This window comes from Lacerta agilis, chromosome 2 (genome assembly GCF_009819535.1).
Source record: "Lacerta agilis isolate rLacAgi1 chromosome 2, rLacAgi1.pri, whole genome shotgun sequence".
NCBI classification, from domain to species: Eukaryota; Metazoa; Chordata; class Lepidosauria; order Squamata; family Lacertidae; genus Lacerta; species Lacerta agilis.
This window is the reverse complement of record NC_046313.1, coordinates 98,798,930-99,952,362: the sequence shown is the minus strand read 5'-3', so window position 1 is coordinate 99,952,362 and position 1,153,433 is coordinate 98,798,930. Positions and strand designations below refer to the sequence as shown.

The following is a 1,153,433-nucleotide window of genomic DNA, read 5'->3' as shown; positions in this document are numbered from 1 at the left end:
CCTGCGGCAGTGGAGGAGAAACAGCAGCAGCAGTAGCCTTCTTTTGGCTGTGGCACAGACACTCATCCCCATCTCCACTAGCCTGGCTGTCCTGCCCTGGGTGAGGTAGAGGGTCAGGAGCTGGAGGACCACCAAACATGGCCTTGGAGGCCGCATGTATCCTGTGGGCTGTGTGTTGGACCACCCTGTATTATCTGGACTCGGGAACCCCCCTCCCCCACAGCTCCGCCATCTTGCCATGATTCTGCATCAATTTATTGGCTCCAGCTCACCACCAAGCCCAGGCAGCAGTCCAGGGATTTGCCTTACCTCTTCCATTTTGGAGGTCACAGAGAAATAGCACTGGGTATTCTCAGCGTACTGATGATACCTTGCCCCAAAATTCCTAATGACTGCTCCCAACGTATGTATGTTTCATAATTGTACCACCCTAGTTTTTTGTTTTTTTTTGGAAAGGTGTGGATTTCAAAGGATAGCTGTGCTTTGGTTCACATATTGTTTCAGAGATTCGCCCCCCGATTCTTTCAGAAAATGCAGAGTAGGTTGGTCCGCTTTGAAATTTCTAACCAAACCAAATGTCTGCCACATCCCTACAGCATTTCTAATTTTGTTCCTTTCAGTTGTGCTTTCTTTGCTCTGCTTCATGCATTCTGTAGTATTTCTGTGGGGAGGGGGGAAAAGCAGTACTTTCCCACTTGAAGTATTAAGCAATTGTTTGCCCTTTATTCACATGAATGATTCAGTACAAACTCCTGCCCTCCCATTAATATCCACTAACCTCATCCAGCAGTAAGAAAACTTGATTTAGTTCCTGAATTACCACATCTCAGAGCTTCTTGGAGCCAAAACGGTCTAATAGTTCAGGGCCGTGTGAGCAGTTATGATACCAGAATAGCAACAATGGCAGTATTATTTTCCTCTCCTTCTAGCCTCTTGTGGAACAGAACCAATCTAGAAGAAAGTGACAGACACATATAAATGGCCAAACTGAATAATCCAATGATGCCATAGATCTCCAGAATGAACATCTCAGGGATCAATAAGAATTTAGATTGGAAAAAATAAATGTGTGTGTGTGTGTGTTTGTTTTTGTTTTTTTGTTTATTAAATTGGGAGTCTCATGAGAAAACAGAGGAGAATGCCCAAGTTGACCTTACAGGGGAAGAGAATGGACCCACAGACTGACAAGATATAACAAGTGCAAGGGAATGAGACAAATAATGCTTTGAAAAACCATCATGCCAATCCTTGAGGAAGTCAATTGGGGCCCTAATCCTGAGGGCATTCCATAAGAGCCGTGAGCAGAAGGACACTGGGGGAAGCTGGCAGAAAGCAGGGACAGAATTTGGTGACCTTTAAAGCCCTAAACAGCCTCGGCCCGGTATACCTGAAGGAGCGTCTTCACCCCCATCGTTCAGCCTGGACACTGAGGTCCAGCACTGAGGGCCTTCTGGAGGTTCCCTCACTGTGAGAAGTCAAGTTACAGGGAACCAGGCAGAGGGCCTTCTTGGTAGTGGTGTCCACCCTGTGGAACACCCTCCCATCAGATGTCAAGGAAATAAACAACTATATGAGTTTTAGAAGACATCTGAAGACAGCCCTGTTTAGGGAAGTTTTTAATGTTTGATGTTTTATTGTGTTTTTAAAATTCTGTTGGGAGATGCCCAGAGTGGGCAGGGTGGGCAGGCTATAAATAAGTTGTTGTTGTTGTTGTTGTTGTCATCTTTGGTAATATGGCTTCCTTATATATGGTGCGTGCTAATGGAAGTGCAATCTCTGACTCATTTGGGGTCTCTGTCTGGTAATGCATTACTGAATAAAGTCTGACTAATAGGGCATTTGGTGTGAACCTCTGTATCGAACCCCTAAAGGAGAACCCCCCCCCCCCGAGTCTAAATTTCACACTCTTTCTCCACAGCCAGCTCATGGAGGGAGAAGAATGAGAGAAAGAAGGGAGGATGTTGTCAGCATGGGTGCATGAGAAACATGGGCCAGGCATGTGTGGGCAGATGTGGTATGCATGGATGGATGTGTGGGTGTCAATTGTGGGTGCATGCCACACCCATGCTGGGGTAGGTTCCACAAAGCACCAGTAACCTTCACATAACCTTCACAATCAACTGGGTTCATTTCCTACATAAATGTAGGAAAGTCTAAGACTGCAATTTGGCATACATTTAAGTTGCTTGTTGTTGTTGTTCAGTCGTTCAGTCGTGTCCGACTCTTCGTGACCCTATGGACCAGAGCATGCCAGGCACTCCTGTCTTCCACTGCCTCCCGCAGTTTGGTCAGACTCATGTTGGTAGCTTCGAGAACACTGTCCAACCATCTCATCTTCAGTCGTCCCCTTCTTCTTGTGCCCTCAATCTTTCCCAACATCAGGGTCTTTTCCTGAGAGTATTCTCTTCTCATGAGGTGGCTGAAGTATTGGAGCCTCAGCTTCAGGATCTGTCCTTCCAGTGAGTACTCTGGGCTGATTTCATTCAGAATGGACAGGTTTGATCTTCTTGCAGTCCATGGGACTCTCAAGAGTCTCCTCCAGCACCAGAATTCAAAAGCATCAATTCTTCGGTGATCAGCCTTCTTTATGGTCCAGCTCTCACTTCCATACATCACTACTAGGAAAACCATAGCTTTAACTATATGGACCTTTGTCGGCAAGGCGATGTCTCTGCTTTTTAAGATGCTGTCTAGGTTTGTCATCACTTTTCTCCCAAGAAGCAGGCATCTTTTAATTTTGTGACTGCTGTCACCATCTGCAGTGATCATGGAGTCCAAGAAAGTAAAATCTCTCACTGCCTCCATTTCTTCCCCTTCTATTTACCAGGAGGTGATGGGACCAGTGGCCATGATCTTAGGTTTTTTTGATGTTGAGCTTCAGACCATATTTTGTGCTCTCCTCTTTCACCTTCATTAAAAGTTTCTTTAATTCCTCCTCACTTTCTGCCATCAAGGTTGTGTCATCTGCATATCTGAGGTTGTTGAAATTTCTTCCAGCAATCTTTATTCCGGCTTGGGATTCATCCAGTCCAGCCTTTCGCATGATGAATTTTGCACATAAGTTAAATAAGCAGGGAGACAATATTCAGCCTTGTCCTACTCCTTTCCCAATTTTGAACCAATCAGTTGTTCCATATCCAGTTGTTCCATATCCAGTTGCTTAAGATATATCAATTTTTAACCAATGGCATGCAAGCAGCCCAATTCTATGTGTAGGGTTGCAACCTAAGTTAATCACAATAGGGTTATGGAGAGTGCAGGCTGGTTTTGAGATCTTTCTCACATGTTGTCTAAACAGCCGAGTCCTGCTTTTTGCTTTTGAATTGGTGAGGGGAGGCCAGTGTAAGCAATGTGCCCCTTTTTTGGAACTCCCAGCCATGTAGTTGTGACCTTCTTCAACGAGAAGGAATTGTGCACAATTATTCTGTAGCTGAGGCTCACCTGATCAATACAGACTATCAGCCATTTCTGTGAACCCAGCCACTTGATATTAGGTAAAAGGAAGTAATACCATCAAAGGAATGAATGTCGAGTGTAGGAAGCAGTTACACTTCTGAAAGGTGAACTGGTGAGCTCTAAAAGGGATTAACAAAGCAGTGATTTGTGTGTTTAGACCTTTTACCTTTCCCCGAAATAAATTCACGCAGGAGTCAAATATTTGGTTTGGCTTTTGGCAGAAATTGAGGCCACAACTTTATTGATTACAATCAAGTGAGTGGTTGCATGGGTTCTGGTTCGCCTATCTCCCTGCACCCATGCAGGCAGCGCTGTCCCAGAGCCACGTTCGTAGGACAGCCATGGATGAACACCAGGGACAGCTGATGGAGGGAACACCAAACAGCCTCCCTGATGTCCCCTGGACTCGGGTGTGGGCTGAACCCCTTCCGGGGAACACCAAACAAGCGAGTCCCTGGATTCCTTTACCGGAATATCCTGTCATTGCATAGGTGTGGCCACAATCACGTGCCACGCCTATCACCTGAACCAGAGCCTATCCGCAACCTTACAAGTTGTGACGATTCACTACGCGGCAGGCGAAACCCAAATGGCACCAGCCAATCAGCCGAGTGGGGAAAATTCCTACCGTGCCCCTGCCCCCAAAGCAGGCAACACACGACGGCATATGAAGGTCAAGCACAAGCCCTAAATATAGGGAGAGGTGGGCGGGTGTTCCAATGCGATAGCCCCAAAAGAGGAAGCTCGTAAGCCTCGCATGGGTTTATATAGGTCCCGCATTGCTGCTTCTTCAAGGCACCCCATTGGCCAGATTGCACCCAAACAACGCGGGACCCACCTATCAGGGGTTGTGGCTGTTTCAGGATTACCCACCCACAACATCGGGTCAGGTGGCCAGGTCGCACCGCAACACGTGCCCTCTTTAATGGAGGACACGATTTGTTAGGGACAGAATGATACAGCTGATAATAGCTGTGTTAGCTCTGGAAGAAATCTTCTTTTGGGTTAGAAAAGGACAAAATAAAATGTGTTCTCATTAGCCTTTTGGGCTTTCTAAAACTAGTTTAACCTAAGAATTAATATATAGTTCTTCCCATGCCTTCTGTTTTTCTGCTCCCTTGCTCCCCCTCTCTCTGGTTAAAGACAGAGTGAAGGCAGGAACAAACCACAGTCGAACGGAGGAGGAAGAAGAGAGGGGAATAAATTAAACTTTCTCACACAAACTTCAAATCTGAGGAAATAATGAAATAATGAAACGTTAAAACCCTGATCCTCCCGCTGACTTTACCAAAATATGTTTGGAATAAACTAGGGTTTGAGGAAATGCTGTTTAAAAAGTCACATTTAGGTGGTGGCAGAGGAAATTGGAACCCTGCATTCAATGGTCTGAGTTTTCCATTTCCAAAGGAGCTCTCTGAGTATGGCACTGGGCGCAGTCTACTTGCGCTGGCAAGTACCTCTATGTGAGACAAGGGGGGTGGTCATCAGACAGAATCGAGCTAAGAAGGAAAACATCACACAATCAATATACGCCACTCTGTTTCCCATTTACTCCTTGCTTTTTTTTTTTGAAGGGCTATATTTTGTGGCTGTACAATCTAGACCTCAGTTCAATACCTATTCACCTTCTGGTTGTGGAGAAGGGACACATGTATTGACTTGCAATGCAAAACAAAGTTTGCAGCATTACTTAAGGTTACGAGTGTTTGGACAAAGTGCTGCTGCGTGCTGGATATCCTTGCTGTCAGGGAGCAGGCAGAGTAAGTACCTTTACAAACTTGTGTTTCCTTGTTAAAAGGTAAAAATGAAAAGGCTTCAAGCAGGGGGAGGGAGGGAGGGCAAAAGAAACCCGACCCCACAATAACATAGTTTCAAGTCAACTGTTTGGATTTATAAGGAGATACTTCTGGGTTCATGTTAGGGTGTCTTTTTAGTGGTGGCTCCTTGTTTGTGGAACTCCCTCCCCAAGGAGGCCTGCTTGATGTCAACATGGGATCTTTTTTATTCTCTCAGGTTTTTAAATGCATTGCACTGAGAGCCAGTGTGGTGTAGTGGTTAAGAGTGGTAGACTCGTAATCTGGGGAACCGGGTTCGCGTCTCCGCTCCTCTACATGCAGCTGCTGGGTGACCTTGGGCTAGTCACACTTCTCTGAAGTCTCTCAGCCCCACTCACCTTACAGAGTGTTTGTTGTGGGGGAGGAAGGGAAAGGAGAATGTTAGCCGCTTTGAGACTCCTTCGGGTAGTGAAAAGCGGGGTATCAAATCCAAACTCTTCTTCTTCCTTTCTGTCTCAACATGCTGCTGATCTATTTTATCTGTTAGGGTTGCATCCAGCTGAATCTTGGATTCCAAACCGAATCAGGCTGAATTTGGGCAGACTTGGGATTCAGTCGGATAGGGCTGAGGCGATTCCCAGGTTGCACGGAGTCCATCTGGAATGGTCTGTGGTTGTGACGGAGATGACAGCAAGGGACTATGGTGTAGTGGCAAAGAGACTGACCATATGTTTCATTAAACACTGTGCTGGATCCCAAAGCAATTCTGGGCCAGACCAAGGTCAGGTCAGCCCTGGATCCTGGGTTGGACTGAGGCCACTCTAAAGCTCTGGATTAGGTCCCTAATCAGACCAGGGTTGGTTGTGCACTGCCGTTCTGCGGTTTATCTTGCTTTTACACGTCGCTTTTAAAGCAGAAATGCAGTGAATACCATTTTTAAGATAAGTGAATGAATGCTTCATACTGAGCGACATCAGCGACTCTCTTAATCCGGTTGCTTCTTAGAAGGAGAGCGGGATTGCTGTGTGGTAGAGCAAGTTTGGATGCCGAAGGATTAGATTTCCAATTAAAAGTACCTCTGATAGTAGGGACTAAAAAAGACTAATGTCAGACTAGTCTTAGAGCGCCTACAAACCTTAGGGGAGCCCATTGTGATGGTGCAAGGTAGCAGCATATATTCATAGGGCTGCAGGATGAGCATGTGTGTACATGGGGATTTAAAGAGCAATCTCTGAGACGCTCGCCACAATCCTTCAGGGTGTGTCACACACAGCAATTCTTTCCAGCCAGACAACAATTGAGACGGGATAATCTTGCTTTGAATTGTATTCTCTACCCTGAACATCACCCCATAACTGAAAATGGCAATGCGTTTATCCCTTAGGCATAGAAAAGGAATGACACAAAAGCTGCTAGATTGTGTCATAAGACAGCGGTGAGGAACAAAAGAAACAACAGCAGCAGCAACAACAACAACAGCAACAACAACAACGACAACAACTTGTGGCCCTCCAGATGAGGCTGCCACCATCCCTGACCATTGACCATGCTGGTTGGGGCTGATGGGAGCTGGAGTCCCACAACTTGTGTTTGCCCACATGTCCCCACCAGTGACATGATATGGAAAGCAATTATCTCAATGCAGTTGAAGGAAGGTTCGGGGAGCAAGCCATTCCTCCACTCCACCATGCTGTGGGGTTTGAATGGGACGGAGGTCTCCCTCTCTGCATACCAGACCAATTCAGCTCCTCTCTGCTTGGAGAGTGATGATGGTGTCACTGCATAGCTCCCTGTTCTGCCCATCAAAAGTACTGCTGGTGAACTTCTCACTAGTAGGAAGCCCTGAAATGGGGCATTCTGGGGGAGCTGTGGAGTCTGCCCAAGATCTGCTGAATCCTGACCAGGCCCAGCTTCCGTCAGTTTATGTGTTTTGTTTCTTGTATTGATATCCTACTTTTTCCTCCAAGGAGCTCAAGGAGGTGTACATGATTCTCCCCCTCCTCAACAACAACAACCCTGTGAGGTAGATTAGGCTGGGAAGCAGTGACTGGCCCAAGGTTACCCAGGGAACTTCATAGATGAGCAGGGTTTTGAATCCTGGTCTCCCAGGTCCTAGTCCAACACTCTTAACTACTACAACTCACTGGTATCGTGCCCATTCCCCATGCCAACACCAAGCTGGCACAATCCAAATCAGGCTTTGGCTTGCTCCCCCCTCCCCCCCCTGGCCAGCATGAACATCAGGGTTGTGGGTGTGGCAGTAGCTCCCCTGCCAGGGCCGGCCCACCCATGATGCTCCGTGAGGTGGTTGCTTCAGGTAGCAGAGATGAGACAGCTGGGAGGGGTGGCATAAGGAACACACCACCTACCTCCTCCTGTGCCCGTTACTCAGTGTCACCTCCTCATCCACTACTGCCCTCCCTGTCGGCTTCCATTACAGTCTTGTTGTTTTTCAGGCAGTGGCTGTAAAGGAACTGGTGGCGGGTGGGGGTGGGCAAAGGAGAAGGAGGAGACATTGCCAGTAGGGTTGGGGGTGGGAATGGCAGCAGTGGAGGAGGGGGTGGAGTCACCAATGGGGGTGAAATAGGTCCCCCTCCTGGAATATACTGTTTTGCCTCAGGTGGCAAAATGTCCTGGGCCAGCCCTGCCCACCGCTCCATCACATACTGTTGCTGCCTGACCAGGGTTTGGATTACTCTGTCAAGGATGGCATTCATGTCACGACGCTCTTCTGGGACCTTACTAAACTGGCTGGATGTGTCTCTGGCTGTACAGTCACCCTCTCTCTACAGGGAAACTCGCTGTCCACAGCTGGAGCAGAATCTTGCGCCTTCTTTGCTGATGCCGAACATTAAACGCCCACAAAACCTTTGCACGCCTGGAAAATAATCGCAGAAGGTTCACAATCAAAATTTGCAGGGGGGGATTTGGAGACGAAGGATAGGGGCAAATTAATTTCGGCAGTGAGATCACCAACCCCATGCCACTTTTGTGGAAACCTGACCGTGTTCCAGTCAATTCTGCTAATTAGCTGTTTCCCTACAGTTCATTGGATATTTCCATTGTGATATTTAGGGCTGCAAATGTCCCCCATGTTTCAGTTCAGATTTTCTGCTGCTGTCGGATCAAGCACTGCCTGGTTTGACTTCTTACTGATGACCTAGTATTTCACTTGGGTTCTGAAATACATTGTGTTAAGAGATGTTCCTGCCCAGGAGATAAGCTGAGCTGAACCTATTATCTGGGCCATGCTATTGTCAAAAGCAAGCCAGGGGCTGGTCTGCTTCTGCTGGGCTCTCATTTATGGATCTCCTTGCCTTGGGGGTTTTAGAGGCAGCGCTCTTGGTTAACCTTTCAGGTTTTATCTAATATGTTCCTTTTCTCAAGGCCCCCCCCCGTGCTATTTAGCCTCCCTTTTGGTGGAAATTTCTCTGCAGTAGCATGCATACCTCTGTCCATGGATATGCTCTTCAAGAGAAGAAATATCAAGGAGTTTGGTACACTGTGAAAAGAGGAGGGTTGGCCTGCTGATGATGTGTTGAGCTGGATAGAGGAGGAAGAACAGTAAAAGGCATGTGAAGGATGCAGTTTCATGGCCCCCGGGTGGGCTTCCTAAGGGCCATCATCAGGCCTACCCTCCCAGGCTCAAAGACACAGCTCCAGTGTTCCAGAATCAGAGCTTCCCTCTCTGATGACATTGGATCCTCAGAAGAAGAAGAAGAAGAAGAGTTTGGATTTGACATCCCGCTTTATCACTACCCGAAGGAGTCTCAAAGCGGCTAACCTTCTCCTTTTCCCTTCCTCCCCCACAACAAACACTCTGTGAGGTGAGCGAGGCTGAGAGACTTCAGAGAAGTGTGACTAGCCCAACCAAGGTCACCCAGCAGCTGCACGTGGAGGAACGGAGACGCGAACCCGGTTCACCAGATTATGAGTCTACCACTCTTAACCACTGCACCACACTGGATGATGAAATAATATGCAGTTGAAAACGATGACAATAGGGCCCATGGAGGGGATGGTGGGAAGTCTGGAGATTCATAGAAATCTCTAAACCCAGCAGCTGCACATGGAGGAGCGGAGATGCGAACCCGGTTCACCAGATTACGAGTCTACCGCTCTTAACCACTACACCACACTTGGCCTGACCAACACCAGAGCCTCCCATAGCTGGAGGCAGTAATGCTTCTGAATGCCAGTTGCTGGAAACCACAGGAGGGGAGGGGGCTCTTGTACTCAATTCCTGCTTGCTTGTTTCTCACAGGCTTCTATCTGGGCTTTGTAGATTTTTACGGTGCCATTACAGTTCCTTTTAGGGGTGGTGGTTTGTGGGGGCATGTTATTGACACCTGGATCCGTGGTGAAGTAATACAATTGTCCTATTGCTTCCCCACTCATTAGATATTAGTGGATGTTACTTATTTTTTATTTATCTAAACCATTTACAGAGACTACTTCATAGCAATGGGGTTTGGTTTGTATGGAAAGGAGAAAAAAAATGCCACAGGTACAAAAGTATACGACAAACACAATATCAACAACTGGTCACACAGCTGGTTAGAGCAGGGTGCTGATAATGCCAAGGCTGCAAGTGCAGGGGGTTTGAACTACAGGTACATGGTTTTCAGGGTCCCGTCCAACGCTACAATTACATGATTCTATGAAAGAAAGAAAATAAAATGCATGTATGCAAATATACAATGCAGCACAGTATCTGTGCATGCAAAACAATAATCACATCAACGTGAAATTGCAAACTATATGACACTATCCAGAAGGTTCTAGCCACACAACCATTCTTACACGCTCTCGCTTTTATCATCCCCATATACAGCACCATTACACATTTACCAGTTTTCTTTTCTTTTCCTACACATCCTTTCATCAATCCCTTTACACACAGCAGCCAGTAATCATCAAACCCACCAATCAATAATAGCAGCTGACAACCAATAATAACCCAACTATCCCACATCACAGCAGCATCGATAAATCCAGTCTACACCCGCTGAGCTAACAGATACACCGTTCCATCTCTCACTGAGGAGCAGGGAAGGCATTTCTATACCAATACAGGCTTTTTTATGTTTTTTGCTGGGGTGGGGGTGGGGCAGATAACACAGCTTTCCCTCTGAAAACCTCCAACAACCAAATCCTAATGCACACGGTACTCCACCTAATCCCACAAGACAATCCGAGCAATAAATGTTACACAACATTGGGGTGATTGTGCTAGCGTTGCCATATTTCAAGAAGTAAAAAGTTTTTTAAACCCAGACATTTTGCAGATGTCCCTCACCCCCAAGCTAATTCTGTCACTGGAATCCTGGACATAAGGCAACCCTAGATTGTGCTTGTGCCCACATACCAATCCAGAAGTCCAGGAGGCCCTCCTTTTATTTCTATGAGCCCAGTCATTTCAGTGAGTTGGAAGCTCCATTCTCCTCTTCTGCCTCACTGCCACAGGGGAAGTTGGTCACAATTATCCGCCTCCCGAGCAGACTGTTTTTAATTCTGAATTTTGCATAGTTTAAAGCCATCCTGGGAATCTGCTGGTGAAGGGTGGGTAATAATTCGATATAACAACAACAACAACAACAACAACAACAACAACAACAACCTGTTATACAAGTTGGGGGGGGCAGTGATAGCTGGCCAGTCCTCTCACCCTCCATCCCATCCTCCTCACTGTTGGAATCAAGTAAATGAGGTCAATTGTCTGTTGCAAAGTTTGCTTTCAAGTGAAAATGCAGTCTCCTAAAGAAATACGCTGAAAACTGAAATGGACAGATTTCCCCATCCCTTCTGGGGGCTGGGAGTAAGCCCCTCCTCTTGCCTTCTCCCCCTTGAACTTTCTCAGAAAAAAGATGAACTTGCCATTATAACGTTGGCACAGCAGATAGAACCTCTGAGGTCAGGCTGAGCAAAATGTAACAATAATTTTCATGGGCAGTGTGCGTGTGAGTATGGTGAGGGAGTATTCCTGGAGTAAATGTTCACCTTTAGCAAATGCATTTAACGAGGCTGGTGTATTTATAATGTGCACAGAGGGGTGTGAGTGGGATTCCCCCCCCCCCCGGGCTGCAAGCCAAGAGCTGAGCATCCCTGGAGAATAGTTTTCCCAAGCTGCATACTGAGTGAGATGCTCAGCTGGTTCCTCCTATTACACCTCTGTCATAATAGCTCCCTGTTCCTCCCAGTGATATGAGGCATAGCCTGTTGTTTTGACCTTGCCTTGTTGGAAACTGATTGCCAGTTTAGCTGTCCTTTTCTGCCCATTTGAGATGGTAATGGAAGAAAAATCAGAACTGACAGTGCATTTTAAATCCAAACGCTGACAGAAATGGGCCTCTCTCTCTCTCTTTCTCTCTCTCTCTCCCCCCTCTGGAACAATTCCAGCTCTTGGTTGGAAAAACACAGGGCAGCTGGTTGGTGAAGACAGTGTGGTTTTCTTCATAAAAAGGTAAAGGGACCCCTGACCATTGGTTCCAGTCGTGTCTGACTCTGGGGTTGCGGCACTCATCTTGCGTTACTGGCCGAGGGAGCCGGTGTACAGCTTCTGGGTCATGTGGCCAGCATGACAAAGCTGCTTCTGGTGAACCAGAGCAGTGCATGGAAACAGTGTTTACCTTCCCGCTGGAGCGGTACCTATTTATCTACTTTTACTTTGACGTGCTTTCGAACTGCTAGGTGGGCAGGAGCTGAGACCTTGCAATGGAAGCTCACCCCGTCGCAGGGATTCGAACTGCCAACCTTCTGACCAGCAAGCCCTAGGCTCTGTGGTTTAACCCACAGTGCCACCCGCTGGTTGGTGAAGGCAGTGTGGCTTTCTGCATACCTGAATATAAAGGTGCATCCTTTTTCTTCTCCAGGATTTGCTAGAGAAAGTTGGGCATTCAAGAAGAACACTAGGATTTTACAATTGCTTTGCTATGAGAATGAAAGACGAGTCCCTCTCCCATCAGGCATTTGTCTTCCATTATCCATTCCAATGCACAATAACCAAGTGGAAGATAGCTCTCTCTGTCCTCCTTTTCAGCTATATGATCCAGGGTGAACCCAGTATGCTATTCAGACTGTTTTAGGAATGAGCAAGCCCAGTAGCTAGGGATACGAAGCTGTTATAAATTGAGGGATGCTAGCTGTCTGGAAGTTGTGGCCAACCCATCAACAGTTTGCCTTGCTGTAAATATGAAAGAGTACAGCCACCTTCACAGCATATGTACATTTAAAGCACGGTGATAACCAAACAGCCATGGCTTCCCCCAAAGCCTCCTGGGAGCTGCATCTTCCTGAGGGTGCCAAGAATTGTTAGGAGAACCCTATTCTCTTCACAGAACTAAAATTCCCTGTGAAAGAGGGATTCATCGTCGAAACCAATCTGGGAACTGTAGCTTTGTCTCCTAACTACTCTCCCTTAACAAACCACAGCTCTCAGAATCCTTTGTGGTATCACAGTGCTTTAAATGTATGCCATGAATGTGGCCTACAGCTACATTTCCAGCTGGGCTTCCCCTTTACAGTGGGTGGTAAAGGTAAAGGGACCCCTGACTATTAGGTCCAGTTGCGGCCGACTCTGGGGTTGTGGTGCTCATCTCACGTTACTGGCGAGGGAGCCGGCGTACAGCTTCCGGGTCATGTAGCCAGCAAGACTAAGCCGCTTCTGGCGAACCAGAGCAGCACACGGAAATGCCGTTTACCTTCCCGCCAGAGTGGTACCTACTTATCTACTTGCACTTTGACGTGCTTTCGAACTGCTAGGTTGGCAGGAGCAAGGACCGAACAACGGGAGCTCACCCCATTGTGGGGATTCGAACCTCCTAGGCTCTGTGGTTAGATAACAACAACAAAGAGGAAGGAGAAGAAAGGACGGAAACTGGTCCTTGTGCATCTTTCCACATAGGATTTATTCCACTGTGTGCACGTGTGCAGCAGTACAAATATCCGGCTGCTGATAAATTTTCCCCTCCCTCAATGGAAAATAAATCAGAAAGGATGGCATATAAAGAGGGTGTAGGATGCTTGTCCACACCAACAGGACTATTAACATGCACATTGAAAATCCAGCCTGGTTAGGCAGATTACGGCGGCATCCTTGGTTCTACAGCCTGATACATTGTAATTTGTTACTTATGAGAACAGCGCCTGATTGACAGTTTTGAGAACATAATCTGCTAAGAACTTCCACTTTGAAGTTTTATCGCATTACACCTGCACTTGGCAGCAAATTGATCTGACAACATTATTACACTTTTTTGACAGGCTTGTTTGAAAATCCTTAACTCCCAGTGGCGCCTTTTGTTTTATTACTGCTTTATTATTGGCTCCATCTTCTAATCACTTACCAAGACCGTATCTTTGGGTTTTGCCTCTGCGTCCCTTGATGGAAAGATTCAGGGCAAAGTCCCCCCCCAAAAAAAAACACACACACACACACACACAAAATAGTCTTTATATTATGTTCTGAGGTTAATCATCTAAAGTTTGGTACAGAGTAGTTCTTGTTTAAAACCAAAGCAGGTGGGTGGGTATAATGGGGCACAGCCCCTCACCTGACCTCTGGTCAGTCGCGTTGCTGCTTAACAGGAGGTAGCAAAGGAGGGGTGAGGTGGTGATGAGGTTGATGTGGTGCAAACACAACGGTGGAGCTAATCCAGCGTTCCTGCTGGTGTGTTTGCACCACAGCAAACCTGCAGCTGCCTCTCTCCTCCTCTACATCTGGGTAAGCAGCAATGGCATGACGAGCTAGAGCGTTGGTGAGTGGCATTGCACTAGCATGCTGGCCACTGAAAATTATTGCCCAAGAGGAGAGATAATTCTAACATGTGTGTTGTTGTTCATACAGTGTCAAGGCTTCGGGAAAGCTATTCCTTCCCTGGTTGCAGCAAGAGCAGAGAAAACAAGGAGAGTCCTTTTCAATGAGTTTATTCAATCATAATAGCGAGAGACAAAAGAATGCCGCAAGCCTTAACAATGGTGTTGCTCCAAACTGGGCTCCTCCTCCCTCCTTCCTAGCAACAGCATCTCCCTTTACGGTGGCTGCTTGTGGCTAAATGTCTCTGATTTCGTTGTTCCTGAACCTTTAATGAATGCCGAGTTCTGGGAGAAGGGGGATCAGAAATGCTCTGCAGTGACATCGTGTCAGCTGGCTGCTCTGTCGCAATCCCTCCCCTTTCTTCTAACACTTCCCAACTCTTTTGTACATCTGTCTCTGAGCTGTGACCTTTGTCAACCCACTGCTGTAAATCAATGCTGCATTCCTCTTCTCCTGAAGCGTCAGTAGAAGGGAGGGGTGATTCTACCATTCCTTCATCCGTCTTGCCCTCTTGACTCCAATCTCTGACATACAATAGTTTCCATGAGTGGTTCTGAAACTTTTTCAAGCCACTGGCTTCTTGGTTCCCAGTGCCCCCCCCCCGCCTCCCCGGAATAGTGGTTTGCACAACACTCTAAGGAATAACACAATAAAATCCAAAGCAAGAAAAATCAACTTTTCATTTATTCAAACCAAATTGAAACTATATAGTTTAATTAATTCAACAAAATGGTTGAACTTCATGTGGTGTTACCAACTTTCCAAAGTCAGATAGTCATTTAGCAAGTGTCTTAAATTCCACCTTTATTTACAACTTCATTGTTCCATAAATTCCTAATGTGATGGATGGGCTGGATGAAGTGATGCCCATTTCCCAGTGTCTGGTTTAAAGTCACTGAGCAGGAGTCTTGAATCACCACCACCAGTGCCTCCCCCACTGCCCCCTTGTCTCTTACTCCCCCTCCCCCTGGTAATCTACTGGTTTACATTATTATTCCTATGGATATGCTCCGCTTTATAACCCCAAGGGCCTCTCAACAGCTCAGCTTTCATAAGATTATTCAAATAAAGTCACATTCCAATCCACTTCAGAAATTTCATGGTCAATATGATATCAATATGGAACCAGGATGATTTTGGCAGCACTTCCGGCCTTCATCGTTGGTCTTCCCTGGTGTCCAACCAGACGGCAACTCCCAACAAAATCGTCTGAGGCCAAGGAGTGGGCCTGAGCAGCTGGATCATGTTTGTTTGCAATGTAAGAAGCACTATACACTTGGGATGGACACATCTGTCTGTTTCAGTTTCTTTCTGTTTTTCATATTTCCACTCTAACGTTCAGTTCTCCACATTTCCACATCAGTCTGCAGTTTTTTAAAGGAAGAAGTCCCCATGAAAATTCATCATCATTTTAATGCTACTTTCTCCTAATATGCACATATTTGCATACAATTTTGCCCAACACGCACAATTTTGCTGTGCAATTTTCCTTTATGTAGAGTGCATTTTTGTATGTTATTTCCACTGATAAAGGCATTTTAGGGTCAGTACCCTAGCAAATGTAATTTTTGGTGATGTTGCAGAGCGCGTTGAGAAATCACAGTCCAACAATGCCTTTTTTCAAAAGTCTGTCCAAGAGAATCTCAGAGCAAGTTAATTACCTGCAGTGTGAAACAATCTTGCTATGAAGAATAAGGAATGATGAGTTAATTTGTGCCGTTGCCTAAACATTCAGGAGCAGCCTAGGGGAAATCCCCACTTGAATTAATGGACGCACTCTACTAGACTCCCCCCCCCCCAATTTTTACATCCTTGCCATTTGTCTTCTTTAAACTCTGGCTCACAGAAGATCAGGGGTTAAAAAAAATGTCTTCTGTATTATATTATACAGCACTGATAAAACTGTTATCAGACTTATTAATCATGCTCTTTGCCATACCCCAGAAGTCTAAGTAATGTTTTTAATAATGCAGATAATTTAAAAAAGTGGTTAGCCTTAATTTATCACATCTGCAGCCAAAATAATTTTGGGAAGAAATATTCATCTTGCAGACTCTGGTGTCTAACCCTTCGGCTCTGGAATTTAAGTTGGGATAATGCATTCATATATATATATATATATATATATATATATATATATATATATATATATATATATATCTCACTGGCTACATAGCAAGTTTGTTCTCCAGTGGCGAGGAACTTCAGTAAAACAACCAGTGCAAAAACCATGTATGCACTTTTCCTTGGTCTTTCAGGTCCAAATCCAGATTGGAGATAAGGTCAGGGTCAAGGTCAAGGACCCGTGGATGATTAAGTCCAGTCAAAGGCGACTATGGGGTTGCGGCACTCATCTTGCTTTCAGGCCAAGGGAGCCGGTGTTTGTCCACAGACAGCTTTCTGGGTCATGTGGCCAGCATGACTAAACCGCTTCTGGCAGAACGGGACACTATGACAGAAACCAGAGTGCATGGAAACACAGTTTACTTTCCTGCCACAGCAGTATCTATTTATCTACTTACACTGGCGTGCTTTTGAACTGCTAGGTTGGCAGGAGCTGGGACAGAGCAACAGGAGCTCACCCCATTGAGTGGATTCGAACCGCCAACCTTCTGATCGGCAAGCCTAAGAGGCTCAGTGGTTTAGACCACAGCGCCACCCCCGTCCCCTGGATGGGAGATATGGAGTGCCTGGGACCATTGTTCATGCCCCACATTCTCCAGGTCTTGTATTGCTTTGTGAAGCATCTAAGCCTTACTGTATTGCTGAAGAAATCATCCTGTGATTTGGCCAATGCCCATTGGCTGCTTACATCAATAACCAGCAGGACGGGTTAGATAGTCGGAGGAGGGGTTCTTCTTGGATACAGCAGGGGTGAGAGTGCTGCCCCCGCTAATGACTTGCTGCGTGGCGGGTGTAGCTATGTTTCTGAGCACTGTTGTGGTCGACGATGTTGCCAGTAATGAAAAATACCAAAGCAAGTTTGGGAAATAACTCACCCGTTCCATTGATTTTTAAGAGGAAAGAAAAAAAGGTGCGTCTTGGCAGTGCGGTGGTGGCAAAGGTACGGATTTTCAGCAGGAATGTGTTACCTGATTGTTTATATTTCGGCGGATTCAAAGGCCAGTGCCTTTTCCCCTCTAAAAGATGTGGGATGTAAAACGCAGGAGCAGTCAAACACAACATTGCTAGAGTGGGCACAAAAGGCATCTTAGTCCACCAGCCGGAACTTCCTGTTTATTCTGGGCTGGGATGGACTTCCTCTGTGTAACTGGAGATGGGTCTCACCTGGGCAGGTTAACACAAAACCACAGGGACCAGACTCCATCTTCCTCTTTTGGACCACGCTGTCAAAGAAGTGAAACCGCTAGGATGCTCTCTTGGCTTCAGCCAAGAGAACACAAAGGAGCTGTTTTCCCTCATGGAACAGTCTCCCAAGTAAATGTAACTTTTACTAAGTTTAAGTCTGCCGTCTGGGATCCAATTGTGAACATATGGTTTCTTGTGAGTAAACATTTTTATGCTTTTATAGAAGACTGTGTAATGTCTTATTTTGAGAGGGATTAATGGGGAAAATACCAGGACATTTATTACAGAGGTTTTTTTAACAAACCTGAGCAAGCTATCTGCTGTGTGTGTGTTTAAAAAGGGGAATGAGAACTCTGCTAATTTCTGGGACTCGTAAACACAAGTCGGAATAGGATATCTTAAACAATATATCCTCTTCTGCATTCCAAAATATTCTCACAAAAGACGCCCGTGGACTTTTACAGAATATCAAGTTAGGCAACTGAGCTCACAGACCTTAGCCCACACATATTTCCTGTTGCGATGTGATGTTGGGAGGGTGCAATGGGAAGTCAGAAATATTGTGCTGGAAAAGGGTGCTTAACCTTTCCAATTATCTCTTCTTTTCGACTGCAGCACCATACCATCCAACCTGTCTTATCCCCATCAAGCATCTCAGGTTCCATAGCAACCCCGGATGTCTTCAGGTATGTCTGCTGGTGGAAATCTGAAACAGGTAGCGCTGGATTCTTTTTTCTCTCATTCATCGCATTGCTGTTCTAAACTCAGAATAAGAAACGTGAACTTTTGTGTCATTCAGTGGTACTGCGGTCATTCATTGGCATTCCGGTCATTCATTGGCATTCCGGTGCAGATTCCACCTCATACGCACAGGTTTTTTTTATATGCCATTTCGACTAATATACGCATTTTTTGCAAGCAGTTTTCCCTAGCAAAATAAAGCTGTGTGTGTTGTTTTTGTGAACAGATACATTTCGATGCACACTTTCCCATTTTCGTACGTTTTGAGAACTGCACATCAAAATTCAGAGAAGTGTGGGTTTCGAACAATAATTGAGTGATTTTACCGGTACATATCGGGTCAAAATATGTGAATAAGAGACTTTCTCATTACAATGTGAAAGGGGGAAGCCCCCATTTTCCTTGGTGGTGTACATTCCCCGTTCCCACCCATTTTTCTTTTTTGGTAACAACTGAGCTTACAGTGCCATCCAACTGGGTCATGGCTGAGTGAGTCCTTCAACTTGGCTCTTATTTATCCTAATAAGACCTTTGAAGCACTGGTCTACCCTGGCTATCTCTTTATTTAAATAAAAACTTGAGATGCTGAAGAATATGCACACTTCTTTTTTCCTCGACTTCCTTTGAAAGAAAGGATACCTTCTCATTCTTTTGTTAGGCTAACTAATGTAAAAACATGATAATTTTCTTCTGTGGTGGTTTCATTTGTGCTATCAGGTGTTCTCTTTTCAAGGTAAGGGATGAAGGAGAACAAAGGGCTTTCTGGAAAAGGAATACTTTTAACACTCATTTCCAGAGAAGCTTATTCACTTTCTGGTATTGCAAGCCTGCAGAGGATGATAATAATGGCAAGCTGGCAATATTAGCACTTACATAGCTTTTAGTATTTTGATTAACAATAGGAAAAACAAGGTTTCTGCAAAGTGCAATTCAGTGTCTAGGGGTGCTTGATTTTTTTTTTTGATTTTTTTTTAAAAAATAGGACATTAGTGGTTTCCCTCTAAGCTGGTATTGAGCCAGACGTTCTGGGCTCCCATTAGCATTCTGAACTTGCAGGGAAGTGAAACGTCATATTATTGCTTTTTCATCTCGTTTAGTTCAAAGTATAATGGCGAAAGCATCACAATCGTTAAGCTAAATGGGAGAACGTAGCTTAACACCTTCATCCTAAATGCATTATGGGGAGCTAATCCTTTGAAATCAATGGGAACGTAACTTGCATGAATGAAAGGTATTTAAGAATGAAGTGAAAGGAACCTCAGCAGGATGTGTGGATGTACACACGCTCATGTGCGCACGCATGCACATACACACATAAAACAAAAACAGCCAGGTTTTGCCAGCCAGCCACAAAATAAGGCATCAAAAACTGTGGGATCCTCCCCAAACAACTATAGGCCAATAAGCCTTTTGAACATCCTAAGCAAACTCTATGCCAGCTACTTAAGTGAGAAGTTGTGCATGTGGATAGAATCTAATAATATACTCAATGATGCCCAAGCAGGCTTTAGACAAGGAAGGTCAACACTAGACCATTGCCTAATACTCCAGCATCTGGCTGAGAAATATACCTCACAATTCAACACCCATCTTTTTGCAGCATTTATCGATTTTAAAGCTGCGTTTGATTCAATCCCTCGTACTCGCCTTTGGGATAAACTCGCCAAATTATCTATAGACCACAGATTATTGCTTTTAATATCTAAACTATACAGCAATACATTTTTGAAAGTAAGATGCAACCGGGAAGGTTTACTCTCGAACCCAATCAAAACAGCAAAAGGGGTTAAACAGGGATGTATTCTGGCCCCCCATCTGTTCAACATCTACATTAATTCTCTTATCACCCAGATGGAAGAGGCAGACTCGCATCCCCCCAAACTATCGAATCAAAGGATCCCTATCTTACTTTATGCAGACGACGCGGTCATATTGTCACAGACCCGTATTGGCCTCCAGAGAGCACTAAATAAACTGGAGCAATACTGCAAGGTGGAACAGCTATTAGTGAATTTCCAAAAAACTAAAATAATGATATTCTCCAATAAAAGGAAAACACTAAGGTGGCAAATAGATAACCAACCTATTGAGCAGGTGACTTGCTTCAAGTATCTTGGCGTAGTCTTTCAATCTTCCAGAAAAAACACGGCGCATATTAAATATGCATCCTTGATAGCTCAAAGGAGTGCGGCCGCGATTGTAAGATATCATCGAACAACCGGGGGAAATTATATCCCGGCAGCCCTTAAGCTTTTTGCGGCCAAACCACTAGCCCAATTACTATATGGCGCACCCTTCTTGATAAATTCCAGATTGGATGCATACGAGAAAGTTCAGTCGGGTTTTCTAAGATCTATAACTCTAACCCCTAAATGTATTCCTAACGCAGCTTTGCGACTGGAAGCTGGAGTGCAGGAAGTAGAAACTAAAGTATGGCAATCAGCTCTACAGTATTGGATAAGAGTGAAAACGTCCCCAAATGGTCTTCTCCCCTTAATCAATACTGATAGTTTTCAATCCACTTGGGAGCAGACTATTCAAAAGAAATTAGCCTTGTATGGACTGCCGGTGGCGACTACTCTATCTATGGGAAGCGAAAGGGCGAAAAAGATTATTAGGCAAAGAATCGCTGATATCGACCGCCAAAACACCTTAACTCGTCTTCCCTCAACGTACAGACAACTGTATGAGCACCGCCCAAACCACCCAGCTATCTACCTAAAGACGTTAGAAAACCCGAGACACCGATGGGCCTTTACTAGGGCTCGTTTTAATGCATTACCCTCGGCGTTGCTAACTGGTAGATATCTTCGGATCCCAGTAGAACAGAGGCTATGTCCTTGTGATCTCAAGGAAATCGAATCTATTAGCCACGTTCTCCTACACTGCACTCTGTATCGAGATTTGAGGAAGGAGTTAATCGAACCCCTATTAAAAAATCTACCAGGCCGTTCAATTGAAATGCTGACTAGATACTTAATTGAGGACATCAACCCAGAGCGAACTATGACTGTAGCTAAATTTTGCTATCATGCAGCAAGACTGAGACGCGTCATGATATCAACCGACAACAGCGATAAAGCCGTCCACCAAGCCATAGTAGATAATACTTAAATGGAATTATCGCCCATTAAATTTTAGCTTAATTTTAATCTAACATGGGATCTGAAATAGTATTGTTAAAAGACGATATTTAAGAAATATTTATTTTATGTACTATCGTTTTATTTTCTCTTCTGCTGGTCTATGACCGTAATAAAGTTTATTATTATTATTATTTATTGTGGGATCCTCAGGCCTAGAGCTGATGTATGGGCAATGGACCAACATCGCCTTCCAGTTAATCTGGCGGGGAGGGGATACCTCTTCTAGGTAACATGTGGTTGAAGGGGGGGAACAGTGTAATAGGACATTATTGCACCCCAAGACCCCTTCAGATGACCTCATTATTGAGCATTCATCCTGATGTCCTTGCACAAAGTTTACACACACGTTAGAACAAAATAAAAAATAAATAATTACTTCTAGTAGCACCTTAGAGACCAACTATGTTTGTTCTTGGTGTGAGCTTTCGTGTGCATGCAGGGGCGGAGGGAGCCAATCTGCCGCCCAGGCCAGCAAACTTGAAAGGCACCCCTCCCCGCGCGCGCATCATCACGACGCGTGTGCAGCCTCCTGGGAGCACTGCACATGTGTGGACATGCGCAGTCCACCCAAGATGGCGGGCGCGATCAGCCGGCACCCCTTCCGTGCGGTGCGGCAACCTTTAAGGCTGCAGCGCGTGAACAGCAGCACAGACGCTGTGCTGCTGTTCGCGCGTTGCAGCCTTTAAAAAGTTGCCACGCTCGATCGCGGGGGTGGGGCCTGCCCCCCAGAGTGTCACCCTCCCCAGGGCGGTACCTGGGGCGGCCCGCCCCCGCCCCTTGCTCCGCCCCTGTGTGCATGCACACTTCTTCAGATATGTTAGATTAGATTAGTGTTCCCATATTTCGAAAGGTGAAAACCCGGACACAAATAAGTTGTTGTTTTATGGTAATCTGCTACCAAAATCTACACTTCCAAAATGAGTTGTGATAAGTCTGTATTTTTCCGGACATTTCAGTGAATTCTGCCTGGACACTGTTTACACTGGACACTGTCAAATCCCAGCTATGTCTGGGAAATTCCAGGCGTATGGCAACCCTAGATTAGATTTTTCTACCAAAGCTAACCACACTACTTTCTTATCCCATGTGGCAATTGATGGTCATTCTGTGTGCCAAACCTGGCCTAAACCCCAATTGAAATGGATCCAGAAAGCCTTAAGTGCAATTGGTTTAATTCACACAGAAAATGCCTATGTGTATTAATGAAGTTTTAAAATGGAAATGGCCAAATGTGTTTTGCTAACACTGGGCTATTTCCACAGCAGTTTTCTATGTGGTCTCTGAGATCCACAGTGGGTTAAGGATTACCTGTTAATTGTTCTCTAGCTCTAGCTGTAACCTTAGATCATTTGAGGGATACTGAATTGCAAATTCTCCATTTTGAAGAGAGTTGCCTTTCGTTTTTTCGTCTCAAGACTCCATGGAAGGAGGATGTACTGGTAAATGAAGCTCACCAGGTAAACAGCTTAAGACAGGATACAGGCTGTGGGGAGAGAAGACCTCTGCTTCTGGGTCTGCTTGGATTATTTTATACTTTCTAAAATAGCTGAGCCAGTGTGGTGTAGTGGTTAAGAGCGGTGGACTCGTAATCTGGTGAACCGTGTTCACGTCCCCACTCCTCCACATGCAGTTGCTGGGTGACCTTGGGCTAGTCACACTTCTCTGAAGTCTCTCAGCCTCACTCATCTCACAGAGTGTTTGTCGTGGGGGAGGAAGGGAAAAGAGAATGTTAGCTGCTTTGAGACTCCTTCAGGTAGTGATAAAGCGGGATATCAAATCCAAACTAGATATTTTATTGATATTTTTGATGCGCATTTGATGTTTCAATTCTGTTATGAGGAAGGTTCTGCAAGTCCAAGTCTGAACAATATTTTTATGGGTCTGGACAAGGCTTCCTGCCCAAAGGAGTCAGTTCTTATGCTTCCAGTCGCTTCAAACTGCACAATATTAATATCTGCAATAAGGTATTCTACTCTGAATAAGATCTGGAGTGCCACAGGTCCTAACCCCTGCACTACAGCCTTTGTTACATATAATAAAATATAGATTGCTCCACTTATGATATGCGGTCTTAAATGTTACTGTAGTATTCAGAAGAATATGAATGACACGATATGCGTGTTCACATTTTAAGAAGTTCCTGCAGTGAAGCGTTCACCCCCAGTTAGGAAATGACTTTGGAAGGCTTTCAAAAGTTTCCATCTCATTTCACCCTCCTACAGACTTTGACTTTAAAGCATGGTGATGTGCAATGCTATGAACACAATAAGTGCAGCGACTTCCTATAATCACACGTGTGACTTCAGCTTCTGGGTGTCTTTAGATGATAACTAATGATCCTCAGTCTTGCAGAAGGCATTAAAATACAATTACATTATGTTAGCTGAGCTCTCCTGACTGCTAAATTGCAGAGCAGCAGACCTCATGCCTCTCAGGAAGGCCTGCTTCCTCTCCATCCCACAGATGATTCCTTTCAGCGCCCCCTCCCCAAAAGCTTCCATCTCAAACCAGGCAAATTTGATACTTCAACGTTTAGCATGTAAGACAGACATTTATTCGCTTCCACATCCCCCAACGAAGGCAACCAACCCAGAAAGGAAGAAACTGCTGCTTTTTCTGAAACGTCGTTAAATCCTTGCAAATGCTCCAAATGAAATTCTAATCCTGGACTTCACCCATTAAACCCTTCCGTCATCCATCACTATAAAAACCTGATTAACAAGGTGTTGTCTTTTAATATTACCAGCCTAGAGTGATCTTGCATCTTGTCCCTATGACTGAATTAAATGACTTCCGCTATTAATCTTGATCTCACTTTATTTACCACCTACAGCTTGAAAGGCCCCATGTCTGCTTTGTCTCAAACGGTTGCTCTAATGTTTTAATTGTTCCAAAATGTGCTTGATTTGACTTGGTGGCGGGTTTTGGCATTGTGGGCTACTGAATGTAATCTATACCATATGTGAGCTATATAGAAGAGTGTAAGAGAAATCTCTTTTTGGGGTTCCAGTATGGAGGCTCACACCAAATTGCCAATAATAAAATAATGCTCTCTCTCTGTGTGTGTGTGTGTGTGTGTGTGTGTGTGGAGGGGGTTAATGTTTTTGTTTGTTATTATGGTATGTATTTTAGTGTGAACTTTGAATGAAGGGCAATATAGAAATTTAATAAATAAATGAATAATCAGCCAGAGTTTACTTAGTAACACATTACAGGACAGAGTTCAAAGGTAGCATGCTATAGAGGCAAAACATACATCATTTAATCCAAATACAGCCCTTGTAATGCAACGTCTCCAAACCATTTTTTGCTGTACCTATCCTTGCACCTTATACGGAGTTCTTTTTCACTGCAACTTCCAGTTGTTGTTTTTTAAAATAATTTTTATTTTTTCAAATATATCAAATTACAGCCAATTAAACATCTACACACAAATTACATAAATCAATGCTCTGCCAAGCTACGACTCCCCTCCCTCTTGTCAGCAGGTTTTCTAGTCTATTCTCGTCGCACAGTTTTTACCACATCCTCTATTGAACTATGTCAAAGGTTTATTCCAGTCCTACTAGTGTTTTTAAACTTCCTCGATTCAATCTTAAATACTCCACAAATTTACTCCAATCTCTTTGAAACCTTGAGTTGTCCTGGTTTCTGACCCTGCCGGTCAGTTTTGCAAGTTCAGCATATTCCACCATCTTCGTCTGCCACTCATCAATCGTTGGTAATTCCTGTAATTTCCACTTTTGGGCAAGCAGTATTCTTGCAGCAGTTGTCGCATACATGAACAATCTTTTATCCTTCTTAGCTATTTCTTCTCCCATCAAACCCAGCAAAAAGGCCTCAGGTATACAAAAGATGAGTTAACGAAAGAAGTGATGATAAAATGGGCAATGGACTTTGGGCATAATATTGAGTATGATGCATGGACAAAATTGTGGAATGAAAATTTGAAATTTACTGCATGTGTAACTTTGAAAGAAAATGTTTATAAGATGATGTATAGATGGTATTTGACTCCAGTTAAATTGTCAAAAATGTATAGAATGCATGATAAATTGTGTTGGTAGTGCAGACAAGAGGAAGGCGATTTTTATCACATGTGGTGGACTTGCGATAAGGTCAAGGCGTTTTGGGAGTCAATTTATAACGAACTAAAGAAGATGTTTAAATATACTTTTGCAACTTCCAGTTGTTAGGTTCCCCATTAACTGGTTCTTACCATGTAGTCAGGTCTCACATGTGTGACACTGACCTCACCGATAATGAGTTTTACAAAAATCCCGTGTCACTGAGTGGGACCTTTCCTATCTTGCTTTTCTAAACATCCATCAGGACATCGTAGAAGAATGACTGTCCACTATCCGTTTTCCAGGGAGTGGATTTATCAAGTCACCTTGCATCCCCACAGCTGTAGCTTTATCATTCCCTCCCTCCCTCCGCCCCACCCTGACCCACTCCACACCAACATTACTGAAGGCGTCGATTTTGGGAACCTTTTCCCCAGAAGTCAGCAGCAAAACAGAAAGCCAAACAATTGAGGGCAGAGTATATTCATATAAATGAACTCACAAGATCAGATCCCCTGGTGAGAAAAGAAAATGCTTTTAATCATGTGCGTTGGCAGATTTGCCGGGTTCCCCACTGCTCCAAATTATTCATGCTGCTATTTTCTATGAGGTGGCTGAGGCCTGTTGCACTTCAGACTTTAATGGGTACTCCTAGGACTGTGTTAAGCTCTGGATTTTGCTTGTTTTCCATATCTCCCATTTCCAGCAGCCTTTGCAGAAGACAGCTAAGCTTTAATTTCCCAGCTGCTATCAATTATAGCAGTGAAGTAGAAGAGCGATGCCGGCTTGATGTTTGAAAACTACTGTCCTCTCTGCTGGCGCAACAGTGCCCCACAATGCACCTGTCTGGCTAGCAGTGATGGGAATGTAATCCACCTCCTCCTGAACTCTGGTCATTTTAACATCATCATCATCATCATCATCATCATTTTATTTGTATGCTGCCTTTCCATAGTTGAAACTATGCTCAAGGCAGCTTACAACATGACAAGATTTACATAATTGCAAACATAACGGAAGTCATAAACAATAAATAAAACACATCAAAAAGTACACAACCAAATGGAAACAATTCATAAGATCTAAATCATAATATCTAAAACTAAAGATACAGCAATATTACCAATAACAGCAACAGCTCTCTCTGTTAGGTTTCTATTCCTTTCACTGTGCAGATATTGTTACATGTCTGTGTTATGCATTCCAGCACCGACTGTTGGAATCACGGGAGCGGATGTTTACTGTACTCTGTTTCCATTTGTTGTTTTACTTTGTCTTCTTCGGACTTCTTTCCAGAGAGAGGAGACATGTTTTCTTTTGTTCTGCCTTATACTTGATAAAGTAGCTCAGGCACGTCCAATAGGTAGATCATAATCTAACGGTAGATCACTGGACGTCTGTGGTAGATCATTGGTAGATCACTGGCTCCCCCCAAAGAAGCTCAACAACTTTGGCTTCCCTAAAAAATGCTCAACAGTTTAGCCCTTCACATGCACACACACCCTAAACAGGGCTTTCCTCCCACCTCAGAAAAGCTCAACAACTCTGACCTGAAACCCCCCCCCCAAAAAAGGGGGTAGATCACTGCCAGTTTTTAACTCTGTGAGTAGATCTCAGTCTCTTCGGAGTTGGCCACCCCTGAAGTAGCTTTTAGTGCATACAACTTCAGCCTAGCTCAGTCTGCGTTTATCTCTGCTAGACTCTGAATATGTGCTCAGTGTCTCCAAGATATGGGTCATTATACGTAGGGGAGGGCTGTTGGAACTCCCTAGAGCTGCACGCTGAACGCTGATGGGAGAGATGGGCTGGAAACGTTCCTGTCATATGCCTGGGGGTCGTCTTAGCCCCCGGCCGACCTGACACTCTCAACCCCCTGTAGGCAGGGGGCAGGTCTTCCAGGGCTTACAGCCAAGATGGTCTCATTTAAAACAAGTCCTTGTGAAGCCTGTCAAGGCAGGTGGAAAGAGGCACGGGCAGGGTCCTTCCCACAGATGCTAGGACCAAGAAGATGATGCGCGTTTGCATGGAGATTCCTTGTCCAAAGTAGGACCTTTCTGTATAGAATTGCATCTATTTGCCAATTTTCTTCTGATCGTGAAATTTCCCGGGCAGAGAGTATTCTTGGCTGAAATGCATAAGCTACCACAGGAATGGGAAATGCTGCAGATTACAAAAGATCACCAGGTCAGTTGGGTTGCATACCTGTAGGGATGTCAAATCTGCCAATGTTGGTTTATATCAGTTTCTAGCTTTTCTACCTCGTGAGAAGAGAAGACTCACTGGAAAAGACCCTGGTGCTAGGAAAGATGAGGGCACAAGGAGAAGGGAACGACAGAGGACGAGATGGTTGGACAGTGTTCTCAAAGCTACCAGCGTGAGTTTGACCAAACTCCGGGAGGCAGTGGAAGACAGGAGTGCCTGGCGTGCTCTGGTCCATGGGGTCATGAAGAGCTGGACATGACTAAACGAATAAACAACAACAACAACAACAACAACAACAGCTTTTCAAAAGTTCGGTTCGGTTCTTCACATTTCTGGGATGGTCTGCTTGGGAGAGTAGCAGCATACTGCCACGTGGATGCGAAGCAATGTGTTGAGGAAAGCAAGTAGCGGGTTGTGCTCGGGTGCAGTTGAGGCTTCAGGCAGCGCCCTGCTCAGAGGAGAATGTGCCCTTCCAACTGCACAGTCTGTATTTGTTTGATGTTATTACATACAGTATAGAAAAGCTCAAGTGGTGCCTCTCATGTTCATGTTAATGCACATCCATGTATTTTTTATTTGTTAAGCAACCAGACATATGATTAAAAAAAATAAAAATAAAACAGGGAAGGAACCAACAAAACATACCCAAACTGCTCATGTACAGTATTTTTTTTTAAAGATGGAAAGTGAGGAAAGGGATGTGCCAAAACTTTCTTCAAAGAGGGCCAGATTTGATGAAGTGAACATGCCTGAGGGCCGACCAAAGTTCTTGAGATTTTTTTTACAATTTTACCCCAAAGTTGTTGAAACTTGTTGAGCTTTTTTTTAGGAATGAAGTTGTGGAGCTTCTTTTTTAAAATTTTAACCCCAGGACATATACTGCCATGGGGGCTGGATTAAATCGACCGGCGGGCCAAATTGGGCCGCCGAAATGGACTTTGGACATGCCTGATCTAATGGGTGCCAATGAGTTCACAATGCCATTCCCCATCACAATTTCTCAAGAGGTTTTTTCTTTTAAATTTTATTTTCTGAGTTTTCAGTTTTACAATCAATGTGAAATATAAGACATCTTTACAAACTAAAAACATAATTTGACTTCCCTCCTCCCCTTGTGTTTACTTCTTGTTTCACTTTTATTAATACATCTCCCCTATAATTCTTCCTCTCTAGGGACATGGGTGGCGCTGTTGCCTAAACCACTGAACCGATCAGAAGGTTGGCGGTTCGAATCCCTGCAATGGGGTGAGCTCCCATTGTTCGGTCCCAACTCCTGCCCACCTAGCAGTTCGAAAACACGTCAAAGTGCAAGTAGATAAATAGGTACCGCTCCGGCGGGAAGGTAAACGGCGTTTCCATGTGCTGCTCTGGTTTGCCAGAAGTGGCTAAGCCATGCTGGCCCCATGACCCGGAAGCTGTCTGTGGACAAACGCCAGCTCCCTTGGCCTATAGAGCAAGATGAGTGCCGCAACCCCAGAGTCGTCCACGGCTGGACCTAATGGTCAGGGGTCCCTTTACCTTTACCTTTAATTTTGAATTAGGTTAATAGATTCCTCAAGAGTTCTACCTGGGTTTATGTCACCTCACGTTTCTGCTAAGAAAGGAGTGAACTAAACAACAAAAAGCGCCAGAATTCACCAGCCTGCAAACACCTGGACCTTCTGGCTGTTCTGCTCCTCCCCAAATACCAATTAAATATTTTCCTAGAGTCATTAAACTTTGGGGGCATTCTGTGGGGAATATTGTGTTAATTTTCCTGCTTATACTGCTAGTACTTCTGACCCATTTTCTGATGTCATTTTCACACTGCAGTACCAATTTATGTTATAGAACCATGTTGGGCAAAATTCCATTCACACCAATAGTTGTGGAGTGACACAACAATGAACAATATTGGAGAATGTCGCTACTCCCCCCGCCCCACCGCCATGTGTGCTTCTGTTTCCCCAGTATAAACAACAGGACAGAGCTATATGCTGGTATACTGCCCCAGATTTCATTACTGTATTCCTGGCGTTTTGGGGGCTAAGGGGGCTATGAGCAGTTTATTTTTTTCTGGAATCAAATAACATGGAAATGAGTGCTAAACATACATATATTCAATTAGTTTCTAAGAGTTGCTGAGAACTGTAATTCTGTGAGAGGTGAACTACAGTGCCCAGAATTCTTTGAGAGAAATAATGTGTTTTTGAATGTCCTTTGAAGGCATAGCGCTTACACAGCCCAGCAAGATTTTTGCTGCAGGCCCCATTTGCAAATTAAACAAATGTGGGGAATGCTAGCAACTTCTTCCTTGATCTGTTCAGCACGCCTGAGCAATTGAGGCCATGGTCCAGTGCACTGGCCCCATTGATCTCGATGGGGTTTCTTGCTGCGTAAACATGCATAGGATTGTAGAGTAAAAGGGAACATCTGAAATCTCTCCTCCTCCCTCTCCAAAACTCATAGCTGCTGTGTATGTGTGTGTGTGTTTGATGCTGTCACATGAAAGCTGACTTCAAGGGCGCAAACTTTCTCCAAAGACTGAGTGATTTCAAGATAATTTAAAATCTCCAGCCGCAACTTCGCTGTACAAGTTCTGTTTGATCTTGGTAGAGAGGAATGAATGCTTATTCTTACAGGTTCACTTCATCTAATGAATGGTTCATTGATCCATCCTGCAAAACATCAACCTTGTTGACTAAAGGCAGTGGCGTTCCGTCAGCAAGCTGTGTTTCCACCATAAGCTGGACGGCATCGATTGCCACAAATCCGATACATTTTCATTAGAACAATTGCTGGTCTGTTTTATGATGTTTTATTTTTCTGTTAAGATTTCTATCACTGCTGCATGTATGAAAGGAACGGACTAATTGTCTTAGTTGGATCTGGCACGGGCGTGGCCCATGTAGGTTCTGGTCTACTCAACATTAGCAGTGGCGTGCAGTGAAATTTTTCATAGGGGAAGTTCGGGCCAGAGGTGCCAGCTTGCGAGGGCAAATGGTGTGTGTGGGGGGGTGTCATGTGTTGACGTCCTGACATCATGTGTGTGAGCATCATGCTTCCCTCCCTAATCCGGGCAGAAGCTTCCTGGGCTTTGGGAAGCAGGCGCCAGGCTTTCATACTTTAATACTCCAATTTACCAGGAACATTTAGGGGACTAGCCTAGTCCCCCTGGTCCACTGACCACATACCACAGGACATTAGGGAGTGGTCCATCACATGGGGCCATCACATTCAATTGGAATGAAAACTTTTACTAGCCAATGGAGGTGGGGAACCCCCAATTGCCCCCATAGATAGAAGCCAGTTTCTAGGGGGCCAAGGTTCCAGTGTGTTTCCGAGCACATTTCAAAAGTGTTGGTGCTGACCTTTAAAGCCCTAAATGGCCCCCGCCCAGTATACTCGAAGGAGCGTCTCCACCCCCATCATGCAGCCTGGACACTAAGGTCCAACTCCAAGGGCCTTCTGGCGGTTCCCTCACTGGAAGAAGTGAGGTTACAGGGAACCAGGCAGAGGGCCTTCTCGGTAGTGGCACCTGCCCTGTGGAACGCCCTCCCATCAGATGTCAAAAGAAAAAACAACTACCAGACTTTTAGGAGTCATCTGAAGGCAGCCCTGTTTAGGGAAGCTTTTACTATCTGAAGGACTATTGTATTTTAATATTTTGTTGGAAGCCACCCAGAGTGGCTGGGGAAACCCAGCTAGATGGGTGGGGTATAAATAATAAATTATCATCATCATCATCATCATCATCATCATCATCATCATCATTTGTCCCCCCTCTATAAAATATTTGAATGGGCAACCACCCAGAAGTTGATGGGACCATAAAGAAGGCTGATCGTCGAAGAATTGATGCTTTTGAATTATGGTGCTGGAGGAGACTCTTGAGGGTCCCATGGACTGCAAGATCAGCCCTATCCATTTTGAAGGAAATCAGCCCTGAGTGCTTGTGGGAATGTTTAGGGATGCAGGAGAGGATATATTGTTTATTATATCCTATTCCAAGTTGTGTTAACAAGTCCCAGAATTTAGCAGAGTTTTCATTCCCCTTTTAAACACACACAGCAGATAGCTTGCTCAGACTCACTAGAGTCTCTATAATAATATTGTCCTGGTATTTCCCCCTTCTAATTCCCTCCTAAAATAAGACACAACACTGTCTTCTATAAAAGTATAAAGAGTTTACTTACAAGTATTATCTGTTCACAATTGGATCCCAGAAGGCAGACTTAAACTTAGAAAATATAATATATATTAGGAGACTATTCCTTAAGGGCAATAGCTCCTTGTCGTCTCTTGGCTGGAGGCCAAGAGAGCATCTTGCCTAAGCACATGTTGCTCCGTTGAAAGAGAGTCGAAAAAAGAGCCTGTGGTTTTGTATTACCTGCACAGGTGAAGCCACACCCATCCCTAGTTACGCAGAGGAAGTATGTTTCAGCTCAGGAGAAACAGACATCCCCGTCTAGGGATGTTGTACTTGAGTGCTCCTGTGTTTCACATCCCACAGTGCTCACTGGAAGGACAGATCCTGAAGCTGAGGCTCCAGTACTTTGGCCACCTCATGAAAAGAGTAGACTCCCTGGAAAAGACCTTGATGTTGGGAAAGACTGAGGGCACAAGGAGAAGGGGCCGACAGAGGATGAGATGGTTGGACAGTGTTCTCGAAGCTAGCAACATGAGTCTGACCAAAATGCGGGAGGCAGTGGAAGACAGGAATGTCTGGTCCATGGGGTCACAAAGAGTCGGACACGACTGAACGACTAAACACCAAAAATTCAAATGGTGTGCTTGCACCGCATCATGTGGTTGATTAAGCAGAGAGAGAGAGAGAGAGAGAGAGAGAGAGAGAGAGAGAGAGAGATGAACTGCAGGCTACATGCTTGCCCCCAGAAACCATTAAAAGTTGATGGCATTAACTGGCGTATGTGACTGCGAGAGACTCCCTGCCTGAAACCCCAGAGAGTTTCTGCCAATCAGAGCAGACAATGCTGAGCCAGATGGACCAGTGGTGCCACCTGGTATAGGGGTTCTTATTGCCAAATACACTAAAAAGAATCCAAATGAGAACTCTGGCAAAAAAAATTTTTTAACCAAACAACATAAGTTTTTGAAGAAGTTTTCCTATGTTTTCATAGGAAAACTTCTTCTAAGACGCTATATCCTCTTTAGGAATCAAAGAAACAGACACCATATACAATTTGTACACTTCTATCATATAAAACAAGCTGAAGAAGGCATCCATGCCGAAACGGGGCCCTGTCCTGGTATCCCTGGTTTACATCTGACACGCATCGGAGAAGCTCTGACATCAATTTCTAAAAGACTCTCAAGAAAATTCCAATATGAAACTACCTTTGATTTAAGACTGTAACTCTTTACAGAATTGATATTTTATTTGGATTTACTCACGAGTAAACGTATGTTGTTTGGTTAAAAAAATTTTTTGGCCAGAGTTCTCATTTGGATTCTTTTTAGTGTACCTGGTATAGGGGAGCTTCTTATGTTATTGTGTGATATTCCTTATTCTCCATTCCCATTAGCGGAGGTGACCACTGGATCAAAAATCTGCCTGAGAGTACAAAGACTCAGCAGGATCCCAACTGGTTGTCAGAGTTTATGCACTGTCTCTGTTCAATTTGGAATAGCTCTCCCCCCCCCCATGTATATAGATAGATCCACACTGCCTACTAGCTACGCAATATATATTTACTATGTCACCCCCCCTTTTTTCTTTTTCTTTTACTAATTATGGCTAGTGTGGCACTGACTGAAGCTGTTAATAAAGTGTGAAGGTGCCTTGTAGATTTGTGTGGAGCGTTAAAAGGATGATCCACATCTAAATTGCAAAGAATGAAGTTTTCTTATCCGCCAATATTGCAGCGATAGCATCGTAAAAATTAATCAAACTTTCTCCCAGTGTCAGAAACATTAATTTAAAAATTTTGTCACTATTAGAGAGAGTTATTGCAGCTCCTGACTTGTAATTAATTTCTCCCCCTTTTCATCACTGTGCTGGAGACTTTTGTAATAGTGATAAATGGAATATCTACCTGCCTGACCTTTTATTAAGTGAGGGAAAAAAAGATCTAACAACCCCCCCCCCCCAAAAAAAAACACTACTACTCATCACAACCAATACCTTTAAATAAATATTGGGATGGAAGATAACAGCTACCTTGTTCAAATCTTCAGTATTGTTCTTGACAGTGACCATTTGATGACCTCTATTCCAAAAGAAACCAAAAAACTAAAATTTTCCTTTGGGAGAATAGACAAGAACAGCGTCATGCAGGTCTTCAAGCATGGATTGCTATGGTTTAATTATTAGTATTTTCTCCAAAGTCTTACAAATGTAGGAAAAGAAAGAGGGAGCCATGCACAATGCGTACATATCCCAAAACCTGATAATGTACTATAATAATGGATATTACATCTCACTAGTTCTAATGGAGACACCACCCTCCATTTTTAAATGCATTCATTTGACTGTTTCCTGTTGCAGCAAAAAACAATGAACGAATCCAGGGATACCATTTTTTAAAAAAATAAAAAAAACCTAAGCCATTTCTTACAATGGAAGCTGATAACAATTCTGAAATGTTTCTATTTGCGGCCTGCCATTTCCACCCTGCAACTCTTCGCACAGCCAAACACCTTGTAAGATTTGCAGAGCGCATCAGTTTGACTGACAACGGTGCCCTTGCCTCTATTAAACTCTTTCTCCCCTCCCCCCCACCCCCAGATTTCTGATTGACATTTAAAAACTAATAACCCACCAAAATTGCTGAGCTGGGATCTATGGGAAACTCTCTCCATTCCCACTCATGGTGCTGTTCTGCTCTCCATCAGCATCAATTACAGGCATGTGAGACAACAACAAGGATGATTTTTCAGGCCTATCGGTTTCAGCCAATAGACATTTTTTAAAGAAGAAGAAGAAGAAGAAGAAGAAGAAGAAGAAGAAGAAGAAGAAGAAGAAGAAGAAGAAGAAGAAGATTGCAAGGGGTGGGAGCAGGAGGTCTGAGAGCTGAGTACTTTTGTTTTGACAGTTCCTGTCGGAAATTAATTGTGAATTGTATAATTACCAGGGATGCATCCTGTTGTCTCCATTGACTTGTTTCTAAACATAGGCTCATTATTTCAGCACTCATGACAGCAACAAGAACAAAAAAAAGAAAGAAAATCCTAAACAAACCTAACGATCTTTTTAAAGAGGAAAACAATACCCCATAGAAAGGGCCTACAACAATGTTTGGCTGCTTAATGAGTTGACCATTATGCGTCCGGGGTGGTAGTGATGAAGATGAAGATGAAGATGATGAAGAAGTCTTTGAGAGAGAGATTTCTCCTCCCTCCGCCCTTCCTCCTGATGCAGCACATCAAAAGATGCGCCCACTCAGTTTAATGGAACTTTAATGAGTGCTGCAATTGTCACTTCCAGGCTTCCATGAAGGAACCACACTGGGATCAGAGGAGGAAAGACAAAATTGGGTGTCATTAGCTTCCTGATGATACTAGGGTTGGGGGAGAAAGTCAATTCCATCTGCATTTAAAGGCGAACCAGCCTAATTCGCATGTTCCAAAACACAATGAGAATCCAAAACAGCTGTTACTAGAAACTCACACTTCTCTGAATTTTGCAGTGCCATTCTCCAGCCAGGCTGTACATACAAAAAATGCATATACTCACTGTTTTTTTTTCTAAAAAAACAAAATTGTTTAGGGGCACTCTCATTTTGGCTCAAGAAAATCACCATTTTATACTTCAAATCAGGAAAAATAAATACAGTAAATGGACAAAAGTACAAAATGTTTAGGGGTATGCATACCTCTGCGTCCCCCCCAGAAAAAAACACTGCATATACTAAAGTTAAATGTACAGATACACACACACACACAAAAAGCCCATTATATTCAGGACAATGGTTCTGCAAAAATGTGTCTATTGGGCCAAATTGCACAAAATAGTCATGCTAAAAGGCTAATTAATTCTCTCATAAGGACCTCTTTTCAAATAATCGCAAACACATCTGCCAACCACCTCCAAACATTTGTCCATTCTCTTGGGTAGGTAGGCCCTCCCTTAGGTTTCATGAAGGGTCATTACTTTAATGGGTTATATCCAGTTAATCTGTTTCTTTCAAGATCAGCTGTGACTGAAGAATGCCCAGATCTATCAAAAGTATGCCAGGCCTTGTCTAGATACCTACAGAATTGGCAACCCTAGGAATAGTCTCTGTTCCACAACACAGGTGCAGAAGAAGAAGAAGGAGAAGAAGAAGAAGAAGAAGAAGAAGAAGAAGAAGAAGAAGAAGAAGAAGAAGAAGCAGCTGTCTGGAGCCTTAGTGACCAAGTGAGGCCAAAAACTGAAGTAACTAATTAAATAAAAAAGATGTGTGACTCCTGCTGCAGTATACAGATCTTCTGGCTGGGCCTCAGCTATACTGACAAAGACATAAAACTGTAGTAAATTATGTGCTATGGAACATCCCAGCCCATAAAGCTCTCTTGGTCTTCACATGACATAATTTATGTAGCAACAAAAAGGTCACAAAAATGAGTTCTAGCTTGCTATTGGAAAGTAAATCAGCTGATATTCTGAGAGCAAAACACTAAATCTAGAGAGGCCTAGAGGGTAGGTGCCCAAGTGAAGAAAAAAACACCCAACCTTGCTCTCAATTCTAGATGTAGAATTTACTATAACAGAGATTGTACTGAGATTTGCATTGGTGCACTGCTCATATCTGCAATGAAACTGGCACTACGTTCATCATGTGCACCACGAATATGTGCAAGTTTAAGGAAGTCTTATGTAGGGATGTTCTGTTATTTAATTAGCTACGCTGATAGCTCATTCAAGCCCAGAGTCTTTGCAGGCAAGTAAGGGATGAGGAAGTAAGGGAAGGACCAAATCTCAGTGGGAGAGCATATGCTTGGTGTGCAGAAGGAGCCAGGTCCAGTTTCTGGGTATGCTTACATCTGCAATAAGATTAAGTGCGCTTCAGAATGGGAGCCAGTGTGGTGTAGTGGTTAAGAGCAGTAGACTTGTAATCTGGTGAACCGGGTTCGTGTCTCCGCTCCTCCACATGCAGCTGCTGGGTGACCTTGGGCTAGTCACACTTCTCTGAAGTCTCTCGGCCCCACTCACCTCACAGAGTGTTTGTTGTGGGGGAGGAAGGGAAAGGAGAATGTTAGCCGCTTTGAGACTCCTTCGGGTAGTGATGAAGCAGGATATCAAATCCAAACTCTTCCTCCTCCTCCTCCTCCTCCTCCTCCTCCTCCTCCTCCTCCTCCTCTTCTTCTTCTTCTTCTTCTTCTTCTTCTTCTTCTTCTTCTTCTTCTTCTTCTCTCCTCATTTCCGCATCAGCTAGCTAAGAGCAAATAAAAGTCCTCATGAAAATCCAGCCGCTTTTTATTGCAAATCTTTCCCGGGATGCAACATTTTGCAAAGCAATTTCCCTTACTATAATGCAATTGCATATGTTTTTTTTAGGTAATTTGGATTTTTATGTACACCACCCTAGTATATGGTGTGGGACCCAATGTACCCATTCCATTCATGCAAGAACTACCAGTTGCCCAACAAAACTTCCCCCTCTCACCCTGATAGAAGCCTGTGAGAAACAAGCAAGCAGGAATTGAGTACAAGAGCCCCCTCCCCTCCTGTGGTTTCCAGCAACTGGCATTCAGAAACATTACTTTTTTAAAGAATTTATTGGTTTTTACAAAACAAAGAACAATATAACAACTACACACCACAAACCCAAACACAAACCCCACAATCAAACCACAACAAAAACAAAACACACCACAAATTCTTATTCTTGTTTACACAAAAAAAACTTTTCTTGTTCAATCACTACTTTATGACTTCCCCCGTTTCCCCCCCTTTGGTTCCAAATCTAATTTACTTTAGTAACTTCTCATCTCTAAAATTAAATCATTCAAGAATCTAAACTGAATATACTTCTTAAAATCTTATTTTTACTCCAAAATAATCTATCACTTCTTATTTTACATCAAATCTATTCCAAATATTACTTCGTAATACTTAATAATACAACTTCATAACATCCCATATTATTTCTTATATCAAATCATATCAAACATCTTCTTTCACTTAGACTGCTGCTAATAAAACAAAAATTCAAATATCTCTTCTCTAGTTCGAAAGCTTAAAATCTTAACACACCGGCTTCAGGGTACCATAATAAACCATCCTAATTTTATCCTTAATGTATTTCAGCCTATCCCTTTTCTAACCATTTTCTTACACCAGCTCGGGGCTTCCCCCCAGATATTCCTCCATCTTACACCCAAACCACTTTCCAGAATGTCCTCTTTTCTTGTAAGTCCACAGATCCAGACGTAGTCTATTATAGTCCTTGCAGGGAGCATCAGGGTACACAGATCATCATTTTCCAGCATCTCCGCTTCAAAATTCCGTTTATCTTTTGGTTGTAGGCGAATGAATCTTTTCCTTTCCCCATCATTCCTGGGCCCTCACCCCAGAAATTGGATATAAATTGTCTCCTGATCCTGGGACTCTCACTCCAACAGGACTTTTCATCTCTTCGGGGTTGCGAAAACATTGTACTTTGTTCTTCAATAATCCCCTTTAGCTCCCTGCCAAGGGTCTCTTCCATTTTAGCCATATTCACAATGGTCTGTTTTGTGGGATATAACTGTCTTACAACATCCTGGTTCAGCAAAGTTAGTTTCTGGTTCAGCAGTTCTAATTTCAAAAAAATAATCCTTTGTTCGTGAGTAAGACCAGAGTCTAAAACCAGCTTGAAAACAAAGCCCAACATGGTAGAAATGGGCACAGGGTATCAAATTTCAGTATTTGCCATCTTAGTCACAGTACTTTTCCATCTCTATCACACATCTCCGCAGCCATTTTCCCTGGAGTCAGGGCGAAAAGATTGCATTCCATCCATTTTAAAAAGAAATATTCCCACCAGCTTAGATCCCCCAAAGGGGTCTAACCAATCTTGCTTGTAACAATCGAAACATTTGTATCTACCACTGTAACAGCAGTCACCATCAATACAGTTACTTTCTCTTTCACCAAAGGGAGTCAGAACGGGCTTCCTTTCCGTCGTTATCTCCCGGGGCGCCAAATGTCAAGATAGATCCAATAACCACGTACTCACGGCCAACGGGCTTCTTTTTTCTTGCTTCTGCCAGGTAGAACGATATCGCTCATCACGAGCGGCGGCCGCCGCTTCGCCGGTCCGGTTGGGGCATGTCTCCTCAGCCCAGCTCCGTGGTCCCTTCACCCCCACTCCCCCTTTACAGGGGGAGCGAGGGAAGGGTTCGGAGCTATAGCGGGCTCGCCGGAGAGCCCAGCCGCGGGACGCTCGACCCGCGGTTTACCGGAGCCCCGCTTTGCGGTAGCGGGGCTCCAACCCCCGGGCCGGCCTGGGTCGCCTCGCTGCTGAAGCGACCCACGACCGCCCGCGATGGCGTTCTCGCCGGAAGTCCGGCATTCAGAAGCATTACTGCCTCCAACTATGGGAGGCTCTGATGTTGGTCAGGCCAAGTGTGATGTAGTGGTTAAGAGCGGTAGACTACCTTTGGGTAGTGATAAAGCGGGATATCAAATCCAAAACTCTCTTCTCTTCAGAATGAGTCCACCTGTTCCTCTCCATTTTTGGAACATTGGAAGCTGCTTCCTACAGAGTCAGATCTACTGGATCATCTAGCTCAGTTTTGTCCACACTGACCACTGGCAGCTGCCCAAGGTTTCAGGCAGGGAGTCTCTCACAACATTACCAGGAGATTAAACTGGGACCTTCTGAATGCAAGCAGGTGCTCTCCCACGGAGCTATGGCATGCTAGGGAAGGAGAGGCAGGCAGTCTGTCTTTCAGAATATTGCGAAGTGTGTGTGTGTGTGTGTGTGTGTGTGTGTGTGTACCTCGGTTTATGAACTTATTCCATTCCAGAAGTCTGTTCTTAAACCAAAACCGTTCTTAAACCGAGGCACGCTTTCCCTAATGAGGCCTCCCATCACCAGTGCCCTTCCACCGTTCGGATTCCGTTCTTAGACCGAGGTAAAGTTTGCAAACCTAGCCACTATTTCTGGTTTTGCGGAGTTTGTAAACCAAATCGTTCTGAAACCGGACTGTTCTTAAACCGAGGTACCACTGTATATATAACACATCCTAGTATTGCTAAGTTAATTCACACCTGTACTGGGACAGGAGACCATGGTTCTTTTTCAGGCCCAAATGGACAGAGCCAGATCCCTTGAAAAGCTTTAGTTTATTGGTTTTATGCTCTTGTCACCCTTTGAAGCTCCTCTGCTGTAGAGTAGGAATTTTCAGTTTAGTAGCGGTGTATGCTGGGAGATGGAAACATTATTCTGTTGGCTTCTGAATGTTGCCATTCTGGATGTCAAATGTGTCTCCATTTTGTTCTTTTGTGCAGAGGCAGACCTGTTGGTCCAACACAGAACACAGAAGAGTGCCGCTGGAAGTGAAAGCATATGTTGCCTTGAAGGATAAGCAAGTAGACATATTACTGTACTTTTCCATGTATAAGACGCCCCCATGCATACCGTGTTTCCCTGAAAATAAGACACTGTCTTATATTTATTTTCCTCAAGAAGACACACTATGGCTTATTTTCAGGGGATGTCTTAATTTTATTACATCAGTATGGTACAGCAATCTACATTTATTCAAATATAGTTAAGTCGTCTTCTTCTGGAACATCGTCATAACGCCTCACTTCACTGAGGAGACTTTTGCTTTCACTTTCTACCGGTATGTCTCCCTCTATGCCTCAGCTTGCAGCATACACAGAACGACCTGGACCTGACAGGGGGAGCCGACCTTGTTGATGGGGCTGCCCGCACCTCTCCGGTCACCTCCAAGCCCCATTCCTGCTGGAGGAGCCGCCCTCCAGCTGCTGCCCATCTTCTTAACCACTCCGTGTCAGTACGCTGCATAGCCACGCATATCCAGGGCTGTCTTAAGGGCGCTGCCGGCAGGGCTGGAGCTGTTGCTGGGAAGCGCCGCGTCCAGCCTCACCTCTTCCTTGGCCCCCTCCAGAACTGCACCTATCACTATGTCTTATTTTCAAGGTATGGCTTATATTGGGCAAATGCTTAGAAATCCTGCTACGGCTTATTTTATGGGTATGTCTTATTTTCGGGGAAACACGGTAAGACTCAAATTTAAGAAAATGGGGGGAGATGGCACAGAGTTGTTGAGCTTTTTTGGGGGGGATTATCCAGGGTTGTTGAGCTTTTTTAGGGGGGCGATTGCCGAAGATCGCTCACCCACACGCATCGAAAAACCTGCCTCTCATCTGTCCCCTCACCGGCAAAAGCTGCCAATCGCCCGCCCAATTTCCGCATCGTCAGCCAATCAACACCACCCATTGACGCAGCAACCAATAACAGGCGCTTCCAGAAATAGAGTGGAATGTAACGTAAGTTTAACGCTCGCTTTCATGCTATTTGCTTCTAGAAAAGATCCGCTTTCAAATAATGTGGAAATGAGTGATAAACTTGCACTACGTATATTCTGCTATGTTTCCGGAAGTGTTTCATGAAAGCTCAAATTTAATGTGGAAATTAACAGTGAGGGAAACACGGGGAAAATAGAATATACTGCACTGCGCAGCCATAGTAAAATGTCTCACCTTCTTATCCTGGGGTCTGTGTGCAGCTAGTCACACATGCTGCTTGCATCAGCTACAGCATTGGGACCATGCAGATGATACCCTGCACTTATCCATTTGAATTTGGGGAATCCAGGGCTGCTCGAGCAGGCAAGAGATGTGCAGTTAGTAAGCCATCAGGTTGGTATTTTCTCCCTACAGTAAAAAAAAAAAACTGGGGGGGGGGAATCCCTCTGACTCTCTCTTCATTGAATATCAAATGGAGTGCAACAGCAGGTTTTTAATTTAATTAAATATAGCAGTCTCAGGTAGCTACGAGTGGGACCACTCAGTCATGCTTGAAATTAGAGGCTGGAAGCAGCAGTATTTGGATTGCACTGAAGAGCAGAGCTATGATTAAATAGTCTTTGGGTCTCTGATATTAAAGCTTGAAAATTGTGCCGGATGGGCAATGCCATCGGGGGTTAACAACTCAAACTAATTCACTACGCGGTGTGCCTGGGCAACTGGCATTCATTTGACTGGCTCCATAGTGCTCTGCTAGTTCACCAAAAGACCACAGGGTTGTGTGTGCACAAGTGTGCGTGCACCCATGCACAGGTGTGCGTATTTACTTTTACTTTTCTGTTAGGACTGAGGGCAAACTGACGAATAAAAGCTGGTGTCCAGCAGTTATTACAGTACTGAGTAGCTGCTCTACTCTAAGTCATCACCTCATTGGCCAGAGGGGGACCCCATTGCAACACATGGTACCATATTGCTACGGTATCATCAAACAGAAATGAGCTGTATTTGTAGGAGTTGTTCTTGCTTCCTTTCCATTTGTGTGTGCCTGTGCCTGCTGTCCGTGGTGCTGAAAACTAATCTGAGCACCTTGAATAATGCTATAGGGAGCAACCTCCGGTCAAGGAGTGCTCACAACATCCCCCTTCCATGTCCATGGTATTTTTCAATTAACTCTACAGAGAAGGGAACAGGAATTGGATGAGATTATTCTGTATGGCAGCTAGCTAGGTCACTCAACCCTTTTCTTCATGCTAGTAAAAGAGGACTTGGGAGAAGGAATCTGAAAGTTTCCAAACTTTTTTTAAAAAGGGGGGGGGCAGAAGACAAGTATAGCAACAGTATTTTTAGGGTTTAGGAAGAAGAGGGTGGCTCTTGACCTAACCTTGTCACTTGTCTCCGACCACTTCTCGGTGTTTCCAATATGGCTGCTTCTCAATTAGGGATGGCTGAATTTGTCAGTTTTAGTTCCCTACAGTTTCTCATTTCCCCCCAATCTTAAATTCAACTCTTCACATTTCCACATGAGTTTGAAGATTTTCTGAAAAGGTCCCCATGAAAATCCAGCAGTATTCTAATGCTAATTTCTCCTAATATACACATTTGAATGCAGTTTGCCTAATAAACATGTTTTTGTAGAATAATATAATATATATTTATTTGCAGAATAATATAATATAATATAATATTTAAAAAATGATTTCTTTGATATGTTGTTTACATTAATATATGCAGTTTCCCACACATTGTGTGGCTAGAGAAGTGCATTTCGTAATTCAGATAAGCGCAAATTTGAAAGGCTGCTTTTGTTTTGGTTCTTGTACTGTTTCAGAAAGTGCAAATTAGGAAATTTGAAGTGGATCAATATGAAATATGAAGTGGATCAAACTTTTCCCCATCCTTAACAGTATGTTTTTATTTGCACAGGGAACAGTCATTATATTGTTATAGGATTTGATAGTTAATCTGCATATATTCTCAGGTACCTCTAGTCCTATGTTACAGATTGGATTCTGCAAAAAAAAAGAAGGATGCTAAAAGAGGTGAGAACAGTTTCTTTGTTAAATGAATTGCCCATGCCATATTTCTTTGAATAACTAAAGGGTACAAGTGGTTGGTTGCCATAAAAACTATTAGTTGAAGATGGACATAAGGTAAGGTTACCAGACATCCCTGTTTCCAGGGGACATTCCCCAGATTTACAAATCAGTCCCCTGACAAAATCCAGTGAAGTTGAAAAGTGTCCCCGAATTTGTTGAAAAAAATCTTAACATAAGGAGGACGTGCCTCTCTGCCTTCCTTGGCTGGAGGTGGTGTCATCAAGGTCTGTGTATCTGGGAAGGAGACCAAAGAACATGCTGTAGTGGTTAAGAGAGGTAGGCTCGTAATCTGGTGAACCGGGTTCGCATCCCCGCTCCTCCACATGCAGCTGCTGGGTGACCTTGGACTAGTCACACTTCTCTGAAGTCTCTCAGCCCCACTCACCTCACAGAGTGTTTGTTGTGGGGGAGGAAGGGAAAGGAGAATGTTAGCCGCTTGGAGACTTCTTAGGGTAGTGATAAAGCAGGATATCAAATCTAAACTCTTCTTATAAATGCCATCTGCAACTCCTCAAAAGATTCCCTCAACGGTGTCTCCGAAAATTCTTACACGTCACTTGAGAAGGCAGGCGAACTAATACCAGTGTAGTGGAAGAAGCAAAGATCACCAGTGTCAAAGCAATTATTCTTCAACGTCAGCTTCGTTGGACTGGTCATGTTGTGCGGATGCCTGATTATCGTCTTCCAAAGCAACTACTCTATTCCGAACTGCAAAATGGAAAGTGTCATGCTGGTGGTCAACAAAAGAGGTTTAAAGACTCTCTCAAGGCAAATCTAAAAAAAATGTAGTATAAACACTGACAACTGGGAAACACCGGCCTGTGAGCGCTCCAATTGGAGAACAGCCTTTACCAAAGGCTTTGAAGACACTTGAACTCAGGACACAAGGGAGAAATGTGCTAAGAGGAAGGCACGCCTGGCAAACCCTCACCATGATCAGAAACCATGATCAGAAACTCCTGCTCAGAAACCTATGTCCCCACTGTGGAAGGACGTTTGGATCCAGAATTGGCACCCACAGTCACTTACGGACTCACTGTTAAGACCGTGTTCATGGAAGACAATATTACTTGGCTACGAGTGATTGCCAAAGAAGAAGAAGGTGTCATCAAGGTCTGTGTGTCTGAGAAGGAGACCAAAGAATTAAGCTGAGAAGTTAAACAAAAGTTTGTCTAGCTCTCTATGCTGGATCCAGTGTTGTGGCTTTAGGAAACTCCCTAGACTCTGAATAGAGGGCAAATGTCTGTTGTAGAATTAATGCTATGAGCCCTTCCATGTTATGCTCTTCCTGAATGTATGTGTAAAGAGAGCCATTGTGCTGTCACAGTTAGAGTGTTGAATTAAGGCTTGGGGGACCAGGGTTGAAATCCCCACTCCACTATGAAGCTCACTGGGTCCCCTTGGGCCAAGCACTGTTTCTTAGCCTAACCTACCTCACTGTTAGGAGTCCAGGTTCCCGACATGATAACACAGTAAGCGTACATAATTAAAAAGGAGGATTTATTGTAAAAAACAAGCAATTATCTCTGCACGGTTCTAGCAAACCTCCGCCCCCCATCACTCAGTTGATCTGTCTGAGGAGTTCTTCCCATGTCAATAGTAGAGATTGAACCTTCGACCTTTACATTTCTTATTTTGCTTCCTGTCTAGCAGCCTTCCTATATGCCTATGCCTCAGACTTATTTGGTCAGCTGCTGCCCTTTCCTGTTCAAAAGCTGTCTCTGTGGATTTCCACACCTGTTTGGGCTTCTGGGGAGCTTTGGCTGTGTTCCAGCCTGCTCTCCATTCCTCCCTTATCAGGCGGCCATCCAAGGTCAGGGGGAGTCGACGCTGGCAGCTGCGGGCTCTCCTGTGCCAGCGGGAAAGCCCAGCCTCCCTGTTCCTGGCTGCATTCTGCAGCCGGCTTCAAGATTACACTTGGAGCTGGTGTGTTCATGACACTCACAGGGTTGTTGTGAGGATAAAATAGAAGAATCATGCTGTCACTTTGAGCTCCTTAGAAGAAAGGTAGGATATAAATATATTATTATTAATAATAACAATTTTTACAAATACATCACTAGCCTTTGGTGAGCTTTTTTTCAACGGAAACCAAACCCGGGGTATGCACTTGGACCCATCAGATCTCTCAGCATTTGGGAATTGGGTGGGTTTGCTTATATTATCATCATTTTCTAGTCCTTTTGTGAACCCTAATTACCCATACATTATTCTCAAGGCACAGATGCACCATTAACTTACATAGTAGCACCATCATATGTTTCCATGCTCTAATTAAAGATTCCTTTCCTAATCGTACATATTTCCATTCCAATTCTGATGGCTATGAAATATTGCAATAATGTTCTCAGGGAGCAAGCAACACTTCTAAGATATGGGTTTCCCCACCCACTTATTTTATGCATGTATTTGCACCTGCCTGCTATCAAATTATGACTCTGAATCTCAGCATCTGAAGGCACCGATAGAAGTTGTATGTCAACAGGCAAAAGTGAAATGATTTGCACCTGCTAGTCATTTCTAGTTATGACTGCAAAAAAAAAAAATACACATGAGCTCTTACGTTGATTTACATCTTCTCATTTCCCACTTCCCCTTTCCAATTGATATATTTCACTTATCAAATAGGGGTCAAATCTATATTGTGCACATTAAAACATATATGTGTGTGTGTTTAAAAATAATGATTTTGAATATTCAAGATGAACCAAAGAGGAAAGGGATTACACATACAGACACAGGCCCGGAGGAAGCCTCCTCGCTACCTGGGGAGGCGAATGGAGGCACCCCCTGGGGGCAGGGTGTCGTGACGTTGCATCGTGATGTCATGACACAATATCAGGACTGAGTGCGCATGCGCGAAATCCGGTGCACACTCGCTCTCCCGCCGGGCCGCTGCTGCTACTCCCGCAGCAACCTTGCGAGCCTCTGAGCGATCGGTGGCTCTTGGGGCTTACGCGTGCAAAAAACAGCACGGCCTTATGCCCGCTGCTCATGCTCAGCAGCCCCATGAGCCGCTGATCGCTCAGCGGCTCGCAAGGTCACCGCGGGAGCAGTGGAGGCGGCCCATGAGCCGCCGATTGCGCACGGCAGCCCCATAGAGGCACTGGTGGGCGGGCCATGGGGCGGAGAAGCCTCGCTCCATGGCTTGCTCAGAGCCCGCCGGTGGGGCAGGGTGGAGCCGGCTCAAGTGTCACCCCCCTCCCCTGGAACCCGGGGCGCCCCGCCCTCACTACGCCACTGTACACACACACACTCATTTTCTGTTGCTTTCTTGCTTGAATGTGTTTATGTCCCCCGCTTTCCTCCAAGGAGTTCAAGGTAGCCTACATGTTTTCTCCCCTCCTCATTTAAGCTCCACAACAACCCTGTGAGGTGCATTAGGCTGAGAGTCAGTGACTGGCCCAAGGTCACTCAGTGAGCTTCCTGAATTAGAGGGGATTTGAACCCTGGTCTCCCAGGTCCTAGTCTGACGCTCAAACCACTACACCACACTGGATGTATTTTTATTCATGGTTCACAACCAATAGCTTGTCACATGAATTTTGTCTGACTCTCAAAACAAAATGTATAATATCTGGACCAAATTTTCACCTGCTCTGGATTGCTATTAGACTGTGACAAGATACGTTCCATCAAAATACGGCTTTCAGTTCAGTTTGCTGGTGTAAGGTGTCCGCCAGCAAACTGCAGAGATGTGAAAGCTGTAACTCTCCTGAAGTTGTTGCATTGAAATTCCCCTCATTCTCATCACTATTTATGCTTGCTGATACTGATGGGAGTTTGAGCACAACATCTCATGGCCCATAGCTTCCACATCCCAGCTAGGGGAATGGAGTGGACTTTTTTTTGGGGGGGTGTCAATTTTCTCCTTCCCAAATCCTGCCAGAAGGAAGAGGTTGGGAGACCCACTTGAGCAGATCTTGGTGTAGAATGGGGGGCTCAGAGGGTAAATCATTGAACATTGCTTCCTACCCTGTTGTGCTGATTAGCACCACTTGTTGGTTGAAGCGCACAAATTGGGTACCACCCTGAAACTTCAATAAAACTGGTTCATCTTCGCGTGTGAGCATCCTCACTGGTTTCACTCCTCACTGTGAGCCGCAAGACCTACCTTGTCCTATCCTTGTCCCATCTCTCTCTAACCAAGGGGTGCTATGGTTTCTTTTGGTGCTCACCACATAGCTGCAATCCCCACCATCCAACTGGTTTTAAAATGGGGAACTTTCAGAGGTTTTCAAAGACTTCTGGAAGCTCTGAGGATTTAAGGTCTGTCTGCACATTAAGATGTTTTGCTTTGCATTCATTTTCATTACAGCTGCTGCCTTTTGTTGTTCTGTTGCATTGGGCTTGGCCAGTTCCACACTATACATTTAGAGCATGGGTCGGCAACCTAAGGCCTGGGTCGTAAATCCGGCTCACGGAACCTGCCACCCGCTTGGTCAGTTGCCACACTGCACCGGTTTAGCTCTGCAGAGTGGTGCTTTCCCAGGACTACATCTCCCAGCATGCTCTGAGGCTGCTCAGACTTCCGCGATGCTGGCCAATCCGAAGCCTTAGCAACCTCAGGCCTCCCCTCCATTGGCCGGTTTGACACTGCTCCAATCAGGGCAAGGTGCAGGGCAGGGCACCTTGTTGACATCTAGCTCTGAGAAGGGAGGAGGAGAAGCGAAGGGGCGGGAAGAAGCGGAAGCAGAGAGCCGGAGAGGAGGGAGGAGGAAGAGGAGGACTCCTCCTCTGTGCTGCTTGGCGGTGGCACATTAGCAGCACGGTCATGGACACCACAGGGGTAGGGGCCCTTCCCGGTGGGGTAACTGTGGCCCCTCCATGCAAGCCGAGACCCAGCGCCAGTGAGGTGCCCCCTCCCCAGCTCAGCCCAGCCTGCTCCGTCTGAACCTGGTGAGTGGAGTTATCTCAGCCTCTCTGTCTTCGAGAGAAGGAAGGAGGGAGGGAGGGAGGGAGGGAAGGCGTGTGTGTGTGCGTGCGCTTCAGCCCACCACAAGTTCTGAGGGACAGTGAACCGGCCCCCCACAGAAAAAGTTTGCTGACCCCTGATTTAAAGCATTCTCAACAAACGTTTAAAGCAACAACTTCCTCCTCCTCCTCCACAGAGCTCCCATTACCAGCAACCTTAACAAATGAGAGCTTCCATGACATCTTCATCAAACTATCCACTACTACCCCAAGGTCTTGTTCCTAATCAGTCACTGCCAGTTTAGAATCCATAAGTGTATATGTGAAATTACCGTATTTTCCCGTGTATAACACTAGGTTTTTTTTTTTAAACCAAAAAATTAGGTTTACAATCAGGGCTCGTCTTATGCATGGGTAGTGCTGAGGGGTGTTCTCTTAACTTGGAGTCCCCCCAAATAGGGGGTCACTTTCTTGGGTTCCATGATCACTGCAGATGGTGACAGCAGTCACAAAATTAGAAGACGCCTGCTTCTTGGGAGAAAAGCAATGACAAACCTAGACAGCATCTTAAAAAACAAAGACATCACCTTGCCGACAAAGGTCCGTATAGTTAAAGCTATGGTTTTCCCAGTAGTAATGTACGGAAGTGAGAGCTGGACCATAAAGAAGGCTGATCGCTGAAGAATTGATGCTTTTGAATTATGGTGCTGGAGGAGACTCTTGAGAGTCCCATGGACTGCAAGAAGATCAAACCTATCCATTCTCAAAGAAATCAGCCCTGAGTGCTCACTGGAAGGACAGATCCTGAAGTTGAGGCTCCTGTACTTTGGCCACCTCATGAGAAGAGAAGAATCCCTAGAAAAGACCCTGATGTTGGGAAAGATGGAGGGCACAAGGAGAAGGGGACGACAGAGGATGAGATGGTTGGACAGTGTTCTCGAAGCTACTGGCATGAGTTTGGCCAAACTGTGAGAGGCAGTGAAGGATAGGCATGCCTGGCGTGCTCTGGTCCATGGGGTCATGAAGAGTCGGACACGACTGGACGACTGAACAACAACAACAACAAAATAGGGGGTGTCTTATACATAGGGGCATCTTATATATGGAAAAATATGTTGAGGTGTTTTTTTTTGCACTGACATGCATCACTTTACACTTGTTCACATTGAATTGAATTTGCCATTTTACTGCCCATTCACTCAGTTTGGAGAGGTCCTTTTGGAGCTGTTCAGAATCAGTTTTTGCTTTAATGATCCTGAACAATTTACTATAATCATCAAACTTGGCCATCTCAAACCTCACCCCTGACTCCAAGTCATTTATGAGCAAGTTAAAAGGAAGGGTTCTTAATACTGCTCCGGGGGTGGGGGTGGGGGGGTGGATCACACTACTGACATGGTGAGAAGTATCCATTCATTCCTTCTTTCTGCTTCCCATTCTTTAACCAATTGCTGATCCCTAAGAGGACCTGCCTGTTCACTGCATGACTGCTAAGCCTACCTGGGAGTAAGTCCTGCTGCCAAAAGTAGGACCCAAACCAATGGATTAAAATCACAAGAAAGGAGATGCTGACTAAACATTAGGAGGAATGATCTGACAGTAAGAGCTATCCAACAGACTCCCTCAGAAAGTGGTGGACTCTCTTTCCTTGGAGGGTTTTATGCAGAGGTTGGACAACCATCTGTCAGGCATCTGTGATTCCTGCATTGCAAGGGGTTGGACCAGATGACCCTTGTGGGTCCCTCCAACTCTACAGTTCTACGATTGTATGGGTTTTTGTGGGTTTTTTGGTGACATGACTTCCATCAAAAGCTCTTTGAAAGTCTAAGTATACAATGTTGACTGCCTTGTAAGAGAAGAGTTCATATCCATCTTCCCTTTATCATCATCTCATGAAAGCAGAGTCTCCTGCAAAGTTATTAGGAGAGACACTTAGCAGAATACAAATTTATAATGTGATGAAATTTCCCCATGGCAAACGCATAACAACTGTCCTTCCTTTAACGTCGGAAGACATAATTGTATTCCGTTCCCAGATAATAAAGTTGCTCGCATATTTTAAACACCGAAACGAGAAAGCAGAAGGGCACAGATCCCATCTGGGGATTCGTTTTTTTCTTCTTTCCCTCTCCCAATGAGCAATAAGGTAAGAAGACTAAAGGCAATATGAAGTGGGGCGGAATTAAGAAGAAATATTATGACACATAAATTAATCATAATTCATTATTAATTTTCAGTTCTACGATGGCCTTTGATGGGGACTTTTGTCTAGTTTGTGGATAAGAATAATTGTCTCTGCATAATTGCTTGTGTTTTTCCTAACTCTTGGCTTCGGGGAAATTCCTTTGCAGCAGGCGAGATAGCAATCAGCGGAGGAGTAGAGTTTAGGTTTAATTACTAGGCTGGCAAAAAATTGCTGACCACATTTAGAAGTTGCTAAAAGGCAAGGATGTTGAAAATTAGCTGGTGCTGCTTGTCCATGCTGACAACCACCCACATGTTAAATGTGTGGGTAAATGGAAAAAGAAGGGAGCTTAATGCCTCAGAGGGTTAGGGATGGAAACAAAAAACAAAAAAAGGTTGTTTTTCAGTTGGGCATCACTTAGGGACACACACTACTGACTAGGGGGTGGGGGAGAGAAATTTGATTCAGTATGCATTAAAATTCAGTGAGCTAGTATGGTTTACTGGTTAGGGTGGTTAGAGTAGGACCAGGGTTCAAATCTCCCCACTCATCCCTACAGCTCACTGAGCGACTTTAGGCCATTCACTGCCTCTCAGCCTAACCAACCTCACAGGGTTGTTGTGGGGATTAGGCAAAGAGGATGGCACACATGCCTTATTGAATTCCTTGGAGGAAAACGTGGAATATAAATGCAAAAACCTGAACAAACAAACAAACAAATATGCAACTTATTGGAACAATATACAAACTTGAAAGCAATTATTGGATATCTGAAGAAGTGTGCATGCACACGAAAGCTCATACCAGGAACAAACTCAGTTGGTCTCTAAGGTGCTCCTGGAAAGAATTTTTGATTTTGTTTTGACTATGGCAGACCAACACGGCTACCCACCTGTAACAGCTTCTTCCAAGCTACCTTATGGTGTAAGACAGGCCACGTGGCACACGTACAGCTCTGTCCTCCCACTGATGCTCCCCACCACCTGATGGCAGCTGCCTAATAGTAGGGCCGGCCATTGTGCATTGCAGCTACCTGGCGAGAAGCCCCAAAGATAGGTGCTGCTGACATCTGTTTCCACTTTGCCTCGTGCTCAACCATGAAGTGTCTTCACCATTGGGCAGAGGCTCAGTTTTTTGTCATGCAGCAAGGGCGACAAAGGCGTTGGGTTAATCAGTGCATATGAGGTAGAGATGTAAGAACTAATGGGTTGCCATAGAAATGAGGCCAATCGATACCTCTCAATTGGTCGGGCCATTGATGGATATATATTTTTTTGCTGGATCGTAGATTCTGGGAGATGAAGTGCCACCCACCAGAGCAACAAGCAGTCTCTGCAGGCCTTTTGCCAATGAAACATCCTGCAGTGCTTATAAAGCAGAAAAATAATAATCCTTCCAAGGCTAGTTATTTATCTCTTGGGAGATTATCTGATACTGTTAAAATCAAATTCAATTACATTTATTATGCTGTGGGAGTTTTTGATCAGTAAAGTTTTTTTTTTTTAAGGCACACAGCAGCTACTGGATTACAGTAAGAGATGCATAGAGCGTGAGACAGCGCTGGAAATGAGCAGATTCCGAAGCGACTGGAAGCAAATGAGAAGGGAATGGCTGAAGAGAGCCAGCAGGAAACCTCTGCTCAATCAGGGTCCAGCAGGTCTGCAGTGCCTTTTTGAGGATTTTCCTGGGCTCCAGAAACATCTAGAGCTGATGCAAACCCGCTGAAAGAGCATGCAGGGATTGTCCATTCTGCCTGGGTTGTGACATCTCAGAGCGACCCAAATGATAGGAAGCCAGCACAGTTTACATTGGGGTAAATTATGCCTGTGTCACTTCCCTTGTTCCAAACTCAGCAAGCCTTAAAAAACAGACTTATACCACCCTTTCCGCCTGTGTGACTTCTGCTGGGTTGCTAGGTCATGTGACCAATGGGAATGGAGTTTAGATTAGGGGTAAATCTCCACCAGCCCTGTTCTGCCTCCACCATGTCTCCAGAATGTCCCCTTTTGGGGGGCGGGGCTTAGCCCTTAAGCCCCAGCTGAGCCCAGATGGAGTACTTATACTCAGTGCTTTTTTTTCCCTTAAAAAATGTTTAGGGGTACTCTCATTTTGACTCAAGAAAATCACCATTTTATAGTTCAAATCGGGGAAAATAAATACAGTAAATGGACAAAAGTGCAAAGATTCACAAAATGTTTTGGGGTATGTGTACGCCTGCGTCTCCCCAGAAAAAAGGACTGCTTACACTATACACCTCCCAGAATCACTGCTCCCAGAGTTCTCCGTGAAGAGGGATTGATTGTTAAACTGCTGAGAATTGTAGCACTGGAAGTGAAATTGGGGTCTCCGAAACAAATCTCAGCACCCTTAACAAACAACAGCTCCCAGAATTCTTCGAGGGAAGACACATGGCTGTATTGTGGTGCTTTAAATGTTTGATGTGAATATGGTCATTATTATCTATTAATCTTATAATCTTTGTGTACTGATTTCCTTTTGCTGTCAGCTGCCTTCAGGCGTGTTGCCAGGCTGAAAGGCAGTATACACTGTACGTTTTTCAAATTCAAGGAAATTTTAATTAAATTGTCTTCATCATCCACAAAGAGGTCTAAACATTCTTTACGTTGTCTCTTTCACCCCCAGGGTGAAGGACTTTCAACCTGAACTGGCCACATTCAAAAAGAGCTTTTGTATATGTATATGTTTTATTGTTGTTTTGTATTTTAATTATGGATTGATGCAATGGTTGTTAACAACAACAACAACAACAACAACAACAACAACAACAACAACAAATTGTAACAATGACCCTCCATCAGTCTCTGATATCAGGATGTTCCCACCATATGGTGAACAAAATCATTTTTGCATCTTTTTACCCTAGAGGTCGTCTTTGGACTAAAGTGGTACCTCAGGTTACAGATGCTTCAGGTTACAGGCTCTGCTCACCCAGAAATAGAACTTTGCTTCAGGATGAGAACAGAAATTGCATGGCGGCAGCGCAGTGGCAGCGGGAGGCCCCATTAGCTAAAGTGGTACCTCAGGTTAAGAACAGTTTCAGGTTAAGAACGGACCTCCAGAACAAATTAAGTTCTTAACCTGAGGTACCACTGTAATTTCACTTTTTCACACACCAAAGTCAAATGCAACCTTACTTCCTTTGTTCCTATTTCTCATCCCATGCAACTTGGCCAAGTGCAAGACAGATTGTTCTGTTTGTGAGTTTTGTGGACCCCATTTTAAATTCTGGCTCCCATTTCCACCCTGTGTAATGACTTAGAACTCAGCCACACTGATGTTGTTTGTTGTTGTTATTTTGTTCAGTCGTGTCCAACTTTTCGTAACCCCATAGACCAGAGCATGCCAGGCACTCCTGTCTTCCACTGCCTCCCGCAGTTTGGTCAAACTCATGTTGGTAGCTTCGAGAACACTATCCAACCATCTCATCCTCTGTTGCCTCCTTCTCCTTGTGCCCTCCATCTTTCCCAACATCAGGGTCTTTTCCAGGGAGTCTTCTCTTCGAATGAGGTGGCCAAAGTACTGGAGCCTCAACTTCAGGATATGTCCTTCCAGTGAGCACTCAGGGCTGATTTCCTTCAGAATGGATAGGTTTGATCTTCTTGCAGTCCATGGGACTCTCAAGAGTCTCCTCCAGCACCATAATTCAAAAGCATCAATTCTTCAGTGATGAGCCTTCTTTATGGTCTAGCTCTCACTTCCATACATCACTACTAGAAAAACCATAGCTTTAACTATACGGACCTTTGTCGGCAAGGTGATGTCTCTGCTTTTTAAGATGCTGTCTAGGTTTGTCATCACTATTCTCCCAAGAAGCGGGCGTCTTTTAATTTCATGACTGCTGTCGCCATCTGCAGTGATCCTGGAGCCCAAGAAAGTAAAATCTCTCACTTGCCAGGAGGTGATGGGACCAGTGGCCATGATCTTTTTTTTTTTATGTTGAGCTTCAGACCATATTTTGTGCTCTCCTCTTTCACCCTGTAAAACTAAAACATTATAAATACATTATAACACAAGGACACCAGATGGTGCTATGGAGCTGAAATCAGAACTCTATGAAATGTTACATTGTGAGCTTTAAAATGAGCATTTTTATAGCGTTTTTTAAATAGCTGTTTAGATACAGCCCTAGATCCTGGAGAAGGAAACCTTTGTATCGGAAGCAGAGTCCTGGGACGCAAAGGGTCTGTGTCTAGGGAATACCCTCTCCATAGAACATCTCAAGATGTTCTATGATTGCACCAATACCACTAATGGTTGCAGAAATCAATGTATCATACTCTAGAGATGTTCTCATCTCCTGGAATCCCACCTCCTCTACTGCACCAATTCCAGAGGAAGCAAAAGGTACCGGTACATCAGGAAACTTAAAGGTGTTGCTGGACTGCACACATAAGAACCTCTTCGTGGATTCAGCATCTATATACATCGTATAGAATAGTAGCAGGTGGTTCAGAATGCCAGAAAATTTATCTGTTGAGGACCAAACAAGAGACCTCAGCCCCACATCTACTCAGACAAGGGGGAATGTGTGGGGGCACTTCTAAAGAAGAGGGTTGTTTGCAATATTTATTTTGGCCTTGAATTCATGTGTATCTTCAAGAGGCCCAGAAACCCTGCCAAAAATAAAGTGCCAATGTGAAGTTTAAAAATTTTGTGTAGTACTGGAGAAATATTTATAGTGCACTGCAAAACTCTACAAAGCATTTTAAAAAAAAAGACCTGGGTTAGATGTTTTCTAGAGGCCTGATACATAATACTTGCTCGTGAATAGTAATATTGGACCTAGTAGGAGAAGAGATCCTTTATCAAACCCATTTAAAGAAAAATGACAGGCTCTGTAGAATATAATGGAACAGATGAAAAATCGTGACGTGGAGGGGGAAAAAACAATGGTGTTACTTTTGTCTGGTTATGAATTTCTGCTTGAAAGGTCTATACGTTATGTTTTCGATGGCATGAATTTAATGAAACTATTTGGAAAGGCTGAGCAAAAGTCAATATACAACACAAGCCAACCAAGTTTCTTGATCTCCTCCCTCCCCTGCCTCCTGTTTCTCGTAATAGATCTGCTGATGTCTTTCTTATTAAGTGCTGTGATATGATATTATGGTGGAAATTACAATATGGAAAACTATTTCTAATAAAGAAGGGGCCGTAGAGCAAATGTCAACCTTAACAAATTAGCAGTTGCAGAAATGTTCCCCTCGGCCACAGAAACTGGCTCCTTTTGTCTTTCCTGGTGACTTCTACAAATAAAACCCAGGATGTAAATGCCTGTAGGACATGTTTTCGAGTTGGTAACCATGCAGTGTGTGTTTGGAGGGATGTGTGGAGGGAAAGATACTCCTCCTCCTCCTCCTCCTTGCACTTTTTCTCCTTCTGTTTTTCTTTTCTAAAAAATTAAGGCAAAGTTTTATGGCCTTGGGCACATCAGCTGCTGTCAACACATAGAGGAGGGGGATATTTTCTCTTTGGCTTAAGCCCAGAGAAAAGAGAGAGAAGCCAGGGCTTCAATATGTGATTCCTAACAGTGCTTCACATCAGATTGCTTAACCTGTGAAACACATTGCCATGGGAAGCTGTCAAGGCCGACAGAATATCTAGGCATCATACAGGGTTATTTAAGGAAGACATGGCTATTGGCCAGGTGCATCCAGTGATAATCTCTCAAGTTCAGAGGAGTGCCATGCACATTACTTGCTTTCTGCTCTGCACAGTGACCATCAGGTTAAATAGAATCACAGAAATCCAGAGTTGGAAGGGACCATGAGGGTCATCTAGTCCAACCCTCTGTAATGCAGGACTCTTTTGTCCAACGTGGGGCTCAAACCCACCTGAGATTAAGAGTCTCAATGCTCTACCAACTGACCATTACCCTGTATGCTAACAGCAAACCCTTCCTCCAAGTGTCAGTTCTTATATAGCAGAGACATCATCCCCTCGGGCGCAAGAAGGGGAACAACAGCATGCTTGGGGCCTCCCAAAGGGTTGCAAATAAACAACAACAACAACAACAACAACAACAAAATTTATTATTTATACCCCACCTATCTGGCTGGGTTTCCCCCAGCCACTCTGGGCGGCTTCCAACAAAAGATTAAAAATACATTAAGGCTTCAGTCATTAAAAACTTCCCTAAATAGGGCTGCCTTAAGATGTCTTCTAAACTTCAGATAGTTGTTTATTTCTTTGACACCTGATGGGAGGGTGTTCCATAGGGAGGGTGCCACTACCGAGAAGGCCCTCTGCCTGGTTCCCTGTAACTTTGCTTCTCGCAGTGAGGGAACCGCCAGAAGGCCCTCGGCGCTGGACCTCAGTGCCCGGGCTGAATGATGGGGGTGGAGGTGCTCCTTCAGGTATACTGGGCCGAGGCCGTATCCCCCCACCAAAGAAAACCCTAAGGAGGAAAAACACACAGAAACACCCCAATGAAGACGGAGCATGTTCCATGGCCACAGAACTTTGAAGGTCTGTTTGGGCTGTACATTAAAACAGGGGTTAACTCCCCCTTTAAAAAATAGCCCCACCCCTTCAATTGTTTTGTGGATGGATCTTGGACAGGGTAGGTGGCCTCTGGAGTGAATAGACCTGATTCAGGGCCACATGGTGGGTTCAGGTGGGTGGGTGGGTGGGGTCTGTGGACAACCCTATTGACTTCATTGATCTCCAGGATCTCAGACAAGGAAATTTCTTACCCCTACCTGAAATTACTGGGAATAGAGCCTGGGAGCTTTTGCATGCAAAGGATGTGCTCTGAGACATAGCCCTTCCCTAGCTTTGGTTTATTTATTAATTTAGTGCCTATTTGAATGGTGCTGAACTTGCCTCATGCGTCACCTGACAGGGCGAATTGATCCCAGCTCATAGGAGCTGGACAACAATAGAAGCCTTGTCGTGCAATGATTCCTACTCCCCCCCCCCAGCCCACCGCCTATTCACTTGCCTTCTATTAAGAGTCTTCCCCAAAGCACCACCTTTCACTGTTTTGATCGGTGATGAATGAAACGTATAATTGGTAGTGTAATGCCCATATTTAACCTTGACTTTTCCCTGAGTTTTGCTTGCTTGTTTAATCCCAGCAGAGATCGCGTGAATTGGTTTGGTTGACCTTCACATATGAAATAAAGAAAAAAAAATCAAGGAAGGGCGATAAAACAAACGAACAAAACATTACAGTTTCTGTGAAATGAAAAGCATTTCGGGGCACAAACAAACAAACAAATTGTGAAATAATGACGCTAACGAGGAAGGACCATACCAAGAGGCTTTGAGGATGTTAAAAATACACGTCACCCCCCAAAAACAACACACAAGGTGCCAGCAGTATTGTGATTGTTTACAAATATACTCATAAAGAAAAAGAGTTATTAAAGGATCCTAAATCACTCGGTAATTCAGCGGCTGACATTGATGGATGGAACCTGGCTGTTCCTCTTGCCTAAAGCTGCTGACTGGATAAATGTTTTATGCATGAGGTCTGAGGTAGGAATGGATGCCAAAGGTTCAGGAATATTTTAAGAAACTCTTCGAGGTGTCAAGCAAGTTATCAGGTGCTTTGAAGGAAAGCAGTCAAAGTGCAGCACTGAAACACAGATGGCCGATGAATGCCTGTACAATAGAGGAATGCCCAGGAGTGGGATGCACTTCTTGTTCACAGCACAGGTAGGGATTGACTAGTTTCCATTCTGTGTCATTGTCATACATGATCGGTACATAGCTGTCAAGTTTTCCCTTTTCTTGCGAGGAATCCTATTTAGCATAATGGAATTTCCCTTTAAAAAAGGGAGAACTTGACAGCTATGGATCAGTAACAGGTACATCTCCTTTGTTGCTGGGATTTTATTTTTTTTTGAAACCCTGAAATTGTGCATGCAGATTATACACATTTCCCTTCAGCAAAAGCATTTTGTACACGTTTCTCCCTGAAACTCACGTTATTTGGCATGCTTTTCTATGCATTCCCCCCCAAACACATTTTTTAAATAAAAAAAAATGCATTTTATCACAGATTATGGAACTGTGCATGGTTTTTTTCCCTCCCAGTGGAAACATCCCTGTGAAATTGTGGAGCAGTTGATAGCTGCATTCCAATCTGTGCTCAAGTTGGCCGCACATGAATTTCTTACGTAGCTAGCTCACACGTGGTGTTTAACTTTAGATCATGTGAGTAAGGCATTTAGTTGCAAATCACCATTTTAAAGGGAGTTGCCTTTGTTCTTTTCTTCCCAACCACAGAAAGATGAGCAAATGAGCTTTTCCAGGAGAGAAAACAGCTCCAGGCTGTAGAGAGAGAGAAATACACTTGATTTTAGTTCTTTTAGGAGCTAGACCCTGATGTTGGGAAAGATTGAGGGCACAAGGAGAAGGGGACGACAGAGGATGAGATGGTTGGACAGTGTTCTTGAAGCTACCAACATGAGTCTGACCAGACTGTGGGAGGCAGACAGGAGTGCCTGGCGTGTTCTGGTCCATGGGGTCATGAAGAGTCAGGCAGGACTAAATGAATAAACAACAACAACAACAACAATTACTTAGAAGATGAACCTATCCTTTGACAAGTATATGTCTTATGGAATTATTTGGATGTATCATTATTTGTTTTTGTATCTGTTATGAAGAAGATTCTGTTAGTAAAGTTTTGAATTATATTTATGGGTCTGGACATCTTTTATTCCAAGATGAGTCCGTTTTTATGCATCCTATTGCTTCAAGCTGCACAATATTAATATCTGCAATATGAATGCGGCCAATAATGATGATGATGTATGATAGGGGTGGTCATATAACTTCAGTGGCTCACCACAGGGGCTCCCAAGATGGTATTGGGAGCGAGTATGAGAGATAGCGCATTGTACCAAGGTGAAAATGGATTGCTCTTACCTAGCCTTTGCTATGAGTGTTTAAAACATAGTGGTTAGAGTGCTGGATTATGACCTGGGAGACCAGTGTTCAAATCACCACTCAGCCACGAAGCTCATGGGTGACCTTGGCCCAGTTACTGCCTCTCAGCTTATCCTACCTTGCAGGGTTGGTGTAGGGAGGAGAACCATGTATGCTGTCTTGAGTTCTTTGGAGAAAAAGGTGGGATATAAATGAAATGTAAATAAATAAATAAATATTGCATCATAGTGTTCTAAACGTACAGTGTGAACCAGACTCCAGTTGACTCTGCCTGTCATTGGCTCTGGCGCCACCTACTGTTTGGCTCCCTGCTTTCTTTCTCACCAGCTCCAGTGAGCACCAGGCAGAATCGGACCCACATATTCTCCATCCCGTGAATCTCTTGCCCTCAGTACAAAAATGTGAAGGTCTTGGGTGTTAGGATGCAAAGGAATCTATTAAAACTTAATTCTGTAAGAAGTATTTTCAATGAAATTACTCTTGACTCATCCTTGTCTTGTATGGGTAAGTGCTTGAATATTTCATAATCAATATATTAATAACCTCTTTTCACTCTCTGCTTGTCTCTCAAGAGTGCGCAGATGAGCTTTTGATGAAACCCAACTGTCAATCCTAAAATGGTGCTAGCAGAAGCTCGCTGAGGTGACAACTTTAGACTCCAATATGGGGCCTCCCTAATCAAGGTCGAAAGGAGCTGAGGGGAAAAGGTGTTCTCTGAGGAAACCTTGAGAAGATTTTTTAGAAATAAAAATCTGACAAAGGTATTAAAATGAGCAATTAAATATATATTTTTTTAAAAAAAAGATAGTTAACCTTGAATAGAAATTAGGAAAGTACTTCAGTCTACCACGCCATCTTTTGAAAGTTCTGTACTGTATAGCCAGTCATATTTCTCCTGGGCACCAGTTAAAAGTCAAACCCTATAGACTGACAGAAAAAAGTACTGTTAAAAGGCCGCCAGGATGTATTTAAATATGTCACTGTCCTACCTCTTTTTATCCGTCAAAGACATTGATTATTTTCAATAGAGGAACCCCTTTGACATTTACTTGAAACGGAAGAATTCTACACAGCTGTGATGTGTCTGACACATGTCAAGTACTCCTCTAAAGAGACAAGCAAAAGATTATTCTTGCCCCTATCCACAAACACACACATATACATCGGCTATACTGTAAGTTCAGGGAAACAATTATATCATATTCTGCAAAATGGGGCAACATAAAGGGGCAAAGAGCACCCATTAAATCATTGAAAACACTGCAATATCTTAACAGTGGCTTTCATGTAAATCTAATGTTCATATAAATGAGGACTGCATCAAATATTATATAATTTTCATTCATATTTGAGCCACTCAAGCAAATTATGAGTGATGGTGTTACTCTCCTTGCCAAGCAGTGTTGAAACAATACAGATGTTTGGCTTAAGAATACCTCTGTATTCTCCCCATGGTGTTTGGCATCTTTTGGTCCCCCTGGTTCCTGCTTCTCAGCACCACTTCCCTCATCCTGGGCCATTATTGCCTTTGCCCTCAATTGCCTTCACTTACTATGGCAACCTATGTGGTTTTTGCTTGCTTTCATCGTATCCAGGTACGCTCAGTTGTATGGAATCTTCTTGTGACGGACCAATACAGGGAATGCATTGTCAAAAGAGAGGACAAAAGAACACAGACCTGCACCTGCATGTACAGAAACAAATTTGGAAAGAATTGGACTAAGCAACCCTTCAAATAAAGGACTTCCCTAGGATGCATGGTCACCCTAGGTGGTTGAGGTCCAACCTCTGGGTGTAGATCGTGGTCGTGCAAATCCTTGCGGCAGGTGGTCTATTTGGCCTGTTTCTCTTGGCTTCTTTCTGCCCAGTTAAGACGTTTTTTATTTTGGCAGGCATTTAACCTGCTGGGTTGGATGGTTTTTATGACCTGATTAGATTCCTTGATTTGTGAAGTGCTTTTACCTGCCGTTTACCCTTTCTCCTATTTTCGCCATTTTAATTGTGAGCTTTGTTTTGGTTTGCGGTACATTATAGGATTGTTTTAAGCAAAATACTCATTATGATTAGTATTGCCGTGGCAATAGATGAGTGGGATATATATCCTCTTCATAAATAAATGAAATATAGCATCAAGGCTTGGACAACATCCAGCTTTAGCTGTACGCAGTGTAGACCAGGAGTAGGGAACCAGACTGGGTGGTGGGCCAGACCCTCTTCTCCCCACCCAGGCAAATTTGAACAATCATCTGACATCGCAGTGGCATCAGGGGGCCCATTTCTTCCCACATAGTTTGAAAGTAAAGACCCAGAGCTTTGTAAAGTGTATGGCTTTTCAGGCCATATTGATGGTGCATGCAAAGCCTAGTGCACAGCTCTTGGAAAGACCTGGCGATGAGCTGATCGTCAGTGCCTGCAAACCTCCTTTTGGCCCAGCCCAATCTTTACCTGCCCCACACATATATGATGTCAGGTGTAGAAAAGGTGGGCATGGCTTGGCCAACATGGCCTCATGGATCTAATTAAGCCTGTAGACTGGAGGTTCTCTGCTACTGGCACAGACCCATTTAAATCAATGGGTTCTAATTGAATGGTTGTAGTAGGTCTCCTTAGTTGGAGATCACGCTTCATCAGCAAAATCACATGGATTGCCCAGCTTGTAGAATTAAATGGCAGGGTGGGCAGGTGAGACTGAGGACAACGAAAGCAAAGAAGTGGAAGGCCAATAGTACCAAGGAGATCAGCACTGAAACAGCTTGAATGTGTTTGGACCAAAAGCCACTTGTGGAAATGAGGCACCTATAGTGAACCAACAGCCAACATGTCAGGTGAACAGTACAATCAACAAGCTATTTAAGATAACTGGTATATCAGTCTATGTTTAAGGCAACAGGGCGCATGCTACCTCCTGAGCTGAACCCTTGCCCTATGTCTGCCAGGGCTGCTGAGACAAACAATTATGAAAACCTAGGGGTGGAAGAATCTTTCAACTTCCATATTGCTCATTTCCCATCTTTCAATTTTAAGTTCAGTTCACCACATTCCTGCATCAGTTAGCAAAAAATCTTTTTGAAAAAAAATTGTGAACATTCATCTCCATGCACATTTCTCCTAATTTTTGCAAACATTTTTGCATAAATACATTTATTTTTACAAGCTGATTTCCCTAAGAGGTTTCACTTTGCACATTACATGCATTACATTACATTTTTTGTGCACAATTTTCCTTAATATACACATTTTTATTTTTATTTTTGCATGGTGGGCGGACTGCATTACAAAATTCAGAGAGGCGTGAATTTGGAATTAGTGTTTCATTTCACTTTTTGGTACAGAAAATGCAGTTTAGGTGGGTTCACTTTCTAATGCAAATTGGAATGTATTTCTCCCCTTCCCTATCAAAGCTCAATTATAGATTTGAGTGTATTACAGGAGGACATTTGCGCAAAGATTTCTTGTTCCCTAAATAGTCCCGTTTTATATGGTAGGTAGTTTAAATTCATGTCCTGTGCTGCATGCTGCTATTGGACTTCAAGTTCTTATGAATTACTGGCATATTAATAAAAGTGATAATTGGCTCAAAAAGGAGCTGTCGCAAGCCGGCTAATGCTTTTGCACGTAGCCTTTATTATTCATTAGCACATATTTTGTTTCCTGCTAAAAATAATTCAGGCTACACTTGTTATCGCATTAAGATAACACTAAATCGTACCACAATGCTAAGGAAATAGGACTCCCAGCTGTTGTCACAAAAGCACAGCTTCCTGGCCGCCTCATGCAAGAAAATGCAGGGGGGCAACAGTGCAACTCACAACTTCATACAGCACGGTTTTTCTTCTGTGTATCGCATGCTGAAGTGCCTAAAATAAACAATCTGGCCACAGGGAGAGAAAATCAAAATATAATGAGATTCTCCTTTCACTTGTACCAATGGAAATTGGGAGAGGCGCCATGAAACTCTAATTTAAACTGTTGGCACAGGTGGCTTTCACTGGCACCGTTGCAAGATATTGCCATGATGGAGTGAGTAGCTTAGTCCCAACCTGATTCCTTGCTTGTGCTGAAGTTTCTTTCTTTTTTTTATAAATGATTTTTATTATTTTTTCAACTATAACAGCTACAAAGAATAAAAAAATAAATTCACATACATTCATCTGTTTTGGCAATCTTTGCCGTGACTTCCCTCAGCGCATGGAAATGCTGTTTACCTTCCTGCCACAGCGGTACCTATTTATCTACTTGCACTGGTGTGCTTTCGAAGTGCTAGGTTGGCAGGGATTCGAACCGCCAACCTTCTGAGCGGCAAGCCCAAGAGGTGCCAGCGTCCCTATTATAAGAGAATTCATGGTGAATTCTGGCACCTCTTTTTATAGAAAAGCAGCACTGTATATAAATAGAATTATCCCCATCCCCGAAAAAATAAGTCTGGCCCAATTTCATTACACAGTCACTCATATTATAGCAGCTGAATTGTCCGAGCTGTGTGCATTTTAAAAAGTGTGCTTTGTAGAAGTTAAGAAAACAGACATAAAGGGCTACTGGGCATAAAGGGTTCCATGCATTTGTATGCAATTGTGTCAGTAAGCTCTGAGAGTTCAGCGACTGAGGACTGCGACTTTTTAGCCAGAGCTTTCTCTGAATCTCTTCCTTCCTTCTCTTTAGCAATGCTCGAGAGACCACTCCAATCAATCCCTCCAGCGTTTTGTGGCTGAAAAGCATCCATACCAGTTGTGAGGTCCTTGAAGAATGTCAGCAGGTATGAGTTCATCAGTGTAAACGGGCCTCTGATATATTCAGAAACCGCATGGTGCCAAAGCTATGTTTGTAATGCGAGTGCTCTCTGCCTGCCTTCCCAAGATATGAACCCCTGCAGCACAGACAAGTGATAAGGCCATTCTTATGGCTTAATTGCAATCTTCGGCAAGACCTTTGCTGGAAACCTGTGCTGTGATGGGAAAATGCAAGTTCTTTGAAACATCATTTCTGTATATGCTTCACTTTACCCTTGAGAGTTGACAAAGTCTCTGCAAACTGGGATCTAGAAGCAAAAAGATACCATGTTTCTTCCATCACTACATGAGCTTCCCACATTCACATTAAAATACAATATACATGGCCATGCATTCTGAATGCAGAATTGTGATTTTCTCGGGACAAGCGAGATGAGCACTGCACCCCATAGTTGCCTTTGACTGGACTTAGCCATTCAGGGGTCCTTTGCCTTTTACCTTTACCTAAAAATATTTTTTTTCTGGGTGTGAGGAATTCAGATCTGCTGTTATTTTTTTGTGATTTGACAACATTTAGCTTGGTGAATATTTGATATATTGATATTTGATATTTGATGAAGAAGCACATACAACTGCTTTTGGAATAGCAAAGGATTTTTATTTTATCTTCTGCAAATGTCAGGTAATGCTAAATAATAATAATAATAATAATAATAATAATAATAATATAACTACAAGTACCTAGCAATCATTTTTAATTATTCCTATGCAATTTTACACACATTTTACTTACCAAGCAAAACTAAATTGTATTAATTTAGCCAAAATATCTTTTGAATTCCAATGTCATGTTACAGGTTTTTAGCACTCCTCGTTTTTGGAATTTGGACGTTGAAAAATTCAACATATCCTAGACTGGTTCAAAGAATAAGCAATCAATGCTTGGATTCCAACAACGACAACATTTTTTTACTTGTACCCTGCCCATCTGACTGGGTTGCCCCAGCCGCTCTGGGTGGCTTCCAGCAGAATATAAAAGATATTCCTCCTGCTGCTCGTGATCACTGAGATGGTGTGTCAACATTGCGCCCACTCTAGTGGTACCTGCCCCAGACATTATATTGGCCAGGGCCCACTCCCAATTCAGCCCTGAACTTCTCCCCTTAAAAAAAAACCACCTGACATACAAAACTAATAAAAAGTTAACACGCAACAATTTAATAACGATTTGAAACACCCCCAACCTCATTAAAACATTAAACCCAGGAGGACATTGTAAAGAAAGGGACAAAGGAGTACAAGAGAGGAGGTAGAAGCACGAGAATCTCTGCTCATTGTCCATCTCCTAGCACCAGCATCTTGCTGAAATCGATCAATCAATCAATCAACACTTAGGCACATATTAGTCCAATTGATTTCAGCAGGCTTTATCATTATGTAAAGTTCTCTTGGCTTGTTTATTTAGTTTTAAAATTTATGCCATCTCTTTCCACTTCAGATGATGAGCTCAAGCTGGGTAAGTTAATAATTGGGGTGGTTCCAATCTGCTTTTGACCTACCATCAAGCCACACCAATTTCAGGTTTTGTGCTCTCAGATATAGTATTAACCAAGCAATGTAACTGCTACCTTTCTTTTTTTTACGTTTCACTTTTTTATTATATTGAGCAAAAACATCTAGGTGGGGAACTAGTGGTCCTCCAGATGTTATTGAGCCACAATTCCTACCATCCCTGATCATCAGAGAGTCCATCAACATCTGCAGGGCACCAGGATCCCCATGCCTTGACTTGACTGTTCCCTTGTCCCATTATTGTTCAGAAGCCTTAGAGATTCATGTTGTTGACTTTGGAAGGTCTGGCGTAGCACAGTATTGCAATCCCTTCATCTAAAATGCCAGGTGAATGTAGCAACCTGCCCTGTACTGTCCACCTAAACCCAACATTGTCTTCTCTGCAATATGTTCTCCAGCATCTCATGTAGAGGTCCATGCTGACACCTGTGGTCCTTTAACAGGAGATATTCTCAAGGATGAACATGCAAAGCATACAATGAAGCCTGAATGTTGGAAGATTCAGGACAGAATAAAAGAAAGCACTTCTTCACACAGCACATAGTTAAACCATGGAACTTGGTGCCACAGGAAACACTAATGGGCACCAACCTGAATGGCTTTAAAAGAGGTTTGGAGAGAACCAAGCACTAAAAATCTTTCCAGAATGTACAATTTGTTGCTAGAGTGGCATACGAAAGATGAAATGGTTAAATCGGTAATGATTGATTGGGCAAAAGATGTTGGACATAATATAATGTTGGAAGATTGGGAGAAATTGTGGAGGGAAGGTACTAAGTTCACTGCATGTAATATGTTAAGGGGAAATATCATGAAAATGATTTACAGGTGGTATCTAACCCCAGTTAAGTTAGTTAAAATGTACCATGGTTTAAGTAATAAATGCTGGAAATGTAAACAAGTGGAAGGTACCTTCTTTCATATGTGGTGGACGTGCCCAAAGGTAAAGGACTTCTGGGAGAAGATATATAATGAACTTAAAAAGGTGTTGAAAAACACATTTAGTAAGAAACCAGAGGCCTTTCTGCTGGGCATGACCAACTATGAAATCCCTAACAAGGATAGAACATTTTCTATGTACGCCACAACAGCTGCTAGGATCTTATTAGCTAAAAACTGGAAAACTGAAGAATTACCAACAGTGGAAGATTGGCAGATGAAGATGATTGAATATATGGAACTCGCGGAACTGACCGGGAAACTCCGAGACCAGAGGGAAGAAGCGGTGCAGGAGGATTGGAAGAAATTTAAAGACTATTTGAAACAGTGTGAAAAGATTGATATTTGAGAATGAAATCAGAGGACATATAAGGTTACAGTTATGAAATTAGTTAGTTTAAGATAGGAAATAAGAATTAGATATTAGTATCTTAGGTTTATAAGGATTAAGATTAGATGAGAATGATGATTATATAATGATATGAAATTACTAAAGAGGATATGCAATGAACGCAGAAAGAGAGGATGCGAGGAGGTCCCCTAATAATGTTAAGTAATAGTATGAATATAATTAAATAAGTGTTTTTGTTTTTGTTGAGATTTTTGTTTTTGTATTTGTTTTTGTATTTTTTGTATTTTTGTATTTGTATTTTTGTTTTTCTTGTAATTTTTGTAGTGTTTTGTTTTTGGTGTATTATTAAAAATTTAATAGATTCTTATAAAAAAATAAAAAAAAATAAAAGAGGTTTGGAGAAATTCGTGGAAGTCAAGATTATCAATGGCTGCTAGACATGATGGCTATGCTGTGGCTCCACAGTCGGAGGCAGCTCTGAATACCAGTTCCTGGAAACCACAGAAGGGGAAAGCGCTCTTGTGCTCGGGTTCTGCTTGGGGGTTTCTCACAGGCATCTGGTTGGCTACTTTGAGAACCAGATGCTGGACTAGATTGCCTACTGGCCTGATCCAGCAGGCTATTCTTATGCTCTCTGCCACTTACTTCTCTTGAAGTCATTACCCTTGAAACTCATGGGAAAGGTTGATATTGCCTATAGAGCAAGATGTAGCTCTATAATTCTTTGGAATTTTACCTTGACGGAATTGTTCCCGCCACACCACCCACAGCCTATCTTCTTGCTCTACTATTTCTTACATGAAATTAATTCAGGTTGTTTGATCAACCTATTCTATGCCATCTGACACTGGTTATTTTGAAACCTATCTCGCCAGTAACAGGTGGGATGCAGAATGGCCATTTGACTGCTGGTAAATAGCATGTAAAACAGATGCTTTGGTTTACAACTCATCATAAAGGCTTCCCAGCCCCCAGCCCCTGGACTTGGTATGTTTAATAAATATACAACACAAGTTTATTTAAAAAAAACAACAACCAAGCAATTCCTTCCTGGATACCTCTATTGATCCTTTAGTAGAATGGCGAAATGCTCGTTAAAGGAAAATGATACATAGATGTCCAATTACTGAATGATGAACATAAGAATGTGAAATTACAGGGAATAGTATTCTCCAAAAAGTGAGACAGAGAGCAGACTGGTTGCTCATATAGTTTGGGGAAGGGCTGTAGCTCAGGGGCAGAACTCTTGCTCTGCATGCAGAGAAATTTCAACCCCTGGCATCGACAAATAGGGCTGGGAAAAACCCTTCTCCGAAACCCTGGCGAGGCACTCCCAGTATGTGTAGACCAGGGAAAGCCAATGTGGTGCCATCCAGATGTTGCTGGACTAAAACTTGCATCGTCCCTGACCATTGGCCATGCTGAGTTGGGCTGATGGGAAATGTAGTTCATCAACATCTGGGATGGTAACATGTTGTATATCCCTAGTTTAGACAATAAATACTGTTCTGGGTGGGGCAGTGGTCTGAGTCAGTACAAGTCAGCTTATGATGTTCCTAGCAGGAAAGACTGTAACCCATGTTAAAGAACTTCCAGGTATTTGCATCGGTTGTTCTTTGTGGATGAATGGATGTGGTTACCCCAAATGCCTGATCTTCAAAACAACTACAGTGGTATCTATGGTTACCAACTTAATTCGTTCCGGAGGTCCATTCATAACCAGAAACCGTTCTTAACCTGAGGCGCGCTTTCGCTAATGGGGCTTCCAGCGCGTGACTTTCGCTTGCATCCCGGGGCAAAGTTTGCTACTGGGAGCAGCTACTTCCGGGTTAGCGGAGCTCGTAACCCAAAGCGTTCACAAGGAGGACGGTTCGCAACTGGAGGTATTACTGTACGGCTCATTATTTATTCAGCACCTTGGAAATACAGAGTACTTTACAATCTTCATGTCCTCACAATGGTCTTGTGATGCAGATCCTTTGTGTTCCCATTTTAAAGATGTGTTCCCATTTTAAACTGAACTGGAGAGACCCATGAATTCTACTTTACACCTGCGTCTTCAGCTTCTTTTGATGCATAGAGAGAAGCCAGCTCTCCCGGGCATGTGCTGAAACAGCTCCCACTGACTTTTCAAACTCCTGTTAAGAAATAAAAATGTAAACATATATAAATTACTTCATTGCAAAGTTTGCTCTAGCTGCAAACTAAGAGCTGATATTTACAGTTTGCATAATATAACTTAATTCTATCAGAATTCTGTCTCTGTTATCTATCTATCTATCTATCTATCTATCTATCTATCTATCATCTATCATCTCTATCTTTCTATCATCTATCATCTATCTATCATCTATCTATATCATCTATCTCTATCTCTATCTATCTATCTATCATCTATCTATCTATCTATCTATCTATCTATCTATCTATCTATCTATCATCTATCTATCATCTCTCTCTCTCTCTCTCTATCATCTATCTATCTATCTATCTATCTATCTATCTATCTATCTATCTATCTCTATCATCTATCTAATCTATCATCTTTCTTTCTTTCTTTCTTTCTTTCTTTCTTTCTTTCTTTCTTTCTATCATCTATCTACCTCTAAGATACGCTTGTGTTGTACCTTTTAAAACTCAAAAAGTAATAAAGTATCATGAGTCTAAAGTATAGGAATCATGATGCACTATGGTTGTTAATAGGCTTTTTAAAGAAATTGTGCTCTCCAGTTGATTGGCCTTTTGCCTCCCTCTCATTTCCTGGAAAAATGAGTCAACTTGGTAGACATCCAGCCAGAAGGCAGTATTTGCAGAAATATTTGCTCTACTCTCTCTCTCTTTTATATACAGGGCACTCATTAATGGAGTTGTTTATTACTATCATCTTCAGCAGTTGGACAGCGATTTTAAACTGTGATAAGGACAGATTAAAAAAAACGACCCGCCAATTGACCTTGATCCAGTCTCATTTCTTACATGCTTCTAAGCGTGCATGCTACAGGTGGGACCAGATGGTTTTCAGATACTTTCTGGGAGCAGGTCCCATAAAACATTCAGATGCTGTGAAAAAGAGCTCGTCAGCACTTCTTTCAACGAACCGATTTGGAGGTGTGGTGCTCAAGGTTAGCAGGCCAGAGGTTTGCAACCGCCCTCTAAATCAGGGGTGAGGAACCTGTGGCCTTCCAATGTTGTTGCTGAACTTCACCTCTCTTCTTTGAACCATTGGCCGTGCTGGAGAAGAGGGCTATCAATGGCTACTAGAAGAAGAAAGAGAAGGAGAAGGAGAAGGAGAAGGAGAAGGAGAAGGAGAAGGAGAAGGAGAAGGAGAAGGAGTTTGGACTTGATAGCCCACCTTTCACCCCCCTTAAGGAGTCTCAAAGCAGCTAACTATCTCCTTTCCCGTCTTCCCCCACAACAAACACTCTGTGAGGTAAGTGAGGCTGAGAGACTTCAGAGAAGTGTGACTAGCCCAAGGTCACCCAGCAGCTGCATGTAGAGGAGCGGGGACGCGAAACCAGTTCGCCAGATTACGAGTCCACCACTCTTAACCACTACACCACACTGGCTCTCATGCTGGCTATGCTCTGCCTCCAGAGTTAGAGGCCCCATTGTTTCTGAATACCAGTTGGTGGAAACCACAGGAGAGGAGACAGCTCTTGTGCTCGAATCCTGCTTGCTGGTTTCCCACAGGCATCTGGTTGGCTGCTATGAGGACAGGATGCCGGACTAGATGGGCCATGGGCCAGTTTCTTCTTATGGTTTTATGGCTGAGAGCCTCTGAAGTCCAACTGGAGGGCTACAGCTTTCCCTGTCCCAGCTCTAAATATTAACTACTTGGTAAAAATAGCATCCTTCAGGCAAACCCTCCTATCTGATTTGGAAACAGGGGGATGCAACTCGAAGTGACATTGTGACACGTCGGCAGATCTTTGGCCTACCGACAAGGTTTTGTAAGTGGACAAAAAAAAAAAAGTGATGCCACATCACTTTCTCCTGCAGTAATTATTGCCCAGGACGGCAGCCTCATTTTACAATGCCACTAAGTCTCTCTAAGCCGTCAGCCTTGCCCCTCTCAATTGGCACCTGAGGTGCGCAGTCATCTCTCAGAAATGCACGGCCTGTCATGTCCCATTGCTTAAATAATCAATAGTTCAGCCGAATGCTGTAGCATAGCTGGGCACTTTAATGCTGTCAAAATTACTGTGTGTGCAAATAAAGGACGCTTGCCTTTCTGCAACTGCAGCTCTGAATATTAGTCGCTGTGGCGTGGCACTAAATCTTGTTTAAGCCACCGTCATTCCATCCGGTGATGAATGTCACTACCTGAATCTAATTTGGGTAATTTCCTGCAACTTGAGTCTACTAGTGGTGGAATGGAACGCTAATTTTTTTGGTAATTTAGTATACTAACCCATAATTAGGACCTTGGAAACGCTGGGTTCTGAAAGCTCAGCAACCATATGAAGTTCAAAAATGGAGAGTGTCGGAATACGTTGCACGGATCCGCCATAGGATCCACATTTATTTAATTGTTTAATGAAGTTTTCGGGATCTACTTTTGGTATCACTACGTGCAAAAGCGAAAGCGAAAGCAAGAATGAATAGTTTGGTTCACCAATGAGATTAATCCGCCTTTATTTTGTAGTCCCGGTCATGTTCAAAGTTATTAATGAGCGTTAAACCTGCTTCCCGCCTTTTTGGAGGGCAGCAACAGTAATTTTATTGGTTGAGGCATTGATCATGATGTCACGTTTGTTCCTAAATAAAAGGCTGAGGCTCCCCCGCTTAGGCACGTTTTTCCTATGTTCTTTTGGTTCAGTTAGACGACGTTCTGCCTTAGTTTAGTTTAAGGGTATTGGGAGCGGGCTGGATGGGTTGGATGGGTTTTTCCTTTAGTTAGAGTTAGATCGCGGAAGATCATTCGGTTTAGCTTTAGTTAGGTTTCTTTTAGGTTTAGCCTAGGGCTAGGCTTGCGGAAGATATTTCGGTTTTAGTATTATTTAGTTAGCCTCGCGGAAGATTGGGCGCGCAGGGACTTTGAGCTTAGGAGAACTTAGCTTAGGGGACGAGCCTACGCGGGTTCTGCCAAAGCCACAAAAGATATAACCGGTGTCTGTCTTTCTTTGGGGTAAATGGGGAGTAAAAGGTTTAAGGTAATTTTTTTAATTTCCTTGAGTTGATCTATCTACTCAGATTCAGGGTATCCTCTATTTCTCGAGGCAATATTTTAGTTAGAAGGCAATTAAGAACTCATGCACCTTCGGAGTCATCACCCGGCTTACTCAGCTTCCTTCGGATTGTGAGACTTGGCCGGCGCCCGTGCTCATAAGCACACGGAACGCTGGCCGCTTTCCCCGCTACTGGTACCTCGTGCATGAGCAGTCCAAGTTTGTGCACGAGGAGCTCCAGCACCCAAACCCCGACAGGAGAGAGAGAAAGAGAGAGAGAGAGAGAGAGAGAGAGAGAGAGAGATCCTCCTTCCCGCTATACTCTTCCCTTTATAGCAGAGGTTAAGAGTGACAATGTGTTGCGGGGGGGGGGGGGTATGTTCATTACCTCTTGGTAGGATGTATGCCAACAGAAACTCTCTCATTAACATTGTTCCTCTGGAAGTACATTAGAAATCGTTCTTCTTCTGTGAAGCCACATCCCTGCCCTACATTTCTAGCACTATGATACTATAGTTTTGTATGTCATAGTTTCCCTCAAGGAATTATGGTAGGTGTAGTTTGCTAAACATGCTGAGAGTTGCTTGGAGATTCCTATTCCCCTCACAAAGCTACAGTTTTCCAGATTCCTTGTGAAAATCCGGACAAGCCCATTCCTTGAAGGTTAAACCTTTCTGAGAACTCTAGCTCTGTGAGGAGATTAGGGGGTCTCCAAAAAATTCTTAACACCCTGAGATGCCCACTATTTCTCTAATGTAACACCGGTCCTGAAAGACCTACATTGGCTCCCAGTACATTTCCGGGCACAATTCAAAGTATTGGCGCTGACCTTTAAAGCCGTAAATGGCTTAGGCCCATTATATCTGAAGGAGTGTCTCCACCCCCCCATCGTTCAGCCTGGACACTGAGGTCCAGCGCCAAGGGCCTTCTGGCGGTTTCCTCACTGTGAGAAGTGAGGTTACAGGGAACCAGGCAGAGGGCCGTCTCGGTAGTGGCGCCCGCCTTGTGGAACGCCCTCCCATCAGATGTCAAAGAAATAAACAACTATCTGACTTTTAGAAGACATCTGAAGGCAGCCCTGTTTAGGGAAGTTTTTAATGTTTGATGTTTTATTGTGTTTTTAATATTCTGTTGGGAGTTGCCCAGAGTGGCTGGGAAACCCAGCCAGATGGGTGTGGTATTAACAACAACAACAACAACAACAACAACACAAGCCATGATGACTGTGTTCCACCTCCACTGTCAAAGGCTGTATCTCTCTGAATACCAGCTTTCGGGAATAATGAGAGGCCTGTCACACTCAGGCCCAGCTTATGGGCTTCCCATGGGCATGTGGCTGGCCACTGTGAGAACCAGATACTGGGCTTAATAGGCCTTTGGTCTGGACCAGCAGGGTTCCTCTTATGTTCTTGTTTGTTAGAAAACTGTTACAGGCTCACTTAGCGTGCCTTAACCATCCTCTACAAACCTCCTTCCTGTTTAAAAAGAGGCCTGTATTGATAGCTGCCCAGTAGGTAGAGAGGTGGTGGTGGGGGGGGGAGAGAGAGAAATAGAATGAATGAATGAATGAGCAAATACATTAGGCCAAAAGTTGCATAAGAATTGCATATTAGAATTCTGGCATGTTTCACCATCCTTTGCAAACTCTTAACCTACACCTGCCTTGGCTTGCTGCGCTGTACTCACACTGCTCACACTGCCGAACAAATTTACATACCATCTCGCCTCGTGCCTGCTTTCTTTAATTAGTATCTCCTGCTTAAGCCAGACTGTGAGTCTATCCATTGGGCCAGCAGCCTTACCCAAACATTTAGACAACAGAATCATATTTACATTTACTAATTTGAAAATAAGCGTTGGTTGATCTCTCCACCACCCCCCTCCACCCAGACCCCTGCTTTTCCTTTCCAGATGCATTTTCAACCCAGCTCCAAGAAATCCAGTACAATGCCAGTTAATTAATTAAGCGGATTGACAAATAATACGGATGCAGTAATCTCTGGCGTGCAAGCACCATTTGTATTTAAACAGATGTGGACTTCTGACAGCCATGAGATGCTTGAGGGCGATCTGCAGCAGGGTCTATTTTCTTGCCCACTCAATGCCCTGCCTTTCTGAGCTTCAAAGTTTATACATCTTGCAAACTCCACGGCTGCCTATTAAACTGGCATAGTACGTGAAGTGTGCAGGGAAGACTCCGGGCCAGTGGTTCCCAAACTTTTTTTTTTATTGGCCATGTCCCACCTAAACATCTCTAAAATCCTGATTGCAACCCCCCCCCCCCCGTGACATACAATTCTTATTATTCAAAAAGCGAACTCCTATTCACGTGGAGGAAGGAAGCCTAAAAGTGGTTGGGGGGGGGGGAACCTTTCATGCTGATTGGGTGATTCTAGGATGCTGGAGACAAGGACCCTGCTGCAGAAATAGTAATGGGTCTTTGACCTCCCACAATTCTGAACAACCAGGTTTTTTTTTTCCCTTTCCAGCCAGAGTTCACAGGTGAGCACCATTGCCATTCTAAGCAAACAAGGGAGAAGTTCGGGGTGAGTTCCAGCACTTCTTTTTTCTAGAAAAACAGCACTGTAGGGAACCATTCCACTCATTGTTAGGCCATTGTTAGTCACAGCTAATATATGACCAAGAAAAGAAAGTTCACCAGCTCTCCTTTACTTTTGGCCTCAGCTATTTTCACTTTGCTGATAAGAGGGTTTCCTACTGGTGAGATGAGCAGCTGTGATTTGTGCAGGGAAACTTCATCAACTGTGCTTGGGAAAGGGGGTCTCCCTGAGCTAAGTGATACAAACTGTGTTGATGAATAGTCAAATCCACTTATTGCCCTTATCTCATATATTACTCCATGTGTTTAAGTTTTAATTTTCTGCTTACAGCTGAATAGTGTCTTCCAAGCTGGCCAAAACAATAATATTGATTGCCTGCTTATAGTTTTGAGACAGGGAGGGGAGTTACTTTAATTTTTTTTTAATCCATATCAGAGCAAGAATTTAGTATGGCTCATGTGTTTCATCAGGTTCATCTGTTTAAAAATATGTCCAGTAATTCCAATGCGTCCCCCCTTATTTTGTAATTTTTATTTTGGTAACAAATCTAGGTTTCTTTAAAAAAATAAAGATGCATTTTATGATCTCACTGGGACTTAATTTTAATCATGGCTATCACTGCTGCGCTGATGATGTACTCTGCCTTTTAAATGTAATGGCCTTATTTTCTTCTGATTATATTTCAGAGAGAATCTGAAGCCCCAGGCACTTGGCTAGGGCAATGCATCATCATCTGCAGAGGGAACAGCAGGAAATGGGAGCGAAGGCAGGAGTGGGAGGGTTGTAAATGGAAGCCTCTAAATCAGCACTAAACGATGGCAGCAGGATGCAGGGAACCCGGGCATTCTGGGAGGCTGGTGGACCGACACTTAGCCAGAGCATCATTATGTGCAGAGACTGGTACGCAGGCAGCAAGCCATGGGAAGAACTCTGCAGGGGCCGAGCCAGAGACCAGCCAACCAAGACATGTTTACTTACATGATGCACCTCCAGAGGAGACAGAAGAACAATTAGCTATGCCCAGGGCGGTGATGTAGCTAGCAGGAGAGCAAGGCCCATGGGCCCACCCTTATAGGAACGCAGGAAGCTGCCTTATACTGAGTCAGAGCATTAGTCCACCTTGCCTGGTGTTGTCTTCACTGACTGGCAGGGGCTCTCTGGGGCTTCAGACAAAAGTCTTTCCCAGATGTGCTGTGTCAGGAGGATTTTGGGTATCACATGGCAGGACAGAATTGCAAGCAAAGATGTGCTCTCCCAAGCCCACAAGCCCAGTATGTTCACACTCAGCGACCTCTGCACTGGCTTGGTCATGTTCACACAGAATGGAAGGATGGCAGGATCCCTGAGGATGCGCTCCTGGGTGGAAGCTGGCTTCCGGCACCAGGCCAGTTGGCAGACCAACTCTGCATTACAAGGACGTCTGGAAACATGATGTGAAGGCTGGTAACATCATCACTGCTGTGTGGGAATCTCTTGCAGACAGCCACAGTGCCCGAAGACAGATTGTCAAGTCCATAGCAGTGACCAGAGGAGAAATGACTGCTGGGATGAGAGAAGAAACGCCATGGTGCATCTGCAGCAGCACAACCGGATGCTTTCATCTGCTCCAACTGCAACAAAACATGTCTCTATGGCCGCAGCAGGAACTGCAACCGTCCAACAGCTTGACCTCACGTATAAAGGCACACTCCATTATCTACTGAGACCAGGCCCTTGCAGAGCCAGGCAGAGGCCCGGGCCAGGTAGATAATGTGCCCCCCCTTTTTTACCCTGGGGATTTCAAGGCTTGAACTGTATCTGCATATAAAGACAAAATGGAAAATATAGTTATACAACAGTGCTTTTAAAAATACACAGGGAAAAGGATTATTTTAAGTATTTACATTTAAATAATGGTGAGCGATTGTGAATATACTGACCGAGGCCCCCTTTGGAATCGGAGGCCCGGGCCAAGTGGCCCATATGACCCCCCCCCCCCTCTGTTTGGGCCTGCCTGAGACCGATGGATGCCAACAACAGATGCCAATTTAGAAATAATGACTCTCATTTAGACAGAAATGCAATGCATCTCACCGTAGCAGGGAAGAAGACTGTGGCCAGGAGACCTGTATTCCTGCTCAGTTTACTTCCCATGCTAACTGGTGGTGTGGTGCCTGCACTCTTTCCACCCACCTCTCCCTCTCCCTCTTCCTTCTTAGGAATCTTCATCTTGGACCAGATAGCTCTTCAAACAGAAGACTGTCCTCTGCAGTGTAGGAAACTTCCCCATCCTCCTGCCCTTGGAGGAAGGCTGGGATGCAAATGTGGTGAATCAGAAAAAATCACACAAAGCTGCTCTTTGATCCACCTTAATCCCAAACAGATTTTCTCAGAAGTGATCCCTATCAAGTTCAGTATCCTTGACAGTGTCCTTATGAAATCATGGCTCAGATTGTAACTGAGGCAAGACCTCCAAGTGTATGCTGGCTAACATTCACAGTTGCAAATTCCACTGGGGACAAGGAGATGCTCAGAGCACAGAGAGAAAAACCACTGTGATATCTGCTGCACCATTCATACAGGAGAACCAACATCCTGAGCATCACCATTTTTTTTTTTTTAGGATTCAGTCACAGGTGCTGGAAAATGCCTCTACTTGAAACCCTCAAAAACCAGTGGCAGTCCCAGCAGTAGACAATATAGTCTGGGCTGTTGTTGTTGTTGTTCAGTCATTCAGTCGTGTCCAACTCTTCATGACCCCATGGAACAGAGCACGCCAGGCACCCCTATCCTCCACTGCCTCCCGCAGTTTGGCCAAACTCATGCTAGTCGCTTCGAGAACACTGTCCAACTATCTCATCCTCTGTCGTCCCCCTCTCCTTGTGCCCTCCATCTTTCCCAACATCAGGGTCTTTTCCAGGGAGTCTTCTCTTCTCATGAGGTGGCCAAAGTACTGGAGCCTCAACTTCAGGCTGATTTCAGCAGAAGACAGTTTCCAGTATCCTTGCTGGAGGTCTTCTACTGGAGAGCCACCTGCTGTGGTTGCTGCATTGGGTTGGGGTTTTACAAGATGCCACTACCCTAGATCAGTCTTGCCCATCCAGTTCCAGGAAACAAATTAGCAAGAGAGTTTAAGGGCCCAGAACTCACATAAACGGGGTCCTGCCCCACTAGATCAGTGCCAGGTTTGGGGCAGTGCAGGCAGTTCCCCCTCACAGGGAGTCTAGGCAAGGGGATGCATGATGATGATAGAAACCTACACATGGAGGATGGTGCCAGGTTTTGCTCTCACTCAGGGCACCATATTACCAAAGTCCACCCTTGCACTAGATGCCCTGTCCATAAGGACATAAGGAAAGCCCTCCTGTATCAGACCAATGTACCAGCTAGTTCAACATCTGGTTGTCACGGCAGCCAGCCAGATGCCTATGGGAAGCAAGCAGGACCCAAAAGCAGCAGCCATTCTCTCCACTTGTGATTCTCAGCAACTGGGATTCAGAGGAAAACAGCCTCCGACAGTGGAAATGGAACATAGATACCATCGCTGGCTAGTAGCCATTGATAACCACCTCCACCAATTTGCTTAGGCCTCTTTTAAAGGCATGCAGCTCTCCAATTTTATAATCCCTATGTTCCTAATGTTCCTGGATCACAGAGGAAAGATCTTTGTTCATCTCATGCCTGCCCGCCTGCCTTTGCCCCGTTCATGTGACATCACTTGATAAAAGCCCACTCTACATCTCTAGGCTGTGGGGGGGGGGGGAAATTGCACAATCCCACACCTGCACGTTTTTATTAAGCCAGGAAGTTTTGAACTATATGTTCTTTTTTTTAAAAAAAGAAAGAAAAGAAAATTAAAGTGTTTTAAAGCCCACAAAGAAAGCATAAATCAAATCTCACAAAAGGAAAAGATTACGGCTTTTTTTGTCTTTAACACAAAGGGGATTGTTAAGGAACAAGAAAGTCCTTCATTTTCTCTTTGTGATAGTATCACCTTTAATATAATTTTACATAATGCTATATATTAAGATAGAAAAGCGTCATAATGAGCATGCCAAATGGGGAGGCAGCACACAAAGAGGATGGATTGGGAGAGAGCAGTTTGGCTGTGTGTCTCTCTCTCTCCACCAAGAGCTCAGAGGGACGGGTTAGTTAGGCGATGGCTCACGGCAGGGCCCAAGGGGTCATCAAACTTGCTCCTGGGGTATGAGAACAAACCTTCAGCTTAGGGATGAAATCAGGACTGGCTCTCTCAGATACAGTGGTACCTCAGGTTACAGACGCTTCAGGTTACAGACTCCGCTAACCCAGAAATAACGCTTCAGGTTAAGAACTTTGCTTCAGGATAAGAACAGAAATTGTGCTCTGGCGGCGCAGCGGCAGTGGGAGGCCCCATTAGCTAAGGTAGTGCTTCAGGTTAAGAACAGTTTCAGGTTAAGAACGGACCTCCGGAACGTATTAAGTACATAACCAGAGTTACCACTGTATTTCCATGAAAAACACAACTGGGGAATGTGCCAGGGTTGAAAGCAACATTGTTTTACTTAGTGTAGAGACCCATTGCAATTAATGAACCTAAGGTAGTCGTGCCCATTAACTTCAATGAGACTGCCCTAGCATTTGATACAAGCCCTAGTGTTGAGGTAGCAATGGAGGATCCTTCCAGATGTTGCTCGTCTACAACATCCATCATCCATGACCATTGGCCATTCCAGCTGGGACTGATGAGAGCTGGAGTCCAACAACAACTGGATGTCCACAGGTTCCCCATCCCTGCTATACTTAGTCACCTTTGACTGGGCTTAACCATCCAGGGGTCCTTTACCTTTTTTTTTTTTAACCTTACCCTGCTATGCATACATGTCTACTCTAAAGATAATCCCTCTGAGTTTAATGCAGCTTGTTGTTGTTCAGTCGTTCAGTCGTGTCCGACTCTTCGTGACCCCATGGACCAGAGCACGCCAGGCACGCCTATCCTTCACTGCCTCTCGCAGTTTGGCCAAACTCTTGTTAGTAGCTTCGAGAACACTGTCCAACCATCTCATCCTCTGTCGTCCCCTTCTCCTTGTGCCCTCCATCTTTCCCAACACCAGGGTCTTTTCTAGGGAGTCTTCTCTTGAGGTGGCCAAAGTACTGGAGCCTCAACTTCAGGATCTGTCCTTCTAGTGAGCACTCAGGGCTGATTTCTTTAAGAATGGATAGGTTTGATCTTCTTGCAGTCCATGGGACTCTCAAGAGTCTCCTCCAGCACCATAATTCAAAAGCATCAATTCTTCGGCGATCAGCCTTCTTGATGGTCCAGCTCTCACTTCCGTACATTACTACTGGGAAAAAGATAGCTTTAACTATACGGGCCTTTGTCGGCAAGGTGATGTCTTTGCTTTTTAAGATGCTGTCTAGGTTTGTCATTGCTTTTATCCCAAGAAGCAGGCGTCTTCTAATTTCGTGACTGCTGTCACCATCTGCAGTGATCATGGAACCCAAGAAAGTGAAATCTCTCACTGCCTCCATTTCTTCCCCTTCTATTTACCAGGAGGTGATGGGACCAGTGGCCATGATCTTAGTTAGCTTAATCCCAGGTAAATTGGTATAGAACTGCAGTTTTAAGGGACTATCATTCAGTGAAATCACATAGTGAAGTCCACTTTGGATTGTACTGCTTCAGACTAAAGGTTGGGTCCAACAACATTTGGAGAACATCATGTTGTCTACCGCTGGGCTAGGGAATTGTAGAGATACCCTAACTGGTGGTGGCTATCCACAACAGCAGAACTCCCTTTTTCCAGAGACTGAGTGGGTTTTAAAAAAACAAACTAAAAAACAACAACATTGGCCATTCCATCTAGGTTAGTGTCTCTTCCTCTGATATGTAGGGACTCTCCAAGCTCTTAAGTGAGTTCGAAAGCATGTCAAACTGCAAGTAGATAAATAGGTACCGCTCTGGCAGGAAGGTAAATGGCGTTTCCGTGCGCTGCTCTGGTTCGCCAGAAGCGGCTTAGTCATGCTGGCCACATGACCTGGAAGCTGTACGCCAGCTCCCTCAGCCAGTAACGCGAGATGAGCGCCGCAACCCCAGAGTCGGACACGACTGGACCTAATGTTCAGGGGTCCCTTTACCTTTACCTTACTTGTCATTGGCTCTGGCACCACCTGCTGTTGGCCTTCTTGCCTTCTGCCCTACCAGCCCCAATGGACACCAGCCGCCATTGCAAATAGGTGGGAAGGGAGAGAAGAGACGGAACTAGTTTCAAAGGAGGCTTCCTCTTTCCCTGAATCTATTAGCTGCAACTGATTGGAATAAACTTCTAAATTGCTTCAGGAACAAATTGGGGCTGGATATCAAAAACGCATACTGTTCCTTTCATCTTGGTTTTTTTTTAATGTCATTCACTGATACAATCAGTGAAAAAAAATTATAAACAAAAGCTTGCTTCTTTTGTTCATTTTTTTTAAAGGGCCTCATTATTAGGATAATAGACCTCAGGTACAAACAAATCAAAGAATGTGTGAGCTTGAAAAAGGCTCCTCCCTTGACAGCCTGGAAATAAATGGAAAACAAATTCAATTAAAACAACATTCAACCTTTTTGTTCTTTCCAAGGTATGATTTCTCTGAGGCAGGCACACAGTGCTAACAGATATGTGTTTGAAGTGCAGGGCACAGAGACACGCCCCCCCCAACAAGAACAACTTGTGGCACGTGTGGGGAAAACATTTCCAGGCAGGGGCATAGCAAGGGGGATGTAGGGGGTGGGTCGCCCCAGTTTCCATAATGGAGGGGGTGACAAATTATCAAGGAACAATTACTGCCCTACTAGGGCGGTTCATAAAAAACTTTTTTTTAAAAAAAGCCTGCTCCAAAGGTCTTATCTTACTATACTAGGGGTTATATAGCTATATATGAAATTTCATGCATATCGGTTAATATCTTGACCCTCCTCCACCAAAATAGCTGTTCACTTGGCTGTTTTCCTATGTCGTGAAGGCTGAAATTTCAGTTCAGTGGAGCACTTATTGTTCCCAACCCTAACGCTGTGGAAAGCCATCTAATTAGACTTTAATTTGATTTTGAGATGTTTTCAGGAGATAATTTAATTATTGTTTGATTTTATACCAATGTTATGTATCTGATGTTAGCCACCCTGAGCCTGACTTCGGCCGGGGAGGGCGGGATATAAATAAAAGTTTATTATTATTATTATTATTATTATTATTATTATTATTATTATTATTATTATTTGTTATTATTCCTTTATAAGAAAATATGAAATAACGTAAAACCATTTTTGCGGGGGGGGGGTCAATTGGGGGTGACAAGAAATTTTCCGCACCGGGTGTCACCTGACCTTCCTATGCCTCTGTTTCCAGGGCTTCACACATTACCTTTTAAGGACGCAAGAGTGTTCCTTCAAATTATATATATATGGTGCGAATTCTTAATTCACTTGCTAAAGGGTTGCCTATCTTGATAGATGGGGCAAGGATTCAGAGTTCCAGCAGAAGGTAGTGAGGTGTGGAACTTTCCTGACCTCCCACCAGTGGAGTTTTATTGCTCACCATGAGGGAAAGTGGGAAGGAGAAGGCAGTGGGGAGGTTGGCACTGTGCAAACACACCAGAAGGAGTGCTATATTGACTCCACACTTGCGTCTGCTTAGTGACCAGTGGTAGAGGAAGGGGTGTGTGGTAGGTGTTGGCCACTGATGGGGGTGACAAAACACCGGGCGGCATTCACCCCGGGGCCTGCAGTTTGCCTGAGCCACGCGTCTCTCCTGGGAGAGACATGGTGGCTTGGGTGGGCGCAGGCTCCGCGCTGCTCAAATGGTCCGCCTGCTGCCTCCCCCCCAGCTGTAGGGAGGCTGAGTGGGAGGAGGCAGGTAGACTCTGAAGGCCCTGCGGTGCACCCTGCCCCTATGGGCAGGGTGCCCCGCCCCTGGGCGTGCTGCCCCAGGTGCCTGAGCAGCTTCATTTGCTGCTGTCAGTGACTCCCAAACTCCCTCCTGGTAAGCAGCACTGACTTCACTGCTGGGAGGTCAGGGAAGCTGCCTTGGGCCAACGTACATGCATTGGTGGGAGAAGGTGTATCATTGAAACTCAGTTCTGTGCAGCTTCAACAATTGCAGCTCCTCCTCTCTTGCACTCAGGAGGAGCCTGACTTTGATGCCACACTGTGCTTGGCTCAGTGGTTCAGCCTCCTGAACCCCCTCAATATTCGGGGGGCTGAGCAACCTGCTAAGGAATATTGAGGGGTCTGGTGACACCTCAGCCCCCTAGAGTTGGTGAGCTTGACCATCCCACCATCCCACCATGAACTACTGGTTCCAGGACTCTAACCAAGTAGAGTCTCTACGCAGGGCTGGTCTTACCATTTGGCAGAGGAAGGCAGCTGCCTCTGGCAGCTGATTTTAGGTGTCAGGAAACAGCAGCAAACCTGTTATCATCATCACCATCACCTGGAGGGGAAGAGATATTTGTTGGATTTATTTATTTGCAGTATTTATAGCCAGCCCGTCATTGATACTGATATCAAGGTGGTACTGATACTGGGGGATGTGGGAGAAATTTGAATCAGTTGACATTTTAGTGCAAATCTACATAATCCACCCTTCCCATGAATCAAAACACAACTATTCTTTGTCATTTGCACTATTGAGCAGTGCAGCTCTCCAACGAAGAATATGTATACGAAAACGCACACTTTGGGGGAAATATGGGTGTATTTATGGGAAATGACATGCAAAAAAACGCATATCAGGCAGTACGCTTGCAAAAATATGCATATCAGGAAGAAATGAGCACAAAGTTTGTGAGGACTTTGAAAGACAAATTTGCAGCAAACAATGTGGAAATGTGGCAAATTTAAGATTGGAAAGGCGCCAAGAGAAAGTTTTTCTCCCTCTCTCATCCAAACTCATGGACTTTCAATGAAGCTGATTGTGGGAAGATTCAGAACACACAGCATAGAGTTTAGCTCTAGAATTTGCTCCTTCAACAGGCTGTAATGGCCACAAACCTGGATGTCTTTTAAAAGGATTGGACAAAAGGATGGAGGAGAAGACTCTCAGCAGCTGCGAACCATGATGGCTATGTTCTGCCTCCACAGTTGAGGGCAGTCTCTGCATACCACCAGTTGCTGCAAGCCAAATGAGGGGAGAGTGCTCTTGTGCTCAGGTCCTACTTTTGGATTTCCCACCGTTATCTGGTTGGCTGTTGTGCTACTGTGAGACCTGGATGCTAGGCAAGGTGGGTCACTGGGCTGAGCCAGCAAGTTTCTTATCATGGTCTTGATGGTCTAATTCAGGGGTTGGCAACGTGCAGCCCATGGGCCAAATGAGGCCCATGAAGACTGTTTTACCGGCCCATGAGCCGCCCCTGAACTGAGCCGCCCGCTTGGTGAGTCCCCTGCACGCTGTGCTAAACTGGTAAAGCGTGGTGCAGGGACTCACCAAGCATGCCGGAAATTGTGTATGTGCATGCACAGATACTGGAAATTGTGTCTGCGCATGTCCAGATGCCAAAAATTGCTTCTGCGCAGGCGCAATCTTCGGCATCTGGGCATGCGTAGAAGCAATTTCCAGCACCACGGACATGTGCAGATGCGATTTCCGGCGTTGCGCTGCGCCAACCCAGCCCACAAATGATCTCCGTGGGAGTGATCCAGCCCATGGCCGGTAAACCTTGCTGACCCCTGGTCTAATTCAGTATAAGGCAGCTTCCTCTGTTGCTAATCCATCACTGCACCAGCTGAGTTTCTGCCTCTTATGAAACTATTAAAGAGGCACTCTTGACTATTTGTTTGTGCTAAACTACCGGTATTTATTTGTGCTTTCATCTTGTATTTTATCCCCTTCAGGGATCTTTTGATGAAGGGTGATATATTGTTGTTGTTCAGTCGTTCAGTCGTGTCCGACTCTTCGTGACCCCATGGACCAGAGCACGCCAGGCACGCCTATCATTCACTGCCTCCCGCAGTTTGGCCAAACTCATGTTAGTAGCTTCGAGAATACTGTCCAACCATCTCATCCTTTGTCGTCCCCTTCTCCTTGTGCCCTCCATCTTTCCCAACATCAGGGTCTTTTCCAGGGAGTCTTCTCTTCTCATGAGGTGGCCAAAGTACTGGAGCCTCAACTTCAGGATCTGTCCTTCTAGTGAGCACTCAGGGCCGATTTCCTTGAGAATGGATAGGTTTGATCTTCTTGCAATCCATGGGACTCTCAAGAGTCTCCTCCAGCACCATAATTCAAAAGCATCAATTCTTTGGCGATCAGCCTTCTTGATGGTCCAGCTCTCACTTCCGTACATTACTACTGGGAAAACCATAGCTTTAACTATACGGACCTTTGTTGGCAAGGTGATGTCTTTGCTTTTTAAGATGCTGTCTAGGTTTGTCATTGCTTTTCTCCCAAGAAGCAGGCGTCTTCTAATTTCGTGACTGCTGTCACCATCTGCAGTGATCATGGAACCCAAGAAAGTGAAATCTCTCACTGCCTCCATTTCTTCCCCTTCTATTTGCCAGGAGGTGATGGGACCAGTGGCCATGATCTTAGTTTTTTTGATGTTGAGCTTCAGACCATATTTTGCGCTCTCCTCTTTCACCCTCATTAAAAGGTTCTTTAATTCCTCCTCACTTTCTGCCATCAAGGTTGTATCATCAGCATATCTGAGGTTGTTGATATTTTTTCCGGCAATCTTAATTCCGATTTGGGATTCATCCAGCCCAGCCTTTCGCATGATGAATTCTGCATATAAGTTAAATAAGCAGGGAGACAATATACAGCCTTGTCGTACTCCTTTCCCAATTTTGAACCAATCAGTTATTCCATATCCAGTTCTAACTGTAGCTTCTTGTCCCAAATAGAGATTTCTCAGGAGACAGATGAGGTGATCCGGCACTCCCATTTCTTGAAGAACTTGCCATAGTTTGCTGTGGTCGACACAGTCAAATGCTTTTGCGTAGTCAATGAAGCAGAAGTAGATGTTTTTCTGGAACTCTCTAGCTTTCTCCATAATCCAGCGCATGTTTGCAATTTGGTCTCTGGTTCCTCTGCCCCTTCGAAATCCAGCTTGCACTTCTGGGAGTTCTCGGTCCACGTACTGCTTAAGCCTGCCTTGTAGAATTTTAAGCATAACCTTGCTAGAGTGTGAAATGAGTGCAATTGTGCGGTAGTTAGAGCATTCTTTGGCACTGCCCTTCTTTGGGATTGGGATGTAAACTGATCTTCTCCAATCCTCTGGCCACTGCTGAGTTTTCCAAACTTGTTGGCATATTGAGTGTAGCACCTTAACAGCATCATCTTTTAGGATTTTAAATAGTTCAGCTGGAATATCATCACTTCCACTGGCCTTGTTGTTAGCAAGGCTTTCTAAGGCCCATTTGACTTCACTCTCCAGGATGTCTGGCTCAAGGTCAGCAACCACACTACCTGGGGTGCATGAGACCTCTATATCTTTCTGGTATAGTTCCTCTGTGTATTCTTGCCACCTCTTCTTGATGTCTTCTGCTTCTGTTAGGTCCTTTCCACTTTTGTCCTTAATTGTGGTAATCTTTGTACGAAATGTTCCTTTCATATCTCCAATTTTCTTGAACAGATCTCTGGTTTTTCCCATTCTGTTATTTTCCTCTATTTCTTTGCATTGCTCGTTTAGAAAGGCCCTCTTGTCTCTCCTTGCTATTCTTTGGAAATCTGCATTCAATTTCCTGTATCTTTCACTATCTCCCTCGCATTTTGCTTGCCTTCTCTCCCCCGCTATTTTTAAGGCCTCATTGGACAGCCACTTTGCTTTCTTGCATTTCTTTTTCATTGGGATGGTTTTCGTTGCTGCCTCCTGTATAATGTTACGAGCCTCCATCCACAGTTCTTCAGGCACTCTATCCACCAAATCTAAGTCCTTAAACCTGTTTTTCACTTCAACTGTGTATTCATAAGGAATTTGATTTAGATTGTATCTTACTGGCCCAGTGGTTTTTCCTACTTTCTTCAGTTTAAGCTGGAATTTTGCTATAAGAAGCTGATGATCAGAGCCGCAGTCAGCTCCAGGTCTTGTTTTTGCTGAGTGTATAGAGCTTCTCCATCTTTGGCTGCAGAGAATATAATCAATCTGATTTCGATGTCGCCCATCTGGTGATGTCCATGTGTAGAGTCGTCTCTTGTGTTGTTGGAAAAGAGTGTTTGTGATGACCAGCTTGTTCTCCTGACAGAACTCTATTAGCCTTTGCCCTGCTTCATTTTGAACTCCAAGGCCAAACTTGCCAGTTGTTCCTTTTATCTCTTGACTCCCTACTTTAGCATTCCAATCCCCTATAATGAGAAGAACATCCTTCTTTGGTGTCATTTCTATAAGGTGTTGTAAGTCTTCATAGAATTGGTCAATTTCAGTTTCTTCAGCACTGGAAGTTGGTGCATAAACTTGGATTACTGTGATGTTAAAAGGACTGCCTTGGATTCGTATCGAGATCAATCTATCATTTTTGAAATTGCATCCCAGTACAGCTTTCACCACTCTTTTGTTGACTATGAGGGCCACTCCATTTCTTTTACGGGATTCCTGCCCGCAGTAGTAGATATGATAGTCATCTGAACTGAATTCGCCCATTCCCGTCCATTTTAGTTCACTGATGCCTAGGATGTCAATGTTTATTCTTGCCATCTCATTTTTGACCACATCCAGCTTACCAAGGTTCATGGTTCTTACATTCCAGGTTCCTATGCAATACTTTTCTTTACAGCATTGGACTTTCCTTTCGCTTCCAGGCATATCCGCAACTGAGTGTCCTTTCGGCTTTGGCCCAGCCGCTTCATCAGCTTTGGATCTACTTGTACTTGTCCTCCGCTCTTCCCCAGTAGCATGTTGGACGCCTTCCGACCTGAGGGGCTCATCTTCCAGCGTCATATCTTTTATATGCCTGTTGTCTTTGTCCATGGAGTTTTCTTGGCAGGGATACTGGAGTGGGTTGCCAGTTCCTCCTCCAGGTGGATCACGTTTGGTGATATATAAATCCCATAAAAACAAACAAATAAAAATATTGGTGGATATTCAGGTGGACACACAGAATCTTTAAGATATTTTAAACTTTCCATTATTGGGAATTAGGACGGGTCTTGGATTTTATACATCCAGCCTCGAAGGAGAGGTCCCTCTGTTTAACTTCTGGTATGATTCCCTGCTGGCAGCCATCACACATGAATAAAATGTAAATCATTAATTAAATCAAGGCAGCCACAGATGGGCTGCGTGCCAAGTAAGCTTTCAGTCGTAAGCACCCAGTCATCATCCTTCTCTTCCCTCAAGCGCCTACAGAAACTAATGGGCCATTTCAGGATGCTTTGAAGGTCACTGCCTTGCTAGAGCCAAAGCAGCTCTCAAAACAAACTGTTGGGCAGCTGTCCTGGGTGAAATCTCCAAGAGAAAGGAAACCCGTCCATGTAGTGGTTAGAGCACTGGACATGGGAGACCAGGGTTCAAATCCCCACTCAGCCATGAAGCTCCTTGGGTGACCTTGACCCCAGTCACCAGATCTCAGTTCAACCTACCTTCCAGGAGAGGGAGAGGACCTTCTATGCCATGTTGAACTCCTTGGATACAATGAATAAACATGAATGGATGACTGGAAGGGTATATTCAGCCTAGATGCACATTGTATGTGGAAGGGACTGAGGAGTAGCTGTTTTGCATTAGCCGTGAGCTTTCATTCAACGAATGACAGATTTAGCACAGGGTTGGGAAACCTATGGCCCTTCATAGGAACATAAAAAGGTGAGTTAAACCTAGTCAGGTCACTGGTCCATCTACCACAGCATTGCCTACACTGGCTGGCAGGATCTCTCCAGGCTTTCAGACAGGGAACATTCCCAGCCCAACCTGAAAATATCAGGGGCATCTTTTATTGTCTTGAGTCTGCTGTACCCCACTTAGAGAAGACTGTAATTAAGCAGGATACAAATTGTCAAAACAAATGAAAATGAAAATCCCTGATCATTGGCCATGCTGGCTGGGGTCGATGGGAGATGGACTCCAACAACACCAGAAGATGACTGACCTATGGTGTCCAAGACAATGAACTATTGTACTGTTAAGATTTGTAGGACAAAGAGAACCCCCACCGAATGTATTTTTGGTCTCTGCAGCATTGTAGGGGCAGGGTATGTGTGTGTGAGAGAGAAGCCATGCCTAGTTACAGAAGCCTTCTCAGGAGCTGGATCCATTAACTCTTGCCAACCAATCCATGGGATTAGTTACAGGTGGGTAGCCATGCTGGTCTGCCATAGTTGAAACAAAATAGAAAATTCTTTCCAGTAGCACCTTAGAGACCAACTGAGTTTGTTCTTGGTATGAGCTTTCGTGTGCATGCACACTTCTTCAGATACACTGAAACAGAAGTCACCAGATCCTTAAATATAGTGAGGGAGTGGGGAGGGGTATTACTCAGAGGGTGGTGGGAATGGGTGATCAGCTGATAGGTGTGGAAAACCTGTTGATCCCAATCCATGGGATTGTTACTTCTCAACTAGCTCATGCTTCTGTGTCTTTAACCGCAACCTGACATGTATGAGGATCTCCAGATGTTCCTGGACTACAACTCCCACCATCCTAAATCAACAATCTGGCCAGTGCTCAGGGATGATGGGAGTTGTAGTCCAGGAACAACAGGAGGATTACAGGTGATATAACTCAAGATGGTTCACAATGTCTGGCAGCATAGGGTGGCCATGTGCCCTACTTTATAAAGGGCCGGCCTCAATTTGAAGGAGCTTTCTATTTGCAGGGCTGCCCGGTCCAGGTTTGGTTTAAAGATAAAGAACCATAAAGAGAGAGAGTAGAGGTCTTGCAATTCCCCATCAACAGAGTAGGCTGAGCAGGTACACGGATCACCCTGTTGCTGTCTTCCCCACTGTAGTGATATGCATTGTATTTCTATTTAAATGGCAGGGAGGAATTCAGTGCAGCGCTAAGGAGATTGCTACATCAGTGCAAGCTTGTTCCTGCCGGTGTGTTTGCATCGTGCTGACCTCATTGCCACCTCCCTCTCTGTTCCACTTTGGGACATCAGGAGAGAAATCAGGTGCGCGTTGCAGCCTGACCACACCATCAGCTCCTGCTGAAAAGTGTTACCACTGCATTCCACTGTAGAAACTGGCCCTCCATGTACACTCACTTTTACAGTATGTGAAATGTGCACATATCTATTGTTAAAAGTGCTTATCCCAGCCTCCCAGGCCTTGCATCAGCTCTTGCTGGTACACTCAATGGTCAAGGATAATGGGACCCTTCAGTCCAACAACATCCGGAGAGGCACCAGTTTGGGAAAGATTGCCTTCCCCTCTTTCAATGATACAAAAAGGGGCACCCAATCATTTCCCACTTTCACTTGCTTTAAAGGGATGAGCACATAGAAACGACACTTCTCTGCCCTTCACATCTGAGACATTACACTTGCCTTTTGTACTTGTGCTTGCTTTCCCAAGCAGAAATAGTCAACTCAGACATGAGCTGCAGTTCCATAGGTCTAGAGCAGGATTTCCCATGGTTAGGTCGCCAGCTGCTTTTGGACTACAATCCCCATCACTCCTGACCACTGGTTCTGCTAGCTCGGGATAATGGGAGTTGTAGTCCAGAAACAGCTGGAGACCAAAGTTTGGGAACAGACTGGTCTAGAGTGCCCTGTTCCTTCCTGCCCTACTCAGTGTGGTGTAGTGGTTAAGAGCGGTAGACTCGTAATCTGGGGAACCGGGTTCGCGTCTCCGCTCCTCCACATGCAGCTGCTGGGTGACCTTGGGCTAGTCACACTTCTTTGAAGTCTCTCAGCCCCACTCACCTCACAGGGAGGAAGGGAAAGGAGAATGTTAGCCAGTTTGAGCCTCCTTCGGGTAGTGAAAAGCGGGATATCAAATCCAAACTCTTCTTCTTCTTCTTCAAGCATTCAGTGAGGGTTTGGAGGTCACTCACACCTGAGACAAACCCCAGACATTCAAATCAGTTTAAGACATCACATGCTCCAGATTTTTGTTCACTATCGTTGGACATTACGGCTCTTTCTTCAGAGCCATCAAGGATTTCCTCAGAGCTGCCAAGGATCTGCAGTCGCTGGTGTTTTGGTGTGTTTGAAATGTAAGGCCTCAATTATCTAAAGCCCAGCGATGCTCTAGTTTTGCAAAACAACTTCTGAGAGCAAGTAGAATCGTCATCATCTCACATACCTTTCTAAGCAAGAAGGCGAGCAAATCCAGGACTTTGTGGGAAGGTCTTTATGCAGTCACTAACAACATTTGAGGCTGAATCCCGTTTGTAAAGTGCCCTGCAAGCTAAGCAGCCTATTTTCCAGCTGCACTTTCTGAGATCACAAGAGCTTTCGCTAGCAGCCAATTATGCACGGGAAGGGCACACAGCTTCATTTACAGATGGATTGTAAGGAAGATTTCCTTTTGCACCCTCATGTCTTAACTCGGCTTGCCTGCTTGGGAATGTCTTCAATGTACAGTAGCACTAAATCTCTTGTCAGCGCTTGTATTTCAGGTATTTCTGGGCCACAAATGACATCTAATGTATTGCTGCATCCCACCCCAATCTCTGAGAGGAGAGAGGTTCCAGGGGTTCCTTGGAATGAAGGTCAGAAGAGACTATGGTGTCTTTAAGATATGTGGTTTTATTTACACGTATTTGCAACCTGAGCATAGGATGGAAGGACCCACAGCATTGACACCCCAACATATCTTGCTTCTCCATTAGTCAGAACTTTGGATCCAGCACAGAGCAAGCATGTCTCTGGGTCTCCAGCTTCCAGTCCCCTTCCAATTCAGCTCAGACACAACACTCTGGCGTTTGTTCTCCTACCTAGTGGTTAGGTGAGGGGTGAGGAAAAGCTCTGCCCATTTGTTCTATGGCACAGGGCAACTTGTTTGGCTTTGCTAAGTGCAGTGCTTAACTAGTCAGCCAAAACCGTTACCTAGACACAGGAAGCTTGCTCTCACGAATTCAACCCCACAGATACAGGATTCAAAGAACCAGAAGGGACTCAGGGCATCGTCCCACAAATTCCTAACAATACATAAACCAGGGATGGGGAGCCTGTGACTCTCTAGATGTAGTTGGACTCTGATTCCCATCAGCCTCAGCCAGCATGGCCAGAGTTCAAGGATGATGGGAACTGGAGTCCAACAACACTTGGCCAGTCACAGGCTCCCCATTGCCAGCCCCGAGCTAGAGAGGTCAATCATCTGACTCTGCAGAGGGCAGCTGCCTGTGTTCCAATTCCGGATTTTGGGTTGGCTGAATGTTCTGCTGCTTCTCACCTTTGTGCTGGCGAGCACGATTACCCTTTTCAGGCCCTCAGGGAGCAGATGGGCTAGGAAACTGACAGCACGCCAATCACATGCCTTTCCCACCTTAGCAGAAACAACTTCATATTGATTTAGGGCTGTATGTGCCGCGCCGGCGCCGATTCTCTTCCCTCCCTCGCAAGACAGAACAAGTTAAAATCGAGCCATAATGCCACACATATGGGAAGTAATGGCCTCATTAAAAGCAACATAGCAGATGTTTGACGGCTGAAGTGTATTGGTGGGTTTGTGCCACCAAACTGACAGGCAGGAGCCGGCAGGAGCTGTTGCCTGCCAAGCTCCCTTTCTCCCTTCCCCCTCTTGACCCCCTGGAAGATTTGAAAGGCTGTCCGTCTCCCTTGTATTGAATGCCGGCTTTCACCCTCTGCTGTCAGTTCAAGGGACAGGTAATGCAGGAACAAGGAGAGCGGCCCACAGTCTGTCTCTCTGTCTCTCATCTCAAAATGTTTTCTGTTCCTCAATCCCTTTCTGCATTGAATGCGTTTATGGTAATGCAGGAGAAAACAAAAGTGTGTGTGTGTGTGTAACAATTCACCACCCCCAAATAAGCACTGTGGAGGGTGGGGGAATTGTCTTAGCTCTTTGCTTTCTAAAATACAAGATTGTTTCCAATCTTGTTGTTGTTGTTGTTGATGATGATGATGGTGATGATGATGTCATCGCTGTTGCTATTGCTGCTGCTGCTGCTGCTGCTGTTTTGGCTGTGTTCAAAATGCATTAAATGGATAAATGCATTATATGGATAGATCTAAAATATGAAGAAGAAGAATTTGAATTTGATATCCCGCTTTATCACTACCCGAAGGAGTCTCAAAGCGGCTTACATTCTCCTTTCCCTATCTCCCCTATAACAAACACTCTGTGAGGTGAGTGGGGCTGAGAGACTTCAAAGAAGTGTGACTAGCCCAAGGTCACCCAGCAGCTGCATGTGGAGGAGCGGAGACGTGAACCCGGTTCACCAGATTACGAGTCCACCGCTCTTAACCACTACACCACACTGGGTGATGAAATAATATGCAGTTGAAAACGATGACAATAGGACCCATGGAGGGGATGGTGGGAAGTCTGGAGATTCATAGAAATCTCTAAACCTGAGTATTTATTTGATATTGTTATAATTTTACAATTGTAAAACCAAATAAAAATTATTTACAAAAAATAAGAAGATCTACTCTGAGTAGGACTAGTACTGAATACCCCACTCAGTTGCTAACCATTCATTTTCCTGGAATAGACCACATTATGATAACAGCCTTCAAAATTCATTTATTCAAAGCAGCAAACATGCCGAGAGCATATCCCTCACGATCCATTCTAGGAAACAGACTTTGCAACCTGATCATTATTGCAATGACTCAGAGAGGAGATTTCTGTCCTTTTCTTTCTTGAAGTGATGATAGAGTCTGCCTGTCACTGACTCTGGCTCCACCCACTTTTCACCACCCTTCCTTTTGCCCTACCAGTCACCGGGGCTCCATTTGCCACTGATAACATACTGAAACAAAAGTGCCCCAAAATGGAAAGAAGAAAAAGTCCCAGCGAAAGAAGAATGGATACAAAAACTTATGGAATATGCAGAAATTGCAAAACTTACCTGAGAAATAAGAAATCAAGATAACCAACTTTTTAATATATAAAATAATGGGAATGGTGTATTGAATATTTATAAATAAATTGTAAACAGATAAGAACATTGGCAGGATTATTGTAATGACCTGCAGTTTTATAAGAGAATATGTTTAAAGTTGATGAATAAATGAGTAAATTAAGATAATTTGGAATACGCAGAAAATGTAAATAAATAAATAAATTTAAGGAACCGCAGAGAGAGGGGGAAGGAAATCGAGTTTTGAAATGTGAAAATGATTGTAAAATTATTGAAATGTATAAAACTGAAAATCAAAAGAGGAGGAGGAGGAGGAGGAGGAGGAGGAGGAGGAGGAGGAGGAGGAGGAAAGAGCTTCTGAGCTTGAGAACTTAGAGGTAAAATGAACATCACAAGTGAAATGTTTGCTTTGGCCAAACTTCAGCAAAGGAGACCAGCAACACTCTTAGAGTGAAGGAAAAAAAAAGCGTGAATAGCTAAAAGTCTTCATAATTATGGGAAAGGTAAGTTACTTATTTGATAAACACTCATTACAGCCTGTGCCTGCTTACTCCAGAGTAAACAGAAGTCTTGCTCTTGAGTAAGAGCACATAGGATGGCAGGCTTAATATATGGTTGTTATTTTTAACCTTCCTGTTTTGCTTTTCAATAAGGTGCTGTTTTCTGTTTGCCTGATTGCATGGCAGCGCTCTGTTAACGCATGGCATGTGCGCAGATTTCAAGACGTGAGATGAATGACCGGCCTTCCAGTGGGAAGATCAAAAATGTGGAGATGTGTATCTGCTGGGGTCATCCCCTCCGTCTCTTCTGCTCAGAGAGCGCAGCTGAATTTACCATGCAGGCAGAAAAGGAAACCAGGCAGCAGAAAGGGGATCATTAGTAACAGCCGGAGACAGCATTCGCCGTTCACGCCTGAAAGTAAGAAACAAGATTTATCTGTAAATAAACAACCATGCTTTCACACAAAAGGGGACAGGCAAAAGATGGATCGGCTATGAGAAGCCAAGAATTTCTCATTGCTGGGAAATCGGTCCTGCTGTGATGTGCTTTTCGCATGCATTAGGATAAGTGTTATATTCTCGGGATCGCTTTTGCCTGGGACCGCCTGTGAAATGGGGAGTGATGCAATGTCCCTGTGTAAATCCACGGGGGCACTCGCTTTTTAATAATGTGCACAGTTCTGGCAGGCCTGACTCCAAAAGGAGATCAACCCCTTTCTCCCAACACATGTATGGGCAATCAACACGTCACATTGCCGAGCCCTGCCTCTGACACCTCCATGCAGTAACCATGTCTTATGGTTTGCAAATACAGTACTAGGTTCATGTAGGAGGTTTGGTCTGTGTGGGCTTTTGTCCCAGGGATAGAAAACTTGTGGCCTTATCTGGTTGTTGCTGGACTACAATTGCTATCGTTCCTGCCCATTGCCCTATTTAATGGGAACATAAGAATACAGTAATACCTCTGTGAACGTCTGCCTTGTCTAGCGTCCATTCCAGCGAATGTCTGCGGCAAACCCGGAAGTACAGGAATGGATTACTTCCAGGTTTGCCGCTCGTGCATGCGCAGAAGCGCTAAATCACACTCCGCGCATGCGCAGAAGCGCAAACTGCTCTGCATGCGTGCGCAGACATGGCGCTTTGCCCTGTGAAATGGATCCCGGCCACAAAACGAGGTACAACTGTAACAACATTTGGAGGGCCACAGGTTGCCTAACCCTGGTATAGAGCATAATGTGTGTGTATTTGTAGTCTCTATTCACAAGACATGTTCAATGCGCAGAGGTCAGGGTGGAAACAATCTTACGTTTCCAATCTTAAATTCAGCTCTACAGATATCCACAACAATTGGGGGGTTGTTCTTTTTTAAGGCCTCATGAAAATTCACAAGCATTTTAGTGAATATTTCTCCCAATAAACTCATTTTATATGCAATTTTACCCGATAAACACCCCCCCCCCAATTCCCCAATACAATGCATTAATTTATGCTATTTTCACTAAGCTATGCATTTATCTGCATGCTTTAGTGTAGCGCATGCATTTTTGTACACCTTACTTGGCAGGAGAACTGTGCTGCGAAAATCTGGGGGAAGTGTGAATTTCGAAGGATGGCTGGCTTTTAGTCCGCACCTTGTTTCAGAAAGTGTGAACTGGGTAAGTTTGCCTTTAAACAGAGCCGGACCACCCATGGCACATGGTCATGCACCTGCCTCAGGTGGTGGAAGTGCAGGAGGCGGTGCTTCCGCCACCGAGAGGGAGATGTTCCAGCCCGTGGCATTGCCACTCAGCCTTCCCATCCCTGGGAGAAGCTGAGTGAGCAACAGCACTCTGAGGAGCACCCTGTCTCTCACTGAGTTCGACAAGAAGCAGGGCGCAGCAGAGGTGTCAGAAGTGCGGCATGTCAGGCCAGGAGGTGGCAATTCCCACTTTGCTCAGGTGATGAGACAGGCTGGGCTGCCTCTGCCTTGAAACAAGAACTAAACTGAACTTCTCCCCCAGCTCTAGGTTCAAGGCATGTGAGGTGAGAGCAAGACATGAGCAAAAAGTATGAAATGGTGCTACATCCCATTCCATAACCGGATGCTGACCATCTAACACGTGAATGTTTCGACACTGGCGAAAGGGCCCAGTTCTCTGCTGCACCCAAGGGCAGCAAGGCAGCTTAGGGAGTGCAGAGCAGGCAGTGTCCTGCAATGTCTTTCTGCTGCTCCCTAGCAATTGCTGCCTGAGGTCACTGCCTCATCCCACCTAACGGTAGGGCTGCGTCTATTTGGGATGTGGGTGGCACTGTGGTCTAAAGCACTGAGCCTCTTGGGCTTGCCAATCAGAAGGTCGACAGTTCAAATCCCTGCGATGAGGTGAGCTCCCGTTGCTCTGTCCCAGCTCCTGCCAACCTAGCAGTTTGAAAGTACCCCGGTCCAAGTAGATAAATAGGTACTGCTGTGGCGGGAAGGTAAACAGCGTTTCCGTGTGCTCTGGTTTCTGTCACGGTGTTTCGTTGCACCAGAAGTGGTTTAGTCATGCTGGCCACATGATGATGATGAAGAAGAAGAGTTTGGATTTGATATCCCGCTTTTCACTACCCGAAGGAGTCTCAAAGCGGCTAACATTCTCCTTTCCCTTCCTCCCCCACAACAAACACTCTGTGAGGTGAGTGGGGCTGAGAGACTTCAGAGAAGTGTGACTAGCCCAAGGTCACCCAGCAGCTGCATGTGGAGGAGTGGAGACACGAACCCGGTTCCCCAGATTACGAGTCTACTGCTCTTAACCACTACACCACACTGGGTCTCAGGAATGCTGTCTGCGGATAAATGCCAGAAAGTGAGATGAGAGCCATAACCCCATAGTTGCCTTTGACTGGACTTAACCGTCCAGGGGTCCTTTACCTTACCTTTACTTTGACCTATTTGAGGACAAAGCGCGGAACATGGACACTACTATCACGCCATGTTTGCAAGCTTCCTAGGGCCGCCTTCCCGCTTTCCATTAGAAGCAGAATGTTTTCTTGCGGCCTCCGTTCTTAACATTTGCCAGAGTCCAGTGGAAGTTGAAATATATTTATGTTTGCTGTACTTAAGTTATTTCAGCACAGAAGGCCTTGGCTCTGAGTATGCACAATTTATTATGGATATGGTGGTCATTCCGCAATGACACATTTGGCTGACCTGCAAGGCATAATCTAACAACAACAAGTGTTAAGAGCAGTCTCCTCACATTCCCGTTATGGAGCCGCCTTACCACTGCCCATCTGCTTCACCACAGAGGATGCAGTTCTGTCGCGTGGCCAGCAGATGGAACACTTTCTCCTGCTGAAGGACGGCGAGATTAACTTGTGAAAATGTTCATTAGCGGGCCAGTATTTCAGCAAGTATATCTCAGTTGAAGTCACGAAAGCAATACTGGCGTACTTCAGGTGAGAATCCTACCGCGTTGTAAAAGGCTTTTTTGTTTAAAAGTTATCTGTGGGTGCCTCTAGAATGTCACTATTTTGCAGGTAGTATTCAAGCAAATATTGGAACCTTAGTTTTCTTTGTTTGCAATTAGAGTGGATTAAAGCACCCTGTTGACTTGGGGCAACAAATCCATATTTTTTTTAAAAGAAGAAGAAGAAGAAGAAGAGATCTTTTTGCAGTAACTAAAGTGAACAGAGAAATGCGCTAGGGGAAAAAAAAGTGGGATGAACAAATGATGAATGGGAAGAGGTGTAAACACCCCGCAAGTAAATCAGGATGAATGCTTGCTGTTATATCACCGCCCCATAAACAAATCAGAATGAATGCTCAATAAACGCTTGACATTGTCTAACCGCTGTGTAAGGAAACCAGGACAAATACTGAATAAGCAGGGCATCTGCTGGGGGGGGGGTGGGCATGCACACACACGAATGCCAGGGGGAGAAGTACTTGGAAAGCTGCACTAGTTTGTACTTGGGCTTTTATAGAAAGGATTTCAAGAGCAAGGCTTATAGAAACCTATCAGCTTTCCTGCGCTTTATGTGCTGTGCAGTAGACAGAGTTCCACTGAACTCCAATATGCAGTTAAACCCCTGACAAGGGCATAGCAGAATGATCTTTTGGGCTATATTGCTATTTTATGATTACAATATACTTGATTATCTTTAATATAAAACAGTAGAGGCTGCTGTTAAAAAGAAGTCTCCGCACAGCAGAAGTCAATGGCGATTGCAAACAAGGCGATAACCCACCGCCATTCCCCACCCCCACCCCTCTGGCTTACTAAGTAACTGAAATATAAAATTAGGAGGGGGGGGGAGAGATAGTTATTTATTTATTTAAAATGTTGTTGCAAATTGCAGAAAAGCAAATATGCTTCCATTTGGTTTTTAATCTAACTGCCTGTATCTATCCACCACCAGTGTCTGCAGAGAGAGAGAGAGAGAAAGTCATTGTAGTGTGGGGCTTTTGACAAGAGGACTGGGTTCAAAATCCCTGCTTAGCTGCAGAGTCTGGAATAATAATAATAATAATAATCATCTGCCCAGTTGACTGGGTTCCCCCAACCACTCTGGGAGGCTCCCAACAGAATATTAAAAACGCAATAAAACACCAAACATTAAAAACTTCCTTGAACAGGCTTCTGCGGCTCATACTTTTTCAGTTTAACCCAATTGCAGTGAAAACAAAAAAATAATTAAAAAAATCCTTCCAGTAGCACCTTAGAGACCAACTAAGTTTGTTCTTGGTATGAGCTTTCGTGTGCATGCACACTTCTTCAGATACACCGTCTCAGTGTCTCTGAAGAAGTGTGCATGCACACGAAAGCTCATGCCAAGAACAAACCTAGTTGGTCTCTAAGGTGCTACTGGAAGGAATTTTTTATTCTATTTTGTTTTGACTATGGCAGACCAACACGGCTACCTACCTGTAACCAATTGCAGTGGTTCAGGGAAAGGGGAGCTAGGATGTTGGCAGGCAAGGGACACATGACACAGGGAATTAGTGACTGTACTGCGTCCCAGACCCTCCTCCAGCCTGGGGAAATGCAATGTCCTCAGTTCTGCGGCTGCTGTTGTTGAATGTTGTTGATCTTCCCCATCCGTGAAATGATTGTAGAAAAGGAGGCCAATCTGGTCTGCATCGCTGAGACCTGGGTGGGTGAGCAGGGCAGACTTGAGGGTTAGGGAGGCAAAGCTGTGGTCTATAGAAATGCCATCTTTCTCTCCAGGCAATCTGTCCGTTTGGGGGGTGGATTTGGAGGGTGTGTTCTTGGCATTGGGCAATTGGCCCAGGTTAGGGATTCTGCTGGTTTACCTCCCACCTCATTACCCAGCAGTCTCCCTGCCTGATTTGACAGTTGGTCTTGGAGCTGGTGTTGGGGGCTATCACACTGCTGGTTTGGGGGGACTTCAACATCCATGCCAAGGTGACATGGTTCCCATGTAAAAAAGGTAAAGGTAAAGGACCCCTGGACAGTTAAGTTCACTCAATGGCGACTATGGGGTGCGGCGCTCATCTTGCTTCAGGCCAAGGGAACTGGCGATTGTCCACAGACAGCTTCTCAGGTCATGTGGCCAGCAGGACTGCCACTTCTGGCATGACGGGACACTGTGACAAGTGCCAGGGCACACGGAAGTGCCATTTACCTTCCCGCCACAGCAGTACCTATTTATCTACTTGCACTGGTGTGCTTTTGATCTGCTAGGTTGGCAGGAGCTGGGATAGAGCAATGGGAGCTCACCCAGTCGCAGGGATTTGAACCACTGACCTCCCGAGGCTTAGTGGTTTAGACCACAGTGCCACCCGCGTCCTATGGCTCCCATGACAACCATGGGGCTACCCCAACATTGCATCAGCCCCGTTTTCTTAGCTGGGCAGGAAGAGGGTGATCTGAAATTGTGGGATATTGACATCAGTCCTTTTTCATGGTCAGATCACTTGCTGTGACTTTTTTTGCAAAGCGTTTTGAGGATAAAAACACTTGCATCCACCGGGACCTTGACTCCACTGTTACAGGATATGAGTCTTGAGAGCTATCCAGAACACTCTAGTCCTGCCATCTTGGTTGAGTTTCAGTTAGTACAGCTCAATGATGTGGACAAGGTGCTTTGATCAGTCAGGAGGACCACTTGCTCTCTGTTTTTTTTTTATGAAGAATTTATTAACATTTTCATAATACAACACATACCCAGACCCACACCTACAAATACAAAACAAATACAAATACACATAATGCCAGGATTCTTCTTCTTGTTTGTATACCTTACAAAAAAAAATTTCTATTTCTGAATCTTGACGTTTGACTTCCCCCGCCTTTTCACCTTCGGTTTTAAATCCATATTTTACTTTCTTAACAACTTTTCTCTATAAAAATTTTTTTAACTTCAATTAAAGATAACACAATTCTCTTAATCATCCTATTATAACATAAATCTTAGCAGAATATTCTTATAAAAACTAAACTTATTTCTTCTGTCCTTTATCATGCTGCTTTTCACTTAAAATCCAATATCTCCTTGCTTATTCAAAATAGACTTATAATTAACAAACTTCACTCTCCGATTTCAGATACCATAACAGACCATTTGGGTTTTACATTTAATACTTCATCCCACACCCCCTCTGTCCATTGTCTTTCGCTGTCTTTCGCCAGAACCAATCCTCCAGTTGTCTTCTTTTACCAAATGTCCACAGATCCAGGCAGCATTCACAACAGACCTTGCATCGAGCTTCAGGGTACACATCACATCCTTCCTGGGCTCCTCCGCTTCTTTGTACCATACTTCTACTTCTTGTAGATATCTTAATTCCATGTCCCTTGCCCCCGAGCTCCCACCTCGGGGTCTGGATATTATAAATTTTCCCGTTCCAGGGCTGCCACCCCCAGAAAACGGTTCCTTTTCCCGGAGTCGCCCAGCCATTTCAGACCATCCTTCAAGCACCCCTTCCAGCTCTTTGCCAAGGTTTGCTTCCATTGTGTAAAACTTTTGAAAAGCCTCCTCTGTGGGAAATGAATTCTTTTTATTTATAATCCCACTCAAGACTTGCAGTTTCCGATTAAGCAGTTCCAGCCTCAAGACAGTGAGCATTTCTTCATCCTTTAGACCAGAGTTCAAAACAAGTTCGAACACAAAGTCCAGCATTTTGGAAGGGAGGGTGAGTGTCAAATTTCAATTCCTGTCTCTTCCTTCCTTTGTTTCAATTGTTTCCCACATCAATCCAAATTTTCCATCGCCATTTTTTCTGAAGCCAGAGTGTAAAGACCAAAACTTTAAATGCAGATATTTTCTCCCCACTTAATCCCCAAAGGGAAAGCTCAGCAGTCTCAGTTTTCAAATTCCGAGCACTTTGTATCCATTATTGTAGCAGCAGTCACTTAAACTGGTTACTTTCTTTCTCTCCCGAAGGGAGGGAGGCAGGCTCCCTTTCCTCTTCCCCCCGGATCGTTCCAAAAATAGAAAAGTCAGTCAAATACTCACAACCACCGGGTTCTTTCAGATCGTTAAAGACAGGTAGAACTTAGACGCTCATCACAGGATTTGTCGCCGCATTTACATCCCGGTTGGGGCATGTCCCCTATAGCCCGGCTCCGTCGTCCCTTCACCCCCACTCCCCCTTTACAGGGGGAGCGAGGGAAGGGTTCAGAGCCACAATGGGCACAGCCGGGGAGCCCAGGGTGCGGGACGCTCTTCCCGCACCCCACCGGAGCCCCGCTTTGCGGTAGCGGGGCTCCAAACCCCCGGGATGGACTGGGCGCTTCGCAGCCGAAGCAGCCCACGACCACCCGCAATGGCGTCGCCGCCGGAAGTCCAGGAGGACCACTTGCTCTCTGGACCCTTGTCCCTCTTGGCTGATAAAAACTAGGAGGTTAGAGGAACTGGCTGCGCCAAGGAAGAGATTCATGCCTTTTGTCTTTCGGTTTGCATATTCAGAAAGTGCAAATTTGACAGATTCGATTGTGAGCGTGTACTGAATTGAAATTCTCCCCCACCCTATCTGGAGATGCTGGGGATTGAACCTGAGATGTTCAGGATGCAAAGCATGTGCTCCACCACTGAATTATGGCCTTTCCCCAAGCTGGTTGTTGCTGCGTTTGTTTGTTTTTAAATTTAAGGTTGGTAGAGAAATGCTGTAAACAAACAAACGAATGAATGAATGAATGAATATGCTCATGTATAAAGATGGCTTCTGGTGAAATAAAAAAATGTAGCTGGATCTGTGAAAAGATAGGTAAGGTAAGACTATCATAACAAAAAAGAAGAAGTCTGTCACCACTGTCAAGAGCAATACTGCAAGACTTTTAGGCCCAGAAGTCTGTACAATTTATCAGGATTCACAGATCTTCCAAGTGTCCCTATTCTCCAGGGATGTCTCTGATCTTGAGAAGCCACCCCAGATTCCGATTTGATCCCAAAATGTCCCACTTTTCCTTAGGATGTCCCTATTTTCATTGGAGAAATGTTGGAGGGTATGGAGTTATCCAACCCCCGAGTAGTCAGAAGGCAACCCTGTATAGGGAGGTGCTTTTTTGGAAAATGTTTAATGTTTTATTATGTTTTTATATATGTTGGAAGCTGCCCAGAGTGGCTGGGGCAACCCAGTAAGATTTGTGGGGTATAAATAGTAAAGTTATCATTATGGAATGGAGCATCCCTATTTTCATCAGAGAAGTGTTGGACGGTATGGATTCAGGTGAGAAGAAGCTTCCATCTGGTGGTGGTTTGGAGCTGGCATTTCTTAAAAGACAGCCTGTGAGTCAGGCCATCTGTCAGGACTGGGAGAGGCGGTGGCAGCTCTTGCAAACTTGAAAAAGAAGAGGCGCAGATTGTAGCACTGAAAACAGAGTGGTTTAACAATCAATCCCTTTTCATGGGGAACTCTGGGAATGGTAGCTCTGTGAGGAGAATAGAGGCCTCCTCACAACTCTCAGCACCCTTAACAAACTGCACTTCCCAGGATGCTTTTGGGCAAGCCATCAGTGTTTAAATTTGCAATGTAGTGCATTAAATGCATGGTGTGAATGCTGAGAAGCTGGCAAGTGGGATCTGGTCTCATGTCCAAAGAGTTAAATGTGCTCAGGAGATACACAATAGTGAAAGCACAAGCCACTTGTGCATACAGGTGCCTTATACACTGGTGGACCATTGATCTAGCTCCTATCAATGATGTGAGGCCCTCCAGCATGGTCAATTGTCACTCTGTATTTGTTGCATGCAGCTCTGTTTCTGTTCCACTGCACTTCAACTGCTGCTAACGTTATTTGCCTTAGTGTCCACTGTGGCAAAATTACTCGATGTCAGGGACTGGGCAGAGGAGGAATGATGGAGACTGCCTCCCCATCCTGACAGTATAGATTCACAACAGTGCTTTGAGGGAGGTCACAGCTCAGAGGCAGATGAGGGGGGAAATGGGGAAATAATGAGAGAGGAGAAAGCAGAACCAGAGTGGCAGCTGGCTGACACAGTGTCATTAGAAAACATTCCAGACCTCCCATCTCCCAGAACCTGGTGAGCCTTAAAAGTAGGAGAGCAAAGAACTCAATGACAGAGGGCACTTAGCAGCACCCGTAGAAGTGACAAATGAGGAAGTGGGAGAGATGGTGTGTGTGTGTGTGTTGAGATTCACTCAGGACAATGCCATTATCCAAGAGGCTGGGTTCTATAGCCTCTCTCTGTAATACTGAAATATAAAAGGATGGTAAGAAACTTTTCCTTGTCTTTATACTTTCCTGGGCAACCAGCCGGGAGCCGCTGACAGCATCCTGACACTCAGTTTATGTAGTTTAGACAATTAATTATATAAATGACATAAATTATGCTGTCATTAAGTTATTCCACCCCATTCATTTCAATGAATCACAATGCAAATGGAGGGAAACGTAATCAACTATGTATCATTTGTGGACTGAAATCAACAACTGTGAACACCTGTTGCATCCACTGGATTCATTTCCATTATGGACATGGGGCGAATAAATAATTTGCACTCCTTTTTCCGCTTGCATCAGAAGTATCTGATATTCCGAGATATCCATGACTGCCGGAACTACAAGCTGTTCAAAGAAGTTATTGGGGAAACAGAGGCTATTCTGCAAAATAGTGCAGCAATGAAAGAACCCCGAAAATGCAGCAAGCAACTCATACACACTGACACTTTCCCAAGCCGGAATGAGTCCTGGTTGCCTGGCCAAACGTGGAAGTCATTTTTAAATTATGGAAACGCTTCCCGTTTGAACATTGGCAAGAAAAAAAGATACCCCAAACTCTGCATGTGTAGCAACTTCCGCCGAGATACAGACAAGTAAAATCTCTTGGCATTAGGCAAGTGGAAATATATAATCTATTGCTTGATTTTGGAGCTGCTGCTTTTCACAACAGTAATGCCAGAGTCACATAGGACCATTTTTAGCATCTCGTCTACATAATAGCTCAAATGAGAATTGGCTCTGTGTCGAATGAGCACCCAGGAGTCTACTGTATCGGCTGTGGGGTTTTTTTCCTGATAATAGCATGTGGGCACCAGAGTAGCTTGCATACCCTCTCAACATATTAAATATCCTGCCACTCAGCCGCTGCCACCTATGAATTCAGTAGCATTGTGTATCTAGATCTGGAGCTTCTACTGCTGAAACATTCATTGAGCACTGTGGATTTAACCGTCCTAGGAAACAGATGAATATATTTTGGAGATACGCACATCCCTCTGTGGGTGCATTTTGTTTTTCCCCATAATAAGTTATCTTCAAGATTTCAAACATAGGGAAATAATTAATTTGCACACAGCCTGCTGCTGGATGAGTTTGAGAGCTTAGAGAACTCAGCTAGAGGTTTTGAAGTGTTGGTGTTTTGTGTGTGTGTGTGTGTGTGTGTGTGTGGTTTTTTTTTGGTAACATCTCTTTCAGGGAGTAAGGAACAATGCAAGCCACATCTACACATCCACTGGTGCTGGAGCATGTTCAACTTTCTCCTTCCATGTCCCACAGTTCTGTATCGTGCACTCCGTCACCTGAAACCATATGCCAATTGTGGCGATCACACAGGGTCCCTGGTCGTTTAACGGACTATTGATCCCTGTGCCACCACGGCGCTTCGCTGCCATCAACCAGGATCCCCTCCCTGGTAATCACTGTCACAGTCAGGGTGTGATTTTAAACAAAATAATAAGTGTTTATTTAAAACATCAACAAACTTAAGATATTGGTTACATGGTATATATTTGTTCTTATCTCAACCCTGTCCTAATCCTACCCTCACCACTCTACCTCACCACCAACCCTCACAATCACCAACCACCCACCAACCAACTGCTTCAGTCAACTGCCCTTAACCAACTGTCTAACACCAACTGACTCACTCCAACTGCCTTTGTTCAGCTGCCCCTAGCTCCTCCTCCCTCTGTTTATTGGTCCGCCTAGGGTCAGCCACTTAACCCTTTACTTACTCCTGCACATTCATACATTCTCTAGGAAGGGCAAACGCCACACCAATCAATCAATAAAGTTTATTCGACCTCCAGTCAGCAAACAAATATTATCCATACAAAGAAACCATATGCTAATAAATACAGGCTCAGACCTCCACCCCCCCAATCTTTTGTGTTTTATTTGCAAGGTGGGGTTTCCTCCTACACCTCCCCCCTCCTTTTTAAATAAATAAATAAATAAGGGCTATTCCCTTCTTTGCGCTGGAAATTTCCTCTGCATTCTGGGTGCATGTCAGGGGAAAAGAAGCACTTTGGGACAGATATGACTTTCTTCTTCTTTGTCATCAGAGCTCTGGTTTGCTGGGAAATGGCATGCATATCTCTTTCCACTCTGGCCAGGCAGAGTCCTCCAAGAGTGCCTCTCTCTAGAAGGGCATCCCGCCTTCCCTGCCTGTGGAGAAGAAGATTTGCAATGTCCTGTGGTGTGTTGGATAACTTCCCAGGGACCACGGGATTGTGCCCTTAATTAGTTTATTTATTTGAAGATTTCGTTTCAGTTACAAAAGAGAAATAAATGAGCCAACGTTTCATTAACCAACATCACATTAAGCGCTCGTTTCCAGCAGAGCCTCCAATTTTTAATTACATATTCTCTTTTCAGAGTCACCCGAGTTCAAATTTACTGATAGTCTAATGCACAGATATATCTATCTATGTTTGGCAGGCCTTTTACACATCCCCTTTTTTTAGAATCAAAGCATAACAGAAACAGGAATCATTCCCCTAGAAATTTTGCTTGAAATTTGAGTGCAAAGCTGATACCTGGAGGACCCATGTACATTGGGAACTCCAGGTATCGTTGGACTCCGGCTCCCATCATCCTGGGCCATTGGCTGGGGCTGATGAGAGTATGAGTCCAATGACATCTGGAGGGCCGTAGGTTCACTAACCCTGCTGTATGGTTCATCCTGACTCCTAGCTGAAAGAACATATGCAGAGGCTCTCACTTGTAAGTAAGAAAGAGTTATTTATTCATGCCAGGCTTCGTAAATGACATGATACTGGTGGCCGTAAATGAGCAGATCAAATGAAAGGAATTCTTACCAGTTAATTTCTTTAATAAACACAGTGAAGGACAACAGAAAGTATCAACCCAGAATGCTGCTGCTCCCAATGAAGCTTACCCCCCGTCCCTATTAATCTACGTCATTCCTATGGCTTGTAATCTGAATTTGTATTCTCTGTGCTTTCTGTTCCGAGGCTTTCTGAGCTCTTCTTGATCTTGGGCTGAGCGGAGGAATGCTGTCCGGAGACTGTGAATCTGTTAACCCTCTCTCTTCCAGTGTTTCTTCTTCTCCTAGCTGTTCCCTATTCAGTATTTCCCAGCTTCTGCCTTCTGAACTATGCCCCTCTGCAAACCACTGTTCCAAATCTATACTGTCCCACTGCTTCTGGGAAGATTCAGGATCCTGATCAGGAGCAGGGGGAGGGGGAGGGGGTGGCTCCCACCATTCCTTCTCAGTGCAGCCCTGCTCAGCATGGTCCCTGACAATTCAGAAGAATAATAACTTATCTGCTCAACTGGACACCACAGAATCTTATCTAGGAGAGGTCACCGTGAGGAATTTTGAGGAGCTGCATGCATGGCACAACTGACCAGAGAATTGGGAACATCCTCCATAACCCATGATCCACGAGAACACAACATTTTCTCATAGGTATTCCAGTCACACACCCCTCCCCAGTGTTATTCAATAAAAGTGTCTGAAGACTAAGGACTGGCCAATGAAAGGTCATCAATTTCACTGCAGTACGAGAACAGGAAGGAACTTTTACTCCAGTTTACATTCCCTACATGATCGAACCACAGCTTGGTTTCACTCAGGAAAAAAGCCCCCTTTGATTTATAATAAGTTTTCTACCTGATAACATATTATGACTAATTAAAACATAAACCCAGAGTGTACGAGGTATGGGACAAATATTTACTTCTCTGATTAGACCTCCATATGTCTTCCTGGTGACTGAAAATCCAGGTGCTCCCTGCTGCTGTCTGCCTCATATGGTCCCCCCCCCTTCCTCACCAGCAAAGACTACACTTGTCTTAATTTCCCCTCAATTACACCCAGGCATTAACTAATACTGACTAACTACAGCCCAAAATAATTATTGCTATCTGTTCCCTTTGTAAATATAACTCCAGCACTGAGTGAGAAGAATAATGGCATATTTACAGAAGGCAGCTAATTAAACTCAGCTTCAATTGCCTTTGGTTTGCCAGAAGGAGCCACTTTCAGAGGGAGGGGAGAAGGGAGTGCAGAAGCCTGAACGTACACTGGGAATGAGTCGGTGTAACATTATTCAGGGTTCCCAAGACTAAGATTAAGTTCGAGACAAATTTACATTGGCCATAAAAAAAATCTCATTAAGGAAGATATGAAGATATCACAACTACAACATGACACTTTCGTTCCTGCCTCACCTCACCCCACCCTACCCCCGCCCCGCCAACTAGCACCAGTTTATTTAAGGGAGAGTATATATTTCATTGTTCCATATTAGCTGACACTGAAAGCCTCTTTCTTGAGATCCTTGCCTGTAATACACTTTCCTTATTGTCATAGCACCTTGAGGACGTGCCCTGTTGAAGCACCGTCATCAGAGAGATGAAAATGTTAAAAGACTTGTGAAACTCCCTTTGCTTAACTCAGGCTTCCTCAAACTCGGCCCTCCAGATGCTTTGAGACTACAGTTCCCATCATCCCTGACCACTGGTCCCGTTGGCCAGGGATCATGGGAGTTGTAGGCCAAAAACACATGGAGGGCCGAGTTTGAGGAAGCCTGGCTTAACTGCACCACAGCAAAAGTGGGTTTTGCAAGCCCTTGTGGTCATTAGGAGACTTAAAACTTCCAAGCCTGGGAGGACATGACTTAATATACAGCAACCAAAATGGTCAAAGGCCTGGAAACAATGCCTTATGAGGAACGGCTTAGGGAGCTGGGTATGTTTAGCCTGGAGAAGAGAAGGTTAAGGGGTGATATGATAGCCATGTTCAAATATATCAAAGGATGTCCTATAGAGGAGGGAGAAAGGTTGTTTTCTGCTGCTCCAGAGAAGCGGTCACGGGGCAATGGATTCAAACTACAAGAAAGAAGATTCCACCTAAACATTAGGAAGAACTTCCTGACAGTGAGAGCTGTTCGGCAGTGGAATTTGCTGCCAAGGAGTGTGGCGGAGTCTCCTTCTTTGGAGGTCTTTAGGCAGAGGCTTGGCAGCCATCTGTCAGGAATGCTTTGATGGTGTTTCCTGCTTGGCAGGGGGTTGGACTGGATGGCCCTTGTGCTCTCTTCCAACTCTATGATTCTATGAAAAAAACACCTTCCATCCATTAAGTGATGGCCACAAGACCTCACTGCCCTTGACCCATTTGAACACATTCCTATCTGGACTTTTGCCTGCCTTCTATGGATTTATATGTTTACATTAAGATGAAGGTATTGCCAGCTATTGTATTGTTAATATGAGCCAATGCTGTCTCCTTCTCCTTCTCCTTCTCCTTCTCCTTCTCCTTCTCCTTCTCCTTCTCCTTCTCCTTCTCCTTCTCCTTCTCCTTCTCCTTCTCCTTCCCCTTCCCCTTCTCCTTCCCCTTCCCCTTCCCCTTCCCCTTCTCCTCTTTTCTTTTCTGAAATTTGTTATTAAAAATCAAGACTTAAGAAACTTTTCAACATTCGGCTTCGGCTTCTGCCTATGTGGGCAAGGCATCATTTGGGGGTGGGGGTCTCATTCTCTAGACAATTTATAATTTCTTTAGAGTTTTTGACAACGTGGGGATTTGAGTTTAAGATGACAAAGAGTTTCTTTCCAGTAAACATTTCTTTAGCTTCTCTTTCTCCTTTGATAATTGTCAATGCAGTTTCTTTTCTCATTGATTGATTGATAATGGTTAAGGATTTGTTTTATTTTTGCTCAGCACTAATGAAAAGCCTGGGATCTCCTGTATGGCCGGAGTATGACTTCAAAAGCTAGCATGAGATTTTCAGAAAGGTTTACAAGATGCCGGAAGGCAGTGTTGCTTCAAGCAGACAAGACCTGATTGTGTATATCTAATCAAAGCTCACATTTGGTGAGGATGCTGTTTACTAAATAGAGAGATAATTCTAGACATTCCTGCAAATGATGTTGCTGGAAAACTGTATCGTACAGATTTTTTTTTTGACATATACCTATTTCACCCACACAATTCATTAAGGGGGCTCCTGTAGTTCAGTGGCTGAGCATTTGTTTCGAATGCAAATGTCCAAGGTCCAATTCCTGCCATCACTAGGTAGCGTTGGGAAAGACAGCAGTCTGAAATCCTAGAGAGCAGCTGCCAATCAATGAAGACATAACTCAGTTGGATAGACCAAGAGTGTAAGGATCCACGTCGCTAGCCAACATGAATATAATTGGTAGGACAGGCTTACATTTTGCCCAGTGATGTATCTAAAATTGTGCAGACCCATTGCTCCTGATATCAGCTGCACACCGTTTGTTCCAGTTTGTAAACTTCACACAGTAGCATTTCAGTGTTCTTCATCAGCACTTTGAGCAGTGCCCAAGAGGTTTGAAGAAGAAGAAGAAGAAGAAGAGTTTGGATTTGATATCCCGCTTCATCACTACCCGAAGGAGTCTCCAAGCGGCTAACATTCTCCTTTCCCTTCCTCCCCCACAACAAACACTCTGTGAGGTGAGTGGGGCTGAGAGACTTCAGAGAAGTGTGACTAGCCCAAGGTCACCCAGCAGCTGCATGTGGAGGAGCGGAGACACGAACCCAGTTCCCCAGATTACGAGTCTACCGCTCTTAACCACTACACCACACTGGCTCTCAACATCCTATGGTTGGGATGCAATACTTCAAATGACTTAATATACAGCGTGGAAATCTCTAGAGTATTTTGGAATGCTTCTGATGATTGCACAAAATTCCTTAGCTTTTGGGGAATCTGCAACTAGATTTCACAGGGCTTTGCTGTGAGCAATATCTTGTTGCAAAGTAGCCCTGTGTGTTTGCATTCCTATGGAAACCAAACAGCAGAAAGCCTACCCAAAGAGGCATAATTATTGGGAAACGCCATAGCCCAGTAGCAGAGCACTTGCTTTGCATGCAGAGGGTCCCAGGTTCAATCCCCGGCATCTCCAGCCCTAGACTCCCTTGTCTAAAACCCTGGAGAACTGCTGCCAGCCAGTGTAGACAATACTGAGATAGATGGGCCAAGGATCTAACTCCGTAGAAGGCAGGTGGCCATGAGTCCTGCTGTTTTCACAGTGGTGGCTCAGAATTCAAAATAATTTTGTGAGTTTCTTGAACAAAACATTGCCTGCACTGGACTTTCTAGGTACAATATTGAACGATCCTCTCCATCTTTCTTTGCTTCTGATTTCTAAATTTGGCTACCCACCCCCTTCTCTCGGCAGCAACAGTTTGGAAGGCATCTGGCCTCTCCTCTCCTACCTCCTCCCATGTTTAATTAATTCCTTTAATTTTGACACAAATGAGCATAATAGGGCTAAATTTTGCCATTTATGTGAAATTGATTGGTAATTACGGCGTGCACAAGAGGCTTGGCTCCGCACACCATCGCAGAGTGACCTCTTTGTCAGCGTGGCTCAGCATGTCTGAAATGTTCCTTGTGTGAAAGTAAAGGCAGCATGGGGAACATGTGGACCAGGAGGTGCAGCCTTCCTTTTAAAGAAATGAAAATAGTAATGCTCTGCAGCAAAAAGCATTTGCTGCTTTGCAGCCTTAGATTTCATTGAATTTCTCAAAAACAAAAAACAAAAAACCAACTGTCTTTGAGCCTCAATGTGGCAAGCTATGCTCATTCCCAATGTGGCAATGCTCAGCAGCCCTTGAAATTATTTACAGTGTGAAATTTCAGTTTGCAAAGAACAAAACATGGTGCGGAAGAGAAGGGTCCGTTCTGATTACCGGTATTTGTTGAGTTACAATGCATCTCAATAGACAGGCAACATGTATAATGCTTAAGCTCAACACTTTTTTAGAACAGTGAAGCTATTTTTGTAACATTTGATGAGCATATTAGCCAGGATTAAAAGATGGACAGACAACAGAAGATGGGCAGAAATGGGGCAAATAGGGACAGTAATAATGTTTTGATACACAAAGCATCACATTAAGTGAGTGCTATTCAGAAACATTTCTGCTTTCATCTACGGAGGCACAACATAGCCATCATAGCTAGTAGCCGTTGATAACTAGCCACTTATAAACGCCATCTCCAACTCCTCGAAACTTTCCATCAACAGTGTCTCCAATTTTTTTTACAGACGAACTAGTGTCAGTGTACTGGAAGAAGCAAAGATCACCAGTGTCAAAGCAATGATTCTTCGACACCAACTTCGTTGGTCATGTTGTTCGGATGCCTGATTATCGTTCTTCCAAAGCAACTACTCTATTCCACACTTAAAAATGGAAAGCGTAATGCTGGTAGTCAACAAAAGAGGTTCAAAGACTCTGTCAAGGCAAATCTTTAAAAATGTAGTTTAAACACCAACAACTGGGAAACACTGGCCTGCGAGCGCTCCGGTTGGAGAACAGCCTTTAACAAAGGTTTTGAAGACACGTGAACACAGGACGCAAGGGAGAAATGTGCTAAGAGGAAGGCATGCTTGGCAAACCCTCACCATGATCAACTCCCATCTGGAAACCTATGTCCCCACTGTGGAAGGACGTGTAGATCCAGAATTGGCCTCCACAATCACTTACGGACTCACTGTTAAAACCGTGTTTATGGAGGACAATCTTACTCGGCTACGAGTGATCGCCAAAGAGAAGAAGAAGCCGTTGATAGCCTATTACTACTACTACTACTAGTAGTAGTAGTAGTATACCACCCTTCATTTTTATGATCCCACAAACACATCGATTGTTCAAACAGCCAAAGACTTGGATACAGAGAACCATTTTTGCCAGGCACCTAAAGATATGCAATGAAAGTGCCAGGCAAGCCTCTCTGGGGAGCCACCACAGAAAAGGTCCGTTCTCATGTTGCCACCCTCCACAAATTTGTCTAATCCTCCTTTAAGGCCATGAAGTTGGTGACCATCACTCTTTCCAAGCCCACCTGCTCATACTTACAGGTGTGATGATACTCAGTGGCATCACAGACACGAAGGACCCTGGGATATGTAGTTTGCAGAGTGGCTCATGTCCCTACAGAAACCTTCTGTTCGCTGCAACTACAGTCCCAGCCATCTCCAAGCAAACTTTGTGTGGCTCAAAGGGTAGCAGTATAGATTATTATTTAGGAAAAATACTCGGTTCAAATTCATTTGTGCTCTGGCTCCCATACCGAATGCATGCAGAGCAGCTGAAAGTGCTGTTTCTCGCTTGATTCATGAACCCTCACAGTGAGACCCTGAGAAGTTTCATGGAATTGAGGGAGAAAGGTGTTGTGTGAGATGCTGTTCATTGAAAGCGATGGGAGGTGCAGCGGGGGAGAAGCACAAAGTACAATTGAAAAAAGAAGAAGACTCATTAATAATTTGGCGGCAGTTTGGTTTAATAAGAAAGTTATTGATTGGCTATAACAGTGCTCACCACTAGGGAAAATTACATACAGTTTGCAAATGTCAGCTATCAGTGATTTCAGGGGATTAACATTGGAATGATGGGGAGCGCCACTGAAACCCTCGCCTGTTTTGCCTGACGATTTATCGCTTCTTTTCTTTCTTTCATCATTCCCCGAAGCAGCACTGCTGCATTGATTCAAGAACCTCTGCAGACAACAAAGTTCCAGACCTGCAGAGGAAAGTCCTCATTACTTCAAGTAAGATATCCGCTACTTCTAGCTCCATGAGATTTAGACGCTTATCAGCTGTAATTTAGCAATTACAAGCATGGGCAAGAAGAGCTGACAGCGTCTGCATTTTCTACTGCTTTCACACTTAATTTTTCTTGATAAACTTGCTTCCTTCTCTCTCTCTCTCTCTCTCTCTCTCTGTCCTTCTTTCCAAAAAGTTTTTTTTTTTTTTACAAAAAACATAAAACAATAACATTATGAATAAGAAATTAACAATGTTTTAAGAAACTCAAAAAGTTAAAATAACAATACCCTTATTAAAACTTTTGAAACATCTGGGTAGGCTTGTCTAAGCAAAAATGTTTTTAGCATGAGTACAGGGAAGGTCCCTGCTTATGCCAATATTTTCAATGGGAATGGGGAACCTTGGGTCCAGGATTCAGATGTGGCCCTCTGGGCCTTTCCCTATGACCAATAGTCATCCTAGGTAGAATCATAGAGTTGGAAGAGACCACAAGGGCCATCCAGTCCAACCCCCTGCCAAGCAGGAAACACCATCAAAGCATTCCTGACAGATGTCTGTCAAGCCTCTGCTTAAAGACCTCCAAAGAAGGAGACTCCACCACACTCCTTGGTAGCAAAGGTCATATCTCTTTCCCCCAGAATCCAAACTCTCCCTAGTCTCTCACCAGGTCATCAGCATCCCAGACTCTGAGATTTTGGGGACCAAAACCTGAGACCTTGGGGCAGCCCCTGGTGATGCCACAAGGGGCTGGGGTTGCCACTTTTGTTCTGGCAAAATACAAGGCAGGGCAGGGCAGTTGAGGGACATTTCCCCCCATCCATCAGGTGTTGAAGTGACTTCAAAGCAATCCATTACAATCTATTGCAGCCTAACAGGGTGGCCCTTCTGGAATTTGTCACATATGAACACACACATGCACATGAATTTGTAAATCTGTCTGTGCTTGGCTACCCAGATTTTAAATATGTGACCTTTCAAACACATTCATTTGGAGAGGATCCCTCACTTGGCAGAGATAGATAGATAGATAGATAGATAGATAGATGATAGATAGATAGATAGAAGACACAAAATACAGGACAAAATGGTATCAATTCAGAACATAGCATTTTACACTGAATTACAGGAAAATACTGTATTGTACAGGACAGGTGGCAACACTACAGGGGCGGGCCCCAGTGATGCCATTAAGCATGACACATTAAGCATTAAGCCCTGTTGCTGAGAGCATGTCGTTCAAGTGAATAAACACAAAGTCTAACAAATGAGCACGCAGGTCCCTGGTTCGAAATTAAAATGGAAACCTTATTGAGATGGGGTTTTCCTCAGGCCTAGCTGAAGTAAGCCCCTTCATGGATCACTGCCTTGTCGTGGCAAAGGGGCTTGAATCACTCCAAGAAGCTATGAGCTATGCCGTGCAGGGCCACCCAAGACGGACAGGTCATAGCCGAGAGTTTAGACTAAACGTGATCCACCTGGAGAAGGAACTGGCAAACCACTCCAGTATTTTGCCAAGAAAGCTCCATGGACGTAAAAAAAGGAGAAGCTTTGAGAAGAAAGTGAGAGTTTCCACAGCATGCTCTGGTTCACGGAGAGTCAAACTAAGACGACTAAACAACAACAAAGCTGAAGTAAGGGGGTCATTCCCTTTTACCTGCTTAGGGAGCCTGCATAGCGAAGGTGCTGTGTCCCACTTAGAAATTATAGCCCCCTGACTCTCTGGGGGAGGGGGAAGGACAGGGAAACCCAGAGACTTCAGATTTGCTTCACACTCTCCTTGAGTGTTTTTGCCTGCTGGAATGTGTCCTTGAACTCAAGAGAATGCTTTTCTGCTTGCCTGGATATGGAGAGTGTATGGGTGAGAAGAAATGTGCATACTAGATCAAGGTAAAATTCTCATTCAATGCTCTGCATGCTTTTGTCTCTGGCCCCACTCCACCAGTGGCATGTAGCCTCCCTGGTGAGTTGCCCAGAAGAGAATGTGGACTTCCTTCTAGAAAAAAAGATTCCCTGGTCCATTCTTATCATTAGTGTTACATGCAGAGCGGGGGAGAAATCCAACAAGACTTTTGTGAGTTTCTCTCTCTCTCTCTCTCTCTCTCTCTCTCTCTCTCTCTCTCTCTCTCTCCAGCAAGGAGACAATACTGTGAAGGCTCCTCTCGCCTCCCTGCTGCCCTGCCTAACTTTATGTTCCAACCACTTGGTTGTACTTCATTTGGAATTAGATTACAGCTGCTCCATCCCTGCATTGTAACTGCTTCACACTGCACTGCACCCGCTGATGCATCAAGCAGAGCGGAGGTGACCCCCGAAGCCTATGGGATCAATTCTAAGTATTGCTGTATAATGAAAAACACATTTCCTTAATTCCCCCCCCCCATCGATTCTGCACACACGCTCCTTTAATGCGCTTTTGGCTTTGATAATGCGAAGAAGAAAGAAAGAAAGAAGGAAAGAAGGAAAGAAAGAAAGAAAGAAAGAAAGAAAGAAAGAAAGAAAGAAAGAAAGAAAGAAAGAAAGAAAGAAGTGCCCAGTGACTGACATTGGCCTCTGGTATAATTGGTTTAGAGAGCGGCACCCACCCGGGGAAGGCACGCTATTGCTACATTTGTCCCTGAGAAGAATAAAGTGATGCCAGCAAAATTATTTGGGGAGAAAGGAGACCATACACCCTTAGCCTGGCACTGCATTCTATTGTGAAGCAACAGTGGTGGATATTTAAGAAAGTTTTCCCTGGACATGGAGGGAGAATGCATTTTTTTTTTCCTGCCTGAGGGCCACATTCCCTTCTGGGCAAATTTTAGAGGGCCACAAGTTGGGCACAGCCAGAGGCAAATGTAGGTGGGGCAGTGGGTATAGATCTCGCCTTGTTTCTACACATGCCCTCCCCATCCTTCCATCAGCAAAGGCATTTTCAAGGACCAGAGAGCCATTGAACCAAGAGGCATTATCAGAGTTCAATGACATGTTCCAGCGAAAGCACTCAAGGAGCACATGAAGCAGTGAGGATCGCAGCCTGGGGGAAAGGGTGTGACTGAGGGAAGGGGGTATAGCTTGGAGAGTGTCCTGAGGGCCAGGTAGAGAGACTAGATAGAGCAGGCATCCCCAAACTCGGCCCTCCAGCTGTTTTGGGACTACAACTCCCACCATCCCTAGCTAACAGGACCAGTGATCAGGGATGATGGGGTGCCTGAGGTAGAGAGAGGGGTGTCTGGGGTTATATAAAGGAAAGGTTGTACAGCTTATCACCCTAGAGATATTGGACCCGATTCTCCTGGGATAAACAGAACTCTCCCCAGTACTAGAAGTGACACTGACTCATAGACGTTGTTTCCCTTTCCAGCAGCGCTTGGTGGCTTTAGCATGGCTCATTCCTGTGCTCCCCTCTGTTCTCCATGTTTTCTACATTCCTCTTCTTTCGCTGCTGCTCCTTTCATCAGTAGCTCCATCTGTCAATGGTTTTCTTCATGCTCCGTTCTCATCCCTTCTCTGAGGGTTAGAAAAAAGCCCCAGCCCTCCATCCTTCAATGTGTTACGAACGTATACTGTACTCTCCAGATAAAGATATTATTTAGACACTCATTAAATGGATATGCAAGACGATTCACTTTGCCTAATATCCTCCTCCATCACTGTGGCAAGAAAAAGGAACCGTTTGAGAAAGAACTGAAAGTTATTAGCACAATTTCCAATTACTATTTTTTATTCCAATTGACCCTAATGAGGCCGCAGGAGCCGCAGATTGATAAGGAGTTTCAGCCATTAGTTGTCAACTTTTGGGAACATTTGTCTCTTTATCCCACTTATTCCTGAATGGTTAAAAATGTAACATAAAGAACCTAAGAACCAAAGGACCATCTAGTCCAGTGTTCCTCAACCTTGGGTCCCCAGATGTTTTTGGCCTACAACTCCCATCATCCATAGCTAGCAGGACCAGTGGTCATGGATGATGGGAGTTGTAGGCCAAAAACATCTGGGGACCCAAGGTTGAGGAACACTGATCTAGTCCATGTTCTGTTCTCATAATGGCCAACCAGATGCCCAAGTGCACCAACATTTTCCCAAATTGTGATTCCCAGCAGCTGGTATTCATACTACCTCCAACTGTGGAAGAAGAACATAGCCATCACTGCTCATAGCCACTGAGAGCCTTGCTGTCTAAGAATTTGTCTAATAGACTAAGTTGGTGGCCATCACTACTTCTTGTGGCAATGACTTCCATCATTTATGTGCTGCATGGAGATGCACCTTCCTTTGTCTGTCTTGAATCTTCCAACATTCAGCTTCATTGGATGTCCTCAAGTTCTAGTACTATGAAAGAGGGAGCGAAACTTTCCTCTACCCACTTGCTTCTGTACCCACTTTTTTCATAGGCATCCTTCCTCCTGTTGGAACCACATCTATGTTGATTATTTTGTTTTAATAAAATAAAATAAAAATCCTTCCAGTAGAGACCAACTGAGTTTGTTATTGGTATCCAGAGGCGTAGGAAGGTCAGGTGGTACCCGGTGCAGAAAATTTCTTGTCACCCCCCCCCCATTGACCACCCCCCCCGCAAAGATGGTTTTACATTATTCCATATTTTCTTATAAAGGAATAATAACAAGTAGTAATAATAATAATAATTTTTATTTATATCCCGCCCTCCCAGGCTGAAGTCGGGCTCAGGGTGGCTAACATCAGATACATAACATTGGTATAAAATCAAACAATTATTAAACTACCTCCTAAAAACATCTCAAAATCAAATTAAAGTCTAATTAGATGGCTTTCCACAGGGTTAGGGAACAGTAAGTGCTCCACTGAACTAAAATTTCAGCCTTCACGACATAGGAAAACAGCCAAGTAAACAGCTATTTTGGTGGAGGAGGGTCAAGATTTTAACCGATATGCATGAAATTTCATATATAGCTATATAATCTCTAGTATAGTAAGATAAGACCTTTGGAGCAGGCTTTTAAATTTTTTTAAAAAGTTTTTTATGAACCGCCCTAGTAGGGCAGTAATTGTTCCTTGATAATTTGTCATCCCCTCCATTATGGAAACTGGGGCGGACCGTCCCCTACACCCCCCTTGCTATGCCCCTGGTATGAGCTTTCATGTGCATGCACACTTCTTCAGATTTTGTTTTAATGACACAGTGAATTTGATTCAATTACTAAGAAGAGGACTGGGGTTGTCATCAACTAAGTTTGACTCAGAGTAGAACGAGTGACCTAAGTGAGTCATATGTTAACCTCAATAGCTGTACTCGTAGGAAGGAAAGAAGGAAGGAAGGAAGGAAGGAAGGAAGGAAGGAAGGAAGGAAGGATGTGTACTCTGAGTAGGACTAGCACTGTGTCCTTAACTCTGGTCGTTTTACTAACCTTAACAAAAATCAAATGACTTTGGTCTCACTGGATGTGACCATAGTCCAGCTTCATAAAAGTAGCTGGTGGAACACAATCCCCATCTTCTATTCATCTAAAATGATTCATCTTGCTCTCTTCATGGGCCTGATAGAGCAATCAAAGAGAGGTAGAAAAGTGAGCGAGCACTTTGTCCAAAAGCTGGTTCAGCTGGCAAGTGGGGAAGCAAGATCACAGCATCATAATTCTGTTAGCCAATGGAAGGCATTTTCAATCTCCACTGTTGCCAAGCAATCTTTAAAGTGTATTTCTTTCTATTAAAAGAACAACCTTATAATAGCTGAAGAAATTATGTTCGTTCGTCTGTCTGTTTAGAACGAATGTCATTATGGGGGGCAGAAAATGAAATTGGAGAGCTAGGGAGAAATTCCCACAAAAGCCACACTCCCAGCATTCTGTGACTGAAACCACTCCCTCTCCCCCTTGATGATGTTTGTGAACAGGTAAATGGTCTCACAGCTGCTCTCCTAATGGCTGGGGCAATAGTGGCTCACAGGTAACCGCAAGACAGCCACCTTTTATCCTGTGATACATATGAGATAGGATAATAGTTATTTGGTCCTGTTACCTCTCTCTCTCAATCTCCCTCTCTCTCCCCCTCCCTCCCTCCCTCCCCCCCTCTCTCTCTGAAACAAATCACACTTACTTTATCTGACCTGAAGTGCCCAGTACTTCATTGTTATCCTATTAAAAGAAGGCTGTGCTGGCAATGAGTATTGTATATTTCTCTTTCAAATGCTCCACAGCAACCTTATTAATTATTAGTCTCATAAAACACAGGTTAATTTTACCCCTTTAATAAATCTGGCCCTTAATTAAGTTAGGGGATTTTGATAGCAACCCTCCAACGTCCAGTACCCCTTCCATTTTTTCTTACATCCTGGTTGTACAGTGGGAAGTGGTGTTCAATTATAATTGATGGGGGCCATAACTCAGACCAAATTATAACATATAAAGCCATATGATCATTCAGGAATATAATAGATTTGCACACTCTGGTGTCATTTGGATTGATTGGTTCTATTTTCAGAGCCTTATGAAGGAGAGAGGCTTGGTGCAGCAAGAAGGTTTCCCCCTTCCTTTTCTTATTTTCTTTTCAACTGCACAGAAGCTTTCCCCAGCCTGGTGTCCTTCAGATGTTTTGGTCTAAAATATCTGCCAACCCCTTCTGACACTGCCAGTCATCAGAGATCAGGAAGCAATGGGTTGTATGTAAAGTTAATGCTACTCAGAGTAGACCTATTGAAATTAATGAGCAAGACTAACCTAGAACTATTAATTCCACACATGTGAGTACAGCTTAGTTGGATACAACCCAATGTCAAGTTCTTCAGTGATACCTTCTACAGACCAACATCTTTACATCTTAAGGGCATAGTTGAAGATGTTAGTATTTGTATGGTATCCGTTAGGAAATGTATTTTACAAAGAATACATTGTACTGGGGGAAAGAAAGCCAATGTAATGTAATGTAACAGCTGCAAAACCTTGTGACTCCAATTAAGGTCACAGAAATGCTGAATCATTGCCTTGTTAATTTTTAAACTCCCTTTAAAAGTGTGTGTGTGTGTGTGTGTGTGATTTGCAGGTGGTATTTAACTCCGAATAGGCTTGCTAAGATGTATAGGACTGAATCAAATAATTGCTGAAGATGCAAGGAAGTTGAGGGAATGTTCTTTCATATGTGGTGGACCAGTAAACGGGTAAAAGAGTATTGGGAAATAATCCATAATGAATTGAAAAAAATGTTTAAAAGTACTTTTCCAAAACAAAAACAAAAAAACAAACCAGAGTCCTTTTCATTGGGGATAATTCAGAAGGAAATTCCCAGGTGTCAAAAAAGGTTATTTGTGTATGCCACTACTGCGGCCCATGTTTTGTTAGCCCCAAAATGGAAAATGAGCGAGGTCACAACTATAGAAGAATTGTTACTTAATCTGATGGAATACGCACAGCTTGCAGACTTAACATATAGAATAAGAGAAGAAGAAGAAGAACATACTTTTGGAAAAGTTTGGAAAATGTTTATTGAATATATGGGTACACCTGAAAACGTTGGCAGCATTGAGATAATTTCAACAGTGTAAATAAGTTTTGATGGATGTAATAATGGAATACTCAGTGGTTTAGTTTATGCAAAATATGCAGGGATTTATGATATGCAAAATGAACCATGGAAAGAGAAGAAGGGAAGTCATTGAAGTTTTATGGATGTTTAAATGAGTATTCAAAATTGTAAAACAGAAAATTTAATAAAAATTCTCTCTCTTTCTCTCTGTGTGTGTCTTATATAGGAAGTGTTCTTAGATAAGAAGAACTGAAGGTTGTCTGGTTGTCTTGCCATTGTTGGAGCGTGAAAACTTCAAGTGGACATTTGTGTACGGAAGAGTTTGTGAGGACAGACAAGCTATGGACTGGTAACTTATGCATTGGTGTGAAGGAGTTTTGGAAGCAAGAAGCAAAAAGACGTTGTATTGGACTTGAGGTGCATAAATAATACTGCTTGTTAATAATTGCCATCTTGCAAGTCAAGAGACATCTTCAAACTCTTGTGTGTAGAGTCTGCTTCATCACTAAGGCTTCAAGGGTGAAACCACTGCATTACTCTGCATGACTAAAAAAAAAAAGCTATTAGAAGAGTACTCAGATCATTTACTAATTGGAAGTATAATTTTAGGGGGTAGTCTAATTTGAAATGCCCCTTTCCCAAATGCATATTAGTCCAACCCATGGACTAAAGAAAGCTTGTTTTGTTTTGTTTTCACAGTAAAGAAAACAAGGCCCGTAGCTGAGTCGAAAAGCATCTGCTTTGCATACAGAAGATCTTGAGTTTAAGTGGGACTGGGAGAAATCACTGCCTGAAACCCTGGAAAGCCACTTCTTTCCAGTCAGTGCAGACAATACCAATGGGCTGATGCAGTATGAGGCAGATGATTCCTACCCTCCTCTGCAAGAAGGATGGGGAACCTGTAGCCCTCCAGATGTCATTGAACTCCCACCTGCCCCAGCCAGCATGGGATGATGGACATTGTAGCCCAGCAACATCCAACCACGTTTCCTCATCCCCGTTTTAAAAGAACAGCTAGAATAATCCTTTTTCTTTTCTTTTAACCAGACAGGAGATCTCCAGCTAAAGTGAATTTGGATTACACGCTCAATAGACCTTGTGCGCTTGACAGAAAGGCCAGATTCCGCATTCTGTAAGTCTTTTAGCAAGCGGCAAGAAAAAACCTTTGGGCTCTAGGTCAGACTGCAGTCAGGAGGTCACAGGTTTTTTAATATCAAGCAGAATATATACTATGCTGGAATGCCATTCCAGGAAACTCCGCCACAGCACCCTGTTCTGCATTGACCTGGAAAGAATGTCAAAGATATGCACTATGCACTAATTAGTAAGAATGTCATTCCCTGACTCCTGGCAGAAAGGAGTTTGACAGTGCAATCTACTCAGAAAGAAGTCAAATTGAATTAAATGTGGCTTCCTTCTAGGTAAGTGAGTATAGGATTGCAGCCCAGGGGGATTCAAATGATATGAATTTGGAGGTCAAGCAAAGTCTTTCGTGCACGTGAATCTAAGGGATGTTCTGTAGTGTCATATGCTTAGCAAGTTAGCATGCATAGTTTAAGATGATGTACCAAATTGCACCCTACCTGGGAAGCCTGTAGTTGGTCACTCAGTCCAGACATGGAGATCCAGAAGTGGAAGAGGGATGCTATGTCCCAGAGATGTGGGTAGAAAGGCACCTCTCCATGTCCATCTCTATTGGTCATAGAATCAGAGAGCTAAAGTAGGTCTTTGAGACTATCAAGTCCAACAGCCTGGTTGATGTAGGATCCGACTGGTGTAGGCACCAGCTCCTAGGGGGCCAAGGAACTTTTAGAGCCCCCAATGTTTTGTGACTTTTTCTGAGGGGGCCAGGTCCCCTCAATGTTCAGGGGGTGTCCAGCTCCTCCTCCTGGCTCCACACAATGTTGCATGTGCAACGTCAGGATGTTGCATGAAAGTGCAGCCGTGACGTCAGAACATCACATGACACTCATACAATGTAAGGACATTGTGTCAGGCTCTCTTAATCATCTTGAGAAGTTGGTGCCTCTGATGTAGACTTAGAACACCCTCAAGAATTTGATGTCCAGCCTCTGCTTGAAGGCATCTAGCAAAGTTCTGTTGTCAAATTGCTCTTGCAATCAATAAGTTTTCCCCCTTGTTCAACTAAACTCTTTCCACCTGTAACTTAAGCCCTTTAAATCTAGTCCTGTCCTCTGTATGTCAGTCCTTCAGCTCATGGTTGCGTAATCACATCCAGGATGACTCCTCCAGGACATGAGAGCGTAAGAACAGCCTACTGGATCAGGCCAACTGCCCATCTAGTTTAACATTCTGTTCTCAGGATGCCCATGGACAACTGCATGAATAGTTGTGTGTGGCTAGAGTGGGATTGTTGGGGCCTGACAGCTCCCCAAACTGATAATTTATCTTTGTGCGAGCAGAGCCTCTGCTAATATTTACTTGTCTCTTCTGGTTAAGTGCTGAGATACAAACGGAACAACATTATTTAAGTCAAATAATCTACGTCTCTTGAAAATGCTGCACGTGGTTTGTTTGTTTTTTTGTTTTTAATGTCCCGTCATTTCTTGTTAGCATTTTGCAAAACATTCCTAGTCCTTGTCAGCTCCCCCAAACAGGCCGTCATCTGAATTATCTCTGGTTGAAAGCACTGATAGTAGATAGAAATTGTTTCCTTTATTGTTACCTGCGCAATAAAAATGCACTCAAGCATTCTGGGTATAATGGGCAGGAAATGGGACCTATTGGTCCACCTCTGTTCTCAATCCACTCAGAAAACTAGAGTGCAAGGAGGCTGGTGGAGATGTACTCAGTGGTGACTGGCGCCCATTGGAACTGATAAAGCAGAAGGCAGGAAGGCCAACAGTGGAGCCAGAGCCAATGGCAGGCAGAGCCAACTCATTCAAGTTCTGTCCCCATTCACTTCCCTGCTGAGTTGTGCAAGGGCAACACTGAGACTAAAAAGGAGGGAGCCTCTGCACCGGATGTTCATGAGAAGGGAAACAGGTGGGGGCTTGTTGAGGCCATGCTGAGGTTGGTGGGGCAGTTCAGCCTAATGTAGGGATGCCATATGTCTGGAATTTCCCAGACATAGCCAGGATTCGGCCCTTGTAAATAGTGTCCGGGTGGAAATAGCAGAAGAAGAAGAAGAAGAAGAAGAAGAAGAAGAAGAAGAAGAAGAAGAAGAAGAAGAAGAAGAAGAAGAAGAGTTTGGATTTGATATCCCGCTTTATCACTACCCGAAGGAGTCTCCAAGCGGCTAACATTCTCCTTTCCCTTCCTCCCCCACAACAAACACTCTGTGAGGTGAGTGGGGCTGAGAGACTTCAGAGAAGTGTGACTAGCCCAAGGTCACCCAGCAGCTGCATGTGGAGGAGCAGAGACGCGAACCCGGTTCCCCAGATTATGAGTCTACCGCTCTTAACCACTATACCACACTGGCAATCCATGTCTGATGTGTAGATTTTGGTGAATTTCCTTAAAAACAGCTCAAAACTACTACTTTTTCATTTTTTTAGATTTTTGCAAAAAAAAAACACACCTCAAAAACTTTTTTGTCTCCGGATTTTCTAGGCAACACTAGAATGGACCAGCCTCTACTGGATGAGCCTCAAATGGTATATATGCTTTTGGTTATTTGAGGATGGAAACAGACATTTCACTCGCCACAGAGATGTCACGGAAAATATTGCCTCACATGGCAAGTTCTCCATTTCGCCAGTGTGAGAGCGCTAATAAAAACTTACTACAACTCCCTCCCCCCCTTTTGAAAAAAGAATCAGTCTTGGTGTGATCATGCACATGACTGCATAAATACCATTTGTTCATCATTTTATTGATGCTCCTGCACATTGTCAAACCATTGGGCAAAACAAATATTGATAAGAACATAGCGTGCAATCATCATATTACGTTTGCTTTTGCTGGGGGTTTTTTTTTGTCAGTGTCTTATTAATGCATATGCTCATGAGGAAATCACTGCAGAAAAATAATTCCGATGCTGACAATCACACGGGGGAGGGGTTTTGCTCAGTGACAGAGGATATGCTTTACCTGCAGGTTTCATTCCTCAGCATCTCCAGGTAATGCAGGGAAATGCCTCTGTCGTAACTCTTTGAGAGGCCCTGCCAGACTGCATAAATTAAACTGAGTTAGAGGGGGAACAATGGTCTTGCATGATACAAGATAGCTTCCAATACTCCAAATCAAGACAGCATTTTTTTGGTAGCATTATTGTAGTGTGACCCTGGCTTGTTTTTAGGAGGTAATTTAATTATTGTTTGATTTTATACCAATGTTATATATATATATATATATATATATATATATATATATATATATATATATTGATATTATATACCAATGTTAGCCGCCCTGAGTCCAATCTTGGCTAGGGAGGGCGGGCTACAAATAAAAGTTTATTGCGCGGCCAGGCGGAGTCCCCCGAACCCCGGGGAAACCCCTGAGGTTAAATAACGACGCGTGACAACGTTCTATGGGATTAAATTGGCCACAACTTTATTAATATTCAGATGTAAGAAGACCTTGGCTCAGGCATTGGGCGTTTATTGTTCCCAGCCCCCCAGCCGGGGTTCTGGGTAACTTCAGGGTTATCTAGCATGAGTGGGGAGTGGGCTAGTCTGGAGAACATATGTTCAAGCAGATAGCCCACCCCCCTGTTTGCTGCCGCTGGAGGGGGGGCAGTGACGACCTCTGGGCATATGGTCAATGCCTCCCCCTGAGACACCTTTAACGAGAACCCTGTTATCGCCACCGCAATGGGGGTATGGGTCACCGCCCCACGCCCCCCCCCAATCTTGTAGATGACTAAAGGATTCCACCCAAGGCCTGCAACCGCCAAAGTTGTGACGAATTGCTACGGGAAAGGCGAAACCTGTGAATGCAGGGAAAGTCCTTTCCGGCCCTTCAACAGCGACCTTGTCATAGCATCTGAAGTGTATCTGAAGAAGTGTGCATGCACACGAAAGCTCATACCAGGAACAAACTCAGTTGGTCTCTAAGGTGCTACTAGAAAGAATTTTTGATTTTGTTTTGACTATGGCAGACCAACACGGCTACCCACCTGTAACTTGTCATAGCAGCGCCTGCGTGCCTGTGTGGTTGTGGGGAAAAGGTGGTTAAACCTGCAAAGTAAGCGTCAATTGAGGAAGTGGAGGGTGGGGAAGCTCTGAATCCAATGGCCGATTCCCAGGTATGACTCAAGTTCTATTGTGTCTACTGTATAATCCCCCCTTCTACCTGGCCCATCCCCCTGGCAACACCTCCCCAGCCGGGATTGGGCGGCTGCTAGAGTAGGTGGAGTCCACAGGTATCCAACCTGGGGAAGGCGATGCCAGGACCAACTGCAGGAGCTGCACCGTGATCCAATGGGGCTACTCACGACCACGCAAAAGGCGCACCCCCATTTGATGTGGGGGAACACATTATTATTATTATTATTATTATTATTATTATTATTATTAAGATTATTATTCCTCACTGCCTGAGGAAACGGTGGATGCAACAGTATTTCCTAAGGGAACCTATAGAACAGGGTTGGGGAAACGGTGGCTCTCCAGACATTATTGTACTCTAGTTCCCATTCAACCCCCAGCCAGCATGACCAATGGTCAGGGATGATGGGAGGTGTTGTCCAACGACATCTTGAGGGCTACAGCATTCCCCATCCCTGGTCTCGTCAGAACCTGATGGGAGCACACGGGACCTTTGTTGTGCCTTCTTACAGGAATTGTGCCTCAACTTAGGATGAGAAGGCACTTCTTGAAGCTCTATAGTGTTTTTGTGTTGCTAGGAGACACTTTTCTCCCCCCACAAGCAAGCAACATTAACTTCTCAAGAGAGGATAAAGAAACCATTAATTAAAGCAATTTAAAATCACTTTTCACTTTCAGAAATTAATTACAAACATAGGTGAAATTATCCTGAAATTTGAGATATTTTGGTTCCTGTTGAAACATGGTTCTTTAATTGAGTGTTTGGATGTTTCGCCTTTGGCGCAGCTGGCATGTAATTACTGTTGTCCTCCTACTCCCTTCTCCCTCTCTCTTTCTTAACATTTCCAAGTTAAGTTGAGCACAATGAGCCACCATCCCCTGCCACTGAGAACGCGATTCAGCCCCACCAAGCCTGACTCACAGGGCTAACATTTCTAAGGAACCCATTGCCAGTGGGAAAGGGCTGGATTTGCAGATGACCTACTGCTCCTCTACACAGGACTGAGATGGTATGCCTCATGACTAGTCTCTTAGAGCTTGACTGACCGATACACCACCAGAAAAAGTGGCAGGTGGGGCTCACAGCTCAGTGACGGGGCTCATGTTCTGCCTTAAGTTGGTCCCAGATTCACACTCCGTCATCTCCAATTGGGGGATACTCAAAAATGAGGTAGGACTGGAAAAGATGAGACATTGGATCGATGTTGGCAGGTGAAGAAGCAGTGGTGGCTGGTGGCCACTGTGACTGGTAGGGCATAAGGCAGGGAGACCAACAGTAGGTGGCTCCAGAGATGACTGGCTGTAAGAGATGGCTGGATGGGGTCAGGTTGAGGCTGGTGGGGCAGAGCTCCATTTGCTCCATTAGGCCATCCTCCACTGGGCAAGATGAATCAATCACTTGAGTCACTGACACGATGTTGCCTAACCTCCTGCAAACAAATGAAAATGAATGCGCAGTAAATAACTGAAGTCATCTAACCTCACTGCTCCTGCCAACCGAGCAGTTCGAAAGCACATCAAAGTGCAAGTAGATAAATAGGTACTGCTCCGGTGGGAAGGTAAACAGCTTTTCTGTGCGCTGCTCTGGTTTGCCAGAAGCGGCTTAGTCATGCTGGCCACATGACCCGGAAGCTGTCTGTGAACAAACGCTGGCTCCCTCGGCCTATAGAGCAAGATGAGTGCGCAACCCCACAGTCATCCGTGACTGGACCTAACGGTCAGGGGTACCTTTATCTTTACCTTTTAACCTCACTGCAAACTAATTGGGATGGATACACAGTGAAGAGGCTATCTGGAAGAAACAAGTGAGGAGTAGTGGGAATGTGTTGGGGGGAATTGAGTTGTGCGTGCTCTTTGGCCTGCTTTGCATCGCCTAAACACACCCGCTGCCTTCAGTTGCAGTGTGTGTGTGGGGTGGTGGTGGTGATCACCAGTTTCTGAATAAAGTTCAGCTTCTGGTCTGGTAGGCTTCAAGACATGGAACAAGACCTTATCATTGGCCTTAGACAGATAAGTTACCTTATCATTGGCCTTAGACAGAAACAGGTCTCTGGGCTTCATTAGGTCATCAACAAGGGCACAGGAGTAGCATCTTGGTGTTCTTGTGATCTCACAATCCACCAAGCTATTTTCATGACAACCACTCAGTTCAAGCCCCTCCCCAATGGTGAGTATGTAGAACCCAAGCCAGGCCTAAGAAATGAGTACCCTAGGCAAAACTCAGGTAAATAATGAGGAATTTTCTGATGAAGGGGATTCTGAAGAAACATCTTCTGACTTACAACAGGAAAACCAGGGCTTTAGGGAGCCTCAGCCATCCTGTTCTGGTGAACATCTAAAGCCTGCATCTAGGTCCAGGTCAAAACGTAAAGAGGCCCACAAACTTTCATTCCCCGGGAAATCCCATTTTCCAAAGCATGGCATCTCCAAGCTCATTCTTGAGGTGTTGGCCTCAGATGATCAATGTTCCACGGTCTCCCTGCAAACTCTTGAGGAGAGAGTGGCAGCCACCAGATGTGACCTTGAGAAACAGAAGAGGCGCTTCAAGAGGGCTGAGAGGTTCTTAGTTGCCAAGGGTCTGTTGAGGAAGTTGACCGGATGTGGGCTTACAAGCTCCTGTGCAATCAACCAGATGCTGGTGAAGTTGCTGAAAAGGAGGAGGAGGAAGAGGAGGGAAAGGGAAAGGAAGAAAAAGGCCAAGAAGAACAGGAGGAACTGGAGGAAGAGGAGAAGAGAGAAGACACCTGAGCCACCTGACTTGCAGAATCCTGTGCTGATGACAGGAGCTTTCCATAGCTGAAGCTGTGTGTAAGGATTTGCAGTGTCTTTATTTTTGTGACTCTTATTCGGACATGAGATGGTAACATCAAATCAAAAGACATGAGGAACGTCTAAAGGCAGCTTCTTCTCGTTCTTTTAATATCAAGGTCTGATGCAACGGGGGGATGTGTGGGGGTAGAATACTGTAATACTGTCCAAGAAAGCCAGTGTGGTGTAGTGGTTAAGGGCGGTGGACTCGTAATCTGGTGAACGGGGTTCGCGTCTCCGCTCCTCCACATGCAGCTGCTGGGTGACCTTGGGCTAGTCACACTTCTCTGAAGTCTCTCAGCCCCACTCACCTCACAGAGTGTTTGTTGTGGGGGAGGAAGGGAAAGGAGAATGTTAGCTGCTTTGAGACTCCTTCGGGTAGTGATAAAGCGGGATATCAAATCCAAACTCCTCCCCCTCCTCCTTCTTATGGTAAGGACTTCCTACCTAGCAGAAAACGGTGTTCTGACCTGTCCTCAGTGCCCCACCACCACTCCCTGGGCTCTACGTTTCCTCCTCTGGGCTTCCTTAGGCTCGAGACTCCCACCACTCTTCATCATCCAGCCAGTCCTTGACACATAGTGAACTCCATGGCTAACTGGGGATTTGAACCCTGGGTCTATCCTAGGTCCTAGTCATAGAATCAGAGAATTTTAGAGTTGGAAGGGACCATGAGGGTCATCTAGTTCAACCCCCTGCAGTGCAGGAATCTTTTGCCCATTGTTTGGCTTGGGCCCATGCCTCTGAGTCTCATGCTCTACTGACTGAGCTATCCACAGGCAGATAAGTGCCTTGGGGTGGCTCTAGAGCAGGCTTCCTCAACCTCGGCCCTTCAGATGTTTTGAGACTACAATTCCCATCGTCCCTGACTACTGGTTCTGCTAGCTAGGGGTCATGGGAGTTGTAGGCAAAAAAACATCCAGAGGGCCGAGGTTGAGGAAGCCTGGTCTAGAGATACCACTACTTTAGGTTCAGTATGGTCTTGCGGTTTGGTATGTCTAGGCTTTTCAACACTTAAAAAAGTAGTCTAGGCATGGAAATCTAATGTACCCTGACGTTTTGAGGATGGAACACCTAGGAACGTTGGAGTGGTTGGATTGGGGTGTGGAGAGGGGCTCACAGCTTAGTGACTGAGCTCATACTCTTCATAAAGGAGGTCCTGGATTCACTGCACTTGGAGGATACATAGGAATGAGGTAGGATAGGAAGAGAGGATACCTTGGATAGATGCTGGCAGGTGGAGAAGCAGCAGTGGCTGATACTCACTGTGATGGGTAAGCCAGTAGGTGGAGCCAGAATGAATGACAGGAAGAGCTTGAGATTGAGGCTGGTGGGGAGGGGGTAAGATGGACCTATCACCTGTGTCACTCCAAGGCAACTTCGTAAGATATGTGGGATTCTAGTTTCCCACAGCCTCAGAAAAAGCCAAATGCCTTGTTATCAGCGCTGATCATCTCCCCCAGTGATAACACAGTGGATTATGTGGCAATTGGATGCTGTGGGCAAGGCAAGTTTAATCTCCCTTCACTTCAGTTTCCTTCACAGATCAGCTGATAATGGCAGAAGCGCAACAGGCACTTGGAGAGATCATAGGCACCCGGTGCACTTTACAGTGTTTCGATACTGAAATCAATGACAATACTACCAGAATAATCAATGGGACAAATAAACCCGAACTCATAAGCGCTGAAGGGAAGAAGAAGGCAGAACCTGGATTGTGAACTTGACAGTCATGATCAGAGATGCCAACTTAAGTGAAATATTTTTGGGGGTGGGAGGGGGAGTAAGCCCTGCCCAGCACAATCAATCCCATGACTTGGTGCACCACACCATTTGAATGGCAACATCCATCAATAGTATAGTAGTAATAGTAATTTTATTACGGCCATTGGCCCATATCAAACAAAACAGACAAAGCAAACAGAAAATACAATTTGGAGCAACTCAACATAAAACAATAAAAAACGAGGCAGCAACTGCTGCAATTTGAACAATATCAATTCTAAACAGTCCTTCAAGAATAACATTTTAACTCAGTTTGGTTAATACATATGCAGGATAGGATTCAGCTAAAACTTTATTAAGAGTTAATTAATGACTTAATTCCTCTTAATAATACTGGGTATTAGTTAAACTATCAAACTATGCAGTGACCCATTTCTCTTTTCTGGGATAGGACATTTATCAAAAATCTAGCGACTGTAAGAGATCTACTCGGTTCCTCGTCATTCAATAATGGATTAATTTAGCCTCCTGGGTTCCATCTGCTGTCCTATCAGAAGGGGGGATAGAAATCTAGACCGGGCTGCCGAATAAGCTGGGCAGCAAAAAAGTATATGTTGTAATGTTTCTACGGAACCACTATTACAGTCGCATAGTTATGAAATCTGGCCATTAGAGAGTCTGTTGCCCATGACATTTGATGGGAAGGCATTGAATCTGGCCTTGATAAAGGCATACCTATGCGCCGCAACAGAAATAGAAGATAAATAAGATGGTAATTTCGTTATTGGTGCTAACCCCAGGTTTGTTGCAACATCCATCAAATATTTTAGGGGGGAGGCTGAAGGGACCTGGGGCCTTAGGAGTTGGTTCCTACAGTCATGATTTTGCCATCTAACCGAAAGCCTGGCTGAATTCACTCACTAAAAGCATGCTCAGTCACTGCTTGGACACAGGGGTCATTTGGGAGGCTGAAGCAAAGTCTGTCTTAGGTGGTCTTGGGACATCACAGTGACAGCCAAAACTCTGCAGGCTTCAGAAGCCACTTACATACTGTAGGGTTGCCATGCGCCTGGGATTTCCCAGACATACCCAGGAATCGGGCTGTCGGAAGCAGTATCCGGGCGTGCACCACTTTATGTCTGGGAAAATCTGGACATATGGATTGTCACTTTTTAACAAGGAGAACATCTTCTTATCCTTCTCTGTGACAGTGCAAGGCTGGAAATACGAGTCTGCCACACAAAAAAGGAGTTCTACTTCTGTATTTCCTACCAAAGGGAAGAAATTCCTGGCTAGAAATAAGGTGTGTGTGTGTGTGTGTGTGTGTGTGTGTGTGTGTGTGAACAAATCACCCAGGTTACAGCAGCAGCTAAAGAGAGAAGTTCAATATGAATTCAATCTGTTAAATTTCTACTTCGACGTTTGTTTCTGAACCTCTTTTCACAGAGCAGTCATCTGGAGATGATCTTGGCACTGCCAAGGAGTGTGTGTGGACTTGTAGACAAATGGAATATGGAGAAGGTTGATGTGAATGACCTTCAACATGGACACCTGGCTGCTCCTGTCATCTGTGATGGCCACCGAAGAAGGAAAGATCAGAGTGCAGATTTTAGCATTCCATCTCTCTTTCTCTCCCCTCTTATGCACACACATTGCAAAGGGTCATAGCTCAGAGATAGAGCAATCTGCCTTGCATGCAGGGGCTCTCCGGTTCAATTCTTGGCACCTCCAGGTAGGGCTGGGACAGAACCCTGCCTGAAACGCTGGAAAGCTGCTGCCAGTCAGTGTGGCCAGTACTGAGTTGGGTGGACCCAATGGACCTATGTCCCTGTGTTCCACTATTTGCAAGGAATAATAAATGGCCAGATAAGAGGCCTTACTTGCATTATATACAGTACTGGTTCCGGGGAATGAATGCACATTCCTCCTCTACAGCAGACACTCCTGGAGATCCTTGGAAGGAACCACTGGAGCTTCTTCTGAATAAAAAGATACAGGGCTTCAGCTTGACTTATTCCCAGCTTGACCTTCCTCTCTTTAATTGCACTGTTGCCTTGCTTTTTGCTCAGAGTGAAGCCAAATACGTAAGCATGTAGTCACAGGCATGTGAGAGTTCTAGCTGAACTGAACTACTTTGTAAGAAGGGAATGCAGAGGGAAAAGGGAGAATCACCCAGAAATCTCTGCCCTCATTTTCTGCTCATAGAAACCGCCACTGAATCAGTGAGCAATTCAGTCAGCTGAGGGGCAACCTTATGGTTTGATGTTGGCAAAAGATGGATTATTGTCTAGGCATGCTATGTTTCATGGCCCAGTTCTATGCTGGTATTTGTACTACTGAGCCCTGGTCAAAATGGGTTCTGTGGAACCCGTTTGAGCCTCTTGAACCCACTGACTTTTGAGAATGGCCACTTGGTAGCACTGATACATTTATTTATTTAAAAAATATTTTGTCACAACTTTGTGCCCATCGTTGAGAGCGTCCCTTGCAGAGATAATATTCCTAATAAATGCATGAACAACAAATCACAAATTCAGTATTGTTAATAGAAAAATATTAGTGAGCAAATTGACAAGGGCACAGGAGTTGTAGTATACAACGCGGTTTGACCAGATTGCATTTCCTTCTATTTATGGAACATGATATTTTAATTACTACAGCAGAAAAGAAAAGAAAAGACTGAGAGTAATTAAAGGTGCAATCCTGTGCTCATTTATTTTACTGGGGAGTATTCTCACTGAACTCTTGCCTAGAATCAAGCTGTACATATTATAATTGCAATAACACATTGCTTCTTACCAGCTCTCTCCCCATTTGTGGTGACAATTCCTAATTAAATTAGTGAACTTCGCACTTAGAACTAAGCATTAAAATTTACTAGCATTTCCTAATTTTGTTCACCTCTTCGAACATTTGCCTCACTAACTTTCCCATCAAGTACAATGCTATGAAAATATCTCTTAAGAATTACTCACCTCTCTCAGCACAGAATATGTCAATTTAGAGAAATGGCATAAACTCCCCTTGCCCCTCCTCATTTGCTTTCAAGTGGTCAGCCTGCAATTCAGTTACTATGTGTGCCATGATTGGATCATTTGACCAGTTGTGGTCTGTCCCAGTCACAGTGCCACACCTCCCTGTGCAGAAGCTGTAACTAAGGAGCAAAGGAACAAACTCAACAAGACAATAATCTGAGTTAGGAAATGGCCACAACTTTATTGATTCCAGATTTCTTCTTCCTTCTTTGCCGATTCACTCCGTAGCCAAGTAAGATTGCTTCTCCATAAACACGGTTTTAAGAGCAAGTCGTAGGTGCCCACCCACTAGTCACATGCAAGGAAGGATGCTCCAGGCCAGGAGGAAGAGGAAGTTTTTGACTGGCTAGACCCAAAAATTCCCTTGCATGTCCACTCTAGCAAACAGGAATGTTGTATTGACTCCTCCAGTGGAGTACATCCCACACATCTGAAGGCAAATCCTTCCCAGCTGCAAATATGGCAACCGTCGGTAAGCATAGCAAGGTCAGGTAGAGTTCAAGCGAGGTTTAAAAACATGGTTAGCAACAAGCAACGGAGAATGCAAAATATGGTTAAACAAGATAAGAAGAAGAGTTTGGAAGAAGAGTTTGGAATGGATATCCCGCTTTATCACTACCACGAAGGAGTCTCAAAGCAGCCACATTCTCCTTTCCTTCCTCCCCCACAACAAACACTCTGTGGGTGAGTGGGCTGAGAGACTTCAGAGAAGTGTGACTAGCCAAGGTCACCCCGGAGCTGCATGTGGAGGCGCGGGGACGCGAACCCGTTCACCAGATTATGAGTCTACCACCTTAACCACTACCCACACTGGCTTTTCCAGACCTGGTAAAGGACAAGGCTGTTCGTGTGAACTGAGGGCTTCATTAAGCTTATCATCAGAGTAAAGTGTTAGCAACACTCTTGTTATGAATCATAGAATTGTAGAGTTCGAAGAGACACCAGGGTCATCTAGTAGTCAATGCAGGAGTCTCAGCTCAAGCATCCATGACAGATGGCCATCCAATCTCTGCTTAAAAACCTCCAGGACGAAAGTCCACCACCTTCCACTGTCAAATAGCTCTTGACCGTCAGAAAGTTTTCATGGTGGTTTAGTCAGAATTGTCCTTTCTTTTTCACTTGAAGCCATTGGTTCGAGGCCTACCCTCTAGGGCAGGAGAAAACAAGCTTGTTCCCTCTTCCACATGACAGCCCTTGAATAGCTGAAGATTGGCAATCGTATCTCTTCTTTACACTTACAAACATACCCAGCTCTTTCAACTAACTGTTCTTCATAAGGCTTGGTTCCCAGGCCCTTGATCATCTTGATTGCCCTCTTCTGCACATGTCCAGCTTGTCAACATCCTTCTTAAACCACCCTTCGTGGATTATAATAGTGCCCTCTTGAGTACACAGGCAGCCATGACCTGCTACAAAAGGGTGTGGAGAACAGGCCCAGAGTCCAAATGTCACCCCCCCCCCTGCCCCTGCCCTCGGCCCTTAGGACTATTCCCACACCACACACCCCTCCCTAGTCACAACCCTTCTCCTCAGGCCATTCCCTCACCAGTCCTGCATGGCACCCTTTCTTGAGTGTTTGTCCTGCTGAAATGGTGTCCTCAACTCTGGAAAGGCCTTCTGTTTGTGTGGATGGAGGATAGAGAGATGTGTGGGTGTGCCTAGAAACCAGTGGCAATAAAAAGGTGAAATTTGCATTTGTTTCTTACCATCCGCCTCTCCCTCCCTTCCCAACTGCCACGGACACGTGACTCCTAGACATTGCTCAGAAGGGAAATCCAACCCTTGAACTGAAAAGGGGTGCTGGGGTTGCATTAATAGATGTAGAGCCGAGCCAAAGCTACCTACTTTTGCATGTTCAGTCAAAAAGCACCTCTTAACAATCTTTTCTTTTCTGCTTTCCCACTCTGCGATTATGCAGTGTTTGACCTCATCACTGGAAAACCCGCTTCCACAGAAGAGTGCTTTCGGCCACCTTGCTGACTGCTTTCAAGTGGGTTTCAAAGATCTGGCTGTTCAGATCTGCTTTTAACTGAATGATTCCACTTGTCTTTAATTTAAAGCTGTGCATTTAACCACTGCTGCGGTTTATTTTCAGTTTGGAGTGAAATGCTTTGTTGCTGCTGCTGCTGTTGCTGCTGCTGTTATGGTGGCCTGTATGTGATCTATTAAATTGCTCTGTGGTACTTGTTGAAACGTCCTTATGCACAAAAAGGTGGCAGGATAATATCTAAAGAAACGGACGTAAGTAAATATTTACGTTGCTTTGCTCTCCTGCACGCCTTCTTTGCCCTCACTGCCGTAGGCTTCCTTTGCCCCCCCCCCCCCGCAACACATTTTAAAAGGGCATTGGATGTCAATCAGCCAAAGGCCTGGTTAAAGAGGAACACTCAAAGGTGTATAATGAAGGCGCCAACTGAATCTCTCTGGGGAGAACATTCCACAACTGGGGAGCCACTGCAGAAAAGGCCCTTTCTCGGTGCTTTCTTGATGAAATTATCTGGTATCACCCCCTCCTTCTTGAACCACATCTTGTCGGGGTCTTGTTTTTTGTGATTCGAGGACCCTACTCCCGCATGTCAGGAATAAAACACAACGACACATAGATTTTAGGTTAAATGGAGGTAAAAAGGCCACAATTTAATTGGTTACAGCATGTGAGTGGTATTGGCTTAGGCATTGGGTTGAACAGACTATAGTTGACTCCCCCCGCAGAGCGTGGAGTCACTCAAGGGTTAACCGCCCAGGAGGCGGAGCCTGTTGATGCAAGATACAACTGGAAGCTCCACCCCCTGAAGTCACCGGAGGTCGTGCCATGGCCCCTAGCCTCCAACAGGGCATTGGACAGAATCCACGACCTCCGGATTCCTTTACGGAATACCCAAAACGATGCAGAATGGCGGAGAGGGGCCGCCGCGGCTGCTAAGGTACAGCAAAAAACCCGCCCCCAAGTCAGCCCTATTGGCTGACTGCTAGGGGCGCGGCGGGACAGGTAAGGCTGGGGCGAAACGCCCCCCCGCCCAGGTGCTGGAGCCGGCTCCCGCTCACAACCCCTCCCCTCGCTGAGGAGGAGAGGCTTTCTCAATATATTTTCCCCAAGACTTTCCAAAACTTTTACTAGAGACACACACCACCTCCTAATGACACTAAACTTTGCCTTGGGCCTATTAAGCTCTCCTGTTTTTGTTTTTAATTTCCTGCCCAGGAAACACAATGTTTACAACTGGGCATTGTAATCATATAACAAAATTATAATGTATTAAAAAGTGTTCTTGAAATATTACTATTATCTGTTCTTTTCTCTCCCTCACAACGTGACTTGAGGTGTACGGTTTATATAAAACAATGTATATTATTTTCAGGGGGGTGGGAGGGCGGGATTATGCAGTATAAGCTCTGTGTATTGCAGTCATTAATCTTTCTATTTAAATGCAAATTTTTTCCCTTTCAACACCAAACTAAAGACACTTTTTATACAACTAATAAAGCACAACTTTGATCTCCCAATGTATCCATCAGGGAAGATGCCTTTCTTTGGAGTTAGATTTAGCATCTCTCTGTGCTGGCATAGATCGTTATAGATCTCTCTGTATATTTATGCATAAATGTGGGGTGATTTTAATTGGAAAGCAAGCCCCGACATCCCCATTTATGCATTTAGCACACCATACCACCCAACTTTTTCGGATCTGAAACTGGGACACGTGTCTCCTGGGATGCACTCTCGGGTACATCACATGACCCACACCACGCTCCAGCCCCGAAAAGTGCTTTTCTGGGGCTACAGTGCAGCCCAAGAGAGCATGAGAGTTGGAAGGGACCCTGATGATCATCGATTCCAACCCCCCTGCAATGCAGGAATATGCAGCTGTCCCATGCAAGGATCGAACTTCTCCTTTAAGAGAATGAGGAAGGCCATTGCATATAGAGTCAAACCTCTTCTTTCGCCCAATGTCCGCGGCAAACCCGGAAGTAACCGGCGGGTTTGCCACCATTCCTGCATGCACAGGAGCAGCAATCGCCATTTGCACATGTGCAGAAGTGGGCAATCGCCACCTACGCACAACGGCACCTCTCCCAGCGACCCATTTCGACCTCCAGACAGATCTCCAGAATGGATTATGGTCGCAGGTAGAGGTTCCACTGTACTGACGTACATGTATAACTGCAAATTTAGAAATATTTGCCATAATTTAACAGGGAAATGCAATACATCTCACCGCAGCAGAGAAGACAGAGACCAGGTGACCTGCCCAATGCCCGGGGGCTCACTTCAAGCCCCCTGCTCCTCTGATTTCTCGTGGTTCTGTATCTTTAAAGTCACCTTGGACCAGACAGCCCTTCAAGCAGAGGGCCTTCTTGGTAGTGGCACCCACCCTGTGGAATGCCCTCCCATCAGATGTTAAGGAGATGAGCAATTATATAACATTTAGGAGACATCTGAAGGCAGCCCCATATGGGGAAGCTTTTAAGGTTTAATGTTTTACTATGTTTTTATATAAGACAGGCGTGCCTGGCGTACTCTGGTCCATGGGGTCATGAAGAGCCAGACACGACTGAACAACTGAACAACAACAAGTTTTTATATATGCTGGAAACCGCCCAGAGAGGCTAGGGCAACCCAGCCGGATGGGCGGGGTACAAATAATAAATTATAAGCAACACTTATAATTTGAAATATTAAGCAACTTATCAAAACTTTAACGTAAATTACAGAGCATGCCTTCAGATAGAGGACTGCCCTCTGTAAAGCATAGCATATGGCCACCCTAAATGCTCATGAAACTATCTTGAATGCAATCAGACACTATCTCTCCCCCCTCCCTCCAGTATCAGATTCTCCAGTCAGGCACACTCCAGCTATCTAACAAAAAGCTGTCAAAAAAAAGGAGATGCGGGGGGGGGGGGGTTGCGGACAGCAAGGCTAGTCAGATGAAACTGATGTTAAGATATCTAGTGAAAGCCTGTGTATAGCGTTGGACTGCTGAGTGGGAGCTGCACTATGTGCCCCAGTGTTTCAAGAGAGAAAGGAAGCACTCATGCAGTGCTACAGTTCGCTTCCACTTTGTCTGCCTGCTTATATGAAGATATATCCCAATCACATAATTACACAGTATTCAAATCACATAAAGATTCAACAAAGCGATCTGTATACAGCAGGCCAGTCTCAAATTTTTGATCTGCAAGATTCTGGAATATGGCATCACCAAGTCTGCCACCTATGCTATGTTGGAATGCTTTGGGATGCAGGATAGGATATATTGTTTAAGATATCATATTCCAACTTGTGTTTACAAATCCCAGAAATTAGCAGAGTTCTCATTCCCCTTTTAAACACACACGCAGCAGAAAGCTTGCTCAGGTTCGTTAAAACCTCTGTAATAAATGTCCTGGTATTTCCCCCATGAATCCCTCTCAAAATAAGACATTACACAGTCTTCTATAAAAGCATAAAAACATTTACTCACGAGAAATCATCTGTCTACAATTGGATCCCAGACAGCAGACTTAAACTTAGTAAAAGTTACATTTACTCAGGAGACTGTTCCATAAGGGAAAACAGCTCCTTTGTGTTCTTTTGGCTGGAAAATTCCTAGGGTTCCTTCCTTGGAGCAGGCAGCCAAAAGCTTCAAAGGAAAGAGGAGTCAGTCACACAAGGTAGGCTCTACAGAGATTTATTAATCGTTAAGACAGCGCTGAATGGTCAGCCACGAAGCTATTGCCACAAGCACGGTCTGACAACGGTACATGCCCTTAGGCATTTCTTATATACTCCTCTTCTATCAGGTAAATACATGCAATCCTCGTGTCTGTATCATTTATGCAATATTATTGCCTAAAGCAATGTGTGAACAGATCGTGGACACCTGGCCTCAGAATTGGACACACCACATTTGGGGGTTGTTTTCCACTTAGAAATTCCCGCTATCTTATTAAGGTGTCATCCTCAATCATTGCTTTTCAGCAGGTTTTGGCTTGCATATTCTGTTACCTATCCCTCCCAAACTTGTCCTTGGAAATTCTCCTTGTTTGTGCTAACTCCTTGTCATTACATTCCAATATGTTTTCCTCCTCCTCCTTATCTGGCCAGCTATTAATCTCCTATTAAAGAACATAATTGCTGAGGGCAAGGTTCTTGCTGTTTACGGACACTGCTTTCGACAAGCAGTTCTGACTCTAAGCATAGACAGCAATTTTAAGTCCTTCTATATATGTATCCATAGCATTATGCATGTCCTGTCCTCATCTATCTATCTATCTATCTATCTATCTATCTATCTATCTATCTATCTATCTATCTACCAGTAATCTATCACACATATTTCTAACACATTAAATACAGAGTTTATTTCCAAGCCCTTTAACTGGCATCCAGTAATACAAAAAGGGGCTGGGGGGGCCTGGAAGAGTGAAACACGCTGTGCATGAACGAAGCCTACTGAGGGGAAGAGGCGCATAATGTGCCGCATTGTAAGTGAAGCACACCGATAAACATTGGGTACAGCCTGCATAGTTGCGAGTAGGCAGGTGGTAATCAATTCCAAAATGGCATCAAGCAAATTTCTGCAAATCACGTACATCAGGAAGAACTATTGGCCATGTTCTAATACAATTCGTTCCCTGCTCCAACAACGAGGTGTTGGGAAATTACCATAAAGGGACCCACTTGCTTATCTTTGTCTGGGAACCCTAATAGCATCTTATTAACTGATTATATGGAGGTAGAAGCCTTGCATGCAACACACAAATTGTACAATTTGCTTGTGCACACACAAAATCCTTAAGCAAAGCAGGAGTTAAGATGCCATCACTTCCCACTATAGCTTCCCTCCATAGGTAGTTATGCAAGTGGGCAAGCCTAGTTTGTTTAGCCAAAATTTAGCACATCACGAGGCACCGAAACTCCACCAGTGTTGGTGCTGCAGACATGAAGCTTTTTTGATGACCTGGGGCCGCAGCCACACGATACATTCAAAGCAGTATCAAACCACTTCAGTCATGCCTTCGCCCTAAGAATCTGGGAAGTGTAGTCTGTAAAGCGTGCTGATGATGGTTGAGGAGACCCCCTACTGTTACGTATAGTTGTTTAATTCTACACTGAAATGGAAAATATCTCTGTATGTGTATTGCTAAAGGTCTAACATTGGAAAATTCCAATGGGCTATACAAAAGCTCTCTGGGTGCCTAACAATCTCTGCTGCTCTGTCACATGTTTAACTTAGATCACATGAGAAAGGCATTCAGCTGCAAATCTCCATTTTGTGGGAGTTGGCCTTTGTTCTCAAGCACTGCAGAAGAAAGGTGTGCAAATGACTCTCTCCAGGAGGAACACAGCCTCGGATTGTAATGGAGGCTGGGGCAGAGACAGAGCTATTGCTTTTAGCTCTGTTTGAAGCAATTTCATATTTCTAAGATGTTTTGCCTGTGCTTGGGCAAGCACAAGATTTTATGCAACTATTTTGATGTAACGTTATTGTTTTGAGTGTCTGCTTTGGAACAAGTTCTGTTAGGAAAAATTTGGAACCATATTTTTGGACTGGACAATTTTTATTTCAAGAAGAGTCAGTTTCTATTCTTCTTATTGCTTCCATATGTACAACATTAATAACTTCACTAACAACCCCCTTCCAGAGCTACAGTTCCCAGAGTTTCCGGGGAAGATGAATTGATTGTTTAAACCACTCTGGTGATTATAGCTCTGGGAGGAGAATAGGGGTCTCGTGACAACTCCCAGCATCCTTAGCAAACCACAGTTCCCAGGATTCCTTGGAGGAAAGCCATGATTGTTTAAAGGGGCATGATACTGCTTTAAGTGTATAAGGGTTGGCCTCTCTTTCAACTAACCCATCTGAGAGGACCATTGTAAGGATCAAATGGGATGACAGCCATCAACACTATTCTGAGGTCCTTGCATAAAACGTCATCATGTTAAGTTGGGAACTTTGAGGAAACAGAGCCAAAACTGTGAGGGGTGGGGGTGGGGTGGGAAGTCTCCTGAAAAAAAGTTATGCTAGCAACAATTTCATGTGCCCACTCATGTTATTGTTGGAAAATATGCCGAGCAATAGTAATAATTCCAATGACAGAGATATTGTAAGGAAGAAAAGAAACACCTGCCATGTTTTACCCCTGTTACAAAGCTATTGTACAAGAGAATATGGGGAAATGGAATAAATTTTTATCAGATCTGGGGAAACAATTTGATCATTTTTGCAAAGCAATTTGCCAGTTTGTTTACTTTTTTTTAAGACTCTGAAAAGAATAAATGTGTTTCTGTTCTCTCCCCCCCCCCCCCAGCTTTTCTTTTCTGCTTTTCTCTTTGGAACAGTGAATACATTTGGTCCTTATACGCAGTGAGCAGTAAAAAGCCCGTCTTGCAACTTTTCTTTCAAAACAACATTTGTTACTATCTAAAGAAGCAGCTAGAAATAAAAGGAATATAAACTGCAGTGCTGCCTGTAATTCTCTGAAACCAGACATTGTACTATGGCTATGGGTTATATTATTTAAGAGAGAAGAATCTTTTCTCTCTTTTTTTTAAAAAAAGAAAAGCAATATACACTTTACAAACATGGTTCTCATATGTTTCTGATGCTATCATTCCTCCCAATTCAGGCTTACCTGGTAGTAAGTCCTGTTGAATTCAGTCGAGCTTACTTCTGAGTAGATATGTGTGGCATTGCGCTTCTTCTGATGTTAGCAATTTCATTTTAATGCAATGTAATATAGATTTATATTTCCTGGGGTGTGGAAAAATAAGTTCTTTGTAATCTGTATTCCTGATAAAAAAAGGACCCCTGACCATTAGGTCCAGTCGTGTCCGACTCTGGAGTTGCGGTGCTCATCTCGCATTAATGGCTGAGGGAGCCAGCTTACAGCTTCCGGGTCATGTGGCCAGCATGACAAAGCCGCTTCTGGCAAACCAGAGCAGCGCACAGAAACACCGTTTACCTTCCCGCTGGAGCGGTACCTATTTATCTACTTGCACTTTTGACGTGCTTTCGAACTGCGAGGTTGGCAGGAGCTGGGACTGAGCAACGGGAGCTCACCCCATTGCGGGGATTCGAACCGCCGACCTTCTGATCAGCAAGCCCTAGGCTCTGTGGTTTAACCCACAGTGCCACCCGCATCCCTGAGGGTAAATTAAATCCATTTTACATTTTAAATAGAAAGCTACCTCAGTCTCTTCCAAGAGGAAGTGAACCCGTTGGCAGTGGACATGCTACCATTAGATGAGCATTAAAACAGCTGTATAAATACATTTTTATCCTTTGACAGAAGGCAGTATCCCTCGTGCATAGTTAGCATCATAATCTTGCCGGTCACCAATTGATTTTGCCTTGTTTCCAGTGACTCTCTCTCAAGGGTTCCAGATATGCTGAAGGTAAAACAGAAGAATGATATTGGATCGAACTTCAGGAATGAACTTGTCATTCCCTGTTGGTTTAAGAAGGGAAACGGCATTCTCTATCATTGCCGTATTCTCCCCTTTTAGAGACACAGAAGCAAAAGGAAGGGCCACATACTAGCCATCACCTCCTTCCTTCTGAACAGGCCACCAAGGTGGGAGAAACGATAAAAGAAAGTGCTTCTTCACACAGTGTATAGTTAAACTATGGGACTCGCTTCCACAAGAGGCAGTGATGGCCACCAACCTAGACGGATATAAAAGAGGATTAGGCAAATTCATGGAGGCTCTTGAGGACTACAATAACTAAACTCTGCCTCCACCACCTTAGGCTGCAATGCTTCTGAACGCCGGTTTCTGGAAAACACTGGAGGACAGAGTGCTCTTGTGCTCTGATGATGATGATAATAATAATAATAATAATAATAATAATAATAATAATAATAATAATAATAATAATATACCCTGCCCAATTGGCTGGGTTTCCGCAGCCACTCTGGGCGGCTTCCAACAAAATATTAAACTACAATAGTCTGTCAAACATTAACAGCGTCCCCTAAACAGGGGCTGCCTTCGGATGTCTTCAGAGAGCCAGTGTGGTGTAGTGGTTAAGAGCGGTAGACTCGTAATCTGGTGAACCAGGTTCGTGTCTCCGCTCCTCCACATGCAGCTGCTGGGTGACCTTGGGCTAGTCACACTTCTCTGAAGTCTCTCAGCCCCACTCACCTCACAGAGTGTTTGTTGTGGGGGAGGAAGGGAAAGGAGAATGTTAGCTGCTTTGAGACTCCTTCAGGTAGAGATAAAGCAGGATATCAAATCCAAACTCTTCTCTTCTTCTTCTAAAAGTCTGGTAGTTGTTTTTCTCTTTGACATCTGGTAGGAGGGCATTCCACAGGGCGGGTGCCACTACCGAGAAGGCCCTCTGTCTGGTTCCCTGAAACTTGCCTTCTCGCAGTGAGGGAATCGCCAGAAGGCCCTCGGCGCTGGACCTCAATGTCCGGGCAGAACGCTGGGGGTGGAGACGCTTTAAAGGTCGGCACCAATACTTTGAATTGTGCTCGGAAACGTACTGGGAGCCAATGTAGGTCTTTCAAGACTGGTGTTATGGGTGGCCATTGTGAGAACAGGATGCTGGACAACATGGGCCATTGGCCTGATCCAGTAAGTTCCTCTTATGGCCGGAAAGTGCTCTTCTCCCAGGCCTTAGGCTAATTAAGTGATCTATGGCTTTTTAAGCTGGGGTGGGGGGGGTGTTGTTTTCGTTTGTTACTATGTTATGCATCTTTGTGTTTCTATATTGCAAACCGGCCTGCGATCCTTGTACGAAGGGCAGTAAAGAGATTTAATTAATAATAAAATTATCATGGGAGTCTCCCAGAAACAAGCATCCCATGGATTTTCCAGCTTAAAATTGGGAAATGGGAGAGGCTGAGCCCCAGCCTGCGAAAAGCAATTGGCATGCTATGAAAGAGCATCCCAGATGCCTGCCCCCCCCCCCCGCCGCCTGCAACAACCTCCCCTCCCCGTAGTAAGCAGCACAAACCTGACATACTTTGCTACCAGCACGGAGCCGTCAAGAGGAAGACACGTTAAAAGACAACTTCTCTCCTGTTGCAAGTAGGATTCTATCATGCCAGATTGTTCAAAGGCTTCCCCCCCCCCTAAGGCTGTTCTGTGATATGCAATATGTCTGCCTGGATGCTGCAGAAGGGGAGAACCTGGGTACCTTTCAGCATTCTAAGAGCTTCCTCGTCCCAGATTCCCCTCAGAGTCCCCCGCAGTGCGTGAGGTGGATGTGTCATCCTTTGAGCCTTCTCTTGTTTGTTAAGGAGTTTCCCTTTCATGAAGGCTGTTTTGTTTCTCCCATCCCACATTCATGAAACGCCAGTAACGTGCTGCCGTGAAGTAAGTAAGTTATTTATTTATTTATTTATTTATTTATTTATTTTTACTTTTATTTTCCCTCTGGTAGCACAGAAAAGAAGGCAGAAGCAGTCTTTGGAGCCTTGCTTCGTAAATCTTATTTGCCTCCCCCTTTTCATCGCGTATTCTCTTTGACCCAACTCATTTCCATCTGGCTCTTTTCCTTGTTTGGGGGAAGAGACTTTGCTGCCGGAATGTTAGATGCGGAACGGCCTTGACAGCTGAATCCCGAACTTTGCGTAAAAGCAGTAAACAGGCCCGTGGCACCAGGGGGAACTCCTGCTGCCCAAGCTGCTCGGGGAGCCTCCTGAGGATACCTGTCTTGTCAGGAAGTCCATTCTGCACAATACAGGAATCGGGCCTCTAGTGTCATGGCACCCGGCACCAACCTCAGTTGTCTTTTCAGCACCCACGGAAGGCCTTCCCTCTATCAATGAACTTTTTAGTCGCCTGAGGCCCTCGTCTGAGGCCCTTCTTCATGTGCCTCCTCCACGTGAGGTCCAGAGGGTGGCAACACGAGAACAGGCCTTCTCTGTAATAGCTCCCCATTTGTGGAATGCTCTCCCCAGAGAGGTGCGCCAAGTGAAAACGTCCCCCATGGAGGGCTGTAAAAACAGTGTACCGCACCAGCTGCAGGTTCCAGACCAATCTCAAGGCAAGCTTTGCATATAGCACATTACATGACTCCAACCATGAAGTTACCAACCAATCAGTCATGGTGGGCATGCTGTTCCTGTCTAAGAGAAAGATTGTTTTTTAAAAAAATAGAAAACCCAAAAGATTATTTTAAAAAATTAGAAAACTCACATTTTCTAATAATGTGGAGACCCCCAAGATAAAAATTTCCAAGATGGGCTGGCCCACCCACCCACCCCCTGAATTCCATTCCTGGTGCGATGCCTCCTCTGGGAAGACCTCATGCAAGGGGTTGAAGGAAACAGCCATGTTTCTTTCCAGTGCTTGTCACTCAGAATAGCATTGTTTCCATGAATGGAGTTTCTCTTTAGCCAGGCATAGGCAAACTCGACTCTTCTGATGTTTTGGGACTACAGTTCCCAACATCCCTGACCACTGGTCCTGTTAGCTAGGGATGATGGGAGTTGTAGTCCCAAAACATCTGGAGGGCTGAGTTTGCCTATGCCTGTCTTTAGCTATCCTGGCTAATAAACCTTTCTCCTATAACGTCCAGTGGTGGAGAGGAAGAAGATACATAAGAGATTCGTTGCCCATCAATGGCTAGGGAGGTTATTACAACGAGGAATGATGAAACGAACTGAGAGATCGTGTTTTGTTCAAGGATATGCAGAGAGATGAGATGGGAAATGGACCTGATAGTATAATGGTGCAGCACAGACATGGGCCCCGAGGGTGGCAGCCCAGTCGTTTCGCTGAGGGGATCGCAGCTGCGAACAGTGAGGAATAGTAATATTCAAGCACCTGTGATCACGAGGACAGGAGCCAGAAAGCAATCCTGGCTTTCGGAAATGGCACACTTTTATAAAGCTGCCTAGTTCATAATGGGTCCCGAGGTAGAACCACGAGCACTTACCCTTCTAGTTTTCTGGAAAAGATTCAAAATAAACTTGAGGCAAAAATCCGCAATTGCCACAATTCACAGTCCAAAAGCCTCTGGATCTAAACCAATTGTTTTCATGGTTTGTGGCAGAGGAACTCAATCTACACCATGGGGAGACGTAAACACTTAGGACTGAGTTAAAACCATGCATGATTATACCTTGGAGAGCATGGATGAGGATGGATGGCTGGGTGGTAGCATTTCCATGTATTTGGCTACCACTTTTGCTTATTCAGAGCCTAGCATTTAAGGTTTCAGAAAGCATGGGAGCAACCAGGACTGAGAATTACATTTGTAGGATATAAGAGAGCCTGCGTGTAATTGCTACCCAATCCAGCTGCTGTTAGTGCAAATTGCATAAATAATATCCATTTTGTAGTCCAAATACACTGCCAGCTGAGCCATCGCCATGCATATTAGGAGGCATTTGCACAGAAATGTCAGTGGGCTTTCATAGGGATTGCTTTTTGAAAACTTGATCTACGGTGAACATTTCGATCCCTCCATTTGGTGGTGTGTCAGGGGTTACCAAATGGCAGCGACCGTTAGGGACGGAGGGAGAAAACTGACCAAGTTCGCATTTAAAAGCCAACTCACCTCATTTGCACACTAGTCCCATCACCTCCTGGCAAATAGAAGGGGAAGAAACGGAGGCTGTGACTTTCCATGATCACTGCAGATGGTGACAGCAGTCACGAAATTAAAAGACGTCTGCTTCGTGGGAGAAAAGTGATGACAAACCTAGACAGCATCTTAAAAAGCAGAGACAACACCTTGCCAACAAAGGTCCGTATAGCTAAAGCTATGGTTTTTCCAGTAGTGATGTATGGAAGTGAGAGTTGGACCATAAAGAAGGCTAATCGCCAAAGAATGGATGCTTTTGAATTATGGTGCTGGAGGAGACTCTTGAGAGTCCCATGGACTGCAAGAAAATCAAACCTATCCATTCTGAAGGAAATCAACCCTGAGTGCTCACTGGAAGGACAGATCCTGAAGCTGAGGCTCCAATACTTTGGCCACCTCATGAGAAGAGAAAACTCCCTGGAAAAGACCCTGATGCTGGGAAAGATGGAGGGCACAAGGAGAAGGGGACGACAGAGGATGAGCAGGGCCGGAGCGTCTATTTAGGCAAACTAGGCAATTGCCTAGGGTGCCAAAATGGAGGGGGCACTGGCCAGGCTTGGGCAGGACGGGCTAGCAGCAGCTTCTCCGCTTTAGCCCCCTACACCACCACCCCGGCTTCCGCTAAAGCAGGCTTTGGCAGGGGGCGGGGGGTGCCAGAAGGTGGTTCGCCTAGGGCACAAGAAGCCCTAGCACCGGTCCTGAGGACGAGATGGTTGGGCAGTGTTCTAGAAGCTATCAAAATGAGTTTAACCAAATTGCGGGAGGCAGTGGCAGACAGGCATGCCTAGCTTGCTCCGGTCCATGGGGTCACAAAGAGTCGGACACGACTAAACAACAACAACAAAAAACACATGAGAACCAAAACCTAGTGATTCTTTAAATTCACGCTTCTCTGAATTTTGCAATGCACTTCTCCAGCCAAGCAATGTGAAGAAAAATGCATATGCAAGGGTAAAGAGGGCAAGACAATGCATAGATGGGTGAAAATATGCCTGATATAGCAGGACATTGCTTTGGAGCAATGTGTACACATGGCAAAGTTACATTTTAAAAATGTGCAAATTAGGAGCAATCCCCACTAAAATGCTGGTGATTTTTCATGAGAACGTAAAAGAAGAAGAAGAGAAGCCCACCACACACTGATGCAGAAATGTGGAGAGCGGAACTGAAAACTGGGAAATTGAGAAACTGAGAGAAACCAGAATTGGCAGAGTCACCCGTCACTAGTAGAGATTTGGGTTCCACCACTCCTGCTATTGACTGTCCTCCTGCCCAATCCACATTGTTCACATGCCAGCCTCTGAGTATTTAAAACTTCAGGAAACTATAGCTATTCACATAGCTTCAAATCCCTCCATGGCTTACCTTGGATTAGCCTGGAAATAAGCTGAGCCATTAACAAATGTAATAATAATTGTAATTAGGAAATGACTGGACTTATTTCCAGGTTAATCCGAATTCAAAACAGCACTCAGCCTTTGCCGCCTAAGACCGTAGCCGAAGGTCACGGTGTAGCTTTTAGTAAATATAAAACTCAACAGCTTGGGACCAGTTTTATTTGAGCGATGCTTTTACCTCGTTCATACCCACTTGATGGCTTTGATCTCTGGAACTTGCACTTTTACAAGTGCCATATAATGTTCCTTCTGCATCTGCGAAGGATTTCTCTTTTCACACAGCATCCCCCATGCTCTTGAATTTCCTTCCCACTAATGTCAGGGAGGCACCTTTGCCACACTGTTTTCGACATCTGATAAAAACTTGCTTGTTCGGACGTGCCTATCCAGACATGAAGTTTTATCACACATTCTTGTTCTTAACATCTGTTGATTTTATCTGGGTATTTATTTTTTAAAAAATATATATATTATTTTTTAAAAAAATACTATTTCATGCAGAGTGCTCAGGGAATGCTTTTAATCAAGCCATCTATAATTTTTGTTAAATAAATAAAACCAAAAATGTCAGCCTGGATAATCTTTCATTGCAAAGACTGAACAGCTGCAAAAATGAGGAGCGGGGGAACCCATCCCCTGCAGAGGACCCCCTTAGAATCACAGAACCGGACCACATGGGTAATCTAATCCAACCCCCTGTGATGCAGGAATCTTTTGCCGAATGTAGGGCTTGAACCCACAACGATGAACAACGAGCTTCCACGAACCCTACAACTCAATTGCATCTGTTCCTCAGGGTTGGGAGGGGCAAGTGGGTGACTGTAAGGCAGAGGTGGAGCAAGGCGGGTGCGGTGGGTGAGGGCCGCCGTGGGAGTCACCTCCGAGGGGGTTGACAAAATGCTGTGCGACACTCAAGGTCTGAGAGAGACTCCTCATTGCAAGGCACGCGATCTCTGCAAAAAAGCTCAACAACTCTAGCTACCCCCAAATAGCTCAACAACTCTGACTCCCCCCCCCCAAAATATGAAATAAAGTCAAACCATTTTTGCAGGCAAATAAAAAATAAAATTTTTTCCCAATGTGTGTGTGTGTGGGGGGGGGGGGGGTTGGCAAGAAATTTTCCGCACCGGGTACCACCTGACCTTGCTACACCACTGCTGTAGGGTGGAATAGTGGCAGTTCTTCTCTGGGTTGGAATTTACCTTCTCCTGGAGGAGAGATCAGGGTCTTAAAAAGCTCAAAGAAATTCAGTTCTGTCCTTAATTCTGGGAGTGAAATGTTCATTTGTCACACAGCAAACTCATACTGCCTGAAGATATTGACGGCACAGCTAGGGTGGCCAAGTTTGCTGCCCCCTTTAATGCACCAGGGGGTGCTTGTGGCCCTACACCCATGCTCTTGACCTTCACAAGGTGTTGAAGGAAGGTGGCTATAGCGTACCCAGGATCACTCGAAATGATTAAGCAATATGAGAGCAGGAGATACCACATGCTTCAAAAGAAGGTCTAAGATTATCCTGAAAGGTAGGCTCAATTTAAATAAGGTCCTTTAGGGATCGTGCATCGAATGCATATGTTATTAAGCATCACTTTGGCAACTAGGCCGATAGCAGTACAGCACCAACACAATAAACTGCAGAAATTTGGGGTGCATAGGGCTCACTAACAGAGCATCTGCTTTGCATGCAGAATGTCCTGGTTCAATACTTGACTTCTGTTGGTAAACTGGTTTCAGGGTGTGTGTTTTTTTCCTCCCTTACAATTGAGCAGCATATACATTTTGTGAAATAAATAAAATCTCCAGGTAGGGCGGGGAGAGATGCCTTGTCTGAAACACTGGAGAAATGCTGCCAGGCACTGCAGACAATGCCTAGCTAGATGGACCAATAGCCTGACTCAGTATAAGAAAGCTTCCTGCGTTCCTATGACTCCCGTGCCCAAAACACCATTTCAAATAAAGACAAACATATAAACAGTATGCCTCCTTAATCAATGGTCAGGGGACACCATGTCTATAGGATCTGTTTGGCCCTGATCTTCCAAATACAAATATAAATATATTCATGAAAGTATATGAACTTCAGCGCAAAGATTTTGAAAACGAAATTGCACTGCAAGGTCTATAACTTGAAGTCCCAGTTTGACTAAGTTTTTTTAAGCTTGGAAAAATTGCTGTGTGGCTTTTTTTTTTTGCTTTGCTTTTGCTTATTAAGATATGCACTGTCTTCTTTTGCATATACCAAATCTCCACCTCCCAACCTGTTCGCAGATCGACACAGACTTCTTCCCTTTCTTATGTGCTAAATTCTCCGGTATCTTATCCGGGGTGGTACATTCCTTACCTTAATTACATCCTCTGTGCCCATCTGCCACTGCTCAACTTTTTGGGCTTGTTATCTTGGCTACATCTGCCATCCTGGCTGTTGTACAACCCTAGAGGGGGGGATTTGCAATTGCTCCAAAGTAGACATCCCTTCCAAAACAGATCAAAATATTGACCACAGCAGAAAAGTTGCGACCAAAACAGAGTACCTAGGAATGAAAACCCAGCTACTCTTGACAGTAAACATGCACACAATAAGCAAGGAAATTTAATTATTGGAGGAAGTCCGCTGAGGAGGGAAGTGAGCATACATTTTAATGAAGGGAAATCAGACCATCAGAGCAAGCGTCCTAGCGGAGTTGATCTTTCTCCAAGATGCAATTACTAGCTGGCCGTAAGACTGGGAATTTAAATGAAATTGTCAGCGTGAGCACTTCTCGTGGATCATCTGAACAAGAAGAGGCTGAGTTTAGCGCAGCCTAATTCCAAAACCGCCACATTGAAAACGAAGCGGGTCTACTTCAGAGAACGCAAACTGTAGCCACAGAAACAATTCCTGCCCCTGTCCCCATTTGTGCCAACAAATAGTTGGCATGTCTGGATGCAAATCAAGGTGTGGATCCCGCCCTCCTAAGAATCTGAGGTATCATGTTGAGATACGTCAGGTGTGGGGAACGTTTGGCCTTCCGGGTGTTACTGAACAACTCCTGTCATTCCTGGCCATTGGCTAGGCTTTCAGGTGCTTGTGGGCATTGCTGTTCAGTAATATCTAGAAGACCAAAGGTTCCTCACACCTGAACTATGTCAATAAAGTGGCAGATTTCCTCATGAAATCCTCATCTAAGGAATTCTTATCAGTCAGTGCTTACCTTGATAGTTTGGCCTCCTTCTGTATTACTCAATGTACTTCTCCTGGTCTTACTTGACATTCAAACCAGTTTAGGACCTGAAATTGTGAAGAGAATTATTTTCCTTTCTTGTGACTACATGTGAGGACATGACTACAGCTTAGGATCAATCAGTTTGTTGACTGGCAAGTAACTCACTGGGCACAATGAATGTGCAGCCATAGGATGTATCAAATAATATATTATATGGGGGGGGCAGTTAGCTTGCATGATGTTGGGCAAAATATTCCTGCATTGGAGGGGGTTGAACGAGATGACCCTCGTGGTCCCTTCCAACTCTACAATTCTATAATGCCTGAATTCCTTGTAAATCTGGGGGGTCTAGCAAGGGTTAAAATCTAATGGAGAATTCCATTGTTGAGTTAGCCAAGCAAAAGCCGGGCATATGGCACCCCGTGTGGAAAATGTTGACTGGAAAGCTCAACAACTTTTGAAATATGGCAACCCTACCATAATTACCACCTAGCAGTGGCGGAGCTAGGCTCCGCGGCACCCGGGGCGGCAAAGGAAACGCCCCGGGGGCGGGGCGTTGTGACATCACATTGTGACATCACGATGCCCCGCCCGGGGGCGTTTCCGGGAGTGCCGCTGCCGCTTCTGCAGCCTCCTTTTAAGCCGAAGAGCCCCCTCTTAAGCTCTGCGGCTCAAAAGGAGGCTGTGGAAGCGGCGGTCCGACGCTGCTGCTCCCGGGGCGACTGAGCGAGTGGCGGCGCGTGGGGGTGACAAGTGCCGGCCCCTCCTGCCACTCCCCACGCTGCCGGTCACCCCGGGAGCAGCAGCGCTGCACGGACGGGGTGCTCCCTCGGCCGTGCGCTGTTGCTCCTGGGGTGACGGAGGGAGCGGCAGCGCTTGGGAATGGCGGGAGGGGCTGCCGCTTGTCACCCCCATGCGCCGCTGCTTGCTCCGTCGCCCTGGGAGCAACAGCGCACGGCCGAGGGAGCACCCCGTCCGTGCAGCGCTGCTGCTCTCAGGGTGACCAGCGTTGCGTGGGGAGGGGCGGGAGGGGCCGACGCTTGTCACCCCCACCCGTCGCTTATCACCCCCACCCGCCGCTTGTCACACCTGCCACTCGGGGCATACCGCCCCCACCGCACCCCCCTAGCGACGCCCCTGCCACCTAGGTTATGCTTATTAGTCTGATAAAGGATGGTGCTCTGTGCTAGAGGGCAAATGGGTGGACTCCTGCCTTACCTGGTAGTGAGAAAGACAAAAGCCAGTGGGCTAGAAGCAGGCAGAAACCAGAGCGTGAGAGCCATGCTTGATTTCTTCCTGATGCCAAGGCTGTGGCTATGAGAGAAGGAAGACTTTCTGGGGTGTTGATGCTGTAAGCTCCTCCAGCATAGGCTCAGTTTGTATATACTGTATGTGTATATACAGTCTCTGCTGTCCCTCAACCCTGAATAAGCACCTGGAACTCCTGGAACCTAATCTCACACCGCTTGTAGGTTGGGGTGTCATGAAACAATACATATACACCATCCCAGTTTGCACATCATGGTAAACTATGGTTAATATGATTGTGTCTATGGGCACTCTTCCACACCTCCCCACTGGGATCATAGCAGCCAACTCCTAGGGGCTGAGGTTCCTTCGGCCTCCCCAATAAAATATTTGAGGGGGCCGCTCCACCCCCCCACCCCCAGTTGATGGTGCACGTGTGCCATATCATGTGATGGATTATGAGAGACGGGGCTTACCTGGTCACCCCCAAATATTTTATTCAAGATGGCAGCCTTGGCTGGGATGAAACAAACCATGACTCCAGGCTTTGTGTTACAACACAGCCAGAGACCATGGCTTGTTTCAGATCTAACTATACATGATTCGTGGCTGGAGCTGTTCTTGGCTTACTGATCACAGTGTGTTGGAGCAAAACAGACCATCACCCCTGGGTTGGACATAATGAATGCTCAGGGATTGTGGTTTGTTTCCACTCAATGTGAGCAGGAAGGAGCAAAAACGTCTCTTAGGATCAATTAGGACTATTAACTGTGACATGTGACCAGTTCCACTGGGTTTGTTCCTCCGCACTTGAGGTAGAGAAATGAAGAGGCTTTAAAGTTCTAGCTTGGTTGCAGTCTGAGATGCAATCCTCTGATCGTATATTTTTTCCCCAGATCTAGTTAATTTTCTGGCACCTGCTTACAAGGTGGATTTAGATAGGAAGTTTTGTGCCTAAATAATATGGCAGCGATATGTTTCTGTGGCTGTGTAGACCTTGTGTTTTCAGAGAGTTTGAAACAGTACATCTTTGTTTTTCTACCTCACCAGACACAATGACCCAAAGTGCATCTGCTCAGGCTAATGAGTCCCTGGAGACAATGCTGAGCCATTGAGTAACAGCAGGCCAGCCGACCTTCTGCAAGAGCTGGGCAGGTCAGCTCAGGACAAGCAAGGCCTCTAATGAACTGCACTTTCCCAGACGGTTCACAGGGACATCATCATCAACCAGGACCTTGGCACAAAGCTCCCTTCCTCCCCTCCGCCACCACACACAGATCAATTTCCTCAAATAAAGGGCATTTAGCATATTGGGGACACTAGCAACAGCAGGAGAGTGGAAAGGCTCAGTATGACACTTTTTCTCTGAAATGCTGGAATGGGCAATGGCTGGTCTTCCTTGTGTACCTGAGAAACAGTCTGTGCTAATGTGCACTAATGTCATCAGTGCCGGATTTATGTATAAGCCAAACAAGCTATAGCTTAGGGCCCCACTCTCTTGGGGGCCCCAAAAAAGTTTGCCTTGGCTGCAAGTAAGTTGAGAGCTAGGCGCCAAGACAAGTATCATAAGGGGGAGTGTGGGGCATGGGGTGCTTAACTTATGCAAGAGTGATTTTTGCATTTTTGTATGTTTGCTTTGCTGCTGCTGTTGTTCAGCTTTAAATCAGTTATTTGTATCCTATGCATTGTGACCAATTGTGAAAGCTTATAGCTTTTAGCAATAAAGATTCATTCATTCATTCATTCATTCATTCAACCAACCCATATATACACCTGGAAGTCTGCAATGGAGGGGGTGAAGAACACTATACTCCAAGAGCGTCTCTCATTGCTCCTCCCATAGCTTCTGCAAGCTTGGGTCCAAAAGCAAAATAGCAGTCAGTGATGGAGTTTTGGCGTTGTTCTCCTTCTCCTTCCCAGCACACCTTTTGCCCCAAACCCAAGTCTCCTACAAAACACTCCCCCCCGTCACCTCACACCCCTCTCCATCACCTTGGCAGCCTGTGTTTTGCAGAGACCTGAGCACCTTCTTTGATTGTAGATACCTAGCCATTGGTGTGTAGTTTGCCTAGGCTAAACACAGGAATTTCCTTTGGCACAGTTCAGGAGAACTGCTGAAGGCTGCATTTCCCCCTTCAATATCCCAAATATTATCTAGAGTCTGATATTCATTAATTTATTGGTTTTGGTTCGTAACTCTGCACAGCCTTCCGTATCTGGTATCAGCAATTATCAAAGGCTCAAATCTCTCTCTCTCTCTCTCTCTCTCATATATATATATATATATATATATATATATATATATATATATATATAATAATAATAATAATAATAATAATAATTATTATTATTTAGCATAAAGGGGGTTGTTATTGTCAAGAATGGGATCTGTTAATACGGTTAAAATTGTTAATTAAAATATACTTCAAAAGTAATATTTAAAGAAGTATCTGTTCTTTCTTTTTTCCTTAGGAGATTGAAGAGCTAGGTTTTGGGGTGTGCTCCCTTCCTGGTTTCAGTAGACATGGGCCTTTTTAAAATAAAGCAAACCCCTGCTGAGTTGCCCCCCCCAAAAAAAGTCAGGCCTTGTGTCATCATCATCATCATCAACCTTTTATTGGCATCAAACAAACATACATACATACATACATACATACATACATACAAAACAGTAGCGAAATAATACTTTCACAGTGGGGCAAACTATATTAGAAGAGAAAAGAGACAAGACTCCGTTGACCACGATCACATCTCTGGAACTCCTGATAACTCAGACGACTGCAGAATATTACGACGAGAAAAGAGCAAATGTAGGTATTGAGCTACCAATTTGGTGAGCTCCTGGTCAGTCCCCTTTAGTAGGAAATGCAAGACTTCCCGCTCTGGTCTCCTTCTAGGGATACAGAGCTGGTCCAGGAATTGCTGGCGGAGATCGACGTAAAGTTTGCAGTGAAAAACCATATGAACAAGGCTTTCCACTTGATGGTCATCGCATGGACAAATCCTCTCGCCCTCCACCCTGCCTGAGAACCTTCCCCATAGGAGGTTCGATGGATTTGCGTTGCACCTGGCCAACGAAAAAGCCCTTCTTTCTGGGGGGTTCAGTAGAAAATCAAGATAATTACAATTTGTTTCGTGTACCCACGGAAGCTGTTGCCGTTGTCTATGGACTTCCTGTGATGTGACCAAAGGACACGTCGGCTGAGAGGAAAGATGCAGTTATTAGGGAAGTGGTGATATAAACTGACGCTACCAATCAGGCCTCTGACTTATCACCCACCAAGCAGATCTTCTCTATGTTGCTGTCTCCCCCCCCCTCCGTCCCCCATGCCAAGCGGCTTCTTCTGCTGTGGATCCTGGCCTAATGATGCTTCCACACCAGGTGTGCTGCATTCAGCTGTTGTTTGCGAGCGGTTCAGCAACAAGCCCCCCCCGGAGAGGTTAATAACTTCTCTCAATTTACAAATGTTTTGACAAGACTGGTTGCTGCCCTTTATGATGATGGGAGTGATAATGATGCAGGCGCGACCTCGGCCTTGTCACCATTTGGCCAGTGCATCCTCGTGAAATAGAAACTCCAGTGCCCTGGGAGATAATCTGCACGAAGCCTAGTGCCAGAGCAATCCTGATGCCTTTCCCAGGCCCTCACTGCATTGTTTTGAAGCCTGCAAGCATCTGGGCGGGGGGGGGGGAGAGAATCAGCATCGAGACCAAGCACCGAGCCAAAGTTGACTGCTGTCATTATACAATAAAACAGCACGTTGAATTTCCCATTTCTAATTGAACAGCTGAAAGCCCCCACAGACACTAGGCACTTGTTTATGGATCACTCATCAGATCAGGAACTGGAAGGCACTGCAGGCAGCTAGTAAGGAGGAAAAAACCGTTTAAAATACATTGTAAACGTCCCTTTGCTGAATTAATGAACAAAACCTTGCGAGCTGTGGTTGCGCTTAGAAACTAAATGTGGGTCACCTGCTTCACCCCTTATTTCACTTAAATTGTGGAGGGGAGCAGCAATTTTATTTCCAGGATAATTTTCCAATGCAAGTTAGCGTTAAGCAATCTGTCAACGCAGATTGCGCACCTTTGCGTTCTCATACGAAGTCCACACTGGTGGATGCTAGTTAAGGCCATTTCAAGTGAGATTGCTTTGCTACATGGAAATTTCATGTGCTTGGGTGCGTCCCCTGTCACATTTATATCCACGCACGGGCTCACTCTATGCCCAAAGATGCCATTGGATTATGGCACCCGTCATCCCTGAAGACTGGCCAAGTTGGCTTGGGTCGATGTTTGTTGTATTCCAGAACATCTGGAGAACGTCACGTTGCCCACCACTGCTCTCGTCAAATCATCTTTTGCAACAAATTAATTTTTGTGATATGTATCATCCAGAACTGGAGAAGATGCAATTAGCTTGGCAGCTGGCAGACATTTTTCATAGGCTTGTTACCCTAAGACTTACCATTGACACTTTCCCAAGCTAAACATACCCAGCTGCTTCAACCGTTCCTCATAAGGGTTGGTTTCCAAACACTTGATCATATTGGTCGCCCACCTCTGCAAACGTTCCAGCTTGTCAACATCCTTCTTAAATTGTGCCACCCATAACTGGATACAGTACTCCAGGTGGCATCACACCAAGGCAAAATAGAGTTGGGACTATTACTTCCCTTGATCAGCACAGCAATAGTTGATGTAGCCTAGAATAGATTTAGCTATTTTTGGCTGCTGCAGTTTTTGCATTGTTTCAGAGAGTGTAAATTAGGTGGGTTTGCCTTTTAACTATGAACTGAATTGAATTTCACCCTCATCCTGAGCTGGGTGTGTCTGAACCACAGATTGGCAGGGGGGTGGGTGGGTGGGGGAGCTGAGTCCAGAGAACAAAGAAGTAGGAGAAGCCGCAGCTGGATTTTCTCCCACAGTTTTGGAGAATTTAAACCTCCGCATGCCTCTGGACAAGCTGCAACCAGGCAAACCCACTTATAAAGCAATGTATAAATGGACCCACATTTGTATGAAGCCAAACAAACAAACAAACAAACACACCATGAAAGACTGGAGGGCCTTCGTTTCTTTCCCCCCTTTCTCTTTTTTTTTTTTGGTGAAGTGAATGAAGTAAAACCAACAAACAGTCCATTACGATATTGATTGTTCCCCATGCATCATTATAACAGGTTCTCACACCATTTTCTCAACCACTGGTGATCAATAGCATCACAATCACAAAGAGCACGCACGCGAGAGGCTATTTTTTCCATCACTTTTTAAAAGGTTTACACAGCGGCTCCTCAAATTAATAGTGCCCTCCCTGCGGCTAACTGCTGGTCGCGATTTTATCGTTTGACAAGGCCATTCGGAGAAATGCTGCTTCTCTGTGGGAATTATAAAGGTTCTGGAAGCAAAAACGTTGGCACAGCTAAAGAAAGAGGTGGATATTTAAACTCCCCAACTTGGTCAGATAAATACAGGTGACCCGATTGCAAAATTCAGTGACCCTTGCATTCCGGTGGCTATACTTTGGTACAGCACTACATACGCTGGCTCCATTCACTCACCGAAAAAGAATAGACTGGGCACTGATCTTTTAATATTTCTCAATCAGATGCCCCAGTTACTCTGGAAATGCTTTAACAACCTAATTATCGACCGAATGTTCTGGCTTGCAATGAGACCCTTTCCTCTTTTTTCATCAGGACCTGCCCCCCCCCCCCGGTTTGCTAGAGAGGGAAAAAAAAACCCGGTTTGCTAGAGAGGGAAAGGGGGGGGGAGTGAATGGGCATAACCAGGAGGGAAGAGAAGGGCTGAGAAGAAATTTTAAGGATGGTTTGGGCATAGCTGGGAAAGAGAAAAACTGTAACCATTTCAGTTACAGGTAGGTAGCTGTGTTGGTCTGCCATAGTCAAAACAAAATAAAATAAAAAATTCCTTCCATTTGTTGTTCAGTCATGTCCAGCTCTTCGTGACCCCATGGACCAGAGCACGCCAGGCATGCCTATCCTTCACTGCCTCTCGCAGTTTGGCCAAACTCATGTTAGTAGCTTCGAGAACACTGTCCAACCATCTCATCCTCTGTCGTCCCCTTCTCCTTGTGCCCTCCATCTTTCCCAACATCAGGGTGTTTTCTAGGGAGTCTTCTCTTCTCATGAGGTGGCCAAAGTACTGGAGCCTCAACTTCAGGATCTGTGGTCTGCCATAGTCAAAACAAAATAAAAAATCCTTCCAGTAGCACCTTAGAAATCAACTAAGTTTGTTCTTGGTATGAGCTTTCGTGTGCATGCATGTGTATCTGAAGAAGTGTGCATGCACACGAAAGCTCATACCAAGAACAAACTTAGTTGGTCTCTAAGGTGCTACTTGAAGGAATTTTTTATTTTGTTGTAACCATTTCATTTCCAACAAAGAAAAGTCACAATTCACACCCTACAAATAAAGCAATTTGGTACCACTTCCTCCATAGGATTATTGGAGCTGCAGTTTGTTAAGGCTGTTGGACGCTGTTTGGAGATCCCTGTCCCCCTCACAGAACTGCAATTCCTAGCGTTGCCTGCGAGGAGTGAGTGATTGTTAAACCACTCTGTGAGGGGACTAGGGGTCTCTGAATGCCCTAAACCAGTGGTGGCCAAACTTGGCCCTCCAGCTGTTTTGGGACTACAACTCCCATCATCCCTAGCTAACAGGACCAGTGGTCAGGGATGATGGGAATTGTAGTCCCAAACCAGCTGGAGGGCCATGTTTGGCCACCACTGCCCTAAACCAACCACACTCCCCAGAAATATGTGGGAGAAGCCACAACTGTTTAAAGTGATATCACGGTGCTTTAAATGTTTGGTGTGAATCTGGCCAGAGACAGGTAAGCTTACAAACAGGTCACAAAGGTGGCAAGCATCTCTCGATAGCCGTCTTCTGTGCTTGCTACTCAAGCATGAATAATTCTTTACCTTTCCATGGCTTATGGGAAGCTGTCACATTCCAAAGACCATCCATCTATTTACTCCAACCTTCCCTAATATGGCTACCCAGATGTTTGGATTACATCTCACATCGGCCCCAGCCAACATGGCCGATGATCAGAAATGATGGGAATTGTTTGAGACAACTGGAAGGCTGGGTTGTGCAAGGAATTCTGCAGTTGCAGAGAATCGGGACAGCCAGATGGCAAAAGAAGGCAAGGCTCCTGCACTCTGAATAGCAGAGCAGAAAAGGGAATTTCAACTCATCGTGTAAATGACACCTGCTGAGACTCCCTCTTTAGCTATTAAAAGCCGCAGGAGCCCAGTCCTCTTCTGGCCTCCTGTCATCTGGCCACTGGAGGAACCAGGAATGAAAGAGCAGTATATGGATTTAGCAGCACCCCAAACCGCAGGCCTGACCTTTTAGACACTGTATCATCAATACTGCATTGAATTGCTATTATGTGAGCTGCCTTGGATGAGATGCACTGAGAAAGGTGGCATATAAATATTTCATCATAAATAAAACGAAGCATTTAGGGTGAATGCCATCCTGCCCATGCATCCCCAGGCAGTAATTTATTCTTTCTATTCTTTCTATTTTTATCCTACCTGTCCTCCAGGGAGCTCATGATGACGGCATACCTGACTCACCTTCATTTCACCTTATTTCTTCCTCCTTTGGAAGGTGGTGGACTCTCCTTCATTGGGATTTTTTAAGCAGAGGTTGGATGGCCATCTGCCATGGATGCTTTAGTTTAGATTCCCCTATTGCAGGGGGTTGGACCAGATGACCCCCCCCCCCAGGGTCCTTTCCAGCTCTACAATTCTATGATTCTATGACAACAACCCTGCAGGTTAGTTTAAGCTTAGGGAGTGTATATAGCCCAAGGCCACACACTTAGCTTCGTGGCTGTGTGGGGATTTGAACCCAGGTCTTCGGAAATCCCCCATGTCCACTGCCAGCATGCACCCCGTGGCAGCCCCCCCCCCCAGGGAGTGTGGCCCATTCAGAGATACAAAACGTTCTCCACCATAACCCCAGGGCTCAGTAAACTATCACAGCCCCAGTAATTTTGAAAGCACAGGCAGAGCTGAAGAGATTTCAAGAAATTGTAACAATCTATCTGAGTAAGTATGGTGTGTTCAGTTTCAGACCCAGCCACAGGCCGAATTGCTCATAATTAGAGAACAAAAGAAAGAAATGGGTTTTCTGAGGGCCTGCCCAGCTTCGGGACAATGAAAAGGGGTGCAGGGGGGGTCAAACCAATTTCCTTACATGCTTCGTCCATGGCGCCATATATGTGGGAGCACTCAGCTGTTCTGCCAGAAGTTGAAAATGAGAAATTTCAAGGGCTATTGAGTGCTCTGTGAATTTTCACAGGAGCTCAGTGCAAAGTTATTTAGCACAGGTGTTTGGGTAATTGTGATGCATTGGGAGAATTTGTAGAGCTCAATGGTCCTCAAACCTCCACCTGCTTTGGGGTGGTGGTTTAAGTACTACAGCAGTGGGTTGCCAGAGACGTGAAAATCAAAAAATACGCAGCCATGCAGGCTCGCTCCACAACTTCCCCGACGTTGGCCATCTTTCTTTGTTTCTCGCATGTTGCTATGATCGGACTCAGATCCTCTCAGCTCTGAGCAGGAGTGAGAGGTTGAGTACATTTAGACAAATGAACAAATTGGACTTTTAGCCAAGCTCGCTTACAGGGCAAGAGCTCCATTCAAGTCTGCTAACAAAGTCGGATTGCTCTGTTTTACATTGGAAGTGCCTGAGGGGAGGGGGGCGGCGGCGGGGTGTCACTCCGGTGTGAGCAAGACTTAGCTGATTTATTTTATTCATAACCCATGCACTTTATGTGAGGGAGCAATGGTTCTAAAAGAAAGAAGGTTGGAAATGAATAGTTTATGAAGCCAGACAATACAGGAGAAAGAGAGAGACAGGGGGAAAGAGAGAAAGGCATGTGACTGGCTTCTGTGGGAAACATGATGCAGGTCTAAATGGACCTTTTAGACCACCATATCAAGGCACTATTGAACCTACTTTAACGGTCATGGTTCCCCACTATGAATCCTGGGAGCTGTAGTTTGTAAAAGGTACCAAGAGTTCTTAAAGGTAAAGAGACCCCTGACCATTAGGTCCAGTCACGGATGACTCTGGGGTTGCAGCGCTCATCTCGCTTTACTGGCCGAGGGAGCTGGCGTACAGCTTCTGGGTCATGTGGCCAGAATGACTAAGCCGCTTCTGGCAAACCAGAGCAATGCACAGAAACGCCATTTACCTTCCTGCCAGAGCGGTACCTATTTATCTACTTGCACTTTGATGTGCTTTTGAACTGCTAGGTTGGCAGGAGCAGGGACCAAGCAACAGGAGCTCACCCCGTCACAGGGATTCAAACCGCCAACCTTCTGATCAACCAGCCCTAGGCTCTGTGGTTTAACCCACAGCGCCACCCGTGTCCCCAACTAGGAGACCCTGTTGTTGTTGTTGTTCAGTCGTTCAGTCGTGTCCGACTCTTCGTGACCCCATGGACCAGAGCACGCCAGGCATGCCTATCCTTCATTGCCTCTCGCAGTTTGGCCAAACTCATGTTAGTAGCTTCGAGAACACTGTACAACCATCTCATCCTCTGTCATCCCCTTCTCCTTGTGCCCTCCATCTTTCCCAACATCAGGGTCTTTTCTAGGGAGTCTTCTCTTCTCATGAGGTGGCCAAAGTACTGGAGCCTCAACTTCAGGATCTGTCCTTCTAGTGAGCACTCAGGGCTGATTTCTTTGAGAATGGATAGGTTTGATCTTCTTGCAGTCCATGGGACTCTCAAGAGTCTCCTCCAGCACCATAATTCAAAAGCATCAATTCTTCGGCGATCAGCCTTCTTTATGGTCCAGCTCTCACTTCCGTACATTACTACTGGGAAAACCATGGAGAAGTCCTTTTCAATGGAGCCCAGTGATGTAAGTGCACAGTTATATTTAGAAAGCACCAGGTGCTGAAATTCTGTGCCCTCTAACAATTTTGCACTGGGGCAACTGCCCCCACACTGTTCCCTCGTACTCTTGGAATTGTAGCTTGTTAGGAGACCCTCATTAAGAGGTTCTTTAATTCCTCCTCACTTTCTGCCATCAAGGTTGTGTCATCAGCAGGTTGTTGATATTTCTTCCGGCCACACCTACCTGCTTTCAACTTTGTGGTCTAGGACCTTAGAATTAGCAGCCACTGAGTTTTGGGGACTCCCAGTTCATATGGTATTTTGTTCTCAGAAAAGGCAGGCTCCTGAATAGCACCTGTGAGTGCAAAAAAATTTTAAGAACCCTAGTGCCTCTCTCAGGTGGAAAATTCTGCTGGCATTAGCTCTCACTGTATCATGTACATACTCTATTTCATATCACCATGATCCATTACCTGCTTTTCTTACATCTAGAAAAAAATCTGATGCCTGTCTGCATAGGGCAAAACAAGTACTCCATGGAGCTTCCATGCCGATTGCTCATATTCTGAGAGCAGATTGTGCTGAAAATATTTTTCCAGCTTGAAATGTCCAGGCTGCCTTTACAGCTCTGGCTGCAAGAGCATTGGAGGGTGAGAGGTGGGGAGAAATCAAGGGAGCGGCAGCTGTTTTAAAAAATACATGGAAGCCTAGAGGGCTGCTGAGACTTGGGGGTCGGGCTTGCTTTGAATTACCAACTCTTTCCAAGGCCTCCAGCTCTTGTGCTCGGCTGAAAGGGCCCCTTGAGGGAAGGACAATCTCTCCTGTCCTCTCATGCACAAATCAATTGATTAAAAGATGCTTCCCGGGTTCACAACAAGACTACGGACGAGGGATTTGCAAGGAAACAGCTTTTCTTTGACTTTGCCCCTGACGATGAAATAATAACACAGCCAGCGGCTCTCACCGAGCTAATGACACGGGCCATAATTAAAAGATAATTAAAATACAGAAAAATAATTGTTTCACCTCTGGCTCTCCAGGTTGCAGGGCTGAAACTCGGAATTCCTTTGCTCTCCGTGGTTTCGGGGAAATAGATCAGGGGAAAGGAGCCAAGCCATAGCTCAGGAAATGGCAACCTGTTGCCGAGCGGTGAAGCTCCATTGACTTCTCTTGGATGCATCAGCATCTTGGAAATTACTGTGTTAGTTAGAAGCAGGAGTTATTCTTGGCCTGCTGCTAATGCACAAATCCATTTGACTGCATCCCTCCTCTCCCCTGAGGAGCAGGCGTGGAGAAGCATAAAATGGGTAGAAGATAAGGCGGTGTGTCATTGGGCTCCAGGGGCATCAATCAACATGACAACAAATATTCTTACCAGGCATAAATCACCAAGCCCAATCATCATGCAAAGATGCAGGCAAGAGGGAGGAGTCATAACCTGCCCAAGCAAAAGGCATTTGGAATTCCTGTCTTTTTCAAGCTCTGCAGTTTCATTGGTGATTTTCATGTGACGCAGAAAAGAGGTGTTTCAGCATTTATGACAAACACCACAATATGTGAAGAGGAGGTATGTATCTTCAGACAAAAACACACACATATAGGAACACAGGACGATGTCTTCTACTGCGTCAAGTGGGGACTAAACCAGGGGCTTTTGGAATGTGACCTTCCTCTGAACTTTGGTCCTGTTCCTAATAAGAGGTTGCCTTATCCTGAGTCAGATCACTGGACCCTCTAGGAACTCTAGTTTGTAAAGGGTGCTGGGAACGGTAGCTCTGGTGTGCAAACTACAGTTCCCAGGATTATTTTGGGGTGGTGGTGCATGTGCTTTAAATGTAAGCATGTGTGACAGAATGAGTGTATAGCTTATAAACGAATTGCTTTCCCCTTCCTTTTTAAAACAGTAGCTTTACCTATATGTTGTACGGAAGAAAGAAAATGCTTTGTACAATTATTTGGGAATAACCCCATCAAACCAAGTGATCTGAATAGATCTGCATAGGATTGAAAACATACTGGATCAGGCCAATGGCCCATTTAGTCCAGCATCCTGTTCTCGCAGTGGCAACCATATGCTTGTGGGAAATCTGTAAGCAGGACCCCAGTACAAGAGCACTCTCCCTCTCAAAGAGCTACAGTGCCCACAGTTCCCTGGGAAATATGGATTGATGGTTAAAGCACTCTGAAAATTGTAGCTCTGTGAGGTGAATAGGGTTCTCTCAACGATTCTCAGCACCCTTAGCAAACTACAGGTTCCATCATTGTCTGGGGGAAGCCATGACTATTTAAAGTGGTGTGAGAGTGCTTAACTGTATGGTGTCAATGTAGCCCGAGTCTGTACCATTCGAGCTGTGGATGGGAGGCTACCAACGATTGAAGAATGGCAGATGAAAATGATGGACTATATGGAACTTGCTGAGATGACCGGGAAACTCCGTGACCAGAGGGACGACGCAGTGGGAGAAGAATGGAAGAAATTTAAAATGTATTTGAAAAAATATAGTAAGGTTGAAATTCAGAAAGAACTTGGAAGAAATGTTAGACTGCAGATTTAGAATTATGTTAAGTGTTAATGAAATGTGAAATAATGAATTAAGAAAATAATTTAAGAAATAATTTAAGAAATGGATAAGGTTTTTTGGAAAATATGGTTGGTACAATGTAAAGAAATTGCTAAAGATGAAGGACAATGAACGCAGGAAGGACAGACGTGAGGAAGTCAAGTAACAATGTTAAGGAAAGAAGCAGTCTTTAACAAATAATTTTTTGTTTTTCATTTTTGTATTTTGTATAGTTTTTGTTTTTGTAGTGTGTTTGTAGTTGTTGTATTGGTTATTTTATGTGTTTTGTTGATGTTTTGAAAAAAAGTTAATAAATACATTTTAAAAAAGAGCTGTGGATGGGAGATAACATCACTTAAGACATCCCATTTTTAATGCAACCACTTCACACTTCGAAGTGGTTGCTTTCATATCTGTTCATGTTCACTCTCTCTGTGTGTGTGGAGAATGTTTTATGTTGGAGAGAAGTCACTCATGCAGTTTCCCCCACCTGCATTCTGAAATAGTACAACCCAATAACGGTTTCGCTCATGTGACGAACTGTTGGACTAGAGCAGCCGTTCTCAACCTTGGGGCCCCAGATATTGTTGGACTACAACTCCCATCATCCTTAACTAGCGGGACCAGAAATTTCAGAAATAGACTGGAAAGAGAAGTGGCTAAATTACAACTAATCACCAAACTTAGAACCATGGAGAAACCTGGTCTGAACAAAGACATTGGATTCTTATCTCATTATACTTAACAAAGCTATCTTTAGCCATCTCGCCCCTTGCCTTTCCCTGCAAGACTAATTGCAGCCGTTAAGAGTCGTCAACAGGTTTTCCACACCTATCAGCTGATCACCCATTCCCACCACCCTCTGAGTAATACCCCTCCCCACTCCCTCACTATATTTAAGGATCTGGTGACTTCTGTTTCAGTGTATCTGAAGAAGTGTGCATGCACACGAAAGCTCATACCAAGAACAAACTCAGTTGGTCTCTAAGGTGCTACTGGAAAGAATTTTCTATTTTGTTTCGACTATGGCAGACCAGCACGGCTACCCACCTGTAGCGGGACCAGTGTTAAGTGTGGTAAGCCAACAACAAAGGAGGACCCAAGGTCAAGAAAAGGCTGGCTTAGAGTGATTCTACACCCCTGACTGAGATGGTATTTCTTTTGAAAATACCCACGCCAGTTGTTAGTGCCCAGGATTCCAATAATCAGCTGAATTAGATATTTCTTTTCGCTAAAGATGTCGGGCAAGCTGGAATAGCTATTCCAGCACCGACTTGTAATGGCGCCAGCTTCCTGTTCTGCTGAAGCTGAATCACCGCTGTTTCATTTACGGCTTTCCTAGAAAGAAACCCACAGTTGCTCCAGACAGAGCACATGTACACAAACTCTGAGGTATTTTGCCAACCGAATGTCAGCTTCCCTCCTTTGTTCTTCGGGAAGCAATCATCTCCCGCTGGGACTTTATGTGCAGATTGCTAACCCGCCCGCACCTCCCTCCCCCACTACACTAAATAAGCATTAGTAATTTGAATAACAAATGCTGGAATTGACGACTCAACGCTGAATCAAGAGGCATTCGTGGAATTTACGGCAGGGTGAACAAGCAGAACAATTTTCTTCTAAAAAGCCTTTGTTCGAATGCGCGGTGCGCTGTGCGATTGCCAAACCTTATCCCGAGAGTTTCAACTGATCATGAACTTAAGAATGAGCATCTTTGAATTGTGGGCCACAAGATGCAGGAATGCATCCTTATCTTCTCAAGGGAGCAGTCCTTTTCAGGGTTCCAGCCAGCTACTCTACCCAAGCAGGGCATCCCACTCCCCCTTTCTTTCCAGGGTTCTCCCACCCCAACAGACACTCAACATCGTTGAGGAGGGGATGTATTAACAGCCTGGTAAATGCATTCCTAGGTGAACATACCTACAGTGGGTGCCTGTGGAGGTATTGTTTTCATGTTTGGCCGGCAATATCCAGAGGGATAAAGGAAGTCACCGATTAAGGGCGCATCCAGAGGGTCTATTTATCCACCCTGATTTGTTTGCAGGGAGAATGATGAACTTGGCCGCCTAAAAAGCATCCACTCTGATTTGTTTGTGGGAAAGGTAGATCATGTTGCATCAAAGGCAAGTATTATCTCACACTTTTCAGTGCGGTTTCCCATCACTATCCCTTTTGGGGGGAAATCGACCTTTTGAGGAAGTGAGTTTCTTGCGCAAGAGCTCCAAATCTGTTGTCATTGTGTCATCGGAATTTAGCAACAGTCTGGAAGTACCCTAAATTTGAAGACCACAGGCTCATCAAGAGATCTAGGGTACTGTTTACCAGGATATGTGTCTTTTAGGGGTGATGGTGGTGTTGCTGTTATTGATAATAATTTTTCGTATCTTTATTTTAGTTCTTATTATGATTTATGTAGAAATTGTTCGATTTTGTTATGTACTTTTGATGTTTTATTTATTGTTTACGACCTCAACACCTTCTACATGCTCTGTGTCAGGAAGGTTTGGGGCATCACAAGGCAGGACAGAATCTCAAACAAAGATGTGCTCTCCCAAGCCCACATTCCCAGCATGTTCGTACTTCTGTTTCAGTGACATTTATGCTGGCTTGGTCTTGTCCACAGAATGGAAGATGGCAGGTTCCCCAAGGATGTGTTCTACAGGCAGCTAGCTTCTGGCACCAGGCCCATTGTGTTATGTCACATAAACAATATCTTCAGCCTCCCACTTCAGTTACAGGTTGTTGTTGTTGTTGTTCAGTCATTCAGTCATGTCCTACTCTTCATGACCCCATGGACCAAAGCACGCCAGGCATGCCTGTCTTCCACTGCCTCCCGCAGTTTGGTCAGACTCATGTTAGTAGCTTCAAGAACACTGTCCAACCATCTCATCCTCTGTCGCCCCCTTCTCCTTGTGCCCTCCATCTTTCCCAACATCAGGGTCTTTTCCAGGGAGTCTTCTCTTCTCATGAGGTGGCCAAAGTATTGGAGCCTCAGCTTCAGGATCTGTCCTTCCAGTGAGCACTCAGGGCTGATTTCCTTAAGAATGTATAGGTTAGATCTTCTTGCAGTCCATGGGACTCTCAAGAGTCTCCTCCAGCACCATAATTCAAAAGCATCCATTCTTCGGCGATCAGCCTTCTTTATGGTCCAGCTCTCACTTCCATACATCAGTACTGGGAAAACCATAGCTTTAACTATACGGACCTTTGTCGTCAAGGACCTTTGTCAGTTACAGACTACCATTCTTAAAGTAACACCCTGATTTTTAGAAAACTATTGACTGCTTCCCATTCAGGTGACGCAGAAATGCCTTCTCCTGACAAATGCCAATGGATGGTTTAAAAGAAGCCCTGAAGACATGGTCCTTCTGTTTTTCTTAAAAATGTGTCCTATCAGTATTCTGGGAATTGGCTCCAAATTCCTTGAACTGCATGACTTGAATCATAAACTTCTGCTGGTCTCTTAATCACACATCCTAAGAGCCTTGGTAATCTCTTGTTCTGACACTTTTGGCATTCTAATCCCTCTATGTAAATTTCGGAAGGCTCGTGCTGAATTTCCATCACTGACACAAAAGGCATGTGTATATGCAAAGACTTTTTAAGCTCCAGTGCTCCTGTTCCCCAGACTGAAGTGTTGATCCATCCTTGATATTAAATTAAGACCTGACATTAAAGGGGGGGTTAACCCCACTCTGAACCAAAGTTTAGACGTTTCTGCGAAATTTTAGGAATGCAGATCAGAACCAAAAAGTATTAGGAAAACATATTTCCATGGGAATCTGATATAGCAATATCCTAAGAAGACCAGAGTTAGATCTAATTATATTTACATTAACACTGGGTGCATTGGGTAGTAATGTAATTTTTGAAAAAACTGATGCCAATATTGTATTTTTAAATTGCTGCAGTATGCCCTGAGACCTTATGGTGAAGGGCAGGTATGGCAATGAAGAAATAATTATTAGAATTGTGTGGCTATAACAAAAAAAAATCATCTATATTATTTTCTATATTAACTGTACTTGTATGGCTGCTCAATATATATAACGACGTCCGTGTAGCCGACACTGTCTAAAGGACTGTCACATGGAAAATAGAGCAAGATTGGTTTCTTCTGCTCTGGAGGGTAGGACCCGAACCAATGGATTCAAGTTACAAGGAAGGAAATTGCAACTTTCTGGCAGTAAGAGTTGTTCAACGGTGGAACAGACTCCCGTGAGAGGTGGTGGGTTCTCCTTCCTTTCAAAGCAGAGGTTGGATGGCCACTTGTCATGTTGACATTCCTGCATCGCAGGGAGTTGGACTGGATGACCCTTGGGGTCCCATCCGACTCTACAACTCTATGATTCTATAACACTTCACCAAGTAGAAGAGGACAGATTCATGCCCCCCAAAGAGCATGTAAGGCTGCAGTCCTTAAACACACTAACCAGTAGGGTACAAGCAGAGGCTCAACAGCCATCTGTTGGGCAATGCTTTAGCTCAGGATACACTGCCTTCAGTAAGGAGTTGGACTGCATGGACTTCTCAGTGGCTGCTCCCTGACTCTGGAACTCCCTCCCTGGAGAAGCTAGACTGCCTTCCTCCTTGCTGTCCTTCCACCTGCAGGTGATGTCCTTCTTGTTCCAACCAGCTTTGGGGAATTGACTGCTTTTAATGAAAGGGCTGGTGCTGTGCTGCTTTTATTGTATCTGTATGTTTTAAACACACACACACACACACACTTACCTTGGAACTCGAATGGAATCTGTTCCAGAAGTCCGTTCGACTTCCAAAACATTCAGAAACCAAGGTGCGCCTTCTGACTGGCTGCAGGAAGCTCCTGCAGCCAATCAGAAGCCGCGAAAGCAGCATCAGAACTTCAGGTTCCAAAAGAACATTCACAAACTGGAACACTCACTTCCGGGTTTGCAACGTTCAGGAGCCAAAACGTTCAACTCACAAGGCCTTCGAGATCCACAGTATGACTGTAAGTATGTATAGTTTAAATTCTATTAATGTTTAATGGGTTTTTTTAATGATTTTTTTTTAAAAAAAATCTTTTTAGCAATTCTTCTTTTTAAACCGTAAGCTGTATTGAGTCCAATCAGGAGAAAAGGCAGAGTATAAGTAAATATATAATAATGATTGCAATAATAGATGTTTAACTTTTAAGGATATTTGTGATCAGCAGTGGATGGTATGGTGGGGCCTTGGTGCTCTCCTCACCTCTTGATTTCTGAGTCACTGCTGTGAGTGAGAAGGGAGAGGCAGAAGGGAGGTTGCCATGGTGCAAATGCACTGGCCTGAGGACCATATTTACTCCTCTGTTGCATTTCTACAGTGCAGGTGTCCCTGACAGCTCACATTCTCCCTCTCAATAGGTAGCAGCAACTCAGAAGTTGGAAGAGCACCAACTTTTCACCATTACCACATCTCCTCCAACATGTTTCAGTGGGAAACTGAGACACATGTTTTCTGGGGCCATGCTGTGTCACATCACATGCGCAAGAGCACGGTGCCCCAAAATGCGTGTTTTGGGGTACCATGCGATCTCACATGTTTTCAGGCACCTTGCTCTTCTCTGGGTCACATGACTTATTCAGGAGCGCGGCCACAGAAAACACACCTCTTTGGGCACCATGCTCTCTCGCAAGATCGCAATGTTGCACAATCTTGGGTTCTGTGGTCTCACACATTTTTGAGAGCCATGCTGTAACAACAACAACAACAACAACAACAACAACAACTTATTATTTATACCCCGCCCATCTGGCTGGGCTTCCCCAGCCACTCTGGGCGGCTTCCAACAAAATATTAAAATACAATAATCCACCAAACATTAAAAGCTTCCCTAAAGATGTCTTCTAAAAGTCTGGTAGTTGTTGTTCTCTTTGACATCTGGTGGGAGGGCGTTCCATAGGGTGGGTGCCACTACCGAGAAGGCCCTCTGCCTGGTTCCCTGTAACTTGGCTTCTCGAAGCAAGGGAACTGCCCAAAGGCCCTCGGTCCTGGACCTCAGTGTCCGGGTAGATCGATGGGGGGTGGAGACGCTCCTTCAGATATACTGGACCAAGGCCGTCATGTGGAGGCATGCTCCCCTCCTCAAAAACAGGATGTCCTGATTTAATCGGAACCATTGAGGGGTATTTTTTGCCACCCACTCCTGCTTTTAATGTTCAGTCGCAATTTGATCTCAGTATGACTCTGTCACATGCTGTGTTTTTATGGTTAGACTCTCTGAAAATCCCTGCATGCAAAAGTGAATTAAAACTTGTCAAAAGAAAGAATGAAATACAACCACCACCATGATCCGGCAACCCCAAGCTCTCCGACCACTAGCAGTGCTATACCTAAATTTGAAGATTCTTTGGCACACATGGAGTAGTGCCCCTTGTCAGAATGAGTGAGGTGGATCGTGCACAGAATTGATTTGTACATATCGTTCTAAAAAGACATGGATCTTTCGACTGGGAGAAATATTGGTAAGATCCAGCCTGTGCCAGTGAGAATTCTGAAACTAGTGGTGCAGTTAGGTCATTTTTAGACTCCTGGGCTAGTGGCCTTGTGTATGGTAAGTCTTCCCTACTTAGGGTTGTCATATGTGTGGATTTTCCTGGACATTACCAGCATTTCAAAGGCAGAATTGACGTCTGGGAGAAATTTCCGAAATGTGGCATTGGATCTTAGGTATGTCAATCAAAAAATTGTGGGGTTTGTTTGTTTTTTTGTAAACAAAAGCCCAACAACTTTCGGGTTTTCCCGAATTCCACTGCCGAACTGCTGTTCGGCAGTGGAATTTGCTACCAAGGTGTGTGGTGGAGTCTCCTTCTTTGGAGGTCTTTAAGCAGAGGCTTGACAGCCATCTGTCAGGAATGCTCTGATGGTGTTTCCTGCTTGGCAGGGGGTTGGACTGGATGGCCCTTGTGGTCTCTTCCAACTCTATGATTCTATGATTCCCTTAAAAGCTGAACAATTTTCCTCAAAAAAAAGCTGAACAAATGGCAACCCTATTTGGACTACATCAGCGAGGTTGGGGGGGGGGGTGTTGAAATATGGCAGCCCTGTCCCTACTGCCATTGTGGGCCTTTCTCCTCACCCTGTTGAGTGAGGCCTGAACATTGGCCCCCAAGTTCTGCCCTGGTCACTGCGTCACTGCCTGAAACAAACCTTACGTTGCAGACCTTTCAATACCATCTAGGAAGAATGACCTTGAGCTAAGCTGGGAGGCCAGTACAGCTATTCAAACTAAGGCTGGGCAAAAAGAAAAAAGAAAGGTATATTCGCTTCCTTAAATATGAGACAGTGGGGCTGTGCTTTGTACTGATTAGAGCCTAATAAGTATTTATGGCATAACAGGCTTTCCTAGCCTCCCCCTGGGTTTCCATCCTTCAGTAGTCCATTCATCTTTATGGAAATGGTTCTTTTCACTTTATGACTTGTGCACACAAAGAATAATTCGAAACTTACAGCATATTGACATTGAAATGTGGGGTGTTCCCCCCCCCTTTCCCTTCAGGAATAAACATGCATTGTGACTTTCTTCTTTCTTTCGTTTTGAGAAATACCGAACATGCCAGTGACAACAACCCATTAATCACTAGAACTAGTTGGGAAGCCTCAATACACTTGGCTGGTCTTTTTTCCTCCCTAAAAAAAATTACCAGGAGCAAGCAATTTGGATAAGAATCAGCCAAATATAACAGCTGAGGAACAAACAGATCTGAACACGAAAGAAGAGTGCAAGCTAAATTTCAGGGGCCAGGAGATTCTCGCCGATTGATAGGACTCTTGTCAGGAAAGCTTCTGAGGGTGGGTGAATAATGACATCTCTCTTCGAATTTACAACATGTTTATAGAATCAAAGATTCTGTGACCAGAAACCCCAGCTTCACTGACAGGAATGAAGTGCACATGCTGAATAATGTAACTTTATTTCGCTGTTGTAACGACTGCCATCCTAAACATACCGTATTTTTCCGTCTATAAGATGCCCCTGTGTATAAGACGCTCCCTATTTTGGGGGGACTCAGCTTTAAGAAAATGGGGGGGGTTGACACTATCCGTGTATAAAGGTAAAGATAAAGGGACCCCTGACCATTAGGGCCAGTCGCGGACGACTCTGGGGTTGCGGCGCTCATCTCGCTTTACTGGCTGAGGGAGCCGGCGTACAGCTTCTGGGTCATGTGGCCAGCATGACTAAGCTGCTTCTGGAGAACCAGAACAGTGCACAGAAACGGCGTTTACCTTCCCGCCGGAGTGGTACCTATTTATCTACTTGCACTTTGATGTGCTTTCGAACTGCTAGGTTGGCAGGAGCTGGGACCGAGCAACGGTAGCTCACCCCATCGCGGGGATTCGAACCACCAACCTTCTGATTGGCAAGCCCTAGGCTCTGTGGTTTAGACCACAGCACCACCCGCGTCCCACATCCGTGTATAAGACACCCCCTAATTTTTGCCTTTTTTAAAGTAAAAAAAACCCTAGTCTTATACACAGAAAAAATACAGTACTTACCAGGGAGCATGCTGGGATTTCCATCAAAGTTAACATGCGCAGGCTAAAGCCTGGTGTCAACACATGACATTCATGGGCATCAACCAGGATAGTCTCCTACCTCCCCAGCCAATCAGCTTAGAGAAGCCATTTTAAATTTCCCACAATGCCATGGAGGGGTGTGGCATTAGGGAAATTCAAAATGGCTGCCTGATACAAACCACACTACTGCCATTGGTTGCCACTGCTAGAAAAACCCACTGGGGTCACTAATATGGGGCGGGGGTGTGTGAGAGATGAAACTCAGCCAAGCACCCTGCTCAAATCAAGAGCCAGCCCTGCTTTAGGATTGCACTGCACAATTTCCTTCTTGCACCAGAAATGAAAAGAAAATCCTTGTTTCCCACGGGCTAGAACTTCACCCCCAAAGGTACACTCCTCCATTGCCATCCAGGACAGACAGATGCCCAACAAGAGACCTGTATATCTTATAAAGTGATGTTTGCTGCATGGTCATAAGGAAAAAAGTGCCCAGGGTGAAAGGATCCCATTCAGAGACAGTTACAACAGATACACAGGACTGTCTCCCACCATGAGTTCAATCTCTGGGTCTGCTGTAACATTCAAAGGCTCGCCACCACATATGGATTCTCTTATTTATCGTCGTCGTCATCATCATTATTTTCATTTATCAGTCACTTTATATAATAAAAAGTCTCAGAGCAACCTGACAAAATGAAACGCAACACATAAAATCAATTTAAAAACAGAAAAACTGAAAATGACAAAAAAAATACATGAAATGTTCATCCAGCAACATCTTAATAAGGTCAAGTCCTACCACCCCACTAAAATACGAACACCACCATAGGAGGTAACATTAATTAACTCAAGGCCTTAACAGAAAGGTCTTAGCCTGGTGCCTAAGAACCTGACAAAAGTGGTGCCAGGCAAGTCTCCATGGGAAGAGCATTCCACAGACTGGGGCCACCACTGAAAAGGTCCAATCTCATGCGGCCACCCTCCACACCTCTCTTTGGTGGAGCACACAGAGAATGGGATTGTGCGACCTGGCTAAGATAGGAGGAAATGATCAGGTAACAATGACTCATGTAATTGGCCATGAGCTTTACTGTGAGCAGGGGCGCGGGGGGGGGGGGGAGAAGCTGCCTCCACAATGGGAAAAGCTATCACTGCTGAAATTAGGATTGAGCTGAAAATCAAGACATCAACACACCCCAGCAACTTTGCGGTCTGATTTTTCATTACTGGGAAATGTGGGTAGGTGGGCTTAAGGGTGTGAAACTCAACATGCTCTCCTGCCTTCCCCATCACTAGAGTGCTCCTGGAATAATACCCAGATGCACAATGTCCCCCCCCCCCAAAAAAAAACACAGGCAGCTTAACTCTCCTACCGAAATCAATGGGACTCGGGAATGCTTCACTTTAGTTGGATTGCGCCCATTAATTGTACTGCGGTGGGACCTTTTTACAACAGGAATTTAAAAACTTCATTGGCTTGCTCTCTCTTTTAAGTTAGAAATTCCCTCTTCTATCACAGATATATATCGCCCAACTTAACAGGACTCCTGCCGGAGAACCGCAGGGCTTAGAAGCTGTTTTATAACCTTGGGGGAAACCAGCTCTGCATGCCGGCACAGCGAGCATAAACAACGTTTACCGCAAGGCTCTCTGTAGTGAAAACCGAGTGTTCAGGGATGGTTGGACAGAAAAGGATGAACTGGGGAATGGCTAACCCAGCTTCAGCTAGATGAGGAGATTGAGCACAGCTAAGGATGCTCACCTGCCCAGTCTTGTGGGACAGAAAACGCACCAGTGTCCCAAGAAGCAACCCAGTAGATGGGGAAGATCAGCCTTGGGAAGAAGGCTATGTAGGGTGAAGCAATATATGGAAGAGAGGAATGGGATTCTGCACAGAGCTACTTGTACATACTGTTTGTACATGGGAACACAGGAAGCTGGCTTCATAGCAGGTCAAACTATTGAACCTAGCACTTTCTGCTTTCAGTGCATGTGCTAAAGCCCTTAAATCTGTCTGTGCAACCTACACCCTGCAAAAATGCAGGGGACAGACCTTTTGCATATCAGTTCTGTGCAGAAGAGGCTATTAGTGTGTGAAGATTAAGATTAATTCTGCTCTCCTCTCTATGCATTGGTTTACACCAGGCATAGGCAAACTCTGGCCCTCCGGATGTTTGGGACTACAATTCCCATCATCCCTAACTAACAGCACCAGTGGTCAGGGATGATGGGAATTGTAGTCCCAAAACATCTGGAGGGCCGAGTTTGCCTATGCCTGTTTTACACCATGGGTAGGCAAACCAAGGCCCGGGGGATGGATCTGGTCCAGTTAGCTAGGGATGGTGGGAGTTGTAGTCCCAAAACATCTGGAGGGCCGAGTTTGCCTATGCCTGGTGGAGACAATACTGAGCTAAATGGACCAACAATCTTATGCAGTTAAGCATCCAGAGCTGTAGCAGAGTTACATCAACATTATTTGACTAGAGTAGGCTACCCGTTCAATAGTTAGAAAGCACTTCCTGAAAATATTACATGAGAACAGGCACCATGGCTCTATGGCTCTGCTTTATGGGCGTTTCAACATGTAAGGAAGTTTCCCTGTGAAAAGTGCTGCTAACAACACAGAAAACCGATGGCGGTTACGCTCCGCGAACCAACCTGCTTTTTGTTTCTCCATCATAAGCATCTCCTTTCATATTCTCTATAAGTGTGCCCACTTGGAGCTCTTCTTCTGAATCCTTCTTGGGGAATATTTCAGCCTTTGAACCACAGTAGTTTCTGATTTTTACAGGGCAAAACTTTTCTCCTTCTAAAGATTGCTTTCTTTGACATGGTTGTTCTGCAGAAGCATGTATTGGGCATGAAGTGCCTTGTCCATTTTCTGCCTTGAATGGAAATGTTGCCTTTTAAACCCCCCTAGGCTCCCCACCCTCAGTTCACGCAATCCAGCCCTCTCTTCTTAGATGGGTGCTCCCCCCCCCCGGTGCTTCTCGGAGCTCTTGATCTTTTTGTATCCGGAGTTATCTCTCGTCTAATTTTAAAGCCAAACACATCTCTTCCTTCAGCAACAGCTGGCCGGGCTTTCTTCTTGTTGCTCAGTCGTGAGTGACAGTTGCTGCCACGATGTCGCAAAGCTGCGCTGATCAAAAGGCTCGGCCAAGGAAGAGAGATGACAATAAACTGTACGCCGGCTGCAAGATGTCCTATCTAGGTGGCACCACCACAGTGTTGGACCAATTAAGAAGAGAAGGAATGCCTCAAAGCTCCTCAGCTTCGTAAGGGTGGCTTCTGGTATGTTGTAATGGGCTAAACAGATGGAAATAGATCTACTTTTCTCTCTTTTCTTTAATGTACAGCTGGGGAAACAGCTAATTGTCTTCAAATGCTCCGATTCCTTTGTTTTTCTTTCATAGGATTTGCCAGTGGCTCCTTTGTTCCAGGGCTATGACCCAAAGACTGAGTCTCCCATGCTTCTTATTTTTATCTGTAAGCCGCCTAGAGTCCCTTTCAGGGAGAAAGGTGGGGTATAAATGAATATAACAACAACAACACCTTGTGCTTCACCTCAGGCAGCCAACGGCCCAGGCTAGCCCTGTAGAACTGGGAAATGGAATTAACTGCCGTTGTCTCAGAAGAGGCACATAATCCCCTTTGTGGGCAGTGAATCTGCCTGTTGCAACTGGACTGCTTTTGCGAAGATGAGGAAACAAGGCAACTCCACTGGTTATCTAACTCAGTGTTTTTCAACCTTTTTTGGGCAAAGGCACACTTGTTTCATGAAAAAAATCACGAGGCACACCACCATTAGAAAATGTTAAAAAATTTAACTCTGTGCCTATATTGACTATATATAAAGTAATTTTTCAATTTTCCCCACGGCACACCAGGCAACATCTCGCGGCACACTAGTGTGCCACGGAACAGTGGTTGAAAAACACTGATCTAACTCCGCCAATCTGAAGGAGGCAGTTCTTTTAATAAAAACTGCCGCCACGCTAAACGAAGTTATAGGAAAACTCTTAATGGTTAGCCATTCATTTTTTTGCACCTGCTTCATAAGCCATATGAAGCTGAAACAAAAAAAAGGGGGGGGGAGGAAAGGAAGAAATTGAGGCAGTGGGCGATTTTCTGCAATTCTAACAATTAATATCCTGCTTGGACCTTTCTTCAACCGGGGGGGGGGGAATAATGTATAATTTATGAGCTGGCGGAGTATCTTTAATTAAACCCGTATTTTTCCCGAGTTTTTTTTTACTTCATTTAATTTTGAGCTAACTGGGGGGTGCAATCTTGAGCCCAGCCCAAGCTTCTTCCTTAAATGCCATGCAAGGGGCTTCCGAAGAAATAAGACGGATGATTTTAATTTCCATGTTCTCCAGTGTAACACTTGGGGTCAATGTTTGCATACTTATCAAAGGCACTTTACAATTGACAACCCCTGTACTTGTTCAACCCTCCCTGAGAAGGAACCTGATTGACTATTCCACATTTTATTTATTATACCTCCTCCTAAAATATAGGTGATTGATTATTCCATTACTCTATTGACCGAGGCTGTAACAAGCTATGACAAATATGTGCCATTATAGCCCATAACCAACTGAAAGCGGTAAGTAAATTAAGAGGCGGAATTTTCAACACTCTGATACTCTGGAAAGTGAAACAAAAGAGTTTCTTTGTAACCCTGCCTCCGTAAAACGAGTCAGGCTGTTTTGTTGTCCGAGAAGGTAGAAAGTGGAAGAACGATCAATGAGGGCTCCACAAAGCAGGTAATTCCTCGCAGGCAGTGGCTTTCAGATTGTGTTTTGGTTCCCTGGAAGCTTTGCAAGAATTCCTCCGTGATCAAAATCAGGAGTGACGAGAATGCTTGTTGCGACCAATTTATTTCCCGCAAGGTGTGAATGCAGAGGAGGTTCAGATGCATTGCAGAGCTTGCTTGTAGTTCACACTGGTTGGGGCAACGATCCTCTGTAGGCCTGCCTGCGGCTCTGCATGAACTGAATGGGCACCCTAAAATATAATGCTGGAAAACTCTGCCTTGCACAAGGGGTTCCAGGGCTTACTGGTCAGTGTTCCTTGGGAGATGAGGTAGAAAGGATAACACACCTGGTGCTCGGAAGATGTAACACCCCAACAACAGGAGCACAACATGAAGAGGAAATAGCAAAAAAAAAAAAAAATCGGTGTAATAAACGATTGGCTCCCGTGCATTAAATGCGCTGAAATAGACCGTTTACAATATTCAGCAGGAGGGAAGCAGGGAAGCAGTAGACACTTCTGGAAGCGAGTCATCCCAGAAATCGTGAAGTATCAGCAGGTGATCATTTTCCTAGAAAGACAGGATCTAATTGGTAGCCCTTCCTGGGATTGTTCCAGCATCAGCAGTGGGTATTAAGAAGACTAGCACTTAACTGGGATAACATGAGCCAGAAATAGTACAAATCTTTAATCTGGTGTGTGGACGGTATGTTAATGAGAGACTTTAACATGGAGCTACAGTGGAATAGAGAAGCCAAAGGAAATGCACTTAATTAGAGTGACTTGATGGACTCCCATTGGTGTTAATGAGCTTCATGCCAGGCCCTCGTGTCTGCACTGCGGTGCCCTTGCAAACACACAATTGAATTACCTTTAAGCTGCTTTACTCATTTCCTCCCTTTCCCCTGTAACCTATCATGCAAGGGTGGGCCCATCGCAGAGGAGGTGTCAACAAAATGGTGCTGAACTCTCCATTGGAAATTAAATCCTCATCAACAATGCATTTCCTCCTCGCCTGTCATATTAGTCTTTAGGATGCGCCGGAACTCTTCATTTGCATTTTAATGTGAGCTTAGCTTGCTACCAATTGAGCGGAATGTTGTTATCCAATCAGCTCACACGTGATTACATCAGACTAATGCCTTTATATTCCTTGATCCATTATAATTAAAATCACATTACTGATTTTAAGCAAATGTAAAATTTAATCAGTTTGCATATGCAGCTGTCTTTAAAAAAAACGTTTTAATAAGATCTGTGACTAAGTAATGACATTAGAAGGAGTTTGGAGTTTGGTTTTTGTTCAGCAAATCAGAGCAGAAAGCGCTGCTCTGCTAAAAAAAAAAAATTCCCCCTAAAAAAAATGCACTAGCCAACTAGCGTAAGAATGTTGATTGCGTTCTGCTCCACTGATTAAATCTAAAAGCTTCAAATCTGAATAAGTGAAATGTCCCAAACCGTATGAAAATCCACACTTTATTTATCTGGCTTTTTAAAAGCTAGCATCAGTGTTTATGCGAGAAGAACTTTCCCCAAACCGATTCAGGTTTTGAGATCTTCTGGATAGTCTCTGGACCACCAACATCTGGTCTCTGTTTGGCAGGAACTTAGGAAAAGGCCTTCATGGTGGCAATGCCCAGGTTCCGAAAAACTCCCTTCCAATGAAGGCCCATCTAGCACTGCTCTGAAACCCTTCTGCCTTTTCATTTAGGCAGCATTTGGGCCTATTGAGCTGGTTCGTTTTATTGCTGCTCTATGTTTTCCCAGTAGTAATGTATGGAAGTGAGAGCTGGACCATAAAGAAGACTGATCGCCGAAGAATTGATGCTTTTGAATTATGGTGTTGGAGGAGACTCTTGAGAGTCCCATGGACTGCAAGAAGATCAAACCTATCCATTCTGAAGGAAATCAGCCCTGAGTGCTCACTAGAAGGACAGATCCTGAAGTTGAGGCTCCAGTACCTTGGCCACCTCATGAGAAGAGAAGACTCCCTGGAAAAGACCCTGGTGTTGGGAAAGATTGAGGGTACAAGGAGAAGGGGACAACAGAGGATGAGGTGGTTGGACTGTGTTCTCGAAGCGACTAGCATGAGTTTGGCCAAACTGTGGGAGGCAGTGGAGGATAGGGGTGCCTGGCATGCTCTGGTCCATGGGGTCACGAAGAGTTGGACACGACTGAACGACTGCACAACAACAACATGTTTCAAAGCAATTTTAATAGGTTGTGCCTTACTGATTGTTCAATCTGCTTTTGCTTTATTTTTACGTTGCTAACTTTATTGCATTGCATTGCATTTTTACGTTAGCCGTCTTAAGTATTAAACATATGACAGCATTATGATTATGATTAGCAGTAATACTAATGATACAAACTAAGGAAAATCTTGGCTACAACTGATCTGATATGCCTGTCCGGCATAGCTGTCAACTTTCCCCCTTTTTTTAAGGGAAATTCCCTTATTCCAAATAGGATTCCTCACAAGAAAAGGGAAAAGTTGACAGTTATGCTGTCCGGCAATGGTACCAGATTTCTGGCAAAAATACTCAGCAAAGAATCTACTTCTTTAATATTTTTCTATTCAGGTTTTCAGAAGTGTCTGTTCTGTGTGGTTAGTTTGCCAATTCCTTCCTACAGAGGATGTGACTATGGCATACAATGGTGTGAATCGCTCCGGATGATACCAAATTGATCGGGGTGGTTAAAAGAAAAAGCTGGAGTGAAGAGCTATGAAATGATCTGTCCAAAAAGAATGAATGGGTAGTAAAAATGACAATTGTGATTTAGTGTAAGCAAGGGTAAAGTGGTGTACACTGGAGCAGAAGAATCTACAAAAAAGATGAATCTCACATATGCACATATGGGAAGAAGAAGTAGAAGAAGAGTTTGGATTTGATATCCCGCTTTATCACTACCCAAAGGAGTCTCAAAGCGGCTAACATTCTCCTTCCCCTTCCTCCCCCACAACAAACACTCTGTGAGGTGAGTGAGGCTGAGAGACTTCAGGGAAGTGTGACTAGCCCAAGGTCACCCAGAAGCTGCATGTTGAGGAGTGGAGACGCGAACCCCGTTCACCAGATTACGAGTCTACCACTCTTAACCACTACACCACAAAAAGCCCTTGTGGGCCATAGTCAATGAAGATCTTGACCCAGGGCTTCCAAAAAGGCAAATTCCATGCTAGGGATCATTAGGCAAGGGGTTGAAAATAAAGCTAGCAAGATTTATATAAACGGCATTATACAAACCTACAGTGCGACCACACTCAAAGCACTGTGTACAGTTCTAGTCAAAAAGGATACTGTAGAGTTGGAGAAGGTTCAAAAAGAGCAACCGAAACGATCAAGGGAATGGTGCAAATCCCTTACGAGGAAAAGTTACACTTGTGGCTTTTTGGTTTAGAGAAAATGTGTGCAAGAAGAGAAATGGGGTGTTTGCAATTATTCAGGATGTGGAGAAAGTGGATGGAGAACGTTTTCATCCTCCTCTGGTAACGCTAGAACCTGGGGGCATCTAATGAAGCTGGATATTGGAAGATTGGAGTCATACTTTCTTAACGAAGATTTTCTCAACGAAGCCCTGGAAGTTGCTCAAAGCTGGAAAACCCCAGAGCACCCTGGTAAGGAACACTGGTGGTCAAGGTGTGGGACTCTGCCCTTTCTGATGTGCCAACGCAGAGCCATAAGAGACACAGCAAAACACGCTGAATGTGACGACATTTTGTTTCCCTTTGTGAGCTTTATTAACAGGTTGAATGCAAATCCTGGGTCCCCCAGCAACTCCCACCTCCCAATGGAGTGGCTATTTCATGCCTCCCTGAAAAAGTCTATTTTTTTATTATTCTGTTACGACTGGTATTGTTTCTCTTTACAGTCATCGCTTTAATTTCAGTCACAGATTCTGTGTTTCACTGCTTTTCTTAGAACCATATACAGTGGTACCTCGGGTTACACACATACTCCACTAACCCAGAAATAACGCTTCAGGTTAAGAACTTTGCTTCAGGATAAGAACAGAGATCGTGCTCTGGCGGTGCAGCGGCAGCGGGAGGCCCCATTAGCTAAAGTGGTACCTCAGGTTAAGAACAGTTTCAGGTTAAGAACGGACCTCCAGAAAGAATTCAGTTCTTAACCCGAGGTACCACTGTATGTGTGTGTACACACACACACACACACACACACACACAAAAATGGAAGTCTCCCCCACAAGAGGCAGTGTTGGCCACCAATTCTGCTGACTTTAAAAGAGGATTAGACAAATTTATGGAGGATAGCGCTATCAATGGCTACTAGCCACGTTGACTATGTCCTTCTGCCACTATAGGGTTGGGAGCCTAGTAGGCAGGGGTGGGGAAGATGTTCTGACTCCATTGTGAACTCATTGGATGTGCCATAGGGTTCAAACTGGTCTAGGAATCTGAGCAGGAGACCTTTAAGCATCATTTGTAGTACTCCCCCATAGTATGTATGTGACATACCTCTGCTTAAGTACATCACTTGCATTGTGTGGCTTTTTCCTTTCTTTCAATCTCCTCACTTTTTTACCCTCAGGGAACGTATGAACCAAGTGTGTGCTTATGCCATAGGTACAACACACTGTTTAGGCTTTAGGATGCCGTGAGACTCTTTACACTGGTGTTGTCTTGTCGCAACAGGTTAGCACGGCTCGACCTCTGAAAATCATATAAAACTGCCATTCCTTTTGCTAAGGGGGCTTTTAGGAGAGAGAGAGAGAGAGAGAGAGAGAGAGAGAGAGAGAGAGAGAGAGAGAGAGATGAGGAGATTGCCTCTCAGTATCTGTAAGGGTGATGTTTTTCTGACAGGGGTCATTGGAGAGCAGACAAATTGCTGTGGTGCCATAAATCCGGGTAATCCTTCCACATCCAACAGTTTTTTTTTTTTCTTATTTAAGTGCTGGTCTAGAGATACTCTTTGCTGTGTGCACTTAAAACAAAAACGCACCTGCTGTAAAAGAACCCATGGAAACATCATAGTGTTTCTCTGTCCCAGGCTACCGTGAAAGGAGCGTGGTGGAAGCTCAGCATGGATGCCAAAGCTTTGGTGCTGCAGGGAAACGTTTTTCCTACGGTTGGTCTTCCTGAGAGTGGATAATCTTCCTCAAAGGCAAAATCTGAGGTCTGGGAAGATATAAAGGAAGTTGCATACCTTGCCGTCCAAACTCCAACTGGCTCCCTGCTGCATGCAAAATTAAAACCAGAGACGGTGAGGGCCTGAAGTTAATCCTATATACATAATGCAGCTGTCCCAAGGCATGCTTACACATCTGCTCATCAAAAAGCTCTACAAAACCGACTAAATGCAAGAGGTTCTATAGCGTGTGCTGGCAAGGAGTGGGGCGACGAAAAAGCGAAACGATGTCATTAGTGGCTGGCTGCTTTTGGTAGTGATGGCTTCAGTCTGGGGAAGGTGATTTGTTTGGGGGCATTAGGTCACTGTGAAAACACTTCTCCTCCTCCTCCTCCTCCTCCTCCTCCTCCTCCTTCTTCTTCTTCTTCTTCTTCTTCTTCTTCTTCTTCTTCTTCTTCTATCACTCATAGCCGAGTAAGATTGTCTTCCATAAACAGGGTTTTAACAACGAGTCCATAAGTGACTATGGAGGCCAATTCTGGATCCATACATCCCACCACAGTGGGGACATTGGTTTCTGGCGGGAGTTGATCATGGTGTAGATTTGCCAAGCGTGCCTTCCTCTGAGCACATTTCTCCCTTGCGTCCTGAGTTTGCGTGTCTTCAAAACCCACGACACCTTCGGTAAAGGCTGTTCTCCGTCTGGAGTGTTCGCAGGCCAGTGTTCCCCAGTTGTCAGTGTTTATACTACATTTTTAAAGATTTGCCTTGAGACAGTCTTTAAACCTCTTTTGTTGACTACCAGCATTATGCTTTCCATTTTTAAGTTTAGAATAGAGTAGTTGCTTTGGAAGACGATCATCAGGCATCCGCACAACATGACTAGTCCAACGAAGTTGATGTTGAAGAATCATTGCTTCAACACTGGTGATCTTTGCTTCTTCCAGTACACTGGTATTAAATCGCCTGTCTACCCAAGTGATGTGTAAAAATTTTCTGAGAATGGAATCTTTCGAGGAGTTGGAGATGGCGTTTGTAAGTGGTCCATGTTTCACAAGCATAGAGTAAGGTTGGTAGTACAATAGCTTTGTAAACAAGCATTTTGGTTTCCCTGAGAATGTCCCAGTCCTCAACACTCTGCACTTCCTATTTATGTGGTGGAGAAGCAACATGTTCCTCCAACCACCACCCTCCATTGTACACATATATTAAAACAGGAAGCAGGCCCTCCCCAGGAGAGGGCAAAGGGTGATATTCAATTCAGGTTCACTAAGAGAAGACCAGCAGAAATGAATGGACCCAACTTAGTTATGATCATTCATTTAATTGGGTTTGCTCAGAGTCAAACCTACTTATTTATTGCTGTTTTCATACAAAAAGAACAGCAACAGGAAGAATGACCCATCTATGATCATTGTAGAAACTCGAGAAAAGATGGACCAAAAAGTCAAACACTTGTGTCATCCAATGAGAGGGCATAGTACATAAATCAATAATGTAACTGGTAAGAAACTTAGAAGAAATGCTTCTTAGATGATGATCTCGACCAAAGGATACTCTGCAGTTTTAACAGTTTTAGCATGGTTATTACACAATCACAGACCAGCAGAGCTTCAGCTAAAACATCTAGAACTGCATTGCCAAATGTGGTCCAGAAATCTATGCTGGACTATCGTAACTCTGCAAGGGAAGCAGAGGTAACTGTGAAGCAATTGCAGCAAGATGTAACTAATAAGCCTTACGTTGACAGTCCTGGCTTACATGGCAAGTATGCAAGTAATGGGTGTGGACATGCCTTATCCCAAGTACAGTAAGAGGTTTTGCTACATATTTCTCGAACTAGGGTTGCCATATTTTGAAGAGCAAAAAAGAGGATGCTATGACGACTCTCATTTTAAATATCCCTACTATTCGTAGGTTGGGACCCAGGTGGTGCTGTGGGTTAAACCACAGAGTCTAGGGCTTGCTGATCAGAAGGTCGGCGGTTCGAATCCCTGCCATGGGGTGAGCTCCCATTGCTCAGTCCCAGCTCCTGCCAACCTAGCAGTTCGAAAGCACGTCAAAGTGCAAGTAGATAAATAGGGACCGCTCCAGCGGGAAGGTAAACGGCGTTTCCGTGCGCTGCTCTGGTTCGCCAGAAGCGGCTTAGTCATGCTGGCCACACGACCCGGAAGCTGTCTGCAGACAAACGCTGGCTCCCTCGGCCTATAGAGCGAGATGAGCGCCGCAACCCCAGAATCGGACACGACTGGACCTGATGGTCAGGGGTCCCTTTACCTTTACTATATGTAGGTTAGAGAAGCTGTGATATATTGCTGAAGGGGGCAAGAGAAGAGAAGAGGAAAGCAAGTCTTCAACCACCATTTATGTGTTTGTCTCATCCAGAAAGTATAGCCAGAGACATTTTGGCAAATTTAAAAAATCTACCCGGAAAGAAATTTTACCCCTGAAAAAGAGGACGTGCCCTAGAAAAAGAGGACACATGGCAACTCTAGCTGGTCAATTGAGCTGGACTTCTTAGGAGCTGACATATACTCTCCTAGGCAACCTCAGCTTCCTCCATATAATAGAAGCTCAGCTAGGCATAATAACCATCTTGGCATGCTTTAAAGGCACAAGGATTGCTATTGATCCAATTACCCAATCTAGCTACTGGCCACCAGCTTTGACCACAATACAAACTGAAACTCTTTCACTGTAGGAACTTTTATGCGACCAATGTCTCCTGTCTAAACAAAAATAATGTAAAATACAGAGCAGACAGCCCCAAATCTTACATTTATTATTGATTTATTAGATTTATACTGCGCTTCATCCAAAGACCACAGGGCAGCCTACAAGTGAAAAACAGATGTCAATGCACAATGCATAATTTCTATGAAATATAAAAATCCAAAGGGTTATATTAATTCAATTATACAATTATAATTCAATTATAAAAATTGGAAATACACACTAAAACCCAGATCCTCATAATGGCTTTTAAAAGGGGGGGAGGAGAAAATCAGCAGCAGGATATTTAAGATACAAAAACGATGCACAAATACAGAATTTTCTAACTATTCAAAGGTAGCTCTTAATCCAGGCCCCCATGGAAAATGACAGACTCTCCCACTTCTCACCTGGGCACTTTTCCTTTCCTCTCGAAGTCTCTCACCTTTGGAGATATTCAGTACCCTGCCTCTCACTCAGGGCTCCCTCTCTCACATGCCCTGTGTGCTCCTTGCACCCCCAAAATTGGCTGAGGGGAGGGTGTCCAGAGACCCCTCAGAAGAGTGCACAGGTGAAAGAGAGGGGAGATGGTTCCATCAGAAATGCTTGTGCTAATGGGACAATCACTTTAGCACGGTGTAGAATTCCACCTAGTAAAATTAAACCTTGGGCTACAAATCAGTGCATTCAGAATCCACCCTCTGGCTAAGCCCGAAGAAAAACTAAATGAGATTTCTGAAGTATCCTGGCAGGGTTGTAATGAAAACTATTTTCAAATCATGGGGTTCCTCTGAGCAGACATCTTTTAATAATGCATGCTCATTGCAAGGCAGATGTGAAAGCAAGGAAGCTGCAGGAGGCATGCTGTAAATACGGAGGGCTGTGTTTAAGGTAATGGAGAGCTACAGGTGCATAATAACTTGCACAGCTCACCTACCACTAGGGATGCTCGAGGAAGTCAATTCAGTTTGAATTTATAGGTGAACCTACCCAATTCACACCTTCCAAAACAATACCTGAATCGAAACACAGCCGTCCTTTGAAATTCGCACTTCTCCACATTTTTCAGTGCAGTTCTTCAGCCAAACAATATGTGCAGAGATGCATATACTGGGATAAAATAGTGCTTTGAAACAAATGAGTTAGTGAAAATAATATATATTTTTTAATGTGCTAAATGAGGGGAAATCCCCTTGCAAAAATTTAAATAGGAGGCAAAATTGCGTCCAATGTGCATATTAGGAGAAATTTTCACTATCATGTTAGCAAATTTTAATGAGGAATACACAGACACACACACACACACACACTTTCAAACAGATGTGATAATGTGGAGAACTGAATTTCAGATGGGGAAAGTTAATTTTTTAAAATTCCTTCTCCCTGAAATTCCAAATTTCCACACATAAAGGGATGGCTGTTTTCTCCATAGGATCTGTCCATTTTTATCAAATCAAATTTTATCAGATCTGCCCAATCCTATGTAGAAAACAGCCTTCCCTTTATGTGTGGAAATTTGGGATGTCAGGGAGAAGGGCTCCAGCCTAACTTTCTCCCCAATACACTGTTACCCACAGTGAATTGCATCACTTAATTAATCGGAAACTGTAGTTCACCCTTTGTATATCAGAGATCAGTTATTGTGCAGATGTAAGTAAAGCCTCTGTAGGCATATGAAAAATCAAAGTAGAGGTAATGAGAGATCAACATGCACATTTGACCTCAGTCACATGCTACAGCACAATCTTTTGTAAATTTATTCAGAAATAAGGCTCACTGTGTCCCACGGGCTGCTAGTTTCTGTTGGAAGCCGCCCAGAGTGGCTGGGGAAATCCAGCCAGATGGGCGGGGTACAAATAATAAATATTATTATTATTATTATTATTATCTTGCCCTTTTAATGGACGAATGTTTATATCATGTAGATAAGGTGGACCATTTGGGTATATTCCTGATACAGTGGTACATTGGTTTACAAACTTAATCCGTTCCAGAAGTCTGTTCTTTGAGGTTTGGAGCTTTCAGGGTTAAATAAGCTCAACAGTTCACCCCTCCCACAGGGAGGATGATGTCACAACATCCGGGTAGCTCTGCTGTATGCGAAGCTTATGTGATTTATGTGACACACTGTTTATTTTCTGTTCGGGTTTCACTTTTGACTGGAGTGCAGACATATCTCCGGGGCGTTGATTTATGCTTGTAAATAAAGCTTGCTTGCTTAAAACAAGCTGCACTCTGTGGAGTTTATTTGCTGGCATGAAAGGCACACACACCGTTGTGCAAGAAGAAGTTTGAAGTTTGAACAACTCTGCAAAAGCACTGGAGAAGCAGGGAAACGCAGCAGGAAGTGTAGCTGGACACCATTTCCAAGTGCTAAACTGATTTTGAGGCTTTCCAGTTTAAAACAAAAGCCCCAACGCTTAAACCAAAGCGTTCTTAAACCAAGGCGTGCTTTCCCATAGCAGTGGGGAACTCAATTTACAAATGGAATACACTCAACAGGAAGTGGAACATGTTCTGCTTCCAAGGCAAAGTTCACAAACCAAAACACCTATTTCTGGGTTTGCAGCATTCTTAATCCAAATTGTTCATAAACTAAGCTGTTCTTAAACCAAGGTACCACTGTATTGTATTTTTAGATTGATGTAACTCACCCTAGAACCTTATGGTGAAAGACAGGTAAGGAATCCAATAAACAAAGTCCACAGTTGTTGTTGTTGTTGCTGCTGCTGCTGCTGTTCTTCTTCTTCTCTCCATTTTATCCACACAACAACCCTTTGCGGTAGGTTAGACTGTGAGTGAGTGAGTGCCCCTAGGTCACCCAGTTTGCTGCATGACTGAGTGGGAACTTGAATTCAAACATCCTGATCTGGCTCTCTGGCTAAACAGAAGATAAGTGTACAGGCAAATTTATGGCTTTCAAACTGCCATATATGCACAACAACTAGTAGTCTGAATTTGCTCCATTTCAGTTACATGGCACTAACAGTTACCAACAAACGGGTTCCATTATGCCATGCACATCCCAACTGAAAAGAACGGTGCTATCAAAATCCCATAGTGCCATTTTTATAAAGACCCACTCAGCAAGGTATACACTCAAGCCATAATAGTCGCCTTTATTTCCTGGCTGTTTTTCCCTCACCCATCTTTCTGCCTGCCCTTCTCACTCAAGCTGATTTCTGAAGAGCATAAACATCCACCATAAAAAAGATAGACGGTGATTGTTTAATGGATTTCTTTTCTTTATGCTCTCCATTCTGCCCCCTCCCCCTGCCCTGGTTCATAAGAGAGTCAATGCTTACCACCAACAATTGTCTGCACTCATCTGTAATTAGAGCTGTTGCTTTGCCTCAGGCAATTATTTCCACCCCTTCACATAATTTCAGCTACTTCTTGTTGTGAGGGGCATCTCTTCATTGTTTGGAAGATGTTTCCACAGTGGAGTGGGTAAACGCAAATTGCTTAAGCCCCTCAGAAATTAGATCATGGGTTACTGAGCCCATCGCACAACTGTGATCTGTTTAGCTTATGTCTTTACTGTTGATCAGATGTTAGGAAAGATGCCTGTAGTCATCTGTGCCCTTGCCTTTAGTGGCTAGTGACCTACAGGCATCAGTTGGTGGAGAAGATTATGATTGAACCTGGTCGTTATCCGGTCACTCCTGAATGGTCCATGGAACTGTCCACAGAACTGCAGAATTGTACACAGTATTCTAAGTTGCACCATAGATTTGGATAATGACATTACAACCTTGGTAGTCTGATTTTCAGTCCCATTCCTAGTGCTCCCTAGAGTGGAATTCACAATTTTCACAGCCTACTCAGATATTTAGAAAGTCGGTGCAATCTGCCTTTAGCTGGTTGCTGTTTTAACTTTTCGAAAGCCTTGCATTATTGTTAATTCTGCTTGTTGAAAACTCTCTTTTCTTGTAAACTGCTTTGAGGTTTGCCTTGAGGCAGTCTTTAAATCTCTTTTGTTGACCACCAGCATTGTTCAGTCATTCAGTCGTGTCCGACTCTTCGTGACCCCATGGACCAGAGCATGCCAGGCACCCCTATCCTCCACTGCCTCCCGCAGTTTGGCCAAACTCATGCTAGTCGCTTCGAGAACACTGTCCAACCATCCCATCCTCTGCCGTCCCCTTCTCCTTGTGCCCTCCATCTTTCCCAACATCAGGGTCTTTTGCAGGGAGTCTTCTCTTCCATTTTTAAGTTTGGAATAGAGTAGTTGCTTTGGAAGACGATCATCAGGCATCCACACAACATGACCACGTTGATGTTGAAGAATCATTGCTGGTGATCTTTGCTTCTTCCAGTACACTGGTATTAGTTCACCAAGTGACATTAGTACATGCAACGCAGCCCCGGCAGTATTCTCCCCTTTCTCTCTGGAAAAGCAAAGCAGGCTTTGGAAGGATCGGTTCTGATTGGGCAAGTGAAGGGGAGAGGTGTGTGACCTTTTCTCTGCCAGCCTTTTTTTTAAGGAAAAAAAAATCTCCCCTCTTCATCCAAGCTCCTCACTGCACAGCTCAATGGTACTAACTTCTCCCTTGCATGCAGGAGGTCCCAGCTTCAACCCACGGCACCTGCAAGTAGAGCTAGGAGAGATCCCTGCCTGAAACCCCAGTCAGTGCAGACAACATTAAAGAACAATGGTCTGACTCTGTCCAAACTCTGCTTCCTTTGTTTCCTCTGACACAGGTGTCTATTTCTGGTTCGTGTCACTTTCACATCACATTATCTTATATATGTGCTCCCTTGGCCATTTTGATCTATGGATCTGACACGGAATATTTGTTCTGCAATTTTATGAAAGCAATATTTTAGTGTGGCAGCAGCTACACTTCGGAACTCCCTGCTTAGTGACATCAGGCAGGCAGCTTCACTGTAATCCTTTTGGTGCCAGCTTAAAATATTTTTGTTTAGGCAAGCCTACTTTAGCGATACACACACACATCTCTATCATCTATATCTATCTATCTATCTATCTATCTATCTATCTAATCTAATCTATCATCTATCTATCTATCTATCTATCTATCTATCTATCTATCTAATCTAATCTATCATCTATCTATCTATCTATCTATCATCTATCTATCATCTATCTATCATCTATCTATCTATATCTATATCTATCATCTACCTATCTGTCTGTCTGTCTATCTATCTATCTATCTATCTATCTATCTATCATCTATCTATCTAATCTATCTATCATCTATCTATCTATCGTCTGCCTGCCTGCCTGCCTGCCTGCCTGCCTGCCTATCATCTATCTGATGCTTATACATACATACATACATACATACATACATACTCAATTGCATGGTCCATTCATGAAGGAACTAGCTAGGCCACTTGATTCTTACCATGTACAGTAAATTCACTGGAGGACATCACCAACATTGTTTTATTTCCAAAATTTGTGCACCTCTTGAATGCTTGTTTGTTTGTTTAAAAAAAAAACCTCAAAATGGTTTACAAAAAAAAGATAAAACAATACAAGAATCGATTAGAAAAATTAAGAGCAATTACTAAAAACTTTCAAAAAGTTAAAGTAACGATAGATTAAAAACTAATCGAAACTTGCGTTGAGTTTCAAAGCATTTGGGTAGGCTAAAGAAGAATTCCTTTTGGAAGGTGCCGAAAAGACTACAGTGAAGACGCCTGGTGGATATCAATAGGCAGGGAGTTCCAAACTGTAGGTGCTGCCCGACTAAAAGATTAACCTCTTACAAATGCAGAACGGGTATTATGTGGCATCTGTGGCAGTGGCAGGTCTGCTGAGTGAAGTAGCGGATTGGGCATATATGGGGCTAAGGTAAATATCCTCTTGGGTAAACATCCTCACCTGAAGGAGGAACGGGAAGATCAGCAGTGGCAGGCAAACTGACTTCCAGAGAAGCTTGTTTGCTGCTGCTGCTCAGCTTCTGATTGAGGAACCCCTGGCGAACCTTTGCAGACCCCCGAGCTCCCCAGAACACAGCATGACAACTGCTGCTCTTAAAAAGAAACACGCATCGGTCTGGGGAGCTCCCAGGGAGGGGGGACAATGTGTCCTTGAAAGAGCGCAGAGTGCTCTGGCTCCCAGTCATGAGCTAGAATGCCACAGCACCACTTAAAATATCTCTGCTAGAGCATCCATTTAATTACGGTGATTGCGAAGATCATTAATGGTGATGAAAATGCCACTTATTTTTAATTGAATACATGGAACATGTTCGGAAGAATAAGAAAGGGAAAGGTGGGAGCGGTTTGGGGGGGTGGGCAGGGAATCCCCTCCGGCATTCTGACCTTTGCTGTAAGTGAAGTGTTAGAGTAATGTAATCTCTGCGGAGAGTCTGGGAAAGGCAATGCGAAGGAGGGGGAACGTCCGTTACCGCTAATGGGAGTCACCCATGTAGAGCCCTGGCATGCCACAGAGATAATAGCCTGCTTGGCGTCCAATTAGTTTGCTTCTGCACAACCATTGTTCACGCTGGGAAAGGTGGGTGCAGGGGGGAAGCAACGAGCTGCATACCATCAAATGCCAGGTAACACACACACACACACACACATGGCTCTCACCCGCTCTGCCAATGTAGGGAGAGAACACCCACAGCAATTGTCCCTCCCCCCCCCCATGTTATAGGCGTTGCGCCGATAAGTCTTGTCAGAATTGTCTGCACTGGTGTGTGTCTTCAGAAGGCTTTGCATCTTCTACTAGGATACTGCACGGTGCAGAATCCACTTTAGTTCTCTGGCACAGGTATCATATTCAGTATATACAGGGTGTGGATTGTGTGTGCGTGTGCGCAGGCACTGTGGTCTAAACCACTGAGTCTTTGGGGCTTGCCGATCGGAAGGTTGGTGGTTCGAATCCCCGTGATGGGGTGAGCTCCTGTTTCTCTATCCCAGCTCCTGTCAACCCAGCAGTTCCCTAACAGTTTGAAAGCATGCCAGTGTGAGTAGATAAATAGGTACCGCTGTGGTGGGAAGGTAAACGGCGTTTCCATGTGCTCTGGCTTCCATCACAGTGTTCTGGCCACACGACCCGGAAAGCTGTCTGTGGACAAATGCCAGCTCCCTCGGCCTGAAAACGAGATGAGCGCCACACCCCATGGTCGCCATGGTGTGTGTGTGTGTATTTGTGTTAGAAATATTTCCTACCCAGCTCCTAATGTTGACCCTGACTCCTCCTCTCACACAGACTGAAATGCACCTCAGCCGCTTTCAATAGGAGACACAGGAAATGGACCCTTAGGCCACATTCACAACATAAATTTAGTTACAGGTAGTTAGCCGTGTTGGTCTGCCATAGTTGAAACAAAATAAATAAATAAACAAATCCTTCCAGTAGCACCTTGGAGACCAACTAAGTTTGTTATTGGTATGAGCTTTCGTGTGCATCCAGGACTGTTCCCAGGAAAATAGGGACACTTGGAGGGTCTGGGGGAGAGGTGAGAATGGGTTAGATAGGCCAGGAGTCTTACCTCCACTTAAGTTCAGTTCTGCTCTGGAAGCTGCTGGCGCAGCAGCGTCAGATATTGATGGATAAAAGTGGAACGGCTCATTTTGAGGTTTGTTAGAGATGTCAAAGAGGAGAGAGAGTGGAAGTCAAAATAAGGAGCGCCGCTTTATTCTCGTAAAGAGGCCCTCAGAAGGTTCAGGGCTCAGTTTCCCATCCCAGCCCTCAGCAACATCAATTACTCCTTTGACTACGACAAGGTTTTCCATTCCAGCCCACAAGCGCACCCGCAGTAGCCTCTGGCATTACAGCAATGTGTGGAAAGACACTTTAGAGCAGTTCATTTTCCGTCAGTCAACTCGCAGGCTAAGGAATATCAAGGCAGCAACATGACAAGAGTTCCATTTCAATATCTTTGCTCTTGATAAGATAATCCCAGGGGAGCGCGGGTGATCAAATATTTACATGCTGCGCACAGCGGCACGGCCTCTTGTAAGTCTGACGACCCCAAATTATATTGCGCCAACAGTAATGGGGGTTACGCAAAAGGGGTGGAGGTGGGGGTGCGCAAGGCACAAGATCCAAAATTAAAGCCAACTCTTTCTTCCCTGGTGAGAGAGGAAGACGGGAAGAGAGCTGTCTGGTTTACAAACATTAAGAGCCACTCAGATAAGCTCAATGTTCTCAGTGTATTCAGTCTTCTGAGGCAAGGGTGGAGAACCTCAGGTCAGGAGGGGGAAGGCAAATGTGGTCATCCAAGCCTTTTTGTCTGGCCCACAGGAGTCTTCTCAGGTCACCCACCCACCCTGACTACACACACACACACACACACAAGTGTTTTCGCTTGGCTGCAATGTGTCCTTGAACGCTGCTGCTCTTGCCAGAGATGGAAAGAAGATGAAGTCCATAGCGGAGAAGAATGGCAGATCAAGTTGATGGATTATGCCAAAATGTCTAAAATGACGGGAAGAATCAGAAATCAGGAAGACCAAAATTGTAATAAGGAATGGAGGAAATTTATAACTTATCTTAAAGACCATTGTAAACAGTCAAAATCGTTAGTGGGATTGGAGTATCACTTGTAGTTTAATGGTGAATTTTTGGATACAATGGAGAGATAAAAGATTTGGATTATTATAAAAGGTGCAGGAGGAAATGATTAACAGTAGGACCCATAAAGGGGAGGAGGGAAGTCCAAGAGATCCCTTGGAATCTTGTTTTTATGTTGTATGTTGGATATGTATGTGACTATAAAATTTTAATCTGAAGAACAAAATAAATATTTTTTTCGGCTCTTGCCTCTTGGACTGTGCGGATGTGTGTAGAAACTGGACTACTGTACAAAAGTACAATTTTGCATTGCTACTTGACCCATTTGTACCTCTGGCCCCACCCTCTACCACTGGCATGGGGCCCCTGGAAGGAAAAAGGTTCCCTGCCACTGCCACAATGTATTAGCGTCCTGAACCACAGAAGGCTTTATAGGTTTAAACCAGCACTTAAAACCGGGGTGAGAACCATATTGGGAGTTCAGTGCAACTGGGTCATAGTTGGTGCAATATATTCATAGTCGCCGAATTCCGCACCAGCTGTTGTTTCCAAATCATCTTCAAAAGGAAGCCCCGTTCACAAGGCATTGTAGTAATCTAGCCATGAGGTCATCAAAGCTTAGACTACTGTTGCTAGGTTCTTCATGTACAGATAGGGTGACAACTGGGCCACTTGCACTTCAAGTGACAGTAATGGATCCCTGAGTATACCCAAGCAAGGAACTGGATCATTCAATGGGGGAGTGAGGCCCCTTCCAGAACTGGTTGGGCAGTGAAACTACCTACTCACAGCATCTCTGGACTGAGCTTCAGTTTGTTAGCCTTTATCTAGTCTATTATAGCAGCCAGACACTGTACTGTACTTACAGTATTGTTGGATCAGCAGCATTCTGGACACCTGAAACTGACCTGCTACAGGAAGTTGGGTGGTGTAAAATTTAAATAATGATGATGATGATGATGATGATGATGGAATTCAAGTCCTGGTGGATGCAGGTGATTTTATCCTTAAGGTGCTTTGCAGCAACCCACCACTACATTGAGCTGTAAAGCTTTACGTGGCTCAGGACCCCAATATTTCAAGAACTGCCTCTCCCCATAGGAACTGCCCCAGACTCTGCAATCATCACCCAAGGCCCTTCTTCTTGTGCCCCTTCCACGAGAGGTCCGGAGGGTGGGAACACAAGAACGAGCCTTTTCCGTGGTGGCTCCCATTTGTGGAATAGGGAGGCTCACCTGGGGCCATGGTTGCATATCTTCAGGCACCAGGCAACATTCCTTTTTCACCTGGCCTTTGGCTTTTAATTATCTATGGCCTTTTAGAGTGGGTATGGTGTTTTAATGTATACTTTAAAAGTATATTTTAATCCATGTTTCTGGTTTTAATGCATGCGGTTTTTTTTGTAAGTCAGTTTGAGTTGCCACAGCAAAAAAGTGGCTTCTTCTTCTTCTTCTTCTTCTTCTTCTTCTTCTTCTTCTTCTTCTTCTTTTTCTTTTTCTTCTTCTTATTGTTATTATTATTATTATTATTATTATTATTATTATTATTATTATTATATAATTAGGATCAGCATGTAATAAAATCCAGATTACCTGAAAGAGCTCTGCTGGACGACACAAAGAGGATGCAGTGGAGATGTTGCATTTCAGACTAACCCAAATTCCATTAAACCCTACTCATGCTCACTGGCCAGTTTTTCTAGCTAGTTGAAACAGAAATCCTCACATTTTTTAATGCAGGACTAGAGGGAGGAAACAAATCATTCATCTGTGGTAATCAAGAGCATCATTCTGCTGTCTTGGATACCTAAGGGATAGGCTGGCTGAACACTCACCAGCCATCAAAATTGCTCAGAGAACCCAATAAAGCCTTGCTACAGAATAAAATAATGAGTTTGAAATCTATAAAGAGATAAAAAGGTACAAAATGAGAGTAATTGCAGTGATACACCAAGTTCCGGTTCACAATGTAAAGCTATCTCAGAAGGCTGCACTGCATGCTCTTTGAGAATGTCAATACGAACTGATCTGACCCACACCTTCCAGATTAATGTTCAGATCCATCAGATTTCACAACTTCTTTGAATATTGCAGTGCAGCTCTGGTTTGTTGCAAGGAAAAAAATAACTACAAAAGGAGAATTATCTGGATGCCAAGATCGATGTTTAGAGCAAGTACTCTTCGGTGAGTGAGCCCTAGCAGAGATTTAAAATAACAAAATATGCAGAAAAGCACCACTTGGAAATATAGTCTGTTAGACTTTTAAAATATGCCCTTGCGAGTTGCTTCCAAAGTTTCCCTCTTCCCCTGGCATAGAAAAAGACCAAAAATTTGGTAAGTTTAAAAAAATGGTTTACTTACAAACTCTCCAAAGGTCAGATTCATGTGCTTTAGAATAGGTTGCACAGGCAGTAAAACTTGGCTTAGTTAGAGTGGTGAAATTTCTTAAATTATTGTCATGGGAACTCAAGAGAGGCTTGTTACAGCCATGCGGTCTGAGCTGCAGCAAGCAGCTCAGTCCTCCTCACATGCTTAGCTTCTCAGGTAGATTGGGGGGGGGGGGGCAAAGGCTTGTATTACCTAGTCCCTCCCAAGGTGAATGGCTAAGCAGGACAGCTTACTCTATGGTCTTAACCCTTTCATGCATCAATTGGACTTAAGCGTGCTAGTTATATGAGGCTGGTCATCCCACAGTTCTCACCTCAAAAAAAAAATGTATCAACGTGCATTTAAAATTCCTAATATGTTTGGAAATGCATAAGAACATAATAAGAGCTCACTGGATTAGGCCAATGGTCCATTTAGTCCAGCATCTTTTCCTCACAGTGGCTAGCCAGAAGCCTGTGGGAAGCCCGCAAGCAGGACACAAGTCCAACTGTGCCGTGGGGGTAGAACATACAGTAGCAATTGTGGTTAGTATCCATTGCCTGCTTTATCTTTCATGAATCTGTCCAATCCTCTTTTAAAGCCAAGGGAGTTGGTGGCCATCATTACCTCCTGTGGCAGTGAGTCCCAGAGTTTAACTGTGATGTGTGAGATGCACTTTATTTTACCTGTCCTGAATCTTCCAACATTCAGCTTCACTGGATGTCCATGAGACCTAGTGTTATGGCGGGGACGGGGGGTCGGGGGGGGGACTTTTCGCTATCCACCTTCTCCATGCCATGCACAACTTTATCATGTCGCTTCTTACCTGCCTTGTCTCTAAACTAATAAGCCCCAAATGCTGAAGTTTTTCAGGCACCAATTCCTAAGCAGTTGTTTTTGCAATGACCACATCCGACAATATGTATTTAATGTAACTTTTCCTTCTTAGAAAATGATAATAATCTCAGATTCTAGGCTGCATCAAAAGAAGTATAGTGTCCAGATCAAGGGAAGTAATAGACCCACTGTATTCTGCCTTGGTCAGACCACACCTGAAATACTGTGTCCAGTTCTGGGCACCACAATTTAAGAAGGATGTTGACAAGCTGGAACGCGTGCAGAGGAGGGCAACCAAGACGATCAAGGGTCTGGAAACCAAGCCTTACAAGGAACGGTTGAAGGAGCTAAGTATGTTTAGCCTGGAAAAGAGGAGACTGAGAGGAGATATGATAGCCACCTTCAAATATCTTAAGGGCTGTCACTTGGAGGAGGGAACATGCTTGTTTTCTCCTGCTCTGGAGAGTAGGACTCGAGGCAATGGCTTCAAGTTTCAAGGAGATTCCAGCTAAATATCAGGAAGTACTTTCTGACAGTCTAAGAGTTGTTAGACAGTGGTACAGATTCCCACTAGATGTGGTGGACACTCTTTCCTTGGAGTTTTTAAAGCAGTGTTTGGATGGTCATCTGTCATGCATGATCTAGTTGAGATTCCTGCATTGGAAGGGGTTGGGCTAGAAGGCCCATGGGGTCCCTTCCAACTCTACAATTCTATGATCCTCCAACCACTCACTACTGTACACATAAATTAAAATATGGTTCTAAGAGGTGGAAACAGAATGGACTTGGGAAAGCAAACACCAGGCTAGGATGACACGGGCTGCAAACAGAGCGATCCCTCCATCCTTACTGGCCCCTTTGTGGCAATGAAAAGAATCCTGCAGTTCACCTCTAAATTCCTCTGCTGCTTCATTGGTTGACCTTAAAAATGCTGCTGCTCCAGCTCCCTACTTGCATTTCTTGTCCAGGCAGCCCATCTCTGGAAACGCAGAAGAGAACTTCAGTGTGTGCAGTGACAGCCCTGTATTTATAGCAGCAGGGTGCTCTCAATGGAGAGCGGAGAAATTGCAAAGAGGGGGTGATTTTTGAATTCACTTGAAATGACTCTGTGTTGCCCTTGATTAAGAGACGTGGTCTTTCCCTCCCCTGCGCCTCCTTCTGCTTCTCCGCAGGAAGCCCGTTAACTACCCCAAGCAGCTCAAAGGCATGCCCGGCTTGATGGATGGGGGATCTGGAGCATTGCCATGTTGGAGGCTTCTTGTCTTTGTGCGAGATTCTGCAAATCTGCCAAGTGATGTCTGCTGCACGTCCCCTCAGCATGAGCCTCCTCTTTCCAACGAGCACAATCGGGTAATGCGGAGCTTTTGTTCCCAAATTAATGTTCAAAGCGGAAAAGTGACAACAGAGTTCGCAAAAGCTCTTGCTTTGAGGAAGAGCTGATCACGGCTGGGCACTCGGAAGCTACGGCTTCTGTTCTTTGCTCGTCTCTGGCCCTTGTGTGCGACTTCAAAGGAGGCGCCTTCTCGGTTTCGTTCTGACCAACTTTGCTTTGGGGAGCTGCAAACAGCACGCTAATTGTTCCCAAAGGGAATGTCGTTTCGCAATCTCCTCCCCAGCTCTTTGAGATGCTTGCTTCTATCTCCCTAGCTCTATATTAGCATTTCCATTATTGGTAGCGTGGCAACCCAAAAGGGGTCCTCCTGGATCCATCTCTGTCACTAGGAGCCCTGGTGGTCTTCGTGACTAGGAGCTCCTTCTACAGACTATGTCTGCTAAAAGAACTGCAACCATCCCTGGATGGGGATAGTATGGCCACTGTGATTCAGGCCTTGGTTTTCCAGGCAGGAGCAACCTGTGGCCCTGTGACTGCTGTGAAATAACTCAGACAACAAAAGGTTGGGTGACATCTTGTTGCATTGGGCAAAAGGCCCTTCTTCTGAGCTACGCCAATAAAACTCAGAGACTAGAGGAGCTAGGAGTCCATTTTGTTTTCTTTATTGCAAAGCAATAAGGGTTACAGTCGAATCATTTCCGCAAGCCTGCAACCCCGCCCAAAGGTCTGGGCAGGGGTATTTATAACATTTCAGACAAAGCATTTCAATTTAACCAATCATATTTCATTACCTCATTTCAGTTTAGTACGCATGTACATTACCTAATCTAATACGCATGCACAATAAGCATTGTTAACTAAACCTTGATTCTCAGAGATTGTTACATTTTCGTTAGTTTGCGTGCATGGGAATCTGTGTTAGGCCTTTGGGCCACTGCTACAATCTGGCCAATTCTTTATCGACCACATCGGTAGATGGAGCAAGGTTTCAGGTTCAATCCCCTTATGAGACAGCTGCATTTCCCTGCATTACAGGGCGGTTGGACCACAAGATCCTACAATTCCATGATTCTACGATATCCTAATTTACCTGGGTTTCTGTTCTCTGTCACCCATCTCCTTTTATTTCCCTTATGCTTTCCCTGCCAGCTTTTGGGTGGGAGAGGGAAAGCCTCTCACAAAGACATCCTCCTGCCTTGCTTGCTAGTTATGTTCGGAGACAGCGAGAGAGAGAGACACGGCCAGTTATTTGCTCTTAAGACGCGAGTTTCACTGTGACAAAAGTTCAAGAACTTGCGCTCGAGAGTTTTCCATATTTCGCCGTGCAGTTATTGAATGCAGGGTAGGCTCCCAGCTCCCAGAGCCTATTTGAAGTAGGTCATCAACTTTCAACAATCCCGACGGCACGGCTGTGGATTTCTTTCGATAGATATTCTGCACTTAATATAAATATTCAGAAACAAAGAGCCACACTCTCATGTGTTTGTTTTGCTGTGGGCTCTTAAGGCTTTCAGTCTCCCAAAGCATCCCTGCTCTGCCTCTGCCTCTGCTGTTTCTTCTTCTTCTTCTTCTTCTTCTTCTTCTTCTTCTTCTTCTTCTTCTTCTTCTTCTTCTTCTTCTTCTTCTTCTTCTTCTTCTTCTTCTTCTTCTTCTTCTTCTTCTTCTTCTTCTTCTCCTCATTTGCAGACACCCTCAGAGTGTTCTTTTTTTATTTGTTTACTTCACTGGGAAGAGGGGGGGGGAGTAGGGGGAAGGGTGAGGAAATTTACAGTTGGAAAAAGCTGTTCGGATACGCCCATTGTCGTGCGATCTCTGTCTCATCTTCGATACCAAATCTTATTTGTCATTTTGTGGAGAAATAAATAAGTCTAAAGCTGCATTATCTCCAAATGTCCAGAGGGCCCCTTCCACAAATGGAAGGGCTCCCTTTGCTGGTGGATCAGAACTCAGCAGAGCCTCCTGCTGGGCAGGCATGGCTCGCTTGTGGACTTCCAGGTACTGTTGGATTTCAACTCCTATCAATCCAAGCCAGCATGCCCAATGCTTATAGGTGATCGGAGCTGGAGACTTAAGAGTATCTGGAGGGCTGCAACTTCACAATGCCTAATAAAAAGATATCTTTTAAAAAAAAACAACCCAGAGAAACTATTTATTTTATTAATGCTTTATTTGTTTTCGGCCAAGGAACAGATTATTATTATTTTTTATTTTCATAGAAAATTAAAGCAACAACTTCAATGCATTCTCTGCGATATGCAAACTATCAAGCATCTTTGCCGAAACAACCCTTAGGTGAGGTTAATAAAGCGTCCTGTGAAAGAATCCAGCATCTCTGCAGAATATATTGACATCTCCTGAGCTTTAGGTCCCGGAAAGATTGGGGTTTGCAGGGAGGGAGGGCATCTGGTTTCCTCCATTGTCTTCTGCCTCAGCCAGACTTCGCCAAAGGTGCTTTGTTGCCTGATTAGACATAAAAAATAAGATGTTTTGTCAAATGCAGTAACATTTTGTGCCTTACGTGAGCAAGGCAAAAGCTATGAGATTAAGCAATCAGCCAGCTCTCATTAGCATTTATCCAAGACAGAATCGTGATTGTGAAGGAGAAAAAGAAATCGGCAGGGCGAAGATATGAGAGCCGCATTCTGACATTATCTATGCATAGCAGGTTAATGTGGAGTGCAGACCCGCCTCTAGTCCACCCCCAAAGTTGTAGTTCACTGGCACCCCAACCTACATGTGAGTAGCTGAATGTGTGTAGGTGTCCCATGCACTCAAGGGTCCCATTGTGCACAAGTGCCCCTTTGAAGGTGCTCAAGGGTGGGTGGCCAGATGTGAGGGCTAACATCATGCATAACAGGAAGTCAGGATTTGCTACACATAGATTATGCCCGAACTGTGTTGGTGTTGGTTCTTGATTCTCAGGCAGTTTTCAAGGAACCTGTGACCCTCCAGATATTGTTGAACTGAGCATTGGCCATGCTGGCTGGGACTGATGGGTGCTCAACAACATTTGGAGAGTCACAGGTTCCCTTTCTTTCCCAGGATAACTACATGGCAGAGTGGCCAGTGCTGGCAGTGTCAGCAGCCACTGGGAATTTGCCAGGGATTGTTATGCAGCTCAGCTTTCCACCATGCAATAGTTATGATAACCACTTGTGGTTTCATCCTTGCAGAAAACAGGTACTGCAACCCCATCAGCTCTTTCGGATATAAAAGTGGGTCCTACTGCCTGCCCGCTCGCTATCTGAAAACTCACTTATCTGCATGTAAAGAATTATGCCCAGACCTTGCTAGAAGCTTTGCAGATTCAGATATCCCAACAGCTGGCTTCCTTACTTCCTTGTTTGTTTGTTTGTTTGTTTGTTTGTTTGTTTGTTTTGCTGATCGGCAACAGCCATTTTCAGGAGAAAACCATAGAGAGAGTGGCAAGATTGGATGAAACAGAGAGCAGGATAGAGAAGTCAAATCTGTTTGTGTCCCCCCTCTCTTTTGCTGATTGGTTTCTTCTTTCCATGGAGAGAGATCGAGCCAATCCAGCACCAGAAATATTTCCATAGGAAAGAGTGGAAATCATAGACTCGTGAAGCGAATGTTTGCCTAACAAATGGTTCCCACAGAAAGCATTGTGGGACCTGCATGTATGCTAAAGGGGTGTGGAATGTCAGGCCTGTAGGCTAAATGCGGCCCTCCAAGCCTCTCTAAGTGGACCTCAGGACTCCAACACACTCTCCAGCCACGCAACACCCCAGCCTTGCTTTTCACCCTCCTTGATTGTTATCTATATATCTATATAATAGGGAGTGGGTGGCACTGTGGTCTAAACCACTGAGTCTCTTGGGCTTGCCGATCAGAAGGTTCGTGGTTTGAATCCGCACGATGAGGTGAGTTCCTGTTGCCCTGTCCCAGCTTCTGCCAACCTAGCAGTTCTAAAGCACACAAGTGTGAGTAGATAAATAGGTACTGCTGCGGCAGGAAGGTAAACGGCATTTCTGTGCACTCTGGCACTCGCCATGGTGTCCCATTGTGCCAGAAGCGGTTTAGTCATGCTGACCACATGACCTGGAAAGCTGTCGGTGGCCTGAAAAGTGAGATGAGTGCCACACCCCATAGTCGCCTTTGACTGGACTTAACTGTCCAGGGGTCCTTTACCTTTCTTTCTTTCTTTTTTACATTTTATGCCAATGGGTCTGTCTGCAATGTGGTTGTGGAAGGATTGGATTTGATGTGTTGGGCTTCCTGGAGCATGCATTCTTTCCCTTATACCGTACTGGCCTGAATATAAGCTGCACTTTCCCCCCAAATTCCAACCGTGAAAAGTTAAGGTGCGGCTTACAAAAACTGGCTTTTACGATATCGCTGCTGAAACAGACATACGGTAATACGGAACCAAAAAATGTTTTGCTGCCGATCTGCGATCTTGAGTGCCTGCGGAATTGTAGCAATTGAATAGTGATTTGCGATTTTAGCGATTGTACGGTAACTTTGGTGGGCTTGCAAGTTCAAAGGCTTAAACTGGCTCGGAGTTACAATTCTACCAACCGCAGCGATTTTCAGCCTGTAACCCAATTTTAAGGGAGCAGCTTATATTCGGGTATTGTCTCTCTCTCTCCCCCCTTGAATTTTAAAGGTGCGGTTTATTTGCGGGTGCGGCTTACATCTGGGCCAATACAGTATATCGATCTATCTATCTATCTATCTATCTATCTATCTATCTATCTATCTATCTATCTATCTATCTATCATCTATCGATAAATAGATAGATGCAAGGCCAGAGATATAAGAAGAAAGTTATAGTTTGATTGCCATGTTTGGAAGCTCTCCATTGAACAACTGTGTGCTCCTGTGTAGCTAATGTTATTGCATGTTCATTGAGCTGGATTTGGGAGGGGAAAGTGGGAAGGTGGGATTTTACTCAGAGACACCACGGCACAGCACTAAGCGTGACAGTCCTATGGGGAACAGAGTGCCCATACACATAACAGAATTTATTATTATTATTATTATCTGGGTGAAGTAATTGCATTTCCCTCTTACATGCTTATATTTCTGCTTGAGGTATGGATTTTCCCACCCACTCATCCCAGCCTTCCTTTCCACCCACCACCTCACTTTCAGCACGTTACTTGTAGAGTTTTTTTTTAGATTTCACCACCGCCAGGTTCTGTTTGTCTACAAACCTTCTGCCAATATTATATTTCCCTGGAATTCACTTGAAAAGGAGGGGGCGGGAAAATATTACTCCTTATTTACTTGTTTCTTACTACTGTGAGAAAACTCATTTTAGAGAAGAAACCCATTCCTGAAATGTGATGCTGGGCTGCTTTCCATTCTCCGCTTTCCATACTGTTTTATTTTATTTTATTTTTAAAAAGCCAATCATTAAAACTGCTTACGGGAAGAAAACACTTTGTCTCTGTTTTGTGCTACTGACAGATGTGGTTCTTGTTCTGTTTTGCTTATTAAGGTGACCTTCAGAAAACATATTTCTTCTGGAGCGAGCAGATTTGCTTTCTCATCTCTCGCAACGGAGGAGATCCACGCAGGAGTCAGCTGCCGCTGTAGCTGCTTCATAATTAATGGTTCTTACGGCTGGCTGAGTGGGTGATATAATGAATAGCACTTAAGGCTTGGAGTGTGTCAAAATCCACAGCTGATTACCAAAATGCGTATTTGTGCAAGGATTATATGCAAACAGTTCCTGAGTGCAGTCGCAGCCGGTTCACGCAGATCGATTGCATCTAGCAAGAGAGAGGCCCCTTTGCGGCTCTGGCACGGGATGACGGTGCTCCCAAGGTCCTCCGTGGCATTATCCTTCAAATCAGGGACATTTGGTGCCAACTATCCCAGGTGCACGTGCATGTGTGAAAGGTAACAGTCAAGCATCTTTCCCAAGGTAGACACACCTGGCAAAACTCCCAAAGCTGAATTTCAGAAGTTGAGGGAACACCACCTATTCACATGGGCTTTTGTTGTTTAGTCGTTTAGTCGTGTCCGACTCTTCGTGACCCCATGGACCAGAGCACGCCAGGCACGCCTATCTTTCACTGCCTTCCGCAGTTTGGCCAAACTCATGCCAGTCGCTTCGAGAACACTGTCCAACCATCTCATCCTCTGTCGTCCCCTTCTCCTTGTGCCCTCCATCTTTCCCAACATCAGGGTCTTTTCTATGGAGTCTTCTCTTCTCATGAGGTGGCCAAAGTATTGGAGCCTCAGCTTCAGGACCTGTCCTTCCAGTGAGCACTCAGGGCTGATTTCCTTCAGAATGGATAGGTTTGATCCATTTAACCAAATCATTGAACCAATCCGTTCAAAGGCTTGAGTCTAATGTGGCAAGATTGGAGTTCTGGGCATGTGCATCTCCTCTCCCCGCATCCCTGCCCCTGCAAATATACTTTGGATGACTCCCCCAACCGTCTGGAGCAGATTGGATACCTGCAGGGAACAGGAGGTTCCACTGTGTCAGCGGGTGTCTGCTGCTTGAGTTGGACAAAGCTTTTGGCTCTATAAAGTGCCCTGATAGATCAGAGTGAAATTTCTGTGTGTGTGTTTTTAATATATATATATTTTAAAAAACTGCAGGAACATGAGAACATCAAAACGTTTATCTCGCTAATGAGACGCCCGATTCCCACAATGCTAGGAATCTGCACACATCTGAAAAGCAGTCTGCAGCTGTAAATGTGGCCTGTTAACTGCTGCCTTCTAAATGACCCTCTCATGCGAGCTTACTTTACACATCAGTTTGCACAACAGAAGTGCCAGCGCTGGCAATTACATGCCGCCTTATGGCTTAATGCATCATAAATATAATAGCTGCACATTTTGGCCGGATGGGAACTAGGTGGCAGCATCTGGCTTGCAACCAAGTTTTAAATGCCTTAAGTCCTACATATCGTACAGCCTGATCCCCTAAACCCTAGTTGCTAAAGCAGCAGCTAATGGGATCTGGGTAGCAGCGTGAGCAAAAGATGATGGGCAGCCGAAGCAGAGTTCTCTTTTCTCAAGGTAACATTTCTGCTGCAAGGAAATTTGAAGATCCATTGCCAAGCATTGAGGAAATGAAAACACAGTCCTCCTCCCCAGGCACGTGTGAATGTTGCATACGCTGCCAGTGTCGCAGCTACCTACTGGATAGTATCTGTGACATTGCTAGGGACCCATACATAAACTCCCTTGGTATACCCTTTTAACGTCTCAACTATTGTTTAATCTTTCCTGCAAGCATAGACAAGCTCATCTAGCCCTGTGTGTGTGCACAAATGTACAATAGCAAAGCTTCCAAGCTCGATGCAACATTTTTCTTCTAAAGAAAAAGCTGAGTGTCAGGCATTGCCTGCTGGATCATGCCAATGGCCCATCTAGTCCAGCATCCTGTTCTCACAGTAGCCAACCAGCTGAGTAATGTCAGAAAGCAGGGAAAAGACTTATTTGTTGCTCCCAAAGCAAAAGGCTCCCCCCCCTCTCTCCAACTCAATCCGCTAGGTACCCATCTTCCATTGATGATTTGCAACATTCCTGTCATGCAGTTCTGACGCTGGCTCAGAACAAGTTATCTTCCCATACAATTATTGGCCTTACAGGGTCAGCTCAACAGGGCCAGATTAGCCGGCCAATTGTGCCACTTATTTAACAAGCTTTCGCTGTGAACAATGGGATCACAAAATGAGAAATCACATTGTAATGAAAATATATATATATATATATATATATATATATATATATATATATATCCCCCAAACCTTCTCTCAATTGCAATTTCTCTTTCCTCCCATTAACACATTCAAGCGCCAGCACTTACAAAGCCTTCCAGGTCAAGAAGGTCTTGAGGAACTGCAGATTGCTTTCTTTCCCATTAATATGAGCAACGGGGAAGTGGGGGGGGAGTCATTTGAGTATAATAAAGAAGCACTTAATTCTCCCATTTCCCCCCCCCTCTCTGTGAAGCCCTGAATGTGCAATTTGTCCCAACGTTGATTCTGAATTTTATATTGCTCTACTTTCACTCTAGCCCATTGCTAGTGGTGTTCACTGCAAGGGATGGACTGAAACCGGTTTTAGTTTATAGGATTGGAGGTGGCATCTTAGGCTAGGCAGACATGGGGAAAGAAACCAGAAACCGCAGGGCCTTGGGCTTATCCACACTTACCTTTGTGTAGAAGGGATCACTCGGATGTGGAGCTTTAAAGGGCAAACTTGTGCCTTGGAAAAAGTGGGGCAAAAGTTAAGGATGGATAAGCCCTGTGTTTCGTTCTCTCCAATACCTTCGCCGTCCAAAGCAGCTGCCCTCCAGAAGCTTAGGCAACAACCAGTGACAGAGAGCAGAGATGGGGGGAAATCACAGGGTGAGGACACCTGGCAACAAAGGAGGAAGGAACCCTGGCCGAAACATTTAGTTGCAAAGTTGGCTATGACCCTTTCCAAGCAGGCGATCAGCTTCATGTTGCACAGTTTAGAATCAAAACAAAATAAAATAAAAAAATCCTTCCAGTAGCACCTTAGAGACCAACTAAGTTTGTTCTTGGTATGAGCTTTCGTGTGCATGCACACTTCTTCAGATACACTGAGATGGAAGTCACCAAACCCTTAAATACAGTGAGGGAGTGGGGAGGGGTATTACTCAAACGGGTGGTGGGAATGGGTGATCGGCTGATAGGTGTGGAAAACCTGTTGACGACTCTTAACGGCTGCAATTAGTCTTGCAGGGAAGGCAAGGAGTGAGATGGCTAAAGATAGCTTTGTCGTGTATAATGAGATAAGAATCCAATGTCTTTGTTCAGACCAGGTTTCTCCATGGTTTTAAGTTTGGTGATTAGTTGCAATTCAGCCACTTCTCTTTCCAGTGTATTTCTGAAATTCCTTTGTATTAAGACAGCTACTTTGAGATCTTTTATAGAATGTCCTGGGAGACTGAAGTGTTCTCCTACTGGTTTCTCTGTCTTGTGATTCCTGATATCAGATTTATGTCCATTTATCATGTGCATTAGTTTAGAATCATGTGCATTATTCTCTCAACATAGGATGTCCCCTTGCCTGGCTTAGGCCACATTAACGCCATACATTTAAAGCATGATGATACCACGGCTTCCTCCAAAGAATTCTGGGATCTGTAGTTTGTTAAGGGGGCTGAGAGTTGCTAGGAGACACCTCCACCCCCTCGCAGAGCTACAATTCTACAAAGTGGTTTTAATGATTAATCCCTCTTCTCAGCAAACTCTTGAGAATCATACCTCTGTGAGGGCCATTTGGGCTTCCAATGGCAGAGATGGATCTAGAATAGGCATAGGCAAACTCGGCCCTCCAGATGTTTTGGGACTACAACTCCCATCATCCCTGACCACTGGTCCTGTTGGCTAGGGATAATAGGAGTTGTAGGCCAAAAACTTCTTTGCCTATGTCTGACCTAGAAACACCCAAAGCTGTGTACCTGCTTCCTCAGAAGTAGGGCGACTTCTTCCAGAACAGGAAAATGACCCATTTCCTGAACTTTTTTCTCTCTCACAACCAGGATTCTCATCCAGCCCACCACTGTCACCCAGTCCCTGCACAGCCATAACTATTCGTTTTGGAAAGTCACTTTGAGCTTCCTATTTATTTATTTATTTATTAAGCAACTGACTAATGCATACAGTAACAACAACTGATTTCAGATGTTACGGAGTTGGGTGTCATCAGCGTGGTGATGCCACCACGTTCCAAATCCCTTAATGACTGCTCCCAGTGACTTCATGTAGCTGTGAAATGGCACTGAGGGTAATACTGAGCAAGCATGGTGTAGTGGTTAACGTGCTGGACTAGGACCTGAGAGACCAGGGTTCGAATCTCCGCTTGGCCATGACGCTCACTGTCTCTCAGCCCAACCTACCTCACAGTGCTGTGGTGGGGATTAAATGAGGAGGAGAATCATGTATACCACCTTGAGCTCATTGGAGGAAAAAGGCGGGGTATAATTTGATAATGATGATTATGATGGTGTCAGGGACTGGACTGAGGGGGGTGAGACTGAAGAGGAATGGTGGAGACCGACCCCCTCCCTCCTGAACTTTCCAGGGAAGAGGAAGGCAGTATTGAATTACAGCAGTGGTTTGAGGAAGGTCACAGCTCAGAGACAGGTGAACAGAAGCATTCGGAGGTGTTGGGAGAGGAGAAGGGGGAGACAGAGACAGAGCAGCCAGCTGACACATTATCACTGGAGAGCATTTCTGACCCCACCTTCTCCCAGAACCCAACATGCATTGAAAGGACTCAAAGACAATTAGCCCTTGGTGGCTGCCGCAAGGGGAAGTGCTTTTGCTAGGAAAGGAGTGGGAGGAGCTCAGTTGGAGCAACCCCATTAACCCAGTAGGCAGCATACAGAGACCTCTGACTGTGATTATTGAATAAAGACTCAGTAAGAGCTTCCTTGTCTACTTCCTTGGCTGTCTGCCATGAGAGGGGGGGGGAGGATCGGAATTCATTGAAACCTGAAAAATAATGATGATGATAATAATGATAATGATGTGAACTGAGGAAGCCAATAGCAAAATTGCTAGGGGGCCAAAGAACACTCCCCCTGTGCTACTCTTTGGCACCAACCCTGGAGGCAAGAAAGGAACAACTGCCTTCAGTACCCATCCCACAGAGTTGATGACTTTAAAAACCGCCAAGAGACGGAGGAGAAGGTGCAAGGTTGCACTCCCCTTGACTCTCGTCTCTCTTGATAAAGGGTACCCCAGTAGCTATATTTAATTAGCCACGAGGGATGGGAACTGCCGGACCCAGAGCACTGAGATCATGCTGGAGGCATGCATGTTGCAACAGGGGTTTGAGGGGTCCAGCAGTCTGCCCTCAATGGACAATAACCTTTGGACAACCCTGGCATATTCCACTGGATAGTGCATACATTATGATAGGGGGAGCAACAGTGCGCAAAGAAGAGCCTAATGAAGAGGGTTCAACAAACTGAAAAGTACCAAACGGCTCAGGACATGCTGCAATGTTCTGGTCTCTGCAGCAACACAGGTAAATGGTTCGTGAAATTTAGCCAGAGGATCCTCCTAAATTGTGGACTGTCAAAAACGAAACCACCCTGATGATACATTTATCACCCCCTCTTTTGGGGCTCCCTTGAAGAAGAAATATGAAATGGTTTGAAAAGTGCCGGAGAAATGAAAGAACAGCCGGGCTGTCATCATGTCTCTGTCCATCTCGCTGCATCACAAACTGGTCTCAGGGGGCCAATCCGTTTCTATAGGATAGTCTGCCCTTTGGGTCCAAAGGAAGGACATGAAAGCGATGCACTTTTCAGAGGCCTTGCTGGGAAACGGCCTTGCCTTTTAAAATGTCATTCTTTTCCAGAGCAGAGCACCGAGCTCTGCAGTGGGTCTGTTCTGAAAGTGGGAATCAGAATGAAGATTTCAGAGATGGGAAACCCATTAAACGAAAGCTGGCACGGTGGCGGTAATGCCGGAGCAACAGCCCTACGACAAAAACTCGAAGTCACGGGGTGTGATATTATCACAGTGCAGGGGTTGGCGTGTTCTGTCATAAAGCAGGAAGCCTGGGGATGGAGAGGTGCAGTATCTCACACAGGGCCAGACCCAAGACATTTTTGCTGCCTGAGGCAAAGGACAGTTTCATGTACAGAACCAGCCAGGCTAGCACTCAGCACTGCTGATCAGTAGGCCTCCTCCATAACCCCTGAGGGCAGCAAGCTAGTTGAAGGGGAACAGGCAGGCTGCATAACCCATCTATTTCCATCTTCCATACCTTACTGTGTATGAGGGGGGTTGGAGGAAACGCCAAGGCAAGAGGGTGAAAATCATGTTAGATCTTGTGAGCTGCTGTCTCATTACAGCATCATCTCACGTGATCCGCCTGCAGAATTCTAGGGACCGTAACCTTATAATTCTAGGATATGTAAGGTGCTGTATAAACAAAAGGATTACACCAGTCCTTGGCCGGATAATTACCTCATGTTTTCACTTAAAATACTTCTCGAGGCTTGCTGCTTCCACGGCCATTTCGTCGTCAGATCTCCACTTGCTGGGGGAATCCTCCGCCTCTTTATCGTGATGCTGGAGCTGGGGAGGGGAAGGAAGGGATGGAAAGATGAAGAATGAGGTTAATTGGTGCTACCTGGAGACTCCTTTTCAAGGACATTGCAGGTAGGGATGGTAACAGAACTGGAGGAGAGGCACGAGGGTCAGCAAATGTTATGAAGAGGGACGAGCAGATTGCCCACTCGGTTCCATAACAGTTCTATTCCTTCTTTCCTCCAGTTTTCTATTCCTCTCAAGCACTCCTTCCCTGGCAACACCCAGCAATTATTCTTTGGCTACTGACCAACTCACACACCTCATTGGGCAGTTTGGGAGGTTCCTCTGTCAGACATCTCGCTCACGGGTACGGGTCGTGCCATTTTGGCTAAATAAGCAATGGGGCTCATGAACAAGAGAAAATGAATATCGTTCCTTAAATTGATCTCATTCCTTATTCCTCCTGAGTTCCAGCCTAACTTGGAAAATTTCCAGAACTGGTGGTGTGTACCAGCTTGCCTTCAGTTCCCTTGCATCATAGCAATGCACACACATTTCAATAATAATTTATTATTTCTAACCCCCCCCCCCCAAATCGGGCTGGGTTTCCCCAGCCATTTCAAGAACATATGACACACACACACAGTCAAAATTGCATTAACATTGCTTTGTTGCAGAGCTTATCAAAGCACACACATACCTTGTTAGTGCAAAACATGGGTGGGGAACTTCAGGCACAAGAACTGAACGTGGCCCTCAAAGTCTTTCCACCTGGCCCTCACCAGGCCTGTTCCACACCCTTCCCAAGTTTTCTCTTCTAGTTTTCCACATCGGTTTGTTTTTTAAAAGCCTCCATGAAGATTTATCAGCACATTTGTGTCAATTTCATCAAATTTAAACAGCTTTGTGTGCCGTTTTGCCTCATATACAGTTTTGCAAAGCATGTTTTCCTAATATTTTTATTTTCCCTTGCCCAAGATCCCCATCAGGGATCAATGCTGCTGAAAATGGCCTGGTCTGCAGTCCACAGACTGGCAGCTGAGTCTGGGAGCTGCCTGCTTTATTAAATGTCCCATGATTCCCAGAGGTACCTGACATAGCATCACTGCAGCACTGTGGAAAATTTGAAATGTTGACCTGTGGCACACCAGTGTAAGGAGGGGGCCACCTTTGCAGAGGAACCTTTGAACCCAGTGCTGGCCTTCTAGTCCTTTCCTTCCCCTGTGATATCCAGGTATGTTGAAGAGTCTCAGAACACACAGGCCTATCAAAGCCACATCTAGCCCTAGATTTGGGAGGTGGCAGCAATAGTGTACATTTCTGAAATGTGCAGTTCTTGCTGTAAAGAATGAGAAGCAGATATACACACACACACACACACACACAGAGAGAGAGAGAGAGAGAGAGAGAGAGACCCTCTTCATGTGAATCAGTTATTCAACCGCATTGTGCTTTCCTCAAGGGCTTGCAGCCTGAAAGAAGACGAGAAAAGTATGCCATTCTGTAGCACTCTTGATTTTAATAAAATAACACGAGACCCAATTGTGAGCTTGGGTGGAATGTCACACTAGGAGACACGTGTGAGGAAATGAATCCCCTTTCTTCTTCTTTTTTTGCACAAAGAAATATTCAAGGAGCCTCACTGTTTACAAGAGATCAAAAGTGACAGTCGGTGCTTATTCTGCTCAAGCTAAAAGAGGAGGGTAATTAATCAGGAAACTCAAGAAGTCAGACCTTGGTAAGCATCTGCTTGAAGAAGGGCCCATCTTGGAAAGAGTGTGTTTATATATTTATGCTGTGTGGCAAGGAAATACAGTAGGTTGGTTAATGAAAAATAATAATAAAATCTTGGTACTTTCAGATTGCTCAGCACTTTGTATGAAGATTTGATTTCCAGACTTGATCGGTTGGAGGAGACCTTGTATTATTTCTTTATCGGTCTACCCATCCATCCAATTTATATACTGCTTTTCAGATCATATTGCTACCAAAGCGGCTGACAGTCACAATTAAAACCTGGAACCGCCTCATGCTATCAGGAGATGAAAAACACAAAGGGCAAGTTCAACCAATAACAACCAGCTGAAGCCCTGAATGAAAATATACATTTAACTGATGGTAAAAGCACCTAAGAGTTGCCACAGGTCTTACCTGGGGCGAGGCGAGTCTCCTTATCGGGGCTCACTAGCTGCACCCCAAGACCATGTCAGTCTTGATCAACCCAGTCCCCAACCCAGAAATGCCACAATAGGGAGCTTCTGATTCTGTTCTTATTTAATATGGGAGCATCTATATGCATCATTGATGGCTGCAGGATCACACGTTCTACCAAGTGGCTACTTTCACTCCATCCAGATGCAAATTTATAACGAATGTGCTGTTTCTAACCTGAAACTGTTCTTAACCTGAAGTACCACTTTAGCTAATGGGGCCTCCTGCTGCTGCTGTGCCACCGCTGTGCGATTTCTGTTCTCATCCTGAAGCAAAGTTCTTAACCTGAGGTACTGTTTCTGGGTTAGCGGAGTATGTAACCTGAAGCGTCTGCAACCCGAGGTACCACTGTACTTTTAACCCTGTGGCCCTACAAACTGAACATATCCTGCAAATCGGTTAACCATCTTTCCAGATAGATCTGCTTTATATGAACCTTGACAGCACAAGTTCCTCCAAAACTATGATGAGGTGCCCACAGAAGAAATGGGAAACACCCCAGTCATAATTACAGCAGGCGGCTGCGTAGTGAAACTCAGAATAGTAGAGTCTTTCTGTAGGCCGCAAGACCAAGTTTGAGAATCAATTACCATCCCTACAGAGCAGCCTTAGCATCATCAAAGATTGATTGCATTTAAAGGTTAACAGCAGTGTGCCTAAAATAAGAAGAGAAATTATATTGGGCTTAGATTTTCATTTTGAAAACACAGTACTTTTTTTTTTTTTTGGTAAAGAAAAAGGCCGTTTTCATCTTTCCAGATTCCCAGATATTAGCTGAGGTGTAGAACTGGGATGAGGGAATTGAAAAATACCATTAGCATGCACCACTACTTATTTTGTTCTGCCAAGTTAAAACAAACCAACGTATGTCAAATTGCCATTCCATAGAACTCAGCCTCCCTTTTCCCCAAGTTGTAAATCCAGCTATAATCTCTTTGAAATCTCCCTTTAGAAGGAGCATGTTGCATTGAATGAGACAGGCAGAGAAAGCTCGCATCAAGTTATTTAAAAAGAAAAGGAACCTGCCTCCCTATATCAAGTTATTTGTATTGTCTATAAACCAAAAGATCTAAAGGCAGGCAATAACTATTTAATACAGGGATGTTGAACCTCCAAGCCATGAGGGCAAATGCAGCCCTTTCTCATTTCCTTCTGACACCATGCTGCACCTTCATGATCTTCACTGGTTCTCTTTGGCCCAACCTCCTATCTACAGATGGATGAGCCAAGGGGGCGGATTTTTCTATAGCCATATCAACAGTGGCACCAGCAACCAGAAACTATTCTTGTCCTGTGAAAGATATATGATCTATTAATCATACCCATGACTTCCTGGACCAAGAAAACTCAAACCCCAAAACGAAACGGAACAAAATCAGGGAAACAGCCTTAAACAGCAAGGGGGAAATATATGATTTGAATCAACAACACACAACAAAGAAACAGGGTGTGCCTTAAAAAATCCAACGCAAGGCGGGATTAGCCCCAGTTTAGGCTGCTGCACCATCTGTGATCTCTCCTGAAAAGAGACAGCCTAACCACAGTTATCCGTGAACTCACAAAATTGCACTTAGATCACTGCAAAGAGGGACACCCCTTGAAGATGGGACAAAAATTGTAGCTATAGCTTGAAGCCAGCAATATTTGTTGGAACATAGGGAGCTGCCTTATACCCTGTCAAACCATTAATCCATTTGGCATGTCAGGTAGGGAATTTCCCCCTGCCCTACCTGGGGATGCTGGGGGATTGAACCACTGAGCCTTTCCCAATGTACGCGAAAGAATGCTTAGCATTAGCAAGGTGATGGCCTTGTGTGCCTTCAGCCCACACACCTCGCAAGTGTTGGGAAAGGAAAAGAAAAAAAAACTCCACTAGCTGCTGGTCTGTTCTTGAACACAAGCACAACCCAGTGAGCAGGTGCTTACCTGAATGAATGAATGAATGAATGAATCTTTATTTGAGTCAGCCATCGGCCATAGCAATAAATCAACAATACGATATACAAAGAATAAAAATAAAAAGGCAATTATATAAAATACATTTTAGGGTTTTGACTCAATAGTCAAATAGTGGATCTTATTCTGATTGCCCCAGCTAAAAACTTTGCAAACTTTGCTGTCACCTGTTCACCTTGATCTGCCAAGAGAAAGGACACTGTGGCAGTGGTTGGGCGACCTGGAATGGACAATAAAAGAGGGGTGATAATCTCATTCCTCAAGTCTTTATAAAGAGTGCAAGCCAGAAGGGCATGCGCCACCGATTCGGTACTGCCATCTCCACAGGGACATAGGCATTTTTCGTGTGGAATCTGTTGGAATCGCCCCTCAAGTACAGCTGAGGGCAATACATTCAATCTTGCGAGAGTAAAAGCGCGTCTATATTTTAGAATTGCTAGGTTATGCAAATAGGGTGCCAAAGAGTTGAAATGGGAAGGTGGAAAATAGTCATAACATGGGCAAAATTTCTTTATTGTGGCCATGTTGTTCTGATGCTCAATATCATTTAGGCGCTGCAAATTAGACTGTTTGCTTTACTAAAACCCAAAGTGAGTAGCTGTTGTGGTGATAAACCACAAGAGTGAAGTTTCTGAGAGACAATTTTTTGATAGACAATTTTGATAGACAAGATGCCCTATGCATCTTGTGACCGAAGAATCCCTGCCCCCACACCAACATGTCATCATATATCGTACACAGAGTATCCCTAGATGTTGCCGGGGTGGAGGGAAGGGCTGCCATTTTCACCTGCATCTGTTGTAGTGTCAAGCTTTCCACACCCTGATACACAAAATTGGTAGGATTTAGCTTGGTGTCCCTTGCAGCCCAACACGTATATCTACTCTTTTCTGGACTTTCTCCTTTAACTCCCGCACTAAGACAGAACCTCAGTTTTAAAAGCATGAGGCCTGTTGTCTTCCATAACTTGCTTGCCGATTCATTCCACACACCGTTGTAACCCTGTTACATAAAACAGCAGCTCAAGCGACAGTCGCTCCTCTCGCTCAACCATTTTGCAGTTGCATAGAATTTATATGACAAAATTTGCATTCATTTTAAGCCCCTCCCTAAGTGCTGGAGGCAGAAGTTGCCAATGTTACACGCTGAGCCTTTTTACCCTTACTTCCCCCGCCCCGCAAAAAAATAAAATAAAAATCCCCTTTTAATAATGTTACAAGATGGATTTATAACATACCTGGAGCTAATATCAAAATGAAAATGAGTTTTCTGCCAGTGGAACAACAATAATGTGGTTAATTTGCCTACAGCTATTGGATCATATACTCCTTGCTACGGTAGGAAATGGCTTTCTAATGTAACATCGCCACCTAAGCAGGATGAAATCTGCGTAGGAAAATGTAAAAAGGGCACAGCACTATAGCTAGCAGCAAAATTGGGATTTGGAAAAACACAGCACAAATTAAAAGGGTGGGTGGGTGGGTGGGCAGAATATGGAGATATGCTAATAATCCCAGTTTATTGGTCAACAAACAATATATGAGAAGACAGATGGCTTGGTTTCAGCCGTTGCATTTTCACTCCTGAAGTTTGCCTGTCAATAAGAGCTATGTTAACAACAGGGCTGCTTGCGGAAATGCAAAGTAGAACTGAGACAAGTTTTCATTGTTTAGAGGGGAAATGTATCCCACTTTTTAAAATTAAAACACAAGGTAATCCAGAAACAATGCAAAGACACTGCTTAGGAACTCTGGTATCAAGTGGTCTATAAATTACTGAAATCAGTAAATGCAAAACAATTGACAAATAACCCAATGCAAAAATAATAACCAGGTGAATAAAAAAAATGCCGAAGAGCAGTGGGCAACTGTGGGTTGTATCAAGTTCTGATGTTCTGCTTGTGCAGCATACATCCTCTGGCACTATGGAACTTCTCCCTCCTCTCCTCATTAACCATAGTTTATTAAGCCAGAGTTCCTCAATACATTCTTACTGGTGAGCCTGGCTTCTTTTCCAAGTTTGGCATGAGCCAACATTAACAAGAATTCTCTAGTTTGGAAGTAACAGGGAACTCATACAAGATGAAGTGTGCATGCACACGAAAGCTCATACCAAGAACAAACTCAGTTGGTCTCTAAGGTGCTACTGGAAAGAATTTTCTGTTTTGTTTCGAAGATGGGATTTGTGCTGCACAAAGTGAGGAAGAGAGCCCTAAAGGAGGATGCTAGTTTTGGTCCTGATGCTAGTTCATGGTTTCTCAAACCATGGTTTATGAACCTTGGGATGATCATATGATCCAGGCCAATGTGAGGTGTTGTGATTCAAACGGTTCTTCACCACCAAGGAGAGGTGAATATCTGAAAAAGAAGGGGAAGCCAGAAGTTCCTGATTCTTTAGACAGGCAGGGGGGTGCGGCATGGGAAGGCAAAAATCAGCACCTTGTAGAGTGATCAAGGTATGGTTTCAGGACCACGGATAGTGCTGCTGCAGCTGCAGTCAAACATCTGACTCGTCCCAGCAAGTTCCACAATTTTGTAGCAGAGCTAGGTAGTCATGAACTAGAGACCTCACCTACCCCCTGCCAAGTTGTCCCAGCAGGTTGCCTCCCCCTTCCCCAAGAGCCCCCATTTCCTCACCTTTGTATTCATTTAAATGTCTCAAACAAAGAAGGCCACAGAAGTGAAAAGAAGGGAATTTTGCACATCCCTAGTTATGTGCAGTGAGAGATTTTACTTTCTTGGGCTCCATGATCACTGCAGATGGTGACAGCAGTCACGAAATTAAAAGACGCCTGCTTCTTGGGAGGAAAGCAATGACAAACCTAGACAGCATCTTAAAAAGCAGAGACATCACCTTGCCGACAAAGGTCCGTATAGATAAAGCTATGGTTTTCCCAGTAGTAATGTATGGAAGTGAGAGCTGGACCATAAAGAAGACTGATCGCCGAAGAATTGATGCTTTTGAATTATGGTGCTGGAGGAGACTCTTGAGAGTCCCATGGACTGCAAAAAGATCAAACTTATCCATCCATAAAGAAATCAGCCCTGAGTGCTTACTGGAAGAACAGATCCTGAAGTTGAGGCTCCAGTACTTTGGCCACCTCATGAGAAGAGAAGACTCCCTAGAAAAGACCCTGATGTTGGGAAAGATGGAGGGCACAAGGAGAAGGGGACGACAGAGGATGAGATAGTTGGACAGCGTTCTCGAAGCGACTAGCATGAGTTTGGCCAAACTGCAGGAGGCAGTGAAAGATAGGCGTGCCTGGTGTGCTCTGGTCCATGGGGTCACGAAGAGTCAGACATGACTGAACGACTGAACAACAACAAGTTATGTGAAGCCTGGGACACAAGTTATGCGAAGCCTGGGGTATTGTTATAAAACACAAGAGCAGGTTCTCCATGTCTAAGTGGATCACTCTAAAGCCCACTCCAGTTTGTAAAACCTCTTAGTGTTGCCTGCTCCATGGTAGGGAAGTCTCCAGGTAAGAAGTGGAGCCAGATGTTTCCCACAGCTGCCTGGCTGGAGCCTGGACCTAAAATGCCTTATATGAGCATTCATCTACTCACTGGGCCACCTGGAGAATTCTGCATCTTCCAAAATTATGCAGCCAATCATGTTTCTGATCTATATGAAATAAAGTCTCCAAATGTATTATAATCTACTGAATATGCAGACTCCATTCTGTGAATGGTATATATCTCAGATCTTGACCAAATTCCATTTTGGCTCCAGTTGAGATGGTATTCTTGAAAGGAAAGATTAGCTTGGCAAAGGGCTTGCAAACATTTGTAGCAGTGTTATCTGCACCAGAGGATATATCCAGAGGAGAACATGTATAATACCTGGATGCCCTCCAAGCATGCTTTAACTGAGTTGGGCTCATAACAGACTTGGACGGTACAGTCTAATCCCAATGTCATCTTACAGAAGTGTAGGGAAGACATTAAGCAGAAAGCGTACGTTTCTGGTAAGTGCAAATGCACAGCACCACATAATATCTGAGCAAATGATGGCATCCCCACAGCATACAATGGGCAGGACGTTATACTTCCCGTGCACAGTTCATTAACACGCTTCTTTGGCACATTCTGAAGGCATGTGATGCAGCCACCTTCCTGAAGCTAAGCAGGTCTGGGTCTGATCAATGCCTGGATGGGGGGGGGGACTGTCTGGGAACCACATGCGTGTTGCTGTAAGTTCCATGGTGGGGGGAAAGTGTGATGCAAATATACTGTGTCTCGGCCCAGTATTCCTGAAGGAGTGTCTCCACCCCCATCGTTCAGCCCGGACACTGAAGTTCAGCGCCGAAGGCCTTCTGGCGGTTCCCTCACTGTGAGATGTGAGGCTACAGGGAACAAGGCAGAGGGCCTTCTTGGTAGTGGCGCCCGCCCTGTGGAATGCCCTCCCATCTGATGTCAAGGAAATAAACAACTATCTTTTAGAACAAAATAAAAAATAAAAAATGACACCCGAAAGCAGCTCTGTTTAGGGAAGTTTTTAATGTCTGATGTTTTATTGATCATCATCATCATCATTATCATCATCATCATCATCAGTAATTATGTTGGGAGCTGCCCAGAGTGGCTGGGGAAACCTGGCCCGATGAGCGGGGTATAAATAAGAAATATTATTATTATTATTATTATTATTACACTAATAAGGCTTCACAAAGGGTTTGCCCAGCAAAAAAGGGTGCAGATAGTTCCCCGATGACAGAAAGTTGAAAATCAGTGCTCTGGAACTGACTGTGCTGACCTGTAATTCTATCTGGCTGAGCATTTCTGGGACTGTAGAGAACATGACATGAACTGCTGCTATAGGGTTTGTTGTTGTTCAGTCGTTCAGTCGTGTCCGACTCTTCCGCTATAGGGTTAGGAGCATATTATTTTGGGAAAGGTTGACAGATGGATTGTTTCTGCCTATTGTCAGATAGGTGGATCTGGATGAGAATTTCCTCCCCATTCCGATTGGCTAGAGGCCCTTTAACGACATGAGGAAGATTTCTAAACTGTGCCCATAAAGAGATACAATATTAAAGCTTCATTTCCCACTGCCATTTTGCAGTTGCATCACATTAGTAGCATATATACCTTCCGGATTCTCTCCTTCTCCATCCCTCCCCCAAGGTTACAAATCTTTGAACGCTAACAGAAAGGGTGAAGGGCATGTTTTTTTTTACACTTTGTCCTCTTCAGGCTGTCTTTGTTTCTGTCATTATTCTGTTCACCTATTTTGAACTTTATATGTCATAAAATGTATACTAGATGGAACAGGGCATTAGAAGATACACACTATGCTATTCTGTAAAAATGTGTGTCTGCTTTCTCAACACATTTATACAAATAAATTCATCCCGCCCACCTTAAAATTCACCAATTCTGTATCTCCCTTGCCTACAGCTAACTTTTTTTTATATCTGAGTTACAGCCACACATCCCAAACAATCTTCTGCACTTGGGAATTCTGCCTCCGTGGATGAAATAAGCTAATTCCAAACAATTTTTCCATTATGTTTTTTTTTGTAACACAGAACTTAACATACATATGTAACCTGCACAATCATTTGTTAATGTTTGTTTATCCTTCAGTTTCTGTCCATTAAATTATTCTTAGTCATACTAACACAAGGATGCACACAGTTGTTGTATACTGTATACTATATACTGTAGTAATAATAATAATAACAACAGCAGCAGCAGCAGCAGCTGCAGCAGTCTGCTTTACCAAAATTTCAATTGTGCATTTCTGCAACATGGATGATATCCAGTGCTCTTGGCCTTATAATTTATAGTCATTTTTAAAAGCGACACAGAAACAAACCTTTAATCCTGGAAAAAAAGACTAATGTAACATCTTAAGCAGAACCATTCTCTTATGCCAGCTAGCAAATTTCATTTGTTGAATTAAGAAGAGTCTTTTCTTGAAATGATGAATAATAGGCAGGAGGAAGGAGTGTTACGACTTACAGAGTAGCTTGCAAAAATAATAATAATAATGTATGCAACAGTGTGCCTGCTTCACCTTAATCCAGTCCTTATCGTTACATATATACACAATTTTAAGGTGCATTAACAATGCTCTTGTTAGGCACAATTTAAATTTCTACTCATCTCAAATTTCCAACGTAGGCCTGGCAAATAGATTTTAAGAGATCTCTTGTGGCATGTATTTCTTTCCCCACACAGAACAGAACGGATATTTAAACATGGTAATTTGATTACTTCTCGTTCTAATGTTAGCCATGAAACCTTTTCTCTGCACTGTATAAGTAAGACAATGTATGGAACTGGTCTAATATATTTGTTGTTGTTGTTGTTGTTCAGTCGTTCAGTCGTGTCCGACTCTTCGTGACCCCATGGACCAGAGCACGCCAGGCACGCCTATCCTTCACTGCCTCCCGCAGTTTGGCCAAACTCATGTTAGTAGCTTCGAGAATACTGTCCAACCATCTCATCCTTTGTCGTCCCCTTCTCCTTGTGCCCTCCATCTTTCCCAACATCAGGGTCTTTTCCAGGGAGTCTTCTCTTCTCATGAGGTGGCCAAAGTACTGGAGCCTCAACTTCAGGATCTGTCCTTCTAGTGAGCACTCAGGGCCGATTTCCTTGAGAATGGATAGGTTTGATCTTCTTGCAGTCCATGGGACTCTCAAGAGTCTCCTCCAGCACCATAATTCAAAAGCATCAATTCTTCGGCGATCATACTAGAGTTAATAATATAACAGAGTTCAATGCAGCCATCCTGTTTTGGTCCTCTGAATGGTTGGTAGTATTTAGGGCAGGCTGGGGAACACTTGGCCCTCCAGATGTTGCTGGATTTCAACTGGTAATTGTTGGTTGGCATCCACCTGTCTCGAGAGAAAGAGAGAGACTTGTGTGTACATATATACGAGAGAGTATACACAAGTCTCTCTCTCTCCTCCTTGTATACACACATATACAATGAAGAAAGAGATAAGTCCTCCAACTGTATATGAATACCTCTCCTCTCTTCTCAGAAAGCCCTGCTATCCAAAAATAATCCATGCCACATCCTGCTCCAATATTCTGGGATGCTAGCCAGCAATCCATGTGTGAGCATTGGAAGCAGCACCCGATTGATGGAAACCATCCCTGCCCCAGTGCTGCCAGAGCAAAATGAAGAAAAACCCAAACATTTACCAGGGCTGAGTGGACGACTGCATTAGAACAGTCTGATGACCTTCTCATTGCATTGGCATGGGTCAATTGCAATGGAGGAAATAACCCAAAGAGGTAAAACATCTCTCTCTCTCTCTCTCTCTCTCTCTCTCTCTCTCTCTCTCTCTCTCTCTCCCTCCCTCCCTCCCTCCCTCCCTCTCATTCTCTCTCCCTACTCTTCCATATTAGCTCAGGGCCTCCACCCAACCTCCTCTCACTCCCCAAGCCCCGCCCCCATGACAAATATTGTCCTGCTAATTAAATGCTTTCTCACTACAAGGTAAGTCGTGATCAGGAGTGCCTACAACTGGATGCCTCGGCATCACAAAAACTTTGACTGAGCCATTTGATATTAATTACCAGTGCTGTGCTGAGCTTTTGAAAGGGCAGTTGAAGGGGGCTGTCAATGAAAGACAAGGCAAAACCTTTTCCGTAGACAATTTGTGGGTCTTAATTCAATTTTCAGGGGACACCGTGCAGGCCTTTTCTCTACAAAATGTCCCTAGGAACAGTGCGTTCTTAGATATCTGAACTGGCAGCTGCTAGCCAGAAGCAGCTTTGAAGAGCTCTGATGAGCTGCATCTGCTCTCGGAAAATCTCCCACCCTGGAAATTTACCAGCTCCACCCCCCCCCTGCTTTTCAGCAAGTGGGGCTACAAAAAGAGAGGCAGCATTTCAATCAGCTATAAAATCAACATTGAGGAAGTGCCAATCCAACAGCTCCAATTGTTAGGGCGGGGTGGGGTGAATGGTGCTTTTTAAAAAATGCAATATTATTATCCAGCAAAGCACACAGATCCTAATATTTGATCATGAGTGTTTATTTGTTATGACATTCCAGCTGGCCAGCCAGTTCCTTTGGCCAGGCTGATCGTTGGTTAAATGTCAAGAAACCGCCACCTGAAAAGCAGCTGAAAAGCACCTGAAAAGAGACATTAACAGACCATTATGTAGGGACCAGGGAAAAATCCATTTGGTCCATAGTAAGTCAGCGTCCTCCACGACACAGCGGGTGGCGCTGTGGGTTAAACCACAGAGCCTAGGGCTTGCTGATCAGAAGGTCGGCAGTTCGAATCCCCGCTATGGGGTGAGCTCCCGTTGCTCGGTCCCAGCTCCTGCCAACTTAGCAGTTCAAAAGCACGTCAAAGTGCAAGTAGATAAATAGGTACCACTGTGGCGGGAAGGTAAACGGTGTTTCTGTGCGCTGCTCTGATTCACCAGAAATGGCTTAGTCATGCTGGCCACATGACCCGGAAGCTGTACGCTGGCTCCCTTGGCCAGTAACGCGAGATGAACGCCGCAACCCGAGTCGGACACGACTGGACCTAATGGTCAGGGGTCCCTTTACCTTTTTAAGTCAGCGTTCTCCACGACACCTGAAGCAGTAGGATCATTTAGGGATCCCAGGAGTTTCCATGTAGCTCTGTCCTCCAGCAGAATGGGAATGGCCAGGGGACCTAGCCAGCTGCTACTGCCTGCCCCCTGAACACCAGCCACCTGAGGCAGTTGCTTCATTTTGCCTAACGGTAGGGCTGGCCCTTGTACCTTAAACAGACAAAAGTCTTATCCTTAATTCCCAATGGGCATCAGTGTTCTGATACGGGGATTCCCAACTTCACACAAAGATGTCGCAATTGCCAATTGATGTTGTTGGACTTCTGGCTCCGACTCAGTAGATGGTTTTCTTCCAATTACTCAAGAAAATCCACTCAATATCACCATGCACACATTGACAGCAAAAATCAACAAGGCACTCACAGAGCCAGCGATGATGCAAACTGACAAACGTGAGGCAGAGAGAGGAGTAAAATAAATATCCCAGGCATTTAACATTCACTTTGAAAAACAAGGATCTACTTGTTAGGTGGCATTATTGCTTCTTTTTATACTCCGTTTTGTTATAATGATTCAGAGTTAAATGCCATGACATTTAAATCAGAAAATATAAGAGGTAAACACTGAAGGATATGTCAGTCCAAAAATAATTTGAAAGGTGGAGTGGAAAGCACGGCAAGAATATTGTAACCCAAAACCCTCAGGGACTGTGTAAGACCACAGCTCTTTAATAATTGTTCAGTAGTTACATAGCGACATTAACCCCAGTGGGTGGGAATCCCTTGCAGTGCCTGGAGACAGAGAGTCAGGTTGTGCATCCATACCAGTGACCACAAGAGGAATGACCACTGGGAGGAGCGCAGAGAGAAGAAAGGCCATGGCGCACCTGCAGCAGCGTAATCGGATGCCTTCACCTGCCACCACGCCTGCAACAAAACATGTCTCTGCTGTACTCATCTCTACAGCCACAGCAGGCGCTGCAAGGCTCCAACGGTTTGACTTCACCCCCCAAAGCTGCACTCTCGCATTGTCTCCCAAGACAGGCGGATGCCGAGAACAATTTGCACAACAGGTTTTGAAGCAGTGCCTTGACCCCTGAAAGGTAGTTTTTAATCTCAGGGACACTGCTTTGGAGTCCGTGTAGTAGTGGCTGATAACTATGGTGGCCATCTCCAGGGTTGGAGGTGGTATACCTCTGAATGTGCCAGTTGCAGGACACTTCCGCACTCATGCCCTCCTTGTTGGCCATCAGGAGAACAGGATGCTGGACTAGATGGGCCTTTGGTTCGTTCTGGCATGGATCTTCCTATGCCCTTACAATTGCACTTTGCAGCAATTAGAGCCAACCTTGTATTCTTTACTTGGTATCATTGACACAGATGGTCTTTACCACTGTCTTCAATGAGCTGCACCCTTCCCATAACATAGCGCCACAGCCTAACAGTAGTCATACTATTTAGCATGTGCCTCTTAACACAGACAGACAGACAGAGGGATTCTCATCTCCCTGCCCTCCCGACTTATTGAAACCAATGGGAATTGATATCGGAGATTATACCTGAGGGAAAAACTTTCTCCTACACAGCCGTATCTCTTAGATATTCGTGCCTCTGGAACCTGAGGCGTCCTTCATGGACTGGTATGGTGCCTGCATATGCAGTGTGCAGATGTCAGATTTCACTTATCAGTAATAGCAGGTAATGCTAGTCTCAAAGTAGTATTCCTCTTGTTCCCCCTGATGCGAGGTGGGGTGGGGGGACATGGGGAGGAGCTCAGACTGCATCTGGAACCTGCTGGTTACCTGCTGAGCCTGAAGGGTCTTGCCTGCTTCTTTCCACCTGGCTTGGGGCAGGGCCTGGGGGGCTCCATAAAGGACTGCTGCTGCTGCTTGACAATTTAAAAAATTGTTTTTATTTTTTTTAATCTATGTCATTTTAAATTGTTATTGATATTAATGTTGTTGTTTTTAGTTTTAGTTTTTATGATTTATGTGGAAATTGTTTTCCATTTGGTTGTATACCTTTCGATGTGCTTTATTTATTGTTTATGACTTTTGTTGTGTTGGTAATTATGTAAAGCTTGTCATGCTGTAAGCCACCTTGAGCATAGTTTCAACAATGGAAAGGCAGCAAATAAATAAAATGATGATGATGATGATACACATATAGCCCCAAGTGGTCCCCCATACTCACCTGCATCTACAATCCTTGCACAATACCTTGTGAACGAAGTGCGGCATATTTTGCCTTGTTGTATGCGGGTGGCGCTGTGGTCTAAACCACAGAGCCTAGGGCTTGCCGATCAGAAGGTTGTTGGTTCAAATCCCCGCGACGGGGTGAGCTCCCGTTGCTCGGTCCCAGCTCCTGCCAACTTAGCAGTTCAAAAGCACGTCAAAGTGCAAGTAGATAAATAGGTACCACTGTGGCGGGAAGGTAAACGGCGTTTCCATGCACTGCTCTGGTTTGCCAGAAGTGGCATAGTCATGCTGGCCACATGACCAGGAAGTTGTCTGCGGATAAACACCGACTCCCTCGGCCTATAGAGCGAGATGAGTGCCACAACCCTAGAGTCGTCTGTGACTGGACCTAACGGTCAGGGGTACCTTTACCTTTACATTGCTTAGCAGACAGTGTTGTTGTTGTTGTTTACAGATATGAAAGACAACAATGCTATATATCTCTGCACGCAGCAAAATTTATGTGCCGGGGGCTCCTGCCACCTAGAGCAGGGATGGTGAAGGCAAACATGTTTGCAAAGAGGATAATTTTATAAAAGGAAGCCAAGGCTTTGATTATTCAACGCTGCTTGAAACAGGAGACAAGAGGCTTCTCTTTTGTTGGTTGATCATTCGACATCTTGCTCCTGTGATATGGATTTGTTTCCATCACTTTTCGCTCTCCCCACCATAAAAAAATTAAGAACAGACACACGCGCAGATAGCAATGCAACGAAACATTAAATCCAATCCCAACACCTGAGTAACACCATGAAGATTTCACATAAGCACAAAATGAAGTTCTGTGGCCTTCCCTAGGACTCTAACCTTGTAATAGCTTCTGGCATCTCAAAGATGTTTTGTGCAGGGGGTGAGGCAAGAAGGCCTCCACTATATTGTGTGTGTGTGTGTGTGTGTGTGTGTGTGTGTACAGCAGTGTTCCCATTATAATCTGCCAATATGAATGGCATTTACTCCACCTCTGAGAAATGAAAGAAATTCTAAAGGACAAGCAGCATTCAAACTCGATTGAAATTCTGCTGCCCTTGTGTCATTATAGGCAGCCATGCTCAGCCAAGGACAAATTCCCCACTATGCTCTTCTCTTAAAAAAAAAAATCACAGCTCAGAAAGAAGTGAGACTAAAAGGAGCAGGTGCCTTCTAAGAAGCAGTGCGGATAGCTGCTCATATTGACAAACGTGACATAACTGACTCACAAAGGAGGTCAAAGAGCTGGGTGAAACTACCAAGGTACATTCCCTCCATAGTGAGGTAGAAATTCTGTAAAAAACCGTTACCAGGGAGGCCAGCGACACTACAGAAGAATACGGCCTGAGCAGAAGAACTAGTTTAGGAGGAACCTAACGGCTGTTAGAGTGAAAAACAGCATATAAGGTACAAGGTGGGCTCTGCACATACAGCGAAAATGGGTTGGGTCAAGTTTCATTGATCCAGCTTCTGGATCAAGCTTAAGGGTGCATGAACTACTGCAGACAAGTTTTCCCAGTCCAGGAAATGGTTAAAACAAAATAAAAAATTCTTTCCAGTAGCACCTTAGAGACCAACTTATGTTTGTTCTTGGTGTGAGCTTTCGTGTGCATGCACACTTCTTCAGATACACTGAAACAGAAGTCACCAGACCCTTAAATATAGTGAGGGAGTGGGGAGGGGTATTACTCAGAAGGGTGGTGGGAATGGGTGATCAGCTGATAGGTGTGGAAAACCTGTTGACGACTCTTAACGGCTGTAATTAGTCTTGCAGGGAAAGGCACCTGTAACAGGAAATGGTTGTAGCTGACATATCAGTTGCAGCCGGTAAAAGGTGCATCTAGCCACTGAGGCTACCCCAGAAGAATAAAAGAATGGTCAACTATTATTTTGTGTTTAAACAACCCTATCCTGGCACATGGATGTTGGCACGGCTTTTAATCTAGCTTTTAGCTTATCGTTGGTTTTAATTGTTTTCTTGATGTATTAAGTACTTGTTTTTAGCTTTTTCTTTTACTGATGGTGCCATTATTTTATACTTTTTTGTACACTGTGTATAACAAGCAGTATATAAATCTTGTGAAATAAATGCAATTCAACAAATTTCAAATATTTATATTTTCAGACTCCCCCCCCCCCCCGCACAACTGAACATTTTCCACAACTATTTTCCCCTCCTAGTACGTTACTAAAACATAAGGTGCATTGAGTAAAACACCAGACAAAGGAATCCTGGCGCAAGCTGCAATTAAGGGCAATTAAACATACACACTTTCTGGGGAGTAAATCTCGTTGAATTGAAGGGGGCTCGCTTATGAGTTAACACACTTAGGATTAGCAATTGTGCAACTGCAAACAGGCATCACCTCGGAGATACTGCAGGTTCGGTTCCCTACCAATGCAGTAAGGTGAATATTTCAATAAGGCAAGTCAAACACATGCTTTTGGTTCCCTGGTGCATGTAAAAGTTATGCTTACACTATACCATAGTCTATTAAGCCAGCCCCCATGGCTGCAGGGAAGGGAGAGGGGGGAAACGGGCTCAGGCCCTAGCCAGATCCACTCCCGTGGCCAAAAGAAGGGCATCAGGAGCTTCTTTCTCCTGGAAGTGGCTGGGCTGCTTGCCTAAGGAGCAATATCTGCAAAGCTCAAAGGAAACGAAGTGCAATAACGTCAGGTATGCCTGTATTTGTCCTTGTGCAATTTGACACCCGCGAAGGAAGCAAATATTAAAAAGGCATGAACTGAAAACTGTGGCAAGTCATGCATGACTCGGTTACTTTAATTCTAGAAATTATCCATGTTAAACGTGAAGGAAGGTGGAAGGGAACATTGGGCAGAGCCAACAGTAATGAAATGGAAGAGGGGACATCCAGTCATCCTTAATCCCGCTGTCCTTGCCGGTAAATATAGATTTATTTCTTTTAAGCGCATTGCAAATGATTTCAAAGGCTTACTAAACCTTTTTGATCAGAAGTGATGGTGACACTAATAAATTAGCGTCTACAGCATGAGCAAGGATGCCTCTGTTATCAACTTTCTAAAGACCTGGCTCTTCTCCGGCCTCTTCTTTACTTTTTTGTGGATCTTTCTCCCTTTGTCATTGTGGCGATCTTGGATCAAGTGATCAATGTGGTGCATTGAAAGCCTTCCTGCCTCACAGTCAAAGATAGAAAAGCACACCAGCTTAAGAGTATATGAACCTTTATGCAGAAGCACCAGGTGGGGCAGTGCCATAAAGCTGACCTCTCAGCAGTGGTATCACTGCTGGGCACCAGGATGGTCTGCAGGCAGGGCAAATGGATGACAAGGTTGGACCGATGTGGACTCACCTACAGAGTCGACCCAGCGCTCCTCTCAGTACATCCACCCCACCTCAACCTTGCTGCTGTCTTGGCCCACCCAACACTACCTGGTGGTAGCGATGCTGCAGCCACGATGTCGATTCTGTGGTCCTGCTCCACTGGCTGCTTCTGCCTTTCTGTGGAATCTGTAAGATTGTGGCCACGTAAGGAAACCTCAGGGGCAGAGTTTGGCAGAGGGCTCTTTGTGCCTGTTTCCGAGCACCTGTCTGAGAGCATCACTTACGGGTCACAGTAGTGCAAAGCTCCAGAAGCTGTGGGTGCAAAGCATCCAGCACTGGGAATATATATATATACTACGTGGGGTGGGGTGCCCTGAAAATGAATACTTCCAAATGGTGCTTAATGCACACATTTGACCTAGAAAATGTGTTGTTTGTAATTGCAGCAACCAGCCATGACAAACGACCACATTATCCTCTATATATGTGAGCTAAGAATTTGCTGCGGCGAAGATGGCGAACAGCACCTAGTCAGCGTGAGCTCTCTGTTTTTATCTTTTAAAGACTGTTTTAATGAGCATAGAAGCTGGATAAAATTTAGGCACTCCATAGCACTTTTTAGCATTTTTAGTTTACTAATTAGGGGGATTCCTTTCGTTATTGTGGGAGATATCTACTGACCTTGAAGCTTTGAGGCGATTGTGTGAAGAGAGAGATGACTCAGCAACCGCGCAGCCCTGCTGATAAGAGGAGAGGAACTGGGAAACGTACTAGAGAATCAGAGGATATAGAGGATATAGAGGAATTGTTGTGCCTGCCTCTTGCCAAGCAAACGAAAATTAGTGAATTTTTCCCTGGGAAAACAAAGGATATTTTTAATATCCCAGTCTCAAACACCTTCTCCCCGCTAGCAGAGATGACTGACGAGGATGTTATGCTGAAAGAATCCCCTGATAAATTGCTCACTAACCCCTCAAGCAACAACACCACTAAATCAAAAAGGTCTAAAAAGGATACAATCTCTGGTATCCAACCGAAAGACTGCATTAGAGAAGGAGAAAGCTGCCTCTCTGATATATTATTTGAACATTCGACTACTTTAGACCTAGTTGCCAAAACAGTGGACTATATCTTTAAATTCATAAGAGACATTCGAGGATCCCTAGAGAAGATTATTACACTTGTATCCTTAAAAGGTAAAGACAGTCCTCCAGATGCCTTACCCGAGGATAGGACTATACAAATGCCCAGAGCACCTGATTTACCTCACATAATTTCTCAGGCCGCCTGCAAACATGAGAATGAACAAATCAAGGAAGAACAACTGTCTATATCTTCTCATAACCTTTTTCTGCAAGCTACTAAAGTCTGCCTAACTGTTTGCCCCTTCAGAGGCCAGGTGATTAACTGGTACTCCAAGAACGATGCAAGGAGGCATCTAGCCGGACTTTTGGGGGTAAATCCTCGCTCCATTGATCTGAAATATATTGATCACATAAGCAGCAGGTCTCATACGCAGAGAGTCCTGCTCTCCTTTGAATCCAAAAAGTTCCCTGCATTTATTATGTCTTTAAGAAGCACTTTAATTAACTTTGGAATCTTTGCTACAAGAGTTTTTACTAATACTAAGATTTGCCCTCTTTTACCTAATTGCTTGCTCAAAAAGAAAGTAGTTAAGCCTGAGGGCCCTCCAACTACCACAATTTCAACTTCTTTGGCCACAGATCTAATCAGCTGGACTGATGCCCCCCTTCCCCCACTGACAAAGGCCACCCATCTGGAGAACTCCATAGAACATGAACTACTTTTATCTTTCTCCCACCTGCCAAAACCTGAACGAGCAGAGATAACAGACAGATTGGATGAGTTACTACTCTGTCTCCGTAACTCAGAGGATCATGCTCATATAATTAAGACGAACTCCTCCCCTAATCTTGACCAGCCTACACAAGCCCAAGTGAATCCTGCTGTAATGATCTCTAATCCTCAAAATGGCTGCACACTTCGTATGGATGCCAAGTCAGTTCAGGATACAGTGGGAGATTCGACAGCCCTTTGGTCAAACTCTGAGGCAGTGGCAAGGTTGAACACCCTTTTGGAGGCAAACCGAAAAGGATGCCCCCTACCTGCCATGCATTGTATGTTCCCCTCAACAACCGTAGACCCAAAAGGTCCATCTTCCTCAATTATAGAGCATACCCTAAATGCAGACGCTATGGACCTGTCATTATCTGATACCCCCATGCACCAAGACCTATCCCCACAGTTACCAACAAATAAGCCCCAGTCATTGACTGTTGCTGCGGCAAGTGGCGCCCAGAATCTGACTGGCAAGCAATCTACAATTACTTCTTTCTTTCAGCCTATTGCTCCTCCTCGTAGCATGCATCCCCGGGTGGATTCCTCTGCGCTGATTCCGCAAGGGTCAGCATGACCCGAAGGGGAGACCATGAGGACACTTACATTTTTATCCTGGAATGTAGCTGGTATTAAATCTAAGTTGATGGATCCATCCTTTGTCGCTTATATAAAAGGCAGCGGCATCCTTTTACTGCAAGAGACATGGGCTTGTGAGGATTTCTTCTTATCAGGGTACAAGGGCTTCTACCTGAGTGCGAAGCAGGATCCTTTATCACCTGGTAGACCGCAGGGTGGGTTGGCTATTTTTGTCTCTTTGGCCATAAATCTCCAGGCAGAACAAATCAATATTAAGTCGCCATTCATGCTAGGAGTAAAGCTACAAATAGCAGAGGAAGTGTTTGTGGTGATCAATGTTTACCTGTACCCAGTTTACAAGAAAAACCTGGTCGACCAGAGATGGAAGGAAATTCAACTGACACTCGAAACTCTCCTTGAGAAATATCCTGAAGCCACCTTCCTGGTCGCAGGAGATTTTAATGGCCGATTGTCCTATAATGATAAATCCTTATTCACTAAATATGAGAAGTACCCATCATTACCCATTATAACTACAGATCTTTTACCCAGGAATTTTAAAGACAGTGTTGCCACATATGCAGGCTTTAAATGCAGGCAAACCTTGTTGGCTCTTAATTTTTACCTGCTAAATGGAGCTCTCAGCTCTGATTACCCACCTGAATTTACTTTCTGGTCAGGTTCCCGTGCCTCTACCATTGATTTTATTTGGACATCATTAGATTTGATCCCTAAAATTTCCAACTTTAGGGTGGTAACGAGACTGGAAAGTGATCATTTCCCCTTAGAACTCTCCCTGAACCTGGCTGGAGAACTGGTCACGTATTCCCGTGTGCACTTAACAAACGATCAGTTGCAGATGAGGCCTACTGCCTTAAAATGGACCGATAAAATGGCTCGACGGATAAATGAACTCCTTTGGTCTGACCAACTTCAAGTGACAAGGGACTCCCTTATCCAGGCAGAAGAGCCACTGCCAATATATGAGAACTTAGTAGAACTGCTAAAACCAACCATGGCACGGGCCCCGGTAACGAATAGTAACCGTTTTTCTCATAAAAAATGGTTTGATGAGGAATGCAGGTACTTCAAGAACTGTCTATATAATGAATTTTTGGCATATAGGGCATCAAATGATCCCCTGCCCAGTAGTCATCTTATGAACCTCAAGAGAAGATATAAAGCATTATTAAAGGAAAAGAAGCTTGCGGCAGAAAGAAATAATTGGAATAACCTTTTAAAAGCTGCGGAGAATAGAAATCCCTCCTCCTTTTGGCACCTAATTTCCCAATATTTGGGTAGACCATTGACAAGAATAGAACCCCAAATTTCAGCCGACACCTGGGAAAGTTTCTTTTCCGACCTATATGCAGCCCACGCTGTTGGCGGAGGAAGGATAGAATTGGGCCCCTTGCCTGAGTGGGACCCAGTTACCTGCTCTGAAGTGGAAACACTTATAGACCAATTTAAGGCGGGCAAGGCACCTGGAGATGACCTTATATCCATTGATGCCATCAAAGCCAACAAGGATTGGTGGTGCCCACTCTTAGCAGTACTCTATACTTATATTAACAAAACAGCAAATTTCCCCCCAAGTTGGAATTCCGCGCTAATTGTATTAATACACAAGAAAGGTCCGCGCACTGATCCGGCCAACTTTAGGCCAATCAGCCTGCTGAACGTTATTGGGAAGATTTACTCAAGATACTTGCTCAACAAACTAACGACCTGGATGGAGAACAACAATATCATCGCAGAGGAACAGGCGGGTTTTCGCCCTGGAAGATCGACAACAGACCAAATTCTAATCCTGAACCATTTGGCAGACAAGTATGCTGGCAAAGGCCCAAAAGCTCTCCATGTCGCCTTTATTGACTTTAAGCAAGCCTTTGACCAAATTCCCAGGAACCAGCTATGGACAAAACTGGCAGCGACATCTATCGACCGCCGTCTTCTTCTCCTGATTATCAACCTGCATACAAATACCTTCTTGAGAATTAGGTTAGATAATAAGGGGTTAGTTTCTAATCCGGTTGCCACCACTAGGGGGGTAAGACAGGGCTGTTTGCTTGCCCCTGCCCTGTTCAATTTTTATATTAACTCGCTAGTGGCTCATATGGCCAATGCTGCTTTCCATCCTCCAAAATTAGCAGGCCGAGCTTTGAATGTCCTCCTGTATGCGGACGATGCTGCCCTTTTAGCTATTTCCCCCATTGGGCTGAGGAGGATGCTTCGAGCACTTCATGAATACGAGATCCAACATGAGCTCCAACTTAATTATGCCAAGACCAAAATAATGGTCTTTGCTGCTCGACCGAAACTCCATTCGTGGTCGATTAATGGTATTCCCCTAGAGCAGGTTAGCTGCTTCAAATACCTGGGCCAGGTAGTACGATCAAATGGGTCTTTCTTGGCACACAGAGAATATATAGCCACAAATGCATCTAAAGCAGCCTTGCTGATTAGATCCCTGTATGCCAAGAAACAGGCACAAACAGTGGAAGTTGCCCTGAGACTCTTCCAAATGAAAGTCCTTCCACTATTACTGGTGGGCATTGCTTTGGGCTCACGTAGAGACTTTGAAAGATTGGAATCTATCCAGTCACAATTCCTTAGGGCCATTCTCAGGATCCCCCCTTCCGTTGCGGGTGCGGTCATGAGACTAGAGACCGGCTGCCAAGCCTTTAGGTATGTGGCCCTGAAGGCAAAATTATGGCTATGGCTCAAGTTGTGCTTTAGACCGGTGGGTTTGGCCCCCCTGATACTGAAGGATAATTTTAAATCACCATGGGAAGGGGAGGTGGTGGAGGAAGTGCAGAAGTGCGGACTGTCCTCCCTCTATATAGAGTCCATGACTTATAAACACGCTAAAGCGGTGATTGCTCAGAGATTGGGGGATATCGCCAGACACGAGGACATAGCCCGCGTGAAACCTGGGATGTTTCTGGGGGAGCAGGTGTATCGGGCTGCACCAGCCTGTTACCTGGCGGATATCCACTATGTGGAATACCGCAGACTTCTCACTGCGGCCAGACTGAACGTTCTTGATTCGGCGGTTTTGAGGGGAAGATTTAGAGGAGTTCCATATGATCAGAGAACGTGCCATTGTGCTTTAGGAGAGGTAGAATCCACAGAACACATTCTACTGAGTTGTCCGTTTTATAACGATTTAAGGCAGTATCTCATAGCCCCATATTTATCCCAGTTTAGCTCTCGTTTAAGAGAAAGGCAGGTAGCATATCTGCTGAATAAGCCCACTGGGAAAATAGCCTTATCTGTGGCTAAATTCCTCTTCCTGGCACTCAAGTGTCGGAAGCGCAAAATCGAATGTCTCGATGTGGGTTATCTGTATGAGGTTTACTAGTGCTGTCCTATTTTTAATTTTTAATTGTGTATCCCTCTGATGTTTTTAGTTCTATAATTTTGTATTGAGAAATGTTTTTCTTCTTTCTGACTATCGGTCGAATAAAGGATTTGTATGTATTGTATGAATTTGCTGCTTTGCTTTCCATAGAACAGAAGAGCAATGTTTTCCCAGAGGGGCCATAAAGTCAGTTCTGTTGGGGAGCTGGTGTAATGCCTGTTGTCTTCCACAAAGCTCAGCACCTTTGCTGGGTCTTTGTATATGACAGACCTCTTGAGCCAGTGTGGTGTAGTGGTTAAGAGCGGTGGAATCTTAATCTGGTGAACCGGGTTCGCTTCCCCACTCCTCCACATGCAGCTGCTGGGTGACCTTGGGCTAGTCACACTTCTTTGAAGTCTCTCAGCCCCACTCACCTCACAGAGTGTTTGTTGTGGGGGAGGAAGGGAAAGGAGAATGTTAGCTGCTTTGAGACTCCTTCGGGTAGTGATAAAGTGGGATATCAAATCCAAACTACTCTTCTTCTTCTTCTTCTTTATCTTATGTACAGGCGTAGGTTATGACCAGTGGAGCCTGCTTTTGCCTTTTCTAATTGGTACATATAATTTACTTCCCGCAATCTGTTATGCCAGATTTTCTATGCATTAGTCTAATTAAGTTAAGCTCGATAATTACGTTTCCAATATCATAACGGCATGCACGGAATTCTGCAGACTGTGTCACGAGCTCAGCCGATCCCCAAAATGCGGTCTCTCTATTCAACTTTTCCTTTTTCAGGGCCTTGGTTGTTGGCAAGTTTGCATTTATCTGGAAAAAAAGTTGTCCTGCGATTCGACGCGCAGATTTATTTATTTGTACATCAGTCCCAGAATGCCACGTTACGGGGCCTATTATGCAAATTTAAGCACGGCGATCTAGGCTACAGAGCACGACATTTTTATCTACCCTATTTAAATTATGTATATCCCAACCTTCTGCATTTCCATTGTTAGGGAGGTTTGTCATGGAATAGGCAAATAAATAACAGCAGTAACGGAATGAAAAGAATAAAAGAACAGAAGAACAACACCAGACAACTGCCAGTAGTGAGCAAAACCAAATTCAAACAACTGAAGCTACCAGGTAAACATAAAGCTCTTTGCCGGATGCTGAAAACACCAGGATAGGTGTCAGGTGACTATCTCCGGAGAGAGCATCCCATAAACAGTTCACCACAAATGAAACCATCTGCTGAACCTCCAAATTCTGAAGGAAGGCTATTGAACATCCCCAAATATTGCACATCAAAGGTTCCCATTCCACAGCGCCTGATGAATTATTAAATTATTTAAATTATTAAATCCGCAAATGAATTATTAAATTAAAAGGCCTTCTGTACATCACCAATTCCACTGCCTGACATTTTCTAGCAGGCAGGCAGGGTACCCGGGTGCAGCGAGGGAGGTAATAACTGAGCGACAAGTTCTCGAGTTCACAAATATGCCCTTAAAGCACAGAATGAGTCACCTTTGTAAAGTGATACCAGGCATCTGGGCACATTAAAAATGCAGTACGAGAAACCGGAGCCAAGGCAAATATATGTTCAGAGGACTTATGTCACCATTAATAAGTAAAGAAAAGCAGATGAAATCGTTCAAACTTGGCACTGGTTTTCGTTGACTTCCCGATCTACAGAAAATGCTTTTAAGCACATAAGAAAGTCCTGCTGGAACAGGCTAAAGAACTAGTTTTCTAGTCCTGATCCCTGTTTCCAGTCAGTATCCAAAGGCCAATGAGAAGCCCACAAGGCTCCTTTGGGAGGTAGGGCTGAAGTTGAGGCTCCAGTACTTTGGCCACCTCATGAGAAGAGAAGACTCCCTAGAAAAGACCCTGATGTTGGGAAAGATTGAGGGCACAAGGAGAAGGGGACGACAGAGGAGGAGATGGTTGGTCAGTGTTCTCGAAGCTACTAACATGAGTTTGGCCAAACTGCGAGAGGCAGTGAAGGATAGGCGTGCCTGGCGTGCTCTGGTCCATGGGGTCACGAAGAGTCGGACACGACTGAACGACTGAACAACAACAACAAAATAAAAGCTGGACGTGAGACCAACAGTCTTTTGCCCGCCCGCCCTCTTCTTCATAGACATGGTCCCTCTGATCATGGAGACAGTATATAGACGTCATGTCAAGGATAAAGCTACTCTCCAATCCATCCTCCATTTAACTGGTTCTGCTTGGGGTTCTTTATCTGCTGTCCCCTCTCCAAACCCATTTGAAAGCTATTCAAATGGGTTGCCATCTCTAGACCTAGGACAGCAAATTCCATTTTTTAAACTTACGTGCCGTGTGGAGAACTTCCTCTTGGCTGCCTTGATCCTTCAGCTGCATTGGGTGATCTAAGGTTCTTGCATTACCAGAGAGGAGAAGTCCTACAAAGTTTCTCTACACCAGAAATAATTTTTTACACCTCAGTCACATTCTCCTTTGACTCTCCTCCGCCAAGAAGACGTGGTGTTCAGAAACAGAGCAAAAGCTCACATTTTCCATTACCGTACCAGATGTGACTTTTGCCTAAAGTGATCTCGGTCTCTACTTGGAAGCCAAACCTCTGCGGGATTTCAATGGAAGTTACAATTCCCAAAACGGTTCCACAACCCCAGGGCTGGAATTAGGTTTGATGAGGCCATAAGCTACTGAGGGTAATGGGGGCCTTTATATGTCCAACTGTCCTTTGTCAACAACAAATTGTTGCTCTTTTTTGTGTTGAATATATGCTATATGGTAATTTATGGACCTAATAAGGTATCTAAATCCATTTGCACATAATAAAATATGTATTTTGTCAAAGTAATTGTTGAACTGAAATACAATTAAGAAGCAGTATATTTTTGGGGGGGTCCCCAAGAGAGTGGGGCCCTACGCTATAGCTTGTTTAGTTTATACGTAAATCCGGCACTGCACAACCCTGATAACCCCCCAAATATTAATATATATTTTTTTAAAAAAATATTTTTTATTTTCCACATAAGGAACAAAAACACTACACATACACAAATACACAATAAAAAAAACATAATAAACACCTCAAACAAAAATCACAATAAACAAAAGAATACATATACCTACCTAAATAAACAAAAACATAAATTTATCCTTATATCTTTCTAGTTTCTATCTTCTTTAACCAACGACTTCCCCCGCTCACTCCACTGCGTTCAATATCAATATACTTTGGTAACTTTGTATCTTTTTCCATAAACATTAACCACACTTCTTAATAATCTTTAGGGCATTAATTAATCAAATATAGTTCATCGCTTAAACTGCATATCCTAAATTTCTTAAATAGTTAAATCGTTCATAACAATACTTCTTTTAAACAATTTTATCTCACATCAACTAGCTAAAGCCGATTCATCTGGCTAATTCTGCTCAAATATTCAACTTTACACAATTATTTAAATAATCCTTAAAATTCTTCCACTCCTGGTACACCTTCTCCTCCCTCTGGTCTCGGATTCTCGCGGTCAGTTCAGCGAGTTCCTTCCCCCCAAATATTAATAAAGGGCATAAGCCAAGCAGTGCTATGGGTGGCAGCTGCTTCTCACTGACAGTTGATATTGTTATGGGAGTTTTGAGGCTGGCACGGGCCTTCAGATAGATATTTTGTAGTGAGGGTATCCTGCTCCGTGGTGAGGTGAGGCCAGGCAGGACTCAGGCTGGTTGCAAGGCGAGGTGCTATGAGAGGAGATGGGATTCAGGCTAGATATGAGCTTTGGCTTAGACCACATCCACACATATAAAGTGCTATGATGGCTTCCCCCAAAGAATTCTGGGAGATGTAGCTTGTCAAAGGTGCTGAGGGTTGTTAGGAGGCCCCTACTCACCTCACAGAGCTGCAGTTCTCAAGAGTAGTTTAACAGCCAATTCCGCTTCACAGGGAACTCTGGGAATTGCAGCTCTGCGAGGGAAACAGGGGTCTCCTAATAACTCTCAGCACCCACAGCAAACTACAGGATTCTTTGGCTTTCCATGACTGTTTAAAGCACCAGTATCGTGGTGCTTTAAATGTATGGCGTAAATGTAGCCTCAGTCTGGATATGGGGCTCTAGGAACACAGAACTCTGATGTTGCTCTGATGTTTAAGTGCAGGGGCCCAGCCTGCTCCTGTAGCATTCTGCTGCGATGGAACAGGGATGTCTCTGGTCTCATTGGGTCTTCTGAGATGGAGTCATCTAAGCCTGAGTGCAGTACTGAACAAGACAGAGGCACAGGCCCCAAGGGTCATCTGGTGGCTTGGCCCTGTGTACCCTACCTCTTTTGGTTCAGAGGCCTCGACTTCATCACCAGAAAAGGAATCTGACTTCTGATCCCCAACAGTGGGGCCTAAGGTCAGAGAGAGTCACTGCAAAACATGCCCCACTCCACTGGCATGAAATAAATACAGGTATCCTAATATTTCTCAATTTGTAGTGTGATATGGACCAGGACACTGCCTGCTCCTTTTCTTCTTGTACCTCCACAATTAAAAGGAGGCACAGCTTTAATGGGAGCTGAACATTTACCGGTATTTATTTTTTTGAGAGGATCCCTCCTATTCTATCCAACCTCCGCCAGCCCTGTATGCCTATAGTCCCTGACTAAGTAAAGAAATTATTCTTGTTGCAGATAAAGTTGCTATGAAGTAAAGGCACAATTTATACCCAAAGCAAATTTTTGAGGGAATGTGATAAGTCTAGTTAAATTTGTCAGGGGAGTTCCGCATATCCCTAAAGTCCTCGCAAGTTTTCATTAGCTACATTCAATAAGCAGCTACCCATGCCTATAACCAATATTAATACACCAAATGAAATATTCATTAATTTCATTTATATTTGTCAGATATCTTGTGTGTGTCCCCCCCTCCCCCACCCGCTCCAGAGAGTATTAGGCAAAATCAAATCCCCAATTTCTCTCACGGCAGCTAAGGTGAAGAATTTTGGAAGGCCATTTTTGCTCCGCTATGAATGCCTCTGAAATTATAAAGGTCTCTAAAGACAAACGGAGGGCAGAATCCAAACCCACTGCGAAGCCATTCTGTGTGAAACCCCTTCAAATGAATGGAAGGCGTGCAAGAGCACTGGTGTAGACCATATCTGAAAGGAAACGCACCTGTAACTTACTATATTCTTACTGTATTGTTTTCTCTTAAGTCTTGCGCCCTTCCCTTGTATTGTCTGTAGCCATCTAGAGCAGATATTTGGAAATAAATGTAGGGAAAGAAAGGAAAAGCTGGGGTGGGGGGAGGTTGCTATACTGTGCATGTTATTAAGGTGTCTCCCCCTTGCTTTCTCACTTTCTTGGTTATAGTTTAGTATATGTCGCAGGGAGATCCACTGGAAGAACCGGCAATAGAAACCAAAGCCTACAAGAGCATTGCGTCATCTTCTATGTGGCGTTGGAGTCACAGCTGTCAGTAGACATTAGGGTGGCCACTAATTTGCATATGCTAGTTCATATGTATGGATGCAAATTTAGAAATCAGAGCACAAGAAGAGTCTGCTGGATCTAGTTCAGCATCTTACTCTCATAGGGGCTGACCAGATGCCTGTGAGAAACCTTCAAGGAGCACCAGAGCACTCTCCCCTCCTGTGGTTTTCAGCAACTGGTATTCAGAAGCATTACTGCCTCCAACTGCACTTTAAATCTAAATGCAATGCATCTCCTGATAGTGGAGAAGACTGCAACCAGGAGAGCTGTGTGCCTGCTCAGCCTGCTCTCCAGGTGCTAACTGCTGGTGGGTGTCAATGCCCGTCCCACAAGAAGGGAGAGGAGGGTCTTGATCATAGAATCACAGAATTGTAGAGTTGGGAGGGACATCCAAGGCTCACCTGATCCAACCCCCTGCAATGCAGGAATCTCAGCCAAAGCATCCACGACAGATGACCATCCAACCTCTGCTTAAAAACCTCCAAGGAAGGAGAATCCACCAACTCCAGAGGGAGCCCGTTCCACTGCCATACAGCTCTGACTGCCAGAAAGTTCTTGCTGGTGTTTAGTTGCAATCTCTTGTAACATCAAGTTCAAGTCCTACCCTATGGAGCAGGAGAAAACAAGTTTGCTCCCTCTTCCATGTCACAGCCCTTGAGATATATGGAGATGATGTCTGTCATATCTCTTCTCAGTCTCCTCTTTTGCAGGCTAAACATACCCAGCTCCTTCAACCATCTCTCATAAGACTTGATTTCCAGACCCTTGATCATGTTGGTTGCCCTCCTCTGCCCATCAGTAATTAACACCTGGACAGCAGTCTGAGTAGGCACACAGGTCACCTGGTCATTTTTATATATACAGTGGTACCTCGATTTAAGAACAGCCCTGTTTACGAACTATTCGGTATACGAACTCTGCAAAACCAGAAGTAGTGTTCTAGTTAGCGAACTTTACCTCGGTCTACGAACGGAAGACGAATGGTGGAAGGGCACCAGCGGCGGGAGGCCTCATTAGGGAAAGTGTGCCTCGGTTTAAGAATGGCTTTGGTTTAAGAACGGACTTCCGGAACGGATTAAGTTAGTAAACTGAGGTACCACTGTATTTTGGATGGGACATTGGGACAGCCCTTCACTCAGAGGACTCCTTCAAAGAGGGGACTGTCCTCGTAACACCTCATGAAATAAAGAGCTGAAATAAACTTGGAACCTACAGCTCAACATTGTACTCCATGTTTACCATCAACACATTCTTTGATGTGATTTGTAATTGTCCTGGAATGGTATCCAGGAAACCTAGTGCACAGCAATAGAAAAGAGATTTGGATAGCTGCACTGATTTTAAGAGTCTGAAATGAATCGTTCAACCTTGATCTCAAGGTGACATTGGTTTCGTAACTTGTTCTTCTCAAGCAGAAGCTTCCCAGCGTTATAAGCCGTAATCAGAGTGGTCAAGTATATCAAAGAGGTATAGCATGCCTATAAATATTAGTAATTAGCACGCGATTCAATTGAAATAAAAATATTACAACATCGTGGCAGCTTCTCTTTATGGGCCACTGTTTAACATTCCAATTATCTTTAACGAATTAACCTCCGAGTCTGGCTGAGGTACAACAGTCTTGAAATCCTTTTGCTCGCCCACAGCCCACTTGTAACTAATTTCATTTTGCAAGTCTGCCTCAATTAACATTTTTCTGTTTTTCACACATGAGTAGCTGCGCCGCTGAAATATACAATCCTTTCCCAAAATTAATAGCCCAGCCACCTTTTCTCTCTCTCGCTTTTATTTTACAAATGAAGGTGGGGGAGCCGTTTCTCAATAATTTCCCAAACCAATTAAAACTATTTCCTTTACACTGACTCTGTAGTCTCTGAGATGTATATATGAGGAGAAAGGGGGGGGGGAGGTGGTCTGGCAACTTTCCTCATATTAATTGCTTGGAAATGATCCGGTGTGCAAAAAGACTGCAGGGACTGAAAAGGAGCAACTTTTACACAACTCTTCACAGCAAGTAGATTTAAACTGTGGATGTCACACGACTGCTTTACATTTGAAGATTGATTAGTGTTTGTCCTTTAAACACACACACACTATGGGATTCAACATCTCCAAGAATCTGTAAGCAAACTGATGTTGCCCAAAGGTCAAAGAAATGAATTGTACCTGTCGGCTTTGCAGCAATCTGTCTACCTCTATCATACATGGCAGGAGGGAGACAGAATGTAGCAGAAGGATAAAAATTGCAGCTGCAAACCATTGCACAATCTGGGGTTACTCTGGAGCTGGTGCTGGAGGGCATCTTTTGAGGCCCAAATAGGGATGGGGGAATTTTGGGTTCTCTCACTTTCTCATACAGCCGTACCCTGGAAGTTGAATGGAATCCATTCCGGAAGTCCGTCCGACTTCCAAAACGTTACAGCCAATTGGAAGCCGCGGAAGCCCCGTCGGGCATTCGGCTTCCAAAAATAGTTCAGGGATTGCGACGTTCGGGAGCCAAAACATTTGGCAACTAAGCTGTTCGAAAACCAAGGTATGACTGTATTTCCAATCTTAAGTTCGGTTTTCCACATTCCCACATCACTTTAAAAAAAGCAAAAAAAAAAAAAAAGTCCCCGTGAAGATTAATCAGCATTTTAGTGCAAATTTCTCTTCATGTATGCAATTTTTGCTTAATATAATGCATCTTTTATGCACGCCAGATGTATTTTCATTTTTGCACATGGTGCTTGGTTGCAGAACTGCACTGCAAAATTTGGGGCAGTGCACGTTTTGAAGGATGGCTGCATTTTAGTTGGCATATCGTTTCAGGAAGTGTGGGTTGCCCTGAAAGGTGAACCCAATCAAATTTCTCCCCACCTCTGGGCCCACATCCCACTGGGGGGCCCATTGCACTGTGCAGAGCTTCCTGCACCTCTTCTCCTTGGCGTCACTGCCCATCCACCTGCCCTGTCCAAGCATGCAAGCAATAAGAGAGGAAAACATGGAGCAGCAGCTTCACCATCCATTATGCTCTCCCTCTGAGTGGTAGCGTGGATTGTGCTCAGAGGGAACGAGAAAGTCGGTGGGGAGCTGTGACTTGGAGAGGATGAGGAGGACCCATAAAAGTGGACTCCACTTTAGGCACATTGCCCAAGGACCTCCCCCCCCCCCAAAAAAAAACCTGGAGCCGGCACTGCTCTGGATCACTCCAAAGTGATCCATACATGCATCCTGTCAAGCTTCGGGGAATCAGCTTCCTCCCCTGTGGCTGTAAACAAAGGATCAAATGAAAGGAACGTCTTACCAGTTAGAATCTTTAATAATCACAGTGAGAGAACAAAGAACATGTCTCCTAGAATGGCGGTATTCCCAATTAAGGATCACCCCCCCCCGCATCCCTATTAATCTATGTCACTCCTGCGCCTTGTAATCTGAGTTTGTACCCTCCGTGCTTTCTGTTCTGCGACTTTCTGAGCTCTTCTCGACCTTAGCGAGAGTGGAGGAATGCTGACCAATGACTGGATCTGTTAACCCTCTCTCTTCCAGTGTTCCTTCTTATAGCTGTTCCACATCTAGTATTTTCCCAGCTTCTGCCTTCTGAACTATGCCCCTCTGCAAACCACTGCTCCAAATCTATACTGCCCTTTTGCTCCTGGGAAGATTCAGGGTCAGGAGCAGGGGGAGGGGGAGGCTCCCACCATTCCTCCTCAGTGCAGCCCTCCTCAGCACGGTCCCTGACATATACATACCCAAGTGGGAGGAGGGGGTGGGTTCAAGTTGGCCCATCATCGCACCACAAGGTAGACAGTATCTATGGGTTGCTACACTGGAACTTGTACAAAAATCAAGATTTCTATCACCACCATGCATGCGATGTATTGCTGAATGAATCAAAAGCTATGGGTGTGTCTGAGAGACATAGAGGGAGGGAATGGGAAAGACCACAGCTCAACAGAGTGCATGCAGAGAGTCCCAGGTTTAATCCCCGGCAATTCCTGTAAGCTTGGAAAGGGTTCCTGCCTCAAGTCCTGGAGCTCCACTGCCAGCCAGGGAAGACCATTCTGAGCTGGATAGAGCCACGTCTGATTTGATGTGGCAACTTCCTCTGTCTCTCGAAGACAGAAAGCAACACACAGTCACCTCCCTACTTCTTTCCCTGAGCTGGCAGTGATTGTCATTATAATAAGGTTTTGCACAGAGGGGCAGAAGCATAATGTTATCTCTGTATGGTTACATAAACAGATTTTATTCAGTATATTCATTTTTGAAACAAATGTGGCTTACTTGGTTACCCAAGTGAAAATGTGCTTTGAACAGTGATGTTTTCATTAAGAGAAGCCGCAGCTCCAATTCTTACACAAAGTGCCGTTAACTTTGTTGGCAGCGGAGTCAGTCTACTGCAGAGACTACATTTTTCACGATTGCCTCTCAAATTGAGGGCACCCTACAGTGGGTTCTCAAACCTAAATCAAGTTTAAATAAAGTCAATCCTAGAAAATGGGAGAAAGTCTATTATAATCAACAGAGGAAATATCTATTTAGGCTAGCAGGCCCAGGAGCTGAGCGTTGTTAGAAACGGTGGGTTTCATTATTACCTTTATCGTGCGGTGCCTCCGAGTCTTTATTGGAAGAAACTTGACATTTTAACATTTTATTCCCTTTGTCCCAGCAGACTCCCGCGGTGAATCTAACCTTTGCAGCCAAGAAGAGGCTTCATTTCCAATACAAAGATGTCATACAGAAAGACTACATGAGTGCAGCTGTAGTGGCGGGTGTGCAAAGCGAAGAAGAAAGCTAGGCAGGCGTCTGAGGTTGAGGCAAGCTGCCTGCCAAACAAAGCCCTCGCCTCGAACGTCTGGCTCCATTGCATTTTGCAGATGAGCTTGGCATTTGTATTCCCCATACCCTGTTTTGTGAGCACCGCTAGGAAAGACTCCCACAGATATTTGCCAAATTAAATGACCACCACCCTCTGCTCATCAAAACAACAAAAAAACAAAAAGTAAAAACACACAAGCAACATGAATGGCATAGTCACATTTATATGAAAATGTATATTCCTCCTCCTTTTTTTAGTAACAAATGAATACAGAGCAGCATGCTGCTATATTAAGATTTTCACATTAGGACCTTCTCTGAAAGGTCCTAATATTATGGATGTAGAAAGGAAGGGGGCCTCTCTGTGGTGGCACCCTCATTCTGTAAGATAGGCTCCAATACCCTTTCCCATTGAACCGGGCACTTGGTGAAAACATTTCCTTTTTTTTTCTTTAGCAAGGAATTTCGAGTTGGATTGGTTTTTAATATTTTGGTATTTGGTTTAAAATACTGGGTAAAAATAGAATATAAGAGAATTCCCTGGATGCCTGGATCCAGGTTTAGGGCAAGTACACTTTGGTGAAAGAGTCCCAGCAGAGATTTTAAAAATCATAAAACATGCAGCAAAGTAAAGTCTGGAACTCTAGGCTGTTAGACCTTTAAAATAGCCCCTTTTAAGTTGCTTCCAAAGTTCCCCACTTCCCTTAGCATAGAAAGAGGCCACGTGTTTGGTAAGTTACAGTAAAAATGAGTTACTTACAGACTCTTCAAAGGTCAGATTCATGTGCTTTTCCACACAGCAGCAAGAAAAGTCAGGCAGTACAACTTTGTTTCAAAAAGTGGCAAATGTTTCTAAACTATTTTTTATAGAAACACAAAGATGGCTTGCTAAACCCACATGGTCTAAGCTTGGAGCATTCAGCTTAAACATCCTTGCTGTGGTAAGCATGTTTAGAAACTACAGTGCCCACCACTTCAAAACCAATCCTACTGCCATGCTTAGGCCACATTCACACCAGGCATTTAAAGCATTATGTTTACAGCCAGTTTAAACAGTCATGGCTTCCCCCAAAAAATTCTAGGAGCTGCTAAAGGTGCTGAGAGTTGTTAGGAGACTTTTTGTTCCCCCCCCCCCCGCGGAGTGACAATTTCCAAAGTAGTTTAACAATCCCTCTTCATGTGGTCGTGACACAGTGAAGCTGCTACCTCAGAGGAGAAGGCAAAATGGGAGGGGGGGACCCTTATGTTTGATAGGAAGCCACAACTCCTGCATCTTGTGCTGCTCTGGGGAGTGGCCACAGAGAACGTGGTTTGTGTTTGGAAGACGCAAGTTCAATCCCTGGCATCTCCAGTCGGAAGCATCAGTGATAGGACAAATCTCTGCCTAACAGATGATGGAACAAACCTCTGAAACAAAGCCTGAAACCCAGGAGAGCAGCTGCCCATATGGGGCTGGATGGACAAATGGCATGTACCATGCAGGACTGGTGATGCCATGCACCTGGAGCACCACCTACAGAGCCAATGACAAATAAACAAAGAGGCTGATTGCAGGGACATCACAAACAGATTGTGCGGTTATATTAGTCTGCTGTGTCTCTGCTAAGCCTCTGTATCATAGAATAAAAATGGAACGAGAGCCATTCCTTAGGGAATCTCCCAACTATGCAACAAGGATGTCTGTATGCTCAAAGGGACCCAAGGACCCAGGGGACTGGGCATCCAGGAAGCCCTGGGGAAAGCGATTCTAGGACTCCATGGAAACAAAAACAGACAGGAGTGAAATGAACACAAACAGGAATACAAATGAGTGAAATCTGAACAGGAGTGGCAAGCTTAACCATGCTCTCAATTAGGAAGTAAATCCCATTGAACTGCATGGGACATGAAGCCACGTTTCAGATTTCAGGAAAATCAACAAATGGACCAAATTGCTGCAGTCGAATTATTGGGGTGGGGAAAGGTAGGAGGACATTAATGAAATCTACATTCCCCACCCCATCACCTCCCTCTCAGCAGCTGACGATACCATCAGAAAACGTAAGGTGGGCAGATCACCTCTGGCTCCCTACCTCTCACAAAACACTGTAGCCAATGGCTTATTTTTGCTTTTCCTGGGAAGACTGGGCAAATCTATCCGCAGAGAATACACAACTTCACTTCCTTACTCTGCAGTTGGTTGAGGGAAGCCCTACTGTGTACTGAAAAGATCTAGCTCCCTTAAGTCTGGGTCACTGTCAGGGACAATAGCTAGGTTTTTGTTTCAAGGGATACCTTGGCTTAACACTCTGGACTTCAAGAGGAATGACAGGGAAGGCACTTCAGCTGCAGGAGAAGAACTGAAAAGGAGACAGAGGCAACAATTGCCAGTAATAAATTACACAGGGCTGAATTGCCACAGAAACTCAGCTATCCAAACTGTTTTCTAGCTCAGAATGGTTTTTTTTTTTAAATCATTTTACAATCCAGCGCAGCAGTGCTATAATCATTGAGTTACTCTAGCAAAACATACAAAGAGCACCACAAAACAATACCAACCTTTTCAAATTGCAGCAGACATTTGTTCAGTGGGGCTTTCTGCTTCCCCTCCCCACCACCACTCAGCAAAGTGATGCAACACGTTTTCTTAATATATAATTTCCCTCAGCAGCACTGAAATGGAACAGTGGATGTCGCAAAATTATTCCACCGTAAAATGCACCATCACAAATCACACACCCATAGCCTATAATTCATTTGCTTACTTAGAATACTTACTAGATTTTTAAAATCTAAAAGCTTGTAAGCTATGCTTTCAGAGAAAAGCAACTTGGCAACATAAAGCATGAAAACTCACTACTACAATAACTTTGCTACAAACACCAATAGCATATCAATAAAACAGGTTGGTGTGTTGTTGTTGTTTTTAGAAAAGAAATTCCCTGTTGTTCTTACTGGTTTTAGGTTGTATGCTGCCTTGCAATATCTTATATGTATATGTGAATTAAGAATGTTTAAAGAAATAACTAAAACGAACAGTACAATTTTCAAAAGAAGACATCAAGAATTTTTCAAGGATCCACATGACACTTTCTTCTAAGTAAGTGTGCTTAGGAATTGCATGTGGGTTACCATTTATGTTCCTTTTAAAAAGGTTTATCATACTTACTATTCTTTGCTCTTAGGCAGAATGACTGGTAGTCCCTAAATTCAAGCTACTAAAGGAGTGCTTCCCAAACTTGCGTCTCCAGCTGTTTTGGGACTACAATTCCCATCATCCCTGACCATTGGCCCTGCCGGTTAGGGATGATGGGAGTTGTAGTCCAAAACACAAGTTTGGGAAACACTGTACTAAAGGAATAAGCACCTAATTCACGTATGCTTCCAAATACCAGCTGTTTGGAACTGCAGGAGGAGAGAGTGCTATTACAGTCAGATCTTGCTTGTCGGCTTCCCATGGGCATCTGGCTGGCCATTGTGAGAACAGGATGCTGGACTAGATGGGCCACTGGCCTATCCAGGAGGCTGTTCTTATGCTCTTACGTTCACTTAGCTTCAGCACTGAGTGTTTCCTGGACAATCCATTGGGCTCACATTTTAACTCAGAGAGGGTCAATGCTCCATGTAGCTCAGAATTGCCTAATCTGTCTGGCAGCAGCTCTTCAGGGTTTCAGACATGGCCTCTCCTGGTTTTACTGGGAGACGCCAGTGTTTGAACCAGGGAGCTTTCGTAAGGAAAGAAGAAGAAGAAGAAGAAGAAGAAGAAGAAGAAGAAGAAGAAGAAGAAGAGTTTGGATTTGATGTCCCACTTTATCACTACCCGAAGGAGTCTCAAAGCGGCTAACATTCTCCTTTCCCTTCCTCCCCCACAACAAACACTCTGTGAGGTGAGTGGGGCTGAGAGACTTCAGAGAAGTGTGACTAGCCCAAGGTCACCCAGCAGCTGCATGTGGAGGAGCGGAGACGTGAACCCGGTTCACCAGATTACGAGTCCACCGCTCTTAACCACTACACCACAAACTACCCCACTCGGCTCCCCAGTGTCCCTCACCTCTGATTCCTTACTGATGTGCCTTGGCTCTCAAAAGAGGACAACATCTTTGTACACACGCTCCTAGCTAAACAACAGCGTTGTGGTACAATCAATTCTGAAGCAAATCTTGTACTTTACTACAGACAGTTCGATATTCCTTGCTTACCATCATTCTGGGTTTTTTTATTATTGATCAGATCACCTCAAGGCTCTTAAGCTTATTAATTAAATGTTGATTTTTATTTTTTCCTGGTGAGTATACAAGGAGATAAATGTCTCACAAATAAACTCTTGGCTCACAGACTAGAGCAAATCCCATGATTTACAAATCATTTATCGTCCTCATTTTCCTCCCCACCCGGGTGAGGGAGGGGGCAGCAATCACAACCACCTTAATACGGCAATTATTAAATATGAAATAGCAGGAACTCTCTCACATACCTGGCATTTACTGCCCTGTGATAGGATTTAGCATGACTGAAAATATTATCGTGTCTCATCAGCACTGTCCATTTAAAGCACTGTCACATCTGAACAGTCATGGCTTTCTCCAAAGAATACTGGGAACTGCTGTTTGTTAGGGTGCTGAGAGTTGTTAGGGGACCCTTATTCCTCTCACAGAGCTACAATTCCCAGAATTCTTTGTGAAGAGTGATGTACTGCTAAACCACTCTGAGAACTGTATGGGGTTCCCTAACAACTCTTGAGAAACCTACAGTTCCCGGGATTCATTGGGAGAAGCCACGGCTGTTCACAGTGGTATCACAGAGCAGTGCAGATGTAAGTTCAAAGCAGCAATGTGGCATGCCTCATTCAAACATTTGCTGTAGCACCCCTGATTTGGCTGCTGGTAGAATAGCTTTATTGTTTAAGCGGTGTTGTGTTTACTGTCTTGCATATGAACAATTTTATTCATGGTCTTTATTAACTGCTTGGAACGAAGGGTAGCACCTTAAATAACTAAGAGCTGCTCCAAATGGAGTGTTCAATCTGGTTTGCTTGCACATGGCCAGGGGGGCTAGTGCCCATTAGGATTGGCGGGGCAGAAGACAGAGTGGCCAACAGCAGGTGGCACCGGAGCCAATGATAGGAAGTGCCTACTCTTCCTAATTTTGTCCCATCCTCTTCCCTGCTGAGTTCTACGAGGGATAGGCAGTGAACCCACTGTAGTGGCTGTAAGTAAAAAGAGAGGCGGGTGGGTGCTGGGTGAGGGCAGACTGTCAGGAGTCCAGGTTCTAAGCTTGAAACACAGTACGTGCAGGTAATTAAAAAGGAGGCTTTATTACCAAAACAAACAGATAACACCAGACGGCTGTAACAAGCTTCCGACATCATCAATCATGATGACCCTTCTGAAGTCTGCTTCCGGCGAGACCAGAAGCAACTGAACTTTCACTTCATACATCTTTTGTTTTGCTTCCTATCTTGCAGCCCTCCTGTTCGGTGAGACCTCGGACTGAGTGGGTCAGCTCCTGCCTCTTTCCCATTCTCTAAGAGGCTGTCTTTCCCACCTGTTTGTTCTTCCGGCGAGCTTTGAATGCATTCTAGCCTGCTCTCAGCCCTTTCCTTATCAACCGGCATTCCAAGGGGGCAGGGGAGTTGGCACTAGCTGATGCTCATCCTGCATGGCAGTTAACCCTCTCTGTTCCTGACTGCTTTCTTCAGCTGGCTGCAAACCTTCCCTGGGAGCTGGCTCATTCATGACACAGACTTAGATTAGTGTGGCAGTGCCCCACTTGACCTAAGTACCAGCCACTGTTGCAGATAGTTTTTGCGGAGGTTATACAAAGTCTCCTATTTATTGAGCATTTGTCCTGACTTGTCTTTGGGGGGATAATATGACAATGGGCATTCCACCTGGCTTGCATGCACAGAGGTTACATATCTTCCTATCAACTGTTTATTCCACACTTTTTTGCTCATCCATCTCTTTTCTAACTGCAAAAAGGTCTTTTTAAAAGAAAGAAAGAATGTTGTGACAGAGCATTTTATTCCGTTTAAATGTGCAAATCTCAATTTCTGGTATGTGATTGAATCCCTCCTGCAAAATACTGACAATCTGTCAATTTTTATTTCTCCCAGTTTCTCGTTTTCCAATTGTACGTTCGGTTCTCAGCGTTTCCCCATCAGTTTGTATTTTTTTAAGTCCTCATGAAAATTCATCAGCATTTAAGTGCACATATTGCTGAATATACAAGTTTGTGTGTAATTTTCCCCTAATATGTGCACTTTTTGCAAAGCAATTTCCCATAAACAACACATTTTTGTATGTTTCCCCCCCTTTTTCATAAGTTACTTATCTTAATGCACACTTTACCCATGTATATGCATTTTAATAGACTGGAGAACTGTACAGCAAAATGGAGAAGTGTGAATTTCCAAGGATGGCTGTGTTTCTGTTCACATATTGTTTCAGAAAGTGAAAATTAGGTAGGTTCAACCTTAAATATGAACTGAATCAAATTTCTCTTATATCCCTAGTCCGGAGGTAACCTATCTAAGGGAGCAATCTGCTCCTATACACAAGAAGCTGGCATAATGCAAGCCTGTGCAAGTTAAACCAGAGGAGAGTTAAACCAGATGCAAGCTTCATTCAGCAGTGAGGCTACTCCTAGCTCAGCGATCATAAGCATGGCAGAGGGAAAACAAGCACCCTTTCCTCCAGTTTAATTTATGCCATGTTGCAAAGTGATGTGACCAAGCTGAATGGGCTCAGGCTCTAGCCTATGTCCTCCGCCTGCCCCACAGTCCTGCCACGCCCCTGGGGAAACCCCTTTTCATTCATTCATTCACTGGAGAGCCAGTGTGGTGTAGTGGTTAAGAGCGGTAGTCTCGTAATCTGGGGAACCAGGTTCGCGTCTCCGCTCCTCCACATGCAGCTGCTGGGTGACCTTGAGCTAGTCACACTTCTTTGAAGTCTCTCAGCCCCACTCACTTCACAGAGTGTTTGTTGTGGGGGAGGAAGGGAAAGGAGAATGTTAGCCGCTTTGAGACTCCTTCGGGTAGTGATAAAGCGGGATATCAAATCCAAACTCTTCTTCTTCTTCTTCATTCATTTTATTTGTATGCCACTTTTCCACACTGACAAAAATCATGCTCCAAGCGGCTTACAACATAGAAAACAGGAATACATTTCAAACTAACAAAAATTATTTCATAATAACATAGCAGAACAAGAACAAATATAATAACATACCAAAAAAAATCCCCCCAAATTTCAACCTTGGATCTCAAACGTCTTGGCTCCCAATCAAATCGGATCCCAAACGATCAAAACCCACAAGTGAGTGTTCTGGTTTTTCAAACAATTTCCGGAAGCCAAATGTCTGGCGCCAATCGGAAGCCGCGCCTTGGTTTTCTAATGGTTCTGGGAGTCAAACAGACTCCTGGAACGCATTATGTTCGAGAAGCAAGATACAACTGTGTAATAAATATAACAAGAGCCCTTAAACCACATGCAGCACCCACTCGCAAAAATCACAAGGGACCAGTTACAGTTCCACCTTAGTCCCAGAAACACTTCTCCCATGATGTTGCTCAGAATCCCTCTCCTGTGGCCTCTTGCAAAGCCTCCAAGGGCAAGGGGTGAGGTAGCTGAAAGCACCCCACCCATGATGTGCAAGCCCCTTCCCAGCGCTTATGCTGGTTTAGGCTTGGGTCCCAGCTGAGCCAGGATGGGGGGGGGGATCCACTGGGTCCCAGGTCAGCTGGAGACCTGCTGCATCCTAACCCAGTCACCCTAGCAGATCTTGCTGCAGGATTTCTCCCTTAATAACTTCTAGCGTTTTACAGATGAAAAGAGGGCTTATATTTCTCGCATCCCTATTCCCACACCAAGGATTACTGCCTGAGGCTCTGCCTTTCACCTGGAATGCTCTCTTCTCTCTGCTACATTCCTTTGGCCTTCACTGAATAAATGGGTTAGTTCCTTAAACATATACTAGAAAAGTCAGATGCCCAAATCATGGCTGTCATGGCGGTGGTTGCAAATAACCTGGGAGCATTCGAAGGATCAGTTAAAAAAAAGAAGAAGAAGAAGCATCTGTGTGAGAAAGAAAGCAACATCACAGACCTGTTTACACACACCCCCGGACAAATCAGCCATGCTTGCTGCTTCTCACTGCTCACATGCAATTAAACTCAAGTGGCCCCTAAAGAGTTCTAGAAAATAAGGCAGAAAGCAAAGCAGTGAGCTCTCGTTACACCCTCGGGAAATCTGTTTGAACAACAATGAAAATATAAAACTATAAGACTAAAGAAAGAAAGAAAGAAAGCAAAACCATTTCATGGAAGGAATAAATATTTCTCAGGTCGATATGGCTTAATGATTTCTTTGATTATTATTATTATTATTATTATTATTATTGGTCACAGTTTAGACACCTACAAACAAAACACAGGCCCGTGAATCATGCTCTGTAGAAACTGAACAGAAGGGACATGGTAACCAACCTGCACAACCTGGTCGCCAGTTTGTTTCTGGGCCCAAATCAAGGTGCTAATGTTTGTGTTTAAAGCCCTAAATGACCCAGGCCCCAAATGCCTGGAAGACCATCTCCTTCTCTCGGGAGAGGGCATTCTCTGTGGCAACTCCCAAGCCTTGTAACTCCCTCCCGGTAGGGGTACTTCTGGTATCTCAATTAAACATTGTTTGATGAATGCTGAAGACACACCTCTGTACACCCGCCTTCGACAACTGAGATGTACATTTTTAGCAGGAAGACCTACAGGCCTGGCTAGGGAGCAGAGCTGCTCTGGATGGGGGTGTGCCATCTTTCCAGGGGCTCTCCTAGATCCAGGGCTCTCAATGGAGGGGCAGGTGACATCAGTGCCTAGGAGTGCCCTTTACCTGCTTCAGGTTGCTCATCACCTGCAGGAGAAGCAGCTGATTGCTGAGAAGACATGTAACTTCAACGCAAGCAGATTGGGACCATGTGTTTATCATCACATAAGCTCCCTGGCAGACCAAACACAAAGAATTCTCTGGAAAGTCCAGGGATTGTATAGCCTTTTTCAAGGAAACCAGGACAAATGCTCAATATACAGGTCGTCTGGAGGAGCCCTCAATGGGTTATTTAAAACGCTTCCAAACTGTCCTTCATCTGAGGATTCCGGGGTGGTTTACAATGAGCAAATATATAAATTCTCAAGCGCAATATGAAATACAATAAGGGAAAAATGCTCTATAACTAGCTTCAAAGGCAGGGGCAAAAACCACAGAGTAGAACTAACGCAACACAACTGTTTTAAATGCCTGTGCACATCAATCTGTCAGTGGTCACTAGCCATGATGGCTATGCTCTACCTCCTCTGTCAGAGACATTTTTGTTGTAGTAGCTGTTCAGTCGTTCATTCGTGTCTGACTCTTCATGACCCCATGGACCAGAGCACGCCAGGCACGCCTATCGTTCACTGCCTCTCGCAGTTTGCCCAAACTCATGTTAGTAGCTTCGAGAACACTGTCCAACCATCTCGTCCTCTGTTGTCTTTTCTAGGGAGTCTTCTCTTCTCATGAGGTGGCCAAAGTACTGGAGACTCAGCTTCAGGATCAGTCCTTCTAGTGAGCACTCAGGGCTGATTTCTTTAAGAATGGATAGGTTTGATCTTCTTGCAGTCCATGGGACTCTCAAGAGTCTCCTCCAGCACCATAATTCAAAAGCATCAATTCTTCAGTGATCAGCCTTCTTTATGGTCCAGCTTTCACTTCCGTACATTACTACTGTGGAAACCATAGCTTTTACTATACGGACCTTTGTCTGCAAGGTGATGTCTTTGCTTTTTAAGATGCTGTCTAGGTTTGTCATTTCTTTTCTCCCAAGAAGCAGGCATCTTCTAATTTCGTGACTGCTGTCACCATCTGCAGTGATCATGGAACCCAAGAAAGTGAAATCTCTCACTGCCTCCATTTCTTCCCTTTCTATTTGCCATGAGGTGGTGGGACCAGTGGCCATGATCTTAATTCTTTTGATGTTGAGCTTCAGACCATATTTTGCACTCTCCTCTTTCACCCTCATTAAAAGGTTCTTTAATTCCTCCTCACTTTCTGCCATCAAGGTTGTATTATGCGCCTCACCAGTTGCTGTGAATCACAAGTGGAGAGAGTGGCTGTGGCACTCATGTCCAGCTTTCTGGCTTCCCACAGGCATCTGATCAGCCACTGGCCAGGGACCCTGGGCAGGCCATTGATCTAATGCAGCAGGTTTGCCGTATATTCTTATGACTTAACCTGGTCTTATCATAGAATTTTAGAATTGGAAGGGTTGATGAGGAACCATTAATGAGTATTCTTTGGGTTCGGCAAGTCAACCAGCTGCAAATCCACCGAACAGTTACCTTGTGCAACCCACATTTTACCAGCAAGAATATAATGGGGGACTTTGTCAAAAGCCTTACTGAAACTAAGATATACTGTCAAAACAAAATAAAAAATTCTTTCCAGTAGCACCTTAGAGACCAACTAAGTTTGTTCTTGGTATGAGCTTTTGTGTGCATGCACACTTCTTCAGATACACTCTGAAAAGAATTTTTTTATTTTGTTTTGACTATGGCAGACCAACACGGCCACCCACCTGTAACTAAGATATACTGTGTCGACAGCATTCCCCTGGTCCACCAAGTTTGTAATTCCATCAAGAAAAGAGAGGAAACAAAAGAAATGAGATTGGTCTGGCATTATTGGTGTGTGTGTGTGTGTGTGTGTGTGTGTGTGTGTGTGTGTGAGAGAGAGAGAGAGAGAGAGAGAGAGAGAGAGAGCACACGTGCGCACATGCACACAGTCTCTCTGTCTTTGGTGGTGGAAGAGTAGCCTAGGGGAAGATGGAGAGCAGTAACATTTGGGCTCTCAACACCCTGGGCTGGTTCACCAGTTTTTCAACCTTTACCATTCCCCGGTTTGCTAGCTTCTTTCATTATATATTACAACAGGCCTGAAAAGGACTCCAATGGTTCTGGCAACTGTCAATCATTTTTGCTAAGCTTACTGAAGTGCATCATGAGAACTGAATTTTGAGCAGACTCATAGAATCATAGAATGGTAGAATTGGAAGGGACCATGAGGGTCATCTAGTCCAACACCCTGCAATGCAGGAATCTTTGGCCCCACGTGGTGCTTGAACCCATGATACCAAGATTAAGAGTCTCATGCTCTACTGACTGAGCTATCGCTTCGAGGGTGTTTTTGAAAAAGAAAAAGAAAGAAATCCAGGATAACAGGGGAATTTCGTTTTCAACAATTAAAATCAGTGTGCGGGGGAAAATATGGACTCCCTGCAAAGGGCTAAATATGTTAAGCAAGCTTTATATCATGCAAGCTTTATGAGGAAATGTGTGAAAACAAGGCACATAGATTTTTGCTTCCAGGAGCAGCACATTTTGCATTCGGAAAATTACGGTTAAAACCATAACCCCTCCTGAGTGACTTGCTCATTTCCTTGATTTAATGCAAAATGCCACCTCTCCCCCTTCGTCCCCCCCCCCATGATTGTTGCTAAGATTAATACTGCGTATTCATTAGCAATCAAACAAAGTAGCAAGGGTTACAACTGTCTCATAACTACACACTTTAAAAACCTCATATTAAAATGGATTTCTTTTAAATAGCAGCATTATATTCATTCCCCCCCCCGCCCCGCCCCGTCCAACTTGGAAAGGAATTCGTGAAAGTTACAGCTGGGTGCAGTGGAAATGGAAGTAAATAAAAGTTTTCACTACTATTTCACTTTGTCTATGGCACTTATATGACCCTTCATTACCATAATTATATGTGAGCTTCTCATGTGTACATTTGCATTCTGAATCAGGGAATAAAATTATCACTGCTTTACTGATCGACAGATGAGACTAAGGAAGTCTTACAAAGGATCTGAGAGAGTTGCAGGGCCGTCTTTACCCGGGGGGGGGGTGCAAGGGGTGCGGGGCACTCCGGCGACAAATTCTGGAGGGCGACAAATGTATACCTACTGTATACCGGTCCCTCTCTATCGGTGGCAGTGAAAAGTGATGGAGCAAAAGTCTCTCCCCCCCCCATCGTTCTGTTACTCCGTAGCGGCAAATATTCCCGGAAAGTCAGGAAACAAAAGCAGTTATTTCTGCTGCGTCGTTGTTACAGGTGAGCGATTTTCCTCCCCCAAAAAGGTCAACAACTTTGGCTTCCCCCCTCCCAAAAAAGCTCAAGAACTTTGAGTTCCCCCCCCCCAAAAAAATGGGGGCGGCTAAACTAAATTTGGGGGCGCTGGGCAGATCTTTGGACCCCGGTGGCGCATATGCTAAAGACGGTCCTGGCGAGTTGGATACCATCCTGCAAATTATAGCACGGTCAGATGGGCCATATGGCAGAAACCACTATAACTTTAGTTCATACATTTGGGTCTGCAATCAAATCCTTCACATAAGCCCTGTTCCTTCATTCTCTGTCCCACGCCCACAAACAGATGAGATTCCTCAAATACTGTAGGTTCGTCATGCAATGCGGAACCCTGGGAGGTCAGGATTCTACATTGCATTGAGTCCCAACTGTTGTAGTCACAGCAGACATTCAGGCTGCAGCGCACAAGAAATTGCAAGAGATGTGGATGTGCAGGACAATGGGGTTGTCCCCACTTTGTCCTATGATGGTGATCACATGAGGCCGGTAATAAGTGAAGAATGCTTCAGTGAGGACCAATCAACCATGGCTAGTCCACCCATGAGGCAGAAGGAGACATATGCCTCATTTGACTCCTGAATTTTCCTTTGCTGGAGCAAGGCATGCTCTCACCACCTACCAGCTGATGGATGGTGGGAGCATTCCTAGCACCAGGAGAGGCAAGTGGCTTCATCTGAATCCACTGTTAAACTGGAGTAAAAAAACAACAACCTATTTTAGCAGCAGTTTCAGTGCTTCTCCTTCCCAGTAGTGCTCTTTGAACCTCTGAAACAAAGAGATTTAAAGAGCAACATGGGGTTGTTTGCAAAATGGCTTTCAAATAGCCCCAAACTGAGATGATGATGATGATGATTATTATTATTATTATTTATATCCCACCTTCCCTGGCCAGAACCGGGCTCAGGGCAGCTAACATCAAAATATATAATGCATTAAGACATAAAATTCGGCAATCGACTGAAATACAACTTTGAGGTCTTGACAACCAGGACTTGAAAACTCAGCATCACCTGATATCACAGTGATGTCAGATGACTGGCAAATGGGTGGCCAACAAATTTGCCTCAGCGGGGTGATAAGGATCTGACCCACTGGCTAGAAAACGGTTCCACACCCCTGGTTTAGAGGTTGCAGGGTGCCGGCTGTGTGTGTCCCCGTTTCCAGATCTTAGCAGCCATGCAGAAGAAGTTATAAGCTCCTGAATGCCTGAACCAGGCTCCTTTATGTCAGCTCCAGTTCCTAAACAATAGAACAAGAATTATAATAAATTTCCTACTGCAAAAAAAGAGGAGGCAACCAAAATGACTTGAATGTTGGAAGGCCTTCCCCACGGGGAAAGCCTGATGTGTTGGGGCCTTTTTAGTTAAGAGAGGGGGAAAAGGATTACAGGGGGATATGACAGAAGTTTATACAATTATGCATGGGTTGGTGAAAGCGAAGGGAGAAGATTCTTTTTCTCCTCTCATAATAGTTGTTCTCAGGGTCACTCAATTAAATTGATTGGCAGTAGAGTCAGGACAGACAAAAGGGGGGGGAATCTTCACAGTACACATAATTAATTTATGGAATTCATTGCAACATGATGGCTGCTGGTTTAGACGGCTTTAAATGGTGCTGGAGGAGACTCCTGAGAGTCCCATGGACTGCAAGAAGATCAAACCTATCCATCCTTAAAGAAATCAGCCCTGAGTGCTCACTGGAAGGACAGATCCTGAAGTTGAAGCTCCAATACTTTGGGCACCTCATGAGAAGAGAAGACTCCCTGGAAAAGACCCTGATGTTGGGAAAGATGGAGGGCACAAGGAGAAGGGGACGACAGAGGATGAGGTAGTTGGACAGTGTTCTCGAAGCGACTGGCATGAGTTTGGCCAAACTGCGGGAGGCAGTGGAGGATAGGGGTGCCTGGCGTGTTCTGGTCCATGGGGTCACGAAGAGTCGGACATGACTGAACGACTGAACAACAACAACAAAATGGAGATGAGGCAGCAACATGGAGCCATGGTGGTAAAATGAAACCTTCATTTCAGAAACATTATGCTTCTGAATTATGCGTTGCTGGTAAAGACTAGTGGTAGAGGCCTATTGCCCTCATGTCCTGCTTTTGGGCTTCCCAGAGGCATCTGGGTCACTACTGTGGGGAAAAGGCTGCTTGGATACTAGATAGGCCTTTGGTCTCATTCAGCAAGGCTCTTGAGTTTTTCTGCATTTTTTCCCCTGCTTTTCTGATAATTATTGTGACCCGGTGCAGCTCACATCAATTGACAGAGCACTCGGTTCTAGGCCAGACGGCTCTCAAGTTTTCAGGAAGGGGAAATAACTTGGTAGGAGTAGCTCTGGCCCAAGGTAAGCAAGTGGTCTGCTCGGAGCTATCCAAGGTCCTGAAACTTCATCTTTCTCTGACTTGCTATGTGCCTAACTAAGCTATTCTTAAAACAAAATCGAAAATTCTTTCTAGTAGCACCTTAGAGACCAACTGAGTTAGTTGCTGGTATGAGCTTTCGTGTGCATGCACACTTCTTCAGATACACTGACAGAAGTGTGCATGCACACGAAAGCTCATACCAGCAACTAACTCAGTTGGTCTCTAAGGTGCTACTAGAAAGAATTTTCGATTTTGTTTTGACTATGGCAGACCAACACGGCTACCCACCTGTAACTTAAGCTATTCTTAGGCATCCATTGTGCTTCATGGATTCATGCTCATGGCGAAGACCAAGGGTCGGCAATTTTTTTTATCCATGGGCCAGCCCACTATGCCCCAGACCTTTTGCCGGGCCGGAGAAGTGGCACTGGGGGGGGGGAGCTGGAATAAGAGCAAAGGGGGGAAGTAGTCCTCCTCCCCACCCCCACCCCCAGTCACTGCGCTTACTTTCCCAGGGGCTGCCGCTCCCACCACCACCACTGCTGCTGCGTCTCGTGGTAGGCAGAGTGAGTTTCTTCCACTCTGCTCTCTGGCCCACAGGAGCGGAGGAAAGATAAGCAGCGTGAAAGGGCTAGCTCAGCCCAGCCCCCTTCCTCCTCTAGCAGGGTGTGGAGAAGCCAGGAGGAGGGAGGGAGGAGGTACTGCCACAGTGTGTGGGGGGGGGATGGAATGGTGCAGAGAGAAAAATGGTGTAGCCCAAACAAACAGAATCCCCATGCCAATCCACGGACAGTCCGCAGGCCAGATCCTGAAGGCAACTGGGCCTGATCCAGCCCATGGGCCTTAGTTTGCCGACTCCTGGTCAAGACGGTATGGTGACCACAGCCCTGAAAATCATGAAACGGAATCCACATTCTAAGAGAGATGCAGCAGTACAGGACACGCCCCCCCCCCCGAGATCCAGAAGACAACCAGATAATAACCCAAAGGAAATGGCTCCAGCATCAAGGTTCCAAAGCTAAACAAGCAGAAGTGATAGTATCCCACTTTATCTTGCAACTTTCCAACTGAAACTTACCCAATTTAGGGAGAGAGATTCTGAAACTTTCAATACCAATATACTTGGTTAATTGCTATCACTTGGTGAAAGTCGGGAGTAGTGACTCTCCTACTTTGGACATGTATGTATGTGTTTGTTTTTCTTTGTTTATAGATCACTTCCCATAAAGTGATTTAACAATAAATACATCAACTATAAAAATGTTTATTAAAAAAACAATTTCCAAGTAAAAAAAGCAGAGATAGACTGGCATACAAATCTCCTCTTAAAAGACTTGTTGAAAAATGAAGGTGTTCGAAAGGCACTGGAAAGATAGTACAGATGGTGCCTGTGTGATATGTAATGGGAGGTGTCATCACAGTAAAGATCCATATCCTACATCATATGGAATAGACCTACTGAAGATGAGGTATCTGCAGGAGACCCCCATCAGTAGAGCACAGTGATTGGTTGGAAAACAGCAAGGAGGATTTGAGCACAAGAGCACTTTCCATTCCTGTGCAGCTGGTATTCAGCAATTTGCTGCTTCCAACTCAGTTGGTGGCCATCATGGCCTCCTGTGTGATAGAGTTCCATAGCTCAACTACTCACTGTGTCAAGAAGTACATTCTTTTGTCTGTTCTAATCTTCCAACAGTCAGTTTCATTCAATGTCCACAAGTTCTGGTGTTATGAGAGAGGGAGAAAACCCATTTTCTACCCACCATCTCCATGCCATGCATAATCGTATGAATGTCTATCATGACACCTTTTCTCTACATTCAATTTTTCTCTACACTCAAAAGCTCCAAATGCTGCAACCTTTCCTAGTACGGCAGTTGCTCCACTTCCACAGTCATTTTGGTTGCCCTTTCCTGAAGCTTTTGCAACTCTGCAGTATTCTTTTTGAGATAAGGTAAGCAGGACTATACACAACATTTTGAACGAAAAGCTGATAAAAGGCCTAACTGTAGGTTTTAGACCATGAGTGGCTGGGGAAACCCAGCCAGATGGGCGGGGAATAATTTTGTTGTTCTTGTTGTTGTTGTTGTCGTCATCGTCATCATCACCACCACCACACTTTTGTCTTCATGTCCATATTACCCTTCTGGTGTATTTGGGAGTCGTGAATACCTCCAGGCTGTCCTCTTCCTTCCTGTGTTGGGTCAACAGTAAAGGACCCCTGGATGGTTAAGTCCAGTCAAAGGCGACTATGGGGTTGCGGCGCTCATCTCACTTTTCAGGCCAAGGGAGCCGGCATTTGTCTACAGACAGCTTTCTGGGTAATGTGGCCAGCATGACTACCGTATTTTCCGGCGTATAAGACAACTGGGCGTATAAGACGACCCCCCAACTTTTCCAGTTAAAATATAGAGTTTGCGATATACTCGACCTCAGATTCTCCACCCAGCGTATAAGACGACCCCCAACTTTTGAGAAGATTTTCCTGGATTAAAAAGTAGTCTTATACGCTAGAATATACAGTAAATCTCTTCTGGCCCAATGGAACACTGTGAAGGAAGCCAGAGCGCATGGAAATGGCATTTACCTTCCCACTACAGCAGTACCTATTTATCTACAGACTTGTGTGCTTTTGAAGTGCTAGGTTGGCAGGAGCTGGGACAGAGCAACGGGAGCTCACTCCATTGCGGGGATTTGAACCACCGACCTTCTGATCGGCAAGGTCAAGAGGCTCAGTGGTTTAGACTACAGTGCCACCTGCGTCCCAGCAGTAGAAGGTGCCTGGAAGACTCCATCAGCTGCATGGGTGTTTTATGTCTTTGCAAAAACATTCTCCATAAATTAGGTCCATTAGCCAAGCCATCTATAACTGTGTTTGTGTTGCTTTTTAATCAGCCACTCTCCTTTGGCTTCTCATTGAGAACAGTTTCTTGGTAAACATCTTCAAGGGAACACTGATGGAACACTAGTTTGGGGTCTGTGCGAATACATTTGTTGATGGGAAAATGTTTGATAAATGGGCATATAATATATGTACATAATGATAACTCACATGTTTCTCACTTTCCAACGCAGCCACAAAAATGGAGATTCAAGTCTTTAGTCAAGGTCACACAGAAGTTTGTGGCAAAGCAGAGGATTTTAATCTATATCTATAGCGACTCATGCATATTCTGTGGGCTCCAGAGAGTTACATATGCAGGGTCATTTATCTAAGTGGGCAACTTTGCTTACTCTGCATAATACACAAGCACCTACCACAGCAAAAGCAGAAGGCAGGAAGAAGTCCAAGCCACAGCGGAGTTTGGCAGATTAGGCCCTTTGCACACGGCAGCCAACGCTGCAGTAAGACTGTACAGCATCGCTCCACTTTGCGCCGTATTTAAAGAATGCATCAAAGCAGGCATCATATGCCATAAATGATGGAAATCAACAATGCAAAGACAGCGCTCGATGAGTAAATTAACTTACTGAAGACATAAGGCCAGTAATATGGAGAGAGGGAAACTGTGTGATGTGAAAGAGGCTAAATGCTGCTTTATTAATCTATAGAAGAAAGTGCTGACGGGAGGGAAGATTGATGAGATCTTTAAGGACGTAGGAGAGCTCCTGCAGATGGAAAGATAATGACACAAAGGCTGTATACACACCATGCATTTAAAGCACATTTAAAGCACATGACCTCCCCCAAAGAATCCTGGGAACAGTCGTTTGTCAAGCATGCTGGGAACTGTAGTTCTGTGCGGGGCAATCTACAGTCCCCAGGATTCTTGGGTTCCATGATCACTGCAGATGGTGACAGCAGTCATGAAATTAGAAGACGCCTGCTTCTTGGGAGTTACAGGTGGGTAGCCGTGTTGGTCTGCCATAGTCAAAACAAAATCGAAAATTCTTTCCAGTAGCACCTTAGAGACCAACAGAGTTTGTTCCTGGTATGAGCTTTCGTGTGCATGCACACTTCTTCAGATACCTCATGCGGCTCAATGTGGTGCCTTCCATAGTTCCAGTTACAGGTGGGTAGCCGTGTTGGTCTGCCATAGTCAAAACAAAATCGAAAATTCTTTCCAGTAGCACTGCTTCTTGGGAGGAAAGCAATGACAAACCTAGACAGCATCTTAAAAAGCAAAGACATCACCTTGCCAACAAAGGTCCGTATAGTTAAAGCTATGGTTTTCCCAGTAGTAATGTACGGAAGTGAGAGCTGGACCATCAAGAAGGCTGATCGCCGAAGAATTGATGCTTTTGAATTATGGTGCTGGAGGAGACTCTTGAGAGTCCCATGGACTGCAAGAAGATCAAACCTATCCATTCTGAAGGAAATCGGCCCTGAGTGCTCACTAGAAGGTCAGATCCTGAAGTTGAGGCTCCAGTACTTTGGCCACCTCATGAGAAGAGAAGACTCCCTGGAAAAGACCCTGATGTTGGGAAAGATGGAGGGCACAAGGAGAAGGGGACGACAGAGGATGAGATGGTTGGACAGTGTTCTCAAAGCAACTAACATTAGTTTGGCCAAACTGCGGGAGGCAGTGAAGGATAGGCGTGCCTGGCGTGCTCTGGTCCATGGGGTCACGAAGAGTCGGACATGACTGAACGACTGAACAACAACAACAACAACAACAACAACAACAACAACAACAACATGCTTTACATATGTGGTGTGTTCTCATCCAGGAGGATTAAGACAATGGTCCAGCGATAAACCATGGGTAACTCAGCAGTGGTGGAAATGGGAGCCAGGTGATTGCAACAGATTGCCTTTTTAAAAACAGGAATTATCAGAGCCAGGGAGCAAGGCAGTGTTCACTTAGTGAAAACAAAATCGAAAATTCTTTCTAGTAGCACCTTAGAGACCAACTGAGTTTGTTCCTGGTATGAGCTTTCGTGTGCATGCACACTTCTTGATTTAAACTTACCAGTCCTGCTCGCCCTAAGCTACTCGTAAAAATGCAGAAAGCCACGAGTTCCAGAGAGCTTAAAGCTGACTGCTGTTGCTATCTTAACATTTAATTTTTACATCGCGCCAAACAGTCCTAGGCACCAAAGGCCCAAATTAATAATGTACTGGAAATATGAGATCAGAAACAGTTATTGAGACTGGTCAGTCAATCAGCATTCATAAGGGAGGAAAAAAACTGATCAGCATGCAGGCAAATGAGGCCCCGTACCTTTAAATCCCATGTGTATTCAAGTTTGAACATTAAGTGGTGTTCAAGGAATTCAATTTCTACAAGGCAGCTGCTCCCCTGATAACCCCACAGCTAGCTGGCAGTAAGTGGAAACTTCAGAAGATATAGTTGCCAAACACCTGCTTTTAATTCAGCGTCAGGTGTTTAATTTTAAGCCCCAATAAATCACAGATACGTGCGATTCCCTTACGGAGGATGCTCCTTCCTAAGCAATAAGACAGCTCTCCCTCGAGATTTAATGCCAAGTGGTTATTATTTGATGACATGCATTTCAAAGACGGAGCCTTGTTGTGTCATTTGTGAGAGCTGTTTAATAAATGCGTGCCACAGAAGCCACTGGGTAGCTCTGTCAAGTGTGACAGGCCTGGTTGCAAAATGGAGAAAATATTATTATTAAAATTATACAATATCTTTTTAAAAAATAAAATAAAATACTCAAACAACACAGCTTCTTTGAATGAACAAATAAGGTAACCTGATTGATCTATATGCAAAATGGCTTCGGAAAAAAGAACAGTTTATTTGCATATGTAAACAAATCCTGAATTTAAAAATAACCCCGCAAGCAAACATTGGGAGGCTGCAATGCATCAGTGATGTACTTTGCTTTCCAAATGAAATAATTCATCACCTGACCTTTTCAGCTGATTGTTAAAGGGCATAAAAACATAATGAGCTGGATATGAGTCACAGTCTGCAATGCTATAAAACTCTCCAGGAGAAAGGGCCAGGTTCAAAAGTCTCCCCAGCCCTGCTAACTTGCCTCTACTCCCCACCCCCGGGAAAACCTGGGACACTGGTTTGTATGCCTGTGCAAATGTGTCCCCACTTGCACACCTGACGTGTATATAATACTATGCCTATAACATTGTGTTTGTGTGTAATACACAAGCAGGAGTCTTCTGAGGGGCTGATTATCAGCAATGAGAAAAAGCAACGTATTCATTCACACAAAAAAGAACCTGTCATATAGTTTGCCAGCAGCAACCAAGAATGAGGGGGGAAATAAAGAATATTATTTGAAATTAATAAGATCCAGAGTGGTTATCATTATCATCACCATGTGTTGGATATTTCCATTCCACCTTTAGTTGCAGACATGGGATTCATGTGTGTCACATGTCTGTTTACATTCCAGCACTGTTTGCTGGAACAAGCGGAACTTCCGCTGTATTGCTTTTGCTTTTCTCTCTCTCTCGGAAGAGACAGAAGGAGAGAGATGACATGTTTCTTTGTTCCTGATTTATGTTTAATAAATCCGTAGTTCCTAGTATGTCTTCACAAGCCTCAAGCTTCTTTGTGTTGTGCAGTCTGCTCTGCTAAATAGAGTGTGCCCATGTCTGTAGACGTGGGTCACTGATTTATGTTGCACCAGAGGTTGAGGGATCTTCCAGTGTGCCGGCTGGAAGGAGACAATCCAGCTGGGGGTTAGCCAGCTGGCCGTTCGACCCCTGGATGTCGACACCATCATGGCGAAGCCAGAAGCCTGGCTAATATTCTTACAAGGTTGGGCTGGGTAGCCTATTAGTAAGAAGAAGAAATTTCGGTAATACCACTAGAGGACACCAGACATGCTGGCTGCTGCTTCTTATTTCTGGTTAGCAGTTGAAAACAACAACAACAACAACAACAACAACAACAACAACAACAACAACAAATGTCAGAAGCCTGGGTATTATACTGAATTAGTTACTGGACCACAGCTGCCAGAATACCTAACCACCAGCCATTCAGACTAGGGCTGATTGGAGTTGGAATCCAACAAGACCTGGAAGGCCATGGGTTAGTAGTTACCCCTGACTTCATGGCACATCCAACTTTTGTGTATGTTTGTATAGTATATACACTTGACGTAAACCTCCCTTTTGAGGAAAACCTGCTACTTCTCTCTCTTTTTCTTAAGATGCTAAGAATGATTTTCCCACGTTCATTCATAATGGGGTCAACACAAATCATTACGATGATAGGCTTCATTAAAAGTCCATAATGCTACCTTAATGGAAGAAAACTAATAGAGTTCTTCTGGAAGTAATCCACAGAATTAATATTGTGGATTTCTTATTTTTTAAAAAAACAAAACGTGGATGGCACAAAGAGCATTTTTATTAACTGAACCAATAATGGAATTAAAGCCAATTAAAATCATTACAAGTTTTGTGAATGGCTGATAGTTGACCAATTTCTACGGAGCTTCTTCTTCTTCTTTTTAACTTTAAAGGAAATGTTGGGAGAATAAGGGTCACCTCTTAGTTAGCGACATCAACTGGGTTTAGGGAGTTGGCTTCCCTTCGTTTTTTTTTTTCTTTTTTATGTTTTATTTTATTTTATTTCAAAATATTTTAAAAGAATACATTCACACACAAATATACAACAAAGAAAATGCAAATCATACAATACAAACACAATCACAAAAAAGGATAACCAATAACCCCCCAAAAAACAACAAAATAAAAATGAAAAAAATAAAGAGAAATAAAAATGAAATGAAATAAAAATAAAAATGAAATGAAATAAAAATAAAGAGTTGGCTTCCCTTCGTAAAGCATCTGCCAGCAGGCACCAATGGCAATACTCACACGGGGCCTCTATCTCACTAAACCACTCTGCATGGCGTGCTTCCAGAATTTCCGTATCAGGCAAATTCCTGTCACAAACACTCACTAGTGGAAAGTATTAAATTCTCAAGGCACCTATGCAATAAATAAATAAATAAATAAATAGGCGGAAAGGATAATCTGCAAGGGGGAAAAAACCATTGAAAGAAAATAGTAATCTCTGATATGAATTTACAATACATATCCAGGCTACTTACACACACCACAACTCTCTTCCCTAATGTCTATATGCAGGAAACCAATTTCATTATTCTTGTCTTTGGTGAAAAAAATCTTTTCTAGGGAATAAGGAGGTTCGGGGTGTCCTCAGGGCTAGCCCGATACACTTTATGTAGCAAATGATACCCACCCCGAGCAAAGGTGCAGAGTTCCCAAGGCCTGCCAAGTTATTTTGGCATCTGAGGCAGAAAAAAAATCCAGTGACTCTTGCCATCCCTGGCAGAAAAAAATGCAACAGTTCCACACTGGGGGGGGGGGGAATCTTTGTCAGCCTGAAGCAGGAGGTTCGTTTTGCCTAAAGTTGGGCCGGCCCTGAAAAAAGGGCTGTGGCTCAGTGGGTTGCATGTAAAAGGTCCCGGGTTCAACCCCTGACATCCCCATGTTTAAAACGGCCCTGTCTGAAACCCCAGAGAGCCAATGCTGGTCAATGGTGACAGTATGCTTCTGAATGCTGGTTGCTGGAAAATGCAGGCTTGGGAGTATTCTCTTGTGCTCAGGTCCTGCTTGTAAGCTTCCCATGGGTATTTGATTGGCCACTGTGAGAACAGGATGCTGGACTAGACAGGCCACTGTTATATGTTCTGGAAGGATGCGGGTGGCGCTGTGGTCTAAACCACTGAGCCTCTTGGGCTTGCTGATTGGAAAGTCAGCGGATCAAATCCTTGCAACAGAGTGAGCTCCCAATGCTCTGTCCCAGCTCCTGCCAACCTAGCACTTCGAAAGCACGCCAGTGCAAGTAGATAAATAGGTACCACTGTGGAGGGAAGGAAAACAGCATTTCCATGTGCTCTGGCTTCCATCACGGTATCCCATTGCGGCAGAAGTGGTTTAGTCATGCCGGCCACATGACCCAGAAAGTTGTCTGTGGACAAATGCCGGCTCCCTCAGCCTGAAAGCGAGATGAACGCTCCAATCCCATAGTTGCCTTTGGCTGGACGTAACAATCCAGGGGTCCTTGACCTTGACCTTATGTGTGCATGTTGTTGTTGTTGTTGTTGTTATCTGCTTTGAGCTCAACACTTGTTGGAAAACTGGAAAGCACAAATATAAGCAAATCAAAGCAAGTGAATGAACATGGCTTCCAGCTGTACAAAACTATTGTTCAGCTAGAGAAAACACTGCTTACTCAAGGACCCAGAATCTGGATTCATTTTCACTCAGAAGGCCACATGCAGATTTCTCCTGTGTGCTTGGTAGCTCTGTTAATCCAGGGGTGGTACTATATTTGTGACTAACAGCTGCAGCAAAAGCAACATTCACATATGTGTTCTTTATTGTAATGAATGGGGATGCTGCTATGCATGTTGGGGGGTGGGGAAGATGCATAAATATATTAAGAGATCCCATACTCAGAGGAGATCACCGGATCGGGACCTGGCACTTGCCAAACTTTGCAAATGCAAGTATGTGTGAGTTGCATTTGCCGAAGGAAACGGCCAGAGAAACAGATGCTTATTCCTTGGCTCTATCAGCCTTCTGAAAGTAATGGAAATCTTTAAATTCGTTTAAAAGGCCTATAAATCATGCCTCGAGTCCTGAATATCTATCCCTATTTCTAGCATTTCTGTTTGCTAAAATTACAAGATATCCTCTCAGAGTAGGGAATCCTATCAGAAAATTGATCTCCAATATATAAATGCTTCCTCTGAGGAAAAGTGCTTTTTCTGGGTGCTTTTTTTTTTCCTTTTTCTTGGTCCTCTAACATTTTCTTTTGGGGAAAAAAACAAAACATAACAAGAAGAATAAAGAAGAAATAATAGGAAAATATTAGATCATATTTGAAGTAGGGGGAAAAACCTTTCTTAGATGTAAGATACATGCACGACTTGAAAATTTGTTGGCACGAAATATGTTCTTTCTGACTGAATCATACTTCAACTGACTTAAGTTAGTGATGGACTAATTTCAATACCTAAACATTTGTGGGTCTACTCTGTGTATGCCTTACTTATATACAACCTGGTGAGAATTAATAGAACAGAGAAGTTTATTTTCTTTTTTTAAAAAAAAGGATTTCACCCACATTGCCAAATTATTTGCAAAACCGTATCTGCGGCTCTCCCCCCCCCCCCCCGGCTGCGAGATTTGCTATAATGATAAGAGCCGCAACCGGATGCCTCTCTGTGCATTTAAATTAAATTATCTTAATGCAGATGCTAAATATGAACATCGCAGCAAGATTTTGTAATGTAACACAATGCACCTTTTTCTGTGTAAAAATTGGATTGTTAGTTCGGGGACTGTAAATGTGTCAGACAATAATTACTTTGCAGGTAGCAGGACTACCCAATGTTCTCGTCTCATTCTGTGACTCGGTGATAGCTTTTAATGCTGCTTAATGATCACAAACATGCCGAGCCTTCTGTTGACACCTGGCTTATGCTAAAAGGGTTGGCGGGGGGGGGGGGGGAGCAAACCCAGAATAAAAGCGAAAATTACTGAAACAAGCAGCATACTTTTAAAAAAAAAACCAATATATATTATTATGTCGAAGAAAGGCAGATAGCTATAAGCTATAAATATTTCTGTGCATTTTATGTACTGGACTCTCTCTCTCTCTCTCTCTCTCTCTCTCTCTCTCCGCAATTATACAAAGTGAGGAGTTTTAGAAAGCCAAGAAATGCTTTCTTCAGTTCATCTGCATCCCGAAGATTCGTGCTTTATTTGGAGCAGGGTTAGGGAATGGGTGTCCCTCTAGACTTTGTTATGCTCAAACTCTCATCAGCCTCGGGCTGCATAGTCAATGGTCTGGGATGATGGGAGCTGTAGTCCAGCAGTATCTGGAGGGCCACAGATTCCCTGCCACTGATGTAGAAAGTGACAAGTGATGCTGAACATTTTGTACACAATTCTCTCTCTCTTTTTTTTTAAGAAAAATATTTATTAAAATTTTTACTAAAGACATACAAAACAAAAATAAAAACAAAAATAAAATAAAATAATTCTCAGTTGATTAAATTTTTTTTTGCTTTCCACTAGGATTTTTCCTTAATTGTGTCTCCCCTTTGAGAATTTGTGAACGCAATCAGTTTTCTTATTAACCAAGGGCACAAGGAAAAGGGGACGACAGAAGATGAGATGGTTGGACAGTGTTCTCGAAGCTACTAACATGAGTTTGGCCAAACTGCGAGAGGCAGTGAAGGATAGGCGTGCCTGGCGTGCTCTGGTCCATGGGGTCACGAAGAGTCGGACACGACTGAACGACTGAACAACAAAAAATTAACCAAGGGAGTACAGGAGTATTGTTGCATGTGCCTTGAAAATGAGGTTGTCGTGGGACGCCGCTGAGTGTCCTTTATTTGGTTCTACAAATAAGGCTGTTAGTCAACTGAGAATGTACCCTGCCCAAAATCCTGCAGAGCTAGGTGAACCAATGATGTGTCAGGGACTTGCTGGACACTGAGGAGGGCTGGATGGAAACTGAGGAGTGGGTACCAGGAGAAAGGGGGTTGGAGACTGACTTGGAGGAAGGGATCAGTGATCTGGGGGAACCTGCATCAGCCAGGAGATGAGAATCACTGGAGAAGCTGCAGGAGGACGGAGAGATAGGTCAGCCTTGTCGCGGGCCCTTCGCCCTGTACAGCCCACCCCCGGACGTTTTACGGTCTATGAGTGCTGCACCAACGACAAACAGTTCCCAGCTGCAGCCCTTCAGACTACTAGCTGGATCCTGCTTACTTCATTCACCACAGACGAGGATATTGTGAACTAAAAAGTTGTTTATTGAGTACAAAGCTTGTGGTTGCTGATAAATAAAAGGTTGTTCAAGAAGCTTATAACAGTTGTCCTATACCGGCCTAATACCTCTAAATATTACCGGCCTATTACCTCTAATAATTAACTAAATATCAATAACAACACGTTTCCCAATCTCTTTATCCTCTCTGCTAACTTCCACCTCAGACTCTAAACTCCCAGCTCATTCTCTTGACTCACACTTCAACTTCAACTTCAACTCCAACTAACTTACTGACCACTGGGAGGGGTGTTTTATACCCAGGCTAAGCCCGCCCCTGAGGGTTCTAACTGTCAGAAAAAATTAACCCCTACCTGGCATTGGGCTAGTTCTCCACAAGCCTGGTATAGAGTCACGGGCTTCCACACCTCCTCTTCCTGCCCTCACCTCTCCTGCTCCACAGTCTCCCAGGACTAGGTGAGGATTGAAGAGAGAGGAGCAGAAGCAGTTTACATGCAGGCGTAGTCTTCATCTGCTTGTGTGAAGCTTGGGTGGGGGAGATACATAAGCTGAGGCCTCTCCATTGCTGCCACTGCCTCATTGAATGCATGCCTAGGAGCAGCTTAGAGATGTGAGGCTGATGGGCACGCCTTTTCCTAACTTGTATGTGTACTTTTGAATTCTGGACATTCCTTGCCCAACAGCTCTATGACACAATCATCGGTCTATGTAAAGGCAGCTACCTAGCCTCCTTTGAAATCATCATCATCATCATTTTATTTGTATGCCGCCTTTCCATAGTTAAAACAATGCACAAGGCGGCTTACAACATGACATGATTTACATAATTACCAACACAACACAAGTCATAAGCAATAAATAAAACACATCAAAAAGTACACAGCCAAATGGAAAACAATCTCCGCATAAATAATAAAATCTAAAACTAAGAATACGGCATTAATATCAATCATAATTTAAAATGACATAGATAAAAATAAATAAAAACAATTTTAAAAACAAAACAAAAGCAAAAACAGAGCCCTCTCTGCCCAGCAGCAGCAGCAGCAGCAGCAGCCCTTTATGGAGCCTGTCAGGCCCCGCCCCAAGCCAGGTGGAGAGAAGCAGGTCAGTCCTGCTTTAAAGGTGCACTTTCATTCCCCACCTCCAATCTTGAGGAATATAACCTTTTCCAGGTACCTTCTGATGTTGTCATGATGTACCAATTAATAATAATAATAATAATAATAATAATAATAATAATAATAATATATTAGTTAGACCCTGCCCATCTGGCTGGGTTTCCCCAGCCACTCTGGGCGGTTCCCAACAGAATATTAAAAGCATGATAAAACATCAGACAATAAACTTCCCTAAACAGGGTTGCCTTCAGATGTCTTCGAAAAGTCAGATAGTTGTTTATTTCCTTGACATCTGATGGGAGGGCGTTCCACAGGATGGGCGCCACTACCAAGAAGGCCCTGTGCCTGGCTCCCTGTTACCTTGCAGTTGAACTAACCACTAATTCTGGGGTGTACATTACTTGGGGGGGCAGGGAAGGGAAGGGGCTCTGGGTTAAACCACTGAGCCTAGGGCTTGCCGATCAGAAGGTCAGAGGTTCAAATCCCAGCGATGGGGTGAGCGCCTGTTGCTCGGTCCCAGCTCCTGCCAACCTAGCAGTTCAAAAGCATGTCAAAGTGCAAGTAGATAAATAGGTACCACTCCAGCGGGAAGGTAAACGGCGTTTCTGTGCGCTGCTCTAGTTTGCCAGAAGTGGCTTAGTCATGCTGGCCACATGACCCAGAAGCCGTACGCCAGCTCCCTCGGCCAGTAAAGCGAGATGAGCACCACAACCCCAGAGTCGTCCGCGACTGGACCTAACGGTCAGGGGTCCCTTTACCTTTACCTTACTACATAATGGCTATGTTCTACCTCCACTGTCAGAGGCAGTATGACTCTGAATACCAGGAATCACAAGCAGGGAGAGTGATGTCCCGATCAGGTCCTTCTTCCAGGCTTTCCACATGCACCTGGTTCGCCATTTTTGGAACAGGATGCTGGGCTAGATGGGGCTTTGCCCTGATCCAGCCAGTTCTTTTCTTATACATACTAAGTATACTCACGCATCTGAAATGTAGGCTTGGTCTTGAAAGTTGTGAAATGTGTAAAATGATTTAAAAAAATTAAATATGAATGCTCATGTTACAGCGCACTAGCCTTTCTCAACCTTGGGTCCCCAGATGTTGTTGGACTACAACTCCCATCATCCCTAGCTAGCAGGACCAGTGGTCAGAGATGATAGGAGTTGTAGTACAACAACATCTGGGGACCCAAGGTTGAGAAAGGCTGCAATAGACAGATTTAGTTCAGAGAGGGAGGAGGAAGGGCCCATTGTCCTGCTAATCAAAGGGGACATGAGTTTCGAGAAATTGTCTGCTGGAACTGAAGCACGTCTGTAAAAGTTCCAGAATGCAAAACGTACTCATTTGCATACACTGTAATGAGATCAATTTCTCTCCACAAGCTGAGATGTATAGAGAACTAATGAGCTACTTATAACATGCATAGAGCAAAGTCTGCCATCTATTTCAATGCAATAATGTAGAGCTTGATAAGGAATTTTGCTCCGTATCTCTTTGAGAGGCAATGCTCCCCTTGATGGGAAAAAAGAGGGACTGTGTTAGATATAGCTCCCAACCACAGCAAAGGAGCCTTTTTAAAATCTTGCTTGGCACATGTCTCATTATCGCGTGCAAAATATATGGGGACCACACAGTAGGAAAACACTTTTTCTCATAAAGCACTGTAAGAACAAAGCAGTTCTTTTTAAAAGACCGCATCCACCTCTCTCATAATTTAGATAAGTAATCTTCAGACTATAATAATCACAGTTTATCATCTGGAAAGCCATTAAAGACACCCACAAAGGTAATGTGCCAAATGCCAGAAATGTAGCCTTTGTGGGTCATCTTTAATAACAAAACAACTTTTCCCTCGACAGGCAGTAACTTCCCATTTATTTCATCAAAGAAGCTTCTCGAAAGAGAAAAATAATAAAGAGGCGAGCTTTTAAGAAAACCAGCAAAGGTCCTTATAATCATGTGCCTCCCAGGTGGAGCAAAGAGCTAATGGCCTGGCCCCCATTTCTGCACTGGCTCACTGTGACTCTCAATGATCTCTTTAAATTTGCTTCTATTTTTATTTCATTACTAATGCAGGCTTACTGGGAGTAAGTTAACACTTGTGACTGAAAGTGCTTGGGATTGGATCATCAGTAGCTGTAACAGCTGGAGCAGCCAAGGTCCACGAAGAAAAGACATATATTAAGCTGTTCCAGGTCATTTTAGGTAACAGAAATATTCCCCTGTCGGGCACATAAGAAGGAGATGTCTGTCAGTGAACAGGTAATGGAAAGTAGCTATGAGACAGTGGTGAAAGTGGGTGGGGATGGACAACAGCAAACAAAATGTTCATCAGATCATCCAGCAAAACATGTCACCTACATTCATCACTGCCGAAGCCCCATCTTCTGACCATTAAATTCTCTTTACGCAGGCAAACTGGAGTCCTTCTGCAATATATCTAAACTGATGTCAGTATAGCTTGAAGGGATGTGGTCAGATTCAGTTGATACTTCCCACCTTTGGTGGAAATGTCCAACAGTGCAGGAGTTTCAGAACATGGTCGCTGATTACTGCCAGGAATCGCTCCCAGCATCAGACTGCGGGTAAATCTCAAAGCGATGCTACTTTATGACCCCAGATTCCTGCATCTTTCTTCTTTGGCGATCACTTGTAGCCGAGTAAGATTGTCTTCCATAAACACGGTTTTAACAATGAGTCTGTAAGTGACTGTGGAGGCCAATTCTGGACCCACACGTCCTTCCCCAGTGAGGACATTGGTTCCCGGGTGGGAGTTGATCACAGTGTGGATTTGCCAAGTGTGCCTTCCTCTTAGCACGTTTCTCCCTTGCATCCTGAGTTCGAGTGTCTTCAAAGTCCATGACACCTTTGGTAAAGGCTGTTCTCCAATTGGAGCGCTTGCAGGCCAGTGTTTCCCAGTTGTCGGTGTGGATATGACATTTTTTTAGGTTTGCCTTGAGACAGTCTTTAAACCTCTTTTGTTGACCACCAGCATTACGCTTTCCATTTTTAAGTTCGGAATAGAGTATAAAGAAGAAGAAGAAGAAGAAGAGTTTGGATTTGATATCCCGCTTTATCACTACCCAAAGGAGTCTCAAAGCGGCTAACATTCTCCTTTCCCTTCCTCCCCCACAACAAACACTCTGTGAGGTGAGTGGGGCTGAGAGACTTCAAAGAAGTGTGACTAGCCCAAGGTCACCCAGCAGCTGCATGTGGAGGAGTGGAGACCCAAACCCAGTTCCCCAGATTACGAGTCTACCGCTCTTAACCACTACACCACACTGGCTCTCACACAAAGGCCTTCTTAAGCACTTGCATACATCAGGAAAGATGTATAGCTCATAACTGGAAATCTCTAAAGCAATCATCATTGCCAGGGAAGTCAAGGCATTTGGAAAGCGATGTGGATTCTGTGCAGATTAGAAAGTGCACCATTTGTGGAAAGAGCCAGATGAAGTTTTCTTGAGAGTCGCCTGAACGTGCAGCACCGGTCTTTAACAGCTGGACTTTGAAGTTTACATCAACAGAAATTTTTATCCCTGCACTTCCTGCTCTTGACAACAAGTAATTGCCTTGTTTTGAACTGAGCTGAAAAACTACTTCATAACTCCAAGGTTTGTGATTCTAGAGTCACAGAATATAATCATGGAGTTGCAGAGTTGGAAGGAACCCTCAGAGTCATCTAGTTCAACCCCCCGCAATGCAGGAATCTCAACATGGTGGATGGTCATCCAACCTCTGCTTAAAAACTTTCAATGAAGGAGAGCCCACCACCTCTCGTGGGAGTCTGTTCCACAGTTGAACAGCTCTTACAACCAGAAAGCTGTTCCTGAGGTTTGGTCAGAATCTCCTTTCTTGTAACAAATCAATTGGTTCGAGTCCTATCCTCTGGAGCAGGAGAAAACAAGTGTGCTTCACCCTCCAAGTGACGGCCCTTTTGATATTTGAAGGTAGCTGTCATATCCCCTGTCAGTTTCCTCTGATCCAGGCTAAACATACCCAGCTCCTTCAACCGTTCCTCATAAGGATTGGTTTCCAGACCCTTGATCATCTTGGTTTATAAACAATAACATTATTATTATTAGATTTATTCCCAACGTAAATAGCAGATTCAAAGAAGGGATTTTGTTTAAGACTGCAATAGGGGAAGAAAGGGCCAAATTCCCCTTTTCATGCCTGCTCTGCTCCCAACAACGATTGGCCCCTCCCCCAATTCACACAATTTGCATTTTTTAAACCCCCAAACCCGAAACCTTACACGTTAAATGCAAATATGCATTTAATATCATCTCTGGTTCAGCCCTCTGTCTCCTTTGAACTCTGGGCTGCCGAATCTCTAAAAAAAATAAAAAAAAAATTGTTTCCCACTGTGCTGATCGTATGTCTGGTTGTCACTGAAAATGCTCCTAAGTAAATACTGGAAAATAAATAAGGATACTTAACACTTTGGCAGCATTAAACCATTGGCAAAACTTCACACGAGATGGTCTTTAAAGCTTGATGTATGGTAATAAAATTAGTTCAGCAGCAGACAGCTGCATAAAAACAATGTATGCCTTCCCATAAAACTGTGAAAAATGTTTTGACTGGTACGGACTTTAAGGTAGGATTTATTTATTGGTGCTATGCTCTAGTAATTTACAAAATGTAGAATCTGATAAACAGCAGTGGCAACCATCCTCAGAGGGGAAGCCTAATGAGCACCCGCATACATCTGGAGCCAAATGGGAGAGGGGCAAGGGGGCGGGCAGGCGGGGGAACGCGAACAGAATCGTTTTCAGGAGCACCAAAATTTATTTCAGCTGATGAGTTTGAAATCACATTAGAATCACATCACTGCTTCAGATCTACTGTAAGGTTGACTAAGATCCTGTAGAAAGTGACAGACTGAGATTTTTTAAAATAAAAAAAAGTGGGGTGGGGGAGCTGAGAGGCCTAGGTTTGAAAAGCAATGGTACATTTATAAATGAAAAACACGTTGTTTGGTGATTAACTCTCTATATATAACAACAACAACAACAACAACAACCCACGCTTCAGTCTAAGGTCCTAGGGCAGGCTGCATCATCAATACACAGTATAAAAAAACAACTTAAAACAACTTATGATCATGGGAATAAGGTGGATCTTAGAAGTATATACTTGAAGTATCCAAGGCCAGGCCAAAGAGGTATGTCTTCAGTATTCACCGGAAGCTCTATAATGAAGGTGCCAGATGCACCTCCATGGGGAGTGAGCTCCCTAACTTAGGGGCTGCCATATAGAATTTTCGACAATTTTTTATGCCGCTTCATCACAAATCGTCTCTAAGCAGTGTACAGAACCTCGACCCAATAAGAGTAAGAATGAGCTAAATTGAAACAATCAGAATTCAGTTACTATGACTCCTGGAACAACAGCAGCAGCAGTAACAACGTTCATCGTAATCTTCAGGGAGTTCCAAAAAATTGACACACAGACACCCCAACTCCTGGTGAATATGAACCATGCATCCAAGTGGGGGACCACTAACAGTGACTCCCCCCCTCCAAAACAAAATAAAAAATAAAAAAATCCTTCCAGTAGCACCATTGTAGAGTTGGAAGGGACCCAAAGGTCAATTTAGTTCAACTCCCTGCAATGCAGGAATCTCAGCTCTTACTGTCATAAAGCTTTTCCGTATGCTGAGTCAGAATCTCCTTTCTTGTAACTTGGAGACATTGGTTCAAGTCCTACTCTCCAGAGCAGGAGAAAACAAGCTCTTTCCCTCTTCCATGTGATATAAGAGATCCGGCGGTCACTGAGTTATGCTACACCCAATTTGTTAAGGGCCATATAAATTAATACTGTATCATAGCCATGAACTTGTCCTGGTGGCCAGCCAGTACAAGCTTCTGAGCACAGGAGTTATTATTAATTACTGTTATTATTAGTTCCTGCTTAGGCTCATCATAGCAGTGGGTTGAGTGCAGATTTTTGCACTCCCCTTAATTGGACTGACCAGTGATTGGGTTTGTCATTCTCAATAGAGTGAGCCTCAGCTCAGGGACAGAGCATCCACTTTGCGTGCTGAAAGCCCCACGTACAATCCCTAGCATCTCCAGGTAGGGCTTGGAAGGATCCATGCCTGGAACCCTGAATTGCTGCTGTCGGTCAGTATACACAATACTGTGCTAAGTAGACCAATAGCCCGACTCAGTATAAGGCTGCTTGCTATGTTTCTAGTGAGGGTCTTCAGCTGGTACTCTTGGCCCTAGTGGTTGGTTGCTTTCTAGACCCACGTTTTGGAAATGGCGGTCCTTTGCCTGCCAAGGTCTCCATTCTCCTTTACATTCCTATCTTAGTGATCTCATCTATGCCTGCACATCGGGCACGGACATAGGTGCTCAGCGTCCAAGGGAAACAAGCTTCTAGGCCAGACAACTGGTTACTTAACCAGCTAGCTAAGTAACTAGTTAACACACAGCAGTAGCTTTCTATAGTGGGGTACTGTTAGATTGCCCTCTGCCACTGGATTTCAGCACCACCACTGCAGGTGGCCATAGAGAGTATTGCAGCAGGGGTTGGGGTCATAAAGGACCAATAAGGTTCTAACTGGTCCTATAAAGCTGTTGACTCTGACATAGGTCTGGAGACTAAGCGTCTTGTTGTGCCAGAATAATTTTGTGTGTGTTGGAAGCTGCCCAGAGTAGCAGCTCAGCCAGATGGGCGGGGAAGAAGAAGAAGAAGAAGAGGAGGAGTAGGAGGAGGAGGAGGAAGACTGAGTTGCCTGTTAGCAAACGTCCCGCCCGGGGCAAGTTGTGAGACTGACCCCCCCAGGCATGGACGAAGCCTGAGTGCATTCCTGGCTACTCGAGTCCAGTGGCACGTTGATATGCGATTGTTCCCCAGCGTGAAGAACAACACACACAAGCCATTAAGGCTAAACTATTTTATTGTAGATAAGATGCAGAGTATGTCCCTGCTTGCCAGCTCAGTAAGTCAGAGCTGTGCACAACGCATCTAGCATCTCTTGAGCCAGAACTGAAAGTGAAAGTAAAGATATACAGTAACATCACATGGTTGTGAAGGCAGACAAAACAGCTGTCTTTCTCATGGGAAAAACACAAGTCATACCAGCCTCGCTGCTGCTTTTGCAGCTCGGTTTGTACGAATATCCTAACACTGCCCATCTCTCAAGCATCATCTCTCAAACATGATGGTGCTGTATGTCTTACTTATGAACTGAACAAAAAGTATTTTAGGTATGCCTAGAAGCAGTGTGGGTTTTTTTCGGGGGGGGGGGGACACAGGGGTACGCATACCGGTAACATTTTGTGAATCTTTGTACTTTTGTCCATTTGCTGTATCTATTCCCACCCCCATCTGAACTATAAAATGGTGATTTTCTTGAATCAAAATGAGAGTACCCTTAAACATTATTATTATTATTTTTTTAGAAAAAAAGCACTGCTTAGAAGAAGTACGTATTTGAGTGTGAAGGGAAATATTGTATTAAACTACCATGTTTTCTTGGCTGACTATACATTGATGCCATTCTGATACGCACAGATGCATTTATATCACATCCCCCCACTTGCCAAAAATTAAGCACCCTCTGATGAATTTAAAAGCACCTCAATTTCTGAGGATGCATTACTGGGTTGTATGTGTGATTACACTAACATGCTGGGCGAGGAAGGCAGCAGGGTCCCTATCTTCTCTTAACAGAGGGCAGCTAAGATTAAGACAGCATCGAAGCTGACAAAACACCACCTAATGAGAGGAACAATGAAACCAAGAAAATGTAAATGGGGTATCTTATTTAAGCCAACGTGTTGCATTATTTATGAAAAGGTGAATAATAGCAAATACTTTAAGGGATCTGTCTATGGCTAATGAATTCTAAAGAGGCTTAACGATGTAGGTCAAATTGGAAGTTCCTGTGGGAATTTGACATTTACTAATATGCCTATGTATTAATTACTCAAAGGAAAATGTCTTCAGTGTGATTGTGGAGCACGTGCCTCGCCAAGGCTGCCCTGCAGTTGTACAACAAAAAATCTACATTGGCAATTTAATTTCTAACCCCTTTAATTGTTAATCCGGAAAAATACTCTGTGCAATATAATGTTAATTCCAAATCCAAATAGAAAGCAAAAGATGGCAAAATGTCTTTTTTTAAACAGCAGCAGCAGCAGCAGCAGCAGCAGCAACAACAACAACAACAACAACAACAACAACAACAACAACAACAACAACAACAACACTGAGTAGCTTATAATGCAATGTTGTCACCAGCTGCACAGCAGCTATGTTGTCTTTGGTTATCACACATACACACACACAAAATCATTATCATTTCCCACGATGAAGAAAGACTACGATTAGTTATTAAATCAGCACACATTAAACTTACTTAAGTTCACCAGCAGGGAAAATGTTGGTGCCTCTGGGCTTAACAATAACTTCTAATCTTACAAGCAGACTGTATCTCCCCCCCCCTTTTAAAAGAGTTGTGCTATAATTTCCCCCTATTGGAGTTCATTTAAAATGGTAATGCCATTACTCCCGCTAATGCACAAAACCAACATCGTAATCCTGAATTTTAATTAGTAATTATAATTAATCATAATTTCATTAATGAAATGTTTAGTTGGTAATTGTCTTTGAGCACCTTAGTCCCTGGGCTTATAAGCATTTCATAACTTTTAATTTATGGCGGGGGTCTGATTAAGTGGAACTGTCAACGTTAGTCTCCTTTAACGCTATTATGCAGCAAGCTGAGTTTCATACCCTTCACACGGTATTTATGCACACATCCGAATGGGTGGCTTTCCATGCTGGAAAGTGTTTTGTTAACAGAGATGCAATTAGCTACTTCCTAATGTGCAACTGCAAGAGGATGAGGAATTCACTAAACAGATGGATTATGGAAGGAAAAACAACTACTCTTGGTTGCAACAGGGCATGGAAAAGAGCGGGGTGTATGCTGAGGAGAAATGTAGAGATAGAGGAAAATTTTGTTTGGTCTGCATTTTTAGGTAAACCAACCTAAGCTGCACTTCCAAACTGTGGCTCCGAACATGAATTTTGAACCTCTCCAAATTTTGCAAAACTGTTGTCGACTAAAAAAATGTACCAAAATGCATTAAGAATGTTGTTGTTGTTGTTTGTTTGTTTGTTTGTTGTTGTTGTATTAAAATAGGTTTAGAAATGCACACAACGATAAAACTAGATTTGAATATGTGTTTCATAATAAAATAATATATATTTATTTTTCTGTACAGATTCCTACATTTCGCCAGTTGTTTTTTTAAAAAATAATAATAATCACGGATTAATGCAGAAAGGGAATGCAACAGGCTTATGAAGGAACACTTCCAGAATTGACTAGCAGGTCTATCAGTAGTCTAGACCTCCTTAGCATTTTTGGTCAGCCTGTGCCAGGAAAGGGAAACCTATGGCCCTCCAGATGTAGTTGAAACTGAACTCCCATCACCCCCCAAAAACGTAGCCAATTGCCATGGGATGATGGGAGTTGTGGTCCCTAGGCTGTGTTTCCCCTTCATACATTCCAAAACATGATGTACTTTATCTCATATTTAATACAGCTTCCCGAAGCATTTTCCTTAGTATCACAATGTTTCCCCGCCTACCTTGGACTGCAACAACTGGAGAGAATGGTAGAAAATTTCCTGATACACATCCCTGCTCAGGTACAAGCCCACCATTTCCAAGAGAGATCTGACTGTCTAAGCTCTGCATAATGTCAAATTACTAAAGTAACAGTTATTACTTACTGTGTGAGAGGGAGAAAGTTAAAGGATCGTGTTGAAACAGATGGCGGATCAATAGTTTCATGTACAGCCTGTATTCTCCACAGGCCACAGTATTCATAGATCTGAAGTTTAGCAGATGGTGTTTTTGCATTCATTTTCTAACTCACCAACCATAAGATACTCTGTTTTCAAGAAACGAGTTGCCTTAAGGCTTGCATTATTATTATTTTTATGAGAAAGGGGGTAAGTCCTTATTTTAAATATTTCCATATGTTTGCCAGCACACCTATTTCACAAGTTCTCTTTTCCCAAAGATTGTCTTGCATCAGTGAAATTGTCACTCCAAAGGAGATGTCCTCATGATAAACACAGGGTTTCTTTCCTTTGGATATACAAAAAGTGAGGGAAAACAACAACAACAACAACAACACGTGCATTTTCCTAATATTAATATTAATTTCTTAATATTGCCCCTCCAGCACCACTGCCCAGAGAGCCTCGCAATAAGAACAAACGTATGAATTAGCAAAAGCCGTCTGGCGAATTTCTAGAATTGCTTCTGCCAATGCATGTCTACCGTAGAGGCAGCCCACCCCACCATTCAGAGTCTACTGAAGATACACAACTCTGCTTCTTCACACCAGACTTGTGGAACTCATCACCACAAGGTGTGGTAGTCGACATCATGTCTATGCCTGCTGATTGCTTTCTTTTTTCCCACAGGGTTGCTTTGTTTTCACAAACCTCCCCACCACAACACATAACTGCTTTTTTGCAATTTTCAACATTGACGTTGCATTGTATAGTATTGCTGCATTTGATCTTTCCTACGATTTAAACACATATTGTAAGCAACCGTGCAGAGGTCAATGTGTACTGCATTCGTAAGTAAACAGTTGAGGGTGGATCCCAAGAAAGTGAGACATGTTTTGCACAGCAATCCTAACTCTCCCAATCTATCACACTGGACGAGGGTTAAGTTGTGGGGGAACCTTCCATGCTCCTGGCTCTGCTCAGCTTCCCTATCAGTCTCTTATTATTATTTCCCCCTCTTCTTGATAACTGTCTGTGAGGAAAAGGAGAGAACAGTGACCATCCATTTATTTATTTTTAGCCTTTTCAAACCGAACTATGCCATTCGCATTGTGTCCCCAGCTCTGCCTGAATTCATTTATTTCTTCTTTCAGCAAACTGGGGAAAGAAAAATAGCCCGACGCCCATGAATTAAAATGTTGGAATCATTTCAGTGGCTGTTTTTCTAAGAAAACCTGACTGGAAATTTTCTCTAGGCTGGGTTATCTGTCCCCACCAAGGCTAGTTAGAAGATTACGTGTGTGTGTGTGTGTGTGTGTGTGGTGAGGTGGGGAGGCAGACTATATTAAGAGCACTGTATGAATTCTTAAAAATGTAGATATATCTTTGAAACAGGCCTGGAGTGGAGAGAAAGGCAACTTCAAAGGAGAATACAAATCCCCGCTATTTCACACCTGCTTTTAGTACAGCCAGCATTCAATATTTATTGCCTTCACCACCACCACCCCTTCAGCTCTGTTCCCATCAAGCGCTGGAAGTCATTCAAGTCTGAGGTCCAGTTTGGTTAACCTTGCCAGGGAAACGTGATCTCCACACACACACCCCACCTTCCCCTGACCCTCTTCGGGACGAAAATATATTGTGGCTGATGATTTGATGATTCATACGCACTTTAATCCGCCGGGGCCATTAAATATTAAAGGGGATCTTTATCTAGCAAATTTACAACTAAATAAAATCCCCACTAGCAGCGAGGATGAGGGGAACCGGTGTGACATTTTATTTGCTCGGGGAAAGGGGTTTTTCTCCAGTGGAAGTTGGGTAGCTTGACCCCAACGGGGCTTGTTTACTTGAAGCAGATCTATGAGCAATAGGCTGAGGGGGCATTTTCCTCAGATGGTAAGCTAATAGTTCACTCTCTCACTCTCTCTTTCTTTCTTCCTGCCTGTCAGACAGCAGATTTCAGGCTGGCTCTCTCAGCTCTGTCATTTTTATTAACATAGCCTTTCAACAAGCTGGAACGGAGCCTTAAAAAAAAAAAGTTTTGTTATTTGAGGTAGGGATATTCAACTAAGGAAATGTCCAAGTAGAATCCACAATGGGGTTTTGTCCCCACTTAGCCTCCCCCCCCCCATGTCCACTCTCAAATTTGCTCTGGGCGGTTGGGGGAGGGGACCCCGAAATTTAGGAGAAACATGGAGGGAGGAAAGTCCTGTAGCACAAACGGATATTGTTCCTCTCATGCAAAGCACTTCTAACTCACACAGCCCTAACTCTGCAGTCCTAAACTCATTTATTAGGGAGTGAGGCCCATCACACATAGTGGCCGCACCATACTTTTAAAGACCCATGATACTGCTTTAAACATGGCTTTCCCCCAAAGAATTCTGGGAGCTGTGTTTTGTTAGTTGTTGGGAGGCCTCTATTCCCCTCACACAGGTACAATTCCCAGCATTCCCTGGGAAGAGGGATTGCTTGTTAAGCTGCCCTGACAATTGTAGCTCTGTGAGGGGAATAAGGGCCTTCTAACAACTCCAATTATTTCTGAAACAAGCAATGACCATTGGTACCATCCCATTCAGGAGATGTGGGAAGGAAGATGTGCATATGCAGATGCAGGAAGGAAGAGCCCTGCATCAAATCTCATGTTGCCCTGAGTTTGAAATGCAGCTTGTTAAAGATATTTGAAGGAATTGGGGTTAGACACAAGAAAACCCCCTTTCCCCTGCTGCATGTATGGGCAGATCCACACCATGCATTTAAAGCACATGTCTTTCCTCAAAGAATCGTGGGAATTATAGTTCATTAATGGTGCTCTGTGAGGGGGAAACTACAATTCCCAGATTTTTTTGGGGGGGGTCATGTGCTTTAAATGTGTGTCAAATGTACTTTAAATGTATGGTGTGGATCTGCCGCATGTGTGTCTAATTAAATCACAGCATTATTCAAAGGTTGTTCCCTAAAGACAGGGATGAGGGGGCTTGCGACTCTCAAGATGTCATTGGACTACAATTCCCATCATCCCTGACTATTGGCCATGCTGGCTGGGGCTGATGGGAGTTCAACACCTAAAGAACTCTGAGGAAAACTGCACAGAACATCTTCTCAGAGTGACCTCCACTATGAATCTCTAAGTGTCTGAATTAGGACCAAAAGCATTAATCAACTATTTAGTGTAATTAATTGATTGAGTGTAAATTGCCATAATTAAATATTCACAAAATATTCCATGTAGTGAGATAATCCAATATTCTTTTTAATTGCCTAATGAATCGATTAATCTTCTAAAATCAAGACAATTAATTCCCATGTGGGGGAGGGATTAATTGTTTTATAGCCATAGCCTGAATTCAGGGAATGCCGCTCATTCCGAGAACCTTAAATCTCTTTACTGTGCATTTATTTTACTTGAACAAGGATTGAGGTAAAGTAGCTGCACCGTTTCTGACCACAGAGTAGCTTTATGGAACATATGAAATACCATTAGAGCTGATAACACTCTCAACCTAGTTCTATATAACGGATTCTTTTAAAAGAATAAAATAAAATTAAAATAAAATAATGATACCGGTACATATTCTGATTGCCCATACAATGTGTTACTGCGGTTTCTGTGTGAGTCAGATTTCAATGAAATCCATTTGAAAGTATTTGAGCAAGGATGAGATTTGGGGAAAACAAACAAGAGTGTAAATCATGTGACAGATTGTCACCATACATAAAGCACAATTGCCAAACATTTAAAGCACTTTGAAGAAAAACATATGAGGAACCTTAGTTTCACCCTCATAGAGCTAGGGAGGAAAGGAGTGGTTTCTTGTGCCTAATTGCAATTCCCCTGAAGATCTTTAAAAAGCTACATTGTAAACTCAGGAATGCATGAAGATTAAGATGCACGGTACTGCTGGTTGCGTCTTAATCTTCCTTCCCACTTCTCTAAAATGGAATGGGGCCATTGTTTTAGAACAATGTAGCTCTGTCGATTTATCTATTCATGGCAGTTATCCACCACATGTGGAGGTGAAACAGCCCACCCCACCTCACAGAGCAGTTGTGGGGCATCCAGTTTGGCCAAAATGCCTTGGAGATGCTGTGGCACTCCCTTCAGTTCTCAGAGTGGTTAAACAATCAATACACCTGGACAGGGAACTATTGGTTCGCATCCTCCAAATTGATACAGAGGCTCCCTGTAAACACCAAGAACCTGATCGTTGGTTACAGTGACTTCCTTTGAACTCTGACAGGTGTCGGGTGATGGTGTCAGATGATTGATAGGTGGGCTGTCCTATCCATCTGTCAAAGCTGGCCTAGGGGAGAGGGAAGGAATGAGGTATCCATCCCTAATGTGTCCAGACCCAGTTCCCTGCCCCTGATTTGATGGAATAAACCAGATTTGGGCTGACTCAATTCTTATTCTAGTACACTGGCATACATAGCCCTGCCTTTATGAAGCCCAATTTCCTGTGATGCCAGCATGAAAAATAAGAAGCCTGGCCTGTTAGAGAAGCTACCGTTTTGTAAAGCTGGGGGTGCTTTAGCAGGAATGTGGTTTTTGGGAATCCAAATGCAAAACAAATGAATGATCTGTGCCTCTCAGACTGATGTGCAGATCAAAATTTAACTACCCACCACATTTTGCACTTTTCTGAAAATTGCAATGTAGTTCTCAACATATTAAATGCATCAAAACGTGCATTTAAATACATATTTTAAGAGAAAATATGTGCATTTAAATAGATATTTTGAGATGATTTTTTCCCCTCTTCAAAATCGCAGATTAATGCAGAAATGGAACAGAACATAATTATGGATTTGAATAGTGTTGATATTGGGTCATAAAACCTTTGACCCAAGTAGTGCTGCTGGCCGGCACTGCAATCAATCACCTTTACGATCGTCTCCGACATCAATGGCGCCCAGGCACACTTCTGCTTCGCCCTTAGCGTTCTCCAGTTGCAGAGTTAAGCACAGCGTCGCGATGGCTTTTTAGGTCTGCTTCTCCGTGGCGTCGTGAAATAACTTGACAGACGCCAGTGCTACTAAACTAAACTAGACTTTATTTAGTAGCACACACACACAAGTCCTCCAGACTTGAGCTGCATGCTTGCAGCAAACTAACATTCAGCAGTAACACAAAGCAATAAGGCAGAAGAATGCAGAGAAGGAGAAAGTGAAACCAAACCTCCCCTTTTCTAGACAAAGGAAAAGTGCCCGTATTACAGTGGGCAAGGCTAAACTCCCAGGATCAGAACGCCTCTTGCATTATTAACTCTAAGATGTCCAGAAAACCTGACACCCCCTCTCGTTCGCAATCCTGGGTAGACATATATACATTTCATTCAACATTTAACCCATCACAGAAAACTTCGTGTTTCTGGAAACTCAAGGGCTTTGTGAATCCATCGGCAAGATTCATTTCGCTAGGACAATATTTCAGCTTGACCACATTTGTCCTAACGCTCTCATGCACATTTTTGAACCGAATATCCAGATGTTTGGTTCGTGCGTTGAATTGACCGGATTCAGCCAACTTCAGGCATGGCTGGTTATCCTCCCATATGGTGATGGGTAGGTAACACTTCTCACACACTTCCTGCACTAGGCACTTGTAGAATTCAAGCTCTCGACACATTTCTGAAAGAGCACTGAACTCTGCCTCAGTGGATGACAGAGCAATTAAACTCTGCTTTTTTGACCTCCAGCCAATTACCGAACCTCCAAATTTTACCACCATTCCAGAAATTGACTTCCTGTCTGAGCCGCAAGCCCAATCAGCATCCACCCAACATTGGAGCTGTTCATCACACTGGGCTTTGCTGCCTCTCGGCTCAGCAGATTTACCAGACCTGACCTGTCGCCCTCAAAACCCGGAGGAGGTAGCATATAGATTTCCTCCTGCAGCGGTGCATTTAAGTAGGCGACATCAATGTCAAAATGAGCAGCTTCTGCGCCTCTCTGCGCTGCTACAGCAAGAAGCAATCTCATTGTTTCACTACGGGACGTGGGTGCATAGACTTGTGAGTAATGCACTCCTGGCCTCTGACTGAAACCTCTTGCCACCAATCTAGCCTTATATTGTGGCTCTCCACTTGCAGTGGGTTTCAATCTATAGACCCAGCGACAGCTCACAGCTTGCTGTCCAGCTGGCAGAGTTGTCAGCGTGAAAACTCCAAGAGATTTCATGGCACTAAGTTCTTTCTCCATTGCTTGTTGCCACTTGCTGGATTCTGCCTGAGGTAATCTCTGCACCTCAGCGAAACTTTCCGGTTCGCAGTGAGCAAAACCAGCCCAAACATTAGTGGCTTGGAACCTGTCAGGAGGTTTCCCCTTTGTAGTGCGCTTGGAACGCCGTGGCACCACCGGTGACTCGCCCCCTGACCCAGACGTGCTAGACTCAGCCTGGGAGTCCCTGGCGCCTGGTGAACCACCAAGCGACCTACTGCGCTTGCTATGTCCCCCTGGACTGGGTTTCCCTGTTGGAGACCTTGGAGACCTACCTCGCTTGCCTCTCCTAGCTACTTCTGGAGATGTGGGTGCACTCCTTGTTTCTGTCTTCACCTGTCTCTTTGGGATTGCCCCCTCTGACACTGCACCCTGGTCGTGTTCGGGAATGCGGCCCGAAACACCAGCAGGTTGACCACCTTCTGCACGACTAGCAGGTGTAACTGGCGGATCTTCATAATCAAGATCGCTGAACGGATCTGTGAGCACCTCAGGATTTCCGTGAATCCTTTTCCAGCCTTGCTGCTCACAAAACTCAGCGCTCCTGCTGATTATGACTCGTGAACGATCGCCATCTGGGAAAGCAAATCTCCAGGCTTTCGAACCTGTCTCGTAGCCACAGAAAATCAACTTTTGCGATCTTGGACTGCCCTTTCTACGTAAATGTCTGGGGATAAGAACCCAAGCTTCTGCCCCGAAAGTCCGAAAATAGTGGACCTTGGGCTTCTTTCCATAAAGTAGAAAGTAGGGCGTGGTCCCTATCACGGAACTGTATGTCCTGTTAAGAGTGTGGCAGACAGTTCTCCAGGCTTCAGCCCAATAGCATCTTGGCAAGCCTGAATCAAACAAGAGAGCATCTACTGCCTCCTGCATTGTTCTATTCCTCCTCTCAGAAACACCATTCTCTTGAGGAGAATAAGGAGCAGTTTTTCTATGCTTGATACCTTTGGCACGAAAGAAATCCTGCAGCTTAGATGCAGTAAATTCTGTGCCTCGGTCTGTCTGAAACGCTTTCACGCGGGTTCCAAATTCCACCTCTACTGCTTTCACCCATTCTATAATCTCCTTCGCTGTTTGCCCCTTGTCTTTGAGCGTGAAAATCCATCCTGCTCGACTAAAATCATCAGTGAGACAAAGAACATAACAAGAATTACCCATGCTTGGCACCCCCATCGGACCACAGAGATCCGCATGCACAAGCTCGAAAGCTTGCTTGGTCACCCTATCAGATGATGGGTAGCTGCAAGAATGCACTTTGGCTCTTTTACAAGCTCTACAGTCTAGAAACTTGGAGCACTCCTTCATTTTACAACCATCAGTGCACTCTACCTGCTTGCGCACGTATTTCCAATTCACGTGCGAGAATCTGCGATGCCATAAATGCAAACACTGATCATGCGTGGGTAAGTTGGCATACTGAGCTTGAGTCTCCTCAGAGATGCCATTACTTGTTTCAGCACCCTGCGCCCTCTCTGTGGCGCTGTTGTCAGTTTCCAGCATATACACCCCATCATGGCCTTTCACCTGGACCAACTGTTTCCCATCTTTGGAGATGGTGCATACCTGGTTCCCAAAACTGACCAGATAACCTGCATTATCTAAAGCTGAAACAGAAAGTAAACCAAATTTCATACCATCTAAAACATACACATCAATATCATCATTAAGACAAGGCATGAACATAACACCAGTTTTGGTAACAGGTCTTGTGGTTGAATCAGCCAGAGTGACTGCAGTTGCATCTTGGATCGGCCTGCAGTTCCGCAACTGGCTGCTAGGTGGCGCTAGATGTCTCCCCGCACCACTGTCTATTAACCAACGCAGCTTGGGGGTAGCAACTGTCTTTCCAACCAAAGCATATGCAGCTGCTTTGCAGTGGGCTCCAGCCCCTCCTCTGCTTGCTCTGGAAGGTCCTCTTCTCCCACGACGTGGTCTTCCTTTCATCTCCCGGTTGCCATGGAAACCATCTTTGAAGTCAGCCTGATCGCAGTCTGCCTGAAGATGTTTATCAGAATGGCACAGATAACAGCGCTTAGCTGCAAAAGCTTTAACAGAGCTCTCAGCGTTTTCTCCACTCCTGGGCTTAGGCAAAAAGCAACCCCCCTTAACAGCTTTCCCTTTCTCTCTCTGCCTCCGGTCCTGTTCGTCCTGCAGCCTCCCAGTAACATAGTCCAGATTCAACTGGCTTGCAGGCATGGACTCCAGCGTTAGGGAAAGAGTCTCATAACTGGGGTCTAGTGAGCTCAAAAGGATATAGACCTTTTGTTCCTCTGAAAAAGGAACATTCAGCTGTCTCAACTTGTTGAAGAGTGCCAGCATTTTGGCCACATGTTGACGCACACAGCCTCCTTCTTGCAAACGTAACTCAAACAGCTGTCTAGTTGTATGAAGTTTGGCACCAGCTGACGTTCTTTGAAACACACGCTTAAGACACTCCCAAATTTGGTGGGCATTAGTGGCAGCGTCTATGTGCACCATCAGCTCTTCCTCTATGCCCATGACTATGTGAGCAGTAGCCCTCTGGTCTTTCTTAAGTGCTGCAGCAGCTTCAGCAGCAGGGGCTTGAACTGGTGGGCTCTGAGTACAAGTCCAAAGATCTTTAGCAATCAGAAAAATCTCCATTTTCTTGGCCCAATCTTGCCAATTCCTCCCATCCAACCTTGGAAAAGGTGGCACGAAACTCTCATGGGACTGCGCCATCTCCCCCCTGGGGCTTGAGGTAACTCACGTGGCTGCAAACTCAGCACTTGCCTCTCAGCTCCCAGCTCCGGAAAACGGCTTCTCTTCACCAGCGAGGTTTCCCTGCTTTGTGCCTCAAAAGCATGGCACAAAACAGTCCTCCAGCTGGACTATCGGCTGCCGGCCCAGCAGACATGCAGACCTCCCGTCCTGGCAATCAATCTCCTCAGGACGCCTCGCCATCAAAGCGTAGCTTCTTGGCAATAAAGCAATTAAGCCATTAAGCCATAACCTGTTTTGAATAGTGTTGATATTGGGTCATAAAACCTTTGACCCAAGTAGTGCTGCTGGCCGGCACTGCAATCAATCACCTTTACGATCGTCTCCGACATCAATGGCGCCCAGGCACACTTCTGCTTCGCCCTTAGCGTTCTCCAGTTGCAGAGTTAAGCACAGCGTCGCGATGGCTTTTTAGGTCTGCTTCTCCGTGGCGTCGTGAAATAACTTGACAGACGCCAGTGCTACTAAACTAAACTAGACTTTATTTAGTAGCACACACACACAAGTCCTCCAGACTTGAGCTGCATGCTTGCAGCAAACTAACATTCAGCAGTAACACAAAGCAATAAGGCAGAAGAATGCAGAGAAGGAGAAAGTGAAACCAAACCTCCCCTTTTCTAGACAAAGGAAAAGTGCCCGTATTACAGTGGGCAAGGCTAAACTCCCAGGATCAGAACGCCTCTTGCATTATTAACTCTAAGATGTCCAGAAAACCTGACATAATTACACACCAAAGCCACATTCATTCCTCCTGGGTTGAAGATTCTCCCAATGGACATCAACAGCCAGAACCTGTTGTGTCTCAGAGGCCTGTAAATGCAGAACAATGACCCAACCTTCTTAAAACAAACAAACCCTGTTAACACTTCAGCAAAGCAAATACAGCAACAAACTACCTGAACCCGCTAGCTGCCCCCAAGTAGCCCCATACCATCATAAACCCATGTAAACAGCACTCTTACTTATCAGCACTCACAAGCCAGCACAGAGTTAGGTGGCCCCACCTGCAGTGTCTAAAAAGCAAAGACATCACCTTGCCGACAAAGGTCCGTATAGTTAAAGCTATGGTTTTCCCAGTAGTAATGTACGGAAGTGAGAGCTGGACCATCAAGAAGGCTGATCGCCGAAGAATTGATGCTTTTGAATTATGGTGCTGGAGGAGACTCTTGAGAGTCCCATGGACTGCAAGAAGATCAAACCTATCCATTCTCAAAGAAATCAGCCCCGAGTGCTCACTGGAAGGACAGATCCTGAAGTCAAGGCTCCAGTACTTTGGCCACCTCATGAGAAGAGAAGACTCCCTAGAAAAGACCCTGATGTTGGGAAAGATGGAGGGCACAAGGAGAAGGGGACGACAGAGGATGAGATGGTTGGACAGTGTTCTCGAAGCTACTAACATGAGTTTGGCCAAACTGCGAGAGGCAGTGAAGGATAGGCGTGCCTGGCGTGCTCTGGTCCATGGGGTCACGAAGAGTCGGACACGACTGAACGACTGAACAACAACAACAACAACAACAACACCTGCAGTGTCTTAGAAGGACCTATATAGATCCTTTGCATGTGTGAAAAGAGACAGCTGGTACGAAACATTGAAATACCCCCAGCCATTTAGCCCAATGGAATGAGCAAGCCTTTGATATCTCCCTTTGTACCTCTATATATGCAACTGCAAATGTATGTTTTAAAATGTCACATTTCATTTCTTCTAAGTTGAAGCAATGTTGCCACATTCTGGCTTGGAAGCTCATGAAAGCAACCAATTCCTACACACACATACAGAGAGAGAGAGAGAGAGAGAGAGAGAGAGAGAGAGAGAGAGAGAGAGAGAGAGAGCTTCAAAATATTTTCAGAGCGTCCTTTCAGGCTCCATGTACCTGCATCGCCAGATAATCTCCTTTGATGTTTTTGCAAAACAACAACAACAAAGGAGGAAGATGCCCTCTGTGTGGTATATGTGTGGGTGGGTGTTTTCAAAAAAGACAGGATTACAGAGAACAAAAAGGCAGTTCCGTGAATAACAATACCAAAACAGGAGATATAATCTTCCTCGCCTTCCCCAAAACATGGGTTGGGGGAGGAAACTCACGAGTGCTATGTCTGCTAACCCGGGTGGGGTGTGCAGGCAGGGTGCAATCCATGATACTTTGCCACATATAGGCTCTGCACACTGAGTTCTTATCTGAACTGTCCTACTTTTTGCAACAGCATTTAAAATTTACCACAATCCCTTTTAGCCTCACAACCCCCCACCCCCCGCAAAGTAGGTCAGAGGTGCAGTTTTCGCAAAACAACGAAAAGAACAATTCTAGCCCCTTAAAGGCTAAGAAATTTATTATGGCGTAAGGACAGATCCTGAAGTTGAGGCTCCAGTACTTTGGCCACCTCATGAGAAGAGAAGACTCCCTGGAAAAGACCCTGATGTTGGGAAAGATGGAGGGCACAAGGAGAAGGGGACGACAGAGGATGAGATGGTTGGACAGTGTTCTCGAAGCTACTAACATGAGTTTGGCCAAACTGCGAGAGGCAGTGAAGGATAGGCGTGCCTGGCGTGCTCTGGTCCATGGGGTCACGAAGAGTTGGACACGACTAAACGACTGAACAACAAAGGTGTCTTGGGCTAAAGTTTGCTTCATCAGATTCATCATTCTTGGAAATCCATGAAAGGTTATGCAACAAGCCATTTCCTAGCCTTTAAAGTACTCCTAGACTGTTGTTTTATTTCTGCCACAGGCCAAAAAGTCTGGCATTCTGCTCCCTATTAGAAGTCCGCAATCAGGGCATGAGAGCAATAGCATTCTTCTGCTCGCCAATGTCTACAAAAATGCATTTATTTAGGGAAAGTGTGCATAAACATGCATATATTTTTGAGACTTCTTTTAGCGGGTTGGGATCTGCAAGACCTGTCTTTGGTCTGCACAGTTGTGTATTTAGGCTTTTTTGAATGTGTTTGCTCTAATAATTATATTTATCTATATGAATAAACATATATATATATATATATATATATATATATATATATATATATATATATATATATATAGGGAAGTCACTTTAGGTCACCTTTGTGAGGAAAGCAACTTAATTAATATAGTGACATAATAACAGTTAATATATTTGTGAAAATAACACGCATTATATTAAGGAAATTTGCTTGCTAAAATGTGTAAGGAAAAATTGCATGCAAAAATGTGTATACAGTCATACCTCGGGTTACGTACGCTTCGGGTTGCGTACTTTTCGGGTTACGGACTCCCATAACCCGGAAGTGTAACCCGCCGTGCGCGCGATCCACGCATGCGCAGAAGTGTTCTGTGTGCTTCGAGTTTGCGCAAAGTGCGTTTTTTCAGGTTACGTACAGCGAACCGGAACCAATTAAGTACGTAACCCGAGGTACGACAGTATTAGGCGACCGATACACTAAAACACTGACAAATTTCCATGGGAACTTCTTTCTTTCTTTATAAAATGCAAACTGATGCAGCAAAGTGAAAAACGTAAGACTGGGGGGTTCTGGAGAAACTGATAAAACTGAAAATGACAAATTCATCCATCCCTAAGTAGATGATGGATTTGGGTAACTTATGTCCATTGCCTTCTACTGGATATCACCCTATGGATTAAACCTTATGTGTTGGCTCTTATGCTACCACTTATGGCCTCCGGGCCAGCTTGCCAGCAATCGAAAACACTGGCCCCACCGACGGCAATTGAGTTAAATCAGTTCAGCGAGCCTGGTGCTCATCTGTTAGGAATACATCTGCAAATCTCAGCAGAAGATGGGTATTGTGTCTTTAAACATCCAAGTGCACGGAAGCATTAAAGCAAACTTTTTCCAGCTGACCTCCCAGTGTATTCTGGGTTGAATTGCTGAGAGCAATTGGCTGTCCTCTGGGAGCCACACACAATAACACACACACTCTCTCTTTTCTGTTTGGCAAAAGCTACAAATAAAGAAAGGAAGGGGAGGAAAGGAAAGGAAAGTTGCCAAGTTGAAACTCTCGGACATTTTGAGTACCTGCAGGGGTCTCTGTAATCCCTGACAGTGACATTAATAATGAAGCTGTTGTTTTACACCAGCCCGTGGGTATCCATGTCATGTTGAACAGCACATACGCAGCCCACTGGATCCATTTGATACTTACCAAAATGAATGTTGTTGTTGATTTGTCCTACAAAGCTGCGCTTCGACTGAGAACAAGCTTCTTGCACTCAGGGGCGTAGCAAGGGGGCGTAGGGGGCGGTCCACCCCAGTTTACACAATGGAGGGGGTGACAAATTATCAAGGAACAATTACTGCCCTACTAGGGCGGTTCATAAAAAAAAACTTTTTTTTTTAAAAAAATGCCTGCTCCAAAGGTCTTATCTTACTATACTAGGGATTATATAGCTATATATGAAATTTCATGCATATCGGTTAATATCTTGACCCTCTTCCAACAAAATAGCTGTTTACTTGGCTGTTTTCCTATGTCATGAAGGCTGAAATTTCAGTTCAGCGGAGCATTTACTGTCCCCAACCCTAACCCTGTGGGAAGCCATCTAATTAGACTTTAATTTGATTTTGAGATTTTTTTAGGAGGTAGTTTAATTATTGTTTGATTTTATACCAATGTTGTGTATCTGATGTTAGCCACCCTGAGCCCGACTTCAGTCGGAGAGGGCGGGATATAAATAAAAGTTTTTTATTATTATTACTTGTTATTATTCCTTTGTAAGAAAATATGAAATAACGTAAAACCATTTTTTGCAGGTGGGGAAAATCAATGGGGGGGGGGGGTTGACAAAAAAAATTCTGCACCGGGTACCACCTGACCTTCCTACACCTCTGGGGGGGTTGACAAAAATTTTTTTGCCCCCGGATACCAATTTATCTTGCTATGCCCCTGCTTGCACTTTGCCCAGTTCTTCTTCAACTTCATGAGCGTGTGTGCGTGAGGGAGAGCCTGAATAGCTCAGCTGGTTAGTGCACGGTGCTGATAATGCCAAAGTTGCTGGTTCGATTCCCATATGGGACAGCTGTGTATTCCTGCATTGCAGGGGTTTGGACTAGATGATGCTCAGGGTCCCTCCCAACTCTATGATCTATGTGCACATGTGTGTGTTGAGACTGGTTTAAAAATAATTATTTGACTTGACTGAAATGATTTTGTTTACAAGCCTCCCTGACGCCCTTATTTCAGATATGGACTTGTGACACCATCCACACATACAAATCACAGCTGAGCTGATGGAATGAAAGAATGGCCACATGGGCAACTGAGGCAGAGGACAAAGGAAGCCAAGAAGAAGAAGTACAATAAAGGTGCAGGAAAGAAGAGCATGAAAAATACGTGTACTAAAAAGGATAGGGAGAGCATGGCTCTCAACACTCGCAAACAGGGAACTCCAGCAGAAACTTGCATGTTTGTTAAGGTCATCATTGGGGGGGTCTGTTCTTGAGGTACCCCCCCCCCACACAAAAGGTTAGTGGAAATTGCTCCCTAGAATGTGTCTATTAGAAGAAATTCACAGTGAAATGCTGGTGAATTTTTATTACTATCAGTGCTTTTTTGTAAAATAAATAAATAAATGTTTAGGGGTACTCTCATTTTGACTCAAGTCAATTTTCCTACTCATATTGAAATACTGCCCCTCAATGAGGCCAAACTTTCATCAGTAAAACACCACACAACCACATTCCACACTGCTTCACACATTAAACGCTCGCTTCCGTCTGAGACTCAGGAAACACCGTGACAGGAAATGAGGCCGCCATTGGGGGTAGCAACGGAACTGGCGATTCACCATGCTAGAGAAGAAACTATTTTTTTAAAAAAAATTAGTTTCTTCTCCAGTTAGATTCAGAAAATGTTTAGAGGTATGCGTCCCCCTACGTCCCCCTGCGCCCCCTCCAGAAAAAGCACTGATGATGATGATGATGATGATGATGATGATTGCAAACTGATGTGGAAATGTGGAGAACAAAGTTTAAGATTTTTTTATTTAAAAAATTGAGATAAACTGAAACTGGCAGATTCACCCATTGCTACCAAAGGTCTCCCAAAACTGGCACTAGCCCTAACTATTTGGTTTTGAAGCCTCCTCCTATCAAATTATATTGCCTCAGGCAGCTCAAGACATGGCTTTCTCTCCTTCCTGAACACCCCAACAGCCAGGTGGGTTAAGGGGAAGCATCATCCCCACTCAGCAGCTTCCGAGTCGCTCCTGACAAAGCCTTTCACACACCATCAGGCTACCGTGTGTCTCCTGTCTCTTCTCCTCCCTAGCTCTCTTAGCTAATGTGCACACATGCTCCAGGAAGCCCAACACATCCTTCCACAACCACATTGCAGGAAGACACATTGGCATAAAAGGTTAAAAAAAGGTAAAGGACCCCTGGACGGTTAAGTCCAGTCAAAGGCGATGATGGGGTGCGGCGCTCATCTCGCTTCAGGCCAAGGGAGCCAGCGTTTGTCCACAGACAGCTTTCCGGGTCATGTGGCCAGCAGGACTAAACCGCTTCTGGCGCAATGGGACACGGTGATGGAAGCCAGAGTGCATGGAAACACTGTTTACCTTCCCACTGCAGCGGTACCTATTTAATATATTTGCACTGGTGTGCTTTCGAACTGCTAGGTTGGCAGGAGCTAGGACAGAGCAACGGGAGCTCACTCCGTGGCGGGGATTCGAACCGCCGACCTTCCGATCGGCAAGCCCAAGAGGCTCAGTGGTTTAGACCACAGCGCCACCCGCATCTCCATTGACATATTATTGGCACATTATGTCTATGACCAGGGTGTCGGAGAAGTATAAATGACTGGTTTCGATAATAATTGCTGCTGCTTTGAAGTCAACAGCAACACATATGCACGGTGCAGATTAAATTGAGACAGATAACTTTTCGCCTTGTTTATGTACATAAATTATTAATATTACAAAAAAGCGTGAATTATTTAAGTTATTAAGTTGCTCAGCTAATTTCATGCCTTAATTAGCTTTTAGTGTTTACTTCAAAAGATCAAAAAGTTTTAAAAACCTATATCGTAGCCATGCAAACTGCGCAAAATAATAATAAAAAAACCAGGATCACATTTAATTTGTTTTCACTTTTTTTGTTGCATTGAAGTGTCTCACCTATAAGCAACTATATTTAGCTATTTGTGAAATTCTACTGAGGTTGCCCTTTATTTGAGACCATTGAAATCTATTATTTCAGACATGGCAGCTCCCAATTGCCTCTTTCGAACGCTGATCTGGAAATCTTACTGGAAAACAGTACTTGCCGCCTTCCTAAACCTGATGCTGCCAGATGTTCTAGACTCTAACTCCTATCAGACCCAGCCAGCATGGTCAATGCTCAGGCATGGTGGGAGCTGTAGTGCAAAACATCTGGATGGTCCTGCTTGCAAATAGGATGCTGGACTCGATGGGCCATTGGCCTGATCCAGCAGGGCTCTTCTTGTGTTCTTCAGAGAAGGAGTCATTAATGCTGCAAGTTGTGAGACACTGGTAAAAGTGTGATGAAAGCAGAGTGTCTCATATTTCTACCTACCTTCTCACACCCTTCTGGGTTATTGAATCTGCAATGTAGAACTCGGACCGAAATATGGCCCAAAGTGAACTTCAAAATGAATTCCCCCTCCTTTTGTGAATGGATCACTGCGAGGGGAATCCATTCAATGGCTGCAACTTTTGCAGTTCATATCCCTGAGGATCTTGACTCCCTTCCTATAAAAGTATTGTCTGCATCATGCTCAGCCTGTACTTATTATTACTGTTGTTCTTTTCTGAAAGTAAGAGCTGTTCAGTAGTGGGACCCCAGAAGCTGGTCTTCTTCTTTGGCGATCACCTGCAGCCAAATAAGATTGTCTTCCATGAACACGGTTTCAACACTGAGTCCGTAAGTGACTGTGGAGGCCAGTTCTGGATCCACACGTCCTTCCACAGTGGAGACAGAGGTTTCCAGGCAGGCGTTGATCACAGTGAGGGTTTGCCAAGCGTGCCTTCCTCTTAGCATGTTTCTCCCTTTTGTCCTGAGTTTGAGCGTCTTCGAAGCCCATTACACTTTTGGTAAAGGCTGTTTTCCAATTGGAGCGCTCGCAGGCCAGTGTTTCCCAGTTGTCGGTGTTTATACTACATTTTTTTAAAGATTTGCCTTGAGAGTCTCTTTAGTTGACCACCAGCATTACGCTTTCCATTTTTAAGTAGAGTAGCTGCTTTGGAAGACGATCATCAGGCATCCGCACAACATGACCAGTCCAACGAATCTGATGTTAAAGAATCATTGCTTCGACACTGGTGATCTTTGCTTCTTCCAGTAAACTGGCATTAGCTGGTGGACTCTCCTCCGTTAGAGGTTTTTAAGCAGATGCTGGATGGCCATTTGTCAGGGATTCTTCAGCTGTGATTCCTGCACTGCAGGGGGTCAGACTACATGACGTTTGGGATCCCTTCCAATTTGAATATTCTGTGTTCCATTCCCTCCACTTTATTTGAATGACTGGAAGCCCCAGTCTTTCCCAGTATCAGTTTCCTCACGAACATCTATTGGCTTTTTTTTGTGGGAGGGAGGGTAATACCCATCTAGCCTAATATTTATTTAATACTTTTTCCATTCTCTCAGGCTTTTAAAATATATTTTTAGTATTTGTTAGTACACTCATATAGACGGTACTGAGCGAGAGGGACCAAAAGTGTGACTCAGCATGAAGCTTCTTCCTGTGCTTCCTGTGACAATTTTACAGGAATTGTTTGGAGGGGGGGAGGTCACACATGCTTTGTTTGGAGGGGGGAGGTCACACATGCAGATGAGGAATGCCAAGACTTAGGATAGTAGCATTGGATGGAGCTGTCACCATCTCTTCTATCTGGACACGTATTTTAATTGGAAATGTGGCACGCATTTCTAAACCAAAGTGAAGCATCTTTAGCAATGTATCACTTTCATCTGTAATTTGCAAGTGTATAAATAAATGCCGAAGGCCATTAATTGCATAGCATTTGACAAGTGGAATCCTGGTTAGACTCATTATACTACTGGAAGACCTAAGCCCTCCATAAAAATGGAGTCGATGTCACTTCAGAAATTACAGGAGAGATGTAAAGTTAAAGCTCATCAGACAATACAGAGGCTAAGCTATTATAGTTAATGAGCCATTCATGGCCCAACTACTCTAACCTCAGAGGTTATTGACTAAAAATATGCCTATAACTTATGGACTTGCTCCCCCCCTTTTTTTAAATTAAGACTCCAATTAAAACACCCAGCCTCACGTATCTCTTGTAAATCAAGTCACTTTGATCCGATCAAGGAATTTACGCGTAAAGTCTCTGTGGCGCACGAGACAGCCACTTGTGCTGGGTTGCTTAATGAAAAAGGCAGGGAAGGCCTAAGTGATCCATAATCATTCTGTTCAGACACGCTGCAGTTCAAAGACAAGATGTGCCATAGATTTCAGATGGAATGAAAACAGACTCGGTAGCATTTTCCAAAGGAAAACGTGAACACTTCTCTCCCTAACATCGACAAGTGGCAGAACTGAAGAGTAAACGACGAGACGGGTTTTGTGCTCGTGGACCTTTCACCCCTGCTTTTCTGACAGCGAAAGGAGACGTGCTTAAAAAGAGAAAAATAATGCTGTGTAACCTGCCCATTTCTATAAAGCCTTGAATATTCAGGCAGGTTGGCCTTTTCGGTAACCAGCAGCAGCTGAAATGGCCATGGGTGTGAAACCTACATATTTAAAGTTATGCACAATCCACGCGTAGCATCAGCTAATCCAGGCCACTGGGATATTTGAGCAGATTTTCAGAACAATCTCCTGCTCCTAAGATGTTGGCTCAGGGCACCCTGAAGCCAGCAAATGTGCTAGTTTGACAGCAAACCGATCCCTAGGATACTGTAATAAATAGGAATGCTTATTATAGAGCTGGATTTAGGGCATTTTGAGAGCTTTCCTCTGATGGGAGTCTCAAGTGTGCTCATTGTCACAGCTATATGCTGCACAGCTATTGCTCATGAGGCACCCGCCCGTATCTTCACAGCAGATATAGGGTAGCCAGAGGGTGGGGAGTGAGCAAGCCATGATGCACTCAACAGGAGTGATGGAGTCATGTTGTTCCTCTTTGGGATGTTGTTGTGAGCATTCAAAGAGGGGGCACTCCATAAAGCAAGGACCACTGTTCCAATACCCCCAAACAGAATTTACCTCCTGCAAAAAATCACGCCCAAGAAAAGTGTCTTTCCCAGAGGCATTCTGTTCTAGGGAAGTAGCAGACTAGCCACTGCTTGAAGTATGATTATTATTATTTAGTAAATTTATTGACCGCCCTTCATCCCAGGATCACAGGCCAGTTTGCAACATCAAAAACAAACAAACAAACAAACCATAACATCATAACAAACAAAGCAATACCCCGCCCCACGCAGTTTAAAAGGCAATAGATTGTTTAATCAGCCAAAGGCCTGGTAGAAGAGGGATTTTTTTTTGCCCTTTGTAAAGAAGGCACCAGGTGAGCCTCTGTAGGGAGAGCATTCCACAAATGAGGAGTAAAACAACCCCCTCCAAATATTTAAGCTATACCGCCTCCTCCATTTAGGGACGCAGGTGGCGCTGTGGGTTAAACCACAGAGCCTAGGGCTTGCAGATCAGAAGGTCGGCGGTTCGAATCCCTGCGATGGGGTGAGCTCCCGTTGTTCGGTCCCTGCTCCTGCCAACCTAGCAGTTCAAAAGCATGTCAAAGTGCAAGTAGATAAATAGGTACCGCTCCGGCGGGAAGGTAAACGCCGTTTCCGTGCACTCCTCTGGTTCACCAGAGGCGGCTTAGTCATGCTGTCCACATGACCCGGAAGCTGTACGCCGGCTCCCTCGGCCAGTAAGGCGAGATGAGCGTCGCAACCACAATGTCGTCCACAACTGGACCTAATGGTCAGGGGTCCCTTTACCTTTACCTTTTTACCTCCTCCATTTAATTCAATCTTTGGGGAAAATGTACTTCCACCCCCCAAAAACCTACAACAAATCACGGTGTCAAATAGTTGGTGGTCACAGAGGACACCCTTGGCTCAAGGCTAGAACAAGATATCCTCTGCAAACAGTGTAAAATAAGGTTCCTGTTCTAGGCTGGCTGGATCCCTGAATCGGAGCACTCGTGCTAGAGGCATCTAAGTGCTCTTGGCTGATGATGCACTGCCAGATGTTATACTGTATCAGTAGAACCTGATAGGAGAGTCCTGGTTTAGGTTCCTACTTATTGAAGGTTGCAGGTCCCCACTTTCTACCATTTCATGTGAGCAAGGAAGAAAACGCAGGATGAGACTCTGCAGAGAGGAGCAGGCTTGGTTCTCAACAGGAACAGGAAACAGGCACCATCCCAATGATGTCGAAGTTAAGCTTTGTCACCTTCTCCCATATAACTGAATAGTCACCACTCACACCTATGGGGACAATAAAAGCCCAGTGCTTGGGGACGCCACCATGATGAAGGAAAAATCTGTGTTCCACCACTGACAGTGGCCTTATTGGTAGGCACCACCCCCCAATGGTTGTAGCCCCATGGTCCTTGGACAGTACAAGCCCTCCCTCTCCACATACCCCGGCCATCCTAAGGACAGAGACTTTGCTAGTAACAGCTGAAACTTCATCAAACTACAGGGAAAGTGACAGGTGCAGAAGCACGCGAAAACAGCAACCTTCCAAACAGAAAGACTTTCTAGTTGCCTAATGATATGATCCTCATTTACAAGCTTGTTTTGGGAACGAGGTGTTATTTTTTACTAACTGCTGCAAGATTAAGCCTCCCACTAGCTTGCGATGGTGTGAAAACCATAAATTACTTTAAAGAATTTGGGGAGGGGGCGAGGGAAACAGTGGGAACATTCCAATTAGGAGCCACACGGTACTCACATACCTGTATTCCTGCTTCTCATTTACACCTTAATGGTGTTTTAATAAATATTACATGAGTCAAAAACAGATCCACAGAAACCATCAGCCCAGTAGGACGATATTGCCTCTTTTAAAGCTTTTCTAATTAAAAAATTATATCGAGCGAGTTCTGCAAACCATGTATGAATTATTTAACTTGTAGCAGCCAGGAAGTAATTTCTTCCTGTATTCAAAGCTTTAAAAAGTCATTCCTTCTTAAAGAAAACTCAAAGGTTATGTTTTCTGCAAAACTTTTTTTTGTAGAGCGAATGCCCATTCTCAAACTTCACAAGTTGGCGCTAACTGTGGCTGTGTGTTCAAACTGGCCACGCCAAATCCCACTCCCCAAATCCTTTCTAGGTAGCTCTGCATGGCAATCAAACAGATGCATGAAGCCCATGTGCTGGGTCACTCAAGCAAGTCTATCACATGGTCATTCAACAGCAATCCTATGCGCTGCTGCAAGATAGAAATGTCATCCAAATGGATTGACCAGGCTTGCCTTAATACGAGATGCCTGGCCTTCGGTCTCTGCCAACCGAACAGTACTTTCTGCTTCTTGAACATCAAGCCACCAATTTGAGGAACCCTGAGTTGGAAGGTTTCATTTTGGGTCCAGATATCCATGACACCAACCTGGCCCTGATACCACGGCTGAAATGAAAACTGGATACAAGATCTGCTTTGGAACCAAGAGTAGCCCATTACATTTTGCTGCCTGAAGCGAAGAAAAAGATGGCACCCCACATTCCATGTACAGAAGCCAAATGGACTAGCACAAATCTTACTTCAATGCTGTTGATGGGATAACACGCTAAACTACACCAGAAGGCAACAGGGTAGTTTAGGAGGTGCAGGGCAGATTGCATGCCACACATGCCACTTTCCACTTAATATCTGCTTCCTGAAGCAGCTGCCTCACTCTGCCTAATGGTAGGACCAGCCCTGGTTCACTACAACACCTCGTTCACTGCTGCACAGCAGCACTCTAGAATCCAGCCAATAAGGAGCATCATGACGGAGTGGAGATTTCAACTCCAGCCTCCCCAGTCCTAGGCTGACACCCTAACCACTACATTGCAGTAGCTGTCAGTTCACTCTAGCTGTGGGGGATAGGCAAAATAAAACATAAGGGCTTGTATCCATTGTAGTGCTAAGAAACTCATCCCATTAGCACAAGGATTGATGCTTGCACAACAGAACTCCCCCAGCTCTCCTCCTCCTGTTGTTGCTTAGTCGTTTAGTCGTGTCTGACTCTTTGTTGCCCCAGGCACTCCTGTCTTCCACTGCCTCCCGCAGTTTGGTCAGACTCATGTTAGTACCGGTAGCTTCGAGAACACTGTCCAACCATCTCATCCTCTGTCGTCCCCTTCTCCTTGTGCCCTCCATCTTTCCCAACACCAGGGTCTTTTCCAGGGAGTCTTCTCTTCTCATGAGGTGGCCAAAGTATTGGAGCCTCAACTTCAGGATCTGTCCTTCCAGTGAGCTCTCAGGGCTGATTTCCTTCAGAATGGATAGGTTTGATCTTCTTGCAGTCCATGGGACTCTCAAGAGTCTCCTCCAGCACCATAATTCAAAGCATCAATTCTTCGGCAATCCTCCTCCTACACTTCCCCTAAATCTGTCCTAGGGGTTTCCCCAACCCTCCAGAGCAGATTTGTGTAGGGTGTGGAGCATGTACAGGTGGAGGAGAGGGGAGGAGAGGGGAGGAAATCCAGCTGGGAATGTGTATATCCTTGCATTAAAGGAATAAGCACATTGGATTATGCCCATGGTTATTTTAAGGGGCTATTATTATTATTATTATTATTAGGCATATCCATTGCAAACATGTACACATTTCATAATATTTAAACATGCAGCTTTTCTTGCAAAAGCCATTTAAGTGTGATCTCTGGCTGTCCTCAATTCAATGAGCCATTCCCTCAGGATGATGGGTGAGGGTTAAGCATTTAGATGCTCTACAAAGGAATTTATTGATATTCTTTTTTCTGTCTTCTCTAGACAACTGCTTTTATTAATTATTTGAACAAGATTTCACTGAGATGAAAGAGCCTACTCTCCTTTGATGTGACTATCATTAACATTTTATTATTTTTGGGAGCATGGGGCGCACTGAGGAAAGAATACAAAGTTCTTATTTTAAACCTCAGAGTTGGCAAAATTCTCATCTTGCTAAGAAGTCACCAAAAATTAAACCCTTCCAACTTATATTTCCACTATATCACAAGCGCACCTTCATAGCGGATAGCTGGCACCATCCATCCATATCTTGGCAAAAGAGCTCCTATTATGACACACACACACACACACACACACACACAAACACACACAAATATCTTCCGCAAGTCTAGCTCTAATTTACCTTTAGGACACAATGGTTTCCATGACTATTCTTTACAGGTCAAAAGCTGTATGCAGAATCTTCACGATCACATTAATGGTGCAAAGTGTGGAAATTAATTTTATCTTAAGGGCAAAATTCCATTTCCCCCATTGCTTCTACATAGGTAGGCAAAAACAGCATAAGTTCAAGTAGTGAAAGGGCTGTTTGGCATCCTAGATTCATTCAGGGTAGGGACCAGCAAGTTTTATATTCTTTATTGTGTTCAACTATCTATCCATCCATCCATCCATCCTTTGTTCCATCTTGGACTCCCATGATTCCACATTTCCAGGAGCTGCATCCCGGTAGAATCTAGGATTCTGCTTTGCTGTTATTCTAGGACAGGGATGTTGGGAATCAGGTGGTGTTGGACCACAGCTCCCATGCTGGCTGTGACTGATGGAAGCTAAGAGTCCAGCAACACCTGGAGGTCCATGGACTCCACATCATTATTGAACTAGAACACGTGGATGGATGCCACGGCCCAATGGATATATATGCACAAGAAACAGAACGAGGAATTGCACCTATAAATGGTTCCTCTTGGTTTACTTTAACTGCAAAAAAATATTGTTCCCGTTATGGAATATGGATTTTTCTATTAAAAGAATATGGGCCTTTTTATTTGGGAGTTTTAATACAGTGTGCAAGACTAAGCATATGGACTGATCATTTTAACCCTGGGCATGTCATGCTCTCACAGCCACAGCGCACCATCTATAAAATCAGAATATTAAAAAAAAAACCACCCTGTCACATGGTGTTACTGCTCCAAGGATTGCCAATAAAGGATATAATTACAACGCACTTTGCAAACCAGAAGTGCTCTGAGAGCTATTAAAATTAACAACGGTGCCCGCTGCCTCTCTCTGATGAACGTAGCTTCAGCAAAGCTTGGGGCAATGGGTGAATGCCAGGCTGTTGGATCAGGTCCCTATTTCTAATCTGGATTTTGTACATCTTTAAAACTTTCAGCTGCTTGCCCATGTTCTCGATTCCGCCACAAGATTAAACATCCCTTTAGACGCTTCTTCCTTTCTCCCCACGAAGGCACTTATCCACCACAATCAAGTCACCTTCAAGGCTCCCTCCCCTCCCCGCAGCATCTGAAATCAAACCAGCATTCCCCCCATAAAGTTTCAATCTTCTTTTCCTCAAACAAACAATAAAACACAAAAGAAAAGAAAATACTCAGATGAGAAGCAACACTTCCCTTTGTAAATGCCCAGCAGGGTCATCAACGCTGAAGGGAGGGGGGGGGGGAAGAACCTTAAAATCAATTAATAATGCCAGATTAGTACTACAAGAGAAAGGGAATTCAATCTTTTATTTAACTTAAATTCCTTTTATGCCACAGATGTCCCTGCAATATTAATAGTGTTTAAACATAAATCCTCCTCTCCGTGCAGCCAACATAATTGCGCGCTGCATGCTAGCAGTTCTAGCCGTTTTGACTCGCAGCCTTGAAACAGCCTTAAGCTGTGGCATTGCTAATCCTAATGCCTGATGCCATGATGCGAGTTTTATTACTGTGCATAAATGAAAAGGGGAGGAGGGTAACAGGGAGGGGAAAAAATCCCTCCCTACAGGATTACAGAGTGTAGTAACAACCTTGGTGGAATCGAGACATCGAGATGCTTTCAGGGGCCAAATGGGATTCTGGCATGAAAGGAGGAGGGAGGAGATGCTGTTGGGGAGAAATTTGACACATGACTGTCCTCATCTTGGCATCTTCTCCCAGTACACATGTACCCATCAAGCTGTGGGATTCTAAGCATATGTTCTTCTGAACGGATTCAATTTTTCATTTATTTGGGAGGGTGAAAAGAAACAGAGAGATTTGTCAGAAGCAGCAAATGGGTTTTTCGGATGCTGAGGCTCATAAGGCTGACGTTGCCTTTTTTTGCTGCTGCTGCTGCTGGGAGCTGACATCACATTAACCAGCCCTTGCCCCCCACTCCCAACCACTTGCCTTTCCCAAGTGAGAACATGTGCACAGGCACACTGAGTATATCCCTTCTCTGAGCTGGGGGTGCCCACCGCTGCCCACAGGAGCACTGGCAGGCTATCCAAAACGTGACGGAGGAAAATAAGGAGATTTCATCTACATTCTAAGGCATGAAAGACCATCGCTCAGCATTAGAGCATTTGCTCGAAAGGTCCCTGATTCAGGAAACATAAGACTCCCTGGTCACAACAGCTCCACTGGCTGCCAGTCTGTTTCCAGGCACAATTCAAAGTGCTGGTTATGATCTATGCGGCTTAGCTCCTTGCTACCTGAAAGACCATATTCCCTCATATGAACCTGCCTGGTTTTTTGAGGACTTCAGGGGAGGCCCTTCTCTCAATCCCACCATCCTCACAGGCACATTTGGTGGGGACACTGGAAAGGGCCTTCTCAGTGGTGGCTCCCGGACTTTGGAACTCCTTCCCTGGAGAGGCTAGACTTGCTCCCTCCTTGTTGTCCTTCCAACAAGCTTTGGGCAACCGACTGCTTTTAACAAGTAGGAAGGATTCCTCCTGGCAGCCAATCCCACCCTCTGAACTAGTTGTAAGCAAGATGGCTGGCAGATGGAGGCTTTCTGGGGACAGGTTGAGGTTGCTGGGACAGTGCCCCACTTGCTCCAACGGACCAGATTCAATCCCTGGCCTCCCATGTTGAAGCTGTGAGAGGTTCCCTGTCTGAAACCCTGGAGAGCTGCTGACAGTCAGGGAAGACAATATTGAATTATATGAACCAACTGGCAACTTCCTATGTTCCAGTATGTAAGAGTGTGTCGTGTAGTCTTGAAAAAGCAGAGGCCTGCATACCTATAAACCAAGTTTCTCATGACACTGTTTCAAAAGCGGGGGTCCCTTTTTAAATGTACTCTGGTGGGTCAGAACTGATTTATCATTTCCTAGGTGGCTCCTCGCTGACTGCATCTCTTTCACTGTAAAACAACCGCAGAGTGTTGTGATTATTTCAGAAACATGGTACAAATAAATAGAGTCTCTATTGTCTGGGGCCAGCCCTCCTCTTTCCGGCAGTCCTCTTGCTGCTTTACCTCTACAGCCATTAAGATAAAAGTGAGCTGTTTTGGAGCATCTTTTCATCTGCCCCCGCTTTATAATCTATTGTGGGCTCAGCCACGTCGCTTTTCAATCTTTCCAAAAGTTGTCCCGCTGACCCTGAAATGTCAAACGGTTATAAGGGTCTGAATCCAAAATTGATTACTTCATAGGTTCTCACAATAGCGAGCTGTATGCTTGCGCTTTTTTGTTGTTGTTACATTAGAAGAAGAAGAAGAAGTCTGCCATAAACTAGAAGAATGAAGAGAGGGCAGACAGTGAGCACGACACTTTCAGAGATAGCAAGGAGCAGCTCTTTGACATGAAATGAAATCAAAACCTAAAGTTTCAGCCTCTTCGAAGCGCTGCGGAAATACAAATGTCTGGTAGGTGCCCATGGAATACAAGTTTCGCTCTCTGGATTTCTCAGCTGCACAGGCTCATGTTCCTCTCTGATGTTTCAGTCTTGGTTCACAAGTTGTCCCACCCACTGCCTGCTGCTCAGATTCAAATGTAGGAGTCCTGTTGGATCAGGTCAATGGTCCAGCATCCTGTTCTCACAGTGGCCACCCAGATGCCTATCATAAGCCCACAGGCAGGACCTGAGCACAAGAGCTCTCCCCATATGTGGTTCCCATCACCTGGAAGAAAGAGGCATAAATGCCTCTGACATAGTCAACCATGGCTAGCAGCCACCCATAATCCTCCCAAAATAATACCATCAACTCAATAGCATATACATAGGAGCATAAGAATAGCCTGCTGGATTAGGCAAATTAGAAATCAGCCCTGAGTGCTCACTATGTGAATGTACTTTATTCGGTCACAGACCAGCATAAAACAAGATATTTACATTTATAAAAACAATGTAAAAACAATGTAAAAAATATATGTTTAAATGGGTACTCATTACATGATGAGGGCATATTCAACATATCCAGCCCAACTTAAACCATGTCCTTAAAATCATTGATTAAACATAGATATAACTAATAAAATTTAGACTCGGGTATCGGTTCTATGAGATAGGCTACTAAAATATAGATCCAACAATATTTTAGGCCCTGAGTGCTCACTAGAAGGACAGATCCTGAAGTTGAGGCTCCAGTACTTTGGCCACCTCGTGAGAAGGGAAGAGTCCCTGGAAAAGACCCTGATGTTGGGAAAGATGGAGGGCACAAGGAGAAGGGGACGACAGAGGATGAGATGGTTGGACAGTGTTCTCGAAGCTACCCACATGAGTCTGACCAAACTGCGAGAGGCAGTGAAGGATAGGCGTGCCTGGCGTGCTCTGGTCCACGGGGTCACGAAGAGTCGGACACGACTGAACGACTGAACAACAACAACAACAAGTGGTAGGACACAGTCAACATGACTACTAGTCACTGTCAGCCTCATCATCCATGAATTTGTCTAATCCTCTGTTAAAGCCATCTGAGCTGGTGGCGATCATTGCATCTTGTGGAGAGTGGATTTAACTGTGTGCAGTTTGAAGAACTGCTTTCTTTGGTCAGTCCCGAATCTTCCCGAATTCAGCTTCATTAGATGAGCCCACTTACTGCAGGATGAGAGAAGGGGGGAGAACTTCCTCCACACCAGGCACAAATCCATATCCGTCTACTCATTTCCCCCCTGAACTAAAAAGGCACATGATACGAATAATAATAATAATAATAATAATTATATCCTTGTTCTAGGGCGGTTCCCAATGGCTGACAATTCACGTTAATGAAAGGATAGAACAAAACATTTAAATTTTAGATAACTTTTCTCCATGGCAAACTGATATTTATTGTGTCCCAAAGGTCCAGTGAACAGTAAGCTTCTCTCTGTGGTGGAAAATACCTGGTTTCGTGATCACACAGATGAGGGATGGGGTGGAATTTTGTTCGGTTTGCATTTTAATGGGGACCTTCCTAATTAGAACTCCCTAAAAACGACACGAGCCAAAAAGCAGCTGTCCTTCAAAATTTGCACTTCCCCGAATTTTGTGATACAGTCGTCCAAGCAAAAGTTGTGTGCAAGAAAACAAACATGCCTATATTGCAGAAAGTGTGACTAAAAATGCAGACACGGTATTGCTTAAAATGCCATAGAAAAATGCACTGTGCTAGGGGAGGTTGCTTTCAAAAGGTGAAAGTGACAGATTTTGTCCATCCCCACTGCACAGGAAGTATGACCTGTTCTGCTACACTGGCATCAGGCCTAGGTGACACCACAGGGCATCACAACTATGGCATACTGAATCAAGCAAAAAGGAAGGTGAGAGGTGTGGGGTCCCAAATTTTGGCCGTGCACAGGGTCCCACTGAAATTTGAAAGCCCAAAGTCTGAACCCTGCCATTTCCAGAATAGTTCGCCATGCAACAAGCATGAAGACTGGTGAACTTATGGCAATTTTAACACTAGTCATATTACACTGTAGTAATTGTGGCTGGTATAACACCAGTTATAAGAGAGCCTCTGTACCACTGACATTTTAGCATTTGTATACTCGATGAACCCATCTCCCCTCATCTCCAAAACAGCATGGCGGTCGTAAATGCTGCAGCTGGACTACACAACTGCAATGAGGGCAGCTTGTTTCCTTAATGAACCATGCTATGAAATCCTACCTTGTTGAGCCCCACAGGATGCTTCAGGAAGCCCCACATAGAGCTGGGTTTACATAGCACCCAGAGCCATTTCAGAATCATTGCATTCAGGACTGTCCCTACCATTGGGCAGAATGAGGCAGGTGCCTCAGGCAGCATATCCTGAGAGGCACTCAGTGTGGCAGTGATAGAGCGGAGCAAAGCTTTGGTGTCATGTAGCCCGCCCTGCAGTCCCTAAGGTAGCCTGTTGCCCTCAGGTGTGGCGCAGGATGCAACACCTTGCAAACTTCAGCTCTATCAGCCTAGTTGATACCTAGTTCTATCAGCTTTTGTACATGGAATTGGGATGTGTGTGGTGGGGAGAATGCAACTCCTTCTAAAACACATTGAATGCCACTCACCTGGGCAGATGAAGCACCCACTAATGGAGCCTGCATCTTGTCTGGACTGATATGTCAATATGCTGTGTTTAGATTGCTGTTTCCAGCTATTAGCCCATCACAAATGCTATAATCTACATGTTTATTCTCTGTAGTAAGTACGTGATCTCGCCGAATTCCAGTAATTACAAGTGCTTCATCCTTTTCTTTAGCCAACCAGTAATATAAATACGTTTAATTAGCTAACACCCCTTGCCAATTACAGCATCTGAGGAAAGCAGGGCTGAGATTGTTGGTCCTAATTATTTTAATATTCTGGAGAACCACTTTAACATAACAAGATAATTACCCATGGATAAGAGTTTACGAGAGCTACAGCCCTTCTCTTTGTTTTTCAACAGGACCCGCCTGACCCTTGTTAAATTTCCAAACACATTCTCATTTTAAGATTAAAAATGGTAATTTGGGCAAAATCATCAAAGCACCACATACTAGCCTGGAAGTAATAACAATATGCAATCTCTACCCTACAGGAAAATAAATCTGCTCCATATAACATGTAATTAAGTTCTAAAGCAGAATCCACAGAAATTTTTTTTTCCTTCTTTCTAGAATATTTCCTCTCCTCTAATCAACACACACTTCCTTCTAATCTCAGAGATGATGTGCTTTTGCTTTCAGCTTGTGACATATATTGTAGCATATATTTAATAGTAGTTTTTTATTGTTTAAAACCATTATGGGGTCTTCGGCAAAATAAAATAAATTTATCAGCTGAAAAGCAATCTGTTATGTATGTACTTGCCCCAGATTTATTCCACTTTTTTTTACATTCACCCTCCATCAATCAAGTGATTCCACTATGGGGTACATCAAATAAAACATCGAGCTAACAATAAAATTCCAGTAAAAGCATCAAAACAATATGAAAACAATCAGTATAACAACCCACTAGCTAACACAAGTCAATCATTTAATACATCACTTCTGAATTATTGACAATCATCCTGTGTAGTTATTTTATACTGCTCGTGGTTTTGTGGTTGTAATTCTTTTGGTGCTATTGTTCAATTATTGTTTTTTGTATTTTGTAGGCTACCTTGGGACCATTTGGTGGAGGGCAGTTAATAAACATGTTAAGCAAACTAATAAGTCAAATTACTAAAGGAGCCCTGGGAGGGAGGGCAGGATATAGAATCATAGAATTGTAGAGTTGGACGGAACCACAAGCGTCGTCCAGTCCAACCGCTGCAATGCAGGAATATTTCACCCAGCGTTGGGCTCAAACCCTCAACCCTGAGATTAAGAGTCTCATGATCTACTGACTGAGCTATCCCAGCTTGATATATAAGAAGCATAGCTAAAGGGGTGGCTTTTTAGCTGGTGCTGAAAGAAAGATAGAAAAAGCAATGCTGGTGTGAGCCGGATTTCAAGAGTGAGGCAATCCAAAACCAGGAGCCACCACTGAGAAGACCCTTTCATGATGTGTAGAGGTACAAAGCTCGGTGACAAACCAAAGAGAAATCTGGTGCAACAAAGGGTCAGCCAGCCAGTTCTGCTGACCTCTGATGAGATGAGGTGGTTACAGCAGGATATTGAGGGTGCCTGGGAGTAATTGCCTCAACGGCAGGCTGTGTGGCCTTAGCAGGGGGTGTCCTATGATGGGAAGTGTGTCAACCTGAAGGTTCACCAGGTTTCTTTGCTCAAAAAAGTTAACATGGCATTCTGGGACCCCAATGGGAGGAACCCCTGACATTAGGTTACTTTCAGTGCTATTTTTCTAGAAAAAGAGGTGCCGGAACTCACCATGAATGCCTCCCTTGTTCTCTTGTAATGGTAATGGCGCCCACCTGAGTTCCAGTGAGTTCTGGCTGAAAAAAAAGCCCTGCTTACATCTTCTATGTTCACATTGTGCGGAAATGCAACACATAGTGGGAATGTGAAACACACCAGTTATAAACTTGCTCTTCCTCCAAAGCATTCAGAGCATCCAATACAGTTCTCCTCCTTTTATTTCACAACAGTTCTATGCAGTAGGTTAAGCTCAGAGGCTCAGAGGAAGAGGGATATGGTCAGAGAGAGTGGCTGGCCCAAGATCACCCAGCGAACTTTGTGGCTGCATGAAGATTCAAACCTGGGTTTCCCTGGCCCTAGTACAGGTCGGAGCACTCAATGGAAAAGTAGCTATGTAACGGTGAATAACCATGCTAGCAAAAAATAAAATTAAAAAAAAGTTGAATCCTTGCTGATTGTGCCAAGGGGAACGAAAAGTAGGAAAGCAAGGAAAGGAGAACATTTAATTGTAAAATCCCGGGGAGGCAAAGTTAGCGACAGAATTGAATTTTAAAAACAAAAAAGCGAGGGAGAAGCATGCATAATTGCTGGCAAGCCAAGCCAGTTTAGCGGCATGATGCCTGACAATCGCTCTCAGAAGTGGCCAATGTTTCACTTCGTATTATACAGAGTTGTTAGCCCACAGAGAAAGCAAAAGAAGCGAGCAAGCTGTGCTAGCCCCGGAAGGCCACTCAATTTTTTCCCTGTGATCCTATTACGGGGATCCAGTTAACATCCAGAATGGAACCGCAGGGCCACGCCAACGGGCGTGGGGTGTTCCACTGCTCGGAAAGCAATTAACATCTTTGTTTGCTTTGCGACTTGGTGCCAGGAGCAACAGAGGAGAGGCCAATTTCCATGATACGGAAATCCCATTTAAGGGGGAGCTCCTGCCAATGTTCATTACGTTCACATTTCAAGTCCAAATGTGGGGCTTTATCCCTGTGTTAAAGCATGAGGGGGGCAGAGAAGAGATAATTTAGCTCGGCAACTGCAGTTCCGCCTACCTTTTAAAGTACTTTACAAGTAAGCTTTCCAGTTGTGATGAAATCAAACCCTCTAAAGGATAAAGCAAAAGAGAATGGGGGGGGGGAAGGCATAGGATGTAGCTAAGTGGACATTATCAAAGGTCACTGAACCTATCTTATATGTCAGCTGTGGATCTTTGCAATGGCTTTAGAAAAGTCAATATTTGTTTGGAATCCTCTTTGGGCTTCCTACCTTGTTTCTATCAAGGTCGAACTCTGAAAACGCTGCAGGGCTTGGAAGGGGATTTGGTGGGGAAATGGTTCTTTACTGGCAACAGTTTTAAGCCCCTTTGCTTGAGGCATAGAGGATATACGCACATACAGTATAATGCCACTGTGCTACATTTCACTCATTGCCTCCAATGCTTTTGACCCGGTCTCCTTGGACTAGCACAAAAATCTTTATTCATGTGCCATTGCTAAAATACAGCCAGGGAAGAAGATGATCCAAGTGCCAAGGCTGAGATTTTTTGATTTTTTTTTGTTTTGTCACAGCCATTTAACAAATGCAACAGGGTAACTAAGAGGGCAGAAGGGAATACAATGTAGCTTTCTTTAATTTTTTTTTAAAAATGCCAAGCACCGTATATCTAAAATAACCTTTGTCGGGTTTTGTTTTGTTTTTACTCCTAGGCTGACAATAAGCACAGTGCGTGTGTGGAAATCACAGACTGGCATATGGAAGCTGGGACTGGCCTTTCTTTTCTAAACAGCAGAAAGGTCAGAGTGAATGTAGAACAACAACAAGAAGAACAAACCATTGTTTGGATGTAGCCTAGGGGAAGAAGAGAATGCTATACTCCTCTCCAGTATCTGATGTGGGGGGGGGGGGCGTGGAGATGTCCATTCATTATTCACAAAGTGCACAAGACGCTCTGGGTTTGCAATAGTGATCAAGCCATCCACTGGGTGCCATGTTTTGCTGCAATGCAATCTTCTGAAAGCATCTTCAGTCACACGGATTTCTCTGCAAGTCTTTAAAAAGAAATTTTGGATGTGCATGACTGCACATTTCTGACGCCATACTCTCAAACGACTGAAGGCACACTCATAATTCTTTAAAAGAAATAGTCCTGAAAACATCATCTTTCTCTGAATTTAATGGATTGTTTCGTTCTCCTTCGATTCATAGAATTGTAGAGTTGGAAAGTACCCTGAGGGTCTTCTAGTCCTACCCCCTGCAATGCAGGAATATGTTGCCCAACGTGGGGCTCGAACCCACGACCCTGAGAATAAAAGTCTTATGCTCTACCAACCAAATTATGATGCTTATTAGTTGTCCTTATTTTATGTATTTTCCATGGTCAAAACAAAATCGAAAATTCTTTCTAGTAGCACCTTAGAGACCAACTGAGTTTGTTCCTGGTATGAGCTTTCGTGTGCATGCACACTTCTTCAGATACATCTGTGTATCTGAAGAAGTGTGCATGCACACGAAAGCTCATACCAGGAACAAACTCAGTTGGTCTCTAAGGTGCTACTAGAAAGAATTTTCGATTTTGTTTTGACTATGGCAGACCAACACGGCTACCCACCTGTAACTGGTATTTTCCATGGTCCCTGATAGATATTTTCTATCATTTCCCCAAACAGTGTGAACTGAGGCCCATGTGATGGATAACTGAAGGTGCTACTTGAATTGTGTGGGGAGTGGATTAGACCAGAGGTGGTTAACATTTGGATACAATTTAGTTCTATAAAGGTGTGCTGTAGATCTCTTAGGTTTAGATTTTGCTGTAAGCTCATACCAAGAACAAACTTAGTTGGTCTCTAAGGTGCTACTGGAAGGAATTTTTTATTTTCTTTTGACTATGGCAGACCAACACAGCTACCTTAAAATAAACATGCAGGGCTTCCAGCACTACAAGCGTCATAGTCTGAGGCTGTGGCCTAGCCTGATACACTACCATAGATGGCATTTGCTCAGCTCCAGAACCCTTTCTAGGTGCATATAGGGATTTGCAACATCAGCCTCTGTAGTGGCCAGGCAATATGTGGCATCTACGCTGGCCAGAGACTAGATGGGTCCTTGGCCTGATCCAGCAGGGCTGTTATGTTCTTGCACTAGGATTTCTGCTTATGTTTGGTCAAGCGAATAATCCTTTCAGACTCCATCTTTTTCTTTCCTGAATCTTCCCACATTCTGCTTCATTGAATGTTTTCCAGCATTGCTACACTCTCCCTGGCAAATCATCACATAGGATAGATTTGGTTGGGTGGAGGGGTTCCTTGTTTGAGCCCCATCCCCCCCCCTCTCTCTGAAGGGAGTGCCCAGGGACTCTGAAATCCCCTACTTCATCCTTTTGGTTTCTCATGCTACCTAACCTCCACTCCTGTAGGAAACCCAACCCACCCACCCCGTATGTTCATCTTACATTAGGCTTTTTTTTCTACATTCTGTGATTTATTGCCGATATTGCTCTGCCTATTGAGGATTCAAAGTCTCAAAATTACATCTAACAAAGAAAGCACTAGGAACACAGTCTACAGCCCTGGGGTAGAACCCAGCTGTTCTGATGAAGGATAATAATAATAATAATAATAATAATAATAATAATAATAATAATAATAATAATATGCATCATAGTATGAGGCTGTTCTATGATCTCCCATTTATTCCTCCTTTCATAAGAATGATGCAGACTTGGCCCCTCTTGCCTGAAACTTTAATTACTAGAGCACTATCTTTCATTATTTTCTTTTCTCTGTGGAATCTGCTCAAGACGTTACATTGTGAAAATCACCCCCTCCCCCCCATCTCCATTCCAGGAGAGAAGATATCCTCTCTCCATCACAGATAATAGCAAATATTCCAGCACAGTATTGGAAGGTGAAACTATCTGGCACTGTTTTGTCAGGAACTATTGTCCAGAGTTTCAGAGTAAAAGTTGGGAAACTTTTATCTTAGAAATACCACTAAGGCTTGAAATTATCCACTTTCTGGTTTGATCTCGGAGGTCGTCCACCAAGGGTATCTATTAGTTCTCTATTCAGTGACTTTCCCGGGGATTGTTCCCTTGTCGACATGCCTCCTTGGAGAGCAATTTCTTCTCTCTTTTAAAGAATATATGGTCTCATCTGGCACAGAACAAATTTTACACAGCTTTGGAAATCAACCCCACCCCCCATTCCACCTGAAGCCAACAGAGTGAGAAGCACTCTTGAATTCTGGGGTGCAATTTTCTTATGCGATTGTGACACAGAGGAAGGGAAGACCCCTTAATGAACTGAGGGAACAGAAACCTGTAGCATACTGCATGTGCATGGTACTTTTCTACAAACTTTGGAAATAAAAAAAATAGAACGATGGAGGGTTCCTAATGCATCAGTTCCACCTCAAAAACAAAACCAGGCAAAATGCATGCAAAGAATTTTTTTTTTAAGCATCCCTAAAACAATTGATGTTTGGCTGTGCTTTGCTATCCTGAGGCTGCAGCTAATGATTATATGACCGCCAGGATTTGGCGTTTCACCAGCTCTGCAAAGAGAGCTTCCATTTTACTCCCAAAGCACCGGGACGCTTAAAACAACGAATATACAGAGAAATATTGGCCATGAGAGAGTTTGGTGGCACATTATCATTTCATGTAGGTTTTGTCTGTTAATCAAACTGTCAGTAATGTCAAAAGCAGGAGGTCGTTGCTTCTTCAAATGAAGAGAAATTGGAGCTCTCTCAAAACAGTACATTTTCCAGTGGATACGCTTTCCAAAAAGTAATTATTTCACTTTCCTGAAAGATTACTGATTACATCATGCAATGGAGGGGGGGGTTCTAAGAGAAGGTCTTTTAAAAAAAAAGGAAAAAAGAATAGAAATCTTCCTCATCTATCTGCAATTTTTGTGCAAACTTGTTACCATGAAAAATGACAAATTTGCCATCTGATCAAAATGTTAACAAGGTAAGTGTCAGGGAGATGGATCACTGACTGTCACCACCAGCTAGAACATGAGGATACATTGATATTTCTCAATATATTCACTGCTTCCCCAATGTTCACTAACAGCATTTCCACTGTGAGTATAATAAATCACACACAAACAACAGGCAGGATAGGCTCTCTGTGATATGATAGATTTCTTGTAATGGTGCTATCTGCAAGGTGGAAAACAATTGCTAATGATCTATGGAAAATCCTAATCAACTCCCATTTGCCGTAATGTGGTAGATGAAACCAAAATGTGAAATCTATATAGTTCTTTAGCAGAACCCTACATTCGTAGAGGAGTAAATGATCCGTGGGTCACGGAAAGAGAAAAGACCGTTAATGGTGTGGCGTGGGTGCAATTATTAAATTATACACCGCTGAAGAAGGGAGAGGGTGATCACTGATACAGGATAATGCTAATAAAAGATCTCATTGAGTTCATTGATTCTCATTTCCCTTCTCCTTCATTTTTCATTGATTGCAATCTTTTAACAAGCCCTGATGTATCAAACACTACACAGAGGTGGAAAAATCAAAGACTAAGCAGCCATGTTGAGCTACCAAGCAGGTTGGGATGATGGTGGCCTTCTGGAGGCTCAGGTTTGGGACTCTCCCTCAACCCTTATAACCAGACACTTCTGGGAACCTGAGTGGAATTGAACCATGACAGAACATACCAGATCCAAGGCTGACATTTCCAGGATCTAAAGGATCACGTGGCAACTGTCGCCTCCTCAGTCTAAGATGTTTTGAGAATCTTCCTCACATCAGGAGGACATCACCAGAGCCTCTGCGACTCACGATACATAGATCTACAGTACAACAACAACAACAACAACAACAACAACAACAACAACAACAACGTGACAAACTCGATGCATGGGCGTATCACACAGTGAGGCCATCCCATAAGTCAGGTGAGTCAGTGTGGTGTAGTGGTTAAGAGTGGTAGTCTCATAATCTGGTGAACCGGGTTCGCGTCCCCGCTCCTCCACATGCAGCTGCTGGGTGACCTTGGGCTAGTCACACTTCTCTGAAGTCTCTCAGCCCCACTCACCTCACAGAGTGTTTGTTGTGGGGGAGGAAGGGAAAGGAGAATGTTAGCCACTTTGAGACTCCTTCAGGTAGTGAAAAGCGGGATATCAAATCCAAACTCTTCTTCTTCTTCTTCTTCTTCTTCTTCTTCTTCTTCTTCTTCTTCTTCTTCTTCTTCTTGACAAAATCAACAGAAATAAATGGTGTTCCAAAATCTACAGTTCCTGGAATTAAGGCACTGCGAAGGTTGAATGTAAATATGCAGTGACTTTTTAAAATAAACCCTCACTCCTACAGCTTATTATAAAGTAGGGTTTCTTGCCTGTGTAAATCACAGCATATGAGGTACATGACTTTCACCTACAGCACACACCTTGGAACGGCCTAATTTGGGATTACTTCCATATGGACAGCATCATGTGTCATGAGCCCCCCGTGAGTCTGGAAATGCCACACAAGTATAAAAATGTAGCCATCAAGGTCGCTTGGAGCTAGGGTCTGTACAACACATTGTTCTCCCTAACAAGCAGGGTGATGAGTAATTGAGTTTGAGCAACCTCCAGGGTGGCGCTCGGTAGAGAAAACTCAACTTGGCATGGTGTTTCCTTTAATTGCATCCCTTTAATGAGTAACTTCACCTTTCCCTTCCACCACTGCAGAAAGCAAATCGACTTCTTAGGACCGAGTGACAGTAATGGACATGCATTACTGTGGCGCTGGAGAGATGTGCCAAGGAATCATACAGGGAGGAGCTAACAAAAGTGTCAGAAGCTGCAGGAAGTTGCAAGTCTATTTTTTTTTTTATGTTCATGTAAGGAGTTCTTAAAGGAGATCCTTACTGGGAAGCTTGTGGGGGGGCAGGGGCGATGGTAGGAAGAAGTTAGATTAGAAGCCCATTGATGCTCTTCATACACAGCAGCAGAGCAACATCCAGACATCTTAGGCAAGCAGTGAGGGTAAGAAAAATTGCATCTATACAACATATAATGTACAATCCACCCAAAGCATCTATTCCTGGGAGCCAGTGTAGAGTAGTGGTTAGAGTGCTGGACTAGGAACTCAAAGATGAGGGTTTGAATCCCCACTCAGCCTTGAGACCCACAGAGTGACTTTGAGCCAGTCCCTGTCTCTCACTTGAACGTCCCTTACAGAGTTGTTGCGATGATAAAATGGAGAGAGGGAGAAGGATGTGCGCCACCTTGAGTTCTTTGGGCAAATGGTGGGATATAAATTTAATAATAAAATCAGAATGTTAAGCGCCCACTTAAAGCTAACACAGCAGTTTGACCAGAGATGCATTCCATCGTCTCTCAAGACAAACAGATGCCAACCAAAGCTTTGCAGTTAAAATCGATGGGGCCTGTGAGGGTTTTACAACAGGTGTGTCATACAAGAGATGGGCCAGGAGCCTTAAGCTCACCTGAAAATGAATTTGGCCACCTCGCAGCACACAATTTTGATGCTGAAATGCCTCAAAGGATAGAAAAGAATGCCTGAAGGGCCTAACAAATCCTAATACTTCTTGCTGCCCTATCTCTACCCCAAGAGACAGAGAGAAATCACACTGGGGACCAGGATGTGGTAGTAGATAATCTCCTTCAAAGAGGAGGCCCATGTGCCCCTCTCTTTTTCTCCTGAGTATGGGGTTTAAACCACATGAAAGAACTCAATACATAGCAAGTGCCTTCCTCATGCACATAGATGAAGGGTAGCCAACATGGCTGCCCTCCAGATGTTTTTGGACTCCAGTTCCCATCAGCCCCAACCAGCATGGCCCAACCGCCAGGGGTGATGAGAACTGTAGTCCAACAACAGCTAGAGGGCAGCCATGTTGGCTACCCTTCTTCTACCTTAGCCCTAACTAAAAAGTTTGAGGAGATTGGAAAGGTTTTCAAAGCTGGCTTTTTGTGGGAAGCTTTGGTTCCAGAGACAGCAAAGAACTCTGAAATCGCACAAAGCATTGGCTTCTGACATACACAAAAGCAGCTGGACTGCCACAAAGCACCGTGTGTCCCACTTTCAGGTTCAGATATCAGATAAGAAAGCAAAAAGTGATATTTAGACTATGTGAACTTAAATGAATCAAATCCAAACAAACGACTGCCACTGCCACCTGGACAGGCTGAGCTTCAAACAACTACTGGCAGTGATTTTTTTATTTTTAGTTTTGTGTTTGATCTTTATATTGAGAGAATGAGAGAGTGAGAGAGCTGGACATAACCAGCAATTAATTAAAGTGATGCCAGCATTCAAAGAAAGCAAGAGCCGCTTGTTCACTTTTGAAATCATTCAGATCTGTATAAACTGGATATTAATAAGTCTCTGGAGGACAAGTTCTGTTTTCTAAATAATATGCAAAATGCACAAGCAGTTGAGCTGGTCTGTTAAACCACCCTTTCCCTAACTTGGTGTCCTGTAGATCAGTGGTTCCCCATTAGCTAAGTCCTGTTGATCCCTTGTTTTTCAAAAGCCAAGCCACAAAGCCCCTACTTTTAAAAGTTTGATATCTCTAAGGTAGTTTCTGTTTTGTGAATGTTGTCACAGACCGCCTGGGTGAGTTATTGGGAACCACTGCTCCTGATGGCTTGGACTAAAACTTCCATAATGCTTCACTGTTGGCCAAGCTGGTGGGGACAGAGAGACAATTTCCAGAGTCCCTTGGGAAGAAAGGCTGATTCCTGGGAACTGTCACTCTGTGATGGGAATTGGGGTCTCTAGACAACTCTCAGCTTCCCAGGATGCTTTGGGGGAGCCATGGCTGTTAAAGTGGTATAACAGTGATTTAAACATGGCCTAGGTACTTATTTGGGACGCGAGTAGTGCTGTGGTCTAAACCACTGAGCCTCTTGGGCTTACCAATCAGAAGGTTGGCAGTTCGAATCCCTGCAATGGGGTGAGCTCCTGTTGCTCATAGGGTTGCCAGGTGTCCGCTATTTGAGTGGACAGTCCACTTTTTTCACATTATGTTCACTATTTTTTTCACAAAATAGTGGACTTTTTTTATTCAGAACCTTTATGATGAAATGGTATTTTTAATACATGTTAAAATGTTTGTAAGAAAATATATAATTTAATTTAATTTTTTGGAAGCAGACCTGGCAACCCTAGTTGCTCGGTCCCTGCTCCTGCCAACCTAGCAGTTCAAAAGCATGTCAAAGTGCAAGTAGATAAATAGGTACCGCTCTGGTAGGAAGGTAAACGGCATTTCTGTGCGCTGCTCTGGTTCACCAGAAGCGGCTTAGTCATGCTGGCCACACGACCCGGAAGCTGTACACCGGCTCCCTCGGCCAGTAAAGCGAGATGAGTGCTGCAACCCCAGAGCCGTTCACAACTGGACCTGACGGTCAGGGGTCTCTTTACCTTTACCTTTAGGTACTTATTTCTGTGTCAAGCAAAGGCCTTTGACTCCCATAGGACTTTTAATCTGATCCATTGCATCTATTTTACTCCGTGGATATTTTAGGCTCTGAATATAAGTGATACCGTTTTTGTTTTCACTCTGTTTTATACTGATTTTTTTAAAGCTGCTTTTAAGAATTGTATTTTGCATTCTCTAGTTTTTATTATTTTTATCGAACGCTGCGCATCACTCAGAGAACATTAGGTGTTGAGTGACTAATACATACAGTACAGTAAATAAGTAAACAATAAATGGAATACCTCGTCAGCAGTTTATAACAATCTTAAGGTGGGGCGTGTTTTGCAGACTTAAATAGGTTAGAATGTGCCAGGTGCAATAAATAACAGATTGCAGCAATGCATGCTGGGACAAAGGTTGCCTCCAGACTATCAGTGTTATGTGAGAGAGATTCAAGTGCATACCAGAAATTTTGGTTTGCAGAGTTAAAGTGGATTAAACTGCTGTTGTGCAATAAATTCATGCGCACACACAAAGATTTTCTGCAGTTAGGAAGGTGATGGAGAAATTGCACTATAAAGTGTGGGATACACAATTAATTAGTGGGAGGATGTAGAACCACTGTACAAGCAAATCAGGATCAATGCAGGATGAGGTCTGTTCATTACTTAGCTGTATGACTATGACACAAACAATTCAGAGCAAATACAGTGGAACCTCGATTGTCGAACGTAATCCATTCCAGAAGACTGTTCAACTTCTGAAACGTTCAGCAACCAAGGCACAATGGGCAGTCAGCAAGTTCAATTGAGGAAAATGGAGAAACGCACCTCGGAAGCCATTCGACTTCCATGGCGTGTTCGAAAATGGAAGCATTCACTTCCGGGTTGTTGGCATTCGAAAGCCAAAAACTTCAACTTCTGAAGCATTCAACAACCGAGGTTCCACTGTACTGTATAAAGACTGGACATTAATAATCATAATCATAATCATAATCATAATCATAATTTATTTGGACCCCGCCCATCTGGCTCGGTCTCCCCAGCCACTCTGGGCGGCTTCCATCAAGTATTAAAATACATTTAAAATATCACAGATTAAAAACTTCCCTAAACAGGGCTGCCTTCAGGTACTGGTATTTTCTGAATGTCAGGTAGTTGTTGTTTATTCCCTTGACCTCTGATGGGAGGGCGTTCCACAGGGCGGGCGCCACTACCGAGAAGGCCCCCTGCTTAAGACTTCGACTTAAGATCTGTGCAAGCAAATTGGGATAAATACAGTGTTACCTCTGGTTACAAACTTAATTCGTTCCGGAGTTCTGTTCTTAACCTGAAACCGTTCTTAACCTGAGGTACCACTTTAGCTAATGGGGCCTCCTGCTGCCGCCGTGCCACCGGCACCAATTTCTGTTCTCATCCTGAGGTAAAGTTCCTAACCCGAGGTACTACTTCTGGGTTAATGGAGTTTGTAACCCGAGGTGTTCGTAACTCGAGGTACCACTGTACTCAATAAACAGGTCATCCAGAGGAGTCAAAACAAGCAATGGCCACTTTCTCTTGGACAAGTATTAGAGTGGGCACTGCTTCTTCATCCCAGCATGCTTCGCTGCAGCCATATATCTATATCGTTTCTTCCTCAAATGCAGCCAGAAAGACTCAGGAGCCCTGCACACTTCCTTCCCTCCATTTCCTGTTTTTAGCTGCCAAGGCTTTGGAATTCACAGGTTCCAAGGAGCTTGGAAATCCAGTATATTAAAGAGAGAGAGAGAGAGAGAGAGAGAGAGAGAGAGAGAGAGAGAGAGAGATTTCCAGAAGACTTCTCCTATCGCATCCTCAAGATTATTACCCCAGTTTAGGAGTGTGTGTGTGTGTGTGTGTGTGTGTGTGTGTGCCTGTGCGAGTCCTCTTCACATACAAGAGAAATGCCGCCTGGTAAATGAGAAGGGTTCAGAACAGTGGGCGAGCGACTGCCTAGCAGATTTCCACATCATCAGGAGGGAAATAGACTCTTTAAAAGCCAGTTGTGTCTGTGCACAACAATGAAGCTTTATGTCTATATAAACTGACAAGTCAAATTGTACTCCCGAGCCCAATTCCCAGCATCATCACCATTTTGCTGTGATAGCTTGCCTCCTGCCTCTGCTGTCTAATGGCTGCGGCTGCCAAGAAGGGGTAGTCAGTATGATTAAAATAAGCATTAAGAGACTCGCTTGGTAATTAGCTACTCTCTTGTTCTCCTTTTTCTGTTTCTCTCACGCACACCCCTTAAGTACAGCTGCGGTCTGGAAGAGGGCAACAGATCATTTAGCACATTGATGATGTACAAAAGCGACATGGTATTTAGGGCCACATCCACCATAATTCTTCGTGGGTTCACCTTTGAACTTGAAGGGGTTGTTGGACTCCAACTCCCATCAGCCCCCAGTCAGCATGGCCAGTGGTCAGAGGGTGATGGGAGTTAGAGTCCAACAGCATCTTGGTGGCTACGGAAACCCTGACCCTGCCTTCAGTAATATATTGTTGCACACACACCCAAATCTCTGAGCAGTGTGAGATTCCAGGGGTCCCAGGCACTAACCCAGGATTCCTTTTGGGAATGAGGTCCAGTGGAGATTATGGTGTCTTTCGGATATATGGTTTATTTACACATGATATACAACCTGAGCATACAGTGGAGGGGTTCCAAGCACTGACACTCCCAAAGGATCTTGTTTCTCCCATAGCCACAGCCATGGATTACCAAATAGATACTGTATCAGACATTGTGCTCTGTCTCTCCGGGTTTCCAATTTGCTGCTTTACTTCTAGGTCACATCATTCCCAATCTCGAACCTCTCTAAACTATTCTCTGGCTTTTAATCCTTTGCTCTTTTAATGTTCCATCACATAGTGGCTCACTTCAACACAAGAGGCTAGCCTGGTTTAATTAGCTTTTAACACTTGCTGGATCCTGGGATTAGAGAGATCTGCTAGTCAGTTTAACAACCCAAGCCTTGATTAAACTCTAACACTTGCTGGATCCAGGGATTGTGGAAGTCTGGCACCCACAAAGTCATAGACCAGCATCCTGTTTCTAATGCTGCCCAGTTGAATGCTTCTGGGAGGCCAAAAACAAAACAAAAAGAAGGTATGCAGGCAGTGGGGGATAGCACCCTTTGGGACTGGGGTGGGTGGGTATGGGAGACAGGGAGATCAATGATAAGCAGAGCTCAGATTCCTCCCTGCTGAACTCTACAAGGGCAACTCTGTCAACAGCGGGTGCCAGAAGCAGGTCAGCAATAACTCACACAGCTTCAATGAAGTTAGCTCTTTATTTTAAAAAACAACAAGACAGCTCAGGAGGCCAGGCCTAGAGAGCACAGCAACTCTTCCCAGTAGAACTTGTCCCTAAAAGGTCCCTACCTTCCCACAGCTCTCTAAGGCTCCTCCTCCCCCTGTTCCTTCCTAAGCAATCTGAGGCTCCTTTGTCTTGCCTGCCTTTGCTCCACCCTTTTCATACCTCTTTGGGTTCTGGGATATTGATGGGGGGGGGAGAGAGCTGCTGGTCACAGCAGGACAGGGAGACAGCCTGGCTTCTTCATCAGCCTGAATCATCTCTGCTTCTTGGCTTCCCTCCTCACCAGCCTTCACTTCTGACTGATTCTGGTCTGCACTATGCCCCAGCTCACTAAACCCTGTTACCTCTTCAGCTTCTGACACCTCCTCTTCCCAGTCTGCTCCCTCTTCTCCCTCATTGTCATCCCACCACCAATCCCCGGGCTCTGGGCCTTCTTCCCTTGCCCCCCCCCCAGTGGGTGCCTCCCACTCTTCCTCTGGACCCAGCCAGTCCATGACGAACTCTGTGACTAAGGAGCAGTTCCCCTCCCTGGACTGGCTGTAAATATGAAGGCAGGCAGGTAGGAGGCCGGCTGGGGGCAGAACAGGGTTTTGTGGGGTAGTTCCACATTTACCCTTCCACTTATATGAAGGCAACTGCCTTTCCGTGTGATTTTTATCCTGAGCATTTTGCATTCTATAGTAGTATCCTGTCTCTGAGCGTGGCTATCTCATCTTTGGCACGAGTAATGTACGCTGTCCTCCACAAGGACATTCTTCTAGGGCTGCTGGCCAAGTGGTTGTTAGGACATCCCATTCACATCAACCGTGAGTTGATTTTACTGCCCCTGGGAGGCTGTGATCAGGTGAAATCAATGAAACAATCCTATATAATGTGACGGGGAGGGGGGGGAATATTGTAACAAAAACAGTGTATGGCTTATGCATCTCTAGTCAGTGCCCACTTCACCGTGTTATAGATATATTGGGACCGGAAACATTAACTGATACAGTCAATCCAAACACATTTTGACCAAAAGCAGACCCTCCAAGTGTCCCTATTTTTCAGGGACGTCCCTGATTTAGAGGAGCCGCCCTGGTTTCTGATTTGATCCCAGAATGTCCCACTTTCCCTTAGGGTGTCCCTATTTTCAGTGGAGAAATGTTGGAGGGTATGGAGTTATCTGACCCCCAAGCCTTCTGAAGGCAATCCTGTATAGGGAAGGTTTTTTTTAAAAAAAAATGTTTTATTATATTTTTACATATGTTGGAATCTGCCCAGAATGTCTGCGGCAACTCAGTAAGATGTGTGGGGTATAAATACAGTGGCACCTCGCTAGACGAAAAACTCGCTAGACAAAAGGCATTCGCTAATGAAAGGGTGACTCGCAAGATGAATTTCCCTATGGCCGTGACTCGCAAAACGAAAATGTTTTGCGGTTTTTGGTTTGTTTTTTTTCCTGTAAAACCACGCTTCCTCCGACTGTGCTTCGCAAGGTGAAATTTCCGCTATACGACAGCACTTGCGGAACGAATTAATTTCATCTTGCGAGGCACCACTGTAGTAAAATTGTCATTATGGAATGGGATGTCCCTATTTTCACCGGAGAAATGTTGAAGGGTCATCTTCAGTGGCCACTGATGTACGAATCCGTACACACAGATGCTGTCTGTCATATACACAAATTGCGAATTCAAAAATATTTCAAACCATTAGTTTTCACTATTGAAAATAACTGCATAAATCAGAAGTGTCACGGCAACCTTGCCTTTGGTGTTGCGGTGAGATAACAGCCGGCTCGTTTCTCGCTTTTGAAAGCATTTTATTGTCCTTACTAACTACAGAGCTATAATTCACGTCTGCACTCCATTAAAACAAACATCCTAACTACTATCTTCCGTTACGCGCCTTTTCCAGCACAATAACCCCTTGGTGCTCCGGAAGTGACGCGTGAATCTCTTCTTCCCGCTTTTACTCCCCTCCCCCTGTTTATTACTGACATCAGCACTCCCCCTTTCTTCTGGCGATACCTCTAAGAGATTGCTGTCATCATCGTCGGACGTATCTGTTGAGATTAATGGGCCCGGTTCTCGATACCTCGCCCCCTCCCCCTGCCTGTCTGTTTTGCTGCTTTCCCTCACTGATCCTCCTCCCACGCTCCTCTCCCTATCCAGGCTTGTCTCCGTGACATCCACTCCCTCCTCCAAGCCCCCTTCCTCCCCGGAGTCGCTGGACTCAAGCGGATGGTGTATGATCGTGCTAACATTCTCCACTTCCCCTTTCCCATGCTGCCACTGTTCCGTGCGCGGTGGAGTGACAAACCCCAGGAAGTCTGTGTCCTCATTTTCATCCGACTCAAACACCGTCTTCCACTGTTCCGTCGTAAAGGGTGCGAATGACACTACCACGTCCACCTCCTCCTCTGACCAGTCTGGATGGGGTTCCTCTGCCTCCTCCCCTCCTCTGGACCCTTGGTCCCCCATGCCCTCCTCCTGATGTCCCTGCCAACATTCATACCCCGGTGGGGCTGGCTTTTGTGGGTATAACGCATGGAATTCGGCCTTGAGGTATTCCTCCTGAATATTATCATGGCGCATCCATGTGTTGTTCTCGGGATCCTCCCCTTCCCAGGCTATCAAGTATTCCACCTGCCCCTCCCTCCACCGGGAATCGAGGATCTCAGTGGCCTCATTGCCTGCCCCCACTTCCTCCACTGAAGGCCCTGTTGTCACCCCCCCTTCCCCTTGATAAGGGTGCCCTTCCCTGTATGGTGTTAACAGCGCTCTGTGAAACACGGGGTGAATTCTCATGTCCTCAGGCAACCTCAGCTTGAAGGCTACGGGATTGACCTGGCCCACTACCTCGAAGGGTCCCAAACGTCTGTGCTCTAACTTCCTGCACCTGCTTCTGGTGGGCAGCCCCCTGGAGGACAACCACACCCTGTCCCCCACCCTGATGGCCTCCCCCTCCCTCCGATGCTGATCCGAAGCCCTCTTATAGGCTTCTTTGGCCCTGTCCAGCGTGCTCTTGAGTTGCTCGTGCAGTTGGAGCATCTCCTCCGCAAAATTTTCTGCCGCTGGCACACTCGGGCCCCGGTCCTCTCCCCTCGGGAACGACTTCGGATGTCCTCCATAGTTCGCAAGAAAGGGTGTCATCCCTGTAGAAACATTAACTGAGTTATTATAGGCAAATTCCGCTAAAGCTAGGAACTTTGGCCAGTCCGTCTGTCGTCGGCTAACGTAGCAACGTAGGTACTGCTGCAGTATAGCATTGGCCCTCTCTGCCTGTCCATTCGTTTGTGGGTGCCTGGCCGTCGACAAGTTGAGTTCCACACCCAAGAGCTCCATGAGCTTGCGCCAGAACCGCGACGTAAATTGGCGGCCTCTGTCGCTCACGACCCTCGATGGTACTCCATGCAGCTTGAAAACGTTGTCTACAAACAACCTGGCTGTCTTCTCTGCCGACACTGCCCTGGGACAAGCCACAAAATGGCACATCTTGGTGAGCATGTCCACTACGATTAGCACTGCCGTCTTGCCCTTCGACGCCGGCAGATCTGTCAGGAAGTCAATGGACACCATCTCCCATGGCCTCCCCGGGGTGGGCATGGGATGCAACAGTCCGGCAGGGGGTCTATTGTCACTTTTGACCCGTTGACACAAATCACAAGCTTGCACATAGCCTTTAACGTCCTCCTGCACCCCTGGCCACCAGAAATCCCTGGTGACCAACTGCAAGGTCTTTTGCTGTCCCGGGTGCCCTGCCGAAGGGCTATCGTGCAGTTGCTTGAGAACCTTAGCCCTCAAGTGATCCCCCGGAACATATAATGCTCCCTTGTAGAACAACAGTGCATCCTTGGCTACAAAGCCGTCTTCCACCCCTGTACCTTGTTGCAGGTCTTTGAATTTCTGCTGCGCAAACGCATCTTCCCTAGTTAGACGTCGTACGAGAGACTCTTGATCCCTGGCTCCAGCGCACTGCCATCGGCTGGGCGGCATCACATGTCTCTCCTCCAGCACTCCCTCGTCCTCTAGGTACTGCGGCTTGCGAGACAAGGCGTCCGCCCTCGCATTCTTGTCCCCCGGGACATAATGGATCCTGAAATCAAAGTCGGCAAAAAATTCCGCCCATCTGAGCTGTCTCTGGTTGAGCACTCTGGCTGTTCTCCAGTACTCCAGATTCTTGTGATCCGTGTAGATCTGGATCTGATGGCGGGCTCCGATAAGGAAATGCCTCCATTTTTTGAGCGCCGCTACAATGGCCAACAGCTCCTTATCCCAGATGGTGTAGTTGCGTTCCGATTTGCTGAGTTTTCTTGAGAAAAACGCACAAGGTCTCCAGTCGCCTGCTGCATCCTGTTGCAGCAGTACCGCTCCTACCGCCCTGTCCGACGCATCAGTTTCCATGCGTATGGGCCGCTCCGCGTCGAGGTGCAGCAGCTGTTCCTCTGAGGCGAATACCTTGCGTAACTGCTCAAACGCCTCCTGCGCCTCTGGAGTCCACTGAAACTTCTTCTTAGTACTCAACGTGTCGGTTATTGGGCTAGTGAGCTGCGCAAAATTCCTGATGAACTTGCGGTAGAAATTGCTGAACCCAATGAAGCGTTGTACATCTTTTCTGGTCTTGGGTGTTTTCCAATCCAACACCGCCTTTACCTTCTCCCCGTCCATTGCCAGACCTTTGTCCGACACCCTGTACCCCAGAAAGTCCACTTGCCGCACATGAAATTGGCATTTCTCCAGCTTCGCATACAGTTGATGCTGTTTCAACTTCTGCAACACCTGTCTCACATGCTGCTCATGCTGCTTCTCATTTTCCGAATAAATCAAGATATCGTCCAAAAAACATACACAACTCCGGTACAACAAGGGACCCAGTACATGGTGCATAAAAGCTTGAAAGGTGTGTGAGCCCGCCTGGAGGCCAAAAGGCATCACTGTGTATTCGTAGGTGCCAAACGGGGTAAACATAGCTGTTTTCCACTCATCTCCTTCTCTGATCCTTATGAGGTTGTAAGCTCCTCGTAAGTCCAACTTCGTGAAAATCTTCCCTTTTCGCACTGCCGCCAACAAGTCGTCGATCCTGGGCATCGGAAAGGCTGTCGGTTTCGTTCGCGAGTTTAAGATCCTGTAGTCGCAAATAAGGCGTTTTTGTGCCGTATTTTTCTTGTCCACGAAAAAAATCGGACTTCCTCCCACCGCTTTGGATTCTCGAATGAATCCCCTTTCCAAGTTCAGTGTGAGAAATTCCTTCAGCTCCTGCAACTCCTGCTCCGACATAGAATACAACTTTCCTGCAGGCAACTTTGCCCCCGGCAGCAACTCAATTTGACAATCATACGGCCTATGTGGGGGCAGTCTGTTGGCTTCCTTTTCACTGAACACTTCCTTGAAATCTTCATACTGTGGTGGAATTCCCCTGGAGTCTTCCAACCGTACCGTGGCGATCCTCCCCTCCGTCTCCGACGTTTCCACCTCCATCAGGCAATTCTCCGTGCAATGTGAAGATCCGAAGGTGAGCGACCTCTGGTGCCAGGCAACGACCGGATCGTGAAGATCTAACCAACTCATGCCCAATATGATTGGCGCTCCGGACAGGTGTGTGACATTGAAAGCAATCACTTCCTGATGCCTCGAGACGCTCATCCTCATGGGCGGTGTCTGATGTCTCACTTGGCCCCCCAGCAGCTCTCTCCCATCAATTGTGGTCACCACCAGGGGAAAATCCAAAGGCAGTAAATGGATCTGGTGGGCCTTGGCGAAGCTTTCGGACATGAAAGAGGCTGAGCTGCCCGAATCTAGTAGAGCTTCTACCTCTAGGGGGTACCCGTTTGGCAATTCCAGCCGTACCATCAGCACAATTCCTGGCCTGGGCTCCCTTGGAGTCACTGCACTCTGCCGTTGTGGGGGGTTTACTTGCGTGCCGCCTGGTTGGTCTGCTCCTCTCTTTTTTCCAACCAGGCGTTTGGCGTCTCCCTGCTCCTGTGCTTCCCCACTCGCCTCCTGCCCCGCAGCCGCTGCCATCCCTTGCCACACTCGCTTCTGCGAACAACTACGGGCTAGGTGTCCCGTCCTGTCACACACAAAGCATTTGCGTGTCTCCTTCTCCCCCTTGCTTAGCAGCTCCCTGCGAGGTTTCTCTTTGAGTCTTTCTCTTGTGTCCAAACGACCGATTTCCATTGGCTCTTCGGGGGTCAGACGCTGCCTGTTTCCCTGAACCGGCTGAACACCCTGGGAAGGCCTCCTGTAAGCATGGAATGTCTTACTGCCCGGTACATTTCGCCCTTCCCATTCCCTTAGTTCCTGCCGAACCCCCACTTGCAGAGCCAGTTTGATATAAGCCTCCGTATCCTTGGGTTTCGGTCCCCTGCTTATTTCATCCAAAATTTCCGGGTTCAGCCCCTTCTGAAAGAGCGCTTCAGTTTGTGGGGCTAAAATCTCCCATTCCAGAGTATGGCAGAGAAGGGTAAATTTAGCCACATAATCTCTCACTGTCCCTTTCCCTTGTCTGAGACTCATGAGTTCCTGCTTTGTTATCTCTTGATCAATGTCACTTGTGTAATGAGCCGCCATGGCATCCAAGAAATCCTGGAGATTCCCAAGCGCTGGGTTGTTACTTGCCAAAAGTGGGCATACCCATTCTCTCGCTGACCCCGTCATGTGTGAAATAATAAAGGCTACCTTCTCAGCATCAGTCTCAAAGTCTCTCCCTCTCACCCTCAGGGCATAATCAACCTCAGTCCTGAACCCCAAATATCCCCTGGGGTCCCCATCAAACTTACTCACTGATGCCAGCTGTTGCCTCTGAGTCACCACTGCTGTGGCTCCTCCTCCGCCGGTCTTGCGAGCCTCATCAAGCCTAATTTGAAGACCTCGTAAATCTTCCTCCAGTCTGGCAGCTCGAAGCTCAGAACGCTTATTTATCTCTTCCAAATCATCAGCTCTGGCTTCTCCTTCCTGCCGAACTTTCAAAATTGCTTCCTTGGCTTGAATCTCCCAGCTGGCCCTCGCAGCTTTCAGCTTCTCTTCGACCCCTTCCATGTCTCCTTTCCAACAGTCCCACAGCAACGCAGTAGAGTTAGGATGTGTTGTCACGGCAACCTTGCCTTTGGTGTTGCGGTGAGATAACAGCCGGCTCGTTTCTCGCTTTTGAAAGCATTTTATTGTCCTTACTAACTACAGAGCTATAATTCACGTCTGCACTCCATTAAAACAAACATCCTAACTACTATCTTCCGTTACGCGCCTTTTCCAGCACAATAACCCCTTGGTGCTCCGGAAGTGACGCGTGAATCTCTTCTTCCCGCTTTTACTCCCCTCCCCCTGTTTATTACTGACATCAGCACTCCCCCTTTCTTCTGGCGATACCTCTAAGAGATTGCTGTCATCATCGTCGGACGTATCTGTTGAGATTAATGGGCCCGGTTCTCGATACCTCGCCCCCTCCCCCTGCCTGTCTGTTTTGCTGCTTTCCCTCACTGATCCTCCTCCCACGCTCCTCTCCCGATCCAGGCTTGTCTCCGTGACAAGAAGTAACAACACCCAATAGAGAAAATTGTAATAATAATAATAATAATAATAATAATAATCAGATGCTACACACTTGTTTTTCAATAGCCTTTTAAAGGGTGTTGGAAAATCACCTTCGCTTCCCAGGGTTATTTTCCCACCCCACCCCAGCACAACTGCTGAAATCATTCTCTTACTCTTAATGCCATTGCTCTCAGTGGCCCTTGGTGATGCCCAAATGTGGTTGGCTGTGACTTCATCTACTGCTGGCTGCACTGTCAACCAAAACACTGCTTTTCATTTTCCGCCTAGAGTTGCAAAGCAAAGCAAATCAGCTCGAGAAGTGTAGAGGAAAGCTTTCTGTTATTAAATGCTATGTGCTTTGCAGTCGCGTGCCTGCCCTTTACACCTCTGATTTGCCTGCAAAGGTAGAGCTTGCTTGGCATTTTACATACTGCCCTGCCATCTAATCGCCCTCCAGCCCATCTGTCCCTTTGCATCTCCATCAGCGCTTTTGCCGCTGCACTGCTCTCCTCGAATCCTTGGCTGGCTTTGGCTTTGACGGTCTGGCCCAGAGAGTGCTTCTAACAAACCTTTCCCTCTGAAACATGCAAAAACATTGGCCCTTAAGTGATTGCTTACGCTTAGTCTTTCCTCTTTGCGGAGACAAAATGCCTTCGCCCTTTGCTGCAAAGGATCTGGCTGGCACCCACGGACGGGCTTGTTTACTTAGTTTGGCTGGTAGGGCAGTTTTGTGTCCTTGACAGCGGTTCATTGGCAAAGAAGTTAGCAACAAGTCACCACTGACCAAAGACAAATTGCTGATAAAGGGATTAATGCCGGCAGCGTCTCAGGGGGCCTCCTTCACTTTGCCTGCGCTTGAGGTTGTTCTGGGGCTCAAGGGTTTCTCCAAGTAAAATGCTTCTCGAGATAGATGTTGGCTGGGGTTTCCTGAAGCCCGGTCAACTGTTTTAAGCAAAGTAGTTCGTTGAAATACATGCAGAACAAATTGCCCCACTTCAGCCGTTTGAACAGCCTTCTGCATCAGGCCACCTAGTTCACTATCCTGCTCTCACAGTGGCCAACCAGATGCCAGGGGGAAACTGCAAGCAGGATCCGAGCACAAGACCACTTTTGGCAGCCACCAGGTCAGCTATTCTGAAAGCCTTGAGCCACTGCTGCCGCCACTCCTGTCCAGAGTTTTTCCACCTGTCCTCACCTTGCTCTGCTTTGCTGCCAGCCTCCCTCCTCCTTTCTCTGCCTCTCTCTTTCTTTCCCCCTCCCTCCCTCACTCCCTCCCCTCTTCTCTCCCCTGTTGCTTTCTGTCTCTTTCTGTCTCCCTCCTCCACCTCCTCATTTATTTAGTATGGTTTGGTTTTGGTTTCCTACCTGAGAGGTGCTTCTGAGATTTTCTGCTCTAGGTTCAACCACCCCCTTGTCATCCCCTCCTGCCCCTTTTATTCCCCCGCTTCCCCCGCTTTCTCTGCTCTCCCCCTCGCTCCTGATTCCCCTTCTCTTTCCTCCTCCCCCCATCAGGGTCTGGCTGACTCCAACCCGACAGCCCCTGCCCACCCTCTTTTTAAATATTTGCTGATTTCATCTGTGTATTACTGACAATAGAAACCTGCCTCGAATCTGGGAGAGATGCTGCCAGTCAGTGTAGATAATACTGAGCTTAGATGGGCTGAGGATCTGGTTCATTATAAGGCAGCTTCCTCATGCAGCAAGTGTCACATGAACCTCAGAAGTCCTTGCCATTTCCCATTTCCCCACTCTCAGCTTCCCCTGTTCCCAGCCCACAGCGGCAGCTTCATATTTGCAAAGTTACAGGACTCCGAAGCGTAGCATACTGTACTCTGGGTCATGTTTGGCAATTTTTCCCCTCAGAAGAAAATCAATACAAAATAATTAGTTTAACAGAAAAATAATAGGCAGGGAGTCTTTTTTGTGGGTGGGGGGAATCACTGGCAATTTAGAAACAGCTGTGACTTATATAGCTGATTCATTTTAATTTCCTGTGATCGGGTTCTTTATAGCTGCTCTCTTACAATTATCTCGCCCTCTCAGCTCCAGCAGCTATTAGTAATGGCGGCAAGGTCTGAGTTCCCCAATTATTTAATCCATTGGCCTTTTGTACAGTCACTAGTCCAAGCTTTACTAAAAGAAAGGGATTCGTGGATTATCTGTTCTCTGAAGTCTCCTTTATCTCCTTTGCTCTGGAAATGGCGGAGGAAGAGAGAGCGCTATCTGAAGGGAATGGCTCTTCTCCCTCAAAGACCACCTTCAAATAGGCCTCTCTCTCTTTTTCACACAGTATCTTCAAGCAATCAGCACTGTCTGCTGAACACTCAGCATTAGCCATAGCCTGCCCCACTTAATAGAGAAGGTGCGTCATGGCCCAGGAACCAGATCTGGTGACGGCATTGATGTCATCCTGGGAAATCCTGAGACTCATGGAGACCCTCATTTGTTTCTGTCTCTGGAAGAGGCCTGTAAGGAAGCCTGGCCTACAGAGACCTCCATAGAAGATGGAGTGGGGAACCCAAAACTTCCTCCTCCCATGAGTGACTCCGTAACCAATATCATTTGATATCACTGACTCCTCAGATACATCCTCAGTCCATCTCCTGAAATATATGAAAGCTTCCTACTTGAGAATTAGGATACGATAGCTACTGCTGGTGGGATTTCTCCTCTGTGTCCAGGGTGGTGTGTATTATGTGGAGACGTGGGAGAGAGCCTATCCTGGTTAGGAAACTGCCTAATACCGAGTCATACAATTGATCCATTTAGTTCAGTATTGTCTACACGGACTGGAAGAGGTTCTCCAGGTTTCCAGAGTGGGTTCTCTCCCAGCGGTGCTATTTTTCGAGAAAAATAACTGCTGGAGCTCACCATGAATGCCTCCTTCGTTCTCTTATCACGACAATGCCCCCCCCGAGAGGTGCCGGAACTGAGTTCTGGAGAGTTCGGGCTGATAAAAAATCCCTGTCTCCCAGCCACACCTGAAGATGCAAGGGTTTGAATCTGGAACCTTCTGCATTTAAAGCAGATACTCTACCCCTGAAATGCAGCCTGTCCAAACAATGGTTATGGAATACCTTCTGCTCTGGGGCACTGAGATTGGCTGTTTTTCAGCATCAACTTAAAACTTGGCTTTTTGCTCTGGCATCTGGGCCATGTTGACAGCAGTTCACAAGAATGCGATATCTTTGTGCTGTTTGCTAGTGCTGAACATTTAAGCTGAATGGCACCCAGTTGAACCCTGGTTGTTTACATAGGAATCTGGGACATGTTCAGCTTTGCTCACAAGTAAGACGTTTTTTTCTGTTTGCTGGTGCTGGGTATTTAAGATTGGATGCTGAACATGTCTGTTATGGATTGTTACGTTTTGCAACTTTAGGTGTTCCGGGCTTCTTTTGTTATTGTAGCCTTTGCTGAGATGATCTCGCACAGGTTAGAAAGATTTCAACAGATGAATATAAATAATGTAGCACATGCCTGTGCAGAATGGTGGCAGCTGGATGCAAATAAGGTGCGTGGCAGAAGGCACATAACTGCTATGCTTCCAGTAAGGCCTCGCACGGATCCTGCTGCCACAGCACAGCAAGACGATGCTCATGGCCCACTGAGAAGCTGATGGGCGCTCTCTCCGGAAAGCAGAATCCATCTCCAAAGTGCATTAAAATACCGGATACTGTTATGACACCAATATATTCCAAAGTACCAGGATATGAAGTTCCCAATACATTACCAATTCAGGCAGTGGCAAAATACTGTGCGAAAGGATCATCTCGCCGTATTTACAGCTTAGGCCTGCGAGAGCTCACAAAGCATCTCATCAAAAAGGCACATTTCCAGCTGATTCCATTTTCAGATTCAGGCAGCACACATAATTTGGATACAGCTCAGAGAAGCAGATGAGCTTTTGAACCCTTTCCTGCACCGAACACCTCCGTCTGAAAATATAAGGTTTCTGCTTCCTTTCATGTGCACACAGGCTGTGGAAGGGGCTGCCGGATGAATATGTATATCTATGCCCTGGTTTTTAAAATATATATATATATATATAATATGAGGCATGGAGAAGAATGGAAGAAGAGAGAGATTTACAGAGGGCTTCGAGGCAGCAATAGCCTCAGAAAGGAAGCGTGGCTGCACAATCAGGTGAAAAATTCTTCAGATTCGCTGGGAGAATCCATAGGCATTGGAGAGGAACAACTTCCACTTATAGCACTTATACAGTAACCCTAAGATGACCTGAGTCAACTGCGGTAACGGGAAATATGTGTTTCGGGAACGCTGTATAATTTGCATCCCCAGAGCACAGGATCCAAAACTACAAAAATCAGCTGTTGGGTTGGTGTTTTTTTAAGCATATATGAAATGAAGTGCTGAGTATTAATGAATAGAAATTATAATAACATGGAAATGAATCACACTCAAGCAGAAACAGGATTCTCATGGAAATGGTTTGACACAATTGAGATGATAAAGCTAAAGCAAGCAGGTGAGTTCCAAAAGTGAAAGATGTAGAGCTGAGCCATAATTCCTCTGGAGACATGGGTTGCTGTGGTTTGCTGAGAAAATGTCTAAGATTTTTCTTTTCTTTCTCCACTTGGTAAAAAAAAAAAAAAAGAGGCCAGAATTTTCTCCAGATATTCTCCACCATTTTTCTGCAGCAAACGCCTCCTCTCCACCCCACATAACCCATCTCCTCTGCCCCCCCCCCCGCCCGTCCTAGAATGATACTCAGCCCAGGACGTTGTGAAGAATGCAAAATGGCAGCCAGGCTGCCAGCACAGTCTCCAATTCTCACATATGTAGCAACAACAACAGCATCAACTTAATAAATAAACTGCTGCTGCCCCTACCAACAAGGAATCCTATTGCTGAGAAACTGTTGGCAGGAATTCAGTGAAATAGTCCTCCCCTCCGCCTATTTCTTTGCTCGCAAATATGGTGGAGACTTCCGAGAGGCCCATTTGCACATGGCCCTGGATGTAACTACCACACAGAATTCTGGATTGAGGTGGGAACACCTTACATCATTGTGGAACAGATTTATTTGGATCCCACAAACATCTAGCTTTCTTTTAAATTTATGTATGTATGCCTTCCCATAGAAATTGGTTTCTAAACTTTCTTTCTCTCTCTCTCTCTCTCTCTCTCTCTCTCTCTCTCTAACGCAAACTTTATATAAGATCTCTGGGCTGTATCCAACTGGTTTCCCTCTGCCCAAGGAAGGCTCTTTAATCCAGCGGAAGTTTCCAGAAGGAGGAAGGGAGCCGATTTTTATCTGATTCCCCCTTTGCTCTGCACCCCTTGATCAAAGTCTGCCCCAGGCTGTTGGGAGACCCTTTGGAATGCTGTGGTTGTGTACAAACTATACTTATAAAGCACATTTGAAGCGCCTTGTTTCCCTGAAAGAATTCTGGTTACTGCAGTTTGTTAAGAGTTACTGGGATTTGTAACTCTGTGAGGGGTAAAGTGCCCGGAATTCTTTGAGGGAAAGAATTCGTTTCAAATGTGCTTGAAAAGTGTACTGTGTTCACAGCCTGTTGAAAAATCGCAAAGTCCGGGCTGTTGGAGAAAGGGAGAAAACACAAAAACACATACTTCTCCCTTTTCTTCACAGAAGCCTTGACTAAGGTAAAGAGCCTTTCGTGAGGAAAGGCACACAAATGGACATATCCTTCTGTTCAGAATGATATGAAATGTGGAGTCGACTTTCTTTCTTAAAAATAAAATAAAAAGATGCAATATCCTTTTCAGAGAGAAACTAACAAGAGGGCCCAGATGCAAGGTCCGCTGTAGATGTTCAACAAAGATCTCACTCGAATGAGTTTATGGAACACCATATGAAAACAATGCATGGTGACTTAAAGTGGGCTAGTTAAGCATTCACCTTATATCCCCCTATGTTTAACATCATCAGCAATAACAAAAGTATTGGCTATGTCTTAAAGAAGTTTTCCCAAAGTGATACCATCCTTTCTTCACTCCAAACGATTTGAGAAACTGCTTGTGGGCATATTTGCATGTCTTCAGTGAAGGTTCAGTAGCCTCAGTATTGATAGTTTACAAATCTCTGTAATTTTTTTTAAAAGCCGTAACATTATGAAAGCCAAGATTCAGTAGTAACTAGAAACTGTTCAGGTATTCAGAACCCATTGGGGAAGGCTGAAAAGAAAGAATCTGCATTCCTGTTTCCCTCCCCCCGTCTTTGCTGCTTCCAAGGCAGGTTGGCTTAAGAGCTAGCGATGTGTGACAGTCAAAGCTCAAGCAAGCTATGTTACTGGCAGCTGAAATTTTCGGAGTGTTTGGAAATCAGCTTATGAATGCGCTTCTGTTCACCAGTTCAGCTTGACTGAAATCGAAGCCGGAAAGCTGCTAAGTCTTATGCCCAGCCACTTCCTCCATCCCCCCAAAATTGAAAATGATTCCTAATAGGTATTCCTGTGCTGCCAAAATGATTTAGCATAATGCACTGAATGAGATCGCTAAGTCAAAATATCTTTCCCTAAGTGATTTTCTTGCTGTGTCTCTGAATGTCAGAAGGGAAGAGGAGGACGTCGCATGCTGAATACCATTGCCGGTTTAAAAGTTTTACACTGAATAATTCATACTTGGAAAGAGATGAGCTTTTCTTCCATGTATAATGCGTGAAAGCTCAGCAATAGTAATGACATTAGGCCTTGGGTTTGTACTTGGCCTTCTTTGATGCCGAGATCCATTCTGACCGCAAAATCATTATTGTGTTTGCGTTACTCCCGATAGTTTGTGTAGACCAGGGTTGATTCGTTTCAACATCCTTGGAAGAAACATTTATTTGTTCAGATACTCAGCCAGGCATTCTGATATGCAATGTGAATCCTTCGTGGGTAGCTGGCTTTATAATAAAGGAGTAATTGCCAAACAGGAGAAACTTCATAGGTAGGAAACATTTGAGATATGAGGTCAGCCATTGCACATGTGTGGGTGTATGGGTGTATGGAAGATCCTCTCTTAAGGCAAGAGGCAGGTCGGCAGCCATCTTTTGCCTTTCCAGAATGTGCATGAATTAGCAATGGGGCACAGTCCATAGGAAATCTTGTGAGCGAAAAGTTGCACCTTAGACCATGACTAAAGTTCAGTTATCTACAGATGGTCATCCCTAATTTTAGAACTATAGTCACCAAAGTGTGAAATGATTATGCAGGGACAATTGTCTCTAGGACTTAAGGTGCAAAGCCCATCTGACCCTCTCAGATCGCATAAAACCCCATCTGACCCTCTCAGATCGTGAAAAAATGAAGACTGATTCCACCACAGTCTCACGCCGCACAACAAAACACGGGGGCTAGAGCAAATTACGATTTAAAATGTACAGATTGGAGAGTTTTCAGGAAACAGCTTTATGAAAATCGCCTCTTTTTCAACACCCCCCCCCCAATTCAACACAACGGATCAACACTGCATTCCCCTTTGTGCTTCATACTTAGCAACAAGCATCCATTTCAACATGTAGACCACTGGGTTGCAACCAGACACCTCTGGAAATCAATAGCCCACCCACCCCTCCATGTTTTGTAATGAAAATATGGTACATTCAAAAATTGCACTGGTAGGGAACAAGTTCACATTCAGTTAAGGCCACAACAACCACTTTAATATTCAAATGGTAACCCCCCCCCTTTTAAGATCAGACGTACCTCATGATAGATTTCATCATTTCTGCTGAAGTCTCCAGCCTTCCTTGGAAGTACGTGGACATGGACATGCTGCAAAAAAATTAAAACAAAATCAAACACACAAATGAATGCTGATCTGGCCGAAACAGACGGATATATGTTTTCACTGTGATTCCTTCATTAAACAGTGACTCCCATGGCATTCAGTTTGTGTGTTTTTTTCCTGTAGAAAGCAGTGAACCTGTTCTTTAGCTCCATGCAAGAAGTCCTCAGGGGGGAGAAAAGAGAAGGATCAGAAAGGAGAGAGAAACTCCACAGTGCATGTGAGAAAGTTGAGAAGCTCTGTGGAATTATTAGGATATGTCAATCTAACTTTCACATCTCTTTGAAATGACAGGATATCACACAACTGGCTGTCAAGTCTTTGAGAGTGACAAGTATAACCCATTTCTCAGCCTGGATGTCTACAAACATATTTAAGGAAGGAGGTTGGCATATATAATACAGGGTGGACTAGAGCTTAAGGAGGCTCTAAGAACGTAAGAATAGATGGGCCCTTCCAAACCTACAGCTGGTGTAGACTACAATTCCCATCAGCACTCAGCCGGCATACAGTCCAAAATTGCTGGAGGACACCAGGGTAAATGCTGAAATAAGCAACTATCTACCTCATTCAGCACAGTTTCCAATAGCAGCCAGCCAAAATCTCTGGGAATTCATAAGTAGGGAGGGGAAGACTTCCTCTATTTGCCCTCACCATCTGAAATTCAGTAGGGGTGACCGTTCTGGTCTTCCTGCACATTTGGAAAAGGTGCATCTGTGCATTTGAGTGTGTGAAACTCTTGAAAATTTTGCTGCAAGACAGATGTTTGAGGCAGTGGGGAGAATATTTAGTTGAGTGAGTTAGCAGAACTTTCATTCAACTGCTTGTATATACAAAATTGTTTTATGAAACTGCAGAGTTGGGTTATCCATAGGTTTGGAGTATGTTGTCCGCAATATGTTGGTGACACATAGCTCTGCTTCTCCTTTACATCTGCAAGTGAGGCAGTGGATGTGATGGACCGTTGTCTTGCCTTGGTAATGGACTGGATAAGAGCCAAGAAACTGAGGCTCAATGAAGATAAGACTGAGGCACTGTTTGTGGATGGCTCCCTAGATAGGATGGATGGGAGGTTGTCTGCTCTTGATGGGGTTACAGAGCAGGTATGTAGCTTGGGGGTACTTCTGGTTCCTTTGCTGTTGCTTGAGGCTCAGCTGGCCTCAGTGGTGCCGAGTGCCTCCTATCAGCTTTGGCTGATGGCCCAGCTGTGCCCCTATCTGGAGACAGACAACCTAACTTTTGCCATCTGTGCTCTGGTAACCTCTAGGTTAGATCACTGCTATGTGTAATACGTGAGGCAACCTCTGAAGATGGTTCGGAGACTTCAGCAGCAGAATTCAGCAGCATTCAGCAGCCAGGTTACTCACTGGGGCAGGGCGGTGAACATATTACTCCAGTCCTGGCCCAACTGCACTAGCTGCTAATTAGTTTCCTGGCCCAATTCAAAGCGCTGGTTTTGACCTATAAAGCCTTAAATGGTTCAGGACCGCAATACCTCAAGCACCACCTCTATTCATATGAATTTACTTGGACTCTGAGATCATTCTCTGAGGCCCTCCTCCATGAGAGGTCTGGAGGGTGGCAACACAAGAACGGGCCTTTACTGGAGCGGCTCATTGAATGGTCTCCCCATACATGTCTCTTCAAAAACCGGTCTCTGTAAGCGGGCCTTGGGCTGATTTACATTTTATGGTCTTTAAAATCTGTGGGTTTTTTGGGGGGGGGGAGGGTTGTTGATTTCTTTTTGTGTTATTATATATTTTGTCTTTTCATTTTGTATTTTGTATTTTGTTTTTTAAACAGAATTTATTAGCATTTTCATAATATAACACAAACCCAACCCCACACCTACAGATACAAAAACAAATACAAATACACATAATGTCAGGATTCTTCTTCTTATTTATATACCTTACAAAAAAAAAATTTCTAGTTCTAAATCTTGACGTTTGACTTCCCCCGCCTATTCACCTTCGGTTTTAAATCAATATACTATTTCCTTAACAACTTTTCTCTATAAAAAAAATTTAACTTTACTTAAAAAAAGAAAAGAAAACATACTTATCTTAATCTTTGCATTATAACCTAAATCATAACCAAATATTCTTATAGCTAAACTTATTTCTTCTATCCTTTATCATGCTGCTTTTAACTTAAGATTCAATATCTCCTTACTTATTTAAAATAAACTTGTAATTAACAGACTTCACACTCCAATTTCAGATACCATGGCAGACCATTTGGATTATACATTTAGTACTTCAACCCACTCCCCCTCTGTCCATTGTCTTTTCCTGTCTTTCACCGGAACCAAATCTCCAATTGTCTTCCTCTGAGTGTCCACAGGTCCAGGCAACATCCACAACAAACCCCGCATCAAGCCTCAGGGTCTTCATCACCTCCATGGGCTCCTCCGTTTCTTTTTCTTCTTCTTCTTGTAGAAATCTTAATTCGATGTCCCTTGCCCCCGAGCTGCCACCTCGGAGTCTGGATATTGTAAATTTTCCCGTTCCAGGGCTGCCACCCCCAGAAATCGGCTCCTCCTCCTTTCGGAGTTGCCCAGCCATTTCAAACCATCCTTCCAGCGCCCCTCCCAGCTCTTTGCCGAGGTTTGATTCCATTGTGTAAAACTTTTGAAAAGCCTCCTCTGTGGAAAGTAAGTCCTTTTTATTTATAATTCCACTCAAAACTTGTAGTTTTCGATTAAGCAGTTCCAGCTGCAAGACAGTGAGCATTTCCTCATCCTTTAAACCAGAGTTCAATACCAGTGCGAGCACAAAATCCATCATTCTAGGAGAGAGGGTGAGTATCAGATTTCAGTTCCTGTCTCTTCCTTCCTTTGTTTCAGTTTTTTCCCACGACAAACCAAGTCGTCGCCATTTCTCCGAAGCCGGAGTATAAAGACCAAAACCTCAAGTGGAGATATTTTTCCCCCAGTTAACCCCCGAAGGGAGATCTCAACAGTCTCAGTTTTCAAATTCCAAATACTTTCTATTGATTGTTGTAGCAGCAGTCACTTAAAGAGTTAATTTCTTTCACCACCCGAAGGGAGGGAGGCGGGCTGCCTTTCTTCTTTCCCCCAGATCGTTCCAGGAATACAAAGAGTCAAACAATTACTCACAGCCTCTGGGTTCTTATCAGCTCCTTAAAGACAGGTAGAACTTAGACGCTCATCACAGGCTTTGTCGCCGCATTTACATCCCGGTTGGGGCATGTCCCCTATAGCCCGGCTCCGTCGTCCCTTCACCCCCACTCCCCCTTTACAGGGGGAGCGAGGGAAGGGTTCGGAGCCACAACGGGCACAGCCGGGGAGCCCAGGGTGCGGGACGCTCTTCCCGCACCCCAACCGGAGCCCCGCTATGCGGCTGCAGGGCTCCTAACCCCCGGGATGAGCTGGGTGCTTCGCAGCCGAAGCATCCCACGACCACCCATAATGGCGTCAGCCGCCGGAAGCCTTCATTTTGTATTTTGATGTTGCAAACCTCCCCTTGATATTCAGATGTAAGGTGGCATACAAAATAAATAAGCTGCTCCACGGAATTGATTCATAAACAGGACGAAATAAAGGACATGTAATTAAATAAAGAGTCTCGTGCCACCTCCAAGACTAACAAATTCATTATGGCATAAGTTTTGGGCGACTATAGTCCACTTCATCAGAAGGAATTTAAAGCTAGAATAGCACTGAGTGCTCTAAACAGCTCTCCTGGCTCCTTCGAGATACCTTACAAGCAGGGGACCCAACAATTTATTATTTGTTCCCTTTATTGTTGCTGTCCATGGTTTCTGGTCAAAGCTAAGATGCTCTCCTCTCCTTCCTTTTCGGTTAAAAATGGTTCTTTTGAGTAATACATCAGAGATAGTGTTCTGATAGTGTATTATACTAATATATCACGAGAGCGATAGTGCTCTTATGAGGTATTAGTGCAATACATCATCCCAGCATCATTGCCCTGATGATATATTGCTCAAAACCACAACGCAAGCTTAAAAACACTCTTTGGTACCACTGGGCCCGCATCTGCACACTTACTAGGAAATTAAGGGTTTCTTGAAGAAAAACAGACGATACAAAGCTGGTGTGAAAGTGCCAGCAGAACTAGAAATTTCCAAGGGAAACTTGTGGTGTTCTTCGGATGTTGCTGAACTATAACTCCCATAAGCCTCTGTTAGCATGGCAAATGGCCAAGGATAATGGAAGCTGTAGTTCAGGGACACATGGAGAGCCACAAGGCTCAGTCTGCAATTTGCCCTGTTCATAGCAAAATGGTGCATTTTCTTCGGGTAGTTAGGCTGCAACACTGCACAGTGTTTAAGTGGCAGCCATGCTGTTGAAGTCAAAGGGATTCAAGTAGCTTAACGGTATGCAGGAACGCAACGTTAGTGGCATGTGAAACTCCCAAGGGAATATTCGAACTCCATTTCACACTCCTTGGCCCGAGGGAACTTTCAAAGATCAACATGTCGGCCATTTTAAGTTTGATGCCACGTTCAATACTCTGCCGACTGTTTAACTCGAGATCCTGGGAAATTTCTGAGGATGTGTTTCCACTCATATAGCGACATGGCAATATGGATTTACTCACACCCATGCCTCATTATCATAGACCGCATATTTCTCTCTCAGAGGTTTGGCCTCGTGGGTTGACTAGCCTTAAAACTGAAAGTTGTACTCAGTGAAGTTGCCATGTTAGCACAAGGACCTCTGCCTGCACAATGGGACTTTACCTTTCCCTGTGACCTGGGGGGGGGGGCGGTTGAGAGAATCCCCAGGACCAATTTGAGAGGGCACAGGTGGCTCACAAGGAGAGGAGAGGAAGCCCTGTTGTACAGGCAGAAGTCTGTGTACTAACAAAATGACTTTTCTGGATACGTCTCCTATGTACTCATATTCTCCATAGTTTGCACCTGATCCCCTTCCCTGCCCCATTTTTAGACAAACCGGAGATAAGCCTTTCCCCCTTCCTGTATTGTGGCAGGGAGGCTGAGTGATCCAATGGACCTTCCTCTCTAGCACATGAAGCTGTAGTGAATCATGCTACCAAATCCATATTCCTCACAAGGAAATATGCAACATTGCTTGGAATGTCTGACACATCTACAGCGCCAACTATTCTGGTGGTATAAACTCTGAAAAATGAGAAAGTTCACTGTAAAAAGTTCAACTTGTCTAAAAAAAAGAAAGAGAGGAGCTAATTCCAGTTCATGTTCCTCTCTTCACATTCAGCTGACAATTTTTATTTATTTAATTACAGAAAATTTATATATCATAGGTTTCAATTCGAGTTCATCTAAACGATCTTCGAATTTTTTTTTCTTCAGCATTCAGAATGTTACAAGCTGCTGTGCTAAACCATAAAATGCTCTTTCTAAAATCTTCCTGTCGTCTTTTAATGTAAGTATAAACCTGTATTTGTATTGAAATTTGAATTAAGCTTCCCCCCGCCAAAAAACCCCCCCACCAAATAGTGCCCTGTATAGTGTTTTGGCCTTCCACCTAAAGAACAGAATAAATTAGACAAAATAGTATCTCCAGAATAAATTTAGCAGATATTTATTTAACTTGCCTAATTTATGCAAGAAGAAGAATATTTTCTCTTTGCAGTATTTGTATTGCAACTCCACATCTGGGGAATGTTTTGTACGTGTGTATTTTTAAAAAGTGTGCATGCGCGTGTACACACACACACACACACACACACACACAATGCCTGATCCAGCATATACAGCCATCAACAAAAACACTGCAAAAAGCCTTAGGCTTAACCTTATGGAGATAAGAGGCATGGAATACACTAATTTATGCAGCAGGTAATAATAACATTTTGTTGGCTCAAGATGTCTCCCCGTGGGTGGCACTAAAATGAGAAACGAAAACATTCTGCCAATTTTTACTGCTTATATGGCAAAACATTTACCTTGGCATATGGACCACTAAGAACCTGCGAGGACATTTCCATGGTTTGCTCACCTTTACTATTCATATTAGGCTTTTATAGAATGCAATGCAGTGCAACAAAATCCATCTATTCTTTTCAAACCACTAATGGGGTTTGGTGCAATATTCCCCTGTTTTTGAATCAGTGTACCCTCCATCAGTATAAACAGCAGGTATTTGATTGCAGGGATCCTGGGGTTCTCTTTTGTTTGTTCCTTTCTTTTTAAGGTTATGAACAGAACGTATATTATAAGCCAAATTCTCCCTACTGTTCGTGTAATAGAACCAAGCAGACACAGCGAGAGGCAATTACATCTCAAGTGGTTCCCTTTTTTTCTTTTGCTTTCAGGAGGAAACTTGGGGTGAAGGCAGCAGAGTGGAGCTATGGGTGCCATGCAGAGACAAACATCTGGGAAAGGCAAACTTTCTACTGCCACTTTATAATTTGCCTCCCCATTTGGCAACCTATTAAGGAGGGGACTTTATCCATGTTCCAATTGTTTCCCATCCAGCAAGGCCCCATTTGTGGAAAGACACATAATCACACACACCCAATTCAATGCATGACAGCCTTGCCCAAAGAGGAAGGAATCGCTGCAAAAGTCTCTCTAGCCAACACAAAATTTTGCTCTGCTTTTATAGGTTTTCATTCAAGGGTCTTTCTCCAGGATCTCAGGGGGTGGGGTGGAGGGGGCTCCCAGCCAATGACTGACACAGAAGCAAATAGCACGTAATGCTCATGCATCTCACAACATCCCACTTTGATTATATATGCATGCTATATAGTGCCATGATAAAACAATCAAACGTTAGATTGTTGTCCTCTTAAAGATCTCGCCGTTCCAGACTGTTGTCACAGGATCATTTGGGAAGCAGGAAGGAGGTGTCTGGTCTGAGGGATAACTCATTCAAGGAAGAAAAGGTCTTTCTGACTGGCCTCCCAGGTCTTAGTCCAACACTCTAACCACTACACCACTACCGCCTTGGGTACGGGTGTAAGAAGGCATCATTTTCCCACTCTATCCTGCATTTGTCACATGCAGCACTGTTGCCATTCCACAGCAGTTCGTCTTCTGACAAAAGCTACATTACAACACAACTTATAGGGAAAGCTAAAGAAATGCAGCCCATATCTGTTATTCAAGACAAGCTGCACAGAGTTCGCCCAGGCTTGCAACCTGAGATCATTTATCTAGAGTTGCCACATATTGAAACTAGGATGGAACTTGGTACAAGAGAAACATGGGCTCTACCAGTGACCTGCATCAAAGAGGTAGCTCGTATAAAAGATGCCTCATTTCTATGGGTCTGTCTGTGGTGAGAGTTAATACAGTGGTACCTTGGGTTACAAACGCTTCGGGTTACAAACACTTCAGGTTACACACTCCGCTAACCCAGAAATAGTACCTCGGGTTAAGAACTTTACCTCAGGATGAGAAGAGAAATCCTGTGCCGGTGGCCCCATTAGCTAAAGTGGTACCTCAGGTTAAGAATGGTTTTGGGTTAAGAATGGACCTCCGGAACGAATTAAGTTCTTAACCAGAGATACCACTGTACAGCTCAGGTACCCGCATTTATATATTTAAAGCATTTGTCCCTCACTCCTCAGCCCTAAGGGCTTACACAGCACCCTATGGAAGTTCAGTAGTAAATGTTGACTGGCATCGCCCATCACCACCATCTGACTTTGTCAAAACAAGATAAAAAATTAAAAAATTCCTTCCCGTAGCACCTTAGAGACCAACTAAGTTTGTTCTTGGTATGAGGTGCTACTGGAGGGAATTTATTATTATTATTATTATTATTATTATTATTATTATTATTATTGACTATGGCAGACCAACACGGCTACCTACCTGTAACTTGCTTTGTCAAATTATCTGGGACAGTGGATTTTATAGGAGCAAGACCAAAAGGAGAAATCCACAGAGTAAGAAGCTTATTCAGAGAGGATGACAAATGCTTTGAGGTGGAGAACGTGAATATTAACATGACAAATAGGGTAATTTGGTACTCCCTGTATCTCATAGCACATCCATTTGTTATTCCTGATTATATGACTCCACTTGTTCTGTTAGGGGATCCCTGATCCCTATGAGGGATGTGGCTTAATGCAGTTCTACAGGGATCCCAATCGTTAATAGGAATTAATCTGCACCCACTTCAGAATACATAGAAATATCATCAACAGTATGTTCAGCTTAAGTCAAGGAGCTGCAAAGTGTTCTCCACACACAGAGCACAGAGCAGGGAAGGAGAGAGGGTTAACCATGGTCCACTGGTGGATTTATGTTGGGTCTAGTCCTGTCCTGGCATCAGCAGTTGGCACAGCCAGACACCTTCCTGAGCCCCAGGAGGGTCCAAGGCTAATGGGAAACACTAGGAAATTGTGCCTTACAAAATTCAGACCCTATTGGGAGCATTGCAAAAGGAAGGACACCAAGCCTTGTAAAAAATTTAATTTCCACACTTCTCTCGATTGTGCAATGCACTTTCAGTCCGCAAAAACAGAGCACACGAAAACACTCTTTTAGGGTTAAAAGGCACATCAAATGCATATTTTTTTATGGGGAAAGCACACTGAAAAGCACTGGAAAACACAGCCATTGTGGAAATGCAGACAGAAATGTGCCCAGTAATGCATATAATAAGGGGTACGGTTGAAATGCGAGCTTTTAAGGCATTCTTTCTGAACAAAATGGACCTATGATTGAGTGCCGGTAGAACGCAACGCAAATTTTATTATACAGTCGCGGACCCGGCAAAGATTGAGTGCTGGTGGAAATGAAAGGGGACGGGTTTAGATTGATCTGTCTGTCCTTAGATGAGGCTGTGCTCAGCTACAGGCCATCATTACGACCACATTTTGCTGGTCTTTGTGAAATGCATAAAGAGATCTAGAGACGGGGGTGCTCATCACTTTGCAAACGCTTCCTCCCTTCATCCCTACACCTGCCAAATCACAGATACCAATAGCCCAACCCTCTTCTTTTCCAAGCCTGCTCCCATCCTCACCTTCTGCCTTGGTAAACAAACACTGCTCTAACATTCTCTCTGCCCGTAATCACGCTTCTTTAATTTATGTCCCAATAAAGCGCATTACAATAAACATTTGTCGTTTGATGAATAAACATTTGAACGACGCTCCTAATGGGGGTACGCTCCTAATGGGGGTGACGCTGTTCTGAAGCCGTCTGTGGCTTTTTGCCGGGTCCTTGCATCGTGCTCAAATGAGAGTCATTTCCATAATCTTTGCCTTATTGCTTAAGCCTCCCTTTAGGCGCATTTCACAAAGTTAAAATTTCTGTGAAATACTGTCCCTCCCACCCCCCCAAAACACCACCCCTCCCCCCCAAAAGTGAGAATTGTTAAGAGGATTATCAAATCGTCCTGTTAAAGGGACAGTGCTCTCTTTCATGTCCCTCCAGAGATGCTAACACAGTAATTACAGCAAAAATGCTGGCTAATTATCGCTTTGGCCCTCTGCTTTTTTCTTCTTCCTTTTTTCACTTCAGAGACCTGGAGGATATGAGAAAGATGAGAGACCAGCGAAAGGTCAGGGATAAAGGGTAAGAAAATTCTATTCTCCTGCCTCGTGTGGTGGAAGATATATTTCAGAAGCTTCCATCCCCTCAACACAATCAATTGAATAACGGCCAGGGATTTGAAAACTAATTGGAAAGGTTGTGGGGGCGGGAAAGCGTTGGAGAGAATGAAGGGACAAAGAAACAAGACCTTTGTGAAGAAGTTGCGAAGGAGCAGGACATGCCTAGAGGGAAACCGTAAAGACCGTTTCTATAAGAAGGGTTGGTAAAGAGGGCAGGGATGTTTCTTTGTGATCTAGCAGAGGGGTGGGGAACCTCGGGACTGGGGGCCAAATATAGCCCTTCAGGGCTCTCAACCTGGCCCCCAAAATTTTCCCCAAGCCACACCCCTCCCTGGCCCTGCCTTGCCCCCTGGCTGCATTTACCTGCTTGGAAGGTGTCACTGAGCTCTGACAATGCTTTTAGCTTGTTTGGATGGAGGACAGAGAAAGGTGTGTGAGTGTGTGTAGAAAGAAGCCTACTGTATGAATATAAAAATTAAATTTGTCACTTGGTCAATTTTTGCCTCTGGCTTTGCCCACCACCGATGTGTGACCCTCAGAAGGTGTCCCAAGAGGGGAAACGTGTGCATTAGGCGAAATCACATACAAAAAAAGTGTACACCAGGGAAAATATGTTGATGAATTTTCATGAACATGTTAAAAAAAAAGGCAGCTGGTGTAGAAATGTGGAGACTGGGAAAATGAGAATCTGAGCGAAACTGAAAATGATGGATTGACCCATCCCTTGTGTTGCTGTTTTGATGGCATTTGTGCTAACATGGGAATATTTGACTCAGAAATAGAGGAAATTATGATTTAAATATTGTTTACACCATCCCTCTACACAGTGCTATTTCTGTAGAAAAAGAGGTGACAGAGCTCACCATGAGCTTCTCTCTTGTTCTCTTAGAATGGCAGTGGTGCCCACCTGAGGGGTGAGGGAGCTGAGCTCCAATGAGTTCTGGATGGAAAAAGAAGAAGCCCTGCCTCTACATACAAAAAACATGAATTTATAAGACTTGTCAAAGGCACTAATGAGTCCAATTGTCAGGAATCTTGTGAACCAACCACAAAACTTCTTATCACACAATCTTCCAATTGTTAGCTGGTAGGGCTAATCCAATACATTTTGCTGCCTGAGGCAAAGGACAAGATCAGGGCCGTCTCGTCATAGGGTCTGGGTGGCGCACCGCGCCAGGGCGCCGGGACCCCCAGGGGCACCCCCGCGAGCCCGCCGGCATACCGGGCGCCCCCTCCCCAACCCGCCCCCACGGGTGGGCGGGCAGGTGCTCGCGCGCCGGCAGGCAGGCTGCAAGCCGGCCGCCCTCCGGAGCCCCAGCTGGAGCGCTGGGATGAGCGCGCAAAGCCCCGCGCCGCTCCAGCGCCACGCCCCTCACCCCCCGCTCGCCCACCCCCCTCCCGAGGGGCAGCTAGTGCAGGTGGGAGGCGGGCGGAGAGGCAGCATGCCGGGGGCGCCGAGGGATCGTTGCCCCACGGCGGCCGATCCCTTTAAGAAGGCCCTGGACAAGATGGCAGTCCCATTCCACAGACCAATCCTAGTTAAAGGGGAAAGGACTGGCTGTGTAGTATACAAAGCTCTGTCCTATAACCCACCATAACTCACTACTCCCAATCAACTGAAGTCTAAAGTGGTTGCCATGCTCTGCCCCGTGACAGGGACAACGCTGTTACAAAGGCATTTTTCAGGTTCAAAACAGCATTTATTCATTTCGTTCCATTTACGAATTGCTTCCCATAAAATAACCCCAAAGCAGATTTCACAATAAACCCATCGACAATAAAAACAAAGCTAAATGTAGAAACAACAATTCCCTGTATACAAAGGAACAACAATTCCCTATATACAAAACCAATTAAAAACAACTTCCGATGTAAAAATAGCATAAAAACAATTTCAAATCCAATACAGACGCAAGATTGGAACGAACGTCTCCACTTAAAAGGCTAGTTGAAAAAAGATCTTCAACAGATGCCAAATGGACAATAGAGATGGCACCTGTTTGATATGAAATGGGAGGGAGTCCCAAAGGGTAAGTGCTACCACACCAAAGGACTGAGGAGGTACTAGAGTACAGCACTGATTGGCTTATAGCTGACAAGTGAAGATACACAAACCAATGAATCAAAAGTTCTGCATATAAAACATCATCTACCCTGCTTCCAGCTGTGCTCAAAACAACATGGCAGCATTGCTAGCAAAATTGGTTCAAGGGTTAGGGATACTTTCAGGACACAGCAATTGCATATGAACTGTTGCATCTCCCCAAGAACTGGGACCCCTCCCTCTTATACAGGAAGACGGAAAGCTGCCTTCTACTAAGCTTGACCCATTGGCCCACCTGGTTTTGTATTGTCTCCACTGATTGGCAGCAGCTCTCCAGGGTTTCAGATAGGGGACAATTCCCAGTCCTACCTGGAGCTGCTCGAGATTGAACCCGGGACATTCTGCATGGAAGGCAGATGCTCAAGCACTGGGCTGGGGACCGTCCTTACATGTGCATATAGCTTAGCCCTGAGCTCTTGGTTGGACTATCCAATGTCAAACCTTTTGTTTTCTTGCGATGGCTCTTGATCGGTTACTAAGCTCCGCGATGGCTTATAGAACTCAAGCACATTTGCAAGCTTTCCCCAAGCCAGCAGTGTACTTAGCCCTTTATTTTCACAATCTCCAACAAATCACGCGAATAAGCCTTTATTAACAAAGGAGTTATTTAAACCGCACTGGGTCGGAAAAGCTGGAATTGTGCTAGAATAGATGTGACCATGTGCCAGCTGAAACTACCAGATTCATATTACTGGAGACCTTTCAAGTAGCTCTTACATCCAAATGCCCTTTGATTGCTGTGCTAAGAGCCATCTGGGCAGGAGGTGAGGAAAGGTAAGCAGTTCATGATTATTTCCCAATGTCATTTAACCTTCAGAATTAACGTTTTGTATGCCCTGCCACCCGGCAGGAAGTCGCAACAATCAGGTGAAAAGATAAATGTCTTATTCTTAATGGCTGTTTAGGAGGCTGCTGAGCTTTTTTTGGTCCGCGTCCTATGTCGGGTGAGTTCATTAATGTAATTAACCAACAATCAATCTTTCCAAATGAGTTACACACACACACACACACACACAAACAGCTGCTGCCAGATCAAGCGACACGAGAGTGAGGTCACGCTCTGTTTCTGCACGATTTAACATCCACCCTAGAATGGAACATGGGGGCAGGAAAGCGTGAGGTGGCAGGAGCCAAATCCCTTTGAATCTCTACAACTTAATTAAAGGGCACAAAATGTGTGCAGCTGGCTGGGCAAGTCGAGCTCGGATGGCCTTGGATGCCTGCAGCCAAACACCTGAGTAGAAGAGATGGGAGTAGGAAGGCCTACTGGAGAAACACAAACATAGACTCCTTCATATCAGCAGGTATGAACCAATGCATCTTGAACAACAAGCTGATTAGAGCACCGGCACAATTGCCATGCATTTGGCATAATAAAGGCCGCAATTCTAACCTTACTTCCTTGGGAGTAAGCCCCACAGAATTCACTTACAGAAGGTAAAATCTCATAAAAATAAAGTAATAAAAATAAGTCAGAGTCTGAATTGTGCAGCAATGGCTTCCTAAGGGCAGATCAAGTTGATGGGCTATGCCGAAATGGCTAAAATGACCGGAAGAATCAGAAATAAGGAAGATCAAAGGTTTCATAAGGAATGGAGAAAGTTTATAACTTATATTAAGGACCATTGTAAACAAATAATAATAATAATAATAATTTATTTATACCCCGCCTATCTGGCTGGGTTTCCCCAGTCACTCTGGGCGGCTTCCAACAAAATATTAAAAATGCATCAGTCATTAAAAACTTCCCTAAACAGGGCTGCCTTCATATGTCTTCTAAATGTCAGATAGTTGTTTATTTCTTTAACGTCTGGTGGGAGGGCGTTCCACAGGGCAGGAGCCACTATTGAAAAGGCCCTCTGCCTGGTTCCCTGTAACTTTGCTTCTCACAGTGAGGGAACCGCCAGAAGGCCCTCAGCGCTGGACCTCAGTGTCCAGGCTGAACGATGGGGGTGGAGATGCTCCTTCAGGTATACTGGACCGAGGCCATTTAGGGCTTTAAAGGTCAGCACCAACACTTTGAATTGTGCTCAGAAACGTACTGGGAGCCAATGTAGGTCTTTCAAGACTGGTGTTATGTGGTCTCGGCAGCCGCTCCCAGTCACCGGTCTAGCTGCCGCATTCTGGATTAGTTGTAGTTTCTGGGTCACCTTCAAAGGTAGCCCCACGTAGAGCGCATTGCAGTAGTCCAAGCGGGAAATAACCAGAGCATGCACTACTCTTGCGAGACAGTCAGGTCTTGGTACACAGCTGCCCTGGACACAGAATTGACCTGCGCCTCCATGGACAGCTGTGAGTCCAAAATGACTCCCAGGCTGCGCACCTGCTCCTTCAGGGGCACAATTACCCAATTCAGTACCAGGGAATCCTCCATACCCACCCGCCCCCTGTCCAACCAAAACAGTAGTTCTGTCTTGTCAGGATTCAACCTCAATCTGTTAGCTGCCATCCATCCTCCAACCACCTCCAGGCACTCACACAGGACCTTCCCTGTCTTCACTGGTTCCGATTTGAAAGAGGTAGAGCTGGGTATCATCTCTATACTGATGAACACCCAGCCCAAACAGTTAAAATCGTTAGTAGGATTGGAATATCACTTGTAGTTTAATGGTAAATTTTGGATACAATGGAGAGATAAAGGATCTGGTTATTATAAAAGATGCAGGAGGAAATGATTGACTGTAGGACCCACAAAGGGGAGGAGGGAAGCCCAAGAGAATCTAGTTTTTAAGTTGTATGTGGGATAGGTGACGGTAAAATTTCAATCTGAAAAACCAAAGAAATAAATTTCAGGGAACAACAACAACAACAGCTTCCTAATGGACTTGCTGCTGCACCTATTGGAATCTGTACTGAATAATGAAGAGGATGAGAAGCCGGCAGAGAGATCTGGCAGAGAGCAGAGAGCATCACATGGTTACACCAGGAAAGGACAGATGGATCAGTTTGGCAGTTGTGGTTTGGATGGAGGTAAAGTATGAGATAAGACACTGAAATGGGAATGAAGCCCAACAGGGAGATTGCAGTAGTTAAGGTGATAGTTGGCCTGAGAATGAACCAGATTAAAAAATAAATAAATCAGACATTTGACTGTATTTAGTTTGTTTGATCACAGTGAGCTAAATCTGGCACATGTGTGTATGGATGGTTTTCCTTTGAGCTCTTGGGGTCTTCTGAATTGTGTTTGATTGGCGCATGCTTGAGAGATGCTTTCTGTTTTAAGCCCATGCCATGCTCTTAGAATTAGCATATGTCGTTAAGTCCTCCCAGTAGACTAGACTGGCGGATTAGCGTTATGCTCCCCCATCAGGAGAGCAGCTGGCACGTCTTATCCCTTTCGCACTAACTGCACTGACTCAACTGCATCTGCTCAGCATAATGCAAAGGACTGCTGACATCTGCATTGAGTGATGGGGTCTGATCTCCTGTCACATCAGGCACATCAGAAGGAACGGACAGAAATCCATCAGGCAGCCCTGAAGGAGCACCGAGAGAGTGTCTGCTTTGGATCAATCAGCAAGGTGCTAAGCCCTTCCAGCAAGTGCTTCAAAGAGGGGAGCTTCTTGGAAGTTTCAGTTCTCATGGAATTATTTCCAGTGACAGAACCAACCCTTGGGAACGTTCCATGGAAATCTGAATTCCTGCTGGAGAAACAGAGGGTCAGACAGGTTCCTTGATTCATAGGGGAGACTCCCACTCATACCAAGTGTATTCCTCAAGTGGGAATGGACCGCCTGCTTATCAAGAGCAGAGGTGTCCAAACTATGGCCCGTGGGCCGGATACAGCCCACGGGACTTACTTATCCGGCCCCCAGCAACCCCCGCCACCTGCTGCCACCGCCTGCTCTTATCTGCGCAGCGCGGTATGGCTGCCCACTTCTGAGAGGGAGGAGCACCGGAAATAGCTTGTGCGCATGTGTTATTTCCAGTGCACATCCGGGTCAGAAGAGGCCTGTGCACATGTGCACAAGCTATTTCCGGTTCTCCTCTGATCTGGAAGTGCGCCGGAAATAGCGTGTGTGCACGCGTATGGGTGCGCGCTCCCCCGCCCTCCGGCCCGTCGCGCGATCGGCGCTGGAGACACTGACCCGAGGCAGGGTAAGTTTGCTGACCCCTGATCAAGAGAGACATGAGTGAGTACCTCATCAATGGCAGGCTACTTGGAGTCAACATCAATATCAACATCATCATCATCACTTATTTATAACCCGCACAGTGGGATTTTGAAGAGCCAAAGGGAAGCTGCCAATTCAGCTGAAGAACCGCAGCCCATTTCTTCCCTGGGATGAGCAAAGAAGGGCCTTGGTAGAGGAGAAATGTACACTGCATTGTCTCCCAGGAAGCACGTCTCACATTTGGATCCCAGCCCACATGCACAAATGTAGGAAGAGGTACGATATAAAATAACATAAGAAGTAACGGTACCGCTGCAACAGCAAAATACTTTTTTCTTCTTCTTAGCAGAGAGAACTATAAAAGCATGTTTTCATTATTTTAAAAGGGTTCTTACACAGCTTGCAGTCAAATGCAATAACCTAAACTGACCACTCAGCTTCCAGCTGCTTCGCAGTATGTGTGTTTCAGCAGATCTCACTGCTTCAAATTTGAACTTAACATGGAGGTACATTGAGAGAAAGCAGGCAATGGTTTTTTTTTTAAAAAAAAATACATTACAGAAGTCATTTCTAGTCGCCCTTCTTCTGTGGTATGTAAGCATGCAAGGAGAGACAGGTATGGGAATGAGTGGGCTAGCTCACCCGTCACCCTTCTGGTCCCTTCCTCCTTGAGTTGGAGGGTGAAGCTTCTGAATTGAAGCACCTCCTGTACATAAACTTGAAAGTCGCCACCAGTGGTATCACCCCCTCCTCCAACAAAAACCAAGCTTGGAGAAAGCCAGTGGCTGGAGTGCCAGACTAGGATCTGGGATACCAGGGTTCAAATCCCCACTCAGCTATGTGAAGCCCACTGGGCCAGTCTCTGTCTTTCAGTCAAACCAAGTTCACAGGGTTTCTGTGAGGATAAAATGGGAGGAGGGAGAAGGTGTGTTTTCCCCTTAAGCTCTTTGGAGAAAAGGTAAGGTATAAATGTAACATCTTAAATAAAGGCCTGGCCTCTTATATGTTTCATTTTTCTTAATCCTGGTTTATTCTTCGGCTGTTGGTGTCAATCATAGTTATGCAATGTATTCTAATATTTGTGCGTCTGTGATGTATGCTTGCAATTTTTTTTTAATTCTGGCTTTAACAACTTTGTGTTTCTAGTTGCATTTTACTATTTCAGGGGTAAGCTCCCTTGAAACGGCTTCTTAAAGTTTTCCCCCCTTAAATGCAGCCTAGAAAATTATTTAGCATGTAATAAAGAAATTAATAAATGTTGACAATAGCGGCATTGCGAAATTAGTCCTGTCTGAATTTATTCTTGGATTTTTGTACTCTTTTGCATCTGATCACCCTAACCAGCTATAGTTACACCTCTGAAAGTTTACCCTTTCTGGATTCATATGATTACACCAAATATTTACGTGCTGGTTTAAAAGCTTCTGCCAACATCAGATGGTCATCAGCTGGTTCACTTCTCATTTTCTCGGGTTTTCCATATCTGACAAAGACCAGGGGAAACAACATCGGTCTGCAGCTGACCAGACAGAGAATAATAATAATAATAATAATAATATACTATGTATACCCCGCCCATCTGGCTGGGTTTCCCCAGCCCAGAAGGGATGGCCTGTGGAAGCCACATAATTCTAAGTCTTCCTTGCACTTGTTTCTTAAAATGTCTGGCGCTGCACAAACACAGGACTACAAAACATAATTTAGAAGTGTCTGCCTACCCCAGTTTAGGAAAGCTCGCCAAGAGGGTAGATGGAGGAAGGAACACAGGGTGACAGATACTTATCCTTACAGTAAAAGTCCTCAAAGAGATGGAATAGGTTTGCAGTAGCTAACATGGTGACAATTGCCTGTGCTGGCAGGGGCTGATGAGAGTTGGAGCAAGAATATGCCTGCCTGATGCCAGCCTGTAAAAAGAGGCTTGCTCCTTCTGAGATGCTGCATTAGCCCCAGACGATACTTTGCTCAACATTTATCCTCCTAAATGACACGGCTATAAAATCAAGTTAAGGAAATGGTCTCATTACACAGGTAAAATTACGCTGAAAAATGGATGTTGTAATACAGGACTTTCTTACGATCCCGCTGGAAGGATCCAAAGGCAACTGAGGGAGAGAGGTACACATTTGCACAAAGACTTCTAAGCGGGTTGAGATTTTTAAACAACAAAAACAAGAAGAAGTAAACTTGGGGCTATGGCAGGGGAGGGAACCCTGGGAGAATGTAATTTGGGTGTACTATCCTGTGCATTGAAAGCAGCTCTCTCGCTCTCATTAATTCCGCATAAACTGTCAGGCTATTTTCTGCAAGAAACGCTTAGAAAGGGAGCAAGCATGCAGGAGAAGAACGGTAATAATGATTTTGTAATGAGTCACGACTGGGAGCAGAGAACGTGGTTGGGACTGCCCGCTAGTAGCTCATTAATGAGTCAGTGGCTTCAGCTCTTTGATCTGCCGAAATTGCCTCTGATGACATTTCTGTAATACTCACTCACCATTCCTTTCAGCTTTACAAAGGGGTTTCAACTGTGCTGTGCTGGATCCACAGTCTGCGAGGCTCCAACAGGAGGATTCGGTAAGAGTGTATAGAGCTGTGAACCTCCAGATGTTGCTGGTCTCCAACTCCCATCATCCCTGGCCATTGGCCATGTTGGCTGGGTCTGCTGGGAGCTGCAGTCTCATAACATCTGAAGGGCCACAGGCTCCCTATTGCAGTGTCAAGCTAGAGCCTGAGATCCATAAACTAGACAAGCAAAAATCCTCCGTGTTGTTTCAGCCATATATGTGTTCATCATTTACAAAAAGAAGAAGAAGAAGAAGAAGAAGAAGAAGAAGAAGAAGAAGAAGAAGAAGAAGAAGAAAGCAATGACTTTCATGGGTGAATTGGACACAACACAACAAATATCCATGCAGTTCACCTCACATCAACTCCTACCCAGTGCTCTCTTTCCCAGCTGCTAGTTATTATCAAGTGTAGAAAAACTGAGCAGTGCGCATACATGTAGCAACCAGGCCAGAGGGTTTATTTGATTTGATTCTATTGGCTTCAGAATGCTAAACACCAATGGTTGCTGCTTGAAGGTTACAGAAGGGTGCCCATTTGCGTAGCATAGAGATGGCGAACCAGTATCCTCCTCCTTAGCAGACAACCTGGGGGATGATGGAGGTCCCGAAGCAAGAACTGTGAAATTTGGAATGTGGTTTGAGAAAAACTGACCCATTCTCTGCCTGTCTCCCTTCTCTTGGTGATGTCAGTCACTATGAATTTTCCGTTCTTTGAAAGCTGCTCAGTGCTAAGACAGCCAGCCACAGCATGTTAAGGGGCCATGTGTCCAACTTTACAGAGCGCTAGGAATGGGTGGGTCTGTAAATGTAAATGTATTCAGTTTCTCTTTTTTCCAGTCTTAAATTCAGTTCCACATTCCTGCAGCAATTTGCCAATGAAGAAATAAATCCTCATAAAAATCCATCAATAACATAGCGTTAACTTCTCCTGAGTTTTGACCAATGTACACATTTTTGCAAGCAGTTTTCCATAATATAATATATTCACTGATAAGTTTATTTCTATGCACAATTTCTCCTAATGCATGCATTTTTCTAAACATGTTTTGGCTAGAGAACTGCGTTGCAAAATTCGGAGAAGGACGAAATTCAAAGCCTTCCCCCGTTTCCATATTGTTCCAAAAACTGTGAATTTGACAGGTTCACCTTTGAGTGCAAACTCAATTGAACTTTGTGCCCTTCCCTCCAGAGGACAACCCTCTAGTTGAAGAAGCCTTCTATGTAAAGGGCTATCCAGACCAAGTCTGGTTTAAAGATAAACAGTTGGCACCTAGACAACAGAAATAGCACACAGGTCACAATATTTCCCCCTACAGTGATATGCTTTGCATTTATATGTATATTATAATTTTTCTAAACTGGCATTACATGGAAATCAATAGCATATGTCGATTTTATGCAACTCTAAATCCGCTATTTTCGGTGATGGGTTTCTTCTTCTTTTCGTCATGCCTAAGTGGCCAACCTAGCACCATGGCAGAGGCCAGAGAATTATTTGGCTATGTGAGGTCTGCAAACAGTATCTGGTCCACTGATATGCCTGAGCATCACTTCACTTGGACCATGTGTCAGGCAGCTCAACTGTGCACCAGTCCTTTTTTCGGGGGGGGGAGGGGAGTAGGGAATGGAAAGGGAAGGATGCTTTTCTGCAGAATTGCTTGTCTGTCCTGACACTGCCTGTGGGCTGTATGTTGTCTCACCTACCCTAAAAGGAGTCCGACTGAACTCACATTTCCAAGAGTGTGACGTTTCATCACTACAGTGCGCCAGTCTGTAATCGAAGATCTGGCTTGCAGCCTGAGACAGTTTAACCCTGCCACCTTCCATTTGCCTCTGGTATGCAAGTATGGAAAGTTTGGCATTTCGTCTTCACACCCTAAGCTCACTTAGAAATCTCAACATTGCAAAGCACAGGGGCTGTATTAGTTGAAAACTGTGCACAGCATCTGCACCACCAACACTTAAAAGAAAGACTCATGAAGCCTTCACTAACCTGGTGCACTCCAGATTTTTATTATTATTATTTACTCCAAACAGCCAGCATGGCCAAAGTTCAGGAGTGATGGGGGCTGTAGTTAAGAACATCTAGAGGGTGCTGAGTTGAAAAAGGCTGGGCTAATAAATTCTTAAACTAACTCAAGGCAATCCCAGGATTTCAATCCAAACACAATGCTGAAGTTTCTTTGCTTTAATTTACATCACTATTATACAGGCTGCAGGTATCCTTTAAAAAAAAAATCTATCCGCTCCCCAACCTTCTGAAATAAAGGCAGAAAGTAGGTTAAAAGAACTGTCCTATTCCAGAGAGGGAGGGAGAGAGAGAGAGAGAGTTCTACCTTATTTGAAGATATAAAGCTGTCTTTTCATTCATAAACCAGCTTGCAGACTATTGCTTGTTTTAATAAAAGTAGGTTAAAATTTATAGATAGATAGGTGATAGATAGAAAAATGGGTGGTCTAAACCTCCAAGCCTCTTGGGCTTGCTGATCAGAAGGTTGGTAGTTCAAATCCCTGCAACAGGGTGAGCTCCCGCTGCTCTGTCCCAGCTCCTGCCAACCTAGCAGTTCAAAAGCACGCCAGTGCGAGTAGATAGATAGGTGGGAAGGTAAATGGCGTTTCCATGCTCTCCGGTTTCCGTCGCGGTGTGCCGTTGCGCCAGAAGCGGTTTAGTCCTGCTAGCCACATGACCTGGAAAGCTTCAGTGGACAAACACCGGCTCCCTTGGCCTGAAAGCGAGATGAGTGCCACAACCCCATAGTTGCCTTAGATAGATAGATAGATAGATAGATGATAGAGATACATAGAGATAGATAGATAGATAGATAGATAGATAGATAGATAGATAGATACAGTGGACACCCGGGTTACGCACGCGATCCGTTTTGGGTCGCCGTGTGTAACGTGGACGGGCGTATCCCGAATGCACAAAGAACCCCGAAAAACTGGAAGTAGCGCGATTTGAGTGCTTCTGCACATGCACGAAGTGCGCAGAAGCGTTCTGCGCATCCGGGGGGTCACACGCGCTTCCGGGTTTTGGGCGTTCTTAACTCGAACGTCCACAACCCGGGGTGTGCGTAACCTGGGGTTCCACTGTAGATAGATAGATAGATAGATAGATAGATAGATAGATGATATAGCACTGCCTTATAGTGAGTCGGATCATCTTCCCCTTCTAGTCTAATATGGTCTGTTTGTCTAGTAGCAGCTTTCTGAATCCACAAGAAGGACTGTTTCCCAGCTCTGTTGGGATAGTGATCTTATTAACTGGATATGCCAGATCGAATCTATGATGTTTTACATGCAGACCATGTTCTACCACGGTGCTACGTGTCCTATCTGTTGAGTCTATCTCCATGATGGATGATAGAACATAAGAGGAGTCCTGCTGTATTAGGCCAAATTCCTATCCACTCCAGCCTCTTGTTATAACAGTGCCCAACAGGATGCCTTCGGAAGCTGGTAAGCTGGTAAGTGTGTGTAACACTGCACTTCTCCCCACTTGTGTTCACCTGGTATTCAAAGGCATGATGCTGCTGATCATACTTAAAAACAATATCAGAACAGGTTGTGCTTTAATAAACCTTATCCTCTCACAGTTAGCATGAGGAGGAGAGGAAAAGAGGCTCATTCCAAGCACCATAATCAGTTTTCAGCAAAGCAGGGGTAAATGAATGATTGTTTATCTAATAAATGATTTGCCAAAAAACCAGAATTTACTTATTTATAAGAAGATTGGTCTATGGTTGTGACATCCGTTGCTTATAGCTAATAAGTTGCTCATTTCTAATTAGGAATATTCAGCGATCCAGAGCTTTCCAGGAGTACGGTGGATTTAATTACCACGTGCTTTTCCTCCTTGCAATGAAACAATTCCACAAATTATGGCTTTCTTTCCCTTTTGATTAGACTGTTTACTACTTGCTTGCTTAATTGGTAATGTCACACCTTTCTTTCTCTTCCTCTCCTATTGGCAGACGTTTGGCTGGTATTTAATATGATTAAGCTAAGTAAGGTGATAAAAAATTTAACTGAAATATCACTTGATTAAATAAGACTTCACGCTGCAATGGATTCTACCTCGATGCTAATTTATTTATGACATCAACATCAAGAGCCCTTTGCAGGGAGATATACACTCTGACAGATTTCATGCTGGCTTTAAAATGCTGAGCTTAGAAACAGACACATTGGTGGCATATTGATTTGTTTTTGTTTATTGTTGGTGAAGGCCTCCAACTAATGCTGAATAATTGCACAGAATGGGGGTGGCTTTATCTGCGATCGCTGGGAAAGGGTGTGCATGTAAATACCCGATTTATAGAAATACTGAGAGATATGTGGGCCAACGGGATTCACAGAGGTACAGTCGTCAACTGCATAATGGATGCTGTTTGTCCCCATGGTCTTTGGCTTCCAGAGGGAGGTCATCTGGAGGGTTTTTTGGGGGAGGCAGCAACATCCGCTTTAAGGATGCACTGCAAAGAGGGTTGAGCCTGTGATATGAGCCTTTGAAGGCGCACCATGTTTTCTGTGTGATCGAGACTAGATGCTATTCACCGCATAACAAACAATGGAGGGAAACCTATAGGGTCTAAAAGGGCTTGGGTAAACTTTCCATTTTCTCTGAGATGCTGGTAGTCAGCCGGCACCTGGTTTAATGGGCAGGCAATGTACCTGAATAAATAACGGAGGGAATGTGTGAATAACATGGGCAATAAAGAATGGGACCTATTCAAGAAAGAAATAGAAGGCAAGAGGTCCCTGGAGAAAGCTTATTGCAGCAGTCAACCACTGAAATATTCAAGGAATGAATCTGAGTTTTAGCTGAAAGAAGAATTAAGAAGCCAAGGCCTTAAGAAGGATTAAAGTGTGTGTGTGTGTGTGTGTGTGTGTGTGTGTGTGTGTGTGTGTGTGTGTATTCATTCGTTCTTTCTTTGGTGTGTTTCCACCCTGTTGTTTTGTTTTATTGCAAGATCTAGAAGCATCCATTCAGCCCGTGAAATCCCTACAAGCCGCTCTGGTTGCAGGCTGAGCCCACAATGGTGCCCTTCTCAACACATATTGACAGCAGAGTGGCATTTGAATTGCCACACAAAGTCCCGTTTCCAGTTGTCAAGTGCAGGGTCTCTCATATCTCCACCATAAACGGAAAGAGGTCTTCATTAGTCACAGAGAAACGATATGAATTCTTCTCTTTTTCTCAACATCTCTCTTCCAGTATAGATCTCCATCCCCAGCCCTATGCTCCTACTGACTGCCAGTCTCCATATTTCTGCCCACCCCTTGAGATCCACTGGGGAGGCTCCTTTACAAATCCCACCTCTTTTGTGGTGTGTTGGGCAGGATGTGTGAAGCAGACTTTTTTGTGGTGGCATCTAGATTCTGGACTTCCCTTTCACGTAATAATGCTACATTTTAATTATAATTTCAGTGCATGTTTATAACAGCAGATCACTCATCTGATTAGCTGGTTATTTTGTATGGTTAGCTTTGGGCTTTGTTTTAAAGTTGGTTTCATTTTTTATTTTTTTAAATGCAATGGTTTTTTTTAATGCACATTTTTATTTAAAAACAAATAAGTATTTATTATTATTACCATCAGTGTTTTTATTAGCAGCCATCTTGGGCATTTCCAAGAAGCTGAAAGGCAGGGTAGGAATCCCTTCATAATATAAAGATAATGCAATCAAAATCAAAATTAATGTGCACCCCGAAAACATTGTGGAGTTGGACACCTCCAGAGTATTCAGCACTCGATATTTCAAATCCGTCTTTCATTATCAGTCATCTAACATAAGAAGACACCTTACTTGATATTCAGAACTGGACCATCTCGTTGTGATAATCAGTAATAACTGGTACTAGAAAAATGGCATAGTCTTACAGCAACCCCCACGGCAGATTGCCAGGAAAAGTCCTTACCACCTGGTTTTTCTTCAATATTTACAGAGAGAGAGGCTTGGGAATGCAGCCTCTTGGAATAATGGCATTGCCCCGAGTGAGTCTCCACCCCCTCCATCTTTCCCACTTCCTCATGCGTCATCGCTATGGATGCTGAAAAGTGCCCTCTGCCTTGGAGCTCCATGCTCTCCTACTTTCAATGCTCACCGGGTTCTGGGAGAGGGGGGGTCTAGAATGCTTTCTAAAGGCGCTGTGTCCGTCAGCTGTCACCCCCTGGTGGTGCTTCTTCTTCTTCTTCCTCCTCCTCTCCTATTATTTCCTAACTTTCCCCCTCATCTGCCTCTGAGCTGTGATCTCCCTCAAACCCCTGTTGTAATTCTAAACTGTCTTCTTCTACTCTGGAAGGGATCAGGTTGGGGAGGTGGTCTCCACCATTCCTCCTCTGCCCAGGCCCTGGCAATAGCTTATTAACAACTAACATATTCATTATGCCATGAACTACTCTCTATTCTCACCACCACCACCACCCTGTGTGTATATGCCTGCCCAGCATCAGCTTTAGGCCGGTACAGGTGGTTCCCCTAGACAGGGCACCAAACTGAGGGAGTGCAAAACTATGGCATAGCACACTTGAGAACATGTGCAGAGCGGAAGGTGAGATGGGGCAGAGTGCCAAATTTCGTCCTCGCTCAGGGCACTGTACTACCAAAGTCCATCCCTGTGCCTGCCAATTTAGGATTCCACTTCCCACACCAGGAAAGTAGACTAAGTTCTTCAAACGATTGTTCCATAACAAATTTGTTAGCCTTTAAGTTGTCACAGTAAATTAAACACCCAGTGGTTGTTGTTGTTTTCTAAAAAAGGACATAGCCACTGCAACTGGGCACCTTTTGTGAGGAATGGTTTTCCTGTTCTGCATTCCTTTTCCAATAATTTAGGTATCTGTCCTTTTCAGATTTTGGGGAAATATGTACACCCTAGTTTCTTCCACAGAAGGTTTAAGTGACCTGGTTTTCTGTACCTAGCACATGGTTAAGCGACGTATAAAAAGTTAAATCATAGTACCGGTTCCTAGCTCCTGTAGTAATTCACTCAGTCCGTCTGAACTGAGGCTGTAATTCCTGACAACACTGTTTATTGATTCATAGCTCATCTGCCCACATGCCGTTCTTCAGGAGAAGAGTATATGGAGATTGGAGAACTGAAACAATAAACATTGCTTGGCAAGCTCTCTGATATACAGGAACATCTCTGCATAGGCAAGACGCGTATGGTTCAGATGAGAACCGTCCTGTAGGTCACATTGATGTTCAAGGCTTGATAACTTCCACAGTTCAGAGCTGTCACTTAAACCTTCTATGGAAGAAAATGATTTGTTTATTCCTGAAATGCTCTAATTTGCTTTGGCAGTCCTGTTCCATCCAGTCAGCAGGCGACATGAGATGTGTGTTTGTGGTGAGGGGGGTCGGCACCGGTTTACTTATGGAGAAAGAATTTTACTAGCTAATGAAGACTTCACATTTTAATATTTCTTTCATAAAAGCAGGAGAACAACAACAAATGCTTTCTCTGGTTGCATCTTATGTGGCTGTTTATAGACACAAGGATTAATCTCCTCTTTTTGCTTAGGTTTCTTATTTTTAATATTGTTTCTATTTTGACATGGCAATTCATTTATCCACTCTACAAAATACATAATACTAATATATAATAACCCGATAATCTTAAATACTACAATTACATTTAATACCTAATTTCATTATTTACTCCTATCCTTAACAGTCTTCTCCACTTTCCACCTGCTAAAGTATTACAACCTTCTCTACATCATTTCATTTCAGCAGCAAGAAAGTGGCAATCAGTTCAGTGTTAATTTTTTTTTTTTTTTTGCTTCATAAATGTTGTAAAAGAGGACAGGTTCCTCCCCCTCCCCCCACAATTATTCCTTTTTCTGTCTCCTTTCCCTCAAATCATACCAGGGAGAGAGAGAGAGAGAGAGAGAGAGAGAGAGAGAGAGAGAGAGAGAGGTGTCATAATAAGAAATGCTTCTGATGAAGCATTTCTTATTATGACACCTCTCTCTCTCTCTCTCTCTCTCTCTCTCTCTCTCTCTATATATATATATATATATATATAAATATAAAAATATAAAAATATAAAAATATCTACCAACCACATCAGAATCCAGCATACTGGCATCATATCTTGTTTGCTCTCATTTGCCAGAGTTGTGTTTCTGTAGGTCAGGGAAGCTGCATATTTGCATAATCGATGTGAGGATCTGAAAGGGTTACACACAGATCTAGCTACGCCGTCACACAGGAACTGATGTCATGTTATGCTTTGTAATATGAGACTGCTGTAATTCTCAGAGAGCGAGTCTGAAGTCTGTGTGAGAAGGTTGCTTTCGTTTTTGCCTGTACCGGAGAGGAGCCATGAACGCCTCATCTCCGGGCTTTTGAGTTATGCTACGCTGCAATAAATCTGCTTTGCTGACAGTGGAGGAGTCAGTGTACGTTTGTTAAAGACTGCTGATTAACAAAGACGATATTGCAGGGGGTTTCGCTTCAAGAACGCTGTGCATTTGAACTCTGCTATGAAGGTGAATGTGTTTTGGAACTGCGCGATCGGGAAGCCTGCCGGACCCATTTTGGTGATTTGTGGCTTCTGAACGCAGGGGTTTTATTGCTCCTGACCCCTCGCAACACAAAAGGTTATGGGCAAAAGGTTATGGCTTTGCTAATTGCCTGCCTGCTATCGTCTTCAAAGGGAGGAATGGACTGCGTGCCACGGCAGTGAAACCCAGCTGGAGTGCAGCCAGGGCTGGCAAGCATTCGCTGGTGGGACGACGCCATTAATCCGGAGCCGGGAGTTTGAGTTCTACAGCAGTAAGTAGAAAAGCCCCGGGGGGAGAGAATGGCTGCCGCTGCTGAAGGAAATGAATCCTTTTCCTGCCCCTTTCCTCCACTGAATGGAGAAAATTATTTGGAATGGAGAGTGAAAGCCCAAGCTTGGATTCTTGCCAGAGGGCTTAGTGAGACCCTGAGAAACCCCCCTGTCCAAGCTGCTGCTGGCGCTGGAGCTGCAGCGGTCGCAGCTGCACAAGCTGAGCAACGCAGGGATGAGAGAGCCAGGGGAATGCTCATAATGGCCCTGGAAGGTTCCCAATTGCCCCTGATAGCTGGACTTGAGAGTGCCCACGCTATCTGGGCCGGGCTGGAAGGAATTTATATGAGACCTACAGCTGGTGCAAAAATCCATTTGACCAGGCAGCTGTATGGCTTAAAACTGGCTCATGGACAGAGCGTCCAAGAACATGTGCAAAAAGTGATAGCCACGTTGGAAAAGCTGAGGCTTTTGGGCATCACGTATACGGAGGAGCAGAAGTCGTATATCTTGCTCACTTCTGTTTTTGATGAGTATGAGAGCCTTTGTCTCACTCTGGAAGCCATGCCTGCTGCAGATCTTAATCTCCGGTTGATTGCGGGACGCTTACAGGAGGAGGAGAGTAGGAGGCACAGTGACTCCGGCAATGGATATGCTGGAGGCTGCCCTGTTCCCAGCAGGAGAGGGGGGGCAGCTAGAAACAAAAGCCATGATTTTACTGTGCAGGCCTATGCTGCTACACGTCGCTGTTATCTCTGTAATTCGAGTAGCCACCTGCAACGAGACTGCAAGGCCAGAGGCGCTGCTAATGTAAACACACAGATAAGAGGTTTCGGCAAGCCTGAAAACGCACGTAGGAGAGGCACAGGTGGGGGCTCATCGTCTGGAGGAAACCCACGTCATCTTGCTGCTGCTATGGCTACCGTCAAGGACGTTCCTGTTGCTAAGTTACAGTTCATGATTGACACAGCAGCATCTCACCATTTTGTGCCATCTGGTGACCATGCTCGGGACTGCAAGGACATTGTTGGAGGCAAACAAGTTTCCCTTGCTGATGGTTCAAAGAAAAAGCTACAGACTGAAGCTACTGTCTTTGTTGATTTTTTACAGGCTGATCTTCAATGCTTTGTTCTTCCAGGCATGAAGCGCTGTTTATTGTCTGTGTCTTCTCTTTTAAGGGATGGGTATGTGGTTCATTTGGAGAATGATGTCTGTACCATCTCTAAAGGGGGTAAACTGTTGGTCAGTGTGCCTTGTAATGATGATGGAGTTTTTGTTTTGGAAACAGGTAACAGTACCTCTGACACAGCACAGGCGCTGTGCGCGAATACGCCGATGCATCGTGATTGTTTACACTTATGGCATCGACGCTTTTCTCATAGGAATTGGCAGTACGTAAAGAAGGCCCCAGGTAACATGCAAGGGTGCGAGTTTTCACCATGCTCACGGTTTCTTGACTGTGCTGCATGCAAACAGGCCAAGGTAAAAACGTGCCATTTTCCTAGATCAGATAGAGTCACCACGGAGTGTTTTGCCCTAGTTCATGCAGATCTCTGTGGTCCGTTCCCGGCGCCCAGCATGGGCGGAGCCAAATTCATTCTAACTCTCACGGACGACCACTCGAGAGCAGGATGGTCGATTCCGCTCAAACACAAGGGGGAGGCGGCCAGCATGATCAAGGAGTGGGTCGTTGCGGTTGAACTTGAGTTTTCCTGCAAAGTTCGCAGTTTTCAGTCGGACCGAGGAATGGAATTCTTAGGGTCCACACTGCAAGGGTTTTTCCGCCAGAAAGGTATCAAGCACAGGTTGTCAGCTCCATATGCTCCTCCCCAGAACGGAGTTGCCGAGAGGAGGAACAGGACGCTGCAAGAGGCGGTGTCAGCCATGCTTTTCGATGCTAAGTTGCCTCAGAAGTTCTGGGCTGAAGCATGGAAGTGTGCTTCTTTCTGTTTGAACCGCACCTACAATTCGGTGGTAGGTGACACGCCCTATGCTCTGTTGTATGGCAAGAAGCCAAAGGTTCACTTCATGAGAGTGTTCGGCTGCCAGGCTTATGTGCTGCTGCCTAAAGCCAAGCGCCGCAAAGGTGGACCTAGATCCCAAAAGATGATCTTCGTCGGGTACGAGCCAGCCTCCAAGGCCTGGAGGTTCGTCTACCCTGAGGGGAAGGATCAGTCTCGGGTAGTGCTCAGCTGTAGTGCTGAGTTCTGTGAGCAGGAGGGGTGGAAACGTGTTCACGGCAATCCAGAAGTTCTCACTGACATTCTGGAAGGTCCTGAAGATGTGGGACAAGCAGGTGCACCACTGGCTGGTGGTGGTGGTCCGGGTGGTGGTCCGGCTGGTGGACCAGGTCCAGCTGGCGGACCAGCCCCGGCCGTTGGTCCAGCTCCGAGAGGTAGTGGTGCTGCCACTCCTGGCACTTCTGGTGGTTCGGGCCGAGCACCCAACCAAGGCCAGGTTGCACCATGTCCAGTAGCTACTCCGAAGCAAGAGCCGCGGAGTGCACCAGTTTCTCCAAAGGCCAGATCTGGAAGACAGTTCAAGCGCAGTAGAACGTCTCCAGAGGCTGGTTCAGGGGAACAGTCCAAGAGGAGCAGGTCAGTAGGAGAGTCACCAGACGCCAGGGACTCACAGGCAGAGTCCAGCTCGTCTGGGTCAGAGGGGGACTCCAATGACACACTGAGGAGGTCCCAGAGGACCACGAAAGGAATTCCTCCTGAAAGATACACAGCCACTAGCGTGTGGGCTTGTATGGCTCTGTGTGAGCCAGAGAGCTTTGAGGAAGTGCAGAAATTGCCTGAGCCGGAAGCCAAGAAGTGGCACCAGGCAATGCAAAAGGAGATGGACTCCATGAAGGCACTGAAGGTGTTCTCCACAGTGACGCTGCCCAAGGGCGAGCGTGCTGTGAGCAGTCGCTGGGTGTTTAGGCTTAAACCCACAGCAACTGGAGAACCTCAGTATAAAGCTAGGCTAGTAGCCAGAGGCTTCACGCAGAAGAAGGGCTTGCATTACACGGAGGTGTATGCGCCGACTTCTAGGAGTGAAACTCTTCGCTTTTTGTTAGCTGTAGCTGCTCAGAGAGGCTTTGTAGTGCACCACTTTGATGTGGACGTCGCTTATCTGAACTCGTCTTTGGAGGAGGTTCTGTACATGCTACCTCCACCAGGGTTCGAGGGCAATAATCCAAATGTCGTGTGGAAGCTACACAAATCCATTTATGGCTTACGGCAGTCCGCCAGGAACTGGAATTTGTGTCTCCATCAAGCGCTGGAAAGCATGGGTTTCCAGCGGAGTCTTGCTGACAGTTGTCTTTACCTGGCAGGTTCCGGCCAGGAGCAAACTCTGGTGCTCTGTTATGTCGATGACATCATTTGCCTTGCCAAGTCAGAGAGTCAGGTGCAGGAGTTTGCACAGGAGCTTAGTAAGCACTTCAAGCTCAAAGAACTAGGTCCAGTGAGTGTTTACCTAGGAGTCAAAATTGAAAGGACTGAGGATGGCAGTTTCTTGCTAAGTCAGGAGAGCAAGATCGAACAGCTATTGGAGAAGTTCAGGATGTCTGACTGTGCCAGTGTCAGAACACCAATGGAGACTTGTTACGTAAAGGACAGTCAGTCCGGGGAACACTCTGCGTTCCAGAGCCCCGAGGTGTTCCAGTCAGCACTTGGAAGTCTGTTGTATCTCTCCCAGTGGAGCAGACCGGATATAGCCTTTGCTGTAAATCTGCTCAGCCGGGAGGCAGCACAACCCAGTGTGCATGCCTGGAATGGCATCAAGAGGGTACTGAGGTACCTACAAGGTTCCAGAGATTGGCGCCTCAAGCTGTCAGCAGAAGGTGGAGCACAGCTCTCTTGCTGGTCTGACAGCAGCTGGGCCAATCTGGACGACAGGAAATCAGTGTCTGGACTCGTTGTCAAGTACGGGGAGGCTCTGGTCGGGTGGAGATCCAGAAAGCAGAGTCTTCTAGCTCTCTCCTCTACAGAGGCTGAATTCAGTGCGTTATCTGAAGCCTGTAGGGAGATGGAGTTCTACAAGTGCTTGGTCCAGGAAGTCAACGGGGAGTGTTGTTTACCCATCACAGTTTGGGAGGACAACCAGCCCTGTATGAAGCTGGCAGAGACTGGACAGTTCAAGTCCAGAACCAAACATTTGGACATCCGGTTTAGAAATGTTTGTCAGAGTATTCAGACAGGCTTGGTAAAGCTGAAGTATTGTCCAAGCCAAGAGAACCTAGCGGATGGGTTCACCAAACCTTTGGGGTTCCAACTGCATTGGGAATTCTGTAATGGTTTGTATCTGGTGTAGGCCACAACCTGCACCGTGCCCTGTGTGTCCGGCGAGAGGGGGTGTGAGGATCTGAAAGGGTTACACACAGATCTAGCTACGCCGTCACACAGGAACTGATGTCATGTTATGCTTTGTAATATGAGACTGCTGTAATTCTCAGAGAGCGAGTCTGAAGTCTGTGTGAGAAGGTTGCTTTCGTTTTTGCCTGTACCGGAGAGGAGCCATGAACGCCTCATCTCCGGGCTTTTGAGTTATGCTACGCTGCAATAAATCTGCTTTGCTGACAGTGGAGGAGTCAGTGTACGTTTGTTAAAGACTGCTGATTAACAAAGACGATATTGCAGGGGGTTTCGCTTCAAGAACGCTGTGCATTTGAACTCTGCTATGAAGGTGAATGTGTTTTGGAACTGCGCGATCGGGAAGCCTGCCGGACCCATTTTGGTGATTTGTGGCTTCTGAACGCAGGGGTTTTATTGCTCCTGACCCCTCGCAACACAAAAATCGACATGACAGTAAAGCTGTTTTGTGTAACGCTGGACCATTGTTCATTCCATCTAAAACGTTTCTACACATCATTTTCCCGCTGTTGATCTCTCTGTGCTGACAGAAAAGGGGAGGGCCGAGCACAGTTTTAAGTACTTTTGCATCCTCAGCTTCCTCTTGCCAGTAAAGGAAATATTATTTACTTGGACCAGGAAGGAAATTTTAGAGGTGGTCATCATGAGGAGAAAACTCATACACTGCGACTGAGGTTCTAGGGTAACCAGGTAACCTTCTTAACTAGGGTTGCCATTTTAGGGTTCAGTGGATGGGAAGCCATTTTGGTGGTTGGTGGAGGGGGGAGGAAAGAGGAGATACCACAAGTATCAAAGCCCTAATCTTGGTGGTAAACCAAGATTAAGAAACTATTAAGTCAGTGTGATTTAATTGAAATCACGTTTCATACCAGATTTCATCTGGTCACTGCTCCCGAAGAAGCTGTTTCAGAAGAAAAGCCACCTGTGGTCTGAAAAACATGGAATGGGCGTGTACCCTCCCTAAATGGTACGTGAGTTGCAATCCACATGGCACCATCTTCACATGGTGGTGTACAAACAGAAGGAGGGGAGAAGAACAGAAAAATGCAGTGGCAATATGAGGCAATTATGGTCACTGCCTGTATGGAATGGTTGGGCAGAAGCCAGAGAGACCAACGTTAGGTGGAGCTAGAGACAATGACAAACTGAGACACCTAATTCTAGTGTTGCTCCATCTTCCTCCCTGCTGGGTTCTCTCTCTCGCTCTCTGAATTGCAAATTGTAAAAGGAAACAGAAAAAAATTATGTGAAAAAGGATAAAAAAACCTCTAAAATAATATGTAAGATAAAATCCAGCAGGAGAGGACAAAACAGTTACAATCATTTCCATACAAGTAGACATTTTCCGGAGCTAAGGAAGGGAAGAAAGAAGGGAGAAAGGAAAGAAGGAAGGAATCAATATTACCCTTGCTTCTCAATTACTAGTGGCCCAACAGAAATGTTAAGAGCATATGTCTGCCTAAACGTGCTTTCACAAAATCTACACCTTGGAATAAACAGGAGCCACCATAAGGCCATGGGCTTCTTTATTTCTAAGTAAATTAAAGTCACACCATAATTCAAATAAATTGGTTGCTTTCAGTATGTCCTCTAGCTACTTTCAACTTATGGGAGATCTTTTCCAGAAGAGCAGTTTGCCAGACTTCTGCTGGGCTCTACAAGGGACAACAATGAGACAGAGGAGGAGACACAGGAACAGTCATAAGAAGACAAAGAGGCAAAGGCTGGCTAAGGGCAGACTGAGGTTAGTGGAGCAGTGCACACTTGAAGCCAAGGCTGTCCAAATTGCACTTTCTGAAACAACACACAATCCAGAGCACAGATATCCTTCAAAATTTGCACTAATTCGAATTTTAAAACATAGTTCTCCAACTTGCTAATGTTCACAGTACAGTGGGAGCTCGGGTTAAGAACTTAATTCGTTCTGGAGGTCTATTCTTAACCTAAAACTGTTCTTAACCTGAGGTACCACTTTAGCTAATGGGGCCTCCCGCTGCCGCTGCGCCACCACCGCATGATTTCTATTCTCATCCTGAAGCAAAGTTCTTAACCTGAGGTACTATTTCTGGGTTAGTGGAGTCTGTAACCTGAAGCGTCTGTAAACTGAAGCGCCTGTAACCCAAGGTACCACTGTAATATATGAAAGGCCGTTGCTTTCAAAAAATGTGTTCATTAGTCAAAATGTCATATTAAAATGTTTGCGAGGAGAAATTCGCACTGAAACGGTGATGAAATTTCACGAAGCTTTTTTTTTTTTAATGGCAAATTTCTGCAAAATGTGGGAAACTGAATTTAAATTGAAAAAGCAAGAAATGGAGAGAACAGACCCTTTCGTCCCTAGCTGGTGCTTTGCATGTATATACATTTCTTTCAGAGTATGTGGATCCAGGTGAAATATTAGCCTACAGTTTGTCAACAGCCTCCATTCACTGTTCAGATGGGGGAGTTGTGCCTTGCTATGATTATTTAGCTGCAGACGCTTTGTGGGTGAAAAAAGGTATTAAATTATCTAGATTAAGATGGCAGAAAAATCAGGATATGCCATGAAGAAAGAAAACCTCTAAAAGGAAACTCAGGAAGATAATTATAATCTATGCAGCACAAGGCTGTTTCACTGCGTAAGGAACCGCTCTACCTATTCTCCATCCACATACATTTTCATTTGAATACACTCCTCTGCTAATTCTGCGGCTCTCCAAAGTTTACTGCTGGGAGTATGAAAAGGATGGCCTTTATGAACAGATGGTCTTTTCAAGGAAATGTAGTTACATTTTAAATTCAGACAAATGTACTGTAGGCTAATGGTCCTCGAAGCAGAGCCCTGAAAGGGAGACTGGGTAAGCGACGGTGCAATATGTTACCCTTTAATTTCGCCGTATTAAAGGCAAACTAATTTTAATGAATCTTAATTGCCAGAGAACAGGTAGCCCTCTACTCTTGCTCATGTACAAGCAGATGTTTATTGACTATATGTGGCAGGCAAATGCGCGTGGCCATTGCTGAGTTATTATTAGCAGGGGCCAGGCGCTGCCCCCGCCCCTACTTTGTACGATGGGTTGACAAATGGGTTTTGTCATGAACAGCTGTGTTCTTGTTTTTAAAAGCTGCCTTACAATGGAAGAATGTGAGCGGTGGCAACCTTTCCCTGTGCATAACGTGTTATCTCTCAAGTCCAGAGTCATTCAAGCAAATGGATTTTTTTATATATATAAAAAAAATCATGCTGTGATCCTAATGAGCGGCATATGTTTGACTTTCCTTTCTGCTTGTCATTCTGACATTTGGTTAATTTTTCGCGTGCGCATAGGTATCCTAAATTTCTCCACAAGCTGCCTGGCCCGGGAAGAAGCCACGTAGCAAGGAATTGCCACTGGGGATGCAAAAACCTGTTCATTTCAAAACAAAGACTCTCTCCCTCCGTTTCACTTTCAAGGAAGGTTTTCCTATCAAATACCCAGAGCTTAATGCATAGGAGAAGAAGTGAAGGCTGGTGTTGATGGTTATCCCTGCCCACTTTCCAAAGGGCAGGATATTAGTGATGGGCATACTGTATTTTTCCATGTATATGCTTTTTGCTACAAAAAAATTGGCAAAAAGTGGGTGTCATCTTAGTGAATGCAGAGGGGGGACGTGCGATTAATGGCAGCAGCAAGCAGGAGATTGGCAGCGGTGATTGGGTGGGTGATTGATGGCTGTGGCAAGGCCTGCTGGCGATTGGCTGTGGCTGCAGCAATTGGGCAGGCGATTGGCGGCTGTGGTGAGGCAGGCAGGTGATTTGGCGGCTGCGGCAAGTGGGTGGGTGGGCTGTTGGTGGCGGCAAGCGGGCAGACAATTGGCGGCTGCAGTGAGGTGTGCAATTGGCAGTGGCTGTGGCAAGCGATCGGCGGTGGGCAGGCGGGTGAGCAACTGGCGGAAGTGACCTCCCCCACCCCTGCCCCCCAAAAGCTAAACAACTTAATTTCTTAATTTTGAGTTTAAAAAAAATAGGGGTCGTCTTATACACAGAGAAATGTGGTACGTTCTGTGAATGCATAAGGGAATTGAGGGGAATGTTTTCGATTCTATTTCATAAAATTTATATAACACTCGACTGTAATAAAACCTCAAAACGGTTTACAAAAAGAATAAAGCAATAACTTATCAGTAGAAAACCGTTAAAGACAACTATTTAAAACTTTCACTTCAGAATAAACATGACAATGCCCTTCACATAATAAGGGCTTATATGATGGAATGATATGTTTGTGGTTAATATTCCTCTTTGGGCGACTTCTCTCAATTGTGTCTTGTTGTGCATATCCAGGGACTCAACTAGACGGGTAAAGAAAAAAACGACTTATATGCGTTGTATGTGAGCTGTAACATTGTGCCACCAGATGGCGACGTGGAGCCCTGTTTTTCTCTACCTGTTTTCCCTGTTTAATTTTACAATGCTTTAAACTGAAACGCTTCTTTGATGTGTCTAGATCCAGACCAGGACTAAAGACATCTCTTGTTCCCAGATCTGCTGTTTTGGGAAGGAAGAGTACTGATACCTGGGGATACATACCACTGCCAAGTGTGCACTGGGAGCTAGAAGAGGAAGATGGTTTTTTAAAAGAGCTGTCTGAGAAAGTTTGTGAATACCAATATACTTGCAGACCTTGCAGACAAGGTGAAGTTTACCCGTCACTTTGCCATTTTAATTTTTTTTAAAATTTTGCATCAAGGATATGGAATTCTTTCTGTTTGTTCAGAGAAGAGTTCAGCAAAATAACAGATAGCATTGAATGTCTTCTGAATGAGGTTTTCTCTTCCAGATCCCCACACTACAAACTGACTTTCTCATTTCCAGAAAAACAGGAAGAATGTGTAAAATAAAATAACACTTCCACCTCAAGAATATTAAGTTTAACTAAACATCTACTGAGACCGAGAGATCCTTCACCTTTTACCCCTCAGAAAGAATGGACTTTTGATTGCGCTAGCCAGCAAAAAAAGGAAAACAAATTCAGCACAAAAATGGGAAATATTAACTATGGCTGGGAATACTGCATCTCCAGTGTTAAGAGGTTGAGGTCAGAAAGCCAGGAAGGAGAGGGTGAAGACAATGAGTTGCCATTGTGGGGTAACATGATCTCCGTGGCACCCTCCATGCGCTCACTAAGCCATGGGAAAACAGCTTCTCAGTAGCGGCATCACAAATGGCTCTCTTTGTGGGTGTAAAAAGCCAGTTGTGAGGGTCTTTTCTACCTGATTGCCATCCCACTGGGAGAGGCAGTGCTAATTGGGTAAGAAAGTCCCATGTGATTGGCCCAGTCAATGTAGTTGTGGTATTCTCTCTCTCTCTCTCTCTCTCTCTCTCTCTCTCTCTCTCTCTCTCTCACACACACACACACACACACACACACACACAAACACACCACAGTCATATTAATATCACCATGGAGAAGTGGTGCCTGAGCAGCTTGTTGTTTCTGTGTGACGCCACACCTTCAGACCCTTCAGGCAGGTGTGCTGAACAGTGAGTTCCACCATTGAGGATGAGTTTGAACCAAAGTCCCATGCCTAGGGCTGATACTGAAAGCAGCACCCCCACATCAGTCACTATTCTCTCTCCCATCTAGCAACATCTAGGGCCAATCCCCAACAACTCCAGTTAAAAAAGACAACGGGTAACAGGACTAGATTAGCTTTCTATTTGTGACCTTCGTAAGGCACTGCCAATTGGAGTGGACAACACGGAACTAGATTCGATGCTGTAAGGTAGCGTTGTATGTATGTCTAGTAAAACAAAAACACCCAGCAACATATCACCGCACCTTGTGAATTTCCCAGACCCAAGGGAAGACAAGGAAACACACGGCAGAGTGATTTCATTTTAGATGTTTCATGTTGCTAGATTTTGGAAGACAGGAGGAAGGGGGGGAGATGTCTGGTTCCCATTTGCTGCAGCAGTCATACATTTCTGTGCAATGACAAGACTAGCAACTTTTTTGTGCCATGTGTGTTCAGGAGACAAAGGAGAAGGATACACTCAAATGGCAGACAGTGGGGAGGAGGCCCATAGCTCAGTACTAGAGAACATACTCTACAGGCAGCAGAAGGTCCCAAACTCAATCCTTGGTAAAGTGTAGGTGGGTTCCCATGAGGCAAGACACAGAGATAACAGCAAGAACCTTTATTGAACTAACAGAACTAGACAACAGGAGCAAAGCAACTGCTTATATACATTTCTGAAGGCCTGGGCCACTCCCATTGCCAACGTGATTGGCTGTCTAAACTTCCAAACTGCGAATCATAACTCACGAGTTTAAGGGCCAATGGCAGAGGGCCAAATCCTGAATTGTTCTGCGATTGGATATCATGTATCGAATCAGAACACAGGGGCTCAGAATCCTTAGTCTAGACTGAAGCTCAGACAAACACAGACCACTGAATACATAACACTTGGCATCAACAGTTAAAAAGGATTAGGTGAAAGATCCCAGTCTGAGACCCTGGCGAGATACTAAATGCAGAGCTAGATGGACAAGTAAAACATAAGGAAGCTTCCTCTGTCATAATGTTTCACCTGGTTTTTATTATTTTACCTCACAGAATTGTACACCGCTGGACCACTCCCAACTATCTTTGATTTTGCTTTACATTTGACTGGTCTTGGAAGCCCATGGGCAGCCTCAGTTCATCTTGGGGCGGCCATCTGCACTATGCATCTAAAACAGTGTCACACCACTTTAAACAGTCAGGATTCCCAACGCATCCTGGCAACTATGGTTTGTTAAGGGTGCTGACAGTTCTTAGGAGACGCAGAGCTACAATTCCCAGAGTTTGCTGGGAAAAGAACCACACTGAGAACTGCAGTTCTGTGAAGGAAAATAGGGAGTCTCGTGGCAACTCCCAGCACCCTTAACAAACTGCACCTCCTGGGACTGATTGCTTTAAGAGACATTATATTGCTTTAAATTTATAGTGGGGCTACAGGAATCATAACGGGGGTGGGGATGGGGGAAGGTGGAAAGGGAAGAGAGAGGGAGGGAGGGGGGAAATGCTTTTAAAATATTCTAGCATGGCTACAGTAGGCCCTCAGAATGCCCCTCAAACTTTAATCGGATTCATGAATACCATCATTTATACTGCCTCAGAAAAAAAAAGTGACATCCTGTATTCTTGTGCAATTTTAACTTTACAGATTCTAGACACATTTGTAAGTGATCCTGTAGCAGAGCCAGAGATCAAAGTGATGATTAAAATCTAAGTTCAGGGGGGAATTCAATCTCTTCAAAGTCTGCATATAGCAGCCGAACCATCCATCCATACCCGAATATATATTTTTGAAGATGAATGCAACCAGAATTGGAACTCTTCAGAGAAATGAGTCAGCACTTACGTGCTGATATGCCAATATCAATTGCGCTCACAATTGAAGACAAAGTTCTGAGCCACAGCTATTGCTGAGGCCTCTGTCACAGTGAAGAGGTATTTTATTGTGCTATAATCACCCCCTTTGAAGAAGAAAAACCCACTATGCCTTGTACTATTCTTTTGTATGCCTGTCACAGAACTGCTTCCACAGAAAGAATCTGGCCCCGCTTGGCTACAGATCTTGTGAGAAGACTGCAGAGGATTCCTGAGTTGTATCTGGCCAAGGAGGCTGTGTTTTCTTCACCATTTGATGGGATGTAACTGCTCTCTAATGCTCATACATTACTCTTGGCCTCATGAGGGGAACCTTGACAAGAGAAGGCTACAGGCAGAATCATACACCTTGTATACAATCTGGGCCTGGGATGGGGGAACCGATGGCCTTCCCGATGTTCTTGGCCTCCAGCTCTCATCAGCGTCAGTCAACATGGCCAGTGGTCATGGATGATGGGAGCTGTAGTCCAACATCTAGGGAACCACAAATTCCCATTCACTGATATAGTCCGTACACTTGCTCAATGAAGGAAATTAAGAGACTAAGCATCCACAACAGAAGGATGCCCAGTCATTAGACATCACCCCAGAATTGGCCCTACTAAACATATTCCAATTATGGAGAAAGCTAGAGAGTTCCAGAAAAAACATTTACTTCTGCTTCATTGACCACGCAAAAGCTTTTGACTGTGTAGACCAGAGCAAACTATGGCAAGTTCTTAAAGAAATGGGAGTGCCTGATCACCTCATCCGTCTCCTGAGAAATCTCTACGTGGGACAAGAAGCTACAGTTAGAACTGGATATGGAATAACTGATTGGTTCAAAATTGGGAAAGGAGTACGACAAAGCTGAGTGTATATTGTCCCCCTGCTTATTTAACTTATATGCAGAATTCATCATGCGAAAGGCTGGACTGGATGAATCCCAAGCCGGAATTTAGATTGCCAGAAGAAATATCAACAACCTCAGATATGCTGATGACACAACCTTGACGGCAGAAAGCGAGGAGGAATTAAAAAACCTTTTAATGAGGGTGAAAGAGGAGAGCGCAAAATATGGTCTGAAGCTCAACATCAAAAAAACTAAGGTCATGGCCACTGGTCCCATCACCTCCTGGCAAATAGAAGGGTTCCATGATCACTGCAGATGGTGACAGCAGTCATGAAATTAGAAGATGCCTGCTTCTTGGGAGAAAAGCAATGACAAACATAGACAGCATCTTAAAAAGCAGAGACATCACCTTGCCGACAAAGGTCCGCATAGTTAAAGCTATGGTTTTCCCAGTAGTAATGTACGGAAGTGAGAGCTGGAACATAAAGAAGACCGATCGCCAAAGAATTTATGCTTTGAATTATGGTGCTGGAGGAGACCCTTGAGAGTCCCATGGACTGCAAGAAGATCAAACCTATCCATTCTGAAGGAAATCAGACCTGAGTGCTCAATGGAAGGGCAGATCCTGAAGCTGAGACTTGAATACTTTCGCCACCTCATGAGAAAAGAAGACTCGCTGGAAAGATGGGAAAGATGGAAGGCACAAGGAGAAGGGGACCGCAGAGGACAAGATGGTTGGACAGTGTTCTCGAAGCTACCAACATGAGTCTGAGCAAACTGCGGGAGGCAGTGGAAGACAGGAGTGCCTGGCATGCTCTGGTCCATGGGGTCACGAAGAGTCGGACACAACTAAATGACTAAACAACAACAAACATCTTCCAAGACAACAATACCCACTTACACCACATTTCAGCAGCCAGAAACATCATAACCAAACACTGGAGAGACCTGTCAGGAGTAAGCATGGACCAATGGTAACAAATAGTATGGGAAACAGCCTTACTAGAAAAATTAACCAATAGAAGAAGACCCCTTCACCCCGGTATGGCTCTCCTTTAGCACATACAGAGCCCAACAAGACAATGACAAAAATCCACCAACAGCATACAAATCAGTATGGCTAACCTGATCCAAAGCACCCACCCACCCCACTCACACATGAAAACAAAGACCACCACAGCCAACCACAAATGAACAACCACACCCTAGGCCAACCCCAACCTCTCTCACCACCAAAGGAACACAAGCAAACAACAGAGAACCTGCACAAGCAACGCTGACATCAAACCCTACATATATTAAGCAAAATAGAAACATCTCCACCTGACCCCACCCTCACCCATTCGCCCCCCTGTCCACCTCTTTCCCCCTTTTCTTCCTAATGTCTCAACCAATGAAACTGATTTGTAAAAATGATACATGGAAAAAAATACAAGAGACATTCCACATACCTCTGTAAATCAAGAAATCTTTAATAAAAATACATTTAAAAAAAGGATGCCCAGTCTCTGCTTGAAGACCTCCAGCAAGTACAATGTGCAGTGAGGTGTGAGAGGGTTCCTGCTGCAAGTCACTAGCTTGGGAGCAGACCTGATAGGATCAATGAGTCCCATCTTTTTTGCTGCCCATCACAGCTGTTATGTGCTGACACCCATAACACTTTTATCAAGACTTGTGTACCAGCACCTCATTTTTTTTAAATGAAAAAGCACTGTGTTATTAGAGATGGGAGAGAAATGTGGTTTGGTTTGGTTTGGTTTGGTTTGGTTTGCTATTACTATTAAATATTATTAATACATACAAAAAGGCCATTGTTTGTTTTTAAAATAAAACAATTCATACAACATAAAAATACAAATAGTAATTCCAACAAATATCAATAATGATATTTCAAAGCAACAATATCAATAATTCTAAGAAAACAGGACATAGAAATAGAAATAGAAATACTTTATTGTCACTGTACCACGTGTTCATAGCGAGATTAAACGAGCCCCCCTCTCCCCCACAATCCCTCAGTCCTTGTTACACTCTATGTGCTGTCGTAGATTTGAATAACAACAACGACAATCAGCAGTAAGACCCTGGTCTTTTCATGTGAACCTACCTAATTCACATTTCCGAGAACAGTGCATGACTATCCTTTGAAATTAGCACTGTATAGCAAATTTGCTATGCAGTTCTTCTTTTTCTGAAAAAAAGTACTACAATGTGTGTTTTAAGGGAAAGTGCATTTATCAATGAAAATAACATACAAAAATGCATGCTTTCAGGGGAAATTGCTTGCAAAAATGTGAATAACTGGCAAAACTGCATATGAAATGTGTTTCTTCAGAGGAACATGCACTAAAATGGTGGTGGATTTTCGTGAGCCTTTTTTTAAAAAAAAGCAAACTTATGTAGAAGTGGTAATCTAAATTTAAAGATTGGGGGGGGGCAAGAAACTGAGAGAAACTGAAAGATTTGTCCATTCCTTTAAATGCCATTGAGCACCATGGGATTTGCCTCCTCTTTGGTGCTCCCCACCCCATCCCGGGCCCATGAGAAACCCTCCACACCCTGCTCTCCATATGCTAAGAGTGCAGTATTTCAGCCACAGGTTTCCTGTTGAAGTATTTTGGCCTCCTCATAAGCCCTTCGAGCCTCCCGGGAAGCACACATTGCTTGCAAGATCAGCATATCAAAGAATCAGGCTGCCATTGAATTATCATCAAAAACTAGTTGACATCAATCCTTGGCATAAAGTTCCTCCACACTGCTGGGAGATACCCTGGCTATTGATTCCTCCCCGGCGAAGAGACACGTAGATAAATTGCTTGTTCATCCAAAGCTCTGTCACATCATATCAGCATTATAAATAATGATGTAACTCTCCCCGCCCTCCTGAAAAAAAATCCAGCCTCTGATTATTAAGAACAAATAGGAGAGGGGGGATATTGATTAGGTCTAAAATTGTTCTTACAAAGCTTAATTTCCCTGCCAATAATTTGAAAGGGGAGGGGAGGGGGTATCTCTCCCTAATTATTGCTGCTGGGTGAAAATTTGTAAAGTGGGGGGAGGGGGAGGAAGGCATCTCTGAAAACTAATTACAGTGGTACCTCAGGTTACAGACGCTTCAGGTTACAGACTCCGCCAACCCAGAAATAGTACCTCAGGTTAAGAACTTTGCTTCAGGATGAGAACAGAAATTGCAGCGCGGCAGCAGGAGGCCCCATTAGCTAAAGTGCTACCTCAGTTTAAGAACAGTTTCATGTTAAGAACGGACCTCCAGAACGAATTAAGTTCTTAACCCGAGGTACCAATGTATCTTGAATTTGTTGGATAACACTTAGACGAAGCCAAGAAAGAGCAAACAAATCCAGCTCAGCAGAAAATGGTTGTTGTCCCCCCCCCCCAATTTTCGTTTTAAGCTTCTACTGACTTTTAAATATATGGGATTCCCCTCCCTCCTCTCTGTTTTACTGTAACTGTTAAGCCAGTATCAGGCTGTTGCTAGGATTTCTTTCAAATTGTCTGGTTTTCTTTCTGTCTTCCTTTAGCATCAGGTCCTCCATTTTTCCTGGGCAAACACCACAGCAGTACTGAGTAAGGAATATTTATTATTAGTAGAACTGTTTATTTATATGCAATATTCCTGTTCTACAGTTCCACTGGAGCTCTGAGGTATGTGCACTTTCGTTCTTTCTTTCTTTCTTTCTTAGAAATATTCCTAACCCCTCACACACATTAATATTATTATTAGTTATTAATTTTCTATACCACCCTATACCCATAGATTGATCTCTTTCCCCCTCTCTCTCTCCACCACACACACACTCTCAAAACACCATACTCCATCACAGAAAAGCCACATTCACACCTTACTTTTAAAGCAAAATCATAGTACTTTAAACAGACATGGCTTCCTCCGATGAATTCTGGGAACTGTAGTTTGTTAAGGATGCTGAGAGTTGTTAGAAGAACCCACTTCCCCTCACAGAGCTACAGTTACCAGTGTGGTTTAACAAGCAAGCCCTCTTCCTGGGGACCTCTGGAAACTGGTACCTTTGTGCCGAGAATAAGGATCTCCTAATAACTCTCAGTCCCCCTGAACAAGCTACAGTTCCCAGGATGCTTTGAGGGGGAGCCATGACTGTATCAAGAGATATTATACTGCTTTAAATGGATTTTATGTGGCCAAAGTCAACACAAGCTATATAAACGGAGGCGACGTAACACTTTAAATTATCCCGGCAAACAAAAATACCTCAACCAGGCACCAAAAATGGCAACACCAACCATACCCCTTAAGAACATAAGAATAGTCTGCCAAAGGCCCATCTAGTCCAGCATCCTGTTCTCAAAGTGGCCAACCAGATGCCTGTGGGAAACCAGCGAGCAGGAGAGCACTCTCTCTTCCTGTGGCTTCCAGAAAACTGGTATTCAGAAGTATTGTGGTGTAGTGGTTAAGAGCGGTAGACTCGTAATCTGGGGAACCAGGTTCGCGTCTCCGCTCCTCCACATGCAGCTGCTGGGTGACCTTGGGCTAGTCACACTTCTCTGAAGTCTCTCAGCCCCACTCACCTCACAGAGTGTTTGTTGTGGGGGAGGAAGGGAAAGGAGAATCTTATCCGCTTTGAGACTCCTTCAGGTAGTGAAAAGCGGGATATCAAATCCAAATTCTTATTCTTCTTCTCTATTTCTTCATTGCTGCCTCCAACTGTGGAGCCAGAGTAGAGCCATCGTGGCAAGTAGACATCCTCTCCTTCTATGCATTTGTCTAATTACTCCCGCCAAAACAAATATAAATAAATTTCTGCCCACCCCCAAATACCCATATTGTTCAGGAACAAATAAAATCACTTGTAAGCACGCTAGTGTGAAATACAATTGTGGTTTACTAGAAGCAGAGAGGAAAATAAAAGGTAAAGGGACCCCTGACTGTTAGGTCCAGTCACGGATGACTCTGGGGTTGCGGCGCTCATCTCGCTTTATTGGCTGAGGGAGCCGGCGTACAGCTTCCGGGTCATGTGACCAGCATGACTAAGCCGCTTCTGGCGAACCAGAGCAGCGCACAGAAATGCCATTTACCTTCCTGCCAGAGCAGTACCTATTTATCTACTTGCACTTTGATGTGCTTTCGAACTGCTAGGTTGGCAGGAGCAGGGACTGAGCAACGAGAGCTCACCCTGTCGCGGGGATTCAAACCACTGACCTTCCAATCGGCAAGCCCTAGGCTCAGTGGTTTAACCGACAGCACCACCTGCGTCCCTCCGAGAGGAAAGTACTGGCACCTTTAACTGTAGGAAGTTCTGCAGCTTGCATTAACTGACCCCTGATCACACAATAGAGAGGAATCTGGAGGGTTGACAGATAGCTTGCCCATCCATTTGAGAAGGGCATGCAGACTGTAGCTAGCAACCTTTGCCTGCATCCCACCCCCCACTGTGATGGATCCAAACATAGGAGCATCATTATGATGGCATGGATTACTGTGAACCCCTCATTTTCACTGAGCTGGGAAAGCCATATTAGCTCATTTTGCCCAGGACCCCTGCCACTTTAGCACTGCACCCCGTTGTGTGTTTACAATCCTTTGCCCAATTTTACATTCTGCCCTGCATTAAATCAAGCTACTTTTCTTCCTTCCTTCCTCATCCCCCCTTGCAATCCGTCGGCAATTAGGGACTCGTTAACACTCCAGCAAGACAATATCCAAGGCAAATGTTTGCTCTATTAATCCACAAACCCACCCAGTCCTGAGCTGCAAGCTCATTTAGCGGCATTTGTTTTCATAAAGCCAGAGGTAGCGACTGCTTTCTCTTTGCTGCTTTTAATTAATGAAGAAAGCTTAATATGCACTTTTCTCATCAATCTGGCAGTAAAATTGCTGAATTGCTTTTGTACCATCTAGAGGAAGACTTCGGGGTTATTTGGAGAAAATTGCAATAAGCTTTCCTCTCCATGGGCTGCAACTTCTTTATTTCTTTGACAGGGTCAGCCCAAGACACTTTGCTGCCTCAGGTGAAGCCCTAGAGGCCACCCCCACCCTGCCAGTCCCATCTACCAAAGCTGCTAGAACCGGTAGCTGAATCTTGACTTCAGCACTGGTGCCAGGACAGCATCCTCCACCAGACCTAGAGGCAGCTGGCAAGTTTAGCCAGTATAGGACAGGCTGCTTAGCACACAGCTCTGTTACCCAACACCACACCCGTCTGCCGCATGCATCTTCCACCTGAGGCAGCTGTTCATTCAGCCTAACGGTAGGGCCGGCTCTGTTCCAGCTGATGCCATGCTCTAAATAAACAATCCTGACCAAAATATGAGGTGAAGACACTATTAGTGTACCTAGGGATGCTGACATCTCCCCTTCATCCCTCCAATAAATTTATCAAAATTCCCACAGGCTTGCTTCACCTTGATGGGTAAACACAGCGTCAGCAGTAACCAGGCAGAGGGCCTTCTTGGTGGTGGCGCCCGCCCTGTGGAATGCCCTCTCATCAGATGTCAAGGAAATAAACAACTACCTGACTTTTAGAAAACATCTGAAAGCAGCCCTGCTTAGGGAAGTTTTTAATGTTGATGTATTTATCGTGTTTTTAATATTCTATTGGGAGCCACAGAGTGGCTGGGGAAACCCAGCCAGATGGGCAGGGTATAAATATATCATCACCACCACCATCATCAGATACATTTTCCTAAAAGCCACCAGTCCTCACACATACAGGCCCTTAAGCCTGTGATGACTACAATCCAATTTGGCTGTAGTGTCGGCAACCCTAGCAAGGAGGCTCAGAGTAGCATCTTCCTGTTACACCTGAAGGTACCTCCCTAACCACCATATCTCCATGGTAAAATAAACATGATTTGCATGCATAAGCGATTGAAAGTTCAGTCTACAGCAGCTGCAGGTAACCTGTGGCCCTCTAGATGCTGTTTAAGTCTAGCTCTCATCAGCCCCAGCCGGCATGGCCAATGGTCAGTGATAATGGGAGCTGCAGTCTAGCACTGTCTGGAAGGCCAAGTGTCCCCCACTCCTGGTCCATACAATTTGTGTTTAAAAATAGCTCAGGCAGCAGGCTTAGGAAACACCTCTTGACTGGCACCTTGGACAGCTGCTGCCATTCAGAGGCCATGCTGGACTAAAATAAACCACTAGTCCACGTATATGAAGCATTTTCACAAGCCCATGTGAAGCTATATTTCTGCAGCAGTGCAAGTTGCTCAGAGTACGTTGGGATAAAATTAATTGAAAGCTTACTGACATAAGGTAGTTTGGTATCTTGCTCCTGACTCTCCTTAAAAGTTTCCCCAAATTAACTATTTTTTTTTATAAAAAAAGCTTTCAATTCAGCTAAAAACTAGGGGTGGAGTGGTGGCCAAACATCAGAAAATGCTCTTTTTCAGCTTTAGCTATTCCATCAGGAGCTAGGCTCCGTGTGTATAGTATGTTGGCAACTCATGCATGAAATTGCAAAATAAAACTAAAATCTGGTGATTTCCATTCCATTTTAAGTTTGCCAGTCTCAGTATGCAATGCATAAATTACCACCTCTCAGAGACAAATCAAGAAGCATATATATCACACACGATCCAACCCTAAAAATATGTTGGAATATATCCAATATCTAAAGACATCCCTAAATATATAATTTTAGTGTTGTCACCGAAGACCAATATAGTATTAATCTGCTGTTCTAAAAAAACCTCATAATTTGGGTAGGGTCTAAATAAATCAAACAAGTGAATAAATTTAGAGGTGTGATTCTGACTGGCAAGTCAGATTTACAGACTTGCTTTGATATTATAGTTCATTTCCTGAGTTATGAGGCTTTCGCCGCTAGCTGCCATTTTGTGCCCAGGAGTGAACCAAAGATGGTTTGGGCTAAAGTGAAGGACCATGGGAAATGGCCCTTCCGCCATCACCCTGTGGAATTCTCATAGATCAAATTCTGCAAGCATCCCTACCTCTGGTCCATTCCAGCACTGGAAGAGTGCCAGCGAGGTGGGAGGGAAACCTGAGAGTAGTGCATTCCTCCTATGAGTTCAGCATTCTTCTATGTACCAACTGAAGGACAGGATGCCCCAGAGGCATATCCCACCATTCCTCACCATCAACCGTACTAGCTAGGGCTGATGGGAGTTGGGTACTGTTAGTATTCCATTCCCCTGCTGCGTAGATATGTGGGATTGTTTTATCACATGCCTGTGTGTTTACATTCCAGCACTGATTGTTGGAGTCATGGGAGCGGATGTTTGCTTTACACTGTTCCACTCTGTATTGCCTTTGCTGTGGGAATACACTCTGTGGGTGTCTTTGCACCCGTGATCGTTTATATTTGTTTAATGTCAATTATGTGCACTATTTAACGTATACTTCCGAGTAAAAGCGAAAGTGAAAGCAGGACTCAGTAGGCGTCTTGCCACTGAGATCCCTCCGCTTAGACTTTTTGGCTCCAAAGGTTTGAACTTGTTAATGGTCAGTTAATCTGCTTCCCGCCTTTTTTAAGGGCAGCAACAGTGTTCTGATTGGTAAAAGTATTGATTATGACGTTGCTTGTTCGTTGTCAATAAAAGGCTGCGGCTCCCCGTTTTAGGCAGATAGTCAGATAGTCAGGATTGATCAGTCGTTCAGGTAGTCGGGGTTTGGGAACGGGTTGGTTGGGTTGGAAGCGCGTGCAGGAGGTAGAGAGGTTAGCTTGCGGAAGAATTGGCGGTAAAGGTTTAGCTAGTTTTAGCTTTAGTATAGGATAGCATTGCGGAAGAATTGGCGGTAAAGGTTTAGTTAGCTTATAGCATTGCGGAAGAATTGGCGGTACAGAGTCAGCTAGCTTAGATAGTCTTAGGAACAGTCAAGGCATGTTGTTGTTGTTCAGTCGTTCAGTCGTGTCCGACTCTTCGTGACCCCATGGACCAGAGCACGCCAGGCACGCCTATCCTTCACCGCCTCCCGCAGTTTGGCCAAACTCATGTTACTAGCTTCGAGAATACTGTCCAACCATCTCATCCTTTGTCGTCCCCTTCTCCTTGTGCCCTCCATCTTTCCCAACATCAGTGTCTTTTCCAGGGAGTCTTCTCTTCTCATGAGGTGGCCAAAGTACTGGAGCCTCAACTTCAGGATCTGTCCTTCTAGTGAGCACTCAGGGCCGATTTCCTTGAGAATGGATAGGTTTGATCTTCTTGCAGTCCATGGGACTCTCAAGAGTCTCCTCCAGCACCATAGTTCAAAAGCATCAATTCTTCGGCGATCAGCCTTCTTGATGGTCCAGCTCTCACTTCCGTACATTACTACTGGGAAAACCATAGCTTTAACTATACGGACCTTTGTTGGCAAGGTGATGTCTTTGCTTTTTAAGATGCTGTCTAGGTTTGTCATTGCTTTTCTCCCAAGAAGCAGGCGTCTTCTAATTTCGTGACTGCTGTCACCATCTGCAGTGATCATGGAACCCAAGAAAGTGAAATCTCTCACTGCCTCCATTTCTTCCCCTTCTATTTGCCAGGAGGTGATGGGACCAGTGGCCATGATCTTAGTTTTTTTGATGTTGAGCTTCAGACCATATTTTGCGCTTTCCTCTTTCACCCTCATTAAAAGGTTCTTCAATTCCTCCTCACTTTCTGCCATCAAGGTTGTATCATCAGCATATCTGAGGTTGTTGATATTTTTTCCGGCAATCTTAATTCCAGTTTGGGATTCATCCAGCCCAGCCTTTCGCATGATGAATTCTGCATATAAGTTAAATAAGCAGGGAGACAATATACAGCCTTGTCATACTCCTTTCCCAATTTTGAACCAATCAGTTAGTCCATATCCAGTTCTAACTGTAGCTTCTTGTCCCACATAGAGATTTCTCAGGAGACGGATGAGGTGATCAGGCACTCCCATTTCTTTAAGAACTTTCCATAGTTTGCTGTGGTCGACACAGTCAAATGCTTTTGCGTAGTCAATGAAGCAGAAGTAGATGTTTTTCTGGAACTCTCTAGCTTTCTCCATAATCCAGCGCATGTTTGCAATTTGGTCTCTGGTTCCTCTGCCCCTTCGAAATCCAGCTTGCACTTCTGGGAGTTCTCGGTCCACGTACTGCTTAAGCCTGCCTTGTAGAATTTTAAGCATAACCTTGCTAGCGTGTGAAATGAGTGCAATTGTGCGGTAGTTAGAGCATTCTTTGGCACTGCCCTTCTTTGGGATTGGGATGTAAACTGATCTTCTCCAATCCTCTGGCCACTGCTGAGTTTTCCAAACTTGTTGGCATATTGAGTGTAGCACCTTAACAGCATCATCTTTTAGGATTTTAAATAGTTCAGCTGGAATATCATCACTTCCACTGGCCTTGTTGTTAGCAAGGCTTTCTAAGGCCCATTTGACTTCACTCTCCAGGATGTCTGGCTCAAGGTCAGCAACCACACTACCTGGGGTGTATGAGACCTCTATATCTTTCTGGTATAGTTCCTCTGTGTATTCTTGCCACCTCTTCTTGATGTCTTCTGCTTCTGTTAGGTCCTTTCCACTTTTGTCCTTAATTGTGGTAATCTTTGTACGAAATGTTCCTTTCATATCTCCAATTTTCTTGAACAGATCTCTGGTTTTTCCCATTCTGTTATTTTCCTCTATTTCTTTGCATTGCTCGTTTAGAAAGGCCCTCTTGTCTCTCCTTGCTATTCTTTGGAAATCTGCATTCAATTTCCTGTATCTTTCACTATCTCCCTCGCATTTTGCTTGCCTTCTCTCCCCCGCTATTTTTAAGGCCTCATTGGACAGCCACTTTGCTTTCTTGCATTTCTTTTTCATTGGGATGGTTTTCGTTGCTGCCTCCTGTATAATGTTACGAGCCTCCATCCACAGTTCTTCAGGCACTCTATCCACCAAATCTAAGTCCTTAAACCTGTTTTTCACTTCAACTGTGTATTCATAAGGAATTTGATTTAGATTGTATCTTACTGGCCCAGTGGTTTTTCCTACTTTCTTCAGTTTAAGCTGGAATTTTGCTATAAGAAGCTGATGATCAGAGCCACAGTCAGCTCCAGGTCTTGTTTTTGCTGAGTGTATAGAGCTTCTCCATCTTTGGCTGCAGAGAATATAATCAATCTGATTTCGATGTTGCCTATCTGGTGATGTCCATGTGTAGAGTCGTCTCTTGTGTTGTTGGAAAAGAGTGTTTGTGATGACCAGCTTGTTCTCCTGACAGAACTCTATTAGCCTTTGCCCTGCTTCATTTTGAACTCCAAGGCCAAACTTGCCAGTTGTTCCTTTTATCTCTTGACTCCCTACTTTAGCATTCCAATCCCCTATAATGAGAAGAACATCCTTCTTTGGTGTCATTTCTATAAGGTGTTGTAAGTCTTCATAGAATTGGTCAATTTCAGTTTCTTCAGCACTGGAAGTTGGTGCATAAACTTGGATTACTGTGATGTTAAAAGGACTGCCTTGGATTCGTATCGAGATCAATCTATCATTTTTGAAATTGCATCCCAGTACAGCTTTCGCCACTCTTTTGTTGACTATGAGGGCCACTCCATTTCTTTTACGGGATTCCTGCCCGCAGTAGTAGATATGATAGTCATCTGAACTGAATTCGCCCATTCCCGTCCATTTTAGTTCACTGATGCCTAGGATGTCAATGTTTATTCTTGCCATCTCATTTTTGACCACATCCAGCTTACCAAGGTTCATGGTTCTTACATTCCAGGTTCCTATGCAATACTTTTCTTTACAGCATTGGACTTTCCTTTCGCTTCCAGGCATATCCACAACTGAGCGTCCTTTCGGCTTTGGCCCAGCCGCTTCATCAGCTCTGAATCTACTTGTACTTGTCCTCCGCTCTTCCCCAGTAGCATGTTGGACGCCTTCCGACCTGAGGGGCTCATCTTCCAGCGTCATATCTTTTATATGCCTGTTGTCTTTGTCCATGGAGTTTTCTTGGCAGGGATACTGGAGTGGGTTGCCAGTTCCTCCTCCAGGTGGATCACGTTTGGTCCAAACTCTCCACTATGACCTGTCCATCTTGGGTGGCCCTGCACGGCATAGCTCATAGCTTCCCTGAGTAATTCAAGCCCCTTCGCCACGACAAGGCAGTGATCCATGAAGGGGATCAAGGCATAGAAAGAAGTAATAGACTATGCGGGTTAGCCAAAGCCATCAAAAGAAACAGTGGTTGTCTGTCTTTATTTCGTCTTAATTTAATTTTCTGTAGTTTACTAGCACTCTTGCTTGGCCGTAGTTTTGGCCACCTTTATTTTGGGTACGTTACTTAAGGGAACAACTTAGGAGGTCGCAAGTGCCTGCAGGTACATCTACGAGGCACCTTTTCGTCTGAACTACTCATGCACCCTTCAGATTTAGCCTGGCGGACAACGGCATGGTATGAGTCAAGATCCGGAATTACCGGCCGTCCCGTTCGCAGGCTTGGCTGGCGCCCGTGCAAGGATGCACTTGAGACGCTGGCCGCAGATCCCCAGCAACTGGTATCCCGTGTGTAGTTGACCCTGTCCTGCACACGGGAGGCTCCAGCAAAGAATCCCCGCACTTTGCATTTCTCTTCTCTCTGAGAGCAAGAAGGAGAGTAGCCAAGTTTTTTTCCTTTGTCTGATTTGCATATTATAAAGTTAGCTTAGTACTCACACCTCCAGCCTAGCTTTGCTGTTATTGACTCTGCTAAGTCAAAGTGTGCTCATGTCCGAAAGGCATGAGTCACAAGCACGTAGGAGAAGAAGAAGATTGATGGATCTCCCAAGCGGCACACAGAAGAGAGAAACGGGCCAGCACGTATATGTCGTTTGCCTGGGAGCCTGTCCTGCCTCCCCGCAACCCCCCCCCCCCGACAGGTACATCATCTGTTTTAGGCCAAGGTGGTGTAATGAGGTCATGACATCATGGCAATGGATGTCCAGCCCCCCAACACAGGCCAAAGCAAATCATGTCCTCTGGGGTGAAGAAGCTGGTCATCCCTACCTTTAAACCAGGCATGGCCAAACTTGGCCCTCCAGCTGTTTTAGGACTACAACTCCCATCATCCCTAGCTAACAGGACCAGTGGCCAGGGATGATGGGAATTGTAGTCCCAAAACAGTTGGAGGGCCAAGTTTGGCCATGCCTGAGAAACATACTCTATATTACAATTATGGGTATGATCCTACCCTTCTTCAAAAGCTCTGTGAGTGAAGGGAGCAGGCGGCTATGTAGGAACAGCCTCCACGCATTTATTAAAGGATGGATCTGGGAAAGAGTTGGATCTCCCCATAAATAAGTTAAAGGGGACTAAAGGAAAGCATTTCATCTTTGCAAATGACTAACAGCAATTCCCCCCGCCCCTCGGAATTTTTATTCATGGGTATGGGGAAAATAAGCTTCAATTTACTGGATTGCAATCCATTTTGAGGAAATGCTTACTACTCAGCTTTGCTCCTTAATCAGGGCATTTTATCTTTGTGAACTTTTACTTATTACAGCATCATGATCCTTCCTGGCTAATACCCTATAAAGAGCTAATTAATAATCAGCCTCTCTGTCTAACTCATGCAGATAGACCCAAGTGAAGAGAGAATTAGATATACATTATCTGGAAATAATGGCCACATTTTGCGAAACAACTAAAGGATTTTATTGACTAAAACGGTTTAACAAATGACACTTAAGTAATTCATTGGCAAGTTGGAACAATAGCGGCATTGGAAGCTTATCCGGTAATTTTTCTAACAGACATCACATTGAATAGGCCGTGCATTTTCAGCAGAATTAATTAATTCAAACCAGCGACTCTGGTTTTATTTTAATGAAATGTTCATTAAATATGATGGTGTTTGGAGAAAGAGATTAACATTATGGGTGTTTATTGTCTAGAAGGAGTGTGTGTGTGTGTGTGTGTGTGTGTGTACAAATTCCAAATAAAGTCTTAAATTCCAAATATAACACAATAAAAGCAAGTTGGCTGCTCAAGGTGCTCAAGCCCTATGGAACTTTGGATCAGGATACCTAATAGATTGTCTCACCTTTCATATCTCCAACCAATCACAGCACTCTGCAGGAGACAGACCATCTCTCATCAAAATAGAAAATTCTTTCCAGTAGCACCTTAGAGACCAACTGAGTTTGTTCTTGGTATGAGCTTTCGTGTGCATGCACACTTCTTCAGATACACTTCTTCAGATACTGCATGCACATGAAAGCTCATACCAAGAACAAACTCAGTTGGTCTCTAAGGTGCTACTGGAAAGAATTTTCTATTTTGTTTCGACTATGGCAGACCAGCACGGCTACTCACCTGTAACATCTCTCATCAGGCAGTCCATGCTGTGCAAGGTATGAACTGCCCCCTTAGAATGCCAGAACCTATCCATTGGAACTCCCTTAAATTGTTGTATTTTTCCGTCTATAAGATGCCCGCATGTATCAGATGCCCCCTATTTTTGGAGACTCCGATTTAAGCAAAAGGGCAGGGGGAGATACTATCTGTGTATAAGACGAGCTCAGATTTTGAACATTATTTCAGAGTAAAAAAAAAAAAGTCTTATACATGGAAAAGTAAGGAAAAGTAAGGCAGTCCTTTTCAGCACCCATGGAAGACAATAGGCATCTGAATGCCAGTTGCTAGAATTTGTTTTGTGAGAAACCAGTCTGCTCCCACCTTTCAGTAGTTGTAGCTAAGGGATGAAGTCATAGGAATGACAGGCAATTAGGAAAGCAGATCTAGACAATAAGATATGGAGAAAGATAGAGTGGAAACCCCATTATTTAGACCCCATTATTGTTTTTTGAGCCTTTTCTTCTGGTCTTTCTTCTCTAGTGAGGAAGTGATTGCAGCCCCACAGAAAATAATTCAGGTATCTAGGTGTGCTCTGATTCTTGTATGTATGTATGTATGTATGTATGTATGTATGTATTTTCTACCCTGCCTTCCCTTCCAAAAATTTCCTGCGGATGCCTACTTATATATTTCTACCATTTGGTGGGCATCTCACTGGACAGTAATTGGCTGAGAGTGTCTGCAAGTTCAAACAGCATGGATGGAATTCAGTATCACCAGGGAAGTATGGCAATACATATGAGGAATGTATACTACCCAACTGAGCCATGCTAACACAGATATTATTGCAAGATAACCATCCTTTAGTTCTCCAGTGTGCAAAATGGATTTAATTGCAGTTTCATTTGTGATAATGACCTACATAATTTTCAATAATTTGATAGAATTTATCTTTCTTAATGAAAAAGGAAGAAAATTAGCAAAGATATAGGGCAGTGGGAAAAGCTCGGCTGGAAACTCTTAATTAATTATTTGACATCTGTTTAAGAAATGCAGCAAAGGAACACGATTCCACTAAATGGGCCTCATTTTCAAAGCAGACGAGTCTCGTTCAGCATTTAGAAAGAGAAAAACTTTTATATGTGAACACTTTGGGCCGAGATTACAACTTTCTTACCATAATTAAGGCTGATTTGAAACAGAAGATAAAGATAAATCAAAATAAGATTTGGGTGGCATTTTCATTTACTTTAATGCAAAGTCTACCATTCGGGGGGAAATGACAACAAATTTAATTGGCACCACTGAAGCATTTTTGAGGTAACTTTTAAAAACCTGTATTTTTAAAATTAAAAAATAAGGAACCATTTGGGCCACAAGCCATAGGTCAAAAGTGTATATAAGAAAAGACCTCACCTTTTTGAACATGAGGAAAATCTAGCACATGTAATAGGATCAGGGCCAATGTTTACAATACCAATAAACCTAGATGCCAAAAACATATTTTCCAGAATGGATGGATGGATGGGTTTTACAGGAAAGACTGGCCACAACTGGCAAGGTTCTGCATTCAATGAACCCATATGGTAAATGGTCGTTTTGAAAGTGTTTCAAGGAACACCATTTGGGGGGGCATTTTCTCCTTCAGCCATTCATACTATAAAACCAGTGCTCAGACTACAGATCTAGGAGCTCTTGAAACAGGGCAGTGTGCAGTCTGAAACAAGAGCAAGGCAGGATTTCCCTTCATCCCCGGCAAAACAGCACCCTTGGGTAGTCATGGGGGGGGGTGGCTACCACAACCAGTCAATTGATTTGCATCGAGTGGGCATTTATGGCATGAGGTGATCTTGCAGGTAAGTGTAACTGAATTAGGATTAGATCTGCATATATACAAGGGTTTTCACACCTAACTTTTTAGGTGTGCCCTTTAAATCTTTAAGTGTACACCTAACAAACATACTTCAAACCACACAGCCGCCATTGTTCCAGCTATTCTGTCCCTACTGGAAAATACAGAATTTCAGCCAACCAAAGCCAATTAGTTTTCCTTCACCACACAATCATTTTGAAAGCACCACCCTGCCTCAAAAAAAATCTAGCACGTGCTGCTTAAAAAGCACAACTGTAGTGAAATTCATTATAATGAAAAATGAAATTAAGAACTGCAAAATCCAGAAAGATTAAATGGTCTATGGACTTTAAAATGTGTTTGTGGCAGGGTGTGCGTGATTGGTTTGTTTTTGTTTTATTATGTATTTTGCGTCTTCCTCCTGTATTTTTATGTGACGAACTGCCCTGTATTTTTTGGATGAAGGGTGGTATACAAATTTAATAAATCGTGTTAATAAAATAATAGTGCAACAGGCCTTCCCTGTCTCCCTGCTTGCCCCCTATGCCCAAAACACCCCATGCAAACACCCTATGCCCAAAACATCCCCCATGCCCAGGGGGAACAGAGAGGAAATGGTTCCAGCAGGCAACCAGAAATGCATATGCCAAAAGAACAATCTTCTTAGCACTGAATCACCTGGTGGGTGAGATCCAACTAAGTATGACTCGGAGTAGAAATCGAAATTAATGGATTACAGTGCTTTAAGTCCATTGATATCAGTAGGCTTGCTCCAAGTGTGATGAATGTTAGATATCTTACTGATTTTTCTTCTTTGTGTATTTTCTTATGCACTCTTTGCTTATATCCTTTCATACTCCTTTTGTACAACCCCAACAAAAACATTATTGCCCCTTCCATGTACCTCCATTCTCTATATTTGAATTCTCCCTCTCAACGGCACGACCCACAAGTTTAAAGTCACCCTCTGCCTTTTGGAAGCTGCTCGGCCATTTTCAATTTCTATTTTATTTTGTACTTTAAGTGAAGGTTTTTTTTAAAATTGCACCCTCCATAACCAGGAATGATTGCCATGCCACGTCCGTCCGTGAGGCAAAGACTAGCAGAGCTTTGATGAAGAATGGCATCTCCTTTTAAAAGCCTGCAGATGCCAGTGATTAATAAAGCTCATAATAACACATTATATTTACCAAGTCCTCCTTTAAACTTGTCGGCTTCCTAAATTACTTTGACGTCTCTCCGGTTTAGTTTATGTTCTGTAACCGAGGAGCTGCTGTGCGACAGATGGCACTGTGTTTGCATAACAAATGCTCTCCTCAGGTCAATATAATACAAGGTAGTTGATCGCATTCAGGGTGAGAATGGGATCCCTGGGCTCTTTTCCCAGAGATGAGAAATCAATCAATCAACGTGTTTACTCTTGCCCTCAAGGACAGGAAGTAGAAGCCCACATGTGTGTGTGCCTGTGTGTTTGGATGCTCAAAGAATTCTATTCTCATAGAATTTGAAGAGGAACTGACCTGATCCACACCTGACAGTTTAATGTGCAGAACAGAACAGAGGAACGCAAGAAGCTGCCTCATACTGAGTCAGTTCATTTGTCCATCTAGCACGATATTGTCTGCAAGGACTGGCAATGGCCCTCCAAGTTTTCATATGGGTCATTCCTACATGCAGATGTTTGAGATTTAAGCTGGAGCCTTCTACATGCAGAACAGATGCTCTGGCACTGAGCTACAGCCCAGACTCCTTATATGAAGAAGAAGAAGAAGATGAGGAGGAGGAGGAGGAGAAGTTTGGACTTGATATCCCGCCTTTCACTCCTTTAAGGAGTCTCAAAGCGGCTAACCATCTCCATTCCCTTCTTCTCCCACAGCAAACACTCTATGAGGTGAGTGAGGCTGAGAGACTTCGGAGAAGTGTGACTAGCCCAAGGTCACCCAGCAGCTACATGTGGAGGAGCGGGGAAGCGAACCCGGTTCAGCAGATTATGAGTCCACCGCTCTTAACCACTACACCATGCTTAACCACCAGTCTCCACCAAAGATATCTACCCATACATTAAAGAGCTTCGATGGGTGTCCCCACCATCTGAGGTATAGCAAGTGGCAAGGAGAGAGCAGGGCCTTCTCAATGGTGGTGCCCCCATTTCAGAAGGCCCTTTCCAGGCGAGAAAGTGGTGTGCCTTCAGGGTTTCAGATGGGGGGACATTCCCCATCCTACCTGGACATTTCAGGGATTGAACCTGGGGTCTTCTGAATGCAAAACAGCTGCTCTGCCACTGAGCTACTTCCCCCTAGCTATCCTTCAGCATTTGGACTTCTCCAGATTTTGCGATGTATTTCTCAGCTCACTTAAACGTGCCCAAAATGTGTTTAAAAAGTGTATTTTAGGATATAGTACTTTTGAAAACGTGTACTTTGAAAATTCACATTTAGGTACTTAATTTAATTCATACTGATTCTTTTTTCTTTCTTTCTTTTTAAAAAAAAATGCAGATCAATTCAGAAACAGGAAGGAACAGACTTGGGAACAAATACAAGTGAACTTGGCAAGGGCCAGAAATAGATTTATCTGTCCATCCCTAGTATATATAAGGAAAGACTTCATTAGCTATCGCAGCTGGCTGGCTGCAGTTTAACTGTAGGCATGGGTGAAAACTGGCATCGAAAACCTGCATCTAAACCTGGGCCTCCTGTGGAGAAAAGGGAAGGTGGAAATCAATGCCTCTAATTGGAAGAGAGCTGAGAGAGAAAGGATGAAATTCTGTTGTCTATCGCAGTAAAACATGGGAAACTCTGAAGCAACCAAGATGCAGAGTAACCCTGTTGCTGCTTTTCCAACAGGATCTCAAAGGGAAGATGTAGATTGCAGAACGGCTGCAGAAGGTCCCAGGTCCAGTCCCTGACATCTCCACTAAAAAGCATCAGGTAGCAGGTGAAAAAGCATGCTACCTGAGACCCTGGTGAGCCAACAGCAGCCAGACCAGACCATATTGGTCTGGTTGGGACAATGACCTAACTCAATATAAGGCAGCTTTCTATGTGCACACTGGTGCCAAACTTCCCATCACTGCCAGGCACTCGTTCTCCCCATCCCATGTGACAGGTGGACCATTTCGAGGCGGTTAGTCCATTGTGACAAGGAGTGTTGTGGCAACTTGACAAAACAGCAAGGGGTCAACTGACTGCTCAAATGATGCTTAGGTGTTCTAAAAACATTAGACACTGAAACAGCTAGGAGAACAAGAAAGAAGATCAACAGATTTGGTCATAGCCTTCAACCCAATACACATATCTCTACAAACAGAGAGCAAATAGTATACTCTTTATCGACCACACCATTTTCACAAGTAGAACTTTGACGCCTGTAAACATATTTCTTCACCAACATCTAAGAAACTCAGCAACCGCAGGAGGCACAGCTTCAGATAAGCCATTACCACTCTCCCTGAAACCAAGTGGAATTTATACCTAATAAATCAAATCTGACTTCTATATCATAACAATGCATCATTTCATAATTTGTTTAATTTGCATAACAGAGTTGCCCCAGGAGCACTTGCAGAATTTGTTATGTCCAAGATGAAAAATTCTTGGGTTTTGACTGGCTGCGGTCCTTGCTTGGAACATTTGTAGATGTTGATTGTTTCAGATCCTTCCCTCCTGGAAAAGATTTGCCCACTAATTGAAGAGGAATCGCTTGGAATGCTGCGTCCTTTCAAGCAACATGATGAGCAAATGTTTGATTAATCAGTGCAATTTGCTAAGACACACCCACCGTTCAGCAAAGGGGTATCTATTTGTGTTGTCCCAGGGATGCCAATGGAAAAGATCAGTCCTCTATCTACTTTGGTTGCAGCTTCTGCCTTTGAGACACAAAGGCTGAACATTTTCCAGCAGCCTGGATGCTGAAGCTTAGGCCTCTAGTAAATCTAACCCTGAAATATTAAAGGGTGTTAAATAAATTGGTCAAAGAGGTGTTTGGGGAGTTAAAGTGGAAGACACATTGCCATGAATGAGCAATTAGATGCTCACAAACCAGCTTATCACAAATTACATGCTTCCCATATCTATTACTGTAATGACCTTGAGAGTTGACTCATACTCTCCCTTAACCTAATGAACATGCCAAGTATAATCAATTATGTCTGCAATTAAAATTATAATTTGTCTAACAAACTCTTCTTGGCTTTCAGACATTTCTTAACAAAGGCTGCTACCGCACGGGGAGAAGATAAATATTAATTTTGTGTTGTCTCCACGTTTCTTCACGGAGACTATGGCTAATTTATTAAAGCTCATATTATCTCTTGCACTCTCTCTTTTTAACTTTCAGCAAAAATTTAGTTAAGTTTCAGTGCTGAATGTCAAGGGATAATTACAACAGTTAGTAGCAATTTATCATTTCCCAATTGGGTTTTCAAGCTGTCATTGGATGCCCATGGAAATGTGTTAGTCTGTTTCATTGCACAATTGCAGCACTGAGGATTTTTTTTGTTTAAATTAGCATTATACACACACACACACACACAGAGAGAGAGAGAGAGAGAGAGAGAGGTTTGTTGTGTTATGGTTCAAATGCTTGCATTTTTGTCATGTCCTTTGGTTTACACCAAGTCCTAAGAATTACTGTTACATAATACACACATAGGAAGACTGGATCCCAGAGGCAAGATCAGGGATTAAGAGGAAGCTAAAAAAAAAAAAACCCACCTTGGGTTGTATTCAACTAAATCGTTACACTTGAAGAATGACTTCCATGAGGACAACAGAACTTTGCATCCTTCCCCTCTTGCATTCTATCCAGATGTGATCTAGGTTTCCCTTCAACTCTCCAGAGCAGATTAATGGGTGGTGGAGGGGGTACTCAGCAGGAGGAGAGAAAGGGAAAGTTCCATTTTACTCACAGAAGCACCAAGTGATTGATTGATTGATTGATTGATTGAATTTATATCTCCAAGAAGCTCAAGATAATGAACATAGTTCTAAACCTCCTCATTTAATCCACAACAATTCTCTTTGTCTCTATAATTTGCCAAGTTTGTTCCTCAGGGACACCTTTCTCATGCCTACCATTTTCAAGCCAGTTGCCTACAAAATGTTGTGGAATATTAAGTGATTTCTCCTTTTTGTTTTTGGTTGTTTTTTTGTTTTTGTTTTTTGCACACCCCAAACTGCAACAGCTGCCCTTGCAGAATATCCACTGCTGCTATTCTTCTGAAATAAGGTTCAGGGCCTCAGAAGGGGCAACCATGTTTGTAAACATCTTCCAATTCTTCCCCCTTCCCCAAATCAAGGTGCCCAGACCCCCAACCCCTTGATGTATCTGCCTTTGATCTGGAAGGCTTAATCCACTGCCTGCAGATTTCAGGCACTTTTAGGGAAAAGAAAGGAAAAAGTTACAGCATTTTTTTTTAAAAAAATAATATCTCCATAATAGCAAATGAGTGGAAACAGCTTTATGTTTAATGAGGCTGCTTTGGACACACGGTACGAGTTGAATCAGACAGACTACAGAGTGACTTGGAACAAACTACACCACTTTCCAAAGTGACAGATACAAATCCAGAGTATTCTGGCTGGTGCACACCATTAATAGTAAACTACGCTAGCAACAACCTGTAAAACAATCAGCAGCCAGCAGCCAAATATACACTTTAGGCATATGATCAATGTCGGTTGTGACACTGGCCTAAATCCAACCCAGATTTAGGCATGCTTACGTTCATTGACTGGTGTTGAAGAAAAAGAAGACCAGTGCTTTCTTGGCAGTGCAAAACTAGTTGCATAATTCTTTTGATTCTGGTCACATCTGTTTATTGCTCTTCTACATATTCACCTGTCTCTCCTCGTGCCAGTATTCCTTGGGATGTCCCTTTGCCCATATGTCCTGTGACCTTGTACGCCTGTGGCACATACGCATTGACAAGCATGGAAAACAGAGCCAGCAGAACTCTGGCACATGGAGCGCAAGTCAAAATTAATTAATGTGCTTGCCTGCTGACATTATTCGGACTGCAAGCCAGAAGTGTGGTGCGCAGAACTGTGGCTTGTTCAGGATATTGTGACAGTACTGTAGTGATATCACTTCCTGCCACACAAATCACCCCAGTCAGAATTTTGCAGTAATAGTGGGGGTTTGGGGGGGTACATGTAGTGTAAATAACCACTTTTATTTACCTAGGCCTTCCATTTTTAGTTAGGAGAGTATTTAATAATGTCAGGTGACTTGGATAGGATTTGTTCCTGGAAATCTATTTCAGGTGGAGGGTTTTAGTTTTCTTTTATTGCCGTTTTTACATCTGGTTTTGTTGCAGGCCCAAAATGGCCTATCTTCTGAGTTAGACCAATAAAACTCAGAGACTAGAGGAGCTAGGAGTCCATTATTGTTTATTGCAAGTCGAATCATTTCGCAAACCTGCAACCCCGCCCAAAGGTCCAGGCAGGGGTATTTATAACATTTCAAACAAAGGATTTCAATTTAACCAATCAAGTTCATCATTACCTTATTAATGTTTAGTACGAATGTACAATCATTACATCATTCTAGTTTAATACGCATGGGCAATTTAAGTAAACCTTGATTCTTAATAATCCGTTACATTTTGTTAGTATGCGTGTTGGGAACCTGTGTTACGTGTAGTCATTTTCACCATGTATCAACTTATGTTCTAGCTTATGAACTGCATCTTTGTGATTGACATATTCGCTGTATTTCTTTCCCAGTGGGGAAGGCCCTTTGCCAAATCATCAGTTTCTTAAAGCAACAGGTTACCATAACTCTTCTATAGAAGCATATTCAAGGATTTATAGGGGTTCACTCTGTGTGCCAAGGTGCAACGTGCAGGACACTATGTGTGAAACAACCGACCAAAAAAAACACCCACGGCACACCCTGTTAAGTAAGGGAAAATGAACTGCGGTATCCATTATACTTTTCTCCTTTGCACAACCTGGATAAGCTGTAAAATGGCCAATATTTTGTGTTTACTCCTTGACAGCTGAAATCTAATCAAAGCACTCTCTCTCTCTCTCTCTCTTAAAGAAATACAATAGTTATTCTCAATTAGATTACACAGCAAATTGAATCATAAATTTTTCTACCTAGGCACTGCCTCTGCCTCCCTTTCTTCCAAAACACTCCTTTAGTCCCTGGAGCACTTTATTTAAGTCTCAGAGCCTAAGCTTCAAAACTAGTTATGGATTTGATAATTTAATAATACGGGGCAAGCAATTGTTTGAGGGGATATTTATGATTTCATTAGATCCTACTGGTAATCAATAGTAATCCATTAATTCCTCTATTTACATATCTCTCAGGTTCCGCTGGAAGTCCACAAATTCCATTTAAGTAGGTTCTATCCTTCCTACCCCCAACTTCCCCTTCCCCTCCAACACCTTTTTATTTATGCAGTTTGCTATGCAAGAAGTCTAAATCCAAGCCGTATATATTACAGCCGAGCAAATAAGCAACCAGCAGGAAAGCTTGTATACTCCGCAGCTCAGACTGCAGGATAAGATTTAATGCTAAAAACAAGGGAAAGGAATAAAACAAGAGTCCCCTTTCACCCCAGGATGCATGCATAACTCTCATTAATGTTAATGGAAGATATTGAATGTGTGTGCACTGAAGAGAGTTTATTAGAACCTAATAAATTCCACGCATTTTCCCTGGGCCTGTTCTGCAGCTGTATCAGGATATATAATTGGACACTTTGCTCCGGCGCAAAAGGGTGATATTTGTTTTTTGTTTTTAATGCAATATAAGAAATTCCGTATTTGGAGGCAAAAGGGAGACCTACAGATTGGCATAAACTTTGCTTTGAGGATACACTTAGAGCACAACAGGCAACGTTAGAAATATCATGAAGGTTGCTCCCAGGATATTTCAAGCAATTAGGCTTGAATATGGAATTATTCCCAGTAGTAATGTACGGAAGTGAGAGCTGGACCATAAAGAAGGCTGATCGCCGTAGAATTGATGCTTTTGAATTATGGTGCTGGAGGAGACTCTTGAGAGTCCCATGGACTGCAAGAAGATCAAACCTATCCATTCTCAAGGAAATCGGCCCTGAGTGCTCACTAGAAGGACAGATCCTGAAGTTGAGGCTCCAGTACTTTGGCCACCTCATGAGAAGAGAAGAATCCCTAGAAAAGACCCTGATGTTGGGAAAGATGGAGGGCACAAGGAGAAGGGGACGACAGAGGATGAGATGGTTGGACAGTGTTCTCGAAGCTACTAACATGAGTTTGGCCAAACTGCGGGAGGCAGTGAATGATAGGCGGGCCTGGCGTGCTCTGGTCCATGGGGTCACGGAGAGTCGGACACGACTGAACGACTGAACAACAACAATGGAATTATTTGCAATTAGGCTTGAATATGGAATTATTAGGGATGCGGGTGGTGCTGTGGTCTAAACCACAGAGCCTAGGGCTTGCCAATCAGAAGGTCGGCGGTTTGAATCCCAGCGACGGGGAGAGCTCCCGTTGCTCAGTCTCTGCTCCTGCCAACCTAGCAGTTCGAAAGCACGTCAAAGTGCAAGTAGATAAATAGGTACTCCTCCAGCAGGAAGGTAAACAGCGTTTCCGTGCGCTGCTCTGGCTCGCCAGAAGCGGCTTAGTCATGCTGGCCACATGACCTGGAAGCTGTACGCTGGCTCCCTCGGCCAGTAAAGCGAGATGAGCGCCGCAACCCCAAAGTACCTTTAGGGGTACCTTTAGCTTTATTATTATTATTATTATTATTATTATTATTATTATTATTATTATTATTGTCATCATTAACATTTGTAGCCATCTTTCCTCCAAGGAGCTTAGGGTGGTGTATCTGATTCTCGCCACCCTCATTTAATTCTTCCAGCAGCCCTGTGAGGTAGCTTAGGCTGGGAGTAAGTGACTGGTCCAAGCTCGCCCACTAACCTCCATAGCCAAGTGGGGTTTTGAACCCTGCTCCCAGTCCAGCACTCTAACCACTATGGCATTCTGTCTCTACATGGGAAGGCAAGGGAAGACCGCATAACCAGGAGGGACCTGGGCTGGGCCATGGGCAGAATCAAGCCAGAAGTCAGGACCACATAGAAAGTTGGGAGTGAGGGACGCATGAGGAACAAGACAGAAATCAATTCCAAATTGAGAACCTGGGCGAACCAGGAGGCAGGACCAATGAAGCAAGAACACACCGGAGTTCAGAAAGACCTCAATGCACAAGCCAGAGTCAGCTGAAGCAGAAAGCCCTTTATATGTCCAGAAGGATAGAGTGCCCACCCTAGGTGAGCAGAATCAGCCCCCTGCCAGAGAGTCCAACATTGAGAAGGTTACCACTTGCAGTTCAGTGGTTTACCACATGGGGCAGCCACAAACATTCAAGCCACTCCTGACAGCAGGCATGACTATACTGCAGGGGTCAGCAACCTTTTTCAGCAGAGGGCCGGTCCACCATCCCTCAGACCAGGGATGAGTATTTTGAAGGGGGGGGAATGAACAAATTCCTATGCTCCACAAATAACCCAGAGTTGCATTTTAAATAAAAGGACATATTCTACTCATGTAAAAACATGCTGATTCCTGGACCGTCCATGGGCCGGGTTGAGAAGGCGATTGGGCCACATCCAGCCCACGGGCCTTAGGGTGCCTACCCCTGCTATAATGTAATGTTTAAACAGGTTTTTATTTATTATTTTTTTGCATACTGTGACTAGGCATTGCTGGTTACGGCAGAAGCAAAGGGAAAGCAAACTTACTATTCTAGAAGACAACAGAGCTCTCTGCCCCTAGACATACTAACCTTTTAGTAGCATTTCCCTCTCGGAACAGTGGGCATTAATTAAAGACTGTTGCGTATTCAAACCATTTTTTGCCTTTTGAGGGTTGTGTGGTTTAAAATAAAATAGTGTAAGTGGTTGGTATTTTCTTTGTTTAGGATTTAGCTCCCTCCTTAGGGTCACCCGAAATTCAGTCTCTGAGTGGGTGTGTGGACCATGCAGTGCACGACAGTTATAGAGTATATGCACTGTCAAGAATGCATTGTAAGGCTATTATGGGTTTTCCCCCCTAGGTGACGGTATAGTAAATGAATATAGCACATCAAAGGTGACAAAGAGCCTCCAACAATGCATGTGTAAGTATGGGTCTGGGGCAGGAGAGAGGTGGTACAAGTGTGTCTCTATTTTTATCTGTGAAACTTAGCACCAGAAAACACCCATGTTGCATCTCTCACATGTGCAGATGTTTGGTATAATAAACATATAAGCATTTGTACCAACTCCACCAAGACTACGAGTCTTGGGGTTCTCACTTCTGATGTGCATATTCTACAGCTTTAACCTACCTTCCCCAACCTGGTGCCCTTCGGATGTTATAAGACTACAATTCCCATCATACCTGCCCATTGGCTGTGTTGGCCAGGTCTGATGACAGTTGTAGTTCAACAACTTCTGAAAGGCGAAACTTGGGGAAGGATGTTCTAAGAGATTGCAGGTTGATAGAGGGGAGAAGAGGCTGGAAGAAGCTGAAAGTGGAGACACAGTGTTCACACACAGTGCTTTGTGCAAATTTGGAAATGAGGAAAAAAAACAAATCCCACACAAGTTCCATTTCAGAAACAAGACCAGGTAATCTGAAACCCGAATTTCTCTCCAGATGTAGAGATGACAAGAACTCTTGAAGTGTTCCTATTATAGCTTAAAGGTAAAGGTAAAGGTACCTGCGTTAGGTCCAGTCGCAGACGACTCTGGAGTTGCGGCACTGATCTCGCTCTATAGGCCAAGGGAAGTCGGTGTTTGTCCACAGACAGCTTCCGGGTCATTTGGCCAGCATGACTAAGCCTCTTCTGGTGAACCAGAACAGCACACGGAAACGCCGTTTACCTTCCCACTGGAGCGGTACCTACTTAACTCCTAGCACTTTGACGTGCTTTCGAACTGCTAGGTGGGCAGGAGCAGGGACTGAGCAATGGGAGCTTACCCCGTCGTGGGGATTCAAACCACCAACCTTCTGATTGGCAAGCCCTAGGCTCTGTGGTTTAGACCACAGCGTCACCCACTTAGGAAAGCCAAAAACTAGAGGAAACAGGGTCCCATTATCTCTGTGCTCTACAGCTGGCACCTTTCACTTTGCTTCTGAGCAGCAGTGAAAACACATATCACATTTTTCCAGCACTCAGCTCATCCACACAGTTTAATACAGCTGATGCCACTTAATTCACACCCATTTCCTTAAAAATGGGGGGGGGGGAGATTTATAGGCTATGTTTGCACTGGGACAAGCTTGAATTTTAACGCTGTAGAGATTCTGCAGAAGCTCCCCATCGTGAACTATAATAATTAGATCATTATATAACAGAGCGGCCGTAGTCCTTACACTGGCAATTCTGCCAGCAAGTACTTAATGTGCACAGGAACTCTGCAGAATGGAGAAAGGAAGCTACCTATCACCGCATAAGGGAAAAGCCTATAGTTTCTGTCGGCATGAAGATCCTATGTCTTTTCAGAGAAGAAGAAGAAGAAGAAGAAGAAGAAGAAGAAGAAGAAGAAGAAGAAGAACAACAACAACAACAACAACAACAACAACAATTTAGATACCCTTCGCATATGCAAACCCTCCCTGTGGAAATAATAATAATAATATGATAATAATTTATTATTTATACCCTGCCCATCTGGCTGGGTTTCCCCAGCCACTCTGGGCGGCTTCCAACAGAACATTAAAATGCAATAATCTATTAAACATTTAAAGCTTCCCTAAATAGGGCTGCCTTCAGATGTCTTCTGAAAGTCTGGTAGTTGTTTTTCTCTTTGAAATCTGGTGGGAGGGCGTTCCGCAGGGCAGGTGCCACTACCAAGAAGGCCCTCTGCCTGGTTCCCTGTAACTTGGCTTCTTGTAGTGAGGGAACCACCAGAAGTCCCTCAACACTGGACCTCAGTGTCTGGGCAGAACAATGGGGGTGGAGACGCTCTTTCAGGTATACTGGACCAAGGCCGTTTAGGGCTTTAAAGGTCAGCACTAACACTTTGAATTGTGCTCGGAAATGTACTGAGAGCCAATGTAGGGCTTTCAAGACCGGTGTGATGTGGTCTCGGCGTCCGCTTCCAGTCACCAGTCAAGCTGCCGCATTCTGCATTAGTTGTAGTTTCCGGGTCACCTTCAAAGGTAGCCCCACATAGAGCGCATTGCAGTAATCCAAGCGAGAGATAACTAAAGCATGCACCACTTTGGCGAGACAGTCCGCAGGCAGATAGGGTCTCAGCCTGCGTACCAGATGGAGCTGGTATACAGCTGCCCTGGATACAGAATTAACCTGTGCCTTAATGGACAGCTGTGAGTCCAAAATGTCTCCCAGGCTGCGCACCTGGTCCTTCAGGGGCACAGTTACCCCAAACAGGACCAGGGAGTCCTCCACATGTGCCTGCCTCCTGTCCCCCCAAAACAGTACTTCTGTCTTGTCAGGATTCAACCTCAATATGTTAGCCGTCATCCATCCTCCAACCGCCTCCAGGCACTCACACAGGACCTTCACCGCCTTCACTGGTTCTGATTTGAAAGAGAGGTAGAGCTGGGTATCATCCGCATACTGATAAGCACCCAGCCCAAACCCCCTGCTCTCTCCCAGCGGCTGCATGTAGATGTTGAAAAGCATGGGGGAGAGGACAGAACCCTGAGGTACCCCACAAGTAAGAGCCTAGGGGTCTGAACACTCATCCCCCACCACCACTTTCTGAACACGGCCCAGGGGGAAGGAGCGGAACCACTGTATAACAGTGCCCCCAGCTCCCAACCCCTCTAGACGGTCCAGAAGGATGTTGTGGTCAATGGTGTCAAAAGCCACTGAGGGATCCAGCAAAACTAAAAGTGAGAGGCATGGGAATGTGGTGAAGATGAAACCAGGGGTACAGAAGGGAATGAGAAATAGGAAAGGATGGTGGCATCATAATTGAGCAGAAGGTGAAATGGATGGAGTGGGAGGAGGAAGATTCATCAGGTTACCATGACCTGTGTGCAAGGAAGGGTTGAAGAAAAAGAGGGGGAGAAAAAGGTAATAGAGGCAGGTAATAGAGGCACATTTGAAAAAATAATAATAGAGAAATAACAGGGTTGTGAATTAATTGATCCAAATCAGAGATGATGATATTTCACTACGATGAAGATGAAAAATGATAATTTTTGAAGAAGAAGAAAAAACAGATATAAAATTAAGAAATGTAATAAGGTATTTGGGAATAAATATAACAAGAAATGTTGGAAGGTGATGCCAGGAAACTGAGTCTTATGTTCACATGTGGTGGGGGTTTAAAAATGTACAATTTTTGGGGCAAAGTGTGTTTAAGGAGATAACAGAAACCACTGGGTTAAAGCTGACAGAAAGTCCAGAAGTAGCATTATTATCAATTTACTATGGAGTGGAAGGTTTGCAGGCTATGAAGGACTTGCTCACAAATTTATTGTCAGCTGCATGAGTTATTATAGCTAGAAAGCGGAAGGGGCAAGGTGCATATAAAATGGAAGAATGGTATAAAGAGGTGTGGGATTAATGATAAATTAACATGTGCTATTAAGGTAAGGCAGGGAATACGTGGGAGAAATGATTTTGAGGAGATATGGAAGGTATTTGTAGAATTTGTACCGTTAAAACGGAAAGGGGTCAAACCATCGCGAGAGGTGCTGAAATTTTGGGAGGTTGGATAGTTATAATGGAATGGTCTTGGGGGTGGGGTGCACATTTTTATTTATTCTTTATTTATTATTGTTACTTTGTTAAAATAATAATGAAAAAGGAAAAGGAAAAAGGTGTGGATACGGACATGGAGGTAAAAATGGGTGCAAAAGGGGGCTGCAGAATTGAAGGGAGAAGCTGGGATGATTTCTTGATTGGGCAAGACATTTCAGCAAGTAAAAGTGTGCACAAATGAAACAAGGGTGCAGAGCTCCCCACAGCGTGTACCTGCACATGTGTACATTTTACCAACTCCAACCGGTTCACCGCAGCATTATTATTATCCACCTTGGGCTATTGCGGGTGTGGGGAACCTTTGGCCTTCCAGGGGTTGCCGAGCTGCAAACTCCCATCACCCCTACTCATTGGCCATGCTTGCTGGGGCTGATGGGAGCTGTAGTCCAGCAACATTCAGAGGGCTAAAGGCTCCCAGTTGCGATATGCTCTATGTGGGGCTGCCTTCGATAGGCTCTCAAAAGCTCCAGCTTGTTCAAAATTTAGCCACTGGTGGGTTAACTGGAGCAAGTGTTTAGAGAATATTACTCCAGTAATACTGATTAACAGATTGTTTTGGATACCAGGGAGACCCACCTGGTTCCATCATGGCTGTGCAAGTATAGAACAGACCTTTTCCAGAGCATTTTGGGGAGGACCTGTTTGATAGTAATAATACTACAGTGGTACCTTGGGTTACAAACACCTCAGGTTACAAACACTTCGGGTTACAGACTCCGCTAACCTGGAAGTAGTACCTCGGGTTAAGAACTTTACCTCAGGATGAGAACGGAAATTGCGCGGTGGCAGCGGGAGGCCCCATTAGCGAAAGCACGCCTCAGGTTAAGAACGGTTTCGGGTTAAGAACGGACCTCCGGAATGAATTAAGTTCGTAACCTGAGGTACCACTGTATTGAGTAAATTCTGCTGACCTAGAAATATTTCACCTGCAGGACTCCTCTCCTTGTTGTTGATGACGATCTTAATGTTTTATTGTTCATTTTAAATTGACTGTTAGCCGCCTGGAGCGGAGAAGTGTCTCTGTCTCTTTTTCGATGGAAAGGTAGAAGGATTTTTTTTTTTTTTTTTTTTACAAAGACCTAGTTCTACCAAGGCATGCCAAGGAGACAAATAAAATGTTCAGAACAGGCCACACCAAATGGTGCGTTGGCAGAATGTCACAAAAGTTGATATGACTTGGCAGCAGATATACAGGGACAGAAGTTTTGGATTCAGCTGGAAAGATGAGAAGTCCCATATGATTATGTCAAAGTAAGTATTTGAAAGCTGTCACTGAAAACAGAGATGACAGCACAAAGTGGGAAGGAAAAGAGAAATGTCTAGACGTGTGGTGAGGCTCCCAAAGTTACGCAGCATGACAACAGAAGAAAAAGAAAATCAGGATTTGTGAACTTGCTCCTTTGAATTCCAGTCCCCGCCCTGCCCCCCCCCAAAAAAAACACAACCCAGTGCTAAATGGTCCAACTACTCTAAAAAATAGCTTTGTGGTTTTATTACAATATAAAATTTCTGACATAAAAAAATAAAATTTAAAACATAGAGATTTTTGTTATAAGGAAGACAATTTCCCCATTTCAGTTGAATCACTCATCATAGCAGCATTTGTTTTGGACCTTAGGAAGAGAGTGCACACTGAGAAGCAGGATTTCTTTACTTAGAAAGCATTAATGCTGCCTGCAGAGAGGTTTTCACAGGGCAGACTGGAACGGCTTGCAGAATGCATCCAGGTATTCTGGGAGCACATGAATATAAGCAGAAAGCCGGTCATGCACACACAGCAGAGCCCTTCTGAGAGACCTCTTTTTTTACCCACAACCCCTCCTTCTACCTAGGTTCCTGACCTCTTGTGTGCAGTCTGTCAATCACGCGGAATCTTATCCAGCCATAAACATATCCTCTGTGACATGCACAAACTTGAGGGGAAGATAAAGCTAACTTTGCAGCTTCACGTAACATAAGCTGGGATTTGAACTCGCACCATTAAATATATATATATAAAAAGAGCAATGCACTAGCTTAGGGGGCAGCTTTTACACTGCATCTCTAAAGCGTGAGGCAAGATTACATCTTCCCAGATCTCAAAGGGATCTTCTTCTATTTTTACAGATGCCCATCTGTTCTGCAGAGTAAACAAACTAAGGAATACCTGTAGGAGGAACTTCTAGCAGCTGCAAGACTATGCATTTCCACTGTGGCTCCTCATCTTGGCTGTTGAACCTTGGTTCCCCCTCCCTTTACTTAGCTACACTTTAGCCTCTCTAAATTACTTACCCTCCAACATTCCTCCGATGAAAATAGGGATGTCCTATTCAATAATAATAATAATAATAATAATAATAATAATAATACCCCACCCATCTGACTGGGTTGCCCCAGACACTCTGAGTGGCTTCCAACATATATAAAAACATAAACATTAAAAAAACTTCCCTATACAGGACTGCCTTCAAATGTCTTCTAAAGGTTGTACAGTCATACCTCGGAAGTCGAACGGAATCCGTTCCGGAAGCCCGTTCGACTTCCAAAATGTTCCGAAACCAAGGTGAAGCTTCCTATTGGTTGCAGGAAGCCATGGAAGCTGCATCGGACGTTTGGGTTCCAAAGAACGTTTGCAAACCGGAACACTTACTTCCGGGTTTGCGGTGTTCAGGAGCCAAAACATTCGACTTCCGAGGCGTTCGACTTCCGAGGTACGACTGTATAGTTACTTATTTCCTTGGCTGGGGGGGGGGGGTGTCACATAGCTCCATACCCTCCAACATTTCTCCGATGAAAAGGAAAAGTGGGACATTCTGGGATCAAATCAGAAACCAGGACGGCTTCTGTAAATCTGGGACTGTCCCTGGAAAATAGGGACACTTGGAGAGTCTAGAATTACCATAATTTAGACGGCAGAGAAAAGGAGTAGAGCTAGGAATTATCCACATAGTAAAACACTCATTCAGCTTTAATACTACAGTAGTCCTTATGAATGCCAAAGGAAATCCTACTTCGATGTGGAAAAGCAGTATTTCCAAACACTGAAAACACTGGCATGTGTGCACATAGAGCTCTCCTGAGGTCAAGTATGTGATGTCCTTTCTGATAAATGCAGAAGAGCCTGTGAATCCCTTTCACATGCTCCTTGTATCACAGTTGCAGACAGTATCAGACAATGGCAGCAATCAAGGGATCAACCCTATGTTTAACCAGGGAGGGATGCATGCATGTCAGGTGCAATGTGGAGATTGGAAAAATGCCAAAGAGCATTTCAATTCCCAGGGGTAGAAATCCCACCTCTCATGGTTTCCTGGTCCACTCTGAATTTGCTCTTACACCTCACAATAGCGATCTGGCCAGAAACCTCAAAATGAATGCAGAACAATGATAAGGCAAAGGATAATAACCTTTCTGACTTTTAGAAGACGCCTGCTTCTTGGGAGAAAAGCAATGACAAACCTAGACAGCATCTTAAAAAGCAAAGACATCACCTTGCCGACAAAGGTCCGTATAGTTAAAGCTATGGTTTTCCCAGTAGTAATGTATGGAAGTGAGAGCTGGACCATAAAGAAGGCTGATCGCCGAAGAATTGATACTTTTGAATTATGGTGCTGGAGGAGACTCTTGAGAGTCCCATGGACTGCAAGAAGATCAAACCTATCCATTCTCAAAGAAATCAGCCCTGAGTGCTCACTAGAAGGACAGATCCTGAAGTTGAGGCTCCAGTACTTTGGCCACCTCATGAGAAGAGAAGACTCCCTAGAAAAGACCCTGATGTTGGGAAAGATGGAGGGCACAAGGAGAAGGGGACGACAGAGGATGAGATGGTTGGACAGTGTTCTCGAAGCGACTGGCATGAGTTTGGCCAAACTGCGGGAGGAAGTGGAGGATAGGCGTGCCTGGCGTGCTCTGGTCCATGGGGTCACGAAGAGTCGGACACGACTGAACGACTGAACAACAACAACAACAACAACAACAACAAAAAGTAAGGGACGGGCTATTGAAAAGCAACTCATAGAAGTAGGATCCCAGCCTTGCAACATCTTGCTAATAAAAGATTTATGGACAAGAGCAACACAATTGTAAGCAAATCAGGAATTCTTTTGCACACAAAGGCTGTGCATGTTTTCTGCCGGTGGAAAGGCTATACAGTATTTACAAGAGCTGTAATGGGAGAAATATGGTGGAAAGCAGATATAAAATGCTTTTGAATAGTCTTAACTCTGAAAACTCAACTGTAAGGGTGAACATCATGACAGTGTGTTTGCACATTTGCATGTTGTTCTTAATCTGTTGGATTTTGATACAGGCCATGTCTATTTTTTTTATTTTGTAAATTTATATACTGTCCTTCCAAATGTGCAGTAATAATAATAATATTATTATAATAATATTTATTATTTGTACCCCGCCCATCTGGCTGGATTTCCCCAGCCACTCTGGGCGGCTTCCAACAAAAATCAAATACATTAAAATATCACACATTTGTAGGCACATTTGTGATGAAACAATGCATCTAGAAATAAAAATGTAAAATGTTAATTCCTAATGTTAGGACATGAATACATCAAGACATATCCATAACTATTCTATAGATTTATACAGACCAGGGTTGGGAAACCTTTGGCACCCCAGGTGTTGCTGTTAACTCCCATCAACCCAAGTAAGCATGACCAATGGCCAGGCATGAGGAGAGTTGTAGTCCAACAACATATGAAGGGACAAGGGTTCCCCACACATATCGCAGACCCTATAGCTCCCATGATACTAATCACTGTCTAAGCAAGTTGGGCTTGCTGGGAAATGGAGTCCAACAACATGGGAAGGACTTCAGGTTCTCCACCTCCATCTTAGACCAATGAAAGATTATAGTGCTTAGAAACAGTCACTATAATGTCTTTGCTCTCAATAGGCAACTGGCTCTTCGCCTCACCAGCAAAAGTGTCAGCATGTCTACTCAGACCTACTGAAGTCAATCCAGGTTACCCCAACTAAGTGGGCTCAGGGTTGCAGCCTCACTCCACCACCCAGGAGAAATGATAATAATGTTTTTGGAATAAATTACAGTTAATGAAATCACAAAGCAATATTTCATACCCTTAACTTTGGCCTCAATGAGAGACAGCCCAAAGACTCTGCAAGGCCCCTGTCAGAGAGAAGGCGTCCCTTTCCTTCATTTTTCTAACTGTGACTAATTGGTGGATTCCTAAGGATGCTACAAGACCTTTTTAATGTGCCTGTCTGGGATGTTCAGAATGTGGCAGACCTCTAATGTGATGTTACTTAGCAAGCCTGGCGATGGAAAGCACAGTGACATTATGTAGTGCAGAAGCAAAACAAAACAAAAAGATCCATCTCCAGACCCATCATAATTTACCACCAGAGAGAATTGTGGGAATGGGGCCTGCCCCCTTTTCCCTTCAGGGGATCTTCAGCTCCTGATATTTCTAAAACAGACTTCATTATCCAAGCCATCATTTCCATTTATCAGTGCCTTGCAGCACTCGCTATTCTCAGTTCAAAGAGTGTCACGTCCATCAATCATTGCTCGGCCTTCATTTTCCTTTGTCTCCTCCAGCCATCAAACTTTTTTTTTTTTAATGTTGCTTCTAGCATCAAGGGATGGTGGCAGCGAGAAGGCCAGGTGCCCTTTTCTAATGACAATAACTGGAAGATGCAAAGATTAGAGAACTTTGTGAGACTTGCCTTCCATGAAATGGCTGCTGAACCTAGATAGGACACAGTGTGAAGTAGCAGAATTTCACCCATAAGTCCATAGAACAAGGGTGGCAGTGTGATGCCCTCCTTTGCTGGACTCCATCTTCCATCACCATTCTGGCCATTCTGATAGGGGCTGATGGGAGTTGTAGTCCAAAGGCATCCAGAAGCTACCATGTTGGCTACCCCTACTGTAGAAAGCAAAGGGACGTGGGTGGAGCTATGGTCTAAACCACTGAGCCTCTTGGGCTTGCTGACTGGAACGTCAGTGGTTCAAATCCCCATGACAGAGTGATCTCCCATTACTCTGTCCCAGCTCCTGCCAACCTAGCAGTTCAAAAGTACACCAGTGCAAGTAGATAAACACATACATACATTCTTTTATTCGACCGTCAGTCAGAAAAAATACATTTGTACAGAATTAAAAACCTCTAAGGGAACTTTGAAGAAAAAAAGGAAAACATAACCCTCAATGGAATGGAGCTAAACAGATAGCCCCATATCGATATGCAAGTAGATAAATAGGTACCACTGTGGCGGGAAGGTAAATGGCATTTCCATGCGCTTTCGTTTCCATCACGGTGTCCCGTTGCGCCAGAAGTGGTTTAGTTATGCTGGCCGCATGACCCGGAAAGCTGTCTGTGGACAAACGCCGGCTCCCTTGGCCTGAAATAATAATAATAATAATAATAATTTTATTTATACCCCGCCCTTCCCAGCCAGAGAACCGGGCTCAGGGCGGCTAACATCAATTAAAATCACAACAAAAAACATAAAAACGATCAATTTAAAATAACAGATTAAAATACAAATTTAAAATTCAATTAAAACTGCAGTGCCGCAACCCCATAGTCGCCTTTGACTAGACTTAACTGTCCAGGCATCCTTCGTCTTTACGTTTATCTTTACATAGAAAGCACAGGATGATCTTTCTTTTTATTTTGACAGTGTTGTCTTACGGCACGGCATAGCTCATATCCTCACCTGGTTTAGCCGGCCAGCGGAAGCCATTCCTGGGGCGTGGCTGCTGTCGCATGTTGACAGCTTCTATGAGCCACGGCTGACAGCTGAATGCAGGGTGGAGACAAAAGGTAGACAAACTACCCCAGAAGCAGCATGATGCCCCAAACTAGAGGTATTACTCCTCTCCGAACACCCTATACACATACTAGCATTATCATGATTTTCATATATAATGTCTCTTTTTTTTTTGGCCTCCTAACTTTCTGGCCCCAGCGAGAAGTCTGGGATATCCAGGCCAAAAGCAAACTTCAGCCACCTTAGCATTTCTTTAGAGCTATGTCTGCAGGGAGAGAATGCCCAGGGTGACCCAGGGGGTGACATCTTTCCTTTAGCTGCAGCTTATGTTGCTCATCTGAAAGACCGAAAAGGTGGCTTTCATGGTTTATTAGCCCAAGGTTTGTGTATATGAATCCACAGGATGCCCAGACGCATTAACATTGCATTGCTGTTAATGACTGTAATCCTTCTGATGCAATCAAGGCCTGCTGTGCTGTGATTGATTTTGAATATTCAAACCCCCTAGTCCTCAGGAACAATAGGAATAAGAGGAGACAAGAAAATTGGAAAGGATCAGCTGTAGGCTAAAGAGGAATTCGGTTTCATAGAGACATTTCATTTCAGGTTAAGATGCCTACAAAACTCCAGCCAGGTGTATTGATTTAGTGCACCATTAAAGAAGCATCTGTGAAAGCAAAACATGCCCATCATAAAAAAAAATAATATGGGAAGCCAATCTTTGCAGCTTTGAATAATTAACAGAAGGTGAGACATTGAAATTATTGCACCACATTGCAAGCATCAACCTCAGTTCCCTGTCTGACTAGTTGAATTTGCAATTGACAACATATGGGACTCAAGAAGGAAGGTGCTTAGATCTTGTCACCATTTTGATATGATATGCATCCATGAGATTCACGGACTGTGGTATTCAGCAGATAACTTACAACCATTTTGATGTGACTCTCCCCTGCTTCTTCCATTTTTAAAACCGCAAATCTAATCAACATGTGAAGATGACAACTGCTTCAATACTTGGGCTGGTGGGGAAATGACTTCGTAACTTTTGAGTCAAAGTATTTTGATAGGAGTCCACCTCAAAGAATTTGTTTGTCACCTCAGGGATTCTGGCAAGTTTGGGGCATCAGGCTTTATAGGGCTACAGAGAGAGGCTTGTGGCTGTTTTTCTGGAACCCTTCGCATACAAAGTATGGGATCCACAACCCTTCTGCTGTAGGAACAAGTCTGTATCGCCAAGAATTAACAGTACAGGCAATGACCGATTTATGTGCATAATTGCCCCACCCAATATCCATATATCCTATTGTACACTGCCTCTAAAGTAGCCAGTCCCCATGGTCCAGGCCCAGCCTGTCACTGTCCATGTTTTAATGACGTGTGGCGGTTTGACTTCCTTAACAACAGCTGACATGCCCTGGAGAACTGAAATTTTGTGGGAAGAATTACTGCAAAATTATTCACCAAGAGCCCCTACGTCTACACGTAGATGTCTGGGAGTGAGGGTTGAACCAGGACTACAGAATGAAGCTGTTATGTACTGAGTTGAATAGGATCCAAAATGCAGCAGTCTGATTGGTCCTAGAACAATAGGATCCAGAATGCAGCAGTCTGATTGGTCCTGGAACAATGGGATCCAGAATGCAGCAGTCTGATTGGTCCGCAGGAGCCACCCAATCCAGCTCCAGGTGGAAGTGAATCCGCAACCTGATTGGCATACAGGAGTATCCTGGAATTAGCCAATCACATGGGGTCCATTGTGTAAATAATGTATATAAAGCAGACGTTTTGGGGAAACTTCCATTCCTTGCTACTATGAGCTGAATAAAGAGCATGAAATCCACACTTGACTCCGAGTATATTTCAGAAGCATTTCCCAAGGAATGGGATTTCAAGTCCTGGAATGATTCTGCCTACCAGCTGACCGCTGAATCTCGTGAAGCAGAGGGACCATAAATGCCCAAACTATTGTTTTCATATGTCTGGCCTCTCCGCTCTGACTCCTGGCTTGACACCTGGATCCCACTCACAGCCACTTATGGCTCATCTCTAAAAGTGAATTGGCAATGAGGATGGCCTCTGGCTTTCCTTAAAGGACAATCCTTGGCTACTGCTATCCTTTAAGTCCAGCCTTCTACCGCCTGGTGTCCTCCTAATGCTTTGGAATAAAATTCCCATCATCGTTGACTGCTGGCCAAGCTGGTTGCTTGCAGATAGAGTCTAAACCTGGAGGGTGCTGGGTTGAGAAAGATTCCTCTACACTTGTGTTTCTTCAACCTGAGGTCAGACTACAAGATGTGGGTGGACTACAAGTCCCAACTCCCACAGCCCAGCTTAGCCCAATGGACAAGGATGATGGGAGTTGTAGTCCACTCACACCTGGAGACCCCAGGTTTAAGAACACTGGTGTAGAGGAATATTTCTACAAAGAGAGAGGTGGGGAGGAGGGAGGGAGTTCTCAGTGGCCTGACAGTTTGGCGAATGTAGGAGGGTAAATGGAGCAAAATCTACTGTGAGCATAGGAATGAGGACTCTCTGTTTCCTTTCCTCCAGTCCCCCAAACTTTTCAAGACTATACAGAGAGGTGAGAGAAGGAAGAGAAATGGCCTACTTAGTGATGCCTAATCTACGCCCATCAAAATGAACAATGACGTTTGCTCTTCTTTCACAGATAAACATGTCATTTCGTTTTGTGTTTATCTTTTTCTCCTTTTTGGACAAGGAAAACGTTTGATGCTGGCGAGAGAGACACATTATTTATTGCAATTTAAGATGTGGTTCTCATACCTAATGATTGATTTCAAGTCTCATGATCCCTCAGGTGCATCATGCAGTGACTCGGACAGGACTTTTCCAGACTGTGATTAAGGTAATTGAATCAGAAATGGATTGGGAATGCAGCTAATTTTATTAAAATACTCAGAGTTTGAATTTTCTCTTTATTTATTTCTTTTTTAAAAAAGCCCATGTCATCAGCATAGGGACAATAAATTATCGCAAATTATGGTGCTCTCCAGAAAAGCAGCTCATATATCTAGAAGAGAGTACAACTTGAAAATCCGGGAGTTTGCATTAACATCAGCGGGGTGTTGTTGTCTCATTACGTTTATTAAGCTAATGGGACAAGAAGCCCCCAGCACATCAACAGATCTTCAAAATCCACAGGCTACACACACATCGAGTGGCCTGTGCCTCTCATACAATAGAAACCCACCCCACCCTTTAATTCTAAAAGCAAGATATATATTTGCTGGTGGCTAATCAAGGGAGCACTTCTTTCAACTAACACTTTGTCTGTGAGTGCACTTGCAGGGAATCCTATAGCCCAACAGTGAGGTCATGGTTCAAGCTGTGATTAGTTAATCAACCCAGTAGAAATAATTTGAGAATGTGGTGCCTAGTCAACTGCAACATCCTTCTCTCAAAGGGTTATACAGAGACTTAGCACATCAGAAGCACTACTATGAGACGACTGGAAGTTATGACCTACCCCTGCAATAGCCAAAATATGTCTTGTTATAGGTTTCAGCATGTGTGTGTCCGTCTGGGTTATATTTGCAGGTCCCTTGCAGGCCAAGGCGGTTTAGAATCTAGCAGAAGAGGCTGCTGAACTGGTTGGACAAGTTTCTTTGTAAGATAATGGGCTCAGATGGCCAGTTAAGGGCTGCCATTCACATGTCCATTCATATGCCTTATTATTTATACCCCTCCCATCTGGCTGGGTTTTCCCAGCCACTCTGGGCGGCTTCCAACAAAATATTAAAAATGCAATAAAAATATGATTGTTTTCTCCTAGGATGGAGAAAAATAGGCTGGGCACAGGGTGGGGGATTTGTATGTGGCTGAGTTTTTGGGTGATGCTGGAAGTTGGAGACATGGAGAGGTTTGTCTTGCTCAGGGCTGGGCTCAAAGCACTGGGCTTGGGGATCTCTCTGGCAACCTAATGAGGAAACAAGATCTGTTGGAGTGTTCATATTGTGAGCCCCTCCATCCTGACCTATGCTCAAGTTGTATATATGTGGCAAATAAAACCAATTTTAGCCTAAAGACAACACAGTCTCCATTAACTTGCATTCCAAGGAAACTGAACTCTAAGTAAGCACTGGGATTCAAGCACAAGATTAGGATGCATGCAACAGTATGAACTATCAGCCTCAGTGATATTCCAGAGCCCAGCACAGAAAATTTCCATATCACTGTTGCCCACAAGTCAAAGTGTTGGTGTGGGAACTTGCCATGCCACGCTTCAGAAGAGCTCAATGGCTGGCTCTACGCTTTATGGCAGCAGTGGGGAGTCAGTCACAAGGTGGCTATCATTTGCAGCAGCCTCCACATGGTGCTTGGAAGCGGTGCTCTTCATCTAAACAGTGGGAAGGAGTGGGAAAAGAACGTCTGTTCATTACATGAGGCAAAGGAAATGGTTAACATCCCTTTGTGCTAAACACTAACATCGTTCAATGTTTTGCCCCACTGCCTATGTTGGATTTGCAAGATTAATTTGAATATGGCAAGACTGACAAACTTTATGCGCCAGTGAGCACATCTGGAATTCTGAGACAGTGGTGGTCTCCAGTCACAAAATGGCTGCCATGGGTTGTGTGGTATAAAACAAAATGGCTGCCATGGGTATGCAGCATAACAGAAAATTGTTGTGAGGGGTGTGGTGTAACAAAAATGGCTGCTGTATCTAAGAAACTGCCTCCCAAAAAATGGGAAAAGGCACATGTGTCAGGCCCTGCTGCACTCGCTCACGGAGAGAAGCTCGTTGCATCTCTCCACTGTTCAGAATGGAAGGGAGTTTGCATATTTAATGAAATGTTGTCATGTTTGAGGTGGAATTTTTAATATAGGCGACGCAAAGCCAGTGTAAACAGGAACTAAACAGGAAGAGCAAACAGTATCTTGTGTATTGTGGGAAGATATTTACTGCGACCTTTTTCAAGTGCCATAGAAGGTCCTAGTGGGATTGCTGGTATCTGTGAGTGCCATGTTGGCAATACAGCAAGATTTTTTTGGGGGGGATGATAGTGGGTAGGCGAAAAGCTACCAGTCAAACACTGTACCAGTGGCAGTAGACCTCATGGGACCACTGTGGTGTAGGAAGTGGATGGGACAGGGAGGAGAAAGTTCAATGGAAAAGGCAGTAAATGAAGAAAAGAATGGGATTTCATTGTTGGGCTTCCTCAGTAAGATTTGTGAATCTTTGCCCTATCCATCCATCTGAGGTGAACTAAAAGTTGTAGTTGTTGTTCTTTCTCCCTGCACACACAGACACACTCTTTCTTCTTCCATCCCCGCTAGCTATTCCCAGGCGGTAACGCAAACTATCCCACAAATAAGGTCAATGCAGCAAATGGAAAGGAAGAGAATTGCTTCAATTTGCTGTTGTCAGATGTTAGTGTTCTTAATCAACCCTAACAGGGCCTTTAACGGGTAAATCCTATACTCACATTACACCAGGAACAGAGATATGCCACTCCTATTCTTGAGAAACAGCTGCCATATTCAATGTGTGGTCAGCCCAGGAAGGGAGGGGGGGAAACACACACAACCAGAAAATCCAAAAAATGCATTTTAAAAATTGACAGACTCATCCCCTTGGAACACCACTAGAGCCCAGCAAAGCCACCTATATGTTGCACAGACCTCAATGCATGCCCCCAGGACATCCCCTGCATTACCACACACACACACACACACACACACACACACACACACAGCATCACTGCTCCATCAGACTCAGTGGCACACCAGTATTGGCCATGTTACTGCAAATATCTAGGAATCAGTGCAAACAGGAGTTCAAATCCTTTCTCTTCTTACAAGCAGTGTCGAATGAGTGCCACACAGAGGTGTAAGGAAAAGAGGCACAGCACAAGACCCACAAGATGCCAGCAGAGAGCGTACATACACACACTGCTTCAGGGACAAGGGTTGAAGGTGTGCCCAGAGAGAAAAATACATTTGCCAAGCAGCTAAAGGGGGGGCAGTGGAGATGTCGTAGATGCAGAGTGGAAACAACATTCTCCAGTGGCCCACTGGATTGAGAACATAGGAAGAGCTGGCTGGATCTGGCCAATGGCTCATCTGTCCAAGCATCCTGTTCTCACAGCGGCCAACCAGATGCCTGTGGGAAACCAGCAAGCAGAAATCGAGTACAGGAGCAGGTTCCCCTCCTGTGGTCTCCGGCAACTGGTATTCAGAAACGTATCTGCCTCCAACTGTGGAGACAGAGCTGAGCCATCATAGAAGCAGGAGAAAGGAGCTTGGGCCCCATCAGGGGAATATTCAAATAGGCCCCCACTCGTTTTTTTGGATGCCTTATTAAACAAATGAAGTATGGTAAGAAAATGAAGTCAGGCAGCAGCAAAAGTGAAGAAGCTCACATTCAACCCACACTGCAAGAACTGGTTGGCCACTGTGAGACTAGGAGGCTGGACTAGCTGGGCCAGGGTCCTGATCCAATTGGGCTGTTTTACCGGTATGTTATGAAGATCCTTGACCACTTGGCCACAGCAGACAGGCTTCAGACACACCATGGGGTGCCCCAACCTCAGCTGTCACAACCCTCGAGGGGTTAAATACAACAGTGGGCGTGTATTTTGATGTTCGCTGGGGTTTCATCACTTGATGACTGCAATGTTAAAGTGATGACATGCATGTGTAGAATAGCTATGGCAGACCAAACACCACACCCAGAGTTTCCCTAGCATCTCCCAATGCTTCAAACGCCATCTTTTCTTCAGGGCATTATCTCAAAAGCTCAGCTGCAAACCACTGGGTGCTGACTCATGAGGAGACATACTTGCTTGTGCGCAAATAAGACCAAAGTCCCTTCCAGTTAGCATGCTTCACTATACAGCTTTCGTGGAATGCTGAAGACGCATCTCTTTACCCTGGTCTTTGACACTTGATATGAGCGTTTTCAGAATCCACCCTATTCCTGCGATTGTAATCTGTTTTAACTTCTTAACTTTTAATTGTTATAATCCACATGGGGACCTGCTGGTAAAAGAAGGTGGCTGTTGGCTGGCTGTGGGAAATCAAGGTGGGGAGGGAAGGAAGTTTATCATATAACAAGAACTCAAGGTCACGGACTGAAAAGTGGATTGACAGACCCAACAGGTTCAGGACAGACCAAAAGAAATACCTCTTTTCACAATAGGTTCTGGAATTCACTTAGGTTCTAGAATTCACTGTCACAGAAGGGCAGCCACACACCCACACAAACAAATGGATTGTGCAAGCATATGAAGGATAGGTATTAGTTATGACAGCTGAACAGAACGTCCATGCTTAAAGATAGTTTCCCTGTATACCAAGGGCACACACGACGGAAAGGGCTGTTGCCTACCTTCTTGCTTCCCAGAGGCATCTGTCTGGCCACTGTGATAAATAAATTGTTGGACTAGCTGAACTGAGAGTCTGACCCAGCCAGGCTCTTAAGATCCCCACCCCGCCATGGAGGTCCTGGACCCAGAAGACAGCAGTGTGCCGAGATGGAGCCGTTCCATGGACCAGCGGTCAAGAGTCACTGCTTAAGACTGGAGAGGTGGTGAGGTGTAACCATATTGCACCACATTCCCTTTCAATCAATCTATTTACAGCCGCACAGAAGATTCGGGATCCCTCCAGCTTCAAGGATAAAATAGCAATGCTGCAATGTGCCGCAGCTGACTGGTTTTATTAGTTCTCATAATTGTCTCTTATTAATTTGTACTCTGCATAATAAAATAAGCACTCACCTTCACAGTCTGTCCAGCTTCAGGACCGTCCTGTAGATGAGAAGAAAGGGAAGGGGATGGAGAAGGAGAATGAGATAAGAGCAGCTGACGAGTCTCTCTTGGGTATTCAAAAATATCGCCCATTAATAATTTAAATCCAATTTCATTGTGCATTAATTTATAGCGCTCTCGTGGGTATGATTTGGCGCCAAAGCTTTCGGGAACAGACACCTTTTTATTTCAGGTCCTCATCAAATAGGAAAAGGTGGTCTGAAGAGAAATAAAGGCTTGCACATTTATTCCCCCAGCCCTTGGCATCTCGTATCATAAATGCTCCCAATAACTATGGTGCTCACCAAGATTGATGGGTGCTATTTGTAAAAGGGAAGTTAGCTGTTGGCAGACGAGGAGTGGTGTGGCAAATTGGCCATCTTTGCACAACATGGTTTTAACAAAAGGACTGGGTTATCAGAGGTGACCACTGGATCCAAAGTGTTGTTATTTAGATTTTAGTAGTCCCGCTTACCAGCCACAACGCGTTTCCGGGAAATAGTTCATTAGGCAAGCGTTCACATAACGAGCTGACGATTTCCATTATTTCCTATGGGGGGATTTCTAATCATGATCTCTCTCCCCACTCTTGCCAGGGTTTCTGCCCCAAAATGGCTGCTGCCAACCAGCAGAGCACAAACAAGTAAGAAAGTAAGGAAGTGGAGAAAGTCCAGATGTTTAAAAATGTGTGTGTGTGTGTGGACTTAAACCAGGGGTTCCTAATTGGTGGCCCGTGGCCCCAAGTGAGCCATGTAACCCACACAGGGGGTCCACAGCACCATTCCCATAACAAAAACTATCATAGAGATATCAAAACTTTCCAAAGTAGGGGGTCCGTGGATTGGCTTTTCAAAAGCAGGCCATCCACATTACTTTGTTAATTGGGAACCACTGCATTAAACACCTCAGGACTACAATACTTCAAAGACTGACTCTCTCCTTATGAACCGACCTGGACCCTGAGATCATCTTTTGAGGCCCTTCTTCGTGTTCCTCCACGAGAGGTCCAGAGGGTGGCAACACCAGAACGGGCCTCCTCTGCAGTGGCTCCTCATCTGTAGAATGCTGTTCCCAGGGAAGTTCACCCGGTGCCTTCATTTTACACCTTTAGGTGCCAGGTGAAAACATTCCTCTTCAACCAGGCCTTTGGTTGATTGACATACGGTGCCCTTTTAAATGTGTTACGGGAGTGGGGATTATTGGTTTGTTTTTGTTCTTATTTTTATTATGTATGATGTGTTTTACATATTGCAATTTTATGGTATGAACCACCCTGAGATCTACAGATGTAGGGTGGTATATAAATGTAGTAGTAGTAGTAGTAGTAGTGCAAAACATCTGGAGGGCTCTAGGTTGTGGAAGAGCACAATAAAGAAGGCACGACAGAAGTGTTTACTAACCTGAATGGAAATGGTGAGTGAAGTCCCACCAAAATGTTGCTCCACTACATTTCCAACCAGCTGTGTTGTGCGAAATAAATCAGCTACTTCTTCAGGGCGCAGATCGCGGAATCGTTCCACAGGGCGGAGTGGGCAAATGAGAACATCTGGTTTGCATAATGTTAAGGCACAACTGACATATTATTCCATCTCAGAACGTTCCCTTCCCTTCAACATTGTAAACAGTATGTTCATATACCTAACAAACAGCCCCAAACTCCCAGGCTCTGTGATCTTGATGGGAATTCAGCACCTACGGAGAGAAGATCTGTGCATTATTTGTCTGAATGCTTTGACCAAGTGCTCCATTTCAAATACTTCAAGCTGCATAAATGACTGAGTGAGCCTGAAAAGTCAGCTTTGGGAGAGTTTCACAATGCTCTGCCTGAAGCAGTGAAGACTTGGATAGAAAATAGATGAAAATCTCGAAGAACAGTTGAAGTGCATTGAACACATATGTTCAGAATCCCCTTTTATATTCCAAGCAGTAGGTTATCTTCCTGGAGAAAACAGCGCTCATTTTTTTAAACACATCCAAGCATTCTGGGCTGCATAAATTCACATTCTGAATGGTGGTGGTGGGTTGGATTGCCATATGTTTGGATACTGCCATGATTCAGCAGTCGTAAGCAGTGGCTGGGCAGAAATCGCAGCAATGTTGGGGAAAATTGATTTTTTAAAAAACAAAATAGAAAATTCTTTCCAGTAGCACCTTAGAGACCAACTGAGTTTGTTCTTGGTATGAGCTTTCGTGTGCATGCACACTTCTTCAGATTTTTTTTAAAATAGCTCAAAAACTTCAAGTTTATGGTTTGGTTTGGTTTGGTTTGGTGGTTTTTTTTAAGATTTTACATTTTAAAAGCTCAACAAAAACATCAATTTTATTTTAAGTCTTTTGTGTCTGGATTTTCAGTTTGAAATATAGCAACCCTAGTGGTGGGGATTATGAACTCTGGAAACATTGCTAGTAACAGTTGTGACAAAACAGTTGTATTACACAGCTTCCATGATCAGAGCTGTGACTTCAGTGGGCTTAAGCATTTTCTGATCTGTAGTGGCTTGTGGCCAATCATTCTATTGCCGTAACTGATTAGATTTGCAAATGTTAATATATTTTGGTCATACAACTGTAATTTCTGGAGCATATAATTTGCCGGGCCCTCACTGTATAATTAGAGATTTTTGCTGTGGCACATTTCAGGTGCCATAATTAGGATCATCTGGTCTCTTAAGATAGAAGAGTTCCATATAGCAGATTCCTATATGTGTCTACTCAGATGTAAGTCCTATTGAATCCAGTGGGGCTTATTCCCAAGTAAAATTGCACAATTGCAATCCTATGCATATTGACTCAGCAGTAAGTCCTATTTTTTCAATGTGAGTTGTTTAGGGTTGCATCATTACAGTACAGTCCTAAGCATGTCTACTTAGAAGTAAGTCCCAAGGAAAATTATTCCAAGGTAAGCAGGTGCAGGGCTGTGACCTCAGAGTTTTAACATAAGGGTGTGCATTAGATCTATATGAATCCCAAATCAAGAACTGAAGCAGGCCAGTTCAGACAGATTTGGGGCTTGGATAAGCTGAAGCAGTATTTCTCCAAAGCTCCTCAAGTTGAAATTGTCTATCAGAAACTTCACTCTTGTGGTTTATCACCACAACAGCTACTCACTTTGGGTTTTAGTAAAGCAAACAGTCTAATTTGTAAGCGCCTAAATGATATTGAGCATCAGAACAACATGGCCACAAGAAAGAAATTTTGCCCATGTTATGACTATTTTCCACCTTCCCATTTCGACTCTATGTAATAATCTAGCAATTCTAAAATATAGAAACGCTTTTACTCTCGCAAGATTGAATGGTTTGCCCTCGTCTGTACTTGAGGGATGATTCCAACAGATTCCACACGAAAACACTTATGTCCCTGTGGAGATGGCAGTACCAAATCGGTGGCGCATGCCCTTCTGGCTTGCACTCTTTATAAAGACTTGAGGAATAAGATTATCACACCTCTTTTATTGCTCATTCCGGGTCGCCCAACCACTTCCACAATGTCCTTTCTCTTGGCAGATCAAGATGAGCAGGTGACAGCAAAGTTTGCAAGATTTTTAGCTGGGGCAATCAGAATAAGATCCACCATTTGTCTATTGATTCAAAACCCCAAAACGTATTTTATATGATTGACTTTTATTTCTATTCTTTGTATATTGTGTTGTTGTCTTATTGCTATGGCCAATGGCTGACGCAAATAAAGATTCATTCATTCGTTCGTTCATTCAAGCTGAAATTGTGACCTCTGAAGTGATTCGGGGTAATTTGGATGTTAAAACAAAAGTACAGGCAGATACTGTGTTTGCACAAACTGAAACAGCTCTCCCCAAGTTTGCCATATGAGGAAAACATTGGGGTGCAGAGAGAGAGAGAGAGGAGGAGCTCTTTTGTGATGGGCACATCCAGTTTCTAATCAGAGGGTATGACTTCACTAGGGCTCTCCAATCACAGTGCTTTGGGGGAGGGAAGTTGGCTCAACATATCACCTTGTTCTTGTCTGCTCCCTGCTCATGCCTAATCTTGCTAGTCATGCTTGCTTGAAATATTCACCTCCTGTTTCTTTATGAACTGTCCACATATCCATTCCCGTCAAATCAGGTTTGCATGAAGCTTATGTGATTCTCTGAGCCAGTAAGGTCAAATAAGCCTAATGCTACCCCCCCATTCAAAGTAAGTCCCTAGCCCTTGCACCTAACCGCCTGAAATTTTGCAGGTTGTTTTCCTAGGGGCCCCTCTATGATGCATTCCATTCTTTTGCCCACAAAACAAAAAGAAGGGGAACAAATGCTTTTCAGCTCTCCCTCCAAAAACCAGCTTTAAAGACTTCTAGTTCAAAAGGTTATGGACTAATCTGTCAGTAATTTAGCAGGTTTCTTAGCTGGGGGCCCTTTCTTGTGTCTGCTGTTTTTATACACACTGCCCACAAACCAAGAGAAAATAATTAAATGCAACATTTTTTAAAACACTACAAAGATGTAAAGGAAAACTAGGGCAGCTATCCTTCTGAATTTTGGCAGGATTCAACCTCTCTGAAGGGAATATCAATTTTGCAAATTTCTGCTAGTTCTCCCCCCCCCACCAAATCATAATACATTTTTTAATGGTCCCTTTAAAAATATTAAAAGGCATCAATTACAAAACCCTCTGGATCTATTTGAAGGGCTTTATCCACTCAAGAAGAGCTACTCTGCCTTTCATTCAATTCCTGTTAAAACAGGGAGTTGTAGTTGTTTTGAGTTTTGCCCATAATAAGGAATGAAGGTTTTTTTTCTTATTCTTCCAAACTAGAATACAGATTCAGACCCAAACCAAATTAGGAAGCCTTCACGGCACTCCAGTCCAAACTGGGCTGTTTTCCGAAGCGCCAAACCAGGTCAGTAAACATCCCTACTCTAAAATGCTATCCAAGGACACTTCCCTTGAAAAACACAATGCAAACTTACTTAGGAGTCTACATGTATAGGATTGATTTGTAAAGGATCTGGGACACAGTGCTGTACATTTTAGCCTAAGAGATATTAGAAAGCAATAAGTTTATTTTCTGATGGGATTTCTTTTGCGGTTCTGGGAGGTTATTTCTCTGCCTCGAGCAACAGGCACTGTTGGGCTTAATAAAGCTCCAGTAATTTATTTGCTAGTCTTTCCGGCGTGCTGTAGAAAGTGCCTTCATAAATGACGCTATTGGTTGAAGTGAGAGCCCAAGGGGGGAAGCAGGAAAGCTGCACTGCACTCCTGATTTCCATATTAGGAATGAAGAAATGGGGAAACTAATTAATTTTGCTTGTTAAAAAAGAAGACGAAGAAGAAGGGAAATGCACGTCAACACTAAAAAAACAGGAAGAGATACATTTGTTTAATCCAAGTTCATTTTTCAAAAGGGAAGAAGGGAAGCCTTTTCCTCAGGCAGTCTGACACTTAAGTAGATAATTACTCTTCTTCTGCAATACTGCTTTATTATTATGGGTCAGTGAGCCATTTATAAATGAAGAGTATCTTTCCACTTACCTCTAGCAAAATTGTGCCTAACATTCAGCTTTCTTGTATTCCTCTCTCTGTTTAAAATGTCTTTCAGAGTTCTAGTCCACTGCCTTCTTCTTATGGCATTCTGGTCTTTATACACTACCACCGTATTTTCCGGCGTATAAGACGACTGGGCGTATAAGACGACCCCCAATTTTTCCAGTTAAAATATAGAGTTTGAGATATACTCGACCGCAGATTCTCCACCCGGCGTATAAGACGACCCCCGACTTTTGAGAATATTTTCTTGGATTAAAAAGTAGTCTTATACGCCAGAATATACAGTACATTAAAATCTCAACTGTCACCCATTTCAAAATTCATATTTCTAAGTCATTTCAGGGGGGAAGAAGAATATGGCATAACATTCACTTGTCCCATTGTGGGGGCCTGGGGAGCTGCTATGGGGAGAAGGGGGCAAGAGGGTTAACTTCCACTGGAGATATCGGAGAATTCTGTTGAAAATGCAAATGGGACCAGAAATCACCTAAGTTCATTTACCGGTATTTATTTTGGTGGTTATTATTATTTCCATTTATAGACCACTTACTATCTAAATGATCTAAAAGTTCTGTGTTCCATGTCCAGAACAGAAATGGATTCAGGAATACAATCCATAGTTACAGTTGTTGTTGTTGTTGTTGTTGTTGTTGTTGTTGTTGTTGTTTTCAGATTGCAAATGATATGCAATTAATTACACACATACTTGCATTGTGTTTCCTTTGCAGTGAAAATAATGGGATGGACTAACATAATGATAACATGATCTAGGTAATTAGTTACATAAATTATGTAAGTTGTGTGATTTTGCCACAGCAGAAAGCTGGGGTTGGGTTTTTTGTTTTTTTGTGTTTTTTTGCAGAAAGTAAACTGCAGTGGAATGTAAACAGTGATGCAAACAACAAACACAGGGCAGGGCAGAAAACAAGAGATTTCTGTTAAATTACTAAAACTCAAATTAAAAGCAGAATTTGGGTTTTTTGAAGGGCAGTGGACGCCCGATATCTTTCATTCCATGCATGAATGCCACGCCACTCTACCCAAAATGGAAAGTTGGCTGGGACAATTGAAGTTCAAAAAAGGGGGAAGAACCTAGGAGAAATATCTTTCTTCTTTGGCAATCACTCGTAGCCGAGTAAGATTGTCTTCCATAAACACAGTTTTAACAGTGAGTCCGTAAGTGGCTATGGAGGTCAATTCTGGTTCCACACGTCCTTCCACAGTGGGGACATTGGTTTCTGGGCGGGAGTTACCTTTACTTAGGAGAAATATATATGAGGCAAAATAAGTGATTTCTGTTTTAGAGGCTCTTCTGCACAAGAAGGTCAACGGTTCAGAGGTGGGTGTTTTGAATATGAAAGTTAAAAGTATACATAAATAAGTTTTTCAAAGGGAGGTCATTGTTTCAGGATGACAATTAAGGAGAAATGGAAACTTAGTCAGTATTTTATTTTCCTTTTGATTGGCTAAATGTTTGGGAGGGAATGAAAATCTGGTATATAAATCAAGCTGCAAAATAGAGCTGAAGAACTGAAGCAAGCAGCCAGGATGGAGATTTACAATAGTTACAGCCTGAGAAGGCTGGAATCATCTGTACTGATAATTATTTGCTGGGTCTACAATAGATTTTGCCGGATGTGTCTATCTCTGTTTATTTTTATTTAATTCTTTTAAATTTAACAAAAATCATACCATTAAATTGACGAAAACCTCCAAATGCTCTTTACTATTGTATTTAAGTAATGCATTCTCCCTCCTGCACTGTTCAAATGTTATTTTTATATATCCAATACACTACAGAATTGGGGGAAAGTATTACAATGTATTTTAGGGGAGAAACTTTATTTTCGCAAATTTCTTGAGTGAGGGGTCTTAAAATGTTTTTGGATGTGACGGGTGCAAATCTGCTATTATTTTTGTGATTGGACAACATTTAGCTTGGTAAATCTATGTTTGATTTAAAAGCACATAAACTGCTCTTGGAATTTTACCTTCTGAAAATGTCAGGTAATGCTATAAAAATGTTAGTTTCTCTGTATAAAACAAATCCATAACTTCTATCATTTCCATCTTGGGCAACAGCTATTTGTTCTCCATTTTCATCAGCACAGAGAATTGTTTCATTTGATGGCATTGAAGCATCCTGCTTACTTCTCTGACTATATTCAGCAAGCCTTCTTATCTTCTTGTTTTGCTACGTCTGCTTTTTTTTTTACTTGTCTGCTATGCTCAGGCATATATAATAAAGCCGCAAGTACTTGAAAGCCATTTTTAATTACCGTATTTCTATGCAATTTTACAGACATTCTTCCACATTTTTTTAAATAAGGCAAATTTAAAATTATTGGAAATTCCACAAAAATGTTTTTAAAAGCCAATATAGTTATTTACCAAGCATAACTAAACCATATTAATTTAACCAATTCCCAAGTCATGGTACAACTTTTTAGCACCCATCATTTTTTAAAGTTGAAAGTTGAAAGTTGAAAAATTCAATATACAATATTCAACACGTCCTGGTACATTATTGCAAACTTACTTGTCTTGGCCATGCACGCTGCATATATCTATAGAGCTCTTCTTTGCATTTTTAGTGGGGAGCAATTGGGAATTTTTGTTGTTTGAAACTTCCGCATCAAACAAAGCAAAACAAAGGGTGGGAGGGCAAAACAGAAATGCTTTATAGGTAGTGACATCCTGACAGCCCACAGAATAGGCTCTCTTTCTCAGGGGCCAGTGAAGTAACTGTTTCTTAGCAAGGCAAATCACTTGTTGTGTATAAAGCATAAGAAGTGGCAGGATCAGACAAAATGCTTGATCTTCTTCCAGACAAATCAAGGAGGTTACTTTGCTTCTCTCTCTGATATCTGGAGCTCTTTCGTGTCTAGAGTGTTAGTCCCTCTCTCCTTTCAAGGAATGGCATTTTTCAGTATGATCAATAACTCCACACATTTTTCATGGTTTTTCCCCCTCCTCTGGTCCCATATGATCTCACTTGCTATGCCTAGGACAACAACTCAGCAATCCAACTTTCTGCTCAGCTCCACAGGCACACAATTGCAACCACCACCTGGCATTCCCCAGGGCTGGTGTCGTCTACCCTTGGGCAGCTGCCAGGGCTCTAGCACCCTGATAAGTCCCACCACTGATGTCCTGCCATGCTTTAGCCTAGCCACCATTTATAGTCCTCACAATGGTTCCCCATGTATGCTCCCAAACACTGTGCTCCAAGAACACCACTCCAATGCTGCAAAACACTGTGAGAAATGAAAACGGCGGCTGGGTGCTGCTCAGAGTACTGTTGTCCTCCACTAGAAGGTAAGTTCACCAGGCCATGCTGATGGAAGAGGAGAGCCGTCCTCAGAAAACACTTTGCTCAAGGTTACATTGGTCTGAAGGCACATGACACAGGAAACTTGCTGGAGCTAAGCAGGTCTGGGTGTGGTCAGTGCCTAGAAGGGAGACCAACTGAGAACCTATGTTCACACAGCTTTGAATTACAGCAGCAAGAACAAAAAAAGATATAAAAGGAATAAATTCATAAAGTATAGAAATTTGGGCACAAGGACAAAAATCCTATTATTTGAAAGCTCTCCTGCCATACTTTTCAATCTTCCCTGCCTCTACCCATTTTGAGAAGCTCAGAGGTACTTGGGCTGATCTTTCTTCTCTCTTTCTGCTTATTGTATGTTTTGTTATTATTTAAAAGGGAACATTTGCTAATTTGCATTTCAGTCAGTGATAATCTCTTCTCGCTGAATGTATACCACCCATTACTGAATGACTCTCAGCAAGAGACCTGTTCTGTTGGAGATTAAGGCTGTCCTCATCCTTAAGGCCTCATAGCTTTTTATTGTGTTTGAATGGCAGGATTAATACTTCCTTTCACTCACAGAGAGGCTGCACAACCTGTTAACAAAGCTTGCTAAGGTTGCCTCCCCCCCCCCTATGAGGATGGCACTTTCAATGACTCATTTCTCTCCCTTTCTTCAACAACTCCTCCCTAATAAATGGTGGAGGCGAGACCCCCAAAACAGTTCAATGAAGATGAAGTATGCTCAGTGACTACAGTGTATTGGTAGTGGCTACAGTGTATTGGGATGCGGGTGGCACTGTGCTCTAAACCACTGTGCCTCTGGGGCTTGCCGATCTGAAGGTCGGCGGTTCAAATCCCCACAACAGAGTGAGCTCCCGTTGCTCTATCCCAGCTCCTGCCAACCTAGCAGTTCAAAAGCACACTAGTGCAAGTAGATAAATAGGTACCACTGTGGTGAGAAGGTAAACGGCGTTTTCTGTGCACTCTGGCTTCCTTCACAGTGTCCCATTGCGCCAGAAGCAGTTTAGTCATGCTGCCAAAAATGACCTGGAAAGCTGTCTGTGGACAAACGCCAGCTTCCTCGGCCTGAAAGCGAGATGAGCGCTGCAACCCCATGGTCGCCTTTGACTGGACTTAACCGTCCAGGGGTCCTTTACCATTTTTTACATTTTTATTGGTAGTAGTACTACTAGTAGTATATAACCTTTTATTTATTATATTCATTGGTTCTCTCACAGAGTGACCCAAAGCGACTTACATCAAAACCAATTGAGAACATCCAATAAAAATCTAAAAACAGCTATACAGATAAAAGGCAGGAACTACAGGTGCCACCCCACTAAAAAAGGAGGCAATGCCATGATACTGACTAAGGGCCAAAAGCCCAGGTGAAGAGAAATGGTTTTGCCTGGCACCTCAAAATACATAAAGATGGTACCACACAAGCCTTCCTGACTCTTAATCTCAGAGTTGTGGTTTTGAGCCCCATGTTGAACAAAAGATTCCTGCATTGCAGAGGGATTGAACTAGGGGTTGTCATACCAAAAAGGACCATTCTTATGTTGCCAGCCTCTAGGTGTCCCATGAAGCGGGTACATAGGGAAGGGCCTTAGATAACAATGACAATTTCCTGGTCGGCTCATATGGGTAGGTGTGATCCTTGAGGTGCTGTATTGGGTCCTGAGTTGCCTATCAGTTTATAGGTTTTAAACAAGCAACGGGCTTTCTGTTGCTTCAGAAACATTTGGCAATGTGCAGGAAAATGACACCCCTTTTAAAAAAGAAAAGAAATCAATTTATGAAGGGACAAAAACAAAACAAAAAATTGTCTTTGGGAGTCCATAAGGACAATATATCTTTTATTCAGAGAGAAGCAAAAATAACTGCATTAAAAAACAAATTTAAACTACCACACGTACACATATACAAAGGCCAAATTAGTAACCTCATAGTGGGAACAAGTTCTTGTTTTCTTAAAAAGAAAGAAAGAGAAGAAAATGTGATCGTTTAGATTATTCAGCCACACACAAAAGACTTCCTTTGTTTTGTCTCGTAATCTTCTTTGCCTCTTCTTGGTATTCATAAGAAAAATCATTAAGATTAATCAAATTATCTTAACATCAGCAATCTTGATGTAGCAGCTTTGTGCATGTTTACATGAATACAAAAAGCAGGATTTAAGCAGCAAGTGAGAATTACCCATTTCGGCGGGTGGGGGCGGGGTGAGGAAATCAATATAAATCTCTGACAGAGATCTGGGTGTGCTGCGCTGATAAAGTTGATGCTTTAAACCTACACCAGACAGAGTTTATTTTACAGCCTTTGCACAACCTATTATTTAATACAACCAGTCCCATAACCCCAACAGAAGCTGCACAGAAATCATTTGGACAGCCCAATCCCCTGGATCTGCTGGTGCAAGTCGCTGTGTTCCATCAGAACAGGCAGACAGGCCATGTTGCCCTGAAGGAGATGGGAATGGCATGAAGGGACAATTCTCAATCCATAGTCCATTGACCAGTGGAAGTGAGTAAGGTTAGGAATCAATGGGATAAGGAAGGTGGCAGTGAAGACCAAGAGTGGTAGGCAATTACCTAGAAGGTGACAGAGGAGTCAGGAATCCCAGCAGGAGATCAAGGAAAAGGAGTCAGTGGGTCAGCAAGTTTAAACCAAGTGCGTAACTCTATAGTGCTCTCTATTAAAGAAAACCAAGTCAGAAAGTGGACGTTTTGTGTGTTGTGGTGGCAGCTATAAAAACACACACAGAGAGAGGAACCAGCGAGACCAAGCATTCCAAAAGGACTGGAACAAATTTATATTATAACTGAAAGACAACTGTAAGCAATTAACACCATTAGCAGGGTTATTTGAAGATTTGTAGGATGGAATTGTTACCTATTCAGGTTGAGTAATATAATACTTTAGGTAATGATATAACAAGAATAGGAAACGAAGCGAAATTTAAAGATGTAAACTTTAATTTTGTAAAGCATCAGATGGGAGGGAGGGAAGTCGTTAGGCTCAGTTGAGCCAAAGAGATGAAATAAGAGGGCATGGTGTTATGTAATGTGATTACATATAAAAGCAATAAAAATTATTTATAAAACACACACACACACAGAGAGAGAGAGGGGGGGGAAGGGTTGCTGGCAGGTGCATAGCAACTAAGAGGGGGATAAGGAGAGGCAAAGAAGTGGAAATATTTGGCCCAGTGAATCTGCTGAAGCAGAATACTAAACAAGAGAAGGAAAACAGAGGGAGAATGTTTGCACTTGAAGAGGGAAAATGGGGCGGCATTATTATCATTTGACCTGCTGTAGATTTCCCCCTTCCTTGAAATTCTGTTTTATCACATGTCTTCAGAGTTTCCCACCAATGATCCGCTCATTGATGTGGGACTAAACTCTGCTATGTAAAAGTCCTTTAAAAGGGGGGGGGGGACACACACCAGTGGACCCAATTCTCGGCTGATGCAATTCTGCTGACTCAGATGGAAGCCTAAAACTGAAGTGCCAACAGCAGTTGGCGGTGTGTTTGTGTATGGGGGGGGGGAGAGAATAGCTTTACTTTATTTCATTTTGGCCATAATGGCTACATAGAGATCCTACTCCAGAAATGGTCCCCATAACAGAAACATATTGCTTGAAGGGGGGAAACCAAGTGAGCAGAGTAATCAACACTTGCAGTTCTGGCGACGTGGCGCTTTTGAAAACATCATTGCCATTTGTTTACTTCCACATTTAGCAACATTTAGCTGAGTGAGGCACCGGCTTGTTAAAACAGATTGATTAAACATAGTTGTGCCAGGCTGATGTGGCGTCTAGAGGGAACTTCTGTCTTGATAAACACAAAGCAGTTTTTCACTTCATTCTATGAAGTGGCCCTATCCTACTCCTTTTTTAACCCCTAGAAAAGCCCGCTGAACACACACTCCATCAGTTTTTATGACACCTGAAACATAAAATGTGAGGGCTCTGTTGACATGTATTTCCCCCCAAGTCAAAGATTGAGATGGTTTATTATTACTATTACTATGTGTTCCTAACATTTCTGCATTCCTTTCCACCAACAGCACACTGACTTTAGACCTTGGCCACATTCCCACTATACATTTAAAGCACTATGAAACCACTTTAAAGAGCTATGGCTTTCCCCAAAGACTTCTGGGAGGTGTAGTTTGTTACTGGTGCTGAAAGTTGTGACACAACCTGGTTCGTGACTCTGGTGCTCTCGGTTCAGATGTGCCAGAGGAAAGTCTTGATGTTGGTGCCCACTACCCATGGAAAATCCATTCTGAAGGTAGTTATTTTAGACAGTGCATTTGTCACAATGCAGGAAGGCTTCTTTAGTATTGTAAAATATACTGAAGAGCATTCTGAAAAATAAAATATGTGACACAGCACCGGGTCATTGCGAACTGGCACGTCCGACGGTTCCTCTTTAGCCTGTGCAGACTATTCACCTCTACAGCAGAGATGGTTTTGGTCTAGCGAGTTTCTTTTAAGAAACAAATTGTAACAGCTGTCTTCCTTCTCTCTCTAAATTATGGCCACACAACATCTCTCCGGTGACCATCAAAGGCTGCTTGCAGAGAACAGTGGATGTGCTTGCTCCTCTGTGAGGTCATCAGAAATCTGACCTCATGGTGGCTGCCAGAGCAGAGCAGTTTCTTATCCCCTCCAAATGAAATGCATTGCCGCTGTCATTTGTTCCGTCTCCACTGGATTAAGCTGCTGGATTCAGGTCACCAGAGTGACCTGGCCACATGCCAATAAATGGCTAAGCTTGTTATTATAAAACCAATCCTTTGTAAGTGACCAGCACCCCGAGTGCTCCTGAAATTAAATACATTCCTTGGGCAAGCTCCCTTTGAACTTGCTGGTCTTTAAATTTCACAAAGAACTTGGAGTGCTACTGATCTTTGCCTTGGGTGAGAAAGACATATCTTAACATTCATTTTCCATAGGCTTTGCAAGGCTATAGCAAACCCGTTTTAGGACACATCAGAAAATGGTACTACAGTCGCCGCCACCGTCTTCCTCCATAGAGCAGCAGGATGAATGGAGATGAGAATGCAAATGTTGGGTTCCCACCATCCCTGATCATTGGTCACGCTGATGGTGGCTGCGTTACCCAGCGGTGAATTAATCAATGCAGAGTCTTCTTCATAAACAGAATAAAAGTTTACTGAAGAAAATAAACTTGTTCATAGACAACATAGTTAAAGAGCATACAGAGAATGCTCATAATAGCTAGTTGACTCTTCACAGAAGCACAGATCTTAGTTACTGATTAACTGTAGTCCTGGAGCTGCTATACAGTGGTGACTCGCAAGACGAAATTAATTCCTTCTGCGAGTGCTGTCGTATAGTGAATTTTTCGTCTTGCGAAGCACCAACGGGGGAATAGCGGTTTGACGAAGAAGAAAAAACAATCGAGGAAATTTTTCGTCTTGCGAGGCAAGCCCATAGAAAAATTTGTCTTGCGAGACAGCCTTTCGCTAGCAAATGCCTTTCGTCTAGCGAGTTTTTCGTCTAGCGAGGCATTCGTCTAGCGGGGTACCACTGTATCTGCAACAACACAACATACTGGCTGAGACACACAAACTCTACATTACAGACTACTGAGGCCCACCGAGATGGCTGGTTACATTTATAGGGAACCCAAGATGAGTCATGAGTCACAGTGACATAGCATTTTACTGCTAAAAGACTTGAAAGATTTGTGTAGGCCTCGTAGGCCACACTGCCTAGGCCTTGCCTGCTTCCGCTCTCAAGAGCCTTTGTCTCATGACAGGCTGATGGCAGATGGAGCCCAACATGTCCTGGAGGAACACAGTCTCTCCCGTCCCTCGTAAACACAAACTTTTCCAATCTCTGTTTCATTCACATTTTTGAGAGAATTTGAAAGTCGCGACTAACCCAGCCTTCTCAGAGAGGGCTAATGATCAAAAGGAGCTAGACAAGAGTCAGCATGTTTATATTGCCCAGAGGAGCCACTTTCCCTGGGGCGCAAGTGAGCATGTCATGGGGGCAGGGCACACCACTGCAGTGACCCCTGCCCGCTGGAGCTAAGCGGGGCCGTGCTGCACTGCCTGCCAGGCCACACAGTTGGGAGGCCAGTCAGCCGACAACACCCTGCTTTGAGGGATGCAATTATGGCGCCCTGGGAGCCCAGTCCACTTGCAAAAACAACGCTGGGCTTGCAGGGCACCGTGGAACTATTTTCAGACCTCCCAACCCTGCTTATTTCCTTGATGCTTGCATGCTTTCTGGCTTGGCTGCCAGCACTTACAATGGCACAGGCCCCACCCAGAAGGATTCTAATGCCATAATCGAGGGGCCAGCAAAATTTAGCCGCGGGCCGGTCCACTGTCCCTCAGACCTTGTGGCGGGCCGGAGAAGTGGCACCAGGGGGAGGGAGCTGGAAGAAGAGGCAAGGGGGGCAAGTAGTCCTCCTCCCCCACAGCCCCAGCCATTATGCTTACCTTCCCAGGGGCTACCGCCACCGCTGCTGCTGCTTCTCTGGCTCACAGGAGTACCAGGGTGGGGGCGGCGGAGGGAAGATGAGCACCATGAAAGGGCTGGCTCCGGAGAGGGGCTGCTTAAAGTGGCACTCAGCCCAGACCCCTTCCTCCTCTAGGCAGGGCGGGGAGATCCACGGACAGTCCACGGGCTGGATCCTGAAGGCAATTGGGCCTGATCCGGCCACCAGGCCTTAGTTTGTCGACCCCTGTCATAATCTATTGATACAGGTTTTTTGGTTTTTTAAAAAGAGATGTTTTAAAAGAATGAGCCTGATTTACAGCAGCATATCATAAAACAGAGGAAAGGGCTTGGTCTCGAAAATGAAAGCTACCCTCCTGCCACCTCCTCCCACCCTCTATATTGCAATCTAGGTTAAACTGCCCAAGAAAACAAAGCCTCTCACCAAGGAACTTGGGACTTCAGAAGTTCTTTTGTACCTCTACCTGTGTTCAGAAGATAGACAAAAATCACTGGCTAAAAAGCTCTGGGATTTTCAAAAGCAAACTGAGTGTTTTCAACCTGTTTCCCAAAGCAGCGGAGGCAAAAGACAATTTAATGTCACTCCGGCAACTCCTGTAATAGAAGAAGCTAATCAGGTAGTCTCTGGAAACAAAGGAAGGAGTAATAAAACTTCAGAGATAAGCTACACTTTGAACATGTCAAAGCCAGCCTTTCCCAAGGAAGAAAAAAGTGATTTGTATGCAAATAAAGCCCAATATTTGTCGCCAAACCTGAAGGAATACAGTTTTGGAACGCATTAAAGTTTGTCACAGCTCCATTAAAATGAAATGCCAGCTTTGGGTCTGTCATTGTCTCCTTTAGTGCCAAAGCAAACCAAAGAAACACAGAAGCTGCAGCCTACACTCATGAAAAACAGACGCTGACAACTTGTAGGTAGTAAACCTTTGGCACCTCATCAGCCTACAGCATAGACTGCTATAGGACTCCCAAAAGACACATTTTCTGCTGGGGAGCAGGTGCTATTCAGATGCTCAACAAACAGAAAATGGAAAGTACTTGATTTGTTTCATTATATTATCAACTTGTTTTACAGATGTCAATGCGGTCCGGATCCAAAGTTCACTGAGATCAATAGTATGATCTGGAATGATTTTCTTGCACCGTTATCCAATGAGAACAGAATGGATCAGAGACAACTGGTACTCCACACCTATTACCGTCTGAAGGGTTTCCATGGCATTTGACAACCAGCTAGTGAGTTTGGGTAGCTGAAAAGCTTTGCCCAGATCCTTTCCTTGCACATTTCCTTCCAAGCATGAAGAATCACTTGCACTTCCTATCAGGGCCGGCCCAAGACATTTTGGCATCTGAGGTGGACCTCAAAATGGTGCTTCCCTTCCTAGCAGTGAAGAAGGGGTGGGGGTGGGGAGATCTACATGAGCAACAAAAGACCAAGAAAGAGTGAAATCAGGATCTGCTACCCCTGTGGACCAAGCTGCCTGAAGCAGTCAGTCACCTAACCCTCCCTCATGTGTGGGCTGGCCCTGTTTCCTATACTACTGCAAAACAGTCCTCAGCATCAAGGATTGGAGGAGTGGGGCAGTGGGACCAGTAGGGCAGAAGGCAGTGCAAGCAGCAGTAGGGAGAGCCAGAAACAATGATTGGCAATATCAAGCAGACTCAACTAATTCTAGTTTTGCCCCCACCCTTCTTCCCAATGGATTCTACAGGGGAAATAGGGATGCGGGTGGCGCTGTGGTCTAAAGCACTGAGCCTTGTAATATATATATATTTTTTTAAGGTGCTACTGCACCTATTTGTTTGTATTTACTTTAAGGTATCCTTCCGCTTTAGGAAGGAAGGGCAAAAGATCCAGCAGGGAGTTTGCTGCATGGATCCCTCCGCGTTTGGGTAAAGCGCGTCAATTTAGTCAATGTAACGGTCAATAGATGGTTTCCCGCCCTGAAACTAGCATAGAGACAAGGTTGTGATTGGTTTGTGTAAATGTTATGACGATGTTTGATTCCTTAATAAATAGCCTCCGCTCTCTGTAGCGTGTGTGGAGAGCGCGCAAGACAAGCCAGAGAGAACATCGGTGCATGACAAGCTAGAGAGAAACCAAAACCAAAACCAGCCGCACAGAGCAGTTGAGAGCTTCTTCACCATTGACTGCAGTCTCTTAGCATTTATTTCATTTTATTTTAAAACTTTTATTTGGCCTTCTAAGTTTTGGCCGCTACCTAGCTTAGCTTTTCTTCTTCTCCAGAGACCTCCGGAATCTTCGGAACTTCCAGATACCTGCAGAAAACCTTCAGCAACCTCCAGAACTCACAACAAACTACCTTCAGATCATAGCCAGCAGACCCTTTCACGACGCAGTGGGAGCAGGAACTCCGGCATTACTGGTCATCCCATCTGCTGGCTATCCCCACAGAGCCTCTTGGGCTTGTCAATCAAAAGGTTGGCGGTTTGAATCCCCATGACGAGGTGAGCTCCCGTTGCTCTGTCCCAGCTCCTGCCAACCTAGCAGTTCAAAAGCATGCCAGTGCAAGTAGATAAATAGGTACCGCTGCGGTGGGAAGGCAAATGGCGTTTCCATGCGCTCTGGCACTTGTCGCGGCCCTCCATGCACCGGAAGCAGTTTAGTCATGCTGGCCACATAACCTGGAAAGCTGTCTGTGGACAACCACCAGCTCCCTCGGCCTGAAAGGGAGATGAGCGCTGCAACCCCATAGTCGCGACTGGACTTAACCGTCCAGGGGTCCTTGACCTTTACCTTTACAGGGGAAACAGTAAGGCAAAGGAAGAGGAAGCAGACAGGTCTGGTTACAAGAAAGAAGGCAAGCAGGTGGGGACTGGTTGGTGGGACAGTGCCCCATTCGCCCCACATCCACAACATCCATCTACTTATGTAACCATTTCCCACCTCACTGCCCAGCCTTCTTTGCTGGGCATTACTACCACAATATGAACCCAAAAGCCCTTATCGATATGTAAAGAATTTTCTACTCAGCAGCAGGACCAATTGCTAGGAAGTTTCTCCCAGAGACAGAGCTGCTAATAACAATAAGATCCACCACCACCACCCCCATCACTTATCATCATTCATGTTCTCTGAATAGGAAGTTTCCTCAACAAATATGAATCAAAGAGTGATGGGAAAGTGGAGGCGAGCAAGAATAAGGAAACAACAAGAGGTGAAAAATAGGTTGTTATTTTAGCCAATGGGTAGTAAAATAAATCAGCTCATGGATTTGTCCTATTTTCTACCCGTACAAAGTTCCAACAGGCTCCCTGATATCAAGAACATATTATTTTTTCAATATGCTTGGCTTACATAATTTAAGACAATTGCAGAATTTTACCAGGCCTTTTGACCCTTCTCATATTTTTTCGCTTCTCCACGTGCAGCAACAAAGTTAATGAGGGTTTGCCGAAGAGACCCGTATGCGATAAGCCAAGCTCCCTTTCCAAATAATAAAGCTGAAATTATTTCTGAACAAGAAGGAAACAGAAATAATCTAGGGATATTTTTGAACAGGAATGGCATGAAGGAAGTTTGAAACCCCTCTGAGAAATCCCACCTGTCTGATCCAAGCTCTTTTGGCTTCACTTGGAATTTCTCGGGCATTTTGCCAGAGCATTTGCTTTAAATGTTCCGTTTCAGAATGTGCTGTAGTTTGCAGTCATGTATCATTGAATGGAACCCTGTCGATTTTCTTTATTCTGACTTCCTTGGTCAACTCCCTTTACTCAAGTTTCTTGGCTTTTGTGTTGGAGCCCACAGATTTTATCATCTAAATCAGGACTTCCATCATTTCTGGCCACTGGCCGTGCCTCCTGGGCTGATGAGAGCTGGATTCCAACAACATTTGGAGGGCTACAGATTCCTCATCTCTATCTAACGTGACAATGGACCATTATGACGATTCAGCCAGAACTGAGCCAAGCCTTTCATTTTATAAAGAGATGCAAACTCAAACACTCCAGGTGAAAATGTGCCTGTCATTATCCTTGGCATGCAGCTGAAGTGTTTAATTAACTTCACTGCAAGAAAGTTACATCTTGAGTAAAAATGCAAACCTTAACAAGGTGATAAAGTGAAAATACACACATTTTCAGATTTTAACAAAATAATGCCAACCTACTTGGTGGATTTACAAGGTGGTGGTAGGGGGTATCTCTCCGCTTCAGACATTTCATAATATAAATCCCAGATTGCATGCAGAAAATGAAGTTGGCACAAAGTATGTCTTCATATATTACATCACTCTGAAAGAAATACTGGTGACCTTATCCAGCCTTGACTGCTATAACAGTAATAAAACTGAATATTGAAGATTACACTTCTGGTCAAAGTAGTAAAATGTGACCTTATTCAATTCAACATTGACATTTATTATATTAATTCAGACACAAAAACTGCATTAAAATGATGTTAAAAGTCTGGCTTATGACCGTATGAACTGGGAACCTCAGATGCAAGTCGTCACCTAACCCTAATTCTCTCGACCACTTCGAAACACTTGGTATAGTTTCAGTCCTTGATCTCCACAATTCCAGGTTCTCCAAAGATTCTTTCCCTCTTGCTTGCACTGAACCAGAGTCATAATTACTAGAGGTGGGTACAGGCCCCAGAAGTAACCTCAGATCTGTATATGTCCATTAAAAAATGTGCACTATCTACTTTCATCTGTAATTCCGCTCCTGAGCTGCTCTATATTAACACATAGCTCTGTATTTCCAAATTCTTTCTCCGGAGTAATCTAAAAATGGCTGTAACATTTTCCACTTTGGGAAGTGGATGAACTCTACAGGTGCCCCCATCCAGCAGATTAAGCCAGCCAAATTGCAGACAAATAGGTCCAGGGGCTTTGTGGGGGAATAGAAGTAAAAGGGATTTACTTTCTTCCATAATCTCTTATGCTGCACTGGGCAATGGGGGCAGGGGCGGAGCAGAGACTTCCCCCCCTAAACTTAAAACAATTCAGAGGTAGTTAAGTGGTGTGTATTTTTTAAAACAGTTTCCTACTTCACACTGGCCTTTCTTTCTGGTGTTTGTCAGTCTCTGGTTCCCACCAGAAACAATTTTTATTGCACATTCATGTTGATTTCTGCATTGGTGCTCTTTGGGACAGTCACACCTCACCTGATCCTGCTTTCAATGCTCTTTGTGCCTGCAGACATTTTAGGGCGGTCACACCGCTTCACTTCCACTCAAGGCAAAGCGCTCACGGCTATGTGTGAGGGCTGTTGTGGGAGGCTCCTGCAAAATTTTCCAAAGCTTTTCAAATGCCTCCCAAAAAATCTTCGCAGAGACCAGTAAGATAGGAATAGTCACACAGGGGCAGTTCCAGGGGTCTCCCTGGCTGCGTGATTTTGCATTTGCGAACAAATCTATATCTTAAATGACCGCCATACAGTGGTACCTTGGGTTATAGACGCTTCAAGTTACAGACTCCGGTAACCCAGAAATAGTACATGGGGTTAAGAACTTTACCTCAGGATGAGAACAGAAACCGTGTTCTTGCAGCGTGGCAGCAGCGGGAGGTCCCATTAGCTAAAGTGGAACCTCTGGTTAAGAACGGTTTCAGGTTAAGAATGGACCTCCAGAACGAATTAAGTTCGTAACCAGAGGTACCACTGTATTGGTCTTTCGATAGTAACTATTTCTGGAAAGTGGACTGAGATATGAATGGAACCAAAACAAAATATTCATTGGGGAAAATGTATTCATAGAGCGTAGCAACGCAGAGAGAGGCAGTTTATAGAGCCAGTTACTACAACATGCATTTTAAATGCGCCTGCCTTCTCAATATTCATGAAGGGTGCCAGAGTTCAATAGTTGTTTTCGTGAGTTGTGCCTTCATTAGGTGAACAACATTAAACACCTGGGATTCTGTTCAAACCACTCCTAAGGGGCAAATTTTCATGACAAATGAGTTGAGATAAATTTTACAGCTAGGGAGGAAGAAAGAAAAAAAAACTCAATTTGGCAATGGCAAATTTACTACTTGTTCAGAAGAAATAACATAAAGCAACAAAGACACAAAGTTAATATTAATATTACCTTTTATGAAATCCCTGCAGAGAAGCTGCCCGACAGCTGTACAAACAATAACAGACACTGAGTGGGGAGGAAGCTGAAGAGAACCCCCCAAGGAAAAAGGTTTCTCTGCTTTGCATCCTCTGAGGTTAATGGGTTTAATTACTTATCTGATGTACCTGAAAATGCTTGTTTATATGTTCGTTAGCAGCTGTGGTTTCTGATGCTACTGGGGTCAAAAGTGCCTTGCAGATTCCAGTAAGGTACATTTTTTCTGGGTTCTTTTTTTTTTTAAGGATTGTGAACAGCAAGACACAGCAAAGGATATTATTACCATAATATGCTTCGTACTAGAAGTTGCCAATTTTCTTTTCTTTTAAATAACAAATAGGAACATAAGACGAGTTCAGCTGGATCAGGCCAATGGCCCATCTAGTCCAGCATCCTGTTCTCACAGTGGCCAACCAGAAGCTGGAGAGTGTGGTGATCACACAGGGTCCCCGGTCGTTTTACGGACGATTGATCCCTGTGCCACCACTGTATCGCTGTCACCAACCAGGTCCTCCCTGGTAATCACTGAGTCAGTCAGGTTTTTAAAATTGAACAAAAAGATCAAGTTTATTCTCACACAGTAACAAGCTTATGGTTTCGAATACACTGTTTCAATTATGTTCTCAGAATATTTCCTGTCAATATCTCACTCTTGTTCCTATACCTTCCTATACCTTCCCTTTACCTTCCACCCACAAGATCCCAACCGAACCAACTGAACTAACTGTCAAATCCCTGTGCTTCAGTCTTAAAACACCGTTGACCCCACCCCTGGGTTTTCATTGGACAGTCTATTAACCCTTTCACACTATCCCCAGTATGACATCACCAGCATTAGAGGGCAAATGCCACAGAGAGCAACATTGGTCTCTCCCAACATGCAATTCTCAGCATCAGACACTGGAGGCAGAACAGACATTGTGGCCAATAGCCAGCAATATCTGTATTTTCCGTGAGTTTTTCTAATCCTTTTTCAAAGCCATCTGAATTGGTAGCCACCGCACTATCCCATGGAAGCGAATTCTGCATTTTAACTATGTATTGTGCAAATAGATTCTTCTCTTTTAGTCCGCCGTGAGTCTGATCACTCTCTCCTTCTGTGTCATGAGAGTTATTTGCTAATCTAATTGTTGGTTCTCCATTCATCAAGGAATATGAGAACATAATAAGTGCCCTTGTGGACCAGACCAAAGGCCCACCTCCTCCCAGCAGTGCCCAACCAGATGCCTATGGGAACCTGCCTTCCACAGATTCACTACTATTTAAATTATGGCAGTTCTTTCTCCATATATAAACATCTAACTGAGCAGGGGCAAATTTTTATCATGCATTTTTTCTTTCTTTTTTCTTTTTTATCATGCATTTTCCCCCTCTCTCTTTGTCTTGGTGAAGTCTGAGTGGCTATTCCTAGTTTGGATCCAGGTATGGCTACTCATGTGGTCCTCAGCCTGGAGAGCCTGACAGTGTCAAGCCCTCCCTCCCCTCAGTTTGAGATCCCCGAGTTAAAACCTTGACAAAGCTTTTCTTTCAATGAAGGCCCAGCCATCCTTCTTCACACTCATGATTAGGCATGTCACTTAGGCAATGTCAGGGAAGAGAATGCTGGGTGTGTTTCCTCCCCCTTTCCTCCCTTACAGCTGACCTTGTCTAAACAGACATTAAATTTTATAGCTCCCTACATTTTAAGAGCAATTAAAATCAATCAAACAGGAGACTGGATAGCTCAGGGGATTGTCACGGGCTGCCTTTCCTAGTTCTTTGCCAACTCTTCATATAACAAGTCTTACGCTCAGTCCTGTCCAAGGCATTCTCAGGTGGCTTGGTGTGAGGATGACATCAGACCAGTGCCTTGCAAGCCAGAGAGCACCAGAGCTTGTCACTTGTCTTTATGGCCCACACACTGGATATATGCCAAACTTAGAGGTGGCTAACTTGGAGGGCTTTTTTGTTTGGAGTGGGGGATACAAATAAGAAGCGGGGGACATGATGGAGGTGTATAAAATTATGCACAGGGTGGAGAAAGTGGAAAGGGAGATTCCCCCCCCCCCCATAACACTGGAATTTGGGCTCATCCAGTGAAGCTGGGCCATAGCTCAGTGCTAGAGCATCTGCTTTGCTTGTGGAAGCTCACAGGTGCAATTCCTGGGAGAGAAACCCTGGAGAGTCACTGTCAATCAGGGTTGACAATCAATCAATCAATCAATCAATCAATCAATCAAAAATATTTATTGAATTTATATATCGCCCTCTACCCGGAGGTCTCAGGGTGGTTCACATAAAAAGATCACAGTATATATAATAAAAATAAAAGCAATAACCCAATAATACTCCCCCCAAAAGAGCCACATTTTAAAAGGGATGTTGATCAAGTCAAACAAAGGCCTGGTTAAAAAGGAACGTATTTGCCTGGCGCCTAAAGGTGTATAATGAAGGCGTCAGGTGAACTTCCTTGGGGAGAGCATTCCACAGATGGGGAGCCACTGCAGAGGAGGCCCGTTCTCATGTTGCCACCCTCCGGACCTCTCGAGAAGGAGGCACAGGACAAAGGGCCTCAGAAGATGATCTCAGGGTCTGGGTAGGTTCATATGGAAAGAGGCGGTCCTTGAGGTATTGCGGTCCTGAGCCGTTTAAGGCTTTATAGGTCAAAACCAGCACTATGAATTGGGCCCAGAAACTAATCGGTAGCCAGTGCAGTCAGACTAGGATCTGTGTAATATGCTGAGACCGTCTTGCTCCTGTGAGCAACCTGTCTGTTGAATTCTGCACCAGCTGAAGTTTCCAAACTGAATACTGAACTTGATGGACCATTTGGTACTATGTGGCTTCCTATGAATATTGGGAGATTCAGAATAATGAAGTACTTCTTCACACGGTGCATGGCTAAAATATGGCATTCAACAGCACATAATGTAGCGATGACCAGCCTGGATGGCTTTTAAAATGGATTTGAGATTATGGAGCTGGGGGAAAGCTAGAATGCAATCTCTTATACAGAAATATATGTACTGACACCCAACTATGACTCCCAGTATTCTTTTTTTGGGGGGGGCGGAGGGGTGAGTTAAACTGATCTAAAACCAATATAAGTTTGCAGTGCATATTCAAAGCAAGCTACCCTGGGATGTATGTCTCCATCCCATTTCCTTGAGCTGGTCCTCAAGGATGAGGCACACATAAGCCCTTTGGTTTCAGAAGATTATCTAAATGAAGAAAAGGACAAGGCTGGCTGTAATTGCCTGGTTGAAGAATACAAAGATGATGACTGCCTACCTTCTGCTATTAACTGCATGGGGCAAAGAAACACTTATACAGTGCCATGAATTCGTGGAACAACAGTTGTCCTGAAAAGTGTGGAGTGGTCCATAAAAGGCTAGGAATGGCTAAAAGATTTTTGACCAGATGCCCATATTAAGTGGGGGGGGTGCTGGAGATGAAAGGGCACGGGCATGGGTTTCCATTTCTAAAAAATAAAAATAAAAAAAAATGCAAGCAGCTTCAAATTGGTCCTAAGGAGACCACTGTGGGCATTCATAATTCAGTGGAGCCCAGAAGATTATCTAAATGAAGAATCTGCAATAGGTCTGAGGGGATGCAAAGGTGACCTTTACTCTCTTCTCTCCTATTCCATTTTGCTTGGGTCAAGATGAGCTCAGTCACAAAGACCAGGGACTCGAAATATAATTCAGCAGCCCAGGGGCACGCTCTAAGAGAACCGAGATAGGTCTGAATTCAGAACAGATTTATCTTCTTGCAGCTTCCTGTTTCCATCCAGAGCAACTGATATATGAAGGGAGGTCACATACACTCATGCGGTTGCCTGGAAAAGATGTGGCTTTTATAAAATAAGGCTTTCAGCTGATGACGTAACTTCAGTTCTGACTCAAAATTGTTGTGTGTGCCTTCAACGACTGCTGGTTTTGTAAACTGGGCTTTCATCATATTGGGTTCAGTAATTTGCTTCGTATTGTGTTATCAATCTATCAGCCACCTCGAGTTTCCTTAGGAAATAAGGAAGGATTTTATTTTAATACACAAAGAAACACACAAAGCTACCTAGCTTAGTACAGTGGCACCTCGGGTTAAGAACTTAATTCCTTCTGGAGGTCCGTTCTTAACCTGAAACTGTTCTTAACCTGAGGTACCACTTTAGCTAACAGGGCCTCCCACTGCCACCGCCCATCCTGAAGCAAAGTTCTTAACCCAAGGTACTACTTCCGGGTTAGCAGAGTCTGTAACCTGAAGCATCTGTAACCTGAAGCGTCTGTAACCCGAGGTATCTGACTAGCAGTAGTTCTCCAGGGTCTCAGGCAGAGGCAGACCCAGTCTCAGCCGCTGATACACTGAGGCTAATCTCAAGGCCCATGCTCCAAAGCATGGTCCATCAGCTTTGGGACTCAATCTGGCATTGACCCTACTCTGCCTCCCATCCCCCCTGACCAGGCATGGCAGAGACCCATGCCAAACATGCAGATTCCCCTGTGGCAGCTACAATGCTTTTGCAAGGGAACCCATTTGAATCCCTGTTGGTATTGGACAGTGAATTTCAGAATTGTAAAGGCAGCAGCCACCTAGTGCCAGTCCATCTCAAAAGTGTCACCAGTGTCCCTGGGCTGCAATGCATTTAGGAGTGGAGAGACTGGTACCCAACTATGCAGCTGCAGTGCTACCAAGAGGCCCTAGTGGTGCTTGGAAAGGTCCATCAGCAGCACCATGATGAGGCCCATTACAGTCTTGGGCAGGACTCTTTCCCATCACTTACTACCTAGGTGTTTTGTTTTTTAAACTGGAGACACGGGGCAAGGTTGAAGATCATTGGCCTAGAGGATATTTGGCAGAGATGCTGTCAATATAGGTTCTCTTTGGACTGGGCACAGATCTGGTTGGTCTGGAATCAACCCAGAAGGGAACTATGGATGGTGGGCCTCTCAAATCCACAGAGCGGCCTGGACGCTTCTGGAATTTGGCAGCAGCAATACTGAGAACTCCAACGCGTGCATTTTTCTTTGACCTTAAGAACTTTTGCGCCAGTTAGCCCCCTCTCTCTTGCTTTCTCTCACCAGGGAAGGGATTATGACTCTACCGCATTATTACAATCAACCTAAGCATCCCCCTACTGCTTAAAAAAAACAACAACAACCTGGAACATAATTGAGATCTGAAAAAGAGCGACAAAACAAGAAAGCATGTAATCTCACCTGTGTTTTCAGCTGCAACAGCCACACAGCTCAGTCTCAGCTAATTACCAAGAAGGTTCATGGCCTTTGAGCAGAATAGGAAATATGGTATGCAAGAAGCTATGTACCAGATAACACTCCCCATAGTTGCTTATAGGATTGTTTAATAGATAGGCTCTCTGCCAGTCCTACTATCCCATTTATTTATTACTTATGGGTGTCAATCATAAAGGCCAAGAGGCAGGCCAATCACACACACGGGTGTATTCATGGTTCTGACAGTCTGGTTTTGTTTGCAGGCTCCTTTCATTACTCAGTTGTGATTCTTCTGAGAGACGTTGGGGAATAAGCTAGCAAGGTGACACTCAGGTGGCTATTGACCGTACAATGGAGAAGAGGAGGAGGAGGAGGAGGAGTTTGGATTTGATATCCCACTTTATCACTACCCAAAGGAGTCTCAAAGCGGCTTACATTCTCCTTTCCCTTCCTCCCCCACAACAAACACTCTGTGAGGTGAGTGGGGCTGAGAGACTTCAAAGAAGTGTGACTAGCCCAAGGTCACCCAGCAGCTGCATGTGGAGGAGTGGAGACGCGAACCCCGTTCACCAGATTACGAGTCTACCACTCTTAACCACTACACCACACTGGCTAAACCACCACACTGGAGAAACCATGGTTTGCATTCCACATTCTTCTTACGTAAGGGGAATGGAGTTTTCATTACACAATAGGAAGCTGTTTTATACTGAAAGAGGCTACTGGGCCATCTAGCTTTCTGAACTGACTGGCAGCAGCTCTGCAAGGTCTCATTCAAGAATCTCTCCCAGCCCTATTTGGAGATGATGGGGATTGAACTTGAGAGCTTCTGCATGCTCTACCACTGAACTACAGCCTTCCCCTCCAAGTGTTCCCCCAAATCTGCTCCAGAGGGTTAGGCAGTGGCGTAGTGAGGGTGGGGCGTTGGGGGCTGGGCGCTCCGTGTTCCAGCCTGGGGAGGGTGACACTCTGTACCACCACCCCCGCGAGTGCGACTCCCAAGCCGCCGCCCGGCAGCCCTTCCACACAAGCAGCCGCTGCATGGAAGGGGTGCCGGGTGGTGGCTTGGGAGTCCGGGCAGACTGCACATGTCTGCAGCAGCCCACAGGACTGTGCATGTGTGGACATGCACAATCCGCCCAGGCTGCTGCGGACATGCACAGTCCACCCGGGCTGTGCTCTGTAGCGCATGTGTCATGGCGCATATGCTATGGAGCGAGGCCCTGCCCCCAGGGGTGCCACTTGGCTTGCCGCCCCCGGCAGCGAAGCAGCTAAGTACGCCTCTGGGGTTAGGGGACCATCTAGAGCAGATTTGAGGGAGAGGAAGTTCCATGGCTCTCACAGAATCCCACTCACAACATTGGGTGCAACCCTATGTCTACAAGTTGGAAGGAGGCTGCTGGGATAGATCCATCAGTAGAGCACGAGAATCTTAATCTCAGGGTTGCAAGTTCGAGCCCCACATTGGGCAAAAGATTGCTGCATTGCATGGAGTTGGACAAGATGACCCTCACGGTCCCTTCGAACTCTACAGTTCTATGAAATGCATGATGGGCAAAGAGTGGGTGACAAGAAAGGAGAGAAAAGATGAGGGGAAAGTACTCACAAAGCTCCGAGTTGAGGAATTTCAGTCAAATGGGCAGATAGGGGCAAACCGGAACTCCTTAGGATGCTTGAGGAATTTGATCATTGCAGATGACAAACTGAACTGATTTGCACCTCATGGATTTATGTGCAGATGTGAGCTTAGCTGCTCACCAATTAAGATCAATGAAGTTCCCAGCTCAGATTGATCCTTTAAGTGGTTAAACGAGAGGTTCAATCATGTGATAAGCAAAATGCACCTTTGAGTAAAAAGACAGTTTATTAAGGCATGCCATATGGACAGCTGTAGCTCTGATACTTCTTCTGGAGGTGAAATAAGAAGCATTAGCAACTGCCACCCCTGTTCTCACCTTCACTTTGTGCACTGATAAAACACATCCAGCTGGCCCTGGCCCTGATTCTCAGGCATTCAGCGGAAGATGTGCAGGAGAGACCATCAAGGGGCAAACATCCCCACCTGCCTTGCCCCACTTCCCTACCTGGGACCCTTGTAAGGAGGATCTGCTCCCTAAGGATTTACTTCTGGTCTCTCTGACCTTTTTTGTAGGGGCTGCCCCTTGCTTTTTGGGCAGCAACACCAATGGAATTGGAGACAGAGATATAGATATAGATATAGATATAGATATAGATATAGATATAGATATAGATATAGATATAGATGTGATTTTGTTGTCCTCAGTTATTATAAATTAGAATCCTAGAATTGCAGATTTGGAAGTGACCCCAAGTCCAACCTACTGCAATGCAGAAATCTCAAAACACATGGTCATATCTTTGAATCTTGCATTTGTGAATTCCTTTGTTTGAGCTGCCCTGGGCCTTCTTTTGGCTGAAAGGCGGTGTATACATAAACAACAGCATAACAAAAGAAGCTTGCTTTATGTGCATATAGTTGTACATGGGTGGGAGGGAATAATGGATGGTCAGGTACATATAAAGCCCATACGCGGAGACTATATGCAGAATCCCTTTTGCAACTTACAACTGAATGCACAGAAGCTGGTGCTGGACCAGCGAAGGCAACCCTGCTCCTTGTATCAATGCACGCAGGGAGACGAAGACAGCAGTTTTGTCTCAACAATGCAACCTTTTAAGAGAGAGAACATTTCCTCCAAAACGTTCGGCTAAACTAATCAACAACCTGAGGTATACAGCAATCATTATCTTCTTAGGGGAGGGAAATCAGCATAATTTAACAGATGGTTAGCATTGTAAAGTTTGTTAAATAAAGTGATTTAACCCCCTGGCCATGCCACCTGTCATGTGCAGAGCAACACATATATAGATATAAATAGCTACACACACACACAACAAAACATGTCATCTGATTAGCATTGTAGGAGAATTAGTCTCTGTATCACCAATGTCTATATTTTCATAAATTCACTGGAATTTGCAAAACATCCAATGAACATGTCAAAAATATGGGCCCCATTTTAGAAAACCTAACATTTTAAACATAATAAGCTTCCTTGTATTGAGCCAGGCCATTGGTCCACCCAGCTTGCCAGGCCTCTGAATTTGGCCCATGAGACCATTTTGGGCAAACCATGTGCACCAGTCACCTGACTTGCTGTGACGTCAGGCATGAAAACCTGTTACCTCTGACCTAAGCATTAAATGATTGGTGCCGGCACCGTTTCTGTTTCCTCCGGTCTTGGTGATCATCAGCCATAAACCTATGCCTTATCTCCAGTTATCTCCAGTTGCAGAGGTAAACTTGTGCCTGCATATGATGGCAGGTGATTGGCAGGCTGGTGAACTCCTCTGCCTGTAAAAAAAATAAAAATGGCTCTTTCTTGATCTAGCCCTCAAGCTGAAAATGGTTCCTCAACCCTGGTCTACATTGGCCGGTCTGCAGCAGAGGTCCTTCCCATCACCAGCTACCTCACTGCAGAGTTGGTTCTGGTCTTTCTGCATATAAAGCATATGCTCTGCCACTGAGCTATGGCTTTTCTTACAGAATAGTTCTGGCTCATCTCTCCTCCCCACCCCTCCAGGTCTTACTCTGCTTCTCTCCGTTCACAATTGGAGCCCCAATGTGCCCATTGTAAGAAGGAACTTCTGCTGTTCCTCTGCTCCGAGACTGAAATTTACCAAAGATAAATTACTATTATTTTACCATTTCCAGAACAAGATGTGCAGCGCAGCTAAGCTTTTCTCTCTCTCTAGCACTACATAATAAGCTCGGAAGAAGCTATTTAGAAGCAATAAGAGCCCTGAAAGGGATATCAGAGGAAGACATTTGGAGTGTGTTTTCCTGTCTTGGAACTGTTCAAATGACTCTAAATCAGACACCTCCATGGGCTATTATTTATTTGCTGTATTGACTTACAGTGCAGGGTAACCAAGGAATACGCCACCAAATTCCTGCCAAGGGTGCACAGGAGGTAATCATTCTGTCAGATTACAAAGAAAGTAATATGCACCCCTAAGACAAAATGGAAGATAGTTAACTAGCACTTAACAAAGAGTCATCCTTAAAATCCCTACGATGCAGTTTTGTAAAGGTAACTTTGGTGCACTGTCAGAAACTGCTTGTGTCTTATTCTTGCTCAGAACAGCCACACCGGGAGGACCAAACCAGATGTTTTAGGGGCAGACCTGGGCTTTAATAGTCCATCTAAAAAGTGGCAGGGCAAGGGCACCATTTGGAGGGGAGGCTTAACCCTCCCCACTGCCCAGCACGCCCCACACCACGTCACATACCGCTTCTCAGGGCTCAGCTGTCCTTAGCATTATGTGTGAACTCAGCCCAATGGTTTAACTATGGTTTGTTTACTGCCAACAAACCGTGAACTGAAGCCATGGTTTGCTGCTGGCTTCTAAGGAACAGGCAAGAAACACATACATTTTGTGTTTAGCAGCTGACTCCACTCTCTGTACATCAGGAGTGGTGAACCACTCCTAGCCCAAGGTCTGCATTGCCTTCTGGGCAACATTCTGAGGAAAAAGTGGGAGGAGCAATAAATGTGCATTCCATCTCTTTACAGTAGGCTGGTTTCTTCGCACCCAAGCATTATTCTCTCTCCTGCATCCAGGCAAGCAAGAAATAGTGTTAGACACAGACCAGGGGACGCAAGTGGTGCTGTGGTCTAAACCACTGAGCCTCTTGGGCTTGCTGATTGGAAGTTCAACGGTTCAAGCTCCCATTGCTCTGCCCCAGCTCCCACCAACCTAGCAGTTCCAAAGCACGCCAGTGCAAGTAGATAAATAGGTACTGCTGTGGCGGGAAGGTAAACAGTGTTTCCTTGAGCTCTGGCTTCCATCACAGTGTTTAGGAGCAATAAATGTGCATTTCATCTCTTTACAGTAGGCTGGTTTCTTCGCACCCAAGCATTATTCTCTCTCCTGCATCCAGGCAAGCAAGAAATAGTGTTAGACACAGATCAGGGGACACAAGTGGTGCTGTGGTCTAAATCACTGAGCCTCTTGGGCTTGCTGATTGGAAGTTCAACGGTTCAAGCTCCCGTTGCTCTGCCCCAGCTCCCACCAACCTAGCAGTTCGAAAGCACGCCAGTGCAAGTAGATAAATAGGTACCGCTGTGGCGGGAAGGTAAACGGTGTTTCCTTGAGCTCTGGCTTCCATCACAGTGTTCAGTTGCACCAGAAGTGGTTTAGCCATGATGACATGGAAAGCTGGCTGTGGACAAATGCCGACTCCCTCAGACTGAAAAATGAGATGAGCACCACAACCCCAGAGTCGCATTTCACTGGATTTCACAGTCCAGGGGTCCTTTACCTTTTCCTTTTTCTTTTACAGACCAGGGCAATTGTTTCTCAAACCAAGACAACCTGCATCTTTTCTTTGAGAACTGCACCAGTGCTAGCCTGGATCATGACCCAGATGCATCCCCAATGCCTCCAACAAGCAGCAGATAGAGCTCTGTCTTCTGCTTCTGACACTGAGCTATATATATGACATAGTTAAATACAAACTGGAAAGCTTCTCGCCCTCCCCATCTCTTAATATAGATCTGACATCCCAGGGAATCCCAATGCACTGTGTGTTTCTGCTCTTCGCATTTCTGTGTCACCAAAAGCCCTTGCTTTATTTTTAATGGCGGTGTTTGCAGACTCAAGGGAAGCACAGGGTCATGGCCACGAGCCCAGCTGCTTATCCCTCCTGGACACTGGATTGCATGAGGAAACCTCAGTGTGAATTAGGCTGTGCATGGATAAAAATCTCCGACTAGCAACCATTTTTATGATTATGGTAGCTGGGGGAAAGCACCTTGTGTTGCATAGAGCAACAGTGGACTTTTTTTTCCCCTGTGTTCCTTCCCTGGGTCACATGCAGCAGTTGAGTATGCCTGGAGCCAGTGGTGGGCGTGTTGTGGAGACAGGTGGACAGAGATGTCTGTCCCTGCATGTTTTCTTCCCATGCATATTGCAGTAAGAACATAAGAGGAGCCCTGCTGTGTCCCATCCAGTCCAGCATCCTGTTCTCACAATGGCCAACCAGATGCCTGTGGGAAACCTCAAGCACGAGAGCATTCTCCCTGTCTGTGCTTTCCAGCAACTCGTATTCAGAAGCTTTGCTGCCTCCATCCACTGTGGCTAGCAGCTCTCCTCCATGAATTCCTCTAATCCTCTTTTAAACCTGTCTAGGTTGGTAGTCATCACTGTCTCCTGTGGGAGTGACTTCCATAGTTTAAGTATGTGCTACCCAAATAAAACACTTTTGTCAGGGAACTGCCCTCGGCAGGGCGGGAGGTCATGTTGATGTACCGAGAGCCCCGACACCTCCTCAGTAGTGAAACCTCTTCCAGCGGGAAAAGCGGCACCTCCTCCAGCGGGGAGGGGCAAGCTGGGAACACACAGGCGAGGCAAGAGCTTGGAGATGCCACTGAGAGCCCCAGAACGCCTCATGAGTTTCACTCGGACGGGAGCACACCACTTCTGTCGCCCCAGTTGTGCAGAGGGGTCAAAAGGAGACAGGGGAGGCAGCGCTTTGGGGTGCCTAAATTCTTACGTTGGGGTCACAGACGGAAACCGGCACTCCCGGATTCTGCAAGTGACTAGGACGGTCATGTTTTCACGTTCTCTGCACTGTAAATAGTCTGCACCAATAAACTGTTAAAAGACAGTTGAGACTCATGCCTGGTTACTCGTGAGCAACCGCAACGCAGACCTGACAACTTTCTTTTCTTTGTCCTGAATCTTGCACGCTCTTCTGTTGTTGTTGTTGTTCAGTCGTGTCCGACTCTTCGTGACCCCATGGACCAGAGCACGCCAGGCACGCCTATCCTTCACTGCCTCTCGCAGTTTGGCCAAACTCATGTTAGTAGTTTCGAGAACACTGTCCAGCCATCTCATCCTCTGTCGTCCCCTTCTCCTTGTGCCCTCCATCTTTCCCAACATCAGGGTCTTTTCTAGGGAGTCTTCTCTTCTCATGAGGTGGCCAAAGTACTGGAGCCTCAACTTCAGGATCTGTCCTTCTAGTGAGCACTCAGGGCTGATTTCTTTTAAGAATGGATAGGTTTGATCTTCTTGCAGTCCATGGGACTCTCAAGAGTCTCCTCCAGCACCATAATTCAAAAGTATCAATTCTTTGGCGATCAGCCTTCTTTATGGTTCAGCTCTCACTTCCGTACATTACTACTGGGAAAACCATAGCTTTAACTATTCGGACCTTTGTCAGCAAGGTGATGTCTTTGCTTTTTAAGATGCTGTCTAGGTTTCTCATTGCTCTTCTAGGCCACCAAATAGTTGTGTGTCCCCCCACCCACCCATTGCTCCATTTGCCACATGCCCTATCAAAGCTGCCCTTCAATGGCCCAGTACCTAAAGACTTTGCAACCGCTCCTAGCTGAGGTACAAGCTTATATCTGCACTGTTTTCTACTGCGAGGGGGAGAAACAGCCCAGCAGCTATTTGATGCCTTGCCTTCCTCCTCATCCACTAGTTCTCCAATGCTCTGCTTCTCTGCCTTAAGTCAGAGCTCAAACTAGGCATTCAGTAAAGGACGGGGTCTATCATTAATCCCAGAGATAAACTGTGAGACTCACCTCTACAAGATGTAGCGATGGCCACCAACTTGGAAGGCTTTATGAGAGAATTAGAGCATATGTGGAGAATGGCTACCAGCCATGACAGTGATGTTCTCCCTCTACTGTTGGAGGCAGTGTGCCTCTAAATGCCAGCAAGTGCAGAGAGTGATATGACTTTCAGGTCCTGCATGTGGGCTCCCTCTAAACACCTGGTTGGCCAATGTGAGAACAGGATGGGCCACCAGCAGGCTCTACTTATGTTCGTAGCTAAAAAGTGAGGACCGGAGGGCTTGCTTTGGAGGAGATTCCATGCACATCACAGTGAGAAGCAACTCAGCCTTTAAAAAACTGACCAAAGCAGAGGGGTCCCCTTTGCCCCTGTTGCAGCACTCTCCCTTGCACCAGAGTGAGGAGTCGGGTGTGAGCAGCCAGAGAAGAACAGAAAGATAGGGAGAGACGCACACCTTCGCTCAACGCAGAGCGGCCGTAAAACAATGAGCTATCAGGAGAAAGAAAGCCTTCTGAGCATTATGATCTGAATGTCATGCCGTAATGCGATTTGCCAGAGTAACAAAACACTTTATGAATAATGGAAAGCTCCCATTCAGATTTACTCCCGTCTTTTTAACCTCTTTTCCTCTGCGATAAGGAAGGGGTACCCTTGACGGCTTTGTACTCGCCCGCTCCGTGAGCTGAAAAGCTCTGGCACATCATCTGCGTGACACCGAAGAGGCTTCGTTACCAATTCCAGGTTCAGGATGCTATGAACTGACATTGCCGGCGTGCCTCTCCTTGTCACTTTACCTTTTGCTTTGAGTGCACACATACACAGCCACACAGACCTGTCAAACATCATTCGAGAGGCTGTGATGCTCCGGCTGGAGCAGTGGGGAAGGGGGCCTTATGTGCTCAACCCTCTAAGGAGAAGAGGTGCAGAAAGAGCAAGGTACTAATCGAGAGTGATAATACTCCCTGCTGATGGGTACCTTACTAAGCCTAGAAATGTTACCAGGGTTGGGAGTCTGAAGGAATCACTGTTCCTGCTATTTAACATTTATTAAATGCCAACAAGCACGCTAGGCATAAATGTTTCTAGGACCACAGAGACACAAACAGAGGCTCCAGCTTAATGGCATTGTTATTGAAGGTCAAAGCACTCTTAACTAGGGACGGGGCAAGCCCTGCCTGCTCCAGTCTGAAATTAATTTAGACTTCCCTGGTTATTATCCCAGACATCCACTAGACATCTGGCGCATTATTGCAGAGCCCAATTTGTTCCACTTCCAAAGACATTCATAGCTCTTTCTTTCGTTGTGCATTTGTCAGTCTCTGAGCAGGCACGCATTTGAACCAGGTGCTTGACGGGTGTGTCAGGAGTAGGGTTGCCAGGGCACCCCAAAAGTTTTTGAGCTTTTTAAAAGACAATTGACTTGCATAAGATCCAGGACAAAGCGCCTGCTTTTGAGAGGGGAACCACACACACACACACACACACACACCAATAATGACCTGGATCAACACTATGTTTTGATGTAATGTTATTCTAACAAGGCAATTAGGGAGGAGGAAAGGAGCACCAAGAGTAAAAGAATAAAAGAATGCCAACAGGAAGCCTTCATCCCGAAAACTATTGAAAATGCATGCCTCCCCCAAAGAAATCACAAGCCCCAGCCCCGCCATAAACAAACACAGACTATTCTGCAACCTTCAGATTCTGCACCTGCAAAAATGGCCCTAATTGCCAAAAGAACCTCTTCTCTCCAGTTGAAGTTGCAAGGACTCAAGGCTAACCTAACCCCCCACCCACCCACTGAAAAATGTTTTGTGGTTTTCATTGTCTTTTGCAAGTTGTCAAAGAAGGTATTGGTTTCAAAGGTGGCATTCAATTCTGTTAACTACATTAAATTAAATATTCGTTTTGTTAAGCTTAAGGTTTCTCCCTAAATAAAACTTATTGGGAGGGCTGCTGAGGAGGTCGCAGGGCATTCTATTTGTTTATATCCCACCTTTCCTCCGAGGATCACAAGGCGTTGTTCATTGCTCTTCCTCTCCACATTTTTTCTTCAGAACAACTCTGCAAGGTAGGCTCGGTTAAGAGGCTGGCCGTAGGAACTTTATGGCTGAGCGGGGATTTGAACCCTGGTCTCTCCGGTCACAATCCAGCACTCTAACCACTACACCACACCGGTCCAATTAGCAGTTAGAGAGCTCTCTAGTGTGATAGTGAAAGGCTCTGCCATGGCCGCAGAGCCAGCAGCAGTTTTCCAGGTGCAGAGGGAGCAGCAACAGGACACTCTGGGGGAGTTTGGGGAACATGTTGGATGGCGGGATGTGGAATTGTCTAGGCCAGTGGTGCTAGGACAGAAGAAGAGTTGGGGAAGAAATTCCCCCCAAAATCCGCAAGCCAAAATGCCACTATACGTTTCAATCCACGCTTTTCTGAATTTGTCAATACGGTTCTCCAACAAAAGAATGTGTTCTAAATGAATATATCATAGAACTGTAGAGCTGGAAGGGACAACAAGGGTCAACTAGTCCTACCCCCTGTAGTGCATGAATCTTTTGCCCAACGTGGGGCTTGAGCCCATGACCCTGAGATGAAATGTCTTATGCTCTGCCAACTGAACTGCACATATTAGTGAAAATAACATACAAAAATGCATTATATTAGGGGGGAAAGTGTTAACGGGGGAAATGGAATGCAAAAATGTATGTGTTAGGAGAAATTCACACAAAAATGTTGGTGAATATTCAGGACGACTTTTTTTTAGGGAGTTGGGTCACAAAGTGATGCACAAATGTGCAGATGGGGGGGGGGGCAGGAATTGAGAGAGGCCAAAACTGACAGATTTCTCCACCCAAAGTTGATACATAGTAAGTCCATAATTATTCATTAGACCTTTGACGAGGGAGCCAGTGTGATGTGTATCCCTGAGACCTTGGTGGGCAAACTAGGCGGCGTTGATCTGACCCACCTGTGCCTGTCTGGCTAATCAGTACAACACCAGCCTAGATAGCAGGGACCAGGGCGTAAGATTTCTATGATCTTGTGCCCTGAACTACAACAAAGGATATTCAGCACATGACACATGCATTAAATGCCAGTCTGTCTATGTTATCAACAGCTGTTTTGTGAATTGCCGGTGTTAATTATGTAATTATCATTGTCTGTACTTTTCTGGAACGCAGGCATATAGTTGCCTTATACAGAGTCAAACCCTTGGTCTATCTAGCTCAGAATGGCAGTGGTTTTGCAGGGTTTCGGGGCAGGGGGTATTCCTATCTCTACCTGGAGATGCTGGGGACTGAACCTGGGACCTTCTGCATGCAAAGCAGATGCTCTGTTACTGAGCTAGAGGCTCTTCTGCATCTCACTTCCCACTGACCTCACTGTCTACACTTGCCCTCCCCAAACTCTCTCCCCCCCCTCTCCCTCTCTGTGTATACACACAGATACATATAATAGATTCCTGTAATTCACAATACAGGTATTGTGTATCTTGGAAAGATGGAGGGCACAAGGAGAAGGGGACAACAGAGGATGAGATGGTTGGACAGTGTTCTCGAAGCTACTAACATGAGTTTGGCCAAACTGCGAGAGGCAGTGAAGGATAGGCGTGCCTGGCGTGCTCTGGTCCATGGGGTCACGAAGAGTCGGACACGACAGAACGACTGAACAACAACAACAAATTCACAATAATGCTATATGTATCTGATGAAGTGGACTGTAGTCATGAAAACTGTAATAATAAATACATCCAGGGCTTTTTTTTTCAGCCAGAACTCACCAGAACTCAGTTCTGTCACCTCTCAGGTGGGTACCATTGCCATTCTAAAAGAACAAGAGAGGTGTTCATGGTGAGTTCCAGCACCTATTGTTCTAGGAAAATAGCACTGAATATATCAATCCTTATGGTGGTTTTGTGTCTGTTTTCCTGCAGCAGACCAACACAGCTATCCCTCTGGAAGATCAATGCATCAAAGCAGTATTAGTAACCTCTTAGTGGAAAGAGAGGTAGGGGCCTTAAGCCCCACTTTCCATCCTCAAGCCTGTACTATTTGTTCACAAGCTGAACGAGGCAGAAGTTCTGAAACAAAAAGAACATATATATGTCTGGAGAGAGAGGTAGCTTTACTGCCTGCCTCCAACAGGACTCCCATGCTGCTAGCTTTTGCTGTAACTAGACTGGCAGGCATCAAATCAGAGACAGATCCTTGCAGGAATATTCATCCTGACAGGCGGGTGTCCATGAACATCCCTTGTTCATCGCTCGACTTCCACCGGCACAGCCTCCGGTGAACGAAAGAGCTCCACGTTGAGCCCAGTCATCTGTAACTCTGCCGAGCCTGCAAGCCTCTTCTGTTCTGTGGGAGAACAGAAGAGAAACTTGCATCTTATAAGGGCACTAGTAGAAAGCACATAGCTCAGGGCAAAAGAAATACAGCACCGGGGAGGAGTAAAATAAGATTTTGGAATATTGTGGCTGTCAAACCTGCTCTTGGTTTAAATCTGCATCACTTCCCGTTCATATCTGCAGAACTGCCTCAATGGTCCAGTGTTTCCCAGTTCAAAGCGGCTTAACTGCACTCCATTCCCATTTAATAGCACGTGTTTGGCTTAACTGTGCATCTTTTCCCATACAAAAGCACAGAGCTGGTTTAATTGTGCATCTTTCCCCATCTGGAAGCACAGGCTCTGAAGTGACCCAAGGCTCCGAAGAAGATTGCAAGCCACTACCTCCCTGGGATTGTTCTCATCCTAAGCTGCTCACCAATCTACCTCTGCTGTTAGTTGTGGTGCAAAATCAGAGTGCAGCTTTCCACTGCAAGGGTAAGGAGATGCAGTAGGAGGATGTGAGGGCAAAAGAGGCTTACCACCTGCAGTGCTGTTCACTGGTGCCTGAAAGCTGATGCCCTTTGGGACTGGTAGAGTGGAAGACAGGGAGACCAACAGTAGAGGGAGGCAGGGGCATTACACCACCAGAACCAACTGCTTCCAGTTTTGTCTCAGTCAGTACCACCCTTTGGACTTGTTCTAAGTACGAAGACAGGCCAGTGGGGGCTGAGGACTGACTGATGTTAGTGAGGCAGTGCCCCATTTCATACTTTCCAACTTTTCCCAATGCAAAACCTGGATGTTCATCTTCCAGGGGAGTCACAAGACCCATGCCTTTCTCTCACTCCCCCAAAGTGAGAGATCTTGCATAGTGGCCAAGAATCTTTCCAGAATGTACAATTTATTGTTGAAGTGGCATACGAAAGATGAACAAGTGAAATCGGTTATGATTGATTGGGCTAAAGATGTGGGGCACAATATTATGCTTAAAGATTGGGAAAGGTTGTGGAAGAAAGGTATAAAATTTACTGCATGTACTGCTTTGAAAGAAAATATGATGAAAATAATGTATAGATGGTATCTAACTACGGTCAAACTTGCAAAAATGTATCATGCATCAGATAACAAATGTCGGAAATGCAAGGAGAAAGAAGGAACCTTCTACCATATGTGGTGGACGTGCCCAAAAATAAAGGACTTCTGGGAAAGGATTTATAATGAAATGAAAAAGGTGTTAAAAGACACCTTCTTAAAGAAACTAGAAGCCTATCTTTTGGGAATTATAGGGGATGAAATCCCCCCAAAGGACAATATTTTCTTTTTGTATGCCACAACAGCAGCTAGACTACTAATTGCAAAGAACTGGAAGAACCAGGAAGTACCAACGATGGAAGACTGGCAATTGAAAATGATAGACTTTATGGAACTTGCCAATATGATAGCGAGACTGCGTGACCAGAGAGAGGAGACAGTGCAGGAAGATTGGAACAAATTTAAAGTTTATTTAAATAAATATTGTAATGTCTGATATTGCTGGAATTCTAGGGAAGTGCTTAGAGGTTCCTAGCAGAAATACAGAATTAGTATGAGAAGAATTATTTTATAAGTAAGAAAATATGTGATAAATTAATGGAAGTGGAAACTGCTTAAGGAAGATTGGCAATGAAAACCAGAAAAGGCAAGTAGGGGGAAGTCTAACCCACAATGTTTATAGAAAAAGTGAAAACGATATAAGAATTGTGTGTATTTTGTTTGTTCTTTTGTTTGTGTTTTATGTTTGTATTTAAAAAAAACTAATAAAAATATTTAAAAACAAAAACGTGCTTTTGGGTATCGCGCAACATCATGACCTTGAAAAGGTCTCAAGAGCGAGACATAAAAGCCCAGTACTCAAAATGGCTGCCAAGATCTCACGAGAGAAAATGGGATGTCCTGGGGTTTTTTTCTGGGGCACTTGGAAGCTATGCCATTTGTACAAATCAAACAACCTCCATCGCTTTAAGCATTTTCTCTGGCTGGGAAACATCAGCTTTTGGACGTGAGAAACCCGTGACCAAGTGACCGCCTAGGCCAGGGAGAGAAGCCACTTCAACTGACAGGACAGCAAGGCTGCAATACTGAAGGAATATCCACCTTAACAGACTTCCTTTTCGGGGAGCATGTTCTACACCGGAGTTGCTCGCCCGAAAATGCTCTTCAAAACATTGTCCTAAACACCATTTGATTGGTATGCTCTGCTCGAGTGGGCAACCTTATCTAAATGTGTGAAGAAAGATCAGGACACCCACAATTATTTATGGTTGACAGACAGCCTGGCAGCAAGGATCAGCTTGCTACACACAACGCACCCCTCCCACCCCCAAGTGCAATAACCGTAAAGGGAAGATTAAAGCAGAGCAGCATTCAGAAACGAAAACGTCGCTGCAATTTAAAACAAGCAACGGTTACTTGTTTCTTTGATTCACCTGCAATATGTCCACACACACAAGAATGAAGGTAGCAGAATAACAAATAGAGAGAACAGCAGAATTTCATATATGGCTTCTCTCCTTGCCAGCCTGAGAAAAATCAAATTAAAATGAATTTAGATCAGAGAATCAATACCTGGGGATTAACTGCAGATCACTAAATCCTTCATTATTGATTGACTGAAATACTGTCTTCTTAATATGCCTCACACAAGCCATATACGCCTTTTTCTTGCAGACCTTAAGGAATCGCCACACTGTTTATCTGTGGATTAATCCACAACACCAACTGTGTGATGTGGGCAAGGAATACAAGTTAGTACAGCAGCTTTTAAGTTACTTCAACCTGAAAAGTGTTGCTGACCACCCTTATCAATCACTTGCCCAGGAAGGCGCATGCTGTGACCCTTGAGAGCAGCAAAATTACCAGACTGTACAATGGTGATGGGATAAAATCAGGCCAAATCTTTATTGACAGCAGCAGGCAGGGCAAAGTTTGTTCCCACGTTCAGTTCATCATTCCACACGCCCCATGTTGATGGAATGGATCCACTGGGCTTGGATCGTTCCAAACCTATACGATGGGAGTCGGCGAGTGTTGAACTTTGCCATGGTGCGAGCCAAGCAAGCAAGGTCTCACCAGGGTACAGATTCCAACCAGACAGATACCGAACCCACGTTTGGGTTTGCCGTGGTCAATCCTCCCCTCAGGCCCCTTATGGAGGCCTCCCTATACTATGTTGATGCTAACTGTGGCGGTTCGCTCAACCTGCACAGGTCCCCCAGACGTTTAACGGTCCGTTGATACCTGCGCTTACCACTTTGTTAATTAACCGCTGCCACCAACCAGTCTGTCTGGTATTTACTTCACTCAGTTCAGTCAAGGAGAATATTGGAACAAAACTGTTTTATTTGAAGTTTAGTACATAAGCATGTGGTTTTTGAATAAACAGTTCTTTCTTGGTTGTGTTCTTGTTAACAACAGTGCCCAACGATTTCTCCCACCCTTGTACCTACTCCTTCCCTTGCCACCCTCCTTCCAGCCTCTCAATACCCATAACAAGCCCCAAGACAAAGACCAAGACCCTGACAAAAGACCTCCTTCCTTCCCCGGGAGGGGTTTATATAGCCCACATAACTCTGCCCCCTAAAGGTTCTTACTGGTTATTCCTTTTAACTCCTGCTATGCCATTCCTAAGTTTGGGTGATCGTCACACTAACCAGTGCCATTTTCGCCCTCATACAATGTTATTCCACCTAACAAAGGAAAGCCATAATTTCACTGAGGAGAAGACGGGGGGAAACCCAACCAAGAATGGAAAACAAAATAACGGTGGACAACGAAAGAGGTTTAAAGACACTCTCAAGGCAAATCTTTTTTTAAAAAAATGTAAGATAAGCACTGATAACTGGGAAACACTGGTCTGCGATCGCTCCAAATGGAGAACAAACTTTACCAAAGGTGTCGTGGACTTTGAAGAAGCACGAAATCAGGGTGAAAAGGGGAAATGAGCTAAGAAGAAGGCATGTTCGGCGAACCCTCACCGTGATAAACTCCCGTCTGGAAAGCTATATCCCCACCGTGAAAGGATATATGGATCCAGAATTGGCCTCCACAGTCATTTACGGACTCACTGTTAAGACTGTGTTCTTGGAAGACAATCTTACTCGGCTACGAGTGATTGCCAAAGAAGAAGAAAGACGAAGAAGATACTATGTCAGGCATCGGAAAGGTAAAGCAGGGTTGAAAGCAGGGTTTCCAAGCACTACCTCTCATTTGAATGATGGGCACCTGCAAAGCCATGTCCCTTTGCTCACCTGTGTGGGTAAAGCAAAATTGGTCGCTTGAGCCTCAAGTGATGGACCCAGGCCTACCCACCTCTCAAACCTGGCCCACGCAGGAGGTCAGGATCCAGCCCATCAGGCAGTTCTGTCCCATTTCTACTGCTAATTTAAAATAAAGAAAACACTAGGTGCATTATATCCAATTCTGCAATTTAACACATAGCCCGGGTTGCCTCTCTCTCAACTAATATGTTGGAGGCTGCCTTAAGTTTTGCCTTGTGCCGATTGTTCATGTACGTACGTTACGTCCTTTTAAAAAAGAAATGTGCTGAACTCTGTGGAAAGGAGGAAAGCAGACTGCAGAGCAGTTGTGTTGGAATTCTGAGTGAGCATGGCAGTCTGTTTAGACATCTGTCAAGGTGTTGGGCAGTGAACTCGATCAGCAAAAATTAGATTTCTCCCCCCCTGCAACTGCTGGGACTAGCTGGTATACATGTAGCTTCCTGGCTACATCCCATAAACTATTAAAATTAAGAATAAAAGTGCCTGAGAGTTCTCAAGCATCTTTGCTCAAATAACATTTTAATTTCTTCCGCAACAGATGTCTGTGGGGGGGAGGAGCATTCCTGGGTATTGGGTCTCCAGTGTGCTTGAACATAGGAACAACGGAAAGCTACATCAGACCAAGTCTGGCCACTGGTCCACCTTGCCCAGTGACCCGGTGGGCAGAGACTTTCTAGGCATTCAGACAGGGAGTCTTTTCCTCTACCTGGAGATACCACTGAGAATTGAATCTGGGATCTTCTGCATGGAAAGCAGATACTCTACCACTGAGCTACAGCAGCCTCACCAGATGTTACTAGTAGAAATGCTCCTCATTACTAATGCCTGCATGAAACATTGCTTTGGGTTTTGCTTTTGTGTCTTTTTAACAAAGACGGGAGGAAAAGACAAAGAAAAGATATCACATTCTACTTGTGAATTTCCATTTCCTACTTCATCAGTGACTCACTCTGCAAATTAAAATGCCGCCCTTGGATTCTTATTGTTGGAAGGCCAAATTACGGAAAGATGCAGGGTTTTCCTTCATGTTTTACATCATGCAGTGTTAAGCATTAAGATGCTGCCAGTCTAGTAAACACAAAGGTTTCTTTGCTCAGAAAGAAGATGGAATTTAAACAAACCTTTCACCTATCTGGACGCCACACAAATATACTCTTCTTTTTCTTTCTCTTTTCCAAAACACAATCCCAAAGTTACAAGATCTGCCGGCAAAGAGCCCCCTGTTTCCATGCTGGACATCAGAAAAGTGGGGCAGATAATTCAAAAGAAAGAATAAACAAGCCACACAAGAAAAAACAAGAACTGGGAAATGTCTCGCACATCAGAAATGGCTAAGATGAGACGTAAGCTGCAAAGGTCACAAAGAGGCTTCCATAAAAAAGTCCAAAATGGCTCTTGAACTACTATTTCAAGGAAAGTTCTGGTAACGGCAAATGTGGAAGAGAGGCATCTCCAATATATACCTGCCAAGCCACGAAGGTCATCTTCATGAAGCCCTTGTCAACATACAAAGCATGCTGCTGGATCAGGTGAAAGACTCACCTAGTCCAGCCTCCTGCTCTCACAGTGGTCCTATAGATGCCTATGGGAATTATGTTATCATCGTCATCAACTGCTTAGTTAAAAACATAAAGATTATTGCAATAAAAGCAGCACGGCACCAGCCCTTTCATTAAAAGCAGTCAGTTCCCAAACGCCTGTTGAAACAAGAAAGTCTTCACCCGCCAGCGGAAGAACAACAAGGAGGGAGCCAATCTAGCTTCTCCAGGGAGGGAGTTCCAAAGCCTGGGAGCAACTACCAAGAAGGCCCTGTCCTGTGTCCCCACCAAACATGCATATGAGGGTGGAGGGACTGCATTGAAGATCTCAAAACCCAGGCAGGTTTTTATGAGGGAATACAGTCTTTCAGATAGCTTGGACCTAAGCCATATAGGTCACAACCAGCAGTGGCATTTTTTTCATTTCAATCCCTTTCCTAATTATTCCTAGCCACACACTGGGTCGAAATCTTCTTTGACCTATCCAGCTGTTTTGCTGCTATGACTGTATATTCATGTTTTAATCCTGAATTGCAACTTGCCTTTTATTAGTGGTGTAAACCACCCAGAAATTTTGGGTGGCTGGTGTACAAATGCAGTGAACAATAATAAAACAATGTTTCCATTATGGAGCTCAAGGTGGCATACCTGGTCATCCGGAGCATTGATCAGACTCAGACTTGCTTTGATTCAGCATGGTAGTTGCATCATGTGCTCCCAGAAAGCGCAGAAGGGTTATGAAACTTTTCATTTCAATTATACAATTCATTATCCAATTATACACCAGGGTTTCCCAAATGCAAGCCCCCCCAAGAAACAAAACAAAACAAAAAAGTGTTTGAAGAGACAAAACAGCCACAATAAATGCACACAGAACATGAAACTGATAGCTTTTAGTAATTGTGCCTAGAAACAGGAGTCATGGGGGGGGGGGGGACAATTTCTCCATGTGCAAGTAGTATGATTTTCTTGTGCATAAGTGGCAAAGGGAGACATGATCCATACCCAGGGCCGGCGCGTCCATTTAGGCGAACTAGGCAATTGCCTAGGGCGCCAAAATGGAGGGGGCGCTGGCCAGGCTTGGGCAGGGGGGCAGGACGGACTAGCAGCAGCTTCTCCGCTGTAGTGGAGAGGTGCTGCTTGCCCCCTACACCACCACCCCGGCTCCCACTAAAGCAGGCTTTGGCAGTGGGGGGCGGTGGGACGGGCGAGCAGCAGCTTCTCTGCTACAGCAGAGAAACTGCTGCTTGCCTCTCCACCACCCCCCACCTCCCGCTAAAGCAGGCTTTGGCGGGGGGCGGCAGAAGGTGGTTTCGCCTAGGGCGCAAGAATCCCTAGCACGGGTCCTGTCCATACCTAATTAAAAATGGTCCAAGAAATTAATGCAGCCCAGGAAATATGGTCTGTTGCAGACCAGCTCAAAATGACTCTTCCGTCTTGAAACTGGCCTTGAAATTTTTTATCAAAAAACCACCTGGACAGGCACGTTGCCCCAGTGGACAGCTGTAAATATTGCCCACTTGACAAGCACTCGACTGAGATAAAAAAAAGAAAAAGCTGTTGACTCGTAAGTGAAATTTGATTTCAAAAAATTCATTCTGTCACGCAGCTCGTGCCAAAGTCTCTCCAGCCATTCCGCCACCGTTGTTTCCACACACACACACCCCGCTTCCAACTTGGAAAATAAAACAAAGTAAGAATAAATCATCAGGTGGAGGCAATAAACCAATGTGGCTTATAATTCTCCCTCTTTCTCCCCCCCCTGACCTTTGAATGCATGCAGTTCTCTCCGCACTTCCTTCAGTGAGCTGTGTAGTGGCTGGCATTTTTCAATTTGAACCAGTAATGAAGGAATGTAACTATGACTAATGCACCACAGTTGCTTTTCTCTCTTTTGCCATTTCCTTCCTTTCCAAGCTGGAATATACACCATGCACGCCCCCCCCCCAAAAAAATAGAATGAACACAGGGCAGCCTTTCAACCTGCTCTATATGCTAACATGCTGCTCATTTCTATCTTGTGGTAAACAAACCAATTTTTCTTGTACCACCCCAAATGAAATTTATAAAAAAGGGGAAGAAGGTTAGTTGGGGGGGGGGAAGTTGGGGGGATACCAATATAGAGGGACATTGAGAGTGATAGAGCCGGTAAATTCACAGCAGAGTTTCAGAGGTTGTAGATTAACAGCATAAATTTTAAATAAATTCAACTGCGGGGGAAACATGTAGGAGCCCTGTTATCTGCCTGCCCCTCGCTTAAACACGCACACAGTCAGAAACAAGAAGCGTATGGAGCTGCCTTATTCTCAGGCAGACCATTGGTCTACCTAGCTCAATACTGTCTACAATGACTGGCAGCAACTCTCCAGGGTTTCCCAGCCCTACCTGGAGATGCCAGAGATTGAACCTGAGACTTTCTGCATGCAAAGTGGGTGCTATGAATCTGAGTTACGGCCCTTGCCCACCCATAGGCAATTTTTGTAGGCCACTAGATTACATACCAGGTGTGGATATGAGAAATTAAAGGTCCCAAATGCTTAAAAAGCTGTCACAGAATCTCTGAGAAGAATAAAATAGAAAATTCTTTCCAGTAGCACCTTAGAGACCAACTGAGTTTGTTCTTGGTATGAGCTTTCGTGTGCATGCACACTTCTTCAGATACTTGTTTCGACTATGGCAGACCAACATGGCCACCCACCTGTATCTGAGAAGAATGTGCCCCTTTGTAAAGCAGGTAGGGGTGTGTGGGTGTGGGTGTGTGCGTGCGCGCCTATGAGAAAAGCTACTTTAGGAATTTTTAGACTCTGGACCAAATGGTCTCACAACCAGCACCATCCCCTTTTACCTTTTAAGGTACAGTGTATTACTTTATAAAAAACATTAAAAACTTCAGATGTCTTCTGAAAGTTGTGTAGTTCTTTATCTGCTTGACACCCAATGGGAGGGCGTTCCACAGAAGGCCCTCTGCCTGGTTCCCTGTAACCTCACTTCTCGCAGTGAGGGAACCACCAGAAGGCCCCCGGAGCTGGACCTCCGTGTCTGGGCAGAACAATGGGGGTGGAGACGCTCCTTCAGGTATACAGGGCCAAGGCCATTTAGGGCCCAAGCCCTCTGCCCTAGTGTCTTCCCCCTGAGGGCACCACTTTTAACAGTCTATGAAGTAATTCTGAACAGTGCAACTAAAGGAGAGTTGCCGTCATTAGAATCCACAATCCAAATTTATTTAAGGCAGGGATGTGAAGCCAATGGCCCTCCCACAGTCTCTGAGTATGACAATCATTCCTGACAATCACTCCTGACTATGAGAACTGTGAGTGTGGCAAAAACTGGAGGGTTTTTGGTTTCTTCATCCTTAATCGAAGGGGTTAATAATTGACTGCTGAGTACCACTTGGCTTGAAGGACAACCAGAGATGCTCTTGGCTCCACAAGCCTTTTGGAAGTGTAGCGTTTTAATGATGGTACATTCTTTCTCTAGCACCATAGAAAAAGTAGCTTTTTCTATGTCAAGAGTGTTACACTGTACCAGTCGATATTACCGGGATCAATCACAAACAAATCTTATTAACACATATTCCAGAAAATTCAATGGAAGGCCTTCAGAAGACACTTGAACTCCTTCCTGTTGGAAAAGATTGCTCTTTGCAATTCATGTCAAGACCTGTGCACAGAGAGCCCTGAAGTGCGCGGCCCTTGAAAGTCTTTCAAAATGAAGCATAATTGCATCCAAAAAGCATTTCCATGCAATTAGTGGCAGAACTTCTCACGTCCCAAACCGGCTGCACTGATATTAAATTACATGGGCTCTAATGCATTAAAAATGCATTTCCAGTAAGAGTGTGCTAATGATATAGATACCCCCAGCCTCCTCATCTTTGGAGCTCCATATAATTTGGAATTCTCAGGGCAATTGCCAAGTATTGACTTTACAAATGAATCTCACAAATATGTCCCCAAATCAGCAACACACACACACACAGAGAAACTAAAAAAATTAGAATATTGTGGGAAAGTCCATTTATGTAAGCAATTGTTTTCATTAGCTACTGGACTTTAATATATGAGATAGACTCATGACATGCAAAGCGAGATATGTCAAGCCTTTGTTTGTTATAATTGTGATGATTATGGAGTACAGCTGATGAAAACCCCAAAGATGAAATTGTTAATTTGGGGTTCTCATCAGCTGTACGCCATAATCATCACAATTATGACAAATAAAGGCTTGACATATCTCGCTTTGCATGTCATGAGTCTATCTCATATATTAGTTTCACCTTTTATGTTGAATTACTGAAAGAAATGAACCTTTCCACGATATTCTAATTTTTTGAGTTTCACCTGTATATGGGAGGGCACCTTCCCAGGCCACATTATTTAAAACTAAATTAATCCAACTTCCACCGCCACCACCACCAACCAATAAAAAAATTATAATCTTAGAGTTTTCTTCTATCCAACCCTGAAATCAGCCCCAAATCATACCTTTTTTTTTTTTACAGTGAATTAATGAATTCCTCTCCAAAAGTTCCAATGTGGCCAGGAAGGGGATTTTCAATGCAGTTTCCACAACAGCTAAAGTTCCAGCTTCTTTGTCTTATCCAACTCTCTTCAGATTTAGGGCCAAAGTACACATTACCAAGTTGTTAAGGGGAGAGTGGCCAGAATCAGAGCCATGGTGCACATCGAAGATAGGTTTGTTAGAGAAACAACAACAACAACAACAACAACAACAACATACTGCCCTATACCCGGAGGTCTCAGGGAAGTTCACAAAACCTACTGACTTCTCTCCACTGAGTCACTACCTAGGAGACACATGGGCTTGACAGAGCTATCCCTAGGACCAGTGCTTTTCTTCTGGGAAGACACAGGGGTATGCATACCTCTAAACATTCTGTGAATCTTCTGACAGAAGAAACTAAAAAAATTAATTTTTCTGTGAATCGTCAGTTCTGTTAAACAGCATGGTGAATAATCAGTTCCGTTGCTACCCCCCGATGGTGGCCTCATTTCCTGTCACGGTGTTTCCTGAGTCTCAGACAGAAGTGAGCGTTTAATGTGTGAAGCAGTGTGGAATGTGGATGTGTGGTGTTTTACTGATGAAAGTTTGGCCTCATTGAGGGGCAGTATTTCAATATGAGTAATGCATGTTCGTTGTGCTTTTGTCCATTTACTGTATTTATTTCCCCCGATTTGAACTATAAAATGGTGGTTTTCTAGAGTCAAAATGAGAGTACCCCTAAACATTTTTAAAGAAAAAAAGTACTGCCTAGAACCTATGGGTGGGAGGCTGCATCTTGGACTTGGTACATCTGAGTGATTCAGCTTCCTAGATGCATTACAGCTGCATCCGAGTAGGGCAGAAATGATGAAAGTGATACTACTATGAAAGTTCAGAATGAAGTGGACACAAATTGAGGCAAAATAAGCCATTTTCTCTTGCCTTGTAATTTGAGTTTCTGTAGTGCAGATTTTTGTTTTTATACCTTTCCTTTCCTTTCCTTTCCTTTCCTTTTTTTGCATACAGAGCAATAGTGCCAGCGCCTGAAAGAACTTTCCCACAACTTCCTACCAAGTCATATAAACAGTTTTGGCATTCATGAGATGCAACATGATAACATTCTTGAAATACCTACTGGGAAGTCACATAGGAGAGAGAGAGAGAGAGAGAGAGAGAGAGAGAGAGAGAGAGAGAGAACATGTGTTCTCTGTTGTCCCAGATGGCAGGACGAGATCTAGTGGCCTTAAGTTACAGAAGAATAAGTTTGAAGATTAAGGCCACATTCACAACATACATTGAAAGCAGCATGATGCCACTTTAAACAGTTATGGAACTACTCCAAAGAATTCTGGGAGATGTAGTTTGTTAAGGGTGCTGAGAGTTGTTAAGAGGCCCCTATTGATTTCTTTAAGGAAGAGAAAGCTACACACAGGAGGAATAGTGTGCTGGCTGGGAACCAAGTAGGAATTTCCATCTGTTCCAGGCATACGGAAATTCCCAGGATTCATTCTCAAGCATGCATCTGTGTGAGTCATTCCCAGCTCTGCATAACACATAGGAATCGTGGGTGGGTGAGAAACCTATGAATGGCTCCCTAAGAGATTTGTGAGTTGCACAACAGATTCCAAAATGTTTCCAGAGCCTATCTGTTAAGAAGTCAGTTGCAAGCACTTCAGAACCTATTTCAGAGCAAATCCAGCAAGGAAGTATCCTGGTCGCTGGAAAACGAACATGTGGACTCTTGTACCATTTTGCCAGTTTTTCAGGCCCAAGCCCACCTCATAACTCTGTCCACATATATTTCACCAGAAAATTGGCTTTCTGGCATCCCCAAGCATTTAGGACAATATCTCAAGGACTTTTGCCTGACTCACCTGGAACCTTTTAGAGAGGAGTAATAAATCTTGGCAGTGCCAAATAGGAGAGGAGAGGAAAGGCGGGCTTAAAAAGAAGCATGGAGTTTGTTTTTATGTGTGTCATCTGTTCCAGGTCTGCCAAAAGAAGATGACATATTGAAATTATTCTGCTGTAGGGAACAGCAACAAGGGCACCTCATTATCACCTCAAAAAGAAAGGAGAGTGTGTTTTCTTTTTTTAAGACAAAAGAAAAGCAGGGAAAAGGAAACAAGACTTGTGCTTGTGCTACGGAAGGCACTCTGTTTCCCACTTTGGCCAATCAGATTACTCCAGGAAGACCACAAGCAGAGAAGGAAGCGTGTGAGTTTCAGTGGGATGCTGCCTCTGAATGTGAAGATTGTGTTTAGCTGAAATGCCTGGCAAACCATGAATCCATCCAATCCTCAATGAAAGCCATGATTAGCTGTGCTTAGGCTGCACAACCCAAAACCTAGAGTATAATGCATAATACCATCTTCTTCTTGCAGCAGAATGCATACAAACCTAGTCGTTGGAAGCAATTTTTACACCCAAATAGGAGGTAGCTTCCAAATTAAGCCTCAGCTCTTCCTACCCATATTATGTTGCTCCTGTCTCTGTTCTGACCCTCTCTGAACCTACCGGTGGAATTCTTGCATGAGCAAAATGGACCATGCAATGGAACTTCCCCTTCTTCTCCTTTCCCTAACATGGCCATGACAGTCTCCCCACATCCGTGAAAGCCCAGAGAAGATTTGGGTGCATGTGTGCAAGGAATATGCAGTGGGAGGAAAGGGAGGGAAGTTCAATGGCACAAGCAGATGTTATTTCACTCATGCAGTTACTTCACTGTGTGGTATATCCAGCTTCATACAACCAACATGCTTATTTTTAATTAATGCATGAAGGGGTTAAGACAATAGAGTAAACTGTCCTGCCAGGCTTAGCTAGGTCACAAAACTCTTTGTTCTCTCACTTCCACCATGTGAACTCTACCAATAAGGAGGTCTAAGCTGGATGCTCCAAGCTTAGACCACATGGCTTAAGCAAACCATCTTTGTGTTTCTAAACAATTTAGAAACATTTACCATTTTGGAACATAAATTATACTGCCTGCTTTTTCTGGCTGCTGTAGAAAAAGGCACATGAATCGGACCTTTGAAGAGTTTGTAAGTAAACCATTTTTAACTTACAAAAGGTAAGGGAATTATCCTTTTAATTTATCTACATATTATACTTTTAACCAAGCAACAATGAATTGGACACCATATCTCTGCATCACAGCTGGCCCGTTTGCCTTCATTTTTCTCCTCATATCCAGTTATGTCACCTGTATCTTGGATTGCCACCCAACAAGGCACCACAACAAAACCTTATATTCATTCTCTCTCTCTCTCTCTCTCTCTCTCTCGCTCTCGCTCTCGCTCTCGCTCCCCGCCACCTCCGCCCCGTCACCCCACACACCACTTCTGCCAAATGATTGGGAATCTTTTTCACAGATTAAGACATAATCATACAGGAAAATGGCACTAGACAATATCAAGATTGCAGGCGAGAAGCAGGACCTTTCTCTGAAGAGATGAGCACCACAGTTTTCATTAGAAATACATCTCCTTTGCTCATGTTTAGTATTCTCTGACTCCCTTCCTTTTTCATTTTCAAGTGACCTTTTTAAAAAGTCTAAGCATGCCATAAATATTAAAAGAATTCCAAAACGTACCTAATTCTGATTTATTAAAACTGATTAGCCAAATACCTCGTTGTGGAAGCAAGGGGTGAGGTGGGGGGGAGGAATACGAATTCAAAGCTACACTGTTGTCATTGTTTTCAAGCAGAATATTAAAGTGAAAACAGACAGCATCTCCCATATAATTACACTGCATAAATTGCTGGGATATTAGCTTCAAGTGGCCATATCTGAAGGGAAGAGAGAAGGTGCCAGCAACAGATCAGCAGATAAGATCATGTAATGTCACCTAGCAAATGGTGATTGTTACGCTCCTGGGCAGTAAAAGAATAGAATAAAATAAAATAAAAAATGCCTTGATGGTTTCTAACAGCAGCATAATTATTTTTCAAATTAGTTTTCTACCACATAAGGGAGAAAAATAAATAACAATGTTACTTTTTTAAAAAGCAAGTTTGGGGGTACGATAATAGGCCTGGGTTTCAGTTACCCATTTCATATCATTTTCTCAACCATGCTTAATATGTATGTGGCTATATGCCTTCCATTCACTTTTGGAAATTGAGGAATATTATCAGGAACAGCTATCCGCTAGACATCAACTACTGTTAATGGTTTTCAATATGGTTTAAAGGGATATCTTCCTTCTGATACCAAACTCTGCCACACAGTTTTGTTGAAATGCCATCATAATTTTAAGCTATATCATGTTTGCTCCATACCCACAAAGAAGACTACTGAGGGAATTCCCGCCCCGTCCCCCCACCCCCACCCCACCGGTGAAATAAGATTATATTTATGAATATACCAAATGGAAAATCTGCAAACCAGCTTAACATGATTCAGCAAGTACAGGTAGGTGAGTTTTTCTTTAACCCTGGTAGGGATTCACCCCTCTGGTCACCTGAGGATGTTAACAATCGAAGCCTGTGGCTCCCCAAGGATTGGGATAAATTATTCCCTCTTTGCAAAGTGAGCATTAAGTATGTGTACCCACTTCACACAAACATCTAGTGGAACTGCACATTTAAAGTTCCCTTTTCTCTCAGCTCAGTGGGACGTGGGTGGCGCTGTGGTCTAAACCACAGAGCCTAGGGCTTGCCAGTCAGAAGGTCGGCAGTTCGAATCCCCGCGACAGGGTGAGCTCCCGTTGCTCAGTCCCAGCTCCTGCCCACCTAGCAGTTCGAAAGCATGTCAAAGTGCAAGTAGATAAATAGGGACCGCTCCAGCGGGAAGGTAAACGGCATTTCCGTGCACTGCTCTGGTTCGCCAGAAGTGGCTTAGTCATGCTGGCCACATGACCCGGAAGCTGACTGTGGACAAACAGCAGCTCCCTCAGCCTATAGAGTGAGATGAGCGGTCAGGGGTACCCTTACCTTTACCTTTTCTCTCAGCTCACATGTTGGAAATGTATTGACTAGTCTGTTTGCTCTCTTACATTTATAAGAACATAAGGCGGGGGGAATCTTTCTTCTGTGAGGTAACTCAAGGTGGTAATAATAATAATAATAATAATAATAATAATAATAATAATAATAATAATTTATACCCCGCCCATCTGGCTGGGTTTCCCCAGCCACTCTGGGCGGCTTCCAACAAAAGATTACAAATACATTAAAGCATATATATGGTTCCATAGCAGTCAACCATCCAAGAGCTGACCAGCCCCTGGACTTGTTAGTTTCAGCAAGGTGGTGGCCTCTTGGGTCTTCAGGCTATAGCCTTGAACGAACCATGCAGTCTTAAGGCTGGAGTACAAATGCAGTATAAAAATGGAGAAATTAGAACATCTGGGATGTAGACGAAACTGAATAGCTGAGAAAACACTAGGTGATGCAAGGAACAGCTCAAAATCAACAGAACTGATGTCCTAGGAGAATGACTACCTTTACATTGCCTTCTTCCAGTCTTTGAGCTTCCTCCAAAATAAACCATCCATTTATTTCGAACTGTCCTCTATAGCCACAAAGACGGTCAACAAAGTGCCCTTCCAGTGTTATTTCAACCCCCATCAAGGCCAGCTAACTTGGCCAGAGATCAGGGCTGACTGGAGCTGCAATCCAGCAACATCTGGCATCACCACTGGAGGCAATCCCTGGACTAAAATGATAAGGTTCTCAATGTGTTCTTTCCCAGCTACCAGATTCTCTCCTTGAATAACTCCAAGAAAACACCTACCATCACATCTACTTCTCGCTGTTGCCTTGTGATACCCCCAGTCTTTCTTTCTTTCTTTGGTACAAGGTTGCGTACAAAATTGACTAAAAGCAGTTCCCCATGTCTTCCATCTGCAGATATGTACACATCCCACATGTGTCTTTGAGTAGACAGATCAGTCAGGCTCAGGAATCCTTGAGAGTGACATTCAAGCACATTTTGCGATTCTGATAATGGATTGTGCCTCAAGGCGACAAGGGCTACACGGCTTGACATTCCCCTTCTTCCACATACATGGTGGCAACTGGCAATATGCAAGCCACCCAGGAGCAGTGAAGTAATTACACAGCCACATGCTATAATATTTTTCAGCTGACATCTTAGGTGGGGGACAAGGGTGTCTGGAGCTATAATGTCAGCAACCTTTTTGCTGCTTCGGGTTAAAGTGAATGTCTGCTACTCAGGGAAAAAAAAATAGGTAAGAGACAGTGGCAAGCGGGTGAATTTTGCTCCTTTTTCTGAAACTTCCATTACTGGCCAACGTTGAGTATTATAGCCCTGGAAGGACATTGAAACAATATTCACGGGATCACACAACTGTGAAGCCATGCACTAATTAGGGATGGGCAAGAGATTTGGTTTCAGAAATCTATCTAATTTGATCTTCTCGAAACAAGATGCAAACCAAAGCACAGCTGTCTTTTGAAATTCTTACATCTCCTAATTTTGTGAGTCAGTTCTCGACGCAAAGGAGGTCTAGCAAAAAAAAACACCTTAAAAACTTGAGGGAAAGTGTGCACGGAAGTACAAATATTAGTGAAAATAACAGACAAGAAGGCATTCTTTCAGGAACAATTGCATACAAAAATGTATATTGGGAGAGGTGCACACAAAAATCTGATGAATTTCTATGAGGACCTTTTAAAAAATTATAAACTAACGTGAAAATATGGTCAACTGAAATTAAAACTGTTGAAATGATAAATTAAGAGGAACTGAAACAGATAAATGCATTCATCTGTAGCATTAATTATTTCAGACTACAGTGGTACCTCGGTTTATGAACTTAATCTGTTCCGGAAGTCCGTTCATAAACCAAAGCCTTTCTTAAACTGAGGTGCGCTTTCCCTAATGAGGTCTCCCGCCACCGGTGCCCTTCCACCATTTGACTTCCGTTCTTACACCAAGGTAAAGTTTGCAAACCAGGACAATACTTCCGGTTTTGCGGAGTCCGTAAACCAAATAGTTCGTAAACAGGGCTGCTCTTAAACCAGGGGTCAGCAGGTGTCTCCAGCACCGATCTTGCGGTGGGCATGGGAGCGGAGGAGCGTGCGCCCATATGTGTGCGCATATGCTGTTTCAGGCGCACTTCTGAGTCAGAGGAGCACTTGAAATAGCTTGTGTACATGTGCACGGGCCTCCTCCAACCCAGATGTGCACCGGAAATAATGCTTGCACATGCGCACAAGCTATTTCCGGTGCTCCTCCGACCCATAAGTGGGCAGCTGTGCAGCGCAGCACTGGTAAGAGCAGGGGCGGGGAGCAGGGGTCGCCACGGACCAGATAAACAAGTCCCTCAGGCCCTATCCAGCCCGTGGGCCTTAGTTTGGGGACCCCGTCTTAAACCGAGGTACCACTGTATTACCTTGGTAACCTACTCACAGCCAATATGAGTATGGGCTAAGTCCTTCATCACCATCTCCAGCTGAAAATTCTCTGCAATGGGTGACTGGATTCCACAAATGACCAACATTCTACAATTTTTTTAATCTGTTTATTGAAACCACAAACAGAATACGGAGTAAACATGCATCATCCAACAGGAGCTTAAACATAAGCTCATAAATTTCCCAATGTCATCCCTCTTCCTCTCAAGAGGAAGCAAAGTCTTGTGTCAAAAATCTGTAAAATATTGGTAGGTCAGATAACGGGCAATTCAGCAGGACTACAAAAGGTCTGGAGACCTGGGGGACATATCCACCACATGTGACGATACATACCTTTATCCTGACAACCTCTTCAAGAGATTCTTATGGGAGTTGCACAATTTTCATACTTTGTTACATTACATGCACACCATGGTAAGTGTACAACATGGGGTTTCTGGCTACCCAGGGTTAGTGACTTTTGCAGAACATGAAGAGTGGTATCATAGCAACTAGCAAGAGTTACATTCGATATACCGGTAGGTTAACTATATTTCCCCACTTCAGCAGTATGTGAAGTATCATTTTCCATCATTATTTTAATAATACCTTATGTTGACAATACAATCTGAATAATCCACAACTGCATAATGAGCAGGGTAGGTATCAGGGAAAATACAAGAGTATGTTTAAGCGTAGCTTGCCATTAACCCTGAAACACAAATCAGACCAATGGAAATGAGTTAAACTGGGAGCTGAATGAGAGTCAATCAGCAGCAGCGGAATTGCCAAACGTCATTTTGAATTGTATGAATCCCAGGTTATTTGAGCAAAGTTTTTTTGTGATTTTAAAAAATATCAAAAGGAAAGATAAATCCCGTGCTTTGTAGAGAATTGCCAGTGATTAAGGCTTTTTCTTCCAGGTATCTCATCTTTTGCTGAAGGAGGGCAAGCTGTCAGAAAAGGATTCCAGCAGTATTACTAGTACGGGGGGGGGGGGGGGGTACCAGACATCGATCCAGGGTGAGACATTGTCGCAGAGTAAATTATTTATTTATTTATTCATACCCCGCCCATCTGGGAAACCCAGCCACTCTGGGCAGCTTCCAGCAAAATATTAAAATGCAATAATCTATTAAACATTAAAAGCTTCCCTAAACAGGGCTGCCTTCAGATGTCTTCTAAAAGTCTGGTAGTTGTTGTTCTCTTTGACATCTGGTGGGAGGGCGTTCCACAGGGCGGGAAGGCATTTCACAGAGTTGGTGCCACTACCGAGAAGGCCCTTTGCCTGGTTCCCTGTAACTTGGCTTCTCGTAGTGAGGGAACCGCCAGAAGGCCCTCAACACTGGACCTCAGTGTCCGGGCAGAACGAAGGGGGGGAGACATTCCTTCATGTATACTGGACCGAGGCCATTTAGGGCTTTGAAGGTCAGCACCAACACTCTGAATTGTGTTCGGAAACGTACCGAGAGCCAATGTAAACACCAAAGAAGGGTGTTCTTTCAGAAACAGACAGCATCTATGAATCCTAATAGCTTTCAACTTGTGTGTCACCATGGTGTTCAAGTGTCATCATAAATACATTAAGAACATGCCAAATGCTTCACACTCTAAATATCATCCTCCTGAGCTTCACAAATGCTGGTGGGTGAAATCTCTTTTCTCGTTCTCTATGGGGTTTTTTTTGTTCTGAGTAGGCTGAACACAGTTCAACCAAGAGAGGTATCAAATGAAAGATACCCACTTGTCTGAAATCTGTGCCCCTTACAAACCTTTCAGAAAACGGCAATGCATGGTGCCAATTGAGTCAACCACCAAAGGGAAGAGAAGGCCACCTCTGGCAAGCTAGTCAGTATCGAATTGACACTGAGTAGCTAAATGCAGATCTCACTTATTCCACTTGTGACAACACATGACTCTCAAATGTATATGATTAACCAGCTGGAGCACTGGAGCAGGAGGGACATGACAATACTCTCTGCTTATGTTAGACGTCCTTAGTAGTGGCAGCTGTTTATAGTGGAAGCTGAACAAAAGAATGCAATATATGCACGTTTATTCTGAATAATCAATATTTGCTTCCAAGACTGGGGTTTTTTTTGTAAGCGCAGAAGTGGAAGGCCAAGGGGGAAAGGGAACTTGTGAGCAGGGCATGTGGAATAGGGACACATGGCAATTTTTTTTTAATGGAATCATGGTCATGCAGAGTACTTGGGGTTGCAATGGCTCTCATTTAAGAAACAGGCCCACAGATGTCAATAATACTTTCCACACAGATCTGAGAACTAGTAGAAATATGTCCTTGCAGTTTCTGGAACTCTAGAAGAAGTTAGGTAACCATTAGGTCCAGTCGTGTCCGACTCTGGGGTTGCGGCGCTCATCTTGCGTTACTCGCCAAGGGAGCCGGTGTACAGCTTCTGGGTCATGTGGCCAGCATGACCAAGCTGCTTCTGGTGAACCAAAGCAGCGCTCAGAAATGCCGTTTACTTTCCCGCTGGAGCGGTACCTATTTATCTACTTGCACTTTGAGGCGTTTTCAAACTGCTAGGTGGGCAGGAGCAGGGACCGAGCAACGGGAGCTCACCCCGTCGCAGGGATTCAAACTGCTGACCTTCTGATCAGCAAGCCCTAGGCTCTGTGGTTTAACCCACAGCGCCACCCTCGTCCTACACTAGAAGAAGTTGGTTGCCCCCAATTAAAAGCCAAAGAAGCTTGAATGCCTTCCAAGAAGTCAATTCTAAGGTGCATCTTTAAGATCTACATGGAAGGCAAAAAGACCATTCACTCCTTCCACACCTCATTTCCAGATGACAAATGGTAAGGGCATAAAGGAGGTCTACTTGAACTCAGGCATTGATATAACGCGTTGAGGGGGTCACAGTGTCATTCTCTGCAGCTTCACCCTGAAATGAGCTGCATAAGCCAAGTGAAGGAACCATATGAACATACCAACTTATTTGTATAGAAACTCCTCCACAGGAGGGGCATCCTGATTAGCTAAGCATCCATCCTGTTAGCATGGAAGAGCTCTATAAGCATACACTGGTGCATGTCAAAGCCCCCTTGACATGGTTGCCAAATGCACAAAAGGTGTTTGTGTGGCCATGCACAGGAGCTGAGGGAGCTAAGCTGGTGGGTACAATTGGAAGAACATCAGAAGCTGAGTCAGACCATTGGTCCATCTAGCTCAATTTCAACAACACTGACTGGCAGGGGCTATGCAGGGTTTCCAGTAGGATTCTCTCCAAGTCCTGCCTGGAGACGCCAGGGATCTATGCCTGGGATGCATGCAAAAATATGCAAAAGCCAACAGACAAACACAGTAATGAAAGCCCAATATAAAATACACAAAACCATGAAAGGCACTGCAATATGAACTACGAGAATATTATGAAAATATTTAAACTAGAAATTATTTATATCAACAAATAGACTGAAATCACATAAAACATGTAAGCAAGTATCTACTCGAAGGCATGATCTATGACTTATTATCCAAATGATCAGCTCTAAAGGTGAAGAGTTCGATGTGCAATATTTATATACTGTAAAGTGATAGTGCAAGTCTTTCGGGCGTCCTCGTCTGTCCTCCGACGGGCGGCTAGTTTGTTGTCCCCCCCCCCCGTTTCACGGGTACGGTTTCATCAAGGAACGGACTTCATCTTTGACAACAACAACAACAACAACAACAACAACAACAATAATAATAGTGCATTCTATCAACATCACATAAAGCTTGTGGAAATAATATGATAATAAATTTGAAATACTCAAATTTGAAATTTCACAAATTGTGAAATCTTTAGTTTGTATCAGCCTTTGCTAGTGAAATGAATCATTGAAGTGTTGGAGTTGTTTAGTCAGGGTTAATCTTCTATACCTCTTGGTGAGTATTTCAAATTCATTATCATATTATTTCAACAAGCTTCATGTAATGTCCCTCACCACCTGCCTTTGCATACTGCAAACAAAACACGGGAGGACGGAAAGAGCGTGTGAGGCAGAAATATAGAAACCTCCAAACCTAGCACCGTCAGTGATTACATTCTGTAACAACTTTATTTCCTGAAGCTGACTGATCCCCTCACCAAATCATTCAACTAGATAAATATCATTGTGAAGCGTTTTCACAATGTCCCAGACATGTTCAAAGAAATTCATAGGCAGCAATCTGCAATTTGTTTTGTGTAAAATTGTTATCCACTTTATCATCATTGACAAAATTGCTTTTCAAATTTCTTACAGCTCGGGCATACTAAATACACTCTAATGAGTTCAATTTTTATTTTTTTTATTTTTTATTGTAACGGGACTGTTAATTCTATGGCTAGCTTGGAATCAAGCTTGTCTCTTTTCTTCAAAGGAAAATAGGATTATCAAGTGCAGTAGGAGAATTTTCTTCATGTGATTGATGGGAAGTAAGAGTAATCACCTTTGAAGTGCCATTGCATATAATACCTCTCCTGTGTTCTTCTTTCTTCCCTCCCTCCTGACATCCATGAGTAATTGAAGGTAAAGAAACAGCTTACTATGATCAATGAGGCTGGAGGACAGCTCCATCTCAAAATACCCACCAAATACCAAAGGATGACAGCAATATCATATTTGGAACTTCATGGCTGGCGACAGGACAAAATCCCTTTAAGGTAAGTGCCTAAAAAGGGTACTGGTTGGTTGTTGTTTTTCCCTGGAGAAGGCCCAACACACTTTCAGAAGCTTCTCAGCTGGAAGGGTCAGATTTAGGGGGGCACAAGTAGTTTGGTCGTACCGGGCACAGAGCCTCAAGGGCACGGCAAAGGAAGCCATGCTTTGGAACTGAGCGCAAGAGGTGGAGGGGTGTTGGGTTCTGCAGGCGTATAAGGCACCGCTGAAACTCCAGACCCCAAGATCCGCCACTGTGGCTGTTAATAATATCAGAGGAGAACCGCTGGATCAGACCCAATAGTCAATCTAGTCCAGAATCCACAATACACAGCTAGATACTTCTGGAGGAAGCCTGCACAATGGCTGCATCCTAGCAAATGTTGTTCAGAGGTTTATTGCAGTGGTGCTCTCTACTGCCTGTTCTGGTATTGTAAAAAGGTAAAAGGACCTCTCACCATTAGGTCCAGTCGTGGACGACTCTGGGGTTGTGGCGCTCATTTCGCTTTATTGGCCGAGGGAGCCGGCATACAGCTTCCGGGTCATGTGGCCAGCATGACTAAGCTGCTTCTGGCGAAGCAGAGCAGCACACGGAAATGCCGTTTACCTTCCCACCAGAGCGGTACCTATTTATCAACTTGCACTTTGACGTGCTTTTGAACTGCTAGGTTGGCAGGAGCTGGGACCGAGCAATGGGAGCTCACCCTGTCGCGCGGATTCGAACCACCGACCTTCTGATCGGCTAGCCCTAGGCTCAGTGGTTTAACCCACAGCGCCACCCGCGTCCCTGGTATTGTAGTGGATAGCTAATGAAGATGTTGATCCAGCATGCAGCAGCTGTGAAAAAAATGTGATGCCCCCACCCCTTTCCTATGGATAACTAGGGAAAGAACTGAAAATAAAACTGCCGATATATAAATATACAAATCTATGGCGTGGCCACATTTGGAATAATGTATATGGTTCTGGCTGCCACACTTCGAAAAGGATATTGTGGAGCTGGTAATGGTTCGCAAAAGAGAAAGCAAAACAACTTTTATCGTTTTGATAAAGGGAAGATAGAGAAACTTCCCTATGAGGAAAGGTTGCAGTGTTCTTTTTAGTTCAGAGAAAATGTGAGTAAAAGATGTGGCAGGGATTCATAACGTTATGTGTGATGAGGATAAAGCGGAGAGAGAAAAGTTTTTCTCTCTCTCTCCTAACACATTCCACATCAAATCAATGCAAAAAAACAAAGGTTTTGTCACCCACCATCTCAGATTTTGATGAAACTTGGTGTACACCCTTCCCTTATGGTTGAAAGAAACCCCTTAATTCCTCCCCCTCTATATCTGTCTAATATTTTTAATATTTCTGAAATAAATAATTATTTTTTTTATATCATTAAAGCCTAATTTGATTTTTCTCTCCCCCCCCCCATAGCCAATTTTCATAACTTCAAATTCAAATATCCCAAATTTAAAACAAGTCTGCACTTTCGGGGGGAAACTGCTATAATAACCAATATTATTTTAATTTCTAAGATGAACAACTTTGTTTCATTAATTTTTTCTATTACAGGTATGGATTGTAGGAAAGTTGTACAAAATGGCTACCCAGTAGCCATTCCTCCCCCCCCCCCCATGTTAAAAAAAAAATCATTACAAGGAATAAAAATCCATAAATTTCATTCTTTGTTGGGAAAGAGCATGACTTTGCAATAATTTTCAACATCAAAAACTTTTGGTTGCATCATCCCCACACGCTGTAAATCCAGGTTTTCTAAACCTAGTTTTTCCACCCAAAAAACTAGGCTGCAAATACATTTATGAATTTTTTTATGCATTTATAAAATCTTTTGAGTCCTGGTGTATTTTTTTCTGAAATCCTCATCATTTATTGATCTCTGTGTAAAATTTCTTTTTAAAAAATTATTATTATTATTATTATTTAATTGATACACAAGAAAGGAAAAAACAAGACAACAATACAAACAAAACAGTGATAAAGGCAATATTAATTACAAATCAATAAAGCAAAAAGCGATCCTTAGACTATAGACCCGACCTCCTGTCCATTCCTTGTTTCAATCTCTGTGTAAAATTTCAAAGAGATCTGATTATTGGTTATGGGGGGGGGTATGTACACAAGGGTATCTTGTGCCAAGGGTCTCAAGAAGGATAGACAACGCAGATTTAACAAAACTTCAAAGTGCTATAAAATTAAAACCCTTTGAGACAGAGGGGGGGAAATTAAGGGGGTTTCTTTCAACCATAAGGGAAAGGTGTACACCAAATTTCATCAACATCCGAGACGGAGGGTGACATGACCTCATTGAAATGATGTGGAATGTCCCTAGAAATTGCAGACAATCCAGGAAGCTTAATGTTAGGAGATTCAAGGCAAACAACAACAACAACAACAACAACAACAACAACAACAACAACAACCATCTTCACATGATGCGTAGTTAAAACTATGGAATTAGCTCCCACAAGTATTAGTGATAGCTGCTACCTTGGCCAGCTTTAAAAGAGGATTAGCCTACACAAAATCTTGGAGGATAAGTCTATCCATGGTTACTTAGCCTAAAGGGTGATGTTCCCCATCTACTATCAGAGGCAGTATGCTTCTGAATGCCAGTTGCTGGACACCACAGGTAGGAAGGTTGTTGTTACGATCAGATCCTGCCTTGGGGCTTCCCATAGGCAACAGTGATAAAAAGATGCTGGACTAGATGGGCCATTGGCCTGATGCACCAGGAGCCAGTGTGGTATAGTGGTTAAGAGCGGTAGACTCGTAATCTGGGGAACCGGGTTCGTGTCTCCACTCCTCCACATGCAGCTGCTGGGTGACCTTGGGCTAGTCACACTTCTCTGAAGTCTCTCAGCCCCACTCACCTCACAGAGTGTTTGTTGTGGGGGAGGAAGGGGAAGGAGAATGTTAGCTGTTTTGAGACTCCTTCGGGTAGTGATAAAGCGGGATATCAAATCCAAACTCTTCTTCCTCTTCTCTTCTTGCATTCTTCTATTCAAATGGTGTTCTGAGGCATATTAGCTCTGAATATGGAGTTTCCATGAATCTAAATAATTAACAGTCATTGATGAATTTGCCTAATACTCTTTTGACAGCAACCCAGACCTATGGCAAAATATAATAACTGTTTTTATTAGCATTTTTTTCCCTTGCCCTAAGCTACATTCCAAGTACCTCTCCGCTGAGACATTTCTCCTTCTGCTAGGGCTGCAAAAACTCCAAGAACAAGATGTTTTTGGGCAATTTCCCTTAAAAATCAACACTTTCAATGTGTGCTGCCATACACCCGGGTTTTCCTGGACGTTTTTGCTGCTTTTAGGAATTTCTGCCCGGACGCCATTTCCGACGGACAAATCCTGGCTAGGTCCGGGAAATTCTGGACGCATGGCAGCCCTACCTTCTGCTTTGATCTTGATACAACAGAATTGCTTTCAGAGGAAGGACCTGCAATTCCACACTTGGCACATTGTAACAGTCCTTTCCCCTCTCAGGGCTTATGCACACTTTCGCCCTGCTCTCTCCAGGCAAAGGAACGCACTCTAACGCTTCATGTCTAAGTGTTTTTGTGTGTAGCAGGGGGGCACGAGTTCCCTGATTTTTCCCTGTGAAAACCCGCTCTTTAGATTGGAATCAGAGCCAACGTCGGTTTGGGTTTTCTACGGAGTGACATTTGCTCTGGTTGAGCTTGAAAGATCGGCTTTTCACATGGAAAGTTCCAGAAGGAAGGAAGGAAGGAAGGAAGGAAGGAAGGAAGGAAGGAAGGAAAGAGAAGAGAAGAGAAGAGAAGAGAAGAGAAGAGAAGAGAAGAGAAGAGAAGATGTTCTGGTATGGAGCTTTACATCGCAGACCATGTCTGGAAGGAGCAGAGGAAAGGTAAGTGTGCCCTCAGTTGCTCTACATGTAACAGTGAGCAAGATGAAATCAGACGACTGTGGGCTATATCTGGCCTAGGAGCAGAGATCACCACCCGTGGTCTATGGCATTCTGGAATGATTGCCAAGAGAAGCACCTGCTGCTGTTGAAAACGAATACTTCCCTGGATGAGCTATGAATGAGGACAAATGTGATAATGAAAATTTATTTTTGAAGTGAACATGAACCCCTACTTCTGAATCCCACAGATTGTGCTTTTTAAAATTATGGAGAAATATTTGTGATGACCTCAGTGGCTTTCAGAAACTGCCTCCACGTCAGTAGTGGGGGACAAGTGCGTCTTTTGTATCATAGATTTTTTATTTTATTTTTAAGATTACATCATTTTCTATTCCTCAGTGAAAACACTTACATGGAGAAAAACCCTCTTATTATCTGTGCATAACAGCATATCATTGCTAGATGGATGCCTGCAGATATTTGTATAGATCCTGCAAAAACAAGAAATATCAGCGAAATTAAAAGGAGAGGTTTTGCATATCGGTAGCTGGAACGAGATGGGGGGTACTAAAAAACCTCACAGTCAAAGTTCTGGGAATATGAGTTATATTGTGCTTCTTTGCTCATGAGAAATGCAATAAACCAAACAGCAACAACAACAAATATAAGGGGAAGGGCCATAGCTCAGCGGTAGGACACATGGTTTGCATGCAGAAGGCCCCAGGTTCAACTCTTGGAATCTTGCAGTAAGGCTAGGACTCTTGCCTGAAAACTGAAAGCTGCTGCCAGCTAGTGTAGACCAAGGTTTCCCAAATTTAGCTGGTTTTGGACTACAATTCCCATCATCCCTGACCACTGCTCCTGCTAGCTAGGGATGATGGGAGTGGTAATCCAAAAACTGGGGAACCCTGGGGATGATGCTGAGCAGAATGGACCAACGGTCAGACTCCTTATGTTCCTACATTCTAAGGAAATTAATCATGCAAGTATATTAGACTTCATTTAGTTCAGCGTACTGGAATCCATCAACACATCACTGTGATGGCTTTTCATGTACCTGTGCAATAACATCTAGTAGTGTTGATGAATTAAAACATCATTAACTAAGAAGGTAGCAAAGCTATATGTGTTTGCTATTTTTGCTGAACTCATTATTATTTTTTAAGGTGATACCATGTTTCTCCCCTTGATGAGCTTCTTCCTGGAATGGAAGGTGGATTAATTTACAAATTTGGGCATGGTAAGCAAACCATATCTGCCTCCCTAACTGTAGTGATGCACCTCATGAAAATTAAAACATGGCCAAAGCGCGGTTTCAAACGGCGTTCAGCTCCCATTTATTGCCTCACAAGTCCTAGGCGACGAAATTGAAGGTGGCACACCAAGGTGAAATCCCAGCACTGACAGCATCTCGTGTCATACACCTGTCAAAATGTAATAAGGCCCCCGCGAAGGGAAATAAGATGCCAAAAGCACACCACAATAGAGATTTCCATTTCTCATACATCATGATTCATAAGTTACGGGACCTGTATATCGCAGCGAAAACAAGGTGACAGCAGCTTATCATCGCTACCTGCCAGATGGGAACAAAAACAGGTCGCATGCCGAAGTCCTCAGTGAGAGGAAATCTGAAGGGAATCATTTAGGTGTAAATGTTTAAAAAAGGGGGAGGGGGGATCACACAGGACAATGTGAGCATCTAGTCTTCTGTTGGGATTTCGTTTCCCTGTTGCAAGTGTATGCATGTGTGTTTATATTGGTGAACCCAAGAGAATCAGGAACATGCAGACACACATCATGTCAGATCACAGCTTGCATTGGTTAGGGTAGCGAGCTTTCCAATTCTACTCTCCTTCAAGTACATTTTGAAGGGAAGGGCTGTCGCTGAGTAGGACAGAGCATGTTTTGCATTCCAAAGCTTGCAGGTTCAATCCAAGGCATCTTCCAGGTATGGACAATCCTTCTGTCCGAAACCATGGAGAGTTGTGTAGATCAGCCTTCCCCCAAACTGCTGCCCTCCAAGTGTTTTGGACTACAACTCCCATCATCCCCTGCTGGCTGAGGCTGATGGGAAATGTGATGCAACACACCTGGAGGGCACCAGGTTGACCACCGATGCTACAAAGGAACTCTGCCTGTTCACATCCAGTCTAGCCAGCGGCAGAATTCTCACAGACTTTATCTGCGCCTGTGATTCTAAGAAACCTTATTAGGCATGCATTTAGCTTCACAATGTCTGTCTTTTTAACTGAAGAACTGCATGCTTGTCTTTAAAATAATATGCCGTAATTGCACATCTCCTTCGCCATTTCTATCCAGGCAAATTGAATGTGTGTGCTTTTTTATTTTTTATTTTTGGGTGGTGAGAGGAAGAGACCAAACCGTTTTCATATCCATTTCCATAACACTTATTATATGTAAATCAGTTATTTGTATGCAAAAATCAGCCTCTTGGGGGGGAAAAGTGGAACAAAATAAGCATGCCATCAGCATGTCAAATAAGCGACAGGAATTAATTAATTAAAATGTTGTAGCTAGACAAAGAGGGTAGATAAATCGAAAGAGAGGTAATACTCCATTTAGTCAACAGCATTTAAGACACCAAAATAGTTTTCTCATCCAGAGGAAATTGATGTATCTGTGATGCTGCACATCTCAAATTACACACCTGTGCGTGCAAGTGATCACTAGATGTTGCGGTCTTCAAGTGATAAACGTGAGTGTGTGAACCAATATGAAGGGAGCCATCAGTAGGGAGTGCAGGACTTCAGTTCTCACTTCCTGAGTGTCCGTCTCGTGCAGGAGCAAAGGCTGTTGTTGTTTTTTACCAGCTGCAATTTACCGTATTTTCCCATCTATAAGACCCCCCCCCCTATTTTTGGGGACTCCGATTTAAGAAAATGGGTGGAGATCTATCCATCCATGTATAAGACGCCCCCAAATTTTGGACATTATTTTTTAGGGGGGAAACCTAGCCTTATACATGGGAAAATACGGTATGTTTGGTGTTACCTGTGATAGGATCGCCATATTTCAAAAAGTGAAATCCGTACACAAAAATTCTTGAGCTTTTTCTGCAAAATCTCCCCCCCCCCAGAAAAGATTTTTTTTTAAAGCTTTCTCTAAGGAAATTTGCCAAAATCTACACTTCCAAGATAGGTTTCAATATGTCCAGATTTTCCCTGACAATACAGCGATTTCCGCCCGGACACTGTTTCTAACAGCCAGAACCCAGCTATGACCTGGGAATTCTGGAGATATGGCAACCCTACCTGTGAACAACAGGTTCTTTAGCCCAAGTCCACCACCAAGATTAATAAATATGAACATAGGACAGATGGCAGGCTCCATCTCTTATTTATTAGCCCAACAGCCAGTGCTTTCCCCCCTGGCGATACTCGTGGGTACACAGTACTGGCACCTTTTTATTCCCTAGAAGAAAAGCACAGCCAACAGCCATTTTTATTTCTAGGCAAGAGGATATAAGGATCTTAGATACTTTTAATGATAGAAGTCTGAATTGGGGAGCCCACAGCTGAAAATGCCTAACACCCTAACATGAGGTAAGCTTCAGCTGTGTACATGTGCCCTTCATGTCTGCTGTCCCCCCCCCCCTCAACCTATTTGATATCCGGTCTCTCCTATTTCTACTGCCTTCTAGATTTAACCCCCAAGATGCCAGTCCAATTTGAATTCTGCCTGTACATTTAGTTGTCTGATTAGTGTGCGACTACCCAAAAAAATAAAAAATAAAAATCCATTTTGAAAATAAATCACTTTAAAGGATTCCTGAGTTTTGGTCTATCATTAGCCAGTCCTTTGTGCTGTAAGTGTTGTTGTTGTTCAGTCGTTCAGTCGTGTCTGACTCTTCGTGACCCCATGGACCAGAGCACGCCAGGCACGCCTATCCTTCACTGCCTCCCGCAGTTTGGCCAAACTCATGTTAGTAGCTTCGAGAACACTGTCCAACCATCTCATCCTCTGTCGTCCCCTTCTCCTTGTGCCCTCCATCTTTCCCAACATCAGGGTCTTTTCCAGGGAGTCTTCTCTTCTCATGAGGTGGCCAAAGTACTGGAGCCTCAACTTCAGGATCTGTCCTTCTAGTGAGCACTCAGGGCTGATTTCTTTAAGAATGGATAGGTTTGATCTTCTTGCAGTCCATGGGACTCTCAAGAGTCTCCTCCAGCACCATAATTCAAAAGCATCCATTCTTCGGCGATCAGCCTTCTTTATGGTCCAGCTCTCACTTCCGTACATTACTACTGGGAAAACCATAGCTTTAACTATACAGACCTTTGTCGGCAAGGTGATGTTTTTGCTTTTTAAGATGCTATCTAGGTTTGTCATCGCTTTTCTCCCAAGAAGCAGGTGTCTTTTAATTTCGTGACTGCTGTCACCATCTGCAGTGATCATGGAACCCAAGAAAGTGAAATCTCTCACTGCCTCCATTTCTTCCCCTTCTATTTGCCAGGAGGTGATGGGACTGTAAGTGTTAGATAAGTGCAACTTGTCCCATGGCATGTGCAACAATGCATGACTCAGTTCAGAATATGTGGACATGGACTTGTGTACAAGGGCTCATGGGAGCACCAAAATCATACTCCCGTGAGCAATTATCTATGCTTATCAGAGTTGGGCCATAACAAATTACTCTGCTCTATGTGACCTTAGGCAAAAGAGAAACCTGCTCAAACACAGCATGACTTACAGATTTTTCTCTGGGGATGTTACTGATGCCTCCTAGCTCTGCAAGAGCAGACTGAAAGTATAGCTCTTATTTGTCTTTTACCTCTTTAAAATTTAATCAGGATCCTAACCCTCTCCAGATTTATTCTAACTCCCAGCCTCACTAATGTGAATCACTGAATATCTATCAGGAGTTATCTCTTCCCTGTTCTTTCATACATTCAGGTCTGTGATATGCACATTGAATTACTCATCTGATACAAAAACTGACAGCTGTGCATTTTTACATATTCTGACAAGCTCTACCTGCTCAGCCTAGGTATATCTGAGGCGATGGCGGGGGGTGGGGGTGGGGGTGGTAAGCATTGTAACACATAATAATCCTTCCATTTTTCACACACCCCTCAAATATTTTGCCTCGAGTCCATCTCAAAGCCTGCAGAAAACAGATATGGAATATAAGAGATAATCAGAGAGTAACATAGCTTCAACCAAACCACTGGGGGAATAGAAATTATCATATACTACTTTAGCATTGCCCTGTTCAACATCAGAGGGAGTGTGGTTCCTCTCTGTAAGTAATAGTGAAAAGTTTCTTTCAGAAAAGGAAAGAAATTACAGCATCCAGTTCATTGAGAATAAATGTTCGGGATTCAAGCCAAAGACCCACAGCAGTTTGTGGAGCAGAAACATGGCATGTAAGGACACGGTGGGTGACACAGTGTTTCCTTGGCTGCCATTTTGAGCACGTCACATGTAGATGAAGAAGAAGAAGAAGAAGAGTTTGGATTTGATATCCCGCTTTTCACTACCCGAAGGAGTCTCCAAGCGGCTAACATTCTCCTTTCCCTTCCTCCCCCACAACAAACACTCTGTGAGGTGAGTGGGGCTGAGAGACTTCAGAGAAGTGTGACTAGCCCAAGGTCACCCAGCAGCTGCATGTGGAGGAGCGGAGACGCGAACCCGGTTCCCCAGATTACGAGTCTACCGCTCTTAACCACTACACCACACGGGCTCCCAGATGGGGCTTGGAGCATGATGGGGCTTGGAGCAGATGAGTCGCAGCAAGATTTGCAAGATGTTGTGATAAGTATGCAAGCGTGGAACAGCAGGAGGGGAGAGACACACTGGACCTGTCGAATCTCGGGATGCTATAACCAGAAGTCAGAGGGAGCTACTATGGGCAGTCAGTCACATTTGTGTGGCAGCTCCAAATCCCATTGGAGCTGTTAAAGGGTGAAATAGGCTTTCCAGAGCTAAGATGTAGGCAGCAGTTGAGCGAAAGGCAGGAGCTGAGCCAAAAGCTCAGGGCAAGAAGGTCAAGCTTAGAGCCATAGTCAAGATACCCACGCAAAATCCCTGCTTGATCAGGAAGACTTTAGCTTTACCAGTTGAGAAGAGCCAAGCTGAGAAGGCAAGCTAGGAAGGGAGCGTCTCTCCAGCACTACTAAAGCTTTCCCTCTGTCTAAGAAGATGTTCCAGCCTGGGGCCCCGGTGGCTCACTGCATAAGTCTGCCATGAACAGAGCCAGGGGCTGCCAGTTCTAGTCCAAGCTTCTCTTAGAAGGACGCTCGTGTCATGGGGGGGGGGGGCTGTGGACGTTCCTCAGGAATAGGCATCCAAGAGAGAGATGCTAAAGAACATGCAATGTCCCTGTGCTACCCTAATGTAAGCAGGGCAAGCAAACAGTGAGACATAAGAACAAGAAACAGCTTCTGCCATTGCGGGGGAAACATATAACATCATGTATGCCAAGGAACTGCTGCAGTGGATAGGCCTGTTCTTCACAAAGTACAAGATGAAAGGCTGCATGCAAATCTGAAGGAAGTGCTTCAGCGAGTTAGCTAGTTTTAGTGCTGCTAAAAGGATCCACTGTGTATCCCTATCCTTAAATTAAAAAGTCAGCAAGAAGATATATGAAATCCCAGATGTTAATTGCACAGACTTACTGGATTAGAACTAGAGATAATTAATTGCTAAATTTTAATATGCACAGAGCTAAGTGGATAAGATTTCCAGCCATCGGTTTTGAGGTCCAGAAGAGTTAAGATTGTTTCAGAATAGGCACAAGAACCCCAGAGACTAAAGTCATTTAAAATGTCTAAATTTAAGAAGCGACAGAAAGCTTGGGCAAATAGTCAAGGGGACTAGGTGAACAGTGTTAATACGCAGGCATTGTGTTAGCTCCAAAGGGGTTTTTAAGGCTGCTAAGCAGGATTTTTATTTAATTTTTTTACTTTGGTAAAAAGAGGGAAGCTTTTATGCTGCCTTTACAAATCTCTGAGCAGAGTCTAACTCAGATGAGGTCAGGTATAGTGCAAGAGTTCCATTAGATATCCTTCTAAAATCAAAGAGGTGCTTATTGTTAAAAATAAGATAATCTCCTCTCCCTTGATACTGGAGGCGAGTTTGTGTGCCAACATGACGTCCAACGGCATGTACAATAACCAACCTTTTTAATTTTTATAAATTTAAGGAAAAGAATATGGAACTCCTTTGAGGGTGGGTGGTTTCAAAAGCACCTGAGTGACTTTGGTGCCAAAATCCTTTGTGACTTTGAATGAGGGTATGACCTTTCTCTTCCAAAATCTCCTTAGGCACATGCGTCATTTAAGGCAGTAAGGATCCTGCTGGCAGGGGCTCCCAGCTGAGGCAGACAGCAGCTGCACACACACACACACACACACACACACACACACACACACACCCCATAGCTGTCAACTTTGCCCTTTTTGTGGGAAATTCCCTTATTATAGCAGTGGGGAACAGCAGGGAGGGTTGACAGCTATGACACACACACACACACACTCACTCTCTCACTCACTCGCTCCAGTCATACCTTGGAAGTTGAATGGAATCCGTTCCGGAAGTCCATTCGACTTCCAAAACGTTCGAAAACTAAATCGTGGCTTCTGATTAGCTGCAGGAAGCTCCTGCAGACAATCAGTCGAACTTTCAGCTTCCAAAAATAGTTCGCAAACCGGAACAGTCACTTCCGGGTTTGCAATGTTTGGGAGATCATGTTCTACTCAGTAAGAGCATGGGTTGCGGTGGGGGCTGGCAAGCCACCCCCCTTGCCGCTGGGCGGGTTATTTGGCTGGCCACAGCTTCAATAGGCTTTAGCTATGTTGCTGGGGAAAATTAAATGTTGCCATTCTTGATGGACAGCCCAGCGTCCTTTATATACTCTAGCACGCAGGGTGATCCTCCTCTTGGCTGCGTGCTTCGGATCACCCGCCCTTCCCTCCCTTGGTTTTCTTAGGATGCTACTTGACCTTGCAACTGCCTGTCATGGGGTCGTCTGCTTTGGGGCAGGGGACCAGTAGGAATTTTACAGTTGGCTGATTGGCTGTGGCCATCTGGTTTTGCCTACTGCAGTAGCAACTAGTCACAACTTGTAAGGTTGGCGGTTAGGCATTGGTTCATTGTGATTGTGATTGGAGGGGCAGTCACCCCTCCAAATGATGATGGTGTGGGGAAATCCATTAAAGGAAGCCAGGGGCTCAACATTGCTTTTGTCCGAACCCCGGCCGGGGGACAGGGCCACGCAGGAGCCCCTGGGAACCTCCGGGGAGGGGGAGGGCTCTGCACCCAGCCTCCATATCTCTCCCTGGATGGTCAGCTCTGTCCCGTCGGACAGCTAGTCAGAACCAATGCCTATGCAACCACTCACATAATTTGTATTTTAATAAAGTTGTGGCCTAAATTATTGCCAAAAACCCAAACAAAGATTATGTCTGATGTGTGAATTTATTGGGGGGTGGCTTGGGGACCTCGACACGCAACCAAAACGTTCAGGAACTAAGCTGTTCGAAAACCAAGGTACGACTGTACTTCCCTCAAAGAATCCTGGGAACTGTAGTTTGTTGAGATGCTGGGGATTGCAGCTCAGTGATGAGTAAACTACACCTCCCAGGACTCTTTGAGGGGAGCCATGTGCTTTGAATGTAGAGTATACATGGAGCCAGGGTGGCTACTGATGGAAGGAAGCAATGTTGCACATTATTTAATGTGTTTTGCCACCTGGCAGAGACTCATTTGGCTCTTCTGCCTCCATTATATTTATATAATAACTAATCTGAGTTATATCTCTGGCGCTACCCTCATTACAGGGAGTGGGGAGTTCTCACATTTGCTTTTATAGCTTCATGCAAACATATAGCCTTGACCGGGGTTTCAGTTCACCCAACAGAGCTGGAGTTTCTAAGCAAAGGGGTATATGGCCATTAGTGAAATATCCAGGGAAATGTTTCTAGTGCAGGGGATTAATAGAGGAGGTGTTGTCATCACTAAATTCCAAAGCAGAGCAGTAAAATTTTACCCCTGGGTGTTTTTAAAATGGTAGACTAGATATATTTTCCCCCAGTTGTATTTATTCTCAGTAGTAGCTCAAGATGGTTTTATTTGAACTTACCACCTGAGCATCCTGGCTTGGCTCACACCAGCTTCCCTGCATCTGCGACTACTGTAATGGCTAAGGACATCAGGAAATGGACTGCATGTTGTAATGCAGGCATGTACAACAGGTAGATCGTGATCTACTGGTAGATCACTGGACGTCTACGGTAGATCAGTGGTAGATCATTGGCTCCCCCCAAAGAAGCTGAACAACTGTGGCTCCTCTTAAGAAAGCTCAACATTTTATCTCCTCCCTGAAAAAACTCAACAACTTTGACCTGAACCCCCCAAAAGGGGGTAGATCACTGCCAGATTTTAACTCTGTGAGTAGATCGCAGTCTCTTGGGAGTTGGCCACCCCTGTTGTAATGTATTGCCGCCATTAGAAAATCTTATTAAGGCAGGCTTTATTATTGATTTACTTGTTTTCCTATTCATTACATTTCACGATTAAAAGGATTATTACTTTGAAAGTCAGCATTTTTTCGGGGGGGGGGGGGAGGACGACGGCACATACCATACAAATGAAAATTAGAGAAAGAGAAGCAACATAAAACAGAACTATTAGTATTAAAACAGTTGTAGTTCAGAGCTTCCATTCCTCCCCCCTCCACATCATCGAATAAATTGATGAGATATTAGCAAGATTGATGAGAAGCAGGACAAACGAGGGGAACGTGAGAGAAATGGCCATTTGTTATCATTACACCAATATACAGTATGATTCAGTGTTTCGTAATGGATGTTAAATTTGATTTAACATATGGCTGACTCATTTGCTGAAAACTACCCTTAAAGACATAAGCTCATTGAAAAGTCAAATCCATTGTCTTAATAATGGGCTTTGAATTATCCTCTGATAAGGAAGTAACTGCTGCAGCCAAAGAAAGAGCAGAGGAGGAAAAGGAGGGAAGGAGCGGGAATGCCATGTTAAAGGCACAAGTGTCATGTACATAAAATGGAATGTATCTAAAATGGAGCCTATTTCTGCCTGCCTGCCATTCACATGTCATTCCCTTTGACTGCTGCTGCTTGCTGGGGAGAAGCCTCTTCTTCTCTGTTTTCACACACCCCTTTAAATGTCACTTTCACAAATTGCCCAGGATGGGCAGCTAACCTGTGACCCTCCCGATTATGTCAGTACTTTAGCTCCCAGACCACTGGCTGTGATGACTAGAGCTGATGGACTCTAACAACCTCTGGGGAGATGCAGGTTGGACCATAAGAATGTAAGAGCATAGAACAGCCCTGGTGGACCAAGGCAGTGGTCTATCTAGCCCAGCAGCCTCTTTTCACAGTGGCCAACCAGATGCCTATGGGAAGCCCGCAAGCAGGGCAGGAGCACAACAGCACCCAGGTTAACCGCCCTCAACCCAGATCTTACTTATTCTGCACATCACCATACGAGTTGCTCCACACCCTTCAGGGGAACAGGTCAAAGGTTTTGTGTTCATTCCGAAATCAAGTATTTCTAGGTGCATTCTGTTGCCGCGGTCTTCGTGCACAGTTGTCGCAGCTGAAGTGGTTTGGATCACAAGTTCTGGATAGGGAACTATAATGCACAGCCGATCAAAACAGCCCTGGTCCTAAAGATGTCCGCTAGAAGAATCTCCTCTTCAAGCTCCCTTGAAATTAGTGATAGGCCAGCAAGAAGAAAGCTGTGCTCTTGCACACTTTCCATTATTTCTGAGAAGGGATTATGCAGGAGATGTTCCAAGTGGATTAGAATACAGGCGAAACTCGAAAAATTAGAGTATCGTGGAAAGGTTCATTTCTTTCAGTAATTCAACTTACAAGGTGAAACTAATATATGAGAAAGACTCATGACATGCAAAGCGAGATATGTCAAGCCTTTATTTGTTATAATTGTGATGATTATGGCGTACAGCTGATGAGAACCCCAAATTAACAATTTCAACTTTGGGGTTCTCATCAGCTGTATGCCATAATCATCACAATTATAACAAATAAAGGCTTGACATATCTCACTTTGCATGTCATGAGTCTATCTCATATATTAAACTCCAGTAGCTAATGAAAACAATTGCTTACACAAATGGACTTTTCCACGATATTCTAATTTTTCGAGTTTCACCTGTAGGTAGGTATATAGCACATTCACATGCTCAAAGCACTTCTCTTGCATGATCCTTGTAAGGCAAATCAGGATCATCATATGGCAGGTAGAGGAGACTGGGGATGAGAGAGAGTAGGAAGGTTGCCTTATTCTGAGTCAGACCATTGGTCCATCTAACTCAGTGTTGCTGGCACTTTGCAGGGTTTCAGGCAGAGAACAGCTCAAGCCCTATGTGGAGATGCTGGCGATTGGACCTGGGACTGTCTGCTTGCAAAGCAGATGATCTACCACTGAGCTGAGGTTTAGGCTTGCCTAAGGCCACCTAATCAGATTATGACACAGGAAAGTTTTGAACGAGGGACTTCCTGATAAGTCGCTCAGCATCTTAGACTCTACAGCGCACCAGGTCGCTATCTATGCAGTACATTATACTCTACGCTCTTTCATTATTGCAGAGAATGAAAACTCATCCATTGCCATGAACAGTGCCAGAACTGCAGTCTTAGGTTTAAAAAAAAAACACGCACATGTTACATTAGTAACCTTTCTGCACACACTATTTTCTTTGTTCAGGATGGAGTCTGGCACTGCCTACAATAATGACTTCAATTCTGATGCTTTCTTTGCTTCACTCCTATATCTTTGGGGAAAGAATTTGCTTTCCTGATTGTAGCTCTATTCATTCTTCTCAAAAGTTAAATACACGACTGGAGGAAGAAAACCATAAGCTAAAGGAGCTTTTAGAACGATGGACAATGAAGGGGTCTACAGTTAGGTGGTGCTGGCATGACCAGAAAAAAGCAATTCAGAAGTCTACGTCTTTTGTTTAATTTCTTCTTCCTTCTTACAACCAAGAATCGGATTTCTGAAAGTTCCCCGTGAGAAGGGAAAAATGCATTTGTTAATGCAGAAGGACTGGTAAGAAGCAGGCCAGGTTTTCTGAGCTAAAATCTTTTAGAGATCAGATGCAGCTTAGGGGTTAAGACCCTGTGCAATAAATCATGGTGTGATCAGTTCTAGCCTCTACCTTAGGCAAGCCACTCCCTCCCGGCCTCAGTTACAGATTATAATTCTAGTCTACTTTACAGGGGCTGGATCTAGACACATCAAAAAAGCATTTCAGGAAAACGCGTTGTAAACCTCAAAGTGGGAAATCCCGTTGGCGAAAGACGGAACTCCACAGTGTCATCTGTTGTCGCAGTGTTATAACGCACATAAAACGCCTTTTCTTTACTCATGTAGCTGAATCCAGCATCAGGAGAAACAACACAACATGAGGATGTGCAAGAAACACTCTGAAATGTTCTGTGTATGCTGCTGGTGGTGAAAAAAATGTCCTATCCTTTGCCTCCTGCAATTTTTTTTTTCCTTTAAGAAATATTCCAGACTACTTGGTCAAAAGGGGAAGCATTCAATGAACTCATTCCGTCAACAAAACAGACATTCCTCTCCCCCACATGCCCCTTAAATCTGTTTTGGGGTTTCCTTTAACCCTCCAGGACAGGTTTTTTTTTTGAGGGGGTGCACACATGGGGAGAGGAAGGGGGGGGCGGACTTCCATCGCACAAACAGAAATCCTTATACTAGTAGAACAAGTTCATTGCACACAAAGCCCCAAATCTATTAAGTGATGCATGCAAAAGAGTGAAATAATTATCAGTAACAAGCAGATAGAACCAACACAAATTTAAAGCAAGTATACGTAACTAAATTATTTATCCAGATGGGATCGCTAAAATTAAACACAAACGTTTTTAGCAGGCATCTGAAACAATATAACAGAGGCGACTGCCTAATGCTCATTGGCAGGGAGTTTCGAAACGTAAGTGCTGCCAGACTGAAAGACAGACTCCGTCCTCACAGATGTGGAACAAACATTGTATGGCACTTGTAAAAGTGCCAGGTCCACTGATCAAAGCGTTCAAATAGGCACATGTGGGGGAAAGCGCTCTCTCCAGTAAATCGGTGCCAAGCTGTTAAGGGGCTTACAAACTTGTAGTAAAATTTTGAACTTGGCTGGTAGCGAATTGGCAGCCATCACAGATCTTTAAGCAGAGGTGCAGTATGCTGGCAGTAGGGCCTCATTCCTGTCAGCAATCACACTGCAGCATTCTGCACTAACTGCAGTTTCCAGACCAGGGAAGCCCCTTATGGCTGCATCCACACTGGCTTTCTCTTTGAAGACATTAAAAAAAAAAAGTGGTATTGTGGAGAACTAAAGGTTGGAAAAATGAGAAACCGAAATTGACAGATCCGCCCTTCCCTATCATGGGCACCAGGGAAGGCCTCTGTGGGTGCAAAATGTGCCCACAGGGGCTACGTTGGCAACCCCTGGCTAATGTTAAGGAGCAGTTTGGCCTGGTTTGTATTTACTTTAAGGTCTGCTAAATTCTGCCCCTCAGAGAGTAAGTTAAAGCTGAAAAAATTAGAAGGTAGTTCTTTTGGTATGGACTGCACGAACAACACATGGCATTTTCAACCACAACAAGCCATGCAAAAATTGACAATTGTGGACATAGCTTAATTTATTCTTACCAGCGAACAGCTTGTTAAGAGGTGAAAACAGAGCAACGTGTCTATTTCTGCAGATTAAATGTCAAAGGGAAGGTGAGATGTTAGCTCATAGCAAAAGTTGTTAATAGAAAAATTACTTCAGTTCAATGTTATTTCTTGCTATACTAAAGTAGTATTTGCAGAGAGAGAGAGAGAAAGAGAAAGAAAGAGAGAGAGAGAGAGAGAGAGAGAGCGGAACGATATAATTTCTCCTGCCTCGTTCGAATTTTGACCCTATTTAAATACAGACCCTATTTAAATACAGAGTCCCATGGACTGCAAGAAGATCAAACCTATCCATTCTTAAAGAAATCAACCCTGAGTGCTCACTAGAAGGACAGATCCTGAAGTTGAGGCTCCAGTACTTTGGCCACCTCATGAGAAGAGAAGACTCCCTAGAAAAGACCCTAAGATTGGGAAAGATGGAGGGCACAAGGAGAAGGGGACGACAGAGGATGAGATGGTTGGACAGTGTTCTCGAAGCTACTAACATGAGTTTGGCCAAACTGCGAGAGGCAGTGAAGGATAGGCGTGCCTGGCGTGCTCTCGTCCATGGGGTCACGAAGAGTCAGACACGACTGAACGACTGAACAACAACAATCACATCTTACATCGGGGGGTGTGTGGTTCTGCTGGTTCCTTATATATGCAAATATGTGGATACGAATAGCCTTGGAACTGCTCCCATGATTCCATGCTGGGGCTTCTGGAAGTGGTGTGCAGAGAGCCATAGGAGGCTCTCGTGAGATCTCGTGGGGCTGTCCGAGTTCTCGTGAGATCTCGCAGGAGCATCCCAGACACTTTGCATGTAGAGGGCCTCGCTTTAGAAGCAAGCCGGGGAGCTTAAAACCCCCTTTTGTGCCAGATTTTCCCCATGCCAGCTCCACATTTAACTTGTGGAATTTCAACCAGCCAGCATTCAGCCATGTACGGTCGAAACTGTGCAAGCCAAATGTGTGTAAGGTGAGGTCGTACTGAACAGTACATTTCTCTCACGTTGCAGCACCATGTCAGAAACGTCTGTAAGGAAAGCTTCTGCGTCAGTTGTAACTTCCCCGATCAGTTTTCCATATAGACTCCATAATGAAGAAGCTGGATTTGATCAAACCAAGCGATCAAATAGAGAAAAAAAAATAGATGGACCAAGCAATCCACCTATAGAAAAATGGATCAGTCCCATGAAAACCTCGAACATTTGCATTTGCACTGAGATAGTACATGACTGATTCATTGGATCACCGTATTTTTAAATCCACATGTTACATGTTGCAGCCTGAGTGGCTTCCCATGTATAATTGGGTTCATAGAATTCTGCACCAGCTGGCTAGTGTCCTAGCTTAGGACATTATTAATGGGTAACAACTGCCAAATCACATTTTGCCTTTATGAATGGCCCCCCCCTTTTGCATCCCTTTTGTCTTTTGCCTTCAGAATTACTTTCAACTGTTTCTCCTCTGAACTCTCTTCCAATTCCCTTCATTTGTCACCAAGGAAACCCAGACCTGGAAAGCAAGAAGGGAAAGTGTTTCTGAAGCAAGCCGGGTTGTTTTTCCCCCCAACAATAAGGTACTAATGGAAAGTTGGGGGTATATTTCACCTGCATGCCTTGTAAACGCTGTCCTTTCCAACCTGTTTTGCACCTGAGGCAAACAGCCTTTATCTGGGATCCCAACAAACACTTTATACACATGTGTCTTGATTTCCTCAATTGGCATGCCATTCTCTCTCATAGTCATTCACTTTCCCAAGCTCCCCTGTTTGCATTTAACACAACCTTGGCATCATTTGCATCTATTGTGATTCCACAACCCCCTTGTCACCTTCCTCCAGCTTTTGAGATTGTATATCCACTATTGTCAGATCCTTTCAGTGCACACACGCAAAAATCTCCTTTGAAAGTGCAGCAGCACAGATGAATTCTGGTTTTGGTGTAGCAGGAAAGCCAGCTGTGGCATTGCAAGGATCAGGGGTTAGTGATGTGGAATGGAATGGAGACTGGTCCATTTGCCCACCTCCAGTCCGCAGGAACTGGAGCTGGGTATATTTAGCCTGGGAAAGAGGAAGCTGAGAGGAGATATGATAGCCATCTTCAAGTACAGTATCTAAAGGGCAGTCACATGGAAGATGGAGCAAGCTTGTTTTCCCCTGCTCTGGAGGGTAGGGCTTGAACCAATGGCTTCAAGTTACAAGGAAGGAGATTCCGACTAAACATCAGGAAGAAATTTCTGACAGTAAGAGCTTGTGGACTCCCCTCCATTGGAGGTTTATTGTTGCTGTTGTGTTATTTGTGTTTCTGATACATTTCAACAGAAGACCCCCCCCAAAAAAAAAGTAACTAAAAAATAGGAAAAAAGAGTCACATATTACAGATTCTATTACATTCAAATATACAAAAATTGATGGACTTCCCTTCCTCCCGTTCCTTGGTTCCTTTTAAATCCACTTCCTCTCGCATCTTCTTAGTTCTCCCAGTCTTTCTCTACTCCTTCCATCATTTCTATTTCTAACTTACGCTGCTGAAAATGCTAATATCCTGCTAGCCTAATTGTCTGTTTATAGCATTTTTTCATATAATCTATAAATAATATCCAGTCCTCATATCTTATCGCCTTGATTCCTTATTCTAGTGGTCATGCCTGCTAACTCTGCATATTCTAAGGGTTTAAGATGCCACACTTCTTTTGTTGGTACTTTATCTGTTTTCCATTTTTGTACTAATAAGATGCGTGTGGCCTTTGTCACATACAAGAACAAAATTTTCTGATTTTTTTTTCTGATGTAATTATACCCAACAAAAAGGCTTCTGGGTTTTGGAAAATGATTTTTTGAACACACACACACACACACACACAGTTAAAAAACATCTTCATTGGAGGTTTTTTCAACAGAGGTTGGGTGGCCATCTGTCATGGATGTTTTAGCTAAGATTCCTGCATTGGAGGGGGTTGGACTAGATGACCCTCAGGACCCCTTCCATTTCTACATTTTCTACAGTGATTCTATGTCAATAGCAGAATGGAATAAGTCATGGAATCGTGGAATTGTAGGTATGGAAGGTTCACCAAGGGTCATCTGGTCCAACCCCCTGCAATGCAAGAATCACAGTCAAAGCATCCCTGACAGATGGCCATCCAACTTCTGCATTAAAACCACCAATGAAAGAGAGTCTACCACCTTCCAAGATACCTTCTGTGGTATTCACATGCTGGATCTCAGCTACTGTTTTGTTTCTAAATGGCCAAAGACATCGCATTTTATTTTGTTAAGGTTTTTCAGAAACAGATATTTACACGACTATTCTTGGAACAAAAAATAGTTGAGAATTTTATGTGGATATTAAACAAGGAGTGGGGAAGGGGGATCTATACTACTGATTTAGCAAAAGGTGCCAAGGCACCTTTCAGTTAATGCATCCCCTTCATTGAGAGGGGGGAGTTAAAGTTAGCATACAGTATGCAAACAGTAACACTAATTAAACACTAACAGATTTGTCCTTTTTGAGCTATTGTAACCAACCCCCCAGAGTTCTTTCTTGTTCTAGCAACGCTCTCTTGCAAGGTACTCAGGTACCAGAAACCCGCGAGTTACTGCAATTCCCATTAAGTGCTCCAAAACAATAACAATTAACGAAGAACAGAAACATGCTTTCCATATGGTAGTACGCAACCCCAAGAGCAAAACAAGTTTCCTTTTACGGAACTCCCCACAGACAGCTTATTCACCTTGTAAAGGTAATTAACAATGACAAAACCTGACTCAACTTGCTTAAAAGTACATTCTTTTACGGTGCATCTTCCTTTTAATAGTACAAAGTTGGATGTGATCGCCATGAGAAATATGAAAGCATCCTCATCCTTGGGAGGTGGATTCCCCTCCCCCTCCTAAAGTCATATCCTTTAACTTGATATTTGACTCTTAGAAGTCAAGCTTTAAACCTCACGGGGCACGGCTTGATATTTGCTGTGTTCAAAAGGGATGCACAAAGCACCTGTCTCCTAAGAAACACCGTTAGAGCTATTGAAACTTTTTTATTTCTATGAAATCCCTCAGTTTTTTCACCTCAGGGGATGCCTCCAAATCTGCCTCAAAGTTCTGCTTCTAGAAAAGAAAAACAGTAGCAAGTAGGGCTGAGCCAAAACATCCTGCTTCTCATCTTTCCCACCTTGTTGACAAGACCACTCCCCTTCCCCGGGGGGGGTGGAGTTGCGGACTGGCATCCAGGACCTTCCTGTGACCCGACATTGGGACTCCCAGCCACATCATGCCCCCTGGCTGACCAATCCGGGTGGCCGGGGTGTGTGGCCGCTGCAGTTTATATCATGGCTCGGCCGGGTGGGGGGGGGCTCCTTTTCGCCTCCTTTGTCTGATCACCCAGCCCACCCGCCCTCTATTTATGTGTGGCTTGACTTTGGCCTTGCTATGGGCTAATGTTGGTCGCCTTGTTGTTGGGGCCAGGTAGGAATTTTTCCACTCAGCAAAATGGCGCCAGCCATTTGGTTTTCGTCTACCTTGTAGCAATTGTCACAACTTTGTAAGGTTAGGCGGTTAGGCATTGGGTTCATGGGAGGGGAGGTTGTTGCCTCCGCCTGCCTCTCCTCGTTAAGGGGACCTCGTTAAAGGGATCCAGGGGTGTGGATCATGTCTGAAGCCTGGGCGTGGGCTAGGGCCATGCCACAACCCCATTGGGGACCCTGGGGGTGCTCTTGATTGATGTAATAATAATAATAATAATAATAATAATAATAATAATTATTATTATTATTATTATTATTATTTATTTATACCCGACCCATCTGGTTGGGTTTCCCCAGCCCCTCTGGGCGGTTTCCAGCAATATATTAAAAATACATTAAAACATCAGTCATTAAAAACTTCCCTAAACAGGGCTGCCTTCAGCTCTGATGTCTATCATAGGGCTCCCTCTATCGGTGGTGGACCCTTAAGAGACTGCCTGCGGGCGTGCAAGAGTCAGGATATAGTCAGTTTCACCCAATGCCTAAGCCAAACCGCTCACATTGTAACCAATAAAATTGTGGCCTTATTTACCCCATTAACTCAAAATATTTCCGTATGTGTGTTTATTATCTAAGGGGAACGGTGGGCCCTGGGGCCTCGCCACACAAGTTATAATCGTGTGTGTGTCAGTTTGAGGAATTTTGGGAGGTGCCCACAAACATGATTGAAGTATTTGCTTCCCCCCCCCCCGGGGGAACACAGGGGTACACATACCCCTAAATATTTTGTGAGTCTAAGTTTGACCTCATTGATGGGAAGTATTTCAATATGAGTAGGAAAATGAGAGTACCCCTAAACATTTTTTAAAGGAAAACAAAAATACACTGGCAAGGACAATTCTCCATAATTACCTCCCTCCCCTACAGCCTGAAGACATGCTCTTCTTCCGTTGTCTCCTGAGACAGACAGATGCCAATCAACCAATGCTTTTAATTATTTCTAAAGGTTTAAAATGCTTTTCTTTTTTACTGTGTTTATTAATAATTTAAGTATTTCTTGCAAATCACTTAGAGGTGTTACTACAATCAAACAGTATATGCATTTTATTAAAGAAATAACTAGTAAGAAGCCATGGTGTTTATGTTCATTCCTATCAGTTTTCAACAGGAACGTTGGCTCACTTGCAGACTTTTAAACGGTGAAGAGTTGTGTGAGTTGTCCCTCCCCCCCCCCCCAAAAAAAAATCCACAGCAGAGTGTTTTTCTAAGGGGGAAAGCTAAGCTTGAGCTGAATAGGAATGAATGAGTGACACAGGACAGAAACACTTTTTGCTTCAAGGCTCTGGCCTATCATTGGTTGCAAAAGCTCTTTTATTAAATGCCATTCACATGGCCTAGATAAAATGTTGGCAGGGTGTTCACCCTCCCCGGTATTTGATGACAGAGACATAATTGATGGCAGAGAAATAAAGTGCATCTCATTTGCTGTCACAAAATAAAGTGTTTAATTTTCTATAGCTGCAAAAACAGTTGTGCGATTATGTAACTGATTACACATACTAAGTCCCATCTAGTCCAGCTTTCATTCTCATAGTGGTCAACCATAAGCTTACTGGAAGCCCACAAGCAGGACCAGAACACAAGAACCCTCTCCCCACTCGTGAGCCTCAGCAACTGCAATTCAGAGGCTTCTTCCTCTGATCCTGGAGTTGGTTGGCATCCATCTGTCTCAGGAGACAACGAAGGAAGTGCACCTTTGTGGGTGAGGTCAAGCTGTTGGAAGCTTGCAGCACCTGCTGTGGCTGTAGAGGCCGATGTGAGAGAAACATGTTTGGATGCAGCTGGGGCAGTTGAAGGTGTCCTGCTAGATCTCTCAGCAGCCTTTGACACCTTTGACCATGGTATCCTTCTGGACGGTCTAGAGGAGTTGGGAGCTGGGGGGACTGTTATACAGTGGTTCCGCTCCTTCCTCCTGGGCCGTGTCCAGAAAGTGGTGTTGGGGGATGAGTGTTCAGACCCCTGGGCTCTCACCATAGCTGTCAACCTTTCCTTTTTTGCGGGAAATTCCTTTATTATAGCAGTGGGGAACAGCAGGGAGGGTTGACAGCTATGGCTCTCACTTGTGGGGTGCCTCAGGGCTCCGTCCTCTCTCCCATGCTTTTCAACATCTATATGAACCTGCTGTGAGAGATCATCAGGGGGTTTGGGCTGGGTGTTCATAAGTATGTGGAAGATACCCAGCTCTACCTCTCTTTTAAATCAGAACCAGTGAAGGTGGTGAATGTCCTGTGTGAGTGATTGGAGGCAGTTGGAGAATGGATGGCAGCTAATGGATTGAGGCTGAATCTGACAAGACAGAAGTACTGTTTTTGGAGGTCAGGGGGCAGGCAGGTGTGGGGGACAGGGTCCTGAATGGGGTAACTGTGCCCCTGAAGGACCAGGTGTGCAGCCTGGGAGTCATTTTGGACTTACAGCTAACCATGGAGGCGCAGGTCAACTCTGTGTCCAGGGCAACAGTCTACCAGCTCCATCTGGTATGCCAGCTGAGACCCTACCTGCCCACAGACTGTCTCACCAGAGTGGTACATGCTCTGGTTATCTCCCACTTGGACTACTGCAATGTGCTCTACATGGGGCTACCTTTGAAGGTGACCCAGAAACTGCAACTAATCCAGAATGGGGCAGCTAGACTGGTGACTGGGAGTGGCCGCCGAGACCATATAACACCAGTTGTGAAAGACCTACATTGGCTCCCAGTACGTTTCTGAGCACAATTCAAAGTGTTGGTGCTGACCTTTAACGCCCTAAACGGCCTCGGTCCAGTATACCTGAAGGAGCGTCTCCACCCCCATTGTCCAGCCTGGACACTGAGGTCCAGTTCTGAGGGCCTTCTGGTGGTTCCCTCACTGCGAGAAGCGAGGTTACAGGGAACCAGACGCGTGTCTTGTGGAATGCCCTCCCATCAGATGTCAAGGAAATAAATATCTGACTTTTAGAAGACATCTAAAGGCAGCCCTGTTTAGGGAAATTTATAACGTGTAATGTTTTACATTTTTTTATGTGCTGTAAGACGCCTAGAGTGGCTGAGGAAACTTGTTGTTGTTGTTGTTGCTGTTGTTGTGCAGATGGACCATGGCGTTTCTTTTCTCTTTGCTCCTCCCAGCGGTCATTTCTCCTCTGGTCACTGCTGTGGATTCACATAGCTATATGAATTTGTCTAATCCCCTCTCAAATTCTTCCAAATTGACAGCCATCACTATATCTTGTCACATCGTTGTCTCTCCATGCTCTCAGCAAAGGTCTTTCCTGTCACTTGGTCTTTTTTAGCTGGAGATGCCGGGTACCTCTTGAATACAAAGTGTGCGTTCTGCCACTGAGCTACGGCCCCCTCACCAGCACAGGCATATATTGCAAGACAATATGGTAGCAGGCCTAAGGCTCAGGTGGTCACAGAAAACAGGAGAGGCGTGCAATAGGTTACATCTCTGGGGAAGCCATTCAAGTTCAGAGCTGGCTTACCTGACAGTTTAATTAACATAACTGTAGAGAGTTCAGACGCAAGCACTCAGACCATGAGGATTCCAGAGAAATAGGAAATGTAATGCAATGGGAAAAGGTAATACAGGGTTGTCACTCAGCTAGTCTTGGAGGTGAAAAATAAAATAAAATAAGACCCAACAAGTATTACACAGTAGCAACCTTCTGAAAGTTATGCCCTTGTCTTTTCAAAGGCTTCTCTGATATAATCTGTCAGTGCACTGATTCCTAAGTGATATATCAACAATCACATTTACTCCATACACAGGTTATTCCCTGGAGCTAATGTTTTATTTTTAACAATATTCTCAAAGCCTACCATTAAATAAAGGGGAGCTGTCTACTGCAGCTTGCATGTTTCATATATTCTCAGCATGCCGTCCACTGAGCTCAAATCAAGCGAAATCTCCACTGGCATAAACAGCCGGCTGCAGAGCAGCAGCATCTAGTGGGCTTGCTTATACTGTCAAGCCTGCACAATCCAGCAATGGGTTGTTGCTGGCATCCCTCTTCCTTGAGAAACAGTGGGGTGCGCCTCCAGGGTCGGAGCCAAATGTCCAGAGAATCACAGGCTATTGAGAGCATATTTGCACTGAAGACAGGGCCTTCTCTGTGGTGGCACCCTAATGAGGGAATGTCCCAAGGTGTCGGGGTTTGAGTGCTGGAGCTCCTCGTGCACAAACTTGGACTGCTCATGCACGAGGTACCAGTAGCGGGGAAAGCGGCCAGCGTTCCGCATGCTTTTGAGCACGGGCGCCGGCCAGGTCTCACAATCTGAAGGTTGAGTAAGCCGGGTGATGACTCCGAAGGTGCATGAGTTCTTAATTGCCTTTTAAAGAAGAGTGTTGCCTCGAGAAATAGAATATGCCCTGACTCTGAATAGATAGACCAACTTAAGGAAATTAAAATTTTTACTCTAAACCTTTTACTCCCTCTTTTACCCCAAAGAAAGACAGACACCGGTTATATCTTTAGTGGCCTTGGCAGAACCCGCGTAGGCTCGTCCCCTAAGCTAAGTTCTCCTAAGCTCAAAGTCCCTGCGCGCCCAATCTTCCGCGAGGCTAACTAAATAAACTAAAACCGAAATATCTTCCGCAAACCTAGCCCTAGGCTAAACCTAAAGAAACCTAACTAAAGCTAAACCGAATGATCTTCCGCGATCTAACTCTAACTAAAGGAAAAACCCATCCAACCCATCCAGCCCGCTCCTAATCCCTTAAACTAAACTTGACTTCAACTAAAACCCAACTAAAGCAAAACGGAAAGAACGTCGACTAACCCAAACTGAACGTGCCTAAGCGGGGAGCCTCAGCCTTTTATTTAGGAACAAACGTGACATCATGATCAATGCCTCAACCAATAAAATCACTGTTGCTGCCCTCCAAAAAGGCGGGAAGCAAGTTTAACGCTCATTAATAACTTTGAACATGACCGGAACTACAAAATAAAGGCGGATTAATCTCATTGGTGAACCAAACTATTCATTCTTACTTTTGCTTTCGCTTTTGCGCGTAGTAATACCAAAAGTAGTTCCCGAAAACTATATTAAACAAACAAATAACTGTGGATCCTATAGCGGATTCGTGCAGCGTATTGTCGGAATACGTTTCACGGATCCGCCATGGATTCACATTTATTTGGTTATTTTATGAGTTTTTTAAGGTCTACTTTTGGTATAATTGCGCGCAAAAGCGAAAGTGAAAGCATGAATGAATAGTGTGGTTCACTTATGAGATTAATCCGCCTTTATTTTATAGTTCCGGTCATGTTCAAAGTTGTTAATGAGCGTTAAACTTGCTTCCCGCCTTTTTGGAGGGCAGCAACAGTGATTTTATTGGTTGAGGCATTGATGATGATGTCACGTTTGTTCCCTAATAAAAGGCAGAGGCACCCCGCTTAGGCACGTTCTTTTTGGTTAGTCGCACGTTCTTTTACTTTAAGTTCAGGGTTTAGTTTAAGGGTATTGGGAGCGGGCTGGACGGGTTGGATGGGTTTTTCTTTAGTTAGAGTTAGATCGCGGAAGATTATTCGGTTTTAGTTTTAGATAGGTTCTTTTAGGTTAGCCTAGGGTTAGGCCCGCGGAAGATATTTCGGTTTTAGTTTATTTAGTTAGCCTCGCGGAAGATTGGGCGCGCAGGGTCTTTAAGCTTAGGAGAACTTAGCTTAGGGGACGAGCCTACGCGGGTTCTGCCGAAGCCACTAAAGATACAACCGGTGTCTGTCTTCCTTTGGGGTTAAAGGGGGGAGTAAAGTAAAATTTTTAATTTCTTTAAACTGGTCCGTCTATTCAGAGTCAGGGTATATATTTTATTTCACGAGGCAACTTTTCATTAAAGGAGGCAATTAGGAACTCACACACCATCAGAGTCTTCAATTGGCTTACTCATCATCCTTCAGACTGTGAGGCTTGGCCGGCGACCGTGCTCAAAAGCACGCGGAACGCTGGCCGCTTTCCCCGCAACTGGTACCTCGTGCATAACCAGTCCAAGGCCGTGCACGAGGAGCTCCAGCACCCAAACCCCGACAGCGTATTCCGACACCAAGGCATGCCTGGCACCAGCATTATTGGCACTTGGGTCACAGGCAAAGATCCATCTCTTTGCCTCGGCATTTGTGAGTGTATTGTTCTCACTACAAAGGGTATATCCGAATTGTACAGCTGCCACCACCCAGCCCGACTGCCTACTACTGACCATCACTGTGACATCAACAAGTTTAGCAGGGGTCCAAAACCTTTGGAGACTTTTGCTTCCCTTCCCCCACCCAAATGACAAAAACACCCACCCCCTTTTTTCCACCACCTGCAAATGAGCTGGTCATTTGGTCGGGGGGTGTTCTACGCATGCTAATGTTACTTAGACAATGAACTTGTTCAGTGCCTCATCCTTTATTTTGATGTATTGCTGATGCAAGTATGCTGCTATATCGCTGTTTCTCTCTGCTTGTTGCAAACTACCTAGAGTGCAAGGTTTCGTATGAAGGCAATGCACAAATAAACTGATTGATGAACTGAAGCGATTGATTGCAAAATAGAAAAAAAAAATAGGAACACAGTAATCAGATCATCTGGCTCAGTGGTGTTTACACTTATTGGCAGCGACTCTCTAGGATTTTAGACAATAGTCTCTCTCCCTCTCTCCTCGAGATCTACCTGGAAATGCTGAGGGCCGGTCCTAGGGTCTTCTGAATGCAAAGCATGAGATTATTGCTTCCTCTCTTAGGAAGGCCTCTTAAATATTCCCAAATTAGTCTATATTTCTAACTGTAAGGCAAGTTTCCATTCCTGTTTTGTCTGCGTATGTGTTTTTACTGTTCTTTCAATGCTATTTTTAATGAATGGCCATCTTACATTTTATGAATTGTATTTTACCTTGGTTGTTTTCTTTTTTTAAATCAATAACACATCAGTCACCTCAGAGTTATGACTTCAAGGTTGTTGACCTCACGTTACAATTCCTGTCCGTTCAAGAAGAGAAATAAATGCAGTGCATTTCAACCATACAGTGTTGCTGACGGATTGGTTTATAAGCGATTCTGTTTCTCTACGGAACTGTGTATTGCATTCACTATGAACAACCACTATGCCGCTGATTTCATTCTGCAACGTAAGAGGTGCAGGTGAGAGGTTTAAGGTGATTTCTAGAGTTAGCTCTCAATAACCAACAGACTATACAGACTTTAAAACAGTAGCAGGGAACCTCAAGTCAGGGGGCTATGCGTCCTACTTTGCAGAAGGCCATCCTCTCTTTTGAGCATTGTCAAGGGGGTAGTCCTCTATCTGAAGGAGCCCTCTATTCAAAGGGCTGAAAGGTGACACCCATCACTGACTACCTGGAAATCAAACCGAGCAGGTAGTTCACCTGGTCACTGCCTCGCTCACATTGGTGAAATGTATTTCCATTTAACTTTTGGCAATTACTTCTACATTTGCATTAGAAATTAAATTTAAAAGGCACTGCATTTAAATTAGCATGTACACATTTCGTGCAAAGCTGTGTCCTCTTTTCTTGATTCTCTTTTTCTTTCTTCTGCTATGGCCACGTGTTAAGTGGCCTCTCCAGCCTAAGGCCAAAGGCAGAGGTGGAGAATCCCAGGTTCTCTGGTCCTTAGGACTCTTATTAGCCTGTGCCCCTCCACAAGCCACACCCCTTTGTCTCCCCACTCTGTGCCCTCCTCAAGGGCTTCTGCCTGGTTGGCATGTGTCCTTGAACTGTAACAATGCCTCTTTCTTGCCTGGATGGATGGATTTGAGTGGGCATAGAAATCTTGGAATTTTTCAGGGTTGGAATGTAGCTGTCTGGGTGGAAATTCCCAGGTGTCAAAAAAGGTTATTTATGTATGCTACCACTGCTGCTTGTGTTTTGTTAGCCCCAAAATGGAAAACGAGTGAGGTCGCAACTGAAGAAGAATGGCAACTTAAACTAATATGGAATATGCGCATCTTGCGGTCCTAACACATAGAATAAGAGAACAAGAAGAACATACGTTTAAAGAAGATTGGAAAATGTTTATTGAAACTGTGTACACTTGAAAACGTTGGCAACGTTAGTAGAAATTCAACAGCGTAAATAAGTTTTGATGGATGTAATAATGGAATACTGAATGTTTTAGTTTATGTAAAATGTGCAGGGATTTATGTTATGAAAAATGAACTATGGAAAGAGAAGAAGGGAAGTCACTGGTATTTTAAGGCTGTTTAAATGAATATTCTAAATTGTAAAGCAGAAAATTTAATTTAAAAACTTATTTAAAAGGGTGTGTGGCTTTTCTGCATAAAGGTAAGAGTCACATCCAAGAATCTACCCTCTTTTGCCTCTGGCCACAGGGAAAGGGCGCAGCTCAGTGGTAGAGAATGCATGCAGAAGGTCTCGGGTTCAACCCCCAGCATCTCCAGGTAGGGCTGGGAATGTCTCCTGTGAGGGATCCTAATCCCTCCCCTTTCGATACTTCCCCAACCGTGACTCTCCCTAAGTTTAGCTGACCACTAGGATGAATCCTTCAGTGGTTATATGGGAGTTGTCTCTGGGGTACCTCAGTGCTTCACGTTCGAAACAACTCTTGCCACCTTTGGGATCTCCCGCCCTGGGTTCCCAAACTATTGCAGCTCGCCTTCCCTTTTTGGCAACTGCGTGGCACCTTTGGCTTCCCTGCCCAGTCCTCTGTATGCCAGGAGAATAAGCCACCCATTCCCTCTTTCACAGGAAACCCTTAGTGCTTTTCCCCTCAGCCACACCTCTTGAGGCACTGACGCACTGCCAGAGTCAGCGAACGTTTAAGCACTTTTAACTTTATTAGGTAACTTGAAAACATGGATGTCTTGAGTTATTACTGGTACAAATCTTCTTATATAATTCAGCTCAGTTATAATCTTTCCTGCATCCCGTTAGCAATGGTAATGACCTTTCCTCCCATTCCCCAAAGCCTAACCTCGCAGTTTCTCTTTCTAAACCTCCACACCCAACTGCCAAACCCCCAACTGCCTTTCAAGGTTGTTCTCCCTCCTTTTAGAATGCCAACTAGCTCCGCCTCCCAGGGAACACCTACCTAACATGGGAGTGATAGGTTAACCCATGATGAACCAGGCATTATTCCGCCACATCTCCCATCTGCAACCCTTGGTCAAAGGCAGCTTCCCATGTTCCCCACCCGCCACCCTGCACTCAGCCCCCAGAAGGTTCCTCCCAAAGGAATGCAGCCCTCAAACTAACAAGGGGAAAAAAATCCCCATCCCTGCTGTAAGAAGACAGCAGCAGAAGGCTGGGTTATTTCTTTGTATCAAATTCCATGCGTCCGCAGACATGGAATGGCTGTGTGTGTTTGTGTGTGTGTGTGTGTTTGTGCGTCTTGCAAAAACCTACTAATCTATTATTCTAATGACTTTTTACAACAAGGCATACCGCACGTTCTAATAAACACCAGCAGATTATTATAAATTAAATTCACTGACAGCAGAGACAGGAAACAAACATTTATAATGCCAGCAAAAACAAAAAAAGCCCTTTTGCCTGTAACATTGCCGAGACTACTAAGTGCGCGGCTGTCAGAGCACCCGAGGATTCCGAAATAATTAGAAAGCCAAAGCAGAGTGGCTTTTTAAAAATAATAATAATGGTGCATAAATAAATAAATAAAAATGTGAGCGGAGAATACTAATTAACACTTAATAGCCAAGTGAAAACAGCACAACACCTTTTTATTCAGCGGAAGGCACTGATTCCTGGCAGCTGCTATTAGGAATCTCTCTCTCTCTCTCTCTCCACCCCCCCAGCCCCAAATACTTCTGCAAACAGAGATCCCATTATTAACAATTTCTGTCATCCCTTAAGAGACTTCCAAAGGACAGATTCAGATACTTCTTTCCTTCCACATATTCAGTGCCTTTAGGCTGTGAACCTGAACAGACATATAAGTGTGTAAGTCATATTGATCTCAATGGGGGAACTTGTAAAGAAGCAATCTGGTTTAAGATAGCAGCCCGAGGCACTGAAGATATTACATTTCTGTGGTGTTTCTCTCCCCCACCCCCCCACCCCGGACGTAAAGCATTGGTTTATGCTTCTTCGCTTGTTGCTTTCCCCATAACTTTGCAGGTGTTTCCTGGTGAGTGGTAACCAGTCAGAATCTGGAAGCGTAAGCTGGCAGCCTTTGAAACCACAGAGGGAGAAATCCTGAATCACGGCTGAGTTTAAACAGAGATGTCTCTGCCATTAGGCAGAAGGAGGCAGCTGCCTCAGGCGGCAGGCAGGGCTAGGAGGTGAGCGGCAGTGATGAGTTTGTACACCATGCAACCTGCCCCCTGTCCTTCTTAAGATAGCACTCAAGTGGAGTGGATGACAACATCAAACAGAAATCAAGAAGAGAGGTTTGGTTAGAGGATTTCGCCGATTAAACAGTATTTAAATCTTGTTGGGAGGTGGGAGATAAAAGCAAACCAACCAACAAGGAGGTCAACCGTGTGCTCAAAGGTGGAAATGAAACTGCAGAGAAGCTGAATGCATGCCTTGCATTTGCCTTCGTGACAGAAGATGTAGGTGTCTGAATTCACTTTTCGCAGGAGGAGCTGGGACAAGTATTGGTGACAAGAGATTGCCACTAATTTAGGTGGTTTTAAAAGGGGATTAAGACAAATTTATTGAGGATTGGGCTGTCAATGACTAATAGCCAAGATGGCTATGTTCTACCTCCACTGACAGAGGTCTTCTTCTTCTTTGGTGATCACTCGTAGTCCATAGGTGACTGTGGATGCCAATTCTGGATTCACATGTCCTTCCACAGTGGGGACATAGGTTTCCGCACAGGAGTTGATCATGGTGTGGATTTGCCAAGCAAGCGTGACTTCCTCTTAGCACGTTTCTCCCTTGCATCCTGAGTTCGAGTGTCTTCAAAGCTCATGACACCTTTGGTAAAGGCAGTTCTCCAATTGGAGGCTGTTCTCCAATTGGAGCGCTCGCAGGCAAGTGTTTCCCAATTGTTGGTGTTTATACTACATTTTTTTAAGATTTGCCTTGAGACAGTCTTTAAACCTCTTTTGTTGACCACCAGCATTGCGCTTTCCATTTTTAAGTTTGGAATATAGTTGCTTTGGAAGACGATAATCAGGCATCCGAACAACATGACCAGTCCAACAAAGTTGATGTTGAAGAATCATTGCTTCGACACTGGTGATCTTTGCTTCTTCCAGTACACTGGTATTAGTCCACGTGTTAGATTGCCTCTGAATGTTAGTTGCTGGGAGTTGCAAGTTGGGGGAGCCTTTCTGTGTTCTGCTTCTGCTTGTGGGCTTTCCTTAGGCATATGTTGGGCTGTGTGAGAACAGGATGCTGGACTAGATAGGCTGGATCTAAAAGGGCTCTTCTCATGTTCAGAATATGTTCCTTGAATGGGCAGGAGGCTCTAACTAGAGAGGAATCTGCACAGTTGATTTAAAAACAGCTAGGACTGCAGCCAATACAGCTTATCTATGTATGTGCTTCTCCCTCCCTCTCTCCCATACACCTATACACCCCTTCAGGATTCTCGTGACAACTGAATGCTTCAACCTAGCATCTTTTCCAATGTTAGCGCAAGCTAGTGCCTTCCTTTCCCCACGATGGCATCACAAAAGGACCCAAAGATAATGAGAACAATTACCTTTCCCCCCCCATGACGTATGTGATAGCATTCTAGCCCAAAGCCCTTCTAGCTCATAGCATCATCTCATTATGAAGATAACTACTTCAACCTCAGGGCATCGCTTTCATCCGGCTACAGTTTGAATAAAATAAAAAAAAGCACCACAATTTCCCTTCATTAAAATTCCCATCCATCTTCAAAATGAATCTCATATTCTTGAAAAAGAGCAGGAATTCATAGCAGAGAACACTTTGCGGCATCCTATCAAGAAAACAGTTGCTGGCAACTTCCCAGTGCTAGTTGACAAGATCCCAACTTGAATACAGGGCTGAGTTTATCGGATCGAGGCATTCAAGTGTTTGCTGCAAAAAAGCATGGGATTTGGTCTCCAGCGGCTAATTGGGTGAAGGATGGCACCTATCCCTTTCTAGTGAGTCTCTGGTCTTTATGACTGCAAAGAGCAGTCTGAAAATGTGTGCTCATTGTGTGCTAAAAGCCCCAAAGTGTGTTTGCAAAGTGGGTGGGTGGGTGGGTATGGGTGTGATGATGGTGGCAGTTCAGATACTGGACAGGTCTTTGAAATGTCAAATCTTCACTTCCATAAATCACCCCTGTCTCTTTCCCATAGATACTATTCACTGTCTCTCACTCATTAGCCTCTGATCCCATCTCCTACCAACCTTCAAACGTTCAATTCCATTTTGTATTCCTACCCCCTTCTATTTCTTTAAAAAAACAAAAAAAAACCCACCCAAGATGTGATTTCCCCCCACATCTTTCAATGCTGGAATAGCATATGTAAAACAGATCATATTGTTCCAAAGAAGCAATAGACTGATTACAGAATGTGAAAATTACTATTATCAACCAATCCATCAATTTATTACAGTCAATATTATTCTGCAAAGAATCTTAATGCAACGCGTCCTAGAACAAGTACAAATAGGATGGGGAAGGAATGGGTGGTGGCACGGGGGGACAGGACGACAGGACGACAGAAAACCAGCAGCCTTTCAAACTGATAGCAAATGAAAATTGCACACACACAGCTCTGGGGAGGGGGCGAGCTAACATAACACTTTCATTACAAAACCATCAGTATACCATGCGCACAAATTTCCTTGAACGTTAGCACCAGCACACAGCGTGGATGGGCAAATGCTGAGGCCTGAGATAGTGGAGGGGGCACCTATCCAGGCTGATACTGAGCTTCTAATTAAAAAATAAATAAATCACCCAATGTTGCAGAAGCACTTGGCAAAGCAGATGCAGCCAATGTCCTCCCCAGCACCCCGGCTCCTACCCCTAACATATATAAAGTGGGGCTACCTTTGCAGGTGACCTGGAAATTACAACTAATCCAGAATGCGGCAGCTAGACGGGTGACTGGGAGCGGCCGCCGAGACCACATAACACCGGTCCTGAAAGACCTACATTGGCTCCCAGTACGTTTCCAGGCACAATTCAAAGTGTTGGTGCTGACCTTTAAAGTCCTAAACGGCCTTGGCCCAGTATACAGGTACCTGAAGGAGCGTCTCTACCCCCATTGTTCAGCCCGGACACTGAGGTCCAGCTCCGAGGCCCTTCTAGCGGTTCCCTCACTGCGAAAAGTGAGGTTACAGGTAACCAGGCAGAGGGCCTTCTTGGTGGTGGCGCCCACCCTGTGGAACGCCCTCCAGTCAGATGTCAAGGAAATAAACAACTATCTGACTTTTAGAAGACATCTGAAGGCAGATTTTAATAATAATGGGGTACATCATCATCATCATCATTATTATTATTATTATTATTATTATTATTATTATTATTATTATTATTATTATTTAGATGAGGAGGCTCTGCCTGTGCTAGCAGAAGTGCCATCAGGCAGCTAGCAAAAAGAACAAGTACTGCTTCCTGTGCTTTTTCTGGCTCCCTGGTACCTTCACAAAATCCCTTCTTTGGTGCTCGAGGGATTCCCCATTCACTGCCACTTATCCACTCACGCTAAGACAGGTGACAGCTCCTCTTGCACCAAACAGAGTCCAGTGAGCTCACACAAGTGGTAAGCCATGGGAGACAAGCATGGCGGGCAAGTCCATGGAAGGCACAAACCCACAGAGGAGCCAGGGGAGGGCGCCATGCTCAAGGTCCCCTTGAACCTGCAGTCGGCCTGGACTGTGGTGCAGATCTTCTGAACATGCACTGGCTTCTGGTATCAACATCTAGTGCACGCCCCTGCAGTAGAAGAGCCCCCTCTACAGCCTGCTCCATCCTTTGCATTCCTGGCAGGTTTTGAGCCATCAGTGCTGCCAGCCCCTCACCGAAGAAGAAGAAGAAGAAGAAGAAGAAGAAGAAGAAGAAGAAGAAGAAGAAGAAGAAGTGTTTGGATTTGATATCCCGCTTTTCACTACCCGGAGTCTCAAAGCGGCTAACATTCTCCTTTCCCTTCCTCCCCCACAACAAACACTCTGTGAGGTGAGTGGGGCTGAGAGACTTCAGAGAAGTGTGACTAGCCCAAGGTCACCCAGCAGCTGCATGTGGAGGAGCGGAGACGCGAACCCGGTTCACCAGATTACGAGTCTACCGCTCTTAATCACTACACCACACTGGTGTAATTCCACCATACCCTAGAAGTAGTTCCAGATTTTTTCCACCACAGGGAACCAGGAAATTACTGCGTGTGTTGCTGTTGCTTCGTACCTTTGGCACTTTGTCCTATAACCTGCAGATAGCTATCATACAATCCCACATTTCAACGGACGTGGATTTCACGAGATGGCCAACATTCACGAGGTAAAAGTGACAGCACAATTAGGTGGTACTAACATTGTTTACATTCACTGCAGGGGAGGGCGCGCATATTCCATATGCCTGAATTTGCCCTCTGCATCCTTTAGTCAACCCAAATGAAATGATCGTATTAGAGCCATCGGAGTTATGCTCTCTTAATGAACCACCAGAAGCTGACAAACACGCAGTCTGAACTGAGCTGAATTAGATCAAAAACTCTTAACGTCCATTGCATTAGTCTTGGATTACTTGCTGTCATCTTCTCACTCAAACAAACTGCTTGTCTGAACACGCACAGTCAATTTCACACTTCTGAGAAATATTCTGGTAACAGAAGTGATAAACAAGTATGTCTGTCACATTAAAGTAACAAATTTAAAAATGGAGATAAGATGTTTCTCTTTTTCTTTACTTTTTTGGTTAAGTATTGGTGGAAGGAGTCTCCACCCTCCAATGGTTTAAGTTATTTGTTTATTGTTAAAATTAAGGTCGCTAACAACGTGAATCAGAAACAGTAATGGATGCACACAAGCATACAAAATTTATGACAACAACAACACACTAAAGCATCCCCCTAAAACTAAAAAAAGTTATAGTTTGCCTAGTGTTCTTCTCAAGGCCCATCCTTGGATGAATTCCCTAATCCTGTAAACCTCCAGATGCTGTTGGACTACAACTTCCATAATCCCTGAACACTGAACACTCTGGCTGGGGCTGAAGGAACTGGAGTCCCAAATATATTTGGAGACCCACAGGTTTCCAACCCCATCCCAAACCAACAGACCGAAGCTAGCCAACATGATACCCTCCAGATCTTGTCTGACTACAATTCCCAGCATCCTGGTCCATTGCCATGCTGGCTGGGGCTGATGAGATTTGTAGTCCAACAACAGGAGGCCACCATGTTTGTTACCACTGCTTTCCTATAGAAGATAAGTAAATGTATGAACCCAGCTGATAAAATAAGTTTCTCATGTCCATCTTTTGGCATTAAAAAGACGAAGAAAAACCCCAAAACACTCTAGTTTGGGTATCATCCCCTGCAAATTCAGTGAATATAAATCCGTACTCTTCCTCTGACAAAGGTAAGTGCAATGTGATTTTCTTATTAAGCATATTCCCAACTCTTTCATTCCGCAGCCCCAGTATTTATTCATGTGGCTAGAAATCATTTCACTTTAGATAATTCAGAACTGTGATCCGTGACGTGCAACTCCTATTGGTACAAAGCGATCTTCCATCACCAGAGGACTTGAATTTTACAATACTGAACATTTATTTCATCTTGGGTTGGATATTTTTCACTGTATCCAAACTGAGGTGGTCTCTGTGCTTTCAGGAGATTAGAATGTGCTACAGAAAAGTGCATAAAAATAAGCCCCAATCAGAAACTAAAAATGCCTTTAGGCCTACATACATAAATCTGGACTCGCAGAATTAATGCATAAATTTATGAACACCGACTCTGAAGCTTTAACCCCAATAGTCAGCTTGACATATGATCTCTTAATTTTGCATAGGTGGGAGGGAGTGGTTGCCAGGAAACTGGTAAAATTGTTTGCGTTTAAATTGGATTTACCACTTGAGAGGCTTCGTTGGGAACAAGTGTTCCAGTTCCACAAAACAGCTTACGAATTTGGATCCCTTGAAATGAGCGTGTTGAAAAAGGGAAGGGTAAGGCAGTATTCCTTGCAAAATGGTTGCCCTTGTGGTTTCGGCCATCAAATGTTTATGTATCATTTATATATAGAAAGCACTTTCTTATAACAGCAGTTTTAGTTGAACACTAAAGCTGCAACCCGACGCATACTTGCCTAAAAGTAAGACTCCTTGAAATCCCTGCGACTTACTTCTGGGTTAATAAATACATACAGGGTTGTTATAATAATGACACAAAAATGTTTGCCTCCTCCTCCGCCGCCCCACTCTGATGCTGAAATCTGCTGGAAAGAGATTAACAGGGACAATCCTAACCATGTCTACGCAGAAGTAAGTCCTATGGATTTCAGTGGGGCTTACTCCCAGCTAAGTGGGGTGAGTCGCTTACTTGGGAGTTAGTCTCATTAAACTACGGTAGTTAGTTCTGAGTAAAACTGTATCTGGGGTGGAGAAGAAAACTCAATCCAGTCTATCCAAACTTTCTTAATTTGAGGACAGATTTGACGGATTCGCCCATTCCTAACTATGCAGGACTGCACTGGAACTGGGGGTTGTATTCAACGAAGTCCTACTCAGAGTAATCCCATTGAAATGAATGAACCTAAAGGTGAAACTCGAAAAATTAGAATATCGTGGAAAGGTTCGTTTCTTTCAGTAATTCAACTTAAAAAGTGAAACTAATATATGAGATAGACTCATGACATGCAAAGCGAGATATGTCAAGCCTTTATTTGTTATAATTGTGATGATTATGGCATACAGCTGATGAGAACCCCAAATGAACAATTTCATCTTTGGGGTTTTCATCAGCTGCACGCCATAATCATCACAATTATAGCAAGCAAAGGCTTGACGTATCTCGCTTTACATGTCATGAGTCTATCTCATATATTAAACTCCAGTAGCTAATGAAAACAATTGCTTACATAAATGGACTTTTCAACAATATTCTATTTTTTTCGAGTTTCACCTGTAAGTGCGTCACTTCAAGGGGACAACTCTAAGTAGGACTGGAGCTGAATACCACTCTATGTCTCCTCTGCCATTAATAACTCCGTGGGAACACTCTGTGATGCTCTCCCTGTCTGCATGGCTCTGTCACTAATGAAAAGCAACGTTCACTGCTATAAACAAACAAACAAACAAACAAACCCTGCTTTAAAACAAGCAAACCCTCTGCCTCAACACCATGGCAAGCCTTCCAGCATAATACAAGCACTCATTCCTGCTCATAAACACTGCTTCACTTTTGACCTTTTTTGCCTTTAGTCATGGCGCAAAGGTTTTTATTCAGCCTTTCAGCTTCTTCCAAAACCCTGAAGTGAAGCATCAAATTTGATTAATGCCAAAGGCCACGGCTAGACAATTACGTCTGTGGCACAACAGGAGCACCCTCCCTCTTTCTAACTTCCTCTGGCTGTCTTCCTGACCCAGCTCTGGTAGCCTGGTCACTGTACAGATGTAATGGATGGGGGGGGGGCGACGGTGGGAGAGGCCTCACGGCAAGGGGAAAATAAGCTGTGCATTGTTCTGTTTGCAGTTCCCGCTTCTATGCAGGTCAATAGCGCTGGGAAGCCAAACTGATCAAATTGCAAGTGGGCTTTTGATCTAGTCAATATTGCTCCTGAGGGAAAGTTTGTAAAAGCATTGCACTTTCCTTTAGTGGACCCATCTTTTCATAACAGTTTTAAAAATGCACTTCTGGGGATGAAGAAGCCTTTGGGAGTGGTTGGTAGTGTGCCACAGCAGTCTGCGTCGGTGTGGGGAGAAATTAGCACACTCCCCACAAAATGGAAGTGTATGGTAGGAATTGTCGGTCTCTGAAGTGCGGTGCACATTATTATTGCCCCTAATACCTTCGTAGCTATATTTATAATGATCAACTCACACAAAGGCAGGCAGTTTGCTAGGGCACAGGGACCTGGAATGTGAGGGGGGCCATGGGTGGTTTCGATTTTCTCTCGGTTTTTCTTCCACAACAACCACATTCTAAGACTCAGTTTTCTATAAAAAGTCACATACCAGCCATCATGTTCTTAGGTCAGTTTGACTTTGGTCTCCTGGCTGAACCAATCCACACAGACAATACAGTCGAAATAAATTAAAAATTAAAAAAAAAAATTGTCCAGTAGCACCTTAGAGACCAACTAAATTTGTTCTGGGTATCTCGGCACACTGTTCTGATGTATCATTATCTCCACATACCCACAAAGAGGTAGCTATGCTTCAAGTTAACTAAATATTTCCAGAAACATCTTGGTGGACTGGAAAGAGATGCAAATATATACCAGGAGTTGTTTCTACCCCAAAACATCTCTTGGAACTCTGCTAAGTCACAATATAGTGCTGTACAGAGTGGTTCCAAATCCTTTCCCCCCAGATACCACTTGAAAATTGCTGCAGATTTTGGCAAACCACTTAACAACAACAACAAATTTTATTATTTATACCCCGGCCATCTTATGTGCTTATAGCACATAAAAAATTGTAAAACAGCCATTACTCATTATAAATTTCCCTAAACAGGGTTGCCTTCAGATGTCTTCTAAAAGTCAGATTGTTGTTTATTTCCTTGACATCTGATGGGAGGGCGTTCCACAGGGCAGGCGCCACTACCGAAGAGGCCCTCTGTCTGGTTCCCTGTAACCTCACTTCTCGCAATGAGGGAGGAAGCCCCTCGGCGCTGGACCTCATTGTCCGGGCTGAACAATGGGGGTGGAGACGCTCCTTTAGGTATACTGGGCTGAAGCCATTTAGGGCTTTAAAGGTCAGCACCAACACTTTGAATTGTGCTCGGAAACGTACTGGGAGCCAATGTAGGTCTTTCAGGACCGGTGTTATGTGGTCTCGGCGGCCGCTCCCAGTCACCATTCTAGCTGCTGCATTCTGGATTAATTGTTGTTTCCAGGTCAATGAATTGTCCTCCTACTCTGCTTTTGCAGCAATTGTAAGATGTGCTAGATGTTATGCAATTTGATGGGGGGGGGGTCAACTTACATTTGAGGCAAGAATATTCTGATCTTCTCTTTCATTGTTTTTTTTTAAACAAAAAACCAAGAAGATTTAATTTTTATTTTAAAAGCCTCCAGATTTGCCTATAGCTCTGGTAGCACAGCAGCAGAGTTCCTCTGAAGGTACATATCAAAAGTGATTTTCCACTTGGGTTCACTCAACAGCTTTCTGACTCTGATTGCATCCTGTCTTGTGTTTTTCCATAAGTTTCCACTGTGAACCCAACTCTGTTGAATCCCTATTTATTTACTGTATTTTCCGGCGTATAAAACGACCCCCGACTTTTCCAGTATAAAATATAGAGTTTGAGATATACTCGACCACAGATTCTCCACCTGGCGTATAAGACAACCCCTGACTTTTGAGAAGATTTCCCTGGATTAAAAAGTAGTCTTATACGCCAGAATATACATATTATCATTTTATTTAAGACCACCCGTTCAACCAAGTGCTCTGGGCCCTTCAGAAGTTCAAACAATATGGAATTAAAACAGTAAAGTCTTAAAACATTTTTTTTTAATTCAGTATCCCGGCTTAAAAGAAAAATATACCTAGGAAAACTTATTTTTAATTATGTATTTCATAAAATTTATACATTGCTTGATTGTAAAACAAAAACAAAACAAAACACCTCAAAGCGGTTTAGGAAAAGATAAAACAAGAAATCAGGACAAAATTCCAACACAACTTTAAAACATATGAAAGTTAAAATATCAAAACAGTTTAAAACAATCTCAGTTTTCTAAGTATCTAGGCAGGCATGTCTAAACAATAAGTCACCTGCTTGATCTCAATGGGCAGGGAGTTCTGAAGCACAGATGCTGCCACACTGAACAATTGAGTTTTTACCAAAAGCAGCTTAACATAATGTAAAAGCCAGTAGAAAAAAATGGTTCCAGGAAGGCGGTGGAGGTTAGTTCTAAAAGACCTGAGAGAATAATAATAATAAAACCTTCACTTGGCACCAAAACAATATTAATATAGGCATCATGTGAGCCCTGCTGAGGAGAGAATTCCTCAGGATGAATCAGGGTGCCAACACCGAAAAGGCCCCCTCTTTTTATTTACCATCCACCTCACCTCTTTAGGTGAGAACACCTGGAGAAGGACCTCTAGTGAGGATCTCAAAATCCAGGCAGGTATATACAGTTTGGTTCTCCTGTCTACATATCCAAGCAAGGAGATTCCATTACTCGAGATTTCTGAACAAATATATCAGGTAATGAAGTTGTTTAAACATCATCCCAGAATTTGAGAGGCTTTACAGTATACCCATCAAAACTAAATTTACCCTCAATATTATCTCCAAAACAAAGGAACTATTAACAGTTTCTGTGCTTCTTCTGCACCACATGTAGATATGAAGACTTGTTTATTACAGTGCAAATTTCATCAACATTTCCCTGTTACGCTTGTATGCTTTTCTCCTGTTGTTATTCCAAAAAAATAATTAACACTTCATTCAGGATTCTTTCTGCCTTACTAATCTTTTGTATTTCTTCATCCCTGCCTCACCCATATTTATTCAAAGATGGCTGGCACCTTTTATTAATACTCCCGCTGCACAAAGAATGTTTAAGACTGCAAATTTTGCTGCTTCAGATATTTTGTGTTTGTTGAGATTAAGAAAAATAGGTTGGCACTATTGTTAAAAGTTCAGCAAAAAGCTGGGGGTTCTGAGAATGCATTGCTTTATTAACAATTTGGATCTCACCCCATCTCTAGATTAAGGAAATGGTTCCACTTAGGCTTGGAATGTCAATTATTAAATGTTTTTAATCCAATCAGACTCCTGATCTAAACTGTGGAGTATTTCTTTACATTCCATATTAGGGATGAGGGAGAGATAAGTTTTTGTCTGCATTTTAATGCAAGCCCGCCTCATTCAAAGTTCCTGAACCAATACACAAACCAAAATATGACTGTGCTTTCACACTTCTCTGAATTTTTCAGGGCAGTTCACCAAACAAAAATACATCTATTAGAAAAGTGTGTGAATAAAAATATGTCTATTAGTGAAATGTCCATTATATTAAGGGAAACAGTTTGAAAGCAGTATGTTTATTATTTACAAAAATGTGAATATTATAAGATGTGTGCATAGAAATGCACATGAAGGTTCACACAGTTTTTTTTTTTGTTTTTTAAGCTTCATAAACTGATGCAGAAATGGGGTAAATTGAATTGAAGGTTCGGGGGGAACCCTTTTAGCCAAAAAATGGAAACAACAAGAAGTACCAACAAAAGAAGAGTTGCAGGTGAACTGGCAAAGATGACGGGGAAAATCTGAAACCAGCATAGAATCATAGAATCTTAGAATCATAGAGTTGGAAGAGACCACAAGGGCCATCCAGTCCAACCCCCTGCCAAGCAGGAAACACCATCAAAGCATGATCAAGTATTCAAAAAACAAAACAAAAAAAACCTAGAGTAAATTTATGCAATATTTGAAAGATCTTTGTAAGCAATTAACAACACTAGTAGGGTTATCCGAAGATTTGTAATGAGAATTTTTTTTACCTTTCTATATTTATTTAAACTTTGAGGTAATTTGTGATGAGTCTTCTTAGAACTGGAAGATATATAAAATGCTGTGATATAAAGGTTAACTTTGAAAGCCAAGAGGTGAGAGGGAAGGAAGTCGATAGGCTCTAAAGAGCCAAAGAGGTAAAGTGGAAATAATGATGTGATTATATATGTTTAAACGGAAAATTAATAAAAATTGTTTTTTTTAAAAAGAAAAGAAATCCATGAGCTTATGCAGGAGGGAGAAGAAACTTTCTCCAACCACCTCCACCATGTCAACGAAGACAAACAGGGGAAAAAACAATCTAAATTCAGTGTTAATGTGAAATTGTCTTCATGGGGGACCTTGATTTGTCTCTTTAATGAACTAAAGTTAATTGCGGCACATCCCTCATATGCAGCGGTGGAATTCAGGGGATGTTTGTGAGGCGGAAAGTCTCAGGCTACTCATTTTGAAGGGCGACCCCAGTAAATATCTTGGCATCCCAGGATGCTTTTTTTTTTCCTTTTAACCTCTTACTTGCATGATGTCAACAGAAAACTACAGAAATATTTAGAAAATCACAATTCAGTCTATCAAAAGATTAAAGACAACACACAACACTGAACCGAGTACGGCGGGCTCCAAAACAGCTGCGTTTGGCTTGACTCACATGCCTAAGGCTGAAAGCCAGCTTGAGAAGAGTCACAATTTGGCACAACACATTGTTTGCTTGCTATTATATAGGTCCAACCTCCTACTTGAGTCAGAATTCCATGCCTAGCCACACCCTCTTTCTACCGGTATATCTAGATGTATGCAATAGATATATATAAAATAAACATATATCGTCAACCAAGTGCTATCTCCAAGTGAAGACTAAAGAAGCAACAGAATCTATTGATGCTGTGCTGTGACTCGCTGCACTGGCATAAATTCATTTCCCTCAGTTTAACAGATGGACAGAAGAAGGAGGCGGACTTTTTAGCTTGGCTCACACAACGATCAACAGTTAGCCAAATTCTGCATAATGAATATCCGTGCTATTAGTATAAAGATGCAAGAGGCCAGCTAATTAGATGCTTGTTAGAAACATAATAATTCTGGGATAACAACCTCTGGATACTGCTGGTGTAGAGAAGCCCAGGCACTGTTACATGAGTTTAGCGTGCAAGAACACTGCTACACGAAGCGTAAGGCAGTTACTACAACTCTATTGTCCTGTCCTAGTCTGGTGACGGAGCCAACAGGGCAAGGTGAGCCAAAAGCCTGTTGAGCCTCTGCCTCCAGACCACCTTTCCTAGAAACACCCTCTTCGTAAGAATGGCTGTCCAAGTATGGTCAGCTCCTTGGCCTGCAGGTGTCCTTGGTGTCCTGCCTGCTGTCCTCCCTTGTGCCATTGAACCAGTGAGATGGGCTTGGAAGACACTTGGTCCTCAGGCCCAGGAGAAGCAAGGGTTCTGTCTCCAAAAACCTGGGCCCTGATGCTGTGGGATCTGGTCCATAAGGTTCCTACCAAGCAACCCAGGATTCAGTTGCCCCCTTGTCATCTGGATCAGAATCGGAGGAAGATACACAAACTGGCTTCTTAAGTTTTCCAAAAAAATAACAACTTTAGAACCATCTTTATGTATGGAACCACAGCGGTCACAATTCTGGTAGCAAAAAAATGGAAAGGTGACTTAATTCCTACAAAGCTTGACTGGCAAGTGAAGATGATAGAATACCTGGAACTTGCGAAAATGACTGGGAGAATAAGCGGAAACTCAAATCAGAAAGTGAGCAAAGAATGGACCATATTTAAAGAATATTTAAAACAATGCAAATCTCCCAACAGGTATTGAATGAGTCTTGAATATTAAAGTTACAGGTAGGTAGCACACGAAAGCTCATACCAAGACCAAACTTAGTTGGTCTCTAAGGTGCTACTGGGAGCAATTTTTTTATTTTTTATAGAAAATGATAAATGTAAAAAAAAATCCTGATATGTAATAGATACAATAGGAAGTGTGTATAGGTTAAGAATATTTAGAAAGCACAATCAATGAGGTGATTTGGAAGTCAAAAATATGTGTGATGTTAGATGATATGTAGTCAATTAATGTTTAGTTTTCACTGTGGTATTGTTTTTGTCTGTTTTGCTATAAAGATAATAAATAAATAAACAAAAACAAACTGACTTCTAAACTATGCAACCTCTGACTCTTTGTCTTCATCGCTGCTGGACTTTGGGGTCATGGCAACTTTTCTCCCCTTTCCAGTCCCATAAATTCTTTGGAATAAGAACACTTATTATCTCATACTGGCATCTGTCCGTCAATAAGGGTTTGTCCACGCTTACCTTCCCCCCCCCTTTTTTTTTTTTGCTCTGGAGCTTAACCCGCAACAACTTTGCTTCGTAAAGCTGAATTGGAGCAAATGGCAACCCATGGAAAACCACAATGGCTGTTTGTTGCACTTCAGCTTTAAATAACAAGGTTTTGTGGGGTAAGCTCTGGGGTAAAAAAAAGAGGGGGGAGCAGGAACACGGAGCTTCAAAGCATGAACTTATGCCTGGAAAGAGCATGGTAAAAGGAAAGCATGGATGAACTGTAAGACTGCTACCAGAAAGAAACAACATTCCTTCCCTCCTTATCTGCCATCATCTTCCCTTTTCCTACATGGTGCCGGAGCAGAGTAACTGAAAGCAGCAACAGCAGTAGCAAGGTCCCTCTGCTCCTTTCTTGCCAGATGCAACTGCTCCGGCTTTCACTCCACCTCTTTGGCATCCAGAATGGCGTCTACTTGCTTTTTGCAAGCTCACTGTGGAAACTGCTTGAAAAAACGAATGTGAATCTCTTATTGGAGTGCCCACGGGGGGGGGGGGATTAAGGAGGGGGCGGGGAGAAACGATCAGCTGCGTATGCAGTCTTGCTCCCCAGGCCCACACCATGTACCCCTGTAAGTCCCTACACCCCCTTCACTTCTCTAAAATTCACTTGGAGGTACAGCAGGAACCAGGGCCGGATTTAGGTTTGATGAGGCCCTAAGCTACTGAAGGTGATGGGACCCTTTATATGTCCAGCTGCCCTTTGTCAACAACAAATTGTCGCTGTTTTTAGTGTTGAATATATGCTATAGAGTCATACTTCGGGTTACGACAGGTGCGGGTTGCGTTTTTTCGCGTTATGAATGCGGCAACCCCGGAAGTGTTTACTTCCAGGTTTTGCTGCGTGCATGCGCAAAAGCTCTCCATGCGGTCTGTGCATGCGCAGAACCGTTCTGCGCAGGTCGTGCACGTGCAGAAGTGCAATATCGCGTTTCCACGCATGTGCGATGTCGCTGCTCGGCTTGTAGACTTTTCGGGGTGTGAACAGCACCCCAGAATGGATCGTGTCCACAACCCGAGGTACCACTGTATGGTAATTTATGGACCTAATAGGTATCTAAAGCCATTTGCACATGTTGCCCTGCAACCAGTCAATGCAGAATGTAGGCAACCTATATATAGAAATGAGCAAACCAGTGATATTTTAGGGAGCAGGCTAGCAGGCGGGGGGGCATTACTTAGATCATAGGAGCCTACACAACTCAAAACACTGTTGCTGTATGTAGGTTTTATTTTATTTGTTTTTTATCTTATATTTTATAGCTTATACGTAAATCCAGCACTGGCAGGAACTGCAAAAGCAATGGCAGCAGCAAGCGCTCTATTTGTCTCTATCCAGCCCACAGTGGCTGGAGCAACCCAGTCAGATGGGTGGGGTAGAAATAATAAGCTGTTGTTGTTGTTGTTGTTGTTGTTGCTGTTGTTGTTGTTGTTTACTTTTGCCTGGGGTCTCTGCCTCCCTCTCAACGGCATCTGAGAATGGACTTGGTAGCCCTGGAGAATGACATTTCCCAGGATTCCTTTGTGCTTGTGATGGTGAACTTTGATAATACCTCTTCCTTGTCTGGATTGAGGAGCAAGAGGTTTATGGGTGGGGGAGTGGATTTGTAGAAACTAGCCTACTATGGAAAGGTGAAAATCTGCACCTCTAAGTTTAACAGCTATGCATACACCACCAGTCTCCCGAAAGCACAAGTGTCTTATTTGAAAAGAAGGTAGAATTGACAACAAGGAGACTACTTAATCTGGTTTGGGATCACTGAATTTGGTTTGTTCCTCTCTTCTTTGCACATGGAAGAGCACAGCATTTCTTTCTTTCTTTTAATTAAAAATAAACCAATCAAAATTGAGGGGCATCTTGTAAATGCTTCTTCCCTTTCAGGATAGGAAAGGCATTAAGTAGCTGTGGTGACATCAGCAAGATAATTCTCAGTGACTTCCTGTACGGCAGATACATAAATCTTTGCAAGATTGAGTCCTAAGGGGATGAAATGCTGCAAAGACAGTATTGTACCGCATACGTGTGACAGTGATAAGGAAGCACATATTCTCTCTGCAGCTGCTGGAGACTTACAGAGCGGCTGAAAAACGCAGATGCTCTCAAATTGGAAAGGACATGCGATTTCCACTCTGCACGGGAAGGGTTCTCGCCACAGGAAAAAGTCTGTCATGTGGGAGCAACTGTTTAAATCAGCTCAATACTTTGGGAATTTGGGCTACTCTCGGAAAACGCGCACCCTGTTCACAGGTCAATTTCCCTCCTGAGTAGGCTCAGCTTCAACTGAAGCATGTTCACTGATTTCACACATTTGGCTGGAAGAAGAAAATGGCTTTTGTGAGGAGCATCTGCTGTTTTGTTAAAAATGCGGTTAAAGACATTAACAAAAGTGACATTGCCAGCTGTTCTAATGTCAGGCAGCTTAGTAAAACTGTTTTATTTTATTTTATTTTCCAAAATGACAACATATGATACCGTAATCAATTACGAACCAATAACATGCTGTTAGCTGCAAAAACAGGCTGCCGTTTATAGGAGGAGTGCAGGGTGGGGCAGGTGGGTGGGGGGAGAAGAGAATGGAAATAGATGTTAATTAAAGTACAAATTACTTTTTATTGTTGCAAGAGTAGAATACAAGATATCTCAAATTGTTGGGGGGGGGGAGAATTAAAAACCAAGCTGCTCTCGCAGGAGAATGTACAAAATTCCGTTGATAAATGTACATTTCCCCAAGGACTGCTGGGGATTATGTATATAGTGGAACCTCAGCTGCCGAATGTAATCTGTTCTGGGGGACCGTTTGACTTCCGAAACGTTCGACAACCGAGACGCAATTGCCGGTTGGCAAAATCCATTGAAAAAATGGAGAAACGCGCCTCGGAAGCCGTTCAACTTCCGAAATGCGTTCGAAAGGGGAAGCATTCACTTCCGGGTTGTCGGCGTTTGGGTTCTGAATTGTTCTGCTTCTGAAGCGTTCAGCGACCAGGCAAGGTGTAGAGCTCCCTCTTCATGGGATTATTGAAGAGTTTGGATTTGGATTTGATACCTTGCTTTATCACTACCCAAAGGAGTCTCAAAGCGGCTAACATTCTCCTTTCCCTTCCTCCCCCACAACAAACAAACACTCTGTGAGATGAGTGGGGCTGAGAGACTTCAGAGAAGTGTGACTAGCCCAGGGTCACCCAGCAGCTGCATGTGGGGGAGTGGAGACGCGAACCCAGTTCCCCAGATTATGAGTCTACCGCTCTTAACCACTACACCACACTGGCTCTCGTGCACATATTGTGCACATATTCTCCATGAGGCCTGGCCAATGTGCACAATGGCTGGTTGTTATGCACGTTAACAGCTCAACTTAAATTCCCCTTAACATATATATCCATACAGAGTAAACTCTCCTGACATACAAATGTCGTTTTTGCTTCCATAAAATATGCATAGCAGCAATGCGATATGACAGGCTGTGCATTTCAGGGCAATTAAAGACAGCCGCAGGTGGTTGAAGAGCCTTGCTCCTTGGCCTCCTGCCTTGTCCAACTACCCCAGTCCCCCAGAGGTATGCTGTAATCACCCAGAAACACAATGCCTGTTGCACGTTATTGCTTTAACTGCCTTCCTCTTGTATTTCCATCATTTACAATTATTAGATGATTAGCAGGTGATGGGTTAGAAGCATTACCACAATGACATTATTATAGAGCGGTGTCCTTTGAAACGCTCAGATCCTTGCGGAGAACACAGCTGCTTTCAGCAACGGCAGCTGTCACATTAATCAATTTAGGAGAGGGGTTCCTTCCATTCTTTTCTAAAGCAAAGGACATACACCCGACAAGTACAGAAATCCGATGCGTTTCAAATGTTTGCAATCTTCAATTAGGGCCAAAGCAGGCAGGCTTTGAATATCTACCCAAAGTTGTAAAAGAGGAGGCATTGGGGGGTGGGGTGGGGAGGAGGTGTGAGGAAGGGCATCTGTTTGTGAAAAGGTGGTTTTTATTTTTATTTGTTATCCTTTGAGTTTTGGATCACACATTTCTCCTCCAACTGAAACTCAGGTCTTACCACGGGGATCTCAGTAGAGACCCAATATTCAAGCATGCCTCGACTAAAAATTAAAATATTGAAATTGTAAATAGAAAATGATGATGATGATGATGATGATGATGGTAATTAATACCCTGCCCATCTGGCTGGGTTTCCCCAGCCATTCTGGGCGGCTCCCAACAGAATATTAAAAACACGATAAAACATCAGACATTAAAAACTTCCCTAAACAGGGCTGCTTTCAGATGTCTTCTAAAAGTCATATAGTTGATTATTTCCTTGACATCTGATGGGAAGGCATTTCACAGAGTTGGTGCCACCACCGAGAAGGCCCTCTGCGTGGTTCCTTGTAACCTCTCTTCTCGTAGTGAGGGAACCTCCAGAAGGCCCTCGGAGCTGGACCTCAGTTTCCGGGCTGAACGGTGGAGGTGGAGACACTCCTTCAGGTATACTGGGCCGAGGCCATTTAGGGCTTTATGGGTCAGCACCAACACTTTGAATTGTGCTCAGAAATAAATAAATAAAATGATCCAGCTATTCTAGGTTTTTTCCCCTTAAACTCCTAAATTCATAGGCTCAGAACTGGAGCAGGTCTTGTAGGTCAGGATGCAGGAAATCTAGAACTGACAATCCCCAGCATTTAGCTCGCCAGCCTCCGCTTGAGCAGCTCTAGCAAGGGACCAACAGCAACCTTAGGAACTGCTTCCATTGTTGACCTTACTCCAAGGCTGCAACCACACCATACATTTAAAACACTCTTATACCACTTCAACCATCATGCTGTGGGTGTGGAAGTGCCCCCAATGTTTAACTCCTACCACTTCCGAACCAGCCCAAAACTATCCGTGTGAAATTCTTTAGGGGGTTTTACATTTCTGCAGTTGTGAGCTTTGTGTGGTGCGAAACCAGACACGTTTCAAAGGATGGAATTCAATGCTAGTCCTAATCAGAATAGACCCATTGAAGACAGGTCCATTCATTTCTTTTCTTTTTTAATATATTTATTAAATTTTATAAAAACATTACAAACACACTAATACAAGACAATACAACCATAATAAACAAAAAACAAAACTACAATAAAAACAAAAAACTTATACTATCCTTAACATCTATCCTTAACATTGTGTCCTGACTTCCTCCTGTCTCCACTTCCTGCGTTCCTTGTGAATCATCTTTAGTAATTTCTTACCATCTTAAAATATCTTATTTTACTATAAAAAATCATTAAACTTATTTAATATCTCAACTCATACCTTCACAATTCCTACATCATAACCAAACTCTAAGTCTACAGTCTAACTTTTCTTCCAAATTATATCTAATTTTCTATGATAGGTCCATTCATTTCAGTAGGTCTACTGTGAGTAGGACTTAGCTGAATTACATCCAGTATTCCAATAAGCTATTTTCACAACACAACCCAACAACACACAAATTGAATTGGGCCCGATATGACATACGGCAAAAATTAGGAAGGTGATTGGGCTCCATCATGTGAGACCTGCTGTGCTACACCTGCTGACTCGCCATTGCTCACCTGGTCACAAGCCTTGTCCCATTCCAGGTACTCATATACAGAACCTATTTGTCATTATGGTGAAGCAGCGGGGGCGGGGGGGGGGGCAGGAATAACTGGCTCAAAATGTCCAGAGCAAATTCACATCATGAAGCAAAGTATGAGGGAATCAGGAATCGGTTGCTTTTAGAACTCTGCTTTGTGTCACCTAGAAGTGGGGATGATTTCCAACTAAAATACAGCTCTACCAGGTCCCAGAGATAGATAGGAGAGTTCTGCTCACTCTATCAATCCCTTTCCCATGATTTGCTCAATTCTGGTTAAGGTATTCAATGCCAATAAAAGGGTATCTTTATAGATTTTTGGGGAGGAGTCTAATATATGTGGAGAATATCTCAATTATTTATTTACTGAGAGGTACCTCGCACTTTCCTATTCCCTACCTATTACTCATTTTCCCTAACCCTTTGTCACCAGGTATCCCAATATTACATATTTTCTATCTCAGTTTTTCCACTGGTAGCTATGGTTGACTGCAGGACAGAACAGCACTGCGATCCAAATACAAAGTAATTACAGAGTAACAGACTTCACAAATTAAAAGTGGCATTATAAAAAAAGCAGTGGTAATATTTCAGGCTTTGAGGTGATCTGCATAAGTCATAACATGGCTTCAAAAAAGTTTTGTGATAAGCAGCCATAATAACTGTCAAATAAAATCTTAAAATGCAACATCTACCTTTTGATTTGCAGCAGAAAAATATTGAATGTCAGAATTTCAGACTTCAGAGGAAAAAGAAATCCATCTATTCAAACAATTACAAAAGTTGAATGAAGGTCGTATTTTATATTTTCTGCACTCGATGTAGCTTGATTGAGAGCAATTCTAATTTGCAAGAACCTTTGCTTTATAAAAGATTTTGATCTGAAGCTCTCTACTTCCTTTTGTTACACACACACACACACTACATCATCACCATTATATCATATTATGTGTAGTGTAGTGTAGTGTAGTGTAGTGTAGTGTAGTGTAGTGTAGTGTATTTCTATACCATACCACAGGTGTATGAGGTGTTAGGGGAGGGGTATTCCCTCTGGTGGGGGACACACCATGCTCCTTCTGGGGTAGTCTGCTCACCTTTGGTCCCAACCCTGCACTCAACTCTCACCAGCGGCTCCTAGAAGCTGTCAGAATGCAACAGCAGCCACATCCCAGGAATGGCTTCAACTGGCCGGCTAAACCAGGTGAGGGTAGCTGATGGGTCTCAAGCCCTCTGTCCTGGCATGTGAAAACAGGCTCCAGCGGATTGGGCAGACAAGACCAATAATGGTCCAATAGTCAAGAAGGCGGTTTCTGCAGATGCTGTAGAGGGAAGTGAGGGACAGATAGGGCTCATCAATCTGGGAAGGTAGCCCATCTAGGAGAAGTAAAAGACTGATCCTAAATCTCTGTTGCCTTGTGGGATATCTTCAGGGGAAGACAAGGCTAAGGAGTAAACCCTACACAAATCTGGAGTGGAGTCCCTATGTCAGTTGGATGGTGCCTTGCACACCTCCTTCTGGCAACTTCTGCAGCCAATCTGGTGCCAGATGTATTGCTCTGCTTTCCTTTGGACCACATCAGCGAAGCCAAGAGGGGGGTCATTGTGTGGGCAGCCCAGGACCTCCATGCTTGTGCCCCAGAGAGGTCACTTCAGTGCTGTTAACGCAGCGGTTTTTCTTCATCCCCAGAGGCACACTCTATTGTCTCTTGAGGCAGGCAGATGCCAACAACTACAGTATGCCACTCTTCATCCACAAATCACAGGGTGGTTTACAATATAAAAACACAAAATAATAAAGGTGTCCATCAGCTCTGTGTTCAGCCCAAATTACTGTGCTGTTAACAAAGTGTACTGAGTCACATTAGAGACTCTCTAAAATCAAGAGTGGACCGGAGTGTCCCCAAAATGCTACTGTTTGCACTTTACAAGAAAGGAACCGCTGCATTTAGTTGTAAAGTGAAACCAAGCAGACTAGTGGAATGGCAAGAGCTGAAGTGGGGAGGAGATGGAGGAGGGGGGCCCTCTTTTGTTTTGATGGGCAGGTCTAGGTTAACTCACAATAAATTCTTTTTCCCAAAGTGCTCCAATCACAGAGGTTTAGGGGAGGGATGCTGAAGCAAATAAAACCATTTGTTTTGCTTTTACCTGTTGTTCTGTGAGTGCTGCCTGGGAAAGCAAGGCATTTAGAAGAGTGGTGGGCAGTGCATTTTCCATTCCCTTTCTCTTTCCCAATAATTTAAAATCAATATTTCTGTTTGTCTTTATTACACTTGTTTCTCTTTTTCTGGTTTCCATCAGTCTGCTTGGTTACCAGTTTGCACACTTTTAGGAGAGATCAGTGTAGGGCCATTCCTTTTTATTCTACCTCCTTTTCCATTTGCCAAGAAGCAGCGCCTACTTAAATCATTTGCTTTTCATTCCAATTGTTTCCCCTTATCTTTGTATAAACTTATTTTGAAGTTGCCGCTTATGCGTTTTGCTGCTTTCTATCCACTTCCAGTTGTTGTTTCCAGCATTTTATTTGTGTTGTTTTAAATTGTGCAAGCTGCTTTGAGTCCCGGCTTAGGAAAAGGCAAGATATAAACAAATATAATAATAATTTTATGTTAAGCCAACCCAAAGTATGGCTAATCTGAACTTTGTTCAGGAGCAGGACTACTGCCAGCAAAGGTAATCTGAAGTTGGCAGAGGGGGAAAAAAAACCAAGTAGAGTTTGACTTAGACCAACAAAACAGGTGGTGTAAGTTCTGCTGAGTTGCCAGGTCACATGACCAAGGGCTCGCCAACACTTCCACTTCTTCCGTGATTTCTAGGCACAGGTTGGAGAGGTTTTTCTGTCATCCTGTTTGTTCCAATTCAGTACTATACAATGGGTTCTCCCAGGGAAAGCGATGGGTCAAAATTAAAAACATATCAGACCCTAAAACCCCTCGGTGCCTAAAAATCATAGGCAAATGGAAGAAAACACGGAGCAAACAGAAGTGTGGAGGAGTCCTGAGCTGAATAGAATAAATATCCAGTGTAAGCCCCTCTTGCCCACTGATGCCACTCCTCTGTAATGCCCGTTTTCCACTGTAAGATCTACTTGGCTCAGCTGAGCCACTAAGGTGTCATTGAATTCTATTCAATATTGATCCAGAGTAGATTGCAATGTATAGTTAGCAGAGTGAAAATTTAAACACGTTGCAGGATTCCCAAAAAATAGACCAGAGGCAATTAATATTTCATCCAGCAGAGCTTTACTGCTACTGAAGGCAAATGAGCATAATGGTCACAAATCCAATACATTCAGAATTGGCAATGTCCAGAAGAAATCCAGTTGCAGAAGACTTAAAGTTACAATAGCTCATAACAAGTCTAAACCTTAACAATACATACAGAACACCTGACCAGAAAGAAAGATAGAAAGGAAGGAAGGAAGGAAGGAAGGAAGGAAGGAAGGAAGGAAGGAAGGGTGAAACCCAGGCTCCTTCTGGCCTCACTATTATGACTTGGACAGAAAGGGATAACAGAACCAGGCTATATTTAACTTATATGCAGAATTCATCATGCGAAAGGGTGGACTGGATGAATCCCAAACCGGAATTAAGATTGCCGGAAGAAATATCAACAACCTGAGATATGCTGATGACACAACCTTGATGGCAAAAAGAGAGGAGGAATTAAAGAACCTTTTAATGAGGGTGGAAGAGGAGAGCACAAAATATGGTCTGAAGCTCAACATAAAAAAAAACTAAGGTCATGGCCACTGGTCCCATCACCTCCTGGCAAATAGAAGGGGAAGAAATGGAGGCAGTGAGAGATTTCACTTTCTTGGGATCCATGATCACTGCAGATGGTGACAGCAGTCACGAAATTAAAAGACGCCTGCTTCTTGGGAGGAAAGCAATGACAAACCTAGACAGCATCTTAAAAAGCAGAGACATCACCTTGCCGACAAAGGACCCTATAGTTAAAGTTATGGTTTTCCCAATAGTGTTGTATGGAAGTGAGAGCTGGACCATAAAGAAGGCTGATCGATTAAGAATTGATGCTTTTGAATTATGGTGCTGGAGGAGACTCTTGAGAGTCCCATGGACTGCAAGAAGATCAAATTTATACATCCTTAAAGAAATCAGCCCTGAGTGCTCACTGGAAGGACAGATCCTGAAGTTGAGGCTCCAGTACTTTGGCCACCTCATGAGAAGAGAAGACTCCCTGGAAAAGACCCTGATGTTGGGAAAGATGGAGGGCTCAAGGAGAAGGGAACAACAGAGGATGAGATGGTTGGACAGTGTTCTCGAAGCTACCAACACGAGTCTGACCAAACTGCGGGAGGCAGTAGAAGACAGGAGTGCCTGGCGTGCTCTGGTCCATGGGGTCATGAAGAGTCAGACACGACTGAACGACTGAACAACAACAACAGCAACAGCCTGGCTGAGCCAGGAACCAGCCAGCCGAGCCAGAGACCAGCCTCATCCTAACTTGCTCATCACAGCAGATCTAGGATTGGTATTGCGACCTAAGAGAGGTGGACTGGAAGGAGTAGGCACCAAAACAATCGAGTCCTTCAGTGATATGAAATTAGTATTAAACAATGCTAAGAAACTGTGTCCGTAACTGCAGTCAAATTCATCCTTGGCACATACTCTCCAGCGAAGGTCTTAAATTCTCCAGCAGTTCAGGAGGAACTAGGGCAGGGTTGTTGTTGTTGTTGTTGTTGTTGTTGTTGTTATTTAAAAAATAATTGTCAGCTCAGAGCCTTTTCCAGCAGTTGAAAACTACCAAGTCAGTCTTATACTCTTTCATGGATGCTTAGAATATAAAATGTGTGATCTAGGAAAGAAGAAGACATCCTATGCAAAAGAGAGCTCGGTTTATTTATTTACTTCATTGCTCGCTTGCCTCTGGGGGTTTATGAAGCACACTCTCTGAAGATGTCCCTGGGAAAGGCGTATTGCTTGGATTTGTATACCTTACAAACAGTACCCTTGAGTCTTGCCTGAGAGTCAACTGTGAATAAATATATTTTAATGAAGCCCTCTCCTGACCTTAATACCTTAATACTTTGCCCTTGATAGTGAACTGTTGCAAGAACCCAAGGTTTATTTCACCTCTGTAGAACTGCACGCCTTTCATTCTAATTTTACATTTCAAGATGCTGGCGGATTTTGCTTCCCTTGCCATGTCTCCATGCATGCTTCCTTGGAGACAGAACCGCCTTCATGAAAACCAGGCAAGGCAAGAAGACGGGGGAAAGGGAAGCTTAGAACATGCTTTTAATCTTGCCCCAGAGCCCTGAGAAAAAGATACACCTAGCCACACATGCCTAAAGTTTATAGGCTGTCTTTTGGGACACAAAATGTTACAATGCAGCATACCTAATCATAAAACATAAAATGCATTGAAACAACAACAACAACAACACCCAGACATTATAAGACAACAGTATACTTTTGAAAACAATGGTCCACTTCATCCATACATGTGAAGGGGGTGAGGAGAGACCTCTGGCCTATGGACCAAATTGTCAGTATGCCCGGTTCAGCCCATGTCTTAAGCGCTTGCATGGGCTAGGTGACTGAAGCACCTTCACCGACCTTCCGATCACAGGAACATTCCTAGGGAACAGGTCTTGGTGCAGTGGACTCACATCTGCTCATTGTGAGCACCAGACATGGCAGAGTAAAAATGCGGAAACAAGCTGTGGAGGTTTTGAAGCATGCCTAATTTATTTCTAACAGTTACTACAAATCACTACAGGCATACATGAGAGGAACAGCTCTCATGCAGCCATCTTATCTCTACATAGATAAGAGCGAAAAACTTTCTGTGTCAGGGACAGAAGAACAGAAGAGCAGTTTCCGCCCCCTCCTTTTTTTTTAATAACGTAAGATCAGCAGATTCTTGCAATGGGAGGGGTGAAAACGCCAACACAAATATGGTCCTTCAGGCCTCCCCATTTCAGTCATTCTGGGGAACCCACACTGACCTACCTTGCACCAGATGTCATACCTGATATCTATTTTTTTTTAAAAAACTGCTTTAAGGATTGTTTTTTTTTACAGTGTATAAATTTTAAGGTCGGGGTTTCAAAGGAACAATTGGGAGATTAAAGTGGGCTCCCAGTACCTGCCCAGAGTGGCTGGAGCCACCCAGAGTGGCCGGGGGAACCCAGCCAGATGGGCGGGGTAGAAATAATCAATTGTTGTTGTTGTTGTTGTTGTTGTTGTTGTTGTTGTTGTTCCCAATTGCATCTACAGACACACCGTTAAGATCACTCACCTACGAGTGATCGCCAAAGAAGAAGAAGCATCTTTCTGCTGGAACAAGGATTCTTCCCAACAGCACATCAGCTTAGGGGCAATACAGGTGGCCCTTTCTCAAGGAGGAAGAAGTGGTTTGATGAAACTGCTTCTCTCTCCCACCATGCTTACTCCAGTAATACAGACCCTCCATGTGTCCCTATTTTCCAGGGACGTCCGTGATTTAGAGAAGCCATCCCGGTTTCTGATTTGATCCCAGAATGACCCACTTTTCCTTAGGATGTCCCTATTTTCATTGGAGAAACGTTGGAGGGTATGGAGTTATCTGACCCCCCAAGCCGTCTGAAGGCAATCCTGTATAGGGAAGGGTTTTTTATGTTTAGTGTTTTATTATGTTTTTACATATGTTGGGAACTGCTCAGAGTGCCTGGGGCAACCCAGTAAGATGTGTAGGGTAGAAATAGTAAAATTATCATTATGGAATGGGACGCCCCTATTTTCATCAAAGATATGTTGGAGGTGTGGGATGTGTCAGTCAACTCAACATTCCAAGAAGGACCAACTGTCATCTCTGTGTGAGTTTGTTTGGCCCGTTGAACAGTTAAGCTGCTGCTGCTGCTGATAGATGCTATGATGGAGTTGCTAAGACTCACTAATATGCAACATATAGCTTATTTTGTAACCTAAGTATGAATCTGACAGTAAACTAGTTTGTTTTATTATAGCACAGATTCATGTGTATTGTTTTTAAGAGGGATAAAAGGGATTTGCAACTAAGAAAGACTCTTAACGAGTCAGCAAGCCGTTTTGGTGCTGCGCAGACTTCAGTAAGGAAACGTTTGACTCTGCAACTAAACTAAACTATATTATAAACGTTCCTACAGGAAGGTATGGTAACAGCAGCAGCAGTCATAACAGGAGAGGATGGGGTAAGGAACAGAAGAAACAATATGTTTCAAAATGCAGGCTTTCTTCTGTCACTTAGCTTAGGAATGGTGGTGATGGGAGTCAAATGGAATAATTATTTTGCATTCCAGGTCAAATGGAATAATTATTTTGCATTCCAGGTCAAATGGAATAATTATTTTGCATTCTGGGAGGATCCCCACACCACTCCTTTGAAGCTCGGCTGGGTTTCCGAGCCTCCCCATAAATTGTAAAACTCGCTTCATGGTGCTTCTTTCAACCTCCAAACTGGAGCACAGTGCAGTAGTTTGGTATGAATGTGACCAGTACAGTGACAAAAATTAAGATTCCTATGGGGGTAATCTCCATTTACGAACGATTTGTAAAGGCATTGCCTTCTATAACTTGGGACAGGTATGAAATTTCATGTCCACACTTCACCATCTCTACATTTTTCAAAAGTCCCAGGACTGAACAGGCAGCGTGACTGATCTGTCCTGACAACCTGCAAGAGTTTATTTCCTAGTCACCACAAGTAGCAATATTAATTAAGTCACTCTCACCCACTGAGCAGATTTTGCCATGTCTTTCCACGCACAGCCCAACGTCCTAATACACTTCCCAGTGCCCAGATCAACAAATGATCTAGCAATGCATTTTGAAAGTGCGTGCTCATCTTCCAGTGGGGATAGCTACTTACTGGTCATGGCTGGCTCCCATCTAATTAGCCATGCTGGGCCTGAAATATTACAGCCCACACACACTTCGCCGTAGTTCCCCAAAATGTGCAACAAATCATTGTGTTAATTAATATTGGTTATAAGCATTGATCTACCTATCGATAAAAAAGCTACAACAACAATGTATTTGCCAATAAGTGTAAACAAGGAAGAGAATAGCTGGGTGGGATTGTTGTTTCTAATATATTTATTTCCTTTATGTAAGGGTTGCTGTGAATGTCTTTGGCTATATCCACTTAGCCTGGCCATTGAATTACACATAAAACTGGGTCTGAAACTTAAAGGTCAAAGGCTGCTCCTACAACAATAGATATCGCTTCTGTGAACTTCAACTTTAAAAAGATTTCTTCTCCCCCTTCACATCTAGTAGCATTTTATTTCTTTTTTGCAGGTGGGGGTGGGTGGGTGTATGTTACTCTTATAAAGCCATCTTAAAGTTACTTAAAAGCCCCATAGAAATTAAACCAGAATGATCTGCTTGAGTGAGGGGTTATAACATGTTGCGTACTAACCCTCCACTGTCCTTAAATATTAGGCATGGGAAGCTTCAGAACTAGAATGAAAGTATGCACAATGGGACCCAAAGTATGCACAAGGGACCCAGGTGGCGCTGTGGGTTAAACCACAGAGTCTAGGGCTTGCCAATCAGAAGTTTGGCGGTTCGAATCCCTGCGACGGGGTGAGCTCCTGTTGTTCGGTCCCAGCTCCTGACCACCTAGCAGTTCGAAAGCACGTCAAAGTGCAAGTAGATAAATAGTGACTGCTCCGGCGGGAAGGTAAACAGCGTTTCCGTGCGCTGCTCTGGTTTGCCAGAAGCGGCTTTGTGATGCTGGCCACATGACCTGGAAGTTGTATGCCGGCTACCTCGGCCTATAGAGCGAGATGAGCGTCGCAACCCCAGAGTTGGACACGACTGGACCTAATGGTCAGGGGTCCCTTTACCTTTATGCACAATGTTCCATAAGTAGAAGTGGTATTGGGGTGCATTCAGACACAGGGATTATTCAGTTAGGTTTTTTTCTGGTTATAATGCTGGCGCCTCTGTCACAGTTGCTATGGTCTGCATTACCTGTTGTGCTATGGAACAGCGTGGTTTTTCGATCAATGTCTTGCTAAATTACATTCACACCTGCAACCATGGCGTGCAACAACAGCAGATTTCATTGAACATGTCACCTGCCTTTATGCCCAATGCATGCTTCTGTTTCTCCATGATTGACCCACGATGAAAATGGTGGGAAATGACTGTACGATGGCCAAATTTTGTCACATAGCATGATCCATGAAAACAGTGGGAAATCACAGTGCAGAACTCCCATGATTTTCTGGGTGAATGAACGGGTTTGCAAACGGTATTTTAGTGGGAGAAATCAATGCAGAAATGAGCACTAAATGTCCACAGGATACCACTAGATTTCCCAGAAGTGGCTTCTGTGAAAAGTATGAATGTGAAAAGCAACAGGTAAGGGAATAAGGCTGTCTGAATGCAGCCCTAGGAAGGAGAAAATGTTGTTTGATTTTAATTTTCATAAAGAAAATGTTAATAAAATTTGATCTGTGCTTATAAAATTCAACAAGGAACAGTGGGTCGTTTTCTCCCTCAGAATCAAAAATTGAAAATAAGCTTTGATACAAGTTGGGGGGGGCAGGGAGGGCACCGGAGAAATCGTTACGACCAGTGATTGCAGGAAGCCCAACATCCTTGGAGATAGATGGCACTAACTGTGCCTTTGGAAGGTGATTAACCTCACCTCACACAAAAAGAAACCCTATTTCAAATTGCAGCCAGGATGGCAGAGTAGGGGAAAAGATACCTTTGAGGTCACGAGAGGGCTAGGCAGATATTATTTTTCAGAAATTGCATCCTGAGGATGAGGAGGAAGAGAATGGACGATATATTGGCGAACGGTAGCTCCGACCACTACATTTTACATTTTCCCTAGTTGGTTATTTTTCACCCTGAAGCAATGCAATTCATATCTGCGCTTTGTGCGAGCGCACAAACACAAAGGAGCAGGCCAGTCAGAAACATGGCACAGATGAATAATATAGACAGAGGCAGAAAAGTAGGTTCAAGAGCAGAGGAAGCCAAGGTGGTTCCCTTCAGACTTTGCTGAACGACAGGTCTCATTATCCCTAGCCATTGGCCAAGCTGGCTGAGGCTGGTGGGGGCTGGAGTCCAACAACATCTGGAGAGGACTGTGTTTTCTACCCCTGTTCCTAGTCACCTAGTATGGCAAACCTGCTGATGGGAGACTACTTTGGAACTTTATGTTGTTGCCTTGAGCCTCTGCAGAGGAAAGGAACAAAACAAGCTACAATCAGAATCCAGAATTAAACTGATGGTGTCTGACATGCACAATTTCTAATTATTTCATTGATTTATCACATGGCCCATCTCACAGAGATCTATCAAAGTTTACTAGTTTGCCAAATAGCTAAGTTTGGTTTTGGTGTATAAAGCCCTATACAACTTGGGAGCAGGGTACCTGAAAGATCATCACACCCCTTATACACCCGATCAATCATTGTGCTCCACAGCTGAGGGCTTTCTGCAGATACAATCTAATGAGGTTTTAATATGAAATTTGGGCCTTCGGTGTTGTGGCACCCAGCCTTTGGAATACCACCCCCTTGAATATTAGACTGTTGTCTTTTCGGTACTGTACCTACTTTATGGTTGTTGTTTGCCGCCCTGGCTCAGGGGTGTATTTAGGGGAGCGTAACTGGCTCAGTCACACTGGGTGTGAAGCTTTGGGGGCATCCACAACTATTATGGAGAATGGGAGGCAAGAGGCAGGGGTGCAAAATTTTGGCACTGCACAGGGTGCTGCTGAAATTTGAGACCCGAAGATCTGCCACTGCTGGGACCCTTAGGGAGGAAGGATGGGGTATACATTTAATAATAATGTTGTTGTTGTTGTTGTTGTTGTTGTTGTTGTTGTTGTTGTTGTTGTTGTTGTTCCGAAGGTCTGCCACTGCTGGGACCCTTAGGGAAGAAGGATGGGATATACATTTAATAATAAAGTTGTTGTTGTTATATAATTTCAAGGTTTCAGGCAGGAGCCTCTCCCAGCCGTACTCTGGTGAGATGTATTGTCTTTCTATTTAACTCACAGTAGATGTTTCTAATTCTGGATATACACTTGCAAATTGGCATATGCAATTCTCTCGCAAATAAGTGTCCTCTTTTGTCCTCTGTTTGCTTGTTGAATTTCCTCTTTTCTGGCAATACGTAAGTCACAAAGGAGGTCGGCGTGCAAGGCTACTTCTTGGAGGCCGGCCAAAGCCTGCTTCTGAACTGTGAGCAGCCTGCCATCTGCTCTGGGGCTTGAGGTGGTATCAACTTACTGTTAGCAGGATACTAGTATTACTGAGAAAAACCAGATAGCCTCACACTACTCTGTAGAAATCCTTTACTGCAGTGGCAGACCACAAGCAACATTATACAGCATGACAGGGACAGGAAGTGAAAGCAGAAGTTGCTTAGATCAGACAGACAACAATTGCACTCTCAGAAGCTAATGTATTGGTCCAATTTGTGTGTTATCACCACTCCAGCACTTGCATTTTAGGAATAGTGTATGAGTTTGCTTTTTCCCTCTCCTCCCTCCCAACCCCCTTTTTTGTGTTTTTCAGATTGTAAGCCTGAGGGCAGGGAATTGTCTTGTTTCTGATCTTTCTGAACCATTTTGCAAGTCTTTTCAGCCGAATACTTCATTTATCTAAAGCGTTGTTTTAGCACTTTTTTCCAGCTGAAGCATAAAAAAATGCTTTAAAAAACCTATTAGCTACTATTAGTTTACCTATTAGTTTACCTATTAGCAACAGCATTCTTGGGCACCATGCCCCCAAAAAGTGCAACCCCAAAATTGTGTGAGACCGTGGCAGCCCTTTTGGCCGCCATGCTCTCATGAGAAAAAAATGTGATGTCCCATTTCTAAGACATTGCCATTTCTAAATTTGCACCTACAGTGGTGCCTCGCAAGATGAAATTAATTTGTTCTGCGAGTGCTGTCATCTGGCGAAAATTTCGTCTTGCGAAGCACGGACGGGGAAAGAGAGGTTTGACCGGGGGGGGGGGGAATCGCGAAAAAATTTCGTCTTGCACGTCGTGCCCATAGGGAAATTCGTCTTGCGAGTCAGCCTTTCATTAGCGAATGCCTTTCATCTAACGAGTTTTCCGTCTAGCGAGGCATTCGTCTTGCAAGGTACCGGTACCACTGTATAAATATAAATCAGCACGTGCAATCTTTATGGAAATCTGCACATAAAGGCCATTGGCCTGAGACAGTGGGGTTCTTCTTGTGTTTTTCTAAGCCTACATTGAAACAGCTTCAGGGCGGATAGGCCATTTCTGCTTATGAAATTCTTACAAACTTCAGAATTAACTTCTCAGCAGATATATATATGAAAACCGCCAACCCTTAGTGTCATCCTGTGTGTCTGCACTTGTACTCTTCCTCCCTGCTCCATTTTTTCTGCCTTCTGTTAATTTGAAAATGTGCTTTTACAGATATAATTCTAACTAGGCGCCCGGCTGGATTAATTTAGCAGAATACAGTAATTATGTCTACAAAGAGGGAAAAGGGACAGTGCTGGAAAAGGAGGGCTGGCTTTTCTTTTATTGAACACCTGGGGCTTCCAGGTTGCAAATTATTAAGCATTTTGGAAAGACTCCCACAGCCGTGCTAAATTGTCCCTATGTTTCTCTGCTCAAGCTGGACTGACAAGCATCCTAACCTTCAGGAGCAGAATAACCTTCTGATTGAGCTGTGGGGCGGGGAAGAGAGAGCAGGAGCATTTATTTTCCAGAACATGTCCCACAAGCTCACTTAAATTTAATTCAGTCCTTTGTAAGCCTTAGCACTGAACTAAGGGCAAAACTACATGTTACACTGCAATTGTATGTAATATTAGCCTGACGGGGCTTTTTCCTTTTCATTCCACTGGAAAAAGAAAAAGAAAAACCATGAGAGAGGAGCTTTGCAGCAGTGATGAGGAAGGAGTGCTCAACCTATTCCCTGAAGGCTGCATTTCCCCAGATCTCCTTCCAGCTGCTCCCTCCCCCTGCCCCACTGCCCCAGACCTGAACCTGTGAGGTAAACACAAGTCCAGAACAAGGGCAAGTGGGGCTGCGGGTAAAGTTTGAGAGGGGCTGGCAGGGAAAGGGTTAAAACCACTCACATAACAAAATACAGAGACCAAAGGATGTCTTGCAACAAAGAAGGGTACATAACGGGGCTCCATAGCGCCACCTGGTGCCATAGTGTCATGACGCATATAAAGCGCTTTATCTTTACAAATGTAGCTGAGTCCTTTATATGCAGCTGCTGTGTAACATGTAGTTCGGCCCAGCTTTAGAGAACTGGTCTCCTTTTTCTCCTAACAGTATTCCCCCACCAAGCAAAAAGTAAGTTGTGCAAGGGGAATGCCATATGGAAAAGGGGGGACACACACTTCTTACAATACAAAGCAGAAAAAGATAAGAAAAGTCCAGCTGCAAATAAAAGGAACAGATCCTTGAAAATGATGGTAAATAATGACAAAAAATTGACCTCACACTGATACCACATGTCTGGCCTAAACATTTGCCTATGAGTCACACCACCACCATGTGGCCATAAAACAAATGTTTTAAAGTTCATACCCACAAAATCAGCCATTGCTTTAATATACAAAACTAGAAAATTGATACTCTCAGAACACTCAGTATCCATGTTTTAAAACACCTAATCGCTAACAGCACAGTATACTGCCTTTTAAATACTAAAGTAATATTACTTTCTTGTGGAAAAAGCAACAAAATTACAAGACATGAATTCCTCCTGATAGAGCAGAAACAATTACCAAATATTGAATACCAGAGACATTCAGAGAACTGATACGGTGGCATAAATGCCCACGAGCTCATGTTTCATTCCTTTCCTTAATACCTTGGAGTAGAAAATGATGTGTGTGTGTTCATTTCCAAATCCACTTTAAAGACACACCTGAGTGCTTGACTGCAACATTAGCCGATTATTACATCGCATTCAGTTCAGGGCAGAAGCTGGATTTTAATGCAGAAAGGGTATTTCACAAACTGTGGTGAGAATGATTTAACAAGGGATACTCCACCACCAGTGGGGAAACTGCCAAATCAAAACAAGCAGCCCTCAATATGCTCTTTCAACCATATTTAATATGGTTTCAGTAAGAAACAGACCCACCCAATGGCAACGCTTCTGAGAATCATTTGCAGGCTAACGTATGTAGCAGTTTTCCAGCAACTGCATAGATGTTAATGTTTGGCTCAGATTGTGGATGACTGCATATTTAGAAGAATTATACAGCCACGCAGAAGACCACAGGTCATGAGGCATGATATGAGGCAGGGGAGTCCATGACAGTAATAATTAGAGAACATCTAGAGATGATCTTTGCAGCAGCATCTGGAATTTTACTGAAGAGCCAGGGGCTACTCAAAGCACAATTAGTGGAGGCTGTTCCATCCATACTTTTGGTCCTTTGTGCATGGAATGTTAAAATTGGGGTTTGTGTTTGTGTTTTTTTACTGCAGGAATGTTTTGTTTGATTTTTCAGAGAAAAATGGCAGTTTTTATTTTGCCATTCTAAGGTTTAGCAGCCTTGTAGTCAAATTGGAAGACTCACCGAATAAAGAACTTAAAAGCAGATCTATATGTCCCGTGGAAATGTGCACAAGCAACAATACCCTGATGGTTCTTCTGGGTAGGGAAAAAGATTGCTTAGGAGGTGATTTGGAGTGGAGAAGCAACAGAAGGACTTAGCCTTTTGGCTGTCCATCATTTTCTGCAAAAACAACAACAACAACAACAACAACAACCACCTACCACCCACTCAAGTCTCTCTTCCTTTTGGGGAATCCCAGGCATGTGCTTGCCCTCTTAAATGTACAATTTCCATCAGAGTGCCTGATGGAAGTTGCATCAGCAAAGCAACGTGTCATGAAAGGGTCAAGCGGTACCCCACCCCCTGCTACAGTATCTCTGCTCCAAATTCTCCCACCCAACCCACTGCTTTTCCCAACATAAAATGGCCACTGAAACCTTGTTACATGAATATGCAGGTATCTATGGGCTGACGAAGTGCTTTGTAAACTAAATCAAGTTGACACTGAGAGTCTATCAGAGTGACATGGCTTTCCCTGTTTACATCAGTAGTGGTGAAAAACACAGTTGCCATGGATCAAGTTTTATTTAAGGCAGATAAGGCTAAACTGGTCCACTATTAAGACTGGCACACAGTCTGTCTAAGCAAGCACTGAGTTTCATTCATAAGCAAACAGAGCTGACAAGTCAGTCTCTTCCCTGCAATATACGACCTTCCTAGATCAGAAGATCACCCGGAAAGCCAGGAGAATGGTTCAATAACCCATCCACATGGGCAAGGGTAAGAACCACCTCTCATTCCAGTAGGAAATCACCAGGTACCTCATATGGTACAAATTCTGTGGGTTGACTATTGGGTGGTATCCAACCAAAGAGATATGCCAGTGAATTGACTCTGGAAACTGGTGGCTCCAGAGAGCGTTGGATGGGAGTCATATTTGCAACAAATCTGTGGCTTACAGAAAGACTGTTATGACTTCAGTTACATAACAAGGCAAGTGGCCCTCGATTATACTTTAATTTGCAACAGTATATGGCTATAGCCGCCTGCCTTAATCACCCAGTCATCATACCTCATTATGCAAATAGAGCAATCTGTATTCAAATCAAAAGATTGCACTTTGAGCTACCCAGATTTTCAGGATCATCCTATGCTATAAAGCATGGCAATGAGGGATGCCATAAGGGGGGAATGATCCATACAACAAATGCAGTGATGCAAAGGAAGTGCAATGACTTAAAGGCATGTCTGCATTATGCATTTCTGGGGGTGGGGGGAGTCTAGTCATTCACTCAGCAACTTATTACTCCTAGAATCCATAATCATTCTGACCTAAGATAATATTGCTCCTTGCTCCCACAGAAACTCACCTGCACATATAATGCAAGCTGAGCTATCTTAAAGCAACGTATTTTCATACAATGGTGAGTCCACGTATGTGCGTGTTGATGGGTATGCTGTGCCTGAACCTGGAAATATGTGACTCAAAACCATCCTGTTGAGCAAGGGCACCGATAGCTGCATGAAGGACATGTGCTGGGGAACAGAAGCTAACGATTTGGGAGGAGGTCCATTTGTCCTATTTTTAAAGGCCACTCATCTGCTTATCTTGGTTGCACAAGAAAGCCGCACCATGTGCCATTCTGCAATAAACCTTAACGCATATGATTGACGGTAAGGTGCAGCGACAGGATTTACAAAGGCAATAAAAACAGGCCCTACTAGGAATGCAGAGCATAAAGAGTTATGAGCAAGTGCAATTAACATCCTGCCAATTATTATGAACAACATGTAATTAAACTGGCTTTTAAAATGGCTTTTCACACATTCCATTTACTAAAGAGAAAAGGGGGAGGCAGTAAAAACATATAACTACAGCACCATCGTGAATAAGCAGGATGTAATGGCAAGATCACATCTGGAGAAACCTGATAGTGCCCAGGGCATGGGCTGAAGAGATCCTAGCTACATCACACTACTGAGCCGGAGGAGGAATCCATTTTAAATGGAGTTAATACACAGAATGCAACCCTTCTTCCAACCTGATCAAACTTTGCTTGCATCAGACCTCTTGTATCAAGTACCCACATGTCCAAGCTTGCCAGATGGCAGTAGGGGAAATGGCAGTGGCCAGACCTTCTTCGTTCCCCCCATTCTTAATCTTAATTTATTTTTAGGGACTTGGTGCTCTGCTACAGTTCAAGCGAAACTTCAGATAGCCATGTCCAGCATGTTCATTCTTCAGAGTGGGGCTCGAAGGCACTTTGGAGAATTCAAAATGGCAGGTCCAATGGATGCTGCAGGGTGCCCACAGGGTGGTAGCAGCTGCTGTGACACTGTGCTTTGGGGGATATAGGAAGCTGCCTCCTACCAAGACAGACTCCTGGGCCACCTACTGTCAAAACTGACCGCCAGTGGCTCTCGAAGGTTTCAGCCAAGGGTCTCTTCCAGCCCCAGGGGTCAAAACTGGGGCTCTATCACTGAGCTCTTCCCACTGTGGTGCCACCAGGACTATGAAGCTCTGGATTTGCTGTATGATTTTAATGGCACTGCAGGCAATTGTGTTATTACCAAAGGTTGTTGTTGTTGTTCAATCGTTCAGTCATGTCCGACTCTTCGTGACCCCATGGACCAGAGCACGCCAGGCACCCCTATCCTCCACTGCCTCCCGCAATTTGGTCAAACTCATGTTGGTAGCTTCGAGAACACTGTCCAACCATCTCGTCCTCTGTCGCCCCCTTCTCCTTGTGCCCTCCATCTTTCCCAACATCAGGGTCTTTTCCAGGGAGTCTTCACTTCTCATGAGGTGGCCAAAGTACTGGAGCCTCAACTTCAGGATCTGTCCTTCCAGTGAGCACTCAGGGCTGATTTCTTTAAGGATGGATAAATTTGATCTTCATGCAGTCCATGGGACTCTCAAGAGTCTCCTCCAGCACCATAATTCAAAAGCATCAATTCTTCGGCGATCAGCCTTCTTTATGGTCCAGCTCTCACTTCCATACAACACTATTGGGAAAACCATAGCTTTAACTATACAGACCTTTGTCGGCAAGGTGATGTCTCTGCTTTTTAAGATGCTGTCTAGGTTTGTCATTGCTTTCCTCCCAAGAAGCAGGCGTCTTTTAATTTTGTGACTGCTGTCACCATCTGCAGTGATCATGGAACCCAAGAGGTAGGAAAAGGCTTTTGCTCCTTGTCTTAGATCTGCAGGAATACCACATGCAGGAAAACCAAGCCAAAGAAAAGGGTTCATAAAATACGTTATGAGCTGCATCACTACAAATCTGGATGCCGTGACCTGGTACACTTCTTGATTCTTCAGTTGGAGATGATAACCTCAAGGAGGATGGATGCTTGAATACAACCCTGATGGAATAATGTGGGAGGAAAAACTAAAATAGGAATGTATTATGTAGGGATAGCCGATGCCTCATGTGTCGCCTCACACGGGGCACCAGTTATGGGGTTAGCCTGTGGATGGGACGGCCGGTAATCCTGGAGTCCCGCTCCCACCGCGCCGTGAAAAAGGGGTCCGCTGGCTAGAATCTGAAGGTTAAGCTTGTGAGTTCGTAGTGTTGATGCCTCGGAAGTTTCTGCGAGCGTCTGTGAGTTCCAAAAGGTTTAGGAAAAGAAAAAGAACTAACCTAAACGATGGCCAAAACTAAACGGCCGAATAAAAGGTTTTAAAGTAAAAACGAAAATGAAATAAATACAACGGAGACTGCAGTCTGGTGAAGAAGCCTACCGCTACCCTGCACGGTTGGTTTCAGTTTCTCTTTCTATCTGTGCTTGCCACGCAACGATGTTCTTACTCGGCTTGCCTCGCGCTTTCTCCACACCACAAACAGGAAGCGACCACTATTTATCAGAAGATCAACCAATGTCATAACAAGCATAACAACCAATTACAGTCCTGTTACCGGGCTAAGTTTAGGCGGGAAGAAGACTAACGACCGTTACCTTATTCAAAGTTAGAGCCTTTTTTTCCTGCGGAGGGATCCATGCAGTGAACTGCCCGTCGGATCCCCTTTTTTAACTTTCCTTCCAAGGCGGAAGGATATTACCAAGTAAACATAAACAAACATAAATAAACATAAATAACCAGGTGCAAGGGCACCTACAAAACATATTCCCACAGTATTATTATACACACATGAACACTTACCAGGCAGCTGGTGGGATCAGGGGTAGGGGCGGGGAGGGAGGGGAGTTAAGGCCATGTTTAGTACCCTTCTTCTATTTTCTTATACGTCTCTAATAAAACCAATAAAAAAACATTTTAAAGCAGGAAAGGAAGTGGGGAGCGAAAGCAGCTGAAGGGACTAAGGCACAGCCAGCCTTTGTCAATCTCAGCTAAAGAGACACTATTCAGGGAGATTAAAAGTTACAGATCTGGCTTTTAATTAAAGGGAAAGGGGGAGGGAGAAACCCCACCACACAATTTAGAGCAGATTCAAGGAATGTGACGTTGACGGGAAAGCGGAGAGAGCGGATGGGGGAGAGGAATCGCCTTCGCACTTCCAACAGTGGAATCATTAAAAAATGACACTGTGGCTTGTCAGGATGGAGGGGGAAGCGTGCTGCTCCATATCGTTCGGCTCCTCTCCAATCATGTTACTTGAGAAATGAGAGATTGGGGAAGAGGAACTGGGACCCCCTTTTCAAGTGACCTGCCTTTACAGCAATTTCCTTCTGTGCTACCATGACAAGTGCAAGCTTTCCCGCTCGAGAGCGCCATGTGAATCTCATTATCTTGTAAACCCTGCAATGTTGATATCTTACACACACACACACACACCATTTTCTGGGAACATTACTATTCCTCCCCTAAGCTCTTTTGCTGGTAATGGCGCATCAGCCAACTACCTCCCTCCCACCCTCCCCTTCCGACGTGGTTTGTCCTGCTCTGCGCAGGTACTGTTTTGCAGTAAGTTCCTTGTTTCAATCCCGAACATCTCAGGGCAGGGCAGGGAGGAGAAGCCCTGCCTGAAACCCTGAAAAGCCATTGCCAGTTGGGCTGGACAATGCTGAGCTGGATGGAGCCATGGTCTGACTCAGTATAAGGCAGCTTCCAGCAAGCTGGCTCATAAGAGGGTGATAAGAAGAGGGAGTGTCGTGGGGATGCTCAGAGAATGGCTTCAAAGTACAGTGGACCCCCGGGTTACGTTACCTTCGGGTACCTTCGCGAACACAGCAAACCCGGAAGTATTCTTCCGGGTTTCGCCGTGCGTGCGTGCACAGAAGCGCTCTATCGTGCCTCGCTTGTGTGCAGAAGCGGCGCCTCTACTTGCAGATTTTTCGGGGTACGTGCAGACCCCTGGAACGAATTACATTCATATCCAGAGGGTCCACTGTATTATCCTAAATGGTGGCTACGAGATCACCTTATGCCACATGTGACCACTTTGGTTGGTGGAATTGGCACAACTACAGGTTTCACATAATACACTACCAGGGACCGTGCTGAGGATGGCTGCACTGAGGAGGAATGGTGGGAGCCTCCCCCTCCCCCCTGCTCCTGCTCCTGAATCTTCCCAGGAGCAGGAGTACAGTATAGATTTGGAACAATGGTTTGCAGAGGGGCATAGTTCAGAAGGCAGAAGCTGAGAAATACTGGATGGGGAACAGCTAGGAAAAGAAACACTAGAAGAGAGAGAGTTAACAGATTCACAGTCTCTGGATAGTATCCACCCCACTTCCCCAAAGACTGAGAGAGCTCAGAAAGTGTTAGAACAGAAAGCGCAGTGGGTACAAACTCAGATTACAAGGGTGAGTCTTAATTGGGAGCACCGCCATTCTAGGGAGACACTTTCTTTTGTCTCTCACTGTGTGTATTAAAGAAGCTAACTAGTAAGAATTTACTTTTGTTTAATCTGCTTATTTACTGCCACGGGGAAGGAAGCCGATTCCCCGAAGCCTGACATGCACACATAATCTTAGCCAAAAGTCCAAGAGGCAATATAATTATTACACATAATATTCATCCCACATTTGTAACTCGATCTTTTAGTGTGGCAGCACCTGCACTTTGGAACTCCCTGCCTATTTTTTTTTAATTGTTTATATTAAACATTTTTTTGGATCAAGCAGGGGCCTTCACTGTATTCATTTTGGTGCCTGGGAAAAAAAGAGAAGCCTACCCAGTTTTAGAGAAGCCTACCCAGATGCTTAGAAAGTTGGGGCAATTTAATATTTTAACTTCTGTATGTTTCAAAGTATGGCTGTACATTTCCCCCCCCCCCTTGGTTTTCTTCTTGTTTTATCTTTTTGTAAACTGTTCGGAAGTTTGCTGTCGTTGCTGTTTACAACCAAGCGGCTCATAAATCTTATGAAATAAATAAATAATAACTACGACCCACTTTGACGAAAACTTAACATATTAATAATACAACAGCTACCATAGCAAATAATTTAAGAAGCTGTGAATCATCCAGCAACTAAAATTAGTTTTGTTGATACAGCCACACAGTTCTGAGCTGAAGTGAGGAGTGCATATGTACAGACTTAGGGATTGCTGATACCTCGCAGAAATTAACATTGGGCCATTATAGACCCCCTATGTCCTTCTTCCTTGGTGGCACTCCTTTAGCCTAAACAATAATCCTGAATACAGTTCCATATTTTTAAAGCTGCGTTTAAGAACGTGCATCGTTTTAGACAAATGGCAGAAGTGCCTTTCTTCCTTGGAAACTGGGGGAAAAGAAGAAGAAAATGCGATGAATGGGAAGCAGAGTCGACACAGGTTATAAAAACAATAAGGCAGTCTGTCAGAGCCTTGGAATGGTCAAGAAAGGCCAGTAAATGTGAATACAGTTTGTTTGTGTGTGTGTGTGTGTGTGTGTGTGTGTTTAAAAAATGAATGAATGAATAAATAATATACTATCGATGCAAAAGGCTCCAGTGAAATGTAAAATATTGGTGTTAGCTTACAGTGTGTGAAATGAAATTTAAATGCAGCGGAAGTAGAGAAAACCATTTTAAGTTGCTTCGGAGTGTCAGGTAGCTGGTTTTTGAGTGACTGTGCAAATGGCTCAGATAACCTAAGGCAATGTAATGAGGTATTGCCACACACAAAAAGCTATTGGACCCCTTGCACCCCTCGCAAGAGTTCCACCTCGGCACATTATTTTTCAATTGGGAAAATTACACACAAATCCACCGCTGATGGTTATCAAAAGCTGGCAGAAATATTTCATAAAGCCTTATGGAAACATCATTGCAGGTGTTTGTTTGTTTTAAGGGAAGAGGTGGGAGAGAAACCCAAAGCCAAAATATGAACAAAACCACCCTGAGACAACGCTCCTCCCCACCCCATTTATTTTCAAGTAAACATTCAACAGACTTTGAAATGCATAGCCACAGTACAGAAGTTGACAAATATCATCCTATTAACTCTGGGCTAACAGTTTATATTTCCAGTGTTTAATCTCATTTTCCTCCCTCCACACAAAGCAAACATTACATTAGAAACAAATATTGTGGGGGAAGCAAACAAGCTTCCCAAAAGAAAAAAAAGAAAAAGAAATGCTCTGAGAGAATGGGACAAACTCCGCAACTGGTAGCCTGCTATCTTCTGACATTTATTTCAGCCCAGGGAATGGTTTAGAAGCATGTCACACATCTACCTTGCTAGAGCCAAGGATGGCCTGGGCATGATCAATGAGGGAAAGGCAGGATGTGAAATTTATTTATGTATTTATTTACTGCATTCATCTCTCACCTTTTCTTCCAAGGAGCTCAAGCTGGGGCACATGCCCCCCTCCCCTTCTGGTTTAATCCCCACAACAACCCTGGAAGGTCTTCTTCTTCTTCTTTGGCAATCACTCGTAGCCGAGCAAGATTGTCTTCCATAAATATGGTTTTAACAATGAGTCCATAAGTGACCGTGGAGGCCAATTCTGGATCCACACATCCTTCCACAGTGGGGACATAGGTTTCCGGGCGGGAGTTGATCACGGTGTGGATTTGCTAAGCGTGCCTTCTTCTTAGCACGTTTCTCCCTTGCGTCCTGAGTTCAAGTGTCTTCAAAGCCCATGACACTTTTGGTAAAGGCTGTTCTCCAGTTGGAGAACTCACAGGCAAGTGTTTCCCATTTGTTGGTGTTTATACTACATTTTTTAAGATTTGTCTTGAGACAGTCTTTAAACCTCTTTTGTTGTCCACCAGCATTATGCTTTCCATTTTTAAGTTCGGAATAGAGTAGTTGCTTTGGAAGACAGTCATCAGGCATCTGCACAACATGACCAGTCCAATGAAGTTGATGTTGAAGAACCACTGGTGATCTTTGCTTCTTCCAGTACACTGGTATTAGTTCGCCTGCCTTCCCAAGTGATGTGTAAAATTTTTCGGAGACACCGTTGAATCATTCAAGGAGTTGGAAATGGCATTTATATATAGTCCGTGTTTCACAAGCATACAGTAAAGCTAGGCTGGGCTGAGAGGCAATGACTGGCCCAAGGTCACTCAGTGAGCTTCCTGGAAAAGTAGGGATCTGAATGCCGGTCTCCCAGGTCCTAGTGCAACACTCGAACTTCTACACCAAGACTGACTCTCAGAAGTGTCTGTCAATATCTGTCAGCATTGCAGAGAAGATCTAGTGCCTGCTATATATACTATGAGACTGTTATCCAAGGAAAAGACTCTGCCAGAGCCAAGGCCAGGGGAATCCACGCACTGTCCTCAGAAGAATCAGCGCCACGAAAACCACACAACCAATGCAGGATGCATCAAAGTAAAATTAACTCTATTTTCACAACACACCCATAGTTCAGTTACAATAATTGCAGCCCCCCCCCCCCATATAAGCTCTGCTTGTTATCAGTCTTGGTGAACCTCAAATTCCTTCGGATACTGGGGCACTTTCAGTGCAGAAAATAGAGCGGCTTTTATTTATTTTAACAGAATTTATATACCCCTTGAGTGTAATAAACATTCCAAGCGGTTTACAAGAAACATTAAAACCATCAATAAAAAGGGTTTTAAAAAACCCCCAAGTGATTTAATCTTTTACTATCAATTTTAAAGATGGTTAAAATTGATAGTAAAAGATGAAAACGCATCAACATCTACATGTTTGGATAGGCTTACATTTTTTTTTAAGCAGGCACCAAAAAGAGTATAGTCAAGGCACCTGCCTCATGGCAACAGGCTATGAGTTCTAAAGTGTCCTAGGGAGCAGATTTGGGGAGGATAAAATTTTTAATAATATTTTTATTACTTATACCCCACCCATCTGACTGGGTTGTCCCACTCCCAGGATATGGGGTGCATTGAGGGAGGAGAGGGGGAAGCCTATTACAGAAGCGGATGGACCTGTTAGCTGGATACCATCCTTTGTGTATCAATTGCAGTTGTAATACATGCAAGTCTTGATCAGGATGCCCTCAAGCCCATCATCCAAGTCATTGATAAAGATGTTGAATAAGACTGGGCCCAAGACAGAACCCTGTGGCACCCCACTAGTCACTTCTCTCCAGGATGAAGAGGAGCCGTTAATGAGTACCCTTTGGGTTCGGTCAGTTTGTCCCATCTCCTCCCTCCCACCCTGGTTTCTGGCAAAACAGCTGTGGCAGACCAGCAAAACTCAAAAAAGGAAGCCTTATTTAAGGCTACTTATATGTTCACAGTACTACATACAAGTCCAGTTGTTTGGATAGCTGAATCTGTGTTGCGTATAGTGACTTTTGAGTACTAGTTACAGGTAGGTAGCCGTGTCGGTCTGCCATAGTCAAAACAAAATAAAAAATAAAATAAAAAATTCCTTCCAGTAGCACCTTAGAGACCAACTAAGTTTGTTCTTGGTATGAGCTTTCGTGTGCATGCACACTTCTTCAGATACACTGAAACAGAAGTCACCAGACCCTTATGTATATAGTGAGAGTGTGAGGAGGGGTATTACTCAGAAGGGTGGTGGGAATTCTTAGTTGGTCTCTAAGGTGCTACTGGAAGGAATGTTTTTATTTTGTATTTTGTTTTGAGTACTAATTCCTCATGTTTGGATAAGTGAATTTTTGTATAATGAGTGTTTGGACAGTGGGACATCTGTGTATCTTCTTGACTGGCAGCAGCTCTCCGGGATCTTCAGGGGAGATCTTTCCTGCCACCTGATCCTTTTTTTGAAATTGAAGATGTCAGGAATTGACCCTGGGACCTGCAGTACATAACATATGCGCTTTGTCTACTGAACTATGCCTTTCCTCAACCCCCCATCACAATTTTACTTTATGCAAAATTTGACAGTAACTCTGCCTGGAATTGAATTGTTGTTGTTTTTTTAAAGACGGAATACTGTTCACTGTTTTACCTGGTTACACTAGACTTTCTTTGCAGCTGGCACCAATCCTACTAAAGCCAAGTATAATCCAGTCTTTAATCAAGACAGATCATAATTCAAGCCTTCTGGATGCAAGTTAATCTGAAACAATGTGTTGTGTCAATACAATGTTTTTTTTGTTTCCATCCTCAAGGCGCCCCTGCGAATTAAGTGACACGAGTTCTGAACTGCATCTGTTTACCAATGTCAAAAAGTTCCTACATTCGCAAGCTATCATGCAAGGCTCTCCTGCTCTATAAGAGCAGCCCTTCTTAATGATGCATCCTGTCGCACTGGAATCGGCATATCATAAACTTCCTGTTTACTGCCACCTTGCAAAGAAACAATGGATTAAACGACAGATGCTGCAAAGCTAAAAATCTGATGATGGCACCATAACTTCCAATGAAAGTCTGTCCTTTGAGAACAAAAGCCAGTGCAGAACTCTGTAATTAGAATCTGGATGAGAGGCCTACCCCTTTATTAATTCATTATTATCATTATCAGTAGCCTCCAGGGACTGTGTATCCGTGTAACATACAATAACACTTGCTGAATTTGATCTGATCTTCAAATTAATTGGCCTCCCGCCTGCGGGGAGTACACAATTGTATACCGCGATTGGTCCTCGATGCCGCTGAATAACCCCTCTATTCTGTAGTTGCAATCGACCAGCTCATATATATTTTAACCGTCTCTATCTGTGCAGATAAGTCAATAACGCTGGCTGCAGGGCAGCGCTGATTGTGCAGCTGTCAAGAGTTCACGTTGTGCATGATCGCTTGCAGGACTGGAGGCCTGATGAAGGCTGCTTCATAAACCACGCTTTTCATGAGAGCCAGTGTGGTGTAGTGGTTAAGAGCGGCAGACTCGTAATCTGGTGAACCGGGTTCGCGTCTCCGCTCCTCCACATGCAGCTGCTGGGTGACCTTGGGCTAGTCACACTTCTCTGAAGTCTCTCAGCCCCACTCACCTCACAGAGTGTTTGTTGTGGGGGAGGAAGGGAAAGGAGAATGTTAGCCGCTTTGAGACTCCTTCGGGTAGTGAAAAGTGGGATATCAAATCCAAACTCTTCTTCTTCTTCTTCTTCTTCTTCATGCACGGAGGCGACTTCCATGTGCAAAGTAGCTCGGAGCCCACATCACATGCAGATAATTGAGCATGTAGTTTTGGGTACAACTATGCTGGATGCTGCATGTAGATGAAGGAAAGCCCAGCCAACGAGGTAACCGGGTTTTCAGGAAGGTTAGAGATGTAGAAGAGCTGCAGAGTGCAGCTCTGATTTTTTAGAATTTATTTCATTCATTTAGTAAATATTATATCCTGCCTTTTCTCCTAATGCAGCCTAGGGCGGCAAACAACGAGAGATAATACAATTAAAAAAACTCTTGAAACAACTCAGTTACAGAGGTAGGCTGCGGGGAGATCTCTGCTGAAAAGGCTTGTTTGAAGAGGAAAGTCGTCAATAGGCACCAAAATACAATCATCTAATATTCAAGGAGAAGGATGGGTGATGCAACACTAAAGGCTCGATTCCTGCATTGTATGGAATGGCCCTCCTGATAAGATTATATCTGCAAGAGGCCCTCACGTGCTTTAAAGCCCTAAACGGCCTCGGTCTAGTATATCTGAAGGAACGTCTCCACCCCCATCAATCTACCCGGACACTGAGGTCCAGCACCGAGGGCCTTCTGGCGGTTCCCTCATTACGAGAAGCCAAGCTATAGGGAACCAGGCAGAGGGCCTTCTCGGTAGTAGCACCCGCCCTGTGGAATGCCCTCCCACCAGATGTCAAAGAGAACAACAACTACCAGACTTTTAGAAGACTTCTTAAGGCAGCCCTGTTTAGGGAAGCTATTAATATCTGCTGAATTATTGTATTTTAATATTTTGTTGGAAGCCGCCCAGAGTGGCTGGGGAGGCCCAGCCAGATGGGTGGGGTATAAATAAATAAATTATTATTATTATTATTATTATTATTATTATTAATCCCGGTCCTGGGCTGTATAGGGCTTTACACAGTAAAACTAGGGTCTTGAACTTAGCTCAGTAGCTAATTGGCAGCTAAGACTGTATCTCCCATTCCCCCACTGCCCTACGGACCACTTAAAAATTTCCAGTGGTCTTGGCGGACCGCTTAATAATTTTCCTGCCTGTTGTAGCAATTGTAATGCTCTGTGCCAGATGCTGCATGCCTTTTTTAATTGCATTTTTATTGCAATAAAATACAGCATAAGATATAAAAGAAGCAATAAAAATACAGCTAAGAAATCAATATAAATACTCAATGTGACAGATCTGCCGTCTCCCGTCTCCAGCTAAAAATCTGAGGACTTCCTGAAAGAAGCTTGTGGACCACAGCTTGGGAGCCCCCTGGACTAAGAGATCAAACAAAGAGGGCCAGAAAAAAAAAATCACTATATTCTGACTCCCAGGTAGTGGAGATGTGGAACCAATCCTCCCTGTCTTAAGTAGCCAACAGCCACAATCATAAGCCATTGAGGAAACACCAGCTATTTGTCTTGAGCTACAGGACCATTTTAATAACCAAATCCCCTTATATTACACCTGCCTGAATCCCTTCCATGGGGCTGTTTGGTTTCCTCTGACTAGGAGAAATAAAAATTTCATTTCCTCTTAATAAAAGAGTGACTTGTTTGACTCTAGAGATTCTGGTCTGCACTGTGTCTGAGCAGAAAATGGCCTGAAGAGGAAGCCCAGGGCACAAGATCCTCAGACATCAACCTTATTTTAGAGGGAGAGCAACGTACCACCAGGGGAAGGGCCCTAGCAATGTGTGAGGTTTATTCATCCCCATCAAATTTTCACATTACGGGTTTTATGGGACTCTAGCTGAATGGCAAACTTTTCTACTTGACAACCAAATTACACTACTCCACAGATGATAAAACGTATTCAACCTATCAGGGATAATTGGCATTCCTACCCCACCCCCATCTGAAAATAAACCCGCATAACACACGCACCCCCCTCAATGAGCACATTCTGCATAAAAGTTCTTTTTTTTTATTAAAAGCACTTATAAGTCACTTTGGAGGGGCTAAGTAACTACACTTCGGGGCTCTCTTTCATTTTAGCTGCAGGGCACCCTAGGAGATAGTAAAAAAATATATTACACTTCAAAAACACCCAGGGAAGGAGCCCTAATGTTTAAAATGTGAGCACATTTACTTCACGGTGTTTGAGAGGAGGGAAAAGGGGGGGAGGGGGGAGTCAGAAGCAATCTGTGGCACAGTGAATAAGAGGCCGATTCCCCCGGAGCTGCGAGCATTTCCATTCGCCGCCTTGCCTTTAAAAGCCAGCTTCAAGTAACCCATGCCCACAAAATTGCAGAGGAATTATCCTGAATTACAGACCTCAGACTGTTAAAAAGTGCAGTTGGTGATCAGCAGTGACCCTTACGGCGACAAGGGCCAATACAGATGAAGAAAGTCTGACGGCTGTTCAGTTTTGAGGCTTCAGAATAGAAATTGAGGGCGGGGCAGGGCGGGTGGGAGGAAGAGAGAAGAGAAGAGAAGAAGAGAAGCCGATTTAGGAGGTGCCTCATGAATGACTAGACTTCGTATGAAAATGCTTCATTCCTAGCTGGATGAATTGCATGTGGCAACGCAATTTTGTTTTAAGTCGTTACCTCAGAGTTTTTAATTTTGGTCTCCATAGCTGAGAATTGACACGCGATCCATCATGCTGAGTTTCTCTTACCCTTCCGGTTCGTACTCCTTTGGTAGCTTCACCAAGCAGTGCTGCTCCAGATAAGTCCACCACCTCTGTCACCTCACCCACCCGCCCACTCTGCCCCTCCCCATGTTTCTGTAATGAGGCTATAAATGAATTATGCCTGATGCTTTCTCTAATCGACAGTAATAACACCCAGTGCAGCAAAGAGGCGCAACTTCAGAAGCGTATTGGGTCTAATGGAATTAAGCGAAATGACACAAATAGATCCCCCCCCCCTTTTTTTTTAAGGCTTCTGACAAATGCAACTATTCATTACTTTGAAGAACAGAGAGATTTTTCTGTAGGGCAAAAAAACAAAGTACCTCCAACAAATGAGATTTAAGAAACAATATTTCTCATTTCCCGCAGAGTAGATTTATTTTCCAGCATCTCCATACTCCCCCAGCCACTTCATGATACTGTTAATTAAGGGAGGGGAAGGAAGAAGAGTTTACATAACGGAGTCACCACTTCTAAGGACTTCGGAGAGATCAAAAGGACGAAAAGAGCAAAATCTTCCCTAAGGAAGGCTTCTGACCCACATTCAGGTCAGAGTAGGAGCGTTCAGCAGCTGCGTGTAATGTGTTTTGCCAAAGAACATTCCAATCTTCGCCCCCTCAAATGCAATTTATAAAGGGTTCTTTCGAAAGCAGAGAAGTTTTAACGCAGGCCAACCAGAAAAGTGGCAGAGAAGAAACGGCTGTTGAAAGTGCACCCCTTAAATGGGTGCCCATCTGCTACTAGGCCCAGTTCATGGTTTTTGTATTAATTGGCAAGACCCCCCCCCCAAAAAAAACTTGGTCCGTGATACCTTAATGACCATCTAATACATTGTATCTCTGCCCAATCTCAGACGTACTCAGAGGAGACACTGCTAATGGTCCTCCATGATTCAGATAAAGGTCTCGTGTCCATCAGGAGTCATGCATTCAGTATTATGGGTCCGATTCTGTGGGATTTCCTCTCATTTGAAAACAGACTAGCTCCCTCCCTGTTGAACTTCCAGCACTTCATAGAATCATAGAACTGTAAGAGTTGTAAGGGACCATGAGGGTTATCTAGACCCTAAGATCAAGAGCAGGCTTCCTCAACCTCGGCCCTCCATATGTTTTGGGACTACAATTCCCATCATCCATGACCACTGGTCCTGCTAGCTAGGGGTCATGGGAGCTGTAGGCCAAAAACAATTGGACAGCCGAGGTTGAGGAAGCCTGATCAAGAGTCCCATGCTCTACCAACGGAGCTATCTATTGGCTTGCAACAGGGCCTCTAATTAACACTGGAAGAGAAAATTGCTTGATGTCTGGCCACCCGTCGGGAGGACATACCCACACGTCTGAATGACTTTGTATAACCTTCTCCAACATTGGGAAGATAGACCCATATGTCTTATAGGCTTTTGCATAACCATATTTAACATTATATTGCACTTTGTATATTGCACTTTGAATCAGCACTTTGATGTTTGAAAGCATATATAAGCTTTGCCTCTGAGGAAATATCTATGTATACTTTTTGTATGATGATATTGTTAGTTTAGTTCTATAATTAATACATTTCTATCAATAGTAACAGTATGGCAGACTTTCATGGCCAAAGGAATAGCTTTTCGACAGAAGGAGGAGGAAGGAAAAAAAAACTGTGAAGACCACTAATGCCAAATATCAGAGAAACATCCTAGCTATGTTCATTCATTCATGGTTACTAGGGAAACAACAAAGATCTCCAAGTCCTTATAGGTCATGGTGTCAGGTTAAAGGCTATAGTTAGGATGCTATAAAGTGAAACGCTACCCCAAGACCAGCTAGCACATTTGGGCTTGGTATGATATATAGACTAATGGCACAGACTCCTCCGAACCAATTCACAATCACAAACAGAGAATCCAGAGATAGCCATACAAATATCATGAAACTGGAATCATTCTGGGAGGGCTTGTGGTAGAATGAAAAGGTGGCATTTGCCGAGTTCCATGCAGATGAATCATTTGGGCCAAGCATTTCCCCACCCCTTACTCATGGATCTAATAAATTAGAAGTAACTTGATCTCCCCTCCAGTTCACAGCTCCCTTAAGATGAGAGTCAATTAAGCCCTAATTGTTTCTGGTTTCATTGAGCCATTTTTAAAGCCCTGCTTTAATATGGTTGCTCTTAATAGACTTCACATCTTCACGTTGCATTTTTTTCTGTTAGTGGTTTGGATATTCCATTACTTCATTGTATGCATAAGAGGCACCCACTGAATGTGGGAGATTTAGGTTCACATTTCCATTCAGCAACAAACTTCACTGGGTAACTAGGGCAAGTCATTATTTATCCACACAAATGTCCAAAAAACCAAGTGCTCTTCAGATGGGGGGGGGGGATTATGTATAGTCAATAATGCTTGGGGTGGGGTGGGGGAGAAGATACATATATAATTTATGCTACAGATCGGGAAATGTATCAAGTCCAAGACGATGCCAGTTTGATTAACAAGCAAAGTCAGGAAAGCTATTAGAGGCAAGAAGATCTATATCTGAAAATGGAAGTCTTTGTCAAATGGGGAGGGGCGGGAGGAAAAATGGAACAAAGCTTCTTGTCATCCATGTTTTGGTTAGTCTAAACTTGTTTCTTCTTATGGGAAGAGACTTGGGCGGATCTTGTTCCTTCAACTGACCAGCCAACCTTCCTACCTACTTAGCACAGTTCATTTTGCTGACTCACAACTTGCTAGGCCATAATCCCTCTGCCTACTGCTGCCGCCAACCTTTTATGGAATCACCAAACCCATCAGGAGGCAAGACAGCACTTTGCAGCAGGCCTGGTTCTCGTTATTTCCATCAAGGATCCCAGAATGTGGCTCCAGAACCAGGTTCAGGTGATCTCTGGAGCACAGACATCCAAGCTGCAGACTTTGATTTCACAAGAACTGCTCTGGCAAGTGTTCCAGACCTCAGGATGTTCTCATGTGACCACAATAGCCCTTTTGTATTCTATTACCTGCCACACGGAAAAGTCTAAAAGTACTGTGAGATACAGTCCTTAGAAAACAGACTTAACAGTAGGGATGGTGGAGGATTCTGCTCTAAGGGGACAAGGGAGAAGAAATTGCTGCAGTTTATGTGTGCATTTGTGGTCAGGAACAGAAATCTGATAAGTTGTTTTTTGTTGTTGCTTTAGCCCACAAACAATAAGCAACTGAAGACCTCATCTTTCTGATGTTTCCTTTGCATTGAAATGAATGGTGAGAAATTACATAATTCATTATATCAGTAGCTACATAATTAATTAGGTTAAATTTGATCACAATGGACATAAACATGAATATTGCAATTTTTGGTGGAAGCTGAACTGCAATGGAATGGAAACAGTGCTGTTTGCCACGAGCACAAGGGAGAATAGAAATCGCTGCCTTCTTACATCCCTAAGCAACAGGAAGCAGCACTGATCTGACTTGATACACTGTATTTTTACAATTATGCCTTCTGCTAGTCAAAAAAGGAATACACATACACTAGGAAGTGGTGCTCTTCTGCCTTGGATCTCCAGACGTTGTTGGACTATAAAACCCATCCCTAGCTAGCTTAGCCAGGGATGATGGGAGTTGTAGTCCAACAATATCTGGGTACCCAAAGTTGAAGAATACTGCTAGGAAGAAAAGAGAGAGATGGCAGCCATTACATAGCAAGCACACAGCAAAGTCAGACTCAACCTTTTTAAGCTAGTGGCTTTTTGGATCAGCAACTAAGTAAATGGCCTGTTCTGGACAGGGTTTTATATGTATCTGCTGTAGGAAATGGTGTTGCATGCATGCATTTTCAGGTGATATATGAATTTTAAATAGGAAACTTGAATTTAGATCAATCCACTTTGAAACATCAGGCCTTAGCATGATTTTTGAATCTTTGAAATAGGCAGTGTTGGTACTATAAGTTACTAAACAAATGAAGAATGTAAATAATGAAAATAAAGAGTTTCCCTTAAGCTACATTGCCAACAAGAACCATTTCCATTGACATCAGTAAGGGTTTTCATGAAAGAAGTAGTGACGAGAAGGAATGCAATTCAGTTTTCATTTAAATGCAAACCCACCCGACTTGCACTTTCCAATATAATAGGTGGGCCAAAACACAGCAATCCTCCAAAATTTGTCCTTCTCTGAATCTTGCAATGCAGTTTTCCAGCCAAGTAGTGGGCCTGAAAATGCATGTATTACTGAAAATAAACTACAAAAAGGCATTCTAGTACAAAACATGCTTTACAGAAATGAGTATATTAGGAACAATTGCATACAAACACGTGTCTGTTCAGAGAAATTATTATTTTTTTTTTATAAGGTTTTATTATTTTCCAATAAAACACCAAAACACAAAATTAAACAACAACACAAGGCATAAAAACAACAATAAAAACAATAACAATAACAATACCAATAAACATAAAAAGAAAAAAGAACATATACATACCTTAACCATTACCTATCTTTATACTTTCCTTGTTACTATCTTCTTAATTTGGGGACTTCCCCCATTCCCTCCACTGTCTTCAAAGTCAAAAACATCTTAAAGGTAGCTTTATATCTTGTTCATTTAACAATTGCTCAAATTTTTGATATACTTAACTTTACACAATCATAATCTTAATCAACTATAAATCTTATCTTAATGTCAAAGCTTAACTCCTATTTAACAAATAAATCATTCATTCAAAAAAAATTTTTTTTTCCAGTTTTATCAAATATAACCCTACTAAAGCCTCTAATTTATCTCTGCTCAAATATTCAATTTTACTGATTTAACTAAATAGTCTTTAAATTTTTTCCACTCTCGTGTCACCGTCTCCTCCCTCTGGTCTCGGATTCTGCCGGTCAGTTCTGCGAGTTCCATATATTCCATCATCTTCATCTGCCATTCTTCCACCGTTGGTATCTCTTCCCCTTTCCATGTTCTTGCCAATAATATTCTAGCTGCTGTTGTGGCATACATAAAAAACACTCTGTCCTGACTGGGTATCTCTTCGTTGGTCATGCTCAGAAGAAATGCCTCTGGTTTCTTACAAAAGGTAACTTTCATTACCTTCTTCAACTCATTATAAATCTTATCCCAGAAAGCATTTACCGCTGGGCACAGCCACCACATATGATAAAAGGTACCTTTCGCATGTTTACATTTCCAACATACATCTGACATTTTGGTATTCATCTTAGCTATCTTAACTGGTGTCAAGTACCATCTATAAACCATTTTCATTATGTCTTCTCTTAAACTATGACAAGCAGTAAATTTGATACCTTTTTGCCACAATCTCTCCCAGTCATCCATCATGATATTATGTCCTATATCTTTCGCCCAATCTATCATTGATGATTTAACCAGTTCATCTTTCGTATGCCACTCTAGCAAAAGATTATACATTTTGGAAAGGTTCTTAAAGTTCGATTCTATCAGTTCTGTTTCCAGTTTTGATTTTTCTACTTGAAAACCAACTTTTTTGTCCATCTTAAATGTTTCAAATACCTGATGATAGTGCAGCCAGTCGGGGACCTGGCTTTTCACCTGATCATAGCTTTTTAGCTTAAAAGAGTCCCCTTCCTGCTGCAATATGTCCATATATCTTAACCAGTTTGCAGACATGTTCGGTCTCTTATAGGCCTTGGCCTCCACTGGAGAAATCCATCTAGGTGTCTTTCTCTCTAACAAGTCTTTATATCTAGTCCAAACCTGATACAAGGATTTTCTAACTATATGAGTCTTAAAGGTTCTGTGGATCTTAACCTTGTCGTACCAAAGGTATGCGTGCCATCCAAACATATTATCATGACCTTCCAAGTCCAACACATCGACGTTCTCTAGCTTAAACCAATCTTTTAACCAGCAAAAGGCCGCTGCTTCAAAATAAAGTCTTAAGTCCGGCAGGGCAAAGCCTCCTCTGTCTTTAGAATCTGTTAAGATCTTAAATTTTATTCTTGGCTTTTTGCCCTGCCATATAAATTTCGATAGGTCCTTTTGCCATTTCTTAAAACAGTCTAGTTTATCCAAAATTGGTATGGCTTGGAATAAAAACAGCATCCTTGGTAGGACATTCATTTTAACCACTGCTATTCTTCCCATTAACGATAGTTTAAGTCTTGTCCAGATCTCCATGTCTTTTTTTATCTCCGTCCACAATTTTTCATAGTTATCCTTATACAGGTTCAAGTTCTTATTTGTGAGATTGATACCTAGATATTTTACCGATTTGACAAAATTGAGGCCTGTGGCTTCTTGAATTCTTTGAATCTGTTCTGCACTCATATTTTTACCTAAAACTTTGGTTTTCTGTTTATTTAATTTGAAGCCAGCTACAAGTCCAAATTGTTCAATTAATTCCAAAGCTCTGGGGACACTGCTTTCTGGTTCTTGCAGGGATAGCATCAAATCGTCCGCGAAGGCGCGTAATTTGTATTCCTTCTCTCCCACTTTAATTCCTTTTGTCTGTTTATCTTTCCGAATCATATTTAGAAGGACTTCCAGGACCGTAATGAAAAGTAAAGGGGAAATAGGGCACCCTTGTCTTGTTCCTTTCTCTACTTCAATCTCCTCCGATATCACACTGTTCACAATGACTTTTGCTCTTTGTTCTGTATAAATGGCCTTGATGCCATTTAAGAATTTTTCTCCAACTCCCATTTTTTCCAAATTCTTTTTCATAAATATCCAAGATACTTTATCAAATGCTTTCTCTGCATCAACAAACAATAGTGCTGCATCTGTATTTATGTCTCTCTCCAGTTTTTCTAAAATGTCCACAATAATTCTCGTATTATTACTTATTTGTCTTCCTGGTAAGAAACCTGCTTGATCTCTATGAATATGATCTTTCAGCACTCTTTTCAACCTTGTAGCCAAAACATTTGCAAAAATTTTATAATCCACATTCAAAAGGGATATTGGACGGTAATTTTTCATTAGAGTCTTATCAGTATCTGGTTTTAAAATCAGTGTGATAAAGGCTTCTTTCCACGTTTCTGGTGCCCTATTTCCTTCTAGTATTCCATTGCAAATTTCTCTTAACGGCTGTGATAGCCAGTCTTTCAATGTCTTATAATATTTTGCTGTTAATCCATCCGGTCCTGGAGCCTTCCCCAATTGCATGTTGTTTATTGCATCTTCTATTTCTTGTGTCGTTATTGGGTGGTTGAGAGTTATTAATTTTTCCTCTGGGACCTTTTGCAATCCATTCTTTTCCAGAAATCGGTCTATCTCTGCTTCATCTATCTTCTCCTCCTTGTACAGTTGCTTATAAAATCTCTGAAAGCACCATCTGATTTCCTCCGGTTTCTCTACATTTTTTCCATTTACTACCAATTTACTGATGACATTTGCCTTTTGTCTTTTCTTTAATTGCCAAGCTAGTAGTTTTCCACATTTATTTGCAGATTCAAATGTTCTTTGTTTCATCATTTTCACTTTCCATTCGATATCTTGATTCATAATATTCGCATATTGAGATTGCAAGTATTTAATTTCTTTTTGGATTTTGACACATCTGGGATGTCCTCTTAATTCTTTTTCCTTTCCTTTGATTAATTTCAACAATCTCTCCATTTCTGCATTTTGTTGTTTCTTCTTTTTTGCCTTCTCACTAATGAGGAATCCTCTCATTACTGCTTTACTTGCATCCCAAGCAATCCTTTTCTCCACTTCTGAGTTCCAATTAATTTGAAAATATTCTTTCATCTTTTTCGCCGCTCTTTCTACTAGCTTGGTATCTCTCATCAATGCATCATCCATTCTCCACCTGAAAGAATCCTTGGAAATCATTTTTAGGTTTACCTGCACCGGATTATGGTCTGAAAGCGTTTTGGGACCGATTTCTGCTTTTTGTAGTTTTGTTTTTTTTTTTATAAGATTTTTATTATTTTCCAATAAAACAAGAGAAACACATAACATAACATAAACACCAACATTGACACAATAAAAAAACACATTACATAAATGCAATCAACAAAGAAAACAATTAAAACAAAACCAAAACCAATACATACCTAAACTGGAACACCAATCTTTCTCTTACTACTTAACAAAATCTAGTTTCTGATCTTCTAAAGGGACCTCCCCCGCTTTCCCTCCTCTGCCTTCAATACTAATATACTTTGGTAACATCCATTTTTAACATTACAATTCATTATCCAACCTTTTATAATATCATAGAAACTTAACATCTTATAGTATCATGAAATAATTCTTAAATCAATCTTATACTTCTTTTCACTTAAGCTGCTGCTATTAATCAGTTACATATCTCTTCACTAATTCAGAGTTCCCAAAATCATAACATCAAAATCTTAAAACTTAACATCAAAATCCTAAAATCTTAACACACTATCTTCAGGGTACCGTAAATCCATCCTAATTCAATTTTTATCATTTTCACCCTATTCCCCTTCTCACCATTTTTCTGCTCTCTCCCATGCCCCCCCACCATTCATCTTTACATTTCCCTCTGCTGTCCTTGTTCAGTATCATCTTAAAATTTATAAATCTCCTCCTTGGGCGCCTCAAGAGGCACCAGCTCAGCAACTCCATTTCGCAATTTTGGTTTCCTTCCACTTGTGTCTTCAAAAATCTTCTCAGCTTCATCTCTGGACTCCCACTCCAGAGACTGAATCTCGTAGCTCCAGTCAAAACATCAGCCCTGTGTTTCTCACTACACCAGAGCCGTCCATTTACCTGGGGTTGCTGAATCAATTCGTCCCATTTCTCCAGCACCTGCCCCAATTCCCTGAAGAAGTCTACTTCCAAATTATCAAAATTTTCCCAGATCTGGCTGGTCTCTCCTGCTCCACAACAAATTTCTTTGAAATTACGACCTAACCAGTCCATTTTCCGATTCACAAACTCCAATTGCAGAAGGATTGTTCTTTGTTCCTGGGTAATACCCGGATCTAGAATCAGTTTAAAAGCGAAAGCAAGCATGGTTGGAGAAAACAAAGGGTGTCAAATGTCAGTAATTTTCCATCCTGCGTGTTAGTTTTCCAGCGCCATTTTCCCTGAGACAGGGTGCCAAAATTAATTCCAAAAGCCACAGAAGAGATATTTCCAAAATCTTCAATCCCTCAAATTGGGATTTAATCCATCTTCTCTGTCAAAGTGCTTCGTAGCAACATTGTGTCTAGTAATGCAGCTGCAGCCGCTTGAAGCTTAATTACCTCCTCTGCACAGCAAAGGAGAGGGACGGGCTTCCTTTTAACATCCCTCCCGGTTGCCAATTATTCAAATGTAAATCCAATTAGCCCCACACTTACAGCAGCCGGGGTTCTTCTTTTTTCTTTGAAGTTAGCAGGAAAAGCTTGGTGCTCAGGTCTGGCAGAATTGCTGCTTTGATCTCCCGGGGGGGTGCATCCGCCTCTCCAGTCCCGTGTCGGTAGCTCCGCTCGCTTGATTTTCCCCCCTTACGAGGGTCAATCAAGAGCAGAGACGGCACGTCTGGGACCCACGAGGCCGCGGTCCACGGGACGCTCTTCCCGTGGCTTTAAGGGGCCCTTGGCGCAGACAAGGAGACCCCTAAAACCCCCCGGGGACTGGAACTGACTCAGCTCCGCTCCGCCATTATCCGGCACCAAACCGGAAGCCTTGATTTCTGCTTTTTGTAGTTTTGGAGCCAATTCATTCGAGATCCAGATATAATCTATCCTCGACCATGACTGCTGCGATTCACTGAAATACGTTGCCTCTGTATCTGTGGGGTTTTTTAATCTCCAAGAGTCCACCAAATTCAAATTGTCCACCATTTCAAAAAAAAAAAGTCTTTGGGAGTTTCCCATCATTTGTTAATTTTGTTCTCTGAGATCTATCCATTAATGTGGAAACTGCCCCATTAAAATCTCCGAGGCAAACTACCTTATAATCCAAATAATCCAGCAGCAAATCATGTATTTTTTTGTAGAAAATCGACTTTCCATCATTTGGTGCATAAAGTCCCAGAATCAAAAATTTTTCGCCTTGTACGTTAATTTCAATTGCAATGTATCTCCCTTCTTCATCTTTAAATAGCTGTCTTGGGCTGTATTTCTCCTTTGCATAAATCACTACTCCTCTCTTCTTGACCTTGTCCGATGATATGAACTCTTGGCCTAATTTTTTATTCTGTAGTAATCTTCTATGACGCCGGACTATGTGGGTTTCCTGTAAACATATTATGTCCAAATTCTTCTTTTCTATGCTGTAAAATACTCTGCGTCTCTTTGGTCTCTGGTTCAATCCCCGAACATTCCAAGTCATTAACTTGAGCGCCATTTCTTTGTTTATTCCTCTCCTCCAGTTGCCTCTCCTTTCTTTTCTTGTTCTGGATCTTGGCTTGGTCCTGGTGATCCCGACGGTGGTGGGAATACCTCTGGAAACTTGTAGAGCAGTGCTGGGTCTAATGGGGTTCCTTTAAAGAATTCCAGATGCTTGTCCAAGAACTTTTGCTTTTCCGCCAGGGACCTTATTTTTATCTTTTTCCCTTCAAACGTAAATGCCAGGCCTTCTGGAAATTCCCAACTGAAAGAGATTTTTCTTCTTCTTAGCTCCGTCACCAGGTCGTTATAAGGAGCTCTTTTTTCCAAAAAAAATCTGGGGATATCCTTATAAAAAATTACTTTGTTCTGCTGTACCACCAGGTTGTTTCTGTAGTGTAAATCCAGAAAATAATCTCTGTCGTGTCTATCATGCAGCACAATCAAACAGTCACTGACTGTTTTAGTGCTTTTCTTTCCTCTGGAGCCTCTTGGTCCAAATCTGAAGGCCTTCACTATGCGTGCTGAGACATTCACCTCTTCTAACTCCCAAAAAGTTGAAAATAGTTCCACAATATAGGCTTTTAGGTCTTCCCCCTCCAATTCTGGAAGACCCCTTATTCTTATGTTTCCTTCCCTCTGATGTAGTTGCAAAAAAGCGAGAGACTCTTCCACAGTTCTCTGCCGTGTTCCAATATTTTCTAGCTGCTCCAAATCTAAATTGTCCAATTTTTCCTCCACCTTTTTTATTTTTTCTCTGACCACTTTGATTTCCTCAGAGTCCTTTTTTAACGTAGTCACCTCCTGCCCAATTTTATTAATTTCTTCTCTGTTCTTTTTTACATTTTCCTCAATTTGACCAATTGATTTTTCTAAAATCTGGGTAGAGGTTTTAATATCAGCCTTAATATCCACTTGGAGTTTTTCAATTGCAGAATTAACTGTGGTATTCACTGATGCACCAATAGTGTTCACCGATTCTTGTGTTTGCTTCAACCCATCGGTGACACTTTTCAAACCTGCTGCAATTTCTGCAACACTTGCAACCAATTTTTCCATTTGTTCCTGCAGGGTTAAGGAAACAGAGCCTTTCCTTTTTTCAGAGCCAGTTCCTTTAGATCTAAGTTCCATTCCCTGTGGGCTCTGTAACTGTAATCTCAAGGTCACTCCAGTTGCTCTGTTCAGAGAAATTAACATCAAAATGCTGGTGAATTTTCACAAGAATAAATAAACCACCCACTGATGTAGAATTTTAGAGAACTGAATATGGGAAAATTGAGAAACAGAGAGAACTGAAATTGACAGATTCTCCTATGCCTAGAAAGAAGTCTCACCCTTTTGAGGAAAAGAGAGACTCCCAAACTATTCCATTCTAAGCAAAAAGCCTTTATCACAAGCCCTTCTCCTCAACAATGCTCCCTGCTGATGCTAAAAAAACAAAGGAACACACTCACCTTCTCGGTGAAAATTAAACATGAGTCCCAGAAACTGCCAACATGAGACAGAATTATTTTGTTCTGTTGTATTATTGAAAAACAAACAAACATTTATACAAGATGGAAATTTAGCAAGAAACATAATCCCAAGACTTCCCAAAGAGCCATTATTGTACCTGTGGGCAGGAATGAAGCACCTTTTGTGAAGATGAAAAGAAGAGAAAAACAACTTCCTGGAGGAGAAGAAAGTGATTGCATCTTCAGTCACAATTGGTTATTGTAAAAATCTTTATTAACCTAAGTGCATATAAAAATTGTGAATTCTTAATACAAAGCAGTATTTGACTTTTAAATTTCATTTTAAGCTTACCCCATTCACTAGAAATGTGATTACAGAGTAAATTAAAAAGTAATCACATGTGAATTACATTTCCTCATGAATGTAATGACTTCAGGAGACTGATTAATGTTAAGCAGTGTCTGTCCTATCTCATGCATACCTTCCCAGGTGAGATGAGTAAGATAGCTGGCGTGCACTGATTTAATTTCCTTTTGCTGGTGAAGAGGTTTTATGGATACAATATTGTGTGTGCGTGCACACACACACGAGAGAGAGAGAGAAGGAGAGGGAGGGGGAGATTTTGTTCACTGAAGTTACTAAGAGCAAGATGGCAGCTGTACCCCGCTCACAGAACTGCCTTCCTAATGGGGCTCACCTTTGTGGCCTTTTCATTGGCAAGTGAAGACTTTGTGTTTACTCGGGCATTTCGTTTCGGTCTCTCTGTTTTGTTTTGTGTTGTTTTAATCTGTATTTATATTCTTGGGGATGTTGCTTTCGTTGCATGCATTTCATTTTGATATTACAGGTTTAGAAAATGTTGGCATCGTTTTATTTACTGTAAGTGGCCCAGATTTCTTTTGTGTTGTGGCACGGAAAACAAAGCCCACCCAAAAATAAACAAACTGTTAGCAGTTCTGGGCATATGGCTATGAGCCAGACTCTGGGGGAAGTTGTGCATCCTATTTACTGGACAAATCCTTCAGCTTTAGAGAGGCCTAGCTTTTAGGTTACTCAAAGCATGTGAGCATCAGGAAAAAATCGGATGCATTGATATGGAGGAGGAAACCTTATTTAAGATCTCTAAACACACTTGCTTCAGAGTCAGCGCTGTTGAACTCAACAGGGTTTACCTCTGATGACGCATGCTTAGGATTGTGCTACAGGCATCAGGTAAGAGTCCCAGCTGAAACCAAACTATAGTGCTGTTGTTGTTGTTCAGTCGTTCAGTCGTGTCCGACTCTTCGTGACCCCATGGACCAGAGCACGCCAGGCACGCCTATCTTTCACTGCCTCCCGCAGCTTGGCCAAACTCATGCTAGTTGCTTCGAGAACACTGTCCAACCATCTCATCCTCTGTCGTCCCCTTCTCCTTGTTCCCTCCATCTTTCCCAACATCAGGATCTTTTCTATAGTGCTACCTGGAGATTATTTGGTGTGCAAAACTACAGACTGAAACCTGATATTTTGATGCTTAGCTTGGCTGAACCCAAGAGGCTGAAGTATGGTAAAATTTACAAAAGGCTTGAACAAGGGCATAGGAAGATGTCTTACACTGAGTCAGACCATTGATCTATCGAGCTCAGGATTGTCAACATCAACTGGCAGTGGCTCTCCAGGGCTTCAGGGCAGGGGTCTCTCCAAGACCCACCTGGATATGCTATTAGGGATTGAACCTGCGACCTTCTGCATGCAAAGGAGATGCACTACCACTGAGCCAAAAGAGATTTGGGGCCAATAAAAGACAGCTGCTAAAAGAACGTGGCAGCACTGGTGCTTCATACTCTTCTTTCCCCCATGTTTGCTGCAAGCAAATAGCCCCCTGAGTCACAAAGAAGTGATATCTCACATAAGAAATACCCACATCCCTTTTTCTCGGTCACCCCACACTCTCAACCCTGTTGTCATACCGTGTCCTCTTTCAGAAAGGTCACACACACGAGCAACTTCCAACCCTCATGCTGACCCCTCCCTGTGGGGGCTGGTCTTTCTGCTGTCCCGAGGCCTGATTAGCAACAGGGAAGTTTTAGACCTGCAGCTCTCCAGCTATTTTGGTATTAATTAATGGATAGCTGAATTAGATGACCTATGATGAGTTCCTTTCCAATGATATTTTATCCTGGTTGATAATAGGCACTTCTTCTTTTATTAGTATCATTTTCAGTACCATCACATATACATTCCAGAGACAAGCTGCATACCAAAGGATGGGGAAGCATGTAGCCCCATGACTCCATCCACCCAGTGAGCCAACCAGGAGCTATAGAAGATACAGAAGGGGGTCTGAGAGAACCCCTTCCCTCTGGAAAAGGCCAAAAGGAGCCCCCACCTCCTCTTCACAAGGCATAAAAACACCACAATCAAATACTGTTATGAGAGCCAGTGTGGTGTAGTGGTTAAGAGTGGTGGACTCGTAATCTGGGGAACCGGGTTCGCATCTCCGCTCCTCCACATGCAGCTGCTGGGTGACCTTGGGGCTAGTCACACTTCTTTGAAGTCTCTCAGCCCCACTCACCTCACAGAGTGTTTGTTGTGGGGGAGGAAGGGAAAGGAGAATGTAAGGGAAAGGAGAATGTTAGCCGCTTTGAGACTCCTTAGGGTAGTGATAAAGCGGGATATCAAATCCAAACTCTTCTTCTTCTTATGTATTCAGTGGTCTGTGTTTGCCTGGGCTTGAGTCTGGACTAAGGATTCTGAGCCCCTGTGCTCTGATTCCATACATGATATTCAATCATAGAACATTTCAAGATTTGGGCCTCTGCCACTGGCCCTTAAAGTCTGGGTCATGATTCGCAGCTTGGAAGTTGTAGTTATGTAGTTCAATAAAGGTTCTTGCTGTTACCACTGTGTCTTGCCTCGTGGGAACCCACCTACACTTCACATACATTACTCTTTTTACAGTAACCTAAGCAACTGACCTCCTGCCAACCTAGCAGTTCAAAAGCATGTCAAAGTGCAAGTAGATAAATAGGTACCACTCTGGCAGGAAGGTAAATGGCATTTCCATGCGCTGCTCTGGTTCGCCAGAAGCAGCTTTGTCATGCTGGCCACATGACCCAGAAGCTGTACGCCGGCTCCCTCGGCCAGTAAAGCAAGATGAGCACCGCAACCCCAGAGTCATCCGCGACTGGACCTAATGGTCAGGGGTCCCTTTACCTTTACGCAACTGACAGAGCCGTCTTTCAAGAAGATTATAATTTAGATTTATGACTCCTCCAGATTATCATGTAGGTTTAAAAAATTACGGCAGACTAAATCACCCAGTTGCCCTCCGGCAACAAATCCACTTAAAAAACAACAACAACCCCCCTAAAAAAAACAAAACCCACCACCGGGCTTTGTGATTGATTAGTAAAGTCACAGAAAAATGCACTGGGTGTGGGGTGAATAAATGATTAAAGGGAAGACATATAACGACCATGAAAGTAAATATGTCCCATTGTCCCCTGCAAACAAATCAGAATGAATGTCAAGGCTCCTGCAAGAGCCCTTAGAAAGTATCAAGGAGAGAGGAGAGGGGTCTGGGAGAAAGAAGGGACAGACCTGCATAGGAGCAAATGTAGTTATACAAATAGAAGCTCCTTAATTTTTCATCTCAGCCGCCTTATGCCTTGGTGTGTCTTCTGAAGCAGTTCGGCTTCAGTGCATTTTAAGTGCACTGCCGGGGTCCGCCACTGAAGCTTGGGTTGGTCATCAGATAGTACTGGCCTGGTTCCAGGGACAAGGTTTCAACTCTTTCCACTCGGCCCATGAATGAGTACACAGAAGAAGGCCATTTGAATCTGCGCAGGGTGATGCATTTCATACAGCAGATCCTGCCCTCCTCCACATGCCCAAGTTGATTACAGGCTCTTTTAAAGAACTCAAGAAAAGTACCTATAAAAGGCACCGAGGAAGGAAAAAATGCTGTCCTGGCTAAGCTAGCATTCTCTCCACCTTAAATAATGCAGCCAGAAATTAATTGGCACTAATTCACTCGTTCACAGTTGTACCCGAGATGTTGCTCATAAACAGCAGCCACGGTTCCCTGATTGCAGATATGTAATTAATTCAAGAAAAGGCTGCTATAAACTAACAATCCAATACAGCCTCAGCAGGTGTCAGTGTGGCAAGGAGAACAGATCGCAGTAGGAATGCACTGCATTCCGACAATACCCTGGCTTTGCAAATACTGCTACAGAGCAGGGAGGGGGGTGGAGAAGAGATGTGGGGGGGGGGAGGATGAAATGTTCTGGGAGGTAATTGCAAGGGCACATAGGCTTGTGTGGCTGCATTGATTTCAGAGAAATTGCACAAACCCCAATGGTCAAGTGAACTGACCATTCTTTCACCTATTTACACAGGCTGCAATTCAACCAGTAATGGGGCACGTTAATCTAACACTCTGATATAAATTGAAGGAAGTAGTATTAAAAACCACAGGGATTCATTATGTTTTTTAACTTGAAAGAAGAAACACCGGGTGTTCTGACTTTATGGGTGACTTCTTATGAACTCTTTGTGATGAGTGTTAGAGAAGCCATTCCAATGCTTACATGCACCTTTGGACTAATCTCAGTGACGGATTTACGTATAAGCTAAACAAGCTATATTTTAGGGCCCCACTCTCTTGGGGGGGGCAAAAAAAATTAAAGGGAAAAAAACCTGAATGTACATTTCCAAAATATAAGATAAAAAATCAAATAAAATAAAACCTACATACAGCAACAGTGTTTTCTGTTGTGTAGGCTCCTATGATGTAAGTAATGGGCCCCACCTGCTAGCCTGCTCCGTAAAATATCACTGGTTTGCTCATTTCTATATATAGGGTGCCTACATTCTGCATGTGCAAATGGCTTTAGATACCTATTAGGTCCATAAATTACCATATAGCATATATTCAACACGAAAAACAGCGACAATTTGTTAATGACAAAGGACAGCTGGACATATAAAGGGCCGCATTACCTTCAGTAGCTTAGGGCCTCATCAAACCTCAATTTGGCCCTGACTAATCTGCACTGGTCTGGCAGTTGTGGCCCACACCCGGGGGCTCTGATGCTCACACAGAGCTCCACACAAGCAGGAGCCTTTTATGAGCGCTCCGTGAGGATGAACCTGCTGAGCAAACAAAATAGTGAGGACAACAACACTTGTGGCCCTGCTTGAGCAGAGCCCTGCAAATCACACGGCTGTTGTATGATGTGCTGAAAAAATTAGTCAAGGGCAATAATGCTTCTGGCTTGCAGTTGATGGAAGCCACAGGAGAGGAGAGTGATCTTGTACTTGGGTTTCCCACGGGAATCTGGGTGGCCACAGTGAGGACAGAATGCTGGACTAGATGGGCCTTTGGCCTTTGGCCTCATCCAGCAGGTTCTTCTTATAAATTTGATTGACCAACTGGTGACAGAATCATCTTTCTTCAGGGGATACTTCTTAAGAAACACAGGTGAATATTCGTTTTTAATTACCTTTCAAACCAAAATGATCAACCCCGTAAGAGATCTACTGCAACCATATTGGAAATGCCAAGCCAAACTATACTTTGCCGCTAATGGAGATGAAAAGAGGCACCAACTATTGAAGCACTACACCTGGTTTTCTTTGGCAGGGAATAAGTAGATTCGTTTTAATAAGGCGGTGCATTATTCTGTATTTGCTCAATGTCTCTGTTAGGTGAGATTTCTGGCATCCATCCCTACAGAACTGTGTAGCTGAGGCTGTGTGCAGAGATGCATGGCTGCATCTGTTACTGCTATGTGCTCAACAGACAAGGCAGGTCTTTGTCACACGTTCCAGTCCCATACTTGGAAGCCTACTGCCAATATTCAGCATACAAGGTTGCACCAGCATAACTGGCTCTAAGGCATCCAAAACAGCCTTTCAACACTCTACAGGTAGGTGCCCCAAAAACCCACTCCAGGAGTCTGATTCTTCTTCCATTTCCGAGCCAGCTGTGGCTGACAGCACATCTGGTGAACATGCTTGTTGCTGGCACAGAAGCATTGCCTCATAAGGTTGTACAGGTGTGCCTTCCTAGGTTGGTTGCCAATACAAGCACGGCACAACAGGTTGTGATGCTGCGCTGGCTCGGCAGCCGGCCTGCCACATTCCAAAAAGACACATTCACCAATGGAGTAACTCACAGGGTGGGGCTGTTAAAGAATAACATCCACAAGAGAGAGCCTTCCCATCCTGATGGCGCTTTTAACTCGAGCAAATGCAAGATTGCACGCTCTCTGTTGCAATGCAGATCTGAGATAGATATGGCAGGCAATTCTTGTGCTCAGATGAATTTTATCTGCCATAAAAAAATACAGCTACCCTTTCTAAATCACCACCATAAAACTCTGGAATGCAGGCTGGGGGAAAGAGATGTGCATCTGACAGACACTGTTAAAAATAAAAATACAAAATGCACGTTTAAGAAAACCGTCCTTGGCAGAAAAGACGAAAACCTTTTCAAGAGCTTTGCTGAATGGCTTTCCAATTTTTCTCCATAGTAATTATGTGTTAAGTATTTCTAGACACATTATATTCAAGTGAGGGGGGAAATCTGTGCATCAACGCTCCCACATTTATAACTTAAGAATATGTCAAATAGAGTATTAATGGAGCACACAGTTGTTGCCTTTTTATTTTCTTATAGTGTTTTTCCAAGATGCAGCATACAAAAATATTGGGAGATAAGAACAGATTAATGACATTGATCCCCAGAAATAATTTCCCTAGCAGGGAGCTGCAAGTTCATCATCTCATGGCGTCCCACCAATCAGGAAGTGTTAATTGGAGCCTGTCAGTGGATGGCAAAGCCCCTAATAAAAGCCAAAAGCCCCACACCTGACTTCCCTTAGTTTTGCCATATTATGCAACCCTGAGCCTTTGAGTGGGACTGTGCTAAGAAAAATCACAGGAATGAACCATATGTGCAGCGATGGGTCATATGATAGGGATAGGGAGGGGAAGCAGGCACATGTTATAAAGCAGGGCTGGAGCCCTCCAGATGTTGCTGGGCTCCTATAATTGCTGCCCATTTGCCTGTGGGCTGGGGCTTATAGGAGTTGGACTTACAACCCCCGGAGGGGCAGAGGTCCCCCCACCTGCTATGAAGGGAGATTAGTAAATTCTATAGAAGTAGGAGAAATGGAGTTGGAGAAGTGGAATATATGGCAATGCCTGATGTTGCTGAAGCTAAGTAGATGCAACCACTGCCTGGAAAGACCCATAAAAGCATGAGAATGGAAGAATGGGTGGAAGGTGGACCCTTTCCATTCTTCCTTTGCCTCCTGCATTTCATCCAAATGGTGTGAATCATTTCTGCTCTGGGAAAGGAGTAAGGAAGAAGAGAAGAAGAGTTTGGATTTGACATCCCGCTTTATCACTACCCGAAGGAGTCTCAAAGCGGCTAACATTCTCCTTTCCCTTCCTCCCCCACAACAAACACTCTGTGAGGTGAGTGGGGCTGAGAGACTTCAGAGAAGTGTGACTAGCCCAAGGTCACCCAGCAGCTGCATGTGGAGGAGCGGAGACACGAACCCGGTCCCCCAGATTACCAGTCTACCGCTCTTAACCACTACACCACACTGAGCCATCATCTATCATCAAACATCTACATCACCTAACATCTACATCACTCCATTAAATGCATATCCATCCATCACGTTCCATCCCAGTATTTCTCTCCTAAAAATAGAAGGCTAAAACTGTACCATGCAGATGCAGACCTCTTCATTGGATCAAATACAAAGGGTAGATTTTCAGTGGGTGACCTTGCACCAGTTATCATGTTAGCCTTCAAAATGGCAGCCTTTTCAGCAGAACATGCAAGTCTGTTCAGTCCTGGCTGGCAAGCCCATTTTAACAGGGGACACTTTGGGAAATGTGCATGAACATGAGAAAGAACATTAGAAAATGGGGCAGAAGTGCTGGCATCATAATCAGGTGAACTAATTCAATATACAGCATGTCTGAATGCACCTGAAGAGTCAGATAAATTGAGGGGCGGAGTAGAGAAGATTTCAGTTCCATGATACAAAGTGGGGGAAGAAATGAGGATTCAACTGTTCGAGCCATTTTTTTTAAAAAAAAAAAAACACACACCACAAACCCCATTACACTCTCCTATCTCACTACATCCCCATGTAATCTACACTATATACTTTGGGTGGGGGTGGACAACGTCACAGACTTTCTTAGAAGTATTAACAAATATGTTCACCCTACAGTCTGTCTGAGAATACAAACACTCGTGTTAATCATGATTTCTTCTGTACCAGAGTGCAGAGTGAAAGCAAAATTGCATGTGGGGAGTTCTGATCACTGCCAAGAAATACTGTGTTAGCGAGAAAGCAACAATCACTAAAGTAGGAGCACTTAGCATAGCAGCCGGCTTGCTCTGGTCCTCCGCAGGAGCCCACAAGGCAAGGCAAGTCAGTTGCTGCAGCACCTTGGAGAGCTCCAAGAGAGCAACTTGCTCTGACAAGGGTTGGAATTGACCAGAAGGCTTCTGAATTTCTGCATCCAAGTTAGCCTCTCCAAGGCTCCACACCCTAGAGACTCTTAAAGGCCTGAATGCAGGCACTTCATTTGCATCCCAATACACACAAACACCACACACCTGGTGTGCTCCCTGCACCACTGAACTGGTGAGTACTGAGATACAGTACTCTTAGGGGAAGACAGCTGTGAGGGACAGGATTCTATTCTACAGGCCCTGGTGATGTGATGCCTGGTTCAGTGGGTTCCTGCCTGCCAGACTAAGGTTCCATGGTACCCTGAAAAGCAGAATTAGGCTGAAAATCAGCACTCTGGTCTGGCTCCTTTGTCAGTAATTTAGTGTCCTAATCATGGCCAGACTCCAGGGACATGACAATAATATTGTTTGTTGTGAAGAGTGATGGGGTTCTGAACTGGAATGCCCAAATCACTCCCCTCTGATAGGAAATTCAGGTCTGAACTCTGGTGGCAGCTATGTAGCCAAAATGAAGCCACTGAGAAATCATATTGGTTCTGATTGCACAAGTTTAGACTGTGATTAATGTTTCCTCTAGGGGCCTCAGAGGCTGGACTTCAGAGCAGGCCTGCCCAGGAATCATAAGTTTGTACAACCATCTGCCACCAGCAATCCAAGGCAGTTATGTCAGGCTTTGGAGTGGCCAGTAACACAAAGAAGTTCCTCTGTTCAGCAGCAGTCAGGGAAACACAGCAAGCTATTTCCGGGAAGCTGACAAATGCCTTTCTTTCCCCAGGCTCAACAAATCATCCTCAGGCATCAGAGGATCTCAGCAACATGGGATGGTAGTCTGAACGTGCCGTCACACATACACAGACACATCACGCAGCAACCTAGAATACCTGCCCAAGTCACTGGAATAGGCAGAGGCAGCACTGTTTTGAAAAATCCCTTGAAATATCTCTGGCTTCCCACATTTCAAATTTATTCATAGAAACCAATGCTCCATATTTATTTAAAGGACATGGGAAGGAGGAGGAACCTGCATTGTGCAATATCACACAAGAATCTGGCAGATGTGCTCTCACACCTAGCCAGTGGGGGGGCCCACTCTCCTGAAATGAATATGTTAATTAACTTAAATGCACGAGGGTTTAAGACTGCCTGCTGGCTAATGCTCATGCTGAGCCAAAGAACTCGTATTATTGCAAGGGTGGGGTTAAGGAGGTAGAGAAACCATCAAGCTGGGTTAAACCAAACAGTGGGCAATCTTAACTCTTACCTACCTAAATCAGGCATGTTTAGAGCTATCGGAAACCTAACTCAGGATCCACTGCCACTGATTCCAATGTTAGATACCACCACATTTAGTACCCGAGAACCCCCTTCCCCCAATTTTGCCATTCTTACTCTTACCAAAAACATTCTGACTTTGCTATGAAAGTCCATCAATATTTCCACTGGGGGAGCTGCTCTAAAATTTGATTCCCATTTTGCTTTATATGGCATTTCCATGCCAACTCTTTTTTTAAATCTAAAATGGAATAGATTGCTGAGGTGTAGAACTCCAAGAAGGCATTCTATATTCTACGGGCATACAAACTAACTCGGTGTCTCTGAGCAGACTCAGAACTTTGCAGGACCGGAACCAGATGTGCTTGATTGTCCTTTTGGCAGGCCACAGTTAGAAGAATAAGAGGAAGAAGAAAAGAAGAAGAAGAAGAAGAAGAAGAAGAAGAAGAAGAAGAAGAAGAAGAAGAAGAAGAAGAAGAAGAAGAGGAGGAGTAGTAGTTTGGACTTGTTATCCCGCCTTTCTACCCCAAGGAGTCTCAAAGCGGCTAACATTCTCCTTTCCCTTCCTCCCTCACAACAAACACTCTGTGAGGTGAGTGGGGCTGAGAGACTTCAAAGAAGTGTGACTAGCCCAAGGTCACCTAGCAGCTGCATGTGGAGGAGTGGAGACATGAACCTGGTTCCCCAGATTACTAATCCACCACTCTTAACCACTACACCACACTGGTTAGGATGGAAAGACATCAGTAGGTTATTTATAGAGTAGACCTAGCACCTTATATTGCCTGCTTCTGTTTATTTGGATGCAGGCAACATGCATACAATCAATGATAACTTAACCTGGAGCCAGAGCTCATTGCGTTGAGGTTTGAACCTGTTTTCAGTCTGAGGGCAAGACCACAGACTATCTAAATGGAATGCAAGCAGAAGTGCCTGCTTTGGCCAGGATGGAAGACCCAATGTCTCCAATGAGGCAAGAATCTGGCTATGATGCCCAGAACTCTGGGGTAAAGGCTACTTTGAATTGCTCAAGGCAAGGTGATGGAGCTAGAACTACAGGCAAAGACCAACCAGCAGCTTAGCAGAAATCTAGCTATAGATGGTTTAGCATATCTTTGAAAAGACTGGCTGCAGAGCTACTGAAATACCAGCCTTGTCAAGACTTTCAGTTCCTGCCTTGGGCCCAAGAACCTCCTTGATGGTACCACGAACAGTGACACTGTCTTGATAACTCTCGGCAGAGAACACAAGAAGAATCCAAGGCATCGTCCTGTTTCTCTCAGTGGCCAACCACACACCTATGGGAAGCCACAAGCAGGACCTGAGTACAACAGCACTCTCTACACTTATGATTTCCTAGCAGATGGTGTTCAAGGGGTGAACTGCCTCTGATTCTGGAGGCAGTATAAAGCCATGGAGAAGACAGGCTTATTCTCCATGAATGTTCCTAATCCTCATTTAATACCATCTCCATTTGTGGTCATCACTACATCTTACGGAGGTGAATTTCATAGTTTAAATATATACTGCATGAATGAAGTCATTCTTTTTGGTTTGTTCTGAATTTGCCTTTCTTTTCTCTCCCCCCCCCCTTTTTATTTTTTGCAGCTGCCACATGCTGGGCAAACGTTTTTGTTCATCCATCCCCCACCCCACCCCGATGCACAAGTGTTCTCTAATCAATGAGACAAGGTGAAGTGGCTGCCTCAAGTGGCAGGTTCTGAGTGCTGCTCAGAGTGGATTCTAAAACACAACAATCCACCATAAAGTTCTCTTGCACAAATCCCACTGGAAATAAATAAATAAAGGGAACTTCATTTAATTGGAGCTTCCCCATGAGAGCTTTGTGGTGGGTTGGGCCCCAGGTTAGAATTTAGAATAGGCAAGATCTAGGCAATAATTCCCATGGATTTTAATGCATGTCTTTATTCTTTCCTGTTTCAATTAGTGGGACTTTAAAAGAGCCTAACTTGAGTTGATGTGTGCTGTATCTATGTCAGAGAGCCATTTGCATTTTTCTGCCTCGGGCACCCAAACGTCTTGAGCTGGTCCTTCTTGGTGATGGTGCCAGAGACTTCATTGGGTAACTTTGATCCAGTTACACAATCTTTTTCTATGCACTTCTTTGTTGTTTCCTTTGCCTTTTGTTTACATGCTGTGGGGGCCTTGGAGTACAAAGAACTGACTGATTTAGGTTAATACAGATCCCAGAAGCCTATGGTGAGGGGGAAAATGTTTCTTGAGGCACACCCTGGAAACACTTTATTAACATACACAGGAGTATTATACTGAACTAAAAACTTCCATGAAACTCATTTATTCGCTTATCTTGCCATGAGTTCCCAACTGTATTCATAATTTTGAATACATTGTGAAATCCTAACTTGAAGCCTAAATGCCAAGGGATCTTAGAGCATCTACGTCTTCATCCTGCTTTCTCAAATGCACTGTGTGCAATTTGATGCTACATATAGGAGTTAAAACTCTCTCAGGCATATTTAATAGCCTGAACCATTTTATTTACTTGAAGCTTCTTCCAAGTCAACAGTCAATCTCATGAACAGTTCAGCAGAGAGACTAGGCTTGGGTAAGGGAAATATGGTCCGCACTTCAGATAACTGCACTCTGAGGTCTGCATATCCACCAATGGAGCTTTTGACGTATTCCCCTGATTTCGGGTGGAATAATAACACTCCAAATAAAATTAAAATCAAGGAAGTGTGGTCTAGGGTATCGAGCAAAAAACAACAACTGCATGCTGCACTGTGAACTACCTTCAAAACTCAAGAGAAGCATCAGAAGTTGTTTGCAAAGCATCATGGGTAGCAATATTCAGAAGGAGGCAAAAACAGGCTGGTTTTGCTTTGAAGTTGAAAGTCAAGCAACCGCTGAATGAGTTTGCATGCTACGAAAAGGGTGTGTTAAATCTGCATTGTATGAAGAGCATTGCCAACAATTGAATTTGCTTATCAGTTAAGCCTCTTCGAAGGAGAAGAGATGGAATGATGGGAGAAATCATGGTTTGGGAAAAGAGAAGACAAGGAGTAGAAATTGGTTTTGAAAAAGGATAACAAGGCCAGAGGCTGTTTAAACAACAGCAGGACTGGCCCTACCATTAGGTAGAGTAAGGAAACTGACACAAGAGGTTGATGTTGGGCAGGGCAGCAGCTTCCTGGTTGCTCCTCCTGATCACCCTGGTTGTACCTCACTGTAGAGGGGCAGCTGTGTGTGCCTTGTGGCTTTCCAGCAGTTCCATAATGAGCCTGCTGCTGCTGCTGCCAGGTACAATGGAGGACTCTATTCCATTGCCAACAATGAAATAAGCTGCTAGTCCAGTTGGCTACTTTACATTGAATGATGGGTACCCCATCTTGTGCTTTGGCTCAGGCAACAAAATATTTTAGGCCGGCTCTAGCCAACAGGGGGACGAGGGTGACACTGTGGTCTAAACCACAGAGCCTAGGGCTTGCTGATCGGAAGGTCAGCGGTTCGAATCCCAAAAAAGTGCAAGTAGATAAATAGGTACCACTCCGGCGGGAAGGTAAACAGTGTTTCCGTGCGCTGCTCTGGTTTGCCAGAAGCGGCTTAGTCATGCTGGCCACATGACCCAGAAGCTGTACGCCGGCTCCTTCGGCCATTAACGCGAGATGAGCACCGCCAACCCCAGAGTCATCCGCGACTGGACTTAACAATCAGGGGTCCCTTTACCTTTACCTAGCCAACAGGACTGTGAAACCAACAGTGGGCTAATGCCTACACACACTCCGAAGTCATTTCACGCATCCTAAAGACGTCTAAATGTCTGATACACACAAATACAAACACACACACACAAACACAACTTGCCTTCCACATTCTAGTTGTTTGCAACAATGGATAACAACATTGCAGGATCGATATATCAAAGCCTGTTGCTTCATAGAGATATCTGCAATGAGGGTGTTGTCTAATGAGGGATCCACTGTGTTTTCCATAGAGTTGTGATGAATTGAGACAATTATTTAAAATCCTTCAGAGTTTTTTTTGACAGACATTCTGGTCATTTGTTAGCCGAGGCAGAAAAAGAGCAACTTTCATGATAATACTTGATCAGTACTATAAAACTAGAAACAGCATTAGAAAGAAAGAGGTGGGGACTGCTAACTTCATTGTAAATAAGGTCTTGAAAATATACCACCTGTTGTTTTATAGGGTTCCCCTCCCCCTTTTGTTCTTCCTAAGATAATTAATCATTGACACATTTGGCAGCTGGGTACAACACAGCACATAACAGTGCATCATGGTAACTGGAGAACATATTCCACTTAGGGAAGATAGAACTGTGGGGCATATAAAAAATTCACAGCTTTCAAGCGATATGCTGGGGGAGAGGGAATATGCTGGCTGCAAAGAGCAATCATTTGTCTGATGTCTGCCTTATCATCTGTGAGTTTCCATAAATATGGAGAGTGGTTTTAGCAACCAGATTCACAAGAATAATAACATAATCATAGCATGTTGAGAGGAGAAAGAGTACTGCAAGAACTTGAAAAATCTGAGTAGGTTGGAAAGTGATACGAAAAGCGGGGATTCCAGAGGTTCAACAGATTGGTGATGTTGGCTTCCCTCCTTGCTCAAGGATGTACACACACACACACACACACACACACACCAGATCCATCATAAATGACTTCTAGCAACCTCCTAGTTCAAAAGAAGCAGGCCACTCTACATCAGTTTCTGGAGAAAAGCAGGAGAGGGCCTATTGCACTGATGCCCAGCTTGTGAGCTTTCCTTGGGCATCTGGTTGGCCACTGTGGGAAACAGGATGCTAGACTAAATAGACTTTTGGTCTAATCAATCAGGGCTTTTGTGATCTTATGAAGAAGAAGATTGTCCCACGATACATTACTGAGAACCCTCTCTGTTCTTTGAAGGGCCACATAACAGGAGTCACCAACCTGGTCCCATCGGCACCATGGCACCCATGAAAGCTTCTAGCTGTGCCACTGGGTAGGTGCCCCAGACACGCACGCGCGCACACACACACACACACACACACACGTGTCGTAAAAAAAATAAGGGACCAGTGACCCAGTCTTGGGAGAAAAACCTGTGAAGTCTAAGATCTTGCCTGAAAAGTTAAGCCAGTCTAATCCAAAACAACCAATAGCGTGAGTGAATTTAGAACTTAGGAGAGAGGAGCTCAGAGTTCTCCAAAAGCACTCCTAATTGGTGGCCCATTTGGAAATCAATATGATCACCTCTTTGGCTACAGTGCTAGGCACCATTTCCTTAGAATAAATCTCAGTGGGCGCCACTTCTGGGTAAGCAGGCATAGGATTGCACTGTTTGGATTTAAGTCCAAGTTAATGGCACTCTTATTAGGCCTTGAGAGTGAACACCATATCAGCTATCTAATGTATTTGTGGGGGAGCTGGTACGTGGAATTTTGGCGGTGGTTGCTTTAATGTGAAGAGGTGAAAAAATAAACCTATGCTGCCAATACTCATGGTAAATCAGTATACAATCGGCACCGTTTTTGTGCTGCTGATTGTATACTGATTTAATGTGAAGAGGGGCTTCCCAGGACACATGTCAGTGGGCTTCCCTCACACATATTCCAATAATAATAATAATAATTGTTCCAGATGACATGACATGGCATTTCTCCAAAATGAAGTATTGGGAGGAGAAAGGGCAGCCTGCCTATCTGCCAATAACAGCCCCTTCAGCACTTTCTGTGGCTGAACATTTGCAATATATATACATTGCTGACACCACTTACCCCAAAATGCCTCCTAGAAACAATTTTGCAAAGACTTTTCTTCCCACCACCTAAAACTCCTCTCCCCATTACAGGGATGCCAGCTTGAATAGCATGGGGGGGGGGCAGGTAAGCCCTGCTCCTCATAATCAATTACAAGATGTGGCATGCACGGGCATGTGCACACACACACCATTTGAATGGCAGTGCCCATCAAATGGGGCGGGGGGGCTGGCCCACTCAAATATGTTATTGGGCAGAAGGGACCTCAGTCCCCAGAGGTTGGTGTATATGTACCCATATATATACTTTTTACTCCCCTGTCCTTTGCATGTTTAGACCTTTAACCCTGCCCAAATGAATTCACACCACAGACAGATATTTGGTTTGGTTTTTGGCAGAATTTAGGCCACAACTTTATTGATTACAACCAAGTGAGTGGTTGCATAGGTTCTGGTTCGACTATCTCCCTGCACCCCTGCAGGCAGCTCTGTCGCAGAGCCATGTTCGTGGGACAGACAAGGATGAACACCAGGGATAGCTGCTGGTAGGGGTACCTATCAGCTGTCCTGATGTCCCCAAGACTCGGGCACTGGCCGGACCCCTTGCAGGGACCAACAACCATTGAGTCCCTGGATTCCTGTACCGGAATATCCTGCATTTTCATAGGTGTGGCGACATCACGTGCCACGCCTATCACCTGAACCAGAGCCTATCTGCCAACCTTACAAGTTGTGACTAATTGCTACGCGGCAGGCGAAACCCAAGTGGCACCAACCAATCAGCCAAGCGGGGAAAATTCCTGCCATGCCCCTGTCCCAACGACAGATGACACATGGCATCATAGCAAGGTCAAGCGCAAGCCCTAAATATAGGGTGAGGTGGATGGGTGTTCTGATGCGAAAGGCCCCAAAGAGGACGCTCAGTAACCTCGCATGGGCTTAAATTGGTCCCACATTGCTGCATTTTACAACGCCCCATTGGTCAGATTTCACCCCAGCAACACAGGACCAACCTATCAGGGGTTGTGGCCATGATTTCCAATTACCCCCACAGCACTGGGTCGGGTTGCGGGTCACACCGCAACACGTGCCCTCTTTTAATGGAGGACGCGATTTCCCAAACAATAACAGCAGCTGCCAAAAGTTCACACCTGAGAAGAAATGATAAGAAGCTTATGATCTTGGTTCTGACGATGCAAGGGATAACCAAGGGAGAAAAGAGAAGGGAGAAAATGAAGGAACTGGAAAGACAGGAGCAATGCAGAATGCCCTGGGACCCAATGAAATTATGAACACTTCAGTTTCATCTTGACCGAGAATAAAGAGTGCAGGATTAGGGGAATGACTTATGAAGGAAAAGAGAGAGGTGGACCATACAAAGCTGTCCTATACTATGTCAAGACCATTCGTCCACCTAACTCAGTATTGCTACACTGACAGGCTGTGGTTCTCCAGGGCTTCAGACAGGGACCTCCACCAGCAGTCACACAAGGAATATGAGCTTCAAGTTGAGGAATCCACAATGCAGGCGCTACTTAGCCAGGCTCTACTTCTCTGGTAATGACGCACATATACTGACCCTCAGACTCAGAGCCATGGAAACCAGAAGAGAACACAGCACCAAGAAAGGGAGTTTGTATGTATGACCAACACCAACAAAATCCCCATCTCTGTTCTGAAAAGATAAGGACAGGGTTGGAGCACTAGAGTTTCAACAACCCTTGCTTCTATCACAGTATCATTTCATTACAGTCCCCTATAAAACCTGCTGTAACACCCTGCACACCAATGGCTAATGCATTCAGTGCTTGGCTTCTCCACCGTAAGAAGCTGCAGAACTGCCATGGATTAGATGGTTTGACACTCTGCTGTGAAGCAAGTGACCTTGGCTTCCATTATATGTCTTCAGGACACAGCTTGAGAGCCAGTCAATTATCTAGCCGTGGTGTTTGTGTATGGACGGCATGTCTGGCAAAATTGGACACCAGTGGTTGCCAGGTGAACTTTGTGTGCCGAGCACAGGGGATGAAAACACAGACCTTTGCAGCTGGAAGAGAAAATTTCCCCAGCAAGCAGCCATAATAGAGATAATAGGATTGACTCTGTATTCAAGCCTTTGCAGCTTTGTAAGTCGTTTTGCACAGCTCAGTGCTGGGTGGCAAAACATTTTCTATCTGTGAAGACACCTGGACTGGAGTAACAGGAACAAAAGGGGATAGATTGTCCTCATTGTTCGAAATATTAGCAGAGGAGGAAATAGAATGTGGGATTTTTAATAGAGGCTGACGTTGTAATGGTGTCCATGCCATGATGCACCTTTCGGGTGGCGTTTCTGGACCTGTGGAACACTCTCCCCACTAAGGACGTCAAAGAATTTTGACCAAAACAGAAACTGGAGGGGGGAAATTGCCACTGTTCACTTATTTGTCCCGTGTCTGGAACAAAAAAACAATCTAGCAAATATGATTGGTATTCATTGCTGTTGCTTTCAGTCTGCAAATGATACATAATTAAGGTTTTTTTTTTGTTGCCGTCCCCACTCCATTTGCTTTGTGTTTCCTGTCCTTTTGCACTCTGAAAAATACCATGCACTTTACAAAGCATGTGCTGAGCTGCCTTGGCCTCTTCTGAGCCAGCTATAAGAGTAGAGAGCCCCAGTGAGTCACTGGTAATTTAGAAGGCACAGGGGAAGCAATAGATACTTTCCTTTCACTACATTGGTAAATCATTCCCGTGTAAAAAACAAAACATCATTTGTACAAAACAAGCATTAGGTCTTCAACCAACTGTCATACACTCCTTTGGGGGGTGCCATGGGGCTCATCCATACTGTTGTTAAATGAGAATAGCAAGCTTCATGCTCCTCCATTAATTATTGTCCATATAATGTTAACCTAAAAGTCACTCCCTTCCCACACTTTCCTCCTTCCTCAGTCCAGATTTCCTCCTACCCTGTCATTTTTGGCGTATCCCTACTATGAGAAAACCCGAAATGAGGGATGGGGTAAGTGTGGGAAGGCAGTGACTTGGAAGAGAACATCATACGGACAACATTAAGGAAAAGTAAGGGTGGCCCCATGATAGTCTGGTTTGAGCAGCATCCCTAGTTCCAGGCACCTCTCCTTGTAGGAACCAACGAATTGGGAATTCCATCAGGTCATATTTTAGAGTTAGAAAACAGAGTCGCTGGCAGTCTATATAGATTTATATAGACTATATAGTCTATATAGATTTGGGGAGGGGGTGTTGTACAATGGGAAGCGGGGCTTCCTCACATTGCACCAATAACCTATCCACAGCTTTTGCTGCAGCCCGGAACAAAACCAGGTGAAAAATGTTTTATTCATCTCTACAGAGGTGCACATGCACCAACACATTTATCTGTGGTTTGAGATCAGGCAGCAATATAGCTGTCTTCTTTAGATTGAAAGAGGAGGGGGTGGGGAATTACGCTGGAGAGTGGGTGGGTAATGAGGATAACTGAAATAGAGTCTTTATACTTAATAATGTTGCTGCCATGGTGATCCCTTGCCTTTCTGTTTCGTACTGTGTCAAAAGCTCTTGCCTGCTTCTTCTATTTGCATTTGAGTTCAGCTCTTTTCCAGATGCAGAGGTGGCAATGCAGCTTTGGCAGGGGCAACAGGAAGCCAGTTGAATGCGATTGGCCTACAACATCAAGAGCTAGACCAGGGGTTGTCAACCTGGTCCCTACCGCCCACTAGTGGGCGTTTCAGGATTCTAGGTGGGCGGTAGGGGGTTCTGCGGCACAAGCTGAATCCTCCTTCCATCGAGCACTGGTGGGCGGTAAGGAAATTTTACCATCAAGAAAGGTGCATTAGTGGGCGGAAGGCATAAAAAGGTTGACTACCCCTGAGCTAGACTATGCATGCATATTCAGCTCATTTTATTGGTTTATATAGGGCTTTTTACCAGTATCTGTAATATGTGTCTTTTTGATGCAATGGCCTGTAGGCTACGCAAATAAAGTTTGTTGTTGTTGTTTGTCAGACTATGCATGCAGGTTCTGTTGCATTATTATTATTATTATTATTATTATTATTATTATTATTTCTAGCCTAGGAACAAACCAGACTCTGAATAGTTCTTTCAATATCAGCTCCTCTTCAAAAGCACATTGCCTTTCGGCTTAAACAGCCAGGTGACTTCCAGGAGTTTCATTTAAGAAGTCTGCATTTGCAAGGATCAGATGTTACTAAGTATGAGGGGGGGGGAGTCCTTAAATTCCAAAAAAGAGGGCAAAATTTGTTGGGTTGGTGAAGTAATAAGCACTCGGTGGAGCTCTCCATTGTTACAGAGCAGATAAATTGAGAATGACTGGAAGGGAAGAGAACACAAGCAGAGCCATCGTTAAGGAGGCCTGCTGGGCCCAGGCCCAATTCAAGGTGTGAGTACAGTGGTACCTCGGGTTACAGGCGCTTCAGGTTACAGACTCCGCTAACCCAGAAATAACGCTTCAGGTTAAGAACTTCGCTTCAGGATAAGAACAGAAATCGTGCTCTGGCGGCGCAGCGGAAGCGGGAGGCCCCATTAGCTAAAGTGTTGCTTCAGGTTAAGAACGGTTTCAGGTTAAGAACGGACCTCCGGAACAAATTAAGTACATAACCAGAGGTACCACTGTACTAACATATGAGCCCCTGAATGGCTTAGGATCCAAATACATAAAAAGTGCCAACGCAGAATCAACCGTCTCTAGCCCTACGTCCAGCATGGGAGGTACTGTTGGTAATGCCACCACTCAGGAGTGGGGGGTGTGTGTGTGTGTGTGTTGCCTGGTGACAGGGCCTTCTCAGCGGTGGCTCCCTATTTGTGGAATGCCCTCCCTAGTGAGAGGCATCAGATTCCCCCGTTATTCCTTTTTGATGATAAATACACCCCTTTCTACCCAGGCATTTAATGGATGGAAGTCCTGTACCATGCATCCTAGAAACTGCTAGTTCAAGAGTAGGTGGTCCCTTTTAGAAGGTTGTTTTGAACTGTTTTGGCCAAATTTCACCAGCACACAGTGCCAGGAGACACAAGGACAAGAACTAGGAAATGCCAGGCCTCTGCTCTGCTTCCCCTTGTGGTGAGTTATTTAGGGCTGCAGACCAGGGGCATTCCCACTAGGGCTGGGGTAAGACTCTCAGCCTTGGAGGCCAAATGCAGCCTTCTGAGCCTCCAAACTCTCCCCAGACGTCATCCCTCACTGGCGCTGCTTTGTAGCCCAAGTGATTCCCCCCCCCCTGGTTGAAATGTGTCCTTTGCACTCTGCTAACACCTCTTCCTCGAATGAAAGGAGGTTGGATGGAGAAGGACATGTACAAGCCAGCCTACTGTACAATGTATTTTGCACTTGCGGCTTGTACACATGTTGCTGCAGCCATTTTTGTCCCTCACCTTGCACACCACTGGCATGTGGCCCTTGGCAGGTTGCCCAGAAGAGGATGTGGCCCTTGCTATATATATATATATATATATATATATATATATATATATATATATATATATATATATATATATCTTCCTTCCACATTCCAGGGGGACTGTCAAGACCTCAGGGTCTGACTCCCTGTCCTCACGGAACAAGGCTGTGGATGTAGAGCAAGAGAAAGAATCAGCCCCAAGTATTCCTTCTGCACTTCAATCCAGACAAGCCAATTGGTCTCCTCTGACCTGGGAGGGCTAGAAAAGCTTTCAAGTGAAACTTGGGTATTGCTTGGGCAAAATCCAGCTTTATCTTGTCTGCCCTGGCTCTTATTCCTGGTTCTTATTCCTCTGCCTGCAGGATTCCCCCCGCCGCCAGGTCCCAATCTCAGGGACTCCTGTCTCCTTCTCCCCATCCTGCCAACAATGTAGGTTACCTGTAGCTTAACATCGTGACACAACTAAACCTTAATTGCCCTGCAGGTGAAAGACAACCTCCTCTTGGCAATCATAAAAGCAAGAAAAAGGAGCTAGGTCCTATCCTCTAAAGATAACAAAGACATCAGGGAATGATCTAACAGCCTGAATGGATTTTGGCCACGACGCAAATTGGATTTCATCTGCATAGAGCAACCTAATTTTTCAATCTGTTCCTACTGCCACGAGCTGACTGAAGATACAATTTCTCACCTTGAGTTTCCGATGCCACAGCCTGCTCCTTGGCACTGCTGAGTATGTATGTGCAGCAGATGTATAAAAGGGACACACATTCATTTTTGATGGCAACTGAGAAATGGGAATGGTCAACTTACCCCTCTGAAGCAGCTTTCTTGGCATTGTCCTGCCGTGGCATTGCAAACTGAAAAGCAAGTGGAGGAAAGCTGCATTAGATTAAACCGAAATCAATGGGCGTATGTTGGAGATACATTACAATGGGCATGCTCTCAAAGGGCTGAGGTCACTTCTAGGCTGTCAGCATTTTACAGGAAAGATTCGAGCACTTGCTAGAAGTTCGGGTTTGTTCAATTAAAGCAGATTAAAGAGCCTAGGGCTTGCTGATCAGAAGGTCAGAGGGGACGCAGGTGGCGCTGTGGGTTAAACCACAGAGCCTAAGGCTTGCTGATCAGAAAGTCGGCAGTTTGAATCCCCACAATGGGTGAGCTCCTGTTGCTCGGTTCCAGCTCCTGCCAACCTCGCAGTTCAAAAACACGTCAAAGTGCAAGTAGATAAATAGGTACCGCTCCGGCGGAAAGGTAAACGGTGTTTCCATGCACTGCTCTGGTTTGCCAGAAGTGGCTTTGTCATGTTAGCCACATGACCCAGAAGCTGTATGCCGGCTCCCTTGGCCAGTAACGCGAGATGAGCGCCGCAACCCCAGAGTCGGCCACGACTGGACCTAATGGTCAGGGGTCCCTTTACCTTTACCTTTAAAGTGCTCTATTGCCCTGGAACAACAAGCCCTCTTTTCTTTTCTATTCTTTTCTTTTCTATTCTTTTCTTTGTAAGAACTTTTTGCAGTTAGGAAAGTGCTGGGGAAATGAGCTGAAAAGTGTGGAATAAATGAACGATTAACAGGAAGGTGTATAAACACTGTGTGAGCAAATCAGGATGAATGTTCCTTATCATAGAATTCCTCCTCAAACTACTCTGAACTCTAGCTCAAGGTACTAGATGCTGGGGGAAAGCAAGAGAGGGCTATTATGCTCATGCCCTGCTTGTGAGCCTTCCTAGGCATCCTGTTATCACGTTGTTGTTGTTGCTGCTGCTGCTGCTGCTGGTGGTGGTGGTGTTGTTTATCCTGTTGGCCATTGGGAGCAACGGGATGCTAGACTACAGCAAGAAGGGCTCTCCTTATGTCCTTCAGTTGTTCTTATGAGTTTTTCTCCCTCTCTTGTAACACTTAACATGGAGGTCCGGCAAAACTGAATGTTGGAAGATTCAGGACTGACAAAATTAAGTACTTCTTCACACAACATAGAGTTAAACAATGGAAATCACTGCCACTGGAGGCAGTGATGGCCACCAACTTAGATGGTAAGATTCGACAGATTCATGGAGGAGAAGGCTATTGATGGGCTACTAGCCCTTGTGGCTATGTTTTGCCTCTGCAGTGGAGTGGGGTCGGGGTGGGTGGGGGAATGCTTCTGAATATCAGCTGTTGGGAACCACAGGAAGGGAGAGTGCTTGAGGGTTTCTCACAAGCATCTGGTTGGCCACTTGATGAGCCACTGGCTTGATCCAACAGGCTCTTCCTATGTTCTTATGAGAGGGGAAATCCCTGTCTTGCTCACATGCACCAGGAACCATCTCCATGCTGTGTAAACCTATCAACATGCCAAGGGTATACCAAACACAATAGCTTCCTTGGGACAGAAAGGGTCACAGGTTATGAAGCCTTCAGGATGCCCCTCCCCTGTGCTTGGGCCATCTCATGACTCCGAGCACCTTGGGCTGTAGCTCACATGATCCAGCTGTAAGGAATTAAGAGAACATTCTTTTGCAGAAGGTCCTGCAGGTCTAGAACACATCCGACTTTAACTTGACAGCTTCATTCCAGTAGTCTCACAGCAGATTTCTCACCCAAAAGCTTCACTTTCCCTCACTCCTCATTCTATTATTCCTCACCGTTTCCCACCACCATTTCTGCTTTCTGCCAAACGATTGATTAATTCCGAAGCGCAGTCTCTGAGTGTTCCTTTCCTAACCTTTGCTATTGTGTGGGGATTACACCAGTGAAGCAGCATCTCTCAGACCTGTCCTACTTATTAACCTTTCGCATTGTTTGGTGCCCATTTTTTCCTTTTGCGCAAGAGATACTGAATCTGACCTCATGTTAGCCAACCAGCTTTTTTGGTCCAGGCGTAATTGAAAAATTCTCGAGTCCCGAATGGAAGTGTTTATTGGGGTCAAAAAGTTCTGACATTCCAGATCCCAGAAATGTATTAAGTTATTTGGTCTACCTGGCACAAGGCTATTAGGGAAGAAATACAAAAACCTACAAAACTGCTTTCTTTTTTAATCACTGTAGAATCTTCTGAGTTGCTAAGAGCATCATAGGCCCCATCTGCACTACACCTTTGCAGCAGGATCATACCACTTTAAAGAGGCATAGCTTCCCCCCAAAATATCCTGAGAACTGCAGTTTGGTAAGGTTGCTGGGAGCTGAAAGGAGACTCCAGTTCCTCTTACAGAGCTGATTTAACAATCCGCCCCTTTCCCCAGGAAACTGGGAATTGTATTTCTGTGAGGGAAGCATGGGTCTCCTAACCTCTCAGCATCCTGAACAAATTGCAGCTCCCAGGATTTTTGGGATTTCCCATATTCCATGACTGCTAAAATGGTATAAGAGCGCCTTAAATGTATGGTATGGATGTGGCCTTAGTCAGCTTGGTGTGTCCAAATGTTTGTTTCTGTGGGCTTTTGGTTTTAACTGGAAAAGCCTTAAAACCAGTTTAGCACTTGGAGTGGTGTCCAGCTACGCTTCCTTCTGCGTTCTCCTGCTTCTCCAGTGCTTTAGCAGAGTTTTTACTTCTTACTTCTTCTTGCACAACGGTGTGTGTACCTTTCGTGCCAGCAATTAAACTCCCACAAAGTCTGGCTTGATTAAAGCAAGTAAGCTTTATTTACAAGCATATAAATTATAGCCACTTTCCCGGAGAGTGAGACGCCATCTCCGGTCTCTTCAAAAGTGAAAGGAAGACTGACCAAGAAAGAAACGGTGCGTCACATAAATCACAAAGGCATTGCATACAGCAGATAACCCCGGATGTTGTGACACACCCTCGTCCCTGTGGGAGGAGCGAACTGTTGAGCTTCTTTAACCCTCAAAGCTCCAAACATCACAGTTTGTTTTTAGCTTCAATGCCACTGTTCGCACTTCAAACTAAAAATTGGTCCTTTGGTCAGTTCCTTGCTCAGATAACATCTCTTGTTAGTTTTCAAGATCTTAGTTATTTTTCATACCAAAAAAAATAAGAAAGATAAAAATGAATTGCCAGAGATCTTGAAGAACATAGTCTGCCTTTTCTGAAAATAAATATTGGACTGGATGGACCTGTGGTCTCACAGTATAAAACCACATCTGCCACAGTACATTTAAAGCAGTGTCCTATCGCTTTAAACAGCCATGGGTTCCTCCCAAAGAATGCTGAGAATTATAGTTTGTTTCCTGGGAAGACGGGCCGACTGTTAAACCGCTCTGCAATTTGTAGCTCTGTGAAGCAAACAGAGGTCTCCTAGCAACTATCAGCACCCCTAACAAACAACAGTCCCTGGGATGGTTAAAGTAGTATTGAAGTGCTTTAAATGTATGGTGCAGGTGAGAACATCAAGCAGGATGCAGATTACCCATGTAGCAGGACTATATAGACAACAAGCAGACCTGTTCGAGCACTAGATCTGATCTAATCTAACAAAAAATAATCTGTCAAACCATACAACATTTATGCAAAATGTTGATGATGCACGGTAGCATTTCGATGCTGTTTGGTTATTCTTGGGGGGGGGGGACAACCTAAAGACTTATAATAGAAGCAATTAAGAAAAAGCAGAACTATAGATCTACTGCTCCAGATATTGTGTTATTGCAAGTTGAAGCATCCATTAGGATTAAGCTACTTTTGTGTATTGTTTTAATATACCTTCACAGCATGCACTGTAATGGCTCCTTAGCAGCTATTAAACCGTAGGCTGGCTACATGAATTAACAATAATATATGCTGCCTATTCTACAGCTCCGTAACACCTAATGCATTTATCCATAGCCTTTTTATTATTCTTAACACAGAATCAGAAAGGAAACCATAGCCCTGCACTGGCAATGTATGTGCACATGTAATGTATCTCAAAAGCCGCAGTTGAAAGGGGGGGGGAGCTTTGTCTATCAAAAGCAAAAGAGGAGAGCGCAAAATATGGTCTGAAGCTCAACATCAAAAAAACTAAGATCATGGCCACTGGTCCCATCACCTCCTGGCAAATAGAAGGGGAAGAAATGGAGGCAGTGAGAGATTTCACTTTCTTGGACTCCATGATCACTGCAGACGGTGACAGCAGTCACAAAATTAGAAGACGCCTGCTTCTTGGGAGAAAAGCAATGACAAACCTAGACAGCATCTTAAAAAGCAGAGACATCACTTTGCTGACAAAGGTCCGTATAGTTAAAGCTATGGTTTTCCCAGTAGTAATGTACGGAAGTGAGAGCTGGACCATAAAGAAGGCTGATCGCCGAAGAATTGATGCTTTTGAATTATGGTGCTGGAGGAGACTCTTGAGAGCCCCATGGACTGCAAGAAGATCAAACCTATCCATTCTTAAAGAAATCAGCCCTGAGTGCTCACTAGAAGGACAGATCCTGAAGTTGAGGCTCCAGTACTTTGGCCACCTCATGAGAAGAGAAGACTCCCTAGAAAAGACCCTGATGTTGGGAAAGATGGAGGGCACAAGGAGAAGGGGACTGAGGAGGGAAGGGAGGCAATGAACAACCAAAGCAACTTCTTTCTTCCCTTTGTTTTTGCCTGTCTCTGTACCCAAACTCTTGGGCTAATTCAGGCTTCCTCAAACTCGTACCTCCAGATGTTTTGAGACTACATTTCCCACCATCCCTGACCACCGGTCCTGCTAGCTAGGGATCATGGGAGTTGTAGGCCAAAAACATCTGGCAAGCTGAGTTTGAGGAAGCCTGGGCTAATTCGTAAAATAGCTAATGGCTCATGTGAACAACTAAGGCACCCGTTCCGCAAAGGAGGCTGCCACATCCTGTCCCTGCATCAGAGGTGCTACCAGGGTTGAGGCCCTAGGAGAGGTCCCTGGGGGTGCCTACCTTGGCAGCAGTGGCACTGCCACCCGCTGTCTTCCCCCACCGTTCCTGCTGCCCCACACTTTTAAGCCTAGCTGCAGTGGGCAGTCAATGGTGGCAACTGGCACACACCAGTGGCAAGCAAGATTTCAGCCACCTGCTGTCATTTTAGTTTTAGTACCTCCCCCCCCCCAGGAGTGTAAATGGGTTCAGCCCATCAGATGGCACTTTTGAGGTCACAGGGGCAATGATGGCTCCAGAGTAATGAGGGGGCGGGGCTGAGTGGGCTTGGCCATTCCCCCTTACTTGATTGGACCTGCGACAGCAAAGGCAACATCTGATTCGCTTTGCTTGCCACTACTCTCATTTGAGCGGAAGGAGAGTAGATGGCTATACCCTTGGGTGCCAGCACAGAACATTCTAGTGCACTGCAATTGCTGCCGCTTATCTGCTGGTTCTTTGGGGGACTCCCAGGCTGTGACAAGCTAATGTCTTTAAGCCTGGGCTAAACATGTCAGTGCACCACATGAATAATGACAACCAGGAGACACGAGCACATGAGTGCCTCACACAGAAATGCATGGAGTAGTGTCCTTTGAGGGAAGATAAGGGGACGCGGGTGGCACTGTGGGTTAAACCACAGAGCCTAGGGCTTGCCAATCAGAAGGTCGGCGGTTCGAATCCCCACAGCGGGGTGAGCTCCCGTTGTTCGGTCCCAGCTCCTGCCAACCTAGCAATTTGAAAGTGCGAAGTGCAAGTAGATAAATAGGTACCGCTCCGGCGGGAAGGTAAACGGCATTTCCGTGCGCTGCTCTGGTTCGCCAGAGGCAGCTTAGTCATGCTGGCCACATGACCCAGAAGCTGTACGCCGGCTCCCTCGGCCAGTAAAGCGAGATGAGCACCACAACACCAGAGTTGTCCGCAACTGGACCTAACAGTCAGGGGTCCCTTTACCTTTAATTCTTACTTAGATATTGCATTCTACATTTTGGGGGTAGAAGAGTGGACTTCACCTGTTAATTAAAAACAACAAGAGTCATCATCACCTAAGTTTGGCCAACACTGATGTCGAGGAGGAAGATTCCAAGCATGATTTTATTGGAGAGAACAGCTTCACCAAGAAATAAAGATTTGTTATATTTATTGAGTTGATACACTTCGGCTGTGAGTCCTGGAAGACCTGCTCTCTGCCTTGCAGGCATTTCCCATCTGGCCTGGGAGAGCAGGGCCCTGACTGACTCCAGCTATGAAAGCTGAGGTCACTGAAAAGACTGTTAGGGGTGGGTGAGGGGGGGATTGCTGCTGCTGCTGCTGTTGGATTTCTGTATTTTTATTTTAGATCTTTAGTTTTACTGTGGAAATTGTTTCGGTTTGGTTGTGCATTTTTAAATGTTTTATTTATTGTTTATAACCACTTTTGCTATGGCGTAGTTGTGTGTTTTTTCATGTTGTAAGCTGCCTTCAGTATGGTTTGAACTGTGGAAGGGCAGAACACAAATAAAATTAGGTATTATGTATGTATGTATGTAATATCACTTGCCCAGGACAATTAAAAAGTTTCTTGGTGACTTCCAAATTGAATAAAAATACATTTTTTTAAATAATAATAATAATAAAGCCCAGTGCTTTTTTCCCCTTAAAAAATGTTTAGGGGTACTCTCATTTTCCTACTCATATTGGCCTCAATGAGGCCAAACTTAGATCCACAAAATGTTTAGGGGTATGCGTACCCCTGCGTACCCCCAGGGGAAAAAAGCACTGAATAAGCTATCACCAAAAGAAAAACCTCAAGATCCATATTAGCAACAGCAATAATAAGAATATCAGCCATATATGGCCATGATAACCAGCACATTCCAAGAAATGCAATGAGACTTTAATTTGCTGCAAGTCAAAATTCAAAATCTTGCCACATAAATAGCTAAACTGTGTGAATTCGTGGTCAGCAGTATAATGAAAATTAGACAAATGATACAAATGCTACCTGACCTGAATAAACAAAAGTCAACTCCGATATAATATGCGTAAAGTCCTTTCAGCCTCAGACGTGATAATGGATTGCAAGATGGTGCCCCAGCGAACAGATTGCAAGCTTAGAATGGTGAAAAGTGGGAAAAATATGAAGTACAATCAGCCACAGCTCAAGCAATATGTAACCTTATACAGACAGAGCTTTTAAAGTCTGTTTTGACCTCACTTGTTCCCAAAATGCTGTTTCTTGATATCTCAGTGGTGCTGTAGATTGAACACACAACAGTGGTTTGCTGAAGTAACGTTTTCTGCAGACGCTTCCCATTAAAAATATCATTACCACCCCTCTTTCTCCAAGTAGTCCAGGATGCTGCAGTACTTCCACCCATTTTATTCTTACAACAATCCTATGAAGTAGGCTAGTCTCTAGTGTTGTGTATTGATTCAAGGGTTATCATATCTGTATTGCTATTGTCTGTATTCACATTAGGGGAAAGTAACTGCCTTCCTGTTCAAGAAGGAAGCAGCTACCATTGGTTCATTCAAATTGCTGCATTTGGATCCTCAGTACTTATTGGTTCCCACCAAAAGGAAGCTTTGCGATTGCTTGAGATTGTTCCCTCCAAAATGTATCATTTCTAGTCAGTCTTTCTGTCCCTATAAATGTAGCTTCCCTCTCCTCGGTTCCCCAGTCTTGTTTGTCTGAATAAAGAGTGTTACATGAAGAAGCTGTCCCCTGCCTGCTATGTTAGAGCTGAAATCACTTGCTGAATCATGATCCCCACTTTACAACATCTAGTAGGTTGTGAATGTCCCAAACTCAAGCAACAAGCTTTTTGTCCCAGCTGTTATTGCACCAACCTGCTCTCAGGCTACGCCCAGGGATGCAAAAGAATTGGGTAGGAATAAAACGGAGGAATGGGCTTGGGGGGAACCACTTCTGAAGGGGCCTCACTTTTTGTTAAACTGCATAAGATATATATTTTAAAAGCTAGCACATGATGGCGAAATGCCTTGCCGTCCTGCTTATACATTTGTTTGCTTAATATCTGTTTTATTAGTTACCATTAAAACAGGCAGATGCAAAGGGAGATCTAATAACTGAATTGCAGATACATAATTCCACATGCAAATAAACTGAAAAAGTAATACAAACGCAAGTTAATAAAGGAGAATATCCCCTTTTAAAAACTGGCTTGTCCCCAATGGACACACAGACACAAAAGCCTAGTTATTCTTAATTTTAAAAAGAACACTTGGTGTGTGTGGGGAGGGGACTACTGCTGCTGTAGCGAAAACAGAACGTCCTTCCAGCCCCTTAAAACTAACAACTTTATTACTGCATAAACTTTAATGAACTAGAGGCAACTTCATCAGATGCAAACTATCCACCTACTGCATAAACAAAACACACAACGAAAGGAATGTGTGGTGGGAGCTGCAGGTCTACACAAGCTAGCTCAGTTGCCGCCACCAGGTGCCTGGCAGGCATGGTCCCCAGTGATGAAGCTCATCAGAAGGATGACTACATACCCACTAATCAAACAGTTCCTCCATGCACCAAACAGGAGGCTCTCTTACTTAGAGGCAATCTGTGCATGCCCATCCGTGTAAGGCCCTCTCACAAAGCCACGAAATGTGTGGCTGGAGGAATGTGTGGACAGCACACTGGTGGAGGAAGGGCCATGCAGGACAACACGGAGTAAACACGTTCAGATTAATGGACAAGACAAACATTGGGTCCTTTAATTGATAAGGGTCTGCTTTACCAGAGTTGCATACAACCCTTTGTTTTCAGATCACATACAAATGTGTCATAGGAGGCAATCTCTTAGAACAGGTGTGGGGAACCTTTGGCCCTGCAGGTGTTGAACTTCAACTCCCAGCAGCCCCAGCAAGCATAGCCAGGAATGACAGAAGTGGTAGTTTTGGCGCAAGCTTGTTTTCTCCTGCTCTGCAGAGCGGAACTCCAACTGATGGCTTCAAGAGACAAGAAAGGAGATCCTGACTCAACCTCAGGAAGAACTTTCTGACAGCAAGAGTTGTTAGACAGTGGAACAGACTCCTCGGGGGGTGGCGGGTGGACTCTCGTTCACTGGATGTTTTTAAGAAGCAGTTGGGTGCTTTAGTTGAGATTTCTGCATTGCAGGGGGTTGGACTAGATTGCCCTTGGGGTCCCTTCCAACTCTACTATTCTACGATTCTACATCTGGAGAGCCAAAGGTTCCTGACACTTGTCTTAGAATAACACTTCAGTGTGCAAAAGAAGAAAAATCCTACTTTTGATATGGTTTAATGAAATTTATCAATTAAGGCTGTAATCCTCAGCACTCATTTCTGGGAGTGAGCTGCCTTAAGGATACCTGCATAGGTATATACACTGTAAATGTTGTGGTCCTAATATAATAAATAAGAAACTAGTTACCAGCTACTTATGGAGCTGCTGATCACAAAAAAGGAAGATATACTGTGCGTGTCTATATGTTCAGAGGTATCTCCTGGGGCAGGAAGGGTCTCTTTTCAATCTAGTCTTAACTCTGCTTAGAACAGTTGTAAATATTTTGTGTTGCCATGTCTGCAAAACCTATGTGAATTAGCCACAAAGGCATCACAGTTTCCTCGCTTACTACACCATGCATGGGAATAAATAATCAAAACCACTCCTCCCAGGCTGTACATTGCACACAAAGTGGTCTCAAGGATGAGAAGCAGGGAGGGAACTTTTCTAGAAATCGGGGAGAGTGGGCATATTTTGCAGCACTCTTCTCTCTCCCTCCTCTGCTCCCAACACGATGTAAACAGATGAATATTCAAGCACTTCTGAAGGGATGCAACTTCTTCAAATTGGAACACGGCAAACTTTCCTCTAGTTTGTACAGTCCCTGACAACACAAAGCACAAACAGTTCCCTCTCAACGGCATCAGCGCTCTGGATGCAAACTGTCACTGCTAAAGCCGGAATAAAATGAGAGCACAAAGAGCAGCCGTTTGCTAAAAATGAAGAAAATGGGATTGCTAGAGAGACAGTAATGTAACGTGGAACCTTACTTAGAAGTTCATCACTTCTAACCAATGGTCATCAGCTGACCTGAGTGGAATGAATCAGTGAATTCAGTCCAGTTCCTTGACAACAATCATTCACACACCACCAGGACTTCCACCCAGCTGGTATAGCTGCAGGTAGCAGCAATCATCTTCTCACAGTATGATGTTGTTGCACCTCCTTTTTGAAAAAAGAAGAGGGTAAGACTGGTAACAAAGCGCACACAGATGCCTGCAGAAGGCTGAGCCTTTTGTGTATCTAATCCCCATGACAAAGAGAACATTTCCAATCCATCTCTATGGATTCCTCAGGACAGCTTCAACCATGCAGCCTCGTTCCAAAATGGGAAGGTTGGCAGATGAGTGCAAGACACTGTTGCTCCGTGCATAACAAGAAGCATCTATGGCTGGAAGGCAGTACACAAAAAGTGGGAGATACATTTTTGCCAAGGATGTGGTGAAAGTCCTCTTTGTATGGAGAGGACAGATTTGGCTTGCCTAGCTTTCTTGTGGCACAACAGACCTGACTGATATTATATAGATGCCCCAGACAGACTGGCAACTTGCTCTATAAAATTTGCAGAACTGGGCCCTTGGAAAGTCCCGTTTCATCTATAAAAGCCCAAACATAGCTTTGGGGCCTGACGATGGCAACAAATGAGAGTCATTAAGTGTGGTGTACACTTTGTCCTGAGCTATCAGAAATACATGATGGGGTCACATCCAGTGGCAAGAGGTGAGATTGAAAGCCATTTCTCTGTGGTCCGAAGGCCAACCCACACGTTACACACAATTGTGAGCAAGAAAAACCCAGTGGCCACTTCTTCCTTGAAACCAGTTCAGAAAGGGATCATTTTCAGCAAAGACAAATGGGGTTTGAAAGGTGCTTATCTCTTTCCCTCCACCCCCCCCCCCAATTTTCTGCAGGAACTCCTTCTTCCAAAGTTGCTTTCTCCTTGGCATTTTTTTGTTTTTAAAAAATCTTCCTAATATGAGCCTGGAAGCAACTCGGGGGAAACCGAAAACAGGTTGGAAGGAGTTTCTGGTTAAGTGGTATTAAAATTTGGTTAAAATAAAAATACATGAATAAAAGCAGAGAGTGGAGAATGGCTTAAGACCAGGACTGGAACAAAACCCACAATGGGCCATAGCCAGCAAGCTTTTAGGGGTCCACTGTTGCACAGTGTTGTACTACATTATGTACAACAAAACAGGGTAGGGTGGAAACTACATTATCATCCACGGTTTCCCCTGAAAACAAGAGATTTCTAACTATGACCAAATGATATGCTCTTTCTCAAGTCACTTTCAATCAACATTGAGCACTAGTCACAATCAACTTGCATCTGTTTCTGTAACTTCGGGAAGCAGCCTGATATGTTTTGGAGCTGCTCTGTAGCTTTCCAGTTTGACTCTTTATTCAGAACTGAATTAGATCCATTGAGAACAATCTCTGTTTTTCCACAATTCACTTTAATAGGAAATCTAAAAATAGCTGTAACTTATTTCCTCTTTTCACAGAAGTGGATGAATTTTCAGGCATGGGAACCTCTCCAGAGTGGATGTAGCCTGCCAAATCACAAGCATCTATATCCCGGGTGGGTGGGTGGTTCATGTAAGGTATCTTTCTAGTTTGATCATTGTAAAAAGAAAAGGAAAATATATTTTATTTTCTGCCAGAATTGTACACAATTTCCAGGCATGGTGACTTCTTCTGAATGATGAAGTTTGCTATATTTCAGAAAGATAGATACAGCGGTTATCCCATAAGGACAGAATTTACTATTTATAGGTGGGTACAGGAGTGCCTGGTGTGCTCTGATCCATGGGGTCACGAAGAGTCGGACACGACTAAATGACTAAACAACAACAACAACAACAACAACAACAACAACTGGAATCACAAAAGCAGGAGTAGAGATGGAAAATAGGACACAAATACTTAGGAGAGACTGGGGCAAGAGGAAAGGCTACCCTCCTGTAAGACCCTGTTACTCTAAGACAGTGGTTTTCAACAAGTGTGCAGGGGCACCCTGGGGTGCATCGAATGATGGTAAGGGAAGCCACGGGCAACACTGGCCTCTGTCCTGCTTTCCTTCCTTTCTCCTCTGATGCCCTCTTCCATCTCTATACAGCTGACCTTGCCCTCTTGCACAGCTGACCTCACATTCACCTTTGGCAAGTGTCTGTTGGGCCACCAAGGCTGGGGGCATCCTCTTCTCAGCTCCCTGTGGGGCAGTGTGAGGAGGCACCTCTCTTTGGGGCAGAGGGGCAGCTCAGAGACCAGGGGCAGTAGCAGCAGCTGCCAGAGGACTCTCAAGGAGAGGGGAGGAGGCTGAGGGAATACTCCACAAGGGAGGGTGTTCAGAAAAAGGGCGAGGGGCTGCCAGCTCTGCAGGCAATGTGTTACATAACTGGGCTCCTGAGCCCCACAAGGGTGCCACAGAATGAATGTAGTGGTCAAGGGAGCCGTGGACTCAAAAGGTTGAAAACCTCTGCTCTAAGGGTCACAGGTGGTGGTGGGCTTCCACCACCCCTAGCTGGAAGTTTGGGGGTTTGCAGCCTCCTAATTCCAAGAAAAATCTTTCCAATGATTCACTTAGTGGAGAAGGGTAGTGAGGGGTGAATGTATGGGTCCCCAAGAAAGACTAGTGGTAGAAATGCCACCCACTTAGAAGGACCCTATTGCCCCCAAAGTTTCTTGATGGTGCAGTGTAATCTTCTGCCTCCCCATCAGGGAATTTTTTTGGTTAGCGCCTCTTCAGTTAGAGATTTTTTCCATTATCTTGTATAAGGGAGTAAGTGGTGATGGGGGGAAAAAAACACCCAGCATAGATCTACGTGAAAAAGCAAACACTTTCAAAATTTTACTTTATTTCACCTTCCTTTCCCCAATCACTGTGACTGGAGTGCCCTCAGAAAATAATACACTGTGATTAAAATGTAAACCTGTCCATCAAAATGAAAGATCTCGCCCCACTGAAGCTCTGGAGCTTCCCTGGCCAACTTGGTTTCACTTTTAAAAGTAGTCACTTTAAAGATGCAGTTTGGGGGAGGTAGCAGAGCCCCCAAAGCTACTGTCCCTGGTCAGACTTGAGATGCCTTATTAATGATGCAATCCAATTCAGGCCTGCAAAACTGAGTTAAAACTACTGCTGCTGCTGCTGTTAATTTTGCCCAGGCAGAATTGTGATTTATCTTTGTTTTGTTATTGAATGTCAGAACATGATGTTTGAAGATGATAAGCTGACCTATTTTGCAGTGACTTTGTGCAACTCCGTGAATCTTTTACACCTTATATTATCAGGTGTTTCACTGTAGACAGTATGCTTTGATCAGAAGGCCCGTAAGGAATGTAGACCTAATACAAAATCTCACATTAATGCTGTTGAAGAACATAGATTAACTGTCTCTCGGTGGTAGGTGGCCTGAGAAGCAGGGGCTCTTGCGGTTGGTGGTGCTGTTGTGGTTCAGGATGGTGTTAGCTCCGGGAGCCAATCAGCAACCAATGGTTGGCTCCTGCGTAGGCAGGGCCAGGGCACAAACCCTGGTGAAGTCTAGCCTTCCTCTGGTCCATGGTCTGGTCTATCAATTGGGACTGAACCTACAACTGTGCAAATGTCCGCACTGCTGTTGACTGACCCAACCACCCTCCCTTGACTAATTTCATCCTTGTTGTTGCTGGTTTACAGAGCCAGGAAAGACTTTTAAACATGGTGCAAACTGATTGTGGTGTTCAAGGGCTCTCTTATCCCTTACTTGCATATTTTACTTGCATGCAGTTTCATTTAGTAGGGGTTTGGCATTGGGCAGGATCTATAGCTCTATGAGGGGATCCCCTCAAGGGGGTCAGGTGCAGCATGGTAAGGCTTTGGCCCCTAGCTCAGGAGGCCAGAAGAGCCAGATGCCACTGCCAGCTTTCAACAGGACCCACAACAGCGGCTCACCCTTGCAATGGGAACCTCCCATTAACAACTCCTCCAGGTGACCCAGCAGGCAGGCTGGAGGAAAGATTGGTGCTCCTATGTCATGCCCAAACCACAGTGTACTGCAAACTAAGCTGAGGCCCCATATCAACCCCACACTTCCATTGGCTCTTCTTTGGACCTCATAGGCCTAAAGCCATGTGTTTGATAACATGGGGCACCAGAAGATAAAATAACAAGAGCTCTGAAATGGAGAAACAGGAGTGAAACCTCTAACAGAGATCATAGATGAAATGCTAGAAAGAGCAAAGCTCATCTGCTTTTCCAACATCAAGCTTAGAAACCACAACCCCATCCCCCAATTCCACTTGGCTATAAATAGATCTTTTCTATAAAGAGAAACTGAGCAAACAAACTTAGCAAATTGTTAAAGGCAGCAGAAGCCTTGTCTCATTTTCAGACCTCCTTAAAATGTTACATTTTGCCATTTCCCACACATTAGGGGGGCTTAAGACAGGTTGGAGAAAATTGCTTGCACCCCTCCGTCCCCTGTGTCTTAGTGCTCCACTGACAGGACCATTCTGCAGGAATTTCAAGTTTGTAAAGCAGCCAATTCCCACCCTGGCTACTTGGGCACAGTGGTATAGAGGGCTGTGATTTTCAAAGACCAGAGACAGGGTTAACAGTCAGTGACCAGGCTGCTGCAATGGATGTTGAGGAGTGAAAATGCTCAGAAGAGATTTCCATTATTTTTACTACTGCCTTATTTATATATTGCCTTATTCTGCAAGTCTCAAGGTGATTTCCACCACAGTATAGAAATATATATAAATATGTAAGCAGATACAATTTCAAACAATCATAAACCAAAAGTGATCCTGCAAACATTGAAAACAATTTAAAATATCCAACCAATAACTAGAAACAATACTTTTCACCAGTTTCTCTGGGGAACAGATGCTAATCTCCTTGGATCCCACCTTGTCTTTTGTTTGTGGTAATGTAACCTAAGGTGTTTCAGTGACACAGGGATTCACTGGATGTTAGACAGCTCCATGACACATCAGGCAACGTTCTACCCAAAATATATTGTGAAGAAGGCAGTCGGGTTGGCGGGGGAGGTCAAGGATGGAAGAAGATCGAAACTAGAACATAAGGATAGATTTATATCTTTGTTTTTTAAGTAGGTAGGTATATGTATTTCTTTTGTTAATGTGATTGTTGTTGTTTGAGTTGTTATTATGTTTTGTTATGTGTATTGTGTTGGTTGTTTCTACCTTATATTGAAAACAATAAAAAATCTTATAAAAAAAAAAAAGACACAGCAGGCAACTTTCTTCAAGGAGCTACAGCTATAACTGATGCTGGATACCTGAGGACAGACACTGTTTTGCAGCTGCTCTGTAGCTTTCCAGGTTTGACTCTTTATTCAGAAGTGAATTAGATCTGTTAAGAACGAAGCCTACACGGGGTCAATGAGATGACACCAAGAGAGGAAATGCTTCCATAAATATAATCACATCTGTAGAGGATTTCTGCCCATTGGTGCAGAGTTCCAGGAAATGCCCTTTCCCCATGATGTCAAACTGCCCAAGGGGAATGAGATAACTCTCATATTCTAGTGGGCAGTTCCTGGTGCTGACATAAATGTCAGTCGCGCCGTGAGCCCCATTTCATCAAACATAATGCAGGCTGCAATTCAGATGAGAGAATTGCGCTTTGTTTGGACCCCTCCATTCTCCTTTCATGTGAACAGAGAGTATTTTCATTTGCCGTATGAATTTCACAGCTCCTGAAGACTTCCCCTCTCCGTCTTAAATGGTGGTTTATTAAGATTAAGTGCTTTCTTATGTAGATGTATGAAAGGACCTTTGATTTGGCTTAAATTAAATTTGACTCAATTAAAATGTAAGGGAGATTGAAGCACTTCTGTGAAAGGAGAATGAAAAAAAAAGGGGTTCTTGGAAAAGAGAACAGAGATTCAATAGACATGAAATGGGAAGATAGCAATCTATCTGAGAGGAAGGGAAAGAAAGAAACTGCTTTGGAGAAGCGGCAGCAGGAAAATTACTCGTAGCAGAATTTAACCTTATTTTTCCCCCCTTTCTTTCTTCTTGAAACCTTTATATCATACCTTTCCATTTTTAAAATTACTAGCCGACAATGTAAGTAGCACGACAATTCCACAATTAATTTCTTGTATTAATTTACAAGGCCCTTAACAATTTTGGTCCGAGATGTATAAAGATCTGCCTAATCCCTTTTATCCCTGCCCAATCACTAAGATTTTCAGTGGAGTCACTGTACCCCCATCTCTCAGATACTAGGTTCATATCCAGAAGCTAAGCATTGAGTATCGTGGGCTCGATTTTATGGAGCCCCTTCCAGTTATGGCCAGACAGGCTTCCCTCCCTGTAGAACTTTCGACACCTGCCGAAAGGACTTTTACTTATTCCAGCAGGCACTTAAATTTGTGTTTGATTCCATAGATTTAACAGGTTTTTATTTACTTTTCTGCACTGTATCTTTGTAAACTGATGAGAGACTATTGTTGTTAATTGTTTGCATAAATAAACCAACGGAAAACAATTACAAAAAAAGCAGCAGGGTCAGCAGTTAAAATACAGTTAGCTCCTAAAATAAAACCCTATAAGGATAATGAAAAAAGTCTTCAGTAACAGCCCCCCCCCCCAAAAAAGTAAAGGGAATAACTACAGTGGTACCTCGGGTTACAGACGCTTCAGGTTACAGGCTCTGCTAACCCAGATAATAACCTCGGGTTAAGAACTTTACTTCAGGATGAGAACAGAAATCGAGTGGCGGCGGTGGCGCCGCGGGCGGAGGCCACGTTAGCTAAAGTGGTACCTCAAGTTAAGAACAGTTTCAGGTTAAGAACAGACCTCCTAAACGAATTAAGTTCTTAACCCGAGGTACCACTGTACTGAGAAGGCTCTCTCTTTCTCTCTGCCTAGCCACACATTCACTCTAGCTGGGACAGAGAGAAGGGCCTGATCTTAGAGAGCAGGCAGGAGGAATGTGATATATTCACCTTTAAATGTGTTGTTGTTGTTGTTGTTGTTCAGTCGTTCATTCGTGTCCGACTCTTCGTGACCCCATGGACCAGAGCACGCCATTTCTCCTCTATCCTTAGCTGGAAGAGATCCCTGGCTGAAACCCTAGAGAGCTACTGCCAGTATGGACAATATGGAGCTTGATGAACCAATGGCAGCTTCCCGGGTTTCCATGTCTAGGGATACTTAAGCAATTCAATCTTTGCGAATTTTGACAGCAGCGACCTGACCTGCACCTCCCAAACCAATGCGTTTGAATCAGAACACATCCATCAGGCTTCACACTTCTCTAAATGCTGCAACACAATTTTTGGCTCAAAACCCACACACACACCACTCTGTTTCAAATGCATTTCAAATGCACATTTCAAATAAAACACATTTCAGAATGCATACAGGTATTTTCATATGCTTTTTTTTTAAAACGCCCTTTAAAATGTGTTATTGGGTTGTTTTTTGTTTTTACCGTGTATTTTTGTGATTTATGTTGTGATCACCCTGAGACCTGCGGGTATCGGGCAGTATGCAAATTTAATAAATAAATAAATAATATTTTTTTTTAAATGACCACAGGAATGGAACAGACTTATCAGTGAACACATTAGAAAGTGGCACAAAACAGAAGGAGCCTGATCTTTCGATCCCTAGTCTTGACTTGTAAAGCTCTGAGCTGGCGTAAAAAAAAAAAAAAAAAACCTGAACACTTCAGTATCTGAGATTTATGTACTAGAACAGAAAAGACGGATGGAAGCTAGTCTCAGGTGTGCAACCTGCTATGAAGAAACTCCAATTCTGTGCTCCAAATACATTGTTGTTGTTGGTTCAGTCGTTCAGTCGTGTCCGACTCTTCGTGACCCCATGGAACAGAGTACGCCAGGCACGCCTATCCTTCACTGTCTCTCGCAGTTTGGCCAAACTCATGTTAGTAGCTTCAAGAACACTGTCCAACCATCTCATCCTCTGTCGTCCCCTTCTCCTTGTGCCCTCCATCTTTCCCAACATCAGGGTCTTTTCTAGGGATTCTTCTCTTCTCATGAGGTGGCCAAAGTACTGGAGCCTCAACTTCAGGATCTGTCCTCTAGTGAGTACTCAGGGCTGATTTCTTGAGAATGGATAGGTTTGATCTTCTTGCAGTCCACGGGACTCTCAAGAGTCTCCTCCAGCACCATAATTCAAAAGCATCAATTCTACGGCGATCAGCCTTCTTTATGGTCCAGCTCTCACTTCCGTACATTACTACTGGGAAAACCATAGCTTTAACTATACGGACTTTTGTCGGCAAGGTGATGTCTTTGCTTTTTAAGATGCTGTCTAGGTTTGTCATTGCTTTTCTCCCAAGAAGCAGGCGTCTTCTGATTTCGTGACTGCTGTCACCATCTGCAGCTGATCATGGAACCCAGAAAATGAAATCTCTCACTGCCTCCATTTCTTCCCCTTCTATTGCCAGGAGGTGATGGGACCAGTGGCCATGATCTTAGTTTTTTTTTATGTTGAGCTTCAGACCATATTTTGCGCTCTCTTCTTTCACCCTCATTAAAAGGTTCTTCAATTCTTCCTCACTTTCTGCCATCAAGGTAGTATCATCAGCATATCTGAGGTTGTTGATATTTTTTCCGGCAATCTTAATTCCAGTTGGGATTCATCCAGTCCAGCCTTTCGCATGATGTATTCTGCATATAAGTTAAATAAGCAGGGAGACAATATACAGCCTTGTCGTACTCCTTTCCCAATTTTGAACCAATCAGTTGTTCCATATCCAGTTCTAACTGTAGCTTCTTGTCCCACATAGAGATTTCTCAGGGGCAAATGAGGTGATCCGGCACTCCCATTTCTTTAAGAACTTGCCATAGTTTGCTGTGGTCGACACAGTCAAATGCTTTTGCATAATCAATGAAGCAGAAGTAGATGTTTTCTGGAACTCTCTGGCTTTCTCATAATCCAGCGCATGTTTGCAATTTGGTCTCTGGTTCCTCTGCCCCTTCGAAATCCAGCTTGCAAATACATTATACAAGCCAATAATCTTGATATAGTTCCTTCACCTGTTCTAAATCTGTTGTGTGCGTTTTGGATGTATGGCTTCTTTCGCATAGGGGGCTATGGGGTTAGCAATAGCTAAGCAAAGAGCAGTGAAAATAATGGAAGAAATGGCACTGGCAATGCAGGTAAAAAGGTAAAGGACGCCTGGATGGTTAAGTCCAGTGAAAGGTGAGTAGGGGTTGCGGCGCTCATCTCGCTTTCAGGCCGAGGAGCCGGCATTTGTCCACAGACAGCTTTCCAGGTCATGTGGCCAGCAGGACTAAACCACTTCTGGTGCAACGGCACACAGTGATGGAAACCAGAGCACACGGAAACGCCATTTATCTTCTCACCGCAGCGGTACCTATTTATCTACTTGCACTGGCATGCTTTTGAACTACTAGGTTGGCAGGAGCTGGGACCGAGCAACGGGAGCTCATCCCGTCACGGGGTTTCGCACCGCCAACCTTCTGATCGACAAGCTCAAGAGGTTCAGTGGTTTAGACCACACAACCCCAAAAGCAGCATGGGGAGACCAGAAGAAGAAGAGGAGAAGAAGAGTTTGGATTTGATATCCCGCTTTATCACTACCCGAAGGAGTCTCAACGCGGCTAACATTCTCCTTCCCCTTCCTCCCCCACAACAACACTCTGTGAGGTGAGTTGGGGCTGAGAGACTCCAGAGAAGTGTGACTAGCCCAAGGTCACCCAGCAGCTGCATGGGGAGGAGCAGAGACGCGAACCCAGTTCACCAATTATGAGTCTACTGCTCTTAACCACTACACCACACTGGCTCAAAGTGATGGGGTGTTGGCCTCACAAAAGCACCAGCACAGCTTCTTACGAGGATGCTGCGGGGCAGAGTGGGGCTGCCTGAGCACACCGGTGTGGAGGAAATGTGGAATTGATTGTTGTTATGTCAGGTACTGATATGTCAGGTTATGGAGGCAGTGAGAGATTTCACTTTCTTGGGTTCCATGATCACTGCAGATGGTGACAGCAGTCACGAAATTAGAAGACGCCTGCTTCTTTGGAGAAAAGCAATGACAAACCTAGACAGCATCTTAAAAAGCAGAGACATCACCTTGCCGACAAAGGTCCGTATAGTTAAAGCTATGGTTTTCCCAGTAGTAATGTACGGAAGTGAGAGCTGGACCATCAAGAAGGCTGATCGCCGAAGAATTGATGCTTTTGAATTATGGTGCTGGAGGAGACTCTTGAGAGTCCCATGGACTGCAAGGAGATCAAACCTATCCATTCTCAAAGAAATCAGCCCTGAGTGCTCACTAGAAGGACAGATCCTGAAGTTGAGGCTCCAGTACTTTGGCCACCTCATGAGAAGAGAAGACTCCCTAGAAAAGACCCTGATGTTGGGAAAGATGGAGGGCACAAGGAGAAGGGGACGACAGAGGATGAGATGGTTGGACAGTGTTCTCGAAGCTACTAACATGAGTCTGGCCAACTGCGAGAGGCAGTGAAGGATAGGCGTGCCTGGCGTGCTCTGGTCCATGGGGTCACGAAGAGTCGGACACGACTGAACGACTGAACAACAACAACAACATGTCAGGTACTGCCAAAGATTCCTGGCTACTGGCTACATGCCAACTATTGTCACGTGGTGTCTATAACATGGCAGATACTGTCAAATGCCAATTGCTACAGCATGTCATCCACCAGAAACTGCCAAATACTGGCTGCCAGTGCATGCCTAGCAGCTTTCTCATACTGTCAAGCGTATACTGGCCGGTACTGCAAAATTTCTAGATGTCAAATGTTATCACCGGGTATCCAAAACACTCCAATATTCAAAGCATGGTCACCCTCAAATGCACAAAGGAATTATTATTTTTTTGATGAATATTTAGGCAGAGAGAATCATAGAATCATAGAGTTGGAAGAGACCACAAGGGCCATCCAGTCCAACCCCCTGCCAAGCAGGAAACACCATCAAAGCATTCCTGACAGATGGCTGTCAAGCCTCTGCTTAAAGACCTCCAAGAAGGAGACTCCACCACACTCCTTGGTAGCAAGGATTTGTTAGAGAGGATTTGTTTCACCTCGGGCAAAACCTATACTGTTGTACCGAAGAATTCCTGAGCAAGAATATGTTTTTCTAGCAGTACAAGTCTATGCACGCTTACTCAGAAGTAAGTCCCATTGTATTCAGTGGGGATTGTGCCCAAGTAGAGCTTAAAAGTTTGCAAATGTAATTAACCTTTGAACAGAATCCCCCCCCCCATAAAAAATGTTTGGGACTGTTTTGAAATGATGAGTATTTAAATGGCAATTATTTGATTTGAGTATTTAAATGGCAATTATTTGATTTGAAATCATTTATAAATTGCTGCCCATAAACTATCTCAAAGCTATTTCATGGTAAAAAAACATCAATAACAAAGATAATTAAAAACCATTCCATATATAAAATCAATTAAAATAATGCCATATGTTTTAAAAAATCAGTTGAAAATAAGACTGCACCCACTACCCTCTTTTTTTCAAAAAGAGAACTCCTAAGATCTCAGAATGTACAATCAATTTGCTTTTGTTTTTATGCAGCTCCAACAGTTCAGCTGGAAGCGACTATCATGTACAGAAGGGCAGAAACGGAGCCCTAGGAAGCCACCCTTCTCTGTCAGCCTACAATGGCCTGAAATTATTTAGTAAACAATGGCTGGAATTGTAAAAGGGTCAATAAACTGAACCTAATAAAAAAATTCACAAATGGCTGCGGGGAATGAAGAAATTACTAGCTGGAATTGTTTAAGGCGGTATCACTGTTCAGTCATATTTCACATGTGTGTACACACATGCTTTTGTTTTCTCAAAACCTTGTAGCAGAGGAAAACCGAGTTATGTTGATGCAAATGTTCCTTCTGTTCTCGGTTCACTTGTGTGACTGGAACAACTTTGCATTCTATTTTACTGCCTTGAGAGTGCCAGGCCTGAGAAATAATATGCTTGCTTCTGCTCCTCCTTTGTTTGGATGGCACAGAAGTTGAAACAGGAGGAGATTTTTATCCAGTGCTATTTTTCCAGAAAAAAAGAGGTGCCAGAACTCACCATGAACATCTCCCTTGTTCTCTTATAACGGCAATTGTGCCCACCTTAGAGCTGCTGGAACTGAGTTCCAGTTAGTTCTGGCTGGGGAAAAAAGCCCTGATTTTATCCATGAAGAAGAAAATAAAAGCATTCCTTGGTTCAATAGGTAGTTTCTATAATTGCCACGGAATTTCACCTAAAGTAGAATTCAAAGCAAATTTGTCGATTCTTCTTCTGGCAAAAAACACACACCCAAAGAATGCTGAAAACAGCTACAACCAGTTTTGTTTTGCTTTGCTATGAAAGCTAGAACAGTTTCACACTTCCCCAACAATGCTCAATTTAGGAGGGGGGGGAAATACCGTTTTAACAGTGCAGTCATTGGATGGGAGAAGCAAATGGCAAACGGCCCATTCCTTCACAATTGTTTGCGGTAGCAAAACTCAGGCCATTTCTTTCAAGAGAGAAAGGAGCACCAAAGCTCAAAGCGCCTGTTGAACTTCTGCAACTATAAGAGGCGGAGAAGCATTTACAAGAAACATGATGGTGTTTGTTTTGTCCTAGGCTAGACTCTTCCCAAGTGGGATCTCAAAATAGGGCCTTTTGAGCAGTGGCTCTGCAGCTCTAGGAATCAGTCCCTCATTAGATCAGGCAAGCCACACCTCTCAATACCTTTAAACAGGACTCAAAGATCCTTTTCTGTAGCCTTTAGCGTCTAATGTAAACCAAGCTGTGGAAATGGTGTGACGGGCTGATTTTATAGGTCTAGGTATATGGAGGCCTGGCTGGCATGTGATCCGTCAATCAGCTGCAAAACCCATGCTTTACATTTGACACAGGGCCGTATCTCAGTGACACAGGATCTGCATTGCATAGTCAATCCCAAGCTTATCCAGAGAGATGCTGCCAACCAGTGTGGACAGTACTGAGCTAGGTTGGACCAATGGCCAGACACAGCAGGAGACAGCTTGCTACGCTGTTAATTTTGTGCTGGCACGTCTTGATCCTGAAAAGTAGACATGTTAAATGGCTTTAAATAGCATTTTATTTTATGGGTTGTGCTTTTAGGCGCATTTTGTAAGCCACTTTTGTGAAGAAAGCAGATTATAAATCTGTTGCATTAATAAATAAACAAAAAACCAGGAGTGACGTGTGTCTGGTGGGGTGGAGACATGGAAAAGTCCTACTGTCACCAGCATCTCTGCTGCTTACCTGGATGGGGGATGACAGTGGGGCAGCAGTGAGTTTGGGAGCACATGGTGGCGCTGGTGGCACTAGCACTATTCTAGTGTTCCTGCCAACGCATCTGCCTCATCCCTGTCCAGGTAATCAACAGCGACAACAGTATTGGGAGGCCAGCTCCACCCCAGCACACACATCACGATTGAACTAAATGAATTTATTCCTCACCTCTTGCTCATTCCAGTAAGGAGGTGTGGCTTATTGGGGTGGTTGGGTCAAGGATAAGCAAGTCAAAAGAGCTTCAGAGGAATAATTGCACACCAGGAAGAAGAATACTCTGTCTTGGTTCCTGAACCCCTCGGAGTATGGACATAGTGCATTTTCTTCAGTGAACAACAACACGAAGCCATATTAGCACACCTGGGATTATAGAAGAAAACTGAGGGTTTAGAATGCAATCATGTAAGTATCTACTTAGAAGCAAGTCCCACTGATGTCAATGGGGATTACTCCCAGGTAAGTGAGTATAGGATTGCAGCCTTAGTTGCTTTTAGGCATGGGTAGGCAAACTAAGGCCAGGCGGCTGGATCTGGCCCACTCGCCTTCTAAATCTGGTCCACGGGCGATCAGGGAATCAGCGTGTTTTCACATGAGTAGAATGTGTCCTTTTATTTAAAATTTATCTCTGGGTTATTTGTGGGGCATAGGAATTCGTTCACCCCCCCAAAAAAATATATATATATATATACTCCAGCCCCCCACAAGGTCTGAGGTTCAGTGGACCAGCCCCCTGCTGAAAAAGTTTGCTGACCCCTGCTTTTAGGTCTGCACCTGTGCAGCCCCATTTTACCCAAACGTTAACACAAAATTAGTGTGACCTAACAAGGAACGTTTCCTGCATTTCATTTTACACACTCCTTACAGAGACACAGAATGATCACAACAACATCTCCATATACGAGAAAACTAATTTACCACAATTCTGGCTTCCAATGGACTTACGAACCTGAAATGCCCATAGCATTTCTCCAAGTTCACGAGTCTGTGGAGGAGTCAGAACATTTATATCTCACTCTCACAAGCCATTTTCACATACAGTGGGACATGGAATTGAAGATGCCTGTAAAATATCAGGAAGCGCTAGCTGGCAAGCCCTGGCAAGAGATCATAAAACATTGGGCGGCGGCGGCAGGGGGGGTGTCTGTTTTTATTTAGCAAACTTTTCATATCTTCTTTCAAGCAAGACAGTGCATGATTATTATTTTTTACCAAAAGAAACAGAAGTTTGAGATTATTTTAAGTTGCCAATTTGAATTTCTGAACAGATTTTATTTCTTAAAAATAAATTTGCAGAACAGCCCACACTGTCTGTCAGTCACATCTGCTTTCTCTCTCCATAAAAAAAAGATGGGATTTAAATATTCTAGGTATGGTCTTTTAGAAGAAAAAAAAGGAAAGTTAGTGTTTCTGCTACCAATTTGCATGAATAAAATATTACTAACAGGTGTCAGCGCAAATCTCTTTTATTAATAGCATTGCGCAAGTGAACTTGAGGTTGTTGATTTTCTTCTGTGTGGTTTGTTTATTTATATGCTCTCTATTTTCAATTAAAACACGGCAAGGATAAAACGTGGAGCGATAATGCAACAACAATGGGATAGACCCGGAAGGTCTAGGGAACTCACTCTCTCCCAGGAGACAATGATGGAATCCAACTTGGATGGCTTTAAAAAAAGACTGAACAAATTCCTGGAAGAGGGAGCTGCCAATGGCTACTAGCCATGATGGCTGTGCTCGACCTCCACAAATGCTTACAAATACCAGTTGCTGGAAAACCACAGGAGAGTGTGCTCTTGTGATCATGATCTGCTCCCTGCCTTCCCACGGGCATCTGGTTAGCTATTGTGGGAACAGAATGCTGGACTAGATGGGCCTGATCCAACACGCTATTCTTTTAGTAGGGTTGGTATCCAATGCAGTTGTCCCATTAGCAGAAGGACATCTACCTACACAACAGGACTTCCTCTCCCTCTCCTCTCCCCATATGCCCCCTGATCCATTCCCCTCCCCCCAAAAGATCTGTTCTGGTTCCCCCAACCCTCTGGAGCAGATTTGGGGGTGTGCAGGGGGCACAGGAAAATGGAAAGGAGCAATTACACTGGATGCAACCCAGAGTTCCTATGATGCACTCTCATGGATGGAGGAAAGTGCCCGTTGTTACTAATTGTGCCTTCCCCATGCAGCCCCCTACTCTTGACAGCTTTGGTATCCTGCAGAATAATTGGCATGGGGGGGGGCTGTGCATGTCAGGGGTGGGAGAGAGGAATCAGCAAAAATTTTCAGGGCCAGCATGCTTGTACACTGATACCAGTTGATGGAAGCCACAGGAAGAGGAGTATGTGCTTGGGCTCAGGTCCTACTCATGGGTTTCCAACAGGCATCTGGATGGCCACTGTGAAAACAGGATGCTATACTAGATGGGTCGCTGGCCTGATCCAGCAAGCTCTTCTTATGCTCTTATGTTCTTACATCATCCCTTTCCTTCATTCCTCTGGTGGATTTCAATCACTTCCACAAACGGAATGACTCATCTGCTCGTGGGAAGGGATGCTTTGCACCCGACCCAGCAGAAACGACTTCGCAACCAATTTCCCCAAATACGAAGAAAACTAGCACATTCATTTCAGTGTTGCATAACAATAAAATAATGAGCTACTCTGCAGGGGCGACTCAAGGAGGAGGGGTTGTTTAGAGGTCTGTTTGTTCTCCTGCTCTCTTTCTTGACATTTTCTCTATCTTTTTTTTTTGTATTTGAATGTGTTTAAACTCAATGAAAATACAGGGGGCAGGGATACAAGGAAACGTGAACAAAACACCACCCAAAGCAGCAAAACCAATAAGTCAATGTGACCAGCAGCTGAGTGATACATCCTTGGCATGCAGCATTGATCAGGGTGTCCCTTTTGAGATGCTAGTTAAAGGAAACCACAAATGCTGCCCCCAAGGGGACTCTAATCCAGTTTTGCACTCAGGATAATGGAACAACAACAAGAACATCCCATTTTACATATGTATCTGATACATGGGATCAACCTTAAAGTGTTGGGGCCTGGACTGCTATCTAGCCAACTTACATCACCTCTGAGCTGATCTTGGTTTGTAAATTGCACAAAGAAACTGGCCCCTTCGTCCTGTGCCTTCAAAATTTGTATTTGGCTTCAGAAAGAAGCTCCCAACATGTTCCTTTGTTGTTGCTGCTGCTGCTGCTGAATAGCCCATTTATTCTGGCCTTTGATCGTCCACTGCTATACTCAGGGACATTATAAGAGTTCTTCTGGTCAGGCATGCTTTGTGGGTGTTTTCCTGGCATCCCCTTAAAAGAGTATGCCTCTATTCTCCACCAGGTTGGGGGCAAGGAGAACACTGGAACTCTTGGTATGGTGTCCTCAGTTTGTGATGCAGAGCTCAAATGTGTGACTAAGGCAGTGTTGGCCAAACTTGGGTCTCCAGCTGTTTTGGGGCTACAATTCCCATCATCCCTGACCACTGGTCCTGTTAGCTAGGGGTGAGGGAGTTGTAGTCCAAAAACAGCTGGAGACCCAAGTTTGGCCAACACTGGACTAAGGGAAGAGGGTTAAAGAACACCTGTTTTTCTCTTTTCTTCCTAGCTCAACTATCAGTGGTCAAGCCACGTTCCAGAGGAATCCCCCCTGGCCAAGCTTTGAGATCTGGAACTTCTCCTGTTAAAAGAACCACAAGAGACATAACACAGCTCTCTGCAAACTAGAAGAAATTATTGTTTGCTACAAAAAAATGAATTAATGTTGATGATAAACACTTGACTGATAGAATTGCTTCCAATTATAAAAATCAACAAAGAAACATTTCTTGTGTTCAGTGTACAAGATCTTACAACATTAGAACACAAAAATGTATATTTATCACAACACTTGAAGCTTGGGCATTTTGATACTTTGATTTTTTTAAAACAAAACTTGATGTATGCTGTTTTAATGTTATTATTGCTTTTCTTAAACAATGCTAACATAAATTGCATAGGTAGAAAGGGTTAGATATAAACTCTTAAGCTTTAATGAGAGTATATATTTAAATACACGCACACACGTGTATATTGTCAAAAGCCTACAATGCATAATTTAGAAAGCATAGATCTTTTCTTTGATAGTCTCATCTTTTAATTTAGTTTTAATCATTTCAAGCAATGGTGAGACGCTTTAAGACATCTAGAAAGGACACATTATTAGTGACTGTCGATTGATCTTAGGAAAAGCCTTCATCATAAAAAATGTATGGCTTCATATAATTAAAAAATCCAAGCAGTGTGGGTTGACAAAAGTACTGTGGGCTATTAAATTATTCAAAATTGCGTTTCGTTACAGCAGCTGTTTAATTAAAAGGTAAAAACTGCAACTAATCCACTACATCTGAGTGAAATATAATCTATAGCAGAGTTTAATCCCCCTAAGACAAAGAACAATGATATAGATTCCAGAAGTCAGAATTTCCATTTAATGAATCTCACAAAAGGAATGACAGTATATTCCAACTAGAATAAATTTGTTTGATTAGCCAAATCCACTTTCTAGTTTATGGCTGGTGGCATAAATCTGGATTCATTTTCCTTGAAAACGAAGCTCATCTTGAGCATGACTTTAACAGTTACATCAGTCCAGAGTACCCAAAAGGCATTTGTTTATTGATCCCTCGACTACCTCATTAATTGCTTATAATTAAAACGGTGTTTTAAAACGAATTCCTAGAGAGACAAGGTGATGAGGCATGAGGTCACCTTGATTAGCTGGATGTGGTACTGTAAAGGTGGCGTTTCCCCTTCGCAGTAACACCCGGCACAATCAGCGTGGTATTTACAGTCTTCATTACATATATATATAAGAAACAGCTACAGTTCAGAATTATGTGTTTGAACCCGTTGAGTCAGATTTGGGGAGTGGCTTCCTACGATTCCCACGCCAACAAAGTAGGCGTGGGACTTGCGTGAGACATCTTTGATCCTTATGTTTCATTTCCCTCCTTGTCTGTGCTGATTTGAAAGCCCCCTCCCTTCCTGAGTCTGAGCTTCCTTCCCGGGCCTCTGGGTGAAGGCAAGGCTCTTCAGCATCCCCAAGCCCCTGTTCTGCCTCCTCTGTCCATTGCTCTCTGTTGAGGGTATTCTTGTGGACATATGTAGTTGGAAAACACCATGTCAGAATGGAAAATATAGCTGGATTTTGTACAAAACCCCTCCATGTGCAAGTGTCTCCTTTATACGTTGAGGCCCAAGTGGCCTCAGTGGCCTACTTCGAGTTCTGGCTGGCTTGCCAGTTCTAGCCATGCCTTGACAGAGATAGCCTTGCTCAAGTCCCGGTTAGATTACCTCACTGCAGTCCACATAGGGCTGCCCTTGGGAATGGCAAAATGGTGCAAAGTGTGGAACCCACAGTGTTGGCCAGCTTGGCCCCTCAGAACCACATGACACCAATTCCAAAAAGCTGCCTACATTCCGCCAAGCCCTATTCAAGGTTTTAGTGTAGCCTTTGGTGACTTGGGACCCGTTCATCACAATGTGCACCTATTTTTGCACACTTCTCCCTGTGATTTAAGATCCTCCAGGGATAGCCTTCTTCTCATCCCATCATCAAGGGAAGCTCATAGAGCTGGGACTCAGGATATGGCTGTGGAATATCCTTCCCCCTGAAGTGGGGCTGGCACTTCATCAATTAGGTTTCAGTGGCAGCTGAAGGCCTGTCTCTGCCTCTATAGGCCTTTGGGGATGGAGAGTGACATGTGTAGCCATCTGGAACCACCTGCTTTGTCTTCAGAAAGAACAGATTGCATAGGAGTTAAATCCTTGGGGCCAAGATCCCCTCAGCCACCCAATAAAATATTTGAGAGGGCTCGGGTAGGTGGGCAAAACTGATAGGCATTGCCATTCAATTGGTATATGTGTGCCATGCCATGTGATTGATTATGATGGGCAGGCCTTACCTGGTCACCTCCAAATATTTTATCATAGCTGTCAACTTTTCCCTTTTCTTGCGAGGAATTTCCCTTAAAAAAATGGAAAAGTTGACAGCTATGATTTTATTCAAGATGGCAACCCTGATAGATGGACTGATTGTATATAGTCATTCTTAATGCTTTTTTTACTTGACTTTATGGTACATTTGAGGGGTATTTTTATTGTTGAGGCCTGCCCTGAGCTTATTTGCCAGTGAAGGGCAAGATATAAAATTGTTGTTATTTGGTCGTTTAGTCGTGACCCCATGGACCAGAGCACGCCAGGCACTCCTGTCTTCCACTGCCTCCTGCAGTTTGGTCAGACTCATGTTGGTAGCTTCAAGTACAATGCCCAACCATCTCATCCTCTGTCATCCCCTTCTCCTTGTGCCCCCAATCTTTCCCAACATCAGGGTCTTTTCCAGGGAGTCTTCTCTTCTCATGAGGTGGCCAAAGTATTGGAGTCTCAGCTTCAGGATCTGTCCTTCCAGTGAGCTTTCAGGGCTGATTTCCTTCAGAATGGATAGGTTTGATCTTCTTGCAGTCCATGGGGCTCTCAAGAGTCTCCTCCAGCACCATAATTCAGGAGACTCTTGAGAGTCCCATGGACTGCAAGGAGATATAAAATCACAAATAAATAAATTCAATAAAATCTACTTGCTTCCTTCTCACAGCTCCCCCTCCCAGGGAATCATTGTAAAGCCCTCCCACAAGCGGGGGAACTTTCATATCAGAAAACAACTTTTGTCCTTCCATTTCCATCGTGGACATAATTCATTAGGGGCTGACAGTAAACATGCTACAGCTCTTATGAGCTTTCTTTGTACCAGAGTGAAGGTGGCTATTGGAGCAGAAAGTGGCTAGCTTTAATTAGGTAGGCCAGGTGTCACACGGAATTACAGAGTGAGATCCTCTGCCTTTCCCTGCCAGTGATCACAGTCCTGACCTACAGAGCCCTTCGTTAGGAGTGAAAAATAATAGAGTCACCAGGTGGCCATCTCGTCAATGTCAATTGCCATCTGCACCAAAATGTGCTAAATTATGTTTAGTTCTGCTTAATGCGAACTATTATCCATTAGAGGCACGGCTGGAAACTGCAAACTCGTGTTAATTGAAATTTCAGCTGTGACTTAGAACCTCTGTCCCAGATGTTAAGGCAGAGAGTCTATACCTGCTGAGACACCTAATCGAATGCAAACACTCCCTTTTAACCCTCTCGGTGCTATGCAAAATATTCTAGACAAATATAAAGATCGGGTGGCCTTTCCTTAAGAGTTTGCAGCATGGGTTCAGCACTGCTTATTCTGAAAAAGGCATTCAGAGGCATTCAAAACCTTCACTACAGTACTGCCATCATATTGCTTGCATTTTCCCACCCACCGGAGATCAGCACCCAGCATCACAGTATTTGTTGAATGGTGCTTTAAATGCTGGTTAATGGAGTCAACTTTCTATTTACATTGATCAGTTATGACTGCATGGATCCACAAAAATGTGACATTCAACAACCTGAGTTAAGTTGGGTGAACATCAATGCACAGCAAGCAACTGGAGAAGGTCCATAGCTCAGTGGCAGAGCATCTGATTTCAATGTAGAAGGTCTCAGGTTCAATCCCTGGCATCTCCAGGTCAGGGTGAGAGAGATCCCCACCGGAAACCCTGGTGAGCCACTGCCAGGCAGAATAAACAGTAATGATCTGGATGGGCCAATGGTTTGACAAAGGAAAAGGGCAGTGTCCTAACCGGAATTGAAAGCAGTTTACTCAATTACATAATGTGAGCAAGTGAGATCCATATAGATACAGATGCAACACAGCAGTTAATTTTGTAGATTAGTGCTAACAGTGATGAGATTTATCGGATGGTAACTTATATAGTGGTATCTTGGTTCTTGAACTTAATCCATTCCAAGAGTCCATCTGACTCCTGGAACGGTTCGAAAACCAAGGCGCAGCTTCTGATTGGCTACAGGAGCTTCCTGCACTCAATCGAAAGCCGGGTCAGACGTTTGGCTTCCAAAAAACGTTCACAAACTGGAACACTCGCTTCTGGGTTTGCGGCGTTAGGGAGCCGATATGTTCGACTACTAAGCTGTTCGACAACCAAGTTACCACTGTACTGTATTTCCCCATAGTTGCTGTTGCAGAAGGGCAGAATGCAAATACTTATGACAAATATGCAAACATTTGGTTTTGGCTCTGTTTGCTTTTCATGTACTTTTAGCCAAACCTCTGAGGGGGGGGGAGAAACATCCTGGAAATGCCAAAATTAAATCACTAGGTTTTGGTCTTTGTGTACATTAGGGATTCTTCATCTACAGTTAGCCCAGAACAGCTTCTTAACCACATCCTCTATCCAATATCTACTTTTGGGTGCCCACGGCACACTCTCAGTTGCAAGCATCAAAATGAATACCCTATTCTACGTGGTCTGTTACTTAAAGCAAGGCACACCTTACGACAGTTCAATCCAGTGGCATATGCAATCAATCATAACTGCAGGATGCAAAAGCGGCAAAAGTTTTCATTCAAATGAACAAAACAGTAAAGATGAAGGATGATATGGTAGAAAACCCTCTCATTACAGGACTTGGGCTTCATCAATTTTTAAATCTTCCATTTAAAAAGCTCCATCCTAGGAGCCAAGAAGTCACTACAATAGATAGTACTGCATCTGCTATATTTCATTCCACCGTTATAGATAACCTTCATAAGCTGATTTGCTGATGACAATGAGTTTATTTTCAGAAAATTATATTTCTGATCTAATATGAGACAATAAATAATTCAGAAGTTTCACATTATTACAGGGAAATTATATTTAGGAGAGCAACTGGGGATCTGTATAATGAGAAACATTCTCCTTGCTACAGGAATGCTACTCTGCGTTTAATCTCATAATATTCCCTTTAGGGCATACAAGACAGCTTGCTGGAGAATATGACGACTCCTTCGCTGTTTTCCATTGGACAAAAACAGGTAAGATAAATAGTAATAAAGAAAGAAGGGTGGGCTTCTGCATTTCAGATTCAATGAAAGGCCATCCTACCCATTAGACAACTGGTCCAGCAAAAACAACCTTGGATCAAAACCAACTGGAGGATCCCTTGCCTCGTGTGTTGAACTGGATAGGAATTGGAGCCATTCCCTTTCCAGGTACAAAGGCCACCTGAAATAAAGCAATTATTTCCAGACATCTGAAACACAGTAGGGATGTTGCCTGTCTAACTTCTTGTGGGAGTTCCACAGACTTCCCACCCCACCCCACCCCCACCCCACCCAGTCAGACAATCCTCAGAAGCAGGGCTGTTTTCCAGCCAGAACTCAAGAGAACTCAGTTCTGGCACCTCTCAGGCGGGCACCGTTGCCATTATAAGAGAACAAAGGAGGCGTTCATGTTGAGTTCCGGCACCTTTATTTCTAGAAAAATAGCACTGCTCATCACCTTGCTGACAAAGGTCTGTATAGTTAAAACTATGGTTTGCCCAGTAGTGATGTATGGAAGTGAGAGCTGATCGCCAAAGAATTGATGCTTTTGAATTATGGTGCTGGAGGAGACTTTTGAGAGTCCCATGGACTGCAAGAAGATAAAATCTATCCATACATAAGGAAATCAGCCCTGAGTGCTCACTAGAAGGACAGATCCTGAAGCTGAGGCTCCAATACTTTGGCCACCTCATGAGAAGAGAAGACTCCCTGGAAAAGACCCTGATGCTGGGAAAGATGGAGGGCACAAGGAGAAGGGGACGACAGAGGACAAGATGGTTGGACAGTGTTCTCGAAGCTACCAACATGAGTCTGACCAAACTGCAGGAGGCAGTGGAAGACAGGAGTGCCTGGCGTGCTCTGGTCCATGGGGTCACGAAGAGTCGGACACGACTAAACGACAGAAGAAGAAGAAGAAGAAGAAGAAGAAGAAGAAGAAGAAGAAGAAGAAGAAGAAGAAGAAGAAGAACAAGAACAACAATAACAACAACAACAGAAGTATGATCCTAATCTTATTCAAGGAGGGAAATCAACCCCACTGAACTCAGTGGGCCTTGTTTATGAGTAAAATTGTGCAGTATCATGCTGTTTAAAAGTTAAGTTCATAGGTACGATGCCGCAATTCACTAAAGATTTCTCCAATTCCAGCAGGAGTTTAATTCGTTTGTCTACACATCTGAGAGATAACGTTTATTATTATTATTATTATTATTATTATTATTATTATTATTATTATTAATAGCAACAACAGCAGCACGCTTTAGGGTTTTGGTGTGGTGAAGCCATCCTTCTGACACCAGAGTTAAGGCTGTCAACCTGGATGAGGAATGAGGCAAAGGTGAGAGTGAAGTCGGGGACATACAGAGGCATCTGCAGGAAGCCATTTCGGCTCTCCTGCTGATGTGGCCATGTGCCCGCCGACCTCACCACCATCCTGACCCAGCCCTACCCAGTTAAGCAGCAGGGACAATGGACTGTGGAGGGAGCTCCACCCCAACATACACACCACTACTGGGAAAAGCTATGTCAGATGTCTATCCTTAACATGGCCTTTAACTGAAGTGCCTTGTCACCTAGGACAGCAAGGAAGCTTCTAAATCTTGCAAGTAAAAAAGAAAGAACATTAAAGGAAGGGAATGGTGGCAGGATGATGGGGTGGATACAGTTTCCCCCAAGCATAAATATTCATTGGGCTCAGTGGAAAGGAGGAGAGGCTGAACGCTCTCAGCGAGATGTGAGGCACTGGAGTGTTTGCCTGTGTTCTCTAACAATGGAGTTTGCCAATTAAATGAGACATGTGATCCCGTGTGCTGGGAACTGGTGAAGAACACGCTGAGTGACACTCAAATGAAAGGCTACTGAAGCACCATGGCATTCTCTTTCCATATGATACATTTTTATACCCTTTTCTAAACACAGGAGTGAAATGCGCTGGAGAAATCTGAAGGGGCTTAAACGGAAAGGTTCTTCGCGGGCCGTTTTTTTCCTACCCCTTTCTCTTAAGTCCAGTAAATACCAGGCTAATACCAAATATACATTTTATTCACATTGTTAAGCTTCTGCAAGGCATCAAATTAAGAGTTCCTAATTGAAAGAGATCAGCTACATATCCTCCAATTAGCATCTCTTTGTCTCAACCTCTTCCTTCTCTTGACAGTAGACATGAATTAGACATCGTGACTCAGAAAGCCAGACCTTTCCTATGGTGTTTCCTATGGTGCTTTTTATTACGTTTTTAGATATGCTGCAAGCTGCCCAAAATGGCTGGAGAAACCCAGCCAGATGGGCAGGGTCTAAATATTATTATTATTATTATTATTATTATTATTATTATTATTATTATTATTATTATTATTCCCCACTCACCTCAGCCAGGAGTAGGGAGGCGGGAGAAACTGGATTCAATTTTCATTTAAATGAGAGCTTGCCTAATTTAGCAATTTAAAAAAAATCGAAATAAATTTTATTAATTTATTACATGTATGTGTATACTGCAATATACACAGATGTAGAGGCAAAGCTTTAGGGAAGCTTTTAATGATGGACTACTGTATTTTAATATTTTGTTGGAAGCCGCCCACAGTGGCTGGGGAAACCCAGCCAGATGGGCGCGGTATAAATAAATAAATAAATAAATAAATAAATAAATAAATTTATTATTAGTATTATTATTAAGCAGGCAAAACAACAGTGAGCTGGCAGAGGCAAGAGGGCTTCTTGCAGAAACAGGCCCTGGTGCAATTGCATCATTATAGTCCTGACAGGCTGTTGGAGAGGAGGGAACGGGAGACTTGAACCTTGCACTGCAGGCTTTAGAGTCCCCACAGGTGTCCTCCTCAAGCAGGGTCTGGCCAAGGGCCCCTCCCTGACTCCTGGATTGCAATTTTCAAAACGACATGTGAACCGAAACAGCCCTCCTTTGAAAATTGCACCTCACAAAAAAACTGAAGGACATTCTTCCATCCAAATAATGTGTGCAAAAATGCATATACCAGGGTGAAGTGTGCATATAAATGCATACATTCATGAAAATAACCTAGGAAAATGCATTATATGAAGGGAAGAAGAAGAAGAAGAGTTTGGATTTGATATCCCGCTTTTCACTACCCGAAGGAGTCTCAAAGCGGCTAACATTCTCCTTTCCTTTCTTCCCCCACAACAAACACTCTGTGAGGTGAGTGGGGCTGAGAGACTTCAAAGAAGTGTGACTAGCCCAAGGTCACCCAGCAGCTGCATGCGGAGAAGCGGAGACGCGAACCTGGTTCACCAGATTACTAGTCTACTGCTCTTAACCACTACACCACACTGGCTCTCAGTGACTTAGCTGAAAGGGCCTTTCTGAAGTTTGGAGACTTGGCTGACGAGGCTGGAGCCTGCATCCATGCTGCTCAACTCGACCAAGAAGAAGGTGAAGAGCATGAGCCTAGACTGGTCCCTTTTCCGAGCAGGGAAAAGCACGGTGCATGAAAGCCAATTTTCCCCTCCAGGAACTCGTATCAACGACGGCCAGCCTGAGCAAAGAGTGCTGAGTCCAGCCTCCCACTTAAGGGGCAGCGTGTGTTCCTCCAGGAGGCACGGTCCCTTAATGCTCCACTGTGGGGGCAGGGTCACCCCGGCGGTGGTGGGAATGAGATCTGGGGTGCCAGGATGGGCTCCTTCTCCCTCTGTGCCCCACCCCGGGCGTGCTCACACCTCTGGCACTCCCTCCCGCCCCCAGGCTTGCACGCGTCCACCCCGGGCGCCGTGAGATCATGCAACAACACTGGAAACAGCAACAAGGATTCCTTTGGGCACAGGATAAAGGTGTACTAGCCAAGCTTCTGCCAGAGTCTGTGCAGTTGCTGCTGCTCCCCCATTGCTAACCACTAGATTTTCCCTGCACGAGCTTTCAACAGCTGGTGGCAACAACAACCCAGCTCTCACCAGCACTGCCCTTCCTGTGATATTTCAGTAGTATTGTTGAACTATGTAGGCGACCGTGGGAAAACAAAGTGGAAAGCCTTCTCTTGCTAGAGGGTTGTATCCAATTAAGTTCTACTCAGAGCAGTTCCATGGGAACGAGTGGATCTAAGTTAGTCGTGTCCATTGATTTCAGTGGGTCTCCTCTGAGTATGAGCAGCATTGGATGCAGCCCCTTGTCCTTTACACAATACTAAACCCCCCGCTGTAGAGCGTCCCTTTCCCATCAAGGGTGGGCTGCCTTTTCCTCTAAACACAGTGCCCTGCTATCATGCCAAGGTACGTTGTCATTTATAAGGCAACGACTTGAAGAGGAAATGCATTAATTCCAGCCGTTCACATGACTGCAGGACAAACAAACAAAAACCCACCAACATAATCAAATCTAAATTTTCACACAGTGCCTTTGCAGGCGGGAGTTCCAATTAACAGAGAGAGGAGGGGGCATGCGGTGGGGTTTACAGAGTATCCAACTGATGACATTTCTTTTAACCCCAGCAGGCCTTCAAAGTGTCAATCATCCAAAGGAACAGCGGGGCAGATACTAGGCAATCTTCACTCTCCATTGCAAATTGGATACAAACTCACCTTTACTTGGCAATTTCTTAAGCCTGCTGTTATCATTCTGCGCTGATGTCAAGTGCATTAAACGAGACCCAACGCTGCACCCACTTTACATTATTGGCAAACCCCCAATTGTCCTAATGGGAACCAGGATTTCCCCGCAGAATGTTAACCATTCAAAATTTCTACTGCGGCAGTTTCTTGTCTTCATGGCATTCATGTGAAAACGCAAAGAGAACAGAGCCATCTATTTTAATGGGAAGGGGCTTTTGAATTATGATGTTTATCAAACACAGCATATTTTTAAAGAATGCTGCTATACTTCAGGATTATACTCCACAGTATAAGGGAACCAAAGGGTTTTCGATTGTTGTTTATTATTACATGATAGAGTGGGGAGGGATGTAGTATACCAATTCCCTTATGTTGCGGCTTCAATGAGGCTGTAAATAATTGTTCCAAAAGCAACCGCAGAGGGTATTCTCCCATAAGGACAAAGCCAGATTGGGACCAGTGGCTGAACTGCCCGACCTGGTGCTACCCACCTAAAAGAAACATTTGAAAAATAGTTCCGTAACACAGTGACATCACAGCATCCATTTAAAAGATGAGAGCTTGCTTTTAGAACGGCAAAAATCCTAGTTAAAGAAAGCCAGCGGGAGCAGATAATAAGAACAAAAGACCACCAAGAACCCACCCAGTCCAGTATTCTGGTCCCCACAGAGGCCAACTAAGTGCCTCCGTTAAGTTGAGAGGAGGAGGAGGAGGAGGAGGAGGAGGAGGAGGAGGAGGAGGAGGAGGAGAAATAGCTGTTTTTCACTGTTGCTCCCTAGCAGCTGGTATCTAGTGGCATACTGCCTCTGAAACCTGGAGATACAACTTGCCCATCAAAACCAGCAGCCAATGGTGGTGGTGCTACTGCCGCTGGGCTCTGCTTTGTTGGCATTGACCCATGACAGGGCCTTTTCAGTGGTGGTTCCCTGTTTCTGGGTTGCCCTCCCTTGGGGGTTGTGTCTGTCTCCCTCATTATTAAGTTCCAGGAGGAACTTAAAAACATTCCTGTTCCCTTGGTCATTGGATGGCTGAAAGATACTGCTCCTAGCAACCTATGAAATTATTAGTTGTGAGGGTATGGGGCTGGTTTACATGCTTTTAGATGCTTTCGATTGCTTCAGTTACTATTGTTTGCTTGTTTTTCATTTTGTCATTTTCACCACCTCCCTAAGCTCTTTTTGAAGGAAGGGCAGGGGAGAAACTTAACAAATCACCATAATCGCCATCAAAGAGGTTTCCTCCATGAATTTACCTAATTTATCCTGCTTTAAATTGATCTAACCCATTGCCCCTCAAATGATGATCTCAAACTTGCATCCCAGTGGACTGGAATATCTCTCATGTGAGATGAAGCCTGTGGGCATCCACTTTACCGCTGCTGACTTAAAGGGTGGAATCGCCCCCCTCCCCAGCTCACTTCACATTCAGCAAGTAATCGCTGATGTTAGGGAGATAATCTCTAAGGAAAGTCACTTAGCTGAATGGCCACCAGGGATAGGCAGAATAGCCCAGGTCTCCTCTGTATAACTGTAGCGCAGAGTCGATTGAAAAAATTATTCAGTACCACCAAAATGCCAAAGTGGACTTTGGCAGCCAAAATGTCTTCTGCAATTCACTGCCAGGCCTGAAGGTACAGAAAGAGGTCAGTAAAAGCACTTCTTTGGGGTGCAGAAAAGAATGCATCACAAAAACCCAGTGTAAGAATTGCCATCTGAGGAATTCAGAGTTGGTGGTTTTACATTTCTCTCCTTGAACAGTGAGCGCTCAGTAACCCATGGTATTGATTTGACCATTCCCAATTTCAGTACAGTGGTGCCTCAGGTTACATACGCTTCAGGTTACATACTCCGCTAAGCCAGAAATAACGCTTCAGGTTAATAACTTTGCTTCAGGATAAGAACAGAAATCGTGCTCTGGAGGCACAGCGGCAGTGGGAGGTCCCATTAGCTAAAGTAGTGCTTTAGGTTAAGAACAGTTTCAGGTTAAGAACGGATCTCTGGAACGAATTAAGTTCTTAACCCGAGGTACCACTGTATAAGGGGGAAATGTACTAAGAGGAAGGTATGCTTGGCAAATCTGCACCGTGATCAACTCCCGCCCAGAAACCAATGTCCCCACTGTGGAAGGACATGTGGATCCAGAATTGGCCTCCACAGTCACTTACAGACTCATTGTTAAAATTGTCTTTAAGGAAGACAATCTTACTTGGCTATGAGTGATCGCCAAAGAAGAAGAAGATTAGCCTTCTGTTTAGCTACCCTATTCTGCCCCTCTCAGCATCCTTCCTTGGTGTCAAACAGACCAACCACCCATCTATGACCTTGGCTTGTCTCCCATTTGGGCTCTTCACCTATCAAGGATTCTGTTTGCTGAGACCCAAGACCAGGGATGGGGAACCACAGGCCTGGGAGCCAGATACATCTTTATTCTTCCTTTTTCACTTTATTTTGTATAACTGAAAAAAAAAAACTTCAAAATATTAATAAGTAAATAAATAAGAAATACTCTGTGACCCTTTTAGTTTCTATATCACTGAGTAATCCTGGATAAGAAGGTGGAACAACACTGTGAAAAAGCTCATCACACTTTCATAAACAAACTAGGAGCAGCTGATCCAAGGTCAATAAATGGTAAAAGAAAATGTTGAAGAATGATGTTAATGAACAGACAGACATTAACTGGGGTAAAATGTCACCTCTAAAGTCAATCATTCCAAACTGAAGCCATCATGTGAAACTATAAGAGCAGCAATTATGGTGCTAGGTACTGTAACTAAGGGGCTTGTTCAAAGGATGTTATTATGGTACGAACTGTATTGATTTATACAAGATGGCTGATTGAATGACTGATAGTAACAAGTAATTAGCTTGCTACTGGGGTTACAATGCCACGAGCTGTCTTGTTTGAAATAGGGCCAGCACTAAAATAGAACCTGATTGCAGCTGATTCCCCAATAATAGATACCTGACACTATCCTACTTAAACAAAGGGTGATCAAAGTTTCCATCTTAAGTTTATATTCTGCTGAAGATTGCAGCCTGATAGCTCCGTTCTTCAGCTGCTGTATCTTAGATAACAAACTTGATTTGAGCTACAAAGGGGGCCCAAGTAGACATGTTACACGAGATCCAGAATCACAACAGTTTTGCTTTTGCTTAAAATAATTAGCAGGTCTGCATGGGAGACCATCAAAGATCTGTCTTTGCAGCCACAGCAGGCGCTGTAACTGTCCAACAGTTTGACTTCACTCCCGAAGGCACACTCTTCTACTGTCTCCCGAGACAGTCAGATGGATGCCAACTGGATGGAAGCTTTGAAGATAAGGAAGGTGCTGCTTTGCTTGTCAGGAGTCCTGAGTCATTGCTGGGCTTCAGGAGTAGAGTGGGAGGCTGAGATGGACAAAGAGATGGAACAGGATGGTGAGAAAGTGATACAAAATTGTTCGGGGTCATTAAAACTTAACCAAAAAAGTCTAAACAAAATAGAAAATTCTTTCCAGTAGCACCTTAGAGACCAACTGAGTTTGTTCTTGGTATGAGCTTTTGTGTGCATGCACACTTCTTCAGATACACTGAAACAGAAGTCACCAGATCCTTAAATATAGTGAGGGAGTGGGGAGGGGTATATTTAAGGATCTGGTGACTTCTGTTTCAGTGTATCTGAAGAAGTGTGCATGCACACGAAAGCTCATACCAAGAACAAACTCAGTTGGTCTCTAAGGTGCTACTGGAAAGAATTTTCTATTTTGTTTCGACTATGGCAGACCAGCACGGCTACCCACCTGTACCCAAAACAGTCTAAAAGGACGTCTCCAAACTGAGTGAATGGGCGGTAAAATGGGAAACACAGTTCACTGTAAACAAGTGTCAAGTGATGAATGTTGGAGCAAGAATATATATATCTTAATTTCATATATATGATCATGGGGTCTGAAGTGGCAGATGAGATCTTGGGGTCATAGTAGATGGATCAATGAATAAGTCAACCCAGTATATGTGTCATCCGTGAAAAAGGCAAATTCCATGCTAGGATTCATTACATGCTAGGGGTCATTGAAAATAAAATTGCCATTATCAGAATGCCATTATACAAATCTATGATTCAACTGCATTTGGAATACTGTGTACGGTTCTGGTCATTTCACGTCAAAAAAAGGATATTGCAGAGCTGGAGAAGGTTCCTGGAGGAGAAGACTATCGATGGCTACTACGCATGATGGCTATGCTTTGCCACCAGAATTGGAGGCAGAAATGCTTCTGAATACCAGTTGCTAGAAACCACAGGAGGGGGGAAAGGTATCCTTGTGCTGGGGTCCTGCTTGCAGGTTTTTCCCAGGCATCTGGTTGGCCACTGTGAGAACGGCATGCTGGACCGGTGGGCAAGTGGCCCATACAAAAGGTTCTTCTCGTGCTCTTATGTTCTACCATGGAGCTCCTCTTGTAACAAGCAGCTGACAGATTGCACTTCAAGACCTACAGAAATCGCATTGTGGAATCTTTTCGTTTCATCCGGATATAGTTTGAGAAGGTTCATTATCCCAGGGAAAGGAGCCCCCAGTAGATGCGTGTGTGCGTGTAGGAAATTTCTCAGTTGCCACCTATAGCTTCCCTGTGGGGTCTCCTATCTGAACATCAGTCCTCCATCGCTTCCATATGTGGACTATCATGGGCTTCCCACTGACTGGCTGGCCACTGTGGCCAGCAGGGCACTTACGATCTCCTTTTAAGCCCTTCCGTCTTGATCACAACAATCAACACTCTCTGAATCACCTTTCTGGGTGAGAGCAGCTGAAGAAAGACAACTGTACTGTACTTCAAACAGATGAATGCAGCTGGGAGGCATACAATGTGGGCTGTGGAACTTCAACGCAGTTCTAAATTCTTGGGTAGTTAACTATTCATTTAATTAAGCTTAACCACCAGATTGTACCCAAAGCAGAATGCAATACATCAAATGAACGAATGGTCAATACATAATGATTCAAAGTATATCCCAATATGAGCGATTAGAAATAGCAGTTAAGTTTCAGGCAGTGAGTTTCCCTTCCTGGATGCTGTGAATGAGATGCAGAGAGAGGGGAATAAGAGAGGTGGGGCACAGATGTGCCGTGAGCTCTTGAAACATCAGGGGGTTCAGGCACCTCTCTCTGGGGTTCGATGTGAGGAGTGGATCTGCTGCCTGCTGATGCTGTTGCTGGGGCATGCCTAGCAGGTATGGTTCCACTGTGCTGCTTTATTCATTCGTGTTTGCCCTGAGTGTGCCGAAAAATCACACTTTTTTTGGAATAGGTTTCTCTTGAGCATTTTGTGATCCAAACTTTTTTTTGTTTTCAAACCTCTAAGGTTTGAAGAGTAAGTGAAACACCAACCACTTGCCTTCTCCCAAAGTAACCACAGAACTGAAAGGAAGGAAGGGACCCCAAGGGTCATCGAGTCCAACCCCCTGCAGTACAAGAATCTCAAATAAAGCACCCATGACAGATGGTCATCCCACCTCTGCTTCCAAGGGAGGGACTTCGGAGGGAGTCCGTTCCACTATCCAAGAGCTCTTACCACCAGAAAGTTCTTCCTGATCATAGAGTCATGGAATTGTAGAGTTGGAAGGGACCCAGAGGATCATCTAGTCCAACCCCCTGCAATGCAGGGATATGTCCCATACAGGGACCGAACCTGCAGCCTTGATGTTGTCAGCATCACACTCTAACCAGTTGAGCTATCCAGGCTCTACGTCATGTCTGATGCATTATTACTGCAGTTTGGTATTACAAAATACACCTTCATTCATGACTGCATCATTGCTTTTGCTGGTATGTTTTATACTGAAGGATGGCTTAGACTTTTACTGAATACATACACACATACATACATACATACATACATACATACATACGTTAAATATACCTAGAAAATGAATGCCAGTTTATAACTGTTTTATTTTCATCATAATTCTAAGAAACTTTGGCTTGTTTCCATTGTATTCTCAAGAAGGCACACACGCACGGTCCTCGGAGGGGAAGGGGTTTAATACCGTGTTATGCAACAGAGCATGCCTGAAAAGCGTCCTTAAGTGACCTTTCTTTTTCTTTTTCTTTTTAAAAATTGCTTTGCAAAACAACAAGAAAACAGCAAGAAGCAAAAGCCTATCTAGAGCAAGGCTGTTTTCGGCACTGCTTTTATGCAAATCGAAACAGTGTCGTGGGTATGGGCTGCTTCCATCCACCATACCAAAGTTTTGAAAACTGAGAAGAGAATCATAGAATTGTAGCGTAGGAAGGGACCCTGTGGGCATAGCTGTCAAGTTTCGGATTTGAAAATAAGGGATCAGCAGCCTCACCTATCCCGGGGACAGTCACATGGCAGTGGTGGGCGGAGCCAGAAGCAAAAGTGGGCGGCACTAGTGTGAACGCGCGCAGTAGGCTTACTGTATTTTGGAAACGCTGCCTGTGGGCTGTGACACCTCGGCTGCTCAGCGAGCTCCGGTACCAGGTCCCAGAATAATTACTTTTTGCAAATGCACTGCCCCAAGTGCCTTTATTGCGCTTATTGTGAAATGGGGAATTTAATTATAAAGGTCATGCACATGCTGCTGCGAGGGTTGCTATATTGACTCGTGCGCGGCTGTTGCGTCACTTGCCGCCAACCAAAGAGCTTCTTTCCCGGGCATGTTGTGACCTGCGCAGCCTTCGAAACCGGAGTTGACACACTCCAGCGACCCGAGAGGTTGTGACGAGGTTGCTAAGCCAGCGCCGAAGCCCGTGGAAACGGGGAAGTTTTCATGAAAATAAAAGTTTGGGATAAGGCTGAGGCTGCCAGAAGCCGGATAAAAAGTTACAAAGCGCACACCGCTCCGTCGTATTGTAACGTTTCAAAGCATCAGCCGCACGTTTCCAAAGGCAGCCAGGCTCTGCCCCCCAGCTAACCCTATTGTCTAGCTGAGGGGCTCGGCGGCAGCTGATAGGGGCTGGTGCAGGGGGCAAATACGCCCCCCTGTAAGCCTGGGAAATGGCTCCCACTTGCTTTGAGGCTGCAAGGAGGCGAGGTCTTCTCAGTCCCTGGCCAGCAGGGGGAGGTAGAGGAGCTGCTTCCTTTGAAAAAACGGGAAATTAAAGGGATATAAAAAAATAAGGGATAGCAGCGGGAAACTGCTTGAAATAAGGGAGATTCCCGGGGGAAACGGGATACTTGACAGCACTGCCTGTGGGTCATCTAGTCCAACCCCCTGCTAGGCAGTGAAAGAATGAACTCACATCGCCTGAGAGCAAACAATTAAAAAAAAGACCATGCGCCCCTGGAGAGGGCAGGATGAAATTGTCTTTCTTTCCATATGCTCCTCGTTGATGCTCACAGACAAGCCCAGCTACAAACGTCGTCGTCTTCTTCTTCTTCTTCTTCTTCTTCTTCTTCTTCTTCTTCTTCTTCTTCTTCTTCTTCTTCTTCTTTTTAAAATGGATACAAAGAAGCCCAGGGTGGGTTGGAGGGGACAGGAGTCGAGAAAAGGACTTTTAAAAGCAGTGTCTCTTCACACCCACAGGAGCGCTAAGTAAAACAAGGAACCGAGTTGCCTCGCTCCACAGGGATTTCTCTTCTCGCTTGTAATAATTGCAACCCTCCGAGAACAGTCTCTTGGCAGAAGATGAGAACGAACAGCAGCACCGTAAGTCAGAGTCTGCTGTCTGCCAAACTCCTGAGATGTCTTAAAATGCAGAAATTTGAGATGGGGAGAAGTGGATACAAGAAAGAAGTTTGCCTAAATTACCTCCCTCCCATCCCATAATGTGGACCAAGAAGTATTATGGACATCCCACGGGGAACTAATGAATAGAATATTTTGGACACCATCTGCATATTTATTCTGCACAAACTTTTCAGAATTTGTTGTTCCTTTTCCTTCCTTCCTCCCCCCGCCCCCACTGGCAGAAAAGTGTAACTCCCAAACTCCTTGTCCCAAGCTAGCATTGTAACTAGACAGCGGCATTTGGAGACAGAGTTTTCACTATCAATTTGTTTGCTTGTCCCCTATCCTAGAGTGCAGATAACAACAACAATCACATCAGTTCCCACCCACCCACCCCGGATGTTATTTTACCACCATCCAATAAAATGTTTGGAAGGCATGAGGATTTTTTTTTAGTGCCATCAAAAATGTTTTGATTTCCCCCAAACTTATTCAAATGTTGCGCCTAATTAGGAACCCGCAAACCATGATACGAATTTTGCTTTAAGCAAATTTGCAGCGCAAGTCCTAGATGTATGGCACATACCATCGTGCACTACAAACCATGGCACCACATCAACACTGCAAAGGTAATGAATGCTCCAGTGTTGTGAGCAGATGCATCAGCGCAAAAGCTTGTGAGCGCAACAACCGGAAAATAGGGGTGCACAAAATGGTCCCATGTTAAACCTCCAACCAATGCCGAAATCATTTTATTATTGCTATCCTTGCCTCCTATTTTATTGTGACTGTTCTAACCCCCAAAGCTTCATCATGGTTTTAAGCATAGAGAAACTCCACTTCCTAGAGAGAAAAATCAATCTCACTCAAGGATTAGGGAGAGGGCTGGAGCTCAGGAGGACAGCATCTACCTTGGTACCCCCAGGTAGTGTTGGGGATGCGTCTTGCCTGAAACCCTGGAGAACCACTACCAGTCAGTGTAGACGTAACTGAGCTAGACAGGCCAATTGTCTGATTCAGTATAAAGTAGCATTATATGTCAATATAGGATAGGCATAACCTGCTGCTGATTTCTAGGAGAAACTATAACTGGTGATGGATAGTTCATGCTGATAGTTAGGAAAGATGGCAGCATCTATTTAAAATTAAAGGATTTTTAAATAAATAAAAAATAAATAAATAAACCCAATAGGAAGTATATGTATAGTAATCTCATATTAGATATTCACAGAATACGTACTGTGAAGAAAAGGAAATAAAATTTCAAGTTGACACTGCTGTGCTTATTGTTGTAGGGAATACTTTTGAACACTCTGTAGCCATACCAGGCACGGCATTTTTAAATGCAGGAGAGGCAAGATATCCAGGAAAAAAAGAGCCCCAGAGCTTTATTTTATATGGAAAACTTGGGAATCATCAGCTCACGGTGTGTCTGTCTGAAGTCACAGGAACAGTGTGATATATTCACCTTTACCGTTAGCAGCCAATTTTCTGGGGAATATTGTTCAAATTTTTAAAAATGGCTTATTTATGGGGCAACATTTTATACTGATCGTATAAACAAGTTCAAAAAGGGATCCCTAAAATTGGGGACAAAAATTATGCTCTTGGCATCATGAGTGAAAGGACATAATGGAACTGTGCATGTCTTCATTCTGTAGTAGGCTGGTTCACACCAGTGGTAGTCACGTTGCGAGCCAAAAGCTCAACCAGTAGATCAAATTGTCGTGATCCACAGTGTTTGGAGTCAAACAAAGATCTTTCTAAAGATCCTACATGTCTACAGTTTGGAACAGCGAGCCATTAAGAGCAAGTTATAAGTTTCAGGCTTACTTTGTACTCATGCTGACACTGAGGTGACATTTCTGCTCCTCTACTGCAGGGGAAATAGAGATGGCGACACTTTCCAAAACCTATTATAAGTTGTCCTGCCTTTTGATAAATGTGCAGGCTTTTTTGTTATCATTGGCAGGGTTTTGTTTTGTTTCGTTTTTTTGAAACAGCAATCACCGAAGACATTTATGCTAGATAAACTTGCAATGAAAAGAGTGCCCACGGTTCTGTTTCAGTTCTCTCGTCGCATTTGGGGAAATTAGAACTGAAAATCCCTTTGTTTCGGCAACAACAACAAAGGCCCCACTCTGATTATTCAAGCAGTAATATGAGCCTAGTCGGTGTTAATAAGAAAAATGACAGCATGTAGACATTTCGGGGCAGCAATTAACATAACGTTATCTCTGGAGCTCTAGTTTCACTTTCGTAACATGAAGGAACTTCAGATGTGTGGTGATATATGGGTGACGCGTTAAGACTTTTACCAAAGGAAATGATTGAAATACCTTTTACAAATATTTAATCACAAGCAACTATTTTTTTTTATTCTTTTAAAGATCCACTGGGGAAGAGGGTTTTTTGTTGGGCAGAATACCTTTCAAACTAAAATGAATAATAGATCATCAATTTCCAATAAATTTGTTTACCACTCCATTGATGAATATTTCATGATTAAAGTCCAGCAGGTTTGTGCCAATGAGCATTTCTAATTCACAGTCGCTGATGGAATGGGCAAGGCAGGGGACCCCACCAAATTCTCAGTTGGATTGAAGATGCACAAGGCACAAGCATGGAAAAGTTTCTGCAAAGCTGTCCCATGAGTCTATTGCAGACAGATCTAAAGGAGAAAGGGAGCAAATGCCTCTTAACTAGGGCTGGATCTAGAGTAAGGTCACCTTCACATAAGGTGCTATGGTACCACTTTAAACAGCCATGGGTTCCCCCAAAGAATGCTGGGAGCTATAGTTTGTAAAGAGTTCTGGGAATTGTAAGGAGGCCTCTATTCCCCTCACAGAGCTACTGTTCTCAGAGTGGTTCAACCATCAATCTCTCTTCATGGGGAACTCTGGAAATTTTAGCTCTGGGAGGGGAATAGGGGTCTCTTAACAACTCCCAGTACCCTTAACTAGCCACAGCTCCCAGAATTCTTTAGTGGAAACTACGACTGCTTAAAGTGCTATCATAGTGGTTTAAACCACAAAGCCTAGGGCTTGCCGATCAGAAGGTCGGCGGTTAGAATCCCTGTGACAGGGTGAGCTCCCGTTGCTTGGTCCCTGCTCCTGCCAACTTGGCAATTTGAAAGCATGTCAAAGTGCAAGTAGATAAATAGGTACCACTGTGGCGGGAAGGTAAACGGCATTTCCATGCGCTGCTCTGGTTCGCCAGAAGTGGCTTAGTCATGCTGGCCACATGACCTGGAAGCTGACAAACACTGGCTCCCTCGGCCAATTAAGTAAGATGAGCGCCACAACCCCCGAGTCGTTCATGACTGGACTTAACTGTCAGGGGTCCCTTTACCTTTACCTTACGATTGCTTAAAGTGCTATCATAGTGCTTTAAATGTATGGTGTGAACATGGCCTAAGAGGATGAGTCCCAGCATACATATAATGTATGTCTCATGTCCTAGACCTGAGCTCATAATTCTAGTTTATGTTGGCTCTACTGTACCACATCATAGATCTGCAAATGATCATATCCCTCTTGGAATTTTTATTCTGTGAACTTCCCTGAGATCTTATGATGAAGGGCAGTATATAAATCCATATGCATGGTGGTATATAAATCGTTCTTTCTTTGTCCCAAAATCCTCGGCTGCACAGTGCAGAAGCTCATCTGATTAGCAGCACAAGCACATACTCAAGAGTTGTCCCTGTTGAGTTCAGTGGGGCTTAATCCCAGGATACCCAAGTCTACGACTTCCCTCCATGCTCTATCTGAAGACCTGGCCATTTTTGCCTAATGTAACAGTAAACTCACTGGTAAACTCAAAAGTTTGCTCACAGTTATGCACCAATTTGGTTGGTCCCTCTTAATAAAGAGATTGCCCTGCTGTGAATTTTAGTATTATAAAGCTAATGCCAAATTGTGCTTTGCCCAACCCTTAACTTTCCATATATTTCTCAACTATCAGTTACAGGTAGCCTTTTTCTAAAATGACTTTCAAAATTTGGGCTATCTAAATAAAGGAAGTCATTCATTCTGGGTGGTAATTTATTACTCACACACACTCTCTCCAAGGTCATATGCAGTGGGTGAGGGAGGAGTGGGGAATGAAACATTTAGTGTGGTACAAGAGAAGGGCTGTAACTCTGTGGTAAAGCGCAGAGGTAGGTCAGTATACTGACAAGCTGGAACGTGTCCAGAGGAGGGCAACCAAAATGGTCAAAGGCCTGGAAACGATGCCTTATGAGGAACGGCTTAGGGAGCTGGGTATGTTTAGCCTGGAGAAGAGAAGGTTAAGGGGTGATATGATAGCCATGTTCAAATATATAAAAGGATGTCATATAGAGGAGGAAGAAAGGTTGTTTTCTGCTGCTCCAGAGAAGCGGACACGGGGCAATGGATTCAAACTATAAGAAAGAAGATTCCACCTAAACATTAGGAAGAACTTCCTGACAGTGAGAGCTGTTCGGCAGTGGAATTTGCTACCAAGGAGTGTGGTGGAGTCTCCTTCTTTGGGGGTCTTTAAGCAGAGGCTTGACAGCCATCTGTCAGGAATGCTTTGATGGTGTTTCCTGCTTGGCAGGGGGTTGGACTGGATGGCCCTTGTGGTCTCTTCCAACTCTATGATTCTAAGATTCTATGATTCTAATCCCCAGCATATACAGGTAAGGCTTGGAAAGACTCCAGAGAGCATCTGCCAGTCAGTGTAGACAGTACTAAGCTAGATGGCCCAATGGTCAGACACGGTTCAAGGCAGCTTCCTCCTTTCCTGTGTTCTGGGGTTTGTTATCATTTCTCACTTGAATTTGCAAATGTTTGGTTTAATATTCAGTTCAGGTTCTTCTACTGCCCTCATCACTTAACAAAATCAGAAGTAAGAGACAGTCAGAGAACGGCCTGGAACTTTTAAAAATACTGTACGTTCACAAATCACTGTCAATTAAGTGAGACTTGATCCCAAACAGCAAAGAGTGAGGTATGAAATATGCAGACTCAACTAAATAATGGAAATGTCTCCGGGACACTGTGTATTAGGAAAGGGGAAGAGAGAGGATTGATGTGCTATAAGGAATATTTAAATGATCCTAAGGTGCTGCAGTTATGACAATGCATCCTGGTGATCATCTCTATGAGACCCATAAAGGACAATGTGTTAAAAAAAAACGATGCAGAAGAGCAGTACTACATGCATTTTAAAACGAAGGTGGGTCCTGTCTTTTCTGATTCCTTATTCCGACTCCATATTTTAAAACGTAATACATTTTTCAGGTCCAAAAATACTAACCTGGATGTGCATAAAAACAGAATTAAGTTCCAAAAGGGAAGAGCAGGAAAAACCATGATTCAAAGAATCAAAAATGGAAGAAACCAACCCAAACTATTGTACAGTGTTACCTCTGGTTACGAACTTAATTCGTTCTGGAGGTCCGTTCTTAACCTGAAACCGTTCTTAACTGGAGGTACCACTTCAGCTAATGGGGCCTCCCACTGCTGCCATACTGCCACATAATACAGACTAAGTCCCAACCACTCATGTGTGGATTCTTTGAATGTCAATAGACTGAAATGATGGCTTTCGTTACCATAAGCAATAAGTTAAGTTGAATAGGTCCAGGCACCAGAGTCCTTATAATAAGAATTAAATCAAACAAAGAACGATCCAGTAGCTGAAGCCCAATAACAGCAAAAATCCATTTCCTCCCCTAAAAATCTGCATCAGGATTATGCAAGCAAGGTCATATTTTGTCATATAACCACAATATAACCACACAGGAAAAGTCCTGCTGGATGGATCCAACCAATGGTCTATTTTGATCAGGATCCAGTCTTACAATGGACTGTGGGAAGCTCAAGAGAAGGACATATGAAACTATAGTATGTGCCACTCTAGATAGAAACTGTAGTTAAAATATACAGTCGTACCTTGGAAGTCGAACGGAATCCGTCCTGGAAGTCCATTCGACTTCCAAAATGTTTGGAAACCAAAGCTCGGCTTCCGACTGGCTGTAGGAAGCTCTGCCGGACATTTGGCTTCCGAAAATAGTTCGCAAACCGGAACAGTCACTTCCAGGTTTGAGGCATTCGGGAACCAAAATGTTTGAGAACTAAGCTGTTTGAAAACCAAGATACGATTGTATTTGAAATGTATACACACACCCAGTGCAGACACTCCCAGTGAAACAAAGGAAAGGTGCCATTGAAGGGGTAAAACTATACAATGACCACAGTAAGGAGATTCTATATAGGAATGTGCTTACACATTTGAGAACTTTCTGTTTCTGAAAAACTCAATGGGATAACTAAGACTGATTTTTAAAAGGTTAGAAAAATGCTTCCTTCTCACTGCTCCCCGTAAAACGACTATCTCTAAGAGCACAATGACAATTTATTTATTTTTCAAAGTGCCTCATTAAGCGGTGGCATTGGAAAGTGAGCAACACAATGGCAAATGGCAAAGATAAGTGTGATTGCAAAACAATCATGAAAAGAAAACTTATTTCATTGTGCCTTCTGATGGGAGCTCAACAATACAGGAGGCATTAACACTGCAGAAAGAGACATTGTAATGGGTTTCACAACAGGCTGATGAACCTTCTTCCTCAATCAAAGGGAAGAAAATTCCATCCACGTCATTTTCTCCTTTATTCAAATAAGCGCCGTTTTGTATTTTGAAGAAAATATTTTCACAGCGCAATGGCCATTAAGAATGAAATTGCGAAAAGACGGCAAATTTGAAAGTGCGAACACATAACCAAAAAGAGAAAGAGAAAGAGAAAGAGGTGCTGTTTCCCACTTTGCTGTTGCTAGGCACGTTTTCTAGCAATTTTGTTTCCCTTGGCTTTGCAGAGAGAGAGCCTTGGGTTGGACTTCATCTATCAAGAAATAAGCAGCAAATCACTTGACGGATACGCCACTCTAAGGTACGCCTGCGAGAACAACCAATTTTACCATTTCATAATGTTTGTAAAACAGGATGCTTTCAAGGATGGTTTTTGTTGCCGGGTTTGAAGATTAGGATGAAATAGAGCTAGTGAAAACTCCACATGCCTCTTCCAAACAGTAAGAGAGGCATTTCCAATACAGGATATAAAAGGCCTTCTGCTGCCACCACGGCACAGTCGGGCAACATGAAAGCCAACATCTGTAAAAAGAAGATGCAAATCTTGGGGCTGCCTATGCAGAAGGAAGGCAAAGGGACAGAGCTGAAATAAGGCTGACTTTATTTATTTAAACAGCACAGCATCTGTCCCCACTTCGCTATGAAGGTGGGGAGGGAAAAAAATGGCAGAGGTTATTTAATCGCTTATTCAGAAATGTCTATGGCACCTTTTGCCAAATGGCCACAGAGACAGTTTGCAACTTAAAGCAACATAATAACTATACCAGATGAAGGAGGTATTTTTTTAAACAACAACAACAACAAAAACCCCAAATGATTTCCATATACCGGTAATAAAAGCAACACCATCAAACTATTTATAAATTAAATCAGTCAGAGTTCCCCTCATTCCAAAAGCCTGCTGGAAGTGGTGAGCCTTCATCAGTTTCCTAAAAGAAAGCAATGATGGGGCGAGGCACATTGCAGTAGGGAGATCAGAGAAATGGAGCCATCACCAAAAAGGGCCTTCTATGGGACACTGCACTACATGCTTCATTCTGTGCATGGACTGTGTGTGTGTGTGGCTGATAAATCATTTGACTTTTGAGTAGCTGGGGGTACTTACAGCAACACCCAAGGTACTCCAATATATCTCTCCACATTAAAAATCTGCCTTAAATGTAAACACTGCTCCATGGGACCAGACAGGCCACTTGCTGCCATCTACTTTGAAAATGAGGCTAGAATGACTCCACATCTTAGCATCACTCCCAAGGCATGCTTGGCGGAAGGAAAAGTTGGTGCGCTGCACCATCATGCCAGCTAGGGCTCCTTTGGTGAGGAAAGGTGGGCTATAAATCAAAAACAAATAAACAAATATGTAGTGTCATGTTTGGGAATTATAGCTCTGTGGGGGAAACCGGAGTCTCCTAACAATTCTCAGCACCCTTAACAAACTACAGCTCCCAGAATTCTTTGGGAGGAAGCAATCACTGTTTAAAATGGTATCATAGTGCTTTAAATATATGGTATGAATGTGGCATCTCTCTCTCTCTCTCTCTCTCTCTCTCCCCCCCCCTTTTCTCCAACACACACACACACACACAATGGCTGATACAACCAACTTGTCCCAAACACACACTTCTCTAAACATGATACATCCCACATAGTCAACTTCTAACTCGCAATGTATTTTGATGTCAGCACTGCGCACACAAAGAGGCCCGAGAACTTGAAAAATGAGTTTGAGGTGCTGGGAGTAGGCAAAGCCCTTACATTTTCTGCTCTGGAAAAGCAAAAATCCATTCCATGGCTCAAAGATTCCTTGTGGATTATTAAAAGGAAAAAAAAGAAGAAGGAACCACCAACAGGAAAAGAATTATTCACCACATTATTAAACATGACAAAAAGCTTCTGAATTGAGGCTTAAAGCAGGCTACTTAAGATTCCAGCATTCCCTAGGACTTTGGCAACAACAACAAAAATGTTCAAAAGCCTTTTATAGTTGCTGTCAGATTTGTGTAAAGCACTTGCGGTTCCTGTGAACTTATTTATATAACAACCCCAAACCTGAAGCCAACTTGAAAGTCTTTCGATCCTTAATTATTCAGAGCTGGAGATGCCGCGGCAAACAAAGGAGGCGAAATGCCTCTCTGAAGAAACCTCGCTGAAAATGGTGGCATGGAAACCACAGGGTTGCCTCCAACACGCTGTCGGATGACAACCACCGCTTGGTTACCTGCTCTATCTGTTTAATACATGAGCTGCGTACAGCAAATGGTTTTTATCTAGCATTCAGTTATGCGCTGACAGGTAAGCGGGCAACCTATGGGCTACACTTTTCTGAACAATTGACTGTTCCATATTGATCTTCATTTCCCTGTAATGCGGTGATCTATTTTTAGGGATAAGCTGCAGAAACCATGACGCTCTGGTGGCTAATAACCAGTAAATAACAATGATGCCTCAACTGGAGAATGCTTCAGACCTGAATGTTGGGTGCATATACTACTACTACTACTACTACTACTACTAATAATAATAATAATAATAATAGCAGTGCTTTTTTTCCTGGGGGTGCACAGGGGTACACATACCCCTAAACATTTTGTGAATCTAAGTTTGGCCTCATTCAGGGGCAGTACAGTATTTCAATATGAGTAGGAAAATGAGAGTACCTCTAAACATTTTTTTAGGGGGGGGAAACACTGAATACTACTACTACTACTACTACTACTACTACTACTACTACTACTAATAATAATAATAATAATAATATGCCAGGCATCTGACTGGGTTGCCCCAGCCACTTTGGGTGGCTTCCAACAAATTAAACGCCCTACCATCAGAGGTCAAGGGAATAAACAATTTTCCCTGTTTAGGGAAGTTTTTAATCTGTGATATTTTAAATGTATTTTAATATTTGATGGAAGTCGCCCAGAGTGGCTGGGGAGACCCAGCCAGATGGGTGGGGTACAAATAAATTATTATTATTAATTATTATTATTATTATTATAAACATTAAGCACAGCAAAACATCAAACATTAAACACTTCCGTATACAGTGGTACCTTGGTTTAAGAACAGCTTAATTTATGAACAACTTGGATTAAGAACGCTGCAAAACCGGAAGCAGGTGTTTTGGTTTGTGAACTTTGCCTTGGAAGCGGAACATGTTCCGCTTCCTGTTGAGTGTATTCCATTTGCAAACTGAGTCCCCCGCTGCTATGGGAAAGCATGCCTTGGTTTAAGAACGCTTTGGTTTAAGAACGGACTTCCGCAATGGATTAAGTTTGTAAACCAAGGTACCACTGTACAGGGCTGCCTTCAGATGCCTTCTAAACACCAGATAGTTGTTTATTTCCTTGACATCTGGTGGTGGGGGGCGTGTTCCACAGGGTGGGCTCCACTACCTGGAAGCATGGAGTTTCTGTGAATCTTGGGTGCACCACTTCAGAGTACCCCCACCCCAAAAAACCAATGAGCCACACACCCCTTGCCTTGACAGATGTGAGTTACTCTAAAAGCTTGATCAGTGGTGAAACATCTATAGATAAAGCCGTGTTGTGGTGGTGAACCTCGGCGTCTCAAATTTGAGTAGCAACAGGGCTTTTTTCAGTTCCGGCACCTCTCAGGTGGGTGCCGTTGCCATTATAAAAGAACAAGGGAGCTCTTTGTGGTACCTCTTTTTCTAGAAAAGTAGCACCCTGTACAATGCCAAAATCCAGCACCCCCCTTGCCCCACCCTCGCCTTCCATTGAAGAGGTGCCCCAATAAGCTCTGTGCCCAGTGTGACTGCACCAGTCGCGCTCCCCCATGAATGCAGCAACACTCCTGCCTCTGAGTGTTTCTGCATTCATAAACACTCGTTGTTGTTTTTAAGGACATGGGGATAGGGCTGAAATTGAGTTCAGTTCACATTTAAAGGTAAACCAACTTAATCCACACTTCCCAAAACAGAATGCAGCAGAAACAAAGCTATCTTTTGAAATCTGTCCTCCTTAGAATTTTGTTTTGTGGTTTGACTCAGGTACCGAAATTAATCGTGCTTGGGCCCTGCGTGAGACTATGCATGCCTTTCTGGAACGAAGCTTTATTAAGTTGAAATGGGTAACTGTATCCAGGATTGCAGCCTATATTACATCAAACCCAAGTTCTCCAAAAGATGTATGGATCAGACCAATCTGATGTTTACTTGCATAGTATGTATACCTGCACAATACTGGCTAGCCTTTTCGTGGGAAAAGGAACAGAAAACCTAGAAACGATATCAAAAGGAAACTCAAATGTTAATAAAGGGGTGGAGAGAAATGCTTTGCATAAAGAGGCAGAGAAAGGGGTGAACTTAAAATGTGACACAATATCATGCATGCAGCACATTAGGGATGTTTTTTTTTTTTAGAAAGGAAAATGCATTAAGCACTCTGAAAAGCAGGGGGGAAGAGAAAAGTTGGTCACTTTTCAACCCTGTATGATAAAAAATACACATATGCTCAAGCTCTCCCAATGGTGTTCTCCTTGTTATAAGACTAAACCACCCAATTTACTCGGTCTACTGAGCCAAAACCAACCAATCCCTTCTTTTCAGTCTTAACAATATGATAAAATTTAACCTACAGAATGATATGCTATTGCAACGGATCGTTTCCACCTTTCGAAATGCCATGTTAAAGTCAAGTTTGAACTTAACGCCTTTCTTTCTAACATCAACCCACTCTATGACCATGCAGGGCAGTCAGTTCCTTCACTGCAAAAGCAATGCCACATACCTGCACAGGTGATCTAGGTGAGCAATTTTAACTGATCCAGAATACAGCCCAATTTACCACCTCTCTTCATGAGTGTATATTAGGGGGCTGATTGTCTTTGCCTAATCTATTCTGGATAATGATTCGGGGTTTTTTTCTGTTTCTTGTTCCAACTAGCATGCATTGCTCCGCAGCAGTGGGTGGTACAAAGAAAGCAATCTATTTAGCTCATTCAACTTCTCACCAGGGGGAGGAGCCTAGGAGGCAGAAGCTTCCACATTCACAGCATATGTTTTGGCCCCCATCATTCATTCCAGACACTAAGGTCCATCTCTGAGGGCCTTCTGGCAGTTTCCTCACTAAGAGAAGTGAGGTTACAAGGAAGCAGGAAGAAGAAGAAGAAAGAAGAAGAAGAAGAGGAGTTTGAAGCAGCTAACATTCTCCTTTCACTTCCTCCCCCACAACAAACACTCTGTGAGGTGAGTGGGGCTGAAAGACTTCAAAGAAGTGTGACTAGCCCAAGGTCACCCAGCAGCTGCATGTGGAGGAGCGGGGAAGCGAACCCAGTTCACCAGATTACGAGTCCACCGCTCTTAACCACAAAGCGTGTTCTCCCTTAAAAGAGAGCACGGGTTGCAGGAGGGTTAAAGAAGCAGCTCCCAGTTGGTGGGCAGTTTTTGGTTTGGCCACAGCTAGCGATTGGTTGGGGTGAGTTGCTGGGGAGTTGGGTATGTTGCCACTTGATGATTGACAGGTGCTGCCTATAAAACCTGTGTTTGTGAAACTCTAGTTTCACTTTTGCTGCGTGCAACGGATCTCCCGCCCACCCTCCCTAACTTCAGGGAATGGTGTCCTGCTGGTTGACCTTGCTATGCCTGTCATGGGGTTGTCTGCTTTGGAGCAGGAGCCTGGTAGGAATTTGTCCAGTGGCTGATTGGCTTTTGTCACTGGTTTTGCCTACTGCGTAGCAAATCGTCACAACTTGTAAGGTTGGTGGTTAGGCATTGGTTAAAATTGCTCGCACTAGGGGTCAGGATAGGCTGGGCCTGCCCCTAGTAATGCTGCTTCAGGGGTATGGATAGGCTGGGCCTACCCCTGAATGCGCTGGGCAGGGGTATGGAATTGGCTGGGCCTACCCCTGCAAAAAAGGGTATTCTGTTAAAGGAATCCAGGGGCTCTTCTTGCTTTTGTCCACCCCCACCTCAAGTGGTGGGGGGCTAGGGCCACGCAGAGTCCTTGGGAGCATTTGGGGGAGAACTGTGGGCCGTGGCCCGGCTCCGTTTTCTCCCTTAGGTGTTTACCCTTCCTGACTTCGCCCTTAAAGCGAATGTCAGCTGTCCCATGGCTGGGGGGACAGTAGTCGGTAACCAATGCCTAAGCAACCACTCACATTGGCTGTATTTAAATAAAGTTGTGGCCAAAATTATGCCAAAAACCTTAAACTAAAATTACTGTGTGATGTCTGAGTTACTGGGGTGGGAGCTGGCCGGAAGCCTCGACATGCAACACCACACTGGCTCTCAGAAGTGGTGCCCGCCCTGTGGAACACCCGCCCATCAGATGTCAAGGAGATAAACAACTATGATACTTTTCGGGGGGAAATCTGAAGGCAGCCCTGTATAGGGAAGTTTTAAATGTTCGATATTTTGTTGTGTTTTTATAATTTGCTGGAAGTCGCCCAGAGTCTCAGGGACAACGCAATCAGATGGACGACATGATGACCATCATCCTCAGTCATTGCTTCCTCAAAAGAAGGATGGGAGCTGTAGTTTGTTAAGCATGCTGAAATTGTTAGAAGGCCCCTATTTCCTTCAGCTGCACTTCTCAGGGTTCCCTGTGAAGATGGATTGATTGTTAAACCACTTGGGGAATTGTAGCTCTGGGAGGGAAATTGTTCTCCTAACAACTCTCCTCACCCTTAACCAATGTAACCTGCAGAACCTTTGGGGGACTCCACGACTTTTAAAAAGCTATTATAAACATAGTGCTTTAAATGTTTGGTGTGAATGCGGCCCTAATCTGCTCTCAACCTGTGTCAGGGGAACTTGCTGTTTGGGCTATTGGTGGCCTGTCCTGCCTTAATCCAGGGGAACTGATGTCAGGCCAGAATGCCACAGGTTGGGGAAGGCCATGGGGGGGAGGGGGGATGGATACCAACACCTTCAGTTCAAAACATCTTCCATGGCCATCACATTTGTAGCTCAGGTCCTACTAAAGGTAAAGGTAAAGGCCCACTGACAGTTAAGTCCAGTCGCAGGCGACTCTGGGGTTGCGGTGCTCATTTCGCTTTACTGGCCGAGGGAGCCGGCTTTTGTCCGGTGACAGTTTTTCCGGGTCATGTAGCCAGCATGCCTAAGCCGCTTCTGGTGAAACCAGAGCAGCGCACGGAAACGCCGCTTACCTTCCCGCCAGAGCGGTACCTATTTATCTACTTGCACTTTTGGGCGTGCTTTCGAACTGCTAGGAGCTGAGACCGAGCAACGGGAGCTCACCACTGACCTTCTGATTCGAACCGCTGACCTTCTGATCGGCAAGCCCAAGAGGCTCAGTGGTTTAGACTACTTTGTTTTAAAAACTTAGGCTGTCAAAAATAAAGCAAAGAAATAAGCATTATCCATCACTCTCAGCCCCAAATGTAAATGCACTCACCCACATGCATCATCTCCAGATTCACAAACGTGTTGTGGTTCTTGATAGGCATTGTGCTCACTGTCACACCAAATTGCCAAATACAACCCCTGCCCACCCACCCAATACCTGAGCCTTTAAGGCGTTCTTGTTCCTCTGGGCTGTGTAAAAATGAAATGATATTTCCACAAAGCTTCTCTCCCCCTTTTCCTTTTTACAACATGTGGCCTGTTAAAAACAGCATCATGAATATTCTATTTAAAATGGATAACAGAAAGGACATCAAATATCCAGGAAACATCTCTCTCGTAATGTATTCATGAAGAGGCCCTTGTCAATCATGGATGGCGAAGTGCATCAGAATGCTTAAAATCTTAGGAGGATACGCGGAGCTTTACATGCAGGAGATATGAGGACAGAAGTGGGGCGACGTTCAGCTAACAAGATTCTCAGCCTCAAGTGTCTTTTGTGAAATTATTCAGAAACCTGCAAATAATGACATTCCAGTCCACAGAAAGCCTTCTGCCCGGCACTGCGCCATGTGGGCCCCTTGTATTATTTTCAAGCAACTAATGGATTCTCTCAGCTGGCACTTTTTAAAAATGACATTTACATCACACGTTGATCTTGGAGTTTGAAGCATCACATTATAAACTTTTGGTTTCCTATGAATATTAATAAATTTAGATCTTTTTGAAATAAAGCTATTATGGATGGGATTTTTTTAAATGCCAATTGCCTTGAGAATTATATAAGTTACACTGAAACGTATTTTTAAAAAAAAAAAAATCTAAAAGCAACACTGATTACTAATTCATGCCACTACAACAGTGTCTGTCAGTTTTTTTGTTTTTTTGTTTTTTTACTGTGGCACAAATATACATGTGGCAACTTGAAAGCTATAAATGCATCTAAAGTAGTTTTTACTAACTTTTAAAGCTGATACGCATTGCTTTTTTTAAAAGACTACATCTGAAGCTAAAACATTTACTTATCTGTGCATATGAAGTTATGATTTTTGTTGTGTCGTGTTTAAAAGTTTCTTTGATCAACCCATGTACATACTGTGGAAACATTTCACAAATTCCTAAAACCTTCACATTATTAAAAAAACAACAGCAAAACATCTTTGCTATCAAAAGACACACTCAAATAGCAACTCTTGGATAGGAAGAGTTATTAAATTCTCCTCATTCGAATTTCTGCCTAGATTCTGGGGGTCTCACTGGGAAAGGGCATTAGCTCACTGGCAGAGCAGCTGACTTGCATTCAGAAAGTCCCCAGATTCAATCTGTGGCATCGACAGATAAGGCTGGGAATGTCCACTGTCCCAAATCTTGGAGAGCGGCTGCCAGTCAGTGTAGACAATACAAAGCAAGATGGTCCAGTGGTCTGACTCACTAAAAGGGAGCTTCCTATGTTCCACAGATCCAGATAACCTGGTCTTGTCTGTGGTGCACAAAACTGCTACCCTTTAGTCTTCACATCCAGACTATGTATGTATGTATGTACCGGTAAATGGCTAAAGGTCCTGTGCCATGTCAGATTGTATTATATTTCAGGGTTTGTTAAAACTTTCGGAAACTGTGTCAACCTTTGAAGTGCTTTTGCCTCTTGCACAGTTTAGCAGAGTATAGCAGAGTACCGCAGCAATTGTTGAGCAACTCTTGAGATTACCCAGCTGGATGACAAACAGGAACTAACTACTGACTAGTAACTTGGTTCTTGTTGTTTTCTTATTTACAACAGCAAACATACAAGTTATTCACAATTTACCATATTTTTCGCTCCATAAGACACACTTTTTTCCTCCTAAAAATTAAGGGGAAATATCTGTGCGTCTTATGGAGCAAATGGTGGTCCCTGGAGCCGAATTGCCCAGGGGCCAAAAGCAGATAGTGCTTTTTATTTTACAGAGAGAAAAAGGGGTGTTGAAAGGACCCCGCTCAGCAGCTGATCAGCAAGAGAACATAAGTCCCGGCTCCCTTTCAGCCCCGCCCTCCATTGTGGAATGTGCTGCAGAGGGAGGTTGTTTGTTTCCCCAGCTACATGTGACTGCCTGATTAGATTATCTGGAAACTGTAGAAATGGCTCCCTTTCCTTCAGAAGCTGCAGAAATGTGAGTTAAACCCCATAAAAAGGGGGCTTTTCCTCTTTGCTTTTCCCCCTTTGCAAAAGGAGCTTTGCTTTTCTCCCTTTGCAAAAAAAGCCACAAAACTTTTAGCTGATCCTCAAAAAAACCAGGGCTTTTCCCTTTGCAAAAAAGCTGCAAAACTTTTAGCTGATCCTCAATAAACAGGGCTTTTAGAGGAGGAAAACCAGAAAAATATTTTTTTCCCTTGTTTTCTCCTCTAAAAACGAGGTGCGCCCTATGATCTGGTGCGCCCTATGGAGCGAAAAATACGGTATTTCCCTACATTTATAACATGCTTTTCTTGTTTTCTGGAACCCAAGGCGGCGTAGATGTGATTCCCTGGTGGCTATTCATCGAGGCATTGACCAGATCTGCTTAGCTTCAGGATGGTGGATGGTGCCATGCACCTTCAGATCATTGCCTAGGACAAGGATGTGCTGATTGATGCATACTGTGTTTCGGTTTTTCATTTCTTTACTTTCATTACTCCGTCAAGACTGTCAGCATTCACAAGCCTTTGTGCCCACTTGATGAACACAAAGCACACTGTGTCCAACAGTGGAGGGAGGACATACCCATCATGGCTAGACTTTCACCTGCTTCTTCAGCAAATGCGCTCACCCAAGCTTTTTGCTGCCCAAGGAAAGTCCAGCGGTTAAGCCAGCTGGTACAATCTTGGAGTGAATTGGAGGAATCGAAGATACATCAATGCAGTTCATTGCCTAATCTCATCAACCCCTTACACTGACAAAATTAAAACTGGCTTCTGCTTCCTGAATTATTGCCTAAATGAGACTTCAGTTACCCAACTCCTTTCTAGCTGGAGACTTGGAAATTAGAGAATGCCCTCTCCCCACCTTCCTGAGCAGGATTTGACTGACTAATGCAGCCTTACCTATATACACACAGACCCCAGCTGAGCCAGGTATTCAACTAACCATCTGCAATTTGATTTGTTCAGTAGATTTTGGGGGAGAAAGGAAAAAAAAAACCACCTGCACTTAGTTTGGATGTCGCAAAGTACAATTCAGTGTGCAAACTTTGCAAAACCTCTCCGTCATCCTGTAAAATACGACACCTGAGAATTAAAACGTATTAAGCTTGTTGAACACAAAAAGATGAAGGACTGAATAGAGGAGTTGATGCCTTGGGTTATTAACAACCATTAGAGGATAAATGCACTGATCTGAAAATGTATTTCTGAATACTTGAGAGAAGACTTGCAATGGAGTGCCAATGGGAAGGAGGGAGGGGAAACAAGAGTGGATTTTCTAATGCAAGTGATCTGAAACTTTGTAGTGTGGCAGATGGACTGACAACAAAGAACTCCGTGGGAGATTTGCTAATAGCGCGCACTAGCTGATGAAAACCCACTGCTAGCAATGGAAACGTACAGGGGAGGATATTCAATCAACCCAAGGGTAATCAGGGTTTAATTTAATTTCCAGTCTATATGAAAAAAGAGCAGGCAGGTGTTCCATGCAGTTGAGTTCTGAGGGGTAAACAAAGGTAGACCATTGAGATATTATTGTGATCGGTAATTGAAATGGAATGTACAAGTTTGCCTGGTCACAAATAATATTAAAGCTTCGTTTCTAAATGGCGGCAGACAGGTTGGTAAATGCCTAACAGATGTTATATGCAGGCAGCTGACGTAAGTAGTTTATGTTTATAGATGGCTATACGTACTCGTCCACAGAAAGTGTAATTAGCCATTGCTTTAACCATTTGCGTGACCAAGCAGCGACAGCCCCAGCCCCCAGGGATCATAAAGATTCTGACATTATATGGAATTAAAATTAGGCCACAACTTTATTAAACTTCCGAATGTAGGAAGACCTTGGCTTAGGCCTTGGGCGTGTATCCCTCCCAGCCCCCAAGCTGGGGTGAACTGGGGCTCATCAGGGTAAATGGGATATGGGGTGCTTTGCGAGATGTAAGTGTAGCAGGCAGCCCACCCCATATCCCCACACGCAGGGTAGTTCACTGACAACCTTTCAGTGAATGGCCAGTGACACCCATATATATAACCCCTTTAAGAGGGGGACCCTGGAATTGCTGCCGCAGGGGGGTGAGTCACCACTTCACGCCCCCCCCCCCCATATAGGGAAGAAAAGACTAAAAGATTCCACCCAAGGCCATAACCACCAAAGTTGTGGCTTCCCTAAACAGGGCTGCCTTCAGATGTCTTCTAAAAGTCAGGTTGTTGTTTATTTCCTTGACAGGATGGCATTCCATAGGGCAGGGGCCACCACTGAGAAGGCCCTCTGCCTGGTTCCCTGTAACCTCGCTTCTCGCAGTGAGGGAATTGCCAGAAGGCCCAGCAATTGGGTTTTACGTGGATTGTGATTTGCTGTGTTCGGTGGTAGAGCGCGGGTTTTCCCGGGGAAAGCACTGGGGGGACCAACACCAACTCAGAAACAGAGCTTTACAATGCAGAACTGTGCCTGGAAAACATGGCGCAAAAGGAAGCCTGGATGAGTCCTAAAAATCTGTTCTTATGGGAGTTTTTGGCCACTGCTTTGAGCTGTTGCAAAGCCACTACAGTACAAATATAACTGATGGTAAGAATAATATAAATATAATATATTTAATATAATGTATTATATTTATATATAATATAAATATATTTAATATAATGTAATGTAATGTAATGTAATGTATTTGTATAATAATATAAATACATAAACTTTGAGCTGTTGCAAAGCCACTACAGTACAAATATAACTGATGGTAAGAATAATATAAATACATAAACTGGTTACTCACTCATAATCTTCAATCTTCAGACCTTATTCAATGCACCACACACACACACACACACACACACACACACACACACATCCATTGAGAGAAAAGCTAAAGATCAGGCCTATTTCTTTATGAAAATTATAATAACTGGTTTAACAAAAAGAAAACACCACAATTCTCAGGCGATAAATATAGATTCAGTGCTTCCACACACTCTGTGAATAGAACAGAAGTACGACTGATTTTTCTAAAGCCTTTTTTAAATTAAAAAAACAGAACAGAGCACCTTTTTGTGCCTTACTTTAATTTAATTTAATAATCTTAACGATTTGACCACAGTTCATCCTTATATTTTATCATACTTATATTAAGGACCTAGAACATGGTGCTTACAATATATAGGAAATCCAATTAAAATCTTTTTTCTTTTTTCTTTTTTTATAAGATTCAGCCTATTTCAAAAAGCTGCCTTTACAAGTATTCTCCCTCCTAAGAACATAAGGTGTACCTGCTAGATACCAATGAGAAACACACAAGAGGGGCCTGAGTCCAACAGCACTCTAACCAGTTGTGATTCTCTGCAACTGGTATACAGTAGATGTACAACTGATACAGTAGGGTCCCCAAGTATGTGCTCTACGGGGAGCTGGCTTCTGGCACCAGGCCCACTCCCCGTTACAAAGATCTGCAAACATGACATGAGGGTTGGCAACATCAACCCCGCCCTGCGAGAATCACTTGCAGACGACCACGGGACCTGGAGACAGAGAGTCAGGTTGTGTATCCAAAGCAGTGACCAGAGGAGGAATGGCTGCTTGGAGGAGCGCAGAGAGAAGAGATGCCATGGTGCGTCTGCAGCAGCATAATCGGACGCCTTCTTCTGCCCCAGCTGCAACAAAACATCTCTCTCCCATATCAGTCTACAGCCACAGCAGGCACTGCAACCTCCCAACCGCTTGACTTCACGCCCAAAGGCACACTCGTACATTGTCTCCCGAGACAGATGGATGGCAACCAACCAACGTAGAGTTATCGTGGCTTATAGCTGTTGCTAGCCTCATCCTCTGTAAACCTCTCCAATCCTCTTTTAAAGCCATCCAAGTTGGTGGCAATCACTGCATATTGTTGGGAACGAACTCCATAATTTAACTGTTGGGGCTTTTGGTTTTAACTGGAAAAGCCTCAAAACCAGTATAGCACTTGGAGTGGTGTCCAGCAACACTTCCTGCTGCATTTCCCTGCTTCTCCAGTGCTTTTGCAGAGTTGTTCAAACTTCAAACTTCTTCTTGTGCAATGGTGTGTGTGCCTTTCTTGCCAGCAATTAAACTCCACAGAGTCTGGCTTGTTTTAAGTCAGCAAGCTTTATGTACAGGCATATAAATCACGGACACTCCCGGGCTTACGGAAGACATGCCTGCCGCTCCAGTCAAAAGCGAAACCAGGGCTGGGACAGAGAATAAACAGTGCGTCACATAAATCACATAGACATCCTGTATACAGCAGATACCCCGGATGTTGTGACACATTTTCCCTGTGGGAGGGGCGTACTGTTGATCTTATTTAACCCTGAGAGTTCCAAACCTCACATTAACTATGGGCTGTGTGGGGGAATTACTTTAAGTTGTCGGTCCTGCATCTTCCATCATTCAGCTCCGAGATTCAAGCATTATGAGTTTTAGTGTGCTGTTAAGGCTGGCTGAGATGCAGGTCGGCACTCAAGACGCAGAGACAAGCAGAAAAGTTAGCCTACAAACAGAACTGGCTCCTATTAAACAGTTGTCAGGACTGAAGGTCTTCTCCTTCTATTTCCCTCTAAGTCTCCACCCCAGCCAGGTGTTTTCCAAGCAGCCTCAAACTATGTTCGGGGGGTGGGTATGTGTTTGTTGTTCTGCTATATGCATAGCCTTCCATGTCCTTGGAGGCAAGAGGGGAGAGGAGCCTAGTACAGTAGAAGTGGCAAGTTCCTAGGGTGCTTCATCTGTCCCCCTCCTTCCACCTCTGACCTGTCCTCAGTGTCCCACCACCACTTCTCAGGCCATGAACCTTCTTCCTCTGAGACTTCCCTATGGGGGTTCCCCAGCTGGTGCTCCCCCACCACTCCCTGTCATCCAGCCAATCCCCGACACTCTGGTTTTAAACTTGCACTGAACTTACGTCTTCCGCACGCAAGAACTACCTCAGTTTCCCCACGTTGTGCAATGCCTCTAGAGCATTGTTGGCTGAGAATGTTGGTTGGTGTGTTTGCTGTTGCATGAAGAGGTTTCAAATTGGGGGGAGGGGGAGCATTTCAAAATGGGTTTCTATATAGATCAATGTAGAGATGCCACAGAAAAAGGGATAAGTCTGCCAAGGCATGGACTCTATGTGTTTCCCACTGGGAACCTTAGCTGCTTCACCTTTGGTAAACTTGATTCATTAGTGTATTAATTGACAGTTGCTTCCTGTTCTAAGTGATTGTTTGGTTCTATTATGTTCTGTCAGGCAACAGTACACAATTAATTATAAATAAATGGGGAATTAAGTTAGCTAACAATGGGATGCTTCCCAGGCCTTTTACATTGAGGAAAAAAATAATCTTCAGTTGCGGGTTTCTCGAGTTCATTGAGAAACATTCTAACACAATCCTGGTTGCATGTGCTTCTTAGAAGTGTCTTTTTGGCCTCCGAGAGAGGTTAAAATAACAGAGGGTTTAAAGAGCTCACACCTCGGTAATCGATTGCTTAAATACAATAGGCCACACAGAACCCTTGATTAGTACATGGAACTCTGTACGGTAGGAAATGGGAGCTGAGCGAATAGGAAGAGGGCACTAAAGGGCCCTAGCAGACTATAAAAATACTGCACATTGTCATGGAAGGCTAAATTCAATAGCCTGGTATTTCAGCTCCATTGTCCTTTTCAAAGGTACCCTTGTGATTAATGGTTTATCCTCAGAGCACTGATACCCGATTTTCTCTGTCAGAATCATTTCTGTGAAATACGTCGGCAAGTGTGGAACAGCAGGCATTCCCCAGTCGCTCGGTGGCCCCGAAGAGAAACAGGAAACGCCAAAATGCTGTCACGCTGCATAAGAGCAGCAAGAGGCTGAACTCCGAGAAACACAAGACAACCTATTATCAGGTGAAATACAAACAGTAAAGGCATCTGCTGTGTTCAAAGGTAGGGGGAAAATTGCTCCTGAGATCGGCATGGCAGAAGGCAGGCCTGTGAAATCAAATGCATCTGTGGCCGCAGCTTGAATGGCCTTTGCAGAACCCATAACAACTTTGCCTCCTCCTTCCCAGGTCATGCTCCCTGTGCTTCAGTCCTGCCCTTCCCACAATCCCACGTGATAAGGAGGAGATTACACCATGATGGGCAGCTATAGAAAGGCAGCTCCCCATCTGACCTGGCTCTCTGCCAAAACCTTTTAATGCTTAAAATCGGCATGGAACATAGGCAAGGCAAGAATTACAAGGCATAGCAAGCATGGCTAAGTGCAGCTAAGATGTTGCTCCAACAAGTAACGCGCCCATCATCTCTCGCCTTTGAAGGGCAGGGTGGGCACACCCTTTAATGTGGCAAATGTCAGGAGTCCCAAGACGGAGCAAGCAATCAGGCACTCTTTCAAGTGGGCTACACTTCAGTAGTCTGTTGACACCAAAACTGGCCTAGGATCCATAAGGAAGAAGAAGAAGAAGGAGAAGGAGAAGGAGAAGGAGAAGGAGAAGGAGAAGGAGAAGGAGAAGGAGAAGGATTTTAAGTGCAAGACCAAGTCTTTCTTTGGGTAGCCTTGTCTAAATAAGAATGTCTTCAGCAGGCACCAAAAAGAACACAGTGAAGACGCCTGCCTGCTATCAAAAGGCAGGGAGTTCCAAAGTGTTGGCGCTGCCACACAAATGCCTTGTCCTGGGCTACCCTCTGTGACAGACAGTAGAGCCAGCAGATGCAGTTCCTATGAAACTCCACCGGAGGGCTGGAGCCTCTCACTGATTGGCTGCAGAGTCACCTAGCCACAGAAGTGGATCCGCTGCATAATTAATTGGTGGCATTAAGTGGTGGGTCCATTAAGAAGAAGAGGAGGAGGAGGAGGAGGAGTTTGGATTTGATATCCCACTTTATCACTACCCTAAGGAGTCTCCAAGCGGCTAACATTCTCCTTTCCCTTCCTCCCCCACAACAAACACTCTGAGGTGAATGAGACTAAGAGACTTCAGAGAAGTGTGACTCGCCCAAGGTCACCAAGCAGCTGCATGTGGAGGAGTGGAGACGCGAACCCGGTTCACCAGATTATGAGTCCACCACTCTTAACCACTACACCACACATGACCTAGGAGATGGAGGGGGGGTCAGTGTCCGACCTGTCATCAGGTGCCTGTCATCGGGTTTTCCTCTTGCTGCGGTTTCTGATTGCTCCCCCCTCACTCGCTCTTGCTTTTTCTGCTGCTGCATTCCCTTGCCCCAACCCCAGCCTCTCACGTGGCTTTTTCAGTCCTTTGCCTCCTGTCTGGATGCCCCCCCCCCACTCCCCTCTTCTCCTTTTGGTCCACCCCCCCCCAAAAAAAAATCTGTCCAGATTTTCACTTTTGGAAATATGTCAACCCTAGTTTTGCAGTGTTCACTCTTACAGAAAGGCATGAAAGTAAAGGGAGCGGAGTGAAAATAATCTGGGCCAAGGATGGAAAAAAAAGGAGACGAAAAGGGTTCTTTTGTATACAAAGATGGCTGGCTTCTTGCACTCAAAGAGTGACTCCACAGCAGCTGGAAAGAGGAAGTGAGAATGTACCCACTGTGTTTTTATTCACATGTACTGTGAACTGATGCCATTCAATATTTGAAGAACCAGCAAAAGGGTGAATGCTGCATGAGTGAGATTTTATCAGTCATAGGTTGACCACACAGGCTACAGTTATTATCCTAAGGAGAATGAAAGCCTAGCAACTTGCAAACATTGCAAGAATAGAGCAACTAACCAGAAAGATGAGATGGAGGGTGAAGGGGGGGCAGAATCCAAATGGGAAAATCCTGTTTTGTTTTGTTTTTACCGGAAAGGGGGTTTCTTTGACAATACATGGTTTATAGCTGCAAAGCACTAAACATCCTGTTTTGTTCTGCTTTACAGCCTTAATTTATTTTAGGATCCAATACTGGATTTAGGAGATTTCTTTGTCCTATAAGCACCCTACGATATCCCACCTCATACTGTTCAGGAAGCTCCTTGATTCTCCAAAAAATGCTTTTTCAAGGGGTGTCGGGGGGGGGGGAGGAGTTGATATGAAACTTCCAATCTGTGAACTCTTTTAAGTTAACTTATCTTAGGATCCAAGCCGATGCTCAATTTTTTTTAAGGCTTTGTCAAATAAGCAATAAATAAATAAAATAAAATAAAAATGAGACGAAAGAGTTTATATAGCTGAAAGTTGTTCAGGCTCTTGATAACATGGGGCTGATTTAGTTTGCTGCTCCGCTTGATGGAAGTATGAAAAAGGCACAAAGGACATCAAGAGCTATGCAAGGAGGCGTAGCATTGGAAACACATCAGTAATGGAGAGGGGATGTTTATCTGTGACATTTGGGTTTAAATCTTTGATGTCAGTGATATAATGAGGGGGAAATGACACATGGTATGATTTTTAGTAACTGGTGTGAGCTTTATAACTTAATCATTAAATGAGTTTTGTTCACTGCATAGGATTCCTCCCCCCCCCCCACACACAAAAAGTAACATCTAGGATTTTTTATTTTTTAAACAAACAGACAAATGCCCCACACCAGGCATAGGCAACCTTCGGCTCTCCAGATGTTTTGGACTACAAATCCCATCATCCCTGACCACTGGTCCTGTTAGCTAGGGATCATGGGAGTTGTAGGCCAAAACATCTGGAGAGCCGAAGGTTGCCTATGCCTGCCCCACACCAACCAACTTTGCAGCCTACTGAACTGCCGCGAAAACCAAAACATTTTAACGTAAATTGAAGCAAAGGACAGGAAAGCATTCTAAGACCATACAACAGTTATTTCACATGTCCAAGTGTGATTATTATAATATCATTCCCATTGAGCTCCAGGCTGGCTTATGTTGTGCTTTTATAGAAGAAGAAGAAGAAGAAGAAGAAGAAGAAGAAGAAGAAGAAGAAGAAGAAGAAGAAGAGGAGGAGGAGGAGTAGTTTGGATTTGATATCCCGCTTTTCACTACCTGAAGGAGTCTCAAAGCGGCTAACATTCTCCTTTCCCTTCCTCCCCCACAACAAACAGTCTGTGAGGTGAGTGGGGCTGAGGGACTTCAAAGAAGTGTGACTAGCCCAAGGTCACCCAGCAGCTGCATGTGGAGGAGTGGAGACACGAACCCGGTTCCCCAGATTACGAGTCTACCGCTCTTAACCACTACACCACAGAGGGAGAGAGAGAGAACAAAGCAAGCATTTGGTTCTGATGGAATGCAGCACACTTTATAACCCATTCATAATTTTCAACTTTGACAGGAATAAGTAGTTCATTCATTATTCCTAGGGCCTGTCCATACAATCATTGCACAGTGGGGCAAGATGCGACTTACAAGGTGTGGGTGGACTGAATCCATTGTGAAGCTGTTTTGCAAGAGTTTCTCTACAATTGTGCTCACTATGCTGGGGTTAAAGCACTGTGATCGCCTGCTGTTTCGGTGCATGATGGAGAAATCAGGTCCTTTCCTACATGCGGGCACTCTCAGAGATTGAAGCCTTGACATGCTAAAGACGGTTGTGTGAAACAGTTCTCCCTACAGAGGTATTTTCTGTCTTTGGGGCTATTTCTGCCTCTCGGTCCAGTTCTGCGTGTAATTTTATTTGCAGAGCAGGCAATATTTCTTTAAAGCCCTAAATATGTCAAAATACCCAAAATATCACACCGACACCCATGCTCCACTGAAAAAGTTCATTTGAAAGTCCAAACACTTTTAGTTCATAGTACTGAGTGATGGGGAGCTAAAATACTCCCCTCACCTCTTTTGAGAGCTAGCAGAGATAGCTTTGATGGTATTTTTCCAACTTTGGTAAGAACCTCAGTAGAGCCCTGCTGGATCAGACCAAAGGCCCATCTGATCCAGTATTCTTCTCTCACAGGTGCCTATGGGAAGAAAAAAAGGCAGGACATGATGTATCGTCCTGGAAGAGCAGGGGCGTAGCAAGGGGGGCGGGCCGCACCAGGCAGCGCCCAGCTGGGGGTGACACTTTGGGCGGTGGCCCTGCCCCCCCCGGGGTTTTTTCTTTTGAGGCTGTTTTCAGCACTGCCGGGGTGGAGCAGCAGGGGCGGCCAGCGAGGCGGGGTGTCACCCCCCCCCTCGCTGGCCGCCCCTGCGGCTCCGCCCCGGCAGCACCCAAAATAGCCCCCCTTCCAGCGGCTTTTTCGCCGCAGCATGGAGGCAAGGGGCGGGTCGCACAAAGTGGTGCCGGGCGGCAGCTTCGGGAGTCTCTGCAGCCCACAGAGACTCCTGAAGCTGCCGCCCGGCATCCCCGGGGGCGGGGTGTCATGCTGTGCGTGTGCGTCATGACGTCATGACACACGCACACGCTGCGATGCCCTGCCCCCCAGGGGTGCCTCTTGGCTTCCCGCCCTGGGCAGCCAAGGGGCTATAAACACCCCTGTGGAAGAGGTTTGATTACTGTGTCAGGCATTATAGTATGTAGGGCTACTTTTGAAAAGTGCAGAATACAGCACTCAGGCTGTTGATATAGGCCAATAATCAAGGGACTGCTTCCCCATCTGTTTCCAGGTACAACTTACAGTGTTCCTTTTGACCTCTGACGTCCTAAATCACAGACACTCCAAGTGTCCCTATTTTTTCCAGGGACAGCCCCGGATTTACGGAAGTCGTCCCTGTTTCTGATTTGATCCCAGATATTTTTCCTTAGAATGTCCCTGTTTTCATTGGAGAAATATTGGAGGTTGTGGAGTTATCCTACCTCCAAGCCGTCTGGAGGCAATCCTATCTTTCTACCATAGGGGGGTGGGAATGGGCATAGCCAGGATTTTGTTGGAGGGCAGGCATTTGTTAGGGGGGGAGAACCCCATATTTGTATTGATGTGTATTGATTTTTACTTATTTAGGAGACAGCTGTCCCCCTGCCCCCCTTTGGCTATGCCGATGGGGGGGGGCACAGGAAGGAAACAAGAAGGGGGCCATGGTCAGAAAAAGCTTGGGGAACACTGACCTAGATCATGAATTATCACCTGTATGCAGGTTAATAATAATAATATTTATTATTTGTACCCTGCCCACCTGGCTGGATTTCCTCAGCCACTCTGGGCGGCTTCCAACAGAAATCAAATACAAAAATATCAAACATTAAAAACTTCCCTAAAAAGGGCTGCCTTCAATAATAATAATAGGTTTCAAGTTTTAACTCATGGAGCGGTCCTCAGGTAACACTCTTTCCTATTAACCAGAGATGCTGCAGACTAGGGATGGAGGAACCTATCAATTTTGGTTTCTCTCAGTTTCTCATTTTTCAGTGCTTAAGTCCAATTCTCCACATTTTCCACATCAGTGTGCAAATTTTTAAATGAGAATTCATGCAAATTTTACACGTCCAGAAAGCAAGATTTCTGCACGTTCCGCTAACATATATCTTGGTATATGCATTTTTACACATACGTTACTTGCCTGGAAAGCTGCATTGCAAAACGCCGAGAAGTCTGGATTTTCACCAAGGTGGCTGTGTTTCGGTTCACATATTGTTTCCGGTAAATATGAAGTCGGTAAGCCCGGCTACAAATGCAAACTGAATCCTAATTTCTCCCCCCAGCCCTACCACGGGCTGCAATCCCTTTTTCATATGAAGCAGAAGCTTTGTCGCTGCACCACGAAGCATTTCCTCTCGGCAGAAGATGGCAGGAGACAAGCTTGACGTAGCAATCAGAGCACCTGCGCTGCCTAACCAAATGTTGTGAAACTGTGGAATTTTCTGCAGCAAGCTGAGGGTAAAATGCAACCCTTTCCCCCTTTATTATGTAATAAAACAATTGCATGCTTGGGAGCTGTTTACAGCATAATTCTGCTCTGTCCTCATAGCCCTCTTTTGAAACATATAATTTGATATGCGCGCTATATTTTATGTGTGGGTATGCGTGTGTGTTTAAATTTGAGGCACGGAAAACTTTTTTTTATTATTATTATTCTCTCAAAAACCCTAGTCATAAATTTAGATAGGTGATTACCAGTCACGGCGGTACATAAAATCACAAGAAGACTCTCCCGTTTGGGAAGGGAGGGGTTGGACCCGCTTGGTGTTTCCTACACGGCCTGCATACTGAGTGTTTAAGCCCAGGCGGGCTTCCCAAAATGCTTAATGAGCAGGCTTGGAGGCTTTCGGATTCCAGCCTATCCCAACTTTATTACAAAAGTTTATCTAGCTATAAAGACGCGATTGCACGGCGCTGTCATGTTTTTTTTATAAAGCAGTTTATAAAAGGTGACATCTGGCAAAGAGGCAGATCTATAAAAATCAGGCTGGTGGATGTAGTGTCATTTTTTCTGTCAGCCTCCCAGAAAGAGTAATATTATTTTGACACACACATTCATCCCCACTGTCAAGCTTCTATTTTTATAGTGAGCTCGCTGCACGTATCCCTAAGCAATACAAAACCTTTGGGCTAATGCAAAGAATGACATCTCTGCATATGTAGGATAACACTTATTTGCAGGCTTGACTTTGCCTGATGGGATTGCGCCTCCCCCATTTCCGTGACAATACGCATTGTTAGGGAACAGTAAATAAAGATGCACGGCGAGTCAGGGGAAGGCCAAATAAGCAAGGACAACAACAACAAAGCAGGCTGGGAAGGAGCTTCCTCCATTTGTCCTTCTTGAATATTTCACCAGGCACATGAACCCTCTCTATGCATGAGGGCAAGGGAGAGAGAGAGAGAGAGACAAATCTCCCCAGGGCATTCCAGGCTCCTCACAGGCAGAATCCCAATACTGCGTGTCCTTCCAACGTTAGCTCTTTAGTTTTGACATTTAAGAAGGTTTCTAGTAAACCCTGCATTGGTATAAGCAGGTGCCATCTCACTAAGGTTTCAGCCTTTCAGCCGCTTAGCTGGGGAAACTATCCTGGTTAAAATCAGCACGACTGCCTCACAATGTGCAGCTAAGGTTCACGGTGGGAGCCACAGTAAACGTATGACATGGGATTACATCTGGGCAGTACGCGTCGTCATTTCTTCCTCCGCGTTTTCACAAATTGGTCCAATTTTTTGCCCCGTCAGTGCAATGTCACAGCACATTACATTAGCGGCGGCGTACGCAGTGTGTTACATTTTTGAGCATGCGCCCTCTCTGCATCTTGTAAAATATTTTGCAAAGTGTGTGTTTTTAAAACATGGCGGACCACAGCTCCCTCTGGCCTCCGTCTCTCTCTCTCTCTCTCTCTCTCTCTCTCTCTCTCTCTCTCTCTCTCTCTCTCCATGTTGTCTCAATGGAACCTGGGGTGGGGCATGACACCAAAGTGGCTTTGCAGGGGCAATGGCACTGGCTTTAAAGGCATGTGCACATGAAAAATGCATGGTTTTTCTATATACTGGCCTCAATTTGGTAAGGAAGCTGACTCTGGAGCTGTCCACTGCCTGTCAAAGAAAAGGGGAGTTTGTGGTCAGCCATGACACCCACATTCTACCAGGAAAAAACAGGCTTGGAACTTTGAAAGCGTTCACCAGATACAGTGAACTGATCAGAAGGCTAATGAGACCTGGGTTCAAATCCCTACGTGGTCATGTCAGGCTTCAGGGAATTCGATCCCTCCCATGGTTGGCAGCCAAGAAGCAGATAAACAAGAATAGTTCTTACCTTTATTCAATATTCGCAGAAAGAGACAAAGGAATGCAGTCTCTCTTAGGCGTTGCTCCAAGTAAAGTCCCACCCCCACCGTCTCTCCTATTCTACGTCATCCCTGCGTCGGCTCACCTGAGCTTTCTGCCTCTGAGCTTTCTGTTGTACTCTCAATGCCCTTCTAGTCCTGGGAGGGGGCGGTCGGTCAGGAATGCTTTCTAAAGACACCGAGTCTGTTAGCTGTCTCTCCCCTGGTGCTTCTTCTTCCTGCTGCTTCTCCCCCAATATTTCCCAGCTTCTCCCCTCTGCAGTCTTTGAACTATGCCCTTCTGCAAACCACTATTGTAAATCTATACTGTCCTTCTATTCTCGGGAAGGTCCAGGAGAAGTGGGGGGCGGCGGTCCCCACCATTCTTCCTCAGTCCAGCACCTGACAGCTCACCCCTTAGCCTAACCCACCACACAGGGCTGTTGTGATAATATAATGATGGGGAAGAGAAAAACCCCATGTTTTGTTAGCTCCCACCCCAGTGTTGGACACATCTCATCCCACTTGCTGGCCAGTCGTCATCTCTCTCCCAGTCTAAGAACAGAAGTAATGCTCTGTTGTATCAGGCCAAAGACTCATCTAGGCACATCCGTGAGCTACAATTTGCAGAGTGGTTTAACAGTCAAAGCCCTGCCTTCCTAGAGAACTTCTTAGAGTTTTATAGCTCTGTGAAGGGAATAGGGGGGTCTTCTAACAACTCTCAGCACCCTTAACAAACCACAGCTCCCAGGATCCTCTGGCGGAGAGGCATGACTGTTTAAAATGGTATTGTAGCACGTCAAATGTGTGGTGTGATTGTGACCTTAGCAGCTCAGTCCATGGCAATCTGGAGACCCGTCTGGCTGCCAATCACTGCCAAGGAATTCATGCCCACCACTGCCACCAAACTCCTATCTGCGTTACAAAATCGAAAGTCCACAGTGACGTAGACTCTGCTTGAGCTTGCAGCTGCCAAAGAGTGGCTTGGCTGTAGTAAGTTGAAAATCAACCCCCCCCCCCTTATAGATCCGATCTAAATTTGATTACTTTTGTGGTATTTTGCAGGGCAATCAGCACACACTGGGTGTCATGGTAATCAAGAGCTGCAAGTATCATTAGCCAGCGTCAGCAATAAATGAGAACAGAACCTTTAATTTCAAATTATAAGATAACACATTGATTAATAACCACGGGATGATTAGTCAATTCGAGACCTTATTGCACAATTGAGGAATTCATCCATTATCTGCTCAGCATAATTCTTCTTTCATCTTGGAGACTTTAAAAACAACCAAGGAAAATTACTGTCCCTCAGTAAAGGCTTTTGAATTTCATATGCATTTAATTAGATAAGTGCCATTCCAAGGACAGGAACCATGACAAATAGTTGTTCTTTTCAAATTAAAAGAATAGACTGTTCAATGAGCAATATTGATGTTCTCACACACCTAGTTATACAAGTGTTTGGCTAGTTCTCCCTTTAATTTATCTAACCTTTTAACGTTTAATGAGTTTTTAAAGCATAGTTTTGGTTTATGTGTGCTGCTCAGTCCCCTAAACAACGGAATCACTATCAGCAGCAATGCTATTATTATGTACGTATACACAGACACACATACACACAGCACTCTCTCCTAGTGCAAGATGCCGGGACAATTTTGAACAGCCACCGCAGTCATTCTTCTGGGGAAATTAGATGATAACCATCATTCCACAGGAGCTGAAGAGGAAAATCACAAACAAAGCTGCTCTACCTTGTTTAGGGGACTCTGAATACTAAAGATTCTAGAGTTCTGTCACTAGGTATGGAAGGTTAACTCCACAAGACTTATAGGAGCCAACTCTTTGGACCCCCAATAAAATATATGAAGCCCACTGAAATATACTCAGAGTCGAGTGTGAATTTCATGCTCTTTATACAGCTCATAGTCATGAGGAATGCAGTTCCCCCAAAACGTCTGCTTTATATACACTATTTACAGAATGGGCCCCACGTGATTGGCTAATTCTGGGATACTCCTGTATGCCAATCGGGTAGCAGATTCACTTCCACCTGGAGCTGGATTGGGTGGCTCCTGCGGATCAATCAGACTGCTGCATTCTGGATCCTATTGTTCTAGGACCAATCAGACTGTTGCATTTTGGATCCTATTCAACTCAGTACATAACACCCCCCCCCCAAATAATTAATGGGCTTTGCCTTTCCAATGTTGTGTGTGCACTGAGTCACGTGATCAATTATGTGGTGCGGGGCTCAATTGCCCCCCTCCAAATATTTTATTCAAGTTGGCACCCCTGACAAGACTGTTAGTAAAGTTGATCTGTATAAATCTAACAAGCAATGGAAAAAGGAAACATACAGACACACATGTGTATTTTCCCACATCATACTTCATTTGAATGACTGGCAGAGATGTAGAAGCTCAGGCCTGAGGAACAGAGGCGGCCCTCCAAGCTTTCCTATCTGGCCCTTTGGACTCTGCCCAGGCCACTCCCCCTTCCAAGGCCACGCCTTTCACCAGGCCTCCTCCGTCCCGTCCCCCAGAGTGCTTTGCCTCAGGAGGAATGTGTCCTTGAACTACGATAGTGCCTCTTGCTTCCACAGAATGGAGAGGTGCGTGTATGGGGTGAGTGCGCAGAAATTTCTGGATGAACGTAGCCTACTGAATAAAGCTGTTGCTTAGCCCACTTTTGGCTCTGACCCTGTTGTCCACTGGCATGCGGCCCCTGAAAGCCTTCCAATGCAGGAACATGGCCTACGATTAAACTCAAAACCCACGTGCTATTTTGGGGTTATGTACCCAAGCCACAAAAAAGAGTGGGTTGGTTATCTTTAAATGTAAAACTGCTACCGCGCTGTCAAAGTCACGAATCATATTGAACGTGGTCTACAAGGCACGTGGAGTGGTATGTACTGGAATGCTATATGGACTTGCTACTGTAGTTTTGCTGCTCTCCAGGGCCAATCCTGCCATTGTGCAGAATGTGGCAACTGCCTTGGGTGGCAGGTGCTGGGGGAGCAAATGTATATTCATTGCATCTGGCCCTGCCCACCACTAGTATGTGGCCCTCAAAAGGCTGAAGAATAAGGGAATGGGGCCCTTCAGATGAAAAAGGTCCCCCACCCCTAGGCATAGTATATCCTGTTATAGGACACACATCTGTGAAATGCCAAGGACAGGAACAGGTCATGTTGATACGCAGGGGCAACCTGCAGTGTAGATAAGGGCCAAAACCAACTCTATAGCCATTTCTGCTGCCCTTTCACAACGCTGGCAGCAAACCCATTTTTTCCTCAAGAATAATTCTGCATGTGATGATTGACTCTTTATGTTGGTCATCCATTTGCATTGATTTCTTGTAATCACTTTGGGCAGTGGTGATTTTGTTCCCTTCCTTGAGCACGGCACGGAGGGAAATCAAATCTAATCAACAGATAACTTCACAAGGTATACCGAGCGCAACCCCCGTGCCTGGGATTTCATTCTCTTCCAATGGATTTCTTTGTCATAATTACTGCTGCACAGAGAGCAAGAAAATATGGGTAAGGGAAAGCCATTGCTTAATAATAATAAAAAAACAAGTGTGTGTAGAGAAAGCATTATCGGATGCTAGGAAGTTGTCTCTTTAAATGAATGTTTCTGAATGGGTTTACAATGCCAGTAGCTGGAAAAGAGGGCAGGGGAAGAGTTCCTCTCTCACGCAACAAGCTGATGCCTGTTGATAAAATATCAGTCCTAATCTTCATGCCATTTTGATAATTCACCGTGCGTGCTGCACACACAATCGAGCTACCTTGCAGGCTGCGGAAGGATTCTAAGCACATCGCTCAGTCTGACAGAGCAACTATTCCAGACAATTGGTTCCCCACGGGTCAAGACAGTGATGCTCGATCAGGATTCAAACGGGTCATAAAGCCTTCATGGATCTCGCTCAAGTGGGTGGTGATGTCTCCCTGGGGCAACCTCATCATTTTCAGCTACAGTCAAGCACTTGTCATTACAGACAAAGTCCCCCATCAGCCGTCGTAAGGCACATTTTAATCGACTCCTTAGCGAGGACAGCAAATCTTACCAGCACTTACGAAATCCAAATATTATGTCACTCATGCTAGGCAATTAATGTAAGGACCTTCTCGAACCGCTCCCTGGCAATTAACCCATGTCATTCCCTTTTCCGCTCAACACTGATGATTATTCTGTGTCTCATTTCTACATATAAGGTTGGTCTGTGCAGACCTGGTGCCCCCATTACAATTGTCACTGGGCACAAGAAAACAACATAGCCGTTCAAGTTAAGCAATGTGCACCCTGGGTAAAAGTGTGCAGAGAAAGGCAACCAAGATGATCCCGGTTCTAGAAGCATAGCTGTCAACCCTCCCTGCTGTTTCCCAATGCTGTAATAAGGGAATTTGCCACAAAAAAATGGGAAAGGTTGACGGATATGTCTAGAAGCCGAGCCTTATAAGGAACGGTTGAAGGAGCTGGGTATGTTTAACTTGGAAAAGAGGAGACTGAGATATGATAGCCATCTTCAAATATCTAAAGGGCTGTCACATGGGAAATGGAGCAAGTTTGTTTTCTCCTCCTCTGGAGAGTAGGACTCGAACCAATGGCTTCAAGTTACAAGAAAGGAGATTCTGCCTAAACATAAGAAAAGAAACTTTCTGACAGTAAGAGCCGTTCAACAGTGGAATGGTCTCCCTCAGAAGGTTGTGAACTCTCCTTCCTTGGAGGATTTTAAACAGAGGTTGGATGGCCACCTGTCATGGATGCTTTAGCTGATATTTCTGTATTGCAAGGGGTTGGACTAGATGACTCTTGGGGTCCCTTCTAACTCTACAATTCTATGATTCTAAGTTGAGATGCTGCTTTATTTGTGGCCAGAATGCAGGGCTAAAAAAAAAAAAAAGAACTCCAGGAAACAATATTACATTATTCCTGATTGTGCAAGGTAGACATTTCTGCAATATTCTTTACCTGATACATCTATAAAACTAGTTTGATAGCATCACATGTTGTTTGAGCTTCAGAGAAGGAGAACAATGGAGAACAAGGGTGCATAAAAAATGCACCGGACAATGGTCCGCATTTACAACCAACAGTTTTGGGAAATTGGTTGGTCACATGCCATTAAATACTATTCATTTGGTTGCACACTCTGTTCCAACTAGTCAACGAGCTACCCGACTGGGAAACCTACAAGCAGGGTATAGTTTTAATGTATATTTTATTTATATTTTATGTAAACTGCTTAGAGGGTTTGATGTTTAAGTGGCATATAAATCCTGTTAAATAAATAAAAGTAAATGATGGGGGAAGCCACCAACATCATCCAGCAATTATAGATACACTGGTTTTGAGTAAGGGCGCCCTGTTCTTAGCTTAATAATCAAGGACAGGCCTGTCCTGGGTGAGCCTTTCCATATAAAAAATAAACTATTTAAACTTTACCCAAGCTCTTCCTCCCTTTTTAGATTCTTTTTTTTCTTATTTTACTTCAATTTACCATAATAATCTCAATAAAACTATAAATATAAAAAGTTCTATCAAAGCTAGTGGTCAGTATTATATATTCTAGCAGTGGTTTAATGTATTAAGAAATACAGTGGTACCTCGGGTTACAAACACTTCAGGTTACAGACTCCGCTAACCCGGACGTAGTACCTCGGGTTAAGAACTTTACCTCAGGATGACAACAGAATTCGCGCCCCATTAGCTAAAGTGGTACCTCAGATTAAGAACGGTTTCAGGTTACGAACGGACCTCCGGAACGAATTAAGTTCGTAACCAGAGGTAACACTGTACTTTCCTTTGCCTCTCTGTAACTAGGAAGTTCCAATGCTCACTGAAGAATGGCTTTAGTGTAAACAACAAAAAAGCCTTTGGTTTTGATTAACAAAATGTATACAAGCACCACTCTGGTCGCGACAAGTGTTCAGGTTTGGATATAGTAAAAAATATACATATATTGTGGAAATGCATAATGGTCTTGCTTGTTACTGAACATCATGGCTGCATCTCTCTCTCTCTCTCATTTAAAAACACACAACAACAACAACAACCTCACTGACATTTCAAAGCCTAACAACAGAGTTAAACCAAACTGGAAGATAAAATACGTTTTATGTTCCTGCTATGAAATAATCAAGGAAAATTACAAGTATGAACACACAACAGGCTAAAAAGAATCAAAGGCTACATTTCAATAATAAGGTTTCAGAAGTCAAAATACTTTTTCCTTTCATAGTGTGTCGCGCTTATACAGTGCAGGAGAAATGAAATATCGGGTTCATCAGCACGTGTTATGGTTGTTGAATGCAATCTTTGTGATGTATTTCTACAGCAAGAGTCCGATCTATACATCTTGCTAAACTAAACTGAGAAGTCAGTTACTCCCCACCTTCATTTATTTCTGAGACTAATGACGAAATGAAACAAATCATAAACCCATTTAAAGGGGAAAGGTGCTGAAACAATTATAAGGAAAACAATTGTGCAATTTATAAGGTGGCAATATTACACAGCACAGCAGGTGTGGTTCTGTGGATACACAATCAAATCCATATTTTTGAAGAAGATTAACCCAATAACTACCTTCCTCAGAAGGCTTTAAATGTGGTTCTGAAAGGGATTCAAGAGATTCATTACAAAACCAGAGGAGAAATTCATTTGGTTTGCATTTCTATGAGAGACCAAGGTAATGTACAAAGCTGTCTTATCCTGAGTCCGACCATTGGTCCACCTCCATGGTTTCAGACTGGGTTCTCTCCCAGTTTTAGTTGGAGATCCTGCGACTTGAACCTAGGAACTTTTGCATGCAAAGCATATGCTCCTCCACTGAGTCATGGTCTTTCCCTAACTACTGGTATTTCACACTGCCGAAGTGAAGAATCTGCAAACCAAAATGCAGCCAATCCTTTAAAATTTGCATTTCTCAGAAATTTGTGGTAAAGTTCCCCAACAAACCAGCCAATGTGTACCAAAATGTCATAGTATGGAATAGTGCACACGAAAATATGTACATTAGTAGGGTTGGCACCATACGTCCGGGATTCGGCCGCTGGAAACAGAGCCCAGGCGGAAAACACTTAAATGTCTGGGAAAATCTGGACGCATGGCAACAAAAGTCAAAAGTGTAGATTTTGGCGAATTTCCTTAAAAATAGCTCAACATCTTATTTACAAAACTTTTGTGTCCAGATTTTGAAATATGTACAATGTACAAAACGCATCATATTAGAGAAAACCAGGGATTAATAATAATAATAATAATAATAATAATAATAATAATAATAATAATAATAATAATAATAATTTATTATTTATACCCCGCCCATCTGGCCGGGTCTCCCCGGCCACTCTGGGCGGCCTCCAACAAATACTAAAATACAATACAAAGTCACAAATTAAAAACTTCCCTAAACAGGGCTGCCTTCAGGTATTTTCTAAATGACAGGTAGTTGTTTATCTCTCTGACCCCTGATGGGAGGGTGTTCCACAGGGCGGGCACCACTACCGAGAAGGCCCTCTGTCTGGTTCCCTGTAGCTTTGCTTCTCGCAGTGAGGGAACCGCCAGAAGGCCCTCGGTGCTGGATCTCAGTGGGGGTGGAGACGCTCCTTCAGGTATACAGGACCGAGGCCGTTTAGGGCTTTAAAGGTCAACACCAACACTTTGAATTGTGCTCGGAAACGTACTGGGAGCCAATGCAGATCTCTCAGGACCGGTGTTATGTGGTCATGGCGGCCACTCCCAGTCACCAGTCTAGCTGCCGCATTCTGGATTAATTGCAATTTCCAGGTCACCTTCAAAGGTAGCCCCACGTAGAGCGCATTGCAGTAGTCCAAGCGGGAGATAACCAGAGCATGTACCACTCTGGCAAGACAGTCTGCGGGCAGGTAGGCGCCATTGCCATGGTAAAATAACAAAGAGAGTCCATGGTGAGTTCTTCCACCTCTTTTTTCTAGAAAAATGGCACTGGAGAAAACTGTATGTGTGCGCACACACTAGTGCCGGTCTGCTTTTGCCCTGTCTTCAACGTTTATAGAGCATCAAACACATTTTAGACCTCAAGCTCAGCATGGGGCCCACGTGGCAGAATAAGCTCCACACAGCCAAAGTCCTGGATAAAGAGATGTATCTTGACCAATTGTAGAAAAGCGTCTAGCGATGGCACAAGATGCACCTCAGAGAGGACTGGCTTTGCCATTGTCAAAGTGATATGACATCATCAGGAGATGCTAGCAATGACATCCTTGTGACATCAGCTGCCACAGTGTATAACTGCCAGCCTCAGTCTAAAAGCAAAGAGAGTTTGGAGAGTGGAAGGAAGTGGGGAGGTGAAGAGGCACATTGTTTCACTCTAGGATCTGCAGCCTCAATATGTGCTGCCACCCACCAACTTGCTATTTATAATGGCTATATGCAGGCTCAAAGATCAAAAGCCGTATGCCTCTGAATGCCCATTGCTGGGGCGCAACCTTGCTCTCATGCCCAAAGGCATATATATATGGCTGCCTACAGTGAGAAGCAAGGGACCCAGGTGGCGCTGTGGGTTAAACCACAGAGTCTAGGGCTTGCTGATCAGAAGGTCGACGGTTCGAATCCCTGCCACGGGGTGAGCTCCCGTTGCTTGGTCCCTGCTCCTGCCCACCTAGCAGTTCGAAAGCACGTCAAAGTGCAAGTAGACAAATAGGGACCGCTCCGGCGGGAAGGTAAACGGCGTTTCCGTGTGCTGCTCTGGTTCGCCAGAAGCGGCTTTGTCATGCTGGCCACATGACCGGGAAGCTGTCTGTGGACAAACGCCGGCTCCCTTGGCCTATAGAGCGAGATGAGCACCGCAACCCCAGAATCGGACACAACTGGACCAGGTGGTCAGGGGTCCCTTGACCTTTACCTTTTACAGTGAGAAGCAGGGTGAACTAGATGGGCCCTCTTGGCAGGGCAAAGATATAGCCTATTCAAACTCAGGAATTCCACCTTCCAGAAAAATCAGAGACTGTCAGTGCTCATGGGCTTTTCCACCTTTTGACAAAAACCTCAGGTTCCTAAGTATCCACAGACAATGGTCCGTTCAGCACACTTTGTGAGTTGCCTACTTAAAGCGGTCCCACACACTGCAGGAAACTATAAACCTGGGAGTAGCCAGAAAGGAACGAGGTCAACCCACCATGCCAGTCAGCTAGAGCAGATATGGAGAACCTTTGGCCTTCAGATGTTTCTGAACTACAACTCCCATCATTCCTTGCTATTGGCCATGTTTGCTGGTGATGGTAGAAGTTGTAGTCCAACAGCATCTGGCAGGCCAAAGGTTTTCCATATCTGAGCTACTGGAAGTGTATATGCAAAGGTGTGTCTTGCTATAAGTGAAAGTACAGGTTAAATTTCCATCAACAGATCTCTAGACAGGTTCTTGGGACATACTTAATACAGGTTGTGGGTTCTTTGCATCCTTTCATCTAGTTCTGGCTGCATCTCCGAACGCTACATTACAGAACGTATAATATGAATGAATTCTAGCCATACGTACAGGAAAGAATTGCAGATTTTGTCAGTAAATGGAACTTCTCCATAAGACTGCAGTGAAAGGAATATACTTGCTAAAGCCTGCACAACACATTATGCCAGAGCACATCCATGTAAATATGAAATTTTTCTATTTAGACTTAGCTTATAATATCCTCCGGGACTGATATATGAAATATTCATAGCAGAATTGCATAAACAGACAATTTGGTGCCAGATAACGTCCCAAATCCGAGAAAAGAACTTTGACATTGTTGAGCAAGTGGGAAAGAAAGCAGAGCAAATAGTTGTAAGATACTGGATGGGGTAAACCAGACCTTTCAAGCACTGAGGGACCAAGTGGGACTTTTGCTCCAGCTAAGCCTGTCTTGTAGCTAATACACTGGTACCTCAGGTTACAAATGCTTCTGGTCACAAATTCCGCTAACCCGGGAGTAGTTACTCTGGGTTGCAAACTTTGCCCCAGGATGAGAACGGAAATCGCAAGCCGGCGGCGTGGCAGCAGCAGCGGGAGGCTCAATTAGTGAAAGCGCACCTCAGGATAAGAACGGTTTCGGGTTAAGAATGGACCTCCGGAAGGAATTAAGTTCGTAACCTGAGGTACCACTGTACAGGTAACAAGAAGACCTCACTGGGATTGCAGTGCAGAAGAGCAAAACATGTTTTTAGATGCCACAAATGGCACACTTAGTCCAGAATGTTTGCTAGCATACTGTGAGAGATCTCCTTTATATATTTTTTCCTTACCATGTGGACCCTAGAATAGAAATGCTATATTTCTGAAATGCCTCCTGACATATTGTCTGTGAAATGAGGGTGTTAAGCACCAAGAAGGTGATTGGAAGTAACATGGCAAGCAGTCTGCTAGATGTGGTGCAGCTCTGAATAGCTGAAGGCATAATAATAATAATAATAATAATAATAATAATAATAATAATAATAATTTATTTATTTATACCCTGCCACTGGGTTTCCAGTACCTCTGAACACCATTTGCTGGGAATTTCAAGTAGGGAGAACACAGTTGCACTTAGGCCCTACTTCATAGCTGTCAACGTTTCCCTTTTCTTGTGAGAAATCCTATTCGGAATAAGGGAATTTCCCTTAAAAGGGGGGGGAGTTGACAGCTATGCCCTACTTACATGCTCCCCATAGCCATCTGTTGGGCCACTGTGAGAACAGAGCGTTGCACTTTGGCCTGATCCAGCAGGGCTCGTTCTTACATTCTTAATTAGGATATGAGAAGCATTCGTATGATTAAGATCCAGAAGGCGGGGGGGGGGGAGTCTGGAGTGGGGGGAATTGCCAGCTTTAGTTCATAATTAATTATAAATTATGATAGCCCACTCGGATCCAAACTTCAAAAGAAAAGATTCCAATCAACTTTATTTTTATTTAATTGCTTACATTAATTTTCCGATTCAACACACAACAACCTCGGGTGGTAGGTTCAACTGAGAAATCGTAACGAGACAAAGGTCATTCAGTGGGGGATGCATGGCTGAATGAGGGTTTGGACCTGTCTAAAGATTTGAGCCAGTTGCCCTGGAAACTTGTTGAAGGATGAGGCGTAAATCCTAGCCCAACATTCCCTCTCCAAAACAATGGATCGTTTTCCTATCCTACCCATCAACTTTCATTCTGGAAGCCTGTGCCCCATCCAGCCCAATGTGCACATGGGGCACGGCTGGGTTAACAGGCCTCCAGAAGTAGCTAAATGCTACTGGAGTGAGTTTAAAAGCAACTGTGACTTGGCAGTGTCAAGCTCTGATTCGAGCATGTCTTCTCTAAGAGTCACCAGACCAGCATGGCTACATCTATAAGCTAGGAATGTGGGTAATATCAGACTTTGTATGAGATGGTTCACCCTGTGTCCAAAGTACCTGAAATAACTGGGATGGCATGTTTCCAGAAGAAAATGTTCTCAGGGTTAATGTTTGCAGTGGGGAGAGATTTCATTGGAAGGGAAAGAAAAATCACCACTAAGGCTTAAAGGACCATAAAGGTAAAGGGACCTCTGGCTATTAGGTCCAGTCGTGGACAACTCTGGGGTTGCGGCGCTCATCTCGCTTTACTGGCCGAGGGAGCCAGCGTACAGCTTCTGGGTCATGTGGCCAGCATGACTAAGCCGCTTCTGGCGAACCAGAGCAGTGCACGGAAACGCCGTTTAGCTTCCCACCAGAGCAGTACCTATTTATCTACATGCACTTTGACGTGCTTTTGAACTGCTAGGTGGGCAGGAGCTGGGACCGAACAACGGGAGCTCACCCCGTCGCAGGGATTCAAACTGCCAACCTTCTGATCGGCAAGCCCTAGGCTCAGTGGTTTAGACCTCAGTGCTACCCGCATCCCCTACTAAAGGACCATAGTTAAGATCAAATTGGAGGAAAGGTATATTTCAAAAGGATTTGTTACGGCTACTTTTTGCATCTCACAATAACCACAGCAAAGTTATTGATGCCTGTTAGTCAACAGTCAATTAAAAAATGTGTTTCTTTATCCATACACACTTCATACATTGTTGTTGTTCAATCGTTCAGTCGTGTCCGACTCTTCGTGACCCCATGGACCAGAGCACGCCAGGCACGCCTATCCTTCATTGCCTCTCGCAGTTTGGCCAAACTCATGTTAGTAGTTTCGAGAACACTGTCCAACCATCTCTTCCTCTGTCGTCCCCTTCTCCTTGTGCCCTCCATCTTTCCCAACATCAGGGTCTTTTCCAGGGAGTCTTCCCTTCTCATGAGGTGGCCAAAGTACTGGAGCCTCAACTTCAGGATCTGTCCTTCTAGTGAGCACTCAGGGCTGATTTCTTTAAGAATGGATAGGTTTGATCTTCTTGCAGTCCATGGGACTCTCAAGAGTCTCCTCCAGCACCATAATTCAAAAGCATCAATTCTTCGGCGATAGCCTTCTTGATGGTCCAGCTCTCACTTCCGTACATTACTACTGGGAAAACCATAGCTTTAACTATACGGACCTTTGTCGGCAAGGTGATGTCTTTGCTTTTTAAGATGCTGTCTAGGTTTGTCATTGCTTTTCTCCCAAGAAGCAGGCGTCTTCTAATTTCGTGACTGCTGTCACCATCTGCAGTGATCATGGAACCCAAGAAAGTGAAATCTCTCACTGCCTCCATTTCTTCCCCTTCTATTTGCCAGGAGGTGATGGGACCAGTGGCCATGATCTTAGTTTTTTTTTATGTTGAGCTTCAGACCATATTTTGCGCTCTCCTCTTTCACCCTCATTAAAAGGTACTTCATACATAGGTCCACTCAATTCTTTACAGCAGGGATGGGGAGCCTGTGTTCCTCCAGATGTCACTGAACATCTGTAGCTTCAGCCAGCATGGCCAATGGGGGTGATGGGTGATGTAGTCCAAGAAGGTTGGCAGGCCACAGGTTCCTTATCCCTGGTGAAGAACTTCATTACAAGTATCATAACAACATAGAAATCAGGCCAATGGTCCATCTCCAGCCCAGCATCCTGTTTGCGCAATGGCCAGTCGGATGCCCTTGGGCAACATCAGGGCAACCAATCAGGTGGATGTCGTGCCAGTGAGCTGGCCCAAAATACATTTGCACCATGATTGCATGTCTGCAAATTGGGAGGGGTCACAGAAGCAAAGAAGGTCCCCACCCTTCCCTTTTTTCTTTTTATTTTACCGATCCTCTTTCATTATGTATGTTCAGTTACACTAGGAGTGTGCGGGTTGTTTTGTTTAAAAATATTTTGTACATTGCGCTTTTTTATAAAAGTGGTAAACTGCTAATTCAAGGACTGTCAGATGAAGAATACGGCAACTGCGCAGAACAAACCCTGACAGATCTGACAGAAAACATGAAAAATGTGTGCTTTCTATCATAATGATTATTTTTCAGATAACACCAGCTGTGCTCCTATTAAACCAAGCGACTGCTTCCCCACATAACACCGAGTACCAGCATTCAATCATGAAAGAAATATAATTCTCCACGGGTTTCCCCCACATGCTTTAAATCAGCAGCAATCTGTGCGTTCCTATCCACCCTGGAAACGCCGAGGCAAAAACCCTGGATCTGTGTCCCAGCTTGGAAACCCACTTGTTATCTTTATTGACACAGAGTAGTAGCGGAGTGCATGGAGAAGTGGTTAAAGGAATGTTTTACATCAGAGTTAACTCTGATAAACTGCTCCCTCTCGCTGTAAGACATTTCATTCAACTGCTCTTAAGAGAGCCCTTAGAGTTCCTGCTGGGAGCTCCCCCAAGCCTCCTCGACTCTTTCAGCTGTCACAGGAACAAAACAAACAAACCCTGAAGCTCTTGCCGACAGACAGACAGATGGCTATGTGATACCTCTAGCACCGGAAGCAGGATGATTCTAAATATTAATTGCAGGCAAACACGAGCAGCGCAGGTGCTGTTGCACTCAGGTCCTGCTTGTGGGTGGACAATGAGAACAGGATCCTGGAGAAAGATGGGCCTTTGGCCTGATCCAGCAGGATACTTCTTAAGTTCTCAGAAATGGCACCAGCATTGCAAAGCAGGCTTAAACAGTTAAGGAAAGCTGTTCATAACTCCTCTGAGATATTGCAAAGGTATAGTAGATTTTCCCCATGCTTTTAGGCTGCTGCTGCACTCAGGTCCTGTTTGCTGGCTTCCCGTAGGCATCTGCTTGGCCACTCTGATAACAGATGGGCTCTTCTTATGCTTTTAGATTGGGCTTAAGAAAGAAAATTCCCCTTTTCAAACCTGAAAGGGCTCATCACAGGCTTCTTTGTTAAAACTGAAGTGATCCTGGTTACAATAGAGATATCTGATGCAATTTCTCATGGCCGCAGCACTCTGAAAAGAGCCAGAGTTCTGTCTGGGATGCAAATGACTCTCAGCATTTGATAGGTGCAGCATTAGGCCAACCACAAAAGAGTGTGCAAGCTTCCATACTAAATCTTGTTTTGGAGCTGCCCATTGCTGGCATGAGGCCTCTGGATCATTAGCCAACACGGAATGTGGCCCTCAGGCTAAAAGGTTTCCCAAGTACTAGATCTAAACAGATCTACTATGAAACTAATCCAGGAGGGCCCCCAGAAGCAACTTTATTCATGCATGTACCATGTTTCCCCCATTTTAAGACACCGTCTTATATCCCCCCCCAAAAAAAAAACACAGGGTGGCTTATTTTCAGGGGATGTCTTGTTTTTATTACTGCCACACGTTGGGTCAACATTTCCCTGTCCTCCATAAAGATTTGTCTCATCAGCTGTACACTGCAGATTTTTAAAAATCCTCCCACCTCCAGCCAACGAACAGCAGTGGCTGGACAAGGAGGAGGAGGGAGGTGATCCTTGGGGCAAAGCTAATAAACGGGAGGATGGAGGGAAGGAGAGAGGCTTCAAAAGCACCAAGTTCCCAACAGGGGTTCCTTCTTACCGGTATTTATCTCCTTGCGCACGACAGTGCTTCTCGCTCCCTCAGTCGTCATCGGGCAAGTCTCCTCCGAGCCTGCGGCGGCGGCAGGGCCCCTGAACTCTGGCAGGATTCGGGCGAGAGGAGTCTTCCCCCGCCCACCTCTCGCTCTCTGGCTCCCTGCACGCCAGGAGCAGCCTGCAGGACTCAGGTGAGAGGCGTCTTTTTTTTCGCGCCTCTTACACACTGTCTCCCTGCATGCCAGGAACAGGTAGGAGGGGCTGAGGAGGCGACGGGGACAATGACGGCACTATGGCTTATTTTCGGGGTACGGCTTATGTTTTCATAAATGTGAAAAAAACACCTGCTGTGGCTTATTTTATGACTACGTCTTAAAATAGGGGAAACACGGTATATAACATTTCTCTAATTTTCATCCCCTCCCAATAACTTGAAAACTATAAGGCAAAGGAATATTTATTCACACCAAAGACTTTGACATGTGAGATAAAGCAGTAGAGCAATTTTAATCAAAATATGAGATGTAGTAGTTATTTTATTTTATTTTTTAAACTGTGATCTGTCATGGAACAACCCCACTGAAGAAGCCACTGAAGAAGATAACAGGAGTTTTCCGGATCTCGTTGCTGGCTACAAAGGGGTCCCCATAACAGTTCAAGCTTCGGGGTCCCCCAAATTTAGGACCAGACCAGACGCGGATTGAGTTTCCAGCATGCACTCACCCTGGTTTATTCCCCACCTCATGACTGGCTGGATCAGGAAGAGTTGTCGTCTGGTCTGGTCCTCTCTCTTTAAAAAACAAGTGAAAGTCAAGAAGGTCTCCAACGATGTCACTAAAGACACTTGATTCTAATTTAACTTGCCATCTTCTTGGTCTCAGACCATAACAACTACCAACCAGATCTGCTGAATCCTGGTCAAATCACACAATTTAGCGGAAGATTTAGCACCACTTGCTCCACAATTCACTTTAAAAGCACCCTCCACCACCACCACCACTTAACTCAAGTTAAAAGGAAAGGCTTGACAGCGTGAAGAAAATCACAGCAGCTGAGATAACAGGGAAAGGATAGCTATTCCTAAGCAGCTGTGAATCAAAACATGAATGACAAATGAACTGTGCCATGCTACAGAGCAAGAATGCGTGCAGAGGGCTCCTTAGAACTTAGCTTTCATCTACTGTCTAATATCCCCAGGAAGGTCAAAGATCTCCATCTTTGTTATTCATTACACTTCTTCTCTTTATTAAAAGTGCTACAATCTTTGGGATTTCTAATAAATGTGCCTTTTCACAACTGTGCCTTTTGTTTCTTCTTGAAACAAAGAATCATACAGCACTGGTCAAACAGATGGGTTTTGAGCTCCTTTGGGATGGCTTTAAACACAAATATTTCAATTTACACACTGGCACGGGTGCTCTAGTTACCAATTCTTCCTTTTTTAAAAAAAATTAAACACACACACACACACACACATTTGCTGCTGCCTTTATTTAATTACTTTGCACTTTGCCATAGGTCACATGAGCTTGAAAGCACATCACTTAAAATGCTACTCTTTTCTGTAGATCATGGAGAAGTTGCCATTGAAAACTTTGAATACAATAAAAATAGCATAATAAATAAATAAATAAATAAATAAATAAAAATAAATGATGGTTCAGACAAGATACAAAGCAAGGCAGGGCAGGACGGAGTTCAGGCTAGGGGCTAAGGGTTTGCTATAGGGAACACAGAGTTCTGAAGTCGCTGCAGCAAGGAACAAGCTGAAACCAAGCACTTAATTATTAGCACCACCTTTGTTGCTCCACTTAAAGGACTCAACCTTCTTCAATGACATCCTACACTCTCCTGCAGCGGAGTCCTTCAAGTCAGAAGTTGGTAGTGCCACATCCTCGGGAGGGCAGAAGTCTGAGCCCCACAGCTTCACTTCAAGGCAGTTCTGGGGCTGGCTTCCCCTTCGGCTTCAAAGTCCTCTCCTTGCTGAAGATGAGGAACCCAACTCCAAAAGCAAGTTGACTCATCAGTGTCCTGAAGCAGCTGGCAGATCTCAATGTTGCATTTGGCCAGTTAATGCACCAGCACCTTTTTCTGAAGTCACTGCCTCCTTCTAGGCCTCAGGAATACAAGCTATGAGGATTTCTTCTCAGGGCTCACCAGACTCAACTAGTTACAGGTGGGTAGCCGTGTTGGTCTGCCATAGTCAAAACAAAATAAAAAATTCTTTCCAGTAGCACCTTAGAGACCAACTAAGTTTGTTCTTGGTATGAGCTTTCGTGTGAAGAAGTGTGCATGCACACGAAAGCTCATACCAAGAACAAACTTAGTTGGTCTCTAAGGTGCTACTGGAAAGAATTTTTTATTTTGTTCAGACTCAACTAGTATCTGGTGGTAGAAATATCTCCTCAGGGTTCAGGTTTTGATACCTGCAGCTCCACATGGGGAGGACCAGGGTGTCTATCCATCTCCTGTTTGAGGATGCTGTCCTTTGAGGACTCTGTCACTGAAGATTACTGGTTTGTGGCTATGACACCACCAAGTCTGGGTCTCGTGCATGGATGCAAGATGCATATATCCCCCACAATGAAATGCATGATTGTTATTGGGGTAACTTGTATATTTCCCCCCATTGAAATTGTGGGGAGAGGAAACACAACTCAGCCATTCTTCCTCATTTGCCGCTTCTGTCAAAGTGGCTTTCGTGATTTATTATTTTTTAAGCAACAGCAATAATGAACAAAGTGGTTCTTTTGCTGCATTTGTACAGCTGTCCATGTTTAACACAGTGAACTGCCCTGTCATAAGGCATTGATGGAATCAAAATCAAAACTGCTCTGTGTGCTTCTTGGCTGCAGTCCGAACAGATTGGTAGAGTAATGGATCATGTTTTACAGGGCTGATTCACCAACGCCTCTCCCTCTAAGCATCCTCTGCTCAAGAATATTTTGGCTATGTACCCTTCAAATTAGAGGCAGCACCTGAAATATATGTGTGTGATTTCATTTTCTCTCCCTATAATATCTTTCCAACAAAAGTCAAGCTGTTCTGGTGGTCTGTACGGGCCTTTCCCACCAATTCTAATATTGGTAGTGCCGGCTCCAATATTTCCCCCACCCCCCAATGGACCAGTAAAACAATAGATGTGATTTGCAACATTGAAGGGCCATGCAATTTCATGCTCTTCAAGTGTTCTGTGATAGCAAATGAATCCAGTCCCAGCAAAGATTTATATGAAGGTGGGGGAGAGAAACATCTTCCGTACTTCCAACTGTTTGAGGATAATTGGAAATGCGACATGCATGCTTTTAGCAAGCCACTTTTTATGACATACTGCATCACTCCATATTATTGCGCAACATAAAAGTGTGACATAATTTGACATGACAGCTCAGATTTACTGGACAACAGTCCCCATTCCACTTGCAAACTGGATAAGTACAAAAGAGGCCAACAAAAGCTGGCCAGCAGGAACACAACAGACGGGAAAATGTCTGCTGTCTGCCAACTTTAAATTGCTGTTGAGTAATTTAGCGTATCTCTAGAATAATCCTTTAAAAGAGTAATTAATCATCATTTAGAGAGGGTCTTCAGTGAAGTGTGTTTACTGTCTTTGATTCATGCCTGGCAGGTTTTAATGAACCACCAACACCTCTGTATTGTTCTACCCTTTATTGTCATAATTTCATGTAAACTAGCAGAGTTACGGGTTCAGAACTCTAGCTAGTGGTAAGGATATGATGAAAGTCTTACATTGCTTATTACAATTTAATCACTAAGGCAAAATTGGTTGTGTCCTTCTTGTGGAATGAACACCCCAAGCACTTAAATTAATGGCCATTTGGGAAATGTGGCATTCTGACATTTCTTAAAGTAGATTGTCATGGGTGTCACCCCCTCCGGTCACTTCTCCCCATTTCCCCCCCCCCCCACTGTTCACACATACAGAGAGAGGGGGGTGACGGGGAGAGAGGAAGTGTGTGCACCCACGCTTCATTTTTTCCAGGATTTGGTTGAAAGTCAGGGCCAGTAGAATTAATCTGAACCCTGAAAAATATATTGTGCTGAATGAAGACATAGGAAAGAACAGGCATAGGCAAACTCCGGCCCTCCAGATGTTTGGGACTACAATTCCCATCATCCCCGACCACTGGTCCTGTGGAATTGGAGTCCCAAACATTGCTTATGCCTGGGAAAGAGTGTCATCTTCCAACATCATCCTTCAGCTCCATGTCCTTTTCAAGGGAGACAGAGGCAGCCTACCCTCACCACCTCATCCCTAGTACTAAATTATTTGGGGGGCCCAAGTATCATCACCCACAATGATTCTATGGAGGACTCTGACCCTTTTGGGATTCCCAGCTTGCTGGACTTAATGCTCTCTTGGATGGGCAGAGTGACACCATCTCTAGTACGCTGTTCTCTGTCCTTTCCTATCAATTACAGGTAGGTAGCTGTGTTGGTCTGCCATAATCAAAACAAAATAAAAAATAAAAAAATCCTATCTGAAGAAGTGTGCATGCACACGAAAGCTCATACCAAGAACAAACTTAGTTGCTCTCTAAGGTGCTACTGGAAGGAATTTTTTATTCTTTCCTATCAAGTTTCTTTTCAGAGATAACTGTGCCTTGCTGGTTAGCTCTCCATTCCACCAGGTTTCTGTTATTCCCACTATATCAATGCTGTCCTCTAAGACCAAGCATTTCAGGGGCTTCCAACATTAGTGTAGAAACTCTTGTATACAGTTTCTCTCAGGTGCCTTTGGCACTTGCGTTTTAACCTGTGGTGCTCTGCCCTCGCTGAATTGCTATCTTGTGCCTCTGCACTCTCCATGCCTAGTTCTCCACCTCCCACATTTACATTTTCATAGATTTTGTCATCTCCATTCCAGCGAGGAGATTGGTTCCAAACCAGACCCTCCTCAGCACCTGCCAGCTTCTCCCCACAATGACTTTAAAAAGTAGTTGTGTGCATCTATCCTACACAATAGGATCAGTGCAAAAATGGCCTTTTTCTTTACACCTCAAACCTATATGCCTGACATCCTAGGTTGCATCTATGAGTCTTTTTTTTTCCTTTTCTTTTTTTGAAAAGGCAGAGAGCACACAGAAACCACTTCCCCCAGAAGTACAGAGGTAGTCAGGTACAGCTAATTGATATTTCTAGGAAACTGTGAAATCTTTATGATCGGAGAACAGCTTTGCTCCCTACTGACAACAGTCTATTCATTCTTCCCTTGCTAAGTCAGAGTGACACTAAATGTAAAGCAAACACAGAATGAACATCTCTGTTAAAACAGAGAGAGGGAGAACAAAAAGGCGTTCAATCAAAGCAGATCATAAATCTTTTTGTGCATTTCATCATGGCAGGGCATTTAGAAAATGGGATAATTTTGTTGCATCTTCCTAAAGTGCATGGAAATGGCACCAAAAAAAAAAAAAGTATTCATGCTCCTTGACTCCTTGACAGCACTGCATTTTTCTTTCCTCAAATGACTTCTCTCCAGGCAACTGTAACCAGCATAACTTTGTGAGAGGAAGTAAAAAAATTATATAGGAAGGGTGGTCTTTTTGTTTTGTTTTGTTTTGTTTTGTTTTAAAAAAGACCATTGGTCCTCCTATTTATTTATTAAATTTCTATACCACTCTTTGTCTGAGGGTCACAATATAAAAACACCAAAATACATAACATAATAATGAACAAAAAAATTAACTCTCTCCACCCCACCCCAGTTTAAAAGGCCGAAGATTGTATAATTAGCCAAAGGCCTGGGAGAAGAGGAATGTTTTTGCCTAGTAACACCTAAAGATATGTAATGAAGGTGTCAGGCGAGTCATCACAAACAGGGAGACACTTCAGAAAAGGCCTGTTCTTGTGTTGCCACCCTCTGGACTTCTTGTGGAGGAGCCCCACAAAGAAAAGCCTCAGATAATCTTTGCAGGGCCAAGGTCAGTTTGTATGGGGAGTGCCGATCAGAAGGTCGGCGGTTCGAATCCCCGCGACGGGGTGAGCTCCCGTTGCTCGGTCCCTGCTCCTGCTAACCTAGCAGTTCAAAAGCATGTCAAAGTGCAAGTAGATAAATAGGTACCGCTCCAGCGGGAAGGTAAACGGCATTTCTATGCACTGGTTCACCAGAAGCGGCTTAGTTATGCTGGACACATGACCCGGAAGCTGTACGCCGGCTCCCTCAGCCAATAAAGCGAGATGAGCGTGGCAACCCCAGAGTCGTCCGCGACTGGACCTAATGGTCAGGGGTCCCGTTAGCTTTACCTAGGTCAAAACCAGCACTTTAAATTGAGCCCAGAAACTAATTAGTAACCAGTGCAGTCATGCCAGGATTGGCATTATATGATCAAATCATACTGCCCTGGTGAACAAATGGGCCAGTGAATTCTGCACCAGCCGAAGTTTCTGAACTGTCTTCAGAGGCAGCCCCACATATAACGTGTTGTAGTAATTTAACTTATGTTACCAGAGCATCGACAACAGAAGTTAGGCTATCCCTGTCTAGATGGGGGTAAAATTGGACCACCAGTCAAAGCTGATGGAAGACACTCCATGCCACCAAGGCCACTTCAAGTGACCGTGATGGATCCAGAAGTACCCTCAAGCTGTGTGCCCGATCCTTCAGACACAGGGAGGATTAACATCTTAACAACCACCAGCTAAACCTACCAGACAAGAGAACTACAGAATTGCCATTTTCTTGCTGAGACTAACAACAATTTCTTCTATAGCCTCTTCTTTGTTCTGCTTCATTAGCATCACTTTTTTATTTAGAAAAGAGAAACATACCCTCACTTCTTTCTAAATAGCTCAGGCATGAACATCATGGTGTTTCTGTAGGTACTGTTCTGTGCCTGATCATTAACTATAGCTGCAAATTGTATAAATATATATATTTCCCTCCACTTATTAGGCAAAGCTTAAAAAATATAGGGAAACAAACTGAGTTGCTCTAAAGCACACAAGGAAATGTCTTATTTTGCAGATATGTTGTCAGATCCTCATTCATACAGATTTATAAAAACAATAATCTAGTCAATGAAATAAAATTCCCCACAATTCAAATGCTGCCCAAGTAAGGACATCACAAATATAATAGCCTCCTCATCACTGAAGTTTCCTACCACTGGCCTCTGATTATCCTCACAGTCCAAAGTCACTGAAGCTTAGAAATATCGTAACCAATTTAATTAACAAGAAGGAGGGGGGCTGGATGTTGTGTGATTAAACATGGCAAATCAGCTTCAAAGATATTTGGGTCACATTATCTTTATATTAGGGGTATAGTAATAATTAGGATTGCATGCAGATTTTAAATGGGAAAATGTTAGGCTTCTTTTTAATAGGGGATGTCTGTCTATCTCACACCATACTTTCAAATCAAGGAGCTTTTCAGTTCTGTCGTTAGGTGTTTTTTTTTGGGGGGGGGGTTAATATGTCCTTTGAAAGTGGAACATTAATGGATGGGGGCAGGCTCCCACTCTGAAACTATATGCAGGAACTCCCACACCTGAAATGACAAGTCAAAACTATAGGAAAGGAAGCCACCCAAGGTGACCAATACAATCAAAGCAAACGTAAGTCATCATAAGAGGAAGGAATTAGAAACCACAGATTTGTAGCACACATAAGGTGACTGTAGGTGGTAGAGAGGAGAGAGAACAATTGTGTTTTTAGGGACCATTATTTTCATTGTATTTAGCTGTGTTTTAATTGGTAAGTGGGGAATTTGAACTGGGATGAATGGACCAAACATCTTGGGGCAACATAGACGGACAAAAGAAGGAACCACAAGATTATCCAGAGAAACTGACAAAGGGATACTAGATAATCCCAAGGAACATATCAAGTGTCCTAGGAATGGGTAAAGCCCCCCACCTGAAATCTGATTTTTCTCCCCATGTGGTAGTGCACTGGAGTGAATTTCTGTCATCATAAATTGGGTTCATGTGAGCAATAAGCTTTCACCTTGTTGGGACTTTTTCTTAAGCATAACTCAAACATTGGTTCTAGAGCAGGTGTGCCTTCTAGGTGCTGATGGACTTTCAAGTCCCACCGTCCCGCTCCACTGGCAGTGCTGGTTGGGGCTGATGGGTGTTGGAGTCACAACATCTGGATGGCCCCAGGTTCCCCAGCCCTGCTTTAATGGAAGGAAGTTTTTTTGCCTGACATACTCTACTGCATTTGGAAGGAGTTGTGTCAAAATATTCTAGCTATTGATCTGAGCCGCAAGCCACAAGGGGTAATGGGATGATGTGCTCTTGATGGTTGCCAACTTCATTAGATGAATGTGATGCCTGTAGGCCTCCGCATTAATTTATGGATTGTGTATTTCACTTACAGCCAAGCACTAGTCAAACTGACATCGGAATCATTCACAAGTTCTTAAGATGATAACGCCAGATTTGGATGTATATTGTTATGCCTATTATAGCCGGATTAAAGGGCTTTTTAAGCGAACACAAATGATGGTACGCTTTGCTCTCTGGAGCTCTCTGACAGTCTAAATACAAAGATTCCCAGTTTGCCTACAAAGGGAGCTATTTTGGTCATGAAACATTACCTCCTCAGCATGTGGTATGCCCATCAGCAGAAAAGTAGTATAAAAGAACTGACTAACTTTGTTTATTTCATTTGTGTTGCTTACAAAACCATTTACTTAATGGATGAGTATCATTAACAGTCCAGCCACAAAATAAAGAATACAATGATGTGTTTCATAGGTTCATTAAAATAATATTTCAAAGGAATCATTAGAAACAGAAAGCTAAAGATCCAAGACACAGTAAGTTATCTGCGAATAAATGAGGCAGAACAAACATGCGCTCAACTAAGTTAAGGAAAATGTTTACAAATACATTGCAGCCATAAAGAAGGAGGAGGCATCAAGCTCATTTGTTGCTATGAAAAGTATCAGTCACGCAATTTGCTACCACAAGGTCTCCTGCAACCACATTTTCTTGGGTCTGGGTTTAGACAACGTAGCTATGTTGTAATGAACTTGTGAAAAGGTTTAATCTTTCTTATGCTGATTGCTACTGACTGCAGTGACCGTCATGAGGAGCACATAGTTTTGATGGAAACCTCAGATAACTGGGTAGATAATTTCACGTCACACTGTGGTTGGGTGGAATCTACCGTCGTATCTTAGCCTACATGGGATATTCTCAAGAGATGTGGTGACAGTGATGTGCCTCTGTACCACAAATGATCTTAGCTACACTTGTAGACTGATAAGGTGACTGTCTGGGGATGTTCAAGAACAAGAGCCCTCGTCATGTGTTACTTGTGTGTAGAGGGGCTCTTACCCCACCTCCGCAGGTTCTGTTGCTCCATGGTGCACTAGATGGGCCACTGGCCTGATCCAGCAGGACTTTCCTTATTTTATGATTAGACAAATTTATGGAGGATATGGATATCAGTGGTGACTCGTCGAGATGGCTATGTTCTACCTCCAGTGAATCCTCTGGGTACCAATTGCTGGGGACCACAACCAGGAGAAAACTATTGAATTTGTGTTCTGCTTATGGGTTCCCCACCCAGGCACTGTGTTAGCCATTGTGGAAACTGAATGCTGAACTTGCGTGGCTTTCAGTCTGACCCAGCGCTGCTCTCCTTAAGTTCTTATTTGAAATATTTTCCTCTCCCTGAAAGAATTGCTTCTGAATACATTTCTGTGTTATCATAGCATAAAAACATATACAGAATTGAACTCAGTACTATTCATTTATATATACAATTTTGTGCCCATCCATCAGCGGACCTGAGCAACAGGATTTCTCCTTCCTCGCCTCCCCGACAACAGCCCAAAATTCTTCTCCGGCGGGTTGGGACAAATTTTGGAGCAGATTTGAGAGGTGGGGAGGAGAATAAATAGTGCTATTGCATGAGCAGAACTCTGCGCTCACACAATATTGGATTTCACCCTACATAAAGAAAAAACACGAACGATAAAATTGCAAAAGAAACTAATCAATTCAAAATAAGGAGAAATATATTGTGTTATGTCATGCGACAGCATAAACTCTTGGATTTTCTATCTCTGACAAATTGCACTACTTTTACAATAATCAATAAAACATAACAAATTTCCCATTAATTTGACCTGTTTTCATTTTCCTTCAGTCTTTGATATACTGCATTATGCAGAGAATGCCAAAGAATGCGCTAGAAAAGGAGAATTAGGGGATATATAAAAACAAAGAATGGGTGTGGAAGGTAAAGATAACGCGGGAGAGTTTCTCCTTGAAGTCCCTAAAATACCAGAGGTCTACTCCATAGTAACTCAGAGCAGGTATTTCAGTGCGGTTTACCCTGTTTTGTGGAACAGCACCCCTGTCGAGATATGAAAGAAGCCTACTATTTGTACTTTCTGAGAACAACTGAAGACTTTTTTCCCTTTGAAAATCTTTTCCAGCTGGATGAAAAAAGTCTCTGCCTTAGGTGTACATTTTGTATTGTTTTTAAACCTATGTTTAGTTTCTGTACTGCTTTTAAAAAAAAACTATTTTAGAGCTTTCTTTTACAGAACATTTGTTAATCACCTCGAGATGTATGCTAAAGGTAATTCATCAGTTAATATAATAAATAAATTATATACGAGGGGGTCCCCTTTTTCTAATTAGCTGGCTCTTTCAAAGGGCAAGATGAGAGGGTGCTTAGAGGTTCTAGAGAGTATAGCAGGCACGCCATTTTGCCCAATTTCCCAAGCGAAGAAAGAGAAATTCTAAATCACTGATTCCTTTTCCAACCTTTGCACTAGGCAAACACATTGCATTCAATGAAAGAACTCTGCTTCATGGGTTGATAGGCCCATACTTTAGATATTGTCCATGGTTACCAAGCAACAGCAACCTGCTCATATATCACATGTTTTCCAAACCCACTCCACTTAATAAACAGGGAAATGAATACTTAAGGACATTATCAATCTTGTGATACACAACACATGAGTCATTTTGTTGCCTACGAGAAATGAACACATCTTTCATAACAAATGTACTGTGTTGTGACTTTCTCAAGGCCGAGCCAACTGCCCACAACCATTTTTTTCTCCAGGCTCAGTCTTGCTCTTGAGGAAATGGGGGCATCTGTACTAACTGCATGTCACTGTGGCCCATGGGAGTAATATTTATGCCCTCTTCAGACATTTGGAATCAGAGTAAAGGAAGTATACGAAAGGTGACCACAGAGATTAGCACACTAGCTCCACCAATTTGCCATTTCCATCACCCTGAGTTGGATGGTGACCTTCTGAAACAGGAGTTGAATCATGATCTAAAACATGCAGAAGTCTATGCAAATATCACCGTGCTCCAGAAGGTTGCCATGAGGGGTGACAAAAAGGCAAGGGGGTTGCCCTTGTCTCTGCTGATGTTGGGCAAGGGCTGTAGCTCAGTGGTAGAACACCTGTTCTGCGTGCAAAGGTTCAGTTGCTGGCATCTCCAGCTGTGGCTTGAAGTGTCCCCTGTTCCAAACCCTGGAGAGCTGCTGTCAGTCCATGCAGACAATACTGAGATGGATGGACCAATGACCTGACTTAATGTAAGGCGGCTTCCTATACTCTGTGATTACTCAGATTCAGAAGACCCCAAAAGAACTAGCCCTAATACTAGGATTTCTGAATCTTCAATGATCACATTCAAACTATTCCAGGAACTAATGTAAGGAAAAAGAAGGTACTTTTTACCACATGTGGTGGGAATGTAAGAAAGCAAAGGACTTCTGGGAAATGATTTATAATGAGATTTTTAAAATGTTGAAATATACATTTGGATTAATTTTCAGAAGCCCTTTTACTTGGTATAGTAGGTACAGAGATATACAAGCATGATAGGGAAGTTTTTAACCTGTGATATTTTAATGTATTTTAATATCTGTTGGAGGGCGCCCAGAGTGGCTGGGGGGACCCAGCCAGATGGGCAGGGTACAAATTAATTTATTATTATTATTATTATTATTATTATTATTATTATTATTAAAATTGTTTTTATATGTGACAACTGCAGCAAGAATACTATTAGCCCAGCGATGGAACCAAGAACTACTACCAACTAAAGAAGAGTGGCAGATGAAACTGATGGACTATGCCGAGTCGGCGAAATTAACTGGGAAAATTTGGAACCAGCAAGACCAGACGTTCCTGAAAGACTGGAATAAATTTATGATATATTTGAAAGACAATTGTAATCAATTGACATCGCTTGTAGGGTTGCAAAAAGTTTTGTAAGGAGAACTATATGAATTATTGCGAAAAAGGACTAACTAAGGAGGAGTTTATTTAGGATTTGGATTTTATAGCAATAACTATTAAAATAAAAAATGCAAAATCAGAAAGAAAGTTAGAAAACTATTAGTTGAAGTTAACGAAAGTGCTAGGCTGTGATAGCCAAAGGGTTGTTATACTGTATAAGGTGGGATTTTATGTTTGGAAAATATGTGTAAAAACCAATAAAAACTGTGTGTGTGTACACACACACACACACACACACATACAAACTATTCCAGGAACTATTGGGGGTGTTATTGGTTTGTTTTCCTTCTTATTTTTATTATGTGTTTTGTGTTTTTATATTGTATTTTTATGTTGTGAACCCTCCTGGATGAAGAGCAGTACATAAATTAATAACAATAGTAGTACAGTGGTACCTCGACTTCCGAGCGACTCGACTTACGTATTTTTCGACTTCCGAATCAGTTCCGGAAGCAAAAAAAAATGGCCGCCGCTTCGAAGATAGATAGATAGATAGATAGATAAATTTATTGTTACGGTTCTCAACCAGCACGCACATATCCAAAGAAAACAATCCAAAATACATGCTAAAATATGAACTATAAATATAAACTTTAAATTTTAAAATTTTTAGATAAAAGAAGATATCACTAGTATAAAAGGTGGGCTACAGCCGATTATAGCACTGGTTCGTCTTTAGCTCTGTCCTGAAGTTGTGTGGGTACTGTGGACTAGATTGGACCGAATTTTTATGGCTCTAGCACAGAACCTGGCTACCTTTGCTGTCACATTAGCGTTAGCATCTGAGAGAAGCCACTCTATATAGAAATTGTCCGAGCATCCAGGTAGCTCAGCCAGCATCGAGTGGATAAACTCGCCTCGCATCTCCTCGTAGAAGCAGCATCGCTTCGAATTTTTCAAGTTACGAAAGGAAAGCGGCAGCACGATACCTTGACTTACGAGGTTTTCAATGCGGTTTTTTTGACTTGCAGATTTTTCTACCGTTCCAAGATAGCGCCTTCGACTTTCGAAGATTTCGACTTACGAGGGTGCATTCGGAACGGATTATCTTCATAAGTCGAGGTACCACTGTAATTTTATTATTTATACCCCACCTATCTGGCTGGGTTTCTCCAGCCACTCTGAGTGGTTTCCCTTTTGCTGATTAAAAATGGCATACAAATCGTTTGCAGATTTCCCATTCTTCCAGTCTGGAGGGAGAAGGAACTGGGAAGGCATCCACCTCACGTTGAAGCGCTTTTTTTTTTTTTTTTTACGAGAAAGCCTTTCCAGTTAACCTTATAAAGAGCCAGCCTCCGTTTTCATTAATAATGTTCAACTACGGCACTAAGGAGCTAATAATTTACTGGTTCAGTCAGCCAGTGAACCTTTGGAAAATCCAATCCCAAAATTCATTAATAATACCGAGGTACTAAATACTAAGCTGGAGTTCACTGTTTCCTTTGACCACAATTCAGTAAGGTTAAGCTGGTGTATCACTAGCTTGGGCAGGTAAGCGGGAAGATGGAGGGATGTACGGCAAACAGAGGGAATAGACAAATGCACAATCTGCACCCCTGTTTTCAACCATGCTGAATGCTTCTTAAGTTCCTTGCAGTTCAAACTACAGCTCAAAACTCCAGGACTACAATTCCCATCAGCCCCTGTCAACATGGCTAATGGCCTGGGATGGTGGGAGCTGGAGTCTAGAACGCCTGGAGGTCACTCAGTTGGGCAAGTCTACTTCTGCGACTTGTAGCAACAGGGTGTTGCAGGTTGCTCTGCTAGTTTCACAGGGTGGGGTGCTTATGCGGAGGGTCAAGGCCAAGTCTTTGGGCATCTGCTTTCCCTTTTAACATGAATAGCATCTATTATTATTATTATTATTATTATTATTATTATTATTATTATTATGCCACCCATCTGACTGGGTTGCTTCATCAAACATCAAACACAATAATAAAAAACACACCAAACATTAAAAACTTCCCTGGACAAGACTGCCTTTAGATGTCTTCTAAAAGTCAGATAGTTGTTTACCTCTTTAACATCTGACAGGAGGGCGTTCCATACGGAGGGTCCCACTGACAAGGCCCTCTGCCTGGTTCCTTGCAACTTCACTTCTCACAGTGAGGGAACCGTCAGAAGGCCTTCAGAGCTGGACCTCAAGTGTCTGGGCTGAACGACGGGGGTGAAGATGCTCCTTCAGGTATACAGGGCAGAATATAATCTTTTCACATTGTCTTCCATGCCAGGCTCCAATGTGATTTAGAGAGTGGCAAAAGCACCACCAACAACATATCACAGCATATTCCCCTCCCCCAAAGAGCAAAAACAAATAGAAGATAATATTGAAGAAAATAAATAAGCAAAATCAGCCTATTCAAAAAAAAAAACACCAAAAAAAACCCACAAAAAAACACAGCTTCACTACTGACAAAATTCAAATCTCAATTTTTCAGTTCGCAGTATTAACATTCCAACTGTAAATCCAAAGTTATCACTGACAGGAGAAAGTCGTTACAGTCCTCAGCAGAGCGACAGTTTTCATGTTACAAATGGCTCTCCCTGTCATTGGCCACCGTAAGGGCTTGCTGTCATCGATTCTCTCAACAGGCATTGCCTTTATGAACTTCTAAAGTTTTGTGCCAATCTCTATGGTTACTAATTGATGTGGTTATGTAAAAGGAAGGGGAAAACAAAGAGTGGGAGAAGGAGTATATTTTTGCTGCAACAGTATTCAAAATATTGCCCATTTTGATGTGACAGTTATGAAGAGTATCATCACAAATGACAGCCTCTTTGAAGAACAGAAAGCTGTAAGTGCTTTGCCATATATATATATATATATATATATATATATATATATATATATATAGTTATTTGCTCCAAGGAATCAATAATACAGTTGTTTAATACAGTAAACAAATTAAGTCCATTACTAGCAGCTTTTTAAAAAAAAATGGTTTGTGTGTGTGCATCTCTGACTCTTAATCCATTTCAATAAACTACAAAATTCCTCTCATTTGTGAGATCTGTACAGTGCTTGGGTTGACTTTGGGCAGAAAAAAGATGGCTTTGGGCAGAAAAAAAGGTAAAGATAAAGGACCCCTGGATGATTAAGTCCAGTCAAAGGCGATGATGGGGTTGTGGCGCTCATCTCGCTTTCAGGCCGAGGGAGCTGGCGTTTGTCCACAGACAGCTTTCTGGGTCATGTGGCCAGCATGACTAAACCGCTTCTGGCCCAATGGAACACCGTGATGGAAACCAGAGCGCACAGAAATGCCGTTTACCTTCCCGCCACAGCGGTACCTATTTATCTACTTGCACTGGTATGCTTCCAAACTGCTAGGCTGGCAGGAGCTGGGACAGAGCAACGGGAGCTCACCCCGTTGAGTGGATTCGAACCACCAACCTTCTGATCAGCAAGCCCAAGAGGCTCAGTGGTATAGACCACAGAACTCAGTGCTTGCTTTTTTGGCAGCAGCCCCACATCTTCCTCCCCATAACATAGAGATCCTGGGCAGAATTCAACCAAGTTGCTGTGTGCACAGAACAAAGCCCAATCGGGCAAGGATCGTGTGCAAGGATCATGCACTTCTCCAGGAGTAGGGGATAGACCTGCCTGTGTGCATCTCGTTAGTTGGAGTTAGATAGGCATTCATGCACAAGACAGACAGATAGATTATATATAAGCTTTATTACGGTTGCAGACTAATAAAAGTAGGGAGACACAGGATAATTAATTAACATAATAAGAAAACAGATAAGATTCACAGTGGAGCCAAAAGGGAGTTCTTATTTGACCATCTGCTTCTCGATTCATATTGGTGATAGAAGAATTTAGCTACATTTTTAGTCGTGGAAAAAGAGTGCATGAGCAATACAACAGCAGAGCACCCAGCTTTTACAATGAGGGTGGACAAGTTTTTTTTTGCACCCAAGGGCTACATGTGGTGGTGGGCAGGTGATTGGGAGCAATGGGTCAGCATCTCTCCCCACCCCCACCCTTCCACCCTCACACACCTGAATGCACATCCTCTGCTGCTCCCACAACCTTCCCTCTTTCTGCCACATGCCCTGTAATCTTCCTCCAGCCCCAGATGTACAGGAAGTGCCAACTTTGACATGCACTCCACAGCAATCCCAACACAGCCAAAATGGCTGTCCCAGCACTGTTATTGGCAGCACTGGGATAGTGACCTTGGCTCCATTGGAAGCACTGGGACAGTGTCAAAGCCCACACTTCCTAGGGGCCTGAATACAGCTAGAATCACTGTCTTGCACAGTGTCTTCACTGTAAGCAATCTTACCACCAAGCTAATGACCGACTGTCTGGATAGTTTGGGGAAATGGGCAAGGCTCCCCAGGGCTTGGTAGATAGCTCTGTGAGCAGCTGAAGGCCACCGATGTGCTCCACAACCTTTTATAAACTCCTCTAAAAAGAATGTTACAAAAAACTGCATGACAGTGCTTGTGTCGTGGGGGGGGGGGAGCAGAATGTGGCATTACTCCCACCATTTAGAGGAAGAGGTGTTTGTTGTGATAGGGGAGAGGGGGGCACCTTTCAACAATTTTTACTTAAGAATTATTTGTGAAGTAATACTGCTTTAAAAACTAAAGTTCTAAGTACCATTAACTAAATTCATACTTGAGGTATCCTCTCAATTTTTGCCATAGTTTCTAGACAATGGCAAAATACCAAATTTTACATTTTTAATGAAGCATGTACTTTGTTGAAATCTGCCCCTCCCGGGGGGCAGTTATCAACGGGAGGTGGGGTACATTTCAACAATAGGAAAAAAATCTACTAATTTCATACATTTTACCAAAATAAACTTCATTCACAAAATAATATAGTTATTATTATTATGTAACTGCAGTGATTCCCGGATTGCTGTAAGGTTCTCAGTTAGTTGCTCATGAGTAAGCAGCCAGAACTCCGCTGTTTCCTTTAAAGATTTTATTGTGCAAACTATGTACAGTGCAGAGCTTAAAAGTTCATGTCTGTATCAAGCAGTGTCAGAATCCGGGAATGGCCCCTTCCGGTTCTGACCCCAACATGAGAGTTTCGGAATACGAAAACCTCGCCTTCCATCCTTTCTTTTCACCCCACAACATCTGTGGGGCGACGGAAATTGCGTCCCCCCTGTATCGCCCTCAGGACTGTGGGAGTGCTGGGACTCTCTTGCATCCCCAGAGCCTCTACTCCCTTTCCCCTGTGAACTCTCCCCCTCCTCGCTGGACGTCTCGCCGCTCCTCTCGCTACCAGAGGAGGAGCTGCTGGCAAGGTGGGACTGGGGCTCTCTGTAGCATCTGGAGAGCCCTTCCACCACCTTGCGCTGCAGTGGGGACAATTCTCTGACATAATCTGAAAGAGCCAAAATAATGGGGCTAAGCATTTTAATTATAAGGATCTTAATATTAAAATACATGTCTTAAACTGTATGGAAAGTAACGTCTTAAACTTTTCAAATCTCCTAAATTTATACTTTTTTTAATTCAAAAACAAATAATAAATTGTCTTGAATATTTTAAGTGATTATTAAAATTTTAAGAGGAAAAAGATTTTATTGATGCTTCTAATGAGTTCTGTTTATAAATTCTATTTAAAGCAACAGTAGGCCTAACAAAACAAAGTTGAGTGTTTTAAATGTAACAACCCTGATTAGCCCTAATAGTCCTACTATAGACTGTTATAGGCCTAGGCTTATCATGCTTCATGTAGCCATAAACTGTAGCCTAAAATTATCCTGAAACTTTTTAATCCAAGCTAGGTGTCGATCTAAAAAATTACAAGTCAATTTTCATAATTACTTAACTGAAAAATGGTAAGGGGCACCTTTCAACACTGTTGAAATGTACCCCCCTAAGCTCTGTTGAAATCTGCCCCTGGTGCAGCCATTTGGGTTAAAGTATTGTCAACCATTTTAGAAAAATACTTGTGACTTATTGATACTGTATTTAGAAGCATAATTAAATAAACTATTAGGTGAATAAATATAACTTAGCTGATTAAAAGATTACTGGTTGATTAACTGTTTCAAAATCAAAGTTTCATTTTCACTTTTGGGGTGTTAGAACTTGATCCACTGAGTAACACAACAGTTGTAAAAAGAAATGGCTGAAAACTAAATGTCAGCAGTTACTCATACTAAAAGCTTATTGGCTGGCATATTGGCCAATCATTGTGCAGTATTAGAAGTCAGATATTCCAGTTGTTGAAAGGTGCCCCATGTTGAAATGTACCCCCCTCTCCCCTACTTGCAGAGCCACATTATACCAGGCAATAATATTTGGGGAAAGAAACGCCTTGTCTGAGATAGAAAAGCAGGAGATCCAGAGTTTGGGGAACACAATCTCAGCACAACAGAAGACCAGCAAGACATCTGGACAGAATGCAACAAACTGGCTGCATGTGTATCATGTTACAAACTGATTACCTGGAAAAGCCCTAGATCAGCTGTAGTTCTTGTACCTTTGTTGTCACTGAGCCATGGATTAGACTGCCCAATGCTTTGTCAATTGTCCATCAAGTCTTGTTTGAGCTGTAATAGCTGGGGCTGCTTTGGGGTAAATAGGAGAGGTTTATGTTTTAAGATCCAGATTTTGAGCTGCTGCCCAAAGTTGGCAGAGTTATGAGGCAGTTGGTGGGAGAGGAGGTAAAGAAAAGCGGATTGATGAGGAGAGTTTATGTCACTCCAAAATTTAAAAGCAAACGGAATGGAATTTTTTTGCTTCACAATGACATTAAGTAGCAAACCCAAAGCATCTTCACACTCTTCCACCTTGCACGTGCACCTTAAGAATTTTGTTAAGTGAACACCTAAAGTGTGAATGTGACAAACAGGTGTTTGAAAACATACATATCAAAGAAATATACTTGTCAGAAAGTTGGGATTGGCTTCAAACTACCTGCTGAGTGGCAAACCTGAATTTGCTGCTGCGGTAATGAAGTGTGAAACAGCTCCCAGTTCTATGCTCTTAAAAACATATTTTGCTGGCCCCAAATGGAAGAGGCAGTGCTGAAATGAAATGTGGGCTGCCTAAAGGGATGGGGACTAATACTTTTTTTCAAAATTTTAGGCAGGGCCTGCACCCTCTCCAATTGGGCATTCCATGTCTCAGCCTTTTATTAATAATAATAATAATAATAATAATAATAATAATAATAATAATAATAATAATAATAATAATTTATTTGTACCCCACACATCTGGCTGGGTCCCCCCAGCCACTCTGGGTGGCCTCCAGCAGATATTAAAATACATTAAAATATCACAGGTTAAAAACTTCCCTAAACAGGGAAGCCTTCAGGTATTTTCTAAATGTCAGATAGTTATTTATCTCTTTGACCTCTGTTGGGAGGGCGTTCCACAGGGCGGGCGCCACTACCGAGAAGGCCCTCTGCCTGGTTCCCTGTAGCATTACTTCTCGCAGTGAGGGAACCACTAGAAGGCCCTCAGTGCTGGATCTCAGTGTCCGGGCTGAACGATGGGGGTGGAGACGCTCCTTCAGGTATACAGGACCGAGGCCATTTAGGGCTTTAAAGGTCAGCACCAACACTTTGAATTGTGCTCGGAAACCTACTGGGAAACGTAATAATAATAATAATAATAATAATAATAATAATAATAATAATAATAATTTGTTGTTTCTACCCCGCCCATCTGGCTGGATTTCCCCAGCCACTCTAGTCGGCCCTCAACAGAATATTAAAAACATGATAAAACATCAAACATTAAAAACTTCCCTAAACAGGGGTGCCTTCAGATGTCTTCTAAAAGCCAGATAGTTGTTTATTTCCTTGACATCTGATGGGAGGGCGTTCCACAGGATGGGCGCCACTACCAAGAAGGCCCTCTGCCTTTTATCGCTCTTGTCCCTCCCCCCCCCCAACTTAGGGCTCATGCAGACTTCCTTTCACACCATGTTTCTGGCAATCTACAGAAACCTCAAATTGTTATTCGTTCCAATTCAATGGTAAAGAGTAGTTTTTCCAGGGGAAAGCGGGGTGGAGGGCCGAAAAAGAAAGCCCACGGAGACGGCACTTTTAAAGCAGACCTGAGCCTAGAAAATGTGGGGCAAAAGGTACATTTGGATGTGCTCTTACACCCTCGCCCATCAACAGTTTCTGTTTGCTTTGATTCTAAAATCGGGGGCGGGGTTATTCAGTGGTCCTTCAGTGGCCATTCAGCTTGAACTCCCACCAACCAGCATAGGCAGCAGCCAGAAATGATGGGAGCTGTAATTCAACAGCCATAAGTTAGCTATCCCTGCCCTAAAAGATCTATTAGGAGAAGCCCTGCTGAATCAGCCCATCTCATGCATCATTCTGTTTCCTGCACTGGCCAAAGAGCAGGTGCTTCTGGGAAACCCACAAGCAGGGAATGAGGAAAAACAGCCCCTGGCATTCGGAAATATGGTGTCCTACCAGGTGTCCTACCAGGGACCCAGGTGGCGCTGTGGGTTAAACCACAGAGCCTAGGTCTTGCTGATCAGAAGGTTGGCGGTTCGAATCCCTGCGACGGGGTGAGCTCCCGTTGCTCGGTCCCTGCTCCTGCCAACCTAGCAGTTCGAAAGCACGTCAAAGTGCAAGTAGATAAATAGGTACCACTCCGGCAGGAAGGTGTACTCTAATAAAGAAAGTAGGTCTGACTAAGGAGGTCTCCATCCAACTGTGGAGGTTACTATCCAAATTTGAGTATCATTTTTACATGCTCGTGGTGAAGAGCTTAGCAGCATGATGGCATGGCTTGGTACGACAGACTACAGCTTTGCAGTAATGTTAACAACTTGCCTGGCTGATGGGTATTAGGCAAGTTGTGAATGGAATTTCTTCCATCTGAAAGGAAGGAGTCATGTTGTGTGTATGAGCCAGTGTGCAGTACCATCCTATATCCATCTATCTATCCAGTAGTCAACTAGGTTTAACTCAGAGGAGACCCACTGAAAATAATAGGCCTAACTTGGTCATGCTAATTAAATCCAATGGGTCTAATGAGAGTGAATCTTCGTTGGAAACCACCCATATATTCCCCAATGCAATGCCGATACTGCTAGCTTAAAAAGCAAACAGCACAGCAGGGTTTGTTTTAAAAGGGGGTTAAAGCATAGAGTTTTGCAAAGTACACTTTATAGTTAGGGATACAAAAACTATGGCAGAACCAGCAAGCGCTTGAAGAATTGGAATTCATCATTCCTATCAAAACCTCTCCTTTCCTCCGAGAAGGGCAGCTTTGAGGATGGGCTCCTTTGAATTAAGTGATCGTTAATGTCGCCTCCCATCTCACCCTGGCTAGTTCTATTCACAGGGAAGTCAGAGCTGACAGCCAATTCCCTTCAAGTCCTCCTCACACTTCTGGGAAGGGGAATAAAAAACCCTTAAAGGTTACATGTGAACAAGATTGAAAATGGGTTTTTGTAGCCGATACCACATACAATAAAATAAAGCTTTCCAGTTGACAAAAAAAATCTCAGAGAGATTCTTTCAACCATTTATTTCTTTAACAACTTGGGGGGGGGGTGAAATCCCCTCTATTGTTTACCACGATATAAAATATCAAAAACTGATATTAAAAACAGGTGTAACAAATGTTCCAAAAAATTAGGTGTTGTTTTTTTTTTAAAAAAAATAAAATAAAACATGTCAACTTCTATGTGACTGGATAGGCTTGCCCAAACAAAACTGTTTTAAGCAGGTTCTGAAAACAGTACAGGTAACTCGTATCTTGAGCAGGGGATTATGCTCTGGGGGCGGTGAATATATGCTAAAATGCATATACCACAACCATCCCTTTGGTCCTGCTGCTGAGCGAGCAATCTCGCCTTCTGTGTTCTGAGAGGCTCTTGCGAGATTTCTCAGGGATGTCCGAGATCTTGTAAGGGCCTCCCTGACCCCACTAAAGCAAGGCAGTGAGCTCTTTTCATGGCATTATGTTATTTTTGTTGCTTCATACGCTCCAGGGCTCAACCACTGGGTTCCAAAACTAGGCACTGGTGAGCCCTTGATGGGGGCCCACTTGATATTGTTGAGATACAGCACCAGAAGTAGAAAGCCTCTTACAAACAAAAAACTTTTTTAAAAAAATTCCTTCCAGTAGCACCTTAGAGACCAATTAAGTTTGTTATTGGTATGAGCTTTCATGTGCATGCACACTTCTTCAGATATGAGGGAACTTCTAAGTCTTCTCTCACTCCTGCAGAATAGGTTAAAAAAAAAGCAGGCAATAATAATAGAAGGTCTAGAAAAATACTGTGCCAGATCACCTTTGAAAAAGAAGAAGACGACGACAGGTCAGCTTTCTTGAACACCTCAAGAACCAACTGATGAAGCCCACACAAAAGTTAAGAATTGATAGAAACAGAAGTATATACCCTGAAAACCTATGAAACTGAATGAGAGCGTTGTTTCCTAAAGCAACACTAAACAAAGTGCCTGGGTATAATTTCTGGATCAGCTCCATCCTGTGTTATCTGTTGCATCGTTCAGATTTGATGGGGGAGGGGGGAATTGCTCCCTGTAATCATATAGCAGCAATACATGGCGGGATGATTGCAGCCACAGAGTGCGTACGCTTCATTCTCTGACTGGATTGTTTACTAAGGCCCAACTAGAAATCTGTAAAAACAATAAAAAATAAAAAATTCGTTCCAGTAGCACCTTAGAGACCAACCAAATTTGTTCTTGGTATGAGCTTTTGTGTGCATGCACACTTCCTGAGTGTAATCTGAGGAAGTGTGCATGCACACGAAAGCTCATACCAAAAACAGACTTAGTTGGTCTCTAAGGTGCTAATGGAAGGAATTTTTTATTTTTTATTTTGTTTTGACTATGGCAGACCAACACGGCTACCTACCTGTAACTAGAAATCTGTAAGTTTGAAACAAGTTTTCAAAAAAAAGAAAAGGAAGGAAGGGGGAAAATGCTTCCCTACTACAACATGAATTGAGGGTCTTGAAGATGAACGTGAAAGATTTTACCAGCAAAACCACCAGCAATTTTCCTAACAACACTGTAATAACGAAAATCCTTACGCAGCACTTTCCTAAATGATCAAAGCGCCTCACAGACCTTATTTCAGTAAACCTGACATCTGCTCTATAAGGTAGGCGGGTAGATCAGCACGTTTACCCCTAGATTGTAGGGCGAAGAAATGCCTGCTGAGTTGGTAGCTGACCTGAATCAGGGATGTCTTCATTCATACTCAGAGCCACTTGTCTTCATCAACTCTCTGAGCCTTTAGAGAATTCACATCTCCTCCTATCCCCCTCAGCGTTTCAAGACCTGTTCCTGATGATAAACAAGGTACATGCTGAGTGCATGGAGGTGTCGGTGGAATCGTGGTTTTCAACAACCTTGAGTGGGACAGCAGCGGTGGCCACTCTTGGACATGGATAGTGTAGCCACGGTGAGCAATGTACCAATGCTAACCTCATGTCTTGACTACTGTAATGCACTCTAGGTGCAGCTGCCGTTACGCTTTTTCTAGAAGCTTCAGCTAGTGCAAAAGGTGGAGGCTAAGTCTTGTCATGCAGGTGTAGCTTTTTCTAAGTCATGGGAACACCCCCCTACCCCCAGAGATAATAATTATTAACAACAACAGCAACAACAACAACCTGAGAAGGTGGTTCATGCTACTTGTTCATGAGAGCCAGTGTGGTGTAGTGGTTAAGACTCGTAATCTGGGGAACCGGGTTCGTGTCTCCACTCCTCCACATGCAGCTGCTGGGTGAGCTTGGGCTAGTCACACTTCTCTGAAGTCTCTCAGCCCCACTCACCTCACAGAGTGTTTGTTGTGGGGAAGGAAGGGGGAGGAGAATGTTAGCCGCTTTGAGACTCCTTCGGGTAGTGAAAAGCGGGATATCAAATCCAAACACTACTTCTTCTTCTTCTTCTTCTTCTTCTTCTTCTTCTTCTTCTTCTTCTTCTTCTTCATCATCTAAGGAATCTTTAGGGGGGGGCTATTAGGCTGTCTTGTTATATTTTTTATTATGTAATTTGTGGTTTTATATTGTGGTTTTACGTTGTGAACTGCCCTGAGACCTGTGGGTACAGGGCAGTATACAAATTTAAATCGTCATAATCAGCAAATCAATTCGGCATTCTGTCTCCCAGAGTCAAAGCTGCAGGAAATCCTGCACACTGAGTTCTTATGAGATAGCCTTTAACACTGCCTTTCATCAGTCCGCTCGCTTCATTATCTGTCTCTCTGTAGGCTGTGCTTCTTCCCACCAGTAAGCATTTCCAGCAAGGAATCCGTCCAGCTCAAAACATACCTCTCTGCAGAAATGCCCGCGTTTCCAACAGTCCAGATGCAAATTAAAACAGTGGTTCAGAAATTCAAAGCATAGATTATTTCCCACATTCACTTAGAGCATCCTGTTAATTAGCCGGAATATCCATTTGCTCACCAGTTGGTCTAAACAGATATTAGATCTCTGGTGGAGACCTCACATCCTTGATGAAAATGCATTAACGGGGGGGGGGGAATAAGCTTATTTGTTCATAACTGCTTAAAGTGTGTTCTGTTCAAAAATAAAACACAGTGGATTTCATACACACACACACACACAGAGAGAGAGAGAGAGCCAGAGAGAGAGAGAGAGAGAGAGCGAGAGAGAGAGATCATAGACTTGTAGGAAATCTTTGTGCCAGAAGAAAGTCAAGTGTCCTGTTTCATTAGCAAATTCTGCAGACTTTTATTCCCTACCGGGACTTGAATGAGCTGTGCATTCAGACATGGAACAAACCTCGCCTCCTTTTTAGTGCTGTGGAAATATGTCCATGCTCACTCAGTCAGCAGCTGCTTGGTTCGTTTTGCATATGGAAGAGGCAGCTGATTCAGACTGGCCCACCAATTTGTTAAGATTCCCTCCGACGTTTGACAGCTTCATACACACAGAATCTGCACTGTTGAAGAGCACATGTATTCACAGCTTGCTGGACAGGGCACCAGATTCTGTGCCAGCATTCCTAGAGAAGGCGCGGAACCGAATCCGCTTTGGTTGCAACTGTTTGAAAGCTCCTTGGTCTTTTTAAGCCAGCAGAAACCTGGCCCAAGAACTTGTGCTCCTTCTAAACTGAAGGGAGAGCCATTAGCCAGGCTGATGTCATTGGCATTTCTTTCTTGATGCTAGATATAGGAAGCTTGGCTGGGATTCAAGATGACTTCAGTTCGTAACGACAGAACTTGCCAGCTACCATTTAGGCCCTTGCTTAATCCACATCCGTTTTGTCTGCCGCAGCAGACGGTCCTTGGGGATTTTGATCGGAATTTTTATCATATTTTTTTTAAAAAAGATTTTAAAATGCTTGAGTTATCTCACCCGCATCTCGCTAGAGAAGCTGAACTCCGTATACTCCCTTACCCCCGCACATGAGGGCCAAGTGAGATACGAGACAGCAGCGGCTGGAGGTTAAATCGCGCGCACGTTCTTTTAAAAACCAATCAACCCAAATTCTATTAATTGATCAATTACAACCGCCTGATTCTTTACCTTTTCTAATTTTGCAGCTCTCATACGTCTGGGCACGCCAGCTGCTGCTCTGGAAATTAACACGATCATCTGTTCCGACCAAGAAGAAAGCAAGCGCTGAGCTAGATTTAACAGAGATGAAAGGCTTAGATAAAAGTCACCGGCTCTTGGAGGCGAGATTTATGTGATGTCAATGATGAGGCTTCCTCAAATAAAGCCGGCTGTAAACATATTTGTTTCGAAACATGCTCAATGTTCTCGCGCTTTATCTAGGCTTCATAGACTGGCAGAGACGCAAAGCACTCTATTCCGGGCCATGGTAGCAGGCTGAGACAAGAGTTATATTCCCCAGCCAGTAGATTGGCAGCAGCTGAATATGTCACAGTCATACAGAAATAACAAATGTTGTTTATGAGAGCCGGCACAACAAATCTCACTTGCTGGCTAAAGCCAAGAAGCAGTCAAAAACCTATTCTTTAATAAACTCTCTATTAGAATGGATACTGTGTGAAAACCATAAACTTGTAGTGTATTAAAAGCTAACTGCTTTTCCAACACTGTACATTCCCCCAGAGTTTTAAGAAGGTTCTTTGCAGGTGATATATTCACTTTGCTTCTCTTTCTATTTCGCTTGCCCCTTCTTGCATTTTTTTTTATTTCTCTTACATTTTAAAAGCATCCGCTTTTGCATCTCTGAGCTATTTCCACTCATCCCTGGAAGATTCTACTATTGCTGCCTCCTGACATCTTCATCCTTCAGGTCCATTCCCCACCCCCCCACCCCGCCTCACCGTTTTACATTGTAAGAAGTCGGCGGCAGCTGTTCTATATAATAAAAGAAGGTAGCATTTGGAAATCCTGAAACCGGTTTCATTCCCAAAATGCCGGCCTCATTCCAACAGATGTTCGTGGAATGTATCTCGACATAAAACAATTGGTCGGAATCATCTCATGCCCTTGGAGACAAGGGAGGAAGGGAGCTGAATACAGTAGGACCGATAAGCTCCTGTGAATCTGTTGCAACCAGTGCCAGATTTACGTAAAAGCTAAACAAGCTATAGCTTAGGGCCCCACTCTCTTGGGGGACCAAAAAAATTAAAGGGAAAAAAACCTGGATGTACATTTCCAAAATATGAGATAAAAAAATAAAAAATAAAACCTACATGCAGCAACCGTGTTTTGTGTTGTGTAGGCTCCTATTGGTTGTTATGTGCAAATGGCTTTAGATACCTATTAGGTCCATAAATTACCATATAGCATATACAGTGGTACCTCGGGTTACAGACACTTCAGGTTACAGACGCTTCAGGTTAGAGACTCCACTAACCCAGAAATGGTACATTGGGTTAAGAACTTTGCTTGAGGATGAGAACAGAAATTGTGCAGCGGCAGTGGGAGGCCCCATTAGCTAAAGTGGTACCTCAGATTAAGAACAGTTTCAGGTTAAGAACAGACCTCCCGAACGAATTAAGTTCTTAATCCGAGGTACCACTGTATTCAACACAAAAAACAGCGGCAATTTGTTGTTGCCAAAGGACAGTTGGAATTATAAAGAGCCCCATTACCTTCAGTCGCTTAGGGCCTCATCAAACCCAAATCCGGCCCTGGTTGCAACCTCAGCCCCAGTGCTTTATAAGAAAAAATGGTGCTGGTACTCACCATGGAGTTGTTATAGTAAGTGCCACACTGCTAACGTTTGGGAGGGAGGGGCTGGTACTGCATACCCTTGAGTACCCACAGGGTGGGGAAACTGCTCAGCTCCCACCTCCTCCTCAGCTGCCTGTCCTATGTTGGCAGTGCTTTCTGTCTCTTCTTCCTCTCTCTCACTCAACCCTGTTGCTTGTTCAGCATCCAACCATTCTGCCCACCCCTTCATCTTCTAACTTGTCTTCCGTGTCCCAGCACCACTCCCCTGGCTCTGAACCTTCCTCTTCTGAAGCTTCCCTAAAGGGTTCTCCAGCTGGAGCCTCCCATCACTCCTTTTATCTGCCAGCCAGTCCCTGACACGGGCCAATGGCCTGATCCAGCGGGATTCAGTTTTCATTCTAATGAAGCAGGGAGGAGAGAGAGCAGCCCTAAGAAAGGATTGCGAAGGGTCTCCCTCTTAGAATTTCTTGGACGTCTGCACCTTTATTTCCTGTGACTCTCAGTAGTGAGACCTTTATATAGCATTATCACACTTGGTACCTTTGTTCAAACTCATTATACTTGGAATTTGTGTTAAAAGCTCCTGGCGGTATTTGTCTGTATCTTATCCTCAAATGGTATGTATATACAACAATCTCCTTTTATTGGTTGCTTATACGCATATAAGTTAGAATATTGATTTATTATATTGTCTTATAATATGCAGTATACCCTTTGCTGATGAAGCCAACTTGGCGAAACAAGGATTTTAATCTGGATAACCTTGTCTACTGTTGGGAGTGGTGAAACTACTTTCTATCGCCAGACTCCTTAGTGTTTTGTACACCCGTCGAGACAACGACATCCCTACACATTTGATTGGCACGACCACAGCAACCATCTCCATATCCAGCACTGTCGGTCTTTGGGACCTTCATCTGAATCATATGATCTACACAGGACTTGCGTTATGGACTTCTGGTAGAATGAGTATCCTCCTGCATGTTTTGCAGATTCATTTTGTTTCATTCTAGATTATATTATTGGTGTGAGTAAATATACGCAGGTTACGATAAAAACGATGCAATATTGATACTATTTTCAGCCAGTTACGTTTGGTGTATGAGCTTTATTTCCAAAGCAGCCTCCCGCATAGCCAAGAACAGGAGTCCAGCCCCCTTTGCCCACAACAACCTAGAAATAATCCCTTGCCTTCAAATGATCTATAATGATTCATTACACTATTATGCAATGTGCACTATTAGCAACATCCCTAGCAATACCTCTCTCTCTCTCCCATATTAAATAATTGCTTTTTTCCCCATACAGAGATCATGTAGGTTTTGTTTTCACCCCCTAAAGCAAATTCCAAAGGTCACTGTCAAGTTCTTGTTAAGTCAGTGAAAGCAGATGCTTCTCGTGACACTTGGGCAGGAAGGAGGCTACGATCGCTGAAGATATCGCTTCAAAAACAGACAGGGCTGGAGGGAGACATGCCTGCTGTCAGCCAGTCGATAATGTGCTAGGAGAGTATTTATTATGTTTAGTTAGGGAAGAATTATTACAGGAAAAATCCAGCTTGCCTTCACTGCTGCGGATGCTCAAATTAAATGGCAAGTGGCAGAAGTCCACTGCTCTGCTGAAGGCTCGGGGAGAGAGCAGGCTGGAAAATGCCCTCAGCTTTACAGACATATCACCCACCACTGTCAGTGGGATTCCCAAAACATGCCTCTGGAGCAGCAATATGCCCTCAAGCATCTTGACTAGAAGAGGAAATTAAAATGACTGGCAGAACCAAGAGAACAAGCCTTGGCCCTTCAGAAGATGGTGAATAAAAAAAACCACAGCTTGAGTGAACCTGAACTCATTCTCCCCCCCCCCTCTCTTTTGATTTCAGAGAGATCAAGGATAATATAGCATGCAAATGAGTGAAAAAAGGGGGGGGGCTCTTCAGGCTTTGTTGCAAGATCTTGCTCAGACACCCATGTTAAGCTTTGCTTATTTGTTTAAGGTAAGTAAGTTGCTTCACTGACTTCACAGCAAATGCAGTCTACTAATCTGCTTCCAAAATAACAAGAATTAAATGTTGCTTTTTCCTACCTCTGCTCCTCAAACTTACGTTTTGAAAAGGGAAAGGGAAATAGAAATCTCCTACCTCAGATAAATTTCAGAATATTGCTTAAAAAAGAAACACAAAGCCTTTAAGTAAGTAAGATAGAACTTCATAGCATGGCTTACCTGAATTCATAGCATGGCTTACCTGAATTCAGAGTAGGTAACTTATACACAGTCTCTGGTGAGAGTTGAATATTATCAGCTGACAATGGCATCTGATTTGAATACTATGAGCAAAGCCTTGCAAACAGTCCCAGCTACCAGCATACAGTGTTCAACCTCACAAAACAGCAGAATTATCTATATGTTCAGCATCCAAATACTACTACTTTGTCCCTTTCGCTTTTGAACTAAGCTTTATGTCTTAGCTTGTCCATATTAAGATCAAACCACATGAATTACATTGACATGAAGGAATCAAAGTTCCTTTAGGCTCTTAAGAATGAATTTTGGATCAGAAGAAAAAGTATCACCTAGAGGTGAGAAGGCAAAAAATGTCTGCCAATGTGTTGTCATTCCAAGACCATTTAAAAGATAAAATAGTTCTTCCAGTAGCGCAGAGCAGCCTAATGAGTCTGATCAATCCAGATAAGACTGAAACTCTGTTGGTGGGTGGTTCCTTAGACTATATGGAAAGGAAGCTGCCTGCTCTTGATGAGGTATGCAGCTTGGGGGTACTCCTGGATCCCTTGCTTTTGCTTAAGGCTCAGGTGGCCTCGGTGATGTGGAGAGCCTTCCATCAGTTTCTGCTAGTGGCCCAGCTGCACTCCTTTCTAGACAAGAATAGGCTAACTTCTGTTGTCTCTGCTCTGGTAACCTCTAGGTTAGATTACTGCAATGCATTATATGTGGGGCTGCCTCTGAAGACGGTTCAGAACTTCAGCTGGTGCAGAATTTGGCAGTGAGACTGCTCATTGACACAAGATGGTTTGAGCATGTTATACTGATCTTATCCCCTCTGCATGGGCTACCAATCAGTTTGCAGGTCCAATTCAAAGAGCTGGTTTTGACCTATAAAGCCTTTAAATGGGTCAGGGCCAGAATACCTCAAGGGCTGCCTCTCTCCATATGAACCTACCTGGACCTGCAATCATCATTGGAGGCCCTTCTTCATGTAACCCCTCCACAGGAGGTCTGGAGAATGTCAACACAAGGATTGACCTTTTCTGTAGTGGCTCCCTATTTGTGCAATGCTCTCCCCAGGAAGGCTCACCAGTCATGAATAGTATGAATGTTAGGCCCAAAAGAAGATGGAGAATTTGCAAGGCATGATATGCTGGCAAGCGAAGCGAGAAACTAGTTTTATGAAAGAGGAATGTATGACTGTGGTGTTGTCTTTGGCAGTTGTTTACGGAAAGCAAAAAAAACAACAACCCGGACAATGGGCCACGGACATGACATAAAGGTTTGGAACATACTATCTGTCTGCTCTGAGGTACGGCTGAAAAGGGTTTTCTTGATGTTGGTCCAGGAGGGGAGCAGGAGAAGAGCAATGGAGATTCAATCCTTCTCCAAGCCAGCCCAGAGACGGGGGAAGAAGACTATAAGAAGGACTCTCTGCATGCCCTCAGTGTGCCGGGACTAGAGCTACAGCTCAACACCCACAGCTCTTGCATGAGGCATGATCAACCCACATGAAGGGCCTTGTGAGTATGGATGAATGAATGTGAGTGTTTGAACCTCTTGGTACCAATGTATTAATGTATACTTGACTATATGGAATAAATGTTACATGAAAGGTGTGTAAACCCAGATCTGATCTCCAACATGTCTTGTTGAAAGTCCTATAGAACACGGAATATCACTTGTCTCTCCGGATTGTAAAAGATCAAAGTCACCACAGTTTTGTGACACACCTAGCACCTTCATTACATGTAGAAGCAGGGGGGAAAACACTTATCTATAAGCAGGCCTTTGGTTGATCAACATTTTATGGCCTTTTAAATGGGTTTGTGGGAGCAAGCCTAACGGATTGTTCTTGTTCTATTATGTATTTTATGTTCTCATTTTGTATTCTTATGTTGTGAACCGCCTTGTGATCTTCGGATGAAGAGTGGTATAATTAATAATGATAATAATGATAATAATAATAATAGCTAAATTAAGGGATCTGACGTCTTACCTCTAAAAGAAAAATAATCAGGACTTTAGCTTTAAAAAATGCAAGAAAGGAAATTTGCTAGATCTATAGTCAGGGCTGGGACAAATGAAGAGATCCCAAAGGATTAGGGAGAGGGGACACCTTCAAACAGGGTACAATTCTATACTTACTCCACCATGTCGCACTATTTTATTCCACACCAAAAGTGGGGTGATATACCTTTCAGTGCAGCTATACCTATGTACCCACTCGCAGAGCTCAGGCGGTGCTGGATTTCGGCATCTCGGCTACGAGTGATCGAAGAAGAAGAAGAAGAAGAAGAAGAAGAAGAAGAAGAAGAAGAAGAAGAAGAAGAAGACCTACTGTAACTACCCTCCCATACACTAATGGAGATGGGAAATCAATCTGTTTTACTCCTGGCAAATGGTTCAGAGTGCACTTTGCAACAATAATCATTCAAACCTGGAGGGAGATGGGGGGTTGGGGGGCAGTTTCCCATCATGCATAGAATGGCTATGTGAACTTGCTCCAAAGCCAGGGATGTCAAGATCGATCCAACTGCACAACAATAGAAAACTTTACAGCTGACATGCACCTAGTTAATGCGAGAGTACTGCCTTCCAGTCAGACTCCAACCTGTATCTTCCCAAGGTAAATGAGTCAATGGGCATCCTTCCCTTGATGGCATGGAAAGGAAGTTAGCTCACGTGTTCAGAGTGTTTAAGTAGAGCTACATAAATTTGAAATGGTGTGGTGTAGAGCGGCTTGGCTTGCATGTAACACTAAGCCATCGTTTGTTTAACAAACCATGCGCTGTCCCACAGACAACTGAGCAAACTATGGCTTGTTCTTCACAGTTTTACTCCTGGCAAATGGTTCAGAATGCACTTTGTATGTGTTGTGATACTTTATGAATTGTGATTTGCTGTTATTTTTTATTGCTTTATAGATAGTAATTATTTATGTAAATGATAAGTGTAAACTGATTAATTGTTTTCTGATGTTTAATTTTACTGTTTACTATTAGATTCTAATGGATTATATTGGATATTGCTTTATTGATATAATTGTTTATTTTAAAGTTATTGTGACTTTTTTATATTGGATCGAATTGTTGCTATTAATGTTTGATGTTTTATTATGTGTTGGAAGCCATCCAGAGTGGCTGGGGCAACCAGCAGATGGGCAGGGTATAATATTTTTTTATTATTATTTATTATTATTTTGGATTGATTTCCAGTTGCTCATAGTTTGGTGGTCATCTCAAGTGGGGTGTTCAGAGAAACCATAATTAGGAAAGGATGCTGGGTTCATATGTAATGCCAACCATAGATTTTTTTGAAATCAATGGTTGTAAGGAAAACAAGCCATGGTTTGGGCTCATGGCTTGTTGGCAATAAACAAACCACAGTTAAGCCACTAATCTGGGTTCACACAAAATGCTACAGCATAGTTTAATGAACCATGGGTTTAGTGTCATGTGTAAACCAGGGCAGTTATAGAAGACTAGTGCATCATTTTAAACCTTATTTCACATCTCATCTGACTTCATAATGGCCCATGTTGCCAAATATAAAAGCAACTCTAGGTCACTCCCTTCCCACTCATCAAAATTGAAAGCTACAGTAACACGGAAAAATGCTCAATAAAAATTCTGGTTTTAAAGGAGGAAAGACTTCGTCGCCTATACAGAATAATTCTGTACCAAGACTAATAACACACCAAGACTAATAACACTTCGACCTTCCAGCAAGGAGTATTCCCTTAGCAACATGGCGTCCACACTTTGAACTCACAGATTAATTGCTGGTCTTTCACATGGGCATTTGAAGGGGAATACAAATCAATATTTCATATCTGGGTTATGATGTAACAGGGAGCAAAGTGGAAAGTGCCATTAATCATACATTAAGTATGGAACATTCCTAGATTATATGCAGTAAATAAACAGCAGTAGAGTGCCTTAGTTTGCACTTGCCCTACTGGAGATTTTTATTAAAAAGAAAGCCAAGTCATCGCTTAAAATGGGGGGAGGAGGAGAATCACACTTTCCACAGCTTAATATTGCACGCTTACGCTCATTTTCCAGTACAGTAGCAGCTTTCTACAGTGTCTTGTAAGTTTGTAGATTCAATTGTGTGGTAACAGAGTTAGGCTGCAGCCTGGACCACTTACCTATGAGTAAGCGCCATTGAATTCAGTAGGACTTACTTCTGAGCAGACATGACTGCTTCTTACCGTTGTTACCATCCTAAAATTGACTGCCTTTCTGTCAAATGAGTTCATGTAAACTGAGGGTTATTTATTTAACTAGTGTTAGTTTACCCCATGTGAAGGCCGAGGCAGGAGAAAGTTTAACTTTGCTGCCTCTGAAACTGGAAGGACAAACAACGTCAAGTTGAGTTGTTCATTCTATACTGCACCAGTATCATGCATGGAACTCACCTTCACAAAAGACCCCAATGGATATTAAGCTGGATCAAATCAGACCTAAAGAGGGATTGAGATAATGGTTTGTACCAGCAGAAGTACAATATCCACATTGGAAATCTAAGCCGACAGTTTACCACGGCATCCCTAATGGAAACTAGAAACCTTATATATTAAGGGAGACATTGTAGTGCCATCTGCCTTGAACTTCTATAACCTTGAATGTTTCGGCCACTTGTCCAGTGATTCGACCTGACTGTGTGTTTGTTGGTTCTGCAATGGGCTGGAATTGCTGTTTGTGCAGGCTCCCTCCGAAACAAGATTGCTTGTTAAATTGAATTTATTAACTTTCTGTTTTGCCACAAAATACAAAATGGAAAACATAAGACCAGGGATGTGGTTTGCAAATTATTATCTTGGAAGTAGGGGACTGTATTCATGCGGTGGTACATTGCGTTTACAAAGGAGGCTCTTTCAGAGTCCTGATCATGTCTGGAATTACAATTGCTAATAAAGCTTTTCAAAGCAAGCAAAGGGGAGGGGGTGCAATATCCCAATACTTTTGAAGCTAAAAACATCTCTCGTATTCCAAGTACATCTGCGCCAATTCCAAAATCAACAAACACAAACAAGCAGGACGGAGCCACAAGTGACCTATCAAGCTCACCTATGAGACAAAAGTTAATTACCCCTTGACACAATTATCATTTTAACACACAGCACATGGTTCATAATGAGGTCTTTAATATGCAGGCACGTTTCAAATAACTGTCATATTAAGTAAGCACATTTTAATTAGGGCAACTTTCCCCCATTATGTATCCTCAAGCCCACAATACCTGTCAGAGGACAACGTCTCAAGCTCAGCAGACTGTCAGCTCCCACCATTTCCCCTGACATCCTAACAAGCAGCCATGAAGAATGATCCAGAGAGTTCAGTTTAACAGAAGGTCGAGAGCCCATGTGGTATAGCGGTCAGAGTGCCGGTTTTAGATTGGGAAGACCTCAGATCAAAATTCCTACTCAGGCACCAAGCTTACTAGACAACCTGAACAAAAGAGGTTTAAAGACTCTCTCAAGGCAAATCTTAAAAAATGTAGTATAAACACCGGCAACTGGGAACACTGACCTGCAAGCACACCAATTGGAGAACAGCCTTTACCAAACATGTAAAGGCTCTGAAGACACTCAAACTCAGGACGCAAGGGGAGAAAACGTGTTAAGAGGAAGGCACGCTTGGCAAACCCTCGCTGTGATCAACTCGCACCCAGAAACCAATGTCCCCACTGTGGAAGGACATGTGGATCCAGAATTGGCCTCCACAGTCACTTACGGACTCACTGTTAAGACTGTGTTCATGGAAGACAATCTTTCTTGGCTAGATTGATTGCTAAAGAAGAAGACTAGACGACCTTTGTCCTGTCACTATATCTAAACCTAAGTTGTGGTGGAGATAAAGAGCATCCCAAACCAAAAGCATTCATTATTCAATCATTTATTGTGTTTGACTAAAAGCCACTACAAATTCAACCAAAAGCATCCTATCCCCTCAGTGGCCAACCAGATGTTGTAGCAAAATGCTCCTGAAATTCATTTTTGCATTCTTTATTGTCTGCTTGCACTACTTTTGCCAAACTTTTGAGTTTCTTTTTTTCCAATTAGAAGCCATAGCTCATGAAACCTACCCTGAACTTGAGATACCCATCCTGAAAGTTGGGATAGAAAAATAATGAATAAGTGTTTGCACCCACTCCTTATTCGCAGTTTTCACAGAGTGATACAGGTCATAAAGAACCCTGTCCTGTCCCATCAGACCTCTGGAACTATTATAGAGCGACAATGAAGCTGTCCACCCAAACAGATTTGTGACACTTTTAATCTCCTCTGCCAAGAGAACTTTCACACAGTATTAAAACTGTTTAGCTGCCGCCTGCAATTAGGGCACTGGTGAGATGAGCTGTTGATAAAGTGACATCCACTACAAGCTCTGTCATATTGAAGAATATCCAAGGAGCAAAATGGAAATCAATGTAATTGCAAGTTATCAGCCTTAAATTTTTGTTCAATTACATGATACAGAAGAGCAAATTGAGAATAATTTCAGTTTACCTAGCACGGTGAGTAATAAATGTGCATTCTAATTAAAGCACAGCCCTCTCTAATTTCAGATGCACTTCCATAACAACCTGAAGACACGGGAAGAAGTACTTTGCATTATGTTTTATTTATATTTCTGAAGCACATTCCAGACGTCTCTGTGAAACTTTGACATACGTAGATGCAATATATTATAAACGTCGGCCAGTATCAAAATAGCTTGAGTGATGCCGCTTGGCAAATAAATGTAGGCATATATAAAGAAGTACCTCAATTCTTCACGTTCATAAGTTAAACACTGAGGTGCATCATTTTTAAACTAAAGTGGTTGTTTCTATCTTCTTTACCCCTCTCTTTCGCTTGTGAAATGCATCCAAGAGAACTCTCTGTTCTGAGAATCTGAATCCTACTGACACTTTCCCACAGAATCCATTCAGCTCTACTAAAATGAAGGTTTTTAATCAAAAACCTTTAATTGAATTCAACAGAGCCAGCCCTACCAGTAGGCAGAATGAGGTAGGTTCTGGGAAGCAGGAAGTGGTGGTGATATGCTGTAGGAAAGACCCCTGTGTGCCACATGGCACTGACCTCCACGCACTAAACTAGGCTGCCACCTTCAGTTGTGGTGTGGAAGGTACCATCAGTGTTCAAGAAATATTCAGCTGCCAGTCTGTTCTGCTTCTGCACATGGAACTGGAAGGGGTGTGTGTGTGTGTGTGTGTGTGTGTGTGCTATCTTGTTCTTTGCCACAGGCGGCAAAGTGTATTGGGCCAGCCCTGAGGATTAGAAATTCAAACCAGCTGTGAAAGTGAGTCATGGAACAGGAAGTGCAACTGAATCCAAAAAGGCAACTTTTGCACACACACCAAGTAGAGATATACAAACACTCCCTGCACCACCAACTGTGGCATCTTTCTAAGGTTGGCAGAGATGCAAAAGATCCCTCTGAGAGCGAAGGAGAAGTGCAGAGAAAAGGAGCGCAAGTCCATTACGCTTCCCTTTCCAAGCGCTGATCATCACATCAAACAGATCCCAGGCACATCAAGGCAATGTGACTTGGGTATATTACTCAGTGCAAACACTTGTTTGCCTGTGGAGAATAAAGTTCGGTTGGACTTTTGAAAGTTGACAAATAAGACACCTAAGGAAAACTATGGGCTTGGGGTATTGTTTCCTTTCGCGATGTCTCTGGATGCCCATTTTTTCATCTTCTTGATATCAAGAAACTCTGGTTGGGAATGCATAGTTAGAGGGCTCGCAGCTTTCCTCCTGAGCTTTTCCATCTTTTAATCATTTCTCCTCGAGCAATTTTCTTTGCCTTGTACTTTTTCGAAGGGTGGTTGTTTGTCATGTGCTCTCTTGAATGCCTTGATCATTGCACTGACAGGACACCCCCTTCGTGGGTAATCAGGATTCTGCGTATGACAGTCAAAAACAAACCCTGCCTGGTTCACACAGGGAAAAGTGTGTTGCAGCCTTCTACTTCAGGAAAGAACTCCTTACTAACAAAAAGCCCTTACTGAATTGATGCTGTTTTTTCAGAAGTTACAACGATGCCTTCTTATGCGTTGTACTTTCATGGGTTCATAAGTGGTTTACAGCAGAGAAGAGAACCAAAAGCAACAAGTTGCCAAAGGCTGAAAACACCAGCATTTTCATAAACAGCTCCATGCAGCACTATTCAGACATGTAGAAAGAGGTCTGCCTCCCCTCCATACGAACCTACCTGGACCCATCGGATCATCATCTGGGGCCCTTCTTCATGTACTGCCTCCACGAGAAACCCAGAGGGTGACAACAATGGCTCCCCGTTTGTGGAATGCTCTGCCCAGGAATGTTCAGCTGGCACCTCATTATATATCTTTTAGGTACCAGGCAAAAGCATTCTCTTCACCAGACCTTGGGCTAATTGATATCCTGTACTCTTTTTTAATGTGTTGTGGGAGAGGGCAGAGAAGGAGGGGGTTATTGGTAGTGGGTTTGTTTATTTTTTCTGTTCTTATTATTTATTTTGTTTTTCTCTATCTTGCATTTTATTTCGCGAACCAGCCTGAGATCTACGGATGAAGGGCAGTACAGCCGCACCTTGGTTTTTGAACAGCTTAGTTTCGCCAACAACTCAGAACTCGAACATCGCAAACCCAGAAGTAGGAGAACTTTGCCTCTGAAGCTGGGACATTTTGGAAGTTGAACGGACTTCCGGAATGCATTCTGTTCGAAAACCAAGGTACGACTGTATATAATTTAGTAAGTAAGGTAAGTAAGTAAGTAAGTAAATATTTTATGCCCCTTTTCCTAAACAGATTCAGTTGAGAACAAAGAGAAAACATGGATCAAGGCAAACCTACATAACGTTCCAATTCCACTATAAATGTCTGGATGAACTGGTTTACTGAAAGCAGAGTCATAATTTTCTATGGAAATGGCTACGTACTGGTAAGTCAATTCTACCTGCAGTGTAGAGTCCAACACCATTTTCATCACGTCACACCTGGCCAAGGCTACACATCAAACGAGAGAGCCTCAAAAGCACACACAAAACAATGCCTGTTTATTATGGCCTACCTCATTTTAGGTCAAAGAAACTCTCACAGCATTTATATGAAAACAAATTCAAAACTCCTTAATCTTTATCTTAAAGAGTTTTTGAATGATATTGAATGAATACATGACCTACACAAATCACTACCTTTTTTTTACACAATCATTCAATAGAGTCAATCACACAACCATACAGAAATAAGATTCTATCCAGTAATAGAACACACTTCTAAAATTAGTAAAAATAGCATGACTATGTATATGTTCAAAACAAGGATAATTACACAGCCACTATACCTAGCTCATAAAATGGTTTCAAGAAATGCACCTTACTCAGTAAATGGTACTTAGGCAGAAAGTAGCACTCTATTGTGTGTTTAAATAATATAAAAACCATATATTGCTCAGGCACCATTCATTTGCACTCTATGTTCAGGTACCTGGCAAAACAGCTAAAGAGGAACTCAGTATCTCTAAGCTGGGAAGCTAAAAGCTTTGCAATACGTTTAGCCAAGTTCCCTGAATATATTTCTGAAAAGGAGTGACCATATGCTGAGATACTTCTAAAACAGCTAAGAATAAGCAACCACCACTTGGGCTGAAATGAATTTTGGCATAGGTGCCACTTGGAAGGAGACAAAGAGGACTTTAAAGAAATGGGGAACTGACCTCATTGTGTCTGCAATTATAGGCTGCACAGTTTAAAGGCCCTCTATCCTATGGTGCTGGAGGAGACTCTTGAGAGTCCCATGGACTGCAAGAAGATCAAACCTATCGGCCCTGAATGCTCACTAGAAGGACAGATCCTGAAGTTGAGGCTCCAGTACTTTGGCCACCTCATGAGAAGAGAAGACTCCTGGAAAAGACCCTGATGTTGGGAAGATGGAGGGCACAAGGAGAAGGGGACGACAGAGGATGAGATGGTTGGACAGTGTTCTCAAAGCTACTAACATGAGTTTGGCCAAACTGTGAGAGGCAGTGAAGGATAGGCGTGCCTGGCGTGCTCTGGTCCATGGGGTCACGAAGAGTCGGACACGACTCTACAGTCTGGGAAACTGTCCCAGACTCTACAGTCTGGAAACTGTCTTGTTGCAATGCAGATTTAATGTATGTGTTTGTTTACAAATTGTTAAGTTTCTTTGAGTTACCTTGGCGAAAAAGCAAGCAATAAATTTAATAGCTAATAACAGCAGCAATACTTTTATGCCAATGGCCACAAACACACACACACACACACACAACACACACACACCTGGTTTAAAACAGCTCTTGCTGAGCGACGCTTAATTATTTAGAAGCTGTTATAACATACAGGGTATGGTTGCTTATGTAGCTTCTTCTAAGAAATATATTCAGGTAAGGCCAACATCATATATAGCATTTCTCACACTGAACTCTGCCTCATTTGTGATCTGATAAATGCGTGCTGGAGTGCTTTCTGACTTTCCACTCCAAGGTACAGAGCTTCTCTTTGCCCGTTTCACCAGTTACTTGAGCACACAGAGTGTATAAATGGTGCCTCAAGCAGTATGTGTTTTTTATGTTATTGGAAGCATGTAATAAAGTGCTACTTTCTGCTAAATATCAGTTATGGAATGAGATGCATTTCTTGAACCCAGTTTTTATTAGCCAAATAAATGGCAGTATTGCTCTTGCTCTGAATGTATGCAAGTACATATTGATATTCGTATATGTGCTTTCAGAAGGATATTCTGTGTTTGTACAGCTGTCTCATTTCTATATGGTTGGAAGATTTACTCCACCGAATGATTATGTGTAAGTTGTGGGGGGGGGGGTGAGGGGGTTGTTCATCATGTTGGGACACGGGTGGCGCTATGGTCTAAATCACTGAGCCTCTTGGGCTTGACGATCTAAGGGTCGGCGGTTTTGAATCCCCACGACGGGGTGAGTTCCTGTTGCTCTGTCCCAGCTCCTGCCAACCTAGCAGTTTGAACGCATAACAGTGCAAGTAGATAAATAAGCACCGCTGTGGTGGGAAGGCAAAACAGCATTTCCATGCGCTCTGGCTTCCGTCACGGTGTTCCTTTCTGCCAGAAGCGGTTTAGTCCTGCTGGCCACATGACACGGAAAGCTGTCTGTGCCAAACGCCGGCTCCTTGGCCTGAAAGCGAGATGAGCGCCGCAACCCCATAGTCACCTTTGACTGGACTTAACCATCCAGGGATCCTTTACCTTTTTTACCTTTACCTTTTCATCATGCAACATATCCAATAATTTTTGTATTACAGTGGTACCTCTGGTTACGAATGGGATCCTCTGGTTACGAATGGGAGCCCCGTTCGTAACCCGTGACGTGCTTAACCTGAAGTGTTGGTGCTTCTGTGCATGCACATGATGTCATTTGACGTGTCTGCGCATGCGTGAACCGCCGAACCCGGAAGTAACGCATTCTGTTATTTCTGGGTTCGGCGTGTTCGTAACCCACATCGTACGCACCCTGAAGCATGCGTAACACGAGGTATGACTGCATTGTTGTGTCGCAGTGGCAGAGGAAAATATTTTTGAGAGTAGGAACATACTGAAGAGCAGTGGGGATTGTGGCATTCTGAGCTTACTCTCTCTTTGGTTTCCCCACCTTTTTGTTTTGTTTTGTTTTGGATTTAAACAGCTCAAGAGAAGCTATTTATTTTGTATGGAAAATTTCACTGCCATCCCTCAATGCATATGTGGCATGTGAGAATCTGACAAAGAGCAACACACCCTAACTGAGCGGTCAGCTCCAGTTTTTTGTTGACCTTGATGTAATAAATCCACAACTCATTTGGGAAGGAACTCCATGAGAAAGGAGCCAAAACTTACACCCACACATATTTCTACTACAGCTCAGTTTTATTCCAGGTGCTGCTTGCATCTGCAAAATAACCTCACTACTGGATCTCAACTCAGGGGCCTATAAATGAATGATGATGAAGATGTACCCTCAAGCACAGGATACCTCCAATATGTGCCGGTGGTGATGCTCTAATATAAGACAATCATACTGTAATACTATAGCTAGTGTCTGAAGGATATCCGGGAACATGCCTCGCTCGATAGACTCATCCTATTTAACAGTTGCTTTATTGATACTTAGCCAACTCATTTGGAATTAGTAATGAGTTTTATCACTCACAGAAGGGAAATGTTGATGCTACTGGGGACTAACGTGTCTATGATCAGCACCTTGTGTACTGTAGATGCTGGAACTGGAGTGAGGGACGTAGGTGGTGCTAGGGGGATAAATGAACTCTGACCGGATATGTTAGCCCAGCAAAGGTCAAGATGAGTCTGAGGGATTTATATAATCATTGCCTCTCCTTGGGCTTTTGCTGTGTCATTGACCATGAAGGCTTGCAGCTGGATCTTCTCATGAGTAGATCCTTCATCCCAAGTAGACCCTTCCCTTATAGAGAACCCTGCTGATACAGCTGCCTGGCAGCCAAACAGGTGCTACTGTGACTTTGGCCTTCTTGCTTGGTCTGCCGTTAACTGTGCCCAAGCAGTGATGGGCCAGGATCAAGACAGAGCTCAGGATGAGGTCACCGGAGGTCCAAGACAAAGCATCTATGAGACTACTGTCAGCTACTGTGAGTTCCTCTACGTCCCCCTTGCATTTGAATGGGGTTCTCCATAGGTTCTCCAGAGTCAGTGTCAGTCAGGATTCAGACACCGGGTGTTATTATTATTATTATAATTATATTATTATTATTATTATTAGATGAGCAAGACTAGAAAAAATAGACTCCTCTCAATTCAATTCAAGTACAATTCTGGATATATAGAACCCCCAATATACCTTATTGTAATAACACACATTTATGGATCATACTGGAATGTTCTGGAGCACCCTATCCTGGAGGACCCTGAATATCATTTTTGCTGGCTGGGAAGGAGGAGAGAGAGGTGACAAGGCCTGGCAAATCCTCTTGCATGACCCTTGCTAGCAGCTTAATCAACCTAGTAGCCTGTAAGTTTTCTCAGGACAGGGAAGGGGAGAGAAACACTAGCTGTGGTTTTTTTCCTGTATGTATGTGTTTTCCTTTGTTGCTTCTATGGAGGAGGGCAGGAGGTAGTATCTTGCTGTGGATGATTATGGGCAGCAATTCATATCATTCAGGCTGGGAGCCTGGATTAGGCTAGCGATTGGGGGGGGGGGGTTGAAAGGTGTTAAACTGCTTGAAAGTCACAGAGTGAGAGTCTGTTGCACAGAGTGGGGACCTCTCTCATTGCAAGAGACACAGGGGTTGTGAATGGGCTGCCACAAGTGACAAATAGAGTGGGAACTGCAGCTGATACCACTAGTTTAATTGGTCTGAACATCTTGTGTGTGTGTTCCCCTCCCCCGTTGCATTTGGTTAAATTTGAAATTTTAATTGTCGTCATTGTAGCTTAGTACATTACTGGGAATTGACGTCTGGAAAGGCAGCGCATCTTAGGCAAGTCACTCAAAAAAAAGCTCAATAACTTTTGGGGTGTCCTGGTTTATACTTTTTGAAATATGGCAACCCTATATGTAGTTTTGCTTATTTACCTTAAGACAGAATTGCTAACCTGTTGTTTATTGGACCTGTTTATTTTTATTACTTTGCTCCCTGCTTTGGGGTTGAAAATATTCAATGAAAAGACGAAGTATAAATACAGTGGTACCTCTGGTTACGTACTTATTTCGTTCCAGAGGTCCGTTCTTAACCTGAAACTGTTCTTAACCTGAAGCACCACTTTAGCTAATGGGGCCTCCCGCTGCTGGTGCACCACCAGAGCACGATTTCTGTTCTTATCCTGAAGCAAAGTTCTTAACCTGAAGCGTTATTTCTGGGTTAGCGGAGTTTGTAACCTGAAGCGTCTGTAACCTGAAGAGTATGTAACCCGAGGCACCATTGCACTGTAAATAAATAAATAAATAAATAAATAAATAATAAAAGAGAAAGAGTGGTGTTGAAACTTTTAAATTTACTGCTGCAAATATTTAGTGGGGATGTTAAAATACAAATTAGGAAGACTACAATACTTAGCACTGGACTATTAAACCCTGCAGGTAATGTTGGGCCTAGCACCCACTAGTGATTAAACTATTAACTACAGATACACCTAGAAAAATTAAAGTGAAGGATTACCGTAAATTAAACACTGTAATCATGCTATTAAAAAACCTGTATATTTTTTTCCCTTGTGCCACTCTTCTTTTCCAATATGCTTCCACCTTAACATTTAAAAGCCAGGCTTTTAAATTAGCAAGTGCCTATTTTTTATTTTTTATTTTGTCTATCAAGTATAATCAGATCAAGCTCAGGCTGTAAGAAAACTTTTTACTGCTTCCCTGACAGACACCTGGAGCCAAGGCTGTCACTGATCCTTTTCTGTAAGCAAGAAGGAAGTGGACAAGACAGTGTGCGTCTCGGATGAACATTTAATCGAAGGAATAACCCATTTCACAAGGACATTTCCTCCGGTATATGCTGTTCCTCCAACCTGCTTTGTTTTGGTTTTATTTTTAAAACTCTCTGGAACCATCACATTTAGCTTTAGAGATCATCATAGAGGTGCCTTCAGGTAACATTGCAAACATGCATCCAGCAACTGAGGATGGCATCATATGCTGGCTAGCTGCATGCATGCATGCATGCACCGGATATTACATATCACACGCACTGAGGACTGGGGACACATGGCTCAGCTTGCTGCTCTGTTCAACAGCCTCACAGTCACATTTTGCACCAGCTGTGGTTTTGTTTACATGCATCTGTGGCATCGCAGGAAGCTGCCTTTGAATTCACAGAACTGTAGAGCTGGAGGGACCCCAAGGGTCATCTAGCCCAAGGAATCTCAGCTAAAGCATCCAAGACAGATGGCAGCCAACCTCTCCTTAAATCCTCCAAGGAAGGAGAGTCCGCCACCTTTTGAGGGAGTCCGTTCCACTGCCAAACAGCTCTCACTGTCAGAAACATCTTCCTCAGGTTTGGTTGGCATCTCCTTTCTACCTGAAGGCTGAAGCCATTGGTTTGGGTCATACCCCGTGGATCAGGAGAAAACAAGCTTGCTCCATCTTCCATGTGACAGCCCTTGAGATATTTGAAGATGACTATCAGCCCTGAGTGCTCACTGGAAGGACAGATTCTGAAGCTGAGGCTCCATTACTCTGGCCACCTCATGAGAAGAGAAGACTCCCTGGAAAAGACCCTGGTGTTGGGAAAGATGGAAGGCACAAGGAGAAGGGGACAACAGAGGAAGAGATGGTGTTGGACAGTGTTCTCAAAGCTACCAACATGAGTCTGACCAAACTGCGGGAGGCAGTGGAAGACAGGAGTGCCTGGCGTGCTCTGGTCCATGGGGTCACGAAGAGTCGGACACGACTAAACAACTAAACAACAACAATCACATCTCCTCTTTCAGTCTCCTCTTTACCAGGCCAAACATGCCCAATTCCCTCAAGCGTTCCTCATAAGGATTGATTTCCAGACCCTTGACCATGGTTGCCCTCCTCTGCACACATTCCAAGGCAGACCACTGATTTTCATAGATAAATGTTGTTGATACTGACAGTGGCTTTCTGTGGTTTTAAGACAGGAGTCTTTCCAGCACTGTGTTATCATTCCTTGTGGCCCCGGAACCTGAAGCCAAGCCGCCACCTCACACCACATAACAGTAGAGCTGTCCTGGGAAGAGAGTGTGGAGCTCCGTGAGTAAGGCCTGAAAACTTGAGGCAGGCCTGAAAACCTGGGACTGTGAGCCAGTTCCAAGACATATGAGGAGGGTGGCAATGTCATAGCAACAGGAAAGACAGATGGGTTAATCAGAGTCACTCTCTGTCAAGCAAAGGAGGGGAATACAGCAAAAGAAAAGGCTAGCAAAGGTTACAGAAAACAAGCTGAGAGATGACCAGAGCCCAGAGAAGGTTTTAGCCCAAGATTCAGAAAAGAAACATTCCCTTACACACAAAAAGATTGAAATTTGCCTTTTTCAATCCGTTTTCCCTACCTCTTTATCATTTTCAGGCTATATAAACCAACATATGGAGTCTTCCTGTTAATCCATGTAAATATTTTATATTAAATTTCCTTCATGGGCTATTTCCAGTTTTTCTGTGACATCACCACTTCAGGGGTTGTTTCTTCTTCTTCTTCTTCTTCTTCTTCTTCTTCTTCTTCTTCTTCTTCTTCTTAAAAAAGCAGATTAAATCTGGTACAGATCTCCCCCCACTGTTTCTTCATCCTTTCCCGATGGTATGAAGAGAAACAGTTTATGCTTCCAGTCTACCACTCTGTCGATGTTCACACCATTGAAGTGATCATATAACAAATTTCACATTGTGGTGTGTCCCCCCCCCCCACTCCACACACAAACACTGCCGCCCTCCCCGCTGACAGTGTTTTTGAAGGCTTTTTTCACATATCACATCTCTCCTCTGACAGTGCCATTATTCACAGCGGGAATGGGCATTTGTTCTAAAGTTTTCCTCACGCAAACATATCTCATTAGCCATTTTTGGCTTCGCTTCTTGGCATCTGCCAGAGCAACAGCCTGAGTCACAGTCTAGTTTAAGTCGGCGTCTGCCTTTGCAAAAACTCCTGCTGCGGCTTCGGCATTAACCGTATCACTCCTCGACCACCCGCATGCTGTGTGTGTCTGCCCCACCCAGTCCCACCCCAAGAGGACCAGCTAATCCTAATTCTTCTATCTTGCCCTCAGCACAGACAAAATATGTGCAGACAGAAAAGTCAGGGCTTAATGCGCTTTCCCCCCCACAGGTAAGTAAATGCCGACAAGCAGAGCAACAAGGAACGAGAAGGGTCTTGCCGCCAGCTAGACATGAGAGGCTAAAGTTCAGATTCTACTCAGCTGTGGGCTTTTTGGCAGGCTTCCTGCAAACGGTACTATCCTGGCCAGTGCCGGATTTATCTATAAGCTAAACAAGCTATAGCTTAAGGCTCCATTCTCTTGGGGGGCCCCCCAAAAAAAATTAAAGGGGAAAAAAACCCTGGATGTACATTTCCAAAATATAAGACAAAAAAACCAATAAAATAAAACCTACATACAGCAACAGCGTTTTGTGTTGTGTAGGCTCCTATGAATTAAGTAATAGGCCCCACCTGCTAGCCTAACTCCCTAAAATATCACTGGTTTGCTCATTTCTATATATAGGGTGCCTACATTCTGCATGTGCAAATGGCTTTAGGTCCTATTAGGTCCATAAATTACCATATAGTATATATTCAACACAAAAAAGCTACAATTTGTTGTTGATAAAGGACAGCTGGACATACAAAGGGCCCCATTACCTTCAGGAGCTTAGGGCCTCATCAAACCTAAATCTGGCCCTGATCCTGGCCTTAACTTCCCAACTGCATAGTGGAATTAACTACCTCACTTTGTTATTATACTGTAACTCGCTGTGCGATCCTCAAATGAAGGGTGGCAGTGATGCCCATCCAGCAAAGAATGCTACGTAAGGGGACAGAGAGGGACTGTAGTTGCCTTGCCATCAAGGTGGTGGTGGCTGATTCTACCTGCTTTGCCTCAGCCTGTTGCCCTGGAAGCTTTCCTAAGGAAGGTGCTGGCATTTTTGAGTCTAGGTGTGGCTGTAAGGAGGAACCGAGAAGCACCCAACGGCTGAGAACTTGAGCTATCAGGGATGGGAAGAGTGATCTCCAGTGCTTTGTTTTCTTTCTATCACATACATGAGTTGCGGATACTCATATCTTCGTAAAATTGCTGTGGGTGCCAGCACAAAATGGCTGCCTTGGGCAGCATAATCAGAGGTGGTGGCATTCTATCAGAGGTGATCTCTATTCTGGCCTTGGTGGGGGAAAGGAGAGATAAACATCCACCCTTCTTGCAACCTGCTGTTTTAGGATCGTTTTCAAATCAGTTTAAAATAACAAATAGCCAAGCCCCTTCTTGTAACGTGAATGACTAAGGCTTGTGCACTCAATGCCTCACCCTGAAAATTTAATCAAAATTCTCTCATCTTTTCACATTTTTCCAGTGTTGGCTTCTTTCTGCCCTCCCCTGCAAATGGTGTAATGGGATGTGTGTCTGTGTGTGTGTGTGTGTGTGTGTGTGTGTGTAATCTAGCTTTAGTAGATAGAACTTGTCATGGTATGGATGACAAAATAGATCTACTGAAATCATATTTTTTTTCTGCACAACTCCTATCCGTTTTGTCTGCCCACCTCTCTCAAATGAGCTACTGCAGCCTCTGCTAGGGCTGATGGGAATCACAGTCCAACATGTGTGGACATCACTAGGTTGGCAGAAGCCAATCTAATGACATTACTGGTGATGCCTTGTCATCTTAGTTGTTTTTTTTAGTATTATGTACTGAGGTTTGGGTGCGAGGCACTTGTAATTTAATCCTGAAGATGATTTCAGCTCACACTACTGCAACCAAACACTCTCCTTGTGGTCTTGAAAGCAATGGGGAAGGCTATGGTTTTCCCAGTAGTAATGTACGGAAGTGAGAGCTGGACCATAAAGAAGGCTGATCGCCTAAGAATTGATGCTTTTGAATTATGGTGCTGGAGGAGACTCTTGAGAGTCCCATGGACTGCAAGAAGATCAAACCTATCCATTCTGAAGGAAATCAGCCCTGAGTGCTCACTGGAAGGACAGATCCTGAAGCTGAGGCTCCAGTACTTTGGCCACCTCATGAGAAGAGAAGACTCCCTAGAAAAGACCCTGATGTTGGGAAAGATGGAGGGCACAAGGAGAAGGGGACGACAGAGGATGAGATGGTTGGACAGTGTTCTTGAAGCGACTGGCATGAGTTTGGCCAAACTGCGAGAGGCAGTGAAGGATAGGCATGCCTGGCGTGCTCTGGTCCATGGGGTCACGAAGAGTCGGACACGACTGAACGACTGAACAACAGTTATTCTTCATGGGAACTACTGGGAAATGGCAAACGCATGAATGGTTGCTCAGTTGTTTCAGCAGAGGTGGTGTGCAGCGCAGACATAAGCATGAACTTTAGGTTATCACTGCAGATTTGCTGCTGATCTGGAAACTACAAACACCATCATATTAAGCGGCTTTAAGGGGCATTGTTTTAGCAAAAATGAAAATAGAATGTACTTATCACACAATGTGCAATTATCCTAGTTGTGATGATGACTTAGTTGTACTTCAGTTTTCTGTTAAATATGTTTATTGTTAGGACAAAAAAATTTATTTTTTAAAAAAGAAAACACCCCACAATAATAATGTTTACCCATGTGCCTCATTTTGGTACAGTAATTATGTTTTCGTCTCCTCTTGCTTGTAATTACGATCTTCTATTTCTTGTAACAAATTATTTCTTATAGGATTAAAGCATAAAATGAAGGAGTATGCCGTTCAAGGAGTGTAGCATTAGCAAACTGCGTAACAGACAAAAATTTACAAGAAAGGCTGACGTCAAAGAATGCAAACTCTCTTTCTCTCAAAAAAGGTCATGGACTATGGCCTGAGCCTGTAACCAATTTAAGAATGAAGAGTCATAGCAAAATGGAAAAATACAAATACAAATCCTTGCCGTCACATGTTTGCTTGTAACTAGAGATGTAGGAGAGTGCTTTGCAAATACAATTTTCTGCTCGGAGCATTTCTGGTTAGATGAGCCTTTCCTGCTTCTATTTAATTTATTTGGTATGGAAAGCCCTTTAAAGTCAAGGTTCTCCTGTCTATTTTGCCTGCCCACCCTCCCAATATTTTAAATTAAAATCAGTTGCCAACAGAAAGCCAATTAACCACATACTGGAGCCAACCAATCACAACGCACCATTTTGATATCCAGAGTGGAATGAAAATGGAAAGACCTGTTCATCTTGTGTCTGAAATATCCTCTCCTGTCTCTGAGAATGCTCTCAGGAGCTAACCATCATTGTAGCAAGATTAATCTTATTCCATTCCCCACCCCTCCCCACCCCAGACAAATGCAATCAAACAGGGCATGGTTTGAAACCTTTTATACCTTGTCTCAGACATCTGGAGCCAGGTCTGCCAGAACCTCTTTGCTATCAGAAAGAAAGTGAAAAAGACAGGCAGCACTTCAAATAAATCAATTCCACCTATTAGCTCTTTTCATTTGTCTATATTTTCAGAAGCAATGGGAGCGCTGGAGGCAAACCGGGGGTGATTTGTTTGGTAATTATACTGCTTTCTTAACTACTTCAAACTCAGCTTAGATCTACACTGATCAATGGACTTGTGCAACATCCACTACATAGTTCAAAAATCAAGTACATAAATGCTTCCAAATGCACTCTTCTCTCCCCCCCCTCCCCTTTTGCAAGTGCCAGATAAAACAATTTATTTCTCCTAATAAAAATAGACCTGTCGTTTAAGGGGCATGGCTCTGGCTGCTGAAGTTCTGAATTAGGGTTGTGCTGAATATTCTCACCCAGAACAATTTTTAAGAGAAAATGGTGGAAGGTTTCTACCCTCAGGTTCTCCTCTATACATGGGGGAGGGGAGATTCATGCCAGTTGTTCGCCTAGGCTGCTGTTGTGTCAGCAACACCCCAGCCTGCCGCAAATTCCTTACCTGCATGAGCACAACCAACGATGGAGCAAATATTTGACATTATGATGCTATAATGCCATGTAGTGAATTTAGAAGGGACAACATCCCCAAGTAGCACTGCTCTTCCTCTGAACTGATGTCAAGAAGGGAGCCACACTGCAATCCAATCTGCCCCCTCTCATTTTTAGTTTATTCAGACTGTGCTCGTGTGCCCAAGACACTGATTCTATAAAACATATTTTTCTGCACTGTGTGAAATCCGAGCAAGCCAGGGTTGAACTGATATTACCCTTGCTGGTTCCTTTCCCGGGAAAATCAGAGGCTTACTATGGCAGGTTCCTACTGGAAGACCAGACAAACACTAGAACATTAGCAGTGGCAAAGTTTCTATCGGTAGTTGCAAAATGCTTGTGCAACCTGAAGGCAGGCTGCCCGAATTGTGAATTGTGTATTGCTTTGTAATGATTTGTTGGGTCTCTGGACCGTAATAAAGATTGTTGTTGTTGTATTTGTTTATTCATTGGATTTCTCAACCCACTTCTTCCACAAGGTCCCAGGGCAGAGTTATAAAAACAGCAACACAGTCACCAACGTAGTGGGGTGAGTAAAAATGTAGGCAAAATGCACTCCCGATTGGACACATAACCCACCCCTGAATTCACCCATGTCCCTTTGCAAACACCAAAACCGATCAAGTTTTCGTCTTAGGTAAAACAGAGGCACATTCTACATTTTCACCAGGGAACAAATCTGTATTTTCTGCAGATCCTCTTTGAAATAAGAATCTGCCTGTTGCTCCCTGTGTAAATCTCTAGAGATCACTTAAAAAAAAAAAAAGTTTATAAGTTGCTAATGATTTGCTCCAAATATACTTTGCCCTCTAAATGTTGTAACCACTAGAACAATGAAACCTGGCACCCATACCAACGAAGCATACACAAGATGCATGCTGGTAAGACATCATCAACCGACAGGGACCACGAAACATCATTGCATCAGAAATCATTGCAAGCCGATTCCCAGTAGGGGATAAGGTACCCAAAGGCACATCAGATCAGAACAGAAACCGGTCCATCGAACCCAAGAACAGCACCTTAAGGTGGTATTGAAAATGCACCTCCACCACAAAGTCATGCACAGTGCATGGGTTTAAGACATATTATTATTATTATTATTATTATTATTATTATTATTATTATTATTATTGATTTTGTTTATACCCTGCCTTGAAGAATGGCCATTCACAACATGGTGGTCCTGTCCCATTTTAGGGATTTACCAAGCATTCCAGCCAAGTGCTCTCTGTGGTGCTAACCAGCAGAAACATAACGGCTACACAACAGAAATAATGCCTATCAGTCGGCGGCCATCAATCAGAGGTTCTCATTCTGCTCCAGGGACAAGGCTACCCCTACCCTGACGGCTAAAGGTGTCTGTCATGAAATGCTCTTTGCCCGTATAAGGCGGAGGGAAACGAAAGAGCCGAGGTTCCTGTGCTCATGCGCAAGCTTTCGTTCGCTGGGCGAGGAGGCAAATGGCTGCTCTTGGGCTTCTTGCCAGTTGCAGGTGGAGTTTGAACTGATCGGGGATAATAAGAATAAATGAACAGTTATCCAGATGGTGCAAGATGGCAGGTAATTTGTACATAATTGTAACTCTCTCTGGGGTTAAACAAAGTGGCACAGGAGGGGGAAGAGACGAAGGCAGGGAAGAGGGAGATAAAAAATATGGCGAGCAAGCCCCCAGAAATTGTTATTTACAGAAGTCACAGGTTAATTTCCGTCCCCATCATGAGATTACATGCAGTTTCCCAAAAGGTCTTCAAGTGGGTCACAGCTTTGCAAGCCGTGATTAAAAAAAAATATGAAATACTGCAATGGGTGTGTTTATAATAAGCTCTAATCACTTTCTGTACTTCAGAATGGGGGGGGGGGATATCAACAAAACACCCAGATATTAATCTTTGAATTATAGGTACTTGGTATGCATAGTAAAAGATTTCCTGAGGAGGTTTACTAGGTGTTTTAATGTGCATAAATTGATGGGAACGGCTCCCTCTAGGAAAAATAATATGTCCTTAATAAAAACACACAGATAGACTCATGAAACAGCTAACCTTTCCTGAAATTAACACAGGAGTAAATGCATACTCAGCTGTTATGCCTCAAATGTTACACTGGGAAAGGCAACAAAATAAGCTACCTAAGGCTGATTGTTTACTTGGGAATTTAAGTAACATTTTCATATATATAATCGTCTTTTGATTATTGATTTGATTTATTTAATTTCTATCCCGCTTTTAAAAATGCATCTAAGTGGTACACACACACACACACACACACACACACACACACAAACTGAAAGAACATCAACCCTAGTCTCTGACTCCAGACTTGCTTTTCATGGACAGGCCTAAGGTGGGATGGTATTTCCTCAGGCTGCCCACAGCTGTGTCCTATTCAGCTGCACTCTCCACACTCAGTTCCAGGTGCAACAGATTTCTTAAGTTTTCCAAGGGGTCCAAAGGATGACAAAGGTGTCCCTCTCCACTCACAACTCTTTCGTCACCCTCAGGCTTGCGAAAGAGGTTAAAAATAATTTTATTATGTTTCTTCATCTATCTTCGATGCAAGTGGAAGAACAAGGAAGTAGTAGGTCCTCTGCATGGAGAAGATGGAGAAATGCAGAACCGCTCAACATCTACTTTGCCCCTGTCTTCTCCCAAAAGGAAAGCAGCGCTGAGAACTGGACACAGTATTCCAGGTGTGGTCTGACCAAGGCAGAATAGAGTGGGATTATTACTTCCCTTGATCTGGACACTATACTTCTGTTAATGCAGCCTAGAATAGCATTAGCTTTTTGGCTGCTGCATCACACTGTGGACTCATGCTAAGCTTGTGGTCTACTAAGACCCCTAGACCCTTTTCTGTACTACTGGCAAACCAAATGTCCCCCCATCTTACATTGCTGCAACTGGTTCTTCCTGCCTAAATGTAGAGCCTTAAATTTGTCCCTATTGAAGTTCATTCTGTTAGTTTGGGCCCAGTTCTTCAATCTGTCAAGGTCATCTTGAATCCTGATTCTGTCTTCTGTGGCATTAGCTCCCCCTCCCAGCTTGGTGTAGATTTGATGAGTCTTAACAATATCTGGAGATGCCCAGGTTGGCTACCCCTGCTCTAGATTCTTGTCTTTGTGCAAACTGTGATCCACATCTAGATACCAAAAAATAAATTCCAGTGTAGTAAGGATGTGGATTTGTACTCTGTATTTTTTTATCTGTTTAATCACAAGTTCCTCTCTTTTCCTGTTCCCTCTCCTGTTCAGTTTCACAATGGCCCAACAGTAATAACGGTCCATCACAGGTTGTGTTGCTACAGTGCACTCGGTGCATGACACCAATGCTTCCTAGCAGGAGATATTTGTGTGCAAGACAACACACATTGCTTATACTGTTTACCTTATACTTTGCTAACTGAGCATCCACTGAGTTTATGAGAGAAAAGTACTGGACTATTTATCTCTGTGCTAATAAAATGTGAAACATGCAAACATCCAGCAGAAACATACCCAAGGAAATTTTGAAGGCTCATTTACATTGTTATGGAATACGGACAATTTGGGTTTCGCAGGCTGCCAATTCAAAGCTAGTCTTGAATCAACAGTCCTTGATTACTTGGCCAGAGAATTATGGAGACGGTGTGCACTTAGACATTGCCTTAGCTCAGTCAGAATCATAAGTTACTGCTTACTTGCTCTGGATTTTAGCTCTGCACACTTCTGCATCCCTGAGGTCTTAATACAGACAAATCAGAAAACAACAGCTAGAGATGGCATACCTAAGTTCAAGGAATAATTTCAATCCTTAAAACTCTCTTCAGTCGTACGGATTTTTCATATGGCTTAATTGTACGTAACTTTGGGTAGATAATGCCCAGCATTTATTTATTTTTTCTCTTTTCTTCTGCTTCTTAAAAAAAAAACTCACTTATTTGGAGGGCATCAGCCTTCACTGAAATTTATGGAGGTGTGTTGATAAAACTGTAATTGTATACCTTCTTTCCAATGAACAGATCCCAAGATGTACATGTATATCTGCCCTTATTCTTCTGCTAGTGGTTATAATGGTCTAGTCTAGTTTGTAAGTACACCTAGATAGGTCATGGTCAAGGCCGGCGCGTCCATTTAGGCGAACTAGGCAGTTGCCTAGGGCGCCAAAATGGAAGGGGTGCTGGCCAGCCTGCCCCCCCACCCCCCGCTGCCGCCCGGTGCCGCTCCGCCAGTGGCAGAGTGGCGGGGAGGGGGGAGCAGCCCGAAATCGAGCTTCTCCGCCCCCTCCGCCAGCGGCTCCTTCAAACCCAGAGCTGGCCCTGTTTTCCACCTCTGGCATATGGCTACCTTTGAGGTCGGATACATTGTTCCCAGCTTCAGAGACATTTACACCCACACTGTGCCACATAATCCCATAAATACCCCTTGTCGAGAACTTAAAAACCACCAGCGGTATGCCATGGTACTATGCTTACTGTCAAAAAACGGTTATGTATATGAGGCTCAAGACTTGCAGAATATGTATTCATTAGCACTTTGGGCAGGTTCCTTATGTACTCCTGTTGTGAATGTCACCATCCTTCAATGATCACAAGAGTGATGGATGCATCAGGAAAATACAATGTTGGCTCAGATTTCAAAGCAGTTTGAGCTCCAATTGGCTTTCAGTTTCCCTAACCAGATTAGAGGAAGAAAGAGAGGCCGGTCACAGCAGATGCCCTGTCTCGGTTCATTACTCAACACCTGTTAAACTTGATTAACAGCCCCAGCTAATTATCTGTTAAGAGTATCTCATGCTGTGAAGGATCCCAGAGGTCTGAAAAGTTGACTTCATTTACATGTTTGTCTCCTTCCACAAGGTCTCTGTTAAACATCGCCCAGCAAAACAAAGCAGAAATCTATGGAGCATTTTTCACAATTCCCATGGGGTTTATTCACAACTTCAGAACTATATAACCACACATGCACACACATACGCCCCTCTAAAATATGTATTTGTTGTTTTTGTTGTTACTGAGGGAAGCTATTTTCTTCATTTCCTTTGTGCCCTAAGATTCCTGACAAGTTTACAAATGGAAAAAGTTTTCATTTTCTTCTTCTTCTTCTTCTTCTTCTTCTTCTTCTTCTTCTTCTTCTTCTTCTTCTTCTTCTTCGGAAAAGTTGAGCCTCGTGTATAGCTATTCTGGGGCTCTCAAATCTGTTTGCCTACGTCTGCTTGGGATTATCGTGTGAGATCTGGCAGTGAATGAAAGTCCATACCATCACGATATTTCCAATATAGTGGACACTGAAGACATCTGAAGGCAGCCCTGTTTAGGGAAGCTTTTAATATTTGATGAATTATTGTACAGTATTTTAATATTTTGCTGGAAGCCACCCAGAGTGGCTGGGGGAGCCCAGCAAGATGGGCGGGGTATAAATAATAAGTTGTTGTTGTTGTTATACAGCAATCACATGACAATATTTTCAGGAGTCATTGGCAGCCATAGATTCCTCAGAGGCCCAGCTCCAGAAGCTCCTTCACGTCAAACATTGCTGTGCAAGTTTGCAGCATGAAAAGGGAACAAAAACACCTCTACGCGTCTTCAGACAGAATGCACTCTGACAGAGGACTCTCCAGAGAACACGAGCTACCACAATGTTGATGAAAAACCTGGAGCACAGTACAATTTTAAGTGCTAAAAAAAGGAACATCGGTCGTTTAAACCGAAAGAAAACCAAAGGTGTCTGCTTTAAAGGGAGCAACAGATGTTCACTTAAATCAGGTGTGGGGGAACCTGTGGCCGTCCAGGTGTTGCTGAACTACAACACTCCCGTCAGCCTCAGCAAGCATGACCAATGGCTAAGGATCATGGGAGTCACAGCAACTTCTGGAGGGACAAAAGTTCCCCACTCCTGCCTTAAATATTTTGACTTTTGGAAGAGGGGCTGTCATATAGCAGTATATATATTTTAAAATTGGCATTGTGTAAGCTTGGCACATAATTAGTCAAAGCCCCATCCTCTGGACTCTAGATCTAGGTCTAGAATATGCAGTTGTCTCCAAATGCTCCTCTTAGTTTCATAAGGCTTGCCAAACTGTTCATCCGTTTTGCAAATTAGATTTTCTAAAGGCATGGAAAAGAACGCAAGAGTTAGCTACTTCTAATGGAACGGAACAACAATCTACAATGGGCTGATGGCGCTGTTAACAACTGGGGTGCCGTCTCAGAAGAAACCTCCTGGAGGAGGAAGCAACTGTGAAACATAGTCAAATTACATTCCTCTCTCCAGTATCTGGTTTATCTTCAAACCTGAGAAGTAGCAAAGACACGGCTCTGCTCTCAATGCAGAACAGACTATTAAGTTGAAGACTCCCCACCTCCCCATATCCAGCTGGATGGCTTTGAAATTGGATCGGAAAAAAATTCATGGAGGATAAGGCTATATCAATGGCTACTAGCCATGATGGCTGTGCTCTGCCTCCACTGTCAGAGGTAGTCATGTTTCTGAGTGCACAGGAGAAGAGGGTGCTCTCATGCTTGGGTCCTGCTTGTGAGTTTCCCACAGGGTGGCCCCTGTGGCAACGAGATGCTGGACTCAAAAGGGCCATTGGCCTGATCCAGCAGGTTCCTCTTAGTTTGCCTTCATCTCTGCCTTTTCTTTTCCAGCTGAGAGATCAAATTCAGCACACTTTGAGGGGAGGGAAGGAGGGAGGGAGAAAAGAAACCCCGCTCAGTGTACTTGATACTGAGGCTATTACATAAATTAGATGGCAAGAATGTTCCCTGAAGGACTCAATTCTCAGACCTTCAGGGAAAGCGGTAGGGAAGTGGGAGGGGATGAGGGAAGGAGTAGGTCTCACCTCTGCAATCTACTCAGACCTCTCCCTTCTTGTTGAAACAGGTTTGCATTTGAACTTGGGTCTCTTTCGCGGCAGGCTATTGCTTTTTAATGCACAGCTTTTCAGCGTTGTTTGATGTCTGTTAGTATCCACTACCTTATTTACTCCAGAGCCTGAAGCTAAACTCCTCAAGTGAAACACATCTAAGGGATTTTGAGAAACGGGGGCGGGGGGAATTCAATATTCAGTGACATTACTTGGAGGCGAGAGAGGGAGGACTCATGCACACACAGCTTGGTTTGCTCCTGGAATTTGCTTATACCAAAATGTCTGGGAAATTTTGAGGGGGGAGAAGCACTCCAAGAGTTTCAATAAGACCAGTGAAATTTTTTTGGGAGGTGCCACACATTCCCACAAATTTCTCCACCACTTAGGGTCAAACCAGACATAATGCTAATCACACCATTAGCCCTTGCTCAATATTTTTTTTAAAAATATATATATTAATAAATGGCAGTGGGAGAGGGAAGAGAGCATGGGGAATCGATCACAATTGTGGTGGAGAATCTGATGATGGTCACATTTCTTTGGCCGTAATCTGTCTAGAGGAGTACATCTGTGATGACCAGGACCAGAGCTACACTCCACTCTTGCTTTCCCAATATTGTTATCATTCCACACTCTCCCACTCACTCATACTCCATCCACACACACTCGCACACAAATTCGCATACACTTGCACACACTCAGGCACTCCAGTCATTCATCACCCATCCATCCATTCATTTTCCAAACACATACACCAGTCATCCACTCATATATACAAGCTTGCACCCTATCCATCTATTCATTTTTGTTTCTCACATGCATCCTCCCACACACCCCATCCATCCATCCATCCATTCACATACAAAAGCCCCTTTTGCCTCTTGACTTTTGGAGACCAAATGACAGGCTCTGAGTGGTCTGCTTCCGCTACCACTGCAAAGTAAAGAGACCAGAGGACTCCCATCCAACAAGTCACAAAGCATTTAGCCTCCTTCTTTTGCTTGGAAACCTTTCTCCCTCCATTGGTTAGAAACTTTGCAACCTGGTGACAACCAAAAGTCCTCACTGTAGCCTTCTCAACCATATTTGCTGTGGAAGTGAGTTAAGAGAACACACATATGTACAAAAACTAGGCCCCATTATCTGACACCTTGTTATCCATATTTTCTTATGATAATTATTATTTCCCTTTATTACACCACACAAAAGAAAAATACAAAAATAAACAAATATACAAATATCCATCACCTCCTGGCAACTAAAAAACCCACAAACAGACAAACACACAAATGACAACAACAGTACATTAATTAATATTAGCATACAAATATTCTTTTTCCTATAAACATGACTTCCCATCCACTCCTTGCATTTTATGATTCTTCAATTATTCGCTGCCATATCATAACAAGTTTAATTTTAATTTTAATTTGAGCACTCAGGGCTGATTTCCTTCACAATGGATAGGTTTGACCTTCTTGCAGTCCATGGGACTCTCAAGAGTCTCCTCCAGCACCATAATTCATATCCAATGTAATAATAATTTTAAAAAAACATGGCTACCAAACAGCAAGTAAACCAACTACACTGTTTTAATGGTTATTTGCATATCAACCATAAATCAATGCTCTGAATGGGAGAATTTGCAATGGAATTTCCATTATTCAAACTCCAACCGGCAGACTTTCCCATTTTCGCCCTATAAGCTTCATCTCTGTCACTATATGGAATCATCTCTTCTATTTATCCAAAGTTCCAATTACCTGAATATTTTAGAGCTCTCCCGTTTGGAATTGCAAAGTCACATCCAATTTTATCTTCTCAAATAAGTCTTCCTTGTTCTCTCTTAACCAGAACTAATGGTACCCTGTGGACATTGCACTGTGGAATAAATGCACCTCTTGGTTCAGAAGTGCAACCTGAGGGGGGGACACACAACTTATTGCTGTAATTGAGCTTCAAGTAATTCCAATACAAACAAACTTTCAGTGCGGTTTTGGTTTTTGGCTGCTGGAAGATTAGCTGCTTATCTATCCCAGCATGATAGATAACAGCTCCTCTCTCTATTGTAGGCTAAGCATCCAGTATCATAGGGCAGGAAACCACCAAGAGACACCTTTTACAAAACAAAGATAAACCATCATTGTTGCATTTATTTATTTATTTATTTATTTATTTATTTATTTATTTATTTTGCCCACACAGTCAATCCTGATCTACCTATCTGTGCTGAAAGTGAACATGTGTTTCTCTACTCCAGCAGAGGAAATTTCAGGATGTGGACAAGGTATCAGAGTAGGGGATTTCTGAGGTATGTGTGACAAAGGTGGAAAAGGTTAATCCCTTCCACCCACATAGTGGCCACATAGGAAGACAGGGGAATTCCCTGCTTGGTCTTTTTAAGAGGTACAACTAGTACTAACATGCTGTTTAATACCCTATACTTATGTAGTATATCCCTGAAACTCTGGACTCGGGTCAATGGATTTAGCTTCTACAATACATTTAATTTATCTTAACTAGGGATGGGGGAGAAATTCGATTCTGTTTGCATTTAAAGGCAAACTTACCCAATTTGCACTGTTCAAAACAGTACATGAACTGGAACACAGCCGTACTTTGAAATGTGCAATTTTTGGAATTTTTCAGTGCCCTTCACCAGTCAAGTAATGCATACAAAATTGCACGCACCAGAGTAAAAGGCATTAAAATGCGCATATTCATGAAAATAACACACAAAAATGAACTGAGGAAATTGCTTAGCAAAAAAAGTGTACATTAAGCAAAATTGCACAAAGAATGTGTATATTAGGAGAAATTTGCACAAAATGCAGATGATTTTTCATAGATCCAAGGTGACACTGGGCAAATGTGATGTCACGAAAGAACTCTTAACTCTTAAAACTGGAGTTTTGCTAATAGTTTGGAAGAGAATGGCATGACACTAATATGAGGACAAGCTGTTGGGGTGGATAGAGGGAGCATTATCCTTCATATGAAAGATTTTTTTCCAAACTAAAAACTCTTCTTCACTACGGTGCCATAAATTATACAAAGTTCATCCTATTTTCCATCATGTTAATGTCTGTTACTGCAGAACTATCAGAGGTAGAAAACGCTGAAAGAATTAAAGTCTCTAAAAGCTGCCAGACCTAACAGAGAGCAATAAAAGAACTGCATTACTTTAAAAGTTGGGATCGGAATTTGTTTCCCCATTAGGTCAGCAAGTCTCAGCATACCGCACATATGCTGTAAATTTTATGAAGTGTATTAACTAAGTTTATTAATATTTGAAAATTACTCACAAAATCAATTGCAGAAATAGAGCTGAAATATTCACTACCATGTTCCAGCCCTAGCAGAACTTCAAACTGTCTTCTTCTGCATAAATAAAAGAGGCAAAACATACAGAGTTTTCATTTCAAAGCATTGCTAGCCTTTACAGAATCCCATAATAGTATTTCCTCCCCGCCCCCTCCCTCTCTCTTGGAATTACCATACGGTTTAATGTGCTTTAAGATTGTTTGACTGATGGTCCTTTAGCAAATTTCTGTGCTTTTGCTGAAGGGCAATTAATTGTGATTTGCATGATTTCATCAGCAATCTAAAAGCTACAAAGGCAGAGTCAAGCAACGATACAAATATGAATGTAATTCCTTCCTGGTTGGCTAAAACTATTCTGTTTTCAGGTGGACAGGACACAAAAGCGGACATGGAGTGGGAATCTCACAGAAATTGCAAGATAAAACAAAGGAACAAAAAGAAGAGGGAGCAACCTAACATCCAAGTTAGGCAAAAGGTGTGTTTTGTCCAGCCTCGTCTTTCCAAACCTGGCTAGCCAGGTGCCTCTGGGAACATCACAAACTGTTCCATGAAAGAAATGGCAAGCAGGAAAACAGACTGCGCAAGAAGGAATTGTTTTAAAATACTGGGAAATAAAGTAAAGCTCTATATTCGGAGGAATCTCATGGCAGCAGTTTCGCAAAAGCAAGATGATAAGCAGTAATGTGGAAGTGTTAAGGATTGCCCTCACTTTGAGTTGACCCTAACTTGAATGGGCTGTGTGGCATTGTGATGTCATCGTGTTCACTGACGAATCCTTGATTGGCTCAGAGTGATGGCAATATAGTTCAGGAAGCAGTTTGCTTTGCTTGTTCTCACTGATGTTGTTATGTAACCAAATCTGAACGGCAATGTGGACAGGTCCATTTCCAAGATGAAGAAGACCAAATAAGGAAGGGCCATAAAGTTGAATAGGGGAATGGATGGTCAGCAAGCAGACGGCAAGCATACTCCCCACAAAGCTAAAATTTGCACTAGGTATAAGAGAGGGGAAGGAATGGGATTCCTCTATATCTTAGATTAAAATCTGAGCCAGAGTTTCATTCATTGGCTCAGATATAAAGTAAATGTCTCTGAAACCTCTCTAATCCAGAGATCAACTTTGTTTTCCATGAGAAATATTTTTCTTCAACAGCAATCTTGTGGCTGAAAGGTCAGAGTCCACTTTCAGATTTTAGAATTAATATTGTGAGAGCATAGAATTCTCCTTTGGATATTAAACTCGTGGACTCTAGTCCGTCGAAACACATGACACAATAAAATGTGCTGGTCTTTACGGTGCTATAAGACTCTTGTTGAAAAAGCAGGCAGGATCTCTGGCCAAGTATCGGGATCTGCCTGGTGAATATAAATGGAGATCTAGTGCTGCTAGGTTGCCTGCCTCAGTAAGATGCTTACTTTAATTTCCTGATTATTTTTTTTCCAAACCAAGCCAATCTGCTTTATTGCATCTTCAGTCAGTTCAATTAACAAATAAACAAAACATTATGTTTCTGATAGTGCATCAAGTGTGTATTGCGGCTGCACACTTCATTAATTGGAAACCGACATATGGCAATTTTTAGGTCACTGTTGCACCACTGAAAACAGACACATCCATCAATGCCAACATCTCTCATGTGCTGAGCAGCACCCACTGCTTTTAGCAAAAGCGTTAACATTATTATAAAAGGCAGATAAAATGGAATACTGTACTGACACATTTCTAATGAAAAGGGCTACGTTTTTAGGAGAGCATCGCTGACAATCCTCAGCGTTAAATGAATGAGCACAGGGAAGCACCTAAGTTGTCATTTGTCTTGTCTTGTTTTGTTTTGAAATCATCCTCATTCCACTTTTTGAACCTCGGGTGGAACCCCTCAAGGAGGCTTGCAATCACAAGTTAAAAGTATAATACAATCATAATAAATGAAATAAATAAAACAAAACCACGTAAATGATAGGTAGGAGCTTGAGGAGAAATCAATTCGCCTCGCTAGACGAAAAACTCACTAGACGAAAGGCATTCGCTAGCGGAAGGCTGCCCCGCAAGACGAAAAAGTCAATGGGCTTGCCTTGCAAGACGGAAAAAAAAAAATTTTCCCGCGAAAACCGCTATTCTGCCTTGGTGCTTCACAAGACGAAAAATTCGCTATGCGAAGACACTCGCAGAACGAATTATTTTTGTCTTGCGAGGCACCACTCACACACACACACACATATACACAGCCACCCTGCATTGATGACTGTTCCTGCCTTATGTGACCATATCAGAGCATAAAATATTATTATTACTATTATTTCATTTATGAATTGCTTCCTAAGAAGCACCTTAAAGCAATTTCACAATACAATAAAAACAACATACAAAACAAGTGCATGTATTAAAACAATTTCAATTACACTCAGAAGCCAACTTGGATTTTTTAAAAAAATAAAGAAATCTCCACTTAGAAGGCTTGTTGAAAGATGAAAGTCTTCAACAAGGGCCCCAAAGACAATAAAGATGGTGCCTGCTTGATATATAGTTGGGGGGGGGGAGTTCCAAAGGGTAGGTGGCCCCCAATAAAGACCTGGTTCTAACAACTCCCGATAATATGTTATCCCCTGAAAAATGTTGTGATTGGCTGGGAATTTAAAGGAAGAGAGAATCTTCTAGGATGTGATGCAACAGCACCCAATCGTAGCACACCACTAGTATTATAAATGGCTCAGAGGAGGACGGTATCTGAGATGACAGGGTGCCTAGCATGGGACTACGGTATCTGTCTGGCCTCACTTTGTGCTGGCAAGGGTGAACTTTGATGATGGGAAACAAAGAGGAACGGTGCTTTGCACACAAAATGAGCCCCATGCACAGAATTGTTTGGCCTAACAACACAGGTAGAAACTCGCATGTGCCGCTAAATCTTCTCTTTGTGGGATGCAAGAAGATGCTTCCCCTCACAAGTCCGTACACCCAAACACCTCTCCTCTTCAACAACTGGGAGTGTCAGGGCAGGTCACTACACACAGGCAAGCAAGGGAAGAGGAAGCTTCTGTCTGTGATGGAGAGGTAGTGCAACTGTCCTATCAAGCCCTACCCTCTCCCTTCCCTAACCAGTTAACCACCCAGCCCTCCTTACTTGTCAGCAGACTTTCTTCTGCAAAGTTCCTGTCAGTCAGTGTGGATAATACTGAGCCAGATGGACCAATGGCCTAACTCAATACAAGGCAGATCTTATGTTTCTATGCTTGGAGATGGCAGCAGTAGAACTCAGCAGCTGTCATTCTTTGCCTAAAAAGCCCTCTTGAAAGACCCTCTTGATGGCACTGTGTCGTTGGACGAGTATCGACAGGAGGGCTTTGCCCCAGAGTTTACGGCTCATGGTTTGTCTGGGAGAATGAAACCATGAACCGGGGTTCAGAAGACACTCTTAAGTCAAATGATGGCTTAGCTCAGTACTGTGCAAGAACAACCAGGGAGGAGAAAAGTGGCCATGTTCCCAGAGCCCGTGTGCTACTGTGTTCACACCAAACTATGGTTTGGCTTAGCATGATGTGCAGACCAGGCCCTTGTCTGCTGTTTTAAGTTTTAGTCTATAATATAACTACGACTTTCAAACCCAGTGGTTAGAATAATAGCTGCCACCTCGGGGGGGGGGAGGCTGGGTGCCTCAGCACCCACAAAATTTCCACTGTGGGTGCCTAAGCATGTCTGCAGCCACAGCAGGCCCCAACAGAGGCCCTGAGGTGGAGGCAGAGGCCCTGGCCCAGTTGCTGCTGCCGCAGCGGCAGAAAAAAACAGCGGAGGCAAGGCAGCGGGTGGCAGTGGCAGGCAGAGGCCAAGCAGCATGTGTGTGTGTGTATGTGTGTGCGCGCAAGCATGCAATGTAGCATCATGACGTCATGTTGCGCGTGTGCTGCTGGGCACCCACAATTGGGGGCCCAAGTTGGCGCCACTGGTTAGACTGAAAGCCTCCTTTCTCGGGATAGCACAAAGCTAAGGGATTTGGGACAGACCACCTTTTTACGCAGACTTTTATTTGTGTAGAAAACTCTCTCTTTCCCCGCCCCCCTTTATCTTTGTGCAAGTGAGCTGGATAGCTGAAAAGAGTTGGAAGGGCTGCCTTCCTGTTTGTTCCCTGCTCTGGCACCTTTCCGTTCTGCGCTCCCCGAGTAGCACCATTCTAAAGGCTAATAGCCCTGGAGGAGGCCAGGGAAGCCTAGAAGAAAAGGCCAATCGTGGCGCAGTTTAAAAGGTCAAAAGTTGCTCCCTGAAGGGAGAGAAGGGGATGTGAGTGAGGGATGAGAGAAAGACAGCTGCAAAGGCTAAGAGCTGTACACCAAAGGGCGAGGTGCTTGTCTTTTGTTGCTCAAACTGCTCGCCCCAGGGAGGGGTTCGGCCTTTTTGTTGTTGTTCTCCTCCTTGCTGCAATTACCCTGCAAATCCCTAGCTCTGGCAAGAAAATGGGAAGCAAATCTTGAAATTAATCGTAATAATAACAATGGTAATAACTCTTCGAAACTATTTTTTTTACTTTTAAGGAAGGCCAAAGCACAGCAATAGCACCTTTGTGGATGTTTGTGAATGTGCATGGAATGTGCTTCTCAGCTCCTTTTGTACCAACAGCAGATGCACACAAAATAACAAGGCCTGCAATTTTAAGCAGACCCTCCAAGTGCCCCTATTTTCCAGGGACATTCCCAGATTTAGAGAAGCCGTCCCGGTTTCTGATTTTATCCCGGAATGTCCCACTTTCCCCTATTTTCATTGGAGAAATGTCAGAGGGAATAGAATAGGACAATAGGACATCCCTATTTTCATCAGAGGAATGTTGGAGGGTATGTTTTAAGCTGGGCACTGAATTCCTGTGCGCCATCCAGCACCCTCTGGTTCACAACTACTTATCTTTGTTGCCTCCAGCAGTAAAGAGCCAAGTGCTTCCTTTTGTTTAATCTAAATTGAGCTACTTCTTTAGCATCAAAGGTGGCCTCGGTGTTGACCTTACCTGGGCACCAGGATAAGGTATTTCTGCTTTTGTAAAAGCTCCGTCCACCTGACCTCTGCAGCTTTCGGCTCTACAGGCCGGCTGCTCACGCTGCTCTGAATCAACACCTTAGAAGTAACCCCAGGAGCCAGATGATTTAACACAGTGGGACAAAGGCAGTTTTCCACAAGCCAGTGGGAGCAGGCAGATGGACCAGGAGCGCCACACAGAATATGAAATGTTATTTGAAAAGTGATTGGCAATGGAGAAAGGTAGCCAGCTGCTATTTACTCAGTAGCTACCTGCAAAAAGAAAAAGAAAGGGGGGGGGGGTCCAGAACTTAATATGCCAGTATCCTCCTTTGAGAAACCAACGTTGCTTTTGCCGGACGGAATTTATAAATGACACTGCAGTCCTGAGTATCCCATTGGTAGAGATGCCACCGACATGGGACCACATCAAACAAAAGGAAATTCCTTGCACAGAAGTAATATAAATAGGAAATCTGAAGGATGTGTAGTTTGTGATATTTAAGCAAAGTATGCACGTCTGTTTAACAAGTGTAAGGAATGGGGACAGAGGAGAAAATTGCTTCAGTTTGCATTTAAAGATGGACCTATCTAATTTACACTTCCTGGAAAAAAAACAGCTGGAATAGATGGAACACTACCATCCTCTGAAATTTGCACACCTCTGAATTTTGCAATGCAGTTCTCCAGCATATACTAGGGGAAGGTGTGGGTAAATTCAAAATAAACAAATAAATAAAAATGGTCGTTTCTGAATCTCCAGGGTCTACTGATGAGTTTTTAAAAATTCCAATGCACATTTTATTCTGATTATATCATTTTTACAGATTTCTACTTTCTTTGTACAGATGTCTCCCTACTTACGCAGGGGTTATGTTCCCAAGTACCGCACATACAGGTATATATGAAATTGCATATAGTGGGCATGGAATGAGGCCTTCTTAGCTGGTTGAGTCAGAAGCCTGCACATAGGCCGCAACTGCTGAGATGGAAACACAGAATAGGTTAGGGTTGCCATGTTTCAAAAGTAAAAAACCAGGACACACCAAAAGTTGTTTGACTTGCCTAAGATCCAGGACAAAGCACTGCCTTTCAGAAATTCCCCTGGGGTGTGAATTCTGCCTTTGAAATCCCGGTAATGTCCGGTAAAATCCAGATGTACTGCAGCCCTAGAATATGTATGCTGCCCTCAATGTAGCAGATAATCGGTAGGCCAATTTGCATTAGGTGTCTTTGGCAAAGATTGAGATGTCAACTTGAACATACACACACACACTTGAAAATTGGAACTGGATAATTCTCAGCACAATTCTACATTGCTGCAGGCAATGCAAGAAAGATGGTCCTGCTGCTGCTGAAGAAGCTGGAAAACAACTGTAATCACGAGAAGAAAGCTGAAATTCAGTGAAATTGAAAAGGCAGCGCTGCAGAAGATGACATAAACCTAGAACGAAAAAGGATAGGCAAGCGGAATGGAGAGCTACAAATGGAAATGGGGAAATTGTGGTCATAAGCCGCAATAAAAATGAGCTGTTGGCCATCAACAATGCTCAGCTGCAATGTAGATCCCTGGTTCAGATGGCATTTTCTTATTCAGAGATGGCCTATGCTGTTTGTTTGCTTTAATTTGTATCACTTTTTTTTTTTAATGTCCCTGTTCATTTTTACAACATAGCAGGTTTCCGACTGCAGTTTATCTGACACAGACTGCAGAAAGGTAATCAAGCTGAGAAATACAAAATGCTCCCTTTTTTGCCCACAGGCTTCCAGAGGGACATGAAAAAAGCAATTTCTGTGTGCATATCCTAAATGTAATGTCTAGTCTTAATCAATGTTACTTCTGCAGGAGAGAGAGGGAAAGGGATAATGAGAAGCATCACTACTTATCACTCTGACCACAGCGCAGAGCAAGTTCTTGTGCAGGCAAGCAGAATTGCAGATCCAACTTAATTTCATTTGAACGAAGTTTTAAAGGTTCCAGGAGATGCGGCGGAAGAATTTGCAAGAGCTGTGGGGGGGGGGGGAGCGCATCCCTTTTAAGTACCTCTCCTCCTCTCTCTATCCATCAAGCTCACCCCTCCTCCTTCTCAAACCCCATTTACCAGCATTTCCTGGGAGGCACTACGCAGCCTTACCTTGTGTTGTTGCCAGTTAAACCTGTCCCTCTATTATCCGCTTCCTTTCCCCTCACCACTGTAGCGGCAGATCTGCATGAACGAAAATAATCCCTGCTAATTTTAAGACTGAGAAACAAGATACCTAAAAATACTGCATGAGAAGACCCAGACATCAGGGGCAGAAAATATGCTCTGCATGCTGAAGGTCCTAGCTCCAGTCCCCCAGTTGAAGGATCCAAGGTATTAACACAGGAAGCTGACTTATGCTGAATCAGACCATTGGTCCATCTAACTCTAACCATCTAACCATTGGTCCATCTAACGCACTGAATGGCAGTGGCTCTCCAGGATTTCAGGCAGGGTTCTCACCCAGCTCTACCAAGATCCAGCTTCCAGTATGTGTTCCATGCCATATTGGCCATGGATCTCACTACTATGTTGCATGTTTAATGTATGGGCATTGGAGAGCACTGACACTGTATCATCATGCTTAATGAGTAATGTGTGCAGCTATGCCTGTGTCCCCCCCCCCCCTTACATCAATTACAGGCATGGAGATTGAGCGTTGTTATCAGGATCACAGCATGCAGGGAGGGGAGATTTGCAATTAATGCAGAGTGCAGGGGGGGGGGAGGTTCCTCCCTAGCTCCTCTCCATCCCAGGAAATAAGATTCACAAAGATTATATACAGAGGCTCTGAGATTGCATCCACAAACTCCTTTAGTGCTCTTGGGTGCTGCTCATCAAGCCCTGGAAATTTTAATTCAGCTAGGTGTTCCCTTGCTGCCTCTTTTCCTATCTTGGGCTGCAGCTCCCTCCTTGCATCGTTCCTTCTGTTATCACTAGGTTGGGCATCGCTTTCCTTTTGAGTGCAGAAAGAGGCAAAGCTGGTATTGAGCAGTTCCGCCTTCACTCAATAGCATTTCTCCGTCTTCTCCTTGCAGAGAACCCACTGTTTGCTTGTTCTTCCTTTTGCTTTGAACATAGCTAAACAAACCTTTTTTCTTTTTAAGGTTTCTTGCAAGCCTGAGCTCATTCTGAGCTTTGGCCCACCTGACCTTCTCCCTGCAACTGTTGGCTACTCTTGTATACTCCCCCTTTATGGATTCCCCTTTCTTCCATTTCTTTTACACACCCTTTAAAAATCTGAGCTCATCTGTAAGCTCCTTATGCAGCCACATCAGTTTTTTTTCTGTAAGCCTCCCACTTTTCTTTCTTGTTGAAATTGTCTGCATTTGTGCCTCCAATATTTCACCTTTAAGAAATTCTTATCCATCTTGAACTCCATTCTCATCGAGTAATTCTGACCATGGGATCTCCCCCAGCAGTTCCTTTAAGCTTTTTGAAATCCGCCTTCTTAAAGTCCTACACTCAACTTTCCCTTGCCTCTCTACAGTGAAGACCGAGATCAAATTCAGATCTGCCCCCCACAAATATCAAGTCAGCTAAGATGCTTGGTATTGATTTAATTGGTGGACTCTGTATTTGGGGGACAATAAAAATTTAAAAAGATTGAATAGAAATACAGTGCCATTCCAATCATATTAGTCTAAAGCATGAGGGGTGAGAAAAGTCACCAAAAAAGGCCACATGGCATTCAAATATTTGGAGAAACAGAATGTGGACATCTAATGATATACCACTGTATCTCTTTGGTAGGAAATGCACCTACTTGAAACAAACTTGAAGCCTGGCAAACTCTCCCTACTAGACTGCTCTCACCAGGTGTGTGGAGGTTTCCTTGGTTATGCTTTTACATGGTTTCTGAATGGAATGAGCATAACTTCAAAGCAGACTGTACTTCATACAGTTTCTAATTTCCATCTAGACTTCCCCTAAAATTAACTTCCTGGCATGTCTGGTGAGACTTTGAGATGATAATGAATTTGTCACAACTGCACGCTCTAGGGGAGTCACATGATCCCTTGAGGGATCAGAATCTCTTGGAGGAGATAAGTACCTACATCATCACAGGGCCAGGCCTTTTCAGTGAGGCAATTTCCACAAGGCATCTGGCTAGTCAGAAAAGCAAGCTGAGATCCAGTGACTGAAAGGCAATTTGGGTGGACAAGCCATAATGCAGGAATGGTGGAAATTGGTGGGTGGCGGCTTAAAGCAGGGGTTTTAAGCCTGTGGCCCTCCAGATGTTACTAGACTACAACACCCATAATTCCTGATCATGCTGGTTGGGGCTGATGGAAGTTCAACAGCACCTAGAGGGCCACAGGTTAGTGACCCCTTAAATAAAGTCATTAAATACCTCAAGGGGGACATCTCCACTCCAGTTCCTGGAAGAGCCATAATGCCCACGGCAAGGGACCTTGACACTCACCAAGCCCCATCACAAACTTCCCTTGCCTTGCCTTTCCGCTCTTTTTCTTGTCTTTAAAAAAAAACTAATTCTTCTTCCTTTACTTCATTTATTTATGCATTTCCTCCAACGAGCTGAGTAGTACAAAGTACATCATAGGCACAAATCTGCAACTCCTATTTCACATATCAGCAGTGTCGCCTTTGTATTGAAAATTTCCACCAATTAGTCCTGACAACAGTTACTTTAGATTTCGTCTTTTAAATAAGCCCACATTTTTGTCAATTAAGCTTATATGAAGAAAAATGCTCTCACACGCTCAAAATATCAAAGTGAGCCAACATTTTAATTTCCATGAGTGAGGAAGCATGAAGGCAAATACCTCGACTGAACTTGATAAAGGTAGATATATTATTTTGGTAGCACTGACTATAAACGATGATAAATGAAGATGTAGAATGCTCTTATTGAAGTATATCAAGCTACTCCGCACAGCCCTCACATATCAATGGAATTATATTTCCTTTGCTTTTGCAGAGCAACATATTCATTTCTGAACAGCACTTTAAATTTTCCTCATTGCCCCCCCCCACACACCCACACACCACACCACCCGCTTTTCCCCCTCCTTCTTTGAAAGTGCAGGGCAATGAGTACACTATATAGAAAGTTCTCAAGCTAATGATTTATAGAAGAGCTTTTGTTGAATTTATGAGCTCAAATGTTGAGGCAACTGGATCCCTCAATGTACTGTGAACTCAGCCCCCGAAAGACCAGCAGTGAGAACATGTGAACTATGCATTATAAAGGAGACCGAGATCAATTATTTCTCTTACCACTTAGGAGACATAAGGGGGTGGGAAGAGGGTTCAGTTGAAGAAAGGTAGGCTAACGTCAAATATTGGGACTTCTTTTTTTTAAGCTATACAACAGTGAGCAGTAAGGATGCATTGCTGAGAAAGGTTGTTTTCTGTACCTGCTTAGGAAAAGAAGATGGAAGGCGGCAACTTGAAACTGTGACTATCAGAACAAACACTTTAACCATGATCTGCCCAGTGGACAATAAAACACAGTCACCAGAGACTTTTGATGGAGCCAGGAGATGCCAGTTTTCTCCCTTGGCTTGTATGATGACTGTGATGTGGCTATGAGCACTCTGTCGTCTTACCTGTGGTCACAGTTAAAAATCATTTTCAGGACCACTAGACAAATTGACTTGTCAGTATGCATTTCAGAACCACAGCCCCACCTTTTTTACAAGTACATGTGTGCTTATCTTTAAGTACATAAAAATCCAATTGACTTTGATAGGATTAACCTCCTATTTAAAGCTAAACACACACCTATTTTATATGTGTGCGTGTGAGTGCAAGATCAATGCCTAAACCTCACCAGCTCCACCTTCATATGGCATTGAGAGAAACTAATGAAAAATTTAGTTGCTTTCTACACACATCTTTCCCCTACCCCACAACCTAAGTCGCTGCTCTTTGAGAGGGCAGAGAAGAAGGCTAAACCAACTGTGCATTTTAAATATCCAATCAAATATCTTGTTCAACAGCTGCTTTGGCAGGGCTCCACCATGAGAAAAAGTGGGTAAGTTGCTTAGATCAGATCACTGGTATGAATGCTGATGCAATTTAAATGAATATGAGATGGGAGCCATCTAGAAATAAGCTGAAACTTTAGTTAATCAGGGAAATAGTTGCAGTATGAGGTTGCGGCTGCAGGCCGAAAGCTTAGGACTGGTTTTCTTAACTACTAGTACTACTCACGGTGTAACTCCACAGACAGCTACTATCTGAGCTGTACTCTTACTGTATTTGAGACACTTTCAATCGCATATCCTTGCTCATGAGTCTTCCATTGTGCTTCACTTTGTGTGTTGTTCAATTGTAATAATTCATTTCAAACAGATGCACAGCATGCCCGGAGGTCAGATCTATCAATGACTATTGTGTCCAGCTGAACATCCATGTTCAAAGGCAGGATGCAACTGAATACAAGCCCTCAAATCAACTACGTTGATTTCAAGTCTCCTACAAAACTCAGTTTATTCTCTGCTGACGGTAAACCTGCATCCTCCCTCTGGCTGTGAGAGGGAATCAGGATGGGCCATTTCCTCTGACCTCATCACTCAGCCTTCTCAGAATATCAGTAAATGTCACCGTGGAAGGATGTGTGGATCCAGAATTGGCCACCACAGTCACTTACAGACCCACTGTTAAAACTGTGTTCATGGAAGACAATCTTACTTGTTGCCTACGAGTGACCAACAAAGAAGAAAGAAAGGTCACTGTGATCCTTGGATGAAGGCAGTATATAAATTTGATAAATCATTAATAATAATAATAATAATTTTGAAGTGGAGTGACACACCAGAAATGTGCTGAGCACTCTATAGATCACCCAGAACTCAGACTATAACAACAATGAAGCAGAGCCCTCAAGACAGGACCACACAGTCAAACCAGGCTGCAAAGAGCTACGCAAAAACTACATCAAACACTTCCATGCTTTGCTCTATAATTTAGTATGCAGAAGCTGCAAATGGGTAGCTTGAAAGGTGAAGCATTTGGAAAGTAAGCTGCCCCATTAAGAAGAAACACACTTAATGCTACCACAGAGAACTGGTTCCAGCCAGCCCTGGCGTAGAACTCAGAGAAGGCTAAACTGGTTTACAGCAAGATGTGTTTAAAACCAAACCAGTTTAATTTGAGGACCGCTGCCTCCAGTTTCATCCATCCGAGTTAAGCGGAACATAACAAGTAGAATACGACGAAATGCACACAATTTGCCCCCCAAAAGGCCCTCCCATGACGCCGGCTGAAATCTTGTTTAAGCGGGCCTGAGCTTGTCCTTGCAACTTGTTTTCCATTTCACATCAAGTACTTAAGAGACAATTTAAACAACAACAACAGAGCGACATGCTGTTCACAGAAGGAAAAAAAAAAGGAAGGAAGGAAGGAAAGAATATGACAATCCTATCAAAGAGTCGGGGAGGGGGGGAATTGCCTAGACTTCATCTCCCTCCCACCCTCCTTTGCTATGTTGACTTTGAAAGCTTTAATTACAATCTCCACAGTAATACTTAACCTTGGCTTATGCAGACACAGTCAATAAAACTGCAAGGCTACAGCCCTGTAATCAGCTCAATATGGTAGATTTGCTCCTGAAATAAATTATTATTTATCAGGGAGAGAAATAATATGCTTTCCGGCTGTAACAATGCTATAGCGTGAAACTCAACCTATGCTCACTCTCTCCCCCCGCCTCTCTCACATCTGTTTTAGAGAGTAGTCCAAAATGACAACTGAAGTTTTTAATACCCATTGCAAAGCAACACCATCCTTGTACATTATTCATATCAGTGTCTGGAGGGCTCACAAGACATTGTAAGCCCATTATGCCAAGCAGTGAGCAGCTATATTTTTACAAGCAAGCTCAGCGAGGGGTCCATGGATAGATGGATGCATCTAATTATTTCAAACTACAATGTGTGCATTAAAGAAAGCGATCCTATGCCGAGTTTTGTGGGTGTAATTCTCAGTTCAAAGTACATTCCATTAATAAAAAAAAGCCTAACAGTATTACGTTACAAATCACATCCATTGATAATGATCAGAGGCACAGATCTGAGAGGCAGTATCTCTCACTGAACCAACCAGTAGACACTGACGACAACAACAGCAACAGCAGCAGCAGCAGCAGCAGCAACAACACACACACACACACACACACACACACACACACACACCTTAAGTATACCTGTAGGAGCGTTTCCACCCCCATTGTTTCCCCATTGTTCACTGAGGTCCAGCACTGAGGGCCTTCTGGTGGTTCCCTCACAGTGAGAAGTGAAGCTACAGGGCCTTCTTGATAGTGGCGCCCACCCTGCGGAACACCCTCCCATCAGATGTCAAGGAAATAAACAACTCCCTGACTTTTAGAAGACACCCGAAGGCAGTCCTGTTTAGGGAAGTTTTTAATGTTTGGTGTTTTATCATGTTTTTAATATTCTTTTGGGGGCTGCCCAGAGTGGCTGGGGAAACCCAGCCAGGGGAAAGGTGAAGCATCCGAAGTGTTTTAAGACAAAACTGTGCCTGCCTGTTCATACACTGCAGCAGCCTTTCCCAACCTGGTAGCCTCCAGATGATGTTGGACTACAACTCCCATCAGCCCTAGCCAGTATAGCCAATGGTCAAGGATGGTGGAAATTGTAGTACAAAACAACTGGATGCTCCCAAGTTAAGGAAGGCTATATTATGGCAAGGTATAATATATGCACATCAAGGTGCATGCAAATGAAATATTCCTTGAAGATTATGCTGTTGAATTGCAATTCTAGACCTGAACTAGAGTATATAGATCTTCCGTAGGAATTCTAATTACAGCCAGCATGATTTCTCTGTCTCTCTTTTTTGTTCTGCTTAGAGTATCACACACTGCCACAAAACAAGCTGCTCCTTAAGATAAGCTAACTGAAATTTTAGTATACAGCATTGCCTGCCCCCACCAACAACCCGACTTTATAGAAGCCTGGATGCATGCCAGTTTCTAATTGCTTGTCTTTAAACTACTGGCTCTCTTGTAATTATTCCCATCCTGGGATCCTTGGCTGTACTCTAACTCATTTTGCATACCATATTCCTTATAAAGACCTTAGAAAGCTTGCCAGTTTTCATATATAACTGGTACATTCACCATAAAAAAGGTCTCTGATTATTCTAATCCCAATAGTCAAAACAGTTCCAAGTTTTATAAGCCTGTGCTATCTGTCTTTCCTGTCAGCCAGCAGGTATTTCACTGACCCAATGGCGCTGGAAACCTGTAACTGTCTTCTCTTTCTCTATCCTAAGGAGTTCTGAGCATGTTTTCTGGGAACACTTCTGGGAAGAAATGTTGCTCTCCTTCTCCCTTCCATCTGCGTTGTCTGGTTTGTTTCCCATTTTAAAATGGCTCTGTAAGAAAGAGGAATTTCCATCTTGGCTGTTGCCTGATTCAGTAAGATGGAAAACTATCAAACCAACATTGCATCCTGGGGCATTTGAGGTGGGGGGGGGGATAATACTATGCTGTATCAGAGACTAGACAATAGACCCCCCCCCCATGCAACTCAAGGTATCCAGCCCAACAAGGGATGCATTTTTATGACCTCCCCATGTGACATGGGAGCACATGTGCAGTTCAGAACATCTGGTTAGGTAAATCCTGTCTACCTAACCTTTTTGGAATTGTTTGAGAATGTCTTTTATATATATATATATATAATTTTTATTATTTTTACACTAAAATACTACAAAAATCCTTAACAAACATTTTCATATATTTTCCATTTGGCTGCCAAGCCATGACTTCCGTCAGTCCCTTCAAATGGTTTTCTAATTTTTAACTTGATATTATACTTCTTTAATCAACTATTGCTTACATTTCAAAAAAAAAAGAATTTCCCTTACTTTACTATCCTACTTACAATAATAGTTCTACACATTCACTACAAAACTTCTTGAAATCCTATTAACGTATTCAAATGTAAATTGTCTTTCAAATAGTTCGTAAACTTTAACCAGTCTTTGATGAATTTCTGGTCCCGCTGCTCTCGGATTCTTCCCGTTAGTTTGTCCATTTCTGCGTATTCAGTCAATTTCACTGTCCATTCCTCTTTCGTCGGTAGTTCTTCTTGTTTCCATTTTTGTGCTAGAAGGATTCTAGCTGCCGCCGTTGCGTATTGGAAAAGTCTAATATCCTTTTTTTCAATGTCTGTACCTACAATACCTAACAAAAATGCTTCGGGTTTCTTAACAAAATTATATCTCAACATTTTTCTTAACTCATGATATATCATATCCCAATACACTCTCACCTTTTTACAATCCCACCACATGTGAAAAAAGGTGCCGACATTTTGTTTACATTGTTTGAGAATGTCAGTATGCATGTGGATAGGGGTGATATGGGAGGTACCATGTACTTGGATTTTCGAAAAGCTTTTGGTGAAGTTGCACATCAAAGGCAATTGTGTAAATACAATGTAAGCAGTGGGTTAATAATTGGATCTGTGCTTTCTAACCTGTTCATAAATGGCCTAGAGTTAGGAAGAAGCAGTGAAGTAGCCAAATGTCCCGATGACGCCAAACTGTTCAGGGCGGTAAAAACAAAAAATGGATTGCAAGACGTTCGAAAATGATCTCTCCAAACTTGGTGAATAGACAATAAAATGGTAAGCAGGTACAAAGTGATGCAAACTGGAGAAAAATTTTAAAAAATAAAGAAATTCTAACTTCACGCACACATTATGAAGTCTGAAATGGCACTGACTGGCTAAGAAAGAGGTCTTGGGGTTATGGTAGGTAGTTCAATAAAAATGTTGGCGCAAGGTATATCAGTCAGGAAAAAGGCGGATTCAATTTTAAGGATCATTGGAATGGGATTGAAAACAGCCCCCCCCCCCCCCAATATCATAATGACTTTCTACAACTCTATGGTGCAAACACACTTGGAATACTGTATACACCTCTTGTCAACTGAACTCTAAGAAGGATATTGCAGAGCTGGAAAAAAGTACAGAAATGGGCATCCAGAAGGATTAAGGGAATGGGTCAACTGCCTTTATGAGAAAAGCCTAAATTGTAGGCTTCTTTTTGTCTAGAATGTGAGCAAGGTGGGATGGGGACATGATCATGCATGGTGTGGGGAAAGTGTTTGGGGAAAGTTCTTCTGCTTCTCTCACAGTGCTAGAAGCCATGGACATTCATCCAATGAAGCGCAATGCTGGAAGATTCAGAGCAGACAACATTAACCACCTCTTCACAGAGCACTTAGTTAAACTGTAGAAGACATATTGTGACCAGCATATTGGCTCCCCCTCCTGCTTTGAATTTGAATGAAGGGAGCCCTACCAAGCATTCTAATTCTGTTACACAAAAACCTTACGTTATCTGAATTCGGTATGAACAGGTTATATTTCAAACGGTCCTAGAATAAGAGTGTCAGTCTGGAACAAAAGCATCTGTTTGTTGCTTAAATTTTAAGGGATTAGCTTTATAGAGTGCTGTGCAGCAGAACCCCAGCGAGAAATTTTGCTAATCTTATCAAAACTCTCTTTTTGGTACCCTTGAAATTCCTTTGATGTTTCACCTATGCAATAATAATAATAATAATAATAATAATAATAATAATACAACTCTTTCTTTCTTTCCCCCCTTTTAAGTAAAATTTACTGGCAGCTGCCGTTAGATTCCACAGTTTTAGAAGCAGCAGTATATATATATGGTACACTAATTTACTAAAATTGAGTAAATTTTACTTTTTCCTGTTGCTTTTGTGAAATAACCAGGACTTAGAAAATGTTGCAAATTACCCAGAGATTTACCAATAGATCCAAATGTACCTTCTGCCCACTTCTGCCTGCATACTAAAGCCAATTAAGGGGCACAGATGGCGCTGTGGTCTAAACCACTGAACCTCTTGGGCTTGCTGATCAGAAGGTTGGCGGTTCGAATTTGTGCATTGGGGTGAGCTCCCATTGCTCTGTCCCAGCTTCTAGCAGTTTGCAAGCACATCAGTGCAAGTAGATGAATCGGTACCGACCGCCATGGTGGGAAAGTAAATGGCGTTTCCGTGCGCCAGAAGCAGTTTAGTCATGCTGGTCACAGGACCCGGAAAGCTGTCTGCGGACCAACGCCGGCTCCCTCGGCCTTAAGTGAGATGAGCGCCACACCCCATAATCACCTTTGACTGGACTTAACTGTCCAGGGGTCCTTTACCTTTACCTTTTTTACCTTTACTAAAGTCAACATATTCAAGTAGCCATTAGTAGTCATGAACTAACAGAACAATCCTATATAGGTCTACTCAGAAGTTGGTAAGTGCCATGACTTAGCTACTCTGTGGATGGTACTGTTTTGCAGGATAGGGTTGAGATCATAACAACTGTCCAGTCTGTCTGGCTTCCCACTAAGAAAGGAAGACAAGAGGAATAACATTAGGTACCTTGGTTTGCAACCGTTTTGGATTACAACCATTTTGGATTACAACCATGTCAAGCTCGGAAGTGTGTGTCCCTTTTTTTGGATTACAACCTTTTTTGGGGGGGGGAATTACAACCCATTTTGGGGGGGAGGCCCCATTGGCGAAAGTGCACATTGGGTTACAACCTGTTTCGGTTTACAACCGGACCTCCGGAATGGATTATGGTTGTAAACCAAGGTACCACTGTACTTAAATGCTTTGAAGTTTAATAATTGGGGAGCTGTAATTAATCACAATCATTTGGATTCCATGCCAATTGTTTTCTAGTAAGATGCTGGACTAGATGGATCTTTGGTCTGATCCAGCCAAGTTCTGCATATGTTCTTACTTCAGTTCTGGGCCTTTCTGACTGAACACAGAACATTAATGGCATTGTAAAGATTGCTTTCCTGGTGAATTCTAGAATGGGAAGCTGCGGAGGAGGCAATCATACATAGGCTTTGCATTTGTTTTCTGCTGCATATTTACTAAAGGAACACCACAAGGTTGGCTTTACGATGGGTCAAATGGAGTTGTTTAAAACAGGCTTGGGGAGCCCTCCACTCCCCAGATGCTGCTAGACTCCAACTCCCATCATCCCTGATCACTGGCCATGCAAAGTGGGGCCAATGCGAGTTGGTCCAATAACAACCAGAAGGCTACTGGCTCCCTGTGGCGTTCACCCCTAAAGGTTCTCCAAGGGTTAACTTGGCAGGGAGGAGCTTGACCAATGGGAGCTCTCCAGGCAATTAGAGTGTGGAAGGATGACCGTTAGAGAGGATAGAAAAGGCAGTTAGAGGTTAGAAGTCAGACAGTTGAGTTGAGTTAGGGAAGGATAGAGAGAGGGAGATAGAGCCAATGATCAGAGCTAGAGCAGAGTGAATAATAAACAGGAGGCATTAGGGATAGTTATTGGAATACTAGGTAGAGAGTTGATATATACTTAGCTGAATAACCATGCAGTTATATTAAACATTTCACCAAGTCATTTGAAACCATTACGCTTTGTACACACAATAAAGAAACTTATGTTTTATTTTACCAACATCTGAATCTGAAGTGAGTTATTCATTGCCAGAGTGAATACTGGCTGGTGGCAGCGGTTATACCATATGTCGTTGGGGCAGTTACCAATAGACCGTTAAACGTCCGGGGGTGCTGCTCAGGTCTGAGAGAGTGACCGCGACACTCCCCACCCCTTCTTTCAAGGTATCCTCTGTGTCTTACGTAATTCAGTTGGGCATAATTATGTGGCTCTTAGAGAACTTGGGAAACTGTTTCCCCCACCCCGCATCTTAAAACTCACCCACAGTTTGAAAAGAAATACAAAGCAATCCCTTTAGGAAATGTTAAAATGGAATTAAATATCATTATAGAGACTTTGACACTTTGCCCTCCAGTGATCCAAATTACAGAAAGACGGCTCTGTACATAATGATGTAATTACATGCTGTCGTGAACAGTTTAATTACTGTATGCCTGAACAAGCTAGTTTTTAGAAAGAATTCCGAGGGCACTGCCTGGATTTTCTTATTTCTACACCTGACTGCTCTTTAAGCATATTGAGACCAGGCTCCTCGCTTTTGTTGCCAAGATAGAGAGGTTAGCTCCACTGGGGAAGAATCTCACTATGCCCGTTAACAAATGTACACAAAGCCAGAACTGATCGAACAAGGTTTTTTTTTTTTGCTGTGTTTTTGTGTGTGTAATAATCTTTACCAACATTGGCGTCACAGCACAAACATTGGGTTTCACTGCCATAAATCACCACCTGAGTCAAACTAATTGACATCCTTAGCCATGGGGAAGTGGAGCAAAGGCAGATATAAAAATCCCCGGATGGGTCAGAATCACAGGACAGGCCCCAGAGACCTTTTTCGGGCTAGAGATGTTGCCAGGTGTTGCACTTCCTAGTTTTGAAATGAAAACCTGATTCATTATAGCACTGAATATTGCTCCCTGGCATGGCATAGATACTGAGTTCCTGCACGTGCACAGAGAGTGCTTTTTAACTTAAATCTATAGTGAGCTCACAAGTGTTAAACAAGGCATTGGCAAACTCGGCCTACAGGTGTTTTGGGACTACAACTCCCACGATCCCTAGCTAACAGGACCAATGGTCAGGGATGATGGGATTTATAGTCCCAAAACATCTGGAGGGCTGAGTTTGCCTATGCCTGAGTTAAACTATCACCCACAAAAATAACTAATGCAGCCATGTAATCCTAAACCTGTTTATTCAGAATTAAGTCCCACAGAGTTCAATGAGATCTACCCCCCTGATAGCAGCACTTAGGATACAGCCCAATACTCCCACTGTTACTTTCTAATGTGATTTTGCCTCCTGCCACAAAGAAGTTGATCGTGTCTATTCAGAAGCAGCTGTCTATGGCTATTACTGCTGCTATATGAAGTGTGTTCAAGTGAGTGCATGCAAAGGATTGTGGGAATTACTGCAGAGAAGATCCCAGTGAACTTCTGCAGATAAAAAATATTGTACAAGGAACACCTACTCATGAATTGCATATCCCAAGTACCGGTAAGGAGGCCCTTGCTTTGGTTTGCAATTCCGAAAGCTTCTGTTGGATTTTGCACTGCAGATTTTCTCGTAAGAAAGAAATAACGGCTGAACCACTTATAAGATTAATGAAAATACATAGGACTCTTCTGGCTTTATTAAAACACCTTACTTAAGTGTCTTTGTTCATCAATTTGTAAAATGCCTCTAAGGGAGGAACAATACTGTCGCTCTAGTGCTTCAAGATACAGAATTATCTTTGCTTTGTCACATGCAAGAATGATGCCCTTAATATTTTGGTGACAGTGCCTGTCTGACTGGTTTCTTTTTTCTTCTTCTCATGTCACCTTGCCATTGTTTGTTTTCACAGCAAACCACCTAAAACACTTTTGTAATTAGCGTGGAAGAAATCAAGGTATTCCCATTTTCGGCGTCCAAGGAAGGCTACCCCAATTTGATCAAGCAGCAAGCAGCTGTACACCCCCAAATATTGATAGGGATTCCTGTTACATCCATCTGAACATCCAGTGAGTTGTGGGATTGGGGGGGGGAGAACCCAAATCTCATTTAGGTGAAATGCAACAGAATTCATAAACTAATTAAAACAAGTAACACCCTCTGTGGTATGCAATGGCATTTCTGGTACACGGCAATAACCATGGGCGTCAGAATCAAAAGATGGCAGTTGTTCAAATGGATTTGAGAGTGACAATTCAAGCTGTAGCAAAATATGAAGGAGTGATTAACAGCAGGGCATAAGCTAGCCGTCGTGCATGAGAATGACCCAGAAGAGCAATGAAAGATAAATTTTCATCATAAGAACTAGTGTTCCATTAGCATGGGGAATGGCTATGAATATTGGCATGGCATAATCCTGCCCTAGAACCTGTTCAAATGTGACACTAAGGTCCGATTCATAGAAGCTAACTGGCTATATGGCCTAGGACCCTTGTACCTACGGGACTGCCTCTCCTGGTATGCCCCATGGAGGACCTTACAGTCCACAAATAATAACATTTTGGAGGTCCCGGGCCTCAAGGAAATTAGACTGGCCTTTTCAGCCGTGGCCCCCGCCTGGTGGAATGGTCACAAGAGACCAGGGCCCTGCAGGATTTGACATCTTTCCGCAGGGCCTGCAAGACGGAGCTGTTCCGCCAGGCCTTTGGTAGGGGTCCAGTCTGACTCCCCCCTCCTTATAAGAACTTGCATGAAAGTGGACCCCCAACCTTTCTCACAGGCTCATATAAGATCAGTATAAACAGTTAGGCCTGGTGAGCTGTCAGGTTTTCTGGGCATCTTAGAGTTAATGATGCAAGAGGCGTTCTGATCCTGGGAGCCTTGCCCACTGTAATACGGGCACTTTCCCTTTGTCTAGAAAAGGGGAGGTTTGGTTTCACTTTCCCCTTTAGTCTGCTTAGCCTGCGTACTGTTACTGCTGAATGTGATTTCTTTGTTTGCTGCAGCTCGAGTCTGTAGGACTTGTGTGTGTGCTACTAAATAAAGCTTAGTTAGATTAGTAGCACTGGCGTCTGTCGAGTTATTTCAAGACACCACTTGAAGCAGACCTCAGCAAGCCATCCCATTGCTGTGTTTCACTCTGTTACTGAAGAACGCTCAGGGCGCAGCGAGAAGTGTGCCAGGGCGCCATTGATGTCGGAGAAGATCGTAAAGGTGATTGATTGCAGTGCCGGTCAGCAGCACCACTTGGGTCAAAGCTTTTATGACCCAATACCACAACATGAGCATTTAAGGTCCTCATTCCTACTTTGCGGGTTGCCATCTGATTGGATTTCACTTTGATTCTGACTTGATTTTAAGATGTATTTTAAGTGATTGCTTGATTTTATGGTAATGTGCCATATCTTTGATGTTAGCTGCTCTGAGCCTGGTTTTGGCCGGGTATAAATTATTATTATTATTATTATTATTATTATTATTATTATTATTATTATTATTATTATTATTATTATTTCAAGATTGTGAGTTGAGATGATTATGCATTCATGATAGAGTAAAGCACCCATGCCAACTTGCCTCATCATCACACAAGCTGATTGCAGTTTAACCCATATTTTCGCCTGCACCTGTGCCTTCAACCTCCTGCAGACCTCAACATTTGTCACCCTTCCTGATCTTTCATTATACTTTATCAATTTAATTAATGGCAATGGCTTTTTAAAAAAATCCTTTTAAACCCCTCTGGGCTTGTTCCTTTGATTAGACTAGATCAGTAAAGCTACAGCTATTTGCAGTCAGATTAGATAGGTGAGGTTTTTTTATTGCCATTTGCACTAGAGATTGAAAGGTCAGGTTTGTTGACATCAGCCCAAAGCCCATCTGTGAAAGTTTGCTTTAAAAAAGTTATTCTCCATGATTTTTTCAAAAACAATATATTTGAAGAACCCCATATGGATTCAAGAATATGTAATGACCCCGACGGCAACCACACAATTGCAAATGGGAAGCACGGAACATTTTTTCCATGGCACCAGAAAAAGGGAGAGAAACAATTTCAACACGGAAGCTAAAATCTGCAAAACAGGCCGGCATTTGCAGCTCCAGGGCAGCCTTCACAAAAGCTGGTACCCTCTAGATATTGAGGACTACAACTCCGATCAGGCCCAGCCAGCAGTGCCATTTGGGAAGGGGACCAAGTTTGCAAAGGCTAACTAACAGTGAGGTATACTCTGCAGGATGGTGAGCTATGATAACTCTCAAGTGGGCAAGTTGCAACATGATGTCTTTCAATTCCTTCAGTGAGAATGTGTTTCAGCCAACATACAAATGGAGGAGCCAGCCAAGATACATATGGACAGCCAGCCTAACACCTATCCCAAAACACATGTCATCCCGTATGTGCTGAAACTTACAATTTTCCTCATTATTTATGTTTGAGTTCTTAAATCTGTTCTTCTGTGACGATTCAAATCCTGCAACCACCACAGTGTGTTTATTTAATGGATACAAACTGGGGGGGGGGGGGGGGAGAGAGATGCCTGGCATTTTCAACACCAGATGGTTTAATATCACCTAGATGTTTTTGCTGCTTTTCTTATTTCATAATAATTAGCCAGTTTAAACTTATTTTTGCAAGTTAGACAAAATCTGAAACAGAGAAAGGAAAAAGAGAGAGAGTCAGCAGTGCCATTTGAGAAAGGGGGGGGGAGAGTCTAATTTAAATTAAAGGTAAAAGTTACAGGTGGGTAGCCGTGTTGGTCTGCCATAGTCAAAACAAAATCGAAAATTCTTCCTAGTAGCACCTTAGAGACCAACTGAGTTTGTTCCTGGTATGAGCTTTCGTGTGCATGCACACTTCTTCAGATACCACTTCTTCTTCGTATCTGAAGAAGTGTGCATGCACACGAAAGCTCATACCAGGAACAAACTCAGTTGGTCTCTAAGGTGCTACTAGGAAGAATTTTCGATTAAAGGTAAAGTTTGCCTTCAGAGAATCAAAGAAAACAGCAGGCATGACCTTTGAAAAGGTGAAAAGACTTCTTACCAGGTTTCTTTTTTGTGTGGTGGGGACAACAATTCTTGCGATTTTGGATCTAAGGAATGACACATTTCTCAAATATATAACATAACCCACAGGACTAGTTCAATACATTTTTTCTTTCTGATGTGAAGGATGCCCCCCCTCCCCAGTTCCACATAGAAGCCAACTGGACTTTGAGTCTTTGTCAATGGGATGGCACCCTTCACCACACCTGATGGCAGCAGGATAGTTTTCTGGGGGTACAGGGTAGGGATAAGGGAGAAATTAGATTCAGTGCCCATTTAAATGAGTTACAGGTAGGTAGCCGTGTTGGTCTGCCATAGTCAAAACAAAATAAAAAATACAAAAAATCCATCCAGTAGCACCTTAGAGACCAACTAAGTTTGTTCTTGGTATGAGCTTTCATGTGCATGCACACTTCCTCAGATTACACTCAGGAAGTGTGCATGCGCACGAAAGCTCATACCAAGAACAAACGTAGTTGGTCTCTAAGGTGCTACTGGATGGATTTTTTGTATTTTTTTATTTCATTTAAATGAGAACCTACCAGTACCTAATCTACACTTTCGGCACAAAGATTACACAGAGGTTATATGATGACTGGTATCTATTGAACATTCATCCTGATTTACATTATGAAAATGGACATAATTCTTCTCCAGCGACTTTTCTCTCTAGAAGTCTTTGCTACTACTAATTCTACTACACACACAAAATTCACATAAAATTGCATGTGCTTATGGGGGGGGGCTTGAATGCACAAGATTAATGGGTTGTCAAAAAATCCCTTAAAGACGTTCATGTTCAAATGAACAGCGATGGGTTTTTAATCTTAAATAGCACCAATTAACAACCCTTAGAAGTAGCAAAAAAAAAAAAAATAGAGCCTTTGAACACACATTATTCACTTCAATTTAAAAAAAGAAATCGTCTAGTATCTGCATCTTTTAACATAGTTGTACAGCAGACAACAGGCTGGTTTTTTTTAGAAGATGGAAAAAGGAAAGTCATTCCTTTATGGAGATCAACAACCATTATTATTAATAATGGAATGTATAAATTCCTAAGAGCAGACAAGCCTACTGACTGAAGCTTAAAGCAGAATTATTTGACTGATTAAGGTTATTTATTCATTTCCTCAAAAGGATCTGGAAGAGAGAAACAGCAGCCCAAAGTTTAAATGGGTTTTTAGGGGGAATTAATTCCAATAAGATATATACATAGGAGGCAAGCTTACACTTTGCTTGAAAAAGCAGTATCACTGGTTGAGAAATGGCAAGCAGCACAAATGGGGTGCTGTTTCAACAGGTATGTGGGAAGCATCAGTCATGCGTTGGTCACCTCCAGGATCAACAAATGTAATGTTCTGGGGATGTCCAACTCCTTTGCTGGGGATCTGCAAGACCATAAATCTCTTGGTGGCACTGGCTACTTGCTGGCTTCCGGGCACCAAGTGCTGTTGATTTTAGTCAAACCCCTATGCATCCAGAATCGACACTTCATCACCCCACTCCTTGACATCTATGTGGAAAGCACTGCCTTAGATACTATAAACTCACATGACAAGATAGCCTGTCCTACTCAATTCAGAAGACATGGCTAAACTTGCTTGTTTAAGCAGGCATTTCTTCATTATGTAACCTATAATTTTTTGTTGATTTTACTAGAGATCTATTGATGTGGGTTTTAAAAAATTATATATCTTGCTGATTCAGTAGGTAACGTCTACACCAAAACAGTTATAGGAAGCCAGGGAAGAGTGGCTATCACAGACAGAAGAAGAGTGATAATGAAAAGCCAAGGCCAGGAATCATGAAAACAGTTCAGTTAATGGGACAAGTGCAAAATAAAACCAGATTAGCAAACATGAGTTGCCAGCATCACACACAGAGCAGGGTGGGAGGGAAGTCTGAGAAGAACAGCTCAAAATCTTGGCCTCCAAGAGTTTAACCCAGAAGTTTTTATTACCAGAACACTTGCTAGTTTCCAACCAGGGAAGCAAGCGGAAGAGATGTTTCCATTTCAGACACAAAAGTAAGTATTCACAAAAGTGTATTCAGCAGGTTCACAGATAACCACAGAAGAAGCACTACAGGTATATGTGGATGAGGATTCACACTTCCTTCACAGCCCGTCCTGTTGGTTTTTCCTAATCAGATGTTCACTGTGGTTCTGAACAACTAGTAATCAAAGGGCAGCTCAGCATCCTGCTGGCTCCCTGCATGTTTCTCGCAGCCTTCAGCACACACCCCACCTGTTAGGACCCTGCTGACACTCGGCAACCCAAATGTCCGCGGGCCTATGGCTATCAGCAAGGTGGGCCAACAGAATTTACAGGAGGAGAGACCATTACCACATTGCGTAATGTAAAGGCACTTTTGCAAGTAGACTTACAGCACTTAGTAGAGTGAGTGTCTTGTATAACTGAGTCACAAATTGCTCTCACTGAGCTGTAACAAGCTCATTGGAACTCCTAGAAATGCATGTGATCTTGACTAAATCTCTATCGTGACAAAATGAAACGGTGAATAATTTTTCAACCGTTTGGTTGAGGCCTCTGCATCTAGGTTCCGATAAATAAATAAATAAATAAATAAATAAATATTTTTTTTATTTATACCCCGCCCTTCCCCGCCAAACCGGGCTCAGGGTGGCTAACACCAATAAAATCACAACAAAAACATAAAACAATTCATTAAAACACAGATTAAAATACAATTTAAAATTTAATCTAGACTGCAGCCTCATTTTTTAAGTAGCCCACCAACCACACCAAAAGAATGAAACATGAGGGTTAAACTGAAACCAACCCAAAGGCTAGGTGGAACAGCTCCGTCTTGCAGGCCCTGCGGAAAGATGCCAAATCCCACAGGGCCCTGGTCTCTTGTGACAGACTGTTCCACCAAGTCGGGGCCAATACTGAGAAGGCCCTGGCCCTAGTTGAAGCCAACCTAGTATCCTTGTGGCTCGGGACCTCCAAAAAGTTATTATTTGAGGACCTTAAGGTCCTACCTGTGACGTACCAGGAGAGGCATGAGGGTCCTTAGGTATGAGGGTCCTAAGAGACCTTTGCCAGCCTCATCTGGGACCCCCCCCTACCTTCCAAGATGATTAAGGGTGCAGGAAATTAGGAACATGTGAAACTGACTTATACCATGTCAGACCATGAGACAATTGTTCAATTTAGCTCAGTATTGTCTACTTTGACTGGCAATGGCTCCCCAGGATCTCACACCCATGTTTGTTCCCTATCCTTCATTTGCTCCCTGATTCTTTTAATTGGGGGTGCCAATGATTGAACTTTGGGCGTTCTGCATGCAAAATCTCCTTCTATCAGCCCTGAAAATCCTGTAACTGCTAATGGCCATGAATCAAGGTTCACGGATTCAGGTGCAGGGAGACTGGAATTTTATTTCTCAGCCCTTTATCCATCCTCTCAAAGCAGTATTTTATTTCGAATAAGTACTTCCTGAATTTTACCTTGTGTTTTTATTTTATTTGTTTCCCACCCACTTTAAGATAGTATAATCACAGGGGTGTGAAATTCCCTAACAGAGCCGAAGAACAATGTAGCATGATCAAAGAACTAGGGAAAAGGCTTGTTTTTCTTGAAAACGGTAACAACTAGCTCATTTCATTATATGAGTTATTTACAAAAATCTAGGGGTTAATTAAAGCAATGAGAAGTGCCTCCAGGCAATGAGATGTTCTTGACTCGCTTCCTCTTCATCTTGAGAGAAGTCAAGAGAACAAAAAAAAAGTAAACATCTAGTAAAACAGAAAACAAGGACCTTTATCTTGGCTTCTTAAAATAGGTTAGAGAGTATAAATTGGCAAATGCAAGCAGCAGTCTTTGAATTCCCAAGATACTAAAATGATAAGAAATGGATACATTTCTCATAAACATGGAAGTATGTGTCCATGTGGACAGTGTTCTCGAAGTGACTAGCATGGGTTTGGCCAAACTGCGGGAGGCAGTGAAAGATAGGCGTGCCTGGCGTGCTCTGGTCCATGGGGTCACGAAGAGTCGGACATGACTGAACGACTGAACAACAACAAAATGTGTCCATATGAACAAGACAGTCAGTGTGGTGTCATGTCTAAAGCATTGCAGCAGGATCAGAAAGACCAAGGATGAAACCCCAGGGTTCAAATTCAACCATAAAACTCATTGGGTGACTTGGGTCAGTCAATGTCTCTCAATCTAAGATACCTCACTGAACTGCTGTGAGGATAAAATTGAGAGCAGAAGAACCATGTATACTTTCTTGAATTTCTTGGAGGAAAGGTAGGTATAAAGAAGGAGAATATTGAATCAGGAAAACAACCTTGAATCAACAACCTTTGCTTATGAGCATGTGTATACATACCGATGCAAACAAGCCCTTACAAGTATCATATTTTTCTATACTTTAGTCTTTACAAAACAAATGCACGAAGTTTACAGGAATAAAGTTTCAAAAATAAAAGACAGCAGAGCTGCGTTATATGGAATGATAAGTGGTTGTTGATATTCTGAAAGAAAGAAGGGAGATCTATTACCTTGCGCACGGGCTATAAACTTCTGGAATGTAGCACATCCCTTAAAAAGACAGGGACATCTTTTAAATTACAGGACATCTGGCAACCTTCCACGGGAGGTATCTGCAACTGCAGCACCACAATTAATTACTTGATCAATGAACATATGGTAATCCTAAGGAGGACAGGTTTAATCAGATGTGCGTTGCTGTTGGCATTCCTTTGTTTGATTCCAGTTTTCTCCCCAATCTGCTCATGGTCTTGAAGAGGATTGAGAGAAAAGAGAGCATGCTCACTGAAGCACTAAAAATCACTGGGTAAGTTCAAAATGAGACGCGGGTGGCGCTGTGGTCTAAACCACAGAGCCTAGGGCTTGGCGATCAGAAGGTTGGCAGTTCAAATCCCTGCAACAGGGTGAGCTCCCGTTGCTCAGTCCCAGCTCCAGCCAACCTAGCAGTTCAAAAGCACGCCAAAAAGTGCAAGTAGATAAATAGGTACCGCTCTAGTGGGAAGGTAAACGGCATTTCCGTGCGCTGCTCTGGTTCGCCAGAAGCGGCTTAGTCATGCTGGCCACATGACCCGGAAGAACTGTTTGTGGACAAACATCAGCTCCCTCGGCCAGTAAAGCGAGATGAGCACCGCAACCCCAGAGTCATCCACGACTGGACTTAACTGTCAGGGGTCCCTTTACCTTTACATTTTACATTTAAGATCAAAATGCATATCTGTCAGGGAGACGCAGGAGCCAGAGGGGTGGGCAGAGTAGGCAGGGGGACAGGAAGATGTTCCTGGGGAGGGGGCAGCAATTTGTGGGGTTCTGTGCCATCCATGAGGCAGCGTGAACGGGAAGAGTCCAGGCAGTCAGAGATGGGAGGAGACGAGGTGGGGGAAGAGTTGCAGGAAGGCACAGAGGTGAAAGAGACAGGCCCAGAGAGAGTCAGGCCATTAGAATCTCCTCCGTCTCCTCCCTCACTGTCTCCAAGGACAAGCAGACATTTAAAGTGACAGGAGCAGTTGGAGCTGCCACACAGGAGAAGTCGCCAGTTGCTTGTGTGCACTACGTCAAATGTGGGGGTTAAGTGTGCTGAAGGGGGTGTGGTCAGGCTACTGCTTCAACTGTTCAGGTCAGAGCACAAGTCTGAAGAGTGGCACCTATATCCCTTGCACCTTAGGAGCTCATGTAATCGAGTGCTTAGCCAATAAAGAATTAAACTTCCGAATGCTTGTCTTCACCGGGGCTGGGTGTACTCAGGACAATATTGGAAAACCAAATTGCATAGGATCTGGGCGCCGTTCTTTGGTAGCATAGAGGAGAGAATGACTACTCCATTTGAAACCCCCCCCCAAAAAAAGAGGACACCTTTATATTTTGCTTTATTGCCTCACCTGCTTTAAGAGAGTTTACAAGATAAATTAATGTCCCGCAAACCAAATAAAAGATTAGCAAGGGAAGAAAGAATTGAAAAAGATTCCTTATTAGCAATGCACAGAAATGTCACCCCGCCTCCCCCAAAGCCAAAACCTAATTCTCAGTGCTAAGACTACATAGCTTTCTTTTCCCAATCAAATGCAATTTGTGTTGTATAAGATAGCTATGTTGTTCTTTGATATGATATGTAAAAGAGGTAATTTAAATTAAAATTCTGTATTACCGCATGCAAAGTTCAAGATAAATGAAAGGATTACTTATAAGACTTTTCTTAATATCAGTTGAACACATCAAAGGTAACTCATGTCGAGCAGAAAGAAGTCTAGCCCACAGAAGTGGAATGAAAAATTAACAATCCCCTCTCCATGAGGTTCATTAACCTTTCGAAGGAAGGTTATTACTATTGGAATTTGTCCTTTTCAGTAAAATTGTAGGAAACATAATTTACTTTTATATATTCATTTATAAGATTTTACTTTTGTAGTGTGTTAGGACAGCTGAGAGCTAATATAGAGCTTATCTTAAAAACTTAACTACAAGAAGCTCATTCTTATTTATTTTTGTTCTGAACACTTCAGTATTTTTTAAAAAGCAATGCATAAAGCCTGCAGCTCAGCAACAAAATACCCTCCACCTATCCTCTGTTTAAAGGCAACTGAGAATGATTTAAAATTTCATCAATTCTTCACATATATATCCCATTATTCCTCCCAGAAGTTACAGGTGACCTGCATAGTTGGGGTTTTTTTTGTTTTGTTTTTACTCACACAACAATCATTTGAGGCAACTGGTGACCCATTGGGAGCCATGCACCAAGCAGGGATTGGAATTCAAGTCTCCACATCCAACACTGATCAATCACTATACCTCAAGATCTTCTCGTTTCTTTCACAAGATTTTAAGGAGCGGCCTTATTCTGAGCAACATCAAGTACTAGTGCTTTCTAACCTACTACTATGGAAGCAGCTAGAGAGGGTTATAAAGCAGAAATCTTTCTCAATTCTCCATGAATAAGGGAATGCTAGGGATAGGATTTGGGTTTATATAAAAAACACCCATGTAAGGCACCATGCTGTTCTCACAGTGGCCAAACAGATGCTCATGGGAAGCCCACAAACAGCTCAGGAACTGGTCATAGTGCATATTCACCATGCTTCATGGAGAAGCATCCATGAAGAGGAAATTCTGCACATGCCCTGATCTCTTTCTCTCTCTCTGTATATATATATATATATATATATATATATACACACATATATATCAAATTCACCATTCAAAATGTGCACACTCCTCAAGGCCTGCATAGCGACCAGACAATTTACATGGGAAATGAGTACAGAATACTGTCAGATTACGCACACATTATCCATGAGGCAGAGTGAATGTGCATAAGGCTCAGTTGCTATGCACATTATTCAACCAAATCACATTACCCCAAACATAGGGGTACTGAAGTCAGCCCTAGCCAGAGTCAACCAGCGTGTCTCTGAAGGGACTCTCATTGTGAGCGATCATCCCTAGCATTATTCTCCATGCCAGGCATTTAGACATATAAATTCATTGGCATTGTAATGTTCTGTCAGCTCAGCTCATGGAGGCAAAGCAAGACACTGATCAGATGGCTGAGGGTTAGGACCACGGAGAGCTCCCTGTGGAGCAAGATTAGCCTGGATATATGACTCACTAGGAGTATTGCTCCAACCAGTCTGGATTTGACTGAAGGTTTTCCGGATAATTCTGTGAAGAGAGATGTAGGGGAAGCACTGCTTCCTTGTAGTTTAAAGGGACTGCATTCAAATAGAGATATGCTCTGGCGGGATTGAAATGCCTCCTGTGGTCCCTGAGCATGGTGGGGGTTCAGGTGGGACTGCAGGGAGTTCAGGTGGGGCATCATCTAGGAAGAAGGGCAGAGCTACCTCTTTTGGAGTAAAGAAAACCTGAGGCCTCATTGTCTGCTGCTTCTCCTTGGAAGATTCCAACATGTGACACTTTGGAAACTGCTCCTACAGAGCTTCAGGGATTAACTCATCTCTATCCTCAGAAGTTGAGGCTCCAGTACTTTGGCCACCTCATGAGAAGAGAAGACTCCCTAGAAAAGACCCTGATGTTGGGAAAGATGGAGGGCACAAGGAGAAGGGGACGACAGAGGATGAGATGGCTGGACAGTGTTCTCGGAGCAACTAACATGAGTTTGACGAAACTGCGGGAGGCAGTGAAAGATAGGCGTGCCTGGCGTGCTCTGGTCCATGGGGTCACGAAGAGTCGGCCACGACTGAACAACAACATCCTCGGAATCTTTGAAGTTCTCCTCTTAAAAAGATGGGTCAGAGTCCTGGACCATTACACCAATCTGAACCACATTCATTGATATATCTCCTCACTTTACTGTCTGCAGGCTGACATCTGGCTCTCACAGAGAAAAATAACCTCACACACATATTGATGCCAGTTGAGACAAAATACAGATTTACAGATGTGGGGAACCTCAGGCTCAAGCGCTGATTCTGGCCCTTCAGGTCTACCTGTTTGGCCCTCAGATCTCTCGCCATGCCATACCCCTCACTGGCCTTGCTGCATCTCCCAAGTGGCCTGAATGTGTCCTTGAACTCTAATAATGGTTCTTGCAGAGATGGATGGAAGACAGAGACGGGTGCGTCTAGGAACTAGCCTACTGTACAATGGTAAAATGTATTATTTGTTGCAGAGCCTACTTTTGCTTCTGGACCTGACCAGCACTGGCATATTACTTTCAGAATGTCACACAGGAAAGTTGCGCGCGCACACACAAAGTTGCACAGGAGCCCAAAGAGCTCTCAGCCTCTGGGTATAAGGCTATATGACCAAAATGCCGTAGTGCTGAGTATGAGCTGTTAACAAAAGTACCAAATAAATATTTCAGCACACTATTCATATATATTTTATTTCATCTATTTGCCGTGACACGCTTTGGCCACTCACAGTTACAAAGGTAGGAAGAAAAAAAATGTATGCCGTTTATAAATAAAATTAAAATGCACTAGGGGCCACATTTGTAAGACTGCCTTCCTTGGAATGGTTGGAAGAGCAGTAACCTGAACATATTTTGGAAAAGTTCGTTCTGAGCAGATATTTTGTGCTACAGGTTAAATCGTGGCAGCAAATGGTGCTGGTGGGGGGGGTTATTAGAACACGCAGAATTTTGTTTATTAATCTATTTGCATTTTTAATTAACATTCTGCAGTTCTCCAAGCCTCCAGGCCATCAAAAGAAACAAACTAATTATACATTATAAGCAACAGAATGCAATATCACTAACCTAATATCTTGCACTCAAAGGCTTCGTGAGAGATGAATACAACAGCAAATTTACATTAACTTTGCTGAGGTTTTGGCTATGTGACTCCAGTGCAAGGGTGGAAAACCTATCCTAACTCACATTATTCTGTACCTGCTGGGATGTGGAATGTTATTTCCTTGGGCAGACACAGTGTGTTTGCAATGAATTGTACTGCGAGGTAAGGTAAACACGCTTCCCTCAGCTTGCATGACTGTCCTCTTGCATGGGTGGCCAGGCCTGCTTTTGGCCTGTAAACCATCAAGGCTAATTTCTAACTAGGCTCTTTTCTTTGCCACAGTATGCATTCTCACAGCCTGAGCTAATTCTGTGTGCACAGGTTCATCGCATTACTGTAATTTAAAGCACATTTGGCTTCAAAATGGAAAGCAGGGGCTGAATGCTGAGGCCTGCAGAGTTTTGCCGGAGCGCCACACGAAACACAAATTACCTGTCAAACATATGGTCAGAGAGCAATTGTCCTAACTTCCCACTTTATTATAGGGACCGCTGTGAGGAAGCCGGACAGGAAAGCACCACAAAATCATTCTGCAGGTGATATTCTCATTGCCATGGCAACTCACAGGGCAGCATGGGCCTGGGTACATTCGGCTGAGGGGACTGTGCCAGCATCCAAAAAGGGGAACAAGAAGAGGGGAAAAAATGGTAGCAAAGCAGAATGTGATTTTATACACTGGGAGCAGATTCTTGACTTGACTCTGTGTCAAATGGGCAGTGTTTAGGAAATGACCATATAGATACAATCATAAGCAATTCTGACTACTTGACACCATTGTGTCAAGGATAAGAAAACTGCAGAAAAGCTGAATGAATTCTTTGCATCTAGCTTCACAGCAGAAGAGAAAGGTGCCTGATCCTAGTGCCTGAACCAACTTTTGCAGGAAGGGAGTCTAAGGAACTGAGGTAAATAGTAGTGATTCTAGTAAAAATACCGGTCAAAATAAAATGACATCCAGCCAAGAGTTCTCAAAGAACTCAAATGTGACATTACTGACATTCTAACAGAAATATTACTGACCTTCTAACAACAACAAAATCTTAATTTCACATATAGTCTTCTGGGAGTGGGACCTTGGGCAGTAGAGGATAGTTTGATGAAGATGTGATCCCACTGCAAAGCAGCTGTGAAAAAATGTAAATTCCATGGCAGGGATTATGAGGAAATGAATTGAAAATAAAACTGCCAATATCATATTGTCATTATGCAAATGTATGGTGTTACCCTATTTGGATACAGCGTAAATTTATGATCCCCACCACCACCTCAAAGAAAGATATTGTAGAGTTGAGAAAGGTTCTGAAAAGCACAACCAAAATGCAAGCAGAGATGGGGATGGAGAAACTCTGCTGTGAGCAAAGGCTTCATCTTTGGGGCCCTTCAGAGAAATGGTAAAATCATTGGATATCCAATGAAGTTGTAAGATTCAGAACAGATAAAAGGAAGTGCTTATTCACTCAACGCATAGTTAAACTATGGAATTTGTTCCCACAAGAGAAAGTGATGGCCACCAAGTTGGATGGCTTTAAAAGAGAACTAGACAAATTCATGGAAGATCTGGCTATCAATGGGTACTTGCCGCAATGGCTATACTCTGCCTTCATGGTCAAAGGCACATAAGAACTGTAGCCCAACTAGACCAGTATTCTGTTCTCACAGTGCCCAACTAGATACACAGGGGAAGCCTACAAGAAGGACTCCACATGCAGTTTCCAACTGCTGCTCAGAAGCATAGTGTCTCCTGGACATCCCTTCCAACTCTATGTTCCTAAGAGCTTTAAAGTTGTCAGGCATTGCAGAACTCTCCCTGTTCATTTTTGTTGTTGTTGTTGTTGTTGTTGTTGTTGTTGTTGTTGTTGTTGCTTGGGAGTCATTTTTATGAATAATTCCTATGCCCTCCTGGTGCCCTCCAGATGTTGTTGGTATTGTTTCCAGTTCTGGGCACCACATTTTAAGAAGGATATTGACAAGTTGGAACGTGTGCAGAGGAGGGCAACCAAGATGATCAAGGGTCTGAAAACCAAGCCTTATGAGGAGCGGTTGAAGGAGCTGGGTATGTTTAGCCTGGAAAAGAGGAGACTGAGGGGATATATCATTTGTTGTTGTTGTTGTTGTTGTTTCATTGTTTAGTCATGCCCGACTCTTCGTGACCCCATGGACCAGAGCACGCCAGGCACTCCTGTCTTCCACTGCCTCCTGCAGTTTGGTCAAACTCATGTTGGTAGCTTTGAGAACACTGTCCAACCATCTCATCCAGAGAGCCAGTGTGGTGTAGTGGTTACGAGCGGTAGACTCGTTATCTGGGGAACCGGGTTCGCGTCTCCACTCCTCCACATGCAGCTGCTGGGTGACCTTGGGCTAGTCACACTTCTCTGAAGTCTCTCAGCCCCACTCACCCCACAGAGTGTTTGTTGTGGGGGAGGAAGGGAAAGGAGAATGTTAGCCGCTTTGAGACTCCTTCGGGTAGTGAAAAGCGGGATATCAAATCCAAACTCTTCTTCTTCTTCTTCTTCATCCTCTGTCGTCCCCTTCTCCTTGTTTCCCAACATCAGGATCTTTTCCAGGGTGTCTTCTCTTTTCATGAGGTGGCCAAAGTATTGGAGCCTCAGCTTCAGGATCTGTCCTTCCAGTGAGCACTCAGGGCTGATTTCCTTCAGAATGGAGAGGTTTGATCTTCCTGCAGTCCATGGGACTCTCAAGAGTCTCCTCCAGCACCATAATTCAAAAGCATCAATTCTTTGGCAATCAGCCTTCTTTATGGTCCAGCTCTAACTTCCATACATCACTACTGGGAAAACCATAGCTTTAACTATACGGAACTTTGTCAGCAAGGTGATGTCTCTGATTTTTAAGGAGATAAATAGCCATCTTCTAATATCTCAAGGGCTGTCACATAGAAGATGAAGCACGCTGTAGTCCAAAACAGCTGAAGGGCACCAGCTCAAGGAGTATCAACCCCTGAAAGGTTTTTGAGCCTGTGAACATGAACATTCACACATTTTTCTTCTTTACAACAATAAAATGATACTTGTAATACTGGGGATGATACTGCCGTAATGATAATGGAGATGTTTGAAGCCCCACGAGAATGTTGTTAATTTTAACAAAACCGTTTCCGCTTCCCTTGAAATTCTCATATTTCAACTGAGGAGGAACCTCCGCTTTTACTTTGCATTTTCCTTCCAGATAAATCCAGGGGAAACTGAGGGATGTGAAGAAATGCTCTGAAAAAGTTGGCTAGCCTCATGGAAATCCTTCAAGTCCCTGGCATGCTTAGTCTGAGGAGAAACCACCACAGCTACTTCAGGCAAACTTTCAGTAGTTACTCTACATTATTCTAGCTACGTCCTGATTATCCGTAGAGTTATTTGATCTGAAAACAAGAGCACTCCTGCCAAGTTACTCCCATGCCTGGGACGGTACTGAGTCTTTCCTAATATGCTTCCAGGTACGGGAGAGAATTGGGACTTCTCTTGTTTCATTAAAAGCCTAACATAGAAAACAAATTGTTATGTGTGCAATTTCTACCCATTTAAAAGTTTGGCTGCTTGTTTGTAATAGCAGCTTATATCCCAAGAGTCACAGCAGTGATGTATTATTTATTTTCATATATTAAGGTCTGGTTCAGGTGTAAAGTTGCCACTCCCCAGGAGTGAGCAATGAATTTGTGTGATCCCAGCTCCCCTTCCTTGCTCTCCTTGTATGCTTGTTTTCAGAGAAAGCTTCAGCTCTGTAAAGTTGTTTATTGCTCACCCAAGGCAAGAGAGCACCTATGGGAGGAAGGACAGGATATAAGGAAGAGGAAGAGGAATCTGTCTGTTGGAGGGCTAACCCAATCAACCATTCAGTCAAAACACTAAATTAATCACTCATAAAATTCAAAAAATGTGTGTGGTATGGGGTGTTAGAATCCCTGAGCCTTACATCTCTCTGTGTAATAAGTCAGTCAAATGGGGCTTACTCCAAGGTAAGCAGTTATAGGAGTGGAGCCTAGGCTTTGGAGGAAAACAGGGTTCTTCTGCCTTTCACAGTGTAGCAGGCAGAAATTCAACAGATTAAGCCATTTCTTGTATGGAAATGCAATTATCACCTGCTCACATTCCGTCTGTCGGACATTACATTACATGTGTGGCCACTGTTTTACTTTGGTGCCATTCCACTCCATGTGCAAAAGAGGGCACAAAATTGTGCGTGTAAATTTCATGCGGATCACAATCCTCTTTCACAAGTCACTTGAAGAACTGAAACCACATATAATGTATTGGCCCCCTGTTTAATCCAATGACACACCTTAGAAATTCCCTTGAGATTTGCTGTGCTCCATTGTGAGCACCAACTGTTGCCCAGGACTTGAATATAAACTCAATTAAAAATTGTCCTCCCTTACCCCAATAACTCCAATAGTTGATCTATTGCTACGGAAATAAGAGTCTAAGGGGAAATGCTATGAATGCATTCTCAATGCACAACAAACATAAATGAATGAATACATGACACTGAGAGCTCATTTGCTTCTCCGGGGTTCCCTGGTTTCTTTAGCATTCTTTACTGAATGGAGCGAGTTACAGGTAGGTTGCCATGTGGTGTGCCATAGTTGAAACAAAGTAAAAAATAAAAAAATTCCTTCCAGTAGCACCTTAGAGACTTTCGTGTGAATGCACACTTCTTCAGATATACAGAAGAAGTGTGCATGCACACGAAAGCTCATACCAAGAACAAACTTAGTTGGTCTCTAAGGTGCTACTGGAAGGAATTTTTTATTTTTTATTTTGAATGGAACGAATCATTCCATTTGTTTTCGTTTTCAAATTAATTTTGGAATGAATAGGTACCCCTAGGATCTAATCTCCTGTTTGTGGCTCTTTCCTTGAGCTTAATTTGAGGGTGTATGTGTGTGTGCGAGTGTGCGTGTGCGTCTGTGCGTGTGTGTGTGTGTGCATGGAGCAATGCACATGATACGTAGAGAGGACTCCCATGGAATTTTTCACTAGCTATCCAGAAGCAGAAGATTCTACACATCCCTGCTCCTATTTATCAGATTTTCTGCAAAAAAATAATAATGCAGATCAGACCTAACAGCTAGAGGCACCACCAGTGATATCCTTTTATTTGTTAAATTCTTTACTTTTTAAAATTGGTGCAGAACAAGAGACATTGCACACATCAGCTTGTTAAAAATCATCCACAAAAGACTTTATTATCTAGTAAGTCTGTATCAGTAGCAAGGTTTCCAGCCTTTTGCTGGCTCCACAAACACACAGCATTTCATTCATTTCCTTCTTTTGACAAATGCCTGCGTGATCCACTAAGTGGTGGAACATGTCCTTTTCATATGTATGCATTCTGGAACATTATGTTTCCAGTCTAATTACAAAATTCACAGGAAATTCTGATATTACCATGGGCGGTAAAGTCCTGGCTAATAGAAATGGCTTCTCTATTTATTTTTCAGAGCATGTGAGTCAATAATTAAAGCCTGGAGCTTACCTACTTCTCTTTGCAGATGTAATAAGTAAAGAAAAGCTCATTTTGTAGGAAAGCTGCCTGGTGAGATGGAGGTTTTAACAATAGGGTGGGAAAGAACTGGGCATAGAAGTCCTGTTTTTCAGCCTTTAATTCTTACTTCTCTTGAATAAAGGTCAACCCTGGGCAACAGCATGCCAGTTATTTAATGAAGCTGACTTTTTATTTTCTTCCATGCACAAAAAGTTACTCTTGAAAGGGACTGAAGCAGGGGGGGGGGGAGGTGCGGAATTCAAACCAACAGATCTACATTCTTGGAATGTTATTCCTCTGAGAACCAGTAGGCTACAGATGTTATATTCTGAATGATTTCCTGTACATTTTTTTCATGTGTCAATTAACGTCTGATGTGGAGACTCAAAGAAGATCACACTGTAGCTACTTCCATGATTAGAAGAACTGCATATTGCAATTTTTCTCATCACAGAAAGACCTGCTACTGTCTTTCCTGAGTACCCAGCTTCAGGCATGAGTGTGATCAGGCAAGTACCCTACTCACACATGCAGGATGAGCTAGCTGTAGTAACATCTGCACAAGCTCCAAAAGCCAATTCAGCTATTCATAGAAAACATCTGGCCAGCTTACAACAAACGCACATGAAAACTGGCACTACTACAGGTGCCACATAATACTCGTTCCGCATTTATGAGAATTTGATCATTTTGTGTGGCAGCACACCTGCACTTTGGAACTCCCTGCCTCTTGAGATCAAGCAGACGTCTTTAATGTACTCTTTTCGGTGCCTGCTGAAAGCATTCTTTTTTAGACAAGCCTAATCAGATGCTTGGGACGCGGGTGGCGCTGTGGGTTAAACCACAGAGCCTAGCGCTTGCTGATAAGAAGGTTGGCGGTTCGAATCCCCGCGGCAGGGTGAGCTCCCGTTGCTCAGTCCCAGCTCCTGCCCACCTAGCAGTTCGAAAGCACGTCAAAATGCAAGTAGATAAATAGGTACCGCTCCGGCGGGAAGGTAAACGGTGTTTCCGTGCACTGCTCTGGTTTGCCAGAAGCAGTTTCGGCATGCTGGCCGCATGACCCGGAAGCTGTACGCCGGCTCCCTTGGCCAGTAACGTGAGATGAGTGCCGCAACCCCAGAGTCAGACATGACTGGACCTAATGGTCAGGGGTCCCTTTACCTTTACCTTACTCAGATGCTTAGAAAGTTGAGGTAATATTTTAATCTGTTTTGGTATTTTAATTGTATGTCCTAAAATATGGTTGTGAAATAGAATACATAAAACCATACAGTAAAAACCTTATAAAATTAAAATCAGAGATCCACTAACCATTTTAGGAGAAGAATTTCTTAAATGCCAGCATAAGTTTGGTGGCATAGAAAGGTTTCCACAGGTGCTTAGAGGTTAAAACAGAAGGTGCCTATTGAATTTCTACTGCCAGAGCACTGCACAGGTCTGGGTGGTAACGTGGAAGACTTGGTTTCTTGCTGCTGCTATTTGCATGTTCAGACCCAGAGACCTCCCCCCTAAATAAACACACATTTGACTCAAATGTTAGTTTTGGTTTTTGGCAGAATTTAGGCCACAACTTTATTGATTACAGAAACGTGAGTGGTTGCATAGACTCTGGTTTGACTAGCTCCCTGCACCCTTGCAGGTAGCGCTGGCCCAGAGCTCCATCATAGGTCAGCCAAGTGAACACCTGAGGTAGGTGAAAAGCCCAGGAACAGCCTCTGTTCACTCCCCAGATGCTCCCCTGGACTCTGGCAAGGGCACAACCCCTTCTTGGGGGTTGACCAAACCAAGTTGAGTCCCTGGATTCCTTTAACGGAATACCCTTCACATAGGGATGGCGAGACCATTCTCCCATCCCTATCACCTATCCGCAACCTTACAAGTTGTGACGATTTGCTACGCGGCAGGTGAAACCCAAATGGCAACAGCCAATCAGCCCAGTGGGGAAAATTCCTGCCGTGCCCCTTTCCCAACGACAGATGACACACAACGGCATAGCAAGGTCAATCCCCTAAAAATAGGGAGAGGTGGGGAGGTGTTCCGATGCACGAGCCGAAAGAGGAAGCTCTGGGTCCCTCGATCCATTTAGACTGCACCCCATTGGCTAGATTAAACCCAGCAATGAGGGACCTACCAATCGGGTGTTGAGGCTATCCAACAGACCCACCCGCAACCAGGAGGTCAGTCTCCAGGTCTCACCGCAACACGTGCCCTCTTTTATGGAGGACACGATATGAGCCATACCAACACAGCAGATGACCAATGATGGTCCTGCAGACCTCAGTGATTGAGCTAGGATATATAGGACCAGATGGTCCCTAAGGTACCCTGGACTTAAGTTATCCAGGCCTTTGTAAATTAACACAAGGACTTTGAACCTGGCTTAGTGGTAGCTGGGCAGCCAGTGCAGGTGTTTTAACAATGGGAGGAGCACAGAAAGAAGAAACGCCATAGTGCATCTGCATCAGCACAATTGGACGCCTTCATCTGCCCCAACTGCAACAAAATATGTCTCTCCCGTATCGGTCTCTACAGCCACAGCAGGCACTGTATCTCTCCAATGGTTTGACTTCACTCCGAAAGGCACACTCCTCCATTGTCTCCCGAGACAGATGGATGCCAACAGCAGCAGCAACACATGTTGTTGGCCAAGTGTCCCATCAGCAGTCTGGACACTGCATTCTGCAGCCGTTGGCGCTTCTGAACTAGGCAGAGAAAGGGACTGCAATTGCACCCTTCCCACAACAAAGCCTATGTCCCTCAATTCAGTGGTAGAGCATGTTGAAGGGCCCAGGTTCACTCCCTGGCTTCTCCAGGTACAGCTGAGGAAATCTTCTGCCAATGCCAATCAGCATAGACAACATTGGATCAGATGGACCAATGGTCTGGCTCAGCAGAAGGCAGCTTCCTATGTTCCCTATTGAGCAGCTGATGGCGGGCCGTGGGGAGTCAACTCAGAGGGCTGGGCCGACATTGCATCCTGCTTGTGGGTCAGGGCTCTGCAGTTCTGTTGTATTGTATCTCTGGATGTTCCATAACAAAGGCCTGATTCCTTCAAGTTACCAATACTACGCAGTGTTCTTGTTGCTTTGAAGAGAGTCTATAGACTCTGTAGTATAGAGATTTACAAATTTGATTGTAGGTGCAGGAAGCCTTATACTGAATCAGACCATTGGTCTGCCTAGCTCAGTAGTGTCTGCAATGATCTGCAGTGATTCTTCAGACTTTCCTAACCCTACCTGGAGGTGCCAGGGAGGCACCCGGGACCTTTTGCATGCAAAGCAGATTATTATTATTATTATTATTATTATTATTATTATTATTATTATTTACTTATACCCTGCCTATCTGGCCGGGCCTCCCCAGCCACTCTAGGAAGCTTCCAACAGGATATTAAAAACACAATAAAACATCAAACATTAATTTTTTTCCCTAAACAGGGCTGCCTTCAGATGTCTTCTAAAAGTCAGGTAGTTGTTTATTTCCTTGATATCTGAAGGGAGGGTGTTCCACAGGGAGGGTGCCACTACCGAGAAGGCCCTCTGCCTAATTCCCTGTAAGCTCACTTCTCGCAGTGAGGGATCTGCCAGAAGGCCCTCAGAGCTGGACCTCACTGTCCGGGCAGAACCATTGAGTTACAGCCCTTCCCCAAAGCACACATACAGTCGACAAAGCCATGGTTCAGAAACACATGCAGTGCCTTGATTCACTTCCCACCATGACAGCCCTCCCTGCAGGAAATATAGAAAGGGGAAATGCTTCATTATCAGGGTAAGAAGCATTCAAAAGCTAGACCAAGGCTGAGCCCTTTTTTAAACAAAAACAAAAACCTGATTTATAAACCTTAGAAAACAGAACTTGTAACCGAAATGCTGACACAACAGTACAGCATGGCAAATACAAGTCCATAATTATATTTCCTGATTGCAGAGTGGTCAAAAAAATGCTGGGGGGTGGGGGTGGGGGGTGGGAGAGAATTCTTAGATTATATAAAGACTCATATGAGAGACCATTTTATCTATACAGCCACAACCCAAAGATGTCATGGAATCAATTCATATAATGTGCCAGCTTAATAAAATCTGCATACAAAATTTATGAACACAGTTCTATTCCTCTTTATCACAAGTTATTAATGGTCAATTTAATGGATAACTACAGTTGGAGTGCTTTGGTTCTGTATGATATTTTAATCATCTTTAGTCACGTCTTTAAACGCATTTCATTTTATAACCATCAGCTCATTTGCGATAAGAAAGCATTTTACATTGGCACAGAGATATTGGAGAGAATGATTAATTTTGCCTATATTTTCCCCGCCCCCTTTTATTGATTTCCTGAGCCTCTACTAGAGCAACAGCAGAACGTCAGATTCTGCCATTTGCCCAAATGTTCAGGATTGGTTTGTTGCTGTTTTGTGTGTGTGTGTGTGTGTGTGTGTGTTTAAGGGTGTACACATGTGTGCGCGCGTATTCTGTTTGCAGAAGTATTGACAACGCTGCGGTTCTCCCAAGGTTTCTTGAGGACTGTTTCTTCTCTGTGAAGCCCCTTTGTTTCAAGCCCAAAGATAAAGCTCTTATCCTTCAAAGAACACATTGCAGGAAATGTGGCGTATGCTTATGTTTTGAGAGAGATTGAACTTTTTTATGCATGTTGCAGGGTACTTGGAAAGAAGTGACCCCCTCCCCAATGATCTCAAAATGTATATTGTGATGTGCTGCATGTATAAAATTTTGAAGGCGTGTCTTTAAAAAGGACAAGTTAGCATTAGCTCGTAGCTGCCGGCAAGTTCAAGGCCAGGCCAGGACTGCATGGAAACGCTGATGCCATGAACCCAGTGCTTCGATATTGAAATAGTACATGCAGACTTTAAGCCACATCTGACATCACACAGATGCACACCTTCGAACAATCAGCGGCTCTACACAATCCAGTCCCGGACATGCTGCAAGCAAATCTTGCACTCTCACATGCTTTCAGAGGCCATAAAGGCATAAGGGATACTGGCTGCACAACCACACTCTTAGTCACTGTATTCCCACCCCCCACCTCAAGGCTTTGTTCTTTGAATGGCTCCTTCACACACTGCAAGTGGGAGAAGCAAGTTCCCAGGCTTCCACATTGTGTCAGTCACAACCACCATGACTGGCTGAGTACCGTACTTTTCTGTCTATAAGACGATGTTTGTTTACCTTTAAACCATGCTTAAAAATTGAGGTAGTCTTATACAGGGGTAGTGCAGAGGGGGGACTATGGAAATGATTTCTGTCTTGAGTAGTAGATCGTCACTGGTGTTATTGCGGGTGATAGGCTGCTGCAACAATGTCTGCTTGCAAATGGGCGCTGCTGCAACAATGCCCAATGATTGGGCGTTGCCGCGGCAATGCCTGCTTGCAATTGGTCACTGCTGCGAGAATGTCCGCTGGCGATTGGTCGCTGCTGCGACAATGGCTGCTGGTGACTGGGCTCTGCTGCGGCAATTGGGCGTGTGATTGGTGGCTGCTGGTGTCCATTGGAAATACAACAGAAGGCTTCTGTGTTGCATTCGATCGCAAGCGTTTGGAATTTGGGTGAGCTTTTTCTCAGCATCCCTCCCATTCTGGTTAATCTCTCTCCCCCCCCCCCCATTTTCTTAATATTGAGTCCCAAAAATTAGGGGGCATCTTATCCATGGGGGTATCTTATATACGGAAAAATACATTATGTTTGCAGGCAAGCTTCTCCCCTCCAACCATTTCTGGAAAGATGGGGCTGCCGTAGGATCATTCCTTTTTTGCACACTTCTGGAATGAATTGCACAATCCCACCATGCTGAAATGCCACGTTCTGTTGAGCTTGAGCTGGGATAATGTACCTCTTATTCCAAGAACTGGGGATACGTAATTAAAACTTTAAGACCAAAAGATGTTTTCCTTTACTAGCAGGAGGACAACCCACTCAGATGGGTGGGGTAAATAATAATAATAATAATAATAATAATAATTATAATAATAATAATAATAATAATAATAATAATAATATATTTGGCAAGGGTGTGGGTGTATTAGAGGAATTCTATAGACATTAAATCGCAGTGCTTACGGTGTAAGGCTCTCTGATCCAAGTTCCACCCACTTCCTCAAGGCTTTATTGGAAAACACTTTCAACTGGCACACAGATTACTTTAAATCCAGAGGTGGAAGAACTATACACAGCTTCGTTTGCAATAAAGCCACAACACAGGCTGCACTCTATGCAACCGAGGCTGCTCCCCCATTTTTACAAGAATGGGGCAAGCAAACGTCATACGGGCCAAGCGAGTGTCTATACAGAGATCTCCAGGCATCCACAAACAATATCACAGGCTCATTCTGACACTGGAGTGTTGGCCCAGAAATAGCCAGCAGCCAAGAAAGGGGAAAGAAGCTGCAAGGAACAGTTACGAGGGCGACCTGCCGGAGCAGAGGGATTCTACTGCCCCATATATACGCCCACTTTCTGTGAGAGTGAATTCCAGGTTTGACCGAATTCGTTAACACACCTATAGGATGAAAACCTAGAACATCGCTCCTACCACTAGACTGAATGAATGCAGAAGAGTCCCAGGTTCAATCCCCAGCATCTCCAAGTAGGGCTGGGAGAGACCCCTGCCTGGAACCTTGCAGAGCAGCTGCCAGGCAGTGCGGATGTTACTGAGCTAGTAAGATGGACCAACAGTCTGACTCAGTATAAGGCAAGATTCATTTCTGCATCAAGCAGCCCATGCATTTGTTAGAGGCTAAACATATTACTGACAATAACCAAATGAGGGCTGGGAAGTTAAGGGAAGAAAGTGAGGGAAAATGAATTGGGGAAGGCAGCTGGGGACACTGTGCAGGCTGCTTGGGCATGTCAGTTTCCACTTGAGCTGTGTCCACAGGAAAATGTATAGACAAGCCCCACATGGAATAATTAAGTTATCTCGTGCATCACAAAGGATGAAAGCATAGAGCTAAATGGCGTGCATGCATTTCTGTATTACCACTCAGTTTGAACTGAAAATAAATCTCTGGACCCCCCAGAGTCTTCAGAACTGCTCTTGCAACCGTAATGTCTCAAAAACCTATTTCTGCTCCAAAGATATGTTATGAATAAGAGCAATCATCATTCATTAAAATTCATTTTAAGCTGGTTCAATCCACCTCGATTTTCTCCATCTCATCAGGCAAGATAACATATGCACAAGCTACTCAGAGAAGGCAACGAAGAAACTTGAAAATGGAATCAGCAAAATCAAATTACCCGAGGAGGGCATTTGTATTAATGCTGCTGATTTCTCAAAAACTCAAGTTTCCCCTGACAAACAATGTTCCTTTTACTCTGAACTGGGTGTGACTGCATTTTAAATACATGTGGCCTTTAAAACTGTTGTGATACCTAGACACAAATATACTGAAGATACTTCTCAAGGTGTTTTGATAGCTGACTTTTAAAAAAAAAGGTTGCTAGGAAGATATTTGGTGGCAAGTCACTTTGAGTTGCCTTGGGCAAGAAAAAGTGATTCACAATTTTTAAAAAATAATAATAATATGAGATGATATGTGGTCACCTGAAAAAAACAGCACCAGCAAACACAATGACCATCCCTATAGTTTGTAGAATGACACCTCAATTAATAACACTTCACCTCACTTTTTTTTTTTGGTTGGCATGTGAGTTTCATCTAAAGTGAAATGTTCAAACTGAAAGTTTGGGCAACGCATCTAAGAAATTTCAGTGGAAACTTCAGGAACTAAAATGAAACTTACTCATTTTACTTACTTAAAATGGACTTCTGGGCATCTGTAGGTCACAGGACCTAAAGTGAAATCTGAAGCAAATTATGAGGTTCCTCTTCAAACAAAATACTGAAGAACTTGTGAACCACCCTGAGATCTTATGATGAAATAAAATCAATCAAAGAAACAAACTTTCAAATGTAGCCCAAAGACTACTAGTGAATGTGTGAGGGTCGTTTTTTAAAAAAAATATTTCCTACAACATGCTTCATTCCAAGAATGAATAGTATACCGGTTTTGAACCCGCAGAGCGCAATCTAGAATTGAAAATTGTGTTGCCATGTGCCCACAAAATGGCAGCAAAGTCTTTTCTATACAGTCTACGTCCTGTACAGGTCATACAAGCATCTGAAGGTTGTCATTATTACAATAACAGTTTAACCTCAGAGATTGTGGCAAGAGTTCAGTTCTGATAACTGCGATGGCCGTCAAACAGACAATCTATCCAAATCAGGGTATTCTGAAGATAGTGCATAATGTTATCCTTTATACCAGTACTTCTCCAAATGTAGATGTGTCAAACCCACTGAGGAGCTGAAGGAAGTTCATTGAAAGGGTTCTGTGAATGAAGATGAGCAACCTAGATGGAAAGTGGCAGACAACACTCATCTAATTGGAGAAAGAATATCTGTCAGTGCTCAGTGTTCATAGATGAGGTACGCTGCTCACTTTTCCTGGCACTGCAAGGACCACCTTACTACCATCCTTGCAGCTGCACAGATGTTTCAAAGTTCTTATCTTTAAAGGTCAGATACTAAACAAAAGCCACTCCACCTTCGTACTACAGCTCTACTTTCCTTTTCATCTTTTTCAAAACAGACCAGGGATCATGGGCGGGGGAGGGACTCAGGAGGGCTGTGTTGCTGTCGTTGTTAAATTTATAACCTGCGCTTCACCAGCAGCTCTCAGTGAGGGTTGCAACAGTTTAAGATTTCAAATGAAGGATTTAAAACATATTACATTCAAAAGAACAGGGCGAGTCCTGAAAACACACACCTTGGGTGTCAAAGATCAGGGTAAAGAGGGGTGCTTTCAGCATTTGTTGAAAGTGAAGAAGCCAGGATACACCTCCATATAGAAGGAGTCCCACAAATTAGAGGCTGCTACAGAGAACTGCCTCTCCCAGGCCCAGAAAAAAAAATATATGACTGAATGTCAAAACCCCTTTTACAGATATACTCAAATGTTTTTACATTCTTCCCATGACTGAAAAAACAGAGACACACGCCATTAAGGAACAGTACATCAACGTCTAAAATATTTTTGGGGGGGGGGGATTGGGAGAAGGAAATATTCTTCAGGCTAAGAAAATCTACAGGCAGTGACCATTTTGTGTGGGGGTTCTGTTCCTGGTACCCGCACGCATTGGCAGAGCACACATAAGCCTGCCCCACCCCATTACGTCCCTGTTCTGAAACAACCTGTGTGATGGTAGCCGCACGTCAATTTGAACTCACAAAATGGCCGCTGCCTGTACAGTGGTACCTCGGGTTACAGAAGCTTCAGGTTACAGATGCTTCAGGTTACAGACTCCGCTAACCCAGAAATAGTACCTCAGGTTAAGAACTTTGCTTCAGGATGAGAACAGAAATCGCGCAGCGGGAGGCCTCATTAGCTAAAGTGGTACCTCAGGTTAAGAACAGTTTCAGGTTAAGAATGGACCTCCAGAACAAATTAAGTTCTTAACCCGAGGTACCACTGTATATATGACTACTACATTCTTTTCCAAAGAAGCTATATATCAAAAATCAACATAAATGAAAGCAAGCTTAGGTTGGTTCTGGAGTCTTGGACAATTTATAAAAATGATTTTCCTGCAGGAAACTTGTGTGAATCCAAGTTAGAGACCTGCCGCAATGCTTTTGTTTTATTGTCGCCGTTTGTTTAGCATGCAGTGGTAATTGTTCTTTGCAGCACAATAAATATGTACGCCTCATGGTCTGCATCATCTAGGGATTGGCATTGACAGAGAAAGTCAAACTGCAGCCCACACACAAATAATAGCTTTCCATTAGGTTTGCCATTTCACCTGAATAATTCCTGATAATCATGAATAATGATGTTATTTGACATTCTAATGATACCATGCTACACAGCTTCAATCCATCAGTCACTGTCAGGAAGGTCAAATATTTGTATTCCCTTGCATTATCCAGAGTTCATTAAACAGTTAAATGACATTATACACCTTAATTATAATTCCAAATGAAAGTTGTACATATCATTTAGATTTCAAGGCCTATGTTAGCATGTCTTTATCTTAAGTAAAGATAATCACTTTTTGCCAGGGCTAAAGAGCCCTACGAAGATTGTTGGCATTCCAATCGTTCAGGGCTACTTCACATGTAATGTTCTGATGGCACTTGAAAGTCTGTTCCACCTCTGCAAATGTGATGCAATAATAAATAAAGGCATGCTAGATAGTCTTCCCTTTTGTATGCTGCCTTTACAACGAGGGCGAGATTGTGTACATAGCTCTCTTCCATATATATATATATATATATATATATATATATATATATATATATGGAAGATAGATAGATAGATGATATATACTGTAGATAGATGATATAGATGATAGATGATAGCAGATAGATAGATGATAGATGGATAGATGATAGATAGATAGATACAAGACAATCCCTGCTATAAAGCTTAAGTTCCAGAAGATTTTAGGGGAAAGGAGAAAATCAGCACCTCAAGTATCATTTCTTAGTTGCAGCAAAAATGGGAAACACCAGGGAAAATTGCCAGGGGTGGGGAAAGCAGGAAGCAAAAGAGGTATGAGAAAAAGTGTAATATTCAACACTTTCTGGACCTCTGTTTCAAATACAAATGTTTATGCTGTTTCCTCTTCCATTCTGTTGCCACTAATTTCCTGATTGTCACTAATTTCATGAGAGGTCTGAAATCACTGGATGTTTCTCCAACCCCGTTGTTTACTATCTCCCCACCATCATTTCTAAGGTACGAGTTCTAATGGCCAGCTGGAGTGGGAAAGTACAAGGAGAGGAAAAATGAAAAGTTGTTGGATGCGATAGCCAAGACAGTGCTCTCCAAATGTTGCCGGACCACAGTTCCCATCATCCTTGGACACCATGGCTGGTAAGAGTTGGGAGTCGAGCTACATGCAGGGGGAATCACACTGAGCAAGGAAGTTCTTAAGGTTCCTGGTCCAGTGGCAAGAGATACTGAGAAGTCCATATGTGGTACCCATTTTCATGTGTGGTTCCCTACCCCTACATACTTTGGCAGTTATGTTTTTGAGCATTGCTGAGCATGGCACTGCAAGGATTTTTTTGTAAAATAAAATAAAATAAAATGGTTTACTGTATTACAGGCTCTCTAAAGAGAAGGGGAGTGTTTGCTCAATTTACATGAGAATCAACAGAAAGGGTGGGGATCCATGTTGCCACTTGCTAGTAATATTGTGACCTGCATTAAATCTGAATCCAGGCAATTTAAAAAACATTTCCATACAAACCATTCATCCAGCTTCCCGCTGTGCTAACGGGAAGTATCAGAAAACAGAGGCACGAAGCATCCTCCCTGAAGATGCAAAGAGCACAACTTCATTGACTATGGATATTCAAATACATTAGGCAGATGCCAACTCATCTGAGTAAATATTTAGGAGCAGGCAGCAGTGGCAAGTAATCTGACCATTTTGCTTTGCATTAGGCTGAGAATCTCGCAAAGCATCAAAGCTCCATCCCCTTGGGGAGAACGGAGAGGGAGGGGGAAAGGGAGAAGAAGCCATCATGCAGTCAATAAGCGGCCATCAAAAGCAACATATTGACTAAAAGGGCAGGCCAAAGAAATCACACCCTCCACAATTGCACTGAACGCCTGCACTAAAACCACCTTCCTCACACCAAGGCATCACCAGGATTAGGGCAAGAAATGAAGGGTGCTAAATGCCAAGGAGAGCATGTCAAAAAGCTGCAGGGAGGAGAGGCAGAAATAGCAGACAGAACACTTGAATAAAACCAGAAAGTTACTCTTGTTGACATTCTGGAAATGTTTATACACACCCCCTTGAAATCAACGGTGCAATTAAAATGCCAACAATTTCACAGTAAAATCTGAAGAAAGGATGTGTCTAGTGTATAATCCCTGTAAAATGGTGACTCAGTTCTAGAACAAAGCGATACATTTCCCATAAGTCACTTATCCAAAAGGGAAACATTTGTGTACCATATTGGTCATGCGCGCAGCCAGTGAGACTGAGAGCTCTGCATCTGTGAAGGGGAACCTGGACACATTGTAAGGCAATGAATTCAGTTAGTTCTAAGGCAAAGGATTCCATATCTCCTTGGAAACCACAAAATTGGGAACTATAATTTCATAATTCCATAATTCAACATTCTGAGGCAATGAATTGATAATTCCACTACAGGCATAAATAGTCTCTTTTTGTCAAAAGTTAACATAATACCATGGACTGCAAAAAGATCAAACTTCTCCATCCTTAAAGAAATCAGCCCTGAGTGCTCACTGGAAGGACTGATCCTGAAGTTGAGGCTCCAGTACTTTGGCCACCTCATGAAAAGAGAAGACCCCCTGGAAAAGACCCTGATGTTGGGAAAGATGGAGGGCACAAGGAGAAGGGGACGACAGAGGATGAGATGGTTGGACAGTGTTCTCGAAGCTACTAACATGAGTTTGGCCAAACTGCGGGAGGCAGTGGAGGATAGGGGTGCCTGGCGTGTTCTGGTCCATGGGGTCACAAAGAGTCGGACACGACTGAACGGCTGAACAACAACAACATAATACCAATAACCTTTTTTTGGATTATCCCAATATCTTGTAGAGAATGAGAGAAAATATCCATTTCACTGTTCACCTCGAGACTGTTCTATTGTAGAAATAGGGGAGAAATTAGCTTCAGTAGGTCCATGGGGTCACGAAGAGTCGGACATGACTGAATGACTGAACAACAACAACGTTTAAAGCTGAACTTACTGAATTTGCACTGCCTGAAACAATATGCAACCAGAATACAGCTATCGTCCACAATTCACATTTCTCTGAACTTTGCAGCTCACTTCTCCTGCCAAGTAATTATACAGAAATGCATTTTCTGCATGGATCTGAGTAATCAGCTTCTTCCAAGTTGGACTGCCACCATCTTCTCAAGCACCTTGGCCACCAAGTGGATATTTCCTATCGGGCAATAGTTGTTTAACACTTCTGGGTTCAGATAAGTCTTCTTAGAGAGGAGGCACAGATGGTACCTTCCCCCTCTCCAGTGAAGCATTAATTACTTTGTCCACAACCTCAACCTCAGTCAGAAATGATCCAATATTACCTAGCCACCACAGAAGTTCAAATACTTTTAACTGGAAAAGGTCAAAAGGTTCCCATTATGCAGTCGCCTATGTTGCCTCACTATTCTGAGTGCTCCTAACTTTTACTCCTCAGTATGCAATATAAAATATAAGGATTACTGCAAGTGGCAAGGTGGTATTATGCAGAATTTCAAAATGTATTCAAGCACTGTTTCAAAAGGGTTACCACTGTGTTTTGTGAATTTTCATTGTATTCCTCAATTAAAATTAATTCCTAAAAGCCTCTTTTTTTTGAAAAGGGAGGAAGCAGGCTGTCATAAAGGGTAATTAGCAAGTCACGAAGGGCGTTATTATCTAAAAATTCAGAGATCTGCGGCTTTGACAACAGAAGTGTTCGTGGAGTTCAATAGTTCACCTCTCTGGGTAAAAATATGTCAAGCGAAAGCCACAGTTGTGACTCTGCCTGTTCTTTCACAGGTATACAGGGAATTGGTGTCCTCCTATAAAACAGTATTACTTGTTGGCTGTAATGGTGTTACTGCTGACAGATCAGATGAACACCTCCTTGAAAAAAGTTAAAGAGCAACATAAGCCCCAAGGAAAAAAAAACAAGATCGCCCTTTTCACAGTATACAATTCTTAGCCATCATAATAACGTCTACCATGTTAGGTATTGTTTTGAGACCAGGTGGGTATGACATTTTGCGACTAATCCAGACAAGGATACAGTCTCGTTCATTAGGCGCATGCCTTGAAATATGTGCCACAGAATTTTAAAACTTGTTGTAAAAATGTTAAAATGCAAGTAGCTTTAGATTAAGAACAGCAGTAAAATTTACATCTGAAAACAGGGCCGGAAAGATAAAAGTAATATCTATAATATGTTTGGAAAATTAGGGAGACCATGGAGGGATGGGGGGGGGGAGAGAGAGAGAGACCAAAGTGAAATGATTATACATTGGGAAATGCTTTTGTGACTTTGTTTTTTTAATATATAAATTAAAACTTCTATTTTTAAAAAGAGAGAGAGAGAGAGAAATGAAATATGTGCCTTAGTGATAAATAATCACATGTTCGTGGGCACATACATAATGCTTTTTGCTCACTGTGGGAAGAAAGATCATATTCAAATGTCTTAAGGGCTGTCACATGGAAGAGGGAGCGTGCTTGTTTCCCTCTGCTCTGGAGGGTAGGACTCGAACCAATGGCTTCAAGTTACAAGAAAGGAGATTCTGAATAAACATCAGGAAAAAACTTTCTGACAGTAAGAGCTGTTCAGCGGTGGAACAGGCTCCCACAAGAGGTGGTGGACTCTCCTTCCTTGGAGGTTTTTAAGCAGAGGTTGAGTGGCCACCTGTCATGGGCGCTTCAGTTGAGATTCCTGCATTGCAGAGGGTTGGACTAGATGACTCTTGGCATCCCTTCCAACTCTAAGATTCCATGATTCTATCCTGTAGTTTTGTCACTGGAGTTTGCAGTCCAGACCAACCTGCAGATTCCAGGTGCTTTCTGTTTCTTCAAGGCAATAAAGCAAACAAACGGGTATCAGTCAGGACTTGAGCGCTTCAGTCCTCCCAAGGCACTCACAACTGAGTGACCACATCTTGCAACTACATGCTCCTGGGACTGAAGGGCAAACCACTTGTCTTCCATTTAAAATGTATATGCTACATTTGCTGATATCAGAGCAGCACCAAAATCAGTATAAAATCCATAATTTTAAAAATATAACAACAAAAACCAAAACATAACATAACTACTATTAAACCAATTAATAAAGAAGAAGAACCAGCAGAAACAAGAGCCAGTTTTATGACTAACCTAACCAGTGCCAGAAGCTTTTATAAAGAAGGCAGACCAGCAACATCAAAGTGTTGCCAAACAGACCTCAGCCAACAGAGCATTCCTCAGTTGGATGTCATAATGGAATCAGAGGGCAGGATTTTCAATCTCACTTGAGCCTAAGGCCACTGAGAAGAAGGAGAGTTTGGATTTGATATCCCGCTTTATCACTACCCGAAGGAGTCTCAAAGCGGCTAACATTCTCCTTTCCCTTCCTCCCCCACAACAAACACTCTGTGAGGTGAGTGGGGCTGAGAGACTTCAGAGAAGTGTGACTAGCCCAAGGTCACCCAGCAGCTGCATGTGGAGGAGCGGAGACCCGAACCCGGTTCCCCAGATTACGAGTCTGCCGCTCTTAACCACTACACCACACTGAGAGGCAGGTAAAGCAGTATTGATGCCAGGGGGCCCTAGATTCTGTGGGAAAGCAGGGTTTTTGTACCTTTAACAGCTGTGTGGCAGGCAGAAATTTAACAGGGTCAACCCCTTTCTTGTATGGAAAAAGTCTGAGTACCATATCAGAGTAGGAGCCAGGACATGTTTTGAGGCAATGACTTCTATAATTCATTGGATCCTAAGTGTTTTCTCGCCCTCTCGCTCTCTTTCACACACATATTCCACACACTCTCGCACACAAACAAACGCACATTGCAATTTTAAGGGAATGTTTGCACAAATCACTCCCAAGTCTGAAAATACCTTGTCGGGAATTTAAGTACATATATAACTAGTTACAGAGTCTTTGGAGCCATTTGAGAAAGCCCAATTGGCATGATGAAAATGGGTAGCATCTGTAAAGGGAAAAATATAGTGAAAACCCATTTTCCCACAGAGCACGAAGGAAAACAACTTAGAAGTATACAGACTGAATGGAAGAAAGTTCATTTTATAAGTTCACCTGAATCCTGAGGCATATCAGAATTCTAATCCACATCAATGTCTACTACACAACAACAGGGCTTCTGTTTTCTGTATATATGTTTGCTGGTTAATACATGGAGTTACCTGGACAGAGACAAGCTTGCTGCCAGTTGGCATTAATTTGGTGCCTCACTCCTGAGTCACAACTCATATTTCCTGATGGAGTTGTGCTCATGAACTGATATAATTTGGCACCAGGAATACAGCACATCTTAATTCAAACAGGATATAGAAAATGGTTTGACTCTGAGCCAATGAATGAGGGAACTTGTGACTGTCCAGATGTTGTACTGCTACAATTCCCTTCACCCTTAACCAGTGGCAATGCTGGTTTGAGCTGATGGGATCTGGAGTCCAGCAACACATCTGGGAGACCACCAGCTTCTCATCCCTGTAACTAATCCTTCCAACTATAAGAAGTGATAATAGCTGCCTTCAGATGCAGGGTATCCAAAAGTTGCTTATGTCATATGAAAGATCACATAAAATACAAAAATTTCTAGGTAACAAAACATTGGGGAAATGGAATAAAGAGTTGTCGTCTGAATACAGTCAGTATTTCAACAACTGTCTGGAAAGCTGGAACAGAATATTAAAAATGGAAGAATGTGTACTCCTATTTAGCTTCAGTTGCAAGCTACAGGACAAATCTGCAGGTGGCAGGTTCCCCCCCCCCAAAAAAAAAAAATTATGAAATGCTCTCTCCAAAGAGACTCACCTGGCACCCACATTAACATACTTTCAGCACCAGGTACAGACTCTTCTCTTTTCTCATCCATTTGTTTGCTAATGGTCCATCGCTATTGCCAGGGGGAGGGGGTATTCTTTTGCTGGTTAATTTTAATAGTGGTCATGATTAGGCTGTTGGCAGGGGCATGTGATCTAGTCAGTGTGTGTGTGTGTGTGTGTGTGTGTGTGTAACCTACTGAATTGCACTGTCTGCTTTTATTGTTAAATCACCTTGAGACTTAGATATAATGTAATGAATAAGTAAAAATACCAGTAATATTAATAACTAACTAGGTGACTATAGGCAAGCTTTTCTCACTCAACCTACCCCTGTACAAAATTATGAGAATAAGGCAAAGTTGTTGTAAGGATTACTATGATAGCGTATATGAAATGCCTTGAACATTCAAGGAGTCCAACATAAATGACAGTGCCATTTTTTTTTCAACAGCTTGTAATTGCATCACTTCTTTGTAAAGTACCTTAGAGAACTAAAGATAAGCAAAGTGAGGGAGGAGCTGAATTTGTCGCGATCTTCCCTTAGTACAGTGATACCTTGGTTCTCAAACTTTATCCCTTCCGGAAGTCCATTCCAAAACCAAAGCATTCCAAAACCAAGGTGCGCTTTCCCATAGAAAGTAATGCAAAATGGATTAATCTGTTTCAGACTTTTAAAAACAACCCCTAAAACAGCAATTTAACATGAATTTTACTCTCTAACAAGACCATTGATCCATAAAATGAAAGCAATAAACAATGTACTGCAGTCACACAATCAATCAATCAATCAGTAGATGAACTGGGTTCCACACAGTCACACAAACAAAACAAAAAGAGCCACAAAAACAAAAAAGCAAAATAAATTGCAAAAACAGACAGACCTCGGCATAACACTCAAATCAGAAGTGTAACACTCAAAACAGAAGTGTGGCACTCAAAACGGTGCATAACACTCAAAACGGAGCACGTCCGGCTTCCAAAAAAAGTTCACAAACTGGAACACTTACTTCCGGGTTTACAGTATTTGGGTTCTAAGTTGTCTGTGTACCAAGGCATTTGAGAACCAAGGTACCACTGTAGACTCTCCAACTAGAATCTGGTAGATGCCCGATTTGCTATTCTGGAATGCAAACTGTATCTGGAAAACCAAGTTTCATGGACCACTGACCACCTCTATCACTTTCTTCCATGTGTCGTATGACCTATTATTATTGCTGTTGTTGTTGTTCAGTCGTGTCCGACTCTTTGTGACCCCATGGACCAGAGCACGCCTGGCACGCCTGGCACGCCTATCTTTCACTGCCTCCCGCAGTTTGGCCAAACTCGTGCTAGTCGCTTTGAGAACACTGTCTAACCATCTCATCCTCTGTCGTCCCCTTCTCCTTGTGCCCTCCATCTTTCCCAACATCAGGGTCTTTTCTAGGGAGTCTTCTCTTCTCATGAGGTGGCCAAAGTACTGGAGCCTCAACTTCAGGATCTGTCCTTTCAGTGAGCACTCAGGGCTGATTTCTTTAAGGATGGCTAAGTTTGATCTTTTTGCAGTCCATGGGACTCCCAAGAGTCTCCTCCAGCACCATAATTCAAAAGCATCAATTCTTCAGCGACCAGTCTTCTTTATGGTCCAGCTTTCACTTCCATACATTACTACTGGGAAAACCATAAGTTTAACTATACGGACCTTTGTTGGCAAGGTGATGTCTCTGCTTTTTAAGATGCTGTCTAGGTTTGTTATTGCTTTTCTCCCAAGAAGCAGGCGTCTTTTAATTTCGTGACTGCTGTCACCATCTGCAGTGATCATGGAGCCCAGGAAAGTAAAATCTCTCGCTGCCTTCATTTCTTCCCCTTCTATTTGCCAGGAGGTGATGGGACCAGTGGCCATGATCTTAGTTTTTTTTTATGTTGAGCTTCAGACCATATTTTGCGCTCTCCTCTTTCACCCTCATTAAAAGGTTCTTTAATTCCTCCTCCTCCTCCTCCTCCTCCTCCTCCTCCTTATTATTATTATTATTATTATTATTAACTTCCAGCTTTTATTCCTCAGACAAGGCAGCTCAAGGCAGCTATGACTTGGCTGTAGAGATGACACACCCGTGTGGGGCTGTAACAGCAGGAAACTCAGTAATAACTCTATTGATTTCACTGCAAATCCCTTCCCTTGTGAGTCATAATTCTACGTCCCAATATGAATAATACCATAGGGATATTTGAACAAATCATTAAGGACCAAGTGCTGAGAATTATTATTTTTAATGCCTAAAGTTTTTCCTCATGTAGATCTTTTTTCTGTAATAACTTTGACAAAAACCTTTGCTTTTTGTTAAAAAAAAGGGATAGTCTCAAGAAACAATGAGAAACGTGAGGAGTTAACAAAACCAAAGTTTGGCAAGTTAATTATCGGAGGATTGCCATCATGAGAAGAAAGCAACCCTTGCCCACACAGACATGGATTTTCTCATTGTTCCAGCGGACTGCTTTGCTGACTACCTAATGTAATGCAAAGACCACTGCGTTTCAGAATGGATCTGTAGATTCCAGTCACCCAAGATTCCTACTGTTTACAAAAATCACTTATCTTGTGATGGAACAGGCAAGTCAAGAGCCCCATATCTCGCCAGAGGTCAACGACTCTGTTTCACTTCGTTTCAACATCTAGTTCATGCCTTGAATGGGTAAAGAAGTCAGTCTGAAGCAAGCTTACAGGTTGCTATGGGTGGTTAACCCTGAAAACTGATTGTGTAAATAGTGGTTTTGTTCTTTGTGTGCACTGTAATATACACATAGTGTGCCTTACCTTGCTTCCTCTTGACAAGAACAAATATGAAGGCGTTGTTACGTGCTCACTGCTAAAACCATGGGATAAGGACTCAGTGAGACGTTTCTCCTCAAACCTCTACTGAGACCAAGCAAATTTGTCTCCCTGTGATAAATGCTAAAGGGTTTATTCTTCAAACATACACAGTAGGGTGTCAAGGATTAAATGCCTTTTTGCTTTCATATTAAGAATAAATTATTATTCTGTGAACCACCCTGAGACCCCAGGTATAAGGCAGTATATAAATTCAATAAATAAATAAATAAATAGGAGTAGTTAAAACCTAAAGATTCTATTGATTCGAATGCAATGTTCAAGCATGCTCCTAAACATTCAAAAGATTGGCAGGAGGTGGGCAGAGGAACGCAGGCCAGTCCCACGAGTATTTTCATATCTCCATGTGATTAATAGCAGGTTTTTGTTTTTTTGTTTTTTGTTTTAAAGCACATTCAATTGAGACTGTCCCCACAGTCTGAATCCCTTACAAGCCCGTTCAGCAGCCACGGCAACCATTTCACACAAAAAACAGGGGTTTACATTCCAGCTTTGAATAAACTGCTGAACATTATTTGCAGCTTTCTATTATCTCAGTGGAGGGTTTTTCCTGACCTTAAAAGCAAAAAGTTGATTAAAGAATTTGCACAAATAAAGGAAAATACAAGTTGCATTATGAGGTCATTTTTCAGAGTTGCAAAGGCGGCATACAGACAACGGCAATAACTCTCATTATTATTAATGGCTGCCAAGCAATCTAACCCACTTAATGGCACTCCAAGTGTACCCTTAAGCGTTTCGTTTGAAACTACAAAACCAGAAAAGTTCCCTAGCAACAAAATGAATATGGCTGGCCTAGGTATTAAACACTAAGACGTATGCTGCAATAACAAAATGCTTTAAGGGAAGAAATTCTGTTGGTTAAGAATCCATTGCATTTCAGAGATTAGCTTCAACTCACATAATTCATTTAATACAGACTGCTTCCAGCCACCACATTTTAACACATTTTCCTTTTTTCAGGGTGGGGGGCTGGGGAGAGAAGAAGTAAATCATCATCTGAAGTTTGAACAATACCATCGTTATTCCAAGCAGCTGTTCCAAATGCACCTTACAGACAAGCAATAAAGTCACATAATTTTGCTGTCGTTTGTAGAATCAACAATTTTCCTACAAAACATGTGAACTGCCGTCAGCAGAAATCATGCGAAAGAGAAATAATGGGGGAAGCTGGCACCAACTCACTAGAAATCCTGTAGCCAGGCAGAGTTGCACCCACTTCGGATGAAATAGCACTGTGTTGCTGTCTTCACTGCAGCGGCGGAGGAAGCCACTTGGGTGCCTGGGGCGGCGTGCCCAGGGGCGGCGCAAGGCACACCATGGGGCCTCCAGAGTCTGCCTGCCTCCTCCCACTCAGCTGCCCTACAACCGGAGGGGAGGCAGCCAGTGGGCCATTTGGGCAGCGCAGAGCCTACGCGGGCCCAAGCCACTGCGTCTCTCCCATGAGAGATGTGCGGCTTGGGCGCGCTGCAGGCCCCAGGGTGAGTGCCGCCCAGCATTTTGTCACCTCACCCCCCTCAGTGGTGACACCCGGGGTGGCCCGCACCACCTTCCTCCACCCCTGCTTAGCTGGGAGTTTTGTTTCAGCAGTCTTAGCCTCCGATAGTGACATTCCATTGCTCCCTGCCCAACATGTAGTCTCTGCAGCTCTGCAGCATTTTGGGCCTTCAAACCAGCAGTGGTGCATGATTACTTCCTGACAGTAAGAGCTGTCCGACAGTGGAATTTGCTGCCAAGGAGTGTGGTGGAGTCTCCTTCTTTGGAGGTCTTTAAGCGGAGGCTTGACAGCCATCTGTCAGGAATGCTTTGATGGTGTTTCCTGCTTGGTAGGGGGTTGGACTGGATGGCCCTTGTGGTCTCTTCCAACTCTATGATTCTATGATTCTATGAGGGCCACAGCAGCAGTAGCAGTGGCTTCCTGGCCTGTCTGCATTTGCTAGGTGGGGATTGACTCAAGCAGTGTGAGGATGTGGGGTGGGGGGAAGCTGTAGCAGGCCCCTATGTGACCTATGTGCATTCAGGAGAGCATTTGAAGAGTCCCCTGTGTGTAATGTGCACACGTAGGTAGGTGTAGAGAGTACCATCCATTCACTGTGAATGGATGAATGCCAGAAAGGGGCTTCTGTGGGTATTTCCAGCTTTGCTCAATACAGCTGTTTGCAATACAGCATCTCTGGATTGTATCCAACTATGCAGAGCAGACCCACCAAAATTTTAAGTAAGTTGGGCCCATAAATTTCAGTGGGTCTACTCTGAATAGGACTAGCATTCCATGCAACCCTCTGGTTCAAGGCAGAAGGGCTGGGGGGCAGGTTGCTGTGGATTTCTCCCATTCCAATGTAGGTTAACACAACATCAGAACAAACAGCATGGGAATCTTCTTCATGCAAGCACCATCCAAAATTCAGTTCTCGCCATGGAAAGGAGGACACTCATTATCCCAAAACAATTTTTACCCACTAGAATGAGGATACACACACACACACATACACACACACACACACCTCTGAGTAAAACTGTCAGTTATTGCACTGTAGTTGAGTAATGGCTATCAATAGCTACTAGCCAAGATGGTTGTGCTCTGCCTCTATGGTTGGCGTCAGTAATGCTTCTGAATATCAATTGCTGGAAGCCAGAGAGAGGAGAGTACTCTTGCGCTCCAGTCCTGCTTGCAAGTTTCCCACAGGCAACTTGGTCAGCCACTGTGAGAACAGGATGCTGGACTAGATGGGCCATTGAAGCCACAGCAATCGAAGCAATGATTCTTCAACATCAGCTTCTTTGGGCTGGTCATGTTGTGCGGATGCCTGATTATTGTCTTCCAAAGCAGCTACTCTATTCTGAACTGAAAAATGGAAAGTGTAATGCTGGTGGTCAACTAAAGAGGTTTAAAGACGCTCTCAAGGCAAATCTTTAAAAAAATGTAGAATAAACACTGACAACTGGGAAACACTGGCCTGCGAGCGCTCCAATTGGAGAACAGCCTTTACCAAAGGTGTCATGGACTTTGAAGATGCTCAAACTCAGGACGAAAGGGAGAAATGTGCTAAGAGGAAGGCACATTTGGCAAACCCTCACCATGATCAACTCACGCCCAGAAACCTATGTCCCCACTGTGGAAGGACATGTGGATCCAGAATTGGGTCCACAGTCACTTACGGACTCACTGTTAAGACTGTGTTCATGGAAGGCAATCTTACTTGGCTATGAGTGATCGCAGGAGAAGGAGAAGAAGGAGAAGAACTAGATGGGTCATTGGCCTTACGTTCTTATGAATGATCTATGAGCTCCTTGCTCTTCCTTAAGGGCTACATGGTAGTAACAGTACAGGCACTCAAGGCAAAACTAAAGCGAGTCCTTCCCAGACATTTATTGTACAAAATAATTTGATTTAAGAAAGTGCTGTGAAGTAATGTCCTTTTTTCCCTGGGTTTTCAATATTAACGCAGACTAACAAAGTAAAATATTATGCCATGTCAGCAGAGTTACAATAACATTTCTGCCTTGAAAGTTACAAGTACAGCACAGTACAAGATTTTCAAGCCTAACTTTTCCCCACGCAGGATTCAAGATCCCCCCATGAGACAGTCATGTATAAATTATTTTATTAATATTAATGGATTAATACCAGGGAAATATTAATTGAGCAGAGATCTGCCCTTGCACTTCTTCCACATGACTAATTACTAATTAAAGGATTGGGTTGTGGTTTCTTACATTTAACTTTTTTTTTTTGATACCTGAGTGGAGCTGGCAATTCCCTTTTTCATAAACATACTTGGAAGATTTATAGCAAGTTTCCCATTTCACAACATGATGGATGCGGTGCCTTCCCATGGTCTGTGGGACTGATTTCAGTTTATGCAGCCTGATTATGTGGACAGGAGCCTTGCAGAGATGAGACCACCTTCTTGCTCTGTTTATGCCTGTCTGTCCTGGTTGGTGAAAGATAGTTCAGAGGGTTTGGCCAGGTGGGTTCAGAGTGTGGTGAATGCATCTCTATGCAATGGAGTTATGGCTGCTGCCCCATAACATCCAGCAGTGCGCCTACTTCTAAAGAAACCCTCCTTGAACCCTATGGCTCATACACTTGGTTGCAAACGCCTCCTTCTTGGGTAAGGCGATAGAGAGAGTAGTGATGGAATCAGTTGCCCAGTGCAGCCATCTGAACAATGGAGTCACATGCTTCAGAAGTAAGGCGCTGTTGCATTGTGGAACAGTCGATGTTTCTGGGCACTGTTCATGCATACTTCCTTGAGTGCAACAGCTGCTTCTGTTCAGCAGAATGACCTATATTAGCCATAGTTGCATGCCCTGCGTTCATCCCACCCTCAATCAGCACTACTTGAGTGCTGCAGATCATTAAACTAAACCCAACAAAGAAACAAGCAGGGTTTCCAGGTTCTCCTACTACCAGGGATAGTTGCCACCACGTTGGAAAATATGTAGGTTGGATCCCATCCCTTAGGACCATATCCTACAAAACAGAGAGGCAAATCCATGCGTACATTCGATAGGCCAGTCACAGCCTCCTGTTGAGTATTCCTCATCATGAGTATACCTCCTGATTAGTGTGTGGCTCACAAACACAGGGCATTGCTTTCACATTTTTGTCTTGGGTGTACGTCTGAAGTGGGGGGGGGAGAGGTATGAAATGTCCCTTAAGCACATTTGATAAAACACTGGCCTGACCAAAAGCACTTAAAAGTTTGTGGTGCTGAAGTAATTTTCCAGCGCTGTGAAAGGGCTTTGCAAAGTGAACTATATTAAAAACTTTGACTTCATTTTGCTTTTATTTACTCTACCTGAGGCTAAATAAATTTTTTGGGAGGAACTGGGTAATTTCATTTTGCAGGTATCGTAGGAGGCCTCTGTGCCTAAAGAATTTCAATAAAATACCGAGGCACAGAATAACCAGCTTTAATGGTGCGAGCTGCAGCATCGGAGCAATATCTGAGAAGAAAAAGCAGATGACTTTTCTGGACAAATCCCACGAAAATATGTTCAAAGCCATACCTCTGGAACTGATGTTTCTGCTTGCTTAATTGAGAAGGTAATTCGGTTTTCTCCACATTTTCAGGGGGCCAGCACAATTCCTATAAGCACAGAGGCTTAAAAGTAAATATAATCAATACTACCTGAAGCAAGAGGTATTCTAACCAATTTGAATTAGCTGTTGATAGACAGCAGTGGGGTGGCAAGAGGTCGTTCCTACCACTCAGAGCAAGAATATAAAATGGCCAGTCAATAAAATAGCTTCAGTTGTACTTCACTGTTATTGTTTTCTACTTTGAGTAAAGCCACTGGATAACAACACAAGTGGAGGCCGCTTGAAGGTGTTTGCCCTCCTAACTTAACTCTTGTCTGCATTTTACTGGTCTCTCTCCTCACCATCCACGCTTCCCCTGCCCCCCGCCAACTTGGTGTAGTCCAGAGGACAATTCCCATCATTGCTGGCTAGGGCTGATGGGAGTTGTAGTCCAAAACATCTGGAAGGCTAAAGTTTAGCCAGCCCTGGTGTATAGGATTGCACCCTTAAGCTACTTATTCCCAAAATCCAAGAAGGAACTTTGTGCACTTCGTTGCTATCCTAGAATGACGGGAACAGCAAGACTGAAGTCATATTTTTCCTTGTTGCCATTATGGCTCAGGTCATGCATAGCAGGGGGAAGGTTCACCATTTATGGTAACATCACCCCCATGAACCTCAGGTGTTTCCCATGTGGTATGGGCGCATGTCACCTTTATCCTAAGCTATTTCTAAGGTGTGGAGCAATGAGCCAGGCCTGGGATTCCATTTCTTCCACTGTTTTTTACAGAAAGGTTATGTCAACCTGTGATCCTAAGTTTTTTTTTTTTATTGCGCCAAAGAAAAACTGTAGGACCAAGGGATAAGTCCCAATTCTTGAACTACCGTATTTTCTGGCGTATAAGACGACTAGGCGTATAAGACGACCCCCAACTTTTCCAGTTAAAATATAGAGTTTGAGATATACTCGACCGCAGATTCTCCACCCGGCATATAAGCCAACCCCCGATTTTTGATAAGATTTTCCTGGATTAAAAAGTAGTCTTATACGCCAGAATATACAGTAAGTCCAAGTTCACAGAGCTCAGAATAATTTAATTATTACCTGTAACAGAAGAAATTTAATCTAAAAATCTCTGAGCAGAACACGGCAATACTTGTTTTTTTGTTTAAAAACAACGACTCACGCCGTGGCAGAGCAGTGAAAGGGATTTTACATTGAAACCGAACTCCCCTTTATTTCCTCTCCTCTTTTTCTTAAAAAGCGATAACAATTTAATGTAATATTTCCTGCTTTATTTGAGCTGAATGTAACTTATAGAACACCCATTACACCCAAATTGCCATTTTCATCAAAAAGCCCAGAGGTTATTGTGATCCACCACCAAATTATTAGCAGAGGGAGAAATAATTTTCAGTCTGAAAAGATACCCCGTACTAGAAATAAATCTGTACGATGAAAAGATCTCTTGATAACTATATCCATCTCCAGACGTATTAGGGAAGGAGAAAAATTATCCATTCTCAGGTACGGTTATCTTCGTAGCTCATACACAGCTAAGCTCGATGGAGCAAGGCCGCAGTGTTGTGAGATGGAACAATTTTGTTGTGTGGGAGCTTTTTACGGTGCAATGCTGTGCATGTTTACTCGGAGGAAAGTCTCACTGGAGAGCCAGTGTGGTGTAGTGGTTAAGAGTGGTAGACTCGTTATCTGGGGAACCGGGTTCACGTCTCCACTCCTTCACATGCAACTGCTGGGTGACCTTGGGCTAGTCACACTTCTCTGAAGTCTCTCAGCCCCACTCACCTCACAGAGTGTTTGTTGTGGGGGAGGAAGGGAAAGGAGAATGCTAGCCGCTTTGAGACTCCTTCGGGTAGTGAAAAGCGGGATATCAAATCCAAACTCTTCTTCTTCTCTTCTTCACTTGGTCCAATGCGGCTTACTCCATAATAGTGGCCAGATGTAAAGGGGGGAAATGCATGGCTACTGCAATAATAACATAAGGACAAGAATTGGACACAGTATTCCAGGTGCGGAATAAGAACATATCAATGTGTGATCAGACCAAAGTCCACCCTTTCGCAACCTGTTGCCCTCCAGATGTTTTGGAATACAATATCCATTAGCCCCAGCAAATGCTGGGTGGGGCTGATGGGAGTTGTAATCCAAAACCTCTGAAGGGCAACAGGTTGGGACAGACTCTAGTCCAGTGACCTGGTTTCAGTGGTGGTCAACCAGATGCATCTGGGAAGCCCACAAACAACATGGAAAATTGCATACTCTTGTTCAGTCCATTTGTGAGGCATGTGAATCTGGCTTGTCTTACTGAGGACCAAACTACGTGTTACATATTGAATTCAACACAATCTAATGAAAATGCCTCAGCCACGGTTGCTCCCACACTGGTGACAATGGATTAAAGAAAATGGCACTGTAAGAAGAGGTTTAAAAGGTTGTGCAGACAGGCACCTAGCGTTTATATGAATCAGCCCTGAATAATCCCCCAAGGCCTATTTTAATCTGTCAGCTTTATCTACCCATCACTAGTTCTTGTGACAGCTTCTCCTTTTTCAGTTAGGAAAGTGCCACGCAGAAATCTTAGGAATTGATTTACCCTTCAGACCAAGCCTCCTTAGGGCAATTAGAACTACATTTCCAGCCGCCATTTCTCAGGGCAACATGTCTGAAGAAGATGCCCCTTGCTGGCATAAGCCGAGTGATCTTCCCTCAAGGCACGTGCCTCTCTAACCGCCTGCCATTCTGAAACAGGAAGAGCTTGCTTAAAACATTATTATTTGTGAAATCGTCAGACGTTCTCTTTAGAAGCAATTATAGCGAATCAAGTCCTAACTCTTATTTTTACGATTCTCATGACAGACAAATGCCATCCATTACGTTCAGCGGAGCAAAATAAAGCCAGTGCATATTCAGTGGGGGGTACAAGGGATGAGCAAACATGGTGTCATTATTTCCATGTTTAAAGAGTTGAAAGGAGAAACTTCAAATCCCTTTCTAAATGTGGTCGTGGAGGGGAAGTAATGTGTCACACAGTTCAGAGATCCCACTACCCCCACAAACTCACATCATGCTACATTGGAAATATTATGGAATTTAATATGATTATCAGTGACTTTCCTGCAGATCTAGTTCCATTGCAAATAGAAATTCCAAAATGTGTTGCATCATTTACAGTGGTACCTCGGGTTAAGAACTTAATTTGTTCTGGAGGTCCGTTCTTAACCTGAAACTGTTCTTAACCTGAGGTACCACTTTAGCTAATGGGGCCTCCCGCTGCCGCCGTGCTGCCAACACGCCATTTCTGTTCTCATCCTGAAGCAAAGTTCTTAACCCAAGGTACTATTTCTGGGTTAACGGAGTCTGTAACCTGAAGTGTCTGTAACCTGAAGCGCCTGTAACCCGAGGTACCACTGTATTATAATTCTTATTTATGAATAAACATTCCAATCACCCTTTTTTAATTATGTGCTGGTTCTGTCATAAGTTCAAGCCTTCCATCTCTTGTCCGGGTTTTGTTTAGCTATCCTGAAAATAACAGATTTCCGATTACATGGCTATGAAGGGAAGGAGTAGGGAATTATTCTTAAATGTGCACAAAATATAATAGACAAAAGTTCAGGAATTGTTCCCGTGTTCAGCTCCCATCTTACAGTTTCAACTGCAAGGCATTATATTAGGGGAAAGCCCCACACACTACAAATCTATTACAATACAACGCAGAATAAGGGGGACAAAAATCTTCCCATAGCTGCAGGTAATGTTCAAGAACAATAATGCAGAGCCTGGTGAGCTATTCTGGTAGCACAGTTACGATAAAGCTGTAACACACTTGCCAATTCCCTGTCTGCTCTCATGAATAATATTAACAGTTACCAAGTTTGTTTCTTCAAGAGGTTACATATAAAAAAAATGAAAGGTCGTCTTTTCAGTTACCAGCTCCATTATGAACTAACTGTATACCGAGCCCATAAAGAACTGCTGGGTTTAAACTATTCTATATTTATGCGCCACAGTTTCACACTTCTTTTAAAAAGAAAAAAGGCTATGAAGAGCAGTTATTTGTCACAGGGAAAAATGTTCATTTTTCTTTTATAAGTTTTCTTCAGCTGCTCTTGCAAAAGTTTCCATAGCTTTCTGAACAGCCAATTCAAAGGACTTGCCAGTCTGTCCAGTAGTTGTTCCTGGAGATTCGGGTCCTGGGACGCGGGTGGCGTTGTGGTCTAAACCACTGAGCCTCTTGGGCTTGTCAATCAGGAGGTCGGCAGCTCAAATCCCCGTGAAGGGGTGAGCTCCCACTGCTCTGTCCCAGCTCCTGCCAACCTAGCAGTTTGAAAGCACACCAGTGCTAGTAGATGAATAGATGACGGGAAGGTAAACGGCGCTTACATGAGCTCTGGCTTCCATCACGGTGTTCTGTTGCACCAGAAGCAGTTTAGTCATGCTGGCCACATGATCCAGAAAGCTGTATGTGGACAAACCATCCAGGGGTCCTTTACCTTTACCTTTACCTAGAGAGTTTGCACATTTGTTAAACTGCAGTTGATGGTTTGCCATGAGCATGCACATGACTCCTGCTCCACTCCTTCCCTAGCATGAGTTGGAGCAAAAAACCATAATCCATATCTTTGCATAGGACTGTCATATGTCTGGAATTTCCCAGACATTGCTGTGGTTCATCCATTGACAATGGAATTTTTGAAAAGTGGCAGCCTATATATATAGGAAGAGTTGACTTTGGAGCGACTTTCTGAAAAAAAAATTACTTTTTTTTAGAGGTTGCAAAAAACAAACAAACAAAAAAACCCCACCTCAATGACTTAGCCCCAAAAAGCTCAACAACCTCTGTGACTGGATTTTCTCTTCTTGAAACATTACAACTAAATGGCAGATCATAGCTTGCTTCGCTCCAAACAAACCATGTCATGAAGTGAAGGTTTGGTCATGACTTGCCAATTGTGGGTGGGGTTGTGTGTTGGATGTGAAAGAAACCATTCATGCCAGGCGAGCAACAAAGTAGAAGCAATCTCCACGCTCACAGTGAACCATCACCTCTGGTTTACTAAGACATGCACACTGGGCCATCATATTATTGACCATTTGAAAACCCTTAAATGCTTTTTTCCCCCTTCCCCCTGGATCAGGACCCTAATTTGCCGGGCAACATTCATTTTCATGCAGCACCTTTCTTGCCAGTCCATGCAAAACTCTCAAGTAATCCGAACACAAGTCCAATAAGCAGGGCTGGATAAAGGGAAAGGGAGACGGGGCACCTGCTTGAGATGAAACAAACAGCAGAAACAGTTCATCTGGAGGAGCCAGCTTTGCATTAATGTACTTTTATCCCCCATGGGGGGGGAATTACACCCAGTGCCCATTCAACAGTGTGGATGTGAGTGATTGTGCTCTGATCTACGATGGCACATTTGCAATTTTACGTGACAGGGTAAAATACAAATGGTGTATTAATGTCACACAACTGGCTGCAAATGCTTTTTAAAAAGAAGAAGAAGAAGTTTGAAGAAGTCGAACAAATGATGAAATCACCAAAGATGTTCCACACCAAGGGATGCCATTTGGTTCATAATCAGCTCAGCCAATAAGGTAATTAAAAATGGAGCAATTTTCTCATATGGCAAAGTGGTTAGCTAACACATTATTACAGCAATTGAATCAGCTGTATTTTCTCTGGGAAACTACCAAATGTATGCAATGGGTGCCTTGAAATTCAGCACCAGGAGACTTGTTTGGAGCTAGAATTCATTCCCCAGATGTATTTTTAACTCTGTAACTCAGTCCTGAAAAAGTACGTATCCCCAAGGTAGCCCCTGGGCATGTGCAGAGTACATTTCTACTCACTGCTAAGTCGCCACGGGCAGCCCCGATCGTTGTAGGGTTTATTGAGTTTTATTTCTCCCAGAAAGCAGTGCCTATAAGATCATGGGGCTTTTAGATGTGGCAACTTTTATTCCAGAAATTAATGATGCAGATTGTAAAGCACTGTCTCCATGTTTGCCGTCAGAAAACTTGATAAAGGTAGCTTCAAACCCTCTGGATGAAAAGAATTTGACAGATAAAACCAGCACCTCGAAACTGGTGCCCTCCAGAAGGTATGGGAAGGGAAGGCTGCTGTAGGATCAGGAACTGAGCAAAGATCACAAAAGGGTGTGATCCCTTCATGTTCTAACTTTCCTAAGAAGATTCTTGCAACTCGGTAATGTGGGTGGTCCCTAGGAGGACACATGCATGGTACCCAAGTCTCCATTCTACTTCCTAGTGAGCAATTTTGTTGTAATACTAAGTCAACCCCTTTGTGGCTTATGTCCCTGTCCACACAAGGACAATGGACAGTATACCAGTAAGTGGACAGAGGATTGAAGGCAGCACGCATCATTCACCAAAATAAAATTATAGCAATTGCCTCAGTGTCATGTAGTGAGCTCCACCAGCATCACAGGGTGAGTATGTTCTAATGTGCATATTTGCAAAGCAATTTCCCCTCATATTGTGCACTTTGTGTGCTATCTTCAGTAATATATACATTTTTATGCTCACTAGATGGATTTGGCTGGAGAACTGCATTGCAAAATTCAGACACGTGCAAATTTTGAAGGATGGGTGCATTTCGATTCCCATAGCGTTTCAGGAATTGCGAATTAGGTTAAGTTCACCTTTAAATGCAAATGGGATCAAATTTCTCCCCGATCCCTAAGCCCACAGCCTATAAATGTACCATCTAATTGAATGTAATTGAGTTCAAATGGCTTCAGCACCCAAGATAATTATGCTTCCTATAAACACTTGAATTCAAATGGCATCCTACTGAGCCATTGTCTTCTGGGTATCACTCAGCTTGTGGTCTTTCCTCTTAGGCCAGCTTTGCTAGTCTTGTAGGAAATCAGAAATATAAACCTTTCTGTGAATATATTCATCTCTTGCTTAGTGTTTATATAAATTCATTTTCTTTACAATGTTTGCACTGCATCTCATTCCATGAATGCGGCAGCTTACATTCAGGGTTAAAAATTACGACACTCACTACAAATAAGAACAGTAAAAATAAGATAGCCAGAGTCCTTCTTTTTGGCTTACTTGTTGATTGAGCCGTAACCCTTCTATTACCCTCCATATATCGATGGACTCCCATCAGCCCCAGCCAGCAAAGCCAACACCCGGGAATGATGCAAGTTGTAGTTCAACAACATATTGTCGGGATGTTGTCAGTGGCTCCCTGCTGTTTGCCCAGGAAAGTATAAAGATAAGGAAAAGTTTCTTATAGTCCATTTTTATTTCAAACTTTACAGAAAGAGGCTACAGAACCCAGCCTCTTGGATAACGGCATTGTGCCAAGTGAATCTCCACCCCCTTGTCTCTCCCACTTCCTCATTCATCATCATCATCTCCTCTATGGGTGCCACTAAGTGCCCTCTGACTTTGAGCTCTTCGCTCTCCTACTTTTAAGGTTCGCCGGGTTCTGGGAGATGGAGGGTCTGGGATGCTTTCTAATGAGAACATGTCAGGCAGCTGTTGCTCTGGCTCTCATATGATTTCCAAACTTTCCCCCTCATCTGCCTCTGAGCTGCAACCTCCCTCAAACCACTGTTGTAAATCTATATTGTCTTCCTCTTCCTGCTCCCTGGAAGGGTCAGGATTTGAGGGAGGCAGTTTCCAACCTTCCTCCTCTGCCCAGTCCCTGACACATATGGACAATGCCATGTTAGCAGACCCTAGACTAGACCACACTGGGACAGATGGCCCAGTCATCTGACCTGGTACCTGTATATGGTAGCTTCATGTTTTCATGCGGTCTTATTTAATGGCAACATTGAGGAAGATACCAGACTCCTCAACAATTTGTAAGCAAATTTATTCATTTATGACCACTTACATTCAGGGTTAAAACGAGAAATTATATATACAGGCTACAATTGTTCTGAAACTTTCAAAATCAATGGGGTGGTTATTGTTGTTGTTGTTGTTTTGGAGGTGTAGAGAAATAGTTGCACATGTTTCTTTCCCCCAATCCTCAAATAACTCAATGCAAGTACAGTGGTACCTCAGATTACATACGCTTCAGGTTACATATGCTTCAGGTTACATACTCCACTAACCCAGAAATAACGCTTCAGGTTAAGAACTTTCCTTCAGGATAAGAACAGAAATCGTGCTCTGGCGGCGCGGCGGCAGCGGGAGGTCCCATTAACTAAAGTGGTGCTTCAGGTTAAGAACAGTTTCAGGTTAAGAACGGACCTCCAGAACGAATTAAGTTCTTAACCAAAGGTACCACTGTATATACATTTTCAGAGTAAAGAAGGATTACTAGGAAATGCAGGATAGTAGCATATTTCTTTAATCCCTCCTTTCACTATTTCTTTGTTTATTTTTTACTCACAGAAAATTTATTGCTCTCTTGAAGGAGTCTACAGCTGAGGGTGATAGCTTGTGTACTTAGAATGTGGCATCAGTCTAGATTAATTATGGGTCTCACAGATGATGGCCTCCACAGATATCATTCTTCCGTAGGGATGGGTGGATCAACCTACGTTTGTCCCATGTCACTTTCATTGGTGCTGTCACAGATCCATTCAGTCCTCTTTTTTGCAGACTTTCCACCTGCTTCTAAATTGTGCAAATTTTGTCAGCACACTTCTTGTGAAATACAAGATCCCCTCCACAGATATACATTTAGTACAGAAAATATTTGTGAACTCTGTTTTGGAACCAAAACTGTACATTAAAATCTGCAGACACGGTTAATGGGACAGACCACCATGTTCTGATCTGCAAGCAAGTTCAGACTGAACTTTTTTTTACCGATCTCTATTCCTTTTAAGGTATCCACAGAAAAAGCAATTCCAACAAATTACCTAAAAAATCTACTGGTTTCTTGTTGCTGTTGTTTGTAAATTTTACTTTGATGGTATCCAAGAGCAAGCTTTTGTATTTTTCTGAATTTTCCCTACCTTCAATGAAAATTTCATACCATCTTAGCAAACTCAGACACTGAAACTGAACCTTTATATAATAACTCTGTAACTGAGAACCCAGAGTACAATATGGGGGGGGGGGATGTGGTGGGGACTCACATACAGAAGATAGCAGCCAACAGCCAGCCAGCCAGCCAGGATTGACGAAAAGCAAGTAGCAGGCAGTGCTGTTTTTCTAGAAAAAGAGGTGCCAGAACTCACCATGAACGCCTTCCATGTTCTCTTATGGCGCCCACCTAAGAGGTGCTGGAACTGAGTTCCAGTGAGTTCTGTTTTTTTTAAAAAAAAAATCCTGGTAGCAGGTATGGTTGGTCTGAAGCAACATGACTTCAGAAAGTTCTCTGTTAATAACTTGACCATAAAGGAGGCAGTCCTTGTACCTGGAAACTTTGTGGATGGGAGCAGGGGGGATTCCAACTGGTGAAATGCCACCTCTGCCTTGGGGGCTCTGGATCAGGAAGGTCTAGGTGACTAAGTCCACAACTGGTGTCAATGTTTGCACCTGGTTCTCTCCACAGCCGATGTGAACAGACTCAGCTCCCTCTTGGACATCTGCGTCTGGTCATTGCTCAAAGCAAGAGCCATGGCAACACTTGATCTTATTAGGTCATAGGTACCATCTAGACAAGTACCACCTACATATCCTCTAACAATTCCCATTTTCCTCTTTAGGGGAGGTATGGAATTTGATTGTCAAGTAAGTAGGTATTTCATGATACTGTATTAAACAGTAAAAGGAAAGTGTACACAGATGCTGGTCACTGGTCTCCAATCTTCTACCCTAGCTCACATAAATGAAAGATAGTTATACTCCCCCCTCTTTCTTCTCTCTCTCTCTCTCTCTCTCTCTCTCTCTCTCTCTCTCTCTCTCTCTTACCTGTGGAGCTTTCTGAACATGTATTGCAATTCAAGGCAAACACCTACAGCTTAAAGATATATTTATCCCCAAAATTTTAAAATAATAATTATTACATAGAGAGCTCTTATGAAACTGATAGCAATTTCTCTTAATGACAAAAGATTTTGCTTTCTCTAGGCGACAACAACAATTACAAGGCAACGAAGGCTTCCACCTGTACTTAGAAACATTTGTAAAATGTTTTCTGATAATGAATCTACTTTTTATTCTTCCTTTTTTTAAAAAAATACAACACACTACCTCTGTACTCGCTAACATTACAAGGTTTCAGGATACGTATTCATCCACCCAACCAAACACTCAAAAGTGTCAGTTCACATACACACAATGTGGAGTGGGGTGGCACTGCCCCAGTGGCCCTGTTCCCAACACAATAGGCATGTGTACATAGGGGAAAGTTTTGTACACACAAAAATAGCAAAGCACAGGTTCTGTGTTGGCTCTGTTCAAACACAGTGATAAAACACATGGAGTTTGGAGGGAGCCAGTACATGCATTGCACTTTCCATGTATTGATTAAAAACTGTATGGAACGTTGTCCAGATGCCATTGTAGAATGGATAAGGACTAGTAAAATGATCTTGAGGAAGATGGAGGGACAGTTGGCGAGTGGCTCCCATGTCTGGGAGATTGACCATCCACCAGTCCTGGAGGCCAGATGGGGTTGCATAGTATGGGGTTTCTCCTAGATCTTGGGGGGGGGCAGTCCCTGTTGAGAGCCCCAAATGGCTCAGATGCATGACTTACAAAGCATGTCCTCCATCAAAGAGGGCACGTGTTGTGGTGCGACCTGGACACCTGACCCGGTGTTGTGGGTGGGTAATCTTGGATCAGCCACAACCCCTGATAGGTGGGTCCCGTGTTGCTGGGGTGCAATCTGACCAATGGGGTGCTGAGAAAGAGCAGCAACACGGGACCTATATAAGCCCATGTGAGGCTACTGAGCTTCCTCTTTGGGGCTATCGCATTGGAACACCTGCCCACCTCTCCCTATATTTAGGGCTTGCGCTTAACCTTGCTATGCAATCATGTGTCGTCTGTCATCGGGACAGGGGCACGGCAGGAATTTTCCCCACTTGGCTGATTGGCTGGTGCCATTTGGGTTTCGCCTGCCGCGTAGCAAATAGTCACAACTTGTAAGTTGCGGGTAGGCTGTAGTTCAGATGATAGGTGTGGCACGTGATGTGGCCACGCCTATGCAAATGTAGGATATTCCGGTAAAGTAATCCAGGGACTCACTGGTTTGGTGTTCCCCGAAAGCGGTTCGGCCCGCACCCGAGTCCAGGGGACATCAGGTCAGCTGTTTGGTGCTCCTTCCATCAGCTGTCCCTGGTGTTCATCCTTGGCTATCCTTAGAATGTGGCTCTGGGAAAGCGCTGCCTGCAAGGGTGCAGGGAGATAGTCGAACCAGAAGCTATGCAACCACTCACTTAGTTGTAATCAATAAAGCTGTGGCCTAAATTCTGCCAAAAACCAAACCAAATATCTGTCTACTGTGTGGATTTATTTCAGGGAAAGGTAAATACACAACTACTAGAAGCTGAGCATTCAGTGTAGTGGACCCAAGCCTGTGCAACACCCTCTCAGCTGAGATTAGACAGGCACCCACCCTCATTGCTGAACTTCAGACACACATCTGAAGTTCAGCAAGCTTATACCCAGAACAAACTTAGTTGGTCTCTAAGGTGCTTCTGGGCAAATTTTATTTATTTATTTATTTATTTATTTATTCATTCATTCATTCATTCATTCAGACACACAACTAAGACTTTCTTGTTCCATCAGGCATTTTAAGGTAATCTTTCATACTATGATGATTGCTTATTGTTTCATTTCCCCATTTTCTGTGGATCATTGCTTAGAAATGTGAATAATTAAGCAATATAGAAATGTCCTAAATAAATAGTTTGAACAGAACAGAAGATTCTGCTCTTACAACCTGTTTTTCTTCCCTGGCAAATTTGTTCAGCAATCACTTTTCCTGAGGTCGAGCTTTTAACATACCCACTGGAGTGCACATCTTTCACTCTAGGCAACCAATCCACTTTGCTAAAAATGAACAGGTGACCACCAGTATTTACTGAGAACAACAGAGAGAATAGGATGCATCCAGCACTGCCATTGTTCAAGCAGAGCACTCTTCCCCTTCCTCTCCTACCCTTTCAACCCCCATTCACTCTCAAAAACCTGCTCTACGCTTAGATCATATGCCTGTGCTTTTGGAATCCAAGATGCAGATGGAGATCTGCTGTAGAATTAGTGCATATGTAAACAGAAGTCTCGGAGGTTTGTTCTTTACCATGTGCTCACAACTTTTCTTTACAGCCAAAGTAGGCCAAAAAGTTCTTTTAGAAAATCCATTCTAATTTTTAATGCATATATTGCAAGGGTCACGCTGTCCTCAATGAATCACAATAAAATTGTTTGGTCCCAATAACATCCTGCTCATTGTTCCACTTTGGATAGGCTGCTCTTTTCAATAACCGGCTCAATAAGCTGTTGAAAAATGCTGTGTGTGATATAGCATTGCTTTAGAAATGATGTTTGTCTCTGTCATTATGCTTTACATTCAATCAATTTACAAATGTTGCTCTGCTCCCTCTTTATGCTAGTGCTCCTTATGGCATCCCCGAGCAGAAACCCAAAGATCAATACTATGTCTGCTGAAAACAATAGGACATAACAAATGAATAATTTTATTTACAATAAAAGCCCTGGTCCGCAAATGGATTCTATTAATGTTCAAATTCATTTTTCATGCTTTAACACAAGTTGAAAGCGAGAACCTTATACTACAATAAGAACAGAACAAGGAGCATTAAAAAAACCTATCCTCAAGAACAACAACAACAAAAAGAAAGCTCAATAATGGTTATATTTATTGTGAGACACAAGCGGAACACATGCAAAGCTGTGTAATAATGGAAGTAAATGCTTGAATAAAAACAGCAGTGCAGCCTCAAATTACTCATATCGGTGCAAAAAAGAAAAAACAACAACCCCACAAGCGGTAGTACTTTAGTGAGCAGAACTTTATTACAAAATTATCCTGGGCTTCACCCAGCAGGCGCCAGTGTTTGTTGCTTGGCAACTTGGGTTCCTGGACAGACACCCCGCTCCAACTAACAAAGGGGGCTCAGAAAGGCTTAAGTGGAACCTAGACATGAATCCTTGCTACAGCTGGCTTCAAAAAAGCCCAAAGCTCAAAGGCTAGGATAGGGACGCGGGTGGCACTGTGGGTTAAACCACAGAGCCTAGGGCTTGCTGATCAGAAGGTCGGCGGTTTGAATCCCCGCAACGGGGTGAGCTCCCGTTGCTCGGTCCCAGCTCTTGCCCACCTAGCAGTTCGAAAGCACGTCAAAAGCGCAAGTAGATAAATAGGAACCGCTCTGGCGGGAAGGTAAACAGCATTTGCGTGCACTACTCTGGTTCGCCAGAAGCGGCTTTGTCATGCTGGCCACATGACCTGGAAGCTGTACGCCGGCTCCCTCAGCCATTAACGCGAGATGAGCGCCGCAACCCCAGAGTCAGACATGGCTGGACCTAATGGTCAGGGGTCCCTTTACCTTTTACAAAGGCTAGGATAGGGTGCAAACTCATGTGTATGTATGTGTAGAAGGCGCTTTCCTTAGCTCCCCTCATCCACGATAATAACTTTCTCTTTGCTTGTGGGTTCCAAGGGTGGAACATTTTTTTACACTTATGCACCCAGAAAGGTTCTCCTCCCAGGTCAGGCAGGTTCATTCTGATGAGGAGCAACAAGGACAAACCCAGATTCCTTAACACAATTCATGTGCCCTTCCACTCACTTCAACACATGGATGGAAACAAGGCCGGCCCAAGACATTTTGACACCTGAAGCAACCCGCAAAACCACAAACCCACCAGGGAAGAAGGGGCGAGTGATGATCTACATCATGAACAAGGTTTGGGGAGAATAAAGATCTACACTGGGATCTGATGCCTCTGGAGATCCTGCTGCCTGAGGTGGTTGCTACTCCGTGCCTCATGGGTGGGCAGGCCCTGAGTGGAGAGCTGGAACAAACGGGAGCCATGCTCAGAGGGACTAAACCACGCCTGGCAAGCGTCAGATGGGAAACTTCTCCACTGCATATAGGCAGGAGAAGAGTCTAGCCCATGGGGCTGCTTTCCCCCAATCCATGTCCACTTGCCCCACTCCTGACATCATGCATGTCTGTTCAGGTGCTAAGGGGTGATGGGCAGAATCAAAGGACCTGTTCCTCTCTCTAGGTCAAGGTTTTCTCTCTCTAAACAGCACCTGTATTAAACAATCCTGCAAATAGCTCTGTAAAGTAGGATACATGGCCATTCTAGGCAGAACCAACCAGAAGGGAAAACAGCCCATGTGCTTTGTTGCAAAGGAAATTTTGAAATCAGCCCACACCCTAATTTATTCCAAAAGTTGCATTAATAACTGAAGAGAGTGTGACTCACACCTTTATTTGTATCAAGCAATGTTGTCTGCCCTGCCAGTACCATCTTATTCCCACTCTGGTAGACGTGGGAGGGAGGGATGGCATCTTGCCAGCGGCACTTACACAGGAACAATGCCACGCAGGACAAGCCTCCTCATGGTATGGCTCCCAGCTAATCCTGTAGCCCCAAACCTAATCCTGACTTTGACTGCAACATAGATGAAGGTGAGGCACAGATGCAGTTTCCTATGCCACTTTAGAGAGTAATGCACACTTGACATGAGCTTCCCATCCGGGAGAAACAAATAGGGTATGCTTTGTGGGAGCTTAAACAGACTTCGTAATTGATTTAGAGAGGCTCGGGATCAGGGCTGGCCCAAGACATTATGTGGCGCCTAAGGCAAGACACAAAATGATGCCCCTCTCGCCACCAGGGGAAAAGGGGTGGGTGAATACAGTACAAACAATGGTGGGGGGAATAAAGAGCTACATTGGGATCTGCTGCCCCTATGGATCCTGCCGCCTGAGGTGATCACCTCACCTTGCCTCATTGGTGGGCTGGCCCTGCTCAGGATACATTTAGATAGCACCTGTGCTCCAGATTTGGAGACATAGTGCAGAACCAGCCTCCCAGTTGGATTACTGCAATGTGGTTATTATGCCTCGGACTGCCTTGAAGGCAGCTCAGAAACTTCAAGTGGTGTAGAACAGGCATAGGGAAACTCCGGCCCTCCAGATGTTTGGGACTACAATTCCCATCATCCCTGACCACTGGTCCTGTTAGCTAGGGATAATGAGAATTGTAGTCCCAAACATCTGGAGGGCCGGAGTTTGCCTATGCCTGGTGTAGAATATGGTTACCATAATTTTGACTGGCAAAAGCCAACTGCCTGCATATTACTCCAACTTTATAATAACTTAATTGGCTGCCTCTTTGCTCCCAGACCCAATGTGATGTGCCAGCATTTGCACACGAGCAAGGCGACCATAATAAAATGTTAGCAAAAATTAAAACTATACTACCCCCTTAAATGACAACAAATTAAAAAATAACAGCCAATACATGTCCAAAAATACACAAAAGGCTAGAGACTGTAAAACAAAATATTGTTTGAGCTTAATATTACCCAAGGATGCTAATAGTATTGCATGGAAACATATGGAAAGAAAATGTGAAGCAAATCACAAGGTAGAATATTCAGCAAAGGCTGGAAGAATCAAGGGCTACCCTATACGGTACACAAAATGTACTAGGTGCCCCAGCTCTTTTTCACTGGAAGTCCCCACCTTTTCGATATAAATTTTGTATTACTTTTGGATCCTTTGCTGTCGCTTGAGGCTTAGGGGGCCTTGGTGGCCTTGGAGGGGTGCAAAACAATACATCCCAAGAGTGTCCCTCGTCGCTCCTCTCATAGCTTCAGCAACAGCAGCCACTTATTCCCTCCCCCCCCCCCCGTCTCTCGGTGCAGCCTCCTCTAGCCAGCAGCTTTGGCAGAAACCAACTCCTCCCCTTCCGCTTTCCGGCACCCTCCCAGTCACCAGGCAACCTCAATTTCAAAAGCCTCCTGCAAAAACCACTTCCCCCCCCCTGTGGCGACATCACACCCCCTGTAATCCTGGCAACCTCCCCCTCTCTTGTCTGATGCTGAATCTCTCACCTTTCGTCAGGGTAATGACTGTGTTGTTGTAAGAATTTATTTAAGTTATCTAGATAAAGGGTTCGATTCCGGGTGGAATCCTGAACCTCGGCAGGACGTTATTTTAAAACCCCTGCCTGCGCAGAAAAGACAGAGACCAGACCAGAGTTCTAACGGAAAGCAAGGCGGCTAGTAAGCCTGATCTTTATTAACAAATACTGTTGCAACAGGGTCCTCACTCACCACATGCTGGATGGAGGAGGAACCCAGGACAAAGGCTCTTATATAGACATTTGAAATTTCCCCTGCTGGAGTTTAAGACCACCCTCAGAAACATCATACATACGTCACAGAAGGGGTGTATCCCAGGACCACCCCCCATATACATCATACATACGTCACAAAAGGCGGTCTACAGCAGAAATCTGAGAGCGTTGTTTTTCTCCTGCATGCCAATTTATATGATAATGTCTTATCTGATTGCCTTTCCTGGGTAGGCAGGCCGTTCCTTTGAGATGGTAATCCCTTCCTTACAGAGAACCATTTGGTAAACAGTTGGTCAGTTTTGAAAGTCAAAATGGTGTCAAGCCTGTCTTCCTGTGCTGTTTCAGAAATGGCCTATACATTTATGCACATGTTTACTTGGTACACTAATGAACAATTATATATAGATATAAAAAACCTTAAAATTCCTATTACAGTGTCATCACCTGCCTTTGTTCTCTGGTGGCTCCTCTCTAAGCCAAGCTCCTGAGGAGGCTGTCTTGACTTCAAACCCTACATTTACTAATTTCAGAAATTATGGGGAGAAGCTGGCACCCAGGAATTTTAGGGGCTCCTTGCCCCCCCCGCAAACCCGTCTCTTTCACAGCAAAGCCCCCACTAGCGAAATAATTTGCTATTATGAGAATTGTGTCTTTATTGTATTATTCACTTCACATCATGTTTGTCAAAAAAAAATGCACCTACACAATAATTGCATAACAACAGCATGAAGGTTAATTATTTCCTGGCTTGTCTTTCAGCATAATTTATCTCCAAATTATTTCCCATCCACCTTGCTCATTCCACACCTTTTTGGATTGCATAAATTCATTGCGCATCAGTCGTTCCGCTTGCTCCTTTTCCACAGCTCTGCTCAGTTCCATTTATTTCAGTTCTCTCATTTATTCTTCATTCAACAAACATCCAACAGCATCAACTTCCCAGCAAAAGGCCTTTTAAGCCCATTGCTCCTGACCACCAAATCTCTTGGGCATACAAATAAGAACCTGAGAGTTTCTCTCGAGTTCTCTCTAAAACATATCTCAAACAACTAAACTCTTGGTTTGACCCTGCAGGATTAAGGGATTATTATCAGAGGATAATGGGTTGTGTAAACATGTGCAATCTGACCACTAAGGTGTCTGAAGCTCAGCTATTTCCCCAAGAGATCCTGCCCTTTTTCATGTTTATAAAAAGTGCCTTGCTTCCAGGACTTCTGGCAAAAATTAAATGGAAGCAGGCAAAAGGTATGAATTTGCACAAAGACAAAGTACTAGCGTGAGGAAGACACTTTGCTTTGTGGTAAGGGGCTCTGTTTAAAACTTTTGGAAAATTCAAGGATGCATCAAATAATCTATATACAGCCCTCAAAGCCAAGAGAGATGATGGTTTCACTGAGCCACCTTTGGAAAGCAAGAGGTTTCTATAAGAGAAGATCATTGGTTGCTTTATCTCCTTCAGAGGGAAGGGGAGCTAAGGCCAAGAAACTTTTGGAAGCATGGTTAAGAAAGCCTTCTCCATTTAGATTGTTTTTCAGGAATCAGAAAAGCTGGGTTCTAGCCTTTCAAAACCATACTACCTGATTTTCATTTAATTGCTTTTCTAGAGCTCAACCAAGCTTTTTGCAACCCCTGGTAGCAACAACTACCGACGTCTAGCAATTTTGAGCAGGTGTCTGCAAAGGGAGAGATTAAAGAATAAAGCTCCCATTTAGGATGTGATCATAAACAGGGATCTTTGCTGTTACTTCCCATTGGCTTCATCTACCTTTCCTCGTACTGGCAGGCACATGTGTCCCCCACTTACATGGGGATTACATTCTGGGGTGCCCTGCACATGTGTGAAATCACATAAAGTAGGGAGCACCCTCTAAAAAGCCTCTAAGTGCCTATTTCCCCCTGCTCTCCAGCTCTATCTCGGGGCTGTATCTCCAACCCAGAGCAAAATATCTAGAGTTGAAGCTCTTGGGGCTGGTTGGGGGAAGCGCAGGAAATCGGTGGTTGCTTCTGTGCTACCTCGCGTGTTAGCTGTTAGGCTGGAAGGCTAAGCAGCCTAAACAAAGCCCTGTTGCACCTCCAAACTCTTCAGGGCTTCCTCCATTCTCACTGACAGCCTCTTTGGGCTCTGGGAAGGGTCTCCTCACAAACCATGAAGACTTTCCAACACTCTCCTGTCATTTCCTGGTATGATTCTATTCATTTCCCAATGTGTATGGGTATGTGGAGTCACATGCAAGTAGAATGAGCATAAGTGGAAGGAGGGATGCCTTATTCCAATCTCATTGGCATTGTGCTATCGTAACACACTCCTTACATATGTGACTGGCATCACACGACAAGGGAAATCAAAGCCCAGGAGCAGCACAAAGGGGAAACACAATGACTGTAGGCAGCCACCAGCAACATCTCAAAAGTTATGGCTGTGAGAGTTTAGGGGGTCATTTTGCAACCACTACCCCCACCAAAGCCAGGCAAACTTTTACAGGTGAAAACTTGGCACATCCCCAAGCAACACTGTATTGTTGTCTGCTCCCAAGCTTTTCAGAAGATATAGTCTATAAATAATATGGATAATTCATAACCATGGAGACATAAACTAGTTTACCTAATATAGGATATCCGATAGCCTAGCTGAAGTATGAATTATGAACAACCCTCACACGGTTGTTGTGAGGATAAAACGAGGAGAGGCAGCACCCCCTTGAATTCCTCAGGTGATATTTGTTTATTTGAATGTAATAAATAAATTCTGCTTCCATTTCAAAAAGCCAGCGAAAATGAATCAGAAGAGCATCAATACGGCTCCTTCATTATTCTGAAGAGCCAAACCAACCAACCACTAAGATTATGCAAGGGAAAGAATATCAGAAATCAAGTTTAGGAACAGACGGGTCAGGGAGCAGCTACTATGACTCCAACACTGGACTGCATATCTTCTTTAAACAAGAGCCTCCCTATAAACATCTAATGGAATTTGAATATGTCAAGTAAAAAGATATTGTAAAGGACCCCTGGACTGTTAAGTCCAGTCAAAGGCGACCATGGGGTGTGGCACTCATCTCACTTTTCAGGCCGAGGGAGCCGGCGTTTGTCCACAGACAGCATTCCGGGTCATGTGGCCAGCATGACTAAACCGCTTCTGGCACAACGGGACACCGTGATGAGTGCCAGAGCGCATGGAAATGTCATTTACCTTCCCGCCCCATCGGTACCTATTGATCTACTTGCACTGGCATGCTTTCGAACTGCTAGGTTGGCAGCAGCTGGGACAGAGCAATGGGAGCTCACTCCGTTGCACAGATTCGAACTGCCGACCTTCTTATTGTTAAGCCCAAGAGGCTCGGTGGTTTTAGACCACAGCGCCACCTGCGTCCCTATGTCTTAAGTACCAGTGCAGCAACAAAGGAAACATGTGGTTGAATGTGCAGACCCAACCCCTGAACAAAGCTTAATACAATGAAAATTGCACAAACACCCCAAAGCACCGTGTCGCAATGAACTGATGTCTTCAACAACGTCCTGCATTTCTATGTTTGCAGTGGTTTGCGCTACAGAGCCTTTCCAGAATATAAGCACATGCTGTAGGAATAATTTCACAATCTAAGTCTCTCTTCCCTCCTCCCAGCTCCCTTTTTAAACCTGGATTTTTCAAAACATACAAGTTAATTAACTTGACATCCAAAGTGAATTGGCTTTTAAACTCATTCTTTTTGTCTCTATCTTGCCGAAATTCAAACACATTAATATTTCATTGTCTGCTAGGAAATATATGTATGTATAAGTGAGTCAGAAACCAAGCAGATGAAATTATTGCTATAAAGCCCGGGGAATACACTTGTTGTTGCCAGGTCAGATGAATGCAGCTTTACACAGCTCTTCTGCAGTCTCCCAGTAGCATCAGACTTCATTCTACATAACCATGTTTTGTTTTCAGCATTGTAATAACAAACAAGAGAGAAGGGCAGAATCAGGGTCATGGTAAGTGTGTGTAGAGTTGCCAATTGGTCAGTATCTTCTCAGTCCAACCACGGAGCACTTTTGTGGGACGACGACTATGTATGCACTCTGGCACCCAGTATCCTCCAGCTATTGCTCCAAGCAGCTATGGACCACCATTTTGGGGTCACCATTTCCATTTCCCCATAATGTCCCAGAGCAATACATCTGCTTTGCATGCAGAAGGTCTCAGGTTCATTCCCCAGACTCTGGGAGACACCACTGTCTGAAAACATGGCAAGCCATTGCCCATGAAAGTAGACAGTACTGAGGCAGATAAGCCATTGGTCTGAGGCAAGCTCCTGTGTGTGCTCTGGAGGGTTGTAGCAAATGTCAACCGGCAACTTTTAGTTGCCTGCTCTCAGCTAAACCCATGGACTGTAGCTGTCCTTGTTCTATGGAACAGCATTCCTACTATCTGCACTTTCTGGAAACAACTGAATACATTTTTTGTTTCACCAGGTTTTCCCATATGGGTAAATGGGAGCACACTTTGTCAGGGTTTTAGTCTTGTTTTAAATGTAGGTGATATGTTTGAGGGTTGTTTTCCAGTTACACTTTATTAAGTTTCAACATTTTTAACATATACTGTCAAAACTCAGTTTTGTCTTTTCTCTTGATATGTTTTGAGTTTTTAACTGTTTTGAATCGTCTTGTGTGTACATCTCCTTGAGACAGCTTATTGAGAAGGCGATTAATAAATCAGTGGTGATGATCAGCCATTGCACCTAAGAAAGGTATGGCTGGATCAGAACAAAGGCCAATCCAATATTTGTTCTTTCCTGTATTGATCATCCATATGACTCTGGAAAGCCTATAGGCAAAACATGAAGGTAATCTTCTGCTGCCATTCCCCAAGTACTGGTATTCAGAAACATGGAGCCTCTGGTCCTGGGAGAAGCATATAGCCATCATGACTAGTAGCCACTGATAGCCTGAATATGGACTTGATAGATCTCAATCCAACCTCGCTTGGAAGCAGCTCTCTGTGGTCTCATGTCTTTCCCATTAACTGCTACCCGAGTCCTTTTCACTCTTCTGAATGCAAAGCAGGTACTCTAGCACCAAACTATGGTCTCATCACCAAAAAGCTGTAGATCAGGCTTTCCCAAACTTGGGTCTCCAGCTGTTTTTGGACTACAATGCTCATCATCCCTGACCACTGCTCCTGCTGGATAGCAGTTCTATCTATTATTGTTTTTGACTTCCCAAACACACGCATTTTAAAGTCCAGAAAGGTCTCCAACCAGATTATGTACCTCGTTGGCTACCAGAGAAGCAAGGAGTTTAAACTTTGGCCCTGCTGTGCTTGGCATTTGGACACCTTAAGAGACTTGTTACATTTTAATTCCCAAGGCCAGACCTGGGTCACAATTGCTTAGACCAAAATATTTGTGGGTGGGTGGGGGAAAGCAAAATAGGCTGCACAACAAGGCCGATAACGTGACAGTTAAAAACAGGAGCATCTCTGAGACACTTTCCAGATCATTTTTTAAAACAAGGAAAGGGGAAAGAGAAGCAAAGAAGCGCCACCTGTTTATTTATACATCTTCTGTGGTGAAAAGGTCAGAAGAAAATTCACCTCTAAGGTCACTGTTGCTAAGCAACCGCTTTCAGAAGTTCTGCAACACCGATCAAGCATATTATGCTCCACTGACTGGCTTCAGAATAAATATGAGTAACATCTTACCTGCTCTTTAGTGGGGGAAGAGGGGCTCCTTCTACTCCGGCGGAGACAGCCAAGGTTCCAGAAATGGACTGTTATGCAAGATCCACGCAAACCAAAGGGGGAAAAAGGATACGACCCGGAACCACAGGCTTCCGGTTCACAAGTGCAAAGGATAGTTCCGTCTTCAGAAACACAACAGAGGGTTTGATGAGGTGCTGCCCAAAACGGAATGACATCTTAATGCCCTTTCATGCACCTGGACCTGTGGAGGAGAATTAATTGAAATCATCAGAACAGTCGATGAACTTAAAACATAAGGCAAATGAGATCATTGGCAACATTTCAGAGAACAGAAAATGCACAGATTTGCTTTTGGTCACTGCAGCTCAATGAACACTCTTTGTTCCCCCCTTGCTTTTTTATTACTAAGACTGCATGCACACAATACAGTAAGCACATGGCTTCCCTCCAAAGCCATGGTTCCCAACATGGGGCACACGCCCAACGGGGGGGGGGGTCAATTTAATTTTTAAGAGGGGGGAATGTGAAAGCTTGTTTAGAGTAAGTTAATGGCCTTTTAGGCTTCCTCCACGTGAATAGGAGCTCTCTTTTTTAATAATAAGAATTATATGTCACGGGGGAGGGGGGGCATCAGGATTTTAGAAGTGCTTAGGTGGGGCATGACCCCAAAAAAGTTTGGGAACCACTGCTCTAAAGAATTATGAGAACTGTAGTTTAGCCCTCACAGAGTTACAATTCCCAGCACCCCTAACAAACTACAGTTTCCAGGATTCTTTGGGTAAAGCCATGCGCTTTAAATATACAATATGCAGTACACAGCCTAAAATAAGGCTGTGTCTTGCATGGGTTAGGCCTATCAACACCCACCTGCAAGCCTTTTCATTGATGCACTACCCACAGTAGCTGCAACACCTTCTGGAGGCCACATGCAATGAGGCAGGTGGAGCAACAGTGGATGCATGGGACAACAGACGTGACTGACTTTTGCACAACAGAAGTCAGGGGTCTCTCCTTACACCCATCCCCCACACCCATCCTTCTGCTCTCCATCCAAGAAAGCAATAGATACACAATTCAAGCATGCACTGCAGCTATGTAAATGCACTGAAGGAAGGCTCAGAGCAGGGCTGCTGAGGGGCGTGGCTTAGAGATAAGGGGTGTGGCCTGTGAAGAATTCCAAGGGCCCTTTGGAGAGGTCTAGAGGGCTGCCTTTGGCCCCCAAGGCTGAGGTTTCCCGGGCGAAGATGTGTGAGCAAAATTCACACGGCTGCCCCATCACGGCTGCATGATGATACTCAGGTATATGAAGTAAGCAGCAGCTGCTGTATGTTGTCTGGAATATTGGGGGAGATGTGGTGGTGATGTGTATTTCGGTTTCTTTTAAGTATGGCTTTTGTTTCCAACAACAACAACAACAACAACAAAATTACAGGAAACCCCATACCACAGTAGCAGAGCTCAGCTCTGCCCTCCTCCTTTCCTTATTTACACTGTGAAAGCTGAATCAGATTGGCAATATTTTTTTAAATGGGAATGTCAAAAAAGCTTCAATAGCCAGAAAGAAACCACTTACAGACATTGAAGAACAGGGGAGTCGTTTCAGGGAAGGGGAAGGAGAGAGACAAAGAGCTAACACCTCTAAAACAGATTTACGGAAGGAGAGAGAGCGTCAGGCTCAGAAAACGCATTGGCAGAGCTGAAGGTGATGCTTCCTCCCGTACTCCAAAAATAATAAACACTTCTAGCAGAAAGTTGGTGACCTTGGAAATAAAGGCAAGATCTGATGCTTCAATAACCAAAGCTCCAGGGGGAGAGAAAAGTGATGACCCGGTGCTTTTTATTCCAACTATCTGGCTGAATTACTAGGGACTAGCCTGCCAGTGGGACCCCAGCCTGTTTTAACAGTGGCTCTGAGATTCACTCAGGGTGGGGGTGTGGGGGGGAGAGAATAATAATCATCAAATCCCACTCCAGAAGGTAAGGAAATAGTATGCTGTGGAATGCTTGAGGTTTTTAGAAGGCAACAAATATTGAGAGGAGCAAAAGGTAAGGTCAACCTTGCGTCTCAGTGCCGTGTAATTCATGCAGCGTGGATCTAGCCCATGGGTGGGCACCTCTAGAAAAAAGGAAAGTTTTGCTCAAGTTCAAAAATACAATTCATTTTGTTTCTGGTTATTATTATTATTATTAGAATAGAGGTTTCAGGGCAGTTCACAGAAAACATCAGCATAAAAACCATAATATATATATATAATCAAAATAGAAACAGCAACCCAATAAAACACACACACCCCCAAAAAAAACGAGAGCTACATTTTAGAAGGGTATGGGATGTCAATCAGATCAACCAAAGGCCTGGATTAAAAGGAACGTTTTTGCCTGGCGCCTAAAGGTGTGTAGTGAAAGTGCCAGGCAAACGTCCCTGGGGAGAACATTCCACAGCCGGGGAGCCACTGCAGAGAAGGCCCATCCCCGTGTTGTCACCCTCCCATGGAGGAGGAGGCACATGAAGGAGGGCCTCAGCTCAGGGTCCAGGTAGGTTCATATGGGAAGAGGCAGTCCTTGAGGTATTGCAGTCCTGAGCCTATTCAAACATAGGGCCATCCTAACATCCAAGTACATCTTTAAGCAAATGCCAATGTTTAAACATCATCTCCCGCATCTTACTGGTGTGATAGTCATATCTGAATGGAACTACAGTGGTACCTTGACTTACGAATTTAATCCATTCCGAATGCACATTCGTAGGTCGAAAAATTCGTAAGTCGGAAAAAGCGATTTCCCCATAGGAATGCATTGGAAACGAAAAATTCGGAGAAATTCATAAGCCGAGTAAACCACATCTAAAATTCGTAAGTTGAGTAAACCCCATCTAAAACCGCCAACGGATGTCCTTCGGATGTCGAAAAATTCGTAGGCGTGTGGGCACTTTTTTCATCCGTAAGTCGAAAAATTCGTATGTCGAGGTACCACTGTACCATCCTTTCAGATGTTCCCAATGGGAACCCAGAGTTCATGTGGCCCCTTTCTTGGCATATTAGATCAGGAGGCTTGGGCTCCCCCCCCTTATTATTATTTTCACGATTCAGGTGTAATTTAAATGTAAAACTGAAGAAGGCCCATCTAGGGTTGAAAGGCATTTGGTTTTTGCCACAGATTGTTAGTAGTTGCTGATTGTTCTCTTCCCATGTAATACAATACTTCTTCCGTATTTATGTGTATGTCAGATATATTGTTATAATATATGAAAAGCTGATTTAAAAATAAATAAATCCCCACCCTCCCTACCTTGTGTACCTAGCCATGATAGCTTGGCTCTGCCTTCACGGACAGAAGCAGCAATGCTTATGAATACCAGTTGCTAGAAACCACAGGAAGGGGAAATGTTCTTGTGCTCAAATCCTGCATGTGGATTTCCCTAAATTATTTGGTCAGCCACTGTGAGAACAGGATGTTGGACTAGATGAGTCATTGGTCTGATCCAGCAACCTCTTTTTATGTTGCATCTGTAATTCTTAAGAGTCCCCATGGAAATGTCAGAAAAGCCTGACAATTATAACTAAATGTCAAACGAGGCTGAGCACTTCCATGAAAATCCAGATGTTATCTTCATTTCTATCATTTTCCAGCAAAGTACATTTACCATGGACACGGGAATTGATGTTTGAGATAAGCTCCATGATGCAACCAACTGGGGCCTGTTAGTTCAGGGATATGATTCTCTGATCAGGTGCAAGAACACCCCAGTTCACATCTCAGACAAGCCCTTGCACAGGAGGAAAAAAGAGCTGTACCATTAAGGGTACAATCTGTCAATCGAAGCGATGCAAAATGGCAGAACTGCAAAATACCTACCAATCTCATTGCATTTGTGCTCTCATGACAGACAGAGCTCTCCAATGACCCGATGCAGAGCAAGAATTATACGAGTTATATATTGGTCCGCAGTTGTCTTTTGATCCCCATCTACTCAGCATAGCAGTGACAACCAGCTGTGAGACAAGAAGGGACTGGACGCCCGTCCAGATCTGGGGAGTTTATTCAGTGCACAGATGCACCTTTCTAAAACAGTCTGCACTGGTGATTTCATTACTGTCAGTAAATCTTTGATATCTGGACATCTTCTTCACTTTAAAGAAATGGTTTCCCTCTGCTACCCTGACAAGAAAACTAATTAGTCATTATGCGCCGTTTAAATTATATCTTTTTCCCTAACCCCGTAAGGAAGGGTCATGTTTTTGGTACGTTTGTGCCATCCTTTGCATACTGTTTTGACAATGCCAACTGTCTTTTTATGTACTGCAGAGCTAATTTATATCTAGAAAATATAAATTCTCTGTCTTTCCCACACCCGCCATGTCCCAAAATAGTTGGCCCTTCAAGCAGGACCACATCAAGATTTAGTAGAATCTTCTAAAGCAAACAATCAGCAGAAGATCACATAGTGCAGCTCTTCCTGGGCTGTACCACTCCAGAATACAGGTGGTAGTGGTGAAATCTATTTGAATGTTTCCCATACAAAAAAGACTCCATACTTACAACACTTTATTTTAGCTCTGTGGCTCCTTCAAGGAGCTCTGGAGTTAGTCTGGGTGATAGAAACGTAACAAGAGCCTGCTAGATCTGGCCAATGGCCCATCGAGTCCAGAATTCTGTTCTCATAGTGGCTGCCCAGATGCCTATGGGTGACCAGCCTATGGTCACCCAATGAAATTGATGACTGTGAGGTGATCTGACTAGCATGCTTGGAACAAAGGGGAGCCAAATAATATTGGTTGGCCAACTCTACATTCAAATTTGTGACCCTGTGAGGCATATTTTGGCAAAAAAAAAATAGCATGACCACAGAGAATTGGATTAAGGAGATGAAGGCAGGAACCTGAGGCAGATAACAGGTCGACTAAATTCACCACATAATAGTAATAAATAATAATAATAATAATAATAATAATAATAATAATAATAATAATAATGTTGTTCAGTCATTCAGTCGTGTCGAACTCTTCGTGACCCCATGGACCAGAGCACGCCAGGCACCGCTATCCTCCATGGGACTCTCAAGAGTCTCCTCTAGCACCATAATTCAAAAGCATCAATTCTTCGGTGATCAGTCTTCTTTATGGTCCAGCTCTCACTTCCATACATTACTACTGGGAAAACCATAGCTTTAACTATACAGACCTGTCGGCAAGGTGATATCTCTGCTTTTTAAGATGCTGTTGAGGTTTGTCATTGCTTTCCTCCCAAGAAGCAGGCGTTTTTTAATTTTGTGACTGCTGTCACCATCTGCAGTGATCATGGAGATGGAGTCATGGAGCCCAAGAAAGTAAAATCTCTCACTGTCTCTATTTCTTCCCCTTCTATTTGCCAGGAGGTGGTGGGACCAGTGGCTATGATCTTAGTTTTTTTGATGTTGAGCTTCAGACCATATTTTGCGCTCTTCTCTTTCACCCTCATTAAAAGGTTCTTTAATTCCTCCTCACTTTCTGCCATCAAGGTTGTGTCATCAGCATATCTGAGGTTGTTGATATTTCTTCCGGCAATCTTAATAATAATAATAATCTTTTATACCCCGCCCATCTGGCTGGGTTTCCCCAACCACTCTGGGTGGCTTCCAACAGAATATTAAAATGCAATAGTCTATTAAACATTAAAAGCTTCCCTAAACAAGGCTGCCTTCAGATGTCTTCTAAAAGTCTGGTAGTTGTTTTTCTCTTTGACATCTGGTGGGAGGGCGTTCCACAGGGCAGGTGCCACTACCGAGAAGGCCCTCTGCCTGGTTCCCTGTAAATTGGCTTCTCGCAGCGAGGGAACCGCCAGAAGGCCCTCGGCACTTGACCTCAGTGTCCAGGCAGAATGTTGTGGGTGGAGACGCTCCTAAACTAGCATAAAAAAACCTGTAAATTCTGGGATTACAGAAGTCTTGGTCAAAGAACACCAGGATGATCTTCTTAGGATCTGGCCCCAGGTGATGGCATTCTTTTTCCTAAGAGGCTTGCCTCTTTTCCTCTCCTTTGGCCTTCCAGCTGATGGTAAAAAACCTCACTAATTTCAGAAGGCATTGGAGAGTACAGTTATGGGCCCAGTTGTGGCTACCATCAGCAATAAGGGACGCGGGTGGCACTGTGGTCTAAACCACTGAGCCTCTTGGGCTTGCTAATCAGAAGGTCAACAGGTTTAAATCCCCATGGCGGAGTGACCTCCCGTTGCTCTGTCCCAGTTCCTGCCAACCTAGCAGTTCGAAAGCATGCCAGTGCAAGTAGATCAATAGGTACCACGGCAGCGGGAAGCTAAATGGCGTTTCCATGCGCTCTGGTTTCTGTCACGGTGTCCCATTGCACCAGAAACGGTTTAGTCATGATGGCCACACGACCTGGAAGCTGTCTGTCGACAAACGCCGGCTCCCTCAGGCTGAAAGCGAGATGAGCGCCGCAACCCCAGAGTTGCCTTTGACTGGACTTAAGAGCCCAGGGGTACTTTACCTTTATCTTTACCATCAGCAAACCTAATTTGGAAAGGGTTGTTGCTCAGTGGCAGAAGGCCCCCAAGATCAATCCCTGGCATTTCCAAATATGTCTGTGGGTGCCTTCCCACCTGAAACCCTGGGAAGTCACTGCTAATCCATGTGGGCAATATAGACCTGTTTATTGTCTGTCTTATGTCACTGCGCAACTACTTATGTGGTTTCAGCATTAACTTGGATTATTGTCTATTCCCACCCCAATTTGATTATTCCTTATTGTTACATTGCATAGTTTCAATCCATCAGCCACCTTGGATCTCATGATAAGAAGTGGGAGGGGCAGATTTAAATAGATAACCGGCAGCACCATCTGATTTTGCAAGTGTTTCCCGCATTCTGATCCACTTCTCTCCACCACCACCCCTTTTGCTCACAGATGTTACGTGCCATGTTACTCTTCCTTTTCGAAGGGGACAAGCAAAGTGGGTTGTTTTATGTCAGAGCGTAACTGAACAAAACAAGAGCAGATGTTTCAGCGGCACCTTTGAATGCTGCTGCAAGCTTGCTTATATTTATACTCGGGCTTAAACACTCTCAGAGTGCTACCTCTGGAGGAGAAACAAAACAAAAAGACAAAACATGTTCAAGCTTTACTTCACAGTTCTAAACATTCAAAACCCTCCAAGGAGGCAACGCTCTTGCCAACATTTATAGCCAAGATATTGGATGAGACACTACAAAGTAGGCCAGTGACTACCTATGTGCAAGAATATCGAAGGCTGCTATTAGTTTCCTCCGTGTTTCACATATGTATGCCAGGGGGAAGGGAGGAGAGGAGGCAATGATTTCACAAGACAATGTTATAAGATATCTGGGATTTGTCATTTCAAACTGGTAAATGTCAGCCTCTTGGCTAATTACTTAGTTCCATGCACTCCTACTGGGTTTATTTGTTGTTTTTGTTTTTTGTTTTTGTTTTTTTAAAAAAAGAACCCAAAGTTTTAATTGGGGGTGGAATTAAACACATAATATAAGTGCATTCATTTTGTTTAATAGGCTTTATTAAGTTGTTTTTCAAAAGATCGCCTTTAAAATGGCAAATCGAATGCTCTGGATTCTGGCAGGAAAACATATGCAGAAATGCAGATGATTTGACACAGACTGCACCTACAGAAGTAAAATGTGTCTTCAGCAAAACACTGTTTATTGCTAAATTCGTTTTGCTCTTGACATTTTCTAAGATGCACTATTTTGCCCTTTGGTCTAACAAAATTGTTGCTTAAAAACGTACCGCTAGCCATTTTTACCTTTCCTAAAAGGGTTTGATTATGTCAAAAAGTGACATTTCCAATCAGTTCCTCTATGCTCACAGGCACTTTTGGTGTAATAATGTGTAATGAAGGAGAGGCACTCAGGAGCAAGCTCTTATTCTTTTCTCTGTGATGTTTTTAATGCCTTTTTCTTTGCTGCTGCTGCTGTTGCTGCTGAGGTATAATAAAGGCAAAATCCATGCAATTCAATAGACAGCTGTTTAACTTTCATCACATCATAATGGTCCAATCAGCAGGTGCCTCAGCCCAATCAGTAGATAATATTGTGTGACATTCTCTTTTAACACTAAAGGGTGGTGCGGCAGGCCGAGGACGGCATGAAACTTTTAATTATTACTATACCCCAATTCTTCGTATCAGTTTTGTTCCACCATGTCCTCAAATGAGACTTGTCCTCGAAATGGCATTATCTGGGCTTGACCTATGCAATGGAGCACCCATGCAGTCAATAAATCTTGGAGTTGTGAAAACCAAGTGTGTGTAAAATCAAGGAGGGACAGGCAAACACTCATCAGATCCACTCTCGGCTCCACAATCACAACACGCTCCAAGCCGCTCAAGGCTCATCATCCCCAACGCTCAAAACAAAGAGCAAAATTATTATACATTTATGTGTTTGGGCATCCATAAAACAACAACGGTCACTTTGTTTCTCTGTTTATTTGCACATTGCTCAATTAATAATGTCCTCTGGGTGGCTCGCAATAAAAGTTAAGAACCATAAAAACCCTGAAAATCAGACTATTGGCAACTGCAGTACAAATCTAGATAAATAACAACACCGACAGCAAGACATACGTCAAACAGCAGAACTAAAAAAAAAATGCCAGAGTTCATAACGGCTATTTACAGAAGAGAATATATTTATGTATCTCGTCAACTGTTTGGCTAAAGACAAAAGGAACATACACGTTTACTCACACACAAACACACCAGTGAATGGAAACTGCAGGTTAGGACACCCACTTTAATGTACCTACCATGTAAATAATGAACATGTTCTGCAGTTGTGCATACTGCGCTCAGTTACAACATAGGCTCCAATCCTAAACCCATTTACCTAACTTGGAATAAGCCCCATTCAATTCACTCGGTCCTACTTCTGAGTAGAGATGGTTAGGATTGCACTGTAAGCCTCCAGCACCCTTCAGTTGTTCAGAGATTTAAAAAGTTCATTGTTGTTAAGCTTAGAGGGGGAGGCAACCCTAACATGTACCCCACCCCTGATATCACAGAAGAAGGTATAGAACAGAGAGGTGTGAACCTTACCAAAGACTCCAGGTCAAACGAAGTCTTGGCTGTTCCTTGCCCAATCTCTCTCACACAAAACCACAAAGAAGTGCACAAATACACACAGATACAACCCTTCCAGTTCCCTCCCACAAATACACACTGCCTGCAGCTGTTCCCTCTAAGGACAACCATCTTTCTGTTGTGTATCTCCTAAACGGACATGAGTTACACTCCATGCTATTAGTTAGGGGTACTCCAGATATTGTTGGACTCCAACAGTCATCAGCCCCAGCCAACAAATGAATGGTGAATGGACAGGGATGAAGGGAACTGAAGTCCATCCATAATCCATGAACATTTGGCAAGCCCTGTCCAGGAGTAGTTAACTTAGCTAGTGTGATGTAGGTGTTTAACTTTCCATTGTAAATGACTGATTTCAAATGGGAAGTTCAAAGCTCCGTAAGTCTATGGATACGTAACACCAGCTTAACCACCTAAAGGCGCTCCCTGGAAATATTCATCAATTTGATATAATCTCAGGATTTAGCTCCTAGGAAACTTTACCTTTAAAAAATGTAGCTTTCTGACTCTCACGCCATGCCCCCAGTGCCCTAATGCTAAGGGTATGTACAGTGTGCAGCACAAAAAAGCATGTTAGAGATACCTAATGTGTGTGGAATGTATGGAAAGCATGATCATTTGAATCGGTTTTAATTTGGGTTGTTGTTTTCTTTACTTATTCATTTTTTAAAAAAATGTATATTCTGCTGCAACGTAGAAATATATCGCAGCACTCTACAACAATATGCTGTGAACCGCCTTGGGTCCTGCACTAAGAGTAGTCAAGTAAATAAATAAATCGAGTAGCTTTCTGTCTCCCTATGAATGGCTGCACAACTTGCCTTCCACACCCTCCAACATCACGCTGATGAAAATCGGGTTGTGGGTCTTTTGGTGCCGCGCTCTCCGCAAGTTCCAACTGTAGGATGTGATCCATGAGAGGCAATCAAGTACAACATTCCTTGTAATGCTAGAGAAGACATGCAAGGGAATGTTTGGTCCAGCCAGTTGAAACTTCCTGTTCCTCCTGGCTGGAGCATCCTTCCTTTTGCATGTGATAGAAGTTGGGCATGATCTAACCTGTCCAGGTAACAAAAGGACAAGTCACCAGCACCCTTCTCTCTTTTTGACTTCCTTCTTCGTTTGACCAGCTTTTAGCTAGGACTGCTCTGCTAGCTGTCAGCTAGCAGAAGCACTGGGATTATTCCCCCATAAGGGGAAGATCCACATGTACATATTTGTAACTAAGTCTGCCTTCAGGAATCCAACTGTGAACTGATATAAGTAAACTTCCTTTATTGCCTTTGAATAAGATTGTGGCGTCTTTATTCTTTTAAGAGGGATTCAAGGGAATTTACCAGGAATGTACAATTCAATCTGAGACAGACTGAATTGTATAATAGTGAGAGGCTCACACGAGCCTGCAACCAGCTATCTGCTGTGCATGTAAAAAGGGGAATGTAACTCTGCTAAGTAAAGAAACTTGCTAGCACAAGTTAGGAATGATATAATAAACAATATATCCTCTCCTGCCACCCTGAACATTCCCACACCAACACCAGATAATCCCCGGGATATTCTGGGATCTGTAATTCCGGAAATGTCCTGGGCAAATAGGGAAGGTTGGAGGGTATGGCCTTCATGAGGTTGTTATAAATTTGCTAATTGCCCTGGATGGCTTGGGTGGTCTTGAAAATGATGGAATAGCCAAGCAGGCTTCCATGTATGCATCTTTCGATAGACTTGTCTTTAGACAAGGCACTTGACATGCTATCGTTTGCCTCACGCTGTCACAGAGTGGCACGCTTGCTTCAGGCATCTTACATTCCTGCCAAAATGGCAGCTGCTTCCCACATAACCCAGAACGACGGCCCTGATGCATGGAGGGAATCAGACAAGCATTACACTCTGCCTGTGCAAGTCAAATGCTGATGAATTAGGCCTTTAGCGTTGTAATAACTGTAGTGACTAATGGAACAACCCAAAGCTGTTATTAAAGAAAGGCTGAATAATCTATTACCAGTATGGAGTTCAGGGGGAAATAATTTTTTTTTATAAAGGAAAATAAAAGATTAATATCAATCATGCTTTTCACACAAACCCCCAAAAAGAGGGGGGCAGGGAGAGAGGCAGAACCTGAGAAATAGCTGGAGTCTACAGCGGTTGGCTGAAATGAAATGGCATCCTACCCACCCCACCTACAGGGGGAAAAAAGTCATCTCTGCTTATTCTGGGATTACCAGTGAGGTCTATCTTATAGGGATAAATAAAATGTTGTGGCATTTCTCTGGCATCATGGGGCGGCTAAAGGAAGAAATTAATTTTGCAAGAAGAAATGTCTATGGAAAACAACACTCTATGGGCTGAAATAACCAAGTCTGAATGTATTTCCTCCAAAATATATAAGCAGGATGGAATAATAACAACAACAAATCTTCCACTCTGCTTTTCAGTTAAAAAAAACAACAAACAAAAAATGAAACTAAAAATAATATGAGAAGCGCTTCTTTCTCTTTGCATGCCATACAAACTGGGTTGGGAAACGCAGAGGAAGGCCTAACAATCAAGCATATGCTACCAGCATCCATGGCCAAGTGCTATTATGTCCAAAGTAAGTGCACCATTAAACAACTCCTGCCTTCAATGGCCAGCATAGCTTTTATTCGTTCTGATTAATAATAATATTAATCCATTAGTCCTAACTGTGCCTAGTCCTCAGTACGCACATGAACTACGAGCCTTAAAAAAATGTGGAAACAAGCAGCCTCCTTTGGTAAGGGGACGCGGGTGGCACTGTGGTCTAAACCACAGAGCCTCTTGGGCTCGCCGATCAGAAAGTCAGCGATTGGAATCCCCACGACAGGGTGAGCTCCCGTTGCTCGGTACCTGCTCCTGCCAACCTAGCAGTTCGAAAGCACGTCAAAGTGCAAGTAGATAAATAGAGGAAGGTAAACGGTGGAAAGGTAAACGCCGTTTCTGTGCACTACTCTGGTTTGCCAGAAGTGGCTTAGTCATGCTCGCCACATGACCTAGAAGCTGTACACCAGCTCCCTCGGCCAGTAAAGCAAGATGAGTGCCGCAACCCCAGAGTCGTTTGCGACTGGACCTAATGGTCAGGGGTCCCTTTACCTTTACCTATGGTAAGCCACACACCATACAGTTCACTCTCTCTCTCTCTCTCTCTCTCTCTCTCTCTCTCTCACACACACACACACACACACACACGGTCTCTGCACATCCTCCCCATTTTCAGAAAGGACAAATGATCCTTCTCTCTTGTGTGTGGGAGAGAGAGAGGTTCAGGCCAGATCTAGGATGGCAATGAGCTAAGGACCTTCTCAGATATAGTGCTCTCACTAGACAGGCTCGCCTTTTGCCTATTCGGATGTATTCCTGGCACAAATAGAAAGAGGAGCCACAGCACTGCCGGAACACAGCATAAGAACGGGAATTGAGACGAGAAGTCTGAAGGTAAAGATTTATCATACCTAATTTCATTTGCAATACAATCTATTTAAACTTTCTGACATTAGTGTGGCCCTTGTGTGCACAGCACGGAGAACCTGTCACATTCTTAGCATTTCCTACAATGCCCAACTGTCCTCAAGAGCATTTTTATCTCGCTCAATTAATAAAAATGCAAAATGTGAATATTTGGGAAATGCGTCAGCTTCTAGTCTCCAAGGGACAATACAGAAGCTTGTATATATTAAAAGTAGTTGGGCAAGTGGTATTTTTATTTTATTTTTAAAACGCCACTTACATGCCTAACAGCACAATCCTATGTGAGCTCGATGGGGCTCGCTCCAAGATAAGTGCGTAGACTGTAGGATAACATTTGTAGCAGCCTCCTCCAAACTGGTGCCCTTTGGATGGCTTGGGCCACAGATCCCATCAGACCCACGGCCTGATGGGAACTGTTTCCTAAAACACCTGGAAGGTTGCTGTATCGGGCCAAATTCTGGTAGATTCAGGTAGAACTGTAGAGTTGGAAGGGACCCTGAGGTTCATCTAGTCCAACTGACTGCAATGCATTGATGGCAGATGGCCATCCAACCTCTGCTGAAAAACCTCCAATGAAGAAGAGTCCCAGGGAAGTCCACTCCACCATCAAACAGCTCTTACCAGGAGAAAGCTCTTCCTGGTACTTAGGCAGAATCTCCTTTCTTGTACAGTACCTTGAATCCATTGGTTTGAGTTCTACCCTCCAGAGCAGGAAAAAGCCTGCTCCATTTTTCCACCTGACAGCCCTTAAAATATTTGAAGATAGTTATCTGAAGAAGTGTGCATGCACATGAAAGCTCATACCAAGAACAAACTCAGCTGGTCTCTAAGGTGCTACTGGAAAGAATTTTCTATTTTGTTTTGAAGATAGTATATCTCCTCTCGGTCTCCTCCTCTTTTTCCAGGTTAAACCTTTTTCCAGCTGCTTCAACCGTTCCTCATAAGGCTTGGTTTCCAGACCCTTGATCATCTTGGTAACTAAAAAATACGCTGAAAAGTCCTCTTTCCCTTGACCATTTCCATTTCTCTCTTTTTAACAAAGTTGCCCATTAACATTTTGTTCGCCAAATAAGCAACTATTGAAGCTGATGAGATTCATTAAGTATTAATTGCATTAAATCTGTTTTCCAATTACGTATTACATCACCAACTATCAACATACATATAAACAAATGCATTATTTATGGGATGATTAACATGGGATGTAGTGTTATTTTAATCTAATTTTACCAAGTGGGTGTATATATAAAGGGCCGCAATGAGCATTTCTGTGTACGAAGCTTAACTGTGCAGCCTTGCTCACTTTCAGCTGCAGATGTAGGAACATGAAGTTTGCAGAAGGAAAGCTGAGGGAAGAAAGGGGGAAAGCTATGAATGGAGGAAGAGATGCAGCGGAGACCAAAGCGCATATCTATGAACAACACAAGGTCTTGCCAAACTGTTCTCCACATGACTGTACCCAGAGGGGCGTTTGCACGCTACACTCAATGAGCACACAATCTGTGTACACCACAGTTGAGCTGCACAAATCAGCAAGTGTGCACTCTTTCACACGAACACTTGTATATGTGCAACTACAGCTTGTACTTGTGCTCAGTATGTGTGAACAATCCTTAGGAAAGCAAACATCCCGAGCTTGGTGGAGAAAGGGTGTAATAAAACCATAATGAATAAAAAAAAAATGCAGTTGCCAAAGCAACTATGCCACTGGGAAACATGAGACGAGTGTCGGAACCGTGGAATGGAAAGTGAGCTGGCTTGGTCCCAGCCAGAGCATCTCCCTTCTCAGCCTTGCCGCTATGGACATCTATCAGTCATCCTTCTCCAACATGCGTCCGCGACTCACACTGCTGTGCATGCATGAGCACACATTACTCAGCAAAGTAAACACACAACAGATCTGGCTTGAGGCGTGGATACTAGACTACGTTTATTGTACATAAATCAGGACAAAGAAAACATGGCTTCTCTCCTTGTCGTTCTTCTCAGAGAGAGAGAGAAACAAAAGCAATACAGAGCAGATGTTCCGCTCACGGGACTCCAGCAATCAGTGCTGGAATGTAAACAGACATGTGACATGTAACAATCCCACATATCTGCAGAAAGGGTGGAATGGAATTCCCAACATTGAGATGGTCAACAACAGAGCCAGTGCTCACAAAACAGCCTTTTTATCTATTATTTGGGAGTGGGGTTTCAGTGGTGTAATTTCTTCCAGGTGAGGGTAGGCAATGGGTCTCAAACCCTCGGTGACTTCCTCTGCATGTAAATACAGGCTCTGGTGGACTAAGTGGACAACGCCAAGAGTGGGTCCAACGATCAAGAAGGCAGTTTCTGCACGTGCTGTAGAGGGAAGTGAGGGGCAGATGGGGCTCATCAACCTGGCAAGGTAGCCCATCTAGGAGAAGGAAAACTCTGGTCCTAAACTTCTGTTGCCTTGTGGGGTGGCTTTGGGAGAAGGAAAGGCTAAGGAGTAAACCCTACACAAATCCAGAATAGAGCCCCTAAGACGGTTGGTTGGCGTCTTGTATGCCTGCTTCCGGCAACTCCGGCAACCAAACGGGTGTCAAATGTATTGCTTTGCTTTCTTGTGGACCACATCAGCGAGGCTGAGAGGGGGGGTCTTTCTTGGGGGTAGACGGACAGGACCTCCATACACATTGTGCAGGCTTGCATACCTGGAGAGGTCACTTCAGTGCTGCTAATACTCCTAGAGACATCAAGACAGATGGATGCCAAGAACAATTTCTGCCATATAACTTGCATCTTATGACCAGTGAAGGAGAGATGAGAATATCTATTGCTTTGAAATGAAAAACACCTGCTTCCTGCCCAAGATGCTTTTCTTTCTTTCTTTTTATTGTCTAGTGCACAGGTTGGGAAGATGAGTAACAATAAGTGTATCCAGCTCTGTCTTAAGGCTCGGCTATACAGCTGCAAATAAAACGTTTTAACTGTGTTGTAAAGTGCAATATACAAATGGGACACTAGATGGCGACAGTGAGTGCTTGTTGCTGCATTATTGCCATTAGTATTGTGATCTATTGGTAGATCTCGGGGGCTCTGTGGTAGACCGCTGCCCCCCCCCAAAAAAAGCTCAACAACTTTGGTAGATCACTGCCAGCTTTTTTATAGTGGGATTAGATCTCAGTCTCTTGAAAGTTGGACATGCCTGTATCATATGGATTTAAACGTTGTTAGCTGTCATGGGAAGCTGCTGTGTTTTGAATGGGAGAGCGTACTAAATATTAACTTAAATTAGCACATTGCTCAACCACATTTCACCAGGAGATTCCAGGGTAACATGCAAAAGTGAGAAAATTCACACAACATAGAAGCGCAACGTATTTAAACAAACGCAGCAAACAAAATGAACGGCAAGGTAAAAACCAAAGCGCAAAATCCGTTACGACTGAAATTCCTTCTGAAATGCCTGAGAAAATGAGAGTACAGTATCTTAACCTGATGCTGAGAATATTGCAATGCCAGTGTCACAATGTCATTCCAAAATTGTGGTGCCAAAACAGAAAAGTTTTATCTGCTTCCCAACTACTGGTACATAAATGTGCCTATGTTAAAATAGATTAGGAAAGGGAAGAACTGGGACTGGGGGGAAATACTCGGGAAAGGGTTCAGCGACACTTTCAACCTTTGCCGCTTCAATCAATTTATGCTGTGAATATAAAATCAATAATCCTCCACATAAGCATGAGGGGACCTCCAAGGCAATTTGAGCTACTCATATGAAAATGCAATAAGCCTTATAAAAAGCCACTGCCACACAGTCCGAAGTAATATATTTGGTGGTGTGTTTAAAAGCTAAGAACTTTAAATCAAATCATTTACTTAGTTATTTAAATATTTATAAACTGAGGCACTGTACACAGCACCAGAACACAGTATTGCAATTATAACTTCAATAAAAACATCAACAGCATGTTAATAAACTGGAGTGTGTATTTATGTTCCAAAGTCCTGTCTGAACACTAGAGGTTTTTTTTTAAAGACATATAAAAGAAAGCAGGGATCAAGTAACCAGAGCAGGGGAGTCATACTCAGAATAGACTCACTGAAATCAATGAAAAGCAGGGCCGTCTTAAGCATATCCGGCGCCGTGGTGCAAATATCTCTACGGCACACACACAAACACAAATGCACACACCCCGTTTCCCAGAGCTGTCAGCCTTTTTAAGGGGGGGGGGACTTCGGTCCGGTTCGTTTACATCGCGTGGTCCGATGTGCGCTCGGTGCTGCATGTAAGTAAGAGGCGCCTGGATCGCAGCACAAACGGCCTCCCGCGCCCTCCTGCAAAGCCTCCCTCTAAGCGCCCCTTATCTGCCCCGTTGGGGGAAGTCAGCACAGCAGGAGGGCCAGCAAGCAGATCACGTGGCTCACCAGCCGCCCCAATTGCACCCGCCAGGCGCCCAGGCGGGATGGGACGCAAAGGTGCTTCCCTGAGCCGGACACAGCGTGCTCCGATGGGTGGCTGAGAGGAGAGGAGCGGGCTGCCCCAGAGCGGGGAAGGGAGCACGCCCTGACTCTCCTTCCCAGACACTCAGCCTGTGGCACCCTCCAAAATCTGGCGCCCCGGCGCCACTAATGTCTATGGGTAAGACGCCCCAATGAAAAGTCAGCCCTGACAAATTAAATCCACTGTCTTCAATGGGTCTATTCCGAGCATGACATAGCTAGATTCCACCAAATAAAGCACAGAAGTGTAGAATAATTACCAGTAAACTTCAGTTTGGAAGTCATATTGCATGTGGTATAAATGGCAAGAGTGTTAGGGTAAGAGAGCATTCCTGTTTTATTCCAGATTTCTGATATAAGATCTCTTTGCAATCAAAAGTGCGTTCTTTTGGCAGGGGCAATAATATTTAGTTCATTCTCAGCTGCATTTCTTTCCTGACTTGTCTGTACAGCTCAAGGGTATTTTTTAAAGGCACAAGGTATTTAAAGGTATTCTTTTAAAGGTATCAGGTACGGCCAACAGGCAGACTGGAATCTGGATGCCCAGTCCATATTTCATATACGGTCCAAACAAGTTAAAATGTTAATGACAGTGCTTGCAGTGGATGGCTGGGAAACCAGACTGCAGTCACAATTTGCTGGATCTTTTGAAAATGTCTCACCCATCACACACAACACCATATCTCAGGGGGTGTGCAAAGTTCCAGCTGCATCGAGCTTCTCACTAACTCTACACACCCAACTGCTGTGCTTCTTCTAGCCCCATTTCTCTCTCTCTCTCTCTCTCTCTCTCTCTCTCTCTCTCTCTTTTACATTTTAGATCACATTTGATCAATAGGGATTTCATTTCGAGGGAGATGTAAACAATAAGCACCACTCCATTGCAACTGAACTACTAACTAAGTTTACATTTTAAGTTGCAAGACCAATCCATATATTCATTACCTCGTTGGCTAAATTGCTCTATTTCCTACCACTTTCTCCACTTTCAGGCACACCATGTCAGATAAATTTGGGCATTTGCGTCTGGAAATCACTAAACACTAATCACCTGACTGAAGTATTGATCAGCTGCTTTCACACACCCAACATTTATAATTAGAGACGAGACCACTGCAGCTGCAAAGACCGCACGAGGCAAGCTTCTCAGCTAGAAGCCACATCGCCAAACACTCGTAATAACCTCCATTCACCGTCTTCTAGACTTGGAAAGGCTAAAGGTACAGGACACATGCAGCATATCCGTTTTAAAAGCAGTCATATTAAAAGGAGTGCAATCTTCTCTGGAAGGCAATAGGCTGTGCCCAGAGTCTCAACTTCTTCTCACAAATTATCAACTGCACTCCATATGCCCGTCTGTCCGTCCCCACTTTGGAATTCCATTAAAATCAATTCCACCAATATTTTCTGCTCTCTCAAGGCATTCTGAACACCTACTCTCTCTTTTCCCACTCAGGCCCTGTGCACTTTTTTTCAATGAGTAACTATTCCCTGGATAATTTCTTGCAAATGTAGTTGCTGGCTCATCCAGATCTCAAATCTTCTCTTAATTCCCCTGTGCAATTTTGGTGTGTGTGTGTGTGTGTGTGTGTGTGTGTATTGGGGCGGCGCACAGATTATTTATTTAATTATTTAGCATTGCAATAGCAATCCTACAGTACTTCTATATCACATTATTGACTTGACAACCCCCTCCCCCCATCCCAAAAAAGCCTAAAAAGAACAAACGGGCATTAATAGCCTGCAAATGGCTGAGCAAAAAGCTCGAGTCTCCAACTGGCACCTAAAAAATCATAAGAAGTGGGACTAGCTGTATCTCAGAGGGGAAAAGGAATTCCGTTATTGAAGCTTTGGGAATGCTGAATGGGACGAGTAATGCCGGAAGTGATTTCTGCTGAGATCTATACTCCTTACTCCTAGCACCCTTGCCAATACTCACAGCATTCTGTGAGTAATTATGATTTTAGCCATACTTTTGTTATGCCAAGGTTTCCATGTGTGAAACTCTTGCTGATAAATACTTTATGAAGCTGTGCCAAGCTTGGGTCCACCTCCACTACAATTCCACTACGAGTGTGTGTGTGTGGGGGGGGGAGGCCATAGCTCAGGGGCAGAGCTCACATGCTTTGCAGAAAGAAAGGTCCAAGGTTCAGTTGCTTGGACAGCTCAATTCCCTTTCTGTATTCCATCTCCAACTGATTCTCAGCTGCACTTGCATTTTGAGCCATTGGGCAGGAGCATCTCTCTCTCCCCCCCCCTTCATTTATTAAACACTTTGTTTCTTTGAAGCACTGTGCAAAACTAATAATCACCACTCAGAAATGTAACAGATTAACCATCGTGCATACCTGTATCTATGTGCTCTTGACACTGGGCAAAGAGGTATGCTCATACGATTTCAACAAGCCTGTGTTAGATGGCATAGTCATTCCCATTGTTTCCAGCAGGACGTCCTTCTAAACAAGCATACTTAAGAGTCACAGCCTAAAGGCCGCTTTACTCATGCCGTTGCTATCAAATGCTCAAAGTTCTCACAATTATTTTTGATGCAATCCTATGCTGATCACCTGAATGGAGTTATCACCTGCCTATCATGCTGGATGTGAACCCTTTCACTACAACGGTGATTCTGCACTGTCTTTGTAACCGGGCACAATATTGTAGAGAACTCAGTAGAGTGGATTGACCGAAACTGTGAGGGGCAAGTATTAGAATGACAGAACGATGCTTTTTTGAAGAAGAAGAAAAAAACTAAAAATAGCAAAACAAAAACCTGAGATGCTGCATATACGATTTTTAATAACGTATCTCGTGTTATATTAAAGAGTATCATGTAGTGACCACATGGGACACCACAGCCTAGTGGCAAAACACATGCCTTGTCTGCAAAAGCTTCCATGTTCAATCCCCAGTTAAAACAATCAAACAGCAGCTGATGCAAAACACCTTGCAGAGCTCTTGCTGAGCAGAGGAGAGCAGCAATTGCCAAGCCAGTGCCCTCCATATTTCTTTAGATTACAGCTCCCATCAAAACCAGGCAGGACATTGCTGGCTCAAACTGATAGGCGTTATGGTCCAAAACATCCCAAGGGCACCAGGCTAGCAAAGACAGGAGTTGGCAGTTGTGATCTAGAAGGACAGACTGTCGACATAGATATAAAGGAGGTTCCTATGGCTAGAATCCTAATCCCACTAACCTGGGAGTAAGCCCCACTGAATTGAATAGGACTTACTTCTCTGAGTTGACATGATACGGGGCTGGAGCTGTACGCTCGTATATCCATTTAATGGAATGCAGCACATCTGCAGAAGCACTGCACTCGCAATTTCCATCAAGCACTTGCAGTGTACTAAATGCAGCCTGCAGCCTCCATTAACACTTCTCTCATTTCCCATGCACCAGGATGACTTCAGTACAATTAACCCCACATTAAGAAAGATGCACCATATAATCTAAGCTCTTTAAGATTCCATTGTTGGAGGAAGTTCAAAATGACTGATGGAAATATAAACGGAAAGGAGAGCTCCAGTCAGTTTCGCTTCGAAAACAACAGTGTCAAAAATCAGTTGGACTGTCTTATCTAGGGCAGCGATCAGGAAACGCACTCAAAAGCTTCTGTTCTGACAAACTGTGCTAGCTACACAGAACTTCATCAGAAACTATGTGACCTATGCCCCTGTGGGGATATACAAAGGCATGCAGATTAGCTAGGCTGCTGCCTTCCTCCTTCTCCTCCTCCTCCTCCCAGCCCATGAAAAGAATCCCCTAGGACTGACTAGGCTATTTCTAAATGCCCTGAAGGCATGAGAGGGAATTTGGGGCAGAGGAGGGGGATGGAACTGTTCTCACCAGAGGCAAGAATTCTGCACATCAAAACACCAAAGGATTTTTCTTTACAGAAAATCAGTTCGCTGCTTACGAAAACACATGCATCCTCAACAACTCTTCATTAGGTAAGCGACGCTGTCTCTAACACGCCGAGCATCAGTTCAGTTAACAAATCCCCAGGCTGATGGCATAGGTGTGGAGGAAGTACACAGTTTCCCAACCTTTGTGGTTAACTCTCCCCAGCCCAATTGCTTGGAGAATAAGTTCCCTTGATTTCAGTGTGATTCAACTGCAAGACCTCACCTGCCTCAATCTCCTCTATCCCCTGCCCAAGACCCAGTAACTTAACAGGGGACATGGGGAGGAGGCAGGTGCTTCCAGGTTGAGGCAGGTGCTCCCATGGCCCCTGGAGAGCTGCTTTCCCCATGGTTTGTAGCACTTTGTCATTGGGGATTCTTGAACTGGTAGTCACATCCCCAGTGGGAAAGGACGATCCACTTGGACACTGCTACTGCTGCCTTCCCATCTCTATCCACCACCCCCGCAAAGGTAAGCTTTTAGGCTTTAGGGTCAGGGAAGAGAGGGGGGCAGAGTGAAGGCACTTTCTGAGCACCTTCAAGCCTTTGGTAAGCACTTGAAACAGGGGGTGCCCATTCCTGGTACGCTTAACAACAGGACTTGAGGCGGTGCTCAAGCCAAGACTGCGGACATTGCCCTGACAAACTATGCTACAGCGGACCTACGCTGTTTCCTCATTCGCATCAGTGGCAGTTAATGATGTTGTCGAGGTAAGGCCACAGATAGGAGTCTGAGTTGAGAGAGGAGCCATGGGAGCAGCCAGAAGTCAGGATGAAAGAGATGGATTAGAGATGGAGGGATAAGTCAGCGGGGTCAAGAAAGAAAACCAGGACCAAAGAGTAACTACTGAGTTGATTGGAGTCAAGTGTGAATTTCAGGATGCAAAGCTCAGGAATATATTGTTGCTTGGGAGACCCTCAGCCAAACGAGGAAGATGGGAAACTGTTTTATCTCAATTACAGGTAGGTAGCTGTGTTGGTCTGCCAGAGTCAAAACAAAATAAAAAATAAAAAAAATTCCTTCCAGTAGCACCTTAGAGACCAACTAAGTTTGTTCTTGGTATGAGCTTTCGTGTGCATGCACACTTCTTCTCAAGTCAGACCATTTGTCCATCTAGCTCAGTACTCCCAGCACTGATTGGCATCGGCACTCCAGGGTTTCAGACAAGGATCTCTGGTAGCGCTATCTGGAGATGTTAGGCAGTGAATCTGGAACCTTCTGCATGCCTTGGAGATGATTCTTCCACTGAGCTCTGGCTCCTCCCTGCCCAGAAGGATCCAATCGCCAGCCTGGATGAGGGGAGTCAGTTCAAGGCTGGGAGATTATTCACTGAGGAGGCTGCCAGCTGGAGTTCAGCGGCTCACCACACAAATGCAGATCGAGCAGGTTCTGACAGTTGTGGAGCAGGAGCAAGGAAACACATAACATGTTAGGGGGATGGTGTGGTGAACATAAACTCAGTGTTGAAGCAATGATTCTTCAACATCAACTTCATTGGACTGGTCATGTTGTGCAGATGCCTGATTGCCGTCTTCCAAAGCAAGGGAGATACATGCTAAGAAGAAGGCATGCTTGGCAATACACATCGTGATCAACTCCTGCCTGGAAACCTACATCCCTACTGTGGAAGGATGTGCGGATCCAGAATTGGACTCCGCAGTCACGTACGGACTCATTGTTAAAATCATGTTTATGGAAGACAATCTTACTTGGCTACGAGTGATTGCCAAATAAGAGTTCTACCCTTTAGGTATATATCAAAAACAATACTCTAAGAGCCCCTTAGAAAGAGAACTATAGCCCACCCTAAAAAAATGTTTTAGGGTGAAAGGAATGACCCTCATAAACACAGGTTTTCAAACCAGATCAAACAAGGGCAATTCAGTATAAACAAAGTAAACTATAAGTGAAATGTGTAATGTGACTTCAAGGTGAAGCAAAGGCATCAAATCCCAAGGGCCCTGAACTTTGCATTTCACACCTTGCAGCTGCCAAATATTAAGACAATGGTTTCGAACACAATAATATCTGTAACTAGCCTGGTGTCTCCAGCCTGCAGGCTCAAGTCTTACCAATTACTCTTGCTCCCTCGCCTCACTGCACAGAATTGCTCCGTTGAACTTGATGTTGCTAACTTCGGCCTAACTCACAAAGAACATTAGCTTTAACAAAATATATTCAGCCAGCAGAAATGCCAAGCTTAAGCCTTTATCCGGAAATGCAAATGATCTGGTGAAGAAGTGTTACTATTTAAACTACTAGCACGAAGTAGGAACTCCATCAAAGGAAAGGAAAGAAGCACCCAGCCACTGCTTAATTGTTTTCCTCTTTCTCCAACTTCCTCTATGCTAGTCTATCGCAAACAAACTTGGAAGTCTCATCATCACCTCATCAGCTTGTCAGAACAAGGAAGGTCCATCACAATGGCAGATGACATTATTGCTCCTACTCTGGAAAAAAATGTAGCTGCATTCCCCTGTGTACCTCCTCCTCAAAACTATGGGTTGTAGCACAAGGAGCTAAAAACAATATGATTTTCAGATCATAGAACAGAAGAATGAGTGGGTTCCCAAATGAATGCACCTACAGAAGCGCTCTCTCTCTCTCTCTCTCTCTCTCTCTCTCTCTGACACACTGCCCAATAATTATTATAAAGACAGAGCAAAAGAATTTGGGCCATTTCCCCCTTGTTGGAGGACTGTAAAACAGATATGGCAGGAATTGAATTATTGAAGGTTCTAAAGATAAGAACAGCAATTGTACACCTTTGTCTTTATTTTCTGCCAATTTAGTCTTTTTATATTTGCATCTCCAATTTTAAAGCAGCATTGTCTATGGTTTTGAAGCGACACTTCTTGAAGTAGCGATCATAAACCCAAAGTTAATTTTACAGTACCTGTCTCAAAAGGTACTTGGCATTGTGTTTTCTCTTCTTGTGATGATTTCAGGGTTTGAGAGCGCTAAGAGGCTGAACTAGAATAGGAGGGAAAATCCAGGAAAAGCTGTTTTTAGAATAATAATCTGCTCGTGAGACTCGCTTTTCACATCTGATAATGGCCCTGCCAATACAATTGACTTCTTTCAGCAGGCTACGGAAAATGGTAAGCCCCTTATGGCAGCCATTAATTGCCCTGAAAAAGAGCAAGATCCTAGATCTGGAATGCAAAAATTCTTGAAGATTTGGACTAAAAAGGCAGGATGAGGAACCTGTGAAAACCAAGGAATGTTGACTGCTTAAGAGTATATGGAACAAAATGGAATATGCAGCCGCTCCTCTGGAAGTTACGTATAAAAGTCCATCTGTTGGCTCTAAATGTTTCCAAAAGCTGTTTTGACAAGGCCTTTGGTGCTGTTTTTGAAAGCGAGGTGACTGGTTATGGTCTCAGTTTTGTTGTTCCTTAACCACCTTAAGCAGCTAGGAAAGTCTATCCCTTTCCAGTGAAAGGTCTCAAAAGCTTGTGTAACTAATCTGCATGGGCACCACAACACAAGAGGCAGGAAGGTGATTTGATGCCTGCTAAAAAGTTCTACGACAAGCAACCCATCAAGTGCCACAATCTGTTTGTTGTTGTTGTTGTCATCGTCATCATCCTACTTTTTCTCCAAAGCGCTCAAGGTGGTGTGCATGGTTATTCTCCACCTCCTCATTCAAACCACAACAACCCTGTGAGGTAGGCTAGGCTGAGTTGGGCAGTGACTGGCTCAAGGTCACCCAGTGAGTTTCATGGACAAGTGGGGATTTGAACCCTTTCCCAGCTCCTAGCCTGACACTCGAACTCCTCCACCACACTGGTGAGATCTCTTGGGAAGAGCAAAAAGGCAATACAGGAGTTTTAATGCTGATAGTCCACTTTATGGACAAACTGACAAACTCTCTCTCTTTCTCTCTCCTTCTCTCTCTCTCTCTCTCTCTCTCACTCACACACACACACACCCTCATGCTCAAATAATTGCAAAAACTACTAACACATTTCAGTCATACCACATTTCAAAAAAGGGACACCCCATAATTCAGCAGTTTAAACATAAGTTTTTCCCTTCTCCCTGCCATTTACCACAAAGGGGGGGGGTGATACAGAAGCTATGAACAATTTGGAGCAACTCTCCCCACTGCCAGGAGGCTTTCTGGGGGCGCAGGTGGCTGGGGGAAAAAACATTCCTTTTGTCAACTTGAGTTTAATTTAACTAGGATCCAAGCCAACGTGTTTAGAATCAGGGTACCGAAACTAAATATGAATGATAACATAAAAATAAATGACTCGCCCGGAGTCATCAGTAAAAAAAGACAATAATAGAGATCAGAAGTTCTGGGCCTCTGTGTCCTGTAAGGCCAAATCGGAAAGCAATAACTTCAACAGGCTTTGGCTCTGGCCCAAACTGCCAATATTAAAGGGAAATGAAGATGAACTAGGATATATTTCTTAATATACTACCGCTGCTATTATTCTGACAGCCAACAAGCCTAAAAACAAGACCTGGCATACAAGTGGAACTCCCAGCAGAGCATCTAGAAGCAAAACCAAGCACTGAACCATGTAAATCTACTTGCAACAAAATGTCTTCACATATAACATGCCCATCAAAACAAACTCTTAGAGGGGAAATATTCCACCTTTGGGAAACCAAGGTTTTGTGTAAATATGGTCATTGCAAAGCTAGCTCCATGTATCACAAAGGGCTGCTCTCATTAAGGTGCGAGAACATCCCAAACCAGCATAGAATCTCTCAAATCCAAAGAGCTGGAAGAAAGGTCCTCTGAAATCATAGGGGTTAGGGCTACCCTTCTGGCAGGGGTCTGTTCCCTTCAAGTGACGCGTAATATGCAAATGCAGCTAGGGAATCACTGGCATTTGCATGAAGGAAGATGCTTCACCCAGAAAAATTCTGAGGTCACTTTCCTACCTGGTGAAAACTCTCATCAGAAACCTGTAACAATAGGCATTTTTGTACCTCCTCCTTGCACCTACTCCAAATCCACTGTGGGGTTCAGTAGAACCCCAGAACAGCACTGGGGAAGCAGGGGGAATAGTTTGGCCTGAGAAGCAGAAATATTTGCATTGATGGAACAATCGTATCAGGAGGGTGCAGAATTCCTCCCCTAGTAACGTTCTTGTTGAAGCCTCCTGATTATTTTATTTGCTCTTTTCTGTATCCTCCTCCCCCCTCCAATTCTACACTACCTTTTTTGTGACCCGGAGTCTAGAAACATTCCGAGTTTGGACCACTCTGCAAAGGAATTATACCCCCAGTGTGAATACCATCTGATTATTTCTGCAACTGATAATGAGCACAACTAAGTGAAAGAATTCATTAGGAAGGAATATATCAAACTTGTCTGAACTTGACGGATTCAGCAAGACGATTACTTCTGCTTCAATTTCTGTGGCACCCGGAAGGGCTTGAATGCTGGCTTCATTAACACACCGACATGAGGAAAGCGGCAATGTTTTACTGCTGGGGGACTCGAGTTCAGGTGCCGCACGGAAATAAAGATCAGATACAAAATACAGATATTCTAATGATACAGAGCAGGCAGAAGGTTGCTCTCACACTCAAGTTTCTTAACAACATACGAAGAGCCTGCTGCACGAGGCCAGTGGCTCATCGAATGCAGCATACTCTTCTCACAGTAGCCAGACATGTGTGAAATCCAAAAGCAGGACCTGAACACAGCAGTACAGAGGGGCATCCAACAGGGGAGGGAGAACATAGCCATTGCGCCTGTTGTTGTTCAGTCGTTCAGTCGTGTCCAACTCTTTGTGACCCCATGGACCAGAGCACGCCAGACACGCCTGTCTTCCACTGCCTCCCGCGGTTTGGTCAGACTCATGTTGGTAGCCTCGAGAACACCATCCAACCATCTCGTCTTCTGTCGTCCCCTTCTCCTTGTGCCTTCAATCTTTCCCAACATCAGGGTCTTTTCCAGGGAGTCTTCTCTTCTCATGAGGTGGCCAAAGTATTGGAGCCTCAGCTTCAGGATCTGTCCTTCCAGTGAGCACTCAGGGCTGATTTCCTTCAGAATGGATAGGCTTGATCTTCTTGCAGTCCATGGGACTCTCAAGAGTCTTTCCCCCAGCACCATAATTCAAAAGCATCAATTCTTCGGCGATCAGCCTTCTTGATGGTCCAGCTCTCACTTCCGTACATTACTACTGGGAAAACCATAGCTTTAACTATACGGACCTTTGTCAGCAAGGTGATATCTCTGCTTTTTAAGATGCTGTCTAGGTTTGTCATTGCTTTTCTCCCAAGAAGCAGGCGTCTTCTAATTTCTTGACTGCTGTCACCATCTGCAGTGATCATGGAGCCCAAGAAAGTAGTCATTAATAGCCTTGCCCTCCGTGCCTAATGCCCTTTTAAAACCATCCAAGTGGGCGCCATCACTACTTCTTGAATAATATTTTAACTGTGGGCTGCTTGAAGAAGTACTTTCTTTTGTCTGTCCTGAATAGTCAAACTGCTCTATGTGACAGTTCCTCGTCATTTTAATCGTTCCTTTAGAAACTATGTGTTGTTTGTGAAGTTGTTTATTCTATCATAGTCACCATCTATGCAGAGCCGTGGGGGCCTGGGCACCCACAAATTTCCAGTGAAGGTGCAAGGTGCCGGGGGCACCCCCAAAGTTCTACTCTGCAGCACACGCACGTCGTGGATTGTGCACACATCAGTGCGCAAGTGATGTCAGCACGCCAGGGGTGCGGCAACATCACATGCACAGACGGCACAGTGATGTTGGCACACCCCAGGCATGCACTGTCATGGGGACAAGATTGTTAGAGATTTCAAAGTGCCTACGTGCAGAAAGTCAGCTAATCACCTCCTAGCAATTAACAGTTGGCTGAAAGCCAAGATCTGCTCTCTCTCCAGACCCTTAGCAGTGACTTGTGATTGGTCAAGGAGTTCCTAAAGAATGAGCTCTGTGTGAGAGCTTGTGTGGTGTGGTGTTTGTAGTTTGGTTACTGAAGGTTGAGAGAGAGAGAGACAGAGAGGAGATGTTTTACTTTTGTTTCTTTTATTTCCAAAGTCTGTACATAGTAACTTATGGATACTAGTTGCTTCAATAAATACTGTATATAGTTATCCAAGTGAGTTGCTGAGTTCCTGCGTTGTGCTGTCCAGTCAATGCTCTACAGCCAGAAGCTTCCAGAAAACCTGCGTTCACTCTGCTGTGTCCAGGACTACGTTATTTCCTGACACTAAATCTTAAGAAAGATGGCGTGCCTGATCTATATCATACCTTTTCTCCAAAGATTCTCTCCCCTCCCTGTTTGGTCCTCACATCAAACCTTTGTTGGTGTGTGTGTGTGACTGGTGCAAGGGTACTCTGTGAGCATCTTGGCTCCATGGGGGTTGGAATCTGCCTTTCCTAGAGTCCCAGTCCAACATTTTGTTGCCCCACACTGACTGTAATGTGTTAGCACCCAGAACAAGGACAAATGCTATGTTTAAGGATAGACGTTTTCCTCTGATGGACACACGAGTCTTTGTAAGATCATCTAGAGTTGTGCCAAGGCCATATGGCACTTTATCAATAGATGTTTCCTTTCGATAATTATTTTTGCACATGCATCACTCTGTGAGACACTGTGTACACACAAATGTTTCATCTTCCGAAAGGACAAGCCTAACTACTTTTTGAAAGTTTAATTAGGAGTAAAAGCAAATTTATGTAGTAATAATAAGACATTGTCAGCAAGTAATAAAGACATAAACCTACCATGCATTATCAGCACTTAGGAAAAATAATCTTTCCAATATCACTTACAAAATGCCTAAAGAAACTCTCACACTGTAACATACGTCATCTCGGAAGATTCTATTTGCTACACCGAGATTGTATTTAACTACTCATTTGGTGGGCAATTCAGAAAATGTCACTTTCATGTTCTCTTTCTTCCTTTCTGGCACATAAGCAAAGTTTGCAGTATATCCTAAAATAATTGTATTTGCCCTTAGCAAACATGCTATTTGAGCTTTCAAAGAAAACATAGATATAGGCTGATAAAAAATTACTCCAGCTCAAAATGCATTGACAGATTTCTACAGAAGCTTCTTCAAGTTAAGAAAAGGCTTATTTAAATCTATTTAAATGTTCTAATGTGCAGTGCAGTGCAGTGCTGTATTATGAAACTTATACAATAGTAAGATTATATAAAATTATGAAAATGGCAATCAACTCACAGGAGAACTGCATCTCCCATCGTTTATTTTTGGAGCCTTTTGCCCTAACACAGAAGATCCAGGAGACAAAGAAGGATGAATATGAAAGGCCTCTCTCATTCTTCTCCCTCTGTGCATGCAGTTTCTGTTCTGCCTCCACCATGTGCCAGGCAAGGGAAAGGGGCATTGATGGGCTTGGTGAGAACAGGCTGGTTCTTCTCTGGCTCAGATTTTAACCTGAGGGGGAGAATAATTTGGGGGGAGGCTTGTAAAACCTACCTCTTTATCAGTCCCTGAAACTTATATCTAAGCCTAAACTCTGAGAACATTACTAGCCATCTCAGTTCCCTGCCTCAGTGTAACTGCTTTGTCTAAACCGATCCCTACGCCTTCCAGTAATCTGTTTAGCAGCTTTAGATTTTTAATGCTAATTACACACTGGTGTGTTATGATGGGATCTCTTGACTGCCTATAAGGACAGCATGAAGTCTGTTTAAAATATTGTTATTAGGGCTTATTAGTCACTTTTGTTTATGAAATATAAAGTCTCAAAGCGACTTGCAATATAAAACAAAATCGAAAATTCTTTCTAGTAGCACCTTAGAGACCAACTGAGTTTGTTCCTGGTATGAGCTTTCGTGTGCATGCACACTTCTTCAGATACACTGAAACAGAAGTCACCAGATCCTTAAATATAGTGGGGGAGTGGGGAGGGGTATTACTCAGAAGGGTGGTGGGAATGGGTGATAGGCTGATAAGTGTGGAAAACCTGTTGACGACTCTAAACGGCTGCAATTAGTCTTGCAGGGAAAGGCAAGGGGTGAGATGGCTAAAGATGGCTTTGTTATGTATAATGAGATAAGAATCCAATGTCTTTGTTCAAACCATGGAGAAACCTGGTTTGAACAAAGACATTGGATTCTTATCTCATTATACATAACAAAGCCATCTTTAGCCATCTCACCCCTTGCCTTTCCCTGCAAGACTAATTGCAGCCGTTTAGAGTCGTCAGAGAAACCTGGTTTGAACAAAGACATTGGATTCTTATCTCATTATACATAACAAAGCCATCTTTAGCCATCTCACCCCTTGCCTTTCCCTGCAAGACTAATTGCAGCCGTTTAGAGTCGTCAACAGGTTTTCCACACTTATCAGCCTATCACCCATTCCCACCACCCTTCTGAGTAATACCCCTCCCCACTCCCCCACTATATTTAAGGATCTGGTGACTTCTGTTTCAGTGTATCTGAAGAAGTGTGCATGCACACGAAAGCTCATACCAGGAACAAACTCAGTTGGTCTCTAAGGTGCTACTAGAAAGAATTTTCGATTTTGTTTTGACTATGGCAGACCAACACGGCTACCCACCTGTACTTGCAATATAAAATTATTCAGGTGACTCACCTTCACGTTGCCTTCCTACAAAACTTCTCTCTCCCTCCCTCTCCCAAGTTTCACTTTACTTTGCAAGGAAAACCTCTTCATAGCTGTGCCATTGCTTGTTCTCTCAGCCTGGCTTGCCTGCTGGCTTTCAAAAAACATCAACAGCTTCCAGTCCTGTAAGACTCAGGACTGCAGCCACTTTCTGCTCATCTCTGAATCAAAGACTATTGTGAAGAAGTTAGCAAGCCGCAGAGATGAAGCACTTCAAGATTCCATAGAAATCTAAAGCTCTCATGTAATGTGATGCTTCATAATCTTGAGAGGACAAATAAAGCTGAGAAATATAAGAAGTTAGCAGATTGATGACGAGAAGGGAGATAAGCAGACGGTTTGATTTGAAGTCGCATTTGGTACTTTAATCCTGGCACCATGTCATGTTCTGCTTAATTCATATTCCTTAAACCGAGGGGCAATCTTCAAATTAGAACTAGGTTTATTCTAAGAAGACGCATCTGTTGTGAACCACCTTAACTTCTCCCTGTCTCTGCCTGCTAGGGCCAATTAGAATGGGCTCTGAGTGTCGGCATAAAGTGTGCCTCATAAATGGGAAGCTTACATTCTCAATAATAATGAAGCGTATCCCTTTTTGTGAAGAACACAAGAACGGGAAGGCATGCCCGGTTTCACCTCTTGAAGCAAAATGGGAAGTGTACCCCTGCCCTGCTGCCGCCATACCTGCCGCCACACACTCTGCCGCTGCTAAATGCCCTGCCACATCTGCAGCTGGCAAAGAAGCGTCGCTGCCATCAGAACCGATTTCGAGTGTGAACATGCCATTTGGGGGCAAAATCCAGGGCTTTTGTTTTTCAGCCGGAACTCACAGGAACTCAGTTCCGGCACCTCTCCAGTGTGTGCCATTGACATTGTAAGAGATCAAGGGAAGCATTCATGGTGAGTTCCGGCACCTATTTTTCTAGAAAAATAGCACTGGTGAAATCCCACCCCAAATGGACATGATCTCACCCCAAACTGGCGGCAGAGGCAGTGTTGCTTCTTCACTGCTGGTGGCAGAGGCTGGACGCCTACAGGAGTGCTAACTTGGGGGCTTCTGCCGCCTGAGTCAGTGCTCTCACCTTGCGTAATGGCTGGGCTGGCTCTGCTGCAAGGAATTTTAAAAACAGCCACAGAAAAGAGCACATCAGCCCCTGGTGTTAAAGGCAGAAGCTCTCCGTCATTCAGTTGACATGTTGAATGACATGTGGGCAGAGCCAAGCTAGCTAGCCTCAGTGTCATTTGTACATCACTAATGCCCTTCCCCACATAAATGTTTGTCAAGGGGAAGCCTTCAGACATGGAACTATGAACATGCAGTTGGTGGGGAAGAGGGTGGACAGGTGTTGTGAGATGGAGGGGGTAGTTAGTGTGGCCTCACTTTCCTCTTACATGTGAGAAAAGGTTTAAAGACTCTCTCAAGGCAAATCTTAAAAAAAATGTAGTATAAACACTAACAACTGAGAAACACTGGCCTGCGAGCGCTCCAATTGGAGAACAGCCTTTACCAAAGGTGTCATGGGCTTTGAAGACACTCGAACTCAGGACGCAAGGGAAAAATGTGCTAAGAGGAAAGCACGCTTGGCAAATCCACACCGTGACCAACTCCCGCCCAGAAACCTATGTCCCCACTGTGGAAGGACGTATGGGTCCAGAATTAGCCTCCACAGTCACTTATGGACTCATTGTTAAAACTGTGTTTATAGAAGACAATCTAAACTCAGCTACGAGTGATAGAAGAAGAAGAAGAAGAAGAAGAAGAAGAAGAAGAAGAAGAAGAAGAAGAAGAAGAAGAAGAAGAACAACAACAACAACAACAAACAACAACAACAACAACAACAACATAGGAAGCCGCCTTATACTGAGTGACACCACTGGTGCATCTTGCTCAGTATCATCTGCACTGATTGGCTATGGCTCTCCAGGATTTCAGACAAGACTTCTCTCCCAATGCCACCTGGAGATGCCTGGATTTGAAACTGCAACCCTCTGCATGCAAAGTAGCTGCTCTGCTGGAAAGCTATGACCCTCCAATCAACACAACCTGAAACAGATGACGTCCTTTCCCAAAAGTACACTTGAGGGTGCAGGAGAAGAGTTTAGAAGGCTTTACAATGACCTCAAACAATGGCCTTAGAATTTTTCTTTTCCCCACCACCCTATAATATTATCACAAATCTAAATATCACCTTCAGACTAAGGGTCCAAGGAGCCAATGAAAACCGATATTTTTACATCGAGGTGACACATGAAACTTATTCACAGAGGCCAAATATTTTTTTTTTATGTTCTCCATGGGGTGCCTTAGCAACAAAACTACAGAAGGAGTCAATAACTTCCACTTCACTTGAATAAAACATAGTTCAGGATGGAAAGCAAGAGAAAGAAGATCAAGGCACATCAAAGGCAATCACGAAGCTCCACACCAGAGTTAACATGACACTCACAAGGTAGACAGAAAGACTCTTTAATGTTACAAGCCGTTACTTCAGAGGCATACGTAAACGAAACGTATGTTCGCTCTCCACGCAGCGAGCCCAGAAATCTTGGAGGGAAAGGAGAAAAGTGGGCACTGGCCAGACACCACTGAATCTATTTTTCCTCCCCTGCACACCCCCCCCCCCATTCATTAAAAGGAATGAAAACGAAAGACAAGGTCTTGGGAGTGCATTCACATGACCGCCATAGAGCTCAGTGAAGTTGTTCCCAACATGTTTCCCAGTTCTTCCCCTCTCCAGCTGTTCACATCAGCACAGCTTCATTCATGTCAGATTCATTTCTGTTTGTGTATACACCAGTAGGGCACTGACAGGGGCGGCAATGCCTTTACCCCTACGCAAAGGTGTTTGCACCTTGGCTAGAGAAGATTAGGAATGGCCCAAGGACTCAAATTGCCACTTTTATACCAAAAACCAAGTTACTTTCCCTGTACAACTTTATTGTACGTTGCCGTTCTCTATCTATATTTGGGGCCGGGGGGGGGGCAGGTTCCTTATTCCTTCTGTTTTGTATGTTTTTCTGGGGGGGGGGAACCTATCATCCATCTATTTACCTAAGCTTATTAAGCCAGGAACAATAAATACAAAAAGGTCCATAATGTCATTCACAAGGCCTTACTTTTATTCATGAAGAGAATATGAGCTGTGGTGCTTTAATTCCTTTTATTCTCACCATTATTTTCCTCCGGAGTTCTGGTATATAACCACAAATGCAATAATGCTTGCATGCGATATCAGTACAAGCCGAGCTGCAAGAAGCGAGGCACCTGACTTAAGAGTCATGTTTCACACTGTGGGAAATCCAACAATCATTCCACACATGTGATGTCATTGTAATTTACATATGTACTTTACTTTCGTTCCTGCGTCAGGAGGTGCAGACGCTTTAATAGACAGCTCTGAAATAACGAGCTGGCTACGCAGATACATTCTGCACTTTATCTACAATAAAGTAGGTCTTAGCCAAAAGGCTTGTGTGTGTTGTTTTCAAGCTGGGAACAACCGCATATTACAAACGTGCTCCTGGACTCCAGAAGCCAGAGGGCACGGAAGCTTCGTCCGCCTTGGGGGTCAGTCTCTCAACTTGCCCCCGCGGGAAGTTTTCATAACATGTAATGCATGCTTGCATATACACATTTTGTCAACATCTCTGTAAATGATGCCGTTTCCCCATCTTACGTAATAGGTAACCATTTTGCTCTTAATTTCACTGATGAGCGCTCCTTCTCATGCTCTCTGTTTCAGTTGCATTAACAAACGAGTTTAAATTAGCCCACGTTGGCTAGTATTAATCTTGATTAATTGGTTCTTATCTTAACAGATGTTAAGGCTAACTCCAGACTGCCTTGCATAGATATTGCACAAAGTGCCTGGCCCTCTGGCTATCCGGCAAGTTCCCTGCATAAAGGCTTGTCTAAAATGATCAGGCATCAGAAAGGGCCAATGGCCCTCGAATGGAGGAAATGACAGGGGAGTTTGCTTCTAGGGTTCTTCTGCTGCATGTTCAAAGCACAGAACTCTCATTCACGAGACTGAGCACTTCCCGAATTAAACAAAGGCAAGGGAAATGCCTCTCTCTCTCAAGATGCCTTGAGATTTTGTGTTTTTGTGGTTCTAAAAGTGCATCTATCCAGCATTGCTCTGGTAACCACTTTGCTAAGGAGCGGAAAAATCAAGAGCTCGCCTCTTAACACAGGTATTTCAGAAATGGCTCTTTGTGGACATTATTATTTCTTTAAAAAGAAAAAAAGAGTGGGGGGGATGACAGGTATTCTTTATGGGAGATGAGAGGCCTGATGGCTTTGGCAAGGTTTTATTAACATGCTAAATTAAACTCCCCTGTTAACATGGGCTGTTTGAAACTGAGCAGACGCAAGATTATTGAGGCTTTACAATGAGGGGGCAGCACTTTTAATTCTGTGCATTATCCACAGACAACATCAACATTGCCATGGCAACTGCACAGCCATACCACGCAAAGCGTGAATGTGCCTATCGCCAAACGTGAACTTTGGGGAAAGAACTGAGCCTGTGAAAAAAAAGGCATCACATGCTCCTGTGGCCGTAAGACTTTCCCCCGGACCTGGTGCAGAAGGAGGCCAGTGTTGTTGCAGGCTGTTTGAGATCTGGTAGGAAGGCATCTGCCAATGAGAAACAGCGGGTGAAGCTGACCAAGCCCCCTAACTGGGTAGAAGGTTGGGGCAGTGCAGGAGAGAGGGCTGAGGCTGTAGTTGGGGGTTCCTGTCGTTCTGGAGCCACAAACTGCCAAGAAGCTGGGCCAAACTTGACATTATATCAAAGGTCTCTTCCATCTAACTTGCACATTAAAAAAAAAATACAGCTGGCATCAGCTGGGATGTGTGTGTGTGTGCTGATTATCTGGATCAAAGCAGATTCGGAGGAAGGAATTTTATATTATTATTATTATTATTATTATTATTATTATTATTATTAATGCCCTGCCCATCTGGCTGGGTTTCCCCGGCCACTCTGGGCAGCTTACAACATATCTGAAAACATAATAAAAACATCAGTCCTTAAAGACTTCCCTAAAGATGGCTGCCTTCAGATGTCTTCTAAAAGTCAGATAGTTGTTTATTTCTTTGACATCTGATGGGAGGGTGTTCCACAGGGAGGGCGCCACTACCGAGAAGGCCCTCTGCGTGGTTCCCTGTAACTTCACTTCTTGCAGTGAGGGAACCAGCAGAAGGCCCTCGGAGCCGGACCTCAGTGTCCGGGCTGAATGATGGGGGTGGAGATGCTCCTTCAGGTATACTGGGCCAAGGCCGTATTGGGCTTTAAAGGTCATATTTTCTTCCCTTGCTGTGAACATGAGGAAAATCCCTCTTATGAAGCTAATATTTGCCTTATGGCCATTGACTGTGCTGGCTCGGGCTGAGGTGAGTTGTTGGAGTCCAACAACACCACAATTTAGCTGCCCCTGCTTTAGAGGGAATATATTTGGACTGAAAAGGCAGATGATCTATTTGTTTTCTCTGCAAATCCCTTTCCCTCTCACACAGCTCCTTGGCTCTCATAATAATTTGTCTTGGAGATACTAATTATGCATATGCACATAACCACAGCACATAATTTATTCTGACCACAGATTGTGAATTTCTCTTAGCACGATATCAAAGACGCTGCTTTCAGCAAGAAGTGTGCTTCCTTGATAATCTCTGTCAAACCACCATGCTGTCAATGGCAACAGGTTCGCCTATCACCTGAAAACAGCACCATCCACTGAAGAAGAAGAAGAGTTTGGATTTGATATCCCACTTTATCACTACCCAAAGGAGTCTCAAAGCGTCTAACATTCTCCTTTCCCTTCCTCACTCATAACAAACACTCTGAGGTGAGTGGGGCTGACTAGCCCAAGGTCACCCAGCAGCTGCAAGTGGAGGAGCGGAGACGCGAACCCAGTTCCCCAGATTACAAGTCTACCGCTCTTAACCACTACACCACACTGGCTCTGTAGGTAAGTCACATCAAAGCCACCTTTGGGAAGTATACCCTTAGCTGATTTTGTGCTCCGGTTCTCAGTGAAGTCTGATTGTTTACAAGGGCAATTTGAGTCTTCTAGGAATACAGTGAACTGCCTCATGCCAGGTCAAACATTTTGTTAATCAAGCCCAGTATTGCTTACTCTGACTGGCAGCAATTTCCAGGTCTTAGGCAGAGGCCTTTCTTGGCACCTGCTATCCCAATCCTTCCTCCAGAAACCTCAAGGCAGTTAACTGCAAAGATAAAGCTCTAAATGAACCATTTAAAATACCCCGGCCTTGCAGCCTTTCTCTAAAACAGCAGCAGGAAATGACAGGGTATATAACAAAAATTGGTATAATGATGGCACACCATTTTCACCTACTGAGAAATATTTTTCTTAATAAGGTAAACTCAAAGCAACTCACCCCTCCCCCCAAAAAAAATTCAAAAGACACAGTACAACAGCCCAAATCACCGATTTATGGCCCACCAAGCTGAACCCAGGATACATATATATAGTGCCCTCTGTGGGCCTGAAATATCCTGTATTTACTGCAAAAAAGAGGAACCTCAATAAATCATGGCTGATGGGACTGTGTTTGGCTTGGGGGCAAGAAGTTGTGCTTAGGTTTGGCTTAGGCCCTGCTCCGACTCCTCTCCAGCCTATGCTCCTGAAGAGAAGAAGAGTTTGGATTTGATATCCCGCTTTTCACTACCCGAAGGAGTCTCAAAGCGGCTAACATTCTCCTTTCCCTTCCTCCCCCACAACAAACACTCTGTGAGGTGAGTGGGGCTGAGAGACTTCAAAGAAGTGTGACTAGCCCAAGGTCACCCAGCAGCTGCATGTGGAGGAGTGGAGACACGAACCCGGTTCCCCAGATTCTGCGTCTACCGCTCTTAACCACTACACCACATCCAGGAGAGCTGATCTGTACCATGCTTGTGGAACAAGACTCAGCCCACAAGCAAATTTGCTGCTGGGAATCTCTTCCTGCCATGCAGCTTAAGAAGACACTGCTGGTGCCAGTCTCTTGAGCTGCCAAAGCCATTGACATGAAGCCCTCAGGATAGCACACCTATTTTAGCACAATAAGCATTGCACCCTCCTGGGCTGCGTTCCAGCTCTTTAGCTAAGATAAATTTCTGCTGCTTCCTCTGTGAGCCACTCTAAAGCCAGTTTCTCCCCCTCCTTTGCAGATAAAGCGGCAAACTTGCTTCTAACCGTTCCCCACCCCCACAAAGAAAAACCCCATCCTAACTCCTTCCCCCTTGCAAGATTTATATGAAATATGCTGAGCCACACTTCCATGGGCCGTTTAATGCTTCTCCCTTCAAACAAAAATTACACTCTGTCACAGGATTGTTCGTTACTTCTGAAGTGAGAGAACAGCTTCGGTAAAAGGAACTTCAGCTTAGAGGTCCCCAGCGGTCCTGAGCGTTTCCTGTGTCATTCTGTGTTATTCAAGTGAACATACAAGGTCACTTCCTGGCTATGAAAAAAAAACCAAGAGGTTTTTTTTAAAATGAGAAACCAAGAGTTTTGACTTTCCTCAGGGAAGCCCCTGTTTATCCAGTTCAGTTATAGGATACCTAGAGAAGAGGTAGAAAAGACCTGGAGGAGGAGACTATCCATTTTTCCACAGATAGGATGACTGGATTTGCCCCAAAGACAAGACTGCTGTCCATTAGCAGATGAAGGTGAGAACGAGAGGAATTCTTCACCAATCACAAAAAAGAAAATTGCTGCACTCTTCTACTATATATATAAAAAATTAGTGTTCATTTATTCATGTTGTTAGCTTCCCGGTGAGTACCTTTTTTCCCCTGCTTATTCCTGATGTAGATCTTCTCTCCTTTTCCCATGGTGGGGAGGGAGGCACCTTTTGTGGTGAACAGAGTCGCAATTGTAAGTTTTTCCTTAATATCTAAGGCCAGCATGGTTAGCTGCTATCCACACCAGGATTTGCAGAATTCACTTGCAACTTGTGGGTGTTGGGGAAACCTCCCATCTGAAAACTTGTCGCATGTCTAGAACTTATCCATTTGACAGTTAAATCTTGCTTCCCTGGTAGGAAATTTGAGGAACCAGATTCTTTTGAGGGAGCAGCAAAAACCTGCAGAGGAACCAAGCTGTTTGCTTGGCTTTGATCCAGCAACTGAGCTCTTGGATGCTTAATTACCAGTAGCAATGTGCAAAACAAAAAAACAAAACTGCTGAGGTTAAACTAACCAGAAACAAATGACAAAGTAGATTCAAAAGCTGGAAGAGGTGCAATTTAAAAAGGGACGCTGCGTACACAAGGCAGGACTGAATCATGCATAAGTTCTCTGTGTGCTCGCATGCATTTGTATTTTTAATATCAGAATTAGTGTGTTGTGTTCCAGTCTCACATTTTATTTAAGCATCAAGACAGTTCTCCCTGACTTCAGTACTTTCTTCCCCTTTTCATTCATTGGCAAGTACCAATCACTTCTCTGGGCATCTATACAAGAAATGACTAAGGTTTGAGAATTTGCCCTAACCGACAACAAAGTGGCCAGCCCTTGAATAGACCACTCTTTAATCATAGAGCCTATCTACAAATCCAGAGTAGTTTCTATTTTCTTTTACTTATTTGCTCTCAGAAGCACAAGAAGTACAATAAAAGCTATATAAACACACAGAAGCAGGCCTGTTCCTGGGTAAGCATCTCTATCATGTTCCACTTGTGACATAAAACTACATCCACTACTAATCCCCTTGTAATTTGCTCAAATTAATTCATTGTCTATTTCCTGCCTAATCAACTCCTACTTAGTGCCAAGTGTTAAGTACTGCAGTAAAACATCACCTTCATTCCGTCGCTGTACATTTACGACAGATACCACGTGACTTCCCAACACACTGTCACAACTCTTCCAGTTTGCAGAGACTGGAAAGCCCCCACTGCAAGCAGCCACAACGACATCTTGGCCATGTCAGCGGCAAAGGTCAAGCTTTCAGGATTTGGAGCTCCTTATGCAGAGGGCGTACCTTGGCAGCAATCGCCAGCTGTAGCTGTTTGTGGAATTATATAGAGAACCAGGCAAAAATACTAAGGAATGAGAAAGTGCTGTTCTGTGGATGGTAGAAAATAATGTAGAATAGCATTCCCCTTGTCCTTTGCAGTAAGAGCTAATATGCCACAGTATTATTATTATTATTATTATTATTATTATCATCATCATTATATGGAATTATCCTGAGTTTTCAAAAGCTTACATTTCAGAGGGCTGGGGTGGTGGGGAATGCATCCCCAAATCCCACTCTGCGTGTTTCTTCGCTCTTTTTGCTGCTACTACTGCATGTACAGTCACTCTCCCCACTGCTGTTGGGAATCACTGCTTAGTATTATTAGTATTGCTTCCTGTTTCTGTTTTCACTCTGAGTTGGCTTCCGGAGAGGCACCAGAGTGAGTTTCCTGCCTGGAAACAGCACCAGGGGGACGGGGACTGCCAAGCAGCAGCGGGGAAAGGATGCTAGCAATGTAGGTAGGCTGCAATTCATCCTCGTTTGCAGTAGGGATGGGGGGAGAAATTTGGTTCAGTTCATTTTAATGAGAACCAACCTAATCGGCACTTCCCAGAACAGTGCAGAATCCAAAACGCAGCCATTCTTTGAAATTCACCCTTCTCTGAATTTTGCAATAGTGTGTGTGTGTGTGTGTGTGTGTGTGTGTGTAAGGAGTCCATGTGTTGGTAAAAATAACATTAAAAATGCTTTCTTGCAAAAGGTGTATACTAACAAAGATGTCTATATTAGGAGCAATGTGCACTAAAAAGCTGTCAAAAATGTACATTTAATGTTAACGAGGACTGTTTTTTTAAAAAATAGTAAGTGAAATATACTCAGAGTCAAGTGTGGATTTCATGCTCTTTATTCAGCTCATTGTAGTGAGCAATGCAGTTTCCCCAAAACGTCTGCTTTATATACACTATTTACACAATGGGTCCCCACGTGATTGGCTAATTCCGGGATACTCCTGTATGCCAATCGGGTTGCGGATTCACTTCCACCTGGAGCTGGATTGGGTGGCTCCTGTGGACCAATCAGACTGCTGCATTCTGGATCCTATTGTTCTAGGACCAATCAGACTGCTGCATTTTGTATCCTGTTCAACTCAGTACATAACACTACTACTACTACTACTAATAATAATAATAATAATAATGACCAACTGACGCAGAAATGTGGATTGGAAAAAGGAGAAATTGAGGGAAACCCAAACTGATGCATTTGCTGATTCCCAGTTTGCACCACCCCAATTACTGAACTTGTCCCCAATTTGTCTGTGAATTGGATGGGGAAAATATTGGGGGTGGGGGTGGATGAGCCAACCATAACATTGATTAATTCTTTGGTCATCAAGGTGTTTTTCAAACAGAATGTAACGAGGCTTAAATCCCCAAACAACTATTTGCTTCTCAGCAGGATCTAACATGAACAGGGATTTGCTTTGCTGGCAAAATCTGGCTTTGGTACAAGGGTGAAGAGAGCAGACCATTCATCTTAAAGCTTGTGCAGGGCACCCACCTGAGGATCATCTCTAGGACTCCTCATGTAACCTTTTGTTGCTAAACTAGGAGAGAGGAGAGAAGCCTTCAGCAATCACAGCGGGTCCATTGAGCAGGCTTTGTTTTAGTTATGATGGAGCGACTCCTTTTTCTATCCATCAATAGAAACTTCCTTCAGCTACCGAATCTCGCTCAAACAGGTAGTTCTCTCTTGGAAGCTTTGCTGTACGCTTTCATTCTCAGAGGGCGCAAGGGGAGATAACAAAAGCAGTACCCTGAAGCAAAACTGCCTGGCTACAGTCAGAAAAATGGCCTCAGGTTACTCTGCAGCTCTTCTCCCTTCTCCCAGGAACAGCACATCTTGCTTTCATTGTTGCGGGGGTGGGGTGGGGGGGTGGGAAGCTGCACTTCTGTTGAATATACGGGGCTGTTTGTTCACCATGGTAATTAGACATTAAACACCTCTTACAACTACGGCAACTGCAACTTCCCCCCATAATCCATACACAGCACGCTGGAAAGAATATTTTCTCCAGTTAGGTGGCTATTTATCAGGATTAGTAAGCGAAAGAAATACGTAACAAAACACTCTTAAAACATGCATCGAGCAAAACTGTGGGTGTTCCTAATCGCCCTGGTGTGAAATATGCTAAACTTTAAGGTCGGCCATAGATTAATGTTGCACAATGGAGGCCTCTTTATGCAGGGCCGCCTTGAGCTTATGCGTCGCTTGGGAATGAATCCTCAGGACCACAGGATGCATATCACACTCAATTTAAAGTGTATCAGCTTCAGCACAGCACTTTCAGGTAAACACCCTCACTTACACGAACTCATACATGGACTTCCTAACAGCAACCCCTTAATAATATCTGAATATTGCTGAAAAGCGAGATAATGGCTTGCATAAAGCCGCCTAAATAATTCTGTGGCTGAAGTGAGCTCTTTCCACCATGATACAGGAGTCGCCAACTTCTTTAAGGCCCGTGGACTTATTTGGAGTTTTAAGTGAGGTCATAGGCTCTGTTGTCACCTAGGCCAGCCCCACCCCTACAGAGAGACAGAAAAAGTATGTTGTTTTTGTTGTTTTCTGCATTTGGTAGTCACTTTATTTTTTAAAGGCCTCTAAAAGACATAACCAGGCAGAATATAAACTGGTTAGGTGAATTAATAATAATAATAATAATAATTATTATTATTATTATTATTATTATTGATACCCCGCCCTCCCTGGCCAGAGCCAGGCTCAGGGCGGATAACACCAAATATAAATTACAATAAAACGTAATAGAAAGAAACAAAAACAGTTAAGAAGAAGAAGAAGAGTTTGGATTTGATATCCCGCTTTTCACTACCCGAAGGAGTCTCAAAGCGGCTAACATTCTCCTTTCCCTTCCTCCCCCACAACAAACACTCTGTGAGGTGAGTGGGGCTGAGAGACTTCAGAGAAGTGTGACTAGCCCAAGGTCACCCAGCAGCTGCATGTGGAGGAGCAGAGACGCGAACCCGGTTCACCAGATGACGAGTCTACCGCTCTTAACCACTACACCACACTGGCTCCGTATTAATTAAAATACGGCTTAAAATACAGCTTAAAATGCATCCTCATTTTAGTAGTAGCCCATAAATCAAGACCATAAAGGGAGGAAACTTCAGATATTCACCTGAGCCAGCTATCCATGCTGGTCCTACATGGGCCAGCAAAAAAGCCAAGGGAAAATGTATATGCCAAATCCCATATAAGGGGTCAGAGTGAGTCTAAGCCAAAGGCCAGGCGGAACAGCTCCGTCTTGCAGGCCCTGCGGAAAGATGTCAGATTTAATTGAATTAAAATTCAATTCCAAACAATAACCCATGTACAATACAAAATGCCTAAATTGCTCGTCCAACGCTACAATAAAAGGACAAGTCATCCCACCCCACTAAGAGATGAGCCCCACGGTATCTGCCAATTTAACCACTACAAACAGAATAAAAATACGTCAGCCTTGCACCTAAAAACTGATAATAATGGTGTTTGACGTGGTTCCCTGGGGAGAGAATTCCACAAATGGGGGAGCGTGTCACTGAAAAAGCCCATTTTCATGAAACCATACAAACACACACACACACACACACAGAGAGAGAGAGGGAGAGAGAGAGAGAGAGAGAAGCTCTACTTTTACAAGGGACCTGAGTAAACACTGCATCCAGTAGAATTAATGATGAGCCTTGAAAAACACAGAGGTCTAGGTAATTACTGGGGTAGGAAAAAAGGACGCCACACTCACTGCCTTTCAACCAAATGGGTGGGTGGGAATCAGAGGCTTCATGTGTGCCAGATGAAAACCACACGGTTGCCACATTGGAGACCCAGGCTGCATGCAGTATTACAGCCCCTCAACAAGTGTCAAGCTCCACTACTGGAGAGCTACAGGGATCTCAAGGGATCTTTTCCTAAAGACGTTTCTGCCCCACAACTATCTGACTATACAGTGGTATCTTGGTTTTTGAACGTAATCCGTTCGAGTTCTGAAATGTTCAAAAACTGAGGCGCAAAGGGTGGCCTGCTGCAAATTTAATAGAGAAAATTGGGGGAAATAACAGATACATTCAGCGGAAGCCGTTCAACTTTTGAGGCATGTTTGAAAACAGAAGCATTTTACGACGTTCAAGTTCTGAAACGTTCGTCCACAGAGACGTTCAAAAAACGAGGTACCGCTGTAACGCTATCCTAAGAAATTCACCAGCTCACATGGAGGATAACCCACCTGAGTGTTACTGCATCAAGAGAGCAGGCAATGCCATTTTGTTGATCTAGCCGCTCGTATTTTTCACCTGTCACTGTTTGCCATCCATGTTTCTCACCCACTTACTTACTATTTTTATGGTCCGCGCCATGAGAATACAAGATTTTTTGTATAATTTTTTTTAGAAGAGAGAGAAATACCTGTTTCAAAAGTAATGGCCACTGACAAATATAATGGGCCTGATAAATCACTCTCACACCAATTCAAGACAAACCGGTCACTCCATGCAGGATTGGGGGGGCCCCACAAGCAACAGCATAGCAGATGTTTGCAGAAAGGCATTCATGTGAGAAGGCATGATGTAACGCAATGTAGCAGGCAGGGATGCACAAATCTACCAATTTCAGTTTCTCTCAACTTCTCATTTTTGCAATCTTCAGTTCAGCTGTCAACACTTTCACCTCAGTTTGCAATTTTTTATTTTTTAAAAAAAGAAAAAGTCTGCATGAAAATGCATATTTCCCTTTAATGCACATTTCTCCTAATATACAGGCCCTTGCATGCAATTTTGCCTCATATGCACATTTTTGCAAAGCAACTTTGCCTAATAAAATGCACTTCTGTTTGCTATTTTCATGAATACGTGATTTCATATGCACACTTTACTCCAGCATATGCATTTTTTAAATGCATTTCTTGGCTTGGGAACTGCTCTGAAAAATTCAGAGACATGCAGATTTTGAAAGATGACTGTTTTCCAGTTTGTGCATTGTTTCAGAAAGTGTGAATTAGGTAAGTTCGCCTTCTGAAGAGGAACAGTAAGGCTAAAGGGGAACCTGCAGTTCCATGGAGGAAAAACCTGTGCAGCAGACCGATGGAAGCTTAACTGGAGCCATTTAAATTTCATATAACAGCATTTTTTCACACTTGTTCCTCGCACCCTATCTTCAGAATTATTGTCTTTCTTAACTAAATACATCCAGCATTTCTGCTGATACTGCTCTAGGAGATGCTGGTTGGTTCTTACAGTCCCCCAGACCCTGAAATACATGCAAATTGTTTGGTTTAATTCTGGGGGAGTCAGACCAACGTGGACTTGGCTGGCTGGCTGGCTACAACATGCTTGAAAAGCCAATATCATTCTGTCATATCTCAGACTCCTTCTCCCTAGATTTAGTCTGAACATAGTGACACAAAAACATCTCTGTCTCTCACAAAACTTTGTGTGGGAATCTTCAAAGGCTCACAAAAGCTGTGCGAGAGACAGAGATATCTCTGTGTCACTCACTATGTTCAGATTGAATCCAGGGAGGAGGGGAGTCTGCGATTTGACAGAAAGATACAGTGGAACCTCAGTTTTCGAGTGTCTCAGAAGCCGAACATTTCGGAAGCCGAACGCTGAAAACCTGGAAGTAAATGCTCTCGTTTTCGAACGCACCTCGGAAGTCGAATGGCTTCCGCTGCGTGTTTTTATTTTTTTCTCAGTGGATTTTGCCAACTGCCCATTGCTCCTTGGTTTTTGAATGTTTTGGAAGTCGAACAGTCTTCCGGAACAGATAACGTTAGAAAACCGAGGTTCCACTGTACAGTACCGACTTTTCCAGCTTGTAGTCAGCCAGCCACGATAGTTGTTGTTATGTACTGAGTTGAATAGGATCCAAACTGCAGCAGTCTGATTGGTCCTAGAACAATAGGATTGAGATTGCAGCAGTCTGACTGGTCCCAGAACAATAGGATTGAGATTGCAGCAGTCTGACTGGTCCCAGAACAATAGGATTGAGATTGCAGCAGTCTGATTGGTCCGCAGGAGCCACCCAATCCAGCTCCAGGTGGAAGTGAATCCGCACTCTGATTGGCATACAGGAGTATCCTGGAATTAGCCAATCACGTGGGGCCCATTGTGTAAATAGTGTATATAAAGCAAACGTTTTGGGGAAACTCCATTCCTCACTACTATGAGCTGAATAAAGAGCATGAAATTCACACTGGACTCCGAGTATCTTTCAGTTGTAGTCAGCCAGCTTGTTGTAATCCGACAGCTGAGAAAGCACTGCACACAAAGGGTGCTTGGAATTGCAACCCAGGAGGGTGCAAATAGGAGGTGGACTGCAACCGATCTCACTGGCCTTAAAATGTGCAGGCCTGGTGTCAGGAGTCCTGTAGAGAGACATTGTGGAGATGGTTGGATGTTGAGGAGAAATGTGGGGGTGATCGGGGAGCTGGATGACCCAGGAAAGGGTGCTAGCGGGCTGGAGGATGAGAAGCAGGGTCCCCAAGAGGAGTTTGACCCACAGGAGGGGCCCTGCGGGCTGGGAGGCAGATGTCTAGATCCTGGGGAAGAGCTTAGTGGGCTCTCAAAAAGCACTCAGACCCATTGGGTGTCTGAAGTCCAATATGCTGCCATATCAGGTACCTTCCTATTTGATGCACCACATCTATACTTGCTATTACCATGGATGGAATTCAAAGTAGTGCTAAGAAGACTGCAAGCATCTTCCCCTTCTTCCCCCCCACAAGCTGTTCTGGGGTTATCCCGAACCCCTAGAACTAATTCTGGGGTGCATTGGAGGAGTAAAGGCAGGAAAAGCATTGTTGCTGTAGCAGGACTCATTGTGCTGGCTCCCACTAGTGCAACTTTTCAGTTGAATCAGGTCCTGTTTTGGATCCTATATGCTGGCTGAGTTACTACATGGGCCACCTGTGTCCTGAAAGTGTCATTGCTTTCAACATTAATGAGCAGTGACCAAACAGACAAGGTGGAGGACTGGGTTTCTGTAGAGTAATTTGCATTTCAATATTAGTTTAAATTTCCACACTATACATGAATCAGTGATTAATGCTAATCCATTACTTACATAGCAATCTGCATTCATCATCATTATCACTGGTTATAATACCACCTTCATTTAAAGTGCTTTCTCTCTCTCTCCCACCCCCTTTTTCCAAATATAAGAACAGGCAAAGGCAAACCCAGCCCTCCAGATGTTGTGGGACTACAACTCCCATCAGCCCTAGCTAACAGGACCAGTGGTCAGGGATGGAAGGAGTTGTATTCCCAAAACATCTGGAGGGCCAAGTTTGCCTATGCCTGGATAAGAATAAGCACCACTGAACTCAAGGCAAACTTATATATGTAAGTTAGTTGGAAAAAAATTCCCACTAAAAATCAATAAAACTTAAGGCAAGACTAACTTGCCCAGTTGAACATAATGGGGCATAATTCTGATGAGTCCGAAAACAACCCACTGGATCTGTGTTGTATCCAGAGGTTGCACAAGTGGAAACGGCTTGTGCAACGGACCCCATCTCCCTTTAACCCCCTTTTACCCTGACAATGCTTTTCAGAAGTCACAGTTCAAACCATTGCAGAAAGGGATGCTGTGTCACACAGAGCTGCAGTAGGAGGTGAGAAATTACCTGATACTGGGCAGAGGCAGCACCACTTGACACAGCCCAGTGTGCAACATAGCACATACTGACCAAGGGGATGGTGATCTGGGGAGGGTTTTGGTACAGAGGAAAACAGTGAGGAGGATCAGAAGAAAAAGATCCCCCCCAGTCTTCAAGTTGTTAGAACTCGTTGAGTAGGGCTCTCCTGTCACGCCCTGTCCTATCTCCCTCCCCAAATTTAAAAGCTTGACGTGATCAGTTACAGGATAGTGGAGGAACTGCCGGATAAACAGTCATGTACATTTAATCTTCTTCTATCACATATTCTGTCTGCTATGCACTGTGTTACTCTTCTGAGACAGCTTCCCAACAGGGAAGTGTGGTAGCCCATTGGTAGAGCATCTATTTTGGATGCAGAAGGTTCAATCACCAGTATCTCCAGGTAGGGATGAAATCCTGTCTGAAATCCCGGAGAATGGCTGCCAGTCAGAGTGCACAGTACTGAGCCAGGTAAACCAATGATCTGGCTCAGTATAAGGAAGCTTCCTCCATTCCTATGACAAGGGTAAAAAGTTTCGGCTCTTGGGAAGGCCCTCTTGGCTATTACAGTTAACGAAACTGAAGAGTTTTCTCCCACTTCCCTTTATTTTCTCAGTACAGTCAAACCCCGGTTGTCGAATATAATCCGTTCCAGAAGACCGGTTGACTTCCGAAACATTCGACAACCAAGGTGCAGCTTCCGATTGGTTGCAAGAGCTTCTTGCACTCAAGCGGAAGCTGCGTCGGACGTTCAGGTTCTGAAAAATATTCAAAACCTGGAGCATTTACTTCCTTTTTTTGGCGTTCGGGAGGCTGAAAAGTTCGAAAATGGAGCCGTTTGAGAACCGAGGTTTGACTGTAATGTGGCAATTCAAGCAAAACTGGGCAGATAAAAGCCACGAATAAGGCAACACGGGTTTGATTGTTCTGTAATAAGAATAAAAGTTAACGGAGCACATGTTCCTTTAAAACAATTAAGCAAAGGAATAGCATTTTACAAGCTCACAAGCAAAGGCGGAAAAGAAAATCGGGAGGAAACAACCCACTGTTTGATGAAGCGGTCTGAAACACTCAAACATGTGAGCTCGCTGACATAAATTGATTCGCTTTAACCTTCAGTATGTCTCTAGAAACCAAACGGTATTTCATAATTCATTATATAATCTATTAAAACAGTGAAAGGGGAAAAATCTCTTTCTCTCTCTCACTCCCTGGGCCCAGAGGCTATTTCTAACTTTCAGTTCATTCTCAAGCGGACAAAACTGAGAACTGAAAATAAACAAGACTGAAGGCAATGTGTCTACATTTCCTGGCCATCTATCAGTTTCCTATCATCCACCCAAATTACTTTTAGGCGTGACGGTTCTTCCACAGAAATAGAAAAAAAAACCTAATTAATCCCCAGAGAGAAGTACTAATAAGCACCTGGCCTTTCATCTCCAGTGGCCTTGATCGCAGCGTGTCCCTTGGTGAAATCCATCCAATCAGTGGGCATCATGCCACCCATCACCACATCTCCAAGTCTTAGTTCTCTGTGGAGTGAAGGTGCAAGTTAATTGGCATTCACTGAAACGTCAGACCCCTTTGCTGGAATTGTGGACCACAAGTTAATGAAATTATGCACCAATTCAAAACCTGGCAGGTTTTCAAAATTAAATCTTGGAGATGCAAACTTTCACACGCTGTCAGACACAACTCGGCAAGCTCTATATTTCCTCCATTTCAGAGAAAAGCGGAGAAAGGTTGGGCTCTATGCAAAACTAACTGACCCAACTCTTGACGGTGACAAAAGATTTAAGAAGGTTGAGCCATCCTGCTCTCAAGTCCACCGAACCTTTTGACATACAAGAGTAGTCACTGGTGACCAATATATTTTTCATCATTCATGTAAGGCCTAAGATGTAAAATACTGTGTCATCCGTCGAGCATCTCTTTCATTTAAGAGAGAGAGAAGTCTTTGCAAAGCTAAAAGAAGGTAAACAACCGTCCATGAAAGAAGGAATTCACCATGACAGAAATTGACTAAAGGGCAAAGTGGCAAACTGAGCTAGAGGGGCTATTTGCTTCCCACAATTTATTCTTTAATAACTTCTACTGTAATATTTCTGGGGCACATCAAAAGACAATAACAGGCTGATGCTGGTAATCCCTCTCACATATAAAAATTTTCATTACCGAGTGTTAAAGGCATCATTCTGTCTGAGAAATGGGAATTGATAGGGGGCTGTTTTGATTCCCCCTATCCCGGGGAAACATCTAAGCCTTTTTCTCATGGTGACACTGAGTGTTCTCGCCAGAATTTTTTCTGAAGGCTGCAGATGTGCAATATGATGAAAAATCTCTTTGATAAATGGGGGGGGGGGAGAGAGAGGGGGGAAGGGGGAGGTTCAGTAGATCACTTTTCTGTATCAGGCACAGGAACTGCTTTCCACTCTAATTAACTTTAAATGCTTCTTTTGGTAAACACTTTTCTTTTCTTTTTACGAAGTTGTCAGGAACAATTTTGGCAAATAAGTCTTTTAAGACTTGATGCACTTTCCCTGTGTGTAACTAGAACAAGTGGGGGGGGGAGAGAAGAGGAAAGGATCATTTCAAGAAATGTAACTAATAGTAACAGTGACAACAACAACAAGTACCGGTAGATAAAAGACATTTGGAAACTGGCTAAGCAAGTATAGTGGTACCTCTGGTTACGAACTTAATTTGTACCGGAGGTCCATTCTTAACCTGAAACTGTTCTTAACCTGAGGTACCACTTTAGCTAATGGGGCCTCCAGCTGCTGCTGAGCCACAGCTGTGCAATTTCTGTTCTCATCCTGAGGTAAAGTTCTCAACCTGAGGTACTACTTCCGGGTTAGCGGAGTCTGTAACCCAAAGTGTTTGTAACCCGAGGTACTACTGTATAAGTTTCAGTTTGAAATACTTTCCTGGTCTACTTCCACCCTAAATCTAACAAATATCTAAACCTTATGCTAGAAAATTGTGTATTTCAGATTCTATGCTGGGTTGACTGTATACAGTAAGCTTAAGAATGGCATTGGTTTTGTCACACAGAAGGCATATTTACTATTAACAGCATCCTACATTGAACATTCATTTGCCATACAGAATACATCTTATTGCTAGCCTATCCTCTTACAGACTAGGTGTGGGGAACCTTTGGCCCTCCAGATGTTTCTGAACCACAGCTCCCACAAAGCCATCAAACATGGTCAACGGCCAGGCATGATGGGAGTTGTAGTTCTGCAAAATCTATCCTGAAATTACACTCCAGTTCCATGTCAAGCAGGAGACCAGCTCCTGAAAGCTGATATCTGCCCTAACCCCACTTACAAAAAACATATTAGATTGTACCCAGTCTTTAACACTTGTGAAGACAGTGAATAAATCCAAGGGCTTTATTTATTTTGGAGTAGGCTCTGGCTCCAGAGACAAGCAGATTATATCATCCTGCATACCACGAGTGACTGGCATCTCCAGATATCCCATTTGAAGCTTCCAGATGATACAGAGCGCCATTTAAATTCCAAGTCCTTAGCCCCAATTTGTGAAGCAACCACCATCACTGGGGGCTCATCCTGTTGACATATAACATGGGCCGAGCCCCACTGTGCAAAACTAGCATCCACGAGAGAAGAATACAACATCTCCCTATGTTTTATGAAACAGATTAAAAATTGAGGCAAGAGGTAATGTGACCTGGCAGTTTGAGAAACATACACAAATTTCCTCTTTCACTTTATGTCTATTTTCCATTTTAAAATGTCATTTGTAACTTCACTCGCCGGCGTCCCTCCTCACTCCCTGAACCTTTTCAAAGCACAGGCATCGTGTGCATTTACGAAAAATAAAAATAAATAAAAATAAAATTCAATCTCTCTCCTCTTCCTCCCTCTTTCTTGGTAATAACGCCACGGTCATCATTCACTTATAATTGCTGCATCAGAAGTATAGTGACAGGGGACACATTTGTCTCTCTTCAGCCCCAGTTTACATTTACACAGCTGACATTCCCAATGATCTCAGCTGAATCTGTCCTGAGTGATGAAACTCTTTGGGCATGACGCAGGCAAGCAAATGCAAGCACTTTTGAGTCCCTTTGGCTTAACGGAAAGAGTAATGCACATGTTTTAGGCTGCAAACCCCACTGAACTCCATGGGACTTACTTCCAAGTAGACAGGTTTACGATTACAAGGCAGCACCGCATCATCGGAATCGGTGTACTTTGACTGGATTGTGCCCTAGGTATTCCAGAAATTCGTTCCTAATAAAACTGCGTATGGGAAGAAACAGAGGGGTTGGGGGGTTGGTATGCATGTCAGAATACCATTTTCTGCATGCACAGCAGCATCTTAGATGTGACACCTGGCTCTGCCTCACTCAAAAAAAAGGTGGGGGAGGGTGAAAGGGCAGCTGCTGCTCTATATCATTCACAAATAAGCTGCTCTCTCAGCCCCTCAAAAATAAAAAAAGGAATATAATAAACTCTTTAAGAATAAAACACACATCTTGCTTCCCAAACTGCTAGGTAAATAAACAAATGCCTTTCCTTCCAGCCCGTCTTTGTAAGGTCACGGCCTCAAGATCTGTGTTCTTCTGTCTACCTCTGATGTAATCATCAATAATATCTCACTATTTCCTGTCTGTCAACCACCGTGCTGTCTGTCAAAACTATTGTTAGCTTCCTGTGTGGTTCGGTGTCAAAGGCCTCGCAGCTACTCAGACATATTATGTGCGCGATGTCTGCCTTCTCCGCCCACTCGGTGACTATATTGGAAAAGGCTTTCAGGTTTCTTTGACGTGATCTGTATTTTGTAAATCCGTGTTGACTGTAACTCAATAAAGCCCCTCTACTACATATATCTACGGATCAATTCTCTCATTATAGTTCCTTGCATTTCAGCTCCTGTTTCAAGCAGGATCCGAGACTGGCAAGGAATACCCCCTACAACAGCTGCAGGAAACCTCTGGAGCTCCAGATGTTGCCAAACTACAACTCCCATCACCCCTAACCATTGCCCACGGTTTCCAGAGCTGATGTAGTTCAGCGACACCTGGAACACCAAAATGTTCCCCCACACCTGCCTTCACACCATCCTTCCTGCCCTACTGAAAAGGTAGGGTGATCACCACTGCTGTCTTGATGCCAAATCAAAAATAAGTCTCAGGCAAGGAGATCAGATGGCAATGGAAGGCTCCTGTATTTTTAACAGTGGTGTAGAACAGGGAATTTTGGTGGCCTCAGGTTGTCATGCATGGGTGAGGAAAGCTGCATCCATTGAAATTCTCTCTTCAACGCAACTGTTAAAGGTATAGGAAAGAGCCGCATCTGCGTTTGCATCTCTAGCTCCAAGAAGGAACCTGGACAAGGTTGAGGCCCTACTGTAGCATATTTATATTACAATTCCCAGAGAAGAACATGCCCCACCAAGTATCCTTTAATGTAGGAAACAGAATCATGGGGAGAAGCATAGCACAGCCTTGACCATTGTGCCCTCGGCCCCATGCAATTCTCTGCCAAGGAACACCTGTCCGAGACAGAGTCCTCCTGGTTTCTGAAGGAAACTCAACCGGTTTCATGATTAATATCGCCATAATTAATGATATTAACATATCAAAGTGATTTCGCAATACAATAACTATATATACAAAACAACTGCATCTGAAAAAAACAAGGGAAAGCAAATGCATATGTACAAATAAATTCAGATACTGAGTGAGATAGAAATCCCCACTTGGATGGTTTGTTGAAAGAGGGGCATCTTTGTCAGATGTTGAAAGCACAATGGAGATGACACCTGTCTAGGATGTAATGAGAGGTGCCACCGCACAAAAGGCCTGGTTCTTACACCATAGAGAATTGGCCACATAGCGATGTGGCATTTGCAGAGCACAGTGAACGTTTAGGTATGTATAGATATCCTGGTCCCAATCTATACAGGGCTTTGTATACCACTACCACATTCTGCCCTAGCTGCAGCTTGCGGGTCGGCCTCAAGGGCAGCCCCCCACAAAGCACATTGCAGTAACCCAACCAGGAATTTACCAGCACGTGCACAGCAGTGTGCTTTCACTGTGCTTTTAGCGATATTTTAGCGGCATAAAGAATGACTTTAACTGCTTTGCTCCATTAATTAATTGTGGTGATTTTATTGTCTCTATTTTTTGCTTTAGCAACTGCTATAAAATTTATATTTTGATGTATTTCTATTTCGTGAGCTGCCTGGAGCTTTTATAAATAGACACAGTAGATTGTTTTTCCCCTTCAAAAATGTAACCTTAACTGCAAGGGGCCAGCTGGCAGGTGAAACACTCTTATTTTTATTTTAGGGGGAGGGAACTATATATAACCACCAGATATAAGACCATAGTCTCTTCTGTTATCATTTCCAAGAGCTAGCAATATAAATAAGCCTCTTATATATCTGTCTCCTTAAAGGGGTAATGGAGATGCTGCAAAATAAGGCACACCTATTCCTGGATCCTACCTATTAAAAACCTAACAAAGTTAAAAGACTGGTAGGAGATCACATAAGTTCTTCTAGTGACTTCCTGGATTTGTTTCCTTATTCTCATTCAAAGCCCATAAGGAGTACATTAAATTCATCTCCTCCCTTTTCCCAACAATAAGGGGGAGTTCAGCTGAACTTGACTTCTGGCTTTGCTGCCCGGGTAATTAATGGAAGCAAATGTTATTAAGCCCTCTGTCCTGCGACAAGTTGGAGCCAGCTTCCTATTTTCATTTTTCAATGGGTAGAGATTATTGGACAAAACCCAACGCTAATCATGAATGGCAGAATGTCTACGTTCTCTTTCTAAAAAGCAGTGCCTCAGATGTCATTGATGACGGTGGTTGCTTTCTTAAGATTTTTTTAAAAGCTCTTCCCAGCACAAGATACAGTTGGGAAAAGAGAAGGTAACGAATCTGATCTATCGTGACCAGTCTGTGGGGAGGTAGATCCTTTCTGGAGGCTGATCCAATGTCCATTGCACTGCACATGTTTTTTCCTTGCTCTGCCTTGACTCCTACTGCTCTTTCATGTTGTTATACCAGCTTTTCCTTCCTTCTCTGTACAATGTACACTTACGATGTGTGGCCCGCAGACCTGCTTTTGTCCTTACCAATCCTGCTTGTCCCCATTCCCCTTCTTAATCCAGTGAACCATCTCCACAGATTTCGTTTTTATTGACGTAAATCAATCAACACAACGAAACAATAGAAGTACAAACACACACAAAAGCAGTGTATCTGCAAGAGATTTAAATCAGATAAACAGAGTACTTAAAACCATTAGGAAAGCCGAATTTCACATTGTACGGTGGAGAGAGAGCCCTTTGTGTCTATATTGGTTGTATACAAGATAAAATCCCAACAAACAGCATAGCATTTTTCAGGATCCTCTGTGCCTTTGGCAACACATCGTTTATGAGTTGTTTTCTTTTTCAGGCAATGGTAAACTCCACGTATTTTTATACCAAAGCAAAAGTCACGAGTCCTGCGAGCCTTTCCATGCAGATTTATTAGTCTTATCAGCACTGCTGCTGAATTCCCTTCACACAAAGGCACTCCAACCTGCCGGCCTTCCCTGCCTCTCACCCTGCAGTCCTCTTGTGAATAACGTGTTGGCCTACTTCCCTTGGCTGACAGACATATTGTGAGATCGTCCTGGGGGAGCAGCACACTGAATGCCCTGTATTCCATGGGAGAATGTGCTCAAACATGAGCCCCAGTTGAAGAAAAGACAGAGAAAGTGCAGCGACTCCAGATTTATTGACCTGTGGCCCTTAGCACAGGCAACACAGTCCCATGTGCTATCAAGAGTGGCCGCACCTTGTTTTTCTCCATGCCTCAGTACTTTCCAGTGGCATCTGTCATAAGCACCAGACATTTAGTTGAGTCCCAAGAGCAAAGCAACACCCACCAACCCCATAGCAGCTGTAAGGAAGTTTTAGCAGCACACCGATAGCAAACAATAACATCTTAGCCTATCAAAAGTCTGGAGGAAAGGTAAGTCCTTACCTGGCACCGAGAAAGCTGTCAACAAAGGCACCAGGCGGACTTTGTTGGGGAGACCATTCCACAGACAGGAAACCACAAAAAGAAAAGGCCGTCTTGCTTCTTACCACCCTCCGGGCCTCAAGCAGGAACCCGGAGAAGGGCCTCAGACAAAGATCTAGGAGTCTAGGTAGATTCGTATTGGGAGAGGCATTCCGGAAGATATGGAAGCCCCAAGCCACTAAGAGCTTTAAGGGCCAAAACCAGCATGTTGATTTGGGCTTGGAAGCATACAGGTAGCCAGTGTAGTTGGGACAGAGTTAACCTTATATGGTCTGTTTGCCTCACACCTGTCAACAGTCAAAGCAGCCACATTCTGCACCAACTGAAGCTTCCAAACCAGTATCAAAAGTCGCTCATGTAAAGCGTATTGCAATAATCCAACCCTGAGGCTACCAGAACATAGATTACTGAAGCCAATTTACCCCGTGGTCTTAGTTGGTCCACTAACTAAGGGAGGGAGATGGGTCCCCCAGACCTAGGCTCCCCTCTTTTCTTCTCAAGCAGACCAGTCTCCCTTCTCCCTCTGGGATATTTCAGCTCTTGAACTCCAGGAGTCCTTCATTATGCATTAGGGGTAGCAGCTGCTCCCTTCTCCCATCTTAGGCTAGCATGACTGAGTTGGAGCAGCAACAGCACTTGCATAGGTGGATTGGGGCCCCTCTTTAAAGGGGCAGTCCTGGTAGAAGCCGTTCGGCCTGAGGTGATTCCCTGCTGATCGACACACAGAGCATGCGACAGTATGTTTGAAATCCATTCAGCCCTATGATAAGTTGCTGTTGTTGTTTAGTCGTTTAGTCGTGTCCGACTCTTCGTGACCCCATGGACCAGAGCACACCAGGCACGCCTGTCTTCCACTGCTTCCCGCAGTTTGGTCAGACTCACGTTGGTAGCTTCGAGAACACTGTCCAACCATCTCGTCCTCTGTCGCCCCCTTCTCCTTGTGCCCTCCATCCTTCCCAACATCAGGGTCTTTTCCAGGGAGTCTTCTCTTCTCATGAGGTGGCCCAAGTATTGGAGCCTCAGCTTCAGGATCTGCAAATGTTACCCTATGGATCCTAAACTTGACACTGCATACTTACATATTTCAGTCACAAACAGAATATTAGCAGGTAAAACTGTTTTCCTATATTCAACATTGGAACAGACATTATTGATCTGAAAAAGGTACCATACTGTACACCTTCCTCTTTCTTCAGCAGACCATGGAAATTCATGCACTTCAGGATCGTGACCACAACAAGCTCAGTTTTAATTTCATTTGAAGAGAGGAATGCCACTTTGCCACATTCCCAACATTAGTCTCTTTGGGTTTGCATTCCTCTGGTTTCTTTTCCTCTTGATTACTACTAAAGGGCGCGTTCGGTATACTCATTAAAAATATGCTGTCGTCTTTTCAAGACAGGATAACCTCATTTTGGGGGTCACTTGCACATCCCATGATGAATTTCCTTACTGGCAATGGCTAAAACAGGATGGTGGCTAAAGCAAGAGGCCGAACCCCACAGGAATTATCTATCATGACCGCACCAAGAGTTGCTGGCATTTTAGCTCTTCCAGTGTGCAGAATGTTTCTCATGCCATTCATTCACTTTTCACTATTTCAGCTGAGAGCAATTCCACCACCAACCAGACATTCCCTTCAGCACTTAACTCAAAGCCACTGCACTTGCTCCTTTTCCCAGAAACAGTGATTGATTTCTGAGTAATTTTAAAAAACCCAACATTTTAAATGGGTATGTCTTTTCTTCCCCATATTTTGAGCCATTCTGCCTTGTCAGATGGTGTACCAGCAGCCAAATTTTGCGACCGTGCGCACAGTACAAAATGCCCCCCCCAGTAAATACACATACACCCTTCCGTAACTGGTGTGCTCCACATGCTGTTATGTTCCAGAGCCCACCAGCAAGGCTAGATTAAGATGGTTGTGAGCCCTGGTGCGGTTTCCAAAACAGGGTCCCCTTTTCCTAGAAAAGGCCACAGGAAGCAAGGTACCCCCCCAAAAGAAGTTTTGTGCTGTCTTCAAGGCTAACAAATGCCTTACGGATGGGGAGAAGTTCTTCTCCGTCTCTTGTAATACTGGAACTTATGCACAGCCAATGAAGCTGGATGTTGAAAGATTCAGGAAAGACAAAAGGAAGTAGTTCTTCATAGCTAAACTGTAAGATTTGCTGTTAAACACGGTTTGCCCTCATCTAGCAGAGCTCTTTCTACATCATTACGATGCTGGAATTGATCTCTGGCGCACACAACTATCTTCCGCTCCTCTGAAACTTAATTGTGACAGTCAATACCAGCTACCAGCTTGGAGCAAGTGAGTACAAAAAGTTTGTTTTGCAGGGAAGAGGAAATGTTGTGCGAATCCATCATTTAACTGCGTCAATCAGAAAATGTTCACCTGAACAAACAAGGAGTTAAAGTGTGAAGAGAGGCAGGACATGCTTGCAAACCATGTCACCAAATGGGCTCCTCTCAGATGTTTCTCCACCAGGGGCTTGTCCAGACTTCCGCTTTGTCCCATGGCTAGAAAACACGGGTCCAAGCAGTTCCCCCCTTACCCTGTTCCTTTCCCAAGGAAAACCCATTCTTTAGCTCTAAATTGGAACAAATGGCAACCCCAGGAAAACCTGATTGGTGTTTGCTCCAATTGAGTGCTGAAGAGCCGTTTCCCCAAGGAGGAGCTGGCAGAACAGGAGGAAGTGTGGATAAGCCCTGTGATCAGGCTTCTAACAGGCTTTCTGAGATGAATACCCACAGAAGTCACCTTTAGGACTTCACACCCAGCGCATGAGGCCTTGGTAGAACAGTTGGTTATAGTGTGGTGCTGATAACACCAAGGTTGCGGGTTCAATCCCCGCATGTGACAGCTGCATATTCCTGCATTGCAGGGGCTTGGACTAAGATGATCCTCAGGGTCCCTTCCAACTCTATGATTCTATGAAGGCCTAACAAGACGTTGCAGCAGGTTTGGGGGGAGGCACTGGAATGGGCCTTCTGCCACCAACCCCTATCCCTCTACACACTTTCATCTGGCAAAAACCTAAAAGCTTGGACTACTGCAATGCGCTCTAGGTGGAGCTACCTTTGAAGGTGACCCGGAAACTACAACTAATCCAAAATGTTGCAATTAGACAAGTGACTGGGAACATATAACACCAGTCCTGAAAGACCTACATTGGCTCCCAATACGTTTCTGAGCACAATTCAAAGTGTTGGTGCTGACTTGTAAGGCCCTAAATGGCCTTGGCCCAGTATACATGAAGGAGCATCTCCACCCCCATTGTTCAGCCCAGACACTGAGGTCCAGCTCCGAGGGCTTTCTGGCGGTTCCCTCGCTGCGAGAAGTAAGGTTACAGGAAACCAGGCAGAGGCCCTTATTGGTAGTGGCCCCCGCCCTGTGGAACGCCCTCCCATCAGATGTCAAGGAAATAAACAACTACCTGACTTTTAGAAGACATATGAAGGCTGCCCTGTTTAGGGACGTTTTTAATGTTTGATGTTTTATCGTGTTTTTAATATTCTGTAGGGAGCTGCCCAGAGTGGCTGGGGAAACCCAGCCAGATTGGTGTGTGTGTGTGTGTGTGTGTTGTTGTTGTTGTTGTTGTTGTTACTAAAAAGGGCTAAAGTTCGGCATTCAGTGTGTGTGTGTGTGGTGTGTGTGTGTGTGTGTTTTCTGAATGAACATCTAGCTAAGGACAGGTTCCAGCATTTCTCCCACACACATACATGTGTAGTGTGAGTGAAGCCACCCACCCACCCACTCCAGGAACTCTCTCAAGTTTTTGGTATAATCAGTAAAGGATCAGAGTGTTTCTTTGACTCAACTGCGTGTGCTCTGTCTTCACTATCTCTGCATGAATTTGCATCAGAACAGGGTCAGGCTACACATTATTTCTTTCTTTTTTATCCCCTCTCCACTAAATTGCAGCATTTAATTTCACCTGTCAACATGCCGAGACCTCACAGACAAGGAAAATTGGAAGCATAATTTAAATTAGGCAAGAGTGGTAAAGCATCCAGCTCCTCCTTGAGCAAGCCAACTGTGCTAGCTGAAAAGACTTACTGGCAGCTCCAGAAAGGGCAGCCAGCAGCTCAACCCCTCCTGCCAAAGGGAGAAAGTGTGGGGGGGGGGAGGGAGGGAGGGAGAGAGAGAGAGAGAGAGAGAGAGAGAGAGAGAGAAATGAAGGCAGGAGTGAGTGATCAGCTTGAAGGGAGAACGAAGAGCAAGCGACCCGTCTCATCTTAAAACAAATCCATTTCTTCACCTTGGTGATTTTAAATATACATACACACACTCCAATATATTGATCTTCTGAGTGTATGCCGAGCATGGAGATTAAAGCACCAGTTCTTTGAATATTCTGCTGGTAGAAGTCCAGCTCCTTACAATGAGGTTTGCAGAGATAGAAAGTCTTTGAAGGAAGCAGGTTGCAGGTGACTGGGGGGCGGGAGCAGGGTGGGGGGGGGGAGAAGGGACTGGGAGTCACAGTCAGGTCAGGCTTAAGCTACAAAGCACCAGGATTCTCTATGCCGAAGCAGTGATCAAGGTATTCTGGTGTCCTGGGCGAAATATTACTTTAGATTTATATAGGTCATGCTATGCCAAAAGGGCTCCGGGGTGGCGCAGCAGCTACACGTTGAGAGATGAGGCACACAGTCTAGAACAGGCAGGCATCCCAGAGTTCAGGGGTATGATCTCAAGGCAGATGAAGATGCCAGCTTGCTGAAGCTAAGCAGGTCTGGGTCTGGTCAGTACCTGGATGGGTGACAACTAAGAATACTGCCTTGGGTTTTGTTTTATCTGTTGATTGATTTAATTTATATACTCATCCAAAGTGCACATAAATGTAAGACAATGAATAAAATAATAGAATCACAAAGTTGCAAGGGACCCTGAGGTTCATCTAGTCCCCCGTCCCCCCCGCAATGCAGGAATCTCAACACGCTGTCCCCCACCCGATTTGAAACCATACCAGACCCTGCTTAGCTTTTCAAATGTGATAGCAGTTTTATTGCTGCACAATGAATCACAGAGTCTTAGAGTTGGAAGGGACCCAAGGGTCATCTAGTCCAACCCCCTGCAATGCAGGAATCTCAGCTCAAGCATCCATGACAGATGGCCATCTAACCTCTGTTTAAAAACTTCCAAGGAAGGAGAGTCCACACCTCCTCTCCTCCCTCCTTGTACTCCCTAAATCTGTTCTGGGGCTCACCGGACCCTCTGGGGCAGATCTGGTCACAGGATGCGTGTGGGAGAAGACAGGGCAGGAGTTCCCACTGCACAAGCATAAATCCTTGTACTACTGGAACCAGAGCATAGGATACCACCCAGTGTTTACATGAAGGGATGTGTTTTTACAGGTGCAGCATTCATATATGGCATCTCCAGCCTGCATCCTGGTAGAAGGGCAGTCTCAGGTGGGTTGTAGTACCTCTGGGTGGCAGTTGTTGCTTTTTCCTGAATGTGAAAATACACTGTTCGTCATGCCTTTCCCTTGGGGTATTTGGAGTGATGTAAGCTGGAGAGGTTCAATTAGGATTTGGGATGGACTTTTCCTAGTTGCATGGCCCTGAGTGGCACAGATAAGAAATAACTTTTTTTGCTGGGGGCAGATAGAAAATCCTGCAGTAGAATTTGTCAAGAGCCGGAAGGATTGAGGGAAAGCAGAAAAAGGCATATTAGGAGAGGGTAGGGGAAGAAATCAAACGCTCGGAGAATATTGTTTTCTTAAATGTAAACACCAGGTATAAAAAGAGTGCATAAACCCCAACGAAGAGGCTAATTCTCTTTGAGGTAAGGAGGCAAGTTCAAAGGCAAGCCTGTCGGTGTTGTTTGAATTTCAGATGAGATAAAAAGCAGCAGCCTCTTTGGCATCACAGTGCAAAAGCTTACATGGCTTCTTGTGAAAAGCAATTTATTTTAGATTATGGCACAGCAACTATCATTTAAACTGCTAGGGATTGTAATTGAACTCTGAAGATCCACCCTTTCTCCAAACACCGGCTGAAGTAATAGGTTTCCTGGGGCTTGTTCGAAGCAGCAACCACGGAGAGACCAGTTGACGGAGGTGAAGGGAGCTGAGGAATGGCTGGCTGGTGGCATATAAGTATTTCCAGGTCCAGCTTGCAGGTTACGCTTAGCATGTTCTCAATTTGGAACTTGGTGAATGCGTGATAAGTTGTCACGCATGCCACCAGCGCTGCTGCAAGGTTAGGAAACAGGGAGAGCATAGGTGCTGACTCCTAGGGGCCAAAGGACTTTGGGGGGGGCATTGGTTTTTTTGAGAGGGCCAGGGGCCCTCAATGTTCAGAGGGCATTCAGCTCCGCCCCTTGGATCCCCATGACATCACACCCATGATTTCTTGATGTCATGTCGGATCCCCGCAATCTTCATTAGAAGTTGGCGTCTAATACACCACATACAACATACCAAATAATTATGGACTGCTCTCTCTTCGACACTCTTCGGAGAGACCTACTGGTGACTCCTTTGAAGCTTAAAGCATCTATCTGTAAAATAATAATCTGTAATTCATTATCTGCTGAGGGGTGATATTCTCGAAACTACTGAGATTGTTTCAGGATATTTAGTTGAGATTTCAAAAGTCAAATTTTAAACTACTTAATTTTACTTAATAGTGGCTACTGAGTCTTTTGTATGTTTTAAGTGTTTAATATGTCTGGATTACCAATGTTTTATGGATGGGTCTTTTTCACTCTTTTAAGATTTTTATTGTCTAAATTATGCCAATAAAGCTCGAATGAAGGATACAACAGGTGACCACTTTCGGCACTTTCTGGAAACGATTGAGAACATTGTTGTTCTGAGAGGCTTTCCCAGCCTGATAAATGGGTCTATACCAAGAGTGTCCCACTTGTCAACGTTTTGGTCTGCTTTTAAATGTATTTGCTGTTTTTTGCGCTTTTAACTGCTTGAAACTATTTTATATTTAAATTGCCTTGAAGGGGTGGTTTAGAAGGTGATTAATATATCAATGTTAGTGGTAGTAATAATAATAATAATAATAATAAACTGGGTTCATAGAGTTTGAGGGCTGTGGCCCAATGGTATAGCACACATTTCAATGGTTCTAGGGATCCATCCCTAGGAATCATGGGATATGACAGACCCAGATGAAATCGTTGGACAAAGGGAAGTGTGGCGCAGGCCCGTCTTATCCATTGGTCCTACTGGCGAGCGCAGCAAGCGGGGGAGCCACACGGCCCCGCCAGTGGCCTCCCCCCTCCCTGCATGCCGCCAGGTGGCCAGTGTGGCGCAACGAGCCACCAAGCCCCACGGCTCTGCCACCACCACCACCCCCGTGCCAGTTCCCCAACCCTCGACCTGCCCCCGCCCCCACAGGCAGCCGGGTGCTCGTGCGCCACAGTGGCGGTGCTGCCTCCCGTGCCACTCCCGGGCGGGCTGTGAGCTGGCCACCCTCACCTCCCGTCACACGTGGGGAGCCCCAACTGGAGCGCTGGAAGGGCACGCAGAGTCCTGTGCCGCTCCTGGGCGGGCTGCTAGCCAGCCGCCCTTGCCACCTCTCCTGCACGGGGAGCCCCAACTGGAGCAGTGGAAGGGCACGCAGAATCCCGCACCGCTCCAGCACTGCCCCCTCATCCCCGGCTCACCACCCCTCCCCAGGGGCGGCCATCATGGGAGGGAGGCGGCCCCAGAGGCGGAGAGGCGCGAAGGACCTCCCCGCCCTGCACCCCGCGCTCTCCCCCGGATGCCCCAGACCCCTAAGACAGCCCTGAGTGGGCACTCGATTGTCAGCTGCCAGCGATTGTCATTGCCAGTGCTGCAGGTGAGCGATTTTTGGCAAACCCCCCCCCCCCAAAAAGCTGCAAAACTCGTGTCAATCCCCCATGAAACTCTGGGCAATCCTCCTCAAAAAAAAGCTCAACAACTCTGAACCCCCCCCCCCCATTTTATGAAATGTGAGTCCCCAAAAATATGGGTCAACTTATACATGGAGGCGTCCTTTAGACGGAAAAGTACGGTACTCAAAGTAACACCTACAAACAAATATTTAATACATTCAAAAAATGAACTAAAATCAATGATAAACTAAAAACCCAGATAAAACAGATTAGCCCTGGCATAAAGCACCTTCCTGGTTTCCTGAGGGAAATATGGCAGTTTTGTAGACACAGCTGATGCTGCCCACCCCAAACTCCTGCAGAAGTGTCTGTTTCGCAAACTTTTATGGGTGTGTGTGTGTGTGGGTGTTTTAATATGAGAACTTGTATAAACCCAGTCATTTAAGTGTGAATTTGTATGGTCCTTTCTCTTCATTCTCTGTGACATGACCTTCACAACCAAGTCTCTGCACTGACTAATTCTGACTTGCACAAACTGATGTATCACTTTAAAAAAATAAAGAAAGAAAAAAGTACAGGGAGGGCGAAACAACACCCCCTTAATTCCTTCCTTTTCATGCCAAATCCCATTTGTTGCTTTTAATTTGCATTCTGCTGAATTTGATTTCTGTCTTTTCTTATTATTCAAAAGACACACACACAGAGAAAGGCCACCCAACAAACAACAAAAACTTCACCAGATGCTTTCAGAATGAATATGCAAACAAAGTAAGAATATAAATTAGCAGAGAGAAATAGCAGGTTACAAGAATGGGGCATTCACATCTCTTCCCATTACGTTCAAGAGTTAATTGCTGGAATCAGACTCTGCATCTATATGCCATGACGGGGCCAGGAAAGGGGGGGACGGACGCTCTTTGAAACCTGAACTGGCATCCATTAGATATGAGGGGGGTACATATTTTTCCATGTCACCTTACAAGATAATTTTAGAAGAAAGACTCCGGAAAAGAACGATGTGTCAAAGGGGGAAAAACTGGTGACAAAAGATGTTCTTTTGGCATTTCAAAGAGTGAATTATATAAAGTGCACTAGAATCTCTTGTCCTAAACACCTCTGGGATAAACGCGCATCCCTCTGTGCCAGAGGGACTAGCCTTTGTTCCCCCCAGGTAACCACCCTGTCCTTTCTGCAGTGGGTGATTGGCTCCGAGTCGCAGCGCGGAAGGAGAACAGCCTTTCTGCCATTAGACAAAGAGCCCTAGCTGGGCTGAGTACTGTCATCTGATAAGTAACTGGCTCAAATCTCTCTCACTCCCTTTATAAGGAAATACCTCCACAGGGAACACTTTGTTACAAGTGAGAACTAAACTAATGTCACTATAGCCAGAAGTCTGGATCTGAGAGTAGGGGTGTGGAAGGAGCTGTCCGTTTTGATTACCAGCTTCTCGTTTTCCCAGTCTTAAATTTGGTTCTGCATTTCTGCAGCAATTGGAGTGTGTGTGTGTGTGTGTGTGTGTGTGTGTATTTATGAAAATGTTAGCATTTTAGTGCAAATTTCTCCTAAGAAACACATTCTTGTATGCGGTCTTGATTGAGGTGCGGGTTTTGGCAAGCAATGTTCTCATATATAATGCACGTCTGTATGTTATTTCACCAATATATTCATTTTCATGCTAGTCCAATGCCTGCCAGATTCCTCCGCCCTCGTTTCAGTGCCGCCTGAGTCTCAGTGTTGCTGAGCAGGGAGGAGGATGGAGAGGAAACTAGAATTATTTAACTCTGGCTGTCCTTGGGCTTGGCTCCACCTGCCATTAACTCTGGCTGTGGCTACTGCTGGGCTCCCTGCCTTCTGCCATGTCAGACCATGTGTTCAACTAGCCCAATACTGTGTCCTCTGAGTGGGTAGTTGCTCTGCAGTTCCCTGAGATCCCCTTAACTGGAGATGGCAACCGCTGAACCAGGGGCCTTCTGTACTATTTCAGACACATGGTTTATATACTTAAGTATGTGTTTGCCTTATAAATTTATGAACATTTAATTTATATATTTGAGACCTTAAATTATTGTAACAATTGCATGGCAAGGATTGGCCCACGCTGGCTGGGGTGGATGTAGTCTCGGGCACCAGGTTGGAGAAGATGGGTTTAGACTGCAGTGACAGACAGGGCACCTGGAAGATAACGTGGGAGAAGATAATGTGATTTGGAAGGCACTCGGGCCCACTGCCCTGTGTACTGAATATTTGGATACTTTATCCATTTGATTTGCCTCAGTCTGGCCCCCCAAGATACAAGACTTCCATTGCAAACAGGGCAGCATCTCCTGTCACAACAAATCAGGCTTGCTATTTCAATTAACACCAAGGAAGAAAATGCCCTTATGAACTGATCATATTTACTTGAAAGTAAGTCCCATCAAAACCCTACTTGCCCCCCAGTAAATGTGCTTAGGGTTGGAACACTAGCATGTTTTTTCTGGCTCCACTTTTAAAACAGAAGACTCATATGCACACCCCCTCACATATTTATAATATTTATATTTATCATGAAGAGTCAGACACAACTAAACGACTAAACAACAACAACATTTATATTTATATTTATATTTAATGTATAATGACAAGGCGCAGAAACGATGTGCCAATACTTACATCAACCGAGAGCAGCTTATACTGTGAATGAAGCAAATGAAAAAAGGAAGCACATGTGTAGACTTTAAAAAAAAATACAAAAAAACCCGCAAGCAAAACAATTAATTCATCTATTCGTGGATCTGTACTCTGTTGTCCTACTTCATCTTCCTATCGCTATTTATTAAAGTGCTCACATCGTCAGGGATCCGCAAACCTGATCATTAACAAAAGAGACAGATGCTTCAGTTCTGTTCACTGTTTTAAAAAGGCTTTGAAGCCTAAGGTGAAGACAAGTTATCAAGTTTCTTTAATTTAAAAGACAGGAGGAGACAGAACAAAATGGGTGAAAAATACCTCACCATCAGGAAGGCTATCCTTAAATGTCTGTCACCCATCACCTTCATCCCTCCTTGCATAAACGTAACACAGGAAGTCACCTTAAAATGAATCAGAGCCAGTGACGGATTTATGTATAAGCTAAACAAGCTATAGCTTAGGGACCCACTATCTTGGGGGCACCCAAAAAAATTAAAACCTAGATACAGCAACAGTGTTTGTGTTGTGTGGGCTCCTAATGTATGTTGTAAGTAATGGGCCCTGCCTGCTAGCCTGCTCCCTAAAATATCATGGTTTGCTCATTCTTTATCAATCACTTTGATAAAATACATATTTTGTTATGTGCAAATGGCTTTAGATACCTATCAGGTCCATAAATTACCATACAGCATATATTCAACACAAAAAACAGCGACAATTTGTTGTTGACAAAGGACAGCTGCACGTATAAAGGGCCCCAGTACCTTCAGTAGCTTAGGGCCTCATCAAACCTAAATCCAGCCCTGATCAGAGCAAAAGTAGCTTTTCAGAGTTTCAGGCAGGAGACATTCCCATCTTTATCTGGAGATGCCAGGGATTGAACCTGGGGCATTCTGCATGCAAGGCAGATGTTCTGCCAGGGAACCTCAACCCTGCTTTACATAATATGGAAAAGAGAGGAGTGACCAAGAGCACAAATAGGGTCCTCACCACTTCACAAACATATGTGATGGCACGAGAACCACTTCAACAAGATAGCAGTCCCATACCGCTGAGGTGTATGTGCAGATACAGTCGTACCTTGGAAGTCGAACAGAATCCATTCCGTAAGTCCGTTTGACTTCCAAAGCATTCGAAAACCAAAGCGTGGCTTCTGATTGGCTGCAGGAAGCTCATGCAGCCAATCGGAAGCCATGGAAGCCCTGTCAGATGTTTGGCTTCCAAAAGAACATTCGAAAACCGAAACAGTCACTTCTGTGTTTCGATCGGTCAGGAGCTAAAATGTTCAAGAACTAGGCTGTTTGGAAACCAGGGTACGACTGTACCACAAACCTAATGGGCAGAATAATCATGTGAGACGGCATGTGTCAATGTCACACTTCCCACAGTTGTAAGGTGGCACCAAACAGTGGTGCAACTTTAGATTCTCTGGACTCTTTAGAAGCTGATATGCATTGCTTTGCTGTCTTCAAAATACGGCAAGCTATCTCTGCTGCATTGGGGGACCCTCCTGCTCATTCCGATGTGTGAGACCCTGGACTTCTGCCCCCAAACCCAGCATTGGTGACACCACTTGACAAACAGTTCCAATGCAATTCTTCCCTCACACACTTCTCTTTATATTGCAGCCAGGCAAGCAAGTGTGTAGTGTGTGTGTGTGTGTGTGTGTGTGTGTGTGTGTAAACGGGGCAACAACAGAGGGCTGGAATGAAACAATTTCAAGTCACTTACTTATGTTGTTACTGGGCTAAGGACTGGAACAAAGGCGTCCCAGTGAGAGCCTATTACTAGCACAGTAGCGAGTGGAATTATAAATAGGAAAGGACTGCCATTTAAAAGCTGGCACAAGGAGAAATAAATCACACTGTTGCAAAATACGATGCCTTGTTCTTAGGCCTCACACCCCTGCCTGACAATGGAGCTCATTTAACTTCCTTTGAAATCAAGGAAATATTGCAGCCATACAAGAATGTGCCAGCATTTTGGGTGCTTTGCAGGGAGGAGCCAGGCTTCTGACATGCAGAACCTCAAGAAACTTTCGTCAAGGCGCAGTGAATCTGTAATCACAAGCACACAATGGCTATGACAGAAGCTAAATCATTGTTGTGTTTTCCCCACCGAAGAAAAACAATATGGAATAATGAGCTGTAATCTGATCTGTATTTTCTGTGCCTGTTGCAGGGCAGATGGGAAAGTCAGGCCACACGATCCTTTCCTTTCCGCCCCCCAGCCAACCGTCCCATTGTGACTGAAGGATGGAAATTGGTCCGGAAGTGCTGAGTCTATAGAACTACCAAAAGCCTTCAGCACAATCCTTTAACTTCTGCAGAGAACAAACAAAGCCTTCATCAAACTTTCCCCACAAAATGCTTTCAATGAAAGCATGAAATCCTAAAATTTTGTTAACTCACTACTACTTTTTCACATATCATTATTATAATGTTGTGAGTTGGGGGGGGGCGGTAGGCTGAGTACCCCTTCTTGAGAGCCAGTGTGGTGTTGTGGTTAAGAGTGGTAGACTCGTAATCTGGCGAACCGGGTTCGTGTCTCCGCTCCTCCACATGCAGCTGCTGGGTGACCTTGGGCTAGTCACACTTCTTTGAAGTCTCTCAGCCCCACTCACCTCACAGAGTGTTTGTTGTGGGGGAGGAAGGGAAAGGAGAATGTTAGCCGCTTTGAGACTCCTTCGGATAGTGAAAAGCGGGATATCAAATACAAACTCTTCTTCTTCTTCTTCTTCTTCTTCTTCTTCTTCTTCTTCTTCTTCTGACTCTTGGATACAGCAGGGATTTGATTGCTGGGATAGCCAGGCCAGCCTGTTAATGGCCCTCTACAACAGGCACCCCCAAACTCTGCCCTCCAGCTGTTTTGGGACTACAACTCCCATCATCCCTAGCTAACAGGACCAGTGGTCAGGGATGATGGGAATTGTAGTCCCAAACAGCTGGAGGGCCGAGTTTGGGGATGCCTGCTCCACAAGCACGGATCCTTAAGGGAACAAATGGAGTGGCAAGTGGGTGGACTGTTAGTCAGAAAGACAAAAGGCCAGGGCAGAGAGTTGAGTTATGTGAACTAGAAGCTGGAGGCAAAAAAAAAGCTGTGGACCGGATGGAAAGCCAGACCTGATGTCTGTTTAAATAACAAAGAGGAACGCAGAAAGAAGAAACGCAACAGGTGCATCTGCAGCAGCAGAACCAGACGCCTTCACCTGCCCCAGGTGCAGCAAAACAGATCTCTCCCACATCAGTTCTTTTACAGCCACAACAAACGCGTGCAACCTTCCAACAGTTGGGACTTCACCCCCCAAAAGCATACTCCTCCATTGTCTCTCGAGACAGACGGATGCCAAGTAGTTAACAACTATACTGTATTTATATACTGCCATATCGTAACAAGAGATCAAAGCCGTTTGCAATGTAAAAAAAAATTAAACCAGCTCAGTTGAGCTTGCCTGACAGGCCAGCCCCATCAGATTTCATCTCCCTCAATTGTCACCCCAGAGCAGGCATTCCACCAGACTGCCTCAGTGGGAGAGTTGGGAAGCAGGGCTCACTCCATCAGTCCGGCCCAGAGTATCTGCTTTGTTAATCTCCCATTATGTTCTGTTTGTTCTCTGTGATAGCTCTTCTCCCAAGCGATTATCTGAGCATGCAAAAACTGATTTGGCCTGTTTTTTGACATGAAGGCTAACTTCAGCATCTGGCAGCCCACCCTAATATTCCAAGCGTTGATTCTAACACTTACTAAATCCAAGAATTACGGGTGTTTTGCTTTCACAAACTCTGGCACCCACAAAGTCATAATGTAATAATAGGCTGGCACTATACCACAATGGGTCTCAATATGATTTGTCCTAGACTCAAGGGTCACTTCAGCATAGAGCAAGACACTTGAGATCGCCAGTTTTGTGGCATGTGTTTGGGGGGGGGGCGGGCGGGCGGGCAAGGTCTCTTCAACATGAGGCTGCTTGATCAGTCGACTCTCATACACAAGTTTCTTAGCATCCCTGCCATAACTCTCTCTTCACAAGCAAGTCTTCAGCATAGATAATACCATTCATTAGGAGAGTAAGGCAGACACAGTGGAGCCCCATCCTTAATCAATTTTCGTTGTTGATGCTTGAGGTTCTTGTTGCAAGGCTTTAAAAAAAATGGCATCTGGATGAGCTCATCAGCGGCTCATTATTAGCATTACTTTGTAGGTTGCTATTTGAGAAGCTATTAAAGTGGGTGGTTGAGGCAATGATTACTCGTGCTGCTTTATCTCCATCCTTTTGTTTGTTCAAGCGTCAAATCAAAGACACACAACCCAATGCATGTTTGCTCTCCCTTGTGTTCAACAGGCCTTACTCCCAAGTAAGCATGCACAGGACTACAGCCTGTTGCTGCTTGGCCTAGCTGTGCATTCCCAAATGTTGTTCATTCATCCAATCAATGTTTGTCCTGGCACATACTTTTAAAAGCCTCGGAGTGGCCTAGCGCCTCAGGGCAGCTTGTCTTTATAACAATGAATAAAAACAACATATAGGAAGCTTCTGTTACAACATCAGCCCCAAGGGGTCTTTGACCTGTAAAAGGCACTGTGAACACCTTCAAGGATGGAGTTCAATGGGCCTTGCCCCCAGGCAAGTGGGTATAGGATCACAACCTCAAAACCTTTTGAAAAGCAATTCCATCCTACTAGATACAGGGCATTGCTCCAAGAAAACAAGTATACTAGTTTACAAGACACCCCTTTTCACTTATTAACCCTGACAGTAAAGACTGATCAAAGCTTAGAGTCCCTGGGCTTAAAGCATATTTACCAAATTCAATAAATCATTACCATAATAACAATGACAACCAGGCACACCTACTCTATGGGGCTCAGGCCTCTACAGCCCCCCATGTCCTCTGGGATGGGGTTCAGCCCCCCAAATCTTGAGGGGCAGAAGAAGCCTGGAGGGAAGTCATCCTGGAATGCACAGCGTCGGGAAGATGCCACACCAACCTGGCAGGCAAATGTCACATCCCGATGCGACAGTCGTTACACATGTACCACATGACAACAGCAACAACAATGCCTTTAAGCAATGTGGAAGTATTGAACCTAGTGAATTATAAAAGGTTGTTATCCTGTTCTGGGTTTCCTGCTACGCCTGTAGATTGAGCTCATATCTCTTTTGTCCAGATTTGCTCTTCCAGGCTCAAAAGAGAACACCATAGACTGTTCTTTTCTTGAAAGAGTTGAATAGAAAGGACTTATCTATTCTTAGTTATATGGGGAAATATATCCATCATTCTCCTTTCCTCCCAGCAGAAGTATTGTCCAAGTTACTTTTATTATCTGGAATCTGAAATTGTTGATTCTTTCACCGATAGATGAATAAAGGCGGTTCCAGAGTGACAGAAAATAGAGAAGAATGATTCTGTCTGCAGGGCAATTTCAAGTTTTATGCTGACTAGTGATTATGTCAAAAGGCTGTCATCAAAAGCAGCAAAAGACCTACTACCCAAAGCAATAATCTAAAATGGAATATATTGTTTCCTTTCATTACTCCGGGGTTTGGGCTCTCTCTCTTTTTTTAATTTAAAAGGGCTAAGCGGTATAAATGTACAATCCTTTTGTTCACTCTGGACTCCGGTTTGTTGCATGTTGAAGAGATCAATCAGAAGCTGGAGATAAGAAATTCAACAATCTGCCTTAAAATCAATGGCGCCCATCGTACACACGAAGAGAGCTGTGAAATGTCACGAATGGAGCTTTTAATTTTAATTAATAATACCTCTCAATCATCATTTTCTCTTCCCCAACTCCACATAATAGCCATTTGCCCATTACAAACTTGTCTTGCAAACAGCAAACTGCCTTGAGACTTACGACAAACATAAATAAGCAAAGACACGTTGCTTACTTTTTTTGCCAGCCTTCCAGATCCTTCCGGCTCTCTTAATTATGAACTTCTGCGCCACCAGTGTGGGAACCTGGTCACTCAGTAGGCATTTTAATGAAGTGCATATGAAATATAAACTGTTAGCTCCAATTCTAAACACATTTACCTGGAAACACAAAAAACAAACGAAGAACAAAGCCACATAAAACCTGAGGCAAGAATTAGGAGTGGGGAATCCTTGCTAGTCACAGATTACTTCAGACTCACAAACAGGGCGTCCTTTGTTAGGGCGAAGTTGAATAAAGACGCAGGCAGAGGCAGGATGGGATTGTTTCCATGCAGACTTCCACATTGCTGGATCATTTCTTAGAATTGTAGAATTGGAAGGGACCACAAGGGTCATCTAGTCCAACCCCTGAAATGCAGGATTTTTATTTTTATTTTTTGCCCCAATGTGGGGCTCAAACCCATGACCCTGAGATTAAGAGTCTCATGCCCTACTGCAGGGTCAGCAAACTTTTTCAGCAGGGGGCCGGTCCACTGTCCCTCAGACCTTGTGGGGGGCTGGATTATATTTGGGAAAAAAATATGAACGAATTCCTATGCCCCACAAATAACCCAGAGATGCATTTTAAATAAAAGGACACATTCTACTCATGTAAAAACACACTGATTCCTGGACCGTCCATGGGCCAGATTTAGAAGGTGATTGGGCCACATCCGGCCCCTGGGCTTTAGTTTGGGGACCCCTGCTCTACTGTCTAAGCTATCCCTTGTCACATTGCCACATAAGAGAAGACAACACACATCAAGGCTGGAGTTTGGTACAGTGCTGTGCTATGTCAAAAAAACATGTAGCATCGTCTCCTGGTTGATATTCTACTGGTTCGCCTTATTTTTCAGTGGGTCAACAGCTGATGTTGACCCTAGATTTGGACCACGTGCAGAAGGTCTCAAGTTCAATTCCTTGCAACTGCAACGGAAGCATCTCAGGCATCAATCACTGTACGAGGCCTTGGGGAATCATTGCCCCTCAGAATAAACAATGCTAGGTCGACCTCACTATAGTGCCGTGTTATATTACAGCAGTAACAAGTGCCATAGCATCAAGATTAGAGGAAGGGAGGCACCTGAACCAAGTCATAGAATCATAGAGTTGAAAGAGACCACAAGGGCCATCCAGTCCAACCCCCTGCCAAGCAGGAAACACCATCAAAGCATTCCTGACAGATGGCTGTCAAGCCTCTGCTTAAAGACCTCCAAAGAAGGAGACTCCATCACACTCCTTGGTAGCAAATTCCACTGCCGAACAGCTCTCACTGTCAGGAAGTTCTTCCTAATGTTTAGGTGGAATCTTCTTTCTTGTACTTTGAATCCATTGCCCCGTGTCCGCTTCTCTGGAGCAGCAGAAAACAACCTTTCTCCCTCCTCTATATGACATCCTTATATATATTTGAACATGGCTATCATATCACCCCTTAACCTTCTCTTCTCCAGGCTAAACATACCTCCCAGTGCTGTCATCCTCCCCAACAGATTGAGAAAAGCTCATATACTGCAGCTCCTATGGACAGCACTGTTGTTCTGTTAAGATTGTGAGGAAAGATGCCTCGACTAAGTCCATCTCTTTGTTCTCCACAACACCAACTCAGCACTGTAGTGCTGGTCTCTTCAAAGGTCAAGAGGGTACACCTATATTGAGTGAGCCTGTGTCATGGGTATGCAACCTAAGGTCCACGGATGGTCCAGGAATCAGTGTGCTTTCACATGACTAGAATGTGTGCTTTTATTTAAAATGCATCTCTGAGTTATTTGTGGGGACTGCCTGGTGTTTTTACATGAGTAGACTGTGTGCTTTTATTTAAAATGCACCTCTGGGTTATTTGTGGGGAATAGGAATTCATTCTCTCCCCCCCCCCCCCAAAAAAAATATAGTCCGGCCCACCACATGGTCTGAGGGACGGTGGACCTGCCCATGGCTCAAAAAGGTTGCTGACCCTGGCCTATGTGGTCCATTCAGTGGATTCGCATCTTCCTAGAATTCCAGCACCACAACAGAGATCCGTTTTAGGGGAAGAGAAAGAGATGGGAATAGAGAATTAAAAGGAAAATTATGGTAACTCTACAAACCATACTTTTGTTGTTGTTCAGTCGTGTCCGACTCTTCGTGACCCCACGGACCAGAGCACGCCAGGCACGCCTATCTTTCACTGCCTCCCACAGTTTGGCCAAACTCATGCTAGTTGCTTCGAGAACACTGACAAACCATACTATATAACACATTAAGCTTGCAGGGATAGAAAACTCCCAGCTAACGCACACAAGTACACACACTTCATCTCTATGGTCATGTATGCCACTCATAAAAAGAAAGGGTCTTCAATCTTTTGAAAGCTGGCTTAAGTATCTTTATTCTTTTTTCAAAGCAAAGTTGGCAGTAGGGAGTAGAAAGAACGCTCTGAGGTCCTAGCCACGTGGCTATATTAAAATAATCCACCTAGTTTCTCTTTAATAAATGTGCCAACAGGATAATCAAGTCTCTCACTATGTTTGCCAGCTGCTCAGAATTAATACTTTTTTTTTTCCTTTTTCCTTTTTTCACAAGAAGGATGCAGGGGGGGGGGGAGAAAGCCATGCGACCAAACTGCTGAGCTATGAGATATTCTGTGCTTTTAGAACAAGGACATCCGTCTGAAGAAAATGCAGAAAGAACCATCATTTATGAACCACAAGAGTTGGGTCCAAGCATTTATGGTAGTAGGCCAAATATAGGAAATTCGTCCTGACATGTGCATCATCGAACAAAGCAAATGTAAAGGGCAAAGCATTAAGCAGCCTCACCCATGGATGTCTAATAGTTTCTGGTGGAAGGAAGAATAAGGATATTATTTCTAGCTCCAGATACTCAGCAGTGGGGAAACAATGGGAAGCCCTTTCTTTAAAACAGGAAAGAGTTTTGTGGCACCTTAGAGACTAACAAATTCACAATAGCATAAGCTTTTGTGGACTACAGTCCACTTCTCCAGATGCATGAAGCATTACATATATGACATACATGTATATGAACATGGTTTGGATTATTAAGGTGAGATGGAAACGAAATGCAGAATAGTACAGTCAAGTACCGCCGTACCTTGGAAGTCGAACAGCTTAGTTCCCGAACGTTTTGGCTCCCGAACGCCGCAACCCCAGAAGTGACTGTTCCGGTATGCGAACTATTTTTGGAAGCCAAACGTCCGGTGGGGCTTCCGCAGCTTCCGACTGGGGCTGCATGAGCTTCCTGCAGCCAATCAGAAGCCGCGCTTTGGTTTTTGAACGTTTTGGAAGTCGAAAGGACTTCTGGATCGGATTACATTCGACTTCCAAGGTACAACTGTACAGATAGTAAGTACCTTACTAACATTTGAGGGGATGCAAATAAAGGCCTGTGGAATGATCCTCCCAAAAAAAATCAAGCAAGCACTGACTGTGGGGTGTTTCTGACCGCAAGTGAAGATATACCGGTATTTGTTTACTCAGAAGTTCACTGATCATTAATGCCAATTTATGGGTATTCTTGTGGGACAAAGCTTCCCCGTGTGAAGAAGTAATTTCTTTCATCTGTCCAGAAACTTGCAACATTCAGTTTCCTTGGATGCCCACGAACTCTCATGTTAAAAGAGAGGGACCAAAACTTTTCTCTATCCACATTCATAATTTTATGTCGCTGTTATAGCACCTCTTAACACTTCTTATATCGCCACACAAGGCTTGTGAGTGGGAAGAGTCATTCTGTCATTGATGAAACATTTAATTTTAGCTGGGAACTATAAGCAACAAAAAATTGTGTTCCATCATGGTTTTCTCTTCTAGATTGGTCCTGTATTTGATTGTTCCTGGGTGCCAGTTTGGATTTGTTCATCTTTTCACTTCCTTGCATGAGTACTGTAGTTTGACAAATAAAGTAAATACCTAAGCTGTGGATCTTTGTCCAATGAATCTCAACAGATGCAGCTGTTTCGTAGGGCTGGGCTGTAGAGGATGGATTTTGTGGTGGAAGCTGGAAGCATGCAAGTGTATAAAGTGGTCAGTTGTGTTCCATCACGCAATTGCACAGTAGTTGTCCAGAAAGTGAATCTCGTGCAATGGACGAGTCTAAGCATGTTGATGGTGGTATGAAAGTTATTCAAGTCCTTGTGTAGCTGCTCAAGCGGTTCTCCTCCATGAATCCAGACAATAAATAATTGTGGGGAATTTATCCACAGGTACTCAAAAGAGACAGGAAACTGACATAGTTTAATTGAAGAGACATTTCCTTCCTGTTTAATTAAATACATCAGATTAAGATTTCAGAATACTTTCATGGCAAGTATTGTTACCACTATCTTGTTTCATGAATTCATTAATATCACATTAAAAACAAAGAGATTATCCTTGTTAACAAGATGTACTTCAGCCTGCAAGCAGCTCAAAGGCACCAACACACACACACACACACACACACACACGAGTGTTAGAGTGTCCCGGAAAAAGTAGTGAATGGAATTAGTATTCCACTTTGCATGGATGATTGCTGACATTCTCCAATAAAGCCTTAATTGATAAACAAGAGCTGGGAACGTGACCATTTGCCCCCCTCTCAGTTATTATGGTCGGTAATGAAAAGGCATTGCTCGATTCAGTTTCCAAAATCTAAACAGAGGATAATGAATGTGATGACAATCTGAAAAGAAGACCACGGGATGCCATGCTGGGTAATGGCTTTTATTTGAATGCCAAGAAGAACAAGCATTAATGTCTGGGACACAAAAGATGCTCACGGCATGATTATGAGAATATTGTGATTTAGCTGAATTATGCCGAGCCGCTGTTCAGGTACTGTTTGCATTTAATGGACAGAGAACCAGCAGGGCTCAATTCCTTTGTATAAAACAGGTATTTGGATAAAATCCCTAAGCTGCACTAAGACAATAAACTCCAGCCGTCTTAAGTCGCTGAAGAAAGAGCTTCCATTGCACTGTGGTGAAAATGAGAAAGTTCCTTCTGTGCTGAATTAAAAAACAGCAACCCAACAAATTTGGATTTTTATTTTTATTTTTATTAGGGCAGGTATGGCCAACCACTTAATCCCCCCTCTGTGTGTGTGTGTGTGTGTGTGTGTGTGTGTGTGTGTGTTTGTGTGTAGCATAGCGTATAATTTAGCACTGAATAAAGTTGAGAAGAAGGAATTTATTAAAAGTGGCAATGGACTGCTCCAATGAATACCACCATCCCTTTGTCTTGAACTCCACAAGGGATGATCGCCCTTGTCCTCCCTAACTTACTGGTCTGGGCTCTATTTCATTGTGCAAATCTAGGATATCATGCTCAGGAATCCTTGACCAATGATCCAACTGGCTCAGTATATGCTACCCTGGCTGGCAATCGCTCCCCTGGGTCTTTCTAGGGATAGCAGAAGGTCCCCAGGTTCAATCCCCACCATCTCCAGGTAGGGCTGGGAAAGATTCCCTGCCTGAAACCCTGCAGAGCTGCTGCCAATCAGTGTAGACAATACTGAACTAGATGGGCCATGGTTTTGACTCAGCTTCTTATGCCTACATCCTCTCAGCCCAACTTGCAATGTGGGGAATAAAACAAGGGACAGTGATATAGGGTTGTTGTTGTTGCTGCTGCTGCTGCTGCTGCTGTATTTCAGCCCAAAAGAGGTAGCTGTCTTGCACTGGGTCAGACCACAGGTCCATATTGCACAGTATTGTCTGCACTGACAGGCAGCAGCTCTCCAGGGTTTGAAGCAGGAGTCTCTCCCAGCCCTATCTTGGAGATGCTCAAGATTGAATTGGGGACCTTCTGCATGCAAGGCAGATTGAATTGAATTGAAGGCAAGCTCTTCCTTACTATAACCAGCTCTGTACTTTGCGGGGCTTGGGGTGGACACATCTGCCCACTCCCAGCTATGGTTACATTTTGGATTTCTCCATTCATTGATATAGGCTGCTCTCACTTCCGTCCCTTGGGGGCATTTAAAAACAGCTTCTCAGTGTGGAGCAGGAAAGCACCGACTAGGATGTCCCTGTATCTTCCTCCACCATTTCTTGCTCATTTTTCTCATAACAGGAAGGAAAAGGAGAGAAACGGAGCAAAGGGCAAGAGAGGAAGAGATGCCACAGAGATTTAACTGTCCACCTTGCACTTTCCTCACCTTTTGAACTCCTTGCTTTCTCTTAATTGAGTCTTGCTTTTCTCACGCAGCATCGAAAACTTCTTGGGCTATTATTGCAACCATGCCCACCTCCCCAGCCTCCACTTCCAGCTAGCTAGCTGATTCCACCCCCCATTCTAGACTTTCTTTGCCAAATGACTCAGTACTCTGCACCTACCTAGCGTGCCCAGTTATCACCAGGCCCAGAATACCCAAGGGATCGCCTGCTCCCATACTATCCAGCCCTCTGCCTTAAATCAGAAGAAGAGGTTCTTGTTCTGTGTCTCATTCAGCATGTGCCCTCTGAATACCCATTGATTAGAATTACAGTGGCACATATATTTTATCTCATTTGTTGTTACTATATAGGGGGGAAGAGAGACGAAAGCATCCTCAATGCAACTCGCTGATAATGACAACCAATTTAGATTTTTTTTTTATCAAAACAACCCTTTCAGCAGCACTGCATTGCTACTAAGTACAAGGTGGTGTTTGATTAAAACGGGCTACCTACGCTTGGAGAAGTTCTTTCAACACGTTCCATTCTGACAGCAAAAGGAAAACAAGAGAGGAGCACAAGGTAGAAAGGACAGCTGTGGAGGTGGCTTTGGTCCCGCACACCTGGTCCAATTAGATCATCTGGCTCAAATACAGTTTATAATTACAACGCTGGTGCCAGCAGCAACATGCAGTCTTAAAAAGAAAATGGGATGGAAAAATGAATTCTGGAATCTAACAAAAATGTCCAAGCTGGAATATAATATTTTTCGGTAATGTTCTCCAGGAGGGAATCAGGGGCTTCCAAATAGGTGCTGCGTGACTGCCCACCATTTGGTAAACATTTGGTTCTACATCAACACCACACCGTTGCCCTCCTCCTGAATCCCACAACCCAGCGTAGGCAGTCTACCTAGAACAATGTCTCAATGTCTTACCTCGTGTATCTCCAAAGCTGCCAGACGAAGCTGGCCTAATACCGATTATCCCAAAGCCATCCTCCAATATAATCTTCTGTGCAATAATTCTATTTTATTCTTATTGTAGTGATTGGCGTGTCAACGTATCATTGTTGAGTGCCGACTCTGCAGAAACATTATAGGATTGAAGCATGTTGGATAATGTGTCAATAATGGCATTAGTCTCGCCACATCTTTGGGTTACTCCACTGTTTCCTGAGCTGCGGGATGAGTTTGCCTTGTGTGATGTGCAACCCCTGAAGAGGAGGATGCAAGAGAAGAAGGATCAAGATTCAGACAGATAGATGTTCCCTTACATACAAGAATCCCCCCTAGTAGAGAGTTGTCATTAATCCACACTGGATTTAGGGAATATTACTAGAATATGGATAATCATAACTAGGCTATTTCTATTAGGACATCATCAGCCTAATCCTGTACCTGAAAAGACAAGGACTGATGTGGTATCATCTACAAACTATGAAGTTAATCCTTTAGGGAGAGTGTAAACCTATTCAGAAGGGCTGAACACCACTTGCCTAACCAGATGAGCTACTTGCCAACAGTGTCTCCATCTTATAGTGCCATGCCAAAGTACATCTGCTCCATATCCTTGTATTGCTAAACTGCGCCAACTATATTAGGGAGACAATTATTCACAAGAGGGTCAGTTTATGTGGCCAAAGACATTTCTGGTATCTTGACTGCTGCCTGGAGAATAGGGATAGTGGACGATTTTACGATAATCAAATGTGAATATGAGTTCTGCAGCTGTTCACTCATTCACCACCCCGCAAGCCATTGCTTTTCCTTGCCAACACTAGCAGTCTTTAAAGATACCAACATTATTCTCTTTGTTGTCATTGTTTTGGAGTTACCCAACTAAAATGTGTATCCCACCGAACTCTCTTTTATTGAGGTGATGGTGGTAGCCATTAACATTCATTGCTACATTTCTTATCCTGTCTCCAACTTTTAACTGCTTGATTTAAGTTAACTCTACTAATGCACCTAGTTGCTTACCATGATTTTTCAAATATTCCACAAATGTTCCCCGCTCCTTAATAAAAGAAATTTCCTCTTGGTTTCTTACCACACCCATTAATTTTGCCATTTTGTCATAATCCGCCAACTTAATCAGCCATTCTTCCTTAGTTGGAACAGCATCCTCTTTCCACCTCTGGGAAAATACTATTCAGTCTGTGGTTGTAGCATACATAAGCAAATTTCTAAGGTTCCTCAGAATTTCTGTATTCACTATCCCTAAAAGAAAAGCTTCTGGGTTTGTTTTTTACTAAAAGTTATTTAGAACATTTTTCTTCAATTCATTGTAAATCATTTCCCAGAAAGCCCTTGTTCTCTTACAGAACCACCACATATGGTAGAAGGTACCTGACTATTCTTTACATTTCCAACACAGATTTGATTTTGTTTTGATGTGTTTTTTGCAAGCCTGCTGGGAAATAAATACTACCTATATAACTTTTTCATATCATTTTCCTTTCAATATATAACATGCTGTGAAGTTTAAATCTACATTCCATAGCTTCTGCCACACAGCCATTTCAATATTGGTGAGCAATATCTCTTGTGCAACAATACAAGCATTCTTTTCTGTGGAGTAGAACAGAGATCATTACAATCCAACCCCACCCACCCACCCACCCAATCAATCAATCAATCAATCAGTGATGTCCTGTAATGCAAAGATGCTTTGCATTCGTTTAAGAGTTTGGATTTGATATCCCGCTTTATCACTACCCTAAGGAGTCACAAAGCGGCTAACATTCTCCTTTCCCTTCCTCCCCCACAACAAACACTCTGTGAGGTGAGTGGGGCTGAGAGACTTCAAAGAAGTGTGACTAGCCCAAGGTCACCCAGCAGCTGCATTTGGAGGAGCGGAGACACGAACCCTGTTCACCAGATTATGGGACTACCGCTCTTACACCACACTGGCTCTTAAATGTTAAAATTGTGTATCTTACTAAATAATAATTATTAAAGTTGCATATTTTATATTAATAAGGAAGTTTATACTGGATACAATTTTTAAAAAATATAAAGGATTTGTACAAAGTTTGCAAGAAGTGGAAGGGAGGTGAGGAAGTGGGTTGGATCTATAGTTTTGCTAAAGGGTTTTATCCCACAGGGTGTGTGTTGCTGATGATATGTGTCATTAACACACAACAATGATTTAAATTCTTCAATTTTTGTTTCCTATCCCCTAGAAGGCATCTGGCTACTTAATGATGGGCAATCAATAGCAAAATAATAATAATAATAATAATAATAATAATAATAATAATAATAATAATAATAATGTAAGACTATAATGATATCCTCTTTGTAAGAAGCAATCACACCACTGTCAGGAGAATAAAAACTAATAACCTGCTTTTTGCAAATCACCATACTAGGCTCAGAAAAAGCAAACCTCCAAGGACATGCAATAAAAGGATGAAGAGGTACAGAAGAGAGAACCCCCATCCCTGCTGGTGAATAAAGTTGGCCATTCCTGTTCTAGTTAGTAAGACCAGCATCTTCTGGAGATTGCTTAAACGCCTCCATTAACATAGTAGGGTCGCCAAAGTATCCTGCTACTGCTCTGTCGCAAACCAGCCCAGCTTCCTTGATTGCCTCCTCTGAAGATGTCATTGAGGTACCAATCAATGACAAATGCAATGCAAAGTCAAAGCGAGCTGCAACATTCTGTGTTTTCCCCATTCCCTGTCCTCGCTGCTCCCAATTCAGCTCACTTCACACTGAAGGCCTGTTGTAGTGCGCCAAAGCGAGTGACTAAGCAGATGTCTATCATCACTTTTCCCTCTCTGCTTTTATTACATTCGGTTCCTGCTTAAACACAAGACAAAACTCTCCTTATCGTTCTGCATATACAAATTCTGAACAGTAGAAGGAGAAGCATTCCAGGAAGCGAAGCAATAGATTCCACTCCCCTCCCCTCCTCTCCCCTCCAGTTTCACATTAACGTTTATCTCCTTCCATTTCCTCTCCCTGATTAGACAGACTTCCCTGCTGAAACCATTACAAAGCTACTTATGAGTCCATCAGATGAAGGAGAAGGAGGGGTGCAGGGTGACACGGCACTTTGAAAGAACCCTGCTTTGTTCTTTCAAAGAACAACAGAGGTATTGTGCACCGCAAGCAAAATGCTCTTAGGATCAATAAACACTGGACTATGTATCAACTATGTTAGACAATCAAATCGTTATGCATGTTGGATTGAGTTGTTTCACCCAGTTTAAGAGAGACTTCAAACAATTCTGTTATCTCACTGATATTCTACAGACCAGGATGAGTTTCGCATGTCACAATGGCGTCCAGTAAAACAGCCATCAAACCACACCATCTGTTCTATTGACAATTTGGGGAGCCCAGTGACCAATGGTCGTGGTTTTCAAATCAGCCGTCATTGGCTGCTTGAATGTCTATTATTTGGAAGCTGAAGAGCTTGAGATGGATTGGCTATTCCAAAAGGTATCACTCCATAGTAAACATGATCAAACCCTGGGCTGAGTCACAGCCACCTTGCCTGGGACACAAAGAGAGACAGTCTCAGAACTTGAACAACCTACTGCTGCTGCCGACACAAAGAAAGGGGCGGTTACCCTCTCTGTGGTCAACAATGACAGAACACCACAGTGCCATCTTCTCACCTGTGTTACTCATGTAGTTATGAAATGTGGTGATTGGGCAAAAGCTGCTCGAGGAGCATAAGCTATAACTATTTGCTGTTGTTACTGGTCATTCACAGCTCTTCATTATCCCACTATTATACTCGGACTTACTTGGTTCATTTCTGCGAACCGACTTTGACCCCAACTTTGATGTGGCTCATAGTGATCTGCAGATGAAGAATAATCTAGGCATAGGCAAACTCGGCCCTCCAGATGTTTTGGGACTACAACTCCCATCACCCCCAGCTAACAGGACCAGTGGTCAGGGATGTGGGAGTTGTAGTCCCAAAACATCTGGAGGGCTGAGTTTGTCTATGCCTGGAATAATCCTATGGTGAGAGTAACTGGACTGTGGGGAGTGTGTGTGTCAGCAGGCTCTGGTTCCCTGATATAATTTCCTGCCCTTCCTCCACTTGCAGTTAAGGCAAACACAGCTTTGGACTGGCCTCTGCAAAACCCGACTGGTTCAGCATGAGGGTACAAGTCAAGCCAAAACTAGGACCCTTCCGCCTCTGACTCATTGATCCATATTGCACCCCCCCGGGGGGGGGGACCACCGAGATCCTATGTGTATTTACTAGGAAGTTAGTTCTGTTGAAACTAATGGGATTTGTTTCCCAATAAATATGTACAGAATTGTGCTGTGAGGCTGCAAGACGAGCCAGGTGGATTCCAATGGCCCTTTTGTGGCTGAACAACTGCATCTGCCTTATATGGTGCCAGTTAAATTGGTACGATTTGCAAGTGCAGTTTGTTCTAGTCATTTAAATTACTTGACAAATGGAAGGCTCAGAATGACCTATTTTACATTCAGTCTTGAACAAATCTTGTATAGCAGGTGAGTCTTGAATATGCATCAGTCCCCATTGTGGAAGCTCACGTATCTTCCCTTTAAGCAGAGAAAGGAGAATGCCTCACCAGATAATTTCCCGGTGAAAGGATATAGGATTTCGGGGGAAGGGGGAAGAGTGAGGGCTTTGCTTTTAAAGGCAATATAGGATGACTAATCCTTGGTTATAACGTTCTGGTCTATTTAGGAGAGATTTGGCCCACCAGGTATGTCAGAGTGACAACCATTTTAACGTTTCGTTAATTAAAAATTCAGACCTATCCACCTATTTGAAGCAAACTACTTAGAAATGGAAGTCCCCGTGGCTGTTAATTTTTACATGCCTACAGCCAGCTCCATCTCGGTACACAAGAGTAAACTATAAAAGATAAATGCTTTTCTTTATGCAAGGGGAGCTAACAATGAGTAATAAAGGGATATCAATTATTCACAGGGCTTCCCAACAGCTTAGAATTTCAAGTGAAAAGCCCTTGATAAATAGGTTGTTAGATGAGCTTCAAGTAAAGAATAAGAATTTTCTGGCATAGGCCGTGCAATGCAAGGAGGGACGAGCAGGTTGCATATAACAGCATGAAGGAGGAACCAGAGGCAGGTTGCACACCCCACTCACACCTTGCACCTTCCTACTATGCACCCAGTGCTGCATAAAACCTGAAAATAGGAAACTGCTTTGAAATGAGCCAGACTGATGGTGAGTGGCAGAAGGGTCTAGGCAGAGGTCTTTCCTGATCTTTTCTGACTTAGATGTGCCTAGGAGCGCATATGGCTTCCCATGGATTCCCAGCACTTGCAGCCTGAAATGGCATGCTTTCTTTTCAACAGCAAATGTGGTGCGGCAGGAAACTGGAGAAAACCATGCGACTCCACTCCACTTGCCTTCCTGCCAAAGGGCAGCACCAACCAATGAGCTCACGGGCCATTCTGACAGGTGTTGCGAAGTGAAACATCTGCTTATGGTTGCCACTGTCACCGCCCTCTGTCTTGGACTCCACCGATGCCATGCAAGCGTGTGGTAGGTATCAGAGGTGTGGAGGACCGGCCGCCCTGGCAAGTTACTGTTATGCCGGCAATAGTTCCTGGGTTCAACAAAGTAGTCGCGTTCCGTTCAAGCTAGGGTTGGAACCCAATCCCAGGATCTGCTGCGCTCACACTGTGGTTCAGAGGACCAGGTTGTAAGACTTCAGCTTATTTTATTTGGTTCTTGAAATTGTGCGAAAATTAAAAACAAAACTAAAAGGTGTGCTGGATTGAAACACATCAAAGTGTACATAATAAAGAATTTAAAAATTCCTTCCAGTAGCAGCTTAGAAACCAACTAAGTTTGTTCTTGGTATCAGCTTTCGTATGCATGCACACTTCTTCAGATACACTGAAACAGAAGTCACCAGACCCTTATATAGAGGGAGGGTGGGGAGGCGTATGACTCAGAAGGGTGGTGGGAATGGGTGATAGGCTGATAGCTGTGGTAAACCTGTTGACGACTGTTAACGACTGCAATTGGTCTTACAGGAAAAAGCAAGGGGTAGAAGGTTAAAAATAGCTTTGTCATGTATAATGAGATAAGATCCAATGTCTCTATTCAGACCAGGTCTCTCCATGGTTTTTAAGTTTGGTAATGAGTTGCAACGTAAATTAATAATGCAGTTTCTCATAGAAAGAATAAGAACTTTACTGAATTAAACTTCATAAACAACATGGTTCCAAACAGTTTGACTGTGAATACATACTGACTCTGCTCACAACAGAGGCATACTGATGTACATAGCACATCATTGTCATTATAGAATTATGCTTCTGGGAACTTTTGTTCTAGCATTATTCTTTTCCCAGCCCTGCTTGCCTGTTCAATGCCTTGCCTTGCATTTCCTGTCTTGATTTGCTCCAAGCCTTGTTTGAGGTCTCACACCCTGGTGTGCCTGATTTCACTGTAACCCCCATCTTCTGATCCTTGCTTAGCCCCCCCCCCCCCATGTCCTGGCTTTTGATGCTGCCACTGTCCAAATCCCATCACTAGCTCTGACTTCCTGGATTGGAGAGTTATTTCCCATTCTGGCACCCTAATTTTTATCAAATTCTGGTTTCTGTTGAGTGGCTGGACAGTCCCTGGCTGCTGAACGTTGCTCCGTTTTGTGTTGTTGGAATTTGCTAAGCAGGCTAGGTATTGTTCATTTATTATTTTGAATCTATACTGCATTTTGTTTGTAGGGGTTATATCTGCTCCCCCCCCCAGTCTTGTTAGCAATCTTGAGTGTCCTTGGAGAAACAGGCAGGAAGGATAGACATTTTTTTTTAAAAAAAAGAAAGGTATAAATAAACCTAGCATGTAACGCAAAGGCAAGTCTCACCAGACCTCTCTCATTGTGACGAGAATACTAGAAATTCCTCACCTATGTGAGGAAGCATCTCTAAGTAAGTCCTTGCCATATGCCAGAATGGTAAAGGTAAAGGTAAAGGGACCCCTGACCATTAGGTCCAGTCGTGTCTGACTCTGGGGTTGTGGCGCTCATCTTGCGTTACTGGCCGAGGGAGCCGGCGTACAGCTTCCGGGTCATGTGGCCAGCATGACTAAGCCGCTTCTGGTGAACCAGAGCAGCGCACGGAAATGCCGTTTACCTTCCCGCTGGAGCTGTACCTATTTATCTACTTGCACATTGACGTGCTTTCGAACTGCTAGGTGGGCAGGAGCAGGGACCGAGCAACGGGAGCTCACCCCATCGCGGGGATTTGAACCGCCGACCTTCTGATCAGCAAGCCCTAGGCTCTGTGGTTTAACCCACAGCGCCTCAGCTCAAAAGTAAGTTCCATTACATTCAATGGGAAACTGTCCTAGTGAGTCCCAGTTGTTGAAGATCAGAGGGCCAATGCAAGCTTTTGGAGAGTCCCACAGTCCTGAGTCGGATCCCTTTCTGAGTGGGCTTAGCTCCACACCACTGCTATCATGGCTGATCATTCGCTTGCTGTCTTCCTCCAAATGTGGGACCAATGTACAGCCTCCCAGAGGCAGAGCAGAAGGTATTCAGAAGATGCTGCTCCATTTCCTCACTTTTCTCACTCTTTGCATGGTCAGATAAGACAGGCAGCGGCACTGGCGGCTACTCCTCCCTGCTGCCACCCTTCCTCCTAATATTAAAATGTTTTGCTGCAGCAACAGTGCTACCAACCTCTCCCCCACTGCTCTGGCCAAGGCAGCACAGGAGCTGGTCTGCAAAGCTCCCACTTAAATCCCAGAGGCACATGGCAAGAAATGTATCTTCAGGACTGCAGCTTTAACTTCTTTCTCCATGATGAATGAAGTGGGAAACATAGCACGCTTAGTTACTTTTGATCACATTAAACTGAAAACACATTTCCCCTTCCTTGCTTGCCTAGAAAGAGAAAATATAAAGAAATACGACAAAGAGAAACCAAGGGAAAAACATATTTCAAAATATTTAATACATCTCCTGAGACAGTAAATATATTCTGACAAATGAAGTAAACCTTTTACAGGAATGCAAGTTAACACATTTTATCCAAAAAGATACATTTCATCCTTGACACACACAGAAAGCGATCACACACACACACACCTTTTTCTTTCACAAAATTAACCCATTCTGGTTGCAGATTGTTGTTGGGCAAACACTTTACTAACACGATCTGCTCACATGGTACCCTCCCTCCCAGAACTAACAGTCCCAGATATTATGCCTCTGACAGCAGTAAACAATTCCCCGTTTAATGAAAATGGACAGAAAATGAAACTTTAAATGCCCTAGTCCATGTTTTAGTCCATAGAAAAACTGAGGGGGAAACTGGAAATCTGAAGGAAGAAAAACTTATTTGAATACTGTTCTGTGAAAAACTGTTCTACACAATGAAGACCACACTTGCTTCTATTCCAGTGTGATGACTGTCCCTTTTAACTGCCTGATAAATACCAGAAAAATCTGTTCTACATTATTCTCAGCTCAAGTTTGTCAACACCTCCTTCCTGCATCCCCACCAGCAGCCACCATCTCCCTGCTTTGCTACTGCTCCTCCAGAAAGGTGAGGGGAGGTGCCACACTATGCCCGAAGGATCCTGGACCCACCCACTGCTGATTTGCAGGAGCAAGCCCAGGGGTAGGCAACCTAAGGCCCGGGGGCTGGATGCAGCCAATCACCTTCTCAATCCTAGCCTGATGCCAGACTTCTGGGTGAGGAATTGTTGGGTCGATGTGAATTATTTTTGGGCAGGCAGTTGAATTTTTATTTACCTGCTAGTTAGTGGGTGGGAGCAATGCTTTGGTTTTTGTTTGAGTATTGCGAACTTTTTTTATCACTGTTTAGGGGCCTGGTGTCCTTTTGTTTTTCCATATATTGTATGGAAGATTAACACAGCTTATACCCTCCTTTTCTCTATGTTGTATGTATTCGTGTATACTTTTCTTAATATAAGCTACTTGGAGACCTTTGAGTGGAAAGGGACCAATAAGTTTAAGAAATAAAAATGAATAAATAAACAACGACATATAGGTTTACTGAGAGCCAACATGGCTGCAGTCAGTTCTTCATTCAAACATCTCACTGGAAGATTTTGGGTAAGTAATTGCCTTTCAGCCTAATGTACCTCACAGGGGTTGTTTTGAGGATAAAACTGGGAGAGGACACACTACCACCAGAACTATTTTGAATAAGGGTAGGATATAACTGTAATAAAATAAAATAAAACAATAAAAACCGCACAACTGACGCGAGCTCAAATCGATGCTTCCTCTAACGACGCCATCTTGGTTAAATAAGCAAGTTTTGTTAGACCCCTTTCTCTCCCCAGGGCTACAACAGTTTAACAAGAAGGTCAGCAACTCGGGCTGTCAGTGGAACTTTTGATATCAATGTCCCTACCATCTGCCAAGGCTATAATAAAAACTAGGTTGTGGGATATTGAATGCCAGGAACTAACAGTAGCAGCAGAGAAAACATGTTCCCCTCTTTATTTTCAACTTTCTTGGGCACATGAAACTAACCACAATTACCTTGAATTTCTGCTTAACCCTCAAGAAAGAAGGGCATTTTCGTTGGCCAGCTTTAATTCAAATCCATCAAACCTCCTTTGGGGAAGGTTCTCGGCAGGGTGGAAGGAGAAAGAACTTGCCCATGTGAAGACCACCTGGTGGAAACCCTTACACACATGGTTCTTAATTGTAAACTATATGCTGATCTCCGTCAGCAATTTCTAGATCAACTCTGCATCCCCAAATGGAAACCAGAGTTGGAGGTCATACATTTCCTATTACTGGGGAATGATCAGGAGTTCACCAATTACAGGTAGGTAGCCATGTTGGTCTGCCATAGTCAAAACAAAATAAAATAAAAAATTCCTTCCAGTAGCACCTTAGAGACCAACTAAGTTTGTTCTTGGTATGAGCTTTCGTGTGCATGCACACTTCTTGATGCACACGAAAGCTCATACCAAGAACAAACTTAGTTGGTCTCTAAGGTGCTACTGGAAGGAGTTCACCAAGTTAGTGGCTAAATATCTCTATTTGATTTTTTGTCGTCGAAATACACTGCAGATGTCTGATCTCCCTGGAGACCTAGAGATGTTTTGTGCCACTGGGTAAGTGGTAATTCTGTATTGATTTGTTTTGGATGTTTGTATGTGATGCCAATAAAAGGTTTGATGATGATGATGATATAACTTTAATAAATAAATAAACTTGTAACAGGTATAGCTAGGCAAATGACTGACTATATTTATATTCAAGAATATTTTGAAAATATTATGCGGCCTGTTTCGCATGTAACGCTAAGCCTAATCATGGCTCAGCGTGAACAAGCAAACCAAAGACTGACCACGGTGCCCCACCTCCTGTCCTACTGATGTCATGCTAAGCCATGGCTTGATTCTAAATCTGGATAGAACTAGCCGACTGGTCTCTAAGGTGCTACTGGAAGGATTTTTTTTATATTTTATATTTTATTTGTTTTAAGGGTATTAGTAAGAGATATGAAAGGCTAGACATCCAAGAGACAAAAACAGCAGTGTAGCAATAAAGAGAGGTTTATGGTTTTGTGGTTTGAGAATAAAAGTAAAAAGGTTATGGATATAGCATAATCATTATCCTTGTCCTAGTTTAAGTCAGCAACAACCATTTTTTCCTGTGTGTTGCTCACTGTCAAAAACGTATGAAACTTAGGTTACCAAATATTCGAATTCCAAAGACTAAAGACACAACGACCTTCCATTTTGGTTCCAGTGGTCCTTATCTCATTTCAAACATTTTGATTTGGCATCCTGATATAACACGCAATAGCCACCGCGGAAGAATTAATGCTTCATAAAGGCATATGAAGATAGATAGATAGATGCAGATAATACTTCAAGCTACAGAGGTCTTCTCAAAGAGGTTTGCTGTGTGCTTTGACTTCAGGCTGATAACTTGCATGTGTCAAAGCTAATTTACATCAGAATCTGCAGTTTAATCATCTCACCTATCACATATGAAGAATATTAGAATAAAGGCCTATGCTTTATAACTAAATTAACTCTGAAATTCTGCTATACAAATATATTATCTCTAGTCTAATACTTATGTGCCTTGGAAGGAAATTAATTGCTTATTCCCCCTCCCCTTCATTGACATTACTGTTATACTTTCACATATCTCTGCATATGCTGAATTAAGCAATATGTAATAACTCCTGTTAGTGATGATAATGCCTCACACACCTTAGCTGCTCAGTTCAGAGAGTGACCACCCCAAAATGAAATTACTTCGGACCCAATTCAAGTCAGGTTCAAACAATGCATTTAAAGCTCAATCTCATTCCAAGCCAACCCTGCCATAGTCCCAGTGATATCACCAAGGGGAAGGGTGGAGCCTACATCTCTCCACCCCAGACACAATCCTTCTATTCCCCTTCTCTTACCTGGTGGCCACAGTGGAGAAGACTTGCCATTAGGTAGCCCCTAACAGAGGGCTCTGCTTTGAGCCTGTTCTACCCCTTCCAGATGAAGGAAAAGAAGGAAAATAGGGGGTCAAGTCCATTGCAAATTGAGCCCAAATGTCAAAAGGGTCTAGGACCAAATCAGAATGAGCTTGGAGTCACAAACCCCTATGTTCACCTTCCTGACCAATGCCAAGATTTCAGAGCCACCATTAACTCCGGTTGTTGGACTAATCCACAAAGTTCACTACTAGCACATTCAGGAACTGTAGAAAGAACTCTGATGTCCATTAAAATAAACTTCCCCCATTCTCCCCATTTACCTGTGCATAGGTTTTCCACATGGATAATGTATACATACATTTGTTGAAGGAACATGAATGGTAGAAAGGGGGGGGGATGACAAACCACAGTTTCCATTTGCTTCTCTGTGGACATTTCCATTTGTAACCAAAGCAACTGATACATTTCACTAAATTATGTGTTCTGAAGAACAATCAAAGCAAGAATGTGCAAGCATAGCTAAGTTCAATGAATGACTTACACATTGTTATTCTGCTTGCGCCATTTGCATAAGAGCTATTCAAATCATTTCCATCTATAAAGATGGGAATAATGTGCAATTTTCCCCTCTCTTTCAAAGAACTTTAAAAACAAATTCAAAAACCTTCATTTTAGTTGGGGGGGAGGTGTTCCATTGCTAGGAAGATGGCAATTAAGCCTATACAATGTGAACCCACGATGTTGTGACGCTCGTCAGATGAACCAGATCATCACAAGTGATCCAGAAAATGAATGAAAAGCATGGCCTATGTTGTTGTGATGTTAACAACAAGAATGTGGCTTTCATGATCAACATGGATATTAAAGATTAAAAGCTAAACAGGCTAGTAGACAAAAGCAGTCTAGGAGGGGCCTTCCTATGGGTTAAATGCAAATGCTGAATGACAAAATTTGAGGTCATGCCCTCAGACCCTCCAAGTGTCCCTATTTTCTAGGGAGAGTCCAGGATTTACAGAAGCCTTCCCAGTTTCTGATTTGATCCTGGAATGTCCCACTTTTCCTTAGGATGTCCCTATTTTCAATGGTGAAATGTTGAGGGGTATGGTAGGATGTCCTTATTTTTATCCAAGAAATGTTGGGGGGCATTGAGTTAAGGAGCCTGCAATAAACCCAGATGCCAACTTTGCTGCCACATAAACACGGACAACACCATTACTGGCCCCAACAACATCAAACATACCATCTCAGGACTATTTAATTGCTCATCCTCTAACATTGTGTATGCAATCAAATGCCAACAGTGCCCTTCAGCTCTCTATATCGGACAAACAGACCAAACCCTACGCCAAAGGATAAATGGACAATATCTGATATCAGGAATCACAAGACAGAGAAACCAGTAGGAGAACACTTCAGTCTCCCAGGACATTCTATAAAATATCTCAAAGTAGCTGTCTTAATACAAAGGAATTTCAGAAATAGACTGGAAAGAGCAGTGGCTGAATTGCAACAAATTACCAAACTTAAAACCATGGAGAAACCTGGTCTGAACAAAGACTTTGGATTCTTATCTCATTATACACGACAAAGCTATCTTTAGCCATCTCACCCCTTGCCTTTTCGTGCAAGACCAATTGCAGTCGTCAAGAGTCGTCAACAGGTTTTCCACACCTATCACCCATTCCCACCACCCTTCTGAGTAATACCCCTCCCCACTCCCTCACTATATTTAAGGGTCTGGTGACTTCTGTTTCAGTGTATCTGAAGAAGTGTGCATGCACACGAAAGCTCATACCAAGAACAAACTTAGTTGGTCTCTAAGGTGCTACTGGAAGGAATTTTTTATTTTATTTTGTTTTAACTATGGCAGACCAACACGGCTACCTACCTGTAACTGGAAATATACAGCCTTAAGAAGAGACCCGAAGACAGCCCTGTATAGGGAAGTGGCCCATAAAAATGCCTTGTGGTTTCAGCATTCTCAAACAGCCACATGAGATGGTCCCACAGCCCCTTGGTGATGTAGCATTCAATGTGGGCAAATTTACACTTTATGGAGGAGAATCAGCTGCAGATCATGTGCTGGAGAAAAATGTTCAGGTCAGTCTGAGAATTTCGAAGAACATGGCAGGTATAGATGATGACTGAGTTGAAGTATACTACGGGCTTGGCCTGTAGTAGTGACATAGATTCTTCATGGTGATTCTAGGCTGTATGTTTCCCCCTTGGACTGACCTTGGCAGTTTACATTTGGATAAGCTGCTGAATGCCAAATTAGATACTTATAATACTTCATAGGCTCCAGCTCCTAGGTGCCACCCCAGCGTCGAATTTATTAAATGTGTTTCACTGTTACAAAGCTGCTGTGAGGGACTCTATAACATACAGCCTCAGGTCACACAGTGCGTGCAAACAGTGAGCGTGTGCAATGCCACAAAACAGCATTATCTCCGGAAACCTCCTGAGAAAGAAATTTTGTCACCCAGATGTTCATGCGTAGAAATGCTTGAAAATGCCAACACAACTCACATCACACATTGTGCTATCAACAGGGGTGCCAACAAGTTTTTTTCTGTTCCCAGTTTAATGAATATAGATTGGGTCCTCTGCTGCACTCACTAAAGAAGTTGCAAATTTGCATAAAATCAGCATATACGTTGTCACATGCAAATATGTGCCTTTTTTGCAAGTGGGTGGCGTGCTAAAAATGAAGCAGAGGCCACACACAAATAATAAGATATAGAACAGACAGGAGTCCAACAGGTAAAAGTTTCCCCATAACTATACAGTCGTACCTTGGGTCCCAAATGCCTTGGTACTCGGATGTTTTGGCTCCCGAACACCGCAAACCCGGAAGTGAGTGTTTTGGTTTGCAAACGTTCTTTGCAACCCAAATGTCCAGCATGGCTTACGCAGCTTCCAATTGGCTGCAGGAGCTTCCTGCAGCCAATCGGAAGCCGTGCTTTGGATTCCGAAGGTTTTGGATGTCAAACAGACTTCTGGAACGGATTCCATTCGACTTCCGAGGTACCACTGTAGTTAAAAGGCATGAGAGCCACACTCAGCCCTAGTGCCTGCCCTTAACCATGCAAAAATCTCAAGTTTTATGAGTTGTTAAATGAGTTGCATTACTGTAGGCCTTTCACCTTGCATTATATCTTCGGGAAAAGAAAAGATTAAGGAGTAAACTCTGAAGGCAGTCCTGTTTAGGGAAGCTTTTAATGTTTAATAATTGTGTTTTAATATTTTGTTGGAAGCCACCCAGAGTGGCTGGGGAAACCAAGCCAGAAGAGGGGCATAAATAAATTATTATTATTATTATTATTATTATTATTATTTACACAAAAGCAGAGTAGAGTCCCTAAGATGGTTGGATGGTGCTTTGTACACCTCCTTCCAGCAGCTCCTGCAGCCAAGCTGATGCCAAATGTATTCCTCTGCTTTCAGTGAGGATGAGAGGAGGGTCTTGCTTTCTGGGGAGCCCAGGACGCCCAAACACACTGCCCAGGCTTGTGCCCTAAAGAGGTCACTTTGGTGCGGCTAACACAGTTACAGTCATACCTTGGGTTGCACTTGCTGCGGGTTGCACTTTTTTCAGGTTACAGACACACCAAATCGTGACCTGCGCGTGCCCAGATGCGGTGCTGTGGGTTGCGAACGCTGCGGGTTGCGAACATGCCTCCCGCACGGATCACGTTCGCAACCCGAGGGTCCACTGTATTTGACTTCACCCTTGGAGGCACACACACTCCATTTCACTGTGTTGCTTTTTTCTCTTTCCCTTTTATCTTTTCTTGCTCTTCACTCTCCCCCTTATTGTCTTTTTGATTCTATTTGTTCTAGATACTATTTCATTGTATTGTGAAAACTTTAATAAAAAAACCTTTGGGGGGGGGGAAGAGAGAGAGAGGCAGATGCCAACAACAACGAAAATATTGCATTCAGTCCAAGATAAAATTCAGATGGAGAGGTTCAAAGGTGATTGAAGATTTACACCAATTACTCGTACTCTGTTCAGTATTTAAAGAGTTACAATGCAGAATCTGCAGAAAATAACTTATAAGGAGGACCTGATCACAAAAAAAGCACAGGGGAGTGAGAAACAGCGGCTTTTTAGAACCCCAGGAATGCCCTGTGTCTGAACAACTGACTCATCCTTCACGGCTCTGACTTCACTCATTGGCTAAAAACGTCAAAAGGTAGCAGCAGCCAGGCTGGTTCATCTCACAGAAATTGCAGCGGAGGTGAGGGGGGCGCTCCTATTTTACTTCGTAACTTCCTTTCTAGGAGGCCTTTTCAGAAAAAAAAATGAAAGCTGACAATTTCGTGACCCTTGTGGGCTATGAGGCCCAATACATCTCTACCCCATAGCTGTCTCTCAGCAGCCCTGACTGTATGCATCAGCCGCTGAAAGCCAAGCCAAATGTTAGACTGCAGCTGTGTATACTGTCAGCCCAAAAGCTGCTTCCGCTAGAGGATTTCATTGGTTGCTAGAGCCAGCTCCTACTCCTTAGTAAGAGAAGAGCTGCAGCTCAGTGACAGAACATCTGCTTTGCATGCAGAAGTTCCCAAGATTTAATCCCCAGCACCTCTAGGTAGAGCTGTGAATAACTTTTGCCTGAAAACCCTGCCCGTTAGTGTGACGATAAAGGGGCTTTATATCTTCCAGACCAGCATGACTTGAACTGGATTGCAATAGTCCACAAATCAGTGTTTGCCAGCCTCAAAGCTGCTGCTTTGAAGCCAGCCAGAACTTGGCCATGATACATCCAAGGAGATAATTTCTAAGAGCCAGTGTGGTGTAGTGGTTAAGAGTGGTAGACTCGTAATCTGGTGAACGGGTTCGCTTCCCCGCTCCTCCACATGCAGCTGCTGGGTGACCTTGGGCTAGTCACATTCTTTGAAGTCTCTCAGCCCCACTCACCTCACAGAGTGTTTGTTGTGGGGAGGAAGGGAAAGGAGAATGTTAGCCGCTTTGAGACTCCTTCGGGTAGTGAAAAGCGGGATATCAAATCCAAACTCTAAAATGTGACCTGCACCAATCATTGAGAAATTCATTCGAAAATGAGGGGGAGGAAAGATATTATCACTAATAAAAATACAATGAATAATACTTTGAATTAACGTTGCTCTTCCATCCGTTAATTAATTAACATATAATTTAGCTGGAAAACAAACACATTTCTATCTGGAAAAGGTTGGGGAAATAGCTATCTAATGCAAAACAAGCTTTTGCAAATTTGTTTTAGATATTCAAATGCTTTAAAGCAATTTCCCTGGAGACTTATGTGTTAATAAAAACACAGTTTTTTGTTGTTTTTTTAAAAAAACACCCTTGTTTGTAGAAACCTCAAGTTTAAAAACGAAAGGGAAGCAAATTTAAAAAGTGTTAATTTCAACATCAACACTTGGAGACAGATACTATGGGTAACAGCTGCCAAAATTATAATATATGTAAATTATTTTGATTTGGGATTCTTTTTAATTTTCTGGGTTTATTTTTTTGCAACTTGAAGAAAGTGAAAAATGAATCTCAAACAGCATTTTGAAAATGTATCTCCCATATTCTCCCCTCTGTGTAGGAATTGTACTTCTTAGGTATAACAACAAAAAAATGATTAATGACCCCTGACATTAGAATTTAAAATGTCCTTCGTGCAAATATCCTAGTTCTTCAATTCTTTTGTAATACAATAGGCAGACAGGAATTAGAATTGCAAGAAAGAAAGAAAGAAAGAAAGAAAAAGAGCTACATGGAAATTACTCAGTGAAGTAGTTCCATTGTGATACCGGGGAGCAAAATGAAATGAATATAACACAGATAACACAGATACAAGAGTGTTGCAGGCCTTTTCCCTAAAACTACCCACTCATTTACTATTGGGCACTTTGCAAAAGGGAGAGGAGAGAGAGAGAGAGAGAGAGAGAGAGAGATCAGTTAAAAAGAAAGAGATCAGACGACAGATTTGATCTTCTACAAGGGCTTCAAAATAGTCAGAAAATGTGATTAATTTCTAATCAAGAAAAAAAAGTGCATCCTTAAAGAGGCAATACCAATTCGATGTGTGGGACCTAATTTACAAGGTTAGATATACAGCGTTTCCCAACCAAGAGAGAGACAAGGGGTCTTCTAAGCATTTACTAGGAACATAGGAAACGGCCTTATACTGAGTGAAAACATTGGTCCATCTAGCTCAGTACTGTCTGCACTGGCCGGAAGCAGCTCTCCAGGGTTTCAGGCAGGAGTCTTTCTAGCCAGAGGCGCCAACTTGTGAGGGAGACTGTGGGGGGGGGGTGTAACATCGCGTCAAGATGTTGGAGTTGCTAGGAATGGCTTCATTGCACTGCTTCAATGGCTGGCAGCACCTCCTTCACCTCCGCCTGCCACCCCCACCAGCAGGGGGCAGCTTTCCCCCTCCTTCCCCTCTGTGGCAGGAAGAGGAGGAGCCGGCCACTGAAGCCATGCTGCACTCAGCTCCGTGCTTGGCCCTGTTTTTTTTTTTTTTTGGAGGACTGGGGAGCCCCCAAAAGGGTTGGGTCCCCCAAGAGATGGCACCCCTGCACCCAACTATGCTTGTAAAGGCCAGGGATTGAACTTGAGAACATCTTCATGCAAGCTGAAATTAACTACCATATTTTCCTGTCTATAAGACACACCCATGTATAAGACATTGTTTTTGCAACAACAAATCTCCAGTCCACCCTCAGCACTATCCGTGTATAAGACGCCCCCTAATTTTTGACATTATGGTTTTTTTTGGGGGGGGGACCTAGTCTTATACATGAAAAAATAAGGCAAATCCACTGCTTATCCAAATCAGTGCATTATCCCAACATTTGACATTCATTTACATTTATTTGCTAGAGTTACAGTCAGCCCTACTTACAAGGAGTCGCAGCAGCGCCCTTCACGGAATCAGATTTTTCCACACCAGCACAGAAAAAGAAGATCTACATTGTTATGGGGAATCCATCAGATCCACTAGTAAAGACCCATTGCATGGAGAAATCAGCCTCCAGAAGACAACTGTAATTGTCTTGGCCCCTGATAGGCAGATTTTCACAATAGCCGATTTTTCCCTTCTAAAGCCTCAAGAGAACTGCCATTACAATTTATTTCCAGATGAAGGTCTTTTTCCTTCACCAAAGCAGTAAAAAAAAAAGGGGGGGGGAGATTCTGTATAAAAGTAAACCCAGTCTGTCTAATTAATTGCTAGGGCTTCAGAGAGTGACAAAATATTTATTTTCTTGTATCTGAAGAATAATGAAAAGGATGAATCGTTTTAAAGAAAGTAAGACTGGAAAATGCACCTCCAGGCTGAGATCACACGCATGCCATGTTTTAGCCCAAAGCTAAGTTAACTGCTGAGATATAAAATCCTCATAAAAGAGACGTGCGCTTTCACCTCTAATCGTTTCGGTGTTGCACAAAAAGAAACCGTGTCTCGCAACTTGACACCCAAATCCCTTGGTAGGCAATACCCAGCGGTGGCCAATGTGGTAGTCCAACAACGTTTAAAAGTGTGCCTTTCATCATCCCTGAAGATGAGCCATGCTAGCTGTGGAGGGTGGGAGTTTTATTTTTATTTTTTGAACCAGCTTCATGTCGTGTTTGTTTGTAAACAGAACCTCTAAGTGGTTTGCACACACAAAAACAAAGCATTAAGATTGTCGATATCAAACGAAGTTAGAAAACAACAACAACAACAACTAGGTATATAAAAAAATTCAAAACCAACAGGTAAGTTAAAACAAATTAAGACACATCAACTTGTGTGTGTCTGAATAGGCTTACCTAAACAAAACTGTTCTTAGCAGGCGTTGAAAAGTCACCTGCCTGCCAGTAGGCAGGGAGCTTTAAAGCATAGGTGCCGCTCGCCCTGTGGAACGCCCTCCCACCAGATGTCAAAGAAAACAACTTTTAGAAGACTTTTAGAAGACATCTGAATGCAGCCTGTTTAGGGAAGCTTTTAATGTTTGATGGACTACTGTATTTTAATATTTTGTTGGAAGCCGCCCAGAGTGGGTGGGGTATATAATATTATATTATATATTATTATATTATTATTATTATACTACTACTATACTATTACTACTATTACTGCATGCCCCTTCTCCCTTGGGTAATCAAGCACCCTCTCCTTCCTACCGCCTTAACACCAAAGTTTTAGCAGAAGAACCATGACATCTCCCATGGTAGCCATAGGTGAAGACTTCATCAAGGAATGGACACCTAGGCAGGGTGATGGAGGCACGTCTCCCAGTGCTGCCCCAGCGAGAAACTGGGGGAGGCAGGGCAGGAAGTGAGAGGATGCAAAGCTTGTTTGCTGATATTTAAACATAGGCAGGCCAAGGCCAAGTGGACTCTTCTGTGGCTTGACACATTAAGAATGTTAGAACACAGAAAAGGAGGAGGTAGTGAAAACGGGTGAATCCATCACCTTCCCTGTAAGATTCGAAGATCCGAGTGAAAGGCCAGATTCTGTACCAAGGCTGCAATACCCACGTTTTAAAGCTTCTGAAATAGAAGCCTGTCCTAAAATCCAAGAAAGAGATTCTACTGGGGAGGGGAGGGGCACCAAAAATAATGCATTTGGAATTAGGATGTGTAAATGCTTAAAAAAAAACATCGAAATTACCATAGCTCACTCTCGCCATCTAGTGTCACATTTGTATATTGGCATTCACAACACAAAATGTTTTATTTGCAGTTGTATAGCTGAGTCCCAGGATAGTTTCCACAGTATTTAAAATTATTTGGCTATCTTCTTCTGTAAACCCATTTTATAGCATTTACCCTCCAAGGGACAAGGTAATCACCTGAAGTTGTGTTTTGTGCAGCTGGTCCCTTTTGCTCCATGCATAGCCTCAATGTATGCGAAGTAAAACAACTGGTCTTTCTGTTCCATATCATTAGTACCCAGTTAGAAATGTCACACCCACACCACACCCATTCTCCTTCTCTTGATGCATGTTTTCTATCAAGACACTTTTTCTGATGTAATGTAATACTAAGGCAGTCTGTATGCTCATTAGGCTTCCCATCAATTACTTTTAAACACACAGAATTTCCAGAACTGACAGTTTTCCACTGGACGATATGCACTGATGTTCTTGGCTTTGGTACAAACAACATTATCTTGTCAGTTAAATTATTTGGCTGACTTTTCCCACATCTATTCCTTTAATTAGCTTATTATCTCTAATTTACTGGGCAAATTACTATCATCATAGCAAAATTATAACATATGGCAATGGACAGTCTTGTCTGGATCTCCTACACACACAGAGAGAGAGAGAGAGAGAGAGAGAGAGAGAGTGTGTATGTATCTCCAAAAAATCCATTACATACTCCAACTAGCACTTGCTAACCACTCTACAAGGTCTTACATACTCCCCAGTCTTTCTAACACAAATCCACATTTTGGACCTCTTAAACGACAGCACACCCATTCAACTCAGTCAAACTCCTTTGTGTTGTTTGAAGGTATGGAGGGCAAATCCACAGCTTACATTTAAAGCACATCCAATTGAAACTTAAAGCATGTGACCTCCATCCAAAGAACCCTGGGAACTGTAGTTTGTTAAAGATGCTGGGAATTGTAGCACTGTGAGGGGGGAACTGCAGTCCCCAGGATTTTATGAAGCAAGTCATGTCCTTTAAGTGTCCATTGGCTGCGCTGTAGATGTATGGTGTGGATCTGCCAGCAATTCCCCCTAAGAAAGCCTATCCTTCATCTGGCACTAGGCTCCCTGCAAGCAGAGAGGGAGGGATGCCTCTCTTCCTTCTTCCTGCCCACCGATTGTTGTTGTTCAGTCGTTCAGTCATGTCCGACTCTTCGTGACCCCATGGACCAGAGCACACCAGGCACCCCTATCCTCCACTGCCTCCCGCAGTTTGGCCAAACTCATGCCAGTCGCTTCGAGAACACTGTCCAACCATCTCGTCCTTTGTCGTCCCCTTCTCCTTGTGCCCTCCATCTTCCCCAACATCAGGGTCTTTTCCAGGGAGTCTTCTCTTCTCATGAGGTGGCCAAAGTACTGGAGCCTCAGCTTCAGGATCTGTCCTTCCAGTGAGCACTCAGGGCTGATTTCTTTAAGGATGGATAAGTTTTATCTTTTTGCACATCAGAAGTAAGGTAAATGCCCCAAATAAATTCATACAACCACATAAAGTGATACAACCACCTTATCCTTTAATAATGATTTTTTGATAACGGGACAAACCCTCTTTGCTTGTGATTATCAACAGCAAGGTTAAATACTTTTTCTGAATAACTAGTTGCAATTTCTATCTTTTAATGTTTTTGTTCTGGAGAATTTTTTTTAGCTGGTACAATCTTGCCATTTTACAATGTGTTCTCCCCTCCACGTTTCCACAGAGAAATAAATAAAAATCCATTACTTTCTGGAGAATGAATGATATCACATTTTAAATCCTGTCAATACGTTTCACCATTCATGACAAAATGAAGTCTTGTTATAGGCTCTATCTCTGCTAGCCAGCATCTTGACACGTCTCTCCTCCTTATTGTGGCAAGCTTTTAAACATGCTGTTTTGTTTTCTGCGTGTGACTGCACATAACTCTGCAAACTGTCATTTCTCTCGGTGCAAACTGTTTTATGGCATTTCATAGGAACGAAGCTACACACAAATAAATTGTATTTATTGTATAATCACCGGGAAATACATGGCCAACATACTTCATTGCCTAAACAGAAGTTTATGTTTGCATTTTAAAGGCAGAGCTTACTCCTGTTTTCTTCTGGATTAATATTCCTTTGTTCCTGCTGTGAATTTGCATAGGTACTAAAGCGCTTGTTTCAGAAATATATTTTGGTCTCTTGCCAAATAGTTTGGGGAAATGGGTAGTTTCTTGCATGGAGTTTCTTGCATAGAGTATTAAAAATATGTTAACAGATTCCTCTGAGGAAGGAGAAATCAAATGATTATTATTTTGAGGTTTTAAATTTTAACTAACAGTAACAACAGTTCAATCGAATTATCATCCCAAATGCTGTTAAAAGCTGCTAGATAGATCCAATAATACATAAGGCGACTTGCCAATTGGTCAGGTGATTCTTCATTCCTGGCAGTGACAAATACATGCTAGGAGTTGTTGCTGTAGAAATCTGTGCATTATAGTAGACGCGGCTTTGCAAAAGGAAAGTGGTTCTCGTTAATTCTTCAGAACCATAATCTGATTATATTTAAATCTGTTCTGATAGCAACATGATTTTGTAAGGCAGCTGTTAAGCTAGTGACAGTCACCTAGACTCAGGAGACAGGGGACGAGAGCATGAAAACTAGGCTCTGTGTGAATCTCCCCCGTGTGGTGAGCCAAAGAACTCAAGTTTGGAGCATCTCTCCAGACCGTGAACTATGACCAGGCTTTAGATTGTTGAGTTGTGTATGTTTAATATTTACATTACACTTTTCCAACAACGAACGTTGAGCTCAAAGTGGCTGACAATGACTGCAATAGTGCTAAAAGACAGCAAACATTGCAATCGCCGAAATATCAAGCACAACAGCATAAAAAGGAAACACAATTCTGTGATTCTGTAAACAGAGAACACACAGGTGAAACTCGGAAAATTAAAATATCGTGGAAAGTTTCATTTCTTTCAGTAATTCAACTTAAAAGGTGAAACTAATATATAAGATAGACTCATGACATGCAAAGGGAGATATGTCAAGCCTTTGTTTGTTATAATTGTGATGATTCTGGCGTACAGCTGATGAGAACCCCAAATTAACAATTTCAACTTTGGGGTTTTCACCAGCTGTGCGCCATAATCGTCGCAATTATAACAAACAAAGGCTTGACATATCTCGCTTTGCATGTCATGAGTCTATCTCATATATTAAACTCCAGTAGCTAATGAAAACAACTGCTTACATAAATGGACTTTTCCACGATATTCTAATTTTTCGATTTTCACCTGTATTCATCAAAATGATTAATACAATTCAGTAAAGTCATAGTAACTCATAATATAGTCAAGGTACTTCCTAATCACACCGAAGCTTACAAAAAATAATTATGGATTAGCAGTTGGTTGGCGTTCCCCACCCAAGGCAGCTTATTGTGTTTGTGTTTGGGCTGCGCCTTTGCCTGAGTAACAACAATAATACACTCAGCTCTGGCATGGCTCAGTTTGTTCTTCAGGGGCATAAAGGAACAGGGGTGCATGACTCCCACTCAAGTAGAACTCAGATTCAGGTCGAAACAAAATAAAAAAATTCCTTCCAGTAGCACCTCGTTGTTGTTTAGTCGTGTCCGACTCTTCGTGACCCCCATGGACCAGAGCACATCAGGCACTCCTGTCTTCCACTGCCTCCCGCAGTTTGGTCAAACTCATGTTGGTAGCTTCGAGAACACTGTCCATGGACAAAGACAACAGGCATGTAAAAGTAGCACCTTAGAGACCAACTAAGTTTGTTATTGGTATGAGCTTTCATGTGCATGCACACTTCTTCAGTGTGGTGTAGTGGTTAGGAGCGGTAGACTCGTAATCTGGTGAACCGGGTTTGCGTCTCTGCTCCTCCACATGCAGCTGCTGGGTGACCTTGGGCCAGTCACACTTCTTTGAAGTCTCTCAGCCCCACTCACCTCACAGAGTGTTTGTTGTGGGGGAGGAAGGGAAAGGAGAATGTTAGCCGCTTTGAGACTCCTTCGGGTAGTGATAAAGCGGGATATCAAATTGAAACTCTTCTTCTTCTTCTTCTTCAGATACTTCTTCAGATTCAGGTGATGGTCTCTACCGAAAGTTTTAATGCTCAGATCAGTGTGATATATAAGCAAAATGTGGGGTTCTGTATTGTGATAATGAGTATATCCCAAGATTCAAATAACTAATCCACTGACTAGAATATTTACCTACAAATCCCCATTCGTTTTAACGTCTACAATCCAAAAAACCTGTTCAGGGTTTCAAGATGCACATCATGTAAAAAATGAAAGCTGCTCTAAACTCCAGCAGCAACTCAAGGCTGCAGTGCAATAATTCAGTGTTATGGGAAGAATCCTGCTATTATGACCGATTTATGCAGACTCGAGGAGGCATGTTATGCTACACATGGACGTGAGGTCACATGCAACCACTTTACATTTTCCTCAGTAGTACAGAGTCAAAGAGGTCACCAGTGGTAAAGGATCTTTTGGATTAGTCTGTTAAATCAATGCATGAATTAAAGGTAATTTACATATAAATGGCCTAATACACGGGCTTTTAAATTAAATGAATTTTTAAAAGATTAAAGTAACAGCAGAAAAGGTCAGGTAGGCATTAAGTACACATAATATGATTTTTTAAGAATTGCTGAATGGCTGTCTTGAAAGCTGTAGTCATATTGCTGGCATGTTAATATTTTTGTATTTTTAATTCAGAAACAGCCAGACGTAAGGAGGAGGAGAAAGGGGAAATTATCCAATAACAACAGGATATCAAAGCAACATGATGCGCCAAAGCAAGGATGGAAGAACCTACTTTTAATAGGAACTTTATCTGCATGAACCCCTGCACGTTAATTAATTTTCCCAACATCTGGTCACAATCAAAACTCAAAACATATACGCCTGTGCATCTGGCTACAGGAAATGTAAGATTAAAACAAGTAAACAACAGACAACAGACAGCAAAGATATAATCCATAAAACACACGAAAACAAACTGTTCTCAAAAACAATATTGTTGTTGTTTAGTCATTTAGTCGTGTCAGACTCTTCGTGACCCCATGGACCAGAGCACGCCAGGCACTCCTGTCTTCCACTGCCTCCCACAGTTTGGTCAGATTCATGTTAGTAGCTTTGAGAACACTGTACAACCTCTGTTGTCCCCTTTTCCTTGTGCCCTCAGTCTTTCCCAACATCAGGGTCTTTTCTAGGGAGTCTTCTCTTCTCATGAGGTGACTAAAATATTGGAGCCTCAACTTCAGGATCTGTCCTTCTAGTGAGCACTCAGGGCTGATTTCTTTAAGAATGGATAGGTTTGATCTTCTTGCAGTCTATGGGACTCTCAAGCGTCTCCTCCAGCACCATAATTCAAAAGCACCAATTCTTCAGAGATCAGCCTTCTTTATGGTCCAGCTCTCACTTCCATACATTACTACTTTAACTATACGGACCTTTGTCAGCAAGGGGATGTCTCTGCTTTTTAAGATGCTGTCTAGGTTTGTCATTGCTTTTCTCCCAAGAAGCAGGCGTCTTTTAATTTCGTGACTGCTGTCACCACCTGCAGTGATCATGGAGCCCAAGAAAGTAAAATCTCTCACTGCCTCCATTTCTTCCCCTTCTATTTGCCAGGAGGTGATGGGACCAGTGGCCATGATCTTAGTTTTTTTGATGTTGAGCTTCAGACCATATTTTGCACTCTCCTCTTTCACCCTCATTAAAACGTTCTTTAATTCCTCCTCACTTTCTGCCATCAAGGTTGTGTCTTCAGCATATCTGAGGTTGTTGATAATTCTTCCGGCAATCTTCATTCTCGCTTGGGATTCATCCAGTCCAGCCTTTCGCATGATGAATTTTGCATATAAGTTAAATAAGCAGGGAGACAATATACAGCCTTGTCGTACTCCTTTCCCAATTTTGAACCAATCAGTTGTTCCACATCCAGTTCTAACTGTAGCTTCTTAACCCACATAGAGATTTCTCAGGAGACAAATGAGGTGATCCGGCACTCCCATTTCTTTAAGAACTTGCCATAGTTTGCTGTGGTCGACACAGTCAAATGTTTTTGCATAGTCAATGAAGCAGAAGTAGATGTTTTTTTTCTGGAACTCTCTAGCTTTCTCCACCTTTTAATGAGGGTGAAAGAGGAGAGCGCAAAATATGGTCTGAAGCTCAACATCAAAAAAACTAAGATCATGGCCACTGGTCCCATCACCTCCTGGCAAATAGAAGGGGAAGAAATGGAGGCAGTGAGAGATTTCACTTTCTTGGGTTCCATGATCACTGCAGATGGTGACAGCAGTCACGAAATTAGAAGACGCCTGCTTCTTGGGAGAAAAGCAATGACAAACCTAGACAGCATCTTAAAAAGCAAAGACATCACCTTGCCGACAAAGGTCCGTATAGTTAAAGCTATGGTTTTCCCAGTAGTAATGTACGGAAGTGAGAGCTGGACCATAAAGAAGGCTGATCACCGAAGAATTGATGCTTTTGAATTATGGTGCTGGAGGAGACTCTTGAGAGTCCCATCCATTCTCAAAGAAATCAGCACTGAGTGCTCACTAGAAGGACAGATCCTGAAGTTGAGGCTCCAGTACTTTGGCCACCTCATGAGAAGAGAAGACTCCCTAGAAAAGACCCTGATGTTGGGAAAGATGGAGGGCACAAGGAGAAGGGGACGACAGAGGACGAGATGGTTGGACAGTGTTCTCGAAGCTACTAACATGAGTTTGGCCAAACTGCGAGAGGCAGTGAAGGATAGGCGTGCCTGGCGTGCTCTGGTCCATGGGGTCACGAAGAGTCGGACACGACTGAACAACTGAACAACAACAAGTGTAAAGTCCACCTAGCAATCCAGCCAACATGCCATTGCCTGTGTTTAGTCATCATTTATTGCCCTAGCTGCAACTTGTCTTTTCCTATAAACCCTTAACAGTCTTAACTATGGATTGCAATAAACCATAGTTTATCACGGCATTCAAAAGCAGCCAACGTTCTCAACTTCTGCTGCTAACGCTGAACGGCCCACTATCTTGCAATGACTGCATAGTTTCAATAAGACTTTTATTCATAGCTGTCAACTTTTCCCTTTTCTTGCGAGGAATCCTATTCGGAATAAGGGAATTTCCCTTAAAAAAGAGAAAAGTTGACAGCTATGCTTTTATTCCGGGGGGGGGGGGAATCATACAAATTGTTCATTAACACATGGAAGAAGTTGTTGGACTCCAACAACCATCAGCCACAGGTGGGAATTGGGAATTGTAGTAAAGCAACATATCCAGGGCCCCAGGTACCTTGTTCCTGGCCCAGTGCCTCTTCACCTCCCCTGCCTTCCTTCTGTGTGCCCTCACCTGCTCCCAGTGCCTCACAACTTCCCTAATCACGACCCCATCTCAACTAGCTGATGAAAATGCATTCTACTGACTGGACCCAGACCTATAGGTACCAGGGCAGATAACAAAAGCTTTGAATAAGGCATGTGATAAAATGGGAACACAGAAATGATGTGGAAAATGAGCAACTGTTATTTTATTTTTATTTTTTAAAGAGCCCATATGTATTAAACAAGTCCCAAACATAACCCAGAACAATTAAGGCTAAATTCAAGTGCATAAAACAGTCTTTGTAGAAATACTTGGAAGTGTTTCTTCATTTTTATAATGGTGACAGCAGAAAAGTCATTTTAGCAAGATCTTTCTAGCAGGCAGAAATACTTAAATCCTTTTTTGTCTTATTACCTTGCTGAATTAGTATTAATACATCCTTTAAAAATTAATCAGTTAAAAAGCTCCCAAGGCACTATAACCCACTTTCCTGAAATCTGATGGTAAAAGTTATGTTTTTTTTTCCATTTGACTTCTTCACAACTCGGCCATCCTCATCTATAAGAAATATCAAGAAAATAATTATTTTATTAAAAGATACTCAAGGTTATCACAAAGGAAAATTCTCAAGTAATAATCTGATAGTAATCTAGCGTCGAGGATATTAGAGGGGCAGAGAGAGCTGCACTCAAACACTTGGACTTTTATAATACAGATCTGCTGACTATTGCTATTAAGACTTATCTAAACTTTTTACCACTTATAAGCCTGATCTCCTTGCTACATTTATCCTGGTTACTTTCAACTAAACTCTTTAAAAATGTTTCACTGAGGTTTCCCATTCAATGTTCTGAGCACCTTACTAAAACACTTATACGAAGGTTATCCTTCATGTTTACATACTTGAACTTGCAAGGTCAAGGAAAATCAGCTTTGGGCACCTCTGCAACTTCGTTCTAATAATGAACCTGAGTTGCAAGTGCAAAGTTGTGCCCACATAACCACATTGTCCTTGTAGGTGAATTCAAGAAAGCTACATTGCTGAATTTAAAACAAACAAATAAATATCGTTGCCTCAAAACCTAAAGCAAAGATCCAGAGCACAGCATGGCCACTTGCACATTGCCATAAGAGTAGAAATTCATTGCCGAGAGGACAAAATACGGCACTGATCTGAACAAAAGTTGCGTGTGCTAATTTATTTGAATAGATGCAAATCTACAAATAATTGGCATAGTTTTTAAAAAAAGGAACGCTCCCACGGTGGGGAGTACAGTGACCAAGTGATCTTGCTCAGTCTGCTAATCTAGGCGTTAGCTGTTCATGGGCAACTACAGTGGTCTATCTATAAACAGGACTTGGATCAGACTGTGCTTCAAACTGAGGGTTATCCTCTGTAATGCAGCCCTGGATGACTTCAATATCCAAAATTTGGTCTCCCTGTGGAATGGCAAGATGAAACAGGTGGTCGATGCAAAAAGACTCATTTTGCAGCTTGGATTGCATGCTCTAGCCGCCAGCTGACAGAATTATTTTGGACGGTGCAGAGGTTACTGACACCTGCTGCTCATTGCAATGGACCTTCAGCTGGGATTATGCCCTGTGACAATTCCAAGCCTTGAATATGCCATGGGCTTATTGCAGCTAGGTCTCCCTTCTGAAAGACTAGAAATTAACTGGTTACTATTCCAAGCGAAACAAAACAAACAAACAAACAAACAAAGCAAGGGGGGGGGGAAATAGCACACCCCATATAAAGTTATAGGCAATCGCGTCAGAGAAAAGAAAAAAGAGGGCATGAACTTAAGCGAAGAAAAGGTCATCCATTAAAAGGATTTAGGAGGAAATGCTTTACACAGAGAAGAGTTGTAACAGAAAATAAACCGCCTCAGGCAGCCTTTCCAACTACTGATATAAACTTTAAAAAGGAAACGAGTACTTGAAGGACAGAATTATTGTGCAGAGAGAGGTGACTGGCCTTTGGAAAATAGGATTTTCTAGTCGCGCTCCATCTTGAGAAGACAGAGAGAGAGAGAGAGAGAGAGAGAGAGAAATCTTGCACATTTTACTCCTGTGTACTGCCCAGAGTGCCAGACAATATGCAGCTAGTGTAATGCCAATAAAAAGGACCTCTGACACTAAACTGAAATGAAGAGAAGTAATAGGGGGACTCCAGTGGTTTATGCTGGTGGTTGCCGACACTTGCTGCTCTCCAAAGGGTTGACAACACCACGCCTACCAGTGCTGTTCGTGTTACTTCAGGGTATGTATTGTTTCCCTAGATTTATACAGCCTTGAGGCTTCAGAACAGCAGTTCCTTGATGGACAGAATGAGCAGGGGAATCTGTTCTGGAAATGGGATCTGGAGGTGCACACTGGATAGGTGTGTCTAGTCACACTTCTTTGAAGTCTCTCAGCCCCACTCACCTCACAGAGTGTTTGTTGTGGGGGAGGAAGGGAAAGGAGAATGTTGATGGTGACAGCAGTCACGAAATTAGAAGACACCTGCTTCTTGGGAGAAAAGCAATGACAAACCTAGACAGCATCTTAAAAAGCAAAGACATCACCTTGCCAACAAAGGTCCGTATAGTTAAAGCTCTGGTTTTCCCAGTAGTAATGTATGGAAATGAGAGCTGGACCATCAAGAAAGCTGATCGCCGAAGAATTGATGTTTTTGAATTATGGTGCTGGAGGAGACTCTTGAGAGTCCCATGGACTGAAAGAAGATCAAACCTATCCATTCTCAAAGAAATCAGCCCCGAGTGCTCACTAGAAGGACAGATCCTGAAGTTGAGGCTCCAGTACTTTGGCCACAAAGAGTCGGACACGACTGAACGACTGAACAACAACAAAGCCACTTTGAGACTCCTTCGGGTAGTGATAAAGCGGGGTATAAAATCCAAACTCTTCTTCCTCTTCTTCTTCTTCTTCTTCTTCTTCTTCTTCTTCTTCTTCTTCCACTTGAGCCAGACTCACTTGACAACAAGCCTTTGAAATAGTTTCAAAGCAACTACAACACCTTTTTTTGGGGGTGGGTTGGCCTAGATACCACCCAGTTGCCAGAGATCTGCCACATTCCAACTCATTCATCCCAGAAGATCTTTGGTTGGGACTGCACCCTTCATCAATTGAAATCCAAACAATTGGGTAAAACAGGGGGAAAGGCCTGTGGTCCTCCGGATGTTGCTGAATTACAGCTCCCATCAGGCTCAGCAAGCATAGCCAATGGCTAGGGGTGATGGGAGTTGTGGTTCAGCAACATCTGGAGAGCCAAAGGTTCCCCACCTCTGGGCTAAAATTAATTTAATCCGGTGTGAGCCCTGTTTAAAATGCCAAACATTTTATCAGGGAAAGGGATAAAAGGAATATGCCGCCTACTGATCCCTGAGTTAAATGCTCTACCATTTCAAATAATGCCTCCCCCATTAGCTGGCAAAAAGAATAAGGCTGTTACTCTTTCCAAGACACACAGCCTTTTATTTTATAATTCTGAAGTGAATAGACAATGCTGTAGCATGATGCCACTCATTACTAAGCTCACTCACTGCCCGATGCAGCTCAATCGTTGATTTATAGCCTTTAACAGTGGGCTTCTGGCTGACTTCCCTGCTTTCAGGGATGTAAAAACTCAGGATCTGTGAATAATCAGCTCCCAGGTCTCCCTCTCACATACTCCTCAATTTGGTAAAAGGAACTGTGGAGTAGATTATGCTTATGTTTACAGACTCAGCTGCAGACCTAGAGCTTGAGATAGCTTTTCGCTCTGGACTGCAAAAGCATTTTATGGATCTGGTGCCAGCCTGAGTTATATGAGGGTCCATTACCAGGCATCAATTGCAATCAAAATCTACCTCACAGCCCTATTTTAAAATGAGTGGTTCTGCGTAGCCCCTTCACATTGCAAACCAATGAGAGATATTCCTTATTCCGTCCCCATGCCACCCTCCACAACACCTTTTTGCAATTTCATCAATCAACAGCTGCAAAGTAAACACTTTCCACGTTGTGGTCATTTAGCTGCAACTTCCAGAAGGGGTCACAGGGCATAGCTTGTTGCTGAAGGTCCAGAGTTCAATCCCTGGCATACACCAATTGAAAATCGATCAGGAAAGACCTCCATTTGGGACCCAGATAGTTGTTCAGCCAAGTGAATTATAAGACAGTTCCATATATTCATGGTTCCCAGTTAGCAAGGCTGACGAAAGTTCATTACTACATGGTGGAAAACACAGATTTATCCAGCTTGTAATTGTCAACTGTATTGTGGAAACCAAGCACCATTTTCCTGAGCCAGCTGAGAATGTCAAACAAACCACTGAACATACATAACTCAGTAAGCAGTGGGGGTAGGAGTGCTGGAGGGAGGGGGGCTCACATCTGGCAACCAATGCACCACCTGGGTTTCAGAAAAAGCCTGGGACACAAATTGTCATGGCTCTCTAGCAGCTATGGTGTCCCATTTACCAGAAGTAATGTATTTAGCATTAACCCTGGAAGTGTGTACTCAATTCTGACCGAAGAAGCCTCCTAAACTACTAGTACTAGTAGTAGTAGTATACAGCCCTATACCCGCAGGCCTCAGGGTGGTTCACAACATAAAATCATAATATAAACATACAAAATACAAAATAACCCAATAACCCTTCCTCCCCAACACATTTTAAAAGGACATTGGATGTCAATCAGCCAAAGGCCTGGTTAAAGAAGAATGTTTTTGCCTGGCACCTAGAGGTGTATAATGAAGGTGCCAGCCGAACCCTCCACTGGGGAGAGCATCCCACAAGGGGGAACCACTGCAGAAAAGGCCTGTTCTTGTGTTTCAACCCTCCAGACCTCTTGTGGAGGAGGCACACAAATAAGAGAAGATGATCTCAGGGTCTGGGGAGGTTCATATGGAAAGGGATGGTCCTTGAGGTATTTTGGTCCTGAGCCATTTAAGTCTTTATAGGTCAAAACCATCGCTTTGAAGTGGTCCAAAAACTAATTGGTAGCCAGTGCAGTCAGACCAGGATCGGTGTAATATGCTCAAAGCGTCTTGCCCTGGTGAGCAACCTGGCTGCTGAATTCTGCACTTTCCAAACTGTCTTCAGAGGCAGCCCTATGTATAACACATTGCAGTAGTCAAACCTCAAGGTTACCAGACTAAGCATCTGAAATAACTTTCTGATGGTAAGAGCTATTTGACAGTGGAACAGACTCCCTCAGGAGATTGTGAACTCTCCTTCATTGGAGGTTTCTAAGGAGAGGTTGGATGGATATCTGTCTTGGGTGCTTTCGTTGAGATTCCTGTATTGCAGGGAGTTGGACTAGATGACCCTTGGGGTCCCTTCCAACTCCACGATTCTATTATTCTGTTTTATGATCACCAGCCCGTCCTGTTGCCTTCCTGTCTCTTGCAAAAGCCAGCCATGGGTACCATCAGTGGAAGCATCCAAGAAATAGTTTTGTGCTTGTTACCTTGGGTGCTGATGCAAAGTACAATATAAATAATCAACTCTAACCATCCTTCCTGATTAAAAGGGAATAACAAGTGCTGGAGTGAGCAGTTCATTACTGTCTCTACAACAAGAGTTTGTGCTAACAAGTTACTCTCCGGTTGCTATCATTCAATCATGCTGCTAATAGGAACACTTTTACAGTAATTGGTGTATTTCAGACAACATAAGAAGTTGAATGGTTGCTGCATTCATTAATGATTTGTGGCGACTTTCATGGTAAAGATGACAACATATTAGTTTACCAGATGCCAGATCATGCTATGGGCCATTAACGAGAGGGTGTTCTCTGTATGCTCACAGAACAAATAGCAGCTGGTTTATTCTTCAGCATGCCGACATAATCACATGCATCTCATACCCAATTCACTACAATGCTGTCAGATGCATCATAAATTAATGGCTCCAAATGCTCATTAGCATTGCTTCATGTTAAAGCTGCATACTGGCCTGCAGAGATCAAGAGCACAAAGGCTCTGCTTTTAAAAAAGCAAACGAGGGATAATACACTATTTCTTTTCAAATCTATGTTATATATTTTTTCTCCATAGCCATCTCTATTTACGTGACTTTTCTAACAAGTACGCTCAGTCCAGAATTGAGTGCATTCCACGGTTTAGAACAGAATCTCCCCCACCCACCTGAGAGTCAAGAATGGTTTGAAAGCAAAGTTTTCTGCAGTGAGCTTAACGGTTTGCATCCAAACTCAACACATTGTGTGTGTGTGTGTGTGTGTGTGTGTGTGTGTGTATGTGTGCGGTTTTCAACATTACTAGTAAATGACAGAACACCAGAAGTAGTTGCAAAATGCACTGCTTCAATGTATCAATCAGTTTTGTTTCCTAGTTTCCGGATTTCTGCTTCAAATTCTTTCACTTTCACCTATTACCAGGCCCGTTGGTTGCTTCATTTTTCAAAACTGGGTCATACTATCTTGATTAAATGAAAAGTTGCATTATGTACTCTGAACTCCATGTATAATTCTTCACCTCTCCTTGCCTTTCTGTGACTCCCAGAAAGTGGTATGCAAAAGCTCACTGCCTCTGAAAGTAGAACAGAGCCATATTTGCAAAATTCACCTTTACGAATTTTAGGGTGAGAACTGCAGACTGAACCCCTTTCAAGCTAGTCGTTTGCATTTTGAAGTGCAACTCCAAAAATTCCTGAAAATATCTCCTTCAAGGTGATGGGAGAGACAGAGAGCTTTTTTCAAGTCCTAAATGCAGGCACCCCAATTTCCAAGTAGCTGTTATTAGCTTCTCTCCTAAGTTTAGTGGCCTTTTTGCTCCCCGCAGCAATGGGGGGACGGGGGACCAGCAACCCCTGTCCAGGACAGCAGAGGATTTCCTTGCTGACTTTGTCAAGGTATTTGACAAAGAGCCATTTAAAATAGTTCCCGAACAGCAAGCATCCCAAATGTATCATCTTATTGGCAGTTTTGCTCAAGGATTGTTATAACTGATCTCCTAACTTAGCTGCTCATACTAAATTCACACACTAAATATATATATATTATATGCATGTACTGACTTCTTCCATCATACAACTTGAGGTAGTGTGCATAGGGTTCTCAGACAGATCTCCGTCCCGGACAATCAGATCCTTCTTTGGTTCCCCCAAATACCAAATGCTCTCACTCTCACAGGCTGCTAACAAAGACACATTTATCCCACATTCGCCTTCTTGGGTTACACGCATACAACACACACCAATTTGATAGTGGAAGAAAGAGGGGATGGGGAATATGCAGGTCTGAAATTCTGAAGGGCTGTTCAAATGAGAAATGTCAGCGACTACCATGACCTAAGGGGAGCAGCCCTCTTCAAAACAGCTTTTTTTTAAAAAAAAAAGTGCTCCCAGGATAAGGCATCCGTATTCTGAGAAGATTTTTTGCCTTAGCAGTGCATAAGCTCTTTGTCTCCGCTTCAGAAGTGTAACACACACTGAAGCTGCCAGGAGTGTTGGCTTTATTATGTCATCTATTTTAGATGATACCATGAAGCAGCTAGATTGCTGGCCCGGCCACTTCAGGATCCATTATCGCTGAATGCATGTGAATGGGAAAGGACTGTTAGGGTGCAGGTGCCTGAGGATAATCTGACTTTGTCTCCATATCAAGTTTAGAATTCATATAGTCATCTCAGCTGCATAATTCAGCTCGCCAGAAGATAATATTAAGCTGACGGAGGGTGAGACTTTGCAGGGAGTGGGCCAGAGGCAGAAAAGCATTAGAAGAGACACAACTCTTTGAGGTATGAGTATTCCCATCACCCACCCAAGCACGTGAAATACAATCACGAACAACACATTCGTACAGAAGCCACAAACCTAAACATTCCGCTTAGCAACTGAATGAATCAAATGAACAAGAGAAAACTCACAGCTTGGTTTAGTTGTGTAAAGTTTATACATGCCATTTCTGTCTCGGATCAATTTCATTCTTACTTGTTCGTACAGGGAGATAGTATGTTCAGGGAAGGGTGTAAAAGGTAAAGGACCCCTGATGGTTAAGTCCAGTCGTGAACAACTCTGGGGTTGCAGCTCTCATCTCGTTTTACTGGCCGAGGGAGCCGACGTTTGTCCGCAGACAGTTTTTCCGGGTCATGTTGCAAAACCAGAGCAGCACACAGAAACGCAGTTTACCTTCCCGCCGGAGCGGTACCTATTTATCTACTTGTACCTATTTAAGTACAAGAAGTGTGCATGCACACGAAGAAGTGTGCATGCACACGAAAGCTCATACCAAGAACAAACTCAGTTGGTCTCTAAGGTGCTACTGGAAAGAATTTTCTATTTTGTTTCGACTATGGCAGACCAACACGGCTACCCACCTGTAACTATTTATCTACTTGTAGTTTGACGTGCTTTTGAACTGCTAGGTTGGCAGGAGCTGGGATCGAGCAACGGGATTCAAACTGCCGATCTCCCGATTGGCAAGCCGAAGAGGCTCAGTGGTTTAGACCACAGCGCCACCTGCATACCCTCAGGGGAGGGTGTAAGGGGAGTTAAATGATGGGGCTTACTGGATGCTTATATTGGACCCATCCTGCCCCTGTACAGACCTGTAAGATGACTTAGATCAACTGGGAAAATTTTACTCAAGGAACCAGGGTGGTGACCTGAAAATGGACATTTCCTGTCATCGCCCTGCACTCCAAAATGCTCTTCCTTCTGCCAAACATGAGGCGCCATCCATCAGTTCCTTTGGACAACTTGTAAAGACTCTCTACACGCTCACCCCCACTTTTCCAAGGCTTTCCCTGATTAGACACTGTTATGAGTGAATTCCTGCTTTTATCCATTTTTATAATATGGTTTTGCTAAGGTTTTTTTTTCTGATTTTGTAGCTCTGTTTTTATCATGCTGCTTTAATGTGTTCATGTTGTATTTTCGTATGCAGCTGAGAGGGATGCATGCATGAATGTATGTTTGTACGTTTAGAAACATTCTAAAATAAATAATAAATATGTCCTGAAGAAAATGAGGCAACTGTCACCTCCCTCCTTTTGCAATTAACAAATAATAATAATAATAATAATAATAATAATAATAATAATAATAATATATATTTATACCCCATCCATCTGGCTGGGTCTCCCCAGCCACTCTGGGCGGTTTCCAACAAAATATTAAAATACAATAGTCCATCAAACATTAAAAGCTTCCCTAAACAGGGCTGCCTTCAGGTGTCTTCTAAAAGTCTGGTAGTTGTTTTTCTATTTGACATCTGGTGGGAGGGCATTCCACAGGGTGGGTGCCACTACCGAGAAGGCCCTCTGCCTGGTTCCCTGTAACCTCGCTTCTCGCAGCAAGGGAACCACCAAAAGGCCCTCGGCACTGGACCTCAATGTCCGGACAGAACCATAGTTGTCAACTTTCCCTTTTTTGTGAGAAATTCCCTTATTCCAATGCCATTTCCCATTGCAAAAAAAGGGAAAGTTGACAGATATGGCTGTTTCCCAATGCCAAAAAAGGAAGGTTGACAGCTCTGGGCAGAACGATGGACCGAGGACCGAGGCCATTTGGGGCTTTAAAGGTCAGCGCCAACACTTTGAATTGTGATCTGTCTCTGTTTCCCCTTTTGGAAAGAGAGGAAACTACGGAAGGAGACACCTGTGCACATTGCCTGTTTAAGGAGCGATGTGGATCTCAGGTCTTGATTAAGGCAGGAATTTTGGCAAAAGTTCCAGCTAAAAGGCCTCCCACCCCCTCCCCCCACTTTGGCAGAAGCCTGGTGTGGAAAATCCGGCCTGTGCAAAACAGCACTCCCATACATCTATATTTCTGATTACACGGTCTTCATGCCTGCTATTCAGGGCACATGGTTGCGCGCTGGGCGGATTAGTTTTCCGTTGCATCAAATCGTTTCGGCTCCAGAGAGGTTAGGGAGCTGAGCAGATAGGTAGACAAGGCCTCTAAAGACGCCTCACATGTTGTGCCAAGAATTAAGCAGCAGGAGCCTCGCGGGGAGCAAGCCCACGTCTTACATGTGGCATTTAGGATTCACCAGTACAAAGAAAGAAAGGGGAGGGTGCCGTCTACTGAGCCTCTCATGCTTGATAGAGAGAGGGCATCTAATAAGTCACTCAAACAAAAGGGAACCGATAGGAAGGGATGGCAGTTCTCAGAAGGGATTACTTGCTGCACAGCTTTGCTCTCTGAAGTGACGGTAAGCCTACACTTATTATAAAAGGTAAAAGCTGTTGCAGGGGTAATGCAGGAGATGGAACACAATGCCACAAACATTCAAACCAACCTGTCTGGCCTACAGAAAATATCTGACGGCGCCACATTTAAGCAATGTCCTAGCAGGGAATACGATCGAGACTCTTTGTTCTTTGCTCTCCTGGTGGAAATTCAGGGGAGGGGAAGGGAACAAGCTTTTAAACCAGGCACCCCCAACCTGCGGCCCTCCAGATGTTTCGGCCTACACCTCCCATGATACCTAGCTAACAGGACCAGTGGTCAGGGATGATGGGAATTGTAGTCCAAAACATCTGGAGAGCCGAAGGTTGGGAGTGCCTGTTTTAAACAATGTCCTCCTCACCTGTCTAAAAGGAATTGGAACAAACACAAACACACACACACACTTACATATATACACTGCAACTCATTTCGGATGGGTGGATGGATTTATTCCAAATTAAATTTTGTTTAAGGCTCATTTTGGCTACAAATTACTGTTAATTATTCCACCTATGTGTGAAGCAGCTTCTTATCTTATTTCAAATACAATATGCTTTGTTCCAGATTCAAACACAAGAGCTTGAAATCAGAAACTTGTTGGTCTGTGTGTTCTCTCTTGCTTCCCTCCCCTCCCCCCACTTTTTTTTACTAAGTGACTTAATCATTACACATTTGTATTGTAAAGCAATGCCTGCAGCTGCCAATCACATATTTGGTCTCCGCTGTGTTAATAGCACGTTCAACTCCATAACAAAAACGGGGGAGGAAAAAAAGACCTTTGTCTGCCTGAAAGGACTTTTAGGATTTGGACAAAGAACAGCAACAAAGGAACTGGAAAGATGAAATGGGGTGAGCTTCATGCATGCCTGTAGCCAGATTATTTTGTGATGAAGGGGCCTAAGAGGATGGGCAATAATTGCAGCATAGCTGGAACATTAAGTACAGCAGCCTAATATGTTGTTTTATTGCATTAAATATTAATAAAAATAAAATTTAATGGGAAATCATTCTGAAACGCGGTGGTGATTTTGTTCCCTGGACTATTTTGTTGGACTCTGGGTCTCCTGGCATTTTAACAGTGGGCCTCTTGGCATTTTAATGATAAACAGAACAATAAATATCATTATTACTTTATTAGCGGACTAGAAAACCCACTCCGTAGAATACTGTAAAATACCGCATGCAAATCTCTGCAAAAGAAATAATGTCTCATAAAGATCTGCAGACATCTGTCAGGGATGCCAACTGTTACGCATGCAGAAGATACATATAGCAAGGCAACACCTGACACTGCACACGGCCAGAAGGACCAGCCTTGCTCAGAAGATGGGGTAGTCCGTCCAGCTTCTCTTACATGTTGATACAATAGGTGAGTCAGTCTTTCTAACCAGTGACAAATTACCAAACAGGCAGAGGAGGCACCAGCCTATGGGCCGCACACGCCTTTAAAGGGGCCCTGAAACAATAGATCAAAATAATACCTTGCGATAAAATTGGTCTATTAAAATTGTTGGTTGGTAAAATCAAAAACTTATTAGGAGATTATTTCCCACCTCCCGGAGATGTCAGCTGCCTAGGGGCCCCCACACGGTTTAATCCAGCACTGTTTCTAAAGAGCTCCTGCAATGCTTTCCACCAGGGCCCATGAGGCAAGGTAAGGTGGTTGCCTCAGGGTGACAGGCTCTGGAAAGCTGGGAAGGGTGGAAGATCTAGCCTCCATGAAGCATCCCCTGTGCTTGTCGGCTGCTGCTGCCAACTCCTCCTCCATGTGTCTGCCTGCCCACCACCATACATGCGCCACACAGCAAGGGGAGGCACAGTGGAGCAGGAGGAGGGATCATAGAGGATGCACAGAGGTGGGGCTTTTCTGTGTTGCCTCTAGTAGCAAGACTCCAGGTCTACTTCACACAAGGGGTGGGGGGAACTTCTTCAGTCCAAAGGTTGCATTCCCTCATAGGCAACCCTCTGAGTTGGGGCAAATAGTGGGTGAGGCCAAAAGCAACATCAGGTGCGACAACAGCTGTGACTCTTACCTTTCCATAGCAGACGGCATTTAAGCCTTGCGGCAGTCAGGCTTCCACACAGACACAAACCACACAGGCAAGAAAGACGCATTATCATTGTTCGAGGATACATTCCAGTGAGGCAAAAGCATTTGAGGTAGGTGTGGATTGAGGTGAGGCTCATGGTCCAGGGGGCCCTGAGGGCCAGATAGAGAGGTTTTGGCCCCCCTGGGCTAGAGGTTCCCCACTCCTGGCCTTAACACGGTGTATTATATATTACAGTGCCCACTTAACCTTCCCTACGGCTCCCAAGCACGTTTACACAGTAGTGCTGAAATTGAATGGGACCCTAACCCTCCACCGTTTTACAGATGAAAACAAGGACTTGCAACATTGCTGTTCTCACACATAGGATTGGTGCCCACCCCACCACCACCTCTCTCACACGCACATTGCTGAATGCCTTCCATACACTAAATTTTAATGTATGAATATGCAGTCATTGAGGGGAGGGGTGTAAGAGGAGGAGGAGTTTGGATTTGATATCCCACTTTATCACTACCTTAAGGAGTCTCAAAGTGGCTAACAACCTCCTTTCCCTTCCTCCCCCACAACAAACACTCTGTGAGGTGAGTGGGGCTGAGAGACTTCAAAGAAGTGTGACTAGCCCAAGGTCACCCAGCAGCTGCATGTGGAGGAGCAGAGACGTGAACCCAGTTCACCAGATTACGAGTCTACCGCTCTTGACCACTACACCACACTGGATCCAAGTGCACCCTCCCTGAAGGAACAGGTGTGTAGTCTGGGAGCCCTCCTGGATTTCAACTTGCCACCGGAATCTCAAGTTGTTTCCATGGCCAACAGTGCTTATGCTCGACTTTAGGCTGCTTCACCTGCCACAACTTCTTTCTGGACCACGTCTCCATTTAATGGCTGCAATCCAGAGATTGCAGGCAGGCAGATGTTTTCATTTGCACTGCCACTTCACCACGCTCTTCTCTTAAACCGCAAGCTGCACTTTCATACACGGGAGGCTGAAATATTCCAGGAGTGGAATGGCTGGGAGTCCCCGCTGAAGCACCAGCATAAGTAAAGGCACCCAGCTGCACAGGGCTCAGTTTAATTGCAGTTTTAATACTACAAACAGGAAAGTCAAGGGAAGCCAGTGTATGATAAAAGGACTAACTGGTGGCAGATTAAAGGCTAATGACTAATACCTGAACATAAATGTCATTTTAAGGACAGGCGCTAACTTCATAAAAGTACCACAGCCATCCAGTTAACGGCAGGATTCAAAGTGCTTATCCATATCTTTGCCAAGCATTGTCAACCTAGCCAGTTTCAGACTATTAAAGATCAGGGTTAGGTATACAGATCAAATAATGTGGGCTTGTTAAAAGGAATTAGCTAAGATGCACCAGGCAAAATGTAACCTTCCTTAGTTCCTCTCCCCCAAACTGAAGTTCTGTTTTAACAGCAGAGAAATCATTTTTAGTTCCTTTGGGGCAGCCCCCCTCAATCTCTCTCCCTTTTGTTTTGCATTTTTTTTCATGTCAAGCAATGAAAGCAGAACTGAGTCTTTTAGATCACTTAAAAAAAACAACAAAAAAACCCGCCAGCCAAAACCTACCAGTCAATATATTTGCCACCCACCCACCTGTGATAGGACAGCATCACAATACAGTGGTGCCTCGCAAAACAGAAATTAATTCGTTCCGCGAGTCGTTTCGTATTGCGAAAAATTCGTCTTGCGAAGCACGACCATAGGAATGCATAGGAATGTAATTCCCATAGGAATGCATTGAAATTTTTGTCTTGCGAAGCACAACCATAGAAAAATTCGTCTTGCGACTCACCTAAAAATCGCAAAACCCTTTCGTCTAGCGACTTTTTCGCTGTGCGAGGCATTCGTCTTGCGAGGTACCACTGTAAGCAACTTTTGTCACATGGGTTTCCTTTTACTTCTCTTCTTCTTTGGTGTCTGGAAGTTGAGGGCTGTGGGGAAATCAGCTCAGCTGTGTTGAGAGGGCTATTGCATGTTCTTCAGATGCAGCCTGGGGGACAGGCAGCGTATAGCACTGCACTAAAAAGGAGTGCAGAAACTACACTCCATGAACTCTAGCACATGTCAATATACAGTTGACATAGCCATCATCTTGTCATGATTATCAGTCTTGCCATAATCCTGTTTTCATTTGGAAGGAGCTGGTCCACAGTTTCTGGATCCAACACGGTCACTGGAAGCTAAAGGCTAAAAAGTGCCTATTTTCGGCTACTGCTGGTTTAAGACCCCTTTTGGACAAAAGTGACTTGGTAGTGGCACTCCATGCCCTGGTAATTTCCAGATTGGGTTATTGCAATCCACTCTACACTGGGGTGTCCTTGAAAGCTGATCGGAAACTGCAAATGGGCCAAAATGCAGCAGCCAGGTTACTGACTGGGGTTCCTTTCAGAAATCATATCACTCCTGTTTTAAAACAGCAGCACTGGTTGCCAGTTCATTTCTGGGCCCCATTCAAGTTGCTGGTGTTAGTTCGTGTTCCTAAATTACTTCTTAGGCCAAATATCAGACCTTCCAAGTGTCCCTATTTTCCAGGGATGTCTCTGGAAGCTATCCTGGTTTCTGATTTGATCCCAGAATGTCCCGCTTTTACTTAGGACGTCCCTATTTTCACTGAAGAAATGTTGGAGGGTATGGAGTTATCTGACACCCCCCCCAAGCCTTCTGAAGACAATCCTGTATTGGGAAGGTTTTTTTTTTAATGTTTAATGTTTTCTTATGCTTTTCTATATGTTGGAAGCTGCCCAGAGTGGTTCGGGCAACCCAGTAGGATGTGTGGGTTATAAATAGTAAAAATATCATTATGGAATGGGACATCCCTATTTTCATCAGAGAAATGTTGGAGGGCATGACATATCTGAAAGGCCGCCTCCTTCCCTACACACCCTCTCGGGTGTTAAGCTCAACATAGGGGTACTCTTGGTAGTTCCACCACCCTCAGATGTTCAGCGGGTGGCAGTCCAGGGAAGGACATTCTCTGTGGCTGCCCCCAAGTTGTGGAAATGTCTGATCAGAGAGGTTCATCAGGCACCTTCACTATACAATTTTTGTCAGATGCTAAATACATACCTCTTTACCTTGGTAAAGAGTTGCTTGTTTTGCAGTCCCAGGCAAGTCGCAAACACATGGAACTTATGAAGCTCAGAACAAACTGTGTTCAGCGTTGCTCTAGGATGTACTTTAACAAACACAAACCCTTGAACTGCCATTGGCAGAAAGGTGGGAGGTTTATTTGTTTCCTCAAATGACTGCTGAGTCTTCATCGGTGGTAACAATATATAGCAAGCTACAATATGGAATTCTTGCCCCTAAGCCACCCACTTTCTTACTAACTCTAATGCCTTGGTCAAAACAAAATAAAAATTTCTTTCCAGTAGCACCTTAGAGACCAACTAAGTTTGTTCTTGGTATGAGCTTTCATGTGCATGCACTTAGTTGGTCTCTAAGGTGCTACTGGAAAGAAAATTTTATTTTGTTTTGATTATGGCAGACCAACACAGCTACCCACCTGTATCTAATGCCTTGCTTACTGAAAGACTGAGTCCATATCCTTAGGCTTGCTCTGAACCTGAGATGGAGGTAAGCAAGAAAGTAGCAGAGAATAATAGCAAATAAAAGGAAATGGGAGAAGGAAAACATGATCTGAAGATTTGGACGGCTCATGGTAATTCACAAATAACTGAGTAATGTAGCATCTGCCTGGGATTTGTAAATAATGAAGGTGGTTGAAATAGCCATAGATTTCCTCTCCAAATGGATTTGTAAGACTTTATGTCCTTGCTGGTTTCAAAAGTATGGTAGGTATCAGTATCAATACCAAGAACAAACTTAGTTGGTCTCTAAGGTACTACTGGACGGAATTTTTTAATTTTTAATTTTGTTTTGACTATGGCAGACCAACACGGCTACCTTCCTATAACTAAAACCTTTATTGACATCACTTACAAACATTCAAAATAAATAGGCCAGTATGATCTTGTCGTCATAATATGGTAGGTCTTCTCACTTGGAGAAAACAGAATATAATTAATGCAGTCTTTCTTAGATAACAGATCAATCTGCCAATTATATGAATGTATTCAAACAATCCCCTAAGCAAACCATGATTTTGGACAATCAGGAACAAGTGCTGTGCGCTGAAATGTTTCCTCTCCCTATGACTTTTCCTTCTTTTGTGTATAAGGCATTCGTTGCTTAGTTCATGTTTGCATTAAACCACAGTTTGCCGTGATACCTGAAACCAGAAAACTGTGCTTTGGAGCAATCCCTCCAACCCATGGAGAAATTGCTCAAATGAGATTACTGATTTAGACACAGCAGCTAACGTGGCTTAATTCAAACAGGACACAAACAGTAACAAAACTCAGAACCCAAGAAAGGTAACTGCATTGTACTCATTGTATATAGCATAAACCACATCAGTGAAGATACAATGAAACGAAATGAAACAATGTTTTGAACTAAGCCCCAGGCATTAAAGGAAGGAAGGGGAGTGAGGAGGAGGAAGGGTTGTGAGCGTAGCAGCCCCCTGTGGTTCTCCAGTGCCACGTCTTGAGCATTCAATCGATCAGATGCTCAAACACAAGTCTTTTGTGCTGTCTGCTACGGTACCAAGGCCATCTCTGCCTCTTCTTTCTCCTGCCAGAAGGCGAGGCAACTTACCTCCAGGCAAGCAAACAGAAAGGCAGGCAAAGTGGCAGCTGTGGATGTGCCAGTGATGGAAGCCCCTCTGAGGTCTTTATTCATATTCACTTGGAATGAGAACAAAGCCTTGCCCCAATTCAGGCATCCCTAGATCTTCTGCCATGTGTATTCCAACCCTTGCCGCACACCTATGGCTTCCATTAGCTGAGCAGGAAAATAAACAGTGTACTGTAAGTGTCAGAACATGGAGAAAATTGTAATAGATGGGGAATTCTGCATTTTGGGGGGAATACGAGAAGTCCCAGGTTACTTAACATTTTGTTGATGCCCTAAGTGTCAGGGGTGTGTGGGCCATATAGATGGTGTATCGTCGGTCTCCTGAGCCTATCAGTTTGCCTCCAGATCTTTCCATCAACTGCTTGCAGGCATTTTTTCATGCAGCTGCACTACAGACACACAGATAACTTTAACACTGTCAGCAGCATTGCCAATATAAAATTAGCTATTCACGAGATCATGTGCTTGCAGAATTCGACACTCCATAGCAATCCCAAATAGCTATGCTCGCAATTTAGCATGGCCATGATCATGTTCATAATGCATTTTTTAAAGAAGCTTAATGTTTTATTTAATACCAAGGAAAATAATTGTCCCCCCCCACCCCATCCCCAAAGTTATAAGGCTCAAAAAACATAGCAGGGTTTAAAGGAAAAACTCAATTACATTCACTGAATACCCAAAGGAGCCTTTCCAGATTACTAGGTCCATCATATGTATTTTTTAGAATGTCCTAATTGCATATTTGCATGAAAAGACTATAATGATTCCAACAGAGCTGTTATAAGAGGAATGCACTAAAATATCTTGAAATCTAAAAATTCAGATTGTGTCGGCTCCAAAGGACTCTGCAGCAATCCACATTAAAAGTAGTTAAAGACAGATAATGTAGTTTAATACTGTGGTATTGAAACCTTAATGTTATTTAAACATTTGTGTATGCGAGGCATTATTAGCTTACAGATGGGCTGCTGACATTTAAACCAATAGGGTAGAACATAAATGTTATGAATAACAATGTAAATTTACTTTTTTTCGGCTCTCTGCGCATAATTATGAAAATTATTCAATGCATAGGAATTAGACTTTTCAAAGCTACTGCATGGAATCATTTAATTTGTCTAAGTAACTACTTCTAATGCTCTTGCACATTGCAATAAACATTTCTGATTTAGATTGAACAAATGAAGTGTGAGATATTTTCCCATAAATACCATTGGAGGATCACACACACTGCAAAATTGTTCACTGTACAAAGGCTGAAAGTGCTCTGGGGCAGTTCAATTGATCTGTAAGAGGCAGCAGTATATCTATTATCATTGCCATTATAATTTGAATTGTTATTTCCCATCTTTAGTTTACAGCAGGGGGCTCACCCCCCCCACCTTCAACTTAAGATAAAAGCTAGATAAGTGCCTCCAATCTTCCTTCAGTATTGCTAACACTGGCCAATGTTGGAGGCATTTTTTTACTTTCATACACAAGCTATGCATGGAAGGAAGGAAGGAAGGAAGGGTGCAGCCAACAAGACTCTGGAGTCAGAACAGAGTCAGAACAGAAGTTTTACATACCATAAATGTTCTTCTGGCCAGCAAGGAATGGAGCACACAACAAAAGGTTAACTCCTCTTCAGGAAAAAGGCAGAGCCAATCAGAGAAAAATTGTGTGTCCTTCCTGAAGAGGAGGAATTTTCAGGACTTGACCTCAGTTTCAGGACTTGACCTCAGCAAATAAATTGCTTATAAACAAAAAGCCATTAGCGGATTACATTGATCACCAACAGAACAGTAGTAAAGAGAGAGAGGAGGAAAGGAAGGAAGGAAGGAAGGAAGGAAGGAAGGAAGGAAGGAAGGAAGGAAGGAAGGAGGACTGTCCAACAGTATCCCTATCAGAAAATGCTGCTAAATGCATAAACCACCCCACATAATCTGGTTGTTCTATTATTGCAAATGCAGGCCTGCCTGTTCCACTTCCTGCAGACCAGAAGAAGACTTCATGGCATGCCCAAATTTCTGTTCTCGGACAGCAGGGGGAGTGGAGCAGGCACCAAAGGGATGTCCAAGAACACTATGGTCAGAACAAGGTGGGAGGGCATCTCTTTGTCATGCTTGCTGCTGGGAAAAATAACTTTGTAAAGCAGACCTGGTGGTCTTTGGATGCCACACGAAGGGGCTGACCCACTAACCATGGAAAGCTTTTAGTGGTCCGCTGGGCCTATGGATGAAAGAGGGCTGTCACACCCTTTATGGGGAGATGGTGAGCCCTGGCCATAATATGCTTGGCAACATGTTCCCTAGCTCCTCTAATGATTACTGACTACTATCCCCCCCCCGTGTGCCTCCACCCCTGCTTTACTCAAAATTCTGCCATTGTTTTAAATCACCACTGTCCCCCTCTCTGCCTTCCGTTCCCATTCTTCCTCCCACACCATGGATATCGCTGCGGCGCAACCTACCTTCTCTTCCTCCCTCCCACCCCACCCTGACTTCGTACAAACACAGGATAGTGATGCAGCACTACTAATCCTCCAATGGGGGCTGCATGATGGCACTTCTACAGTTTGGTTATATGGAAGACACATATATATTCAGGCACTACGCATATTACCAGAATGTCTTGGCCACGGGTCATAATCAGCCCTGTTACTATCCAGCTTCACTCGAGAGATCAGGTATGTGAAGTGAACCTTGCATGCCTTCCTAATGTAACTGCAGATGCTACTGTTCTCAACTCATAATCCATAATGTGCTTAACGGTGTTAATCTGCTGCCATGCTAATTTAATTGCTTTTGCCAGCAGCGGTTTTGTAACTTATTGTTTATCCTCTATAGTTCCTTCTCAGTACAGTGGTGCCCCGCTAGACGAAAATAATTCGTTCTACGAGTGTCTTCGTAGAGTGAATTTTTCATCCAGCGAAGCGGCAATGCAGCGCGGAGGTTTTCGCGCCAAAAAAAAATCGTCTTGCGAGGCAGCCCCATTGACATTTTCGTCTTGCGGGGCAGCCTTCCGCTAGCGAATGCCTTTCGTCTAGCGAGTTTTTCGTCTAGCGAGGCATTCATCTAGCGGGGCACCACTGTACTTTGGCCACCTCATGAGAAGAGAAGACTCCCTGGAGAAGACCCTGATGTTGGGAAAGATGGGGGGCACAAGGAGAAGGGGGCGACAGAGGATGAGATGGTTGGACAGTGTTCTCGAAGTGACTGGCATGAGTTTGGCCAAACTACGGGAGGCAGTGAAAGATAGGGGTGCCTGGCATGCTGTGGTCCATGGGGTCCCGAAGAGTCGGACACGACTGAACGACTGAACAACAACAAAAATAGTTTCCTGAAAACTGGCTTTCTTCTTCTTCTTCTTCTTTTTAATGTCACCTCCAAATAAATCAATGGATTATATCCAACCTCTTTGCGAGAGGAAGGAGAGTTGCACTAACAGAAGGGGCCTTTGCAATAAGTGGAAGGAGTCCTTCTGTGAGCAAAACTCTCCTTCTGTCAAAGGAAGCTCCTTCTGTTCAAAGATGCTCAGTATCACCTCTTGTGTCCTCACATGCTATGGGTAAGAAATGAAGCGTGCTATGGGGGGGAAACTCACCAAGGAAATCATTAAAGAGGGAGACACAAATAAAGCAAAGCAAAAAACCACCCTGGGCTGGTACAATTCAAAATAAGCACAATCCCTGAAATCACATATACAGCGGCATTAAATCACTTGGTATCACGGAGACAGTGTTAGGAACCAAGAAAGAGATTAGCATAAACTTACTATCGTAGAATAAAATGCTTCCCACTTTGAAAATAAATGTTTCCGCAATGCCTGGGCATTTGCTTAGTGGCAAAAGACCTGCGACAAGATTCCATTCCGGTGGTGACATGAAAAATGGATTAAGATAGATGTCCCAGTGGGGATGTTGAAACCCATTACATCCATCAAGCGCGTTACAAAGACACTTAATACTATTCCTACATTTACATGATCAAATCCTAATGATTGTGAGGGATTTCCCCCCCTCTTGAGAACCATTAAGTTTAAACTTAGGAAGGCTTGCAGCGGTATATGAATAATATGTGCCTCCTTCTGACAACAATGTCATTATCTGCTAATCGGGCAAATGGATCCTACTGTTTCTCTCTGAAAACATACACACAAAAATATTCAGTAACGGTTCCGGATATCATTAATGGGGTGTCTTTTTTTATTTTTTAAAAAGATTCTGCCCCAGAATCTTTAACCCCCTGCAAGAGACGGTGTTTGTGTCACATTATCCGCAACGCTTTGATGGAAGCATTCTATAGGAAGTGTGCGTGCTAGCAAAGCAAGGCAAACTACAGGTGAAACTCGAAAAATTAGAATATCATGGAAAAGTCAATTTATGTAAGCAATTGTTTTCATTAGCTACTGGAGTTTAATATATGAGATAGACTCATGACATGCAAAGCGAGATATGTCAAGCCTTTGCTTGTTGTAATTGTGATGATTATGGCGTACAGCTGGTGAAAACCCCAAAGTTGAAATTGTTAATTTGGAGTTCTCATCAGCTGTACGCCATAATCATTATAACAAACAAAGCCTTGACATACCTCGCTTTGCATGTCATGAGTCTATCTCAAATATTAGTTTCACCTTTTAAGTTGAATTACTGAAAGAAATGAACCTTTCCACGATATTCTAATTTTTCGAGTTTCACCTGTATGAAGATGAAAGAATAACCATAAAATTCATTCCCATTTCCACACTTCCTCTTCGTAATGCTCTTGGCTGTTACTGTTGAAGAAACCCACACACAGACACCCATACCCACACACATCCAATACTCAGACTCATGGGGGTTGTAGTCCAACAACATTTAGATAGTATCATGTTGGCTACCCCAACATAACAGCTGCATGGAGGCTGAACTCACTCTAGGTATGTATGTCTGGCTTCTCCCCCCCCCCACGTGAACAAACATAAAGATGCCTGGGGTCCTGCACACATTTCTTCTTATTAAAACCCACCTAAGTAGCATTTCCTAAATGGAAACATCGACGTTCCAGATTTACATCACCATTTTGTGGTGCCATGACCAACTGCATGATATCAGAATCTAGGTATAAAATACTACACAAAGTGTAAAGGTAAAAGGTAAAGGTAAAGGACTCCTGGATGGTTAAGTCCAGTCAAAAGCGACTAGGGGGTTGTGGCACTCATCTCGCTTTCTGGCAAAGGGAGCTGGCGTTTGTCCACAGACAGCTTTCCGGGTCATGTGGCTAGCATGACTAAGCCGCTTCTGGCACAACGTGACGGAAACCAGAGCACACGGAAACGTGACTTACCTTCCTGCCACAGTGGTACCTATTTATCTACTTGCACTGGCATGCTTTCGAACTGCTAGGTTGGCAGAAGTTGGGACAGAGCAACAGGAGTTCACCCCGTCATGGGGATTCGAACTGCTGACCTTCTGATTGGCAAGCCCACGAGGCTCAGTGGTTTACACCACAGCACCACCCACGTCTCATTACACCAAGTGTATATACACCTGCTATACATATATTGCAAGTGAACACATTCACATGAGAATAGCAGCTGCAATATTTATTTTTCTCTGAGTTCTGCTTTCCTCCTAGGAGCTCAAGATGGCTTTTCCCAAATATAATGCATTTTTGTAGGTTATTTCCACTAATATATGCAAACTTTGCCCCAGTATATGCAATTTTGCACACATTACTTCTCTTGAGAGCTGCATTGCAAAATTCAGAGAAGTGCAAATTGCAAAGGGTGTTTCGGCTCATGCATTGTTTCAGAAAGTGTGAATTAGGTAAGTTCACTTAAAAATTGCATTGCAGGGGATTGGACGAGATGACCCTCGGGTCCCTTCCAACTCTATGATTTTATGATTCTATGAAATGTGAACTGAATCAAATCTCTCCCCCATCCATACTTAGGCTAAATCAAAAGGGCAGCGAACAATGAATAATACTACATTATATAAATTGTTATCAGTTTTGGGGGGTTTGGGGGCCAACAGTTTAAAGTAAAAAAAGAAGAAGCCTTTTTCATTTCCAATTTTGCCATACCTGAACCTGCCCGCTCTGGGAGGAATAATGAAAGCATGTACAAAAAGTGGGCTGCCTCAAGCACTAGACTCCATTTCCAGTGAATACGAAGAACACATTATTTCTCTGGGTTTTCTAAGCAGTCCAGTTTTATCAGAAGAAGCAGTGTGTGCCAGTACAAAGTGACTAGATTCTTCCATTAGGGAGATAGGAAGGGAAAGAATAACAATTTCATGCTACTGCATGAACTTGTCTCCCACTTGCCTTAAGTTTGGTCTGCAGGAGGTGGCAGAACAAACACCAGACCACTTCTGTCTGCAAGTGGTGTTTCCCTATGCAATATGCACATTTTGAGTGTTCCTCTACACAAAACCTACTCCCTGGAAGTAGAAAACCATGCTGGGCTGGAATTTTTCTACCTGTAACACTAGGTTTTTTAATGGTTAAAAAAAAAACTCTTGACAGGAACAGGACATCTCCCTCCCCCGAGTCGAAAGAGTTAGGTTCAAACATATTTACAAAGAAGTGCTCTAAAGGTGTGAAGGTAAAGGTAAAGGGACCCCTGACCATTAGGTCCAGTTGTGAACGACTCTGGGGTTGCGGCGCTCATCTCGTTTTACTGGCCAAGGGAGCCGGCGTACAGCTTCTGGGTCATGTGGCTAGCATGACTAAGCCGCTTCTGGGAAACCAGAGCAACACACAGAAACACGGTTTACCTTCCCACCAAAGCGGTACCTATTTATAAACTTGCACTTTGGCGTGCTTTCGAACTGCTAGGTTGGCAGGAGCAGGGACCGAACAATGGGAGCTCACCCCGTCGCGGGGATTCGAACCGCCAACTTTCTGATCAGCAAGCCCTAGGCTCTGTGGTTTAACCCACAGAGCCACCCGCGTCCCCTCTAAAGGTGTAGTCACACCAAAAATAATTGCATGCAATTGTAGGCACCCCTTTCTCTAAAGGAAAAGTTATAAAAAGAAGTTTAAAAAAGTAACCAAGGCATTTTTCCTTATTTAACAAAATTATATACTTCTTGACTATAATAAAACCTCTACAGCTCTTTAGGAGGGGAGATGAAACAGCATGCATGAACACAATGGATAGAAACGTGGTTCAGAAGGGCCATGAGTAATTCAACCTTTCTTATTCAGAAGCCATCCATTTCCATTAGGATTTCCTCCAAAGGGAAGTGTGCTTGGGTATTGCAGCTTTAACCATTTAAGAAATTTTTATAATTCACAAGATGTGAGTGGTGCAGAGAGAAAGATGGAGAGACATTCACTTGTTCGGTCTTGATTATTACCAGTATGTTCAAATGCAGAGGAGAGGATTTCAGTAACAGAAACAATTGTTGATATCAGCTGGGTAAGTTCAACCTTTATGGCAACAAACAGAGGGATGAAGAGGGAGCCTGCAAGCGGAAGGTCATGGTCCAAAATCACAAGTGCTTCGTTAGAAGACTGGCATTCCCAGTAATTAGGGAAATGTAAGATACTGTTCCAAACTGATTGTATTTATACCCTGGCAGATGGTGTTTACTCAATTAGCATTACAGCTTTGTTCTTTGAAAGAGATATAGACCAGAAAGAGGCATGGCTTTTGGGGGGGGCAATGTAGGGGTACGTATACCCCTAAACATTTTGTGAATCTAACGGGAGAAGAAACTAAAAAATGTAAAAAATAAAATAAAATAGTTTCTTCTCTAGCACAGTTAATCGTCAGTTCCGTTGCTACCCCTGATGGTGGCCTCATTTCCTGTCATGGTGTTTCCTGAGTCTCAGATGGAAATGAGCGTTTAATGTGTGAAGTAGGAGTTGGAATCTAGCACGGTGATTGGTCAGTTTCGTTGTTACCCCCTCCGATGGCGGTTTCCTTTCCTTCCCCGGTGTTTCCTGAATCTCAGATGGAGGCATGTTCATTGTACTTTTGCCCATTTACTGTATTTATTTTTCCCGATTTGAACTATAAAATGGTGATTATCTTGAGTCAAGATGAGAGTACCCATAAACATTTTTTTTGGGGGGGGGCCAGCACTGGCCTTAAGGATTCCTTTCTTTCATCCAAGACGATCTAGCTTTTCTCCAAAAGTCCTGTGCCACAGTGAAGTATGTGCCCACACCCTTGCTCAGTGACTGCAGCCTCTGCTCCATCGGGGCTCAACCCACCCTTCCCTGTTCTTCAACTCCTTGCCAAACATCAGATTTGAAGCTTACCATTGGGGGTAGATGAGCTATTCACAAAAAAGTGTCAAAAGCCTTAATAAGGTGCATCAAGTTAATGACCAACTTTTGCCTTTCTTACATTTTGAGAACATGACCCCCCCAAAAAAAACTTCAACAAAGAAAAGAAAAAAGCCCCGCATTACTTTAGCTTTGCTCTGTTATTTTCAAATGCAGAAGACACAACCTTCCCCTCTATCCAGCCCCAGTCCCAATTGCCATATACTGATTTCCACAAAGCAAAAATACTGCATTTTTTTCGTGTATAACACCCCATCATGTATAAGACGCCCCCTATTTTGGGGGACTCCAAATTAAGAAAATGGGGGGAGGTTGGCAAAAGTTGTTGAGCTTTTTTTGGAGGGGATTGCCCACAGTTTGCTCACCCACCAGACCAACGCTGACAATAGCGCGTGCTGCCAAAGCCACCCATCAACTGCCCACTCGCCACCAGCAAGCACCAAGCGCCCACCCAATTTCCGCAGCGCCAGCCTACTGACAGCAGCCCTTGACACAGCCACCAATCACCTGCCCTATCACCGCTGACAATCTCCTGCGTGCAGCAGCAACCAATCACCAGTCCACCCTCTACACTCTCCATGTATAAGACGGCCCCCAATTTTTTTACATAATTTTTAAATTAAAAAACCTAATTTTATACACGGAAAAATTTGGTAGATTCAACAGGGGTGGGGGGAGCCTCATAGGCTGCTTTAAAAAATTAATCCTTCTGCATTAACACAATCACAGCAACATCACAAACTGGCACCCAACAGCAACAATAAAATTTTGAGAGAGTCATACAGGTGAAACTCGAAAAATTAGAATATCGTGGAAAGGTTCATTTCCTTCAGTAATTCAACTTAAAAGGTGAAACCAATATATGAGATAGACTCATGACATGCAAAGCGAGATATGCCTAGCCTTTATTTGTTACAATTGTGATGATTATGGCGTACAGCTGATGAGAACCCCAAATTAACAATTTCAACTTGGGGGTTTTCATTAGCTGTGCGCCATAATCATCACAATTATAACAAGCAAAGGCTTGACGTATCTCACTTTGCATGTCGTGAGTCTATCTCATATATTAAACTACAGTAGCTAATGAAAACAATTGCTTAACTAAATGGACATTTCCATGATATTCTAATTTTTCGAGTTTCACCTGTAGAATCAAAGACAAAATAAACAGAGAATTCCTCCAACTACATTTATTCCATAAAATACTTACATTTCTGGTGTGTTTCCTTGGTCAGAGGGAATTGACAGTGTTTTGCTAGCAATAGAGAGACAAGATATCACGCTGCTAACTGATCTCTTACTAAAACCTAACAGCATAAAGCCTTAGCATAATTTATTAGAACAATTAGAATGCATCCTTGTCTTCTAATTAGATTATACTTTGTAGTGGTAATTACACCAGACAAGAGAGAAGAATAGTTTCAGATTTCCAAAATCATCTGTAGACTACTTGAGGAGTAAATGATCAATAACACTAATCTAGTGGAACACACATTCCCAGAAAGAGATATTTTATCATGATGGATCCACTAAATAATCACCATTGTTTCTCTAAGTCCGTGTAAGTCTCATCCTCTGTAAGAAATGCACAAACACAGAGGATTACCTCTGAAGCAACTGTCATACATCAAGAACGGCAACACCTGCACTCGGTTTCAACTTAACTGCATTAGTATTATTGTTTCAGCTGAGCTGAAAAGAGTGAGGTCAGTCTGTGTCTATTTCACCACTGAGAATCAACAGCAGAGCTGTGATTCCTCTAAAAGTCCTGCATACTATCACTGCCTAAACAAGACTGGGGTCCCTAAACACAGATTCCTAAGACAGTTCCTGTATCTGTTCCAAGAGTTGCAGAAGTGGGGATAAACTATAGTTAGCAGCTCTGGACCAAGCAAAGATCTTCACCCCTAGTTTGAAGTTGCCCTTCAAACTACGGTGGCATCTTGGTTTAAGAACAGCTTAGTTTATGAACAACTTGGATTAAGAATGCTGCAAACCAGGAAGTAGGTGTTTTGGTTTGTGAACTTTGCCTTGGAATAAGAACATGTTTCGCTTCCTGTTGAGTGTGTCCCATTTGTAAATTGAGTCCCCCGCTGCTATGGGAAAGCACGCCTTGGTTTAAGAATGCTTTGGTTTAACAACAGACTTCCGGAATGGATTAAGTTCATAAACCAAGGTACCACTGTACCCAGTTTAAGATCACTGTTTGTTCTGAAACCAATAACCATAGTTTCCCAGTTCAGAAAGAATGGGAAACTATGATTAACAGGAGACTTCTGGATTTCAGTCAGGCAGCTATTACCATCTTAATGTAGACCTTGAATGGCAAACAAATGTTGGCCAACTCAGCATGTGGAGCAATCCTCTACAGCACTTTACTCAATCCACTAAGCTTTCGTGGACCCCAGTGGAAAGTCAGTTGGGAGAGAATCAGATGGAAAGTGGACTCAGGGTGCCCAAACCAGAATAGCTACAATGCCCATGTCAGATATTGGAACTGCTGGTTTTCTGTAGCATCCTTACAGTGGAGACATTATGTTTCAACACAGCAAAAGTTATTTAAGATAGCAGGAAAATAACAAAGGATGTTATAGTGAATCATCACCAGCCAAGCCCATCCATTTAGGAAAATAATGGATTCATCAGAACAAAATGGGATGAGCACATGTGGGGGAATTAGGAATACACCAAGAGCTCTCTTAAACATTTATGACCTCATCTATTACAGCGGCACGCAGATTTGTGAGAGTCATACTTGGTGCTGGTTCAATCACTTAGCATTCTGATAATCCTGCGCATGTCATACAACACTGAATATTAACAGTTAGCATGCAAAGCAGCATTAAGCCACCCAGTACAGATATCTAAGAGCCAAGTTTTTAACCCAGGTTTTCCAAATCCTTGTCCAATGGGTTGAGCAATCAATTCTCTTTCATTTTGCAATTATTACCATGACCCGTTGAATGATCAGGGCACAAATGAATGTACGCTAATATTAATGCCTCTGAAATGAATGAGTGCTAGGTGCACACAGCCAAAGATGAGGCTAGTTAATTCAAATCAGTATGTGAAACTGATCCTCCCAACTGCATTTTATTTTATTTTTCTTGGTGGCCTTACTCTACCCCTTGGCATTCTGCCAGACAACATTCCCACACCCTCCAATGTTCTCTTCTCACCCATTGCCTAAGAGCTCAATGGTCCACTACCTAGTTCTTGGTCTCTGCACCTTCAGCCACCTTAACTCTGCCTCTCATCTATAGCTCCCTTTTGTCCTTGCTTCTCCTCCCACTCAGCTTTCCAGCCTTCACTGTCCTGGTCAGCCCGTGATGCTAAGTCAAAACATGGCTTTGTGTGTGTGTGTGTGTGTGTGTGTGTGTGTGTATGTGCTTGGAGGGAAAATCACAGCCACTTTGCTGCTCTCCACTCCTCCTGCCTCAGTGCTACCCAGAACTAACCCATGGTTTGGATTAGTGTTTATGACAAATCTTGAGCTCTTGGTTTGTCTCATTCCAAACAATGAGCTGCAACCAAGATTTGTTCTTCACGTAGCACTGCATTGCATAGATTCCTGCATTGAAGAGAGTTGGACTAGATGACTCTTGGGGTACCTTCCAACTTTACAATTCTATTATTCTATGATCCCTTTCTTCAGTGTGCTTTTTGGCAACATCCCACTACTGAAAGCTCCCCCCTGTGCAACTAGAATGCTCACAAGCAACTAATCACCAAACTTAAAACCATGGAGAAGCCTGGTCTGAACAAAGACATTGGATTCTTATCTCATTATACATAACAAAGCTATCTTTAGCCATCTCACCCCTTGCCTGCAAGACTAATTGCAGCCATTTAAGAGTCGTCAACAGGTTTTCCACACCTATCAGCTGATCACCCATTCCCACCACCCTTCTGAGTAATACCCCTCCCCACTCCCTCACTATATTTAAGGATCTGGTGACTTCTGTTTCAGTGTATCTGAAGAAGTGTGCATGCACACGAAAGCTCATACCAAGAACAAACTCAGTTGGTCTCTAAGGTGCTACTGGAAAGAATTTTCTATTTTGCTTCGACTATGGCAGACCAACACGGCTACCCACCTGTAACAAGATCAAAGATGCTCAGCAGATTTTAAGATTCCTTTAAAAAATTTTTACATCAAATGCTAGTCTAAAAGGAATGCCTCTACAACAATCTAATCTCTGCGTCCATTCAATTTTTAAACGTATGAACATTTGCCTCTACAGGATAAAACATGACACCCAATTTGTGTTTTGTTTTGCATACAAGGTTGAATGAAAAGGGTGGAAATTTTAATCCTTTCTAATAAAATCAATTGAAGTCTTTCTGCCATACCCAAAGGGATATGGTTTGCAGAAGTATAGAGGGTTGTAATCAGGGGGAGTGAGGGAGGTTCAGAAAGAATACTAGGATAGATATGTTAGGAGGGGGAATCCTGAAATGGTCTCTGACATTGCCAGTCGAAACAAAAAAGAAAACACTCTCTCTCATCATAGTTTTTTTATAATTTATTGCCAGGAGGATGAACTCTTATTCTGGAAGAATTTTTTCCTCCTACTTCAAATCTCTCAGTCCTGATTTGCAATTGATGTGCTGGGAAATGCAAGCAAATGGCTTTCAAGTCTCTCCATTGAACTGCACTATACCCACACCTTGATGCTGTGGGATGTGAGCATTCATAAATGCCAAAACTTCACCCAGGCATTTAGTCTCCTTAGATCAGAAACGTAAAAGACCCACCGATTCTTTTAGTGGAGAGGAAACATCGACGAACAGATGCCTCAAGCATCTCTAACTACTGCATGTTCTGGTTCTTTTGTTAGAATGATCATTCTTGTTAGAAAAATCTTGAGGAAACACACACAATGCTTTGAATGCAAATGGCATCTTTTGGTGTGGCAGAGGACTCCATGGAATGTAGGTCCATGCTGTTTAGATCCTCCGTTGGAACTTTAGCATATCAGGGCAAATACTGGAGAAAGGGGAGAATAAAGCCAAGCTGTTGCTCAACTAAACTGGTCCATGGACCGCTCAACGGTATTCAAGACCCGAAATCTAACATCACACCATGGTTTTGTCCTCCAAATCAACACAACCCTAAAATTACCTTTAAAAAAAAAACCTGAATGGCAGTACCATTAAGAAGCACATTGCAAGTCTTCATTCTGCAACTATGGCAGCTGTTTAATTCAAGTTGAAAAGGGATGCTCGCAGCCCCCAAGGATTAAAATCAAGGACACCTAGAGTGAGGAGAAGAGTGGAAAACCTGCCTGAGCTATTGATAGCTCAGCCAGTTCCCCCAGATGGGCTGCATACAGTTCTTTGAAAGCTTAGTAAAATTCTACATTTGTTTCAATGGAGCGAAAAGAAAGGCATTTGTGAATTTCCCACGAGGCTAATGCAAAATCTAAAGTCTTCTGTGATAAGCAAATAGAACATGTCACAGACAGTGCAGTCAGAGGCAATCATTTAGCCAAAGAAGGTACAGAGAAGAATGGTGTCAATTTATTTATTTATTAAATAAGGTTGTAGAAGCCATGGCGTATTGTACATCAGTGTGATATGCCCGTAGACCTGTAAAACAAACACCCACACAAATTGTATTAATTGCACAGAGATTAATAATAAATTCCTATATCGTTTCTCCACTCTTTAAGGTCTGCTGTTCAACCTCTGCAGCAAGAAATAGTGTGCGTAGCATAAAAATAGATCGGCTGGTGAAATCAGAAGCATTATGGTCCATGAGCAAGTGAAGTCATATTGTACGAAATGCAGAGGGCTAGAAGGACAGAGGAGTGATAATGCCAGGGGCAGACTGCAGGGCAGAGATTCAATCTCACCTCAAGGCTTGATTTGGAGCTTAGCAAAAATGGACTGACACAATGAGGCATCAGTTGGCTAAGCAAAGGACAACTTGCCTTGTAATCTGTTGTGTATAGTCATGGACAAGTTAGTAATTATGGTATATTGAGCAATTGGCATCCTGACCTTACTTAGTGACTGACAATTATTAGATGCTAAATTTGCACTAGGTGCACTTCGAGCCACTGTATCACTTTGCAGTGGAAGACCAATATAGAATCGGCGAGTTTTATTTCCCACTGTGCTCGATGAATGCGGCTTGAGAGCATGGGAAATGAAACACGCAAGGCAACATTTTAAGTCACAGACGTATAAGACAACAATGATGTATTGCTGTTCTTGTGAAACTAAACTGGAATAGAGCCGCGATCTGACAAGACACCAGGACGTAAAAATAGGATGTGGCATCATTAGAACATAAGAGCTCTGCTGGATCAGACCAGTGACTCACCTGATCCAACATTCTGTTCTTACAGTTGCTAGCCCACAAGTAGCCCACAAGCAGGACCTGCGTTCAACAGCCACTCTCCCCTATTAAGTAGAATGAGAAACTCTGAAAATTTAAAGGCAATCCTTATGGATTCATATGTTTATTTTTGGTAATGCCTGATAAAAATAAATTGAAAATGAAAACCCCTAACAGCTAGGTGTTGTCACACGGACTACACACGGACTAGGTTTATGACACTGGGAATGGGACACAGGTTCACACATTCCCTTCCCCTCTTGCAATTTCTTCTTGGGAGCAAATTCTAGCCTGTACTGTGAACCACAATTAAGCACTGTGCTGAAGTCAATGGGCTGGATCCAGAGAAATGCTAGTGGAGTTCCACTTACGTAGAAGGTCCCCCCCCTATTTCCACAATCTGTGCTTCAGTCTGCATCACTCCCCCCCCAAAAAAACCCCGCTCTTGAGAGTCTGGGGATCCTCAAGATCAATACAAGATGTGGACTGGAGGCAGAACTGGTGGGATCCTGGCCCCTATCAGGAACTCTAGTTAGTTTTAAACATGGTACCAACCCAGTGAGTACCTCTTTGGGGGGGGGGGAGAAAAAGAGGTGTCAGAACTCACCATGAACGCTTCCCTTATTCTCTTAGAATGGCAATGGCGCCCACCTGAGAGGGGCCAGAACTGAGTTCTGGCAAATTCCCGTGGGGGGGGGGAGCCCTGTACTCACCTAACATTTGATGGTTGTTAAAACTGGAGAGGATTCTGTTCATCCTGCAACCCACCTTGCTGAGGAGTATGTCCACACCAGGCCACAGAGGCAGAGTTGTTTGCTTTGCCCCTACTTTCTTCTTTATTCCTTGCTTTGCTCTTTTCTTTTTCAAGTATTTTTTTTTTTTAAAAAAAAAAGAACACCCCTCATTGGAACCGTGGCATATTGATTCTCAATAATAACCATCTTAAAAGTGCAGGCAAAAGCCTCTGTCTCCATTGAAATTACACTTATACATTCCCGATGATCTACACAACAAAGCAATAAAGCCATAAAACGCCTGTCAGTTTCTTTATGACCTTATGTATAATCCACATAATGTAAACAGCAGGCTTATGCGCTCTCTTCTTCTGTACATCTTTATTTCAGATTACTTCACTGAAGCATTAAAAATGGGTTAGCTCTTATGTATTTTAATGTATCAATTGCCTCCTTTATGGCTGCTAAATTATTTAAGTGTTTGTATGTACGGCGAAGTTTTCCCCCCTGCTCATTCATCTTTGGGGGAATATAATGGCTAACAATACATGATACATGATCTTATCTAAATGTAACAATCCAAATTCCTATTCTATTTCTTTATGGTTTTCATAATATTTTATTTTTCCAAGTACACAAAACAAGGCGTAATGGGCACTATGAGAACATGGAACAACACTGTTTCATTCGCCTCGACAAAAACACATCGGAATACATTCTCCTGTCATACAAGCTCAACCATTCAGGTCTGGTTGCTTCTCATCTTCAAGGAATGGGCCAAGCAGCTCCCATTGCCCTTCCATCCATGCCTATAGCTAGGAAGGGGAACCCATCAAAATATTGCTCCCAGTCACGGCAACTGAAGCGGACCCACAGAATCAGGCTTCAATATCAACCCCTCATCCTTCTGAAACACGTTAAGTTCCAAGTAACCATGCCTGGGGTACGATTTTTCATGCTGGTAACAAAACTGCTTCAGTCCTCATGATGCAAACACGATTTATTATATTTTTTTATGCACCCTGCCTACAGTGGCTTCTGCATCACACAATAAATAGAAGCCCAACTCTTTCACGCCTTTTCCACCCTTGAAAACATTTTTTTCTCAGAGCCTTTTTAGCAAATGCACCCAGTGAAAACTTTTATATATCAACTGTGAGATGCAGTCAGACCTCAGGGGCTTCTACAAAAGCCTTTCAATCTTTTTTACAGATGTTTTCCTTCACTGCTTTAACATTTATTTAGATTTACAGTCCGTGCTATCTCAAAGGACTACGGATGGGTAGCAGAATTTTTACTTGTGGGGGGGGGGAGAAGGCTTCTTGTTCACTCTCCTGTCATAGACATGCTTCAGCTCAATTTTTAAAGGGCTGAAGAACCTGATCTAGTTAGAAGAACAAGCCATCTCAAGACTGTTGTCCTTGTGAGAGACTTTTTAAAAGTCTGATTGATCAGGAAGTGAAACTGATCATCTTGAAAGACTTTGGGCACAATCCAGCCAAAGCATCTTCGAGCCCCATTGATTTCTGCAGGAGAGTTAAGCACACAATTACATTCTCCTATTTCAATCAATGGGACTTCAAAGTGCTAAGCCATGGCTGGGTTGCTGCTATTATGTTCTTGAGCACAGAGTGACATGCGACAAGCTTGGAACACTCGTACAGTTCTTCCCATTTAGGCAACCAATCGTTCCTGTTGCCCAAGCAATATTATTACCTATTATTCTGTTTATTTTGCTCTGTTCCTCTTTGCATACTAGACCAGATATGGCATTCCAAAATCAACCTGTTTGTGTCTGTTGTACAAATGCATTTCTGGAAGCTGTAACTGACTTGGTAGCCCTAATCTCAGTGGTGATCTTCCTGGGACATTGCACATTTTGTGCATTAAACATTATGTTCCCTTGCCCCATATACTATTGATTTTCTTTTATTGTTGTTCTGCCGTTTACCTGGCTTTCAGTAACACATCGAATCCCTGATGCAACTGTGTGCAATGCTGCCATATCCCTCACACTGAAGATATAAATGACTGCATACAATTGATGCCATTCATTCCAATTACAAGCCCTTAAGGTTAATAAAGTCTGAAGTATTCACGGGAGAAAATTTACTAAGGTATCCAAATGAAGGGTGTCTGTTTTTTTTATTATTATTATGAGACGGCCCCTCTGAAAGTAGTTTCTTACTGAACAAAAATAAATCATCTGTTTCTCATTACATGCCACGACTTACAGTTTGTTGCAGCTGTTCTTGTTGCTCCAATTTTCCTTTCCGCGGATTCCACTTCATAATTGGAATGCTATTTAAGTTTAAAGAAGGGGAATTGCAGGCCCACGAGTAATAGATATAAACAATCCATGCATTTGCCAGACCGGAAAGACTTAACCAGCTACACTGTACAGGGGTCAGTGCAACATCTAGAATGTTCTACGTCTTCCATTAATGACACAGGTGAAGGAGCAGACGATATACTTTTCAATGCTGAAGATGTTATAAAACCAAAAGGGACTGCAAACTATTTAAGGGATGGGGGTTTTTGTTTTGTTGTTCAGGTACTAACATGAATAGCAGCGCGGACAGCGGCAAAATGAAATTCCATCGAGAAAACGTAAAGCTTTTCACTGGTATAAAACCGATACAAAAAGAACTGGTATAATACATAGAATAACTAAGTGGTACAATGTATAAGGAAAAGAAATGCGTGGGAGCATAAAGTTTGTCTTGCTTGGCAAGAGTCACCAATATGTTACTATGGCACAAAAGTGAATTCCCCTTTACCCCTCTCAAGTGTCAGGTGGCGGAGGAACCAACCTCCACGGCAGGTTGCCAGGAACGGCTAAGACAAGAGAAAGTCCTTACCATCTGCTTTTTCTTCAGTATTTACAGAGAGAGGCTTGGGAATGCAGCCTCTTGGAATAATGGTGTTGTCCCGAGTGAGTCTCCACCCACTCTGTCTCTCCCCTTCCTCATGCGTCATTGCTACGGGTGCTGAAAAGGGCCCTCTGCCTTTGAGCTCATTGCACTCCTACTTTCAATGCTTGCCGGGTTCTGGGAGAGGGGGGTTTGTAATGTTTTCTAAAGACACTGTGTCCGTCAACTGTCGCCCCTTTCTTCTTCTTCTTCTTCTTCTTCTTCTTCTTCTTCTTCTTCTTCTTCGCCTCCTCCTCCTCCTCTTCTACCATTATTTCCCTGCTTTCCTCCTCATCTGCCTCTGAGCTGTGAGCTCCCTCAAACCCCTGTTGTAATTCTGAACTATCTTCTTCTTCTTCTCTGGAAGGGTCAGGCTGGAGAGGCGGTCTCCACCACTCCTCCTCTGCCCAGTCCCTGACATCACGTGTATGAGGGGTATTTGTGGGAAGACCCCATAAGCAGAAACCAGAGGGTTGATTTAAGAATGTTCTGCCACCCAGAAAGCATGACACATAGAAGTTCCTTTTATATATATTAATAGCCCCATTCAAATGGTCTTACATTTCCTACATTTGGGGGGGGGCTGAAGCTTGAATGGTCAAGGGAGCCCCTTTGCAACCAGCAATGACATCTGGGTAACCACTGTTATCTTCTTCAACAAGATTGCTCCACAGCAGATCACAACACATTTACAACATCTGTGTCAAACTTTGGAATTGTCAAACTTTGGAATTGTTGAAATCTATATGAAAAATTAATCAGTTTGAGTCTTGCCACTTAAATTAGGTCTACTAGACACAAACATTTTAAGCAATGTGAAATAAATTTGCCTCTGGGGCCCCTCCAGGATTAGGGCCCCTGAAGCTTAAAATTCATTAGTTTCATAGTAGATCAGCCCCTGTCCCCACCAATGAATATCAGCTTATAATGCGTGCCCCTGCCACAGGTGAGCTGTGCATGGATTCTTGTGACTCAGGGTAACCAAACAGAAGAGAAGGAATAGTACATAAGACTATGTGGTGGTTGCATGTTTTCTGTAGAATACCATGTATGATTAACCTATGGCCATTGTTTAACATGGCAAGCTCACCTGTTGAGAAAGTCTGAAGTGGGGTAAGTGGTAACAAACAGCAAAGAAATCAAGAACTGAAAACAATAATATATTCTAGCATCTGCTAAGATTTGAAAATGGCTCTTGCTAATTCAGAGGGTAATTCCCAGGTGTCAAAAAAAAGACTATTTATGTGTGCCACTACCGCGACCCATGTCTTGTTAGCCCAAAAATGGAAAACGAGCGAGGTCCCAACCAAAGAAGAATGGTAACTTAAACTGATGAAATAAGCACAGCTTGCAGACTTAACATATAGAATAAGAGAACAAGAAGAATGCATGTTTAAAGGAGACTGGAAAATGTTTACTGAATATATGGGTAAAAATTGTGTTCATTTAAAAACGCTGGTAGCATTAAGATCAATTCAACAGTGTAAATAAGTTTTGATAGATGTAACTGGATTAATGAATGGTTTGGTTCATGTAAAATAGGCAGGGATGTATGGTATGCAAAATCAACCACCGAAAGAGAAGAATGGAAGTCATTGATTTAAGGTTGTTTAAATGAATATTTTGAAATGTAATTTAGAAAATTTAATTAAAAAATTAGAGAGGGGGGGGGGCTCTTGTCAACTGCATCTACCACTTCCAATCCAAATAACTTTATTGCGCTAGCCATTGGCCACGACAAATCTGAATCAAAAATAAACATCTACCACTTAGTTTTCATTGTGGCCCCAAAAGTTAGAAAGTAATTGGTTTTATTCTCAAATCCAATAAAATAAGGATTATTCAATGCATTTCCACACAAACTCATTTCCCTATGGGGATAATGATTCTCAGTGCTTAACTTTTATGGTGAATCTATTATCAAAAGCTGTATTGTCACACAACACAAAGGGTCAGGATAATATAGATCGCTACTAGAAAAGACTATTTGAGAGACATTGTGTTTAAAAAAAAATATCCATGTTTTTGTACTGGGGGAACGGGGATCACACCTTTAAAAGGAGGGCATTGCAAATGATGAATGTAGATGGGACATTCAGTTTGCAATGCGATTCACAGTGATGTCACAGGCGCTGTCCAAAAGGTACCTGCGATTGTAGTGCACATGCCATTTCCATAGCAATACACTACAGGTGGACATTAGGCAAGCATCACGGTTTTTCCAACACCTGCCTGTGGCTGTTAAAAGGCAATCTTCTGACAACAGAAGTGCTTCCTAGGAAGTCATCTGGGTCAATTACTTTTCCCTCTGGGAAAGTTGCAGTGCCTACAAAGGTTATGACTGTGTACCCTCTCTGACATAAGGCACATTTCTTATTTCCCCAGTCCCTTCTGTTCAGTTTACCTTGAGGTACATTTCATCAGCATTTAGTCTGGAAGGCCTCAGTATGCACTGCCAGATCTCTGAACACTGTGATTAATTTTAATTCCCGCAATTATGCAAAAAAAGTCAGCATAGAAGTCAGCATTCTGAATTAACACAATATTTTAAAATTCTGAAAACACCTATTCTCAACATATTCTTTAGAACACCTGCCTAGACTATCAAACATATGTGGCATCTTGAGATTGCATTATTAGAATTATTAACACCAGACACTCAATTCTACATATTACCTTCCTTAATTTGTTTTCATAGTTGTGCCTTGCTGTAAACTTGAGACTACCAAAACAAAGTATCTTCTCACCTTATTGCTTAGAACTGCTGAAAGTCTAATGTTAGAGTAATTTACATTTAACACCTACATTGATCAGCCAAATAAGACATATCGGCTTGGGGGGGCGGGGAGTTCAGTACATCTCTGCAATACTTTTAGTGCCATAGAGAAGGATGCATACGGAAGTTTAATATGTATAACATAATTTAGGATGGCTACTTGTGTCACTATACAGTACAAAGCCAGAGAAGAAAAAGAAGAAGAAGAAGAAGAGGAGGAGTATGGATTTGATATCCCGCTTTTCACTACCCGAAGAAGTCTCAAAGCGGCTCACATTCTCCTTTCCCTTCCTCCCCCACAACAAACACTCTGTGAGGTGAGTGGGGCTGAGAGACTTCAAAGAAGTGTGACTAGCCCAAGGTAACCCAGCAGCTGCATGTGGAAGAGCGGAGACGCGAACCCGGTTCCCCAGATTACGAGTCTGCCACTCTTAACCACTACACCACACTGGCTCACTGTTTGTTATTCTATATTTATACTATGTCTGATTCCACTGATTGATCTGAAGAAGTGTGCATGCACACGAAAGCTCATACCAGGAACAAACTCAGTTGGTCTCTAAGGTGCTACTAGAAAGAATTTTCGATTTTGTTTCCACTGATTGAGAAATAGTCACAGATGCAGAAATTCAGCTGTATCAAAACCATACTCTGAGAAATGGCATTTTGTACTGATACCAGTATAAAATTGTGTTTTGCAAACATTAGTATATTGTGATTCATTTTCAAATGTCTCTAATCCTCACAAACTACCAATGTCATGGAATAAATATACTGCAAAAGTTATATAAAGTAGATTTTAACAAGGTGCTATGTGACTTGAAATGTGAATATGTAGCTGATTGTTAGAATGCAAAATTCACCTAACACCTGTTTCATATCTATTCCATCACTGGATACCTGTGCACATTAACAAAATACAAATACCAGATTTGTGCACAGATTATCTAACCCAGGGACAGTAGCCATAGGTCTTTCCAATGTCCATAGGCATTTTCTTTGGGGAAAGAGGGGGTTCAGAAAAGGAATGCTAAATGTTTGGTTTTTAGACCAAACAATAATTTAAACAGGAACTGGTAGAAAACTAATAAACTCGAAGGCCAGTTTCAGTAGTATTTCCTGTAATTCAAATAATACCAAGTTCAAGCAATGTATATGCTCCCTGACATAGGTAAAGGTAAAGGGACCCCTGACCATTAGGTCCAGCCGCGAACGAATCTGGAGTTGTGGCGCTCATCTCGCATTACTGGCTGAGGGAGCCGGCGTACAGCTTCCGGGTCATGTGGCCAGCATGACTAAGCCGCTTCTGGCAAACCGGAGCACCGCACAGAAACGCCGTTTACCTTCCTGCCAGAGCGGTACCTATTTATCTACTTGCACTTTGATGTGCTTTCGAACTGCTGGGTTGGCAGGAGCAGGGACCAAACAACGGGAGCTCACCCCATCACAGGGATTCAAACCGCCGACCTTCTAATCGGCAAGCCCTAGGCTCTGTGATTTAACCCACAGCGCCACTCACGTCCTATGCTCCCTGACATTTTTTTAAATAAAATAATTCTTAAAGACCTTGAAAAAAAATTCGTGTTTACATTTGTCCTGGGCCCGTTTTGGTTCAACGTCTTTATAAATGACTCAGATGAAGCAATTGAGGGGACACTCACCAAATTTGCAGATGACATCAACTGGGAGGGATAGCTCTCCAGGATGCAAGCCTGGGCAGTGTGTATGGAGGTCCTGGGCTGCCCAGACAACAAGACCCTCCTTCCCTTCAGCCTCACTGACGTGGTCCGAAGGAAAGCAAAGCAATATGTTTGATTTCTGTAGGAGTTGCTGGAAGGAGGCATGCAAGGTGCCACCCAACCATTTAAGGGACTAACATGTGGGATTTACTCCTTAGCTCTTTCTTCTCCCTGAGACATCCCACAAGGCAATGGACGTCTAGAATCAGAGTCTTCTCTTCTCCTAGGTGGGCTACCTTTCCAAGTTTACGAGTCCCATCCACCCCTCACTTCCTTCTACAGCAAAACCACCTTCTTGACCACTGGACCCACTGTTGGTCTCATCCGCTCCATCTGCTGGAGCCTGAAAGGGAAATCCCTAACTCACTGAAGGTTTGAGACCCAATGGCTACCCTCACCTGGTTTAGCCAGTCGGTTGAAGCTGTTCCCGGAGTGTGGCGGCTGTTACATGCTGACAGCTTCTAGGAGCCAATAGGTGAGGACTAAGTGAAAGGTGGAGGCCCAAAGTGGACAAACTACTGCAGAAGAAACACAATGCGTCTCCCGCCAGAGGTACTACCCCTCCCCTAACACCCTACACACCCTGAACTATTACTACCCATACATTTAATATGGTGATCAGATAGGCCTGATTCGGAATATTATTTCCCCTAACACATTGTGACGTTTGACTTCATATCTGATTACATCCTTGCAGAATGGATATATCAGGGTGGTCATTAGCCATTAGAATGGCTAATGGTCAAGCAGGAGCATAGCTGTCAACTTTTCCCTTTTCTTGCGAGGAATCCTATTCGGAATAAGGGAATTTCCCTTTAAAAAAGGGAAATGTTGACAGCTATGGCAGCAGGAGTAGTCCAGCAACATCTGGAGGGCATTCCTGGATGAAGGTGGTCAATCATGCATCACCACACTCCTGGCTTGATGAAAAATATACTGAAATAAATATAATTAAGAACTCTGGCCAGAAGTTTCAACCAAAAAGATGCGTTTACTCGTGAGTAAATACAAATGTAGTATCAATCCTGTTAAGAATTACAGTCTTAAATGAAGAAATAGTTTCACATTGAAAAATCCCTTGAAAGTCTTTTAGAAGTTGATGTAAGGGCTTCTACGATGCGTGTCAGATGTATAATGAGACAACTGGAGACCAGGACAGGGCCCCGTTTCGGCGTAGACGCCTTCCTCAGCTCGTTTTTTTTTTTTTAGAGAGAAGTGTATAAACTATATATGGTTTCTATTTCTTTGATTCTTGAGATAATGTAGCGTCTTAGAGAAAGATTTCCTCTGTTTTCTATGGCGTTTCTTAATTATATTTATTTCAGTGTATTTTGATGAAAAATATGGCAGCCCTGGAACAAATTAAAAGTATTGGACCCAATCGCACATTCTGCTGCAAACCCAGTTGGCTGTGATTACACTAGCTGGCAAGAAAAGCAGACGAATCACACCTCAGCTTTGATATTCTCAGCTGTATGGCTTTATTGGCCGACACAATAGAGATTCCAGATAATTTCGTCCTCAGGTGAAAAGCTTTTTACACCATCACAAAATAACACGTTTTTTGTTTTTTAAAGTGAACCCTTCAGAGGAGCTTCCTTGCAACACTGACTATTTTCCCCCACAGGGAAATCTCAATCTTGAAAACAGAGTATTTCATTGCAGAACAGAACTGGCTCTTAATCTTTCATTCTTATAAGTAACAGGCTTTGTGGCTTGTTTGCGAGTGGGAGTGTTTCCCTTAAACATTCACAAGGTGAGCAGCATCACACAGCAATTAATGTTTACTTTGCAGAAGACAAATGAAGAAGTTTGGGAATAAATCATAGATATGTTCGATTTAATATTTAGTTGTTTTCATAAGAGAAGGCAGTAGCTTCAGAAAAGAATAATAGTTCCCCCCCCCATCCTGTCTTAGCAGTGTACTTCAGCCAGATCCTTCATATGAAATCTAACACAGACACACACACACACACACACACACACACAATCTTCACCCAAAGCAAATTGCTCAGGAATCAATTTGGCAAATAGGATTCTAAAGCATCTGTGCCCAAAGGCACAATCAAAAAAGTTATTTCTGCCTCTTTATAAAGGAAAGGAAAGCTCCCAGGCAATAATTTCATGATATGCATAAACCCATTGCATCAAAAGTGCCCCTTTCTATCAGGAAAAAAAACTTTTCAATATTTCTGCTTTCTTGGCTTAGGAATATTGTGCTACTGTGTACTTCAAACAATTTCAAGACAGACTATCACGTACAGGTGGTATATAAAAAACCAGTATACAGTAAGCAGCAGAAAAACGGCACACAGAAATCTACCAAACCATTCCACGTTCTGAATCCTATATTAGTAATCCAAAAATAGGACAATGCGAGAAATCTAATAAAGAAGCCACAAACAGAAAACTCATTCAAGTTAATGCAACAGGAAAATTTCAGTCTTTAAAGTTTCTTTAGCCAGGCTCCGGTAGATATTGATGAAGGTAAGTCCAGTCAGATGAAATATCGAAGATGTTACGCACAAATGTTAGACAGGGTGCCAGCGTTTGTCCCCTGTTTCGCCCATGGACAGTTTGGGGCTTCTTCAGTAAATTCTTTCCCAGGGCAGCATAGGTTTATTTTTTCAGGTATATAAATAACGACAGCTACTTTCAATATATTATCTTAATTCTGAAACTTCAGTGCTGACCCCACCGTATTTGTTGAAGCCCCTTACCTTAGTTTCATCTTTCAGGAAAGGTCAGTGATTAGCACCCCAAGACTTAAATCCCATGCACACTTATTTCAAAGCTCTGCTGAGATCAGTGAAGCTTAATACATGCAGTGCACATTTTTTTTCTCTTTACATTGGTCAAACTCTCCATTAATAAGCACTGGAAATCTTATAGCAAGAATGGGGAACATGAGGTCCTCCAAAAGTCAGTTCCCACCATCCCTAGCCAACATGCTCAGTAGTCAAGGATGAATGGAACTTCAGCCTGACAACAAATTCTCCATTTATGTTGTGGCCAATGGAGGTTGGAGACAATGCTGCACACTAGCTAAAGGCTTGAAGTTCTTAACACGGGTGTGTGTGTGTGTGTGTGTGTGTGTGTGTTGAGAACTTTGTTATGACTAGCCCTATTAATTTCAGGGAGAATTAAGAGTGACCAGGTTGGTCTGGATCCAGCCCAGTTTCTTTAGTGCCGTGCCAAAAATGCCGAAAAAAGAAGAGAGAAAAAAGGAATTCCATCATAAATCAGCTTCGTGTTTCATATATATCAACATGGTGTTTCCTCAGCTCAGGTTGCTGGACATATTGCGTGAAATTGCTCCCTAGTCAGCTTCTGGGTGAATGGAATGTTTCAACAAAAACTCCTGATTTCTCCTCCTAGTTTTATCTCATTTATGACATGTTGAGTATGAATGTGTCATCCTCCTCCTAAGATATTTTTGTGCCAGCTAATTTCTTCTTGTAGGATGATTGGTATTCTATAGCATACTGATTAGGGTGCAATATATATATATATATGCTAAGAGTCATGTATATGTCATTCTCCTTTATTACTAACTTTCATTTAATTTCCATTTTATGTAAGATTGTTAAGCAAAATCAATAAAAAACCTAAGATCACTCAGCTTTGGGGGAAGATATCGATGTACAAACCTAAACATCATGAGAGTGAAAAGTTATAATGAGTTAGGATTGGTTTTTTGTTTTGCTTATTACCCTATTTCCCTGCAACAGTTCCTCCATGATGTTTTAAAATACATCTTCGCAACCACGAGGATGAGGCACTTAATGGGGGATGCAAGGTTGAATCTTAGTATGGAGCTTTATCAGACAGTTTGTTCAGTGTAGTAACAAGCAAAGCCAATCACCAGAGCAGAAATCTACTGCACGAACCCTCAAATCCAAACCTAAGAATGGTTCTGTCCGAAGATCTGCTGAGTCACAGTCAGGTGACTCACAACCAACTGTCCAACTGGACTCTGCCCGCATAAAAACTTGAGTCCTTTTCAAATCTGAGCCTGGCAGGCCAAGAGCTATGTACAGCAAGATACTGTTGCCCAATATTTGACAGATCCAGAATCATTCTGCTCTGCTCTTAGAGGTTGTCACATTCCTCTGCCAGCTGCTGGAGTGCCCAGCATGACATGAGACAACGGAGCTGTCAGATGCAATAGCTAACACAACTTTATAGAGTCAAATTAGACAATGCTTTCTGTTACTGCTTCCCTGTCTTACTCTCTCTCACCGCCAGCCTGCCCAACTTCCAATGCCATTGGCAGTTCAGGCATAAGAGAGACTTAAGATGGGGTGTGCATGACCCAACATTAGTAGGTTTAGTATAAAATGTATTATTGGAGAGCTCAACCATGTGCAATGAGCTGTCAGGGTTGAGCCGGACGAGGAGGAGTGGTGGCAAGCCCCCCCCCCCGGCAAGGCTGCACCCACGAAGAATCTGGGGAAATGGAGGAATTCATACCTGGAGAAGACTGGTGGCGGCACTCCTCAGAAGAGGAAGAATCAGACAGGGAAGTGGAAAGACCTGAACAGGAGGAGGAGGAAGTCAAGCCAAAATCAGGCCCTTGTGAGGAGAGGAACCAGCTGGCCCCCTCCCCTCCTCCCTTCTCAGCTGTAGAACGTAGAGCTGAGAGCCGTAGGGAACAATTAGAGGCAGCTGCAGCTTGTAAGGGACGTGGTCATCAGCTGGCTACTTAAGGAAGGCCGGCTGCTCCATTCACCAGCACCTGCAACTGCTGTGCTGGAGCACATAGTTGGTCTTGCTTGTCCTGGTTCCTGTGTTCCTACTCCTGGCTTGTTCCTGACTTGGGGTTGTTTCTGACTTCGGCTTCTCCTGACCCTGGTGCTGATACCTGACCTCGGCTGGGTCCTGACCCAGTCCTTTGGACCTCGACTTTCTCTGCAGCCGACTGTTGCCCTTCAGCACGTCAACCTGTTGGCACCCTAACATGGGCCTACAGTGCATTGGACTGCCTGTGTGTGGGCACCATTAAAATGTTACATTCCTGCATGGTGGGATCAGAAATGGGGCAGGTGTGCTGTCTTGCGAGGAAGCTTAAGGTGTGCTCTTGCTTTCATTCCTTACTACATTATTCATCCAAGCTGGCCCATAGTACAGACCCAATGCACAGACATCTGTATTCAGGCTGTGTTCAAAAACATAGCACCACACACTCAGAAGCCAGTCCTCTTGTAAGGACTACAGCAACATGGCTTTCTGGCACCAAGTTGCCCTCAGTATTATTATATAATTATTACATAATTGTTCTATATGATTTGTGCTGTATTTGTGATGTTCTATTATGTCATTGTTATTTACTGTTTATAAGCCGCTTTGCGATTCATCTGAATGAAAAGTGGAACAGAAATATAATAAATCAAATCAAATTACCGGTGCTACTGCTCATTCACCGGTTAGGTCAAGTACCTCGATGTGCCCATTAGAAAGCCTATTAAATTATGTGTTTGCAAGGGTTAAATGAAGAGGGCACAGTCCATTTGAGTCCTAAAATGTGTCCTTGCCTTTGTCCTTCAGGTGCATGTGAAAACTGTGCCACAAAGCATTTGCCTGCTTAGGAATGTGCAGCCTTGGTGCAGTTTGTTGGTACAAAACATTAAGTCTATTACAAGGGTTTTTATAATGTCTTCAGTCCTCTTGAAGTATCACCCAGCCGTTCTTCCGTCAGGCCTCAAATGATGCAATTCATCAGCCAGTTACTGATGGGGCTTCGAGGAAAGTCCAATTCTGAAATATATATGGGACTGTGAATCTTTCGTTAGGTAATATAAATAAATCTAGTCTCAGAAGTGCTGCCTTCTTAATCATCTTTAAAACACAATAGGGCTGTCACTGCAGCCCATGACTCTGATTTTCTCTGCTGGAAATATGGCAAGGAGAAGCAGCCATTTCCTTGAAAAGAATGTGAAATGTGGAGGAGAAGGAAGAGCAGGCTTATTTTGGGAGCAGAAGCAATGTTTACATGTGCACTGGCAGATTCCTCTTCCGTTTACTAATCTGGAGCAAATCGCCCACCCAAACAAAACACAAAAAGTCAAATCACTGGGGAACAAAATGAGATAGTTATTTAATCTATATTCATTTTTTAAAAACTATTTTCAGGATGATTTACAAAAATTTAATACACACAGTCGCAACTTCTAAATTAATCAGCAACAAAGCCCAAGCGAATAATAAAGTTAGAAACTCCGTGCATCCATCTATTTGGTTGGATGCACATAAGGCTGGGGACAATCCACCAAGATCTTGCTCTTACACATTCAATTCACATGGTTTTACTATGTGAGTACTGTGCAGTTCTAGTTTACAGAATAAAGTATCAAACACAGAAGCCCTGACATAGAAGTAGCTCAGAATGCAACCAGCTCTCCTTTCACCTTAGCACCTCTCACATATTAACGCAACATGGATTCGACACAACGTCAAAGACTTCATCTGGCACACCATGATATATGGACAGACATAGGCTAGATCAGGGGTCAGCAACCTTTTCGGCTTTGGTCTGGTCCACTGTCCCTCAGACCATGTGGTGGGCCGAACAATATTTTTTTGGGGGGTGGTGGTGAACGAATTCCTATGCCCCACAAATAACCCAGAGATGCATTTTAAATAAAAGGACACATTCTGCTCATGTAAAAACACACTGATTCCTGGACTGTCCGTGGGCCAGATTGAGAAAGTGATTGGGCTGCATCCGGCCCATGGGCCTTAGGTTGCCTACCCCTGGGCTAGATTATCTGGCTGGACAAATCTTGAATGAGGAACAGGAATGCAAGTTCACCCAACATACATATACAGACTCTTAATATAAAATAGGGCATGAGTCCTCCAGCCATTTGCCTCATTCCCTCAAAAGAGAGGGTCAAAGAATTGTGATGTCTTGGGCAGCTGCTACATGCATGAACTTTTACATCGATAATCCACTGCACTGTGCATTTGAGGCGAGGGAAGCAAACACGTTCCTCCACCGTTTAAATTGTAATAGTGACCCAATAAATGTGTGAATGGCGCCCAAGAGATAACACATGAATTAGAAGGAAAGTTGTGATTCCAAGTTATTTGCATTTTACTTTTTGCCTTTGTTGGCAAAGCCAAAGATCTTTTGAAGCTTCACTTTGGCCTGATAAATATCCGTTGTGAACTATTTGCGTCTCCCATGAGGTATCACACATTTTGTACGAAAAGGTCTGTATTTCCTACCGTTTTTGCTTGTCCTGCCTCGGGGCCTCTTCTAGCACAAGAAAGTCTTGAGAGAGAAAATTTTCTGCTCCTGCTGAGAGAGAAAAAAGAGAGGTAGTGTTGACCCTCAGCTTGTAGTTTTACAAAGAAAACTTTAAAAGAGAGTTGGGGGAGGAGGAAAAGCAGAATAGAAAAGCCAGTGAAATGGGGGGGGGGGGTGTTGGAACATCATTTTTTGCAGAAGAGAGTTTGTAGTTTTAAAGGGGGGAAACGTCAATACACTTGGAAGACTTTCATATGATAATACAGCGCGAGCCAGAGATACGGTAACTTTTTAATTGGTGAATAGTGTTGCCTAGTGCTATTTTTCTAGGAAAAGAGGTTATGGAACACGACAAGAATGCTTCCCTTGTTCTCTTAGAATGGCAATGGCACCCACCTGAGAGGTGCCGCAACTGAGTTCCTTCCAGTTCTGGCTGACCTGGGACACAAGAGGCTCAAAATGACATCTCCTCCACCCCCTGGCTCAAAGAAACATGTCACCTTTTGATTCTCCTTCACACCTGGAGTAACTTGGGAAGGGGACCTGTCAACTATCTCTGCTGCTTCTAAAACCTTCCTTGACTGTTCCACCTGCCAACATCACCAGCAAAAGCACTATTAATTTTGTGAATGGGACGGCAGTCCGGCATATGTTGCTGAACTACACCTCCCATCATCCATGACCACTGATCACGCTGCCTGGGATCTGGAGTACAGCAACATCTGGAGATCTGCAGCCTCCCCGCTACCCAGAATAAATGAATGTATATTCTTCCCCTGTTGCTCTTATCCCCATTTTCCTCTGCACTCCTCTGTTGTCTCCCATATTTTGCACCTCAGACAGTGTACTTTGTAAAGGTCCACATATATCTATGGCACTACATTAACAACATGAACAATTCATGAAGTTTGAAGGGACCCAGATGCAGACTACCTTTAACCTACAACAAAGTTTGTGTTTCTTCCTACTGTTCCTTCCTATTAAATTGACCTGGGAAGGGTGGTAACAATGGCAAAGGTTAGAAAGAGAGAAGGACAAAACTACATTCAGTCTTCCTGTATCCTTGTTGGTGATCTTGGGGAACCTGTTAAAAAAAAAATCCCTCTCTCATAGATTGACCTAGATACTGAAGTCATCAAATGTAATGAAAATGAAAAATATATTTATATATCCCCGACGCAGAATGCGAGACATAAGCTTTTTCTTTGTAAACATCCAATGAGCACCATTACAAAGCGCGAGAGCCCTCATTATATTTAATAACTCCACAAACTCCAACTTAGCTGCTAGCAATTTCAGGGTGGTGGGATGTTAATGTTCACACAATGGATCAAATGAAATATTCTGCTTTTTACCTGCCTAATTAGCATTAACACAAAGACCTTGGGCACAGCCAGTTTTGTATGCAAAAAAAAAAAACCCTAAACCCAATGCAAGTTCTCAGCAATACACTTTCTGGCTCTAACCCAAGAGAAAACTCATAACCTAGATCCAAACAAATAAGGGTGAAAATCCTCTTGGCCACACAACAAGGCATCTGTATTTGCCTGCAGTGCTGCCTAAAAGGGTTAGTGGCAGTAATGTTCAGTGGTTATGCAACTTTCATAGGTTGACCATCAACCAAATTTTTACTTAAAAGAGTAGGACCACTGTAATTAATGGACATAACTTAGTCATGTTCATGAATTTCCATGGGTCTCCTTTGAGTAAAACTGAGTTGAATGCCACCCATAGCAGAATAAGCATTTTATTTTCCATACACTGCTTTTTTAATCTTAAAATACTATGGATTAAGACTACATTTGGGAAGAAAACCAGCGTATATAATTCCACAATTCATCTAAGGCTGTCATCAGAGCTCTGTTCAAGTCAAGGCTGCATCAGCTCAAAAACATATGTAATAGTATACACTTTGATTTCAAAATCTTTACCCATACTTGCACCCAAAGACAACTTGGAACTATTCTAGAAAATGCCAAACCCCAAAATGCACCATTCCAGTTCATAATACTGCAAGTCTCTTTATTCTTACTGAGGCTGAAGCAAAACAACCACCCTGTGTTTGAAATCATTTTCATGTCAAACAACGAATATCACAAAATCAGCATAACAATTACACTGGAAGCTGCAAAATAAACAGAAGTCTGGTGGAAACACTTCAGTTAATCACCAAATATATTATCTGGACAAATATTAGAAACAGCAGCAATTGTTATTTTAGGGAAGCTACACTAGATCCAACTATGGTTTTCCAAGTGGTAGTCTACACAAAGTGGGCTCAGATAACGGCTAGCGAAATCAAAAGCTCCCCTCTTGAATTCCTTGCAAGCCCATCTGGGGATAACCTCTGATTTGTTTACATGAGACAAACAATATTTTGAGGACTGTGTAGGGAGAGAATCAGAGGGAAAAGCAGAATGAAAGACAGCCAACAGCTATGGCAAGATTCAGTAACAGAAGTTGGGCTGTGTGCTGAGGGAAGTTCCATTTTAAAAAAATGCTGTTAACTGAAATAAAGACTTTCTTTGGGGTCCTATGTCTGGGGCCTTTATTAGGGTCCAAATATTACATAAACATGGGGGAGGGGATATAGGGTTGACGGAGGACCCTGGGTAGGAGACAGAGAAATGTTGGTCTCCCAGGGTGAGAGGCTGTGAGTGGAAAGGTCCAAGAATTACTTTTAAGAGAGGACTCCGTATTTTAAGTATTCGATTTGTATCTTCTGTGGCTGCAATTTTACTGTATTATGGGGAAATCTGAATAATAAATCTTAAAAACAAAAGGTGCTGTGAACCAAAACAACCAGCAAAGACTAGTGGCTGAGATGCCCTCAGCTTCCCTTGCCCAGATAAAGAAGGCTTGTTGTCTCAGCCCTGCTCCATCTCTCAAGATAGCAGCAGTACCAAGGGCCTCCACCCCAAACCATTGACCTAGCAATATGGCCTGTTGTCTGTCAACACAGGGACCCGTGGGCAGCTGCAGCCCACAAACACTAGCATGTGCATTGCCTACCGCACCATTAAAGGTAGCTGAATGTGGGAAGCCACCATTTTTTAAAATCCCCACGGTACCCTGGAGCTCCAGACAAGTAGCCTCTTTCATAGGGGAAGAAAAGGTTTGAGCAACTTGGAGGACAAATTTCGGCACAGCACTACTTTGTCAACATGAAGGAGCAATTCAAAGGCAGCATTCCCCCACTTGTAATTCGAAGTGGTACAACCCACTCCACCAGCTCAGCATTCTACCACCTCGTTCTGTGTAGACCCATTCTCTGACCTGTGGAGGATGGTCCATTCGGGCTGCCACCTTACTTCCAACCTTCTTACAACCAATCATTAGTGTTAAGTAGTGGGTGGACACAGCAGACGACACAGTGATTTTCAAGCAGCTCTTGTTTATTCTCAGGCTGGAACAGAAGTGAACTGAAGGGCTCAGCAGCCTGCTTATATAGAACTCAGCTACAAAGCAACAGTAACAACTTTCTGTAGTTACCCAATCCCTGAACGTCACTTTCAATCCCTCATTTGCATGTGGACCTGAATGAAAACTACAGCAGAATGAACTATATACACACACCCGTAGTGGCCTAGGGTGAGAACTTCAATACATAACAATTAGGTGGCTCTGACTCCACCTACTGTTGGCCTCCCTTCTTTCTGCCCAGAGACTGTGCATCCTGTTTTGCCAGCTGAGACAAAACAGGAACATGCCGCCGTGCCACCCCACCCCACTGAAGCCTTATTTACTTCCGTTATGTGAAGAAGTGGCAGCAGTTTCCGGAGCAAGATCTCACCAGAAACTGACAGTGCTGCTTCTCCAAGGTGGTTGCTTCACCTTGCCTCATGAGCAGGCCGGTCCTGTGTCTTTCCTACGCGTCCCATGGGCAACAGCCACCAGTGCCTAGAGACCTACCTTCTCACTACTCTACGATGAACGAATTAAACCATCAGTTTTTCCATTGACTTCAGACAGTTGAATGCTTGCCTATATTCCAACACATCTGAAATCCTTTTGTTACAATGCCTCATGAAGTTTTCGGTTTTAATTCAGCCCTTATTTTCCTTGGAGCTTTCATCAAGGTTTCCTTAACAAACAATTTTATCCCTTTCAAGACCTTTACTGTATAGTGCAGAATGTACATGGAGGATTATTTCTGTTTGTAAAAAAAGTTTAATTATTCTATCAAGAAGCTTAGCGGGGCCACCCTACAGAATGAATCTTACAGATTATCAGCTTCCACGATTAAAGCTAAATGTGGTGCTCTCTCTGAGTTTTTCCCTCTCTTGTTTGGTGTGATAAGCACCCCCTTAGAGAATTTTACTGGAATTTGGAGCAACACAATGTGACTAAAGGTACAAGTCAGAATGAGCCACACAACAAGCTGCCCATATATGGTGTGCAAAGTCATTCTGAATATTATTAAAGAATCTTAAAACTTAAGCGTCCTTCAGTTCCATTGCAAATCTGTAACTTGATTTGAACGGCTTCCTTAGGGTTTGAATCAAATCACATGGCCACATTCACACAGCACAAAGCACTGCTTGCCTTCCAGTGTGGTATCTGGTGTATCAGTTAGAATATTGTGAATTAAAAGGGGGGGGGGACATACCAGGAAGTTTCTAGCATTGTAAGGTAAACTTAAAAAAAAAAAACCTAAGCAATTTTGCAAAATAACTGCTAGGAATTGATTCTCATCTCCTACCTACTAGGGAATACAAGCCCACCTGAGATTACGTGAACTTCATGGCTCCTTTGGGCTTCCGTTTCCCAATAGTCTCTGTAAGAAGCACCAGGAGAAGGTCACCAGTAGACTTATCAACAGTCCTTTTTTATTTAGACACCTTGGCTATGCTTCATCCCTTTGCTTTGCTCTTCCATTGACTGTTCACTGCACATTTGCCATTAGTTTGCCCAGTGCCAACTTGATCCCATTTATACCCCACTCTAAGAAGCTTTAAGCTTGTGGGGAAATTGTGGGGAGTGATTCCAATAACCAAAACAAGGGACTTTTTATTTCTTAACACCAGCGGACAGAACCAGATATTCTTGGGCTCCAACTCTCATCAGCCCCAATTCTCTTCAGCATGGTGAGTGGTAAGGGATGTTGAGTGCTGGAGTCCAACAACATCTGGAAGGGCCATAGATTTCCCATTAGGGATGTAAAAAAGGCATTGTTTTCTGTTCCACTTTGTATTTGTCACATACAGAAGTGTTTCCATTCATCTGCAGTTCATCTTCTGCAAAAGAAACACCACACCCACTTATTATGTGGGTCTGTTGTGCCAAAATTGCATAATTTATGTAAACAATTTTTGTGTCCAGGGCAGCTATCTACCAGCTCCACCTGGTACGCAGGCTGAGGCCCTACCTGCCCACAGACTGTCTTGCCAGAGTGGTGCATGCTCTGGTTATCTTGCGCTTGGACTACTGCAATGCGCTCTACGTGGTGCTACCTTTGAAGGTGACCCGGAAACTACAACTGATCCAAAATGTGGCAGCTAGATTGGTGACTGGGGGTGGCTGCTGGGAGCATATAACACTGGTCCTAAAGGATCTTCATTGGTTCCCAGTGTGTTTCCGAGCACAAGTCAAAGTGTTGGTGCTGACCTTTAAAGCTCTAAACAGCCTCGGCCCAGTATACCTGAAGAAGCGTCTCTACCCCCATCATTCATCCTGGACACTGCTGGTTCCCTCACTGTGAGAAACGAAGTTACAGGGAACCAGGCAGAGGGCCTTCTCGGTAGTGGTGCCTGCCCTGTGGAATACCCTCCCTTCAGATGTCAAGGAGATAAAGAACTATACAACTTGTAGAAGACATCTGAAATTTATTGGGAAATTTAGAATGTTAAATGATTTATTATGTTTCTATATATGCTGTTAGCCGCCCAGAGTGGCTGGGGAAACCCAGCCAGATGGGTGGGATATAAAGAATAAAAATTATTATTATTATTATTATTATTATTATTATTATTATTATTATTATATTGTCATTACATTATTTCATACCAGTCATCTCAATGCAAAGAAAACACAATGCAAATGGTTGGGGAGGAACATAATCAAATACTTATTGCTTGCACACTGAAAGCAGCAGCAGCAACAGTAGTAAATCCTGTTCCAGAAATGGGATGAATAAGCAAACATCAGCAATTTCCTCACCTGCTTCTGTTTTCGTTGGGATTCTCTGACATCCCTACCCCCAATCCTACTTTGCAAGTCTATTCCACACTTTCCCATCCACTCTCTACAAATATCCCCTTAATCCCTGCTTCCTTCTCTTCCTAACCATTGCTACACATCACAGCAGAAGCAATGTTTCCGGGCCCCAAGGAAATTAGACTGGCCTCGACCAGAGCCAGGGCCTTTTTGGCCATGGCCTCAGCCTGGTGGAACGCTCTCCCACAAGAGACTAGGGCCCTGCAGGATTGGACATCTTTCCGCAGCGCCTGCAAGACGGAGCTGTTCTGCCAGGCCTTTGGCCAGGGTGCAGTCTGCCCTATTTTCCTTTGTATAAGAACAAGCATGAAGGAGGCCTCCTAGCCTTTTCACAGGTCCTTATATGATCAGTGAAAACAGTCGGTCCTGACAAGTATTAACCGCTCTCAGTCTTAACCTGGTAACTGCCATTTGTCTGAATTAATTTTAAGGTGTATTTTAATTAATTGATGCCTGTTTTTATGTATACTGTGTTATTTATATGATGTTAGCCGCTCTGAGCCCACCTCCCGAAACTACAAGTGGTCAAAATCATGACCACCTCTGCCAATGCCCAATGGAGACTGTACCTCATAAATCAACTTTGATTGAGTTACAGTGGTGCCCCGCTAGACGAAAATAATTCGTTCTACGAATCTTTTCGTCTAGCGGTTTTTTCGTCTAGCGAAGTGGCAATGTAAACCACGGTTTTCGCTAGACGGAAAAAAACCCCGAAAAAAATTCGTCTTGCGAGGCAGCCCCATAGACTTTTTCGTCTTGCGGGGCAGCCTCCCGCTAGACGAATGCCTTCGTCTAGCGAGTTTTTCGTCTAGCGAGGCATTCGTCTAGCGGGGCACCACTGTACTAGATCCAGCAGTCAATTGCTATTTGCCAAAATCAGTGTAATTCCCATGATTTCTTTTGGTGACAATGTGACAATGTTTCAGAATTTGGATTTTTGATTTCCATGAAACCAGTAATCTTGCTTATAAATGCCCTTATGTAGTCCTCTGTTTATATACTAGCCAGAAAGATTATTGGTTTCTCTTACAGGAGACCTTGAGTTTAAAGATTTAAGTGCCACTGTGTAAGTTTCCCAAGTGTGCAGTCCCTCCCAAAAGTAAATTACCTTCTCCTTCCTTGGCTGTGGCTAAGAGAAGCACCGGCACCAATATTAATCAACCAGGATCCTTAACTATAGTTTGAAGACACAGTGCCAGCATGCCTCATAGTTAAATCAAAAGTTGGAAATTCATTTCATGCAGAAAAAGTAGAGAGCTATCCCCCACTCCCAACCTATTCTTCCCTATGACGTGTCCATTGGTCCCTGGCCTTAAGATGTTTCTACTTGAAGTAATGACAACAGCTCTATTCACACAATATAGGTGTAGACACAAATGCAAGGAGAAGGGAAGCCATTCCCATTCATGCAATTGCTACATTAATGGATTTCGATAGGAGTGCAGGAAGCTGAATCGGGCCATTGGTCCATCTGGCTTAGTGTTGTTGACAACGGCAGAAGCTCTCTAAGGACTCACCCTTACTTCTGCTTGTTCCGTGTCCAGGTCCAAATGGTTTCCCCCTTGTCCTGTGCTTTCTCCGCATGGGTCTGAGCAGTTTTCCCTTTGCCCTGCTGTTTTCCCAGTTTGCCCTGCCCCTTAGCGCTAAATCAAAACAAACAGCAATTCACGGAAAACCTGACTGCCTTTTGTTCTGATTCGGCACTATTCCCAGGTGGGAAGCAGTGGGCCAAACCAAAGTGTGGAATGGATAATCCCTAAATTTTCAGCCAGGAGTTCTTTCCCAGCCCTACCTGGAGATTCCAGGGAGAGAATCTAGGATTCAAAGGACTGCACTGCCACTGACCCCAAAGCCCCTTCCTCTAAAATGACAAGGCTGGCAATCCGTCCCTCACCCCCCCCCATCTGCCACATGCATTGAGATTCACATCAAACATGATGATAACAAGGTAGTAATAAGATTCAGGAACATGAATATTTACATATATCTGTGCTCTTGTGTATTTTTCCCCACTGGTTTAATCCCACCTTTCTATAAAACTTGGCTTTCTGGAACACCCCTGGAAATATTAGTGTAAAACCAAGAAAGCTGCAGTTGGAGTGCAACTTACACAAATCTGCTCAGGCCTATGTTCCACTGAATTCAATTAAGTGGGTATAGGATTGCAACCGGAGATTTTATTCATTATGAAAGCAGGGTTTGTATTTCATCTAAAAATCATACCCTTCTGCCTTTCTGCCTAAACTGAGTAACAAACAGGTAGTGAAGGTTTGGGACTCAGTTCTAGGTTCAAATCCCAACTCAGCCTAGCCTATCTCACAGGGCTGATGTGAGAATAAAGCGAGGACGAAGATGTAGACTACCTTGAGCTCTTGGGTGGAAGGGTGAAATCCAAGCTGAGCAAGACAGCCCCCACCCCCACCCCCCAAAAAGCACTGTGCATGATGAAGAAGAAAAAACTGCCTTTCAGTCATCCATTATCTGAATTTAGGTAGGAAATGCTTTTTTTAAAAAAAAGATTTTGAAATCCAGAACCACTCAAAATATGACTTGATATCACAATGACTTCTTTGACATTGAAATGTGTGACTTGTTTTAAGACTGCGTTAATGATCAAAAGCAAATGACAGATGTCAGTCCCTAGAGAAATGGTACTTCATGCATTTTAAAATGTAGCATGAGTTAGGCGAAGCAATAGTGAGGGTATTTTCCATGTATTTTTTTTTATTTTTGAAAAAAATTATCAGAATAATCATCAGTTTGTTTTCCACCAACGTGCTATATCACCCGCAGTTCTTTCCTGAGATTGTTACTGGTTTTAGCTCTGAAAATCCACAGATTCCACATTTTGATGGTGATTTGTGATGGCCAGCTGAGGATGTCATAGCACAGACACTCTCCAAGAAGCCATACTGAAAAGTACAGGGGAAAGATTGCCAGAGAGTGATAGATATTGTACTGTGAATTAGGAAGAGCAGGAAACTGCCTATAGGAGCAGTGGGGGAATCTCCAGCCCATGGATCTAATTAGGCCCACCCAGCTCTTTCAGCCCACCATCATATATCCATCAATAAACTGAAGTGATTACAGGTACCCCATGCCCTTTCAAAATGGCCCTCAATGTTGTTCAAGTGCAACATATAGGTTTGCCTGCATCTGACTCAGAGATATTTGTATACCCTTGAACAGGGTAATCATGCTTGCCTCCAGAAAGGTCCACTCTGCCCAATGTTCAGTGTGCATGCCCCTCTTCCTTGGCCATGGTTCGTTCCTGCCAGCCCATGTTGTTGATGGTGGCAGCTCTCAGCAGAGCTCCAAAACAGATGCCAGGGGGGGGTTCGCATCTTTAACATGGCCGTGCTGGTAAATTTGAGGATACGACCTGAAGCTCTTCTCAGTGCCACTGCCAGGTCACCCCACCAGTCCCTGTGTGGTCAAGGGCCTGGCAGCTGGCTGGCTGGTTGGCTGCTGTAGCAGGAGCTGTGGCAGTTGCGGCAGGAATGGTGGACCAGAGTCAAACTTACTAAGCCCCAGCACCTGCCCCCAATATGTCATGTGATGGCGTCAGATTATATTTAGACCATGTTTGGAAGTGCATGCAGAAAATCACAGCATGGCTGTTACTTGGTCTCAGCAAATGAATACTAATTCTAAATTATGATTTGGTAGTACAGTACTATGGTTGGTGTCTAAGGTGCTACTGGACAATTTATTTTTTATTTTTTTGTATATGGTAGTTGTGTTACACAGATAGAACCTTCAACTCCTTTACCACCTATCACATAAATCGAAGGTTGCTAGGAAGGTAGGCTACTTCCATACTGATTGCTGGGAGTGTTGTGTATTAATTAAGACATTCTGTCAGCCGGGTGGAGTAATGTCATTGGTCAGTTTAAGAAGTACAAGCACAATCCACAGCCTGATTGGGTCCCGCCGGAAAGTTCGAATATTATTGGTTCCCGCTTAAATGTATCTATCCTCTCTGTACCAGTGTGCCTTTAAATAGAGCTTCCCCGGGACTTCCGGCGGCGACGCCATTGCGGGTGGTCGTGGGCTGCTTCGGCTGCGAAGCGCCCAGTCCATCCCGGGGGTTTGGAGCCCCGCTACCGCAAAGCGGGGCTCCGGTAGGGTGCGGGAAAAGCGTCCCGCACCCTGGGCTCCCCGGCTGTGCCCGTTGTGGCTCCGAACCCTTCCCTCGCTCCCCCTGTAAAGGGGGAGTGGGGGTGAAGGGACGACGGAGCCGGGCTATAGGGGACATGCCCCAACCGGGATGTAAATGCGGCGACAAAGCCTGTGATGAGCGTCTAAGTTCTACCTGTCTTTAAAGATCTGAAAGAACCCGGTGGTTGTGAGTATTTGACTGACTTTTCTATTTTTGGAACGATCCGGGGGGAAGAGGAAAGGGAGCCTGCCTCCCTCCCTTCGGGAGAGAAAGAAAGTAACCAGTTTAAGTGACTGCTGCTACAATAATGGATACAAAGTGCTCGGAATTTGAAAACTGAGACTGCTGAGTTTTCCCTTTGGGGATTAAGTGGGGAGAAAATATCTCCATTTAAAGTTTTGGTCTTTACACTCTGGCTTCAGAAAAAATGGCGATGGAAAATTTGGACTGACGTGGGAAACAATTGAAACAAAGGAAGGAAGAGACAGGAACTGAAATTTGACACTCACTCACCCTCCCTTCCAAAATGCTGGACTTTGTGTTTGAACTTGTTTTGAACTCTGGTCTAAAGGATGAAGAAATGTTTACTGTCTTGAGGCTGGAACTGCTTAATCGGAAATTGCAAGTCTTGAGTGGGATTATAAATAAAAAGAATCTATTTCCCACAGAGGAGGCTTTTCAAAAGTTTTACACAATGGAAGCAAACCTTGGCAAAGAGCTGGAAGGGGTGCTTGAAGGATGGTCTGGAATGGCTGGGCAACTCCGGGAAAAGGAACCGTTTGCTGGGGGTGGCAGCCCTGGAACGGGAAAATTTATAATATCCAGACCCCGAGGTGGGAGCTCGGGGGCAAGGGACATGGAATTAAGATATCTACAAGAAGCAGAAGTATGGTACAAAGAAGCGGAGGAGCCCAGGAAGGATGTGATGTGTACCCTGAAGCTCGATGCAAGGTCTGTTGTGAATGCTGCCTGGATCTATGGACATTTGGGACAAGAAGACAACTGGAGGATTGGTTCTGGCGAAAGACAGAGAAAGACAATGGACAGAGGGGGTGTGGGATGAAGTATCAAATGTAAAACCCAAATGGTCTGTTATGGTATCTGAAATCGGAGAGTGAAGTTTGTTAATTATAAGTTTATTTTGAATAAGCAAGGAGATATTGGATTTTAAGTTAAAAGCAGCATGATAAAGGACAGAAGAAATAAGTTTAGTTTTTATAAGAATATTCTGCTAAGATTTATGTTATAATAGGATGATTAAGAGAATTGTGCTATCTTTAATTGAAGTTAAAAAAAATTTATAGAGAAAAGTTGTTAAGAAAGTAAAATATGGATTTAAAACCGAAGGTGAAAAGGCGGGGGAAGTCAAACGTCAAGATTCAGAAATAGAATTTTTTTTTTTTTTGTAAGGTATACAAACAAGAAGAAGAATCCTGGCATTATGTGTATTTGTATTTGTTTTGTATTTGTAGGTGTGGGTCTGGGTATGTGTTGTATTATGAAAATGTTAATAAATTCTTCATAAAAAAATAAATAGAGCTTCCCCTGCCCCCATTCCCCAGTCTTGTCCGGTCCTGTTGGTTACCTTATAATAAACAGCTGTTCACGAAGAAGTGTCACTGGATTTATTGTTCCACGAACCCAAGACACAACAGGGAGAACCTCTTCTATTTATAGTTACAGGTGGGTAGCCGTGTTGGTCTGCCATAGTCGAAACAAAATAGGAAATTCTTTCCAGTAGCACCTTAGAGACCAACTGAGTTTGTTCTTGGTATGAGCTTTCGTGTGCATGCACACTTCTTCTAAGGTGCTACTGGTCTCTAAGGTGCTACTGGAAAGAATTTCCTATTTTGTCTCTTCTATTTATATCAGAGATCTGGCAAAGGCAATAAAATCCAGCAATTGTAATTCTCAGTAATTCCTGAAAGTGAGGAACCATCGTTGTTGTCGCCCTTAACATTGAAAGCTAAACATTAATATACAGCTCGGTTTGAGAAGACGTACTAAGAGTCCTTTTGCATCGCAAAAAGTCACAGACGGTTGCATATCTTGGTTCCACAGTAAACCCACCTGGAGAGAAAGAGGTCAGCTTGCTGCAATGCGTGATGTGATGAGACAGGGGAAAACTCATGAATTAATATTGTTGCTTACAAATAACTGCTCTGCAAGGTCACAGCTCCCTCTTCTAGGCTCACTCCAGCAAGAGGAGGAAACCTGCAGTTACAGGATGAGAGCAAAGTTCCCAGAAGCCGGGGGGTGGGGTGGGAGGTGGTTGGAATATGATTATATGGGCAAGCATAAACAGTCCAGCATTAGAAACAAAGGTGAAAACTGTGACACCGAGCAAGACAACCTGGTGTTTTCAAAGTAACCTTGAACAGAACAATAGATTAAAGTCAAAAGGGACAAGAAGGCCAAAACCTTCCAGGATACTGCAGGGGACAGGTATTGCTTTTCTCATGCAGCGAGTGTGGAAGCCTCATACAAACAGAAAGGATGATTTGAGAGAAGTGAAGGATAAAGATCACATTTTAATTAATAACTTGTTCATTAACACCACCAGAAAGGTCATTAGATCATTCTAGGAAGCAGCAGAACAGATAGGGAATTAAAGGCACATGTTTTGAATATATCTGTTATTGATCACTGTAGTCACTCTATTAATTCCAAACGAAACACTAGCAACTACAATTTAGATGTCTGGAATTAAATCTTCTTGCTTATCGGTATAGAAGATACTATTAACCTTGATATTTCAAGGGCCATTCTACTAAGAACGGCTGGATTGGGAGAAACCTAACCTCTTGCTCAAGATCCCAGATCTATACATATATTTGCGGTCTTATCAGTTTGCTTCCAAGAGAAAGCATCTGCTTCCTTTTTTCATGACTGCTAAAACTGCAAGAGCAAACACACAGAAGCAAACAGCATATTCAGTGTTGCAGCCCAAACCTAATTATTCATTATAAAATCCTCTCTAGCAGCCATCACTAAATCCGCCTACAAGGATTACCTAGTGAGTAAGGATGGAGGGGAAATTTGATTCACCCATAAACCTAATTTGGATCAAATCTTGTGGTTCTTATCAATTGGTTATACTCTTCAATAGTATAGTATCAGTCTTAAAGAAATATGCAATGCTTTTGTTGTTGTTGTTGCTGCTGCTGCTGCTGCTGCCACTACTCCTCCAGGGAACTTTTAAGGGCAACAGCAGCCATAAAAATTATTCCGTTTACATTGTACCTTGGTGATTTATTTAATTGCTGCAAACTATTCTGGGATCCAATCTGAGCTCAAACATGGAGTATAACAATAGTAATAAGCAAAAGGTATAGTTCCACACACACACACACACACACACACACACAAAATCAATACTTTCAAATACCAAACTATTTAATATTATAAATTACATTTCCGTCCCATGGTTCCACCTAACATCTCAGGGTAACGTACATGGCCCCATCATTTTATCCTCATAACATCCCTATGAGGTACAGCAGATTAAGCTGAGAGGTAGTGAGCAACATGTCTCAGTGAAGCTATGAACCAGTATCTCTCCAGGAGTGATCCACCATTTTAACCACTATCAGGCACTGGTTCCCTAACACCCATTGTCTCCCACAGGCCCATGATATGATACAACATTGCTGTGTTAATTGATGATAATTTTGGACATACAGTGGCACCTCGGGTTACAGACACTTCAGGTTACAGACTCCACTAACCAAGAAATAGTACCTCGGGTTAAGAACTTTGCTTCAGGATGAGAGTAGCAGCGGGAGGCCCCATTAGCTAAAGTGGTACCTCAGGTTAAGAACAATTTCAGGTTAAGAACAGACCTGCAGAACGAATTAAGTTCTTAACCCGAGGTACCACTGTATACACCACAATTCATTTCTGTTCTATTTTAAGGTGTGTGTTGTTGTTTTTAGGTGTTACTGTTTATGCAAGAGGACTACGCAACCATGATTGCCTCCACCCCATCGAACCATATCCAGGAGCAGGGCCAACCCAGGATATTTTGGCACCTCAGAGGGACTCCAAAATGGCACCTTCCTCCCCGCCAGGGAAGAAGGGATGAGAGATGAGGGCAGAACAATGGGGGAAGAAAAGTCAACATCGAGATCTGCTGCCCCTGTGGATCCTGCCACCTGAGGCAGTCACCTCACCTTGCCTCGTGGGTGTGCTGGAGCATCCTGGGAAGGGGAGGTTGTGTTCTGTCAGCAGCGCCCTCCCCTTTCTTGGGCAAACCCAGTGCTTGGACATCTAAACACTCTTCGTGCAAGATGTTAGAAGTAGTTAACAGCCTTGACCAAAAAACGAGTAAGAAACTTAGCAGAATGCATGTGCTGCTTTTCATGACAAGTGCTTATTAAATTGTATTATTCCAATGGATAGAATATTGTGTTGCTGTTTTCCCTGAAGTTGTTCCCATTTGCATAACTTATGCATGCCGCGAAATGAATACAGCCTTTTGTGCCTTGAACTCAGCTAATACAGCTTGCCATTTTTACCTTTCTAAGATATGAGTAATGCGGTCTGAATGCCCAGAGGCTTCCCATAATGCATACATATGATTTATTATTTCTGTGTTTGTTTCCCACCCACCCCCTCTCTCATACACATGGACGCATTAAATAAAGATTAATAAGACCTTTCCGGGCACCATCATCAGTACTGCAAATGACAGACGTCATGCTGATGGGGCTCGCATCCCATCAAACGACCCGACTTGTGCGACAAAACCCCTCGTGTGCACACACACACACACACACACACAAAATGGACTGAGTGCATTTCAAATCAAACAATGCCTTGAAGCACATCACATTTAAGAAGGAAAGTTTTAAGAATCTTTTAAGAATGATGGCTGAAAAATAGATCTTCCGCCCCAGCTCTTTATTATAGTGCCAGCACGAGTCATTCTAACATGATATGCAATATGGAGGACTTCCAAAGGTTTTGCACCATCCAGGGACTCTTTAATGCCTTGCCACATATGAACCGTTCAGCTCTCCCCTTGGCTCACGGCTCCATTCTAATGCTGGCTTCAGGCCCTCTGCTTACAGGGGGAGTCCTCTGCATCAGGAGATGGGGAACCTGCGATCCTCCAGATGTTACCAGATGTCAATGTCCATCCATCCCAAGCAGTATAGTCAATGGTGAGGGGTGGGGTCCGTTGGGGTCCACCAACATCTGGAGTACCGAAAGATCCCCATCCCTGTTCTGCCTAATGAGGAAAGGCCCCAGTCCACAGAAATGTGTTCCTTTGGGGAGAGAAGGTATTCAAAGGAGAAGTGGAGGATACATTTGTTTATATGTGTCTCTTTTGATATCAACACCTATCTCTAGAACCTACCATGTAATTCCCCAGAATATTTTGCAAGACCATTTATGGCCATTACATTTGTAACGGGGCAACTGAGGTTGAAAAACACAAACTTTGTGAGTCCATGGATGATCTTTTATTTATTACTAGCTGGCCCGGCCACGCCTTGCTGTGGCTCTTCCCCCCTTTCTCTCCTGGTTTCCCGAAGCTTATCCCCATGAACTTCCGTGTGCCCCATTTCAGTCTTCCCTCCCCCCCCCCCGTTTTCGCCTGGTTTCCCACACGTTATCCCAATGAACTTAAGCCTGCCTCCTCTCAGTCTTTCTCTCCCGTTTTCGCCTGGCTTCCCACAGATTATCCTGATGAACTTCTGCGTGCCTCCTCTCAGCTCCCCCCCCCTTTCATCTTCCTCCCACTCATGCGGCATGATTTGTTCCACTCCCCCGCACTCTCCGTGGTCACTCCGAAACTGTGTTGATCTCCTACCTCCCTTCTCTGTTCTGTTGAACTCCTGTGCTGTGATTTGTTCCGTCACCTCTGCACTCTCATGTCTGTTGCTCACTGTTTTAAAATGGGAATTGGCCGAGCCAGAGGAAAGGAGTTGTTATGGCGGTGGTAGTTAAAGGTTGATTCGGCCCCTCCCCTGCCAACAGCCTATTGGCTGAGGCGACCTCAAATTCTGCTCCCCCTCCCAACCTCTTCTGAAGTCTGTTGTTGTAAAGTGACTTCCACTGGAGGGCGCTGGTTTTCTGCACAAATTCACAGATTTACCTGGGAAAGGTGTGATATTTTTGCAATCTAGGTACCTAAGAACCTTCCCATATGGACAAGGAATGTTGTGTCCAAATTTGAAGGCAACCGGTCAAGCGGTTAGGGAGCAAGGCCTTCATATCCGTGCACCCATCTTGAATATATATATATATATATATATATATATATATATATATATATATATGGTGTGTGTGTGTGTGTGTGTGTGTATAATGTATTACATTTATACATCTCTTTTTTCAGCAGCTCAGAAGGGAGCACATCACTGCCTCCACCTGCTATTTTATCTTAACATCAGTTCTGAAAGTTAGGCTAGGCTGAGAGCAGGTGGCTGGTACAAAATCAACCGGTAAGCTTCATGGCATAAGTGGGAATTTGAACCTTGGTCATATCTCCCCCTGCCCACCTCAAGCCTGTTCAAAACACTTAAGTGAGTAATGGCCATACAAATAATGCTCTTTTTAGAAACGACAAGCAGACTCCACCCATCTTGGAGGCAAAGGCCTTTTAGGTGAGCTCCTCTCATATCAAAGCGTAAGTAATTTTATGATTATCTTTAGGTACAAGAGATGCCAGCATGAAAAAGAACCTCTGGAAATATTAATATATAACAATAAGGGAATGTTTGCTTGCATCAATTTTATGGCTGTGAAAGCCATTAAAATTTGAAAGGGAGAAGTCAGCGTAGGATGATAACAGGCAGCTTACAAACAAATGGGTTTTCTGAATGCACCGCTGAATAATTATGTTTATTAAGTTAATCTGTTTTATTTGCTATTGTTTAAATTATCCTAATTAACAATAACAATGAAAATGAGGGCGCTCTTTTAATATAATTCAGGGCATGCTTTAGAATTCTGATTTCCACCCACCCACCCTGTTAGATTTTCAAGGAAGAAGTATGAAGTGGCTACATGCTTGAAAGCAGACTCAGTAGGGCAACACGTTTCTGTAAGCATGTACAGGGGGTGGGGTTAGACCTGTCTTTTGCACTGTGGCTGGAAAAGGTGCACACATATGAACACATATGGCGCATATGAACTCCCAGATACCATGATTACTAGAAAGTTCTGAATACTTTTGGTCTTCTTCTTCTTCTTTGGTGATCACTTGTAGCTGAGTAAGATTGTCTTCCATGAACACGGTCTTAACACCGAGTCCGTGAGTGACTGTGGAGGCCAATTCTGGATCCACACATCCTTCCACAATGGGGACATAGGTTTCTGGACAGGAATTGATCACGGTGAGGGTTTGCCAAGCATGCCTTCCTCTTAGCACGTTTCTCCCTTTCATCCTGAGCACTCGCAGGCCAGTGTTTCCCAGTTGTCAGTGTTTATACTACATTTCTTTTAGATTTGCCTTGAGAGAGTCTTTAAACCTCTTTTGTTGACCACCAGCATGGCGCTTTCCATTTTTAAGTTCGGAATAGAGTAGTTGCTTTGAAAGACGATAATCAGGCATCCGCACAACATGACCAGTCCAACGAAGTTGATGTTGAAGAATCGTTGCTTCAACACTAGTGATCTTTGCTTCTTCCAGTCCAGGCATGAGTTTGCCTGTCTTCCCAAGTGATGTGTAAAAATATCTGGAGACACCATTGATGGAATCTTTTGAGGAGTTGGAGATTGGCTTAATAAGTGGTTCATGTTTCACTAGCATACAGTAAGGTTGGTAGTACACGGTGAGTCTTTTAAAAGAGGCCCCATGGAATATGTGTACTCTGTATTCATGGGGCCTCTTTTAAAGGACTCACCCTGTACAATGGCTTTGCAAGCAAGCATTTTTGTTTCCCTGCGAATGTCCCGGTCCTCAAACACTCTGCTCTTCAGTTGGAAGAAAGGTGCACTTGCAGAGCTCAGGCAATGCTGGATTTCGGCATCAATGTTGGACCTCGTGGAAAGATAACTGCCCAGATAGAAGTGATCAACACTTTCCAATATGACATCACTGAGTTGAATTTGTAGCGCTGCAGAGGGGTTGTTTTGCACTTGTTAGTGCAGCACTTTGGGTTTTTTTGGATGTTGAGTGATAGACCAAGCTTTTTGTAAGGTTCTGCGAATATATTTAGGATGGTTTGGAGGTCATTCTCTGAGTGTGCACACACTAAGTTGTCATCAGCATACTGATGTTCCATGATGGAAGTTATGGTAACCTTACTCTATGCTTTCAGCCTACTCAGATTAAAGAGCTCTCCATCTGTTCGATGTAGGATTTCTACTCCAGTGAAGAGTTTCCCTTCAACAAAGTGTAGGATCATGGTAATGAAAATAATAAATAGAGTTGGGGCAGTAGCACAGCCCTGTTTAACACCTGATCCCACTGTGAATGGTTCATTTTGAGAGCCATTGTTATCTGCGATTGTTGCTGTCATATTATCATGGAGGAGCCGAAGGATGTTCACAAAATTATTTGGGCAACCAATTTTCAGAAGGACAGTCCATAGGGCATTATGATTTACAGTGTTGAAGGCCTCAGTAGGTGAATAAACACCATATACAGGGATTGGTTTTGCTCTGAATCCTTTTGCACCTAACTGTCAGCATTAGTGTATGAAATTTCATTCATAAAAGAGGCAGCATGGGTCAAGCATAGATCTAGCTAAGCTATAATTATTATGCAAGGGTTCCTTCAACTCCTGCTATTTGGATTTCAGGGAGTACACACTTCTAGTGGTGGAAACATCTGTCCATGCTTGCTGCTAAATGCAAGCTTTTTTCCCTATTATATACCGGTATAATGTATTACCGCCACTGATTCAATGCCTTAATTTTAAAAAGTTCTCTTCTCAATACCTTCTCTATGCAGATGCATTTACCTTTATAATGTAAGGTGTAACCCCCAGTGGCAAAGTGGCTCAGTGTGTCTGGCTGTGGTGGTTCAAGCCCTCTCTAGAATTTCTGGACATCTAATGCAGCTGAATATTGGAAGATCCAGGACAAAGGAAAGTATTTCTCCACGCACTAAACTATCCAACTCACTCCCATGGGGGCAGTGATGGCCAGCAGTTTGAATGGCTTCAAAAGAGGACTGGACAAATGCATGGAGGACAAGGCGATCAGCGGCTACTAGCTATGTTCTGTCTGCATGATCAGAGGCTTCTGAATGCAAGTTCCTGGAAGCCACAAGCCACAAGAGGGAAGTGTGCTTGAATCCTGCTTGAAAGTTTCCATAGGCATTTGGCTGGGCCACTATGAGAACAGGATGCTGGACATAGGTGCCAACTCCCTGGGGCCCTGGGTGCCCAAGCACAGACAAAATTCCCCATGAAGGGGCCAGGCACCCACAAATTTCAGTGCCAGGGCCATGCATGCTGCATGGCACCCACAGCCCAGGGTACCCACAGTCGCGGGGCCAAGTTGGCACTCCTGATGATGGAATAGATACCAAACTAGCCCAAGATATTTTGCTGCCAACCTCCCATGGTGCACTGAGAGCTGACTCTAACATCGGTGCTGGCAACAGGTTCGCCGCACCCACCAGCACACCTGAGGGCTTCTGGCTAGTTTAGGGGATGTAGTGCAGGTACCCCAGCACACCCACTTCTGTTCCCCAACGAAGGAGAACAGCCAAGGAGCTGACACCTGAGGGGGCTTCCTCCCTCTGCTGAATGGCCATGTCGGCCCTGACCAGATGAGCCATGGGCCTGATCCAGCAGACTCGTCTTATATTCTTACATGGCTTCCAGATGTGAGCAACTATGACAAAGCCAAGCTCCTCCAGCTGCTTCTGTCACTTCCACTGGCAAAGCAAGAGATGCCAGCCTTCTGCATGGAGCAGCATTTTGAATTAATGTAGCAAAATGGAGGATTCAAATAAGTGGGAAAGGAAACCATATGAATTGGTATTGCGGATGTCATAGAAAAGCACACTTCTGTACAGCTCCCACCGAGCAACCTTCCTGAAATAAAATAGGAAAATAGCAGAAGCAAAAGACTTTGGAATTAGACCCAAACCCTTAAGATTTTTAAAAGCAGAGTAAAAGAAATTCCCCGCTTCACTTTACATCTATCCTTGCTTAACCACTTTTTTATGCTGCACTATGTTAACCATAATAGGGAGCACTTAGAATATAAAGCTAAAAACCAAAGCATTGCAGGACTGCTAAACATTACAACAGTGGTCTAATGGCTAAACTAGGCAGAGATTTCCAACAGAGGACAGGAATAAAGATTGGAATTCATTGTATATTTTGACAATGGCCCACATTTTCTTTCTTTCTTTCTTTACTTCTTATCATCTCCAGATAAAGCAATGGTCAGATCTATTTTAAAATGACATCAGGAAGCAGGGGAAGGAAACATATAGCTTGTATTGCGAGAAGTGAGAATGAGCTTTTTCCAACAACAAAAGCCCAGCACTGTGATGTTCCCATACAGGAAGCAAGGACTGGCAAAGACCAGCTTTCTCCATCATCAGAGACCCAAGTCATGTGTCCTTTCACCTCCACCACAATGGCCTTTGTGGCGCTTCACTGGGGCCTCCTGCTTGGCACAGATACAACCTTGAACGCAAGCCAAAAACCTAAATATCTTAAACGAGCCTCAGTGTTAAAAGACCTGATGCTTTCTGCTCTCTGGTTTTGGTCGTCAAGGATGGGAGCCAACAACCCACATTTCATAGCAAGGCTCACTCCATGCATGCAAAAGAGAGCTTTCTGAGATTAAGACTTGGCAGAAAACTCTGAGATTTTATCCTTAGGCAGGAAATTCATCCGTACTCAAGGAACATTCAAAGGCCTGTAACACATATTACATCTGGATGGTGTTCGTACTCAAGTGAATGTGTGGTAAACCTGCAGTAGTTGTAATATGTCCTACATCTTCTAGCTCTATATTACTTACATTGAGTGGCAGTGGATCTCCAGGGTTTCAGACAAAGAGTAATCCTAGCCCTACCCAGAGATGCCACAGACTGAACCTTTCGTTACATTTCTCCTAATAATATTTATTACTTTTCCTTACAGACCACCCAATGCTTTTTACAGGCAACTCCCCATTTATGCTTGTTTGAGGCATGTGAGACCACGCACATGCACATCACCACAAATCCAGAAGTGGCACAAAAGGGGCAAAAATCGCCCTAAAAAGTGTACAAAAACGGCAGAAAATGGCACAATAACAGTGTCTATCAGTCACATGAGCCTTTGCAAGTGCAATCCTAGGAGCCCTTGCATTGACCTTTGAGGAGAGTTGGTGTTTGAGAAAGGAAGTTTGGAGGGAGCAATGGTGGTGTCTGCAGGCTTTTTCAATTGTGTTCCCAATATGGGTGATTTCATTTAAACACCTGATGCCTCTAAATGTAACCCCTGTGTAAATGGGGAGTTGCCTGTCCATATCATTCCAAGGCAATTGCTCCTCATCAATTTGACACATACACAAAAATTATATAGTCCTGTGAGTTTTCACGTGTGTGGTAAATACCAGCTGCCATCATATGGTAACCCAGGCACAAGGCATACCTCCACATGAAACTAATATGGTCGCATCTTATGTTGACGTGGCAAATCAAATTCAAATACCCTCCCCACATAAGGAAATGAGATTTAGCCTAGGAACTACCCCCTGCCATCTTGCTGAAATCAATAGAGCTAAAGCACCATGGATTGGCATGACGTAAGCTATGAGTTCAAGCAACTGAGCAAGCTACAGACAAGGAAGGTTTAAGGCTGAGGTTGTCGGGAGCTTGGACAAAGAAGGCAGGTCACAAGAGGCAAAAAGCCAAACACTGCACCAGAAGCACCAACTGGTTTCCTAACTAATAGTGAATCGGGAAGAACTGTTTTGATCTCCAGTCTTCTCTGATCTCTTCTAAAGGCCTGAGCAGCTCCATTGGAATCTCTGCAAGACTGTGCTCTGGACTTACTTGGTAAAGGTATAACAAAATCGAAAATTCTTTCTAGTAGCACCTTAGAGACCAACTGAGTTTGTTCCTGGTATGAGCTTTCGTGTGCATGCACACTTCTGAAGAAGTGTGCATGCACACGAAAGCTCATACCAGGAACAAACTCAGTTGGTCTCTAAGGTGCTACTAGAAAGAATTTTCGATTTTGTTTTGACTATGGCAGACCAACACGGCTACCCACCTGTAATTGGTAAAGGTATGTTTGGTGGTCCTGCTGAAGGGGAAATGCACTTTTTTCTCTGGGTGGCATGCACCTGGGATGTTGGATGGGTTTGATAAGGCACCCTTTTCCTATAGAATCATAGAATCATAGAGTTGGAAAGCGCCACAAGGGTCATCTACCCCCAACCCCTGCAATGCAGGAATCTTTCACCCAATGTGGGGCTCGAACCCACAAATCTGGGATGAAGAGTCTCATGCTCTACACGAAACATCTTCCTCCTCTACTGATGGGAACGGTGGGTTTCTTAGAATCACTACATACCTAGATTGAAGATGTTGTTGCAAACTTCTAGGGCACCACTGCAATTTCCTTGAGCATCTCCTTCCAGACAGTCCCCCCGGATCTGCCATGCCTGACAAGGAACCTCTGGTATATGCAATCTGGGGGGAAATGGCTCGTAACAGTCGTCGCCCAAACAGACTTTTGCTTACCGAGTCAAGCACACTACTAAAAAAAGGAATATTACCATTTTACTTATTTAGCCTGGAGAAGAGAAGGTTAAGGGGTGATATGATAGCCATGTTCAAATATATCAAAGGATGTCATATAGAGGAGGGTGAAAGGTTGTTTTCTGCTGCTCCAGAGAAGCGGACACGGGGCAATGGATTCAAACTACAAGAAAGAAGATTCCACCTAAACATTAGGAAGAACTTCCTGACAGTAAGAGCTGTCCGACAGTGGAATTTGCTGCCAAGGAGTGTGGTGGAGTCTCTTTCTTTGGAGGTCTTTAAGCGGAGGCTTGACAGCCATCTGTCAGGAATGCTTTGATGGTGTTTCCTGCTTGGCAGGGGGTTGGACTGGATGGCCCTTGTGGTCTCTTCCAACTCTATGATTCTATGATTCTATGATTCTACTTAGATGGAAAGGTTTGCCAAAGTGGTTTCCTACTTGAAGTTAGTCAACTGGCCATTAACCAAAACAACGAAAGGACCTGGAAGCCCCAAAATAAATCTTATTTGGGTGCCTTGAAAACTGTGACTTCAATCCACAGCGCTTTCCCTACATACAGATATGGGTGTCTAAACAACCCCTGAAACTAGGGGCTCTTCCACACTTCTGCTTGTCCCACACCTAGAAGGCACAGGTTGTGGAGGTCTTGTATTTGCCCTGCTGCTTTCTCCCGGAAAACCCACTCTTTAGTGATAAATCAGAACAAATGCCCAATTGCTCCTAATAAATATATTGATGAAATTCAGCACTAAACTGCAGATTTTCCCTGGGGAGAGTAATGGAGCAAACAGAGATGTAGAAGAGCCCTAGCAGTGAAGAAAGTCTTCCATCCTGACTGGATTTTCAAAGGAGGGGGTGTTATTATATGTAGGTAGTCAACACAAGATCAGTATTCCAAACCTTAGCGTATCTCAGTTCAGCATCCCATGAGTAAGATGTGGACCTAGCTACCTGTATCAGAGGAAAGGATTATGATAATTTTGTTGCTCCTATTCTCTTTTGTGATAATAAACTTGCCTAAACTGTCAAGGGATTTGGGGAACAAATGAGTTAAATCAATAAGAAAAGTGTGTGCTTGCAATTATTTCATTTCACTGGTCAATGTACAGTGGAAACAAGAAAACGGAGACCTTTTTAAGGAAAGCATAATCTGTGTTTGATCTAGTTGAGAAGTCTTGGCGTCAGCATTTTAAATATCACAACAAAATGCTGATAGTCATTATGTTAATGCGGAGGTGAGGGATGGGAGAACAAGAAGTCACACTAAATGGGCCTAATTTGTTTTGTGTTTTCAAGGTGGTGAAGACTTGGGAACAGAACCTTCAAATGGGGAAAATAATACCATATTCCTGGGTCATACAATCACTGCAATAAGAACCAGATAAGGAACTGATCTTCAGAATTATTTGCAAAACAAACAAAAAAATACCTGTAATACATTGGTGGGGAGCATATAAACGAACTAAATCCTGGGACTGTGTCTTATGGAGAGATTTTAGGACCAGGAATGTAATGAGCAAAATATAATCAAATGAAAATAAATTGCTTAAGGTATCAGTCTGTCTTTCCTGGTTTACCTGGCCAAGAAAAGTCTTCAGGGCTGTCTGCACTTAACACGAGACAAATGCTGAGAAAGTGAATAATTAGAGGTGACTTGTACCACCAATGCTAGAAACCTTTGCAAATCATTTCTAGGGCTGAGCCGAAACAGTCTCCTTCCCCACTTTTGCAGCCTTGTTCACAGCCGACAGAAAGAGGCCTCCAGTTTTGTAGGTTTTAGATCTTAACCGTAATAACTCACAAGTCGTGCTCATTTCAGTGAGGTTAGTGGGCAGTGTTATGGGTCTGGGGAAGCAGGACCCCACCCCACCCCAATTCTCTCTACATTCAGTGAAGAGTTAGAATTTGAGCAAACTCATAAATTCATGAATGAAGAAAGAGCTGGAAATAATACTGGCTAGCTTCCTCATCAAGCCGGCCTGGCAACGGCTGGTCGGGGGAGGGGGTCGTTGAAGAAATAAAAGGATGGCAATGGCCTGGCTCGTTTGATAATCGGCAAAACTAAGACCCTCTGCTCAGTAGCTTTTGGGGTAGGGTTAGTAGTGGCTTGGTATAAGCAACCAGGGGAGGGGGCAATAGGGGCGGAACACCCCGGGTGTCATCACCGAGGAGCAGGGGCAGAGCAAGCTAGGGGCAGTGGGGGCGGACCCCCCAGGTGTCATCACCAAGGGGGTGACATTCGGCGTGCCGCCCGTGACTCCTGCCTACCCTGAGCCGTTGGGGGAAGGGGGTAGTTGTGCCGCTTCGTTTTGACAGCCCCACACTCCCGGGCTACTGGAGGAGGCATGCATGCAGGGAGAGGACAGGAAGTAGGCAGGTGAGCAAACAAGCGGAGGGTGGAGGGAAGGAGAGAAGCAGAAGCTCTCTCAACTCAGGACCCAAACCCTGCGACCCTAAAAAAAGCTCAACAACTCCTGGCAATGACAATGGGTAGATCACAGCCAGTCCTTTTATACTGTGAGTAGATCGCAGTCTCTTGGGAGTCCAACAAGATTTCAATGAGGGGGGTGACAAGAAATTTTCTGCACCGGGTACCACCTGACCTTGCTATGCCACTGGGTGGGGGATGCGTTTTGCAATGAGCTTGAGATCCAGAGGTTGCGGGGAGGGGATGTTGGGTGCAGAAGGGGAGGAGTTGTTTCCTGCAAGTTCTGCTAGGAATGAGAATGAGGAAATGGGCAGAACACCATGCAGGGATTGAAGAGGAGAAACCTGGCTGGCTGGCTGGCTGGCTGGCTGGAGCAGACTGTTAAGGAGAGACGAGATGGTGCTTAGGATGTCTCGGAATCCAATGCTGTGCTGCTGGGAAGGACAAGCCCCTCTTGAAATGTGAAAACTGCAAACTCTCTCCATAAAATTCAGGTGCCAACATGCGTGAATAAATCATATTTCTTAAAGACTCTGCTGTGCCTCATTCCAAAGGAACAAAAACCCTGGTTAAGTGCCAAGACCTCTGGAATCTCACACCGCTCGGCAGAGGCTGGGGTGGCCGGTAAAAGGCAGGCCGGCATGCTTAGGATTTCAGGCTGCATCTCTCATGTTCTCCATTCCTCTGCTGCTACACAGACCACACTGACCGAGAGAGGGGCGAAAAGCCACTGCTTTATAAATGGGATGATATATCTGGGCAGCTGTTAGAAAGGAGGAATTCAGACACAAAGTCTGCAGTGAGCATTGCAGGGTGGGCTGTTGGCTGCCTTGACACTTGACAGCATCAGGAATGGGGATGAGGGTCAGCACATTTATGCACACACAAAAAGATCATAACTGATACACTTCTGTCATCAGGCACATAAAAATATATTACCTGGCTTACAGTTGGCAGGACTAGACTGTATTCACAACAAAAGGGTTTACGCTAACAAACTTTACTCTGTGTGTGCGTGTGTGCGCGTCTGTGTGTGTGTGTGTGTGTGAGAGAGAGAGAGAGAGAGAGAGAGAGAGAGAACTCTGTAAGCCACTATGAAAAGGCAAGTGAATCTATTTTCCCCCTTCTATTCATTATGAAGAAACTTGCAAGTATTCTTAAGCTAAAGCCTGTAAATTCCACCTCCCTTAGAAAGCTTCTTTGGGGGGGGGGGAGTCACAGAGAGGCACTGCTAGCATGCAACTTGTAAATTTTACTCAGCTCTGCAGGAAATTGGCTCCTATTATGTTGGCGTCCCTGAATGTGTCAAACACTAGTTTATTACAGCAGTGCTGTACTCATTGAGTTTTCCTCCAAAAGGCTGAAATCAGTAAGCTGTGGCTTACCGGCGCTTCTTAGTGCTGACTTTCCCACTTTTTCCTATTAAAAAAAATATGCAATGAATATTTCTCAATAACCCCTACTGCTTTCATCTATAATAAGAGACAGAAATAATTCAAAAATGCTGCCTGGAGGCCTTAAAGTATCATCGGAGCTACCCCTCGGTTTATTTTCCCCACTGTAAAGAATTATACAAGAAGTCTAGAATATGTCAGACTCTGTTCCCATGCAAATCAACGGTAGTGTGAGTCTTCAGAGACCAACAGCAGAGCACTCCATTGCTCATACTGATAAAAGCCCAACCTTGAAGATCTTATAGCAGGAGATGGGGAAGCAGTGGTGTTCCAGATGTTGTTGGACTCCGGTTCCCTTTAGCCCTCAGCCGGCACTGCCCATTATCAAGAATGATGGGAGTTATGGCGCTATGACATATGTAGGTCCTTAGGATCAACTTCTTTGCATTATTATTATTATTATTATTATTATTATTATGTCAGCAAATCTCAAAGCAGATTCAAAGCAGATCACAGCAGGAATAGGATGGGTCCTAAAACACATATCTCAGGTTTCAGATACCAGGATAAATGGTTTGTTTATCTTCAGCATTCACCGAAAGTGGTATAGGGAAGAAGCCAGACACACTTCTGTGGGGAGGGAATTCCACAATTTAGGGGTTGTCCCACTCCTGGGCCTCCTACCCCCAAGCTTCTGAGGACAGTGGAACTACACTCTTAACACCTGGGAGATATTGTAGGGCAGAAGGCAGTCTTTCAGGTATTTGGGGCTTTAAACACTAGTGTGAGTACCTTAAATTACTCCTAGAAACCAACTGGCAGCTGTTTCAGAACAAGGGTTATATGAGTTCTGAATGTAACCCTAGTTAGTAATCTGTGAGTCATCTTCAAGGGCAAGCCCAGAGGACTAGTTACAACAATCTAAAAGACAACAACAACAACAACAACAACAACAACAACAACAACAGTTTTAAAACTTACGTTTAAAAATTATGGAAAGTTTTTTTGAACCACAAAAGACTGTGAATGCATTGGAAGGGTGCAGCAGAAATTCTCGAATAAATAAAATAATAAACATGGTATGTACTTTACAGGTAGGTAGCCGTGTTGGTCTGCCATAGTCAAAACAAAATAAAAAAATTTAAAAAATTAAAAAATCCTTCCAGTAGCACCTTAGACACCAACTAAGTTTTTCCTTGGTATGAGCTTTCGTGTGCATGCACACTTCTTCAGATACACTGATACAGTTTCAGTGTATCTGAAGAAGTGTGCATGCACACGAAAGCTCATACCAAGAACAAACTTAGTTGGTCTCTAAGGTGCTACTGGAAGGGTTTTTTATTTTTTTATTTATGGTATGTACTTGTATGTTTTGCCTCATGGGGCAAACAGTAGCTGCGGGAGGGTGGGGTAGTTTCCCTCCCCCAGCTCTATGGCCCCAATCCAAATAGGAAGCCTCTCAACCACACAAAAAACCCCACGAGGTCGAGACATCTTAAGTGTTAAGAGTTGGATGGGTTTCAGAGAAGAAATTCCCACACAGAACAGGACAACAGAAGACTGCAACTTAGTTTTGTGTGGGTAAAGTTGCCCAGAAACCAGCTACTTCTTGACTGTATCCAATTAGAGTAGACCCACTAAAATTAACAGGCCTAAGTTGAGTCATGTCCATAAATTTTAGAGGGTCACCTCTGAGTATAACTACCGTTGGACAACCCTCTGTCTCATAGGCTTCCTTATGAGTCAAAGCTTACGTCACATTGGACCAGCCAAGTAGAAATACCACATATGACCAAACTAACACTGATGAAATCTAGAAAACAAGGCACTTGTCCAAGTAATTTTCCCAATCCAAGCCCTATCAAAGAAAGCAGGAAGAAGCTGCGAACATTTTGCCCAACAGTTCATTGTTGACACACTTCAACCATACATTGCTGAAGAGCCCTGTCTACCTGAGTAAACCCTACCCTCTGCATTTGGCTTGCCCTGGACCTTCTTTGTCTTTCCCCGAGGACTTGTTCTACTGAGGAAAACAATGGCAGAAAGGTATGTGTCTTTTTAAGGTCAACAAGCTCAAAACTTGCAGGACTGCTTCAGGAAATCTTTCATTTCTCCGTGTCCTGCTTGGATGCTGCCAGCCCAGAACACCAGTTCCTACTTTCCCTCTTTTTTCAATTATTCCTGCAAGAGTTCCCTGATGCTTTCAGACTTCATTCTTGCCCACACCCAGATGGGAAAAATTCCTGCAAGTTCCCAAGATGTTTGCTAATTTCTCACTGCAGCCCTTTTCCAGGACAGGCCCCTTGTTCAAACCAGTATAAACCCAGTCCTAGGATCCAGGTCCTAGCACTATTTGTGCGTCTATCAAGCCTTTCTTTCTTTCTTTCTTTCTTTCTTTCTTTCTTTCTTTCTGGCTGATAACTTAGGGCTTGGGCATTCTAGTGAGTAATTTGAAGCTTTGGTATTTTCCACCAGCTCCCCCTTATCAAATCTTCAGGCTGAAGGGGATGTTGAATATCCAGCAATATTTAGGTAGGTAATGCAAGTTATACACTTTCGAAATATGAAGGCCGGCTAACCGCAGTTAGGCAAAATTTCAAACCGTGGAATAGATAAGGAGGTGCAAACATAACCTTTAAAAAAATGCAATAATGTTTCTGAACTGCAAAAAAGGGGTGCTATTTCAAGGATAAAAATCAAGAGTAAGAAAAGTTCTGCAGCATAGCAGATTAAGGTTTCACACACAGCAGAAAAGACAAATGGTGTGAGCAGGCACAATGCAGCTGCAAAGCATCTTTCATCTTAATATATAGAGCAAAGAGACAAAACAAGGGAGAAGGCTCCACATTGGTTTCCTTTGTTTAAAGCTCATGAGAAGCACTTCACGAGTACATAGGACTCACCTTTCTCGTTTCCATCAGATGGAGGAGGTAGAGAGGGACAAGGCCTGGGGTGCGTGCTGCTCTCCACTATTCTGTGAGCCCCAACTAGATCCGTTATTTCTATAAGCAACCCCAGTTAGTCGCCCTCTTCTATGCAGAGAAGACAGACAGGCCAATGCCCTCTGCAGAAGCTTGCAACTCATGGACAAAACTAAGCATGAAATGCAAGGGGGAGGGAGGGAACAGATGAGAGGAAGCAATCCCAGCCACCTGGCAAAATTACAGTATATTTCTAAGAGTAAGCAACATGGGGGGGGGGAGCAAGTAAGGGAAACAATTACCTTTGAAAGAAACAATGAATGGATGCTCTGCAGAACTTTACTCATCTTCATCTCAGGCACCAGTGTTTATTAAATTATAAGCTTCTCAAAAGCCCCCTTTGAAAATGTCATTCCCCCCCCCCTTTTGACAGAGAAATAAGAAAAGCAATAAAGACGCATTGGCGATGCACAGCTGTGTAAAAGCAAAGAGGGGAGGTGAATAAATTAAAAGATCCTGTTTACAAGAAGTGATGGATGGAGCAGAAGTGAAAGCAACGCCTGAAAATGTCAGAAACCTGATTAAAACGCAGCAGCGTTTGATCTTCAGGCTGAACACAGAACTCATATCTTTCATACACTCCTTACTGCACAGGAGCTAAATCCAGTTAATCCAATTGTTTTGCAGATGAAACGGCATTGGTGCAGGTACCCAGTTGTTGCAGTTGGTTCCTAACAAAGTGTGATTATGCAACGGTGGCTATATGTCTATAACTCCGTGCCATTCAGCATCATGGTAACAGAGCTGCCCCTAATGTCAATATCCAAGCTACCTTCCCATGGCCAAATTCAGCCATTCATTCAGAAGACAGGGCCTCCAAGCTCATTTGGGGCAGATGGCCCTTAAAGTATGTCGGAATACGTTTCACGGATCCGCCATGGATTCATATTTGTTTGGTTATTTTATGAGTTTTTCGAGGTCTACTTTTGGTATAATTGCGCGTAAAAGCGAAAGTGAAAGCATGAATGAATAGTGTGGTTCACTTATGAGATTAATCCGCCTTTATTTCGTAGATCCGGTCATGTTCAAAGTTGTTAATGAGCGTTAAACTTGCTTCCCGCCTTTTTGGAGGGCAGCAACAGTGATTTTATTGGTTAAAGTACTAATGATGATGTCACGTTTGTTCCCTAATAAAAGGCAGAGGCACCCCGCTTAGGCAAGGAGAAGAAGTAGTTCGTTTATGTCTTTTAGTTGGGTTTTAGTTGAAGTCAAGTTTAGTTTAAGGGGCTAGGAGCGGGCTGGACGGGTTGGATGGGCTTTTCTTTAGTTAGAGTTAGATCGCGGAAGATCATTCGGTTTTAGTTTTAGTTAGGTTCTTTTAGGTTAGCCTAGGGTTAGGCCCGCGGAAGATATTTCGGTTTTAGTTTATTTAGTTAGCCTCGCGGAAGATCGGGCGCGCAGGGTCTTTGAGCTTAGGAGAACTTAGCTTAGGGGACGAGCCTACGCGGGTTCTGCCGAAGCCACTAAAGATACAAACGGTGTCTGTCTTCCTTTGGGGTTAAAAGGGGGAGTAAAGTAAAATTTTTAATTTCTTTAATTGGGTCCGCCTATTCAGAGTCAGGGTATATATTTTATTTCACGAGGCAACTTTTCTTTAAAGAAGGCAACTAGGAACTCACACACCATCAGAGTCTTCAATTGGCTTACTCATTATCCTTCAGACTGTGAGGCTTGGCCGGCGACCGTGCTCAAAAGCACGCGGTACGCTGGCCGCTTTCCCCGCAACTGGTACCTCGTGCATAACCAGTCCAAGGCCGTGCACGAGGAGCTCCAGCACCCATACCCCGACAAGTGGTGCCCCGTGTGAGGCAAAGCGTAGTCAAAAATCGCTTCCACGAAGACTCCGGTTGAAGGCAACATATCGGAAGTGGCTCGGAAACAGACATTGAGAGGTGAGGTATAACGGCCCGGTTTATCCAGGATTTCGCTGCGGTAGCGCGAATCCACCGCTTGCCCAAAGTACTGTAAATAGAAATTGCGCGCGTGTATTTTTGCCCCAAGGGGTCCCCGGGTAGAGCGGCAAGGAGTTTAGTGTAAGCCTACGGGCAGAGTAAGGTCTTCCCTAAAGCCTACGGGTGGGAAGGGTCTGGCAAAAGCCTACGGGTGCCAGGGTTTTCGGTCAAAGCCTACGGGTAGGGCCGGTGTCTCCCGAAAAAGCCTACGGGTGGGAGGGAAAGGTTTTCTGGCAAAAGCCTACGGGTGCCAGGGTTTTCGGTCAAAGCCTACGGGTAGGGCCGGTGTCTCCCGAAAAAGCCTACGGGTGGGAGGGAAAGGTTTTCTGGCAAAAGCCTACGGGTGCCAGGTTTTTCGGTCAAAGCCTACGGGTAGGGCCGGTAGCCCCTAGTAGAAGCCCACGGGTGGGGGCGGAGGTTTTCTGGCTAAAGCCTACGGGTGCCAGGTTTTTCGGTTAAAGCCTACGGGTAGAACCGGTGTCCCCTAGTAGAAGCCTACGGGTGGGGGAGGAAAAGTTTTGGAAAAGTGTTAAAAAATGGGCTCCTCACTCTCAACTGCTCAAGTAAAATTTTGTGAAGATTTATTGTACCTTTTGAAAAGAAATGGTCACCCTGTCTCTGAATCAGAAGTAGAGCTTTTAGTTAAAACCATTGGGGAAATTTGTCCCTGGGTCCCTAAGGAAGGAACGAAAGATTTAGCTTCATGGGAAAGGATCGGGTTAGAATTTATGGCCAACCCGAAAATCGGAATTCCTGTACAATTAGTGTGGAGCAAAGTAAGAAACTGCTTTCAACAAATCGCTCCAAGAAATGTTTTGCTTAATGGAACAGTGAATTTAGGAAATACTGCTTTTAATAGTGCCCCTGTGCTGCCGCTTGCGGTTGTGCCATTTTCGGCCCCCTCGCAGCAGCCAGTTCAGGCCCCGTTGTCGTACACGCACTCGCCCTTGTCCAATTTGTCGTTGCCAGATTCATTGCCGCCTGTGCCGGTGCAGCAGACGCCGTCGGCCTTTCAAGCCCCGCCGCGGACTGCCCCACCGCCAGTCGCTCAGCAGTCATCGCAGGCCTTTTACCAGCCAGCGATTTCAAGTCAGCAGCAGCCGCGGACCTCGCTCCAAGCAACGGTCCCGCTTCCTCCATCGCAAGCCGCGCTTTTGCCAGCGATCCAGCAGCAGCAGCAGCAAGCAGCCTTTTTGCCAGCAAACCCTGCTGCCCTGCAGGCCGCGCTCAAGCCAGCAGCTCCAGTTTTGCAGCAAGCTGATTTCCAATCAACAGCAATCCAAGCTTCAATGCAAGCAGCACAACAGCAATTTACCAACCCTTCAGCACCTCCAATGCCAATGCAGATTCCAAGACAAGAGCAAAGCCAAACAATGATGATCCAGATGCCAGGACTTGCAGTACAGAGCCAACAACCTTATGCTCCAACTCCAAGTCAGCCATCTTGTCTTCATCCAACTTCAAGTCAGCCATCTTGTCTTCATAGTCAGCCATCTTCAAGGCATCCAGATGTCAAAGACTCTTTAGCGCCATCTAGTGGCTCATCATTTGGAAAGCATCAAGAAGATTTAAACTCACTGATGCCACCTACAGATCCAACAGCAATGCAGCCCATCTGCAGAACCCAAGCTTTGGAAGCAGCTTTGGGACAAATAGACTTTAGTGCTGATCCAATGCACATCTTTCCAGTGATTCGTGCTAATGGAGGACAACCTGCAAGATATCAAGCCATCCCTTTTGAAACACTACGTGAACTGCGAAAAGCCATACGCGAAAATGGACTTCAAGCTCCTTATACTAGAAGTTTACTTGAAGGACTGTCCACTAGTAGACTTCTGCCATCTGATTGGAAGTTGATTCTTCGCACCTTCCTGTCGCCTACAGATGCTCTTCTGTGCCTGCAAGAGTGGAAAGAAGTAGCAGCCAGACGTGCAACGCCACTCGCCACAGAAGATATGCTCACAGGATCAGGACATTACTCCAATCTCAATCAACAGCTAGCCATACCTGATGCCGCACTCGTCACCATAGCAGACATTGTAGTCAAAGCTTGGCGCAGACTACCCAATCGCACAGATGCTAGCTCAGTATCAGGATTCGCTGCAGTTAGGCAAGGTCCAAAGGAGCCTTATGGGGACTTCGTGGATCGCCTGATTGTTGCAGTGGAACGCCAGATAGAAGATCGTCATGCCAGAAACATGCTGACAAAACAACTTGCCTTTGAAAATGCCAATGATGACTGCAAGAATGCCCTAACAGCAGTTGCAGCTCGTCCAGATGCCACATTGACTGAGATGCTACGCGTCTGCCAGAATGTTGGTACCCACTCCTACAAAGCACAGCTCTTGGCAGCTGCGGTACAGAGGCCACGTCAAGACAGCTCTACGCCAGTCAAGAAGTGCTATGGGTGTGGAGGCGATGGGCATTTCCGGTCGCAGTGCACAACAACGCCAAGGCCTTCTGCCAAGCCACCAGAGAGATGTCCCATCTGTCAGAAAGGATTTCATTGGGCGAACGACTGTCGTTTGAATCCACAAAATACATCACCTACCTCATCTCCAGTTCAGGGAAACGGTTCTGCGGGCCGCGCCCCGGCCCCGGTAAAACAATAGGGTGCAAGTTCAAGAACATCATGAAGGTCAATCGTCCCAGAAAGGTGAACAACGCTACTCCTTATCCAGGTCATCAGGAAAAAAGAGTGATCCAGAGAGATATCTACTCTCCAGATGTCCAGAGAAAAGATGTGACCTCATCAAGCATTCAGGTTCCAGAGGTTTCATCATCTGCCTTTCCAGTAGAGAACACAGCATTCGGTTCACCTTCTGCTGACCGCCCTTCAGTTCCTGCTGATGTAACCCCTGCTTCACAACAAGCAATCACAGTCAAGTCTTTGATCGCAGAATTGCCTTCAACGTTGAGAAGACATCCTACTGAGGTCAACCTTGCAGCACCTGAGCTTTACTCACCTTTGAGTCAAGGTCAATCTGTCATTGAAGGACATTTGCCCTTGATGAAACAGCAATATCCAGGTAGCAGCCCAGCTGATGATCACTTTCCATGTGGCCAAAGAACGCAAGTGAGTGAGACAGCTCCCTCTTGTGGAAGCTTAAACATCACTCCAGTTAACAATGTCCACACCTTTGTGTCACCTCCAGCTTTTAAGCTCAGCCCGCCACAACCAAATGAATATCATGGACAACAACTTCAACTGTCTTGTGTCAAAAAAGAAGTTCCATCCTGCCAGTTTGATACACAACTGATTGAATGCCAACAAGTTCGACAGCATCAGCATCTCTTACCAACGGAAGAACCTCAAGTTTGCCAACTCAACGCAAAGCAGCTTCAGAGTTGCCAACTTCAGCAGTGCAAAAAACCCGAAGCCAAAAAGATGTCTTCAAACACTGCCAATGAAGAACAAGAAGAATCTTCTGTCCCAGGTATACCACTCTTCTTAACAGAGGACTGTTACTTTTCAAATCCATGGTTTGCTCAGCAATTGCCAACATCCATTCGTGGTCCATTCCCAGACACCTCAATTTGCCTTATTTTGCCTAGGATGGATCGCCTCCCTGCCACAGTCACACTGACTGCAGGCCTAGTTCGAATCACAGATTCATCGCAGTTGCTGATTCCAGGATTTTCAACTGTTCCTTGTGTCCTGACAAAAGGTTTAGAAATTGCCAGACTTTATTTGCTTACTTCTACGCCTACAGCTCCTGTAGACTCTTTGCCTCCTCAGGCAGCAATGGCGCTAATCAAGATTACAGAAGAACGCCCTCATCTCGTCTTAGAAATGGGTGGACGAAAGATCAAGGGTCTTCTTGATACAGGCGCAGATGTTACAGTGATCGCCAGAAAAGATTGGCCTGACCAGTGGGCAACGACTGTCACCCAGGAAGTCTTCGGAGTCGGAGGTTTCGAACCCGCCCACCAGAGCGTGCATCCGATTACCTTCCAGTCAGACTCAGGCTCCATGGTGCAGCTCCGTCCACTTGTTATGGATGTGCCTATCACCCTTTGGGGTAGAGACTTATTGTCTAAAGCAAGAACTGTTGTCCATACACATTTTTGATGTGGGCCTTTGCATCAGCGCCAGTACATGCTCTTCCACTCACATGGAAGGAAGGACCCCCTGTATGGGTCGACCAATGGGCGCTGACGTCAGAAAAGCTCGCTGCAGCAGAGGCCCTAATCAAAGAGCTACTACACCAGGATCGTATACAACCCTTTACTTTCCGTCAGTACCTCATGGATAAAGCTCCACAGTCATTAGCCTTAGAGCGTTCCCTTGATAGTCTTAAAACTGTCCTTTGCAGTAAGCCTATTGCAAAGTTCTCCTGGAAAGTTTCATTGCTTGGTAAGGTGAATTCTCCTGTCTACAAGTTCTATTCAGCAGTATCTTCAAGCACTCTCACACCGCTGAACCTTTCCTTTGTTTCAGTGATCCAATCGCCAACCATGGGACGTTCCTTGCTATGTTCCGTGCTGTCTTTCGCATGGGCATTCTGTTGGCTGATTCTGAATGGTACTCACCGTGTCTACGGATCGCTGCCATCACTTCTTGCAGCATACCTGTTTCCAACCAAAACCGCAAACCCTTTTCACCTGCTTTCTGTTGCTCTCTACCTGATTGCAAATATGCTCCGCATCTCCCCAGGTATTCTTTTGGAGTATCTTTTCCTGCATCAACCAAGAACTCTACTACAGGCTCTTCAGACGGTTCCTCCTTGTGCTCAGAAGTACTGTCTTCCGCAAGGAACTTTTCACCTGAAAGTCAAGTCATGTAGCCCTGCATGGTACTTGCCAGCCTGCATCTTCAACGACAACCCCTTGTTGCTTAATCTTCTCAGCGGAGGACTGTCCCTACTTCTGCGGAAAGAACCCCTATTTCCTACACCTGTTTGTGTGTTCAACTCCTTTCTCCATTCAAGAAACACGCTGGACAAACTTTGCGTGAAATTCGATGCTCCCTTTTCATCGCAAGCCGTGATTTCCAACTCTGGTTGTTAGCTACTCGCTAACTTCTCAACTTCGTGTCAAATGCAGTAACTCTTCAAAAGTGCTCCACTAATAGCACCAGTTGAGTTCTGGGCAGTTTGCCTTACCCTCCTACTGCCTAGGCCTTTTGTTTGCCTCTGGGCGGCCTCTGGTTCCTGGCTGCCTGGATTTGTTCCAGTTACTCCCATACCTGCATTCACTAGCAGATCACCTTGATTTGCTTGCTTAACCTCCTTTCTTCTACAGGTATCGTTGGTTCTTCAGAGCTCGATGTTTCAGTACTTTCCTGAGCTCCATGAACTTTTCCTGAGTTCCAGGACTATTTCTTCTACATGATCGTGTGTACTCGGAGAAGAAGACGACCGGCAACTCATTCATCGTCTTCATCCTCCTCTCCAACACCATTTTGCAGTTCTAAACCTGTCTTGTACTTTATATTGTATTTGTAAAAATTGCATATTTACCTTTGTATGCTTCTTGAAATATCCGCCTCGCATGTTACATGTGTTTTCCTTATAGCTTGATAATTAATGACATGGATGTTTATATATGCAAAGCTTTTCTGAAATGGTTTCCATTTAGAGCGTCACAATTTTGATGATATGGAAATGTTTATGTAAGGTTAAAAACATTGTCTTTGTGCAGTTCTAGTCATAGACATATTCATGCATATATGTTTTATTTCAATGATCCTAAATCTCCTCGTTGTGCTTGCAAAAGTTGCAATTCAAAATGTGGTAACATTTATATACTTTATTTGAAAATATTTCCTTTGGTCAAAGTATTGGTCATTCTCAGATTTGTTCAAGATATATATGTCAAGTCTGGTGGTATCCTACCCTCTTGGTACCCCTTTTTCTTTGAAAAAATTCCCCTCTATATGCTACCTTTGGCAGTAAACCAGGTTCCCAGCTTTTCCCTTCACCTTGTTTCCTGCTGTTCATGGGAGACCTTTATGTAGTTGGTTTAATTCCCATCTCATTTCGCTGGAAACCCTTGCGTAGATGGTTTAAATCCTCATCCTGGCTGGGACACCTTTATGTAGGTAGCTTAAATCCCCTCTTGTGGCGCAAACCACTTGTACTTAGGTGCCTTAAATCCCCTTTCTGGAATCGGACCCTAGTTCCCCGTTACCTGTGGTCGCTGTGGTAAGTCCAGAATCTGTCTTCCTGAAAGTTCCCTCGATTCTGTAGCCTCAGTGCCACACACCTTTTATGTTTCCTTATCCATTTTCCTCAGTTTTCCAAATAAAAAATTAAAAAAAATGGGGGAGGGGTCTGGGTAGGCTATATAGTCCCAGCTCTAGTTATATTTTAATTTTGGGTCCCGGATCGGGACCTCTCTTATGTTTGGGCAGTCGTTATTCGTTATTTTTAATTTTGGACCTGCATCAGGTCCTCTCTTGTGTTTGGGGAGTAATTTGTTGTTTTACGCTGCACGCGAAAGTATATATGTTTATGAGGTGATTTGTTGTGTTACACTACACATTGAAGTATATATCTATGCCTAAAAGGTTTACAGTGTATCGGATCGATCACTTTTTATGTTCGGCTAGTGGTTTGTTATTTTCATGACTTTATTGCTACATTATTGTACAAGTATTTCCTCTGATGAAGGGGATGAATGTTGATGGTGTTGCTAGTGTTTATATCACAGTTTTGATGTGGACACTGTTGGCACTGTTGATGCTCTGCCCTTTCATGTCGAGTTCTATATCTAAACAAATGGTAATGTTTGTGTCAGATAAATGCTTTTGATATCTCTAACCTTCTTTTTTTATATAACTAAATCAAAAATAATTTAATTTAAAACAAAAAAAGAAAGATGATATGTCGGAATACGTTTCACGGATCCGCCATGGATTCATATTTGTTTGGTTATTTTATGAGTTTTTCGAGGTCTACTTTTGGTATAATTGCGCGTAAAAGCGAAAGTGAAAGCATGAATGAATAGTGTGGTTCACTTATGAGATTAATCCGCCTTTATTTCGTAGATCCGGTCATGTTCAAAGTTGTTAATGAGCGTTAAACTTGCTTCCCGCCTTTTTGGAGGGCAGCAACAGTGATTTTATTGGTTAAAGTACTAATGATGATGTCACGTTTGTTCCCTAATAAAAGGCAGAGGCACCCCGCTTAGGCAAGGAGAAGAAGTAGTTCGTTTATGTCTTTTAGTTGGGTTTTAGTTGAAGTCAAGTTTAGTTTAAGGGGCTAGGAGCGGGCTGGACGGGTTGGATGGGCTTTTCTTTAGTTAGAGTTAGATCGCGGAAGATCATTCGGTTTTAGTTTTAGTTAGGTTCTTTTAGGTTAGCCTAGGGTTAGGCCCGCGGAAGATATTTCGGTTTTAGTTTATTTAGTTAGCCTCGCGGAAGATCGGGCGCGCAGGGTCTTTGAGCTTAGGAGAACTTAGCTTAGGGGACGAGCCTACGCGGGTTCTGCCGAAGCCACTAAAGATACAACCGGTGTCTGTCTTCCTTTGGGGTTAAAAGGGGGAGTAAAGTAAAATTTTTAATTTCTTTAATTGGGTCCGCCTATTCAGAGTCAGGGTATATATTTTATTTCACGAGGCAACTTTTCTTTAAAGAAGGCAACTAGGAACTCACACACCATCAGAGTCTTCAATTGGCTTACTCATTATCCTTCAGACTGTGAGGCTTGGCCGGCGACCGTGCTCAAAAGCACGCGGTACGCTGGCCGCTTTCCCCGCAACTGGTACCTCGTGCATAACCAGTCCAAGGCCGTGCACGAGGAGCTCCAGCACCCATACCCCGACAAAAGTATTCTGGACCCAGGTCATTTCAGGGGTTGAAGACCACTCACCATAACAAAAGGGTGTGTGGCCATGTTCCTATAGGCTCTAGGAAAAATTAACATAGCAGCAAAATCCCAATACAGTTATGTGCCCAGAACACTGCTTACCTCTGTTTTTGGGTTATAAAAAGGAACAAGCATCATTTATAAATTAAAAAATATGGAGAGCTCTCAGCATATGGCTCAGCGTGTACTGTATACCCCTTTTTTCTGGTCCTTAACTCTGAGTCCAATAGATGCTATTCAACAAAATATATACCAAGTCGAGGCAGGTTCCTGAATGAAAAAGGTCTTTAATTCCTTGGTGCATGTTGCCTAAAAGTACTGTATGAGGAGAGAGAGCTCAATAACAGCACACCCATTGTTTGGTCACTAAAAAAGAGCTACCAGTCCATGGCAGCCTCAGCACAGAAAATACATTTCATATTCAGTATCTCTACTCGCCGAGCACTTTATCATGCCAAAACACAGTGCAATAATTGTAATTTAATAATACAGACTGCAGAACTCAGTAACAGTTGAAAACTAGAGAAAACAAATGAGCTTTCCACTCCAAGCCAGATGTCAAGTTCCTCTGAATCAGGCTGTCTCTAGGCATGCACTGATAATAAATAGAAATGAATGGATATTTTTATTAAGGTATAGTGGGTCAGCCTCAAATGCTGAGGCCCTGAAAATGAGAAACTAGAGAGCATTCAAAAAGTGGACATGGCACATTAATTCACAACAGAGACTGCAGACAACAGAGAAACATCTGCATTTTCAACATATGCAGAATAAGGCAAGCTCCACAGTTTTCAGTGAATCGGCTTGCAAGCTTTTACAGGCGCTGGAAAGGGGCGACTTGACTGCAAAAAGGACTGACTACCTTGTCAACAATGGCGGAGGTCTACAAAATTACTGACTGCGTAGCATTAGTAGCAGAGGACTGTAAACTTAAGATGGAGTGCATTATGCCTGCTCAGGTGCTTGGATAGCCTTACTTATTTATGTATTGAAAAGAAATATATCCTGTCTTTCAGCTTTAGAAATTACAAATTCAGTTGGCATTCAACTTATACAGTGCCTTCACATTTGAGGAAGCTGTTTATTTATACAAGTTTTCTACTTGAATGATTTTTAAACCACCCATGGCGATTGAGCCAATCCAAGCGTCGATTACAGAACTGTTCGCAGGCCGGATCTACAGGGCAATTGGGCTGGATCTGGCCTGCGGACCATAATTTTCTGACCCCTGATCAAGGAGATCCCACGGAAGTTTGTACTTGTACACAAATAAAACATCAAAATGCAGAATTAAAACATTAGAATATAAAATTTAAAACCGAACAAAAGTTCAGAGTACCGATTTTGGGATGAAGACTCTGACTAAGGGACTCTGTTAGTCCCCAGCTCTGCATAGTCTCCAACCTTGATTGCAGCCCACCTGAGAACCTGCCTGCTCCTAAGTCCCATGGATACATTCAGATCTGGAAACAACTTGCCCTGTGATGTTCTGGATGGTAATTCCCATTGGCCATGCTAGCTGGCTCTGATGGGAGCAGGAGGACCCATTCACATAACAGAGATTTGTGGCAGAGTGAGATTTCTCTAATAGGGGTATGTGAGAATGATGTTTTCATGGGAACCTTAGGCAAACATTCTCAGGAATGGGGTGAAAAAACAGTAATCTGAAATTAGGTTTGCCTTCCAAGGAATATTAGCACCTGTTTCTTATGCCTGATCAATTTTCCCAACACAGTTCTGAGGGCATCCCATAATAGAGATAACTTCTGAATGGTCAATGCGTGGGAACCTATAGCATTTTCCAAGGCTAGGCAGAGATGCATAGGAGTTCTGGATGAGAAGGGTGAACACCTCCTGATTCATGCATTTCAAATATTAAAATATTATTTGCCTCCAAAAAAGGGGGGGGGAGAATCCCACCTAGACTTAAAAGTAACCCTGTGAATTCAATCACTCTTCCCTCTCGAGAAAAATGCCTCCAAGGAGGCCATTTTTCCTGACCTTTGTATGTTTATGCATCGTCATCCATTATGTAAAAATAGAACCTCATAAATTTAAAATGCAGCATGTCAGAGAAATATTAGTTTTTGAATATTATGCTGTAGACTTGCTATGTGTCTAATTACACTGCAGACACGCTCTGTTTTTCTGAGAAATCATTTCTTCTTTTGTCAAGTTAAGCTATTATCCATTCCAAATCTGATGCCTGGCTGCCAAAGAGTTGGTAGCTTGTATTAAACAATTTCCATTTACTTCACATTAAGTCAGTCACATAAAAAGCTTTGGCTTCCCTCTTTCTGAATACCTTCGTGAAAAGCTAAACGTGTCTTCCCCTCTTCCCTCTCTCTCCCTCCCCCTGCTGAAAACCGATTTAAGGAGAATCTTGACAGATAACACAATGCCAAGTTTTATCACTTTTGAAACTAGTAATGAAATGTCATTGGAAACGCCTCATTAAAAATGTGAAGTATACTTTGCATCTTCCCAGTTGGGAGTCAATAACCACGCTGTGAAAGGCACTTTTGAAGATGTATAATATATCCAGTTTAAGTCACATTTCTGAATAAAACACAGGTGCTGAACAAGCTTGTGGATGGCAACCGTAATTTATCTTTACACCATAGTCAAGAACTAATTTGACTACTCAAGAATTCAGCTAATGGCATTAATTTGCTAATGGGATACATTATTTGTGTGAGTAGGGAAAATATTTTTCCTGCACACCCCACTTTTCCAAACGCACTTTAAGGTGCATTATTAAAATAGTTCCAAGTTTAGCTTAGAGGCCATTATCATTCCAGCTACATATTTAAACAAATAAACAAAAGAGTACACAGAAATACAACAGGCCACCACAAACTGCTCCCGTCTGTTTTTCTAAGAGTTCTGACCTGGGTTACCCTGATAATGTCTGAGTTTTAATGCAATGCAATCCCAATAACATGGGCACAGCCAGGATATATGTTAGTGGGAGGCAGAACCGAGCTATCTGTGACGGGACTGGTCAGTTTAATAATAATAATAATAATAATAATAATAATAATAATAGTAGTAGTAGTAGTAGTAGTAGTAATTTTTTTTTTTTGTACCCTGACCTCCCCGGCCAGAGCCGGGCTCAGGGCGGCTAACATCATAAAATGAACACAGTAGCTATACAAAGAAGATAAGAACATAAAAGCAGGCAATCAGTTAATTAAAATACATCTTAAAATTAGCTCAGAGCAAATTAAAATCTGAACAGATGGCAGTCCACAGGTAAAATTGAGAGTGGCTAATATTCTCCAGGGCCAACTGTTACCACTGGTCTTATAAAGGACCCGTGAGCAGGCTAGGAGGCCTGATGTTGGGAAAGATGGAGGGCACAAGGAGAAGGGGGCGGCAGAGGATGAGATGGTTGTACAGTGTTCTCGAAGCTACCGGCATGAGTCTGACCAAACTGCGGGAGGCAGTGGAAGACAGGAGTGCCTGGCATGTTCTGGTCCATGGGGTCACAAAGAGTCGGACACGACTAAACAACAACAACAATATTCTCCAGGGCCAACTGTTACCACTGGTCTTATAAAGGACCCATGAGCGGGCTAGGAGGCCTCTTTAATGCTTGTTCTTATACAGAAAGAAAAGAATCAGACTGAACCCCGACCAAAGGCCTGGCGGAACAGCTCCATCTTGCAGGCCTTGCAGAAAGATGTCAAATCCCACAGGGCCCTGGTCTCTTGTGAGAGAGCGTTCCACCAGGCCGGGGCCACAGCTGAAAAGGCCCTGGCTCTGGTCGAGGCCAGTCTAATCTCCCTGGGGCCTGGGATCTTCAGAGTGTTATTATTTGCAGACCTTAAGGTCCTCCATGGGACATACCAGAAGAGGTGGTCCCATGGGTATGAGGGTCCTAGGCCGTACCTGATCCTGTACTCCACTGGCAGTCAGTGCAGCTGGTATAGCACTGGATGAATGTGCTCCCGCGGCAAGGACCCCATGAGGAGTCTCGCCGCGGCATTCTGCACCCGCTGGAGTTTCTGGGTATTTTTTTATTTATTTAGGGGGAAGCTGCCCCCTTGCCCACACCTAATCATATTGCTACAAGGCTGGCCATGGTATTGTATGGATCCAGCACAGAGTTAAGAGGTTTGTTCTCAGCTCCTGAGCAGTGATGCATGGTAGAGATTGGAAGCAGCAGAATGGACTGATCCACTTCAGATTGCAGGGGGAGTGTTATATAAGGTTTTTTTAAAAAACAAACAAACAAACAAACTACATGAAAGCTCCCTGCAAACAGTAAAGCAGCACAACAAGAAATGAGCTATACTAAAAACAGTTGTCCTTACCATGCAATTTTCACTTGCAGATAGTGGAGGGGGGGTTAACATGGGGAAGCATTCTAAAAGCTGGTGGCCCTACCCGCAGTTTGAAATGGTACTGTCCACTTTAACCCCTTCAGGATTCTTGCCAACTCCTTTTGCTGCACCTTTAGACCAGGCCTTACATTACCATTGTGGGGTGGAAACTGTTGTTCCAGGGTGAGATAGCAGGATGTGATGGAAAGTACCTGTTTACTGGGACTACATGGGTAAATGCAAACGCTTGGGGCTTTTGTACTCCATCACTGCCCAGGCAAGGAAAAGAATGATGGACTTTTTCCAATCTGCAATTCAACTGAATTCTGTATCAGTTTGCACTCAGAGAGAGAGAGAGAGAATACACAAAAATCTGTATTCATTCTCATGCGCATTTCGGTTAATATGCACATTTTTTAAAACAGTTGTGCCTTTTACAGTTTCCCCCCAATTTTAATGCATTTTGCATGTTATTTTCATTGACATCCACTGTTCATATGCACAATTTCTCCTAATGTCTGCACAAATTTTTTGGTTGGCATTGAAAAATTCAGAGGTGCATGAATTTTGAAAAGCAGTTATGTTCCAGCCTCATCCCTGTTGGTTGACTGCTGTCATGGGTGGCTTCACCAAGAACTGCAGGATTTTAAGAAAAAGAACATTACATTATTCACAGTACCTCCAACGGCACAGAGATTTGGTACATTTCCTCCATGCTAGGGATTTGACCTCTCACCTCCCTAGTATTTGCAAGGATGAGTTCAATGGTCACCCAAATCAGCTGGAGAAAGAGCTTTTCATCAGCAGTTGCATTAACTAATCAATTTGACATTAACTAATTAATCTGCAGACCAGAGAGGGGGGAATGGTACCAGGAAATTATTCGTTTGGAGGTTGAATTAATTAAAACTACTACAGTAGTGACAAGGTTTAATCTCACATTTCTCACAAGAGCATGGAACAGCTCACAGCTGTAGCAAGGCAAGAGAGACCGTTTCTTCACAAGGAGCAGAATTAATCTGTGTCACTCCTATAAGGACATGAACTTATTCAACTGCGCTGACATTAAAACATGGTCGCAGCTGCAGCAAATCTATACAAGCAAGCAAAATCTGCCATTTGATTTAGTGGTTTTGCACGTGTCCTCCATTTACAGGACCCTGTGACTTAACTTACAAATTTGTATTGGAAATACAGAGTAGGTTGGTAAATATTCCTGAGCTAGGTAAGCATCATTTCCAAGCATATAGTCATAGAAACCTTTACATGTTGGAACAGGGGTAGGCAACCTAAGGCCCGTGGGCCAGATGTGGCCCAATCGCCTTCTCAATCCGGCCCACGGATGGTCTGGGAATCAGCGTGTTTTTATATGAGTAGAATGTGTCCTTTTATTTAAAATGCATCTCTGGGATATTTTGGGGGCATAGGAATTCGTTCATTCCCCCCAATATATATATACATACATATACGTGTGTGTGTGTGTATATATGGTCCGTCCCACCACATGGTCTAAGGGACGGTGGACCAGCCCATGGCTGAAAAAGGTTGCTGACCCCTGTGTTGGAATATAGTCCAGAGGCACCAGGTATATGGGGTGAGGGGGATCCAGCTCCCCCAATATTTTGGGCAGGGGGCAGTGCCCCCCAATATTGAGAGGGCTGCCACCCCCTGCTGCCACCAGGCACCCTCCACGTGTCCCATACTCTGCCCAGGAGCCAGGTAGCGGCTGGGACAAACACGAGCAATCTTTGCTTCACTTCTACCAGTTGCAGCCTGGCTCCCAGGGTAAGCTGGGATGAACAAACACAGATGTCAGGGACTGGGCAGAGAAGGAATGGTGGAGACTGCCTCCCCATCCTGACCCTTCCAGGGAGGAGGAAGAGGAAGACAGTATAGTTGCAACAGGGGTTTGAGGGAGTTCACAGCTCAGAGGCAGGTGAGGTGAAAAGTTGGGAAATTGTGGGAGACCCAAAACAGCTGGCTGACATGTTGTCATCAGAAAGTATTCCAGACCCTCCATCTCCCAGAACCCGGCGAGCCTTAAAAGTAGGAGAGCAAAGAGCTCCAAGAGAGAGGGCACGTAGCAGCACCCGTAAAGGACATGATAATGATGAATGAGGAAGTGGGAAAGACCGGGGGGGGGGAGATATTCACTTGGAACAACGCCGTTATCCAGGAGGCTGGGTTCTATAGCAGCCTCTGTCTGTAAAGACTGAAATAAAAAAGGACAGTAAGAAACTGTCTTTATATATCTTTGTTTAGCGAATTTTTTTATGTTTGATGTTTTATTGTGTTTTTAATATTTTGTTGGGAGCCACCCAGAGTGGCTGGGGAAACCCAGCCAGATGGGTGGGGTAATAATAAAAAAATTATTCTTCTTTTTCTTCCTGGGCAACCATCCGGGAGCCGCTGACAGCATCCTGACAGCAGAGATCGCCCTCCACGCGTCCTGCCCCCACCCAGTGCACCCCAGGTGGCGTCACATGACCATGCCCCCTCAATGTAGGAGGCAAGTCTGCGCCCCTGTTATAGTCAGAGGGCTTTTTAAGGACATAAAAGTGCCACATAGGCACGGGCACACCAAAACGCCGGTGAGGGGGGGAGGATGTTGTGGGTATCTGGAAACCATAAGCATGATGGTCCTCTCACTGTGTTCCCCTTAGGATTTTTAAAACCTTTCCCCCCTTCAATTCTCTGGATCCCCCTGAGAATGTTGATACTGCTGTCATGTTGCTCAGTGGCTAAACGGTCATTGGCACTTCGCTATTACACAAGGAATGATGGTGTATCCACATGTAGTAGCTGGTCACCTGGAACCACAAAAACCAAACCAGTTGCGTGTCACAGAGGCCTATAACTGAATTAGAATGGTAAATGCCTTGGGGAAGACCATGCACTCAGATCAAAGCTATGCCTTACCATCATGCCATGAGCATAAGGGAAGGAGACCCTCCCCCCCCCCCAAGGTGAGCAATGGAGGTTTCAGTGCCATCTGTGTGCACTGAGAACAAATTAGAATGGATTCCAAACGTAACCTAGCTATAAAGTAACAACTCGATACAGGGAAACCTCAGGGGAGAAGGGAATAAACTACTAGAATGCTGAGGAACAGAATTCTAATCATTAGAAAATTATGAACTGGCATATAACTATACTCAGGGTCACAGCTAAATTAAAGTATTGATTTAGATCAAGATTTCCCCTCCCCCTCTCCTTGCTAATGCTTCTAGAATTTTTTTTAAAAAATACATCTGTATGTTATAATTTAGGGTGAAGATCAATTCTGGTTATCAATTGACCCTGCTTGGAAATCTGCACAATCTTAAATTAACTAACTTGAGATGTTTGAAATGGAGAGAAAGTATTCGTTCCCCCCTAATATCTCATTTTAAATCATATATATATATATATTATGGCTACTACGTATGCCCTCCTTCAAAATAACACAGCGAAGAAAGTCCCATGTTATGCCAAATGAGTAATGTCAGACCCGAGTCTGCTTACCTACTAAAATTTATTGAGATCTCTAAAGAAATCAATGACTTAACCAAAAACCAGTAAATAAAGTGTAGTATAATCAAAGCCTGGGGGGATTAAGGTAATGAATCTTCAATTATTAAATCTATACTCTTTAATTACAGGTAGCATCTCTCCCTTTTCACAAGCCGTCTCTAAATCTGTCTTAACACCATATTTTTAACATTCCTGGAAGCCTTAGGAATGCAAGACCAAAGGGACATCTCAGATTCTAAGATTTTTCTGTTTGCAGCTGCAGCCAGATTGATGCCTCTCGAATTTTACAAGCAGGGCACAAAAGAATTAGCACCAGACCTATATAGATACAGGGGAAGCATATTAGTAACCTTTATTGCACAGGGGAAAGTATTCATTTCTACCCTCCCCCCCCCCTTTGGTTAAACCACTGATTTACATTCATAGAATCACATTGTAACATCTCAGTTCTCCTATGGATAAACATGTATTTCCAAATAATAATAAAGAAAACAAAAACAAAAAATTGTGCTTAATTGCTTGATTCATTCGTATTCCTTTTATACTTGACTTCCCTCCCCTTCTTACTTGGGTCCTCGGTTTTACTTATTTGAATGCGTCTCTTAACACATCTATGAGTGTTAAAACTTTTCCTTCCACTATATTTTAGTACTTTTTTCTTACAGAAGTTATTCTAAACCAGTCAAAATTTCATATTTCCCCATAATAGTCTTTCAAATATTGTTTGAATATGTTCCAATCTTTTCTAAATTTTTGTTTTGTTTCATCTCTTATTCTGCCCAGTCAACTTGTCCATTGCCACGTACTCCATCAATTTGGTCAACCAATCTTTTTTGGTCGGTAAACATTCCCTTTTTCAGTTCTGTGCAATCACAACTCTTGCTGCAGTGGTGGCGTACATAAATACTTTCTTTAAATCTTTTGGAATCTCATTTCCTACAATCCCCAATAGGAATGCTCCTGGTTTTGAGGGGGAATTAAACCACTGAGTAATCCTAAAGAGGACCTGTTCTCTTATCATATGACTGCTAAGTTTATTCCAGAGACTTAGGTGATTTAATTTGCATGCAGCATTCTGAAAATCCAAAATCTTAACCGTTGTTTCCTTTTTAATTTCGATGCACACTGCTCAGAAACTTCAGTCATTAAGCAGCATATAAATTGATTAAATAAATAAATAAATAAATAAATAAATAAATAAATATGCAATAGCTGTATTCCCATTAAACAAGTAGCCTTGCTTTATTCAGCTCAAATGCTCCCTCCTCTCCTCTCCCATCGCTAGGTCAATGTTGGAAGCTTTCCCTTTCAAGTTTCCTGCTTTGTCTGAAACTCGGATTGTGGTTTAACACTAACTATGGCCAATTTCGAAGCCAGCCAACTTCAAACAATGGCCATAGTGAGCATAGTTAAACCACATTACCTAATTCAGACAAAATAAGAAGTCACAGTTTGCTAAAAACTGAAAGCAAACCTTCTGAATTCTTCCTCCCAGTTGTTTGAGATGAAGAGAAGGAAAGGGGAGCCCACAATCTTGTGGTTCACCGTGGTTCTTGTAGACCATAGTTTATTGTTGCATGCACATATATAACCATTGTCTACTGAATCATCTTTGTTTGTTTGTTTAAACTCTTAATGAATTCTTAAAAGTTAGAGAAGCAGGACTTCCATAACTTTTGTTATTTATACAATTCCCATTAAAAAATATGAAACATGTGAAACAGTTCTGGTGGCAGCACAGACCCTGCAAACAAATTCTCCTAACTGAAGTGCAGATTTCTAAGTCTGCTAAAATTGTACGCACATTTGAATAAATGCAATTAACCTTTTATTTTGTTGCCATAAACAGGATGGATGGCTTTCCACCAAGCAGCCAGCCCTCAAGGAACACAATGATTTTGAATAATTGTTTTTTAAAATCCGTATAGCTTCATTCTGCTATATACAGAATCCCTGAGAGATCATCTCATCACCTCCATGTTCTAAGATGACCTTTAAGATAGACACTGGATAAATACGCTACCTTAGCACCAAAGCAAGTCTGTGAGGGTGCGCAGAGAGTAGGAGTGTGCAAACGTGCCTCAATCCATTTTGAAGAATAATAATAATAATAATAATAATAATAATAATAATAATAATAATAATAATAATAATTTTATTTATACCCCGCCCTTCCCAGCCAGAGAACCGGGCTCAGGGCGGCTAACATCAATTAAAATCACAACAAAAAGCATAAAAACGATCAATTTAAAATAACAGATTAAAATACAAATTTAAAATTCAATTAAAACTGCAGGTCTCAATTTCAAAATAACCCACCAATAAAAGATGAAGCATAAATATTAAACAGAAACCAACCCAAAGGCCAGGTGGAACAGCTCCGTCTTGCAGGCCCTGCGGAAAGATGCCAAATCCCGCAGGGCCCTGGTCTCCCGTGATAGGCTGTTCCACCAAGTCGGGGCCAATATTGAGAAGGCCCTGGCCCTAGTTGAGGCCAACCTAACGTCTTTGTTGCTCGGGACCTCCAAAAGATTATCACTTGAGGACCTTAAGGTCCTACATGGGACATACCAGGAGAAGAGTTTGGATTTGATATCCCGCTTTATCACTACCCTAAGGAGTGTCAAAGCGGCTAACATTCTCCTTTCCCTTCCTCCCCCACAACAAACACTCTGTGAGGTGAGTGGGGCTGAGAGACTTCAGAGAAGTGTGACTAGCCCAAGGTCACCCAGCAGCTGCACATGTGGAGGAGTGGAGACGCGAACCCGGTTCCCCAGATTATGAGTCTACCGCTCTTAACCACTACACCACACTGGTAAATTGAGATTAATTCACACTTTCATCCAGTGTTTTCTGTTCAGCTGCAGCTGGTTTATTTTGCTGCTGCAGAGATACAATTCTTCTTTTTACGTATATCATAGCAAACTGACTTCCAATGTTGACGGATAGGGTGGATTAATTACCGGTAGTTTACCATTACCCACCTTTAGGAGGGAGAGGTTGAAAGTCTAATATAGAAATAAATAAAACCCATAGTCATGCCGCCAGGCACTATGACAACAGGATGCTGGACTAAATGAAGTTTTGGCTTTATCCAGCAGAGCTCTCCTTATGTTCTTATGGTGATCATTTGCACTTGGTACATAGTTTCCTTAACTATTTTCCAGTTATTGTTTCAAATATTGTTTTTGTTTGTTTGTTTGTTTTTTAAGTCTGACTAGTGTGGTTAACATATAATTTCACTCTGTTCCTATTGAGCCCAAATACTGTATTTTCCCAGTAGACCACAATCAATCCAGGCTGCAATTATCTTCATACACAACAGTTGAAGGGAATGGGGTTTCTTTTCCAAGAATTCGTTGTTTTGTGATGTTGACACATAGTTGAAATTTCCTGTAAGGCTTGCACTATATCAAAATGGCTGCACTAGCCTGTCCAGCTGTGGTTGATGAAAATTACCGCAGGGCAACAGTGGTATCTGAGAAAAAGCAACAGGAGCATCATTATAGTGGCCCATTTAGCAGGATCGAGGTAGCAATAACAGTTTAAGTCTCTGAATGTGAAGACCGTCAGTGAATTGGATATCCTAAGGGGAAGTCTGAAAGAGAAGACCTATGATATGAGCCATTTTGGCAAAGCTCTGCAGATCAGAAAATATCAGAGATCAATATTTTATGCTAAATCATCTCTTAGGTGAAGTGGTCTACATGCTCACAGACATTTTCTACATACTAATATACCTTCATATCAACTAGATTATTAGTTCAGCATCTAAGCACTTTCCCACAAAGAGTATAGCAAGGATCAGCAAACTTTTTCAGCAGGGGTCCAGTCCACTGTCCCTCAGACCTTGGGGGGGGGGCGGACTATATGGGGGGGGGGTGAACTAATTCCTATGCCCCACAAATAACCCAGAGATGCATTTTAAATAAAAGGAGACATTCCACTCATGTAAAAACACACTGATTCTCGGAACATCCGCGGGCCGGATTTAGAAGGCGATTGGGCCAGATCCGGCCCCCAGGTCTTAATTTACCTACCCATGGAGTATAGCATGCTAGGCATTTTGCCGCCGCCCCTCACATCTCTGCCTACAGCCATTACATTCACTCTTTTAACATATTTATTTATTATTTATAAAATGTGTTTATAAGCCTTCTGCAGAGCCAAGCGCTAACAAAACAACATGCATACAAAGGAAGATACAAGTTACATTAGGTAGATTGGATAAGTGTAAAATTGCCAAGAGAAAACTGCTGTGAATTACATAAGGCATTAACACTCTTAAGGAAAGGCAAGAGTAAAGGCTTCCAAGGTGCTCTTAAAAGCCAATAGAGAAGGGAGGACCAAGCACAAGTCATTTGGAAAGGAGTTCCATAACCATGGGGCCACTAGCAAGAAGGCCCTGTATCTCATGCACATCAACCTTATCAATGAACATGCAGATTAGATGTCCAGAGCAGGCACCTCTGTTGTGAGGCAGTAGGTCTGCTATCTGGTAAGAGTGCACCTATTGCTTGACCCTATTTATAAATAAGCCAAATACAGTGGTACCCCGGGTTACACACACCCCGTGTTGCGGACGTTCGAGTTGCAAACGCCCGGAACCTGGAAGTGTTTCCAGAGTGCGCACGACCAGCGCATGACCCCCGGATGCGCAGAAGCGTTCTACGCACTTCGCGCATGCACAGAAGCGCTCAAATTGTGTTTCTTCCGGGGGGGTTGTGTGCGTTCATTATACGCACGCCCGCGTTACATACCATGACCCGGAACAGATCGCGCACGTAACTCGGGGTACCACTGTATTTAAAAATGCCCTAAGTCTCCAGCGATTTCTCTTTCAAAGGAAAGCAAAACCCAGTTAGTGTTGTCCCTGAAATTTTCCCAATATGTAACAATATTAATACACAGGACCTTCCCCCCACACTCACCAATGACATCCCCTCCAGCCAGGAGATGGTGGGGGGAGGCCTGCCTACTTCAGCCCACCTTCTGGAAGCATCTCCATTTAGCAGCTTCTATGACAACCAGTCACCTGTACTTGTTACTCAACTTTGATTGAATCATTGGTTGACATGGCTTGACCACATTAGAAGTCTCTATAGAATCCCATCTTACAAACGCAAATATATAATAATAATAATAATAATAATAATAATAATAATAATAATAATAATGTAATAATTTATTATTCATACCCCACCCATATGGCTGGGTTTCCCCCAATAGAATATTAAAAACACAATAAAACATCAAACATCAAAAACTTCCCTAAACAGGGCTGCCTTCAGATGTCTTCTAAAAGTCAGATAGTTGTTTATTTTCTTGACATCTGATGGGAGGGCGTTCCACGGGGCAGGTGCCACTACCGAGAAGGCCCTCTGCCTGGTTCCCTGCAACCTCACACTTCTCACAGTGAGGGAACTGCCAGAAGGCCCTCAGAAGCTGGACCACAGTGTCCGGGCTGAGTGATGGGGCTGGAGACACTCCTTCAGGTATACTGGGCCAAGGCAGTTTAGGGCTTTGAACTGTGCTCAGAAATGTACTGGGAGCCAATGATAAGCTCCGAGAGGACCCAAAGATATCCTCTAGGCTACTCACTCCAACCTACCTAATCCTGTAACAATATTTTTACGTTGGCATCCAAATGTGACCACACAATACCTGGGATCCAAAGGACCACTTTTCAGCCACCCTCTTCCTTACACAGCCCCATAAAGCTGCTCCTGTGGTACAGCATCCCAGTAAGGGCTTAGAAAAGGGAATTGGAGAACTCCCATCCCAAAAAGCACTCCGTGCGCACGAACAAAAGAATCTTGACTAGCACGTCCTAAGAATCAGTTCCGAATGTCTGCCACTACAATCCAGGTAAAATGATTGCTCACCTTATTCATTCCAAGGGGTAACAGTCCAGGACACCGAAAAGAGAAGACGGAATCACTAAGTCACTCATTCTGCTCAAGAATTAATGCAAGCTAAAAATGCTTTTGTAAGCTTGAAATGAAACCAATTTTATTTTCTTTAAGATCATGCATTCGCCAAACGAAAACATACAGGGTAAATCTGATGTAAGAACCTAAAGCAGAAATGAAACTTGACACATTTCCCTGTTACCAGATGCAAAACTAAGGAGATCTAAGAATAAAATGCATGTCTTCAAAGTCTTATAATTTTAAACACTGTTATTTGTCTAGTTCCCATTGAACATATGCCTGCTTAACAGAAGGGGTTTAACTGAAAGCTAAGTTAAACTGTATTGGATACAATCACATGTAAAACTCATTCCTTGTTAATCAAACCATTAAGTAATTCGGAATCCAGACATCAAGAACACACACCTTAGGTTTCTACAAGATTGTGTACTGTAAGTAGCCTACACATTTTCTACACTCACCACTTCTGCCAATTATGATGTTCAAACATAGCATCACATTTTGAGATGGTGTCTGGAAAACATTCTCTTTTTAAATAAGTATGATGCAGCCAGGGCAATTTAAGAAGTTTACTGAACACCCTGGACAAGACAACACCATTCCACATTAGTTATACTCTCACAAGGAAGGGACACGGGTGGCGCTGTGGTCTAAACCACTGAGCTTCTTGGGCTTGCCGATCAGAAGGTCGGTGGTTCAAATCTGCATGACGGAGTGAGCTCCCATTGCTCTGTCCAAGCTCCTGGCAACCTAGCAGTTCGAAAGCACACCAGTGCAAGTAGATAAATAGGTACCACCGTGGTGGGAAGGTAAATGGCGTTTCCATGAGCTCTGGCACTTGTCCTGATGTCCAGTTGTGCCAGAAGCGGCTTAGTCATGCTGGCCACATGACCCAGAAAGCTGTCTGTGGACAAACGCCGGCTCCCTCGACCTGAAAAGTGAGATGAGCGCCTCACCTCATAGTCGCCTCTGACTGGGCTTAACCGTCCAGGGGTCTTTTACCTTTACCTTACTTTCACAAGTGTCAAAGAATTGAAAATTCAACTGCTCTTTGTCTCCACTATGTTACCTATACTAAGGTAGGGTATTCACCTAATAAGTCCCATGGTGAAATAATAGTCCACTGGCAGAGGAAAGAGGAGACCATTCTGTATAGCAAGCTGAAATGTTTTTGCTGGCAGACTGATCAGAAGAGCATGACATTGAGTCCTTCTCCATCTATTGAAAGCACATTCCCCAAGCACCAATGAATCTTGGGATCTGGGAGCCAGGAATTGTAGCTCTGTGAGGGATGAATTACAGTTCCCAGGATTCTTGCAGAGGGAATGAGTTTTAAAGCTATTTTGTGTACACAGCGTAAGAAGAATTAAAACAAAAGAACTAGACTTTAAGGCTCTACAGCAGACAGGATTTACAAGCAGTACAAAATAATAGTTTTAACTTAGGTTAGTTTAATGGCAAAGAATCTAATTAACTGTTAAGAAACTTAGCTGACCCTCCTTTGGGGGGGCAATTCAGGAGCAGGTAGCTAAAACGGTGGAATCCCTATATTGTTGCTCTATACAGGGTTTCCCCCAAACTTGGCTTGCCAGCTGTTTCTGGACTACAACTCCCATCATTACAGTGGTCCTGGATGATAGGAACTGTAGTCCAAAAACAGCAGTAAACCTAAGTTTGGGAAACTCTGCTCTATTGTATTGCCCTATTAGTCTTGGGACACGGGTGGCGCTGTGGGTTAAACCACAGAGCCTAGGGCTTGCTGATCAGAAGGTCGGCGGTTCGAATCCTCGCAACGGGGTGAGCTCCCGTTCTTTGGTCCCAGCTCCTGCCCACCTAGTAGTTTGAAAGCACGTCAAAGTGCAAGTAGATAAATAGGTACCGCTCCAGCGGGAAGGTAAACGGCGTTTCCGTGCACTGCTCTGGTTCGCCAGAAGCGGCTTAGTCATGCTGGCCACATGACCCAGAAGCTGTACGCCTGCTCCCTCGGCCAGTAACGCGAGATGAGCACCGCCACCCCAGAGTCGGCCATGACTGGACCCAATGGTCAGGGGTCACTTTACCTTTACCTATTAGTCTGGCTCTGCATAAGCCAACCCTAAAAGAGAGGCAAAAGATAGAAAAACATGACTTGAAACTGGATGCAGAATTCTGCTCAAGTTATTACTGGCTGCAAAATAGAAAAGCCGTCAATTTGAATTATTAGCAATGGGAAAGATGGTACATTAAGTTCTATTCATTTCAAACTTTTTTTTTTTTTTAATGACAATTTAATATGGTGATATTTACCCGAGACACAGCTGTTCACTTAGCTTTGGCTACTTAATACATAGGTGTCAATGCTAGAGGCAAGCTCAAAGCTTCCACTGAAATGGGGGGGGGGGAGAGACCCTTTTGATATAGATTCATTTCTTTCCTGCAATGCAGTGCTTAATTTTGCCAATTAGAAAGCCTGGGGTTAAAGCATGGTTTAAATCACACATGCTCCCAATTGTTGGCTACATGAAGACAGGTTGTACTACTCGGCAGTGAGAAAAAAAAAATGCAACCTGAAAAAGAAGACTCAAAAAAGTTGGCACAGGTGAGTTAGGAGCAAATGAATCCCCACTTCAAATCTCACTTCAGTCTGGATTGGGGGGTCACTAAACCAGCACCCATAAAGGCTTTGTGACTTTGACCCAGTATACCTGAAGAAGCGTCTCCACCCCCATCTTTCAGCCCAGACACTGAGGTCCAGCTCCGAGGGCCTTCTGGCGGTTCCCTCACTGCGAGAAGAGGGCCTTCTCGGCAGTGGCGCCCGCCGTGGGGAAAGTCCTCCCATCAGACGTCAAGGAAATAAACAACTATCTGACTTTTAGAAAGACATCTGAAGGCAGCCATGTTTTGGTAAATTTTTAATGCTTGATGTTTTATCGTATTTTTAATATTCTGTTGGGAGCATCCCAGAGTGGCTGGAGAAACCCAGCCAGATGGGTGGGGTCTAAATATCATCATCATCATCATCATTAAAGGCTGATCAGGTACAGGTGGAGCCACTTCGCCTTCTCCCCCTTCAGGCTGCTGTTCAGCAGGTGAAGTTGAGCCTTGGCCCATGACAATTATACCTTGGATCCCATATGACTATCCTCAATTAATAAAAGTTGGGTACACACCATATATTGGAAGCACTCCCCCCAAAAAAGAATCCTTGGAACAGTAGCTTGTTAAGGGTGCCAAGATCTACATCTGTGGGGGGTAAACTAAAACTTCCAGATTATTTGGGCGAAATAATGCACTTTCAGTGTATAGTGGCAACACACAGACTGAATTAATCTCCATGCCAGCCAACACTCCCGGGGTAGGGAGGAGGCCCGAGAGAGCTCCGTTCTTTATAGCCGATTCCAAATATAGTTAGATGACATTCATATGGCAGTATACCAATAACCTATGTTTGTACTTTAGAAGGTAATTATTTCCTTCTAACTACAGAATTACCGTAGAATAAAAATACTAGTGACCTTGATTTAAGCAACGCAGCCCTTGAATATTTCAAGATAAGCTTCCCACATCGGTAAAAGCTGAGAGGAGGGTCACAAGGGAGAACCGTTTAGCCTAACTCCCAGCATGATTTTACAGCTCCCTTCTAAGATCCTCAAGCCTTTTTAAAGAGCTATTGTTATTTGGAATATTTCCAGTAAGCACTAAGCATTAAAACAGCACCTGTGCAGCTGCTAAGTTGAATCACCTGTTCATTGCCCGAGAGATTTTTTTTTTTAAAAAAAAACATTTAATACAATATTATAGAAAGTTGACAGAGAGACCAGAAGGAAAAAGAGAGGAAGCAGGGTGGGGAGAACCTGTTTTGCACTTCTAAAAAGAATGAGTTTAATTTGCCACTGAAGGAAAAGCCCACTAACATGGAAACTGAAAGCAGTATTCTGAATGTGAGGGAACAGACTTTCCACACGCACCCAGATTCAGCACCTTTCTGGCTTGTAATTGAAAAGGCGTGACTTTTCAAGGATTGTCTGCTCTAAGCCAAAGCAGAAATGCAGTAAATCATCCATCAGTTATGTCCTGCCTTTCCAAATGTGACTAAGGCTACGATCCAAGCTTACTGACTAGGAAAAAGACCACTACATATATTAAACTCCTCTGATTAAATATTAACTCTGTTTATCCCTCCCTCCCTCCCATCACCTCTCTCTCCCTCACACACACACTCACACACACAAACACACACACACACCCTTGACATGGCTTGTTAAGTGCCAAAAGTGGAAGCAACACAATTTGTTGCCTCCAGTTCCCCGTGTTATTTATTGCAATCCAGAGGATGCAGAGTAATTGGAAAGCTGATAAGCTCCTCCACACATACGTTAAAATGAGATTTAAGTTAGCGCTTCGAAAGAGTCCTGGGGGATTCTAAATGAAAGTTTTATAAGCACTGATATATGCACATATTATTAACTCCAGTCGTAATACCTTATTTAAACAATTAGCCTCTACTTCAAGGAATCGGCTCCACTGAAATTTTTGCAGGACGGCTCCTCGGCACCAGGTCTCCTTCTCACAGCAAAACCGGAGTCGATGATGATGGTGGTGATTTATTGAATTTATATACCGCCCTATACCTGGAGGTCTCAGTTATGGGAAGGAAGCCGCTTACATTCTGCTTGGCAATCCACTTCCCCAGTATTCAAGGCTGCCCCTTCCCCACTTTTTTTTAGGGGGGGGGACAGGGAAAGGAAACAGCACTCCACAGCCATAATCAAGGAGGCTTGTGTGGTGGGGATATAATTAGAATTCCCTGCCAGAGCTTCCCCTTCTGATAAAGGTGTACTCAGCATGTGTGTATACTAAAAAATTCCACATTGCTTTTCTTGGCATTTAATTAGGGGGTAAAGTAAAACGTGCAGGACTGGAATTTTAAGTGTTGGTTTAATAACCTTTATCCAGCTCATTTCTCAATGATTTTCTTCCTCTCTGGAGAGGCTTCTAATGTCAAACTGTGGTATTAAGGTGAGTCATGGTTACTGAAGAGGCACAAGGAAAGTACATGACAGAATTTCTTAATTTTAAGATTGCTGGCGGGGTGAGGAGGGGCGTTGTGCGGAAGAAGCTGAAGTCTTCCCTTCATTTCAGAAATACCACACGGAAAGCTTACAACTCATGAGCAGTAGGGGAAATGGGAGGTGGGGCACTCAAGACTTGAAAACATAAAGAATAGCCTACCTAGTCCAGCAACCTGTTCTCACAGTGGCCTACCAAATGCCCTTGGAAAGCTTGCAAACGGCACAACTCTCCCCTTCTGCGGCATCCAACGCCCTTTACCTTCCCGCCGGAGCAGTACCTATTTATCTACTTGCACTTTTGGCGTGCTTTCGAACTTCTAGGTGGGCAGGAGCTAGGACTGAGCAACGGGAGCTCACCCCGTTGCAGGGATTCGAACCGCTGACCTTCTGATCAGCAAGCCCTAGGCTCTGTGGTTTAACCCACAGCGCCACCCGCATCCTCTTTCACAATGTACTCTGGTCCAGAATTTGATGGCACGCTGGAGGAACAGAAGGAGTTCTCAAACTGAGGGACAGTTTATAAATTTTCCAATGCTCTTGATAAGCGGAGAGTATGCCCAGGATCAGATTTAGTTACAGAAAGAGTAGATTTCCATGCCAACCAACAGAAAGACCACATTATCCACACTTCAACTGACATCCCACACTGGAACGCCAAATAATCCTAAGTGCAGGGATACAGCGATATCCACTCTTTCCTGGAATTTTGTAGAGAGGGGTGGGCTTTCCTCGCATGAGTGTTTGCAGCAGTTCAATGGTGCAGGAGCATGGGAGGGACAGAGAGGAAGGGAAGAAGAGCAGCAACACTTTCCCAGCCTTTTCCCAGTCTTTTCTCTTCCATGAAAGCTGCAGCCATCAGGACAGCAAGCGAGTCAGCCCCCCCAAGCGTCCCTTGCAACGTCTGGCGGTTCCATGCTGTGGTAGTTGTTAGGAACCTAAATTATGAATAATTTGTCTTGTGTAGGAGCTTACTATTATCCAAGATACAAGAGCAGAGGAGGCAGTTCTCCTGATGTCACGGAGAAGGGGGGGGGGAAGAGTAGATTTAAATCCCAGAACTTCTTTGTGAAACATGTCCACGGTCCAACACTCTCACTTTCTCTCTCCCAATCACCTTCTCCATGAGGCCTTTTGTTCTCACTTCTGCAGAAACAAAGGCTAAGCAACCACATTCATTCACTCCCCCCCCCCGCCCCCCATTACTGTTACCATTGTTTTCTTTCTACCCATTGTCTCCCTTTCTTATGGAATCTAGTTTTGTGTTCATCTGGGTCGGGAGCTTTTTTTAAATAAATAATAAAAAAAAAGCTTATGCAACTCTGCAAAATGGCCACATACACCAATGGCTCTGTTTAAGCAAACAAGTGAGAACTGGACCATAAAGAAGACTGATCGCCGAAGAATTGATGCTTTTGAATTATGGTGCTGGAGGAGACTCTTGAGAGTCCCATGGCCTGCAAAAAAGATCAAACTTAGCCATTCTTAAAGAAATCAGCCCTGAGTGCTCACTGGAAGGACAGATCCTGAAGCTGAGGCTCCAATACTTTGGCCACCTCATGAGAAGAGAAGACTCCCTGGAAAAGACCCAGATGTTGGGAAAGATGGAGGGCACAAGGAGAAGGGGACGACAGAGGACAGGATGGTTGGACAGTGTTCTCGAAGCTACCAACATGAGTCTGACCAAACTGCGGGAGTCAGTGGAAGACAGGAGCGCCTGGCGTGCTCTGGTCCATGGGGTCATGAAGTGTCGGACACGACTGAACGACTAAACAACAACAACGAACAAATCAGAGCATAGCAGTTTTGCACACAATCCAACCATGAGATAGGGGGACCAACTTTCTACCTTCCATTCTTGATCTCGTATGTGAGAAAAGAACAGGAAGAAAAACTTCAATGGCATGCCATGACTTTTATTTCTTTCCTGGCTGTTACCCCACAGTCGTTGCTTTTCACATCAAGGTCATCTGCTTGCCAGCCGCATTCCCATCTGCAAACGTCCCATCGGTTAGTGCTCGTTATTCGGAATCCAAGCTCTGCGCATCAGGGTAACAAACTGGTAATCACAATGGAGCGATTGTTTTGAGCAACAAACAGCAAAAGCTGCTGTTCTTTCTTTGTCACAGTGACAGCTTGAAGAAGGCTCACTCAGCCTTACTCTTCCCTGAGATTTTAACTAAGTCGGGGGATGTCACGGAAGTTCGCCTTACAAAGTTTTCTTTGTATTCTATCTGCTGCCGACATCATCTACAAGCAGCGCACAAAAGAATCGCAGCCCTACAAATCCATTATTGAAGTTGATGAAAGCACAAAGCCAACGGCCTAATCTTTGTAGTCACAAACTGACCCTGCAAAAGGTAAGGGCAGTGAAGAGCATAGCATGCGATACGGCGACAATGCCGTTATGCTTACGGTGCCGATCTCCGCCGCAACCCTTGACTTGTTCTTTAAAGCTCCCCTTTATACCTTTTATTTGTGTGTTGCAACACAACATGCTTATTTTAAGCTTCAAGATGAAACGTGCACAAAGCTTGGTTTTAAAAGCCACCGGCTCAGTTGTTGATTGTTATTAGACGGAAATACAATTCAAAACCTTCTTTTCTGGGAGGTGAAACAAACAAGCTGCATCGACATGCCGACTGCATAGCTCGGTCAGTAGAGCATGAGTCTCTTAATCTCAAGGCCGTAGGTTTGAGTCCCCATATTTGGGCAAAACAAAATTTCCTGCATTGCAGGGGGTTGGACTAAATCAGTGTTTCCCAACCTTTTTTCTGACCCTGGCCCCCTTTTGACCTTGCTTCCTTCTTGTGCCCCCCCCCGCTCCACCACTGGCGTAGCCAAGGGGAGCAGGGAAGCAGCTGCCCTCCCAATAAGTAAAAATCAATACAAATCTGAGGTTCTGTCCCCACTAACAAAAGCCTGCCCCCCCTAACAAAAATCCTGGTTACACCAATCCTTCTCTTCCCCCCCCCCCCGGGTCCTACTGGTAGAAAGGTAGCTATTTACATGTTTTGTATAACATTTTTATAATTTATAGAAAATACAATTACATAAAATGATAGGAACATAATGGAATATTGTTGAAGCAGAAAAACACATAGAATCATGGAGCTGGAAGGGACCCCATGGGTCATCTTTCTAGTGCAACCCCCTGCAATGTAGGAAACTCAGTTAAAGCATCCATGACAGATGGCCATCTAACCTCTGCTTAGAAACCTCCAAGGAAGGAGAATCCAGAACCTCCCGAGGAAGATCCATCTTCCATGTATTATAAAAATTAAACAACACTTATTTGACCCCAGTTATCTGACACACAGGGGTAAACCTACAGATACAGTCCAAAAGGCGCACAGGGAGTTCTGTATATACTGTATGGGATAATTTTAAAAAGCAAGTGGTCCTCACTGACTTGCTGCAAAAAGATCTTGTCATCTGGAGGAGCCCTGGCTGCCTAGGTAAAACATTGTAGCCCCCCCCCCACCCTTACATGGGAGTAAGGCCTACTGTGGCTTTCTTCTGAGTAAACATTTAGTTATTTACTAGATGCAAGTCAGCAGCACCAGACGACCCTGCTTGGCTAGGCGCTGGGGTGGATTTCACCCCATGCCTTGCAGACCCAGGGTGATGCTGCCAATGGGCCCTAAGCCCCTTGGCAAAATCCAAAGGCCCTGATCTGCTAGGCGCTGGGGTGGGTTGCACCCTGGGCCTTGCAGAGTCATACCCAGGCTGCTACCAGACCCAGCACTGGCAGCAGCAATAAGCAGCTCCGGCTCACCCAGCCCTACCCACAATCACCACACCACCACACTTACCTGACCTAGGGGTTCTGGATCATGGCCTCTTCTGGTCAAAATGGGAGCCTCAGCGATTGCCCTCTCCCGCTGTAAACAAACCAGGACTGCTCCAAGAAAATGCACGTGGCAAAAAGGAGCAAACTGTGGGAGGCAGTGGAGGATAGGGGTGCCTGGTGTGCTCTGTTCCATGGGGTCACGAAGAGTCGGACACGACTGAACAGCTAAACAACAACAGGCCCTGGTGGGCCGCCCCCTTACCTGTTTGTGATTGGCCAAATGGATAGCCAGCCAATCAGGATTTTTTTTTCTTCACTTCTCACTTCCCTCTGTGGCCCCTAGTCTCTTGCTGTGGGTCCCTTAAAATATCCTGGGGGGCCCAGTTGTGAAACACTGGACTAGATTACCTTTGTGGTACCTTTCAACTCTATGATTCTATGATGCTATCAAACATTTTAAAGCAACATAAGAGACAATTCCGATCCCACCTATGCAGAAGCAGTTCCTAGGGTAACTAAGATGGCAATCTATGCCATGGATTTTGATGCAGAGCACAGCTTGTTCACATCCATAAACATTTTTAGATCAATTAATATATTAAAATATAAGGACTTGAGCACGGAACAGGATGACATCCGTACACATGCAATTAGGATTTCAGTCCAAGACATCTATAGTACCGGGCAATGAAGGCATTTGCAACGAAGCACATACAAATTTACAGGAATAGGTCATTTTCTATTCCACACACAAAAAATTCAAGTTAAGAAAACTGTACATATATTTCTTAAATGATCATGAATAGAAAGCTATGTTTTAAAATGCTACAATTGGGTTGTTTGTTTTTATTTCACCTACCTTAGCCAGTCTCGTTTACAGTAGAAAGAGAAACTGAAATACCAACTGTCCCAAAACACCTTCATAAAGAGTTAAGTAAGCTCCACTGATTTCAGTGACATCTACTTCCAAGTAATTGTGTTTTCTACTGCGCTGAAGACAGTGGCGAGGAAATAAGAGTTCACAGTGATATCCACTGAAGAACTATCTCATTATCTAAAGAGGGGTTTCGGGAGGTGACCCTTAGCCCCAAACAAGTTTAAACACTTACAATTAGGGTTAATTTGGTGGCCGTGAAAACAGATTTCTCCCTCTAATGAAAAAGATGACAAAACGCACTGTGTGCTAGGTTATTCACACAGAATAGAGGTCACGAGTTTTGTCAAAACATGCCATATGCTTTTTTTTTTCAGGAGGAAGAGAAGGTTAACAAACACTGTGTGGTATATGGCGGCATGTAATGCACCTTAGATATCAACAAGACAATTATAATATTATTTCCAAATGTGGAAGAGACACTGCATACATGTGGAACATCTATTCTGCATGTGCAGCAGCATATGGAATCCCACTGTTTGGGTACAAAAAGTGGGAAGTACAAAAGTGGGATCCCTGCTCTACACAGGCAATGAATGAAGGATGTACCCTGGACAGAAATCTGTTTCAGAATATTGCGCCCACAGAAAGGGGAGTAGTGGTCAGGCAGTGTGATTAACCAGGAGGGATATAAGAAGTGAAGGATAGGCGTGCCTGGCGTGCTCTGGTCCATGGGGTCACGAAGAGTCGGACACGACTGAACGACTGAACAACAACATAAGAAGACCCGGTTTTCCATCCCATCCTGTATTCATAGCACGCTGTTCTGCTTCTGTTCTGCTGCAGTTTGTTTCCTGCCAAAAGCTATGTTGCTCAGAGGTAAAACCACACAGCTTATGTTATTAGGTTCTCATTATGTTATTCCATCCCAACCATTTCAATGCAAGTGAACTGTAATCAGTGCAGACTGAAAGCAACAGCAATAATGAATATCAAAACGGACACGGGCGATTTCCACCCCTGTTTCCGTCAGAATTCTGTGACATCCCTAATAACAAAATCTGTCCTCTGCTCCCTAGACATGACACATTTGGTGTTTGGGTGTTTTTGAATTGTGAATAGATTTATCTTATGAATGGATTTTTTTCATTAAAAAAATACAATTATTACAGTTACCACCAGTGAAAATGCATCACAGCACTGCTACTCTTACCTCTGAATTAAGGCTGAGTGAATCAGTTCTATTTCACACATACCACATATGCATGTGTTCACCCATGAATCTGTCCCACCCCATTTCTTTGTGAATCTGTCGCTTTTTTAAATCTACGTGAAAATTCACATTTAAATGTACCGGTATATCTCAATATAATGCATTTTAAACACCTGTGGGTTTTTTAAAATAAAAATTTAAAAAAATCAAGAACTGTGCTGGAGCACTGGAGAAGTTCCAACTAATATCTTCCTTATAAAAAATGATGCAATCTTTATCTAATCTCGTATTTTCTCTTGGTAGACATTTGCATTCCACCCCAGCCCGCTCAGGTGCTAACAACATTGTTTAGTCATCAGCCAAAAAGCAAACATTATTAGATTGCAACTTTGCACACAATCTAGCACTGTTTGCGTTCCTAGCAAAAGGGACTCGGTCGCATTTGGGTGGTACCTGAAAACCATTTACGGGATTTTAGAACCTCATGGTAAAAAGTTCCTAGTTCATATTACAAAGCAAAGAGCCCCCTGAATTTTGTCCATGTACCATTCCATAACATGGGACATTTTTTCGTTGCCACAGTGTCCCTACTTAGACCAGCAAAAGAGAACCAACTGATATCAACAAAGTTGCCACACTTTTCTTTACACCATTTTGTGTATTCCTTGGTTAGAATAAAATGGCAACACAACTTTGACCTCAGAATTTATGGCAAATATCTAGGACAATCATTGAATACTGTCTGGAAGAAAGAAAGATGGCAGCCATGTATTTCTGGATTTTGTAAAATTACACAGCTTTCTTTTTAATGAACTATCCAACCAGCAGCAACAACAACAAATGGAGTTGTTTTTGTTTTTTTGAAATTTGGCATAATATTGTTCCCTGTACTTCCTCTAAGCATTCGTTTCTATTGAGAATTTATTTGGATTTAACTCAGCTGCATCTGGTTTCTGCCAAGCTTAAAACATTAATCCACACATTAACAATCCTCGGCTGGCTTAAAACTAAGCCAGATATTGCCTTTGTTAAAGCTACATAGGCTACCATAAATCTTCCTTCCCAAGGGCGAGTGGCCTCCCGTTCCCCTTACATTTATTTATCCCATGCTGAAGTCACTCAAGAAGTTGAACAGAAGGAATATTAATCCACTGCGACGGAGGCTAGGCATGTGCGTGATCACACGGACACAAATAGAAGGTACCTTCTACAATTGAAGACAATGGCAAAATTCCTATTGACTGAAGAGATGAGCCCCTTTCAGATGGTTCTCTTCAATATGTTGGCATATGTGTGGAGAAGGGAATAGCAACATGCCAGCAGACTCTTCTCGCAATATCACGTTCTGTGCCAATAGGCGTCTCGACAAGTGGGGAGCTTCCATCATGCTCAGCTCCCAACTACATGGAAGCAGACACACATGGGCTCCCATTTTCAGACATCAGCCGGACTTCAATTCCCTTTCTCGTAACACTAGAATTTGTGGTCACGCAATATATCTGGAAGTGGGAAGGTTCAGGACAGATAAAAGAAAGTACTTCTTCACACATCGCATAGCTAAACTATGGCACTTGCTCCCACAGGAGGCAGGGATGGCCACCAACTTGCTTGGTTTTACAAGAGGACCAGGCAAATTCATAGAAACGAGGGCTATTGGTGGCTACTAGACAATTTGGCTACGCTTTGCCTCCACAGTTGGAGACAGTAAAGCCTCTGAATACCAGTTACTGGAAACCACAACACGGGAAACTGTTCTTGTGCTCAGATCCTGCTTGCTGGTTTCCCTCAGGCATCTAGCTGGCCACTGTGGGAACAGGATGCTGGACCAGATGGGCCACTGGCCTGATCCCTTCTTACGATCTTAATGGGCAGATACTGGGAGAGGGGCTACCAGAGTGCACAGTGTCCAGAGTGGCTCCAGTTCAACAGCTTTGGCCCCATTTGCTCATATAAACATACACTAAAGTGTAGTAGACACCACCTGAAGAGTTCTTTCAACACTCTGAAAGCAGGATCTCCATATCGGGGATGGGCAGAAGACAATTTACCATTTCTGCAAGATAACTTTGCTACCCTTGAAAACCACTTCAGCCTCTCTGGGCCAATAAAAGTTAACCGTCCAACTATCTCCACACATTTATGGATTCATAAAAAGAACAAATAAAAGATGAAGACAGGGATAAGATCAGGATGCAATTGCTATTCCCCGGCATGTAGTTTCTGCCTGGTTCCCCTCCGCCACAGTTCTGTTTTTTTCATGAGGAATATCCATTTTCCCAGGGTTATCAGACTGAAATGTAATCCACACCTACTCATCTAAGTCATTTTGGCAACAGACTAGTATTTAATTCACTGCTGCTTAAATCTGCACCACCAGGATTACATGGAACTGCTGAATCAGGAGTCAAGTCACAGGTATGCAACCCATCACTCAAAAGATAGTTGACATCTTGCTTTCAGGCTCACTGTTGAACTACAGATCTAGGGCAAGGACACAGAACCTCCCAGTGTTGTTGGAGTGCAACTCCCATCATCCCTATCCACTGGCCATCCAACCATATCTGGAAAGTCATATGTTCATCAACCCTGGCCTAGGGCTTTGATCTTTAGCTGGCTGGCTGGGACCTAAGGTAGGTCTCAACAACAGTGCTACCACCAAACATACACACAATAAAGAAGTCAGCGGAGTCTCCAAATACATGTTAGGAGTAACTGTGAGTTCCAGCTCTGAAAAGTGTGAAGACTGCTGGTCTAGGAGACCTATTATGCATGGGCCTGTGGCATCAAGGACACCATAGGTTAGTTCACTGACTGACTGACAGCCAGCCAGGCCAATCAATTGAATTTCAGAGCAAAATACGGAAGAGCCTTTCTCTTATTTCAGTTTGTGGACACAAACAGTTCTCATGTTGCAAACGGCAGGGATTTTTTAAAATGAAATTTCACAGCAAACAGTTTTGTTTGTTTTTTAAAGTGAAGGATTGTGTGGTTGGCAACTGATGTGTGGGGCGGGTTAAAAACCCCCACAATCATTGTCACCTCGCATCACTATCTAAATACACATTTGTTCTGAAGCCCTGTTAACCAAACTGCAGGTCAATACATTAAGAGATGTCTGTGATATTTAGTACACAGTGAGTTGGATTTTTGACCAAAGTTCAGCCACTGTGAGAACAGGAGACTGGCATGCTCCAGCAGGCTCAAACTTTAAATTACCACAGTGCTACAAGCTGTAACTTTTAATACTTTTCTTTTATTAACAACACTTTCATGAAGCAATCATGTTGCCGTGGTTAACTACTCAAGTGCTGAGAAGAAAACATGACTGTGTCCCTAGCATATGGGAAAGGCCAATGGTCTTGACTGGGGGAGATTGGCCATGGGTGCCACACTCTTACCAGCCACAGCACTCTCCAGGGGCAAAATTCAAACTCCTCTCGGTTTGCTCACATTGCTCAGAATATAATTATAGACAGCTTGATTAACAAATATCAGAGATGCCATATGGCCCGATAGCTAGCTGAATCCATAGTTATAGATCACAATCTGTTGCTGAAAGGCATTTTCATAACACCCGTGATGTCACAACTATATACTACAGTAAATTCGTTGGTGCTAATTACCATGGAAGCATCCAGATCAATAGGGAGTGCTTTTTAGCTGCAATGGGAAATAAACACTGGGATATTAATAAATGCTGGAGCTTTGTTAGAAGCCTACTCCTGAATCAATATAATATTAAATAGTCATTTTGTTGTAAATGCCTATAAAGCTTAGGTGTTTTGTTTTGTTTTAAGCACTAAATATTAACAGCATGAAGAAGTTTCACTTTGCCGCAGTTGCTGAAACACGTATGGCACATTTTTGTTCCCAATCATTCTATTGCAAACAGAGACTCACTCTTAAAACCAAATCCATCCTTGGTCAAGGCAAGACAAGGGCTACTTTCCTTGCTCTGGAAACGAATGCCACAAGGCAGGAAATCAGCAGGCAATAGCATTAACAATTGGCCACATTCAGACACACTGTTGTGTGAATCTGTTCTAAATCGCCATCCAGCACTCTGTATGCTGTTCCAAAGTACCCACCATCTATTGTATTGTCCAACTGTCCCCACAATATCTTGACTTGGTCTACAGAGGTTGCCCTTTCTGTCCCAGACACACTTTTCCCACCCCCGCAAAGCCAAAATTCAAAAGGCCTTTCTTCTGCCATCCTCTGCCCTTGGCCATGTTGAAACGGGAACAATTTCATTCTGAAACAATTTCATTCTGAACCATGCTCTTCCCCTAATAAAATGGGAGCATGAGCATCTGTATTTGTTTCAGGATTCTATTGCAAGCTAGGGAACATTAGCAGCAATCCCCTGTCCAGCTTAACTATGTATGTCCAACTACGAGACTGCCAGCCTCAGAGCTACAGCTCAAGTGAAAGGCCATCGCTCAGCGGTGGGAAACAGGTCTTGTGTACAGAATGTCCCAGGCCTTTTGGGTTGCCAATCAGAAGGTCGGCGATTTGAATCTGCACGGCGGGGTGAGCGCCCAGCTCCTGGCAACCTAGCAGTTCAAAAGCACACCAGTGCAAGTAGATAAATAAGTACCATTGTGGCGGGAAGGTAAACAGTGTTTCTGTGTCCTCTGGTTTCTGTCACGGTGTTCCGTTGCGCCAGAAGTGGTTTAGTCATGCTGCTCACATGACCCAGAAAGCTGTCTGTGGACAAACACCGGCTCCCTCTGCCTGAAAAGCGAGATGAGTGCCGCAACCCCATAGCCGCCTTTGACTGGACTTTACCGTCCAGGAGTCCTTTACCTTTACCTTTTACCTTACTCCCAGTCAGTGTAGAAAATACTGAACTAGATGAACCAATAGTATAAACTTGATTAATAAATAATAAATGAAAAGAAAGAAAGAAATGAAATTGCAATATACTGTTTAGTCAATCTTTTTTTTTTTTACAAAGGACCTTCCAATTTCCACACTTCCTCAGCATTTTAAGCTTACCCACAAATTTATATTGTTTAACTAATTTAATTGGAAACCATTTTATTTCCCATCATGTATATGCCACTACAAAATTAGCATTTAATTGGAAGGCTTATTTTGCTTGTCATTTGTTTTAAAATAAATTACAACAGCAGGAGGAAATAGAGCCCGTTGAAAAATAAATAACGAATCAATAAAATGGCAGATACTCAGCTGTGCTGGCTGAAATAAGCTTCTGGAGATGATAGATAGATAGATAGATAGATAGATAGATAGATAGATAGTTGAAATGGTACATTTAGGCTGCAATCCTCTACCCATTTACTTGGGAGTAAGCCATGTAACTCAATGGGTCTCAGTAGTTGTGTGTAGCATTGCACTATTCAGTGCACCTTTGAGGAAGTGGTAAGAAGAGATGCAAAACTGAGACACATCTCAAGAGCCCAAAAGCCATCTTTAGCTATGCCAATGGAAAACCTCTGGTTCTTCAGTGTAATCATTTTCTATTCAATCATCCTAATTTAAAAAACCAACAACCCAAAACACCAATAAATAAGGAAGCTGATAGTCATCATTGTTCAGGAGTGCCAGCTTGGCCCCGTGACTGTGGGTACCTGGGGCCATGGGTGCCATGCAGCATGCCTGGCCCTGGCACTGAAGGTGCCCAGCCCCTTCATGGGGAATTTTGTGGGTGCTTGGGCACCCAGGGGCCCAGGGAGCCAGCACCTATGCCATAGCTGAAACACGCAGCTGCTTGCAAGTACGCACCAAAATGAATGCTTGCTTAAGACAGCCAGTGTTGTGTAATAAATAGAGTTGGATTAGGAGCTGGGAGAGCAGGATTCAAATCCTTCCTCAGTTATGAAGCTCACGGGGGGGGGGCTTGGACCAGTCACTGCCTCTTAGCCTAACCTACCTCACAGGATTGTTGTGAGAATAAAACAGGGATGGGGAAACCATGTGTGCCACATTAAGCTACTGGTTGTTGTCAGTGGGAGCGTTGGGACACTCTTGCAGTAAGGAAAGTGACTGGAAAATGCACCTGAAAGTATGAGGGATAACGCTTGCTTTGGTGCAACATCATCTAACCTCCTTACAAACAAATAAGAGTGCATGCTCATTAAATAGACAGCATTGTCTAAACTCCCTGCAAATGAATGAGGATAGATATGCAATTGTTATATTCTACTGGGAACCTTAGTTCTTAAAATAAATGCCAAACACGGGATTTAGGAGAAATTGAAAGTAAGCGTTTTTATTGCTGAGCAATAGGTCCAGGGAGTCATCTCCAAAAGACTGGACATTAATCACAGGTATCCAAAGGTTTTTATAGATCCTTCAAACGTTACATATTCATATCTTGCATTAAGCATCAAGCCAATGAGCATATGACAGCAACCCAGAAATCCAACTCTCTTAACTTCACCCTAGTTAACTGAAGCAAGGAGATTCACTTATGCTTTCTTGTAACGACCCCTTGCGCCCTGTGAACTCTCCCCCAATTCCTTTCGTTGGGCCATTCTTTCAGCTTGGTCAGCATATAAATCTCATTATGTCAGACTTGGTCAAACTCTATATGTATTTCAGACACCCAGAACATTCTGCAGACATCCTGTTTCTCCCAACATCCTGACTCACTTGGGGACATAGGACCCATGACATAATTTATATCTTCTGCGGTCAATCTGCCTAGCTAGATATTTCTGCTTAGTTCAGCTATAACCCACAAACTCTTTGTAAGAAGCATTCCTTACAAGGCACAGTCTTAATGCATAAGCATACAGAATAAAGCAAAGGTGAGATTATATATCTATTCCAGATTACAACACAATAAGCAGGTTGCCTGTAAAAAACCCTGTGCTGCCACACATTTAGTATTAATAGACATTACAGTGGACACATGAAGCTGCTGGTCTTGGTAGCAGCCAGACATTCTGCATATCTAGTCATGGCCTCAGATTTCATGTACATGGTGTGCCGGGAGTCAGGGGCAAAGAAGAAGCTTCTAAGAGGGAAGTCCCAAAATTCAGAAATTAGATTCATGTCACTTGCTTCACACATCTGTTAAGCATCATTAGCTGCCTAGCGAGGCTGCACAAAATAAAACAAGTGCAAGTAGCGCATTCCAACAGAATAAATACAGTTGAAATTGGGGAATGTGTGAAACAGAACACACACAAAGATTGCGTGTGCACTGTACCTTTAAAGCACATTCAAGGAACATTTCCACCTCAAAGAATTCTGGGCACTGTAGTTAGTTGAAAGTTGCTGGGAACTGGAACTCTGTGAAGGGTGAACTACAGTGCCCAGAATTCTTTGAAGGGGGAAATGTGCTTTAAAGGGTATAGTGTGTTGGTTTCCTTTTCGGTTTCAAAAGAATGGAAAAGGGCTCCCTGGCATGCCAGATGTTTCTGTGTTTGTCTTCAATGTGGATCGACCTGCCAATGCCAACACTAACATACCAGATTGGGACATCATGAACACGAAGATGCCAACCTTTATCCAATACTTTCTTCTTCTTACCCACTGATGGGAAATGCTCTCGTCACTCCTGGCCCAAATGCTTCCCCCCCCCCTTGGAGTTGCCTTTGATTCCTCCTTCACCTTCTCCTCCTCCCCACATTCAGATGATCGCCAGTTCTGCCACTGCCCCTGCTTCTCAACATCCCAACCCACCTCCCCACTGCAAGGACTGGCAAAGAGAAGGAGGGAAACACCACTGCGGACACAGGAGTCCAAACCTAAAACTTCCTGACGATGACGAAAGGGCAAAGGAAACTCCTGCAAAATGTTTCCCTGAGCAAAGCAGAATACACAATGAACACATCCCCAAACAATTCGGTAACTGTGTTGGGTTGTGGTTTTTTTTTTTTTTTTTTAGGAAGTGGTAATAGCCCATCCATAATTAATTTGCTTTATTCTATAAGTACATCTCTCTCTCTCTCTCTCTCTCTCTCTCTCTGTAATAGAGCATTACAAATAGCTGTCGCTGCAGCTTAAACCAAACAAACTCTCTTTGTTATTCTGCTTGTGCACCAAGGAGAGCCATTTTGCCTCTGCTACTATTAAAATCCACAAGCTTCATTGCAAAAAAAAAAAAAAAAAAATCACATTGTGCAGCTGTGAGACGGTACCCATGGATCAGTGTTAAGTAAGAAGCATACAGAATTATACAGAGCCCCCCCCCCCGCTAAAGGTAATGAAACAAAACCAGATTTTGGAAGTTAGGCATCCCTTTTCAAGGAAACCTAATAAGCGATGCTCTTCATTTGCATTATGGAAATCATCTGGCATGCTGTTCACCTTTCATTGCCCCAGTAGGTCTATCTTTATGTCATCCTGCTGCTTATTACAGAGCCACTGTGACACATTAGCTAACAGCACAGGTTGCTCATTGCTGTGAACGGAAGACCGGAAGAAAAACAATAGAGGCTTTAGAAACCGCCATGCATTCCACAGAGGGCAGCATTAACTCTGGCGGCTGGTAGTTAATTTTATTGTAGTCACTCCAGTTGAAGCCATGCTGGGAAAATTCAATCTACAGTTTGGGTCAAGAGGACCATGTGAATCTTCATTAAGTATGGAAATAAAATCTTGTGAAGGCAGCAGCCAAAGCTTTGCGCACCAGCACTGCTCGGAAGCAAACAGCACTAAATATTTCACAAATGGGGGACAAAATTGCATCCTTTCATGTCGTTTCCCCTGTTTTCAGATGTTTATATCCACTGTTTTATCATTTAAGGGCTGATTCACACATCAGGATTATTAAGTGCCGAAAGTGGAATGCAGGAAATGACAGCACCGAAGAGGGTGACATTTGAGGAGATCCTTAACTCCTTCACTCTCCATGGGACAACTTTGGCAGTTTAGCAGGTGACATCACTGGATGTCATAATGATGTCAGGTGACTGACACATCTCAGAGTTGAAAGAAGGCTGATCATCGGTCACAGGGAAACCCCTTTGACATTTCTGCAGAGGGGGGGAAATGCTCTCAAAAGGAAGCCGATTCCCTGCCGCCATATGTGCCACGCAGAACTGTAATGAAAGAAACCTTTCATTATTCAAAGGGTTGGGTTTGTTGAAAACACATTTCAACCCTCTCTATCTTTCAATTATCCTCTTTAAAAAGATAAACAAATCAGAGACTGAAGCTGGCTAATGAGCTTCTACTTAATATAATCAGATACAAGCTCATAACATATGGTTCTATGTTCGAGGAAACATGAACATTCAGTTGGCATTGCTTGTTGGCCTTCGCACACAGCCGCACATAATGCAGCACCATGGATGCTCTGTGGTGATGTTTGTGGTACTGCCTTTCATGAGAAGATGCAAGTCTCTTATCCCACAAGAGACACACTCCAGGAAACTACAGCCAATAAGCAGCATGAAATTCACCGTTTATCCTCTTTACCCTTCACATTCAGCACAGCCATCACTGGGGAAACTAGTGAGTGTCATAAGTTTAAAGAATAGCCGGATCAAATATCAAAACTTAGGGAGCTCAATTTATCCTGTGCTTAAACTGAAAACATTCACTGGGGTGAATAGGAAAGGAGGAATTGGAGGCAACCCTAACCCAAAGAGTATCGTGGCATGGGTTATCTCTGAAATATTCAAGAGGATTCAGAGTAGCTGAAAGTACCAATCTGGAACTTGAATGCAATGCTTAGCACACCAATTGGAAAACCCGTACAATAATGACCTGAAGTCTCAACAAGGCTGGCCCACCCTTGAGGCAAGGAGAGGCAACCACCTTTGTCGGCAGGGTCTACCCAGGGCAGCAGATTCCAATGTTAACCTTTCTCCCCGTGTCTTTCTCCCTGATGTAGATTTTCCCTGACCCCTTCTTCCCTGGCGGGCGGGGGGGCGCCATTTGGGATCTGCCTCAGGTGCCAAAATGTATTGGGCCAGCCCAACAATAGAAGCACTGTACACATTAAGAGGCGAAGAGGAGTTGGAGGGAGAAGGGAGTCTAAACGCTTTTGTTCTTTATGTTAGAGGAACAACAGCTTCAAAGAGCCTGACCAGCTGAGTTTTGCCCAGTAGTGCATTTCTGGCCTGACATTTTGTCTGTCCATTAGGCAGACAAATAGTTCTGAAAGGATGTGACACAAGTCAAGGTTCCGTATTTAGACTCTTACTTTACTTAATTGACTGTAAATTCTAAGAACAACCACCATCCAATAAAATCTATCATCTTGCTGTGTAGGAGCATTTTTGCCTATCCTTTAAAAAAAAGAAAGAAGAAGGCCTGCGTTATTAGCACCTATTATTGAAAGAGTGTAAAGGAGGGGTAGGACTTTAAACCCTCAAGCAGCAAGCAAGCAGTATGGTTGATTAACCAAAGTGAGCTGTGAGGTATGAACCACCCAGACTGCTCATTTCCCTATTTTTCCTTTAAACAACTTTATCAGGATACGAGAAGTGCATCATTCTCAACTAATGCTCCTGATGTTCCTGCTATCAACACAGGACCAGTGCTACTTTTCTAGAGAAAGAGGGGCCAGAACTCACCACAAACACCTCCCTTGTTCTCTTATAATGGCAATGGCACCCACCTCAGAGGTGCCAGAACTGAAAAAAGCCCTGTGTAGAACCCTGCCCACCCAAAAACTAGCTGTTTAAGAACTTATTATTATTTTTATTATTTTTATTATTATTATTATTTTTAATATTATTATTAATCATTTATACCCCACCCATCTGGCTGGGTTTCCCCAGCCACTCTGGGCGGCTCCCAACAGAATATAAAAAATACAATAAAACATCCAACATTAAAAGTCAGGTACAGTAGTTGTTTATTTCCTTGACATCTGATGGGAGGGCGTTCCACAGGGCGGGCGCCACTACCGAGAAGGCCCTCTGCCTGGTTCCCTGTAACCTCACTTCTGGCAGTGAGGGAACCGCCAGAAGGCCCTCGGAGCTGGACGTCAATGTCCAGGCTGAACGATCAGGGTGGAGACACTCCTTCAGGTATAAAGTCTGCATAATGAGACACACCTCTGCACACATTAGTCATTTTCTCTGCACACATGGAGCTTGTGGAGATGAATAAGAAAAACGTAATTTTTGGTAGATGTCATCTTTGGATGCAGTTCCACCCTAACCCAAAGGAAAGGCTGTAAGATTAAAGTGGAGTTGCATATGGTTCTGGGCCTTGGTTTGATGGCGCCATGATGCAGCAACCTTGCTGAAGCTAAGCAGGTCTGGATCAGGTTGGTGCCTTGATGGAAGCTGACCTGTGGACCTCATGTGTGCTGCCTTGAGTTCCAGAATGGAAGAAAGGCAGGGCAGCAATGTTGTAAAACGGTAATATAGTGCCTTAAAAGGGAAGGACAGAAAGAATGACCTTGATGCACTGAGCACAAAGGAAAAGGGAGAAAAAGAACCACTGAAGTGATTTGAGAGAAGCGATACGCTCAGGCGCTACAGGAGAATTTTCCCTAGGAGCATTTGGATGGACTGCATGCCTAGCATTCCATCACACAGATACTCAGCTAACCATACACTCGACACATAGGAACTGGCTGCATACTGTCAACAACATACTCAAGGGTCACTGTATGAGATTACATCCACTCAAACAATAGTAAAACTTAAGAATGAAAAATGGCACTGTCATCCAATTTAAATACGCTAGCAGTGTTTCCCTTGCATTGCACTCATGTCTGGTACCACTTGAAAGCGCTCACTGAACTGAGAAGAGGAACACAAATTCAAAGTGACAGAACAAAATACCGTGCATGGCTTACTTAGGAATGTTAACCTTTGAAAGTCTGAATGGTAGAAAACCCAGAAAACAGAAAATCAAAGCCTTTAGAGGAAGACGCGCCTAGAATCTGCATTTTAAGAATCTGCTGTCGCCTTGGTTCTTTTTCTAAACAGTTCCGATCTCTTTCCAGATCCTATCCATGCAGCGTCTATCCCTAAATTGTTTGACAAATCCTTGATTCAAAACCAGCGACTCTGAATTTTGGACCGCTGCATAAAGCTAGGAGTCAGGCCTAGTCACTGCTCCAAAATCCATAACAATTTTCTTCCCTCTGCTGCAAAATCAAGTGAACAGATGTTGTACTGTATATGCCTGAAGGGCTGAATAGACAAACAAGACTTTCAAATGACTCATCCTTTGTTAGAAGACCACGGCGCGTGGGTCCTTGTGGCGCTGAGTGCAAAGCATCAAGGTTTTCCTTGGAATTCTTCTTCTTGAAGGACAAGAAACTCTTTCCCACTTGTAGACTTCCTTATGTCCACACAAATGAGAAGTGCCATATGAAGGTCACATCCACACCATACATTATGACTTCCACCAAAGAATTTTGGGAACTGTAGCTTTGCTAAGGGGGCAAGCTAGGATTCTTTGGGGAAAGGCATGACTGCGCTATAAATGTGCTTTAAATGTACAGGTTGGATGTGACCCTAGATAGGAAAAACTAGAGGAGCATCCAGAGGGTGTGTGGGGAGAGAGAGAGAGAGAGAGAGAGAGAGAGAGAGAGAGAGAGAGAGATGGCCAGGAGCCCAAGGATAAAAAGATAGTTTAGTTTAGGAGGTCTCCCAAATCCTCTGTAGAGGCTTTTAGGGGGTATAGGTGGCTGAAGGTTGGAGGATGGAATGAGAAACCTTATCTTCATTAGCATCCTTCTGTTCTTTTACCTTAGGATCTAAACATCTGGGGTTTGCACATGCACATTCTTGGTGATGCAGCACATTTACAAAGAATGCATTTAAATCAAGTTAGTAGTAAGGCGAGTTCTGTACGTAAACATATCCCCATACAACATCCTTTCCTTCTAGTAATGAAGCATCCCTACGGAGCAGAGGTGGAAATATACTATTGTCTGATTAGGTGGCCTGAGTCATTACAGATGGGAGCTGCAGTTATTCAGAGTGTCTGTGTGAAACATTACAAGCCGTCTGATCCGATTTCCTCGAGAATATCCAGCTCACGCAGAAATTGCCCTTGGGGAATCTCTCCTCAATGACCTCCTGTTTAAGGATTTAGTCTCCAAAATGTATGGATTTCTAAAGATGACTGTGCCTATAAAATTCCACTCCCGAAGAGTTTATTCTACACTTAGAAATCATAACTGAATAGAGCAGGGGTGGGGAACCTGTGCTTCTCCAGGTGTTATTAGATCCAACCTGTAGTAGCCAGCATGGCTAATGGTCAAAGATTTTTCCTGGTCTCTTCTGAGCAGCATCTCCATGGTCCCAGGGACAGGGGCCTTCCCCAGATACAGCTCCCCACTCACATGGGTTTGTTCCTAGACCACATCAGTCAACAAGAGCAGGATGCTGTCCTGAAAGTGGGCATCTTTAAGCTTTAACCCTTTAAGCAAAATCATTGAATAATGTTATTGTGATAGGAGCATTGGTTGCACTTCCCCACCCCACCCCACCCCACCCCCCAAAAAACTAGAAGCCCAGGAGTGGCAGGAAAGACATTAGCAGCATCATGATTGGGGGGGGGGGGGATGGAGAATAGCAGAGAGCTCTGGTTGCAATCATTGTTTATGCTTTTGGGTACCAAGATTAATTCTGAAACATGAAACGTTCACAAAATGTAGCTGTTTGGCAAAAACAAATAGATAAAATGCGGTATCAGTTCTCATTTTCATATTCACTTTCTGCCTTGTACCTCAAAAACAGTAAAATAATCCTGTTCTCATTATATATATTTAGAAAAGCTAACAGCTTTTCTCCAAAATTCAATTACTGACCTCCCCATCTAAATAAACGGTTTCGCGATGGTCGTGCATGCCAACTGCACCGCACATGAAAATGTAGCAATCTATTTTATTTATCTTTTTTTCGTTTTATGAACAGACTTTTCTACTCGCATATTTGCAATCAGGGCTACAGGAAGCAATGCATCAACACATCCATAATTGAGAATATCATTTGAGTACACCCTGTGTGAGCACAGGATGCAGAAATGATGCAAAATCCTTTGCATTGTGCCAAATGACGGAGGGGACATTGTGGAATACAGAGAAGCTACAGGTCCCCGTGCCTTCAAAGCATCTGCCCAATTTTGCTGCTGAAACAGGTGCTGAATAAAAGAGAGAGAGAGATACTTTCAATAAATCCAGCCTTTGTCATCTGTCGATAGGCTTCGAGTATTAGGAATGTGCTGCTTAACACTCGGAGTTGTATGAACAATCACACACAGAGAGAGACACACACAGAGGAATCTCATTCAAATCTCAATGCGCCAAGTTTTCTCTGCCCTTTGTTCCCTTTCTGTGTGTCACTAGGCAGGGAGGCAAGCCATACAGCTCACTTTCTCCAAAGACAAAAAAGAACTGATGAGATATGGGGTCCTTCAGAACCCTCTCTAGAAATGTCATTCTCCCTGCAGGGGTGGAATAACAGAACATTCTGCTCTCTTCAACATTCAGCACTGCCACACAAGAGCAAAATAACGTTGCTATCTTACAGCTTTAAGTGGTGGGGAGAGAGAAATGCTTTGCAAAAAATGGCCTTCAGAGAGCAGTGGGGTTGTTTTTTTTTTTTGTATATATAACAAATTTCTTAGTTTAATACACCCTTACAAATCAAGAATGCTGAAGAAATCAAGGCTGAAATATCCAAACCTACTTATTTTGAATCGCCACTGTGCTATGAAATTGAAGGAATTACAAAAAGGTGTGCTTAGTATTGAGCTGTATTAAACATACAAAGTAAAAAACGAGAGTTTCAGAAAACATATGTGTCTTTAATCAAATTGGCCAAGAGAGTGATTTGCTGCCAAATTCACAATTATTCCACACACACACACACACACACACATTTCTTTCTCCATTTTGTAAGAACACGAGAGCAACCCTGCTGGATCAGACAAACGGTTAATCTAGTTCATCTTCTTGCAACCCCACAGTCGTCAACTTGCAAAACATGAAGGCAACAGCCCACTCCTGATGTTGGTCCTCAGCAACTGCTATCAGAAGCAAACTGCCTCTGAGTGCGAGAGGAACTTATAAGCACCATGGCTAGCAGTTACTGATAGACCACTCCTCTGTGTGTTTTCCAGTTACCTTTCAAAGTAATTAAGCCCACTGGCATTGCAACATACAATTACCGGTAATTCCACAACCACTTTGTGTAAATAAGTTTACTCTTTAGTCTATCCTGACTGTGTTGTTGTTGTTGTTCAGTCTTTCAGTCGTGTATGTATCTGTCCAAGATAACAAGTCATTTTTTTTAGTTCCCAAGTTCCCAGTGTGGTGTAGTGGTTAAGAGCGGTGGACTCATAATCTGGGGAACCGGGTTCGTGTCTCCGCTCCTCCACATGCAGCTGCTGGGTGACCTTGGGCTAGTCACACTTCTGTGAAGTCTCTCAGCCCCACTCACCTCACACAGTGTTTGTTGTGGGGGAGGAAGGGAAAGGAGAATGTTAGCCGCTTTGAGACTCCTTCGGGTAGTGAAAAGTGGGATATCAAATCCAAACTCTTCTTCTTCTTCTTCTTCTTCTTCTTCTTCTTCTTCTTCTTCTTCTTCTTCATCATCATCATCTTCTTCTTCTTCGTGACCCCATGGACCAGAGCACGCCAGGCACCCCTATCTTTCACTGCCTCCCACAGTTTGGCCAAACTCAGGCTAGTCACTTTGAGAACACTGTCCAACCGTCTCATCCTCTGTCATCCCCTTCTCCTTGTGCCCTCCATCTTTCCCAACATCAGGGTCTTTTCTAGGGAGTCTTCTCTTCTCATGAGGTAGCCAAAGTACTGGAGCCTCAACTTCAGGATCTGTCCTTCCAGTGAGCACTCAGGGCTGATTTCTTTAAGGATGGATAAGTTTGATATTTTTGCAGTCCATGGGACTCTCAAGAGTCTCCTCCAGCACTGTAATTCAAAAGCATCAATTCTTCGGCGATCAGTCTTCTTTATGGTCCAGCTCTCACTTCCATACATTACTACTGGGAAAACCATAGTTTTAACTATATGGACCTTTGTCGGCAAGGTGATGTCTCTGCTTTTTAAGATGCTGTCTAGGTTTGTCATTGCTTTCCTCCCAAGAAGCAGGCGTCTTTTAATTTCATGACTGCTGTCACCATCTGCAGTGATCATGGAGCCCAAGAAAGTAAAATCTCTCACTGCCTCCATTTCTTCCCCTTCTATTTGCCAGGAGGTGATGGGACCAGTGCCCATGATCTTAGTTTTTTTGATGTTGAGCTTCAGACCATATTTTGCACTCTCCTCTTTCACCCTCATTAAAAGGTTCTTTAATTCCTCCTCACTTTCTGCCATCAAGGTTGTGTCTTCAGCATATCTGAGGTTGTTGATAATTCTTCCGGCAATCTTCATTCTGGCTTGGGATTCATCCAGTCCAGCCTTTCGCATGATGAATTTTGCATATAAGTTAAATAAGCAGGGAGACAATATACAGCCTTGTCGTACTCCTTTCCCAATTTTGAACCAATCAGTTGTTCCACATCCAGTTCTAACTGTAGCTTCTTGACCCACATAGAGATTTCTCAGGAGACAAATGAGGTGATCCGGCACTCCCATTTCTTTAAGAACTTGCCATAGTTTGCTGTGGTCGACACAGTCAAATGTTTTTGCATAGTCAATGAAGCAGAAGTAGATGTTTTTTTCTGGAACTCTCTAGCTTTCTCCATAATCCAGCACATGTTTGCAATTTGGTCTCTGCTTCCTCTGCCCCTCCCAGAGACCAAATTGCGAACATGCGCTGGATTGTGGAGAAAGCTAGTGAATACCATAAAAACAATCCATTTCATTGGAGGACCCTTAAATTATAGTGTTATGAGAGGGAGGGGGAGCCTCTCCACACACTTTCCCCACACCATGAATAATTTTATATACCTCTCATCCCTCCCATCTCCCAGTCATTTTTTTATCTGCATATGGAAAAGCCGCAGAGCTTTGAACCTTTTCTAGAGGGGAAGTGCTCCAAACCCATTTTGACTGTCCCCCTTTCTTGTTTCCATTTTTGTACCTTTTGCAGCTCTCCAATACAGTGGAACCTCACTCGTCGAACATAATCTGTTCCGGAAGACCATTCGACTTCCGAAACGTTTGACAACCAAGGCGCAAGGGGCGGTCAGCAATTTCAATGGAGAAAAGTGCCTTGGAAGCTGTTCGACTTCCAAGGCGCGTTCGAAAACGGAAGCAATTACTTCCAGGTTTTCTGGGTTCGAAAACCAAAACATTCGGCTTCCAAGATGCTCGAAAACCAAGGTTCCACTGTACCCTTTTTGAGAAAGAATGGCCGGGTATCTACATAGTATTACAAATATGGATGCAATCTCTTTTCTTCCCCTCTTCACTTTATGCATGGGGTAACTGTAGTCATCATACTGGCATTATATATATTTTTATTTATTCATATCCCACATTTCTTCCAATGTGGAACTCAGTGGACATAAGGGTGCCCAAAAGTTCTCCCCCACTGAGGCACTCACTCCCAGATGCTGATCGACTTAACTTCAGCAAGGTTGCTGTGTTGTGTGCCCTCATCAGCACACGCAACGTGGCAAGAACAGTATTGATTTCATCAACAGGGGAACCTCCGTGCATTAGAAGGAACAGATCGGTGTTTCAACAGTTGTTGCCATAGTTGCATTACAAATTAGGCAGGGACCACTTCAGAAGTTCATGTTCCTCTTAATCTTGAATTTTAATTGCTTCGGTTTGCTAATCCCCCCGTGTGACTGGTAAGCAAGATGCACTTGTTTTGACCAGCTTCTGTAAATTTAGCTACATGTTGTAGTAGCCAAGCTACTTGACCTCTGGTAAATAGGGGCAGGATGTATAAATATCCAAAGCTCCCTTCTCCCCCTGGAATTCTTGGTGAAGAATCACCTGTCGCATTAAATGTGAGTCCTATGTGAAGCGGATATAGCAACAACCGTAACATCGTCAAATTATAACAAAACAATGCAAGATTATTGCTCTGCATTTTATTGCTTTTGATATTTCTTTAGCAATCATCTTTGCAGCCTGTCTAAACAATTCCCAGTGCACTGACATTCACAATAATGTGTTTTCATCACAAAGTTAGGCACTGTCACTAGATTTAGCAAAAGGCTATATTTTTCCATTCCCAAATATTTTTCACACTTCACTGGGATGGGGAATGCAAGTTTTTACATCTGTCATCTTTAGTTACACTGACTTGAATGCAAGGATTAATAACAGATTATTAGAATAAAGAGCTGATGAGGTACAATGCAGAACAAAATATGCAAACCAAAGCTCAGAAGTTATCCCCGATGAATTCAATGGGTCTTACTCCCAGGTGAGTATACAACTGCAACCTCAATTTATGCAATCCCAGATTGGGAATGGGGGGGGGGAGTTAGCCACACTTTCCTGTTATAGGAAAAGGTTTTATTTTTAGTCACAAATTTAGCTTCCACAGAATGTAAACTCGGCATTCATACAGTTTTTGTTAATTCATTTCCACTGACACTCTCTCTCTCTCTCTCTCTCTCTATATATATATATATATATATATATATAATTAAAAATTGTCCAGTATCACCTTAGAGACCAACCAGGTTTGTTCTGGGTATAAGCGTTCGTGTGCATGCACACTTCTTCAGATACACATGAAAGCTTATACCCAGAACAAACTTAGTTGGTCTCTAAGGTGATACTGGACAATTTTTTATATATGTTTCGACTGCGTCAGACCAACATGGCTACCTACCTGAATCTAGATCCACTGATTAAATCGCTCTGCCCAACCCCATTTTTGGCACCCAATTATTGGGCCAGAAAAAAAACTAGTTTATAACAATGTTCCTCATTTCATGATAGCCAGAACACATCAAACAGAATTTCTGATTTCTGATATTTGAAACTAGATTTATAATTATTACCCAACCCCTATTTTGACATTGTTATTTATAAAATAAATTTATATATTGCTTTTAAACCAGAAATTACTATAGAAGTTAGAACGTAATATTTTGCAACAATCACTACAGCCCCTCTGGACTGCAAGCATGAAGCAGCAGCACCGTTGAGATTCCTGCATTGCACAATTCTGCATTGCATATGAACTCTGAGGACTGTGTGCTGCTCTAATGAAGTTTGTTAGCAAACCGCAGCAATTAAAGTGACCCTGCTCCCCCAGCTGGTTTTCCCTAGGAGAGCTCAAATCGGTATCCACAAGGGCATCTTCCAAAACCACGGGCAACAAGAGATGTTCACAGGGTGACATCAAAATAATAGGCCTTTCCTGTGGTGTCCCCAACCAGCAACTGGGGAATGCTCTCCCCAAGGAGGCTTTCCTGATTCCAGCTTTGCCCCCTCCCTGACAAACACATTTGGAAGACACCAACTGTCTGTTTTTTAAATTATTTTTATTCATGGGGGAGGTTAGTTTATGTTGCTGGGCAACGTTTGTGGAGGAACGATTTCAGTAAATTCGTTTTCTTTCATTGGATTTTTATCGTACATTATGTTAGGTATGTCATTGCACATTATATTTTTTATATTATCATCCCCGTAAATCACTTCGGGGCTCCAGTGTGAAGCGATTCATAAATCAAGTCAAACACTGACTGGAATGGGTCCAGATCAGTGGCCCCAGCAGCCTTGAATTCTGACAATCTCCTCACATCAGCAACCCCAGAAGTTTGGTGAGTATTTCCCCAGCCCCAATGACCCTGAAATCCCAATTCCTGACTTTAAAACGCAACGGAGCAATGAATAGAGCAGCTCGGTTGTCGCATGGCCTTTACTGACAATGATTCACAAGCGTTATTTAAATGACCGCTTGCATGTCCCCCCCGACCCGCTATGCTCATACACTGTCAGGAAGAAATTAAATTAAAATAAAATAAAATAATGGACTCTTGAAAGAGGGAGTGAGAAAGAAATTCGCCACTATTTAAAACGTGTCTTAAGGCTTATTTTTTTTTTTGAAATAATAATATTTTAAAAAATCCCCACCGATTAAGTCCCATTGTCTGGCATAAAAGGGCATTGTGCTGTTCCGCAAGATCTGAAAAGCCCAATGGTTTCTCAGAGTCATCGCTGAGTTCTGCTTCAGGTAAGAGCCGCAGTTGGGAGCTGATGCCCTCATCAGTGGGTGTCACTGGCATCTCCTGTAATTCCCAAAGTGTTCAAAAGAACAAAAGAAGATTTTGACCCGCTGAGAAAAAAGGCCTTGGCAAGCTGAACATCAAACTAAGAAATAGGCCTTTGATGTCTACCTGATAGCTGTAGTGGTGTTTGCTCTTGCCGCCACACTGCAAAATTCTAATCATGAAAGGAAAGATTCTCACTTAGTCTACATAGTTGGTAATAAGGCCATCAAGTCAAGCCTGAACTGACTTGGTTGAAAAACAGACTTAGCAATATGAATCTCAAGCACTCAAGAGATCAGCTGTACTATTAACCTGTGCACACACCTGAAAATGAGTAATGGCAGTTTCAGCCACTTACGCACCCAAAGCACACCTACTGTGATGTACAATGAGAAGATAGCCCATAGCCAGCCACCATGTTGCCTCCAACACCCATCAGCTGCAGGCAGCATGTCAGGAAGGATGGGATTTGTACTCCAAAACATCTGAAGGTGGCTATAGCCCACCTTGCACAGAGCCCTCTCCAAAGGGTTGGAGAGATCTACATTCTAAGATTCAGTGCTTCCCTAACGTATGAGAAACTGTGGAGGCCTCGTTCATAATGCTGTGTGCTCCTTCTGCCCTTGCAGGCAACTTTGTTTAGTTTAACTTTGAGCCAAAAAGAAAGCAATACAGAAAACCTGTTGTTCAGTAGTTTGACCTAGATAGCATAATGCTTTCTGGCATAATGCAACTGCAGGAGGGGGAAGAGTCCTTTCAAGGACTCTGGGACTTGAACTAGGAACCCATTGGTCTGAAGCTCATGGCCTGAAGGGCCTAGCTTGGTGAGCTACCCAGGAACATGGTACTGCAGGATTTCTGCTTCACTTATACTTTGAGGTCTTGCAGGGTTCTATTTTATTCCCCATGCTTAAACATCAATGGGCAAATGAGGTCATCTGTGGATTTGGAGTGAGGTATCCTCCATATGTGGAGTGGTGGGAGTACTGAGTCAGTCCCAGGAACTGGCAGTGGATGAGAAAATGAATGGAGACTCAGTACAGTGGTACCTCTGGTTACGTACTTAATTCGTTCCGGAAGTCTGTTCTTAACCTGAAACTGTTCTTAACCTGAAGCTCCACTTTAGCTAATGGGACCTCCCGCTGCCGCTGCACCGCCAGAGCAGGATTTCTGTTCTTATCCTGAAGCAAAGTTCTTAATCTGAAGCGATATTTCTGGGTTAGCGGAGTATGTAACCTGAAGCGTACGTAACCTGAAGCGTATGTAACCCAAGGTACCACTGTACAGACAACATGCAGGCACTGCCAGTGGCTTGTTCACCTACTTAACTGTGATATTCAACCTGTTTTAGAGGGGGATGAATTTCCCCTAAAGCTCTAGACTTTCACCTTGAGGTGCTAATTAGAAGGAAGAAAAATAGCTGAACATTCCAGAAACACTATTCTTCCCTTTATATTTTATTTTATAAGTAAGGTGTTTTTTTAAAAAAAACAAAACACAAATGCATTTTGAATTTATGGACTGTATTGGAAGGGGGTTCCCTTTGAGAAAAGTGACATGTTTTAATGTGTGTGTGTGTGTGTGTGTGTGTGTGTCTAAACACTCTCCAATGGAAAAACAAAAGTGCAGGAAAATCCTTTCTGCTTTCTCATATACAAACATTCACAGCGCATATATAAGGGAAAGAGATTTCATCTTCACAAATGATGAAATCATGCCATGAGAAGCATGTCAAAAGAAGTTAGGAAGCTACCTCAAAAATTTTATCTAGATCTCTTTAACAACTTGAAAAAGACTTCATTATTTGGTATGCAGAAACTGTTCTCTGACCTCCCTAACGCAACAATAAAATATTAAAGCAACTACTCAGAAGGAACTACGCCACACCAACATAGCAACCACTCTTACCATAGGAAAGAGAAAACCCCAATAAAAAAATGATGGCCAGTTTCTAAGCCACTGGACAGTTTCTAAGCCACTGAGGTAAGAGGGAGAAGCCTGTTGAAATCAGAGGCCTACACTTACTGGACTGCAGTACTGTCAATCAGCTCACAAGAAAGAATTTCACATGTCTTCACATTGCACTAATTGTGGATGGGCTCAATTCCCCCCCCCTCACCTCCATCTCTCTCCAGTCATGCCTGTGCCTCCTTTACCCCGCCTCTTATTGCGAGAACCACAGGCATGTATGGTTCCCAAGAATGAGGGGAGAGGGGAGATACTACAAGAATATCTGGTATTTTGTTACTTAAGGTATTGGGAATTGCTCAGGCTGGTGCTGATGGGTGCCTACCCATTTTCCCCCTAATAACCACTCAGTAAGGCAGGTTATGCTTGGAGACAGTGACTGGCTGGATGCCATCCATTAATCTCTGTGGGTTAGGGAGGATTTTAGTTCAGGTCTCCCTGCCCCAACACTCTATATGCCACATCATCACTATTGGCATCCTCTCCTCCTATATTGCAAGAATCAGTTTGAAGCATGCTGACTTTGCATTCCGCAAACTCCATCCCAACTACTGTCTGTGTTCAGTTATCCGCTGGCAGAGGCATTATACCATCAAATGCCAGCTGCTAGGAATCGCAGCTTGCCTGCAGGTTTCCCAAAGCCATCTGGTCAGCCACTGGATGGACCATTGACCTGGTACTCAGCTTTGTTGTTGTTTAGTCGTGTCCGACGCTTCGTGACCCAATGGACCAGAGCACGCCAGGCACTCCTGTCTTCCACTGCCTCCCACAGTTTGGTCAGACTCAGCTATACAGCTGCAAATAAAACGTTTTAAATGTGTTGCAAAGTGCAATGTACAAATGTGACACTAGATGGCGACAGTGAGGTATGCCAAATTCAATGTATTTTTCAAAACCTTTCCCATCCAAAAAAGCACTTTCACATCATTTTTTATATGTGTGTAGATTCCACCCTAATCTAGGAGGCTCATGTTATTATGTAAACTGTTTATTTGTAGGTGGGGCAGACAACCCCATACAAGCATTTACATTGTGAAATAAGCAGCAGACAAGAAATATGTCGAGTAAAAGGCTTATTCTCAGCTGGGCACAAAGCATGCGTAAACTGGTTCAGTAAGTGGTATCAACATGCCTAGTTTGAATTGAGAGTTGATTGCAATTGGAAGGTGGCTCTGATGTCAAACACTTGAGGCTGGCCCACCCCACCAACACCCCTCCCCGATGAACATGATACCCCTTCAAAAATAAGAAATGTAATTGTTTTCACCACTGATGACACTTGACATTACAAGCTATTGTGGTTAAGTGGAGAGGAAGGCTTCCCTCCCCACAACAACCATCAAAGATATAGGCCTTAGCAACCACCTGCTGAATGCATCGGGAAGCAAGGCAGTTTAGTTTGGTATAAAAAATAATACGCTAACCTGTTCAAAGGGAATATTTGAGCGCTTTATCGTACACAGACAAAAAGGTGAGAGGAAGCTCCGAACATAGATCAGGTACATAAATGGCACCTCTATAATTTAGGGTGGAAAACACAAGGTGCTGGAATTTATTAGCTAATTAAATTCAGCACACTGTGCCATTAAATTCTTACTCACGTTTACTAGTCGTCACAGTGGCAGTACAACAGAAAAAAAACATCTGCTCCAGTACCAATACAGGCATGATATATGATCCTTCATGCTCTGAATTAATTCTTCAGCTATATGTAAGAAACATTTCCATTAATAATTCACTAAAGGGATTCGACAAAAATATTTCCAAAGAGTTCCATAAAGTAACAGGCACATGTATGCACACTATATCACCAACAGCTCGAGACAAGGATGACATCCTGAAAAACAAATACGTTATTAAAGGGATAGATACATCGTGTCCTTATTAACCATGTGGATACAAAGCGGTCAGACAACGGATTATCACTGCACGGGCCAAGAAGAAGAATGTGGCAAGACTGGTTATGAGATTTTTTTTGTTTCTTTATCTTAAATCTTAAACCACGGTGTAGTTAATATTGGGAAACAGTCAAAAAAGGAAACAGCTTGACACATATGTACCTCTCTGTTCTTTAAGATCTAAGTTAGATAACATTTTGATGGTGCCATCTTTATTGCTGCTATTATTAGTATTAGTAGTATTAGTATTAGTAGTATTATTTGAATTGAATTTCTACACTGCCCTTCATCCAAGGAACACAGGGTGGTTTACAATATAAAAGTAGCAAAACGCATAGCAACAAACAAAAACAGTTTTAAAGGCCACATATTGCTTAAACAGGCAAAGGCCTGGGAGAAGAGGAATGTTTTCGTTCGTTGCCTAAATGTATGTAACAAAGGCGCCAGGTGAGCCTCCTCGGAGAGAGCATTCCACAAGCAGGGAGCCACCACAGAAAAGACCTGTTCCTGTGTTGCCACTCTCTGGATCTCTCACAAAGGAGGCACACAAAGAAGTGTTAGAGATTTCAAAGTGCCTACGTGCAGAAAGTCAGCTTATCACCTCTGTAGCAATTACCAGTTGGCTGAAAGCCGAGATCTGCTCTCTCTCCAGACCCTTAGCAACGACCTGTGATTGGTCAATGAGTTCCTAAAGAATGAGCTCTGTGTGAGAGCTGGTTGTGGTTGTTAGTGGTGTGGTATTTGTAGTTTGGTTACTGAAGGTTGAGAGAGAGAGACAGAGAGGAGAGGTTTTATGTTTTGTTTCTTTTATACATAGTAACTTATGGATACTAGTTGCTTCAATAAATACTGTATATAGTTATCCAACTGAGTTGCTGAGTTCCTGTGTTGTGCTGTCCAGTCAATACTCTACAGCCAGAAGCTTCCAGAAAACCTGCGGTTCACTCTGCTGTGTCCAGGACTACATTATTTCTTGACACTAAATCTTAAGAAGAAGGGCCTCAGATGATGATGGCAGGGACCAGGTTGGTTCATATGGAGAGAGGCAGTTCTTGAGGTATTGTAGTCCTGAGTCATTTAAAGCTTTATAGGTCAAAACCAGCAGTTTGAATTCGGTACGAAAACTAATTGGCAACCAGGATTGGTGTAATATGCTCAAACCAGTTTGCCCCTGTGAGCGACTTGGCCACTGAATCCTGCACCAGATGAAGTTTCCAAACCGTCTTCAGAGGCAGCCCCATGTATAATGCATAGCAGTAATCTAACCTCATCTCCGATCAGGGATGTGGTTACTACCTTGGAAACATTCTCAGTGATCTGTGTCTCCTGACATTAAGGAACCCTGTGCCTGCTGACATCGCAAGAACGCATCTAAGTACTATTAAACAAGCTTCAATAGCTGGCCTATTTGGACAGGACTTTAATAAGCCCAGTTGATTTTCATTTGGTTGTATTAGCTGCTGCTCACTATTCCTTGTGATGCTTTTATTGTACTAGATTCTGTTTTCTTCTGCTTGAGGACATAGCTGTCAACTTTTCCCTTTTCTTGCGAGGAATCCTATTCGGAATAAGGGAATTTCCCTTTAAAAAAGGGGAAAGTTGACAGCTATGCTTGAGGATCTTGTATCAAAAGATGAGCAGTACGTTGTCTACATATCTGATAAAGGAAATAAAGAAACCTAAAACTGTGACCAGTATTACATGATTGTTTTTTTTAAATAATAATAATAATAATAATAATAATAAGAAGTTGTTGGTTTTGTTTTAAAAAAATGAAAACCAATCATGTAATACTGGTCATAATTTTAGGTTTCTTTCTTTTGAACAACATTTGAGCAACTTCAAATGTAACAAGGGCAGCCCTCACACACTCTCCCAGCTTTTCCTTCAATCACAAGTGTCACGAGGAGCATGATCTTCAGAGGTTCAGCTTGACCTTTGTGGCTGATCATTTCACTACCTCAATCTCACCTACGGCTTCATCAGGTGCAACCTGTCTGCCTGTTAGATATTATTTTAGCAAATCTCACACAGCTCAAGGCAACTTTTGCATGAGGAGCTCATGGTCAGCCTGGATAGCTCAGTTGGTTACAGTGTGGTGCGGATGACAGCCAAGATTGCAGATTCGAGTCCCTTATGGGACAGCTGCATAGTCCTGCATTGAAGGGGGTTGGCCTAGATCAGTGTTTCTCAACGTTGGGTCTTCAGCTAGCAAGGGATGATGGGAATTGTAGTCTGAAAACAGCTGGAGACCCAAGGTTGGGAAACTCTGGCCTAGATGATCCAACTCTACAATTCTATGATTCTATGTTATTTGTTTTAGGCCTCTTCCAGACTGGCGCTATATTCTGGGTGGAATTCAACTGCATTGTGGAAAATTCAGGTTGCACAACGAATAGGGACTGGGCACTCTTATGCAACAAACCTGATTCCTCTCTCCAAAATGAGAAATTGTGTGTGTGTGTGTGTGCGTGTGTGTGTGTGTAATGCACTTGAGAAATTGTGGGGTAACAATTGTTTAATGTGATGTCATATGACCTCCCCACAAGCAAACAGATGTGATAAAGGAAAGAAAGAAACCTAAAATTGTGACCAGTATTACATTATACAACTTCCATGCAAATTTTGCGTGAACGAATAAGGATGAATCCTCAGTAAACCAGTAATCTGGAAGCGACCACAGGTTATGCCAGCACCACATATTTAAAGTGCCATGATGCCATTTTAAATGTTATGGCTTCCCTCCATTGAATCCTGGGAACTGTAGCTTATTAAGGGTGCTGGGAGCTGTAGCTTTATGAGAGGCCTACTATCAACTCTTTCCTTTAAAAAATTGCAGGAGCGGCTTACATAATATTATGTCCATATTACAGTTTGCTACTGCACATGCATGTGTTGCTGTTTTGTGGGTTTTTAAAAAACCTAATTATGTGTCTAGGGCTTGCTGCTCAAAAGGTCGGCGGTTCGAATCCCCGTGACGGGGTGAGCTCCCATTGCTCGGTCCCTGCTCCTGCCAACCTAGCAGTTCGAAAGCACGTCAAAGTGCAAGTAGATAAGTAGGTACCGCTCCAGCGGGAAGGTAAACGGTGTTTCCGTGCACTGCTCTGGTTCGCCAGAAGCAGCTTAGTCATGCTGGCCACATGACCTGGAAAGCTGTCTTCAATCGCCGGCTCCCTCGGCCTGTAAGGCGAGATGAGTGCTGCAACCCCAGAGTCATCTGCGACTGGACCTAACGGACAGGGGTCCCTTTACCTTTATGTGCCCTATGAGCAAGATGAAAGGCCACTGGGAAACTTAAAGAGAGGGTGGAGGAGGGAAGGCTATGCTATGCTGTTAAAGCATACGAACAAATTGTGCTCAGATTCCTTTTTCTCTCTGCCTGTTTTGTTGAAAGTACATACCTGCTTACTCCCCCATACCTTTAAAGGGGGGGGCTATCTTAAGGGACATGTTGCCAAGAATCTCTCAAAGTCTCCATTAATCAAGAAAGAAAGGAGCTTTCAGCACTTCACGACTTTCACAGCGGCAAAAAAAGTCAAGTTTTTTTTTTAAACCACTCCTCTCCAGAATCTTGAAACCTATTCAAAGATCTACAAAAGATGATGTTCACAGATAAAAATCACTTTTCCCAAGTCACAGTGGCTCAAAGAACAAAATGGTCCTCAGAAGGCTGACTTGGTGTTCTGATGTCAAAGAGAAATTTAATTTAGTGGTCACAATAGACATGGCTTGTCAGTGTGAGAACTGGATTCTTTTTTTTTTTTTTAAATCTCAAGAACTCCTGAAATGAAATGGTCTTTAAAAAAAAATCAATCAGACTAATAAAATAAATCAAGTTTTGATATCCCCATTGTAAAAAAAAAACACTGCCCTTCAAAGCAATTATGAAAGCCACCCTATAATTGTGTCCCTTTCTCTTCCCTTCGTACATCATTGCTGAAGTATTCTGTCTTTCCAAAAACACCCGAACAGTCTAGCTTATTGGATGTGTTTGTCAGTTTCCCTTCAAACAACAGATGCCTTGTCACACGCTCTGTGATGCTCCTCTTGTCTGAACCAAACAGGAGCCTGCTAGATGGGCATCCTGTCAGAGATGTTTTCCCTATCACTTGCTGAATTCCAGTTGCTTTAAAAAAAAATGCAGTCAAATACAGTTCAGTAACTACAATATAAATACAGTATTGGAAGTAGCCCAGGTGTTGCTCCGGGCTAGAGAAGCGTTTCAATTAACAATTTCAGAACAGGACGATTTGGGAGACTGACCGCGAATGTACACATTTTATCTAAAGAGTCAGGGCTTTTTTTTCAGTCAGAACTCACTGGAACTCAGTTCCGCCACTTCTCAGGTGGGTGCCATTGCCATTGCAAGAGAACGAGGGAGGTGTTCATGGTGAGTTCCGGCACCTCCTTTTCTAGAAAAATACAGTAGTACCTCGCAAGACGAATGCCTCGCAAGACGAAAAACTCACTAGACGAAAGGTATTCGCTAACGAAAGGGTGACTCACAAGACGAATTTTCCTATGGCTGTGACTCGCAAAACGAAAACGTTTTGCAATCCCCCCGTAAAACCGCGCTTCCTCCGACCGTGCTTCACAAGACGAAATTTCCGCTATACGAGAACATTCGCGGAATGAATTAATTTCGTCTTGCGAGGCACCACTGTAGCAAAGTGTGATCATCCAAAGTTAGTCTTCTCTTTATTGCTGTGGCTTCACCAAGGAATGACTGTATTTGTTTTGTTTTGTTTTAAACGACCAAAAGTTTGAGATGGCTTTAAAAGAGGTAATAAGATGTGAGCAGCTGATATAATGGACAATGAACAGACACACACCACAATTCAACCAATTCAACCAAATGCGTGTTGGAATAAAAAGGATCCATAACTCTTGCGAAGTCAGCTAAAGAAGAACACTTGCTTATTCCTAGGAACACAGGAAACTGCCTTATCCTGAGGCAGTCCATTGGTCCCTCTAGCTGAGTACAAAAGACTGGAACTGACTTGGGGTCAGAGGCATAAGAGCATTCACTGCAACTATTACTTCCGACTCTCTGGGGGGGGAGGGAAAGAAGGCCAGCTGCCTCTGCTGCCTTAGGTTACACCTTTTTCCAGTACAGTGGTACAGTGGTGCCCCGCTAGACGAATGCCTCGCTAGACGAAAAACTCGCTAGACGAAGGCATTCGTCTAGCAGAAGCCTGTCTTGCAAGATGTATTTCTGAATGGGCTTGCCTCGCAAGGCGGGAAAAAAAATTTCGTCTAGCGAAAACCGCGGTTTGCATTGCCGCTTCGCTAGACAAAAAACCCGCTAGACGAAAATACTCGCAGAACACCTGTGGTGTTAGGTATGTATCAGTTTTATTTGATTGTTATTTGTATTTTGTAGTGTATTTGTATTTTATGTAGTTTATATGTTTTTATGTGTTGTTTTGTGTGGAAATACCAATAAATTCTTTTTTTTTAAAAAAAGGAAATACTCGCAGAACGAATTATATTCGTCTAGTGGGGCACCACTGTACCTCAGGTTACATACGCTTCAGGTTACAGACTCCGCTAACCCAGAAATAACACTTCAGGTTAAGAACTTTGCTTCAGGATAAGAAAAGAAATTGTGCTCTGGCAGTGCGGCGGCAGCGGGAGGCCGCATTAGCTAAAGTGGTGCTTCAGGTTAAGAACAGTTTCAGGTTAAGAATGGACCTCCAGAACGAATTAAGTACATAACCAGAGGTACCACTGTAGTGTGTGTGTTCAATTCTGACCAATTTGAAACTTGTTCTGACCCTCCGTGTTGAACTCCCGAAGGGCATTTCTCCCCACACCAACACCACCAACAACAATTGGAGAGCCACAGGTTTTCCATACCTGTTGTACAAAATGTCCACAAACAAATTGCTTTTCCAACCTCTCTTTTTAAAAAGCTTTTAGGAATGTCCTCCCATGGCAACGTACATACCAACTTGCAGCTTTGAGTGGAGATTAAAAGCAGAACACTAATTAATGGAATAAGCCATGTGGGCCATCACAAAGGCCCAAGCAGCATCCCTGTTTCCCTTTCCCTTCTCTTGGAACATGCATTTATCCTTCCCCGATTGCCGCAGAGATCCACTGGAACAAAGATAGCTGCCTGCCTGGACCCGTTTCTCCAAGGCAGCCTGACACAAGGTGACGTGCGAGCAAGCAGAAACAGCTGGTGTTGAGAAAATGAAAAAAGTTCTAGCAAAATGATTTTCCTCAAATTTTAAGTGGTAGTTTTTAAAAGCTTCAAGTGTCTAATTTCAGACAGTGATACAGGGTAGGGAAAGAAATTGCTTGACAATTTGTACCTCCAAGTGTTGGTTTGCATTTTCACAATTTTCGTTAGCTGTGTTATTGTCAAGGGAATGGAAAGCAGCAGCAACATTCCCACTGATATTGTCATTTCAGAATTACCTACACATCCTGCCACATCTCCCCTTTATCTTTGTGGTTTCTTCTCTTCAAAAGGTAGAAATTGTTACCAGCTCTAAGGCTGCAGGATGGAGTGGAATAAAAATATAAGGACAGAACTAGGTGTGAGTTAGATGTGAGCATCTAACATGAGAGAGTTCAAGGCTGCTCCTACTGGGGTTAGTGGGGCACAGGTCGCCCAATCAAAATGCATAAAATGCATTTTTTTAATAATAAAAAACCTTCAAAATATCAAAGGCCACACACATTTTATACTTCTATTTGAACTCAAGTAAGCTCTGCAAACATTTCTGTCAGTCTCCTGTTCTCTGGCCAATCAGGTTTTTGCACAACTCACTTAGTTGTGGCAAAGAGTTCCCTCCCATGTGTTCCTAAGGGTGGGGAGAGGCAAATCATGTGACTGATCAGACTGCTTGAAATCCAGCACCATGTGGAAGGCTCCTGCAGCATCTTTTGCTATGCTTATGAGCATTACGTAAATTTTCATGCATTGCCCATAATGATGCAACTTATGAAGTGGACTGTATCCAAAGAACGCATATGCCATGATAGACCAATGGAGACACAGAGAGATAGATAGCATTTAGGGCACTAGTACTCTTCTTCCTTCCGGTTTTTTTGTTAACATTGTACCACAGTCTACTTTACAGGGTTGCTGTAAGGGTGCCTTTGCAAATTTAAAATGCTATTACGAAAAGTAAGGTAGCACAAGTGAGAGCACAGTGTGCAGAACCTCCGTGTCGTATGGGAGCATGGGTTGCACCCTGCCTGCACACCCCACCGAGATAAGTCTGTCCCTAGTTGTTCAGTCTCTGCTTGTCAGAGGCAGTATGCCTCTCTCTCAGGAAATCGCAAGTGGGAGCGCAGCTGTACTCTTGGGGAAAGGAATCCAAAAAAAAATTATCTGCAGTAAATGAAATCTGATCAACAAATAGATGCAAATTTAATCAAAGAGTACAAACAAACAAAAGTTCAGGGGGCATGTCCAAAAGGGGGGTAAGCTGAAAAAGTCATGGAACTTGCCCTGTAACTAAATCAAATGTAATTAATTCTTTGACTCCTTGTCCTTTATGCTGGATTCACCTCTCCCATGGTAGTTGCTGCTCCTGTGTAAAGGAAGATAAAGCTATATGTTGTACAGATACTTTTCAAATCCAGGCAGCGAAAGAAAATTATGAAAGTGTGAAAAAGCCAATTCATCTGAGGTGAAAGCATCTTGCTGGCAGAAGCTTTCAGAATTCTGTACATATGTTAACAGAGCTCTGTGGCTTGGAAGCTGGAAAGTACTAAAAAAAAATGTGTTGTCTTTTTTAAAGAAACCAAACAGATCAGAGCTATCAGTCACCAAGTGGGCAGAAGGAAGTATGTTTAGCGATGCTAGCAACAGTGAAAATGTACACTTCTACCAAGGCAACGGGTAACTATATTTGTTGGCACTAAGCATTCCTTGAATTACCAAGTCTTAAAAGCCTTGCATTACATTATGTCTTGTGACATTAAAGAATTAGCTTTTCGGGATCATCTTAAACCATATATTGTTGTCAGTGCGGGATTGATGAAGGATGGTTGTTGTAAAGTACAATATGGATTGCTGAATTTTTACGTGGAATTTAAGTGATACTTTAAGTGATCTGTTCACCCCTCAGCTGGTTACCTGGTTCACAGTGAGGGCTGCAAAAGACGGGAGCTGTAGTCCAAAGCATTTGCAGGGCAGCAGATTAGTAAAGACTGGCTTAGGAAACAAGCCAGCATCGTAAACTGTGGACTGAGGGCATGATTCATGGTTAAAACTAATCACAGTTTGCCAGGTTTTGGACGTAATAAACTGCAGTTACTTAAAAGCAAAGGCTTCCAACTTATTCCACGCAGCTGTGCCAGAGGAGCTGAGAGGTGGGGAAAGCAGACAAACTCAAAATGTGTTCATGTAGGCCATATAGTGCTTCCAGTTGTTTTGGAGTACCACACCCATCAGACAAGCCATTGTTTCCACTGCTCAAAGTAGTCCATGTTGGCTACTCCTGTACTAAACCATAATTTTGCATAACATCCAGATGAGAGCGTTATATTATTCTAAAACAATAAACAGAATTTATTTGAACTACCAGTGCTTCATTTCAGTTTCATATTTCAGCTACTTTATATACCTGAGTCTTTCTTTCTTCAATTTGTATACCACCGTTCATCTGTAAACCTCAGGGCAGTTCACAACATAAAAATACAAGATAAAAAACACAAAATGCATAGAAAACAAGAACAAAAAGAAACCAATAACCCCCCTTTACTTATTGGGGTCATTTGCTCTAATTCTATAAATATAATTTGCTTTATTGTTATGCACATATTTTTGAATTCACTTTTATTTCTCATCACTGATTCACTTTTTTACTACAGGTAGGTAGCCGTGTTGGTCTGCCATAGTCAAAACAAAATAAAAATATTAAAAATATTAAAATATTAAAAATATTAATTAAAAACACGAAAGCTCATACCAAGAACAAACTTAGTTGGTCTCTAAGGTGCTACTGGAAGGAATTTTTTATTTTATTTTGTTTTGACTATGGCAGACCAACACGGCTACCTACCTGTAACTATATCTTTGTTAGATCGCAAACTAAATCAAGGTGAACAGCATCAGTGATTATCCAGTGAGAGGGTGGGCAATGTTCTGAGCGTGTGAACTCTGTATCCTTGGGTGGGGTGTGGGCAGGGGTCCTGATGCAATCAGTCTCCATCCTTGTCCGTGTTGAACAGGGAAGGTATGCTGGGGATCACTCATTTACACTCGCTTGAACGAGAGTAGAACTCTCTATGTCAGGCATGTGCAACCTGTTGTTCGCGATATACCGGTTGATCGTGGGGTGTCTGTGGTCGATCCTGCCCGATTGTGGGATCCTGATTGATCCCCCCCAAAAAATATCAACAATTCTGCTCAATCCTCCCCCCAAAAAGCTCAACAACTCTGGTCAATCCAACGGGTAGATCACTGCCAGTTTATTTATAGTGGGAATAGATCGCAGTCTCTTGGAAGTTGGACGTGCTTGCTCTATGTGATCAGAGACCCTGATAAAGTAGGGTCTCTGGTCACCTGAGCTGTTCTATTTGCATTCAAGCAGACATGAGTTGAATTTCCCTGCAGACCTTCACCACTCCAGACAGGAACTAACTGAATGGGGCTTGCCTGCAGGCCCTTGTCCACAACTTTGGCTTCACATGGTCAGATGAACGTGTGTACCTGCCTAGCATGCTTAGTTAGGATGTCAATAAAATGTATGTTATCAGCCTGGTAAAATAATTATTGAAGTGTCTCAACATAGGAAATTTATAGAAGTACTCGACCTATGACATTTAATATAAAAAATAACAGAAGTACTTTATGGTTTTCTCATCTTAATACACTGCCTGAATCAAGTGATTTAGAAACCATTTGTAGTGGCTACTTCTCATTAGAGCCCAATAAAAATCAACATTTAAAATAGTTGTTTATTCACTTATTCATACCATCTACGGTAAGTAATGTATTCAGCCCTGTCTAAAACTCTTTCACTAATTATGTTGGATACAACAATAATTTAGGTTCAATGGAACACAATTTGCTTTTCCCGTTTAAAAGAATACTTATTTGCATGGTCTTTATTTCCAATTAACATATATTCGGTGGGGTGTGTGTGGATTTCTTCTTCTTTTTAACTAGCAGAGATTGCAGAGTTTTCTGAAGCATAGGTTTTTTTTTTGTTTAGCCTTCAGTCATTCATAAGATTTTCATCCCCACCCAGACAGTAAAAAATAATGAATGTGAAAATGAGAGAACATTACAATCAATAGTTCTGAATGATGCACATTCGAGAGAAAGGGATTTCTGAGTACAGGTGGCTGAAAAGCAGCGATGGGCACACACTTGATTAATAGCAAAACAATATTGAAGGTGGCAGCATCAAGAAAAGTATCGCCATTTGAATATTACAAGCAGAGTGGGGAGGGTATGAGGCTAATCACTGATGCTCTTCTACTCCAACACCCAGAAAGGAACCATTGGGCTAGAGAAGTGTCAATGCAAGGTCATAAACATTTTTATGAGAGCATCATAAGGTCACTCAAGAGATAGAAAATGGTCCAAAAGATGATCCCACTTCCAAATCAGCAGCAGAGATTCAGGGGGAGTCCATGCATGTTTAGAGGAGTAGATGTTATTGTGCTATGATTCACCTCCATGCCTTCATCAGCTGTAATCAGGCTCAAGGTCATTCCTTAAGGGGTGAATGACAAATCTTTTTGATTAAAAGACAAGGAATTAGCAAGAAACACTTTTATGCATATTGTCCTTGCCCGCTGTTATCAATGGAGAGCCCATTCTTTGTAGAAATAAATCAGAGAGGAGAAAAGCCGCAGGAAAAAAAACACAACAATTTAAGGCACCCAAATGCCATAATGAAATGAGGGTTTATGGAATACATTAAACTAAGGACATCAATCCAATAATGCTTTTCAATTTAGTGTTCCTGGTTTTGCCATTTCAAGGATTCCCCCCCCCAAAAAAAAAACTACTGGTGCAAGAGGAATCTAAATCTGTGAAAGTTTCCAAGCTACGGAATTATGCTTGACTGAGGTTGCTACAACACTAAGGTTCTTTATGGCTGCTGAGGGGTTACATCTCTGCAAGCAGCTGTAAGCTGTTCTTTTTAAAAAAATAATCATCATAATAATAATTGCTGGCTCCACAAAGCGTTCTTGATAACCATTTTATCAGTTAATAATGCCTGTCTTCTTCTCTAATGCTTACTCAGAAGAAAATCCCATTTTGTAACGTTAATTAAAAGCTTCCTGCTTGCAGCTTCTTACCTTTTTATCACTTCCTGGTTTAAAACAGTAGTGAGGTTACATATGAACAGGCTGCTAATCTCCTCTCTTTTCTATGTAAAACTTTTTTTTGCCACTGAGAATCTCATGCAACAGTTGGTGGGCATTTGGCAGGTGGATTCAGCGCACTGGGCTGAATCAGTGAGCATGGCCAGAGCTTGAAGGATGGGGCTGTACACACACGTAAGGAGGTTGTGTACCCATGCAAATTGTGCTCCTCCAGATCAGCAAACAACACCCTTGCCATCCCAATTGCACTCCCCCCACAATTTATATGTGAGCTTTGGAGAATGGCATTCTCTGGATTATCTGTAAAAGGTATGTGAAAAATGGCAATTCCGCACCAGTGTTAAAAGTGTGGTAGCAAGCCAAAATGAATGTAAGGCCATTAGTTGTTTTTGTATATGTGTGTGTATATATATATATATATATATATATATATATATATAACACAATTTAGTTATAATTGAGCAACATAGCAACTGGCTTTGGGCAAACACTTGGTACTTAATTTTATTTCTTGGGTTTCACTGCTCAAAGTTACCGAGTTTTTAAATAACCTCTCAGATACCTGAAACTGGAAGAAATCGGACTGATTTATTACCTGTGTGACACAACTGTCATACATACCAGTCTCAAGAAAAAAAAGAGCCTATCAAATCATTTGACCATAAATAAAAAGGTGGCACACTTCGCCGATTATGATCAAGAGTCATTTTTGATGTGGTACATTAATGACACCTCCTCTGGCACTGGCACTTATACCAGTTATAACATCCAAAGCAGCAGTGTACTTTTATCAGGAATCTAGTGATGGATGGCCCTGTCCCAATTTAACATGAAAACAACAGTCACCTTCACCTTTTAAAAGAGACCCAGTGAGAGAAAAGTTTCATTCTTCTGTCCCATGAGAAGCAAGGCACCAAGTAACAGGAAACAGAAAGAGGACCTAGCAAACATCCAGCCATGCCAGAGGCAAGTGCTTTCATTACAATTTGTGAGCATGATGGTATTGGGGCAACGATATTCAATCCTACTTTTAATACTGAATGTGCCTGCAAAAGTTGTGAGTTGGACACACTGCTTCATTTCCAATTGATGCATGCCCCATAACTTTCTGCTGAAATCATGTAACCTTTTGTATCACAAACCCCTGGGGCACAGGGGCAACGGCGCTGCCATGCTTTTGATGCATTATATTGCAATGGGGCCCCTTTAGATGGCAATGTTGCAGCAACACTTCAGAAGCCTTGCAGAATGGCGCGTGGACAACCCTGTATAAACCCACCACTAAAGCCCTATTATTGTGTCAATGGCATGTTGCAAAATACATCCAACAAAAACCCCACCAACCTAGACAATGGGTTTGCATTACATGGGCTCACACAGTCGCCATCGTCGCCATCGTCGTTTTCCTCTGTCGTGCGTGCTTTAAAGCTTAACACTTGTTGTTGTTGTTCAGTCGTTCAGTCGTGTCCAACTCTTCGTGACCCCATGGACCATAGCACGCCAGGCACGCCTATCCTTCACTGCCTCCCACAGTTTGGCCAAACTCATGTTAGTAGCTTCGAGAACACTGTCCAACCATCTCATCCTCTGTCGTCCCCTTCTCCTTGTGCCCTCCATCTTTCCCAACATTAGGGTCTTTTCTAGGGAGTCTTCTCTTCTCATGAGGTGGCCAAAGTACTGGAGCCTTAACTTAACACAGTCCCCTGTTATTTCCGAACTTGTTGAAACTCCGACTAGTTTAAACTGTGGTTGGTTCAAACAAGCCAAGCTCCAACCATGGTTTACGATCCTGACTGGTTCACTAACCTTCGTTAGGGATCTCTTGCTTGTGGACACACTAGAGAAGGAGAGGGGAGGGAGGAGGTCATAAGCCCGAGGCTTGTCACAGATGTGGAAGGCACACTATCGGGCTGTGGGTTGTCCTCAGGCAGAGCATATTCACTGCACACTGTACATACCAACCCAAAGTCTCTCCACTCCCACTCTCTTTCCTTGGAACTAGGAGAAAAAAGATGCATGCCTCTTTAGAGTCCCAGGAGAGAGCTGTATAAAATGTGATTTAGTGCACCTGTTACACTACCCAAACCAGTGAGGAGCCTGAATCACTAGGCAAGACAATATAGGCTGTGTAGGCGGGGGGGGGAAACCCATGAAAAAACAGAGCTACTGTGTCATTCTGCAACTGCAACCCTTCTTAATGCCAAAATGGACCTACAGAGCAGTTGCTGTCAGTGTCTTGACGTCACCCTCTTCCTACAGGTATCAAGGTATTGAAGAAAGGCACTCGCTACAATACACCTGGGCAACCTCATTTTTGCTCATCTACACAACAAATAACGTGACACTCCATATCGGCTGTGTACTGCACAGCGCAGGCATTGTGAGCAAGCTGCGAGGAAGCAGTAATCACACTGTATTGCTCGGGTATTCACCGCTATCTTAATTGTTAAATATTAGGAACGCTTTTAGTCAATCTACACCGAGATTAACAGCAGCGACAAAAGCTCGCACAAAAAGGGCAGGGAATAATTAAAAACTACAGTGGCAACACTAGGGATGTGAGGAAGATTTAAACTCCACCCTCGGGGAATAATTGGCTGCTGTTTATTCTACAGATGGATGGTGTGCGTACAACAAAAAGCAGAGCAGATTTACGAGCTTTCCCCCCCCCTTTACCCCAATTTCGTTTTTCGGTCCTTGACATAGTTGCTGCAGCCTACAGAAGCAGCAAAGAGTCAAGAGGCAACTCAGAAACAAACTGTTGGTACTGCCAGGGCTTAATTCGTGCCAGGCCTCAATCTCACAATCCCCAAGCTTGGCACATGTGGAACGGGAAGAGATTTTTATCCAATTCAGATGCACAGTGAATTTCTCTTAACTACAGAAATTGGGGGGGGGGGCCCTAGCATACATCAAAGTTTTCAGCTTGATTTATTTGTGGCGTTTTGTACTCTCCAGTAGTTCTGTGGAGCATAAAATCTGGCAGCTTTTTTGTCCTCTGAGTGCTCACTAGAAGGACAGATCCTGAAGTTGAGGCTCCAGTACTTTGGCCACCTCATGAGAAGAGAAGACTCCCTGGAAAAGACCCTGATGTTGGGAAAGATGGAGGGCACAAGGAGAAGGGGACAACAGAGGATGAGATGGTTGGACAGTATTCTCGAAGCTACTAACATGAGTTTGGCCAAACTGCGGGAGGCAGTGAAGGATAGGAGTGCCTGGCGTGCTCTGGTCCATGGGGTCACGAAGAGTTGGACACGACTGAACGACTGAACAACAACAATTTTGTCCTCACAATAACCGTGTGAGGTAAATTAGGCTGAAATATAAGGGACTGGCTCAAGACCTCCCAGTGAGCATCATGGGAGTTCAGGGAATTCAACATGGGACTCCCATGTCTCAGCAAAAACACTCCCCACCCTCCACCCCTGGTGGGATCTCCCAAGCAATATATGTTGAACCAGCGCAGTCTGCTTGGGGCAAGAGAAGTTTTCAGGCACTAGTGAGAGACGGTGGGTGGGCAATGAGATCCACTTGCTCTCCCACCTTCCACTGGTGGATTTCAACTAAAAGCCTTTCTCCTTCTGCAGCAGAGACCAGAAAAGTGTCCAGAGCCCAGTGGCAGTAGACCAGGCATAGGCAAACAAAAAACTGTGCTACTAGCAGATGCCAGATTCATGCTTCCCCTAACCCTTACCTGCCTTTCCTCCTCCCACCTTCCCAGTTCTGCTCTACACAGTTGGGAGACACACACCTACACCCGAAACAACATGCAGGGGGGAAAGAGATTGTTCCATCGAGCAAACGGAAATGCTTGCACTGACTACGGTTTCCTTAACGTTACGTTGAATACAGGCTAATATTTTTGTCCCACCTCCTGGTGGAATGGGTCTACAAGGTGGCTTACAAACTTAGAAAAATATAACACAATAATTAGAGCTGCCCTGATCTTAGGCAAGTCAATCGCGGTTTGTGTGGGTTTGTGGAGGTTTTTTTGGCGTTTTTGTAAAAAATAAAATAAATGTCAGCAACTTTGGTGTTTGTCTATAAAAAAGCTCAACCACTTGCGATGTGTCCTGGCCTTCATTTTTTGAAATATGGCAACCACACAATAATAAAAATTCCATACAGTCCACCAGTAAAAACCCCAACAAACTGGTTTCTAACACACAATAGTTCATTCGGTAGAGCACAAGACTCTTAATCTCAGGGTCATGAGTTTGAGTCCCACGTTGGACAAAAGATGCCTTCATTGCAGGGCATTGGACTAGACAAACCTTCGTGGTCCCTTCCAACTCTACAGTTCCATGATTCCATGACAGGGGAAACCCCAAGTCTCTCTGAAAAAGCACTGCCTTAGCCAACCAACTGAAAAAAGAAGGGAAAGGCACAAGGAGGTTAAAGGGGCTTTCCTGAGAATTTGCGGAAGTGCCACATTAATCTGATATTTCTAACAATGAGAAAATAGCTTTTAGGTACAAGTCGGGGTAACCTCCTATCCAAAGTAACTACTAAGGGTGCTTCCAAAGAACAGTTTAGAGTTATAGTGAACAAAAACCTCAATTCAATAATGCAAGGTGTGTTATGCTGTGAGAAAAGTGAGATCAAGCTCCGATTTATGAAATCCGCCAACAAATACTGTTTGCATAATGTCACTGTAAACAAAAAAATGCCCCTTCTCCTCTCAAGCAAGCTGACTTTGCCAATGTCTAGCTTCAGTCATGCCAGATGTTTGCTAATGATGTACAAACAGTAGTCACTTAAAAAAAATTATTGTTCCAAAAGCTGTACACCTTTTCAGAAGTCTTCATTAATGTGCAGAAGCACAAGATGTGACCTGTATCCATTCAGCAGCCAGAGACAAATGTCAAGTAAATAATTCCAATTAAAGACAGCTATGCTAATTATAAATGAGATCTGGACTCCGGCCAAAACCACTGCTGCATCCCAATGCCGTTTGATTAAGCGGCGGAAATCAATCTTCAGTGACACATCTCTCGATTAACAATAAAGAGCGAGGGACGGGGATCTCTTCCAAAGTTTCTCTCAGGTGGAAAATGACACAGAGAATCAGACCTGCGGTGGCTGGCTGCTCCGGGGTCCATCGCAGCTAACAATGTCAAGAGAAAGGCAGAATAAGCAACTAGGGGGCCACCTGGCCAAAGGCTACATTTGTTCTGACTGTCACAGCATGGGAACTTTCCATCACCCGTTAACCCATTTTTTACAAGCCTGTGGACAGGGGCGTATGAAGGGGGGCAGAGGGGGCAGTCACCCCGGGCACCACGCTGGGGGGTGACAAGATAGCCCGCTGCCCCTCCAGCTGTAGAGCGGCCAAGGGCGCACAAGCTCATGTGGTGTCCGTTGCACGCCGTCCATGCGAGCGTCCGTACGGGCCGCCTCTCGCACAGCGGCCGTATGGGCTGCCACGTACATGCAGTCCATAGGGGGTGGCACGCGTGCGCAGTCCGTATGGGGACGCTGCACGTACGCCGCCAGGCGGTTCTCCCCACTCCTTGGCGTCCCGCCCCGGGTGCCAGAGAGGGTTCCGTCGCCACTGCCTGTGGAGAACAAGAAGGGGTAATACTGGCTAAACCGAAGTGCTATGAGCGTTCCACCGAAACCCAAATTCAGGTACTCAGTGTTCAAGTGGACAGCTTGAAATAGCTGGCTTTTGATTTTCAGACCAGACAGGAGAAGTCATCACCTCCTGACTGCTTTCTGAACTATGCCTTGATTGCATCTTCAGCCTGACAGCATTTTGTAACACCTGATATCAGTGGATTTGGAGAGATTAAGGGACATGGTTACTGCTCGGTGCCACAATGAAGGTTACGCCTCAGTTAGTGAAATAAGGAGACATAAACTGATGTTTCGTTGCACAACAGAAAGAAACACAGACTACAAGGGATTTGCTTATAAGGCTAGCACAGGAGAAGAATGGTTTGAGGCAACGGAAGCAGGAGATTCCTTTGAATTCTGGCCTGATGCTTCAGGCTAAAAAACATTGCAGGGTTATTGTTCTTTTATTAAAAAGGTTTTAGAAGAGTGTCACACTGATGCACAACAGAGACCAAACATGTGAACAAGCAAATCGAAGCAAGCAGCACAGGAATTGGTAATTTACTCAAAATACTGTATTTTTCCATGTATAAGACTAGGGGTTTTTTTTTACCAAAAAATTACGGTAGGTTTAAAATTGGGGCTCATCTTATACACAGGTAGTGCAGAGGGGTGTTTTGTTAATTAGGAGTCCCCCAAAATTGTTGTTGTTGTTGTTCAGTCGTGTCCGACTCTTCGTGACCCCATGGACCAGAGCACGCCAGGCACGCCTATCCTTCACTGCCTCCCGCAGTTTGGCCAAACTCATGTTAGTAGCTTCGAGAACACTGTCCAACCATCTCATCCTCTGCCGTCCCCTTCTCCTTGTGCCCTCCATCCAAAATAGGGGGGCGTCTTATACATGGGGGCGTCCTATACCTGGAAAAATACAGTATGTATTATAACGTGGGGGGGGGGCAATGTCATTAGAAAACCAAAGTACCCTTCACTCAGAATCAAGGAATGGGGTTGTATTCAATGAAGTCATTGCACGAGTGGAATGACTTCCACTTGTGTGATGAAACGGCCATTTCCTCTCTCTCCCCCACCAAAACAAATCTGCTCCTGGGTTTCTCCCAACACTTGGGAGAAGATGTGGGGAATGCACAGTGAGAAAACAGGGAGAACAAGTTCCATTTGCAATGAGAGGAAGTCATTCCTGCCACGGAATGACTTTGCTGGATCCAACCCTGAATACTTAAAGCCTTCCCACACCCTCCTACCATGAGTAAGTTAGTTATTATTATAAGTTGTCAAAAAAAAAAAAGCCCTACCAGTAAAAGCAGTGTCATGATGAAGGACAAGTGATAAACTGAAATAATAGCAATCCAAAAACGGAGTTACATGATCAAAGTAACAAGAGCTTTAAATGGGGCATCACAAAGGAAAAAACCAAATACAGTGGTACCTCGGGTTAAGAACTTAATTCGTTCTGGAGGTCCGTTCTTAACCTGAAACTGTTCTTAACCCGAAGCACCACTTTAGCTAATGGGGCCTCCTGCTGCCGCTGCGCAGCCAGAGCACGATTTCTGTTCTTATCCTGAAGCAAAGTTCTTAACCTGAAGCATTATTTCTGCATTAGCGGAGTCTGTCACCTGAAGCGTCTGTATCCTGAAGCGTCTGTAACCTGAGGTACCATTGTAATGTCAAGTTGAAGCTCTGCCCCTAGCTCAGTTCGTACTCCCCCATTTGCCGGCCACTTATTCGGCAAAAGGATAGGGGGCCCTTGTGAGCAAAGAGTATCAACATGTGAATGTAGAGTTGCTCCACATGTGGAAAAATCTAGAAAATCTGGGGAGAAAAGAGATAGAAAGGAGGAGAAAGTAGATCCCTCTCTCCGCCCACAATGGTACCCCGTGTTACGCACACGATCCGTTCCGGATCGTGCTACGTAACACAGGCATGCTTAACACGAACACCCCAGGGGGGAAAAACAAAAAACCCGGAAGTTTGTGCATTTTTGCACATGTGTGAAGTGCACAAAATGCTTCTGTGCACTTGTGCGCACCCGCGCGTTGCGCGTGCTCCTGGGAGGACTTCCGGGTTGCGGGGGTCCGTATGTCGAATGTACGCAACATGTAGCGTACGCAGCTTGAGGTATGACTGTACACAAGTTTTAGCTACTACACCAGTGATACTGTTTCTGACAGACCTACTGTCATTTTTACCCAGGTATGGTGTCATTTGTACTATTCTCAATACCTGTACTGAGAGAAATCCAATGTAGTGATACAGCAATCGTTCTGTCAGCGTGCAAGCTTTTCAGCTTGCCAGAAGTAACCCCCTCTCCTCTCTCCCATGTGGTGTTCTGGAGGTTAACCTCACACACACACACACACACACACGCCATTTTTATTGGAGAAAAGCCCCATTGTGCTGGTGGGCCTTGTTAGTTGAAACACATCTGTAGTGTTAGGCTAGTTGAAACACATCTGTAGTGTTAGGCTAGGTTAGTGTTAGTGCTTTGGCCACCTCATGAGAAGAGAAGATTCCCTGGAAAAGACCCTGATGTTGGGAAAGATGGAGGGCACAAGGAGAAGGGGACGACAGAGGATGAGATGGTTGGACAGTGTTCTTGAAGCTACTAACATGAGTTTGGCCAAACTGTGGGAGGCAGTGAAGGACAGGCGTGCCTGGCGTGCTATGGTCCATGGGGTCACGAAGAGTCGGACATGACTGAACGACTGAACAACAACAACAACAACAACAACAACAACAACAACAACAACAAAGGTGTTAGGCTGCTCTTGAAGATGGTTTGGAAACCTTTTCTGGTGGCCTTTGACACTAGGAAAAAAATTCTCTCTCTTTCTCTATGGGACCAATCTTGTACTTCTCATTGTAAACTCTGTTCATTTTTGAGCTCTTCCAGCTGAAAGAGACCCAGTGCAACAGCAACATCCGATGCCCTGACAAATGCAGCAGCAATATGAATGCCAAGGCCATAAATTAAAAGGCATTCAGTGTTGTTCCGCTGAAGAAAATACATATTAAATCAGAAGATCCTCCCAAGCTAGAGGCAGGCAAGAATTTAATTACGTGTAACAATAGAGTGAGTCTAATCAAGCTTTATATCTAGCCCAAGATGCAGAGTTATTAAAACCTGGAGAGATTTTTTAATTTTTTTTTTTTTTGCAAGCTTCTTTATTCAAAGCAAGACAATCTCGGGCACGGAAATTGTACGGAATCTACTTTAGAAGAAAAGGAAGAGCAGCGATTTTCAAAGGACAAGCCAAAAGTTAATTCAAGGTAATCAAAAGAAAGTAGCAGCAACTTCCTGATACAGGTACAAGAGTCTTTGTTTACTGAGGTGGTGGTGTTTTTTTTTTAGCCTACCTCCATCCCAGGGACACAAGATGGGAAACGATGGCAAATGCTTTAGGATTAATGGCAACATGCTTCCCTAAGCAGCAGAAGTGGTGGTGGCATGTGAGGCCTTGCCAAGGCGGGCCACAGCAGCAGAAGCGGTAGTGGCACGCCTTAGTGAGGTCCTGCATGCCACCATCGCTTCTGCCGTCACCTCCTACGGCTGTGGCAAGGCCTTACAGGCCCTGCTGTCTTCTGCTACTGCAAGGCCTCGCAGGCCGCTGCTGTTACTGCCTCCTGCAGCCGTGCCAGGGCCTCCAAGGTCACCACTGTTTCTGCCGCCATTGCTAGGCTGCCACTGTTTTTGATACAAAGCAGGCCTGTCAGCAGCCTGTCATCCCCAGATTATTTGTATTTACTATGACTAATGGGATGCGGGTGGTGCTGTGGTCTAAGCAACTAAGCTTCTTGGGCTTGCTGATCAGAAGGTCGGCAGTTCAAATCCCTGCGATGGGGTGAGCTCCCATTGCTCTGTCCCAGCTCCTGCCAACCTAGCAGTTTGGAAGCATGTCAGTGCAAGTAGATAAATAGGTACTGCTGTGGTGGGAAGGTAAACGGCATTTCCATGCACTCTGGTTTCCGTCGCGGTGTTGCATTGCACCAGACGCGGTTTAGTCATGCTGGCCACATGACCTGGAAAGCTGTCTGTGGACAAACGCCAGCTCCCTCAGCCTGAAAGCAATATGAGTGCCGCAACCCCATAGTCGCCTTTGACTGGACTTAACTGTTCAGGGGTCCTTTACCTTTACCTTTACCTTTTACTATGACTCATCGCCATATTTTGGATTGTCCTGAATACCACCATTTGGTAGCCAAGCCCAAACACTAAAGTCCTGTTTGGATGCATTTTGGCTTGCCTGCTCATGAAACTGACTCTGTGGTAATTGATAATATCGTCATTTATCCGTTTTATACCCCTAAGTAGTAGCAGTTGCCAGGACCTTAGCCTATTCGCCACTGCATAGTTCCATCCTTATTTCAGATATTGTGGTAGATTGCAGTGTTTAGCTGCCGATACACTGTGATGTTTAGCTGCTGATATAGTGCAATGTTTAGCTGGTGGTATATCACGATGTTGCAAACCAGGTATCACCCAACCCTCACACGCATCGTGATTCGTGATATATTGTCAGGTCAAATATTATGAAACAGTTATCACAATGTGAAATTCAAACCGGTTTTGGACAATATATTGCCCAGTCCTACACCACACACAAATGGTGGACTGCATTTTGCTTCTGGTTTAGCTTAGAAGCTCATTCATCAAGCAGGCACTTCTCAGGAAATGAGCAGAAGAAGAAGCTGGAGGATTGCATCCTGTGAAGAATAAGACAAAGCCTCTCCTCCTTAGCGAGGGGAGGGGTTGTGAGCTGGAGCCGGCTCCAGCATTGAGGCGGGGGCGTTTCGCCCCTGCCTCCGGTACATCCAGAGGATTTTCATCTATTGGGTTTTAAGTTTGATGGCCAAATTTATATTGACAAAGCTATGCCAATGGGTTGCTCGGTTTCTTGCGCAGCATTTGAAACCTTTAGCACATTCTTGGACTGGGCCCTGCGTTTCAGGACAGGTCTTTCAGGTGTCACTCATTATTTGGATGATTTTCTTTTAACGGGAAAACCTAACAGTATGGAATGCGCATCTCTTCTAGAAGCTTTCTCATCCTTGTCGCAGGAATTGGGAGTACCACTGGCAGCGGAAAAAACGGAAGGTCCTGTCACGCGCCTCACATTTTTGGGCATCGAGCTGGACACCATCGCTCAGTCGTCACGTTTGCCGCAGGAAAAAGTAGATGCCCTTAGAGATGTCATAATTCAAACGCTACCACTCAAGAAGCTCACATTGAGGCAGATACAGTCCTTGCTTGGTCATTTCAACTTTGCATGCAGGGTAGTGGCACCAGGGCGCCCATTTTGCGCCCGTTTGGCGAGGCTATCAGCAGGCCTGAAGCGTGCGCACCATAGAGTACGTCTTCCTAAAGAGGTCAAGGCTGACTTGGAGATGTGGCTGGTTTTTCTACAGAATTATAATGGTGTGTCCCTTTGGCAGGATTCTATAACTTTGCATTCTGATTTTCAGGTTCATTCCGACGCTGCGGGGTCTTTAGGTTTCGGTTTGTTCCTAAAAGGTCGATGGTGTGCGCAAAGATGGCCTGAGGGTTGGCTGAATGGACCCATTACGCGTGACCTCACTTTCTTGGAATTTTTTCCCATAGTGGTAGCGGTTCATCTCTGGCTGGAGGAGTTTAAGGATCGCAGAGTTTGCTTCTGGACTGACAATCAATCAGTTGTGAAGGTTCTTGCCAAGTGTTCATCGCGTTCAGAGAGGGTGTCTGGTCTACTGCGTTCGTTCGTGCTGGTTTGCCTGGAACATAACATTTCCTTTTCGGCTAAATTCATCCCGGGCGTCAACAATGACATAGCTGATGCTTTATCTCGGTTTCAGATGGAGCGCTTCCGGTCTCTAGCGCCGTGGGCTCAGCAGCTTCCAGAACCCTTCCCGGAACACCTTTGGAACCTTGGAAGTGCGATGTGATCAAGGGAGTATTAGCTTCTGTAGCCCCATCAACGCTGCGGTCATATAAGAAAGTGTGGTCTGATTTTTTGGTGTTTAGGTCTGAGGCCAGAAATATTGCCTTCAGTATCCCCCCATCAACTGACGAGGTTTTGCAATATCTGTCGCACTTGCACGGGTTGGGCAGGGCAGCTAAGACGTTGAGAATCCACACAGCTGCCATAACTTTTTTCAGCAGGTCCATATTCTCAGTAGACCCTTGCTCAGATTTCATCGTCGGCAGAGCAATAGAGGGTTGGGGTCGGTTGCAACCTTCAAATAGCTCACCGAGGAAGCCAATAACATTTGAGCTTCTTTGCTTGGTGCGGAGGAACCTCAGGTCCATCTGTTGGTCTAAATTTGAGGCCAGGCTGTTTTCGGCTGCATATGCCATTGCCTTTTTCGGGGCTTTGAGAGTAGGAGAGGTAGTGGCAGAGGTCCTCCAAGACGGTTCGGCCCGTGGCATTCACTTAGAAGACATCCAACTGACTCAGTCAGACTTGTGTGTACAGATCCGTCAGTCTAAGACAGATCAGCAGGGTAAAGGTGCACTGGTGAGGCTAACGGCCTCTAGACAGCCTGGCCCATGCCCTGTGAAGGACACGAGACGTTATCTTCAGCTCAGGCCGCCCGGCACAGGGCCATTGCTAATTCACGCTGATGGATCTAGGCTGTTGAGACATCAATTCACCCGAGTTCTGCGGATGGCGATAGATGCTAGTGGTTTCTCAGCCGAGGGTTATGCTGCACATTCTTTCAGAATTGGGGCAGCTACAATGGCCGCACATATGGGCCTCCCGGCTGACAGAATCAAGGAGATGGGACGTTGGAAGTCGAACGCGTACAAGGGTTATATAAGGAAAAACTGCTAATTTCCTGTCATTTACCGTCACCTTTTCCTTTTCTTTATTTGCCAGGGTTACACAAGAAGCAGGTGTGGATTTGTGGGCACAGCATTGTCCATTGGGCCAGAATTCGCGCAATAGCTTCTGGCATTGGTACTAATTTGGGCCTGCCTAACAACGTGCAGGTCTCCTGGTTTTCTAGGCGCGGCATGCGTTGGGAAGAGTTAATGCCTTTGGTCAAGAATGCAGCAGCTTCCGTTGGCCCCCCAGACATCATGATAATTCAACTAGGCGAAAACGATTTGGCAACGAGGAAGACTTTGGACTTAACCTTACACATTAAAAAGGACTTGGATGAATTAGCGCTTTCTTTCCCCGATACTACTGTGGGCTGGTCCTCACTTCTGAAGAGAAGAGTCTGGTGGGGAAGCCGTTCTCCTGTAGCAGTGGATAAGTCCAGAAAGCTGTTGAATCGAGTTATTGCGCACAAGTTGCGTTTTCAAAATGGCCGTGTGATTGAGCATGCCAACATCAAGTATGGCAATGTTGCTCTTTTCCGGAAGGATGGCGTCCACCTCTCTGATATGGGAAATGACATCTGGTTGACCGATATTACCAAAGATCTTCAGAATTGGTTGCAGCTGTGAGGGTATTTGGCGGCGAGCCCCTTTGGCTCGGGTGGCGGTTAGGCATTGGGTTTAGTGTGGTATCGGAGGGCATAGGTTCGGGCCATCGCCTAACCCTCCTAAAGTTTGGGTATTCCGTAAAGGAATCCGGCGGTCGTGGATCCTGTCCAATGCCCTGTTGGTGGCTAGGGGCCATGGCACGACCTCCGGTGACTTCAGGGGGTGGAGCTTCCAGTTGTATCTTGCATCAACAAGCTCCACCTCATGGGCGGTTAACCCTTGAGTGACTCCACGCTCTGCGGGGGGAGTCAACTATTAGTCTGTTCAACCCAATGCCTAAGCCAATACCACTCACACGCTGTAACCAATAAAGTTGTGGCCTTTTTTCCTCCATTAACTTAAAATCATGCGTCACTGTGTTTTATTTCTGACATGCGGGAGTAGGGTCCTCGAATCACAAAGCCTCTCCTCCTTAGCGAGGGGAGGGGTTGTGAGCTGGAGCCGGCTCCAGCATTGAGGCGGGGGCGTTTCGCCCCTGCCCTACCTAGCCCCGCCGCCGCGCCGCGCCCCTAGCAGTCAGCCAATAGGGCTGACTTGGGGGCGGGGATTTGCTGCACCTGGGCAGCCGTGGCGGCACCTCTCCGCCATTCTGCGTCGCTTCACCGCCGGATCACCCGCCCACCCTCCCTTAGGTTGTTCCTTGGATAGGACATTGCTATGGACTGCGGTTGGTCGCCTTGTTTGTACAAGGGTCCTGGTAGGAATTTTGGCCAAGTGGCAAATTGGCACAGCCTCATTGGTTTTTTTCGCCTACCTCGTAGCAAATTGTCACAACTATGTTAGATTGGCGGTTAGGCATTGGGTTTAGTGTGGTATCGGAGGGCATAGGTTCGGGCCATCGCCTAACCCTCCTAAAGTTTGGGTATTCCGTAAAGGAATCCGGCGGTCGTGGATCCTGTCCAATGCCCTGTTGGTGGCTAGGGGCCATGGCACGACCTCCGGTGACTTCAGGGGGTGGAGCTTCCAGTTGTATCTTGCATCAACAAGCTCCACCTCATGGGCGGTTAACCCTTGAGTGACTCCACGCTCTGCGGGGGGAGTCAACTATTAGTCTGTTCAACCCAATGCCTAAGCCAATACCACTCACACGCTGTAACCAATAAAGTTGTGGCCTTTTTTCCTCCATTAACTTAAAATCATGCGTCACTGTGTTTTATTTCTGACATGCGGGAGTAGGGTCCTCGAATCACAACTTGGCAGAACTAGAAGGAAAAAAAACACTGTAACCTCCACATTTCCCAGAACAAGGCAGAATGCCCATTTAATGGAAATGAACAGATTGGTTTATATGTATTCATTTGGATGCATACATTTTAATATATTTAGTCCACACAATAAGTTAATCACTTATTATAAATATACATCTTTATCATCACCCTCATCCCAGCTTTGATCTAACACTGAATTGGGCTACCAATCCATCTAGCCCAGTATTGTCTACTCCAGTCTCTCCCAGACAGGTGACCATTAGCCCTAGTCAGCTTTTTCAATTGCAAAGGATGATGGGGACTGTAGTTCAAGAACATATGGAGAGAGCAACACTTCGTTGGACTGGTCATGTTGTTTGGATGCCTGCTGATCGTCTTCCACAGCAACTACTCTGTTCCGAACTTAAAAATGGAGAGCGTAATGGTGGTGGTCAACAAAAAGAGGTTTAAAGACTCTCTCAAGGCAAATCTAAAAGAAATGTAGTATAAACTCCGATAACTGGGAAACACTGGCCTGCGAGTGCTCCAACTGAAGAACAGCCTTTACCAAAGGTGTCATGGGCGCTGAAGACACTGAAACTCAGGACGAAAGAGAGAAACGTGCTAAGAGGAAGGCACATTTGGCAAACCCTCACCATGATCAACCTCCGCCCGGAAACCTATGTCCCCACTGTGGAAGGATGTGTGGATCCAGAATTGGCCTCCACAGTCACTTACGGACTCACTGTTAAGACAGTGTTCATGGAAAACAATCTTACTCGGCTACGAGTGATCGCCAAAGAAGAAGACGAAGGCGAAAATAGTGTCTACTCTGACTAGAAGCAAGTCTCCAAGGAGGTCTACTTTGAGCCTTTTTGCTTTTTACTTGTGATGACATGAGCTGAAATGGGTCCTTATACTACACTTGATCTTAGCCAAAAGGCCAAGAAGCTGCACCTTATTTATCTAATATTACTTGTGAATCTTATAGATGCGCATTCTCCAGAGCCCGATTTGAGGCACTACCTACAGCTGTACTATATATACGGTAAATTCCTGCGGGTTCCAATTCACGAGCGCTTATGTCCATGCATGACCAATAAGGTGGAATCTGTTACTCACATTCTCCCATTTTGTGAACTTTACAGTGAAGAACGGTCTCAACTCATATTACCCCTTTTATCAAAATTTATATCTTTGCAATATTATGTGGAATTCAGCCCCGAAATTTTACGCAAATTCCTTTTGGAAGACTCTCTGAGCTCAGTATCCTACGCTGTGGCCAAATTCTGCACCTTAGCTATTAAAAAACGTAAATCTCTTTTAATGAAAAATACATTATAAACTTCTTTTGCACCATTGATCTTTTGTCCTGGCTCTTGGGATTTTGATTTCTTGTGGGGGTGTTGCTTTTTCTTTTCTTTTTCTTTTTACTTATGCTGCTTTGTATTGCTGGCTCTTGCTGTAATAAAATTGACTGATTGCTTAAAAAAAAATTGATTGATTGAATGGGTCCTTATATTTTACCAGTCCAACATTTTAAATGCATGTATGGCATGTTATTTGACGCAGTGCCAGCTGACGCCTCCTAGGACACTCATAAAGGTCTCAGTAAATATCACCTCGAATACTGCTAGAATAGTTTGCCGCAATTTAAATATCCTATTGTGCATGAAGAAAGTACAAGGCACACAATATGGCACACAACTTAGGCTTCTCAATTTCCTTTGCCCAACCACACATTTTGACATTGCAATTGCAGAGCACTGGAAGGTAGTTTTAGCAAGCTTAGCATTAAGGTAAAGGTAAAGGGACCCCTGGCCATTAGGTCCAGTCGTGGACGACTCTGGGGTTGCGGCACTCATCTCACTTTACTGGCCGAGGGAGCCAGCGTACAGCTTCCGGGTCATGTGGCCAGCATGGCTAAGCTCCTTCTGGCAAACCAGAGAAATGCAAGGAAACACCGTTTACCTTCCCGCCAAAGCGGTACCTATTTATCTACTTGCACTTTGACATGCTTTTGAACTGCTAGGTTGGCAGGAGCAGGGACTGAACAACGGGAGCTCACCCCGTCGCGGGGATTCGAACAGCCGACCTTCTGATCCGCAAGCCCTTGGCTCTGTTGTTTAACCCACAGCGCCAGGACGTACCTTTTCCTGGGGAGACACAAACCTGAATTCAACAGCTTGAGTTCAGCCACCCTAAAGCCCTTGCAGGAGGGAAAGCCAACGTTCCTTTAAAAGTCAACCTTGAACTTTAGACAAAAAAAGTTTATGGCCAACTGAAGCACCGAACAGTCTGTGTGATGTGACACAAATTGGACAGAGAATTCCCATTAGCATTAATGGAAGCTAGAAGGTTTCGTTGAATGCCCCAGCACAGCGCTGGATGACTGCAATTTGCTAATGTACTTATAATTGAGTAACGTCAACTCAATGCAAAAGCACAAATCTTTGAGAATTCATTTTTCTCTGTGTCGATATAATCTGTAATCCAATGTGATAGGTTGCTCAGAAGATTGCTATAGAGTGCTAATTGAGACTAAATTCAAAAGCAGAAGCAGCAGCAGCTGTGAATAAGAGGGTTCCATGCACAACATGCATTTTTAGAAATACCGTCATATATCATTCTACTTAAATGCTTTCAAACCCAACATTTATACCTTATACATTATCAACCATCCACGTACCACTTGCCAGGCCACTTCCTCCCCTGCCCCCAAGCATTTAAGGTGGTGCTTATCTGCACTGGCTTATAGGATCCTTTGAATACACCAGATGCAGCACAACAGTCGAGAAATGATTATCCTTAATAAACACTGCATATGATGCGCTAAACTCTGCCCAAAACAAGCCCCTTACGATGTACGGATCTGTAACTTTTTTATTTATTTGCAAAGCTTCTCACCCCTCTCCTCAAGCAGCAAGTTCCCAGATCAGCTAACGGAATTAAAAGTATGGGGAAAGAGGGGAGGGAAATTGTCAAGAATACAGAATAATAAAAGAACACGATAAAACAGCAGGAAAGATAATCCCAGCACTAAAACTCATTAGAGCCAACAGCTCTAAAAGGGCTGTGCAAATAAAAAGGTCTTCACTTTGGGGTGTGCATTTGTTTTAAAAAATTGAAAAATGAAATGAATGTACCCAGATTTGTTCAAAAGTAAAATGAATGTAGAAAAATTTAAAAAAATGAAGATGGAAAACCAACATGAGTACATTCAGTTTTGTTTTCTACATTTTGCTTGTTTGTTTATCACATTTGTTTTGTTCCATCTGCCCCAAAACAGATAAGATGCCTGCAAATTTCATGCCATTTAGGCAAAAAAATGCCAAAGATGCAGACAGCAGAAGACCTATGTGTGGGTGGGTATGAGAGAGAGACTCCACGAAGCATCAATCAAAAAAACAAGAATGGAAGCTAGAAATTGATGGTAATCAAAATGAAGGCAAAACAGAGAGAGTGTGGCTTTAACATGAAAACAAAAATGAAACAAATTTGGATCATCATGTGACAGAGAAGCCTATACATCAGGCATAGGCAAACTCTGCTCTCCAGATGTTTTGGGACTACAATTCCCATCACCCCTGACCACTGGTCCTGTTAGCTAGGGATGATGGGAGTTGTAGTCCCGAAACATCTGGAGGGCCAAATTTGCCTGTTATACATACTCATACATTGTCTTCCCTGGTTCCCTAGGCCCAAGTCAAACCAATGTAAACTTCCAAAGGGGCCCTTTTACCTTGCCTATGGGGAGAGAAAAGGGATTTGGGGGAAAGCAAGGTTTCAACTTCTATGTTTTTGTCAGGTCAAAGCTTTCTCTTCGCAAGGTCTAGTCAATATTGTTCAATGTGTGGGTGGGGAAGGAGAAAGTCCTTTCATGGTCGTAGAGCAGGGGGAGACAATATGGCTAGGTCCATGCCAGGAGCATCAGCTCCCTGTAATCTCATTAGAATAACTACAGCAGCAAAAGAAGACCTCTGGGTTTGGTTCACTTTCCTGATTACCTACCATATTGGCCCGAATATAAGCCGCACTTCTTTTTTCCCAAATTCTGACTGCGGAAAGTTAAAGTGCTGCTTATATTCGGAGCCGAGCGCCAGCACTGGCTCGGGGAGTGGGGCACCGAACACCCACCGTCCTCCGTTCAGTGCAGTGGTGCCCAAAGGCAAGCGCAGAACGCACTCAGAGCCGAGCGCCGGCACTGGCTTGGGGAGCGGGGCACCGAGCACCAGCACCGGCCGCCCCTCGTTCCCCGTTCAGGGCAATGGTGCCGGGAGGCGGGCCACACCCGCAAATAAGCCTTGAATTTTAAAGGTGCAGCTTATCTGCGGGTGCGGCTTATAGTCGGGCCAATACGGTACGATGGGATTTCGTTTTGGCTGACCCAGTTCCACGCTGGTTCTGACCTGTATAAAGACATCCAAAGCCAGGATGGACAGTAAGCAGCAAAGAGGGGGAAAGAAAACTGTGAAGGTTGAAAAACAACATTTTTACCTTCTCCACAGCTGAATGCAATAACTCAAGAGAAAAGATAGTGGTTTTGTACCAGCGACAGGAATCTAGGTACAGCTGGACACAAACTTCCATTACCTAGCCAAACAATAGCATGAAAAGTGGCAGTGTTGTTTTTCTCCCTTAAGATATATCTTCCTGGTCAAAGAAACAGCCTGTTTCTGTTGAAGATAAAGGAACAGAGTTGGCAAAGTGACTCAGGGGAGGGTCTGATTGATTGAAGGTTTATGAAACTTTTAAGACAACAGCCCACTGAGCTGCCACCTTTATTCCCCCACCATTTGCTTTGAATTACTGGCGCAGCCAGTATCTGATGGTTTGGCTTAAAACTGACTCAGCAATACATTTGTTACCGCCAAGATATAGGCTGCATCAGTGATCCTTCACTCTCTTTCAGGCACAGTTTGCCAGGTGGTAGGTTTAGACATTGGGTTATGAGCTACTCTTGCATTTTGATTCCCAAAGTGTACATTATGTAGCAGCGCACTTATTTCCATTTCCTTCTCCAGCAGACAAACGAGAGTTTCTCCCGCAGTAACTGAAGTTGCAGCAGGACAAGCATAGCAGCATTCTAATATGACCCTTTTTTAATGGGCGCATTACCCATGAATCACCTACATCAATTTCAAAAAAGTTTTAATGTGTGTAATACAAGTTTTGAATTATGGTGCTGGAGGAGACTCTTGAGAGTCCCATGGACTGCAAAAAGATCAAACTTACCCATCCTTAAAGAAATCAGCCCTGAGTGCTCACTGGAAGGGCACATCCTGAAGTTGAGGCTCCAGTACTTTGGCCATCTCATGAGAAGAGAAGACTCCCTAGAAAAGACCCTGATGTTGGGAAAGATGGAGGGCACAAGGAGAAGGGGATGACAGAGGATGAGATGGTTGGGCAGTGTTCTCGAAGCGACTGGCATGAGTTTGGCCAAACTGCGGGAGGAAGTGGAGGATAGGGGTGCCTGGCGTGCTCTGGTCCATGGGATCACAAAGAGTCGGACACGACTGAACGACTGAACAACAACAACAAATACAAGTTTAGCAAAAGACGCAAGAGAGACAGAGGTCCACTCTGTTATATACCTTACACGAAATTATTATTTTCTGGTCGAATTAATAGTTCAGATGAAAATTCAATAACCAGCAATGTATTTTGTTACAAGCGGGGAAGGAGAAAATGAATAGACAAGGAATTCACAGGGGCTAGAAGAGACTGAGAAAAGGAAAGAGATTATCCATTCTTCTCGGTGTCCTTGGCACTGCTTGTGAACACATCTGACTTAGCAAGCCAACTACATCCAGACCATAAGTCTATGCACCTTGGGAGCTACCCATGAGTAATGTCACATCTCAGCTCATGACGTAGTGGCTCAAGTTTCAGGGGAAATCAGAGATCAAATCCCCTCTCAGCCATGAATCTCACTGGGTGATGTTTGGGCAGTCACTATCTCTCAGCGTTGTTGTGAAGATAAAACAGACAGGGCCAAATGACACACGCTCTCCTGGGAGAAAGAGCAGAATAAAACGTTAACAAGCCTTTGTGCAAAGATGCTTCTCTTATCAGCGCCATCACTGAAGTCCCTGAGATTCCCCCAGACCAGGGAAATTAGAACAAAAGAGATTTACTGGTAGGAACGAGAGGTAGTCCCGCAGAGCCAAATGTTAAGGTATCTGTTTCAATTTCTCTCCACATTTGCATTTTGATTAAAAATTCTCTGTAGGGATCAAAGTTCACAATGATCTGTCCTTCTTAACTTCTGGCTTCTTTTGGTTAGGCTGCCCATAAAGCAGATCTAATTCTGCCCTTGATATCTCTGTTGTGTCCAATGACAGCACGTGCCCCAGATGCTGGGTTATGCAATCAGCGACTTCGGAAACAAAAATAAGCTTTCCTACCCTATACTATGGTGAATATCTGCTTATAATATTTCCTGTGGGATGCGGTAAGGGAGAGTTGCTTACTGAGGCCACCTCCTCCTCTCCCTGCTTTGCTGCTGCTTCCGGCCCTTTCTGCCCACCTAGCTCCCTCCCTCGGACTAGGCACAAGACTCTTCCCTCTCTCTGGACTCCCAGGAGCAACAGCAAAGGAAGACAAGGAGCAAGCAACTCTCTCCCCTCACTTCCCCCAAAGTTAAGCCATTTCCAGTTAGCATACCTCAGCAACGATGGAAATTCAGGACTCTGCACGAATAAGTGAGAAGCTGTGATGGCCTACAAGTTTCCATGACGGTCCTGGCATTTTCAGGGCAGTTGGAGGCCATGAGCTTCTGCACATCTGCCCAAACAAAATAAAAAAATTCTTTCCAATAGCACCTTAGAGACCAACTAAGTTTGTTCTTGGTATGAGCTTTCGTGTGCATGCACACTTCTTCAGATACAGGCTACCCATCTGTAACTGCACATCTGCCCAATAGTGAAAGACCACGTGTCCTTCTAAGGATTCACTCTTCTGCCAGGGGAGTTTTGGAAGGGCATATTCAATTATTTTAAAATATGTATATGTTTGTTACATTTTTTAAAAATAAAAATAGTCTCAATCTGGATTAAGGGAGGGTGAAAGGTATGGGCTGGCGTTTTGATGAGGACAGCATTGTGAGGATGCTGAGAAAACCTCCTGAGCATCAGCAGCACAAACTCCACAATAAACAGCTAGGTGGAAACTAGTGCATGCCATGGCAAGTCCTCGCCAATGTATCAACTGGGTCCTTCAATCAGAGCTTGGATTTCCTAGTACTGGAGATTAACACTGGTAGACATGAGACAAATAGTAGAAGCTCTTGATGCCACCAGGAGGTCCTTTACTTTGAGATGCAGGGGCATAAGGAGAGCAATGGTCTCTCAAGTAGCATTGTCACTTTTTTTAGGGCTTTTGAAACAATTAGCGACACCTGGAACCTGGCCCAGTAACATAGAATTAGTCAACACAACTGCTTCAACCAAGGTACAACATGTAGCTCCAGCAGCAGCCTCATAGCACTAACTGCAGCTTCAAGGGTAGCAGTCAAGTCTTGAGGTTACCAGTGCATGGACCACAATGGTGAGGTTATCCTGGCCCATGAATGAATGTTGCTAATGTACCAGCCAAAGCGAGCTACTTGAGTCACCATTGACAAAGATGAATCAGTGAGTACCACCATAACCTTTTCTGTGTATGGTATTGAACCATAAGATGGTATATCCAGCCACAGGAGGAGTTTGTTTAACGCCTCCATTTTCAGTTGCTCCTATTCCTCAGGCTTGCATTTAAAGGATTTGCATCACACATTCCAAAAAGGATAACACTCACTCAATGAAATTAAGAAACAAATCAATATATACTACTCTGCAAAAGAAGCAAATGGACACAAATCTAATATAAATAGATGGAAGTATTGAGAAATCAGTGGGAGAACATTTCCATCCCCACTTCCCTACACACACTACAGCTGTTAAGTACAAACACACACCCCAAATTTTGAAAGAAACCTGTTGCCACCAATTACTACCATTGTAAATGGATGCTGTTGTTACCTTGCATACGTTTGAGCTTTGCATATCACATTCTTGCTTTTCATGGACTCCAAGTCCCAATGTTTGCACTTTATTTCCTCCATACCTATGTTTGTATTTAGAAATTATATACCTGTCATCTGGGGGAATGTCATGCAACTGATATATGCACCAATCCACAAATGTTTGTGCAAGAAGACACCATATGCCCTGCTGTTTTTATTTCAGCATGATATATTTATTTATTTATTATAGCATGGTCAACCCTATGGAATCAAGTTTCTCTTTGTATACCTCATATTTGTTGTCTGGTCACAAAACACACACACACACACACACACACACACGAATGAATGAAGTATGTAGCCTGTAATAAGATACTGCTTTATTCCAGTCAGGCAATTAATTGGTTAAAAGAAAAAGACACAATAATCTATGAGGTTTTGGCAGTCCTCTATAATAAGTAAATGCTATTGTTCTTCCCTCCCTCCCTAAAACAATGCACTTCTGCAATAAAATCCACTAATCTTTTTAAAGCGTTTCCAGTGATATATTCCCTAGTTGTGAGCTAGCTTATTGTGCTAACATTAAAATCTGCAGTTTACTTAGGATACTTCCTTTTTAGCTCCAAATTTATCCATGCATCACACACACACACACACACACACACACAATCAAATCAAATATGCTGAGGCAGCCAAATAAACCACGAAAATTATGTATCTGTAATCTGCATCTGATTTAGCTACAAATGAGGCCATTCAGTGTGAATATCCGGCACACAGGCAACTGAATTTTCAAGGTCATTTGAGTCTGAAATTAAAGGCAGAGTTCCACTTGGAGAACAATGAATTCAGAAGCTATGTGCCTAGAAGCCTCCCCACAGCCAAGTCCCCAAGCCATCAGTTTCAAAGAGTGCTTTACAGATTCACTTTTAAAAAATGTAATTTGAGCCTATTCCAACGCAGCTCCATTTACACGCTATGAACTACCTTCTTTTAACAAGTTAGATATGCTTTCATGATATATGTACTCATGAGTGTATTCTTTCTATGTCAAGTATTGTTACATAGTCATTTGTTTTCTCACTTTATTAGATGCAGTGAATGCCTCCAGTCAAGTTTCGAACTACGAGCTCAATGTAAAACCTGCGTCTTCCCTTTGCAGCCTAGTTTTGCATGCCTGGAATAGTGTACCTCTCATTTCTGCAAAATATACCAGTTCTAGTGCACCCCACTAAATGACCTTATCTGGGCAGCCCCACCAAGAGCTACTAGACCAAAGACCCAAAATATGGGTAAGCCTGGCCAGTTTATGGAACCAGCGGTATACCACTTTGAGAGAGGTTTCCCGTATATTGACAGAAATTGAGAATCCGCCCCCCCCCCAATAAAACTGGGTCTGGAGTTTCCATCAGCTTTCCCTTCCACATCGGCTTCAAACTTTCAAAAGAGGGTAGCCGGTGTCTCAAAAGTGATTGGTATAAAGCGGAATGGATTCTGGATCCATCACAAGCGTACTCGTTCCTTGCAACGAGCAGGCCCGTCTTAGAGGGATCAGCCGCCCTGGCGCAGCGATCCCTCGGCGCCCCCAGCCTGCCGCCTCTCCGCCCGCCTCCCTCCCGCGCTGGCCGCCCCTCGGAAGGGGGGGGTGGGCGAGCGGGGGATGAGGGGCGTGGCGTTGGAGCAGGCGCTCGCGCGCCGGCGGGCAGATGATGAGGAGCGGGCGGACGGGTGCTCGCGCACCGGCGGGCGGGCGGGCGGGCTGCAAGCCGGCCGCCCTCGCCTCCCAGAGCCCCAGCTGGAGTGCTGGAAGGTCGCGCAAAGCCCCGCGCCGCTCCAGCTGGGGCTCCGGGATGCGAGGGCGGGCGGCTTACAGCCCGCCCGCCAGCGCGCGAGTGCCCGCCTGCCCGTGGGGGTGGGAGCGGGTTGGGGAGGGGGAGCCCGGTATGCCGGCGGGCTCGCGGGGGCGTCCCTGGGGCGCCCAGCGCCCTGGGGCGCACCGCGCCACCGGCCTCTATGGATGAGACGGCTCTGGCAACGAGGCTCCACAGGACTCACCTTTTCATTTAAAAAAACATTAGCAGCAATAAAAATGGCATCTACAGAAACATGTATAACGTCTAAGTGAAAGTGAAGATTAGAACTCGGTTTTCATTTATGTTAATGAACAATGATTATTCCAAAGTCCATAGAAACTCTTTAACCAAAGTCAATTTATGTCACACTGGGCTCAAAGACTAAATTCCATAACACTGTGTAGAGTTTGTAATTTAATTAAGAAATCCCCTTTAACATTTTAGTAGGATGTGAGTGTTTAGTTCTCACATATTAGAAAAGATTTCCTTTCTGTCTGTGCTTCTCGCTATTCTGTGCTGTTCTCTTTGCCCACAGCTGAGATCAGCAATAATGTCCCTAATAATACTGTAGAGTTTATAATTTATTTTATTTAAAAGGATTTATAAATTGCTTAATATTTTTAAAAAATTCTAAGCGGTACACAATATAAAAACAAACAATGTAATTACAACAAAAGTACAAGCCTAAAAGCTGATAAAACACCAATATAAAAGCATATATATTTTTTAAGGTATTGGCGGTTTCAAAACACATAAACCTATGGGTCAGGGAAAGCCTAGTTCAAACCTATAAATGCCTGGGGGGGGGGGCACATAATGAATGCAGAAATAACACAGTGGACCAAACACTTTCACAAACTTAGAACCAGAAGGAATCTGTAAATGCCGGTGGGATGATACAAGTCTTAAGAGACAGTTAATAACACAAGCGATTCAAACGGCAATCCTATGCACGCTTACCTAGGTGGGTTAAATCTGAGTTGGCATGAATATGATCGCACAGCGAATGAAGTCCTGTGAGGTTTCCTTCTTTTTACCACCACTACATGCCAAGTTCATTGTGCAGCTCTTTTACTCATATCACACACACACACACGAGAGAGAGAGAGAGAGAAGTTCTCCTTGAATTGACTCAGAATAAGTCACCCTATTCCTCTCCTTTAAAAAAAGGTTTGATACCTTCTCTAATCCCTATCCCCTCCCTCAGATATAAGTCCACTTCCTTGACCCGTCCATCCATGTGCTCCCCTTGAGCCGCTGTTTCACCAGTGATGGTGTTGGGGTTTGAGGGAGAGGAACATACCAGGGGTGATTGGAAATATCATTATAGACTCCTCACAGAGAAGTGGGCAGTTGAGACAGAAGGCAGAGATGCAGAATTCTGTGGGTGGGATGGGAGATACAGACACCTTATTTGAACCAGAAGGCTGTGGTTACCATCTTTGGGACAACAAAATAGAAAATTCTTTCCAGCAGCACCTTAGAGACCAACTGAGTTTGTTCTTGGTATGAGCTTTCGTGTGCATGCACACTTCTTCAGATACACTTCTTCTTTGGGACAAGCCAGGATGCTAAACCAATTTCGAACTGTGGTTTAGAATCTTGGCTTTTTCCAAAGCTGAGCTATATTTGTTCAAATCAGGCCACTCTATAAATCTAATATCACATGCAATCTAGCTGGTGCATAAACAGAAAATATGCATAGTTTTAACTCAGAAACTAAGGTGCGAGTTAAAAGAATGCATAGATGGCAATTTGCCTTATTTTTAATATATGCAAATCATCAATAACTAGAGCACTAGATTAGGACCCTGCTTAAACATGCTATGACCTGGACCCTGTGGTCATCATCTGAAGACCTTCTTTGTGTGCCTCCTCCGCAAAAGGCCTGAAGGGTGGCAGCATGAGAATGGGCCTTTTCTGCAGTGGCTCCGCATCTGTGGGATGCTCGCCTGGTGCCTTGATTGCATATCTTTAGGCACCAGGTGAAAACATCTCTCTATAACTAGAACTTTGTCTGATCAACATTCTATGGCCTTTTAAATGTGTTTGTGTGAGGAGAATTATTGGTTTGTTTCTGTTTCTGTTTTATTGTGTGTTTTATGTTCTCATTTTTTTTATTTTCATGTTGTGAACTGTGCTGGTATGTTTGAATGAAGGGAATAGTAGTAGTAGTAGTAGTAGTAGTAGTAATAATAATAATAATAATAATAATAATACATGTATTTTGTGCAATACCAAAATTCAGCTTTCTGAAGTTTCAGTTAGCCAGCTTTTTAATATTCCATTTTTTTAATGGTTCTAGAGAAAGGTGGGTTTATAAGTCTGCTCCAAAATATGGGGGAGGGAGAGTAAAATATTTCAATTTTTTAGAATAGACTCCTCAAGCTCTCAGGGCAACTACATGGCATGATGGTCAACCTTGAGGCAATATTAAACAAACTTACTTGCAGGTAATTTCCATTGACACCAATGGGGCTTGGAACCAATACCCATATAGCTCAGCCCTCTATTTAACAGAGTCCTCCGTTGGAAGGGTTTCATTTCCAAACTGTTCTACTGTCATGAAAACTCAAAACCCACACTGCTTAATATTTTTAATTACTTTATTTTCTTTTGAAACACACAAAACAAACAAGCACTCCTGCCAGCCCCCCCTTATGCCACTGAAAGTCCTGGCACAAATTAAGTCCTAATGTGGCTCTAAGTTGACCTCGTCATTAGGCAAGAGAGATTAGAGTGTGCTTTTCCTAAAGCATATGGTCTTTGAGCAGTTGTCATCAACATGAGACGTGACTAGATTTTACCAGTCAAGCACACATGGGCCATTTCTGGACTGTGTACTAGATGATGTGATTATACATTACTACCACTAAGCATCTTCACCTTTGGCATATGTTGCAAGAAACTGCCTGGTAGTTGGTTCTGCCTAGCTGACTAGTACACATATCCATCTATCATGTCTGGTAAAATTATGCCACAGTTCAGAAGAATCAGATAGACAGCTCTCTGCAAAATATTCTAAACATGAAGGTTTCTTTTAAGTCAAATTATGGTGGTAGTGATGATGATGATGATGATGATGATGATAGCCGTGTTGATACACTGAATAGATACACTGAATAGATACACTGAATAGATACACTGAAGAAGTGTGCATGCACACGAAAGCTCATACCAGGAACAAACTCAGTTGGTCTCTAAGGTGCTACTAGAAAGAATTTTCGATTTTGTTTTGATGATGATGATGATGATGATGATGATCCCATCATACTTTACCTTACATAACCAGCTCCAAAGAGGCACAATGCAGCTGATTCCTTGGGATGGACAAGGTTGAGATAGTATACTTTCTTCACTTTTCTCTGATGGCCAATACATATTATTTATCCGATAATAAATAACAAAAGTAGCATATTGGGAGAAGGGACATGGGTGGCGCTGTGGTCTAAACCACTGAGCCTCTTGGGCTTGCCGATCGGAAGGTTGGCAGTTCGAATGCCCACGACAGGGTGAGTTCCCGTTGTTCGGTCCCAGCTCCTGCCAACCTAGCAGTTCAAAAGCACGTCAAAGTGCAAGTAGATAAATAGGTACCACTCGGCGGGAAGGTAAACGGCGTTTCCGTGCGCTGTTCTGGTTCGCCAGAAGCGGCTTAGTCATGCTGGCCACATGACCGAAAAAAACTTTCTGCGGACAAATGTCGGCTCCCTCGGCCTGTAAAGCGAGATGAGTGCACAACCCCAGAGTCGTCTGCAACTGGACTTAACTGTCAGGGGTCCTTTACCTTTGCCTTTTAGCATATTGAGGGAATACACTGAGTGGACACACACAGAATCTGGTGTGCATGGGAGAAGCAACGAGCTTGTTTCAGTGTATACCCAAATTTGCACATCAATCTGCACCAGCCACACCTTCCCTAAACTGCTGGAAGTTAGGTAAAGGGGACTAAAGTAAAGAGATGGTCAGATTTTGAAGCATTACAGCTGTGCACCGAATGATTGGAGACTGCAACATATTGCCAACTCAAATTACTGAAGGTTGGACTGGTTTATGTTTTGCCTTTTCGGCAGTTTACTATTTTTACGTTAATATTGTATCTCCATGGAAGCGGTTGCAATACCGCAGCTCAGTAAGTGCATCAATACAAAATATTCTGTAAAAGGAGAATTGGCGTGCAACTGGGACTTGGCTGATTTATGGGTTAGGAAAGGAGGAATGCTAACTGCAAAACAGATAAGCATGGGGAAACAAAACATACCTCAAGTCTCTTTCATCACCCATTTGCTTGGCACCGGGAGCTGGGATTTCCAAAATCTAAATGCTGAGCTAAAATTCGTTAGTGCCTCCCAGGATTTGTTTTTCGTTGCCAAAGGGTTAATATAGGGAAGATTCACTGACTAGCTTGAGTGCAGTTGAACACCCTGAGGGTTATTTTGGCAGCTGTAATGGAAGGCCTCAAACTATACCTGCGAGGAGGCTCTCCTGTTGCAGGGAGGATGAAGCAACATGTCAAAACCTGCTCATAATAATCATGTTTTCCAGCCTCACAATTATTTCTAGGATGACTGTGCCACAGACAGAATAGTCGCACAGTGACAGTACAGCCAAAGGCTATTCATATTCACCACAGAGGCAGAACTGTATAGGGAATATCAGCATTTTTTAAAATAGATTACCAGATTACAAATGTTAACACATTATCTGTCATGGGCTTCGATTGCTTGAAACCAGCAGCCCTTCAGCAACTGAATTGCAGACCATTTTTCTAACCACTGCATGCACAGAAGCAAGTATTGACACCCAAAACATACATGTCTATGCAGCAAGGACACAATGACAGCTTGTAAACTATATATGGAGCACCAACCCTACTCTGAAACAGCACAATTCGCCTCAGTAGCATTGACTGGGCATTGACAGAAAAGAGACAACCCAGATGCAGGAAAGCTTTAATAGAACTGAAAATGCATTAAGTATTTTAGCAGAGGGCATCCTCTTAAAAAATGCTAATTAGTACAAAATGCAGCTGCTAGGTTAGCAATGGGGAAATATGTCATCAGAACTTAAGCAGCTATACTTGTTGTCGGTCCATGTCCAGGGCCAACTGAAAGAACAGGCAATTAAATATAAAAGGGCTTTGATTGCATGAGCCAGGCAGATACTCAGCAATTGAAGTTCAGACCTTTTCCCCTCAAATCATATATACAGAAGGACTGTCTCCCAAAACATACAAGTCTATGCAGCAGCAACACTATTATTATTATTATTATTATTATTATTATTATTATTATTATTACCAGCTCCTCTTCCCAGGGGAGCCCAGGGCAGCAGTTTGTCAACTATATAAACCCTCCATTGCACACAGAAACTGCACACTGTAGCAAAAAAATAAAAGATAAACAACCCACAGGGCTGCCCCCATAGGTAAATGGGGCAGTCATCCCCCCCCCCCCAATACAATTCCCATTACGATGTACAGTCCCTTCCAGGAAGTATTTTGAAAGGCTTTTTATTGTTATTGCGCAGCCAGTATAAACACAAAGCTGCTTAAAACATTTAAATGGAGGAGGCGGCAACTGTTGGGCCAACTCATAAGTACGATACAGACCCACACTTTTGCCAATATCTCCAATGAACTATTTGTGATGGGGCAGGAGGACTGGTTGGGGCACTAGACTCTGGCCAAATCCTGAGGTGCTTTAGCCAAAGGATCACAGATGACTCAAACAGGGAATGCATCAGACCAGGGTGTGGCCAACTGGAAGCTTTTCCAGTGCTGTGAGTGTAATTTCCATCATCCCCAACTGCTGACCATGTGTTGGCCATGTTAGCAGGAATGGGGAGTTCAGTAACATCTCAAATTATAAAGTAACTTGAGTAGAACGGCGGGTGTGTGTGTGTTCCTTTTAGAAGAAGAAGAAGAAGAAGAAGAAGAAGAAGAAGAAGAAGAAGAAGAAGAGGAGTTTGGATTTGGTATCCCGCTTTTCACTACCTGAAGGAGTCCCAAAGCGGCTAACATTCTCCTTTCCCTTCCTCCCCCACAACAAACACTCTGTGAGGTGAGTGGGGCTGAGAGACTCCAGAGAAATGTGACTAGCCCAAGGTCACCCAGCAGCTGCATGTGGAGGAGTGGAGATGCGAACCCGGTTCCCCAGATTACGAGTCTACCACTCTTAACCACTACACTACACTGGCTCTTTGCTTTGACCACCCTAGTTTTAATATCTCCCTGATCATCTTGTGCTTACCACATTGAGCCCCAAAATACCAACAGGCAATAGAAACTCATTCAGTACCATGTCCATTGAATGTGTTCGGCCCACGCCGTGTCCTTCCAGGAAGGAGTCAAAAGTCTCCATTTTAAAAGGCTTCAAGCAGTACAGGAAACCTACCAGACTGCCAAGATAGGCTGCTCAAGTGATGAATTGCCCTCACACTTGCCATCTGATTATGTTAGGTTGTTTACTGAAACCTTCATCTCACCAAGATTGCTTTGGGTTGGCAATGAGATTTTCTTCTTCTTCCCAGTTTCCAGCCACACTCTTATTGTAAAGCAAGTTATGAAACTCTGGAGCTCTAACAGGCCTCAGTCACAACACTAAACAATTACAAGACATATTACCTCAAGCCTTCTTACTGAACTGTGCAATTCCTAAAAGTCAAGAAAATTGACTTCGGTACGACAACAGCCCCCTTGTACGTGTGGTTTAATTTTTCCGCCTACCAGCTAGTTCGTAGGCACTAAAACCAATTATTGACTAAGTCACCTTGCCTAAAAATTAAGTTTCAGTACTCTCCTGTAGCACTCAAAGCACTTGGAAAACATATTGGCATGATAAAGGACTCAAAATCTGCTAAGCAGCAACTCCGCACAAGGTTTTCTCACTCTTAGTTATTTCAGTCTGTTCTCTACCGTCTAAAATTAGGAAAGCATTGTCAAGAAGCCTGTTCTTTCAATAGTTGTTGCAAGTTTGCCAGCAAACCAACCAAATATAATATTTCTTTTTTTTCCTAAGGAAATGTAAACAGTCTGAACCGATTGCATTGCACGACACTGTGCTCAGAAACAGCTTGTTTGTATTAGATGAAACAGCGTATCTAGACTTCTTGTCAGAGGAGAAAATACACCTGAGGACGCTGAGCTTTCCCCAATATCTTTCTCCCAAATCAGCAGGACAGGCCATTTGCAACTCTTGGTCGTAGCTGAAGGTCTTTGTTCGTGCCAGCATCGGCACTTCGCCTTCCATATCCGCCCACCCTCTCCTTTGTACATAAACTGGTTTTCTCCGTTATTTTTGTGGTAAGGTACCCCTACCCACTCTCACTGCAGAAATGCAAGATATTCCTCTCATGAGAAGCCCTGTGTATCAGAAACATAACTAGGGTTTGTTTATTCATGACGGCAGCAGCCCCAGGCTCTCTTGAAACTGCTAATTTAACCAAACTGCAAATTACTCCAACTTTTCTTTCTCTCCCCCCCCCCCCACGATGGCTTCCGTTCCTTTAAAAACCCAAGACTTATACCATGACTGCAGATAGCGTAGGAGCTATTAATTTATCACATTTGTATGGTGCCAGTAGTAACAAATGCGTTGAGGAAGACCTGCTGAGCCATCATGACAAAGGCGTCTCTGGAAGGTCTGCGAAAGTGCAACAAAAAGCTGGTGTCCGAGGTGGAGGGGACGGATGGACCCAAAACATCCAAATGAGATCCCAACAAAAGGAGAATGGCAGATGAAGTTAATGGATTATGCCAAGTTGGAGATGTTGTTGTTCAGTCGTTCAGTCGTGTCCAACTCTTCGTGACCCCATGGACCAGAGCACGCCAGGCACCCCTATCCTCCACTGCCTCCCGCAGTTTGGCCAAACTCATGCCAGTCGCTTCGAGAACACTGTCCAACCATCTCATCCTCTGTCGTCCCCTTCTCCTTGTGCCCTCAATCTTTCCCAACATCAGGGTCTTTTCTAGGGAGTCTTCTCTTCTCATGAGTTGGAGATACTAACTTGGAAAATTCAGAACCAGCAGGACCAGACCTTTTTGAAAGACTGGAATAAATTTACATTGTATCTGAGAGACAATTGAAAACAATTGTCATCGTTAGTAGGGCTACAAGTAGTTTTGTAAGGTTATCAATATGGTGTTTAAATTGTGTATTTAAGATTTGGATTTAAGGGTAATAATAATAATAATAACAAAATACAATATCAGAGTAAAATTAGGAAAACCATTAGTTGAGGAGGAGGGAAGTCTCAGCCAAGATGGCCAAGTGATTTTTATATATTGTCAAAAATGTTTTAATAAAATTTAATAAAAATTTAAAAAAACAAAACAAAACATCCAAATGAGAGCAAAGCATGCTCAGTGGTGAAGGATTGCTGGCTGACTGCTGGGGAAGGGACAAGGGAAGGGAAAACCAATGGGAAGGTGGAATGGAGTGGTCCTCTTAACATCATGGTCCTGGAGGAAACAAAAGACACAGAGCACAGGAGGAAGCAGAGGTACTGACAAGAAGCAGAATGATGGAATAGGAACATATGACTGCCACAATGAAGAACTAAATTTAGTTAGAATAACAGTACCAAGAATTGCCCCCTTTAAAGTGAGTACTTACAAAAGAGGGCCACGGGTTTCTCCATTTATGTTGTATAATAATAATAATAATTTATTATTTGTACCCCGCCCATCTGGCTGGGTCCCCCCAGCCACTCTGGGCGGCCTCCAACAGATATTTAAATACATTAAAATATCACAGGTTAAAAACTTCCCTAAACAGGGCTGCCTTCAGGTATTTTCTGAATGTCAGATAGTTATTTATCTCTTTGACCTCTGCTGGAAGGGCGTTCCACAGGGCGGGCGCCACTACCGAGAAGGCCCTCTGCCTGGTTCCCTGTAGCTTTGCTTCTCGCAGTGAGGGAACCGACAGAAGGCCCTCGGCGCTGGATCTCAGTGTCCGGGCTGAACGATGGGGGTGGAGACGCTCCTTCAGGTATACAGGACCGAAGCCGTTTATGGCTTTAAAGGTCAGCACCAACACTTTGAATTGTGCTCAGAAACGTACTGGGAGCAAATGTAGCTCTCTTAGGACCAGTGTTATATAGTCCCGGCGGCCACTCCCAGTCACCAGTCTAGCTGCCGCATTCTGAATTAGTTGCATTTCTGGGTCACCTTCAAAGGTAGCCCCACGTAGAGCGCATTGCAGTAGTCCAAGCGGGAGATAACTAGAGCATGTACCACTCTGGAGAGACAGTCTGCGGGCAGGTAGGGTCTCAGCCTGCGTACCAGATGGAGCTGGTAGACAGCCGCCCTGGACACAGAATTAACCTGTGCTTCCATGGACAGCTGTGAGTCCAAAATGACTCCCAGGCTGCGCACCTGGTCCTTCAGGGGCACAGTTACCCCATTCAGGACCAGGGAATCCCCCACACCCACTCGCACCCTGTCCCCCCAAAACAGTACTTCTGTCTTGTCAGGATTCAACCTCAATGGGAAACACAGGTTTGAGGCACCCTGCATGTCCCTCATAGCATCCATTTCCACTCTCAGATGTCCTTAAATGTGAAGATGGAGGATCCTTTTTCTGCCTGGAACGTTAGGAGTTTATTATGTGCTTGTAAAGAGCTCTCGCCACAATAACAGCGCTCTTGGAAGAACAGCAGGCTGTGTCACAGTCGTGTGCCTTACACACTGTTGCTGCATTACTGTTAATGGCCAGCCGGAAAGGAAAAGCCAAATGGAATTTTCCTTTAATGCAATAACTTCGGGCCTTGAAACATCATTTAATATAACTGCCAAAAAAAGCAGGGCGGGTGTGTGTGTGTGGAGAGGATCTGTTTTCAAATCAGCCATTTTGGCGTAAAAGTCAAGTGCCACTAATTAGGAAAATGAGTGATGAATCATAATCCCAGCATCACTCATTAAACAAAACTGCATTTATCTTGGATTTACCAGACTGAGTTTTAATAGTAAAGAATATAAATTAATTCTGTCGCTAAAAAATCTCCCAAAGTTTTCCACCATGAAATAACAAGGCTCCACATTACATACTCCTCTTCATCCAGGAACCCACAAACGTTTTATGAATATTAGCCCCATCCTGCAAATGAGGGAAGCATCGCAATTAAGAGGATAATGTCACTCATTCAAATGCGTGTAATAAACCCAATGCAACACACTCTGGTGATTCTCGCTCCCAAAACCACTGTTCTGAATACAAAGAAGGAATGTGTCATGGCAAATCCGAAAGGCAGGCCAGCAAGCTAAAGATTGTACAAGTCCTCTTCAAGCCTTCTGCCATGTTGGAGGAGAGTGAGGGCAATCCCTGTTTCCTCCATCACAACCCCATTGCTGGCTCCGATGTTTTCTACCTGTTCAGAAGGGGACTTCTATAGCAGGAAACCTTTCCTCCTCGTGTATGTTTCCATGAAATTCAGGGTTCTAGATCGCCCAGGCTGCTCACCTGAATAATGGTACAGATGTTTCCTTCCCAACAGGTGGAAAGCAATGGAGACAGCGATGAGCTGGTGGACTCGTCTCTCCTCGCGTTGCAAGAAAAATGACTTGGAAGGCTTTAGTCTCATCCTATCCTGCCCCGCAACATCCATTTAGTGCAATAAGACAAGAACAACGCGGTGGTGGTTGGCAGAATAACAACAGGAGGTTTCTCGAGCTTTGAAATAGGTTTCCTCTTCACAAAATCACCCTCCCCAGACTCCAACAACACCTAATACCTCATTTAACTCATGAGCACACAGGTGGTTTTTAAGAGTAACTAGAGACTAAGTCACAAGATTGAACTGCACAAATTTAAGGTACTTTCTTGGCTTCACTGGCTCTGGGGATGCTTGCATTGTGCGCCCTAGACAACAACATCCTATATCACAGATTTCTGAGTCGGCAACACAGCAGTTACCCTTATTAAAGCCATTACACGTACCCTGGTCTGCATTCCGGCACTCATGTGATTAAAATGGATGTCACTGGCTACAAGTAAGGATGTCACCCTGGGTTTCTATTTCTAGTTCTGTCACAGCCTTCCTATGGGACCTTGGAAAGACAATTAACCTACATGTACTCTGCAAAAACAGAGGCAATGGCCCCTTCACAGCAGACTTTAATTCATTCATATCTGTGAAGTGCTTTGTGAAAAACAGATGGAACAGAGGAGCCAAGGTATTTTTACAATGTTAAGTAAGCACTGTGGATGGAAGTTGGCTATTATGAAAAACATGCTCCTCTCCCTTTCATTTTTTTCTTTTCTTTTCTTTCTTTCTTTCTTTCTTTCTTTTTTTTTGGTAAACCTAACATTTTCCTCAGCTACCAGGTGCATATCAAAACTACAGAGGGTCGTCTAGTCCAACCCCTGCAATGCAGGAATCTTTTGCTCAACATGGTGCTCAAACCCACCATCCTGAGATTCAGTTTCATGCTCTACCAACTGAGCTATCCAAATTCTGTGGCTTCTGTTTAGCCTCTTTATTTACCTTTGTTTGTTTCAGCTGTTGTTATTTTTATCTGTAAACCACCATGAGCCCCTGACAGGGGAAAAGGTGGGAAATAGATAGATGATAGATAGATAGATAGATAGATAGATAGATAGATAGATAGATAGATCCATAGATAGATCCATAGATCCATTCCTGGCACCATCAGGTAGGGTGATTGCCCCTTGCTTGAAACGCTGGAGGGCCACCCCCAGTCATTATAAAAAATACCAAGCAACATGGGCCAATGCTCTGACTCAGCAGAAGCAGTCGGTGGGGTGGTGCAGGCAGGGAGGGGTTGCCAACCTGCCTTCATAATCCCAAGCACAGCTGCCAGTTCCTCAGAGGAAGAAGTGTGAGGCTTGCAGTGTGAGCACAATGGCAACATTTTCAGATTCAGGGCCATCTTACCCATAGACACTAGTGGTGTGGGACGCTGGGGCACCAAGTTCTGGAGGGCACCGGGCGAGAGTCCGGGGAACACCGAACAAGCGCGCTGAGTGAGCGAGGGTGCGTGCGCTGCTCCCCCCAAGCGTCGGCTCGGGTTTTTCCCTTTTAGCCTGCAGGCGCCAAATTCTGTGGGGTGCCAGAAGGCTAAAAGGGAAAAAACCAAGCCGACGCTCAGTGGGAGCAGCGCACGCGCCCTCACTCAGGATGCTCGCTCACTCAACGGGTTGAGGTGCAGGCGCACGTGGTGCCCCTCCTGCTAGCCTTCTTCGAGCCAGGCATCAGGAGCCGCGGATCTCCACAGGGCCGGCTCCCCCAGGCCACTCGCCGCCCTCACCCACCTCCGCCATGCCATGCCGAAGCAGCACCGCGCCCAGAACCTCCGCCTCTTCCCCACCGGAGGAGCCGCCCTCCAGCTGCTGCCCACCTCTTCCAGCTCCGCAAAGCTCCTTCCAGCTCCTCCCTAAAAAAAGGTTGGCAACTCTGGGAAAGGGGGGGCGGGCAGGCGCCGGAGGGATCTATGCACCACGGCGCCGGATATGCTTAAGACGACCCTGGTCAGATTGGCTCTGCCACCGTACCTGCACTGCGCTGATCTCACTGTCCCTTACACCTCACACCCTCAGGAACCAGCCGTCAGCACTTGGTGTTGCGAAGGCAGTGGAGCAACTCCACTCGGCCTGCACCATGCCACCGCCTGAACTGAAAGTAGCAATAAAAGCACCGAATTTGATAGACATTTGACACCCAAGTTCTTTAACAACGAATTCAGCTATGCTTTTCTACTATTCCAACACTTCATTCCGTCCTCCCCTCCCCTTTCCTGCTTCTCATAATCTGATGCCTCTACCTTGCTATTTGCAGAATTAAATATAAAAAGACCACTGTGCTGCATGCAGTCTTCCCGGCCCGTGATACAATTGCAAGGCCACCCTCATGCCCAAAATACATTAAGCCGTTTCATATAAAATACTTCTGGCATTCCTGCAGTACATTTTAAAAGGTGACGCTTGACAACAGAATGGAAAGTAATTTAATGGGGAATGATTCACAATAAAAGGAAAGAACCTTTGGGTAAGAGCTGTTATTTCAATAGAAACTGATTTGGTTTTAAAGCTGGGCAGGGAGGGGGGAAACAAGGAAGAATTTGGAGGCAAAAGCTGTGGGAGCAGGTAACGGCCCCCTCCCGCCCCGTTTTATCTCGTCTTCCCGATAATAAAGGTTAAAATACAAGCAGCAGTTTCCGTGACAATATTTCAAACACTCTACTGAAAAGTATACATTATTCCAGTTTTAAAACACATATATATCTATAATGGAAGATGAAAAACATTACTAAGCTAACTTTCATTTCGTTTTAATAGCAACAACATCAATGAAGACCCGTTGGGTTAAACCTTAACTGCAAGCAGTTGGGCTCATACTACAGTGGTGCCTCACAAGACGAAATTAATTCGTTCCGTGAGTCGTTTCGTATTGCAAAAAATTCGACTTGCGAAGCACGACCATAGGAATGCATAGGAATGCATAGGAATGCATAGGAATGCATAGGAATTTAATTCCCATAGGAATGCATTGAAATTTTCGTCTTGCGAAGCACAACCATAGAAAAATTCGTCTTGCGAGTCACCTAAAAATTTCAAAACCCTTTCATCTAGCGAGTTTTTCGTTGTGCGAGGCATTCGTCTTGCGAGGTACCACTGTACACTGTTATTATTTCTCCACATTTGTCAACCCAAAGCAGGCTGGGGTATGCTTGTCTTCCACTCCAAGCTACTTGGGAGTTTCAGAGCCAAAGGGAAGAATGGAGAAGGAACAAGGAGTTCCATAGGCCCAGGTTTGAAACCATAAAATGAAAACAAAGCGTGTGTGTGTGTGTGTCAACTTTTCATGTGTGCTTCTTATTGTGTATGTGCTTTTGGGGGGTGGAGGGGTGACTTACAACATGCTTCGAAACCCTGTTACACATTTCTTCCTAAAAGGTTAATGATAGTGAATGCTACCTTCCTGAAGGAAGCTGGATTAGATACTCTCCAGTGAACTTTGTGCCCTCTGGTGCTTTAACAATCTCAATCCTCACTGCTTAAATCATAAGCAATCCTATTTCTAGTACAGTTCACCTAAGCAGGGCTCCCTTTTGTATCCCATCAAGCTCACATAATACTGCAGTTATATATTTCCGGGGAGTAGCAGTTCAACTGGAAAGGCAGCTGTGGGGAAGACATTGATCAGCTGACCATGTGCAAGGACTGAGGAAAAACACAAAAGGAGAGGCTAAGGACCTCCAAGGAATGCCCTGCTTAATGGTACAAGGACAGCTGGATGAAAGTTAGACCAGGTCCTGTTCATACAATCCATTTACGGGGTTGTAAAACTGTACAGCAGGACACAGATGATGGATGGATTGCTCCCAGATACTTAAACAGATTCAGAATCATTTATTTGTTTCTAGTCTTCGGACCATTGCAAAACAAAGTTTAACACAAGTAAGATGAAATAAGGCGCACAGAAACTAACTCAGATATATAGATAAAACATGAAAAAAATGTAGGGTGCTGAATTTCCTTGGCAAATCACACCCTCACATTTAAAAATGGAAAGATCATTACTCTTAACAAATGAATGACAAGAAATAAAACATAAGTTATGCATATCTGAATACAATTGTGTAAAGTAAGAATAACCTTAGAATTCAGAATCTCCGCAAAACACAGTATACTCTCTTTAAAAATTTCTTCTCTCGTCAATTACCACCGATAGAAAATGAGCGGTTTTCAACAGTTGTATATATATTCATCTTGTCTACTCAGTATGAAAATTATAGACTCTTGGTCACCCCCATCTCTCCCTAAAATCTGTCCCAAATATTGCTCTCACAAAGCATTATGTAAAGGGAAGCAAATAACAACAACCTTCAATCTCAACTAAAATGAAAAACAAAACTTGTGACTAGCAAATAAGATGCCAGAGAAAAAATGTTCCACGCTGGTCTTTCATTTAACACAATAAGTTTTTAGACTTAGTTACCTATGAACAGGGCTTTTTTCGCGGGGGGGGGGGGGAGGTGCTGGAACTTGTTGAGCTTTCGTTAGGGGAGCACCCAGCCCAAGTTATTGAGCCCCTAAAATGTTTCTCTTATGTTGCCACCCTCCACAGCGCCACACCAATCACCGTGCTGCCCACATCACACAACTGAGATCTCCACCTAGCTCCTAGCTGCTCCTAGCCATGATAGGTCAAGATGCAGGGCCAATTCATATCTCCATTTCTTCAATCCCTCTCCTGTGTAGCATCACTGGCCTTTCAGTTTTCCAGCCAGGCCTCTATCGTTTCACGCATGTGCGTTTGCGCAAGGCACCTTCTGAGCTGCTTTAACCATCTGCCTGAATCTAAGAGAACAAGGGAGGCAGGAGCACATTTATTTGACCTGCACCAGAGAACCAGGGGCGGCTCCCAAACCAGTGCAGTGGTGGCCGATCTTGGCCCTCCAGCTGTTTTGGGACTACAGCTCCGCCATCCCTAGCTAACAGGACCAGTGGTCAGGGATGGTGGGAAATGTAGTCCCAAAACAGCTGGAGGACCGAGTTTGGCCACCACTGAGGGAGACAGCTTGCCGTAGTATTTAACATCTCCGCAGCTGGTGGACGCGGCTGTTGTCAAACCAGCATCTGTTCAGGGCTGCCCTGAATCGCCTGGCAACTTTACTGTAATACGGTAACTTCACAGTGAGTTCCGGCACCCATTTTTCTTGGCAAAAAGCACTGGTCACATCCAATTACTTCTTTGCCAATTGCACCTCCTCGCGGCTGCCCCCAGAGCATCTCAAAAATCTGGACAGATTTCCAGGGGTGTGTACTGGGGGCTGCTGGACAGATGAGGGGCATGCAAATATCATCTCTCCTCTGCTGTGAGTGGAGCCCTTCAACTGGATTGGACATCACCCTATGGCCGGGATTCAACTAACCCAACGTGCTAGCAGAAAGCTGTGCAAGGGCTCACACTCCTTCTGCCACACACACCCTGTTCTTCTCCCACATCGTTCTGTCTGGCAATGCTGATGGAATGATCCGAAGAGTGCGATGTTGAATTCCTCCCTCTGTGTTTTAACATTAGATGTTAAGTTGAATTTTTGTTTTCGCTGTAATTATGTAGCTTTTGATTCATGATTTTATATTTTATGCTCAATTACAACTGTTGATATTTTTTTATAAAAAAAAAAAAACCACACACTTATTTATTGTAAAACACCCAGGAGACTTTACGCAGTGGGGTAGCTTACCTATGACATAGAATAAACACACTTTTTCTAAGACTAACAGGACAATTATAGGGCAACAGTTCTCCACGTTCATGTATAATGCAGAAATTGGCACCATTACAACTGCTTTTATGTTTGCAGCTTTCTGGTATTATTTCAGTGTTGCCCACTGTAATATTAGAAGCAAAGTTCCTAATGTTGGAACAGTGTGAATTGTCAAAGCAGAATGTGGGGAATACTAATTTATGTCTTAGGCAGAGGGGAATATTTCGCTCCAAACAAATTTGCTGCTTTATATATTGCTACATACAAATAATTTACTCTAGACTCTTTACTCTTTGCTAATAAATAAAAATACATTGGCAAGGTTTATTCCGGCCGAATTGCATCATTTCACAAAGTGTTCGTTTATGAAGTCGTCCTTTTGTCTAAATAGAAACAATGCTTTAAAACTGCAGCAGAAAGCGAACATTTTGTAGACCTAATATAGAGGGGTCAGCCGAGATGCTACTATACTATATCAAAAGCATCATTCTGAAGTTTACTAATCTATGGTTCCTTCCAAACATCACACCCCTTCATGACTCTGAATAAACAATATCCTTGATGTCTCAAAGGCCAGGACATATTTAGATAAAAGTATTGATTTTAAAAGCAAAAGAGGGAAAACGCACACCTATCTATGCTGTAATTTCTGGAAGTCTTGGGTTTGGATGTCTGCTACATGGTCACACTGCATCACAACACTAAAGAAAATTAGATTTTGTAGCTAAGATGCCCTAATGCCTCCCCTTAAAGGAATTAGATGCTCAGTTTGATTACACATTTTTAGGGTGTTTTCCCCCTCAAGACAGTTTGGAAGCCAGCAAATGATGATCTGTGAAGCACATGCTTAGCAATCTGATCACCAAAGCATTAGAAGGATTAAGTAGGAATCTAATTTGGTCCCTAGATACCTAGCAGCAATCCCAAGGGGACGTCAAATGTACCACTGAACCCTAGAGCATGACAGTGTCTTGGGACTAAACAGAACGTTACACAGAAGACACCAACAAGTTCCTTCCTTCCTTCCTCCTCCTCCTCCTCCTCCTCCTCCTCCTCCTCCTCCTTCTTCTTCTTCTTCAATGCAACTGTGTGAATGGCGCAAAGAGGGACTGGTTAGCTATTGCCAATCTAGTCATGTAATCCTGTCCACACCTCAAAAAAGAGAAGACGTAATTTTCTACTCGCAGGGGCAATATCTGCTGCTGTGCTCCAACAGACAGTATCTGTTGTGTTAACATTTAGTTTGGCTCTTTATGTTTTATGCTGCGGCCAGAAATACAATCTGATTTAATGCAAAATTAAAATATAAAGCATGAACTTCAATTGCAGCTGCAATAGTGCAGACTTGATCAATGACTTAAGGACTAGGCGAAATAATCCCAAAGTTGTATCCAAACTAAGTTGGATTCTGAGTGGGCCCACTGAAATTAATGAACCTACTTTTAGCAGGACTAATGTTGAATTCAACTTCAAGGGCTGGATTCAACTAGTCTCACTAGTGCCATGGGGTTCCCTCGCTCCTCCTACCTCTACCCACCCAATTGGCCAAGGGTCAGGAGAACTTATTCCAGGATGCTGGACTAAGATGGGCCACGGGTCTGATCCAGCAGGCTCTTCTTGTGTTCTTAATTAACAAAAATAAAATAAAAGAATGAACAACCAAATAAGTATTCCTGGTTCTGTCTTCATTCACATTAATGAAGTCTGTGTTTTATCTCTCTTTTAATATTATTTTTAAAGCCATGGAACGAAGTAAATACTAGCATAACCTTAATATAGGACAATTGTTCAGTTGTAAAGCAAGAACGTGGCCATGGCAGGGAGAGAAGACAAACAAGAGAGACTTTTTTTTTTTGTAAATGTTAGCTGAAAAGAACAAAGCAAAAAAAGAACCCCACCTCCTAAGTGTAAGCTATGCATGGACAAGACACCACATTTTAGTTCATTAAAACAAAAATAAACCAGGTAGCATTTCATTAAAACACCAGGGAACAATGTTACTTTGAAATGTCACTTTCTCCTTTAATTAGTACACTCTAATGATAAGTGTATGTCATTCTTGCCTAATAAAAGTTAGGAGTGCATGTGGAATCTGGGTCACATTTCACAACTGGGAGCCACGTAGGTAAACACAGAATAAATTATGTTCACTATCAAAAGAGGGAACAATTAAGGCAACACCTTGGTTGCCAGCATTCTGTACAGTATGAGAACCCACCTCATCCACACATCGTCACATTGTTCGAGCAACATTTGGAACTGCAGAGACAATGAAGTGGTCAAGATCACACTGTCGCCGCAGCTATTTTAGCCCTTCTGCGCAAGAGTGGTTTCTGAGGTCTGGCTAAGAAGCTGTGTGTTTAGACCTTTTAACCATTCCCTAGAAATAAATTCACACATGACTCAGATATTTGGTTTGGTTTTTGGCAGAATTTAGCTCACAACTTTATTGATTACAATCAAGTGAGTGGTTGCATAGGCTCTGGTTCGACTAGCTCCCTGCACCCTTGCAGGCAGCGCTGACCCAGAGCTCTATCATAGGTCAGCCAAGAGTGAACACCAGGGACAGCTGAAGGCAGGAACACCAGTCAGCCACCCTGACGTCCCCCGGACTCGAGCATGGGCACAACCCCTCTCAGGGTTGACCAAACCATTGAGTCCCTGGATTCCATTACCGGAATACCCTTCGCATAGGAGTGGCCAGACCGTTCTGCCACCCCTATCACTTGAACCAGAGCCTATCCGCAACCTTACAAGTTGTGACGATTTGCTACGCGGCAGGCGAAACCCAAGTGGCAAACAGCCAATCAGCCAAGTGGGGAAATTGCTGCCGTGCCCCTGTCCCAGGACAGGCGACACACGATGGCATAGCAAGGTCAAGCACAAGCCCTAAATATAGGGAGAGGTGGGCGGGTGTTCCGATGCAGCAGCCCCAAGAGGAAGCTCAGGTGCACGTGCATGGGCTTAAATAGGTCCTTTGGTGCCCTTTCCTTGCGTCCCATTGGCCAGATTGCACCCAGCATCGAGGGACCTACCAATAGGGTGTTGTGGCTATCCAAACGGTCCCCACCCACAACACAGGGTCTGGTTGCCAGGTCGCACCGCAACACGTGCCCTCTTGAGGGAGGACCCAATTTCTGTGTGAACACAAAGCCCCAAACGTATTTTTCAGCTATATCTCTAAGGTGTGACTTTGAGGAGGGCCACCTTCTCAGAGGCATATATTTAATAAAAAGTCACAACATGGCCACCTGCTTCCAAAAGGGGGAGGGGGGAGTCCTATATATCACCAGGTTGCAATCGGAGGAAAGAAGCCCTTGCAGAATAAATCAAACTCTTACAAAACGGACATTCTTTTGTTAAAAGGAAGGAAGGAAGCAGACACACAAACACAGAGTTGCCATCCTTCAAATAAAAAGTTGTAAATAAATTCTCTTTATTTGAAATACTAGGAAGTTGACAGGAGAAGGGCACATACACAAAAGATTTAAAAGCCCGTTGTTGCAATGGCAGGAGATAGAAATCCCAGCGCCAAATGGGATGTTCAGGGTGTTTATTTGAATGTCAGAACCCAGGATGCTCTCGCTAACATTTCATGGCAGTTCTGGTGCTTAGGCTTTAAGAAAGACTGAAAGAAAGAAAGAAAGCAGAAACTGAAAATGGTTTTAGAGTGAGCTTTTAATGTACAAGCCATTCCTTTATGAGCACTTTGCATGAAGGATTTTGGGAAGCCTCTCGCGGCATTTAGCCTCCTCACCTTTCGTGAATGGGGATTACTTACAGACTTCCACATCTGGACAATTCCACCCACACCCACCCCCCGTAATAAGTCTTGAAGAAATGCCAGTAGGGAATTAAACTAAGCCAAAATAAGGCTTTCTCTCTCACATACACACACAGAGAGAAATCAGTTGATTTCTTTTTACCTCATGATTGCAACAGAAGCAAAGTATCTAGAGTGGGAACTGAGCTAGGCATACAGCTTTAAAAAAAAAAATAGTGTCTAGTCCATCAACAAATATACACTTTTCTGTGCATACATGTCTATCAAAGCCTGCTTCCAATATTACACGGATCTGTTCCTGCTTCCTGGTCAAGTACTTTTCAAATTATGTGTGTTTTATAAACTCCCCCCCCCCCCCAAAGTCCTTGTCCTTTCCCGATCCAACTTTGATGAGTCTTCCTCATAATGACTGCTTGTCTTGGATTCTTTTGATGGAAATAAATAAATGATACTTATATATCAGTAAGGTTTGCAAGGCATTTAGTAGTATGGTCCATATTATACAGTGGAACCCGAAAATGACACACATCGAAGCGCTGCATCTGTGCATGCGCGAAGTGTGATTTAGCTCTTCTGCGCATGCATAAGCGGTGAACCCGTAAGTAACCCATTCCGGTACTTGTGGGTTTGTTGCGGACGTTCACCAAAGCGGACACAAGTGGAGCCGGACGCAGAACGAGGTTTGACTGTACTTCCCTACTTCCGGTATAATTCTGTGGCTTTGGTTATGGCTCTTGAACTTTGTACTCTACAGGGCCAGTATAACAGATAACCCTGCAAGCATGACCAATATTTCATGAATGCTCATGGACTTCAGAATTCAGATCTTTAAGAGCATGTCTCTATAATCATAGTTCACTGCTTTAAGTTGCTTTTATTCACTGTGTTTTATCTTTTCGTGTCACTTTGTGACTTTTTTCTTTTGTTTGAAGCAGCTGACAAAAGCAGTAAGTACATTTTCTCTATCTTTCTCTCTTATAAGCACCCACCCACAAGGGCCAATGCAAGGCCAGCCTTCTTCTTACATGATGTCAGGGCAGGTAGCCAGTGGGACATGAACCCTTTTGCCAAAACACGCCCATTATGAGCTCTCGGGTGGTCAGATTAAGAATTACAGGACAAGCATAGCGAACTTAGAAGCAGTATATAAAGGAAACAAAACACACAAACAGAACAGAAAGCCAAAACTGGGCAGGAGTGGAAAAGATCAGTTGCATGGCTTACTTTATGAAATGGCCCCTTGCTAATTATCAGTGTATACAGGTAAATTATGAAATGAACAGAAACGCTAACAACAAACAACGCTACTGTTGTTGGTGTCCTTTAGCACAGGCTGTCAGTTCAAGAGCTTGCCATCGTAGCCCTAGGGGTATACCAGTACCAATAAGCCTTTGCCCTTTCAACTTCAATTGCATATTCCCTTAAAAGTTGTCCCAGAGGCCAACAAACTTCATTGTTATAATGCATCTCCAGTCTCTCACTAATATAGAGAGGTTGCATCAATATGCAGCTAATGTTTGTTCACAACAATTTGCTTGCCTTTTTAATCGCACTCCAATATCAACAAAGGATCATTAGATACACAGAAATGTAAACCTCTTCCCCATCCATAAATTCCCTCAGGTCTTGATAGGTTAAAAAAAAAGAGATCAGTCTAGTAGTATAAAACATATGCTTACCAATTGGGCAGCGGGGGACATTCTTCTCCCACAATTACCTTGCTAAAATAAACCATGCAAGAATGTTGCAAAAAAAAAGTGGATTTTGACATTTCATATTTTGTTGGATGCTATTTACTGCACTGGCAATCACTGTCTCTTACATACAAATTAACAGCCTACCATCTGTCAAGTGTTTAGATAATCACAGGGTTTAATGCACAATATGGTTATTAGAATGTGACCTGACAAAAAGAAAAAGAACACAAACCTAATTTGGACTACAAAATCTATTATCTCACTTGCAAAAAGACACTTTGACAAGCCATTATTCTACATTTTGGCTCCAACAGTAAGAAAGATTTTATGCATACGTAATTCTATTAGTCATGCAGCCAACTGCCTGTGACGATTATTTTAAACTATAACATTTGCTTGGTCATACAGTATTTTGAACGGATCCTTACGCAAACATTTGTGCCTTGACTAAGTAATTTAATGTCCCTGTGTTCACAAGACTGAGAAACAGAAAGCAAACCACTGGGTCATATATTAAAAAAAACCAGAAAGCTTATTTTGCAATTTGGTATGCACTATTATCCAGTACGGATTTAAACTGTATTAAAGTTGTTTAAAATCATCCACAATGTAGAACCAAAATTACAAGCTAACAGATTTTCTGAAAAGTTGACATACGAAAGAGCATTTCTGTATAAGGTCTATTCCATACCAAGCTGTGTTGTATGCTAATGAGCATCATTAATATTGGTCACTTTTTAAGCATAATGACACTTGTTTGGCACATCCCATATGGTGCACTAGCTATACTAGTTTTTACCAGCTTTTGGGAGGGTGTGTGTGGAGTACTGATAGCCATTTTTAAATAAGAGGGTTTACGCAAGGCCCAGAGGCGCTGTAAACAGGAAACACTATTTACCTCTCTTTCAAATCAGAACAGTGAAGGCATGGCAGCTAACAGATTGAGGTTGAATCCTGACAAGACAGAAGTACTGTTTTGGGGGGACAGGGGGCGGGTGGGTGTGGGGGACTCCCTGGTCCTGAATGGGGTAACTGTGCCCCTGAAGGACCAGGTGCGCAGCCTGGGAGTCATTTTGGACTCACAGCTGTCCATAGAGGCGCAGGTTAATTCTGTGTCCAGGGTGGCTGTCTACCAGCTCCATCTGGTACGCAAGCTGAGACCCTACCTGCCCCGCGGACTGTCTCACCAGAGTGGTACATGCTCTACTTATCTCCCGCTTGGACTACTGCAATGTGCTCTATGTGGGGCTACCTTTGAAAGTGACCCGGAAACTGCAATTAATCCAGAACGCGGCAGCTAGACTGGTGACTGGGAGTAGCCGCCGGGACCATATAACACCGGTCCTGAGAGATCTACATTGGCTCCCAGTACGTTTCTGAGCACAATTCAAAGTGTTGCTGCTGACCTTTAAAGCCCTAAACGGCCTCGGTCCTGTATACCTGGAGGAGCGTCTCCACCCCCATCGTTCAGCCAGACACTGCCTTCTGTCGGTTCCCTCATTGCGAGAAGCAAAGCTACAGGGAACCAGGCAGAGGGCCTTCTCGGTAGTGGTGCCTGCCCTGTGTAACGCCCTCCCATCAGAGGTCAAAGAGATAAACAACTACCTGACATTCAGAAAATACCTGAAGGCAGCCCTGTTTAGGGAAGTTTTTAATCTGTGATATTTTAATGTATTTTAATATTTGATGGAAGCCGCCCAGGGTGGCTGGGGAGACCCGGCCAGATGGGAGGGGTACAAATAGAAGATGATGATGATGATGATGATGATTTACAACTGTACTGAACAGCACATATCCAATAGAGCGAAGCCTCCAACTCTATATGGCGGCTACAAGGAGGACAACAGAGTAGGATTAAATGTACAAACCATGCATTTTGCCACCATTCCATATTTATGGGAGGGAAAGGTTTTTCCCTCTCAAAGGAAGCACGCCTCACTTTAATTACACAGCAGCAACTTTATTGCAGCACCAGAATGTCTATGGCCACTGAATGTTTCGTTGGCCACACGGAAAATACATACAGATTCCACCTAAACAATAACAGTGATCTCAGCGAGAGAAGGAAAAGGAGAGAATGTATATGTACAAAAGGGGAAATCTGCCATTGGACCTGTTTGAAGAGAATTTGTTACTGTGAGGTTTGGAGCTTTCAGGGTTAAATAAGCTCAACAGTACGCCCCTCCCACAGGGAGGATGATGTCACAACATCCGGGATATCCGCTGTATACAGGATATCTATGTGATTTGTGACGCACTGTATTTTCTGTTCAGTCCTGGTTTCACTTTTGAACCGGAGCGGAGATGTCTTCCGTCAGTCCAGGAGTGTCTGTGAATTTATGCTTGTAATTAAAGCTTGCTTGCTTAAAACAAGCTAGACTTTGTGGGAGTTTATTTGCTGGCAAGGAAGGCACACACACTGTTGCGCAAGAAGAAGTTTGAAGTTTGAACAACCCTGCAAAAGCACTGGAGAAGCAGGGAAACGCAGCAGGAAGTGTTGCTGTACACCACTCCAAGTGCTATACTGTTTTGGAGGCTTTTCCAGTTAAAACCAAAAGCCCCAACAGTTACAAATCAACTGATAAGTCTGCAACACGAGAAGGCGATGACCACCGTAGAAATACTCTAGGCCAGCCACAATGACCCAGTTTGATTAGAAATAGAAAACAAAAAGTATTGAGATTTTTTTAAAAGGAAGGAAGAAATGGAAAACTGCCAGGTTCTGCAAAAACAGAATATTCAAAATTTAGAGATTCATAAATTGCGATTAAAATAAACGTATTCAAAGCAGAGAGACGATAAAAACAGGGTTTGCATTTTGCTACATCTCTCATAATGCTACAACCTATAGGCTTGCCACATGGTGCGAAAGGGAATGGAGGACTAGATGGGCCTTTGTTCTGATCCCAAAGGACTCTTCTTATGTTCGTATGTTATATTCTTAATTTCTGAAAGAATGTTGCTGTACATCAGAAGCCTGGTTCCTTCCCACCCCCCACCTCAAGTTCCCTTCCTCATTTCCTTGAGGGTATGTAACTCATAAGCTGAAAACAGCCTTTAAAGTCTCCAGCGCCTATAAAAGCGTGGGCGAAATTATTATATCACTTATCATTTGGCTAAAGAAAAAGAATTCAAACTTTGGTGGGGGAAGGATTAGTGGGAAACTTGCATGCCATACTTCAGAGGGAGGAGTCCATTTACATAAAGCAGAGATTGACACAGAAAGTCAAAGCCCACTATATGGAGATAGATAGATAGATAGATAGATAGATAGATAGATAGATAGATAGATAGATAGATAGATAGATGAAAGAGTGATTCCTGCTTCCCTCTTCTCTCCGCCCAAACTATGCCAGTATTATTGCCATCTGTACATTTGGTTCTCTGTGATATTCTCATCCCTAACAAGATCAGAGATGATGATTTATTCCACCCCCATCCTTCCTACATTTGAACACCATCCTATGGGACACAGGATTTCTGAATTGCTTTTGGCGATCTGATATTACATTACTTCAGCCTTCCTTAGAATAAACCGAAGGAGGTGGGGGAGAGATAGAGAATCCAAAATAATTACATTCATGCAGGGAATCAAAGTTTATTGACTTTCCCTTGAGCAGTGATACAAAAAAAAAGCTGGTTACAAAGGTTGCCAACTTATTTAATGATACTGCCTCCTCCTCCTCCCTGTACTTGTCAAAATACCTTTAGAAAACATTTTCAAAAAGAGAGGCGCTTTTTTTAATGCACAGCAATATCGTATCAGTTCGTTTTTTAAAGGTAGCTAGTTTTCATCATCTCTCTTTCCCCCTCCCCTCCCCCCTCCCCGCGCTCTAGTACATCTGAATATTGAGCCCTTTTTTATCTCCCTTCTCCCATTCCCAGTTGTCAGAGTTTAAGGAAGCAGATTCTGGTACTGGAAGATACTGTCATCATTTCAAAATCCTCTCTTTAACTAGAGCTTTGGACTGTCACACACTGTGTCACGCAAGCTGATATGCCATTTCCGTGGCTCCAGTGCACTCGTCTATTTTATTTATTTTATTTTATTTTTTGCAACACCTACACACAAGGGCTAGATTTCAGTGCCACTGTTAGCACCACCTGAAGTTATAAGCATCCTTCACTCGCAGCACCGTGCTCTGGTGGTAATATGTTGTGAAACTTCGCCTTCTCGGGCATGATGAAGTTTCCGGTAGATTAACAGAAAAGGAATGTAACAAAATTTCCTCTGGCCATATCTACTTATTTTGTATTGGAATAGGACCTTTTCACACCAAGAAAAAAGGACCAGCAATCTGTTCTACCTGATTTCCCAAAGTTCTGTTGAAACATACCAAACCATTTCTGCATTGTCACCTAGGAAGCAAGAAGGCAGTGGTTTCCATTCTGACCTGTTTTTGTTTTGTTTTGTTTTGTTTGCAATCAGAGCTGTTGCCATTCTTCAGCAGTTTGGTTTCTGCCAAACAATATTATTCATCTCATTGTCCACTTATTTAATTTATGTAAGCTAATATTTACATAATATTTGCATTCATTTCCGTGTACAGGAAATGTTAAAACAATGTGTAAAAGACATTAACTACAGATGGCTTGCGGACTTCAAAACAACAGCGTGAATGAATTACCGAATATCAAATTCCTACAGGCTCCACTTGATTGATTTCCATTCCTGACCACAGACGACTAAGTGAACTGCAGCCACATCCATTTAGTTTCATCTGAACTCTCTGACAAATGCGAACTTGTCAGCTGACCTAGAGAAGCATCATGTTATAAGGAGAGGGAGAGATGGGACCCTCCATCAGCTCAGCCGAGAAATCAGCAGATTTAGCTGTTTCCTTTTAATTGCTTCCACTCCAGCTGGTCATTACTTAGAACCCTCCAAGCAAGAACCAGTGTCTAAGTTTGCCTCCTCCCTCCCAATTCACTTTCCCTTTTTGCGCCATGCCTTTTACAATGTAAACCTGGAAACAAGGACTGTCACAGTACTGATATTCACAAGGCAATATGGGAGCCTTTTTTGGTTCCAGCTGAAGGTCGGGGTAAAAATCTGTCAAATAAAACGAACAAGTTTTAGTTACAGGTAGGTAGCTGTGTTGGTCTGCCATAGTCAAAACAAAATTAAAAATTCCTTCCAGTAGCACCTTAGAGACCAACTAAGTTTGTTCTTGGTATGAGCTTTCGTGTGCATGCACACTTCAACAAAGTTTGTTGGTCTCTAAGGTGCTACTGGAAGGATTTTTTTATTTTTTATTTTGTTTTGAACAAGTTTTATTCTCCCACCTTGGAGAAAATGTAAAGGGCAGTTTGGGAATTCCATGCAAGCAACTTCCTGCATGGCACACTCATCCTTCCAGATGCTAGAACAGCAGGTGCCCACTTCTTCAATCTTGTTGTTGTTGTTCAGTCGTGTCCGACTCTTCGTGACCCCATGGACCAGAGCACGCCAGGCACGCCTATCCTTCACTGCCTCTCGCAGTTTGGCCAAACTCATGTTAGTAGCTTCGAGAACACTGTCCAACCATCTCATCCTCTGTCGTCCCCTTCTCCTTGTGCCCTCCATCTTTCCCAACACCAGGGTCTTTTCTAGGGAGTCTTCTCTTCTCATGAGGTGGCCAAAGTACTGGAGCCTCAACTTCAGGATCTGTCCTTCTAGTGAGCACTCAGGGCTGATTTCTTTAAGGATGGATAAGTTTGATCTTTTTGCAGTCCATGGGACCCTCAAGAGTCTCCTCCAGCACCATAATTCAAAAGCATCAATTCTTCGGCGATCAGCCTTCTTTATGGTCCAGCTCTCACTTCCGTACATTACTACTGGGAAAACCATAGCTTTAACTATACGGACCTTTGTCAGCAAGGTGATGTCTTTGCTTTTTAAGATGCTGTCTAGGTTTGTCATTGCTTTTCTCCCAAGAAGCAGGCGTCTTCTAATTTCGTGACTGCTGTCACCATCTGCAGTGATCATGGAACCCAAGAAAGTGAAATCTCTCACTGCCTCCATTTCTTCCCCTTCTATTTGCCAGGAGGTGATGGGACCAGTGGCCATGATCTTAGTTTTTTTGATGTTGAGCTTCTTCAATCTATCATACATCTAATGGGCTCTCACATAAAGGACCCTCTTTTGCAGGCAGATGGTCCCAGGTTCAATCCCAGGCAACTCTGGGTAGGACTGGGAATCTTTCCATCCTGAAACCCTAGGGGGAGCTCCGAGAGATTACAGACAATGCTGAACTAGACGGAACAGTAGTCTGAATTGGTACAATGTTGCTTGCTATGTGAGGAGGAGATGGCCCATCCCTTACATGTTTGCCCCAATTTAATCCGCAGGAACTGTTTTTAAAAAGCTCTTACTACGGCAACCAAACATCTAACATAGGTTCATTCTGGGGTGAATATCACTATGAATTGAATTTCATGTTCATTTAATAGCATTTGAAATAGGCTGGAATCTTGAGCAGCCCATTCAGGTAAAGAGCACACCGCTGCCTTAGGTTAATGCTGTAGGTATTGATTTGCAGCTTAACTTTGAAGGGTATAAACTAATCCAAACTGGACATAAGCAAGGCTAGATGCATATGTATTTCTGAGGACATTTCTAAAGACACACACACTGTCGAGTAATGCGAACGTATTGAAATTTACTGGGATTTTTCTAACTGATTACTCACTTAACGGAAAAACAAATGTAATATTATTTCTTGCTAGTGGAAGTAGGCAAAGGATCGTGAAAGATTTTTGATGTTATCACTGTAGCTGCAGCCACACTAAGTGTTATAAAATCTAATTAGACAACTGACCGCCTGCCTCCACCAAGCACTGGCACTGGGATGTATTCGGGCAAAATACATCATCTACTGCAGCTAATGGATTTTCTATTTTGTTTCGACAATAATTTAAAAACGGCTATTCTAAGTCTTTCCAAAATAAAAGGTGCTACTGGAAGGATTTTTTATTTTTTATTTTGTTTTGACTATGGCAGACCAACACGGCTACCTACCTGTAACTAAGTCTTTCCAGACATTGTCCCAACACAGAACTCTTTATCACCAACGGCAGGCAACAGATGCTCCATCAAAGATCACAAACAGAATATGATATTGCGCAATTCTTGTTTGTTATGCTATTAGAAGACCTCTCTTCAATGAATTTAACCCAGTGAAATGTGATCTGTAGTAATGGGAATCACAACTCACTTGTGACAGTGACCTTCTGGTAAATTCTGTATTGCCTGTATTTCTTTTTGTTTGTTCCCCACCTGTTGCCGTCCATTTCACTCTCAAGATGTAGAATTTAAGGGGAGGTGTAGAATAGTGGTATAGCCAACAGCTCCTTCCAATCTCCCCTTAGGACCACATCAGAATGCAGCAGCTAGACCGGTGACAGGGAGCCGCCACCAGGGCCATATAACACCAGTCCTAAAGGATCTTCACTGGCTCCCAGTACGTTTCCAAGCACAATGCAAAGTATTGGTGCTGACTTTAAAGTCCTAACTTCATAACAGGAGCAAGAAAACCACATATGATTAATATTATTTGTGTGAACAGCTTAGAGAATGGGTGAATCAATTAATAAAAAACCAAGATTCTTAAAATAGATACTGAATATTCAGAATGGGCTAAGACTTTCAGTATCCTGTTAAAACCTGGTGCAACTTGAAGTAGCTTTAAACACTTCCATCTCAAATTTAGGGCTATTCCAGGATGCATTATATAAACCAGGTTAATTTTTTTAAAACACCTTTCCATGACTGCACAATGAGATTCTCAATTAAAGGGAACCAGCTTTTTATAACACTAGCACTCTTATGTCAATAGTATAATGTATGAAGAGAACAGACTTGGAAAAGGAACTCTTTATTTGAACTGAACAGAAAGGTTAAAACTGCAATTTCTGAAAAGTTGAAGGCTTTTTTTTTTTAACTGATTGGCATATTAGCCTGTTGAGAAACTGCCCATTTGAATTAACTTCATGGTGTCTAGACACAGCAGCAATGAATACTGTTCCTGGTCCTACTTCTGCCCAAAAGTCCATCAACATGATCCATGTTGATAGTTACTATTTCTATGCGATTTTTTAAAAATACATGTACGTCAGGATAAAGGAATATGAAACTGGCAACTTGGTTCTTTTCTAACACAGCTCTAAGAGGGAATAAGAAGTTTAACTACAAATGTTAGAATCATAATAGTCATCACGACAGTCTTCTCTTCATCATAGAGCTTGAATAAATAAAACTGGGTGTCCCAGCTACAGCAGTATTTTGCATAAGAGCAACCACTTTCTAACAATGTTCCTGGGAGAAGCTAGGTTCCTCAGAGGCTTAGCAGGAGTTCCTCAGCGAGAAGACAATAATGGTCAAAGAGCTACCACAAAAGAGAATTTTCCCAGAACTAAAATATGCAGCTGTGCTCGAGTCTGCTGTGTTCTCTTAAATGTTCTCTTAAACTGCACAAGGAAACAGTGAGGTGCCAAATGCTCCTCCTTGCATGAATTGAGTATATGCCATAGGATTTCTTAGAATCCTCTGCAACAACTGGTGCATGGAAGGAAAACTGCTAGGAAGCGAAGAGGCTGAAGTGTCCCTTAGAGGTGGGGATGGGAAATTTTTTATGTTCCCCCGACCTTGTGGGCTAGCTTTGGCAGGTAGGCAGGGCCATCTACCTGTCAATCATAAACACATCAGGTGACTGCAATGTGGGCTGTCCCAAAGCAGCACCAAAGCAGCTTGGGAAAAGGAGGGGCGAGCCATTCAAAACTCACACACCCCGGCAGATCCATGCTTCAAATAGTTTTTGACTGAGGCAGATTAAAGCAAACTGCATGCCCAACAATACACAAATACAATGCATACATTGCCTTGATGGCTGTGGTACATGTTTGCAAGAAGATCTGAGGCACAAATCTACTAGGACTTACCTAAGGTAACAGTCCCAAATTAAAGCCACTGGGGGGTTGTGCAAGAGGCAAAATATGTTTTCCTGGGCGATGGTGCCCTGAAAAGAAAACCTCCTGTGGAATACTCACCTAGTAGCTGCATCTTTCAGATATACGAATGCCCTGGCTTTGAGCACATTTTGTTGTATATTATGCTTTCACCAATATCGCAAGGCCCTTAAGAGAATATAAAAAGCTTGTTATTTCTGGATATGACTGATTTGTTTGTGCCCTTAACGAAAACATCCCAGGCCAAAAATTATTAGAAAAATATCAGCATCCCCAATGGGCTTTGGCGCAATCTAATTAGGCACCCCAACATTCAATTTTGTCAGAAAAGACTCTGACAACCTAATAACCAGATTGTCACTGCATGACATTGAAAAATGATATTGTGTTTTCTGGCGCTGTGTTTTCTAGCATTGTTCTCTGCCAGCCTCCCATAAATCCCATCAGTTTGCAGCAATATTTAAATCTCCTTTTTTTCCCAGCTAACAAAGTTACCTTGGCACTATTCCTGCTTAATTTTCGTCAACATTCCAACTGAAACTTGGAAACGCCATGCATCTAATTTCAAGCGTAAAATCCTGACACGGCGATGGGCTTTAAAGGCAAAGTGTGAATTTTGCTTTAAAAAATAAAAATAAAGCTAACAAGCAGCATCTCCAAATGGAGATGAAAAGAATGGACATTCATTGTAGAACTTCACTGGTTTACAGCCAAGTGATCCCTGTCTAATAGGTGATAATGAAAGCACTGCATGAATATGGTGTGATTATAGCAGTGCCAAGGTTCTGAAATAATAATGTGTTGCCATAGGATTTAAAAAAATAAGAAGACAATGGTAGATTAAGAACTGAAACATGTGCTGCACAAACCTATGTATGTCTACTAAAAAGTCAATAACACTTATCCCAACATTTGATTTAAATCTTGATCATTTATAAGTGTGCAGGTCACTCAGTAGCTCATAAGCCACTTATTTCAGAGTCACTGGGAGATTGCTCCAACCTGCCAGTGAAAATGCAATGGAAACTGGTCTTCTGACTGCCCACCCGCCATGATTGTATCACCAAGCCAAGGTGGGAGGGTATATGAGCAGAGAAGGATGACCCAGATGATCAGGAGTCTTGAGACCAGAGAGCTGGGCATGTTTGGCCTGGAGAAGAGGAGACTGAGAGGAGATTTGATAGCGATCTTCAAATTCCTTAAGGGCTGTCACATAGAAGATGGACAAAGCTTGCTTTCTCCTGCTCCGGAGGTTTGGACAGAAACCAAAGGATTCAAGTTACAAGCAAGGAGATTCTGATTAAACATCAGCAAGAACTTTCTGACAGTAAGAGCTGTTCAACAGTGGAATGGACTCCCTCGTAAGGTGGTGGACTCTCCTTCGTTGGAAGTTGGGTGGCCATCTGTCAGGGATGCCTCAAGTTGGGATTCCTGCATTGCAAGCGGTTGAGCTAGGTGACTCTCAGGCTGCTTTCCAAGCATAGAATTCTATGATTCTACAAGAGGGAACCCAGAGTAACTGTAGAGATAATCCACACACCCTTCTCTGAACTTGGGAGGTGGGCAAGAAAGCTGGGGATAGTCCCTGGCTTTTCATGGAGATGCAATGTAAGATAAGGGGAGGGACAGGACCCTGGTAACCACAATTTTGACTTGGCTACCAACACCAGCCACAGTTTGCAGAATCCCAATGACTCTTACACGAGTTTAACTGTTATAAACGTAAAAACAAAATCGAAAATTCTTTCTAGTAGCACCTTAGAGACCAACTGAGTTTGTTCCTGGTATGAGCTTTCGTGTGCATGCACACTTCTTCAGATACGTAAACGTAAAGGGAAAGGACCCCTGACAGTTAAGTCCAGTCACAGACGACTCTGGGGTTGCGGTGCTCATCTCACTTTCAGGCATTTGTCCGCAGACAGTTTTTCTCAGTCATGTGGTCAGCATGACTAAGCCACTTCTGGCGCAACGGAACACCAAAACCAGAGCAGCACACGGAAATGCCATTTACCTTCCTGCCAGAGCGGTACCTATTTATCTACCTGTACTTTTTATGGCGTGCTTTCAAACTGCTAGGTTGGCAGGAGCTGGGACCAAGCAACAGGAGCTCACCCCGTCGCGGGATTCGAACCGCCGACCTTCTCATCGGCAAGCCCAAGAGGCTCAGTGGTTTAGACCACAGCGCCACCCGCGTCCCTTAACTGTTATGGCTCCAAATAATCCTAGGATTTAGCAAAGTTTGGATGCTGATAGTTCCCTGGTGGAAGTATCCCTACCACACACAGAACTACAATCCCATAGATTCCTTGGGGGATTTAACCAGTTACAGTTTGTACTGTTGATATGCCCAAAATGTGAGCAGGGTTTCTTTCTGATTTCCTCTCTCCCTCTCCCCTCCCCTGGCAATGAGTGCTTGGATTCCGACAGGTCAGGTGCCAATCCTCATGCAATTTAAAAGATGAGAGTCTATGTGCCAGTTGTTGGTGCTGTCAAATCAATAAAAACAATTCTTTGTTTTTTCACAAGTATTTCCTTGCCCAGGAGGCCTTACAGTAAACAAAGTGGGCTTATTTGTGCTCAGTTCTCGCCTCTTTCTGGAAATCTGCTTGAATTAAGAGCGACAAACAGAAGTACGAAGATTGACAGACACACTATCCGTCTCTTTTTGAACTGAAGAAGCTTTGAGCACTGTTTAAAATAACATAGGGAGCCTTACTAGGGAATAGTTTGGGAACTCTGGTTTTAGGGCAATCGTTGTTTGGGTATCATTGTGGCTTTCGGGAATTAACAAATGATTTTCTTCCCCCATCTGCTCTCTTGGTACAGATCAAAAAGTAACAATAAGAAAAAGAGTGTACTAAGTGCGCTGCTATACTTTCTCTCCCATTCCCACACTATCACAAACTCTAGGACTAGCTGCAGCCTCAAGACCTCCCTGCTAATGGGAGCTAGAAACCAATATGGCATACAGCTTGAAAATTGCAATCTTCGCTTTCAAGTAGTATAAAGCATTAATCCCTAACCTTACCAATATGAAACGGGCTCCTGAAATCATGTGATAATTACGCTTTCGATAAAGTGGTTACTCTAAAAACCAATACAGGCTTCTAATCATTAAATGTGTAGCAGGGTCAAATGTGGGGGGGGGGGGGGTGGAGAGAAAGCCTGATTTTCCTACCTGGTGGTGACAAATATCCTGAAATTCACCTGGCCACATGCCCGCTTTTCTACAACGAGCAATGCCAATTGAGCAGAAAGGCTAGAACCCATTTGCTGCATTGGTGATTGCAATTCTATTAGGGTAGAATTTACTTACGAGTAAACATATTTAAGATTGCAGCCTTGGGCATCCTAACTGGCATTACAATGTTTAAATCATCACCTATTAAGAATCTCAAGAATTCAAAGTACATGTAGGATATTGAACCACACGCCTCTTGCATATCCTGAAAAGGCTGAATATTACAGGGCACTGAGCAGCCCATGAACTGATGATTTAATGGAAATTAAAAGCCAACAGCAGCCCATATCAGAATACAAAATCCAAGCATAATTCTTGATGCAGAAGAATGTCCATGTTGCCCCACTATCAGCCTGTTTGCCAGAAAGCCTAAACCTGAGTATCCTCCAGACCTGGCCCTCCTTCACCTGTCCCCACCAATCCATCAGCACATGCTGTCAAACATCTGTTGATGTACGAGAAGATTTAATGAGCCTGCACACTTCTCACAATTGCTGTCATTCATAGCCAGTGGCATAGCATGGGTTGCCAGTACCCGGGGCCGAGGAGAGGGAGGAAAATGGACAGAGTACACCTGTGCATTCAACTTCCTAACGGCGTCTGTGACACCCAAGAGATTGCAGCCGCAGAGATAAGAAAAGAAGAGTCATCCCATTGTCTGGAGAGGTCACTTCCTGGTTCACATGGAGAAGCTGTTTTCAATGGATCCCAGCAATGGAAGCGCACAACTGTATTGAAGCAGCACCGGGTGTTGAAATTTTGCAACCCTAACAATTTTGCGCCCGGGGCAACCAGCCTTGTAGCCCCCACCACGCTACACCACTGTTCATAACCAACGCATGATAGTGCCACCATGCTTCTTTACATCAACAGCAGCCATTTTGAAACCTACATACTTTCACTAAAAAGTCGTAAGGCATTTGTATACTGCCCCTCACTTGCATTTATCCCATGGCAGCTTACAATGCAACTTCAAAAACCATAAAATATTTTTAACCATAAAGCAATTAAGTAGCAAGGTGGGAACGCAACGACGGCAGGAGAAAACTTCCACTGCAGTAGATAGCAGGGGATGACGGTGAAGAAAGCCGGCCAAATCAGAGACCAACAGCAGGCTAAATAACCTTCCGCAACCTGGTGCCCTCTAGATGTTGTTGAACTACAACTCCCACCATGCCCACCAGGCCACACGGGCTGGAGATTGATGGGAAGTTGGGAGTCCAAAATCATCTGGAGGGGTGTGGGAGGCTGATCTAAACAGACCCAAAAAACCAGGTACAAAACAACATCCATTTCGTCCCACGTACAATTGTGGTGAGTAGTGATGAAAGGAAATTGCATGCTTTTCTGAACTCCTAGAATATCTGGTTGGTACTCTAAGCACAGCAATGATTGTGAAATGAATGAAAATTGCTCTGTACCAGGTGAACCTGCCCACTTTAATCGCTGGCTACAAGCCATCCCAAGCACAGAATATAAAAACAAGTTCCACAAAATGTTGCCGAAGCTATTACTACATGTGCAAGCAACAAAATGTGGAAGCCCGGAACACAGGAGGTGGGGGAATATTTGCCTATTTATACTACTTAAAATGCACTACAGATGAAGTACAGGATGTCTTTTCCATCACATCAACAAACTGAATTTCAATGTGTTCCGCACTTCCTTCCATTTTTTAATCACAGGAAGGTGCTTCCTGGGTTGGAGCATCTGAAGAAAAACCAAGTGGCTGTGGCTGGTTTTCTTAGGGTGATGTATGGATATAAGCCATTGTATCAGAGAGTCTGGCTAAGCCAACCACTTCTAATATTGTTTAATTTCCTTTCTCTCCCCCCCCCAGTCCCCAGTGCAATGAGGAAAAACCTCTGGGCTGGAAGGAAAAGCATGAAATATTGCTTTCAAGATTTCCGAAGGAACATTTATGGTGGTGAAAATGTGTTTTCCTCCAACTAATCTGATGTTTGAACTATTTCAGATTCCACATACGCACAAGCACATAGGATTTCTGTCCAAGTAATTTAGACATATATATTGCCTTTGCTCTTAGACAGCAGACAAGGCATCATTGACAGCTATTGGTAACTACGTTGAACAATTGTTGCATATAACTCTTCTATAGCATTCTTCACTACTTGTCAACACTGTCAACGGATCTCAGAGTTATGGGCTCAAGTCCCACATTGGGCAAAAAAATTCCAGCATTGCAGAGGGTTGGACTAGATGATACTCATGGTCCCTTCGGCCCAGTATACCTGAAGGAGCATCTCCACCCCCATCGTTGAGCCCAGACACTGAGGTCCAGCTCCGAGGGCCTTCTGGCAGTTCCTTCACTGCGAGAAGTGAGGTTATAGGGTACCAGGCAGATAGCCTTCTCGGTAGTGGCACCCGCCCTGTGGAACGCCCTCCTACCAGATATCAAAGAGAAAAACAACTACCAGACTTTAGAAGACATCTGAAGGCAGCCCTGTTTAGGGAAGCTTTTAATGTTTAATATATTATTGCATTTTAATATTATGTTGGAAGCCGCCCAGAGTGGCTGGGGAAACTCAGCCAGATGGGTGGGGTATGTATGTATGTATGTATGTATGAATAAATAAATAAATAAATATATTATTATTATTATTATTATTATTATTATTATTATTATTTCTCTTGAAAGGCTGAAGGATGTAAGCAAACCTTATTGCCTGCCCATCACCTACCATGTTTCACCTTCCCTAACCTGTCAGCACCTGAAAGTTTTAATGCACTGCAGCAGTCTGGATGTTTAACCCTACAAGCATAGTATATTAAGAAGAAGGAAAGCTTTGTATAAACCAAAAGGCTATGCTTGGAGCAGTATTCTTCTTTTTTAAGTAACCTTTTATTGGGTTTTATAAACAAGGATCAAAGGAATAACATATGGTACAAAGACAACTGTACCTCGGTTCTCGAACACCTTTGTTGACGAACGTTTCGGAACCCGAACGCCAAAAATCTGGAAGTAAATGCTTCCGTTTTCGAACATGCCTCAGAAGTTGAATGGATACCGCTGCGTGTTTTAAATTTTCTCAATTGAATTTGCAGGCAGTCCTTTGTGCCTCGGTTTTCAAACGTTTCGGAACTCGAACATTCTTCCAGAACAGATTACATTCGAGAACCGAGTTACCACTGCAAATAGACCAAGTCTTCTAATGTCATTCATATACCAAAAAATTAGCATAATAAATTTGCAGTAATATCTACAACATATGGTTCATTATTAGTGGTTATTATATGTGTAAGTTCTTTGTTCGTGAATTGGTTTCAACAAAAACAAAGGGGAAACAAGACAGAATAGAGTTAACAGATAACATTCAACAACGGGAGCCCTTGTAGTTGTGCTTACATTAAAAGGTAAAGGGAACCTGACTATTAGGTCCAGTCGTGTCCGACTCTGGGGTTGCGGCGCTCATCTTGCGTTACTGGCCGAGGGAGCCGTCGTACAGCTTCCGGGTCATGTGGCCAGCATGACTAAGCCGCTTCTGGCGAACCAGTGCAGCGCATGGAAACGCCGTTTACCTTCCCGTTGGAGCAGTACCTATTTATCTACTTGCACTTTTGACGTGCTTTCGAACTGCTAGGTGGGCAGGAGCTGGGACCGAGCAACAGGAGCTCACCCCATTGCAGGGATTCGAACCGCTGACCTTCTGATCAGCAAGCCCTAGGCTCTGTGGTTTAACCCACAGCGCCACCCGTGTCCCGTGCTTACATTAAGTATGAGCAATAGTCACTTTTCCTCTTACGTTAACCAATGAAGGAATTTAAAATGATGGACATGAAGATAACAATTTTGTGTTTAAATGTAGATTCAGATCAACCAGACTGAGCCAAATGCTGATAGGGGTGTGTGTGTGTTCATTTTCTGAAATACAGTTATATGTTATGACAGTGCTTTTCTCTTGAAAAATGTTTAGGGGTACTCTCATTTTGACTCAAGAAAATCACCATTTTATACTTCAAATCGGGGGGGGGGATAAATACAGTAAATGGACAAAAGTACAAAGATTCACAAAATGTTTAGGGGTAGGCATACGCCTGCGTCGTCACCCCCTGAAAAAAGGCACTGTGTTATGAAATTAAACCACACTGCTGCAAAGCCATCTTTCCTGATCTGACCACATGTCCTTGGAGCAGTATTCTGAATGGATTCAGTAGACACTTGCAATCGGCACACATACTGAGAAAATAAGTGCTGCTTCTTTAAATAGATGTTGGTGCATACATATTTTATTGCTCAAGTCTCTAAGCGTAGCAAACTGGTTGTTATATAGTTCGATTTCTGAATACAAATAAAAGATTAAGTATGGTTCCGCCGCCACCGCCCACATTTGTGTGTGTGTGTGTGTGTAGATGTGTACCGGTACATAAGCTCGCCTTTTGTAGCATTTTAAAAGATTCTTATGGAGCGAGGGTTAAGCTGGGGCAAAGCAATTTGGCACGCTTGCCTTGGATTTTAACAGGGAAAGCAAAGCAGACCTGAGCTGACCTTAACAAAACTGAGGCGGAGATGCAACTTGTGGCTTGCTGAAAGCAAGCAAAAAATTATTCAACAAACAGTTATATTGTGTGAAATCATTAAGTCCTGTGATTACTGCATTTACAGACTGCCAACCACATGCCTTTTATGAATGCGACGTGATCAAAAATCAAGCAAAAAACAGGATCCCTAGAGCTACTGACGCTGTACCAGCCCACTGGAATCCTGATTATTGCCGTTGCCTCCTTAAAGCACCTGACCTCAATGTATTCTCATAAATTGCTTTTGCTCTCAGGTTTCCAAAGCAGTTTGCCATGCAGCATGGATCTCTCAGCTCAAAAAAGAAGCATAGATGAGGGACGACTTTCTTCCCTAAACCTAACTGGGAGTGTACTCTTAGTAACACTATGTAGGGGTGTTCCAGGTAGGTGCCCTGCAACTATGAAATTTCCTTCTTCTGAAAGGATTGCCCAAGTCTGAATATTATCCAGAAGCAGCACAATATATGTATAATTTTGTTTCACAATTTGGGAACCGGCAGAAGACTTGTTCTGAATGTCTTCACCAACCCGGTGTCCTCCAGATGTTTGAACTGTAGTCCAAAACGCTAGGAGGGCAGAGGCTGGGTTTATTAATCAGGCTGAATCCAGAGGAAAAAACCCTGCTATCACAATGGGAACCGTCAGTTTCTTCCTTCCCCACTGAGTCTCTTGTGCCCCCCATCACCACCCACCCAAGTTCACTCTCCCAAACAATGTTGGGAATATGGTGCCGGAGGCAGCAACAAGGGGGCACAAACAGATGTGCTACCCACATAAGGGACCTTCTGGATTGCAGCCTCTCTTTCTGCCGCAGTTCCAGGTTTAGCAACTGCAATACCAATAGCAACTGCTTTCTGGATATAAGGAGCAGAAAAAGAGTAAGGGGAGGGGGGAAGGCACTCAGAAAATGGTTACAAGACAATCTAATTTGGAGATAATGAACCAAAGTGCATCTACTCACTCAGGCACAAGCCAGGAGATGCGAGTGACAAGCTATTATTTGTCTAAATGCAATTCCAATGCAAAAGATCATCAGTTTCTAAAGATTTCTCCCCCAACCCCAACCCCCTCTCTCTCTTAATCAACACATAACTATATATCGGTGATAGATCACTATCAAAGGATTCTGGAAAAACAACACATTACAACAACAACAAAAGTCGGTGGGGGGATGATATGAATCATTCAAAGGAAATGTACTTAGGATGAAGTGCAACTTTAAGAAGAGATCGTTTTCCGATCCTTCCCAAGCAGTGGGCAGGGGACGACAACAACAACAACAACAACAACAACAAGGAACCAGATACAATATTTGTAATGCTCTATTTATATACAAGTTACAGGTTAAACAGGTATCACGGGGTTGCTAATTCAAGCCCTCGTAGGATGTACCAGATTAAGGCGGCAGTCCCATGGCAAGATCTGCTGGGATGAACAGTTTAGGATGCCAGCGGGCCTCTGGCTCAGCCAGCTGGTTCCTGGCTCTGCTAAATCCTCAATCCCAGCTCAGCTGAAGAAATGCCAGGGTAACTTGCTCATCCCAGGGCTCCGCCAGCTGAGCTGAAGCTGGCTGAAGCGAGTCCAGTGTGAATCCTCCCCAAAGGGGCATTGCAGCACCACGGTGGGGATGAGAGGAGGGAAGTTAGGCTGAATCCGAAGCCCATTTTGCTGAGACATGTGACCTGGCCTCTGGTCTGGAACACTATTTTAAAGGTTTGTTTTTTCTCTGCCAGTCTTAGGCAAAGCAGCAGCAGCAGCAGCAGCCTCACCACTGAAAGATCTGGTGTGACTTTACTCCCCATTAACTTACACCAGCTTGCTTCATGCCAGCTTCTTGTGAAAAGGGTTGCTCCCTTACTGTGGTATCTTCGTATGTTTTCATGATCTTTGCGTGTTTTGATCTGCTGCGTGCCACCTTAAGTGTCTCATATTGAGCCAAGAAGGAACATATAGAAATGTTTTAATAAAAGGGAGAAATTCAAAATCCAATTTCAAAGCTGACGGACTCATGTGTTCCGACTACACTCCACAGACTGTGTCCAAATACCGTTTCACTTGCTCGCATATTTTGCCCCATCAATAAGTGCTCGAGGGTCTGAGATTAACTCTGGTGTCCTTCATCTCTATTTGCAGCCTTGTTATTCGATCAATCAGTCTCACTTTGCTGCATTACTATTATTGTATTATTAAACATGTCTGGGAAATGTAATTGGTGATCAATTCATAGATTGGCAAGAGTTTTCCTGCCAAGTCAAGAGTACAATCATACATTTTTTGGAAGACGTGCTAAGATGATACTTCTTTAATTGCCACGTGCACAGAGAAGTCCTAAGACATGTTGGCTGTTCAGAGCTAGTTGCACATGTCTCCGGATTGGGCCCAAGCACATAAGCAGCTGTTGCTGTACAGATGTTCTTGTTTCTTCCCCCAAAGGTTTCCTTTCTAGAAACATTTCCAACATACTAAAACCTGTTCTTTTTTTTTTGCTTCCGCCTATAGAACAGTCTGACTCTACATATAAACTGTTTAAAAAAATCAATTTAGTGAACCATAAAATGCAAATATGCTTAGAGGGGAAAAAATTAAATACTGCTCACAGAACAAACCATAGCATGGATTTGCTTCCTGTCTATTACATAAATCTGTTGTTTAACCAATGTTTTCAGTCGTGGATCACACAAGTTTACAATTGATGGCATTCCAAGACTAATAACTCACATATCACTGCATAATGTAACAATCTTCAGTTTCTAAATCTGCAATTTATGTTTTAGGCTGCTTTAATTATCTCAGTTCCCAATTCCAACATTTACCTCTTTGGAGACCGAAAAGAAATAAGCTCAGCACAGAAACAAAGAACTGTTGCTCAACCTGAATACGAAATTACAGGATATTTTAGACCACTCTTAGGACCTTTGCCATGAAGAAGAGGTGTCTTGCACATTTCATAACAGTTTTAAGGACTCTGATAGCTTTGCATTTCCCCAATTTCCCAAAAGATACAACTTAGTGCTGCAATTTCGGCCCTACTGTTAGATAAAAGTGAGGGGGCTGCCTCAAGTAACTAATTTTTGATGCCATGGATGGGAAGCAAACCATTAAAGGTAAAGGTAAAGGTAAAGGGACCCCTGACCATTAGGTCCAGTCGTGTCCGAGTCTGGGGTTGCAGCGCTCAACTCGCGTTACTGGCCGAGGGAGCCGGCGTACCGTTAGTTGCTTTAAAATGCTTGAATACATTCTGTCAGAGAAGAGAAGTCTATGTGGGGTGGGTGGGATTTTTTTCGGGTGGGGGGTTTGCCTCAGATGCCAAAGTAACTTGTTTAGCCTTTGGAACTACGCCCGTTGATTGGGACGGGGCTGCCATTTGCTGCACTGCCTCAGGCAACCAAGTATCTTCAGCTGGCCCTGTTCTCCAGTATTTGTTTATTTGTCCTTTGGCGGCTTACTCCTTCCCATTTTAGAAATTACATCCAGCAATGTGTTCCCGAGCAGAGACGTATAGCAGCAGGACAGCCACTCTTAGCTCACCTCCAACAAAGGTTACACCTCATGCTTGTAATGAGTGGGCTGTTGTGCCGTTGATAACTCTAAGAATCTCCCCGATTCAGTGCTCACAGGTTAACTTGAATGAGTGGTTCGGTTTTTTCCAACGCAAAGATACTAAAACTGCAGTCAAAAAACTAAAATGCAAATGCTTGCTCCAGGCAACGTAACAGGCAGCTGCACAATCAGAAAGCCAAGACCAAGCCTTGGCTTTCAGATCGTGGATTGTCTAGGGTGAAACAAAGCCATGGTTCAAACACAAGCCAAGTATTATGGTTTGGTGCTCCCACTCACCGGTAGGGAGGCATGAAGTAGGAGAA

General features: G+C 43.8%; 1 protein-coding gene across 1 annotated transcript; it reads right to left on the bottom strand.

Moving 5' to 3' along the window:
- Positions 1 to 201,360: 201,360 nt before the first annotated feature.
- On the bottom strand, positions 201,361 to 834,508 carry FHIT (fragile histidine triad diadenosine triphosphatase). Its single transcript, XM_033141324.1, has 6 exons — positions 834,380 to 834,508; positions 427,027 to 427,172; positions 425,597 to 425,626; positions 341,540 to 341,608; positions 211,143 to 211,253; positions 201,361 to 201,653 (listed from the first exon to the last, which is right to left on the bottom strand). Exons 1-5 carry the CDS (start codon positions 834,480 to 834,482, stop codon positions 211,152 to 211,154), a joined length of 450 nt encoding a protein of 149 aa, XP_032997215.1. The 5' UTR covers positions 834,483 to 834,508; the 3' UTR covers positions 201,361 to 201,653; positions 211,143 to 211,151.
- Between the last annotated feature and the right edge of the window lie 318,925 nt (positions 834,509 to 1,153,433).

Coding starts and splice junctions, on each gene's coding strand:
- FHIT (XM_033141324.1), bottom strand. CDS start 834,482: ATGTCATTCCGTTTTGGGCAGCACCTCATCAAACCCTCTGTTGTGTTT. Junction 427,173..834,379: donor GAAGCCTGTGGTTCCGGGTC/GTATCCTTTTTC, acceptor TATGCAAACCAG/ATGTTCTCATTTGCCCACTC. Junction 425,627..427,026: donor CACTCACCATTTCCATTCAG/GTTAGTAAACAC, acceptor TCTCATCTACAG/GACGGTCCTGAAGCTGGACA.